Genomic DNA, 1,072,525 nt, shown 5'->3' on the forward strand with positions numbered 1-1,072,525 from the left:
CCTGGCTTCGGATCGGTGTAGCTCTGGCTGTAGCAACCATTTGGGGGGGGGGGTGAACCAACGGAAGAAAGACTTTCACTCTGTGTCTCTCTCTCACTGTCTAACTATGGCTGTCAAAAAAAAAAAAAAAAAAAAAGAAAAGAAAAAAGAAAAGAAAGAAGAGCACAAGGAATCACACATGGTGCAGCTAGCACAAAACAAAAACACAGGAGCAAACACTAAACCCGAGGCAGCTGTAGGATAATTGGGTTGACTTAACCCAGGAAATTTATCATCGTTTCAGGTGAGGACTCACTGAGTGCACCTCCAAATCAAAGCACTGCTGCTAGCGACCCTATTCCTCAATCTGTCAACTCTAGAGTAAATGAGAAAGAACTAAAGTGAGCTAGAGGCAGAGAGGGATGAGCAGAAGGCAAACAAAGGCTATTAACACTACATGAAAAAGTGTACTTACCAGATGTTCTATTTCTCTAAGGATGAAAAGAAATTGACTTTAAGAAACTGTGAGCTCACAGATGCACAATCCATTCTCATCTATTTCAGCATGAAACTGGAGCCAATAGGACAGAGATCAATGGAGAGACACAGGGTGTAGATCCAGAATGATGCTACTTTTGCAGAAAGTAAAGCCTTGTTAAAAAAAAAAAAAAAAAAAAAAAAAAAAAAAGGCTGTCAGAGCCTCCATAAGAAAAATGTGCTGATCATTTTTTATTTCGGTGAGAAAAAAGGACCAGTATTTTCCATTTGCTACATAGCCTCATGCTAGTGAGTTTTCTAGGACCAAAGGGGGCACAGTCCTTTTCCAAGGTTCTTTCTGGGAGGATAATAACAAGGCAGCCTGGGTCCTCCAGGGGCAGCTCCAATCCAGAGCATGTGTGACAAATGATTTGTGACTTCTACTCTTGAATGAGATAGGATGCATTTTCCTTTGTTAAGTTGCCCCATACAGAAGAGTGAAATATAGAATCAAAACCATAAAAAAAACCCATTAGCTGGGAAAGCAGACAAGCCAATGGGAAGTAAGCTGTATATCAACTCCATAGACCACACGTATACGCCTCCCTCTTTAACTCAACACATGCTGATTACTTGCCAAACAAAACCCTGTGGCACAGTCCATACGTTCTGTATTTTTGTGAATTTCATAAAGAAACCTGCAAGACTTCTGATATAGGGTGAACACTGTTTGTGAATCGTCTGCATTTGCTCCCCAAGCAATGTAGAGATGTTTAAAGTGCCCTCTGCTGGCTGAGTGGAGATACTTCGACAAACGTGCTTCATGGCAAGTTTGGCGAGAACCACTGACAATAAAGGCCCCCTATAGACGTATCCCTTAAATTTCAGACGCTGTAAAACTCGCTTCAGATTTTTGGTCAAATCAAAAGATGTTCTTCCTGCTTCAAGTCAGTTTCAGAAATTTTTAAAAGGGACTTTCACTCTGGAACTCAGGAAATCAATTTATTAAGATATATTTCTTGGCCAGCGCCGCGGCTCAATAGGCTATTCCTCCACCTAGCGGCGCCGGCACACCGGGTTCTAGTCCCGGTCAGGGCGCCGGATTCTGTCCTGGTTGCCCCTCTTCCAGTCCAGCTCTCTGCTATGGCCCGGGAGTGCAGTGGAGGATGGCCCAAGTGCTTGGGCCTTGCACCTGCATGGGAGACCAGGAGAAGCACCTGGCTCCTGGCTTTGGATCAGTGCAGCGCGCCTGCCGCGGGGGCCATTGGAGGGTGAACCAATGGCAAAAGGAAGACCTTTCTCTCTGTCTCTCTCACTATCCACTGTGCCTGTCCAAAAAAAAAAAAAAAAAAAAAAAAAAGATATATTTCTTAAACGCAAAAAGCTAGATAATGTTATCTGTAATATTTCAGTCCTTTACAAGCCAAATAATTGTCGATGTTCCTAGTATTTCAAAGACGCAATTATTTCAAGTTGTTAAACGTGATATAATAGTATTTTAATTGATTACGTTGCTTAATGATTAATTTGGCAAAACAGATGAAAAGACTAGAAGCCACTGCACTGCATAGATTATGCATTGCATGTATATATGCATATAGTTATTGGGTACACTGAACTTCAAAGCCCAAATGAATAGAAACACATTTTGTGGCTAGCAGAAAAAGAAATGGTTGCGTATCTTTCTGCTTATTTCAGAGTGTAGAGTAAAAGGAATTTTTCAAATTATTTTCATATTATTTTAGTTTTAATTGTGCTGTCATTCATGAAACAGCTGCTCTGCTTTCTGGTTAGAGATGGCAAAGGTTTTATCAGCCTCTTGTTTGTGTGTGGAACTTAAAAAGAATAAAGTTTTATTCCATCCGTGTGAAAAATGAATGAAGGAAAGAAACAGAGCAGGTGGCAACTGATATATGGAAATTCTAGGATGCAGAATTTAAAATAGTTGTCTTAAGGTGGGAAAATACCAAGAAATTATTATAATGGAGAAACATAACAGAAGCAGAGTTGAAAAATACATTAGGTCAAATTAAATGCACAGTAAAAGGTATCAATAGCAGAATAGATCAAACAGAAAAATGAAACAGCTCAAGACCAAGCTTTTGGAAAATATCCAGAGTTGAAAAGGGAATGAAGGGGAATTAAGAAAGCTTACAGGAACTTTGGGACAACATTAAAAGAGCAAATGCCCAAGTTATTGGGGTTCAAGAGGGACTTGAGAAGACCAAAAAATAAAACGCATATTCAAAGAGATACACAGAATTTCCCACATGCAACTATTCAGATACAGGAAGGTCAGAGGCCACCAATCAGATAAAAGTCACCCAATTCTACTCCAAGACTGTTACAATCAAGCTTACCAAGGTTGACGACAAAGAGAGGAATCTCAAAGCTTCAAGAAGAAACAAGTAACATATAAGACTGTACCTATTCTCCTGACTGCACACTTCTCAGCAGAAACCTTATGGGCCAGCAGAGAGTAGGATGAGATTTTCATACTATTAAAGGGAAAAAAAAAAAAAAACTGTCAACTAAGAATACTGTAACCAGCAAAGATGTACTTTAGATGTGGAGAAACAGAAACAGCCCTAGACAAAATCTGAGAGAATTGATTACCACCAGACCAGTTCTTTTTTTTTTTTTGGGGGGGGGGTTAACTTTTATTAAATAAATATAAATTTCCAAAGTACAGCTTATGGATTACAATGGCTTCTCCCCCACATAACTTCCCTCCCACCCGCAACCCTCCCCTTTCCCACTCCCTCTCCCCTTCCATTCACATCAAGATTCATTTTCAATTCTCTTTATATACAGAAGATCAGTTTAGCATACATTAAGTAAAGATTTCAACAGTTTGCACCCCCATAGAAACACAAAGTGAACAATACTGTTTGAGTACTAGTTATAGCATTAAATCTCAATGTACAGCACACTAAGGACAGAGATCCTACATGAGGAGTAAGTGCACAGTGACTCCTGTTGTTGACTTAACAAATTGACACTCCTGTTTATGGCATCAGTAATCTCCCTATGCTCCAGTCATGAGTCGCCAAGGCTATGGAAGCCTTTTGAGTTCACCGACTCTGATCATATTTAGACAAGTTTATAGTCAAAGTGGAAATTCTCTCCTCCCTTCAGAGAAAGGTACCTCCTTCTTTGATGACCTGATCTTTCCACTGGGATCTCACTCACAGAGATCTTTCATTTAGGTCATTTTTTTTCCCAGAGTGTCTTGGCTTTCCATGCCTGAAATACTAATGAGAATCTAATTCAAACAATTATTTGGCCAAAGAATTATTTTCAAAAAGTGCATCTAAAAATGAACAAATATATAGATATAGATATTTTATGTATCCAAAACCCTACTTGATTCAATAAAACCAGTTAAATATGTATTGAGGGAAAAACTGGAATAAATGACTTCTTCAAAAGATTTAGGTTGTTTAAAAGAGCAATAAGTGTGTTCCACAAGGTGTTGAGTTTTTCTCTATTAAAACAAAATGGAGGCCAGTGCCGCGGCTCAATAGGCCAGTTCTAAAAGAACCAAACCAGTTCTAAAAGATGTGCTAAAGAGTTCTTTCAACTGAAAGAGATACTAACAAGTAAAAAGAAAAATATCAGAAGATAGAAAATTCACTGAATAAATAGCTTAGAAGTAAATCCTTGCATCTACCACTAACTGATCTTTGTTAAAGGGGCTAAGAATAGGTTTTAGGAAAAGAACAATCTTTTCAACCAGTGGCGTTGGAAAAATTGGATATGCACATGCAGAACAATAAAACTGTACCCCTATCTCTCACCATATACAAAAATAGGCTGAAAATGATTACAGACCTTAATGTTGGATCTGAAACTATGAAATGATAAGACAATGTAGGGGAAATGCTTCATGACATTGGAATAAACAACGATTTATGGATGTGACCCCCAAAGCACAGGAAACAGAAGGAAAACAGTCATATGTGATTTCACCAAACTAAAAAGCTCCTGCAGAGTAAAGGAAACAATCCACAGAGTTTTCTAAAAAAAAGGAAACAGCTGACAGAATGGAAGAAAATATCTGCAGGCTATACATCTGATAAGGGGTTGATAACTAAATATATAAGGAACTCAATAACACAAATAATCCAGTTATAAAATGAGCAACATATCTGAACAGACATTATTCATAAGAAGAAATAAAAATGGCCAACAGATACATGATCATTCAGCATAACTACTTTTCAGGGAAATGCAAATCAAAACCACTTGCAGGGAGGTGAGCAGTTAATAAGATTGAAAAGATTGACAGGGGAGGGGCATTTATGCACTTCTCTACAGGCTTGAATAAGGAGTCTGAACTTTGTGCTGGGAGAAATGGAGAGCCCTCTACAGGGCTTAAGCAGGGGAGGAACATAAGCATATTTGTAGTTTTAAAAGATTGATGTGGGGCCGGCGCCGCGGCTCACTAGGCTAATCCTCCGCCTTGCGGCACCGGCACACCGGGTTCTAGTCCCGGTCGGGGCGCCGGATTCTGTCCCGGTTGCCCCTCTTCCAGGCCAGCTCTCTGCTGTGGCCAGGGAGTGCAGTGGAGGATGGCCCATGTGCTTGGGCGCTGCACCCCATGGGACACCAGGAAAAGCACCTGGCTCCTGGCTCCTGCCATCGGATCAACGCGGTGCGCCGGCCGCAGCGCGCTGGCCACGGCGGCCATTGGAGGGTGAACCAACGGCAAAGGAAGACCTTTCTCTCTGTCTCTCTCTCTCACTGTCCACTCTGCCTGTCAAAAAAATTTTAAAAAAAAATTAAAAAAAAAAAGACTGATGTGTTTGTGATAAGGAGAATGGATAACAGAGGGATAATGATAGAGGCAGACAAGTCAGGCAAGAAAGCTGTAGCAATGATCCAAGTAAAATATGATAGTAGTCTGAATGGGGTTAGTTGCACATGGGTACAGAGATACAGGTGGCATCAAAGAATTTAATGAAAAGAGGAAAAAACCTCAATTTGTTGAATTGGGGAATGCAGTAAAGTAGAGCATCAAGGATTATAACCATAGCAATCAGATAATTGTTTCCATTTCTTGAAATGAGTAATCATGTGGAGGATCTGTTTTAAGAATAAATTACTGGAATTGTCCTATTGATAAAAACTATATTATAAACTCTTAAATCTACATTGAGTTTAAGAAGTCTGGGGAATATCCAGACAGATGTCAGTAGGTGGTTGCATATACACTCTGAAGCTCAGGTGAGAACGTTTGGGATTCAGCTGGCATTCCAATGGTATTCAGATGGTACTCAAAGGCATAGGACAGCATACATGCATGCACCCAGAGAGACTGTACACAGAGAAAGGAAATAAAAGCCAAGAAAAAAATGTGAAGACCATCAACATTCGAGCAATGATCAGATGAATGAGTGGCTCAAAGGACCATCATCGTCATTAAGCATGTTACTTTTAAGCCATTTGCACAATTTCAGCCAATGTTAAAACTTAAATGTCATAATCCAGAAACTAAGTAGAACCACTGTGCCAAATATATTTGGCTAAGATTGCTAAAATATTTTAACAATTCGCGCCTTTCTGAGTTGCTGTTCTGTCATCTATCTTCTTGATTTCCTCCACATTTTTATACCAATTCTGGTTTATTCTGTGTACCAACTCCCATTTGACTTCTATTTCCTTGTAAGTATTTCTCTCGAGATGATGAGAACAAGCTATCTTTTATCAATAGTTTGTTAATACAGCAAGCACAGCTTTTCTATATTGGGGTTATCAGGTTTCTGTGGAGGAATGTTTTACTCTGTGCCAGCCTCGCTATGAACCACGCTCAGAAGAAATGAACTCAAATTATTGGAGCCAAGTGCCTGGTTAGCTGTGCCTGGCAACATTCCAGAGTCATCTTCAATCAAAGATGAGAGAAATATCAATGCAATTCATGAGGCTCTGAGGCTGGGAGTGGGATTTCCAGGGTTTATGAATTTCTATACACATTATCAATCCACATAAGACTAGAAGGCACTAGAAATCTTCTATTTCACTACACCAACAACTTAAACTAGAGAAATGTAAACTCTTAACCTAACAAGTTAGGATTCTTAACACTGTGATTTGTAATTCTTGCTAATTAATATAAATTAAGAACCAGTATTATGACTAAAACAAAATTGGCAAAAGGAAGTTATTAGATAAGATGTGAATGATTAGTAAGTATTGCTCTGGAACAGCCATCTTTTCTCATTGGATCCATTCCAATAAAAGTCAGGTCCGGTAAATGAAGTTCCACTGCAAACAATCCATAAATATAAACCATTCTGAAGAAAGTTAATACCATATAAAATATGATAAGGTTAGCTACTTTGCATGAATGTACAAATCGTGCACTAATAGAAGGGGGACTTAATTATAACATTGACATTGAATATTTGTATATTTATTAAGACAATTTCCATCAGAAAGTAGTAGTATGTTTTGTTCTAATATACATTTGGGAACAAGTTTTTTTTAGATGTATTTGTTGTAATTTTATTTGAAAGAGAGAGAGAGAGACAGAAAGGGATCTCTCATTCATTGGTTCACTCCTCAGATTCCCACAACAGCTGGGGCTGAATCCAGCCAAAGTCAGGATCCAGAAGCCTGGAACTTAGTCTGGGTCTCCTATGTAGATGGCAGGAACTCAGATACTTGCTTTTAAAGATTTATATATTTATTTATTTAAAAAGCAGTGTGGCAGAGAGACAAAGATCTTCCATCCACTGCTTTACTTCTTACACGGTGGCAACAGCCAGGGCTGGGCCAAGCCAAAGCCAGGAGAAAGTAACTTCAACCAGGTCTCCCACATGGCTGGCAGGGTCTCAAGGGTTTGAGCTGTCATCCATTGCTTCCCAGCTCTCTTAGCAGGGAGCTGAATTGGAAGTGGAGTAGCCAAGACTCCAGCTCACAGTCCAATACTAGACGTGGGCATTCTAAGCAGCAGTTTTACCTTCCGTGCCACAATGCCCACCCCAGGGATCCAAGTACTTGAGCCATCATCTGCTGTCTCCCAGGGTTCACAATAGCAAGAAGTTGAGTAGAAAGGAATTGGAGGAGCCAGGGCATGAACCAGTCACTCTGGCTAAAAAAATTCTAGCATAGATGCTCTATGTCTCCAAATTTCTGCTAGGAGATCAGTAATAGATTTTCTCCTGATTTTCTATTCCTTATACAAACCTTGTTTCTTCCAAGTTGCTTTTACTTTTCTTACCTTATCTTTCTTTAAATAGTTTCTTGCACTGAGCTCTGTGTTCCATATTAAATTTTTTTCTCAGATGTCTAGGCTGTCTGATCATTTTCAAAATTGTGGTAGTAAAACACTGAATGAAAGCTATGTGCCTGTAGGTGGTATTTGTAGACTGAGATCCTTGTGGAGAGGAAATCAGGCTGGGCTTCTTTGAATGGGAAGCCTTTGTTCACCACAGCTTTAGTTCTTTTCTCTTGAGCTGGTAAGGGACCCAGGGGCAAACACTTACAATGTGCCTGGGAAGTAGAAGATCGGTGTAGAATTCATCACACCGCATCTACTGCGATCTAGTCTCTTGTGAGTCCAGAACAAGGGAAACTGAACGATCCTCATACAAATATTGGTATTATTCAGAAGGGGCCAAAACAGGTAGAAAGATCTAGAAAATGTGAACATTATTTTTAGTAGAGTAGTTGGCCCAGGGATCCACAAATTATAGTTCAAGGGCCAAATCTCTTATTGTAAGCAAGCTGTTATTGGAAAACTGCTTTGGGTGGGTAGGTAGATAGATAGATAGATAGATAGATATAGATAGATAGATAGATAGATAGATAGATAGATATCTCCACACTACAAATGTAGAAATGAGCAATTATAACACGTTTGCTCTGCACAGCCTAAAATATTTACTGTCTGGCCCTTTATAGAAAAAAAATGGTTGACACTTGGCAGAGCCCTGTGCTTATAACTGTAACACATGTGATTTTCCCAAGACCCTACTAACACCACCTAGAACCACCTTTAAAAAAAAGATTTAGGGCGGAGCCAAGATGGCGGAATAGTGAGGGCGTGCACCGATAGTCTGGGAAAATTTAGTTTAATAAAAGCGGAGTTACGGTAGCCTCAGAAAAAGGATCAGCAAAAAATTGCAGAGGAAACTCTTCCGGAGCTATTTGCTGTGAGTCAAAGGACCTACTGGGAGAGCAGGGTCGCCCACTACGCAGAAGCCAAACCGCGGGAGCCGCAGAGTCTGAGCGCCAGTTCGGGAAGGGGAGTCTATGTGACAAAGAAACCAGCGGGGAGAGGAGAGATGCCCAGGGCTCCGAGTCCACACATCGGCGCTGGAAGCGGAGGTGAGCTTAGTAACCAGAGACATTGGCGGGGAAATGGCAGACAGAATTTTAGAGGGACGCGGGTTTTGAAGCGGGAAAGTCCAACAGACTACAGGAGAGAAGGGAAAAAAAAAATAAATAAATAAATAAATAAATAAAAAGGTGGGGGCATACTGGTACAGACAAGTTCCACTCTCCGCCAACCTTGCAAAGGCCAGCAAGAGACAAAGAGCTTGGATATACATAATAAAAGGGGAGAGTTAAGACTACAATTCAGTAGCCTAGGCAACCCAGTGGGAGTCCGCAGGACTCTTTGGATAGAAGCCAGCAAAGCTAAATACCATCCATTCTGCTCAGCCTTGCAGTATTACTTACCTCCTGAACAAAAAATAAAATAAAATAAAATAAATGAATAAAAAAAGAGAGATTTACCACGCATAACCTGAGGGTGTCACCTTTGCACACCTGTAACCCTGAGGAACCAAGCAGAGCTCTCAGGCCACACCCATCTCAAGCCTCCAAGGCTCCTCCATCAGCAGGCAGTACACTTAACACGGACATAGTATAATAATAAAAAAAAAAAAAAAAACACCTCACAGTGAGGGAAACAGAATTAACCATGCCAAGCAATAAACACAGAAATCGAGGGAACAAGATCAACGATGACATTATGATGCCTCCAAATAAACAAAACACCCCAAACCAAGATTATGAAGATGATGAGATAGAAGAAATGCAAGATACGGATTTCAAAAAATTTATGATAAGAACATTTAGAAGTTTTCAAAAGCAAATCCTTGAACTACAGAAATCCTTATTGGACAATATTGAAAATCTCTCTCGTGAAAATGAAATTTTAAGGAAGAATCAAAATGAAACGCAGAAACTAGTAGAGCAGGAAAGTGTGATAGTGAAGAGAAATCAAAATGAAATGAAGAGCTCAATAGATCAAATGACAAACACATTAGAGAGCCTTAAAAACAGAATGGGTGAAGCAGAAGAGAGAATATCGGACTTAGAAGATAGAGCACAGGAAAACATACAGTCAAACCAAAGAAAAGAAGAGGAAATTAGAAATCTAAAAAATATTGTTGGGAATCTACAGGATACTATTTAAAAAACCAACATTCGGGTTCTAGGAGTTCCTGAAGGCATGGAGAGAGAGAAAGGATTAGAAGGCCTTTTTAGTGAGATACTAGCAGAGAACTTTCTGGGTCTGGAGAAGGACAGAGACATCCTAGTACAGGAAGCTCATAGAACCCCCAGTAAACATGACCAAAAGAGATCCTCACCATGACACGTGGTAATTAAACTCACCACAGTGAAACATAAAGAAAAGATCCTAAAATGTGCAAGAGAGAAACATCAGATTACTCTCAGAGGATCTCCAATCAGACTCACAGCAGACTTCTCATCAGAAACACTACAGGCTAGGAGGGAATGGCGAGACATAGCACAGGTGCTAAGAGAGAAAAATTGCCAGCCCAGAATATTATATCCTGCTAAGCTCTCATTTGTGAATGAAGGTGAAATAAAGACCTTTCATAGCAAACAGAAATTGAAAGACTTTGTGGCCACTCGTCCGGCCCTGCAAAAGATACTTAAAGATGTGCTACACTCAGAAACACAGAAACACGGCCACCAATATGAAAGAAGGGAAAGGAAGAACATCTACCAGTAAAAGAGCATGGGAAGCTCAAAGCATATACTAGAAAATACCTCCGGGAAAATGGCAGGGCAAAGTCACTATGTATCAATAGTCACATTAAACGTGAATGGCCTGAACTGTCCAGTTAAAAGATACAGACTGGCTGACTGGCTTAAGGAACAACACCCAACTATTTGTTGCCTACAAGAAACACATCTCTCTAACAAAGATGCATGCAGTCTGAAAGTGAAAGGTTGGAAAAAGATATTCCATGCCAACAAAAAAAAAAAAAAAAAAAAAAAAGCAGGTGTAGCCATATTAATATCAGACAAAATAAACTTTAATACAAACACTGTTAAGAGAGACAAAGAGGGGCACTATATAATGATTAAGGGATCAATTCAACAGGAAGATATAACAATTATCAATGTATATGCACCTAATTACAGGGCACCGGTAAAGATATGTTAAAGGACTTAAAGGGAGACTTAGATTCCAATACAATAGTACTGGGGGACTTCAATACAACACTCTCAGAAATAGATAGATCATCCAGACAGAAGATCAACAAGGAAACAGCAGATTTAATCAACACTATTGCCCAAATGAATCTAACAGATATCTACAGAACTTTCAATCCTACATCTAAAGACTTTACATTCTTCTCAGCAGTGCATGGAACCTTCTCTAGGATTGATCACATACTAGGTCATAAAGCAAGTCTCAGCAAATTTAAAAGAATTAGAATCATACCATGCAGCTTCTCAGACCACAGTGGAATGAAGCTGGAAATTAGCAACTCAGGAAACCCCAGAAAGTATGCAAACACAAGGAGAGTGAACAACATGCTCCTGAATGAACACTGGGTCATTCAAGAAATCAAAAGAGAAATCAGAAACTTGCTGGAAGTAAATGAGGATAACAACACAACATATCAAAACTTATGGGATACGGCAAAAGCAGTATTGAGAGGCAAGTTTATAGCAATAGGGGCCTACATCAAGAAATTGGAAAGGCACCAAATAAATGAGCTTTCAGCGCATCTCAAGGACCTAGAAAATTTGCAGCAAACCAGACCCAAATCTAGTAGAAGAGAAATAATTAAAATCAGAGAAGAAATTAACAGGATTGAATCCAAAAAAAAAACATTACAAAAAATCAGCCAAGCGAAGAGCTGGTTTTTTGAAAAAATAAACAAAATTGACACCCCATTGGCCCAACTAACTAAAAAAAGAAAAGAACCAAATCAATAAAATCAGAGATGAAAACGGAAACATAACAACAGACACCACAGAAATAAAAAGAATCATCAGAAATTACTACAAGGACTTGTATGCCAGCAAACAAGAAAATCTATCAGAAATGGATAGATTCCTGGACACATGCAATCTACCTAAATTGAACCATGAAGACATAGAAAACCTAAATAGACCCATAACTGAAACAGAAATTGAAACCGTAATAAAGGCCCTCCCAACAAAGAAAAGCCCAGGACCAGATGGATTCACTGCTGAATTCTACCAGACATTTAAAGAAGAACTAATTCCATTTCTTCTCAAACTATTCAGAACAATCGAAAAAGATGGAATCCTCCCAAATTCTTTCTATGAAGCCAGCATCACATTAATCCCTAAGCCAGAGAAAGATGCAGCACTGAAAGAAAATTACAGACCAATATCCCTGATGAACATAGACGCAAAAATCCTCAATAAAATTCTCGCCAACAGAATACAACAACACATCAGGAAAATCATCCACCCAGACCAAGTGGGATTTATCCCTGGTATGCAGGGATGGTTCAACATTCGCAAATCAATCAATGTGATTCATCACATTAACAGACTGCAGAAGAAAAACCATATGATTATCTCAATAGATGCAGAGAAAGCATTCGATAAGATTCAACACCCTTTCATGATGAAAACTCTAAGCAAATTGGGTATAGAAGGAACATTCCTCGATATAATCAAAGCAATTTATGAAAAGCCCACAGCCAGCATCTTATTGAATGGGTAAAAGTTGGAAGCATTTCCACTGAGATCTGGCACCAGACAGGGATGCCCACTCTCACCACTTCTATTTAACATAGTTCTGGAAGTTTTAGCCAGAGCCATCAGACAAGAAAAAGAAATTAAAGGAATACAAATTGAGAAGGAAGAAGTCAAACTATCCCTCTTTGCAGATGATATGATTCTTTACTTAGGGGATCCAAAGAACTCTACTAAGAGACCATTGGAACTCATAGAGGAGTTTGGCAAAGTGGCAGGATATAAAATCAATGCACAAAAATCAACAGCCTTTGTATACACAAGCAATGCCATGGCTGAGAAAGAACTGCAAAGATCAATCCCATTCACAATAGCTAAAAAAACAATCAAATACCTTGGAATAAACTTAACCAAGGACGTTAAAGATCTCTACGATGAGAATTACAAAATCTTAAAGAAAGAAATAGAAGAGGATACCAAAAAAGGGAAAAATCTTCCATGCTCATGGATTGGAAGAATCAACATCATCAAAATGTCCATTCTCCCAAAAGCAATTTATAGATTCAATGCAATCCCAATCAAGATACCAAAGACATTCTTCTCAGATCTAGAAAAAATGATGCTGAAATTCATATGGAGGCACAAGAGACCTCGAATAGCTAAAGCAATCTTGTACAACAAAAACAAAGCCGGAGGCATCACAATACCAGATTTCAGGATATACTACAGGGCAGTTGTAATCAAAACAGCATGGTACTGGTACAGAAACAGATGGATAGACCAATGGAACAGACTTGAAACACCAGAAATCAACCCAAACATCTACAGCCAACTTATATTTGATCAAGGATCTAAAACCAATTCCTGGAGCAAGGACAGTCTATTCAATAAATGGTGCTGGGAAAACTGGATTTCCACGTGCAGAAGCACAAAGCAAGACCCCTACCTTACACCTTACAGAAAAATCCACTCAACGTGGGTTAAAGACCTAAATCTACGACCTGACACCATCAAGTTATTAGAGAACATTGGAGAAACCCTTCAAGATATTGGCACAGGCAAAGAATTTCTGGAAAAGACCCGGGAGGCACAGGCAGTCAAAGCCAAAATCAACTATTGGGATTGCATCAAATTGAGAAGTTTCTGTACTGCAAAAGAAACAGTCAGGAGAGTGAAGAGACAACCGACAAAATGGGAAAAAATATTTGCAAACTATGCAACAGATAAAGGGTTAATAACCAGAATCTACAAAGAGATCAAGAAACTCCACAAAAACAAAACCAACAACCCAATTAAGAGATGGGCCAAGGACCTCAATAGACATTTTTCAAAAGAGGAAATCCAAATGGCCAACAGGCACATGAAAAAATGTTCAAGGTCACTAGCAATCAGGGAAATGCAAATCAAAACCTCAATGAGGTTTCACCTCACCCCGGTTAGAATGGCTCACATGCAGAAATCTACCAACAACAGATGCGGGCGAGGATGTGGGGAAAAAGGCACACTAACCCACTGTTGGTGGGACTGCAAACTGGTCAAGCCACTATGGAAGTCAGCCTGGAGATTCCTCAGAAACCTGAAGATAACCCTACCGTTCAACCCAGTCATCCCACTCCTTGGAATTTACCCAAAGGAATTTAAATTGGCAAACAAAAAGTGGTCTGCACCCTAATGTTTATTGCAGCACAATTCACAATAGCCAAGACCTGGAACCAACCTAAATGCCCATCAACGGTAGACTGGATAAAAAAAATTATGGGATATGTACTCTTTAGAATACTATACCGCAGTAAGAAACAACGAAATCCAGTCATTTGCAAAAAAATGGAGGAATCTGGAACACATCATGCTGAGTGAAATAAGCCAGTCCCAAAGGGACAAATACCATATGTTCTCCCTGATCGGTGACAACTGACTGAACACCAAAAAGGAAACCTGTTGAAGTGAAATGAACACTATGAGAAACGGTGACTTGATCAGCATAGCCCTGACTGTTAATGAACAACTTAATACATTATCCCTCTTAGTAGTTTTTTTTGTCTGTTCTACTTAATATGACTGGTTTAATTCTGTAATTAATGCACAGTTATTCTTAAGTGTTGAAATTTAACTGAAATGTGATACCTGTTAAACATAAGAGTGGGAATAAGAGAGGGAAGAGATGTACAATTTGGGACATGCTCAGGCTGACTTGCCCCAAATGGTAGAGTTAGAAACATACCAGGGGACTCCAATTCAATCCCATCAAGGTGGCATGTACCAATGCCATCTCACTAGTCCAAGTGATCAATTTCAGTTCACAATTGATCGTAATGAAAGGACTAAGAGTCTGTCGCTCCCCCTCTTCGTGGAGGAACGACACAGGACCCTGCGCTGTTCTTTTGTCTGCTCGGCCCTTCCTGGGTTTGCTGCTGGTTCTTCCCGGGTTGGCTGCTGGTCCTTCCCGGGTTGGCTGCTGGTCCTTCCCGGGTTGGCTACTGTCCCTTCCACCTCCGTGGAAGGGCGGTTCCCCCTGCCACATTCCCCACTTCCGCAGGGGAGCGGCACACCGCCGGCCGGCTCTCTCGGGGGCTGCACAGGTGTTCCCCTTAGATGTTCCTGGTGCATGCCGTCTCTCTCCTCCTTTATAGTCCTCTTCCACCAATCCCAACTCTGCTACCCACACGCCGAGTACACTGCTCTCCTCCAATCAGGAGCAGGTCCCACAGTTTATTGGTTGAACTGGAGGCAGCTGTGTAGAAGCTGTTTCCCTTCTCAGCGCCATATTGTGGGAAAGCAGATGCATAGAATAAGTCTTAATTCCAGTAACTTAGTCTAGTCCGAGTTGCTCCCAGTTGCTCCCCACAGATCCCCCTTTCTTTTTATTTTTGGCGTTGATACGCGCCTGTCTTCGGTGCCCCGCAGCACACACTCTGCTCTGCTTGCTAGAGTTGCCCACAGGTTCTTACAAGTCCTATCAATCAGGCAAACCGAATCCGGGTCCTCTCTTCGCCATGTTGTGAGGAGGTTTTTAGGCGCTGATGCGTGCCTGTGTTCGGTGCCCTGCAGCGCATGCTCTGCTCTGCTAGAACTGCCTGCAGGTGCTTACAAAACCTAGCAATCGGGCAAACCGAATCCAAGCCTTCTCATTGCCGTATTGTGGGGAGACTTATTGGTGTTAATTCGTGCCTGTCTTCGGTGACCTGTGGCGCATAAGCTGCTAGCCGCCCGCAGGTGCTTATCGTCCTAATCAGGCAGACCGAATCCAAGCTCTCTCATTGCCATGTTGTGGGGAGGCCTTTCTCTATTTCTCTATCTCTGGGCATTCCTATCTCTCCTATTTTACTTCTATCTACCAGCATTCCTATTTCTCTCATTTTACTTCTAAAACTTCTGTTTCTCTTATCCCTGCGGCTTCCCGGCGCCCGCCCCGAGGCTGCTTCTCGGCGGCTTCCCGTCTCTGAGCCACTTCAGCCCGCGCCGGTGCCCGCCCTGCAGCGGGCTCCCGGCTCTGCGCGGCTTGGCTTCGTGGGCTCCGCGGTCTCCACGCCCTTCGTGTCCACACCACGGCCTCGCGCCAGCACCGCGTTCCCTATCTATTCACGCCCCGTGCTCTCTCTGCACACGGCGGCTTCCGCGAGTCACACAGCCCCAGCTCACGTTTCCGCCACCACCGGCATTCAGTCCAAGTTCCCCGGACTAACCTGGCGAATTCCAACCTGGCGGCCCACGTCTCTGCCTCTGGTTCCAGATCTTCGCCTCTTGCTCCCAGGGGTGACTTGAAGAATTCCAAGATGGCTTACATCTCCGCCTCGGCCTGCACTCGCGGCTTCATCCTCCCTAACATTTTTCTCTACCCGGTATGTTTCCTTAAGTTTTCTTCCAACAATATTCCCCCCTCATTTCTCCTGGCCTCTCCCCACAGTCCGTATCCAAGTCTAAGTTTCTTATAGGTTTCACTTTCACTTTCAACCTGCAGTCCGTATCTGAGTCTAAGTTTCTTCTTGCTTTCACTTTAAATCCTAACTTCTTTCCCACAGTCCATATCCGAGTCTCTGCCTAGGCTTTCAATAGCTTCTTCCGGCACCTAGGCTCTTTGCTAGTCTCTCTCTCTGGTATTTTCCTGCTTCTTCCCGTTTCTTCCCTCCTAAGTTTCATATCCGTCCTGGGTTTCCTATCCGAGTCACGGCACCATTATGTCGCTCCCCCTCTTCCTGGAGGAACGACACAGGACCCTGCGCTGTTCTTTTGTCTGCTCGGCCCTTCCTGGGTTTGCTGCTGGTTCTTCCCGGGTTGGCTGCTGGTCCTTCCCGGGTTGGCTGCTGGTCCTTCCCGGGTTGGCTACTGTCCCTTCCACCTCCGTGGAAGGGCGGTTCCCCCTGCCACATTCCCCACTTCCGCAGGGGAGCGGCACACCGCCGGCCGGCTCTCTCGGGGGCTGCACAGGTGTTCCCCTTAGATGTTCCTGGTGCATGCCGTCTCTCTCCTCCTTTATAGTCCTCTTCCACCAATCCCAACTCTGCTACCCACATGCCGAGTACACTGCTCTCCTCCAATCAGGAGCAGGTCCCACAGTTTATTGGTTGAACTGGAGGCAGCTGTGTAGAAACTGTTTCCCTTCTCAGCGCCATATTGTGGGAAAGCAGATGCATAGAATAAGTCTTAATTCCAGTAACTTAGTCTAGTCCGAGTTGCTCCCAGTTGCTCCCCACAGAGTCAAAGGGAGCACATAAACAAGTCTAGTACCTGCTAATACTAACTGATAGAATAAATAAAGGGGAGAGTGATCCAACATGGGAAGCGAGATACTCAGCAGACTTATAGAATGGCGGATGTCCTAAACAGCACTCTGGCCTCAGAATCAGCCCTAAAGGCATTCGGGTCTGGCTGAAAAGCCCATGAGAGTATTTCAGGCATGGAAAGCCAAAACACTCAGGCAAAAAAAAAAAAAAAAAAAAAAAAAAACTAAATGAAAGATCTCTGTGAGTGAGATCCCAGTGGAAAGAACAGGTCTTCAAAGAAGGAGGTACCTTTCTCTGAAGGGAGGAGAGAACCTCCACTTTGACTATGACCTTGTCTAAATAAGATAAGAGTCGGAGAACTCAAGGGGCTTCCATAGCCTTGGAAACTCATGACTGGAGCATGGGGAGATTACTGAGGCCATAAACAAGAGTGTCAATTTGTTAAGTCAACAACAGGAGTCACTGTGCACTTACTCCTCATGTAGGATCTCTGTCCTTAGCGTGCTGTACATTGAGACTTAATGCTATAACGAGTACTCAAACAGTATATTTCACTCTGTGTTTCTATGGGGGTGCAAACTGTTGAAATCTTTACTTAATGTATACTAAACTGATCTTCTGTAAAAAAAAAAAATGAAGAAGAAGAAGAAGAAATTATCAATTCCCAACTTGACTCTCACTGGGATTAAACATGACAATAGGTCTGATCTGATTTCATCATCATTTAAAAAATCATCTATTATTTTTCACTTTATGTTTCTGTGTGGGAGCAAACTGTTGAAATCTTTACTTAATGTATGCTAAACTGATCTTCTGTATATTAAGAGAATTGAAAATGAATCTTGATGTGAATGGAAGGGGAGAGGGAGTGGGAGAGGGGAGGGTTGCGGGTGGGAGGGACGTTATGGGGGGGGAAGCCATTGTAATCCATAAGCTGTACTTTGGAAATTTATATTCATTAAATAAAAGTTAAAAAAATTTGCAAAAAAAAAGATTTATTCATTTATTTGAAAGACAGAGTTAGAGAGAGCGAGTGAGAGAGGTTTCCCATCTGCTGGTTCACTCCCCAAATGGCCGCAACAACTGGAGCTGTGTCAATCCAAAGCTAGGTGCCAGGAGCTTCTTCTGGGTCTCCCACATGAGTGCAGGGGCCCACGGACTTGGTCCACCTTCTACTGCTTTCCCAGGCTATAGCAGAGAGCTGGATCGGAAGAGGAGCAACCAGGTCTTGAACCAGCGCCCATATGGGATACCGGCACTGCGGGCTGTGGCTTTACTGGCTGACACAGTGCTGGCCCCTAATACCACCTTTAATACTGGAATTTCTATAGGTAGATTTGATTCTGAGAGCTAAGGCAGTGTTTGATTACACATAGCTTTCTTCAAGCTCACTGATATTTCCTTTTCTGTAACCACCAACATTGATCAGCTCTTCAATTACATCCCCTTTATCATGTATTTTTATCAAAAAGCTCAAACTAGTTATATTGACAGCTTACAAGTGCCCCCATTCCATTAAGGTGCTGCTTTCCCAGTTCCCAATCTTTGAAATATTCTAGATTGGGGGTGAAATCAATGTGACAGAATATATTTCCTAATTGGCTGATGTTGTGATGGAAACAATTCCATTACAAAATTTTTTTTTTTTTAAACAGGGGAGAGAGAGCATGGTCTTCCATCTGTTGATTCACTCCCTAAATGGCTGCAACAGCTGGGGCTAGGCCAGGTCAAAGCCAGGAGCTTCTTGCTGGTCTCCCATGTGGGTATAGGGGCCCAACTACTTGCACCATCATCTGCTGCTTTCCCAAGCACATTAGCAGGGTGCTGAATCAAAAGTGGAGCAACCAAGACTTGAGCCAGTACCCATATGGGATTTTAGCACTGAGGATGGCGGCTTATTCTGCTGCACCACAGGGCTGGCCCAAAAATGTATTTACTTATTTTGGATTATTGATGTACATATATTATTTATAATAGAATGGGCCAGCCCTTAATCATTTTGACCCATTCCAAATAAAACATAAAATGCTTTCTCAATTGTTATATACCCCAAGTTTAGCACCTGTTTACTTCAAAGGCAGAATTAGTTTCAATGAGATATGAGCAAAATGCATGAAGGTAAAAGAAACAATTTATATCTCTAAAGACAAGTTATTTCCCAAAGGAGCAAATTTTATTTGTTATTTTGTTTTTATAACAATGTAAGTGCAATTCACATACCATAACATTCACACAAATTATACAATTCAGTGGTTTTTAGTATATCCACAGTGGTGCCACCATTACCACAGTCAACTCTAAAATGTTTTTATTATTCCAAAAAGAAACTCCACACTCATTAGTAGTCACTCCATCTTCCTCTTCCAGCCCGCCAGTCCTGGGCAATCATTAATCTACTTTTCACATAAATAAATTTTCTTGTTCTAGACACTTCATATAGATGAAATCATAAAATGGCGTGGCATTTTGAGTCTAACTTCCTTCACTTGGCATATTTTCAATGTCTATCCATGTTGTAGACAATATCTACGCATTGTTTCTTTTCTGTGGCTGGCTACTATCCCAACATATGCATGTATCACATTTTATATATTCCTTTATTCATTGATGAACATTGAACATTTGTGTTGTTTCTATTTTTAGCTATTATGAATACAGCTGCTAGGAACATCTCTGCATGAGTTTTTGAGTAGATACATGTTTTCATTTTTTTCCTGAGTATGCATCAGTAGGGTATGAGGGTTCCAATTTCTCATCCTCACCAGTATGTGTTGTAATCATTTGTATTAGGTCCGTCCTTGTGGGTAAAGTGGTATCTCATCCACTTGATTTATATGCCCCTTCTGGCTAATGATGTTGGGAATCTTGGCATGAGCTCATTGGCCTCCTAGATAGCTTCTTTAGAGAATTGTCAATGCAGATCCCTTGTCTGTTTTAAAAATTAGGTTATTTATCTTTTTATTGTTCAGTTACAACTGTTCTTTTTATATTCTGTATAGAAGTTCCTCCATTACCTGATATAAGATCAACAACATTTTTCTCTCATTCTGTGGGTCTTTTTCCTTTCTTTATGGTGTTTTAGGAAGCACAAAATGTTTTAAGTTTGATGACTGTGATGAATTATTTTTTTCTTTTGTTACATGTGTTTTGAGTGATATTTAAGAGAGCAGTACTTAATACAAGTTCATAAAGACACCTACATTTTCTTCTAAGAATTTTACAGTTTTAGCTCTTATATTTAGTGTAAAAATACATTTTGAATTAAATTTTATATGTGGTATGAGGTAAGGATTTGATTTCAGTATTTTGCATGTATATCTATAGACTTCCAAGCACCATTTGATAGAAAAGATATCCTCCCCCAGAATTGTTTTAGCACCTTTTAGACATAAATGTATTATTTCTAGACTCACAATTCTATTACTATCCTATTCCTGATGATGCTGAAAACTGAATCACTCTCATAATATCATTTTTTGTTCTTTGTTTATTTATTGATACTATATAAAAAAGACAATCAGTTTCTAAACACTAATGTGTCCTGACACTTTGCTGAATTCATTTATTAATTCTTTATTTTAGAGTGTATCTTTGGATTTTCTATGGATTTCCTTTGGGTTTCTATGAATAAGAGCACATAATCTGTGGTAGAGTTTTACTTCTACCTCTCCACCCTGGATCATTTTTATTTCATTTTCTTGCCTAACTGTCCAGTATAAGCTGCACAGAAAGGCTCAGAGCAGACACTGTTGCCTTCTTGCTGATCTTAGGGAGAAATCATTTGGTCTTTCATCATCAAGTATGAGGCAAGCTCTGGGTTTTTCACGGATGCCTTTTTCAGAGTGAGGAAGTTCCCTTTTAGTTTATTGAGGCCTCTTATTACAAAAAGGTGTTTGATTTTGTTAAATACTTTTACTATGCCTTATGAGGTGATCAAGTGAGTTGAGTTTAATGTTATTTAGTCCCTTTTCCATAAACTCAAGAGAAAACTATAAGAAAAATACTTACTAAATAAATTGTAACCTTACTAAAAAGGCATTAAATAGCACTTTGTAAAGGTTTGTTAATAAGTAACCTAAAGGACTCTAAAAAGAATCAATTTGAAAAATGCAAAAGTATAGCTAAGGGATGACATTTTTGTAACCAAAAAAGTAAAACTGCATCTCTGATTTTAGAAAATGTGTTCTTGTAAGAAAAAAGTGACACAATAAATTAACAAATAGCATGATCACTACCACTTTCACATGCTTATGAAAAAATACATAGAATTATTAAATTCTGGTAGTTACTGGCACCTCCTATTCAAAACATTTTCATATTAAAATAAAGCTTTATGTTTAAAAAAATAATTATATTGACTTAATCAAAATACATTGTGCTTTATACTTTATAAAATAGCACATTGACAAGCATCTTTGTCACGCAAGTGATTAGAGCTGTGTTGCCTGGGAAGATGAAAACAAAATATAATTCCCAATCATGGTTTGATTGTGCTCCGTGTAGTATAGATAATGCCCTCTGCTTTAATCCGCTCCAGTATTGGTCCATAGATCTCCTTTGAAAAGGGTCCCATCAGGCCTTTGGCTTGGATTTCACCTAGAGGAACATAAATGTGTGATTACCATTTCAAAGGCGGTATAGAAGCTTCATTTCCCCAGCAAGAGTCACCACATGGAAGGTGTCACCCCACAGTAAACTCAGTCAGTAGGCTGTTGGAGGAATGGGCATTTTTTAGTTGTTTAAATGTCCCCTGCTAAATGATTACTTGATCAACATTCTGTAAGGACAGTGGGTAGGTTTTAGATTGAAAACACAGCTGGATTTAGAAAGAGTGTCAGAATTTGTACACCTAGCTGCATTCATTACTGCTAGGACAGAGAAGAAAGAGAAGAAAGGAAGCCTGACTGGTCTGTTAACTGGCTGGTGCTATTTTTGCTACAGGGATTACACCAACAGAGTGAAGTGAAGCCACCCTGATTATGTGAGCACCGTCACCTACTAGAAGGCTCTTTATTGAGTCCATACACTTTGCTTCAAGGCTGCAATGACCCCATGCCTGATCACTTCTTCACTGGGTTCCTCAGTAACTAAATCCAGGTTAATTTTATATTAGCTGACATGTCATTGTAGATAAGTTTTCTCATTATTTCATGGTTATATGCCATCATGATTTCTACCCCCTCCTCAGTCTTTCAAAAGGGTCAAATAAAGGATTCTATACAGAGGTGATACTTATTGAATCTTAAGGGGAGAGTGGAGACTCAAAACGTGAACTGACTCACAGAAGTTTCCCACTATGTGGTTTAACTTATGCTTTTTCAACTTCTCAACACTGCAAAAACAATATGCATTCAGGGGAAACTGTACCTCACATTTTTAAAGTTTGATATGTTCCTGGGCTAACAATATGCACACAATACTCTCTGTGATGTGAGGCATCAGCAGTTGTTACCAGGAGGGTGAACAACCAAGATGATTCAATGAACTGTGTTGCTGTGCTGGAATGATCTATAGGTTAGTTTTATGAAAATGCATTTTTTATTTAACTAATTTTTAACTTATGGTGGGTGTATATAGGTGTAATCCCATGGAAAGTTCAAGGGGGCATCAATAGTCTGAAATATTTATTCAGTGCTGAGATATGAAGATTAATAAAGTATTGTCTCTATTCTTAAGGATCTATCAGTGAATATCCCCTGCTATCTCAGAGCTGTCACTCCCAAAATTGCAAAAACCAAGTAAAGAGAGTTTGCATTTCCTGGAGGACCATTTATGGGGGTAGGAATTTGACACGCTCTATGACTTAAGTTTCACAAACACACAGACACAAATGTGAACTAGGGATGGTAATACTTCTATGGGCTAAATATGATTTTGTTCCTTAAATCATAGAGGACTTAAAACCCCAAAGAGAGGAAACTGAATCCAGTTGTGGCGTTTAGGATGTGGGCCTCATTCAAGGTCCTGAGGTCACTGGGGATGTGCCCTCAGAAGGAAATTCTCAGGAGAGGTTGCTTACAAAAGCCTGAGCTGGACCCGCTGATCTCTGGTTCCTGGCTCACCACGTGATCATTCCTCTACACCAAATCATGCTCTGGCATTGCCGGCTGCTGTCCTCACAGAGGCCAAACACACGGGGTCAACCAGTCTTGGACTTAAACCTCCAGTGAGCTAAATAAACCTCTTTTCTTCCTAGGTAGCTTATCTCAGATATTTCATTATAATAATGAAAAGCTGACACATATAAGCACCCACTTTCAAGACGAGGAGACCCTGGCTCCAGGGTGCTGAAAAACGTGTACCCTGCATCATTGAGCCACCGTGATACTGAGCTGGAGTGGAAATCAGGTCTAACTCCAAAGCCCATGTTCCTTATTCACCACACGATAACCCACAAGTGCTGGAACCTTCTACGACAGCTCACTTTTAGTGAAACCCATAAGTGTTGTGTTCCAGAGTAATTATTATATATCCATGCACTGAGTGACTTGGTGATGGTATAGAAATAGACTCAGCCCTCAAGTGCATAAAACTTACCATCAAGCAACATTTTAGCTGCCATGGCAGTGGGTAACCCCACAGTTTTAGCCATGGCTGAGAAGCCATTAACATCTCCATAAACCACAAGATCAATCGTTTTACTTTCTAGGTGTCCAGAAGGATGTCTGATGCCAAAGCTGTCTCTCATCACGATCATATCTTTTTCTTCAGGGCCTTAAAATAAAGAAATTTTAAAATGTGACAACCATTACAACTCAAATATTGAATTTCCCCTTCTGCTCTCAGAAGTGTCCTTTCTCATTGTACACAGTCATTATACAACTATCCACAGGGCTTTTCAACATGAAGACCAAGTGAAAAACTCAAGAAAAGTATAACACTGGTCTCACTCCTTTGTTCAGGTCAGCCTGACTACAGATACTAAGAGACTGCTGTAGATACCACACATTTCACTTCCAAAAATATCCCTTCAGTATTTTCTCTAATGCATTAAAAATTAAAGATAAAACCACTGTTTCCCTTTCCCATATTACCCAACTTCATTTTTACCTATGACAATAAGAAGAGATTCTCATACTCTTCCCTCTAGAAAAACAGACTAAGTGCCCTTTCGCTAGCATTGCACCTCCCCAAGGAGTGTTTGGCTCCTGCCTGCAGTGTAATTCTCTAGTTGCACTGACTCTATCTTGTTATTCTTCAGAAATAGTCAACACCCCATGGCCTACCATAGGAAAGTTTCATTGCCAAATGCTTGGAGAGCGCATCCACAATGGACTCTGCATGAGGAACTTGTTCATCTCCAAGTAAGCCCAACCTGAAAAGTGCAACAGATGGCTGCATTAGTTCAAGCCCTGTGTGTGCTCTCAATTGGAAAAGCAGAAAAGATAACCTTAAATTTTATCTTGAGGGGCCGGCATTGTGGCTTAGCAGGTAAAGCTGCTGCCTACAGTGCTGGCATCTCACAAGGGTGCCAGTTCTAGTCCTGGCTGCTCCACTTCAATCCAGCTCTCTGCTATGGCCTGGAAAAGCAGTTGAAGATGCCCCATTCCTTGGGCCCCTGCACCCACATGGGAGATCTGGAAGAAGCTCCTAGCTCCTGGCTTCTGATAGGTCCAGCTCCAGCCATTGCATCCATTTGAGGAATGAACCAGCAGATGGAAGACCTCTCTCTCTCTCTCTCTCTCTCTCTCTCTCTCTGCCTCTCTGTAATTCTGCCTTTCAAATAAATAAATAAATCTTTTAAAAAATGTTATCTTGAAAGAGCAGAATCATAAGGTGACATTCCAATCTATGAGTATCTTAATTATAAGATGACAATAGTAATGTTTCAACCTTTAGAATCATCCCCAGATTCCCCCAGGCATGGCTCCCTATAGTACAGTAGAGAGAATGAAATATAAGTTCACATTATTACAAAGCATTTTTAGATGAATTTACAGGTTAGTTCTCCCACATTAAGTATGTCAGCATAATGAATAGCAATTATGTAAATGGAAGTTTTGAAGTAATTGGGAAAATACGGAGAGAATTTCCTACATGAAAGCAAAAATATCCCACTGTGCTTGGAAATTGGATGGTAAAGTGTTTCAAAACAAGTATTTCCCCAATCATAATTGCCACTGAGTTCCTCTCTTTTTCCTTTTTATCCCCCACATGAATGTGGTACTTGGTAATCTATAATGGATCAACACTGGAGAACCAAAATAGTCAAAGACAAATGCAAAATGGTTGCCTATATCTTTGACCTTTCTTGACTAGAAAGGACCAAATAGTGGTAGATCCAGTGTACCAGCTCCAAGCTGAGTGGCAGGTGCCTTACCATTCAGCAGCCTCCATCTGGGTGCTGTCGCCTCCTAGTTTCTTAAGAACAGCTTCCTTCAGCTCATCATGCTTGGACGAGGGTGAAATCTCAACTAGGTCACAGAGGAGTTCTTTCTGGTTAGAAAAATAAAGATAAAAAACTCTAAGTCCCTAATAAAGCAAAAAATAAATTAACTTATAAGCTATCCCATTAAGACATTGAATCTTAAACACACCTCAAATTTTTAAATTATACTAACAGAAAACTGCATATACAGCAAATACATATACACATGTTTGTGCTCCTACATGTCAGTAGATGTATCATATTCCAGAATGAGGTTTCAACAATAAAAATGGGTCGTAACATCAACTCAGCACTAAATAGATGGTCCTACACTTAACAGCACATTTCTTCCTTTGAAGATACACCAACAGCTATTCACCTATTCTTCACTGCTCTCTGAGAAGCAGTCAATTTGGGGCAGGACAAAGTGGAAGGGGCCTGATACTATGGTTGTCAGTAGCAACTAAAGTTCTTTTATAGATTCAAGAGCTGAGAAAGACCTTGCAGGTAATAAAATCTCAAAGTAAGACCCCTTCAACAGTGGCTATTGCATTTTTTTCTAATTTCTAAACAAGACTTTTTCCAGGATTGTAAAGGAAAAGCTAAGCTCCAGATCAAGGGTCAGCAAACTGGTTGACCAAATTTGGCTCAGCACCTGGTTTTTTCAATAAAAGTTTAATTGAAATGCATCCAAAAAATAGAAAAAGAAATGCATCATGCTTATTTATGTGTAGCATTACTTATCTTCGTGGTTCCAACAGACAGCCTAGCCCATAAAGTCTAAAATATTTACAATCTGGTCTTTTACAAAAGAAGTCTATCAACCCTGTTTTAGATGATAGTCACCAAGACACAGGGACATCCCTAAAAATGCCTGCACAGATCTCCCCAATTCAGTTGCCTCAACAAATATTTGTTTCACTTCAATCCAACAAGTAACTTTATGACAGGTAAAACATAGACTGAAAATGTTCACGGATATACACTAACAAAAACAAAAACTGAAATAAAAAACAACTAGCTAGCAAGAATACCAGTTTCTTTTGGAATTTTTTTGGAAAATTGTATGGGATTAGTAATATATAGGTCTTTTTCTCTGTGAGCTATGTTTTGGGTATTTCTACTGGAATATGAGCATATTTGTTTAAATTGAATGACAAGATGGTGATGAGTCAATTCCTGGCAGTTAGCAGAAACTCCACTTCACATTCAGTTCCAAATTTCCAAAGTCTCTTCCAACCCTGACACCCTACGGTTTTGATGTAACAGATTCGGGCATAAACTCAGTAACTGAAACCCGAATTCCTTATGGTTCTGAATGGATGAGTGAAAGGATTAATGGGATCTGAAGATTGGGAATCCAAATCCATGATGCACCCACATGTCTCCTGGGTTATCACATCACCTGAGCCACATATCATCTGTCCCAGGTCATCATTCAGACAACTGGGAGATCCCAGAGCTCCGTGTAGACACCAGCACACCTCTGCTCAGGACTCAGGAAATAACCAAATGGTAGGAGTTACTGCAAAAAAACAGGCCTGGTTTGTTTTCCCCAGGTCCTTTCCATGCACCCATAACAATGAAAGGAAAGGGAACTCTGAGGTGTGGCTTTATCTTCCTGCACATCCACTACAGAATGGGCTCCTTTTTTTAATTTAGATTTTTTTTTCCCCCAGAAACCTTTTATGTAAGATAAACAAACCATGCATTTCATAAAAGCAACTTTGGGAACATAGTTATTATGCTGGTTCGAAGCAGTTCACACTTGCCCATTTCAGAAGAGCAAGGAGGCAGCACAGCTCTCTGCAGTCACTCACCCAGGTGAGAGGCTTGGCCTCAGGTTCAAGGGCAGGATACGCTTCTCTGTTTATAAGACCCAATTTCACAAATCCATTCAAAGCCTTGGAATATCCCTGAAATAAGAATTTTAAAGCAGTGTATGAAACTCTTATCTTCAAAGAAAAAAAAATGTTAAACCTTTTTTGAAAATGAAAAGAGGGATCTATCCGCATAACTACTTTAGAAAACAGGGTAAAAATAGTTGTACTGCTGATGTGGATACAACCACCCCAAGCTCAAACTGGGATCAGTCATGTCATAACAATTTCACTGGTTTATATGAGACCCTGCAAAACTGAGTGTTCTACTTCTGCATTCTCCTGTTGGCATAAGGGCAAATTTCCCCCATGTGTTATAAGCTGTCGGCTCAACAAAATATCATTGAATAGAACAGCCAGGTGTGCCCTTTCTTATAATGGAAGGAGGAAATTATAAGGATATCCCCTCAAAAGCAAATAATCCATTCTATTGACTAAAAGCCACGACCCTGGGACTGGCGTTGTAATGTAGCTGATAAAGCTGCTGCCTGCAATGCCAGCATCACATATGGTCGAGTCCCAGCTTCTCCACTTCTGATCCAGCTCCCTGGTTATGCACCTGGGAAAACAGCAGAAGATGGCCCAAGTGCTTGGGCTCCTCCTTCCACATGAGAGACCCAGAAGAAGCTCCTGGCTCCCAGCTTTGGTCTGGCCCAGCCCTAGCCACTGTGGCCATTTGGGGAGTGAATGAACAGATGGAAGCTCGCTCTCTCTCTCTCTCTCTCTCTCTCTCTTCCTGTCTGTGACTCTGCATTTCAAATAAACAAAATAAACCTTTTTAAAAAATACCCTTAAGCATATAAGGAGCAGGAGGAGGGGTAGGAATCAGATTTTTCTCATGTGTCCTCCAACATCCATAGCGTAAATCTGACTCCAATCACGGTTTCCACCTCACACCATTCCCCAAATGTACTGTGATCTTCCAGGGACCAGGGCCTCCTTACACACTGCTCCCATGCCTGGAACACTTTGGCCAGCATCCTCCACCTACAAAATGTTGACTCCTGCCTTATGATCCAGCCCAGTACATCTCCTGACCCCCTAGGTAACTGAGTACTCCCTTCTTCTCTGTATGCCCATAGCATTTTGTATACATCTCTATAAAGGAAATTGACACAATTGTAATTATCTTTTTAGCTGTTGGATTCCATGTATAAAAAGCAGGGAAGTTATATATATAATATATACATATATATGTATATATATTATATACACACACATGTATATGTGTATATATATTATGTATATATATATACATATATATACACACACAGTACACACAGTAGTTGTGTATACTTATCCTTCAACCCTATTCCCTCACCCCATTTTCCAACATCCCCACATTGCAGTCTACTGAAGGAGAACAAATATTGATAAATGAATTGTAACTGACCAATGAAGTAAAGTAAAAACACAAGAGATTTTTCTCCTGTATGCAAATCCACAGAGGGACGGGAGGGCTAAAACAAGGAAGTTTGTAGCTGCTGCAGTTACTGCGCAAGCAGAGACAGAGAGAGGAAGACATGGAGAAGGAAAGGGGAGAGGGAAAGAGAAGGGGAGAGAGAAGAGAGAGAGTGTAAGAGAGAAGGAGAAAGTGAAAAGTGTGAGAAATAACTTTGGGAAGCAACAAAGTTAATAAAATTTTAAAAGTTCCTGTGGTCACCAGAGATTTCACTGTGTGAAATGTGTGATCAACTAGAAATTCCCACATTTCTCCAAGGTGATATCGTTTAAACCTTTCAAAGGTTGCTAATGAAAGGATCAGGTTTGTACATGCTAACTCAATGTGAGTCGATTTCAAAGAGGAGAAACAAAAGGAACACCCTCAGCTGACTTCCAGGTTCTGACAGGTGCTGAGAATTCCTTTATCCAACATCTAAAATACTGACTTCAGAGCTATTTCTTAATCCCAGAAATAGGGTTTTATAGTGACCTTTAGAAATTAATTTATTTTATATATTCATTAATCTATAAGGCTTAGCATGCTGCTCCCATATGCCAAATCTGTGCCAGGGGCTGAAACTACAGAGATGAAAAAGCATAGTCCTCACCCAAGAAAAAACTGCAGCCCAGGAGAAGGGTCAGACAAGTCAAGTAATCCCTGAAACAAGATGAGCAAAAATGCATGACCACCAACGACTAACCTAGAACAGTATGGAGCTATACCAGAGGCAAACACACTGCATGGGGGCAACAAGAAGAAATTCACAGCTCCAGAAGAAGGAATTAGGAAAGATTCCATGCACAAGTACTGTTAAGCTGGGTCTAGAAGGCCATGCATATGACAGTCAGAGAAGGAGACAGGCCAAGTCTCCCTGTCATATGTGAAAGACAGCCTCTCCTCCCTGACATTGCAAAGAACAGTCAGATCACTGGAGGGTTTCTGACATTGCCTAGGATTGGGACACCATAGAGATGAACACTGAGATATCTTCCTTCTGAGAGATTCTATAGAGATGACACTCATTCATACACAATCTTGAGAGTTTTATTCAAGTCTTAAATCATTAAAAGATTTTATTCCTGGGTCTTCCTGTTTGGCAAAACATTATACTATAAGCTATCACAAAATACCAACAACTGGATACAAAAAAAGAGCATTTAGCACAGTGGTGAAGACTCCACTTGGGACACTTGCATTTCATAATCAGAGGACGGGTTCAAGTTTCCGCACCTCCACTTCTGATCCAGCTTCCTGCTAATGCACCTGGGAGGCAGCGGATGTTGGCTCAAGTGCTTGCCCCCCTGACATAGGAAACCTGGATGGAATTCTGGGCTCCTGACTTTGGGCTGGCCCAGCCCTGGCTGTTGGAACATTAAGGGTAATGAACCAGCAAATGGGAGATCGCTCTATCTCTCCATCTTTCTCTCTGTGAAACAAATTGAAAACAAACAAATAAATAAATAAAAATTTTAAAGAAACCTGCCAGAGCTGGGGTTGGTGTGGCATCAACTCAGGCTAGACTTTCTACTGTGCCTAAAGGCCTATGAAAGAACCAGTTTCGAGATCTCCACAGGATATTTTTCATTGATGTCTAGTTTGATTGCTGGATGAGGAGGATATTAATTCACAAAACTATATCTACCTGTCCCCCAGGAACTTATAATCTTTTATATGATGCAATAAAAATGCACATAAAAATACAAATAAAGATGCTGAAAAGTAAATGCTAAGTGCCCATAAATGTATTCTAAAGGTTAGGAGATGTAGTGGTTGTCTTTTTTTTTTTTTTTTTTTCTAGAACAAGTAGGAGAATAGACCTGGAAGCCACTACCCTAAGTGAAATAACTCAGACACAAAAAAGAAAAATACTGCATGAGGCCTATTATATGTAGAATCTTAAAAAAAAAGTTAAATATGCAGATGAATAAAAAATGGTAACCAGGGATTTGCGGAAAGGGAGGTTTTGGGGAGATGTAGGTCAAAAGATGCAAAGTAGGAAGTATGCAGGATGCAGATGTAGAGCCCTAATGTACACTGTGAGGACCACAGGTATTTGACTGTACTGTAGTTGGGATTTATGTAGTTGGGTTTTAGCTGTCCTCACCACAAAAACTATGTGAGAAGATGGTTATGTTCATTTAGATCGATGTAGAACCCATTTCACTTTCTACAGGCATCCCATAACATCATATTGTATACCTTAAATAGTACAATGAAATTTTAATATATGAGAAAAGGAATAAATCAGAACTAGTAATGGACAGAAACAAGGCAAGCCAGAGGCCAGTATTCCCACATCAACACTGTGGAACTAATCTCTTTCACATATGAATACTGCTCCAAGTGTCCACTGGATCCTGCTGCCACTTCATGTAGTGAAGGGGAATAGGAAGCACCTTTGCTGAGGGATTGGTCATTTAATTCACATGGTATAGGGAGACTCATAAAGAACAGGTCTGAAGCAGACCAAAGGAAATAGTGTAGGTGTCTGGGGCACAAGCCCCAGGCAAAGGTATAACAGCATGTCAGAAGGTAAGAGATGGGCCAGCGCTGTGGCATAGCTGGTAAAACTGCCTCCTGCAGTACTGGCACCCATATGGGCACAGGTTCAAGTCCTGGCTGCTCCATTTTCAACCTAGCTCTCTGCTACACCCTGTAAAAGCAGTAGAAGATGGCCTGCACCCGCATGGGAAACCCAGAAGAAGCTCCTGGCTCCTGGCTTCAGATAGGCTCAGTTCCAGCCATTGGGGCCAACTGGGGAGTGAACCAGTGGATGGAAGATTTCTCTCTCTCTCTCTCTGCCTCTGCCTTTCAAATAAATAAATTAATCTAAAAAAAAAAAAAAGAAGGTAAGAGAGAACAAAAAGAGCCCATCTCTGACAGTCCCAGGATCCTTACATAACACAGGAAAAAAAGTAATTAGTGAATAATAGATAACACACAGTATCACCTCTCTGCCCTAGGAAACCTCACAGGACAGATGTAGCTAAAAGCAGATTTCTCTTCTTTAGATTTATTTATTTATTTGATAGGCAGAGTTGGGGAGGCGGAGAGGGGAAGAGAGAGGGGGAGGGGGAGAGGGAAGGGGAGAGGGAGGGGGAGAGGGAGAGGGACGGGGAGAGGGAGAGGGAGAGGGAGGGAGAGGGGGAGAGGGGCAGAGGGAGGGGGAAAGGGAGAAGGATGGGGAGAAGGGGAGGGAGAGGGAGGGAGAGAGGGAGAGAGGGAGAGAGGGAGAGAGGGAGAGGGGGAGAGGGGGAGAGGGGGAGAGGGGGAGAGGGGGAGAGGGATGGGGAGAAGGAGAGGGAGAGGGAGGGAGAGGGAGGGAGAGGGGGAGAGGGGGAGAGAGGGAGAGGGAGAGGGAGGGGGACAGGGAGGGGGACAGGGAGGGGGAGAGGGAAGGGGAGAGAGAGATCTTCCATTCACTGGTTCACTCCCAAAATGGCTGCAACAACCAGGGCTAAGCCAGGCTGGATCCAGGAGCCTGGAACTCCAGGCAGCTTTCCCACGTGAGTGGCAGGGGCCCAGGAATTTCGGCCATCTTCCGCTGCTTTCCCATGAGCATTAGCAGGGAGCTGGATCAGGAGTGGAGCAGCTGGGACTGAAACGTGATGCCAGCATTGTGGCATCACATATGTGGCAGCTTAAACCCAGTGCCACAAGGCCAGCCCTGAAAGCAGATTGCTCATTCTTGAAGGTGCATGTTTTTTATGGATGCTAGCTGCGGCACCCTTCCCCCAAAGTTGTCGCCTCCAGAGCTGCAGACTGTGAGTTTATTTGATAATTGCAGATAAAATTAGCTAAGGACTTGATGTGAAACCAACCAGGACTTAGGGCAGGCCCTAAAGCCGATGACTCATCCTACACCAGAAGAGCAGAGGACACTTGAGACATATGGAAGAAGGTGCCATGATGAGGGAGACAGAGCTCATCTGATGTGTGTGACTGAAGGCGCCAACCCTGCTCCCAGCTGAGTTCAGACATTGAATGGTGAGTGGATGCCTTTCTGTTCTTTCAAGCCAGTGGGAATCAGCAATGCTAGGAAATCATTACACTGGTTGTCTTGATTTAGGCATACTTAAAACTGTTCTTGCCTGATTCATAAATGTGTAGTAAACACGGTACTTAGGTTTCTAGAATGCACTCTTTGTTTTGTGGTTAAAAATCTGTCAGATTTGCTTTGGAGAAGCCCCTTTCAGTCCACTCCTTTTCCCCAGTTCAGTTCACGTTTTTCCAGGGATGCTACTCCACCTTCAGCTCTAGGGATGTGCCCAGCATGCCAAAGCCGACCGGCACATTTTATCCCACTAACCTCAGGGACCAGTACCAGCTAACAAGACAAAGGTATATATTCAACTGTTAGAATGATGTAGTGTTTCATCTCCACTGGATTTGAACCTAAGAAGCCAGGGATGGTGCCACTGTGTGGAAGTTGAGACTGCTGTAACTCCGGAAGGAACTGCTGAGAGGCGAACAGACGTGGGGTCCTGGTGTGGTCCTTTGCTCCCCAAATGTCACTCAGCCTGAAGCTGGTCCTCTGCCTGCCCCATCTCCTAACCAGTCAACAAGTTCTTCTGCTATTTTCATTTGGGTCTCTTAAAACAGTCACTCACAAGTTTCCTGAGAAAATAGGCTCCAACTTATTTTAGCATCTCAATTATTTTGATTACTCCAGAAAATTAATTCTATGTACCATTTATATCAAAAGTAGTAATAGGAGCGAATGTTTGGCCTAGCAGTGAAAATCCCACATTGGGGGTGCCTGGGCATTTGGGGGTGAACCAACACAAGAGAGCTCTCTATTTTCTCCCTCTCTCTCTCTCCCTTTCTCTCTCTCCTCCATCTCCTTCTCCCTCTCTTTCTCAAATAATGGCTTTTAGAAATTTAAAAATACAAAAGTATAGATGCTTACCTTATATCTCAGTGTCCCTCGCAACAAAGTGTGAGCAGATGGAATGCCATAAATCTCTGCATATTTTGTGCTGTCTCTGTTAGGGTAGCCTTCCAAGTTTAATCCTGGGAAATAATCCATGGCAGTAACTGCATCAAGAAAGGAGACTCCCCCTGCCACGTTCACAACCTGAGGAACATCAAAAAGGCACTGGTGTGATTACAACCGCTTCTTCCCCTTGGGTTTATCGGCATTATTTGCAAAAAGAAGCAACTGTGCTCAGGGAAAAATGTTTAATGAAACCATCATAATCCACATCCCATATTCAATTTGTTCCACGAATGTAATTCACAAGGCCATCATTCTCCCAAGCTTTCAAACCTCACTTTCAAGTTTCTCCTAATATAAGGTCTTTTAAAATTTTTTTCTTACTCCCAGGTAAAAAGGCAGTGAATTATGTCCCAACAGAGTTTGTTTTGGAAAAAAAAAAAAAGACAAATAATAAGCCAAATGTAACAGCTACTCATTTAAAGACTTATACGATCAAATGATGAGTATATTGTCAATTTTTCTTTACCCTATGCCCTTTGGATGCCACACCAGCTACCACTCTTGTACACTTCATTCACATAACCAGCATATTTTGAGCACCTACTGTGTATGTGCCAGCAATCACACAAATCATGGAAAGAACGAAGAGAGAGTGATTAATAAGAGAAATTACTGCATTGCATTTACTCCTTTATTCCTTCAACAAGCGTTTCCTGAATATCTACCAAGTTCCAGAAGCTGTGCTAGAGCAACACTAAAGAGCTCACAGCCTAGAGTAGCAAACCTCTGGCATATGTTGGGAACACACATACGGGAGGTGTTAGTGGAAGGGGCAGCAGAGAGCAGCTCCCCCTGCACAAGACAATGCGTTGAACAAACAGCAAAACTCAAATAAGTGCTCCCCCTGATTGTATGGAATTAAATCCCCAATTCTCAAGCTTATCTGATTTCTCAGCACTTCTCTTTATCCCTTTCCCCAACACACACACACACACACACACACACACACAAAGATAAATAAAGCTTTTTGTTTTTTTCATTTTAATGAAAGGACTAAACTTTATTTTAGCTTGTGAGCTTTATGATTGTCCTTGAGATAACAGAAAGCATCTTGGAAGATAAAATCAGAGCTGAGAATTCTGGTTGGGGCCACTGGTTGGACTGGATTTTTGTCCTGACTGTGCCTTTGGACACCTTTTTTTGCTCATGTCTTTAAAACTGCACAAAACAACACTGCACAGGGGTCTGATATAGGACTTTAAGGTGGATTTACAGGAATTCCCTTGAAGGAGTCATCAAACATAACGATCCCGATCCCTGTAGTTTAACTGTAGATGGCTCTGTGTGTTCCTTGCCTGAGGCTCCAGTCTAGAAGGACAGGAGAATACTGCCCGCACTGTGGGGACCACTGGAGTCCTTTTAGACCAGGATTCACTTGCCGGGCACTAAATGCCTTCTAAAATGAAAGAGTGTGAACCGGAAGCTTTTGATTTAATTTCCCTTAAGCCCTTCTGGACTTCACAGTATACAAGTACATTTCCAGACAGACCATTTATCTACCATTTCTTGAGCACACATTTCTTCTGATAGGATTCTAGACTTTAAAAAATCGAATCAAGAAGGCACAAGTTAACTTAAATTTAGTCTCCACACTCGTCTCACTTCTGTGACCTACAGCAATTCAAAGGTTTATTTCCTTGTTTGAAGATCAGGGAGAAAAGTTAAAGAAAAATTCCATAAATACCATGACATTCTGGCACCTTGCCAACGAGAAATATGTCAGCTGGTTCATACACTGATCATGAACACAACCAGGAAATGTAAGCTGAACAATAATGATTCATTTAGAGATTGACAGACTGCTAGGCAATGTGGCCCCAAGTGACATGTGACATCAATTCAGAGTTGTATCTTTAGTAGCATATCATGGAGTTCATTAATAAGCCCTTTTTGACACTGTATTAATGACTTGGATAAAGGCAGAAAGATATATTTTCTGTTTCATAGGGAATATGTGCTTCTTTATGCCCTGTCAGTGTTCATACCCAAGACTCATTCCCTGCAGAATTAGTGGTTAATTACTCACTGTGACAGGTTGCAGGCTTCTAAGTCTAACTCTTCACTTACCCACACACACATACACACATCTAACCACTGAGCATCACTGTCATGTGTTTTAGAACAAATATTCAAGTCATCACAATAAATTTGATCACTAAAAACAAACATGGAATCACACAGATATGATTATATATTATAACAGAAAATACATAGATGTCACTTATTCAGGCCCACTCTGTCCCGGCTGCACTATACACACTGCCTGTAACCCATGAACTAATGCATTTTTCAAAGGTGAAAACTGCGATTGGGAGAATCACCCATAAGCAGATTTTAAGTCAGGTCTTTCAAGCCCCAATTTCATGTTCTTTCTGCTCTACCATACTGTCCTCCTAATTAGGCTCATTTCTGGATTAGTGTCTGGAGAAGAACAGCGACATAGGACGGCACGGCAGAGCATGCCACCTGAAAACTGTGTGATGAATGGCCACAGGCAGTGGGAGAGACTTCCTACAAGGGAGGGGCTGGGGCCTGCAGTCAGGGTGCAGCAAGGCCTAGCAAAGAGAGCTCGACAACTTGTCTTGAAGCTACGTTTGCAGAGCAAGTGCAGGTCTTACCTAGGCTATGAATATGTCTCGCTGGGGCAGTTTGGAAGAAGACACTGAAGGAGATGAGGGCAAATCCCTGCCATGGTGCTCTCAGGTGCCATGTTGGCATGAATATATGTTACCAATTCAGGGCAGGGGGTGGCTGAGAGGGCTGGCCACTGGCTCCGAGTATGTGTATGTGTTAAGAATCACATTAGAAATCAGGAGGGCCGGCGCCGCGGCTCACTAGGCTAATCCTCCGCCTTGCGGTGCCGGCACACTGGGTTCTAGTCTCGGTCGTGGCGCCGGATTCTGTCCCGGTTGCCCCTCTTCCAGGCCAGCTCTCTGCTGTGGCCAGGGGGTGCAGTGGAGGATGGCCCAAGTGCTTGGGCCCTGCACCCCATGGGAGACCAGGAGAAGTACCTGGCTCCTGCCATCGGATCAGCGCAGTACGCTGGCCGCGGCGGCCATTGGAGGGTTAACCAACAGCAAAGGAAGACCTTTCTCTCTGTCTCTCTCTCTCACTGTCCACTCTGCCTGTCAAAAAAGAAAAAAAGAAAAAAAAATCAGGAGGATACCATTGGCAGGAAACTATGGCAAGGACATAGGATGAAGAGATACACCACAATTCACAGATTGGCCCAGCTGCTGGAAAAGTTTAAGGCTTCAACTCCAAGCAGAATCCAGAGAGGTTCTCTGGCTGCCCCATTAGGATTCCGTGAATTATTCAAGGGCTGCTTCATTGCAAAGAGCAATGGTAGCAGAGCAAGTAGAGGGACAAGGGAAGCTTAACAACTTGGCTTGGGCAACAGACTGGCACACTTGAACTGCTGCCTGAATAATACAACACCCAGAACATCTTCAGACATCAAAGTGTCTGACATTCAATTGGGTCCAGACAAAAGAAGAGTGAACAGGACTGGAGTGGTCAGGAAAAACTCCATCTACAAGAGGAAACTCAAACAAGACCTTGGAAAAAATATCATCTTAGCAAAGAAAAATATCATTTTAGCAGAGAAAAGTATCATTTTAGCAAAGAAAAAGGAAGCACTATGTTTTTTCTTTGAATCCTCCACCGTGTCAAAGACATGCACACAGCACTCCTTTATACAAAAGAAGGTCAAGATGGAAGCAGGAAAGCTACAAGTAAAAAAAAAAAATGACTTTTACTACCTGAAAACAACCACCAATTTAATTCAGCTGGAGACTGAAACAACCTGACGCACGCAAGCCTGGTGAGCTACTGTGAAGCAGCTCGTGATCTCTGTGACCTCCCTGAGTCACACTGCAAGAACCCTGGAACACCTGGCAGTGTTCTTCTCTTCAGACCAGGAACCCCAAGTTCATCCTCCAGCAATGGCAGAGCAAGGGCACAAGACCAGGCCTGCTGGCATCCGAGCCCCCGCTCTCTGTTACATAGGCTGCACTCCACTGATCCTCTCACTGTTAGCATCTCATCAGTTATTATACAGTCTCTTGAAGGTAGGCGTTTTGTCCAACTCAACCACAAAATTGTCCTGCTTTCAGTGTTACTTTATGCCAGTCCTGGGCCAGTCTCATTTCCCAGAGAGCAGGAGGTAAAAAGGAGCACTTGGATGGCAACACAAGAAAGGACAGGCCCCAGCACAGAAAAGGATGTGTGCTCAGAAAACAGCTGAGATCCAGGCCCAAACCTTTAGGATTCATAGAACTGGGGAGTTGCGTGGAACACCAGTGCTCACATCACACAGAGGAGCCTGGTATCCTGCAGACCTTGTCCCTGGCCTGGTCTTTGGTAGCATTGTGAGGGATACCAGTCCTGCTTCTTACCAGCATCAATCTGAGGCGTTTACCAGTGCTTTTCAGCGCAGCTGTGTCCTCATTAACTCAGTTGTTGTCAATTGAGCTGCACATTTCAGAAATCTCTAAACCTTGGTGAACCAGGATCTTTGAGGCTGGGGTCCAGGCATCCACACTTTTTAAGCAATCCTGGTGACCCCCAAAGTCTGTAGACCTCACTGTATCATAAGCACCCAAGACCCTGGCTGATAAAAACATTTATCTTGCTTTATAAAGAATTCTTTCATTTTATTCCCAAATACATGAAGATGCACAGATACACTGAGAATTCACAATACTGAAGCCACACTAGCCCTGTGAAGACACATATCTAATCATGTCACTCATCAGGTCCAGAACTTGGTGAGGCAAGTGTGGTGCCTGGGACACACAATTCAAAGAGGCACCCTCATCGGTCTTGTCACATGCTTCCCTCAGTATGAGAGTTTTTCATTTGGTTAAGAGCATAAATGAGGAAGTCAAACAGCTGTGATCTGGATACTGGCTTTGCCTGTTGTGATCTACTGAGCTGTGACTGAGTTGTCTGAGCTTCCTATACCTGTTTTATTTTAAGCCAGTTGTGTTGTGAATGGCAGTACCCTGCCTGGCTGGCATCTTCTACCCTTCAAGGCTAAGCATACCCTCTTCCCCAGTAGTTTTCCTTCTCCCTCGTCCCTCACCTCTTCCAAAGCTAAATCAACTGCCCTCAGTCTTTATTTCACTGGCAACTGGCATACTTTGGAACTTCTCCCATTGGATTATAGTTATTTATTCCAGTTTCTAATTTTCTGTCATTAAACAACCTAGGACAAGGAAAAGAAATGGCTTTGGAATTAGTTAGGCCTAAATTTGAATTCCAGCCAATGACCTTGGACATTCTTTCTGAGCCATGGATTCATCATTGGAAAAAGCTAAAAATAATACTAAACTCAAGAGAATTCTTATGCTCTGTTACCCAGAAGTTGAGTTAAAGTGTTACCCATCAGTTCCTTTCCCTTTCCTACCAAACACTTCATCATTTCAAGAGTCAACAGTCATCTAGCTGTGAGTTCTCTGAAATCAGGAATTGTGGAAGCCTTTGATGTCTTGCCCAAAGTTCAACACATAGTAGCTGTTTAGTAAACATTTAGCATGCTTAAATAAATCAAAAGACGGCTATTATTTACATGTGTGAGAAGTAGACAAGTGAACTGTCAAATAGTAGAAAGAGCTTGCATCAAGGCCATGAAGGAAGAATGAGCTGGGAACCATGAAAAGCCCACACTACAAGGAACAGAAAATATACACTGGGAAATACCCAAGGAGGGACAATGGGGAAACAGCCAGCACAGCCACTATCACAGGGCCCTCATATCAGGGAAAGAGTGTGGACTTTCTAGGCTGTTTGAATCACTGGAGCTTTCAATGGTCCCCTTCACCTTGCCATTGAGTAGGTAGGTGGCAGGCTGCATTATGTTCATCAAGACTCCCACTGGACTCCAGCTGAATTTATATCTCAAAGGGTTGTCTGAATGTTCTGGGGCTGGAAGCCCACCACAGTAAGAAACGTAAGATTCAATCTGTAAATAAAAGAATCAGCAAATTAAGAAGAATAATGAATCGAAGTAGTTAATTGAGGACAATGACATGAGGTGAATTTGTCAGTTTTTTTCTTGCCTGAAGTAACTAAAGCTTTCAAAAATGCATCTTCAGACTCAAGTAGCATTCAATAAAATAACAATTATATTTTACAACTACTAAAAGGAAAAAATTTACCTCAAAAGGCAGTGTTAGGTCAATTCTGCTTAGTCTACTGACTTTTGTACTCAATGTAGATATTTGATGACATATGTTCAAAAAGTTCAAACATTTAATCTGAACATCATATTTACATATTCAATGGTAGTCATGTGTAAAATATTCATACATCAACAGATTAATGGTATTTCAAAGGCTTTTCTCTGTCATTTTTCTAAAAATGATTCTTTCTTCCTTCCTCCCTTCCTCCCTCTCTCTCTCTCTTTCTTTCTTTGAAAGCATTATGGGTCGGGGGGGATCTTCCATCTTCAAGTTCATTACTCAATGGCTTCAATGGCCAGGGCCTGGCCAGGCTAAAACCAGGAGCCAGGAGCTTTGTCCAGGTCTACTACATGTGTGGAGGGGCCTAGGCACACCGGTCATCTTCCACGGTTTCCCCAGGCACATTAACAGGGAGCTGGATTTGAAATACTGTAACTGGGACTTGAACCAGCACCCACATGGGATGTTGGCACTACAGGCTGTGGCTTAACCCACTGTGCCACAGTACCAGCCCCCCTCCCTCACTTTTAAAAGTCAAACCTTAATACAGAATCTCCAAAGAAATCTGAAATTTTTATTAAGTCAATATATCATAGTAGCTTCTGTTTATCAAAAATGTGGTTGCTGCCTAAAACTTGGACATGTTTAACTATTTTTTCATTTTAAAGAAATTTATTTGGAATCTCTAGGCAATTTATGAACTATAATACAGCAGAATCACTAATAAAATTTACAGAAATATTATTTCTATATCTAAAAAAATTAGACTTTCTGGATATTTTCATAAATAGATCTTTAGGTATAAAGGGGCTCACCCTGAGGCTGGTGCTATAGCATAGGAGACTATGCCTCTGCCTGGGGCACCAGCATCCCATATGGGAGATATATATATATATAGAGAGAGAGAGAGAGAGATAGTATTCCAGTTTGTATTCCAGCTGCTCCTCTTCCAATCTAGCTCTCTGCTAATGGCCTGGGAAAGCAGCAGAAGATGGCCCAAGTGCTTGGGCCCCTGCACCCACGTGAGAGACCTGGAAGACACTTCTGGCTTCAAATCTGCTCACTTCCAGCCATTGTGGCCATTTGGTTAGTGAACCAGCAGATTGAAGACCCTTCTCTCTGTCTCTCCCTGTCTCTGTCTGTAACTCTAACTCTCAAATACAAATATAAAATCTTTTAAAAAGGGAGGGGGGCTCACCGTGGCTCCTGCTTCCTTGGCCTTGTCTATTGTTTCCATTGCCAACATATGATCAAGGCCAGGATCCAAACCTAATTCACCAATGACTGTGATACCAGCATCTTCCACACTGTAAGAGGTAGCAAGAGGAAATATTGGATATAAACTAAAAACAATGCCATAGATTCATATCCTTTGTTGAAATTGATTGAAACTTACCTCTTTTCCAATTCTTTTAGCGCTGGTGTGATGTAGCTGGCAGTGATCATGTTAACTTTGTTTGTGATGCATGCCTTGGCCACAAGAGGATGCAACACATAAGGCAACAAGCTTAAAGACAGAGGCAAAAACCAATCAGAAACTTATTCTCCAACCCAACCTTCCAATGTACCTTACCCTGTGCTAAAGCTCAATTCCCAGTCCCTGTTCTAATTAAATGATTCTATCAGAAGTGACCAATGGACTCCCTGTGGACTATAGGATATATTCACCCTGATGTCAAGTCCAAAGCCCTTCCAAATGCCCCTCACCCAGCCTTTCCACTTCCTCCCTCAATTTCTTTCATAAATCACGTATGGTACTAAAGGAGCTATTGTAATTCTCCACTCAAAACCTTTACTTTTCTCAACTCTGAATCTTGACTTTTATGACGCCTCCCACTTGGGAAGTTCATAACATCCATCCACTCCCATCCAAGTCCTATACAATTTTTTAAAAAATGCCCGAAAAGTTACTTTCCTCCAAAAAGCTTTCCCAGATTCCCCTAGAGTCAGGTCTCCTTCCTCAGCAGGTGTCTAGCTATTTCACACCACTTAATGGAATTTATTCCATTTGTCCTTATATTTCTATGGATTTCTGTCTTGGGTTTCCTACTGAAAAAATAGGCTTGCTGTACTTTTTACCTCCCCATGTTCCAGACTAGCTCAAGGTGGCCTATGTGTTACATTAAATAGTAGAGATTCTACAAAGGGACCTGGGAAGAGATGGGCTTTAATGATATTGATTGGTGTAAAAGCTATGAAAAACGGCTAAAATTCACATGGTGAGCAAAAAGATAAAGCTGTTCATAAAACTCAACTCAAACTGGGTTTTCTAAAAGCTAGATTTGCCATGTTAATTTGGTGCTGACACCATACAATCCCCTGCAAAATACTTTTCATAAATATCACCATAAGTGAATGTATCCATGTTTGACTCAGAGAATAATAAAATAGCCTGTCAATTCCATGACACTATATAAATTCTATTAGTCTATTTAGTAAGGCAGTATAACACCACTGACAAAAAATGAGTACTGATTTTAAAATGATCTCATACTGTATCACTGTATTTGCCAAATCCATGCTGCATATTTCAGATTTTCTCTATTTTACACAAAACAAAATAAAACTACTTCTTGGGAATTTTTTCTTCCTCAGATTGATAGATCAGTATTGCTACTTAGATTTATTATCACGTAGAACAAAATTCTATACATATTTTACATGTATCAACAACCCTATGAAACTCTTGATCTCTATGTTTTTTGCTTTTTTTAACCAAAAATTATTATTACCAAATTTGCTAGCCATTTAAAAGCAATTGAGCAAAATATTTGCAAAACTGTTAGAATCAAGATATCAATACAGAGTGTACAACATCATCATTTTTTTTTTTTTTCATTCAAGAGGCAGAGTTAGGGACAGATAAAGGGAGAGACACAGAGAAAGATATTCCACCCATGGGTTCACTCTCTAAATGGCCACAACGGCCAGAGCTGGGCCAATCCAAGGCCAGGAGCCAGGAGCTTCTTCTTCTGGTCTCCCACATGGGTATAGGGGTCCAAGCACTTGGGCCATCTTCTACTGCTTTCCTAGGCCACAAGCAAAGAACTGGATTGAAAAAGGAGCAGCCAGAACACAAACTGGCACCCACATCAGATACTGGTGCCACAGATGGAGGCTTAGCCTGCTACATAACAGCTCCAGCCCCCAACACCATCATCTTAATAAGTGGGGATTTTCCCCGCCCTGGGATGAAATTTCTTTTCCTTTGATTGCTGCACATTAAAGCAGAGAGGGGCGTGAAAAAAAAAAATAAGTGGGGATTTTTATCTTCACACTGAAGATTTAAGACCTAATAATATTTTTTAAGATTTATTTATTGATTTGAAAGGCAGAGTTACAGAAAGGCAGAGGCAAAGAGAGAGAGGGAGAGAGAGAGGCCTTCCATCTACTGGTTCACTCCCCAGATGGCCAAAATGCCAGAGCTGTGCCATTCAGAAGCCAGGAGCCAGGAGCCAGGAAATTCTTCCAGGTCTCCCACATGAGTGCAGGAGCCCAAGCACTACTGCTTTCTTTTACCTCCCTATATCCCAGACTAACTCAAGGTGGCCTACGTGTTACATTAAATAGTAGAGATTCGACGAAGGGACAAGGGAAGAGATGGGCTTTAATGATTTTGATTGGTGTAAAAGCTATGAAGTTGGCTAAAATCCATGTGGTGAGCATCCTCTACTGCTTTCCCAGGGCACAGGGGAAAGCTGGATTGAAGTGGAGCAACTGGGACTTGAACCGGCACCCATATGGGATGCCAGCACTGCAGGCGGTAGCTTTACCTGCTAGGCCACAGCACCAGCCCCAAGACCCAATAATATTTTAAAACATTGACATTATCTTCACTGTTCTAACAATACACTGAGAACTAGAATGATAGGACTTTGAATAATGGGGCTGCTTTAGACAAAGGAATTAGAGTTTATAATATTTTGAATACAATATAACAAGCACTCAACAGGGGACATAACTTTTGAATTATCTTAATTGACTCAAACTTAATCTAAATGGTTGGAAATGTCAATTGTGAAATACATACACAAAATAACAATCTAATTTTCAGAAATACATCAAAATCAAGTACTAGGCATTTAGATCGTGAAAATTAAAAGTGAAAAATTAAAACTATAAGAATTTCGCATAAATATTTTGTGAAACATTTCTTTACTCATTTTGTCTTTGTGATCCCTATCACAAAGTTTACATCGAAACAGCTTTCTCCTCTTCTCTAAAACATTATTTAAGGAACACCATAGAAAATAATGCTTAATGGCATTACTAAGTATAGAAAGGCCACAAATAAGAAAAACTTTAAAAGGAAGGTAGATTTTGCTCATGTTGAATCTTACTAAAGAGCACTAGTTTGCTAAATTTTAAAATTTACACATATTAGTAGATAACTGCTTTGTCTTGTCATATTTTGCTACAAATTTCAATCCAAATCTGTTTTATGCTTGATTTTTTCTGTTTCATAAAAAACAATGAAATATTTACATATCTAGGAATGGCAGGATAAATTGTTTTTGTTTTATTCAGATAGAAGGTTACGACATTTTATCTTAATCAGGATTTTTTCATAGTCGTATCACTGCCAGACAAAGTCTATTGGTCAGAGTCAATTTTTGCTGAATAATAATGTACATGAAATTTGTATAAATTGAGCAAAATTTTAAGCACCCCAAAAAAGTCATATTTAAAGATATCAAGAGATAATTTAAAAGTTCCCACAAGTAATTGTGTCTATTTTCTCAAGTCTGTTTTTTTCAAAGTGGGACTAACAGGATTTCCTCCAGAGATACCTCCAAAGACACAATTTCAATCTGATCTAAGAGCTTTTAAGCAGTCACTTTGAGTGAGCAGGTAACTTATTCCTTTAATCTTGTAAAAACTGTATTCTAAGGGGCTGGCGCTGTGGCTCACTTGGTTAATCCTGCACCTGCAGCGCCAGCATCCCATCTGGGCACCAGGTTCTAGTCCCGGTTGATCCTCTTCCAGTCCAACTCTCTGCTGTGGCCCAGAAGGGCAGTGGAGGATGGCCCAAGTGCTTGGGCCCCTGCACACATGGGAGACCAGGAAGAAACACCTGGCTCCTGGCTTCGGATCAGTACAGTGCCGGCTGTAGCAGCCATTTGGGGAGTGAACCAACGGAAGGAAGACCTTTCTCTCTGTCTCTCTCTCTCTCTCTCTGTCTATAACTCTACCTGTCAAATAAAAGATTATAAAAAAATTTTATTCTAAGAATAAATGGCTATTCCTATCACTTTGATATTTGAAAACCTCTTGTGCTGTATCTAGAATGAAGTCTTCATTGTTATTAGGGGTGGAAAACACTCTATTTCAAGATCTCTTCCTATAATAAGCCTGAAAGTGTTCATAAGGCTAGAGAATCTATCAATTTTACTTAAATTATATAAGTATAAGGGATAGACACTAAAATATATGGGACATAAATATTCGTAAATACCTCATAACCCAACTGTTGTACTTCTAGGTATACTTATCAGATATGTAAGTATATGATTACCAAAAGATAAATACTAAAATGCATGTAACAAAATAATTCATAATAGCCAAAAACAACTAAATATCTATCAATATTCAAATGAATACTCATGGTATATTCATGCAATGGAATACTACACAGCAGAGAAAAATTAAAAACTTATAATTATAAACAATGACACAGATGATTCTCACAGTCAATGTTGAATGACAAAATGCAGCCACAAATGAGGATGTACTGAATTATTCCAATTATATAAAGTTTGAAAGTGGGCAACACTTATTTTATATATTAGAAGCCAGGATAGTGTTTACCTTTGGAGGTGGTGTTAGATAATGGAGAGAGGTATAAGAAGGGCTTCTGAAGTACTGCTGGTAATCTATTATAGAAGGTGGGTGGTGCTTACAGAGGGTTTACTTATAAAAATACATTGTGATACATCTGGCCTTTGTGCACTTTTTGGGTGCATCCTGCTTTTAAAATTTTTTAATCAGAGATGAAAAGGGAAGGGGAATGGAGGGAAGAAGAGGGGAGGGGAGGGAAGGGAAGGGGAGTGGAGGGGAAAGGAAGGGAGGGAGGGAAGAGAGAGGAGGGAACAAAAAGGGGGAGGGAAAATAAGATAAGAGAAATAAAAACAACAAAATACACAGAACTCATTCTTAACAGATACCTGATGACAAGATCCTGTGTGGCCACCAAGGAATCCAACTTCTCTTCTTGTTTACCAATGTTCATGCTCACTGGATTAATATTATATTTCTTGCTCAACTGTTCAATTTGATTCTTCATATCAGAGCCTATTTCAAAAATTTAAAAAGTCCAACTTTAAGATTTATACCAGTGATCAGAGCAAAAAAAAAAAAAAAAAACACACACACTTAACATCTCCAAAAAATCACAAAAAATCATTTTTTCCATAGAAACAAAATCGTCATCTAAAATTCACAAGGTGAACATGCCAATTAGCTTTTCTTCTTCAAAAGTTAGGGCGTATTAATTGTAACACATGAGTCGTACTTTGGAAATTTATATTCATTAAATAAAAGATAAAAAAAAAAAAGTTAGGGCGTATTTACCTACTGTTATTTCTATGTTGCTGTCTCTTGACAGGTATTCTAATACAGGCTCAGACACATAGCCAGACCCAAGAACCAAGACCTTTTTCTTGGTGTCCATTGAAAGTGACTGAGCACGTTCTCTGTTTCCAAAAAAAAAAGGGGGGGGGGGAGAAGTAATTAAAATTTGATTTTTTTAAAAATAGCAGAATCTTGCCTTCCCAAAACCAAACTAAAATCTTGACCATGAAACAACAATTTATCCCTTTACTAACCATAAGAACTTCCACAGGAGTTTCCTGTATGAATGTTCTCATTACACATTTTAGATTTTGTACAACGAGGAACAATCTGCTGTCATCGTTGAGGTATTCTAAGTCCATAGACTCCCTCTAGGGAGGTGCAGAATCTGGATGCTTGCTTGGCTTACCCACAACTGAGTAACTCAGTCTCACTTTTTATTTGCCAAGGGACCTGATTAAAAATCATGTTAGGGGCCTTACATTTTTTAAAAAAATATTCCCCAATTTCAACATGAAACCATGAAAATGATACCAAGGAATTAGTAGCGCACTCTGTTGTTAGAAACTTAGACCAGAATGTCTCTTGAACAGACTATGACAATGTACAAAATGCTAAAGAAAAAGGAGTTACTAAAAAGATAACACTATTGTACTTTTGTTTGCACAAGTATACACAAGTTTATATGTGGGATCTTCAAAAAGATCGTAGAAAATGAATATTATAAAGAATCTAGGGGCCGGTGTTGTGGCACTGTAGGTTAATCCTCTGCCTGTGGTGCCGGCATCCCATATGGGCACTGTTTCTAGTCCCGGCTGTTCCTCTTCCCATCCAGCTCTCTGCTATGGCCTGGGAAAGCAGTAGAAGACAGCCCAAGTCCTTGGGCCCCTGCACCCACATAGGAAGACCCAGAGGAAGCTCCTGGCTTCGGATCGGCACAGCTCCGGCTGTTGCGGCCATCTGGGGAGTGAACCAGCAGACGGAAGACCATTCTCTCTGTCTCTTCCTCTCACTGTCTGTAACTCTACCTCTCCAATAAATAAAAGAAATCTTATTTTTAAAAAAGAATCTATTCATGGACTTCAAAAAATTTTACATAAAAATGAGCCTATCTTTTAATTTCACAATTCATGGACTTCTTGAGTACTCTCAAGTAAGATATTACATAGCCAAAATGATGCTATAATACTCTTCAGGAGAAAACAACATACATTAGTTCCAAACAGTCACTTTTAGATTTCCTACATTTACAGACATCAAAATCTACATGTTGTATAAATCTAATGATTTTAAGAATTCTATTAAAGTATTAAAAATACTCATCTCCAACATAAGAATAAATGTATAAAGCAAGAGGATTTGAACAATACTTACCTGCCCTCCCGGAGTTTCTGGATGTATTTATATTTGTCAGTCAATGTACCATTGGATGTAATCACTGCCTAAGTGTATATAACACAAGACATTTCATTACAACACGAATTTTACTTTCAGGAGTTCATGACTGATACAAATGTAGAAAAAGTGAGGGATGTAGTGAAACAAGGAGAAGGAATAGGTAAAGGAAAGAAAAGAGTCAGGATGACAGTGATAAAACTACAACTGTGGAAAGAAATTCTCATAACTTACATCTCGCACCACAGGAGAAAAATTCTGGCTTTCAAGAGGCTGTGTTGCATCTGATAATAACTGAAAGAAAAACGAGATTGGTAAGAGATAAATTATATTGCAAAGAAGTCTTCTTGGTACTTGCATCCACATTCAAATATTAGCCTAAGGCGGAAAAAGAGAATTCAGGAAACAGTTTTCTGAAGATCACCAAATACAAAATGTTGATTATAGAAGTCTTCTATAAACAATCGATTTTACTTCCAAGAACATAATGCTTAAGTGTAAGTTCAAATTTTTAATTATTATCATCTTTCACTGATTGAAACACATTCAAAAAAAGCTTATCCTTCCGAAGCAATTAGATGTATCATATTGAGCACATTGTCAAATATTTTTTTTTTGTTTTTTGTTTTGTTTTGTTTTTTAACTTTTATTTAATGAATATAAATTTCCAAAGTACGACTTATGGATTACAATGGCTTCCCCCCCATAATGTCCCTCCCACCCACAACCCTCCCCTTTCCCACTCCCTCTCCCCTTCCATTCACATCAAGATTCATTTTTGATTATCTTAATATACAGAAGATCAGCTTAGTATACATTAAGTAAGGATTTCAACAGTTTTCTCCCACACAGAAACATAAAGTGAAAAATAATAGATGATTTTTTTTAAATGATGATGAAATCAGATCAGACCTATTGCCACATTGTCAAATATTATCACGAGGTTCCAATCCATAGTCCTCTATCTGAGAGCCTCCATCCCATTCCCAAGGTTCAAATCATTCTATAAGAACTAGAGAATGGGTTTTCCACTTCACAAGGCCATCAACCCTGGAGTAGTCAGTATAATTACTTCTACGCAAGGCACATCAGCATTACAAATGTTAATAGGGAAAGTTACTTGATCAAGTATATCTCAAAAGTTATCCACATTCTCTTCCCTCTCTTGGAAGACTGAGTTAGACCACAGTAAAAATACTTATATTGCATATTAAAATGCAAGCATCCTTCTAGTCCTCTTTTCTCCCATGGTACCCAATTCTTGAATGTAACAGTATTTCCAAGGAAGGACATAGTAAGTCTGCAACTGCTTCTAAAGGTCAAAGACAGCCAAGGAGACAATCCTGCTTCTCTAATCCTAGGCAGAGTCTAGAGCACTCACCAGACTAAGAAAGAGAACAATGTCCCTAAGCAGATACCAGCACCAGAGAATTTAGTTACTGTATTAAAACAAATCTAAAATTACTTTCATGTATCAAAAATATCAGAAATGTAAGCCACCTATTCCTGGGATATAGGCATTAAAATAAAAAAAGGTAAATATCTATGAGCCAGGCCCATTTTGGAAAGCTCATGGAATTAACCCACTAGGGCCAGCTCTGTGGTATAGTGGATAAAGCTGCTGCTATGGTGCTGGCATTCCATATGGGCACCAGTTCCATTCTCACTGCTGCACTTCCAATCCAGCTCCCTGCTAATGCACCTGGGAAGGCAGCAGACGATGCATCAAGTCACTGGGCCCCTGCCACCAGTGTGGGAGACCCAGAAGAAGCTCCTCGCTCTTAGCTTCAGCCTGACCCAGCCCTGTCCAATGCAGCCATTTGGGAAGTGAACCAGCAGATGGAAAATCTCTCTCTCTCTCTTTCAAATAAAAAAAAAAATCAAAAGAAAGAGAGAGAAAAAAAGAGAGAGAGAGGGAGGGAGGGAGAAAGGGAGAGAGGGAGGGAAAGAAAAAGAAGTAAAGAAAGAAAGAGATGAGAATGAGAAAATCAAAAACTTAATATTATTAAAAATTAAAAAAAAAGACTCCTTCACCTCCCAACCTTACCACAGGCAAGATGCTGTTGGCAGATAATAAACTTGCATTCTAATTTAACCCATGATAAAGCTTAAATCACTGCACTGTTGTGTAATTTTTAATCTGTCTGCTCTGCATCTCTAATTCTGCAGCCTTATTTAAATTTCAGTGGGACCAAGGGAACTGCCTCCTACCTCATTTCCTTGCTTCTATCTTCAGTCTCCAACATTCATTTGATTATATCTCCTGTTTCTATTTAAAATAATTCTGTAGCTTTCTGAATAATTCAGTAGCTTTCATATGAGGATCTAGAGACTTTTTCTTGAAAGCTTAAGATAAAGTCTCTAGATCCTCCCATGAACTACAGAACTAACTGTAGTCCAGATCTGCTTCTCCAACCTCAGCTCTCTTCTACCTCACATGCAACACTTCAGCCCTATTAATAGCTTGCTGCAAATTACCTTCAACATGCTTTCACACACTTGTATTATGCCATATAGACACTCCACATACTATGCCCCCTACCTGGAATTTCCTCTCTTCATCCTCCAAGATACTCTCAAGAATTGCTTACTGTATGAAACATTCACCAAAATCTGCCCCCAAGCACACCTGGCAGGTAGGAACTGCACTTGGTATCTTACCATGTTCCTGTCACATGACAATAGATAAATTTTCAATAAATAAATGAGTAAATACACCAAATAATTATTTAAAATCAAATATGTCATGCAATTGTAAGCAATTGCATGAAATATCTGTTAGGGGGTCAGTCCTGTGGCAAAGCAGGTAAATGCCTGCAGTGCCAGCATCCCACATGGGCACCGGTTCAAGTCCTGGACGCTCCACTTCTGATCCAGCTCTCTGCTATGGCCTGGGAAAGCAGTGGAAGATGGCCAAAGTGTTTGGGCCCCTGCACCAGCATGGGAAACCCAGAAGGATCTCCTGGAAGACCTCTCTCTCTCTCTCTCTCTCTCTCACTCTGCCTCTGCCTCTGCCTCTGCCTCTGCCTCTGCCTCTGCCTCTCTGTAACTCTGCCTTTCAAATAAATAAATCTTTAAAAAATATATCAGTTAGGATGCCCATGTCCCATTTCAGAGTGTCTGGGTTTAATTCCCAGCTCTAGCTCTCATTCTGAGCTTCCTTAACAATGCAAATCCTAGGAGGCAGCACATAATGTCTTTAGTAGTTGGATCTCTGCCACCCATGTTAAAAACTTGGATTAAGTTCCTAGCTCCTGGCTTTGGCCTGACCCAGTCTTGGCTGTTGTGGGCATTTAGGGAGTGAATCTCTAGTGAATGGGAGCCTTTGCCTCTCTCTCTCTCTCACTCTCTCTCTCTCCCTCCCTCCCCTCTCATGTCTGTTGAAATATTACATATTGCTGAAATGCTATATGGTTGTTCCCCAAGAGAACTAGTTGTCATGAACTCACTTAAAGAAAGGCAAACATAAAAGCTAAGATTGGGTAGGGGGTGGTTCCAATATGGTGCAGTAGCGACAGGACAGTCCAACTTATGCAGGACAAAAGCAAGATTTAAAAAGGAGAGAAAGCACACCCCTAAGATAAAGCCATGGGAAATCCATAGCAGGAAACCCAGCAAAAACAATTGAGACAGTCCAATCCACAGTGGAAGAGCAAATACACATAAAAAATAAAAAAAAAAAACAGTGGAAACTTGGAATTGGGGAGAACACCGGACCCTGCAGACCAAATGAGAGGGGAATCTACAGGTCCTTGGCACTGCAGATAGCAGCAGGAAGGAGAGCTTGGTGAACTTCTCTTGAAGTTCCATGCACGCCCCCTGGGACAGCAGAGGTAGGAAGAAATGATTAGGAATACTATAACATTTCAATATTAAGGTGAAGATGAAGAGACTGAAGAAATGCCAGAAAGGGAATTCAGAAAACTAATCATTGGATTACTTAGAAGCAATCAGAAGCAAGTTCATGACTAAAGAAAATTATACATGAATGAAAATTTTTCCCATGAAATTGAGATATTGAAGAGAAATCAGAATAAAATACTAGGAATGAAGAATTCAATAGATCAAATAAAAATGCAGTGGAAAGTCCTAACAACAGATCAGGTAAGACAGAAGAAAGAATATCCAATCTATAGGACAAATCTCTGGAAATTTTAGTCAGACCAAAAACAAGAAGAAGATATTAGAAAAGTAAAAAACACTATTGTAGATTTACAAGATACTATTAAATGAACCAACATACAGGTTCTAGGAGTTCCTGAGGGCATGGAAAGAAAAAAGATTAGAAGGTCTTTTTAATGAAAAAAATAACAGAAAACTTCCCCAACTTGGAAAGAAAGGGACATCCAAGTACAGGAAGCACATAGAACTCCCAGTATACATGACCAGAAAATATCTTCACCATAGTACATTGTAGTAGAACTCTCCAGAGTAAAACTTAACGAAAAGATTCTAAAATGTGCATGAGAGAAATGTCAGATTACTTTCAGAGGGACCCCAATTATACTCACTGCAGATTTCTCATCAGAAACCCTACAGGCTAGGGGAGAATGCTGAGATACATGCCAAGTCTTAAAAAAAAAATTTGTCAACCAAGAATACTGTACCCTGCAAAGCTCATATTTATGAATGTAGTTAAAATAAAGATGTTCCATTACAAACTGAAAGAATTTGTCACTACCCACCCAGGCCTACAACAAAAACAAAGCTGGAGGCATCACAATGCTAGATTTCAAGATATACTACAGGATAATTATAATCAAACCAGCCTGGCACTGGTTTAAAAAAAAAAAAAAACAGATGGATAGATGCATGGAATAGAATATAAACACCAGAAATCAATCCAAGCATCTACAACCAACTTACCTTTGACAAAGGAGCTAAAATCAATCCCTAGAGCAAGGTCAGTATCTTCAACAAATGGTTCTGGAAAAAGTAGATCACCACATGCAGAAACATGAAGCAAGACCTTTACCTTACACCTTTCACTAAAATCACACAAAATGGACTAAAGTTGTAAAGTTAATTGAAAATAGATCTTAGTAAAAAAAATAAAAGTGAGACAAGAAAGGGAAGAGGAAGGAAGATGGGAGTATGAGTGGGAGGGTGGGCATGGTAGGAAGATTTACGAAGATCTTGAAAGTTGTAATTGTGAAATGTATGAAGCCTGCAACTGCAAAGAAGTATAGTTCTGTATACATTCCTATGGACTTAGTTATAAGGGTACAGTTTAAAAACTTGCCATGGGACCCCAAATTCCCATAAGCTGGTTGGTAAAAATAGCAGCTTATGTGTTATAAAGATCAAATGGATAGGATTATGTGGTAAAGTGACTAGATAGATAGGTTCAAATGTTAAGGTGATCATGTAAATAGGACTGTTTGGAAATAATAATGGACAGAATTAAAAAGGAGTGAATGCTCCAACAAGGGAAGCAGTCCATACCACAGACTCATAGAATGACAATCGCTTTAAGTAGCACTCAGACCTCAGAATCAGCCCTTAAGGCATTCTGGTCTGGCTGAAAAGCCCAGGGGAACATTTCAGACATGGAAAGCCAAGACATTCTAGCAAAAAAAACTGTTTCACATAAAGAACATCTGTGGGTGAGACCCCAGTGGAAAGAAGTGGCCACCAAAGAAGGATATACTTTTCTCTGAAGGGAGGAGAGAACTTCCACTTTGTTTATGACCTTGTCAAGCTAATGGAACCAAAGGCTTCCATCGCCTAGGCAGCTCAAGCAAGAACCTTGGGTAATCACTGACATTATACATAAGAGTATTAATTGTTAAATAAACAACAGAGTCTCTGTGTACTATCTTCCCATGCAGAAACTCTGTCCCCAAAGTGTTGTATCATGAAACTTAATAGTAAAACTTGTTCCTAAGAATCACTTCCTTTTGATGTATTAAGGGGAGGGTATTCGTATGTCTCATAAATTATAATTGTGTCTAAGAGCTCACAAAAGATGTATCATTCTTGGATTCTTCTTTAAAAATAATTAAGTTTCTAAAAGGAAAGAAGGGGGAGGGAAGAAGGGGAAAAAAGCAAAATCATCTTCCAGACGCAATAATTTTGAACAGCCTTTGTCTGGACTGTTGAGGAACAGGTTTTTTTTTTTGTTGTTTTTTTTTTCTTTTTTTTCCGTTCTTTCTTTCTTTTTCTTTATCTTTCTCAGATTAAGTGTTGAACTCTTCACCTAGAACAGAGTTAGTCCCCTGTATATAAAGCTAAATGAAAACAGATCTTGGTGAAGAACAGGACAGGGAACAGGAAAGGGAAGAAGAAGAAGGGTGGGAGAGTAGGTGGGAAGAATTACTATGTTCCAGGCCAGCGCCATGGCTCACTTGGCTAATCCTCCACCTGTAGTGCCAGCACCCCGGGTTCTAGTCCCAGCTGGGGCGCTGGATTCTGTCCTGGTTGTCTCTCTTTCAGTCCAGCTCTCTACTGTGGCCGGGGGAGGCAGTGGAGGATGGCCCAAGTGCTTGGGCCCTGCACCCGCATGGGAGATCAGGAGGAAGCACCTGGCTCCTGACTTCAGATCGGTGCAGCGTGCAGGCCATAGCAGCCATTTGGGGGTGAACCAACAGAAAAGGAAGACCTTTCTCTCTGTCTTTCTCTCTCTGTCTAACTCTGCCTGTCAAAAAAAAAAAAAAGAAGAAGAAGAAGAAGAAGAAGAAGAAGAAGAAGAATTACTATGTTCCTGATGTTGTATTTATGAGATACATGCAAGTAAAAAAAAAAAAAAAAAAGGATGTCTGCTCAATTACTGAATTCAGCTGTCTCCTTTTTAAAAATTAAACCAGAACAAAACAACAAGCATAGGTTACTTAATCATCTGTATGCCAATCACTTTCACATGTAACACTTTTGATAGCTCATCACTATTTCCTAGATTAATTACAAGCTATTCATCCCGGTGTTAAGAATCTTTCCAGCATGGAACTAACATATAAAACTTTACTCAGACTTGACAACTCAACACACAGACACCCCACCTTATAGTTCTCAACTGCATATGAAAAATTTTGCCAAAAACTGACCACATGTCTAGTTATCAAGCAAATCTCAATAAAACTGTAAGGACTGAAATCATACAGAATATACTACCAACACTATGATTCATATATCAGTACTAAAAACAATCAGAAAATCTCCCATCTCCCACATGAATGCAGGGGCACAAGGATTTGGGCTGTCTTCCACTGCTTTTCCCAGGTGTAATAGCAAGGAGCTTGATCAGAAGTGGAGCATGGTGCTTGAACCAGCACCCATATGGATGTCCACATTGCAGGCTCTGTGCCACAGAGCTGGCCGCATGAGGGAATATTTTCTACATCTTAGCCTGATAAGGTAAAAGTTGCACTGAAATACATAACTTTAGCCCTCAAAAAGGATTATTTACAGCCAATGGTACATCAATAGTTCTTTGAGCTACTCCAAAATTCTGCTAGACTGAATCCATGTATTACAACTAGAAAGTTACATTTTAGGTATGAAAGCCTAAGCTCTAACTGTCCCTCATGCAGACCACAGCTATAGACTCTGGACAACATACAAGCAATAACAAACTGCATGAGAGCTTCAGAGAAAGAACAACAGAGAGCAGTCTGGGGAGAAGTGTCAGAGCTTGGGAAAACAGCGGCTGAGTGCCCCACGCTTTCTGCATTGCTCTGCGGTATGAGGAGGTTCCACCAACTGCCCAGCTGAAGCAAACAGGGTTGCAACTCAGAGCAACCAGAACTAGGTGAGTGTTAGGAGAAAATGCCACTAAGCGCAGACTCAGAAAAAGGGAAGTCTAACATTTTATAAACTTTGCTCCTAACTAAGGAGATACAGGTAGACTTCCTTCAGCCCAAATAAAGAGGAAAAAAAAGCTGGACTTTTGTCTGAGCTACTCCTCTTCTCCCCTCGCTGTACAGATGATGCACGATTTTCCATCGAGACGAACCGAGTTAGTATCAGTGTGAGTCTGACCAACTGACATTTGTTTTAAGTTAAAACAAAACACCAACATTTTCCAGAGAAATACAACAATCCAGAATCTCCACAGCATAACATTTACAACATCCAGCACATGACTCCAAATTATCCAGTTTATGAAAACAAGAAAATGATGACTCATTCTTACATGAAAAGACAATCAATAAAGTTCAACCTTTATTTGACCCAGAATGTAGGAAGGATGATTTCCAGTTTCTTATCGACATTTTAGCTTTTTCCCATTTCAGTTTTCCATGATCAACCAAAATCTGAAAATATTAAATGGAAAAACCCAGACATAACTAGTCACCAGTTTTAAACCACACATCATTCTGAGTAGCAGGACGAAATTTCACGTCTTCTTACTCCATCAGATCCAGGACGTGAGTCATTCCTTTGTCCAACATATCACACTGTGTATGCTACCTGCCTGCTAGTCACTAGGTGGATGTCTCAGTTATCAATAACTGTCATAGTATCTCAGTGCTGGTGTTCAAGTAACTTTTAGATAGTAGCACAATGATAGGTCTCAATGACTATCTCGTTCACCTCAGCTCATCTCATCACATAAACATGCATCATCTTACATCATCACAACAAGAAGAATGGGTATATACAGTCCGATAAGATATCTTGAGAGAGACCACCTTCACATAACTTGTATTATAGTGTATTTTGATAATTGTTTTATTTTTCATTATTGTTGCTAATCTCTTACTGCAGATAATTAAATAAATTATACTTTATCATGGATGTAAAAGAAAAACTATAATATATACAGGGTTTAATACTATGTATGGTTTCATCGGGGGTCTTGGAAAGTATCCCCCTGGATAATTGGAGACCACTATCAAGGCTGTAAAGTGGCCCTATAGTTATGTTACATGTTCTAAAGAAATCTACTTTACAATCAATGAAAAAATAAACTCTTAGCAAAGAAAGAGATAACAGCTCTTCCAAAATAATGATTAAAAATAACTGCTAAAATTGAAAATATAGATTATATAGAAATATAACCCTGAAACAAACAGACAAAATAATGTCACAAAAAGGGCTTATTGGTAGAATAGAGAACATGAAGACATTTTCAGATAAAGGACAACAAAGGAAATCTGTCACCAGCAAATCTATACTATATGAAATGTTAAATTTAGACATTCACTCCACAGGAGAATAACACACACACCACACACACACACACGCACACGCGCACACACACACAATGAACAACACAAGAAACAGCATCTGGAAATTCACTATTGCCTTTTTTAAATATATGTACCATTTGGCCCCTTAGACATTTAGCAATTGCAGAATATTAAACCTGGAGAGAGAATTAAGATCATATATCACAGCCACTTCATTTTACAGATGAAACATGTGAGGCTCCAAAAAAGAAGTGAGCACCCTGCTCAAGGCCATGAAGCAAGCTGATGTCCCCAGCAAAGCCTAGCATCTCTACTCTGTCATGCTATGTCAACCTCTCAGCACCAACCGCAGACACACTGCAGATCCAGAACTGACTGTATTAGCAACCCTTCTGAACTGTAACTTCTCTATGCTTCAGTTTTTTAATCTACACAATTGGTTTATAGTTGTATCTGCCTGATAGGGTTCTCATGAGATTTTGAAATCAAAATACAGAAAGTACAGCCTGGCTCCTCCAAGGTGCAATATTGCACCCAACCAATGAGAATGCCTTCTGCTTGCATTTTCTAAAGCCTGGCTATATCCCTCTGCTGACTTATTCCAAGATGAAAAACAATGGGGCAAAATGGAATAAGGTTAGAAAGAAGAGAAGATCACAGTCTGGAAGTCTCATTTATTCTTGCTCCACTAACTACTGTCTCATTGTAGTGTGAGAATTCCTGGTGAAATTATGAAAAGAAAAAAAGCCAATCCTCATACCTTTGGAATCAGAAACAACCATTAGCAGGGCCGGCGCCGCGGCTCACTAGGCTAATCCTCCGCCTAGCGGCGCCGGCACACCAGGTTCTAGTCCCGGTCGGGGCGCCGGATTCTGTCCCAGTTGCCCCTCTTCCAGGCCAGCCCTCTGCTGTGGCCAGGGAGTGCAGTGGAGGATGGCCCAGGTGCTTGGGCCCTGCACCCCATGGGAGACCAGGAAAAGCACCTGGCTCCTGGCTCCTGCCATCGGATCAGCGCGGTGCGCCGGCCGCAGCGCGCCGGCCGCGGCGGCCATTGGAGGGTGAACCAACGGCAAAGGAAGACCTTTCTCTCTGTCTCTCTCTCTCACTGTCCACTCTGCCTGTCAAAAAAATAAAAAAAATAAAATAAAAAAAAAAAAAAAAAGAAACAACCATTAGCAAAAGCAATGTAAAGCAGGACATGTAATAACACTTAGGATCAATCAGACAAGTATTCTGTGTTTTTCTAATAAATAAAATGGAATTTAAATAATACAGTATTGCAGTAGTCAGTCACTGATGACAGAAGAAAAATACACAATCTTAACACACGCTGCCACTTAACTAAGCCTTCGTGACTAAAATCCAATAACATTTTCTCTACTTCTGATTTGTCAAACCTATTTATCACAGCACATTAAGAATGTCCCAATATAAATTGACCCAGATAGCAAAAAATGAAAACAAAACAAGGCTTATCTCACATGTCATCAGCATTCTTAGTAAAAGCATGTACAACAAGAGACAAATATTGTAATTAAGCATGAAGGCAGTGATATAATCACATCCCCTGTGAGGCAGAATAAAATGTATCAGGAAGCACTTTGGGGAAGGGCTGGCATTTCATTTTACAACAGATTTCTTGGATACAGAAGACCAGAACATTCATAAGATCCCCCCAGAATTATAGTTAAAGTCAGAGTTGTTGCTGCTGTACCAGTCTGCTTACCATTTCTTCAACATACGGGTAAAGCATGTCTCCAAAGTATTCTGTAGCTTCGATCGGAAGCTGTGCAGGCAAATTGTCAATGGAACACATCAGAATCCCAGAGCCTTCAACACTAGGAAAGGCAATATGCTTTAATCAGATGTACAAAATGTTATTTGGAAGTATTAATTCTCCCAGATGTCTACTCCGTTATATTTGCTTCATTGGCACTTGTAATTTTGTGCAAAAGAATATAAGAAAATAACTGGCATTCAGACAAAACTTTTCCCTTCTTTTACAACCCACCTCCCATTTAAACATATTATATGTGCTTAAGTGTACAAATCTGCATGTGATATTTCAACCAGACTTTTAAATATGTTCGAGTTTATCCAAAATTTACAGACCTTCATAAAGATGTGAAATATTGAGTATTTTAGATGAGTGTACCCAAATAAGTGACACATCACTCACCACCTAACAGATTTGGCAAACTCACCTGTCATGAATAATATGCTGGTCAGCATCATACATGCAAAAGGGACGCTCTATTGTGGTACACTCAGTCATAAACTCTATAGATCCTCCTGTGTCTGCTGAAATGTCACATATTGCCACAAGTCTGAAAACAACGTCAGTGCTTAGATAAGAGGATGGAATTCTGAAGCTTCTAACAAGACTAAAAATTAATAAAAATGAAATGTTCTTGTAACAGTTTTCAATGTGAATGCCAAATCCCTTGGGCTCTTTCCTTCAGCTCATTCTTCAGGACACTGTGTTATTCTGGGACATAGAAACCTTCCCATATGAGTTTGAGTCACCACAAGAGGAGTTGGAGGGAGGGAGGGAGGGAGGGAGGGAGGGAGGGAGGGAGGGAGGGAGAGAAGAGGAGAGGAGAGGAGAGGAGAGGAGAGGAGAGGAGAGGAGAGGAGAGGAGAGGAGAGGAGAGGAGAGGAGAGGAGAGGAGAGGAGAGGAGAGAAAATAAAAAGAAAAATTAAGAGAGGCAGGTAGAGGGTGAAAAAAAATGAAGCAAAAATGAAAAATCCCTTCCCTATAGAAATCATTAACAAAAAAACTAAAGTTAACCTAGTTAACCATCTCTAAATAACTCAGAAATGTTCAGCTACACTATCTTACTGTGTTTAGTACTACAAAATTTCATGTAAGTACATAGGATTCTTTAAAATATGAGCAAAAGTCTGAGCCCAACATTCAAAAGTCTTATAAGCTAGATGACAATTCTGCTGCCAACTTCTAATCACCACCAGCCTACAAGAATCTACAAGAGAACTAGACTGTCACAGTCTTAAACTGTATTTTGGAGGCAGGTATTTATCAAGCATCAATCCTATCACCTGAAATTCTCCTTCTCCCCACTCCTCCATTTGCAGACTTTGTTGAGCCCAGTGCTCCCACTTTGGGCTAAACTCCTGTGATATGGTTGCTCTTGACATTCCCTTGGCATTTATGTGATGCCAGCTGCATGCCTGAGGGCAGCAAACATTATCTTTTACTCTTCTCTATCCTTCAGCTTAGCAAAAAAAAATTCCAGATAGACCAGGTGTTCCACAAGTACTAACTGATTGATTATTAATTATATGAATGCCCTTTATACATCAGCTAAGTCCTGGTGTTTATAGCTAAGGTAAACAAGGATCCAGAGACTAAGCTCTATTAGGAGAGTGAAAAATCACAGACACAAGAAAATAAATGATCATGAATAGAAAAGAAGAGAGAAACAGAATAGATAGGGAATGAGGATTCAGAGAAGTTGTCTCTGAGGAGGTTGATTTGGAGCTGCGTGTGGAGTCACAGAAGGCAAAAGCAGAGAGTTCCAAGCAGGGACAGGAATGTGTCAAGTGCTGCAAGGAGGCTGAATAAGATAAAGCAGACAGGTAGTCATTAAAAATCAAGCCTGGGGCAGGCATTTGGTACAGCAGTTAGGATGCTGCCTGGGACACCTGAATCCCATGTCAGTGTGCCTGGGTTCAAGTCCCAGCTCAGCTCCAAATTCCAGCTTTATGATAATGAACTCTTAAGGAGGCAGTGGGTGAAGGTTCAAGTACTTGAGTTCCTGCCACTCATGTGGGAGACCCCAGTTGAGCTCTACGGTCCTAGTTTCATCCTGACTGAGCCCTGGCTGTTGTCGATTCTTGGGGAGTAAACCAACAAATCAAGGACCTCTTTCTCTCTCTCTCCCTGCCTTTCAAATAAATAAACAAATAAAATTTAATTTTTTGAAGATTTACTTATTTGAGAAGCAGAGTTACAGACACAGAGAGGGAGAGGCATAGAGAGAGGTCCTCCATCCACTGGTTCATTCCCCACTTTGCAGCTGGGCCGATCCAAAGCCAGGATCCAGGAGCTTCTTCTGGGTCTCCCATGGGGGTGCAGGAGCCCAAGCACTTGGACCATCTTCCATTGCTTTCCTAGGCCATTAGCAGAGAGTTGGATTGGAAGTGGAGCAGCCGGGACACAAACTGGCTCCCATACCGGACGCTGGTGCTGAAGGTGGAAGCTTAACATACTGTGCCGGCCCCAACAAATAAAATCTAAAAGAACAGTGAAGCCCTGTGATGTGTCGGTATAACATATTCTCTGATCTCTTAATAACAGATGCTGCCGATTAAAAAGTGCCATTGTCACTGAAGTAATCTCCTTACTTGTGTGGTAATGCAGGGCAGCCTTCAACTCCAGTCACTGAGAACTTGCCTGGGGCTAGGAGACTCTGGGCATCTTGGCGGGTTAGTAGGCGAGGGGTGTTTTGTTCCCAGTAGATCCCATTAATTAAACAAGTTGTATAGGGTGCAATCTGTAAAGCAAATTCCCAGTTCAACAAAATAGAAAATGGCTTTCTCTTTCAATACAGCCTGCTGAATGAGAGGTACCAGCAAAGTCCATGAGAAATAATTAACAGGACTTTCTTATTTTCCAAGTCAGTGGTCATCTTTGAAGGAAGATATTAAAGACCCACCCATATTTCATTGTGGAATTACCCCAGGAGAAATAAATATATGAACATAGTAAATACTATATTATCATTTTTATTTTATCATGTATTTAATAGAAAAGGGAAGAACAGAGTCAAGTGACCTAAAATTCTATTTCCAACTCAAAAACACATACTGTGTGATTGAAATCATGCTACCTTGACTTCTCTGGGCTCTATTTTCCTTACCTGCCAGATGGGGATAATACGTACCCCATTCCTCCAAGGAATGCTATGAAGATTAAGTCAGATAACATCTGTAAGCTCCATGGAGAAATGTGCTATAGATATGCATATGTATACATGGTAACTATGTATTACAAGTGTTAGGATGCATCCAATCACCAATACTTCTGTGATTGGGGAAAAAAGAAGGGATGGAAATTTACTAGATTCAAAAATTTCTAGTTTCCTAATTTTTGTTCCTCAAGCAGCTCAAGCATCCTCAAGCTCAAGGAAAGAATCCTTGCAATGTGCTGTACATACTTAAACAGCTAAATTGTAGGCCAGAACCTAAAAATGCTGTTATTCAAACATAGTTAAAATTACTTAAATCATTCATTTCACAAGGAATATAGGCATTTTTGTGTTTATTGTTTGTTTTGTTGGAGGACTGCCACAAGATCAATGACTAAAGAACACACAAATAAATTGTACTCTTGAAAGATAAGGCCAGCATGCCCCATCACAGTGATTTGACTCACAAATAGGTACAGTGAAGATGAGTCTGTCCTTATACAACTACACTATTTCACTCTGGCCCCAGGCACTCAGTCACATGCATTTCAAGATGGCTGGCTGAAGTCATGATCGCAATTTCTGGCCATGGAAAGGAGAAACCGATGCTGAGATCAAACCTCACAGACATTGTTCTTCACCAATAGTACTGATTAGACTGAGATGATACGGAAAATATCCACAGGAAAAGGTTTAGACCAATTGTGCACATGCAGAACTGAGGTGAAAAAAGAGACTATGAAGTAGAGGCAAACCCACAGAACCCACCGAAGCCACTAGCAAGTATTCCAAGCTCTAGTGAAAAACCAGCATCTCCCAAGACCAACTCATGATATCCAAAGCATTCACAAGTCCAGATGAGGAAATGAGAACCAACATACGCATGCATAATCTCTCTCCCTAATAGCCCAACTACAGTGTCTCAAATAGGATACTCACGTCAGTATTAAAGCGACTTATGTAACGCTCAGGGTATTTGTCATACTCTACAGGATCATAGACACCATCTGTTTTCCTGACAAGATGATGATGGCGACTTAACACTGTCCCATACACCTTTCTGAGGTCTTGCAGAGAAGAAAGAAATTAGTATAGTGGGTGACAAATGATAAGGATACACTATGATAAAATATTACAACATAGGACTATTAAAAACAGTAAAAAATGCAGCTACATTCTCCTCCCCTTACCTCCAGTTTGGGAAACTTCTCTTAATTCATGGGGTTCCACATATTCACAGGGTAGTTCATTAAAGATTTCTTGGGCTCCCTGTAAGTAATATATCAGTAAAAATCTAAACAACAACAGGGAAAAAGGTAACACCATTTCCTGCAAATATCCCACTATTTTCCCTACAATTATATAACTTCACATTCCGCCCTGTAGCCAAGGCAGACACACAGAATTCTAGACAAGCTGCTTGCACATGGCCCGCCGTGAGTCACCTTTCATTCCAGTGTAACCAAAACACGATTGCTATGGGGGCTTTATTTTTTTTTTAACCTAACTTACTCAAATTAGCAACAAGAGTGTTTAGCAATGAGGATATAAAAATATTTACTTTTAACCCATTGCAAAAATTACTCCAAATGAGGACACTGTTTCCTGGAAGATAAAAAATAAGATGCCTACTTCACAATATACAACTAACAAAGATATCCTGTTTGTGAAATATTTCCTTTGAAGAAAGATCTATTTGGTAATTACAAGTTTATATGGAAGATTACATGTGTATTCTCAAAACCACCTTAGGAGGAAGAAAGTATAGTTCCAGCCTTGAATTAATCTTCCTAGTATCTTATTGGCAACTCCTGGAGTCACTTCCAAACATTTGGACATCTCAGTAATAGAGGTAAAACACATTAGCCTAAGATAACCTATACACTGTTAATAATGACTCAAACTGAAAAAGAGAGAAAAGGAGAGGGAGAAAGGGAGAGAGAGAAGTATAGCATCCCAAGCATGTGGTAGCTTAGAATTAACTGAAAACAATTAAAATGTTTGGACCATTATTGCTCTTCACTAAGAGGAAAATTCATAGGTAAGAAAAATGCCTGAAATAGAATACCCTTCTTTCAATTTTAAATATCCACCAAATGCCCACATCACTTAGGTTTGTTTCAGAGCTTCAGACTGCTTTACAGTAAAAAGAAAGGTGGAATTTACCTTAGATACATTTCCAGTCCCTGTGAACACAAATGTTAGGGGACCTATTGACTTTGGCATCAAACCCAGAGAGATTTCGTAACCAGCATCACGGACAGCTTGCACAGCCTGACTGCTGTTCCTGTAGTTATGAGCCATGCCGATGTGCTGAAAGCAAGCACACACAATTCAAGTTAGTCCATCGTCTGATATATTTTCCATTCACAAAATATGTTACGCATTTTCAAAAACTAAACATATCTCACCATAAAAGGAGTGTGATGTCCCAGAGCAAGGAGCCTTAAACCCATTCCATGTAGAATGTTTATCATCCCTATTGCAGAATCAGACCAATAGAAAGACCATTAGTTGAGAGGAGTTAAAACTGTCTCTCTGAACACTCTCCAACCTGCTCAGTGTCCTGAGGAAGCACAGATCTCTACATCTGGGATTTGGACTACACAATGGCAGACCATATCCATGCCCTCTATTTTCTGCCATCACATGCACTAACCCAGCTGCATCCCCAAGTATTCCTTCCACTTTTCATCTTGACAAATGGCAAAGTTAATTTCTTCTTTATAGACTTGACTCTCCACCTTGGCTCCAGATCCCTTCACTTCCTGTCTCCTTAAGGAATGTACTTTTTTTTTTTTTTTTTTTTTTTGACAGGCAGAGTTAGACAGTGAGAGAGAGAGAGAGAAAGGTCTTCCTTTCCGTTGGTTCACCCCCTAAATGGCCTCTACAGCCAGTGCGTTGCAGCCGGCACGCTGTGCTGATCCGATGGCAGGAGCCAGGTGCTTCCTCCTGGTCTCCCATGCGGGTGCAGGGCCCAAGGACCTGGGCCATCCTCCACTGCACTCCCGGGTCACAGCAGAGAGCTGGACTGGAAGAGGAGCAACCAGGACAGAACCGGCACCCCAATGGAGACTAAGAATGTACTCTTGATTCAGTTCCTCCTCTAATACAGCAATGTAGCAATCCTAGCTTGTTTACAGTTAGTGTTTTTACAGTATATCTTTCCTCAACATTTTTTTCTTAACTTACTTGTATCTTTTTTTAAAGATTTATTTATTTGGAAGACAGAGTTACAGAGAGGCAAAGGCAGAGAGAGAGAAGGGGTTCTTCCATATGCTGGTTCACTCCCCAGATGGGCACAATGGCTGGAGCTGCACCAATCTGAAGCCAGGAGCTAGGAGCATCTTCTGGTTCTCCCAAGAACTTGGGCCATCCCCCACTGCTTTCCCAGGCCACAGCAGAGAGCTGGATTGGAAGTGGAGCAGCAGGAACTCGAACTGGTGCCCATATGGAATGCAGGCATTGTAGGCATTGGCTTTACCTGCTACGCCACAGTGCCAGCCTCTACTTGTATCTTTATACTTAAATTGAACAACTTATAAACAAAATATTATAGGATCTTACCTCATTATTCTTTGAAAAATTGGAGTTCCAAGGCAGTCATTTGTTCTGCTGGTTAAGATGCTGAAGAGGCCCCATCTCACATCATAGTGCGTGGGTTCTATACCTGCCTCTGGTTCCCATACCTGCCTCTTGGAGGCTGTGGTGATGGCTCAAGTAGTTGAGCTTCTGCCACCCACATGGGAGACCTGGATTGAGTTCCCAGCTCTCCTCATCAGGCGTAGGCCAGCCCTGGCCCAGTTCACAGTTAATCAATCAATCAATCTCTCTCTCTCTCTCAAATACATAAATCAATTTATTAACTTTTATTTAATAAATATAAATTTCCAAAGTACAGCTTATGGATTACAATGGTCCCTCCCCATAACTTCCCTCCCACCCGCAACCCTCCCCTCTCCCGCTCTCTCCCCCATTCCATTCACATCAAGATTCATTTTCAATTATCTTTATATACAGATGATCAATTTAGCATATATTAAGTAAAGATTTCAACAGTTCACACCCACACAGAAACACAAAGTGTAAAGTACTGTTTGAGTACTAGTTATAGCATTAATTCACATTGTACAACACATTAAGGACAGAGATCCTACATGAGGAGTAAGTGCACAGTGACTCTTGTTGTTGACTTAACAAATTGACACTCTTGTTTATGGCCTCAGTAATCACCCTAGGCTCTTGTCATGAGTTGCCAAGGCTACGGAAGCCTTTTGAGTTCGCTGACTCTGATCTTATTTAGACAAGGTCATAGTCAAAGTGGAAGCTGTCTCATCCCTTCAGAGAAAGATACCTCCTTCTTTGATGACCTGTTCTTTCCACTGGGATCTCACTCACCGAGATCTTTCATTTAGGGTTTGTGGTTTTGGTTTTTTTGTTTGTTTGTTTGTTTGTTTTGCCAGAGTGTCTTGGCTTTCCATGCCTAAAATACTCTCATGGGCTCTTCAGCCAGATCCGAATGCCTTAAGAGCTGATTCTGAGGCCAGAGTGCTGTCTAGGACATCTGCCATTCTATGAGTCTGCTGTGTATCCCACTTCCCATATTGGATCGTTCTCTCCGTTTTTTATTCTATCAGTTAGTATTTGCAGACACTAGTCTTGTTTATGTGATCCCTTTGACTCTTAGACCTATCATTATGATCAATTGTGAAGTGAAACTGATCACTTGGATTAGTGAGATGGCATTGGTACATGCCACCTTGATAGGATTGAATTGGAATCCCCTGGCATGTTTCTAACTCTACCATTTAGAGAAAGTCAGATTGGGCATGTCCCAAATTGTATATCACCTCCCTCTCTTATTCCCACTCTTATATTTAACAGAGATCACTTTTCAGTTAAATTTAAACACTTAAGAATAATTATGTGTTAATTACAGAGTTAAACCAATAGTATCAAGTAGAACAAAAAAATAATAAAAGAGATAAAGTATTAAGTTGTTCATCAACAGTCTGGACAAGGGCTGATCAAGACCACAATGAGGTTTCACTTCACCCGGGTGAGAATGGCTCACATACAGAAATCTACCAACAACAGATGCTGGAGAGGATGTGGGGAAAAAGGGACACTAACCCACTGTTGGTGGGAATGCAAATTGGTTAAGCCACTATGGAAGTCAGTCTGGAGATTCCTCAGAAACCTGAATATAACCCTACCATACAACCCAGCCATCCCACTCCTTGGAATTTACCCAAAGGAAATTAAATTGGCAAACAAAAAAGCGGTCTGCACCCTAATGTTTATTGCAGCTCAATTCACAATAGCTAAGACCTGGAATCAGCCCAAATGCCCATCAACAGTAGACTGGATAAAGAAATTATGAGACATGTACTCTATTGAATACTATACAGCAGTAAAAACAGTGAAATCCAGTCATTTGCAACAAAATGGAGGAATCTGGAAAACATCATGCTGAGTGAAATAAGCTAGTCCCAAAGGGACAAATATCATATGTTCTCCCTGATTGGTGACAACTAACCGAGCACCAAAAAGGAAACCTGTTGAAGTGAAATGGACACTATGAGAAACAGTGACTTGATCAAGTACATAAATCAATTTCAATTGGAGTTTTTAGGCCATTGATATAACTATTGATATAGTTGAATTTTAAATCACCACATTGCAGGAGTGGGTGTTCAGCTTAGTGGTTAAAATGTTTGTGCCCTAGAGGGTGCTTGGGTTAGATTCCTGGCTCTGGGAGGAAGCAGTAGACCCTGGAAGGCAGCAGTGATGGCTCAAGTAATTGGGTTCCTGCTTCCCACATGGGAGACCTGGATTTCATTCATGGCTCCTGGCTCTGGCTCTGGCCCTGGTCCAACCCAGTCCTGACTGATGTAGGAATTTTAGAAGTGAAGTAAACTACCCATGGGAGATAACACTCATATACACTCTTTCTCTCTGCCTCAATTCCTTCAAATAAATAAAAATAATTTTTCAAAAAAAATTACCATAGTTACACATTGTTATTTGTGTTCTTCTTACTCCCATTTGTTCTTTGTTACCTTTTATCTTTTCTTGTATATTTGCATGAATTTTTTACTTTATAGTATTAAAACATCTCCAACATTTTATTTTGGTTTTAGTGATTCTTCTAGGTTACAATATGCTTCTTCAACTTATCATAGTCTACTATCAAATAATATCATGCCATTTGGGGAATAATTTGCCCTATTTATGATGTAAGTTTTATTTCTACAAATGCTATACATGTCACAACATACTGTTTCTTCTAAACTCTCAATTATCTTTTAAAGAAAAATTTAAAAATAGGAAATCTTTAATATTTCTTTACACTTGATCATTTCTAGTATACTTATTCCTTCTGTTAGTTCCATATTTCCAACTGGTTTCATTTTCCTTCTGGCTAAAAACTTTATGTAATATTACTTCTATGGCAATAACTTGTCTTGGCTTTGATTTCCCTGACTGGGAAACAGCAACAACCAGACCAGTCACCTAGAAATGGAAAACCATGTGCTGACAGCAGCAGAGTTTTCCCCTCACTGTACCAGCCCTAGACTTTTCACCTCTGGACTCCCATCTTCTTCAAGCTACAGTTTCATGGTGTCTCTTCAATAGAGCAACTTAGCAACTAATCTATTGCCTTTTGCTGAATTCATTTACATTTCTTATTCCATTCATATAGGTACTAGGAAAACTGATTTTTTTATTCAAGTTAGTAACCTGTAAATCATCTTCAATGTTTCTCCCACCCATACATCCAACCAATTACCAGAACCTGTGAATTACAACACCCAGATATTCTCCAAATCCACATATCCCTCTCTCCATACATGCTGACTATACTAAACTTATTTCTACTCTGAAAAATTGCTCTTTATATCCTTCCCTCTGTGTTTCAAGCATTTCACTTTTCCTCCCCTACTTCTTTGAATAGCCTTTAATTATTTCCAGAATCTCAGCTTAAAGGGACGTTTAAATGAAATCTTTCCAATAGCTCAGTCCACTTAGTTGTCCTACCCATAGCAATTTGCATTGGCATTGTACTGTGTTTTTACTTATCTGAATACACATCTAAGAATAAAAGCCACACCTTATTCACAGATGTGGTGCTACTTCTAAATTTGCTGATTTCTGAACGCATTACCTTACTTTTTTATTTTTATCTAATTATTTATTTGAGTGGCAAAGAGACAAAGATAGAGAGAGGGCCAGATAGGCAAAGAGAGAGCTCTCATCCACTAGTTCACTCCCAAATGCCCACAATAGCTAGGGCTAGGCCAAGGCTAAAGCTGGAAGCTAGAATGTAATCCAAGTCTCTCATGTGGATAGCAGGAACCCAATCATTTAGGCTTTCACTGTTGCCTCCCAGTATCTGTACTAGCAGGAAGCTGGAATCAGGAGCAAGAGCCAAGATTCAAACTCAGGTACTCCAATATGAAATATGGATGTCCAATCTGACATCAGCTGTCAGGTTCCTGAACCAACTTATTTCTGATAACCAACTTATTTCTGAACAAACTTATTTCTTATTTCAGATATATTAATTCTCTCCAGCTAATCAAATCCCTTATTTGAGTGAGTCCTAAAAGGCCTTTGGAAGAGTAACCTTAAAGGTCTATCTTATCACTTCTTCCATGTTAGTGCTATCTTACCTGAAGCACCATCTTAAATCTCATGCACCATTTTAGGTTCTGGCCTGGTCGCCATCTTGTACAGTAAGTTTCAGCCTCAGCCCTAAGTCCAGCCTGGCTTACTAGAAGTAAGGTACAACCACAAATGTCAACTCTACCCCCACCCTAAGGGGATTTGCTGCTCCAACTTCCTTATCTCTGCAAGGCTATAATAAGACCTGTTTTTTTGCACAGGCTCTCTCTCTTGCCCTCTCTCTCCAGCTTGTTGGGCACCCCCTTCCCAAAATAACACTTTTCCCTTACTCTGGTGTTTGGTGTGTTTTGTGGTGGCCTTTCATTGGTGCTGTGACTCGGATCCAGGCTTTTCCATCAACCTTGCTCTTCCCTTGGGAATCTGAGCTGCTTTGGGATCCTGGAGTCCTGCCAACCATAAAACACAGCCCCAGACCTCTTTCTTCACCACCAAATTCTCTGTGATTTCCATCCACACACTAGCCCTCCAAAACCCTGAGGTAAGACAGGATCAAGGCCATGCGTTTTGGAGTCCATGCCTCAATGAGTTTTTCTTTTACTCCAGATCCCAAATCCCAACAAGATCTCTGACTCTCTCCACTCCTCTAAATGCTTTTTGTACCTCACCAGGTCGCCTCAGTTCCAACAAACTCAATTTCCTCCTCCCATTAGTGGTTATTTCCTAGCTGGGTTAATTTCCAAAACTGCCTCTCCTTAAACCTTCTTCCTCCATTCTGCCACCCTCTCTTTTAACCTAGCCACCTTGGCATCTCTCCCACCCTGCACTAAAAGGGCCATAAAGTCCTGAGAGAAATTTCAGAAATTCTATACCCATAAAGTCCTCTACCACATAGAGAGCAAAAATTAAAAAAAAAAAAAAAAGGAGGTCCCACTCCTATTACAACATTACTCTGAGAGATCTCTCTCTCAACCTATGTGAAATAATGATCAAGACTACTGGCCCTTCAAATCAGCAGGCTCACCAGGTTAATTACTACTTCTAGACATATGTCCTTTTCCATAATTGCCCCTATTCTGCCACCTATCAGATTCTCCTTAGGAATCTCTGGAGGGTTGCCCATCTGCTATGATGGATACCTTCTCCCATTAAACCTAACATAATAGTGAACAAAAAATTGCCAAGCTTGTTTTGCAACTTGGTTTAACAGGTTTCTTATAGCAATGGATAATCAGTGCTTATGATAGCCCCCTAAAATGGATTTTGCAATCTTTGGTTTGATGTCATTGATTTATAGTTAGAGTTTTATAAAAAGAGTAGAATTTCATACAAATGCAATTTTTACCTTAATTCAGATGGAGTTATGATATATCAGCATCTTCAGTAATCTAGGTATAACTATTAAATATAAATTGGGTAAAGGCAAATGATAAATGTGTCTAAATGTATTCTTAGCACCTTATATTCTATGAAAAGGCTATTTGGGTTTACTAACATGTTTTTATAAATTGTCAATATAAAAAATTAATGGCTGCTCTACACAGTGATCTGCCATCAAGGAGACCCAACAGGCCAGTCCACTGCATTGGTTTTCAAGGTGGGAAGTCAGGGCTTCAGCAGAAGTCAGCTTATACGGGGCTGCTGCCAAGCCAAGAGTTAGGTCACTGGAAATGAAACTGTGCTGGAGTTGAAGGACTCCCGGGTCAGAGCCACAGACCTTGTTAGCTCCAAGCTTAAAAGCCCTCCACTCTGCCCAGCTTCCAAAGTGACCACTGCTGTTGAGGGACGGCCAAGTAGGGTCAGCAGCATTGCAGACAGAACTGTAAATTTCCTGTTAGAGATGCCACCTGCCTTCACCTGGCCAGCTCTCCTCCCAGGCCAGTTAGGTAATGAAAGCCAACAAGTTGCCTCCTGTAAGGAGGTGCACACCTCCCTTGTCATGTACCCCATGTGAAGAGATAGATAGGTCTGGGCCTCATAATTGTCAAGGCCTTAAAGCCCACCTGATTATTATCAAGCCCCTTCTCTCAGTTTCTATTTGCCTCTCAATGAGAAAAGTTGCTCATGTTTCAGACAACACCTTTCTTAGGTCTTCTAACAATGACTCTGTCCTTTGTTTTAGACTGTCTAATTTGCTTAGGACCTCATACTTTTGCAATCATACCCTCTACTCTTATATCCAGGACTCTATTCCCAGCTTGTGTATTGGTGTATTGTGTGTATTGGTGGTCCTCTCCCCCACTTAACGTTGTATGATTATTCAGAATTTTTTCTGCAGACAAACCCCTCTACCCACAAGAGACAAGCAGCCTTTTTCCTGGTTTTGGTTGGAATCAGCTTCACAGCTTCCTTCTCAGTAGTGATCTTAGGAACAGTTTTGGGCCACAACGCTATTTTGACCAACTGACTCCAAAAACAACTCCAACAGTTCCAAGAGGAGGTCACTAGGTCCATTGAGACCTCAGCTGACACCATCCAAGTTCTCCAAAACCAAATCACCTCACAAGTAGGTGTAGTACAACAGAATAAATAGGCCTTAAACCTTATAACAGCTAAGAAAGCGGAAACTTGTATCTTTCTGGGAAAACAGTGTTGTTATTACGTTAGCCAATAAGACCAGGTGAAACAACATGTTAAAACCCTTCAACAAATCACCACATCCATCAGACAGTCTTCACTAGGGTCCAGGGACCCCCTCATTTCCTCTCCACGATGGAATCCTCTCATTATTTGATTGATGCCCCTCCTAGGGCCACTTGCCGTTCTATTCACCCTGGCCTTTATATAACCCTGTCTGTTTAAATGTTTACAGGAAGTGATAAAGAAACAAATAAATGCTGCTACAGGGATATACTCAGCTCCCTGTCCAGGAGATTGCGGCTTGAGACAACACCCCATGCCAGTGGAGAGTAACTCACTGCCTCCTGCCAGTAGAAAGTAGCTCCAGAAGATAGATCATCATCCCTCCACCCCTGCCTGGGCTCTTGGGCCCAATGTAATTCTATACAAGGCTTGCTTTATAAGAAATAAAAGGGGGGAATGTCAGTGAAAATGGTGCCCTCTTATCTGAGGCACCATCTTAAACCTTGGGTGCCATTTTAGGCTCTGGCCCAGTTGCCAGCTTGTACAATAAGTTTTAGTCTCAGTTCCTAAGTCCAGCCTGGCTTACTAGAAGTCAGGTGACCAAATAACCCAACCACAAGTGTCAATTCCACCCCCACCCTAATGGGATTTGCGGCTCTTGCTTCCTTATCTCTGCAAGGCTATAATAAGACCTGTTTTTCTACACAGGCTCTCTCTCTTGCCCTGTCTCTCCAGTCTCTCAGATCCCCCCCACCCCCAACAATAAACCTGTTCCCTTATGCCAGTGTTTGGTGTGTTTTGTGGTGGCTTTTCATTCCATACTAAGAAATTTATTTCTTTTACTTTAAGAGAGCTGACTTATGGTTAGTTTTTAAAAAGCTATAGAGTGGGAGTTAAATAACTTTGGCTTTACATAAAAAAAGTTTGTTTTTTTTTTTTTTTATTTGACAGGTAGAGTTATAGACAGTGAGAGAGAGACAGAGAGAAAGGCCTTCTTTCCGCTGGTTCACCCCCCAAATGGCCGCTCTGGCTGGCGCTGCGCCGATCTGAAACCAGGAGCCAGGTGCCTCTTCCTGGTCTCCCATGCGGGTGCAGGGCCCAAGCACTTGGGTCATCCTCCACTGCCCTCCAGGGCCACAGCAAGGAGCTGGACTGGAAGAGGAGCAACGGGGACTAGAACCCGGCACCCATATGGGTGCTGGTGCCGCTGGCAGAGGATTAACCAAGTGAGACACAGCGCCAGCCCCATAAAAAAGTTTTATGTTTCAAAAGTTTACTTAGGGCCGGCGCCGCGGCTCACTAAGTTAATCCTCTGCCTTGCGGTGCCAGCACACCAGGTTCTAGTCCCATTCGGGGTGCCGGATTCTGTCCCGGTTGCCCCTCTTCCAGGCCAGCTCTCTGCTGTGGCCAGGGAGTGCAGTGGAGGATGGCCCAAGTGCTTGGGCCCTGCACCCCATGGGAGACCAGGAGAAGCACCTGGCTCCTGCCATCGGATCAGCGCAGTGCGCCGGCCGCAGCGTGCCAGCCGCGGCAGCCATTGGAGGGTGAACCAACGGCAAAAGGAAGACCTTTCTCTCTCTCTCTCACTGTCCACTCTGCCTGTCAAAAAAAAAAAAAAAAAAAAAGTTTACTTAGATGTTACTTAGATGCCTTTACTATCGCTGTAGCAGGTGGATTAAAGTATAATAACTAAAATATATGAATTTTCTGAAATTATCATTTCCAAAAGCATATAATACTAAAAGTTTTCCAACATATTTGAGTGAAAATTTTTGAGCAAATGATAGAAAGAGAAAGAGCGGAATTTGCACAAGTACCTTAGGATTCCAAATAATCTAATGTTTTATACAACTAAATGATATGATACTATTACCCATAGTTATTGAGAAATGTCATTTACTAAGCATTTATTCCAAAGGAGGCAAAAGCAAGCTGGTTAAGATGAGACAACCATGAAGTAATCACAATGAGAAACCTTCCACTTCTACGTAACAAGGCCAACAGATAATGTGAAGATCTCTACCTCCTTTATAAGACCTCAAGTAGTTTAATTGGATACAGAGATATAACCTTTTGCGGTGTTTCTCAACTAAGGAAGGTTCAAAGTACAGTCTGAGACAATAGTCAGGCAGTTCTTTTTTTTTCCCCAAACTCCAGCTTTTTTCCCTTGTAGACTGTTCCTTTGTCGATTCCTGCCCTTGTACTTTTTCTCCCCTTTCTCTTCTTCCCTGCCTTCTACTTTACAATGTCTCATTACCGAGTTGACCTAGCCTTCCACATGGAACTACCAAAAAGTCAGAGCCTGCTCACAATTCTATCCTTCCTCCTGCTCTTTTTCCACTTTTTGTAATAAAATATTTTAATGATTTAACTGCTACATCTCTTCCTCTTATATGCATCACCCTTCAACACATTCCCATTTTTATCTGTGAAAATAAACATTTCCAGTCCCTTGACTCACAAAGGAAGAATCCCAGTTACTCCCCAGGCAAACTAGAAGGTGAGTGACACGATGCAAAAGCCTTGGCGCACCTACCTGCAACCCCTGCCCACTGTCCAAACGCCACCACCCGTGTTCCTCTGTGGTCCACCATTTTCTCATAATCAACAAGTCGGATTTCCTGGAGAAGGGAAGACAAATTTTCCAACCAGATCCATTGAGTTAAATTTCAATGTGTAAACCACACATACAAGCTTCTTAGTATTCTGCGTGTTTTCCCTCTTTAAAAAAATTACATCTCGACTTGCTAACCTATCAGGTACACCATGAAATAACTAAAAAATTCTAGGTCACAAATCAATTGTAGGCTTACAGTTAGAGATGAAAGAACAGTCCTGGTAGATAAACACCCCTTGATCGCAGCCAATGAGTCAATAAAGGCAGGATTTCCCTTTTCACCCTCCTCCCACACAACCAGAACTATATCTGCTGCCACATGCATCCTCCTATTCTTCCTCGTTGTCTCAAAGAAAATAGACCCCTCCCCAAAGTGATCCCTGTGAGACAATCTCAGTTTTTTACCACATCCTCCAAGACCACTCTTTTTGAACTATTACCTCCATGCTGCAGCCTCCCTCTTGGCATTGCCCCACAGCCATTCTAAGGACACCCAGGTCTCTTCTACCTGAAAAAAGAAATCTCTGTCTGCACCTCTCTCTCTCTTGCTTGCTTGCTCCTGCTCTCACTCCATCCTTTTGCAAGTAAGCTTCACTTTAAAAAATAGCACACGATGGGGCCGGTGCTGTGGCGCAGTAGGTTAATACTCCACGTGCAGCACTGGCATCCTATTTGGACACCGGTTCTAGTCCAGGCTGCTCCACTTCCAGTCCAGCTCTCTGCTATGGCCTGGAAAAGCAGAAGATGGCCCAAGCCCTTGGCCCCTGCACCCATGTAAAAGACCCAGAAGGGGCTCCTGGCTCCTGGCTCCTGGCTTCGGATCAACACAGCTCTGACCATTGCGGCCATTGGGAAGTGAACCAATGGACGGAAGACCTCTCAAATAAATAAATAAATATTTATTATTATAAATATAAATATATTATTATTATAAAATTTTTTTTAATTTTTTTTAAAAAATAGCATATGTTTGGGTGAACATTTGACAGAGTATTTAAGCTACCACTTGGGGCCGGCGCTGCGGCTCAATAGGCTAATCCTCTGCCTATAGTGGCGCCAGCACACCGGGTTCTAGTCCCGGTCGGGGTACCGGATTCTGTCCCGGTTGCCCCTCTTCCAGGCCAGCTCTCTGCTATGGCCTGGGAGTGCCGTGGAGGATGGCCCAAGTGCTTGGGCCCTGCACCCCATGGGAGACCAGGATAAGTACCTGGCTCCTGCCTTTGGATCAGTGGACCGCAGCGGCCATTGGAGGGTGAACCAACGGCAAAGGAAGACCTTTCTCTCTGTCTCTCTCTCACTGTCCACTTTGCCTGTCAAAAAAAAAAAAAAACAAAACAAAACAAAAAAAAAAAAAAAAAAAGGTACCACTTGGAAATACCTGCATTCCTTATCAGAGTTCCTGATTCAAGTACCAGCTCCTCCACTTCCAATCCAGGTTCCCACTAAGCACACCCTGGGAGGCAGTGGACGACAGTTCAGGTACCTGAGTCCCTGCCACCCATCTGGGAGACATGGAGGGAGTTCTTGGCTCCTGGCTCAGGTCAACCTTGTACTGGTAATTGTGGGCATTTGGTGAACCAGTGGATAAGAGCTTCTCTCTCTCTTTCAAATAAAATGAAAAAAAAAAAATTTAAAGTAGCACATGCTGCCTGCATGTCTCTTCCTTGCCTTCCCAGAAGTAACATTCTTCCTCTTTTTTTGGATATCTTTCTTTTCTCTTGAGAAAGCCTACTTAATTTATGCTTATAAGCTATTCATACACTGTAATTATAGAATGTTTTAAGTTTATGTTATTGTTAATGTTTATTTCCACAAAGAACATTCAAGTTTTACCATGTTCATAAATTATGAATATTAACATTCATCCAACTCTGAGTAATTAGCTACAAATGCTATCACAAATCATCCCTGTCCAGTTTGTTTTTATCAATTTTCTTGAATGTAAGAATAAAATTGCATATAACAAAAAGATTAGTTTTACAGTACTCTATACTTTGTGTGTCTGTGTGGGTGCAGTCTGTTGAAATCTTTACTTAGTATATACTAAGTTGATCTTCTGTATATAAAGATAATTGAAAGTGAATCTTGATGAAGAATGGGATGTGAGAAGGAGCAGGAGATAGGATGGTTGTGGGTGAGAGGGAGGTTATGGGGGGAAAAGCCGCTATAATTCAAAAGTTGTACTTTGGAAATTTATATTTATTAAATAAAAATTTGAAAAAAAAAAAGAAGGCACGGAGGGGTTAATTAGTTTTAAAAGATATTTTTGCTTAAGGTAGAACATTCATCTCATCATATTAGTTCCACTAATCTTTTTTTTTTTTTTTTTTTTTTGACAGGCAGAGTTAGACAGTGAGAGAGACAGAGAGAGAGAAAGGTCTTTCTTCCGTTGGTTCACGCTCCAAATGGCTGCTACAGCCGGCGCACCGCGCCGATCCGATGGCAGGAGCCAGGTACTTCTCCTGGTCTCCTATGGGGTGCAGGGCCCAAGCACTTGGGCCATCCTCCACTGCCTTCCTGGGCCACAGCAGAGAGCTAGACTGGAAGAGGAGCAACCGGGACAGAACCGGCGCCCCAACCAGGACTAGAACCCAGAGTGCCAGTGCCGCAGGTGGAGGATTAGCATAGTGAGCCACGGCGCCGGCCTCCACTAATCATTTTTTAATCCACTCCTCAGAAATACTACAAATTAACTACTGCCTAGGTCTAGTGGACTGGAAATTGTTAGGAAAGCAATCTTTATTGCTTTAAACATATATGTTCCTTTGTTTCTCTTGCTGTTTGTGAACTCTCCCATCCTACACCTTTTTCTCAAATTCCAGACTACTTTTCTAATACCTTCTATTCTTACCCTAGGAAACTGACCTTGGATGACTTCTCTGTCTACACACACCCAATCTCATAGCTTCCTGTACCACCTATACTTTACAGCTACAAAATATATGTCAGGAGAAACTGCCTTTCTGTGCTGTGGACTCCTATCCAATAGCCCAGTTGGCTCCTTTGAATACCTAATGGCACATTAATTTTACAGGCCCTAACCTCAACTCTGCTCTTCCCAACAAAGTCCGCTCCTTCTACAGCAGCACCGTCTCCATTTACGGCAACTCCTCCAAATGGCTCAGGCTGACACCTCAGTCATCCCTGCTTCTTCAGCTTTTCTCATATGCCACCTGCATTTCACCAGTGAAATTTGTAGGATTCATCTCAAAACACATGCAGGATTCATCCATGTATCACAACGTCTACTTCCACTATTCAGGTGCAACACCCTCATCTGGAGTCTATGATCTGGACTGGGTCTAGAGTGACAGTCTTTTGATCAGTTTTGCATTTCTCTTCCCACCACCATTATCTGCACTTCAGGAAGAGTAAGCATTTTAGTACATGATCTACTCCACCCCCCACTCAAAGGACCCGCAGGCCTTTGCACCACTATTCTTTGTGTTTGGAAAGCTCTCCCCGGATGGACTTGACTCGGTGCTTCACCTTCCTCAAGTGACCGCTAAGACACCATCTTCACCATGAGTCCAGCCTGACCACTTCACTTAAACTCCATTTAAACCAGCCCAGGGCTCCTTTTCACACCAGTATTAGAGTCCTCCTCATTATGCATGTCACCAAGTGCATGGGAGGTACACTGTGCATTTCTCAACCATCTCCTCCCACTGGAATGTAAGCTCTGGGAAGACAGGGTTAGTTTGTTATTTTGTTCTTTCATGGCAGTGAATAGCGTTAGACACACTGTAGGCCCTCAGAAAACATTGCCTAACAAATAGTCTGTACCATGAACTCTAGTTTTTCCAGGGTATTTACATCTGCAGAAAGTTTTCTCCCTTATGAATACTAATGCATGCTATTGAATTTTAATGAATACTATTCATGATCCCCTTATGAATACTAAATGTAAAAATCATCTCCAGTCCAGTTCTAGCACTACAGAGCTGTGCAACCTCAGTCAAGTCACTTCACCTCTCTGAGCTCCCTCTGAAAAATAGCATTGGTAGATTAACACAATCCCTGAAGTCCTTTTCATCAATAAAATTATATGTGGTAGTATCTGACCAATTGGCCTTTATAAATTAGCAAATGTTCATGGAAAAACATTTTATGATTTTTTCCATTTCAGATTATAATAGAAACAAAATACATTTGTTTCTTCTTTTTACAAACTCCAAACCCTCATAGCAGAGGGGCCCTAAAGAGCAGCAGAATATTAAAGACTAATTCGTGGATCACCTCACCTATTGAGGTCAGTAACTTGATGCATTTCCTAGATGCTGAAAGAAAATAAAAACTCTATTTGAGAATTAAAATATGCATGCTAGGTTTTTATGAATCTTAGTCACTGATTACCTGTTTCAGAATCTCATCCAATAAGCTCATATTGGCCTCCTGAGCTTTTATCGTGTGGGAGAAGAATGCATAAGTCTTCTTGGACATTAACTTTTCCTCTGGAGGTCTTTTAACTCCCAGAATTAAGCAAGCTTCAGAAATATCCTCCTGAAGAATCCCACCAGCTTTGACATATTCCTGGGAATGTAATTTTAAAGGTTATTTCCTGATTTGTAGTATTCATATTCTCTTTAACAAAATGTGTAGAAAATAAAGACACAATTTTGAAGGCATAAAATCTGTGTGGATTAGAACAAAAAAACAGAACAACAACTTCTAATTTTGGACTTACTGGCTAAAGATAAATATATCATGTTTGACTTTTATAGTGAAAAAAATTAGAAAACTCAACGTATACAAACACTTAACGAACACTTTATAGTTTGGTCATAACCACTAACATGTTATTGAAACATTCTTATAAAATGTATATTTAGAGGCCTCTCTTGTGGCATGGTGGGTAAAGCTGCTGATAGTAATGCCAAAATTCCATATAGCCTTCAGTTCATGTCCTGGTTGCTCCACTTCTGATCCAGATCCCTACTAATCCTCCTGCCACTCACATGAGAGACCCGGATGAAGTTCCTGGCTCCAGGCTTTGGCCTGGCCCAATGCTGGCCACTGTGACCACCAGGGGAGTGAACCAGCAGGTGGAAGATCGATCGATCTCTCTCTCTCTCTCTCTCTCTCTCTCTCTCTCTCTCTCTGAGTTTCTCCCTCTCTCTCTGTAATTCTGACTTTCGAAATAAATAAATCTTTAAAAAATGTGTATGTCCTACAACAATACACTGGAGTAGTCAATGTCAAATATTGATTTCTTACTCGACTGGGTTTTTGAAAGATAAGATGCATCTCCAAAGTTTATTATTTATTTGCTCAATTATTATTTATTATTGTTCTAATCTGCACAGGAGACTATGCTATTGATGAGATGATAAAACACAAAGACAAGATCCTTGCTACAAGGGGCTCACAAAATATAGTAAAAATAAGTCAAGAGCACAGTAAATGAAGCCAAATTCAAAAGAACATTGTGAATAACAGAATGTAGATGATGCATTAGTTTAATAAATATTTAGAATTCCTAAGTGGAATGATCATAGAAATATGGAAATTAAAATTAATCTAAAAGGTTGGGTGGGATTTGGAGAGATTGAGATGGGAAATACAAGAGGCAATGAAGGATCTACACAAATGTAGAGGCAGGAAAATGAGGCAATGTTTAGGGAACATGAGTAAATTGATTTGTAAAAGTAGATTGAATATCATCAGAGGTTATATGAGTTCCATCAGATAATAATCATCATCATCATTTATATTTATTAACAAATTAATGTGTGCTTTGCTAAGCTCTTTGTGTGACTTGTCTTACTCAATTCTCCTAAAATTCCCATGAGGTAGATACAATTCTACCAATGGGAAACCCAAGTCTGACACATGTAAGTGAGACTGCATAGCTGCTACACAGGCATAGGACAGTCCTGTATGATTGTTGAATAAGGGACAGCATGACCCAGGCAGAATTAAAAGAACTACTATGGTAGCAGTTGAATAAAATGAAGGTAAGTTGGTTAGGAATCTACTTCAAAAGAAAGTAGAAATGGATAGAAGAGACAGTAAAAAAAAAAAAAATGAACATATACTTTCTACCTGGTTTCTTTGAAAACAGTCCATTTTGCTCATTCCTAGTAGACTGCTTAAATAAACCATGATAAATCCATGGAATGGAATGATTAGCACAGGGGAATTAAAAAGAATGAAACACATGTCTTTGAAATGACACGGAGTGATGTCCAAGATATGTACCTGACTAAACAAAACTAGGGGAGAAAGAATATATATAGTATGCAGTTTTCTATAAACAGACAAGGAAAAATAAGAATATGCACACACACTCATACATACACACACAAATGTTTATTTTCAAAAAAAAAGAAAATGAGAATGAGGTCAAAAACTAAAGTAACTTTTTTTTTTTTTTTTGACAGGCAGAGTGGACAGTGAGAGAGAGAGAGAGACAGAGAGAAAGGTCTTCCTTTGCCGTTAGTTCACCCTCCAATGGCCGGCATGGCCGGCACACTGCGCCTATCCAAAGGCAGGAGCCAGGTGCTTATCCTGATCTCCCACGGGGTGCAGGGCCCAAGCACTTGGGCCATCCTCCACTGCACTCCCTGGCCACAGCAGAGAGCTGGCCTGGAAGAGGGGCAACCAGGACAGAATCCGGTGCCCCAACCGGGACTAGAACCCGGTGTGCCGGCGCCGCAAGGCGGAGGATTAGCCTACTGAGCCGCGGTGCCGGCCCTAAAGTAACTTTTGAGGTAGGTTGGAATGAAATTCAGGGTATTAAAATGAGAGCAAGATTTAACCTCTAGAGTTTGTAAATGCTATACTTATTAAAAAAATTAAATTAAAAAGTTAAAAGCAAACATTAAAACTGAACAAGAACAATAATATATGGGTGGATCTAGATGAATATGAGAATAATAATGTCACCACACATAAAAATAGTTCAAACACAGGCCGGCACTGTGGTGTAGCGGGTAAAGCCGCTGCATCCTATATGGGCATCAGTTCAAGTCCTGGCTGCTCCTCTTCTGATCCAGCTCTCTGCTATGGCCTGGGAAAGCAGAAGAAGATGGCCTAAGTCCTTGGGTCCTTGCACCCTCGTGGGAGACCCGGAAGAAGCTCCTGGCTCTTGCCTTTGGATCAGCGCAGCTCCGGCCATTGTGGCCAATTGGGTAGTGAACCAGCGGATGGAAGATGCAAGACCTCTCTCTCTCCCCTTCTCTGTGTAACTCTTTCAAATAAATGAATAAATCTTTTTTAAAAAAAAAAAAAAGTTCAAACAACTTTTTGAACATAGCACTCTAGTATTCTTTGTGAGATACATTCTATTGGCAAGAAATATTAAACTTTAACAGACTTGTTAGTTTTAATACTAGCACTGTGATTCTGAAACTATTTTAAACATACAGGATAAAGCTAAAAAATAGGCATTAATATTATGGAGAAATAAGATAATTACTGTTGAATAAAATAGATACAAATATAAAATTTTAAAGGTAAGAAAAATCTATGTTAATTTTTAATTAGAAATATCAGTATTGACTCATGATTAAATGATGTGGGGGGGGGGTTGTGTTTCCGCTTCTGTTTATTTATAAGCTCTGTGTACTAAAAGGGACTAAAAACACTACTTATTCTCCATAGGAATAAGTACACTGGGTAGCAGATCTTGGTTTCTATACCTAAAATAAACCAGGGCTCCTTGGTGAAATGGTTAATTTCCTGTAAAGGGCAGGACTAGTACAAGGGAGGATAGGATAGTATGTTATTCCAGAAAACAAGAAAGCTCAAAGAAAAATGGACACGTGTCCAAAGAACATAGGCGCCACCTTGAAGGGACTCTTCCCTAACCAAATTTAAGATAATTAGGACATTAAAAAGAATCATGGTTAGTGGATTTGAATGAAAAATGTCCATGATTCCATAATGATATTCAAAAGGGCAAAAGAGAAGGGGAAAACAAAGAGAAGATTCCTCTCTTAAGCAGAATGGCAGCCAGCAGGGCCCTGGGCTGTGGTGTAGCAGTTGAGCTGCTGCCTCTGTGACACCGGTATCACATATGGGCACCAGTGCCCATCCTGGCTGCTCCACTTCCAATCCAGCTCCCTGCTAATGCAGCAGCGGCGGCTCAGTTGCTTGGGCCTCTGCTACCCGTGTGAAAAACGTGGATGGAATTCCTGGTTCCTGGCTTCAGCCTGACCCAGCCCTGGCCATTGCATCCATTTGGGGAGTGAAACAGTAGATGAAAGATTCTCTCTCTGTAACTCAGAGGGACACTAAAATCAGAAAATCATCATTTTGTAGAACTTGACATGAAAACAGATTCAGGTGAAGGTTATCAATGGACGCTATCATCATCAGTTGCTTGAGAAACAAAAATTTGGCCCAAGTGCTTGGGCCCCTGCACCCAAGTGGGAGACACAGAAGAAGCTCCTGGCTCTGAGCTTTGGCCTGGCCCAGCCAAATGGCCTGGCCATTTGGGGAGTGAATCAGCAAACTGAAGATTCTCCCTCTTTCTCTCTCCTCTCTAACTCTGCCTTTCAAATAATAAAAAATAAATATTTTTAGAAAAGGAAAGACATGCAAGAATGATGTCTTTATTGGCTTTTCTCTCCCTAGTCCCAGAAACAGGGCCACGTAGTAAGAAAAAAATGACTGAAAAATATCACGTTCTTTATTCCTCACCTGGAGAAAGCACGGAATGTGATTAAAAAAATAATACTTTTATCAAGGTAAAGAAAGTAAAGTCATATTAATAAAAATTTTATTTTTACTCAGGAGGTACTTAATTTTCATACGTAACTTTATCTTATTCCCACCTATTTTAAAAATGGGACATATTTACCTTATCATGAATGGCCCGCCGATTTGAAGGCTGTATCAAGACCTTGTATCCCAGGTTGGTGATCCCTTTGATGTGTTTGGGAGCCAGAGGTGCCCTTCTCTCCCAGGCATTCACATCCTCCCGCCTGAGGGCCATCACAGCCTTGTGGTGAAGTCCTCTGGAGAGGCTGACCCCCAGCCTGCCCAGTTTGGTTCTACGTCCTCGTAGCATCTTGCAACCTGGTGACTGGAAAGGCAGTGTGAGACAGGACAGCAAAAGGCAGGAGGCTTACAGATCAATTCTGGTCTCTTAGAAATCTGCTGTAAAATGGGACCAACCCAAACGGCAACAAACACAATATAGAGAAGAGGGGATTGGCAATCTATACGCAAAGTGGTCCTTAACCCATAGAAAGTCAAGTTTCTAAAAACAAGATTACCTAATACCAAAAAAAAAAAAAAAAAGTATAGAACAACTTATGTGACATACCAATAGCTTCAAAGCTGAAATAGTGCCATAAATACAAGTATGATCAAACATTTAATCAGCACAGAAGTTTTGAACAAGTTAATCCACAATGCAAAGCCAGGAAGACAACAGCAAGCAGCCCTTTCAGACTAGTCTCCGTTTTGATGGCACAAAGTTTAACTTTCTTAGAATGGTAAAGAAGACTTCACAACTGAATAACAACATAACATCTTTTAAAAATTTTATTTAAGGTATACAAATGACATGCATTTCATGTGTGCAGATTGAGGAACATATTGATACTACCCACCCTACTCTTCCTCCCCTCCAAGCTCATCTTTCCAGTTTCAGTTCTAACCATCCCCTCTAAGTGCAACTTGATGTAGTCTGCCATCTAGTGTCCATCAGTGAACCATTATTTTTACTGGTCCTTAAAGAGACATAAATAGAAACAGAAAGTAAGGATTTAGAAAACATGATCATTTTCCTAATCATCCATAGTTAACTGAATGTCACAAAAGCATTGACCCTCAAAAGACTGGAAGCTTTGGAAAATCAAACCAACCTGTCCCAGGTGCTGGAAGTAGATAGTACAACTCCATTCAGTCATTCCATAAATACTTACAAAAGACTTGCCATGTGTATTATGCACAGGAAACTTTATATAAAATTTTACAGCATAAATATCTAAGTCATGGTATCCTATGCTTTTTCAAATGGTTACATATATTTAGTGGCTAAATGTCATTTCAGATAGAATCTGAAGTATCATTTGGATGCCAACTTAGCTTTCTGCATAAGATTGGCAGCGAAATACAGGGACAAATGATTTTATGTCTCCTAGAAGTTTCCTACTCAAGAAGTTTCCTACTTTCTTGTTGCAAGCAAACAAGAAGGCTTTTCTGAAACACATTTCTGTTACAACAAACTGTAGCTTCTGACGAGCATCCACCTTAGGGGCCTTCAAAAAGCTTGTAAACATACATATTTCAAAAAAATTACACAGATTTCAAAAATTTTGGCATGAAAATAAATATATCTCTTAATTCCATTTTGTGTAAACTTTCTGAAATACCCTCATAGATGGGAAAGTTTGAACCAAACATTTAAGCATACAAGTACATTTGCTGAGAGCAAATACAGTAAATATATAGGCATCCAAAATAGAATCGGAAAGCAGGGCCAACAATATAGTCCAGTTAAAAAAGCTTCAGGGCTGGGGGAGAACTTCCACTTTGACTATGGCCTTGTCTAAATAAGATCGGAGTTGGTGAACTCAAGAGGCTTCCATAGCCTTGGCAGCCCATGACAAGAGCCTCGGGTGATTACTGATGCCATAAATAAGAGTGTCAATTGTTAAATCAACAACAGGAGTCACTGTGCACTTACTCCCCATGTAGGATCTCTGTCCTTAATGTGTTTTACTATGTGAATTAACGGTATAATTAGTACTCAAACAGTACTTTACACTTTGTGTTTCTGTGTGGGTGCAAACTGTTGAAATCTTTACTTACTATATACTAAATTGATCTTCTGTACATAAAGATAATTGAAAATGAAAACAAAAAAGGAAGCTTCAGGAATAATATTAAAATAATATTTTAATATACTATAATAGGGTATATATTATATAGTATAAATATATTATATATAATACAATTATATAATAATAGGATAAAAAAGAAAAAAAGATGCCTGCAGCAAGAGGAAATGCTGATGATTTGCTCAGGATTTTGCTGGGGCCAGAGTCCAGATGCCCAAATGGTCATAGATGATTAACACTTCAGTCAAAGGCTGTCAGATGCTGCATCTAATATTTGTTGTGTTCATATAGTTTGTGTTTTAAAAGGGACTACATTAAACCCAAACCTAAGCCCATTTTGTCTCTCCTGTGAGCCAAAGGACAAACTACAATGTCCCATAGAACTTCAATACTTTTGTTCCCAAATAAAATCAGTTCCCAAGATAGTAATTCCTTCAAACACTAGTGATTCCTCTGACCATGTCCAGACATGGTCTTATCGTCTCAGTAGGGGCTTTATCTCATGAACTCACAGGTGACTGCATGAGCTGGTACCTTCTATTCTGAATGACAGTCTTGGTCCTAAATGAGAGAACTTCTTCAGAAAATCCAATCTCTCTCCTCAGCCCAAGCTTGATTTACAAACACAGCCACCCTCCGCTCAGTGACTATCCCACTCCCCAACTCATTTCCCTTGTTTGGGTAGGGGGTGGGGCAGCAGATGAGACACCTGCACACACTATTTCCAAAGGCAGACTTTAGGGAGACTAGGAAGACAGCAGACATGGAGTAGACTGAACTTTTGGGATTCGTTTGGGAAGCTACTTTCACTTTCTTTTTTTAAGGAATTCTTAAATCATTATTTCTGTAACTTTTGCTTTTAAGGAAATGCAACAGTGACCATTGATTAAACATTATATGCCACACATCAGCTAAGCCTCTGCAAACACTGTCTCCTTTTCTCCTTGCAGAAATCTCAAGTAGATGCTATCATCCCCCACTTTACAGATGAAGAAACTGAACTGAATGGAGTCTGCCTGGATCTGTTGCTTCGAACCAGAAGCAGGATTCACAGGTTAATGTTCAACACCTGGATTTTTTCTTCTTTACCAAAACCTGGTGGTCACACCATGTAGATCTGCTGTGTGCTGTTATTCCAGCCAGCTCATGTTGCAGAAAGAAATCAAGTGCATATGACACCAACCGTAATAGCTGTAAATTATCACCTCCCCCACAATGTATCTGTGCCTCTCCTGACCCCTTTTCCTGTGTTGCATAGAAAATTATCACTGAACCCTTGCCAAGGTAAATTCTGATTTCTAAGTGCATAGGAAAAGAAAAGCTTGATTATAGCAGAAATTACTTTCAGTAACCTCCTGAACCTTGAAAGTTGGTCTCAGCGCAGAACTTTCTGATCATCTATGGTCGTCAAGAATTGGTAATAGTGAGGATTTCTGATTTACACTGCAGGTGTCTGGTGTTTCACTGATCCCTAGGTAGGCTGTTCTTGCTTTTCCTGCTCTGGATTTTGCAGTCTTTTTTCAAAGGAAGAAACTAAAATGTCCTTTTATTTCTCAATATGTTTTCAATAAAGCCAGAGAGGAAGATTCTAGCTTACACACTAGCTCTAGTGAGATTACTTGACACTGCCAAGTACTGGCAATGATTTGGAGGAAGACACAGAAAAAGCAAGGGGAGGGGAGAGGAAGAATAGGGAAAAGCTAGGAAGAATAAGGAGGAGAAAGAGTTTTGACATGGGCAGAGGTGGGAAATGAGCCCCTTTGAAGGTTAACACTTCAAATGTCCAAAGAAATTTAAAACATTCCTTCTACAACTACATTTTCACCTATCTAGGACTCATCATGAATTTCAAATGTCCTGAAAATTCATGGAAATGTATCCTAGAGAATTGCACAGTGATGCACTGAGACAAGAAGACGATCAGTGGGTGGGCTCTCTCAGAGCAACAGGAAAACTTCCATATGGTACCACTTTATCTCTTTCTTCATACTGGAGGAGGAGGGAGATTTAAATTTTTTTTTTTAATTTATGAGTTACATAATTCTGCAATGCACACATGAGAACCACAGAGAAGGAAAAACATGTTTATAATTAAGAGAGACACACAAACAGAAAAAGAGAGAAAGAGAAAGATGGATCAGGCCTGGCACTCCATATGTATACAGCTGTTTTCTTTAAGTGATCATCAACCACATATTGATCATTGAGTTCATCATCATCTGAAATCACATGAAGGAACCAAAGCAGATTTTGTCTGGTTTCTTCAACAAAAGATCATATCTGGGGAAAAAAAAGCTACCCTCAAGTGTCAGGATCTCATATGTGGGAAGGAATTTCCTTTCAGATGGTGAGCAGATTGCTCTTTTGACCGATTCTATATACTAATATAAGATGGTCACTAGGAGAAGAGTGTTTGGCACAGCAGTTAAAATGCCACTGAGGCTGCCCACATCCCAGATCAGAGTGCAGCACCGAAAAATGAAGAGGGCCAGGCATGGTTACTCTTAATTTCTGTAATTTCCACTAGGGCATATATAAAAGATTACACATTCACTATTGAATAAATCAGGTCCAAATGTTCCATCTCCAGCCTCAAACTCAGGAATGTGCTCTTTGTCCTTTATCTCAGCTCTTTAAAAACAATTTCACTTCAACCTAATTCAGTGATTCAAACCAACTCTATCAGATCACATGGGAAGATTTCTCACGGCTAAATTATATGTAGTAATCAGTCATGCATTTTTGATTAAATATTGAGAGGCTAAGAATGAGTTAATATTAGCCCTGAGATGAAGAGGTAGATAGATGAGAAATGCAAATGATTTATATTTGCTCTTCCAGTTCATTCAAAGCATGCAAGTGTATTTTAAAAACGATTTCTCATAAAGGCCTGCTTCCTACAAATAAGCATGAGCTGCTCTATGGCTAGGAGCCTTCGCCCACGTTACATAGTTGCTATCCAGACCATAACATTCCTTGAGAGGTTGAAAAGGGTTTCAGAATTAACAGAGCACCAGGTGGTGATGGCCTAGCAGTAATCCAAACCCCTCCCTACGCCAAGGCTTGCTGAAACAAGGCTTGGGCTTGTTCTCCTAATGCCTCCACGTAAAACTCTTTAACCTATTTACCCAGAAGTAAAACTGAATTAGTTAACTAATTAAATAAAACAAACCTTGGGAGGAGGTCAATTAGTGTTGATTAATTTGGTCTGAGAATAGTTGTAGTTTTCTAGCCTATCAGCTACTCAGTTATACAAAGATAAAAGACCCGTGCCTTGTCTCTATCTCACAAAGTTAGCTTCATGGAGATGGCATATAAAGCTAGTTCTGATTTACACTAAAATTCCTATCTGTTTAACTGTCTGTCTGTTTCTTTGCTAAACTGTAAAAGAGTATGAATACCTGGGGGAGCATTTGGCATAGTGACTAACGATGCCCACATCCAATATTGGGAGTGCCTGCTGCTCTGCTTTGGATCTAGGTTCTTGCTAATGCACAGCCTGGACAGGAGCAAATGATGGCCCAAGTACTCTGATTCCTGCTACCCATGTGGGAGACCCAGACTGAGTTCCGGAAATACTGCTTCAGCATGGCCAAACCTTGGCTCTTGCAAGCATTTGAGGAGTGAACTTCTGGGAGATTTCTACCTCTGTCTCTTTGCCTTTCAAATAAAATGAAAATTAATGAATGTTTTTAAAATATGGATTATGTTTTATTCATCTCTGTATTCCTAGTGACTGATGCATAAGAAAATGTCACATTCTATGAATGACTGAACGAATGAATGAGCAAATTTGAATAAACATCACTAAGACCTCTGAAGAGGGGACGCAAGCTAAATATAGGGTCCACAACCCCCTTCCCAAAAGAAGCTCTATTCTCTGCCAAGATCTCCTAGGCCAATGAATGCCTTGAAATGTAGTATAGTGGTGGGAAAACCCAGACTTCGGAACTGTGGGGGGTCCTTCTTGACATTGGCCTCCTCATTTAGACTGGAATACAATACAAAAATACCCTGGCCAGTGTTGTGGTGTAGTGGGTAAGCCACCGCCTGTAATGTCAGCATCCCATATGGGTGCAGGTTTGGGCCCTGGCTGCTCCACTTCTGATCCAGCTCCCTGCTAATGGCCTGAGAAAAATAACAGAAGATGGCCCAAGTGCTTGGGCTCCTGCTACCCCTGTAAGAGACCAGGAAGAAGTTCCTGGCTCCTGACATAGTTCAGTTCTGGCTATTGCAGCCATCTGGAGAGTGAACCAGCAGATGGAAGCTCGCTCGCTCGCTCGCTCTCTCTGTAACTCTTGACTTTCAAATAAATAAATATTTTTGAAAAATGAAAATCCCTTTAAGTTGCAATATTCTGATTCTATTAAGAATAGCAGTGACTGGGTACTATGGATGACAGAAGTACTAAAAGTTGAAAACACAAATAGGCACTCTGACTTTTGATTATTCAGCACCAAGGGAAATGTTTAGTGAAATACACTAAACAGAAAAACAAAACATTGTGGAAGGAAATTAGACACTCACTTCAGCCAGCTACATGAACTACCATGACCAGAAGACAGATCCCACCAGAGGAGGACTGGCTCCTCTCCTCCACAGATGGCCTGAGTTCATGGCACTCAAACTCACTCTGTGACCTTGGTCCCTAACCTGACGTCAGCTGCAAAATGAGCATCATCAGAACATTCACCTCTCAGGGCGGTTGTGAAGTTTAATTGAGCTAAAGTACTGAGCACAGACCTGCATGTCTAATCAAATAATAATTAAAACCCAAAGTTGTCATCACACTGTCACCAGTGACAGTTGTAAATATTGTTCTTGGGACAATGGAAAAATTACTCCAGCAAACTGGCTCCAGTTTTAGTCCTCCTAACTCACTTTACAGAATGGTCACCAGGTTACCTAGCCAGAAGGTCAACACATCTTCCTGGGGAAAGCTGGGAGGAGAGTCCAAGTGACAAAATACACAACACAGATCTACCCCAGTGCCAGCTGGTGGTTTATTTTGTTTTAATGGAAATACCGGAAAGCCACCATCCGGTCCTGTGCACAGTTACACCGGCATAATCATAGCTGCACCTTCTTCACATTCCAGTAAGTGATGACCCCCAAAGTGGAAAAAAAAAAGTTAATCCTCATCAGGTCTCTCTCTCCCCTCTTTCCCTTCCCCCACCCCGCTGAAATCAGTCTGCAAAGCGCACTTTGTGGCAGCTGTCAAGACTTGCAGCCCCTTCAGCTAAGCAGGGTAGATGAGGAACTGCTGATCCCTGCCGCGCCGGCGCCAGCTCTCTCACTGGCCGGCGACCCTGGGGGTCCCAGGAGTTCCGCGGACCCCTGGCACGCGCAGTGCCCAGCGTTCTCGCCCCCGGGTCTGCACGGTGGCTTGCTCGGGGGTCCCGCATCTCAGAAAGCACTGCCCGCCAGGGACGGACGGCGTGAGAAGTTTGTGTTCCGAGTTGGGTTAACCCGCGAGGGACTGGAACCTACGCCCCGCAGAAAGCAACCCCATCACGCCCGCCCCCAAGACTCTGCAAGGCGTTCGTGACGTTCAACACCGACCCCAACTCCCCAACGACAGCACCACCACCCTCGCCAAGAAGAGAAACGCAGATTCCCAGGCCCCTCGCCTTCCTCTTCAGGAATTCCGGGGCCGCCCTCCACCGCACGGAACGGGCCCGGCCGCCCCAGGGCCCGCGGCGCTCCTGGGTCGCCCCGCGGCGCTGGGACAGGGAGGCCGAGCTCGCGGGCCCCCTTCTCGGCTGACGGCCCGAGTCCCGCCGGCCACCTCCGCGCGCATCTCGCAGGCTGAGTGCACCCCAGCTCCGGCCCTTCCCGCTTCTCAGGCTCACCTCGTCCGCTCCCGGGCGCCGGCAGGTCCCCCCGCCGCCTCCGAGCTCCCGCGCGTCCCGGCAGCAATTCGGAGCGGGGGCCTGGGAAGGAGGAGGTGTTTGCTCAACTTCTGAGGACGTCACGCCTCTGCCTCCCGCAGCCAATCAGCGGCCGCGCTGCGGGAACAACCTTCTCCTCCGCCAATCGGCGGCGCTGCCAGGTGCTAGGTCATGCCCTACCCCTGCTCCTCCCCGAAAATCCTGCGGCGGCTGGGATCTCAGACCCTGGGGCATCTCGCCCTACCCCAGTCCGGTTGCGGAAAGCGGTTCCGTGATGACAGAAGACCAGCGAGGGCGGAGAAGGGCCAAAACGGGGCACTGCACGCTAAGCAGGTGTGCCTATCTGCTGGGGAAAAGCTGCGACTGTGTCCACCTAGGGTGTCCATCTAGCGATCAGCACGCTGCGATCTCCCAGCCTTGCCACGAGCGACCAAAGCTACAGGACGCTTCGTAGGGCAGTTTCAGAAACCAGCAAACTGAGAATCTGAGAAAGTCAACGTACTGTGCTCAAATTCAATGGAAAGTAAGAGGCCATGTGCGGATGACCAAGTCCAATATTCTGGAAAATCTGAAAGCTGGAGCCGCAGGACCGCCCGAAGCCGGACTGTGAGCTCCCAAGAAGATAATGAGTAGAAGAGAGTCTACCCTTGTGTTTTCACAACCTTCTCCACCATGGAGACTTCTCTCGTACCTGCTACAGCCGTGTTTAGCTATGGAGCCTAGAACGTTCCAGAAATTCCAATCCTACCTCCCTGCAGTTGCAAAGAAAATTTTCTCTGGAAGTAAAGGGAATGCTCCTCTGTATCTTCAGCCTCAGGTGTCCAAAACCAGATTCCTCATCGCCTTCTGGCTTTTGTGGAATGGCGGCGAGGGCCTTAGGCACACGGTGAGGGTGCGGGAGGGGCGCAGCCCCAAACGCCTCTTGCCCTCTCCCCGCAAACCCCCACCCCCGGGGAACAGCTACGCTTAATCATGTCACCAGGTCCTGCCGCTGGGCCTTTGTCTCAGCCAGAGTTGAAGCAGTCCTTTGGGGAAGTTGTCTACTGCACACAGGCGTTGGAGAAGAACGTTGGCTCCTGGCTGCCCTAAGACTCCCGCATTTGTGCCCAAAACAAGTGCCAGGAATCCCGGGACTGTCCATCTCAGGCTCCTCCAACAAATCTGCGATTCTGGCATCTTCACCCGGCTAGGCCACTCCACCACGCAAGGGCCCGGAAGTCCCACAACTCCAGGATCAAATTCCTGTTGCCCCCACTAGACCCTGCGTCGTCACCAAGAAGCCCAGCACCTTCTAGGCACAGAGTCCGCCCATCCTGAGTCTGCCCAAATAAACCCCTAGGGAACTCAAGCAAGCAAGCAAGCTTTGTGTTCTTCCCTTGGCCCATTACCCTTACCCATGGTGTTAACGCTGGTCTTTAAAAATCCTACTGCCCTGATGTCCTAAACAGCACTCTGGCCTCAGAATCAGCCCTTAAGGCATTTGGATCCAGCTAAAAAGCCCATGAGAGTATTTCAGGCATGGAAAGCCAAGATACTGTGCCAAAAAGGCAAAATGAATGACCTAAATGAAAGATCTCTGTGAGTGAGATCCCAGTGGAAAGAATGGGCCATCAAAGAAGGAGGTACCTTTCTCTGAAGGGAGGAGAGAACTTCCACTTTGACCATGGCCTTGTCTAAAAAAGATCAGAGTCAGCGAACTCAAAAGGCTTCCATAGCCTTGGCAACTCATGACAAGAGCCTAGGGTGATTACTGATGCCATAAACAAGAGTGTCAATTTGTTAAGTCAACAACAGGAGTCACTGTGCACTTACTCCTCATGTAGGATCTCTGTCCTTAATGGGTTGTACTATGTGAATTAACGGTATAACTAGTACTCAAACAGTACTTTATACTTTGTGTTTCTGTGTGGGTGCCAACTGTTGAAATCTTTACTTAATATATGCTAAACTGATCTTCTGTATATAAATATAATTGAAGATGAATCTTGATGTGAATGGGATGGGAGAGGGAACGGGAGATGAGATGGTTGTGGGTGGGAGGGAGGTTAAGGGGGGATAAAGCAGCTATAATCCAAAAGTTGTACTTTGGAATTTATATTTATTAAATAAAAGTTAAAAAATAAAATAAAACCCTACTGCCATCTACTGCCTTTTATACACCATCTGGACTAAATTTTCAAAAAGTCCCTGTTCTCTTATCTGCTAACAGGATTATAATAGGAATTACTTCATTGGTTTGCTATGATAACAAAATGACACAATGGCCAAAGTGTTCTGCTAAGTGTACAGCTAAGGAAATTGGATTTTTTCCCCCAAATATCTCAAGCTGTAAACTTCTCTGTAATTCTGATATATAAAAATGTCCAACTCTCTAAAACTAACTCTTCCTTTAGGCTCAGCTCAAAAGCTGCTGCATCTAAGACTGAATATTTCTGCCACATGTGATTTCCCTCTTTGATGTATTTGCTTCTCTTGCTGTACAGACTCCCTTTATGAGAAGTTATTTATTTATTTATTTTTTGACAGGCAGAGTGGACAGTGAGAGAGAGAGACAGAGAGAAAGGTCTTCCTTTGCCGTTGGTTCACCCTCCAATGGCCGCTGCAGCCGGTGCACTGCAGCCGGTGCACCACGCTCTTCCGAAGGCAGGAGCCAGGTGCTTCTCCTCGTCTCCCACAGGTGCAGGGCCCAAGCACTTGGGCCATCCTCCACTGCACTCCCTGGCCACAGCAGAGAGCTGGCCTGGAAGAGGGGCAACCGGGACAGAATCCAGCGCCCCGGCGCCACAGGCGGAGGATTAGCCTATTGAGCCGTGGCACCGGCCTTGAGCAGTTGTTTTTGTTTTTCTAATCTGCAAGCTCTGCTTGTCATCACCATTAGATCATAGAATGAGAATATTTCTTTGGTGTTATTATTTGGATGCAGTTTGTCTCACAACAGTTCAGCTATTGGAAACGTGATGCCCGGAGTGGAGATGTGGGAGGTGAGGGAACCTTTAGGAGGTGGGCCCTAGTGGTAGGTGTTTAGATCACTGGGGATACCACCTTGGAAGAGCTTTATATAGACCCTTGGTTAGTTCTTTCAAGAGAGTCGTCAGCCAGCGCCGCGGCTCCGTAGGCTAATCCTCCACCTAGCGGTGCCGGCACACCGGGTTCTAGTCCCAGTCGGGGCACCAGATTCTGTCCCGGTTGCCCCTCTTCCAGGCCAGCTCTCTGCCTGGCCCGGGAGTGCAGTGGAGGATGGCCCAAGTCCTTGGGCCCTGCACCCCACGGGAGACCGGGATAAGTACCTGGCTCCTGCCTTCGGATCAGTGAGGTGCGCTGGCCGCAGCGCGCCGGCCGCGGCGGCCATTGGAGGGTGAACCAATGGCAAAGGAAGACCTTTCTCTCTGTCTCTCTCTCTCTCACTGTCCACTCTACCTGTCAAAAAAAAAAAAAAAAGAGAGAGAGAGAGAGTTGTCACTGCGGTTTTGCCTTTCAGCCTCTAAAACTGTGAGCTAAATAAGCCTCTTTTCTTTACAGGCTTCCAGCCTCAGGTAACACCAAATGAACTAATATACTTCGTCTCCCTCTTTTTTTTTTTTTTTTTTTTGTCATTATTGTTAGTACGATGCTATGCATGTATGAGGGAGGTCAATGTCTCACCAGAAATAGGTACTGTAATTCAACTAGGTAAATCAGAAGGCATGAGGTAAGTAAGTATATGTGGAGCTGAAGGAAGGCAGGAAAAGTACAGTGACACAGCCTTGGACTAGCAACAGGGAGAGCTACCCAGGGGCCTATACAGGACTCAGGAAGAGCTGGTTCCAGACCTTAGAAAGAGCTTTAGGGAGTGCTATCCAACAACAATGGATTCGGGCATGGATGAAGCTGCCTAAGGAATCAGTAACTCTGCCCAAAGAGGGATGTATTTAAGGCTGGGATCAATAAGATAATTTCCTTAAACAGTTGGAATATAAATACTGTAGGTTTTTCAGGCCATACTCTCTGTAACATGATTACTCAGCTCTGCTGGTTGGTGTGTGAAAGCTTCTATAGACAGTATTCAAATGGATAAGTGTGACTGTATCCTAATAAAATGTAATTTTTAAGAGGTTGCACAGCTCTGGGACCTAATCTGCAGATCCCTGGCCTAAGGAATAAATAATCTGACTTTATCCTCCTCCTGCTACTAGCTTCTAGAAACTCAATGCAAGAAGAGCCAGAATGCAGTTCATAAAGGTGACCCCTCAAGGGCGGAGCAGGTAGAAGAGTAGAAATTATGGAGTGTTCAAAGGAGAATATCCAGCACAAAAGATTATCAGCAACTGCCTTTTAAGATGAGTGAATCATGTGACTGGTCACTGTGAATTCCACTGCAAGTGGTTTTACACTTTTGGGAAAACTGCCAAAATTGGATTCCTATATGAGCACAGCTGAGGAAGGGCACTAGACCTTGGTGACTCCAGCAAGGACCAATGAGGCTCATGCCTCTTGTTTTATTTCAGAATCTCGTGCAATTCTGGCCTGCTACCATCTCACTGAAGCATTAACTTGGTCCAAATCCTTCCTCTGTTAAATACTAACATATCATTCAAAAGCTCGTGGTGTTTAGGAATTTTGCAAAATACATGCATTAGAAATAATGTTCTTTCATTTGGGGAGTTTAAACCATTTTTTCGTTGTAGTGTAATAAGAGTCACAAGACTCAGAAATTTCTTCACAATGAAAATAGACAATGAATGAGAAAGGGAAAAAGCCTTGGATACACCCCCAGTCAGTTCCTACATTCAAGCCCCCAGTTCCCTTCAATACAGGAGACCACTTCCACCCACACAGGATGCTAAAGTTGGGAAGCTGAGTCTAGGCTGCTCAAGCTCTTCTCTGTCTCCTGCCTGCTTTCCTTCTCTCTTCCTTAGTTGTTCCTTATTTTCTCCTGTTATTCCTGAGAGGTCCTGGAGAGGAAGAGCCAGGCACCTGAGCACTGCAGTAAACGGGACCCAGAGTTAATCTTTCCTTTGCCACTCACTACCACGTCTCTTGGTCTCTTCACCTCACTTTCTCCTATCAGGATAGTGGGGAATGTACAAGGTTGTTAAAAGACTAAATGATGTTCTCAGCATATATGAGGTGAACTTGGGGCTTACTATTTTATTCTGTTTCATCTGCCCCTCACCTTTCATTGCACTCGGAAGCATAATGGAAAAGAAGTAGTTACTTGGGAGAAGTAGGAAAAAGAATTCAACTTCAAATTCAATTCAAATTCAAATTCCTAAATTTGTTCTGTTTCTCTAAAAGTTGCATGAATGTTACAATATCGCCTATCATCTACCTGCCCTAGTAAATTATTGTTTTTATTATAATAGAACTTTTTCTTTGACAGAAAATACAAATTCAAGTGTTATATAAAATAAGAATTACTTTAGGAAAGAAAAGTTTTTAAATGCAACTGCTGATGTTGCCTAATTCCCAAAGTATGTTGGGATCGAAACATACCCTATTGATCTTCAAGGAGTTTAAAAATCCTTTCAGGTAAGGAAGAGCAGGAACCATACCCCTGCAAATCTAAAGTGGAATTCCTGCCACCAGATTCTGGGTGTAAATAGTGATGTCCTAGAGGATTGCTCAACCACCTCTCCCCACAACCCCGGCACCTTTACACCCTAGAGCCTGCCATGATAAGATGAAATAAGCAGAAATAAGCAGAGAAAATTGTGTCAGTTCCTCTGCTACTAGTCATATTTAGGGGGTCCTTCTTGGGGAAAAAAGCCACATATTATACAATTTCATTTATATGAAATTTCCAGCATAGACAAGTGTACACAACGAGAAAGTAGATTAGTGATTGCCAGAGGGAAGAAGAGCTAAAGGGACTGAGAGATGCTGATAAGGGGCATGGAATTTCTTATTTTGGTCACAAAAATGTCCTAAAATTGTTCGTGGTGATGATTACACAAATCTGTGAATATACTGGAAGCTCATGAGTTGTACACTTTAAATGGGTAAATTGTCTGGCATTTGAGTTATGTATCAAATAAGTTGTTTAAAAACCAGTGAACCATATTTAACTGTTCAGCAGTGGCTGGAACCCAGGTTTTCCAGTCTGAGTGTGCACTGGAATAGCCAGAAGGGTTGTGCACTCTGGCCTCATTCCCAGAGTCTCTGGTTTGGTGAATCTGGGACAGGGAACAAGATTGCACATTCTAACATTCCTCCCAGGTAAATTTGATGCTACAAGTAAGAACCATACCTTGAGACTCACTCATCGAGGAGTACAGGAAAAAGAATTAAACACACAACAAAATTAATGGAAAGCTTTCTGGGGTCCAATGGAGGTATTTCTATGACATTAAAGGTGAGATAGGGCAGCATGCTTTTCACCAGCCATGTTCAGTTTCTCAAAGGTAAGACCCAGAGTAGGTAAAGGTGAACTTCAATTGTGGGTTTTTTTTTTAAAGTAACTGAAAGCAGAACACGGATATGAACAGAAAATGGGAAGAAACAAGGGCATATTTCAATGACTGACTGAAAACCAGACACAAGGAAGTATGAACCTGTGGAAAATTAAAGATGGAGACTTTTTGTCCTCATAGAGTAGTTGAAACCAAAATACTAGAGAAAGAGTGGTATGGGTTTGGAAGCATCAGAGAAGAGCAAGTCAAACACATGGTACTGCCCCATTCCTCATAATATCATGAATATGGCAGAGAAAAAAAAAATCCACTAGTTTAATTGGTTGCAGGGGAAAACATGTTGTCTGGGGAAGCCAGGTTAGGTGAAAGCAGGAAAGTGAAGAAACCATGCAGATAAGATAGTGAAGAAACAGACTGCTTTACTGATGATGGACCTTGAATCCCAGATGATACAATGAAAGAGTTGCAAGACATGGGACAGGGCAGGAGTTGGGAGAGAGAGAGAGAGAGAGAGAGAGAATATGTACCAAACCACGTGGGCATCACAGGCCAGAAAGAAGGAAGACCTGGTGACTGGCAAGACCAAGGGGAAGAAAAGGCAGGAGTTCTCAATCTTGGCACCACTGAAGTTTTGGTTCTCAACATTCTTTGTTGGGGATGGGGGTTCCTATATGTTGTAGAACGTTTAGCAACATTCCTGGCCTCTAAGCACTCTGCTAAAGTCCTTACTTCTCTGCTGCTGGGGAAGCTCCATAGTTTTTGCAGGCATGGTCATATCACCAGCTGAAAACACTGGTATACCAGCTCTCAACAGGAAGGAAACTGTTTCTAGCACCTAATGGAGTTCAAAGGCCTCATAATGAGTTAATAGTTTGCCCCCAAAATATGTCCACCAAGAACCTGTGAAGTGACCTTATTTGGAAATAAAATCTTTGCAGATATTATTCAGGTAAGCGTCAAGATAAGACTATGTGGACTTTGAGTAGGCTCTCTATCCATTTAAACTAAACATGTAAGAGAAAAGTACACACAAAGATAGAGATGAAAGCCATGAGAAGACAGAGATGGAGACTGGAGTTATGCTGGCACAAACCAAGGGATGTCAGACACCACCAGGAGCTGGAAGAGGCAAGGAAGGATCCTCCCACAGAGCACACCTTGATTTTGGACTTCTAATGCCCAGAACTAGAAATTTCTGTTGTTGAAGCCACACAATTGGTGGTTTTTTGTCTCAGCAGCCCTAGCAGACTAAATGGTCTCAAAATACAATAACTGTCCTCAAATGCTGGGGTGATAGTTCATGTATCACTGTCTAAGGGCACAAAATAAAATAAAAGCACACAATGAACAAAGAGGTGGAAACATTCAAAAACTATATAGGCAGGAATACAAAGTCAAGATTACCTCTCAAGATTGATCTTCAGAAGATCGTTTGTGTTAAACATCTGGAAAAGCTGAAGCTGAGCACAGCCTCACTGGGAGCTATGAAATCCATCTGGACTGCAGATAACACTGCAGCCATTAGATTCTACTTTCACAAGGCCTCTGTTCCAAGCCGCAGCATACAGTTATTATGCCTATAGGTTTTGGAGAAAGAGCCGGTAACTCCTAAAGGCCCATTTAATAGGAGTATCTCACTTACAAAAGCATGTGAAAATAATGTGGTGGAAACAAACTTGTTTTTTACTGCTTGATCCCTGTCTGTAACACATGATCGCTTGTTAAGTAGACATACAAAAAGCTGATCAGAGAACTGGTGACTATCACACTGAAAATGATATTATTGTTATGTTACAGGGTACATTGGGCATGCCAACTGCAAGAATGTGAGAAAAAGTTGGAAAATGTCACTCAGAAATGAAACAGGTGAAATGGAATGCAGGAGTGGCCAACGACAGACAATGTTTTGAATGAATCACTGAAGATGCTAAAGAGAATTTCCTGGGACTCCACCAGGAGACTCCTTTGTCTCCTCAAGAAGACTTCTATGGGGTAAAGGACTGTAAAATAATTGCTTATTTCTTGCTTGAAGCAATAATATAACCACAGAAGCACTGAAATGCATGAAATCTAAAAATCAGTGAACATAGCCTTGCCCAGGACAGCGAATCCTCTGCCAGGCCAACAGAGTAGCCACGTCACTACATGAGAGATACAGGGGCACATTAAAATCTGGAATGCCTCAAACACTACCTGGAAGATCTTCTTTAATCAAGTATACAAAGCTGTGAATTTCAAATCAGCAGTAAAGATACACAGTAATAACTTGTTAGAGACCTGGAAATACAGGCCCCATGCTTCTGATATCTGTTTAGGTAACTTTCCTAAAGCGCTTACACAGAAATTCTTCCTGGTTGCAAGTGTGATTTTCCGTGTTCTACTTAGAACACACTAAGGTTCCCTGCTGCTTCTAGTGCCCACAATGCCCTTGCAAAGGAGGGGCCACAGCTGAACTGTTTTCACTTGATGCTATATCTACTTCTCAAGAAATGGTTGCATCTGGCTAAAACAGACATTTGCACACAGGATAGGATGCATTGCAAGTAGTGCACGTGCCTCTTAGTGCAAACAAATAACAAATTTGCATTTGGTCTTGTCAATCTCTTTTGAGCTCGGTTTGCAAGTCAGTCCCTAAGGAGTAAAAATCTGATAACAATCAGGGAGAATCCCCCCCTGAATAGCCAGCCTCACTGTATCTTTGACATCTCTATCAAAGACCACCTGGCTGCCACGCCTTACACCACTTAACAAGATAGATTTGCTTACTCCATTATCTAAGAACAAAGTCTGACCTCAGCTGAAGATGAATTTATACCTAATATATCAGTCGCCAGCCTTGAATGTGCATCAGAATCATAAGCGAGAAAAGTGCTCTCCCTTCAGTTTGCAAAAAGAAAAAAGAAGAAAAATGCTCTCTAATATATAATATAATATATAAAGTAGATAAAAAGAGGGATGATCAACTCTGTCAGATCAAGGAACGAACCAGGGCCTGTTATTAAAGGGATTCACATCATTTTTCCTTGGGACAAGGACACAGCAGTGCTAATCATGAGGTGGAGAGGAGGAGAAGAAGATATGTCTTTTAAAATAGATTGAGTTCCAGCCATATTTGGTTGGCAGTATCTGCAGAATATACACAGATAAAAATGTCAAGTAACAATGATTGCAGTTACATTCATACCTGCCGTCACCTCCTGGTAGGTTATGAGCCCCATGAGATCAGGGTATGTATCTTATCCTGGAGGTTGGTCCAGGGCCTATAATACAGAAAAGGCTCAGTAAATACTTGATAAATGTAAGAATAAGCAAACAAATATGGGAGCAGGTGACCAGTGGTTGATAATCTGTTCAGACATGGAATGATCTAGAAGGGACATTTCATGCATTTGCCAAGTGCCAGAGACTGGAATTCTAATCTGAAGCCCTGAAATCCTGGAAACCTTAATTCTCTCATCTGTTTACCTGGATACTAGGATCTCCCAAAGACCACATTCCCCTGGAATCTTGGCTCCCTAAATACTCCAATTTTTCTGTCAATTCACACTCCTACTTCTTCCCCATTACTCTGTTGTTGTTGTTTTTTTTTTTTTTAAGATTTATTTTATTTATTTGAAAGACAGAGTTACAGAGAGAGGTGGAGACAGAGAGAGAGAGAGAGGTCTTCCATCCTCTGGTTCACTCCCCAGATGACTGCAATGGCCGAAGCTGCACCGATTCGAAGCCAGGAGCCAGGAGCTTCTTCCGTGTCTCCCATGTAGGTGCAGGGGCCCAAGGACCTGGGCCATCTTCTACTACTTTCCCAGGCCAAAGCAGAGAGCTGAATCAGAAGAGGAGCAGCCGAGACTAGAACCGGCGCCCATATGGGATGCCGGCACTTCAGGCCAGGGCTTTAGCCCACTGTGCCACAGCACCGGCCCCTCCCCCATTGCTCTGTAATGACGACGATTGGTTATCTGGCATGGCACTTGTTGGCTGTGCTGATATTTCCTGAATTCTAGGTTCTTCTTTCCTAGAAGCCTCTTTCTTAGTGGTTACAGCCACATCCCAATGTCAATGACTGCCATTACCTCAACCCTCTCAATTTCTCCTTCCTTCTATGGTGTATCATTCAATAGCTGGAGGGAAAAAACAGCTAATACAAAGGCTGTAACTGAGTGAGCTAAATCAAAGTATTATCTAAAGAAGTATTTGCAAGGTGACGGAACAAAACCATCTTGCTATAATACCCGGGGACCAGCAATAGTGGGCAATCACTGCCACCCCACAACTGAAGGGGCAATAACCAGGAATAGTGTTTTCAGAACCTGAGAAAAGGCCGTAGCCACAGAAGAATTGCTGGAAGCTGGATATAAAATGCAGCTCCTACCAAAACTGGTTGCAAAAAGGTAGCAGAAAAGGAAAAACCTAGCCCAACCCCTTTCTCTTCACACCTCCCAATGTCATGCTGCTGCTTTGCTATGACCAAACCAACTGACAATGAGCAAGAGAACCCTGATAGTGGAATTCATAGAGGTCAGTGTTCTGGGGCACACAGAGTAAAGGCCAGGGTATGGATCAAAGCACGTGTCGGGGGAGCAAACAGAGAGTAACCAGCACAGCCACCTCTGTCACCACTCAGCATCCACCTGACCTTTATCTGTATTAAGAACTTTTCATCCTCCACACAGAAGAAATGAGCTCTCATCAGTCACAGTATCATCGTTGAGTGATGTCAGTTCTGTCATGCCTGCAGCTGGAAACTAATTTGTAACACTGGCCACCACTAGTCCTTTTCATAAAATGCAAAGTGGATAGAGGTAAAAACAATTAACTTAGAAATGACTGCTCTGTGACTAGTCACAAGGCATAAACTGATTAATAATAATAACAGATTCCTTTTAGTCATTGCCTCACTCTGCCTGAAACTTAACTAAACAGAATTCTTTGATAGAGTTATCTAAGCCTTCTTTCCTACAAAAATTGAGTGCTTATTGTGTTTGACTCTACCCAGATCTTACTATTTGCTATCAACTAGTGCTTTGAGCTGAGATTCTAGACTTCTAAATATATCCCTTTCTTTGTGTAAACCTCCAAGAGCAGCTAGAGCTAACTGGTCTACCACCACAATCCACCTCATTGTTGCTATAAAAACGAGACACCACAGCCATTTGAGCTCTCACCACTTGTCCTTCTCCCTGAACCTCATGGCACACCATAATGTAAATAAAGTGATGCCATTTCTTGTCCAGCAAGGAAGTTATCCTTGTTCTCAAATATGTGAACATCCCAATCCTGGAATCTCATTTTGAGGCTCTGCTTCCTGAGGCCACTTGTGGGACCCAGGATCTCCACATAAAAATATGGCTTATTCTAAAAAAAAAAAAAAAAAAAAAAAAAAGGCCGGCGCCGCGGCTCACTAGGCTAATCCTCCGCCTAGCGGCGCCGGCACACGGGGTTCTAGTCCCGGTCGGGGCACCGGATTCTGTCCCAGTTGCCCCTCTTCCAGGCCAGCCCTCTGCTGTGGCCAGGGAGTGCAGTGGAGGATGGCCCAGGTGCTTGGGCCCTGCACCCCATGGGAGACCAGGAAAAGCACCTGGCTCCTGCCATCGGATCAGCGCGGTGCGCCGGCCACGGAGGCCATTGGAGGGTGAACCAATGGCAAAGGAAGACCTTTCTCTCTGTCTCTCTCTCTCACTGTCCACTCTGCCTGTCAAAAAAAAAAAAAAAATATGGCTTATTCTAAAGGCCCCTTGGCATCTGTTCTTCCCATATTAAAAATTTGGCCATAGCATCCTACTGACCCATCTCAACAGGAAATTCTAAGGATAGCATGCCTAGATGTCAGCTCTTGGGGCAAAGAACAAAGCCAAGAATCCTGGGGAGTGGATGTGAGGGAACACTGAGATAATAAGCATATTTGGTCACAATGACATCACAAAGCTTGTTTTTGACTTTATGACTCCTGAATCAAATTTAAAATTTAAAAGACCTAAATTTCCCTTTAAGTGTGAAAAGAGCTGGAGCCGCGGCTCACTAGGCTAATCCTCCGCCTGCGGCGCCGGCACAACAGGTTCTAGTCCCAGTTGGGGCGCCAGATTCTGTCCCGGTTGCCCCTCTTCCAGGCCAGCTCTCTGCTGTGGCCCGGGAGTGCAGTGGAGGTTGGCCCAAGTACCTGGGCCCTGCACCCCATGGGAGACCAGGAGAAGCACCTGGCTCCTGGCTCCTGGCTTCGGATCAGTGCGGTGTGCTGACCGCGGCGGCCATTGGAGGGTGAACCAATGGCAAAGAAGACCTTTCTCTCTGTCTCTCTCTCTCTCTCACTGTCCACTCTGCCTGTCAAAAAAAAAAAAAAAAAAAAAAAAGTGTGAAAAGAGCAAGATTAGTCCATCTAAGTGAAGTAATACAAAATACTGCATGAGTATCTGTATGTAAGACTGTGTTGTAGCACCCTAATACGTCATCATTGAAATCTTCTTCTAAATGAAAAGATTACTAAGCAAATGCCAAATGTCTTGTAATTATTTTACTTTGATTGTATTTTCCTTTTGGGTTTTAATTAGTTGAAATAATTTGCCAATGCAGTTTTGTTAAATGGAATTTATCAGTTCTAGAATATAATTTATTATAAATTATATTTGACCCAATTTTAACATATTTGCTAATATAATTTGAAGCAAACAAAATTATTATAGCACATAGGGTTTTTTAAATTTTGTGACAGAAACAAATACTCAAGTGTTATCCTTATGCTGGTAGCAGGCCTTAGCATTGGTATTCTTCTTTTCATCACATTTTGGGTAGCTATCATGGTGGCATGAAAACTGGAAACCAATATGTGGTTTGCTCATGTAAATAACACAGACTTAGAACAAAAATAGAAAGGAATGTGAACACTAAAGAATAGTTATGATGGTGCTCTGGGCAATACCCTCCTACCCACCCTGACTGGACAGTTCAAACATAAGTAAGGCGGGAACAGTAAAAATAAAAAAAAAATAAAAAAAGAATAGTTATGGATGTTAATATGTTTTATGTGGAGAGTTTATAGGTCTCTTTTACTGATGGATGGAAATTAGGTGGTTTTTTTTTAAGATTTATTTATTTATTATTTGAGAGGCAGAGTTATAAAGAGGGGAAGAGATAAACAGAGAGGCCTGATCTGGGTGATCCAAAGCCAGGAGCCAGGAACTTTTTCCAGATCTCCCAAGTGGGTACAGAGGCCCAAGCACTTGGGCCATCTTCCACTGCTTTCCCAGGCCATTAGCAGGGAGTTGGATTGGAAGTGGAGCAGCCAGGACTGGAACCAGCATCCAGCTGGAATGCCAGTATCAGCACCAGCCCGTGAAAATTAGGTTTAACAGCACTAATTCTAGTTAGTATAAAAGTAGAGTTCAGGATAAGGGAATGAAAGACTTCAGAAGAGGAATGTTGGGAAATAAAAAGGGTACTACAGAGACTTGTTAGCACCAAGACAGGATTTTACTATGTCCACATCTTTGTTTAATAGCCACCTCTTCAGTTTGAAAGGCTTAGATAAACACAAGTCAACTGTGATTAACTTCATGATCTGATTCTGGAAATTCAGACATGATGAAGAACATATATAGTTGTATAAATACCTTAATATAAAATGATAATTTGAATTACCTTAATTCTTTCATAGTTTTTCTAAAAATATTTTGATGATTGCTTTTTATTTTCATTCCATGGGAAAGATTGACTCATATGCTGAAGTTTTCAAAGTATAAATATATACATATGCTAAATATAATATAATAAATGTAAATATAATATATATACATATGTACTTATATTTATACATAATATCTATAAATATATATGTATATGTGTATACATATGCATTTTTAAATTACATATAAATATGATTTATATAATTATTGCTTACATATGCACACATACACACATATGAATATTTTATAGAAAATCAATCAGCTCCTAAAAGTTTCCCACAGAACATCAGTAAAAAATATACTGAAATGATCATGAAATACATTAAAATCATAATCCTAAGAGTTTCCATGGTGAAAAAAGTATGAAGAACAGAGTGAGGTGAAATATAAAGGGCAAAAGTATAGATCAGTCCTAAACAGCACTCTGGCCTCAGAATCAGCCCTTAAGGCATGCGGATCTGGCTGAAAAGCCCATGAGAGTATTTCAGGCATGAAAAGCCAAGACACTCTGGCAAAAAAAAAAAAAATGACCTAAATGAAAGATCTCAGCGAGTGAGATCCCAGTGGAAAGAATGGGTCATCAAAGAAGGAGGTACCTTTCTCTGAAGGGAGGAGAGAACTTCCACTTTGACTATGACCTTGTCTAAATATGATAAGAGTCAGTGAACTCAAAAGGCTTCCACAGCCTTGGCAACTCATGACAAGAGCCTAGGGTGATTACTGATGCCATAAACAAGAGTATCAATTTGTTAGGTCAACAAAAGGAGTCACTGTGCACTTATTCCTCATGTAGGATCTCTGTCCTTAATGTGTTGTACAATGTGAATTAATGCTCTAACTAGTACTCAAACAGTATTTTTCACTTTTTATTTCTATGTGGGTGCAAACTGTTGAAATCTTTACTTAGTATATACTAAACAAATATTCTTTATATAAAGATAATTGAAGATGAATCTTGATGTGAATGGAAGGGGAGAGGGATTGGGAAAGGGGAGGGTTGCAGGTGGGAGGGAAGTTATGGGGGGGGGGCATTGTAATCCATAAGCTGTACTTTGGAAATGTATATTCATTAAATAAAAGTTAAAAAAGTATAGATCAGAATCTAAGAATATAATATATATTTTAGAAAGTTCTAGAAAATAAATTTAGAAGTATAAAAGAGTATAGTGATAAAATGGCAAGAAAACAAACAATGAGATAATTGCATATTGATAAAGTGATAATAAGAAACCTGACCACATTTGAATATCCATATGCCAGGTGTCCAGTGCTAAACCTACACTATCTCATGAAGTCTATAAAGAAACCCAGTGGATAGTTTCTAGTAGCCTCCATTGATGGGAGGAAACTGCAGCTTAAAAAGATAAAAAAATAAATAAAGCTCTCCTAAGAGTTAAAAATAAAGATGAAAATAAGATGAAAAAAACCTTCTGAGGAAGATCCTATTATTATCCAAACAGACGGATTAAATATATTATCCAAACTCATATTTGACAGGGCTTGAATCTGCCCCAGAAAACAAGTGCTAATCCACTATGCTGAGTAGCTGTTTTGTATGGAATGCCTTCTCTGAAAAAATCATAGAAACTCTTCACCTGAACTGTATTTTTCACTTTATGTTTCTGTGTGGGAGCAAACTGTTGAAATCTTTACTTAATGTATGATAAACTAATCTTCTGTATATAAAGAGAAACAAAAATGAATCTTGATGTGAATGGAAGGGGAGAGGGAGTGGGAAAGGGGAGGGTTGCAGGTGGGAGGGAAGTTATGGGGGGGGAGCCATTGTAATCCATAAGCTGTACTTTGGAAATTTATATTCATTAAATAAAAGTTTAAAAAAAAAAAGATTAAGTGATGACCTTTTTTTTTTAATTTTTTTAAATTTTTTTGACAGGCAGAGTGGACAGTGAGAGAGAGAGACAGAGAGGAAGGTCTTCCTTTTGCCGTTGGTTCACCCTCCAATGGCCGCCGCGGCCGGCGTGCTGTGGCCAGTGCACCGCACTGATCCAATGGCAGGAGCCAGGAGCCAGGTGCTTTTCCTGGTCTCCCATGGGGTGCAGGGCCCAAGCACCTGGGCCATCCTCCACTGCACTCCCTGGCCACAGCAGAGAGATGGCCTGGAAGAGGGGCAACCGGGACAGAATCCGGTGCCCCGACCGGGACTAGAACCCGGTGTGCCAGCGCTGCAAGGCGGAGGATTAGCCTAGTGAGCCGCGGCGCCGGCCAAGTGATGACCTTTGCACTCCTGCTGAGAGGCTAAACTGAGGTTAAAGCCCTGTGCATTCATTCTGAAGCTTGTGCTCCTAACCACTACACTAAGAGTCTTCTTGGAAAGAAAAATAATTAGTGCAATGGAGTTTAGATTAGTTTTGTGGGCACTTGCCTGCTGTAGGGCCAGTGGTTGCCTGGTACATGGAGCCAAAGTTCCTTCACTTCTTTTATAGGCCATTTTGTGTGGAGTTGTCTCTTCATTCTCAAGTTCGTGAGTCTCTGTGCCATCTGATACTTTCCTCAGTTCATCCTTGGAACTGAGCCCTGATTCTGCATGCTCTATTTATTTATTTATTTATTTTTGACAAGGTCATAGTCAAAGTGGAAGTTTTATTTTATTAAGCAGTGGACCCAGGTGGGCTGGGATTGCAAGTTCAGACTTGCAATCCATGCACGTTGTGGTTTCAGTGTCAGTTTTATTCTCAAAATCGCATGTGTGCCACCCAGTGGCTAGTCCAGGATATGAGCAGTGGTCTATCTCAGTCCAGTTCTCAACATCTTTGACATGCTATTTAAGATCAAAGTCCAACACACTCAACTTAGATCTAAGCCCAGCAAAATTTTATGGGTTTTCACTCTCAAGTTTCCTTTCTCTGTGAATTTTCCCGTGTTTTCCACTTTCCTTGGGTTATTTAAAAGTTGAAAATCTTGAAGGAGACAAAATCTTTTCTAATAATAAAACCCAAGATGTGGTTGTAGTCAACGCAAAACTAGAAAGATTAATAAATATCATGGTATTTCATATTGATTATGAGAAATCATATAGGTAGAACTGAGTTGCAAATATTAAAGTCCATGAGAAACACTGGTGAAATATAGCAATTAGTCCAGACAGAAGATACTAATACAAATAATGTTACTAAGCAAAAGAATAGAGTAAATGTGAATGAAGAGGTAGGAGAACATGTGGAAGAGGTGGGGGAATTCTGCTTCTTGTTGTTCAAGGCCTGATACAAATGTTGAAAATTGAAGAGGCATGCAGGTGGCTCTGGGTGTGTTTTTGCATAAGGAATAAGCTAATTGGAGCAGGTAATGCAGCAAAGAAGCTCCAATGATTGGTCAAAGTATTACAGGTACCAACCCACAACATAAGGGCATAGATTAAGTCTACATGGTCAATACCAGTGCCAGTCACCTTGACCCTAATGTGAAAACTCTGCCTCTTCCACACTCAGGTCATGGGGACATTTTTTCACTTTAGTCTTTTCAATTCAAAATCATTCTTGCCTCCATAGCCAATCTCTTTCCTGGATATCCAAGGATAATATCTTTAGCTAACCCACTTTTGTTCAATATATACATATAAAATAAAATCATACAAACTAGCCTAATCAGGTTCACACTTTCTTTTGTCACTGTGTCATTGTGCCAAAACACATGCCATGATATTTATCCTCTTAATAGATTTTAAGTGAACATTTTAAACTATCTGCATATATATATATATCCGTGAATATTTTCTAAAAATTGATAGCTAAGTACGTGTTTTTGTCAATGTTATTAACACCATATACTTACATTTAAATAATAAAAGAAGGATTAGAAAATGCTGTATATGTTGAAGGGGCTGGTGCCATGGCTCAGCAGGTTAATCCTCTGCCTGCGGTGCCAGCATCCCATATGGGCGCTGGTTCTAGTCCCGGCTGCTCCTCTTTCAGTCCCGCTCTCTGCTGTGGCCTGGGAAAACAGTAGAAGATGGCTCAAGTCCTTGGGCCCCTGCACCCACATGGGAGACCAGGAGGAAGCACCTGGCTCCTGGCTTCAGATCAGCACAGCTCCGACTGTTGCGACCATTTGGGGAGTGAACCAACTGGTGGAAGACCTTTCTCTCTTTCTCTCCCTCTCACTGTCTGTAACTCTACCTCTCAAATATATAAAAAATGAAAAAAGAAAGTGCTGTATATGTTCAAAGTTGAAGTAAGATTTCCTACTCTTTTAAGGAAAGGACATTTAAGGGTGGAGTGATTTGAATAGCAGACAGAGAAGATTCCAAGATGGCAGATTAGGGAACAACATACTTTGCTAGGCTAGGGATAAACAATAAAAAAGAAGTGTAGGAAGGGCATTCTCAGGGGAGAATTGGAGAGGAAAACTACACTGGAAATCCTACAAGAGGAAGAGGAACACTGGGAACCTGTGTGGAGAATGCAGACGCACAGCACGAACATGAACACAACACACAACTTCAGCTGTCAAGAGTCCGAGCAGGTGCCACTTAGAGATGGAGGTGAGACCAGACTGCAGCAACCCATGGTGATACAGCCGGAGGGAAATCATGGCATGAGTCCAGACTGGAGCCCTGGGGGCTAGTGGTTGCTAGTGGTTGCCTGTGGACCCAATGGAAACAGAGGGGGAACATTTATTTCTCTCCAACTTGCCCACAACAGCACCTGCTGCCCAGCTGAGAAAGGGCAGGTGCCATTTTGGGTTTGGTCAAGAGCTATGGAAGCCTTTGTGCATGCGCATCGCAACTGGTTGAGACAGGATGCCATCTTCCCAGCAGTGCTGGCATCAGTGGCAGAGAGAGCAACATTTCATCAGTGGCTCTTGTGTATGCATGTGATCCAGAGGGTGTAGCAAAGAGAACAATCCACCGTCCCCACTGACTTTGAGCCTGACTGAGAGGTGGCTGAGCAACCACGTAGGACAGTGAGGCGCCCGCAGCCTCCCAGGATCAAGACACCTAGGTGGAGTTGTCTTGGAGAACATGTGCCTGTCTATTGACTGGACATGCTGGTAGAGCAGAGAGAAACCTCTGCAACCAGTGACTGTGAGAGCCTTGTGTGCTGAGACCATGGGGACTTGGAGATTACAAAAGAAGGTACAGATGATAGCTGGATCTCAGTGATCACTGGGTGCAACTCCACACACTCAGAGCTCCTTGGTTGGCTACAGCAGGTCATTACAGTGGGAACTGCGCTCACAATGAAGACTGCACAAATCATTTGTGCAGTTCATACGGTGGTGCAAAACACACTGGGGGTAACACCCTGGCATTGAGATCTACCATGCCCAACTTGGGTGTTACCCTGATACTTGTCCCACCCTGGTGCACTGACCAGAGCTCCCTGGTCACACTCACCACACACCTTAGTATTCACTGAAAGTGCACACATTCTACTAAGCCACAAAGGCATAGCTCAAAGAAAAATGCCATCAGAGAAAAAAAAAACAAGTCTACAAATGCCTAAAAACATATGCAGAAAATCAAGAAACAAGACTAAGGAAGACACCATGAACTCCCTAAAGGAACACAATAATATTTCAATATTAGAATGTGAAGATGAAGAGGTTGAGGAAATACTGGAAATGGAATTCAAAAAATTAATCATAGGATTACTCAAAAGCAATCAGGAGCAAATCAACGAACTAAAGAAAACTACACATGACATCAATGAAAATTTTTCCCATGAAATTGAGATTTTAAATAGAAACAAAAGTGAAATATTATAAATGAAGAAGTAAATAGATCAAATAAAAATGCAATGGAAATCCTTAACAGCAGACTTGGCAAGGCAGAAGAAAAAATATCTGAACTAGAAGACAAATCTTTGGAAATCTTACACTCAGACAAAAAAAAAAAGAAAAAAATAGAAAACTTAAAAACAGTGTTGGAGGTTTATGGGATACTAACAAATGAACTAACATATGGGGCCTTAAGAGCTCCTGAAGAGGTAGAAAGAGAGAATAGACTAGAAGACCTATTTAGTGAAATAATTACAGAAAACGTCCCCAATTTGGAGAAAGAAAGGGGCATCTATGTAGAGGGTGCACATAGAACTCCTAACAGATGTGACCAGAAAAGATCTTCATCATGACACATTCTAGTCAAACTCTCTACAGTAAAACATAAAGAAAAGTTTCTAAAATTTGCACAAGAGAAACTCTACATTACTTTCAGAGGATCTCTAATTAGATTCACAGCAGGCTTCTCATCAGAAACCCTTATAGACTAGAAGGGAATGGTGAGAAACAGTCCAAGTTTTAAAAGAAACACTGTCAACCCAGAATACTGTACCCTGCAAAGCTCTCATTTTGACTGAAGGTTAAATAAAGACCTTCCATTACAAACAGAAACTGAAAGAATTTGTCACCACTTGATCAGCCTTACAAAAGATACTTAAGGATGTGCTACACACAGAAACACAGAAAGATAGCCATCATTACAGAAGAATGTGAAGGCAGAAGACCCCCCAGTAAAAGTACAAAAGAAATCCAAAGAAAACAATAGGGATATTTATGAAAAAAATGACAAGGCCAAGTCATTCCTTAACAATAGTCATCTTGAATGAATAACTGGCCTCAACTCTCCAGTTAAAAGATACATACTGGCTGAATAATTAAAAAACAAGACCCATCTATTTTCTGCCTCCAAGATACATGCAGACTGAAAGTGCAAGGATGGAAAAATATATTCCATGCTAACAGAAAGCAAAAATGGGCAGATGTTGCCATCTTAATATCAGACAAAATAGACTTTAACATAAAAATTGATAAAAGAGTCATAGAAGAAGGGCACTATGCAATGATTGAGGGATCAATTCAGCAGGAAGATATAACTATAATAAATGTATATACACTCAATTATAGGATGCCTGGCTATTTAAAAGAAATGTTAATGGATTTGAAGGGAGGCATAGATTCCAATACAATAGTAACAGGGGATTTCAACACCCCAGTTTCATCAATGGACAAATGAACTAGAAAGAAAATCAACAAAATAACAACAGTTAATCGATGGTATTGACCTAATGGACCTAACTGATATCTATACAACTTTTCACCCCACAGTTGCAGAATGTACAGTCTTCTCACCAGTGCATGGAACTTTCCCTAAGATAGACCACAAGCTAGGCTATAAAGCAAGTCTCAGCAAACTTAAAAAAAAATTGAAATCATACTATGCATCTTCTTTGACAACAATGGAATGAAGATGGAAATCAATAACTCAAGAATCTCTAGATCATATGCAAACACATGGAGACTGAACAACTTTTGTTCCTGATTGAAGAGTGGGTCATAGAAGAAATCAAAAGAGAAATTAAAATTTTCTGGAAATGAATGAAGACAACAATCCACATATCAAAATTTATGGGATATAGCAAAAGCAGTGTTAAATGGGAAGTTTAATAGCAGTTGGTGCTTACATCAAGCAATTGGAAAGGCACCAAATAAATGATCTATTAATGCATCTCAAGGACGAAGAGAAACAACAAACCAAATCCAAAATTAGTAGGATAAAGGAAATAACTAAAATTAGAAAAAAATAAACAAAATTGAATCCAAGAAAACAATACAAAAGATCAGTGAAATGAAGAGCTGATTTTTTGAAAAAACAAACAAAATTGATACACTAATAGCCCAAATAAGAAAAAAAAAAAAAAGAGGGAAAAACCCAAATCAATAAAAATCAGAGATGAAAAGGTAAACGTAAAAAAAGATACCACAGAAATGAAAAGAATCATCAAGAATTACTACAAAGAGCTATATATGTGAGCAAACTGGGAAACCTGGAAGAAATGGATAGATTCCTAGATACATACAACCTACCTAAATTGAGTTTTGAAGACACAGAAAACCTAAATAGATGAATTACCAAGACAGAAATTCAATCAGTAATTAAGACCCTACCAACAAAGAAAAGCCCAAGATCAGATGACTTCACTGCTGAATTCTACCAGACATTTAAAGAACTAACTCCAATTCTTCTCAAGCTACTCAAAACAATTAAAAGGGAGGGAATCCTCGCAAACTCCTTCTATGAATCCAGCACCACCTTAATTCCTAAACCTGAAAATGATGCAACAGAGAAAATATTGCAGACCAGTTTCCCTGATGAGCATAGATGCAAACATGCTAAAAAAAATTAGCTAATCAAACCCAACAGCACATCAGAAAGATCATTCACTCAGACTAAGTAGAATTTATCTCTGATATGCAGGGATGGCTCAACATTCACAAATCAATCAGATACATCACATTAAGAAATTAAAGAACAAAAACCATACGGTTATCACAATAGATGCAAAGAAACCATTTGATAAAATACAATATTCTTTAACTCTTAAGCAAATCAGATATAGAAGGAACACTCCTCAATACAGTCAAGGTGATTTATGACAAACCCATGGCCAGCATCTTATTGAATGGGGAAAAACTGGAAGCATTCCCCCTAAAATCAAAGCCAGACAAAAAAGCCCATTCTCACTATTGCTATTCAAATGTAGTCCTGGAAGTTTTAGTCAGAGCTTTAGGCAAGAAAAAGAAATTAAAGGTATACAAATTAGAAAGGAGGAAATCAAACTATCCCTATTTGCAAATGACATAATTCTGTACATAGGGCACTGAAAATACTCCACTGAGAGTATTGGAACTCATAAAAGTGTTTAGTAAAGTGGTAGGATATAAAATCAACACAGAAAAATCAACAGCTTTTGTATACACAGACAATGTCATAACTGAGACAGAATTTTTTTTTAAGGGTAAGGGCTTATTGGGGGAAACAGGACAGACCGGAGGGAAGGGGTGAAGAAGGAAAAGAGGGAGAAGGAGAGCATAATAAAGAGATTGAGAGAGAGAGACAGAGACACAGAGAGAAAAGAGTCAGAGAGAAGGAGAGACAGAGAGAGGGAGAGAGATCAGGAGACAGAGAGGAAGAGACAGAACTTTTAAGATAAATCTCATCCACAATAGCTCCAAAAAGAATTAAATACCTTGGAATAAATTTAACCAAGGATGTCGATGAAAGCTACAAAACACTAAAGAAAGAAATAGAAGAAAATATTAAAAATGGAAAAATATTCCATATTCATGGATTGGAACAATCTATATCATCAAAATGTCCATACTATCAAAGTAATTTACAGATTCAATGCTATCCCACCCCTTGAAACTTACACAAGAGAAATAAAATCAGCATATGAAAGAGTTGGAGCATGGGAAGGAGGGAGTGTCCCTATGTTCCTAAATCTGTATATATAAAATGCATGAAACTTGTATAACTTAAGTAGAATTTTTAAAAAAGAAAGAAAAAAAAAGCAGTCAACTCACCAACCCAACCAGTCACATGAATGAGAATGATAGGTTTACTTCATTTACCCAGTCTTCTGCTTGTGGTGAGGACACTATCCAATTTATCTAATTATTTTCTAACTCCAACAGTTGGAAGAATTTAAGAGACTGTCGCCCAAAAGCATTGATCTTAGTACAGTGACTCAGACTCCCGTGAATCTAGTTTGCAGTTCTTCCTCCCATGGAGAGGAATGAGTATAAAAGTGAGCAAAGACAAGGGTCAGAGGGGCTCACTTCCAAGTTTCTCTGAAGCAGGAGTGAGGTATGTGGTGTACAACTCTCTTGCCTAAGAACAGAGGCAGAAACAAGTGAGAAGGAAAAATGCTATCTTACAGCAGATATCAATCCAAGTATTTCAACAAGAACACTGGTAAAGGAAGAATGTCTCGTATGAGTTGATTCTTAGGCTAACTTTAAATATCAAGGAAATAGAATTATTGGGTAGTAGTATATTTACAGTAAAAACAATGTCAGCAGAAATGCATTTCTGAGAAATTTGTGTATGATAGAAAAATAAAAAAAGATATACAGATGTCCATTGCAATTTTTTCTTGAATGTTATGAAGGATGGTTTCCACATTCCAACTCATGAGCTGGTAGAAACTTCCCAAATCATGAGAAGCTGCTCTGTATTTTTTTCCTGAGTTCTGAATCCCAAATTCTAAAAAAGAGAGAGCTGGTGATAAATTCTTGTTAAATCAGGTCATATTGACTAATCTTAATTCTAATAAAGATCTAGCATGGTGAATAACACATAATGGACACTCAATAAATGTTTCTGGAATTAATTAGAGAAAGACATGAATAGTAGTATGCAAAAGCTAATTGGAGGTGATTGTGGTTCTAATTGCTAAATAGTTAGGAGTTGAGAGTTTTCTATTCCCAATGATCATATTAATACATTATGAAAAACAACAAACACTATGAAGTGAAGGCATTTCTTACAGGAAACTACTGCAACTTATATTCCTCTCTAACCTTTGCACCTTAGGAACTTCTGAATTCCTGGTAGTTTCAATACAGATTTAACCTCTATACAGACAATGCCTTCTCTGTTCACCTGGCAGAATTCAGAATATGTCTGGATATAGTAAGAGATTTTATGTAGACTTAGTGATGTATGTGTGTATACACATTTTTTCCTCTCCAATTATGAGTACTTGACCATGTAGACTAGAGCTTAAAAATTAGCAATGATTGGGGCTGCACTGTGGCATAGCAGGTAAAACCACCACCTGCAATGCCAGCATCCCATATGGGCACCAGTTCAAGTCCTGGTTTCTCTGCATCTGATCCAGCTCTTTGCTACAGTCTGGAAAAGCAGTAGAAAATGGCCCAAGTCCTTGGGCCCCTGCACCTGTAGGGGAGATCTGGAAGAAGCTCCTGGCCTCAGATCAGCCCAGCTCTGGCCTTTGCCGACATTTGGAGGGTAACCCAGAGTATAGAAGACTTCTCTCCCTCTCTCTCTGCTTCCGCCTCTCTCTAACTCTGCCTTTCAAATAAATAAATAATCTTTAAAAAATAGCAGTGATTGAGGTAAATCAAAGCAAAACCTAAAGAAACTCTGGCAAACAAAAAACTGATGATATCGCAGATGCACATAAAGATTCACTGCATGCTGTAGAAAACAATGAAGCTGCTCTATCCCATGCAGTAGCATTCTCAGGGGCTCTTATCCTTGAACAGAGGAACAAAATTTAATTCTTCGAACACTTCTACCCACATTTCAAACCCAAGGTCCAAATATATCAAACACTGACACAAGTATACCAATGACTCTTACAAAATATCACCCTGAGTAGATTCTATCTGCAAAAAAGAAAAAAAGAAGAACGAAAAAACTTAGTAAGTGCTTTGTCCCCAATGTCCAATATTTCAAAAGCATTATTCATGCCTCTCGTATTTATTTCAAAAGAATCTTTCTCTCAAGTCTGAAAAAATGCAGTTAACTACATTGATTTTGAAAAGCCAATTAGTTTCAAATACCTATTAATTGTTATTGCCTTCTTGATGTTTAAAAGTCCTTATTCTTAAAAAAAAAAAAAAAGCCCAATGTTGGTAATTTTGTGAGCATTGAAAATTAGCACAATTTCTCAAAACTAAGATTTTCATTGATAGCAACTGTTATTATATTCAAGTATATAGTAATAGAAGCAAATAACTCTATTCAATCTCCAATTGTATGATGTCGTACAAAATATGATCCTTAATTTACCATTCCTCAAGGGTCAAACACCAAGTCACCTGGAGAATCCACTGTGGTTCCTTCTATGAACTCAAGCTAGAGCAATCCCTGGTAACCGAGTCCAGGATGAGTACATGAGTCTATAAGACACAGTTGATCCAAGATGTGAAGCAGTTCTAGAGTCTTCTTCACCCCTTCCCTCTTCATTCTCTATGTGCCCCCTAGGTGTGAAGGTGAGCTTCAGGAACCCTTACTCACATGAGCCACTTTCAAAGCCTGGAAACGTCCCAGGGATGGTGAGTTTCATTTGTCAACATGCGTAGACTGCCATCACCAGAAATTGAATTAAACACCAATCTAAGTGTTTCTGTAATAGTATTTTGTGGGTGTGATTAAAGCCTATAATAAGTTGATTTTAAGTAAGGGAGATTTTCCTAGACAGTATCTAGAAGTCTGACTCAATCATTTGAGAGATCTTAAGAGGAGAGCTGAGGCGTCCCTAATGAAAATGAAATCCTGAGGACAGCAGACTTTTCCATACCTAATATTCCATCCTGCCACAGTTGTGTAAAGTAATTTCTTTCAATAAACCTTTTAATCTGTATTCTCTACTGGTTCTGTTTTTTTTTTTTTTAAGATTTATTTATTTATTTGAAAGTGAGAGTCACACAGAGAGAAGAAGAGAAGCAGAGAGAGGTCTTCCAACCACTGGTTCACTCCCCAATTGGCTGAAACAGCTAGAACTGCACCAATCGAAGCCAGGATCCAGGAGCTTCTTCTGGGTCTCCCACATGGGTGCAGGGGCCCAAGGACTTGGGTCATCTTCTACTACTTTCCCAGGCCATGGCAGAGAGCTGGATCAGAAGTGGAGCAGGCAGGACTGGAACCAGCGCCCATATGGAATGCCAGCACTGCAGGAGACAGCTTTACACACTGCGCCACAGCACTAGCCCCATCTACTGGTTCTGTTTTTCAGGCTGACCCCTGAATGGTAAAGGTCCTAACAATGTATGCATCTGCTTTTATTTAATTCATGAAAGTTGGATATTTTCATTTCAGTGAATCAAGATAGCTACTTCTTTCCATGCTGACTTGCCCCCGCTCACACTAGGGCTGTGGCACTGTGGTAGCTACATACATTTTGGGGATTTTTTCAAAATGTAAGTTGAAGATACATTTAGTTTGAGTTTGTGGAGTATATGTGTCACTTACAGTCACTTCCATGAATAGTTATTTCTAGCTACAACTCTCAGAATTATTCCTACTACCACTGTGAAAGCACAGAGAGGTCATTTTTTTTTTTTTTTTTGACAGGTAGAGTTTACAGACAGAGAGAGAGACAGAGAGAAAGGTCTTCCTTCCATTGGTTCACTCTCCAAATGGCCACAACAGCCCGAGCTGCACTGATCCAAAGCTGCACCAATCCGAAGCCAGGAGCCAGGAGTTTCTTCCTGTTCTTGGATGCGGGTGCAGGGGTCCAAGCACCTGCACCATCCTCCACTGCTATCCCAGGCCACAGCAGAGAACTGGACTGGAAGAGGAGCAACCAGGACTAGAACTCATCATCCATATGGAATGCTGGCGCATGGCACCAGCCTCACAGAGAGGTCATTTTAAGGCATGGATATGTTTCCAATGTCTGGGACCAGATCACGGGTGGAGGATATTTTGAAAGATTGTAAAATATGCAGCTGGAGTGGACCAATGGAAAATTCTCCCAACAGTCAGACACGTAAGCTTGGTGAAATCTCATCAACATCTTATGGGATGGAGACTCTCTTTTGGTAAGAATATATTCAGGGGTGGCATTGTGGCACAGCTGGTTAAGCCACAACTTGGAAGACTCACATCCTATATTGAAGTGCTGATTTGAGTCCTACCTACCCCTCTTCTTATCCATCTTCTTGTTAACGTACCCTGAGAGGCAACACATGATATCTCAAGAACCTGGGTCCTTGCCACCCAGGTAGGAGACCTTGTTGGAGTTTTGAGCTCATGGCTTCAGCCTGGCCTAACCCTGGCTATTGTGGGCATTTTGGGGAGTGAATGGGTAGATGGAAATTCTCTCTTTTTCTTTCTCTCTCTCTATCCCTTTTAAATATATTAAAAATAAACATTTTAAAAATGTTATTCACTAACATATTTTATATACAATCACGAATACCCAATACAGTTTTTTTTTTCTTTTTGGATGAAATTATTTTAAAAGAACTTACAGAATCTCTGTAATTATGAAGTATAACCTTGCAGAACACTATTGCCTAAAGTTATATATGTTGTGATTCTTAACAGTCAGTAATAAAAAAATTAATCATTCCCGAGGAAATACCAAATTATCTTTCTTATCACTATACTAAATATTTCATATGAAGTAATCACATAGTCAAAAATGTGGGCAAGAAAGCATTTGAGAAGTGTCAGGTAATTAATAACAATGTTAATTTTCTTGATTTTGTGACACTTATTTTACTTACCACCTTTTTAAAATTTGCAAATTGTGATTTTTCATTTTAGATAATTATTTCCTTTCATAAATAAATAATTCTACATTATAACTTTGTATTCTCTTCCTGTTAAAGGTGCTGAAAATCATTTAATCTTAAGTTTTCAAAATATTAAGATCTTCCCAAAATGCCTGTGTGTATTTACGAGTGTATACGTCTATGAGTGTTTATGTGTGTATGTGTGTTTGTTGGAGTCTCTCAGCATCGCCCTTGCTTCATTACACTATCCAGAGCTGACTGACACTATAAACCTTCTGCGAGTTGGCCGTTGTATTAGGCACATGGGACAGAGAAAGTAAAGCCTTCCCTGAGCAAAGAAACTTTACTTTTGTGTAGCATTTACTAAGCTTCAGTCTCTGATTCAGGCAATGTTTGTATGCCAAAGAATTTAATTTACCATATACCCAGCACTCTGGAGATTAAAATCAGAAACAACATCAAAATGGTAAGTTTTTCAATTGTATCTATCTCCTCTGATCATTTGAACTCTTAGAATTTTTTGTTGTTTGCTGTGTGCTGTCTATAAAAATCAGCTTTCCGTTTTGAAGCTTGTGAGTTTTGCACTTTTCTTCACTCTGTGGCATGCATAGTGCCTAGGCAGAGATGGCTGGGAACCTGATTTCCTAACCCTGCACGTGACCATGTGATCAGTCCTCACCAGAGAGATGTGAGCGAAGACTCCCACTTTGGGGGCAACGTTTTTTAGAAGCACGTGTGCTTTCTCTTTCTGTTGCCCATACAACTTCTCTACAGATCTCCAGACCCTGCTCACCGACACTCTTATAACCTCCATGCCTTTCCCTTATAGAAATTCTGGCACTACAGAAGCCAAAAGTCAAGCTACAAAATTTTGCTCCATAGAGATAACTGAAGGCTTGACGGAAAGGTTCCTTTGAGACAGGATGAGAGGCCTTAGATGTGTATGAGATTAGTGTTCAGAGCCAAGGAGAAAGGGTCAGATAGATGACAGCAAGGATGTGGATAGTTAGAAGACATGAATATAATGCTGTCTGAATTATTTTGGAAAAAAATTACTAATGAGAGCAATCAGGCTTGTATGACATTTGTTGCTTAGGTCTTATGAAGAATCTAGAAACTGGATCTTGTATCAATCACTTGATGTTTCTAAAGACACAAAGCCAAAACTCTGTATTTATAGACATTGCCAAGTGACATACTCAAACTTCACTTTGGTGCTTCTACCTCTCCAGAGTGAGCATTGTAAGACACTCTGGTCCTGGTTTATCTCCCCTGACTCTCCAGAACACTCATCCTCTCCAAATGCTATCCTATATTTCCACAGATCAGCTTTGGGCAAAGTATTGAGAAAGGAAGGAAGAGAACTTGCTCTAGCTGTAATACAGGGGGGTCACAAGTTCATATTCCATTTATACCTACACTAATTCTGCTTGTTTCCTTTACATTAGATGTTCCAAGATAATGAATACTTCCATAGCAACAAAAGTCTGACAATAAACTGTTACCTTGATTTTCACATGTTCAAAGAAAAATCCCTCAATGGCAACCAAACCAGAAGTCTCAGCACTGAATATGCAATAATGGCTACAAGGGAACCATGTATCTATTTAATTTTCTTAACAACACTGTTGATTATTCTCTTGGAAAGGAATTCAGACTGGATTAGATGCTCTTATTTTTCAGTTGTGTAGCTTGTCTTCTGCAATTAAAATGTGAAGCTGCTTTTGAAACAATGCAGGTAATGAGTGACTTTGGTGGAGATCTATTCTGACACAAATGATCCATAAATGCAATTTGATTTTAAAACTACCATCCTTGGCCGGCGCCGCGGCTCACTAGGCTAATCCTCCGCCTAGCGGCGCCGGCACACCGGGTTCTAGTCCCGGTCGGGGCGCCGGATTCTGTCCCGGTTGCCCCTCTTCCAGGCCAGCCCTCTGCTGTGGCCAGGGAGTGCAGTGGAGGATGGCCCAGGTGCTTGGGCCCTGCACCCCATGGGAGACCAGGAAAAGCACCTGGCTCCTGGCTCCTGCCATCGGATCAGCGCGGTGCGCCGGCCGCAGCGCGCCAGCCGCGGCGGCCATTGGAGGGTGAACCAACGGCAAAAGGAAGACCTTTCTCTCTGTCTCTCTCTCTCTCACTGTCCACTCTGCCTGTCAAAAAAAAAAAAAAAAAAAAAAAAAAAAAAAAAAAAAAATAAAACTACCATCCTTTAAGTCTCTTTGGCTGCAATTGTCAAAGTATTCTGAAAGAAGAAAGCATGTGCATAACTAGAAAAGACATTATAAAATATTTCAGGTATAGTAAATGCTCTACAGACTAATTTAAAGGACTCCTGTTGCACCTATTTTTTCCTTTTAACCACTCACCTTTCTGCTCTGCACAACATACTTAGGAGCAACCTTCTTTATACTGTGGAAAACAAGAAAACACTTGACAATAAGTTAAAACTAAGGAAGGATTACTCCTATCAGCCCCCAGTGAGCTACAGTCATGCAGCTGGAACTTCAGTCCTGGCAGTTTGGGGGTTTAAGATAATCAGTGTTCAGGATCCATGTCTTTGTAAGAGTGTAACTAGTTGCTTGGTGCTCAAGGGCTGAAAAGTCAGAACTTCAGTGTGCTCAGAACAAGTCCTAATGGATGGTTCCTTAAATACTGACACTAAACATTTTCACACTGCTTGGACTGGGTATAACCTTAAAATGAATATTTATTTCATTTTTCTGGAATTTGTGATTGTGGCTTTTGGGGACAGTAAAGAACAATCCCATCTCCCCTAATGCAACAGATGCAGGAACCATCAAAGATCAAAGTGCAAGTTGTATAATTGAAGAAAGTTAGAATGGAGTATGTGGCTAACTTATTCCACTTCAGTGGATCTTGTAACATATCCCACTGGTATTAAATTTACCCATAGGCAATCAGGGATGCCTCTCCTGCAATGATGTTTATTCATTTACTCAATAAATAGTTATCAAGGAACTAGCACTGTGGTGTAGTGGGTAAAGCCGACACCTGTGGTGCTGGCATCCCATACGGTATGTTCAAGTCCCAGATGCTCCACTTTCGATCTGGCTCTCTGCTATGGCATGGGAGTCCTTGGGCCCCTGCACCCACGTGGGAGTCCCAGAGGACACTCCTGACTCCTGGCTTCAGATAAGTGCAGCTCCAGCCATTGGGGCCAATTGGGGCCTTTCCTCTCTCTGTGTAACTCAGGCTTTCAAGTAAAATAAATAAATCATTTAAAAAGTAAATAAGTAGTTATCAACTGTCAACTGTGAGCTAGATACTGCTTTACACACTAAGGATTCAACAGTGTACAAATCAAAGTCACTGCACTCAGAGTTTACATTCTACTTGGTAAGGAGGTAGAAATAATAACTTTATGAGATGGGAGATAGAAGCATTAGCTTTCATTAAAACTCATTGGAGGATTTAGAGCAGATGAAAGACATAAATTGATTTACCCCTAGGAAAGCTTACTCTGGCTGCTTGCAGAATTCCTTAAGCTAAAGCAAGGAATCAAGTAAAGCAATAGACCAGGTGAGAGAGAATGATCATCTGGACATGTAGCAACAATAGATATGGAAAGAAGGGATTATATTAAGGACATGTGGTAGTTCCCATCTCTTCTTCTTATACTAAAGTCTTTTTTTAAAAGATTTATTTTATTTATTTGAAAGACAGAGTTACAGAGAGAGATAGAAACAGAGGTCTTCCATCCATGGGTTCACTGCTGAAATGGCAGCAATGGTCAGAACTGAGCCAATTGGAAGCCAGGAGCCAGGAGCTTCTTCTGGATCTCCCACATGAGTGTAGGGGCCCAAGGACTTTGGCCATCCTCTGCTGCATTCCCAGGGGCACTAGCAGGGAACTGGATTGGAAGTGGAGCAGCCAAGATTCAAACTGGCGCCCATATGGGATGCCGGTGCTGCAGGCCAGGGCCTTAACCCACTGTACCACAGCGCTGGCCCCTATCCTAAAGTCTTTACTCTGAGAGTCAAGGAACTGGTATTCTGCCAGTTTCTGAGTAAGTTTATTCCAATTATACATTCCATTTTGGAGGAATAACCATTGAGGGGTCTAGTGATCCACAAGACATACTTTGAATAAAAAGACTGAGCTAAAATTCTAATGATCACCTAACCTTCATAAACCTACCCCCCTTTTTAAATATTTGTTTATTTATTTGAAAGACAGAGTTACAGAGAGCAATAGAGACACACAGAGAGAGAGAGAGAGAGAGAGGTCTTCCATCCACTGGTTCATTCCCCAAATGTCCACAATGGCCAGAGCTGAGCCAATCGAAGCCTCCAGGAGCCAGGAGCTTCCTCTGAGTCTTCCACAGGGTGCAGGGGATCAAGGACTTTGTCCATCCTCAGCTGATTTCCCAGGTATATCAACAGAGAGCTGGATAGGAAGTGGAGCAGCCAGGACTCAAACCAGCACCCATATGGGATGCCAGCACTTTAACCCACTGCACCACAGTGCCAGCCCCCCATAAACCCCTTTTTTGAATTGTGAACCACCTTGATGTTCTGGGTCTTTAGAAATTAATGAATTTGGGGCCGGCGCCATGGCTCGCTTGGCTAATCCTCTGCCTGCAGCGCTGGCATCCCATATGGGCGCCAGTTCCAGTCCCAGCTGCTCCTCTTCCAGTCCAGCTCTTTGCTGTGGCCCGGGAGGGCAGTGGAGGATGGCCCAAGTGCTTGGGCCCCTGTACCCACGTGGGAGATCAGGAGGAAGCATCTGGTTCCTGGCACAGTGACAGCCGTAGCAGCCATTTGGGGGGTGAACCAACGGAAGGAAGGAAGGCCTTTCTCTCTGTCTATCTCACTGCCTATAATTCTACCTGTCAAATAAATTTTTTTAAAAATTAAAAAAAAAGAAATTAATGAATTTATTTATCAAGGAACTTGTTACAGTAATGTATCATACACAATTGAGAGGACCATATAAGCAGTCTCTCTCAGTTTTTTCACGTCTGATGCTTCAGTTTGAATGCCACAGTGCAGGCATTTGGGGCAGGAGGATGGATGTAAGCTGAGGGATAAACAAGATTAAACTGAAATCTACAAACACAGCTGAAGCCAATCAGGACATACCAACACTTTTTTCAGAAACATTTTTCACTGAGATTTATTCATTATACCTTCAAGGGAATTTCATAAGATGTGTAGAAAATGGAATTAAAAGATAAATTTATTTTTTATTCAGAAACATTTGAAATCAGTGCCTAATATGAATTTGCCACGAACTTGTTATGGATCACTCATATTTACAGGGTACAGAGTGATATATCTATACATGTTAATAATGCATAATGTTCAGATCAGGGTAACTGGTATATCCATCACTTTAAATACTTATCATTTTCTCTGTCAAAAACATTCAAAGTCCTCTGTACTGGTTACTTTGAAATAATTACTATGCTATAGAATATGGAATTTATTCCTCCTATCCATCTGCATACCTATACCCATTAACCGTCTTCTTCATTCCCCCAACTTCCACCCTTCCAAGCTTCTGGTAACCAATATTCTACTTGTTAGTGCTCTGAGGTCAGCTTTTTTAGTTTCAACAAATGATAGCTCTTCAAAAAGTTCATGGAAAATGCATAAAGAACTAGGCATGTATTTAAAAGATTTTTGCACCAAAACAAACATTTTATAACTCTATTTTCTACAAACATTTTGATGTTCCCAAATATAAAACATATTTCTTTCTGTATCTGACATTTCTTTTTTCCCCTCAAAGAAACCTTTTATTTAAAGAATAAAAACTTCATGCATTTGAAATGTATAACTTAAGGAATATAGTGATTCTTCCCACCATACCCACCCTCCCACCCACTCTCCCACCCATCCTCCTCCTCCCTCTCCCATTCCCACTCCCATTTTCCACTATTTCCATTTTCTTTTTTTCTCTTTTTTTTTTTTTTTTTTTTTGACAGGCAGAGTGGATAGTGAGAGAGAGAGAGACAGAGAGAAAGGTCTTCCTTTTTGCTGTTGGTTCACCCTCCAATGGCCGCTGCTGCCGGCACATCACGCTGATCCGAAGCCAGGATCCAGGTGCTTCTCCTGGTCTCCCATGTGGGTGCAGGGCCCAAGGACCTGGGCCATCCTCCACTGCACTCCCAGGCCATAGCAGAGAGCTGGCCTGGAAGAGGGGCAACCGGGACAGAATCCGGCGCCCCGACCGGGACTAGAACCCGTGTGCTGGTGCCGCAAGGCGGAGGATTAGCCTATTGAGCCACGGCGCCTGCCTCACTATTTCCATTTTCAATTAACTTTATACACAGAGGACCAACTCTATACTAAGTAAAGAGTTTAACAATTTGCACGGAAAAAAATAAAAACTGTTCCTTGACAGTACCTGACTTATGTTACTTAATAATCCCTCCAATTCCATCCATGTTGACATAAGTGACAGAAGTTAATTGTCTTTTATGGATGAATTAATATTTTATATATATATGTATTATCCATTCATCCATTGATAGATACTAGTTAATTCCGTATGTTGGGTATTTGTGAATACTACTACACTAAACATGAGAAGATATATCTATTCAACATATTGATTTCCTTTCCTTTGGATATATACCCACTAGCAGAATTGCAGGATCACATGGAAGTTCTCTTTAGTTTTTTGAAGAACTTCCATACTGTTTTCTGTAATGTCCATAGTATAATGAGAGTTCCCCTTTATCCACGTCCTCACCTACATTTGTTCCTTTTTTGTCTTTTTGACAATAACCATTCTAAATGGGATGAGATATTTAATTTGCATTTCTCTGCCATGACCTTCTGACAGTTCTTGCTGCTCCTGCCTACAGTGATTGAGAGTTCAGAAGATGTGTTATGAACACACCTGGACCATAACCTCCAAAGCTAAAGAAGATGCAGATAAGGCAGAGCAGTTGCAGGCCCAGCAACCATAAGATGATGAGATGCATGGACTACAAGATGTCTGCTTCTCCTCTTTGTTCTTACTAAAGTAGGTCCTTACCCTCTATGTGGATTCCCCTTCCTTTCTGCAGTGCTTTGGCCCAAATACTATGATATAGTATTCTACACAGCAGCAATTCATCATCACACAATACCACAACAAACCAAGGGATTCATTTCACAGCAAACGAAGTGTAGTGATTACCCATGCTTATGGATTTCATGCTCTTCTTTAACAGGAAGCACTTGTCCTTTTAAAATGATGTATGGTTCACTTATACGAATATGTTGATATTGCATTTGTACTAGATATTCCATTGAGAGTGGAATATTCACAGAAAAGAGGCAAAAATGTAGGGCAGGGAGACCAGTGTTGCAACGTAGCAGGTGAAAAGCCAGGGCTTGTGATGCCAGCATACCATACTGGAGCCCCAGCTCCAGGCCTGCTGTGCTGCTTCCAATCCAGTTCCCTGATAACTTGCCTGGGAAAGCAGCAGAAGATGGCCTAAGTGTTCGGGTCCCTTCCACCGACATGGGAGACCCAGATGGAGTTTCTGGCTCTTGGTTTCAGCCTGGCCCAGCCCTAGCCTTTGCAGCCATTTGGGTGAGTGAACCAGTAATGGAAGATTTTCTTTCTCTCCCTCTGTCATTCTGTCTTTCAAATAAATAAGTAGATAAGTAAATAAATCTTTCAAGTGCCAATTTCATAATTTTTAAAAATGTGGGTCAGGGTCTAGTGCTGTGACACAGTGGGTTCAGCCACCTCCTGCAGCACCAGAATCCTATATGGGCACTGGTTCGAGTCCCAGCAGCTCCACTTCTGATCCAGCTCCCTGATGGTGGCCTGGTGAAAGCAGCCGAAGATATCCCAAGTCCTTGAACTCCCACCACTCAAGTAGGAGATCAGGAAGAACCTCCTGGCTCCTGGCTTCAAACTGGCCCAGTTCTGGCCATTGTGACCATCTGAGGATGAACCAGTGGGTGGAAGCTCGCTCTCTCTCTCTCTCTCTCTCTCCTTCTCTCTGTAACTGTACCTTTCAAATAAATAAATATTCTTTTAAAAAATGTGGAGCAGAATATGACATGAACCCTAACAAGCAACTGTGCGTACCTTCCTCAATCCATTTGCCTCATAGGATTTGCAAGATGGATGAGTGAACAGAAAGATGTGAAGAGAAGAGGAGCAGAGCCGCCACCACCACGGACTGTGAGAAGGCATCCACATGTCCAAGGCCCCAGAGCCACAGATAGAAGTAGACTCGGCCTCAGGTGATTCTGAAGCGGGCCCAGCCATCTGAATTGTCAGACATTAACATGAGAGAGGACCATACTTCTATTTTGTTTAAACCACAGTTATTATTGGGTCTATTTCTACAGCCAAACTCATATCATAGCTGATACATATCCTGAGCATTTAATCTTGCTACGTGCATATCGCCTATTTAAAAAACAGTGGAGGGGTGTTGTGTCGCCAGTTGGAACACCACATCCCATATTTGAATTCTTACTTTAAGCAGCTGCTATTCAGTGTTTCCAGTCCAGCTTTGTGCTGATAAAGCTGGAAGGCAGCAGATGGGGGTTCCTGCCCCCCATGTGGGAGACCTAGATTGAGTCCCTGGCCCGGCTTCAGCATCACCCCACCCTGGCTGTTGTGACCATTTGCAGAATGAAGCAGTGCATGGTTTTCTCCCACTGCTCCCAGCTATTTCTTTCAAACAAATAATCTTTATAAAAATGTTTTAGATACTTATGGTTGTTACTCTACATGGATGTCCATAAACTCCCTAGTACTTCAACAAAATGAACCTACAAGCAAACCAACCATCTCTATTCAGTGGAGATTTTCACCTTTAATTTTGGCGCCTAAGCATTTGTACCCCATATTTTATCCTGTGAATGAATTTCAGAGGTTCAGACTTTTGCAAACTCTGTAACTGAACTAAACATTGAAATTTGCACTGAGGCCTGCTCTGTAGCATAGAGGGTTAAGCCGCCGTCTGCACCGCTAGCATTCCATATGGGCATGGGTCTGAGTTCTGGCTGCCCCACTTCTGATCCAGCTCCCTGCTAATGTGCCTGGGAAAGCAGAGAAGAGCCCAAGAACTTGGGTCCCTTCACACACATGGGAGGCCTGCATGAAGCTCCTGGCTCCTGGCTCCAGCCTGGCCCAGCTCTGGTCTTTGCTGCCATCTGTGGATTGAACTGGTAGATGAAAGATATCTCTCTCTCTCTCTCTCTCTCTCTCTGTTTGTCTCTCCTTCTCTCTCTGTAACTCTGACTTTCAAATAACAAGTAAATAAATCTTTTTTAAAATGTGTTTCAAATTCATAACTTAAAGATGTAATTTAATAAAGTCTAAATTAACTGTTTATATAATGTGGTAGATGCAAAAGTATGATATGTGTTTGTTAGATATTTAAGCGATATATTTTCCAGCTGTTAGCTATCAGGTAGTTAACACATTCTGATTTTATAAATGAGGCAACTCTAGAACATGTCTTTATTCCCTTTCTCTCTCTCTCTCTCTCTTTTTTTTAAGACTTATTTATCTAGTTGAAAGGCAGAGTTACGCAGCCGAGCCAGGCTGAAGCCAGGAGCCTGGAGCTCCATTTGAGACTCCCAGGTGGGTGCAGGGCCATCTTCTGCTGCCTTTCCAGGCCATTAGCAGGAACTGGATTTGAATCAGAGCAGCATGAACTCAAACTGGTGCTCACATCAGGTGCCAGAGTCCCAGGACTCGGCTTAACCCAGTGTACTAGCGCCATAACGGATCTTCCTCCTCTTAACTCAGTTTTTTTCTATATTATATTATGTTGACATTAAACTAATTTCAAATTTGTGCTATTTTTACTTTATAATCATTGATACCATATCTTTTTTTTCAGAAAACTTTTTTTTAAGGAATAAAAACTTCATGCAGGGGCCAGCACTGTGGTGTAGCAGGTAAAGCCACTACCTGCAGTGCCAGTATCCCATATGGATGCTGGTTCGAGTCCTGGCTGCTCCACTTCCAATCCAGCTCCCTGCTAGGGCCTGGGAAAGCAGTAGAAGATGGCCCAAGTCCTTGGGTCTCTACACCTGTGTGGGAGACCAGGAAGAAGCTCCTGGCTCCTGGCTTTGGATTGGCGCAGCTCCGGTGGTTGGGGCTATTTGGGGAGTGAACCAGCGGATGGAAAACCACCCTTTCTCGTTCTCTCCCTCCTTCCCTCTCTCTCTCTCTCTCTCTCTCTCTCTCTCTTCCTTTCCCTCTCACCCTCCTTCCCCTCTCTCTTCTGCCCCTGCCTCTCTGTAACTCTTTCAAATAAAAAATAAATAAATATTTAAATAAAAATAAAATATCGTCATGCATTTCATAACTACAGCTTTAGGAACATGGTGATTCTTCCTACCATACCTAGCCACCATATCTTTATGAATTGCAGTTACTTTCTATTTGAAGTTGTTTTCCTATTGTAATTATGCTGCAATTCATAACTTTGCCACTGGATGGCACCAAATTTTACATTTTCATTTTTCCTTTGCGCCTGAGTCTGATGTACAGCCTTAAATATTTAAATTGTAGGAGGTAGTCAAGAACTAAATACTTTAATTGGGTAAAAACACACCCTAATCCCTAAGTCAATGCTGAAAACCAACATTCTTGCACCACATGTTTGTTACTAAAGAAACAAATTAAGTACATAAAAGGGCATTATAATTCCAAAGTGCTGATTCAAAATGAGTTGCATATAGCAACAAGAATGTTTAAGCTAAAGTTAGATTAATCCAAGGGAAAATTGTCTAAATACCAAGTCACAACATACTCTAAGAAACTCCAAGACAAAAACACAAAAAGTAATGTAAAAATGCTGCCATTACATGAATCCAAGTTGGAGGAAGCTGACAATAACCAGAGGCATGCATGGACAGTCCACCTTGAGAATTCATGACGAAGTTTCACGCCATCGGTGACTTTTCTCCTTCTGGCTGTTATCAGTGATGACATCTTTGGATTTTCATATTCAACTGGTTTTTTCTTGAAGGTAGTAAACCTTTAATATACAATTGTCCCTGACTCAGGCTTTCTCCTTCTCCTTCTCACTCAAGGTAATTTATACATTCAATCCAAAATTGTACACAACCAGACAACAGTCTTCTCCCATAGTGCCTACAACACACACGTGCATGCGCACGCACGCACACACACACACAGTGCATAGGAGTAGGAGGAAAGCCAGAAGTTAGCACATGGAGTTTTTGTTTGTTTGTTTGTTTTTGACAGGCAGAGTGGATAGTGAGAGAGAGAGAGAGACAGAGAGAAAGGTCTTCCTTTTGCCGTTAGTTCACCCTCCAATGGCCACCGCGGCCAGCGCACCGCACTGATCCGAAGCCAGGAGCCAGATGCTTTTCCTGGTCTCCCATGGGGTGCAGGGCCCAAGCACTTGGGCCATCCTCCACTGCACTCCCGGGCCACAGCAGAGAGCTGGCCTGGAAGAGGGGCAACCGGGACAGAATCCGGCGCCCTGACTGGGACTAGAACCCGGTGTGCCGGCGCCGCAAGGTGGAGGATTAGCCTATTGAGCCACAGCGCCAGTCAGCACATGGAGTTTTTTTGGACAACTGCTTTTCTCCAATTGTTCAGCTCAAAATTACTTGACATTATCCTGAGTCCACTTTGTTTCTCACTCTGCAGACCCCAGTGACTCTACCGCCGAATTATATCCAGTAACAGGACAAGGATTCCAATCTCTCACCATTACTAGTCAACATAATCCTTGAATTTTTTATCAGATCCATTAGGCAAGAAAAAGCAATCAAAGGGATACAAATTGGGAAAGAGGAAGTCAAAACTATCCCTATTTGCAGATCACATGATTCTACACATAGGGGATCCAAAAGACTCCACTAAGACTATTGGAACTCATACAAAGTTTGCTAAAGTGGCAGGATTTAAAATCACTCTTTATTAGCTGCAGCACACTGATTCACTGAAAGGTTTTTGCTATGATTGCTTAACCAATACCCCACATATCAATATATGGCCATTGAGGTTGTATCAAAATCTTTAATAATGTTTCGGTAGCCACCATTGCTTTTTGTTTGTTAGCTTACATTGTGGCACTTCAAAAAAGTTCATGGAAACAGACTTCAACGTTTATTTCTGCCAAGAATATCCTGAAATTAGTGCCTACAACTGTGCTTTATATCAATAGATAAAGTCCTAAAAGCGGAGTTGCTGGGCTATTGTGTATAAGAGACATAAGTTGGGGTGATTGCCTTGAGTTTCCCTGTTGTCATGTGGGAGACCAGGAAGAAGCACCTGGTCTTTCCTAACCTGCTTGTTAGGAAAGTCTCTCCTCCCTGTAGTTCTCCTCATGTTCTACAGGAATTTTCACAAGGCCCTCACGTGCCTGGCCACAGCAAAGGTTCTTGTCTCCATGTGGCTGATGATGGTCACTTGATAGACTCTACATGTGTAATAGGTGTTTAAGACATCAATATAAGTCCCCAATACCCCAAAAGTTGCTTTCACTCTGATGCTGTACTTTGATGAATATATAAAGATTTATTTATTTATTTGAAAGACAGAGTTAGAGAAGCAGAGGAATTGGGGGGGGGGGGTCTTTCATCCACTGGTTCACTCCCCAAATGGCTGCAATGGCCAGAGTTGGGAGCCAGGAGCTTCTCCCGGGTCTCCCACACGGGTGCAGGGGCCCAAGGACTTGAGCCATCTTCTACTGCTTCCCCAAGCCATAGCAGAGAGCTGGATCAGAAGTGGAGCAACGAGTACTCAAACTGGCACCCATATGAAATATCGACACTGTAGGTAGTGGCTATACCTGCTACACCACAGAGCCAGCCCCTTGATGAGTTTTTTTTTTTTTTTTTTTTTTTCTGAAAAGCAACTGGACCCTGAAGACAATAGGCTCAGAGGAACTCAGGATCTTGATTCTGGTTGGATTTGTGCTGTTTTTCTGACCAAGAACAAAGGTGGAAAATCCACTTCACGTTTCTAGCAACATTCCGGTTTCATAGTAACACAAGTCACTGCTTTCAGAGAAGTGGACATTTGGAATTTTGTAATAAGCCACAGTCTGAATATTTCACATTTTATCTGCATGTTTGGGGACTGCGAGGACCCGCAGAACGTGATGTGATTGAGCACAGGCTGTGCCTAATGCAGCATTTGTAATTCACGGAAGGAGAAAAGCTGGTAACAGCAGAAACGTACATGTATTTGAGCCAGATAAAGCCCTCAGAGACTGTTGATGTTCATAATCTGTTATGTACTTATAATGATAAGGAAAAAAATATGGCTGGTGCTAATGTCCTTGCATTACATGGAATGTTCTTCAGGAGCTAAAGTGTTTCCTGGGGTAGAATTTTCTTTTCTTACTCTTCTCTAAAATGACTGTGGTGCACAGTGGACCCAAACCCAATCCTGTCTCAAATGGTCAGTGCTGCTCAGCAGAACAGACCTAGGTAAAGCAGCCCTGTAGAGTAAGTCATGTTCCTCCAACACAGCCCTTTCTTTTCTTTTTTTCTTTTTAAAAAAAATTTTTGACAGGCAGAGTTAGAGAGAAAGAGACAGAGAGAAAGGTCTTCCTTCCATTGGTCCACCCCCAAATGGCCGCTATGGCCGGTGCGCTGCGCCGATCTGAAGCCAGGAGCCAGGTGCCTCTTCCTGGTCTCCCATGTGGGTGCAGGGCCCAAGCACTTGGACCATCCTCCAATGCCTTCCTGGGCCACAGCAGAGAGCTGGACTGGAAGAGGAGCAACCGGGACAGAATCCGGTGCCCCAGCCGGGACTAGAACCCAGAGTGCTGGCACCGCAGGCGGAGGATTAGCCTAGTGAGCCGCGGTGCCGGCCCCAACACAGTCCTTTCTTAAAGCACCTGTGAGTGACCTTCAAAAAGTTTGTAGAAAATGGAATTAAAAATAAGTTTATCTTAGTGCACACAATTTTTAACAATCCATGAATAGCTTTCAGAGTATGCATTGTCTTTTTAAAATTTTTATTTATGCATTTTTTAAATTTATTTGCAAGGCAAAGAGAGAATCAACCTTCTTTCCACTGGCTTCCTCCTTCACAGCCAGTGGCAGCTAGACTAGGCCAGCCCAAAGCCAGGAGCCCAGAATTCCATCTAAGTCTCCTATGTGGGCGTCGAGGGCCCAACTCCTAGAGTTATCACCCGCTGCATCCCAGAACACACACTTGCAGGAAGCTGGAATCAGGAGCCCAGTGGCTTAAGCTGCTGCCTGCAATGTTGGCATCCCATATGAGTACTGTTTAGAATCCAGCTCCCTGTTAATGTGCCTGGGTAGGCAGCATAAGATGATCTGGGTACTTGGAACCCTGTCGCCCACATGGGAGACCCAGATGGAGTTCCAGGATCCTGGCTATGGCTTGGCCCAGCCCCAGCCATTGCAGCCATTCAGGGAGTAAACTAGTAGATATCTAAAGCACCCTGGTTTTATTTAAAAAAAAATATTTACTTGAGAAGCAGAGATAGACAAATGCAGATCTTCCATCTGCTGGCTCTCACCCCAAATGCCTGCAGAAGCAGAAGCTTGGCCAGGCCAAAACCCAGATTTGGGTACTGATTCTGGGTATTTGAACCATCACCTGATGCCCAGGGTACACATTAGCGGGAAACTGGAATAGGGAGCCAGAACTCCAATACAGCCACTCTGATATGATATATGGAAGTCTCACTCAGTGGCTTAACCACTGGGTCAAACGCTTGCTCCAGCTTAATTTTAATGTCCTTTGTTATTTTTTAAGATTATCATTTATATTTTTGAAAGAGTGACAGAGAGGGAAGGTGGGAGAGAGAGAGAGAAGGGGAGAGTAACAGAGGGGGAGAGAGAGAGAGAGGGAGAGAGAGTGATCTTCAATCTGCTAGTTCATTTTCCAAATGGCCACAACAGCCAGGGCTCGGCCAAGCCAAAGCCAGCAGCCTGGAACTCTATCTGGGTCTCCCAGATGCTTGAGCCATCTTCCGCTGCTTTCCCAGGCACATTTGCAGGAAGCTGGATTGGAAGTGGAACAGCTGGGGCTCAAACCAACATTCATATTACCTGCCTGTGTCACAGGCAGTGACTTAACCCACTATGCCACAACACCAGCCCCAATGCCCTTGTTCTATAACTCTCTTCTGAGTTTCCCCTAAGGTGAGCAAAGGCCATAAGGACTGATTCTCCACTTTCCAGTTTCTACCAGCCTGTTGACCTCACTGCAGTTTGCCAAGTCTATGCTTCAGCTCTGGGTTGGGAAGCTCTGTGAACTGATTTCACAGTCAACAACGTATTCAGTCAGTAGATTATAATTACTGTGTCTGATATCACTGTCTCAATGTGAACATACCTGGGAATGAAAAGGTGGCCATGATGGCTGAGACTACTCTCTGTGACAGGGAACTATGTTGGGCAGGCAAAGATTTCCAGTGCTCAAAAACATCTCCAGGGAGAGGCAGGAAGCAGTGGGGGCAGGCAGGGGAAACAAGAAGAAGGCCCTTCTGCAAGCTCCTCTCAGCCCAGGACTCCACCTGCCGTGCTATAAAATTGCCACCCAAAATCTTAATATTTGTACCAAATTAATTTTCTTGCTATGTATTATTATTCAACTTCATTTCTGTACCCCATCACCACCAAGGAAATATGATGTAACTATCATGAAATATGCTGAAACAGCTGAGTACATAATGCAGGCTAATCCTAAACAGGGACAATCCTCTTTATCAAATCTCAGGTTTAATTATCCCTGAGAATCCATAGAACCTCAATCTCTAAGGATATTTTTTTAATATTTATTTATTTTATTTGAAAGGCAGAGTTATAGAGAAGAGTGAGGGAGAGACAGAGAGATCTTCCATCAAGGTCTTTCATGAGTGTGGCAGAGACCCAAGCGATTGAGCCTCCTTTGCTGCTTTCCCAGGTGTATTCCAGGAAGCTGGATCAGAAGCAGAGCAGCTGGGACTTGAACTGGCGCTCTGATATGCAATGCCAGCAATGCCACCAGCAATTTACCCCATGTGCTACAACGCCTGTTCTAAATGTCTGTGTCTTAATCAGATTACAAAGTTATCAAGAGTAAAGACTACATCCAATAATTTTTTGTATTCTGCAATAGTGCCCAAAATAGTGCTATATACATGAAAGCTCATAAATAAATTTTGCTTACAAATTTTCTAGCTGCCTAGATTTAATATGTCAAAAGTGGTCTTTTTTAACCAAAAGATATGCTTCTCTCCCTCAATAAATCACCAATTAAATACCACTAGCATCCATTGTGTACAAATCATGTTCAAGACATTATACACAGTATTTTCATGTGATAATTAGTCCATCCCTGTGGGTAATTACTGCTTCTGCTTTTGTAGAACAAGATAATGGAGGTTCACAGAGGTTAAATAATTTGCTCAAAGTCCCTCAGTTAATAAATTATGACGCTTGAGGAGGCTTTTAATTTTCATATAGAATTCTCCCCACCAGACTAAGAAGTGGACATTGAGAGGTTACAAATGTGTTTGGACAGAAAGATGTGTTCAAAGCATTGACTTGTGATTCTTTTAGGAGAGACGCGTAATCACCCCTTTATGGTGTAAGCCAGTTTTTATTGGCTCGCTACTTATCTTACCGCATGGTTACGATGCCTGCCTGGCCTGCAGGAGCAAGGGAGCTCCACACCGGATCTTGCTGAACTTCCAGGAAAGAGAAGCCACGCGTGCTCCATAGCCTTGCATCAGTGCTGTTTAAAAAATGCAGTATTTATGCACTTCTGAAAATCACATCAGAGTTGCACAATCTTGGCACAGTAACTGACTAAAGGAAAAGCAGAACAAAATGGAAAGCAGAAAAACCAACAACTGTATAGCATAAAAGTGGCATTCTGATCACTAGGTGAGGATCGACTGTTCACAAAAGGTGGTATCACAACTGGCTGTACATTTGGGGGGAAAATAAATTAGATTCTGCCTGACAGTTATATGCAAAAGTAAATTCTAAAAGAAAGACACAAAAATAAAATATTAAAGGAAAGCTTAATAATTTGGGGGTGGTAAAGTCTTTGTGAGCAGTCATGAAATAGTTCTGAAAAAAGCCTGAAATGTTTAGATAAAATTAGGAGCTTCCATTAGTTGGTAGGTATTGCAAATCTGAAACAACTGATGGCGTACACGGAGTGCTTGTGATACTGGTGAAATCAGAATAAGCTATGTGCAATGTGACAATGTCAGCTGTTGGTTTTAACGGCCAATGTTTTGGCACAGCAGGTTAAGCCACTACCTGTAACACCAGCATGCCGTATCAGACTGCCTATTGAGTTCCATCTATTCTGCTTCGGATTCAGCTCCCTGCTAATGTGCCTGAGAAGGCAGCAGGTGGTGGGCCCCTAACACGCAGGTGGGAGACCCAGATGGAATTCCTGCTTCCCGCCTTTGACCTGGCCCAATCTACGTGTTGAGGCCATTTGGGGATGAATCAGAGGACGGAAGATGTCTTCCTCTCTCCCTCTCTCTCTTTCTCTCTCCCTCTCTATTGTTCTGCCTTTAAAATAAATCAATAAATAAATCTGCTCTGCCCTTCAAATAAATCTTTAAAAGCAGAGGTTGGGCAAAGGTGCCCAGGGCCTCCCTATTTTTGAGGTACAACTTCCTCTTTATAATTATTTCAAATTAAAAATATGTTTGCATTGAACAAAGAGGAAAGATTGTGCTTAGTTGTGGATAGTTATATATGGATATCTGTAGAGGAAAAAAATAAATAAATAAACTGTGCAGCACTGTCACAGAAAACCTGTGCTCTGAAGTCCACAGAATTGGGATGCAGCCCTGGCTCCTGTCCTGCAGGGACTTGACCTTTGTAAGACTCCGTTTCTCATCCGTAAAACAGAGTGCATTACACCTGCCACACCTGGACTATAGTGAGAATCAAAGGAACTAACTCCCATAAAAGCACCCAGACTGGGGCCTGGCAAATGGTCACTATTTAATACACATTAATTATAATTAACATTGTTCTCAGTCATACCATACCATGTGTCAGTACCTTCATAATTTTGGATGCTTGTCATAGTTCTAAACCTGGTACAAGTATTGAAAATGTTATGACAGCTATTTTCCACCTCAGTTTTGTATTAGAAAATAATTTATAAAATCTTTCCTAGGAAACCATCAAAGCTTTAATTTTCTTCACTCACTAGTTCTCAGCATGCTGGAAAGTGTATTAAGCTATTGGCTATTTAGTCTTGGAATTTCCTTCACACTGTTCTCAGAGAGTGTTGCCAAGGAGAACAGATGAGAATCAGAATTGCAGATCTTTTTTATTCAGATCTCACTGCTAACTCCATCTCTGATGGCTGGTCATATAAGTGAGTCATTACAATGTGACCTTTACATTGTTTAATCTTTTTATTAAAAAAGTATTATTTACTCAAATGGCAGCAGGAAGCTCAGAGCCCACTGCTACTTACAGCATTTGCTAATGCAGGCAATTTTCTGGCCTGGAGAAAAAAAAATGAATGGACTAGATACTGCAATGACCAGTGAAACCACATGGGCGGGACCAAATCAGAACATGAGATGAAGGGTAAAGTCACAATTGCTAAATGTCACTGACTAGTCTTACTATCCTTAAAACATGAGGTTTGTGGTGGGCATTTGGACTGCCAGTTAAGACACCACTCGGGATTTTTAAGTACTGGCTCTGCGCCTGATTCAAGCTGCCTTTTAATGCACATCCCGGGAGGCAGAAGGTGATGGGTCAAGTAATTGGATCCCCAGCACCAGGTGGAAGACTAAGATTACATTTGCAGCTCCTGACTTTGACCTAGAGCAGCCCTAGACATTGCAGGCATTTGGGGAACAAACCAGCAGATGGAGTGTCTCTCTCTCTCTCTCTCTCTCTCTCTAATAAATGAATAAAAATAAGGACATCAGGTTTTATGGAAGCACTGTTTGCAGAATTTTGAACTTAAGGCTAAGAAGTTGTCTTACCTCTACAATATCCAAGCATCCTGGCATTTATGATTTGCCAAATCTGACTTGTAAAAGCTGTTAAACCCTCACAAACAAAAGCATTCCAAATACTCATGATTCCAATCCAAACTGTCCAAACTCATCAACATATTGTGGTTTCTTTTAGAGACCCAAGTCTGTCCCACAGCTTATTTATACCCAGATCTTTTGGTTAAGCTGTCTTGGGAACTGCTCCAACTGCCTACTGAGGATTGTCTCTATACACGCACTACTAACCTCTATAATTTCTTAATATTGCTTGAAACTATTCAAACTTTGAGTGACAGAACTCTTACTCAGATCAGCTTTGGAAATAAAATGGGATATATGGGTTCATATATCCATTATTAAGAAACTAATTTTCACTTATTACTGGGCCTGTTTTCCCAGTCTCTTCTACTTTAACCTATAAAATGTGATAAATTAGTTTGCTCTAATTTTCTGCATATATATGTGTGCGTGTTAATTATTCATCACTATGACATATTCAAATGAATTTAATCATAAGAACAAGCTGTATTAAGCAACTGCATTGGTGGGGATGAGGAGCAGTGGAGAACTTGAGTAATTGATTCAGCTCAGTCACTTGTCCAACTGAAATTCATCATTGTGGCAGAGCCTGGACCATCGATGAGATGGGCCTGAATCATGTGCCTCTGTCATGCACCAGAAGAAGGGGGAGGGGTGCTAAACTGATATCTGAAAGCCTCTAGGGGCCAGTGTTGTGAAACAGTGGATTAAGGCACAGCAGGCTAAGCCTCTTCTTGGGACACTGACATCCCATATTAAATTGTCTTTTCATGTCCCAGCTGCCCTACTTTCTGTCCAACACCCTGCTAATGCACCTAGGAAAGTAGCAGAAGATGGATCAAGTACTTGGGGCCCCTGCCACCCACGTGGAGAAGACAGGATGGGAGTCCTGGCTCTTGGCTTCAGCTGGTGCAGCCCCAGTTGTTATAGCCATTGGGGTAGAGAACCAGTGGATAGAAGATCTCAAGATTCTCTCTTTCTCTCTCTCTCTCTCTCTCCACTCCCCAACTCTGTCTCTTTCTCATTCTGCCTTTCAAATAAATAAATATATCTTGAAAAAGAGTCCTATTTTAAACATACACACTGCTATTGTTTGAATGTTTCGCCCAAATTTCATGTATGATAAACCTACTCCCCAAATCACGTTAAAGATAATTGGATGTGGGGCCTTGGGAAGCACATAAGATTAGGTAAGACCATGAGGATGGCGCTCCCATGACTGCATTAGTGGCTTGATCCAGAAAGTGAGAGAGACTTGAGTTAGCACACTTGTTCTGTCTCCCCATGTCATGTCATGCACACCCTCACGATTCTACAGAGCATCCATCAGCAAGAAGGCTCCCAACAGAGGTGGCTTTTAGAACCATAAGGAATAAATTTCTTTAAAATCACCCAGTATATGAAATTCAATAATAGCAACAGAAAACAAACTAAGATACATGCCTGGCTAATACACATATCCTTACCGGTCACTTAGGTGGCAGGCACTATAATTAGTAAACACTGTACCTCTAGATTGCTTGTCATCCTTACAGCGTCCCCAAGAACTGGGTGTTAATCTTACTTTATAGATGGTATCTCTGAGGATGAACAGATGAAGCAACTCCCGCAAAGCCTCGCAGCTGGTGAGTAGGGATCCAAGCAGTCCCTCCTGGCTGTTTTACTTTGCTACTGGCAGCAAAGTAATACACCTTTTGTGTTGTCTGGTATTTTCTTTTTAAAAAAGTATTTATTTATTTGAAAGTCAGAGTTACAGAGTCAGAGATAATGAGAGAGAGAAAAAGAGGGAGGGACTCCATCCACTGGTTCTTTCCTCAGATGGCTGTAGTGGCCAGTGCTGGGCCAGGAGCCTAGAGCGTCACCCAGGTCTCCCACTTACAAGTGGCAAGCGGGGGGACATCTTCTGCTGCTTTTCCTAGGCCATTATCAGGGTGCTGGATCAGAAACAGAGCAGCCAGGACATGAACTGGCATCCATATGGCATGCTGGCATGGCAGGCAGTAGCTTTACTCACACTACAGCACCAGCCTCTTCTGCTATATTCTTATGTAGCAAACACCTGCAGTTCCTTTAGCCTTCAAATATTTGGTCTTCTGTATTTTTTAAGATTTATATATTTATTTGAAGAGAATAGTGATGGGGGAGAGAAAGAGAGACAGAGACAGAGAGAAAACCTAATTCTCCAAATGGCCACTATAGCTAGGACTGGTCCAGGCTGAAGCCAGGAGCCCAGAGCTCCATCTGGATCTCCCACATGGGTGGCAGGGGCCCAAGCCCTTGGGCCACCATTAGCAACGAGCTTTATTGGAAGCGGAGCAGCCAGAACATGAACTGGTGCTCTGTTATGGGAGACCAGCATTGCAGATGATGGCTTAGCTCACTGCACCACAACACCAGGACCCTTTGTCTATTTCTTATGAAACATCAAAGTAGTTTTGATAGCCTGATCTACTAATTCAGGATATCATGGGAGCAGAAAGAGGAATGCAAGTTACATAGGAGGAGAGACAGAAACACTAAGGTTTCTCATAAAGACTAAACCCTCTGTCCTCAAGCCAAGAACAATGTGGAGCTGAGAACTCACCAAGTCGTGAAGAGGGCAAGAAAGGATGATCTTTCCCAACAACAGCAAGTCCTAGAGGAAGATGCAGCATAAGGTCATGGAGGGTTTCCATTTTTGATAGAATGATTTGCACATCCATTCAGTAGCTGTTTATACCTTAGCTCATGCTCTCATCAGTACTATTGCTCAGATTGTGCAAGGCTAATCAGCTGTCATCTTTTTAAGTTATCTGAGCTCCCCAAATTCATGACTGCTGAAAATGGAGTCAGGGCACTGATAACAGCATGCATTTTGTGAATCAAAGAGAAACTCATGACATCACAAATAACCCAAGGAGAGGATAAAATACAACAAAATCTGCTCTCAAACTTTGATCATAACACTGATGAAGTAGTCCCACCAATCCTTATCAAAATTTCCTTCCGTTGTTTCCTATACTGATTCCAACTTGGTATTCCAGACAGAGTAGCATATTTCATTAAAAATTCACATAGAAGCACAAACATCATCCAAGATATATGCATAATAAGGTGATAAACGGCTTCTCTATAAGTGCATGCAAATTAAATTAACATTGAGAGTGAAGTTCTTCTTTTTCAAAAGAATCCCACACAAGCTATCGCTTTCCCCCTGCTGAGAGTGCTAATTTACTTTTTCTTAACTAGAAAACCATGAGAAGATATGTCTTAAGACTGGGTTTCCTATTTATTAATTTCTTTCATTGATTCTAAGATGCTTTAACAACAACCATGCATCAATAGTAACAGTATTTTGAAGTTATTTAATGTAATGTCAGACAATATGTTTCAGAGTTAAAAGAGAATCCCCTTAGAGTGTTAGGCAGTTTGCCTCCCTGCACAAGTCATCAAATGACAAACAGTAGCAAATATTTATCACAGCCTCAGAAGCTCAGTTATTCGATGGAATTCTTTGGTCAACCATAGTGACATAGAACAATGCTCATTTTCCAAGCACTGTTTTTAGAAAGCAATTCAAGGGGCTGGCAGTGTGGCATAGTGGGCTAAGCCTCCTCCTGTGGAACCAGCATCCCTTATGGGTGCTGGTTCTAGTCCCGGCTGCTCCTATTCTGATCCAACTCTCTGCTTATGGCCTGGGAAATCAGTAGAAGATGGCCCAAGTGCTTGGGCCCCTGCACCTGTGTGGGAGACCTGGAAGAAGCTCCTGGCTCCTGGCTTTGGATCGGCCCAACTCTAGCCATTACAGTCATTTGGAGAGTGAACCAACGGATGGCAGATCTTTTTCTCTCCCTCTCTCTGTCTATAACTCTGCCTCTCAAATAAATAAATAAAACTTTTTAAATAAATTTTTTTAAATGTTTTATTTATTTATTTATTCATTCATTCATTCCCTCATTTGAGAGATAGAGTGACAGAGAGAAGGAAAAACAGAAAGAGATCTTCCATTCACTGGTTCACTCCCCAAATGGCCACAAACAGCCAGGGCTGGGCCAGGCCAATGCCAGTAGCCCAAAACTCCATCCAGGTTTCCTACATAGGTAGCAGGGGCACAAGTATTTGGACCATCTTCTGCTACCTTCCCAGGTGCATTATCAGGAAGCTGGATCAGCATTTTCAGCCGGGACTGAAAATGACACTCTGATGTGGGATACCAGCGTTTGCAAGTGGTGGCTTAGCCTGCTACACCACAACATGAGCCCCATGTGCAAGCATGTGAAAATAATCAGACATAGCAATGCCCTTGATTAAACCCAACTGTGTCTCACTTGAGAAAATGTGGGAAACTACTGAAATACCCATTAGAAGTTTTTGTAATAGGTTATTCTGCAGGGTAAGTAACTTCCAAAAGGAAAACGAAAAAGCAACTCAAGCAAGTGCTTTGCTTAAAGATAATAGTGGATGAAAAAAAATCACCACTTATTGAAGACTCTACTCACTATTAATGACACCATGAGGACTTATCTGCACAGGTACTGCCAGCTTCTGTCACTCTTTGTCTTTACTAACATCACTTTTAGTTTAACCAAGGAAAAAGAACCTAAAAACCTTGAAACCCAACTATCTCTCCTACATAGAGCTGGAATGAATAAACAAGTATTGTTCAACTGTTCCCATTCCCTAATGAGGTTAAGGACTTTTAATAACAATGTCAGTACATTGACAATGATGTCAAAAGCATCACTGTAATTCTGAAACTACAGGTAAAATAAGCCATGTCATTGGTGCCTTTAGGTTAAGCAAAAACCCTTTTAAAAGCCTTTTTCAATATTCTGGTTAGTTCTATGAAACCTTTAGCACTTAATATAGATGCTGCTGTCCTCGAGTCAGCCACTTACACAAAATAATGGTTTTTGCTAGCAAATTGAGCCTCGGCAGAATCTTTTAATAAATTCCTATTTCTCAGAGATACATTTTATATAATGTTTTCTTTTCAAGTGACAGTTTACTTCATTCATCCTGTTGAAACAACAATTCAGGAAAATGGATGTAATGATGTTATTTGAAACACTACAAAAAAAAAAAAAGAAAGTCCAATCCTTTAATGCAATCCTGACATCACTGGCACAGTACTGACTTCAGCAGAAGGATCTTAAAATATGACCACAGGGGCCAGCGTTGTGACACAGTGGGTTAAGCCACCACCCATGACGCCTGCCTTCCCATATGAGCACTGCCAGTTGGAGTCCCAGCTGCTCCACTTCTGATCCAGCTACCTGCTAATGCACCTAGGAAAGCAGCAGAAGATGATCCTAGTGCTTGGGCCCCAGTACACACATGAGTTACCTGGAAGAAGCTCCTGGCTCCTGGCTCCTGGTTCCATCCTGGTCCATGCTAGACTTTGCAGTCATTGGAGGAGTTAATCAGCCGATTAAAAACCTCTCTCTCTCTCTCTCTCTCTCTTTTCTCTCCCTCTCTCTGAAACTCTGCCTTTCAAACAAGTCTCTTAAAAAATTACCACAACCTGCCATATTTCTAGAATAATATGTAAGTTGTTACATTCATACTTTACATTTTGAATACACATGGGAACCACTTGAAATTATCATTATATTTCTGTATAAATTAGTTATGATTATATTATTATATAAAGAGCATTTATATTATTATTAAAGAAAAACTATTTATTAGCATGAGCCAAAATTCTACTAGGTGCCTTACACTTTCTTTAACCTGCACAAATAGTCCTACAATTCTCTGATGAGGGAGAGAAAGATCAGAGAAATGAAGCAGCTGCTGTCAGGGCAGCACTGGCTTCTAAGCCTGAATCCTACACCTCACAGGAAGCTTTAAAGGGACTGTACAACCTCCCAAGTATAAAGCTTAATTTTTCATTTGGAAAGGAAATCAATGTAAAATATAAATTTTTAAATCATGAAATGATAAAATGATGATTTCATTTCACCAATGGCATTTGTTAACATGACACAGCTGATGGATTTTTAACAAACTGGCAGTGATATTCTCTACCTCCGCACGGTCCATCAGTCTTCCTCTCCTCTCCTCACATGGCATTTGTTAATCAATGGTACACGCACCTTCATGATGAAACTAAGTGCTGTGAAGTGAATTAGGGATGACCCATAAAGCAAGATAAGAAACTAATATTGGGGCCAGCACTGTGGCACAGTAGGTTAATCCTCCTCCTGCAATGCTAGCATCCCAAATGGGCACTGGTTCTAGTCCCAGCTGTTCCACTTCCAATCCAGCTCTCTGCTGTGGCCTGGGAAAGCAGTGGAGGATGGTCCCAGCACTTGGGTCCCTGTACCCATGTAGGAGACACAGAGGAGGCTCCTGGCTCCTGGCTTCGGATCAGCTCAGCTCCAGCTGTTGTAGCCTACTGGGGAGTGAACCAGCAGATGGAAGACTTTTCTTTCTCTCTCTCTCTCTCTCTCTCTCTCTGTATGTATCTCTACCTCTCAAATAAATAAATAAAATCTTTTTTTAAAAAAAAGAAGCTAATATGGCCAGCAATTTGTGGTGCAAGATAGCAGGAAAGGCAAACAAAAAAAAACTCCTTTTGGCCCAGGCTCGCTTTATAATTAATGCTCACATAATGGCTCATGAGCAAGATACTCTGAGATTTGGGGAGTTTGTGATGAGTGCTACCTTGGGTTACAAATTGGAAGCTGACTTTGGGACTGTCTCTTAGGCAGTGGCCTTGCAACCACAGGAGGAAAGAAGAGGGTGGAAGCAAGGTCAGATAAAGGGAGAGGGAGACACTGGCCTGTGAGACAGTCCCAACGAAGGCCTCATCTCACCGTGAAGGGTACCCTGGAGCTTGGACAGATCTGATTTGTCCTAAGTTGAGACCTAGGGCCTGGGAAATGATAGCCCTGCTGTCCTGTTGACTAAGGCAGGTGCTCTGGAAAGAGCCCTGAGGCTGGGCAAGGTCTTTGCTGAGGCAATTCCCAAGAGATTTGCCAGCTACGGATCCTGATCTAGCAACACTCCAGAGGTTTTAGGAGGCTGGAAGCACATCATATGTTCACCATATGTTGTGTGTTGAACTGTTTCCACCCAAAAATTCCTATAACTAACCTCCAGTACATCAGAATATAACCCTATTTGAAAAGATGAAGTCATACTGGAGTATTATGGGCTCTTAACTCAAGTTTCCTTATTGAAAAAGAGGAAATTTGGAGACAGATGTACACAGGAAGATGTCATGCATAGATGCAGGCAGAGGTCAAGGTGATGCTTCTAGCACAACAGAATGTGAAGCATCTCCCAAAATCCTTCTATGAAGCCAGCATCACCTTAATTCCTAAATTGAAAAAGATACAACAGAGAAAGAGAACTACAGACCAGTCTCCCTGATTAACATAGATGCAAAAATCCTCAAAAAATACTAGCCAATCAAATCCAACAACACATCAGAAAGATCATTCACCCAGACCAAGTGGGATTTATCTCTGGTATGCAGGGATGTTCCAATATTTGCAAATCAATCAATCTGATACATCACATTAACAAATTGAAGACCAAAAACTATACGATTATTTTAATAGATGCAGAGAAATCATTTGACAAAATACAACACCTTTTCATGATGAAAAACTTAAGCAAATTGGGTACAGAAGGAATAGTCCTCAACACAATCAAAGCAATTTATGACAAACCCACAGCCAGCATCCTATTGAATGGGGAAAAGTTGGAAGCATTTCCACTGAGATCTAGTACCAGACAGGGATGCCCACTCTCACCATTGCTATTCAATATAGTCCTGGTAGTTTGAGCCAGATGTAAAGAGAATAAAAAAGTACTGTTAAAAGTAGAAGGAAGAGGCCCTGGATTCTGTCCCGGTTGCTCCTCTTCCAGTCCAGCTCTCTGCTGTGGCCTGGGAGTGCAGTGGAGGATGGCACAAGTGCTTGGGCCCTGCACCCACATGGGAGACCAGGAGGAAGCACCTGGCTCCTGCCTTCGGATCGGCTTAGCTCGCTGGCTGCAGCACAGCGGCCATAGCAGCCATTTGGGGGGTGAACAATGGAAGGAAGACCTGTCTCTCTGTCTCTCTCTCTCTCTCTGTCTAACTCTGCCTGTCAAAAAAAATAGAATTAAAAAGTTTGACTCAAGGACAAGAAGTAAACAAGATAAGGAGATGAGTCTGTACAACCTTGAGTGAACACAGAGGCTGTTTAGGGAATTGAAGGTGCCCTCTGTTCTTCCAAACAATTTCTAATCAAATTGTGTGGGAATATGGCCCTGGCCAGGCCAGTTCACAGACAACTTTTAAAATATTTGCCTATGGCCAATTCACAAGCACTGCTAAGGTTAAAATCAGGTAAGGGATTACATAAAAAATGATATAAAAGTAAAAAGAAAAACAAACGAAGATGGTACTGATTGCTTCCCAAATACTACATGCATTGCCCATGATGCCTTATTCCAGTGCTGTGGTTGTAAGTTTCTAACAGATGGGAGTCTTTGTAACTAAATCTTATCTTTCTACTTTCATGGGTATGTGGATGTTTATTCATGAATCAAGCCTCTAATATTAAAGTCTGTACACAGTTCTTGGCCATATCACTATCTAGTCAAAACACCAGAGTCATTAGGCAAGAAAAAGAAATCAAAGGGATACAAAATGGGAAGGTGAAAGTCAAACTATCCCTATTTGCATTTGACATGATTCTATATATAAGGGATCCAACAGACTCCACTAAGAGACTATTGGAACTCATAGAAGGGTTTGGTAAAGTGGCCAGATATAAAATTAACACACAAAAATCAATAGCCTTTGTATAGACAGTAGCCTCTGTATAGTCAATGGCCTTTGTACAGACAATGCCATGGCTGAGAAAGAACTTCTAAAATCAATCCCATTCACAATAGCTACAAAAAATCAAATACCTTGGAATAACTTTAACCAAGGATGTCAAAGATCTCTACAATGAGAATAACAAAACATTAAAGAAATAAATAGAAGAAGACACAAAAAATACAAAAAAAAAAAACCTCCCATGTTCATGGATTGGAAGAACCAATTTTATGGAAATTTCCATACTACTGAAAGCAATTTACTGATTCAATGTGATACCAATCAAAATACCAAAGACATTCTTCTCAGATATAGAAAAAAATGATGCTGAAATTATATGAAAACACAGGAGACCCCAATTGCTAAAGCAATCTTATACAACAAAAACAAAGCCAGAGGCATCACAATACCAGATTTCAAGACATACTACAGGGCAGCTGTAATCAAAATGGCTTAGTATTGGCACAAAAACAATGGATAAATCAATGCAACAGAGTAGATATTCCAGAAATCAATCCACACATCTACAAGCAACTTACTTTTGATAAAGGATATAAAATCAATCCCTGGAGCAAGGACAATCTCTTCAACAAATGGTGCTGGGAAAACTGGATCTCCACATGCAGAAGTATGAAGCAAGACCCCTACCTTACACCTTACACAGAAACCCACTCAAAATTGATCAAAGACCTAAATCTATGATCTGATACCATGAAATTAACACAAAACATTGGTAAAACCCTGTAAGACATTGGCGTAGGCAAAGAGTTCTTGGAAAAACCCCAGAAGCACAGGCAATCAAAGCCAAAATTGACAAATGGAATTACATCAAAGCTTCTGCACTGCAAAAGAAACATTTAGCAAAGTGAAGAGGCAACCAACAGAATGGGAGAAATTATTTACAAACTATGCAACTGATCAAGGATTAATAATCAGAACATATAAAAAGATCAAGAAATTTAACAATAACAAAACAAATAATCCAGTTAAGAAATGGGCAGAGGACTTGAACAGGCATTTTCCAAAGAGGAAATCCAAACGGCCAGCAGACACATGAAAAAATGCTCAGGATCACTAGCCATAAAGGAAATGCAAATCAAAACCACAATCACCCCAGTTAGAATGACTTTCATACAGAAACCAACAAACAACAAATGCTGGTGAAGATGTGGAGAAAATGGTACCCTAATCCACTGTTGGTGGGGATGTAAACTGGTACAGCCACTGTGGAAGGCAGTATAGGGATACCTCAGAAATCTGAATATAGACTTGCCATGTGACCCAGCCATCCCACTCTTGGGAATTTACCCATGGAAATTGAAAGCAGCATATGAAAGAGTTATCTGTATCCCAATGTTTATTGCAGCTCAAGTCAAAGTAGCTGAGATTTAGAATCAACCCACATGCCTATCAACTGAAGACTAGATGAAGAAATTATGGGATATGTACACCATGGAATACTGCATAGTGGTAAAAAACAATGAATTCCTGTCATTTGCAACAAAATGTATAAAAATGGAAAACATCATACTTAGTGAAATAAGCCAGTCCAAAAAGACAAATACCATATGGTCTCTCTTATCTGTGGTAACTATTTGAGTACATAAAAGGCAGTCCATAGAAGTGAAATTGACACTTTGAGATGTGATGACTTCGAACAGCCTTTGTCTCAACTGTTGAGGAACAGATTTTATATATTATTTATTTAACTCTGTTCTTAGTGTATGGTTAATTTGTGTGTATAAAGTTAATTGAAAATAGATCTTAGTAAAAAATAAGAATGGGAATAGGAGAGGGAGGAGGAAGAAGGGTGGGAGTATTGGTGGCAGGAATAGTAGGGTAGGAAGAATCACTATGTTTCTAAATTTGTATTTGTGAAATGCATGAAGTTTGTATGCCTCAAATAAAATGTTTCTGGTGAAAAAAAAAACAAGTAAACAACAACAACAACAACAAAAAAAGAATGTGGATCATTGCCAAGAAATCACCAGAATCTAGGGAAAGGGTCATTGCAAATGGAACATAGTCTTCCACACAAAAATTAGAAGGAACAAACCCTGAGACAGGTATTTGGTGCATGCAGTAAAATGCCACTTAGGGAACCCACATCTCGTATCAGAGTGCCTGATTTCAAGTCACTGCTCTGCTTCCAATTCCAGCTTCTGATGATGCACATCCTGGAAGGCAACTAATGATGGATCAGGTGGTTAGATCCCTGCCATCCACATGAAATCTCGTAATTGATTAAGGACTCTTGGCTTCCGTCTTGCCCTGCTCTAACTCTTACAGGTATTTGGGGAGTGAACCAGCAGATGGAAGATTTCTGTCTCTAGCTGGCTCTCTCTCTCTCTCTCTCTTTATGTTCCTTTCAAATAAAAGTTTTTAATTTATCTAAAAGAAAATGTAAAATTATTGACTTGGTTTACATTGTGACCCATATTTTATGCTTCTATTGGACAGCATACATCTAGAAACCCGCCACATATTTCAGGAAAATAAAAAGCTCTATACCTGTCTCAGAATGCCTGGGGTGCTGAAAAGAGGTCCATATACATTTCCTGATTTGCTTGGAGGGAAAGATTCCAGGGAAAAGAGCTTGAATCTCATTGAATGCTAGAATCAGATAACAGCTGGCAAGTATGGTACGTTGCAAGACAGTTTACTGGCTACCAGGTTGAATTAATGGACATGGTAAACTTTTGACAGAGAAGCAAAACTGAACCCGACAGGGAGTACAGATACTGCAAGGATGTCGGGAAGGGACAGTGGAGGGCTGCACTTGGAGCTCTGGAGGCCCAACAAACTTTCCTCTTCCCCCAACACCTTCAGCTAGGCTGCCGGGAAATGGCAAGCTGCACAGCAAAGTGTGACTCACTTTGTCATTGTGGCTGAGGCGCTCCCTCCAGGTGGTCACATCAAGAGGAATGTGAGAAGTCAGCCACAGGCACCAGCAGCAGGGAAATTCTTGATGATTGCACTCAAGAGGGCCAATGCCCAAGGGCCGAGACTAAGACGGTCTTAAGGTAACTGAGTATCCTCAGGAGCAATCAAACCCTGGAGCACTGGGACGCCAAAGGGAAGACTGCACTTGAAAAACATGAGGGGCTGGTGCTGTGATGTAGTTGGTTAAGCTGCTGCCTGCATCCCATATAGGTGCTAGTTTGAGTCCTGGCTGTTCCACTTCTGATCCAGCTCCCTGCTAATGTGCCTGGGAAAGCAGAAGAAGATGGCCCAATGGCTTAGGCCCCTGCACCCACATCGGAGGCCAGGATGAAGATCCTGGCTCCTAGATTCGGCCTGGCCCAGCCCTTGCTGTTGTGGCCATTTGGAGACTGAACCAGCAGATGGAAGTTAATTCTCTCTCTCTCTCTATCTCTGTCTCTCTAACCCTACCTTTCAAGTAAATAACTAAATCTTTTTATAAAAAAAAAAGACAAAAATGAAAACTATTAACTTATAGGGCTGTCCTCCCATCCACCATTAGAGGACTCACTAAAAGGCAAGAAAACTGAAGGCCCAGATCCCACCAGTTTGGCATGTTTTGGGATTATTAACCCAGAAGCCCAAAGGAACAAACTTGTAATGAGACTTTACCCAGGACCCAGCTCGGGGACCTACCCCAGAGTTGGATCTGTACACAGGTGCAGAAATGCGACGGAAAATCCCCGGCGGACTTTTCCAGACAACTGCCAGATTTATTCTGAGTCAAAATTCTGGACAACTGTTTGTCCTGTCTTGTGGAGGGCTTCATCCTTCAGAAGGAAGAAAACTGCTTCTAATGAAAGGCTCCTAGGGTCGTACCACATAACTCTGAACTGCCATTTGCTTTAATAATCTAGATGAAAACATTGATGAATAAAACATCAGACAGAATAAAATCTGGGGTGGCTGGATCCAGATTCTTGTCTCTGACACCTGAAGGAATTCAAGGATGAGATGCAGCTCAAGTCAGCAGAGAAACAAGGTTCATTTGCATTCAAAGAGAAAGTACATCCTTTCTCTGAAGGGAGGAGAGAACTTCCACTTTGACTATGACCCTGTCAGAATAAGATGGAAGTCGGCGAATTCAACAGGCTTCCACAGCCTTGGCAACTCATGACTAGAGCCTAGGGAGACTACTGACGCCATAAACAAGAGTGTCAATTTGTTAATTCCACAACAGGAGTCGCTGTGTACTTACTCCTCATGTGGGATCTGTCCTTAGTGTGTTGTCCAATGTGAAGTAATGCTATAACTAGTACTGAAACAGTATTTTACACTTTGTGTTTCTGTGTGGGTGCAAAGTGATGAAATCTTTACTTAATATATACTAAATAGATCTTCTGTATATAAAGGTAATTGAAAATGAATCTTGATGTGAATGGAATGGGAGAGGGAGCGGGAGATGGGAGAGGTGTGAGTGGGAGGGAAATTATTGGGTGGGGGGAAGCCATTGTAATCCATTAACTGTACTTTGGAAATTTATATTTACTAAATAAAAAATAAATTAAAAAAAGAGAGAAAGTACATACTCAAGAAGGAGTATGGGCATGCTCCAGAGAGTTGCACTCAGTGAAGTTTGGGATGCGCAAACTTCTGGATCTGGTGTCTGAAGTGAGGTTTAATTGAAAGATTCACAAGGGGTAAGTTTGAGTGCTGCCCATTTCCTTGCCCTTTTTCAGAAAGTTTGGAAGTGTCACAACATCAGGTGCGTGATGGAAGTAGGAGTGTCAGCCATGCTGATTTTATTATGATGATTATTATAATGACATGAACTAAAGGTCATCACAGGGACATACGGGAGCCATGGGGGACATTTTTGGCCATCACCAGTTCTTAGTCATGGTTTTAGGAAGCTGCAAGATTCCCCTGCACAGAAGGCGGAGTTTGGGGCACTGCAGGTGGGGATACAGAGAGGTGCTGACAAATTCAGCTCCTCCTTGCTAAGCTGCTTCCTTACTATCATCAATCCACTTCCTCTAATTCATGTTGGTCAAGCCACACCTTATCAACTCAGGTGTCGCATTCCCAGGGACTCCTGCCAAAATATAGACTACGCAGAAAATTACTAGGATGATGAAAGATCTTGTATCATTTCACATGGGTAAGAAAACCGAAGAACCTGGCGAGACTTTAGCCAAAGAAAAAGATCAGAAAGGTTGAAGGGCTTTGTGAACCATGTGGAAAAGCAATTCTATATATGGCAAACAAGTCTGCGAGATGGAGTCAAAACCAGCAGATAAAGGTTTCAGAAACTACAGTCACTGTCAAAAAGGAACTTAGTATTCACAAAGGTTATGCAAAGGGACAAGAACAGAGAGCAATGAGCTCCCTCTGATGCTGGCAGTCTCAGCAGTGTCTCTTAACCCCTTGCCAGGGATGGTGGAAAAAAGGTTTGTTCATAGAACAAGATAAAGAAAATAGGTCTTGTGTCAATCTGAACCCTATGATTTGCTCATTACAGACTGAGTCACAGCTTGACATCTCAAAAAAATGCTCTCTACCCATTCCACCAGCTTCTTTTCACTTTGTATTTCATTCTTTTAATTTATAGACACATTATAGGGTCCCAGAATCTAAGACTCAGAAGGTACCTGGGCAGGGGGGGCTCTGATGTAGTTTGTCACCTGGGTAAGAATCATATATAAAACACCCCTCAGAAAGACAGGCATGTATCACACTCTTGTTTGGCTCCATTCTCCATTGCCTTGGTCCTAGGATGGATCCACTGCTGAGACTTTCCATCCACACCTGTACCTTGCTGCATGGTAGCAGTGTAGTGCATTAAGAACTTGGGCTGCCTAAACAGCACTCTGGCCTCATAATCAGCCCTTAAGGCATTTGGATCTGGCTAAAAAGCCCATGAGAGTATTTCAGGCATGAAAAGCCAAGACACTCTGGCAAAAAAAAAAAAAAAAAAAAAAAAAAAAAAAGTCCTAAATGAAAGAACTCTGTGAGTGAGATCCCAGTGGAAAGAAGGGGCCATCAAAGAAGGAGATGTCTTTCTCTGAAGGGAGGAGAGAATTTCCACTTTGATTATGGCCTTATCTAAATAAGGTCAGAGTTTGTGAACTTAAGAGGCTTCCATAGCCTTGGCAGCTCATGACAAGAGCCTCGGGTGATTACTGACGTCATAAATAAGAATGTCAATTGTTAAATCAACAACAGGAGTCACTGTGCACTTGCTCTCCATGTAGGACCTCTGTCCTTAATGTGTTGTACTATGAGAATTAATGCTAAAACTAATCTTCAAACGGTACTTTATACTTTGTGTGTCTGTGTGGGTACAAACTGTTGAAATCTTTACTCAGTATAGAGTTGATCTTCTGTATAAAAAGATAATTAAAAATGAATCCTAATGAAGAGTGGGATGGGAGAGGGAGTAGGAAATGGAATGGTTTGCAGGTGGGAGGATGGTTATGGGGGGAAGAAATGCTATAATCCAAAAGTTGTACTTTTGAAATTTATATTTATTAAATAAAAGTTTTCTATTAAAAAAAGAACTTGTGCTGTGAAATCTGATTTCCTGCCTTCTAATCCTGACTCTATCACTGACTAGTTGTGTGACTATGACAAATTGCTTAAACTCTCTGCCGGTTTTGGCATATGAAACATGAAAATCATGTGTCTTCTACAGTATATTGCTAGTATAAAATAAAGTGTATTAATAGAAGCAAAACACTTAGAACAGTGTGTGGCTCTTAGAACAGTAAGTGCTCAATAACCACTAGCAATTACTAACAGTCTCATGCTTTCTTTCCTCTCTCCCAGTCTCTGAACTTTTTTACCATTCCTGCCTACTTTTCACTGCCATTTCTCCTTCAACCATACAACTCATTCACAATCTATGTCTTAAAGATTTGTTCAGTTATTTATTTTATTTATTTGAAAGGCAGAGTTGGGGGGTGGGGAGAGAGAAAGATCACTCTTCCATCCATTGATTTACTCCCCAAATGTCTGCCACAACCAGTGCTGGGTTGGGCCAGGCCAAAGTTGGGAGCCCAGAACTATAAGTGGGTGTCTCATCTGGGTGGCAGAGACCCAAGCATTTGAGCCATCATCTGCTGCCTCCAGGAAGCTGAATCAGAAGCAGCTTAGCCAGAACTTGAACTAGGTTGCTGACATGGGATGTGGGTGTCCCAAGCTGGTGCTGAATTGGCTGTACCACAATGCCCGCACACACCCACTCACAGTCCTAATCAAGGCATTGCTGAGCATGGGCTGGAAATGACACTCCTCTGGCAGCTTGGCCAACCAGTATCCTTCTATAACAACCACATAAATATGTTCTACAAGTTTCCAGTTAATGAGCTTCATGGAACAGATTGCTGTAATCATTTACTTGGCAAGCCCCTGTCTATCCCCACCTTCACCCTGTCAATCCAAAAAGGTCTAAAAGATGGGATAGGAAGAATTTACCCAATCTTCCTATCATCACTATTTTCAGAAGTTATTAGGAATCCCAAAAAAACTCTTTTGGGGAAAATATAAATAATGGTAACTAGGTTGTCACCATGATAAACTGAAGTTCCCCATGATGCCAATATCTCCCTGTCCTGGGCATTCTTTACATGGGTCCTGGCAGCAATGGCTCAGCCCTTCCTGAATTTTCCCCAGGCCCATCTCTTATTTCCTCCAGGCAACTGGCAACATTTTCTTCAAACTGTCAGCTGTGTGTAGCTTTTTGGATTAGCTAGAAATCCACCATTGATATTCAGAGCCTCAATAAAGAACGATTGAGGGGAAAAAATGAAAATGGTTCTTTCTCAGCTATGATGCTATAGACCCCCTTCTATGCCCACCCCACCATCCCATTCTAGGTATTTGGGAGCTGGGAAAGTAGCCTGCTTAGTATTGATCTCGGTATCTTCTCCTAGTCAATTCACAGGGCTTCATCACCCTCTTATGCAACATTTTTTCTGATTAAAATCATGTCCTCCTTGGTGACATGCCACAGGTAAACTTGTTGATGACAACTTGTTAAGTACATCACAACTTAATTCGACGTCTAACCAGTCCCTGGCTTGGTGGCCAGGCTACTTCCCACTACTCCCTCATCACAGAGAGTGACTCAAAGGGAGAGGCCAAAAGATTCTGATTCCAATTCACCATGACCCATTCAGGCAATTTTAGGAGTGGTAGAACTGGCCTTTCTGTTCATTGACAATTTATAATCCTATAGAAAAGTAGAATAAATTGAATCTTTTGATGGTGTCTGTTGCACAGAGGAGTTCTTGTCCAAAACTGATATGATTTGAATACACTAAGAAGCTGCTTTTTCTAGAGACCTACTGTAGGTTACCATGAAATTATTTAAATGAAGTTTCCAGTAAGTCCAATGGAGCTATACCTAATTTTAGTTAACAGTTCTAGGTTTTGAAGAGGCTTTTAAATATTAAGCAATTCGTTAGTTTAAAGGATAAAAAACCATCACTTTGGGGCTAGTGTTGTGGCATAGCTGGTTAAGATCTGGCTGCTCCACTTTCTATCCAGCTCCCTGCTAATGCACCTAGGAAAACAGGAAGATGGCTCAAGTGCTTGGGCCACTGCACCCACATGGGAGACCTGAAAGAAGTTCTGGCTCCTGGCTTTGGCATGGCACAGCCCTGGCCATTGTGACCATTATGGGAGGAAACCAGCGAGTGGAAGATCTCTCTCCCTCCTTCCCTCCCTTTCTCTGTAACTCTGCCTTTCAAAGAAATAATAAGTAAATATTTAGGGGAAAAAGCAGGCTTTTAACATCTTAATAATAGAAAAACTAATGCATCACAAATGTCTCACAATTAACAAATGTGTGGTATCAAGGGAAGGACATTTATAAGTACATATATGTTTGTATAATATATATACATACATGTATATATGTATATATACATATACATATATACATATACATGTGTATATGCGTATATATTAATATTCAAATCAATTTTTTTCCAATAAGAAGGCCTTTAGGATTCATTTTTAATTGAAAAATAAGCACATAATCATGAAAGGAATTAAATATAAAACCCCAAATACTTGTCCCTTATCAGCTTTCAGATATAACCTAAAATATAGGGGTAATTCAAAGGCCCATGGAAAAATGAAACTAAAAGATAAGTTCTTTTTGGTGAGAAAATACTGAACTCTATGCATAATTTTTTATAATATGCATTTTCCATGAAGTTTATTTTGAAGTACCTTCATATAGCTATCACTCTATGTTTTCATAAATAAACAGGAAATGATGAACGGGAAAAAGTTTAAGGGTGGGATAAAACTTTGAACTCTTGTAAAGCAGGGCATGTCTTGTGGCACAATGAGTTAACCTGCCTCTTGGGAGCCCATACCCCTTATCAGAGTCCTGGCTAGTCTGCTCTTATGATTCAGCTTACTGCTAATGCAACAGGGAAGGCAGGGGATGAAGACCCAAATACTTAGTTTCCTGCCACCAGTGTGGGAATCCTAGGTGGCGTTCTTGGCTCCTGGTTCAGCCTGACCTAGCCCAAACTGTTGGGGGCATTTGCAGAGAGAGCAGTGATGAAAGATATCTCTCTTCCTCTCCCTCTCACTCCCTCCTCAACCCCTATCACTCTACTTCTCAAATAGGTAAATAAATAAATCTTCTATTAAAAAATAAGAAAACCTGAACTATTTTCAATACATATTTATTTTTTATCCTGAGGGAAAAAATTAAGTCAAAGCAATATATATTTTAAAAACTGAAACCAAATCCTATTAAAGTATCAAAGACAAAGTACCAGAGCATCTGTAAATAACACTCTGACCTCATAATCAACCCTTAAGTGTTCCTGGTCTGGCTGAAAGGTCTGTGAGAGCATTTCAAGCATGGAAAGCCAAGACTTGCAAAAAAAAATCCTACATGAAGGATCTCTGTGAGACCTCAGTGGAAAGAAAGGACCATCAAAGAAGGATGTACCTTTCTCTGAAGGGAGGAGAGAACTTCTGCTTTGCTTATGGTTGTGTCCAAATACTGATGGAGTTTGTGGTCACAAAAGGCTGACCCCTGACATTATAAATAAGAGTGTTAATTGTTAAAGGAACAACAGAAGTCATTGTGCACTTACTCCCCATGTCGGACGTCCATTCTTAATGAGTTGTACTATGAGAATTAACTGCAAAACTTGTCCTCAGACTGTACTCTATATGTTGTGTAGGTGTGTGGTTGCAAACTGTTGAAATCTGTACTTAACATAGAGTTGGTCCTCTGTATATAAAATTAAACTAAAAATGAACCATAATGAAGAAGGGGATGGGAGAGGGAGTAGGAGGTGGGACCAGAGTCGGGGTGGGTATGGGAAAAAGAACCACTATATTCCTAAAGTTGTACCTATGAAGAATGCATTATTTAAATAAAAGCTTTTTAAAAAGTATCAGAGCATCTTAATTTTACACCTTTATGACAATACAAACTATCCAAGAGCTAATTTGGCAGAATATTTCCTTAATGGACTTGTATGATTAAATAAACAGACAGGTTTGCTATCAACAAAGGTATAGCCTAGATTTTGTGAATTCTTCTGCTTTTAGCTGGAAGTACTTTACAACCCCTTTTAAATTTTGTATTTGATAGCCTGGCCATGGTAAACAGCACAAAGAGGAAATACAGTGTTTAGTTCCTAGGCATGTAAAAGCTGGTTCTAAAACAAGTCCTTATCTTCCCGAAGTAAGGTGACAGACTTACTTCTCCCAAATATAATAACAGCTTTACCTCTGTAGTCCAATCAGGCAACTGACAGCATTGCCTGACAGCAATGTTTCCTCTCTAGATCTAAATGCATCAATTAAATTTCCCCAATAGGTCTATTCCCAACTTAGCTGTAGGTAATGGATGCTGTTCTATGAAGGACTCTCAAATGTAAGGTTAACTTTGCAAAGTGAAACTTTCATCCGTCTGCCCCGTATTCAGCAATCACGGTCCTTGGGTCTCAGCCAGCTAAAAAGGGGCTTCTCATTATATTACGCTGCAAGCAGTGTAGTGATCTTTGTGTTGGGGCAAGGTGGAAAAGGTGAATGAGCAGAATTCTCTTTCACTCAGCAAGCCAGTGAAGCATGTCATTTGGGTTTTGGCAAAAGGTATTGTCCTAAATGTATCTGCAGCTGTATTTCTACAATTGCACTGTTCAGACTGTATCCTCAAAGCTTTCTACACCACTCCCCAAGCCATGTGTCAGCCTTTTGGAGGCAGAGAAACCAGTGTGTCTTCCTGGGATCCCTGGGGGACTGGTGGTCTTCTCTGTATAGTAGGTAATCAATAAGGACTTGTTAGGATGATTTGCTTGCCACTCCTGTAGGCCAACTGCTCCCAGCCACACCACATGCTTTATAGTGCTTCACAACGCCCGTGAGTCCTTGTAACAGTGTCACAAAGTGGACGAAAGGATGTTGATACCCAGATCTTGGTCCCAAATTTCTGCTAACTTCCATGACAGGGGAGATGTTCAGAAGAATGTGTTTCGTGGGAACTTCAGACTAACAGACACTCTCCCACAGAGAATCTTCAATGTCACCTTTTAAGTGAGTACTCTCCAGCTTTACGTAAAATCACAACCACCACCGCATCCAATCCAGAAAGGTTCTTCCTCCATCTCTGCTTTTTTTTTCTACATAGCAATTATCACCCTCTCACATATTTTCTTCTCTTTTAAAAGATTAACTTATTTATTTGAAAGGCAGAGAGAGAGAGAAATATCTCCGAACTCCTGGTTCACTCCCCAAATGCCTACAACAGTAAGTGCTGGGCTAGACTGAAGGCAGGGGCCAGGACTTCCAACAGGTCTCCCACAGAGGTGGCAGTAATCAATTACTTGGGCCATAATTTCCTTCCTTCTGAGGCATATCAACAGGAAGCTGAATCAGAAGCAGAATAGTCCAGACTTGAACTAGGCACTCCAATAGAGGATACAGGTATCCCAAGGGACAGCTTAACTCACTGCACCACAATGCCCACCCCCATACTTTCTTAGTTATTGACTGCTTCCCCTCACCAAGATGTAAACTCTATGACAGCAGGATTTGTCTGTTTAAACAAAATTATCCTTAACACTTAGAACAAGGGCCTGGTGATTGTAGGCCCCACTGAATATTTGTTAATGAATGAATGTCTCCTAATTGGCCTATAACTATCACTCCACTCATGAGGAGAATTAATAGATTGAGACGAGGAAGGGAAAGAACACATATTCACAAATGTCTCATCACAAGTCCCTCTTTATATAGAAACTATGCAAACCTAGTCTTTAGGTTTCTTCTGGAAAACTGGGAGGAACATACCCTCTAGTGTCCTATTTAATACAAAGAAAATAAGTGAAGATTAGGCTCTACATTACGTAAAGTACTGCTGTAATTAGGTTGCCAAAGGCAAGTGAACAAAATGGGTCATAAATCTCCTTCTTTAGGATGTACTATTTCAATACAGCAAAAACTCACCAGGGAAGTTTGAGTCTGTTTCAGTCCACCCCAAATCCTCCAAGGGTAAATGTCACCCATTTCCAACTTCCTTCAATAACTGAAGAATACCACTAGGGATACCCAGAAGAAGCTCTTGGCTCCTGGTTTCAGATTAGCCCATTTCTAGCTGTTGTGCCCATTTGGAGAATGACATAGAGGATGGAAGATCTCTCTTTCTTATCTCTCTCTCTCTCTTTTTTCTCTTTCTCTCTTTATCTCTTCTCTCCCTCTTTCTCTCACTCTCTGTGACTCTGCTTATTAAATAAATAAATAAGCCTTTAAAAAAGAGAGAGATTTACTTACTTAAAAGGCAAAGTCACAGAAAGGCAGAGGCAGAGAGAGATCCTCCATCTGCTGGCTCACTCCCCAAATGGTCACAACAGCCAGACCTGGGCCAACCCAAAGCCAGGATCCCAGAGCCTCCTCCAGGTCCCCCATATTGGGGCCCAACAACCTAAGCCTTATTCCACTGCTCTCCTAGACCACAAAGAGATCTGGGTTGGAAGTGGAGCAGCTAAGAACCAAACCACTGCCTACATGGGATGCTGGCACCGCAGGCGGCAGCCTTACACACTCACCTCAGTGCCAGCCCCAATAAATAAATCTTTTAAAAGATGAAAGTAAAGACATATAGTGCATAGGAAACATTTGCCAAGAGAAGCCATCATTGGACAATGAATCAATAAATAAAATTTCAGGGAGCTAATGTTGTGGCATAGCAGGCTAAGCCACCACCTACAGTGTCAGCATCCCATATGGGCACTGGTTTGAGTCCCAGCTGCTCCACTTCCAATTCAGCTCCCTGCTAATGTTCCTGGGAAAGCAGCGGAAGATTGATTCTCTCTCTCTTTCTCTCTGTTTCTGTGTCTTTCAAATAAATAAAAAACTATTTTTTAAAAACGGAGAATTTTTTTTTATTTAATGAGCATAAATTTCCAAAGTACAGCTTATGGATTACAATAGCTTCCTCCCCCCCGTAACTTCCCTCCCACCCACAATGCTCCCCTCTCCCACTCTCTCTCCCCTTCCCCTTCACATCAAGATTAATTTTCAATTATCTTTATATACAGAAGATCAATTTAGCGTATATTAAGTAAAGATTTCCACATTTTGCTCCCACACAGAAACACAAAGTGTAAAATACTATTTGAGTACTAGTTATAGCACTAATTAAACACCTAAGAGTAATTGTGTATTAATTACAGAGTTCAACCAATAGTTTTAAGTAGAATATAAAATGCAACTCTTGTATTGTTGTGGCTTCCCCCCACAACCTCCCTCCCTCCCGTGGCCTTCCCCTCACCCACTCCCTCTCCCATCCCGCCCTTCATCACGTTTCATTTTCAATTACCTTCTTATACTGAAGATCAACTTAGTATATACTAAGCAGGGATTTCAACAGGCTGCACTCACACAACCGAGCCAGGTATAGGGTATTGTTCGACTAGTAGTGTTGTCTTTGAGTTTCATAGTTAAACACATTAAGGGCAGAGATCCTGCATGGGGAGCATGAACCCAGTGACTCCCGTTGTTGATTTAACAATTGGCACTCTTATTTATGATGTCAGCAATATCACAATATTGTGGTAGGCATCGTACAGCAGCCAGTTAAACCACCAATGAAGGCACTGATTTGTATCCCAACTAAGACACTTCTGATCCAGCTCACTCCTACTACGTCAGGGAAGCAGCAGATGATAGTTCAAGGTTTAGGCCTCTATCATCCATGTGGGACACTCAAATGGAGTTCTAGGTTCCTGGTTTAAGCCTGGCCCAGCCCTGAACATAGCAGGCATTTGGGTATAAACCCATGGATAGAAGATGAAAGATTCCCTCTCTCTGATGGGCTTTTCAGCCAGACCAGGATGCATTAAGGGCTGATTCTGAGGTCAGAGTGCTGTAAAAGATGATTTTTAAACAGAACAAATTAAACCCAAAGTAATTGAAAACAACAAAAAGAGTGAAAATAAATAAATAGCAAATAGACAAATAATAGAAAAACTCCAACATTTCCAACAAGGTAAAATGTCTAATTACATTGATAACCATTCAGCAAGACTCATCACACAACAGAAAATACAAATTACCAGCATCACAAGGAAAGAGGATACAATGACAGATGATACAAATACTAGAAAAGCAATTAGATATTATTGATAATTTCATGCCAATAAATTTGACAATGTGAAGAAAATAAGCAAAATTATTGAAAAATACATCTTACTGGGACCAGCACTGTGGCATAGTGAGTTAAATCACTGCTAGCAGAGCCAGCATCCCATATGGGCACCAGTTCAAGTCCCAGCTGCTCCATTTTCCATCTAACTAATGCTCCTGGGAAAGCAGAAGAAGATGGCCCAAATGCTTGGGCCCCTGCACCCATGTGGGAGACCCAGAAGAAGCTCCTGGTTTCAGCCTAGCCCAGCCTCCACCATTGAGGCCATGTGGGGAATGAGCAGATGGGATATCTCTCTTTGTCTCTCCTTCCCTCTCTCTGTAACTCTGCCTTTCAAGTAAAAAATAAAATAAAATAAATCTTAAAAAAAGATACCACTCACCAAAATGAAAACAAGAAAATTTAGGAAATCAAATAACCTTTTAGCTCTTAAAATATATTAATTAAAAAAAAAAGAAAGTGTATTAATAACAAAAACCTTGGAACAAAGATAACAGCGTGCCCAGATGGCTTCATCAGTGAATTACATTAAATGTCTAAGTAGAAAATAACTTGCCATGGTTAATTTTGTCTGTCAAACTAACCAGGTTAAGAGGTGTGTCCAGATAGCTGGTGAATCATTATTTCTGCGTATGTCTGTGAGGATGTTTCTGGAAGAGACTAGCATTTGAATCAGACTGAGTACAAATGCCCAATGTGGGTGGGCACCACATATTTAGGGGCTCAAAGGAAAAGTAAATTCTCTCTCTCTCTCTCTCTCTCTCTCTGGTATCCGAAGGTTCCTAGGCCTTCAGACAGACTGAATTGTATCACTGGCTTTCCTGATCCTGCAACTTGCAGAAGCTACACAGTGGGAATTCTTGACCTCCAAAGCCAGTTTAGCCAATTCCCATAATAAACTTCCTGTTTATTCTCATCTATACAAACATTTCCTATTGCCCCTACTTCTCTGGAGAATCCTTACATAATTCTCATCTCATACAAACTATTTTCAGAAAATAGAAAAAGGGGAACACATACCAAGTTAACTTAAGAAATCAGGCCTGAAAAAATAATAGAAGAAATTGAAGCTATAGAACAATACCCTTTGGGGGCATAAACACCAAAAAAATCTAAACAAAATATTAGCAAACAAAATTTGGCTATATATATATACCTACAAACATATAAACTTTTTTTTTTAAACTTTTATTTAATGCATATAAATTTCCAAAGTACGACTTATGGATTACAATGGCTTTCCCCCCATACCGTCCCTCCCACCCACAACCCTCCCCTTTCCCACTCCCTCTCCCCTTCCATTCACATCAAGATTCATTTTCGATTATCTTAATATACAGAAGATCAGCTTAGTATACATTAAGTATGGATTTCAACAGTTTGCTCCCACACAGAAACATAAAGTGAAAAATAATAGATGATTTTTTAAAATGATGATGAAATCAGAGCAGACCTATTGTCACAAACATATAAACTTAAAGATAATATAACAAGACCAAGTGGAACTGAACCCTAAAATTCAAGATTAATTTAATATTTTCACTTCAATCAAATCAACTGGCCTTATTAACACATTTGCATTCAATTCACCAGTGTGCTCCCCATCACACAGGTGGATCCTGGAGGATTACTGTATACATCTTCAAACTCAGTCCAGTAGTAGCTCCAGTTTCAGTTGTGGCACCAGATGTGAAATATTTGCTGAAGCAGATTAACATGGTATCACATACTTGCTACATAGCTGATGGTCTGACAAATGTATTCTTTCCATCTATTTCAAACTGGACCAGAAGCAATTGTGAGATCCGCAACAGAAGACATTTATGGTCTTTCCTCAAGCTTTTGTTAACCCCCCCGTCATAAGATAGCCCAGAAAACCTTAGGCCATCTTGACATCCAGCATGGCATAACATTTGTCCATTGTATCAGTATACGACTGGATCAGATGAGCAAAAGTATCTAGTATGTTGGAAGCTTTGGAAAAACACAGAAGCCCATCACATTAGCAAAGAGTTTTCGGATTTCTCTGTTCAAGATGTGTCAGGATTATCATATATCAGATATGAGGACAGCCTATTTCATATACTGCTTCCATCTTTTCACTGAGCATTGTGGAAGGCTGACAGCTTTTGATAAGATTCAGAGAAGAAAAGGTGTCTATTGAGGATTTTGCTTCCAGTATAAACAACCCCAACATGAGGAAAAAATAACGCAGCATTCCTTATGGGATTACGTGAACCTGTGATGAGATGAAGCTGTGTGGTATTATGGCAAGTTCTGGTAGAAGAACAAAAACCTTAGAAACCTAGAGTTCTAGAGTAATGCCATGGCATCTACAAAAAAGACTTAGTCACAGTGAGATGGCAGTGATGTATCTGCCATCAGTCATGACCAGGGCCACAGCTCATGACAAAGATACACAAGTGGAAGACCAAGATTCCTTGATATCCACCAATATTGCAAGGTTGCCTCTCCCTCAGCTTATCCCTATAGCAGGTGGTATCTGATGCCCAGAGGTCAGAGGTGAAACAAGGCCAAACTTAGTTTCTGGCTCACTATGTGCAAACAAGACCAGAGTTGGATTTTTAGTCACTTATTTTCATTTTATGTGAAAAGCAGAACGATAGAAACAGACCTTTCTTCTGCTGGTTCATTCCCCACTCTCACTACTGAGGCTGAGTATTCCCAAGCATGGAACCTGGAATCCAGTCTTGGTCTCTTCTGTAAGAAGCAAGGACCCGACCTGAGCTCTCACCTGCTTCCTCCCTGTGTACCCATTAGCAGGAAGTGGGAACCAAGAGTAGAGCTGGAACTCATTCAGACAACCTCATATGGGATACAGGCATTGCAAGCAGCGCCTTAACTGCCACATCAACACCCATCAAAATTTGGTTATTGTTGCACTGTATCTTCATATAGAGGGGGAAGGAAGGGGTCTGAAAGAAAAGAGCGACAGGAAATTCTCTTCCAAAGTCGTTTTGGATGTGGGCAGCCCTTGGGGAAGGAGTCTTCAAAAGTTCAGCCCCCTCACCTGGGTTCAGGACATCTCTGAAGTGCCATCCCCACATTGTAGCATGTTGAGATCAGTGGAAGGCTCTGCAGCAGATACATCACAGTGCAACGTTCCCTTCTTCCCAGTCCTGCTTCCCTCATATATTCAGAGACTTTACTCAAAGCACATCCCAAGAACCCACCTGGTCAGAATCTCCACTTCCTTGTCCATTTTAGTCTCGGGAAACCCAATCTGCATTAATTAAGAAAAACAATGTAAGTAGTCAAGATAAAAAGTTACACAGTTTAGAAAGTTTGTGGCGGAGGCAGGGGACTGTTAATACTGCTTGGAAATGCAACTTACCCATTTTAATATTTGCTTTTTTAGTTATCTTCTTCCTTAAAGTGGAGACATACATCTTTGAACTCTAGTATAGCCTTGGTGGTGCTGCTCTAAGTGAGACTGTAGCTCCATCAGTTGACAGCAGAGGGTGCTTTTGCCTGGAAATGTGCAAATAAATTATTTTCTCACTATTTTTCTGCAGCAAGAAGAAAGTAGCTCCCAAAAGGGCAATGCTGGCTGATGGAATTAAAAATTCTCTAGAGGTCCACTATACACACACACACACACAGGCAAAGAGCTTTATTGATGTACAATATTGGGTGGAAAGGTACACACAGTATAAGAACAGTAATACTTGGAGGATGTTACTCAAATGGCAAACATTTCTTTTCTCTTTTTCTTTATGATGTTTTGTATTGTATATCACATGCACATAACTGCATTAATAATAATATTAAATTAATAATTGACATTCATGAAACTGGCATTTAGCATAGTGGTTAAGAGCCCACTTGGGGTACATTCATTCCGTATCAGAATGCCCGAGTTTTAGTCCCAGTTCAGCTCCCTATTCCAACTTCCTGCTAATGTGCACCCTCCCTCAGACACAGTAGGTGATAGTTCAGGTAATTAGGTCTTTTCAGCTCGTGTGGGAAACCCAGACTGAGTTCCCAGCTGCCAGCTTCAGCCCAGCTTTGGCTGTTGCAAGAATTGAGGAAGTCAATCTTCAAAGGGTTCTATCTGTCTTCTCTATCTAGGTCTGTCTCTTTATGTAACGTAATATTATGTCTCTTTATTTAAATAAATAATAGATCATCATTTGTACATAAAAAATTCTCTGCTGTTCATTTGTTAGTTTTGACAATAAAACAATCATTGTGAAAAGACTATCCAAGAGAAAACTAAAACAATGACAATAACTTGTAATCACATGAGATTCTTGTCCATCCTATTCCCCTGCCTCCTGCCACGAGCTGTTTTTATAATTGCCTTACTTTCCTTTTGATACACTTATATATGTATTTATTAAATATATATACTCTTGTTTTGGTGCTTTTTTATTTTTTATTTATTTATTTGACAGGTAGAGTTTACAGACAGTGAGAGGGAGAGACAGAGAGAAAGGTACTCCTTCCATTGGTTCACTCTCCAAATGGCCGCAATGGCCAGAGCCATGCCAATCCGAATTTCTCAGGAGCCAGGAGTTTCTTCCTGGTCTCCCATGCGGGTGCAGGGCCCAAGGACTTGGGCCATCCTCCACTGCTAACCCAGGTCACAGCAGAGAGCTGGACTGGAAGAGGAGCAACTGGGACTAGAACCCGGTGCCCATATGGGGTGCTGGTGCCGCAGGTGGAGAATTAACCTAGTGCGCCACAGCGCCAGCCCCCTTGATGGTTTTAAGTTTGTAAAAATGCACTTCTATCCATTTTTAGTGTGTTAAACTTTAAAGTAGAAAATAATTATTTAAAATTATTGTACAAAATGTAATCTCTAGACTTTTTTGCTTCAAATTATATTCATAAAATGCATCTATATTGCCATATGTACCTATTGTTCATTTCATTTATTCTGCTTTTTTTACTATTTTAAGAGAGGGTGTTAAACTCTAATCAACACAAAAACTTCATCCTCAATAGGCATCATCATTAATATTTTTCTTATCTATTCCTGAAAGTTTTTATTTTAAGCTTTTCTCCATTACCTCTGTCTTATTCCACAATATCCTTATATATTTCACTCAGTGTCATATACAAGCCTAGCTTTTTCTTTTTCCAACAGAGTTTCAAGGAACACTGGAATCAGTTGTTTATTCTCACAAGGAGAAGTGCTTGTTTTTACTATAAAACCAGAACTGAGAAATTCATAATGCCACATTTGAATACCCCCTGCACCCACACACAAACCTTGTTCTTGTGGGTCCCCTAAGCCCACCTGAGGCCTCACACCAGTTGAGCTGTTTGTGAAGATTCATTTGATTGGGCATAAAGAAATCTCCTGTGGTATTGAAAACACATCCCTGGGAGAATAAAAGACCAAGCTGTTGGGCATAATGAAAGGCAAGTATTAAACCTAAGCCATGCAGGCACTTCTCACACCTGGAACAACAGCCTGATGCTTCGGAGAGACAATGGCAGAAAATGAATCTCATGTGTATTCCAGATGGCCCTGAAGGATCACAGACAAAAAGCGCCTTTCTGTATCCCCTTCTCAGAGCAACGCCAATGAAAATTTGCTGTGACTTTCAGGTAAACACTAAAAGTTAAGCCGCTGAATAAATATGAGATGTGGCAGGTTACCCCTGTCCTCCCAATTTGCATGGGATTAGCAAGTCACCTTTCAGGAAGAAATCACAAACCCCCACATTATTAAAATTACCCTGACTTATTCTTAGTGGGTGTCATGACCAGCACAACACAGAGATCACCACACTACGCTGAAAGCAGGTGGGAGTTTAAAGCAAATGAACTGAAGTGCATGATAGTGGCAAAATGAGGAGGAAGAGAGACATCCCCAGCTATGAGGAGTAGCAGCAGTGGATGGAACAACCACATTTCTACAGATACAGAAAGAACATAGTTCCACCATTCACAACAGCTTTTAAAAGAGCAAATATTTTCTATTCATTCTAAAGAAAATTATGTTTGTGAGACTAGAAAATTGTGTGGATGCAAATTCTCCAACCTAGTAATTATCTCTGATCCATTTCAATAAGCAAAGGTTTGGGGAAATTATTCATGTATGAATCATTTTCACTGCTTTTTCTTTGCCGAATAGATTGGAACTGTATGAATAAGAGACCTTCAACTCCTATTAACATTTTGCATGCAATAGAGGCTCTCCAGAAATTAAAAGACAAACACTGGTAAATCAACAAAAGAAAATATTATTTTATTTCACCTTGGGCTCAGCCACCCACTGCCTATCTTCTCTTCATCCTTTGAAATTTTTCCTTTGAGCTGACCCAGCCAGAATGTAGACAGTTAGCCAGGAGGTGGGGGTGTGCATGGAAACTAAGGGGAGCTGCCTGAGCAAAGGTAAAACACAGTGGAGAAGGAAAAAAATGAAGTGACACCTTTGGGTGGTTTGATGGGCTCATGTTGGGGAGTCATTGGAAAGAAGGAGACATATTATATAGGTATTTGATGTGAAAGGAAATGGGGGTGGTGGTGGTAGGGGATGGGTGTTATCCATGGACTTAGGATAATCAAGGGTAGTCAGGAGAGCACAATAGATTCTTAGAGCACTCTCAGGGAAAATGGGGATCTGTCTCAGCAGATGTAATTTTAACAGTGTGGGTGTTTGTGATTTCTTCCTGAAAGATGTCTTCACATTCACATGCACGTTAGAGGACGAGAGTCACCTGTCGTATCGCAAGGATTTATGCAACAGCTTAACTAACAGTGCTTAGTAACTGTGCAACCTTGGACAAGTTACCTTGTCTGAAGCAAAGTTACTTCTCACTAAAATGGGAATGACATTAATAATCCCTAATGTATAGAGTGGCTGAGAAGGTTAAATAAAATCATCTATACAAAATACTAGACACATGATAAGAGTGAGTGTAAATATTAGCCACCATCATTATTGTGATCATTGTTATTTCATGAAAATGGTTATTTATATGAGATGAATAAAATTATCCATTCATTATTGTACATGGCTATGATGTTAAGAACCCAATTATTTTTTAAAAAGATTTATTTATTTATTTGAAAGTTAGAGTTACACAGAGAGAGAAGGAGAGGCAGAGAGAGAGAGAGAGATCTTCCATCCTCTGGTTCACTCCCCTATTTGCTGCAACTGCCAGAGCTGTGCTGATCTGAAGCCAGGAGCCAGGAGCTTCTTCCAGGTCTCCCATGTGGGTGCAGGGGCCCAATGACTTGGGCCATCTTCCACTGCTTTCCCAGGCCATAGCAGAGAACTGGATTGGAATTGGAGCAGCTGGGACTCAAACCAGCACCCATATGGGATGCCGGCATTGCAGGTGGCGACTTTACCCACTATGCCGCAGCACCGGACCCAAGAACCCAATTATTGACAATAATGTAAAGCCACTAAGACACATGCCATTTTTGTTATAAAGAGGCTCAAAAATTGTACTTTCCTGAGCAAGCCACTGCAATATCCTTACTTACAACATCGTTCAAAGTGAACTTTACCTCTTGAAATTGCAAAAAAAAAAACCACAGGTGAACTTTAAATTGAGTTTCTCTGTAAATTTTCTATGGAAAATAAATTCACTCAAGTCTAGAAAGAAAAAAAGAGAGAGCTAACTCACATGTTGAAGACAAGTCCGTGCAAAGAACAAATAGTAATGGCTGCATCCGAGGGGAATTGCCTCCCTCAGGCAGCAGCAGGACAGCTACAGATTGTAGCAGATGGGGATTATCTTTTCTTTGTTTATAAGTTAGAGGCACAAGAACATGATGGAGTTGCTCAATTGCAGAATTAGGCAACTCCATACCCACCCAATGCCTCCAGTTTTCTCTATACTGAAGGAATGAGGAAATTCAAAGGAAATGTCATGCCCATTTTCTAAATAAGCAACTTAAAAGTCAAGTAAAACAGATTTATGTTACCTATTTAAGTGGGGAACTGCGTGAGGCACAGTGAAGCTTGCTGACAGAAGGGTTAGGTATCCAAGATCAAATACCAGCTCTTTATTTGTGGAGAGTAGGCAGGGTGCTGATCTACTGAGAGGTAGAGAAGGGAAGGATTTCGGTTAGATGACCCAAAGCTCCTTTCAGATCTCAAATTCCGATTCTACCTTCGCCATGGTTTACAGACGAGTACCTCCTAAGTCCTCCAAACTAGGTGTGATCTTTCCCTCAATTAAAAAACCATAGGACTGTCCTCTTTTATAAAAACACTCGCTAAGGTTTGGTTTGAATTATAGTTAAGTATGTGGATGTCTCTTTGTTTATTTTGTTGTTGTTGTTTGTTTGTTTGTTTTGACAGGCAAAGTTAGACTGTGAGAGAGACAGAGAGAAAGGTCTTCTTTTTCCATTGGTTCACCCCCTAAATGGCTGCTACGGCCGGTGCACTGCAGCCAGCGCGACACGTCGATCCGAAGCCAGGAGCCAGGTGCTTCCTCCTGGTCTCCCATGTGGGTGCAGGGCCCAAGCATTTGGGCCATCCTCCACTGCCTTCCTGGGCCACAGCAGAGAACAGGACTGGAAGAGGAGCAACAGGGACAGAACCGGTGCCCCAACAGGGACTAGAACTTGGAGTACTGGCACCGCAGGCAGAAGATTAGCCTAGTGAGCTGCGGTGCTGGTCCATATGTCTCTTTATTGATCTATCATTGATTATAAGGTCTTTTAAAGTAATAGATGGATTTTATTCACATTGAAGTCTCAAGTCACTTAATGGTGCATCAAGATAACAATTATTAATAAGAATTACATTTATAGCAATTGGTGCCTATATCAAGAAACTGGAAAGGAACCAAACAAATGACCTCTCCATACACCTCAAGGATTTAGAAAAACAGCAGCAAATCAAGTCTAAACCCAGCAGAAGGAAAGAAATACTAAAGATTAGAGAAGAAATAAACAGAATTGAAACCAAAAAAAAAATACAAAAGATCAACAAAACCAAGCGCTGGTTCTTTGAAAAAATAAACAAAATAGACACACCATTGGCCTAACTAACCAAAAAAAGGAGAGAGAAGACCTAAATCTGTAAAATTAAAGATAGTAATGGAAATGTAACAACAGACACAACAGAAATAAAAAGAATCATCAGAAACCACTACAAAGAGATGTATGCTAACAAGTTGGGGAACCTGGAAGAAATGGATAGATTCCTGGACACATACAACCTTCCTAAACTGAGCCGCGAAGATAGAGAAAACCTAAACAGACCCATAACCATGAAAGAAATTGAATCAGTAATAAATGCACTACCAAAAAAGAAGAGCCCAGGACCGGATGGCTTCACCGCTGAATTCTACCAGACATTTAAAGAACAACTAACTCCAGTTCTTCTCAAATTATTCAAAACAATTGAAAGGGAGGGAATCCTACCAAATTCTTTCTATGAAGCCAATATCACCTTAATTCCTAAGACCGGAAAAGACACAACAGAGAAAGAAAACTACAGACCTATCTCCCTGATGAACATAGATGCAAAAATAATCAACAAAAAATTCTGGCAAACTGAATCCAAATACACATCAGAAAGATCATTCAACCAGAAAAGTGGGATTTATCCCTGGTATGCAGGGATGGTTCAATATTCGAAGATCAATCAACATGATACATCACATTAACAAATTGAGAAACAAAAATCATATGATTATCTCAATAGATGCAGAGAAAGCATTTGACAAAATACAACACCCTTTCATGATGAAAACTCTAAGCAAATTGGGGTTAGAAGGAGCATTCCTCAACACAATTAAGGCAATTTATGATAAATCAATGGCCAGCATCATATTGAATGGGGAAAAGTTGGAGGCATTTCCATTGAAAACTGGCACCAGACAGGGATTACCACTCTCACCATTGCTATTCAATATAGACCTAGAAGTTTTAGCCAGAGCCATCAGGCAAGAAAAAGAAATTAAAGGGATACAAATGGGAAAGAAGGAAGTTAAATTATCCCTATTTGCAGATGACATGATCCTATATTTAGGGAATCCAATAAATTCCTGTAAGAGACTATTGGAACTCATAGAAGAGTTTGGCAAAGTAGCAGGATACAAAGTCAATGCTCAGAAATCAACAGCCTTTGTATACACAGACAATTCCATGGCCGAGGGAGAATTTCTAAGATCAATCCCATTCACAATAGCTACCAAAAAAATCAAGTACCTTGGGATAAATTTAACCAAGGATGTCAAAGACCTCTATGATGAAAATTTCAAAACATTAAAGAAAGAAATAGAAGAAGATACAAAAAAATTGAAAAATCTGCCATGCTCATGGATTGGAAGAATCAATATCATCGAAATGTCCATTCCCCTAAAAGTAATTTACAAGTTCAATGCAATACCAATCAAAATACCAAAGTCATTCTTCACAGACCTAGAAAAAATGATGTTGAAATTCATATGGAGAAACAGGAGACCGCGAATAGCTAAAGCAAGCCTTAACAATAAAAACAAAGCTGGAGGCATCACAATTCCAGACTACAAGACATACTACAGGGCAGTTATAATCAAAACAGCCTGGTACTGGTACAAAAAACAGATGGATAGACCAATGGAACAGAATAGAAACACCAAAGATCAATCCAAACATCTATAACCAACTCATATTCGACAAAGGACCTAAAACCAACTCCTGGAACAAGGACAGCCTCTTCAACAAATGGTGCTGGGAAAACTGGATGTCCACATGTCGCAGTATGAAGCAAGACCCCTACCTTACACCATATACAAAAATCCACTCAATATGGATCAAAGAACTGGAGATATGCCGCAACACCATGAAATTAATTGAGAGCACAGGGGAAACCCTTCAAGACATTGGAACAGGCAAAGAATTCCTGGAGAAGACCCCAGAGGCACGGGTAGTCAAAGATAAAATAAACAAATGGGATTACCTCAAATTGAAGAGTTTCTTTACAGCAAAAGAAACAGTCAGGAAAGTCAAGAGGCAACCAACAGAATGGGAGACATTATTTGCAAACTACACAACTGATAAAGGATTAACAACCAGAATCTATAAAATGATCAAGAAACTCCACATCAACAAAACAAACAACCCAATAAAAAGATGGGCCAAGGACCTTAACAGACATTTTTCAAAAGAGGAAATCCGAATGGCCAACAGATACATGAAAAAATGCTCAGGATCTCTAGCCATCAGGGAAATGCAAATCAAAACCACAATGATATTTCACCTCACTCCGGTTAGAATGGCTTACATACAGAAATCAACTAACAACAGATGCTGGCGAGGATGTGGGGAAAAAGGGACACTAATCCACTGTTGGTAGGAATGCAAACTGGTAAAGCCACTATAGAAGACAGTTTGGAGAGTCCTCAGAGACCTGAATATAGCCCTATCACATGACCCAGCCATCCCACTCCTTGGAATATACCCAAAGGGAATTAAACTAAATAAAAAAAGAGCTGTTTGCACCTCAATCTTTACTGCAGCTCAATTCACAATAGCTAAGACATGGAATCAACCTAAATGCCCATCAACAGTTGACTGGGTAAAGAAATTATGGGATATGTACTCTATAGAATACTATACAGCAGTAAAAAACAATGAAATCTGGTCACTTGCAACACAATGGAGGAAACTGGAAAATACCATGCTGAGCGAAATAAGCCAGTCCAAAAGGGACAAATATCATACATTCTCCCTGATCAATGACAACTAACCGAGCACCTAAAAGGAAACCTGTTGAAATGAAATGGACACTATGAGAAACAATGACTTGGTCAGCCCTTGTCTGGACTGTTGAAGAACAACTTAATATTTTATTCCTTTCGGTATTTTTGTTGTTGTTGTTGTTTTGTTCTACTTAATACCATTGGTTGATCTCTGTAATTAATACACAATCATTCTTAGGCATTTAAAATTAACAGAAAAGTGATCTTTGTTAAATATAAGAGTGGGAATAAGAGAGGGAGGAGATATACAGGTCGGCACATGCCTACTCAGACTTACCTCCAATGGTAGAGCTAGAAATGTACCAGGGGATTCCAATTCAATCTTATCAAGGAGGCATGTACCAATGCTATCTCATTTGTTAAAGTGATATTTAAGTACATAATTGATCAAAAAGATAGGTTAAGTGTCTAAGAGATTTCACAAATAAGACCAGTGTCTACAAATAATGGATAGAATTAAAAGGGAGAGAATGATCCTGCGGGGGAGCAGGACATGCAGCAGACTCATAGAATGGCAAATGCCCTAAATAGCACTCCAGTCTCAGAATCAACCCTTGGGGCATTCGAATCTGGCTAAAGGGCCCATGAGAGTCTCGCAGGCATGGAAAGCCAAGACACTCTGGCAAAAACAACCTGAACGAAAGATCTCAGTGAACAAGATCCCAGCAGAAAGAATGGGCCATCAAAGAAGGAAGCACCTTTCTCTGAAGGGAGGAAGGAACCTCCACTGTGATATGGCCTTGACTAAATAAGTTCAAAGTTGGTGAACTCAAGAGGCTTCCATATCCTTGACAGCTCCTGGCAAGAGCCTCAGGTGATTTCTGACATCATAAATAAGAGTGTCAATTGTTAAATCAACAACAGGAGTCACTGTGTACCTGCTCCCCAGGATCTCTGTCTTTAATGTGTTTTACTATGAGAATTAATGGTAAAACTACTAGTCGAACAGTACTCTATATCTTGTGCGGTTGTGTGGGTGCAGTCTGTTGAAATCTTTGCTATCCTAAGTTGATCTTCTGTATATAAAGATAATTGAAAATGAATCTTGATGAAGAGTGGGATGGGAGAGGGAGTGGGAGATGGGATGGCTGCGGGTAGGAGGGAGGTTATGGGGGGAAAACCACAACAATGCAAAGGTTGCACTTTGTAAATTTACATTTATTAAATAAAAAAATAAGAATTACACAGTACAGCCAAGTGGGATTTATTCCAAGTATCCAAGTCTAATTCAACATTCACTCAAACGTGAATTGCTATATGCTGTTTCCTGATTTGATCAGCTTATGCTGTATGCATGTGTTGAAATAGTGCAGGGACCCTATAAAAATGTAAAAAGAGTGTTGTTTATCAAAAAATTTTAAAATAATAAATAGCTAATAAAATCCACTATATTAATAAGCTGAAAAAAGAATAATATGACTATACCAATAGATTCAGGAAAAAGCACTTTAAAATATCCAATACTTATTCCATGATTTAAAAAAAAAAATCCCCAGTGCCTGCACTGTGGCATATCAGGTTAAAGCCTGAGCCTGCTGTGTGGTCATCCCATATGGGTGCCAGTTTGAGTCCTGGCTGCTCTTCTTCCAATCCAGCTCCCTGCTAATGTGCCTGGGAAAGCAGCAGAGGATGACCCAAGTGTTGGGCCCCTGCACCTACATGGGAAACCCAGAAGACGATTCTGGCTCCTGGCTTCAGATCAGCTCAGCTCCAGCTGTTGCAGCCATTTGAGGAATTAATCAGCAACTGGAAAATCTACCTCTACCTCTACCCCTACCCCTACCCCTACCTCTACCTCTACCTCTGTAACTCTGTCTTTCAAATAAATAAAATAAATCTTTAAAAAAATCCCAGCCAAACAAGAAGAGAGAACTTTCTCAACTTGATAAACAACATCTTCAAAAAATATACAGGGGCAAGCATTTGGCCTGGCAGCTAAACTACTGGTTGGGACACATGCATACCAGATCAAAGTGCCTAGGTTCAAGTCCCGGCTCTGACTCCCAATTCCAGTTTTCCACCATTGCAGACTTTGGGAGTCAACAGGTGATGGCTCAAGTAGTTGGGTCCCTGCCATCCACATGGGAGATCTGAACTAAGTTCACAGCTCCTGGCTTCAGCTTGGCTTAGCCCCAGTCATTGCAGGCCTATGGAGAGTAAACCTGTAAATGGGGAGGTTCTTCTTTCTGTTTCTTTCTCTCTCTCTCTCTCTCTCTCTCTCTCTGTCTTCCTACCTCTCAAATCATTTTTTAAATCCAGTCAACTCATTCTCATGCCAAAATCCCTTCAATAAACCCCTTTTGGTAACAAAATAAATCCATCTTCAGAGTCGAAGGCATCAGCTTTCCTTCAGCCATAAGCCACGCTCTTCTGTTCTTTTGTTGATGTTTATACTCTACCCCAAACCTATGTCCTTTTCAATGATAAATATGCGTGCATATGTGTGTGTAACATCAAACTTAAAGGTGAGAGACTGGTAGTTTTTCCACTAAAATCAGGAACAAGGTGAGGATGTTCTCTCTCATCAGCCTTATTCAATATTGATCTAGCATCTTAGTTATGAAATAAGATGAAAAAAATTATAGATTGGAAAAAAGAAATAAAACTGTCTTTAGTCACAGATAGAAAACTCTCTAAAGAATGCACTGGAATTTAAACTTCTGGAATTATTAAGCTAGTGTAGCAAAGTCACAAGAAACAAGTTCAATGCCCAATTGGAAAATTCCTTTTTTATATACCATTGTTGAACAACTGTAATCTGAAATTTTTAAAAAAACTACAATTTATAATCTCATCCAACAAAATTAAATAGTTGCCTATAAATATACCTATCACATAACATGTACATTATGTACATATATGTACATTATATGTGGAGAACTATAAATCACTGATAAAAGAAATTAAGAAAAACTAAATTAAGTGGTGAAATAATTTGTTTCTGGGTTTGGAGACTAGTCATTGGTTGCTGGGAGTTTTAGGAGTTTGAAGTTTGTAGCTACAGGAGAAGTTACAGTGGAGAAACAATTCATGGCACAGTGTTGGTGAATCCATGATACCATACATTTGTCAGAATCCACTGGACAACACAGCATATAGGGTATATGGTTTTAACATGCACAAAAAAATCACTTAGGAGATATTGAAACAAGAGGTTCCAACTATATTACAAACACAAAACCACCTCACCAATGGAATGAATAAAAATGTAGTGACCTTACTAACACAGGAAATAAACAGATATAATAAAATAAACTGTACACAGGCACTGTACTCTAGTTAATAAAGCTTCTTCCCACCAGTGTACTGGTTATTAATTCATAAATCACCATATGTCAATAAATAAGTAAATGGATGATGGATGATGGGAATGTAGTTTGGGAGAGGGAGACTATAGAAAAAAAAAAAACAGGATAAAGCAGGAAGAATCTGTATGGTTCTTACTCATGTTTGAGATGTCAGTATGAACTCCTATTTAGCTTAAGACAGATACATAGAAACATACAGAAATAATTGTAGGGGCTGGCACCATGGCACAGTAGGTTAATCCTCTGCCTGCAGCACTGACATCCCATATGGGCGCCAATTCTAGTCCCGGCTGCTCCACTTCCAATCCAGCTCTCTGCTATGGCCTGAGAAAGCAATAGAAGATGGCCCAAATCCTTGGGCCCCTGCACCCCTGTGGGAGACCAGGAAGAAGATCCTGGCTCCTGGCTTTGGATCGGCACACCTCCAGCTGTTGCGGCCAACTGGTGAGTGAACCAATGGAAGACCTTTCTCTCTGTTTCTCCATTTCACTGTCTATAACTCTACCTCTCAAATATATATGTAAAATCTTTTTTATAAAAGAAATAATTGTAGGTGTATGTATGTACACTAGGTTGTATGCACATATACTTATCTTTGTTCTGTATGCTCAGAAGGCTAGAACAAAAGGCAACCCACAGGCCACACATATGACCCAAATCTTCATTTGTCCAATAAAAGGGCTCCTTAGAAAACGTATTAAATATAGAAGTAAGGTATACAAGATGGAAATGGAACATTTTGTAGTACCAGTATGTACAAAAGCCCTGAAACACATGTACACATGTAATTATGAGCAAATATCAAGGGGACAGAGGAGCTAACAGAAAGAGCTCCCAATGGCCAAATCCGGAAAAATTTGAGCAGTATAAAGAAGTATTGGAGTATAACTCAAAGCACAAAACAATCATCCATGAATCCATATTGGTGTAAATAAATGAACAAATAAATAGACAAATGGAGCAGAAAAGACAAATCTCTCAGGCAGAATTCTAAATAATTTATGTCAATATTCTACCTGCAGAGAGGTGGAACTCCCAGCTATAATACACTTAAGTATAGCCAATGATATAAATATACTATGGTTTTTTCAACAACACTTTAGTGATCTTGGCATAGAAAGAGAGAACACTGGTATGTGGACTGTTTCATGACTGAGGGTACAGTTCAAATAGAAGGGGATTAGGATGCTAAAAACAATGGCAAGTGAGTGGCTGACATGGTGTGATATGTTGTGCTGACTAACTAGGGAAAGAGACAAGGCCATGAGTGTGAGAATGGCAATGATGAGTATAAATATAAGAAAAAGGGACCTGAGAAGCAAGTATTATAGGGAGAGGCATGAAGAATGAATATGAGTTGGTGTGAGAGCAAAGATGAACAAGGAAGGCTTGCATTTCTAGTGTAGCAGGGGATTGAAGGGTGAGAAGATAGCAACACTGAATGGCCTTGAGTTTGGATTTCAAAAAGGCTCACAGGAGGTCTCAATGATGTCATCCACTGTGCTATAACCAGTCAGCATGCCACCAAGCAGGTAGCCTCTATTGTTTAGTGTCACAAATTGAAGGTCAGTGAGAAACCACGTGGCTACTTTTGAGAGGCTGAAACTGGAGACTGCCCCTTTTGCACCCACTTATGAGAAACTGGTTATTGAAAAGCATTGGCAACATCCTGCATTGACTATGAGTCAATCCACTTTCAAGAGTGAAGAGCAGACTTTCAGAGTGGTAGTAATAGCAGGAAATCTCACCCATTTGGAAAATTAACAGTACCCAGTTAAATATAATTCAAGCTATATATTCTGAAACATTTTCCATTTATTCCACCACAGATCTGGCTCCTTTGCCACTCTGTAATCTAAGTTTCTTTGGTGAGAGCTTCACAATTGGTTATTTGCTGGATAAGTGAGTAGGTTAATGGATGGATGAATGGACAAATCAACAAACAATAAGGCTTTCTGTAATCTAGTCCTACCTTAAATTTTTCTTTCACTCTACCTTTTTTATTCTCTAAACTCAAGGCCAGATGAAAATATGAAATTCACTTTGTGCACATTCTCTGACTGTGCACCTGCATACCTATCATTATTCTCTTTACCTAAAATATCTTTCATCTCTACAGAAATAAATATTACAGAGAGAGCACAGTCTCAGGAAAGAGTTGGGGAGAAAATGGCAGAGGAAACCCCAAGCCAATTAGAAGGACACTGTGGACATACTTGGAAAGTGTGGACATGCCACAAGACACCAGCAGCTGAGAGCCTCCACACCAGCTTTGGAGTTAAGTGAGACCAGACTGCAGCAGCCTAAATCACCAGCAATAAAGCTACAGGAAGAGCCGGGCAGGAGTCTGGTTTGGAGCCCTCCAGGGGACAGTGTACCTTCACCACAACACACTATAGCCAAACCCTCCATAGTAAAACATAAAAAAAAATTCTAAAATGTGCATGAAAGAAATGGCAGATTACTTTCAGAGAATCTCCAACCAGACTCATAACTGACTTCTCATCACAAATTCTACAGGATGGGAGAGAATGGCTAGATAAATTCCAAGCCTTAAGAGAAAAAAAAAACTGTCAACCCAGAATACTGCACCCTGCAAAGCTCTCATTTATGAATGAAGGTGAAATAAAGACACTCCACAACAAACAGAAATTGGAAGAATTTGTCACCACTAGTCCAGACTTACAAAAGATGCTTACAGAAGTGCTACACATAGAAACACAAAAACATGGTCATCACTATGAAGAAAGATGAAGGCAGAAAATCTCCCAGTAAAAGTACAAAGGAAATACAAAGTAAACAATAGGAATATTTATGGGAAAATGGCAGATCCAGGTCATTAATTATCAATACTCACCTTGAATGTAAATGGCTTCAACTCTAGTTAAAAGATACAGACATGGCCGGCACCGTGGCTCACTAGGCTAATCCTCTGCCTGTGGCACTGGCACCTCGGTTTCTAGTCCCGGTTGGGGCGCTAGATTCTGTCCCGGTTGCTCCTTTGCCAGTCCAGCTCTCTGCTGTGGCCCAGGAAGGCAGTGGAGGATGGCCCAAGTGTAACCGCATGGGAGACCAGGAGGAAGCACCTGGCTCCTGGCTTTGGATAGGTGCTGCGCACTGCCACAGCAGCCATTTGTGGAGTGAACCAGCGGAAGGAAGAAGTTTCTCTCTCTGTCTCTCTCTCACTGTCTAACTCTGCCTGTCCAAAAACAAACAAACAAACAAAAAGATACAAACTGCCTAAATGGGTTAAAAGAAAAAAACCATTATTTGCTGCCTGCAAGAACACATCTCACCAACAAAGATACATGCAGACTGAAAGTAAAATGATGAAAAAAGATATCCCATGCTAACAGAAACCAAAAAAGAGCTGGTGTAGCCATCCTAACTTCAGACAAAATAAACTTTAACATGAAAACTGTTAAAAAGGACAAAGAAGGGCACTATGTAATGATTAAAGGATCAATTCAAAAGGAGATGTGAGAATTATAAGTGTATATACACATAATTACAGGACAAATGGGTATTTAAAAGAAATATTAATGGATTTAAAGGGAGACATAGACTCCAATACAACAGTAACGGGGGCATTCTATACCCTACTTTCAGCTATGGACAGATTAACCAGATAGAAAATCAGCAAGGAAAAAACAGAGTTATTGGAGAGTATAGACCAAATGCACCTAACAATAGCAACAGAACTTTTCATTCTACAGATGCAGAATACACATTATTCTCACCAGTGCGTGGAAATTTGTCTAGGATAGACCATGTGCTGGGCCATAAATCTAGCCCCACCAAATTCAAGAAAATCAAATGACATCATGTATCTTCCCTGACCACAATAGAATGAAGCTGGAAATCAACAACTCAAGAACCCCTAAAACATATGCAGACACATGGAGACTGACTGAATAACATGTTACTGATTGAACAGTGGGCTATTGAAGAAATAAAAATAAAAAGAGAGATCAAAATATTTCTGGAAATGAATGATGATGACAACACAACATATCAAAACTCATATGATACAGAAAAAGCAGTGTTAAAGGGAAGGTTATAGCAATTGCTTCCTACACCAAGAAATTGGAAAGGCACCAAATAAATGAGCTATTAATGCATCTCAAGAACCTAGAAAAACAACAGCAAACCAAACCAAAACTAGTAATAGAAAAGAAATAATTAAGATTGGAAAAGAAATAAGCACAATTGAAACAAAAAAATACAAAAAAAGTTAGTGAAATGAAAAGCTGATTTTTTGAAAAAAATAAACAAAATTGACACACCATTGGCCCAACTAACCAAAAAAAGAGAGAGATTATCCAAAGCAATAAAAATAGAGATAAAAAGGAAATGCAATAACAGACACCACAGAAATAAAAAGAATCATCAGAGATTACTACAAAGAGCTTTATGCCAAGAAACTAGGAAACCTAGAAGAAATGTATACATTCCTGGAAACATACAACCTACCTAAATTGATCCATGAAGACATAGAAAACCTAAACAGATTGATAACTGAGACAGAAAGTGAATCAGTAATAAAGACACTCCTGGCAAAGAAAAGCCCACGACTGGATGGCTTCCCTGCTGAATTCTACCAGGCATTTAAGGAAGAAATTACTCCAATTTTTTTAAAAAATATTTATTTATTTATTTGAAATTCATAGTTACACAGAGAGAGGAGAGGCAGAGAGAGAAAGAGAGAGAGAGAGAGAGAGAGAGAGAGAGGGAGATCTTCTATCTGATGGTTCACTCCCCAGATGGCCACATCTGCCAGAGCTGTGCTGATCCGAAGCCAGGATCCAGGAGCTTTCTCTGGGTCTCCCATGCTGGTGCAGAGGCCCAAGGACTTGGGTCATCTTCTACTGCTATCCCACACCATAGCAAAGAGCTCGATCAGAGTGGAGCAGCCAGGCCTCAAACCGGTGCCCATATGGGATGCCAGCGATTCAGGACAGGGCGTTAACCCACTACTCTACAGCACCAGCCCCTAACTCCAATTCTTCTCAAGCTATTCCAAACAACTAAAAGGGAAGGAATCCTCCCAAACTCCTATTATGAAGCCCACATCACACTAATTCCTAAACTTGAAAAACACAATAAAGAGAACTACAGACCAATTTCCCTGATGAATATAGACACAAAGATTCTCAACAAAATACTAGCCATTTGAATCCAGAAACACATCAGAAAGATCATTCACCAAGACTGAGTAGGATTTACCTCTGGTATGCAGGGATGGTTCAACATTCACGAATCAATCTGATATATCAAATTAACAAACTGAAGAACAAAAGTCACATAATTATCTCAATAGATGCAGAGAAAGTATATGATAAAATAAAACATCCTTTCATAATGAAAACTTTAAGCAAATTGGGTATAGAAGGAACACTCCTCAAAATGATCCAGGCAATTTATGACAAACCCACAGCCAGCTTCCTATTGAATGGGGAAAAGTTGGAAGCATTCCTGCTGAGATCCAGAAACAGACAGGGATGCCCACTCTTACCATTGCTATTCAATATAGTCCTGGAAGTCTTAGCCAGAGCCATGAAAGTAGAAAAAGAAATCAAAAGGATACAAATTGGGAAGGAAGAAGTCAAACTATCCCTATTTGCAGATTGCATGATTCTATATATAGGGGATCCAAAAGACTCCACCAAAAGACTATTGGAACTCATAAAAGAGTTTGGTAAAGTAGCAGGATATAAAATCAATACACAAATATCAACAGCCTTTGGATACACAGACAATGCCATGGCTGAGAAAGAACTTCTAAGATCAATCTCATTCACAATAGCTACAAAAAAATCAAGTATCTTGGAATAAATTTAACTAAGGATGTCAAATATCTCTATGATGTGATTTACAAAACATTAAAGAAAGAAATAGAAGAAAACACACAAAAAATGGAAAAGTCTTCCATGTTCATCGATTGGAAGAATCAATATCATCAAAATGTCCATACTATTAAAACAACTTACATTAACACAATGCTAAACAAAATACCAAGGACATTCTTCTCAGATATTAAAAGAAATGCTGAAATTCATATGGAAACACAGGAGACTGCAAATAGCTAAAGCAATCTTATACAACTAAAACAAAGCCAGAGGCATCACAATACCAGATTTCAAGACATACTAGAGGGCAATTATAGTCAAAACAGCATGGGGGCAGGTGTTGTGGCATAGTGAGTAAAGCTGCCACCTGCAGTGCTGGTATCCCATATTGGCACCAGTTTGAGTCCCGGCTGCTCCATTTCTTATCTAGCTCTCTGCCATGGCCTGGGAAAGAAGTAAAAGATGATCCAACCCTTTGGTCCCCTGCACCCATGTGGGAGACCCAGAAGAAGCTCCTGGCTCCTGGATTCGGATCTGCATAGCTCTAGTCATTATAGCCTTCTGGGTAATGAACCAGTAGATAGAAGACTTTCTCTCTCTCTCTCTCTCTCTCTCTCTCTGCCTCTGCCTCTCTGTAACTCTGCCTTTCAAATAAATAAATTTTAAAAAAAGTATGGTACCAGTACAAAAACAGATGGATTGACCAGTGGAATAGAATAGAAATATCAGAAATCAATCCATGCATCTACAACCAATTTATCTTTGACAACAAAGCTAAAATCAATCCTTGGAGCAAGAATAGTCTCTTCAACAAATGGTGCTGAGAAAACTGCCTCTCCACATGAAGAAGCATGAAGCAATCAGCATATGTGTTATCTGTACCCCCATGTTTATTGTGGCTCAATTCACAATAGCTAAGATATGCAATCAACCCAAATGCCTGTCAACTGAAGATTGGATAAAGAAAGTATGGGATATATACACTATGGAATACTACACAGTGATAAAAAATGAAATCCTTTGCAACTGGAAAACGTGCTTATTGAAATAAGCCAGTCCCAGAAGGACAAATACTATATATTTTCATGATCTGTGATAACTAATAGAGCTCCTAAAAGGTATTTTATAGAAGAGAAACCAACACTTCAAGATGCAATGACTGAACAGCCTTTGTCTTGACTATTGATAACAGGGTTTTTTTTTTTTTCATATAATTTGCTGAACTCTTTACTTAGTATAGAGTTAGTCATATGTATATAAAGTTAATTGAAAATAGATATTAGTAAAAAATAAGAATGAAAATAGGAGAGAGAATAGGAAGAGGGGTGGGAATGTGGGTGAGATGATGGGTACAGTGGGAAGAATCACTATATTCTAAAGTTGTATTTATGAAAAGCATGAACTTTGTATTCCTTAAATAAAAGGTTTCTGAAAATAACTAAATATCACTTGTTAGCTAAAGACACTCTTGAATGCCACCTCTGTAGTGAAGGCCTCTCTAATCCCTGCACATGTAAAGCAATCTTGCCCTCAGCTATAAGCCTTATGGACAGAACCTTGGTCCTATTTGTTCATATCAGGAGTTCCAGGCTGTGGTGGGTACTCAAGAGTATGTATCAGATGAATGAAGTCCTTGATTACGTCTCTATCACAGAAGAGGTCACAGCATACATTCAATCATAGGCTTTTTTCCTACAAATAAGCATTAAGCTGTGATTTCCATGAAGGCATAGCTGAAAGTTTGTCCTAATTTTTATTTCTTTCAGTTTTTACCATAATGATTGATGTCTACCAAGTATATGCTGAATAAAATAATTGAGAATGGTCCATTTGTCCAAGAAGCACTAAAAGGTACAAATCAATGTGCTATGATGTTGTGCTAGGATTGCTTGGAATTCTTTTGGGTTCCAATCCCTGTTGGTCATAAATTCAGAAAAAGCATGGTCCAAAGGGATGTCAATGCTAACTACGCTCCAAATAGGGGAGTTTAAGATCATTGATTTCAACTACATCCACCAGTGAAAAACACCAACATTAGAGGACTAAATGAGATGTTAATGGAGCGTCTGGCAGCATCAGGCAATCCAAACCCCTGCCTCCACATCCACACTAGGAATTCTTGTCCCCTACCCTCAGGGGACCATTTACCTGGAAATGATGTGGACTGACATAGATAGCAAGACTAACACTAAACAAAACCTTACCCAACTATTTCTTAATTTCACTATTTCCTCATTTGTCCAACTCTTTGTGGTATTATACCACGGATAAATGTGCCAACTATTGTTTCTGCTGCCTCAAACCGTACAGCCTAATGCCACCAGATGACCTCCACATCCTATACTCTGAAAAGGCCATTGGAGGCAGCCAGTCCAGGAAAAGGAAGCAGGAAGCTTAGAGAAAGAGAAGAGGAACTCAAGACACTGGAGCTTAGAGAATGAAAAGTGGCAGACACTAGAGAAACTAAGAGAAAACAGGAGAAAAGCAAGCTCCAATATGATACAAATATCCAGAAATCAGGAGACTTATGGGAACCAAAAAAGGAAGGAAACCAGGTAGATACAGGCAAAGGAAAGAGACAGAAGCCAAAAACAAACAAGCAAAACAAAACCTTAGCAGGGAAGAATACACAGTTCTTGACTAGATTCCTAATTAACTCAGTAGAGCATCTGTTTTTTTTTTTATCTTTTAAGATTTATGATTTATTTTATCTATTTGAAAGACAGAGTTACAGAGAGGTAGAGACAGAGAGAGAGGTATTCCTTCTGCTGGTTCACTCCCCAAATGGCCTCAACAGCTGGAGCTGAGCCAATCTGAAGCCAGGAGCTTCTTCCAGGTCTCCAACATGAGTGCAGGGGTCCAAGCATTTGGGCCATCCTCTGCTTCTTTCCCAGGCACATTAGCAGGGATCTGGATTGGATATGGAGCATCCAGGACTCAAACAGTTGCCCATATGGGATGCTGGCACTACAGGCCAGGGCTTTAACCCACTGTACCACAGCACCAGCCCTAAGAGAGCATCTGTTCTAATTTACACTGGTTACGGGGGCTGTGGTGCATCACAGACTGATGGAGAGGTGGATGAAAAGCAGCAGTCCCACACTCTGTCAGAGGAAATTCCTTTGATTCTTAAGAAAGACCAGTAAGCGGCCACAGAAACAAAAATAGACAAATAGCATGAACAGACTACACTGGCAAAAAAATGTGTAAGTGACCAATGAACATGAAAAAATATTCAAGTTCACTGTAAATCAAGTAAAAACACAAACACATTTTGGGGAGGGGGTGTTTAGCAGTTAGAACACCTACATCCATATTGAAGTGCTTGGGTTTGATCCCTAGCTCCAGGTCTTTCCACTAACTTCCCATCAATACAGATGCTGGTGGCAGCAAGTGAAGTCTCAAGTATTTGGGTCCCTACCACCTATATGGGAGACCCAGATTGAGTTCCCAGCACCTTACTTCAACCTGCCCAGCTCCAGCTAATGTAGGCATTTAGGAAGTGAACCAATTTTACAGTTGCTGGTGGAGGGGAGAGTTCTCTGCCAATGTGCCAACATGTTAGAGCTGCGGGTTGAGGGGTTTTATTCCCCAGCCTCCCATTTGGCAGAATTCTACCACTCCAGCAAATGGGAGTGTGCTCTCTCTCTCTTTCCCTCTCTCCTTCTCCCTCTGTGTGTGTTTGTGTATGTCTATCTGCCTATGAATTAGAATAAATAACTTGAATAAAAATATGTTAATAACAATAACTTTTTAGAAAGAAAGTAAAACTTGTTAGTAACAATGAGTGTGGCATTTGAATCATGACCCACTTTCAGCTCTACATTATTATAACTCTACCCTGGGTGCTCTAGTCCAGGACTCCCTCTCCTCCCAGCTCCCAGTCTAAGGCTCCAGTTTCTCCCACAAGGGGGAAGCTGCCCTCATTTTCCCCCCTTCTCCTCCCCATCTCCTGCTCTCAAAAAATTTATTCCAGGGCTTAGTATTTCAAGCCTAGCATTCTTCACACACCCTTAACTCACAGGTGGAAACTCTGCCTCAGGTGCAGCAAGGTGAGAATACTGGGGCTTGAAGGAGGCAGAAGAAATGTAGTAAATGAGTAAAGATGCTCAGTCCAGTTGAACAAATAGGCTAAATATTTGAATAAAGACTTGACTTTTAAAAAAGAAGCATATGGGACCAGTACAGTGACACAGTGGGTTAAGCCACTATCACCTGCACTGGCACTCCATATGGGAGTTGGTTTGAGTCCCAGCCACTCTGCTTCTGGTCCAGCTCCCTACTAATACACCTGGGAAAACAGTGGAGGATATCCCAAGTCTTTTGGCTCCTGCACCCATGTAGGAGACCTGATGAAGGTCCCGGCTCCTGGCTTCAGCCTGGCCCAGCTCCAGTCATTGTGGCCATCTGGGGAATGACCAAGCAGGTGGAAGACTCACTCTCTCTCTCTCTCTCTCTCAACTATGCCTTTCAAATAAATAAAATGAAAATCTTTAAAAAATTTAAAAAAGGAAAATGGAGATCAGCATTGTGGTGCAGCCAGTTAAGCAGCTGCCTATAACACCAGCATCCCATAACAGAGTCCCTGCTCCAGTCCTGGCTACTCCATTTTTAATTCAGCTTCTTGCAAACGCACCTGGGAAATTAACAGATGTTGACCCAAATACTTAGTCCCCTAATTTAAAGTCTCACATGGGAGACTCTGATGAAGTTACTGACTCCTGGCTTCAGCCTAACCCAGTCCTGGCTTTGTGGTCATCTGGGAAGTGAACCAGTGGATGGTTCTCTCTCTCTGTATATATAAATGTATATATTATATGTATATAATACTTATGTATATATGCATATAATATTATATGTATATTATGTTATATGTATACATGCATATATCTATATATCTATATATAGATATATAGAGATCTTTATATATATATAGAGAGAGAGATCTTCCTGCCACTCTGTCTTTTGAATAAATAAAATAAGTGAATCTTTAAAAATACATATATATGGATGACTCATTATCACATAAAAAGTGCTCAACATCATTAGTCATCAAAGAAATGGCATTCCCCGTTGTTTGTAATATCCACAATATGGAAGCAACCTAAGGATCCATCAACAGAGGAAGGAATACTGTCCAGCCTTTATAAGGAAGGAAACCTTGTCATTTGTTACATGAATGAACATGAAGGACATTATGCTATGTAAAATAAGCCAGGTGTAGAAAAACAAAGACTGCATGCCACCATCAGTGGAATCTAGAGTTGAACTCATGGAAGTAGAGAGTAGAATGGTGGTTTCAAGGGGCAAGAGGACTAGGGGATTGGCAGAGGTTGATCAAAGGATGCAAAACTTCAGTCTGAAAGAGAGATTTATTCAAAAGATCTGTTATACAATGTGGTGAGTATTATCACTAGTAATATGTTGTAATCTTGAGACTTGCAAAGACAGTAGATTTCTAGGTGTTCTCACCACATACATACACAAAGACAGTAAGTCCTTATGTTGAAATAATATGGGTGCCACAGCTCACTTGGCTAATCCTCCACCTGCGGCGCCGGCACACCGGGTTCTAGTCCCGGTCGGGGCGCTGGATTCTGTCCCGGTTGCCCATCTTCCAGTCCAGCTCTCTGCTGTGGCCCGGGAGTGCAGTGGAGGATGGCCCAAATCCTTGGGCCCTGCATCCACATGGGAGACCAGGAGGAAGCACCTGGCTCCTGGCTTCGGATCGGCCCGGCGTGCCGGCCGCAGTGCGCCAGCCGTAGCGGCCACTTTGGGGGTGAACCAATGGAAAAGGAAGACCTTTCTCTCTGTCTCTCTCTCTCACTGTCTAACTCTGCCTGTAAAAAAAAAAAAAGAAAGAAAGAAATAATACATTGTTAATTCACTTGATTTATCTACTTCACAATGCATACATATTTCAACATGTACAGGATAAATATATACTATTTTTATCAGTCAATTAAACTAAAGAAAAAAGACAAAAATAATGGGAAAAATCAGTCAGGCCTTAACTTGGGCAAAATCATATTCTGAGCTGTATTGTGTGGCTGAGAGCCACTGGAGACAATTTAACAAACATGATGATGTATGGATAACCTTTTGAAAATTTAGAATGAAAATAACTGGAGGAATTGGCATTTAATCCTGGTGGGCGAGTGTAAATGTTAGTAGCACAATTGACAGGGGGCAGGAGCAAGGCAAAGTGTATGCATTTGATGATAACTTTAACATGTTTAATGCATGAACCTTGGAAGCATCAATCCTTCTTCAAGGCATTTATCCTGTGCACAAGAAATTTTGTGGTAACATTGGAGTAGTGGAGAAATGGAACAACCCACACATCCCTTACTTGGAGACTGGCTAAATAATGAGAAGAAATGCATAAGACAAATGTGGTTACTGGTGGGTAGTGCTATAATTTTAAGATAATTTTTATTTTTTATCATTTTATTTCTTAGAGTATGCCTTACTTTTGTAATTTTAATAAATTCACATATTTTCTTTAAAAATGAGATACTTCTGAAATTAAATTTAGCCTCAGTATTGGCTAAATGCAGAGCAACAGGATTCACATATATTTTGGTGGAGTATAAAATGTTACAATCCCTTTGGAAAATACTTTCTTATAAAATTCAGTATGCTTATAAATTTCTCTTATGATCCTGCCATCACTTCTAGGTAGTTATAAAAGAATGTGGTTTTATAAAGTTTGCATAAAATGTTTATAGCAGCATCACTCAAAGTATCCAAAATTGGTGGGAAAAATCCCAAAAGTCCATCCACAGAAGAATGAATAAACAAATTGCAGGATATTCATACAATGAAATGCTACTGTGAATATTTTTTAAAAAGTAAGACAAGTAACTTTTAAAACAAGTTTTTTTTTTTTTTTAATCAGTAAGGACCTTCTTTATTTACTTCAATTCATACCATGTAGACAAATATACAGCAGATTCCTCCTGGGGGTTATTTGACAGTTGCTGAATTGGTTTTGGGGGCTCAAATCCAAGTGAGACAACTGAAAAAAAGTTTCATTTCATCCTGTTACATAGTCAATATTATCCAGATTTTTAGACATTAATAAAAGCATATGATGTTTCTATTCTTTGTAAGTAGAATTATTTACCAATAAGTTCCAAATGGCTCTTGTTTCACAGACACTTCTCAAGCTTAATATTAAAACTTTTCATTTTTCCTTCTTATTTTTATTCCTTTTTATTTTTAAGCAGCAAAATCTCATGATGAATTAAGCAATGCAAACTATGTTACAAACAAGAAATTTCTTCCACTCCTTCCAACCTGAAGCCATTCTGATCTCAGCAAAGATTTCTAAAACAATGCAAGAAGGGTCAGTTCTGGTTTTTGGCTGCCAAAATAGGTTCTTGGATCCAGTTTCCTTTTAGCACTTTTATTGGCTACCTCCTCCTCATTTTTAGCTACTTTATTAAAGTATAATTGACATATACAATGCTACACATAATTAATATACGTAACTTGATGAGTTTTGAGATAAGCCTATACCTGTGAAATCATCACAGTTGACTCCATCAACCTGTTCCTCACCTCTGAAAGCGTTTTTTCTCCTTCTTTCCCTCATTCCCTTCTTTCTCCCGCCCTTCCTTCATTTTTTCCTTCCTCCCTTCCTTCCTTCTCTTCCTCCTTCCCTTCCTTCCTTCCTTCCTTCCTTCCTTTCTTTTTCCTTCCCTCCCTTCTTCCCACCATGTCTGCCTCTCTACCTTCTGTCCTTCCTATTATCTATTTGAGTACTACTCATCTTTTATTACTTGGCTCTGGTCTCATAAAAAAAGGTTTTTAAAATAAGGGGGTTTTTTGAATCTCAAAAATTTATGCTGAATGAAGAAGTCTTATGTAAGACTACATATTGTGTGATTCCATTTAGATGAAGTTCTGGTAGAGGCAGAATTACTCTCTAGGGGAAAAAAACAGAAGAATTTTTGCCCCTTGAGTGAGAATGTGGCGATTAAGTTAGGAGGAAAATGAGGGAATTAAAAAAGAATTTTAATTGAATTTCTCTGAAAGGCAGAGACAAAGACAAAGAGAGCTACTGGCTCATGACTCAAATACCCACAACAGCAGATCTGGGTCAGGCCAAAACCAGGAGCTGGAAACTCAATCTGAATCTCCCATGCAGGTGGCAAGGACCTGAGTACTTGAGCCATCACTTGCTGCCTCCTAAGATGTGCAGTAACAGGAAAGCGGATCAGAAGTGAAGCTGGGGATAGAACCCAAGGGACACAGGCAACACAAATGGCCTTTCTGTTTTATTTTCAGTTTTTATTTCAAAGGCAGAGAGACAAAGATATTCCTTCCATCTGTTGGTTCACTCCCCAAATGCCTGCAACAGCCAAGGATGCCACTGTGCCAGACACAGTGAAATGATGGGATTTTCATGGTGATAGCATATTCTGCTTTTTCTTGGCAGTTTGGGTTACACAGCTGTGAAAATTTGTGACTTAGAATTTGCATATTTCAATTATACATTTTACTTCAAAAAGTTATTTTAAAAAAACTATATATACATATATAGATATAGTGACCTGTAATTAATATTTTGCAAGCTGAAGTATCTAGCAAAGAAGGTATTGGTGTTCCACATTTCTCATTGGCAGGAACACAGCCAGATGTCATCCTCATTGTTGTATTGGAACTGGCTCATTCCGACTTATAAAACTCAATTGTTAAATTCCCAAGAATTCCATGAGCCAGTTAATGTCACACTGGAACCTTGAATTGGCCACTGGGGGACTATCTACACAAGGGAAACTGTTAACTGCTACAAATCAGAGTTTTGTATTGATAGTTAGTTGTTAAATATTTACCAATACATCACTGCCCACATACAAAAAAACCCTGGTAAGGAAAATGAAAAATAATAACATAAAGTAAGCAAAACATATGTGAGTTACAGGTTGGAATATAAACACCTGAGCCAAATCACGCCTTTTGCAGCATGGATGGAAACAAAAATGACTAATAATAGTCAAGCAACATTGTCCCACGCATGTTTTGAAAGCAAAGTGTAGGCACCAATTAAGCCATTTTTTCTTTATGAACCAAATTTCTATGTCAGGTTTTTCTGTGTAATATTAAATAGGTGTCATATAAACTTTGATAATTTATTTAAACATTTTATCTCACCTTTCCAACCAGCTTATGTTTGTTCAGACAAGAGTCAAGATAACCATTAATTTTTTAGTAAATTCATTATCTAATTTTTAATTTGTTTGTAAAATTAAATGATAATATATTTTACACATGCCCAATTTACATTTTTAATAAAATCAAATTCCCAGATTAAGCCAAAGGATACAAATTATTTATTAACCTACAGACAATGATTAGTTAAGATAGTTTATAGAGAAAAAGGGACCATCATCCTCTTGGTTGGCAAGAAAATAATTTTTAATATAATAGAACTAAAGTCATTGACTCAGAGCTTTCCCGTTTTCTATTATCTGGGTACTAAGAAATATAGAGCAGAAACATTCAGTTCTATCTGTCTTTTGGAATAACTTAAAAAGCTTTATAAGAAAGAGGAAGCATTTTTTTCTTTTCTTTTTAAAGATGTTATTTATTTAGTTATTTGAGAGGCAGAGTTACAGAGACAGGGAGAGACAGAGAGAAAGGTCTTCCATGTGCTGGTTCATTCCCAAAATGGCCACAATGGCTGGAGTTGAGCCAACCTGAAACGAGGAGCCAAGAGCTTCTTCTGAGTTTCCCATGCATATGCAGGGACCCAAGCACTTAGACCATCTTCTACTGCTTTCCCAGGCCATAGCAGAGAGCTGGATCAGAAGAAGAGCAGCCGGGACTTGAACTGGCACCCATATGGGATGCTGGTGCCACAGGTGGAGGCTTTACCCACTACACTATAGAGCTGGCCCCAAAACAATTTTTCTTCTATCAATTATGGACAAACTTGATCTAGACAAATTCTTCCACTAATGCAATTATGAAAAAAAAATGGAGTAAAGTATGTTCTAAACTTGTTTGCATCAGAAAACCGAAGGACAGGATGTGAGAATCTGGAACTAAAATGGAGAAGTGGATAGGAGGGGAGGGGAGGGGAACAGAGGAGAGGATAGGGGAAGAAGAAAGGAGAAGGGAGGAGAGGGAATGGAAGAGAAGCCCAAAAATTTAATCCTAAAATGAGGCTCCACTTTTCCATTGCCCCGGGCACTACTTCTGTGATGGTCTTGCTGCTTTTTGTCTTCTAAGCCATATATGATGTAACTGTGATAGAACCTTTCCTCTTTGAGAGAATATATCTTTTGTACTCAACTTTTCCTGATGGAGGTTTGAGGATCCAAAAGCTATTTCCAGACCCATAGTAGTCTAATTTTTTTGTGTGTTTGGGAGTTCATAGTTGTTTTTTTTTTTTCATATAATTGTCTCAAACATTTAGTAGACTTTTGACCCATTTGCTTCCACATAATTCTTTGCACCTTAATCACAAACAAAGTTGTTTTTTAAAAACAACTTTTGCATTTGATTAAGTGATTTGCATCTTTGTTCCACTATGCCTCTCATCCTTGCTGCTCTTCGCTCTCATGCCTCTCTTTCAACTTGATGCTTTCTCAACAAGCTCTTTTCCAACAACTTGGTTAGAAACAAAGAAGCCTCCAAAGCTGCTCTTTAGGGTTTAATTGTCTTGTCCATCCTGGTGATGACCCAAATTTGGAATTTCTGTATTTCTTTTATCCTGTTTATATTCCTCTATTTCTTCTAACACCTACTCAAAGCAGCTAGCAAAAACCAACACACACTGTCACTCTGTGTAGGCAAGTGATTCACCTACCAATTTATTACAGTGATAGTTCTACCAAAAGTTTTGTCACTGCAAAAAAATTATGTTTCCAATTCTATAGCCTATGATATCTGTTTTCTTGCCACACATCATGTAAACCAAAGGCATGGCTTTTGCAGTTTTGTCACAGCCATACCCAGTTCTTGTGTTAGTTCCATTTTCTGTGTTAAAGCAGGTGAGTCTGAATTAATAAATATAACTAAAAAATCCATAGTAGCTCGATAGAGCCTTTGTTCATATATCAGTCTAAATAGGGTTTCTGATAGGTTAGTGGTTCACATCCACATGGAGATTCAGGGATCTATTCTCTTTTCATCTGAGGCTCTTAAATCCCTATCATCATCTGCACCCTTGATTGATTACAATTAAAATTGTTGGCCAGAAATCTTCTAGACTCCTTCCATTAGCTGTCACTAAGTCACATAACCATATATAATTGGAAATAAAGCTGATAATTTAAGTGAGGTCTGTTCCTGGAAATAAAAGGAGAACATCATCCTATTCCAGCTACTTTAATCTTTGAACTATTTTATAACTAATTTGAAAAGCATTTTTTCAGGCCAAGAAATACATTGACTTGGTTCACAATTCATAAATGGTATCCAGTAAGTCTATACTCCCTTTCTACTTATGTCTGGTGTCTTTTATATAGTACACTGTTACACTACTTTCAAATTTGCTACTTTTGTAGCTTAAATTTGTAAATGTTGTCTTGGAGATAATTCCACCCATATTCATGAAGCACCTTTGACATTTTTTATGATTGGTTTTCCAGGTTATCAAATTTGTTGGCTTATAATTTGTCCTTATAATCACTAACAAACATTTGTAGTTCTTTTGCATCAGTTGGGATGTTTTCCTTTTAATCTCTGTATTTATTTGAATCTTCTCTTTTTTATTAGTCTAGGTAAACTTTTGTCAATTTTGTTTATATTTTAAAATAATCAACTTTACCTTTGGCTGACCTTTGTATTTTTTGTCTATGTTGCATGTATTCTTGCTTTTATTCATACCATATCATTCTTTCTACTAATTTTTGGTTTTGGTTGTTCTAGCTCCATGAGGCGCAAAAATAGTTGTTTCTTTGATATCTTTCTGCCCTTTTTTAAAAAATTTATTTTTTCTATTTCAAAGAGTTTCAGAGAGGTAGAGAGAGAGAGAGAGAGAGAGAGAGAGGTCTTCTATCAACTTGTTCACTCTCCAGATAGCCGCAATGGCTGGAGATAAGCTGATCTGAAGCCATGAGCCAGGAGCTTCTTCTGGGTCTCCTACATGGGTGCAGGGGACCAAGCACTTGGACCATCCTCTACTGCTTTCCCAGGCACATTGACAGGGAGCTGGATGGGAAGTGGAGCAGCCAGGACTCAAACTGAACCCCAGATGGGATGCCAACACTGTAAGCCAGGGCTTTACCCCAATGAGTCACAGTGGCAGCCCCCATTTCCTCCTTTCTGATGTAGGTATTGATTGCTACAGACTTGACTTTTAATACTGCTTTAACTGTATCCTTTAGGTTTGGGCATGTCTTTCTATTTCCATTTATTTCAAAGAATTTTTAAAAATTCATTCTTATTTTCTTTCTTGATCCATTGATTGGAGAGCTCATTCAAGTTCTGGCTCTTCTGCTTCTTATGCAACTTCCTGGAGGAAGCAGAGGATGACCCATGTTCTTGGGTTTCTGCCACCCACTTGAGAGATCCAGATTGAGTTCTGGGCTCCTGGTTTCAGTTCTGCCCAGCCCTAGAAACTGTTGGCATTTGGGGAGTGAACTGGTAGCTGGAAGATCTCTGTCTCTGTCTCTTCCTCTCTGTTGTTTTGACTTTCTATTTTTAATTTTTTTATTTAGTAAATATAAATTTTCAAAGTACAGTTTATGGATTACAATGGCTCCCCCCCCCATAATTTCCCTCCCACTCACACCCCTCCCATCTCCCGCTCCCTCTCCCATTCCATTCACATCAAGATTCATTTTCAATTACCTTTATATACAGATGATCAATTCAGTATATATTAAGTAAAGATTTCATCAGTTTGCACCCACACAGAAACACAGTGTAAAATACTGCTTCAGTACTAGTTATAGCATTAATTCACATTGGACAACACACTAAGGACAGATCCCACATGAGAAATAAGTACACAGTGACTCCTGTTGTTGACTTAACAATTTGACACTCTTGTTTATGGCGTCAGTAATCTCCCTAGGCTCTAGTCATGAGTTGCCAAGGTTATGGAAGCCTTTTGAGTTCACCAACTTCGATCTTATTCCGACAGGGTCATAGTCAAAGTGGAAGTTCTCTCCTCCCTTCAGAGAAAGGTACCTCCTTCTTTGATGGCCCCATTCTTTCCACTGGGATCTCACTCGCAGATATCTTCCATTCAGGTGTTCCTTTTTTTTTTTTTTTCAGGGTGTCTTGGCTTTCCATGCCTAAAATACTCTCATGGGCTCTTCAGCCATATCTGAATGCCTTAAGGGCTGATTCTGAGGCCAGAGTGCTATTTAGGACATCTGCCATTCTATGAGTTTACTGTGTATCCCGCTTCCCATGATGGATTGTTCGCTCCCTTTTGATTCTATCAGCTAGTATTAGCAGACACTAGACTTGTTTGTGTGATCCCTTCGACTCAGACTTTCAAATAAATACATGCACTAGTAAATAAATGAACCTTAACAAAAAGCTCAATAACAAAGATTTTTTTATTTGACAGATAGAGTTAGATAGTGAGGGAGAGAGACAGAGAGAAAGGTCTCCCTTCCATTGGTTTACCCCCCAAATGGCCACTATGGCCAGAGCTATGCCAATCCAAAGCCAGGAGCCAGGTACTTCCTCCTGGTCTTCCATGCGGGTGCAGGGCCCAAGCACTTAGGCCATCCTCCACTGCCTTCCCAGGCCACAGCAGAGAGCTGGACTGGAAGAGCAGCAACCAGGACTAGAACCCGGTGCCCATATGGGATGCCAGCACCACAGACATAGGATTAACCAAGTGAGCCACAGCACCGGCCCCCAAAAAGCTCAACAATACTAAAACACAAACTATGCAGTGAACCCTGCTCCAGACATTGAGTATTAGTTAAAATATAAACAGGGTTAAAAATTAAGAGTTAAACATTTCTCAAAAAATGAGATTAAGGGGCCAGCGCTGTGGCATCTACCTACAGCAACAACATCCCACGTGGATGCCAGTTTGAGTCCCCGTTGCTCTACTTCATATCCAGCTCCCAGCTGATGGCCTGGGAAAGTAGTAGAAGATGGCCAACACCTTCATGATAGACCCGGAAGAAGCTCCCGGCTCCTGGCTTTGGATCAGCCCAGGTCTTCGGGCATTGCGGACATTTGCGGAGTGAACCAGCAGATGGAAGACCGACCTCTCTATCTCTCCCTCTTTATTTTACTCTGCCTTTTAAGTAAATAAATAACTTTTTAAAATGAGATTAAAACATACCCTGACTTGCTCCCCATGTAGGATCTCTGTCCTTAATGAGCTGTACTATGAGAATTAACAATGAAACTTGTCTACAAACAGTACTTTATACTTTGTGTGTCCATATGGGTGTAAACTGTTGCAATCTTTACTTAGTATAGAGTTGATCTTCTGTATATAAAGATAATTAAAAATGAATCTTGATGAAGAATGAGAAGGGTGTGGGAGTAGGAGGTGGGATGGTTTGGGGGTAGGAGGGCAGGTAAGAGGGGAAGTACCGCTATAATCCAAAAGTTGTACCTATGAAGTTTATCTTTATTAAATAAAAGCTTTCTATAAAAAAAAAGCAAATGGCTCTGAAAAAAATACCCTGCAAGGAGTTTACTTTTTGTACAGGTAAATAGTCCATAACCACCCAGTTAAGTGCCTTGTCACAGACCCTTTCTGAGGCAAATAATCCACACAGCTCTTGCCACATACACTTTCCATGATTTGCACTAAGGACTCTAGAAGAAACTTCCCTGAACTTTCAGTTCCTACAAAAATGAAATAACGGGTATCAGAAATACTTTCCAACTATTAAAAAAAATAAAATTAGGCAAAGTATATAAAGTAATTATTTCAGGGTTTTTTTTTTTTTAATTCTTTCTTTATTTAAAAGGAAAAGAGAGAAGAGTTTGTCCATACACTGCTTCATTCTCCAAATGCCTCTAACAGCCATGAGTGGGCCAGCCAAATCTAGGAGCCTGGAATTGAACAGGTCAAATGAAGAGACCAAATGAACCCTGTCAGAGTCTGTCCCATGAACTAGAACCTTGGGGTTTCTCAGTTTTGATACTATTGTCATCTTGAGTCAGCTGTTCTTTGTCATGAAGAACTGTCCTAAGCCTTTTAGGAATCTTTGGTTTCTATTCAGCAAATGCCATTTGCACCCTTTCTACAATATGATAGCAGAAAGTCTCCAGTCATCATTGCCAAATGTCCCCGGGGGAAAAAATCATTCCCTCTAATTGAAACTACCTGTCCAAGCCAATCAAGACAAAATGGATCACTGGAGTTCAGGTTCACCTGCAGAGCCTCTCTTTATACGAGCACAAAACAAATACCTTGTAATTTCTGTTTTCCTTGCTAGAATGTAAATTCCAAGACTATTAAAAACAACATTGGCCTTGTTCCCTATGTCACACCCAGCACCCAGACTAGCATCTTTCCCTTGGAATCAGTGATTCATTGACTGAATATTGAGCATTTGTTCTGGTTTTCTGGAAGTCCACTGTGCATTCTAGTCTTGGGAGTCAGTGATGACACAATGGTAAGAGAGCTTCCCTTTACATACAAGATAATCTTTCAATAACCCACCATCTATGTACATTTCTTCATTGCAATCTGGAATGGCCTAACCAGGATAGAATTTCTTTGTCATTCGCCCTCAAGGTACTCTCCTTCTTAGGAGAAAGATCCACTGATTCTCCTCCTTTATACAATTAACTGACAATTAGTAAAAAACATCCAAAAACCCATCTCCCTGTTTCAAATCCTTCTACATACCTTATTTTAAATTTTAGAAAGATTTAATTATTTTCTTATTTGAAAGGCAGAGCAACAGAAAAAGATACACAGAGAGAGAGAGAGAGAGAGAGACAGAGAGAGAAGCATCTTTCATCCACTGGATCAGCCGTGGCTCGAACTGGCGCCCATATGGGATGCTGGCACTGCAGGCAGCGGCTTTACCCGCTTTTTATGCCACAGTGGCAGCCCTTGCTCCACTTCCAATCCAGCTCTCTGCTAAGGCCTGGGAAAGCAGTAGAAGATGGCTCAAGTCCTTGGGCCCCTGCACCCCCATGGGAGACCTGGAAGAAGCTCCTGGCTCCTGGCTTCTGATTGGTGCAGCTCTGGCTGTTGTGGCCAATTGGGGAGTGAACCAGCAGATGGAAGAACTCTCTCTCTCTCTCTCGTTCTCTCTCTCTACCTCTACTTCTCTCTCTGTAACTCTGACTTCAAAATAAATAAATAAATCTTACAAAAAAAAAAAGAAAGAAAGAAAGAAAGCAGATGCTCATCTGCAAGCCAGAAAGAGAGCCCTCACCACATGAAGACCATAACAGGACCCCGATCTGGGCCTTCAAGGATTCCAGGACTGTGAGAAAATAAATTTCAGCTGTTGAAGACACCCTACCAATGACAATTTGTTATGGCAACCAAGCTAAGAGACCTTCTGCAGACTTGGGTCACATTTAATTAATAAATTTAGTTTCTATGTGGGCTTTCAAGAGATAGCACATTATCTGTTAATGTGACTAGAACTTCCAGATTTCTCACACACTTCCTATCAGGAAGAAGAGTTACATCATCACTTTTGAGATCTGTTCTTCGTTTTGTGATAGATTTCTTCCTTTCCCTATTCCCACACCTTTGTACCCATGAGCAACATTTGTTTGCTTTGCAGCAAAAATATTAGCCTTGGAGACTTGTACTGGCAGATTTCTATTTCATCTTTACTTAGTAACTTAACCTCCCTAAGACCAATAGCACCATGATTTCATTTACCATCAATCTCACCTAAGTCTTGAATGGAAAGTGTATGAGGTTATTTGCAGTACCTTTGTGACTATTCAGCTGCATGATGAATTTTGACTTCTCAAAACCATTATGGGCAACATGTCACAATACATTCAGAAAAATATAATAACAGGCACAGAATTTCCTATGAGGGCCATTTAAACACTGGTCTTTCTTTTCTCTATTGCATAGAGTGAGATAACCTCAGTTGGCTCACACTGACAATTGCTTTAATACTGAGAACACACAAGTGATGTTGATTTGTACATCATTATTTGTTTTTAGTTTTCAATGGAGCAGAAATAGACATATGTGTTAATTTCTAGAAGTAATGAAATTCACAACACAGCATCTTCTACTTATAAATACAGTTTATTTGCCAGTTCTTAATTAACCTAATGGAAGCATGTAACTTCTTATGTGAGAGTAATCAGTAGTTTTAGAAAAAAAAACATAGTAAAAAATGTATTCAAACTTACTTTATCTCTTAATAACTAACAATTTCATGTTCTTATCCATTGAGATTTAGATTGGCTTTATTTTCATGATTTTAAAAATGCACTCTGGTAACAGAATAAGTCATGAGCGCTAAAAATCATAAACTTCATGAATAACAAATATTTGCCCAGTATAAAGGTCACTAAAATGACAAAAAATATTTTTGTTCCTGCTCCAAATTTGAATTTGAAATTTCTATTTTATTATTGCATATTTTGAAATAAATATTTTGCAAAGACAAAGCCTATCATTATAGTTACATATTAGTTATTTGAACTGCCCACTGTTCAAGCAAAATTGACCTCAGGCATTGATAACAGCCACTAATACAAGTGTAAGAGGAAAATCTGTCAGGTCAGACTTACAGTGTTTGGGAATTATGAGTCCACTGTGGATTAATTCCTTCCCCACCTGGAAAAGAGCATAAGAAACTCACTAAGTTTCATACCCACCTCACTAACAAGTAATTGCTTTGATAAGACCCTATCTAATGCTTTCATTTACTACCAAAAATTGATATTTTAATCCTAATTTTGCATAACAACTTGTTCTTAAATTAAGATTTTGGAAGTTGAATGAATTACTATCTTTTGGAAGAGATTATTGGGTTCTATGTTAAAATAGATAGGAATTAACCACTTCCGTTGTTAATTGTGTTGTATATTCTGATTTTCAAACTAAGCAAAAAAATGGACCCAATGGATATTTAACTTTCTAAAGTCAGCTAGGGGACCATTTTCCTCTGCACCTAAAGTTAATTCAGAGTTGGAGAGAAACAATACCCCTCAGCAGGTAATTGGACAGTGCCCTCTCTTCCTCACCAAATGTGAGAGAATCTGCTGGCTGACATCTGGTTAAGACAAGATGGACTGGGACAAATCAAAAGTAGCTATTCATTTTAGGGCACCTGCTTCATGAAAAAGCCTAACAATCTCTCCAGGCACACACAGACATGCACACACAGAGGTTAGGTAGTTAAGGGGGAAAAACATCACCTTCCAATATTTACTGAAGGAAGGAGAATTGCAAGGTGTTCCACTGACTATTTGCTAAGCGTCCCACTTCATAAATTTCCCTTGGTAAACTTACACCCTAAGCTCTTACTGTCTTTAAGGAGATCCTCTTTGATGTTTAGTGAGCTCTAGCAGCTTTGTCATCATCAAAGTTCATTGATAATTTGCCTCCTGACAAGTAGTTCTCTTGACTGCTTAGTTTTAGAGAATTTCCTTTTGGCCTCCTCTACTAAATCACCCACACTTCAGGCGGCTCAATCCTGTGAGACAACACGTAACCATCACTAGGACTGCTGTGTGGCCCCCAAATCAGACTTTATACATTTTATTACAAGAATAGACACTCTATTTTTTTTTTTTACTTCTGTTCTCCCACTCTTTCTTCTCTCCCATCGCCTTCCTCCTCTTTCTTTTTCTCTCCATTCTCTGCTTTCTATGTCACCACAGACCAATTCTGCTTTCCTATGGAAAACTTTCTTGAATACGACAAACTGTACTGACATCGTCAGGAGGCAGCCGCCACACACAATTACTCCCTAACTGAACGTACTTAGTGGCTCAGGAACTTTGCTCAACCACGTTCCTTTGTTTTGCACCAGCAGAATCGGATCACCTTGAATGTCAGGAAGAATCTCATCTTGAGTCTTGAAAATAAGTTCCAGCAGCAAAGGCCATTTGCTGCCCTTGACCTTAGACATATATGTGGCAACTTACAATGGCCCCGGATCTCTGCTTATGCAAAGAAAACCAATGCTTTCAAGATCCGACCAGGGCACCTCAAAAAGGTGGTTGCCCCTAAACTCCAAGGCATTTCAGGAAGGAGGGAAGGCGGCCAGCGCCTGGCGCAAGACTGGCCATTCAGAGAGGAAAGGTGCTCCGGGGGCTGCGCGGGTTCAGAATCCACCCAGGTGTGGCTTTCTCGAACCCTCCACCGCTTTCCGAAGTCAAATCTAACGTGAGCGTGCGAGGAAGTCAGGAGAAGAGAATCGTCAAACTCCATCTAAAGATCACAGGGCTGATACTCGCCTCTGGGCTCGCGGGGAGTGCGCGCTGGGGCCAGCCCTGGGAAACACCGGGCCAGCGTCTGCGCGCGGAGTCGCGACTTCCCTGATTTCTGGACGCCCCGGGCGACCTCTGTACCTGACCCGACGCGGGTGCAGGCGGGATTCATCGTGGGGGTTTCCGCGGGACTGCATACCCACTCGCCTGCGATTCCCCCGCAGGGGCCTTTTGTCATTTCCTTGCCCCTCAGGTCACCGCCTTCAACCCGTCCCCGCTTTGAAACGTGAGTTGGGAGCGCCCAGGACTTTGCCCCCGCGCCCCTGCTGTGCACCTTGCCCTTCTCCTTCCCAGGTCCGGCCGGCGCAGCAGGACGCACAAAAGTGAGGCTGGACTGCAGATGCAGACTTGTGCCCCGCGCCTCTGCCGCAGCTGTCGGGGAAGGTGAGAACGCGGAGCAGGCCAGGACTCCCTGTTCCAGGCGCGGGTAGGAAACACCTGGGCTCCCGGGAGCCTTAGCCTGCGCTGTCGATCCGCGGCGAATTCTCGGCGGCCCGCTGCTGGAGCAGGGGCCGGCGGGCCGAGGGAGGGGCCCAGACACACCCGTGGCTCTGGCGGCGCGGGGCCCGGGCAGGAGGGGCTGCGGGGACGGCGGCGGAGAGGCGGGACCCCCGCGGCCCGCGGCCCGCTCCCCGCTCCGCCCCAGCCTTACTGGAAGGCTGTGGCCCCGCGGCAGCAGGACGACTGTGCTGGGCTGTGAGTTTGTCTGGCAGCTTCTACTGAGCAGCTAATAGTATAACAACCCGGCTTTGATAAATCTGAACTAATTACCCCTCTTAATTAAAGTCTTTAGCGGTTGTTTCACTGTTTTGGCAAGAAAACAGGAGAGACTTGCAGTTAGAAAACACCAGAGCCGGAGCTCACAGCGGAGCTGCTGATTAACACTTGAAGCATTTCAAGGACCTGGCACCCGCCACAGTTTGGTTTTCGTCCATGTTTCCTCCTTGAATGGAAGTATATTCCTCTGTACACATATATACACGCACCAAAACATCGAGGCTCCCTTTTGCCAGCTGTGTACAAGTCAGAATGCGATTTCGGGATGCAAACAATAGACACCTGTCCACACGGTGTTATGGTAGTGCATTTGTGGAGATGTGTATTACACACAGCCCCCAGATACAGTGTTCAAATCACACTCGGCACTACAAACATATCACAGGGACCAAGACGACGTGATGCTTCTGTTAACAAAACTCTACTTCATCTGTCTCTCAACTTGACCACGTTTCAAAACTACACCCAAACATTTGGGGACACTATTTGTGCTTGATGAATTTTTCAGATCAAAGCATCAGACAGTACCAGTCCTGGGCTGAATTGATTAGAAAGGAGGACAAATGAAGGAGGTCAGAATCAGGGATCTTTAGTTGAATAATACAACAGAGCCCTAAAGTTTTCTGATTAAATAAGCATGTTCCAAGTATTTATTTTCAACAGTCAATGAATCAATTTCACGTGCAAGAATCAAAACCGAAATTTAAATTCATCCATAAAGAACCTAATGTGTATGTGTGCATATGTGTACGTGTGTGCTCACAAATGTGGAATGTGCCTTTACAGGTGCACACATCTATGTGTGTGTGTGTATGTATAACATACACACTTTTTTAATTCCAGGGAGGGAGAAAATGATAATAAACAATCAACAGGCATCTTGAGACCTCATCAACACAATGGAAATATATACAATAATAAAATTAAAATGGTGCAGCATTCCCGGGTAGAATAATACAGTCCTCAATAAATACAGCAGAAATTTGTTTAAAACCAAAACAAACAGCATCTCTCCACCCGAGATGAAGTCTTCGAAATTAAAAAAATAATAATAATAACAAAATCAGAAAGCAAACAGAACTCTCCAAGTTTCTCATAGTCGTTAGTGCCTATATAGGATATAATACACAAAACCATTTAGCAGGTGCATGCAAGAGGCAAAAAGGGCTGGGGGATGCAGAGGCTTCTGTTCAGCCCTAAAGTGTGGGGCCCAACATGCCCTGGGATCTGCAGACAAGCACGGACCAGGAGGTCCAGCTCCAGTCTGCGGCTGCCTCAGCAGTGGGAGCCCCTTCTGGGGCGAGAAAGAACTTTAGCCTGAATCACTGGTGGCCCTGGTGGAGCCCGGGCTGCAGGGGCCCCGGGGGCGGCAGCGGCGGTTGCAGAGGCGGCAGCGTCGCGGGCGGCGGCTGCGGTAGCGGAGGCGGCGGGTCGGTGCCTGGCTCCCCAGCGGGCGTGCGGGGCAGCCCCAGGCTGCTGTCGTGCAGTTTGCGGACGTGCTTCTTGAGGTCAAAGTTCCTGCAGAAGCCCTTGCCACACGTGGGGCAGGTGAAAGGCTTCTTGTCGTTGTGAGTGTGCATGTGGAAGGTGAGGTTGTAAACCTGGTGGAAAGCCTTGTTGCAGATATTGCACTTGAACTGTTTCTCCCCGCTGTGGGTCAACTTGTGGTTTTTGTAATTCCCTGAAACAGACAAATGACAGGGATGTTGCTCTGAAAGAACTCGAGCCCACAAGTCGAAGGTAACAAGCTCAGCGGAGGAGCCGCCGCAGCTCTCGCCACCGGTGCGGGGGTGCTGTATGTGCCTGTAGCTTTCCCACCAGTTTTTAATCTAAACATCAACAGTAAGGCTGTTTCCTCAACATTTTAATACGCCTTCATTAATCCAACTATATAAAACAATAACCACCGGATGAAAAGAAATACCCATTTGATATACAAGCTATGCCTTTAACCCACACTGGTCAATCTTTCTGGCAAGGGTGTTAGAATGGCAACACAATCACCTTTGTAGTTAGACACTTTTTTTTAAAGATCGCATTAAAAAATGTTTTCCAAAGATTAATTATATTTTAGGTTAAGATTATCATAAAGGGCAATATCTTCTGGGTTTGATACCTTTTTGATGAAATCCTTTGCCACAGAATTCACACACGAAAGGTTTGTAGCCTGCATGTATTCGGGTATGCGTGTTTAACGTGGAACTTCTATTAAATGCTTTGCCACACTGGTTACATTTGTGAGGTTTTTCCTAAGCCGGGAAAGAGGAAAAGCAGAGAATTTAAGGCATTTTGTTAACACAAGGAGTCCTGCAAGTAAATACTAGTGATTTAATGCTTTTAAGCAGAACACAAACAACACAAGCCACCATGCCCCTGTCCAGCCACACATTTAAACAGACCCTGTGATAAAGAGGAAGGCTTTTCCTGCCATTTTCCCGCACACAGGTGGGAAGTAACCCAGGTGGAATGGACACGGGCGAACACACCTGCGTGTGAATGATCTTGTGCCTGCACAGGGTGCTGGCTTGACGGAACCCCTTTCCACACACTTTGCAAACGAAGGGTCTGGCTCCCGTGTGCACCGGCATGTGACGGGTTAAGTTATAGTGCGCGTTAAAGACCTTAAATTAAACACACAGAACAAGTTAGCCAAACAAGCACTTTGAAGTTAAATGGGGGTGGGGTGGGGGTTCTAACAATACAACAAAAGTGCATCAAAACCCCCACCAAAATAATAAAATAAACGGAGGAAGGGAAGAAGGAGGGAGAAGGGAAGAAGGGAGGGAGGAAGAGAGAAAGGAAGGGAGGGAGGAAAGAAAGAACGAACTCTGTTCTGCGTAGTACTTGCCTTTCCGCACACTTCACAAGTGAAAACTTTGGGCTTGGCAGTAGGAGAGCCCCGGCTGAAGTCCGAGGTTTTGAAACCGATTTTTTCCGACAGAAGCTGGGCGCTCTCTTTCATGTAATGCTGCAGCTGAGCCTGAGACAGGTCTTTGAAAGCAACTCCGGAAGGGTACTTCTCCGCTGCGGGAACCACCAGTTTATTCCTTTCGGCTAAATACGTTTTTGGCTGCGGGTGCAAAGGGGAACTGAGAAAGTAGGAGGCCACCGGGTGGATGTTGACGCCGGCCGCCGGGTGGCACGGGCCGTCACCTCGGTTCAGATAGCACAGGGCACCCATGGCGTGGAAGGAAGAGTGGTTGACCACACGTGGCCTCACCAGCTTGTACTGCTGCAGCGGCAACGCGTCGCGGGCCAGGTCGCCCTTGAGACTCAGCGCGCAGTTGAGCAGGTCGCTGCAGCTAAACGCGGGAGCCGCGGGCGCCACCGCGGGCGCAGCCGGGGCCTCCAGGCTCGCCTTCCGTGGCTCGGAGCCCGTCACCCCTGCCTTGGAGCCGGTGTCGTACGCCACGGGCACGAAGGGGATCATGCAGGGGATCGACGAGTTGAGATGCAGAGAGTGCTTGGGGTCCCCCTTGGGCACGGCTCCCTGCAGGAAATGGGGGACGGGCAGGGCCTTGGGCTCGGGGGTGCGCGCCATGATTCGTTCGATGGAGAAAGCCAAGGGTTTGGATGTGCTCATCATGTTGCCCCGGGCTGGAGCCGTCGCTAACATTTTGGTGGTCGCGTTGTGGCAGCTACTGTCCATGTCTGAGTCGCCAGCGTCGGTCCGCCGGAGCCGGGCTGCGCCGTCAGTTGCCTCGTCCCCTGCTTGTCACAGACCTGCGGAGAGGAGGACCGGCACCATCACCACGAGCAGCCTCCTCCTCCTCCTCCCCTGCATCACCAGCCGAACCTGCCTGCCCAGCCCAATGGACTCCTGCCAGCCCATCGCAGAGTTCTTGGCGCACCAATGACTCGGGGACAATCACTACTTATTTCTATCAATAGAAAGTGTTGTGTCAATAACGCAGCCAAGATCTCGCCAATCGTTAACTTCCAAGAGGAGAAGGTAAACTAGATAATTGCTCAATTCGCTTCCAACAGTCAACAGGAAAACTTTTTTTTTTCTCCGCAGTCAGCGACTACTTTTCATTGGTGAGTGAGCGAGGTTCCCCCGCCCAGAGGAGGCGGGAGCGCAGTGCGCCGCGCGTCTCGCCCTCCCCTCGGCGCACCCTCTTGGGCTCACACTTCGCTCGCCTCCAAGCCCCCACCCCCACCCCACTTGCTTCCTCTGTCTTTTTAATTCTCAATCTGCTTAACCAGGCTTCAGAGGCCAAGCAGATCTGAGATCAATTTTCTCGTTTAGCTCTAAGTGACATCATCTAAAAATCATTGTGCAAGGGCTAAATAAGGAAACGGAGTCTAACTCAGGGGCAAGTGCTGGGCTATATTTATCAAACGCCGGACTCTGGAAAGCCTTGGCCAGGGAGCCTCTGGCTGCGAAATTCCAGGTTTTCTTGCTTGGTTCCTCTGGGCCCGGCCCGGGGCCGCCGCCTCCGCAGCCCTCATTGTCCCCCCAGGGTCGGGGGTGGGTGGAGGGGTCCACGCGCACTCTTGTCTTCCTGGAATCTCCACGGCCCGAACCGAGTAGGACCATTTGGAAGACGCCAGCAGGTAACTGGCCTCTCAATACGCCCCCCTGTGAATTAAAGGTCTTGGGAGGCTTGTTATGTGCGTGTGGTTTTGTAACGGCGACGCCCGCGGCGGCAGGCCCGAGAAAGACGCCCTCCATCCACCAAGTTGAGGAGTTGCTAGGAAAAAGCGGGCATCACGCCATTAGAAACCTTGACTCGGACGGGACCCCACCCCGGATACACACAAACACACTCGCGCGCGCTTCTCTGAGTTTCCGTTGAGAGCTCGGAAAGAGCTTTGCTTTCTGAAGTACCTGCGCTCGGCTAGAGCTCTCCTGGCATTTTAAATACTGAACGTTGAGCGGAGAAGGGAAACAGAACTTAGCGATCCCCACCCGGGCTGCCTGCCTCCCGGAAGCCGCGCGGGCCGTAGTCAGAGTGTCTGAGCCCAGCCGAGCCGCGAGCGAATCGACCTGCAGGCGCTGGAGTCCTGGCCACAGCTACACTCGCGCCTCCCAAGCAGCGCGTGGAAACCACCACCCTCCAGCTTCCCCCGCCCCCGGCCCCGCACCCTCCGGGTATGACGCCTGGGTCCAAACTCCTGGGGCAGAGCAGTCCAGGGTCCCGGAAGACGACGGTGGCTGCGGGTTCTCATCGCTCAGGCCGGAGAGCCCCGGGGCGCGCGGGGAGCAGCGGGGCTGCAAACCTGCGATCCCGCGGAGCTAGGCGCGCGCGAGGGGGTGCTGGAGGCTGGAAGACGCTGCGGGTTCTGCGCGCACGAGGCTGAGCGGCTGTCGGCTGCAGGCCAAGGTGAAATCTGTTTGGTGAGTTCTCCCCGAGTGGGTGACGGTGGAAAGGGTGCCAGCGGGTGCCCGGTATTGAGCCAAGCGTGATGTGGCGTCCTTGGTCAAGAGCCTCAGAAAGGGCCAGCGGTGGGGTGGGCTGTAAATTCTGCGCTTGTTGAGCTGCTAAGACCCGAAGTTGGAACTCAGGGAGAGGAGAGGAAACTGACCTCAAAATATTCCTTCCTCTCTACTCCATTTCTGGCTCAGGGCAGGCCAGGGAGCCAGCCCCCTCAGACCCACTCGGGCTTTCTGGGAGAGTCCGGCCCCTGCCCCAAGAGTCGAGAGGGGTGGAAAGAAAAGTCCGGGCCCGTGGCGGGGAACTGGCTTGCTAAAAGGAGGGCGGGATGAGCAAGTCCTACTGGAAGTCGGGGGCAGCCACAAGGCTAGAAGGGGGAGAGTTCTGGCTGGCTGAGAGTGACCTTAGCAGCTAGGCCCGCAGGGCCTCGTTTCGGGTCTCAGAGTGGGTTGGGGCTGGGAGAACTGACGGGCGGTGAAAGGGGGCCCCGGGTCGAGCTGCGGAAGAGGCGCCCACACCTCCCGGGCGGCGCTTCCAAGCAGTCCCTGGTCCGCGTGAGGCCACTCGAGGCTCGCCCACGCTGGAAAATGTGTTTCCTCTTGCTGTTGAGACCTCCGAAATGCCTCTTCCTTTCCCCTGATCAGACAAAGGGGAACGAGCTTGGCCCCCACGACAGATGGGTCGCCGTTAAGACTTTAATTGCTGCCTTTTGGGGCGGATCAGGTTCCTTTTCCTACCTGCCGCTGCCCAACAGCGAAAAGTCTCCCGCCTGCTGCACTCTGCGGTCCCCGCGCCAGGTTTAAAGCAGCGAAGCACGGAAACGCCCCGCTCTAGAAGGCGTCGGAGCGCCCGCTGGACTGGCACTACTCACCGGCCTCCGAAGCGCTACCTGCCTTCTGGACGGAAGCCACCAGTTTGTTTTACATCCGTCGCGTGTCCCTCCCTCTCCCTCTCTCGCCCTCCCCCTCCCCTCTCCTTAACGGCAAAAAGAGCTTTTATTTGCCCTTGGTAAGGATCTCCTTCGGTGGACACTAAACCAAGAAGGGGAAATAGTGGCTAAGGCGTGTACGTGTTTTGTATAGCTAATATTTCAGCAGTTTGCTTGTCACGGACTTCTCGGAATTTGCCTTTTTGGCAAGAGTTTGAAAATGCCATTTGAGTAAGGCAAATATGGCAGCGCATTAATTATATGCCTTTCCTTTAAGATCGCTCTGAGCATGTTAGTCCTAAAGATTTGAAGAGGTGCTTTGCAAGCCCAGGTCTTGGTGGTAACATTTGTTAATATTTCCCACTCAAAGCCCATTCAAAAATACATCTTTAATAATATTTCTATTAGTAAGTATTGTCTTAAAGCACACAATTATTTAGAATGAGCTTCTATTGTCGACTCTATCTGGTACTTTTTTCTAAATATATTTGAAGAAAAACAAAAATGCAGTAAAAGCAGAAGATATTTGACAAATTTAGAAGCTTCTACAATGGTTCAGTGCTTTAAAATTAATTTACTAAAAAGGAATGCCAAGGTCCCCTGTTTGTTTTATTAATAACAAAATGGAAACTCTTATAGGTCCTTCGGATTTTCTTGGGGGAATCCTTTAATCCCCTCCCCCTCTTTATTTTTGTTCAGAGCTGGTAATTAAGTGTTCCTCCCTTCCTAACCACAGAAAGGCAGTATTTGCCCTAAACTATCCACCTTAAATCCTGGTGGAAGGCAACTTTTTAAGTGCTTGGTTTATCCACATGAGATGGGGGGGGGGGGTGAGGGAGAACCAGAGATGTAAAAGAGGTCACAGAACAAACTTGGACCAATATCTTCTGAAAAGAAAGAAAAAAGTTCTACTCCTCTAATGTAATTTAAAAATCCCCTTTTTCACTTTTGATTTCAATGCTTCCTTAACTGTACTCTTGATAATACTGAAGAACTTGCAGGATTTTCAGATGCTATTTAAGTCCTCATCACAAGCAAATGAAGTTTCTGGTCAGGATTACTTCAATCGGAAATTTTGAAAGCTAATGTAATGGAAACAGAAATTATCAAGAAACCCATAATCTTTCATTTCTTTTCCCCTAATAAGTCACAAGATACTGTTGCATTTTTTAAACCATAAAAACATGGATTGGAAAACACATCCTGCATTCTGCCAAGAGTGCTGACTGATCTCAGGTGAGGTTTTCAGGGTTTTTAGTCCTGGCAGACATTCCTGAGCTCCCCCTCCCTTCATCAAGAACAACAGTCTGCTTTCTCTTTGCTTTTTCTCCGCAAAAGGAGGGAGAGAAGTCACTACTGCTAAGGAGGCAGCAGCTCCCCAAACGTTCTGGTGCATCTACACTTTTTCCCGTTTTCATAACAACACCAAGGCTCCATACTATGCTTGAAGAAGGGGAAAAACACGCCTCAGTTCCTCCACAGTTCCACTCATAGTTTTTATTTCTGGTCTCCTGTAGTTTGGCGAGGGCGAGTGATGGAGATGGGGTGCTGGACTAGGACACAGATAGGTCAGAGGGATTCAAGGAAAGTCTTTTCCAGGACCTCAGAAGAGTTCACAAACTAACTTTCCAGCGCTGTAACACACACGTACAAGTTCAATTCTCAGGCTGCCACTGGGTGTGCTTTTGCTGAGGCGGTCACACAGGAAGAACTCTTGCTAATTTTGTATAGCTTGTTAAGGACGGTATCACAGGTCAGGAGACTGGGAAGGGCCAGCTAACTCAGCCCTGCTCTCTTCTGAGGGAGGAGAGGTGGGAGGGCTGTCCGTCTCTAGACTTTGGTTGTCGCCATTTCTTTTCTATTAGGATTTCGTTTAAACCTACTGAAATTATTCGTCTCCAAGCAGCACTTGCATATTAAATCAGCCTATAAAAGAAAATGAGGAGCGCAGACAGGAGAGTGCTGAACTACAGGGCAGGCAACGCGACGGCGGCCGCTTGGGCTTGTCCGGTGCCTGCCTTTCCACTAACGCTAGCCTTTTTCTCATCCGTTCCCTTAGGTCGGTGGGGTATGAAACATATGCACCCCAGACTGCGAGGCTACTACTCAGGGCCCTGACTTGACAGAAAAAAAAAAAAGGAGTTTGCAAACAAGCAACGGTTTCTCCAGCCATTTCTTGGAGCTGCTTACAAGTCAAGCAACAGAACCCAGCGAAGTTGTGCTTGTCATCTCCAAAGGTACCCTGGAAGTCGGGGAGGAGAGCCGCTGGCCGAGGCCGCCTCAGACAGGCCTTTTCGCTCCACACCTATCGGCCTGCTTACAACCATGGGAAGATCTGGTTAGTGCGATTGGCTGATGGGCATTTTGCCACGGTCCCCAGACAGTTCTTAAACGTCATTTTTGTGGTCAAAAATAAAAACCGAATTCAACTCTCGGCACGACTCTTTCCTTGAGGTTCAAAGCACTTTTCATGTTACTGACAAACTTTCTTCCTTAAGGGATGGCGCGAAATAAAAGTCAATCGTAGACATTCAAACCACACCGCGCAAGGAATGAGCTTAGCGAGACGGAGAAGAACCGCAGGGGTAAAGCAAAATGCTTGAATCAGAAATCTCCGAGAGCCGTTTATAAACTCGGTTACCTTCTGGACTCCAGCCGACAGCCGCACGCGGTGTGGAGCGGTGCGCGCCGACCCGCTGCCCTCGGCGGCCTCCGCCTCCATCCTCTCCGCGGCCAAGGCGCCCCCGGCCCTGGCTGCCCCTGGGAACTGCGTCCTCGCTGCTGGCGTGGGAGCAGAGGCGCCTTCCTCCCCCCACCCCCCCACCCCCCCATAGCAGAGCCATTTAACAGAACTCGAAGGGCAACAGCAAAGCCTGGAAACTTTCCTCTGCCGGGCTCTCCAAACTCTGGGTTCTTGCTCCCGAGTCCCAAACAATTAAAAAAAAAAAAAAAAAAAAAAAACCGGGGCAAGCCTGCGGGCGGCCGGGCTCCGAGAGGCTGCCTTGGAGGGGTAGGAGTGGGGGCGGCGGCTCAAAAGCCTGGGAGTGAGCCGGGGAGCTGGGGTGCAGCTCCAGAGACCGCCCATCCGAGGTGCGGTGCGCGTATTGCCGGGCTCCGCCTGCGCCTCCCAGGTGCACAGCTCCGGCGCTCGCTGGGCTGCGCGCAGCGGCCGAAGAGGTCCCGGACACTTCCATTCCCGCTCAGTTGCGCTCCCCCTCCACCTCGCTGCGTCCCCAGCGGTCCTGGGGCGGCTCCATCTCTCCTCCAACCCCCAACCCTACCCCACCCCCTCCTGGCTGGTGGAAGGCAGAAGGGGGGCTCCAGAGAGTTTCGGGAGGGGGCGTGGGACCAAGGAACAGATGGCGGAGAGCTCTGGTTGGAAAAGTTTTTGAACAGAACTGTCGCTAATAGACTCGCTTGGACGGCTCAGAGTGTCACTGAAGGGTCATTTAATGTAGATGTCAGGCGAAAGGAAACAGGCCTGGGGGTGTGGCACGCCCAGGGAAAGACTAACGCCCCCACCCCTTTTTGGTTAGCTTTGTCGACTCTGTTTTAAAAGCAGTTTTAAAGTGGATGGCGGCAGAGTACGAGCAGCTCCTGCAAGGTGCCTTTTCGTCCGCTCTCCTTCCCCCCCGCGAATCCTCCCTTCCAAACCCTCGGGTCCCGGCTGAGAAGTAGTCGGGTCTCAGGGGCAGGACACACTTCCCTAACCAGATTCTCCAATTGAAGACCATTTCCTTCTACCACCATCTCTTGGCCCCGCCCTCCAATTTGTCCTTTCTTTTTGCTGCTCCGGGGTCCTCCCGGCCGAGCTCGGCAAGGGGGGCGACGTCCCGCGGCTCGCTCCTCTGCTTGCGCGGCCGCAGCGCGCTGGCCGGCCCCCAGTCCTCGGGGCGGACGGGCGCTCCCCCGCGACCCGCCTTCCGTCCCGGAGGCCTCTGACAGACCCAGCCCTGCTCTTGCTGCTCAGATATGCACGCCGAGAAAATCTCAAGAAGAAAGGGGCTTGATGCGTCCTTAGGGAACCGTGCTGAGGTTTACAGTGTAAAGTAAAATGATGGCCGCCTTAGCTGGAATTCATTTGGAAGTTATTATTTACTTTTTCTCTTCCTATCATCTCTAGGATCTCACTAACTGGGAGTCGGTCCTCACCATCGGTCTGGGGCTGGAAACACTTGCAGGCACGAAGCGCCCCGCGGGTCCACGTTGACGCCGGCCCTGCTGGAGCATCGGCCAGCTGCCGGCGGAGGCGTCCCCGCCGGGGCCTCTCTCTGGGGCAGGTGCACGGGTCGCGGATGGGAAGGGAAGCTGGGTCTAGGTGAAAAAGCCAGAACAAGAAATGAACAAGGCTGTGCATCATTCTAAGATTGAATGGGGTCGACGCCTGTTGCTTGCGGAGGCGGGCGGGGGTGGGGGGTGGAGGGACCCTCCTCTTCCTAACCCTGTGATTCACAGCTTCTCAGAAATTTACATAATACAAGGGCGTAGATGTAAACGTAAAGGACAAAAAATAATAATTCAACAGCACATATTCCATTTTCGCACCATGGGCCTGGATATGTTCCCAGTGTTGGCACATTAGCTGATTTCCAGAGCTTTTACGCACGGCGAAGAGTATCTGAACTTTCACACCACTGCTGAAGGAGAGGAACGGAGAAAAACAGGAGGGACTGGCGACCCAATTTGATGATATTGATTTAGATGTCTGAGTAACGGAAAAGCAGTTTAAAATTAAGAGTATGTACTGTGTACAAAAGTTGGAGGTATGGGGTCTAAATGGTGTCCCCCTCTTTCCAAAGGTCTTTCTCCCCTGTATTTGACCTCAACGTTGTGTTCTAAGCAAAGTTATTATCTTTTTTAATATGAATGGGAAATTCCAATATTTTATTTCCCTAAATTAATGAAGGCATCAACATCTATGAAAGAGAGAGAGGAGCTTACTGTCAACCAGACTCCTACTTTACAGCAAACACAGGAGGAAAATGAAATGTGGCAGCTACAAAATACATGTAGCTGCTATCCAGGCTTTTCCAGGAAGAGCTTTTCCCTTCTGTTTGAACTTAAATGTCAGCAGAAGCTTAAACTTTTGGAGCCCCACTTTTGGTATTCTCTTGTAGAATGTAGATTCCTTGTAGAATGTAGGGATAGGACGGGGACTGTGGGATCCTGGTACCCCCCTTATGTCAGCCCAGAGGGTTGTCTGGCACAGGTGCCCTTAAGCCTTGTGGCTTGCCTTGCCAAGTGTGACTGACTTGAAAAGTCCAAGGGCTCTGGGATGGGTGTGCATCTGAGCCCTTCTCTCTTGTTATGCAGGTGTGGGCATGGTGGTCACTGGAAGCCTGAAACAGGAGCAGCCTTTCTTCCTGTTCCTCTACCTTCTGTGTTTTACTGTGACCCAGCGTCTCCTTTCTCTGCCAAACGTGTGCAGCAGTGGCCACGTTCCTTAATATTTAATCCATCAGGAGTTTGCAGTTCTTATTTTAAAGTCAGTTTCTGGAGGTTTTAATGAAAATCCATACAGGGGGACCTAAGACAAGAACATGCCCACTTTTTAAAAAGTAAACAATTAATTCTGCCCCTACCTGATTCCCAGCTGCTGCCTGTTAAGGGACAAAATAGAATTCCTCTTTCTTCTCCCTGCCCCTCACTCTCTTTAAATGCTAGATTCTCCAACTGGTCGTTGCAATTAAGAACCACTTTTCTTCCTTTCTAGGCAGGTTCTTCATATGTTCTCACGTGTGTCCTGGGCCTCCTGAGAGATAGAATACATTGTGATAGTTGCCTGCCCTGCTTTGGCCTCCTAGCCCAGGTTCCCCAGTTGAGAGAAGGCCACACACAGCTAACAGACTCCTTGTTCAGAAATGCGTTTGGGCAGTGCCCCCTTTATTTTGAATCTTTTTTTCTGTCTAGTAAGACTAGATAAAGCCCCCTTCATTCCTAGAAGATGTGGAGGTTGAAAAGAGATTTCAAAATAAAATGACTTTATATATAAAAGCTACCACCTTGTTAAACAAGCAAACAAAAAGCTAACTATGAGCTTTTCCAAAATCTTTTTCAGGCAACTGGATTGAAACACAACCACTCTGTTTCACGACAGATCTTAGGTTAAATACATGGAAATAGGAATTACATTTGGTAAATTATTTTTCACAACCTCAAGGACTTTCCTTGTCCTTGGGGTCCTGCTCTCTGACACTCAGTCCTTATTTCCCAAGGGGACACTTTCTTCTGTAAATTCAGGAGTTAACCTTCACAACAGCTTTTCAAAAAAAAAAAAAATCCCCTATTTGTTGGAAGCCGATTTCCTGTCTTAAGCATTTATGCCTATATAAAATTAATCACTTTCCAAAGACTCTTCTGATGGAGTGGAAGATCACATCCAGCAATCCCTTACTGAAACAAAACTCTGTAGAATTTGAGTGAATGACAATGATGAGCTTTTTCACTACAGCAACTTTATGCTTTAAAAACTTTATTTCAGGCGGTCCAGCAGGGAGGACCTAACAAAAGCCCTGTCCTCCCCAACAGTCAGCTGGCTCACCTGGCCTTCCCCAAGTCCCGTTCTTGCCGTCCTATTGGGTTCTGACCTTCCCCTAGGCGACCCCTGTTTAATGAAACTTTTTCTGCTTCCTACCAGAATCTCCTTCCAAAGTTACAATTAGTTTTGCTTCCTTGGCATTTAAGGAAATGCCCTAAAGAATAGACTTCAATATTTAATCAAGGTTTCTTTCCTCCAGTCACAGACAAAAGAGATACTTTTGGTTACTTGCAGGGCTAAGGTGGGGGGAGGTGGTGCTAAAAGGCAAACGAGGGCTGGTTTAAAGCAGAACAGAAAATAATTTGACTTGGTATTTTCAGTTTCTGCGCAGGGACCTATTGATGTCACCCACGTGTAGGGGGGCTCCAGGAACAAACCTAGACCAGGGCTGCAGCAACAGTAACTGCTGTGTCTGGTCGTTCTTGAAATCAACTCACTCTTCACGTCCTCTCCGAAGTGAGAGTCACCGATCTAGGGGCGACAACGTGGGTGTAGACTGGGGAGAAGTCTGAGTGTGTTTATTTGTTGATTTTTCTCCCTCCTGTCGCCCAGAAATATAGCCGCCTTTACGGTAAAGTTGGAAACGACCGTGCTTTAAACCGTTCTAGTACTGAATCCTCAGTCTTGAGGATGCGTGCCGGTCACTCATAAAGACGGATGGGGGAACATCCCTGCGGCTAAAAACGGCGCTCCAGTTCTAGCCAAGCCCGGCAGGGTATCTACCTCTGTCGGGTGTTCAGTTTCTACTTCTCCAAGGCCTCTGCGTGCTGGTCCCCGGCTCCACCAGGGTGCAAGACTCCTGCGCCACGGACTGGCCAGGTTGTGGCTCCCGGGGCGCGCCCTCCGCCCTGCGCTTGACCTCTGTGATGCTGAAGTTTTCCAGGCAGTCTGAAAGTTGTGCCTGCTCGGCTACGCGGACCAGACTTGGTGCTGGCTCTTTATTAAAAAAAAAAAAAAAAATCTTTTTTTCTGTTTTTGCCTTGCCTGAGGCCACCCCGGGGCGCTAGCAGGGGACCACGCCTTCTCTGCCTTTCTTTTTTCTTTCTTCTTTCTTCTTTCTGCTTCTCATTTTGCAAATGCGGTATTGTGCTGCACGCCCATTCTGGGATGCAGGGTGCTGTTTCAGGGCCCTTACAGCCTTGGACCATGTTAGTGGACACCATTTTGCCCCCTGAAAGTCCCTGGAGCTCAACTCACTGGCCACAGGAGGCCTGAGATCTCTGGCTTGTGATCTGGCCCCTCCAGGCTCACCCCCGTCTTCAGGGTTCCTGAGCAACATCTCCCGGCCACTAGGGACTCAACAACCTTCCTCCAGCCGCCTCCCTTCCCAACCACAGCTCTAGGGGCTGCTGTGCACAATGCCGGCCTCTTGTTGACCGCAGTGGGCTTGGCCCTCCCCGGCTCCTCCTCTTCTCCCACCAGGCTGGCCTTCTATATAGCCTGGGAACCGGTTCACGGACGCACCAGGCGCTGGGCTGCAGACTCAGAGCTGAGTGGGATCCAACAGGAATGTGCTAACCCCGGGGCGACTGGCCGGTGAGAGCCTCCTGGCAGAGGCCAACCTCTTAGGACTTCTGTTGCATCCCTCCCTACGTTAAAAATTGTGAATACTCGCTAAAACTGGTCACATGTCTCTAATCCTTACAACGGCTTTTTTTTTTTTTTTTTTTTTTTTTTTTTTTATTAAGCGTCCATTTACAGAGAGCCTCAGTAACTTATCCAAGGCCAGAGAGCTCGGACCCGGGGAAGCAAGGCCAAACTTTTTCCGAGCCCCAGTCGCGGCGCATTGCAGTTGCTCAAGTTGCTGTCAGGTGCACCGGTCTTTAAATCAAGGGGTCGTCTTCATTTGTGAGCAGATGGGATTCCTCTCTTGATGGTGCAAACACACGGTTCAATGCCTACTTCTTGAGAATAATCACATATTGCACATGATACAGTGTGCGAAGTTCACTGAGTCTGGTCACTTCTGGAACCCGGGCTCAGAGCTAGCACCAAGCCTGTACCAGACTCTGCTCCCTTCCCTACCTTAGCGTCACAGAGGAGAGCAGCCAGGGGCATCCCTGCACCCTGTCTGCAGCTGGGATAGGGGTGGCCCAGGGAAAGCCTCGCCCAGAGCTCCCTGAGGGGTCGTCTCCCCCACCGCACCCCGGCTCCCCAGGCCGCGCGCTTCTTAGGCGTCGCGGCTCCTGGTCTTTCTTCGCCACAGCCCAGTCCTGTCCCAGTGCTGGAAGCAGGACTTGAAGGGAAAAGGAGGTGCATTTGGCCTTCTCGTGTCTTCAAGGGCTAGAAGGTGGGGACTCAGGGCTCACCGGATGAGCAATGTGCCCCTCGACCGTCCACGCCAACAGGCGTCCACGTTCCGCACACAGAGAAGGTGGGAGGGCGCCCCGGGAACGCTCTGCTGCAGGCGTGGTGGCAACCCTGGCGCGCAGAGACCCTGCTGCCAGCGGCCCGAGAGCCTCCTTCCGGAACATCCGATCTATCAGCACCCTTTAGGGCCCCGGACTGGGAAATTTCCAGGTCACTTTCGGGGGGGGGGGGTGGGAAATAAAGACGATCGCGCGGTCGCTGTAATCTCCCCCACTGGGGTCTTTCCAACAAGCGCCTGGCGGCGGAGCTCGGAAGACAGGGACCGCGCTCCGCGGCGCTGGGGCCGCGAGCCTCTGCCGCGCTCGGCAGCCTGCGGTGCCCAGGTAACAGCGGCTAGCGGGTGTCGTGGCGCTCTCCCTGCTGAGCTACCCCTGTCCTTCCCGGAGCCTGCGGGACCCTCGCGGCAGGTCGCTGATGACGAAGGGCGGGGAGGGGAGCGGCCCCAGGCACTGCGGCGCGGTGACCTGGGGTGGGGGGTTGGGGGCCCGGTGGGAGCCTCGAGAGCGTTTACTGCAAAGTAGCCCAGGAGTCCTTCTCCAGAGCGAGGGATTAGAAGTAAAGATGGAAAGGAATTCAAGTGGAAAAATAACGTGAATATAAGAACGACCCGCTGTTGGAGCCCCAAGCCTTACATGATGCGTCCTGTGGCTTTTTCCCTTTCTGGAAAAAGGCATTATTATTACTTTTTCTCTCCAACAAGAGTTTGGGGAAACTTTCCTCCTAGGTGTTACTTTACGAACCCATTCCCACTGGACGTTAGATAAGTTTATTTTTCTCCTCCAGCATTCTGCAAACAGTCCAAGGAATGCTTTTGCCCTTTCCACAAAAAACAAACAAACAAAAAAACAAACAAAAAACCTTTAAGAAGGGAGAGCCATTTCTTTAAAGTTAAATGATTTTCACTTCAAAATTTCTGCAAGATTTGTTAGATTTTTAACTAAAATTTTAAGGTACTATTAGTAAAATAGCACCACATACAACTTGGCTTCCTTTAACAGATGCTTGGGCGTTCATCCTAACAGTGACACACACACACCACTGAAGAACTGTTGTCATTTTAGAGTAGTTTGCAGTTAGTTGAAGAGACTATCTGGGCAAAAACCCAGAAGTCACTCTTCACTTTTCAGAATTCTACATCTTCACATACCTTTCTGTGGCTCGAACATGAGAACATGTTGGAAGTCCTCACCACAACAGGAGCAGGTCTGCCACCTGTGTTTCATTGCAGGCATCCTTGTAGAGGAAGAGTTTGAGAACCGTTTTGGGTGTAGAAAGGAAGGAACAGAGAACATCAAGATCTGGAGAGAAGCTCCAATGCACTGACCCACAAGGGGGAAAAAGGTGGCCTGGGCTGGGCTGCAGCAACACCCTCCTGGCTCCCAATGCTCTCCTCCCCTAAATGCTTTTCCCTCTTATTTCTGAATTGTAACAGCTACACGTTGCTCCGTTTTTTTTTTTTTTTTTTTTAAGACAGAGTTCTTGTAGATTTGGAGAGGTTATCAGTTATTCACATGTTGGAACATAATGGATCAAATATGCTGAGATAACTGTATCAAGGAAATGGGACACTTGATTTCAAGGAAATGAGTGGGTAATATCCAAGAAGGGAGAAATTTGAGCTGGGGAGCAGCCAGCTTGGCAAGGTCCCACAGGGGGATTTAGGAAAGCACAACTGGGCAGCTGAGGGTTTGAAGAACAGGGTTTTGGAAAAGAGGATGGAGGACAAAATGCCTTTCAGAAACCCTGCATTGGTTGAGTTAACTTCTAAGCTGGAAAAGGGGAAGAAATCACCTCCTTCCTCTTTTATCTGTGTGATCTGACCCCTAGGACCCAGAAGTTGAGCCCAAACAATACTACAACTGTTGACTGAACGAACTTTTGTGGGCTACTTCTGGCACCTAGTCATCACTGAAAATAATCATGGGAGAGTGAATTTGGAGGTCCAAGTCGTTTCACATCTGAAGTTTTAGGACATAAGATTCATAAACTCATGGATACCTCCACTTATTTTGAATTAACTGACTTGATTTTAAAGAAATTATGTGTGAATGAGTGCAGTAGCACAATTTGATAGTCTATTTCAGGGAACACTACAAAAATAAAAATTCAGAGAGAAATTACAAAGCATAATACTATTACCTTTCAAAATCCTAGCAAGAATATAATTTGAGGAAATTACTGCTAGTCAATTTCTTGTTACTATTACTAGCTAGCACTAAATACCACTGATTATTATATAACATTAATTAGTAACATTAATAGTACACAATATCTGAGTGTCTAGTCAACATTTCCTTTGCTATGGAACTATGTTGGCACAGTAATTCTTTTAATAAATGTGTCTGCCTATTAGGTACAAACTACAATGTTAATATATTTTACTCATTTGAAAACAAAGTGTAACAAAACAGATTTTAAGAAGAAACAAAAACGCAGAGCCAGATGGTTGGGATGTCTGAAATACAGCAAACATCTTTTACTGCATTTAACCTATACAAGTCTAATAAATACAGAAGTTGTTATGACCAAATGTATTTTTATTGCCTGCAAGCTGTTATACTTAGAAGTAGGAGAATACGGTATGTTCGTGGAAGCACATCTGATGTTCACAATAGAACAAAGACACAAGCCCATTGGATAGCCTACTCTATATTTGGGTTTGGCAGTCCTTTCAGTGCAGGGATATACCTGCAGACCAATTCAGAGTACTAAGAACCAAGGTTAAAGATTTTATACACATCACAACAAGGGCAAATTAACCACAAAACAAACCTTGCACATAAATGATAAACCGGAGGATAAACACCATTTTAACAAAGGTACAGTGGAGTTGGCACAGTGATCAGAAGTGTCTTCTCACAATTTTGAATATTGAGAAATACATATCTCACACACAGGGCATTACTTTGATGTGTGTACAGAAAAAAAAAAAGTCAAATCTGCTGGAAAAAAAAAAGTCATGTTCCAATCACAAACAGAACCAAAGCTCATTTTGGGTTAAACTACACAAAAGATGATTTTAAAACAAGACAACAAACTTGGTATTTTACCTTTAACTCTACTTCCAGGCTTACTTTTGAAAAAAAAAAAAAACTAGCATTTTTATTTGGTCAAGACACTAAGTGTAATTACAGGGACAAGGTACAAAAAAAAAAAAAAAAAAAAAAGCCGAGATCCTCCTTTCCTCTCCAGAGCTATGTGTTACTGGCCTTCTTCTTCTTCATCACTGTCTTTCATTGTAATGCCCTGAAGCCCGCCTCCTTCAGACACGGAGGCAGTGGCTTCCTCCACTGTTAAGCGTCTGTGCAGAGTATCATATGTCTTGCTGTTCAGGGTTCCTTCCAGCACTCCCTGCAGTCGGAAGTCCCTGTAGGTTTTCTGTAGGAAGAAGACAGAATCTGCTTAGATAACTTAGATATGTAGGGATGTGTGTGTGTGTAACTCAATATACTCAGTTGGCATTTCAAAAATGATCATGGTCAATTTTAAAAATGATCATGGTCAGATTATGGCTGCTATGTCAATCTTACTGTTGGTGTCTTTTTCTTTTTTTCTTTTCTTTAAGATTTAGTTATTTATTTTGAAAGGTAGAGTGACTGGTGGGGTTGGGGGCAAAGAGTGCCAGAGATCTCACATCTACTGGCTCTTTCCTTAAATTGGCACAGCAGCCAAATCTGGCAGGCCAAAGCCAGAATCCAGGAACCCCAAGCTGGTCTCCTACATGAATGGCGTGGGGCCCAAGTACTTGAGCCATCCTTTGCTGCCTTCACAGGCACATTAGCAGGAACCTGGATTGGAAGCAGAGCAGCCAGGACTCAAACTGGTGTTTTGATTTGAGATACCAACATCACAAGTGGGCAGCTTCACACACTGTGCCTCAATGCCACCAGTTCCTTTCTGGTGTATTTCTAGGGAGAAAATGGAATGAGAGCCTTTGGATAATGCTACTCAAATCACAGAGATTAAAATGTGACTATTAGATGACAAATTAGTCCCTCTGCCAAACTGCAACTGCACTAAAGTTCACTATTTGAATAACCTGTAACATTGATAAAATGATATGTACTTATATACATTTTTAATATGAAGGAATTTTTAGTTTTTCAATTGAGCAGACTTTGTTTTAACATTGAAAATTGCACTTCATTTTATAAAATGCATTAATTTTGGGGATCAGGTTTCTGGAGGCAAAAGACTTATCTTGTTATCAGTTAAAGAAGTTTACATCTTATTCATTTATAAATCATAAAATGTATACATTTGTGTACATTAAATGTCAATGAATTTCACCCTTTATTTTTGAAGTTCTTTTAGAATGGGAAGTGCTGAGGTGGTACTGTGTGAAATAGGTTAAGCGTCTGCCTTTGGTGCTGGCATCCCATATGGGTACTGGTTTGTATCCTGGCTGCTCTACTTCTGATCCAGCTCCGTGCTGAGGGCCTGGGAAAGCAGAAGAAAATGGTCCAAGTGCTTGGACCCCTGAGAAAAAGGTCTTCCATCTGCTGGTTCACTGCCCAGATGGTTCCAACGGCAAGAGCTGCACTGATCTGAAGCCAAGAGCTTTTTCTGGGTCACCCATGTGGGTGCAGGGGCCCAAGCACTTTGGTCATCTTCCACTGCTTTCCCAGGCCATTAGCAGAGAGCTGGATTGAAGAGGGGTAGCCTCTTCTGGTGCCCATATGGGACACAGATGTTCAGGCAGAGGCTTAGCCCACTACACTACAGCGCCAGCCCCTTCTATAGTTATTTCTAAAAAACTAACAGGGGGAGAGGGGAGTCCTTATGGCACAATGGGCTAAGCTGCCACTTGCTGTCCACATGGGAGTTCCTGTTCTAGTCCTGGCTCCTCCACTTCCAATCCAGCTACCTGCTGATGTACCTGGGAAAGCAGCAGCAGATGGTCCAAGTGCTTGGGCCCCTGTACCCGCATGGGAGATCCTAATGGAGATTCTGGCTCCTGGCTTTGGCCTGTCCTAAACCTTCTGTTGTAGCCATTTGGGTGTGGGGGGTGTGAACCACCGGATGGTAGATTCTCTCCTCTCTCCCTTTCCCTTCTTCCTTTTCATTTTTTCTGTTGCTCTTTCAAATCTGTCTGTCTGCCTGTCTGTCTGTCTGTCTATCTATCTATCTATCTTCAAAATCCCCAAACCCAACAAACTTTTCTGTTGCACTTGAAATATATAATCTATAAAAGTTCCCATATATTTACTTACTAATGTGTGATTTTCTTCACAGATAAGTTTCCATGACTAAAGAAGACTGTTTTTTTTTTGTTGTTGTTGTTGATTTCTAAAGTTGGCACAAAAGCCCAGAGTTAGTAAAATGGAGGGAAAATGTACAATGAAGATATGCCATTGTATGGAGTCACTTATAGCCCATTTTTAATGCTAATTATCTCTCACAATTCCTCAACTTCCTATGTTAGATGTAGACAGTTAAGCAATCAGACTGCAGTGGATTGGCCCAAATATCAGTACATATGCCACTGGTTTCTTCTAAATGACTGTTGGTAGTTAATTTTGTTGTTGTTTTGGTCATGGTTGTTTGCACTAAATAGAAAAAAGTCAAATAACAAGGAGGAATTTTTACTTCATAGTCCAACATCATATCTGTAACAGCTGGAAATCCACAGTAAGAGATGCTTGATTTCACAGAACACACTAGAAGTGTTCATAATACTTGTGTCATAACATTTAGAAATCACCATAACAGTCAGATATTTGAACTGGAGATATTTATTCACATGAGCTAGAAGTCAACCTTAATCCCCTCGACACACACACCTGGCCTTTTGGAAGAGCAGAGGCATTACAAGGTAGTGGGACCATTGGAATTTTCACATTTTAACTTCCTCTTTTTTCCCCACCTGACTTAGAAAGTTCATCATATATCAAAACACAAAAAGCTGAGCTTTGAGGAGTGATGTGTACTATCTGAATGCAGTGTCTCAATAGCTAGTACAATTTACATCCAGGCAGTATTTTTTCCTTAAATGATTAAACCTCCTTTCCCTGAAATTTTGATAGTTTATCTTAGGACACATATTATCCATTATCCTCATGCTCTTCGTGTATGCTTAATAAGCTTATTATTATAAAGTCATAAGCTTCTTTTAAGTCCTAAGTTACTGGGAATGAGGTGAGGTTCTCTTAAACCAATACTTACAAAAATTCACAGCTGGACGGGTGAGGCAACTCTGGAAGGTAAATTTTGTCTGGATAATCTGGTAACTTACATACATGGTATTGTTACCATAGAGATTTGTGTTCCAGCCTTTAACTGTCTTGCAGTTAAAGATATACCAAATATATAAAGTATTTACCTACAGATGATGTACCTGATACTAAGCATGCCCTACTGACAATTATAGTTTGTGAATTTTACTTTCTAAGATTATTGGAATGACTTCCTTTCTAGCTTAATTGTCAACAAGTTGGCCAGGACAGAGTTGATTTGTCGATTTTAAGAATTGGTTTTCTAATTTATATTCAATTAAGACCACTTTCTCATTCTATTAACACGCAATAACTATCTTTATAAACAAGCAATAACCAGCTAGGTGAGCTGTGGGGCAGATACCCTGGTAATCTCTCTCTCTTATTCATAAAATGCTTGCAGCATTTGCACATCCTCTGTGACTGCCACATCCTTTGCATGGCTCTTCTTTAAGACAAATATTGGTCACAGGGGGCTGCTCACTTGTCTTCTTCCCCTCAGCAAAGGAGGCAGATGATTTATGTTAACTGTGTTTAAACGACATATGGCCACTGGAAAGAATACAAATCCAACATTCTGATTATTTGAGAATTCCATTCCCCCTCCGAATAAATCATTTTGATGTTAAAACTTAAATAATTTCACAGTCCTTAATTTTTTCATGGAATTCCTACTGAAGTGTGTTTTTTCTTTCTTAGTGAAGACACAAAAGAACCACTTGGTGTCTAAGTGTTGTAACAGGGCAAAGCTGGACATCATATACATTTGATGGCAGCTGGATTTCCATGGGCACAGAATGACAATACCAGTAAGTGGGAAGGCCTGGGGTACTGCAGTGGAGCACCTTGGCTCCTGGGCAGAAGGCACTGCTCTGCTGTAACATACAGGGCATTCTAAACGCTGTGCATGGAAGGAAAGCCTGCCCATGGCCATTCACAATGCATGTGTTATGTAATCACTTCTGAATGCCCTGGGAAAATGATCATTATGAATAAAACTATAGAGGTTCTCAATAAGGAGGAATCCATGTATAAAACTGGTTAAAGTCTGTTTATATTCAATGTAGAAGAATCGACTAGAATAGTAAATTATTAATTCACTAATTGTGATTTCACTGTGAAAATATTCATTTGAAATTATTAAAGAGTGCCTTATGACTTGATTAAATATATCAGTCCAAGAACTGAATTGGCTGAATCTGGGAACTTGCTTGCAAAAAAACAAAACATGTAAAGCCAAACATATTTATGAAATTTAACTTCATAGTCATCAGTCTTCACTACTGGCAGCCACAATGAAGAATACATTAAAATAAGAAAATTATTGGCTTAGAGTATAATGAAATGTCACATTTTAATCATTAATTAATCATTCCTTTCTGCTAAAATAGTCACTGGTGAGAATACTTAAGATTTACTCTCAGCAAATTTAAGTATACAGTATACTAACTACAGTCACGTTGTATACCTTGAATATATACATTTTTTGTTAACTATAACTCATTAAACTGGTTCTGATCACGAACTGTAAAGATATGTGAGTATGTGAAAGAAATGATGGGCAAATAAAAAACTATTGGTTTTCATTCTAAAAACTAAGTAAACAGCTTAATGTGTAAATTAAACACAATTGACTGAATATGGAACTTTTGAGATGCTGAACATAATAGACAGAATCTTAAAAATATGGTTGATGGTAAGGATAAAAGCTAATCCCAATATCAGCCTCACTACAGACTGTACCTTAACATATACATATATTAAGAAAGTAAACACACTATCATGAGTATGTTTTTTGAAAACCAAACTTGATTTGAGACCTTCCCAAGAAATACAGAAATAAGGAAGAAACACCAGAGAACTGATGTCAATGTGAATGTATTGTAGTATGCTTTCAGATTCTTTGTAAAATAATATCTCAAAAAACACGATCAGGATCAAAGGTATTTTCTGCATGGAAATATAGTGCATAGCTATAGTATTACAACTTTGTGGGTGACAATAGTTTCCTTGTTATTTATGACCAATTCTGATGACCACTTGTATTATTGTGACCTTCGCAGCGTGGTGCTACATTCCAGTAGATTTATCAGTTTCTACTTTGGAACAGAACTTTCCCTGTTTGTGAGTCTTTCTAACCTGTCACACCTCATGTGTGTATGGCACAAAAAGAATTGGTATTCTAATTAGGCTGCAAGAACTAAAAGAATAATGGAAAATATTTTAATGTGTAGAGAAAAAAATTTTTTAACGATGTAACACAGCAATTCTTCACACACTTCAGTGTGCATTAGACTCACTTGGAAGGTTTGTTAATATGTAGACTGCAGGTCCTACTGTCAGTTTCTGATTCAGTGAGTCTGCAGTGGGACCCAGGAATCTGCAGCTATAGCAGGTTCCCAGGTGATGCTGGTTATGGCAGGTCAGGAATGACTCTGTGAGAACCACCTGTGTGTACACATGCATCTACATTTTGTGTATGTACACACACATGTATGTGCCACAAACAAAGAGAAATAAAATGGAAGTAAAGATCTGTTCAGAGGAACAGTTGTTTCTCTATAGCACAGAATTATGTTTTCAGCCATAACATGGAATTTGTCTCAATTTTAATAAAAGGTTAAGCTTGAGGTAAACTGTGTGCTTCCACTAGAATTTATAAAGTCTGAAAAATTATATCAAATAAATAAATGACTTTCTAAATAGACTACTCACTAAATATAACATGTAGGCTGTTACCTTTTCTCTGGAAGAGAGAAAATCAAAATGGCCTTGCTGAACTTGTATGACATCTGTGTTGGTGTTCTGGATGGTCTCCAACACTCAAACTGGTCCTATTTTACACGTAAGAAGGGTCACGCTTCCAAATGAATTTAGGTAGTGATGGGATATTACTTTTATACTAGTATATAATAAAATATTTGAGACTCTCCTATCAAAAAATATATACTTCAAAAATCCTCCCCTTGACACCTGATCCTGATAAATATGAAGTAAATGTATTATGAGAATGTATCATGACAAAATATGTTTAGTCTTAAAATTAACGCAAAATTATTGTGGAAATTATATCTACATTTAGATAAATGTACAACTTTATTCACATTATAAAACATGACCACTTGCTACCAAATGTTTTTATTTCTTAGTACAGAGTAGATAGACTTAGGGTTATTTAGTAACCTAAGTAAACAATGGAAGTAAACAGCTGATCATCATTGCTAATAAGTGATTTTTTTTTTAAGTACATACAGTCAGTTGTATCATATGTGACTTTTTTGTACATTTTACTGTCTTGCCATTATTTTTTATAGCATGGTGGGCAACTCGCATCTAAACACATTTTGTTTACCTTCACAATCTTGATGAGCGTCTTCAGTTGGTAAATATGAAGCTGGAGGTCTAATCTATCAGCCAACCACACGCAGATGACTTTCATGGAGCTGCTGTACCATTGCTGGAAGGGAGGATGGGGTACAGAGGAGGAGAACACAAAGAGAAAAGCTCTGCGGTATTCATTTAACAGATTCGGTAATGAGGGGGTAATGAAACACTCTGAAATGACCACAGATCAGTACTTGAAGTCAATAATGCCATAATTTCCTGTTAACAGAATTGTATGTTTGGCTAGAAAATCTGCTATGTTGACCTAGGCTGTTCTTTACATGAATTAACATTACAGTCTTTCAGCTGTAACATATTCACGGGAAACAGTGTTTCTGCACTTTGCAGCCTAGCGGCCTGCTTTGTAATTTGTAGGTAACAATGGGTACTAAATAACATGCTAAGGGACTGAATGGACGGTCCACCAGCAGGAATAAACAGGCAACCTATTTTCAAAGCAAATTTACTATTAGCCTGCATGTTATACAAGAATCGAAGGGAAGATATGTTAGGCCATAAGGCACATAACCTGGAAATAACATTTTAAAGGAGCAATGGCAAAAAGCACCCACGGCTTACTAAACAGTAATTCTCAATCATCCCTTTATCTGCACCTGGTTGTTAAGCATTTGCCAGGATGTTTGAAAACTACCTAAAATAAAGATTTATTGAGATGTAAGGAAGAACATTTGTCAAGACAGAATTCTTGTGTCTTCTAAGAATGGCAAAACAGACTCCAGGTGACCAAATGATAAAAAGAATGCATCTGTTTCATTTTGCAAGTGTTTTTAGAGGGTTCATAATTTCCCTGGTTATTGCAAGTCTCTTGAAGGAAAAACTATTCCTCTTTAATATAATTTCCTACTTCTATAAAATGATGGTGAGTATGCTAAAAGGATAAATTTTATACCAATTTCCAAAACAGGCAACACCATCAGTGGCAACACTGCAAAGGATTCAGTGATTAGTGCCAAACTTAGGTTTAGGTAACACCAGAAGAATAATGCAACTCATTCACTGAGTTGAAAGATCAGTGTCCATTCAGCACTCAGGAGAAAGCTAAGGTGTTCTGAGAGACAAGAGATTTTGCCCAAACATAGAGACAATAAGGCTCATGTGTGCCATGTTTTCAGGTATTCAAACAGAAAATCTTCGAAGTTTTCTTTCCATAATAAAACAGTAAACTAAGCTTCTAGGAAAAATCATGGTATAAGACTAAAATTCATCTGGATTTCTATTTATTAATGCTGTTCTAATACAGTTTAGTATAATAAGAAGTGGTATTTTAAATATAAATTTAAAAAGTTATTTTCACATTTCATCACTTATTTCTATCTGTTGGTATAATGAACATGTACGCACAAAGTTAAATAAACTAATTAAAATGAGTAACTGGCTTACTTTATCATCAAGTGGATTCTAAGGTTCTGAAATGTGGGATAGTCCATGATTTTCATAAAAATATGTTACTCATGTACCTAGTTTTGATCCTTTCTAGTGATTACTTTCTTAATTTTGAGAACACATAAAAATACCAGAAATAAATTTTATAAAATGAGATACCTATACTCCTAAATTGAAAAAAATAAACAAACAGCTGGTGCATTCACCTCAGCTGACATGCTTAATCTCACTCTCGTTACACATACACACTTTTATTTATGACATTAAACTCTATACTTCTAGAATTTAAATTATTTATAGCTTCAACTTCTTGAGTTCTATTTTAATGCAAGTAAACACAAAGATTGGAGAGACTGAACATGAGTTGATTGAATTAAGACTTTCATACCCACACCATCTCCATATAACTTATAAGCTAAAGTGTTCTCCAAGTACAAATAACTACTAAAAATTATAGTCCTGCAGTGGACAGCTTTTCTTTTTTGTTAAGAAAGACAAAGTATTATATACTGTATGAAGTCTAGCATACCATATCTGTTCATCTGTTGAATCAAGCATTTACTACACACAATGTAACTTGTATGAATTGAGGAAAACAAAAATACCTTTTAAAAAATATTCCACATGTATCTTTATGTTCTTAAAAACATCCTTACATAACATTAATTCAACTTTATTTACCATTATATGTATGATAGTTATGATTAAGTGATAGTTGGAAGAAATTTACTGTAACACAGAAATTATTAATAGGGTAACTTCTTTGACACAACACCAACAATAGAATTTTAGACAAAAAGAATTTGGGAATAAAATGAGCCAAGTTAACTATAAAAATTTAAAGAGAAACAACTACTTTTAGGTAAAGTATTTAAGCTGCTTTACCCTCATTTTACTTTGAGGAAAAATAAGTTATTCTATAAGGAAAAGTATCTAAGTATCATTATTGGCTTAAAATTGTGTATATGAAATACATGGAATCTGTTCTCTTTATATAAATAAAAAATGAGAGAGAAAGGAAAACTTACTGTAGCAGATAAAAATGTGTGTTTTTGGTTTCTAAGTGAAAGGATTTTGAAGAGGGATTTTAGCTAAATTAGGCAGATGACTGCAGGAGAGCACTAACTTCATTCAGAACTTAGCCCAAACTGCCATTAAGAACAGGCTAACTACCACCACCCCCTCGGGACTGCCTCTTTCCTGAATGTGGTGAAACTTGCACACACACACAAACACAGCAAACAAACAAAGCCCCCCAACATACACCCTAGCACTTCCCCGTGTCTGGGGTGGGGATTCACGGGCCCTTCTTTGAAGAGCTGGAATATGGTAGGTCCCATGTTTTCATCTTAAAAACCCAGTTAGTTTAGTTTTATTCCTCCTCTGCCACCCCACGAAATCAAACCACCCTTCTCCTCCCCCAAAAGAAAAATGATTTGAAAAAGGTGAATTTGGAATAAAGCACGACTGTGAGAAAATGTCTTTTCATTTTGGAAAAGTTAATTTTATAAAATAACTTGGCTGATTATTCACTTTTCCCTTCAGGGGATGACAAGCAAGGGGCACTCAGCTTGCAGTGCAGTCATGGGCACGGTGCTCCTGCTTTATTCTTTGGCTTTGGTCGACACAGGGATAAAGCAGTAAGTGTATATTTTACAATTTTTTTTTTCTACATCAATCCATGACAGCAGCCTACCACTTTAACAAAAAATATGCTTTTTTTTTCTTTTTGTGGTTCATTCAACTCCTGTAAGGGCATGCATTACTCACTTCATTTTCTTGAGATATCTCTTGTAAAGCAAAAATAAAAGGAAAGGAAAGGCTAGGGTTGACTCTGCGAGACCCTTGTATTTATTCACACTTATTGTGCATGACTGTGGACTGGTAAATCATATTAGCAGCCCGTCTCCCCATCAAGCTGCTACTTGCTTTCCAGCCCTGGGAAGGTTCAACAAATCAACAGGAGCACGGAAAACAGAACATCAGTCTAATCTAGTGTTTAAGGTGAAGTTTTCAAACCCAATCTAAGAAGATCTTTAGAGCAAGCAACAAGCTGAAGGGCTCAGAAGGTGGTATTGACAATGAAAGAGTGTTGAAATATTGAGAAGCGCAGCACTTGTGCATTTTTAATAACAAGAGGGTCAACAAGGACACAGCTCCCTCAGTGCCAGGAGTCGCCACTGACTATGGAAATTGCCACACCAGGGCTATAAACGCTTGCAGTTCATCAGCTTTCTTAAACAGTTCATCAGCTTTCCTAAACACCCTGAACCCCCTCAGTGGACCTTTAGTCTTGAATTAACAAACCAAAGCAATGAAAGAGGGTGCAGTCTGAATGGCTGGCATTGATCCCCAACTGTGTCAGCACTGCTACAGGCCCTGAAAAACTCTCTCCATTGTCAATAGAAATTGACAAACCTCCTCTCCTAAATAGTGCAGCTGAGCCGGGCGGGATCCACGCAGCTGTAAAGGGCTCTGCTCTTGGGGCCCGGGAGCACTAACAATAGAACAAGCATGAGCTCTTTGTCAGTCCCAGACTCGGCAATTTTCTAACAAGGATTAAAGTTGTTTCTCCGAAGAGCTGGTGAAAAGAGATTTAGCAACATACCGTGCTTTCTTCATGCAAGTTAAAGAGAAGTAGTTAAGGAATTTCATTATTCTGTTGACTAGCAGAAATACAAAACAAATATATTAAATATGCACAATTCCCTTTTTGCCTAACTTATAACATTTTGAGGATGATGCAATTAAATATAACACTTACTGCCTGGAAACAAGCCCTTCACATTTATTTGGGAAGTTTTATTTTTAAAAAGTCCAGCTGCTTGCCACCTGGAATGAGGTCTCAATACATACTAATGCACAATGCCTTTAGACCCTCTGTGGCTGATATTCCTAAATCTGAATCACAAGACCACATAGGGCTTATATATCGTTGCTGCTTCAAGCAAATGATTTCTGTCAGAATGCGGTTTCTGATGATGATGGCAAGGTAAAAATAGCTCTTTGCTAGGGCACAAATCTGTGACATATTTTCTGCTTAAGTGTTTAGCTTTTTATTGATTATGAATTGGTACAACTAGTTGATATATTTTCATTCTTCTCCAGCTATGCTTGTCTCAATAGGTGAATAACAGGAAAAAGAAAAAAGAAAAAAAAAACCCAACACTTTTTAGTGCACTGAGACGCGGAATGGCTACATGTCCACAGTATGTATGCATGTCTCACTTATTTCGAGAGATGCTGTTTTACAGGAGTTGAGTCACTTTGTTGAAATAACACCTAGAAAATCTCACCTTAGGAAATACACGCTTTTTACATGTGAAGCTGAATTGAATAAAAGAACAAACAGTATTTTTAAATGCTGCAATCTGTGGTATGTTTGACAAATAAAGCCATCCCAGGGTCATTCAGTAGCTAAACAAAGCTAAATGCAATAGAAATATTAAAGCCCTAAAGTTGCACCAGATATAGTAAAAAGTAAGCATAAACACTTCATTAAACAGTTGAGCGTTCCTTTTGTCAATAGTACATCTATTTTCTATATGCATAACTAAATTTGTAGTTCCGTTTCACTCCTTATTTGTAAATGCTAAAATGCAAATTTGATAATAGTAAACCTCATAAAATTATGCCAACATTTCCCTCCTCTATTGAAGGCATCTCACTGAACTATCATTCTTGGCTCCACTAAACAGACCCCAAAGGCACAGGCATTTTGTAAGTTTTGAGTGTGAAGTTTTGAGGGCTTGGAGTATTACTAAGACCTGAAACCAGACCATTGTGGTTAAAAATGAAGATGTGTTCAACCCAACCTCTACCTATCGACATTCCCAGCTAGACCAAGAGATACTCATGGGGAAGGTAGAGACTTGTGAAAATAGAGCCAGCGGCCAAGGGCAGGCTGTCAACACTCCAGATGACTGGGTGGAGAAGTTGGGAGGGTGGGTGGTGCAGGCCCTCTGCACGCTGCTGTTTGCCTGATTGAGACGGTTGCCTTCCCTCTCTGTGCCTCAGTTTTATCATCTGTCACACAAGGGGGGAGAGTCTCAGAGTCTAGCTTTAAGGTTCTAAGGTATTTATGCTCTGTAGAAATACTGGGAATTAGATTTTACTGCTAGAGAAAAGGCAATAATGAGCTTGTGATTCTTGTAAAAATGAACGGAAGGGAAAAACCAAATTGTTACTGCTTTTCTATGCTGCTTCCATGCAGCTTTATCCCTTCAGAACAAAGACAAATGCAAGTCTAGCATCTCAGAACTTTCTACTGTGTTTTAACTTATTCATTTTATTTTTCATGTTGTCTACACACATTATAAACATGAAACAAGAAACTGTAATGAGGAATGAATAAAGAATTGTGATTTTATTACAATTATCATTTACGTCAATTCTGATTATAAAGGCGTCTGATATTTTCTTTATCTTCCATGGGAAGTTCATGTAATCAGTAAAAATTTCATTCAAATCTTACAACTGCCTTGATGAGGTGGGGATAATTATTCCCAGTTTTTATATTTGAAAACTTAGTTTACATAGATAGAAAACTGAATTGAGTAAGCAATTTACCAATTTATGCTTCTAAAACAAAAATAATAAGTTATAAGGTTAACAATTTGTATCTTGTATCTGTGCTCCAAATTCTGTGTTCATAAATACTGTGTTAATCAACTGTCCTTTCAGAAAGTTTGGAATTTTGTTCTGTCAATAAAATTTCTGATTCATAAAAACAGTTGGGTGCTTGCAGGCAAACTAAGAAGACAAGTTTTACCATTTCTTGGGAGTTCGTGACTGTACTTCTAAATAGGATTGTGAATGAATATAGGAGATAAACAAAATAAGCTTATCACATTTTCTTGTTGAAGTAATGTGCATCTCCAAAGACTACAGATACTTGTAATCCCAATAATGTAATCTGTAACATAACTAAAGTATTTGAAAAGCAACTCTCCCTGTTAGAATAACCAACTGGCTATTATGCTAGGCATCTCCTCCATATTCTCTTCTTCAGACTCATTTTAAAGTGCTGTCCACCCTGGAGAAGTAAAAACACCAGCAAGAGCAGGCGTTTGGTGCAGTAGTTAGGACACTGCTTTGGGATGCCCGCATCCCATGTCAGAGGCGTGGGTTGAAGTACTGGCTTTGTTCCTGACTCCAGGTTCCTGCTAATATGTACACTGTGAGGCAGCAGGTGGTGACTCAAGTGGCTGGGTCCTTACCATCCACAAGACAGACACAGACTGAGCTCTTAGCTCTTGATCTGGGCTTTACCCTGGCCCTACCCCAGCTGCAGAGTTAACCAGCAGTTAGGAAATTCCCCCCTCTCTGTCTCAAATCAAAAAATAAAAGAAAGAAAATCATTCTAATTAAAAAAAACTTGAAAATATTTTACTGTAACTCCCCCCACCCTCCAAAAAAATGCAATGTAGAAAAAATGAGCCTTGGTTCACCCATAGGGGAACTGCATATACATGGCTTTCTTTATTGGGCTCATGCATTCTTTTTTAAACACCAAATTGAGAAGAATGTGAATCCTCCCTTTTTCTTCCATGTTTCGAGAAGTAATTTTCAGAGTAATTTTCATTTTTTAATTTTATCAGGAAGTATGCAAATTATGAGCAGTAAGTCTCTTCACAAAGCCCGCCAACATGGGAGGGTTTGCATATAGTAGGTGCCTTGTAAGTGCTTGTTGAATGTTGAAAACATCCTGATCTTTCAAGTCCTATACTTTTTCTTTTAAAAAACTTCATGGATATGATAATAGAGTTATTTGTAGATGAATGAGAGCCTCTTCAGTTCCACAGCAGAATAAGTATATCACAGGCCACATTCCATGAAGTGGGAGCTTCACAGCTCTTTTCAATTCATAACTTTTTCATGAATCCCAAATTCCCTTCGCTCCAAAATGTTCTAAAAATAATATTAAACTAGCATATTTTTCTCCACACTACACAAAGGGTATTGAAATCAATACTGTTCTTTATTTATTATCAATAATAATAAATTATTACAAGTGCCTCTGTAAGTGTATTCTGTGTTTTGTTTTTTTTTTTTTCTGGTGCTAAGGAGACTAATTATTACAGTGAAAATTACAGAAAAATTATACAGTGAAAATTTCAGAGAATCTGATTGTTCCCTATCTGCTACTTAATGGCCAATGGTGGGGTATGTACTGGTTTGGCTAATCTTTTGAGTGAAATGATTAATGGTTCGACTGAACTCAATGGTCAATCCAGTTCTAATGGCAGGTGAACCATTTTGGGGCACAGACATGGGCACCACAACCTTTCCATCTGGTCGGATGACTCACTTGGAATGCTGTATGTAAAATTTTAGTTGAAATTTCATTCTAAATCAATACAGTCGGATTTAGATAAAAATATATTGGACTCTTGGAACTGCTACTGGGTGGCACAGCTTAGTTTCAAGGTAAAACCTAGGTGTGAGAATTAGCTGTTGGGAGGTTTTTCCATTTTGGTTTCTCTATAATAAATAGGAAACTTTACCAAATCACTTTTTGAGAGTGTCCTAAGCACTTGGGTAAACAGCTACCTTTCCATCTCTGAGTCATGGTGTACTCCCACAAGAACCATGCTCATTCACTTGAACAACCTGCAGCTCAATCTTGTGACTGACTTCTCTATGCTTTTGGTTTCTGGGCATGCCAGTCCCTTTGTCTGGATTTTTATTTCCTGGCCAAATTCATGTCAGCCTTTAAGACTCACCTCTACCATCAGCTCGATGAAGCCAGTACTATGATTTTCCAGGTAGAATTAGGTTCTCTCCTATCTTCTGCTTGTACGAATCTCTACAGGTGTCTATAAAACTATTACACAATGTGGTACATGTCTGCATCAATCAGCTGTGAGTATTCACAAGATATTAACTGATTCTTAATGGTTTTATCACCTCCAGCTCTTGGCAGAATATCTGGCACATATCATGTACTACTTGTTAACTGAAGGACAGAATGTTTTTAAATATTTGGAAATATAAAATGCTATATGTGTAATAGAAGCAGGGCAGTTTTTCTATAGGAAAAAAAATACCACAGATGAGTACCAGAGCCAGATTCACTGTTGACTTAAATCACATGTTTCATTAACAGAAAAATAATTTAGTAAATGTTAAAATTATAGAAATTATTGAAAAGTGAAAATTGCATTTGGCTAAAGTTTTAAAACAGAACTGAAATGGAGCTTCAAATGTGAGTCTAATTTTATCTTGGGTGATGAATGAAATAAAGGAGGAAGTACTACAAATTAACAAACCTTGTTTCTATGTGCATATGTAGTGTGCCCACAGAGATACATTAACACTGGATGTTTAGATATTCCCATCAACTGCAGGAATATTTTCCATCCATAAACATGTATGTTTACTGGCTGTCTCAAGGACTTGGTCTCTTGGGAATGACCCTCCAGAGGCTGTAAGCCAAAAAGAGAGCTGTCACTCCAGGATATGCTTAGGTGTATTGACTGGGACCCATTCTTGGGGGTTACCCAAACCTATGGGATATAGTTAGCGATATAGCTGGCTATGCTGCCTGTATATTTTCACCACTAAGCAACATGTTGTGAGTGCTTTCTATACTTTGATTTTGTAAACTACTTTTAAAGAAATGTAGAAATTTTGTTGCTGTGGCAATGTTGACTTCTGTCTGAGCGAGTACAAGAGCATTCTTCAGAGTTGTTATAAGTCTGGCCTTTGAGCAAAAATCCCAGGAAGGATACAGGGGAGAGCAGGCTCCTGTCTTGCAATCATGACTTTGGATATTGCAGGCACTAGGAATAGGTACAAACTTTGGGTTGGCAAGAAACTTACAGCAAGTTTCCAATATACACTTAAAACAAAGGGAGAAATAAGTATTATAATCAATATTATCTATTTTCAAATGGTATTGAATTTTAGTTCTCCATAATACTTACATTTTGAAAAAAAATCTGCAAATATCTATCATGCAGATAAAAAAGTGAAACATTTTATGTGGACATTTTCTCAAAATGATATTTGGTTCTCAAAATGTAGGCATCCTTAGGGCAGAGACTTGGCCTATCTTGTTTAGTATTTTATTTCCAGATTCTAGGACAGCGTGTGGTCTTTAGGAAGGTTTAATAAATTTAAGTTGGATGATACAGGATAAATGATTAACAAGAGAGCTTCCAATTCTGTATTCTAATTAGAATCCTGAGTCATTGTGACACAGAGATCCAACTTTGCATGACAAAATTAATGCCTAACATTTTAATCTTAAAATTCATTGTAATTCCTTATACATGACAAGCAAGTGTTAACTGGATTTGTTTTACTGACCTTAAACATGAAAAACATCAACTGAATGGACATTTTTCATCAATAACCATGTACATTGCCAGATAGAATGTAACAGAGGAAAGGCAACAAAACGAAATATGAAGAGTATATAGAACCAAGTTTAGAGAGATCAGTAGAGCAAAAGTGTGGGAAAGACATGCATGAGAATGCATAAATAGGAATAAAGCTTAAAAGAATCTTGCTCAGCCACATTCAAATACTGCATCCTATCACTGACTGTGAAGCCCAAGCATGACAGAGAACACTTTGAGAAGTTTCAAAGGATAGCCACAAAGATGATTAAAGGGCTCAAAAAGGGGCCTATGAAGAGAAGTTAAACAAATAGGGATTATTTATCCTGCAGTAGACAAGAATGACAGGTGCCTTAATAACAGTCTTCATATATAGGAAGGATTATTCCCTAGAGGATGCTAGCTACCTGCTTTTTGTTCTCCACTGAGAGGAAAAAGGAAAATGGGTTTAAAAATCAGCATGAAGAATCTAGGTGAGATAGGCATTAGAACATTCCTTTGTGCAAACAAAATATTTCCCCCATATTACAATAGCAAAATTCAGATGGCCTCTGATCTAGATCTGGGCTGAGATTAGGGACTTGAGGGCTCTCCTTAAAGGTATTTATAAGTATCTTTGAAAGTTTTTCTTTTATGTAGTTTCCTATCAATGCATTTAATAAATATATCTGATTTTTTTTTGGCCACAATAGCCACTTCATTATACAGTTTTTTTTTCAGTTGGGTTTAGTTAAGAGTGGTGAGCTGGCTGCCACTGCTACGCCTGCCTGTGACTGGTGCTGAGCCTACAGAATGGGATGCAGTGAGGGCTTGAAAAGGGGATGGTTCAGAGGTGGCATACAAAAAGCTACCACAGAAAATGGCCTCAAAGTCATGTATGTCATTTGCTCATGAAGTTAGGGCTGAGGGGAAACAGAGTCCTAGTTCTCAGTCCCAGAAAAACACTATTGTACTGGTTAGCTGAGAGCAAAGCTAGCCTCAGGGGAGGTCCTGGCCTTTCGGTTAAGTCACTAGTGACCAGATGAAGTGCAGGCATGCAAAGTCACCATGGAAAACCCAGACTCTACATGGAGGCGTCAGAATTCCCAGATGATCATAAATGTGAAAGAGGCATGAAATCTATTCTAAATAACTTTTGAAATGCTCAACATGTTGCTGATAATCAATTTAACCACTTTTGATAAAATCACCAGAGAGAATGTTCTAATTTCTTCAACAAATATGAAGTCTTTGTTACTACCTTGGGTAGATGGATGCAAATGCACATTTATGCAATTGGTGTTAGAAAAAATTCTCTATGAAAATGGAAGTTTTGTCACCTTTCATTCATCAAAGACAATTTTACCGTTTCTAAGAAAGCTTAGGTGATCAACATTTTTTTTTTCCTACTCAAGCAAAAACCTCCGATCTGTTTGTATGCGAGATTTTTTTTTTAATTCTGAGCACAATTAAAGGTGAGTTAAGGCTCTGGTGGAAATCTAAAGAGCATCAGCAAATCTGAGCACTGCTCAGCTTTTGAATTGCTTTTCTACTTCTCAGTTCTTTTAAATGGTTTTCTATGGCAGGAACATTTTTCTTAATTAGTCACAGCTAATTAGTGTTCTGGCATAGACAAGTAATCAGAAATGTCAGAGCTGCAAGGCTACATCTCCCTAATCCTTTGATAATAATTTAGCCTCCTGGGAGGGCCCCAAGCTGTGGTAAGTAGTGACTGACAATAAGGCAAAATTAGGTGGGCAGTAGACCATTAGGATAGAAAAATAAAAAGCACTACCAAATCCTGCTGAGCACCATCAGGCAACTCACTGCACTGCCAGATGAGGTGCCTGTTTAAGCCTGTGTTGTTAATTAGCTGATTCTACCAGACCTGCCACATATGTCCAGGTGCCTCATGCAAAGATGTGTATTGCTGGGGATGTGCCAAATGACAATTGTGTTTCATGATCACATTTCAAGAATCCAAGTAAGTAGTCCACATATTTCTCGAAGATTCTTTTGAATTATCAAAGAAATAAGATCAACAAGCTACAATACATTTTTCTTGCTGAGTTTCTTTTAGGCAATTAGGCACGCTTATCTCAAGTTTCTCAGGTTTTAATTTACCAACAGCTTAGATTCAAATGAGGGCCTTTGGCCTCTCTAAACTGCGTCTGGACTTGCCAAAGCTTTTTGGCACACATCATACATCAAAAGTAGATCCTTTTTTTTTTTTTAAAATAAATTCTTACACTTACAAATTATAACTTAGCATTAAAATGATTATTAACTCAAATGAACCAGACAGCTGTAATTCGAGAGTAGAGGTTTTAAAGAGAAACAAACTTTGAGAGAAAAGGAGAGAGAGAAAGAAAAAGCCAAGAAGGACTCTGTATGTCATTTCCTGAGGCAGATATGACAATCTAGAGACAGGTTTGCCTATGCATATCTTAAAAGAGGTCAGACAACTTCCATGTGAATCCAAATACTATGAGAAAAACAAAACAGGAATACATGCAATGAAAACCATAACTCAACATCTGGAAAAGTGTGTTAAAGCAACTAAAAAACAGTGTTAAAATACATAAGTGAGATGAATGAGACATCCCTCCTATTATAAAAATAGCAAAAATTCATCAAACTTTTTATCTAACTTTCACACACAATGAGGTACCAGGGTACACAGCATAACAATCTTCAGAAATAATTTACTTCAGCCTCAAGCATATCACTGAACTTTTATCATCTATCTTTATCTACTGATGGAGAAGGAAATGATAGTTATGATGTGGGAAAAATGCTGGGATCCAATTTTTAGTGTTGACATGAAAATCATGATGGGGCATAATGGACCAAAAGTGAGTGTTTTATAATTGATTACTATTTTTTTTTTGACAGGAAGAGTTGGGCAGTGAGAGAGAGAGAGAGAGAGAGAGAGAGAGAAAGGTCTTTCTTCCGTTGGTTCACCCCTGAAGTGTCTGCTAACGCTGGCGCGCTGCACTGATCCGAAGCCAGGAGCCAGGTTCTTCCTCCTGGTCTTCCATGCGGGTGCAGGGCCCAAGGACCTGGGCCATCCTCCACTGCCTTCCTGGGCCACAGCAGAGAGCTGGTCTGGAAGAGGAGCAACTGGGACAGAACCGGTGCCCCAACCAGGACTAGAACCAGTGCCGCAGGTGGAGGATTAGCCAAGTGAGCTGCGGTACAGGCCTGATTACTTTTTTTTTTTTTTTTTTACTATAAAGAAAACCAAAAAGAAAATGCTTTGCAGTGGGAATCTATACTAACTTATGTGGGCCATATAACAACTCTCCAATTACTTAAATTAAAACATCATTGAAGAAAGAAAATCTGCTATTTTTTTAAAAAAGATTTTATTTATTTATTTGAGAGGTCAAGTCACAGACAATGAGAGGGAGAGACAGAGAGATATGTCTTCCTTCTGCTGGTTCACTCCCCTAATGGCCACAATGGCCAGAGCTGAGCTGATCCAAGCCAGGAGCCAGGAGCTTCTTCCAGGTCTTCCACACAGGTGCAGGGGCCCAACTGCTTGGGCCATCCTCTGCTGCTTTCCCAAGCCTTGGTAGAGAGCTGGATCAGAAGCGGAGCAACTAGGACTTGATCTGGTGCCCATATGGGATGCCGGTGCTGCAGGTGGAGGATTAACCTGTGCCACAGCACTGGTCCAGAAAATCTGCTATTTTAAAAATCAACATTCACATGTAGGAGAATACTAGAGGACTTCAAAAAGTTTGTGCAAAGTGGAATTAAAAGACAACGGACTGGGGCCAACACTGTGGCTCAGCAGGTTAAGCTGCTGTCTGCAGCACTGGCATCCCGTATGGGCACCAGTTAGAGTCTGGCTGCCCTACTTCCAATCCAGCTCCTTGCTAATGCACCTGAGAAAGCAGTGGACAATGGTCCAAGTGCTTGGCTCCCTGCACCCATGTGGGAGACCCAGATGAAGCTCCTGGCTCTTGGCTTCGGTCTGCCCCAGCCCTGGTCGTTACAGACATTTGGGGAGTGAACAAGCAGATAGAAGATCTCTCCTCCCCTCTCCCTCTCTCTCCCCCTCACTTTTATATTTCCATTTTCCCATAAACTTTTTGAAGTACCCTCATATATTTATATCATAGAATTATAGGAAATGCAAGAAGTTAAAGATAGTTGTTCATTGTAATGAGAATGAGTGCTAGCCTGCATTCCTAATAAAGAGGCTGATTCCATACACAAAGAAACTTACCCAGAGAACATGACTGAAAAAATACATGGTCAGCACAAATACCATTTATATAGTAGTCACTCTAATTATGTTGTTGATTTCAACTATTCCTGAGAACCTACTGGTAATATACTGAATTTTCAAGTTAAGAATAGTAGTGTTGCTTTTAGAACTGTATATCTGAAATACATGAAATTTGTTCTCCCTTTATAAATAAAAAATCTTAAAAAGGAATAGTAGCATTGGTCTTAGAAATGATGAATAAACTTTCCCATTCAATGTTTGGTGTGAAACACTAAACTCAAAAAATTTGAGCACCCTGAACGTTTCTTCCCTTCATATTTGAGTCTAGAGACAGCAGCATTTACAGTGCAAAAATTAGTTCCACTGGCCGGTGCCGCGGCTCACTAGGCTAATCCTCCGCCTAGCGGCGCCGGCATACCGGGTTCTAGTCCCGGTCGGGGCGCCGGATTCTGTCCCGGTTGCCCCTCTTCCAGGCCAGCTCTCTGCTGTGGCCAGGGAGTGCAGTGGAGGATGGCCCAGGTGCTTGGGCCCTGCACCCCATGGGAGACCAGGAAAAGCACCTGGCTCCTGGCTCCTGCCATCGGATCAGCGCGGTGCGCCGGCCGCAGCGCGCCAGCCGCGGCGGCCATTGGAGGGTGAACCAACGGCAAAGGAAGACCTTTCTCTCTGTCTCTCTCTCTCTCACTGTCCACTCTGCCTGTCAAAAAAAAAAAAAAAAATAGTTCCACTTTGAAAAGCACATTCATTTGTAATATTGCCATATCCTTTTCTTTCTGCCTTAACGTAAGTGAGTTACTAAGCCCATTTATATAGTTTAGGTCACTTTTATTGAAAATGTTTAATACAGTTTTCTTTACTGAAAAGTAAAAATTCTTTTCATGAAAAGTCCTGAGAAATTAATCTTTTATAAAGTACTGTTTGGATGAATATAACTGATTAACTATCATTTAAGGAATTACTTTTAATTTTACAAGACTTCATAACACTACTTAAAAAACTCATTGAGATGAAATTCCTCAATAATTAAGTATTTAATCAGTTTATAACACAAGAGACTGTCTAATCTGCATGATTTACCAATTAAATACTGCACCCTGATGTGTCTTCAGCAACATGTGAGCTAAATGAGATTGTTTCAAAGGAACTCAAGGTGGGAAGTGACCAATAAATGTAGAGAGAGGTGTAGAGAGGTAGATAGTGTAATATCCACCTTAGAAAATAAGTTACACTTCTGTCAACCCCAACTGCCTCTGTGTAGGCGTGTTCTTGGACCAGGAAATGAATGCAGAGCCTGCTGCTGTGGCAGTGCTTGTAGATGCTGGCTTTGAGTTCTGGAACAATGATTTGTTTCAGAGAACCAAAGCTTCAAGGTATGCATGTAGCATCTCCCCTGACACATGGACACCTGCAGCTAGTGCTGCATGTCTTGAACACGCAAGATCGAGAAATCTTTCAATAGGGGAGGAAACACCAAAGGAGGCATTAAAATAGAACTGAAGAAATAGAAAATCCTTTTTTAAACTTTTATGTTGAGACTAAACAAGATTAATTCAACAAGATTTATTAAGTATGCTGACAATGATGTTGTATATGTTAGAAAAAGGACACTGGCATAAGAGCAACTATTCAAAAAGCAAAAACTTCTTTTGGGAAATCATGCTCATTCTTACTGCAGGAGAACTTTCCTTAGATTTCTCTTGCCCAGACAAGAGATTTTAATTGAAAAAGTAAATGTCACATGTAGATTTTAGACTGAGTATGTGTCTCAACCGTGATCACTTTAGGGACAGAGGCAGATTCTGTTTAAAATATCTCTGTCACCTGGAAACACTCAGCATGCGCGCAGAGTATGTGAGTTCTAACAGGTTTCCTAAATTTGGGTTTGTCAGCCAAGGTGGCAGATACGATTCATTCAGTGTCTCGTGGCACAGCTATTCTTGTATTCAGGTTCCTTCTGCATTTACCTACTGCACTTGCAATTGCTTCTTAGGTGGAATCATCACAAGAGGATGTGAGAATTGCTACTTTGAGGGGCAGGTACTGTGGTTAAGCCTGCACTCAGGATGCCCACTTCCCATAATTAAGCCTCTGGCTTGAGTCTAGACTCCACCACACTTCCGAACCAGCTGCCTGCTAATGGACCAGGAAAGACAGCAGATAACAGCCCAAGTACTTAGGTTCCTGTTGCCCAGGTGGGAGACTCAGATGGAGTTTGTGGCTCCTGGCTTCCATCCTTGTGTCTGGTCCAGCCCCTGCTGCTAAGAGTATTTGGAGAATGAACCAGTAGATGGACAATCAAGATCTCTCTCTCCCTCTCCTCACTGTTTCTCTGTTATTCTGCCTTTCAAATAAATAAATAAATCTAAAAAAAGAGAAAGACTTGATGTTTTGTGGTATAATGCTCAGTGTGCAACTGATCCAGGCATTTATGTCACCAATGCCAAAACCAAAACAAAGAGTCATTGGTATGGGGCTGGCATTGTGACTCAGCAGGTTAGGCCACCACTTGTGACCCCAATATTCTGTTTCAGAGTGCTGGTTCAGGTCTGGGCTACCTTACTTACCGTCCAGCTTATTGCTGGTATTCTTGGGAAGGCAGCAGATGAGAGACCAAGGACTGGGCTCCTGTGATACATGTGGGAGACCCAGATAAAGTTCTTGGCTTCAGCCTGGCCCAGCCATGGCTGTTGTGACCATTGGGGATTTAACCAGCAGATGGAAGATCTCTGTCTCTGTCCGTCTCTCCTCTCTTGCTCTGCCTTACAAATAAATGTCTTTTTTCCCAAAATAAAAATTCACTGGTATAAATTCGGGAAGGGTTTTAGAATCATCTGGCGTTCTAGTCCAACATCTTCAGATTTTACACTCTAAGTACACTGAGTCTTAAACATGACATGAATTTTCAAAACCTACCCAGATACTTACTGGGAGAACTGTTTTTAGGGCTTATGTTTTTGGATTCTCAGGCTGGCATTCTTCCAATAATGCTATTTTATCATTTCAAATTTTCCAAGTCTGAAATATGGTGGAAATAGCATGTACTTTGAAACTGGAGAGACATCATTTGGAAGTTAGATTCTCATCGAGTTTAACACTGAACAATTCATTGATTTTTCTCTGAAAAGGAGATGCTTTAACATTAAAATTAGGATAAAATGGGAATGATGGCATCTAGCCCAGAAGGTTAGCAATTATGTAACTGAAGCATATTAGCATGGTTCCCGGCACACGGAGGTGCAAAGGGTATTATTCTGGTGACAGCTATAGTTAGTATTATTTTGATAGTTTGAAAATATTAGGATATACCTTCAACAAATTCAGTTCTATGTTAACAGCATGGATATGCCATCATTTATTTATATGTTTTTAAGGATATTTGTGTTTTAATTGGAAAGTATTTCATAAATTTAACCTCTTATGGGATGAAATATAATGTCTTCTTATTTGTTCTAATATTAACAGTTTTGACTTTCAAAGAATATTTTTAATAGTTCACAATTTGGTATAAAAGTCTAATATTATGTACTGTCTTCAAAATAATTCAGATTTTTTAAAGTTATTTATTTGAGATCAGAGTGAGAAAGAGTGATACAAATATGGAGAAAGAGAGCTTGCATCATTTTTCAAAATGATCACAAGGGTCAAAGCTGGGCCAAGGCTGGGCCAAGGCCAGGAACCAGGAACTCAATCGAAGTCTCTTGCATGGGTGGGAGGATCCTGACTCCTTGAGGCCTCAGGCTGCTTCCCAGAGCTCCATTGTCAGGAAGCTGGGACTTGAGCCCAGGTACACTTTCTGCTAGGCTATCTATCTTGCTCCTGATAACACAGATTTTAGTCATTTCCCTCTTAAATGTTTTGAAGTTATAAAACAAAATAATTATCTATTTAGGCTGTAATAGTAATAATAGCAGAAGATTCGTAGGGAGCAGATTTCATCATTGCACATGTATGGATTGTACAATGACAGCTCTAGGAGGTACTAATCTTATTCTTAGGCATCCCAAAGCAGTGGGACCTAGGGCCGTGGCTACTTTTTTGCCTTGGTCAATGGTACTATTATTTAAGTTGAACTCTGCCATGTTATTTCAGAATAAAGTAGTGGAAAATTATGGTGTCTAGTTGATCAAAATATTTCAGAGGCCAGGAACACCATAAGTAGTTACTACTCTCAAGCAAATTTCCACAAACTTTTCAATAGCATTTGCATTGGTAGAGCATCATCTAGAAAGAAGGTCATTTAGTAAAGCACCTGAGTTCTTTTTTTAAAGTGTTGGGGTATGATGAATATCCACTTTGCAGACTAACTGTTGAATATAAAAAATGTAATGTGGTATTTCTAAAACAAAGGGAATTTTACTTGGATAAAAAGCATATCATTCTTTAATAGTTAAGCCTTTATATTGCATGACCAGAAACTACAGCCCCTTCTTGTCCTTTAAATGGGTTGGTTAAGGCTGCTAAGAGTTAACTCACTACCGTGTGTGTGTGTGTGTGTGTGTGTATGCACATGTATGTGCTTTCTTCTGCATCTGAAGTTAGAAGGTTCATTTACTTAAATAGAAAGTACTCTAATTAGAATTGTAAGTGTTTGTCTTGATGCCTGAATAAAATTGTTCTCTTCAATCTTTTACTCATAATAGGAGAATGTTGCTGACAGTATATTTAGGTCATTATTTTCAACTGTTTCTTGATACCTAACAATATTATTTTAAGCTCCAGCCAAGTGGATTTCCAATAATTATATAATGTCTCTCAGTAATGATCTGTTGCTTAAGATACACATTCTACTTTACCTTTCAACACATACTTGATAACCTCTCATTTACTAACTGTAATTGAGGCAAATTCAGTCTTGGCTAATTAGGGGCTCTTAATATCCCCTTATACATGTTATTCTTGCTGACATATCAATAGAATTAGGATATGTTTTTATTTTAATTAAAGTAATAAAAATATGCAACTTAAAAATATTAGAATGTTTAAGGACATTACAATTATTTTACAAATAATAAGTCCTAGTTTCTACTGGGGATATACAAAATGACAAAACTTTCATGAAAAAATAAAACATACCAGAATGGGTATTTATTAAGGGCTCCTTTTAGAAGCAAAATCTCAACCATGCCAGATGCTGAGGTATGGAAAGGAAAGCACACATGACCAGGGTAAATTAAACTCAAGCATTATTTTAATATTAACCAACTTGGGACCACTTTAGTTATCTTGGTTTGTGATTGCTAACATACACAAAAAATCTTCTGTAGGAGTTGAGAGAATAAATTGAAATGGGGAATATCTTTGAGGAGAAAAAATATATACTTTTGTTATGAACTGATGCCAAAAATGGTTAAGCTTTGCAGTAAATAGGCCACCAAAACAAAATTTGAAGACTTTTAGGAAACACCTTTACTTCCTCCCAAAAGTCTACCTGATTTGGTCTTTTTTCAGAGTGGCTGTACCTTTTGTTGCAACATAGAATATGTGCTTTAGCTATACTAAAAATGAACATAATGCAGATAACTTTTTTAACCCAACTTTCTTTTTCCTTTCAAAACTTTTGAAAATCGTCACCTAAGCAAAAAAAGTAAGAGACTTGGAAAGGAGACATATGCTTGTAAATTCCAAGCAATAGCAAATGGAAGCAGAAGTTGCTAATATGGTTTCAGTATTTTGTGAAAGAGCCAGCTGGATGGATGATAATTTTTCTACCCCTGCAGAGCATCAAAGCTTTTAGGAAATCATTCTTTTCACACATATTAACACTTAGCTTATTAAAACAGATGATACTTTTATTGTAAAACGGCCTGGGTAGTGGCTAGAAAAATAAAGTATGAAAGATAAGATTCATTTTGACCACCCAATCTGACAAACGGCACACACTGGCATGACAGGCCATGGTGGAGAGGATGATGTACTGGGACCTTCTGTCACTGCTGCAGCTGAAGTGTCACCGTGAAGCCCGTGAATTGCTGTTATGAAAACATTTGCAGGAACTTGCATAATTAAATGAAAGTGCCAGAAAAGCATTTCTAAAATCCAGAGAAGATGTACATAAATAAATCCATTCAAAGCAAATATTACATTTCAGAATCTGCATTGTGGTGAGTGATGCAAAGTTATGTCACAAGGAAAATATCATTTCCTTTGAACTGTTAATGATTACAAATGAATGACAACATTCCTATTTAACTTGACTGCTCTCTTATTGGCCTCCATATGAAACTTGATGCACAGTTTCTAAAACCACAATCTGCCATTTGTAGGAATTGTTGTGCCTAAATGAAGACCTTAGTACTGATAAACTGTAATAGTAGACCGTTTAGCACACAGCAGTTCTTTAACTCAAAAGAAAATGCTCAGTAACAGCAGCATGACACTTATTTGGCTTTACTGCAGTTTATCTCTTTATTACACTCCAGAATATACTGACTTTAAAAATGCTTTTATGGTAGGGACCAGTCACTATTGCATGATTCCATTTAGGGAATGCTGCAAAGGCAAGTGAAATGAATCTGTGCATCACTGTCCTGCTTGTTAAAAATAACCTCAGGTTTCTGAGACTCTCATCTTAGTGGTGACAGTTTACATGTAGAAAAGAATGCTAATTAAGACTTCCTTCAGGAGTCAAAGAAATATAAAATTTATCAACTGTATTAGCTGTATGCATGAAAAAACTTAAAAAGTCTGCTTTGCAATCATAACATCAGGTGTAACTTTTCTCTTTGCAGTGTATCCGCAACACCAGCATACCTTGAAAGGGCTGGTACTTACATCAAACAACTTTTCTATATACATTTCCTCGTTGACCTTTTCTCGAAGAATATCCTGGTTTTGCCGTACAAACATAATGTATGTGTCTGCCAGATCCATTCCTGGTTTCTGTCGGAAGGAAAAGTATGGGGAATAAGACAACATCAGCTCTTGACTGTGACATTATAATTTAATCATAACCTGGGAAATTCTAAAACTTTAATTTTGAAAATTAAAAAAGTAAAATATACTCACAACCAAATCAACAATGGGTACCTCCAATAAATTCCACAATTAAAGTAAATAAAACCATCTATTACTGATGTTTACAACTTGAGATCATAGTTATTATTAGTAACATGATTACAAATATGTGGTTGTCAATCTATAGATACCTTTTTTAAAATGACTATTTTGAAAGGTCAGTAGCATAAAGCAGTGTAAATGAAGGAATTTAGCAAAAAATTTCCATAAGCAATTATAATTTCCTAATTGTAAATACAATTCACCTTCGTCATCACTGGGTAGTTTATCAATATTAAAAAAAAAGTTAGCATTCCTTGGGCTGGCTTTCTTGACTACTATAAGTGCTCAAGGAATACAAATTAAATATTCTTATTAAGCTGATTAAAATATTACCAGGAACATATTGGGCAAAAAATACAATATATTACAAAGTGAAACATAAACCATTTTTGTAGAGTATCATTGCTTCTAATCACTATTTATCAACAGTAGTTCGAAGATAAAGTTTATTTTAGAAATGCAATATCTGAAAATTCTAAGCAAATTGGGTATAGAAGGAACATTCCTCAATACAATCAAAGCAATTTATGAAAAACCCATGGCCACCATCCTATTGAATGGGAAAAAGCTAGAAGCATTTCCACTGAGATCTGGTACCAGACAGGGATGTCCACTCTCACCACTGCTATTCAATATAGTTCTGGGAGTTTTAGCCAGAGCCATTAGGCAAAAAAAAGAAATTAAAGGGATACAAATGGGGAAGGAAGAAGTCAAATTATCCCTCTTTGCAGATGATATGATTCTTTATTTAGGGGATCCAAAGAACTCTACTAAAAGACTATTGGAACTCATAGAAGAGTTTGGCAAAGTAGCAGGATATAAAATCAATGCACAAAAATCAACAGCCTCTGTATCCACAGGCAATGCCATGGCTGAGAAAGAACTGCTAAGATCAATCCCATTCACAATAGCCACAAAAACAATCAAATACCTTGGAATAAACTTAACCGAGGATGTTAAAGATCTCTATGACGAGAATTACAAAATCTTAAAGAAAGAAATAGAAGAGGATACCAAAAAAGGGAAAAATCTTCCATGCTCATGGATTGGAAGAATCAATATCATCAAAATGTCCATTCTCCCAAAAGCAATTTATAGATTCAATGCGATGCCAATCAAAATACCAAAGACATTCTTCTCAGATCTGGAAAAAATGATGCTGAAATTCATATGGAGACAGAGGAGACCTCGAATAGTTAAAGCAATCTTGTACAACAAAAACAAAGCTGGAGGCAACACAATACCAGATTTCAGGACATACTACAGGGCAGTTGTAATCAAAACAGCATGGTACTGGTACAAAAACAGATGGATAGACCAATGGAACAGAATAGAAACACCAGAAATCAATCCAAACATCTACAGCCAACTTATATTTGATCAAGGATCTAAAACCAATCCCTGAAGTGAGGACACTCTATTCAATAAATGGTGCTGGGAAAATTGGATTTCCACGTGCAGAAGCATGAAGCAAGACCCCTACCTTACACCTTACACAAAAATCCACTCAACATGGATTAAAGACTTAAATCTACAACCCGACACCATCAAATTATTAGAGAGCATTGGAGAAACCCTGCAAGATATAGGCACAGGCAAGGACTTTTTGGAAAATACCCCAGAAGCACAGACAGTCAAATCCAAAATTAACAATTGGGATTACATCAAATTGACAAGTTTCTGTACTGCAAAAGAAACAGTCAGGAAAATGAAGAGGCAACCGACAGAATGCGAAAAAAATATTTGCAAACTATGTAACAGATAAAGGATTAATAACCAGAATTTACAAGGAGATCAAGAAACTTCACAACAAAACAAAAAACCCACTTAAGAGATGGGCCAAGGACCTCAATAGAGATTTTTCTTTTCTTTTCTTTTTTGTTTTTACAATTTTTTTTGACATGCAGAATTAGATAGTGAGAGAGAGAGAGAGAGACAGAGAGAAAGGTCTTCCTTCTGTTGGTTCACCCCCCAAATGGCTGCCACAGCCAGCACGCTGTGCCGATCTGAAGCAAGGAGCAAGGTGCTTCCTCCTGGTCTCCCATGTGGGTGCAGGGCCCAAGGACCTGGGCCATCCTCTACTGCCTTCCTGGGCCACAGCAGAGAGCTGGACTGGAAGAGGAGCAACCGGGACAGAACTGGTGCCCCAACCGGGCTAGAACCTGGAGTGCTGGCGCCACAGGCGGAGGATTAGCCAAGTGAGCCACAGCGCTGGCCAATAGACATTTTTCAAAAGAGGAAATCCAAATGGCCAACAGATACATGAAAAAATGTTCAGGATCACTACCAGTCAGGGAAATACAAATCAAAACCACAATGAGGTTTCACCTCACCCTGGTTAGAATGGCTCACATACAAAAATCTATCAACAACAGATGCTGGCGAAAATGTGGGGAAAAAGGGACACTAACCCACTGTTGGTGGGAATGCAAACTGGTTAAGCCACTATGGAAGTCAGTCTGGAGATTCCCCAGAAACCTGAAGATAACCCTACCATACAACCCAGCCATTCCACTCCTTGGAATACACAAAGGAAATTAAATTGGCAAACAAACAAGCTGTCTGCACCTTAATGTTTACTGCAGCTCAATTCACAATAGCTAAGAGCTGGAATCAACCCAAATGCCCATCAACAGTAGACTGGATAAAGAAATTATGGGACATGTATTTTATAGAATACTATACAGCAGTGAAAAACAATGAAATCCGGTCATTTGCAACAAAATGGAGGAATCTGGAAAACATGCTGAGTGAATTAAGCCAGTCCCCAAGGGACAAATATCATATATTTTCCCTGATCGGTGACAACTAACCTAGCACCAAAAAGGAAACCTGTTGAAGTGAAATGGATACTATGAGAAACAGTGACTTGATCAGCCCCTGTCCTGACTGTTGATGAACAACTTAATACTTTATCCCTTTTAGTATTTTTTTTTGTTCTACTTAATACCTTTGGTTGAACTTTTTAATTAACGCACAATTATTCTTAGGTGTTGAAATTTAACTGAAAAGTGATCCCTGTTAAATATAAGAGTGGGAATAAGAAAGGGAGGAGATGTACAATTTGGGATATGCTCAATCGGACTTGTCCCAATGACAGAGTTAGAAATGTACCAGGGGATTCCAATCAAGGTGGTATGTACCAATGCCATCTCATTAGTTAAAGTGATCAATTTCAGTTCACAATTGATCATAATGATAGGATTAAGAGTTAAAGGGATCACATAAACAAAACTAGTGTCTGATAATACCAACTGATATAATTAGAAAGGAGAGAACGATCCAACATGGGAAGCGAGATACACAGCAGACTCATAGAATGGCAGATGTCCTAAACAGCATTCTGGCCTCAGAATCAGCCCTTAAGGCATTTGGATCTGTCTGAAGAGCCCATGAGAGTATTTTAGGCATGGAAAGCCAAGACACTCTGGCAAAACAAAAAAACAAAAAACCAAAAAAAAAAAAACAAAAAAAAAACAAAAAAGAAAACAAAAAAACACCACCAACAACAAAACAAACAAACAAACAACAAACCTAAATGAAAGATCTCTGCAAGTGACATCCCAGTGGAAAGAATGGGCCATCAAAGAAGGAGGTACCTTTTTCTGAAGGGAGGAGTGAACTTCCACTTTGACTATGACCTTGTCTAAAGAAGATTGGAGTTGGCGAACTCAAAAGGCTTCCATAGCCTTGGCAACCCATGACAAGAGCCTAGGGTGATTACTGACACCATAATCAAGAGTGTCAATTGTTAAGTCAACAACAGGAGTCACTGTGTACTTACTCCCCATGTAGGATCTCTGTCCTTAATGTGTTGTTCAATGTGAATTAACTGTATAACTAGTACTCAAACAGTACTTTACACTTTGTGTTTCTGTGTGGGTGCAAACTGTTGAAAGCTTTACTTAATATATGCTAAATTGATCTTCTGTACATAAAGATAATTGAAAATGAATCTTGATGTGAATGGAAAGGGAGAGGGAGCGGGAGATGGGAGGGTTACAGGTGGGAGGTAAGTCATGGGGGGTGAAAATCCACTATAATCCAAAAGCTATACTTCAGAAATTTATATTTATTAAATAAATGTTAAAAATGCAATATCAATAAGCTACTCTCCTATGTGTAGACAGATATGTAACTTAGATTACTTTTCAAAGCTATCCAACATTTGGTATCTTCTAAAGTTAGAGGAGGAAGGGTAGGTAGGGTAATTACTCCTTGCTATAGACTACAAAATCAGGTCTAGGAAGGCCAGAAGCCTGAATGTCTGCTAAACTTTTCCTTTTCAACTTGTCTTTGACTCTCCCTTTTTTATATTAAAAATATTTATTCATTTACTTAGGAGGAGGAGGAGGGAGTGGAGAGAGAGCAAGTTAGCACCCATCATCTGGTTCACTTCCTAAATGCCTGCAATAGCTGCATCTCTGCCCAGCTGGGGACCAAAACCTTAATCTAGGTTTCCCACTTGGGGAGCAGGGATCCAAGGATTTACGCTATCTCTCAGGGTATGTATTAGGTAGAAGCTAGAATCAGAATTAGACCTAATTCTTTTTTTGTTTGTTTTTTAAATATTTATTTATTTGAAAAGCAGAGTTACAGAGAGGCAGAGGCAGAGAGAGAGAGAGAGGTCCTCCATTTGCTGGCCCACTCCCTAAATGGCCGCAACAGCCGGAGCTGCACCAATTCGAAGCCAGGAACCAGGAGCTTCTTCTGGGTCTCCCATGTGCGTGCAGGGGCCCAAGCACATGGGCCATCTTCTACTGCTTTCCCAGGCCTTAGCAGAGAGCTGGATTGGAAGTGGAGCAGCTGAGACTTGAACTGGCACCCATATGGGATGCTGGCACTGCAGGCCCCAGCCCTACCCACAATGCCACGGCACTGACCCCAGAACTAATTCTCAAGTACTCCAACATAGGATGTAGGCGCCCTAACTGGTGTCTTAATCACCAGGACAAATGACCATCTAGCTTCTTCTTGAGTTTTACATAATTTGACTAGTTAATAAAAATATTTATTTTCATCATTTAGACTGGGGATTGAGTCATAATCTGTACTGTATTAGTAGTTTGATTAGAGTATAATGCTAATAAAAACAAAAATAGTAAAATTGAAGCTCAGATAACCCATTTAGACTGGCACTATTCATGGCCATAGGATGCATTTACAACATTCATCAATAGATTCATTTGCAAAAGGAAATTTTGCTATGAAATTAGGTAAAAGATGCTACCGATCACTTAAGTATTCCTTCTCCTGGAGAAATAATTCAAGGTATACATTTGAGCAAAGCTAGGACAGTTCCTAAGTGAAGTACAGAAAGCTCTTCCAATTTCTGGGGATGGGTAAGCTTTATAAACCATAATAAAATTGCCTCTCTCTCTTAACCAATGTATACTATAGACAATGAATGTATCCTACTCATTCTATTTATAAAAATCAATTTTATTTTTAATGTTATTTCTGTACATTAAGAATCACTGCAATTTCTTATTATTGCTTGTACATTTAGCTTGCAGGGAGTCATATACTACATAAACTCAAGAAGCTTTCAACTTTATGCTGATATAACAAAATTAGTTAAACTTTGAACCATTTACTTGTCTTCACTGTGTCTCCCTCAGGGCAGCCATACATACTGTGGCCAATTAGTTCAAATATAGCAGAGGCAACTGAACACATGCATTCTTTTATGATTTTTATGCATCACTCTCATGTGCAATGTTTGAAAGTTTAGGGGCCAGCATTGTGGCATAGTGGGTTAAATTGCCACCTGCATCTGCATCCCATATGGGTGCTGGTTCGAATCCCAGCTGCCCCACTTCTGATCCTGCTTCCTGCCGATGCCTCTTGGAAAGCAGTGGAAGATGGCCTAACTGCTTGGGCCCCTGAACAGACTTGGGAGACCTGGATGAAGCTCCTGGCTCCTGGCTTTAGCCTGGCCCAGCCCTGGCTATTGCTGTCATTTGGGGAGGGAACTAGCAGATAGAAGACTGATCTTACTTTCTCTCTCTCTGCTTCTGTTTCTCCCTCTTGTAATGTTGTCTTTCAAATAAATAAATAATAACAATGTCTAAGTGACTATAAGGATAATCAATAAAAACTTATGCTGTTTTCTTTTTTGGGTGACAGAGAGAGATACAGGGAGGGAGGTAGGGAGAGAGGGAGATCCCCCATCATATGGTTCACTCCACAAATGGTCAAATGCCTGGAACTTCATCCAGGTCTCCCACATGGTTGGCAGGGATCCAAACATTTGGGTCGTTTTCCACTGTTTTCCCAAGCACATTAGCATGGAGCTGGTTTGGAAGCAGAGCAGCCAGGACTCAAACTGGCCCTCATATGGATGCTGGCATTGGAGACAGCAGCTTAACTGGTGCACCACAACGCCAGCCTCTGTTTATCAGTTTTTCTATTGATGAGGCAAGGTGGTCTGTACAAAGGTTACTGCTATTAATAAGGAGGGCAACTAACCCATAGGTTAAATATTTCTTTCTGTGCTTCTCAAAGTTTGTCAAAACACCACAAATGAGAGCATTTGGAAAACACACTGCCATTGAATGAAAATCACGTGAGAACTGTCTTTTACATGCAACAGAAAGATTTTTACATGCAACAGAAGGTTAGCTCAGCAATTGTGTTTCAGTCAGGTGCCTGGAAACAAGATGCTACTAACTATATAATATGCATAACCACCAAGACAGTTGAGTGCAGTCCAGCTAAACTGGGAGTTGAAGAACAGACAAAGGAGAGGCTAGCCTGCCCACCATTTTCCCCTACCCAACCCCAGTTTTATTTCTGTCCTTTAGAGGGAAACTATGCTCAGAGGCTTAAACCAATCACTGGATCCATTATATTCAGTGGAAACCCAGTTACGGCCAGGAAGATGGAAGACTAATAACAGCAATCAGTTGCCATGGACATGATGATAATTTTTTCTCTGTTTCATTGATTACTTCCAAGATAAACTTAGCTATTACTGACCAGAAAAGTGTATCGTTCACCATCTAAAACTAGTACCTTACAGTGGAAGTCAATAAGAATCTAAATAGTGTTCCCTATTGGCAGGTTGAGGGATATAATACTGAAATCTCTAAGTAAGATAATTTCATAACTTTCTAAGGAAATTATCTCTGGTTTAGGGTGTAACAGAAACCTCATCTAAAAGTCTGCTTTGACAAACAGTTTTTTTTCTTTTTGAAATTCCATTTCATTTTGTTTCCTTTCAGCAAATTAAAAGTAACTTGCATGGAAAACAAAACCTAGAATTCTTACATTCCTCATTAGCATTCTTTCTTTCTTTATCTTTGAGCTGTTTACCTATTCTTGAAACTGTGACATATGGGAATTTCACACCTAGTGAATATATTTTCATGTAGCTGTGGCATGAGACTATAATCATTAAAAGAATATACACAAGTAAGAGGAACTGCAACAGCTGGTGACATTTACCAATTAGAATTATAGTTCTTTAAAGCACTTTATCCTTCATTTGGTGTATGAAGGGTAATTATCTCTGATAAATTGCTGAAAAGATGCAATTTTCCTTTTAAACAGTTTCTACATACAGTACAAACGTGTTTGGATAGAAGACATTATCGCTGGTTCAGTGCTCCTTTGTGCTAAGATTCTCATTGTATGTAAAATTTATGTACTTTGAAAGTCACTGCATTCTATTATCAATGTTATCTTCTTAACAGACAATAAAGTATAATTAACGAGAACTAAGCACACTGTTAAATTTGTGTATGGATTTTGGTGTGTAAATGAGAAGAATGAGTGTGACTGCATTGTAGAGACAATATAATTACACATTCTGATGCAAGTGGCTGCCTACCAACTCTATCAAAGGAGCAACCTGTTAAACTTTAGCACCTGTGGATTTGGATGAGGTTTTACCAATAATCTTATATCCTAGAGAGCTATAGTTAGAAATATTTTCCTAATTGGTAATTAAATTAGTTGTCTTAATATGAGGAAATAATAATTGGAAACTACATAGCAGACACTATATATATATATATATATATATGCCACTTAGAGAGGTGAAATGATTTTTTTTCATTCTTCCCTTTAAACTTTTGAGATCCTCCATTGGGTAAGCACTAAAATATATCGTGTATTAAGGTAGTAATCTCTAAATAAAAAGAAGAGTTCTTAAGTCTTTTCTGACCAAAAAAGATTAGATTTGGCTAGTGAACGACAAAAAGATAAAAAAAAGTCCTATGAGCATAAAGAAATCAATAACTATGTAAGGAAGTAAAGTATTTTAAGGTGAGTTCCTCTGACATTAGCTGGCTAAGTAACTGAATACATCAGTGAGTGAATGAATTTAAGTGTGCAGACTCCGGCAATTTTTTTTCAAGCGTTAATCACTAGTTAACCTAGCAAGATGAACACGGTGTTTAAAAAAAAGTGAAAAAAATTCCTTGCTAATTACATGCTGCAAATGCTCTTACTTCCTGCTGCTGCACCTAATCCCACAGGTGCAAGTCTTTGCCTTCCCCATTCATAGGTAGGTGGGTGCAACACTGCACTCATTTTTCACAGCAGCAGAGTTAGATACAGAAGGAGTTGCTTAACCTTCCACTGGAGGTTAACAATACACTACACAAACACTGTCATGGTGTCTGTTTAACAAGGAGACACGTTTTGAAATATACTATTCCAGTCTCAAAGATTAATTAGAAACTACAATGTAATTGACTTAATTTAAAAGTGCATTTCTCGTAACATAGAGAAGCTTGCTTTGAAGGAACAATAAGGAGTGGAGCTGTGACATGTTTATGTACAATCACCTACATGCTTCAAAAATGAAATACTTGCATCTGGCCATTCATTACCATTGGAAGAAAAAGTGTATCTTGTAAGAAATAAGTCAATAGAATGTCATATAAGTTTGATTTTGTGGTAGGAATGTGTTACATATCTCAGCTCTGGCATTTAGGATTCAGTAATAACTTATTACTCATCATTAGGGAACACAGGACTTGATTCTACAAAGATTATTTAATCCAAGTATCAATTATTTTTCTTTCACTATTTAACATATCCTTCATTACTTTGACATTTATACATCAATTTCTATATTTCTATTTCAGTAAAATGTTCCCAAACTTTTCAAAAGTATTCGTAGTAAGCACAGTGCCCAGGCTCCCGTATGCCTATAATGGTGATCCTTAGTCTGGTCTGGTGTGCAATCCCTCTCCAGGTGACTATGTCCAGTGAGCAGGAGTTCACTCCCCAGGTTCTGCCTAGCTCTCATTCCGACATAAAGTACTGTGTATTCAGGTGGCCTCATCCAAGTCGTAAACAATTATCAGAAGCAAGCAAGTGATGGAAGGAGGGTATATAGCAGTGTCACTGGATTACAACTGTAGAAGTTAGTATTTGATATATGCGAGGTGCTTGCTATTCTAAAATCAAAGGAAAGTGAATGAAACAATATCTCAAATTCCCCATCCTGTGGAAGCTGGTCACATTCTGAAGTGGGGATGGAAACTGCAGAGGAACGCTTGGGAGCAGGAAACAAGGTACAGGCAGAAGGACCAACAATCCCATTTATTTCAATGGTGCTTTATGTTTACAAAGCACCTGCACATCCCTTTGCTCACCCAATCTACATAAAAGCTCATGGGGGAACCAGTACGTGGATTTTACTGTTACCCTAATTGCACAGGTGGGAAAACGGAAGCCCACTGGTCACACAGCCAGTAAGGGGAGAGGTGGGACTTGAACTCAAGTCAGTACAGCAGTGAGCTGGATTTCAGCCACATCCTGGGGATCTGAAATGCTGGAAATCTCAGACAAGTATCATGAAGAAGAGAGTATACTTGAGAGAACTACTAAGGGAGAGAAAGAAAAGCCATCTCCACACTCTTTGTAGGATAGACAACGAGGTCAGGCACCAGCAATGAGGAAGCCAGTGAATGGGCGACAGTCTCTTCTTCCTCACTGTTCTTTTTTCTTGGCCATTTAAATCCTTGCCACGTCCTCCAGGTTTGTTTCACTGAATTACCTCAGTGTGTAGCTCAGAGATTGTATACAGTGTGTGTGATAATGTGAACAAGAGCTTTTCAACAGGCATCTCTCTCCTTCCTTTCTTTCCTCTTTCTCCCTTCTCTCTTTCTCTGTCTCTCTCTCTCTCACACACACACCAAAATGCTCTTTAACTAATAAGACCTAAAGAACAAATTTCCAGAAGCAAAGTTGGAAAGGTATTTTTATATCTGGTCCAATTTCCAATTTCCTACATACTGCAGAAATCCTATCACATCTGGCTAACAGCGGCACAGCTTCTACTATGTCACCTTTGTAAACAACTTTAATTTTTCAAACAATGTCTTTCCATACACTGATTTCAATTCTGCCTCCCATTCATTTTTAGTCTTCGTTCCTACTTTTACTCACTTTATTGATATGGATTGAGAGTATATATTCTTTAAATGGTAACTGCGCACATATTGAAGAATGCTATCTTTTGTCTTAGATATTTTCCCTTCTTCTGGGGAAACAGTCAGATTTCCTTCTTTTCACCTCCTAATAAGCCATTATTTCCAGATCACTTTAAGTATCCTGGCTGAGCCCTATAGGGGGAAGTAAAAGGAATGTATCATTGTTTTTAAATGTTTATTATTTGCATCTACTTGAAAGGCATGGGGAAGGGAGGAGGGGGGAGAGTGGAAGAGGAAGGAAGGAAGGGAGAGAGGGAGGGAGGGAGAATCCTTTATTCATTGGTTCACTTCCCAGGTGCCCACAACAGCCAGGCCTGGGTCAGGCTGAAGCTAGGAGCGCAGCACTCCATCTGGGCCTCCCATGTGGGTGGCAGGAACCCAGGTAGTTGGGCCATCATCTGCTGCCCACTAGGTGCATTAGCAAGAGGCTAGATAGGAAGCTGAACAGCTAGGGCTCCAAATGGCAACTTGACCTGCTGCATTACAATGCCTGCCCCAAATGTGTCATTCTTAAGAGAATTGTGTGATTTTTCCACAATACAGATGTGATTGCTATAGTGTAGAAAGCAATGTCTATTTTCTAGAATCTGGACACTAGTTTTTACTGTAATCCATAATAACAGTATGGATAGATGATAGTTACTCCAGTAACCCTGAAAAGTACACACTCACAGGAAGTCACACAAGATGTGTCTATTGTATAGGCCAAGAAACCAGTGTTCAAGGTCACAATGACAGTAAGCAAAGTTTCACAGATAAGTAGTCTGGTTCCTCAGCCTGCTGAATCCCTCTGTTGTGCAGCCTCTGCACATTCCATTACCTGATTTGTCATTTTAAATAACCACCCCGCTCCCTGAACATATATGCCTATCAAATACATCTTACCTAAATTATAGGTAGCCAGCATGTATTTCTTTTGTGTTTAATGCTCTAATCCTACTGAGTTTTTGGCTTTGTCCTAGTATTCCTGGTTGCAAAGCTAATGTGAACACTGTCATAGTTAGAAGGATTCATGCAGTATAATTTCTTCACCCATTAAGTGGCAAAATGAAGCCACTTAAGTGAAGTAATGCCCAAGGCCATACAGTTAATGTGAGAGTATAGCTGTATAAAAGGAATTACAGCTCAGCTCTTTTAAGTCCTAGACCAGTGCTCACTTAAAAAAAATTTTTAAAGATTTTATTTATATGAGAGGTAGAATTATAGAGAGAAGGAGAGACAGAGAGAAGGGTTTTCCATCCACTGGTTCACTCCTGAAATGGCTGTAAAGGCCGGAGCTGGGCCTATCCTAAGCCAGGAGCCAGGAGCTTCTTCCAGGTCTCCCACATGGGTGCAGGGGCCCAAGCACTTGGGCTGTCCTCTACTGCTTTCCCAGGCCATAGCCGAGTGCTGGACCAGAAGAGGAACAGTCAATTCATATTCAATTCAATCCCATATAGGATGCTGGTGCCACTGGTCGAGGGTTGGCCCACTATGCCACAGCACCGGCTCCAGTGCTTACTTTTAAAATAAACAATTTATTTTTGAATAATCTTATACTTACAGAAAAAATGAGGGGATGGTAGAGTTACATATATACTCCACAGCCAATTCCTCCTATTATTATCATCTTACATTATGTACGGTACATTTGTTACAATTAATGAACATATAATGCAATATTAATTCATGTCCACACTTGATTCAGATTTCCTCAGTCTTTTCCTAATGATTTTGTTGTGTTCCTTGATCTTATTTAGGAGACCACACTACATTTAGTTATTGTGTCTCCATGGACTCCTCTTGGTTGTATGAGTTTCTCAGACTTCCTTTGGTTTTGAGGACCCTGACAAGTTGAGTACCCTTAACCATCTGTGGCATACCTTTTAATGAGATGTGTAAGAGTTTTCTCATGATTAGACTGGAGCTAAAGATTTTTTGGAGGAAGACCACAGAGGTAAATTGCCATTTTGTCACACCACATCAAGGGAAAATATTAACAAACTCTGTTGGTGTTGACCTTGATCAACTGGGTGAGGCAGCATTTGTCAGGCTGTTGCAGTCACTCTACTACCTACCTGCCTTTCATCCTAAACTGTGTGGAAGGAAGTCACTGTGTACAGCCCACACTTAAAGAACCTCAATTATTTCACATATCTTTGCTATAGCGTTAGGTTCTTTAAAGATGCAGTGCCATGTATCTACCATTACAGTCCAGATCCCAGGGAGAAACTCACCACTTAGTAATGTGCCATGGACAGACTACATTGATGATACAGTACTTTCTGCTCTGGGGGAAGAGGGGATACTTGATTGCATAATATAGCACAGTTTTATTGCCCCAAGAAAGCCCCCACACTTCACCTGTTCAGCCTTCCCCAAATGTGGTCTCATGGCAATCACTAATACATTTACAATCTTTATAGTTTTGCTTTTATAGAAGGATACAAGTAGGATCAGACAGCATGAAGTCTTTTCAAAAGCTGGCAATATTCATTTTAGATCCACCTGTGTCTTCATATGACCTGACAGTTCATTGTTCTTTGTTTTTGTTTTTCTGAACAATAATATTCCATTGTATGGATGTACTATTGCCTGTTTTATCTAGTTACCTTCTGAAGGATATTTTTGGTTGGCTCCAGTTTTGATTATGAATAAAGACACTGTGAACATTTGAATGTAGGCTTTGGTATGGACATATGTTTTCAAATCAGTTGGATAAATACTAAGGATTATGACTGGTTGGTTGCACATAAGACATGCTTAGTTTTCTAAGAAACTACAAGTCTTCCAAAGCAGTTGTACCATTCTGCATTTCTACCAGAAATGAGTAACAGTTCCTACTGCTTTCTTTTATTTTAAACATTTTGCTGTTAGCAGATTTTTTTAACAGTTCTAACAGGTACACAGTGGTATATCATTATTGTCTTAATTTACATTTCCCTAATGACAAGTAATACCACACATCATTTCATACACTTGTTTGATATCTGTGTTTCTTTGCTGCTGTACTCATTCAGATCATTCACCCATTTTAAAAACTGGGTGGTCTGCTTTCTTATTGTTGAGTATCAAAAGTTCCATGAACATTTTGGATACAAGTCCTTATCAAATACACATTTTGAAAATATTTTATTCTCATTTGAGACTTATTCTTTCATTCTCTCAACAGAGCAAAGCAGCACAATTATCAATTTTTAGGTTCAATTTATCATTTTTTTTTCAGGAGTCATGTTGTCTTGTTTTGTATCTAAAAACTCATCACCAAATCCAAGGTCATATATATTTTCTCTTACATTTCCCTCTAGAACTTTTATGTTTTGCATTTTACATGTAGATCTCATTTGAGTTCATTTTTGTTCTCATGAGACATTAAGAGTTTTTTTCCAGAGAGACTTATTAGCTGGAGTCTGTATATAAAGAAGAGTAACAGCCAATAGGATCTCTAGCATTTAAAGTTAATATGTACAGCCAGCCATAATAGAAGTGTGAAGTCTAGATATGATGGAGAAACTCATCTCTTAGTAATATGCCATGGGTAGACTATGTACAGTGCTGTGCTCGAGGGTGGTGGGGTGTAACTTGATTGAGTAGTGACATTGGCAGCTGGAAGTCAGCTAAGAGAGTGACTGGTAGGACGAGGAGTCTGGGTATGACTTCTCTAGCAGTATCCATGATGACACACCTGTTTTCCCATCTTGTTCCTAGACTGTGAAGAACCTGAGGCAAAAAATGTACATTTTCAGCATGTATGCCAGGGCCTGGTGCTTAGCATGTGTTAAATAAGCATTTAATTAGTGGGTCTAGTGAAGAAGTTGATGATGTCTAACCTAGAAAATGAGAGTTCTGCAAACAACACATGCCTATGTATAGATGCAATACCTCTTGGGAATAGGAGACATGGCAATTGTCATCCCATATTTGAAGGGCTGTTATACAGAAGAAGTATTAGAAGAATGATTAATGGGAAGAATTCACAGAGGTACAGAATTTCAATTCATTACACTGAAAGTAGGCTGCCTTATGGTGAGGCTGCAGTCACTGAAATAATTGAACACAGCTCAACTAAATCTTGCAGGAGATAATAAGGGAGGGGACTTCCTAACTGGGAATGAGCCACTTCCTTGTCTTGATAAAAACTCTGAAATTCTACATGGTGTAGTAGATCTACTGCAGGGTCAAATGAAGAACTTTAAAAGCCCTAAGAACATGAATGACTGCGTGTTTTAGGAAGTCCAACAAATTTTAGATGTATCCATGATGACTTACCCCTTTCTAAGATATCAAATATGAAACCTTCCCCATAATTCTCCCTTTTGTTCTTTTGCAATGCTGCCTTGTGGAAAGCCCTGTACAGGACATTAGTTCTACTTATTGCCCAGTATTGATTCTCTAGTTCTAGGTAAGACAAAGAGTGTGCAAAAACTCCTCAGTGAGTCATTTATAAAATAAAATGCCCTGGTTCCAAGAAACCCTATGCAAAAACAAGAAAATCCAGGGCCTTTTAATTTAAAATGTCCATTTATACCCACAAAAGCAATAAAGCTGGGAACGAAATTTAGTTATGCATTCTAAAACTAAGAGCCACCTACAACTAACATACAAAGCTTTTCAGCACTCAAATTGCTAAACTTCTTTAACATGAACTAGAGATGTGATGTGCTTCAGTCATGGAAAGATGACTGCCAGTCCATCTAGTTTCACATTTTAAGTTTTTTCACTGTGCTCTAATATTTTTGAAATTTGATACTTAAGCTTAAAACATGACTAAGCAAAATGCGTTAGGCCTTGATATTGTGATAATAGAATTTAGAGCAAAAATAAATGTGATTAGTGCTGCACTAATTTGTTGATTATATATACTATGTGTACTTCATGATTTCCACTCATGTCATCTTAATCTTAGAACAAATTTATGGGTTTTGAATTATTTCCCATCACGTCTTTGGAAGATAAAATGTTAAAATGAGTGACTACTGATTTAATAACACTTTTATACTTGTTTATTTACTTATTTGTTGCAGCAAAGTAAAATTTTATTTCATTCCATAGTTTAAAAGTTAAATGTTCAAATTTTATTCCTGAACTGCAGAATATCACAAGGCCTTATTGATCAGGGTCTCACTTTATATTTAGAAAACGAATTCTTTGATTTATTGGTTCCTCCTAATTGCTACAAGGATACTTTCAAAAAGTTCATGGAGAAATTGAATTAAAAGTAAATTTAACTGTGGCAAAAAGTGTCCCACATGAAGGACTTTTGTGGGTGAGAACTCAGCAAAAAGAAATGGTCATCAAAGAAGGATGTACTTGACAATAGGTCTGATCTGATTTCATCATCATTTAAAAAATCATCTATTATTTTTCACTTTATGCTTCAGTGTGGGAGCAAACTGTTGAAATCTTAATGTATGCTAAACTGATCTTCTGTATATAAAGAGAATCGAAAATGAATCTTTTTTTTTTTTTTGACAGGCAGAGTGGACAGTGAGAGAGAGAGACAGAGAGAAAGGTCTTCCTTTGCCGTTGGTTCACCCTCCAATGGCCGCCGCGGCCAGCGCGCTGCGGCTGGCGGACCGCGCTGATCCGATGGCAGGAGCCAGGAGCCAGGTGCTTTTCCTGGTCTCCCATGGGGTGCAGGGCCCAAGCACCTGGGCCATCCTCCACTGAACTCCCTGGCCACAGCAGAGAGCTGGCCTGGAAGAGGGGCAACCGGGACAGAATCCAGCGCCCCGACCGGGACTAGAACCCGGTGTGCCGGCGCCGCTAGGCGGAGGATTAGCCTAGTGAGCCGCGGCGCTGGCTCGAAAATGAATCTTGATGTGATTGGAAGGGGAGAGGGAGTGGGAAAGGGGAGGGTTGCGGGTGGGGGGCACGTTATGGGGGGGAAGCCATTGTAATCCATAAGCTGTACTTTGGAAATTTATATTCATTAAATAAAAGTTAAAAAAAAAAGAAGGATGTACTTTTCTCTGAAGGGAGGAGACAACCCCCACTCTGCTTATGGCCTTGTCTAAATACTGATGGAGTTTGTGGACACAAAAGGCTTCCATAGCATTGGCAGCTCATGGCAAGAGCCTTAGGTGATCATTGACGTCATAACTAAGAGTGTTAATTGTTAAATTAACAACAGAAGTCACTGTGCATTTACTTCCCATGTAGGATCTCTGTCCTCAATGAACTGTATTATGAGAATTAACTGCAAAACTTGTTCTCAAACAGTACTTTTCACATTGTATGTATGTGTGTGTGCGGGTGCAAACTGTTGAAATCTTCACTTAGTATAGAGTTGGTCTTCTGCATATAAAGTTAATTAAGAATGAATTTTAATGAAGAATGGGATGGGAGAGGGAGTAGGGGTGGGAGGGCGGATATGGAGGAAGAACCAATATATTCCTAAAGTTGTACCTATGAAATTTGCATTCATTAAATAAAAGCTTAAAAAATAGCTTACGCAGAGAAAATAATGTATGATAAAAACTTAAAAAAAAGAAAAAAAGGCTTCTATAGCCTAGGTAGCTCACGTCAAGAGCCTCGGATAATCACTGATGTCATACTTAAGAGTGTTAATTGTTAGAGTAACAATAGGAGTCACTGTGCACTAACTTCCTATGCAGGACCTCTCTCCTCAAAGAGTTGGATTATGAGAGTCAATACTAAAACTTGGTCACAAAGATTTACCTTGTTTTAATGTATTAAGTGGAGGACATCATCTAATGTTTAAGTGCCTGCAAAAGATGCGCCCTTCTTGGGTTCCTCTCCAAAGTTAACTCCATACACACACACACACACACACACATATACATAAGTCAAACCTCAGAAAGATTTATTTTAATTGAATTAAAAAGTTCTTTTATTATAAAGACAATCCTACTGCACAGTAGGGTAATAATAGTTAACAATAACATACTGTACTTTCTAAATAGCTAGAAGAAAGACTTCTAAATGTTCACACTAGAAAGAAATCTTGAATTATGAAGCGATAGATGATAATTACCTGAATATTATGATTAAAATGTATGCATGTATCGAAATATTACATTGTACCCCACAAATATGTACAAAAACTGTTTGTCAATAAATAAAAATAAAAAAGTAAGTTTATTTTGGTGCAAAAAAGGTTTTAAACCTATGCATAGTTGTTTTATAATACATATTTTCATGAACTTCGTGACGGCCTCTTGTATGCATATATTTCAAATTTTTTTCAACAAAATGAGCTTATCTTAAATTTTATTGTTAAGTGATATATAAAAGATTGTATTTATAGGGTACATGTGCTATTTCTATATATGAATATACTGTAATGTCCAATCAGGGTAAATACATTTATCACCTCAAATATTTAACATTCTTTATAAATAAAACATTCAAAGCCCTTTCTTCTAGTTGTTTCTGAAAATATACAGTAAATTACCATTATCTGTCTATCGTGCAACAGAACACTAGAACTTCTTACTCTGATATAACTACAACTTTACACGCATTAATCAACCTTTCTCCATCTCTCTGCCCTTCATTCCCACCTCATGAACTCTGAGATACCCATGTATTTCTAACTCTCATAAGAAATTGCTATGGCTTTCATACAAAGGGAAGGAAGAGCAGGCATTTGTTTTTTATAAAGAGTGTAAGGCATTTTCCATCTCAACCTAGGGTGTTATAACTTCCCTCTGCAACTCTGGTTTCATGTTCTCATGATGAGTTAACCTCCATAACAGCTCCCAAGTTATGATGGAAAAAGTATACTGAGATAACCTTGCCAAGCCTTGTTATGAGGGTTTGTGCTTGCTTAACGAAAATATATTATCCCTGAGGGGATGACATTGGTTTAAAGATCTGAAATAAACATGCAGCGACCAGTAAATATTTTATATAGTTTGATAAAACAGATTAAAAAATACTCACTGGGACATCAACATATTTTGCAGCTGCTTTCACCTTAAGTAGGAAAGAAAGGAAGAAATTTCGAGAATTATTATAATTGCTGCATTAGTACTATGATAAAAGATAGCAGAAGAGAACTCACTCAAATACTTACAGTGAATGACAGGATAGACGAAAAGAAGGTGCCTTCATCATATCTTGACAACTTAGACAACACCCCTTCCAACACTGAAACAAACTGTAATACAGTTGATAGTGAGTATTTAGAGTGTGATTGTGCATGCAAACTCGTAACAGGGCAAACAATTCCTGAACCAATTTTTCCCATGGCACAGAAATCCACAATGACATTGACAGCTGAGGTCAAACTAACTTACACTGTCTATTCTCTCATTCTGAACATAAACTCTCAAGTCCTTTCCCACTGTTGGAAACACATATGAGATAATTTAAACCATTAATACATAACTTCAGGTTAATGCAACTATTCTTGAAAACATTTTTCAACTGCAAGAAAGCTGCTGAGAAACAATGACGGTTAAGTTTAATCAAATTCCTTTCTCTCATATATTACTTTACTACCCTGTCCCTGGCAAGCTCTTCTGCCTATTCTACATAGGAGGTGGAATAAAACAGAGCACACAATGAAATGGAGGTTAAACTTACGGGCTCTTGCAATATTGGAACCATATTATTTAACAAGCATTTACCAAGCAGTTGTAAGAACCATTCAGCTTCCAGACCTAGCAGTTGGGGAGCTAAAACATGTACAGGTACTGTAGGGTACAATGGAAGGAGCACTAAAATGAAGATTCATATCCCAGCTCTGTCAGGGAGGACCCAGTCCAAACCTGTAGTTCTCAGGCCTGAATTCCTCCACCAGTTAAGTGAGTGTGTTGTGGTTGGGGAGGGAGAGGGTACGGATTTTAAATATCAGTCTTAAAAGTGTGTTACTTGTCTAAAAGTTTATATTTCTGTAAAACGAAAACAAAGACAACTACACTGTAATAGAATACAAACATAAATGTGGAGAAGCTCACTTTCTTGAGAGTCATGGAGATCAATGAATAAGAGATACTAATAAGGATAAACCACCCTACATCTTTCCTCTTTAGAACTAAAATAATACACACTATTGACAAATTATACACTCCCAAAGGGAAAATACCGACAAGGTTTTTTAAATACGAAAAGGGAAATTAACAAAGGCTGGTTTTTGTTCACATAGCAGCTTCTTCAACAAAGTGGTAATAGTTCCAGGGACGCGGCTTATTGGTCTCTGGTGACCAGAGAACTCACTGTGAGTGCACAGGAGATCATATTTTCTCTATGGCTGATCAATTACTGCAAAATAGTTTACGCAAAAGAAACAGAAGCTTCCCTATAGGGTTCTCCATCACATCACTTGCCACATGATGTAAGAACACAGAAACAAAACTGTGCAAACTGTTGACTACAATCTTATTTTTAAAGAATGAGAATTATATATGGCTGTGTAGTTATCCTAAGGGATACACATAGCAAAAAAAATATAAACTGCTCAAAAGTCAAAGTCAATTTAGCACTTTCTTCCTTTCCATTAAGATTTGTTACCAATCATGACTGCTTAACTCAACTTAGTGTGGTCTTCAAGACCCAGCAGACAATACTGTAGGGCTGTGGCAGACCAGGGGAAGGGAATTCCAAACTTAATGGCTTCTCAGTGGAAAATGTCCATCCCCTGTAACACAAGCTTGACAGCCAGGGTGTGCTGGCTCATTTGCAACAATTGCTATGGTTACCAGACAAGCTGAACCACTGAAAGCTCTAGGACAGTACCCCATTCTCTGTGCTTTCTTGAGCGTTTATGCATATATGTGAATGATACTGAGGGACGAGGCAAGCTTGAGGCAAGAATCCTGTGGATGGTTATAGAAGATCTGGGTTCAGGATGCTGCTTTGCCACTGTCTGGCCATGAGATAACTCAAGCCATGCTGCTTTTCTCCCTTCAGAACACTCATCACTGAGGGGGGAAAATGATAGATATCCTGCCCACCTTATAAGGATGGTATGAAGATCAGTGGAGGTGAAAATGGCAAACTGCTATAGAAAGGCAAATGAGTAATATTACTGGTATAATTACTTAAATCGCTATCCACTATTACATGTCTAAAAACCTAAATCACAAGTGAATGAGGATAGACTTAGGACTGCTTAGTGACAGAGAAGAGTAGATGAGTTTGGTTCTCAGCCGCTGTGTCTAATTCAATTAAATCTACGGAGCATCTACAGAGGTAGATCTGAGCTGAATCTGTCTGTCAGGAGACTGCTGGAGTCCTGCCTGTTTCATGGCCAGCAGAGCAGGAAGGCAGTCTGGTTCCAGAGCTGACATTTTCCACCTTCATGCTGTACCACTGTTGTAAAGATTGAGGTGTACCACGAAATGACGCAGCATATGAGAAGTGCTTACTAAATGCCATTCTGTTATCATTATTGTGACTTAGCACCTAAGATTGGAAATGCAAAAATATGATTCTTAGACCTTTTCCTCCAGGAGCATACAGACTAAGCGGAGAGATGGGAGAGACAGACATAAACACAGCTGGGTATGACACCAGGCAGAAGTGTTATGGGCCCGTGCAGAGGGGCAAACAGTGTAACTGAACCTGGGAAGAAAGAATGGCTGGGGGATGGAGGTGAGCCTCATTTGTGAAGTGGCATGGGACCTGAGCTGCAGAATAGTGGAAACAGAGTAGATCACACACTTGGGGAGCATCCCGTTAGGGCAGAAATGCCTTCCACTACCGCACCTGGCAGCCCCTCTGGTGGGTTTCCTCTTTAGAGTAGGCAGCAGCATGGAGTATGTCCTTGTGAAGTCCTCAGTGTGGACTTGGGGTCTGCTGCAGCCAGGCCACGGTATTCTTTGCCTGCAATTCCACAAAAGTGAGGCACCTCTATCCTTGGGTTCTCTCCTCTCCCAAAAGGTCCTTGGGGAGGCATGGGACAGCAGGGACACTGTGCTTATGTGGTGGTGAGCACTGACTGTACCTTTGGGACCGACCAGCTGCGCTGTGCACTTCCTACAGAAAGGTTTTCTTTCTGAGGTTTTTGTTGAGGTACATGTGATAGAAACCAAACTCTATTAAAATCAGGCTCCACTGATAGTGATCTATTTTCCATCTGGTTTTTAATTGCACAAAACAGCAAGATTCCAAAGACACCGAGTTAAGTGCTGGGTTTCGGTGCTGGGTCTTTAACTGCTTCCTGTGAACTTGCTCTGTACAGCTCAGGGAGTATATAAATACTTGGGGGTTTGCCTTGTGCTCTCTGTTCTCCTGAGAGTGTCTGGTTGGAATGAAACACTGTAATCTCTTTGTTTCCCTGCTCTTTATTGTGGATGCCATTTACTGGGTTTGTTTGAATAATATTTAACACCTAGAGTCTGGGTAATTACCGACTTTGCCTCATGATGCATCCTCTTAAGGAAATTAAAGATGAAAGAAAGCACTCTGAAATGACTGGTGCAACAAAATACTAAGAGTGCCACAAGGCGCATTGGTTTAAGTTTCCTGTGGAATTTTAACAGGATATAAGACTCATATGTTAGATAAAACCATATATTCTAAGAAGTGACAGGAAGATTCCAGCTATAGACTGATGGGTTCAAGACACAGTTCTCTCCTTTTTTGCTGAGACATTTTATGAAATACAAGGGATATTTGCATCATTTACATGACAAGTTAAATGACAGCCATCCATAATAAGACTGATGATGAATGACTGGGTTTCTTCTGTGGGAGGAGTGAGACTAGGGATAACTGTTAACTGATGTTTTGCTTGCTTAGACTGGGATTGAATAGTATTGTTAAAAACCCACATGCAACCAGAGTATCATGAACTGGAAGAAAACAGGGTTTCCTTCCTCAATCAGAATGTTTATGCTATGTTACAGTGCAATGGTCTCTTGCCAGCCTTCTTTCTCCTGTGGGTGAATCCACTCCTTCCTTGAAGCTTTGTTCCAACCAACTCCTAAAAGGTCTTTTTAGTTCATGTTCTTCTCTATGAAGGAAGAATGGTCTTTGGCAGCATGTGTTTATTCATAACATACCTTGTTCTGCAGTATCTAAGAAAATGGGCAAAACAGCATTCTCTACACTGTCTTCTTTTATCATTCCTTTCCTGATTACTCCCTCCTTCCAGCCCAAAAATATAGAGACCTACTGTATTCTGCTCTGTTTCTATTAGTGTCTGTTATCCTTTTGGAACACACACTTTGATTTGAACAGATGCATTCTGATCCAAACAAAGAAATATGATCAAGTTAATTTCACAGGGCCGAATTAGGGAGATATTTTAATTCCATCATCCAGGTAGTTAGAAGTGCTATTGCTCCATTTTATTCTTAAGAGAAATTTAAGGGAAATATAGATAATCAGAAGGAATATGGATAGCTGACAAATATCTATATATTTATTTAGTGAGAAAGTGTCTGTCCTTCCCTAAATCCCTTCTGGGAATAGTTGAGAGTCTAGAAGTTAAACATTATTCTGATAATCATTTATTTCATGCCCAGAATTGATTGAACTGCTTGTTAGAGGAGCCCATTGTGAAGATGGTCACTTCTCACTGGCTCTGTTGACCATCTGCCCTGACCAGCTCTTACGCTTTCTATTCCATCTTCATCATCCCATGCAATGAATTCCACTTTCACCAACTTGTAGTTGTCCCATACCAACCTACCTGCCTACGGTGGTCCATAGCACCTATGTACTGGTGTGAAACAATATCTAAGGAGAGATGCACAGGCTGATCAGTACAACCTGGATGAAGTGGGGACACAAAGCTACTGGAGGACGGAAAGCTACATCTTTTCCTCTCTGGCATTGCTGAGTTCTCTATGATGTCCTGGAAAGTTGAGGGACCTCCAGGGTGAAGTCACGACTACTGGCTCCTATCACATGGCCTTGGATCTCTGTTTCTGTGTCTGTAAGCAGTGGGCTTGGACTCTGGCAATCAGGCCTGGTTTGGGAAATAATATCACACATGTGGGCTCTAGGTCTCTTTCCCCTTTTCAAAAGGAGCAGCTTTGCTTTGTTTGGTGTTTATTTTGCAATGCTAAGATATATCTGAAGATACTGAATATATTTCATGCACAACTTTATATAAAGATGTATCTCATAAACACTATAAAAATGTTTGAAAACCCTCTAAGTAAGTGACCTGGGATTCTCTTTCATTTCCAGAATTCTGTGTACGATGGGATTCTAAAGCCTCAGGACCAAAAGTGCGAGCCCCCAACAGGATTTTTGTTTTAGACTGAGAAAAGGTTGAAGAATTTTTTTTCATCCAATGCCATTTTTTTAAATGAGGAAAATGAGTTGTTCGAGACCCAGTTGATAACATGAGGATATGGGACCAAAGTCCAGCTCTTTTGCAAGGCCTTCTGCTAATTTAATCAGATTTGATATAAAGTGACTGTTTTGCTCAGCACTTGATCCCCAGTACTGAGCATACTGCTTGCACAAAGATGCATCCTGCCCCTCTATAATGCAATGCCCACGAATTCCAGCATTCTTTTTTTTAAAAGAACTATTGTCCATTTGCATCAAAGGACATGGTCACGTCATATAATCTTTATATTTTTAAAGACTTATTTATTTATTTGAAAGACAGAGGTTTAGAGAGGGAAAGGGAGAGGTAGAGGGAGAGAGAGAGGGAGAGGGAGAGGGAGATGGAGAGAGAGATTTTCCATCTGCTGGTTTACTCCCCAAGTAGCTGCAAAGGCCAGGAGCTAATCTCCCACATTGGCAGGGGCACAAGCATTTGGGCCATCTTCCATAGCTTTTCCAGGCACATTAACAGGGAGTTTGATAGGAAGTAGAGCAACAGCTAAGACCTGAGAACCAGTGCTCATTGCTGTCACTGTAGTCAGCAGCTTAACCCACTGCACCACAATGCCAGATCCATACATATACTCTGTCAAAGTGCTTTATTCCTTGGTCCACATTATGGAGAGAATAGAATGCAAGTACTGATGGCAGAATAAATTTCTATAGAGTGCTTCAGATTTATTTTCATTTTCTCTTAGTGTCACTCATTCAGCAAACACTCACTGAATGTTAATTATATGATGAGTACAAAGCATAACAGATGAAAAGAACAATGTTCTTGTTCTCAAGGGTTTCAGAGACACACGTAATCACAAGGCAAGTGCCAGAGGAAATACAAACCCAAGATACAGAAGGAGGGAGAGTTAAATGTGACTAAGAGAGTGAGATGCCTTCCAGGGAGGAAAGCATAGCATTAGCATGAGCCTTAAGTAACCAAGTGTTCCCCAAATGTGTTAGCAATCTTGTCTCATGAGATGCCAACAAAACTCAAGTGCAAGGTGCACTGGGGGCATAACTTAGTGGAACAGGTAGTAGGAAATACCTACAACATATGGTACATTGGCAAAGGGCTAAGTTTGTATTTTGGAAAGATACCTGGCTGTAGGGTGAACAGCTATGAATGAACTCTGTTCTATTCATAACATGGACCATGGAATGAAGCATTTTGCTGGGGGTGGAGGGACATGACACAGATCACTGATGCAGGGATTTAAATCGAGAAGTGGTGGCTGAGAGAACTGGATTTAAATCGAGAACTAATGCCCAGAGGTGGGAGTAGTGTCAGTGAGAATGGAGTGGGGCAGAAAAGGGAGTGTTTAGGATACTGATTCAGTGGGCCCTGGTGTTCTCCTGTGTGATGAGCTTGAGAAAGGATTCTTGGAAGGCAGTGACCATACTAAGCTGAAGAGGTTTTACAATGAGGGATGAGTTCTGCTATTAGAGACAGCAAATGCAAACAAGGAGCACTCGGGGTGGAGATGATACAAGTGTTTTTATAGAAACTGAGCCTGTGGAATGTGCAGAAGGCACCTGGAAATGGAAATCTGCAGCTAATAACACCACCAAGAGTAGCAATAGCATCATCATCAACTAGTACTTAAGTATTTTCAATGTGTTGGCCCCTGTTTTATGATCATACCTACATTAACTTTATTTAATATTCACTAATACTAATAAAGACAAGGGTACTTCAAGTAGTTTCTGGAAAATAGAATTAAAGGATAGTTTATTTTGTTGCAAAAACTTCGAACATTTTACATGAGTGGGTCTTCAGAAAGTTTGTGAAAATGCATATATGCAAAAATTATGAATGGATTTCAAATATTTTTTAGAAACAAAACAAACATCTTTTAATTCCATTCTTCCACTAACTTTTTTTTTAAAAAGATTTATTTATTTATTTATTTATTTGAGAGGTAGAGTTATACAGGGAGAAGGAGAGGCAGAGAGAAAGATCTTCCTTCCATTGGTTTATCCCCTAAATAGTCACAATGGCTGGAGCTGTGCTGATCTGAAGCCAGGAGCCAGGTTTTTCTTCCTGGTCTCCCATGTGGGTGTAGGGGCCCAAGGACTTGGAACATCTTCTACTGCTTTCCTAGGCCATAGCAGAGAGCTGGATTGGAAGAGGAGCAGCCGAGACTAGAACCAGTGCCTATATAGGATGCTGGCGCTGCAGGTAGAGGATTAACCATTAACCTACTGTGCCACGGTGCCAGCCCCTACTAACTTTTTAAATTACCTCTATACTACTATTACTCTTACTTTATTGCTGAGTAAACTGAGTCTCAGAGAGCTAGTTTAAGTAACTTGCTCAAGGTCAGACACTAACGTTGGAATCAGAACTTGAACATAACCATGGTTAGGTTTATAACCATTATTGAACATTGCCTCTCATGTACAGAGTTGGTACTCATAAACATTTAGTTAAATCTGGAAGTGTGAAAGTTAGAAACTTGTAGAATGAGTTCAAAAGAGAAGTGAGGGAAGTCTAAGGCCTTTACAAGATAAGTAAGATACAAGATACACAGTAGGGACACAGTACTGAGTGCTGTTTGTGATTGAGAGCCCTACCTCACTCTCATTATTTGTGAAAACACATGAGACAATAAGAGGCTACTGAGGAGAAATTAAAGAGGGAACATAGAAGGTGAGACTTTTTATTTCTTTAAATGTTATAAATATGCTTTTTAGGGGCAGAGCAACCAAAATTTGGTAAGAAATATTTGGGATACAAGGTAATCCCAAATGTATTCATCTACTTTACTTTGATTTAATTACCAATATATAAAAATATCTAGAAAGATGGGTGTTTGGTACAACATTTGCTATTTGGGATACCCACATTCCAGGTAGGAGTGCCTGGGTTTAAGGCCTGTTTCTACTTTCACCCCAGTGATGGCTCAACTGGTTGGATTTTTTTTTTTTTTGACAGGTAGAGTGGACAGTGAGAGAGAGAGAGAGAGAGAGAGACAGAGAGAAAGGTCTTCCTTTACCACTGGTTCACCCTCCAATGGCTTCTGCGGCCGGCGTGCTGTGCCCAGCGCACTGTGCTGATCCGAAGCCAGGAGCCAGGTGCTTCTCCTGGTCTCCCATGTGGGTTCAGGGCCCAAGCACTTGGGCCATCCTCCTCTCCACTCCTGGGCCACAGCAGAGAGCTGGACTGGAAGAGGGGCAACCGGGACAGAATCCAGTGCCTGGACCGGGACTAGAACCCGGTGTGCCGGCGCCGCAAGGCGGAGGATTAGCCTATTGAGCCATGGTGCCGGCTCAACTGGTTGGATTTTTATCACTGAAGACCTGCATTGAGTTCCCAGCTCCTGGCTTTGTTCTGTGCTAACAATCTGACCGTTGTGGAGCAGTTGCAGTGTGAGTCAGTGCAAGGGCAATTCCTTTTTCCCTCTATCTCCCTACCTTTCAAAAAAAAAAAAAATAAAACAAAAATGTCTAAGATTCTTAAATTTTGACAAGGCAAAGACAGTTATTGTAGAAGTTGCACATTTTATTTTTTATAACCATTCCTTTCTGCTGATTTCTTTGGAGATCTAGAATCAGTAAGTGTACTGGATTAGGAATGGGATCTGAAATTCAGAGTTCTGATTCCTGATTCTCTGACATCATGTGTGTGAAGCTCGTCAGTTTACTAAACTGCTTTGAGAATCTGTGAAACAGGATAAAAATGCTCTTTTCATATGAAATTTAAATTACATGTATAGTGGCTGTCCCACAATAGACAATGATTTTTTCTTTTTAAAATAATATTATTTCTTTTTAGGTGAAAAGAATGTGAACATGCTATCTGGTAGGCTATTTTCTTTTTGAATATACCAAGGCTTAAATGTAGTTTAATGTCAGTCTGGATGGAGATTCTTCAGAGCAGTGTTTTTCAAAGTCTGGCTCATGGACCTCTACATCAAAATTGCCACAGTGGTTGACCAAACATGCACACTCCAACTCAATATTTAGAGAGTAGGGCATAGGAATCTGCATTATACAGCTCTTCAGTGATTTTTTTTTGGGTGTGCTAAGATTAGTGAATCACGGTATTAAAAAATGTTTCATCTTTTCTTAAGGGAGTAAAATCACTGTTTATCCTGCCCACAGACCTGGGCCTGCCTTCCTGTGGATCTGCACAGTAGGTCTATAAACAGATCCTGCCAGGTGGCCTGTGAATCTGGCCAGGCTGACTTTTTGAAGCCAATCTGTGAAGACCAGAAGAAGTTTTGGCTTATTTAAATGTGTGGACACCAATGCAAGCCTACAGAGATCATGAAGAATCAGGGAAACATGACATTACTGAGGGAAGAATAAATAATAAACAAAAGTAAACAATGGACTGTCAATAGATGGAAGTCTATGAACTGCCTGGCAAAGAATTCAAAATAATAATCCTAAAGAAGCTCAGTGAGCCACAGGAACACAGCAATTATGTGAAATCAGGAAAGCAATACATGAACACATGATTAGTCAATAGACAGAGATCACGTAAAGGAAGCAAACAGAAATTCTAGAGTGGAAGAATACAATAACAGAGGAAAAATTCAACAGAGAACCTCAACAGCTGAATTAATAAAGCAGAAGAGACAACCACCAAACTCAGAGCATTTGAAATATTCCCTTCATGTTCCACTGCTGCCACCTTAAACACAGCTCCATACAGTGCTCCACTGCCACTGCTGCCATGACCTATACCCTGTACCAGCACTCCCCTGTCGACTGCTCCTCCACCATGGAGGACATAAACAAGTACGGTAACACAAAGGCATTCTCAAACAGATTAAAAATAAGCTCAGCAAGAATCAGCAGGATAACGAATGGTAAAATGTTCACTGGAGGCTTGACCTGGGATATGAGCAAGGAAGAACTGACTGGGCAGGTGTTGTGGCACAGAGGGTTGAGCCACCACCTGTGTCATCAGCATCCCACATGAGCACCGGTTCAAGTCTTGGCTGCTTCAGTTTTGACCCAGGTCCCTGATAATGTACCAGGGAAAGCAGAGCAAGATGGTCCAAGTGCTTGGGACCCTGCCACCCACATCCAGGGGAGATCTGGATGAAGTCTGGCTCCTGGCTTTGGCCTGGCCCAGTCTCAGCCATTGCAGCCATTTTGGAAGTGAACCAGCATATGGAAGATCAATCTCTCTCCTTTCTGTAACTCCTCACCCCCTCCCTCTTTCTGAAACTCCAACTTTCAAATAAATACGCCTTAAAAAAAATCCAGAATGACATGACTGAATATTTGGCTTGATTTGAGGAAGTTGTAGACTGTACAGTTAAAACATATCCAGTCACTGGAAGATCAAGAAGATTTGGATTTATGCTTTACAAACTTCTCTGTTACAGACTTCTCTGTAGAAGTAGAAGTCTGTAGAAGTCTTTACAGACTTCTCTGTTGTTAGTGTTAAAGTTTTGGAACTGAAAGAACAGAAACCGGATGGCAAACTGATAGACCCCCAAAAGCCCAAAGCTTTAAAAAGGAAAGAGCTCCCTAAAAAGTTTTTTTTTGTGTGTGGGTGAAACGAGCCTAGATCCTTCTGAAGAACAAATGAAAGAATATTTTGGAGCCTTCAGAGACAGTGAAAATGCTGAACTACCCACGGATACAAAAATTAACGAAAAGAGGATTTTATTTTTATCACATATACAGGTGAAGAGCCAGTAAAGAAACTGTTACATAGCAGATACCATCAAATTGGTTCTGCGAAATGTGAAATCAATGTTGCAAAACCCAAAGAGGTATATAGGCAGCAACAGCAACAACCAAAAGGAGGAAGTTTTATAGCTGGTGGATGAGGTGGTTCTAGATGTTGTGGTTGAGGTCAGGGACAAAAGTGGAACCAAGGGTTTTGTAACTATTATGATCAAGGATGCAGAAATTATAATAGTGCCTATGGTGGAGATGAGAACTATAGTGGCTATGGTAGATATGACTATACTGGGTATAAATATGGGAACTATGGGTATGGACAGAGATATGCAGACTACAGTGGCCAACATAACGCTATGTCAAGGCATCCTGCTATAGTAATCAAGAGTATTGCACTGGCCTGAGGGAAGTCATTTTGAGAAATGGAACAGATTAGAGAACTCAGAAATAAATCCACATATTTATGATCAACTTATCTTTGACAAGGATGCCAAGAGTACATAACAGGGGAAAAAGATGGTCTCTTCAATAAATTGTTTTTGGAAAAGAATTTATTCACAAGCAAAGAATGAAACTGGATCATTGTTTCAGAGGATGCAGAAAAAAGAAACTAAAAATGGATTAAAGTTACAAAGTTAAGACTGGAAACCACGAAACTTCTCGAAGAAAATACAGGGAAATTATTTCTTGACATCGGCTCTGGCAATGATTCCTTGAAGGGTACCAAAAGCAACATGTGGGATTACATCAAAGTACAAAGCCTATGCAAAAACAAAGGAAATAATCTACATGATGAGAAGGAGACCAACTGAATGGATGAAAATATCTGCATACCATATATCTGGTAAGGGGCTAATGTCTAAAACATATAAAGAAGTCTGACAACTCACTAGCTTAAAAATGAAATAACCCAATTTAAAAGTGAGCAAATTATTTGAACAGATGTTTCTTCAGGGAATGCATACATAAGGTCAATAATTATGTGAAAAGGTGGTCAGTATCACTAATCTTCAGGGAAATGTAAATCAAAACCACAATTAGAGGCCAGTGCTGTGGCCTAGCAGGTAAAGCTGTCACCTGCAGCGCCAGCATGCCATATGGGTGCCGGTTCAAGTCCCAGCTGCTCCACTTCCAATGTAGCTCTCTGTAATGGCCTGGGAAAATAGCAGAAGATGGCCCAAGGACTTAGGACCCTGCACCTACATGGGAGAAAAAGCTCCTGGCTCCTGACTTCAGATTGGCACAGTTCCAGCCACTGCGGCCATGTGGGCAGTGAACCAGCAGATGGAAGACTTCTCTGTCTCTTTGTCTCTCTGCTTCTGCCTCTCTGTAACTCTGCCTTTCAAATAAATAAGTAAATATTTAAAAAATAAAATAAAAACCATAATGAAATACCAACTCACACCTGCTAGGATGATTATTATCGAATAATAAAAACATAACAAATGTTGGTATGGATTTGGAGAAAAAGGCACCCTTGTACACACTGATGGGAATGTAAATTATAGAAACAGTGTGGAAAATCCTCACCAAATCAAAGAGACCTACCATATGATCCAGCAATCCTACTTCTGGGAATGTATCCAAAGGAAATGATGTCAGGATCCTAAAGAGATTATCTATACTCCTATGTCATTTTAACACCAGTCCCAATAGACAAGGTTTAGAAGAAATTTAAACATCCATCAATGGATAAATGGATCAAGACAATATGATATACACATACCAAAGAATATTATTCAATCTTAAAATAGAAGGAAATCCTGTCATTTGAGATGACACAGATGAACCAGGAGAGTATTTTGCTCATTCATAAAAGCCATGCAGGGGCAGGCACTCTGGTGCTTAGCCGCTGCTTAGGAAGCTCTCGTCCCACATCCAACTGCTGGTTGGAATCCCAGTTACTCTGCTTCCTATCTAGCATCCTGCCAATGTGTCTGGGAGGCAGTAGTGGATGACCTAAGTACCTGGGCTTCTGTCACGCATGTGGAAGACCCAGATTGATCTGGTTTCTGCTTTCTGGTTTTGGTCTGGCTGTTGTGGGCATTTGGGGATGAACCAGTAGATGGAAGGTTTCCTCTCTTCTCTGCCTCTCCCTCTCTCTGCCACTCTTTCAAATAATAAAATCTTGGAATAAAATAAAGCAATACATTGAACACAATGTGATAAAAATTACTTGAAGAATCTAAAATAGTCAAACTGATGGAAGCAAGGAGAAGAATGCTGGTTGCTGGGGAGGAACGAGGAGGAGATGGATAGGTATTTATCAAAGGGTAATGTTTTAGTTGTGTCGGATGAGTAAGTCCTAGAGGCCTACCTCATAGCATAATGTCTATGGTTACAAGTACTGTTTGTTAAGAGGTAGATTTTATGTTCTGTTAAAAGTAGTTATTTGGGGCCGGCGCCATGGCGCACTCGGTTAATTCTCCGCCTGTGGTGCCAGCATCCTATATGGGCACCGGTTCTAGTCCCCATTGCTCCTCTTCCAGTCCAGCTCTCTGCTGTGGCCTGGGAAAGCAGTAGAGGATGGCCCAAGTACCTTGGGCCCCTGCACCCACATGGGAGACCGAGAGGAAGCACCTGGCTCCTGGCTTTGGATTGGCACAGCTCCGGCCATAGCGGCCATTTGGGGTGTGAACCAATGGAGGGAAGACTTTTCTGTCTCACTGTCTGTAAATCTACTTGTCAAATAAATAAATAAATAAATATTGTAGTTATTCACTACCCCCATTCCCTAATAATAGATTAAGAGGCTTGAGGACATTTCTGGAGCTGAGTAATGGATTTATGGCACAGAAAATAGTGATACTTTTTTTTTTTTATTTGACAGATAGAGTTAGACAGTGAGAGAGACAGAGAGACAGAGAGACAGAGAGAAAGGTGATACTTATTGAGTATATATAATTATCTACAAACTCATCAAGTAGTAAAAATCAAATATGCACACAATTTTAATGTAACTCATTCCTCAATAAAGTGCTTTAAAATATAATTACAGAGATTCATTTAGAATCAATTTTAAAATACAATTCTTAAAAGATTTGTTTGCTTGTTTGAAAGACACAGGGACAAAGAGAGAGGGAGAGACAGAGAGACAGAGAGAGAGAGAGAGAGAGAGAGAGAGGGATCTTCCATTTGCTAATTCACTTAAGAAATGGCTGTAACAGCCAGGGAAGGGTCAGGTCAAACCCAACAGCCAGGAGCTCCATCCTGGTCTCCCACATGGTGGCAGGTTCATAAGTACTTGGGCCACCTTTGGTCATTAGCAGGGAGCTGGATTGGAAGAAGAGAAGCTGGGACCTAATCTGGTACTCATATGGGATACCTGTGCTACAGGTGGAGGCTTAACCTACTGTGCTACAGTGCTGGCCCCAGGACAAACATTTTAAATATTACAGAAAATCTTCCTAGACAAGGCTGAGCTCTCAAGAATCTTTTCCTTTCTTAACTCAAATACACTACCTTTTTCAATTAACCATATACATTTGATGCAGAAAAATATTTAAGCTTAATTCCCCAGAAATGAATGCAGAGAGGCAATGTGATTGTATCTGTCTTCTTTGCAGCCCCTTGCTCTCCCCCAAGCACCAAATATGTCCTCATTGGACTGGTTTTCTTTTTCTTTTTCCTTTTTTGCCTTGCTGCTTAATTAACCCTGTATCATTTGCCTGCTAACACGCAGCTGAATGACTTCCATTATGCAGACTTCTCACAAAAGGCAACTTCCACAATAGGGCTGTGCTGATGGGGAGGGTACATCTGGATAAAATGTCCCTGGATGCCTCAGAGAAGGAAAGTGCAATGCTAACCTGATTGCGCCTTAGTGAGCTGTGTGGACAATGCTGCGAGCTGCAGTGCCAGGCTCCTGCAAGGCTGGAAATCTCTCAGTTCCTCCAGAAGGAGCCTGGCTCTCTGGAGGGTCACCTCCCTGCCCACCCGCTGGTTAGTTTTCCTATTGTCCTTTTTGCCATCTCCTTGTTGGTGAGTTTGTGATACACATGGGTATGTAGGTCCTTGGTGCAGTGGTCAAGGGGACATGACCAAGCTGGTCTAACACATCTTTCTTCATGCTTGCTTTCCACCTTTGTTCTGTTCCCAGAGAACTTAGGAACCACACACACACACACACACACACACCCGCAAAACAAATTTAAAGAAAAAAAATCAACTATAATATTACCACCCCAAGGAAAAGGTGCTACATACTGGTGTTTATCCTCACAATCTTTTTTCTAGGTGATGTAAATTCAGATCATACTTCACACTTTAAAAATACAGCTTTTTTCATTTACTATGCTGTTATGAAATCTTTCTTTTATCATTAATAGTTTTTAATACCATTTCTTAGTACAGATGTACCATAATTTAACTCTGTTATAGATTAAAGTCATTTCCCAATTTGGAGTAGACATAACAAATATAAAAATATATATATATTTGTGCATCTCTGCATAGTATAAAAAGGCACAAAAAGTGAAAAGGTATGAATGTACTAGATTGATCTCCATTACAGGGCTGTGCACTTTCAAACACTGAAAATATGAGGGTCTCACCCCACCTTTGCTAAACTTGGCTGTTAGCTTAAAGATGTTTATATCTACTTGCTGCAAAAAAGTCTGTTCTGTGGCTTTACTTTACATTCCTTAAATTATCAAAGAGGCTTAGTATTTTCTGTGTTTGTAGGACACTTAATGCTTTTTCTTTTCTGAAAGTATACTCTGTTTATGGAATTGGGAGTGGTTTTTCCTTTGCTTCTTGTATATTCTCCCAGCTGTCTAACAGGACGCATTGATGAAGCCCTGCAGCATGAGGGGTTTTATCTGCTCACCTGGAACTGCCACCTGGAGCCCATCCATTCCCTCTCCTCAGTCTCTCTCAGTCCCTCTGATGTCAGGTTCTCTCTTCTTTCCTAATCAGCGCCTGGTCTCAACTGCCTTCCCTGGTAGTCTGTTACAGCTTAGTGGGATTCTAAGTCATCTAATTGCTAAATGACACACTCATTTATGTTTCATCCCTGCTTATGCAATTAAAGGCCATAGCATTTGTCACAGATATTTTGAGCTTCAAATAGGAAATCCTGGGAGAATCCCAGGAGAAGACGACTTCGGACACCAGCTATTTCTGTGCATCTTTGAGATCAGATCTAGAGCTCCAGGGCTGTCACCAAAACAAATGGGCTAAATTCAGAGACTGAGGACGACTTTAATTTGTCTTGGTGTTCAAACAGTAAGAAAACATGAACGCAGCATATGGAGATAAAAAACAAGTTACATTTTCAAGAGCAAAGGTCTCGGCCGGCACCGCGGCTCACTAGGCTAATCCTCCACCTTGCAGCGCCGGCACACCAGGTTCTAGTCCCAGTCGGGGTGCCGGATTCTGTCCCAGTTGCCCCTCTTCCAGGCCAGCTCTCTGCTGTGGCCAGGGAGTGCAGTGGAGATGGCCCAAGTGCTTGGGCCCTGCACCCCATGGGAGACCAGGATAAGTGCCTGGCTGCTGTCATCAGATCAGCGCGGTGTGCCGGCCGCTGCGCACCGGCCACGGTGGCCATTGGAGGGTGAACCAACGGCAAAAGGAGGACCTTTCTCTCTGTCTCTCTCTCTCACTGTCCACTCTGCCTGTCAAAAAAAAAAGAGCAAAGGTCTCAAGAGATGCCAAGACTCATTATAAGCTATCAAGAAGTTCATTGTCTAAATCTGAGGTTTTCTTGCATTTTAAACTATAATTTCTGAATTAAACTATAATTTCTGAATTAGATATGTAGAATTAAACTATAATTTATGAATTAGATATGTAGAAAGATAAGACAGATATTTCCAAAAAAAACCTCAGTTGAAAATTACTTTTAAATTTGATTTCAAAAGGAGAATAAGTAGTACATTACCTTTGAAACAAGCAGTGAAATGATTTCTTTTACAGCGTTGTCAATCAAATCATCGATTTTTGAATGGTACTGTTGCTAGACATTGAAAGGCAAAGATGCATTAGTTGATATTGGCACAAAACTTGTTCTAGGACATAAATGCTCTAAAGCTACTAGTTATGACATATCAGAGTTACTTAAAATGATCATTTTGAACATTAAAAGAACAAAACCTTGAAAACGATCCACCCAATCAACACTTTTCACATTGTCGTCTGAAAATTTTCCCATGTGCACTGTTGAGTTAAGCAGCTAATGGGGTTATTATTGAGATGAATTGAGTTCTTATTCTTATTCAGGCAGAGGAATGTGAAGGATACTTTTTGTCTTCTCCTCTATAATTAAGGTGGCCGTGTATTTTTCTAAAGGGTTGGTTTAGCTGGAGAAGCAAAATGACTAGAAAAAGATTTAATTAATACAGCATTTCATGTCTGACAACTCTCATTCATAAGTTATTTTAAATGTGCTCTAGAAATAAAACGAGCGTCCATTGTTCTCTCTAAAAGGACCTCTTTGTCAGCACAGGCAGCAGCAGTTTATACAGTTCTTACAAAATGCTCAAGCAAGGGCAAAATTAAAATTTCATCCACAAAGGGGAATAGATGGTAACAAATTAATAGGCTATAAAAGGTATAACAAAACGACACTCACTCCCCTTAGTTTATTATCGCTTCCTTATGAAAAAGACGCCTCCAAATAAATACAAAAAATGATGTATTTAAAATAAACCTGAAAGGCTTTTTTTTTTCCTTAGGAGAATACTAGAGGGTTCCATTCTTAAATTAGCAGGAGCTTGGGCTTCCACAGTGTGTGAAGGCCCATCCATTTAAACAGTAATTCTTCCTTTAGAAGCATTTATCTGACAGCAGATTGTCCCCAATAGCCACTTCACAGAAAATGTGACTTGTAAAGACTAACCCTATCTTGATGGTTCAAGGCTTCTTGGAACAGCTAACACAATGCACCAAGTAAAAGTACTCAGGTCAGTATAAACATTAGACCAACTTAACAGCTGCTGGTTGAATGGTTTTCTAAGATGTAAGTTTTTGAAAGCTAAGTTTTTTTTTCTTTTTTTCTGAAAACATGTCTCAAAGTTTCCACACAGAACAAAACATCAACTTAGGTCTGCTTTGGAAGAAATGGGAATGATCCCTGCTCCCAAGCACTGTGAGAGTTACAAGTAGTCATCATCCACCTGTCTCAATAAAAAATGAAGAAAGTGTAATTTTGGAATGTCTGGATTTTTTTCTTTTTCTTTTCGTGACTGTGAGTGTGTAAAGATAAGCGGTTTGGAATTAGCCACTTAACCATGAACGTGGACCTTCCTAGATAAACACTGCACCCAGGAAAGCTCATCTGTCCTTTGGACGGCCTTTCAGATCCCCAAATTTGTGCTCCCCCCAGAGACAATGGACATGTGGAGGTGGGTTTCTATGACAGTAGTGCTGACACTCGCTTTTGGAAAACCTTGAAGTGAAATACAAGGGGGGAGGATCAGAAAAAACATACAACATAACAGAGGAAAAAAGCTGAATTAGCTGCCTGGTGGTTAGGGTTCTGATCCAACCTACATTAGTAACAACTGAGTCAGGCAGGCTGTTACTGGAACATGTCTGAAGTCCACTGAACAAGTCCAGTGCCCTGGCTGATTGGAAAGGTGAGGCCCTCACAGAAACACAGCAAAGGCTCCCAGCTCCTGGCTGAAAGTCAGACAGGGACTGAGTGCGGGAGCTTATGCAAATGAGCTCTGTGTCTGCAGAAGGGGAAATTAAGCACCAGCCAGAAGCTACCCTGGGAAAGAACAGGAAAGGGATACAGGAGGTGGGTGGTAGGCCTCCCAGTTCTTTCCTCCGTGGAAACTGCTCCAAAACATACAGGGAATCCAAACCCAGATCTCTAAATGGTTCTTAAAGATGTCTTATACTCAACATTTTCCTCCAACTGTCAAGGATTTCAATTTCAACTTAAAAGTAATCAAATGTCACCAGAAAGTTATTGGACATAAAATAATAGAGCTTCTTCATGTTAAACTTTTGGGTTGCTATGATTCTAGAAATTCTTAAAAGCAAGTGATGAGCCACCAAAGAGGAAATTTACACCCATTCTATTGATAAGAAGGGAAAATCAGTGGCCTCTAGGAGTCATGAAATTCTCCTATAATGCACACCCTTAGGTTGCTGCTTTCTTTGATACCCAATCCAGTGATGAACAGAGAGGGAGAAAAGAAGGAGAGGACAGAAGGAAGAATGAGAAGGAACAAGCAATAGACAAGCACAAACAAAACTTAAAAGGAAGGAAGAAAGGAAGAAGTATACGTCTTAAACATATTATCCAAGGGACAAAACCAAATGTATGAGGTTAGGTTTGTTAGATTTTTATGATATGGGATTCTGCAGTTGTTAAGTTTATCCGACTAGATCTAACTTACACGAATAGTAAAACTGTTAGCAGCATCTAGAACCTGCCTTGGCTGCACGGGGTTGGCAGAGGTGGTCTGGGAACATGGAAGAGTGGGGAGGTGGCCTGAGAATTCCTGTTTCATAAATATGTTCAATAAAGACAAAAGCACATATATGCCACATATAGGGTACAGAAAGTTAGTTGAGACAGTTATTCAATAAGGGATCTGCACAGTTTTCAAAGACAAAACATCCCAAAGGAGATCACAAACAGGTTGAAACAGAATGTATTAGCAATAGACTTTATATTACTTAATGTAAAACTGATATTTTTTCTATTTGGATAAACAGGATATTTGACCAAAAAATTCGTATGTTTTGGTCGCCAACAATAAAAACCTATACATTCATACAAAATATTTCAAATTAGATAATGCTACATAGCAGGGTTTAGTAGATCACAACTCTTTCTTAAGCAAATTTCCCCCACATCTTCCTTCAAAAGCAAACTGTTATACCCTCCTTCTCCAGAAGATGACCTCAAACTTACTTTAAGAATCCCTGCTAGGAGTCCAGGGAAATCAGAGATCAGACCTGGTCTGAAACCCTGGTCTCCCTACACTCAGGTGAGTATCACAATTTCACCTGTATCCTACAAACACACAAGAAATGAAGACTCGTAAGATATCAGTGCAATCCACCTGTCTTAAAAGATTTTTGTCTTTCTCTTACAATGAATTTGAAAGGTGCTGAACTCTTCTGGAATGGAAGCATTCTACTTTGAGAACAAATCCTTCCAATAGGAATCCCTGCTTCCCTGAATGACCTATTAGTGTGGTTTTTTTTTATCCCTGTCCTCAACCAATGGGACAATGGGATGAAGTGGCTGTGAGGGCAGATGAACGCAGTTGTCTGCTTTTCTGCAGCTACAGATAACAAGGATTCTAAACACTGTGTGGTTCTGTGATCTCAACATCTGTCCCTGAGGGAATGGCCTGAGACTGCTGACTCATTACACACAGCTGACACATGAGCAGATCATTCACTCACTAATCACTCCATTAAACTCTACTCTTGGTCTCAGCAGAGCATGCTTGCATCATCATGTGGCATGTGAGAAAACAGAATTATAATTCAAGAACACAGAAGGGGCTACATTATGAGTAAGGAGTCCATAAGATTTTTATCTCAGCGATGACAATATAACAAATTTAGTAGATATTTGGAGCGGTAATTTCCTGATAATTTAGAAAAATAATCTGATGGATTTAACTATGTAGTGTGTATTTTTAATGGTTACATGTGGTCTAATAATATAGTTTTTCAACAGCTTTGTTGCTTTCCATAAAATGGAGTCCATTTGCTCACCTATGAATGTAATACATGTACTAATTTGCAACAATTCCCAGACATCTATTTAGAGAGAAAGCCTCCCTCTGCAACCACGTGAGAATATTTCCTGGAGAGAAAAAATGAAGTGTAAAGTCCTTTTGCAATGAAATTCTTGCTTACCACTTTTCAGAGTTGCTAATGGTTTTACACCTGCACATTTTGAACTATATTAATTGTGTATAAGTTGTAGGGAACTAATTGTCTCTGGTGAGAAGGTACAGGTGCAGACATAATGAACAGTAGCAAATTACTCTTCAAGCCCATCCACCTATTAATGTAAAGAATCATTTCACCATGCAACAATGTTTGTCATTTCTGTGTGTGACTGTTTTTCTTTTTAAATGCTAGAGTGAGGTTTTGCTTACAGGGGAGGACTTTTAAAGCAGTGAAAACAAATCAGTCTGTTCAATCACTCAAAAAATATTACTAAGTGCCTAGTATGTGTCATGTAATACACTTGATCTTAGCCAAAAGGCCGAGAAGTGATGTGTCATGTAATACAGTATGTGTTAAAATAAGAACCAATGAATAAACACAGAATTAGTGGGAATAAGCAAGATTCCATAAACTAGATGATAAAAAAAGAATGGCTTATGAAGAGATCTAAGATATTATTCTCAGGCAGACAATCAAAGGCTTAGATCTGGGTATTGAAAAGCATGAGGTAGATTATAGAAGTCATTGGTGTCCAAGCCAGGTAGAGATAATAAATTGTGTTGTAGGGATCAGAGAATGAACATTCTATGGCACTGACATATCAGTTACATATATGTAAGTTTGTATGCTATAGTATTAGAAATCCATTTTCCCCCAAATTGCTCAAAGAATGAAATATGAGCACACACGTAAATACAAGTTATGGCTAAATATCTAATGCCTGTATCTGGGTCAAAGTCCATGAAATTTGCAAATAGCAGTTCTCCTCTATTTCCACAGTTAACTGTACACTCCTGCTTGGATGAAAATTGTTAGCACAGTTAAGAGCTGCCTTGAGTTTAACTTCCAGGTGTCATCAGTACAACTGGTAAGATTTAAACTATTCATAGAAAACAAAAACAGTTTTACCTACAAAAAAGATATTGCATAAGGATTTTCAAACCATGTGACTTAGAGAATCTAGGTAGTACCTCATGACCACCATATTTTGGGGATCGTCAAAGTGTCTCAGGACAGAGCCTGCTACTTCCTTATTTCCGAAGACTACTACATCCCAGGCCATGAGTGGGAGGAGAGACTGTTTCATTGGTGGGCTGGCACCTCACTGAATCCACAATTAGGCTTATTGTAGAAGTGACCTGGGGTGTGGCCTCCAGCTCAAATTTGTAGGGGTTGACCTTATAGATGCTATATGTCAACTAAAACCTCAAACTCTCAATTCTCCTGGTTTTAATGAAAGTGAATACTGTAGATGCATGCTTGACAATGTTAATAATCACTCTGCTCCTACATTTATTCTGATTTTAATTTAAAGAAAGGTGATATATTTGGTTTTAAATAATTTTATCTTTAAACACCTCAGGGTTGTTTGTTTCTGTAACTAAACTGGAGAAACACTACTCTCAATATTTTTTAAAGTATAATATCTACACCCATTTTAATAAGTCTTTGGACTATTGTTACATAACAGTAAGATGTTCGTCACATATTCATACACACAAAAAAATCTGGAAATGGAATTATACTATTTTCATTTGAAGAGATAAAAATAAAAGGCACTTACAGAAAATTGTAATGAAAATGTGCTTTTATAAAAAAAAAACAACAAACAGAAAACAAAACAAACTTACCCATTGACTACCAAACTGGGTCATGCCATGGTAGGGGAGGGAGGGAGTCAGAAAAGATGATGAAAGAGAATATGGAAAGAATAAAAAAATGATAAAAAGCAATTACAATGGGAAAAAAGGCAAAAAAGTAAACTTAAAGACTCAAAGAAAAATAATTCTATTTTCACCCAGTTACCACTCTAAACAAAAATAAATAATGAAGTAAAATGAAATTGTATTTCCAATCAAGCCAAATAAAATAGACATTAAATGGAAACAATGGAATATTTATTGATGAGACCTAGGCCTAGTTTTTAAATTTGTTTCTATTTGAGCATTAAAAAAATCGAAACTTGTGGAAATAAAATATTTCATATGCTATTTTTTTGTGGCTAGCTTTTATGGATGCAAACTCTGGATATTCTAAATTTGTATAAACAAAATAGGTAGCTTTTTAGCTTTCTCATTTGCTTATAAAAAGCAAGGTTTATGTAAATACACAACACCTAAAAGGTATATCTCAAATTCAGTGGCCACTTGCACAATATTAAGCAGGCAATATTTATATTAAAAAGGAGAAACTGACAAGTGCAAAAGATACGGGGCATTCTGTTCGGGTCGTAAACATTTGATATTGGTCTCTTCTGACCCAATCAAGTGAGAGAACATTCTGGAAGCTGCACCCCTCCACCCCCCAGAGCACGCTGTGCTGCATTTCAAGTTCCACTTACCTCCTGTCCTCCATCAAGGGCACAGAGTTTGGTGCTTTGCTTTTTGGCATCAACTAATACATTAAACATTGTACACATGGAAGCTGGAATGCGTAAGTCAGTTGTTTTGCTTGCCTTTTGCAACTTGAGTTCAAATGCACTTCTTGTTCTAGTTATTAAAACATGAATTCAGAGTAAGAAATTCTGACATATATTCCACCTGTTTTGTAAAACTGAACTCAACACCACAAGATGCTATTTTAAAACATGCAAATAAGGAGTGAGCAGCATGGAGGTGCTTGGAGATTAGGGGTAGGATACTCTTCTTTAAGTCATCTCCAATGAAAAATTGGACTGCATTATTTTCTATTAAACTTAACTTCATGCAGTCACACAGACAATTCCAAACGAAGATAACTGTTCTATGTGGTATGTCACCCTTGTTGTTTCACTTAAATGCCTGAATTAATTTCCAAGTAGAAACATGACTTCTTTGCATGAGAGCAGGTTAAAAAAAAAAAAAAAAAAAAAACTCCGAGGGGTTAGTAAATAATAAACAAAAAGACAAGTCTTTGAAAACTCTAAAACATGATAATCAATGTATAGCAGAGAATGTGTGTGTAACTCTTTAATATCACTTAACACCATCTTAAAATACCTGAATTACAGATGGGTTTTTGAAAGAAACTGCATTAAAAGGCAATTTAAAATTGATTTGGCTGAAGTATCCAAAGAATATCCACAGACTTGAGATGTCAGCATCACAGATGATTAAAAAAAAATAAACATGAAATAATTCAATTCACTGTCTTGCCTTAGGGGGCAATTGAACACTATTCTAAAGACAGTGTTTTTAAAGAATTCAGGAATATTCAATTGCTTTAACCAGTATTTGCCTGTTACTGCAATAGGTTGCCTCACACTGTTCATGTGTATATCATGAACAAGGGCAATGAAAAATGCTTGACCAATTAGGATGCAATGTTAATTCTGTAAGAACTATTTAAACACATGAAAGCACATTTGGAAGAATCCAAAGCATCACAACTTATTTCTGGCTAAATTTTAAAGATTGTAAATAAGTACCTGAAACTCATCTGAAAATCCCAGAACTACTGACAGTGCTGGTAGTGTTTTGGGTTTGCCATGCCATTGCATAGCACACAGACAAAATACATAATGCATAAAGAAGTGAACAGAGCTTTTCCAAATGTCTCAGGAGGTACTACTTTGAGAATTTAAAGCTCACTATTCCCAGAGAGACAACAATAAGCACACCAAGAATGATTAATCAGGGTATAGGTGCTACTGATTACGGGAATAGTTGGGGAGACCTGGAAAAGAGGATCAGGCCAATTTCATCAATTATATGGGATCCCAGATTCAAATTCCTGTTTAATTTTGGAATACTAGTACACACAGAAACTTTTCCTGTGACAATTATATAATGGATACTTGGTGAAACAGTGATATTTTGAGTGCTGGCATTTTAAGCAGCGACTTGAAAATATATGTCTACCTTTTGACACAGGCTTCTATCATATCACTGGCCATTAGTTTAAGTCTTTGCTCTAAGTGGTGGGCAAATTCTTGTTCAGGCCAGTGTAGATCAAGGACAAACATTTGCAGTGCATCAAGTTTCCAAAAAAGATCTTCTGATGTTGTGGAGCCATTGCTAGAAGAAAAAGGAAAAATGAAGATTATGAACTTCCACTGTTAACTATGTGACCACTCATACAATGATTTTCCTTCCTGTATGAATTGCTATCAGTGAAAAAAAAAAACACATAAAATCTCTAATGACCCAATGTTTTCTTTGTTTGGCTTTCCAATTCTTTTCATTTTTTAATTAGGCAAGGTAAGATGAACAAAATTGAAATACAAATAGCCATCAGGCTTAATATAAAGAGGTGAAATGTCCCAGGAAGGAGCCTTCAGTTGTCTACAATTCTGTTTTATGAAATGTTATGGCTCCATTCATATTTTTATCTTGCTTTTCCAGTAGATATATACAACTTTCAGAGTTCTTGCCTTTGGAAGTCTGGAAAGGCCCAGACTTTGAAATAGTGTCTTGGTTTCAAAGTTTTTCCTTAAACTGAATCTAAAAATCTTGTGAAATAAACAGAGTAAGTATCTGAGTTAAAGGAATGATTAAAAGGGATAATGATATTTTGCTAAGCAAAATAAATAAAATTTTGTATAGGAGAACACTTTTAATGTTCTTTACTGAGCTTTAGGAAAAAGACAAACACATAAATGTTTTCCCCTAAAATTTCCAAAAAGCACATTTTGAGCAAGAAACAACGGGCAGTTTTACTCTCCATGCATTTGCGCCTCTGCCATCGTGCTGGCTTCTGTCTACAGATGTGAGGCATACAGGACCCCTATATTTCTCAGTTGGAGGTAGAGGTGAAACAGGTAATGGAAACAAAACTATAGGCTAATTATGAAAGCAAGAATTTATTTCTATTTAAAAATTTTCAGTGTCTTTTCTAGTTCATAACTGTAAGCCAACCTAGTATAGGCATGGTAGGACAGAGAAATGACCTTCAGGGGCCTCTGAAGTGGGAGTAAAATGATGTATTTCAGGTCTTTAACTGTGGATCCAAGATTTGCTATTCACCACTATGGTAGAATCTCTCTAGGGACTGAATTTTCACACCATTTTGGAGGATAATTATTAAAGAGGACGTACAGTACTGGGGCAAAGAATAATGCAATTAGTTTCTATTATGCAGGTACATCAGCTAATAGGAAACAGATGTTTTGAAAGTAAGATATTCCTACATCAAAACATATTGAAACTTAACAGTGAAACAGAACAGAAGCAAAAGCGAAAAAGAAAAAAAAATCTCAAAGCTACTGTGTGATCCATTTTCCCTCAGCTTTCAAACAATTTTTTCACATATACAAATGCCAAATTAATATTTTTAATTTGCAAAAGAAAAAGAAATAAAATAAGCTCATTTACCACAAAGGCACAGTGGAACACTTTTATACAAAGTTGTTTTAAATAACCACATTGTTTAGCTAACATATCATAATTAGATAGCTTTAAAAAAAATCACTTCTTAGGGTGGGCATTTGGCCTAGCATTTAAGACACATGTATCTCATATTTGAATGCCTGGGTTGAGTAGTTGGTTCTATATGCAAACTTGAGTTTCCGGCTAATGCAGACCCTGAGAGGCAGCAGTGATGGCTCAAGGGATTGGGTTCCAACCACCTACATGGGAGACCTGGACTGAGTTCCCAGCTCCTGGCTGTTGCAGGCATTTGCGGAGTGAACCAGAGTATGGGAGCTCTTTTTCTATCTCTGTCTCTCTGCCTCTCAAAGAAATAAAAATAAAAATAAATCACCACTTGCTTCGGTTAATTAAAAGCTTATTCCCACCTTAGCCTCAATATCTCAGTCTTATGACCCACCTATGTTGCTTCACTTTGCCCCATTCTTTAACTTCCATAATTCTTCCTGATTTCTTTCTTTAGCCAAGATATCCTGAGTTCTCAATGGGCCAATCACAGTAGAACAGTAGACACCAGCCATGTACTTTACTCAATTCCTCATCATCCTACCATTTAATGCCCCCAATATACCAACCACTAAATAAAGAACCACACCACACCATGATAATATTGCTGTGAAAAATGCTTGAAAAAACACTACCTTTACTTCTCCTTTTGACAAATGTATAATAAAAATAAGACAAACAAGTAACCAAGCAAATTTCCCTATACACCTACGTATCCAGTTTGGTAGGTTGTTAGAGAACATGTTTTAAGAGCAATTGAATATAATTAGAAAAGAAGCAAGTCTGCTTCTTAATTTTTTTGAAATGTATATTTTCTTTAACACAATGACACAAAAATCATCAAAGTGAAACCTTAATTAGTAAAGGCAGAATTCCATTAAAATTGGCTTTCTTACAATATGTGACAATTAAATCTTTATAGAGAATATATATTTTTCTCCACTTTGATGCTATGATAAAATTCTATGGTAAGATTCTAGAAAATAAATGTGCTTAATTGGGAAAGTAATTAACATAACAAGTGTTTGTTATAATTAAACAGATAGATGAAAAAATGTAAACAGGCTTTCTCTGAAGTTGGAACATATAACCTGCAATTTATTCAGAGCTTTTTCATTTTAAATTATTTCTAATCAGTGACCTACTCTTAAAGTTATTATTAGTAGATTAAGTAATTCAAATGTGAATAATGGACTTTAAGATAATTTCCTTAAAATGCCAGTAGAAAACATAACTTACTAGCATTTATTTCTAGAGCTAAATAACCCAGAGTAAGATTTTATATACAGAAAGAGAAGGGTGTAGAGGGGGCACCTCTTAACCTGATTTATGCATTAGTAGGAGGCATGTATCTTCAATCTTATGGTTACTTTTATATTCTTTTTATTCAATCAACAGTTGTATTTTTAATTTCTTAAGTAAATGGAAATATTCCTTGTTATTTAAAGTTTTATGATAAAATTATTAAAAACAAATTACAGTAACATCATAGCATTATCAGTAATTCTGGGGACACTGGCAAAGAATCTAATGTTGATGACCTTGGAAGGGAAAGACGATGGTGATCAATTTGTAAAGCTCACTTTTTAGAAAATTTGCTATTCCAGAATGGTGAACCACAATTGTTTTATTTACAAAACCCCAATTTGTCAGGATTACCGTTAATTTGAAAAGGTGTCCTCAATAGTAAGGGATTCAGGGTTCACACAGATCTCAAAGCTAATTAAACAGTAACAACAGAAAACTAAATTTCATAGGATAATGCCCACAAAGACTTCCTGGTTAAAATTAGGTGTGTTAACACTATGAGAAATGAGGATGAAAAGGAATTAAATTTAAAACAGTGTAAGGAAGCACAAAAATCCTAAACAGACTGGCTCATCATACTTCTGGGTAGTTCCTCAGCACACACAGATAACAGTTTACATACTACAAGGATCCAAAGCATTTGCCTTAAAGAAAGTCACATATAATAAACTAGTGATCATTATCAGTACAGTGATGATGTTTAATGTGAAGAAATAATGCCAAATTCCTTTGAAAGTCATTGTTTCCTTTTCTTTGGACTTTTCTTGATTGCATGCATACTTGACTAGGTATAGACTTTCCCCTAGTGGTAAGGTAGGCAGAAAGGTAGAAAGTTCTTAACCAGGATGTACTTTGGAAGAAGACTCAATCAATGATAGGAGTGAGGAATTTGTTGTCAAGAAAACCTGGGTTCCAGTTTTGCCTCTGCCACTTAGTTGCTGTGTGAGACACTGAGAAAGTTGCATTTCTTAGCTTCTTTCTTAGTTTCCTTAGCTGTAAAATGATACTGACACTTATAGGGTTGTTCTAAAGATTACATAGGGTAAAGAATTTGACTGTATACCTGGAACACAGTAAATTCTCAAAAGATGGAAGTTATTTTTCTTTTTTCTTTATTTGAAAGTCAAGCAAGTTACAGAGAGGGAGAGGGAAGGGGAGGGGGGAATGAGGGGGAAAAGGAGGGGGAGTGGAAAGGGGAAGGGGAGAAGGGGAGGGTTTTTCATTTGCTGGTTCACTCCCCAAAAGGTTGCCATGGCCAGGGCTGGGCCAGGCTAAAGCCAGGAGCCAGGAGCTTCATCGGGGAATCCCACTTGGGTGCAGGAGCCCAAGGACTTGGGCCATCTTCTGCTGCTTTTCCAGGAGCATGAGTAGGAAGCTGGATTAGAAGTGGAGCAGTCAAGACTTGAACCTGCACCCATATGGGATGCTGGTGATGCAGGTGGTGGCTTTACCTGTTAAGCCAAAGTACCGGTCCCTATTTTTCTTTTAATTTTTCTTCCTACCTGACTAATGTGAGCACTTGCACAAACCATGTAACTGTCTAGATTTGTCCATTTACAAATTGGGACTATTATGTATTCCATTCAATGGCTGTGAGACTCACTGTTTAAAAAATAGTTAAAAATGATGATGAATGGCTATAGTAATAATAAAAAGTTGTTATTATTACAATAATAATTAATAATAATAAATTAAAGTGGTAGTAATCATCATTGGGCACCTAAGATGTGTCAACTGTAGTTGTAATTTACTGAAAGCCTAATATGTGCCAGGCATCTTCACAGGTTTTAAACAATTTTCACAAAAGTGTCTTTAAATGAAGTGTCATAATCATTTCCGAGTTGAGGAAACTGAAGCTAAGAAAGAATTACAATGAATAAACTAGGATCTAAATTCAGGCCTGATCAATGTTACAGCTTGAAGAATTTCACTTTAATTATTCTTAGTTAATGAGTCTGCAATAGGTAGGTTCATCCCAATGTGGAATTAATAAACATGGTTTCTCATGATATCAAGATTGTTTTTGAATAACAAGATACACCAATTGAAATATGAAATGTATAAAAGAAGGGAAATCCTTGCCCTGTAGGGTGTAATATGTTTCTTTAAAATTGAGGCTAAGATAAAAATAGAAAAATATTATATTCTTGAAACCATTCTCATAACAGTTTTCTACATGCACAAGATAAAAGCAAGTGGGCAGTAATGAAGCTGAAACAGACCAAAAATTCTTGAAATACTGTTTGCTACACCAATCATCTACATAAAGCGGAACTCTGGTTTTATTGCTTAGGATCAAGTTTACAACCTGGGCCACAGAGTGATCCCTGTCCCACAGGTTACACACGAACTCTATAAAACTAGTGTGTTTTTTTCTTTTGAATCAAATGATTTATCAGATATGCTGCTAAGCTTAGCTTGGAAGCTTAAAAACTCAAACAAATAAGCTCAAAAACATAGTATTCCTCAACAAAGAATGTTAATTGCCATGCAGTCTAAACACATCTGCACAGAACACAGCCCAGGCCATGCACTAGCTAATACACCAGCAGGAAATAAGTGAGGAATACACACGTGGACTCATATAAAGAAGCCATCCACGAAGGAGTAGAAAAGCTAGGAATCTGTGGAAGATTAAGAGGCAGACTTGGAACTTTTGGAAGAGCTACATTGGGAAGACTGTTGGCGATATTCCTGTAAAGAAACAAACAACGTGGGAAGGGACCACCATAAGCGATAACTACAGATGGCCATGTGTGAAGTCATAAGGTCAGGACTCAGGAGGCAGATGCTCTGTGGGCGCTAGGTAAGATACCTACTTGACAGGTTGCCATGTCTCTTGCTCAAAACCTCTGTGAATTGATTGGGCGATGGAGGACTCCATGAGATCGACGTAGCGAACAACCAGGGGCACAAAGATTTCTTGCAAGTGTTTGTGAAATTTTCCATTACACAAAAGTGCTGAAATAGTCAAGCAGAAACAGGGTTTGTCAGGGATAATACCAGGCATTTAGAACTTATGGAAGAAAATACTTTTCCCCATAGAGTCTGACACAGAAAGACTGATCAAATATAGACAATAACGGCTCTTGCTCCCTCTATTGGAAGTCCTATAGTGGAAACTGATTGAAAACTAGAACTACCTTTCTATAAAAGGCTGTAAAACACAAATAGGTCATATTGCTATAAAATGTATGGCAGGTAGTAGTTTTTCACTTTCTTTGATGTTTAATACATAGGCACAGGAATTTCCCATTTCTTTTTATTTGTCTTTAATAAACTGTAGTTTGAATGATCCACCTAAAGAGGTGGTAGAAGTCTTTCAATTTGGGCTACTAGGATACGACTTCTGGCAAAGGTGAACCTTCCTCCTTCATGAGATGGAGGTTTTTCATGTATAGGACACAATTTCATTAAAACCTAGGACAGTATATGCATCAGTTGCATATGAAAGGGTAGAAAATCTGTAGGAAAATACTAAGTAATATCCAATGAAGAATTTGTCATTATTGTGAATGACAGTGTTATAGCTTGCAAATACTTCTTGCATGAACATATCTTCAACCTGGCTGTGACTATTTTTATGGCTCTCAGAGCCAAAATGTATTCATTTAAAAATATATTTCATGGTCAGGAAAGGTATTTTTGAAGATACGGTAGCTTAGTTGAATCTAGATGAAGATTCTTTTAGAACACAAGAAGGCCACAGTAACTGAGGCAGAGTAGGAGAGGAGGAGCAGTAGTCCATGGGTGTCCAGATCCCAGGACATAGGGAAGACTGTGGGTATTACTGGCTACAATGGACAGCTTTATTATTCTTATTATCAAGTGGAGGAATGGCATGCTATTATCTTTCTGACTGGGTTGAAAATGTACTTAGGGAGCCCACAGAAGCTTAGTTCTCAGTTCTTTTTCTGCAATAAACCAGGTGAAGGATGATGGTAGCTATAACAAGGTACAAGAGGTGGAAAGGTGAGGAAAAGTCTCTTGGAACTCTTTTATGGATTGTAAAAGCTGTAGGTGCTTATAGTTAGTAAATCTAATGACTAGCAAGTCCAGTAGTAGTGTCTTACTCTGTTAACTATGCCAATTTCCTTCACTACCTTCTTCAGGACGAAAAATGTCCTAGAAGGCTAACAAGTACTTTAAAACTTAGTCAAATAATACAGTCTGTATCACAGTGGCATATGAATGAGGATATCCTGGATATATTACTTTAAATGATTTTGAAAATTTTCAGAGGCTGGACAACTACAGAATCATGAAAGTTGAATAGAAAGTAATTCTAAACACGGAAAGAAATATAACACTAATTTTTCTGTCTTTGGTATGGTATAGTACTTTTTCTGGCCAAGTAATATTTTCTGGCTTATCTATATAAGATATTTCTCATTAAAATGGGAGTAGTAATCATATTTAATAACAAATGTCTTACTTAGAAGACAAATTTTTTAGAGATTTATTTATTTCAAAGGCAGATTTACAGAGAGGCATTGGCAGAGAGACAGACAGATGTCTTCCTTCTGCTGGTTCACTCCCCAAATGGCTGCAATGGTTGGAGCTGCATCTATCTGAAGCCAGGAGCCAGGAGCTTCTTCCTGGTCTCCCACATGGGTGCAGGGGCCCAACGACTTGGGCCATTTTCTACTGCTTTCCCAGGCTACAGCAGAGAGCTGGTTTGGAATTGGAGCATCCAGGTCTTGAACCAGCACCCACATGGGATGTCAGGACTGCAGGTGGCAGCTTTACCCGCTATGCCACAGTGCTGGCTCCTAATGTTATCTTAATAATGTTTTCATTAGATGTTGAAATGTGCTTTATTTACTCCTGGAGATTTAATTATCAAGACGGAAAGCACTATAGAGCATGCATTTCAGTTACTTTTACCAAATGCCACCAAAATAAGGATGCTAAACTTATAAGGATCATTTATACCACCTAACTCATTATATCAGGGAAATTAAAAAGTATACTAAACTTCAAATTATAGGATACTTAAGAACTTTTCTCTACTTTCTTTTCCTCATCATCACTAGCATTTCTGGATTGCCAAACCAAGTGCTAAGTTCAAATGTACAATTTTCTATTTAATCATCACGAACCGTATGGAGGAGGACCTATTTTTTTTCAAGCTTATCAATAAAGAAAATTGAGCAGGAAAACCACTGATCTTCAGGAGTGCCGACAAGGGCTTTAAACAATAATCAAAACTCAAAATGTTAATTTTGCACAGAAATTACTTATTTTTGTACTTTGTATATTAGTTACCACAAATCAGGGAAAATATGTTATCTGCCATTTTGGAACTGGCTTATTTCACTAAGCATAATGGTCTCTAGTGATTATATGAACCACTGAAAGCATTGGGGCCAGTGTTGTGGCACAGCAGATTAAACTGCCACTTGCAGTGCCCACATCTTATATGGGTGTGGGTTCGAGTCCTGGCTGCTCCACTTCCAAACCAGTTCTCTGCTAATGTGCCTGTAGAGAAGAGATGATGGCCCAATTGCTTGTGCCCCTGCATCCACCTTGGAGACCCAGAAGAAGCTCCTGGCTCCTGGCTTCAGCATGCCCCACCTCTGGCTGTTGCTACCATTTGGGGAGTGAACCAAATGGAAGACCTCTCTCTTTATTGCTCTCTCTCTGTAACTGTATCTTACAAATAAATAAAATAAATCTTAAATAAAAGTTTGTCATTATAAAAATTAAAAGAAAAATAAAAAAGGGAGAGAAGGTAGAGTGGGAAGTATCATTATGCCCTTAAAACTGTATATAGGAAATACATGGTTTGTTCTCTATAAATTACAAAAAACAAAACTGAAACACAGAAAGTTTAGGACACTTGCCTAAAGTCACTTAGTCATCAGGAAGCAGAACAAGGATTTGATACCAAAGCCCCATGTTAACCTCTACAGCTTATGATATCATTCATTGCCCTCTATTTAGAAGACCATAAACTGCTCTCTCTCTACACATTCATTCACGCATTTAAAATCATCTGTCCAACCTAACATCAGCAGATAAATCTTTATACCTTCAAATGTATTAGGTTGTATTATGTAAATAAAAGAAGATATCTTGCAAATTATATCTTAGGTGCACTATATTTTTTACAATTAGAATTCTAAAAAAGAAATCTCAGTAACAACATGAAATAATCAAGCAGTTGACCAAAATGATTACATTTAACAAATGAAAGAGTAAGCTCACACTAAAAATATTTATATCACACAATCTTTCTAAACTAGAGAGTTTCACATAGCTATACACAAAGATTATATGCCTTCACCTTCACTTACTTGGTATATGGCTAAAATATGGAATCTTAGGCTCTCCACCTTGTTGTAAGTTTTATTTGTACCAAGACCAAAGCACATGTTCATGTAACAAATTATTACATGTACAAATGAACACTCTACCTCATGAATTAGAGTGCTAATTTATTATACATTTAGAGACTAGGTGTATTGGTAATGGAGCATAGGTAGTCTGCTAAAATGAAGGTGCATATAAAGATAATAACTTAATGGTTATTTTTAAATGTTATATTCTAAGATTAAGCAGTGGCTAAGTCAAATGTATTTCTGGTAAAAGCTCCCTTTTTTCATATATTTGATCTTGATATGGGACTCACTCCCTTGTTTATTTTTTTTAATTTATTTGATAGGTAGAGTTATAGACAGTGTGAGAGAGAGAGAAAGAGAAAAAGGTCCTCCTTCCATTGGTTCACTCCCCAAATGGCCACAACGGCCGCAGCCACGCTGATCTGAAGCCAGGAGCCAGGTGCCTCCTCCTGGTCTCCCATGCAGGCGCAGGGGCCCAAGCACCCGGGGCAATCCTCCCGGGCCACAGCAGAGAGCTGGACTTATCACTCCTTTGTTTAAAAAACAGACTTCTCTTTTTGTATTCCTATGCTCAGGATAAATACAGACGATCTGATGGCTGTACTGGCAAAAAGGTTGTTGCACTACAGCCCTTTTTCCGACTTCTCACGTTCAGTAAGTAATCAAAACCTGCATATTTTATGTCCTCCGGTCTTCCTACTAGGTCCCCCCTTCCTCCTTTCAACACGGCTGCTCTCATACTAGTCCAGCTTTCTTAATCTCTTACCTTGACTTAAGAAATAATTTCCTAACTGCTCTTTAGGCTCCTAATTTTCCCTCTTTTAATCCATCCTCTCAAAATGTCTAGCAGAGGGGCTTTCTAAAATAGAACACTAATCGTATCACTCCTGAAGATTATCATCTTTTGGTAGAGCATCATGACAGATTCCAAAAGCATTAGCATGGTATGAAAGCCCTTCCAAGATCTGTCTTACAATAATCTTTCTGGCTTATCTCTGCCACCCTATCTCCCTGTTTCCTGCAGTACAGTCATCATAATGTTCACAATTCAGTTCACATACTCGAATCCTCTCTGAGAAACGCTTCGTTCTGCTGTCTCATTTTCCACTTACTGGTTTCTCGTGTTTATTCTCTATTTTGTAGTTTTCCACCGTGGTCCTTGTTATATAAGTGGTCTTCATACTTGTTGACATCTCTCTCTGTCCCCTTAAGGATGTAAAGTCCTTGGGGCAGGAACCATGTCTGTATTCTTAGTATCCAGCAAGTTCCCTTCTCAGAGCAAATGTTTAAATGTTTGTTGGATGACCGTGTGCATCCTCCACTAAGATTACAACATAAGACTGCATTAAATGACACCTACAGTGTGTACCAAGGCCTGAAAATTCCCTACCTATATAAAATATATGATGTTAAACAATACTTTTATGTGAAATCCTATCTTAGTTTTTAATTTTTAAATGAATTTATTATTGTACTTGATTCTCAGGGTCACAGCAAATGCATGGTAATTATTACAACACAGTTCTCATCAATTCTCATGTTAATGTGATATTAATACAAAGAAAACAGGTTCAATGTAGTTCCTAGATAGAACTCTAGGACTATAATGATTTTCCTCCCTCCCTCCCCCTTCTCATCCACCCTCCATTCTTTCCCTCCTTCCTTCCTTCTGAGAAATCCTATTTTTGATCCTTATGCCCAAGCTCAGCTTCTCAAAAATTCCATTGGATATAAAAGTTGGTTCTTTTAATATCTCTTATTTTATTCTTAAATTTTATTTATTTTCATTTTATTTTAAAAGCAGAGAGAGAGACAGAGCCAGATAGACAGAGTATCTTTTACTTTAGTGAATGGAGAATTTGCTCTGATCAATCATGACTGTTAATAGGAAATCATTGTTTCCTGTAGAATTTGGAAAAAAATGGAGATTACCTATATTTTTTATGGACTCCAAAATATTTTACATTCTGGTCGAAAGTTTGCTCATATTTTATCTGACAGTTTTTATTTTTAAAAAGTTTAATTATGAACACACATTTGTATGTTTCAAGAAACTGAACAATTTTTTTCCTTTGCTGAATAGAGAAAGGGAGATGAAGGAGAGAGGAAAGGCGACATGGAATGAGGGAGAGGAAAATAAAGGGAAATACACGTGGTGCAGGAGAGAAAGGGAAGAGTATTTGGTTTCAGCAGGCAAGGCTACAGATATGGAAAGGACACTTCTAGAGGCCTGTATGAGAGTTTGCACTCTACCCCCATCAGATACTATTAGCAGCCTCTCTGTGTAGCATGAGGCGTCGGAATGAGTTAATAAGGACAAGTTACGATTTGGGGTTGATACCCATCCACATTAAGCCTTTACAAGACACCTATTCCATCAGTTCACTGGAAGAGGCAAGTTCTCAACACGGCCCCATGTAAGAGCCATGTCCGACACTATATGGGAGGTGTGGGAGTGAAAGGGAGTCTGCAGAAGTGCTTACTGCAACACACGTGGAGGACAGGCACCTATTCCACTGATAAAAATAACTTTTTCCCCCCAAAGATTCCATGTTTGCAAATATCATCTTGTCAGAAAATAACGAAGCACCAGTGACATCAAGCCCTAAGGTCCAATTAGAAATGGCAAAAAGAAAGCAAAAGGCTGAAATAAAAGCTAAACTCAAGCTGTAGATGTGGCCAATTATTTTGAATACACCAATAGATAATAAACTAGTGTTTATTATTTACATACCAAAAACAGTCTTAGATTTACAAAAGTACTTGTCATAGGCTTTTAGCAGTAAGATATCAACAGAGAATTTAAGCTATGATCCAATTAACAATAATTATGGAGATAATAATTGCTGGATAGCATGAAGAAAAAACAAATACAGTATTTATGCATTGTTTTTAGGTAAAAATATGATGTTAACTCCTGAACCCAAATAATCCAATTTTATATTGTCCCAACCCCTTCTAATTAGTAGGCTTTAGAGGATTATCAGCAGAAAAATTTTCTTCTCTCTAAAATTCTACTCATTTCAGAAGGAAATGAGTAATTCATGATCAGCAAAACAAATAACACCAATCATTATACAATCAACAGAGTTTACAACATAAATAAACAGCAATTATTCAAACTGACACTAAAACCATATCAACCCTAAGAACACTGGATTAAGATGGAAGATTAACGGGTCATTCTCTGTGCTGAGAAATGCACACAGTGAAGGTCCCGTCACAGGAAATTCATAGTGTGCTGCAGGAGAATCACAGTACACAGCGCATCATGAAGAAGAAAACACACACACAACCAAAGAAATCTAGGAACAGCACCTGAACAAGAATCTGGCTTTCAATAAAAGTCTGTTTATTGAATAAATATCAGTAAAAATCCATCTCATCAAGGGAATTCTCAGAGCATCTCACGGAAGTGTAGAACAGGAAGCACATTTGTTTTGATATTCTTTTAAATTAAATCTTTGAAAAGTAATTTTATATAGTTTGCTAGGATGCAATTTATATATTAATGAGCATAACAGTCTCCTAAAAAGCATACCCAACTCTCCTTTGTCCCTCAGCTCAGGGAACTTGTATATCTGCTGGTACACATAGACTTGTACATACACGCGCATCTAAACAGAGAAACTGACACAGGGTGAGAGAGCATGGATGCTGTATTTCTCAGTTTTAGGGCAAAAAGTCCAAGTTCAAGTTTAAAACTAGAGTGAAAACTTTCATGGGACAGTGTGTGTAATTGAGTTCTGCTTCTGCAACTCATTGTATCCTATTTAATAGTGTGTATACATATTTGTCCACATCCTCCACTAGATTTTATGCTTTTCAAGGACAAGACTCATTTCATTTTCACCCATGTATCTGCAAGATGCAGGGAATTGGTAAACTTTAGGCATTTAGCACCTGTTTCTTGTGGGATTAATTTAGGAAACAGTCAATATTCATGTTAACCAAGGCTTAAGGAAAAAATAAACAAAGAAGTCTTGTGGTCCAGCAGGTTGACACATGCTGTCTTTAATTTGGAAAAGTCTTTAATTTCACTCCATCTATACATAGCCTTGAGGTCTTTGGGGTTATGTGTCATAATATGTACTTGTCCACATTAACAGGGACAAACGAGTATGGCTATGACATCATCCAGAACCCTGAACTGTGGGGTGCTTGCTTTCTCTGGTTTTCAGTCATTACACAGTTTTCTGAAAATCTGTGAAAGACACCAAGGTATTTTTGAGCAGGCCTTTAGGCCACTAAATCCTAAGAAAATATAAAAAAAATCAGAATTAAAAAAAAATAAAGTTCACATGTAGTACAGAAGCTACAACAGTGTTGTGGAATTCAACTGAGGGGAAAAAGCTAGTGACTTCTTACTTTTATTGTACTCGTCAGTGAAGCAAATTCTGACATACAATTCTGAATTCAACCAACTTGGGATTACAGTTAAATACATTTTCACATTTTGGTGGTCATTTTATCATTTATAAATCCTCATGTCTATAAAACCAAGCTGGCACACACCCTTGCTGTAACCCAGAAGTTATATCCTTTCTACATTGTTCCTAGTGTGTGTGTATATATATATATATATATATACACAGATATATTTATAAACACTGATTCGTGAATTTCAGACACACAGCTCATTTAAGCACTCGAGGTAGAATAACACGCAGGTGTCAGCCCTCCATATTTAAAAGCTCGAAGATTAACCTAATATACAATATGGTGACCTAACAGTCCTTCATTTGAAAGAAATCTGAAAAATAATCTCTGATACAGCCTAAGTGTGAGAATAACCCAGCGGGATTTCCACCTCTTCATTTCTTAATGAGTTTTTTGATAATGAGAGGTGACTTTGCCAGTCACTCTGGGCTCTATTATGGCTAATTTGACTCCACTTCACTCTCCTTGTTAATTATTAACACTAGCCTTTTTATCCTCATGAGACCACATTCCAATTTTTCCTTTTTCGATTTTTATGAGCCCATCTTTATGAAGGTGAAAGTCTTGGAGAACAGGTTTTCACTTAGCAGAGAGCCTGAACATTTATTATTCGCTTAGGCAGAGATGCTGTGACATTGATTATATAAGCACGGTGTTCTTGGGGATGGCTTTAATGTGCTAGCAATGTGAAAAGGCTGTTAATTAAAGAAGCAGCACCGTGGTATTTTTCACTTGGGAACCGGTTCCCAATAGAATGGTCATTTGCCACTTGCTAGCATATCCACAGATTAAAAGGTGACTAGCTCCGAGGGTCTGCCTTTCATCCGTGCTGAAAGGAATGATTTGTGCCATTTGCAGATGGCTTTCATTTGTTAGAAGCGGTCACTTGCCTGTGTCTATTAGGGACGTGGCAACTGTGGAAAACGCATTGCACACAAGGGTAGAATCTGTGCTAGCAATACTGTCCTTTGATATCACTGAACTATCTCACTCAAGGCTTTATTATGAAAATATTTATTTTCCCTCAGTTTTAACGCATCTCTTTCAAAATTGTTTCCTTGGGTAGTATTTAAAGTGACTGCCCATCAAATTCCCTCTTCGGTTAGGGGGAGTGAAGTGGGGTGGGCAGAGCAATGCTGGAGAGGTAAGTGGGCGCTTCAGTCTTGCTTGGCCAGAAATGAAGGAGCCTCGGTTTGTTTTTCTCACCAGGCTCGCTTTGGGAATCAGGGGGTGAGTCTGCAAGGGTTGGGAGACTGGGGACACTTGTGAAAATGGTGCTGCAGCTGTTACTCTTCCCTCGAGGAAAACCCACTTCATCTGCAAGGGAGGTGAAAGCTACACTTTCCCTAATCGTGGCCAACTGTAAGGAAAGACACCCCCCCCCCCCCGCCCCCGACAGATTTTGTTTTTCTCTCCTTAAAATAGAAACCAAACTTGCTGTCCTCATTGAGTTCCTTTCCCTACTAATGAGTTTCGTTCCTGGAAGTATCCTCACAGATGTTTCCTGACATTCACGATTGGACGATGTTGACCTGACCTGATGCCTTCTGCACTCCTTACCCAACTCTCTCCCTTCGCCCGCTACAACTCAGCACCCTTCTAAATATTTTCTGAATTAAATATTTTCTGAGTTTAAGGACATTTGTATCTCCTGTAAAAAGATTGTGTATTATTAACCCAGTGACCCCAGCAATTTGCTTTTGTTCTGGGGGAATGAGGCTGGACTGGAAAACAAGTGGGCAGGCTCCAGTTGAGCAAGTGCTCACCTGCTTCGCCACCCTTCCCCCTGCTCACTGTCTCCAGTCTGTGGCACCACCTTTCCCCTGCTGCACTGCCCCTACCTCACCCAGCCCTTCCCCTGGCTCGCCATAGGGATTTAGTTTCTTCACACAAAAAATTAAGAGGTTTGGTTAAGATCCCCTCCACAGTCCAAAAGATAAACATCTACTTACAAATATCAAGGCACAAAATTTTCAATAAAAGAAAAACAGTAAATAACCAGTGAGAACAAATGAATCATCCTGGAAAAAATATTCAGCCAAAAAGTTTTCCAGCCACAAATAAAGCACAAATTCTAATATCTCCATTCGTTATGAGATGTCTTAGTCATTTTAAATTTTGGAAAAGCTGACATAAATATCCAACTAATTATCTATCAGTAATAATGGGTAACCAATAATTTTAGTAATACTAAAATAGTCTAATTATTAGTTACTTATTATTAATAAATCACAACTGTCTAAAATGTACATATAACTGGCAGCACACCTGATGTTAACACACAGATTCACACACAGATTTCTACTTTGTGAGTCAGCAGCACTGTTATTGAGCAAATTAGCTCCCTTTCCAAGATTGCAGTCAGAGCCCTCTGTCCTACTACCTCTGGCTAAAGTTGTAATTAATTGCAATTTAGACCACAGCTCTAATTAGGTCAATATGATCAAAACTATAATGCCATGGCCATGATATGAAGATCTCTTTTTCAACAGAGGCTAAAAGAATAGAAGTTGTTAAATGTTTTCCTGTAGCTTTCCAAAAGGATAACTTAGGGGCTGCTTCAGTTGTAAACATTTGAATTGAATTCAGTAAGTCACCATTTGAGAATGCAATACAACAAGCATATCACTACTAACAAAATTCTTCATTAGCATCCAAAGTGATAGTAAAAGCTATAAAAATTATGTTTCACCAAATACAGAGACATCATTCAGTGGTCTTGGTTTAGGGCAGTAACTTGTGACTTTGGGTTGACAGTTACTGCATTCGATTTCAATTCCCCAGATCACCTTATACTCCCAGTACCAAAAGAAAATTATGGCACTGGGGAACTTTTCTATTTACCTCACTACATGGAGGAGCTGTTTTTCTCAGAAATAATTGATGTTTTCTAAGATCTGTTAATCACTCTGAAATCAAAGCCAAGATTTAGACTTCCCCTCTAAACAGTGCTGGAAAGAGATCAGTAATAAATCCTTCTCCACACTGACTGAATATTGTATAGAAACAGCACAAAGCAATACCTCACGTATTTAATAATAATAAATGCTATAGAAATGGTACACGGAACAGGAAACTCTTGTAATTCAATATTTGTTACTCTGGAAATTAAATTTTTTAGCTTCCAGTTTGATATCCAATAAATTTATATTTGCATTTCAAGAACTCTTCTTAAATATTAAAAATTGTTAATTTATTGGAGTTGTAGTAGAGGTTTCCCAAGAAAATTTCTAAGTATCTACAAAATATTTTTCTTTCTCTAAGAAACAAAATTTAAAATTTTGAATGTTACATCATTCAACATGTTTAATAACTGTTTGACTGTAAACATTTGTGCCTCATTTTAAAAATTAATCCCAACTTTAAGTATAGTCAATTCTTGAGGTTTCATTCATATATAGAGAGCAGTGTTATGAAAAATCCTACACTTGTTTATTCTTACTTGGCAACTTAATGCAAAATATGTGTATTTACTTTTGGCAGCAAGTTTACTGCTATACATTTGTCTGAAGATGGTATTAAAAACTCAACTTCTAATTTCTTAGCAGAATATGATGGAATGGAACCAGAAGAGTCATTCAAGATCTTCTAGCTGGCAGGAGGGAATCAAACTGGAATTTGAAAATTGAGTGAGAAAATTAAATTAAAAAAAAGAAAAAAAGTGAGTGAGGGAGTACACATTTGGCACAGCAGTTAAGATGTTGCTTTTGATTCTCTGCATCCCCCAGCAGAGTCTTCGGGGTCGTGTCCCTGCTCTGCTCCTGCCGGAGAGCTTAACATTCATGAGCATCCTGGGAGGCAGCAGGTGATGTCTCAAGCACTTTGGGTCCCTGCAACCCAGGTGGGAGACCAGGATGGAGTTTTGCACTCCTGATTTTGGCCTAGCCAAGCCCAAGCTGCGGTGGGCATTTGGGGAGTGAATCAGTGCATGGAAGATCCTTCTCTCTCTCTCTCTCTCTCTCTCTCTCTCTCTCTGGGTCATTCTGCCTTTCAAATAAATGAAGATAAATGGAACACAAAAAAACTGGCTGATGATAATTTGAAGAATGGATGATTCGCATATGGGTAAATGAGTATGAGTTGGTCACAGTGACTTCTGAGAGCACATGTTGTGACTGAATCTGAAGCAGGAAAGTAGCTTAATTCTCGAGCTTAAAATGGCATCTTTTGGAAATGAAATGAAGTGGGAGAGAATGAATAAGATAATTAAAAGAATCAGGACTGAAATTTTAGCAGACATATCTAGAACATTTATCTGGCATCTATTATATGTGAGTTACCATCTAATATTCACCACTCATGACAATATTATTATGTGCCATAATTCTCCTTCATTTAGGTATGAAGAACTTGAAGTAGAGATCCACTGTCAAGGCCAACCAGGAAGTGGCAGAGACACCAAAGTCCATGTTATTAATTACTATAAAACGATCCTCTTGTACTAGAACAGAGGCTTTCAACATGAACTTGAACCCAAGATATCAACGGGGAGTACAATATTACCCTTAATTTCATATCTATGTGAATATTTTCCCAGTTTCATCAGAGACTCAAAGTGATGAACTCAAATAAAGGTAGGAAACACTGCACTAAAACAATGAACAAAACCAATATTTTCTTCAGTTTTTTTAGAAACAAAGACAACTGTAAAAACACGGATTTAGGTTTAAAACTATAAAGATGTAGTAGGAACAGCCTCTGGGAAGAGAATAGCAAAGAAAATTGGGCTTTTAACAAACAGAAAGTTCCAAATGTGCTGACAGTGTGAGGGAGTTCACCGGAGGATCAGGGCAGCAGGAAGACAGGGCAGTGGAGAGCACCTCCTGTTGTGGTCTGGGTCATTTGGGCCACATGCTGAACAGTTTTCTTCTTAGTGCCACACTCCAGAGGAACACTGAGCAGTGAAGTGAGGTCTATTCAAGAAAGGAGCACCAACTGCTCTAGGTATAAAAACCCCACCATGGAAGGAAGAGTTGAATTCTCTGGGAATGATGGCCTGCAGAAGAAAAGCCACAATAGATTTGCACTAGTCACGAAGAACAAATGAGAATCAGAGGTTAGGATGAGACAGAGTTCACCTTCGTCTATCAGGAGAAGAATTTTGTTGAATAGGAAATTCGTGACCCCATGATCCCTGCAAGTATCTAAACAAAAACAGTCAATGGTAACCAAACTTGAGGCGAAGGGAAACTAGAAAAAACTCACCATGGGGCTGACCTTGTGGCAAGGTGGTTTAAGCCACTGGTGCCAGTTTGAGTCTGGCTGCTCCACGTGCAGGGCAACTCCTCGCTTATGTGCCTGGGAAAGCAAAGGATAATGGCCCAAATACTTGGGCCCCTGCACCCAGGTGGGAGACCTGAATGGAGTTTCAGGCTCCTGTCCTCTGCTGGCCCAACCCTGGCTGTTGAGGTCATTTGGGGAGTGTATCAGTGGGTAGAAGACCTCTCTCTCTCTCTTGTCTCTTCTTTTTTCTCTGTCACTCTGCCTTTCAAATAACTAAAATAAACCTTCACAACATCAACATAGTTAAGGTCTAAGGAATCTACATGTTAAAATGCATGTGATGAAAAACTAGTTTGTACTGGCTGCTAGAAGACCATATGCCATTGATCTTACTGCAAGATTGTAAAAGTTCTTACTGGAAAAAAAATGCCTCAATAGAGAACATTTACATTGTCTTTAATTTCTAAATACAGAATGAGCAAGCCATACCATGTAGCAACACTGTACTATCATCTATAGAAACGATGCCGCTCTCAGGCCTACAAAATTACCACGTTTATTAGTAGAAGCTTTCACAAAGCATGATTTCTAGAATTATGATACATTTCTGAAGCGACTTTCAGACAGGGACGTATTCTCAAGTGCTTCAGAAATACCAACCATTGTAGATGTTCTGATTTACAATGTACAGTCAGAGGTGTGTGGATCATCAGTCCTCAGCAAAGGCAGGAAGGTAGGAACAAAGGAGTTTGGGAGCTCATGGAGCAAGGTGGGAGTGTCGCTGGTCTCCCCCAGACCCTAGCATAGTATAATGTGGGGCCTGAGCAAATGTTTATGTTACTCACATCCACTCTAGTGCTGGGGTTCTGTAAAACACATTTCCATCACACACTACCCCTCCCCTGCCCGTGCCATAGACTAAAGAAAGTGCAAGTGCTCACTGTCATTCCTGAGGAAGTTATTAAGTAGTTGGAAAAGAGGAAAACTATCCCAGGAGTCTTGTGGTTGAGCCTCCAGTGCAGTGTCCATATCCACTGTGAAAAGAGCCCAGAATTTCTCTGCATGCTCAGCCAGCAAATCAGGCCACCAGGCAAATGCCTACACAGAGATAAAGAAATAAAGGGGGAACAGTTTACCTGTTAGAAACAGACACAATCACCATGTCATTTGAAAATATTGCACAATGTTTTGCTTCATAAACAAGTTTGACAAAATATAGTTTTTTAAAAGATTTTATTTATTTGAAAGACAGAGGTATAGAGGTAGAGACAGAGAGAGGTCTTCCATCTGTTGGTTTCACTCCCCAAATGGCCACAACAGCCGGAGCAGAGCCAATCTGAAGCCAGGAGCCAGGAGCTTCTTCTGGGTCTCCTACATGGTTACAAGGGTCTAAGGACTTGGCCATCCTCCGCTGCTTTCCCAGGTGCATTAGCATAAAGTTGCATTGGAAGTGGAGCAGCTGGGACTTGAACTGGGACCATTATGGGATGCTGGCACTGGAGTCCAGGGCTTTAACCTGGTGCACCACAGCACTGGCCCCAAAATATAATATTTTTAAAGGTGAGAAGAAATTGTAAGGATACACAACCTCATTATTATATAAATAAAATTTGTATTGATAAATACAAACCAAACCTAAAATAGAATTAAAATGTACAATATTTGTTGTTTTATAAAATAATACATATTACAAAAACATTGGAAAGCATATAGACCAAACAAAAAAGAAAAATTCCTATAATTGATAATTTAAAAATTACTGATATTTTTTTCTGTGCATAAACATTTGGCATCATACTCTATCCTCCTACAATTTCACTTTGGATGATAGCATTAATCTACTATTTCCCATCTCAAATGGGTGTTTTCAAGTTTTTGCTGTTCCTAAAGATAGTGCAACAAATATGTGAACATAAAAATCTGTGAATACAATACTGATTATTTTCTTAAGATACATTTACAAAAGCTACTGGATTAAAGGCTATGTATTTTAGGGTCTTTACAAATTGTAAATTGCTCTTCAGCAGCCAGTTATCATCTGAAAACAAACTGGATCACACTGTTATTCTACTTAAAACCCCTTTTTCATCTTCCCAGTGCATGGGTAGTAAAATTCAAAACCCTGAAATGACTTATCAAGAACTGCATGTTCTCCCTTCTCTAGGGTCTAAAATATAGCTTCACAAAGTGGGATTTCTTGACCCTCCAATGTGAACTTCAAAAAGTTTATGAAAAATAGAATTAAAAGGTGACTATTTTGTTGCAAAAAGGGGGCTGGTGTCATGGTTCAGCACTGCTGCTGTAACCCCAGCATCCCAGATGGGCACTAGTTTGAGTCTTGGCATCTCCATTTCTTCTCTTTTGACAGGCAGAGTTAGACAGTGAGAGAGACAGAGAGACAGAGAGAAAGGTCTTCCTTCCGTTGGTTCACCCCTGAAATGGCCGCCATGGCCAGCGCTGCGCTGATCCAAAGCTAGGAGCCAGGTGCTTCCTCCTGGTCTCCCTTGCTGGTGTAGGGCCCAAGCACTTGGGCCATCCTCTCCACTGCCTTCCCGGGCCACAGCAGAGAGCTGGACTGGAAGAGGAGCAACCAGGACAAAATCCAGTGCCCCAACTGGGACTAGAACCCGGGGTACTGGCGCCACAGGTAGAGGATTAGCCAAGTGAGCTGCAGCGCTGGCCGGCATCTCCACTTCTAATACAGCTCCCTGCTAATGAGTCTGGGAAAGCAGCAGAGGATGGCCAAGTACTCGCTACCTGCCCACCACCGTGGGAGATCTAGATGAAATTCCAGGTCCCTGTTGTGGACATTTGTGGAATGAACCAACGGATGGAAGATACCTTTCTCTATCTCTCCCTCTCTGTTCTCTGCCTTTCAAATAAATAAAATAAACAAATCTTTAAAAAAATTGAAATTCATGCATAGAATAGTCTTCAAAAAGGTCAGGGAAAATGTGTATTATGAAAAAGCTATGCTTGGGTTTCAAAAAAATTTTTGCACCAAAATAAACATCTTTTAATCCCATTTCCATGAACTTTTTTGAAGTAACTTAATAAACTGATTCCCTCTCAGTGGTCTCTCTGATACCTAGTAGTTATTTTTCCCCGCACAGGATTTAGGAATGCTTATAAAGTCAGGTATGTGAATATTTCAACATCTGCCTTTTACACTATAAACACTATACAGGCTTATCTATTTGTGTTCTGTTTACCAGCTTGGCACTTTATTTTGCCTTTCACGTAATGGAAATAATTATTTCAAAAAATTTTCGCTGTTTTGGTGGGTGAAATTACTGCTTAATTTTTTAGAGAGCCAGGGGCCAGCATTCTGGTGCAGTGCATCAGCCTAGCACGTGCAATGACACTAGCATTCCAGATGAGTGCTGATTTGAGTCCCAGCTGCTCTACTCCAATTTAGTTCCCTGCTAATGAACCCGGGAAAGCAGCAGAAGATGGCCCCAGTACTTGTTTCCTGCACCCACGTGGGAGACCCAGAAGAAGCTCCTGGTTCCTGGCTTCAGAGCAGCTCAGCTCTGGCCGTTGCAGTCATCTGGGGAGTGAGCCAGTGGAATGGAAGACCTCTCTCTCTCTGGCTCTACCTCTCTCTGTAACTCTTTCAAAGAAATAAAATAATTCTAAAACAAAAAACAAAAAACAAAAAACAAAAACAAAAACACTGCAGGCGACAGCTTTCCCTGCTACACCACAGCACCGGCCCAAGCTTCATTTAATTTCACCAAATATAAATTGATTTATAATGGAGACAAGACACAAAATAAAAATGCGGATTATAAAATTCTGACACACTATTTTCTTAAAATCTCATAAAATGAATATGATCTTGAAATAGATTACAAGAGTAACCAGCACACCTCTTATAGATGAGCAGGGTAATATGAAAAATAGAACTGAGAGTAAGGGTCATCTTAATGGCTGACTCAATGGTGATTCAGTGCTTTCTGGTTAAGTATCTACTAGAATGGGTGTATGACAAATGAAATAAAAATAAAAAATTACATAGGATGTCATTACATATGTCTTGTTCTTATCTTTTGGAATTATAGGGGTGAGTGACAAGGAATAGAAGAATCTGAGACTCTCCGTCTGAGTAGAGCACTTCAGAATCACTAGTAAAAACACAGAACTGTAGGAACAGACGTTTTCAAATTCTCACTTCCTGTTCATAGCCAACACCTTTGAGAAAGGTTTAAACTAAAAAACAAAAAAAACAAAAAAAAAAAACAAAATAAAGGAAACAAACCCAGTCATGTTAGCTCAGGACTGCTTCAAGACTTTGAGAGAAAATCCCAAAGTTCATTTTAAAGTTAACTTGGAAGAGACAGCCAAGTGGAAAATGAAATGAAATAGAATATAAATTTAAAACACACACACACACACACACACACACACAGCTTCAGCCTGCTAAAATTTTGCCATTAACCCAAAATTTTTTGTATGTTTTATAGAAGTATATATTCATATTTTGGATTGCACTTCTGATGATATTACTCTTGATGAATGTAAGGGAAAACTGAATGCCCATCCTAATGAGCAGAGGAAGATTTAAGCTATCACTGCCTTTGAAAATGAAATTAAGAATTGCAATTATGTTGAGCATTCAGGGTCAGTTCTACCACCTGCCCTCCTCCCCCTGTTCTTGCTATCCCACTGGGTGGCAGTCATCCCAACCTGGGTTGGCAGCCAGAAGATGGCTGTATATAATTTCCTCCCTAGGGTACCATTCTTGAGAGGTGGCTGAGGTACAACAGCATCAAGGTCTCCACGAGGGAGGAAAAAACCCTTGCAGAAATGTATCCACTACAAGGATATCAAAAGTGAGGATTATCGGGATTTAAGGTGGAGTGGCTCTGAGGTTAAGCCATTAATTAGTGCAGAGTGTACTTACAGAGGCAGAAGGTGATGTTTAGTTTGCTGATGTGGGACACACAAAACGCAACTTGACTACAAATTCTTTTGCAACTCTATTTCTTTCAAAATTTTCACAATAAATAAATCATAAACACCAAAAATAATGCATGTAGCAGCTGCCAATACTTTGAAAGCCTGCTTTGTGTACTGAATGTAGATGGAAAGAGTGCAGGTAAGAATGACTCCTGCACCTGGAAGAAGAATGCTGATCTTCTGACTCAAAGATGAGACTTGCATCATTGCTCGCACATCTGATCCCTGTGTGGATCTCTACTTCCTCTTCTGCAAATTGGCAACAACACCACTTGCTCTCACCTCCCCCAGGGTCATTGTGAAAATCAAATGGATATGAAAATACTTGTTGTACAAATGTAATAAACAAATGCTGTTGCAAGTAATCACAAAAATGTGTTGAAATTCGTACAGATGTCATAATGTGAGTTTAGGTATTCTAAAAATAATAGTAATGTACAACATTAATTAAATGTTTTCTCTAAAAGTCTTATAGACATTATCCTGTTTAATTCCCCAAACAATCCTTTCAGGTAGATAGTATAATTATCCTCATTTTGTATGTTAGCAAACAGAGACTAAATTACGTGCCCAAAGACAAATAGTTGTTGGGTAACAGAGCAATGATTTGATTCCAGGTCAACTGGAGTCTAGAAACCAAGCTCTCACACAGCTGGCCCCTTTTTAATTCTTAAATAGCTATATAGAGAATATTGTCTGCCTATCTGTCTACCCATCCATCTATCCGTCAACCCTTCTTTCCTTCCTCCCATCTATTCATCCAGCCCCCCATCCCTCCATCTAGTTTCATATATTAGACACTAATAATGTCCCCCAACTTTCTGCCAGAAAAAATGATTATTTGTCTGACTTCTTTTTAACTTTTCTAATTTCTTTAAGGTCTGAGGGTTTTGACTACTTTAATCCTCAAAATATAGTAAAAATTTTATAGTTTAAAACATCAAAAGGAGGATGGCTGCATAAGTGAGGAAAAATAATGAACCTAATTTTGGAGCATCTGATATGCTTATTTTCCTCAGGATAATCTGGCAATTTTGTGATTTGTAGATGATCCTAAAAGCTCTGGAGACCACCCAAGGGCTAGGGTATCCCCAGTCACTGCCATATGCATGTACAAAACTCACATAACAATGGGATGTTGAGAGGCCATAATCTGGGAATACCATAGCACTCCTAAGGAGCTGGTGAAATTGCCTAGAACTTTCAGAGTGATGCCTAAACTACTGCCTAACCATACGTTGCTTTGGAGTCACTACTTTGATTATCTCCCTGATAATAGGGCTCATGAATAAACATAAATATCAAAATAATCAGGTGAAAAATGCTTCAGAAAATGTCAGTGTAAAGTATTCTCACTCTTACATATTTAAAAGTTAAACGATTAACAAACATTTTTGGAAAGATGTTTATATCCATGCCATTTCTTTTCGGAGTCAATGCTGGATATTATAATCAAATGAAAGCCATTTGCTAGTGATTCTCTTCCAAAATGACAGTCATTTGCTGGTTCAGAGGCTAAAACAACCTTGAATTTACACCCACCTTGAAAATAGTTGGCTTATGTCACCAGAAATCCAGATATAAATAATATAGAATTAAGATTAGTCTAATTGTTAAGCTTATTGTTACCTAGTTTACTAATAGTAAAAAGATTTTGTGAGATTAACTATTTTACACAACCACACTTTTATTCCTTAGCTGTGCAGTTCAGTGGAGAAGAATAAGGATTTACTAACGAAGGAAGGGAAGAAGGGATCCAAATGCCCTTTCTCTTTACATGAGAATCCATTCTGAAGCATAATTTGGTTGAAATACTATTGTTCATAGGAAGAAACATATGTACAAGTATGGGTGTGTATGCTGAACTTCCCTCACCCCAGCTCCATTGCTGGGGCAGTCTGGGAAAGAACCAGCTGAGGCGCAAGATAAATTAGCCATGTGCATTGAATTGCCAGCTCTCTACACTGCAAATATCAAACTGTAGCCAAAAAACCTTCTTGCCTATAGTGTCACCAAAATGGTGGCTGGCATATTTTAGAGAATTTAACTCAAGATTTGGCTGATAAGTGATGAGCTGTGCTCTTACTGATCAAATTCTCTCCCTCCTCTACAGATACTCTTTCTTTTCCATCCTCCTTGGGCAGAGTCCTGGGACACGCCAGAGTACAAGGGAAGGAAAAGAACAAAGTGGAAGCCGACATCATAATCATCCCCCATACCGCTGCATTCTTGCTATGATGCTCCTGCCAAACCTGTCAGCAGAACCAGGGCAGAATGACCACTCCAGCCACTCAACTCAACAAGAAGGGGGGCACCGTGGCTCAATAGGCTAATCCTCCGCCTGCGGTGCTGGCACCCCAGTTTCTAGTCCCTTTTGGGGTGCTTGAGTCTGTCCCGGTTGCCCCTCTTCCAGGCCAGCTCTCTGCTGTGGCCCAGGAGTGCAGTGGAGGATGGCCCAAGTCCTTGGGCCCTGCACCCTGCATGGGAGACCAGGAGGAAGCACCTGGCTCCTGGCTTTGGATCAGCGCGGTGTGCTGGCAGCAGCGCGCTGGCTGTAGCAGCCATTGGAGGGTGAACCAACGGTAAAGGAAAACCTTCCTCACTCTCTCTCTCTCTCTCTCACTGTCCACTATGCCTGTCAAAAAAACAAAAACAAAAACAAAAAACAGGAAGGTGATGTGATTCATTGGAAAATGCCATGTCTGGAGTTTGGTCTGAGTCTGCCCCCAGAAAATCTCTCGCTGTGTACCTCTAGTGAGCTGCTCAACCTTCCTGGGTCTGTTTTCTCACCAGTAAAACAGTGTGTGCAGAAGGGATGTGCTGGTGAGTGCCTCTGGCTTTCCCAGCAGGCTTGTGGGATTCCCAGTTTTGTCAAAGCACATGATTTCTCAGTGGAGAGCTGTCAGGTGAGTCTGCTTAAGATCTGAGTCCCAAATACGCTGCTTCTGATCAGGCTTCCGGCTAATGTGCCTGGGAAACAGCAGATGATGAACGAAGTACTTAGGATCCTGCCACCCACATGGGAGACTTGGATTGAGTTCCTGGCCCTGGATTCAGCCTGACCCAGTCCTAGCTGTTACAGGCATATAGGGAGCGAACCAGCAGATAGATAGACAGATGGATAAATAGACAGATAGACAGCCAGCTAGCCAGATGGCTCGATCAGTCTCTCTGTGTGTCACTATGCCTTTCAAGTAAATGAAAATAAATAAGTAAGCATTAAAGAAAAAGATTTCTGGTCAAACAAAGTCTAGTCCCTCAAATGTGGAGACAGCCTTAAAGATTTTCTAGAAAAGAATTTAAACCATCTTTCTAAGGGGAAAACAGGGATTCTGAAGAAAAGCCCGAGAGGAGAGGTCGAGAGGCCTTTAGGGAGGAGGGAAGGCTGCCTTGTAAGTAAGTGACTGTCAAAGATCTGAAGGACATGAAACCTGCTTAACAGAGAAATTGCTGAAGGATAGAAACAACCTCTTAGCCCTGCAAAGTAAACTGCCACTGCGGGGAGACGCAGAATGAAGATAAAAGGAGCTGACACCTGAGCCACTTGAAGGTCTCTCCGAGGCAGACACATTAACCTCCACCAAGGGAGCCGGGCTAGGTGCTCTTTCAGTGAGTGAAGAAACTCCAGCTTGAACATCCAGCAAAATAAATATCAGTGCAGAGTGCAGTCCACCAATTCACTTTGGAAGTGACTTTGGAATCAGACCAATTCACTCTTGCCTATTGTTCAGAAAGAGAGTCAGATCTGGCTTTTTGAAAAAGCAAAAACAATCGAAGACACAAACCAAAGTCAAACTTTAAATGCCCTTAGTCATGTTTCACTTAGAAGGTGGGCAGTAGTTATGTGTGTAATTATTCATAAGACACATTCACTTATACACTAAGATTAGTCCATCCAGAGGAGAATAGACAGTAAGTCCAAGGAGAGGACTGCGTTGGCTTTAACATAACCACAGTCAGAGTGGATTCTATCTGAAATTCACATAAAAGAGTCATTCCATACTGGAAAAGCAGGGGAAACAATTGTACTCACCTCTCTTCCCTGAAAGATTCCAAGAATATGAAAGCAGTGTGGAATAGAAAAATACCAGAGTGTTATAAAGCATTTTAAAAAGAGGCCATCATGTTTGTTCTCCATCTCTATATACAATAGAGTGAAATTCATGTGTTATGATTACCTATCAATAAAGTCAACCATATTTTTGAGAGTTGGAAAATACATAATACTTCCATTCTAACTAGATTAAGGTATAGTATACTTTAAGAAGCATTTTAGTGATTGTAGGGAGCATATTTAGTATATTTCTGTGAAAGGCACAGGGATATTTATGTACCTTTTTTCTGAAATATACTCTGCAGTTGGATATCTGATTAGAATCTTTTTAATCCAAAGGGCCTAATGCTCTGATGATAATGCCTCTAAATAACAAAGACAAAATGTACATATATTTTAGCATATAATCATTTTCATTGTAGCATAGCAGTAGAGCCAGCCTAGAAAAGAACCTCCTGGGAATTCATTTCAAATTATTGAAGCAGCTGTTTCTTCAGTTTAAAATAAAATATCCATAACAAGTTCACACATGACAGATGCAAGCTAAAACCTAGATTCCATAGTGTGAGCTAAAAGCAGATGTTTTGAATGATCATATTTACAACCACATACAATAAATTTCAGTTACCTATAGGAAGGTTTCGTGAATATTCCTTTCTAAGAATTTGCCTAAAATTTAGTTCCTGTAGTTTCTTATACTTTTGAGAACAAGGCTTTATTAAATATGAATAGTCTATAAATTTGTATGTAATTGGCTTTTTTTCATGTACTTCTTCAAGAATAAAGGTACTGCTAGGGCACTAAAATTTATTATATTCACTTAGTTTCTCACATTTCTCCCATCCTACTCAGAAAACAAAGTCTTTTGTTTTTGTAAATAATCTCATGACTGTTTGAGAATTTTAAGTCTTAGAATAAGCAGTTTGCCTGCTGAAAACTACTCCTGTCATCAGTTAATGTGCAATTAGAATTTTTAAAATGATAAGCAATGCAAGTTCAGTGAAAAGTCAATGCTTGGTGGGAAAAGTGGGAGACTAGAATTACCAACCATACATTGATGAATGTCTTCTATTCAATTTCATGTGAAGGCTCATTAAAATTTTCATTTTTAATACAAACTTCAGTTTTTCACCTAAAACAATCATGGCATGGCTGAAAAAGTGATTTGGCATCACAAGACAGATCTGTTCTAGCTTTGTATCACATTCATTTTACGTCTGGAGACAGATTCTATAAGGTCATCTATGTTCCTCATTGTCAAGAATAAATATGAAATATTATATATATATATATATGCACACGCTATGTAACATACGAGGGGGTTTGGAAATGTTCATGGAAGATCACATTATCTTTTAATTCCTTTTTCCATGAACCCTTGGAAACTTCTTTGTATGGGAGTTATTTTTCAAGGGCATTCACTTATGTTCTCAAGGTTTCCATAGGTGAATGGCCAGATTTATGTCAAGACCACAGCTAGGCCACCGCAGTGGTATTGCTCCGCTATGGCAAAGCATCATGTAGGGGTTCACACTATAGCTAAAACAAGTCATCACCTCTGCGTGGTGCTCTTCATTCTGTTGTAGGACTTCTATACAGAGCTCTGCTAGATGGAGAACCTCTTCCAGCTTTCTAGCAGGAGTCGCTTGGTTCATGGTCTCTACATTAAAGAGAAAATAATAATGTTACCTTGAAAATACAAAGTCAAATGTATTCTAAGATGTAATGATGAGACCATGGTGTTGTGTTGAAATAGAATGATAAAACATATTTTTGAGATTTCTAGGAAATAGAAGTGAATACATTATTTGAAAAAAAGCCCAATTTACCAGACTGAAGAAAATATTTCACCCACAAAGCATTCATAAACAACTGTGAGTGCTTTTCCATTTTATATATAAGAACTAACAGGTGCATCAGCACATTAGATGCTCAACTTCTGCAACAAACAACTTATAATTCTCCCCAAGGTCACAAACACAAAGAGAGCAGATACCACAGTCTTTTCCTTTTCTCTGTATTGTATTATCAATACAATACCATTTTCACCAGATGAGTCATTTCTGGCATTAGCAAAACCCATTTTTTTTTTGTTATTGTTGCTATTTAAATTCGCAGCCTGAAATGTCTATAGTTTATGTTGATCTTAAATTCAATAAGTACAAGTCACCTAAAACAACCCTGACAGCCTGCAATTAACTGATTTCCTCCCTGACTTCCCTGCCACCATCCCACTCCACCTTCCACTTGCAAGGGGTGGGTTGTGGGTGAGCTGAGTGGGAGGGAGAGAGGGCAAGAAGCATTCTTTAAAGCTGAAGGATCTTTCAGGCCAAACCTGTATAAAAAGGACAGCCTACACTAAGATTCAGTGCAGCCACCTGAAACTCAGCAACAGAGAAGGCAAAGTAGTTGACTGCAAAGATATTAAAAAATGGCAGAAATTAGAGGTGTGCTGGATAATGAAAAGGTTTTGAAACTGAATGAGAAGAGCTGAGTTTCCAACAAAGACAATAAAGATGATAAACCAAGTCAGATTCATGTGCTCTCTGGCTAAGTCACGAGACTATAGGGGAGGGAAATCAAAGTTTTTATTAAAAGAGCCTTTTCCTGTGGAACGTAAAGAGCCATTTTCTTTCCTGCAATAGATCCTTTTCCTCAACCTCCTTCTTCTAAATCTTCAGCCTTCAAATTGGAGCAGATGCATCATTTGCTTTGCTCTAATTTGTTCCCAAGTGACCTGCAATGATGTGAGAAGTCTTGTGGTTGGTGCTTGTTCATTGAACACTTTTTTTCTGTAGACCAGACATGTGGGGTTCACTACTCCTACCCCACAAACCCCACAACTCCCATGCTATGTACACATCCTACTAAATCTTCATGCAGTCTGCAAAGCCCTTGTTTGTGACAGAGATCAAACAAAACAATGACTCTTTAGGAAAATCAGTTCTGCATACACTAAATAGTTGAATATGTCTACAGTGCTCTAAGCTGTGGGAAATAGGAGGAGGTATAAGACACTCCCCTGATCTCAATTCAAAACCCAAAAATCACAACTGATAGTATTCTTAGACATCAACTATTGAAATGTTAATCTGTTTCATGAGTATTTCAACATCCTTCAGTGAGGGTGAAGGCAATGACGATCATGACTTTGCATGGTAGCCTATCCATTTTGGGGAAACCCTAAGTGTGACAACTAAGTCAAGAAAGCAAGAATCTGAAGACTAGTTTGGCAGCCACACAAAGAAAACACAACAGTGATGCAGGAGATATGAGGGGAGACTTGAAAGCAGGTGGGGTTAGGGGAGACATCAGGGGAAAGTTAAGCCAACAGCATGGACATAAAGGATTAAAAATGACCTATGAAATCAGGGAAGGTTGCCTGGAGAAGCGGAACTGTATGATAAATGCAGCACATTTTGGAGGAAGGTGAGGATGATGATGAATACAAATGGTATAGCTTCTTTGAGAGCCACTGATGCTTCAGGTATGACACTGGACAGTTACTTTTTTTTTTTTTTTTTGGTGGACAAATGGAATTAAAAGAGGTTTATTTTGGTTCAAAAACTTTTGAAATCCATCACCAGGCTTTTCATATTATGATTTCCCATGAACTTTCTGAAGACATCTTTGAAGTACCTAGGATAGTAATCATTCCAAGGACTATGAACTTCCATAAAAAATACAATCTTGAGATACCAACACACGGATTTGGGATTATCTGACAAAAAATTTAAAGCAGCGATGATAACAATGCTGCATCAAGCAATTACAGACACTTTTGGAACAAATGAAAAAAATATCACTTCTTGGAAAAGACATAAAAAATACACAAAAGAACAAAGTAGAAATTTAGAAGCATAAAAATAATAGAAATAAAGTTGCATTAAGGGGACTCAGAAGGAGAGATGGCAAAGGAAACATCAGAGAACTTGAAGACAAATTCAGTGGAAATTGTCCCATTGGGATGAAGGAGACAAAACAGACAAGAAAAAAATGAACAGAGCTCAGAGATCCATGGGAAAATAAAAGAAGAGCTGACGTTTAAATGATTGAAGGCCCGAGAAGAGACTGGGCAGGAGTGAAAATGTTTTCCAAGGAATATGGTTAAAAATGTCCCAGATGTGGTGAAATTCATAAAGTCAAGAAGATAAGTTAATCTCTAAGAGGGTTAAGTCCAAATAAATCTACTTCCAGATTTCTAAAATACTGCATTCCCTACAGGAGAAAATGATTCCAGTGACATCAGAAACCACGGTGCAAAGAGAAAACTTTCACATGGCAACTTTATTTAAAACTACTCGGATTCACCAGGCTGTAACCAGGTTGCATTCCTTTCTCACTGTGTTAATTTAAGTGGTATTCTTAGTCATTTTGAATTTTATTTTCTTTATCTTTAAAAGGAGGACTATAATTATAGCTACCCCAGTGGATGTGTGGGAACAGATACACTATTATATATAAAATGCTGCAAAGAGTATCATAGAACAAGCTATGTTAGCAAATAACGCTCACCAGTAACAAACAGCAACTTAATATACAATTGTAACTCAGAATATGTCTCTACTATGTTCATCATTATTAGTGTTACAGTAAATATTATTTAAACTATTTGTGCTTCTGATGATATTGAATAGTTTAACAAATAAATTTTTTGGACCAATAAGAATTTTAAAATTTACAGTCAAGTTGTTTGCTATACCAAGTGAATCACTGGATAGAAGTATAATCACCTTGTATTACCATGTGTTTTTACACTAATTTTCATAACATCTTTATGTCATCTGTATTCTAAATTTATGTGACTTCTAGAAGAGGCAACATGCCTACAGATGAAGTATGACAACAAGAAAGAACTAAAGGTGAGACTTGAACATGGTGTGGTTTGTTAGCACTCATGCCTCATACATACTTGACTGGGGTGAGATGATTGAGAACACTGAGTGATCATGGTAGGCTTTAAGTAAGATAGTAAAAGGAGATGACTATATCCTATAGATAACTGAGTGCAAATGTTTCTTAGCATAATCTCAGAGTAAGCTAATTTTTAGGAAACATATTTGATGGTTGTGTGCCTCAAGAATTGGTAAGGATGTGCGACCTGGAATCTGAGGGAATAATCCAGTAGGATGAGCACCAAGGGAAGACGATAGTGAGATAGATGAGGGGAAGATGTACAAGGGACTGAAGAATTTGTGAGGTGTTGTGAGAGACAGACTTAGGCCAGAGGGGAGTGTGATGAGAAAATGAGGGGACATGGTTCATCAAACTAGCAAATTGATCTTTGATGTGCCACCTCACATAGTTTACCACATAAGCATATTTTAAAGCAAGTCAATTTTTCCAGGCTAAAAAGATAATTATGGTTTTTAAAATCTGCCTATATACAAAGTTAGTCTATCTGGAGCCTCTGCCTGGCAAACTCTTAGTCCTCATTCGAGGGCCAACATCACTGCCACCTCACATGAGGACCTTCCCAGAGCTCTGGAACTGGATCCATTCCTCTACTCTCTGTTTCCTTCTAAGCCTGTAAATAATCTGTACTTACTTCAAAGTCAGAAATTGCATCTCATTCGTGCAGTTATCTTGTGCAGGTTTTGGATTATGATAGGTATTTAATAAATATTTAAGGAGAATTCAGTAGCATAACTATTATAAGGAAGCAAGTTAAAAATCCAATCAGTACTCGATGACTTTCTTTAACTTTGTGTGGGATTACAAATAGCTCTTCTGTCCCTAATACACCAGGGGAGGGCAAGAGAGCAAGTCCACAGACAAAACACAGCTGTAGTTCAAGAACACTCTCAACTATCTGAGGCATGTTTTTTTCTTAAGTTGTTAAGAAGTTCTTCAGAAAATAGTGCTCAAAATCATTTTTAATTCCCACAAGAAAATCACTTATCTTCCTTAATCTCTCCATCTACAGGATGAGGGTATTAAGTTGGGGATTCTTAGTCCAAGGGTTTAGGGGTAGGCTTCAGGGAGTGCTTGAACTCTTTAAAGTCATATGCTAATTTTTGTTGTAGAGGCATTTCTGCAAGAAGAAGTACCCTAATTTTCAGAATTTTCTCAAGGTTACCCATAAGTCAAATAAATGCTCAGAATCACTGAATTAGATAATCACTAAGATTCCTTCTAGCCAAGAGAATTTATGCTTCCTATGCATTTGGGGCTTCATTTATTCAATTATATTATTTCAATGTTATTTACATATTCATATAATGTTTTCTATATTATATGGGAAAAGGGAAAAACAAAAAAATTTTTAAAACCACAGACAAGAAACTTATTTTTCTTACATATTTTAGTGTATTATTTATTGAATCCTCATAACCATTCTGCAAGTTAGGGAATCATGCCTCCCATTTCCAGAATCTCAAAGAAATTAAAGAAAATGTTCAAGGTCACACAGCTATGGGCTGAGATGGGATTTAAATATTAGCTTTAATGTCATACAAACAGCAATAGTACAACTAGAAATCTTCTTATTCTCAATTCTCTGAATAGGACTAACTCACAGCATACCCTTCTTAGCCTTAGGTACAAGTACATAATAAGGGAAAAGAATTAAAGAAACAACCGCAAAACTCATCTCTGTTTATGTGCGAATGTATTGAATCGGCTTTTACATTTGTCACTATGTTAAGTGTCAAAAATTCTGTGTCCTAGTGAAACTTAAAAAGTGTCTAAAACATTTTATTCTTTCTAGATTAAGTTTGATGAGAGGATGGAAACTTTGTCCTTGAACATAATAGCCACTCTAATACTTTAAATAAATATCATTTTATCGAGTACACTATGAATGTCATCTCTGTAACCCATCTGACTACAGCCAAGAAGTTTAATGCATTCTGTACTCATAACTCTATTAGATAACAAAGATTATCAATAGATCCATTAAAAATCTGAACACTGTGAATATTTGAGAATTCCTCCTTAAAATGTTTTTTTTTTTTTTTTCACTCCCTTTGTAAGGTTTCCACAGCATTAGAGATGTTCTCTACATACTTCAGTTTCATTCCTGGTTGTTTATTGTTGTAATATATTTCAAATAGTGACATTAAAAACAAACATGCCTGGTGCTAGAATTGCAGTATAGTGGGTTAAGCCACTGCCTGTGATGCTGGCATCCCATATGGGTGCTGGTTTGAGTCCCAGCTTCTCCACTTCCAATCCTGTTCTCTGCTAATGCACTTGGGAAGGCAGTGGGAAGTGACTCAAATCCTTGCAGCCATGTATTCACTCGGGAGACCTGGATGGAGTTCTGGACTCCTGGCTTCAGCCAGGACAAGCCCTAGCTGTTGCAGCCATTTGAGGAGTGCACTAACAGATAGAAGATCTCTTTTTCTCCCATTTGCTTTTTCTTCTGTCTGTGATTCTGCCTTTCAATGAAATAATCTTTTAAAAATTTTAAAAAGCAAATATGACAAAAGTAGCAAGGTTTCTTGATGAATTTCAATGCATTGCTCTTGGCTCTGATCCTTCATTTGAGAACATTTTTAGTTTTCTATGATAATATTCCTCAGCTCCCCCAAATAGTTATTTTTACTTATACCTCTGTACATAAAGAAATAGACAGACAATGACCTTAACTTCTAACAAACTGATTGCATCTGTATTTGGAACTAAACATTGAATAGTGTTCAAGGTGGTATTAGATATATGTACCATAGTGATAATGCCAACCCTAAACGGTCCTGTCCTATGTCCTCTCCTCCTCCCCCTCCAAACCCATCCTCCTCCCTGTTGCAACTAGGGATACACCAGCTAGGATGTATAAACAAATAATTCCTGTAGATGTACTTGGATTTACTGTTTGGTTTTCAACTCCCCAGAATCTGTGCCCCTGAATTTGATTCAATAAATTCAATAAACATTTATTGCAACTGAAGTACTTATTGAAGGGTGACTGAGTGATGAAACAAGATTATATACATACATATATATGTAGATATATATATTCTCAGAAACCTTTTATTTAAGGAATACAAACTTCATGCATTTCATAAATACAACTTTAGGGACATAGTGATTCTTTCCACTGTACCCACTCTCCCATCTTCCTCCTTCCTCCTTCCTCTCCTGTGCCCATTTTTCTTTTTTACTAAGATCTAATTTCAATTAAACACAGAAGATTAACTATATACTAAGTAAAGAGTTCAAAAAATAGTATAAAAAAGCCTGTTCCTCAACAGTTTTTGGATTTCTGATTTTTCTCATTCAGGAGCATGTTGTTCAGTATTCATGTTTGCATCTGTTCTAGAGATTCTTGAGTTGTTGATTTCCAGCTTCATTTAACTGTGGTCAGAGAAGATGCATGGTGTGTTTTCCATGTTTCTGAATTTGCTGAGACTTGCTTTATGGCCTAGCCTGTGGTCTACCCGAGAGAGAGTTCCAAGCAAGGTGAGAAGAACGTGTATTCTGGAAATGTAGGATGAAAAGTTCTGTAGAAATCCTTTAGGTCTATTAGGTCTGTAGTGTCGATGAACTGTTGTTTCCTTGTTGATTTTCTGTCTGGTTGATATGTCCATTGCTAAAAGTGCGATACTGAAGCCCCCCACTCTCCAAAGCTGGTGCTAACCCCTGGTTGCTGGGGTCCCGAGTTGTGTGCATCTATACCCTCCACATAGGCACACAGTGTCCCTCTAATTTGTGTAGCTTTCTCTGCCATTTCCCCCTTAATTCTTCCCTGAGACTGCACTCTGTACCCTTTTTTTTTTTTTTAAAACTATCTTCCCCTAAACTAGAGCAGTAAGTTCCCTCTATATTCTGCCACCTTGGTGTCTCTGTCAATAATATATATTTTTAAAATATTTATTATTTGAAAGAGTTACAGCGAGAGAGAAAGAGAGGGAGAAAGAGAGGAGAGAAATCTTCCACCTGCTGATTCACTTTCCAAATGGCCGCAGTGACCAGAGATGGGCCAGGCAGAAGCCAGAGACCAGGAGCTTCATTGTGGTCTCCCACATGGGTGCAGGGACCCAAGCAGTTGGGTCATCCTCCGCTGCTTTACCAGGCACATCAGCAGGGAGATGGCTCATAAGTGGAGCAGCCAGGCCTTGAACTGGTGCTCATTTGGGGTGCCGGTGCTACAGACAGCAGCTTAACCCACGGTGCCACAGCGCTGGCCCCAAGATAATATTTTTGACTTTGAGGAATTTGTATGCATTTCTCCTTAACCAGAACAAGGTAGAATATGTCAATATACCCTCCAATTTTAGGCAATATATGTAAATTCTGTAATAAAGGCTGGACAGGGAGTGAATTAAATTGATCACACGTGGAAAAACAGGGTTATTGGCCTGCAAGAATAAAGATGAAAGCTGCATCAATGGGAAAGTTTTACATTGTTCATGTCTAGCACAGAGAGCTCTTCAAGATGAAATTACTTCAGTGGGTATGGATTTGAGTTCAGAAAGCCAGCAGCAGTCTAACACAGAAGTCTTCCACTTTCTTTTCCTCCTCCCATCTGAAGAGAAAGAACACATCGTTTTGTTGCTTCTCCTACCCACTACAGGGCAGAGATCAGATGGATGGAGAGGAAGCTCCGACATTCAGGAGACAGTGAGGTAAGAAACACGAATGACTTCAGAAGGACTGCAACTTCAGGAAGCTGTGGGAAAAGTTATGGAAAGAACGGCAGGGAGTGGGAAAATGACCACTATGCAGTGAAAGGAGTTAATGGAAGGCCTACAGTTTGGCAGGAGGAGGACTTTGGCAGTGTGGATGCATTCAACTGGGATCCTCTGTATAGCCCAAGAAACAGTGTTTCACCTTGAGAGATGGAAAAGAAGTTGGGCCAAGGGTATGACATCTGTCTCCTTCTCTCTGCAATCCCAAAGGTCATCCAGTGGCAGCTGCTCTCCTCAGCCTCCTCTCTCTGGACTGCTTGGTAGCAAAACTAGTCTACCCTCAGATCCAGATGAAGAGATGGTCGAATGGATTCCTTTTTATCCTTCTCCTCTGCTGTAGTAGACAGTGACTGCTCCCCATCATAAAAATACAAGGTAATGGGTATACATATAGCTACAAGCACGTATAGTTAATCTCAATGAAAGAGATCAGAACAGGTTCTATCTTAGCTAAGCTACATGTTAGATCCTTTCTGTCCACTCATAACCATAAACTTGTTTAGGCCACTTCAGCCAGCTGAGGGAACTTTTACCAGTTCCCTACTCTGTTCTAATTTATCCAGACACCTACCTGGCATCAGTGTTCCCCCTGTTTGCATAGTCCAGATTGATGACTCAGTTGGAAATTCTAAATTTCTATTGATATTTTCTGACATCACTGACCCTTCTGGTTCATCTGAGTACAACCTAAATGGTATGAGGGATCTGTCAATGTTGAAATATGCCAGTACATTGCTTTTGTTAGTTAGGGAAGTATTCTTAGTATAGATCTGTGCTTCTCAACTTCGGTGTGTGTCAGAAATCTCTTGGAGGGCTTGCTAAAACACAAATTGCTTGGCATCAGCCCCAGAGCTTATGATGCTGTAGGTCTTGGGTGGAGACCAAGGCTTTGCATTTCTAACAAGTTGTCAGATGACACACAAGATACAGGTCTAGGGAATGCATTTGAGACCCACTAATATTAAAAAAAAAAAAAAAAACTAAGTCTAAAACATGGGTGACCTACGTTAAGTTGAATTGTCTTCTTTCATCTGAAATCAATCTACGTCTTTATGTGAATCCCATTTCAGATAAGAGGTTTATTTTTCTGTAGAGTCTGAATGTATTTTATATTTTTATAGGGTTAGCCCACCAGATAGGATAGTGTCCATATTTGGACAATTGTATGTATGAATGAAAATAATTAATCTATGATGGGTGGCCTCCTTACAGATGATTAAAATCCATAAGAATACTAATACCGCCATTGTTTGAAAACAATAGGTTTGTGGCTTCCTAAATTCATGGCTCCCATTGAGACCAACTCATTTAATGACCCTGTCATTTACAGCAACAGTTCCAGTTGATATCTCCTTGGAATTAAACATGCTAATGATTTGTACTTTGGAATAAATGTTCTGTGGTCACAACCTATTAATTGCTTCACCTGTATTATCTTTCGCATCAGTGAATTCATTGTTAAGCCAATGACTAACTGTGAAACAAAGAACTGGCCACTGGGGTACAGGACAAGAGCAGCTGGACTGAATCCAAATTGAGCAATCTCATGAGCCAGTAGTCAGTGGTGACCCAAGAGTAATGGCCAGAAAGTGTCAGATACACAGGGGAAGTGAAAGTTAGTGGCTCTTTATAAAACCTTTATGAGGAATAAGGAGGCATATCTTCTTCTTAAGACCATAAAATAAGGGACGATGATGATGTAATTGCAGAGAAAAGATGACTAGGACCTCCTCATGCAAAAGTTAACATCTGTTTTATAATGCGTCACAGGCTTCTATAGTTATGTGACTTATGAGAGATGAGAAACACAAGCACCCTGATGAGTTTTATTTAAGCTGACTGTTTATTGAAACCCTGGCTTTCTCCAAGTTTGTGAAGCAGGAAAAAGTCAAAGTTCTCACAGGGTAAAAAATCTATCTCCACAGTGTTGGTGGTTGCAAAGACTGTGCAAGTCTGGAGAAGAAAGTTTTCTATACTGCACACTTAGTTTGTGCTAGTTAGCTCTGGATAGAACTATCCTGTTGGATTCTGCTGGTAATCTTGTTGGCTAATTGTGCAAAGTTTTTTTTTTTTTTTTTAGAAAACTGGTCTTTAGCCATGTCATATTTATGTATGCATGTGCATACACATGCATGAGTGTGCACACATACACTTATTACCTAAAATGGATATTTTGCTCCCTAATTGTGTTGCTCTTTATAAATACATTGCATCTATTTCTCCTAAACATAATTCAAATTCAGAAACTGTAAACCATCAGACTAATCTTAGTGACTACTATGACAGTATTGATCACTGTATAACTAAGTCAATGGCATCTTTAATTTCTTGCCTAGTCCTTCTTGTCTTCTAAGGACAATTACCAACAATATTCTTTTCATGTCATTTGTTATATTCACACAGAAAAGGAGCACTATGACATCTCTATACTCATATTCCTCCTCTAACCTTTACCTGCATTAACTCACTTGTCTATATTCAAGGAGAACACTTATTAATGAGCAATGGGGATCCAGGACAGGCAGGGTCCAGAGAGGCAGAGAGGATCTTTCTGCAGTAAGCAATGAGGAAAAGAACCCGAGAGCTTGCCATCTGGGAGGCAAGACGAAAGAAAGATATTATTTGAAAAGATCTGCAGCCTTGAGTGTTAAGAAATTAGTCAAAAGAACTTGATGGCTGTACCTATGTCTTTTTTTTCTTCGATACATCATCAAAGTCTCCATCGGTAGCCAAGTGATGCATCAGTAGTGATAATATATTTGATGCTAACATTTGGAGAAGGTCTCCTTGCTGGACAAGAATACAGACCAGCTGGAGAGGTTTGGGCTTAGTGCAATCTTGAATATCTCTATAGCTTTAACATCTTGGGTCTGCCACTATGAATGTGTCTGAAGGCACTGATGCCTTGTGGATATTTTAAAGGTTTTGTCTTTGAAAGTAACACGTAGATGCACACACACATACATGGCTTTAAAAAGGCTGCAATTAGTTTTAATTTTAGTACGTGCATTTACCTACCAGCTTAGCAACTGCCTACCTATATTGAACCCTGCCTAATTTACAAAACTATTTAATCTGTGCAGGCTTTGAATGCTTAGAGATGTTACTGAGAAAGAGGTAGAAACCTGTCAGTTTGCATTACTCAGGTTTTTTCCAATTGGAAATGACTTCTTAATACATCTAAACTGCTTGGATTAACAAGGTGCTGCAGGAGCCACACTGCTATATGTCACTTGGTTTACCTGTTGACACATGTTAGTAAATAAAGGAGGGGTCACCCATCAGTGGTTTTCAACTCTTGCTTTGGAGAATGACACATTCTACAAAATTGCATGTAGAAGGAACAAAGCCTATTACTTCAAGACTGGATTTACTGTGAATCACATTCCACATAAAGTAGAAAAACAAAAATCAAGAAATACATGACACACTGTCAAGCGAGCTGAACAAATGCCACCCTTCCCGAGACCTTTTAGGAAAGAGGTGTTAAATAAGTGTAATGAGATTTCCATGCATCTTCAGAGGAAGCTAGAAAAATTCTAGCCAGAGCTGTTCCAACTGTTACAGATTATGGTCAAGGAAACAACTCTTGGTAAGGAGCAACTGAAGGAAGACACTACATAAATGCTTTGTTTTCTCAGGAGGGGTTTCTGCTCTAAGAATTTTTCCAGGAGACAAATATTCACCAGGGAGGTTGGTTGGCTTGTTTTTCTTGCTCATCTGTATTTATTATAACCTTTCAAAGCAAAATGACTTGGGCACTACATTTCAATTCCACAACCCGTGTGGCTCACTTTTTGAACAGCTTTACCACACACCAAGCCTGGTTTATAATTCTGTTCCCCTTATCAATACTTTTGTTTGGAAAACAAGTCCTGTGGAGAATTTCTCCCATCAAGCTGTTTCAGTTAAATACATTTTTCACAAGATGAGTACATACAGGATTGGTAACTATAGAGGAAGTTTAAAATATAAATTCTATGGGATGAAACTCAAGCAATTTTAACAAGTATTTTTCAAAATGCTTCAGTGACAAGAGATCTGAACACATACTTTTTCTGTATCCTGTGTAAGTATTAAGTATTCCTGATGCATTGTCTATATATTTTTACCTAATGCTACGGAAAGAAAACGAAGTAACTAAAATGGAATATGTAGCATTTTATAAGGAAGTTAAATGAATTTTAGTTCAAATCACGTATTAGTCAAACTTAGATTAGAAAATCCTCTACAAAGTGAGAAAGTAGAAGTCACAGTTGAGGATAAGAGAAATGCCACACTTATAGTGCTAGATACTTTCTTCATTACACTGAGATCTTTAATTTCACTACAGACTGAGTTTCTGTCAATGAGGGATGGATCTGGTTTATTTTTACTCAATGTCAAACATCACCTCCCAAACAGTTCACTCTTCCTCCACTGTCCCATTTGTACTACAGATGAAGCACTCAGGGCTGTCTGATCCCACATTTCTATCTTGATTATATGGTTGTGGGCCTTAGTGATGCCTTTGAAACTCAGTATCTGGTAAGACAAGCCTCTAACATTTTTAAAATTGACTTAGCTATTCAGTATCTGTCACTCTTATATTTAAATCCTAAATTTATTAAGTCATTATAAAAACCCTGAAATTTTGATGAACACTGCATTGAATTTATAGACTCGTTTGGTGGGGTAGATTTACATGTTACAGCATTAAATCATGCTTCCCAGGTCATGGAACACCTCTCCATCTACTTAGATTAGCTTTTATGACCTTTGATTTTCAAAAGTTCCTTTACAGAGATCTAGGAGGCCATTATCTGCTTTTGGCAAAGTTAATTCCTGGATACCTTGCAGTTTGGTAGTTACTGTGAACATTATGAAGGTTCGCAGTGTGTGGTCCATGGACCACTGAGATTACCTGAGACCTTATGGAGATCTGTAAGATAAAACCTACTTTCATAATAATATAGGGGTATTTTTGACATTAGAACTCTGTTGACATTTATACTAATGGTGCACAAGTAATGAGCTACAACTGCTGTTGCCACACACAAAGGCTATGGTGCTAAATGATAATTATCATTGTATTCTTACCACCACACAGTCAATGAAAAGTCAGTTTCACATAAGGTTCTATTTGATGAAACGGTAATGATTATTATTTTTATTAAATCTCTGATCTAGAGAATGTGCTGGGAAAAGCATGTATTTATTTGAGAGAGAGAGGGAGAGAGAAATAGAGAGATTAGAGATCATCCACTCACCGGTTTACTTATCAAATGTCTGCAATGGCTGTGGCTGGGTGTGGCTGAAACTAGGAGCTAAGAATTCAATCCAGATCGCTCATGTCGGTGGCAGTGGCCCAAGTACTTGAGTTGTCAGGACTGTCTCTTTGGGTGTGCATTTTGAAGGTGGAATAAGTAAACTGCAGTTGGAAATCAAACCCAGGTATTCTGATGTGGGGCACAGGCATCCTAACTGGCATCTTAACTGCTAGGCAAAATGCCCACCTAAGTATACGATATCAAATATTACCTGTAAAAAATGCAAACTTTGCATAAAGCACTTTTGTATGGTGAAGTCTGATGATTGTCACAGAAAAAAAAATTGTGTGACTAAGTCAAGGGCTGAACTTACTGGTTTCTAGTTTTTTTCATTGAGCATCAGTTTTAGTTGAAAGAATTACTGACAAAATACAGTTACTGAGACTTAGGCATTTGACAGACATTTTCAGAAAATTTTTTTAAAATGACTGTATTACTTTAAGGAAAAAATAGACAATATTTATTATCAATCATAAGAACTTTGAAGGAAAATTAGAATTTTAGAAAATTTTTATCTGCCATGACACCCTCAAAATACTAAGACTTTCCTGATGAAACAGGAGTAATATTCAAAGGAGTAATTTTAATTTGAATAAAATGTGTTTTCTACTTGGATCATATAGCATTATTATTTAAATTATTTTCTGCAACCCATACACATTTCTTAAAGTGTTTTTAAAAGTCTTACTTAAAATGTATATCTAGTATAAGGTTATGTTTCTCAAAGTATAATGCTTGAACACCTTGGATCATAAGTTTTTTTTTTCTTTTAGAATAATTCTAGACCCAATAGGAAATTTAGATTATTAAAGCTGAGAAATTACAGAAATTACACAAAATTGACTAGCACACAAACATATATGGAAACATTTTTAGTGATACTCTTTGGATATTAGTAGTTGAATTTTTTTTACTAACGTGTACTGCATTTTTATGAATTGACTTAATGGTTATTTATATTGCCTTTACATTGTAGGATGTAGATCATCAAATCTGGTTGCTTCACTTAGCAGAGTACTGAGATCACAGAGAAAGAGCCAACATGACCAATGTGCTATTTAATAAGCTAAAACTACAACTTTTCAAACTAATAGACTGGTGTTCTAAGTAAGTTCAGATATAAAAATAAGTTCATATTTAAAGTTGTCCTATGGAATGTAGATAATTTTTATAATCATCTCTTCACATTATTTATTCTATTTATTTTAATATTATGTCTAAGCCTTTTAAAGTATTAAGTAATATTAACAAAAAAGCTTGATTTTCCTGTAATTCTGCTCTAGGCACTTTAGATTCTACATAAATAATTCCCTGTTCAGTTAAAATAAAAAGGAGCAATTTAAAAGATTATATTTGTCAACATGAGGTAGGTAATAACATAGTGAACCAGTATTTTCCTAATAAAACTTGATGTTAACAATCAGGCACAGTGGAAGATCTAATTAGGGTTCAAGATAAACCACTATTTTGTAAGGTAATAGTACAAAAAGTTAATTGACATGCTTTTAGACTCTGTGTTGCAATTAACTTGTAAGAAGCTACTACCTATTGAGTTAATTGTAGTTGAAATCCACAGCTATCTCAAAAGTCTATCAAAATATTCCCTCTTCTTCCAGCTATGCATCAGGGCAGATGTTTTTCCATATACAACCAAAATAATGTCCTGCAATAGACTGGAAGTAGAAACAGACTATGAGAATTCAGATATCTTTTACGAAAGAAGAAAGACCAGAAGAGGTACACAAAGGAAAAACAGCATCAGGCTTCTCACTAAATAGCTGCTTTGCTGTGGAGATTTTTTATACTTGCCTCAGCCAAAAGGCAGAGAAATGATGGAGACTTTTTTCCCATAAAGAAACTTTACTTGTTTTGACAACTCACGGTTTACTCTTATTTTTTAACGTTATTACAGATTTTATAAATTTCTCAGTTTTATTTCTTTGGGATTTTCATTAATTAAGAGTACAAAATCTTGAGACTCAAAAGTTTGAGAATTATCAGTGCAGAGGAAGGCTACTGATTTTTAATAGGTTGACTTTGTATCTGCTGAACTCATATCAGTTATGGTAAGTTCTTTTTAGATCCTGTTGAATTCTCCTGGAAGATGATGATTTTATGTATTGATGTTGATGTTCTACTTCTTTGATTCACTTTTTTCCATTCTATTTATGTTTTACAAACTCTCAGAATTACGGTAGTATGTATACTTGTTCTTAATTCTAGTGAGAATGCTTCCAATCTTCCTCCATTAAGTAAATTGTTTATTGTAGGTTTTCTTCTATGTAGACTTTATGAAATTTAGGGAAGCCTTCTTTCTAGGTTGCTAACAATATATTTTTAAATCATATATGTGTTGAATTGTTTCACATATCTATTTGCATCTGTTGAGATCAAATGATTCTTCCCTATTGTTTCTGATGTTGAATCATTTTTATATTCCTGAGATATTCCATTGATTATGATGTATTATTTTCTCAATGCACTGTTGGATATTGGGAGCAATTATTACATCCAAGAATTTTCCATATTTTTGTATAATTAAAGATATCTATAATAATTTTCCTTTTTTTCTATTTTTTTTATCAGGCTTGGGAATCAACATATTTGCTACATGAAATGAACTGGGAAGTTTCAGTCATTTCCCATTTTACAAAATTTATTTTTGGTAAGAATTGTTTCTTAAAAGTTGGGTAGAACTGACCTTCAAAACCAACTTAGAGATTTTGAAAGGTATGTTCTTTGACAACTACTTAAATTTCTTTAAAGCTTTTCACCCTTATTTGAGTTATTTTCCTCTTTCATATCGTATTTACTTAAATCTTGCCTTAATCAGTCTATCAGAAGTCTACGTTCCTCTGTTTCTTCTCTGCATACCACTTAGCTTTTCTATTGTTTACTTCTTTTTTTTTTGCTTCCTTCATTTTGACTTCCCAGGCTACTAAAGCACTTTTCAGTAACATTCAGCCTGTTTCCTTTTTTCTTAACATGAATATTATTTTCATAACCAGTTCTTTCAATTGACTTTTCATGACTTCTTGCTCTTGAATCAAATTGCTAATATATTCTTATATCCCCTTGAGCATAGTTATATATATTATGCTCAATTTGAATTTGTGTTTGGGGCTAGTGTTGTGGTATAGCAGGTAAAGCTGCCGCCTTCAATGCTGGAATCTAGTATGGTCACTGGTTAGATTCCTGGCTGCTCCATTTCTAATCCAGCTCCCTGCTAATGATCTGGGAAAAGCACTGTAGATAGCACAAGTACATAGGCCCCTGTCACCCACATGGGAGACCTGGAAGAGGCTCCTGGCTTCCACCCGGCCCAGCCCTATTACAGCCATCTGAGGAGTGAACCAGAAGATGGAAGATCTGTCTCTCTCTCTCCCTAATTATTTCAAATAAATAAATGTCTTTAAAAAAATTCTTGCTTCATCAGTTGCAGATGGTGCATACCATTTAGGTTTTAATCATTTCATAGAGACTGTTCTCCCCAGCAGCCCAGTTACTTTGGCAGAGGAACTCAAAATACCCTAATTTATGTCTCAGTGCAACTTGAGTTCAAGTTCTTATGACAGCATGATCTGGAAAGAGAACTATGTTCAAAATCAAATGAAATTTCTCTTCTAGGTGGATAGGATTGCCTATGACCAATGTGATTGAAATTGTCCTTATCTATGATAACTAACATTGTAAAATACATAATGAAGAAAAAGAAGAGGATGGATGACTCATGGACAGAGATGGGGGATCAAGGAAAAGTGCCACTTACGGAAGTCACAGCACACCTCCGTAGAGTCATGACACATCAATTGGTGCTGGCAAGGTCTATTCCAGAGCAAAGGGTGCAATGCCAAAAGCAGAGGGCTGTGTGACAGCACTGTCAGCACTTGTTTTAAGTGGAGTCACATGCTTCTGCTTTCTGAGAATTAAACTCGGATAAAGCAAGGAGGATGATAAAGGGATGAAGCCTCAGAATCAACTCTGAGGAGAGGTAAACACACTTAAGTGTCTCCATGGTTGCTGACCTTTCCTTGGTTCACTAAAGCTGTGGCAAAACAGTGAGTGCATAAGTCCTGAGTGTTGTAAGCATGGCCACTGTGCTGTCTCCCATACACAAGGGTCCTGCTATGTCCTCATCTGATGTCCTCATTTTCACTTAGTTGGTTATTTACCCAACTAGGCAGGAATTGCTAGACAATAACACAACACAAATTTTCCTCTGAATTAAATAAACTGGAAGTATACAGAACTTTAGTGCCCCTTTGGACATGAGCAAATAATGTCTTCATTTATCCCTTTTAAGCAGTTATTCCTGCAATCCCTGTTTACTATGGCCCCCAAACATGTCTTGAGACACAGGAGCTTATCTGTCAACAGCATGATGAATTGACTAATTACTGTGAACACAAATTATATAGTATGGGGCTGTTTTCTTTCATCATGGGAGAAAAGTTGAGGCAAGTAAACATACTAGGCATCCTCATTCACTCCAGACCCAATGTGGAAAAGGCCTAAGTGAATTAATAGGGCTTATGTGGTATTTAAAAGGGAATATGCTTTTAATGCATTTGTGTATTCATGAAATAGAAAAAGGCTAATCGTGCGTCCAGTAAATAGTTTTAGAAATGCCTCATTCAATATACTCATATTGATAAGAACATATTGATAAGAGTATTTTAAAACTGACATTGCATTTGGATATTATATGACAAAATCAAAATAATCTATGGCTATTGAAATGAATCTGGATTGGGTTCCAAGATGGTGGAGTAGGGAGGAAGCTTACTGCTCTAGCCCAGGAGAAGATAGTTTAAAAAAGTGTAGAGAGTATAGTCTCAGGGAAGAGTTAGGGAGAAAATGGTAGAGGAAACTCTACTGAAATTAGAGAGACTCAGTGCACCTACGTGGACTGCATGGGTGCCCACGGCTTGGGACTACAGCAACTCAGAGCCTACACACCAGCGTTGGAAAGTGAGGTGAGACCAGACCGTAGCAGTCCAAGAAACTAGCAAAAAAGCTGTAGGAAGAGCCTAGAGGGAATCCGGCTTGGAGCCTGTGGGATATAGTGTACCAGCCAAACTAGAGGGAAAAAATAAAAAAAGGATGGGATGGACACGTTTCTCTCTCCCTGATCACTTTACAACAGTATCCTGTAACAAGCCAATAGAGTGGGTGCCATTTTGGACATATGAAACAGCTGTGCCAGCTTGTGTCTGTGCCCAGCAATTAGCCAAGTGGAGACTCCTGACTCTGGTGGGGAGAACTAACAGTGGGCTAGGAGCTTGTGACTGTGTGAAGCTTCTGTATTGGGACTGTGAAAGAAACTGAGGGTGTGTGGGAGGACTCACGGTGTGGCTGGTACTTTGGGCAGTCACAGTGGGAGACTCCACATACTCAGGGTTTCCTGGTAACCTGGTGAGAGACATTGCTGGGGAAACTAAACTTACACTGAGGACTGCACAGATACCTTGTGTGGTCCTTGGGACAGAAAACAAGACTATTATACCCACTGGGGCTAGTGCTCAGGCACTGGTCTCCTTTGAGGAGAGGAGCTCAGCTAGCAGAATAGATTTCCCTTCTGATTAAAACAAAAGAGAAGATTTACCATGTCAAAGCTGGGTGTGTCACCTTAGGCACACCCTTATCCCTGGAGAACTGAACAGAGCTCTCTGGCCACACCCACTACAAGCCTCTAGAGATTCACTGAAAGCAGACATTCCACTTATCTACAGAGTCATAGAACAAAGATAAATGCCCCGGTAGCAAAAGATTAAAGAAACCAATGAATATCTCCACAAATGCAGAAAAATTAATGTACCAATTAATAAAGAAGAATAGGAAGACAACATGATGCCCACAAAAGAACATGACACTTGAATACCAGATTGTGAAGATGATGAGATGGAAGAAATGCAAGAAACGGAATTCAAAAAAATGATCACAAGATTACATAGAAGTAATCAGAAGCAAATTCATGGACTACTGAAATCTGTACAGGACATGAAAGAAATTTCTCCTGTCAAATCGAGATATTAAAGAGAAATCAAAATTAAATGAAAAATTCAACAGAACAAATAAAAATACAGTGGAGAGCCTTAACAACAGAATTGGTGAAGCAAAAGAAAGAATATTGGACTTAGAAGATGAAGCACAAGAAATTATACAATCAAACCAAAGACAAGAAGAAGAAATTAGAAAACTAAAAAGCACTGTTGGGAATCTACACAGTGCTATAAAAAGACTCAAAATAAGGGTTCTATGAGTTCCTGAAGGCATGGAAAGAGTGAAAGGATTAGAAGGCCATTTAGTGAAATAATAACAGAAAACTTCCCCAATTTGGAGAAAGAGACATCAGAGTAGAGAAAGCACATAGAACTCATAACAGACATGACCAGAAAAGATCCTCACCATGACACATTGTAATCAAACTCACCAAAGTAAAACATAAAGAGAAGATTCTAAAATGTGCATGGAAGAAATGCCAAATTACTTTCAGATTATCTCCAATTAGACTCACAGTGGACTTCTCATCAGAAACCTACAGGCTGGGAGAGAATGGTGAGATGTAATACAAGTCTTAAGAGAAAAAAACTGACATCCCAGAATATTATACCATGCAAAGCTCTCATTTATGGATGAAGGTGAAATAAAGATGTTTCATAACAAACAAAAATTCAAAGAATTTGTAACCACCCATCCAGCCCTACAAAAGATGCTTAAGGATGTGTTGCACACAGAAATACAGAAACATGGTCATCACTACAAAGGAAGGTAAAGGAATAAAATCTCTTAGTAAAAGTTCAAAGGAAATTCAAAAAAACAGGAATATTTTTGGAAAAATGGCAGGGCCAAATCGTTACTTTCAATAGTCACCTTGAATGTAAAGGGTTTCAACTCTCCAGTTTAAAAAAAAAAAAGACTGGCTGAATGGATTAAAAAACAAAACCCATCTATTGCTGCATAAATGAAACACATCTAACCAACAAAGATGCATACAGACTGAAAGTGAAAGGATGGAAAAAGATATTTCATGCCAACAGAAACCAAAAAAGAACTGACGTAGCCATCTTAATATCTGACAAAATAGACTTTAACACAAAAACTCTTAAAAGAAACAAAGAAGGGCACTATATAATGAATAAGGGATCAATTCAACAGGAAGATATAACTATTATAAATGCATATGCACCTAATTACAGGGCACCTGGCTATTTAAAATAAATGTTAAGGGATTTAAAGGTAGACTTAGACTCCAGGACAATAGTCATGGGGGACTTCAATACTCCACTTTCAGCAATGGCTATATCAATCAGACAAAATATCAACAAGGAAACAGAAGATTTAATTTGACACTACAGACCAAATGGACCTAACAGATACCTACAGAACTTTTCATCCTAAAGTTGGAGAATACACATTCTTCTCAGCAGTGCATGGAACTTTCTCTAGGATTGACCACAGACTAGGCCATAAAGCAAGTCTCAGCAAATTAAAAAAAATCGAAATCATACCATGCATCTTCTCAGACCACAACGGAATGAAGCTGGAAATCAGCAACTCAGGAATCTCTAGAGCATACACAAACACATGGATACTGAACAACATGCTCCTGAATGAACAGTGAGTCATAGAAGAAATAAAAGAGAAAAAAAATTCTGGAAACAAATGAAGATAATAATACAACATATCAAAACTTATAGGATATAGCAAAAGCAGTGTTTAGAAGAAAGTTTATAGCAATAGATGCCTACATCAAGAAATTGGAAAAGCAGCCAATAAATGAGCTAACAATGCATCTCAAGGATCTAGAAAAACAACAGCAAACCAAACCCCAAATTAGTAGGATAAAAGAAATAATTAAAATTATAGAAGATATCAACAAAAATGGATGCAAGAAATTATTAGAAAAGATCAGCAAAATGAAGAGCTGGTTTTTTGAAAAAACAAACAATTGACATACCATTCATTCAACTAACCAAAAAAAAGGAGAGAGAAGACCCAAATCAATAAAATTAGAGGTGAAAATGGAAATGTAACAACAGACACCACAGAAACAAAAAGAATCATCAGAAATTACTACAAAGTGCTGCATGCCAACAAACTGGGAAACCTAGAAGAAATGGATAGATTCCTGGACACATACAACCTACCTAAACTGAGCCTTGAAGCCATAGAAAATCTAAACAAATCCATTATCAAGACAGAAACTGAATCAGTAATAAAGACCCTCCCAACAAAGAAAAGCCCAGGACCAGGTGGCTTCAATGCTAAATTCTACCAGATGTTTAAAGAATAACTAACTCCAATTCTTCTCAAGTTATTCATAACAATTGAAAGGCAGAGAATCCTCCCAAATTCTATGAAGGCAGCATCACCTTAATTCCTAAACCCAGAAAAGATGCAACAGAGAAAGAGAACTACAGAACAATTTCCCTGATAAACACAGACACAAAATCCTCAACAAAATTCTGACCAATTGAATCCATCAACACCTCAGAAAGATAATTCACCTGGACCAGGTGGGATTCTTCGTTGGTGTGCAAGGATGGTTAACATTCACAAATCAATCAATGTGATCCATCACATTAACTGCTAAACAAAGAACATATGATTACCTCAATAGATACACAGAAAGTATTTGATAAAATATACACACTTTCTTGATGAAAAATGTAAGCAAATTGGTTACAGAAGGAACCTTCCTCAACACAATCAACATAATTTATAACAAACCCATTGCCAGCATATTACTGAATGGGGAAAAGTTGGAAGTATTCCCACTGAGATCCAGTACCATACTGGATGCCCACTCTCACCTTTGCTATTCGATATAGTTCTGGAAGCTTTAGCCAGAATTATTAGGCAAGAAAAAGAAATCAAAGGGATAAAATTGGGAAGAAGGAAGCCATACTATCCCTATTTATAGATGACATGATTCTATATATAGGGGATCTAAAAAGACTCCACTTAGAGACTACTGAAACTCATAGAAGAGTTTGGTAAAGTAGCAGAATATAAAGTCAATATGCAAAAATCAATAGCCTTTGAATACACAGACAATGCCACAGCTGAGAAAGAACTTCTAAGAACAATCCCATTCACAATAGCTACAAAAACAATCAAATTTTTGGAATAAATTTAACCAAGGATATCAAAGATCTCTATGATAAGAATTACAAAACATTAAAGAAAGAAATATAAGAAGACACAAAAAATGGAAAAATCTTTCATGTTCATAGATCAGAAGAATCAATATCATCAAAATGTATATTCTTCCAAAAGCAGTTTATAGATGTAATGTGATATCAATCAAAATACCTAAGATATTCTTCTCAGATCTAGAAAAAATGATGCTGAAATTCCTATGGAGGCAAGGAGACCTCGAATAGCTAAAGCAATCTTGTACAACAAAAATGAAGCCAGAGGCATCCACAATACCAGATTTCAAGACATACTACAATGCAGTTATAATCAAAACAGCCTGGTGCTGGTACAAAAACAGATAGTTAGACAAACAGAACAGAATAGAAATGACAGAAATCAATCCAAACATCTACAATTTGACCAAGGAGCTAAAACCAATCCCTGGAGCAAGGATAGTCTCTTCAACAAATTGTGCTTGGAAAACTGGATTTCCACATGCAGAAGTATGAAGCAAGACCTGTACTTTACACCTTACACAATAATCCACTCAACATGGATTAAAGACCTAAATCTATTATATGACACCATCAAATTATTAGAGAACATTGGGGAAACACTGCACGACATTGGCACAGGCAAAGACTTCTTGGAAAAGACCTCAGAGGCACAGGCAATCAAAGCCAAAATTAACAAATGGGACAACTTCAAATTGAGAAGTTTCTGTATGGCAAAATAAACAGGGAAGTGAAGAGGCAACTGACAGAAAAGGAGAAATTATTTGCAAACTATGCAACTGATAAAGGATTAATAACCAGAATCTACAAAGAGATCAAGAAACTCAACAACATCAAAACAAAAAACCCACTTAAGAGATGGGCCAAGGACCTCAATAGACATTTTTCAAATGAGGAAATCCAAATGGCCAACAGATACATGAAAAAATGTTCAGGATCACTAGCCATCAGGGAAATGCCAACCAAAACCACAATGAGGTTTCACCTCACCTCGGTTAGAATGGCTCACATACAGAAATCTACCAACAACAGATGCTGGCGAGGATGTGGGCTAAAATGTACCCTAATCTTCTGTTGGTGGGAATGCAAACTGGTAAAACCATTATGGAAGACAGTTTGGAGATACCTCAGAAATCTGAATGTAGTCTTACCATATGACCCAGCCATTCCGCTCCTCAGAATTTACCCAAAAGAAATTAAATCAGCAAATAAGAGAGTTATCTGCACCTCCATGTTTATTGCATCTCAATTCACAATAACTAAGACATGGAATCAACCTAAATGTCCATCAATGGAAGACTGGATAAAGAAGCTATGTGATATGTACTCTATGGAATACTACACAGTGGTAAAAAAAAATGAAATCCATGATTTGCAACAAAATGGATAAATCTGGAAAACATCATGCTGAGTGAAATAAGCCAGTGCCAAAGGGACAAATACCATAGGTTCTCCCTGATCTGTGACAACTAACTGAGCACCTAAAAGGAAACCTGTGGAAGTGAAACTAACACTATGAGAAGCAATGACTTGAACAGCCTTTGTCTTGACTGTAAAGGAACAATTTATTATCATACTTTATTTCTTATTATTTTCTTTTTCTACTTATTACCATTGATGAAACTTTTTACTTAATAGAATTATTCATAGGTTTATAAATCCAATTAAAAATAGATCCCAGTAAAAAAAAGAGTGGTAATAAGAGAGGGGGAAGCTGTACACTTCAGCACACATTCTCACAGACTTACCCCAAGGATAAAGCTAAAAACTTGACATGGAACTCCAATGCCATTAAACTGGCTGGTACTAATGGCATCTTACATGTTAAAGTGATCACATTAAGTGTGTAACTGATCATATAGAAAGGATTAAATGTCAAATGGATCACATAAATAAGACCAAGTGTCTGGTAATAACAATAGATAGAATTAAAAAGGGGAGAATGTTCCAACATGGGAAGCAGTCCACACAGCAGACTCATAGAATGACAAATGCCTTAAATAGCACTCTGACCTCAGAATCAACCCTTAAGGCATTCGGATCTGGCTGAAAAGCCCATGAGAGCATTTCAGGCATAGAAAGCCAAGACACGGTGGCAAAAAATGATCTACGTGAAGAATCTCTGTGAGTGAGACCCCAGTGGAAAGAAGGGGACAACAAAGAAGGATGTACTTTTCTCTGAAGGGAGTAGAGAATTTCCACTTTGTTTAGGGCTCTGTCTAAATACTGACAAAGTGTATGGATTCAAAAGGCTTCTGTAGCCTTGGCAGCTCATGTCAAGAGCCTCGGGTGATCACTGATATTATAATTAAGAGTGTCAATTCTTAAATCAACAACAAGAGTCACTGTGCATTTACTCCCCATGTAGGACTTCTGTCCTTATTGAGTTGTGCTGTGAGAATTAACTGTAAAACTTGTTTTCAAACAGTACTTTATAGTTGGTGTGTCTATGTGGGTGCAAATTGTTGAAATCTTTACTTAGTATAGAGTTGGCCTTCTGTATATAAAGTTAATTAAAAACAAATTTCAATGAAGAATGGGGTGGGAGAGGGAATAGGAGGTGTGATGGGAGTCGAGTTGGGAGGTGGGAAGAACCGCTTTATTCCTAAATCTGTACCTATGAAATTTGTATTCATTAAATAAAATCTTTCTTTAAAAAAAACAAGTCTGCATCTAAGGCACTTAAATAGTCCATTAGCCATATGAAAAAAGTCACAGTTTTCTTTATATTAAGTGCTAAAATAAATTTTAATTTGTATTTCCCCCCAAACAATAACAAATACAAGGGATCTTCAAAATGTTTTTGGAAAATACTTATTAGGAAAAAAATTACGTGATTTCAATTTTTTTATGAAAATCAACTCATAGTTTTATAAAAATAAAATTTGCCTTGTCATCAAAATTTAAAAAAAATTTTTGAGAGGCAGGGAGACGAAGAAAGTGAGCTCCAATGTGCTGTTCTACTCCCCAGACACTCACAATGTTGGGGCCAGCAGCCAGAGGCAAATCTAGGTCTTCCAAACATGTGACAGAGTGCCAACTACTTGAGTCATCATTGCTGCCTCCCAGGGTCTGCATTAGTAGGAAGCTGGAATTAGGAGTAGGAGTCATATTGAGCCCACGTACTTTGATGTGAGATGCAGGAAATCAATTGGCATTGTAACCACCAGGCTAAAGTGATTCTCTGTAAACTTATGTTTTAATTACATTATTCATGAATGTTTTGAAGCACACTACTAATGCTGTGTTACACAAGCAACAAGTATTTACAATGCACACACAAACTGCTCCACAAACTAAACGACATAACAGATTTATATGATTTTCAGAAATATTTTTTTAAATGACAGCAAGTCATTCTCTTTCAGAGCCACAAATTTAATCCATAATTGTATCTAACCAGCAGGCAACTTAGAGATAGAAGTGGTCACAGAAGTTTTATTTCAGGGCTAAGTTCCCATCAACCAAGCCACCCTGTCCAAAAGGCTGAGTGGAAAATCTTTAATTACCTGTTGGGTTCTTTTAGGGGGAGGATTCAGTTTATTTTAATACACAAATTACCTCCTGCAAAGTGCTGTGAATGTTAAGAGAGTGCAAAATTTCAGGAAAATAGTTTAGATTTCAGAAATCTCAGTGCATGGCAAGATATAATGCTTGAGATATTTAAATCACATTTATGTGGAAACACAAAACTTAGGAGAGGAAACTGTTTTGCTATCTTAGACATTATTCACTGCTAGCAAAACATTCTTCACACGTTTTGTACATACACTCAGCTTCTAGACCCCGAAACTCTTAAGTGGAAGAGATTTTATTTCCTTATTATTTACCACTACAACCCAACAATGGAGTGCTAAATTAAAAAACTACCCAGATGGCACTCATATCCTAATGATGTAAGGACTGCCAGTGTACTGCCTCTTTCCAGAGATGGTAAGCACTGTGACCCTCTGGGAAGGCATCTCTGTCCCGGTCAACTGAGATTCTGAAAATGAGAACACTGGGGGATAGACCTGGGAGCCTGGCAACAGGAGGGCTGAGGACGCTCCTCACTGCACAAAGACTTGTCTGTTCATTCCGTGCCACCTTCTGTGCAGGGTACCTTCAAATTCCTAGATTCACAAGGACACCTAAATACCAAGTCAAGGCAAAAGACCTCCAGGCAAGGCAAGCTATAAGAAGCATTTGCTCCTTTTATATCTTAAGTTACAATATGATACATAATTTTTAGGACAAATCATGGACCGTTATTATGTTATTGCTGCTCTTGTCCATAAGACATTCTCTGAACTAAAGAACTGATTTTTTAAAAATCTAATTTGCATCAATAATGCATGGGATTTACAACAAAAACATAATTAGGAAAGCAAAATTTCAGTGTCATTTCAATCCTAGATTATCAATAAAAAGGATTTTACTATTGTAGAATTAATGTAGTTAATGATAAGATTAAAACAGGGGTAAAAATGAGTTGCTTTTGCAACGGTGTACATCATTGGCACTTAATAAAAGCCAATTCTAGCAAATAGTGGTATTTCACAACTTCCAAATTAAAAAGGAATTGCTTCCTGGAAATTTCGGATCTCAAAAGGAACTCTATTTTCACTAAGCCTGTAAATAATTCCCAAGAAGGAAAAAAAGACATTTAGAGACAGGTTATTTTTTTTTTTTAAATCCCATCTAACATTTTAAAATCACTCTATTCTGAAAATTTGTGCTGCCAGTGGAGGATCTGAGGATTTCTCAAGGACAGAAGAGAGCTGTGAGCCATAATTGGGCAGCAGGCTGGATTATAAAAACAGCTGCAACAGACTGGATCACTGGGTATTGTTAAAGCAATTTCTATCTATACTCTGATTTCTTGCATCCAGGGTTAGTATCTCCCTCAACCTAAGACAAAGCATGAAATTCCACTTTATTGGAATTTTTAATTGTTTTTAAGTAGTTAGTTTTTGCTCTTTAATTGTTCAGTGATGGCTTTGAATGACCTTTGGCAATCCAGTCTACCTGCTTACTGAATTTTTTTTTCTGTTGTAAATAGCCTGATAACTGTGTCATATTATTTTACTTGACATTTATAGACTATCAGTCAAATACCTGATACATTTTTCAGTACTGCAGATATAGCAATTATTAAAATATAAAGTCTCCTGCCCTCATGGAGCTAACAATCTCATAAAATATGAAGGATAAATGAATCCTATTGTGTGTTACATCATCTGAAGTGCTGTAGAGAAAAATAAGGTGGGGAAGGTGGAGAAGCAGTCTGGGCCCGGGGAACAAATTTTAACCATCTTCAACACATGACATCCCGAGATCCATAGGGGGAAAATAAACAGAAGGATTTTAACTATGTGCAAATTTAACGATATAAGCTTGTTAATAGGAGGAAAGACATAGAGGGAGGACAGATCAATAGATGAATAAACAGTGGTCCCGAATCTCCCACTTACTAGCTATGGAACTGAAGATAAATGGTATTAACCTCTTTTCTTAGGTTTTTGAAGGAGTGCTAATAATATTTATTCCAAAAGGATATTATAAGGAAATGAGTTGATACGTGGAAAATATTTAGAGCAGTGTACAGCACGGAAGTGCTGGCTCTTATTGTTAAATAAACATCGCTATTTTGGGGGAAAGGAGCCCTTGGCTGTTGGGATGTGGCTGAAGTGTTTACCATAAAATGCCATTACTTTGAGTCAGGCAGTCATGGAAGCATGGCAGCCAGCAGACAGCATGTGAAGAGGGCTCTGGTGTCTGAGAAACATGGGTGTGAATTTTAACGACAACAGCACGATCCTGTACAAGCAATGAACTTTTTCTGAATTCCATTTCTTCTTCTGTAAAGTATGTGTTGAGGAGCTAATGGAGCAGTGTAAACAGAAAACCTCTGGGACATACAGGCAGTCAACAGATGGTAGAATCATGGCAAGTCTTGGGCAGAGTTTTTACTCTTTTTCTAGATGGTAAAAACAACTAGAGGAAAATAATTACATGCTCAAGAGATGACTGTTTGAGAGTACAAGCACTTGAGCTCTTACATATGCAATTGATAGTCTCATTTTTATCCACTCTCAAAAGCATCCCCAAAGAACATTTACTTGTAACTGTGTTAGGTTAATGTGCTACCAAATGCAACTAAAGGAATATGACTACATTTCTCAAAAACCCCTCTTCTGTTACTTCAGAGCATTCTTCAGTTGAGATTAGCTTTCCTTTCAAACCACTTAAATTATGGAGATTATGCTGATTCTTCCCTGTTCCATACAAGCATTTAATTTTAATAAAAGTAGTTGCTGACCTTGTATAGTTAAGTGGAACAGAATGCTTAACAGGTACAAAGCAGAGATGTCTGCCTGGTGGAAGCCAGGTATGTGGGTGAGCGACGGCTCCTTTTCTTTCCTCTCTTTTCTTGGAGGGAGACAGTGTGACTTGGACCACGCTTTATCAAGGTGCACTGCAACCTTTTCATGTTTCATAGGGGAAAGAGTGCAGGCTCTGCAGGTTAAGGCTCAGGACCCCTGATCCTGGCCCCAACTGGCTGACTCATTTACTCCGTGGCAGTGGGAAAGCCACAAACAATCTCGGACTTTTAGTTTGTAAACTAGGTTAAAACTATTTTCACAACAGGAATATTGTGGGGTATAAAATGCCCTAAGAGGTTTTGAAAAAGTTTGTTAATGAGCACAGGACTGTTGCTATTACAATGGGTTGTCATAAGAAGGGATGATAATAGTCTCATTCTTTTTCCAATTCAATTTTTCTGAAGTGCACTTAGCAGTCATTTTAGGTATGTTCTTTTCCCTTTTTATGTCTCTGAGTGCTTTGCTCCTGTCATTTTCTGGAGTCAAATACTGGAGAAATTTTGAAATTGGTAAGGGAAAAAAGGACGAAGAAATAGAGTCCTTAATGGAAGATTTCAGTTAAAAACAACTTAACAACAATGTCTATAATATTGCATGCATGCAAAGCTTGACTGCAATGAGAGAACTTGGACTAGAAAGGTTCACAGCTTGTTTCTTGCTCCATTGTTTTTGGATGAAACTAACTAACCTGGTGCCTTTCTCCAAAGCACCGAGTACCTATTCTGTGTCAGCAGACAGTGCCAGGTGCCAGGATTAAAGCAGTGAACAAGTCAGTAAGGACCCTGCCTGTAAGAGATTAAGAGACACTGAGGATAAACATCAGCAGATACACGTGAAGTAAAATTAATTACAACTGTGTAAGAGGAAAAAGAGAAAAGCAATAAAACATCTAAAAATTCAGAGACCCAGAGAAGAACACTTTCCCATCAGTTTACTGAAAAGGGAATTTCATAACCTCTGCTTATTCCTATAGTGAACAACGTTCAAAGTTAAGAACTATTTACTTTTTATTTAACTGCATTTATACATTTTACTCTCATATTATTTGACAATCATGATATCGAATGTGGGTCCTCTCTTTGAGTTGTAAGAGCCCTTATGATATTGGTGATCGCTTCCAAGTAAGATGAGTGTTTATGTTTAAAACATAATGCATAACATTAATAAAGTCTCAGTTTTTTTTCCTGCTTTGAATTCATATAAAATATTTGCTGAAGTTTTACATAAATGGTCTGCTTTCCCCCATGAGTATTAGCTATAATTCTGCTACAATCAAAGCATTTTCAGGATCCTAGTCATAATTATCTTGTAAGTGCCCTGAAATGGACAGAGCTATTCATCGATATCAAGGCATCACACTGCCAACAGCAAAGGCAATGTATGGGATGGGAGGAAATAGTGCAAACTATGTATCTGATAAAAGGTTAATATCTGAAATATGTAAGGAACCCAGACAACTCAATAGCAAAAACCAAAATAACCAATTTAAAAAGGTGCAAAGGAACTGAATTGAATTTTATTTCTTTTTTAAGATTTATTTTAAAGGCAAAGTGACAGAGAGAACTTCCACCTGCTGATTCACTTCTCATATGCCTGCAATAGCGAGCAGGGCTGGGCCAGGCCCAAACTAGGGGCCAGGAAATCCATCCAGGTCTCCCACGTGGGTGGCAGGGACCTAAACAGTTGGGCCATCTTCTGCTGTTTTCTCAGGAGAATTAGCAGGAAGCTGGACTGGAAGCAGAGCAGCCTGAGCTTGATCTGGTGCTCTGAAAAGCAATGTTGGCCCCTAGACTTTTCTTAAGAGAAGATATACACACAGTCAACAGATATATGAAAAGGTGCTCAATATCTGTGAGTTACTTGCCCCTTGAGGACATGCAAATCAAAATCACATTGAGATATTACTTGACATGGGTTAGGATGACTATTATCAAAAAATAAAAAAGGCTCAAAAATACCAAGTGCTGGTGAGGATGGAACGCTGGTGTACTGTTGGTGAGAACATAAATTGGTGCAGTCGCTATAGGAAACAGTACAACAGTTCTTTAAAGAATTATAAATAGAACTGTAGGATACTGTAATGCCACTTCTGAGTATATCTCCAAAGGATGAAAATCAGGATCTCAAAAAGATATCTGCCATCCCATGTTAATCCCGGAATTATTCTCCATAACCAAGACATGAAAGCAACCCAAATGTCCATCCATGGACAAATGGATAAAAGAAAATGCAGCATATACATATAATAAATATGTATATGTATAGCCTTAAAAAAAGGACATCCTGCCATTTGTGACATGGATGAACCTAGAAAATGTTTTGCAAAGTGAAATAAGTCACAATACAGAAGGACAAATACTCCAGGGATGGACGTTGTGGTGCAATGGGTTAAGCTGCCATTTGTGATACCCACATACCACCTAGTAGTGTGAGCTTGAATTCTAGCAACTCTACTTCTGCTACTGTGCCTGGAGAAGGCAGTTGACTGTCCCTGTACTTGGGTCCCTGCCACTCACATGGGAGACCCAAATGGACTTCCTGGCTCCTGGCTTTGTCTTGGCATAGGCCTGGCTGTTGCAGCCATATGGGGGAGTGAATCAGCATATGGAAGATCTCTTTCTCTCTCTCACTTGCTCTCTCTCTCTCTCTCTCTCTCTCATACACATACTTTGTTATTCTGCTTTTCAAATGGACACATAAATATTTTAAAAAGGACAAATACTTTTTGATACCAAATATATGAAAAACCTAAAATATTCAAACTCACAGAAGCAGACAGTAGAAGAATGATTACTAGGGGGTGGAAGGAGGGAATGAGGAGCTGCTGGTCAAAGAATATACCAAGATCCAGTCCTAGAGATCTACTGAATATCGGGTGCCTATAGTTAACAAGAATGTACCATGCAATTAATAATTGCTTAGAGGGTAGATGAGACATTAAGTGTCTATCACAAAATAATGATAAAATAAAGAAGGTGGGAAGAAGTCTTTAGAAATGACAGGTTCATTTAAAGCATAGATTGTGGTGATGGTTTCACAGCTGTATATTTATCTCCAAGTCTTTCAAGTTGTATACATTAAATATATACAGCTTTTTGTATGTGCATCTTCCCTCAATAAAGATTAAAAATCATATCACCATATTAGACACAATGGTATATGCATGCAGACACATTAATTACCTGTTTCCTTTTCTGCTGGGCCTAAAACATAAGAAAAGAAAATTTAGGAGAAAAGTAAACTCTACTCACATTGCTCACATAAAGTAGAAGGCCAATCAAACAAAGAAAAGTAGCCCAGTTCCTGTTTCTAAGTTAAATTTAATTTTGTTCTTGGTCTGGTCCTGAGAATAAAACAAAATCACTTTTTTCCCCCTAAATATAAAAGGAGTAAGGAGCAAGAGAGACAAGGAAATCTGTTGAAGTTTTTCTTAAGCTAGGAGCAAGAGTAGTTTTGAAAGACTGCTCCCCTGACAGTCCTACCTGAGTAAGTTTCTAGTATTTATTCTCTATGATACTCTCACACTGGCTAAGAGGGAGTTGACTCCAGAAACGGAGAAGGTGGGAGATACCACTGCTCACTATTTATTCGAGTGTACCATAGGGTTTTCTTCCTTATACAGATTTGTTTTTATGTGTACAAATGAAAGGTTATTTATCCATATCAAGGTAGATTGTATGACTATAAAATACAGAAATAAACAGAAGTATATTGCATCTTTTCAGTGTTCTTGGACAGGTAAATGGTCAAATAATAACAAAAACACCTAAGAACAAAAGAGCTTACAGTGCGACTCTAGATAGGGCTTGTAATATTTGTATAAAACAATATTGTATTTATTCAAGTGTCTGAAAATTTTTTTATCTTTACCAGATTTGAAAGCCTTTAATCTATTTTTATATCAGTTTTTTTTCAAACTGTGTTCAGAACACTTAATACTTCCAACACACAAAAATCATTTGAATGAGTATTCAAAATGGAAAACCAATATGCTTAATCTTCCACTTTCCCCAAATGATCTAATGTTCATTGCTTTCACTTTAACACAACATGATATCATAATTAATGATGTTAAACTGGTAACTAAGGAGGTTCCATGTTGTTACTCTCGTGATATAATATTGGTTGCTATAGTGATGAGATGGCTTTTTTGTTAATCACTCAGGAGGTTGGTTATCGCATGTTAGAAAAGCGTGCCCAGATTTCAAGAGAAAAAAGGAATAACACAACCAATTAGAATCAATCATTTTCATTGGCTGAATTTTGATAAAACTATTCTAATACCAAGTAACTCATAAATTTATAATTTATTAAGTAAAATCATACATTGAAAGTTACCAAAAATTTTTTAAAGGAAGACCTTACTTTTTATTTTCAGATATGGGCACTTTACATGAACTACAAACATGTTCCCTGCCTCAATTAATGCTACATGTGTTGTATAAGCTGCTTTTAGGACACTTTGAGCAAAGAATTTGAGGCCTTTTCTATTGCTCTTAATTATATCAAAGGACTGATGAATAAAAGCTGATTTTGTGACTGCCGCAAATTCTAATCTACTTATTTCTAAACATTTTAACCATTGGTACACTTAATGAATAAAACCTGAAGAAAGAGAAAAAATGCACAGTCCTCTCAAGAGATCTAATCTTTCAAGGACATCAATATATTACAAGCAATTAAAAGCTGCAGGAAGTTCTATCAGTTTATTTCAGCACTCACAATAATCAACAAGTTTCCTCCTCCTCTGAGTGTCACTGCAGAACAGAAAATAAAATCACGTAATACTGTACTGTTACTGATCAGGAAGGAATCGACTGCTCAGAGTTTAAATGTTAGACGTACTTACAGTAATGTCAAAAAATACAACCCATGAAAACACCTTTTGGTTTCTTGAAAACTCAGAATAAGAACAAAGGACAACTTAAGCACGAATCCTGGGTCTTTCATTCAAGCAGAGTCCCAGGAGGCATATTAAAGCAATGAATAGGAAAAAGCTCTTCAGTTCACCAGCTGAGATTTTAATGAGACATTTCCCTTTGCCATGGCACAGGATTGTTCAGGAAAGGAAGGGACTTTTCATAGAACATTCAGTTAATAGGCATTGTTGGCTCTCACTGCCACTTCGGCAATTGCTCACTGCACTGACCTTCTATTTTGGCATATTCTGTGAGCCTAGTGTAATTGATCAAGGCAGCTTTCTCGAGACATTTTCTGACCACTTTCTTCACCTCTTCTGCTGGTATGGGAGTGGCAATATCTTTCATTAAAACCTACCGAGAGAGGAGAAGGGGAGAGAGATGGACACAGAGAAAGAAGATGGATGTTGTATAAAATAAATACTAAAAACACATTGTAGCAGTTGTCCCAGATTTGTCTATTGCCAGGAGGGGGAAGGGGCCCTAGGTAACATGGGGGAAGTAATGAGTCGGCACTTCACAACCAGGAACGTAATCCTCTGGTCTTGGCTCCTCCTGTCTAAGCCTCATTTATGCACATCAAAACCTCCCATAGGCCAGGCCACCCTTCAGTGTGACTGTCACTTTTCCTCCAGGGACCCACAACACCATTAGAGCAGCTGTTTCAGATCAGGATTACAGTCCTTGGGAAGAGTAATAAACAAAGTTTGTCTTGCACATCCCTACTTTAAAGGCCCTAAACTTTTTGAGCAATGTATTTGTAAATCATAATAAATATTCCATTAAAGATAATTTCTGAGCTCTAAAAAATGTGATCCTATACTTTCACTAATTACACTTTACTGACTGTGGTGTGCTGAAAATACCAGACCATAAGGGAGGAGAAAGCTTCCTTATCTTAGTGAAATGAGTGCTCAGGGAATATCAAATCTTAAAATACACGGAAACTTTCCACAGTTTTGAAAAGTTAACTGATCATTCTCTCTTGGTCCCTAAAATGTCCTTTTGAAGTTTTCCTTAAAATGTTTTTCCTAGCGGCAAGCATGGGAAAATAGCTGTATCCAGAATTTGAACTGTAACATAGTGAACACTTTTGTAAGGGCTCATAGATAACTTTAAAACTTACTTAGTGACCAATTGTTCACAATAACTTGATGAAACCATTAATAATCAAACTCTATCTTTCCATATATTTAATGTATTTTTTAGTTAGTGTACATTCAAATTATGAAATATAATGCAAAATGCTCAGAGAGGAAAGTGCTTTGTTAGTATTCTAACTGTTCCATTGGTCTCTTCTCTTTGGAGAAATATTGAAGAAACACAAAAACATCTATTTCATGTCTTATTATTTCACTCTCTTTTCAGTCAGCTTCAGCACAAGGATTTTACAATCTCTAATTTATGTGACTATCCAGACATTGGTGATTCTTGACAACATTTAAAAATTTAGTTAAGGAAGATTTCCTGTTTTGAAAACAGCCAAATTTATCATTTGAAAGTTTCTTCTCCTATCAAAAATAATTATTCTTTGTACTATTCTGACATACAGCCAGAAAAGTCCTGTGGCATACACTAAAAAATATACAAGCATTAAAGATGTGCCATTATTTTACATGTGATTATTACTAAAATGTAAGTCGAAGAAAAAATTTCATTCCAAATCAAACATTGTGAAGTTATCAAGCTTCCCGCAGTGTCAAACTTTAAATAACAGAAGGAACTGTTAAAAGAAGATGTATATGTGTGCCACGGAGGTGAATCCATGATTTAAATCAGGCCTTATTTCATGTTCTCTAGGAGCTGTGCACTTAATTTGGAGTGGAGGGTGGGAACTGAATCCTGCTGCCTGGCAAAATGCAGAAAAGGGGCTGGCAAATGCAAAATGGCAGATGTCAATCTTTGCTTCATGCTTCTCCTGTTTTTCCAAAGCATCAGGTATTAAGAATTCACATGTAGATTTTATTTATTTTTGTGAGTTGTCAGTAAGAGATGTGAAAATGAAGAAATGGCCCTTAATATATCTTATTAAAGTCAGCAAAAGACATGATTAGTGACTACAGCTGAAATAAAGATTACTGTTCATTCTGCCACTGTCCAATGCAGGGCGCAAGGGCATCTCGGCTATTGCTACCTCTTCCCTGCTGGGGACAGATGGGAGGCTCTGCCATGGAAACTAGGATGGTGAGACTGCATTAGGTGCCCACGATGGGATATAGTCCCCCCCAAAAAATAATAAATAAAAAACTCTGATCTTTAATGATTTCATTTTAACTATGAATAGGATGAAATAAACACTTTGGAAATCCTGGGTTATGTGCAGCATTTAATAGCATAACAATTTTATAGAACAGTTACCATAATATTTCTATAATTAGATACATAATAATCAGGGATAAGAGAATATAGAGGAAATCAGCTAATAAAGCAAAGATCTCACTTTGATCATCAGTTCTAGGTTTTATTTCCTAAGTTCTTAAGTTACTGAAATAGAGATGTTATATCTGAACAACATTTTTTCCTTTTTGCTTTTAATAGAGATGCTAATAAGCAATGTGATATGTAAAATTAATGTAGCAGAAAAATGGACAAGAATAAGTGCTTGGAGTCAATAAATTAAATCCAGGGAAAAAATCATGAGCTATAGGTGATACCTATAAATTCTTTTTAATTCTGATATGGAATGAGTTGACCACATTATTTTATTTTATCCATTAGCATGCAACTAACCTATGAATAGATTTACATACAAATGTAAATGATGTTTTCTTTCAAACCTCAATTGCCAGAAACATAGGAATAGAGTATATTCTCTTCAAAATGATTTTTCAGCATGAAATCAAAAATCTTGTTTGCAATTTATTTTGGGTGGGGGAAGTGAACTTCTGTAATGTGAATTTATTTAAGGAATGCAAATTGGAATAATTTAATAAATTCTGGGATGCACTGTGAGTAGAAAGAATGGAATAATGATAAATTCTTATAGGTATGAGGACTATGATAAGAAGTAAAAACACCATTGAAGAATTAACAAAAGACAACTGTGATATCTAAAAAGAGAGATAATTATAACCACACTTAATTAAAAAAAATCTATCCAGAGGGGGAAAAAATGAAGTGGGAAAATTGGCTATACCAAAAAGATGCCATCATGTCAGGATAAAACAGGGTGGGAAAGGGTGGGAAAGGCTTCACGGAGGAAGAAGCAGGTACAGGGAGAGTTTAAATGTAAGAAGAACAGAGAGGAAATCACACAATGTGATGGACTTAATAAAGAACACAGCCTCACGGGACGGGACTGCCTGCCTAGTTTAGGCACTAAAACACACAGCAATTGAGAACAAACAGCATTTATAAAGCAAGGTTCAAACATACCCTTTCAAGTAATGAAAGTGTAGCTTTTAGAGCACCTTCTGGTCTTCCAAAGGGGAAACAGTATCTTTAAAAACAAAAACAAAAAAAGAAACAAAAGTCATTTAATACCAAGACTGCTAAATAACAACCATTTACATTACTTGGCATATTGCAGAATGATGAGAAGAGGTCAACATAGCATCTACTCATTCAGGGAAATTTTAACAGATGAAGTATACCAAGCCCTGTAATTTCCACACTTTAAACAGTGAAAGTGTAAACTATGATGGAAAAGTTTCTAAAGATTGGATGATGCATGAACTGAAGAAGGGAAAAAAAACACTCAAAGGTCATGAGTGGATATAATGAAAATGCATCCTCTCATAATTTCTCATTTCATCTTTGTTCTTCAGGTCTCTGAAAAAATGAAATGACTTCTCCCATTTCTTCCTGTAGTCATGTATGGAAGAGAGGTCAAAGGTAGTACTTGCAGGACAAACAAGGATTCACTCTTTACTGACAGCTGCCTGTGCGGGCTCATGTCTAACTCTGCAAGCTCCCCACACTGCATGCATCAACCCTCTGCAGTTCTTCCATCAGCAGTCATTTATCCCAAGAGTTTTATTCCCATATATTCACACCGCAGACCAATAGGAGAGCCGAGTATGGGATATTCTGAAATAACTGTCAGATGACGCTGACGAGCTCCTGGGAAGTTCGTTCACATGGTGGTAACAGGTGTGTTGCTCCTTACAATGGGCTCTCTCTCAGGTCAATTTCCATTGAAGGAGTACCCATCAAGGAGCCATTTCTTCCTGCTAGAACTCAGTTCAGCAAAGCACACCCTTCCAGGACTGTAGCTCCCTCTTCAAGATCACCTGCTACAGGCTGCTGGGCTGTACCTACGCTGCCACCTTTCTGCCAACTAAAAGCTTGGGAAGAAGTTTACCCTTTTCCATTTCTTCTCGATTATTCAAGGATAATTAGTCACAAAATAATTCCTCCCTCACACTGTAATATGAACAGGTTTTCCCTAAAAAGAACATAAGTTTTAAGTTTGTTTTCTGCCTTTCTTCCTTTTAAAACAGTTAGTTGAATTTTTATTACAGCTGAGCTTTAGTTTTGTGAAATTTTTATTAGTCTCTAATAAATACACATAAATGTTACATAGATGTGATCAAACTTTTCTCCTGTCACTTTATTGTCAAAAATTCCCTTGCTGAATCTCATGCCTCTATGTACTCCATTACCTCTCACCCTCCTTGACACAGAAAAAGCCACAGCCAACTTATTTTGATAGAGGTTTTCCTGTGCAGTGGTGCTTTTTAGAGCATTAGCAAATTAGCAAAGTAGCTTTAATCATTTTGGCTACTATAAACCTTAATCCACATTTAAATAAAGCACAAATTGGGTTCTTGTAGTCCCCTCCCCCTGCTTAATCTTTTCAGTGTATTTGCATAATCCACCCATTGTCTTTCCTATTGTTTATTTCCATTAACCTGTGGGTGACACACTTTATGAATGGAATGTTACTGATCCCCAGATTACATTTAGCATCTCAGGGCTCTGAGGTCCCACTGGGCATGTTCAGAATTAGCATTTGCTGCCCATGATGTGTAAGTAATTCAACACATTTACAGAGTCCAAGTAATCCTGAATCAATAAAGTACAGAAAATAATGACACCAAGGCTTAATTAATCTTTACAAAACACGTTTTCAAAGAAGGGGATCATTTTGTAATGTCTTTCAGGATAAATATCTAGGGTTTTTTCTACTCTGACAGTTCTTTAACAGCAAAGTGGAAAACACTCAATTATCAAATAAAATTCACCCAAATTTAATACCTAATCTGAATAAGTTGACATTAACCTTAATGCTACTCTGGTAAATTAATTTTACAGATAAGTGAACTTGCATAGAATTGTCCTATTGTTAAACCATTTTTCTTACCTAGTTTAAAATACAGTATTTTTTTAGTCTTAAGTTATATATGCCCATAATCTGAAGAGTAAACTTATACTAAAAGGCTTTATAGGAAAAATAGAAGTCCTTTATGTCATCTCCAACCTATTCCAAGTAATTTCTGCTTTCTGGGAAAAAAATGTTGCCAAATTTTAGTTGATGATTCATTTGGTACTTAAACTTCATATCCCTAAATTGCACACAAATATCTTTACTTCTTGATTTTTCAGTTTGATATTATCCTATTAATTTTCTATTATGAAAGAGAAACAGTTAGCTTTTATTTTGCATTTTAAACAGCATTATTTGGGGGCAGGCATTTGGCTAAGCAGTTAAGTCATCTCTTAGGATGCTAAGTCAGGATGCCTGGCCTGAGCCCTCGCTTCTCCCCTTCTGATCCGGCTCCCTGCTAATGTGCATCCTGGGAGGCAGCAAATGATGGCTCAAGTACTCCAGTACATGCCAACCCACTTGGAGACCCTAACTGAGTTCTGGCCTACTGACTTCCATCTGGCCCAGTCCTGCATATATGGGAAGTTGGGTTGTGAATCAGCAAATCATCATTTGGAAGATCTCTCTCTCTCTCAGCCTTTCAAATAGATGAAAATAAATAAGCAATTAAAAATATTCTTTTAAAGAAGTGTGACATACAATGAAGTCTATGTACTTGGCTATAAAATTTGGTTAAGTTTTGACACTTGGAAAATATTATCTCAATCAAGGTAATTATGAACCCTAAATGCTTCCTCCCCAGAACATGCAACACTGATTCACCGTCATATGGGTTAGTCTATATTTCTAGTATTTTATATAAGAGGAAACATACAGGATGTACTTTCTGGGTCTGCCTTCTCGCACTTAGAATAGATCCTTTTATATTTAACCATGTACCAACAGTTCATTCCTTTTTTATTGCTGGGTAGTGTTCTAATACACAGAACACACAGCTTACCCACTATTTGTTAATAGTCATATGGCTTCTTTCATAGTTTGCGTTATGAATATTGCTGGTGTGGAATTCAAATAGAAATCTCTGTGAGGACACATGCTTTCAGTTGTCCTAGGAGTAGAATGGCTGGTTATGTAGCAGGTGTTTAAAGATATTTACATTCTGAAGAATCTGCCAATTACCATTTTCCAAAGTGAAGTGTGCCATTTTACATTCTTTTTTAAAAGATTTTATTTATTTATTTGAGAGGCAGAATTACAGACAGTAGTGGGGGGGGAGAGAGGGAGAGGAAGAGAGAGAGAGAGAGAGAGAGAGAGAGAAAGGTCTTCTTTCCGTTAATTCACTCCCAGATGGCTGCAATGGCTGGAGCTGTGCCGATCCAAGAGCTTCTTCATGGTGTACTATATGGGTGCAGGGGCCATCTTCTACTGTTCCCCAGGCCATAGCAGAGAGCTGGACTGGAACAGGGGCATCTGGGACTAGCCCATATGGGATGCTGGCGCTGCAGGCAGAGGGTTAACCTACTGCGCCACAGCGCCAGCCCCAACCAATTTACACTCTTATAAACAGTGTAATAGAGTCAGTTTCTCCACAATCATGACAACACTTGTTATATTTTCTTTCTTTCTTTTTTTTGACAGGCAGAGTGGACAGTGAGAGAGAGAAACAGAGAGAAAGGTCTTCCTTTTTTTGTTGGTTCACCCCGCAATGACCACTGTGGCTGGCGCGCTGTGGCTGGAGCACCGCGCTGATCCGAAGCCAGGAGCCAGGTACTTCTCCTGGTCTCCCATGTAGGTGCAGGGCCCAAGCACTTGGGCCATCCTCCACTGCACTCCCTGGCCACAGCAGAGAGCTGACCTGGAAGAGGGGAACCGGGACAGAATCCGGCGCCCCGATCAAGACTAGAACCGGGATGCCGGCTCCACAGGCAGAGGATTAACTTTGAGGCAAGGCGCCGGCTGACAACACTTGTTATGCACAGGTTTTTTGTTTGTTTGTTTATTTGTGTTTATTTTGTTCTGAATTTCAGGAATATTGACAAGTGTGTAGGGGTACCTAATTGTGGTTTTAAACTGCATTTCACTATTAACAATGTTGAACATGTTTTTATGTGTCTTTTTGACACCATCTCTTTAACACATTTTTGCTAAATATCTGTTAAAATAACTTTACAATCGGGTTGATAAATTTCTTATAGTTTTGTCAGTTTCATAGATTCTGAATAAAAGTCTTTTGTGGGCTTTATATCATATAAATATTTTCATCCATTCTTTCTCTTAACAACTTTGGAAAATATCAAAAGTTCTTAATTCTGGTGAAATTCATAATAATTTTTCTATTTTACCTCCTCTGTAAATGTTATTTTGGCTTTGGTAAATTATTTGCATTTATACATACATGTAAAATCAGGTTAATTTTGACAAAATCGTATTGGGATTTTCCCCTATATGCTGTCAAGTACTTTTCTGCCAGATTTTGTTTTTTATCTTCTTTACCAGCCACACTTTTTTAGTATATGATTTTAGGCTGCTTTATGAAAGACTGACTTAATAATACTGAGTCTTTTCACTGATGAACACAGTCTATCTCTCCCTTTATTTACATTTCTTAAAGTTTTCTCAGCAATACTTTACACTTTACATTGTACATGTTTTGTCCTATTATAATCAGATTTATCCTTAAGTATTTCTACATGATTGCTATTGTAAATGATGGCTTCTAAATTTCAATTTTTGATGCTTATCCACTGAAATTGACATTTATATGTTTACCCAGGATCCTGCAATTTTCCTACCCTTGGATACTGAGGAGAATTTTGTCATCTGCAAATACGCAGTTTTGCTGCTTCCTTTCCAATCTGGATGCACTGGGTAGATCATCCAGCCAATTCAACAAGTAAAAAGTAGAAGGCCACACTTTCACTAGACAATGAACAAGGGCTAAAAACAACAATCATATCACAAATGTCTGTTTTATTCTTACACTTATTTTGTATTCTATATTCACTACTACATATCAGAGAAAACAAGATGTTTGTCTTATTGGGAGTGGCTTATTTCACTAAACATAATGGTTTTCAGTTGTATCCATTTTGTTGCAAAAGACAGTATTTATTCCTTTTTATGGCTGAGTAGTATTACATAGTGTATATTTACCACATGTTCTTTATCCAGTTATTAGTTGATGGACATCTGGATGGATTCCATAACTTTGCTAATGTGAACTGAGCTGCTATAAACAGGGGGAGTGGGAATGTAAACTAGTACAACCAGCATGGAAAACACTGTGGATATTCCTCAGAAATCTGAACACTGATTTACCATATGACCCTGCCATTCTACTCCTGGGAATGTACCCAAATGGAATGAAATCAGCATATGAAAGAGCTATTTGATCAGCTTTTCTTGACTGGTCATATTGTACTGTATGCCTGAAAATTTCTGACTAGGTTCTAGACATTATACATGTCACCTTATTGCTGGCTGGATATTTTTGTATTCATTTAACTATAACTGACCTCTGTTCAAGAACATACTTAAATTACTGAGGAACAATTTTATTTATTCGAGTCTTATCTTACTTATTCCACCCTACATTGGGTGTTAGGGTTTCTTTTTTTTTTTTTTTTTTTTTTTTTTTTGACAGGCAGAGTGGACAGTGAGAGAGAGAGACAGAGAGAGAAAGGTCTTCCTTTGCCGTTGGTTCACCCTCCAATGGCCGCCGCTGCAGCCGGCGCACCGCGCTGATCCTGGCAGGAGCCAGGAGCCAGGTGCTTTTTCCTGGTCTCCCATGGGGTGCAGGGCCCAAGCACCTGGGCCATCCTCCACTGCACTCCCTGGCCATAGCAGAGAGCTGGCCTGGAAGAGGGGCAACCGGGACAGAATCCGGCGCCCCAACCGGGACTAGAACCCGGTGTGCCGGCGCCGCAAGGTGGAGGATTAGCCTATTGAGCCACGGCGCCGGCTGGGTGTTAGGGTTTCACATAAGAGATTTGGTAGGGGAAAAACCCAAACATTCAGTCTGCTACCGTGGACTGAATTTATGCCACCTCTTGGCCCCTTAACATTTGGTGTCTTTGAGTGTAGCTGTTTGGCCTACTGGTTAAGATGCTCATATCATTTCAGAGTGCCTGTGTTCAATTCCCAGCTTCTGACTCTGGCAGTGTTTACTCTAGGACTAACTTTTCCCATTGCGTAGGCAAAACTCTGTCCAATGCCTATGAAATATAAAGATTTTCACCTTGGGCAACAGAGGATTATTCCTGGCTCTGGGGTTGTTACCAATGGGGATTACTGCCTAGAATGCTTCCAAATGACTTTTGACAATCCTTGGATAATTTCTTGCATACACACAATGATCAACACTTAGCTGGGGATGCAGGGGGAACTTTGCAAGTATAAGTATTTTCCTTCTTTAGAACTCAGTCCTGAAAATTCTGGCTGATGGGCCTGCCTTGATTCACAGCTCTGTCTCTTCAAGTCAGGGGGTCCTCTGGGTTACACTTAGGTTCCTCCTCCCAGAGCTATGGCCTAGAAACACTCCTGGCAGTGGGAAGGGGTAGCCATAGGGCTTACTTCATTTGTAGTTTCTCTCTCATAATTCACTGGTATCATCTCCTTATGTCTAAAAATGTCTTAAAAGCCATTTTTCACATATTTTCATCTGCTTTTTCATTATTTCAATAACCATTAGTACCTGTTACTCCACCTTGGACAAAAGCAACTTTTAAAAAATTCATGACTACTTTCCTCCATAGTGAACAGAATTCTGTCCCTTCAATCCTCTTAACATGATTTTTGAGATGTATATATATATATATATACACACACACACAGACATATATATATATATATTTACAGTATCTTCATTATATTGATCATGCAAATGTCCTAGACAACTGGAAAAAAAGCCTTTTTTTTTTTTTTTTTTTTTTTTTTGACAGAGCAGACAGTGAAAGAGAGAGACAGAGAGAAAGGTCTTCCTTTTTCCGTTGGTTCACCCCACAATGGCTGCTGCGGCCGGCGCGCTGCAGCGGGCACACCACGCTGATCCAAATCCAGGAGCCAGGTGCCTCTCCTGGTCTCCCTTGTGGTGCAGGGCCCAAGGACTTGGGCCATCCTCCACTGCACTCCTGGGCCACAGCAGAGAGCTGGCCTGGAAGAGGAGCCGGGTGCTGACGCCGCAGGCAGATGATTAGCCTATTGAGCTGTGGCGCTGGCCCTGGAAAAACGTTTTTAAATGCCTTTCTATGCCCTACTCAATAATTTGTTTACAGCTAATACTTATATTTGTCTTTCATAGAGAATTTTTTAAAGTTTTTTTTTTTTCATTTTCTTAAATTTGAAAAGCACAGAGACAGAGACCTTCCCTCTACTGTTTAACCCTCCAGTGTCCACAACAGGCAGTATTGGACAAGATTGATGCCAGGAGCCCAGAAGTCAATCTGGGTTTCAACACAGGCAGCAGGTACCCAAGTACCTCATTCATCATCTGTAGTCTTTCAGGGTGCACCTTTGCAGGAAGGTGAGTGAGAAGCAGAGTAGTTGGGACCCAAACTAAGCAATCCAGTACAGAATTGAGCATGCTAAGCAGTTACTTAACTGCTGTGCCAAATGCCCGCCCGCTTCCTTTTAAAATGTTTATTTGAAAATATTTATTTGAAAGGCAGAGAGAGAGAGAGAGAGAGAGAGAGAGAGAGAAATACACACACACACAAACATACACACAGACCAAGAGAGCAAGCTAGCTCTTATCTGCTGGTTCACTTCCGAACTACCTATGACAGCTGGGCTGCACCAGGCTGAAGCTGGGAATTGAATCCAGGTCTACTATGTGGATGGAATGGACTCAAAGTATTTGAGTCATCAGCTGATGCCTCCCCTGTGTGCAATAGTAGGAAGATGAAATCAGAAGCCCAGCCAGGACCCGAACCCCGGCACTCTGATTGGGGATGTGGGCATCCCAAGTGGCATCTACACTGCTAGCCAAATGCCTGTTCCTGATGCTTATCTTTGGTTCAATTTCATCTTTATATATACTTCCTCTGATACATTCCAAACTCTAATAAAATCTAATTAAAACAACCCCAAACCCTGCTCCAGGTGGAAAATCTCTTATTAACACATTAAAATATGGTTTATCGGCCGGCGCCGCGGCTCACTAGGCTAATCCTCCGCCTAGCGGCGCCGGCACACCGGGTTCTAGTCCCGGTCGGGGCGCCGGATTCTGTCCCGGTTGCCCCTCTTCCAGGCCAGTCCTCTGCTGTGGCCAGGGAGTGCAGTGGAGGATGGCCCAGGTGCTTGGGCCCTGCACCCCATGGGAGGCCAGGAAAAGCACCTGGCTCCTGGCTCCTGCCATCGGATCAGCGCGGTGCGCCGGCCGCAGCGCGCCGACCGCGGCGGCCATTGGAGGGTGAACCAACGGCAAAGGAAGACCTTTCTCTCTGTCTCTCTCTCTCACTGTCCACTCTGCCTGTCAAAAAATAAAAAAAAAAAAAAAAAAAATATGGTTTATCAACATAATCTAGTGGAATAGGTTTCTCATCTGCTCCTGTCAGAACTGGCTGCTCTGTAAACTCAGCTGCCCCTCTGCAAGTCTCCAACGATCCTCACTATGCTGATTACTCCCTATATCCTAAGTATACCTTTTAACTTATTTTTCTGGGTACTCAGTGGGTATTTTAAATCTAAAAACTCCAGACTTTGGAATTTTTGGAATAAATTAATTATAATTCCTACCTTCAGCTTTGTTTCTGAAGTTCCTATAATTTATGAAAATGATACTCACTTTTTCTTATTTTTGTGCTCCTATGTTTTGCCCTGCTCTGTGTAAGGAATATTTAGTTAACTTTATCTTTCAATAGTGTATTTTCTATGTTGTATGTGTGGCATTTTCATACAGTTTCTAAGAGTTCTTATTTGCTGTCTCAGATTTTTCATTTTTAATCTTGTTTTTATTTTATGGATGCTCCATCTCTTCAGCTCTCTCCAAGAATATCAGTAGCAGATCTTCTCCTCATATAATCCATGCTTTTTTCCAAGTTTCTTTTTTTTATATTTATTTGCATTGGACTCTGTCTTCCATACTGAAATACTTTACTCCGATATTGATGGTCTATGTTGTTTGATCATTCTCAAAAGTATGATCCCACGAAATTGAGTGGAAATTCTGCACATGTAGGAGGTTCTTGTGGATTGTTGCCTCTGCAGACTGGGAATCAGGTAGGGCTACTGAAGAGGAAGTCTTTGTGATCCACAGCTTTAGGGCTGGCCACAGACCCAGGGGGAGACACCTGCAATGTGCTTGGAAGCTGGAAGCCTGCCGCCTGCCTGCCTCCCGGCATTTTCAGAGTGGACGGTGTGAGCTGGGAGAGGTCTGCGACTCCATCTTCTGAATTAATATTTTCCTAATCTCCTGTTTCTACTTTCAGCTGTACTTGATGCTTCTCCCTCCCTTCCACTGTTATCCGGGTACCACATTGTTTGCCCTCTTCAGGGAATAATTGTACAGTCTTCTGGGCAGGGTAGGGGACGCGCAGCTGCCTGGATGCTCAGTGGGAAAAGATCTCTGTGGAACTAAGTGCTTCTTGAGAGTGGATTTACAAAAGGGCCTTTTCTCTTGTTTTTCTACAGGGACTTGATATAATGCAATTCCTAAATGTTTTGGCAGTTGTAAATCAGATGGTTTCTATGACTTCATATCACCAGTTTCCATTTTGTCTCCCTGCAACCATATCTTCATTAGATAACAATTATCTACCTGAGTTTTTCAAATTTCTTCCTTTAACTTTTTTTCTTTCTTATTCATGCTGTCTTGGTAGACTTATGCCTTCTTCATAGGAACACTGAGCCAGGTATGTTTTTAACCATTAAGTTCTTTGGATTAACTATAATCAAGGGACAAGAAATGTTATCAAGATTCTTATATTTCACTCTGAAAATGCATCTTCGTATTGATAGCTCATTTCTTGAGTAAGAAGCTGTGTTGGTGCTGTGGCCTGTGTTTTCATAGAATGTGAAAAAGGCAATGCATCCCATAACTGTGTTATAAGCAATGTGAAGAGTAGAGAGAGTAAATGATAAAAGCCTGAGGAAACGCGGTCAAACACCTCCACTGTGGAGGTGGGACTCGAGAGTCTCCTTTTCAGGTGATTCAGAGAAGGAGCAACAGTCCCTGGAACTGAGCAGCAGCCTGTGCAGGGATGAGAAATGCAATGGGCAAGCAGCAGGTTCAGTGCAGCAGATACAAGGGGGAATGGCGAGCTAAAAAGAGGACTGAAAATTAGGCTGAGAAACCGTCTACAGGTTGCAGAAGGTGGATTATACTGTGCAGGCCTTGGATAGCGGGGGGTGGGAAGGCACTGATAATTCTTGAGTAGCAGAAGAAAAATAAAAACAACTGTAGGGGAATGAAAGATCCAAGTAGAAAAATTAACACTTGTATAAATGAGAATACATACCTGAAATGGCTTATCTGGTTTTCTAAAAGGGAAGAGAGCCTCTCTTTTATTTCTTCAAACCTTTCTTTTTCTTCCATTGAAACAGTTCCAATTCCATCAGGCCTGAAAAAAATCCAAAATTTATAATTAATTTTCATATATTTCATACATGTATACATATATGTATCTATATCTACCTAAAAATCCAGACTACGTGTATTAGTTGTGTTTACAGTGGAAATTTATTGGAGCTACGAATGGCTTTACATTTTGATCTGGAATGAATGGAATGGAGTCATTCTCTTTTAGACAGTCTTCAAGGTAAATAATTACAATAAATATTTTCCAGGTCCATATGAAACAATGAGTAGTCCTTGAGACTGGCAGAGGAAAGTGTTTTATAGTGGTACCAAACACTTAAGCAAGTAAATGAATATCTCCTGAACAGAGAAATTGCAAAAAAGAAGCATACTGAATGGAAGCGCAAAAGTCTTAACTACTTCTCTTCCAGATAAAACCTAATATGAAATTGGAGAGTTAATTTTAATTGCTATAGGAAGCAGAGATTTTGGCTTATTTTGTTTATTTGTTTAAGCATGTGTGCAAATGAAAACAATTATTAGAATAAAAATATACAGAGAAAAAGACTAGCTGGTTTCTTTTCAGGATTTTGTGTTTAAATGTCAATGAGAGCTTTAATATTTTAAAAAGTAGCTGTGGAGACTGGAAGGAAATCTTTTTTACAGAGATGAGCATTCAATACATAAAATACATCTAACAGCAAGGACTTAGAACTTACTTGGTTTCAATTTAAGTCTCTGGTTGTATAGTAACCATCTAAAATTTTGAACAAAAATTTTAACATGTCTCTGTTGACACAGAGGAAAAAATTATTAATCTTATATTTATTTCAAAGCCTATTTATGTATTTCACCGACTACATGAGTCTAATGCACTAGCTAGTCATTTAGCATTAATCACTTTTTTCCTTTTTCATATTTTTATTAATATAAAGAGAACAGATTTTGTGCATTTCATGAGTATGTTTCACCTGTTTCCTTATAAGCTTATCTTTCTAAAGATTAGAATTTCAAACACTTATGAATGAATTTATCATTTCAATATACTAATTTTAATTTTTATCTATAACACTGGCAGAAATAAGGATTAGTAAAAATAAAGAAAAATGAATGCTTGAAATAACTTTTCTAGTATGGTTTTTATTTGATGTTCCCACAAATTTTTTAATATATACAAACATACGTGGAAGTCTGTATCATGCATATGTTTTATGTTTGTTAACTAGTCAATTAGGATAAAAGCAATTAATTTTAAGTTCTACCTATTTCATGCTGACATATGATCTTTTATTAATATCAAAGCATCATTTAAGTATGAGCATTTTATTCTAATAGAGGGTAAATGATTTACTTTAGAAACTAACATGTTGTTGGAATTTCTGCTTTGAAAATATTAAATATTGCTTACAGTTACATTTTATTCTCAAATAGGGACATATTAATTATTCAATGTCACATTTAGAATAATACATCAGTGTCATCTATTCTGCCAGAATGTGTTTTGAATGTTAACAACAGTGAAACAAGCTGCAAAATATTGATCTTTGGGAAGGTAAAAAAGCACAATATAAGAATTATAAAGCAGTGAGCTACAAGCATGAGTTAATTCCAATGTTTTATATCGATTTAATAACAGTTTTCATGTTACTTCAGAGTCAATTCTCATTGAACAAATGCTAGCACAAAATCTAGATTGTAACTTATAAATAATCACTGACCAAGATCAGAAAAGTTCAACTAGAGAAATTCATGTAAATCATTAATTTGGGGATTCAGTCATTCAGATTGAAAGTATATCTAAAATGTATTATTATCTAGGCAAGAAAAAAAACCCCTACCATAAGTCTATGAGTGGTTATTGCATTAAAAATAGCTATGCAAATGATGACAGAGAAGAAAGAATTTATCTTTATTACTCTGGTAACCAACATGATCCTTTGGCTTAGCTCTTTGTCAGATGTTATATGTTGAGATTTGAGTGGGTTTTCCTGTTTGGTTCAACTGTCAAATGAGATTGTGGTCTGTAGTGACAGAGTCAGCTGTTCTGTCATATTAAACGTCAGTGCAGCCAGGGGTCCAGGTGATGAAAAGTGGGAAAGGTAAGCCAGAGAAAGCTTACCTGTGTCACCCTTCACTAAGACAGTGGCCGTTATATATAGTGAAGGGCTTCTGTTTTACTGAGCTTATTACTAAATTAGGCTAAATGTAACATTCAGCAATTTGGGCTTGCCTTTATTCACATCTCCTTAACTCAGAGTATTGTACAAATATATTTGTGTGAGTGCTGAATATTAGGTACAAGAAGCAGGTTTTTGTAACTAAATTGTTGAGAAGGAATAGCATGTTTGCTGCGGTTAAGCCTAAAACAAAGTTCCTTCTACAATAATTTTTCTAAGTACAAATACTTCATGTATTGTCGAAGTCTTATCACTGCCATTATTAAAACCAACACAGAAATGATCAATTGCAGAGTTTTAAATATGTGCCTGGCACTGTGCTAGCTCTTTTGTATATGGAGTAAGAATGTACCCAGCAACCATATCTTAACTTTCCAAAAGGGAAAGCTGCTGAAGTTCAGTGAGGTCAGGTTACTTCCTTAAGGTCACAGCTGGAAAGTGCAGGAGGCTGGACTTGAACCTAGGTCTCTTTCCTAACAAAGCCAGGGTCCATGGTGCCTGTGCCATACTCTATTTCCCCTGTTTTCTTAGAAAATAACAAAGACCAATTCAAAACAAACAAGCCTATTAAACCATGAAAGATACACATGAGAAGCAAAGACGATAAAAGTATTTTAAATATTGTTTATATTAGACATTGTGTATGCATGGGTGCTTCAAAAAGCATGGAAAAGTAAAATTGGGATAAGCTTATTTTGGTGAAAAATATTGAAATTCATTCATACTTTTTCATTAAATGCATTTTCTATGAACTTTTTTAAAGACTCTTCATATTATCTGTATAAAGTAGAGAACTTAAAACTAATAAAATTTAAAACATAATGTCTATGATTGAGTCAGTGATGTAGTTAAAGATCTTAAAGGAAATCTTAAAATTTGCTATTCTATATAAATTACAAAATTGTATTTGCTGACATTTTGAGAATTAAACCAGTTATATTTTATTAATGCATATTTAGCAGACTCAGAAGGAGAGCTTTTAATATTATAGATTATATAAGCTTATACATAAGTTTATACATTTCTGTTAGCTCTGTCTCCCAAACATATCCAGAGCATGTCCACCCTCCTGGCTTCTACTGCTACCCCTCCAGGCCCAGCCACTGTTAGCTTCTCTGAGCGCTGCTATCACACCCTTGGTCTTCTCTTGCATCTCTTTCCTTGACAGAGTACTGGCCATACCTTGCCATGAGCCTCTTCAACACAATTCACTTCTAAGTACTCCATGGCTCAGGACCAGTAACGGTGAACCTCAGTATACAAGCCAAAGTCTTCACAATGGTCTGCAGGACCAAAGCCAGCAGTCTGGCTCCCCATCCTCCCTGTGTGACCTCATCTACTTTCCTCCTCTGTTCCATTCTTCCAGCCGTTGGCGTCCTAGTCCCCAGACTGGAAGCAAGGTCCAGCAGCCAGATCTCTGCCTGAGACTCTTCCCAGGTGCACTCACTGTTTATTTGCTCACTCCCTTTTGGTTTCTACAGACGTAGTTGACTCAGGATTGGAGAGTTCTGGTCTAAACACTTTATATGAAGGTTTACTTTCCCCTTTCCCTTTAACTTATTTTGGGGTTGGTCATTGTACATGTGTGCACCATCCAATGTGATATATTTACTTATTTTCTTATTGTTGCCTATTTTGTACAGTATCCCTAGTGCTAAGAATAATGGCTGGCGTATAGCTGATGTGTAATACATACCTGCTGAGGGAATGAATGAGTGACATACAGAGTATAAAAGTATTAGTTATGTAAGAGTTATTAATATGACAAATTATAATTATTTTTATAATCATAAAATTTGTAGTATATATTTATAATTGTTGTAAATTACTATGTCATGATTGTCATTATAATATTAAGTATTAAGAAGGTAGATATCATTTGAAACATTTTTATCACATAACAGTATAAAATTGGAATTTCATGAAAAGCAAACAAAAAAGAGTTTCAATGAAATATTTTGGGAGTTGAAGTTAAGTATTCTTAGTAAAAAGATCTCTAGTAAAAGTTAGCATGTGCTTATGTTTAGAAAATTTTCAGTGGTTAGATGGCATTTGAATTACTACTAAAAAAATTTACTTTAAATTTCAAGAATTTTTTCATTGAGGACAAAATTCTATAAGCAAAAATAACACCTTCTTGACATTGGTAAGACTATGTTAGTATGTGGTTATTCAAAATTCTAACATGAAAGATCAATTTTCTGATTCAAATGTTAATTGGGGTTTACTGTATGGCTGATGATTAAATATTAGAGTGGGAGAACGGAATCAAGATGACCAAATAGAGAGGGATTTCACTTGCTTCAGTACAGAAAGATATCAGAAAAAGGAAGGACTGCATTTCCAACAGAATGGCTGAGGGAAAACTTCAGTAAAGAAGTGATAAGAGGGGCTGGTGTTGTGACACAGTGGGTTAAGCTGCCATTTGCATTGGCAGCATCCCATATCATAGCACTGGTCTGAGTCCTGGGTGTTCTACACCTGGGGAAGCCCTGGAAAAGTCGTGGGTGATGTTCTGGAGACCAAGATGGAGTTACTGGCTTCTGGATTCAGCCTGGTTCTGGCTGGTGTGGCCTTTTGGGGAGTGACCCAGTAGATGGAATACACCTCTCACTCTCGCTCTTGCTCTGCCTTTCAAATAAGCAAAGAATGTGATGAGGACTACAAACAACAGAGGCTCTAAAAGTCAGCAGAGAAAGTAGAACAAATCACACTGCTGCCACAGCTCTTATGCCTGTGCACTGGTCCCTGGAGTATGCAATCTTGCAAAGAAAATGTAAAACAGAAAGCATGGCAAGCACCTATATTCCTGCAGACAGGCAGCCCTACAGGAGAATTCCACTGTCCTCACTGATTTAAATCCAGTCTAGAAAGCGGACTGGGGTCCTAACAACCCCTTTGCCCCCCAAAAAAGGAACTCATATCATCTTCCTCCATGCCCCAAATCCAGACTTGAGCTGTAACAGAGTTACTGCTAAACTCTAAGATTTATTTTATTTGAAATGCAGAGTCACACACACACACACACACACACACACACACAGAGACATAGAGAGATCCATCCATTGTTCACTTCCCAAATGGCTGCAACAGTGGTGGCTGGGCCATGTCAAAGTCAGGGGCCAGAGCTTCATCTGGGTCTTCCATGTGGATGCAGGGGACAGAGCATTTGGGCCATCCTCTGCTGCTTTCTCAGGTACATTAGCAGGCAGCTGGATTGGAAGTGGAGCAGCCAGGACTCAAACCACCACCCAGACGGGATGCTGGCATTGCAGGCAGTGGCTTTACGTGCTACAACACAATGCCAGCCCCTAAACTCTGTTCTGACAGTGGACAAGAAGCAGCCACCTCACCACCAGAATCTCTTATAACTGTAGACATGGCATTTTTCAAGGCTAAGAGAAGGTCCCCTACATCCTCCAACTGCAGGATCTTTGGGCACAAGTCCTGAAGCCATGCTCATTTGCTTTCCAGAATCTAGAGAATTTCCCCTCTGCTGCTTGGGGTTTAGCAACAGCAGAAGTATATAAAAATCCCAGAGGACTAGTCCTGAGGAAGTCCCCTCTCTGCATATCTTAGCACACAGTGCTGTCTGACCAGAGCACAAGTCCAGAATCACTCTTGGCAAGACATGTAGGAACTGAGAGCAGTTGCTTCTGTGTCCTAAAGCTCTGGGACTGTTGCTGTTGGGATCAGAACCCTGGAGTAACTCACTCTCACCTGTGGTATCTGGAGGGCCCTATCTGCATTCCTCTGCTATCAGACTGGTAGCTGTCAATGCAAAACCCCCAGCATATCAGACATGTACCCAGTGAGACCTGGGTAAGGACCACACTGCATCCTGCAGCTTGATTGTGACTATTAGTACACAATTCATCAGACACTGGAATTTACCCTATGAGACCCAAGGAAAAACATACCTGCATTCCATTGTCCCAGACCCACACATGCCAGTGCAAAGCCTTCAGCATAACTTGTAATTGCCTCATAGGATGGGGGCAAGGTCCCCTCCATATCACCCTGTGCTGGGACTAGGGACTCTGGGTGCTGCTGCATCAATCATGACCAACCAGAAGCAACTAGGGAAGTTCCCACTCATATCACAAAATTCTGGTTACACAGCTATTGGTGTTGTAAGCTGCAGAATTACTCAGGCTTGCCTGGCAAGACATGGGGCCAGCTATCTTTGTGTCCCCCAGAACCAGGAACCTGGCAGGGCACAGGAAAATGAAGAAGGAAGGAAACATGACACCTCCAAAAGAACACAATGGTTCTCCAAAAACATATCCCGATTTGAAATAAATCTATTAAATTCCTGAAAAAGAATTCAAAATAATGATCCTGAGGAAATTCCATGAGGTTCAAGAGAACACACCTAGACAGGTAAAAGAAATGAGGAAAACAAGACATGAAATGAATGAGAAACTCAACAATGAGAAAGAAAACATTAAAAAAGCCATCAGAAATTTGTGAGTTGAAAACTTCAATGAAATAGAAACAAATACAATCGACAGCTTCAACATCAGAATAGACCAAGCAGAAGAAAGAATTCCTGATCTTTAGGACAAGACTTTTGAAATAATACAGTCAGACAAAAATGAAGAGAAAAGAAACGAAAAGAATGAAGAAAGCCTGTAAGATATATGTGATACTATCAAAGGAGGAAATATTCAGATTACAGGGATACCTGAAGGAGAAGAGAAAGAAAACGACATTGAGAACTGAATGAAATAATAGTTGAAGACTTCCCAAATCTTGAAAGAGAAATAAATATTAGATACAGGAAGCTCAAAGAACTGAAATTAAACTCAATCAAAAAGACTTGTCAAAAGTTAAGGACAAGGAGATAATCCTAAAGACAGTGAGAAAAAATGTCAAATTACATAAAAAGAAAATCAATTAGACTAACAGCAGACTTCTCAGCAGAAATCTTACAAGCAAGAAGACTGTGGAACAATATATTCAAGGTCTTGAAAGACAAAGAAATCCAAACAAGAATATTATAAACAGCAAGCTATCCTTTAGAAGTGAAGGAGAACTAAAGTATTTCTCAGAAAAGCAAAACTCAAGGAATTCGTCACCACTAAACCAGTCCTTCAGAAAATTCTGAAAGGAGTCCTACATTAGAAGTAGAAATAGGAGGCTGGCCTTGTAGCCTAGTGGGTAAAGCCGCTGCCTGTGATGCTAGCATCCCATATGGGCTCTGACTGAGTCCCACCTGCTCTGTTTCTGATCCAGCTCCTTGCTGATACGCCCAGGAAAGCAGCAGAGGATGTTGTAATTGCTGGGGCCCCTGCACCCACATGGAAGACCTAGAAGAAGCTCCTGGCTCCTGGCTTGAGCCTGATCCAGTCATGGATGTGGCAGACACTGGGGAATGAACCAGAGGATGGAAGATCTTTTCCACCTCCCTTCCCACAACCCCACCCTGCAACTCTGCCTTTCAAGAACATAAAAAGACATCTTTAACAACAACAATAAAAACACACAAAAAAGTATTCATTATGAAAATATATGACAGCACAAAATTCACTAACAGGGGAGATGTAATAAGTAACCAATCAAAATGAAATGTCAGTTCTTATCAATATTAACCTTAAATTAAAATCAATTAAATTCCCTAGTCAAAAGATATTGGTTAACTGAATAAAAAAACAAGACCCAACTATAGACTCCCAACAAAAAATTCACTTCACAAGATACATATAGACTGAAAGTCAAGTGTTGGAAAACTGTTAGAAAAAGATATAACATGAACATGGAGAGCAAAAACAAATTGGACTAGCTATACTTATATCAGAGAAAACAGACTTTGAAGTTTTGTAAAATTATTCAAAGAAGGACATTATACATTGATTAGAGGATCAAATATATTAACATAAATATATATGAACTCATACATATAAAGCTAATATTAGACACAGAGGGAGAGATGGGCTCTAATTCAATAATACAGATAGACTTTACTACCCCACCATCATCAATATACAGATCATCCAGACATCATCAATAAAGATAAATCAGAGTTGGACCATATTATAGAGCAAATGGACCTAACAGACATTTTCAGAACATTTCAGCAAACAGCTACAAAATACATATTCCTATAAGCACGTGGAACAAAACAAAAAGCTCATTTTATGAGAAGATAAACAAAATAGACAAACATTTGACTAGAAAATCAAAGAAAAAAGATTTAAAAGCTCAAAAATAGTTAGGGATGAAAAAAGGGACAGTACAAACAATACCACAGAAATACCAAGGATCATGAACAATTGTACGCCTTAGAGAAATGGACAAATTCCTGGATATACATAACTCTCCAAGATGAAACCAGGAAGATATAGAAAACCTAAACGACCCATAACAAGGAACAAGATTGATGCAGTAATTAAAACTCTTCCATCAAAGAAAAATCCAGAATATGCCAGCTCTACACTGGAATTTTATAAAACATTTAAAGAGGACCTAACTCCAGTGTTCTTCAAACTATCCCAAAATATTAAAAGTATGGAATTTTGCCAAAGTCTTTTTATGAGGCTAACATTACTGATACCAAAATGAAAGAGACACAACAGAAACAGCAAACTATAGACTGATATCCTTGATGAACCTAATTCTGCAAGTTCTCAACAAAATAATTCAGCAAACTGAATCCAACACTACATCATCACGCTTAAGTAGGGTTAGCAGGGGTGGTTCAACATTCTCAAATCAATAAACATCATCAGCCCCAGAAACAGAATGAAGAGGAAAAACCATACGATCATTTCAAGAGAAACAGAGAAATCATTTGGGAATATTCAATATGTTTTCATGATGAAACCCTTAACAAAGTAGGTACTAAAGAAACATATCTCAAAATGATAAAGGCTATACATGAGAAATAAGTAGCCAATATCATACTAAATAAGAGAAAGCTGATAGCATTTCTCCACAGAGCTGCAATAAGACAAGGATATCCACTTTCACAACTCTCTTTAAAAAATTTTATTTATTTATTTGATAGAGTTACCAATAGAGAGAGACAGAGACAAAGACAGACACAGAAAGACAGAGAGAGTGAAAGAGAGATCAATCTTCTGTCCACTGGTTCTCTCCCCAAAGGCCACAATTGCCAGGCTCGGCTAGGGTAAAGACAGGAGCTAGGAGCTTCATAGGGGTTTCCCACATGTGTGACCGGAGCCCAAGTACTTGGGCCATCTTTTGCTGCTTTCTCAGGTGCATTAGCAGGGAGCAGGATCGGAAGTGAAGCCCTCAAGACTTGAACTGGTGCCGATATATGATGCCTGCATTACAGGCCGTGGCTTAACCCACTATGCCACAATGCCCCCCCAATATTCACCACTCTTATTCTATATAGTGAAGTATAACAAAAGCAATCATGGAAGAAGAAGAAACAGAGGGCACAAAAATTGGAAAGGAAGAAATAAAATATCTATATTGGAAGGTGATATGATATTGTACAAGGAAAAACCTAGACAGCTCATCAAAAATCTGTTAGGACTAATAAACCAATTCAGTAAAGCTTAGGATACAAAATCAACACACATAAAACAGAAGCAATTTTATTGCACTAACAATGATCTTATTGGAAGAGAAATCAAGAAAGAAATCCCATTCACACAGCTACAAAAATGCACTATTTAGGAATAAATTTAACTACGAAGTGGGAAGATGTCTATGATGAAAATTATAAAACACTGATGAAAGAAATCCTTAAGGACACAAAAAAATCGCTGTTCACAGATTTGAAGAATTAATATTGATGAAATGTGCATAACACCTGAAGTAATCTACAGATGTAACACAATCTCTGTGAAATATCAATGGTATTTTTTACAAAACTAGAAATAACAATCTTAAAATTCAAATGGAATCACAAAAGACCCAGGATAGCCAAAATGATCTTGAGCAAACAATACAAAACAAAACACACACACAATAAAACAAACACACATAAAAAAACAGAAATAATCAACCTGTAGCCATCACAATACCTGATTTAAAAGCATACTACAAAGCTACAGTAATTAAAGCATCATGTTGGTGGCATAAAACTGACACATAAATCCACTAAATAGGACAGACAGCTCAGAAATTAATCCACAGAAATGCAGCCACCTGATATTTGACAAAGGTGCCAAGAAAAAATATATGGATATAGATATAGATATGGATAGGAGAAAGGATAGTCTTTTCAATAAATAGTGCTGGTAAAACTGGACATTCACATGAAGGAGAATGAAATTAGACCCCTACCTCTCATCATATACAAAAATCAGCTCAGGAAGGCTCAAAGACCTAAATACAAGATCTGAAACTGTAAAACTACTAGAAGAAACCTAGGGAACACACTTCATGGTACTGATATAGGCAGTGATTTCTTGGCTAAAACCCCAGAAGCACATACACCAGAAGCAAGACTAGACAGGTGGGATTATATCAAACTCAGAATTTTATGCTCAGCAAAGGAAACAATGCAGCAGTGAGACCTTCAACATAATGAGAGAAAATATCTACAAGGTATTACCTGTCAAAGGATTCAAATCCAGAATAGATCAGCAACTCAAAAAACTCAACAACAAAAAACAACCAATATAGTTAAGAAACGCACAAAGGACCTGAATAGACAGTTCTCTGAAGAACACAAATGGCAACAAATAAATGAAAAAAATGCTCAACATCACTGTCCTTCAGGGAACCGCAAATCAAAACCACAATGAGATATTATCTCACCCCTGTTAGAATGACTATCATCAGTAAAATTAGAGATGAAAAAGGAAATATAACAACAGATACCATGGAAACAAAAAGAATCATCAGGAATTACTACAAAGAGCAATATGTCAACAAATCGGGAAACCTAGAAGAAATGGATGGATTTCTAGACAAAATTTACCGAAATTGAGTCATTAAGACACAGAAAACCTAAACAGACCAATAACCAAGATGGAAACTGAATCAGTAATAAAGACCCTCCCAACAAAGAAAATTCCAGGTCTGGATGGCTTCACTGAATTCTACCAGACATTTAAAGAATGACTAATTCCAATTATTTTCAAGCTATTTAAAATAATGGAAAGGGAGGGAATCCTCCCAAACTCCTTCTATAAAAAAAAAAAAAAGTAACACATGATAGCTAGAATTTGGAGAAAGGGGAACTCATACTCTGTTGGTGGGAATGTAAATTAGTACAGCCACTGTGGAAAACAATGTGGAGATTTCTTTCAAAAATAGAAAAAGAATTGCTGTACTATTCAGCAATTCCAGAGTATATACCCATAAAAGACATGAAATCATTTTATCACAAAGATACCCGTTCCACCATGTTTATCATAGCACTGTTCACAATATCCAAGATATGGAATCAACTAAGGTGTCCATCATCAGATGAATGTGTAAAGAAAATGTACACGTGCACACACACACACACACACAGGAATACTATCCAGGTATAAAAAGCATGAAATTCTGTCACTGGCAGCAAAATGGATGAAACTACAGCACATGATGTTAAGTGAAGTAAGTCTGACACAGAGAGACAAATACCACATGTGATCTCTCATGTGGGAGCTAAGACAAAACATCTCTTTCTGAACACAGAATATTGATTACTGGAGTCTGGGAGGGGTGTGAAGGATAGAGGGAATTTGGATAAAATAATCTGGGGAAGCTGGGTGTTGCTCACGAATTGTGAAAAGTATATTATATTAACATGAGATGTTAATAATAGGGGAAGTTGGATGTGGTTTATATATTATGATAAATATATCATACTAATTTATGACTCTTTAAAAAGATTTTTAAACTTTATTTGAAAGGCAGAGTTATAGCAAAGGAAAGGGAGAGAGAGAAGGAGGTAGAGAGAAAGAGCGAGAGAGAGACAAAAGAGAGTGATATCTTCCATCCACTGGTTTGCTTCTCAGATGGCCACAAGAGCCAGTTCTGGGCCAGGCCGACACCAGGAGCCTCGCACTCCATCCAGGTCTCCCAGGTGGGTGGCAGGGGGACCAAGCACTTGGACTATCTTCTGCTGCTCTCCCAGGTGTATTAGTAGGCAACAGTTAGGACTTCAACCAGTGCTCTGATTTGGCATACCCAGCTCCAGGCAATGGCTCAACCCACACTAATAAAAGGGAATCTGGGTGTAGAGTAAAACTATTTGTACTTCTTCACAATATCGCTTCTGTAAATTTGAAACTATTCTGAGATTAAACCCTTAAAAACAAACACTAGAGTGGTTCTAATAAGAAGAAAGAGTATTATTATGTATTAAGGTTTATTATTTTATTTTTCCCCCTGGAGCCTATAGCTATTGAAGTGATATAGTTTCAATGCCCTATGAAAGAAATTCAATGTATGAAAACACCAAAAAACACAGATGAACCACCGCTATGCTCTTAAAAATTTACAGATAAAGTCAAACAAGTTACGAAATGGAATTTGTTTCTGGCATTAAATAATAAAAAATTGAACAAGTACAAAATTTGTAACAGAACCTCTGCCACTGATGCTTCATAGCCTGATATTATATCTGTCTGTGGGCTTCAATCTGTTTTCAGAAAATCCATCAGTTACACTCACACCTGAGGGTGTTCCCATAGGCATAGGCACACGTGCTCACACACACATACATGCATATCTTTTATGAAGGTATATATTATGGTATGTCATCCAAGATATATGTAGTTCATGAGAACTATATATATATATATATATATATATAAATATATAAATTTCATTAAGTTCCCCCATGAATTAACAAATTTCACAATTTGTGCTTTTCATCAGTTTGATGGATTAAGTGATTTTAAACAAAGAAACAAAATCTTCTTTCTCTTTCTCTTTATATATACATCTTGTTTTGATTATTAATTCCTCCCGAGACAAGTGCAACACAAGCTTTCAGTTCAGAAAGATGCTTCTAGATGACAACTGAGGAAAAGAAGGATAAATATTTTTCCCAGCCCATTTTTCAATGATTGCTGATGGCTTCAGGGAAATAAAATAAATGATTTTCTATAAAAGGAGAATTACACATAGTTTAAGAAAGACATCATAGGAAAAGGGTACAAAACTGGGTTGCAGAATCAAACACTGGAGCAGAAAAGAAAAATATCAATGAGGGAATCTGCTTAAATATTCCAACTTGGACTAATCTGGTAACTGTACTTTCCTTGTTCAAACAGCTTGCAGTTTATGTATTTTATAATTCCTTTTTCAACTTTATAAAAAAAAAAAACCCTCAGAGTCCTATAAAAACTAGTACAAATCTATTTTGGCTGTTTAATATTCTCTGATTTGGAGTAAATTTTGAGTAAAGAAGACTGACAGTCAACATTTTCCAAAAAATGTAAGTAACAATGACCCCATTAAAAAGTGTCAAGAATATTTTTTGGACGTTAAAATTATATGACCATCTTGGAGAGTCACTTTACAATCAAGGTATATTAAGGAATCTGAGAAGCCTGATAACCTGTTTAACTTGTTTTAAACAGCACTTCCCAAAAGTTATTTAAACGTGGGACCTGAATACAATTCCTTCTTAAACTCATCATTCTTGCTGATGAGCATCTGTCCTAATATATAATGCAAACTATAATGTCTTTTATGGTTATTCTCTCAGTCTTCTTTATCAGCTGGACAGGTGAGGGATAAATGTGTCCTCGATTTTATTCTGTCTACAAGTCTGCATATTTCCTGGTACAGAGTTCCCAGGGAGCTGTGGGTTGACTGAATGCTCCAGGGGTTCACACTGTACAGAACAATCTGGTTCAATTGACCAGGTGGATTTTTTTCAAAATCCTGCTTCTCACCACCTCGTCAGGTAAGTCTGTTTGTCCTGAAAGTTTGGTGTTTTGTTGCAAAAGATTATTTTGCAAGCAAAGAGTAGGAAGACAACAAAGTTCATGGTGTTTCTGGGTTTTTTACAGGCTTCCTTTCACCTGCCCCCTCCTAGGAAGAACCTATGGCATCTTAGCTTCCTCCAGAGAGAGTGAGAAGGGGAGAGGCACCTAGAGGGCATTTCTGAATTCTCGATTCTGTCTGCAGCACAGCAGGTAAAAGTCACTTTGTACTTCGTGTATTTCCCACCAATATCCATTTGTGAACAGAATGGAAAAGAGAGGAAGTCACAGCACGAGAATAAGAAATGATGGAAGATGATGAGGGAGAAAACAATAATCCCTTCTTTTGTGTTTCCCAACCTGTAAAACCCCCTATTGTTTCAATCAAAGTGATCTATCTTGTGGATGGTCATGCGTTCCATTATCAGTGACTTTTTCCTTCTAAAATTTTAAATATCTGGAAGAAGGAATTAATTAAATCACTGCATATTCATGGTAATCCAACAGATTTTTCTATGAGAAAATATTTTAGGATTGGAAATCTAAGTCTTTTCCTTTTACAAACACTCTCTCCCTCTTCATAGCCCTTTACTTACTTGAGTTTCAAACTGCATTCTGATTTCTTTGGAAGTTTTAACAAAGAGTAGACAATTCTACAGTGAAGGCAATAATCTGGCTCTATGACAAAACAAAATTTTGAGACTCCATTTTTCTGTCTATTCCAAGTTGCTGTGTTTAATCCAAACTAAAATCACTTCTGTTTAAACCTCTAGAATTCAAGATAAATTCCAAACAGAATTTAGAGGAAAAAGAAAGAGAATTAAGGCTGGTTTAGGGTTTACTCATCTAAGTATTATTCTCTACTCCATTATTTTGTATACATTATATGTTATAATTAATTTCATGTACAAAATAATTGAGGAGAAATTCAGAAAAATAAAGACAACAGTAAAAAAGTACAGACCAGTGTTGTGGTGTAATGGGTTATGCCACCTATGATGTTAGCATCCCATATGGGTGCTTGTTCACCTCCTGGGTGCTCCACTTTTTTTTTTCAGTTACATATTAAATTTATTTATTTATTTATTTTAACTTTTATTTAATTAATATAAATTTCCAAAGTACAGCTTATGGACCACAATGGCTCCCCCCCATAACTTCCCTCCCACCCGCAACCCTCCCCTTTCCCTCTACCTCCCCCCTTCCATTCACATCAAGATTCATTTTCAATTCTCTTTATATACAGAAGATCAGTTTAGCATATATTAAGTAAAGATTTAAACAGTTTGAACCCATATAGAAACACAAAGTGAAAAATACTGTTTGAGTACTAGTTATAGCATTAAATCACACTGTACAGCACATTAAGGACAGAGATCCTACATGAGGAGTAAGTGCACAGTGACTCCTGTTGTTGACTTAACAATTTGACACTCTTGTTTATGGCGTCAGTAATCTCCCTAGGCTCTTCTCATGAGTTGCCAAGGCTATGGAAGCCTTTTGAGTTCACCAACTCTGATCATATTTAGACAAGGTCGTAGTCAAAGTGGAAGTTCTCTCCTCCCTTCAGAGAAAGGTACCTCCTTCTTTGATGACCTATTCTTTTCACTGGGATCTCACTCACGGAGATCTTTCATTTAGGTCTTCTTTTTTTTTTTTTTTTTTTTTTTTTTTCTTCTCAGAGTGTTTTGGCTTTCCATGCCTAAAATACTCTCATGGGCTTTTCAGCCGGATCCACATGCCTTAAGGGCTGATTCTGAGGCCAGAGTGCTGTTTAGGACATCTGCCATTCTATGGGTCTATGGGTCTGCTGTCTATCTCACTTCCCATGTTGGATCATTCTCTCCCTTTTTTATTCTATCAGCTAGTATTTGCAGACACTATTCTTGTTTCTGTGCTCCCTTTGGCTCTTACTCCTATCATTATGATCAATTGTGAACAGAAATTGATCACTGGGACTAGTGAGATGGCATTGGTACATGCCACCTTGATGGGATTGAATTCGAATCCCCTGGTATGTTTCTAACTCTACCGTTTGAGGTAAGTCAGCTTGAGCATGCCCCGAATTGCACATCTCTTCCTTCTCTTCTTCCCACTTTTATATTTAACAGCGATCACTTTTCAGTTAAGTTTCAACACTTGAGAATAACTGTGTATTGATTACAGTATTCAACCAAAAGTATTAAGTAGAACAAACAAACAAAAATACTAAGAGGGATAACGTATTAAGTTGTTCATCAACAGTAGGGCAAGGGCTGATTAAGTCACCATTTCTCATAGTGTTCATTTCACTTTAACAGGTTTCCTTTTTTGGTGCTCAGTTAGTTGTCACCAATCAGGGAGAACATATGGTATTTAGCTGCTCCACTTTCAATCCAGCTCCCTACTAATTCACCTGAAAAAAACAGTGAAAGATGGTCCTAGTCCTTAGGCCCCTATACTCATGGGGGAGACTCAGAAGAAGCTCCTAGCTCCTGGATTTGGCCTGGACCAGCCCTAGCCATTGAGGCCATTTGGGGAGTGAACCAGAAGATGGTAGCTCTCTCGTTCTCTCTCCCTATCTGTAACTCTACATTTCAAATAAAAAAAGACTTAAATCTATGACCCAACACCATCAAATTATTACAGAACATTGGAGAAACCCTGCAAGATATAGATACCGGCAAAGACTTCTTGGAAAAGACCCCAGAAGCACAGGCAATCAAAGCCAAAATTAATATTTGGGATTGCATCAAATTGAGAAGTTTCTGTACTTCAAAAGATACAGTCAGGAAAGTGAAGAGGCAATCAACAGAATGGGAAAATATATTTGCAAACTATGCAACAGATAAAGGGTTGATAACCAGAATCTACAAAGAAATCAAGAAACTCCACAACAGCAAAACAAACAACCCACTTAAGAGATGGGCCAAGGACGTCAACAGACATTTTTCAAAAGAGGAAATCCAAAGGGCCAACAGGCACATGAAAAAAATGTTCAAGATCACTAGCAATCAGGGAAATGCAAATCAAAACCACAATGAGGTTTCACCTCACCCCGGTTAGAATGGTTCACATTCAGAAATCTACCAACAATAGATGCTGGAGAGGATGTGGGGAAAAAGGGACACTAACCCACTGTTGGTGGGAATGCAAACTGGTCAAGCCACTATGGAAGTCAGTCTGGAGATTCCTCAGAAACCTGAATATAACCCTACCATTCAACCCAGCCATCCCACTCCTTGGAATTTACCCAAAGGAAATGAAATTGGCAAAAAAACAAGCTGTCTGCACCTTAATGTTTATTGAAGCTCAGTTCACAATAGCTAAGACCTGGAACCAACTCAAATGCCCATCAACAGTAGACTGGATAAAGAAATTATGGGACATGTACTTTATAGAATACTATACAGCAGACAAAAACAGTGAAATCCAGTCATTTGCAACAAGATGGAGGAATCTAGAAAACATTATGCTGAGTGAATTAAGCCAGTCCCAAAGGGACAAATATCATATGTTCTCCCTGATCGGTGACAACTAACTGAGCACCAAAGGGGAAACCTGTTGAAGTGAAATGGACACTATGAGAAACAGTGACTTGATCAGCCCTTGTCCTGACTATTGATGTACAATGTAATACTTTATCCCTTTTAGTATTTTTTTGTTCTACTTAATACTATTGGTTGAACTCTGTAACTAACACACAATTATGCTTAGGTGTTTAAATTTTTAACTGAAAAGTGATCCCTGTTAAATATAAGAGTGGGAATAAGAGAGGGAGGAGATGTACAATTTGGGACATGCTCAAGCTGACTTGCCCCAAATGGTGGAGTTAGAAACATGCCAGGGGATTCCAATACAATCCCATTAAGGTGGCATGTACCAATGCCATATCACCAGTCCAAGTGATCAATTTCAGTTCACAACTGATCATACTGATAGGTCTAAGAGTCAAAGGGATCACACAAACAAGACTAGTGTCTGCTAATACTAACTGATAGAATCAAAAAGGGAGAGAACGATTCAAAATGGGAAGTGGGAAACACAGCAGACTCATAGAATGGCAGATGTTCTAAATAGCACTCTGGCCTCAGAATCAGTCCTTAGGGCATTTGGATCTGTCTGAAGAGCCCATGAGAGTATTTTAGGCATGGAAACCCAAGACACTCTGAGAAAAAAAAAAAAAAAAAAAAAAAACCTAAATGAAAGATCTCTGTGAGTGAGATCCCAGTGAAAAGAACGGGGTCATCAAAGAAGGAGGTACCTTTCTCTGAAGGGAGGAGAGAACTTCCACTTTGACTATGACCCTGTAGGAATAAGATTGAAGTCGGCGAACTCAAAAGGCTTCCATAGCCTTGGCAACTCATGAGAAGAGTCTAGGGAGATTACTGACGCCATAAACAAGAGTGTCAAATTGTTAAGTCAACAACAGGAGTCACTGTGTACTTACTTCTCATGTGGGATCTATCCTTAATGTGTTGTCCAATGTGAAGTAATGCTATAACTAGTACTGAAACAGTATTTTACACTTTGTGTTTCTGTGTGGTTGCAAACAGATGAAATCTTTACTTAATATATACTAAATCTATCTTCTGTAAAGAGAATTGAAAATGAATTTTGATATGAATGGAATGGGAGAGGGAGAGGGAGATGGGAGGGGTGTGAGTGGGAGGGAAATTATGGGGGGGGAAATCCATTGTAATACATAAACTGTACTTTGGAAATTTATATTTACTAAATAAAAGTTTAAAAACAACCTTAAAAAAGTAAAAAGTTTTCTGTAAATGTTCAAACCATAAATAAGCAGTAATACCACATTGTACATAACATCTTAGACTTTCTACAAATCAATACACATAATGTATATATTGATTCCTAATTTGATTCTCTCAATGAACTGCAAATATTTTGACATCATTTAAATTTTTTTTTTTTTTGACAGGCAGAGTGGACAGTGAGAGAGAGAGAGAGAGAGAGAGACAAAGGTCTTACTTTTCTGTTGGTTCACCCCCCAATGGCCGCTGCGGCTGGCATGCTGTAGCCAGCGCACCGCACTGATCTGAAGCCAGGAGCCAGGTGCTTCTCCTGGTCTCCCATGCGGGTGCAGGGCCCAATGACTTGGGCCATCCTCCACTGCACTCCCGGGCCACAGCAGAGAGCTGAACAGAAAGAGGAGCGACTGGGACAGAATCCAGCACCCCAAGCGGGACTAGAACCTGGGGTGCCGGCGCCGCAGGCGGAGGAACAGCCTATTGAGCCGCAGTGCCGGTCCATTTAAATGTTGTTAATATATGCTTTTGTAAAGGAAGAATGATATATCATAATATGAAAATGCCATAATTTATTAATCTAATTCTACATTAGTGTCGTCTTTTTTCTTCTACTAAATGGTACTTCAATAAGAATATCTTATCACATATTTTTTTAAAAAGATTTATTTACTTACTTGAAAGGCAGAGTTACAGAGAGGCAGAGGCAGAGGCAGAGAGAGAGAGAGAAAGAGAAAGAGAGAGAGAAAGAGAGAGAGAGAGAGGACTTCCATCCTCTGGTTCAATCCTCAGATGGCTGCAATGGCCAGAGCTGTGCCCATCTGACGCCAGGAGCCAGGAGCTTCTTCTGGGTCTCCCAAGAAGGTGCAGTGGCCCAAGGACTTGGGCCATCTTCCACTGCTTTCCCAGGCCATATCAGAGAGCTATACCTGCTACGCCATAGAGCCGGCCCCTCATATTATGTATATTTAAACTTTATCTGATAATTCCCTTGGAATAAATTCTTGGAAGTGTATTGTCAGGGCCGATGCTGTGGCATAGCAGGTAAAGCCGCTGCCTGCAGTGCTGGCATCCCATTTGGGTGCCAGTTTGAGTCCTGGCTACTCCACTTTCCATCCAGCTTTCTGCTATGGCCTGGGAAAGCAGTAAAAGATGGCCTAAGTCCTTGGGCCCCTGTACCATGTAGCAGACCCAGAAGAAGCTCCTGGCTTCTGGCTTTGGATTGGCCAGGATGTGAGACTTCTGCCTCGTTCTCTCTCTGAAACTCTCTGGAACTCTTTCAAATAAAATAAATAAATCCTTTTTTTTAAAGTATATTTTTAGCCTAAGTGCATAATTTCAGATATTTGACACACATTGCAAAATTGCTTTTTCAGTAAGCACTTATCAGCTTACACTTTGATCTGTGGCACATGAAATTATTAATTTTTCTGCAACTTCATCAACTGTGATCTTTATTATTTTTTACAATCATTTTCAAATTTAAACATAAAAGAATGTCTCATTATAATCTCCATTTAAGAAGCTATAATAAGCTATAAAATTTGTAAACACTACAAACATTTATGGACATCAGGCAAGATCTTGTTTACAAATGTCAGCATCAGAAGCAGCTCCTGCCCCATTAGAGTTCATGATAGAGAAAGGTAAAACTATAAAAACCAGATAATTATGTACAATTAAACAAGGGAGATATGAAGATCTGCATTAGCTTGAAATGTGAGAGGAGGCTCAGTTTGGGAATGATATTTAATTGAGATGAGATTAACGAGCAGCTGCTAATAGGTGGAATTTGAGGTAGAGTGGGTGTGGAGGGAGTTCCAGGAGATGAGTGTCAAAATGCAAATTTCATCATGTTACTTTGGCCTCCTATGCAGGTGGACTGGCTTGATAACTCCAAAAATTACATTCCCCAATACTCAAAACAAAAGATAACAAAAACAGCAAAAATCCCACTTCACTACAAAACACTAAGTGATCACAAGTCTAAAACTAATATATGTTAAATGTTGTTCTGCATTAAGAAAGCCAAAAAAAACCCCACAATAAACAAACAAACAAAAAAACACCTCAAAAGGGCAGGAAAATAAAAACTCAATGAGCACTGAAGAAAGAATAGGGGTGAATATGAATGGTGTGGGTGGATATCAATGCTAGGGTTGTTTTGGCTCAAACACCAGTACCAAGTAGGTTGTATAGCTGTGTTCAAGAGAGTAAGAGAATGGATTGTTTGGCCACAGGCCCACTGAGGTGGGCTGCTGAGCCTGAGAGGCCAGCATACAGTGAAACTCTTGAATGGGTTGTACTCTCAGTCAAAGGATGGGCTCAATATTCTTGCAAAGGGGAACCAACAAGGAAATCTGTCCGTTTCTACAACATCTACAAACTGAGTAAAAAGGAGTATTTCCTGGAAATGTGTACCACAGGCCTGATTTCATGAAGTTAGGCACTCTCTGCGCAATCAAGGAACCTCCAAGGTAAAAAAAAAAAAAAAAAAAAAAAAGAAGTAGCTTCATTGGTCACTCCTAACCAAAGCTAATCAAGAGCAAATCTCCTTTGGGATATGGTCTCTCAAATCAGGCCTTTAGAATTCCCACAATTAATGCCAAGTATATATGCTTACTATGTAAAAATGCTGTTTGCATAAGAGATCTCATTACCAGGGCAAAAAACATCAGTAGAAACAATGTAGATTTAAACATCTAAAAAATTCAGTACTAGAATGGTATGAATATACAATAAATAACTATAAAAAGTATAAAGGGGGCAAGTGGAGAATCAAAGCCAAGAAAGGAATGAAATGTTTGGAAATTACCAAGTAGATTTCAAAAAAGATCAAATCGGATTTTCAGAAATAAATAATTTAGCAATTGAAATTAACAAGAAATAGGTAGGTGAAAAAGTGGTTGTCACAGTTGAAAAGAGAATTGAGTAAACAGAGTAAGTTTTGGCAAATTATGGCAGCCATTGGCTTTTCGTAATAAATCCTATTGGGAGAAGCCATACTTACTCATTGTTATTTCCAGCATACCAAGATTTCCCTATAACATACTCTTTTTTATGCTTTTTGTAAAAGATCTATTTATTTCATTCGAAGGCAGAGTTAAGAGAGAGAGAGAGAGAGGGAGAGGGAGAGGGAGAGGGAGAGGGAGAGGGAGAGGGAGAGGGAGAGGGAGAGGGGGAGGGGGAGGGAGGGAGGGAGGAAGATTTTCCATTCATCCACTTGCTTACTCCCCAGATGGCTGCAATGGCCAGAACTCGGACAGGCCAAACCCAGGAGCCAGGAACTTCATCCAGATCTCCCACATGGGTACAGGGGTCCAAGTACTTGGACCATCTTCTGCTGCTTGCCAAGGAGCATCAGCAGAGAGCTGGATTGGAACTGGAGCAGCCAGGACTGAGGAGCTGAACCGGCTCCCATTTGGGATCATGGTGTTGCAGGTGGCAGCTTAACCCACTATGGCACAGTGTTGGCCCCTTATTTTTTCTGAAGGCATAATAACATCGTTTCAATATTAAACTTGCAGTTGGGCAGGTATTTATGTTTTTGCTAGAAAAGTTAGATTGCTGGTAAAGGCAGTTTTCGGACAGTTCCATTGTTTCTCATCAAAGAAAAATTATCCCTCATGTACACTTAAATGACATTCACTATTACCACCCTTCTGCCTTTGTGCATTTATCATACAGGGCTTCTGTCATGTCAGCCAAGTTACATAAGGATGACCCTGCTTCTGTAATTAGATCTGCATCTGGTTGCCCACCTGTTCTAAGAGTGTGTCCCTCGATTTATGGTTTGTGTGGCATTTATATTTAATTTCTTTAAGGCGTATATCCAAGACTCAAATTAAGTGGTAGTGAAAATTTATGATGATCCCGCCTGTTGCAATATCCATGATTTTACTAAAGAAATAGCATTTCTAAAATCAGAGGCAGAGGTTGAGGCACAGTGTCTTAAGTGACAAGCAAGGGAAAATGTTAGCATTGTGAAGCCAGAAGGAGAGTGATGGGATGATTTTGACTGATGTCCACGAAGGTTGCCTGCTGCTCTGTGATATGAGCTGGAATCCACAGAAAATAGGGATTACTTTATTTATAATCTCTAACATGTGCGACACTTGGACCCCGCACTTGAAAGTGAGTACATCCAAGCTGGCCTTTGTCAGGCACGTAGCAGCTGTAAGACGGCCCCAACAAATCGTATAGAAGAGTCGGTGAACGCTCTGCGTCTTACTGTGGATTAGGACACAAAAGCCATTCTGTGCAGCCGCTTTAGTTTCTCTACCCTCAGCCTGACTTATAAAACCAAGACGTATAACCACACATATCAACCTAGAACTTTGCCCTGCAATGCATTGTCTTTGAAAGTCTCTTTTCTCCTTCCTGTCAGTCCCAGCCGGTACTATGGCTGCTTGAGAGGCTGTTATTCATGGATGTGTGTGGCTGTCATCCTGCATGAGTGTGTCTGTTGCTGTCCTTGACTCACTTTTTCTTTTTTCCTTTCTTTTCCTCTTTCTTTTGCAGTCTCGGTACCAGCCAGACCTTTTCTGTTTAACTCTATTATTTTATTTCTGAAACATCCAGAGTGCTATTAAGAGGAGATGTATGTGTACAGAAAGAACACACCTAGACAGCTCAACATCGGGTACTAAGATGTGCTCCCTGGCAGATTTCAAACCCAGACAGCACGGTTGGCCTTCACTTCAGCCAATCACAAAAGGTAGGCTTTCATTCCCTTTGAAATTTTGACAGAGGCAGTGTAGGTTATGCGCGAGCAAGCCATCTGAATGTGTGTCTTCACGGATGTAAAACATGAAAATAAAAAACAATGCTGTAGCAAACTCAGACTTAATAGTGAAAATATTTTAAACAAAAGTCTATATAAATATCGGATGTTACAGACATGTATAAGATGAGCACAATTTCACAAACAGAGGTTGCTAAAACATGAAGTGTATTAGCAAAGAAATTAAGAGTATATATTACATATGCATTGCTACATTTCTCCTTAGCATCAGGTATTACAGCACTAACTACCTATTTTTCACTTCTCACATTTTACATCTGCATGGGCTGTGTGGCAAAAGGAACTATTCTAGAATAACAACAGTAAACAACACTGATAAGGTATTTTATAATTATCCAGTACTTTCTCATTATTGTCTTCCCCTTGTAAAGATGAGAACTATGAATTTCAGAAAGGTTAAATGATTTGTTTCACATGGGTCAGCTTGCAAATTTCAGACCCAGCATTCCAGCGGAGCTCTTTTTCCATTTTTAATTTCATTGTGGCACGATGACATTGCTAAGTGATACTTTTAGACCATAGATGCAACAGGAAACATTCTAAGTCTCTGCTTATCTTAGACAATTTCTACTCTAAACTGAGTTCCAAATTTCCCTAGAATCTACACTTTTTCCTTCTTTCTTAAGCTTCATGACATCTAAATGTTGATTCACAGACTGACTCAATTTTTCTATTCTAAACCATTGCCAGAGATACCTGCATATGGGCATATTTTAATCTTTCAGAAAATCGATTTAATGTGTAGCATTAGGATAATAAGTACATAGATATATAAATATGCCTTAAGTTACACATCATGAAGTATAATTATAAAGAAAACAATAGTTTTACAGAATAAAGGTAACTATAGCAACCTATAAATTCAAATCAGATTGCCAGGAGCTCCTAGTTGTCCCAGTAACTTTCCATTAAAATGTGGCCCAAACATATCAATCTTGAGGGTGAATCAGCTGAATTTCCCACATAAGGTTATTAATTTCTCAATTTATTTTTACTTTTCTGTGTGCACAACTAGGAAAACTTGACTCCACAATATTCTGTGAGTTTACCTGTTTCACTGCCTCTTAGATTTCAGAGTGCTGCCTAACACTGGAGTGACTCTCTTTTGACATCCATTAGTTAGGAGAAATTAAGATAGCTCCTGACACTGGCTATCAAAGATGAGCCACCCTAACAGGCCCTTTTACCTCCATAATTGCCAAGCATTGAGTGTATAGTTTGGGATAATGGGAAAATGACAACATTTGGTAATATCTTATTTTCTAAGTAAGGCTGGCTTCACAATGAGGTTAAAACCTGAATAAATTCTTAGGATTAGTCTTATGGCGGGCTGAGAAATGGCAGCAATGGGGATTTGAACAAGAATTTGTTTTGTACCAACATAAGCCAAGATGCCACGTTAAGGAATGTGGAAGACAACAGGTGAATAAGAACTAGCTTTTGCTTTCAAAATGCCATCTAGCAGAACATCAGCATAGGAGTGTGTTTGTGTCTGTGTGTGTGTTTGTGTCTGTGTGTGTGTTTGTCGAGAGGGAGGGGGGAGGGGGAGGGGAGGGGAGAGATCCATGACAAAGGCCATGACTACCAGTAAGAGGTTTTAAGCCTTTGGATGTGTTAACAGAAGTCCTCTTAGAATAGTTTTGGTATCTGTCTGAAAAAGGACAAAAAAAACTGGGGAGAAGAGAAACAATGTATGGAATAAACAGGTTGTCTGAGTTGAGATTATATGGAGATAACCTGGGTAGACACAACAGGATGATAATGTAAAATGCTGACACCAGGGTTGTGGTGTAGGGGGTAAAACCTCTGCCATGCTGGCATCCTGTATGGGCGCAGGTTCAATTTCTGGCTGCTCCACTTCTGATCTAGCTCCCTGCTAATGGCCTGGGAAAAGCAGTGGAAGATGGCCCAAGTGTTTGGGTCCCTGCTACCTATGTGGGAAACTCAGATGAAGTGCCTGGCTCTTGTTTCAGACTGTCCTATCCCTGGCTTTTGTGACCATGTGAGGAGTGAACCAGTGGCTGGAAGATTCTCTGTCTCTCTCCCTCTCTCTGTAACTCTGCTTTTCTTTCTTTCTTTATTTATTTTTTTATTTTAGATAGGCAGAGTGGACAGTGAGAGAGAGAGAGAGAGAGAGACAGAGAGAAAGGTCTTCCTTTTGCCGTTGGTTCACCCTCTAATGGCCGCTGCGGCCGGTGCATTGTGCTGATCTGAAGCCAGGAGCCACGTGCCTCTCCTGGTCTCCCATGGGGTGCAGGGCCCACGCACTTGGGCCATCCTCCACTGCACTCCAGGCCATAGCAGAGAGCTGGCCTGGAAGAGGGGCAACCGGGACAGAATCCGGCGCCCCGACCGGGACTAGAACCTGGTGTGCCGGCGCCGCAAGGTGGAGGATTAGCCTATTGAGCCATGGTGCTGGCAACTCTGCTTTTCAAATAAAGAAATAAATCTTTAAAAAATGCTGACACCAAAGCTTGGAATTTATTTTTAATTTAATAATAAAATGACAATCACTAAATTTTTTAAGAAAGATTTATTTGAAAGGCAGAGTGATAGAGCTGGGGAGAAAAGGAGAGTGAAGAGACAGAACAAGAGTTCTCTACCTGCTGGTTCACTCCCTATATGGCTACAACAGCCAGGTCTGTGGCAGGCTGAAGCCATCCTGGTCTCTCACTGGGTAATAGGAGTCCCAGAGCTTGCATCATCTTCTGCAGCCTTCACAGGTGCATTACAGGAAACCGGATTGAAAGCACAGCAGCCAGGACTCAAACTGTCAGTCCCTTAGGGGATATAGGTGATAGGCAGTGGCTTAACTCACCACACCACAATGCCAACTCTATAATGAAGTTTTTTTTTTGTAGAGGAGTATTGTAAAAATTACTCTGTAATTTTGAGGGTGATAGATTACAAAATGTAGTAGGGAGATAAGACATATACATAAGAAAAAACGAAGGTCACAACTAGGGTATATATAATGTAGCAGAAAAGACAGAAAGTAATTGAGGGATATTACAAGATAGAATATTGACTTTAGTATCAAAGGGTCCAGGACAAAAAAGAGGAAAGAAAAATTAATGGGCTAACAATGGAATACATATTAACACAAATAATGAAGTATTTCACTTATTTGTCAAATATTTATTAAACACTTACTTCATACCATAAAGTTACTTTTTGCCAACTATTTTTCTGGGGACTCCAAGTGGTACAGGAGCTATTTCCATAGGATGATAGATGTAGTGTTACACATGGAGAGTTGAAAGCATCAGCAGAACCCTGAAGCCATTGATTGTCAACACAGATATATAGCTTAGACTAGTAACTTGGTCGGAATTATTAGTATATGTAGAGGTCATTGTTGAAGCAGGAGGAGGAGGTGAGATCAGAAAAGTAGAAAAATTCTCATAAAGAAGAGATTAGGATTCAGAATAGATGTGAGAAACACTACACAGTACTGAGGTATCTGGAAGAAAAAGAGGAAGGTATGAAGATGGGAGGGGAAAGGAAGGGTGGAAAGAAGAATGAGAGGGGGCGTGGAGAGAGAAGCCTGGAAGAGAGAGGCAACTGGATTAGGTCATCAGGCAATCCACTGCCGGAATCCTCATTAGCAAGTGAGAAGCTAGAAACCTGATGAAGGGCTTGGTGACAGAAGGGTGGCTGGGAAGACACAGAGAACAGCAGCTTGACAGACAAGGACATTGAAGACAACACAAGTTGTTAGTTATCTTCACTTTGGACACTCATGTGCCAGGCACAGTTCTAAGTGCACTAAATAGTTCATTTAATACCACCACAATTCCTGACGTTTGAGACTGATATTACTGTTATGTATTTCTTGTAGATGGGGAAGCTGAGACACACATGGATTATGAAATCTATCCAACGTCCCACAGTTAAGAAATACTGATTTGAACCCAGACAGTGCGACTTTTGAAACCCTTGACTGCTGTGTTATATCTAGGTTTGTGGGAAGAATGAAAATGAAGGAGGGAGGGAGGGAGGGAGAGAGAGAGAGAGAGAGAGAGAGAGAAAGAAAGAAAGAAAGATGGGATAGTGTCTAAAGCAAGTTCAAAAGGGGATGTAGGAGGAGCCCTAGCAAAAGCATTCTGGAAAAAAGGTCAAGAGAAGAGAAGGAGAGTGACATGGACGGACGCTACATAGTTGGGAGTGCTTACATTAGGTGACTTTTTTTTTTTTTTTTTTTTGCCATTTTGGTAAGGCAAAAGGTATGTTCAGTGATTCAGAATGATGAAAGGTGATATTGTTCCAAAAACGTCAAGTGGGGAACGAGCTGGGAGGAGACTTCACATCTACCACATCATTTATCTTGCTTTGTCAATGCAGGTTTCTCTCACAGAGGACAAGTAAAGGTCCTCAGCTAGGCACACGCTTATCAACAAATGCTACCCAGGCACATGTATGCATTGCAATAGGAATCCTCTGGACACTTAAGCTGCACAGATCATAGTACTAGGTAGCACATAAGAGCTAAAAGGCAACTTCTACTCTCGTTGATGTTTTTTCTTTCTCTCTTTCAAGTGGCTTCACCAGCAAAAAGAAACAGAAAGCACAGTCCACCTCAATCAACAACATATTGATGCACATTTTTCCTTTGTGAGGTTTTTTTTCCTTGTAAGAAGTGTTTGCTATTTAAAACCCGTTACTAGGTGATAATGGCAAAGCACATTTTTCCCTGTCTTCCAAAGTCAACCCTATACATTTCACTGTGAATTTGCAAGTGAAAATACCTGTTGCCGTGCACATGAGAGGCACAGAATGCAAAGCTGTAATGGAGCAGGGTTGGGTCAATGACAGCACCGTTTTCTGAATGTTCCATCAGTTCTGTCAGGTAGCAGAGATGTCTGTGACAGCCTCTCACTCCATAACGGGCACAGTACTCATCTAACACAAAGACTTGGCCAGGGCTAAACCAACCCTGCAAAAGAAAAACAAACATTTTTTTTTCTTTGTGTACTAAGATTTGCTTTTCTGTTGCATGTTTAGGCATTATTAGCAGAAGTTGCATGAAAGTATATTTTGACATTAATTTTATTAGTGATATGTTTCAGGGTGTTTTCAGAAGAGCTAGTGCCATCAAGTTGGGAACTGATTTAGGTTCGAATCCTATTCTCTTTATTACCACAACCAGGCTAGGGCAATTTTTCGTTGTCATTCAAAATCAGCTGAATTTAATTATAATACCTAAGCTGTTAGTTATAAAACATGATATTCCAAAAAATTCAACTGCTTTATAGATGAATTAAAAAGAGAATAGTAAAGGAGACACTATGATTGAAAATGCTGATTTATTGTAAGCTTTTTTCTAAAGTGAGCTAAAATTAAAGTTCAGCAAATCTAACAGTGCTTTACATGTACTATTTTAAAAGATTTATTTACTTATTCAAAAAGCAAAGTGACAGAGAAAGAGAGATCAATCTTCATCCACTGGTTCACTCTCCAAATGGCTGCAACAGCTAAGATTGGGCCATATTGAAGCCAGGAATCAGGAACTCCATCTGGGACTATTGCATGGATGGCAGGAATCCAAGTACTTGAGCCATCAAGCCACTGCTTTGCAAGTATATTAGCAGGGAGCTGAATTGGAAATGGAGTAGCTGGGACTCAAACTGGAGCTTAGATACAGGGTATTTTTGGCTTAACCCACTGTCTGTCTCTGTGTACTATTTGGGTACTTAAATATCTGGGATTTTTTTCATTCTGTTTATCTTCTTATGACTAATAAACAGATCACTGTTTCACAGCAATGATTTCTGGTCTTCCTGAAATGATGTTGGAATGTTTGTGTGTCCATGCATGTCAACTGAGACAGCAGACAGCCTCTGCCTAGCTCTTTAGATTGGGTAGAGTTGATTTATAACATAGCTCAATGTTCATGAAAATGTATTGATTGACTTAAGATTTTAAAAGAAAGAAGGGGGAATGGTGAGTTTTATAAGGAGGCAGCGTGGTAGCTGTTTGGCCTAGCAGTTAAGACTCTAGTTATGACGCCTTATCCCATATAAGAGTAGCCAGGTTTGATAACTGGCTCTGGTTCCTGATCCCAAGTTCCTGCCAATGCAGATCCTGGGAAGCAGCAGTGGTTACTCATGTCAGGGGGCGCCTGACACCCACACAGGAGGCTTGGATGGTTCCTGACTCCCAGCTGTGGTAGGCAACTGCGGAGTGAACCTGTCTACCTGGGTGTCTCTGATTCTCAATTACATTGTTTTCCACTAAAAATCATTAAGAAGAGGCAGAATAATCAAGAAAGAGGAGGAAAAAGAGGTGAGTGAGGGAGAAAGGTGCAAAGGAAATAAAAGAGGCAGGAGGGGAAGATCCTCAGCGCACTTACTGTGGTGACAGTCTAGGGACTGTGCTACACATAATGCATATATCATCTTTTTAATCCTTAAAACCATTGCACATGGTACTTGTTAGTTTACCGTATGTCTGACAGATAAGCTGTCAAGAGCTGTTAAATGAGCTGTCTAAGACCACAGCGCAAATGAGTTGCTGAACTGTGGTGTTTATGTGGGGGACCATCTTGTCTCACCAAGCTCTTTCTAATCACATCACACTCACTCTCCTCTAGGGGCAGCATGTCCCTCAGACTCCACATTACACATGAACTCATAAACAGAACTGAACAATTTTTGATGACTCAGTAAATAATCCCTTATGGTAGAATTCAAGAGGAACCTGGCCCTTTATGATGTTTGCTTTGTGTGCTTGTCTGTGGGAATCTGTCACAGTTTTGTGATTTGTTTTACTCTATGCAACTCTAAAGTTCAAATTGGATCAAGTTTGAACCAGACCAATAGATACAGAGTAAAAACTTCTTCATAGGAAATGCACAAATGAACCACCAGTGTAATCATTGTAGCAAGTGGGTTCATTTGGTCCTACTGAAATATCTCCAATGAGGGGAGCTTATCCTGTCCAAAACGTTATTTTAAAGAGACTTTAACTTTTTTTTTGCATTCAGTTACTATGTTCAGTGTCTGAGAGACTCAAGTAATATCAGAAACAGGCATCTGCCCGCCTGAGGAATTGCCACTGACAATATAAATGTTTGGAAGGACACATGTGACTCTCAGGCTGTTTGATTTCCACATTCTAAGGTATAGAGCATTTCTTCTAAATACAAATGAAGCGATTCATCCCAGATTTTGGCCACAGTCTCAACACATATCAGGTTGTAGTTTAGCTACTCGACAATCACCTTTCCTCATTTTAAAGGCATTCAAATTATCTTTGGAGGACACAGTGAAACTGAAGCTTCCCTCTGTTAAGCAGAGTTCTCAACAGATTGTTTATCATGACATCGTCCCCATGTATTACACAGGTTGTTCTTGTAGAAATCAAAGAGAAAAAACGCAAGACATCAACATCTGGTGAGCAGAAATGAAAGCTCAAAATGTCTATATCGCTGTTAGCAAATCCTGTAACAGAGATTTTTTTTCATCTTTATTTAAAGCCTTCTGTTTCCTCTTGGCCTTCTTCAGAGGGACTGATGAAACACAGTCCAGCATCCATTTAAGTCTGTTCTCCTGTCTATTGAGTGGCACAGCAGTGGTCGTCAAGTGTATAATTTTCAAATTGGGAAGCAATCGATTGAAATCCTTTATCCCTAACTCCAACTACAGTTATTAAATGGGTCAGGAATAAAACACTGGTTTATAACAGGTATTTTACACGGTCTAAAATCTTCTATTCTCATCCACAGGGGACTAGATGGATAGAATTGTACTCACCAAGCAAGAATAGGAATCATTCAGTCTGTGATCCAAAGTCTGCCTCTGGAGTATTCTAAAAAGGAAGGCGTGGTCAAGCTTGCAAGGATTTGCTGAAATAAACTCATCCATGCCATGTTTCTGAAAACGGTCTGCATCTGCAAATCCCACAAAGCACAGATGGCAGATTTATTTGTTGGCTTAATAATGGACAAATACAGTTTTTGAACAACACAAAAATTCATGCCCCATGATAACACATGACCATCTCTTATCACATATGCTATAAGAATTAGTCATATTAACATAAATTCCAAGTTTTTGAAAACTAAGTAAAAATGAAAATTCACAAATCATTGGCATGAAGAAATTCTATTTTCACTCAAAGCTATAGTTGTATTCATCAGAAGAGTAATCTTATTTTCAAAATTTAAGAGAAGTTGATGTATTTTAAGAATCTATTTATTGAAGGAATTTGACTGGGAAAGAACCCAGATCTATTCATAAAAAACAGCAATGATGGCCTGAAGTCTGGTTTCCAAATGGCAAACTAGGGCAGAAATGAACACACAAGCTTCAGTTGGATCACTTCCAGTCTTCTTTTTGTATGGAGCTTTTAATGGGACCAACCTTAATGTGAAAATGGCATTGAACGCTGTCAAGCTTCAAGTTTGAGGGACATAAAAAAGGGAGCACCATGTTTGTGCAAATATGTAGACAAAGCATAACGTTCCAAATGGCCCTTCACTCAGAAGCCCAAATTTATTGTTCTTTACAGATTGCATCTTTCAACGCCTGTAGACCCTGCGGGTTTATCAAAAGGCAAGCTTTTATGATTGCTTTCATTAATGGTATGTTTTGTCAAAGTCTTCAATGTGAATTATTTACTAAGTATAGAAAGAAAAAGCCACATAGTCCCCCAAAGGAGTGCTGGGGTGTTACTACATTAGCTCTGTTTGAAACACAGCTTGTACTGGGCAGGCAATCAGTTACTAAGATAAAAGTGGGCTCTTCTCACAATGGTAGAACTGAAGCTCCATTGTTACTTAACGTTCATAGATAGATCTCTTTCTGGTCATTGCAAGAAAGGCAGAGTCGTAAATGTAAGCTAAGTGTAGTTTCTGAAACATACATGGTGCATTCCTAAAACTCTAAAGGAAAAGAGACAAAAGTTTATTGATTAAACCGAATTATAGAGTCAGGCTCATAATAAAACTCAATATTGATCTGTGGACATGATGCTAACATAATCAGTCACATTTAGATATTTAGCCCAGATCATATTGATCCATGTCAAGTTCAACTTTCAGCCATATTTGTGGATGGAAGAAATATATAATTCAAGCTGAAGGGTCCACAGAATCACATTTGAAAAAAAAGATACACAAACTGATGAATATCTTACATCAATGACAGATATCAGAAGGTAAATGTAGCAAGTAAGCAATGCATAGCAGCTTATTGATGAATGGAAGGCACAAAACTACAATCATGGAGAAAGTAGCACATATATTCCTTTATATTTAATAATTACTTCCTAGAATGACAAAATATATTGCATGCAATAAATTAGTATTAATTGGATGAAAATAAGCTGTTTTTCCTGAACTGAAAAATAAGATAATCCAACCTTTTATTTTATTTTATTTTATTGGCTGAGATTCTTAATACAAAGCTAACTGTAAGACAATGTGAAAAGTATCAAATGAGTAGGAGTCAGAATATTGAAAAGGCAAAGTATATGTATTATAAAATTGGAAGAGAGTTTTGTGTTTTAAGGAATTTATCTTAGAATCTTCATTTCTGTTAGAAAATTCAGTATCACCTTTATGAAACAATTATTAGTTTTATAAAACATCTTCTGAATTTTATTCATTATTTCTCTCACCAGAGAAGGTCATAACAAGCAGTTAAAAGTAACACTGACAATCGCTTAACTATTGAAAACAGAATATGTAATAAATTTCGGAGAAAAAAATTCATAATTCCTTCTTCTTTTCTTTTTTAACCTAGAAACCTTTTATTTAAGGCATACATACTTCATGCATTTTGTATATACAAATTTAGGAACACGGTGATTTAATTATTTCTTTTAAAACAATCAGTATATGGCCTTAAATATACTGTACAAGTTTGTGAAAGGAAGCATGTAGCTGATTTTTATAAAGATGATAATTTTTATGAACTTATAACATTTTATCCTTATGAAATACACTTCAACCCATGTATTTACTGACATGACAAGTCTTTCCAAATCATGCACCAAAATGGAAAGTTACTACTATAACTAATTATCATTACTATTATAACTAATTATCATTAGTGACAAAAATGATAGTCAAGATTGCAATTTAAGGCAAATACAGATTCTCCATTGACACTGATAAAAGAGACAAGCAAACAAATGCACAAAATATTTTGTTAAAAGAAAAACCCAGACACCTGAAGTTGCTAGAGGTCAATAATTTCACACAATGAAATGTGTTCTTAGGGATTATTCCACATTCAAAAAAGGCTGGGAAGACTTCTCTGCTCTTTTTCCTCACCAGACATGAACCTTTGAAAATGTTTTATGCAAAAATACTTTGCCATGTACCAGTATATCATTAGCTTCCACGAATTTATGAAGACATAAAAATAAGCTGAACATGCAGAAGTTCTGATCTGCTTATGTGAAAAGTCTTTTGGGGATCTGTTTTCACAGACCTTTACTTAAAAAAAAAAAAAAGGCAAAGTTGATTTTAATTTGCTGGTCCTGTATTCAACAAAAACAAAAGCAATGTATAACAGTGCAGACAACACACTGAAAGTAAAATGCATGGTAACAGGAACACAAAATCTAGGAGGGGAAAAATGTATACTATTGAAAATCTTTTTTTAAAGATAAATTTTATTGTGTGTATTTTACAACATGTTGTGGGAAAAGGACAATGAAATGGTTATTAAAGTGAGACAAATTAATCTAGCACTTCACACAAATTTTAAGGATAAATATATACTTATTGAATAAAACTTGCTAACAATTTTATTGCCTGGTCCTCTTGTTTTAAATTAGATCTTCAGATGGGCTGGTCCTGAACATCTGCCACTTAGTATCCTTCGGCCTACATCTCACTATTTCTTCTCTCCACTCTTATAAACTAAAGTAAAATAGGAAATCAGTTGTTAAAATATTACCTAGCTTTGTATTTTTATAAAAGAATATTTTCACACGGTTTTCTCTTAGTGTAACCCATTTACATCTTACTCTTCAAAGACACACAGGCATCATATGGATCAAATGCAAAAGATGCTTCCAAGGGCCGGTGTCCTGGCACAGCAGATTAAGCCACTGCCTGAAATGCTGGCATCCCATATGGGCACCAGTTCGTGTCCTGGCTGCTCTGCTTCTGATTCAGCTCCCTGTTAATGTGCTTGGGAAAGCAGCAGAAGATAGCCCAAGTGCTTGGGCCCCTGCTACCCATGTGGGAGATCTGGAAGGAATTCCTGGCTTCTGCCTTTGGCCCAGCCTAGCCCCAGCTATTGTGGCCAACTGGGGAGTAAGCCAGTGGATAGAAGATCTCTGTCTCTCCCTCTCTCTGTAACTGTGTTTTTCAAATGAAATAATCAAATAATTTTTATAAAAGATGATTCCAATCAGTGGCAACAGAATCAAATCTCTGGCATTAAACCTGGTGTGACTAGATAACCTTCAATTAATGTTTAATATAATACAAAATTATAGTGATTAATTTTTAATGAAAAACAGTTCACGATGTTATTCAAAGACTTATTTATTTATTTGAAAGAGTTACAGAGAGAGAAACAGAGAGACAGAGAGAGGAGAGAGATCTTCCATAATACCCAAATGGTTATAATGACCAGAGTTGGGCCATTCCAAAGCCAGAAGCCAGGAGCTTCATCTGGGTCTCCCACGTGGGTGCAGGGGCCCAAACACGTTAGCAGGGAGCAGGATCAGAAGTGGAACAGCTGGGACTCGAACCAGTGCCCATATGGAATACTGGCACTGCAGACGGTGGCTCAATCCACTGCACCACATGCCAGCACCAAATGTTCTCTGGTAATGGCAAGTTTCAGTTCAGTTGGTCTTTTAAAACAATATAAGAAAATTATCAAAACTAACCAACAAGACAGGAGCTTAAACAATGTAATGCAAAATGTCACAGATTGTGATGATCAACCTAGGTACTAAGTATAGAGGTGGGATGTGGTCACTGACGAGCTTGGTGGAGTTTCTATGGTAATGGTGGGATCATATGCTCCATGTCTTCAGGTAGTACTACCACTGTGCTAACAGTGGATGGAAAAAAACCTACATTGAGAAAGATTACTTCTTGTTGTAAACTTAAGTAATAGTTTCATTTATAGAAGTTTTATTCAAGTGAAACCTTTTTGGAATTCAAGAGAAAAGAATAAATAGGCTATTAATTTAAACAGTTAACACTGACTTGAAAACAGGCAGCACAGAAAACAGTGTGAGGACTATGGGCCAGATGGTCAGCCCACCAGGGTGGTAGAGGCAATTTGGTGGCCACTGACCACAACCAATGCTATGAGCTGCACATCCAAACCCAATCCTGGCAAGGCATGAGAGTTCAGAATGTGAGATTAAAACAAAATCCTAACTGAAATATTTCTCCTTCCTTTGCTACAAAATCTAATGAGGTTGCAATTTTTGGCTGCTGCTCACTGGGAGACATCACCTATGTGAAAGAGAAAAGCCAAGACCCAGGATATAGGCACACTGGAGAAATGAGGTCATTTAATGTAGAAACTGGGACTCAAGCATCACAAAGACTAACAAGATGGTGCCACTTGTTAGTGGTGCCAGGAGCTGGTCTTCTCTGCATAACACTGAGCCGAACTAAGCTGCAAATGACCCCTTTGAAACACAGTAAAATAGATCATTTTACATTGAAAACTGTCCTACTTTTAAGGCCATGCCTGTTGCTGCATTATCTACTAATCATACCTGACTACACATTTTTCTCACAGAGCTTGAACATTAAAGGAAGTTAAATGTGGCAGAGGTGTAGGTACCACTTCACTCTACAAAACACACATGTAATCTTAAAGGCGAATCTTTTCATGTTTTAAAATTTCACATAGATCAGTCTGGTCAGTAGGTTTGCATTAGATGCATGCATTTTTTCTGCTGAAGACCAGAATACTGTTTAAGAGATGTATTATTATTATTATTTTTTGACAGGCAGAGTAGATAGTGAGAGAGAGAGAGAGAGAGACAGAGAGAAAGGTCTTCCTTTTGCCGTTGGTTCACCCTCCAATGGCCGCCGCGACCAGCGCATTGCACTGATCCGAAGCCAGGAGCCAGATGCTTCTCCTGGTCTCCCATGCGGGTGCAGGGCCCAAGGACTTGGGCCATCCTCCACTGCACTCCCAGGCCATAGCAGAGAGCTGGCCTGGAAGAGGGGCAACCGGGACAGAATCTGGCGCCCCAACTGGGACTAGAACCTGGTATGCCGGCGCTGCAAGGTGGAGGATTAGCCTATTGAGCCATGGCACTGGCCGAGATGTATTATTTAAGAGTTTGTCCACAACTCGATTATTGGTCCAAATAATTAGTTTCTTTTTGTTAAAGTAATTGAAAACTAGCATATGAATTCATGCATCTTGCCTTTTGCAGCAAGTAACACAGAAGTAATAACTTCACACAAGGAGAATTTCAATCAACATACAGAGAAGTAGAGTAACTAGTAAGCAATGTAAACAGTCTAAACACTCAAATTTATCAGAAATCACATGTTCAATGGGAAGACAAATACTTGCTCTATAAAGTACAAAATGTAACATATTAGATCAATCAGGAAAATAAGTTTGTAAAATTTTAAAAATATATACCTTAAAAATCAAATAGCAGATTTTCTGGTTCATCCTTCACATGAGCTTACTTTAAAGGGAGACTTAGACTCCAATACAATAGTACTGGGGGACTTCAATACTCCACTCTCAGAAATAGATCAACAGGACAGAAGATCAACAAGGATACAGTAGATTTAAACAACACTATAGCCCAAATGGATCTAACAGTTATCTACAGAACTTTTCATCCTACACAGAACCAATTTACATTCTTCTCAGCAGTACATGGAACCTTCTCTAGGATTGACCACATACTAGGCCATAAAGCAAGTCTCAGCAAATTCAAAAGAATTAGAATCATACGATGCAGATTCTCAGAGCATAGGGGAATGAAGCTGGAAATTAGCAACTCAGGAATCCCTAGAACATATGCAAACACATGGAGATTGAACAACATGCTCCTGAATGAATAATGGGTCATTAAAGAAATTAAAAGAGAAATCAAAAACTTTCTGGAAGTAAATGAGGATAACAACACAACATACCAAAACTTAGGTGATACAGCAAAAGCAGTGTTAAGAGGAAAGTTTATATCAACAGGTGCCTACATCAAGAAATTGGAAAGGCACTAAATAGATGAGCTTTCAATGCATCTCAAGGATCTAGAAAAACTGCAGCAGACCAGACCCAAATCTAGTAGGAGAAGAGAAATAATTAAAATCAGAGAAGAAATCAACAGGATTAAATCCAAAAGGACATTACAAAAAAATCAGCAAAACGAGGAGCTGGTTTTTTGAAAAAATAAACAAAATTGACACTCCATTGGCCCAACTAACTAAACAAAGAAGAGAAAAGACCAAATCAATAAAATCAGAGATGAAAAAGGAAACATAACAACAGACACCACAGAAATAAAAAGAATCATCAGAAATTACTACAAGGACTTGTATGCCAGCAAACAGGGAAATCTATCAGAAATGGATAGATTCCTGGACACATGCAACCTACCTAAATTGAACCAGGAAGACATAGAAAACCTAAACAGAACCATAACTGAGACAGAAATTGAAACAGTAATAAAGGCCCTCCCAACACAGAAAAGCCCAGGACCAGATGGATTCACTGCTGAATTCTACCAGACATTTAAACAAGAACTAACTCCAGTTCTCCTCAAACTATGCAGAACAATTGAAAAAGAGGGAATCCTCCCAAATTCTTTCTATGAAGCCAGCATCACACTGATCCCTAAGCCAGAAAAAGATGCAGCATTGAAAGAAAATTACAGACCAATATCCCTGATGAACATAGACGCAAAAATCCTCAATAAAATTTTCACCAATAGAATACAACAACACATCAGAAAAATCATCCACCCAGACCAAGTGGGATTTATCCCTGGCATGCAGGGACGGTTCAATGTTCGCAAATCAGTCAATGTGATATACCACATTAACAGACTGCAGAACAAAAACCATATGATTATCTCAAAAGATGCCAAAAAAGCATTTGATAAAATACAACACCCGTTCATGATGAAAACTCTAAGCAAACTGGGTATAGAAGGAACATTCCTCAATACAATCAAAGCAATTTATGAAAAACCCACAGCCAACATCCTATTGAATGAGGAAAAGTTGGAAGCATTTCCACTGAGATCTGGTACCAGACAGGGATGTCCACTCTCACCACTGCTATTCAATATAGTTCTGGAAGTTTAGCCAGAACCATTAGGCAAGAAAAAGAAATCAAAGGAATACAAATTGGGAAGGAAGAAGTCAAACTATCCCTCTTTGCAGATAATATGATTCTTTATTTAGGGGACCCAAAGAACTCTACTAAGAGACTATTGGAACTCATAGAAGAGTTTGGCAAAGTAGCAGGATATAAAATCAATGCACAAAAATCAACAGCCTTTGTATACACAGACAATGCCATGGCTGAGAAAGAACTGCTAAGAACAATCCCATTCACAATAGCCACAAAAACAATCAAATACCTTGGAATAAACTTAACCAAGGACATTAAGGATCTCTATGATGAAAATTACAAAACCTTAAAGAAAAAAATAGAAGAGGATACCAAAAAATGGAAAAATCTTCCATGCTCATGGATTGGAAGAATCAACATCATCAAAATGTCCATTCTCCCAAAAGCAATTTATAAATTCAATGCGATACCGATCAAGATACCAAAGACATTCTTTACAGATCTAGAAAAAATGATGCTGAAATTCATATGGAGAAGCAAGAAACCTCAAATAGCTAAAGCAATCTTGTACAACAAAAACGAAGCCAGAGGCATCACAATACCAGATTTCAAGACATACTACAATGCAGTTATAATCAAAACAGCCTGGTGCTGGTACAAAAACAGATAGACAAACAGAACAGAATAGAAATGCCAGAAATCAATCCAAACATCTACAACCAATTTATATTTGACCAAGGATCTAAAACCAATTCCTGGAGCAAGGATAGGTTTTTTTTTTTTTTTTTTTTTTTTTTTTTTTTTTTTAACCAACGGGAGATGCAAATTATTTACACCAGCAGCCATGGGGGCAGAGGGAGTACACAGCATTTACAAAGTTAGCTACCTGTACAGGATGGGTTACACATGCAAAAATAAAAATCTCAAGACCACAGGACAGCGTGAGCCCCAGCCCCCTCCCCCAAATACCACAGCATGCGGTAATGCCAGGCGGGCGGCCCCTGGCATGTGGGGGGGAGTGATGCATGGAAAGAAAAGCCACCAGCCCCGGGAATTAGTACAGAACCCCCCACACACTCAGACACATGATAGGATACAGGGCGGATGACACCTAGCTGGGCTGGGAAGGATGGGAACTGAAACCCACACAGCCTGCTGTTCGAGGGAGGGAAGTGGGGAGCCCCGAGCCCCTGCTTAACTACATGGTAGGGGGCACTCTCCCCAGAAAAAGGGGTTAGCCTGCTCCCTCAGGGTTCCTGCTGGACCAAGCCCATCTCACCCAGCCTGAGCAGGGGGCTCGGCCCTGAGGGTGGGCCAAGGAACAATGGGGACGTGGATGTGGACATACCAGTTCCCAATCTACTCCCCCCTTCTCCCTTCTCCAACCAGAAGGTGGGGAAGGGGGAGGCCAGGAGGGAAAGGGTGTATTAGGGCCTGAACTGCAGCTGCCTCCCAGAAGGGAGAGTGGCCCTTGGCCTTCCCGCCCACAGCCAGGGCTTTGCGGGAAGTGGAGATGCTCCTTTTCCTCTGGCTTCCCCATGTGGGGAGAAGGCTGAGCAGGGCCAAGAACAGAGGAGCCGGGGCCCCAGGATTTATTCTGTCTATTCAATAAATGGTGCTGGGAAAACTGGATTTCCATATGCAGAATCATGAAGCAAGACCCCTACCTTACACCTTACACAAAAATCCATTCAACATGGATTAAAGACCTAAATCTATGACCTGACACCATCAAATTATTAGAGAACATTGGAGATACTCTGCAAGATATCGGCACCGGCAAAGACTTCTTGGAAAAGACCTCAGAGGCACAGGCAGTCAAAGCCAAAATTAACTATTGGGATTGCATCAAATTGAGAAGTTTCTGTACTGCAAAAAAACAGTCAAGAAAGTGAAGAGGCAACCGACAGAATGGGAAAAAATATTTGCAAACTATGCTACAAATAAAGGATTAATAACCAGAATTTACAATGAGATCAAGAAACTCCACAACAAAACAAACAACCCACTTAAGAGATGGGCCAAGGACCTCAGTAGACATTTTTCAAAAGAGGAAATCCAAAGGGCCAACAGGCACATGAAAAAATGTTCAAGATCACTAGCAATCAGGGAAATGCAAATCAAAACCACAATGAGGTTTCACCTCACCCTGGTTAGAATGGCTCACATACTTTAAGAAGTCAAACTTATTATGCTACATTAAGTAACACACACTGCATTATGCTACATATGTAACAGAGAAGATGGAAGCAGGGCTCTTGCCTAGTAGTTTGGTTGGAGGCAGGGAAGGAGGACAGTTTTAACAAAGATGCTTGTCAGTCTGCCACAGCAGCAAGCTACGTGTGAAGTGGAAGAACTGTTTAGCGGCAGTCTTCTTTAGCTTACACTATTTCTTTATAAATTCTACATATCCCAAGAGCCAAATAAAATGGAAGCAGAATAAAATATCTTAAGATGATGGAAGTAAAATATTAATTTTTCAGAGAAATCTATAAATGCACATTAATATTTGTATCCTAAAAGAGATAACATTGTATGCTAAAGGGTTAGATTTTATGTTTGTTATTTTGTTTGGACTGTATAGCTTTAGTAACAAGCTCTTATTTTAGTAATAAAAATACATTTAAAGAAAAATTTAAGAAATAGAGAAAATAAAGTAGCAAGTAGTCCTTCCACTTAAACTCACTGATTGTGAATATTTCGATATAATTCTACCTAAACTTTTGTTTTTCAGTTTGTGTGACTTTTTAAGATAGCAAATACCATAACTATAATGTAGCATATTTTATACTTAACACATAGTGACTTAAAATACACTTATTTATTTTGAGAGAGAGTGAGAGGAGGGGGGGAGAAAAAGAGAGAGATATCAAGATTGAAATCTCATCTGCTGGTTCACTTCCCAAACACTGGAAATGACCTGGGCTGGGACAGGATGGGGAACTTAATCTAGGTCTCCCACGTGGATGGTAGGTGCCCAATCACTTGAGCCATCATCTGCTACCTCCCAGGGTTCACATCAGCAGAAAGCTGGGATTGGAGCAGAGCTAGGACATGAACCCAGACACTCCACTATGGGATGCTGATAATGCATGCCTGTTGTTTTCTCCCTGCATATTATTATATCATCATCATAGCCATTATCTTAATGCTTGTGTGAATGTCATATATTAGATGACTGTTTTTCATTGTGGTAAACAGATACTTTGTTTTATAAATAGTAAAGCTAACCTAAATATTCTGAGGTTGGCTAAAAAGTAGGAGACTGACACTATGAACAACATCGTGCTATTCTTCAAATATCACCAATTACAAAATCTTAAATAGATCTGAGTTACTAAGAATCATGCAAGTACTTCCCTTACTAACTACAGGTAGCAAAGAAATGAGCAATAGAGCATATGTAAGGGGTGAGGAAAGCTAATCGTTTTAATTTTATGCTATTTTATCAATTTATAATTCTAGAGAGTAGTTGTTCTTCCAACATATGCCCAGGCAGGACGACAAAGTAACAACACAGAAGTTGAGGAAGAGGAGGAAACAGCAAGGGCAAAACATCTCTGCAGCTCTGAGACTGTATTCCTCAGAGTCACCAGAACCTAGCTGGTGGGACTTAGGGAAGAACCTACCTGCACCCCACTGCCCCAGGCCACAACTGCCAGGGCATAATCCCTAACATAACCTGTTCATCCCATGGGAATGATGCAAAATTCCCTTCACAGCTCTCAGTGCTGGGACTATGGCTTTTGGTGCTATAAACCCTTGCATCACCCACACACACTCAAAAGGACCTAGGAAAGCTCCTATCAAATCACACTTCCAGGGCTACAACTATTGGTGCCAAAAGCTTCAGTATTACTCAGGGTTAACCCTCAGAGTCACACAGCATCAGGAACAAAGCCACAGCCATCACAAATCCTACAGCTGAAACTGAACTCTTGAGGGACTGAAGATTCATACCCTAGGAAGCCAACATTTACCCCAAAGTCATAATACCACTTCTATGAAATGCTGCAGACTAGACAATGGTGGCACTCACAAATATTTCTGACATTGATTAAAGCCAAAAAAATCACTCAGATGTTACACTTCTGGGCTCTCCTAAAACCAAAGTCAAAGGAGCTACCCAACTGATAGCACACTTTGTCTAAACATAAACATATATCATAACAAAAGCTATTCCATAAAGAAGGAACTGTTAGACCAGATGTGCCAACATCACCACAGGGACATAGGGAGCATGAAGAAGGAAGAAGGGCATCTGCAAAAGAACACAACAGTTCTCCAGAAGTTGATTTTGTGTTGGAGGAAATCAATGAAATCCCTGAGAAAGAATTCAGAATTATGATCCTAAGGAAACTCAACGAGATACAAGAGAATATGGATACAAAATTCAAATAAATTAGAAAACAATACATAATATTAGTGAGAAATTCAACAAAACAATAGAAACAATTTAAAAAATTGGAGGTGAAAATTTGTATCAACTAAATAAACATATGATTGAGAGCTTCAGTAAAAGAATAGACCAAGCAGAAGTAACTTCTGGTTTTGAGGATAAGATTTTTGAAATAAAATGAAAGGAATGAAAAAGAATGAAGAAAGACAATGAGACACATGGGATGATAATATGAAGCAACAAATTTTCATTTTAATGGATACTTGAAGCAGAAGAGAAAGAAAAGGCAACAGAACCAAGTAAATTAAATAATAGTTGAAAAAATTTTCCCTGTCCTAAAAAGAGATACGCATCCAAATACAGAAAGTTCAAATATCTACAACCAGACAAAACCAAAAAATACCCTCTTAGAGGCATATTATAGTAAAGTTGTCAAAGGTTAAGGATAAGGAGAGAATCCTAAAGACAGTGAGAGAAAAACATCAAGTTACATATAAAGGAAAACCCACTAGACTAACAGCAAACTTCTCAGAAACCCTATAGGCTGCAGTGAGTGGGATATCATATTCAAAGTCTAGAGGGAAAAAATTCCAGCTAATAGTATTATAATCAGCAAATCTATCTTTTAGAAGTGGAGGAGAAACAGAATATTTCTCAGACAAGCGAAAACAGAATTCATGACAACTGAATCGGCACTACCACAAGTCTTAATAGGGAGACCTACATTAGAAGTAAAACCATGGAAAGCCACAATGATACAAAGTTAACTAAGAGCAGATACACAGAAAGAGAGGAGACTCCAACCTTGGAAAGCCACAATGATACAAAGTTAACTAAGAGCAGATACACAGAAAGAGAGGAGACTCCAACCTTACCAGGACAGAAAGCTACCATAACCAGAGTTAAATCAAAAAAGGCAAAAAGAAACAGATATAAAACAATTAGTAACCAACCATCAAAATGACAAGAATTAGATCTTATTAATATTAATGTTACATATATATGGATTAAATTCCCCAGTCAAAAGACACAGGTTGGGCAAATAGATTAAAACACACATACACACACACAAGACCCTACTGTACGCTGCATAAAGAAACTCACTTCACAGGTAGATTCACAAAGAATGAAAGTAAATTGTTGGATAAAGATATACCATACAAATGGAAATAAAGCACTAGTTGGAATAGCTACACTCATATCAGATAAAACAGACTTTAAATCAGAAACCGCAAAAACAAAGACAGTCATTATACACTGCTCTAAGAGGATCAATTCAGCAAAAAGATAAAGCAACCATAAATATATATGTACCCAGTGCAAGATCACTCAGATATGGAAAGCAAGCAGTACTAGGCCTAACAGGAGAGAGAGACTCCAATACAATAATACTGGGAGATTTCAACACCCACTGTCATTAATGAACGGATCATCCAGAAAGAAAATCAACAAAAAGAGATCCAAGTGGAACTATACTACTTAGCAAATAGACCTAACAGACATTTACAGAGCACTGCCACAACAGTTACAGGGTATGCATTAGAACAAAATGAAAAGTTCATTCTTTTTCTAGTACCAGAACATTTTCTAGGATAGACTGTATTATCAGGTCACAAATCAAGTCTCAGTAAATTTAAAAAGAGTGAAATCACACCATGTGCCTTCCAAGACAAGAAAGGAATAAAGCTAGAAATTAACAAAAAGAACAATAGAAAATTCACAAGTATATGGAAATTAAACAATGTGCTCATTGATGACCACTAAACACTGAAGAAATTAAAAAGGAAATAAAAATTGCTTGTAATAAGTGAAAGTGAATACACAAAATATCAAAATCTGTGGGATACAGCAAAAGAAATATTAAGAGGGAAGTTTAAGGGCCAGTGCTGTGGCATAGCAGGTAAAGACACTGCCGACAGTGCCTGCATCTTGTGGGTGCCGGTTGTGTTCTAGCTGCTCCACTTCCAATCCAGCTCGCTGCTAATGCACCTGGGAAAGCAGCAGAAGATGGCGATGGCAATGTGCTTGGGCCCTTGCACCCTTGTGAGAGACCTGGAAGAAGCTCCTGGCTCCTTGCTCCAGCCTGGCCCAACCAACCCTGGCCATTGCAGCCATTTAGGAAGTGAACCAGCAGATGAAAGACCCTCCCGCCCCACCTCTGCCTCTCTCTCCTTCTCTGTAACTGTGACTTTGAAATAAAATAAATAAAACTCTTAAAAAAAAGAGGGAAGTTTTATAGCAATATTGCATACAGTACGTGATGGAGAGGTGGGGAGGGAGGAAGGCAATATTATTATGTTTTTAGCACTATATCTACAAATTACATTGAATCTGTTAAAAACTAATTAAAAATTAAAATTAAAAAATTAAAAACTAGAAAGGTATCAAATAAACAATCTAACAATGCATTTCAAGGATGTAGAATAACAAAAACTAGCCAAAATCCAAATTACAAGGAAGTAAGAAATAATAGGAATCAGAGCAGAAACAATGAAGCTGAAACTAAAAAAGTAAAATAGAGCAACAAAACACTGGCTTCTTGAAAAGATAAATAGAATAGACAAATCTTGGGCCAGACTAGCAAAACAAGGAGAAAAAATTTCAAGTAAATAAAATCAGATGAAAGAGAGACATTGCAACTGATAGCATGAATACAAAGGATCATAAGAAATTCATATCAAAACTACATGCTAACAAGTTGGGAAACCTCAAACAATTGGATAAATTCTTGGACATATTCAAAACTGATAAGTTTAAACCAAGAAGATATAAAATTTCTGAACATACCTTAAGTCCAGGATCTGATGGTTTTATATGTGAATTCTAACATTTAAAGAGAAACTAATTCCAACAGTTTTCAAACTACTTGAACTCTGCCAAATTCTTTTTATCAGGCTAGCTTTATAGAGACACAAAACAAAAAGAAAACTACAGACCAATATCCTTGATGAACAGATGTAAAGATTCTCAATAAAATATTAACAAACTGAATCCAGCACTACATCAAAGTCATGATAAAGAGATTTATCTCAGAGCTGCCAGAGTAGTTCAACATTCGCAAATCAAATGTCATAAGTCACATTAACAGAATGAAGACCAAAACTGTACCACCATCTCAATAGTTGCAGAGAAAGTATTTGATAAGATTCAGCATTGCTTCATAAAAAAAAAACTTTCAATAAATTACACACAGAAAGAATGTAACTCAAACTATAAAGGGTATATAAGATATATACACAGCCAACATCCTACTGAATGGGGAAGTGGAAAGCACTGGAACAAGACAAAGATGTCCACTTACTCATACTCAATGTACTACTGGAAGTATTACCAAGAGCAATCAAGTAAGAGAAATAAATTAACAGTATCAAAATTGGAAAGGAGGAAGTCAAAATATTCATGTTTGGAGATAACACAATTTTGCACATGGAAAACAAACATTTATTTTATTTTATTTTATTTTTTTGACAGGCAGAGTGGACAGTGAGAGAGAGAAAGGTCTTCCTTTGCCGTTGGTTCACCCTCCAATGGCCGCCGCGGATGGCGCACCGCGCTGATCCGATGGCAGGAGCCAGGTGCTTATCCCGGTCTCCCATGGGGTACAGAGCCCAAGGACTTGGGCCATCCTCCACTGCACTCCCTGGCCACAGCAGAGAGCTGGCCTGGAAGAGGGGCAACTGGGACAGAATCCGGCGCCCCGACTGGGACTAGAACCTGGTGTGCCGGCGCCGCAAGGCGGAGGATTAGCCTAGTGAGCGGCGGCGCCGGCCGGAAAACAAACATTTCACCTGACATCTGTCAGAACTCATAAACCAATTCAGTAAAGTCACAGGAAACAAAGTCAGCATATAAAAAACAGCAATTTTATACACTAATAATGATCTTGCAGAAAGAGAAACCAAGAAAGAAATGACATTCTAAATAGCTACAAACACCTTCAAATATTAGTCAAATAAATTTAATCAAAGAAATGGAAGATCTCTACAATGAAATTTATAAAGGACTAATGAAAGAAATCATTGAGTACACACGAGAAAAATAAATATATTCCTTGTTCTTGGATCAGTAGAATCAATATTGTTAAAACATTCATACTACCTAAAGCAATCTATATATTCAATGCAATCACTACAAAAATATCAATGACATTCTCTACAGAATTAGGAAAAACAATCCTAAACTTCATATGGAATCACAAAGACCCTGAATAGTCAAAGCAGTCTGAGAAAACGAAAGTTGCGGCATCACAACACCTATTTTCAAAGCACACTACAAAGCTACAGTAATTAAAACAGCATGGTACTGGCGTAAAAACCAACACTGATCAATGGAGCACAATAGGGAGCCCATAAGTTAATCCATGAACACAGAGTCAACTGACTTTTTAAAAAATTTACTTACTTGAAATGCAGAGTGATAAAGACACAGACAGAGACAGGTATCTTCATCTGCTGGTTCCATCCTGAAATGGTCACAACAGCCATTGCTCAGCTACACTGAAGCCAGGAGCTGGGAACTTTACCTGTGTCTTCTAGTTGGGTGGAAAGAACTCAAATATTTGAGCCAGTATTAGATCCAGGCTCACTAGCAGGGAGGTGGATCGGAAGCACAGAGCAACAGACTCAAGTTGGCACCCCAATATGGGATGGGGGTGTCACAATGCTCACCCCCAGACAACTGAGTTTTGACAAGAGTGAAGAACCCACTGGAGAAAGGATAGTTTTTTCAATAAATGGTATTGGCAAAACTGGATATACAGGTGTAAAAGAATGAAATTAGATTATGATCTCATATCACATAAAAATCATCTCAAGAAGGATCCAAGTCCAAATGTATGGCCTGAAAGTATGAAATTGCTAGAAGAAAACATGGAGGAAATTACTTCAAGACACTGGTGCATGGAATGACATTTCAGATAAGACCTCAAAAGTATGGGTGACAAAAGCAAAGCTAGAAAAATGAGATTATATCAAACTCAGAAGCTTCTTCACAGTAAACTCAATAGAATGAAGACCCATCTGTTATAATGATAAAAAATTGCTAGCTAACTAAGCTATCTGATAAATTATTTATATTCAGAATATATCAGGAGCCAAAATTCCATAATAAAAGAACTCAATTAAGAAATAGGCAAAGGACCTGAACAGACAGTTATCGAAAGATATGCAAATAGCCAACAAATGTATGGAAAAAAATGTTCACAGCTACTAACCATTAGGGAAATTCAAATCAAAACTACAGTGAGATATTTACCTCATCCTGTCAGAATGACTATTATCAAAAAGGAAGTAACCGAGGCTGGTGGGGATATGGAGAAAGGGGGACTCATATACACTGTTGGTGTGAACATAAATGAGTACAGCCACTGTGGAAAACAGAATTGAAGTTTCTTTAAAAACTAGAGATAAAACTGCCATGTGATTCAGCAATCTAACTACAGGGTATATATCCAAAAGACACAAAAATCATTGTACCAAAGAATTACATGCTTTAGCATGTATACTGTAGCACTGTTCGCAATAGCCAAGTTATGGAATCAACGAAGGTATCCATCATCACGTAAATGGATAACAGTGTTATACATATACATGATGGACATATGATGGACAAATGATGGACTACGATTCAGTAATAAAAATAATGAAATCCTGCCATTTGCAGCAAAATGTATAGGACTAGAGGACTTCATGTTAAGAGAAATAAGGCAGACACAAAACATAAACCACAAGTTTTACCACATAGGTAGGTGCTAACAAACAGACAAGCAACCCTCCTACCCCAACCTCTATCTGATTACTAGAGGCTGGGAGGGGTTGGGTGGATAGAAAGAGTCTGGATACAGCAAATAAGGGAAACTGAGTGTGATTTATTAATTGAGACAAATGCATTACACTAATAAAAGAAGTTAATAATAGAGGGATCTGGGTGTGGGTTATGTGAGAACTGTTTGTACTACTTCATGTAATGTTCTTTTTTTAGTAAATTTTAAAACTATTCTGAAATAGCAAGTTTACATAAAAATGTTTATGGATAAATCTGACAAAAGATATTCAGTTCTGTTCACTGAAAATGATAAACATTCCAAATAGAAACTAAAGGCTAGCCTTATAAATGGAGAAATATACTATAGTCATGGATTGGAAGCCTCCATGTTTTTAAGATTTCAATTTTCTAAAATTTTTGCACAGACTGACCTACAGATTTAACACATTCCCAATAAAAATTCTAGCAAAGGCTGTCAACCTGATATAAAAATTCATAGAGAACTGCAAAGGAGAATAGCCAACACATCTTTAAAAAAGAACTGATTTGGAGGACTTATACTACCTGACTGTACATAATCATTACCACATAGGTAGGTGCTAACAACTATGGTAATGATGATGTACATGATCATTCTATAAAGCTATTATATCAAGATACACAAAGTGATTCAAGGAAAATAAAGGAGAGTCCAGAGATAAACTCAAATTTAGTTAATTGATTTTTGACAATGTGCAAAGGAAATTAGCTGGAAGACTCATTGTTCTAGAACAACTGGATATCTATATGCTGTCTGTGAACACAGATGCATACATCTCATTCTATAGAAACTCAAGATAGACATAAGTATATGTAAAAACTATAAAATTTCTAAAAGAAAGTATAAGAGAAAATCTTTGTGATCCTGGATTAGGCAAACATTTCTTAGTTACAGTGCCAGAAGCACATTCATTTAAAAAGAAAGGAGAAATTGAACTTCATCAAAATTAACAATTTCTCCCCTGTGAAAGACACTATTAGATTTTAAAATGTCAAGTAGAGATTAGGAGAAAATATTTGCAAATCACATATCTGATAAACATCTTTACCCAGAAAACAGAAAGCCCTTAAAACTTAGTAATAAGAAAATAATCCAGCCAAAAATAGGAAAATAATTTGGAAAGACAACCAAAGATATGTGGATAGCAAATTTGCAAATAAAATAATATTTCTTTATCTGAATAACAGTACATTAGAAATACACTTTCAAAAAGCAAGTTGCAAGAGCAACAAAAAGATGAAATGTGGAAATTAGTTTAAGAACAAAAAAGAACTCAGTGTAGGATAAATTACCAGATAAAATCTTGGAAGATTTAAATAAATGGAGTGATAGTTAATACTCATTGTTGAAATAATAAACTATTAGTTAGGTAAAGATCTGAAGGCCTTCTAACTTTCCATCTCTGGGAGAGTAAACAGGTGAAGAAATAAAATGTGTACTATATCAAGAAAAGTCAGGCAGACACAAACCATCATATGGCATGCAATCATCAGAAGAAATGTTATCAGATGCATGCATAGGAACATGAATGAATTTTTAAAAATACAGAACTAAATGAGAAAAGTAAAAGAGAACAACACAATAGCATTTATGCAGCTTGGCACTCAACACACACATATAAAATACAATTTTTTTAAACTTTTATTTAATGAATATAATTTCCAAAGTACAGCTTATGGATTACAATGGCTTCCCCCCCATAACGTCTCTCCCACCCACAACCCTCCCCTTTCCCACTCCCTCTCCCCTTCCATTCACATCAAGATTCATTTTCATTTCTCTTTATATACAGAAGATCAGTTTAGCATACATTAAGTAAAGATTTCAACAGTTTGCTCCCTCACAGAAACATAAAGTGAAAAATCCTGTTTGAGTACTAGTTACTGTCGCTCCCCGTCTTCGTGGAGGAACGACACAGGACCCTGCGCTGTTCTTTTGTCTGCTCGGCCATCCCCGGGTTTGTTGCTGGTTCTTCCTGGGTTAGCTACCATCCCTTCCACCTCCGTGGAAGGGCGGTTCCCCCTAGCCACTTTCCCCACTTCCGCGGGGGAGCGGCACACTGCCGGCCGGCTCTCTCGGGGGCTGCACAGGTGTTCCTTCAGATAGATGTTCCTGGTGCATGTTGTCTCTCTCCTCCTTTATAGTCCTCTTCCACCAATCCCAACTCTGCTACCCACACGCCGAGTACGCTGCTCTCCTCCAATCAGGAGCAAGTCCTACAGTTTATTGGTTGAACTGGAGGCAGCTGTGTAGAAGCTGTTACTCCCTTCTCAGCGCCATATTGTGGGAGAGCAGATGCATAGAATAAGTCTTAATCCGAGTAACTTAGTCTAGGTCCGAGTTGCTCCCCACAGTTACAGCATTAAATCTCAATGTACAGCACACTAAGGACAAAGATCCTACATGAGAAGTAAGTGCACAGTGACTCCTGTTGTTGACTTAACAAATTGATACTCTTGTTTATGGCATCAGTAATCACCCTAGGCTCTTGTCATGAGCTGCCAAGGCTATGGAAGCCCCCTGAGTTCACCGACTCTGATAATTTTTAGACAAGGCCATGGTCAAAGTGAAAGTTCTTTCCTCCCTTCAGAGAAAGGTACCTCCTTCTTTGATGACCCGTTCTTTCCACTGGGATCTCACTCGCGGAGATCTTTCATTTAGTTTTTTTTTTTTTTTTCCAGAGTGTCTTGGCTTTCCATGCCTGAAATAGTCTCATGGGCTTTTCAGCCGGATCTGCATGACTTAAGGGCTGATTCTGAGGCCAGAGTTCTGTTTAGGACAACTGTCATTCTATGGGTCTGCTGTGTATCTCACTTCCCATGTTGGATCATTCTCTCCTTTTTTTATTCCATCAGCTAGTATTTGCAGACACTATTCTTGTTTATGTGATCCCTTTGGTTCTTAAGAGATGGGCCAAGGACCTCAATAGACATTTTACACTAGAAGAAATCCAAATGGCCAACAGACACATGAAAAAATGTTCAAGATCTCTAGCAATGAGGGAAATGCAAATCAAAACCACAATGAGGTTTCACCTCACCCCAGTTAGAATGGCTCACATTCAGAAATCTACCAACAATAGATGCTGGAGAGGATGTGGGGAAAAAGGGACACTAACCCACTGTTGGTGGGAATGCAAACTGGTCAAGCCACTATGGAAGTCAGTTTGGAGATTCCTCAGAAACCTGAATATAACCCTACCATTCAACCCAGCCATCCCACTCCTTGGAATTTACCCAAAGCAATTTAAATTGGCAAAAAAACAAGCTGTCTGCACCTTAATGTTTATTGCAGCTCAATTCACAATAGCTAAGACCTGGAACCAACTCAAATGTCCATCAACAGTAGACTGGATAAAGAAATTATGGGACATGTACTCTATAGAATACTATACAGCAGTCAAAAACAACGAAGCCCGGTCATTTGCAACAGGATGGAGGAATTTGGAAAACATCATGCTGAGTGAATTAAGCCAGTCCCAAAGGGACAAATATCATATGTTCTCCCTGATCGGTGACAACTAACTGAGCACCAAAGGGGAAACCTGTTGAAGTGAAATGGACACTATGAAAAACAGTGACTTGATCAGCTCTTCTCCTGATGGTTGATGTACAATGTAATACTTTATCCATTTTAGTATTTTTTTTGTTCTAGTACTGTTGGTTGAACTCTGTAATTAACACACAATTATTCTTAGGTGTTTAAATTTTAACTGAAAAGTGATCCCTGTTAGGAATTTGGAAAACATTATGCTGAGTGAAATAAGCCAATCCCAAAGGGACAAATACCACTTGTTCTCCTTGATAGGTGACAACTAACTGAGCACCAAAAAGGAAACCTGTTAAAGTGAAATGAACACTATGAGAAACGGTGACTTGATCAGCCCTCACCCTGACTGTTGATGAGCAGCTTAATATGTTAGCCCTCTTAGTATTTTTTTTTGTTTGTTCTACTTAATACTTTTGGTTGAATACTATAATCAATACACAATTCCTCTTAAGTGCTGAAACTTAACTGAAAAGTGATCACTGTTAAATATAAGAGTGGGAATAAGAGAGGGAAGAGATGTGCAATTCGGGACATGCTCAAGCTGACTTACCTCAAACAATAGAGTTAGAAAGATACCAGGGGATTCCAATTCAATCCCATCAAGGTGGCATGTACCAATGCCATCTCACTAGTCCCAGTGATCAATTTCTGTTCACAATTGATCATAATGATAGGACTAAGAACCAAAGGGATCATATGAAATACAATTTTAAGACAGGATAAAAAAATTGCAGCTCATGTGGAAAGGGACAGAGATGGGCTATGAAAATGAAGGAAAATGAAGTTAAGTTCCAAAACATGGTTTTCCATGTTAGGAATCAAAAGCAGGAGGGGAAAAATACTGAACAGTCAGAAGAAGGAAAACAGTTTTGGGAGGAGATTTGAATAGAGTTCATGCTGTGGTGGGGATGGTCAATAAAACGCGGTCTGAAGGGAAATAAACAAGTTATGTGGGCCTACTTCAGAGTCTGTGTCTGTACGCCCCATGTACGCACAGCCCAGGCAGATGCATGCAATCTGACCCTCCAATAGCACATGAGCCACGGATAAGGGCGGTGGTAAGACAGAAATGTCTGTGATGCTCAGGGTTTTATTCACTCAAAGCAGTGCTGGAAAACAACCAGCAAGTTAGAGTGCATCACTGTGGCAAGATCTCACTAAACATGACACAGGGCACGCAAAGGTGTTGACACAAGGAGGACACAGGTGACAAGGACCTCATTGTAAGAGGCAGATTTATCATTTTAAGTAATGTACACCAGCATACAATAAATGGATCAAATAAGACAAGTTTTGCCCTAGGCCTTAGAGACAGAGAACAATCTTGGAGTACAAGTTACACTGAATGAGAGAAGGGTTTTGGGTGTACTGAATTTAAATCTGTGACTGAGTTCATCAGATTTGAAGAGTTTAAGCTCTCAGGAAACATCAGAAATACTGATTTAAGATATGTTCAATTATAATGAAATCAAGTTCTACTTCTGAAGACCTTAGTTCCAAAGGAAAATTCTTTCCTGCTATGTCAAAGAAGTGACAGAAATGCAGAAAATGGGGTAAAAAAATTTAGATAAACTAAAAATGCAAACCATAATGTGCTATTTTCATTTTGTTTTTGAAGAAGACAATGTTATCAATTTTAAAGTCAGAATAAATAAGAGATTTTAAAGCCAATTAAAAAATTTAACAAATAGCATTCTTAAACAGCTTTCACTATAATTTCAAAAATATCCCAAATTAACTATGAAAATGGTCTGTGGTTTCCATAGAGCAGGAAGAAAAAAGAACCTCATACTCCATCTTAGTTATTTGGCCTCATGTCTTTAAGGTGCTCAGATGTGACACTGAAGGGTGTCTAAAAAGAGAGTAGTTACATGATATATGAAAATTAGAAGAAAATAATTCATGTCAAGACACAACTCTCCTGGAGAAGAATCTTGACAAAAAAAAAAAATCACAATTTCAGCCTAAAGGCTGAGGACTACTAGAAATCATAGCAGTTAAGCATTTGATTTAGTGATTATAAAAGCTATTTTTGAAAATATTTCTAACATTATTACATATTTTGTTGTAGATCATGAATAAATTAAAATGTAAAATATAGTTCTTAATGACTCAAATTATACAGAAAATGATATTAAGGTAATTGGAAAAAGAATGTTGAGTTATGACTTTTAAAAAAATCATTCTACAAAGTTTAAGATGGCAGCATAGGGAGGGAGCTTACTGCTCTATCTAGGGAAATATAGTTAAAAATAGATAGAGTGCAATCTCAGGGAGGGGTGAGAGAGAAAATGGCAGGGGAACCTCCCCACAAATTGGTGGGACACTGTGGACCTAAGTGGAGGGTGTGAAAGTGCACAGCCCAGGACCCCAGCAGCCAAGAGCCTCAGCACCAGTTTTGGAGTGAGGTGAGACTAGGCTGCAGCAGCCCAAGCCACTGGAAATAAAGCTGTAGGAAGATCCTAGTGTGGGCCTGGCTTGGAGCCCTGCAGGGACAGTGTACCTGACAACCTAGAGGGAAAAAAGGAGCACGTTTCTCTCTCCCTGACCATCCAAAACCGGTGTCCTGTAACTAGCTGAGAGAGGGCAGGCGTCATTTTGGGCACACATAACAGCTGTGTCAGCTCATGTGTGCATGCCCAGCAACCAGCTGAGAGGAGACAATTGAGATTGGCTGGGAAACTAGACAGGGGGTTGGGTGCTTATGGCTGTGGGAGCCTTGTGTGCCCAGACTGTGAAAACACTGTGGCTGCAAGCTGCGGATGGGACTTTGCATAGTTACTGTGAGTGGCTCCACATGCTCTGGGCTCCCTGATTCCCTGGTGAGGGTCATTGCTACAGGACCCAAGTTCCCACCGAGGACTGCACAGATCCTCTGTGTGGTTCTTACGGCAGCATGGATGAAAACTGGACCCGCTGGGGCTAGAGTCCAGGCACTGGTCTCCTCAGGAGTGGAGGTGAGCATGAGAATACACCAACGGAGCAGAACAAACCTCCCCTCTGACAAAAAAAAAAAATGGGAGGTTTACCATGCCCAACTTAAGTGTTACCTTGGATATACCCTTCACCCTGGAGCACTGAGCAGAGCTCCCTGACCACATCCAGCACAAACCTCTGAGTATTCACTTAAAGAGCAGACACTCCACTAAGCCACAGAAGCACAGTCCAAAGATAAAAGCCATCACAAGGAAAAAAAAAAAAAAACAAATATCACCACAAGTGTCTAATAATAAATGCAGCAATTCAATAAACAAGAATAAGACAACATAACACCCCCAAAACACAACACTTCAATACTAGAATGTGAAGGTGAAGAGATTGACAAAATGCCAGAAACTGAGTTCAAAAAACTGATATTGGATTACTCAGAAGTAATCACAAGCAAATATATGAACTAAATAAATCTGTACATGACATGAATGAAAATTTTACCCACAAAATGTTAAAACAAAATATTGCAAATGAATTCAATAGAACAAATAAAAACTATTGTAGAAAGCCTTAAGAACAGAAATGATGAGGCAGGAGAAAGAATATCTGAGTTAGAAGACAAATCTCTGGAAATTTTACATTCAGACCAAAAGAAAGAAGAAGAAATTAGAAAGCTAAAAAACAGTGGGGGATATTTATGGAATATTATCAAATGACCCAACATATAGGTCCTAGGAGTTTTGGAAGGCTCAGAAAAAAATGGGCTAGAAGGCCTTTTCACTGAAATAATTACAGAAAACTTCCCCAAATTTGAAGAAAGGGATATCAAAGTAGAGGAAGCACACAGAACTCCTATTAGACATGACCAGAAAAGATCTTCACGACAACACATTGTAGTCAAACTCTCTAGAGCAAAATATAAAGAAAAGCTTCTAAAATGTATATGAGAGAAACTCTAGATTACTTTCAGTGAATCTCCAATTAGTCTAACAGCTGACTTCTCATCAGAAACCACACAGGTTAGGAAAGATGGCAAGATATATTCCAACTCTTAAGAGAAAAAAAACTCAATCCACAGTACTGTATCCTGCAAAACTCTCATTTACAAATGAAGGTGAAATAAAGACCTTCCATAACAAACAGAAATTGAAAGAATTTATCAACCTTTGTCCATCCTTACAAAGGAGGCTTAAGGATGTGCTACACACAAAAACACAGAAACACAGTCACTACTATGAAAGAAGGTGAAGGCAGAAAACCTCCCAGTAAAAGTACAAAGGAAATCCAAAGTAAAGAATAGGAATATTTATGGAAAAATGCAGGGCCAAGTCATTACTTATCAAAAGTCACCTTGAATGTAAATGGTCTCAATTCTCCAATTAAAAGATTCATACTGGATGAACAGATTAAAAAAACAATACCCATTTATTGCTGCATCGAAGAAACACATCTCACCAACAAATATATATACAAGCAGACTGAAAGTGAAAGGATGCAAAAAGATAGTCCATGCTAACAGAAAACAAGAAAGAGCTGGTGTAGCCATCCTAATATCAGAAAAAAATAGACTTTAACATAAAAACTGTTAAAAGACACAAAGAAGGGCACTATGTAATGATTAAGGGAACAATTCAACAGGAAGATGTGACTATAATAAATGTATATGCACCTAATTACAGGGAACTTGGCTATTAAAAGAAATGTTAGTGGATATAAAGGGAGACATAGACTCCAATAAAATAGTAATGGGGGACTTAAATACTCCACTTTTAGCAATGGACAGATCAAACAGACAGAAAATCAGCAGAGAAACAACAGAGTTAATTGACATGATAGACCAAATGGACCTAACTGATATCTACTGTACTTTCCACCCCACATTGGCAGAACACACATCCTAATCACCAGTGCATGGAACTTTCTCTAGGATAGAACATATGATAGATCATAAAGTAAGTCTCAGCAAATTCAAAAAAAAATCAAAATCAAACCATGCATTTTCTCTGACCACAAAGGAAGGAAGCTGTAAATAAACAACTCAAGAATCTCTAGAACACATGCAAACACATGGAGACAGAACAACATGCTCCTGAATGAACAGTGGGTCACAGGAGAAATAAAAAAAAAATTCTGGAAATGAATGAAGACAACAATGTAACATATCTAAACTTATGGGACACAGCAAAAACCGTGTTAAAAGTAAAGTTTATAGAAACTGGTGCCTACATCAAGAAATTAGAAAGGTGCCAAATGAATGAGCTGTCAATGCATCTCAAGAACCTAGAAAAATAACAGCAAACCAAACACAAAACTTACAGGATAAAAGAAAAATTAAAATTAGAGAATAAACAAAATTGAAACCAAAAAAAATATAAAGGATCTGCAAAACAAAAAGCAGGTTTTTGGAAAAAGTAAACAAAATACACATCACTGGTGCAAATAACCAAAAAAAGAGGGAGAAGACCTAAATCAATATAATTATAGTTGAAAAAGTACATGTAACAACAGACACCACATAAATAAAAAGAATCATCAGAAATTACTACAAAGAGCTGTATGTCAACAAATTAGGAAACCTAGAAGAAATGGATAGATTCTCAGACATACATCCTATCTGAATTGAGCCATGAAGACACAGAAAATGTAAATTGATCAATAACCAAGATGAAAATTGAATTAGTAGTAAATACCCTCCCAGCAATAAAAAGCCCAAGACAGGATGGCTTCACTACTGAATTCTACCATACATTTAAATAAGAACTAATTCCAATTCTTCACAAGTTATTACAAAGAACTGAAAGAGAGGGATTCCTCCCAATCTCCTCTATGAAGTTAGTACCACCTTAATTCCTAAACCTAAAAAATATACATCAGAGAAAGAGAACTACAGACCAATTTCCCGGATGAATATAGATGAAAAAATCCTCAACAAAATACTAGTCAATCAAATCCAGTAACACATCAGAAAGATCATTCACCTGGACCAAGTGGGATTTATCCCAGGTATGCAAATCAATCAATGTGATACATCAAATTAACAAACTGAGGAACAAAAACCATATGATTATCTCAATAGATGCAGAGAAACCATTTGATAAAATACATCACCCTTTCATGATAAAAACTCTAAGAAATTGGGTATAGAAGGAACATTCCTCAACACAATCAAGACAGTTTATTGCAAACCTATGGCCAGCGTCCTACTGAATGGGGGAAAGTTGGAAACTTTCCCACTGAGATCTGGAACCAGACAATGATGCCCACTCTACAACTAGTACTCCAAATAGTCCTGGAAGTTTTAGCCAGAGCCATTAGACAATAAAAAAAATTGGCCATTGCCGCGGCTCACTAGGCTAATCCTCTGCCTGTGGCGCCGGCACCCCAGGTTCTAGTTCTGGTCCGGACGCCAGATTCTGTCCCGGTTGCTCTTCGTCCAGTCCAGTTCTCTGCTGTGGCCCGGGAGTGCAGTGGAGGATGGCCTGGGTCCTTGGGTCATGCACCCACATGGGAGACCAGGAGGAAGCACCTAGCTCCTGGCTTCGGATAGGTGCAGCACGCCGGCTGAAACACGCTGGCTGAAACACGCTGGCCATAGCGGCCACTTGGGGGGTGAACCAAAGGAAAAAGGAAGACCTTTTTCTCTCTCTCTCTCACTGTCTAACTCTGCCTGTCAAAAGAAAATTAAAGTGATACAAATTTGAAAGGAGGAAGTCAAACTATCCACATTTACAGGTGACATGAGTCTATATATATATATATATATATATATATATATATATATAGGATCCAAAGGACTCAACTAGGACACTATTGGAACTCACAGAAGAGTTTAGTAAAGTGGGAGGATATAAAATCAGCACACAATAATCGTTAGCCTTTGTATACACAGACAACAACGTGGCTGAGAAAGAACTTCTAAGATCAATCTCATTCACAATAGCTACAAAAAAACCCCAAATACCCTGGGATAAATTTAACCAAGAATGTCAAAGGTCTCTATGATGAAAATTACAAAAATTAATGAAAGAAATAGGTGGCTGGCACTGTGGTGCAGTGTGTTAATGTCCTGCTGTGAAGTGCCAGCATCCCATATGGGCGCTGGTTCTAGCCCCAGCTGCTCCTCTTCCAATCCAGCTTTCTGCTATGGCCCAGGAAAGCAGTAGGAGATGGCCCAAGTCCTTGGGCCCCTGCACACATGTTGAAGACCCAGAAGAAGCTCCTGGCTCCTGGCTTTGGATTGGTGCGGCTCCAGCCGTTGCGGCCACTTGGGGAGTAAACCATTGGATGGAAGACTTCTCTCTCTCTCTTTCTGCCTCTCCTCTCTCAGTGTAACTCTGACTTTCAAATAAATAAATAAATCTTTTAAAAAAAAGACAGCAATAGGAGGCGCGCACACACACACACACACACACATACAGGAAAAATCTTCCATGTTCATAGATTGGAAGAATCAGCACCATCAAAACGTCCATACTACTAAAAGCAATTTGTAGATTCAATGTTATACCAATCAAAATACCAGGGAAATTCTTCTCAGATACAGAAAAATGATGCTAAATTCATATGGAAACACAAGAGATTCCAAATAGCTAAAGCAATCTTACACAACAAAAAGTTGGAGGCATCACAATACCAGATTTCAAGACATACTACAGGGCAGTTATAATCAAAACAGCCTGGTACTGGTACAAAAACAGATGGATAGAACAATGGCATAACAAAACAGAAACACCAGAAATCAATTCATGCATATACCACCAACGTATATTCGATCAAAGAGCTAAAATTAATCCTTGGAGAAAAGGACAGTTTGCTCAACAAATTTTGCTGAGTAAGCTGAATCTTCATGTTCAAAAGTATGAAACTAGACCCCTACCTTACACTTAATAAAAAATCTACTCAAAATGGACCAAGGACCTAAATCTATGACTCAAGATCATCAAATTATTAGAGAACATTGGGGAAATTCTACAAGACATTGGCACAGACAAAGAATTCTTGGAAAAAGACCCCAGAGGCACAGGCAATCAAAGCCCAAACTGACAAATGGGATTAAATTTAATTGCAAAACTTCTATACTGTAAAAGAAACACTGAGCAAAGTGAAGAGGTTACTGACAGAATGGGAGAAATTATCTGCAAACTATGCAACTGATAATGGATTAATAACTAGAATAAAGTGATCAAGAAACTCAAGAATAAAACAAATAACTCAGTCAAGAAATGGGCAAAGAACTTAAACAGGTATTTCTCAAAAGAGGAAATCCAGATGGCCAACAGGCACATGAAAAAGTGCTCAGGATCACTAGCCACAAGGGAAATGCAAATTAAAACCACAATGAAGTTTCACCTTGCCCTCCTTAGAATTGCTTTCATACAGGCCGGCGCCGCGGCTCACTAGGCTAATCCTCCGCCTAGCGGCGCCGGCACACCGGGTTCTAGTCCCAGTTGGGGCGCCAGATTCTGTCCCGGTTGCCCCTCTTCCAGGCCAGCTCTCTGCTGTGGCCAGGGAGTGCAGTGGAGGATGGCCCAGGTGCTTGGGCCCTGCACCCCATGGGAGACCAGGAAAAGCACCTGGCTCCTGGCTCCTGCCATCGGATCAGCGCGGTGCGCCGGCCGCAGCGCGCCGGCTGCAGCGGCGGCCATTGGAGGGTGAACCAACGGCAAAGGAAGACCTTTCTCTCTGTCTCTCTCTCTCTCTCACTGTCCACTCTGCCTGTCAAAAAAAAAAAAAAAAAAAAAAAAAAAGAATTGCTTTCATACAGAAATCAACAAACAACAAAGGCTGGTGAGGATGTAGGGAATAATGTATCCTAATCCACTGTTGGTGGGAATGTAAACTCGTACAGCCACTGTGGAAGTCAGTATGTAGACACTTCAGAAATCTGAATCTAGACCTACCATAATATCCAGCTATCCCACTTCTGGGAATTTGCCCAAGGGAAATGAAATCAGTGTGTGAAAGTGTTATCTACACCCCCACGTTAATTGCAGCTCCATTCACAATAGCTAAGTTATGGAATCAACCCAAATGTACATTAACTGAAGATTGGATAACGAAATTATGGGATATGCGCACCATGTAATGCTACACAGTGATAAAAAAAAAAAAGATCCTGTCATTTGCAACAAAATAGATGAAACTAGACAACATCACAGTGAAATAAGCCAGTTCCAAAACGAAAAATACTGTAGCTTCTGTGATAACAATTAGAGCACCTAAAAGGCAATCTGTAGAAGTGAAATTAACACTTTGAAATGTGATGACTTTCAACAGCCACTGTCTTGACTGTTGAGGAACAGGTTTTTTTTTTTTTTTCATACAATTTGTGGAACTCTTTACTTAGTATAGTTGATCATATGTGTATACAGTTAATGAAAATAGATCTTAGTAAAAAATAAGAATGAGAATAGGAGACAGAAAAGGAAAAGGGTTGGGAGCGTGGGGGAGGGGGGCAGATATAGTGAAGAATCACTATGTTCTTAAAGTTGTATTTATTTAAAAATAAATTGTTTTACATTAAAAAATCATTCTACAACAGAAAAGTCCTATTTTCCTTCTAGGCTACTAAGAAGAACTTTAGATAGTAATAATTTTCATTTTTGTATTTTGAAGTTCCATCAATGGAAATTTGACTTCAAAATACTTTTCTTGTTTCTATAGGACACCTAGGTCAAAATTATAATAAACTAAAATACATTTTCTCTTGAAAAGTTTCTTGTAATCTTGAGAGTCTTAGAAATATCTCAATGCTTGGCAAAGTCATGATTGAAATGCACATGTATCTTTTACTCTAATCGGTGTGAAAAATTATTTAATTGATGCTGTGATTACTAATATGAACTACTTTTATTTAATTAAGAATCAGTTAATGATATAAACTACTATACCACACAAATTTGTCTCAATTTTGTATCTTATTAAAGTTATTAATTGATAATCAAATTATTTTAAACAAAACTTACATAACTGAGCATCTGCTTGGAGACTTCCTCCTTTAGGATTCAGCTTCTGAGTTTGAAGGGCAGGAACTGGCTTATATGATTGACCTGTGGCCCTGTACATGGCTTGAACCCATAATATCCTGTCCTGTTCATCATCACTGGCAAATATGACAGTATCTCCTTCCTTAACAGCATTAAAAAACATCTGACCACCCTGAAGGCCTGTAGAGGAAAAAAGGCACCATTACAATTGTACACTATTGGCAGATTTTAGTTTCATTCACTAACTGGCCTCATGGAAAAGAAAGGATTTGACATGAGCAGCTCAGTGTTTAGAATGATATTTAGCTGAAGATCAAATCCACAAATTTAAAGGGAAACAATGACTAAAAGCTTAAGTTTCCAAAACATTTTGGAAATTAAAAGAAGTTTAGGAAGACAAATATCCCAAGAGACAGCAGTATTCTACAAGGCATACAGACACGCTTCCCAGAAATGAACAGCATAATCTGAAACTTCTTGTCAGAGAAGGCAGTCTCACTGTTGGCACATGTGTCATTTTATATGCAGGAGAAAAGGAAGAGGCACATAGCCACTCACACTAAATACCTGTAAGGCCAAAATGGTACCTTGCACTGTCCGATATTTTATCTTTCACAGAGAAGATGCCATTTTCCATTTCTAAGTGACAAATCAGTAAATTTTATTTATATTTCTTAATCTCTAGGCTTCTTAATCCTTTGATATTAATATCACTAATATCCATATTTTCATTTATTCACTATTTTTTGGTATCAGATGTCTAGTACTATTCTACTTCAGGTCGAGCATTTCTTATCTGAAATGCTTGAGACTGAAAACATCTCTGAATTTTTTTTTTCAGATTTTGGAATATGTGCATATACATATAAATCATCTAATGTGTGGAACCCACATCTAAACACAAAATTTAGTTATGTTTCATATACACCTAACACACGTAGCCTGATGTTAATTTGACACAACAGTTTTAGTACACATGTATTTGACTGTAACTTGTCACATGAGGTCAGGTATGGAATTTTGCACTTTTGGGTTATGCTGGCACTGAAAAGGTTACAGATTTTAGAGCATTTCAGATTCCAGATTAGGAATGTTCAATTTGCATGAATATGGAGAGAAGGAGAGAAGTACAAGAATAAGTGATTGAGGAGAAAATTATCACAATACAATATATAATAATTCATTTGCCTTTCCTTCTCTGTTTCTATTGTAATTTTTATTTTCCAATAAATAACTTTCTGTAAGAATTACTAGTATTTTGCCTATTTTTTTCAATTACAGTACCTCTTACATATTTTAGATGATGAATTATGGCTAAAAATAACATCCCTCAAAACCACATAAATTGAACCTCATAGTCTTATCCAGGTATTTAGGAAATATATGCATCCTATTCATATAGCGGAGTTTGAAATACTGAAAAGAAACAGGAAATTTCTAAGAATTCCATGCATGGCAGGAAAAATGATTAAGCTTAAAATTACCTGGGTGCGGATCTGTATAGTCCACAGTGTATCCCTCAAGCTGCATTAATTCTTGTGGTTCTGATTTTTTTTCTCTGTAACTGCACATAGCAAAGGTGTACTGGCTCACCTGCTCAGGAAAAGAACAGTTTGCAGATTAAATTCACATTCAATTCATAAAATTCATCATCAAATTTAAATTTTAGGTGTTTCTTTTTCAGAAAAATTTTCCCAAATAGAACACAATTTGCATATAAATTATTAAATTTTGGCATTTTCCCAAACCTAGCTTTAAAGTCAAAACAACTTTCACGTGTCAACTGCAGTTCTTAAATGCCTAGGAACTGGCATATCCCAAATCAATCATTTGCTGGCCAAGTATTCATGTTAAAATTAAGTTTGGAATCATCAGGCTGAACAAACTTTGAACAATCTTTGACTTGAGGGCTTCCTTTGTCCTCTAATATGCTAACATACCAAGAGGGAGACAGATTAGCAGCATTTCCAAATTTACATAATCACAAAATCACATTTGTAGGGGAGCACTGCAGGGCCTGAAATCTGCGGAAGGCACGCCTGGACAGATTGCAAAGGTGATTGGTCAAGTTATGTTAATAGCAAAGGTCATTTGATGTGATGCTGAAGCAGCTAAGGAAATGCTGTGGGCTCTGGTAAACAGCAAGTGGGACAGCAGGACAGTGGCCCCAGTTAATAATTAGTCCCCATTAAGGTTCCTCCACATTCTGATTGTTCTCTTAATCCTAGCTTCAAAGCAAACAAGTCCTTCCTACCAGCACTGAAATTCCCCGTTGTTCCCTATTTCACTATGTTTAAACTCCTTCATCACGAAATCTTGCTCTCACAAAATTGCACATTTTTTATGATAAATCACTCAAATCACCGTTCATAATAAAAACTTGGAGTAACCAGACATCTGGACCTCTGCCTCTGTCTCCACCTTTGGCAGTGGACAGACTCTCCTCTGGTTTCCCCACGTTAGAATCTCTAATCTGGGTCTGTTTCCTTAATCATTGCAACATTGTCCCTCTTCCAGGTTAACATGACAACCTGCCATGCTGCACACAGCAACATTTCCATGTACACTGATTTCAAGACTTCTAAACAAAGTAAAAATGATCTTAATATAACTTGTTCCTTGTAACCAAAGTCACAAAAAGGGCAGGCTGGAGTAAGTTTTATGTCACTGGTGACACCACCAGCACCAAGATCCTCCTATGCGGGCCTTGACAATGTTTTCTAGTGCTAGGACCTTCATGTCAAAGCTGTGCAGTCATCATCCCAGTTCATCTTTGGACAAAATGCTTGAGTCCCCAGTCCACCTTTGGACAAAATGCTTTGGCTACAGTCAGAAGGTGCCATCACTCTCTTGGCTTGAGAACACACATAGATATGTGGCAAAGAGTATGGAATGCTACCATAGATATACTCTTAGAAAATCTTACAAGGAACTGAGGTGCTTTTCCCAGCAGCAGGAAATAATTGTTTGTGGATTAATAAATATGCAAATTGCCATTTTGACTATGACCCTGTCAGAATAAGATCGAAGTCGGAGAACTCAAAAGGCTTCCATAGCCTTGGCAACTCATGACTAGAGCCTAGGGAGATTACTGACTCCATAAACAACAATGTCAAATTGTTAAGTCAACAACAGGAGTCACTGTGTACTTACTTCTCATGTGGGATCTGTCCTTAGTGTGTTGTCCAATGTGAAGTAATGCTATAACTAGTACTGAAACAGTATTTTACACTTTGTGTTTCTGTGTGGGTGCAAACTGATGAAATCTTTACTTAATATATACTGAATTGATCTTCTGTATATAAAGATAATTAAAAATGAATCTTGATGTGAATGGAATGGGAGAAGAAGCGGGGGAGATGGGAGGGGTGTGAGTGGGAGGGAAATTATGGGGGGGGGGCATTGTAATCCATTAACTGTACTTTGAAAATTTATACTTACTAAATAAAAAAAAAGATAAAAAAATCCAAATTGCAATGTATTCAATGACACAGGATTGAATGGAAAACAGTATGGCTGATGTTTATTATTTTCTTTTGAAAACACAAAATGTAACTAAGGAAACACAGACAATAGACAACGATGAATTTAAGTGAACCTCACAGAATTACAGAACTAATTATGTAAAGCAATGATACAGATTACATTAAAATTAAGAAATTCTCTTCATTAAAGGGCACCATAAGGCAAGTATCAAGGGCAAAACCCAGATTATGAGAATGTATAAAACATGTTCAACAAAGAACTGACATCAGAAACAAAAAAAGCAGAGATCAACAAGGGAAATCCAGAATACATACTAGAAATATAAACAAAGGATGACTGCTCCCTCTTTTATTTTTCGATCCATTCTTTGTAACCCAGGCTGGAAAATGGCTTTGAGGAAGTGAATGTCTATGATGGAGAAATCAACTTGCTCTTTTTGTGGAAAGAAGAGATTCATTTTTTTTTTGTTCTTTCAGGGAAAGGAGGGAGGGAGGGGGAGAGAGGAGTGAGTGAGCAAACAAACTCCTATCTGGTGGTTCACTCATTAGAGGCCAGGACTCAATCCAGGTCTCCCACAGGGGTGGCAAGGACTCAGGTACTCAAGTCATCACTGCTGTCTTCCAAAGTTTGCTTCAGCGGGAAGGTGGAATCAGGAGCACAGCCGGGACTCCTTCCCAGGCAGTCTGACACAGAATGTGGGCATCCCAACCAGCACCTTAGCTGCTGGCCAAATGCCCAAATGCCAAAATGCAGCTGACTCTGCATTTCTGGCTTTGAAAGGCACAGAGTGGTGAACATGACTGTTAGGGCAGTTACACTGCACAGTTCTGGATGCAACCTTCCTCACCGTACTGGTGAGCATGTGAAGAAATGCAGGTTCTCACAGACTTGTCAAGGAATGGGAACTGGTGCAGACTGTCTGCACAGCCATCTGAAAGTAGGTCCTGTGGTCTATTTACGCATGACCTGCCAATCTGCCTAGGCAGTAACACAGTTATTTAATCAAACAAGAATCTAGGTGTTGCTGTGAAGTATTTTGCAGATATGACTGACTCTACAACCAGCTGACTTGGCATGCTGCAGGTCTCACGAGCAAAATCTGGGGTTTGCTAGAGAAGAGATTTTGCCTCAAGACTGCAGTATCCATTCCTGGCTGAGTTTCCACCCCTGTTGGTCTCTCTGGAGAACTGACTGCACTGCAGCAAAATCCTTACTATTTTATTATTTGAATACAGAAAACCTCCTTCTAGGTTTTGATGCCAAGGAAACCACGAGGTGAGTACTGAAGGGTGTATGTGCTACATCCTCACTGCAGTGGTGCATATAAGAAAACCCTGGAAAAACAAAAGTGGTTCCAATATTTTATGACATGGTCATGCAGTGTGATACTTTGTGCCATTAAAAGAAATGTGACAGATTTTGTTCTTATCACTGAACTATTTGTAAGACTAATTATAAGAGTGTGCAAAAAAAAACCAAAAATGTAGCCTATACTACTATGGGTAAATACTCTACATGTGTATGAATAGAAGGACACATTTATTAAGATAGTTACAAAGATTATTGGGTTATAAAATTACAAGTTATTTAAAATTATTTTTGTGTCCCTTGAGTTTTTGTTTTCAAAGGAAAAGAATTACTTTTTAAGAAGCAACAAGAATAAAGGCATTTCCATTTTGAAAAATAAAAACATTATGTTTTACTGGGGAGGGGTGCGGAGGCCAACATCTTACGACATGTGTGGTTCTTGCTACACTTAAGTTTCCTTCTCTTTCTTGCAGATTGTCAATGTCAATAAATCTCTATGGGAGGTTTATTATTATTACCTAAAGTAAGTCGTATGCCTGTGTGGGAAGGTTGTTTTGGGGAGCAGGAGTGGAAGTAAAGTTAATAAATGATAAACAGAAACATTACATTTCTATTATTTGCTCCAAAAGAGAAACCCATTCTCTTAAAGACAGTCACTTAGATCAAAGTGCCACTTAGTGTACCCTAAGACTAATATATCTTAAATATATTATGAAATATTTCAGGTGTAAAGAAAAGTGCAATACTTACACACTAACATGTATTTATTGGCCATCCAGTTTTTTTTTTTTAAATATTTATTTATTTGAAAGTCAGAGATACAGAGAGAGAGAAGGAGACGCAGAGAGAGGTCTTCGATCTGATGGTTCACTTCCCAATTGGCCACAATGGCTGGAGCTACGCCAATCCTAAGCCAGGAACCAAGAGCTTCTTCCGGGTCTCCCACACTGGTGCTGGTGCAGGGGCTCAAGGACTTGGGCTATCTTCCACTGCTATCCCAGGCCATAGCAGAGTGCTGGATTGGAAGTGGAGTAGCCGGGTTTCGAACTGGCACCCATATGCAATGCTGGTGCTTAAGGCCAGGGCTTTAACCCACTGAGCCACAGTGCTGGTCCCAGGCCACCATCCAGCTTTGTAGAACAAACTCTTCAATATATATATATATATATATATATATTTTTTTTTTTTTGACAGGCAGAGTGGATAGTGAGAGAGAGACAGAGAGAAAGGTCTTCCTTTTCCGTTGGTTCACCCTCCAACGGCCAGCGCGGCCAGCGCGCTGTGCCCGGCGTACCGCGCTGATCCGATGGCAGGAGCCAGGTACTTATCCTGGTCTCCCATGGGGTGTAGGGCCCAAGCACTTGGGCCATCCTCCACTGCACTCCCTGGCCACAGCAGAGAGCTGGCCTGCAAGAGGGGCAACCGGGACAGAATCTGGCACCCCGACCGGGACTAGAACCTGGTGTGCCGTGTTTATCACTTACACACATTTTAAAACTTATATATAAGTGAAATAATAAATACTTTTACTTGTTTTAAAACTATTTAAATGGATCATAAGTATTCTTCTGCAACTTATTTTACCCCAAAGTTCACCATGTTTCTGATATTGATCATATATATATACATATATATATAGTACATATATATGTACTATATGTGTGTGTATATACACACACACACACACACACGTAATTTTACTTGAATGGCCATACTACCCCAAATGGTCTCCAGTTACTGACCCTACAAAGGACATTCTTACGTAAGTTTTCCGGCTGACATGCATGAGACCTACTATTGTAGGAATACACCAATGACTGGGGTTTCTAGGTCATTCATACCTTTATCTTTCCCAGATATTGCCAATCTGCATCCCAATGTATACATATGCCTGTGTTATAAGATAGCCTCTCATGTAACATGCCAAGGCTGGCATTTTGAGCCTTTTTCTTTTTTGCCAATGTTGATGGGTAGAAAATGGTATCTCACTGTCATTTGATTTTATAATTCCCATTGTAACAGGGCGAAAATTTCCCTTTTTGTTTAGTAATCATTTGGGATTTCCTTTTCTGAAAATTTATTCAATAAAAAGTATATTATTTGGTCATTCATACCATTCTCCATCATTAATTTTGCCAGAGGTTTAGTTACCTTTTGAGAGCTTTCAAAGAACATCTTTGCATTTTGCCAATCTTTTGTACTGTTTATTTCCTTAATTTCTGCCATTTGTATCTCCTTATTTTTCTTAGATTTATCTCTTTGATGATTTTTTAAAATTTATTTTATTTTTTATTTTTTTGACAGGCAGAGTAGATAGTGAGAGAGAGAGAGAGACAGAGAGAAAGGTCTTCCTTTGCTGTTGGTTCACCCTCCAATGGCCGCCGTGGATGGCACCGCGCTGATCCGAAGGCAGGAGCCAGGTGCTTCTCCTGGTCTCCCATGGGGTGCAGGGTCCAAGCACTTGGGCCATCCTCCACTGCACTCCTGGGCCACAGCAGAGAGCTGGCCTGGAAGAGGGACAACCGGGACAGAATCCGGCGCCCCGACCAGGACTAGAACCCGGTGTGCCGGCGCTGCAAGGCGGAGGATTAGCCTAGTGAGTCGCGGCGCCGGCCTCTCTTTGATGATTTTAAAAACTAGCATATTAGGGGCTGGCGCCGTGGCTTGCTTGGTTAATCCTCTGCCTACAATGCCAGCATCCCATATGGGTGCCAGGTTCTAGTCCCAGTTGCTCCTCTTCCAGTCCAGTCTCTGCTGTGGCCCAGGAGGTCAACGGAGGATGGCCCAAGTGCTTGGGCCCCTGCACCCCATGGGAGACCAGGAAGCTCCTGGCTTTAGATCAGCGCAATGCTGGTTATAGTGGCCATTTGGGGAGTGAACCAATGGAAGGAAGACCTTTCTCTCTGTCTCTCAATCTGTCTGTAACTCTACCTGTCAAATAAAAATAAATTAAAAAAATAGCATATTCATTTTCAGTTTTTATTCATTTTTAATATATGCACTTAAGTTCATTCCAAGCTCACATCAGCCTCATCTTCCGAGTTATATGTAGCATTTTTATTAGTTCAGTTCTGAATAATTCTCATTTTTGATACTCATTATTTACATTTGAGCTACTTAGAATTATGCTTTTAATTTTGGACTTGTGGTTATATTTTGTTATTGCATCTTAAACTCACTCCAATATGATCAGAATGATTCTAAATCCTGGTATTTTTTTGAGACCTGTTCTGCTGTGTAGCATATGACCAGTTTTAATAACATTCTATATTTGCTTAGAAGTATATTTTGCAATTAATATTGTTTAGTCGTATATATTAGACAAAATTTACTGACTGCATAGTCAAATATTTTACATCTTCTTAATATTCCCTTTATTGTATTGTGACATATGCAAAACCTCCAATTAAGATTGTATACCTATGAATTCTCCATGCAATTCTCTGAAATGTTGATTTATATTTTAAGATACTTGTACCTGAGATTGTTACATCTCCCTTGTACTGTTCTATCTTTCTAGTAAATTGCTCCATTTATATACATAATGAAAAAATTTTAAAACGTCTAACACTCTTGGATATTCAGAATTACGCGACATTTTGTTTGTTTAGTATATGCCTGTTAAATGTGTTTTTCATCTGTTCAGTTTCAATTACTCTGTTCTCTTTATTTTAGATACTTTTTAAAAAAAAGGGTTTATTTATTTATTTGAAAGGTAGAGTGACAGAGAGACAGGTAAAGACACACTGAGAGAGATCCTCGATTCACCAGTTCACTCCCCAAATGGTTCCAACAGTCTGGGCTGGGCCAGGCAGAAGTCAGAAGCCAGAAGCCAAGACCCAGGAGCTGCATCCTGGTTTCCCACATGGGTGGCAGGGGTCCAGATAGTTGGTCCATCTTCCTCTGCCTTCCCAGGTACATTAACAGACAACTGGATTGGAAGAAGAACAGCTGAGACTCGAATCGGCACTCTATGTGGGATGCTGGTGTGGCAAGTAGTGACTTAACTGCTATTCCGCAACACCAGTCCCTGTGTTCTGTTTATTTTAGATTCCCATAAATAAGTGGCATTTTTAAATATAGGAATGTAAGTAAAGCACAGTTGTATTGAAAGAAATATTTGGACTTTTTCCTGTCTTGTTTTGCCCTTTCTACTTTTTTTTTACACTTTCTTCTCTTATGTTCTGTTCCTCTTAAATACTAAAAATCTCTCCCTTCCCTCAATAATGTAGGAACTATACATTATACTTCTGTTCTTCAAGTGATCTCTCAAATTCTAAATTGTTTTCCAAGTGTCCTCCAAAATACAGGAAACTTTCAACGTTGCACTCCCATCATGAGCTTTAATTTTGTAAGCCAGTCTTTGTCTTTCTGTGTCTTTATCAGATGAGTTCTACTTTAAGTAGTATTTAGTATATTAGCAGTCAATAATATAGTCATCATTACAACAGATGATCTTCTAGTCAGTATTTCCTTGTATTTGCCCTTCTGTGTACATGTTTGTTGGCTGCTGCTTCTAGAAATGCATTCCATCACTCTGAGTTCATTTTTTTCTTCCTTTAATAAAAACCTTTCCACTCAGCATATTACTCAGCTTTCTGCAACCTTACCTAAAACAGCTGAGAGAGGGAACTGAGGCGAGAAGGTGGTGTATTCCTTTCTATAGCTTGGAGGTTGACAGCCCATGAACGAGTGGCCCCCGTAGTTGGGCTGATGGAGGCTGGCAGTGGTGGAGCAAGTGTAGAGCAGGGAGGACACGTGAGCCAGAAACCAGACACAGAAAACAATCTTCTGGCAAGAACTTTCTTCCAAGGGCAAGCGCCCATGACTTAAAGACCTTCCATTAGACCTCTCTCTCAGGTGCCGCAATTAGATCAAGTCTCCTCCCTTATCTCATCAGATGTTAATATAAGCATTTGGGGTATAAATATCTGCATGAGCCTGGGACCCAATCCTGTTAAATCCATAAGAATGGGTTTTTATTTGGAAATACGTCATTAATCTGTCTTGACTCACGACAGACAGTTCAGCTGCTGATTCAGAATTTTAGCCTAGCAATCCTATCCCCACTTTGAAGACACATTCTATTGTCAGAAGACTTAAATATCAGGCTAAAAAGTCTGATTAAAGTCCAATTACACGGTCCCCCTCCCCCTTTTTTTTGGACAGGCAGAGTTAGAGAGAGAGAGAGAGAGAGAGACAGAGAGAAAGGTCTTCCTTCCGTTGGTTCACCCCCCAAATGGCCTCTATGGCCAGCACGCTGCGCCGATCTGAAGCCAGGAGCTTCCTCCTGGTCTCCCATGCGGGTGCAGGGCCCAAGCACTTGGGCTATCCTCCACTGCCTTCCCGGGTCACAGCAGAGAGCTGGACTGGAAGAGGAGCAACCGGGACAGAACCGTGCACCAACTGGGACTAGAACCTGGAGTACTGGCACCGCAGGCGGAGGATTAGCCAAGTGAGCCGTGGTGCCGGCCCAAGTTCCTTTGTAGTTAATCTGTGCTTTTATCTCTGGTAGTTCTTAATGTTCTCCGAACTTTTGTTATGTTGTAGATTTGTTGTGAAATTTCTAGGTGTTACATGTTTTATCCTGGTTAATCTCTTCTTTATTTTTAATTTTTAAAAAATTTAACTGGTTTTTAACAGATTCAATATAGTTCATAGAGACAATTCTATAATGATATTCCCATCCTTCCACATTCCTTCCCTCTCCATTTTTTTTTTAGCTTTTGAGATAACATTTTAAATTTATATTACAGTAAAAAAGCTTGGATCCAGTGGAAAGAACAGGTCATCAAAGAAGGAGGTACCTTTCTCTGAAGGGAGGAGAGAACTTCCACTTGGACTACGACCTTGTCTAAATATGATCAGAGTCGGTGAACTCAAAAGGCTTCCACAGCCTTGGAAACTCATGACAAGAGCCTAGGGAGATTACTGATGCCTTAAACAAGAGTGTCAATTTGTTAAGTCAACAACAGGAGTCACTCCTCATGTAGGATCTCTGTCCTTAATGTGCTGTACATTGTGATTTAATGCTATAACTAGTCTCAAGCAATATTTGTCACTTTGTGTTTCTATGTGGATACAAACTGTTGAAATCTTTACTTAATATATGCTAAATTGATCTTCTGTATTTAAAGAGAATAAAAAATGAATCTTGATGTGAATGGAAGGGAAGAGGGAGCGGGAGAGGGGAGGGGTGCGAGTGGGAGGGAAGTTATGGTGGGGGGGAGCCATTGTAATCCATAAGCTGTGCTTTGGAAATTTATATTCATTAAATACAAGTTAAAAAAAAAGCTTGGATCACCAAATTTAAAAAAAAAAAAAAAACCTAAATGAAAGATCTCCGCATGTGAGATCCCAGTGGAAAGAACGGGTCATCAAAGAAGGAGGTACCTTTCTCTGAAGGGAGGAGAGAACTTCCACTTTGACTATGGCCTTGTCTAAATATGATCAGAGTCGGTGAACTCCGGGGGCTTCCATAGCCTTGGCAGCTCATGACAAGAGCCTAGGGTGATTACTGATGCCATAAACAAGAGTGTCAATTTGTTAAGTCAACAACAGGAGTCACTGTGCACTTACTCCTCATGTAGGATCTTTGTCCTTAGTGTGCTGTACATTGAGATTTAATGCTATAACTAGTACTCAAACAGGATTTTTCACTTTATGTTTCTGTGTGGGAGCAAACTGTTGAAATCTTTACTTAATGTATGCTAAACTGATCTTCTGTATATAAAGAGAATCAAAAATGAATCATGATGTGAATGGAAGGGGAGAGGGAGTGGGAAAGGGGAGGGTTGCAGGTGGGAGGGAAGTTATGGCGGGGGAAGCCATTGTAATCCATAAGCTGTACTTTGGAAATTTATATTCATTAAATAAAAGTTAAAAAAAGAAAGAAATTATTAATATTAGAGAAGAAATAAACAAACTGAAACAAAGATACACACACACACACAAAAAGGAAATCTCAATACGGTTTTCCAGTGGTTGCACTAATTTATGTTCCCACCAAGAGTGTATAAGTGTTCTCCTTTCTGCACACTCTCTCCAGAATTTGTTACTGTCTGTATTTTGGATATTAGCCATTCAGACAGGGGTGGGGGTGATAACTTGTTGTGGCTTTGATTTGCATTTCCTTTACGGCTAGTAACATTGAGCATTTTTTTCATATACTTCTTGGCCATTTGTATTTCCTCTGAGAACTGCCTATTGAGGTCCTTTATTCATTTATACACTTGTTCTTAGCCAAAAGACTGAAAGCAATTATATTGGTTTTTGTTGTTGTTGATATATTCTGGATGTTAATCTTTGTTGGATAGGTAACTCACAAATATTTTTTCCCATTCTGTTGGATGTCACTTCACTCTACTGATCATAAGTTAATTTTGCTGTGCAGATTCTGAGTTTGATATAATCCCATTTGTTTAGTTTTGCTTTTGTTGCGTGTGCTTTGTGGGTCTTGCCCAAGAAGTCATCCCTTACACCAATGTCTTGGAGTACTTTCACTACATTTTCTTCTAGCATCTTCATAGTCTCAGGTCTTAAATTTAGGTCTGGAGTTGATTTTTATATGTGGTAAGAGGTATGGATCTAATTTCATTCTTCTGTATATATACATCCAATTTTGGCAGTACCACTCGTTGGAAGACATTATTCTTACTCCACTGTATGATCTGAGCACTTCTGTTAAAAATCCCCTGGCTGTATAAATGTGAATTAATTGCTGGGCTCTCTGTTCTGTTCCACTGATCTAATTAACAGTTTTTATGCCAGCACCATGTGGTTTTAAGTACTATAGTTTTGTAGTATATTATGAAATCGGGTATTGTGAAGCCTCCAACTCAATTTTTCTTGCTCAGGACCACCTTGGCTTTTCTGGGTCTTTTGTGATTCCATATGAATTTTTTCTGATTCTGCAATGAATTGGTACTTTGATAAAGATTGCATCAAATCTATAGATTGTTTTAGGTAGTATAGACATTTTAATGATAATGATTCTTCCAATCCATGAGCAAGGAACATCTTTGCATTTTTTTGTGTTCTTGATGATTTCTTTCATCAATATTTGATAATTTTCATTATATAGATCTTTCCCTTCTTTGGTTAAATTTATTCATAAATATTTGATTTTTTGTGGCTAATGAGAATGGGATTTCTTTCTTAATTATCTTTCAGTGAGATCATTAGTGTATAAAAAAGCTATTGTTTTTTTTTTCTGTTTATTTTGCAACTTTACTGAATTGGTTTATCAATTCTAACAGCTTTTTGGTGGAGCCTTTAGGTTTTTCCTAAAAGGTCTTATGCAAACATGGATAATTTAACTCCCTCTTTTCCAATTTTGATGCTCTTTCATTCTTTCTCCTCCCTAACTGTTCTTGATAAAATTCCAGTTACTTTACTAAATAAGAATGGGGAAAGTGGACATCCTTGTCTTGTTCTAGATTAGAGGGGAAATACTTTCAGCCTTTCTCCATTCCATATGACTGGCTATTGATTTGTCATGGATAGTCATTATAATTTTGAGGTATTCTCTCTATATATCTAACTTGTGGATTTTTTTTTTATCATGAAGGAGTGTTGAATCTTATCTAACTTTCTCTGTATCTATTGAGATACAGGTTTTGTTGTTCATTCTGTTGCTGTGATTTCTGACAGTTATTGATGTGCAAATGTTAAACCACCCTTGCATTCCTGGGATAAATCCCACATGTACGACCTTTTTGATGTGGTTTTTATTCAAAGTGTTAGTATTTTGTTGAGAATCTCTACATCTACTTTATGGTATGTGATACTTCATGACTATATCAATCTTAGAATCTTTCACATCATGTTTTTACATTTTGCTTCTGTCCATTTTTCCTTTTTACTGTTAAATTCTATCAGAAATAATCCTACACTTTTGGAATTTTTCTCCTGTATCTTCTGTTTATGTTTATTCATTTGTCCCTGCAGATAATTAAGTAACTTCCTTTTATTATAAATCATAGCCCGTTATTAATTATATTAGTAATTTCCCCTTAAATATGTCTGCTCTATTATTATGTAGCCTAATAAGGTTCTAATCTCATTGATTTTTTTTTTTTTTTGGTTATTGAAGTTCTGCATGGCACCTTTCCAAATCTCCTTGTTCCCTTTTCATAGTTTTATATTGTTTATTATTTCTTTCATGATGTATATATATTTAAATATTTATTTATTTATATGAAAGGCAGAGCTATAGAGTGGTAGAGGCAGAGAGAGGGAGAGGTCTTCCATCTACTGGTTCACTCCACAAATGGCTGCCATGACTGGAGCTGTGTCAATACAAAGCCAGCAGCCAGGAGCTTCTTCTGGGTCTCTCATGTGGGTGCAGGAACCTGAAGACTTGGGTGATCTTCTACTGCATTCCCAGGACATATTAGAGAGCTGGATTGGAAGTGGAGCAGTCAGGACTCGAACCTGCACCCATATGGGATTCTGGCACTTCAGGCAGTGGCTTTACCCACTATGCCAAATAGCTGGCCCCCAATTTCATTATATTTTTAAAACTGTTTTTAATTTCCTTTATATGCAATTATTTTATAGTTTATATATGTAGTACTCTATTGAGGTAATCTTTAGGCATGTAAATGATCAGTTGAGTTATCTAATTTTAGACTGTGAGCTGATATCTAGCATATTTTTACCTGTGGAGATAGAGTCTAAGTTAAGGCTTATCCCTCAAATAATGCTTTTTAACTTCTAGATGCCTTAGGATTATCACCAATCCAGGAATATTTTTAATGCTAATTCCTAACTTAGATAATTTCCTTATCTATTTTATAAAGTAAGTTTGGACTTAATATTCCTTCATATAACATAATAGTTGCAAATTTTGAGGGCTAATTTTTCTATATATTCAGAATCTAAACCCAAACACAAATTTACTAAGCTGAGAGAAGATACATTTTCCTAGTTACTGTTTCATAAATCTTTATGGTATCTCTGTTGGAAACTTTAAGACTACCTTAGGGTCTGTTTTCTTTTTATGACTGAGCAGTATAAACTGCCAAGAGCCTAAATACCCATGTCAGTACCCTGTACTCCCACACTCCCGAGCCCCTGTAAACACAATGTCAACTCATAAGCTTTTTTCCTGAAGCTCACAAATGCATTTCAAAAACAATTATTACATTTTGTGCAGCATTTCAAATACTGGCCAAAAAGAATTACTAGCATCTTTATAACTGACCAAAACTGTATATTTAAATCCCTTGTCAATCCCTCAAGTTTGCTTTATAGGGTTTCTGAATAACAGGTGTAGCTTTACACATATGAGACAACACAGTCCTTCTCAACATATTCCCAAAAAGGGGGGGAAACAGACAACTATCAAGATGGAATTAGTTGATAGATATAAAAACACTGTGTGAAATTTGTCTTTCAAATAATTGAGTTGTAAGCATTAGACATCAGGGGACCTTTACAAAGTAATACTTTTATAAATGTCTATCAACATGGAAAATGTAGGGTGCAAATGATTCCTAAGTTTCACATTTCCTTGTCTCATTTGGAAGAGTCTTAAAAACCTACCTAAAAAAAGACTCTGGACACATCACCACCAAAGAATCTGGAAACTACTGGGAGAGAGATGAACAGCATGAGAATGTTTGCCTTCGCTGTCCACAATCACCAGCTGTAATAACCAGCTACAAAAGGTACTCCAGATAGTCATCAGCCAGGACTCACACACATTGTAATACATTCCTTCATGTGAACCCCAAGCAGGAAAATATTATTTTTATATCTCAAATTCCATTTTCTATCTTTTTATTAATTTAATAAGCCCCTATGTCTTCTTCCAAGATGCTTACAAATTTTGAATCCTTTTGTAACAGTACTTTCTTGGTTTTCATTTTGTTGTTTTTGATGCAGTTTCTCTATAATATGTATAAAGTAGCTTCCACAGAGTAGTCCCTGCCTCACTCTTGGTTAAATTTATTTCACTCCAATAAATATCCTGTTTTGGTTTTGAAAAGACAAACCGGGCCAGTGCTGTGGTATAGCTAGCGGGTAAAGCTGTTGCCTGCAGTGCTGGCATCCCAAATGGGTGCTGGTTCAAGACCTGGCTGCTCCACTTCCTATCCAGCTCTCTGCTATGGCCTGGGAAAGCAGTAGTAGAAGATGGCCAAAGTCCTTGGGCCCCTGCACCCATGTGGTAGACCCAGAAGAAGCTCCTGGCTCCTGGTTTGGATTGGCACAGCTCTGGTTGTTGCAGCTAATTGGGGAGTGAACCAGTGGATGGAAGACCTCTCTCTCTCTCTCTCTCTGCTTCTCCTCCTCTTTCTATGTCGCTCTGACTTTCAAGTAAAATAAATAAATCTTATAAAAAGACAAACCACACATTTATATTGTTAAAAAAAAGTAACAGTCTAACAGCTCAGATATCTTTACATGGGTCCTCTTCCACATGTCCTAACAAATGACATTTGATTCAAAATGTCAAACACTCCACTTAAAATACTCAGGAAATAGGGCTGGTTCTATGGCTCATTTGGTTAATCCTCCACCTGCGGCACTGGCATCCCATATGGGCACTGGGTTCTAGCCCTGGTTGCTCCTCTTCCAGTCCAGCTCTCTGCTATGGCCCGGGAAGGCAGTGGAGGATGGCCCAAGTGCTTGGGCCCTGCACCCACATGGGAGACCAGAAGGAAGCACCTGGCTCCTGGCTTCGGATCGGCATAGCTCTGGCCATAGCGACCATTTGAGGGGTGAACCAATGGAAGGAAGACCTCTCTCTTTCTCTCTTTCTTTCTCTTTCTCTTTCTCTTTCTCTTTCTCTTTCTCTTTCTCTCTCTCTCTCTCTCACTGTCTATCTGTCAAATAAAAAAATTTTTAAAAAATACTCAGGAAATAAACACAAGCCCAGATTCCTTCCCTCACCCAAGTAACAGGTCTTAGGCATCCACTATGTGATAGGCACACTTGAAAGAGCCATAGAGGAGCCAGGTCTTGTCCTTCAGGACATATGGACAGCTATAACATAAGAAAACTATCAAATGCTACTGAAATCTATGAAAAACAAAATCAGGGACTCATTAGTCACATTACAAAGACATTCTCACCTTCTCATAAATACCTAATTTATGTAAGTGGGGAGATCTTTCTGTAGTTTTTTTTTTTGTGTGTTTTTTTTTTTTTTATTTTTACAGCTACTTAGAGCAAAAAGCAAAGACAAAATATTGGGAGGTGTTGTAAACTGAAAATGCAGTGTTTTTAGAATCATGATGAAACAATAAAATGTTTTATTTCATTCTTAATCTAGTTTACAAAGATAAGATACAAACTATATGACAGTATACATAGGGTTGGGTCTCTCATCATTACAGCTTTACTTTCTGATAGTACTCTCTGAGTAATCAGTAAAGAATAACTGTTAACATCCAACAGAAATCGGAACAGCTTTATGCAACAAGGACTTGAAGGTTATGATATGTAAGTCTCACTAAATCAGGAACAGTTAAACCAAGAGCCAAACTTCAGTGCAAAGAAATGCAGAATTAGTCTCTGAAATACTGATATGCAAAGATAAGATGTTTGGGCCTTGAGCTTGTGATGTCAACTTCAGCATTTAAGGAAGACCTTCTAAGGTCACCCAGATGGAGAGGTCATCCTGAATGCAGAACACAAATCCTCTCACTCCAGTTGGGTACTCCAGCAGACCATATTGCTTCATAATTCCCCATCTGAAACTAAAGAACAACTGTATTCCCAAATAGCAAACCAGTCCCCTGTTAATCACTGAAAAATAATTCAAGCCATTATGCATTTGTGAAGCTCTTCCTAAGGCATCTAGTCAGAAATTCACCACAGTTCGTTTTATGAGTAATTGCTGATGTGTTTAATAAAAATACAATTACAATTCTTCATTATGTTTCATATTTTGATTTTAAATTTTACTGTGTGAAATGAACATTGTTATTCATTTTTTTTGTTTGTGGCAAATCGCTTTTATATCACCAGACAAGAGCATTTTTTATTGCACTATGAGAACCTAACAGGTCCAGCTATAATCCATTTATTGTAAAAATTGACATACTTTGGCTTATCTTTTTGCTTTTGCTAGTGTTTTTTGCTTTCTATTTTCAGTTATATGACCAGTAAAGGTTTTTAACATCCTATATTTGTAATAGTTGCTTTAAAAGTTTTGACAGTTGTAATTACATACTATTATAGTTTTAATGATTTAGTGATTGCTTTAAAATTTACTTTATATGAGTAAATTTGATTGCTGTGTATAGCTTTTCTCTATTTTACTACTGAACTATGGTATTTTTACTTTTCACTTGTTGAAATCTTTCTTAGGGAAGCATTAAGCCTCTATCTACAATGTAAATCAAAATAGGTTATGTAAAAATAACAAAATCTTAAGTTAAAAAAACAAAAAAGCTTTCAAACATATAGTTGACCTTATATTTTCTCTATTTACTAAGCAAATAATGTTGACTGCTTATATGAGGAACCAAATTTTTGTTACTCTATTTACTATTTTTGACACATTCTAGATTTTAGAATTTATAATTTGTGGGGCTGTTGCTGTGGCGTAGTAGGCTACACTTCTGCCTGTGGTGCTGACATCCCATATGGGTGCTGGTTGAAGTCCTGGCTCTCTACTACAGCCTGGGAAGGCAGTGGAGGATGGTCCAAGTTCTTGGGTCCCTGCACCCAGGTGGGAGACGCAGAAGAGACTCCTGGCTTCTGGCTTCAGTGTATTGGCCCAGCTCCAGCAGTTGTGGCCATCTGGGGAGTGAACAAGCAGATGAAGAACCTGTCTCTCCCCCTGCCTCTCTGTAACTCTGCCTCTCAAATAAATAAAATCTTTTAAAAAATAATTTATAACATGTAATTATTGCTTCCTTTGTATTTCTGTAACTCATTAAGGGAGTCATTTTTCATATTTATGCCAAATGTTTTATAACCAATTTAGATTAGGTTGTGTATTTTAATTTTATCATTACTCTGATTTTGCTATATGTTAAGTTTCATATTTTTAAGAGACCACTCATTCATCCTCCACATGACAGGATTACTGTTTAAATGAGCTACTTGATATAGGGCACCTAGCACGAGGCGTGCCTGTTATCCAGCTGTCCTTCTCTCTCTTTTCATTTAAATGTTTTTTAAAAACTTATTTATTTTTATTTCAAAGGCAGGATTACAGAGAGGGAGAGAGATCTTCCATCCACTGGTTTACTCCCCTAAGTGGCAGCAACGGCTAGAGCTGGGCTGATCCAAAGCCAGGAGCCAGGAGGTTTTTCCAGGTTTCCCATGAGCGTGCAGGAGCCCAAGCACATGGGCCATCTTCCATTGCTTTTCCAAGCCATAGTAGAGAGCTGGATCGGAAATGGAGCAGCCAGGACTCAAACTGGCACGCATATGGGATGCTGGCTTACCTACTAAGCCATACGATGGGCCCCTGTAGCTCCCTTCATTTTTATTTTTTTATTTTTTAACTTTTATTTAATGAATATAAATTTCCAAAGCACAGCTTTTGGATTACAATGGCTTTCGCCACCCCACCCCCCCATAACTTCCCTCCCACCTGCAACACTCCCCTCTCCTGCTCCCTCTCCCCTTCCATTCACATCAAGATTCATTTTCAATTCTCTTTATATACAGAAAATCAATTTAGCATATATTAAGTAAAGCTTTCAACAGTTTGCACCCACACAGAAACACAAAGTGTAAAACACTGTTTCAGTACTAGTTATAGCATTAAATCACAATGTACAGCACACTAAGGACAGAGATCCTGCATGAGGAGTAAGTACACAGTGACTCCTTTTATTGACTTAACAAATTGACACTCTTGTTTAAGGCATCAGTAATCTCCCTAAGCTCTTGTCATGAGTTGCCAAGGCTGTGGAAGCCTTTTGAGTTCACCGACTCTGATCATATTTAGACAAGGTCATAGTCAAAGTGGAAGTTCTCTCCTCCCTTCAGAGAAAGGTACCTCCTTCTTTGATGACCTGTTCTTTCCTTTATTTATTTATTTGAGAGGTAGAGTTACAGACAGTGAGAGGGAGAGACAGAGAGAAAGGTCTTCCTTCCGGTGGTTCACTCCCCAAATGGCCTAAATGGCCAGAGCTACACCGATCAGAAGCCAGGAGCCAGGTGCTTCCTCCTGGTCTCCCATGTGGGTGCAGGGCCCAAGCACTTGGGCCATCCTCCACTGCCTTCCCGGGCCACAGCAGAGAGCTAGACTGGAAGGGGAGCAACCAAGACTAGAACCAGCGCCCATATGGGATGTGGGCGCCACAGGCAGAGGATTAACCTACTGGGCCAAGGCGCCAGCCTTCCCCCTCTTCTTTTTGCATCTTAAAAGAGTCACTTTATTTTGGCTGACAGATTCAGTTTGTTACTATAACACAATGAAGACACCTAACTGGTTTGGTGACTGAACTGTTCTTTGGACCATATGCATACATGGTGTGAATGGACTGTGAGGGCTGCTGACTCTCACCCCCACATCTTGGTCTCTATATCCTTCCCCATCTCTCACTCCCCATTCTCATGGGCTGTTTATTTCCTTAGTTTTAGTGAGAAACTAAGCACATGGTGACCATGTTGTTGAAGATGTTTATTGAATGAATATGAAACTGAAGAAGAAAGGAAGAAGTGGTAATGCATCTAATGTCATTTCAGACACTGAATATATACTGAAATAGATTTTAGAAATTATTCTCTTAAACAATGACTTTCTTTTTTTTTTTTAAATTTTTTTTTTTTTTGATAGGCAGAGTGGACAGTGAGAGAGAGAGAAAGGTCTTCCTTTGCCGTTGGTTCACCCTCCAATGGCCGCCGCTGCAGCCGGCGCACCTCGCTGATCCGATGGCAGGAGCCAGGATCCAGGTGCTTTTCCTGGTCTCCCATGGGGTGCAGGGCCCAAGCGCCTGGGCCATCCTCCACTGCACTCCCTGGCCATAGCAGAGAGCTGGCCTGGAAGAGGGGCAACCGGGACAGAATCCGGTGCCCCGACCGGGACTAGAACCCGGTGTGCCGGCGCCGCAAGGTGGAGGATTAGCCTATTGAGCCACGGCGCCGGCTCAAACAATGACTTTCTAAAGTTCTTTACATAGATCCTTGATATGTTTGTGTTGCCATGTACGAAAGGATACAGACTTTATATATATAACCCACCTAAAATGCTAAACAGATAATTGCTATTTAACATGCAGCTTTAAAAATTTGCTGTTAAAAAGCATGCAGTAGGCTGGCGCCGCGGCTCAATAGGCTAATCCTCCATCTAGAGGCCCCGGCAGACTGGGTTCTAGTCCCGGTCGGGGTGCCGGATTCTTTCCTGGTTGCTCCTCTTCCAGGCCAGCTCTCTGCTGTGGCCCGGGAGTGCAGTGGAGGATGGCCCAAGTGCTTGGGCCCTGCACCGGCATGGGAGACCAGGAGAAGCACCTGGCTCCCTGCCTTCGGATCAGCGCGGTGCGCCGGCTGCAGTGCGCCAGCCGTGGCGGCCACTGGAGGGTGAACCAAAGGCAAAAGGAAGACCTTTCTCTCTCTCTCTCTCACTATCCATTCTGCCTGTCACAAAAAAAAAAAAAAAAAGCATGCAGTATAAAAGGCTGACGTTAATGTTACTTCTTTCTTTATATAATTTGAACTATAGATCTAGTTGCTGTTTTTTTGCTGTAAATACTGTATTTCTAGTTAGCTTTGAATGACACAATTATTTTTTTCATATGCTTACATATATCAAAATTTAAGTACTAATTTAAAGAATACTTAAAGGAACTTAAAAAATAAAACCCCAAACTCCAGCTATTGAGAGCAATCATCCCATTTCTGCTGGCATGGTCATTTAAATGACACAATATTAGAATACTTGTTTTATTTTCTTGTACTTCTTTCACTATTTTGTTTATTTCAATATAATCAATTCAGATCCAGAATCTTCACAGATGATTGGGCCTTGAATTACAACAAAGAGTACAGATGGAAGAGTAACAAAATACCAACGACCAGCAAAGCTGTCACCTGACAATTAGGAAATCTGATCCATGAGACAACTGAAAAAGTGCAGTTTGGCTTTTGGGATATACTGGCTCCAGAAACCATTAACTATTGATAGTACTATCCTCTGACTCACTGAGTCCTTGTTGTATTTCCATAAAATGATACAGAATTTCACAATTGTTTTGATTCCCCTCCACCCCTACTAGATCTTCATACCTACCCTTTTACAAGGTCATGATAAATCATATTGCTAAGGCCAGCTCTACAATAAATCCATGGTATTAATTCAGACCAATCCTTCTGAATAATGTTAACACCTTGTAGCTACTATTTGCTACTCAGTGTTTAGACCAAGGATACTCAGAAACAGCTGTACCTGAAACAACTGCCCGTATCACTCAGCACTGAAAGTTAAAATATGCTGCTGAAAGACTAGCAACTGGGCCCCCAGTTCACCCTGCTCCTTGCACTCCCAGTCAGAAGCAGTCTCGTGGCCTCCACTCTGCTCCTACATATTAGAGAGTTAGAGAAAAACAGGTGGTCTGACCTAGTCCTGTCTTTTATTTGTTTTCATTTACAAGCTTACTTGTATGTTACTGAATCAAGCTTATATGATTTGCTATATTGAAATTGAAAACCCCCTAAGTTGTAGTGCAGCAATGATAAATATCTAATATCCTAAACCCAATCCACTCTTAATAACTCTGTAAAGAATGGATTTGCTGAGAATTGAGGGATATAAACAGACTAATCTGCAGACAGTATTAAATCAGGTTTTGGATTCACTATTTTTGAAAGATACTTTATGTTCCTGTGGTCCCATCATGTATCTGCATCTGGTGTAGAGATAGAAAGCCTTACATTTTTTTCTCAGTTGCCAACCTGCTCAACACCTGTCCATTTCCACACATCTAAGCACTGAGATTTCAGAGACCACAACGTTCAGGTCTGTATGTTGTATTCCTGCTGTAGGGATCTTGTTAACAGCTGGCAGCTTAGCAACTGCCACCATCTAATTTCAGTAAAGATTAGGACTTAAATGTCCTTAGCTGGAAATGTTCTTAGCAAAGGCCAAAGGTGCTGCTGGAGTTATTTAAGAAAAAAAAACCCAAAAACCAAACCAAGCCAAACAAACCCAGAGCTTAATTTATTCAAATGAAATGAATATATCTTCAAGATCCTGCTAGATCTGACAGGAAAATATAATTATTATTAACTGTCTTGACCAAATGGCATAAAAAAGATTTAGCAATCAGTGTACAAATCAGAGAAAGGGCAGTCTTTTTATAACAATGCTCAGGTGATTTGAATATATTAGTTTATTCAGCAAATGCTTAGTTGGTTTCTACTCAAGTATCAGCCAGTGTTAACATCAACTGGAAGGAAGATAAGGTCCTTACATTTACAGACAGTCTAGAAGGGGTAAAAACAATAAAAATATTATGAATTACAAAGAATTTTAATTGGAGATAAATGTTCTGAAAGGTATAAAACGGACTAATGCGACAGGGAGTGACCTAATTACATGGCCATAAAAGGTACAGTTGAAAAGATGACATGTGGACTGACACCTAAATAGGTAATTTAGAATGAACCAACCACAGGGAAAATGAAAGCAGTAGAATGGTCAGGATTTCTAAAGTGAGTCTTAGTGCAAGAGAAAGATAGGATGATTAATTCAAAGATTTGTTTACATAGAAATCACACTTAAAAATAGATGCACATTTTATATTTATTTGTGGTGATGCTGGCATTACAGTGTAGTAAGTTAAGCTGCTACCTGAGACATTGGCTTCCCATGTCAGAGCACCAGTTAGTCCTGGCTGTCAGCTTTCTATCCAGCTCCCTGTTCATACACCCAGAAGGCAGCTGAAGATGGCCCAATGTGGGAACTCCAGATGGAGTTCCTGGCTCTTGTGTTCAACCTGGCCCAGCCCTCTGAGGAGCAGAGCAGTGGAAGGAAGATTTCTCCCTGTCTCTGTCTTTGAAATAAAATTTTTTTAAAATAAAGCTCAGGACAGTTCATGCAGGGCCTTCTGTTGATCCCAGTTATGGGTAATGCTAAGTGCAAAAGGAGTCACTGGAAGGTTTGTGCAGTAATTGTCACCATGTATGTTATGCTTTAAAGACATTATTCTGCTAAGGTGAAGCAGAGACTTGAAGTAGAAGCAGAGAACAGCTATGATGCTATTACAGGAGTCTATGAGAAGATGATGGTGGTTTCAACTAATATGGTAGCAGAGAGATGGGGAAGGATGGGATGTAAATGGACTACTATTACACTATGGAATGAACAAGAATTTCTGACTCACATTAGGAGATGAAGAGAGAGAGGTCAAATACAATACCTAGATTTTGGTTTAAGTTAAGTATACTCAAACGTTAAGTCACTTCGATGTTTCATATAGAGGTAAAAGAAGGAACCATTAGAGAGATATTCCTTTATTTAACAAATGGTATTAATTGAATCTCTACTATGTAGCAGGCATGCTATTTGTGTTGAAAATTAAAGAAGATGTGTCCATATGAATGCATATATAAAGGAGATCTTCAGGAAGTTCATGGAAACTGTATCACGAACAAAGTACGCATGGAATTTAAAATGTTTTTGATTCAAAATAAACTTACACATTGTTCATGGAAATGTAAATTAATATAGCTGCTGTGTAAAACAACATGGGGATTTCTTTAAAAACTAGAAACAGGTACCAGCATTGTGGTAGAGCAGGTTAAGCCTCTGCCTGTGATGCTGGCATCCCACATGAGTGCTGGTTTGCGACCTCGCTGCCTACTTCCAATTCAGCTCTTTGCTAATGTGCCTGGGGAAAGCAGCAGCAGATGTCCTAAGTACCTGAGCCCTTGCCACTCATGTGGGAGACCTGAATGAAGCTTCTGATTCCTGGCTTTGGCCTGATTTGGCCAGGCCACTGTGGCCATTTGGAGGGTGGATAGAGGAACTCTCTTTCTTTCCTTCTCTCTCTGTAACTCTACCTTTCAAATGAATAGATATTAAAGAAAACTAGAAATAGGCTAGCAATTGACCCAGCAATCCCACTTTAGGTATATACCCTAAAGAGATGAACACATTATATCAAAGATACCTACACTACCATGTTTATAGCCGTACTACTCACAATAGCCAAAATGAAGAACTATTTATTTAGTGGGGCAGTAAGCTCTTGACTATAATATAATTAAAAATATATTATCTCAAAAATGAGAGAGAGAGGGAAGGCATATCATTATATTCTTAGAATTGTATCTATGAACTACACTGAATTTTTTCTTTTTGTATTGATAGCACATTAACATGAGAAAAATAAAATATAAGAATATTTTAAAAACCCTTAATTTTAATTCCATTTTCCATTAACTTTTTAAAAATATTGTTTATTTATTTGAAGGCTCAGTAACACAGAGAGAGGGAGAGACAAGGACAAAGAAATCTTCCAAAGTCCACAAATGCCCACAACAATTAGGGCTGGGCCACTCCAAAGCCCAGAGCCACTGGGTATTCCATATGGGTGGCAGGGGCCCAAGCACTTTAGCCATCATCTGCTGCCTCCCAGGGCACATTAGCAGGAAGGTGAATTGGAAGAGGATTGAGTAGTTGGGACTCAAACTAGGCACTCCAAAATGGGATGTAGGCATCCCAAGTGTCGCCGTAACCCACTGTGTCACAATAGTAGCTCCTCCATGAACTTTTTAAAGTACCCTGGGACATGCTGATATGCTGACATACAAATCAATTTAAAATATGGTCTCATAAAATAATTTTTAGAAATATTTAGTCCACAAAATTCAGATTTCATAATATTGCATAATTCTCCCTCATAGGTCCTTTGCTGTTTCACAGAGCCATAGCTATTAAACAAGGAATCAGACATTGCCTTAGAATATAAACACAAAAACAACAAAGCTTTTTCTTCTCTTTTTTTACGTTAACAAAGGGTATTTGTAAAAGTGAGTAACTGTCACATAGGAATTTTGAGGTCCATTTAAGATTCTGTTTATGAAATTCAGCCATGTTCTCATCCCACAATCTCTCCTTCCTTTTATAACTTTAGCTTTTGAGATGTAGGTATGTAGGCTCATGTTAATATATGTTTAGAGCAATTCTGGAGAGTAATGCACTAAGTTAGTTAAATGTCCAAGAAAAAATTATTTAAATTAACATCATCATCATCATCATCATCATTTGTTGCTACAGGAAACTCAATTATCACTAAGCCAAAGTTATCTTAAAAAATGAAACCTAAAATAAAAATAATTATTCTCTGACCTTTTGTTCTAAACATGTTCTACAAAGAATTTTCAATTTTCTTTCATATTAAGATGTGCATTACAAAAGACAAAATAGTTGAATGTAACATAACTGTTAGCTATAAAAAGTGACTTAAATAAAAAACATCAAGACTTTGGTCAATATTTAAACACACATGAGTCATCTAAAGTTTTATCTGCTTATTTATTATTATAAGTATCTGTGCCCTCAGACCCAGCAATTTCATTCATATAATAATCTTCCCCTATATAAACAAAGATTAACATATAATACTGTACATGTATCAATGGTAGCATTGTTTGTCGATTTTAGAAAAAAGAAACAACTTAAATACCCAAAGAAGATGATCTGTTATATAAATTATGTTAATGTATGATGTGGAATCCAATCATTCATTAGAATAATAAAATGACTTTAAAGCAACATCTTTGCAATAAATGGCTAAAAGACAACAATTCATAGAAAAAATGTAGGGAAGTAGGGAATGATTTATTCCTTTAGATGTGTGTATGTGTGTCTGTGTGTGCACAAACTTAAAGACACAGTTTAGAAAAGCCTCACTATTATCAGTAGTCATATAGCCACTTTAAGAATGAGAATGGGATAAAGTAGCAGTACTGTTAAGAGTATGGAAGGGAGCCTTTTATTTTCTATCTTAAAAACTATATGGTTTGATTTTATCCTATGTTAAGCGTGCTCAATGTAAAACACACAGTATTCTGCAACTTTCTTGATTGGACAGCAGTGATTCTGTTCAGTTCATAGTATCTCAGCGCAGTAGGCAGACATTGGCAGACATCCTAAACGGAGACCACAGAACTGCACGTCAAGCTCTGCATGCAGTGGGAGAGTCTGCTGCAGTGGATCACCATGTGCACTACGCATTGCAGAACCTGTAGGCAGAAGCAACCACTCTATGGTTAAAGCAGACCGTGGTGCCATCTTACTGAGTACTTCTCCCATGCTTGCAGCATGTACAGATCACTCAGTGGCATGGCTGACTGTTTACATCGCGTGGCAACTCAGCTGATATGTAATTAACATTATGTCTTGATAGCCTGCTGTTGTTTGCAGCAACTTCAAGTCTTGATTCTGACACGTTGACAACAAGCAGTGAACATTTGATACTGGGCCAAAACAACATAAATGTCGACTTATTTCTAGTGATGTCACAAAGTAAGTGGCCTTCAGTTCAATCACTCTCTGGCCATTTCTTTAATGTAGTAACACTGTTTTGAACCTCATGAAATTAATGACCCACAGTGATTATTCATATGTCTGCTTGCTGTCAGATCAACTGTAGTTGCGTGCATCAAGTTAATCACAGTAGTGGAAACACAGCTTATTCTCCACATAAGAAATAACTGGATTTGCTTGATTGTACAATACACTAAACTTCATAATCCTAAGTAAATTCCACAACATCTCTGAGGATAAATTTTCTTATGTGTACATTGGGGATAACAATACTTGTAGGCTTATTCTGAGAAATAAAATAATATATTAAAAGCACTTTTCAGGGGCTGATGTTGTGGCACAGCAGATTAAGCTGAGGCTGGCAACCCCAGCATCCCCTATGGAAGTGCTGGTTTCAGTCCTAGCAGCTTTGCTTCAGCTCCAGCTTCTTAGCATATCTGGGATGGCAGTGAACGATGGTTCAGGTATCTGGACCCCTGTCACCAATGTAGGAGACCAGGATGGAGTTCCTGGCTCATGGTTTCAGCCTGGCCCAGCTCTGGCTGCTGTAGCCATTTGGGAAATGAACCAGTGGATGGAAGATATACCAATCAACTAATCAGTCTTTCTGTCTCTCCTCATTCCCTCATTTTGTCACCCTGGCTTTTAAATAAATAAATGAATGAATGAATAAAATATTTTTAAAAACACTTTATTTAAATGCTTGCTAAAAAAGTAATTGCTTAATAAATACTAGACTAAAATGAACAATTATGTTAGTAGGTGATTGCTTCTGCATTTTTCAGGTTTACCACAAAGTATGCAATACTTGGTATATATTTAATAGGCATCAGTAGAATATGGAAGGAAGAAATAATACAGTTTGATAAAATCACAAATACAGTTTTAAAGACATTAAAATGGTTTACTAGAGTGAACTACAATACATTAAAGTATCATAGTACAGTATAGCAGTCATGTCTTCCAATGCGTAAGATGTAAACTTAAGTGTCCAGATTTCAAATGCATTCTTCAAAATTGCTGTGTTTTTAATAATTTGGCTCAAATCAAAATTTGCTTTCATTAAAAATTGCAGTTTCTTAGAAGATACTAAAATCTACTTATTACTGTAACTATATCAATGTCAGAATCTAAACAGGAACCAAATTAATATTATTTACATGCCAAGTAAATACCAAATGTTAATAAATAATTTTCTGAATTCTGATTTATATGTTTATATGAGAGTCTTCAAAAGGACTTTTCACCTTAGTGGCTCTCCTAGTGTTCACTTTGAACAATGAGTTTGCAACTGGCCAAACCTGACTCTCAATCAATTTTTATGAGTACAAATTCTTCAGCTATATCACTCATATAATACACACTCACAAGTGGTGATGAGATTCACATTATCACCAGAGAACCATTCTGCCGATGGCAGCAGCAGACACAGCAGGGGTATACTGTCCTCCCTATGAAACACGGCTCCTTCACCTTTCAATAATGCAGCCTGCAGGTATGGACCTACAAACTGTGCAGACAGAGTGAAATTTGTCTTTAAAAATACCAATAAAAAATACCCAATTTTCCCAATGGGTCATTCTCCCTGAATTTCCATATATATCCATCTTGATTTTGAAATGTGTGCATTCAATTTGTCTTCCCATTACATTTGAAATTGAAAGGAAGATTCGATTGTGTTTAAAACTTCAACAGGTTGTCACAGTACTGGCATATGTAACATTTCAATGCATTTGAACATGGGAATCGTTGCGTGAGTGCATGTGTATATAGGCACACATATGTGTTAACTATATAATGCTTAAACATGATTTCAAATTTTAAGATGCCACTTCAGGAAGGATAAATCCAAATTCATTATAGTTTGGTGGTGCTTTTCCTCCATTTCAACCATGGAAAATATAGTTTTACTTACTTTGATTTACACTGGATTTTGCCTTTTAAAATGTGCCACACATATTTTTGCTTTGGGGAGCATTTCTAGCTTTCTAAAGAAACAGACACCTCTCTGCAAAGACATGATAATTAATGATACCATAGTATTCTAGTTCCTCCTTTCATTCTTAAATTCTCAAGTAGAGATCATCAAACTACACATTTGTCTTGTAACTTTTGATTTTTCTGATCAGGTGTTCAAAAATAAGGTAAGGGGCAAAAGATTAGCTCAAACCTTACTTGGCCAAAATCATGAGGTGATCTTTTCACCTCTCCAGGTTGATCCATGAAGGTCCAATTTTCATGTTAAAACAACCAGTATATTAGAAGTCTTCTAAGCCTGCCTCAAAGAACAAGTTCCCTAGACTAACAAATGTCCTGCATTCATTCCTTTTATTTCAGAATGGTTTTAAATTTACAAAACTCTTACAGTACAAAGAGTTTCCATGTATCGCTCGCCCAGGTTGCCCTATTAGCATCGTATATTAAAATATTTGTCACAATCCAGAAATCGCACCAACTTCCTCTATTTTTAATACAAACACCTTGTAGCCTGGCCACTCCTTCCAGCCTCCAGCAATTGACATTTTGTGTTCAGATGGAGGTGTTTTCTTTCTGTTTTTTAGCTCTCACATGAGGGAACATGTTGTACTTGTCTTTTTGTGTCTGACTTATTTCACTTGACATAATGTCCTTTAGTTCCATCCAGTTTGCTGTAAACTTCTTATGCCTAGAAAGTATTTCATTGTGTATATATGCCACATTTTCTTTATCTATTCACCTGATGATGGACACTTGAGTTAACTGCATATCTTGACTATTGCAAACAGGTTATCTGTTTGATACAATGATTTCCTGTCTTTTGGATGTGTACCTAGCAATGGGATTGCTGGGTCATATGCAAAACTTGTATTTCTAGTTTTTAAAGAAATCCCTGGGGTTGGTGCTGTGGTGCAGCGGGTAAAGCATTCCATATGGGCACCGGTTCAAGTCACGCCTGTTCTTGGAATCCTAATCCTTTGAATCTCTTCTAATCCTTCAAATCCCTGCTAATATGCCTGGAAAGCGGCAGAAGATGACCCAAGTGCTTGGGGCCCTGCACTCTTGTGGGAGACCTGGAAGAAGCTCTTGGCTTCACACTGGCCCAGCTCCAGCCACTATGGTCATTTGGGGAGTAAACCAACGGATAGAAGGTATCTTGGTCTCTCTGTTGCTCTCTCTCTCTCTGTGTATGTGTATGTCTATGTGTGTGTGTCTGTGTTCAAATAAATAAATCTTAAAAATAAAGAAACTGTCCAACTGTTTTTCATAGTGTCCATACTACTAAAAATTCCCAACAGTGTTACAAGTGTTCCCCTTTCCCACATCCTTGCCGGCATGTGTTATTTTTTGTCATTTTAATAATAGCCATTCTAACATGGGTGAGGTGACAAGCTATTGTAGCTATGATTTGCATTTAGCTGACAGCTAGCAATCCTGAGCATTTTTTCATTTTTCTGTTGGGCATTTGTATTTCTTCTTCTGTGAACTGTCTATTCAGGTCCTTTGCCCATTTCTTAACTGGATTCGTTGCTTTTTGGTTGTTGAGTGCTTTGAGTTCAAGGTATACTCCAGATATTAATTCTTAGTCAGACGAGTAGCTTGCAGAAATTTTCTCCCTTTCTGTTGGATATTTCTTAACTCTGTTGTTTCCTTTGCTGTGCACAAGCTTCTTAGTTTGAAATAATACCATTTAGCTTTTTAAAAAAATACTCATTTATTTATTTGAAAGGCACAATTATGGAGAGTAGGGGAAAAGATCAATATTCTATCTACTGGTTTAACACCCAAATGGATGCAATGGCTGACGCCAGGAGCCTGGGTCTCCATCTGCGTCTCTTATGTGGATGCAGGGGCCAAGTACTTAGGCCATCTTCTGCTGCTTTCCCAGATGCATTAACAGGGAGCTGGATCAGACTTTGAGTTGTATGGACTCGTGCTCATATGGGATGCTGGCATAGCAGGCAATGGCTTAATCCACTGTGCCACATGCTAACCCCCCCTTTTTTAAATTTAAATGCCCAAGTTACAGAGAGATAGAAAGGGAGAGTTGATTTGATTTTTGTATATGAAAAGAAGCAGCGATCTAGTGTCATTTTTCTACAGATGTACATCCAATTTTGCCAGAATAATTCATTGGTAAGACATTCTTTCTCCAATTGAAGTTCTTTGTGCCTTTCATTCATTAAAAGATTGTGATAAATGCAAATGACATCTTGAATACTTGTGATTAAGTTTACATTCCTCATTTTTATTCCTCATATATTTCTCTCATATGTATTTTTACCAGCTAAATTCTATGCTTACCAAGAGACAGGCTAGTTTGTTCTAAAATTAGTGTATGCTAGTTATATCACCTACTGAAATTATAGAATAAAATGAGATTCTTTATAAATTCATGAGATACAACCATAAAAGCTGCTGCCATTTCTATGGACAATTACTTGAATGCTTTAGAAAGACTTAATAAAGACAAATCACTAACACACATGGTAGACATAGGTGAGATATCTATAAGAAAGGAATAAAACCAAGAATAGCCGGAACTATGTACACTCAAACTGTTTAATAAATGCATCTAAATTCTCACACCAATTTAAGAGGTTAAGAAACTATATATGACTTATGGAGGAAAGACCACCCAAAACTCCAAACAAGGAACCCCTTCTCAAAGCAAATGCTTAGATTCAATACCAAAAGAGTGGCACTGCGTGTGTGTGTGTGTGTGTGTGTGTGTAGTTTTTGTTAAATTTGCTGACCACATATTAGTTCTAATCACATAAGAAAACTTTCATTTCAGCCTGACTAAAGGCTGTTTGCCTTGAAGATGAAACTATGAATGAATTTTACACTTTTCATAATGTTACCATGCCATCATGGAACATCAATAAACTAATTTGATCTAGCAAATGATGGATAGCTGCATATGAGAAGACAGTGAATAACTGTACTTTCTTTGCATTTCACTATGTCACTCTGATTGAACCCCATTAAGCTTGCTTCATGTGTGGTAGGAAATCAGTGAGATTTTTATAGACTGTGTTAAGAATTTCAAGAGTGATTCTCTTTTCTTGTATTTCCACTGGGAACAAAATATCATGAATTTATCATGGAATGGCTATTACTTGGAAAGTTATTTTTAATGTAAATTTAAATTAATGATCACATGCCATGGGCATCCAAGATTAAAAGGAATCAGTCAAGCTGCATATTACAATGATCTATGTTTGGGACATAGTCACAAATAAATAAAGCAGTTGAGTTCATTTAAAAATGTTTACATGAACATCAGCATTGGTGGTATAGTGGTGAGCATAGCTGCCTTCCAAAAATGTTTATGTCAGTATGTGATATATATGGCATGGTTGGATAAAATGGGTGATTACGGGTACTATAGTTTATCTATACAGTGGTCTTCAAGGAGTGGTCTTGGAATTCTAGAGAATGTCAAGATCTGTGGGGAGCAACTCAGACTAGACTGTTACTCGAATTAAGACTTATTCTGTGCATCTGCTCTCCCACAATATGGCGCTGGGAGAGGAGGAAACAGCTTCTACACAGCTGCCTCCAGTTCAACCAATAACCTGCAGGAGCTGATCCTGCTCCTGATTGGAGGAGAGCAGCGTACTCGGCGTGTGGGTAGCAGAGTTGGGATTGGTGGAAGAGGATTATAAAGGAGGAGAGAGACAACATGCACCAGGAACATCTGAAGGAACACCTGAGCAGCCCCCGAGAGCCGGCCGGCGGTGTGCCGCTCCCCCGCGGAAGTGGGGAAAGTGGCAGGGGGCACCGCCCTTCCACGGAGGTGGAAGGGATGGTAGCCAACCCGGGAAGAACCAGCAGCAAACCCGGGGAGGGCCGAGCAGACAAAAGAACAACGCAGGGTCCTGTGTCATTCCTCCACGAAGAGGGGGAGCGACATAATGGTGCCGTGACTCAGATAGGAAGCCTAGGCAGGGTTTAGTGTCGTTCCTCCATGAAGAGGGGGGGCGACAAAGATCCTTTCAGGAGTTTATAAAGCCAAAACTATTTCCATAACAATATTCAGAAGTTGTTTGCCTTTTCCATGTCTATTCTCTCATGAGTTTATTGTGGAGTTTTTCAGACACAACGATTCATCTGATATTGTAGCAAATTAAATGCAGAACCTGATATGAGAATATACCTACATTCTATTAAACCAAACAATAAAGAGACATGCAAAAATGTAAAACATTTCAGGAAATCCTTTGCCCCAGCCATGTTATTTTACAGAAAAAATGCTATTTGAATTAGCATACAAAGCATTGCTACTTTAATTTGAAAACAAGTATTTAAATTTTTTTCATTTGTAACTTCTAAAACAGTGAATATTAATAGGAAGACCCACATAAACAAAAGTTCATAAACAACTGTCCCACAGTGATAGAATAACAAGAAAATAATGACTAACCTGAACAAGAACAAAGTAACGTTTTTTCCATCTTTTCCAAACTTTCTGTCCAAGGGCATACAGGTATCTGGTAAGAAAAGCAAACAAAATTATACTTTACACAAATAATGTTGTGGTTCTACGTGATCATATTTCTTCCATAGGTATTTACTTTTGAGATCAGCCTCCTAAAGTCAAAGTTTAGTTCACTTGGCGTCTGAGACAGCCTGCAGCTTCTGTGTTACACAATGGCTGAAGCTCCTGAAAGGGAACTGATTTTATGTGTCTTATCAGTTTGTCAGTTCTTACCACAAGTTGAGCCTACTAGGAGTTAGAAAGGATGACCAAATAACCAGTTGGAATTTCATCCTTCCACACACATCTTAAGAGAGATAAAGGCTATGAATTCTCAGGAGAGGCAAAGTGCTAAGTGCTTCACTGCTCAGCTGACCAGAGCTGAGTAGTACAGGGCCTGAGAAGGAACTGGTTGTACAGTCAAGGACCAAGGTTGAAGGGTCACCGTCCAGCTGGGTAACCCTGAAACGTGCCCGCACCAGTCTCAGTTTCCACTTCCCAACCTAGCAAATGACAGGTTGGGACTTGTTGATTCCTAAGGTCCCGACCAGTTCAATCATGATGAGATTTTCTTGACTTAGGAAAGCCTATCACTGTAAATTTATTTAACTGTAAAATTCAGAAAATAATGAAGATGGCTTGGTATAATTTAACATAGTTTCTTTCATGGCTTTTAACTTGGCATTGACATTTATAACCCTAATTTAAATGATTAAAGTGGTCAATCACTGGAGAACAGAATTTCTGCTATTACTTTAAAGGACACACTAATATATCGGGGAGGGGGGCAAGAAATTAAAAATTAATGAGTGTGAGCTTGTGGAGAGCCACAGAACAACATATAAACACCTTCTGAATATTTGGAGGTAGAGACCTCATTTTAAAAGTAAGGATTTTTTTCACCATTTCATCACAATTCCTTTATGTGAATTGAAGGTTTAACAGTGCAGAGGCTATTCATATTAATTATACACAATCCTAAGCTACAAAAAGAGCAGTACGAATAACAGTTTGCCTAGGGGCTTCAAGTTTAAAGAGATTCTTTCACAATTTCTATGGCTGAAATCTCAGCTTGCACTTTTACTTTCTACTTTATTTAAATAATATTCTTTTGCACAACACAACAAATACACTTCTTGCTTCCTTTAAAAAAGAGTAATATGGGATGCTGCTCGATAAGGTGTGGTGACATGAACGGGTATTCTCATTTATCACTCATGGGTGTAAACATGAGACCACCTTTCTGCAGAATAATATGGAAATACACGAAAACAGTCCTACCTTTTCATTCTGGAGTTTATTCACATAATAATGAGAAATGCACATAAAATCTATGCTACATGGATATGACAAACTATATCACTTATAGTATTGGAAACTGATAACAACTTAAATGTCCAAACATAGGGGAATTATTTAATAAATGCTGGCATATACACAAAAAGAAATACTATGTTGCTGTTGAAATATTTTTGATAAAACTAATAATATATATCAGGCTGGTGTTGTGGTGAAACAGATTAAGCTGCCACCTGCAATGCGGGCATCCCCTGTGAACACTAGTTCGAGTCCTGGCTGCTCCACTTCTGATACAGTCCCCTACTACCATGCCTCAGAAAGTAGAGAAAGACGGCCCAAGTCCTTGCGCTGCTGCACTCATGTGGGAGACCTGGATGAAGCTCCTGGCTTCCACCTGGCCCAAATCCAGTTGTTATGGGTCTTTGGAAAGTGAAGATCTTTCTTGGTCTCTCCTTCTCTCTCTCTGTAACTTTGATTTTCAAATAAATAAAAAAGTCTTTAAAAAGCCCTAAAAATACATAACTATTTTCCTCTATAACCTTATGTCACAAAGCACAGTTCAAAACTACCAAATGGGACAGGTGTTTGCCCTGCAGTTAAGATGTGTCTGCATCTCATATCAGAATGTATGGGTTAAAACTCCAGCTCTAACTCCCAATTACAACATCATGCTAAAGCACAGGCTGGGAGGCAGCAGTGATCCTTCCAATAGTTGGGTCCCTATCACCCATGCGAGGGATCTGGATGGCACCAGCCCAAGGCCCTTGCAGGCATTTGAGAAGTGAACCAACAGGTGGGAGTTCTCTTTCTCCTCTTCTCAAACAAAACAAAACAGGAAAGATGTGCGTGTCTGGTACAGTGGTTAGGAAGTTGATCAAAACACCAATATCCCACCAGAGAACCTGGGTTCAATAAGTAGCTACAGCTCCTAACTCGTTTCCTGTTAATGTGCATCCTGGGAGGTTACATTGATGGTTCAATAGGGTTCCCTGCTATCAACATGGGAGACCTGGATTGAGTCTCAGCTCCCAGCTTTCGTCTTGCCATTTCCCAGACATTGCAGGCATCGGGGGAGTAAACCAGCAGATGGAAGTTCTCTCAGTCTGTCTTTCTCTACCTCTCAAAATAAAATGAAATGAGGCCAAGACCTCAGTAGACACTTTACAAAAGAGGAAATCCAAATGGCCAACAGACACATGAAAAAATGTTCAAGATCACTAGCAATCAGGGAAATGCAAATCAAAACCACCATGAGGTTTCACCTCACCCCAGTTAGAATGGCTCACATTCAGAAATCTACCAACAATAGATGCTGGAGAGGATGTGGGGAAAAAGGGACACTAACCCACCGTTGGTGGGAATGCAAAGTGGTCAAGCCACTATGGAAGTCAGTCTGGAGATTCCTCCGAAACCTGAATATAACCCTACCATTCAACCCAGCCATCCACTCCTTGGAATTTACCCAAAGGAATTTAAATTGGCAAACAAACAAGCTGTCTGCACCTTAATGTTTATTGAAGCTCAATTCACAATAGCTAAGACCTGGAACCAACCCAAATGCCCATCAACAATAGACTGGATAAAGAAATTATGGGACATGTACTCTATAGAATACTATACAGCAGTCAAAAACAACGAAACCCGGTCATTTGCAACAAGATGGAGGAATTTGGAAAACATCATGCTGAGTGAATTAAGCCAGTCCCAAAGGGACAAATATCATATGTTCTCCCTGATCGGTGACAACTAACTGAGCACCAAAGGGGAAACTTGTTGAAGTGAAATGGACACTATGAGAAACAGTGACTTGATCAGCTCTTGTCCTGACTGTTGACGTACAATGTAATACTTTATCCACATTAGTATTTTTTCTTTGTTTTGTTCTAGTACTATTGGTTGAACTCTGTAATTAACACACAATTATTCTTAGGTGTTTAAATTTTAACTGAAAAGTGATCCCTGTTAGGAATCTGGAAAACATTATGCTGAGTGAAATAAGCCAATCCCAAAGGGACAAATACCACAAGTTCTCCTTGATAGGTGACAACTAACTGAGCACCAAAAAGGAAACCTGTAAAAGTGAAATGAACACTATGAGAAATGGTGACTAGATCAGCCCTCACCCTGACTGTTGATGAGCAACTTGATAAGTTATCCCTCTTAGTATTTTTTTTTGTTTGTTCTACTTAATACTTTTGGTTAAATACTGTAATCAATACACAGTTATTCTCAAGTGTTGAAACTTAACTGAAAAGTCATCACTGTTAAATATAAGAGTGGGAATAAGAGAGGGAAGAAATGTGCAATTAGGGACATGCTCAAGCTGACTTACCTCAAACTGTAGAGTTAGAAACATACCAGGGGATTCCAATTCAATCCCATCAAGGTGGCATGTACCAATGCCATCTCACTAGTCCCAGTGATCAATTTCTGTTCACAATTGATCATAATGATAGGACTAAGAACCAAAGGGATCACATAAACAAGAATAGTGTCTGCAAATACTAGCTGATAGAAAAAAAAAAGGAGAGAATGATGCAACATGGGAAGTGAGATACACAGCAGACCCATAGAATGGCAGATGTCCTAAATAGCATTCTGGCCTCAGAATCAGCCCTTAAGGCATGCGGATCTGGCTGAAAAGTCCATGAGAATATTTCAGGCATGGAAAGCCAAGGCACTCTGGGGAAAAAAAAAAAAAAAAAAAACCTAAATGAAAGATCTCCGCATGTGAGATCCCAGTGGAAAGAACAGGTCATCAAAGAAGGAGGTACCTTTCTCTGAAGGGAGGAGAGAACTTCCACTTTAACCATGGCCTTGTCTAAAAATTATCAGAGTCAGTGAACTCAGGGGGCTTCCATAGCCTTGGCAGCTCATGACAAGAGCCTAGGGTGATTACTGATGCCATAAACAAGAGTGTCAATTTGTTAAGTCAACAACAGGAGTCACTGTGCACTTACTCCTCATGTAGGATCTTTGTCCTTAGTGTGCTGTACATTGAGATTTAATGCTATAACTAGTACTCAAACAGGATTTTTCACTTTATGTTTCTGTGTGGGAGCAAACTGTTGAAATCTTTACTTAATGTGTGCTAAATTGATCTTCTGTATATAAAGAGAAACGAAAATGAATCTTGATGTGAATGGAAGGGGAGAGGGAGTGGGAAAGGGGAGGGTTGCGGGTGGGAGGGACGTTATGGGGGGGAAGCCATTGTAATCCATAAGCTGTACTTTGGAAATTTATATTCATTAAATAAAAGTTTTAAAAAAATAAAAATAAAATGAAATGAAATGAAACAAAAAACTACACACATTAGTAATGATTTGGAATTTTTCAAACAAAATAGAAATAAATATTTCAAAATATTTTTATTTTTGAGTGGTGAAATTATGGCATATTTAATTTTTCTTCTTTATTCCCTATATTTTCTACATTTTCAGGATCAAGAGGAAAAAAGCATGCACTAAAAGTTGAAATAAAACAACTAGGATATTATGCTACATTGGAAAGCAATACCCAAAAGGCAATCTGCAGCATGTATTTCCTTTAATACACATGATCTGGCTGAAGTGCTTGGTGAACTTCTGACCAGCTCTCATACTCACGTGTGCTAAGGGTACAATGCAGATTCACTTAATGGCCAAAGGAGATGGCTACTGCTCCTCCCACCTGTTTACTGTTGCTTCTGGAGTCCCCTCAAAAATCTTTTGCCTACCCTTACTCAAGATTCTAATTTCTTTCCTATAGTTCTAGTGATGGGTGTTTAGTTGCTCTCCTTCTACCTTTTCTCTTTTTTTCTCCTCCTGAAATATGTATGCATATTTTTATTTCAATTTTTAGACCATGCTTTTCTCTCCTATTCCTGAAAATTTAGAAAATACAATCTCCAATTACAAGGTAAAAGCAATGACCCCAGGCTGCTGGATACTATGGACATAACAGATGACCTCAATGACAGTGCACTAGCAATATGTGCACCATAGAGCTGCCTGGGAGACACAGGGGCATTTGGAATAACCTCTGCCTGCGCCCTCAGCCTGCTTATCAGCACATTCAGTGTTACTGTATAGACTGCTGGGCAACTCAGCTGCACGTAAGTGAAAGTAAACAATGATATGCAAACCATAAATACAAGTAAGTTAATGTGAGTTTTGCTGACACTAGGGTGTTGCATAAACAGTCAGCTTCAACATCATTGTTCTAGAACAACAGATTGTAAAATTTGGAATGAAAAAGTATTGTTTCTCTAAAGACATAAAGCATAGGGGTGGGTGGATGTACACATGTTGCATGCAGTGGTAGATGTTATTAAAAGTAGAATAAAAGAGAATTTGGGACTGAAGCCAAGGTAAGCATCTGAATGTAGGACCTTGAGTATTTTGGGCTGTTGTACTGTAAGAAAGAATTCAATCAAATATATACAAAAGTGACAACTGGTTAAAGATATCCATAAAATAACTGGTCAGAAGAGTCTTCTTGGCTATCCACAGAAAAGAAATAACACTCAGGAAAAGGTTAACTGTGTATAAGGGACATGCAGAAAAAAAAAAAAAAACAGTTTCTATCCTCTTAAAGTTTTCACATTAGCCAGAAAAAATTATGATATAAAAATGGGCATAAATAAAATATATCAGAAGAGATAACCATATCAAATTAAGTTTCATTGAAGTTAACTTAAAATGTTAGGTTTCTTTTTCTATAAGGAAGAGTTCTTGGACTAGGTAACAGTATCACTTTTCTAATGGTACAAAATTAGATTCCCAGCACAAGAGACATTTTTTAAAAATGAGAATGAAAAGCTCATTAATATTGTTAAAGAGTAAAAGCTTAAAAGCAATCTAATAAACAGTAAAGAATGATTAGTTTGCCATTAAAAGTGATGTCAAGGGTAGGTACTGTGGTGTAGCAGGCTAGGCTGCTGATAGGGACACACAAGTCTCACGTTGAAGTACCTGGTTCAAGTCTTGGCTACTCTGCTTCCAATCCAGAAGGCAGCAGATGAGGAATGGAATTCTTGGGTCCCTGCCTTCCACAAGGGAGACTCAGAAAGAGGTCTATGGTCCTGGTTTCAGGCTGGCACAGCCTTGGCTGTAGTGGGTTTTGGGGGAGTCAACCAGCAAAGGGAAGATATCTCTCTCTCCATCTCTTTTTTCCCCCTTTCTCTGTCTTCATCTATCTATCTATCAATCTATCTATCTATATCTATTGCTTTGTCTTTCAAATAAATAAAAATAAAGATTTTAAAAAAGCAATATCCCTCCCCCCCCAAAGACATTATCAATGACAAGGAAAAAGCCTTACCATGTTAAGTTTTAAAAAAGCAGTTGCATGAGTTTATTTTATGTGTATGGAAAGCCCCAGAAAATGCAACAAAATTTTGAGCCTATAGCTAATATGTGGCCAGTGAGATTAAAGAAGAGTTTCATATTCATCTGTTGTTTTTCTGCATTTTTACAATCTCTACATTGACTATGTCTGTTTCAAAGTGCTAAGCTGATCATATAAGTAGGATAAGTGTTTGGTAATAATAATAGGCAGAATTAAAAAAGAATGAATGCTCCAACATGGGAAGCAATCTATACAGCAGACTCATAGAATGACAATCATCTTAAGTAGAACTCTGACCTCAGAATCAATTCTTAAGTCATTCTGGTTTGGCTGAAAAGCCCAGGGGAGCATTTCAGGCATGGAAAGCCAAGACACTGTGGCAAAAAAAAAATGTTCTACATGAAGGACCTCTGTGGGCAAGACCCCAGTGGAAAGAAGTGGCCACCAAAGAAGGATGTACTTTCCTCTGAAGGGAGGAGAGAGCGTCTACTTTGCCTTTGACCTTTTTGAACTACTGAAAGAGTTTGTGGATCCAACAGGCTTCCATAGCCTAGGAAGGATCACATCAAGAGCCTTGGATGATCACTGACATCATACATTAGAGTGTCAATTGTCAAACAAATAATAGGAGTCACTGTGCACTAACTTCCCATGAAGGACCTCTGTCCTCAAGGAGCTGTATTAAGAAATTTAATAGTAAAACTTGTTCTCAAAGAATTACTTCGTTTTAGTATATTAAGTGGAGGATATTCTTATGTCACACAAATTATAGTTATGTCTATGTGCTAGCAAATGATATATCATTCTTGGGTTCCTCTTTAAAGATAATTAAGTTTCCAAAAAAAAAAAAAAAAGCAAAATTATCATTGACATTCAATGACTTTGAACAGTCGTTGTCTGGGCTGTTTTTGTTCTTTTTTATATTATGATTTGTTTTCAGCTTTTCTTTGTTTGATTTTTTTCTCTCTCTTTTTCTCGTTCACACAAAGTGCTGAAATTTTTACCTAGAATGGAGTTAATATTTTGTGTATAAAAAATGAAAATAGATCTCAGTAAAAAACAAGAGTGGGAACAGGAGATGGATGAGGATGAGTGGTGGAGTGTGGGTGGCAGAGCAGGTATGGTGGGAAGAATTATTATGTTCCTAAAGTTGTATTTATGAAATTTATACAAATAAAAAAAATTAAAAATACAATTTAGGGGCTCCTGAAGACAGGAGCCCAGAACTCAATCTGGGTTTCTCATATTAAAGTTCAGGACCCAACTATTGGAGCTATCACCTACTGTCTCCCAAGGTGTTCATCAGCAGAAAGCTTTAATGGAAACAGTAACCAGGGCCTGAACAAGGGACTCAAACCTGGATACTCTGATATGGAATGCAAGCAACCCAAGAGGCAGCTTAACCACTGGGCCAAACATCTGCCCCTACATCTTTTTTTAAAGTAAGGTTTATTGGTATGGTTTACATAAATAAAATTCACTTGTTTTAGGTGTTCACTTCATTGAATATTGACAGTCATAACCATACCACAGTATAGACATTTCCATCACCCCCAGATTTTCCTTATGCCATATGGTCAATATATTTCTCACAGCCCCAGCTCTAGAAACCACTGATTTGTGACCTTATCATTTTTCATTTTCAAGATCTCATAAATTTGAAATTATATGGTACTTCTCCATTTGCCTTTGACTCCTTTCATCTCATAAAACACCTCTGCAACTTAGCCAGTTTGTTGTATTAGGAGTCCATTCATTTTGATGCTAAGTAGTTAATTCTACTGTATAAACTCAATGTGTCTATCCCTTAAGTTGTTGCTGGGCATTTGCGTTGTTTCTATCCTTTTGAATATAATAAATAAAGGTACCATAAACATTTGTATACAAGTCTTTAATATCCATATGTTTAATTTCTCCTGGGTAAATATCTAGGAGTGGGATTGCTGGGTCACATAGAAAGTGCTGGGGGCTGGTGCTGTGGTGTAGCAGGTAAAGCTGCTGCCTGCAGTGCTGGCATCCTATAGAGGCACTACTTTGTGTCCTGGCTGTTCCATTTCTGATCCAGCTCTCTGCTATGGCTTGGGAAAGCAATAGAAGATGGCCCAAGTTCTTGGGTCCCTGAATCAATGTGTGAGATCCAGAAGAATCTCCTGGTTCCAGCTCAGATCTTTGTGGCCAACTGGGGAGTAAACCAGAGGATGGAAGACCTCTCTCTCTCTCTCTCTCTCTCTCTCTCTCTCTGCCTTTCTGCAACTCTGCCTTTCAAATAAATAAATATTTTTTAAAAAGAAAATGCATGTTTATAATAGATTGCAAATTGTTTTCCAAAGTGACTACAATATTTTTTACCATCATTGGCAATGTATGACAACACATATCACTTAAAAATTATTACTTAAAAGGCAGAAAGAAAAAGCACTTTTTTCCCCTGCTGTTTCACTTTCCAAATGCCTGTGACAGGACCCTGGACAGGGGCCAAAGCTGCAATCTCAAATCTCAAATCTATACCTGCCTCATGGGTTATCAGGGACCCAATTACTTAACCCTTCACTACTTCCTCCTAAGATCTACATTAGAAGAGTGTTGAAATCAGGAACTAGAGCAGGTATCAAACCCTGGTACTCCATATGGGAATGTGGGCATTTTAATTGGCATCCTATCCACCTGGCCAAACAACAGCTGCTACATCTTACTTTTGTAATCAGAAAGGTTACTATTATTAAGTATTTTGGGTAATAGTCATGTTAATACTATAAATATTTCTGGTATGACTAAGCTGAATACCTAGACCAAATATAAGGGTCTTCAGAAAGTTGGTAGATAATTCATATTATGAGAACATCCCCTTATAAGTTTCAAAATTCATTTGCCTCAAAATAAAATTATCTTGCAGTTCCATTTTCTTGCAAACCTGCTGAAATACCCTGTAGAAAGCATTTGCCTCTTTTCTCAGTACAGATGAGGATTCCTGCAGGTTTTCATAGATAAGTAGGGTTCCCAGTTTTCAAGACTTTTCTTACATTTTGGAATCTGAAGCAGTTTAAGTTCTATATAGGTTGGTCATTTTGTCATCTGTGCTTGGGTGGGAATGTGAAGGAGTGAGGAAAAAAGGGTGAAGAACACCCAGATATTTGGTAATTAGGCATTTCATTTATTAGAAAAGCTCTATAAAACAAATGCAAATCCATCTTCACGCTCAGCACTGTTGTTCAATCCCTGTCCTGTCTTTTTAAGGCCCAGTGTGGGGGAATACATTTTTTTAAATGATATTTAAGGTTCAAAAGATTATTTTCACTGTAGAAAATATAGGAATGTTACATTTAACCTGATATCATGTTATGCTAGGCAGCAGGGTCTGTTCATTTAACCTGAACAGCAGTGTCCAAGTATCCTTTATCACTGAAAAATGGGTTCCTCTATATAGAGACTGAATCTACATCGGTAGCAAGGTTTTAAAGAAATCATAACATAATATATTGACTTAACATCAAATAATCATAAAACATAATTTGATCTTTCATTAATGAAAGAACCCTGCAGCATCTCAGGGTCATTATCACAAACATCAATTATAGCTGCATAATGCCATAAAAGGAAAAGGTGCTGCTGACAGGACTAAATCTAGCTATCTGACAATAGTAATAATTAAACAGACACTTGATTACTATTTACTTGCTTCATAAAAATAGTCCAGTGCATTCTTGCAAATCTAGTTTTTATATTTTCTTGTCATCCAAATTCAGCACAAATTGGTTTTTTACTGCACTATGAACTATGAATCTATCAAATAGAGACATAGAAGAAAATCATCCAAGAAATGTACTTGTCATCCTGGAGTGAGAGCACCTTGGCTGGCTATGATGGATCTGCCCATGGGTCTGCTCTGCAGCTGTACTCTCCCAGAGTATGTTGTAACCTGCTGAGTCATTACTAGCTCCCTCTCAAGTGTATGATTAACTCAAATGAAAAAGTTATTTTTTAAGTGTATGTAAATCATATCTGCCAAATTCCACTCAAACTGGGAACGACATTTAACTGGGTTTTATGTGACAATTTATAATGTTATCCAATAAAATAAGTATTTATCACACAGCATGAAAAAGAATTCTCTAATGGGTATACTGATTTTCTTCACCTTATTTTAAGGAGAAAAACAGATTTTGGGGGGACAGGGCAAGGCTTTCAACATTATTCATTTTCATCAACTCACAGAATTTAGTTTTAAATAACATTTGTTTCTCATCTTTGCTAAATTCTTTCAGTTAAATAAGGAATGGATAAAAAAAGAAAGAACACAAATACCACCAGTTTTCTCTGTCATGCTACAAACTCCAGTACACCATTAGAATATACCCTAGGATAAAATTCCCTAACCAAGGTTAAATTTGAGCCAAGAATGAGTTGATTAGGAATAAGAGAGATATTCTATTGAACACATTTCACACACATATACTTCCAATGCTAATTTGCATTAAATTCCCACTGAAATATTTCTAAAGCATCACAATACTCTTGTAATTAGAGTATTTTAGATTACTTAGAAATAAATGCTCAGGTACTATTTAAAACTGTGTGCTTTCACCAAAACATCCAACTTAAATAACATATTAAGAAGTCATTCCCTTTGAGCAAAAAAGAAAAAAAAATGCCTGTTTAACTTTAAAATCTTCTTTCATGGGATTAGGTAACAAAGAAATTAGTAGCATTGACACAAAGGATTTAACACATAGAAGTAAAGTCTTGAAGTATTTGGTTTCATCAATCATTATAAACACAGCAATATTCTTAAAATATTCATTCCTCTTCTAAAGTTATTTCTAATGCAAAGCACTATTTGGTCCAAGGAAACATGTATCAATATTAGGAAACAACACAACACAACTGCTTACCAATGTTTCATCCACCTATGACTTGTTTTTTATTTCTAACTATTCCTAGGTTATATTGTATCCTCAAGTATCAGAGAGATGAGAAAGTGAACTTTAAGATTTTTGGTTCTATATTTAAAATATGATTGGATGCACAGAATATGTGCTACACTGTTAAGAAAAAATAAATAACAGAATTATGTGTTTGTCCATTTGAATTTTTTGAAAGGAAACGACTAAATCTCAGGTTGTAATAGTTCCTTCCAACAAAGTAAAAAGCACATTTTTTCATCTTGTATATCAATAGTGATATAGGTGGTCATAACATTAAAAATTACACAACCTGTTTCATATCAACATGGTCCTTACAACAGTCATCTGTTGATAAGCCAGCTGGAAGGTACACCACAGGTTACTTCTAAGAACTTTTATTTGAACACAAAAACCATCTTTATGAATTCCCCAGAATGGCTCTCAATAATAGATTTGTTTACTAAAATGAACTTTGGTAAAAATATTCAAGCAAAACAAAAAGTGACATAATCACTATGCATATTTTTGTTGAATTTCAAGTAAACAGTTTGTATTTCATCAAAAGTCAACACAGCAATGCTTATTAAATTATTTTAAATGATTATTTTTACATGGAACTCTCCTGAATATATTAAAATTAAGACAAAATCCCTCAGAAATAATTTTAATAAGTTAAGTCATTTTATATAAATACTATATATTTTCTGATACATATTTATAATCATTTATGAAATTTCAAGAATACATTTCAACTGGAATATATACTAATTATTCTAGCAACAGTAATGACACAGATAATATTTTCTCTCTGACAGCTGGAAATAGAAAATAGTAACATGAAATAAAGAAGTTGGTCATACACTTTGAAAGAACTTTAAAAAACATTTCCAACTTGAATATTGTTCAAAGAATACTTCAACACACAAAGATTCTCCAAACCTATTACTAAATATTGTAGTTTGGTTTCAATTAGAGTGGTGGCATACAGTTCTAATAAGAATGGAGAATATGACAATTTATTTGCACTGAGTCCATGCTGTGAGGTTCATGGTTTTACTTTATGATGAAAAATCATCACTAATGAATATTTGAAAAACATAATTGTATACAGAAGATGAGAATTATTTGGTGCTTGAAAGAAAAAGAGGTATTACTTTGGTGGATCACTTAGAGTCTAGCTCTTTATTCCAAGGAACAGAACAATCAATCTACATGATGAATGATAAAGTCTTTTCTTCTATAAGCTTTTATTTTTCATGGAAAAACACAGAAAGAAAAAAAATCAATATATAGAGTAGTTTAGTCCTGGAAAGGGCTTTCTTAAAGGGAAACCTCAGTCAAGGTTGAAAGAGCAATTAATGCAGGCTCAAAAATCTGGGCCATTCTGATGGAGTTCAGTTAACATGTGGCAGAAGTAATCATCCACTTGTGAAAATGATTTTCGGTTCATTCTCAAACACCTTTCAGACACTCATGATCCCATTTAACTGACAACAATACAGGCTATCTGTGGGCACCATTGCATTTGATGTGAAAACCAATAGGGACCAAATGCCCTCAGGCACTTGCAGTCATCCCTGCACGTTCTCTGCTGCTTACATAAAAGGAACCATCCTTCCCCTGCATTCTGTCTTTTATTTAACCCCACAAGATTACCACCCCCCCCTTTTTTTGGTTTTGTTTTTTAGTTAAGCATGAGAAAATTAACTGAACATTAAGACACCTATAAGTAAACACTTTCCTGAATTCTTAGAGGAGAGAGTACAAGTTGTGGGGAGCTCAGGAAAGCACCTTCACCGAGTAAAATTATGGATCTGTTCTGAGAGAAACTACTATGGAAGAAAAACCAAAAATTCATTCTGCTGAGCAAGAAGTTAAATGTCCGTGCTATACAAACAGCAGGCATAGTAACTTGAATAAAGTAGTTCTTCATTTATTTTTTAAAAATTTATTTATTTACTTGAAAGTCAGTTACACAGACACAGAAGGAGAGGCAGAGAGAGAGAGAGGTCTTCCATCTGATGGTTCACTCCCCAGATGGCTGCAATGGCCGAAGCTGCACCGATCTAAAGGCAGGGGCCCAAGGACTTGGGCCATCTTCTACTGCTTTCCCAGGCCATAGCAAAGAGCTGGATCGGAAGTGGAGCAGCCGGGACTCGATTGGCGCCCATATGGGATGCCGGCACTGCAAGGTGGCGACTTTACTCACTATGCCACAGTGCTGGCCCGATTTTAGGTATGACATTTTGTGGAATCAGTAATGTAAAAACTGTCATTTTTCTTTTCCCTGATAAGTTTTACCTTCTGATAGTTAAATCTCAAATATCAGATAAGTATAGCAGGCTATAGGGTATAAACTATCTTAAAAATTAGCATGCCTGGGGCCAGGATTGTGGCATAGTCAGTTAAGCCACTGCCCACAACACCAGCACATCATATCAGTGTGTTGTTTGAGTAATGGCTGCTCCACTCCCAATCTAGCTTCCTGATAATGCACCTGGGAAAGCAGTGGACTATCTCCCAAGTGCTTGAGTTCTGGATGAAGTTCCCAGCTCAGGGTTCACTCTGTCCTAGCCCTGGCTGTAGCAGCCATTTAGAGAGTAAATCAGCAGATGTCTTTCCTTCTCTCTCTCTGTTGCTCTGCCTTGTGTGTGTGTGTATGTGTGTGTGTATGCACATGTTACTGCACACTCTAGAAAATCAACAGTGGCAAAGAAGCAAACTGCTAACAAGACCTTAAAGCCCCATTCTAGCCTCAGCTATCAAGAACTAACTGGTCATTCTCTAAGAGGTGTTCCACTATAAATGGAACCAAATAAATAAAACCAAACTGGGAAAATTCTATGAGTAGCTGCATGAAAAGTACTTTTAAATATCTAAATATGGGGCCAGTTCTGTGGCTTAATAGGCTAAACTTCCACCTGCAGTACAGGCAGCCCATTTGGGCTCCAGTTAGAGTCCTGGCTGCTCCACTCCAGTACAGCTCTCTGCTAATGGCCTGGGAAAGCAGTGGAAGATGGCCCAAGTGTTTGGGCCCCTGCACTCAGGTGGGAAACCCAGAAGAAGCTCCTGGCTTTGGATCAGCCTAGCTCCAACCATTGTAGCACTTTAGGGAAGACCTTTATCTCTGTCTCTCCCTCGGTCTGTATCTCTCAAGTAAATAAATAAAATCTTAAAAACATTTAAATACAAGCCGAACAATCTAACTGATTGAAACTGTGCAGAGAAATCTTTTATGAAAAAGGCAGTTTTCATGATTTTTATCATTGACAACTGTCATCAGTATTCTCTTCTACATAAATTAACAGAACAAGTGCCTCTGTGTGTTTTTAAATGGCTTCAGGATCTCTCCAATGTTAACATTTATAAGGTTTTAAAAATGTTAGGGTCTCCTTTTTTTAACTTTTATTTAATGAATATAAATTTCAAAAGTACAGCTTATGGATTACAATGGCTTCCCCCCCCATAACGTCCCTCCCACCTGCTACCCTCCCCTTTCCCACTCCCTCTCCCCTTCCATTCACATCAAGATTCATTTTTAATTATCTTTATATACAGAAGATCAGTTTAGCATACATTAAGTAAAGATTTCAACAGTTTGCTCCCACACAGAAACATAAAGTGAAAAATCCTGTTTGAGTACTAGTTATAGCATTAAATCTCAATGTACAGCACACTAAGGACAAAGATCCTACATGAGGAGTAAGTGCACAGGGACTCCTGTTGTTGACTTAACAAATTGACACTCTTGTTTATGGCATCAGTAATCACCCTAGGCTCTTGTCATGAGCTGCCAAGGCTATGGAAGCCCCCTGAGTTCACCGACTCTGATCATATTTAGACAAGGCCATGGTCAAAGTGGAAGTTCTCTCCTCCCTTCAGAGAAAGGTACCTCCTTCTTTGATGACCCGTTCTTTCCACTGGGATCTCACTCACGGAGGGTCTCCTTTTTTAAAAGTATGTTTCTTAGAATTGAAAAATGAAAGTGGTATATATTAATGGTATGCATGATGTTTTCAAATATGTATTCATCACAGAATGGGTAAAGTTAATTGATATATTCTGCCACAGAAGGCATATTTTGTAAAGCATGGTTTCACATTTTCCCTCAATTTAAATGCCCTTCAATTGTTCTTCACCTGTAGAAGCTTCATTGTCTTGTTAAAAGTAAAGAAATATCTTAGTGGCTGGCACTGTGGCACAGGGTTTAAGCCACAGCCTGCAATGCTAGCATCCCATATCAGGGAGCTGGTTCAAGTCCCAGCTGATCTGTTTCTGATACAGCTTTCTGTACTGTGCCTTGGCAAGGCAGTGGATGATGCACCAAGTACTTGGGCCCCTGCCACCGAGGTGGAAGACCCAGATGGAGTTTCTCTTTCCTAGCTTCAGCTTGACCCAGCCCCGGCTGTTGCAGCCATCTAGGGAGTGAACTAGTGGATGGAAAATCTCAGTCTCTCCCTCTCCCTCAACCCCATCTGTCACTCTGCCTTTTAAATAAATAAATCTTTTTTTAAGAGAAATATCTCAGACTTGGATAAAAGAGGAAAAAATTCCTTAGAGTATTCTGAACAACTTTCCTTACCTGACCCATTTTATTTATTTGAAAGACAGAGTTACAGAACGGGGGCCGGGGGGGGGGGGCTGGTATACTCCCCTAAATGGCCACAATGGCCTGTGCTGAGCCAAAATGAAGCTAGGAGCCAGGAGCTTCCTTTGGGTCTCCCATGTAGGTTCAGGGGCCCAAGGACTTGGGCTATCCTCCACTGTTTTCCCAGGCACATTAGCAGGGAGCTGGATCAGAAGTGCAGCATTCAGGACTCAAACTGGTGCCCATATGGGGTGCTGGCACTTCAAGCCAGGGCTTTAATCTGCTGTGCCACAGCACTGACACCTCTTAACAGGTTCTGTGGATGAAAACTTCTAAGAAGCTTTAGAGGACTTGTGCAATGAGACATGAAGATTGGGAAAGGTATAGGGGAGAACATTGTATTCAGTGTCTCCAAGATATAGTGTTGCTTGTAGAACACCTTATAGGAGTCATGTTCTCTAGCACACATGGGGAAATTAGCTGGACCAGAATATTGCTAATGGACCTTTAAGCAATAAAGTCATATGATTAAAGTTTTACACTGTTCAAAATTAATATCCTAGTTACAATTAAACTACCTTCTTCACGTCTAACATATTTTCACCAGGAATCTATAAAGATTAAAGATTTATATTTAAAAAGCACAGTTTTCTTTACAAGCTGGATCCCAGTAACCAAGGACTATATTTGATTCTTTTTTTTTTTTTTTTTTTTTGACAGGCTGAGTTAGAGAGAGACAGAGAGAAAGTCTTCCTTCCGTTGGTTCACTCCCCCAAATGGCTCCTACAGCTGGCGTGCTGTGCCGATCTGAAGCCAGGAGCCAGGTGCCTCCTCCTGGTCTCCCATGGGGTGCAGGGCCCAAGGACTTGGGCCATCCTCCACTGCACTCCTGTGCCACAGCAGAGAGCTGGACTGGAAGAGGAGCAACTGGGACAGAATCCGGCACCTCAACTGGGACTAGAACCCGGGGTGCCAGCGCCGCAGGCTGAGGATTAGCCTAGTGTGCTGTGGCGCCGGCCTGAGTCTTGAATAGTTGTGGGGAGCAACTCAGACTAGACTAAGTTACTGGAATTAAGACTTATTCTATGCATCTGCTCTCCCACAATATGGCACTGGGAGAGGAGGAAACAGCTTCTACACAGCTGCCTCCAGTTCAACCAATAAACTGTAGGACCTGCTCCTGATTGGAGGAGAGCAGCGTACTCGGCGTGTGGGTAGCCGAGTTGGGATTGGTGGAAGAGGACTATAAAGGAGGAGAGAGACAACATGCACCAGGAACATCTATCTGAAGGAACACCTGTGCAGCCCCCGAGAGAGCCGGCCGGCGGTGTGCCGCTCCCCCGCGGAAGTGGGGAAAGTAGCAGGGGGAACTGCCCTTCCACGGAGGTGGAAGGGACGGTAGCCAACCCGGGAAGAACCAGCAGCAAACCCGGGGAGGGCCGAGCAGACAAAAGAACAGCGCAGGATCCTGTGTTGTTCCTCCACGAAGACGGGGAGCGACAAATAGTTGCTTCTCCTGTAATGTTGCTGTCAGGTCTTAATGAGGACATTTTGGGAGAGCTATGAAACACTCCATTTTGGAGGGTTATCTTCATGCCGCTGATTTACGAAGGATTTGAATGCCTCCTGACAGCCTTGGAACTTCAAATGTATGCTTTGTGACCAACATATCTGCAGCCAAGGACTGAAGGACAAGGCCTCAGTATCCTCACTGCCTAGTACTGCATCTTTACATCGTACAAATCTATGTGTCTGTCTCAGAATTCTCATGACAATCAATCATGATAAAAACACAATAAAGAAAGTATATCTTCAGGTTAAAATTGATTAGGTTTCTGAGCTGGAGGACCACACCTTCACCTCGCCCCTGTGTGACCTCACGCCTCTACCCGGCCACACCTGTGCACTCACTGGCCAATCGGATTCATTATCCACTCCCCTTTGGAAGTGGATTAAAAGCCTGGACACAGTGTGCCTGCCCCTTCCTTTCCTTGGCCTCTTGCCAGTAAGGGGCCTCTGTGGCCCTGTTCCTCCAAGGCACATGGCCTTTGGGCCACCCACCTTATGCTTCCTGACCTAGATGCTCCTCCAAGTGCTGGTTCCTGGTACTTGGTGTGAACCCACATTTACGTCTCTCCTTTAGACAGGGGCCTCACTTTCCTATGCATTTCTCTCACTGAATAAAAGCTTAAAAATGTAAAAAAAAAAAAAGTATATCTTTGCCAGGATATGCAAAATAAAAAAAAAAGTTTTGTATAGCTTTTGGATTTTCCATACAATTGGTACTGCTATATTTAGTTGGATATAGAGTATTCAAAAAGCTTTAGGAGAAGATGGTTCTAAATTTTAACTTAATAGATGAGGTGAAATCTAAAAGAAGCATGGAGTGGCATTATGAAAGCAGGTAGAGAATTTCAAGAGTCCAGCACACTTCAAATCTCTCTGTCCCAAGGACAGACTTCCCAGGACCTTTGAACCCATGCTGAAATCAGACCCAACCTCACAGTGTCACAGAAGCCTTTTAGTCAAAATGCAATAGAATATGCTTATGCTTAACTATTGCAGAATGATATTTGATTTCTAATTTCCACTAATACACTTAAATTTTGGATACATGAATATTATTGGAATCTCCAAAGAGGATGAACAATTCAGTACTTTTACTGGCCTGAGTTCTGAACAAATTGAAGACAAAAGAATTGACAGCTAAAGGATAAAATACGAACTTTCATGCTGACAAGGATAATATTTAAGAATGTAGTTTATTTCTGTAAGAACTGGGCTTTTTCATGAGGCTAAGTATTAAGGTTAGACACACTTTCCCAGTAACAGGGAGTGCTGCACACAACAGCCATGGGCCTAACACTCCCATGAAAGACTTAGGCAGAGGTTTCTCCTGTGGACAACTCACTTTCAAGGGACAAAGGAGGGGCAAAGGGCTAATCTATACAACGTCCAGTTTCTTTTTCTCAAGCTAACCAATCAGGTAGTTATAAAAATGCAGAGAGGGAAGAGAGGCCAGTAATATCTTAGGAATGGACGGGATTTCTCTTCACAAGTATCAGGGATGCAGAATTATGTGGTATTTTTTTTTTTTCGAAACAGGGAAGAAAGAATGAAAACACCCTGGTGGTGGGGAGGGAGACAGGAGAAAACACACGGAGGAAGAGAGACACAAATGAATGATTCTCTTACATCTAACGTCCTCTAACTTTACATCACTAGGTGCCAGGCACCGATTTCACTTTTCTCACTTGTAAAAGAAGAACAACAATACTTTCCCTGACTATAAAGGACAGTGTTGTAACCAAGAATGTAGGATTTTGGCAACGAGGGACAGGGACAGGGAATCTGAAATGGTTGAGTCCTTCAAGCTTGTTTCTCACAGGAGTTCCAGGAAAATTTACTGAGAAACATCACTCAGAAGGGGCCCACAAACAAGAAAAGCTGCAAGAAACCAGTTGGGGTGAGATTTTATATGAAGACGTACGTTGCATAAGAAGGAACAGCTCCCTTCCTCTCGTTTTCTGCTCCCCAGACACCCTTCAACCCCTCCTCTAAAACCTGGCAAGCTGCTTCTTGGGAGGCAGTTTCTTTAGGGAACTACACCTTCCGACTCTATCCTTTGCCGGTCACCAACAAAGCATTCCTTTGGTTGGTTCCTGTCTGAGGCTGATTATTCAGAGACGTCCCAAGCAAATGAACATCCTTGTCTCTGCTAAGTGTTGTTACAAAAATCTAGGGGAATGTTGGGTGAAAAAGAAGGGCCTCTGAAACTAAAGTACAATGTAAATCAAGGCAACATTATTATTAATAGAATTAGTGGTGATAGTAGAACACTTGGAAGAATATTTTAACCTAACTTTTTTGAAGGGCTCAAAAAACACAGGGAGGGAAGTGATGATGAATTTTCAGCTTTGTCTCATTTAATAAAAAAAATGTTTCAAACAGGACCTATTCCTAATTTAAAAATTTTATTTGAAAGGCAAGAGGGTGTGGGGGATTGATCTTTAATCTCCTGGCTCACTCCCAAATGCTTGCACTGCCAGGGCTGGGCCATGCTGTAGCCAGGAGATAGGGCCCCAGTTGGGGTTACCCACCTGAGTACTTGAGCCATCACCTGCTGTCTCTCAGGGTGCATCTTAATGGTAAGCTAGATGGGAAGCAGGACCAGGATCAAACCCAAGCATTCTGATATGAGACACAGGCATCCCAAGCAGCAACTTAATCACTGTGTAAAATCTGCACTAGTTCTTTCTTTCTAAAATAAAGTATTTGTGTATCTATGATATCACAAAAGGTAAAACCACAACAAAGGTTATCTCTTTTTATACATCAGGTACACACAATATTTCTATAGAGTACCTACTTTATGTTTCCAAGCTACTGAATTCTTTAGGTTCTTAAGAGATTTGTATTTATCAACCAACTAAAAAATTCTAGATTACTAACAGGAAAATACAGCCTGAAATTCAGTCTCTCCCTCATATACATTAATTATTTAGAGAATGAATAGCAAAATAAATCGGGTAGTAATGTGCACCCATGTTCAACAAGGTTGAGATTCACTAGACAAGGTTTGTGTAATGTTGTACTACCGATGAAAGCGGAATACAAAGAAAAACAAAATCTAGATAGTCAACAGAAAAAATAGAGAGCCTTTAGCATTTACAGCTAGTATTCAGAATTTCAAGTCTCAGATAGTTTTGGTTAAAACTGACCTTGTAATAACTCATTATTTAGCTACTGCTAAACATTAAAGTTTTTCTATATTAACTTGATAAAGTGTCTTGACAAGTTTGATGTGTCCAAAATGAATTACCACCTCACCCTCTTCTAACCTTTTCCTTTTACATTTTTTAAAAGAAAATGTTTTGAAGATTACTTAATTCTACTTAAATGCTGCCACCTTTATTATTGAGTTACCTGCTTTATTCAGTAGACAAAATTTTCTGTTTTGAGGGAATGTTTGCGCCATCTACTGCACAAGAATATATTACTACTTTTGTCAAGGGAACTGTATACCACTTCTAAAGATACTTGCTAAGTTATTCCTTCCTAAATGCAAGTTTGGAACAAGATTTGCTCCTTTTCTTTGAGGCACAAACTAGTACAGGAAATCAGTACAATTTCTCCCAAAGCAGCACCAATATATGTTCAAATAATCCTCCATTTCTATGTTAATGGAATTATTTCACAAGGTCAAATAGTTAAAAGCTCCCATGGATAAGAAACAGGAAGGAAAACACAGTTGGAGGCAAAAAGGTAAGTACCTCACTGGGGGTGGGAGTGCAGGTATGTTAGAAGAATCACTATAATCCTAAAGGTGTACTTATGAAATTTGTACTCATTAAAGAAAAGGTTTCTTAAAAAAATATGCTAGCAGCTAATTTTAAAACAATACAAGCAGAAGCTCCTGTCTTTAGATAAAAAGCAACAGATAAAGACTAGAACTCTGTTACATGAATTTGTAAGGATCACAATTACTTCAAAGAAAGAATTAAAGCCAATCTGCAAATGTCTCTGAATTTTTTGTAACAGCAATAATATGGAGTGTGGGGGAGATAAGTCCTTGGAAGAAATATCCTCTGGCACTTCCCAAATAAAAGAACTGAAAACAAATGAGCTCAGTTCAGTTTTAATCAAGGAGGTATGCTATTTTTTCCCCCAGGAAAATAAAATAGGAATTTTGTTTCAAGATTAATGTCAAAACTACATCCCTGTGCGGGGAGTCTGAGTCAGTCGCTGGTACATTTATAACTGTTTTGCAGTGTGATGCATAAGTTATTAGAACGTTTATAGGACTTACACTGCAAGGACAGCATTACAGCATATCTGTTAAGGCTGCTGCCTGCGATGCTGGCATCACCTTTGGGCATTGGTTCACGTCCTGGCTCTTCCATTTCTGATCAATCTCCCTGATAATGGCCTGAGAAAAGCAGAATAGGATGACCGAACTGTCTGGACCCATGCTACCCTGTGGGAAACCCAGATGAAGCTTCTGGCTCCTGACTTTGGCCTGCCTCGGCCCTAGACGTTATAGTCATTTGGGAAGTGAATCAGCAGATGGAAGATCTGTCTCTCCCTTCTTTCTGTAACTCAAATAAATAACTAAATATTTTTTTAAAGACTACATTGCAACTGTAATTACAGAGAAACAAAATAATGTTCAATTTGGCACAGACTTCTTTTTTCCCCCCTTTGCTTCACACTGAGAGGTAAATAGGCATGAAAACAAACTGACTTCAGACACTGTAAGACATACCTCAGTGCTCCTTAGTGATAATTGATTCATTTAGATATATTATCTGGGGCTGGGCGTCGCACAGCAGCAGGATAAGCTGCTGCCTGTGATGCTGGCCTTCCACATGGAAGCACTGGTTTGCGTCTCAGCTGCTCTGCTTCTGGATCCAACTTCCTGTCAATGTGCCTGGGAAGGCAGAAGACAGCCCAAGTGCTTGGGTCCCTGCCACCCATGTGGGAGACAAGGATGGAGTTCTTGACCCCTGTCTTTAGCCTGGCCCAGACCAGACTGTTGATGCCATTTAGGGAGCGAACCAGCAGATGGAAGATAATACCTAATTCCTTTGCATTATAGTTAATTTGAAGGAATGGCCTGCAGTTATCTAATACGTATTAGTGAATCTTCCTGTAAGCTTTTTGCCATACACACACACACACACACACCCATATGGAGCAGGTTGTCTTGATTTCTCATCAAGAGGATTGAAACCACTGCCTGTATACTGGGGTCAAATACATATTATGCTAGAGGCTATGTTGGTCATGATCTGGAAATTATTTATATATACAGAAGGTTGTTCCTGGGTGGTGGGCATTAAGGGAGGGACTTTCATTTAATGAAAAGACTAAGACTCAAGTGTCAGGGGAGTTGCATGAGATGCCACGTAAGGTCATTCATCTCAAGTGGGGCACACAGTATCACATGCCAGCAACAGCACAGAAGCCACCACAATGGCGGTAAGGGGTACTCTAGTCCCTGACATTCCCTGTGATTATTTTGTCAATTGTTCTCCACAGGATAGAGACTTCTGGAAGATTTACATTCATTAACTTCCCAAAGGGAATCAAGGGTCCACAAAGGGAGAGAAAGAAGAGGTAGAGTGAGGGTGCAAGTGAGGAGTTCCAGTGTAATGTTCAGAAGGACATCGAAGAAGCCCCCAGGACGTGAAGACTCAAGAACCCACACTCCAGGTATCCACTCTTCTGGAATTCTCCTTTCTGACCAAAACCAGGGGTTGGGTGTTCTCGTAAGGGCAATGGTACTGTCTCCTTTCAGTAGTTTCCACGGATCCCATGAACACAGCAACAGAACTGGCCACTACTATAAACAGAATGAGTATGGGCTTATACTGACACTACGCTTAGAAATTCTAAAACCGGTCTCAGTTCAGCTTCAGTGTTCTTCTAACTGTAAGTGGAGGTAACGATTGGTTTCCAAATTTGCTTCAAAGGATTACCTAGAGGATCAGATAGATGACCCAGTATATATAAAAGCCTTTTCAGTAAGTGTAAAGACATTCTAGAGGGGAAAAGGCCAGCAACATTACCTTCACATGTAAGCCATGTCTCTGGAATCAAAATAAGGTGTAGAGTTGAGAAATTCCATTAGCTAGCTGACTCCTTGACCCAGAAACATAATGATTTACTCTAATTTTTCGTGACTTAAATCTTGTGGGGAGGATAAAAGTGCCTCATCAATTCATGGTACTGGCTCATACAGACTTAGCTGTGCCATCACAGACGAGAGAAACTAACTTAAGTCTTCAGACTCAAGTTATTTACTGCTAATGTTTAAACTGTTCCTAAGAATTAAATTACAGGGTCTGGCGCTGTGGTGTAGCGGGTAAGGCCGCCACCTGCTGTTCCAGCATCCTATATGGACGCCAGTTCAAGTCCCGGCTGCCCCACTTTTGATCCAGCTCTCTGCTATGGCCTGGGAAAGCAGCAGAAGATGGCCCAAGTCCTTGGGCCCCTGTACCCATGTGGGAAGACCCGGAGGAAGCTCCTGGCTCCTGGCTTCGGATCGGCACAGCTCTGGCCGTTGCAGCCAACTGGAAAGCAAACCAGTGGATAGAAGACCTCTCTCTCTCTCTCTCTGCCTCTCCTTCTCTTTCTGTGTAACTCTTGACTTTCAGATAAATAAAGAAATCTTTAAAAAAAGAATTAAATTACATTTTGAGCCTATCTTATGAGCTACATGCTAATCTGGTAATTTTTCTACAGTTGCAAATCAAAGCAGTGTTTCAAAATTTACTTCTTGCAACCTAGCAGTTCTCAAACACCAATAAGCCACAAACTTTTACATGAGGAACTTGTGAACATGAAGCTTGCAGGGCCTCCACTGGAGTGTCTGATTCAGCGGCTCAGGCCTGGAGGCCTGCACTCCAGCAAGTTCTCCAGGATGTCCTGTACCCACACTTTAGGAACTGCTATTTTAATCTCCACCTATTCTGAGACTTAAATAAATAAAAAACCCCAGGTGTCTCTGCATATTAAAAGGTCTTTTATCTAAAAGAATATAGAGTTTCTGATCACACAGAGAACAATGTGTGTAACTCAAAAGAAATCAGAACAATGCGCTTCTCTTTTCTTCTTAGATTTGATCAGAGTGCCCCCAAGTGGATGAAAATTTCATTAACAAGAAGGGAAAGCAATTTTTTTTTGGCAAGGGTGATCTAAGTTTATCTTTGCCAGGACACTCAACCTGGGGCTTTCCCTAGGGTATATTCAGTATAGGTGAAATAAGCAAGCACCCTCATTTACCCCTCCTCCCCACCACCCTAAACATGCTTAGAAAGACTCAACATCCATGCTCTTGGCATTTGTGTTAAAACTTTAGGGTCAAGGAATCCCCTAAAACTCTTTTATCCTTTAATTTCTATGCTATTATTAAGGAACCACAAATCTTATTTAGAATGAAGTACAATATAAATAAAGAAATAACAGAAACCAATGCTATTCTATGTTCTCCATCATATAATTCTACATGGTTGTGATAACCATATGATTCCATATGATATATATATAACCATATGATAACCATATGATTCCAAATTAAATTAATGCAATGCAGTTAACTGGGTTCCTACCATATAACCACATACTGCCTGAACATGGGTTACTGGCAGTTGAGTTGTCAATTTGAGCCTGACCCTAGAGGAATTCTTTGGAAGAAAATAAAATTTCCTTTCTAGGTATAATCATTAATATCCTTATTGACAAGAAAATATTTATCATATAAAACACTATTAAAGAGGCTTAGAGGCTAAAGCCTTGATACTGACAATCTTTCTTAGTGTTGACTTTCTTACTTGTATGTACATATCTCTCTGTCCATCTCCTTAGCATTATTATATCCATCTCTTCACTTCTATTGTGCCCCTAATTTTATATACTCACAGTTTCAAATTTTTGTAACCACTCAAATCAACAGACTCATTTTGTATAACCGAAGGGCAGAAATTCAAAGTACAGAAACACACATTTTGGTGGCACCAAGCAGTGGCCTTGGCAAATGCTGTATGGGCTTGTGAATATATTTTACCTTTTTGCTATTTCCCTAGTTTCTTAAAGCACATGCATTTCACATAGGAAATATTCAGAAAAGTGTCATGTTATTACATGCCAATTAACAAATTGCTAACATGTCATGTTAATAAAAAAAGCAATTGACCTAAGTAGAAGGGCTAATTAAATGGAGTAAGATAATTAAACAATTTTCAATATGTAATCAAAAATCATGGCTGTAAGTGTTTCACAATGTTGTCTTTTTGTTTTCAAGTATCTGCCTATCTGCAAAATTCTAATCAGTGTATCCATATGCATAAAAGACAGATCTAGTGCAGATGTTAATTTGTTGCATGATAGAAATCAGGTGTTCAATTACTAATAATGGGGTGTATGAGAGAACGTCTAAGACTTCCATTTAGTGGAACACATGCAACTTAGCCGACAAATGATTGCAAAGCATTCATACTTGAATTAGCTACTAACATGCACCCGAGGCACATCACATTCAACTGCTTTATTATCCTCATTATATAATATTCACATCTTCAGCCCTGTGTGCTACCTAATTTGCCACCGATTTAGGAGTTTGAACATTTGCTGAGATAAATTCTATTTATTGTACCTGAATTCTTTTTAAAAGATAGTTTTTTTATCTAAACGCCAGAGCACTTTAATATGAGGGATTTTGTTTTCTAATTTTACAGTCATCACCATTTAATTTTGTGGTAAGCTAAATTCCTTGGTTACATCAAAATATTCTAAGCTTTAAATATGCCAAGCCTATTTGAATAATGCCTCCCAACATCGTATCCAAGTGATAGCTTTGCAAAGTAACTTCACACAGGGGATCCCGTATGTTCACCTGGCTAACAACACCATGCAAATTTGCTTTTTATATGGTTCACTCTAAATCCAAGGCTAAAAATAGAGTTATGAATTAAGACACTGACCATGCCAAACCTAGAAACTGCTACAATTCTGAGCTCAGGTAAAAATGTCAGACTGATTTGAATTATATACCTTAAATTAAGACCCTAATATTTAGAGTTTGCAAAACAGTTACTAACTAATATGGCCACGCTTTGAAAACCTCATTTCAGATAACCACAGAAAAAACAATACAAGGATCATTTGACTGCATGACAGAATAATAACACAGTATATTAAGGGGGACTTCAATATTTTAAGAACACAAAGAGTTTTTTAAAAATAGTATAATTTTTAATTCCATTCATTTTTCCATTCCAATGAAATCAGTTTTATAATATGTGGTTATCTAAGGTATTCTATTCATTAAGAAAATAAACAAATGCTATTTATGAGATTTCTGAGTATGTGAAATATTGTAAAGCTTCCAAAACTATTCAAAGGCAATGACAGAGTGGCATAATTTCTGTAAAGCAAGAGATGCAAAAGGTGACTTTATGAGCCAAATCTGACCTGCAGACGGATGTTGAAAGCATGGGATTTTCATTTACTTATTTTTTCAAGGAATGTATTAATACATTAGATTCTCAGGGTCATAGCACATGATTGATAATTACTACAACATATTTCTCATGTTAATGTGATATTAATATAAAGGGAAGAGATATAGCATAGGATAAGCAGGGTATGTTCTCTTGAAACCCACAATCTAGACTATTCTGCTCCTTATGACCTTGTAAACAATCATGCCCACACACATGTGATTTGATTGGCCTTTGGTGGCAATTTATTGTTGTGAATTCCTGGTGCAATCACTTGAGGAGAAAGGTACTGTGTATTGCCAGGAAGTGTTGCCTAATGGTTTAGAGAACCAGCCCTGGAATCAGACAAATCTGAGTTCAAGTCAAGGTCGCTTACTTTTGGCAACTCATTGAACCTCTAGGCAGCAGCATTCACATCTTAAACTGATACCATGGTATCTATCAGTAGAGTTGTAGGAAATAAATAATATTCTGGGCGCTTCAAACATATTCAAACATATTTAAAGTGATCACCCTGCTCTGTTTTGATGCACATACAAGAAGTTATACACTGTATCAGTTTTATGATTAGTAGTATAACACGATGAGTACTTTACAAGGTAAAAGCAGACCAATAAACACATTTTATTAAAAAAATCATGTTAAAGAAATTTTATGGTTTGTTCAACATTTACACAATTACTCTATTAATATCAACTGCACATTCCCTTTAAAAATTGGTGGTGCCGAACATCATGATTTCACTGCTGAAATCACATATACATATTTGAAACTCAAACAAGAATTCCATGGCAGATAGATCTTGTTTTGAAGATTATCAGTAAGAATTTAGGTTGATAAGATGTAATACTAAGCCTTAACAGCAACAACAGTGACTTGTGCTTCTTGGGATCTATTGGAACTTTTGCAAAAATTCCACTTACTGTCTCACTCTCACTTTCCAATTCAACTTGAGGGTAAAGGAAGATAATGAAACCGTAAAGAAAACTATGTAGACTACTAGCAACATTCTCCATATAGGTCTCACATACTTTGTGTGTGTTTGCATAATATTGAAAAGTAGAGTTAGAGGAGTAGGTAGTGGAGGAAGATTAGGAGGAGAGAAAGAGGAAAGGGAGGGGAAGGAGGAGGAAGAAGAGAGAGGGAGGGAGGGAAGGAGGGAATCAATCTTCCATTCACTGGCTCACTCCCCAAATGGCTGCAGTAGCCAGGGCTGGGCCAGAACAAAGCCAGGAGCTTCCTCTGGATCTCTCCATGAGGGTGCAAGGGCCCAAGCACTTGGGCCATCTTCTGCTGCTTTCCCAGGTGCATTAGCTGGGAGCTGGATTGGAAGTGGAACAGCCAGGACTCAAGCTGGTGACCATCAGGGATGTTGGCATTGCAGGTGGCGGCTTTACCCACTACTCCACAGTGCTAGTCCCATCACATACTTAATATTTAATGAAACAAGAAAATCTACACCCAAGTATATCCAAATTTAAAGCCACCCAAAACAGTATATATTTCACAAGGATATATAATGTTCAAAGATATATGACATAGGTTGGATGCAAGTGTGTGTAGGAGTAGAATATGAATGAAATGGCAAAAAGTAAATCAAAGGAGAAGCAGGAGACATGGGACACGCAATGAGGGCCATATGCACTCAATCTCTGCACCCCAAATATCCAAGGAATAAGTCAGATGTCCAGTAAGTCCTCTAATAGCCTCTAACACAAATATTATTATTTATAAGGTACAAAGAAGAAAAACATGAGTATTTTTAATTCTTTAGCTTTTAAAAAATATCAGAATCTTAGAATTTGCAGACCAAGATGAGGCATGATTAAATTTTATGCAATAACGAGGTCAAGGAAGCTTTTTCAGTCTTCCCTTTTCATGATTATGTTGGTCTGAATACTGTCCTTAACTTCAGTGCAGCTTCAGCTGATGACTATAATCATGTGTCCAGTTTTAAGTCAGACCTGATATATATTTACTTCTTTGTGATAAGTTTATTGCTCAAGTTCATGTCCTTTTAGATTTAATGAAATATTTGGGATATAATCTAGAATATTAAAATTCTAGTGAATCATGAATATATTTACAAGTTGTTATGTAGTGCTAACAGAACTTGCAATTCATATTTATTATACTGTAACAAAATGTTGACATCATTACAAAAAGTTCCAAATAATGAAAAATATAGACATGAAAGAATAAAAATACTCTAGAAGTCTGAAAGCAATTTAGGACTTTAACTCAGTGCTATAGCAATTTAAAAACCATAGTAAGTTTTAAAATACTGTGAACTCCATTTTTTCAAGTTCAATAATCCAATAAAAATTAAATTGTACCAAATTAAAGAAACATTTAAAATTTTATGATTGTTAACCTTTCTTAATCATAAATTATTTTAACCTAGTCTGTTGTGGGTATGCTCCTGAATTTGGAACTAAATTTATATCTCAGCTCTTACAAATATTCAAACTAATTATTTCAGAATGAATGTAGAATGACACTTTAATTAGTAATGCATCTCCTGGCAATTAAGATTCTTTTGCTTTTCTCAGCAATTAAGATGGCAAGGCATATTATTAAGGTCCCATGATTCTTCATACCTTTTCCTGACAATTACCATGAGAAACATTAAACGCAAGATCACAGCTTTAATCCACTCACTGGATATCTGGTACCAGGATAAACACTTTCTCCTTCTTGGCTTGTAATTGTTCAGTTCACTCATGCTACCTATCAATCATTAATATAATCCATGCTCTGCATCACAAAAGTTCAATTTTTCATTTATATGACTTGTTACAACCAATTGACTTCACAGAAATGCTAGTTGTAGATAATTTTAATTAAGATATAATTTTTAACCCATTTAGTGATGATATGACTTTAATGGTTTGAAAAATAAATACAAAATACTTGATAGTAGCAGAAAAAATCAAGCCCAGATATATGAATTGTTTAAATTAAAATTAAATATATTAATATTATAGATTATATATTTTATATATTACATATATTATATATAAATAGTGTAGGTGGTGAAAGAGGAGAAAGAGAACCACTTTCACTTTTATATTTTATATTCCTAAGTAAATAAAATCATTTATTTTATGTACCTAAGTGAAAAAATTATTTACTTGAATGACAGAGAGAAAGACAGACAGAGAGAGACCTCCCATCTACCAGTTCACTTCCCAAATGCCCACACAGCCTGGAATGGACCAGCTGAAGCCAGGAGCCAGGAACTCAATCCAGTGTCCTGTACGACTAGAAGGGAGCCAACTAGTTGAGGCACTATCTGCTGCTTCCTCAGGTACACATCAGCAGGAAGCTGAAAACAAGAGTAGTACCGGGACTCAAACCCAGATACTGTGATAGGAGATGCAGTTATCCCAAGCAGCATGTTAACAACCATGCAAAACATCATCTCCTATAAACCTAAGAATATTTTTAAAGTGGTAATATGTGGTTACCTTTATTGTCTTTTTGATGCCTCTATTATTAAGCCCAGATTTTATAATAAATACATTTTACATCTGTAATAGGGAAACATTTCAAAATTACATGGAACACATATTTAATACTATGGTGAAATTACAGAAAATTAATGCTAAAATTAGTATGCTAACTAGGCGCCAGCAAATGCTTTAGTGATATCAACTCCTTTAACTCTTATTGCAACCTTTTGAAATAAATACTATCTTTCATTTTAAAAATGAAGAAATGAGACACACGGAAGTTAAGAAACTTGCCTTGGGGGCCAGGGTTGTAATATAGTGGGTTAAGCTGGCACCTGTGCTTGGGCCCCTTTTCCCACATGGGAGACTAGATGAAACTCCTGGCTCCTACCTGTCCTAGCCCTGGCTCTTGTGGCCATTTGGAGAGTTAACCACAACTCACTCTCTCTCTCTACATGTGCGTGTGTTGTGTGTGTCTCCCTTTCTTCGTAATTTTGACTTTCAAATAAATATAATAAATCTTTTTTTTTAAGAAATTTGCTCCAAGATCACACTAGTGTGCATTTGGCACACTAGTGCAGATTCCAGGCATTCCAACTAAGCTCCAATGCTAGGGTACTACACTGTTCTTTAGTATGTTTTAATTATGTCTCAACACATGTCCTTAATTTTTCACATATTTAACTAGAAACAAGCTTAATACCCCATTCTCTCTGATATTACAAGCAAATCCAATGATAACATCTTTGAGGGAACAACATACATCGTCTACAAAAGAGCAACTTTGGGAAGTATGAGCAGGTATTACACAATATCCATAATTGTCTTGTTTGTGGTCAAGGTAAAGGATGAACACATGAGAACTTGTCTTTCTTTAAACAAAAAGGCTTATTTGTGTCCAACTGAAAGAGACATTATGCTGGCATGATAATTGTATCCATCTTCTTTGTAGTACTTTTAACTGTCACATTAGTTTCCTATTCCATGGTAACTGTCAGATTCATTTTACATTGTTTCACCCACGTTCAATCCTCACTCACTCTGTTCAGTGATTTCTTACATCTCAGTCAACACAATCTATGTCAGTCTAGGAATCTGCCCGATTATACTGGTTTGATCTGCTTCCCTTCTGTAGTTTTTCTTCACTTTTTTTTTCAACTTTTATTTAATGAATATAAATTTCCAAAGTACAGCTTATGGACCACAATGGCTCCCCCACCCCATAACTTCCCTCCCACCTGCAACCCTCCCCTCTCCCTCTCCCTCCCCCCTTCCATTCACATCAAGATTCATTTTCAATTCTCTTTATATACAGAAGATCAGTTTAGCATATATTAAGTAAAGATTTCAACAGTTTGCACCCACATAGAAACACAAAATGAAAAATATTGTTTGAGTACTAGTTATAGCATTAACTTCACTTTTCATAAGAGGGGTTGACCCCTTTAACCTTCTTCAAAATGCTTATGCTCCATATTTGCTTAGTTTAACAAACACTGCTAAATACATATGGTTCTCACACCAACTACCTACAAAGAGAATATTTTTTGTTACTATCTTCAAATAATCATTGTGTTCCTGTTCTTTCACTGACTAATGAAAACTACATCCAACTGTTTCCAGAAGCATTCTTGTGGGTGGGTATATTAAAACTTTCAAGGAAGTGTAAAGTAAGTGAAAACAAACTTTCTATTTTTAAAAGAAAAATGTTTATGAGTTCTGGTGCACTATTTCTTTTCGGAAAGAGCTTTAAAGCACTAGCAAAAACAGTTTTTGTTAATTGCCTATTAATGACTTCTTTCCAATTGGATATCAATCTCAATCAACGATTTGACAGTCCATTACATTCTTTAGATGGGTATGCTTTTGAAAGCTTAAATAATTTTCCATTTTATACTTTTCCCACTATCAGGTTAATAGCTGTTCCATTTCAGTACAGGTAATAATTAGCTCTACAGGATTTAATGCATTTTTCTGCTAACTGATGTCTCCTTTTCAGTATCACTAACTTTACAGAAAATGTAATTCCTTTACTTATTCATTCAAAGAAGCTGCCACATATTAAGTTTACCCTGGAGTGGTTAAGGGTGCTGACTCCCCAGAACAGCAGTTTTGTAGGAGGGAGCTACAAAATTATAGTACTGTATTATTATAATTAATTTTAAGCACTTATGATTTAATACTGCATCTTTACATTTCTCTTTACTGCAAATGGTACCACGTACAATCTGTGTTTATGTGCATAACTTCTGATAAATTTCAACTTTTTAAAATTAAGTTATACAAGTTTCATATATTTCATATATATATCCAGGAACAAAGTGGGGCTTCCCCTTCCTCTGGCCCACATTCCAACCCTTTCCCATCCCCTTTCAGATTCCCATTCTTATGTTTTGTGATTATCAGTTTACTTAGTGATCTTATAGTTAGCCCTACTCTAAGTAGAGGAGTTCTGCTGATAGTATAGAGAAAGAAAACAAAACAAATGATTTTTCTACAATTGAAGAGGAAAAGGCTATATTGGCGGGGGGGGGTGGGGGGCTCCAATCGAAAAGGAAACAAAGTTGCTAAGCCTTTGCTCGAGTTTGCCACACTTCCGAATTTCAGTGACTCAGTGTTTCCAACAATCCAAGATGGTCCCTGGGGGAGGTACCTAGCCTGACAGGAGACTTCCATACTCGTGAACAGTATGAGTCCTTGGCTGTGATTGGCCCTTGAGGGCATGCCCGGCTCGTGTTCTGCCTTACTTTTCAGCTGGTTGGCTTGGTTCCCTTGTGCCCTGGACAGCCCCATTTCTGTGTCTATAAAAGCTTTTTCCCTCCCAATAAAGTCGAGAACCCTGCTGCGCCCTGGGCGTTGACTGATCTGTTGGCCCTGAGGAGCTCTATTGGACCTGCTGCCCTGTGACGAGCAGCAGCTATAAATAATCATCCACTCTCCAATGACTATTTCACTCAAATACATTACATTTCAGGTATCCTATTAGTTGCATCAGATCAAGGAAAATATATGATATTTGTCTTTTTTAGGACTGGCTTATTTCACTGATATAATGGTTTCCAGGTGAGACCATCTTATTGCAAAAGACATGATTCTATTTTTTTTTTTACAGCTGAGTAATACTCCATAGTGTATATATACACCATAGTTTCTTTATCCAGTCACTAGTTGATTGACATCTAGGTTAATTCGATAGCTTAGCTATTGTAAGTTGTGCTGCAATGAACATGGGAGTATAGATATCTCTCTCACGTACTGATCTCTTTTGGTTTGGGTAAATTCCCAGGAGTGGGATGGCTGGATTGTATGGTAGGTCTATATTCAGGTTTGAGGTATCTCCATACTGTTTTCCATGGTGGTTGTACCAGTTTACATTCCCACCTGCAGTGGATCAGAGTACCTTTTCCCCCACATCTTCCCAGCATTTGTTTTCTGTGGATTTCTGTATGCTAGCCATTTTAATTAGGATGAGGTGGAACCTTGCTCTGGTTTTGATTTGCATTTCTATGATGGCTAGTGAATCTGAGCATTTTTGCAAATGTCTGTTGGCCATTTGAATTTCCTCTCTTGAAAAATGCCTGCTTGTGGGGCTGGCGCCATGGCTCACTTGGTTAATCCTCCATCTCCGGTGCCAACATTCCATATGGGTGCCGGGTTCTAGTCTCGGTTGCTCCTCTTCCAGTCCAGCTCTCTGCTGTGGCCTGGGAAGGCACTGGAGGATAGCCCAAGTGCTTGGGCACCTGCACCCAGGTGGAAGACCAAGAAGAAACACCTGGCTCCTGGCTTTGGATCAGTATAGCACCGGCTATAGCGGCCATTTGGGGGTGAACCAATGGAAGTAAGACCTTTTTCTCTCTCTAACTCTGTCAAATAAATAAATTTTTTTTAAAAAATGCCTGTTTAAGTCCTTTGCCCATTTCTTTACTGGATTGTTTGTTTTGTTGTTACTGATTTTTTGAGCTCCTTATATATTCTGGATGTTAACTGTTTATCAGATGTACAGTTTGCATATATTTTCTCCCATGCTGTCGGTTCCCTCTTCCCTCTGCAGAGTGTTTCTTTTGCAGTGCAGAAGCTTCTCAGCTCAATGTAATCTCATTTGTCAATTTTGGCTTTGATTGCCTGTGCTTCTGGGGCCTTTTCAAAGAAGTCTTTGCCTATGCCAATACTTTGTAGAATTTGCCCTATGTTCTCTAATAATTTGATGATATCAGGTCATAGATTTAGGTCCTTGATCTATTTTGAGTGGATTTCTGTGCAGGGTGTAAAGTAGGGGTCTAATTCATACTTCTGCATGTGTAGATCCAGGTTTTTCAGTACCATTTTTTAAAGAGACTGTCTCTATTCAATGGATTTATTTCGGCTCCTTCATCAAATATAAGTTGCCTATAGGTGCATGGATTGATTTTTGGAGTTTCTATTCTGTTCCATTGATATATAAGTCTGCTTTTGTGGCAGTACCAAGCTGTTTTGATTCTAACTGCCCTGTAGTATATCTTGAAATCAGGTATCATGATGCCTCCAGTTTAGTTTTTGTTGTATAGGGTTGCTTTAGCTATTTGAGGTCTCTTGTGTTTCCATATGAATTTCAGCATTGTTTTCTCTATGATCTATGAAGAATGTCATCGGTATTTTGATTGGGATGGAATTGAATCTGTAAATTGCTTTTGGTAGTATGGACATTTTGATGATGTTGATTCTTCCAATTCATATGGAAGATACTTCCATTTTTTAATGTCTTCTATTTCTTTCTTTAGTGTTTTGTAATTTTCATCATAGAGATCTTTGAAATCCTTGGTTATATTTATTTCAAGGTATTTGATTTTTTGTAGCTATTATAAAAATTTACGGATTTTACAAGTTCTTTCTCAGCCATGGCATTGTTGGTGTATAAAGGCTATTGACTTTTTCTGTGTTCATTTTATATCCTTCCACTTTACCAAACTTATGAGCTCCAGTAGTCTCTCAGTGGAGTTTTATGGATCTCCTACATATAGGATCATGTTATTTACAAATAAGGATAGTTTGAGTTCCTCTTTTTTAATTTGCATCCCTTTGATTTGTCTTGCCTAATGGCTCTAGTTAAAACTTTCAAGGCTATATTAAATAGCGATGGTGAGAGTAGGTATCCTCATCTACTTCCAGATCTTAGGGGGAATACCGCCAGCTTTTCTCCATTCAATATGATGCTTGCTGTGGGTTTGTCACATACTACCTTGATTGTGTTGAATGTTCCTTCTATCCACATTTTCCTTAAGGTTTTCATCATGAAAGGATGTTATATTTTATCAAATGCTTTCTCTGCATCTATTGAGATAATCATCTGATTTTTGTTCTTCAGTTTGTTAATGTCTTGGATGTATCACATTGATTTGTGAATGTTAAACCATCCTTGCATTCCAGGGATAAATCCCAATTGATCAGGGTGGATGATATTTCTGATGTGCTGTTAAATTCAATGAACTAATAATTTGTTGAGGATTTTTGCATCTATGTTCACCAGAGATATTGGTCTACAGTTCTTTTTCTCTGTTGCATCTTTTCCAGGTATAGGTATTAAGGTGGTGCAGGCTTTGTAGAAAGAGTCTGGGAGGATCCCTTCTTTTTCATTGCTTTGAATAGCTTGAGAAGAATTGAAATTAGTTTCTTTAAATGCCTAGAATTCTACAGTGACACTGTCCAGTGCTGGGGTTTTCTTTGTTGGGAGGGTCTTCATTAGTGATTCAACCTCTGTCTTGGTTATTGGTCTGTTTAGATTTTCTCCCATCCAAGTACTAACCAGGCCTGACCCTGCTTAGCTTCCAAGATCAGACGAGATCGGGCACGTTGAGGCTGTAGACGGTCTGTTTAGATTTTCTATATCTTCATGACCTAACTTTGGTAGACTGTCTCTCTCTAGGAATCTATCCATTTCTTCTAGGTTTCCTAGTTTGTTGGCGTTCAGCTTTTTGTAATAATTTCTGATGCTTCTTTTTTATTTCTGTGGTATCTGTTATTATATTTCCTTTTTCATCTCTGATTTTATTGATTTGGGTCTTTTCCTTCTTTTTTGGTTAGTTGTGCCAATGGTGTATCAATTTTGTTTATTTTTTCAAAAAACAGCTTTTTATTTCACTGAGTTTTTTTGTATTTTTGTTTCAATTTTATTTTTTCTCTATTTTTAATTATTTCTTTCCTCCTACTAGTTTTGGGTTTGGTTTGTTGTTGATATTCTAGGTCCCTGAGAAGCACTGATAGCTCACTTTCTTGGTACCCTTTCAGTTACTCACATAGGCACCGAATGCTATGAACTTCCCTCTTAACACTGCTTTTGCTGTATCCCATAGGTTTTGATATGATGTATTGTCATCTTCATTTGTTTCCAGAATTTTTTTTATTTCTCCTTTGATTTCTTCTATGACCCACTGCTCATTGAGGAGCATGTTGTTTAGTCTCCATGTGTTTTTGTATATTCTATAGATTTTTGCATTGTTGATTTCAAGCTTTATTCCATTGTGGTCCAAAAAGAGGAATGGAATGATTTAGATTTTTTTAAAATTTGCTGAGACTTGCTTTGTGGCCTAACATATGGTGTAACCTAGAGAATGTTCCATGCACTGATGAGAAGAATCTGTATTCTGCCACTGTGGGGTGAAAGGTTCTGTAGATATCCATTAGATCCATTTGATCTATAGTGTTGATTAACTTTGTTGTTTCCTTGTTGATTTTCTGTCTATCCAGAAATGGTTGATCTTTCTGGATCTTTCTTCTGTCCATTGTTGAAAGTGAGGTACTGAAGTCCCCCATTACTATTGAATTAAGAGTCTATGTCTCCCTTTAGGTCCATTAATATTTTTTTCAAGTAGCCAGGCACCCTGTATTTGGGGGCATATACATTTATTATAGTCACACCTTTCTGCTGGATTGATCCCTTAATCATTATATATGCCCTTGTCTCTTTTGTTATAGGAATGTCTATTTTGTCTGATATTGGGGCGGCAACACCAGCTCTTTTTTGGTTTTTGTTAGAATGGACTATCTTTTTCCATCCTTCCACTTTCAGTCTGTGGGTATCTTTGTTGCTGAGATGTGTTTCTTGTAAGCTGCAAATAGATGGGTCTTGTTTTTCAATCCATTCAGCCAATCTGTATCTTTTAACTAAAGAATTGAGGCCCCTTACATTCAAGGTGACTACTAATTAGTAACAACTTGGCCCTGCCATTTTTCCATAAATAATCCTATTGTTTACTTAGGATTTCTTTTGTATTTCCACTGGTGGTTTTTCTGCCTTTCCATTCTTTCATCGTGATGTCTATCTTTCTGTGTTTCTGTGTGTAGCACATCCTTAAGCATCTTCTGTAATGCTGGACAAGTGTCGACAAACTCTTTTTTGTTTGCTATGGAAGGTCTTTACTTAACCTTCATTTATAAATGCAAGTTTTGTGGCGTACAATATTCCAGTTTGACAGTTTTTGTCTTTTAAGACTTGGACTGTATCTTGCCAATCCCTTCTAACCCATAGGGATTCTGATGAGAAATCAACTGTGAGTTTAACTGGAAATCCTCTGAAAGTAAATCTGACGTATCTCTTATGCCCATTTGATAATCTTCTCTTTGTTTTACTGTGGAAAGTTTGACTACAATGTGTTGTGGTGAGGGTCTTTTCTGGTCATGTCTGTTAGGAGTTTTATGTGCTTCTTCTTCTACTTGAACACCCCTTTCTTTCTTCAAATTGGGGAAGTTTTCTGTAATTATTTCACTAAATAGGCTTTCTATTCCCTTCTATGTTTACCCTCCTTCAGGAATTCCTAAGATCTGTATGTTGGGTTGCTTGATAGTATCCCACAGATATCCAACACTGTTTTTAAGTTCTTGATTTTTCTTTTTTCTTTTTTTTTTTTTTTTTTTTTTTTTGCCTGACTCCAAGATTTCCATTGATTTGTTTTCTAGTTTGGATATTCTTTCTTCTGCCTCATCAAGTCTGCTGTTAAGACTTTCCATTGCATTTTTCATTTGATCCACTGAGTTCTTAATTTCTAAAATTTCATTTTGATTTCTCTTTATATTCTCAGTTTCTTGGGAAAAATTTTCATTGATGTCATGTAGGGTTTTATTTGGTTCATGGATTTGCTTATGATTTTTTTTGAGTAATCCTATGATTAATTTTCTAAATTCCATTTCTGGCATTTCCTCAATCTCTTCGTCTTTGCATTCTAATATTGAAATGTTGTTGTGCTCCTCTGGGTGTGTGTGTGTGTGTGTCATGGTGACTTCCTTATTCTTGTTTCTTGAATTTCAGCTCTTCTTTTTCAGCATTTGTGGAGTTGATTTTTAATTTTTTCTTCTGTTGGTTTTTATCTTTGGGGTTATGCTTCTGTGGCTTCATGCCCTTTCAGTGAAGAGCAGGTATGTGGTGGTTGTGGCCAGGGGGATCTGGTCAATATTCTGAGATGGGGTGAGTTTTCAAGGTTAAAACCCAAGCTGGGCATGTTAGAACTCCAATCCCAGCTATGCCCTACAGCTTTTCATGTAGCCACAGAAGCCCTAAGGTTTCAGCACATAAAAAAACTCCCACAGATGCTGAGACCAGAGGGTACTGTTGGTGTGGATGCCCCTCTGTCTCTTGTAGGTGCCCAGCCATCTTCTCACCAAGCTCTGAGGCAGTGGGGGCTGCAGGCTGTTCTGCTGCTCTGGATCACACTCACACATTAGAGTCACTGGTTTAACACATCTCTACCTACTGCTGCTGCCAGCGCTGCATTCAGGTGTCCTGTCCAGCAAGTTGTTACATGCATGCCCATAGGCTTCCACAGTCGCAGTCCTAGTATAAAATGGCTCCCACCTTCTTTCAGCCAGACTGTGGATTCCATTTTGGAGAGATTGGTTTGAAACAATTGCCCCTCTCTACTTCCATTAGGACCACAGGCAACTGTCAGCAAACTCTAGCTCCCTGGGCTCTGGTCTGGAGCCATGCTACGTTCTCTCTCTGGCTCTATCCCCATGGGTTGGTGCAGTCCAACACCTCCCTGCCCCTTTCTCAAAATTCTGCGGTCTTTCTTCATTCATTGGTAGTTCATGGCTGAGACCCCTGCATCAAAAGACAGATTAAGAAGAGAAAAGCGTGCAATTTTATGTAACGTAGATCTTACATGATACAGGAGCCTTCAGAAAAGGGGATCTAAAGAAACAGGAAAATTGCTTGTGTTTATGAAAATCTTGTAAAATTATGTTTGGAATACCAATGGGTATGATCTAACCATAATATTTAGGGGAGTGAGGGACTTAGAAAAGCTTATTGTATCAGAGGGGACCATGCTTGTGTAAGGGAGGAGGAGGTGTGGATTTGGGAGCCCTTTTATTGGGCCCATTTATGTACCACAACTTGTGCAGAGAAATTTCTAAATTCATTTATCCTCTCCTTTAATATGTCAAAGAGCAGATATAGTGGACATAATAATATACTTTAAATAAAGAAGGTTCTAGGTAGCTGGAAAGGAGGCATGAAACCCACTAATTTAAGGAGGCAGTGTATATGTTCTGGGAACTAACTATGGTGAAAACAAGAGAGATGAAAACTGGGAAGGTGTGGGGAGCAATTCGGACTAGACTAAGTTACTGGAATTAAGACTTATTCTATGCATCTGCTCTCCCACAATATGGCGCTGGGAGAGAAGAAAACAGCTTTTACACAGCTGCCTCCAGTTCAGCCAATAAACTGTAGGACTTGCTCCTGATTGGAGGAGAGCAGCGTACTCGGCGTGTGGGCAGCCGAGTTGGGATTGGCAGAGGAGGACTATAAAGGAGGAGAGAGACGGCATGCACCAGGAACATCTAAGGGGAACATCTAAGGGGAACACCTGTGCAGCCCCCGAGAGAGCCGGCCGGCGGTGTGCCGCTCCCCTGCGGAAGTGGGGAATGTGGCCAGGGGGAACTGCCCTTCCACGGAGGTGGAAGGGATAGTAGCCAACCCGGGAAGAACCAGCAGCAAACCCGGGGAGGGCCGAGCAGACAGAAAGAACAGCGCAGGGTCCTGTGTTGCTCCTCCATGAAGAGGGGGAGCGACAGGAAGGCATGTTTTTGGAGTCAAAGAGAGTAACTTCTGTGATCTGGAAATCTGTCACTCAGGCTGTGCTGTATCCATGTGGGAGTGATCCCAGAGGGGGCACCAGAGACTTTTTATATTGATGTGCAGTAAGAATGAAATTACTTGCAGTTAGCTGGGAGTTTGCACTCCAGGGAAGGGAAGGCAAAGGAAGGGAAGAGAGAAGAGAAGGAGGGAAGAGAGGAAGGGAGGAAGAGAGAAAGGGAAGGAGAGAGGGAGGAAGGAGTGAGAGGGAGAGAGAGGGAGAGAGGAAGCAGAGGGGGGAGAGGGAGAGGGAGAGAGAGAGAGAGAAAGGAAATAGAGATTTTCCTTTTGCTGGTTCACTCCTCAAATGCCTGTAACACCAGGGCTGGGCCAGGTCAAAGCTCAGAGTCCAGAATTCAATCCAGGTCTCCCAGAACTCAACTCAAGAACCTGAATACTTGAGTCATCATCTGTTATCTCAGGATGTGCATTTGCAGAAAGTGAGATTGGAAATGAAGCCAGGACATGGAGGAAGCACTCCGATATGCCATTTGGGCATCCCAAGCAATGACCAAACTTCCATGCCACAAACCCGCCCCTAAACAACTTTCAAAAAAGACAGTCTCACTGCAGAGAATAATGACTTTGAATTTAAAGTTTTTGGGAAAGTGTATTTTTTTCATACAAGTCTTTGGATTTACAATAATCACAGAGAAATTTGTGGATTAATTTAACTTCTTGTAATTCTGTTGTGTTAAGAATATTTGAAACACAATCCATTAACTTTACATAACAGTGGTACCAATCAGTACTGTAATTTGAAGTTTACAACAGAAAGATCAGTCCAACATTTAATTTGAATATAAAAGAACTGAACATATTTCTGCAGTCTATCTTTGTTTAAAATTTTATTTATTCACTCACCAAATATTTGCATGGCTTCTATTAAGTGCTAGGCAATGATCTAAAAATTGGGTCTCTAAGAACCAGTAAAATAAAGTTCCTATTTTTGGAAAGTGTATTGGTTGTGGAGCTAGCAGTAGCAAACCACACCATGGAGATAACACTCTGGTTGAGGAGTTGACCAGTAAAGAATAAACAATGTGACATCAGGTAATAAGAGCTTAAAAAGAAGGAACAGGTGAAAGGTAAAGAGGGTTGGTAGCAGGCAGCTAAGCACACTTTGTAGGGTGGATAACAGGCTTCTCCTTAGTGATGTCTCTGAGGGGAGGAGCATTCTGCAGTAGTGTCAGCAAAGGGCAAGATGTTCAGATCCCTAATCTTACCAACAGCAATCTTTCCCATTGACTATCTTTATAAAACATTAATATATATAATTATACAATGACTATCTTCATAAAACATTAACATATGTAATTATACAATTATTCAACTACATGAACACCTTGGGTGCTATGGTAACTATAAAATAAAAGCCATCTAGTAAGTATTGAGAATAAGACGTTCAGCTTATCACTGCCTCCTTAAATGAAGCATATATAAAACTACAATTTAAAATATACAAGGAAGTGTTGAGTTGAAATTAAAACTAATTTACTTGGAATATAAGAGCTAGTGAGATCAACAATGTATTCATCATATAACTGGGAGAATGAATAAGACCTAGTAGACTATCCAGATCATGTTATACTTGTTTGAGCTACGCAGATCTGGTTGTACTTGTTTAATGATATAACTAAGAGGATTAAAAGTTAGGTTAACAATTGCAACTAAAGCCAAACTTGTTATTGAAAAATATGAGTTGAAAGCACTGGCAGTTTTGAAAGTAAGTTACATTGCTTGAAACTAAAATGAGAGAAAACATTCTCTCATTCCTATCACTAGCCATGAAATTCTCTCCAAGTATCGTTTCTTATAAACTGAACTTATTCCTTAGATAAATCATTGGAGTCAGTTGTTCAGACATAGTTCAAAAGATCTTAGGTAATATTTTCATTTTAGCCCTTGGATATAGAAGACAAATTTAGCAAAAAAAAAAAAATTCTCAAAGAGAAACAAACTACCCTCCCTACATTCATGGTATCTGTCAAACAAAAATGTACCCTAAAGAGTACATAAACAGGAGTGTCAATTTATAAAGTCAACGACAGGAGTCACTGTGCACTTACTCCTCATGTAGGATCTCTGTCCTTAATGTGCTGTACATTGAGATTTAATGCTATAAAGAGTACTCAAACAGTATTTTTCACTTTGTGTTTCTATGTGGGTGCAAACTGTTGAAATCTTTACTTAATATATACTAAACTGATCTTCTGTATATAAAGAAAATTGAAAATGAATCTTGATAAGAATGGAAGGGGAGAAAGAGCAGGAAAGGGGAGGGTTGTGGGTGGGAGGGAAGTCATTGGGGAGGAGGGGAAGCCAATGTAATCCATAAGCTGTATTTTGGAAATCTATATTCATTAAATAAAAGTTAAAAAAAAACAAAAATGTAAACTAAAGCTTAAGAGTTAAGCAAATGGTCTTACTGGGGAAAATAACTTTAATACACTCAAGAAATTAGTGGAGATTTGTACACTATTATTTTCTCATCTAGCACAGCATTTTCCTCTGAATAGAGTCAAGTAACATAACTAAACCTCGAAGAATGCTATATTTCAAGAGACTACAGTTTTTAAAAATACTTATTTTTTAAAAAAAGGAAATTTACTATGTAACAGACACTGTGCTTCATGCTGTATGGGTGTTTCTTACTTCGTATTCAGGACAACCCCACTTTATGGTTGAGGAAAGTGAGGCTATAATTTAAATAAGTTGACCAAGTTTGCCAATAAGTGACAGGGCTAGAACTGGAACCCAAGTGTGTCTAAACCCAAGCTTTACGAAAACAATCTGGCTTGCAAATCATTTCACTGTTTCTATCTTGCTTTAGAATATGAAACTCAATGCAGTTTTCTTTAAGGAAAATCATTTTAGGCCAAAAAAACCAAAAAAATAGACTTCATGTATACCATGGTGATCATATTTAATAACAATGTATTCTTCCTTGGAAAATTGCTAAGAGATTAGATTTTAAGTGTTCTTACCACACATATACAAATAAGTACATGGAGTAATGCACATATAAATTAACTTAATTCTGTACATTAACTATTTATAAAACTTTGATATATAGTATTAATAAAAAGTTTTCACTATTATTTTTTTTTTTAAAAATGTGTTCCCAAACAGGAGAGGGAGGAGGAAGAGGGGTAGGAGGGCAGGTACGGTGGGAAGAATTACTATGTTCCTAAAGTTATGTTTATGAAATGCATGCAAATAAATTTTAAAAAATACTATCTTAACAAAAGTGTCCCAAATTAATTAAGATAAGCAATGAATATATATGGTCTGTGTTTTTTTTTAAGAAAAAAAAATTTAAAGATGACCTCATAGTGTACCTTTAATTATTTGGTCTAAAGTGCCTGAAAATGTCCAAGTATGATAATGAACAGTGTCTTTAAAAAAAAGAGGACAGTAGTTATTTGATGCACGGAAAGTAGAAGAAATAATCTCTAAACAAAAAATATAATGCATGTCAAGATGCTGCTTTCCTGGAGAAGAACTTTGAAAGTAAAAGAAAGTTGAAAGAAAATCTGTAATCCGAGCTTCACATTAAATGCAAAGTAATTCATTAGAAGAAAAGCCAGAGAATTTTTGTGATGGAGTGTAACAAGTTAAACCATTGCCTTAATGACCATTAAATCTATGTTTCAAAATATTTATATTGTCATTGCATACTTTGTTATTAGGCATTAGCAAATTAAAGTAAAAATGTAATTTGTAATAGAGAAATTACCATAAAATAAAATGAATATTAAGGAGTTTAGAAGAAGGAAGTTTGCTTTATGATTTATTCTTCCCATCATTATAAATCCAATGTCTACATTAACTTTTTAAGGAGTACTACTGAGTTATCTTCTGTAAGCTGTATTTGGAAAAAAATCAATCAATCATTTCTGAAGCTAGAAAAGACTGCCAGAAGTTTTGGCAAGGTTATAAAAAGTAGTATTTTTATGAAATCGGAATAAGGTAGACTGAGACAAATTCAACTTGGGTATCTGACCAGACTACATAAAGGTTCAGGTGAAGGTCATGTGTCAAAACATGGTTACTTTATTTATTTATTTAGTTATTTTGACAGGCAGAGTGGACAGTGAGAGAGAGAGACAGAGAGAAAGGTCTTCCTTTGCCGTTGGTTCACCCTCCAATGGCCACCGCGTCCAGCGTGCTGTGGCCGGCGCACCGCGCTGATCCGATGGCAGGAGCCAGGTGCTTCTCCTGGTCTCCCATGGGGTGCAGGGCCCAAGCACTTGGGCCACCCTCCACTGCACTCCCTGGCCACAGCAGAGAGCTGGCCTGAAAGAGGGGCAACCGGGACAGAATCCGGCGCCCCGACCAGGACTAGAACCCGGTGTGCTGGTGCTGCAAGGCGAAGGATTAGCCTAGTGAGCCAGGGCGCTGGCCTACATGGTTACTTTAGACAAAGACACAAAGGGAAATCAGTCTACAAGGTAGTTTTGAAGTGAGAAATCAGTTTTTTTCTGGGAAAGAATATACTTATCCTTTTTGTAAGGTCTGGACCCTCCAAGATATTCTATCTTAACATATTAAAAAATTTTATACCCTTTGTCATCGGTGTCCTCTAAATTAGCTGAAGATCATAAATCATAAATAATAAACACAATACTGATACGATATTAGAGTGTTTTCAGATCACTTTGTAAGCAAATATAATGTTTGATTTCTTTCACAGAAATAATTTTCCTTTATTTGAAACATATTTCATCAGATATAACAGTTAAAAAAGATGCATGCCAAATTTAGCAAAATATTAATTTTTACACATCGAATCAACTAAATTCATATACTTTAATTAATTAAACTAGTGCATGAATGAAGGTTAGTAGGCCTGACCCCAGTCCCTGGATGCCTAGCTGCCCACCCTCTCTCTGGGAAAGCACTGGGATACGGCACTGTAGATGGCTTGATGCTTATCCCATCCTTCCTGCTGCAAGCTGAACTAATGCCTCTCCCCAGGCACAAGAGATGGGCCCAGGGCACTTTATACCTTTATGATATAAACAGCTCGAGTCTTATTTGTGACAATTTCTAAATAGTTCAATCCATGCATTCAAAACACGTGTAAAGAGCCAAGTAGGACTCTACACAAAGAAATACGACCTTTACAAGGCAATGGTTTTGCTAACATTTCATTTAACCAATTCTTAAATATGACAAAGCTCTTCTATAGTTCCATACTCATGAAATGTTCATTTTTTACTATAAATGTTACCAGTTATATGCAGACTCTGATACATCACGGTTACAATGTTTGATATATTTGTGTCAGCTAATTTAACTTTTTTCTTTTTCTCTTTCAGGTATATGTTTAATTATCATTGTAGTCATTTGTCTTATTAATCACATTTTACCTTTATTTTGGCAAAGCAACCTCTGAATTAGGGAAATAATTTTATTCAATAAAAACAAGGATAGTTTCTGAATTTTAAGTTAATACTGTAACTTAGCCACTAGGCTATGCTAAAGTATAGTCCATTTGTTCAAGAACAGCTCTATCTTCCAGTTATACAACAAAGCAGGAAAATAATTTCAAAAGCGAGATGTGAATCATGTAATCATTCAAAATCTAGCTGGTAGTTCATTTAACAGACTTATCTAAGTGTAATTTTTAATTAGTTTCTATGATATATTAGGAAATAAAAAAAATCTTATATTTTTTGCTAAAATATGCTCTGTGTATTACCCAATGTAGTTTTAAAAGGTTGGAATCATCACCATACTTAGTTTGTCCCAATTAAATATCTATATTATTTGTATAGTCCTAAAAAACAAAAAAAGCATGATGCATAGTCATGGACTGATCAGGTTAGTTAACAGAAACAAGAGCTTTAAATAATATATATCTTACTTTCTGCTTAAAAAATGTAAATGCTTTTAAAATATAATTCATAATCAAACACCATTTACTTAATTTATTTTAGGAAATTTCTAATAAAAAAAGTTATACTCCATTCCCTATAAATTGTGTTTAGAACTTTTTAATATTAACTTACAAATGGCCGGCGCCGCGGCTCACTAGGCTAATCCTCCGCCTTGTGGTGCCGGCACACCGGGTTCTAGTCCCGGTTGGGGCACCGGATTCTGTCCCGGTTGCCCCTCTTCCAGGCCAGCTCTCTGCTGTGGCCAGGGAGTGCAGTGGAGGATGGCCCAAGTACTTGGGCCCTGCACCCCATGGGAGACCAGGAGAAGTACCTGGCTCCTGCCATCGGATCAGCGCGGTGCACCCGCCACAGCACTCCGGCCGTGGCGGCCATTGGAGGGTGAACCAACGGCAAACGAAGACCTTTCTCTCTGTCTCTCTCTCTCACTGTCCACTCTGCCTGTCAAAAAAAAAAAAATTAACTTACAAATGCAGCAAGCTCTATCACTCTTTTATTAGTTTTCCTTCAAAATCCAAGGAATACACTATTATCATTTTCATAACCATTATTTGTATTAATAATGTTTCATTAATTATACACTGTTTGATGTACTGGGACTCAAACAGGTCTAATAAACTTCACATAGTTGATAACACATATAAAATATAGATAATACTGATAAAAATTTTTTAATTTATTTATTTGAGAGATAGGGTTATAGATAGTGAGACAGAGAGACAGAAACAAAGGTCTTCCATCCACTGGTTCAATTTCCAAATGGCTGCAATAGCCAGAGCTGCGCTAATCCGGAGCCAGGAGCTTCCTCCAGGTCTCCCACACGGGTGCAGGGGCCCAAGGGCTTAAGCCATCCTCTACTGCTTTCCCAGGCCATAGCAGAGAGCTGGATCGGAAGAGGAACAGCAGGGACTAGCACCTGCACCCATATGGGATGCTGGCGCTGCAGGCAGAGGATTAACCTACTGCTCCACAGTGCCGGCCCCCTGATAAAATATTTATTTAGGGGCAACTGATGGCTCATATAAGGGTACTCTTTAAGTTTGTGGTGCATTGAATTAAATGATCAGTTCATTCTGGTCTAAAACAAGTTTGAAATGCATGCATAGTTTTCTCATAATGTGCATTTTCATGAACTTTATGAAGTATCTTCATATATAAATAGTACATGAATTAAACAGAGAATACATGTTAACAGAGTTCACATGAGAGAGATTTGTTGCTAACATTTTTATGACATAGAATAGGTTCATACTATAAAATTCCAAAGGATTTCCAAGTCTAATGTGCTCTGAAGATGAAAATCCATAACACCCCAATTTATTATTTTAGCTCCTTGATCCACAAGAAGGATTTGCCATATTTCAATCTTGTTTTAAACTTGGCTTGTCTCTTTTTCAATTATTAATTATTCATCTGTTAATTATTAATTAGAGGATAAATTATTGACAGAACACCACTCTGCCCCAGAACAAATTGCTATTAATCTGTTCTCCCTGTTATATGATTGCTTGGTGTACAATAAAGCAATTGGAGAAACAGATTAGTTGACTTTCTACCTCAAATGCAATCAAGTGCAGTAAAATCCACTTCTGAATAAATGAGGAAAAGATGAATATAGTTATGCTGTGGGTAAAATGTTTTCTATTTATGTCCATACCTAGAGATGATATTAAAAACATTCTGGTTTGGGTATGTGGCCTAGTGGTTACGTCACCTGTGTTCTGTGACTGAATACCTGCAATCAACGACCAGCTCTGGCTCCTGACCTCAGCTTCCTCACAGTGCTGTCCCTGGCAGGCACTGGTGACGGCTCAAGTACCCAAGTTCCTGTCACCCACATGGGAGACCAGGATTGAGTTTCTAGCTCTTAACTTTGGCCCTGGCCTAGAACCTGCCAGAAGCATTCAGGGAATGATGAGTGGATAAGAGTTCTCTCTCCCTCTCTGCTTCCAAAGTAAGTTTTTTTTTTTAAAATGTAGATTCAAATTTTATTAAAGTATTTAAAAAATTTTAAAAGATACATAAAACTGTACATATTTATGGTGTACCATGTAATGGTTAGAGACCTGAATACAACCTGTGATGTTCAATCAGATTGGATTTTTGGCAGGATATCATATCAGGCCAGTTTGGAATGACAATGCTATGACCAACTATCTTTTAATCTGCTCTTATTCTATAGAAACAAAACTAAACTAGAAGAATAAAACATCATTTAACTGATGTTATATAAACGTGCTTCTTTCTTTGTTTTGTTTTTTAGTATTGAGAGCCGAGGTTGACTCTGACCCATGCGACCCCCAGGAACAGCCCCTGTACTTCTTGCTTATCTACCAGCTGCAGTTTCCTTCAGTATTGATTTAGTTTTCACTTACACGTTGGATGAACACTCACTGCCCTCCTGTCAAAACTCACGCAGATTTCTAGGTTACATCTGTACCACTCGTTCACTTGTATGCATTATATATTCCATGTAAGTTTAACTATTTCTGGGGACCTATGTAATAGGCTTTTTCAACTGTTATACCTGTATTTTGAGGAATATATCTTAGAAATTATCTCTTCTCATCATTGTTCTTTGTCAATATCACCAAGGTATAATATTGGTACAACTCAGTACCAATATTACATGTGCATGCACACAATTACATTAAGTAAATACCCATGATTTATCTATAAAAATGTCTATAGGTCTAAAAATACAAGTAAAACAACATACATTTGTAAATGTTTATGAGAAAACTGCATGGGAAGTTGTATGTAATGGTTACCCCTCTACCTTGACAACAGTGATATACTGAAATGAAATCCAAAAATGCAGAGAAACATCCTCAGACTCACCCACTATGCTTCATATGTGGTGGTTTATCCATTCGCACTGCCAGTTTGATTTTTAAGTCAGAGTCCTGACTATTTTTTGGAACTATCATTCTGTGCAATTCAGCTGACTTGGAGCTATTAGATGTCGGGTATAATATAACCTGCAAAGGACAAGAAAACCACATAAGTGAAAAACACAGAGGGCCCGTAGATTAGAAGTGAAATCTTTCTATACATACTCCTACTGGAAAAGAAGGTGCCAAACTTCATTTGATTTCTTCCCATCGCAGCAGATGGATTTTCAATACAGACTGATTTATTTCTTGACAGGTATATATTTTCATATTACTGTGTAATGAGTTTTCTTCCTGTGTCACTTCATAATGAATTAATAGTACAACATGCTACAGGTGAATTGACAGTCAAAAAATAGTCAATGAACACCTATAATTTCACAAATACTCTAAGCTCCCCAAGGCAGAGAAGTTCAGAAAGACTGTTATTTGAATTATAGATAACAGACTTAAAAAGCAAAACTAATTATTTGAAGCTGCGAAAATATGCCTCATGTTTTAATATTTGCATTGTAAAATAGTATTAAAGGAAATCAACTCAATTAGAGATGGAAAGACAGATAGCACATTTTCTGCTCGACATCAGTAATACCAAAGACGGATTTTCTTCTTGACTACATGTTTTCAGAACCACAAAGATATTATAATAATTAAAGTAACACTGACAGATCACCAAGCAATTCTTTCACAATATTTCATTTCCTTTCAGAAAGCCAACACAGGAAAGAAAAAGCCCACTCTTTAGATGTTAGCTGCCACACAGATAAAACAATGCATTTTGCCCTTTTAGTCAGCCATGACACCTTTCAGACACACTTATTCCATGTATTAATGGGTACATTAAAATGGAAGCACTAAAGCCTGTAAGACAAAACAAAGACATTAAAGGGTAGCAGATTACATTTAATATAGATTTAAGATTTAATTGAAAGGCAGATTGACAGAATGCAAGACAGAGAAAGAAAGAGATCTTCTACCCACTGGTTCATTTTTCAAATACTTGTAACAATTGGGACTTGGTCAGACTGAAGCCAGGAGCCAAGAACTCTGAGTCTCCTACAGGGGTGGCAGAAACTCAAGTACTTGAGCTATCACCTGCTACCTCCCAGGCATGTTATCAGAAAGCTGGGTCAGACGTAGAGGAGCCAAAACTTGACCCTAGGATTCTAGGATGGGATACAGACATCTCAAGCTGCTGCTTAACCCGATGCACCTCAATACCTGCCCTGCAGCACATTTTACTTTAACTCATTCTTAATGTGAATTATAAACAAGTAGCAAGTTTAGATGTGAACAGAAGAACTCTAAACATACACAGGTATGCCAAAATTCTTTTAAACTACCAATGGCTACTGAATTTGTCACAACTGCTCCACCAAATATTTCATTTTTCCATGGATAAGTGGAAATACTCACTGAGAAATCCTCAATCAAGTTTCTCTTTCTCTCTAGGAAAGTACATGGTCACAAACACTTCTCAAACTATTCTCAACTTCCAAGTTGTTAAATATCTACTATTTTGAGATTTCACTCAAGTCTATCCAAAAAGCAATAGCTACACTGAGTTGTGCTTCATTATACTTTAAATGTAAAGGACATCCAAGAACAGACTAAATGACATTTGCAATGTTTTCAAAATTATGAACATACTCTGGAATAAATTCCCTTTTGACTACTAAAATATCCAGTGGAATATTTAACAGATTCTTTCTTAAAGGAAAAAAAAAGTCAATAGCTCGTGGCTCAAACCAACAGACAAAAGAATGTCCCTAACAACTTGGAAGGCAATTTCAAAAAAGAATCAAAGACTAATTTAGAGGTACACATCCTCTGTAGCTATAGCTACTGTTTTTCTAGCAAGTCTGGAAAGCTTATTCTCTTTTCAAACCGCTCCCCCCCCCAATTATTTTATCATAAGCATCCAGATTTTTTTTAAATTCTTCCTCCTGTGTTTACATAAAAATTGGTGTTTTTCCAAACTCTAAAATCTCATACAGAAAAAGAATAAATTAAAATGTTTGCCAATTTCTCATTCTCTAAGTGCAAATGATAGACTTCTAGATGAAGTCCCAAAATAGCTAATTACAGTGATCTAACAAATTAAGAATCATCCCAATATTGAACACCAACATTTCTGCCACATTTTACTTTCTGATGGATTTATCTAACGGATGTCAATGGAGGGGCTGCATTGTTTAACTTAGTTCAATTAAATAATCATTTGAGTGCCTGCCATGTGGGAACATCCAAAGATGGAAGAATATGGATGCTTCAGACTCCTAGAGGAGCTCATGGTCTTTTGTTATCAGAACTCTTGGCTCTGATAATAGCACTTCCTCCTGCTGTCCTTGTATTCCTAAGGTGGGCAGCAATCTCCTGATTTTGTTAATCTTGGGTTTATTTACCATTGCATATTTGGCTTCCTTGTTTTGTCATATAAATGAGTATATGTATTCTCCATATTAAGTTATCCCACTGGCAAGACTTGGAATTATTTCTGTTTTGTTTTCTAGAGAAATTTTAAAAAAGTGTGAATACTGGTTCATTTCACAAATGGAAGCTTGAAGATATGAAATCTATCATGTTTTTTAAATAAATGCACTGGTAAACATGTTAAAAATGTAGTCTTTGTAAAAACGTTTATTTATTTGAAAGTCAAAGTTGAGCGAGAGAGAGAGGTCTTCATCTGCTGGCTCCCTGCTCAGATGGCCCTCACTGCCAGGGCTCGGGCAGGCCAAAGGCATGTACTTTATCCAGATCTCTCACATGGGTTCAGGTGCCCAAACACTTGGGCCACTTCTTCTGCTTTTTCCAGGCCATTATCAGGGAGCTGGATTGGAAGAGGGGCAGCTGGGACGTGAACTGGCGCCCATATGGGATGACGGTGTCGCAGGTAGCGGCTTTACCCATTATGACACAAACTCAATCCCTAAAGGTAGCCTTAAAATAATCTATAAAATATTCTTCAAGTCCCTAAATTGCAAAGTTAAAAAGTGGTCACAATCCCTTACGTGGTTTATCTGTGAATGGTTAGAGACAAGGAAGAAGCTCCCGATGTGCAGAGACCAATGAACCACGTAGAATAAAGGATAAGAGTTCTTTCCAAGTCTAATCAAGAGGTTTTGAGCACTTGCAAGGAAAGGTGTTCTCACAGTGCCTGTCCACAGGATTTCCCTATTGTCACTGGAAATCACTGTTGTGTGTTTCCCATTTCCACTTTTCTCACATGAGAAGCTTAACTTGAGTTCCCCTGTTGCTGCTCCATTAGTATGTACTGGATTTGTGCTAGGGTAGGTTGCAGAGGGAGGGTGGAGTAATAGGTAAAATGAATGTTATTCACATGTTTAATTCATAGGCAATGGGCCATAGCAAAACTGATATACATATTGCAGTGGATGTAAGGAAAGGAGGGGACTTGTGGACTTCACCCCTTGAGCTGAGGTGAATGATCCTATGTGTAGAGGCAGCTTAACACCCCTCCTGGTTAGCTATCCATCGAGGCTACCACTTTTACCAATAGAGAACTGTTGCTAGTAGGCAGCTAGTAAGCCAAAGATTATGTTTTTTTTTTTTTATTTCTTCTTGCATCTAAGTAGGGACATGTGAAAGTCTTAGCTACAAGAAAGTGAGTTAAGTGAATACTTACACTTTGGGGAAAGAATACAAAGAAATAAGGTTTGCTTCCTTTGTCCCTCTCCACTGCTCGGCTAGTGAAATAGAGAACATCAATGCCCTAGGAAATGAAAGAGCCTTAAACCAGAAGATTCTAGAGCCCTGAATACTGTGGGGAGCAACTGGGAGCAACTCTGACTAGACTAAGTTACTGGAATTAAGACTTATTCTATGCATCTGCTCTCCCACAATATGGCGCTGGGAGAGGAGTAAAAACAGCTTCTACACAGCTGCCTCCAGTTCAACCAATAAGCAGCAGGACCTGCTCCTGATTGGAGGAGAGCAGCGTACTCGGCGTGTGGGTAGCAGAGTTGGGATTGGCGGAAGAGGACTATAAAGGAGGAGAGAGACAACATGCACCAGGAACATCTATCTGAAGGAACACCTGTGCAGCCCCCGAGAGAGCCGGCCGGCGGTGTGCCGCTCCCCCGCGGAAGTGGGGAAAGTGGCTAGGGGGAACCGCCCTTCCACGGAGGTGGAAGGGTCAGTAGCCAACCCGGGAAGAACCAGCAGCAAACCCGGGGAGGGCCGAGCAGACAAAAAGAACAGCGCAGGGTCCTGTGTCGTTCCTCCATGAAGACGGGGAGCGACAGAATACCATGTGGAAGGCAGTCACCCTCTACAGGAGTATCTCTGTAACTGTTATACCAGTCATTTTTATCTACAGAAATATTGCCACTTATTTGTTATGGCATCAATTGTAACCTAACTAGTACACTAACACCATGTTTTACTTCATAAATCTTTCAAAAATTAAATGAATGTTTAATTGTTTTTCATGATAAACAGTTCATCTTCAAAATTTTTAGTCTATACAGAGGTATGTCTGAGGTTGATGGTCACAATAATTACAATATGTAACAGATATAAAATTTTACTAAGGATCCTTCTGCATTCTAGATGCACATCTAAATGTAATTACAGCTCTGTACAAAGTAGTTAGCTTCTTCTATTATTTAGCAAACTATTTTGTTCTTTGCTATTCACTTCTTTTAACCTTTCTATACACATTTCTGCTTCTTCTATTTTATTTTTGTCACCTATAGTCTAAATGTCTTGTCAACATGACACAAAATTTTGTTTCTTAAATATCCACCGAATGTATCTTATTAATAATAAAATGCCAATATTAATAGCTAGCTTTGCTAAGATGTAATAAAAAGCCCAAGATAATTTTTGACTTTAAGATCTGTCAAAGTTAATAAACAGGAAGCACTAAAACTAAAAAGATAAAATCTGAAAAATATATGAGGGGGCCTTCAAAAATTACACAGGGCATGTGTATGATGAAAAATTACATATGGATTTCAATATTTTGTATATCAAATAAACTCTTAATTCCATTTTACACAAATTTAAAAATATCCTCAAAGATAGATATGTTAAAAGTAGTATGGGCTTGGAAAAGATTATCTTCTTGAAATACCATTATTGTACCTGGCACCTCTCCACGGTTTCCTCTGTATGAAATACTATGATTAAAGCCAAACCATGTTCACTTGTGTGTATATCACATTGATTATACTTGTGAACTATGAATTCAAGACTGTCTAAAATTTTAAACTGTATTTCAACAAAAAACTGAAACCCTAAAATGCAATAAAACAAAATAAAAAGAAAGCTAGAAAAACAGTCTACATAGGTCTTAGAGCTAGAAAAACAAATTACTGCTTTTTCCCGTAAATACATCTTAGACAAATGGAAGAAAAAAGCCCACATGATCACAATAATTGTACACTAATTGGAGTAAACAACAAGAACAACAGAGGTACAAATTTGATACAATTTGAGCTCAAAGAATCAGCAATTATAATTGTAATCAGCAACTCTTGAAGGAATCAGAACAGCTTTCATGGAAAAAACACTGTTTCACTCAGAGGTCTCAAAGAACTTGTAAGATTTGCAAGGCAGATGGGAGATCAGACAAGAAAAAACCACATGTGGGCTGTTGGGACTGAATACTTTAGCAATGGCACCCCTGAAAAGGGCAGACATTTCTTACACTGAATTTCTTATCACTCCTTGCCTTTTCAAGCCTCTCCCAAGCTTGGTTGTTCAGTTCTCTTTGTGACCTGCACCTGCCCTCAGTTAGTTTCCATCATTTGCCACCAAAAGAATAGCAATCTGTGCAAATGCACATGACACTTCCACCATGTCAATTCTCATTATAGTCAGACTCAAAAGCAGAGGAGATAATTCTGCAGGGCATCAACTTTAAAGAGTCAGTAAAAAGAAGAGGATGTTATATTATGACCAGAGGCCAAAGAGGTAGAGAAAAACACAAGAGTGTGATACACTAAGTTTCAGGGAGTAAGAAGTGGTCATCTGTACCAAATGATGATCAAGAGATCAAGCATGGGGGGTGCGGCTGAAAGGTTGCTGGTTGGTTGAAGGATAGAGAGGTCATTGGAGATCTCAGTAAGAGAAAGTTTAGATAAGGTCAGATGGAAAGGGTTTGAGGGGCAAATTCTGTTTGATGAATGGAGGGAGTCTAGTCTTCAGTGGGCAAGGTCAGGCAGGCTGGGTAAGATCATTTCAGTAGGGAGGGTGGACATGTAGCCAGATAGGCTGAAGAGCAAATGGGAAGGTTGTCTTCATGAATGAGACCAGAAATGAAGGCTAGGGATGTACTGTAAGCAACAGATCTTGTTGGAGGGTTTGTATGTTATAGGTAATATGGGCAAACAAGATTTTCTAAGGCAGGCAATGACATAATCCAATTTTCACAGAAGTAAAAAGTAACTCCTACCTCTCTAGCTGGGGATATCTTGGAGGGGAGTCATGGGATCCAACATGTGGCCAGTGTTCTCACACCCAAAAGGGATGACTTGGCCTTATAAGGATATCTTTAAAACAGCCTAAGAAGGGACTGAAAATGCTATAAGCTGACATCATGTTTCAATGTTTGATTAAAAACCTTTTTTGCTCACAGATGTCCTTGAGACAAAAGGTATTTTAAGCAAATGCCCGAGGGAACATCCCTCCAGATAAGTAAAGCCTATCTCTATGAGAAACCTTGACTTTGGGGGTTTAGTTGATATTTCTCTATCTTTCTCATTCAACTGACAGGGATTTCATTGCTTAGCAAAGACTCATAATGAATGTTTCTTGTGAACCTTTCAAGTACGTTCTTGACAGTTTAGGACCTTGAGACAGGCATACATTATTAAAGGACTATTTGAATTTCTTTTATTTCGATAAATATTTATTTGGCTGATGCTAAAAACAATATTGCTCCAATATGGAAGCTCCTATAGTGTGTAGAAAAGACAAATGGTATGATTTTCCTTAGAGAAATCTACATCCTTCCTTAGTAACATTTTCCAGTGTTGTAATATACTTTATATGCTTACTCTGAATTATTTCTCCTTTGATTTAATACCAGTGCTTCCTGTCCTACTTAGTTGAAACAAAGAACACCTGCTCACCGTCATCAACACAATGCTCCTTTGCATGCAGAATGACTAGCATCAAGTCTTCTGTCAACCTTGTTGTCTGTGGGCTAAATCCAGTCACATCTATTTAAAAGCTGGAAAGAATCCTGGAATTTACAATGGAATTGATCAAACCTCCAACCCTTTAGCAAATGTGTACTTGTAACAGAGGACTACATATCCCCTTTCTTCTATGTAGCACCCTTTTTTGTTTTCAGAAGAAAGGTCTCAAAATTATGAAATAGAGTAAAAAAAAGAAAAGACAAAAATGCTGTAGTAATTATATACAATTTCCAGCCATTAGTTTCTGAAATGTACACAGTAAAAAAACTTGACTTTTTGCATGATATGAAGTTGGGGAAAAGGTGAGAAAATAAAGCTTATAAATTATTCCATGCTTTTCTCTGACACCTTTACTTAATAATGAACTAACTTATGATGAGGCATTTGGCATGCGCTTAGCACAGCATGCTGCTTCAGGGCATGCTACAGAATGATTCATCTGAGGCACAAGGGGTCAATTAAGCCAGGATCTCCACGCTACCTTTTTTCTATTGAAACTCAGTATGGTTAAGGTGCACAGCACAGTATCTCCACATACAGATACATAGATTACTACTGTCAAGGTAATTAAAAATCCCTCTTCATGTGATTATGTTTTTTTTTTTTAAGTTTGACAAGTGTGTATATTGGTGTACTATATAATATTGTGATATACAGCCTTTACAAAGGAAATTCTATAACTTGTGACACCACAAATAGAACTGGAAGACATTATACTGAATGAAAATGAGCAAGGCACAGAAAGATACATATTAATACTGCAATGTCTCATTTAAGTCTGGGTTCTAAAAAGCATCAAAATCATAGAAGCAGAGAGTAAAAACATGATTTCCAGAGGCTGAGGGACAGGAGAAAAGATGAGGAAAAGAAGGGTTGATTAAAGGCACAAAGTTACAATTAGACCATTTAGAACAATCCCTAAGCCGTTCTTAATCAGAATTCCATTTATACCTTACTGTAGGCACCAAACATTGGGTGGCTGGTAAGATGAATGGATAGATGATGGATACTCAAAAAATCAGAAATAAAATTGCAAATATAAAATGGATACATCACTGGGGAAGAAAAAGAATCAGAACTAAAATATTGTAAGAATTTCAAAAACAGAAATGACAGAGTAAATTTAGAATGTGTATGTCATTTTCTTGCCAGTCTCTGAAACTCTCCTTCCAATTCTGGAATATGATAGGTACAATACAGGCCTCCAAAGATAACCATGTCCTAATCCCCAAAACCTGTGAATATAGTACTGTGTACTACAAAGCTTAATTAAGATAGCATATGGAACTAGAGTTGCTAATGAGGAGATTATCCCATATCATCCAAGGGGGCCCAATATAATCACAAATGTTCTTTCATATGGAAGAGGAAGCAGAAGAGTCATTGTTGGACAGATGTGGAAAAGATTTGACAAGTCAATTGTTGACTCTGGAAACGCAAAGCAGCCATAGTCAAAATGCATAGGCCACCTCTAGAAGGTAGAAAAGGCAAAACAAGGATTGTGCCTCAGAGAGCATCTAGGGATGAATTTAACTCTGCCAATACCTTGATGTTAGCCCAGAGAGATCTGATTTGGATTTGACCTTCAAAACTGTAAGGTCATACACTTATATTAAGTCATGAAGTTTTTGGTAGCTTGTTACAGCAGCAACAAGAAACTAATACATAGACAATAAGAGCTGATATTCAATCAGAAAAGAAAACAAAATTTACATTTACTCTAAAATTGAAAAAAAAAATTTTTGTTTAGCATGTAATATCTATACATTTTATAGGGTACCATGCAATATTTTAACACATGTATACACTGTAAACTGAACAAATTAGACAATTAGCATTTTCATTTACATATATTTTCTTTGTGTTTGAAGCCTATCAGTTTCTCTCTTCCAGTTCTTTACACATTACTGCAAACCATAGTCACTATTTTGTGCATTGGAACACTAAATGTAGTACTTCTATCTAACTGTATTTTTGACCCTTTAATGAACTTTCTACCCATTCACTAGCTTTCTCAGCCTCTAGCAATCACTATTTTAGTTCAATTTTTTTCAGCCTAAATGTGAATTTTATTCAGTAAATATAAATTTCCAAAGTACAGTTTATGGATTACAATGGCTTTCCCCCCCATAACTTTCCTCCCACTTGCACCCCTCCCATCTCCCGCTCCCTCTCCCCTTCCATTCACATCAAGTTTAATTTTCAATTATCTTTATATAGAGAAGATTGATTTAGTATATATTAAGTAAAGATTTCATCAGTTTGCACCCACACAGAACATAAAGTGTAAAATACTGTTTGAGACTAGTTACAGCATTAATTCACACTGAACAACACATTAAGGACAGAGATCCTACATGAGGAATAAGTGCACAGTGACTCCTGTTGTTGACTTAACAATTTGACACTCTTGTTTATGGCGTCAGTAATCTCCCCAGGCTCTAGTCATGAGTTGCCAAGGCTATGGAAGCCTTTTGAGTTCGCCAACTTCGATCTTATTTAGACAAGGTCGTAGTCAAAGTGAAAGTTCTCTCCTCCCTTCAAAGAAAGGTACCTCCTTCTTTGATGGCCTGTTCTTTCCACTGGGATCTCTCTTGCAGAGATCTTTCATTTTTTTTTAACTTTTATTTAATGAATATAAATTTCCAAATAACAGAATATGGATTACAATGGCTTCCCCCCCCCATAACGATCCTCCAACCCGCAACCCTCCCCTTATCCACTCCCTCTCCCCTTCCATTCACATCAAGATTCATTTTCGATTCTCTTTATATACAGAAGATCAGTTTAGCATACATTAACTAAAGATTTCAACAGTTTGCTTCCACACAGGAACATAAAGTGAAAAATACTGTTTGAGTACTAGTTATAGCATTAAATCTCAATGTACAGCACACTAAGGACAAAGATCCTACATGAGGAGTAAGTGCACAGTTGTCACTCCCCCTCTTCGTGGAGGAACGACACAGGATCCTGTGCTGTTCTTTCGTCTGCTCGGCCCTTCCCGGGTTTGCTGCTGGTTCTTCCCGGATTGGCTGCCGTCCCTCCACTTCCCCACGTCCGCGGGGGAGCGGCACACCGCCGGCTGGCTCTCTCGGGGGCTGCTAAGATGTTATCCGGATGCTCCCTTTAGATGTTCCTGGTGCATGTTGTCTCTCTCCTCCTTTATAGTCCTCTTCCACCAATCCCAACTCTGCTACCCACACGCCGAGTACGCTGCTCTCCTCCAATCAGGAGCAGGATCAGCTCCTGCAGGTTATTGGTCGAACTGGAGGCAGCTGTGTAGAAGTTGTTTACTCCTCTCCCAGCGCCATATTGTGGGAGAGCAGATGCATAGAATAAGTCTTAATTCCAGTAACTTAGTCTAGTCCGAGTTACTCCCCACACACAGTGACTCCTGTTGTTGACTTAACAAATTGACACTCTTGTTTATGACATCAGTAATCACCCTAGGCTCTTGTCATGAGCTGCCAAGGCTATGGAAGCCCCCTGAGTTCACTGACTCTGATCATATTTAGACAAGGCCATGGTCAAAGTGGAAGTTCTCTCCTCCCTTCAGAGAAAGGTACCTCCTTTTTTTTTTTTTTAGTATGCTAACAGTTTATTATAATTTAGTGTAACAGTTATTTCAGTATACATAGGTTTATTAAGAATATGGAGTAATTTCTTATATTTCATTGTACAGTTTTGTTGATATCAAAACAGTGTCACAGTCTTTCCATGGAACCTGAGGCAATAATGGTATATTTTTTAAAATCAAGGCAACCTTTATTTGATTTTGGATATCATCAATCATCTGATTCTGGTTACTCTATGACTTAAATCTTACATGAATGTGGATTTGGTAAACAGTTGAATTAGCATGTTACTTTTGAAGTTTTGTATAACGCTAATGCCTCATAAAGCATCTCACTTAGTGAATGCAGTAAGGTCTCCTGTTGTGGTGATTGTGGTATGGATGGAACTTATGCTTCCTATGCTTAGTTGGCCATTGTAACATACTTTTTTTTTTAACTTTTATTTAATGAATATAAATTTCCAAAGTACAGCGTATGGATTACAATGGCTTCCCCCCCATAACGTCCCTCCACCCGCAACCCTCCCCTCTCCCACTCCCTCTCCCCTTCCATTCACATCAAGATTCATTTTCGATTCTCTTTATATACAGAAGATCAGTTTAGCATACATTAAGTAAAGATTTCAACAGTTTGCTCCCACACAGAAACATAAAGTGAAAAATAATAGATGATTTTTTTAAATGATGATGAAATCAGATCAGACCTATTGTCATGTTTAATCCCAGGAGAGTCAAATTGGGAATTGATAATTTCTTCTTCTTCTTTTTTTTTTTTTTAACAGAAGATCAGTATAGTATACATTAAGTAAAGCTTTCAACAGTTTGCACCCCCATAGAAACACAAAGTGAAATATACTGTTTGAGTACTCGTTATAGTATTAAGTCTCAATGTACAGCACGCTGAGGACAGAGATCCTACATGAGGAATAAGTGCACAGTGACTCCTGTTGTTGACTTTACAAATTGACACTCTTGTTTATGGCCTCAGTAATCTCCCCATGCTCCAGTCTTGAGTTTCCAAGGCTATGGAAGCCCCTTGAGTTCTCCGACTCTTATCTTGTTTAGACAAGGTCATAGTCAAAGTGGAGGTTCTCTCCTCCCTTCAGAGAAAGACACCTCCTTCTTTGAAGACCTGTTCTTTCCACTGGGATCTCACTCACAGAGATCTTTCATTTAGATTTTTTTTTTTTTTTTTTTTGCCAGAGTGTCTTGGCTTTCCATGCCTGAAATACTCTCATGGGCTTTTCAGCCAGATCCGAATGCCTTTAGGGCTGATTCTGAGGCCAGAGTGCTGTTTAGGACATCCGCCATTCTATGAGTCTGCTGAGTATCTCGCTTCCCATGTTGGATCACTCTCCCCTTTATTTATTCTATTGGTTAGTATTAGCAGGTACTAGACTTGATTATGTGCTCCCTTTGATTCTTAGTCCTTTCATTATGATCAATTGTGAACTGAAATTGATCACTTGGACTGGTGAGATAGCATTGGTACATGCCACCTTGATGGGATTGAATTGGAGTCCCCTGGTATGTTTCTAACTCTACCATTTGGGGCAAGTCAGTTTGAGCATGTCCCAAATTGTACATCTCTTCCCTTTCTTATTCCCACTCTTATGTTTAACAGGGATCACATTTCAGTTAAATTTCAACACTTAAGAATAACTGTGTATTAATTACAGAATTAAACCAGTCATATTAAGTAGAGCAGACAAAAAAACTACTAAGAGGGATAATGTATTAAGCTGTTCATTAACAGGGCTATGCTGATCAAGTCACCGTTTCTCATAGTGTCCATTTCACTTCAACAGGTTTCCTTTCTGATGTTCAGTCAGTTGTCACCGATCAGGGAGAACATATGGTATTTGTCCCTTTGGGACTGGCTTATTTCACTCAGCATGCTGTGTTCCAGATTCCTCCATTTTGTTGCAAATGACTGGATTTCGTTGTTTCTTACTGCAGTATAGTATTCTAAAGAGTACATATCCCATAATTTCTTTATCCAGTCTACCGTTGATGGGCATTTGGGTTGGTTCCAGGTCTTAGCTATTGTGAATTGAGCTGCAATAAACATTAAGGTGCAGACAGCTTGTTTGTTTGCCAATTTCATTTCCTTTGGGCAAATTCCAAGGAGTGGGATGGCTGGGTTGATTGGTAGCGTTATATTCAGGTTTCTGAGGAATCTCCAGACTGACTTCCATAGTGGCTTGACCAGTTTGCATTCCCACCAACAGTGGGTTAGTGTCCTTTTTTCCCCACATCCTCGCCAGCATCTGTTGTTGGTAGATTTCTGTATGTGAGCCATTCTAACCGGGGTGAGGTGAAACCTCATTGTGGTTTTGATTTGCATTTCCCTGATTGCTAGTGACCTTGAACATTTTTTCATGTGCCTGTTGGCCATTTGGATTTCCTCTTTTGAAAAATGTCTATTGAGGTCCTTTTCCCATCTCTTAAGTGGGTTGTTTGTTTTGTTAATTCTGGTTATTAACCCTTTATCTGTTGCATAGTTTGCAAATATTTTTTCCCATTTTGTCGGTTGTCTCTTCACTCTCCTGACTGTTTCTTTTGCAGTACAGAAACTTCCAATTTGATGCAATCCCAATAGTTGATTTTGGCTTTGACTGCCTGTGCCTCCCGGGTCTTTTCCAGAAATTCTTTGCCTGTGCCAATATCTTGAAGGGTTTCTCCAATGTTCTCTAATAACTTGATGGTGTCAGGTCGTAGATTTAGGTCTTTAATCCACGTTGAGTGGATTTTTGTGTAAGGTGTAAGGTAGGGGTCTTGCTTCATGCTTCTGCACGTGGAAATCCAGTTTTCCCAGCACCATTTATTGAATAGACTGTCCTTGCTCCAGGAATTAGTTTTAGACCCTTGATCAAATATAAGTTGGCTGTAGATGTTTGGGTTGATTTCTGGTGTTTCAATTCTGTTCCATTGGTCTATCCATCTGTTTCTGTACCAGTACCATGCTGTTTTGATTACAACTGCCCTGTAGTATGTCCTGAAATCTGGTATTGTGATGCCTCTGGCTTTGTTTTTGTTGTACAAGATTGCTTTAGCTATTCGAGGTCTCTTGTGCCTCCATATGAATTTCAGTATCATTTTTTCTAGATATGAGAAGAATGTCTTTGGTATCTTGATTGGGATTGCATTGAATCTATAAATTGCTTTTGGGAGAATGGACATTTTGATGATGTTGATTCTTCCAATCCATGAGCATGGAATATTTTTCCATTTTTTGGTATCCTCTTCTATTTCTTTCTTTAAGATTTTGTAATTCTCATCGTAGAGATCTTGAACGTCCTTGGTTAAGTTTATTCCAAGGTATCTGATCGTTTTTGTAGCTATTGTGAATGGGATTCATCTTACCAGTTCTTTCTCAGTCACGGCATTGCTTGTGTATACAAAGGCTGTTGATTTTTGTGCATTGATTTTATATCCTGCTACTTTTCCAAACTCCTCTATGGGTTTCCAATAGTCTCTTAGTAGAGTTCTTTGGATCCCCTAAGTAAAGAATCACATCATCTGCAAAGAGGGATAGTTTGGCTTCTTCCTTCTCAATTTGTATTCCTTTAATTTCTTTTTCTTATCTGATGGCTCTGGCTAAAACTTCCAGAACTATGTTAAATAGAAGTGGTGAGAGTGGGCATCCCTGTCTGGTGCCAGATCTCAGTGGAAATGCTTCCAACTTTTCCCCATTCAATAGAATGCTGGCTGTGGGCTTTTCATAAATTGCTTTGATTATATTGAGGAATGTTCCTTCTATACCCAATTTGCTTAGAGTTTTCATCATGAAAGGGTGTTGAATCTTATCAAATGCTTTCTCGGCATCTATTGAGATAATCATATGGTTTTTCTTCTGCAGTCTGTTAATGTGGTGAATCACATTGATTGATTTGCGAATGTTGAACCATCCCTGCATACCAGGGATAAATCCCACTTGGTGTGGGTGGATGATTTTCCTGATGTGTTGTTGTATTCTATTGGCGAGAATTTTATTGAGGATTTTTGCGTCTATGTTCATCAGGGATATTGGTCTATAATTTTCTTTCAGTGCTGCATCTTTCTCTGGCTTAGGGATTAAGGTGATGCTGGCTTCACAGAAAGAATTTGGGAGGATTCATCTTTTTCGATTGTTCTGAATAGTTTCAGAAGAAATGGAATCAGTTCTTCTTTAAATGTCTGGTAGAATTCCTCAGTGAATCCATCTGGTCCTGGGCTTTTCTTTGTTGGGAGGGCCTTTATTACGGTTTCAATTTCTGTTTCAGTTATGGGTCTATTTAGGTTTTCTATGTCTTCCTGGTTCAATTTAGGTAGGTTGCATGTGTCCAGAAATCTATCCATTTCTGATAGATTTTATTGTTTGCTGGCATACAAGTCCTTGTAGTAATTTCTGATGATTCTTTTTATTTCTGTGGTGTCCGCTGTTATGTTTCCTTTTTCATCTCTGATTTTATTGATTTGGGTCTTTTCTTTTTTTAGTTAGTTGGGCCAATGGGGTGTCAATTTTGTTTATTTTTCAAAAAAACCAGCTCTTCGGTTGGCTGGTTTTTTGTAATTTTTTTTGGATTCCATCCTGTTAATTTCTTCTCTGATTTTAATTATTTCTCTTCTCCTACTAGATTTGGGTCTGGTTTGCTGCAAATTTTCTAGGTCCTTGAGATGCGCTGAAAGCTCATTTATTTGGTGCCTTTCCAATTTCTTGATATAGGCCCCTATTGCTATAAACTTGCCTCTCAATACTGCTTTTGCTGTATCCCATAAGTTTTGATTTGTTGTGTTGTTATCTTCATTTACTTCCAGAAAGTTTCTGATTTCTCTTTTGATTTCTTGAATGACCCAGTGTTCATTCAGGAGCATGTTGTTCAGTCTCCATGTGTTTGCATACTTTCTGGGGTTTCCTGAGTTGCTAATTTCCAGCTTCATTCCACTGTGGTCTGAGAAGCTGCATGGTATGATTCTAATTCTTTTAAATTTGCTGAGACTTGCTTTATGGCCTAGTATGTGATCAATCCTAGAGAAGGTTCCATGCACTGTTGAGAAGAATGTAAAGTCTTTAGATGTAGGATTGAAAAGTTCTGTAGATATCTGTTAGATCCATTTGGGCTATAGTGTCGATTAAATCTGCTGTTTCCTTGTTGATCTTCTGTCTTGTTGATCTGTCTGTTTCTGAGAGTGGAGTATTGAAGTCCCCCAGTACTATTGTGTTGGAATCTAAGTCTCCCTTTAAGTCCCTTAACATATCTTTTAAATAGACCGGTGCCCTGTAGTTAGGTGCATATACATTTATAATAGTTACATCTTCCTGTTGAATTGAACCCTTAATCATTATATAGTGCCCCTCTTTGTCTCTCTTAACAGTTTTTGTATTAAAGTTTATTTTGTCTGATATTAATATGGCTACACCTGCTTTTTTTGTTTTTTGTTGGCATGGAATATTTTTTTCCAAACTTTCACTTTCAGTCTGCATGCATCTTTGTTAGAGAGATGTTTTTCTTGTAGGCAACAAATAGTTGGGTGTTGTTCCTTAAGCCAGTCAGCCAGTCTGTGTCTTTTAACTGGACAGTTCAGGCCATTCACATTTAATGTGACTATTGATGCATAGTGAGTTTGCCCTGCCATTTTCCCGGAGATATTTTCTACTATATGCTTTAAGCTTCCCATGCTCTTTTACTTGTAGGTGTTCTTCCTTTCCCTTCTTTCATATTGATGGCTGTGTTTCTGTGTTTCTGAGTGTAGCACATCTTTAAGTATCTTTTGCAGGGCCGGACGAGTGGCCACAAAGTCTTTCAATTTCTGTTTGCTATGAAAGGTCTTTATTTCACCTTCATTCACAAATGATAGCTTTGCAGGATATAATATTCTGGGCTGGCAGTTTTTCTCTCTTAGAACCTGTGCTATGTCTCGCCATTCCCTCCTAGCCTGTAGGGTTTCTGATGAGAAGTCTGCTGTGAGTCTGATTGGAGATCCTCTGAGAGTAATCTGATGTTTCTCTCTTGCACATTTTAGGATCTTTTCTTTATGTTTCACTGTGGAGAGTTTAATTACAACGTGTCGTGGTGAGGATCTCTTTTGGTCATGTTTACTGGGGGTTCTATGAGCTTCCTGTACTAGGATGTCTCTGCCCTTCTCCAGACCCGGAAAGTTCTCTGCTAGTATCTCACTAAAAAGGCCTTCTAATCCTTTCTCTCTCTCCATGCCTTCAGGAACTCCTAGAACCCGAATGTTGGTTTTTTTAATAGTATCCTGTAGATTCCCAACAATATTTTTTAGATTTCTAATTTCCTCTTCTTTTCTTTGGTTTGACTGTATCCTTTCCTGTTCTCTGTCTTCTAAGTCCGATATTCTCTCTTCTGCTTCACCCATTCTGGTTGTAAGGCTCTCTAATGTGTTTGTCATTTGATCTATTGAGCTCTTCATTTCATTTGGATTTCTCTTCACTATCACACTTTCCTGTTCTACTAGTTTCTGTGTTTCGTTTTCATTCTTCCTTAAAATTTCATTTTCACGAGAGAGATTTTCTATCCTGTCCAATAAGGATTTCTGTAGTTCATGGATTTGCTTTTGAAAACTTCTAAATGTTCTTATCATAAATTTTTTGAAATCCGTATCTTGCATTTCTTCTATCTCATCATCTTCATAATCTTGGCTTGGGGTGTTTTGTTTATTTGGAGGCATCATAATATCATCGTTGATCTTGTTCCCTCGATTTCTGTGTTTATTGCATGGCATGGTTAATTCTGTTTCCCTCACAGTGAGGTTTTTTTTTTTTTATTATTATACTATGTCCATGTTAAGTGGACTGCCTGCTGTTGGAGGAGCCTTGGAGGCTTGAGATGGGCGTGTCCTGAGAGCTCTCCTTGGTTCTTCAGGGTTACAGGTGTGTAAAGGTGACACCCTCAGGTTATGCGTGGTAAATCTCTATTTATTTATTTATTCGTTTATTTATTTTATTTTATTTTATTTTTTGTTCAGGAGGTAAGTAATACTGCAAGGCTGAGCAGAATGGATGGTATTTAGCTTCCGCTGGCTTCTACCCAAAGAGTCTGTGCAGGCTGGGTTTCTCCTGTGGACTCCCACTGGGTTGCCTAGGCTACTGAATTATAGCCTTAACTCTCCCCTTTTATTATGTATATCCCAGCTCTTTGTCTCTTGCTCCCCTTTGCAAGGTTGGTGGAGAGTGGAACTTGTCTGTACCAGTATGTCACCACCTATTTATTTATTTATTTATTTATTTTTCCTTCTCTCCTGTAGTCAGTCTGTTGGACTTTCCCGCTTCAAAACCCGCGTCCCTCTAAAATTCTGTCCGCCGTTTCCCCGCCAATGTCTCCGGTTACCGAGCTCACCTCCGCTTCCAGCGCCGATGTGTGGACTCGGAGCCCTGGGCGTCCCTCCTCTCCCCGCTGGTGTTTTTGTCACATGGGTACCTCCTTCTTTGATGACCCATTATTTCCACTGGGATCTCACTCGTGGAGATCTTTCATTTAGGTTTTTTTTTTTTTTTCCCCCAGAGTGTCTTGGCTTTCCATGCCTGAAATACTCTCAAGGGCATTTCAGCCAGGTCCGCATGCCTTAAGGGCTGATTCTGAGGCCAGAATGCTGTTAGGACATTTGCCATTCTATGGGTCTGCTGTGTATCTCCCTTCCCATGTTGGATCATTCTCTCCCTTTTTGAATCTATCAGCTAGTATATGCAGACACTATTCTTGTTTATGTGATCCCTTTGGTTCTTAGTCCTATCATTGTGATCAATTGTGAACAGAAATTGATCACTGGGACTAGTGAGATGGCATTGGTGCATGCCACCTCAATGGGGTTGAATTCAAATCCCCTGGTATTATTCTAACTCTACCGTTTGAGGCAAGTCAGCTTGAGCATGTCCCGAATTGCACATCTCTTCCCTCTCTTATTCCCACTCTTATATTTAACAGCGATCACTTTTCAGTTAAATTTCAGCACTTAAGAAGAATTGTGTACTGATTACAGTATTCAACCAAAAGTATTAAGTAGAACAAACAAAAAAAAATACTAAGAGGGATGACATATTAAGCTGCTCATCAACAGTCAGGGTGAGGGCTGATCAAGTCACCGTTTCTCATGGTGTTCATTTCACTTTAACAGGTTTCCTTTTTGGTGCTCAGTTAGTTGTCACCTATCAAGGAGAACATGTGGTATTTGTCCCTTTGGGATTGGCTTATTTCACTCAACATAATGTTTTCCAAATTCCTAACAGGGATCACTTTTCAGTTAAAATTTAAGAACCTAAGAATAATTGTGTGTTAATTACAGAGTTCAACCAATGGTACTAGAACAAAAAAAAAAATACTAAAATGGATAAAGTATTACATTGTACATCAACTGTCAGGACAAGAGCTGATCAAGTCACTGTTTCACATAGAGTCCATTTCACTTCAACAAGTTTGCCCTTTGGTGCTCAGTTTTCACCAATCAGGGAGAACATATGATATTTGTCCCTTTGGGATTGGCTTAATTCACTCAGCATGATGTTTTCCAAATTCCTCCATTTTGTTGCAAATGACTGGGCTTCGTTGTTTTTGACTGCTGTATAGTATTCTATAGAGTACATGTCCCATAATTTCTTTATCCAGTCTACTGTTGATGGGCATTTGGGTTGGTTCCAGGTCTTAGCTATTGTGAATTGAGCTGCAATAAACATTAATGTTCAGACTGCTTTTTTGTTTGCCAATTTAATTTCCTTTGGGTAAATTCCAAAGAGTGGGATGGCTGGGTTGAATGGTAGGGTTATATTCAGGTTTCTGAGGAATCTCCAGACTGACTTCCATAGTGGCTTGACCAGTTTGCATTCCCACCAATAGTGGGTTAGTGTCCTTTTTTCCCCACATCCTCGCCAGCATCTGTTGTTGGTAGATTTCTGAATGTGAGCCATTCTAACCGGGGTGAGGTGAAACCTCATTGTGGTTTTGATTTGCATTTCCCTGATTGCTAGTGATCTTGAACATTTTTTCATGTGTCTTTTGGACCTTTGGAGTTCCTCTTTTGAAAAATGTCTATTGAGGTCCTTTTCCCATCTCTTAAGTGGGTTGTTTGTTTTGATGTTGTGGAGTTTCTTGATTTCTTTGTAGATTCTGGTTATCAACCCTTTATCAGTTGCATAGTTTGCAAATATATTTTCCCATTCTGTTGGTTGCCTCTTTACTTTCCTTACTGTTTCTTTTGAAGTACAGAAACTTCTCAACTTCTTAACCATTATATAGTGTCCCTCTTTGTCTCTCTTAACAGTTTTTGTGTAAAGTTTATGTTGTCCAATATTAAGATGGCTACGCCCGCCCTTTTTTCATTTCTGTTGGCATGCTATATCTTTTTCCAGCCTTTCACTTTCAGTCTGCATGCATCTTTGTTAGAGAGATGTTTTTCTTGTAAGCAGCAAATAGATGGGTTTTGTTCCTTAACCCAATCAGCCAATCGGTGTCTTTTAACTGGACAGTTCAGGCCATTCACGTTCAATGTGACTAATGATAAGTGGTAACTTTGCCCTGCCATTTGCCAAAGAGAAGTTCTAATATATGCTTTGAATTCCCTGTGATCTTTTGCTGTGAGGTTTCCTTCCCTTACCTTCTTTCATATTGATGATCGTGTTTCTGTGTTTCTGTGTGTAACACATCTTTAAGCATCTTTTGCAGGGCTGGACGAGTGGCGACAAATTCTTTCAATTTCTGTTTGCTATGAAAAGTCTTTATTTCACCTTCATTCACAAATGATAGCTTTGCAGGATATAATATTCTGGGCTGGCAGTTTTTCTCTCTTAGTACCTGGGCTATATCTCGCCATTCCCTCCTAGCTTGTAGGGTTTCTGATGAGAAGTCTGCTGTGAGTCTGATTGGAGATCCTCTGAGAGTAATCTGACATTTCTCTCTTGCACATTTTAGGATCTTTTCTTTATGTTTCACTGTGGAGAGTTTAATTACAACGTGTCGTGGTGAGGATCTCTTTTGGTCATGTTTATTAGGGGTTCTATGAGCTTCCTGTACTAGGATTTCTCTGTCCTTCTCCAAACGTGGGAAATTTTCTGCTAATATCTCACTAAAAAGGCCTTCTAATCCTTTCTCCCTCTCCATGCCTTCAGGAACTCCTAGAACCCGAAAGTTGGGCTTTTTAATAGTATCCTGAAGATTCCTGACAATATGTTTTAGATTTCTAATTTCTTCTTCTTTTCTTTGGTTTGACTGTATCCTTTCCTGTTCTCTGTCTTCTAAGTCCGATATTCTCTCTTCTGCTTCACCCATTCTGTTTGTAAGGCTCTCTATTGTGTTTTTCATTTGTTCTATTGAATTCTTCACTTCATTATGATTTCTCGTCACTATCACAGTTTCCTGTTGTACTAGTTGTTTCGTTTCATTTTGATTCCTCCTTAATATTTCATTTTCACGAGAGAGATTTTCTATCTTGTCCATTAAGGATTTGTGTAGTTCAAGAATTTATTTTTGAGAACTTCTTAATGTTCCTATCAATTTTTTGAGATCTGCTTCTTGCATTTCTTCTATGTCATCATCTTCATAATCTTGAATTGGGGTGTCTTTTTCATTTGGGGGCGTCATGGTGACTTCCTTGTTTTTATTACCTCGGTTTTTGCGTTTGTTATTTAGCATATTGGAGATATTTGGTTTCTTCACTGTGGTGCTTTTTCTTGTTATACTATGACTCTAGATTAAGTGGACTGTCTGTTTTTGATGGAGCCTTAGAGGCTTGAGTTGGGTGTGGCCTGAGAGCTCTGTTTGGTGTGCCAAAGGTGACACTCCCAGGTTAGGCGTGGTAGATCTCTCTCTCTCTCTTTCTTTCTTTTTTTGATTCAAAAGGGAAGTAATTCCGCACAGCTGAACGAAGTTGGAGGTAGTTAGCAGGCAAATGATATACCCACAGGAGCCAGAGATCGGAAGCTCTTTCCCATGGACCACACAGGGAATCTGTTCTGCCCTCAGAGTGGGCTCAGATTCTCCTTCAGTCTCCCACTGGGTTGCCAAAGTTACGGAATTGTAGCGTCTCTGGAGAGTACTCACGTGAATTCCGTGAGTTCTCTCCCCCACCGTCTCTTTTTTCACAGTCTCAGTTCAGTAGCACCACAAATTTACTAGGTCCTAATCTCCTGTTAATTCGCCCCGCCCAGAGTCAGGTTTTTCTGCTAGGCTCAGGGCTGGTGCAGACCTGAGGTTGCTCTGCTTATGACGTATGTCCAAGATGGTGCCTGCTCTTTGTCTTGCTCGCCCTTGAGAGGTGAGTGGAGAGAGAGAAACCCGTGTCCGTACCAGTTACCTTTTTTTTTTCTCTCTCTCTCTTCCAGTTAGCCTGGTGAACTTTTCCCCCCTGGGGGTCGTTCCCTCTAGTCTCCTCTCTCCGCTTGCTTGCCGGTGTCTCGGGCTATTGAGGTTCGGCTCACCTCGCGTTCCAGCGCTGGTGTGTTGAGTCTGCTGCTGGTGTCCCAAACTGTGGGCTCCCACGCTCTCCACGCAGGTCCACTGTGAATCACGCGTTCCGGAAGAATTTCTTCTGCTGTTTCCTCCCCTACTCTTCCTTGAACCTGCAGTATCTCCACTTTTATTAAACTGTCTCTCCCCGAACTATCAGTGTGCTCCCTTCCTATTCCGCCATCTTGCCTCCTCCCTATCGAGATCTTTCATTTGTTTTTTTTTTTTTTTTTTTTTTTTTTTTTTTCCCAGAGTGTCTTGGGTTTCCATGCCTAAAATACTCTCATGGGCTCTTCAGCCAGATCCGAATGCCTTAAGGGCTGATTCTGAGGCCAGAGTGCTATTTAGGACATCTGCCATTTTATGAGTCTGCTGTGTATCCCACTTCCCATGTTGGATTGTTCTCTCCCTTTTTTATTCTATCAGTTAGTATCAGCAGACACTAGTCTTGTTTGTGTGATCCCTTTGACTCTTAGACCTATCAGTATGATCAATTGTGAACAGAAATTGATCACTTGGACTAGTGAGATGGCATTGGTTCACTTTCCAAATGGCCTCAATGACCAGGCCAAAGACATGGGTGGCAGGGCCCACGTTCTTCAGCCATTCTCTGCTGCTTTCCTGGGCACATCCTTAGGTAGCTAGATGGAAAGTGGAGCAGCCAGGACATAAATTGGTGCCCATATGGAAGGCTAGTGTTGCAGGCTGAGGTTTTAACTGCTATGCCACGATGCCAGTCCCTACTTTAGATTTCTATCATCAGCTTTGTCTACTTATTTTCTGTGTGTGCATACACTTATTTCTCTCAAATCCTTATACCATTCTGCTTATATGAAACCTTTTGAAAAGATAGTTTTATTTGTATTAATTAATATAATTAAAGCAAAGTTTTGGCTTTCCTTATAATATTTTTTTAGAAAATGATTAACAATGAAGCTGATTATTGTGGTTCCTGAATAAAGACCATTATGTTTGTATTTCTAACACATTTCAAATTCCATACATCCAAATGATCAAAGATTATACCATTTCAAAGCCTTCCATGAAGATTCTCAACAATATAATCAAGTTTGTCAGATATTATATTTTCATGGCACAATTTATTCTTCTTTGTGTATCAGTTTCTTTCTGGTAAGATACTTATTTCATACTTCTCCTTGGATAGAACAATATATTCTATTACAGTTACAGTTTTTTAAGACTTATCTACATGGGAAAGCCTCATTCTTTTTCTTAATCTATTCCCATCAGCCATAAATTATGAATAGCAGTAGCCTTTTCATTTCCTTAGCAATGCAGTCTGTATTAGAGGAAACTGCATGAGTAGCTCTATTATGTTTCTACCACTCTGATTATAATAATGCCTGCCATTTATGGAGAACCTTTCAACTGCGTGTCTGAGAGTGCTTTGTGAAATTTAAATTAATTCTCACATAGTCCTTAAAAGGTAGGCATTATCTTGTTATGTAAATAACTTGACACTGAAGTTAAATGCATACCTAAGGAAAATTACCTCAAGATGACAATAGATACTTTCAATTTCAGATCTCCTCAATCCAACACATTTTTCCTGATGCTGTGTAAGAACACTGTATTCATGAATTTACCTTTGTTCTCACTCTTTGGTTATTAAGTACCACTGAAATTTTAGAGCACAATCAATTTCTGTCAATCTACAGCATATAAGGATAGTATGTAGAGGAAGAGAGTACACATAATGTCTAAACTTACAGAACTTCAGGTGTATCCTTAAACTTACTATCATGAAATATACAATTACGGAAAAATGTTTTTGGATTAAGTAGCTAATTTATAAACTATAGATAATGAATATTTATACTAAAAAAAGAAACAACCTCCCAGGAAAGAATATTTAGCCTAGTGGTTAAGACTCTAGTTAAGACATCTGTGCCCACATCAGAGTACTCAGCTGTGATGCCTGGCTCTGGCTCCTGACTCCAGCTAATGCTTACTCTGCAAGGCAGCCGTGATGGTTCACATATTTTATACATTATTATAACTATAGTCATTATTACAAACTAGTCATTATAAACTGTAGTCACTATGATGTAAAATATGAGGAGTCTTTATGGCAATGCATATTGTGCTAAAGCTATGCACATCTTTAAAGATTTTTTTGAACTGAAATTACATTTTAACCATATTTTCTATGAGCTTTTTGAAGTACCCAATTAAGTCTGCAGAACTTTTTTCTTGTCTAACAGCAACTTTGTATGTTTTGATCAATAGCTCTGGATTCCCCACCCCCTCCAAGCCTAAGTCCCTGGCAATCACTATTCTACTCTCTGTTTGCATGAGTTCACCTCTTTTAGGTCCTACATATAAGTGACATCATGCACTATTTGTCTTCCTGTTCCAGGCTTCTTCCTCCTAGCATAATGTCCCTCAGCTTCATCCATGTTGTAAATGTAGATTTCCTTCCTTTCAAAGGATGAATAATGTTCCATCATCCGTATGAACAAAAAAATTTGACATCACAGATCAGAATGTAAGTTATGAAAGGAATTGTAGAAAATAGCATGGTGACTCCTCAGAAAACTAAAAATAGGGCCGGTGCCGTGGCTCACTTGGCTAATTCTCCGCCTGCGGCGCCGGCACACCAGTCTCTAGTCCTGGTCGGGGTGCCAGATCCTGTCCTGGTTACCCCTCTTCCAGTCCAGCTCTCTGCTGTGGCCCAGGAAGGCAGTGGCGGATGGCCCAAGTGCTTGGGCCCTGCATCCGCATGGGAGACCAGGGGGAAGTGCCTGGCTTCTGGCTTTGGATTGGCACAGTGCACTGGCCGTGGCAGCCATTTGGGGGTGAACCAACAAAAAGGAAGCCCTTTCTCTCTGTCTCTCTGTCTCACTAACTCTGCCTGTCAAAAAAAGAAAAAAAACTAAAAATAGAACTATCATAGATCTAGCAATCTTATTAATGTGGATATAGGTAGAGGAAATGGAATCAGTATGTCAAAGAGATACTTGCACTCCCACATTCATTGCTGCACTCTTCACAACAGCCAAGATTTGAAAGCAACCTACGTGCTCACTGATGGATGAATGGATAACATAATGTAGATATTCTTAAGTTTTCTTTGGATACTTCCAAGATGCAAAGAGATTTCTTACATTCATCCAGTAACCAAAAGAATAGCTTAGAGAGGAAATGGGCTTGATGTTCCAAGCTGCCTCTGTCTATTATAATTGGAGCCAAGCTAAACATACTAGAATCAAACTCATATTGCTATATAGATTATGTATCATTCTACAATTGTTGTCCCAGTTTACCACTTGATTAGGAAGCCGAGACATTCAAACCAAAGTGACTAATTCTGCTTTCTACTATAACTTTGTATGGCAAACTTCAGATTTATTGATTTGTTCATTCATCCTTTCAACATTAAGCAGTATATATTGTGAGAAACTGGTAGATAGATACTGTTGCTAAAATGGATAAGTATGTGCTAGGCCTAATCCCTAAAGGGATGACACACATTAGATGCCACTAAGAATTTGAAGAAATTCCCTTGTTTTTGTCATACTTTCTCTGTCTTACCTGAAAATTGAAGAGATCTGACTAAATGAGCTCCAATATCCTTTCTACCTCTAAATTCTACTAGCCAATAAAGCAGAAATGATCTGAATGTACAATTATACTTTCTTTTTAATTAATTATAAATAAAACATATCAGTTACATAAAAACCAAAACAAGGCATGTAGATAATTTCCCCCCAAAATTTTCTTAATATAAAATGTATGTTTCATCTACTTGGGAAGTAAGCATATTTTGAAGCTAACTCAGCCCATCAGTTCTTTGAGAGGTGAATAATCTCAAACTACTACCTATTGCATGCCTAGCTCCTTGACTTTTGATTTACCCATGAAAACGTCACTGGCAATTTTGGCAGATTTGTTTTTATTTGTGGGTACTAAGATCTACAAAAGCATCCACTGTGGTCTTTTGTACATATGCAAGACAATTCTACCAGCTCAGTGAATGTTCCCTTTTCCTGCCTAAAACAACACTGATTTTATTTAAAGCAACAATCAGGAAATGACACGTGACACAGGTTTGAAGACTCACTGCACATTTAAACAGAAGTAAAATAATATAATATTGGCTTGTAATACATGTAAAACTAAAACATATGCCAATAACTCAAGTGTTAGAAGGGGAGAAATGAATGTACAATATAAAGTTCTTAAAGCTACATAGTATTATAATATGTGATGGTTAGATTGATAAACTATAGTAACACCTAAATAATAGCACCATTATCAAAATAGGCCAACAAAGAAGAAAATAATGGAATCTTAAATCCAACTAATCTGAAAGAAGCAGGATGAAGAAAAAGGAATAAAGAAAAGATGCAACCCAAAAACAAATAGCTAAATGTCATATTTGAATTTAACTGATCAATAGTTTTATTCAATACAATTTATTTATTTAACTAATTTTTTATTTATTTGAAAGACAGAGTTCCAGAGAGAGGTAGAGACAAAGAGAGAGAGAGGTCTTCCATCTGCTGGTTCACTCTCCAAATGGCCACCACATCTGGAGCTGAGCCCACCCGAAGCCAGGAACCAGGAGTTTCTTTCTGGGTCTCCCTTGGTGGTGCAGGAGCCCAAGCACTTGGGCCATCCTCCGCTGCTTTCCCAGGTGCATTAGCAGGGAGCTGGGTGGGAAGTGGAACAATAACGACTTGAACCAGCACCTATATGGGATGCCAGCATTACAGGCTAGGGCTTTAACTAGCCATGCCACAGCGTTGGCCCCCATAGTACAATCTGAATACCCCAATTAAAAGGCAGAAGTTGGGGTAGGCATTTTGCTTAGCAGTTAAGACACTTGTTAGGGCATTCACATTACACATTAGAGTGACTGGTTTGCTTCTGCCCTCTGGATCCTGATTCCAGCTTACAGATAACGCAGACCTTGGGAAGCAGTGGTGATGGCTCAAGTAGTTGTGTTCCTGCCACCCATGTGGGAATCTGCACTGAATTCCTGGCTCCAGCCTTCAGCTCTGCCCAACCATGGTCATTGTAGGCATTTGGGAAATGAACCAGCAGATGGGAGGGCTCCTGATTTCTCTGCTTCTTAGATAAATAAATAATTTTAGAAAAGGCAGAGACTGTCAGGTTGGATTTAAAAAAAAAAATTCAACTGTATGCTGCTTCAAGAAACACATTTTAAATGTTAAAAAGCCCACATACTTTAAAGGTTAAAAAATATATACTAACACTAATCCAAAGAAAACTAGAGTGGCTAAGATAGATTTTTAAAGCCAAGCACTATTATAAAAATGACAAAAACAGACATTTCATAATGAATAAAGGCTCAACTAATGAAGGGGGATGGTGAATCTATATATTTATATATTTTGTCGGATCTATAAGAAAAATTAAGTAAAATAAAATGACAGAATAAAAAATTATAGCCAGGGACTTATAAGTCTCCAAAAAACTGATGTAAGAAGTAGACAGGAAGTCAGAAGAGATACAGAAGGTTTGAACAACTTGAACTACTGAACAGTTACCAAACCCCTGAACAGATGGATACTTGGCTTCAAGTGAATATGGAGCACCAATGTAATGCATCATGATCTGGGCTCCTAAATAAAACTCTAAGTTTTAACAGGATTAAAGCCATATAACAAACATTCCTTAAGCATAACAGAACTCAATTAGAAATCAGTTGCAGAAAGAACTCTGGAAGTTCTCAAATATTTGGATACTAAACACCAACCTGTGGAAGGGGCCACAGCTGTGGCGTAGTAGGTTTAGTCTCTGCCTGTGGCACTGATATCCCACATGGGCACTGGTTCAAGTTCTGGCTGCTCCACTTCCAATCTAGCTCCCTCCTAATGGCCTGGGAAAGCAGTGGACGATGGTCCAAGTGCTTGGGCCCCTGCTTCCATGTGGGAGACCAGGATGAAGCTCCTGACTTCTGGCTTTGAATCTGCCCAGCTTGCCTGTTCTGGCCAGTTGGGGAGTTAACCAGAGAATGGGAGATTGGAAAATCTCTCTCTCTGTCTCTTTCTCTCTGTAACTCTGCCTCCCAAATAAATAAATCTTTAAAAAAAAAAAAACCTGTGGTTAAAAAATAAGTCAAAATAAAAGAGTATTTTGAACAGGATGAAAATGAGAAAAACTGGTTGGGTGTCACTAATATAATATTTAGGAAGTAAGCTTTATAGCAGAGAAACCCAAAATGAGCAAAGAAATAATAAAGGTGAGAACCTAAACAGATTAAATGAAAAGCAGCAGAATTTCATCGACCTGATAAAGGGATTTAACCCAAATCCTCCGCCAACACAACATGAAATGATGAATGATAGATGCATTTTCCATCAGCTCAAGAACAGGACATGGTATTCCCCTTCACCACTTCTATCAACCCAGACTTAGAGGTTCCAGCCAATGTAATTAAGAGGCTAAAATTAAGTGGCTGAAGACATCTAGATTAGACAGGACAAAGTAAAAGTATCTTCTTCTGTAAACAACAATGTTGTATATGGAGAAAATCGATCAATAAAAATACTCCTAGATCTAGAACATATGTTTAGACAGGCATCAAGACATAAGATCAATATAAAATAATTTTAGTGTACTAGTAATATCTAAAAATTAAGACTACCAAAATAACAGCATTTAAAATATCATAAAATATGAAATAATCAGAGATAAACCTACCAAAAGAAATATAATACCTGTGTACTAAAAACTGTAATATGCTTCCATGAAAAATTAAATAATTAATTAAATAAAGATACACTATGTTCATGATTCAAGAGGCACAATATTGTTGATGTTCATTCTTCCCAAATTGCTACAGATTCCCAAATTGCTACAGATTCAATACAATCACAATCAAAATCACAATGACATCATTTGTGTAGAAATTCACAAACTGATTGGAAAATTCACAGACCAAAGGAAAAGGACTAGAATTGCCACTGCAACTATGAAAAATAAAAAAAGACAAACTTGGAAGACTATCACTACCTGATTCCAAGTCTTACAGAGCTAAAGTAACCATGACCGTGTCATATTCTCACCAAGAGGAAATTAAACAATGGGACAAAACAGAGCCCAGAAATAGATCCAGGGATGTACTAAAAATATTTAGTAAAGGTATTAAGTAAATCAGTGGAGAAAGTCTTTTCAATAAATAGATCTAGAACAATTGGCTATTCATACAACCACAGAGTAGATCTGCAAATAGTTCATGGAAATGACTATTATGAAAAAATTATGCATGGTTCTTGAGTTTTTTGCACCAAAGTAAACTTATATTTAAGTTCCATTTCCATTTCTGCAGTACCCTAGTACAAAAATAATGAATTGTCATCTATGTGTAACTCTAGACACAAATAAACTAAACATGGATTAATAAAAAAGTTTAAAATATAAACATGAAAACAAAAGAGAATTCTGAAATTCAGTTTGAAAAGGTATCTTAGATATGGCACCAAGAATCAAAAAGAAAAAAAAAATCATAAATTAGGGCACATGAAAAGTAAAAACTTATTTTTTTGGACAGGCAGAGTTAGACAGAGAAAGAGAGACAGAGAGAAAGGTCTTCCTTACTTTGGTTCACCCCCCAAATGGCCACCATAGCCAGCATGCTGTGCCAGGAGCCAGGAGCCAGGAGCCAGGCGCTTCCTCCTGGTCTCCCATGCAGGTGGAGGGCCCAAGCACTTGGGCCATCCGCCACTGCCTTCCTGGGCCACAGCAGAGAGCTGGACTGGAAGAGAAGCAACCGGGACAGAACCGGCTCCCCAACCAGCACTAGAACCAGGAGTACTGGCGCTGCAGGCGGAGGATTAGCCTAGTGAGCTGCATCGCCGGCTGAAAATTAAAAACTTCTGCTCAACAGGGCATAATATTAAGAGAATGAGAACTGGTACTGCGACATAGCAGGTAACCCTCTGCCTGCTATACCAGCATCCCATATAGGTGTCAGTTTGGGTCCCAGCTGCTCCATTTCCGATCCAGCACCCTCCAAATACACCTGGGAAAGCAGCAGAAGATGGCACAAATGCTTGGGCCCCCTGAACCCACATGGGAGACTTGGAAAAAGCTCCTGCTTCTGGATTCACCCTGGCCCAACCTGGCCATTGTAGCCATTTGGGGAGTGAACCAGTGGGTGGAAGATCTCTCTCACCCTCTGTGTGTGTGTGTCGTTCCTCCTCTCTCTATAGCTCTGTCTTTTAAGTAAACAAAAAATAAATCTTTGAAAAAATAAAGATAGAATGAAAAGATGAACCATGACTGAAAGAAAAATACTTATGTTTTATAATCTGATAAAGGGATGTAAGCATCATTTTACAATCTTTCAGACTCAAAAATAAGAAAACAAGCAATGCAATTAAAAATTAGAGAAAATATCTAAACAGAGTCCTCCTCCTAGGTAAAGATGATAGGAAAGCACACAGACAAATGTTCTACATCATTAGTATAAGTCGTTAAAGAAGAGAAAATTAAAACAGTAATGCAACAACAATATACCTCCATCAGAAGTAAGGAATGAGTACAGTATGTGTCTAATATTTGCATTATCTTATCATTTTGAGGGAAGAGTTAAATGTCTGCTACTATAATCAGCCTCATGGAACCACCATGGATGATGCTTATTTGCAGCTTATTTAACCTTCTTCAGCGGCGGGAAGGTAGGCAATGCTTTCCTTTACCTCTCTAGGAAGGGTGCTGGCCAACTCCTCAGACAAGGATGGAGCTAAACCCTCTGAGGGACACTGCTGCAGGTCACCACATCTCCTTCCCTCCAAAGACAGGATAAGCGGTCTCCTGTCAACGCTTCACAGCATGAGGTCTGTAAGCCAGACACAATTAGCTGCTACTGACTATGAAGAAATCATACCATCCATGAATCACCTCTGGCCCTTGACCTTTCTGTGGTTCTGATCTGGCTGCTGAGATTTGACTAGTAAAGATTCCTGAGCAATTACAATATGAAAGGATTTAAGGAAGAAGGGGACATTTTCTGTGATTTTCATTTTCTTGGTAAAACAACAAAAATAAAATTGTCTGTGTATAATGAGCTTAATTAGACAAACAAGAGGTAGTCAAAAAGTTCATGGAAATGCATTTTATGAAAAATCCAGGCATGAATCTAAATTTTTTCCACTAAAGTTTCATTTTCCCATGAATCTTTTGAAGTACTCTTGAATATGAAATGCAACTGAATTTCCATTCCATTTTGCAGTAAATTATGTGAAATAAGTAGCTAAAGCAATGGTAATCTTATGCCAACTATTTCAATAAAATAGGATACTAAATTTTGTTTTCAAATTGAACAAAATACCTATGATTATGATTTTGCTAGCAGCATCTCTAATGCTTTTTTGCTTCATATGCATATATATATCTATCAAATGCTGGAAATTCTTTTTAAATCCTTAAATATAAATTTTATCAGTTTGAGCTAAGGAAAGGTCTAAAGTGATTTTTATTGATTTAACTATATTCTTATGAATAATTAGGATGTTAATTATCCAATAGACCATTTTAAAACATTCCTGGCATATAAATAATTTTGTATGTTGAAATTAAAAGTTCTACGATAACTACCTTTAAACTAGGCAGTTAGGGATGTATTTATCCTCTACTGTCCAGTTATGCATATGGAATATTCAGCTATGTTGCCCCTAACCATTTTAATATAAATGAAGAACTTTCTGGGAACAGGCATTTAGCTTAGGAGTTAAGACATCTGTGTTCTGCATTCCACAGTAACTGGACTGGATTCCAGGTTCTGGCTCTTAGCTCCAGCTGCCTGCTAATAGACATCCCAGAAGAAATGGTGATGGCTCAATAAAATGGGTGCCTGTCACTCACATGGGAGATCTGGACTGAGTTCCTAACTTCCAGATTCAGTTCCAGCCTGGCCCTGGCTGTGGTGGGCATTTGAGGAATGAACCCTCAGATGGGGACTCTCTAGTTTTACTTATACGAATTTTTTCTGTGTCTCTCCAATAAATAAACAAAAAATAGTGAGAATCTTATGGAGAATTAGAGAATTTACCATAACCAAATCTAAGAGAGATCATCAACAGTTTCTGGAAAGTTTGCATTGTGAATGATTTCCAAGGGTTTCATTTTTTTTTTCACCAAAAGAAACTTATTTTTTAATCCTACTTTTCTTTCTTTCTTTCTTTCTTTTTTTTTTTTTTTTTTTTTTTTTGACAGGCAGAGTGGACAGTGAGAGAGAGAGACAGAGAGAAAGGTTTTCCTTTTTGCCGTTGGTTCACCCTCCACTGGCTGCCGCGGCTGGCGCACTGCGGGCGGCGCACTGTGCTGATCCAATGGCAGGAGCCAGGTGCTTCTCCTGGTCTCCCATGGGGTGCAGGGCCCAAGCACTTGGGCCATCCTCCACTGCCTTCCCGGGCCACAGCAGAGAGCTGGCCTGGAAGAGGGGTAACGAGGGGTAATCGGGACAGAATCTGGCGCCCTGACCGGGACTAGAACCCGGTGTGCTGGCGCTGCTAGGTGGAGGATTAGCCTTTTCCACATTTTGGAGTACCCTCACATAGCATGTAGAAAAAAAAAGAGGGACAAGAAAGGGAAAATTAGAGTTCCTTACACAGTACTGTTTTCCCAAGAAAACAGTTGTTTGGACACAGTTGAGAAGGGAAGCAGTGTTTTCACTTCCTCTGTGTGAAGTAGAGGACACACATTCCTATCAGCTTCTCTATTGTCAAGTTTCAAGAACAAACCCAAATCATGTACATTCTGATCCCTCTTCAGACAGCTCTCCTTTGATGCTTAATAAAGCAAACAGAAGAAACAACGTGATGAAGAAAGATAAATATGCAAGCTAATCTTTACTTTCTCACTTTTTAAAAAGTTTTCTGAAATTTTAATGATTTTTAACTTTAATATATTACGGCATAGAATGTGATTTTTTGAGTTTTTAAAATTTCACTTAAGGGGTACAAATTTCATTTACTTTCCCTACTTAGGTGTAACAAAATGTGTGAAAGACAAAGTTGTTACTTTTTAATAATGAAATAATCAGTTAAGCAAGGATAATTCATCTTAATATTTAGAAGGTAACTAAAATTAATTACTACCTGTTGTTTCTACATAGCATCTACATTTATAAGACAAACACAATCAGTTATGAACATATCCATGTTAGAAATGTTACACATAAGTACAGATTCTCAGATGGCAAAAAGGATAAGTATGTAAAATGAACAACTTAGTGTCAAGAATATTACTACTCTCAAATTATGTAGCCTTTTTGCTATTGTGGATATTATTTAATTAAGTTAGAACGCAGAAGATGTTCTGGTAACACCACACTAAAAAGCAAACTGACTCCTTGATTTGTATGCTTAACACCAATGCAAGCAGAGAGATAATTCATGGGATTATTATCTAGATTTGAAAGATGTTTCTTTATTTTTATATAAATGAAAAACAGAGAAACAGATAGAAACTTTCCATCCATTGGTTCACTCCCCAAATATGCACAAAGCCAGAGCTGGGCCAGGTCGAATCCAAGAGCCCAGGTCTCCCACAAGGTGGCAGGGGCCCAAGTGATTGAGCCATCATCTGTAGCCTCCAAGGATGCATTAACAGAAAGCTAAAGAAGAGGTGGAGTAGCTGGTACTCTAACTGGCACTTAAATATGGGGTGCAGGCAACCCAAGAGGTGGCTTAACCTGTAGTGTAATGATGTTCTTCTCATATTTATATTCTTATATGGCTATGTTAGGTAAGCCTTCATTTTCAAGTTTTTCAAGACAAAATCATCTTGATTATGGTAAAATGAATACTCTGGGAGCTCAACTGGAAGCTATTTACCTACTAGGACATATTTTTCATAATCGTAATCTGCAAAAAATCCCTCTTCTGCCTCCAGGTGTTCTGTTAGCACCTGAGGGAGGGTTGGCCACCAATTTGGTTGAAAAATCTCCATATGCCACCTCTATTTCCATAAATATGTATCTGTATCTGCTACCAATAAAGGAAATTTGTGTGTCAAGCACTTGCCAAAGAAAGTAACCTTCAACTGCCCAATGCCTACCAACACTTGAGCTGTCATTGCACAACTGTCTGCTATGACAGATTTTTCCTTCCTTATCCCTACTCAAGCCCAGCTTTATACTGGTGTCCATGACACCATTGTACCAGTGATTCCCAACCCTACGTGCACTTTAGTATTACCTGGGAAGTGTCTAAAACACTCCTCTCAACTAACAGAAAAGTTTGAGCCCTGAACTTGAGGCTTCAAAATATTCTCCAAGTAGTTCCTTTTTTAATAAAAGTCAGAAAGAATGTTTGTATTGTTAACACTTCTGAAAGTAATATAGATAGGAAAAACCTCCAAAATATATCTTTTACTAAAGACACCATCCAATAGAACAAAAATTACCTAGGAATATATTTTACAATAATTCATAAATAAAAGTATACTGTCAGCCTAACAACACTTTATGTACAATTATGTAAAATGTATATGATGTATCAAATGACTTTAGTTTAAGTAATGTTTGATTCCTGCTTAAAGTTATGAAACCAAATTGGTCACACCACTATCTGTTAAATGCTTTCAAGTATCCTCATCCTAAGCTAATGCTAACATTTCTACTAGCAGTAGAAGATGAACACAGTGGACATATTGGGCTTAGGTGATAAATATAGTATAGATGTGCAGAAGTGTCCACAGGATAAAAGATAGTTCAATGTTAAATCAGTGTGTGAGGGAGACTTTCTCACAGGGAAAATGTAAGAAGAGAAATAAACATCCTTAAGAGATATTCTTCAATTATCTAATTCAATCACAAGGAACACAAAGAGTAGATGACTTCAAACATAAAGATGATTCTTTCAATTCTTGGGAAGAAACATGCTAGATAAGAATTAACTTTTACCGAGAATGATGAGTTGATCAGAGCCACTCACATCAAATGGCCAGAAGTGCACATGTGGGAAAAATGATTGACTCAATGATGATGAACTGAGATGCTTGTGTGCACCTGCACTTCTAAAGCCTTTCACAATATTCTCTATGTTAAAGACAATATGTTTAACACATTAAGGATTAAGGTAAACGATTTTATGCAATTTATGAACAGAAAGTTCATGCCTGTCATACTAAGACACCTTAATTTTGCATCAAAAGAAGTCAAAACTGTGCTATTAGGGACACACAGGGCTGACCATAACTCACCCTTCCCAGCTCTTTGTCTTCAAGGGCCAGCACCCCGGTGCTCTCTGTGAAGAGTTTGACTTTGACTACTGGACGAGGATGGGTAGTGGTGAAATCTCCTTGAGTCCCCCATCTGCAATGAAAGAATAAAGATTTTCTTTAACATGCAGCATTAATGTTCTTCCAGATTGATGTGTTTCCACAGAAGGCAGAGGAAGCAACAGAGAATCTTTTGTGGCTGAATGAGACTTGTACCTTTGCTTTTGTTTGTGACAGATGGCACAGTTAAGAAGGAATATAACAATAAGCTCTACAGCTTGTAATAGTTATTCAGCAGTTCCAAAAAATCAGTGTGTTGAACCACAAAATGCAAGATTATGCTATACGAATTTAGGCTAAGGTAAAACATTAGAGGTAGCTGTTGAAATCTATTAATTTATTAATTCAAACATTAATTAGAACACCATTTTTAGAGACAGCCAGGAAAAAGGCTACGGGTTTCTTGACAGAAGAGGTGGTTACCCAGAAAACTGCTTTTGCCTCTTGAAGACTTCCCCCACCTCTTTTTGGGAAGTCTTTTTTGAGTATTGCTAATTCTTAAAAAATAGAGGCAATTAGTTCAGGTCTATTACTTTCTATGTTTTTAAGATCTTCTGTCAAAAAAGAAATCTGCATCATAAAAGTGAGTGATTTGCAGTGAATTTCCTAAGACATTCTCCTAGGAATGGAGTAAGTCTGTCGACATCTGGCTTTTCAAATCATCATAACAAAATAACATGTTTTCTTGGCTTATCTTTTAATTAATAGCATCTTGTCTTTACCACACACCAATTCATTCCAGCTTATTTACAAACTTGACTGGCACACACTTGATATTAAAAAATCTTATCAATATTTCTCATAACTTTGAGAGATCACAAGCAGTGAGACTCAGCACAGCAAGAAGAAAATGCCACTGAGCAAGACACCACATAACAGAAAACATGAAATTTAACAAGATAAAGACTCCCGCGAAAAATAACACCCCACTTTCTTGTGTTGTTTTTGATAAACAATCTACCATTTTCATGGAGCAATCTGCATTTAATTTTGTAAGTCATATTCAGGGAGTCTGCAAAATATAGAAAACTGAGGAAAGGAGTACAATAAAAATTTAGGAAATAATTGTGACTATGTCTCTTCTCCTATCATCACATGTATAATGTCACAGCACACACACGTAGAGCAGAGGTGATTTCAGTGATAAAGGAAACCAGTATCTGAATGAAACTTCTTTTGAAACTAAAGTCATATGCCAGAGGGAAGAGAGACTTAATTAGGAGTGCAAAGCAGCTAAATTTGTTTTAGACTTACACAATGAGGTTAGCAAAAACTATTTTTTAAAGATTTTTTTTTTATTTGAAAGGCAAAGTTACAGAGAGGCAGAAGAAGATAGAGAGAGAGAGGTCTTCCATCTGCTGGTTCATTCCCCAGATGGCCACAGTGGCTGGAGCTCTGCCATTCTAGATCTCCCACGTGGGTGCAGGGACACAAGCACTTGGGCCATCTTCTACTGATTTCCCAGTCCATAGCAGAGAGCTGGGTAGGAAGTGGAGCAGCTGGGACTTGAACCAGTGCTCATATGGGATGCCAGCATATGCCAGCAGGTGGTGGCTTTACCCACCACACCACAGAACATACCCCGCAAAAACTATTTTCTACCATGTCATGGATGAAGATGGTCTTAGATGAAGCAGAGGTATAAAAGGAATAAGAATAAAAGTAGATGTAGAAGCAAAATAAAGGAGTAGAGGAAAATTCTCAATTTGATGTTGGATTCTCAGGCCTTGAGTAGTTTAGCAACTGGTTGGCAACTGAAATAGATTGCCATGGCATACAGACCTTCTTTACTCAGTATTATGAGGTCAAATGTGGAAGACTCACCCTCAGAAATACACTTTCATAACTGAAATCTGAAGATTCTGGTGGGCACACAGACCAGTAGTTTTCCACAGATTTTACTGACTGCTCACATTCTTTTCATAAAGTTTTCCTCCTAGTTAGAAATATTTTGAAAGCACTTATAACTGCTTTTGTGCTCCTCTGAAACTCTCAATGTACTCCCATATGTGATTCGCCAAAGAAATGGCTATAAATATTAAGCATATATTTGTATATAAATATGTATAACAGTGACACAAATAATCTTTATGGAGGTATGTCCCAGTTTTTGCACCTCTTCCTCCTGCCATTTCTCAGAAAGAGAAATGTAGGGTTGGGCATTTGGTGCAGCAGTTAAGATACCTCTGTGATCACTTGTATCCCATATGGGAGTCCAAACTCCACTCCCAATTAAAGCTTCCTGCTAATCCACAGCATCATGAGAAGCAGAGGGTGACAACCCCAGTAAATACTTCGGTTGCAGTCACCCACATGGGAGATATGAATACTCCTAGGCTGCTGAAATCAACCCGGCCCAGCCTGTTGCAGGCATTAAGGAAGTGAAACAGCAGATGCCAAAATCTCTCTCTGGCTTTCAAATAAATTTTTAAAAAATTAAAATGAGAAAGGAGTTGTGAATTTCACTTTGATAGATAGAATAGGGCAAAAACCTACACAGATGCCAAAAACTATGGCCACTCATGACCACACCAACTTCTAGAACACCTCTTTTAATCCTTCATTGACAAGCACCTTCTAAACTATTTTGTAATCTTCATCAATATGGTACATCTCTAATTTACTTATTAAAAATTTTTATTGTGAATGATATCAGGCATAAAGTTTGTTTACTAGAGCCTTAAGTCTTTGACTAAACGTAAATGAAAAACAAGTCATCTAAAAAAATTGTTAAAAAATAGAAGCTGGCTGGAACCGAGGAGGCTCAATAGGCTAATCCTCCACCTGCAGCGCCGGCACACGGGGCTCTAGTCCCGGTCGGGGCACTGGATTCTGTCCCGGTTGCCCCTTTTCCAGTCCAGCTCTCTGCTGTGGCCCGGGAGGGCAGTGGAGGATGGCCCAAGTACTTGGGCCCTGCACCTGCATGGGAGACTAGGAAAAGCAGCTGGCTCCTGGCTTCGGATCAGCGTGGTGTGCCGGCCGCAGCACGCCGTAGCGGCCATTTGAGGGTGAACCAACGGTAAAGGAAGTCCTTTCTCCCTGTCTCTCTCTCTCACTGTCCACTCTGCCTGTCAAAAAAAAAAAAAAAAATAGAAGCTAGGTGAAACCACTCTAGAGGATTCAGTGATTAGAAAGACACACACTTGTGTCTTTTTACCATGTCTTGAGCAACAAAGAAAAGAGCTTATTTTTTTTTTTTCTTGTCAGCCCTAGTGTGAAAAATCCCAGAGGGGAAGTTTACTTCTTTGTTTAGTTAGTCACTTTATGATCTCTTCCTGTTCTCTGCTCTTGTTAAGAATATTAAATTCCAAAGGGAATTCAAGATGGCAGAATAGGGGCCAGCACTGTGGCACAGCGGGTAAAGCCACCGCCTGCAGTGCCAGCATCCCATATGGGTGCCAGTTCAAATCCCGGCTGCTCCACTTCAGATCCTGCTTTCTGCTATGGCCTGGAAAAGCAGTACAAGATGGCTTGAGCCCTTGGGCCCCTGCACCAGCGTGGGAAGACTCGGAGGAAGCTCCTGGCTTCGGATTGGTGCAGCTCTGGCTGTTTCGGCCAATTGGGGAGTGAACCAGCGGATGGAAGACCTCTCTCTCTTTCTGCCTCTCCTCTTTCTGTGTAACTCTGACTTTCAAGTAAATAAATATTTTTTTTTTAAATAAAGGTGGTAGAATAGGGAAAGGATGTACTGCTTTAGGTAAGGGGGAAATAGTAGCAAAAAAAAAAAAAAATAGAAGTACATTCCCAGGGAAGAGGTGGAGAGAAATCTGGTGGAAATTCTACAGAAGGATGAGGGGCACCATGGACCACTGCGGAAGGTGCACATGCGCAGCAATGAGCTTGGACTCAACACACCACCACCTTTGCTTGTCAAGAGCTGGAGGAAGAGCCAGCTTTGGAGAGCGAGGTGAGAGCAGACTGCAGCAGCCTATGTCACTGGTAATACAGCCAGAGGGAGAGCCTGGCAGAGTACACTTTGATTCCAGCCGGGAGCCCTGAGGGGGAAAGTGTACCCACATAACACAGCGGATAGAAAAAGGCCCACTTCTCTCCCCATTCCCCCACAATGACGCTCAGCAACCAGCTGGGAGAAGACACCATTCGACATCAGGAGTGGCTGCAGTGGCTCTTGTGCACATGCCCAGCAACTGGTAGAGACAAAGCACAATCTGACACTAGTAGTGACTGTGGTGGCTCATGTGTGGGTTTGGCAACTGGTGAGGAGAACCTGCAAATTTGCCACAAAAAGTGGCACGTGTGTAATACAAAGATTTTACAAAGGGAAACATCCGTATTCCTCACTGCCTTTAAAGGGTGTGGCTGGGAGGATTAATAAGGGCAGGTCATCTACATAGGACTGTCAGGTGACCTCAGCCTCTCAATATAAAGAGGCTCTGGGGTTCAAACTGCTAAGGTGGAGCACCCACAGGCAGCTGACACTGGGGACGTCTCTGACTCTCCGTGGATGGGATAGGTTAGCAGGGCAGAGTGGATCCTCTGTACCCCATGACTGTGGGATCCTTGTGTGCTGTGATTGTGGGAACACAGTGACTGCTTGACAGGGCTCAGGGTATAGCTGGATCTCTGGGCAATCACTGTGTGAGGTGTCAGAGGCTCAGAGCTCCTCAGCTGCCTGGTGTGGGCTACTGTTGCTGGATCTGTGCTCACACAAGGGCCATATAGATCCTTTGTGCAGTTAATGCAGCAGCATGGGTGAGTATTGCACCTACTGTGGGCTAACCCAGGGCATTGATCTCGGTAGAGAGGAGGTGAGGATATGATTATTTCAACACAGGTGATCATAGGGCTCCCCTGCTGACAAGAGAGGAGATGAACCATGCCCAACTTGGGTGGCACCCTGGGTACTCGCCCCTACTGGAGCACTGACTAGAGCTCCCTGGCCACATCCAGCACAAGTCTTTGGATACTGACTGATAGAGCAAACACTCCACTAAAGCCACAGTCATAATTCACAGGTAAAAGCCATCAGAGGAACAAACCAACAAGTATTTCCACAAATGTGCAAAAAATAAACACAGAAATTCAAGAATAAGAAGGAAGACAACAAAACTCCCTCAAAGGAACACAACAACACTTCAATATGACAATGTGAAGATAAAGATACTGATGAATGCCTGATAAGGAATTGAAAAGATTAATTATAGGATTATTCAGAAGCAATGAGAAGCAAATTCACAAGTTAAAGAAATTCACACCTGACATGGAAAAAAATTTTTCCCTTGAGATTGAGATTTTAAAGAGAAATCAATATGAAATATTATAAACGAATAATTGTGAATTAAAATGTACAGCAGAAAATCTTAACAGGCTTGATAGGGAGAAGAAAGAATATCTGAGCTAGAAGACAAATCTTGGAAATTTCTCAGACTGAAAAAAAAGAAATTAAAAAATTAAAAAACAATGTTGGATATTTATGGGGTGCTATGCAAAGATCAAACATATGGGTCTTAGGAGTTCCTGAAGGTGTAGGAAGAGCAAATGGACTAGAAGGCCTATTAGTGAAATAATTACAGAAAACTTCCCTCATTTGGAGAAAGAATGTACAAAAGGCAAAGGGAACTCCTAACAGACGTGACCAGAAAAGATCTTCACCATGACACATTGTAGTCAAACTTTCAACAATAAAACATAATGAAAAGGTTCTAGAGTGTGCACTAAAAATGCCATATTACTTTCAGAGGATGTCCAATTACACTCACAGCTGATTTGTCACCAGAAAACCTTCAGGCTAGTAGAGAATGGAGAGACAAAGTCCAAGTCTTAAGAGAAAAACACTGTCAACCCAGAATACTGTACCCTGCAAAGCTATGATTTATGAATGATGGTGAAATAAAGATCTTCCATAACAAACAGAAATTTAAAGAATTCGTCAACACACATCCAGCCTTACAAATGATGCTTAAAGATGTGCTATACACATAAACACAGAAAGATAGTCATCATTATAAAAGAATGTGAGGGCAGAAAATCTCCCAGTGAAAGTATAAAGGATATCCAAAGCAAACAATAGGAATATTATGGAAAAATGGTAGAGTCAAGGCATTACTTATCAATAGTCACCTTGAATGTAAATGGCTTCAATTTTCTAATTAAACAAAATAGGCTGGCTATTGGATTTACAAAGAAGACCCATCTGTTTGCTGTCTACAAGAAACACACCTTACAAATAAAACACACTGAAAGTAAAAGGATGGAAAAAGATATTTCACAGTAATGGAAGGCAAAAAGTGAACAGATGTAGCCATCCTAATATCAGAAAAAATAGACTTTAACACAAAAATTGTTAAAAGAGATAAAGAAGAACACTATATAATGACTAAGGGATCAATTCAACAGGACAATGTGACTATAATAAATTTATATACACCCAATGCCAGAGTGTATCACTATTTAAAACAAATGTTAATGGATCTAAAAGGAGTCATAGACTCCAATACAATAGTAATGGGGACTTCAACACCCCATTTTGATTACTGGACAGATCAACTGGACAGAGAATTAACAAATAAACAAAGGAGGTAATCTACAGTATTGACCAAATGGACCTTTTATCTACAGAAACTTTCATCCCACAGTTGCAGAATACACATCTTTTTACAAGTGCATGGAATTTCTCTAGGTTACACCATATGCTAGGCCATAAAGTGAATCTCTGCAAACTCAAAAACATTTAATCATACCATACATCTTTTCTGATCACAATGGAAGGAAGCTGGAAATAAACAACTCAAGAACCTAGGACATATACAAAAACATATGTAAACTGAACAACATGCTCTTGAATGAACAGTGGGTCACAGAAGAAATGAAAAGGTAAAAAAAAAAAAACTCTAGGAAATGAAGTTGACAATAAAATCAAAACTTATGGGATATAGATACAGCAGTATTAAAGAAGTTTACAGAAATTGGTGCCTGCACCAAGAAATTGGAAAGGCATCAATAAATGAGCTATCAATCCATCTCAAGAACCTAAAAAAAAATCAAAACAAACCCGAAATTAGCAAGAGAGAAAAAATAATTAGAATAAAAAAAAACCAAAACATTATGAAAGATAAGTGAAGAAGTAGTTTTTTGAAAACATAAATTTATATACCATTGGTATAGCTAACCAAAAAAGGCGAAGACTGAAACTAATAAAATCAGAGATGAAAAAGGTTATGTAACAATGGAAACCACAAAAATAAAAAGAACCATCAGTAATAACTACAAAGAGCTATATGCCAAATTGGAAAATCCAGAGGGAATGGATGGATTTCTGGAGACATACAATCTACCTAAATTGAGTCATGAAGACCTAGCAAACCTAAACAGACCAATAACCAAGATAGATATTGAACCAGTAATAAAGACCCTCTCAACAAAGTAAAGAATTGGATGGCTTCACTGCTGAATTCTATGAGACGTTTAAAGAAATAATTCAAATTCTTCTCAAGCTATTAAGATGATTGAAAGGGAGATAATCCTCCCAAACTTCTTCTCTAAGGACAGCATGACCTTAATTCATAAATCAGAAAAAAGATAAAATAGAGAAAGAGAAGTATAGACCAATATCCCTGATGAACACACCTTCAAAATACTAGTTACTCAAATCCAACAACACATCACAAAGATCATTCACTCAGACCAAATAGGATTTATTCATGCTATGCAGGGATAGTTAAATATTCACAAATCCATAATTGTGATACATCATATTAACAAATTGAATAATGAAAACCATATGATTATCTCAATAGATGCAGAGAAAGCATTTGATAAAATACAACATCATTTCATGATGAAAACCTTAAGCAAATTCAGTATAGAAGGAACATTCCTCAACACAATCAAGGTAAATTATGACAAACCCACAGCCAGCATCTTATTGGATTAGGGAAAAGTTGTAAGGATTTCCATAAATATCGGGAGCCAGCCAAGGATACCGACTCTCATCACTGCTATTAAGTATAGTCCTGGAAGTTTTAGCCAGAGCCATTATGCAGAGAAAGAAATTAAAGGAATAGAAATTGGAAGGAAGAAGTCAAGTTATCCCCACTTGCAAATGACATGATTCAATATTTAGGGGATCCAAAAAACTCTACTAAGTGACTACTGGAACTCATAAAAGAGTTTGGTAAAGTTGCAGGATGTAAAATCAACACACAAAAATGAATAGCCTTTGTATACAGAGACAATGCAAAAGCTGAGAAAAAACTTCTAAAATCAATCCCGTTTACAATAGCTACAGAAAAAAACTACATACACTGGAATACATATAACCAAGGATGTGAAAGATCTTTATGATGGAAATTACAAAACATTAATAAAAGAAATAAGACATGAAAAAATGGAAAAATCTTCAATGTGGATTAGAATAATTAATATCATCAACATATTCATACCATCAAAAGCATTTTACAGATTCTCAATCTAGAAAAAAATGATGCTAAAATACATATATAAATATGAGATCTTGAATAGCTAAAGCAATCATGTGCAACTAAAACAAGGCCAGAGGCATCACAATATCAGATTTCAAGACATACTACAGGGCAGTTATAATCAAAACAGCCTGGTACTGGCACAAAAATAGACATGTGGACCAACAGAAGAGTATAGAAACCCCAGAAATCAATCCACAGATCTACAACCAAATAATCTTTGACAAAGGAGCTAAAATCAGATGATCCCTGGAGAAAGGATAGTCTCTTCAACAAATGGTGCTGGGAAAATTGGATCTCAATGTACAGAGGTATGAAACAAGACTCCCTACCTTACACCTTATGAAAAAACCAACACAAAATGATCAAGGATCTAAATCTATCACCTGATACTATCAGATTACTAGAGAACACTGGGGAGACTCTGTAAGAATCTGTCATAGGCAAAGCCTTCTTTGAAAAGACCCCAAAAAATTAGACGATCAAAGGCAAATTAGACAAATGGGACTACATCAAGCTGAGATGCTTCCACACTGTATAAGAATCACTCAGCAAAGAGGCAACTGACAGAATGGGAAAATATATTTGCAAACTATGCATCTGATAAAGAATTAATATCCAGAATCTAAAAAGTGCTGAAGAAACTCAACAACAACAAAACAAATAATCCAGTTAAGAAATGGGCAAGGGACTTGAACAGACTTTTTTTTTCTTCTTTTTTAAGATTTATTTTATTTATTTGAAAGACAGAGTTACAGGGAGAGGTAGAGACAGAGAGAGAGGTCTTCCATCACTCCCCAGACAGCCACAATGGCCCGAGCTGCACCATTCCGAAGCCAGGAGCCAGGAGCTTCCTCCGGGTCTCCCACATGAGTGCAGGGGGCCAAGGTCTTGGACCATCCTCTACTGCTTTCGCAGGCCACAGCAGAGAGCTGGATTGGAAGAGAAGCAGTTGGGACTTGAACCGGAGCCCATACTGGATGCCGGTGCTTCAGGCCAGGGCTTTAACCTACTGTACCACAGCGCCAACCCCAAAGACATTTCTTTTCTAAAGAGGAAATTCAAATGGCAGACACATGAAAAAATGCTTAGGATCACTAGTCATCAGGGAAATGCAAGTCAAAACCATGATAAGGTTTCACCTCACCCTAGTTAGAATGACTTTCATCCAAAAATCAACAAACAATAAATGTTGGTAAGGATATGGGAAAAAGCATCCTAAGCATCCTAAGACTGAATTTTATGTTGATCATTCCCTTGACCTTCATCCATTTGAGAAAAACAATTAAATTTATCCATTTGACAGGCAGAGAGATAGAGAAAGAGACAAGCTGAGATGGAAATAGAAGGAACTCCTACCTTCTTGTTCACTCCCCAAATAACTGAAATGGCCAGGACTGGGCAGTGGCTGAAATTGGGAGCCAAGAATGTAAACTGGTTTTCCCACATGGGTGGCAGGAACCTAATTATCTGAGCCATCCACTGCTTCCCATGGTCTGCATTAGCAAGAAGCTGGAGTCAGAGCCAGAGGCAGGTGCTGAACCCAGGCACTACACTGTGGGCCCACAGGCATTTTAACTGGCATCTTAATAGCTAGGCAAGTGCCTGCATCTTAAAGTTCTTTTTAAAGAGAGGACTTCCTGTGTTTTATCTCACTGTGATCACTTGTGTAGGTTCTGTATGGACGGTCTACAATAATTATTTAAAAATCCCTTCTTTATTAGATACACTCATGTAAATAATTCAGGATTATATATGAGACACTTATAAGTACACTATATATGTTACATATTATATATATCTCACAGATACATTATGTGTATGGCATAGAGAAGATGTGGGTGTATCATATACTCATATAAATTTGTATGCAGAGGTGTAAAGATGGAGAAGAAAGAGAAAGAGAGGGGAAAGAAAACAGACACATATCCAGAAATGGATATCTACCTTATCAAACATTTTCCTAATTTATCTCTTCCAATAATGAGTAAGTGTGGTACACAATATCACTAAATTGACCTGCTTTCTAGAGATGTATTTAATTTCCCTCTTTTAAAAAAGATGAGACCAGGGGGTAAAGCTCTTCTTGCAATGTTGGCATACCATGCTGGTATGCCGGTTTGAGTCCCAGCTGCACTGCTTCTGATCTAGCGCCCTGCTGATAAGTCTGTGAAAGCAGCAGGTGATGGACCAAGTGCTTGGGCCCCTATCATCCATGTGGGAGACCTGATGGAACTCCAGGCACGTGGCTTTGACTTGGCCTTGACCTGGCTGTGGTAGCCATTAGGGAGAGTGAACCAGCAGGTGGAAGATGTCTGTGTCTGTCTCTTTCTGCCTTTCAAATAAATAATCTTTAAAAAAATCATAAAGTTTATGGAAAATATGTATCACACAAAAACTGTATAAGGATTTCAAATTATTCTGCACCAGAATAAACTTACTTTTAAACTCCATTTTGTACAAACTTTTTAAGTAACCTTGTGCTGCATGTGTTAATTTTCTATGAGTGCTCTGAAAGAAAATTCTCACTGTATACAGGACCATATGACTAAGCTTATTAACTGTGTTATTTAAATCTATTATATTTTTACTTATTTCTCTGTACCCTTTATATAGCAAGGTAGAAGAATTAACATTTCTCATTAACATTAAAACTTTTTTCATCTTCCTTTACAGTTTTGTCAACTTCTGGTGTTCCATTTGGTGATATAAGAATGTTCAATAGTGACCACATCTGCTGAGTATGAGCTATTTGTTAACTTTTACAATTCCAAGACCATGATTACTTTTCAATCATTAAGCTTCTGTAAAATTAGAGAAATAACACTCAAGAGGAATGGTGATAGGGGACAAATTTAAAGAAGTCTGAAAATGAACCCAATCATCATATATAGATAATAGATAATCATTTATTAAAAAACAAACAAACAAACAAAAGCTTGTTAAAATACATGGTAAGTGGGGCCAGCACTGTGGCATAGTGGGTAAAGCCACCGCCTGCTGTGACAGCATCCCATATGAATGTTGATTCAAGTCCAGGCTGCTCCACTTCCAATCCAGCTCTCTGCTATGGCCTGGGAAAGCAGTAGAAGATGGCCCAAGTCTTTGGGCCCCTGCACTGCATGGGAGAACTGGAAGAAGCTCCTGGCTTCGGACTGGTGCAGCTCAGGCTGTTGCAGCCAACTGGGGAGTGAACCATCAGATGGAAGATCTCTCTCTCTCTCTCTCTCTGCCTCTCCTTTTCTGTTTAATTCTGACTTTTAAACAAATAAATAAAACTTTAAAAAAATACATGGGAAGCGATTAGTAATCTTGAACCTAGAAAGAAATATGAGATATCTGTTCTTACATTGTAGATCGATAGAGGCAAGGCCTGAAAGGATATTACTGGCCTTGTTAGAACACGTCTGCCAGCAAAGTCAAGACATGAGTCAGGGGTAGGAAATGCTGATGGCCGATTTCTGTGCAATAAGGATGACTTAAATAATGTACTTTCAGGCAGGAGGAAGCTAGGACACAAAGATATCAGGATCTCCTGACCTGTAACAGGCCAAAGGATTAAGATTTTACTGGCATTCAACCAAAATGTGCTCCTTTAAAGGGGTGCACAAATAATATAAACATACTAGCTCTTAAAGGTCCTAATAAGTCCCAACATTCCATGACACAAGAATAAAATAGCAGCAACACTTTGATCATTTCTCCTGTAAGAAATAAATGTGAACAATGTAGGTACATTTAGAATATTCATGTGAATTTTAGAATGAATGAATGAATGAATGAATGAAAAACCCAAACTCTTTCACCTTCCCACCTACATAAAAGTTGGAAAAGGAGGACAAGTAATAGGCTTATTCAATATTCATCAAGATGTTACCTTGACTCCTACTTAATTGGCATGTTTAAACACTACCAGTAACTAATGCCAGTTATTATCTTCCTACAATTTTCTCAGTGTAATGTGATAAAAGAATATATTATCTTTGCTGTCAATTTTCTTCGACACTAAATACACTACCTTTCTCTACATCTAAAAGTGAATTATGAGAATTCAAACTTCTAATGTAAATCTTCAAACGAATAAAATCTGTGAAGCTCCTTTATGAGCACATTTGGACTTCTCGACTATGAAAATGCAGCGTAGTTCCTACACCAAAGGAAACAATTCATGTTAATGATGTCTTTTCTACTAATATATTGGAAATTTATACAGGAGCCCAAATATATGGAACAAGTGTATTTTTAGTAAGGCTATTTCTAGGAATTTATCCCAACAAAATAACCTGAACTAATGAAGAGCATCAATGAAAACATACACTAAAACAATGTGTTCAACAGCAAAAATGTATCTACTAATAGGAGACTGGCTATGGGAATAACAGGGCATATTATGGATATTTTGCTGCCATTTATAATGATGGTTAAAGGCAATATAAAACCAAGAATGACATAAAGTGAGGGGAAAAAGGAGAAAACATAACACTAATTGTGTACATTTTAATCATTCAAAAGTACTGAATACCTGTGTCAGTCAATATTTCAGTATTAGCAAAGTCTCTATCTCTAGAAACTTATATTGTAATAGATTATAGAAAATAAAAATTCTATAATCATATACTATAAGATACATTGCTCTCCACCCCTGCCTGGAATTCTTAATAGCTAGGTACTTCCCTTGGTATCTTACAATAACTACAGAACCATATTTACAATTGAGACATAAATGATTTTCAACACTTACTGGCATTTATGATTTAAAACATATTCAAAATCATGAACAGTGAAAAGGTTAAGGTCAAAACCATTTGGATCTTTAACTAAAAATTCCTATTTTCAACATGTAATATATCTGTGATTAGAGAAGCTAAGTACTTAAAAGTAGGCTCAACCATTGCTCTCATCTATGACAAGCTCAACAGCATAAAGTAATATATAACTTCAAAAGTTATTTCATCTTATATATATATAAAACATCATATATATGATGATATATATGTAACATTATATATAACATCATGTGTGCGTGTGTGTGTGTATATATATATATATATATATATATATATATGAGAGAGAGAGAGAGAGAATCTTTTATCTGCTAGTTTACTTCCCAAATGGCCATAATAGCTGGTTCTGAAGCCAAGAACCAAGAATTCTATCAAGGTCTCCCACATGGATGGCAGGGGTCCAATTACTTTACCCATCTCCTGTTGCCTTTACATGTACATTGGCAGAGAGCTGGATCAGAAATGGAGAAGCCAGGACTTGAACAAGTACTCTGATAGAATGCTGGTGTTGCAAGTGGTAGCTTAACCTGCTGACCCAAATCATCAGCCCCTTATCCACTATTTTCTACCTGACTCTTGTTTATCAGTCTTTTACAATAAGTTTAATATGTTTGATATCCAATTCAACCAATTGATTTATTCTGACATCCTATTTAAAATGTTTCTCTTCTACCAGAGGTTATATAAATGTTAACATAAAATTATTTAATTTTTAAAAAATGATTTATTGAATTAAAGGTATACAAATTTCATATATACAGATTCAGGAACACTGTAATACTTTCCACCCTATGCTCACTCCCACCCACACTGCCACCTTCCTCCTCCTCCCTCTCCTATTACTTCCATTTTCAAAATGATCTATTCCGTTTATTTTTCACTAAGAAGATTAACCCTACACTAAGAAGAGTTCAACAAATAGTAAGACTAAAAAATACTGTTTTTCAACAGTAAAGAAAAGGGCATTAACAATCATCAAATCTCAAAATGTCAATTTCACTCCTATACATTGTAGTTTTGATACTCAATTAAGTTACCACAGAGCAGGAAAACATATAGTATTGTCTTTTTGGGACTGGTTTATTTCACTAAGGATAATGGCTTCCAACTGCATCCATTTTGTTACAAAAGACAGGCTTTCATTATTTTTTATAGCTGTGTAGTATTCAACAGTATATGTGTGTGGGGGGGTATGTTTCTCTCTCTCTCCCCCCCACCCCCTTCATCTCCTGTTCTTCAGCCAGGGAATCCTCATTGTAGGAGAAAGGGCAAATGAGACAGCCCGAGCAGGCCGCACCTGCAGGGATGCTGGTCATTGGCAACACTAGCTCCTGCAGGAATCTACAATCATCACTGGGTTGCAGCCAGGCAAGGGGAACCACCGGGAGTACGTACAGTACCTTTGCTTCAGAGAAGGAACTCACAATGGAAAGACAGAGTTCTTCCATCTGCTGCTTCACTTCTCAAATGTGAGAAACAGACTAGGCTGGGCCAGCCCAAAGCTAGAAGCATTGAAATTCAATCTGGGTCTCCTACATGGGTGTCAGAGACTTGAATGCTTGAATTATTACCTGCTGTCTCCTAGGGTGTGTGTTAGCAAGAAGTTGTATCAGAAATAAAGGACTGTGGCTTGAACTACACACTCCAATATGGAATGTGAATGTCCTAAGTGGTGTCTTCAATGTTATGGTAAATGCCCACCACTGGTGATAGCATCTTGAGGAAACAGTCACGTACTGTTTACCAGGGATGGATGCCCTGCATCTTCTTATGCATAGGACCACATAGACATTACACCACCCTAGCAAAATGACCAGAACCCTATAAGCCCAACTAGACCCAGTTGCAACAGTGTTCTGCTCTGCACAGGACAGGTGGTTTGGCATAACAGGTTGGAAACTTCTCCTAGAACCTCAGATGCCCCTGCAGACTTGGGGCCATCCCTTTAAACCTGAAATACAGGACATTCCTGTCCTGGCTGACGGCTGTCCTGCCATGGCGCCATTTCCAATACTTCTCCGAGTTTGGTGAGTGCCCTGGACTCTTGCCCCACTATGTACAAAGTCCACCCAGGCTTTGGTGGGTGTTACAGATAGTGCATACCTGTCTTGGACTTGAGCCCAGCAATGCCATGAATCCAGTCACCAACACCAACACCTGCACAACCCTTCTAGGACTAAGAGGAACAACCCCATCCCCATTGCTGCCACAGTTAACAGTGGAAAAAATATACAGGGACACTATACCTAAGCATCCATCTAGACTTAATCAGTATAACAAACTGACACTTGAAGTCACATCTTCAAGCCACTATTTAAAACTGGGTTCAGAGGAACCCAGCACTGATTTGATTTCAGACTCCACAGAAAGGAAGAGTACAGATGACAGTTAAACAAACTTGGAAAATTAATGCCTAGCATGGAAGGAGAAAGCTAGGACAAAGAGGTCTTAAAAAAGAGCCAAAAAAAAAAAAAAAAGCTTAGAGATTAAAAACTCATTAAATCAAATAAAAAACTAGGACAGGTATTTGGCCTAGCATTTAAGTTTTCAGTTGAGATGCCTACATCTCATATCAGAGTGCCTGCATTTAAGTCCTGACTACACTTCCATTCCAGTTTCTTGCTAACGTGTACCATGGGAGGCGGCAGGTGATGGCTCCTGTAGTTGGGTTCCTGCCACATACACTGGAGACTTGGACTGAGTTTTTGGCTCCCAGCTTCAGCATAGGCTAGCTCCAGATGTTGTGGGCACTGGAACCAGAAGATGAGAGCTCTGTCTCCCTGCCTCTTAGACACATAGATATACAGATATAGATATAGATACAGATATAGATATAGATATGTAGGTAAACAGATAAGTTTTCAAGAGTCTTCTTATCTTGAAAAATGCAGTTGAAAGCCTCAACAGACTTTGTCAAATAGGAGGGAGAATATCTGACAGACCTTTTGAAATATTCTAGTCATATTTTTAAAAAGTATAAATAAAAACAAAAAAAGAACAAAAACAAGCTCTAAGAACTTCTAGACATATTAAATGAACTAATATTCAAATTTGGGGAATTTTTGAAGTAGAGAAGAAGAGTAAAGGCACAGAAAACCTACTCAATGAAATAAGAGACAAAATTTCACCACTCTGCATGATAACATGAACATCCAAATATAGAAGTCAAATTTACAGAAACAAAGATAACAACCATCACGAAAATACATGAAAGTATAAAACTCACTATAAGAGGAGAAAGGATATTGAAAATAAACCAAAGGATATTTATAAAAAGACTGGACTAGGTCACTATCAAAAATAACTGACTGTGGTGGCAAAAAAACAATCTAAATGAAAGATACTGGTGAACAAGACCCCAGCAGAAGGAACAGGCCATCAAAGAGAGAGGCGCCTTTCTCTGAAGGGAGGAAGGAACCTCCACTGTGATATGGCCTTGACTAAACAAGTTCAGAGTCGGTGAACTCAAGGGGCTTCCATAGCCTAGACAGCTCATAGCAAGAGCCTTGGGTGATTGCTGACGTCATAAATAAGAGTGCCAATTGTTAAATCAACAACGGGAGTCACTGGGTACAAGCTCCCCACGTAGGATCTCTGTCCTTAAAGTGTTCTACTATGAAACTTAAAAACAACACTACTAGTGGAACAATACCCTATACCTTGTGTGGTTGTGTGAGTGCAGCCTGTTGAAATCCTTGCTTAGTGTATACTAAGTTGATCTTCTGTATATGAAGGTAATTGAAAATGAAACTCGATGAAGGGAGGGATGGGAGAGGGAGTGGGAGAGGGGAGGGCTACGGGAGGGAGGGAGGTTGGGGGGGGAGCCACAACAATACAAAAGTTGCACTTTGTAAATTCACATTTATTAAATAAAAAAAAAACCATATAACAAACAAAAAAAAAGAAAAAGAAAAAAAGAACTTAATACTTTACCCTTTGAGTATATTTTATGTTCTACTTAAAACTATTGGTTGAACTCTGTAATTAACACACAATTACTCTTAGGTGTTTAATTAATGCTATAACTTGAAATACCTGAAAATGAATATATAGCATATCAAACATGTACAGCAAGAGCAGTACAAAGAGGGAAGTTAAGAGCAATATATGACATGTCCACATAAAAATTGGAAAGACATAAAATAAAAAAATTACTTGCATATTCTCTACGATGAAAATTACAAAATCTTAAAGAAAGAAATAGAAGAGGATACCAAAAAATGGAAAAATCTTCCACGCTCATGGATTGGAAGAATCAATATCATCAAAATGTCCATTCTCCCAAAAGCAATTTATAGATTCAATGCAATACCAATCAAAATACCGAAGACCTTCTTCTCAGATCTGAAAAAAATGATGCTGAAATTCATATGGAGACACAGGAGACCTCGAATAGCTAAAGCAATCTTGTACAACAAAAACAAAGCTGGAGGCATCACAATACCAGATTTCAGGACATACTACAGGGCAGTTGTAATCAAAACAGCATGGTACTGGTACAGAAACAGATGGATAAACCAATGGAACAGAATAAAAACACCAGAAATCAACCCAAACATCTATAGCCAACTCATATTTGATCAAGGGTCCAAAACCAATCCCTGGAGTAAGGACAGTTTATTCAAAAAATGGTGCTAGGAAAATTGGATTTCCACATGCAGAAGCATGAAGCAAGATACCTACCTATCACCTTACACAAAAATTCACTCAACATGGATTAAAACTTAAATCTAAGACCTGATACCATCAAATTATTAGAGAGCATTGGAAAAACCCTGCAAGATATAGGTACCGGCAATGAATTCTTGGAAAACACCCCAGAAGCACAGGCAGTCAAAGCCAAAATTAACATTTGGGATTGCATCAAATTGAGAAGTTTCTGTACTGCAAAAGAAACAGTCAGGAAAGTAAAGAGGCAACCAACAGAATGGGAAAATATATTTGCAAACTATGCAACTGATAAAGGGTTGATAACCAGAATCTACAAAGAAATCAAGAAACTCCACAACATCAAAACAAACAACCCACTTAAGAGATGGGCCAAGGACCTCAATAGACATTTTTCAAAAGAGGAAATCCAAATGGCCAACAGACACATGAAAAAAATGTTCAAGGTCACTAGCAATCAGGGAAATGCAAATCAAAACCACAATGAGGTTTCACCTCACCCCGGTTAGAATGGCTCACATTCAGAAATCTACCAACAACAGATGCTGGCGAGGATGTGGGGAAAAAGGGACACTAATCCACTGTTGGTGGGAATGCAAACTGGTCAAGCCACTATGGAAGTCAGTCTGGAGATTCCTCAGAAACCTGAATATAACCCTACCATTCAACCCAGCCATCCCACTCCTTGGAATTTACCTAAAGGACATGAAATTGGCAAACAAACAAGCTGTCTGCACATTAATGTTTATTGCAGCTCAATTCACAATAGCTAAGACCTGGAACCAACCCAAATGCCCATCAACAGTAGAATGGATAAAGAAATTATGGGACATGTACTCTATCAAATATTATACAGCAGTCAAAAACAACGAAACCCGGTCATTTGCAACAAGATGGATGAATTTGGAAAACATCATGCTGAGTGAATTAAGCCAGTCCCAAAGGGACTAATATCATATGTTCTCCCTGATCGGCAACAACTAACTGAGCACCAAAGGGGAAACTTGTTGAAGTGAAATGGACACTATGAGAAACAGTGACTTGATCAGCTCTTGTCCTGACGGTTGATGTACAATGTAATACTTTATCCATTTTAGTATTTTTTTTTGTTCTAGTACCATTGGTTGAACTCTGTAATTAACACACAATTATTCTTAGGTGTTTAAATTTTAACTGAAAAGTGATCCCTGTTAGGAATTTGGAAAACATTATGCTGAGTGAAATAAGCCAATCCCAAAGGGATAAATACCACTTGTTCTCCTTGATAGATGACAAGTAACTGAGCACCAAAAAGGAAACCTGTTAAAGTGAAATGAACACTATGAGAAATGGTGACTTGATCAGCCCTCACCCTGACTGTTGATGAGCAACTTGATAAGTTATCCCTCTTAGTATTTTTTTTTTGTTTGTTCTACTTAATACTTTTGGTTGAATACTGTAATCAATACACAAGTCTTCTTAAGTGCTGAAACTTAACTGAAAAGTGATCGCTGTTAAATATAAGAGTGGGAATAAGAGAGGGAAGAGATGTGCAATTCGGGACATGCTCAAGCTGACTTACCTCAAACGGTAGAGTTAGAAACATACCAGGGGATTCCAATTCAATCCCATCAAGGTGGCATGTACCAATGCCATCTCACTAGTCCCAGTGATCAATTTCTGTTCACAATTGATCGTAATGATAGGACTAAGAACCAAAGGGATCACATAAACAAGAATAGTCTGCAAATACTAGCTGATAGAATAAAAAGGGAGAGAATGATCCAACATGGGAAGTGAGATACACAGCAGACCCATAGAATGGCACATGTCCTAAACAGCACTCTGGCCTCATAATCAGCCCTTAAGGCATGCGGATCTGGCTGAAAAGCCCATGAGAGTATTTTAGGCATGGAAAGCCAAGACACTCTGGGGAAAAAAAAAAAAAAAAAAACTAAATGAAAGATCTCTGCATGTGAGATCCCAGTGGAAAGAATGGGTCATCATAGAAGGAGGTACCTTTCTCTGAAGGGAGGAGAGAACTACCACTTTGACCATGGCCTTGTCTAAATATGATCAGAGTCAGTGAACTCAGGGGGCTTCCATAGCCTTGGCAGCTCATGACAAGAGCCTAGGGTGATTACTGATGCCATAAACAAGAGTGTCAATTTGTTAAGTCAACTACAGGAGTCACTGTGCACTTACTCCTCATGCAGGATCTCTGTCCTTAGTGTGCTGTACATTGAGATTTAATGCTATAACTAGTACTCAAACAGTATTTTTCACTTTATGTTTCTGTGTGGGAGCAAACTGTTGAAATCTTTACTTAATGTATGCTAAACTGATCTTCTGTATATAAAGAGAATTGAAACTGAATCTTGATGTGAATGGAAGGGGAGAGGGAGTGGGAAAGGGGAGGGTTGCAGGTGGGAGGGACGTTATGGGGGGGAAGCCATTGTAATCCATATTCTGTACTTTGGAAATTTATATTCATTAAATAAAAGTTAAAAAAATTACTTGCATATTCAATAAATTTAGAAAAATAGGAACAGTAAAGGAAAGAATTAATAAAGATCAGATCAGAAATAAGTATAAATTAAAACAGCAACAAAAATCAGTGAAATAAAGCGTTGGTTCTTTGAAAGATAAACATTGATTAGCTTTTACTTATACTTAGAAAAAAAGATAAGACTCAAATAAAATCAGGGATGAAGAGGAAGACATTAAATTGATACCACAGAAATACAAAGGACCATGAGAGACTATTATATACAAGGATACACTAGCAAATTGAAAAACCTAGAGGTCGGCACCATGGCTAAATAGGCTAATCCTCCACCTGCGGTGCCTCCACACTGGGTTCTAGTCCCGGTCAGGGCGCCAGATTCTGTACCGGTTGCTCCTCTTCCAGGCCAGCTCTCTGCTGTTGCCTGGGAGTGCAGTGGAGGATGGCCCAAGTCCTTGGGCCCTGCACCTGCATGGAAGACCAGGAGAAGCACCTGGCTCCTGTCTTCGGATCAGCGCGATGTGCCGGCCGCAGTGCGCCAGCCGCGGCGGCCATTGGAGTGTGAACCAATGGCAAAGGAAGACCTTTCTCTCTGTCTCTCTCTCTCTCTCACTGTCCACTCTGCCTGTCAAAAAAAAAAAAAAAAAAAGGAAAGAAAAGAAAAAAGAAAAACCTAGAAGAAATGGATACATATAACTGAGTATAACTGAATTATGAAGACAAAAAACCTCACCAAAGCAGTAAAATAATCATGCTGAATCAGAAATCAAGTCTCCTATCAAAGCCTACAACCTGATGGCTTCATTGCTTAGTATTACCAAAATTTTAAAGAACAATTAATGCTACCCTTCTTAAGTTATTCCAAATCAAGGAAAAAAGTCGTAACCTATAAAAACTCATTCTACAAGGTTAGCTTTAATTGATTCAAAACCGGAACATAACACAACAAAAATAAGAAATATACAGACCGATCTCCTTCCTGAACAAAGATATAAAAATTCTCAACCAAATACTAGCAAATCAAATCCAATAAGACATAAAAAGAGATTATACATCATAATCAAGAGGATTTTAAAGCCAAGAATTCAGGGATATTTCAATATTTGCATATCAATAAACATTTGTCACTTGAACAGAAGTATGTGTATTGGGGGACAGGGAGAATCATCTCAATAGATGCAGAATATACATTCAATAAAATTCAACATTCTATTCCCAATATGCTGAAACCCTGAACAAATTCGGTACAGAAATAATATACTTCAACAAACATAAATGCTATGTATGACAAACTCAAAGTTAACCATCATATTGAACAAGAGAAGTTGGAAGTTTTTCCTATATGATCTGGAACTGGAAAGTGATGTCTACTCTCACCATTTTTATTTAAAGTAGTAACAGAAGTTTTAGAGTAATTATGCAAAAGAAAGATAAAAGACATTCATAAGAAAGAAGGAAGTCAAATTATCCATGTTTGCAGATGACATGAGTCTATATATAGAAACATCTTAAGACTGAATGAAGAGATTACTAGCAAAGTTGAAGGATACAAAATCAGTAGCATTTTACACACCAATGTAAACTCACTGAAAACAAAATTATAATGGCAGTATCATTCACAATATCCACAAAAATTACCTTAGAAGCTTAAGCAAAGATGTGAAATATCTCTAAAATTAAACTTATAAAACATTAATAAAATTGATGAATATAGGTAGGTAGGTAGGTAGGTAAGTAGGTGTAGAGAGAGAAGAGAGAGAGAGAGAGAGACATATTTCTCCCCTATTCATGGATTGGAGGAAGCAATATTATTAAAATTCCCATAGTAGCCAAAGCAGTTTTATAGATTTGATGCAATTCCTATGAAAATATCAATGATATCCTTCACACAACTACAGAAAACACTGCTAAAATTCATATAGAGATTCAAAAGCCCCTGAATAGCCAAAGCAATCTTCAACAAAAGGAACGAAGCTGGAGGCATTACAACACCAGATTTCAAGATAGACTATCATAATATAAATAGGATGGTATAAACATAAAAACAAATATGAAGAGCAATGGAACAGAATACAGACTCCAGAAATGAATCCACGTATCTATCATAGCTGATCTATGAAAAATATGCCTAAAGCACACACTGGAGAAAGGGCAGTCCTAAGAAAAGGAATGGGGTGTCAATTTTGTTTATTTTTCAAAAAAACCAGCTCCTTGTTTGGCTGATTTTTTGTAATGTTTTTTTTTTTTTTGGATTCAATCCTGTTGATTTCTTCTCTGATTTTAATTATTTCTCTTCTCCTACTAGATTTGGGTCTGGTTTGCTGCAGATTTTCTAGATCCTTGAGATGAATTGGAAACTCATTTATTTGGTGCCTTTCCAATTTCTTGATGTAGGCACCTATTGATATAAACTTTCCTCTTAACACTGCTTTTGCTGTATCCCATAAGTTTTGGTATGTTGTGCTGTTATCCTCATTTACTTCCAGAAAATTTTTGGTTTCTCTTTTGATTTCTTCTATGACCCATTGTTCATTCAGGAGCATGTTGTTCAATCTCCATGTGTTTACATATGCTCTAGGGATTCCTGAGTTACTAATTTCCAACTTCATTCCCCTATGGTCTGAGAAGTTGCATCGTATGATTCTAATTCTTTGGAATTTGCTGAGACTTGCTTTATGGCCTAGTATGTGGTCAATCCTAGAGAAGGTCCCATGTAGTGCTGAGAAGAATGTAAATGCTTTATGAGTAGGATGAAAAGTTCTGTAGATATATGTTAGATCCATTTGGGCTATAGTGTTGTTTAAATCTACTGTCTCCTTGTTGATCTTCTGTCTTGTTGATCTGTCTGTTTCTGAGAGTGGAGTATTGAAGTCCCCCAGTACTATTGTATTGGAGTCTAAGTATCCCTTAAAGTCCCATAACAAATCTTTTAAATAAACCGGTGCCCTGTAATTAGGTGCATATGCATTGATAATCGTTATATCTTCCTGTTGAATTTATCCCTTAATCATTATATAGTGTCCCTCTTTGTCTCTCTTAACAGTTTTTGCGTTAAAGTTTATGTTGTCCGGTATTAAGATGGCTACGCCCACTCTTTTTTCATTTCTGTTGGCATGGTATATCTTTTCCCAGCCTTTCAGTCTGCATGCATCTTTGTTGGAAAGATGTGTTTCTTGTAGGCATCAAATAGATGGGTTTTGTTCCTTAATCCATTCAGCCAGTCTGTGTCTTTTAACTGCAGAGTTGAGGCCGTTAATGTTCAATGTGACTATTGATAAGTAGGAACTTTGCCCTGCAAATTTCCCAAAGATATTTTCTAATATATTCTTTGAATTCCCTGTGATCTTTTGCTCTGGAAAAAAAAGACCTAAATGAAAGATCTCTGTGAGTGAGATCCCAGTGGAAACAACGGGGTTATCAAAGGAGGTACCTTTCTCTGAAGGGAGGAGAGAACTTCCACTTTGACTATGACCCTGTCAGGATAAGATCGAAGTCGGCGAACTCAAAAGCCTTCCATAGCCTTGGCAACTCATGACTAGAGCCTAGGGAGATTACTCACACCATAAACAAGAGTGTCAAATTGTTAAGTCAACAACAGGAGTCACTGTGTATTTACTCCTCATGTGGGATCTGTTCTTAGTGTGTTGTTCAATGTGAAGTAATGTTATAACTAGTACTGAAACAGTATTTTACACTTTGTGTTTCTATGTGGGTGCAAACTGTTGAAATCTTTACTTAATATATACTAAATCAATCTTCTGTATATAAAGATAATTGAAAATGAATGTTAATGTGAATGGAATGGGAGAGGGAGCAGGAGATGGGAGGGGTGTGAGTGGGAGGGAAATTATGGGGGGGACAGCCAATGTAATCCATAAACTGTACTTTGTAAATTTATACTTACTAAATAAAAAAATAGTAAAAAAAAAAAAAAAAAAGAAGAAGAAGAAAAGGAATGGGAAAACTGGAAAACCAAATGGAGAAGCCTGAAACCTGATCCTCTCCCCATCTTTCACCTAACGGGAAAATCAATTGAAAAGGGACCAAAGATCTCCATGTAAGGCCTGAAACTATGAAATTACTTATAGAAACCACAGAGGGCATACTTTAAGATATGAGTACAGCCAATTTTTAAAATAAAACCTCAAAGCACATGCAAAAACAAAGAAAGGAGACATATGGGAGTGTATTAAACTAATAAACTTCTGTACAGCTACATACAGGAAACAAGCAACAGAGTGAAGAGATAGCTGACAAAGTGGGAGAAATTATTTGAAAACTATTCATCTAACAAGGGATTAGTTTCCAGAATATATAAGCAACTCAAAAAACTAAAGAACAATAACTCAAACAATAAAGTTAAGAAATGGGAAAAATCTCTGGGCATTTCTCAAAAAAATTACAAATGGCCAAGAAATACCTTAAAAATGTGACCTAAATGAAAGATCTCCATGAGTGAGATCAGTGGAAAGAACAGGTCATTAAAAAGGAGGTACCTTTCTTTGAAGGGTGGAGAGAACTTCTACTTTGACTATGACCTTGTCCAAATATGATCAGAGTCAGTGAACTCAGGGGGCTTCCATAGCCTTAGCAACCCATGACAAGAGCCTAGGGTGATTACTGATGCCATAAACAAGAGTGTCAATTTGTTAAGTCAACTACAGGAGTCACTGTGCACTTATTCCTCATGTAGGATCTTTGTCCTTAGTGTGCTGTACATTGAGATTTAATGCTATAACTAGTACTCAAACAGTATTTTTCACTTTATGTTTCTGTGTGGGTGCAAACTGTTGAAATCTTTACTTAATATATACTAAACTGATTTTCTATATATAAAGAGAATTGAAAATGAATCTTGATGTGAATGGAAGGGGAGAGAGAGTGGGGTGGGAGGGAAGTTATGGGGGGGAAGCCATTGTAATCCATAAACTGTACTTTGGAAATGATATTCATTAAATAAAATTTTAAAATAAAGAAAGAAATTCCTCAATACCTGTAGCTATCAGGAAAATGTAAATAAAAACCACTCTAATCAGAATGATTATCATCAAAAACACAAGAAACCAAATGCTGGCAAAGATGCAGCAACAATGAGACCCTTTTAATCCGCTATTAAGAAGGTAAATTAGTACAGCCATTATGGAGCACTGTCTGGTGATTTCTCAGTAAACTAAAAGTACATCTGACATATGACTCAGCTATCTGACTTTTGGATATATCTACACAAAGGAAATTAAATTGGCCAAACAAAGAGACATAAACATGACTAAATAAGGAAAGTCTAGTGTATATACACCATGGAATATTATTTAGTCATAAAAAAACCCAACATTTGCAGCAAAGTCGGTGGAACTAGATATCATTATTAAGTGCAGAAAGACAAATATTGCATGTTTAATCTCATGTTACAGAACTTAAAAAATAGATCTGAATTTGTAATAGTGGTTACTAGAGAATGGGAAGGGTGTGTGTGTGTTTGTGTGTGTGTGTGTGTGTGGTGGTGACGTGGGGGAGGTACTGAGGGAGGTTGAATAATGGTGGTTACCAAAACAGAGTCAGAAGTGAGAAGCTCTAAGACTGCCCAAAACAGTGGGAAAACTAGTTTACCACCACGTACTGCAAATAGGAATGGGAAAGCTACAGACACAAAGATATGGTAAAGATATGAAAGACCCATTTATTTATGATATGTATATGTGTTAAAATATTGCAATGAATCCCATTAAATTGCCTAAGTATTATCTACAAATCAAACATTTTAAGTTATCAAATAATTTAAACCTTCTGTTTAACCATCTATTGCTTCTATGTAAGACAGTTATAACTAAATTCTGTAAGTTTCAGAAAAGTAAACATACATCTATCATATGACCCAGTTATCCCATTCCTGGGAATATATGCAAAAGAAATGAAATCTGCATATGAAAGAGTTACCTGCACTACCATGTTCATAGCAGCTTAATTCACAATAGCTAAGACATGGAATCAAACAGGATGCCCACCACTTGACGAGTGGATAAAGAAAATGTGTTATATATACATTTGGAATATTACTCAGCCATAAAAAGAATGAAATCCTGACACTTGCAACAAAATGGATGGAACTGGATGTGGTTATGCTAAGTGAAAAGCCATATGTAAACACACGAATATTCTTTTTTCTTACTTGTGGTAGTTAATATATAGATTATAAAAACTGTGTGAATGTAATGTCATTTGTAAGACAAATGTCTAAAAAATATATAACAAATTCATAACCATTATATGGTTATAAATACTGCTTCACTAATCATACCATGTAAATGACATGTTAAAAAAAAAAGAAACGGAGATTTGGTAGTAGTGAGGACTTTTGGGGTCCAGTAATACTCTGTTCTGCATTTGAGTGTTGATTATGAGTATGACCAGAGGGCCAAAAACTCATTGATCTATGCAATTATGTGCACTTTTGGTATGTATACTGTACTTTAATAAAATGTGTTTCTTCCATTAAAGAAAGTGATATGTAAATTCTCTTCTCTTCAAATGATAATATTTTCCTTTCATTTCCAATATAATGGGTGCTTTTAGAAATTATATTTCTACAAAATTATCACTGAGTTATTAAAATAAAACCATGGCATGTAATTTCCCATACTGCAATAACAAAACATTAAATAAAAATCTAGCTATGGATCTTTCGTGTAGCAGTTTTTAAACAGTCTGAAAATAAATAAATGGCCATTTTCATAATTTAGGCATTTTAAAATTAAAATGTTACAACTTTCATCCAGGAATATTTGGTTATATAAAATTCTGGTTTATAACAAACAATGAAACACCAGCTATTTGGCAGTGCTGATTTAAATAGTCTCATAGGAGTCATAAACTCTTACAAAAGTTTTCTGCATTAGATTTCAAGTAGGTCTAACATCTCTTTCTGTTGGCCTATGGGGGATTTTCTCATAAAATTGGATTAATTCAATTCATGAAAACAGTAACAACACTGTTATTTTCAATGATTCATACTTGGTAAGAAATAAGATGGGCACTCTTCATGAGCTCATTAAGATGGACCAAGAAGGAATTCAGATATTTAAGAGCAGGATGCAGTGAGATCATCAGAAAGACCTGATGGTGTCCTTAAGAGGGTCAAACAGTGTCACTGAGCACCTGTGTTTCCTCTCGGGGACTGGGAATCAGGGCTACTTGCGTTGTTGACTGACCTCACAGAACAATGTTTCTGCTCTGTGCAGGTATTTTCACACAGGTGAGCTCCAGTATCTTTGTATTACGCTAAACAAATCTGTATTCCTGGCCTGTATCTGTTGGTTTCTTTCTATTAGTCACTCCTGCTAATGATGACCATTCATACCAAAAGCCATTCAAAGCATTCTGAAGGCATTGGAAATATGTACATAAAAAAAGGTACATTAACAAGACTTGTAACATAGACCAAGTAGACGCAGTATCACAATCTGTCCCTTAAATTGTATAATGTAATAACCTATGAAAATTGGGAATTAATTAATTAATTCTAATAAGAGAATTACTAAGCATCTGATTAATATATAAACAGAAATTAAATAAACACTAAAAGTGTTTTTAACACAATGTTAAGCACTGTGCAGATGCTTTTAAATACAGCATTCCTGATTAATATTAGCAATTAAGACAGTTTTATGGAAAATCTAGAAATGGCACTGAGGGAAGAGCAACTTTTGATATTAAAAAGCTCAATATATCTCAGCTCCTTCACAGGAGTCCAAGCATAGCAAAGTTTATTTAATACTCAACCATGGTTAAAAAAAACTAATTTCTCCGGGGAACATGGGTGGCTGGTAACACCATCATTTACCAAGTTCCAAACTACAAGAGTAAAGGAACTTATTTCTGGAAATTCAAGTGTTTGATTCTGACAGAAATGGGAGCAGAACCAATGAGAATGAATGAGTTTATGCAGTGGTGCATTAAGATGTTATAAAAGGTAGGGACACATACTTTCTAAGTCTAGGCCTACGCATGTATCTACATGTTTGTTTATGTATATAAACACATACTTATCAATAATTGAATAAAAACGGGATATTTAAACTTTTCCATGATTTGTTTCTTTATGTAACACTTTAGGCCTAAGTACATGGATTCACACAATTCTTTTTAACACTGTAAGGTTTTCCCCTTGTGTGCTGTGCCATTATTTATTCAACCACTCTCTGATAATGATTTGCCTTAAGGTTGTTCCTAGTCTTAATACTGCAAGAAATGATGCAACAGATATCCTGGTACATCCTGAACTGCTTTTGAATAAAACCTAAAAGAATAAAAGACCAAAGACAGAATTCCAAGGCAGCCTAATATTCTAAAGTATTCCTAAATGTAGAGCTTTTTCTAAGAAATTACGTTGATTCATAAACAATTTACCTATCTAGTAAATAAAATTTACTACAAATTGTTCCATCATAATTAAAATAGTATTTGCTGCAAATACAGTTGTCAATTTTTTTTAAATCTTTGCCAAATTGATAAGAATTACATACTACTATAGTTTTAAGGATTTTGTGGCTATTTTAAAATTTACTTTATATGAATGAAGTTGAACATCTTTTTCTTTTTTTTAAAACACCAGAGATGTGGGTTTTTTTCTTTTTATAAGATTTATTTATTTATCTGAAAGAGTTACACAGAGAAGGAGAGGCAGAGAGAGAGAGAGAGAGAAAATGAATGAATGAATGAATGAATGAATGAATATCTTTCATCCACTGGTTAACTCCCCAGTTGGCTGAAAGGGCTGCAGCTGAGTTGATCCAGAGCCAGGAGCCAGGAGCCAGGAGCCAGGGGTGTCCTCTGGGGCTTCCCACACGGGTGCAGGGGCCCAAGGACATGAGCCATCTTCTAATGCTTTTCCAGGCCAGAGAAGAGAGCTGGATCAGAAGTAGAGATGCCGGGACTTGAACCGGTGGCCATATGGGATGCTGGCACTGCAGGCGGCGGCTTTACCCACAACACTGGCCCCCATCTTTTTGTTTCATTACTGTTTATCTCCTGCCTATTTTTCTGCTAAACTATGATCCTTTTTATTTGTTAAACTCTTTATTTAGTGGATAATTGAACTTTTGACTATAATATAAATTAAAAATGTTATCTCAAAAATAAAAAAAATTGGAAAAAATTAAAATAATTCACAGTAAAGTGCAAGATTAATAGCTATACATTTTATCATAAACATTTTTCCATTTAAATTGTAATAGTTATCTATAGAATAGGTTTTAAACTTCTGTTATACATCAAATACATTTTAAACACATTTTTTCTACATCTAACTAAATTAGTTTAAATTGGATGATCAATAAAGTTTGTAAAGGCTGCATTATTTGTATGGTTTTTTGGCATAGCTGTTAAAGATACTGTTTCGGCTGTCTGCTTCCTTTATCCAAATGCCTGGGTTCTCAGCTCTGATTTCTTCCTGTTTATGTACATCTTAGGAGGCAGCAAGTGATGGTTCCTGTTTTGAGTCCCTTCCTTCAAGACAGGAGAACCAGTCTGGGTTTCCAGTTTCTGATCCTGATATGTCTTAGCCCTGGCTGTAGTTGGCATTTGGGAAGTGAATGAGCAGTTGGGATACATCTGTCTATATATATCACTCATTTGTCTCTTTGCCTTTCAAATAAAAAATATAATTTTAAAAAATTCACCTTAGTTATTGCCAGTAATGTTTTTTCCATACTATACACAAATTTGAAATGTCCATTTGAGATATTTAAATTGGGTTGCATAGAAGTTAATGGTATATCAAAGGCAATACAGCTGTGGCAATGAATTCCTAGGCCACTTGGATAAAATTTATGTCACACAAATCACACAGTCGTTTGAGACATCAAAGTATTATTTGTATCTTTTCAATAATACCAAAAATATTATTCCCCAAGGCTAGTCACCAAAGATAACAATCTTAAGGAAGTTAATGACATAAACGTCACTATATTGTTCTAACCAGTTTCACATAAACGTGGAAAAAGTCAGACTGATAAACAAAAGAAGAGTGGGGAATAGAGCTGGTATCTGAGTGCCATTTTCAGTAGGGTACAGCAGTGGTGAGACAGGGCTAAATAGTGCCAACCTCAGAACAGTTTCTGGGCTCAGATACAAACTGCAAAAGCAAAAGGACCCTGTGCAAGTAACTTTACCATTACTGAGTAACACTTTCCTCTCGATATCTTGGAGGCATAAATGAAGTCAAACTATGTTAATGTCCGTAAGAGCACAACACCTACCACAGAGAAAAGTGCACAGTGTTAACTGTTGCTATGGTTTTTAGCTCTACTGTCTAAGCAAACGAAGCATATCTTAAAACAACTAATAGTTTCAAACATTAAAGTCTGAATCTATTTCATAAAATTTCAACACTAAATCCAGGAAATATCAGAAATGATGACAGACATTGGCAGTGAAACATGGCAAAGGAGAAAAACAAAGACAGAAAGGAAGAGAGATAGAATGCAAGAAGAATGGAGGGGGCCCAGAGAAAGGAGAGAGCAGAGGGAAGATTAAACAAAGACCAACCTTGAGTAGATAGAGAAAATTAGAAATTGAGTTGCTTTTAATCTTACTGTTATATTTTTAATTTCCTTTAAAAAAGAGTTTACAGCCTAAAATGTTGACATGACACAGATTTTAGTATAATAAGTAAAAATATCCTTTAGAATAGTATTTTAATTTTAGGTTAGAGAATAATATTTCAGAAACACTGACGAAAACTTTTCCTTATAATGGAAAGAAAAACACAAAGTTATTTGTTTCATTGAACATGACCAGGGAAGAAGAAATCCTGGGGTGACATCTCGCACTCTTTCAGGCAGAAAAATATGTATGTGGGACTGGGTCGGGGTGGGTGATGAAAGGAAAACGCTCAGGGCATCACCTTCACTCTCGCCTTCGCTCTCCCTTCTCATTCTTTTTAAAGAGATGGCTCCTATTTTGCTGCTGTAAAGACTGCTAAAGCCTCAAGAATGGGATAAAATTGTTCTCTAACATCTGTATTTCTTTCATGAAGTATTCATGCCATTAAAACTCCATATCCAGAGTAGAGAAATCAGATTACCCTCGTATCATTTTCTTCTGGGAAAGTCTAGCAAGCACATTAGCATCAAATCCGGTTTCAGAAAAGACAGAGATAGAATCTCTCTCAAGCACTTTCCTTTCTCTGCCTCACAGCCACATAGTTCAAAGACATTAGCTTGAAGCATCTAATTTTAAACAGAACAATTTGTCACATTTTCATTACAATTTTATATGGTCAAGGCAGTATAAAAAAGTGTACATTTTGTAAGATGAAAACCAAGATTTTTAAGAACTTGGGGATAAGAATACAGCCTAAATAAGCTAGTTTCTTAACTTTATATCAATTAAATGAATTGAACTTTTAAAGAATAAAGTTTGTTACATATAAATCACAAGGATGAGGTTTCAATAATAAAATGCAACAATCTGGATATATTTGGCTTTCTTAAATTTTAAGATTCAGGCCTCATCTCCTGTGTTGGTTGGTATATGTAGAGGGCTATTTTTTTTCCTTTATTCACTCTGCTCTTGAGATACCATGGTTACTAAAGAACACTAAAATTTACTTTAGGAAGATGGAGATAATGATAAAATGTAAAGAATAGCTATAGGGCTGAGAAGAACAGAATGATCAGAGCCAAGAACCAGGCCAAAGCTAGCAGTGGAGATGTGGAGGTATAAGCAGATCAGTGCATACCCTGGGGGCACCAGACAGACACTGCAGACTGGGAACAATCCCAAACAGCCAGCTAAGCAGGATGTGCAGAGAAAGACAAACATGGGAAAATGAATACAGAAGATGGCCAATGAAACTTGAGAAGATTGGGAAATTTTTGATGTGCTTCATTCAGCTGCAAACTTGTTTCATCAGTTCTGAACAACAAACCAGCCCCCTTGAGCAATAAGGGGAGGCCAGAAGCCAAACTGCTGTTTTACACATAAACCATCAATGGCTTTTTAGTAAGTGACTTGTTTCCAACACCAAACTCTGGAATATGTAATTGCTTCCTTTTTACTTCCTCTGGAATGAAAATCTAGAAAGGCTCTGCAGCTTGGAGAAGTATTAAGAAAATGTGTCTACAAACAAAAGAAAAACTATGAAGGACAGTTAAGAGATCCAGACATCTCACTATATTAAAAAATCAATACAAGATGGATCAAAGACCTAAAGACTACGAAGTTGCTAGAAGAAAACAGAGGAAACACTACAAGGCATTGGTGTAGGCGATGACTTCTTGCATAAGACATCCAAAGCACAGGCAACAAAAGCAAAACTAAACAAACTGGACAATATCAAACTCAGAAGCTTTTGCACACAAAAATGATCAATAGAGTGAACAGACACCGAACAGAATGAGAAAAATATCTGTAAACCATTTACCTGACAAAGGATTAATATCCCAAATATAACAGCAACTTAAAAAAAACTCAATAACAAAAAAAAAATCCAGTTGAGAAATGGGCGAAGGACTTTACTATAGTTTTCAAAAGAAGAAATACAAATGGCCAACAAATGTATAAAAAAATGCTCAGCATCATTGAAGGAAATATCATTATGTTCTTAGAATTGTATCTACAAAGCACATTGAATCTGTTAAAACTATTTAAAAATTAAAATTAAAAAAAAATTAAAAAGAGTTGCTACCCTAGGAAATAGGAAAAATAAATGAGAGAATTTAAGGCAGTAAGATGGCAGGATGAAGATTACCATCCTTAGGAGTTCTCAAGGTTGGATATGCCCAACCCTTAGCTACTATAAAGCCTCAACTCTATCATTCTAGTCACAATCTGCCTTCATCCAGAAGGTTCCTAATTGGGCTTTTGCACTCCTCTGTGCCTGCATAAGCACTGGTCATTCCCCATTACACCTTCCCAGGCCTGCTCAACTTGCTTTGTGTCAACAGCTCCAGACTTTCTTAGAATTCCCTGACCATCTCCACCTGTGCCACTGCATGGTGCTTTAAATAAGTTAGATTTTATCACTATTACGAGGGTACTTCAAGAAGTTTGATATGTTATCCCTCTTAGTATTTTTTTGTTTGTTCTACTTAATACTTTTGGTTGAATACTGTAATCAATACACAAGTCTTCTTAAGTGCTGAAACTTAACTGAAAAGTGATCACTGTTAAATATAAGAGTGGGAATAAGAGAGGGAAGAGATGTGCAATTCGGGACATGCTCAAGCTGACTTACCTCAAACGGTAGAGTTAGAAATATACCAGGGGATTCCAATTCAATCCCATCAAGGTGGCACGTACCAATGCCATCTCACTAGTCCCAGTGATCAATTTCTGTTCACAATTGATCATAATGATAGGACTAAGAACCAAAGGGATCACATAAACAAGAATAGTGTCTGCAAATACTAGCTGATAGAATCAAAAAGGGAGAGAATGATCCAACATGGGAAGTGCGATACACAGCAGACCCATAGAATGGCACATGTCCTAAACAGCACTCTGGCCTCAGAATCAGCCCTTAAGGCATGTGGATCCGGCTGAAAAGCCCATGAGAGTATTTCAGGCATGGAAAGCCAAGACACTCTGGAAAAAAAAAATAAACCTAAATGAAAGATCTCCGCGAGTGAGATCCCAGTGGAAAGAATGGGTCATCAAAGAAGGAGGTACCTTTCTCTGAAGGGAGGAGAGAACTTCCACTTTGACCATGGCCTTGTCTAAAAATTATCAGAGTCAGTGAACTCAGGGGGCTTCCATAGCCTTGGCAGCTCATGACAAGAGCCTAGGGTGATTACTGATGCCATACACAAGAGTGTCAATTTGTTAAGTCAACAACAGGAGTCACTGTGCACTTACTCCTCATGTAGGATCTTTGTCCTTAGTGTGCTGTACATTGAGATTTAATGCTATAACTAGTACTCAAACAGTATTTTTCACTTTATGTTTCTGTGTGGGAGCAAACTGTTGAAATCTTTACTTAATGTATGCTAAACTGATCTTCTGTATATAAACAGAAACGAAAGTGAATCTTGATGTGAATGGAAGGGGAGAGAGAGTAGGAAAGGGGAGGGTTGCGGGTGGGAGGGACGGAAGCCATTGTAATCCATATTCTGTACTTTGGAAATTTATATTCATTAAATAAAAGTTTTAAAAAAAAAGGAGTTCATGACAAATAAAATGAAAAATAAGTTTATTTTGATGCAAAGGTTTAGTTTTCTGCTGATATGCACTTTACATGTCTTTTTTTGAGCGACAGAGGTAGAGGTGGGAGGGGGTGTAGGGAAAGAGGGAGAGATGGAGAGGGAGGAGAGGGGAGAGGGAGAGAGGGAGAGAGAGAGGGAGAGAGAGGGGGAGAGAGAGGGGGAGAGAGAGGAGGAGGGGGAGAGAGAGAGGGAGAGAGGGACAGAGGGACAGAGGGAGAGAGAGAAACATTTGCTGGGTCACTGGGTCACTCTCCAAATGCTTGAAAAAGTTGGGGCTAGCCTGGGCTAAAGCTGGGCTTGGAACTCAATCCAGATCTCCCACTCATATAGGTTGTAGGGATGCAATTACTTGAGCTATTGCCAACTGCCTCCCAGGAAATGTTTTAACAAGAACAGAATTAGAAATAGAGTAAATACTTCAACCCAGGCACTCTGCTATGGTATGCCATTGTACCAAACAGCACTTAACCGCTACACCAAATGTCTGCCCTTTTCATAACTTTTGAAGGCCCCTCCTATGCATTAATTTCAAAACGTTGCACCAAAATAAACTTATCTTTTAATTCTATTTTCCATACACTTTTGGAAGTACATTCCTGTTTGATCATATCCTTTACTTCAAAGTATTTGCTAGGCTTGTAATCACATGTTCCTATGTATTTATTTGTTAATGACTGTCTTCTTCCCTTAGAAGCCACAGTTATGAATTTAGTTACCATTAGAAACCCCAGACCTGTGCAGTGTCTGGTACAAAATGGAGCCAGATTATTGTTTGCTGAATAAATATATCAATGAATGACACCACATAATTTATTCTCATCAATCCCGAAACAATTGTGAATAGCGTTACAGCAGTTGGACCACATTTTATTGACATTACATTTTATCATGCTAAGTGCAGTAGCAGGAATTGTATCAGGTCAAGAACTCTGCTCACTAAATTATTGCTCCACTATACAGTTGCACAAATTGGATATACAGTAGCTCTAGATGGGATTTCCATTGACAGACACAAAATATTTCCTTTTTTTAAACTAGTAGTTTTTATGGATATGCAAACTACTCAAGTTTGGGGGATGTTAGGTAAGAACAACTGCCTGGGGCCAGCACTGTGACATAGTGGGTAAAACCACCACTTGCAGTGCCTGTAACCCACTTGGGCACCAGTTTGAGTTCTGGTTGCTCTACTTCGATCCCACTCTCTGCTGTGGCCTAGGAAAGCAGTGGAAGATGGCCTGAGTCCTTGAGCCCCTGAACCCACGTGGGAGGCCCAGAAGAAGCTCCTGGCTCCTAGCTTCAGATCTGTGCAGCTCTGACCATTGCAGCCATCTGGGGAAGAGAACCAGCAGATGGAAGACCCCTCCCTCCCTCCCTCGTCTCTTCCTGGTCTGCCTCTGTCTCTCCGTAACTCTGCCTTTTAAATAAAAAATCATTTTTTTTTTTTTTGACAGGCAGAGTGGACAGTGAGAGAGACAGAGAGAAAGGTCTTCCTTTTGCCGTTGGTTCACCCTCCAATGGCCGCCGTGGCCAGCATGCCGCGGCCGGCGCACCACGCTGATCCGATGGCAGGAGCCAGGTACTTATCCTGGTCTCCCATGGGGTGCAAGGCCCAAGGACTTGGGCCATCCTCCACTGCACTCCCTGGCCACAGCAAAAAAAAAAAAAAAAATAAAAGAACTGCCTAATTTTGAAAATCATTGCTACATTTTAAAATGAAATATATTTACCTAAATCATCATCAGTGATTTTAGCATATTTATAGTGATTCATAAACATTTTATGATTTAAATGAATATTCACAAATCACACCCATCACAGCTAATAAACTGAAAATGTACCAAAAAGAAAAATGTTTAAATATGTTTCTTGTGTGACCTAATCTGTCTCAGATAACTATGAAGAAAAGGAATTTTGGGCAAAATCTTTCAGTGAGTGCTGTTTATTAATAAACTACTCAATAGGGATTTTATTTTTTTTAAAGACTTATTTATTTAAAAGGCAGAGTGACAGAGAGATAAGAAGAAGCAAAAAGAAAGAAAAAAGCTCTTCCATCCCCTGGTTCACTCTCCAAATGTTTACAACAGCCAAAGTTGAGCCAGTCTGAAACCAGGAACGAGGAACTCCATTTGGGTGTCCCATGTTGGTGGTAGGAACTCAAGGACTTGGGTCACTGCTTTTCCAGGTGCATTAGCAGGAAGCTGGACTGGAAGAGGAGTAGCCAGGACTTAAACCTGCACTCCGATATGGGATGTTGGTGTCACAAGCAGCAACTATAACACCTGCCCTACAGAGATTTTATTGTTTTGAGAGCTCATATTTAGTTTTAACCTTTCTGATTCTTGAACAAGACTATTATACTGTAGTTTTTCCACTGGTCTTTTTGGTACAATTTTCTTATTCCATAATCTTTGTGTCTGTGGCCTATTTCAGTAGAGGATTATCATAGAATTCTTCATAAGAATTTAATGCTTTATGACTGCTTAAGTAGTAACCATTATCTTCTGTATGAGATGAATATCTGATGATGTTTCTGTTCAGTAAAACTTCTTCCTTGAAATAAAAAAAAAAGCTGAGGCAAAGTCCATCTGTACATATTGTAAAACAAATGATACTTAAAGGTTAGAAAACAGTTTATGTCCAATTTCCTTTCAATACATCACAAACATTAAGTTAAAAACTCAAATAGTGTGTCTAGTATGTTTTGAGCTCTGGAAGAATTTAAAATGTAATCGTGCATTTGCATTCCAATCTAATCAGGTAAAATATATTCATATTTTATAACAGTATCATATAGGAAATGTGTCAAAATTTGACTTGACAACTTTTAAGCATTTTTTTAAAAGAATAACATGAAGATAAAACATTCTTCTAATGAAATGTTATCTAGATCCTTGGACAATGAAAATCATGTATGTAACAAAACAGAATTTAGTTTCCTAGTTAGATATTTAATTATCATAGAAATATAATTTCCTTTTTAGATGACTTACATGAGTATATTTTTAGCTATTGCTTTATTAGTTCTTATTTACAAATGCAAAAGTTATAAGCAATGTGAGTGAAGAACTTGTAATGAAAACAAGCACAGTTGCATATCTGGTTAAATAAAAATATTCTACTATTGCAACATATATGTCTTTTTAAAAATACCTGCCATACTTTTTCATTTGTGTTTGTTATAAAGGGAGGAAAAGAAAGAGAGAGAGAGATCTATCCTATCTGCTGGTTCATCCGCCAAATGTCCAATATTTGCAACAGCCAGGGACTGAGCTAGGCACAGCCAGCTCAAGAATACAATCTGGGTCTCCCCACTGGATGACAGCCTCCCAAGTATTTGAACCAATACTTGCTGCCTTCCAGAGTACACATTGGGAGGAAGCTGGAATCAAGAATAGAGTCAGGACTCAAATATCCAGGAACTTGGATACATGATGTAGGCACCCTAAGTGACATCTTAACCACTAAGTTCAGTGTGCAGTTCACATACATTTTAAAGTAGAATATTATATTCATTTTAGGAACATTAAAATTCTAGTTTACATTTAAGGAGAACCTACTCCTAGAAACTCTATGTGATTAATACATGCGATGTTAATAATATATACCTTTTTTATTGCTGCAAAAATGGTCTGAATATATAAGATGGTATGTTAATGTTCTATTACTTGGAATTTATTAAGCAAGATTTGGGACACAGAGAATGATTTTTATGATGTCATTTAGTCAAATTGTACTTAATTGTGTATTGGATGGAAATTAAGGTAATAACTGGCTGCTTGCTGCTCAAACTCATATTTTTAAGGCACAAATACTACAAGGATAGCCAGTGCATAGCTATACTTTTATGTGCATACCTAAATTTTGATATGCAGTATTCTCCCTACAGATGAACTGCTCTCACTGATACTTCATCAATAGACTCAACAGTGTTATGGTTGTTGGGAATCAAATGCTTTGTCAAATATAGGCCAAACCATGAGCCACATATGTGGATACAGTGCTGAACAAGACCTGGCCTGTCTCTTCAGGGAACTCATGATTTTTGAATGCTGACAGACAGAGAGACAACTCAGGAACAAGCATTTGGCACAACAGTTAAGATGCCACTTGGGACATCTGCATCTCATATCAGATTGTCTGGGTTCAAATCTTTGCCTCTCTATGAGTCCAACTTCCTGCAAATGCACACACATGCAGGCAGCTGATGATGGCTGAAGCAGTTGGGTCCCTGCCACATATGTGGCAGACTCAAACTGAATTCCTGGATCCTGGCTTCAGCCTGGCTCAACCTGGCTGTTGTAGGCATTTGAAGAGTGAATCAGAAGGTGGAAGCTTCTCTTTGTCATCTCTGTCACTCTGCCTTTCAAATATATAAAATTTTGAGAGACAGACAGACAGACAACTAGGACATACAGAAGATTTCCAGAAACCAAGAACACACAAGGTGTTGCAAAAGCTTTCTGAGGTAGGAAGTAGAGCAGGCACACAGGGACAGCTCAGAGAAGAGTCCCTAAACTGTGCCCGCAAACAAAAGCCAAGGGTAGGGAGTGAGATGCAGAATGAAAGGTGGGCAGGTGCCATGTGAAGATAGATGGTGGTTCTAAGAGATGTTACTTTCCCCCAAAAGGGGCATTTAAAAATGTGTTTGGACAGAGACCAGAGAGGCTCAATAGCCTGAGATGCAGGGGACAATTTAAATGCTTAATCAACTTCCATCAAAATACATCAGCACTCCGGCTTGGTGACTATGTAGGGCAACACTCTGTGCTGGAGGAGGCAAGAGCTGAGAAGGTACCTTGAAGTCAGCCATACTGAGCTTTCCACACCAGACTTCCTCCTGAAGGCAAAAGCCAGTCACTAAAAAGTGTTAAGCAGAGAATGGTATAATCAGGTCTGTGTTTTAGAAAATGGACTGATGTAGAAGCAAGAATGGAGGCAGAGACCAAGCAGAGGCTCATGAAATCTAGCCAGGCTCCAACCAAGGTACAAACCATGGTGATGAAGTAAAAGAGACAAGTTTACTAAGAAGACAGAAACAAATGAATTCAGAAGGAGGTGGTGGGGGTGGGGGGAGCAGATGTTATAAATACCCATGTTTCTGGCCAGGACATCTCTGTAGACAGAAATACCACATACTAAATTGCTAACAGAGGGGGAGGAGCATTTAATGGTGAAAAATAAGTGTTTCTACTTAGTGTGGAAAATAGAGTAAGGTATTAAAGTGAAAGATATCTGGAATAAAGAAAGATATGCTGTCCACTATTAATCAGATAACTAAAAATAGATTCTATTGATTGCAGAAATTCAGCATCAACTTGTGAACATGAAGTTATTTTTTATATTTTTTGTTACTGGTATTGGACTTTTCAGAATAAAGAGTACTATCAACAATATGACTTGCTTATACATTACAGTAACAGGAAAATTGCCATTTGTCTCCTATCTAATGGAAGAGTGATTACATTTTACTGTTAAATTCTTGCTTACCCATGCCACATAGACAAATATTCCCAGAACAGATTAATTATGAGCCTTGTAATGTACCCTATTTTACTTAAATGGTACTATAAAACGTAGCCATTTGATCACTTTATGCGAATGTACTCTCTGATTATTACATCTACCGACTGTTTTTAAGGAAGGCAGGGTGATAAAATGGATGGGCACTTTTTGTCCAGGATACCAGAAGCTATGGGATGGAAAAAAAACAAAGCAAAACAACACAGGCAGCCGCTGAGTAAAGGAATTAGCCTCTGTGTGGACAGAAAGAGCAACCCCATGGAGCCAAAGCAACAAAGGCAAGCTCAGCTTGGCATAAACAAGTTTCCTCTTTCTAAAGATCCCACTGACAGCAGGAAAACACCAAAGGTCACTAGCTAGGTTGGGGACCTTCTCTGAAAAACTGAGCCATGAAACATTCACAGACATGCACAAGAAAGTACTAATGATGAAATTTTAATGCAATCACCAATCTGTCTGATTATGGGGGGCAGGGCAAGTCCATCTGTTAGTAATTCTCATCACAAAAGTGACTAATCACATTATGTCCACAAACTTGCTCTGAGCACTCTAGAAATACTGTTACTTCTGCAATTTTAATGAGTTTGCAGCAGTGGAGATAAAGATCCTTTCTCTAGGCTATTTATAATTTTTAGCCTCACTACTAGTAGGGTATCCAAGTGCTTAACAAGGAGTTCTACTAAATAGTTAATTCTATCAAATCCTTGCTATCACGTGAATTTGTTCAGAGCTGAACTCATTTTTACTTCTATTTTGTTTCTATTTACCTAATGCTTCATTTGTGAAACAATGAGTGAGCCTCTCTCCTAGAAGCTGGCTCAGCAGCTTTCACCAAGAATCCAGTATTTGAAGAGGGAGAGAACTTGAGAATGGTGAAACCACAAACTCTGCCCCCAAGTGAAATGAATCGTTGGATGCAGATCTCAGAGGAAAGCCACAGGTAAAGTTGTTTCATGTTGATGTTGAAATTCACCTGTAGCTGAACACAGTTTAGAAGTGTGGAAGATTATATGTTGAGCTTTTACATCCTCAAGAGTACATTTGTAGTTACTCAATATTGCTCATACAAGGCACAAAAATAAGAAAAATGTAGAAGACTTCATCTCTATCATTTTGACAGAACTATACAAAATTTGTGATTTTTCACATGCAAATATTAAGAATCTTGAAGATTTGTATGAGAATTTGCCAAATTAGATATAATCCAAATGTTGCCATCTGCCAGCAAAGCTATCTTATGTCAAAAAGAGGACAATTAAACATCAGAACACAGTAAGAATTTCAGATTTCCTCCAGGTAAAATTTTGCTATTTTATATGCCAAAAGATTTTAAAACTTTGCCAAACAAATCCATCTTGCATTTTACGTAACAAGAAATCTGAGCCAGGAAAGCAAAAGTGCTACTTATCTAAGAATTGATGAATTTTTACTGTTTGCTTTTGCCACACTTAACTGCCACAGTGCTTCCTTCAGTGCTCTTGTCAGTGGAGTTCTAAGAGTAAAAGAAAGATAGGCTTATCTTCCTTTCTCAAAAAAATCCATTCTAAAAATCTTGTGCCAATTTTTTGTAGCAGTATTTATAGAATCTATAGTTTGAACTTGGAAGAAATGGAAGAACAAAAATAAAATCTCTGAAGTTTACTTTGACTTATTTTTTTTCCTTTAAACAAAATAAAACTCAAGGAAAAATACTGTTAAATCTTCTAGGTAACAAGGCTACTAAAAAACAATTCTGTGAATTCACAGAAATTCTTCGAATTTCACAGATGGGAGTGTAGAATCTGAATCAAAATGGAGTGAGTGTAGCTAAAAGCTAATTGCAGATCTCTTGCTTTTGTACATATTAGCTTTGCTTGCTAAAGGCTAAGGGTGTATCTTGTGAAACTATGTGGGCCCAAATTCCCATGAACTAGGTTGACCTAAATGTGTCCTTCATTGTTATCTTACAACCATATCTTGGATCTGTTATTGGGTTTGTTATTAACTGTTATCTTACAACCATGTTCTGGTTTTCCTCTTTATTGTTCACTGCATACCAGGGGTCCGGTTCGAAATTGTGAGCCATAGTGGACAGAATATTATAAAAAGCTGTGTAACCTGTTGTTGGGGGCCGCACTCTCGTAAGGAGTGTTGGTCCGATCTGTGGCCGGTCCTGATCAGTTACCTTACCTCTCATTTGTCTCTCATTTGCTTCTCATTTTCAATAAAATTTGTATGTGACTGTCCCTGGTTTTTGTAATACTATATTTTAGCTGATGAGAGGATGCAACAGGGAGAACCTAACATGAACAGCACTTCTTTTGTGCAAGTTATTGTTGATACTTAGAAAACTTATTTTAAGGGGCTGGCATTGTGGCCTAGTGAGTAAAACCACCTGATGTTACTAAAGCATCCCATATGAGTACCGGTTTGTGTCCCAGTTGCTCCACGTCTGATCTAGTTCCTTGTTAATGTGCTTGGGAAAGCAGTAACAGGTATCCCAAGTACTTGGGCCCTTGCACCCACATGGGAGACCCAAACGAAGCTCATGCCTCCTTGCTTTGGCCTGAGTCAGCCCTGGCCATTACAGACTCTCTCTCCCTCCCTCTCTCTCTCTCTCCCTCTCTCTCTCTCTCCCTCTCTCTCTCTCTCTCCTTTTCTTTCTGTCACTCCGGTGTTCAAATAAATACATGTTTTAAAAAGAAGAAAACTTAAGTCCCTATTCTAAATTTAAAGACTTAGAAAGTATGGTTTAAAATTGTATTAATTGAAAAATAACCAATTTCCCACTAACAACCAAAGTAATAGTGAAAAAAGTCTTATAAATAAAAATATGAGGAATGAAATGACTACCACTACTATGGGTATTTTTATAAAAATGTCTCCAAAAGAGAAAAAGTCATGTAGGTTGTTTGAGCTAAAAGTAATTTTTTTTTTTTTTTATTTGACAGATAGACAGTGAGAGAGAGACAGAGAGAAAGGTCTTCCTTCCGGTGGTTCACCCCCCTAAGTGGCCGCTATGGCTAGTGCTGCACCAATCCGAAGCCAGGAGCCAGGTGCTTTTCCTGGTCTCCCACGCGGGTGCAGGCGCCCAAGCACTTAGGCCATCCTCCACTGCCCTCCCGGGCCACAGTAGAGAGCTGGCCTGGAAGAGGAGCAGCCGGGACTAGAACCCGGTGCCCATATGGGATGCTGGCACCGCAGGAGGAAGATTAACCAAGTGAGCCACGGCGCTGGCCTAAAAGTATCTTTTAAAACAAAATAACTGGTGGGTGTCCGCGAGCTGAGCTGTCGGCTGCCGCCGCCATGGTTCTTCCACTCAACTGCATCGTTGCTGTGTCCCAGAACATGGGCATTGGCAAGAACAGGGACCTGCCGTGGCCCCCGCTCAGGAATGAATTCAGATATTTCCAGAGAATGACCACAATGTCGTCAGTGGAAGGTAAACAGAACCTGGTGATTATGGGGAGATTCTTCCAGAGAAGAATCGGCCTTTAAAGGACAGAATCAACATAGTTCTCAGTAGAGAATTCATGGACCCGCCACAAGGAGCGCATTTCCTTGCTAAGAGTCTGGCTGATGCCTTAAAACTTACTGAGGAACCAGAATTGGCAGATAAAGTGGACATGGTTTGGATAGTGGGAGGCAGCTCTGTGTATAAGGAAGCCATCAATCAGCCAGGCCATATCAGACTGTTTGTGACAAGGATCATGCAAGAATTTGAAAGTGACACGTTTTTTCCAGAAATCGATTTGGAGAAATACAAACTGCTCCCAGAGTACCTGGGCGTCCTTTCTGATGTCCAGGAGGAGAAAGGCATCAAGTACAAATTTGAAGTTTATGAAAAGAACGATTAATATGAAGGCGTTTCCTGGCTTATCTCCAGTCCTACCCCCTCCTCTGGAAAGTTATGGATTTGGATTTGGACGTCGGAAAATAGACTGTTGTTGTTGACTTTAGGCCCGGGGAGCATTACTTCTAAATCGTGTGTCTTCATCCCCCACTTAGGGAACTGGGCCATTCCTTGCCCTGCCTGCTTCAGCGCCTCCCCCACAGCACCTCCTAGGGCGAGCGACTGCAAGACAGCCCAGAGTGAGAGTCTCCTGGGAGCCCAGTTGACACCAGGGATCACAGACGTGGCACCCAGACAGATTGGTCCAGTGGGCAGAAACGCTTTATAAAGAGAATTACAGCTGAGATTTTACCAGAAAAGCAGATCAGAATAGGAGCTGTGAGTTAGTCTGCATCTTGTCCGTCGGAGCAGAGTTCTGCTCTCTCAGGGAGTAACTGAGAACCCTGTGGGGCCCGCGGGCGTGGCAAGGAAGCCACCTCGCCTTTTTGCTGGGTAAGAGAAGGAAAGGGCTGAGGCCTTCAGGATGGCCGTTTCTGATCTTTGGGGAGACCCAGGGATATAACCAGAACAGGAGAACAGGCTGCTCTCTCTAATAAAGAGTAACCCAGTAACAAGCCTAGGAGCCAACATTAAGAATGCAGTGAGAATGGCTGTTCCAGAAACCAAAACTAGTAAGTTAGGAAACCACACTTCCCGAACCTGAAAAGTGAAAATTAAAACATTTTACCTATCACATTAGCAAAACTGTAGGTTATTAGGTAAAGAAATCTTGTTTTCTGTGGCCAGTGTTCAGTGCAGTGGGGGAAGCCACTACTTGGCATTCCAGATTCGAGTGCCAGCTCGAGTCCTGCTGCTCCACTTCCAATCCAGCTCCCTGCTGATGTGCCTGGGAAGGCAGCAGAGGATGGCCCAAGGCTTGAGACCCTGCCACCCACGCGGGAGACCCGGATGGAGTTCCTGGATCTTGGCTTCAGCCATGTGGGGAGTGAACCAGTACATGGGACATCTCTTGCTCTCTCTGTCTGCCTCTCCCTCTGTCTCTGTTGCGCTACCTTTCAAATAAATAAATTTATAATTTTTAAAAGAAAAAAAAAACAAAATAACTTGAAGCATATATATATTCCTATAAAGCAATTATATAATGCATACACCCAAATCATTATCCAAGTGAAGAAAACAGTGAAAGTTTATCTTTTTTGATATAAGAATTACTCTGCTTCAGTGTAAAGATTGGAGACATACAGTGTTCATTTAAAATAAATTTCACTTACAGACAAATGTCAATCTTTATCTTATTATAACCACTGCAACTTTATTTCAAAAAAAATTACCTGACAAAAACTCCCTATATTTGTTTATACATAAACATACACAAAAATGGATATTAAATAAATAAACAACTTTCTGTGAGGCTACATTTAGGTCACTATACTAATTTAAAGAACTGAACAAATTACAACACAGTAGTGATAATGAACTATATTTAAGAAAGTAAGTGCTATAAAAGAATAAAGCATTCTGAGAACAGCCTGGGTATAAAACCTTCACCAAGTTCTGCTGGTCTTGAAACATTAACCAGAGCTCCTGGGCAGACAAGGGGGATCATCATGTGTGCACACACAGAAGTACTAGGATGCAGGGCATTTTTGGTTCACACTCTGCTTGGATCCCCAAGCTACCAAAGCCATTTGAGTATTTTGATTTACAGAAACAATTTTCCCTGTTCTGTTTCCCTGTTCTGCCTGTGGCGGTTCTAAGATTCTCAGATTCTCCTTTATCTGAAAGAATCCCAATAATAAGAGGCTGGATTTGATTTAGGATTATCCTTTCTTCTGTTGATCCACAAGTCCCCAGTGGCAGTCCCCAGCTGCATCTCAGCTTCCCAGCTGGAGAGTAACAGTTGAGTGCCCTTCACATAATGTATTAGCATGGTGCCAACGTGGAAGACACGGCTGCCACATTACCCTCAGCGACTGCAGGATGCTCTGCTACACAGGGCTACGGAGCCTTTGACAGCTGTATTCTTCCAGAGCAGATATTAATCTTCAATGACATCAACTGAGAAACAAAACCAATGTTGACAGTGAATATATGACAGCCAAAGAATGTGTTCCCTTCATAACTGACACCAAGACATTATTCATGTTGAAAACTACCTCCTTTTGATTGAAACCAACTCTCAAATCTTTGTACGATAACACAAACACCCATGCCAAGATTCTCAGGCAAGATTTTAGGAGATGGAAGCATATTTCATTTCGTAAAACAATGCTGTCTGATGTTGTCAAGTGCACTCAATCCTTCATTAAGAGTGGAAGTTCTCCGGACTTAGAAATAGGATGCTAAGGGAAATGGTTTAAAGATGAAGAAAAATGAACACATGAGTATGGAAATTCAAAAGTAACACACAAAGCAAAGGCCCAAAGTGAGAATAGTGACTACGTGAGGAATCATAAAATAAGAGTGAGTGTTCCTACACACACTATCTAAATTAATTTACAAAAGAATCCTTGAAATGAGTAGTGCTATATCCATTTTACCAATGAGCTAGCAGACCAAAAGGGGTTTCAGTAACTAGTCATAATAACAAAACTAATCTGTGGCAAAACTAGGATTTAAATTCTTGTATGTCTTAGTCTTTCCCTAAAAATCATGCTGCCCTGGTAAATACCCACAAAAATCACCCCAAAACTTAACATTTTCACATCTTGAGTTCTTGAAAAATTCTACTGCTGTGTGATCGCACTTAAATGTGGAATGTAAAAAAAGCTGAACTCACAGAAACAAAGAGGGGAACAGTGCTCCAGAGCTGGGGGATGAGAAAATGGGGAGAGCTTTCAGCTTTGGGTGCAGACTTTCAGTCATGGGATGAAAATGCTCTTGGGAATCTAATGTACATATGGTGATGGATGAATTATTAGTATCATTACGGAATGCACATGTGCACAAAATAACATATGCCTTGAATGTATATAATCTTTGTCAAATAAGTAATCCAAAATTTAAAAAATCCAACTTCCTTAGCTTTCATCCAATGTATATAAATAGCATGAGTTCTGGCCATTTTTCGAAGCCTGAACTCATTTACCAACTCATACCAAATGCTACGCAGAGGGTTCTTAAAATGTCTTTCCTACTAATGGCGATTACCAGTTTTCTTCATTCCTTGACTGTTCTGAAGATACTAGCAATCTTTCACCTTTGCTACCCTACTGTTTCCTCACAGCAATACTCTTAAGTCAGGGGTGGGGGACATCCAGCCTATGGACCGCATAAAGCCCCCAAAATCATTTGGTCTGTTCCTGCCAAGTCAACTACAAGCAGGATTCAAAATTCAATAAATCTAGAGCAGGCTAATTTTTAAGTTAATGATTTTGTATGGTCCTCAAATGAAGCTATAAATATCCAACACCCCTGCTCTAAGTAGTTATTGTGCTTGTGTCTCAAGAGAAGATTGGTGCTTGGTTGTCTGCTTAGGAACTGCTGAGTTCTGGATAAGGATCTGCACCAGCATCGGTGGATATGGGTTCCAGGCACATCACCTGGACTGCTGGACTGAGCTCCAGATGTAAGGGTACCAGCAGCCGAAGAATAAACGCATTTCCTCCGACTTAATAAGTGACGTAGTCAGATGTGAAGCATTAACAACTATAGAGTCTTCTGATCTCAAGACTTAGTCCTTTCCCTGGTACTCAACAGTTTGAAGGTAGCTGTCTTCAGACTTGTTCTTAAGCATTTTCTACAATAATATGGAAAAAATTATATACCCTCTCCACAAGGTTTTAATTGGGAAACTAGAAATTTTAAATATTAATTTAAAGTGCTTCAAAGGATATAATTTCTGATTCTTTCAAAACTCTGATATTAAACATAAACCTGTGATGCAATTCTTCAACAGGATGAACAGCATCTAGCTATTTTAGCAATATGATATAAATACTAGTCATTAAAAAAAAACTCTTTAATAGAAATTTGCAATATACTTTATGCTCTGAACTCTTACTTTGCTTTGACTTCTGCCTAACAAATGTAGAATTTTGGGGGCCACTGCTGTGGCATAGCAAGTTAAGCAACTACCTAGTGCCAGCATCCCATATGGGTGATGGTTCAAGTCCCAGACACTCCGCTTCTGATCTAGCTCCCTACTAATGCACCAGGGAAAAACAGTGGGAGATGGCCCAAATCCTTGGGCTCCTGTTCCCATGTGAAAGACTCAGAAGAAGCACCTGGTTCCTGGCTTCGGTCTGGCCCAGCATTGGCTGTGCGGCCTTTGGGGACTGAACCAGCAGATGGAAGGCTTCTCTCTCTCTGCCTCTGTGTCTCCCTTTTCCTCTCTGTAGCTCTGCCTTTCAAATAAATACACTTTAAAAAAAGAAATGCAGAATTTTATCCTACTCTACTCTATTTTAATGGTTGAATTTTTTATTGATGATCCTATCATAATTATCTATATGAAGTTTATATATAATCATAATATGAACATTTTTATTTCATTTAAAAATTATTAGATATTGAAAGTTTCTGTGATGGTACTTTTTTTTTAAAAAAAAGGATTTATTTATTTATAAGAAAGGCAGAGTTGCAGAGAGAGAGAGAAAGAGAGAGAGAAATCTTTCATCCTCTGGTTCACTCCCAAATGGCTGCAATGGCTGGAACTAGGTCAATCTGAAGCAGGAGCCAAGAGCTTTTTCTGTGCCTCCCACATGCTAGGACTTGGGCCATCTTCTGCTGCTTTCCGAAGTGCATGATCAAGGAGCTGGATCGAAAGTAGAGCAGCTGGGACATGAACCAGTTCCAATACGGAACAGTGCTGGCCCTTTATTTTTCTTTCGGATGACCCTAAGGACCTAGTCCTGAAATTTCCTCAATTGAGCTTTTATTTTGTTACACTGTAATAAGTTGCCCTAAAGCATCATCTGTTCTTCAGTGATGACTTGGTCCCAAAAGGCTTGATATATAAACCAACTGTAACCTGACCTAAGAGTAAACCCTCTTAATCAAGGAACTGAGTCTTAGCCAATCATAACAGGTAAACTTCCAGCCAATCAGAGGCTGAAGGCTACCAAATTATGCCAAAATAAACACCAGACTGCACTAACCAGATAATCTGAGGTTCATTTCCTGCCTTTCTGGTTGTAAAAGTAGCTCATCACATGGTAAGATGGAACATTCAGAAACACCACTGGTCAGGAATGCTGTCTAGTTCTAGAACCTTTTCTTGCTCAAGTTAACTTTGTTAACTGAATAGGTCTCAGTTTTTATTTTAGTGCTCAGAATTACCAGCAGTACTCAAGTTATGCAAATATCACAAATTTGAATAAATAAGTTTATTAAATATGTATCTCAGAGAAACATAGTATTTTTGCAATTAATCATGTATCCACAGGTGATTAATACTTAATTCAAGATTGAGATAGAGTTCAGCAACATTTTAATCCAAGATTTTGTTTTTCTGTTGTAAACTCTAAGAAAATAAATAGATGGTCACATTATTAGAGCAATGTCCAGCAATCTGTTTCCTTCCTGTTTAAATGTCCCCAAACCATACAAAGATTAATAAGAAAATATATTTTTCAATTATTTAGCAAGTGCATACTTGAATACATTCTTCATCAACTTTGTGGAAAGCAAAGTAGCAAAAGCCACCTAATTTGCAAAAGGATTTATTACATCATCAATCAATCACTTTCTCTAAACTAACAGTAATATTGCTTGTTTAAACGATGTCCTGAAGGATTTTCTACTCTGTGTAAGAACCTCTACAGTAAGGCTGAAATTGGGTAAAAGATAAACTTTTCTTTGGTAAAGTTTGTGAAGGGCAAATGTGAAAGGGAGGCTGAGAAACACAATTTGCTTACAGATCTTCTAGAGAGAAAACCTGTAGAAGAAAGAGTACTTACAGAACTAGAAGATGCATATGTCAATTCCATTAAAACTATACTTGGGGGACTGTGCTGTGGCACAGCTGGTGAAGCTGGCACCTGCAGTGCCGGCATCCAATATGGGTTTTAGTTCAAGTCCTGGCTGCTCCACTTCCGATCCAGCCCTTTGCTAAGGCCTGGGGAAGTAGTGAAGAAGGCCCAAATCCCTGGGCCCCTGCAGCTGTATGGGAGACCTGGAAGTTCCTGGCTCCTGGCTTTGGATCAGCGCAGCTCTGGCCATTGCAGGCATCTGGGGAGTGAACCAGTGGACAGAAAATCTCTCTTTCTCTGCCTCTGCCTCTCTGTAGCTCTGCCTTTGAAATAAATGAAATAAATCTTAAAAGAAAAAAAAAAAAACAATACTTGTACCTATGTGTTCTTTGCGAAGTTCTTTTGTTTTTCTCCAGGTTGTCTCACACCTTAGTTTGTAAAAATGGTCTCAGTCAGGGTTACAAGCATCTTGACTGACCATGGATCAGGAGCACATACAAGAAAAAGAACAGGCCCTTTGAAGTGAACATACATTCTATAGTCTCCATAGAAAAACAGAAGCTTGAGGTAAGAGAATGAAGGTCGAACTTCCTGATAATCTAAGAGGTGTTGGCCCAAGTGTCACACCCTGAGACCTACTGGGAGACAGACAACACTTTAATTAGATCTATTGTGAGTGGTGCTAGAGAGGACCCAGTAGGCATGATAGACAGTAATTGCGGGCATTTGCTAAGAAAATGAAATTAAAACAGGAAGGGGACCCATGGCCTATACGACTAGACCAGTAGCTCAGGAAAATAAGAGAGAAGGCAGCCCAGGATGCAACATTCTGTGAATGAATGATGTGATGTCAAGCTGGGGCATTGGGGACTTTCTAAAAGAAAATTATATGTGGACACCTGCCACACAGAAGGAATGCGCTACCAGAGAGCGCCATGAAGAGCACATACATACACAGATGTCTCATCCCTTGCCTTCCTCCCCTCCTGGCCACAACCCCAAAGTGGATGAAGGGTCAGAATTGTATTTCAGTGAGATAAGACTCAGCTTGTAACTCCTGCATCCCATATATGGTGGTATATGGTGCCAGTTTGAGTTCCACCTCCTCTGCTTCCATTCCATCTCCCTGTTCACACACCTGGGAATGCAACAGACAATGGCTCAAGTACTTGTGGCTTTGGACTGGCCAAGCCTTGGTTGTTGTGGCCACTTAGGGAGTGAACCAGTGGATGAAAGCACACACACTTTTTCTATCTCTGTAACTGTCTTTCAAATATAATGTCTGTTTTAAAAAAGTAGATGAGTACGTTAAACAAGAAGAGTGCAAACAATAGATAATGGCAACCTTGTCCTCCGATAAAGTAGAAGGGAAGAAAAACATTTGGAAATATTTAAGTTCTTATTTAAGCTGATCTGAAGGTTTTAATACCTGAACCTGGTATTTAATACGTGAAAGTGACTAGAAAAGGTATGGCATCTGGCAAGGTGTCTTCAAGGGGCTCGAAAGCAAGATATTAAAGAGTTGGATAGTAGGGGGATAAATACTGTTTGCTATTAATGCTCTGTCAAACTTATCCCATTCAAAATTGGTTGCATAGGGGCTGGCACTGTGGCATAGCAGGTTGAGCTGCTGTCTGTGGTGCCAGCATCCCATATGGAGCTGCTCCACTTCTGATCCAGCTCCCTGCTGATTATCTGGGAAAGCAGAGAAAGATGGCCAAGTTCATGGGCCCTTCCACCCACGTGGGAGACCCAGAATAAGCTATTGACTCCTGGCTTCGGCCTGGCTTAGGCCAAGCAGTTGTGGCCATTTGGGAAGTGAACAGGTGGATAGAAGACCTGTCTCTGTCTCTTCTCTCTCCCACTGTAATTCTGACTTTCAAATAAATAAATGAATCTTTTAAAAAATTGCTTACATGAATAAAATTTTACAATAAGAGCCACCATAAATGTTGCTGTGAAAAAGTGTCACACAATATAAGGGAAAGTTATTTACAAACTAAATCTACCACAGAAATACTAAGAATAAAATTATATAAACTTTCTTCCAAATACTCTCATTTCTGGTTCTCACCAAAGCTCATGAATATTCTTTAGTCAGCATGTGGAATCTTAAACTATCATGTGTTTCCATTAATTGAGACACATTTAATTATATATTCCCAGTGAATGTAATCTCTGTTATCTGGCCAATGTTTGTTCCTTTAGGCTTCAATGTATTCTATACCAGCAGTATCAGTTTTAGAGAAATGCTACTTCTAGTGAATTTATATAAAAAGAAGTGATCTATGACTATCTTGAAGTTTACAGCATATTGGTGAAGTTGACATCTTTTCATTTCATTGCTGTTCATGGTCCTTGCCTGCATTCCTGTTGAACTATGGTCTTTTTGCTTTTTGTTTGTTGAGCTCATTATTTAGTGGAGCATCCAGCCTTCAACTACAATGTAAAATGAAATATGTTATCTCAGAAATCAAAAAAGATGGAAATGATAACAAATGAATTTTTTGTGCAGTTTGAGTATTTTTCCTTTGGTTCATTAAAAATAATAAAAAAACTTTTAAAAGATTTTATTTATTTATTTGAAAGGCAGAGGTAGAGAGAGAGAGGGAGAGACAGAGAGAGAGGGAAGTTTTCCATCTGCTGGTTTACTCCTCAAATGTTTGCAACAGCCAGGGCTTGGCCAGCCAAAGGCCAGGAGCTTGGAACTCCATCCAAGTCTCCCATATAGGTGAATGGGACCCAAGTTCTTGGGCCATCTTCCACTGCTTTCCCAGACATGTAAGCCGGGAGCCAGATCAGAAGTTGAGCAACTGGGACTTGAACTGAATGCTCATAAGGGATGCTGGTGTCACAAGTGGCAGCTTAACCTGCTGTGTAACAACACCAGCCATTCAATCACAAATTTTTATGTGTCATCTATCTCTACCCTGTAAAGTTAGCTGACTTAAGAATTGTACTTCAAAAATATTTCTCTTGGGCATGGTGGTTAACTTGCTTCTTGGGATGTCCACATTTAATATTGTAGTGGCCGGTTCTCTCTCAATTCTCTCTCTTGCTGTCCCTCTGATACACCTTCCTGCCTGTGCACACCTAGGAAGAAGCAGATGATGGCTCATGTTCTTGAGTCTCTGCCATGGATGTAGAAGATCTGGATTGAGTTCTGGGGTCCTGGCTTCAGCCTGATGAGGCCTGGCTGTTGTGAGTTTTGAGTGAACCAGCTAATGGAAGATCTCTGTCACTCTGCCTTCCTGCCTTCCAAATAAAATGAAAATACACCAAAAAATTTAGAAAATAATTTTATTACTAAATTAAAATGACAACAAATATGCTTTTAAAAAGCACATTCAGTGCTTTTTGGTTTATCTGAGGTCTGGATTTAATGTCTCTCAAACACTTGTCCCAGTATCTGGTCGTTTTGATAAATTTTCCACTTGTGGCTGCAATATTCTTTCCATAGTTTGCCAAATATCTATAATTATGCCCAAAAATTATGGTTAAGAAACAGGTACTGGAAACTGTATATCTCATCATTTTCATGAGGCAGAAGAATGTTCTGTTGTAATATCTATAAATACATTTCTCTAATGATGCAACCCATCTTTCTGTCCCATTGCTTCCTGTCTTGGTATTTTATTACTTTCAAGAGGATGGGGAACATAGACCAACTAACTCGCAAATATATATATATATATATATATATATATATATTTTTTTTTTTTTTTGACAGGCAGAGTGGACAGTGACAGAGAGAGACAGAGAGAAAGGTCTTCCTTTTGCCGTTGGTTCACCCTCCAATGGCCGCCGTGGCCGGCACGTTGCGGCCGGCGGCACCACGCTGATCCGAAGGCAGGAGCCAGGTGCTTCTCCTGGTCTCCCATGGGGTGCAGGGCCCAAGCACTTGGGCCATCCTCCACTGCATTCCCTGGCCACAGCAGAGAGCTGGCCTGGAAGAGGGACAACCGGGACAGAATCCGGCGCCCCGACCGGGACTAGAACCCGGTGTGCCGGCGCCGCAAGGCGGAGGATTAGCCTAGTGAGCCTTGGTGCCAGCCCGCAAATATATTTTAATAAAACAGCACTAAGCAATGAAGGAGAAATACAAACAGCATTGCTAGCTTTTTTTTTTAAACAAGCAAATGCAACCAATATTTAATTCAGTTTTGATTATCGGCAGACTTTTTTTTTTTTTTTACTCCAGTATTGTATCACACACAACAATCTGTTAAGAGGTTAGATCTCATACTATATCTACTATACATTCTTTTCTATTTGTATTTAGAATTTCCTTGTTTTGACTTCCCCTATGCTAAGGTCTATCTTGACACTCTGTAAAGGAGTTATCAGCTCCCGTTTGTTTAGGCGTTCAGGGGATGCGCTTTACCACACAGGGCAAACTAGGAAAGGTGGGACTATCAGAAGACCACAGCAGATCTCATCTACCCCAAGCCAGTCGTTACATATATTTTTAAATTATTTAAATTCCACATTTTTATGGGCTGCACTGTAGCATTTCAATACATGCATACAATGTGTACTGATCAAAATGGTAGTCAACCTTTCCACTGCTGGGATGCAACTGTATGATCAGAGGCCTGGAACCTCCTCCTATATTTACTACCCCGCCCATTTCTTTCTTGGTGGAATCATGTAAGGTATGGGCTAAAACTGAAATAAATGCAATGTCTTGAAGTGGGAAAATGCTGCAAATTGTAGCAATAATGCTTCTACAGCACATTCACAGGGAATAAATCTTTTGCTGGGTTGTTGATAGACCATGAAACAGTGACTTGAAAATTCATAAACAATTTTTGTTTCATAACTGAAAAACACAGCTTATCCCCATTCCCCTCCCTGTATAAAACATTAAAAACAAAACTCCAACAAATGAGACCGCCCCACCCATCTATCAACACCATTTTTACCAGTCCCCAGGTCCCATGCTCTAAGTTACATACAAATCTCACATGCTGTCCCCTAATTGTTGGCAGGAACTCTGAACTAGAGGAATGAAATAGGAAATAGAAATCTTGATTAAGTTTATTGGAAACAGAGACTAAATAAGGCACTTTAATTAGCATGCGACAGAAGGATGAATTGATCTCCAGCAAAGAGCAAACTGTTGAGGCAATAAAATTTAGCAAACTTGTCTCAGGCACAATTCACTGTGATGATGGAGGTGAATCTCTCTCCTGTTGCTCAGGATGAGTTCTGGCTGACGGTACCAGGACCAATGAAAAGCTGCAGTTGGTCAGCACTCACCAGATAAGTTTTTAAAGTAAAGTGCCCCTGGGTTACAACCATAACACAAGTCTCTTAATTCATTTTCAAAATTGATTCATTGTTCACGGGGAAACACTGACAGGCTATTTTAGTCAAATTTCTGTGTGGACAAAGTACCTAAAAGGAGAACTGAGGGCCTGCTATAATATTTTCTGATTTTTTAAGCACTTGAATTCATTAAAATTATTAACTTACGGGTTATCTATTCTCAGAATCTTTTTATGAATACAGTATGAAGATATCTGAAATTTAATGAGTTATAGATCCTATGAAAACTTACAGTATTTGTGAAAAAAGTTAGTGTTGAGATAATTATTCAGACATGTCAGTTCATTTCATTGGCTACATACTTTAGTATTACTTAAATACAACACTTTTTAGAAACCATACTAAGTGCAAAGCAACCTGATACAAATATGTATTGCCTGTTTCCATTTATATGACATATCAAGGAAAGTAAAATTATAGAGCTTGAAACACAGGAGTGGTTGCCTGGAACTGGAGTGGGAGTGGGAGCAGAAGTAAATTGCAAGTAGGGAGGATAGAACTTTCTGAAGTAATGTGTTTTAACTGAACTGGGGGGAGAGCATTTGGCCCACAGATTAACATACCCATGTAACATATTTGAGCGCCTAGGTTCAATTCATTGCTCCAGCTCTGGATCCCAATTCTACCTTCCTGTCTGTGCAGATACTGGAAAGGAAAAGGTGGTGGCTCAAGTAGTTGCATCCCTGCTACTCACTTGGGAGAGCTAGACCAAGTTTCAATCTCCTGACTCTTGACCCAACACAGCTCAGCCTTTGATCTCAGGAGAGAATCTGTGCATCAGAGATTCTCTCAGTCAATCTCTACCTGCCCCCAATTCAAATAAATAAGCAAAAATTTAAAAATGTGAATTGAGACGATAGCTTGAGGTGGCAAAAGTTTACTAAAATTCACCCAGCTCGCAAAGGATGAATTTTACATCATGTACATTAAACCTAGGTAAAGTTGTTAAAAACTATTCTGGATGTGTGTTTGGTTCAGAAGTAAAAACTCAATTTTGGGTAACTATATATATCCCATGTCAGAGTGCCTTGGATTGAATCCTGGCCCTGCTTCTGATTCCAGCTTCTTCTTCTTTTCTTCTTTTCTTTTTTTTTTTTTTTTTTTTTTTTGACAGGCAGAGTGGATAGTGAGAGAGAGAGACAGAGAGAAAGGTCTTCCTTTGCCGTTGGCTGGCGCCCTGCAGCCAGCGCACCGCGCTGATCCAATGGCAGGAGCCAGGTGCTTCTCCTGGTCTCCCATGGGGTGCAGGGCCCAAGCACCTGAGCCACCCTCCACTGTACTCCCCGGCCACAGCAGAGAGCTGGCCTGGAAGAGGGGCAACCAGGAAAGAATCCGGCGCCCCGACCAGGACTAGAACTCGGTGTGCCGGCACCGCTAGGTGGAGGATTAGCTTATTGAGCCGCGGCGCCGGCCTCCAGCTTCTTCTTAATGTAAACCCTGAGAGGCAGTGGAGTCCCTGCAAACAATTAGTTTCAGGCACCTGACTTCAGCCTGGATATTATAGACATTTGGGTAGTGAACCCATGGATAGAAGATCTCTGTCTTTCTCTGTCTCTCAAGTAAATAAAAATTAATGTTTTTTAAATAAAAAAAAAAAAAAAACACCTATCCTGTAGAATAAAGCATGACAGATCCTCAGGCAAGTGCATTCCCTAAGATCACATGGACTAGTATGGCGGATTAAATAAACGAATGCAAGTGTCATCAAAGAGCTTTTTCAGCAAGTGAGTGGCAGTAAACCATGTGCTTCCACTGGGAGTCAGAAGTGATAAGACTCAATTCCCACAACCATCAGGCTGGCAGGGTGCAACCTGGAACCTTGTCTTCATGCAGCTAAGACACTGCTTCCATTAACTCTATTTACTATAGAAATAACATGCTTTGCCAAGCAAGGGCACCTTCATCAATGAAAATATATCAGCATTTCCAGAAGCAGCAAAAGCAGTGCTAAGAAGAAAGTTTCTAGTTGCAATTGCTTACATTAAGATGAAACATCACAAAACAGAAGTTAAACTTCCTACCTTAAGATTCCTGTGAACAGAAAAGCAAATTAAATTTAGCAAATTATGTAAAGTGGCAATTAATGTTATTGAGAGTAGAAAAATAAACTGAACAAAATAAAATTTGCTTAGTTTTAAATATCAAAAATATGGATAGGCCTGTGTTGCGGCACAGCAGGTTAAGCCACCGCCTGCAACAGTACTACACTAGCCTTACTGAAACAAGACTATAAATAAATGCTAGGCTCAATTATATAGCAATAATTTAGAAAATCAGGATGAAATGACAAATTCTTAGAAAGACATAGAATACTGAAACTATCAAAACAAGAACGTTGATCTCAACAAACTTGTATTAAGGGAGCAGATGGAATTAGTACTCACAGAATTATCTACAAAAAGAAGAAACCCAGGCCTAGGTAGATTTACTTGTGAATTCTAACACTTAAAGAATTTATGAAATATTCATACACTTCCTAAAAAACAGAAGAAGGACTATGTTGAAACTCATTTATAAGGCTATAAACTGAGTCTAAAATCAGAGACATCAAAAAGGGATTATAGGACAATATCTCTCAATAATATAAGGCAAAAATTTCCAACAAAGTACTGAAAACTAAATCCAGTCATAAATAAAAATAATTGCATATTATGATCAAGAAACAAAGTTGGCTTAACACTTGAAAATTACATAATATACTGTATTGATGGAACAATAATAAAAACTTCATGTGATTATCTGAATGGTTCTAGAAAAGCATTTTACAAAATCCAACACCCTCTCAGGATGCAACAACATTCAACAAGCCAGGAACAGAACTGAGAAAGGCTTCTATGAAGAACCCACAGCTAATATAATGAAAGAGTTTATGATTTCCCCTATGATTATGAAACACACAAGAAGAGAATTGAAGGTGATTAAGTAATAAAATGAAACAACAAGTATCCAGACAAGATGGGAGGAAATAAAACTGTCACTATTGTCAGATGACATGTCTTTGGACAACAACACATATAGAACAGGAGGTCATTACATTAAGCAGAGAAAGACGATTGCTAAATGACATCACTCACTGAATCTAGAAAGTTGATTTCCCAGAAGCTCAGCGTGTAATGTGATTACCAGAGACACAAGACGGTGGAGAGACAGAGAGATAAGAAAAGGTTGTTGATGAATGGACACTTAGAACCAAGAAGTTCTAGTGCTCTGTTCTATCACAAAGTAGGGTAACTATAATAATGATAATGTACTACATACTTCTCCACAAAAACTAAAAAAAAATATTTTCTGTGTTTTCATTATGAGGAAATGCTAAATGAAGAGATAGATATGTTTAATCTGAATGGACATGACACAACGTGTGCATGTATAGAAACATCACATGATGTTCATAGAAGGGAAGACTCAATATTTTAAAAATATGCATACTAACCAAAGTGATTTACAACCCTTATCAAAATCCCAATAACATTTTTCACAAGACTAAAAACAAAACAAGACACTACTAAAATCTGTAAGGAACTCAAAAGACTCTGACTAGCCAAAGCAATCTTGGGTAAAAAGAACAAAGCAAGAGGCACTATACTACCTGACTTTAAAACGTATCACAAAGCTACAGTAATTAAAACACCACAGTTGGGCAAGTGTTGTGGTACAGTGCATTAAATCACCAACTGGAAGGCTTGCCTCCTGTACCACAGTGACCATTCTAGCCCTGGTTACTCCACATCTGATTCAGCTTTCTGCTCTGCTAATGCACCTGGGAAGCAGATGGCTTGAGAATTGCCATTCCTGCCAACTATATGGGAAACCCAGATGGAGTTCCTGATTCCTGGCTTCAGACCACCATAGTCCCGCCTGTCATGGCCATTTGTAAAGTGAACCTGCAAATGGAAGAAATATCTCTCCCTCTCACTGTAACTCTACCTCTCAAATAAATAAATAAAAAATCTTTAAAAAAAATGGGCAAAGGAAAGGATATGTTCCCAAAGAAGAAATAAAAATGGCTAATAAATGAAAAGGTGCCCAGCAGCACTAGTCATTGCAGAAATGTAAATCAAAGTCATGAGATACGACTTCCCACCTACAAAGAAGGGTATAACACACACACACACACACACACACACACACACTGAATAATACTAAGTACAGAAATTTGAATCCTTATACGTGGTTGATAGGAATGTAAATTTTTACCACTGCACAAACTATTTAGTGGCTCCTCAAAAAGCTAAACATAAAATAACTATGTCTCAGCAATTACATCCCAGGTGTATACTCCAAATAATTGAAAATAGGGACTCAGACATTGTACATCATTGTTTACTGTAGTACTTAATTTTGAAAATACTTAAAAAATATCATATTTATCTGAAAGGCAGAGAGACACACTTGATCTTAGCCAAAAGGCTGAGAAGCAATAGGCAGAGAGACAAAGAAAAACCAACACACAGAAGTCTCCCATCTGTTGGTTCACTCCCTAAATGCCCACAATAGCTGGGGCTGGGCCAGGCCAAAACCAGGTCTTCCATATGGGTGTCAAGGACATAAATGTTTGAATCATCTGCCACCTCTCAGTGTGCACATTAGCAGGGAGCTGAAGTCAGGAGTGGAGCTGGAACTAGAACCTAGACACTCTGATATACGATGTGGCCATCACACGTGGCTTAACCACTATGCTCAACAGCTGCACCCATTGTATTATTTTTCACAATAGTTAAAAGGTAGAAATAATCAAGATGAACTGATAAACAAGTGTGCACAAATTCATTTTATTATGGCACACACTCATATACACAATAGAATATTATTCAGTACGGAAAATGAAGTGCTAATATGCTACAACATGGATGAATCTCAAAAATGTCATGCTAATGGAAAGCCAAGACACTTAGGCAAAAGACGTCCTACACAAAGGACCCCTGTGGATGAGTACCCAGTGGAAAGAAGGGGCCACCAAGAAGGATGTACTTTTCTCTGAAGGGAGGAGAGAACTTCCACTTTGTATATGGTCTTGTCAAGCTAGTGGACCCAAAAGGCTTCCATAGCCAAAGCAGGTCATGCCAAGAGCCTTGGGTGATTACTGATGCCATACATAAGAATGCTATTTGTTAAATAAACAAGAGTCACTGTGTACTAGCTTCCCACGCAGGACCTCTGTCCCCAAAGAGCTGTACCATAAAACTTAATAATAAAACTTATTCCCAAGAATCACTTCCATTTAGTATATTAAAAGGAAGATATTAGTATGTCTTGAAAGTTATAGTTGAGCCCACAAAAGATGTATCATTCTTGGCTTTCTTCTTTAAAGACAATTAAGTTTCTAAATGAAAAGCAGGGGGAGGAAGGAAGGGAAAGAGGAAGGAGAAAAGAAAAAAAAAGAATAAAAAGCAAAATCACCTTCAAAAAGCAATGAAATATATCAGCCCTTGTATAGACTGTTGAGGAACATTTAGTTTTTTTTACTCCATTTGTTCTTTTCTTTTTTCTTTCTTTTTATTTCTCTTTCAGATAAAACAGGAGAGAGAGCAGGAATGGGGAGAGAATGGGTGGGATGGCAGGTGTGGTGGGAAGAATTAATATGTACATAATGCTGTATTTATAAAATACAAATTAAAGATAAATAAAAATATCATGCTAAGTCAAAGAAACCAGTCACAAAATAGCATATTTTACAAGATTCTATTTAAATGAAATGTCCAGAATAGACAATTCTATAGAGACATTAAGTGAATTAGTGATTGTTTCAGATGGGGAGATTGGGTGTTGAGAGTTAGAGGGTAGAGAATTTCTTTTTCAGGTGATGAATACATTCTAAAATTGATGGTGATAATAATTGCACAACTCTGTGAATACCCTAAGACAAGGTGAAGAGTCACAAAAATAAGTTTGATCCACTGAATTAACAAATTCTAACAGCTGGCCAGGTACTAGGATATAAAATACCTGGGATACTATTTCTGCCCTTTTCTCAAGGCAGAGGGAATAGCAAGTGCACTGACCAGCATTAGAGGGACCACATGATATCCAGGGTGGATGACAGGACAGAGGGAGGTGGTGAGTTCCCAGAGGTAGTAAGAGTTTGGAAAGAGGCAGACCTGCAGGGCTTTTATCAGGTAGGAGGAGAAGGTTCAATGTGCTTTTCCCTTGGCCTCATAATACTCTGTGCCCATCTCTCCTGCCACACTTAAGCCTCCATATCCTTCCTGACTGCCGCCCTGTTCTAAAGAAAACAAGTTTCTTGTTCGTCTGTTACCTTCAATGCCTAACCATGCTCTAAACAGAGGTTTCCTGAATGAATAGGCTGCAAATTGATGCTATGATTAGACAAAATCCTAAGTCTTATAAGACATTTTAAGTAAAGACTAAATGCAATGAAAATATGCTTTCTGAAGGCAGCATATAAGTGAAAGCCAGGCAGGTTTCATTTGAATCATTCAGCCAGGATGTTTATTTCAACCAGAGACTTTGTGACAATTATCAAGCTTAAATTAAAGAATATCTTCCAAATTTAATTACACCCACTCCCAGAATTTCATACACCAAACTATCAGCAAATAATGGCTTTATCCTCTTCAATTATTATGTGGTAGTCATTAACTGGTTCTCTAACTCAGGATGATTAACTGAAATATTCCAAGTCATTGTGCAGAATTGTGATATCCATCTACGCAGACATCACTGTGGAATTGTAACATAAGGAAACAGAAAAGCTATCAGACTACAATTCCAGTAACTGAAAGAGGATCACATATTACCTTTTCTATAGCACACAATAACACGTATTTCCCTTACAAATGTCTTATGAGCATTTTATTGCCTAACGATTAGCTTCCCATTTGCATGCTGGATCCTCTGTACTACACAGAAATTCTGCCACGGTTCTAATTATAACATCATTATCCAGAAAGGCACACACTGATTCCAACACAGTTGAGGTAAAGCTAGCCAAATAGCAGCTTCAGAGTGTAATACCATATGATTCTGCAAATAAATAAAGGTCATTTCTTTGGAAGAAAAAAAAATCATTTTCTTTTTCATCTAGCTTACTGTGGCCTTGATGCTTCAGCTTGGTCTGTCTGCAGTTTTTCTCCTCCTTCCACCTCCATTGTACAGTAAACAATTCGATTGGGAGCCACTGACTTCAAACCTTGTACTTCCATTATGACAATCTGAAGATAAAACAATTGAAGAACATTAAGTCAGGTTGATAGCAATGTACAGAAACAGCAGCATAAACTGCAGTGAGAACGACCAGTTGAAAAAACTGTCTGGTAACATCCCTGCTACTTTATCTTCTTTATAATCTACCTCTTTTCATAGAGAGTATAGTAAATGATATTTTTAGGAAGACTTCTTTCTGAGAAAATATCTTCTGTCAGGGAGTAACCAAAAGTAAGGCCTTAAATACAAGCCCTAGTGAATAAAATGAAATATGGATTCAGATCTTTAATAAATCAAGGCAAGCCTGCAGGAAGCAAAGCAGAATCACCAGTGGAAATTCAAGATGGCATTGTAAAGACATGTTCAATGTCACAGAAAGTGATATCATATTTATTAGTGGTAGACACTGTGATTGTCATACCAATGTATTGACATAAATATCAAAAATTTCTCTATTTACCTATTTTAGATGACTTATACAAAAGCTCATGTTTTTGTACAAATATAATATTAGTTCAATAAACAAGAATGCAGCCAGCAAAGCATTTATCAAAACATTATCTAAATAATTCATTGATCATTTCTACAGTCATTAAACTTTCCATACAATTGTGATATGAATCATGATTGAAGAGATCTCATGAAAATGAATTAATTTAAATATAATATTCTTCCTTTTAGCTCTGGGGTAAAGAAGGGCTACAGTTGTAAATACAAACATGTGTTTTCTTTTTTTCATTGAAATATGGAATAATGATCAAAAAACAAAAGGCTAAACTCAGAACCAGTTTCTGTACTCATGTAGGGCTTTTGTAACTTTATCACATTGAAATACATACCAATTTATGAATAAAAATAAGGATTCAAGTAAAATCAAAGAGAATTAATAACAGCAACGCCTTTTGCAGAGGTTGTAGTAGGGAAATTGGGATGAACTACTAAATCTTGATTAAGGAAATAAAAGAAGTAATGTATTTTTAAGGATTCAAGTGTGTTAGTAATATTAACTTTGAAATTGGTTAGATCCATATACAAACAAAACTAACCAGAAGTTGAGACAGATGAAACATATAACCATTAAAATTGAGAGCCAGCAATGCCAGGTGTTGTGGTACAACAGTTTAAGCTACCACTTAGGATTTGGACTGCCACTTCTAATCCAGCATCTCAGCTTCTGATCCAGCTTCCTGCAACTTGGGAGACACCAGATTACAGCTCAAGCGCTTGGGCCCCTGCACCCATGTGGGAGGTTCAGATGGTTTTCTGGGTTCCTAGGTTCCACATGCTCAGTCCTGGTTACAGTGAGCATTTGGAGAGTGAACCATCAAATGGAAAATCTTTCTCTATATCCCTTTCTCTATCTCTCTGTCTTTTAAGTAGATGACAATATTTTTTAAAGGTAACAATATTTGGACTCAATATCATGATTCTAATAAGTTTTTAAAATTGAATTGAAAGGCAGAGTTTGTGGGGCAGGGAGAAAGAGAAAGAAACAGAGACATCTTCTATCTGCTGGTTCACTCCCCAGATGGTTGTAACTTTCAGAGTTAGGCCAGGTTAAAGCCTGGAGCCAAGAATTCTATTTGGCTCTCTCATGTGGGTGGCAGAAGCCCAAGCATTTGGGCCATCTTACACTGCTTTCCCAGGCACATTAGCAAGGAGCTGTTTTAGAACTGGAACAGCTGGGACTCAAACCAGCACCCATCTGGGATGCTGGTGTCATCTCAGGTGATGGCTTAACCTGCGGCACTAGAAGGCCAGCCCCCTGTATCTTAATTCAATGATAAAAAATGTTTTTCTCCTTTGACATTTATTTTATTAATTTTTATGCTTAAATTTTGTAATTTGAGAATGCTTATTTTGGGGTTGGCGCTTGTGACATAGCCACTTAAGCCACGAACTACAGTGCTGACATCCCATATGGGTGCTGTTTCAATTACGACTGCTCCATTTTCTTTTTTTTTTAAAGATTTATTTTATTTACTTGAAAGAGTTACAGAGAGAGAGAGAGAGAGAGAGAGAGAGAGAGAGAGAGAGGGGTTTTCCATCCGCTGGTTCCTTCCCCCAGATGACTGCAACAGCCAGAGCTGAACTGATCCAAAGCCAGGAGTCAGGAGCTTCTTCCTGGTTTCCCACATGGGAGCAGGGGCCCAAGCACTTGGCCATCATCTTTGGCTGTCACAGGCCATTAGGAGGGAGATGGTCTGGAAGTGGAGCAGCTGAGACTTGAACCAGTGCCCATATGGAATGCCTGCACTGCAGGCTGGGATTTTAACCCGCTGAGCCACAGCGCTGGCCCCTGCTCCACTTTCAATCCAGCTCCCTGCTAATGTACCTGGGAAAGCAGTGGAAGATGGTCCAAGTTCTTAGGTCCCTACATTTACATGGGAGACCAGGAAGAAGCTCCTGGCTTCATCCTGGACCAGCCCAGTCACTGTGGTCATTTGGGGAGTGAACCAACGGATGGAAGATCTCTGTGTCTCTCCTTCTCTCTGTAACTCTGCCTTTCAAATACATAAATAAATCTTTAATTTTTAATTAAAAAATTTTTTAACAGTGATATGACAATTTGGCTGCTTAAAATGTACAGAACAGAAGTGAGTACTACAAGATAAATCTAAAAAACCCTAAAGGCACATTACTGTTGGCACTGCGTCTTCTCCTGTTGTTTTAATACCCAAATTGCAAGAAAGAAGGGAAGCTTGTGACTGACATTTCTTTTTTACCTCTGCCCCAAACTATTGGACACAGAACCTCCTGGAACACACAACTTGTGAAGCAGAATTCTGCTCCTCCAAACAATACCCGTGTCTGTGCTGATATTGTTTAATCCTGCAGCACTGCCATTTTCAAAAGATGTAAATTCTGTGATAAAATCTATACATACAAATAAAGCAATACGATTCTAACATCTGTCAGAAGAAAAAAAATATTAGTGATGAAGGCAGCCAAAAATTCTATGGACAATCAACTAATCGAATGTTAAATTAACTGTTCGAACAGCTCCCAGCAAAATTTGATAATGGAACTACAGAAAATAAAATTGATCTATGTTTCATCTCTTCCAATTTCTCTGTGGCAATGTAATAAAATAGTTTTCTTAGAATGAAGAAGGGGGGGAGCATGTACAAAACAGTAAACCAGACAACACATTTCTGAGTAACACACACTGACCAAAGTTATGTGTAGCTGATTTCAAACAGCACTGGGCAGTATGGAAAAATTGGAAACCACGCACGGCCAGACACAGGCAGTTAGAGTCTCTTAGTCCAATACCAAAGAAAAAACCAACCATATTCATGTTACTGATGTCGTTCCCCACACAACATTCAGAATCATTACTTCAAAGATGACTACCTCGGGCCAGCGCAGTGGCACAGCAGGTTAAGCCGCCACCTTCAGTGTTGGCATCCCATATTCACGCTGGTTCAAGTCACAGCTGCTCCTTTTCCAATCCAGCTCTCTGCTATGGCCTGGGAAAGCAGTAGAAGATGGCCCAAGCCCCTTAGCCCCTGCATCTACATGGGAGACCCAGAGGAAGCTCCTGGCTTCTGGCTTCAGATCAGAGCAGCTCCGGCTGTTACGGCCAATTGGGGAGTGAACCAGCAGATGGAAGACACTCTCTCTCTCTCTCTCTCTCTCTCTCTCTCTCTCTGGCTCGCCTTCTCTGTGTAACTCTGACTTTCAAGTAAAGTAAATAAAATCTCTTTTTTTTTTTAAAAAAAAAGATGAGTATCTTTTTTTAAAAAAAAAAAAGATTTTGTTTATTTGAGAGGCAGAGTTACAGAGAGGGAGTGACAGAGAGAGTCTTCCATCTGCTGGTTCACTTCCCCCACCTTGCTGCAATGGCTGGAGCTAGGTCGATCTGAAGCCAGGAGCCAGGAGCTTCTTCTAGGTCTCCCACACTGGTGCAGGGGCCCAAGCACTTGGGCCATTTTCTGTTGCCTTCCCAGGCCATAGCAGAGAACTAGATGGGAAGAGGAGCAGCTAGGACTCAAACTGGCACATATATGGGATACTGGCACCGCAGGCAGAGGCTTAGCCTACTACGCCCCAAGTATCTATTTTTCTAGTTTTCCTTGCATCTTTTTAAACATATCATTGTAGGGGTATCTTATGGTTTAGCATATATCTTGCTTTATTAGGCGGCATGAATGGACACATCTACAAGTAATCCTGTATGGCTAACTGCTGTTTAAGAAATATTATACAAGTCTTTAATTCCACAAACATTTATTGAGTCAGCTGTTTTGGGCACTGTTCAATATTTAAGTATAAATATATAAATACCGTTTCTGCAGCTTACAATCTAGGATAGAAAGCCAGATAAATAATAATAAACAATAAAAATATAGTTATATGTTTGTCGACAAATATTGTGGTAAGTTAAGCTTGAAAGTAATATGGTATAGTGGTAGAAGGGAGGGGTGGGTAGCCATTTTAAAGAGAAGGTGAGATGTGAGCAAAGTTTTCCACATCTGTACTTTATTCCTTAAACTCAACATTCAGTTCTACACTTGATGTTAACCAAAAGGCTGAGAAGCAATATATTGTTTTGTTTTTTTTTTTTTGACAGGCAGAGTGGACAGTGAGAGAGAGAGAGACAGAGAGAAAGGTCTTCCTTTGCCATTGGTTCACCCTCCAATGGCTGCCACGGCTGGCATGCTGCGGCCAGCGCACCGTGCTGATCTGATGGCAGGAGCCAGGTACATATCCTGGTCTCCCATGGGGTGCAAGGCCCAAGCACGTGGGCCATCCTCCACTGCACTCCCACTCCCAGGCCACAGCAGAGAGTTGGCCTGGAAGAGGGGCAACCGGGACAGAATCTGGCGCCCTGACCGGGACTAGAACCCGGTGTGCCAGCGCCGCAGGTGGAGGATTAGCCTAGTGAGCCACGGCAGCACCGGCCTATATTCAGTTCTTTAAAAAAAAAAAAACCAAAAAACAAAAAAAAACTCCCTTCTCTACTGGACAAGTTCAAAGCCTGACTAATGAAATGTGAAGGCTTTGAATTGGATTAACTGCATGCCTTTCAGAATTATTTTAGGCTGAAATCAAGGTGCAATGCTTGCTTAACAGGCCAGGGATGAGTATTCATCCCTCTGATGCTGCTGCCACTTGCCCTGATGCTGGAGGAGAAGTCATTTCCTATCTCAGGTGTCCTACAGACAGGCACTGGACAGTCGTCATCAGTCAACATGATTTTATTTTGTTGCTCCACACACAACTCATACTTAAAATAGTGTGGGCACCCAAGAACAGATTTTTATTACACTATGGCCTGAAAATATTTGCCTTCAACAGACATGGCAACAGAGGCTGTCAAACCAATTTCATAAATAATAAATGCTTCTCAGACTCTGCAAAACGAAACTTGAGCTCATATTCTGCTCCTACCACAATTACACTGTTAACTTAGCAGCTCTCTTTCAGGCATCGGCAATAAAGCGCAGAGTTTAAGTTTCATTTAAACACTGGCATATCAGGCTAATTTTGTTTTCATGGAGAAAAAAACAATTCAAAAGAATTTAATTATTTTCAATTATTTAAGATGTTTTAACAATAGAAGAAACATTTTAAACTGCAGCTCTGAATGTCTAACAGAAATTTAATGGTGGATTTATACATCCTAAAAGTTATTTCTTTTTTTTTTTTTTTTTTTGACAGGCAGAGTGGACAGTGAGAGAGACAGAGAGAAAAGTCTTCCTTTTGCCGTTGGTTCACCCTTCAATGGCCGCCACGGCCGGCGCGCTGCGACCGGCGCACCGCGCTGATCCGATGGCAGGAGCCTTTTCCCATCAATGAATTAAAATGCTACACTCTAGTTAGAAAAATGTATACAAGTATCAACACTGCATTACAGGTTTAGCTGCAGCCTGTGATGCTGGCATCCCATATGAGCACTAGTTCAAGACCCAGCTGCTCCACTTCTAATTCAGTTCCTTGCCAATGTACCTGGAAAAGCAGCAGAAGATGGCCCAAGTCCTTGGGCTCCTGCCACTCATGTGACAGACCTGGATTGAATTCCTGGCTCCTGGCTTCTGACAGCCCATACCTGGCCACTGTGGCCATTTGGGGAGTGAACCAACAAATGGAAGATCCCAATCTCAAACTCTCTCTACCCCAAGTCTCTCTATAACACTGTCTTTCAAAAAATAAAATAAATCTTAAAAAATTAAAAGTGTATACTAAAATGATTTTGCTTCATTAAAAACAACTAAAAGAAAGGAAAACCAAAGTCAAACTTATTTGGTAAGGTCATTAGGAAAACCCAGGAATGAGTCTGAAATCAGGAGAAAGTTGTGTATTTCTAGTCTAACACTAAATTTAATCCATTAACATACAAAGAAGTCATTAACCTGGAAGTTAAAAAAGGAAGGGGCAATTGTGTTATCTTGAGCTTGAGTTTCTCTTAGAGTTGAGTAAATGAAGGGAAAAGAACAAAAGTAGACATTTGCTTTTTCTGCCATAAACCAAATAAGTCAAACACCAACAAAGAAATATTGAATTCTATTTCCTAAGACTGTATGTGATTTTATTTATTAATCAGCAAATGCAAGCAGTAGTACCAGTAATATAACAATATAAAAAAGGATCTCATATAAAAGATCTATAAACTTAAGCTTGACCTTCCTAGTATTTACTTACAAAACAGACTTATGAGGGCTGGGGAAACTGACATTTAAACTGAATAGTAAGCTGCTACTCCTAATTATGAGGATAAAATCTTTTATTTTGTTTTTTTTACACAAATAAGTACTTCTAGAAACTAAAGATGTCTGCAGTAAGTGTGTATGTGTGATGATATATAAATTCCTAGACATACATCAAGATTAGCTCAGATAAACAGATTAGCAATTTAGAAATGTAATTATGAAAAACACCAATAAGTAGCTGTACTGAGTATCAGACCATTTGGTTTCCAAGATTTGTATAAAAGGGATTAAACTAAAGTATGGGGCAGCACAATTTTAAAAGCATGACATTTGTTCTTGTTTTTGTAATATTTACTGTGCCTACAATAAAACTGGAAGCCCTGGAAAGGAAGAATTCTCTAGTGCTCACCCTCTATAGTATCCAGTATTGTGCACTGCCACTGGTTTATTTGATTTGATTCTAGACAGACAACCCCACAGGTGAAATAGATTAAAAACAGGGTTACCCAGAAGCCTGAAAGGAGATCCAGATTACAGAGGATTCAATTACATGCTTAAATCCTATTCTCATCCCAATGTGCCTTGATGCTTACTTCATGAATTAACTTACACTAGGCCTAGTTGGCATGAAGAAAGTCCACATTCTTAAAATTTTAATTATTTAATTTCAACACTGCTATTTTGTTTTGTTTTAAAGGGCAGTTTGCATTCATTCATACATACACTCTTACTACCAATCAAATGAAGAACAATTTAATAACTTCAATATATAATCTATCACTTTAAATTCCAAACATTACCACAAAGATCAGCAAAGCTTATTGTGTGGCTTCATTTATGCTGTCGGAAGCAAACCTGGATCAAGCCTCTTACCTCTAAGGTGAATGACAGTACCACGTCGGACTTGGACAGCTGGATCTCATTCTCATCTCCTATGTCCAAAAATGCCGAGTTCTGTGAACGTTTTAACTTTTGTAATTTAAATTCGGGACCACCTTTCGAAACTGGGAGACTCTCCAAATTGGCCATTAGCAAATTCACTGAAGACCGCAATTCTTCTATGTACATAGCCTCCATTTCTTTTGATATAAATTCGGGGAATTTTCTTTCCTTGAAAATAATGTTTAGAATAATAATGTTACACAAGTTACATTTCAATTCAACATAAAAGATTTTATGACACATACACTCCACTGTTTTAGAAATAATGATACTCTCAATATAATGTGCCTATCCTAATCAGTAGGTTTAAGAAGCCTCAGACTTCAATGACTTTGAATCTATCTTAAAGGTACCTTATGTACTTTACTGAGGATCATTTTGGTACAAAATCAATAACATAGATATATTTTCACATTAAATTCATTTTTGATAAGATTTCCTTAAGGAAAAACAAATTCTGAGAACATGCATGTAAAATGTTTTAATATATGAATAAATCTTAATGAGCTACCATTAGCTTTGAAATGCTTGTGGTAACTGGTCTGTAAGAGAATGTTCAGAATACACAGCTAACAAACATTTCAACAACATGTCTCTCTCCTGCCATAGGAGTGCACCATTGGGAGGGTCTACTTTTCATAAATAAGCATTCAAATGTAAACTCTCCTATTCCTAAATAGTAATCTGGACACATTTTAAAAATCAGTTTATCTTCATGCCATATCAGTGTACCAAGATCCCTTGTGTACATAAATTTGTAGGCTGTTTTCATTACAGTTTAGAAAAAAAATTACATTTGAAACAAAAGGTTAACCTATGACAGAAACTGTTAAGTGTAAAGAAGAAGAATAATATCAGTTTAGAATATCCTATTCTCTTGGTGTAATTCATTAACATTACCATGCAATCCTTTTTATCTGTTCAGAGTTCTGCTTCTGTCACTCAATTAAAAGGACACTACAAATACTGATATTTAGATAGGTAGTGCCAAACTTCCTCAGAGCAGATTATACCAATTTACATTCCCCAAACAGTGAATTGAGGGCAAGTTCTCCCTTATACTCCAGGCTATTTAGCCTTTGCCCACCTGGCTTTCAGCTGTTATCTCTTAAAGGTAGAGGTTATACAGCTTTACAGCAGCAAGCCTGGCATAACATGAGAGCCCAAAGCAGCCATCTTTCAAATGACTGTCTAATGCCCCAGAAAATCACTGCCTTCACTGCTGCTTCCCTTGATCATTCAAAATCTAACCTAAGAAATCTGCATTTCTAACAGGACTGGATGGTGCCCGCTCTTGTCAATCAGCACCCAGTCTCTAGCTCCCTTGCCACAGTTCATTCGTGGGATGAGAAGAAACATCTGGCATCAACTCATGAATCAGTCCCAGAGTCTCGGGCCACCTGCTTATTTTTCCACCCTCCCCCAAATACAACCTCCACATATTCCTTTTAAAAATCATTTCCATATAACCAATATGAAAACTGCATATTATTTTCACAATATATCTACATTAATAATTAATTTTCTCTGGGGCTAGCATTCTGGCACAGCAGGTTAAAGCCCTGGCCTGCAGTGTTGGCATCCCATATGGGTGCCAGTTCGAGTCCCAGCTGCTCCACTTCCAATCCAGCTTTCTGCTATGGCTTGGGAAAGCAATGGAGGATTGCCCAAGTCCTTGGGCCCCTGCACTTGTGTGAGAGACCCGGAAGAAGCTCCTGGCTCCTGGCTTTGGATCAGCGCAGCTCCGGCCACTGCTGGATTTATTTTTATTTATTTGAAAGAGTTACAGAGAGAGGTAGAGACAGAGAGGGAGGTCTTCCAACCCCTGGTTCACTCCCCATATGGTTGCAATGGCTGGAGCTGCACCAATTTGAAGCCAGAAGCCAGGAGCCTCCCAGTCTCTCACGCAGGTGCAGGGGCCCAAGGACTTGGGCCATTTTCTACTGATATCCCAGGCCATAGCAGAGAGCTGGACTGGAAGAGGAGCAGCCGGGACAAGAACTGGCACCCATATGGGATGCCATTGCTTTAAGCCAGAGCTTTAACCCACTGCGCCACAGCACCAGCCCCTAAATAAATCTTTTTAAAAAATTAATTTTCTCAAAGAAGATCTTAGGTAATGTTTTCACAATCCTCAATAGTTTGATGCAACGTTTTAAAATAGTAAGTTTGCAACATCAGGGATGGTTTCACAATAAAGGCAAAGAGGATAAAAAGACAAAATAAACCATAAAAACATGTTTATATTTTGGGGCTACCTTTAACAGTTGTCAGAAAAAGCATCTAAAACTCAGATACAAGGCAAAAAAGAAGTAAGCAGGTCTTTTCAATGTCATTTAAAGAAAAAGCCACCAAAAGACATTTGGGGACAATGCATTTACTATTTATTATTCATTAAAAATTCTAGACAGTGCCATATTATCTTATAAAATTGTGTCTGGTAAGACAACTCAGGATCTACAGTTTAAGTCTGTGTTAGAATAAAACCAATTTTATATTTAATCCACGAATCTACTGTTAAGTCCCCCAAATATCAGCTTCTCAAATGCTCTTTGGACTTATTTTAACATCTAACTGGTGTGACTATGAATCATACATTGACTAGAAAGTTTATTGTGTGTCCATTTGATACTTGTATGAAGGTCATAATTTTGACTCATTAAAATGATATTTTAGCAAAGCAAAAGGCAAATACATCACATATTTAAAAGTTCTGATGCATATATTTTCTTTCAAATTTCCATGGTGTTACTTTACAGAAAATATAGCATTAGAAGTCTGAAAAAATAATCTATTTGTATTTAACAAAAACATTTCATTCGCTATCATCTGTCAACCAGGAGACTGGCAGGCCTCTCCAAAATTGACTTTTTTTATCTGTATTTTCAAACTTTGCAGGGACTCAACTAGACTAGAATTTATTTTTCTCTGAGGAAACTCACAACTCTGTTTTAAAGCTTTGAAGTTTATTGATAATATTTCATCAGCTTTCTTTAGCCTGCTTGTGTTGCTTCCCACTTGGAAATAACAAAAATAATTGTACATCAGACGAGTATACGTATTAAATTTGATATCTTTGATCAGAATTGAATTAGACACAGTGGTATTTTCTAGTTGTGTAACTGAGATGCTGCTATAAAACATGGTTTAAATGTCCTGGTTTCACCCACTACAGAGCATAGCTCACTATGGCTGCAACATGGCATATACAAAAGCAGTATTTGTTTCATAAACAATTTCCCATTGGTCAAACTTTGTCACTTTTTTATAAATTTTATATAAAACAGATTTTTGTGTACTTCATATATACAGTTTTAAGAATATAATGACACTTCCCACTCTCCATTCTCCTCCGTTTCCTTTTTTTTTTTTTTTCCAATTTTTCTTAAGTTTCCTTAACTACCTATTCCATGACATCTGGGTTGAGATAGCTAGCTACTCCAAGCAGAACTCTGTTTTGTTTCTTTGCCTATATGGGTTGAGCATCCTTAAGTTAAAATGTGAACCCAAAGTACTTCAAAACCTAAAACTTTCACATGCTGACATGCCTCCATAAATGAAAAATCCCACACCTGACCTCATGTGATAGGTCACACTCAAAAACTCTGAATAAGCCACCTATGAAACACAAATGAATTTCATGTTTTCACCTAGGTCCTATGCCCAAGATATCCCATTATGTACAGGCCAAGTATTCCAAGCCATCACCTCCCACCAAAAAATCCAAAATCAAAAGCACTTTTGATCCCAGGCATCTCACATAAGGGACAATTAACATGTTAAATGTAGGTTGTAGTCTCTGGATCAAGGCATCAAGTGAGCTGCCACTGGTTGTAAAGCTGATCTCAACCGTAGCTAAACCACTAGAGTGTTTATATGTTTTATTCCAAATTAGAGTAGATTCACATTAATTCTCATCAAACTGGCATTGAGACAAAGATTTCTGCTCTGTGATTTTATAGATATTATGTCTTGAGTTGTGAAGTGTGGAAGAAGGTGTTTCTGATGGTCAACTATAAACTACTAACAAACCACACTTCTCCATTTCTCAGACAGATAGGTAACAGGTATAAGGGTGTGAGCTCACGCTCTGGAGTTAAGGCCAGGGTTTAAGGTCTGCCTCAGCTACTTATGTGTTATGTAAGCTTGGTGTAGTCAAAATCTACCTGAAGTCTCAATTTCCTTATTTATAAAATTCACGGTCTGGCCTCATAGGTTTATAAGATGACCGTAAGGACATACAGCAACAAGGTCAGTAAATTGTAATTAGCCTTGTAGTTCTTTTATTAACATGATTTCAATTTGCTGAAATTGAAATGGAAGCAATTAAGCCTGCTCTATCTGCTGTGTCAAACTTTTCACCAAAAGGTGTCTTATTTTGGGAGGTATTTTTTCCTTACAACCCCATCAACTTCACTTCTTTAGGCACACTTTTTCTACTTTATCAGCATCTCTGAGAGAGCTTTGCAGGGGAAGGCGTCACATGTTCATTACTGATGATTTCTTCTCACTCAGCCCAGGGGTTATCGGCAAGCTTTTTCCTGCTCTGACATGACCTCAAGTACACACCCTAGGCTTTCCTTTGTGTTCTGTAACTCTGTAGAAAATCATTTAAATTTTATTGAGCATGGCATATTTATCCAGACCTTTGCAAGAGTAAGTTTAATTTATGACAACACATGCAGTCTCAGGTACCATCTATATACAAGCAGAGAAATTGAAAATATTGAGCACAGCTCAGTGCCCTGCCTCATGCTGTCTGGTGCATCTCTCTGGTTTTTCTCTTAGCTTCAGGTCCTTAAGAAAAGCCAGGTTCAATACAGGCAAAGGTTTCAGGTAAAGCATTTTCCCATCTAAAGCTTCCAATAGTTTCAAGCAGCCTGATTTCTAGTCTATGAATTCTACATTTGATTCTTTAGGATGATTCACTGCCTCTCTCTCTCTCCAGGGGACAGTAATAAGGGACGTTGTCCCTTCATTCACTGCCCTTGGGGTGACTATTACCATCCATTTCCTCATTCATAGCACCCTGTATCTTCACTCATCTGGAGATTCTTTCTCAGGTACCTCTGGAGTGACTTTCACAACCCACTGCTATCTTTATTACCCAGCTTCTCCCTACTTCCTTCTTTTTCTGTCTCCAATATCTGAACCTTTCCTGTCTCATAGATAAGTATTAGCATTCTCAAAATGTATATTCATAAAAACATACTTTCTCTTCAGAAGCACACAAACTGTTAAAATTAACCACATGGGATATATTTTCCTGAGTCTTGGAAAAGCCCACCATCCTGACTTGAGAGCTGGTTACACAGTGTATATATCTGCACTCATCAAGCTAGAAACTAAAGATCTGTGCACTTTTTTTTTTGGACAGGCAGAGTGGACAGTGAGTGAGAGAGAGAGAGAGAGAGAGAGACAAAGACAGAGACAGAGAGAAAGGTCTTCCTTTGCTTTTGGTTCACCCCGCAATGGCCGCTGCGGCCAGCACACTGCAGCTGGCGCATCACGGTGATCCGAAGCCAGGAGCCAGGTGCTTCTCCTGGTCTCCCATGCGGGTGCAGGACCCAAGCACCTGGGCCATCCTCCACTGCCCTCCCGGGCCACAGCAGAGAGCTGGCCTGGAAGAGGAGCAACCAGGACAGTGCCCTGACAGGGACTAGAACCCGGTGTGCCAGCGCCGCAGGTGGAGGATTAGCCTATTGAGCCACGGCGCTGGCTTTTTATGAGACAGAGAAAGGAAAAAAGAAAAACAGACATACACATAGACAGATAAGAGATTTATCAGAATGTATAACTATATATTATTCAATTATTCAAATATTATTTCAAATTTTTGCTCAGCAGAAGAGAAAATCTTACACTTAAAGTAATCAGCATCACTATAGCCACAATTTTATTGGAAATGACTAAAACTTTTATATAACTGAAATAAATTGATTTGGACAATTAAGTTCCATTCTATCTAAAAACCTTACACACTAACTTAAGAAACTCCTCAGGGGTTGGCATTGTGGTGTAGCAAGTTAAGCCACTGCCTGCAGTGCTGGCATCCTTAATAGGCACTGGTTTAAGTCCCTGCTGGCTGTTCCACTTCCAACCTAGCTCCCTGATAATACACCTGCAAATGCAGTAGAAGATAGCCCAGGAGCTTAGGACCCTACACCCATGTGGGAGACCTGGAAGAAGCTCCTGGCTTCAAACAGAACCAGCTCTAGCCATTGCAGTCATTTATGGAATGAATCAGTGATGGAAGACTTCTCTGTCTCTCCCTCCCTCTCTTAATTCTTCCTTTCAAATAAATAAAATGTTTAATAAATAATGTTTAATAAAAAGAAACTCCTCACAGTAACACAGTGATTGTACAAATAAAATAATTACAATATTGAAAAACCACTTTTTCTGCCAAACTCTTTCCTAGAAAGTTAAAATCACATTTTCATGGATTTAATGATTCAGTTAATAATTGGCAGCACTCTGCCAAGCACCATGGTAGGTATTTTGAAATACATTACATGATTTTGCAGATTTTTTCTGACTATACTCTGCTTGGTGCAGTATTAAAATTCTTCTAGATTTGGCTGCTAAAGAAATTCAGGCATTGCGTTAGCAAAAATATGCAAAAGTTACCATTGAACTCAAACATTCCCCATATTAAAGGTTAGGTATCTAAAATGGATAATAGGTTCCATTTTGGTAATACGCTTTCAGATATTTGAGACTAAGAGGCATACATGTAGTACACAAAAAGGTAAGTTATGCTGCCATTCTTTACTTAAATGGAACTCCTTCAGCTGTCCAAAATCTAAGTAAAGAAAGAGACGTGGTAACATCCATTACAGTCAACAGTTTACCTTTGCCATTTTCTCTGCCAACTGCAGCCGGCCATCAAGCTCCCTTCTGATCTGGGCTGCTTGTTCATCTGCATTATCCAGCTTAAAAACAAAAAAGATTACACAAATATGATCATTTAGTGACAGTGACATACAGACTAAAGCCAAGATTAAATCACGCAAAAATGTTTGATGAATTCTGTTACCTATTAAGAGAAGACTGAAGGTTATCTAATTACATCAGTATCCAATTAAATTTCTTGTGTACTTTTATATTGTGATTTTGTTCAAAGAAAAAGATAGTAAATCTCTAGAGTTCAACAGCGTATGTGTCTATCTTGCTGCCTTTGAAATAAATAAAACTATAAAAAATGCAATATTAAATGCTCAGGAGAACTTGTCAATAAACACCCAAAGTTGACTTGACCCATTGCTAAAGAACTGCAAATGGATCGTGTTACCTGTTAAAAAAAAACAGCTTCAAAAAAAGCTAGAAAGAGATGAATAGCAGCAATGCTAACAGAATGACAGTATGGGGAACTGAATGAAGAGTCAATGAAAAGGAAGATATCCCAGCCAGCACATTCCTGAGGTCGGCAGGGGAGAGGAGACAAGGAGACACACAGGATGCTTCAGGAGGGGGGAGGGGCCCTGGAGGAGCAGGACTGGAGACAGGTGGGATGCATCCTGTGCGGCAAGCTTGATCAGGGAGGACAGGGTTGGGACTTCACTGAGAGGGCTTCAGCAGTGATTAAGCCATCAGATCCCAGCACCAGAAAGAACAGTCCATAGGGACATGTGGAATCCTGTGTTTGTTTTGGAGGATTTTTTTCTCTTTTTAATAAAGTAAAAGGCCTGAAGATACATGCTTAAAGTATGTTTCTGGGGTGAACATTTGGGCCAGTGGTTAATACACCAGTTCAGCTGCCCCTGTCCCATACTGGGATACTTGAGCTCCACTCCCAGCTCTGACTCCGGACTCTTGCTTCCTGCAAGTATACACTCTAGCAGGCAGTAGGCGGAGGCTCAATAATTTAGTCCCTGCCATTCACATGTGACACTCAGGTGCAGTTATTGGCTCCTGCTTTTGTTGTATCCCAGCCTAGTTTATGGGATCTCAATACCTACCTACCTAACCCGTCCCCCCTCTCTTTCTCTCACCAGCTGATACAGAAATTAATGGAATAAACTACTATTCTGTAAGGAAATGCAGGCATCCTAAACAGAGGCTTAACCTGCTGTGCCAAAACACCTTCCCTGAAATTCATTTTGAAGCAAGACACAGTGTTTTCCTCAAGAAATAATCACTGTAAAGAGTTTCTGTGCCAGGCCAGCGCCGCGGCTCACTAGGCTAACCCTCCGCCTTGCGGCGCCGGCACACTGGGTTCTAGTCCCGGTCAGGGCGCCAGATTCTGTCCCGGTTGCCCCTCTTCCAGGCCAGCTCTCCGCTGTGGCCAGGGAGTGCAGTGGAGGATGGCCCAAGTGCTTGGGCCCTGCACCCCATGGGAGACCAGGAGAAGCACCTGGCTTCTGCCATTGGATCAGCGCGGTGCGCCGGCCGCAGCGCGCCGGCTGCGGTGGCCATTGGTGGGTGAACCAACGGCAAAGGAAGACCTTTCTCTCTCTCTCACTGTCCACTCTGCCTGTCCAAAAAAAAAAAAAAAAAAAGTTTCTGTGCCATCTCAAATATTAATATGATTTCAAATCAAACAATTTTCATTGTGTCTAAAATCAAAATGATTTAAATTAAAACTTAATGTAATTAATCAAGGAAAACGATAGTATCTGTTCCAGATAACTGAAATCTCCCATTTACAAGCTACTAAAAATGAAAACAACATATAAGAACACTGTCACTACAATAATGTCTCAAATACATTAAATGAAGAATCAACTGTCTTCTGATCTTTGGTTAAATTCTGATATTTTCTCCATAGAAAAGTAATAAAAAGGTTACCACTTGCATCTAAAGTAATTATAGGTCCCCATCTAGATCCATTAAAAAAAAATTAATATGTTAAAACAAGACAGGGGCTGGCACTGTGGTGTAGCGGGTAAAGCAACTGCCTGCAGTGCTGGCATCCCATAAAAATGTCGGTTCAAGACCTGGCTGCTCCACTTCTGATTCAGCTCTTTGCTATGGCCTGGGAAAATTTCAGAAGATGGTCCAAGTCATTAGACCCCTGCATCCATGTGGGAGACCCAGAAGAAATTCTTGGCTCCTGGCTTCAGATTGGTGCAGCTCCATCTGTCGCAGCCATCTAGGGAATAAACCAGAGGATGGAAGACTGACCTCTTTTTCTCTCTCTGCCGCTGCCTCTCTGTAACTGTGCCTTTCAAATGAATAAATAAATCTAAAAAAAAATCAGATCTTCAGACTTCACCAAAAAACATTATTTATCATTTTAAATATTTTCAGATGAACAGCTCCTACTTAATTTTCAGCAGAATTGTTTGAGTCATTTATGGGTTTTGCTAATGTTTTCTTTGTAAGAGACTTTTTCCATTGCTTTTAAAAATATTAATGCTTTTGCTGAATTTGCCTGAAAAAAATGTAGGCAAGAAAGATGCAGAACATTGCTAAGCAAACCATCTTCTATTAATAAAGGTAAATTTTCAGAGAACAAAAGGGCACTAACTTTGGTGATCATTGGTGCCATTTTGTGTAATTAGAAGAGCACACATGGCCGGTGCCGCGGCTCACTAGGCTAATCCTCCGCCTAGCGGCACCAGCACACCGGGTTCTAGTCCCGGTCGGGGCGCCGGATTCTTTCACGGTTGCCCCTCTTCCCCTCTTCCAGGCCAGCCCTCTGCTGTGGCCAGGGAGTGCAGTGGAGGATGGCCCAGGTGCTTGGGCCCTGCACCCCATGGGAGACCAGGAAAAGCACCTGGCTCCTGGCTCCTGCCATCGGATCAGCGCGGTGCGCCGGCCGCAGCGCGCCGGCCGCGGCGGCCATTGGAGGGTGAACCAACGGCAAAGGAAGACCTTTCTCTCTGTCTCTCTCTCTCACTGTCCACTCTGCCTGTCCAAAAAAAATAAAAAAAAAAAAATAAAATAAATAAATAGAAGAGCACACTTGCAGACATGTTTGTTTAAAAAAAAAAAGGGAAAGCTAATATAACAAAGTCAGTGAGGAGAATTCTAACTTATCAAGTAAATTGTTCAACTTTTCTTTATTGTAGAAGTCTTGGTTTAATTTCCTATGTTTGTTTGTTTGTTTGTTTGTTTTTTTGACAGGCAGAGTGGACAGTGAGAGAGAGAGAGACAGAGAGAAAATTCTTCCTTTTGCCATTGGTTCACGGCTGGTGCGCTGTGGCCGGCACACCACGCTGATCCGAAGGCAGGAGCCAGGTGCTTCTCCTGGTCTCCCTGTTTTGCTTTCTTAGGCATGTTGAGGATTACCTTCACTTTTAACATAACATTTGATTGGAAATTATATAATTTAATCTTAAAAAATGTTTTCTTAATAGTAGACATTTTCAAATTGAGATAATTGTAGGTTCTCACACAGTAGGAAGAATAGAGAACTATCTAGTGCATACTCTTTCCAGTTTCCCCTCATGGAAACATCATACAAAGCCAGAGTGGATGAATACATAGTGCATCCAGGATACGACTGCGATACAATCACCTGTCTTATACTGATTTCCTTGGCATCAAGTTCTATACAACTAATCACCTTCACAGGTTTTCGCATGCACTGACAAGACAGTATGTAACACTGTGATGACCCCTCATTACATCCTTTTTTTTTAAGATTTATTTATTTTATTTGAGAGGCAGAAAGAGAGAGAGAGAGAGAAAGCCTGGCATCCTCTGGTTCACTCCCCAGATGGCTGCAACAGGAGGAGCTAAGCTGACAGGAATCCAGGAGCTTCCTCTGGGTCTCCTACACAGATGCAGGGACCCGAGGTCTTGGGCCACCTTGCTCTGCTTCCCCAGGCCACAACATAGAGTTGGATCGGAAGTGGAGCAGCCAGGACTCGAACCAGTGCCCATATGGGATGTCAGCACTGCAAGGTATCTGCTTTACCCACTACACCACATACCACTCCTACCCTTTTCTATCCAATTTGTGCCTGGTTTTAGTAATAATGTGGCTCATTTTACACAATGTTTACAAGTAAATTCTATTAAAGAAAACAGGATTTTCTTTTAATTTCCATTACACAACTAGTGATGTGTTCTCAGATATTAAGATTTGTAATCAGAGAAGACCTTCCTGTCTGGGGTCTTTAATCTCTTTGCAATCAGAGTACTCATTGCCTGTTGACACTCTTCTATGATAGTGCCTTCCAAGGTACTTACTGATGGAGAGGTATAGCTCCAACCACGTTCAGGAGTCCTAGACTTACATTTCCAAATATCTACTTACCACTGTAACTTGCACAAACAAAAGACAGATTGAATTTAAGAAGTCCAGAACAAAATCTAGATTTTTCTGACCCCCTACCTTAGAATCATTCATGAGAAATGTCATGTCTTAAATGGCACTGCTATCTACCCAGTTCTCAAGCAAGCCATAAACCTAAGTGTCATCGTTAATCTCTCTCACTCTTTCAAAGGCCACATCCAATCCAGTGAGAGTCAGGTATGAAATAAGGCCTATAACCACGTAGTTGAGGCCTAAAAGACCAGAATTCAGGTTCTGTGACTCCTTAGCCACATTTCTCTCCACATGTGTGTGTGTATCTGTGTGTGTGTATCTGTGTGTGTGTGTGCATATCTGTGTGGCAAAATGTCTCTCTAGCCATTTTAAGTACATCTCATTTTCCCAGTGCAGCTGCAAACAGTATAATGGTTAAAATGACCCTCTTCCTTTTCTATAACCTTCAAAGAATTTAAACAAGTGGCTATTCTTATAAGAAAAAAAATGGAGGAATGGAGCATTAGAATACAAAATCTTGTTGACAGTAGGCCTTAGTGCTGGACTTGGACTATGGACTATGAGACAAACCAGATAGGGATCTGTGGTTCCGGGGTTTGTGGCAGGGGTCAGAGGCAAGTCCTTGCTCTGCCAGGAAAACCTCATGTTGTAATGTCATTTTCTTTCAATTCTTGATTTCAGCATTTTATGGGACAGAGATTACTTAGCTCACAGATGTCCTATATGGTACATACTATTTTACGCATCTTTTAAAGAGGGCCATTCAACCCTGACAATACCAGATGACCAAATGCAACCTTGTTCTCAGTAAGGCCCCTAACTAGTTCCTATAACACAGAATATTGTACCACTTTAATTATCAAAATATTTTGCTGGATTAACAAGTATTTAGTACAGAAAATGCACTTGTACTTTCCTCTTGTCCATTGCTCACAGATTGCTGCTTGTACATTCAGAATTCTCTAAACCAGGGAATTTCTAATTTTGACCTTTAGGACTCTGAATCTGTTCAAGCTGTGAACAAGATTTTATAGAGATATGGTTTCTTTTCCCTTGGAGAACTGTTTGAATTTCATTGCCTACTCAAGATTCTCAATTAGATGTTCACTCAAAAGAGGTAAAGAACCATAACTGTGGGAGAACCTTCTGTATGGAAGCCTTTATGCCTCTGTCTGTGAGAGGCTTTGTGGCTCTTGGAACATAAGCAAAACAACACCCAGCCTCCTCAGTCCCACAGGTCATCAGCTTTCTGCTCACAGAAACATGCCAATTTTTTCACAGAGGAATACCAAGATACACACTCTCAATGTTTACCCGAATGGTCCATCACCACTTTATTAACTCTGTTTACATTTATCTTATACCTATTGCAAAGCAAGCTTTGTTGCAGGCTCCTCAGTAGCTACACGAGCTGCGGTCCTCCAGGAGTTCATACTCCAGATTAAAAATCATATGTAAAACAGAATACAAGAAAACTTCCCTGGGAACTCATCAATGAAAAAGATAGTTTTCTGGGTTGGCAGTGTAGGGCTGAATCTGCAAATATGGAAATATTAAGAATACTGTGGTCTTGACTCAAATCTCAAACCCTAGGCTCTCCTTGCCCAGTTCTTCTTGTGCCCCATGCAAGCAGCTCTGGACAAAGGGAAGCCCTCGGATATCAGCAAATTCCCATCTGAAGAAGTTCTAAAAATGGAGTTTTTTAAAAATGCTTTTCATGGCATAACAACATTGCCATCTCTGAAGAATCCGTTTTCTGGAATTGGGATGGCTGTCTTTACATTAATTTTGTTGATCACAGAATGGGGAAATCAGTAATTGTGTTTTTCCATAATGATGTCTTTGTGGAGTATGACCCTTGAGTGATTTTTTTTTCTTACCACTAGAAGAAAAACCCAGTTATTCTGGAGCATCTGGAGAGTTGAACATAGGAGGCTTTGCAGGGTCCTGTATTCAAAGAAGGCATGGAGGCCCCATGCTCCTTCCATCATATCTTGCCCTATCTATCTCTTCATCCGTATCTTTTGTAACATCCTGTGGAACAAACTAGCAAACATTAAAAAAGGAATTAGCCTTTTTCTCTGAGTCTCCACTCCAGTTACCTCATATTCTCTTTGAATGAATTATATTGCTATATTCTTACAACACTTCTTATCCTTATGCATGAGCAATACAAGTATACTAAGGTTTACAATGTTATATACATTTAGTGTTTTCACTGAGATTAATGCATAACTCGCTTTATTTCTATGGTCTATAAATTGTGTGATTTACAGATTGTATATCATGAAAAATAATTTGTACAAACCTAATGCTAATTAAAAAAAAAAAAACATTGCTCAACACTACTGCTTATCCTACAGTCTTCTAAGAGCCCGCTGTTCCATATATTCGTCAATGCCAAATGTGGGTGACTTTTGCAACATGGTCTCAAAACACCGACACAAGCTTTAAAAAGTATTAACAAATTAGTTTACTGCGTCACCATACCTGGAAATTCTCCACCAATACTCGAATCACCAATTATTTATCATACAAATAGAGTACAACTGTGTCTCCTGTGTTCTTTACTGGCCCCTGCAGTCTTTCAACCCATAAAACTACATGTGTGGTCCTGGGCTGCTCTAGACTTCTGTGTGTCCACAGTCTTTGCTCCATGCAAGGGCACAAGTTAGCACACATCACTGGTTTCTCACCTCAGCTCTCATTCTGTATGGTCAATGCCTTTCAGACATCTCACAGTGACACCAAACTGAATCTGAACCTCAACATGGTTTCCCTATTTCAATATGGGATTCCCATTATCCTTGACAAGGCTAAATCTCAGAGGAGGAAAAAATGAGTGGTAAGAACAAGGGAGAAGGTAAGAGGAAGAAAGAGAAGGAAGAAAAAAGTGAGAGACAGAGTAAATGAATGAGAAAATAGAATCCAAACAGCTTAGGCCCTCCCATATTTTGTAACTAAACTCTTAGATAATTTTGTTATTTATAAAAACTAGTTTATTCATTGTTTACCAAGCATGATACATTTCCAAGTCATGTATTTGGCTTGTGTTTCTCCTGCCTGGGATACTCTCAGCTACCTTCAATCTCCAGATCACTTTGCCAATCTAAGAAAACTATCTAAAGTAGTTTAGCAACAGGGCAGTTACTGTCTGTGTCAGGCCTTTAATAGCTGTCTTACTGTTCAGGTTTCTTAGGTATTTAGGACCCCTACTACAAATTGCTATATATGCTCCTTTTGATTTCAATTTACCCTGACAATAGGAATCAAATACATACCCAGTGTTGGGATTCAAACAACTCATCTCAATTTTACTGCAAATAAGAAGTATTGCACCTGTATGTGAAAGGTTTTGGACCCTAACACCCCCTCTATGTTGACCCATTTTCCATGAGGCAACTCCTGTCAAAAACAAAACCAACAGCCACATCTCCATTTTCTTTGCTCAACAAGAATTAGCTAACTAGAGCAGATAAATAATGTTCCTTCTGTAATTTCATACGATAAAAATAATATGAGGAAATGAAGTTGCCCTTAAACTCTCAAGAGCAACACATTCCCTGTATGATGTTACATATGAAATAATCAGGTAGCTTTCTGCCTACAAGATGCAAAGCTTTTAAATAGTACCCTTATATCTATCCTATAAATTATGCATAAAAATCTGACTCACAAATAGCAGTTCTTCCATGTATTCTTGTAGAACAGCTCTTACAGCCTTAAATATTCATTTCCCAAACCACACTTTCCTTTGAATACTTAAAACAGGGAAAAGATGAATGAGTTAATTAGATATAAAATTACCCTATGTGAATTGAACTAAACTATATTAATAATGGATCAAAATGTTCAAAGGCAAGAGTATAAGAAGTTTAACCTCAAACAGAAAAACCATAGGCCTTCTATAGCCTAGTGAATGTACATATGTATTCTCTAGGTATATATGCCTATATGTGTGTGTGTATATCTAAAATGACAGCTATAATTTGGAAAATTTTTGTACATCAAGAAATTTTCTTTCATATTTAACCTGGTATTATCATTTCATTTTCTGGACAAAATCAATATTTCAAGCAATTATTTACTAACTATGCTTACTTGAATAAGACAGCTGAATCCGTGTTGACATTAATAATGAAATAATGCCAGGGATGAGAGCTTACCACTAAACAAAATACCACAGACACTATCAAGTTGCCAAGGCAGATTAGAATTCTACCTTCACTCAGACTAATAAGAAGTAACTTAATTCATAACTTGGTACATATCATGAGCTGTTCTAAGCTGTTATAATCATTATCTCACTTACAGCTCTGGAATAGGTCTTATCACTGTCCTACATTAGCGGTGAAAAATCTGAGGCACAGGCTGGCTTACACAATTCTCCCACAGCTAAAAGTTGGTAAGGAGTACAACCAACTTTAGAATCCTGCAATTTGATGCCAGAGTTCAAATTAACTGCCCCACACTCTTTTCATTCTTCCAGCCATTTACTATACATGAGTGCTCACCACAGGAAACCCATTAAATAGACCTGTACAATAAGTACAAAGATGTATCACATACTCATTCTATGCTGAAACTGCTACATGCAGTTAAAGAGGCATAAGAAATGACTTATAATGCACAGAAGATGATAGGCTTTGGGGTTAGGATGGGGAACTTTAAATTCTTCATGGATTTTTTTTTCTCCTCAAAAGTTAAAAACAGAAAGTTGGGGCCAGCACTGTGGTGGAGCAGTAAAGCTGCCTCCTGCAGTGCCAGCATCCCTTATGGGCGCTGGTTCAAGTCCCGGCTGCCCCACTTCTGATCCATCTCTGTGCTGTGGCCTGGGAAAGCAGTAGAAGATGGACCAAGTCCTTGGTCCCCTGCACCCGCATGGGAGACCTGGAAGAAGCTCCTGGCTTCGGATTGGTGCAGCTCCGGCCATTGCAGGCAACTGGAGAGTGAACCAGCAGATGGAAGACCTCTCTCTCATTCTCTCTCTCTCTCTCTGCCTCTCCTTCTCTCTGTGTAACACTGACTTTCAAATAAATAAATATTTTTAAAAAATGAGTGAAGGCAGAGGTAGGAAAGGCTTCATGGAGGTAGTGGAATTTCTCTTCGGTCTTGAAAAATGGAGAAGTGGAAACTTCGAGAGAAGAGAATACTACGAGGTAAAATTAAATCCAAGAAAACACAGGGTATGCAAGATGAAAAGGTAGTGACTCAATTTACCCGGAACACAGGCCACATAAAGCATTATTACACGGAAAGGCCCAACAGGATAGCAGGTGCAGTACAGACTGTATGCAATAGTTGTTGAACACTCGGCTGAGGAGCCTGAACTTCACTGTGCTGACAAAGAGGAGTCGTTTCTCTCCCTCCATTCAAAGTAGGGTCATGAAGAGCGAGGGAGAGCTTCAATAACAGTAGTCTGGCAGCAAGTACATGAAGGACTGAAAGCAGAAAGCAGGCTGGCAGTCACTGCCACGTTCCATGTGTGAAGTGGGGAAGTCTCTGGCGATGGCAGTGACCATGGCAATAATACAGGAGGAGCAGATAGCACATTATTTGGGAGGATGCAGGGTATGGCAACTGGGTTGGGAAGGAAATTTAAAAGTGAAGGTTCATGATCATGATGACTCAGGAGGATACAATGACATTAATGGGAAGAATCAGGATTTGGATGAGGTTAAATGACATTCTGAGTATCTACTGCTGGAGAAATTTCAGATTCAGTCACTTAAGTGACAACAGTGGAAGCAGGAGCTGATGTACTGAAAAGGGAAGTGGAGGCAGTGGTTCTCCAAATAAGCATAATTAATTTGCTTTTCATGACTGTAATATTTTAAACACAGTGCAGCAACACTTAACAGCATCTAATTTCTCAAATAGAGTATAAACCCATAGATGCATTCACATCCTTAGAAACAGATCATGTATATAGTATGAACTCTATACCTACATAAAAGTTTCTGCAATCATTCATTCAACCAATGGCAAATAAAAACAAAACTATCTTACTGAGAATGTATATATAATACTTTTTTCCTTGTCATTAACTCCTAAACAATACAGCATAACAACTATGTACATAGGGCTATTTTAGTATTAGGGATTATAAGCAGAGATGACTTACAGTACATGGGAGAGTACACAAAGGTTATATGCATATACTATGCAACTTTATAAGGGATTTCAGCATCCACAGAAAGTCCTGGAACCCATCAATCTCACACGGAGTTCACAAACTCCTGAGGGTGATGCAGAGACCTAGATAAAGATATGGTTGCTCAACTGAATGTCTTCATATTAGAATCATGAAAACACTTTTCCAAAAGGAAATGGCATATTATTAAACATTTAATAATAGAAGCCTTTCCACCGGTTTCCAACAAATAGGTAGAATTAATCACTGCCACCAATTATATAAGTAAGCTCTTACTAAGACAACGATCAGCTAGCTAGCCCTGTTCTAGCTAAGGTGGTTAGGGCAAATGGAAGCAATTTAATTTTCTTTTGATTGTTAAAAGCAAAGAAGAGGGGCCAGCACTGTGGCGCAGCAGGTTAATGCCCTGGCCTGCAGTGCCAGCATCCCATATTGGCACCGGTTTGAGACCCAGCCACTCAATTTCCAATACAGCTCTCTGCCTTGGCCTGGGTAAGCAGTGGAAGATGGCCCAAATCCTTGGGCCCCTGCACCCACCTTGGAGACCCAGAAGAGGCTCCTGGCTCTTGGCTTCAGATTGGCACAGCTCCAGCCATTGCAGCCATCTAGGGAGTGAACAAGCGGATGGAGGACCTCTCTCTCTCTCTGCTTCTGCCTCTCTCTGTGTAACTCTGACTTTCAAATAAATAAATAAATCTTTTAAAAAAAAGGCAAAGAAGATTTAAGATGTGGCTTAAAATACTGCTATTTGGATGATTCTCAAATCTCTAATCTTTACATCTCATTAAATTTCCAGAGTTGTATACCCAAGTCACCTCCTGCTTTAACACAGGCAACTCATATTTCGATTCTAGCATGCACAAAATAAGACTCTTGATCCTTCCTCACAACTAAAAAATCTATGCTTCCTGAAAAGAGAGACCACTATAAACCAAGAGCCTGAAGGGGCCGGCACTGTGGTGCAGTGGGTTAAAGCCCCAGCCTGCAGGATCGGCATCCCATATGGCACTGGTTCAAGTCCCAGCTGCTCCTCTTCCTATCCAATGCTTTGCTATAGCCTGGGAAAGCAGTAGAAGATGGCCCAAGTCCTTGGGCCCCTGTACCCACATGGGAGACCTGGAGGAGGCTCCTGGCTCCTGGCTTTGGATCAGCTCAGCTCTGGCCATTTCAGTCATGTGGTTGGGGAGTAAACCAGCAGAATGGAAGACCTCTCTCTCTGGCTGTACCTAACTCTGTCTTTCAAATAAATAAAATAATTCTTAAAACAAGCAAACAAACAAAACAACAACAAAAAACCAAGAGCATGGAATAGTGTTTAACCAGAGTTGAGACTGTGTTAAGAGAACACCCTAACAGCAGATGTCCCATTTATATCAAAATTAATATAAACACTGCATCGGAGAAACACTGATGACCACCAGATTCTCCTAGCATCTCTTGATTTCATCTGATTCCTTCCCAAGAAAGCAGGTGGTCCAGCATTTTGTAAACTGAAATTCAGAGTGGAATGTGAAGCATAGTACAGGGCATGGAATCAAGAAGATGTAAAATAAGAATCTCAGGTGAAGTCTAGCAACGTAGCAACTCTACAGGAAACAGAGAGGCAACAACATGCCCGTAAAAGACCTACAGCAAGGCAATGGCAGAACCTTGAAGGATTAATGTGTAGTTCTTGGTCCATTTTTTCTTAAGACAACACTGGCCCATGCCCATAGGTGGGATAAAGCAGGGCATGACCATCTGCAACCCAATCCTTGGACCACAGTGAATTTGTTCTGTCACTCCTTTGTTTCATCTTCAATAGGGCACACTATCAAGAGATAAATTCCAAGCTATTTCATCCAGCAAATTATAGGGCAGTGTTGATACTTAAGTTTTTTCCAAATCATTAACCTCATCTCCTGCTACTCCAGCAACATGGCCAACATAAATTCCTAAGTTCCAAGCCATTTCACTCTTCTAGTGTCTGCAATAGTATTTTCTCCATAAGGTAAATTTCAGCCCATCTTTTAAAATTTGGAAATTATAACCTTCTTAAAACCTTCATTAAACTGTTTAAAACTCCAAAAGAGAAGTATGTTTTTCATACTGCCAAATCTTCTCTCGTCCATGGGTACACAGCTGGGTTGTCCTCAGCTCACTTTCCAACTAGATGTGGCAGTTGTATAAAGGTATCAGATGGAACACCAGGCCAGCAACCCTCAACCCTCACTGCTTCAGCATCAGCAGCATTTAGGAAGATTTTTAGACACTGGACTTCCTCTGCATGGACTGCTGTATTCAGGCTGAGGTAGGGCCCAGGAATCTAGTGGTTTTTAAAGCTAATCATTTTTAATTTTTTTTAAATCCTCATATTTTAATTGTTTTTCATGATTAATGAAAATATTTTAAGATTTAAACACAGAAGTATAATTTTTAGAAAGGAAATGCATTCAATATTTTTAACCAAGGAATCAAATTAATTTAACTAAAATGAAATCCATACAGTTTACATCATGGCATATTTATTTATAAAACCTAAACTTATTTTATCTATTCTATCCATTCCATTTTTCAATTTCAGAATTTGAAGAAGACATAAAACTGAATCATTCTTGTAAGTACCACATGCCAACTGTGCCACCAGAGCACCCTAAAATTTAACCATTCTTAAGGTCTGAAGTTTCTCCCTTGTTATATGCCAAAACATAAAAATTGCCACTGCACAAAAGATCCAAAACCAATCCCTGGAGTAAAGACAGTCTATTCAATAAATGGTGCTGGGAAAACTGGATTTCCACGTGCAGAAGCATGAAGCAAGACCCCTACCTTTCACCTTACACAAAAATCCACTCAACATGGAATAAAGATTTAAATCTACGACCTGACACCATCAAATTATTAGAGAGCATTGGAAAAACCCTGCAAGATATAGGTACTGGCAAAGACTTCTTGGAAAAGACCCCAGAAGCACAGGCAGTCAAAGCCAAAATTAACATTTGGGATTGCATCAAATTGAGAAGTTTCTGTACTTCAAAAGATACAGTCAGGAAAGTGAAGAGGCAACCAACAGAATGGGAAAATATATTTGCAAACTATGCAACAGATAAAGGGTTGATAACCAGAATCTACAAAGAAATCAAGAAACTCCACAACATCAAAACAAACAACCCACTTAAGAGATGGGCCAAGGACCTCAATAGACATTTTTCAAAAGAGGAAAACCAAAGGGCCAACAGACACATGAAAAAATGTTCAAGATCACTAGCAATCAGGGAAATGCAAATCAAAACCACAATGAGGTTTCACCTCACCCCGGTTAGAATGGCTCACATTCAGAAATCTACCAACAATAGATGCTGGAAAGGATGTGGGGGAAAAGGGACACTAACCCACTGTTGGTGGGAATGCAAACTGGTTAAGCCACTATGGAAGTCAGTCTGGAGATTCCTCAGAAACCCGAATATAACCCTACCATACAACCCAGACATCCCACTCCTTGGAATTTACCCAAAGGAAATTAAATTGGCAAACAAAAAAAGCTGTCTGCACATTAATGTTTATTGCAGCTCAATTCACAATAGCTAAGACCTGGAACCAACCCAAATGCCCATCAACAGTAGACTGGATAAAGAAATTATGGGACATGTACTCTATAGAATACTATACAGCAGTCAAAAACAATGAAACCCAGTCATTTGCAACAAGATGGAGGAATCTGGAAAACATCATGCTGAGTGAATTAAGCCAGTCCCAAAGGGACAAATATCATATGTTCTCCCTGATCGGTGACAACTAACTGAGCACCAAAGGGGAAACCTGTTGAAGTGAAATGGACACTATGAGAAACAGTGACTTGATCAGCCCTTGTCCTGACTGTTGATGTACAATGTAATACTTTATCCCTTTTAGTATTTTTTTTTTGTTCTAGTACTATTGGTTGAACTCTGTAATTAACACACAATTATGCTTAGGTGCTTAAATTTTAACTGAAAAGTGATCCCTGTTAAATATAAGAGTGGGAATAAGAGAGGGAGGAGATGTACAATTTGGGACATGCTCAATCGGACTTGCCCCAAATGGTGGAGTTAGAAACGTGCCAGGGGATTCCAATACAATCGCATCAAGGTGGCATGTACCAATGCCATCTCACTAGTCCCAGTGATCAATTTCTGTTCACAATTGATCATACTGATAGGTCTAAGAGTCAAAGGGATCACACAAACAAGACTAGTGTCTGCTAATACTAACTGACAGAATTAAAAAGGGAGAGAACAATCCAACATGGGAAGCGGGATACACAGCAGACTCATAGAATGGCAGATGTTCTAAATAGCACTCTGGCCTCAGAATCAGCCCTTAAGGCATTCGGATATGGCTGAAGAGCCCATGAGAGTATTTTAGGCATGGAAACCCAAGACACTCTGGCAAAAAAAAAAATAAAAATAAAAATAAAAATAAACCTAAATGAAAGATCTCTGTGAGTGAGATTCCAGTGGAAAGAACAGGGTCATCAAAGAAGGAGGTACCTTTCTCTGAAGGGAGGAGAGAACTTCCACTTTGACTATGACCTTATCAGGGTAAGATCGAAGTCGACGAACTCAAAAGGCTTCCATAGCCTTGGCAACTCATGACTAGAGCCTAGGGAGATTACTCACACCATAAACAAGAGTGTCAAATTGTTAAGTCAACAACAGGAGTCACTGTGTACTTACTTCTCATGTGGGATCTGTCCTTAATGTGCTGTTCAATGTGAAGTAATGTTATAACTAGTACTGAAACAGTATTTTACACTTTGTGTTTCTGTGTGGGTGCAAACTGATGAAATCTTTACTTAATACTAAATCAATCTTCTGTATATAAAGAGAATTGAAAATGAATCTTGATGTGAATGGAATGGGAGAGAGAGTGAGAGATGGGAGGGGTGCGAGTGGGAGGGAAATTATTGGGGGGGGGGAGCCATTGTAATCCATAAACTGTACTTTGGAAATTTATATTCACTAAATAAAAAAAGAAAAAAAAATAAAATTGCCATTGAATAACATAACATCACTAGAAATTTTTAAGCATTCTGAAATTTTACATACATGGTATATAAAAAATATATCCCTGTTGAACTGTCATTTATACATTTTTCTATTTTGAAAGTTATCATATGCTTTTATTTCAGAAGTATACATTAATTTTTTATCAGTCACATGCTACTAGTTGGTGGAATAAGGACATTTTCTTTTTATAATCCTTAAATATGAGGTGCTTAGAACAGTGAATGCGTTGTGATTCTCTGGCTTCCATGTGAAAGAATTCCCCAGGAAGAGGGACAAGAAACACAACAATTGTCTTCTTACTGTTTTTTTTTTTTGAATTAGTTAATTTATTTATTTGAAAGGCAGAGTTACAATGAGGCCAGGGCTGGGGGAGGGGTTCTTCCTTTTGCTGGTTCATTCCCCAGATGGCTGCAATGGTAGGAGCAGCACCTATCTGAAGCCAGGAGCTGGGAGCTTCTTCCCAGTCTCCCACATGGGCACAGGGGCTCAAGGACTTAAGACCATCTTCTAATGCTTTCCCAGGCCATAGCAGAGAGCTGGATCAGAGATGGAACAGCAGGGACTCAAACTGGTGCCCACATGGGAATACGAACACTGTAGGAGGCAGCTTTACCTGCTATCTCACAGCACCAGCTCCCATTGGTTCTTTAAATCCCTAGAACCAAAATGCTCAATCTCCAAAGTTATGACATCAAGTAATGTAACCGACGCTGTGGTACAGCGGGTTAAAGCCTTGGCCTGCAGAGCTGGCATCCCATATGGCTGCTGGTTCGAGTACTAATGTTCCATTTGCAATCCAGCTCCCTGTTAACATTAACAATGTTAATGTTAACATTAACAGTGCCTGGGAAAGCAGTGGAGGGTGGCCCAAATGAATGGGCCCTTGTATCCACGTGGGAGACTCGGAGGAAGTTCCTGGCTTCGAATTGGCCCAGCTCCGGCCTTTGTGGCCATTTAGGGAGTGAACCAGTGGATGGAAGTCCTCTTTCTCTCCCTGTCTGTACCTATCTCTGTAACTCTTTCAAATGAAAAAAATAAATAAATAAATCTTTTTAAAGAAGTAACATTTTCATTAAAATATATCAAACTATTCTTATTTTTTAACATAAGACTACAAAATATGAGGGACCCTCACAAAGTTCATAGGAAGACAGAATTATAAGATATTTATTTTGGTGCAAAAGATTTCTTGAAATCCATGCATACTTTTTTTTTGTAATATGCATTCTCCAGGAACTTGCTGAAGACCCCTCAAACACTGCTTTAACAACTTCTAGCAGTGCTCTTCTAAAATAACATTTACTGGAAATTCACTGATTTTTCCTTTAAATATGCTGAAATTAAACTTTGCACTGACAGATTCTTCTTCCTTCCTGTTTCTTTACTCATCTTGTAATACTCTTATTCAACTACAGCAGATATGATAATTTCAGATTATATTGTTATGCTGACTTTAGGTTGTGCACTTTGTGCTTTTTTCTATGAATGTGTACCACTGAGACACATTCTTCTCAAATCAAAAACTCCAAAGTATGGCAGCTAGTGTTAACAGCACAACAGCTAATCTATGACATACTTTTGTTTTTGTTTTTGTTTTTGTTTTTTAACTTTTTAACCCTTCAATGATTATAGGTAAACACCACATTTTCTCTCAATTCTCTCTGATTTCCTATCTCAACTGTCATATGTGCTATCTCCTAATTTAGCATTTCAGTACTTTACTTTTGACTGTTTAATTTTGATAACAAATAAGTTAAGGGCTTTCACCAGAAGTAATGTAAACACCAGTGTTTTACCAGAAGAGAGTGTCCTGCTTTCCCTTTCCAGATGCTAATCCTGCAGCTCTGGGACAAGTGGCAGGACCAGAAGATGCTCCTCAGGGCATCATGTGGCAGGCTTGGCTCCACTCCCTTCTCATTCATGCCTTTCCTTCTCAAAGCGCCAGGGACTACCCAGCTGTCGCCATCCTGCTCATCTTACCAGAACAGCTCTGGAGACTGAGCTTCTGACCCTGAAGCAAGCGACAAACCTTGAAGATGTTTCCAGGGAATGACTGCTGGCAAAAACAAGGGGCTGATGAGGAAGAACACGCAAGGCAGGCAGGAGTCTCAAAGTCTTTTCTGACTCACAGGGCATGTAGCTGGGGTCAGATCCCAGTGGCTCAGCAAGTTTGAAAGCCTCTGTCCAAACCCCCAAGCCCTGTTCTGCCACTGCTCTTCCAAGGCTATTCTATTCCTACAAAGGGCAGGCTATTTTCTATGATTTCTATTACATTTCTCTGCTTTGCTTTTTTAACTTCTGTAGGAAGAAAACAAAATTAGATAGAGATGCCATTCAGGAAAAGGAGAAGAATTTCAGCTATTAACTACTTTCATAATTTCTGTGGAGTATTGCAATTCCAAAGAGAATATCTCCCTTTATGGACCTTTTGTTATTTCTTTTTTATTCTTAAATGAATCCAAATTGTTATCCGTAAACTCTTCTTTGAAATCTCAGCATTGGAAGAAATTCCAGTTCAGATGTGTAAAAGTCTTGGGATTCATCACTCTCATCCTTATGATAACAGACAGACAAACTGAGTATCAATGAATTTTTGTATCAGAGAACTGATGATTCAGCCCAATCACTAACCCAAAATCTAGCAAGACAGGTAAATCCAGAAAGATACAGACAGCACTTAGAGCAGACGTTGCTGGACGTTGTAAATGGGAGGAACACTCACTGACAGGTAACTCACTAGGAGCTGAGTACAGACAGCGAGAAATTCTTGGGGCTCCAATCATACGGGGGCCCTCATCTGGGCTTTTCTACCAAGTTCTGAAGGCGAGGATCCAAGAACAATCAACAACAGGCATGGCAGGAAGAAGGGAAGAGGAGCCCCTGTTCCATCTGTCAGATCCTTCTCCCTAACAAAGCCAGAGGGAAACACTGAAAACTCCCCCCAGCTGCAGGAAGAGAGTATCACTCACTTCACCCTTTTGGCCTCATCTACTTAAAAAAGACAGGAAAGAGGAAGAGGAAGAGGGGGAAGAAAGAGGGAGAGGGAGGGGAAAAGAGGAAGGGAGAGGGGAAGACAGAGATGTGGGGGGGGAGGAAGGGGAGAGAGGGATAGGGAGGGGAAGGTGAGGGGGCAGGATAGTGAATGGGAATGAATGAATGAATGAACAAATGAACGAACAGAGGACAGGACTTCAAAAAACAGACTGGAAATGCTCAGAGAAGGTAAATAGGGCCCTAGGAGTGTGAGGCAGTGAAAACCCAGAACAAAGGACAGAAACACCCAACACCGTGAAGCTTCTATCCCTAAGAAAAAGGTCCACTGAAAGACAGGGTTTTTTTCTTTCAAGATTTGTATTTATTTATTTGAAAGGCAGAGGGGGGCGGGGAGAGGGAGGGAGGGAGGGAGGGAAGGGGGGAGGGAAGGAGAAAGGTATCATCCACTGGCTGGTTTACTCCTGAAATGGAAATGGCCCCAACAGCCAGGGCTGGGACAGGTTGAAGCCGGGACTCCAGCCTGGTCTCACTTGGGTGGCAGGGGCTCAAGCACTTGGGACATTTTTCTGCTGCTTTATTAGGTGTATCGGTGGGGAGCTTGATCAGAAAGGGAGCAGCCTGGACTCAAATATGCATTCCAACATGGGATGCAAGCACTGTAATCCACAGCTTAACCTGCTGTATCACAACACTGGCCCTGAAACACTGAGATTTAATCAGACTATAGAATATTCTCTCCCCATCTTGCCACAACACCGACAACTCCAGATTAATAGTGGATCCCATTTAACAGAGCAGCAAGACGCAAACTTTCTTTTACAGGGAGAAGTTTTATTGACTGGGGAAAAATCCAAAACCAACACAGGACAGACAGACAAGGACACTAAAGGAATTTGAAGCCTCTCATACCTGTAACCATGAGAAATATTAACCACAGCTTAGCTCCTATTCAGATGAATATAAACCTCACACTAAAAGTTATATTTGAGGCCTGTGCTGTGGCACAGCAAGTCAAGCCACTGTCTGCAGTGTTGGCATCCCATATGGGTGCCAGTTCGAGTCCCAGTTTCTCCTCTTCCAGTCCAGCTCTCTTTGTGGCTTGGGAAAGAGTTATAAAGACTATAGAATTTCCTCTACTATGTATGTAATCACTTTGAACAGGAATGCTCTGATCACACCCATTAAAAGACAAACTTTATTAGTGGACTTTTACAATTCTGCAAACCCAATTATAAATTATCTATAAGAACCTCTTTTTTTTTAAATTTTTTGATAGGCAGAGTGGACAGTGAGAGAGAGAGAGAGAGAGAAAGGTCTTCCTTTGCCGTTGGTTCACCCTCCAATGGCCGCCGCGGCCGGCATGCTGTGGGCCGGCGCACCGCGCTGATCTGATGGCAGGAGCCAGGTACTTATCCTGGTCTCCCATGGGGTGCAGGGCCCAAGGACTTGGGCCATCCTCCACTGCACTCCCGGGCCACAGCAGAGAGCTGGCCTGGAAGAGGGGCAACCGGGACAGAATCCGGCACCCCAACCGGGACTAGAACCCGGTGTGCCAGCGCCGCAAGGCGGAGGATTAGCCTAGTGAGCTGCGGCACCGGCCAGAACCTCTTTTTAAAACACTCGTTAAAAGTAAACAGAGGTAAGAAAAGATGTATCATGATAACCCTAATCAAAAGAAAGCTGCAATAGCTGTATTAGTTTAAGAAAAAGTAGACTTCAGAAAAACAAAGACTATCAAGAATAAAGAAATATTATACCATGATAGGAGTCAATTCCACAGGAAGTCTTAACAATTCTAAAAACATGTATGAACCTAATACAGTACCAAAATGCATCAAGCAAACACTGATCAAACTCTTAAAAAAATTTACTACCATTAGGGATCTGAATTAGAAGCTTGTTCTGAGACCTATAGACAGAAATCAGAGGGTCCTTACCCTGGTTCCAGTAGTGATCTGGAACAGTAGGCAAATAATCAACTTTGAAACATTTTGAGCTCATAAACATAAAACTCGAACACAGAAACATATTTTATTACCTTGTCACATGCAGTATTAACTCTGATGCATAAGTAATAACTCATTTAGAGGTCTTTTTGCTTGTATTAGACCTTGGCACAACACAGAGAACAAATGCTTTATTCTACTCAGCTTGGCTTATCTAATACCTAGCTTTTTACTTGAATATATTCTCAATCAATATCTACTGTATGTCTGCATTTGAACTCACTACTAAATTATGTTCATAAATATTTAACTATACAAGTGAGTTGCTATTTCATTAAAAATACAAAATACTAGTTGCATTTATATCTTAAAATAGATGATTTGGCTCTTACAGCCATCCTCCCCACTATTATCAAACTACCACCTGGTTGAACAACACAGTGAAGACAATTCATGAGGGCATGAAATGTTCAAAGTGTTAGGATGCCATATTGCTATATTGCTTGATGATTAGTTTTTAATTTATTCATCTGAAATGATTCACAAATTAGTAATGCAAAGTAACTGTTATGGATAGAATACAAAAATTAAGGAAGTATATTTGTAACAAGAGTTTTTAAAAATGTATGTATATTAGTGAAGTGTAACTTTTATGAACAGATGAAATTTTAAATGCCAAAATTATCTTCATTTAAATTACATATTGAGGCACAGTTAAATAATTTATAGCTCCCAAATAAGCAAACAAAATGCAAGTACAGAATGTATACATTACTAGATAAACCATAAGTCACTTATGAAATATGAAAAATGACAATATATGCAATTTTTCATATGTATGACTTGGAAAAGCATCGAAGAGAAAAATATATCATTAACTATCATCTCTTTAAACTCTTTACGGAGTTTGACAATCATTCTCAAGTCATTTCTATATGGCTGGGTAAAAGAAAATAATTGAAATCTGAAGTGCTTCCGTAAAAGTCAGAAGAACAGCATCATATCTTTATGAAAAATTATTTTGCACTGAGGGAATCCTCCCAAACTCCTTCTATGAAGCCTGCATCACTTTAATTCCTAAACCAGAAAAAAATACAATAGAGAAAGAGAACAAAAGACCAACATCCCTGATGAACATAGATGCAAAAATCTTCAACAAAATATTAGCCAATTGATTCGAACAACACATCAGAAAGATCATTCACCCGGACCAAGTGGGATATATCATATGCAGGGATGGTTCCACAATCATAAATCAATAAATCTGATACAGGACATTGATAAACTCAAGGACAAAAACCATATAGTTATCTGAATAGAAGCAGAGAAATATGTATTTTGCAAAACTACAACATCCTTTCATGATGAAAACCTTAAGCAACTTGGTTATAGAAGGAACACTCCTCAACAAAATCAAGGCAATTTATAACAAACCCACAGCCAGCATACTATTAAATGGGGAAAAGTTTGAAGCATTCCCCCTAAGATCCAGAACCAGACAAGGTTATACACTCTTACCATTGCTATTTAAGATAGTACTGGAAGTTTTAGCCAGAGCTGTTAGGCAAGAAAAAGAGATCAAAAGGATACTAATTGGAAAGGAGGAAGTCAAACTATCACTATTTGCAGATGACATGCTTCTGGGGGATCCAGAAGACCCCACTGAGAGACTATTGGAACTCATAAAAGGGTTTGGTAAAGTTGTAGGATACAAAATCAACACACAAAAGTCAATAGCTTTTGTATACACAGACAATACCATGGCTGCAAAAGAACTTGTAAGATCAGTACCTTTTACATTAGCTACAAAAAGAATCAAATATATTGAAATAAATTTAATCAAGGATGTCAAAGATCTCTAAGATGAAAACTACCAAACGCTAAAGAAAGAAATAGAAGAAGACATTAAAAAATGGAAAAATCTTCCATGTTCATGGATTGGAAGAATCAAAATGTAAATACTAACAAAACTAATTCACAGATTCAATGCAATTTCAATCAAAATGCTAATGATATTCTTTGTAGATCTGGAAAAAACAATGCTGAAATTCATATGGAAACACAAAAGACCCTGAATATCTAAAGCAATCTTATACAACACAAACAAAGATGGAAGCACCATAATACCAGACATCAAGACATACTGCAGGGCAGTCATAAGCAAAACAGCTTGGTATTGGCACAAAAACAGACTTGTAGGTCAATGTATAGAATAGAAACTCCAGAAATCAATCCACACATCTACAACCAACTTATCTTTGACCATACAACTAAAATCAATCCCTTGAGCATTAACAGTTTTTTCAACAAATGGTGCTGGGAAAACTGGATCTCCATGTGCAGAAATATGAAACTAGACCTCTACCTTGCACCTTACACAAAATTCCACTCAAAATGGATCAAAGATCTAAATCTATGACCCAATAAAACCAAACTACTAGAGGAGAATATTGGGGAGACTCTGCACGACATTGGCATAGACAAAGACTTCTTGGAAAAGATCCCAGAAACATAGGCAGTCAAAGCCAAAATTAACAAATGGGATTATAACAAGCTGAGAAGCTTCTGCATTGTATAAGACTCACTTAGTAAAGTGAAGAGGCAACCAACAGAATGAGAGAAAATATTTACAAACTACACAACTGATAATGGGTTAAGATCCAGAATCTATATAGAGCTCAAGAAATCCACAACAATGAAACAAACAATCCAGTTAAGAAATGTGCAAAGGACTTGAATAGGCATTTTTCAAGAGAGGAAGTTCAAGTGGCCAACAGACACTAGAAAAAACACTCAGGATCACCTGCCATCAGTGAAATGCAAATCAAAACCACAATGAGGTTCCGAGTCACTTCAGTTAGAATGGCTCTCTTACAGAAATCAACAAACAATAAATGCTGGTGAGAATATGGGGAAAAAGATACCCTAAATCCATTGTTGGTGGGAATGTAAACTGGTGCAGCCACTGTGGAAGATAGTATGGAGCTACTTCAGAAATCTGAATATAGACCTACCACATGATCCAGCCATCCCACTCCTGGGAATTTACCCAAAGCAAAAGAAATCAACATGTGAAAGAGTTATCTGTACCCCCATGTACACCACAGCACAATTCACAATAGCTAAGATATGCAATCAACTCAGATGTTCATCAACAGTTGACTGGATAAATTAGAGTATATATACACTATAGAATCCTACTCAGCTGTGAAGGGACGGAGGGAGGAAGGGAAAAAGGGAGGAAGGAAGGAAGGAAGCCATTATACTTAGTGAAGTTACTGAGGTAACTAATAGAGTACCTAAAAAATAATGTATTAGAATTAAATTGGCATTTTGAGATTTGGTGATTCTTTCCAGCCCTTGTCTCTTCCACTGAGGAACAGTGTGCTCTTTTCTTCATACTATTTGATGAAGTCATTTACATAGTGTATGGTTAACTTCCTGATCATTAAGTAAACTGAAAATAGATATTTATAAAAATTAACAGTGGGAATGGGAGAGGAAGGAGGAAGAAGGGTTGAGCATGGGCAGCAGGGAGGACAGTGTGGGAAGTATTACTATGTCCCTAAATATGAAATACATGAAACTTAAATAAATTAAAAAAAAAGAAATTTCAAGTGTTTCCATAAAATTCAGAACACCAGCATATTTTTATGAAAAATTATTTTGCACTGAGGAATACCTGCTTATTATAAACTGCCATGCTTCTTCACATAACAGGTGATGTTTACTTTATATTCAGGGCCCCTGATATTATTTATTTATATATATATATGTATATATACAAATACATACACACATATACACAGTAGGCACAAATATAGGGTACAAGGGAACAATTATTTACTGGATAAAAATGTAGGGCTATTCTTTTTTCAAATATCAGTTCATGATTTATTAAAATTCAATTTCACTCAACTTTTCAAGTAACATGACTATAGAAAGTGATGTACATCTTCCTTGGCTTTAAACACTTGATGTCTATTCCATGGGTCAGAGAGGAGGATGGGAACTACTTGGACCACTTACCTGGCATGCATTATAAAGGAGCTGATGTTCTAGTTTTTTAACTCCCAGAATCTGCTGAAACATTTCATAGAGTTGTTCCTTGCTCAGAATAAGTTCAGACACAGCACTTAGGGTCATTCTGTTTGGCTGTTTGCACAAGTCCTCCTCACCCCTGTAAATGGCATCGTATTTGGCTATCCACGAGCTCAGCACCGTCTCTTTGCTCAGGCCATCTATTTCTGGCAAACTTCGCACACGTTTTTCTATGTTTTTCTTAAACACCTCTCTGAAGTCATTAGCAGAACACCCTCCACTCTGAACCATTCTGGCTACTCGGTCACTCTTTAGAAAAACCTGAAAAACAAAAACAAAATCCATTTACAGTTATGCACAGCAGCACTAACACCACTTGTTTTTAGCAAGCCAGTGACATTACAATATTAGAACTTCTTTAATTCATCGTAAGCAATGACATAATAGAGGTCCCAAAAATCTCTCAAATGTTGAAATGTTCAGGAGAGCCACAAAGCAGTGCAGAGGAACCTGGAAGATGACTTCAAAGAGACCCACATGCCCCCTCCCTCAAGGTCCTAGGCGCCTCTGCAAGTGACTCCTGGAAAGTACAGTCCTTCTGAATGGGATTAGTGCCCTCTTAAAGGGAACCCAAAAAGTGTCCTCATCCTATCTGCCGCATGAGGACACAGTGAAAAGACAGCTGTCTTTGACTCAAGAAGTAGACTTACGCAGACACCAAATCTGCCCCAACTGGTACTTTGATCTTGGACTTTCCAGCATCAAAAACTATGAGATAAGAATGTATACTGTTTATAAGCTCCAAAGAATAGTTTCAAAGGTAACTAGTGATATGAATCTAACTTCCTAATCTTTATCAACTGTTCTAGCTAGTTCTTCAGCAGCGACAAGGGCCCCTGACATTTGAGTGAGAATTGGAGCTAAATAGTATGGTTACATCTAGTATTCACGTCCCCACTCCCAAAAGTGCTCCATCCCTGATTTCACCAGCCCCTCAACTTCTCATACACTTCTCATAGCTAATAAGAGTGAACACTAAAAACACAATACCCCTCAGCTACTTGTAGTTGTCCACAAATATGAGGTAAGAAATGAAATAAAAACAATGGCAATGATAGAGATGTTCATGACTCAGGTAGAAAGAGATCAGTAATGATCAGCAGTGAGGTCATTATTTTGGAATAGGCATCAGGCCTTATATCTCTCTGTTTTGAGCTATGGGTCTAAAACTTAGTTAAGATTTATTAAATAACTATTGTGTCATCAACATGAAGAATTCTCCATGATTCACACAAGATACTGCTCAAATTCCTGTCTTCTTCCTGGACTGACAAAATTCTTCCAGAAGCTCTTGCAAGATTATTTAATGCAGCCACCAAGGATAATGTACTGTCATTAAGTTTATGGAAAAAAAAATTCAAGTCAACTTTTGACCCCAATAACTAAGTCATAATGCAAAAATCCTCAGTTCTTGCCTGCACGTAGGCAAGCAGCAACATGTCTCCCATGCAAAGTGGATTTCCCTACTTCACTGACTGGCACACTCGACCACCTGATCCCAACCCTATTCCCTACCACCTTAATTTTCCTTTTTAAAAATCATTCACACAGTTTCCTATACCTTTGCTCAATGGCAAGATTCCTGGCACTCAAATATTTCAGTTAACTGAGTTAGTACTGATCCAGTGATAGTCAGTTTAACGTTGTAACAATGTGTATGACTCATTCACATCATGTTGCTTCTCCCTTTACTAGATCAGGCTCAATTACTTACTACTAGACAGTTTGTAAGCCTTATCTCTTATGTTTCTAAGCTAAAAAACAATTTAGATCAAGGCAAATGAAAGTAAAATATTTAATATATATTTTTGTCTAAGAATGACATTACTTCAGAATTCAGGAATATCACCATCTCCTTTTTAAAAAGAGTTATTTATTTATTTGAAAGGCAGAGTTACAGAGAAAGGAGAAGTGGGGAGAAAGAGGAAAGGAGGGAGAAGGAAGGAGAGAGAAATCAATTTTCCATTCACTGGATCACTTCCTGGATGGCTACAATGGCCAGGACAAAGCCTAGAGTCAAAAACTCCATTTGGGTCATCCACATGGGTGGCAGGGGCCCAAGTACTTGGGCCATCTTCCATTGCTTTCCCAGGCACATTAGTAGTGAGCTGGACTGGAAGCAGAACAGCCAGGATTTGAACCATGGCTCACATGGGATGCTAGTATTGCAAGCAGCAGTTTAATCCCACTGTGCCACAACACCAGCCTCACCATCTCTTTTCTTATCCTTGTCTAATACTACTAAATTCATTGGGTTGTGGCAAACAATATTAATAAGTCATATGTAAGATTATACTTGTATTTATAAGATATATTTCCATAGAATTATATAAAATAATTATATATTTAAATGTATTCATATAGACATATACATATGGTTGGTCCTCTATATTCACAACTCCCAAATCTAAAGAGTCAACCAGCCATGTATCGATTTTTTTTAAATTTGTATCTGTATGGAAACATGCAGACATTTTTTCTTGCCATCAGTCCCTAAACAATATAGCATAACAGCAATTTACAGAGTATTAGAGTTGTATTAGTTATTACAAGTACTCTAGAGTTGACTTAGAGTATCCAAGAGGGTTTTCATTGGTTACTTGCAAATATTACACTATTTTATATAAAGGATGTACACATCTCAAATGTTGGTATCTGCAAGGGATCCTGGAAAAAGACCATATAGATACCAAGGGATAACTGTGAATTCCAATGGCAGCCCTAACTGGATCGTGTTAAGTTGGAATGTATGGACGCTCAGAAATCAGAAATTAGATTATGCCAGTTCTCAATACATCACTTTCAGCTACAAATCCGTACCTTTCCACTTCCCTGCCTGTGCCACTCAGCACAATTTTAAGCAAATACAAGAAGGTTAAGGAAGAGGTACAGGTACAATGGAGGAGAAAGGACTGCTTTTCTAGGTTCTTGGTTTACCCACAGGCAAGTAGCACCTACTTGTAGGCAATCTTTTTTTCCAAACCTCTGAGGACTATTGCTCAGTGGATCAATCTCCCTGTCAGACTTTCCATGGGTTCTGCAGGGCGGCACCTCCCTGTGGGCGACTTCTCAGACTTCTCAGAACTTCCCGATAGGTTCCTCTAGTGGGTGCTTCTGCTAGACTCCAAAGAGTCTGATGGTAAACCTAGAGGTAGAAGGCATGGGACACAGTGGGACCCTCTTCCAGATTCCTTCCTGTCTTGCGTTTCCTGCTCCCTATTTCACTGCTCCTACACCCTTTAGAGTTTCCTTTACCCCCAGTAGCTAATCCTTCAAGATTTATATTAAAATTTGCATATTCAATTATTTTATGGTCTGTTTCCTATATCCTTACTGATGGAAAAATTCTGAAGTGATGCATGTATTAATTGTTTCCATGGGAAAGTATAAGAAGTTGAAAGAATCAACTTTTAGGAATTTGAGTATAATAAAGCTGGGCCAGCAAGATATTTTTAAGATATACTATAAATATCTTAAGACTGACTTCAGAAAAAACTTTTAATTGCTTGATTTCTAATACTCAAAGTTGGCAGGCATTTTATTTTTCTAACATTCTCTTCCTAACTGAAGAGTTTATGTTTGTGGGTAGAGCTAGATTCTACTGACTAACCAAATCACATTTTGGAGCAAGGACACTAATGACTTTTATTTTTGGATTCTTTAATTTCCTCTACAAAGTCATCCATAATGTCACACTAACAAAGTCCAAGCACATGCAATTTAATTGACGTTGGCTAATTGGTAAAAATGTGTCAAGGATTCTGCTAAGTGTTGGGGTCATAAACATGAATGTGCCAAAGCCCCTGCTCTCATACACCCACACATAACTTGGGAAAATAAACAAGGAAAAATAACAGAGAAAGAGCAGAAATAGAAACTCACACAATGGGAGGAAAAACAAAGGAAAAGAATTTATTAACTCTGTTGGGGGGGCAGACTGGGGGAGAATAGGGGACTCAGAGACAAGGAACCCATGTTTTAAATGACTTGTGAAAAAAAATAAAAGGAAAGAAAAAACATTCAGGAAAATATAAGAACAGAGGCAAAAGTACAGAAAAATAAATCAGCAGGATCCTTTGAGGAAAATGTAAGAACTTTCCTACCATGGGAACATTAAATATATAATGGTGACAGAGCAGGCATTTAAGCCCAGTGATGGAGCTGGAGGAGTGGGAGTGGTGGTGGGAGGGTGGGTATGGTAGAAAGAATCACTATATTCCTAAAGGTATACTTATGAAAAGCATGAAGTTTGTATTCCTTAAATAAACGTTTCTTTGGGAAAAATATTTAAAAAGAGAGAGAGAGAAAGAAAGAAACTAAAAGACACACATTTCACAGGGGAGTGCTGGGTTCAACTCCCATGACTCCAACTGCTTGCTAATGCAGCCTTTGGGAAGTAGCAGTGATGGCTCAAGTATTTGGGTTCCTGCCACTCTCATGAGAGACCTGGATTGAGTTTCCTACTCCAGTCCAGCCCTGATCATTGTGGGCTTCCGGGGACTGAACAGGTTGAAGGCAGCTCACGGTCTCTGTCTCTTTAAAAAATAAATAATTTTTAAAAAATATATAAATATAAGGGTGACGGTAGCAAAAGTTGTGCCATGCACACCAACAGAGAACAGAGAGCTAAATGCTGTGTATCAAGGGAGGAATTCATGATGTGGCGTCAGCTCACTCCCAGTCAGATGGCTAGGTGACCTAGGTACTAAAATGTTGAGCAGTAGTCTTAACAGGGTAGGGGAATGTCCAGCCCACAGGCCGTATAAGGCTCACAAAATCATTTGGTCTGGCCTGGCCAAAGCAACAGCAGGCAGAACTCAAAATTCAACAAATCTACAACAAGCTATTTTTTTTTTTTTTGAGAGAGAGAGAATCTTCCACCCTCTGGTTCATATTCCCCAAATGGCCGCAATGGCCAGGATGAAGCCAGGCCAAAGTTAGGAGCCAGGAGATTCATCCGGGTCTTCCACATGGATTCAGGGGCCAAGCACTTGGGACATCTTCTGCTGCTTTCCCAGGTATATTAGCAGGGAGCAAACAAGTGCTCATATGGGATGCCAGCAGCACAGGCAGTGACTTAGCCCACTGTGCACAATGCCAGCCTCCAAGGTGTAATTTCTAAGTTGATACTTTTAGATGGTCCAATTTTATGATGTCATAAAAATCCAAATGGCCCTTGGGAGATAAAAGGTTCCTCACCCCTGCAAGACTAATAAGTGTTGGCAGTATTAAGGGTAGATGACAAACGATCAGGTCTGACACTGCAATACTAGTTATCAGATGAGGACCACAGACTTGGTAAACACACACACACATACACACACACAAATGGTCAAAACTTGCACAAGAATCAAGGGGCTACAGAAAGAGAGGAGTGAAGAGATGGAAAGGACCTATGTCAATGATGGGTTTAGTCACAATTAGCATCACATCTCTGGAATCTGTATCCTTGCACAATAATTATCAAGTCACAGACAGCAAAGTATCAGTACATGAAGAAGTTGGACCTAAAGCTAGTCTCCAGGCATGCAGTCTTCATACTGCCTTCTGTTCTAGGTTCCTGGATACTCTATGGGATTCTGTCTGGAATTCCAGGACGGTGCCATGAAGGTTTTGAATCTTCTATGGAAACTATGATAAAAACCCACAGATGGGCCAGAGCCGCAGCTCACTAGGCTAATCCTCCACCTGTGGCACTGACACCCCCGGTTCTAGTCCCGGTTGGGGCACCAGTTCTGTCCTGGTTGCTCCTCTCCAGTCCAATTTTCTGCTGTAGCCCAGGAAGGCAGTGGAGGATGGCCCAAGTGCTTGGGCCCTGCACCTGCAAGGAAGACCGGGAGGAAGCACCTGGCTCCTGGCTTCGGATCGGCTCCTGGCTTCGGATCGGTGCAGCGCGCTGGCCATAGCGGCCATTTTGGGGGTGAACTAATGGAGGGAAGACCATTCTCTCTCTCTCTAACTCTGCCTGTCAAAAAAAAAAAAAAAAAACCACTGATGAGCAGAGGCTCTGCCTCTCTGGAGGTCTTCACACACTGTCTCTTTTCATTCTCACAATTAGCCTGTGCTTCCTGGATGACCATTTGCTTTTACAGATGAAGCAGTTTCCACCAAAAGGATGAGTGACTGTTCCAAAGGTTATTGGAAGAACAGGGACTGGATCCTGGCATTTGGCTGCAAGATCAACTTTCTCCTTCACTCTCCCTCTTCCACCCCAACCTGAGTGCATCTTTGGTGACCATGTGTCTTGCTGAGTGCAGGCCAACACTGTGGAATTATAATCAGCAATCTTCTTGTGAAAATGCCACTGACAGCTCTGACAGGAACCTTACATTAGCAAATGATAGCCCACTCAGTATGTTATATTTCTGCACGTTTCAGGAAACTTTATCTTATGCATGGCCTTCCATCTGAGTAATACCAACTGCTACTCTTCCCATTCCTCTGCAGTTTAGAACCGAAGAAGTCACAGAATAGCACAAGAAAGTTGCTGCAAACTAATAACAAAATCGAAATGTGTTGACTGTTATAAGAAACTGTATCTGCAAAGGGTAGGCCTGTTCAACTGTTCAAATAACACTTCAGATACACTTTTCCACAGAAGCACTTATTGTTCACATGCTGCTGCTGAGACATGAATTGCTTCTGTGATTCAAAAGGACTTTATAATGATGAGAAAAACATTATCAGCTTGCCAAATCATTGTGGCTATCTATGATGTCATTCCTGGGAAGACTGCCAGTGTGTCTTCAGCAAGCAGTGCACTGAGGAAGTACAAGAGCTCCTCTAAAAGAGGTGGCCTTTTTATCCTTCATAATGTCATATAAAATACTGTCTCCTAATTCCCATAGTCTATGCTGTCCCTGCAGGAATAATGATTGTCTCAAACTATTTTTTCAGATGTTATCAATTCTCAAAGCTCTAGCCTCACTAGAATTCAAACAATTTTTAGTTTTCCAGGGTATAAATGTCAATAATTTTTAATCGCATCACTCTGAATGCCCTAAGCCAGTCAAGGGATTCTCTGCAGGCTCTATGCAGTGCCAATCTCTTCAAGTCTCCATCAACCTACCTTTCCAGATTTCTATTACTCTGAGAACATAAGTCCCGTTCCAATAAGGGAAAACAGTTGCTTAGCCTTCAACACTCTCCATATGTTCCCTCTGCTATTCTCATCCATTTGTTCATTAAATATTTATAAAGGCTCACTATGTGTAGGGCAGTGGGATCAGTGCTGAGAACATACCAGTAAGCAAAATGACATGCATCTGCTGCCTCCCCAGAAACTGTCTACAAACCCACATTCTACCAAGAATCCCTGGCTGAGAGAAGTCACTGAGACTTTGCCAAGGAGGTGAGTAGAGGTCTGAGGGCTGCAAGGTGTATTTAACAATGAGGGTATACAAAGGGACAGTGGGAATGGGGAACACAGTCTGGCTCAGTGAACATCAGAAACACTCCTTGGGCTATAGTGAAGGAACCTGGAGTATGGTGGAGGAGGGTAGAGAGAAGGGTGGACTTGGAAGACCTGTGATGCCTTCTGGGCCTTATGCCAAGAACTTGGAATGCCATGAAAAATTTAAGTCATCAAGTCACTTTGACAAGAAACACATTTTGGGGCCAACACTGTGGCATAGCAGGTTAAGCTGCCACCTGCAGCACCAGGATCCCACATGGGTGCCAATTCAAGTCCTGGTTGCTCCATTTCGCATCCAGCTCCCCACTAAAGCACCCAGGAAGGCAGTGAAAGATGGCTCAACTGCTTGGACTTCTGCATCCATGTAGGAGACCCAGATGAAGTTCCTTTCCTAGCTTTGGTCTAGCCCAGCCTTGGCCATTGCAGCTATCTGGGGAGTGAACAGTCAGATGGAAGACTTCTCTCTTTCTCTGCTTCTGCCTCTCCCTCTCTGTAACTCTATCTTTCAAATAAATAAATGAATCTTTGCTTTTTCAAGAAAATGCATTTAGAAGATAACTAAAATCTGAAAATAATTAAAATGTATTAGCCCTTAAAACTATATAAAGCAAATGCTAATAACACAAAGCTAAAGAACAAGAGCACAAAAATAAAGATAAATGGCCAGTGTCAAAGTAGCAGAGGAGTCAAGATTTTTCTAAAGATTTATTTCATGTATTTAAAATGCAGAGTTAGAGAGTTAGAGAGAGAGTTAGAGAGAGAGTTAGAGAGAGAGAGAGAGAGAGAGTCTTCCATCCTCTGGTTCACTCTCCAAATGGCCACAGTGGCTGGGGATGGGCCAGGCCAAAGCCTGGAGCTTCTTCCAGGTCTCCCATGTGAGGGCAGGGTCCAAGCACTTGGGCCATCTTCTACTGCCTTCTCAGGTGCATTAACAGAGAGCTGCATGGGAAGTTCAGCAGACGGAACTCAAACCTGTACCCATAAGGGATGCTAGAGTCGTAAGTGGCAGTTTAACCAACTACACCACAATGCTGGTCCCACGAGTCAAGATTTATGCTCAGTCTTGTTCTTGAGCTCCGCATCCCTTTTATCACTGTGCAAACAAATGTGGTGATGTGTCCATTGCTGGCTCATTCAGCTAAGCTGCAGCAGACAAGGATCAAATGGATTGCTGAGGGATAGGAAGGAGAATGCACTGCTACCCTCTATCACCTTTGTGAAGCATCACACACTGCTCTTACCCTCCAAATGTGTTGAACGTCCCTGTCCCTGTGTAGCACATCACCACTACTTCCCTCTTGCTTGGGTTGTGAACCTCATGGGAGCTGCATTTTTAAAGCTTCTATAATGGTAATACCATGAAGATGTTGAATTTCAAGGGACATCATTAGGTCTTTGTGGTAGTGATGGACTTTGAAAGTCACTGAATCCAAAGGCTGACTTGCTGACAACTGTGGGATGCAGTTTTCAAGGATTCAAGGTGCAAAAGTCAAACACAACGACTACTACAAAGTAGTCTACCTTCTCCATGGAGGATAAGTGCCATTACCCAAGTGGATGCCTGCATCTTATACATTCTATGTTTATTCCTGTACAAACATATATGTATTATAAAGTCTGGTTTAAATATCAGGCACAGGTAAGACATTAGCAACAAACCGCAAAGGCACATGGCCATTTTTCTTTCCTTATCAAGTCAAAAACTTCACCTTTTGATTTAATGGGAGCACTTTACACCTTTGCTTTGGCACATTTGAATTGCCAGCATCATTATCCTTGTACCATTATTAAAGAAAATGTAGGTCACTGGAACACAAGTACCATGGTACTTCTACAGTCAAGCTGATAATCAAGAGGACTGCTTAACAGACTAATGGACAGTTGGCATATACAGTGTGGATATGCCAGACAAAGGATGACTCATTTCTTAGGCAGAAGAGTGTGGTATGACACAGAATCACATTAAACTACTCAGAACAACATGTACTTGTCAAAACCTAAGAATTGTTTCTTTTCAGACTGTAGTTGACTGCAGGTACTTGAAATCAAGGACAGTGAAATGGTGAATAAGGGGAGACTCCTGTACACTTTAAGAAAGCTAAATATAGTTAATGTTCTAATAGTAAAAACTGTAGTTGCAACCAGTCATATGTTACAAACAATATGTTATTCATAGGAAATGGCAGGTTTTTCTGTTGTGCTTGTTGTAGTGGCTGATGATCTTTCGGGACAAAAGCAAACACAAAAATGCTATATCTGTTTTTTACCTAATCCATGAATTTCAAAAGCTTGAGAACCACTGACTTAGTCAATCCCATTTTGTATCACATGTGAAGACTTTACAGCTTAAAATTGATAGCAAGTAGCTTCTTTTCTTTAAAAAAAATTAGGTAAAGGATACCTCTAGACCATTGTATTCTCAAAAGACTGTCACTCTCAAAAGACCCTTCTTAATAAGGAATCTAAATCCCTTTTTTCAAATCTAAAGTTCTTACAAAAAGCCTAAAATCCCAAGTTGCCCAATTCTGACATCCTGCTCTAAGAATTTAAATAAGTACATACCCAAGTAGACATAACAGTTATCTGAAAAGTATAAAGTGGTTTTTTAAAGAGAATGCCTAAGACAGTCTTACCTTGTCAATATTATGAGTTCTAAAATTTTTTTTCCAGCTAACAGCAGATCCTTCAGTCTTCCTTTATGGGTATTTTGCACATCATCAATTGGTTTGAATATCCCTAAGCCAATGACAAGTTCTCTTCTATGTTGTAACTACAGAGACTGAACTGAAAAATGTACTAAGCCCCGCAGCATAAGAATATAAAAGGAAAAAAGTCATTGGAATGTTATCTGGGCTTTCAATCTCTGACACTGTAAGTGTCATTATTACCTGAAGGGGAACAAACCCCACATGTTCACAGTGTAAAAGTGAGCAGTGACATGGTACACGTAGATTTCTAAAGAAAAGGACAGACATGCAGACACAAAGTGAAAGAGGCCATCTCTGCCAAGCCTCCCCTCATTCTTCCCCTACTTCATTAGGTACTTGACTGTGTGAAGGGAAACTCTGAAAGCTCCCAGGCTTTTTCTGGGTATGCTACAGAAGAAAGCTTTTCTTGGTTTGTTTTTTTGGTTTTATTTTTTGCTTCATTGTAATGATACAGAGATACAGAAAATTACTTTTTAAACTTTAATGTATCAGAGTAAGCATTTGGCACAGTGATTAATATGTTGCTCAAGGCTCCAAAATCCCCTATCAGATTGCGTGGGTTTGAATTCTAGCTACACTCACGACTCTTGTTTCTTGACAATGCACACTGTGGGAGGCAGCACATAAGGGCTCAAATAGTTGGGTCACTGTCACAGATGTGGGAGAACCAGGTTCAATTGTCAGCTCCTGGCTTCAGCCTGCCCCAGATCTAGCTGGTGTAGTACTGGAGAAATGAACCAGCAGCCGGATGATATTCCCTGTCCCCTGCCAACTTTCAAAACATATAGCCAGGAAACTGCCACAGAGGGAGATACAAGATGGCTGAATAGGGAAAAGATGAACTGATTTTGAACGCAGGAAGATAACAGAAGAAGAGAGACAGAATCATGTTCCCAGGGGACAGCTGGAGAGTTTTCAGTGGAGAATCAACAGAAAGAAAAGAAACTCCATGGAGCAGAGCAGACTAAATAGTCATACAGCAGCTAGCTGGACACCGTCAATGACTACCGGGAACAGACCAAGGAGAGAGGGATCTGCAGCAGCCTGCATGTCACTGGTGATCTTGTCTGGGGTAGAACCTCGTGGCCCCACTGACTTTGAGTATGGCCTGGAGAGTTGGTGGGGGAGAGGGGTTTCACTTGGTTCCATGAAGGAGGGAACATCACTTCCCTCCTATCACCTACCAACCTCTGTCAGGCAGGTGCCTGGATCCAGGAATTGGGAAGCTCCTTCAGTGCACCGAGAGGCTGACAGGCCAGGGAGTGGATCCTCTGCACCCTGTGACCGTGGGAGTCCTATACACTGTGACTGGGGGTATCCTATAGACGGCATGATAAACAAGGAAACTGAGAAAGGTGTGGGGTGTGGCTGAGCCTTTGGGCAATCACTGGGTCTGACTCCAGAAACTCACTGCTACCTGAGTGATGGGAGGAGGGGGGGTCATTGTGAAGGACTCCATGCTCACACAATAGAGCATAGAGATCCTTTGTGGGGTTTGTACACCTGAATGGGCGGAACACACAGGCATTATGGGCTCACCCTTTGCACTTGGTTCACCTTGGCAAGAGAGGCTGGGTTGTAAATATGCGTCAACATGATCATACCCTCTCCACTGCTTAAAACAGAGATCTACCATGCCTACTTTGTGTGTCACTTTGCACTCCTGCCCCATCCTTGAGCTCTGACTGGAGCTCAATGGTCTGACCCAGCACACACCTGTGGATATCTGCTGAAGGAGCAGGCATTCCTATAAGCCACAGAGACACATTTCAAAGAAAAAAGCCTTCAGTGGAGATACGAACAAGTGTTTTCCCAGATGCATAAAAACAAACATGGAAATATAATAAACATGAACAAGGAAGACAGTATGCTGCCCCAAAAGGAATGCAATAATACTTCATTATTAGACTGTGTAGATGAGGAGATTGAATAAATGACTGAAAAACAACTCAGAAGAATGATCCTATGACTACTCAATAACACAGAGAAGCAAATACATGCATTAAAAATTGTGTATATGAAATGGATGAAAATTTCTGCCAGAAGTTAGAGATATTAGAGAAAAATCAAAATGAAATATTAGAAATGAAGAATTCAATAGGTCAAATAAAAATACCGTGAAAGGCCTTAACAACAGACTCAATGAGGCAGAAGAAAGAATATCTGAGATACAAAATAAATCTTTAGAAGCATTTCAGAAAAAAAGAGAAAAAAATCAGAAAAACTAAAAGCAGTGGTTGAGATTTACAGGATACCACCAAATTACCAAATATAAGCCTCTTAAGAGTTCACAAAGGTATGGAAAATCAGAATGGATTTGAAAATTTATTCGGTGAAATAACAGTAAAAAATTTCCCAAATTTGGAGAAAGATATGAGCAACCAACTACAGGAAGTATACAGAGCCACTAATAGACATGAACAGAAAAGATCTTCACCACAATACATCTTAATCAAACTTTCAAAAATAAAACAAAGATCCCAAAATGTTCAAGAGAAAAATGTCAGATTACCTTTAAATGAACTCCAATTACATTGACAGCAGATTTCTCATCAGAAACCCTATAGGCAAGGAGAAAATGAGACACATAGTCCAAGTCCTAAAATAAAACAAAATGGTCAACCCAGAATACTTCAACCATGAAGCTCTCATTTGTAAATGAAGGTGAAATGAAGACCTTCCAAAATGAACAGATATTCAAAGAATTTGTCACCACTCATTCAGCCTTACAAATGATGCATAAGGATGTGCTACACAGAGAAAAATTTAAGTAAAAAAACAGGATACAAAGGATCAGTGAAATGATGAGCTGGTCTTTTTAAAGAATAAACAAAATTGACAAGCCATTGGTTAAACTACTCAAAAAATGAAATAAAGGGAGAAGATCCAAATTAATAACATCAGAGAAGACAAAGAAGATGTTACAACAGATAAAATGTAAATAAAAAATCATCAGAAATTACTTCAAACAGCTATATTGCAACAAATTGGAAAATCTAGAAGAAATAGAGATTTCTGGACACATATAATTTACCAAAATTGAGTTATAAAAACTCTGAAAATCTAAATAGACCAATAACTTAGATGGAAACTCAATCAGTAATAAATACACTACCAACAAAGAAAAGTCTTGGACAAGATAACTTCACTGCTGAATTCTACCAAATTTTTAAAGAACTAATCCCAATTCCTCTTAAACTATTGAAAACAATTGAACAGGAGGGAGTCTTTCCAAATTCCCTCTATAAGGCCCACATCATCTTAATTCCAAAACCAGAAAAACATACAACAGTGACAGAGAACAACAGAAAAACATCTCTGGTGAACCTAGATGCAAAAAACCTCAACAAAATACTAGCTAATTGAATCCAACAACATATCAGAAAGATCATCCATTCAGACCAAGTGGGGTTTATCCCTTAGATGCAGGAATGCTTCAACATATGCAAATCAATAAATGTGATATAGCACATTAACAAATTGAAGATGTAAAATCATATGATAATCTCAACACCATCAGAAAAAGCATTTGATAAAAAATACAACACACTTCCATGCTAAAAGCCTTTAGCAAATTTAGTTTAGAAGAATCATACCTCAGCACAATCAAGTAAATATATGAAAAACACACATCCAGCATTATTTCAAATGGGGAAAAAGCTGGAAGCATTTCTACCAAGATCTAGAACCAGACAAGAGCACTCATTCTTAGCATTGATATTCACTATAGTTCTTGAAGTTTTAGCCGGAGCCATTAGGCAAGAAAAAGAAATCAAAGGGATATCAATGGGAAAGGAGGAAGTCAAATCATCCTGTTTGCAGAAGATATGACCCTATATATACAGAGGAACCAAAAGACTCTACTAAAAGACTATTGAAACTCATAAGACAGTTTGGCAAAGTTACAGGATATAAAATAAACACACACACACACACACACACACACACACAAATAGCATTTATATACACAAACAATGCCAAGGCTTTGAAAGAACTTGAAAGATCAGTCCCATTCACAACAGCTAAGAAAAATTTTGAATACTTGGAATAAATTTAACCAAGGACATGAAAGACCACTAAAAGAAAATTAATAAATATTAAAGAGATAAATAGAAGACACCAAAAAAAAACCTTCCATGTTCATGGATTGGAAGAATATCATCAGAATGTCCATACTACCCAAAGCAATTAAGAGATTCAATGTGACCCCAATCAAAATACCGAGTGCATTGCTAAAGCAATCTTAAACAATAAAAACAGGCCAGAGGCATCACAATACCAGACTTTTTTTTATTTAAGATTTTATTTATTTATTTATTTGAGAGGTAGAGGGAGACAGAGAAAAAGGTCCTCCATTCTCTGGTTCACTTCCTAAATGGCCTCAATGGACAGAGTTGTGCTGATCCAAAGCCAGGAGGCAGGAGCTTCTTCTGGGTCTCCCACATGGGTGCAGGAGCGCAAGGCCCACTGCTTTCCCAGGTCACAGAAGCATCTCAGAAACCATCCAATTACTAGAGTAAAACAGAGGAAACAATGCATGACATTGGCCTAGGCAAAGAGTTCATAGATAAGACCTCAGAAGCATAGGCAATAAAACCAAAAATATAGACAAATGGGATTACATCAAGCTGAGAAGCTTCTGCAACACAAAGGAGACACTTAACACACTGAAGAGGAAACTGTGAGAATGGGAGAAAATATTTGCAAACTATGCAACTGATAAAGGGTTAATATCCAGATATATAAAAAGCTCAAGAAATTCAACAAAAACAAAAACAAAAATCCAGTTAAGAAATGGGCTAAGGATATGAATAAGTATTTTTAAACCAATAAAATGCAAATAGACAACAGACACACAAAAAGATGCTCAGACTCACCAGCTATCAGGGAAATGCAAATCAAAATCACAATGAGTTTTTGCCTCACCCCAATTAGAATGGCTATCATCCAAAAATCAAAAAACAATAAATGCTGCTGAAGGTGTGGGGAAAAAGTGTGCCCTAATACACGGTTGGTGGGAATGTAAACTAGCAGAACCATCATGGAAGGAAGTATGGAGATTCCTCAGAAATCTGAAAATAGATCTACCATCTGACCCAGCCATTCCATTCCTGGGAATCTAACCGAACAAAATGAAATCAGCATATGACGCAGTTATCTGTATCCTCATGTTTATAGCAGCTAAATTCACAATAGCTAAGATATGGAATCAACCCAGATATCCATCAACTGATGACTAGGCAAGGATAAGGAAAAGGTGGTATACATATATGATGAAATACTACTCAGCGATAAAAGAATGAAATACTGTCTTTCACAACAAAATGGATGCAACTGGAGACCATTATGCTTGATAAACTAAGCCAGCCCCCAAACAAACATGTTTTATCTGATTTGGAACTTAATATAAAGAGGACAAAAAATGTGATATATATATATGATTGAAACTGACATGTTGAGATTTGATTATTCATAGCCCTTACCTATAGTGCCAAGGAACGGTGGTGCTCTTCCAGTTACTACTTGTTGAATTCTTTATTTAGTGGGGAATTAAGCTTATGACTGTAAAGTAAACTAATGTTAGGTCATCACAGATATTCAAAGAAAATAAGGATGATGGTGGGAAGTATCACCATGTTCATAAAACTGTATATACAAAATACATAAAATGGGTTCCCTTTATATAAATAAATTTTCAAAAATAAACAGGAAAAACAGTGAAATAAAATTCAGTGTAATACTTTTAGAGCCTCCTACTACGTAGTATTCAATAAATTCTGAAAATGATTTATGTTTCTCAAATACAACAAAATGTGTTTCCCCTCTCTTTTGCAGTGTTAGCACATTTGCACTGTCAGCCGCGGAGCTCTGCTTACTTCACCTTGTCTGTGGATTCTGTGCCACTTGTCTCTCAGCTGGGAAAAAAAAAAGCAACAAAAACTAGAGGGCATCAGCAGACCTGAGAGCTCAATGTGTGGCACACGCAGAAACTCGGAATCACTCTGGGTTGGTTTCCTCATTGGTGGAACAGGGCTAATATCGCTTTCCTCAACAATTATTTTAAATATTCATAAGATAATATAATGAAATGTGTTTTTAAAATCAGTGTAATACAAAATGTGATCTATGGGCCAATGCCAAAATTCAAACTGTTACTTGGCCCTCAACAAGCTCAGGGAGGATGTTTTTAGAAACTTTTGAAAGGATGAGGCATTGCCATGACATCCAAAAGCATATTTTACCCAACACTGTGTTATAAAAATGGTCAACTATACAGAAAGGCTGAGAAAAGTTTGTAGTGAACATACCTATACCTACTTCCTAGATTCTATAGTAAATTTACTTGATTTGTTTCACATATTTGTGCATTCTTCTATATTTCAGGATAAGTCAAAAAAATATTTTGTATTTTATAAGATATTCCACAATGGATGGGAGATCAACCAACATGGGTGCTCTCTTGTAGATGTAATATATCAAGAAATGTTCTATAAGATGAGTGATACCAGTGATAACAAAAAAGTTGGGAAAGAAAGTTATTTCTAAAAACCAAACCATTATATTTTCTACTATATCCACAGGACACCAGAGAATAAATTACTGGTCTCTCAAATGCTGTTTATGAAATATTAATCTTTTTTTTACTTCACTCAAGATTTTTTTAATAGCTGAATGAGAGGTTTTTTTAAATTTTTGTTAAGATCAAATTTTATGCATTTCATAGGTATAATTCTAAGATAATCGTATTCTCCTCCTTCCCCCTCTCCTTCCCTCAATCCAACTAATTCATTCCTTTCTCTTTTAATTTTTGCAAAAACGTAATTTCAATCTGTCGCTCCCCCTCTTCATGGAGGAACGACACTAAACCCTGCCTAGGCTTCATATCCGAGTCACGGCACCATTATGTCGCTCCCCGTCTTCGTGGAGGAACAACACAGGACCCTGCGCTGTTCTTTTGTCTGCTCGGCCCTTCCCGGGTTTGCTGCTGGTTCTTCCCGGGTTGGCTATCAACCCTTCCACCTCCGTGGAAGGGCGGTTCCCCCTGCCACATTCCCCACTTCCGCGGGGGAGCGGCACACCGCCGGCTGGCTCTCTCGGGGGCTGCACAGGTGTTCCTTCAGATAGATGTTCCCCTTAGATGTTCCTCGTGCATGCCGTCTCTCTCCTCCTTTATAGTCCTCTTCCACCAATCCCAACTTTGCTACCCACACACCGAGTACGCTGCTCTCCTCCAATCAGGAGCAGGTCCCACAGTTTATTGGTTGAACTGGAGGCAGCTGTGTAGAAGCTGTTTCCCTTCTCAGTGCCATATTGTGGGAAAGCAGATGCATAGAATAAGTCTTAATTCCAGTAACTTAGTCTAGTCCGAGTTGCTCCCAGTTGCTCCCCACACAATCCAGTCTATAGGACAGTATGCTATTTACTCTTGATAATCCAATGACCAACAGCAGTGAGATGAAGGCACAAAATGAAAATAAAAAAAGAAATTTTCTGGAAAGTACATCAATTTGAAAAGCAAACATTAAGTTAAAGAAAACAAGCCTAAAATTTGTTGACTAAATTTCCCTGGCAGATAGCAGCTCTCAATATTTGCTGAATGGATTCTGCAGTTTATACCTTGTAGTTATTTATTTTTCCACCAGATGGCAACTAAGCCTGGCATAACAGTGTTATTGTTTTTTAATCCCAGCATCTGACTCAGGATTCTGAGGGAACTCAAGGGTATAAATCCTGTCACATTCCTAAAGCTTGAGTTCCCTCATCAGCACCACCCACTTAAAGGACATCCAAAAAGATTCAGACTCCTTTAAGGAAGAAAAACTCTGCTCTCTGGTAATAACCTATGGGCAGAATCAACTTCTGGTAAATTGTCTGTCTCCGGGTGGCAACATTCTCGCTGTAGCTGCCATCCTTTCACCGAGTTCTAGCCCCTGTACTAACACAGGAAATCTAGATTCTTCCCAAGGCCATTATTGAGAATACGAAGGCAGCTAACATTGTCATCTACCTTGTCAGAGAACAATACCCACTTAGCAAGCTGGTGGCTCTCCTCTGCACATGGTCACTATTGAGTAGAACTTTATTCATTCCCTTCAGGTCTTTATTCAACTCTTTATCTTCTTGGAAATGGCTCCTCTATCTAAAACTGCAACCATCGTCCACAGCTCCCTGATTCCTGTCTTATTTTTCTCCAATACCTACATATTACATACATATTTTCTTCTCAGAAAATTATATAGAGCAGGAGTTTTGCACAGTTTAACCACTGTATTCCATGACCATCGATAACTATTGAAGAATGAATCAACAGATCTGGCATACAAATAAGATCTCACAATCAGGACCGGCACTGTGGCACAGCGGGTTAACGAAGCGGCGGCATCCCATATGGGCACAGGTTCAAGATCCGGCTGCTCCACTTCCAATTCAGCCCTCTGCTGTGGCCTGGGAAAGCAGTGGAAGATGGCCCAAGTCCTTGGGCCCCTGCACTCGTGTGGGAGACTTGGAAGCAGATCCTGGCTCCTGGCTTTGGATCAGTGCAGCTCCAGTCGTGGCCAATTGGGGAGTGAACCATAGGATGGAAGACCTCTTTCTCTCTCATCTCTCTGTGTAACTCTTCCTTATCTTACATTTATTTTCAACCACATTTTTTTAATGGAAGCTAAATTGAGTCTCCCTTTAGTATTTATAAAGTTGGTTTTATGAATCTAAACCTAGAACTTCTTGTCTACGGCTCACTGATTTAGAATGTTGGTATCTCTTCAGTCCTTTAGTGAACAGGTAGAATTATAATAAATGCTCACTGAGGGCTGCCCAATATAATGTGTAAATTGCCCTTCCATTTTCTATACTGCTTTAAAAATAGTACATTTGCCAAAATCTATTAGTTTTCCTTACAACTCCTATAGCAGATATGATAGTGAGGTTAAAGAAAGACAGGGGGCAGATATTTGATATGGAGGTTAAGGCATCCACTCAGGCGTATCTGAGTCCTGAGTCTGATTCCTGGTTCTGGCTCCTGACTCCAGTTTCCTGCCATTGCAGACCATGGGATGCAGCAGTGCTGTCTCAAGGGACTGAGTCTCTGCTACCTCCTGAGAGACCTGGCTTGACGTCCCAGCTCTCGTCTCTGGCCTTGGGCCCAGCCCTGATCACTGCAGACATTTGGAGAGTGAACCATTCATAAGAGCCATCTGCCTGTCACTCTGGCTCTTGAATTAAGAAAATGAATAGTAAAAGAGGAGCCAGTACTGGCAGAGGAAAAGCGGCAAGTATTCGTACACACAGCCAGACTAACTGTACATATAAAATATGCCTATAGGTTCTCATCACAACTTAATACAGTAATAGCAACTACTACTTGTATAGTAGGCATTAAGATGTGTAATTTCTTTCATTTATACTATTTTTTTTGACAGGCAGAGTGGACAGTGAGAGAGAGACAGAGATAAAGGTCTTCCTTTGCCGTTGGTTCACCCTCCAATGGCCACCACGGCTGGCATGCTGCGGCCAGCACACCGCGCTGATCCGATGGCAGGAGCCAGGTACATATCCTGGTCTCCCATGGGGTGCAGGGCCCAAGCACTTGGGCCATCCTCCACTGCACTCCCTGGCCACAGCAGAGAGCTGGCCTGGAAGAAGGGCAACCGCGACAGAATCCGGCGCCCTGACCGGGACTAGAACCTGGTGTGCCGGCGCCTCAAGGCGGAGGATTAGCCTAGTGAGCTGTGGCGCCGGCCTCATTTATACTATTTTTGATGACAACTGTGTGAACTCTTATAAATGACCTAAGGGTTTTTTTTTTTTTTTTCAATGACAAGATGCTTATTTCACTCATAAATAGTAAATGTTAAACTTCAGTATGGACCAGAATCAGCTGCAGGATTTGCTGAACAGACTGCTGGTCCCCAGTTTCTGGCTTAGCAGTTCAGTAATAGGACAGAGAAGAGTTCCCAGAGATGTGGATGCTGCCAGTTTAAGAACCTCTGCATGCAGGCCATCTGATGTAAAGAAGCACATGCTATTTTTGAGAGACAGCTTGCTTCTTATGCCTGAACTTTTAAAATGAGTGAAATCAATTATTAGAGTTTTTAAAATTACTTTTTAACCTCTTTCAAAGTCTGGGACAAGGACAGCCTACATCAAATGATCTCTGACTAAATGACCATGTTTTACATGACAGCTCCCCACTTCAGAATCAGTACTTCTTAAATGGAATGATCCAGTCCTACATCTCAACTTTTTTCACTAAATCAGGTACACCCTGCACATGCCTTCATCCTCAAACACACTCCTTTAACTTTCCTAATTATGTTGAGACCTCATGAGATATCACTTCATTCTCCTGCTAGTACTTCTAAAGCCTTCAATTGGATTTTTCTTCCATTGTTCCAATTCTTTAAACCTTCACAACTGGACTCAACCTAACACTCTGTCCTTAAAAACCAGTTTTACCAATCTGCTGGCATAGTGGTTAAATCAGGAGCCATGGAACCAGACTAAGCTCAAATGTAGGTTTATCAAATACTAGCTGTTGAACTTTAGGCCAAATACTCAGTCTCCCTGTGTCTCAATTTCTTCATCCTAAGAATGCAAAGAAGTGGGAGTTTAGCCGAGCAGTTAAGATGCCTGTGTTCCATGGGTCTGGCATTGTGGCACAGTGGGTAAAGCCACTGCTTGAGACTCTGGCACAACACACAGGTGCCAGTCTGTGTCCTGGCTGCTCCATTTCAACTCCCAGCTAATGGGCCAGGAAAAACAGTAGAAGATAGCCTTAATGTTTGGACCAACCCTGCTACCCAAATGGGAGACCTGGATAAAGCTCCTGGTTCCTGGCTTAGGCCTGGCCCAATATTGACAATTCATCTGGGGAGTGAACCATTGGATGGGAGACCCTCTCTCTCTCTCTCTCTCTCCTCCCTCCCTTCCTCCCCGAACTCTGACTTTCAAACACATAAATCTTAAGAAAAAAAAAAAAAAAGACTTTGTCCCATATCAGAATACCTGAGGTCAATACCTAGTTCAGGCTCCTGACTTCCCTTCCTGCTAATGCGAACCCTGGTAAGCAGTGGTGATGTCTCAATAATTGAGTTCCTGCCATTCTTGTGGGAGACCTGCATTGGCTTCCTGGCTTCTAGCTTTGGCCCTGATCATTGTGAACATTTGAGGAGTGAACCAGTGGATGGGAGCTCTGTCTTCCTGTTTCTGTCACTCAAATGGAAACAAAAAATTTTCACAAAAGTTAAGAACGGAAATACTAATAATGCCTATCTCATACAGTTGCTGTTGGTATTAAATGAGTTTCCACTTGGTAAACGCACACAACATCTTCCTGGAATACTGTAAAATCACCACTAATGTAAATATAACTTCTGAGTGAGTTCTGCTGGCAAATCACAATTTAAAATTCACCATGAATCAAGACTTTTGTTAAATTTTTGCATGTATATTATTTAATTACTATAGTATAAACATATTTTCAGCTATGTAGCGAGTATCACCCCAAAGTCCTCAAATTCACCATACTCAAAAGGTAAACTCTTCCATTCCAAGCTTGCCTAACCTGCTATTTTCGATCTCACTGGATGGAATCATCATAACCTAGTGGCTAAAGCCAAAATCCCAGGGGTTATCACTCTTCCTTAGTTCTTCTATTTCTGTGATGTGTTGTTAAGTTGGAGATGGATTGAAGCTTAAAGTATGGGTATAGAAGAGTTCTGAATTCAGTGTTAGCCTGAGTCATTGAAAAATGAAGGAGAAAATTCCTATCAGGAAATAAAGTTATCGAAGAACATGTTCTCTTGGAGGTAACATTAATTCCTTTAGCACCGCCTTAGTTCCTATTTCAATCTGGTTGCTCCTGGATTACTTCAACAGCTTTTTGAGTTCCTTATCTTCTTCTCAAGTTCCTTAGCAAAAATTGCACATGACACCCAACAATTCTTTATGAAAACACTTTGGTTCACATTGCTCTTTGACTATACTGCCCATCTTCCCAAATCAGTAGTTTTAATTCAAATTCCTTCTTTAAATGTTGTTTCTCCATTCTTTCATAGTCCCAAAAGCCTTTCTCCATTGCTTTCCATGAAATTTAACCCTTTATAAAGTGGAAACAAGGCAACCTGAAGGATACTGAGGGTGAAACTGGTCACTTCTGATTAATGTAAAGGCTCTTTGGAACAGCCCCGTGGCAGTGTTCTCAGTTTTGTGTGCACTTTACAAACCCCTGGTAACTTTTGTTTTTAAAGATTTATTATTTTATTTATTTGAGAGACAGAGTTACAGACAGTGAGAGGGAGAAACAGAGAGAAAGGTCTTCCACCCGCTGGTTCACTCCCCAAATGACCGCAAAGGCTGGAGCTGTGCCGACCAAAAGCCAGGGGCCAGGAGCTTCTTCCAGGTCTCCCACACAGGTGCAGGGGCCCAAGCACTTGAGCCATCCTCCACTGCTATCCCAGGCCACAGCAGAGAGTTGGATTGGAAGAGGAGCAGCCAGGACTAGAACCAGCACCCATATGGGAAGCTGGTGTCGCAGGAAGAGGATAACCTACTGTGCCACGGCGCTGGCCCCTCTCTGGTAACTTTTTAAAAGTTACTCTCAATCCAGAGTTGTCTTAAGATCAGCCAGAGCACAGAGATTTTTAAATGCTCTCCAGGGGATTCCGATGTGCAGCAAGGTTTAGTAGAACTGCTTTATGCGGATACAAAAGGTAGTTAAGAGATTAATAAAGGGTTTGTAAACAGAAGCAAAGACCTGAATGTAATCAGATAACAGACACCATAACTGGAGTACTAATTACCTACTCTGAAATAGAAGTACCAAAAGCAAATAGTAGGCATGAGTCTAGGAGGCAAGGAATTAGATGGCACCTGGTAGAATAAAAGTAAAACTGGCTCTAGGATGAAGATGGAAAAAAGAGGGACTTTGGGGAGATGATTAAGAGAAAATTTGCTTGGAATGAGAGTCAAGAACAAACTTCGAGGTGGTGGGGATGAGAAGTCAAGCAAAGTCAGGGAATTTTGAGAAAGGTGCTGTGAACTGGGAAGTTTTCAAGAATGATAGAGCTTGGCATGGTACACTGCTGACCTGGACATGAAGGTGACAGTGTAGAGAAGCGTGAAATGAGGACCACCTTGGACATCAACGATGGCAAAGCACATCCAGGTTGTACCTCAAATGATTAAGAGACACAAGACCTGGAAATCTGACAAAGATGGCACCATAATTGTGAGTCAACGTGGAACACGCTATGGTGTTCTGTGGAAGAGGAGGTCTTGGCAGGCAGACTAGGGGTGAGGGAAACAAGGCTAATACCTACCAGTATGAAGCAAACTCTTTCTCTAAGGTTAAATTATATTTTCTCCATTGCCCCTCTCTTAAAGTTCTTACATTTTAGAAAATCATGTATGTATATATATCAAGATATTTCTGTGTTAGTAAACATAATAAAATTATCCCTACTTTTCATCCCTTAACATTAAAGGAAAATGCAGTAAATACAAAACCCAAGAAACAAACAAACCAGCATCCCACATGGGTGCTGGTTCTAGTCCCGGCTGCTCCCCTTCCAATCCAGCTCTCTGCTGTGGCCTGGGATAACAGTGGAGGATGGCTCAAGCGCTTGGGCCCCTGCACCTGTGTGGGAGATCAGGAAGAAGCTCCTGGCTCCTGGCTTCAGATGGCCACAGCTCCAGCCTTTGAGGGCATTTGAGGAGGATGAAATTGACATTAAAATGATCCTTTCACAAAACCAATGAGTGAAAACAACTTTTTGCTTCAGTGTTTCCCCAAACTGTTGATTCCCCACACTTGACTATTTCCTGTTACTTCAATAATCACTGAATTTAGAGATAGGGTAAACACCTTAAGTATACAATAAGCTAAATCCCTGAAAAAAGTCAAATCATTAGCACTCACTAGACCTTCTGAAGGGCTCACATTATTGCAAAGAATGGCTGGCCAACATTACAGGATGATTACATTATAACAATTCTTGAGCAATAGACACGGATATCAGTGCAGTGAACATTAAAGTAAGATGTAAAAACAGTAAATTATTTTACCTGAAACATCATCCATGCACAGTGCTTTAGAATATTTTCCTATTTAGCAAAGTATTCAACCTAATATATTCCAATAATGAAAAAAGCAAGAACAGCAATTCCCTACTAAGTAGGGAGTAGGGAATCAAAATTTTATTAACAGAGAATGGGAAAACATACACAAAGGAGAACTGCAGGGAAGGCTGTTATGACACTGGTATTAACAGAAAAGTAATTCATGTTACAGATCTATACATTTATGGCACAATATATTTCCATCAATAGGTACAAGATAAAATGGTATAGCTGGCAAAATAAGTACAAATCTATCACAATGAATAATAACCAACATTTGACATAGCAGTGCCATTTCCAGGTACAAAAGTGAGAATAAAAGTGGTTTATCGATCTGTTTACAACATTCTAAAGACAAGGATTAAAACTGCTACTTTGTTCAGATATATAAAAAATAGGCACATAAAGCACTTAGTCCATTGTCTGGTACATGACAAGCACTCAGCAACAGTTCTCGAGTTCTCTGGCATAATGCTTCCTATCCCATCTAAAATATAGATTCCAATGATCCTTTAAAGAGCATTTAGTACAATTTCTCAAATCAAGACATACACATTGTGATAAATGTTAAATGTTCACATTAAATGAAGTATATTATAATAAACGTAGACACAGACTTACTTGTTACAAAGGGGTAAACTGGGGCTTAAGCTGATACTGATGAGCAAAGGAAAGAAATGGGAGGGGAGGATAGGAAAGGAGAAATCAATGAGGGTGCAGAAGAAAAATGGAAAGAGAGCGCAGTGGTACTGATGGTGTGCAGAGCAAGTAAGTTGCTCAAGTGTCAAGTCTATCATGGAAAGGGTATCCTGCATGAATTTCCTAAGACTGTAATGATAACGATCCTATGTCTCTGGAGTCAGACTTGGCCAACATTACCAGGTACACTTGTTTCCACAGCACCAGTGATTTTCCAGGGCAACCTGTGGAAATCAATCCAGCCACCTCCATCAGCCTGTAGTGGCAGAGACTGGAATACTGAGTGGCCAGTCTAGGAACAGCAGCTTTTCCTGGCTTGGGAGCTGATCTCCTTAGCAGTGGTTTTCACAGCATGCTGTATCGTAATTCTTGGATCCTCAGAAAATGACTTTACTCTCCACTTTACCTGCCCCCCTCCAAGATAAACTCAAAATGGCACTCAAAACAGTGTTCCTGCTAACACCTCCAGCAGCCCTGGTGTTAACACAGTTCTTTCAAAGCACAGTTCTTGTGATTAACACAATAAAAACCCCCCAGTTTGAGTGTAAAAAAGGCTGTGTAGAACCACACAAAACTTACCCCATCTGATCATCTGCCCAGATTCGGCAGTGTCCTGACTCTCTTTGGCCTTGGATGAGTGTTCCTCCTCCTGTACATATTCTTGCCTGGGAGCTGTAGTTAGAGCCATCTACTGCCTCTTCCGCCTGTTTCTGAATTCCAGGAATTCAGAATTTGAGTAATTTGCAAAATTGCACTTCACTAGATCTCTCTCTGGGGTTGTCCAATAATTCATATTCCATTGTTAGTGTTAGAGAGCTTAGAGCTCCTTGTGGACATTTTATATGGTAAACTGTAACAATAACTTCTGAACTAAAATTATAATTTAATATTTGTTAGAATGATTTAGGGTGAAAATTTTCAGCATTTTTTCTCATTATTTTGTATGACTAGGATTAAATTACCTGGTTTTTCATATTAAATAGGTTATGAATTAATATTTATCCTTACTCATTAAAATTTTTGTTTCAAACATATTGAGTACTAAATACTATGCTAGACACCTAGAATTTGGTGAACAAAAAAACCTGCAAAATATCATAATAATCACTGCTACATGAAACTACTTAACTCTAAAATAATTTGGCACACTTACATCATTTTATTTAATGGCAGAAAATAAACTAGGGAATGGGTAGAACACATGGAAAGTAAATAATCCATGGCTACATATCACAGGCATTCTTTATCATTTAAATCTTTCCATGCACTGTGAACATGTAAAGATTATAATGACAATATATTGAGTGCTGAAATATTTGCTGCCTAAAGAATGCTTGAATCTTTTCAATTGCTCTATGTAGATAATACACAATATATGATTTGCTTGAACAAACTGTTCAAGATTAAGAGTAATAAAATTCTGTACAGCAAATGTTTCATGCTAAGAATGAAAAAAGCACAAAGATTAATCAGTTAACATATTGTACAATATATTATTGAAAGCTGATTTTTACTTTCCCAACACATAAAAAGATAATTTGTTAATCAAACTTAATTGATACTTTCTGTGTTTTAACAAATATGCAAATATATTAACAATCTTCTTACCACAAAACAGCCCAATATATGTACAAAAATATTTATGAAAAAAGTTTGTCCTCGGCTTTAACATGCATGTGTACATAGATATAAACATATGTACACTCACAGGAATAACATATTGACAAAAAGTTAAGCTTAGCAAAGCTCAAAAATTTAAAAAAAATCATGCTAGGCCTTTTTCTTTTTTCTTTGAGGCTTGACAAAGAATGTAGAAAATTACTAAAGTAACAAAAAAAAAAGACACAAAAACCACACTTTAAACAGACAAATGCTTGTCAGTATTAGGACCTGATTTGACAAACAGGTTTAATCCACTTCCTCAAAGTTCAAGCTGTCAAGGTTGAAGGATGAACGTTTTCCACAACTAAATCAGCCTGGCGGTCATCATTCTGAGAAGTCGGGTTCTCCTCCACGTGGGTTGCTTTATCTGATATCCTTGCAGGAGGAGGTTCATTATCTGCCTCCTCTTCTCTAGGTGACAGGATTTCAGGCAATTCACTTGACATCAGGACTTGTAAAGATTCAGTTCCATCTTCAATATCCACTTGAATTCCCAAAGCTTTAAGAATGTCACACTTGCACATGGGGCATGTCCCATGGGCTAGAATCCAGGGGTCAATGCAATTCTTGTGGAAAAAGTGTTTACAAGTCAGAATACGAACTATATCATTAGGCTTATAGAGTTCAAAGCAAACTACGCAGCTATCGCCATTTGGAGTTATTTCCTCATCTCCCTCTTTTAATACCCGAAGTTGAAGTTGTCCAAATGCTCTCTTGATATCTGTTGTTAATCGCTGCCATCTCCTATTCTGAATCCTTGCTATCCAAAGTCTTCGAATATGATAAAAAACGAAATATGCTAAGGTAGCAGTTGTGACGATCATAAAAGAGACAAAATAATGATTCATCCAGATGATGTGTTTTCTCCCCACATCAACCATGACTGTTACATGAACTCCCTTCTGAATTAAATGCAAAATTTCCATACCTTTTAAGTTACCAATCATAACCACAACAATGCCTTCAAATGCCTGATGAGTCATGGGGAAAACCTGATTGCCAGTTCCTGGAAAGTTATAGATGATCACTCCACTGGCTCCCTTCTCAGTCGCCACCTTGATTTTCTGTGTGAAAGTACAACCTCCCCGTTCAATAAGTGCTAGCCATGTCTCTGAGTTCTTTGTTCTGCTGAAACTGGTAGTAGGATTACATGCATTTTGGGTTTTTCCCTCTGGTGGCACTATAACTCCTGTCACTCTCTTCAAAGCAGAGCCCCTTCCAAATACTCCAGTCTCCCCCAACTCTGACAACATGCGATTCCCAACATGAAATGATATGTTCATGTATGCAGTCCAAACAGCACTTGTTGTGCAAGAGTACTGACTAAACAGCCAAAGAAAAGTGAACTTCAGAAGCCAGGAAGATGCAGTGTTGTTTCTCCAAGTGCCATTCTTGAGTAGAGTCATCTCTTGTTCCAATTAGTGACTTGAGCACCAACTCAACAAAAAGATGTGGCGTCCACATCTGTTGACAATCAGTTTAAAACAAGGAAGAGAAAAAAGCCTTCTGAGTGAAGATCCACCATCTTCCAGCATGTTTTTGTAAGAAATTCTTAATGCTGTCTTATGAGTTTCAGATGTTTAATTAGAGAGAGAAGTAGAAAAACTACATTGGAAAAAAAAACCCCAGTCTCAATGCTATAATACTAGATACTGCTTACTATTTCATGATGTGATTATGACATAAAAGACAAAACAGCCAATCAGAGTAGAGATTACAGCATGCTGTAAATCTACTGGCTTAAATATTTCTACTGTTGTCAGGGTGACTTTTATGTTATAAGATGGATTTTATCACTAAAGTACATATAATCGTAGCAGGTAGCACATTAAACTAAAACATAAGCTGAATACAGTGCATGCCCTTTAAAATCTGAAAGCAGGTGTGACCATGCTATAGAGCTATCAGGTACCAAGAAAATATTTCCAACAAAATGGTAAGTTTAACAAAATAATTAAATATTAGCACTGCGACAAAATATGAAGTAAAAGCAGACAGTTCAGTAACAATACTATTACCTCAGCTCCAAGTGCTGTATTTTTGTCATGTAAACCACTGTACTACATTTATTTAATGCAAACTTTCTCAGAAGTCTGTTGGCTGTGTGTAGTTTCAATTTTCAAAAGAGGATAGCCTCAGTTTACTTGAGAGCTTCACTTTCTCACGCTTACATGGTCTATACAAATACATGGATGACAGGAGTAAGAAAACTCATTTCTCAGCAGACTGTGACATTAATGACTAATCTAACAAGATTTTAAGGGAAGAAGCAGGATGTGGGCAGGAACATCAAATATTCCAGTATTAAGTTAGCCCAATTCATTTTTAAAAGGTGTAACTATTGATTATAAAAACTTTGAAATCCCCACTTCAGGGTGACAATGTGACAGTTAAAGGTCAAAGATGCTCTTATCAAACATTTTTGCCAAACTGAACAAATATCCCTGGTGGAAGATCCCACATACTCTGTTTGTTCTGCTTACATTTTTGTGACCCTCATTATCAACGGTGTGATATGACTTCAAAGCTAAAGAATAACAGGTGAAGTCATAAACAGGGGCAGCCACATTTATCGCCATGCACTTTCGTGGGAGGTATATTTTAACGTTTGTCACCTTTGTCATCTTAGAAATAATTGACTTTGGCCTGTATACATAGCGGGGGCACTTTTGATAGGCTCTCACTCTGATTAAGGGAGTTAGAATCATGAATTAACAGCACGATACTTAAGGCAGTAAACAGGAAGAAGCAAAAGCCCCAAGGATCCAGCAAACGGTATGAAAATTTCAGCTTACAATAGTTGATTTCTCTCTCCCAAATGCCATTTATCTGACTTCATTTCACATTACTTTAAAAAACAATGTGGTCCTAGCACATAGATTCACAAAATGTTTTATCTAAGCTCTTCATCAAGGGTTTACCATATCATCCAGACAGATAATCATCAAAACAACAAACCCTAAATCTTTCAGCCTCCTATTGTTACATAGGTGTTTAGTCAGAGGCAAAAGAAATAATATGGAAAAGGAATTAAACAAAATTTCAACTCTGTGTTATCAAAAGGTCCCAAACAGAGAAATATTCTCTATTATTTTGGAGAAGAAAAGAAAAAAAAAAAAGGATTCACTAGGGAAGTTATAGAAGGGAAATCTGCTCCCATAGCTGATTAACTCATCATGCTAAGAGATAAAGAGCTTTGGCAAATAGAATTCAATGTTTGTAATTCTGCCTTAAATGAGGCCTATAAGAATTTCTAACAGTTTCAGTTATATAATAAAAGTACTACCATGTAAAATAATTATTTAGAGTATATTATCCATCTAGTAATTAGTTTTGGAAACCATATTTCCTGAGTATTAATAAAATATATTAACCATGAAAATTAAATCAAGATCTAATCCTATAATGAAGTTTTACTAAGACATAAATTATCTTATATAACAACACATCAAAATAAGGAAACAAGGTACGAAAATCAGTATTGAAGAAATTTTAAAATAGTATGCCCAATTCTCTGCAGGATCTATGTCATAATCATAGCAATGTGAAAATAAGGATTAGTGCTATTTTAAACATATTAATGTCTATTTTTTGTAAAGGCAAAAATGAGTAATAAAACCGGTGATAAAGACAACAGTTCAACTAAATGGGCAATGACATGGAGTTTTATTTTTTAAACACAGAAACTTCACCCCCTTTGGTAGTTAGGCAGAGAAGCTAAAGTTGAAATTTTCTCTATAAATGAAGTGCAATACAGCATTCATCTAATCTCGATCTTTAGAAAGATCTGGTTACATCTTCAGAAAATTCTCCAGGTTTCTTAAGTTTTCAAAATATCGCACTTGCACATGGGACAAGTCCTATGTACTAAAAGCCAGGGGTCAATGCATGTCTTATGGAAAAAATGTTTGCAAGTTAAAATACGTACTACATCTTGGGGCTTGTATATGTCAAAGCAAACAACACAACTGTCTTCATTTGGATCTAGTTCCTTATCACCTTCTTTGAGCACTCGAACTTGAAGCTGACCAATAGCTTTCTTCACGTCTGCCTTCATTTGTCTTCGCCTCCAGGTGGAAGAATTGGGCATTCGAGGTCTCCAGGCACAGTACAGTAAAAGGTAGGCAATTGTGGCAGCCAGGAAGGTAAACAGAGACATGACATAATGGCTCAGCCATGGCATATGCATTCTTCCCACTTCAATGATGATTGTCACATAAACTCCTTTCTGGATCAAGTGCAAAAGTTCCATGCCTTTTAGGTTGCCTATCATCACTGCGACTATATTTTCTGTTCCCTGGTGAGACATGGGAAATACTTTGTTGCCTGTACCTGGATAGTTATAGATGATCACCCCATTTGCTCCCTTCTCTGCTGCCACATTGATTTTGTGTGTGAAAGTACAGCCTCCTCGTTCAATGAGGGCCAGCCAAGAGTCTGCCTGTTCAGGTCTGCTGAAATTGGTCAAAGGATTACAGGCATTCTGATTCCAACCTTCAGGAAGTACCACCGCACCAGATACCCTTTCCAGAGGAGAATGATTCCCAAACACTCCACTCTCTCCTAGTTCTGATACAATCCGATTTCCCACCTGAAACGTTATGTTCAGGTGAGCTGTCCATATTGCTTTTCCTTTCGAGTCAGGAAGGCTAAGAAGTAGAAGGATGCTAAGCTTTAACAGTCGAGATGAAACAGAACTATGAGTTGAAGGAGTAATTCTAAGCAGGTCCATTCCTCCATTTGCCTATTAACTGACAAACATGAAAAATAAAACAACGTCAGTTGTAAAAGAAAGTAGAGAAGATAGCTTCAACTGCTGGTAATAGATTACCAAAGCCTGTAAATGGAAAAGGTTTGTGTGGATCAAAGAAATCTTCCTCCTTCCAGCATTTTTATTTTTGGTAGATTATCTTTCTTATAATGAAACAAAATAACAAGCGTTGTTATATGTACAATGTGATTTCAAGAAATTATGACTTCCTAATGAGGAAATTATGACATCAGAGGTGGTTAAGCCAATCCAAACATTTGTTTTAGTGCACTGCATGCTGAAATCCTATTGGTCAAAAACCTTCTAAGCAATAAGTCCAGATATCAGCATGAATAAACTCTAAAGCAATAAGTAGGTAAGGATTCTTAAAAGTCTTGAGTTTCTTTCCTAGTTTGGAATAGATTGAAAAGCTGCATAACAACTTTACATTATTTTTCTCTCTGTAAGAGAAAGAAGTCATTTAGGTATCAGCACATGTACCTGGCCAGTTGCCAGTTCTGGTGTACAGTTTGATACTAATAAATATTCCATTCTGTGGGAAGTAGGAGCAAATCATCCCTACTTACTTCTAGCATTAAATGCAGACACCAGGCAAAAAGATTCAATATGAGGAAAATAAGAGTATAAACATATGTGTTATTCTGCTATGGTCCCATCTTGCAAGGTAAATTCAAATTTATTCACTGAAATAGCCACTGAGAGCCTACTATGCATTGAGCAAATGCTCAGTAGAGAACACAGATTTGAAAAGAAAATAAGTATAATTCTATTCTTGTGGTATCTATTGTCCAGTGAGGGTAGACAATTAAACCAATACACACTTACCAAAACACAAACTGGAATAAAAGCTTCAAAGGAAAACCCAGAGCACCAAGAGAAAGAATGGAAAAGGCAGAAAAACTCAGCAGGGAGGCAGGACATGCCTCTCTAAGAAACTGATCTTTAATTGAGCCCCGAAAAAAAAATCAGAGTGACCCAAGCCAAGAATGAGGAACAAGGACAAAGTGAGCTTCGAGACCATGTGATAGGAAGGGGCCTCAGAGGCAGGCTAAAGAAAGGGTCTGAAGAACAGGAGCTCGGCAAAGCCAGAGACTGGACCACCGAGGAAGACAGACAGGCAAATGATGATCTGAGTATTCAAGGTCAACAGCATTAGCTTTTGTACTATATTAACTAGGAGAAACAAACAGAGTTTTCAGTGCAGGAGGTGATTTGAATGAGTTTCCAAATGTTCACTCTTTAAAAAGGTATTTATGTGTAAAATGGGTGAAAGAGAATAATGTGGTGACCTGAGTTTAGAGAGAAGAAAACAGCTTGAGCTGAAGCAACAGTAAACACAAAGACATAGACAAATCTAAGAGTTGTCTTCAAAGGCAAATTAACAGATGAGTAACTGGAAAGGTACTGGTTGGCAGAGAAAAGAACCATCACAAGGATTACAAATCACTGCATTACTCTGCAAGCCACAGAATCTTCATTGCCTTAACAGTGCCTTAAGGGGTGGGCACCGCGGCACACTTGTTCAGCCATCACTTAGGAAGTAAAAATTCCAAATCAGAGTGCCTGGTCTAAGTCTAGGCTACTCCATGCTCTCAACATAGCTTCCTGCTGATGAACCTTAAAAGCAACAGATGATCCTGCCACTCACAGGAGGAACCTAGATAGAGTTCCAGGCTTCTCACTTCAGCCTGGCCCAGCGTTGTCTGTTTCAGGCATTTAGGGGAAAAAAACCAGCAGATGGAATATCTCTGTGTCTCTCTCTCCTACTCTGTCTACAAACATAAATAAATAAATATTTTTTTAAAAAAAAAAGCTCTTTAATGTTTGTTTGCCTTTTTTTTTTTTTTTTTTTTTTTTTTTTTTTTTTTTGACAGGCAGAGTTAGTGAGAGAGAGAGAGAGGCAGAGAGAAAGGTCTTCCTTCCATTGGTTCACTGCCCCAAATGGCTGCTACACCCGGCGCACTGCGCCGATCCAAAGCCAGGAGCCAGGTGCTTCCTCCTGGTCTCCCATAGTACTTGGGCCATCCTCCACTGCCTTCCCGGGCCACAGCAGAGAGCTGGACTGGAAGAGGAGCAACTGGGACAGAATCCAGTGCTCCAATCAGGACTAGAATCTGGGGTGCCAGCGTCGCGGGCAGAGGATTAGCCTAGTGAGCCGCGGCACCGGCCATGTTTGCTTTTAAGTCCTAATGTAAAGTCTGTTTCAGGGAGTTGATAAATTGGCAACACTCAAATATTTATCTATCATGTATAATACATCTCTTATATATGAGAGACACTGCAAATTCCCAGAGATTCAAAAGGAAAAAATCCTGTTTCCTAACATGTAAAATGTATTCATATATTTAAATCATAGGCATATTATGAGAATTCTGTCATATAAAGAAAGGCATTATGGTACTCTCTGCTCATGATACCTGCTTTTCCTTTTAATAATTAAATGGGAAATGGTTGATGTGTTCCATTCCTAAATATTTTTAAATGTAGATGTAATTCAGTTCACATCTGAACTGCCCTTACAAGTATACTTTTCCCACAGTCAAGTGGAGTATGAATTCCTGTCTGACTCTAGCAGCAGTGACAAAGTGAAGCCTCATTGGAATCACAGTTCAACATCATCACATTAGAAGCTATTTGTTAAATCTCCATTCACCTAACCTTTGGTGGTGGGATCTAAAAATGATGTAGTTCTGGGCCTGTGTCATGACACAGCAGTCCAGCTCCAGCTGCTATGCCTGGGAAACCAGAAGATGGCCCAAATGCTTCTGCCCTTGCACCCAAGTGGGAAATCCAGATGAAGCTCCAGGCTCCTGGCTATGACCTGGCCCAGCCCTAACCACTGTAGCCATTGGAGGAGTGAACCAGCAGATGGAAGATCAATCTCTCTCTCTCCATCCCTCTCTCTCTCCTCCTTTCTCTACAACTCAGCCTTTCAAATAAATGAATCATTTTTAAATGATATAATTCTGACATTGCTTCATTTTGCTGGTTTTTAAGGGTGCACAATTTAAACAGCAGCTATATTTTTCTCAAGACACACCTCATATCATAAGGTTCCTTGCATGGTTGAAGAATCAACTTGAAGACCTTACAAATTCATTGAATTTTACTCATTATAAGATGAAGTAGCTAAGGCAGTAGTAGTCAGATTCTCTTTCTCTTCTGTCCCAATCTAAGGACAAAATGCAGCTGTAAGAAATAGTCCTCCACCTGTCACCCATTGACTCTCAAGCAGGGCAGTTCTGCCTCCAAAGGGACATTTGGTTACTTCTGGAGACATTTTTGATCATCACAACAGAAGAGTGCTACTGGCAAACAGTCAAAAAGGCCAAGAATGTTGTAAACATCTTACAATTTAGAGGGCAGCCTACACAATAAAGACTTAACTGGCTCCAAATGTCCAATGCTCTAATGGAACAGCCTTCAGAGAGCAGAACCATCTCAAACTCACTCATCTCTGATGACAAGGTCTGAGCTGTCATGATGCAATAAGATTTTATGTATAACTGTCAATGTATCCACCAAGGATACGCCATCAGTGAAACTTCATTTCTCCACATTTCCCTGAAATAGAAACAGCAGAGATCTGTACAAGCAACCTACTGGTCTGCAGATTGGGATTATAAATTGTATCCATTCCATGGGAACCAGGTTGAAGGGTTTCTATCCTGGGACCAGAGCGGTTGAATGGAAGAGACTGAGGAACAGGATGCTGGATGCTATCATTGTCTGTTCCTTTCAGACCACTTATCTGATGCACAGTTTGTTTTTTAACAGTCAAGTATTAAAGTTTTTTATTTTGTTAAATCTTGCATGTATGTAAAAAGAAACATACTACTAGGGTTGAATCAATGCTTCAAAAATCCCTGCTTTTCCCATCTTTCCACTCCGCCACTTTCCATAAATTTGTTTTCTTCCTATGCTTGCTTCCTTCATGATCTTCCAAGGTGGCTATGCTGTTCCATATATCAATAGGCAGACAACATCAGAAGCACAATGGTTGCTTTTCTCTCTTGTATCTCTTCTTAAGAGCAAGAACATTTTTCCTAAAACTTATTAGACTTCCCCAGACATCTCCTTGGCTAGCATTACTTCACAGTCTCAGGTCTAACAGAACCTCTGGAAATCAAAATGGAATGATGATTAAAATAATCAGGATTTATCTTGTTGAGAAAGACCTTTTCCCTGAGGAGCACACAGCCAGAGAGGATGAAGATGCCAGTGCTTTGCCACCAAGAAGAAAAGACACAAACTGGAAAGAGAGCAGCAACAGGCCCTAAACTCCTGGCTGTGTCCACAGGAATGATACCCACATAATCACCAACCACACAGATATGTCATATGCCTTTCACATACAGGACTGACATGGACCAGAGTCTATGTTACAGAGGACACATATGACCCTGATATTAAGGAAGGTAGAGATAAAAAGTTATAAACAAATTGGGTGTGTCCTGTAACTTCTAGGCTTCAACTAAAATTTCAAGAGGTAAAAACTATCATTAAGTATAAGTAAGAAGAGAAAAACAAACACACCAACTGATCTCTACTCCCTCTGCAATTTTTTGGCCCCCACTGATAAAAACGTTCAGACTTAGAGGCATCTCTATTCTGATAAAGTAAAATAACTAAACACTTGCATTGCACTATCCAGATAGCATCTCTGAGATGCAGGAAAAACCGAAGGGACTTCAACAAAATGTCCCACACGTCATGGTATCCAGGGCTATGATATTATGAAAGGGATCTAGGGATCCAGAAAACACATTGCTGCTGCAATTCAAATTCAAAACTGGCAACTATTTAGGTTTCCTGCCAGGAATTTAATTCATTGCAATGGGAAAGAGGAGAAATAGAATGCTCATTCTAAGTTGTTTACTGAGAGCAACAACAAAAACAGCAAATAATTCTAATGATAAACACTTTCCAAAAGAGGATCTTCATATTTAATATAAAATTTTACTTTCAAATTTTATTATGTGATTGCCAACTGGTAAATCTTCATGAAAATAAACTCGGTCTTTTCTCCTGAACTTCTTCCATAGCTATCACTATCCCCACATATTCTAGCACACATATAAATACACCCAAACATTTGAAATCCATGTACACTAGGAGTTTTCAAAGATTTCTTGGACTATCTGTATTATGAAAAAATTATAAGCAAATTTAAAATTTTATTGCAGCAAAATAAACTTTTTAACAAGATTTTTCATAAACTGCTTGAAATATCCTCACATACACAATGATTACAAAAAAAAATTCTTTGACACAAATGTACTCTTCCTTGTAATCTTTCTGAATCCAGAAGAGAATTCTGTATATGCAAAACATAATAAATTTTAAAAAGTGTCTATAAACGTCTGCACTGTCTCCTAATTCACACACTGAGCAGGATAGCTACCAATGACTGAAAGAGAAGGGAGCAGAATGGTACAATAAGGGAGCACGGTGAGAAGGCCACTAACCTGGCCACAGGTGCGCATCAATCTGAGTTTCTGAAGCAGTTTCAAGCCACATGTGTATGATGGGGGAAGACAAACAGGAGGAGAAGGGAGAATATGCAGCCTGGGCACGTGCTGTCAAAAACTCTTCCCTGAGCCCGACAGACTCAGAAGTTCACCAGCAGGAAGCACACAAGCAGGTCCACCCCATCCCAGTGTCGGCACAGAAGCACCGCAGCAAGCAAGCCCTGGGAGTGTGGTCTCATGAAGCCCCTACCTCAGGACCAAAACGTCCACTGTCACAAAGCTGCAGCAGGGGAGCAGGGGCCCTGAAATGCCATTCAACATGGGATCAGGGCCAGTCTCACGATACAGTCCCCAGAAACCTCTAGGAGGAGGTTCCGGAAGAGTTCCCCTGCCTATATCTGGGCTCTGCTACCAGGTCAAAGTGAGGCTGAACTTAGGAAACAGGAAAGCGAATATTTCAGCTGTGGAGATAAGAACAAAGTATGGAAATGGGGTTCATGCAGGCTGTTACATAGAAAAGTCACCAGATTTATTCAGGGTCTTCATTAATATTCATGTTAACCAACATGATAATGTTATAAAAAGTTCTGGTAAGCAAGAATATTAGGGAAAAAAAAACAACCTGAACAGACACAATAGATTTTATTTTTAAAAAAAATTATTTATGTGAGAGACAGAGACAAAGGGAGCTCCTACCTACTGGTTTGCTTCCCAAATGTAAGCAACAGCTCCCAGTTGGAACCGAAGCTAAGAGTCAGGAACTCCATCTAGGTCTCTCACGTGAGTGGCAAAGACCCAAGTACTTCAGCCACCATCTGCTGCCTCCTAGAATACATTTCAGCAGGAAGCTGGACTTGGGAGTGAAGCTGGGACTTGAACACAGGCACTCCAATATGGGGTGGAGCACCACAACCTGCAGCTTAACTGCTGTGCCCAATACCCACTCAGTACATGATAATGCAGCACATTTTAAATCATCATCTCACTAGCCAGGATTTCTTAGCTACATAAACCACGATTATTATGTTTGCCTGCATGTTTAATGGTGGGATGCATTAAACATTAACTTGTATTAGAACCCCTACGCTCCAAAAGGCCTTTGTGACACTAAAGCAAAGAAAAACTACCTGACATTTCTCAAATACCTAACACAGTGCCTGGTTCAAAATGTTTGTCTGAATGAACGAGTCACGCAGGCAAGTTTTACCACACTTGGAAGAATATTTTCGTTGCTTTTCTTCTGGCCTTCATCATCCTCTCAATCTAGAATTTTGCAATGGCATTTTATCTAATCTTCCCCTCCATAATTTTGTTCAGCTTTAATTCATTCTGAAGTCAGAGAAGACTATAGAAACAGAAAGGAAATTTTACCATGAATGCCTGTTTGTGTAAAGCCTTAAGAGAGCTCCCTCAACCCAGAGAACAACATGCACACTTTCAGGAATGACATAAAGCTTTTCCAGTTTGGTTCTCTTTCCATCAGTTCAGCCTCATTTTATACAAGTTCAACCCTGGAATGTGCGCTTCTTCAATTCAAATGGCTTAGTTTCCTGTAGCCCTTTTGCAATGATGAGTACACAGAAGCTTAAACAGACTGCCCCCTCTATAAAACCTATTCTGTCTATCCTTACAGTATGCTGTTTACAAAGCATCCCCAATCTCTTCCTTCTTTCTCTGGACTGAAACCCTCTCGCAAAGAGACTTGGAAAGTTTTTTCGGAGGTAAGATTTATTTGCATGATTCTGGGGGGTGGAGAGCCTGGTGACTCATGCTGGCCACAGACTGCAGCGGAAGTGATGGTGTGTCAGCTTCAAACCTAAGCCTCAGGAGTCCTTGCCTCTTCCTCTCAATTTTCTGGAACTCTGCTGCCTTAAGTGAAAAAAATCTGGCTTGATGGAGGATGAGAAATTGAAGAAACCCTAGCTCTCCTGAATGAGGTCATTGATCAATCCACAGATGGGCAAATGTGTGAGAGCCCAAGATGAGCAGAGCTACCTACATGATCCCAGGATGAACAGACACACGTCTGAAATGTTAGCAAACAGGTGAACAATGTCTCAGCCAATCCAGAGAATTATGAGAGATAACAGGTGCTAAATCCTTGAAGCCAGGTAATTCAGGGTAGAGGAAGGGGGGTTATTTTGCTGCTGTAGCATTTAATATAGTTCCTGCTACAAAACTATTTATTTTATTAATTTGCTGTGGGCTGAAGTTAAATAATATTGACACTTTAATATGTAGGTTCTAGCACAGCACAAAGTACACATAGGTACTCCAGGAAGGTTGAACTAAATCAATAATGACGTGATCCTCTGTATTCTAACCTGTAATATGATCCTTACAACAACTTTTATCTTCACAAGGTTGATCATTTTAAAAAGAATATAGAATAATTAGAATTTACATGATGAGTTCAACCTTTAATTCTTCCAAAGATGTAATACTCAAAAAACTTTATTTTGTATAGCAAGGATAAATAAGTAGTTGGAATATAACCAAAGACTTTAATGGCGTAAGTCAAACAACATAAATTATACTCTTTCATTCTGAATTCATATCAAGGTCTATATAATTTTAACACTAAATTGGAAACAAATTCTCCCTCTCATTCAGTCTACTAACTTAGAAGACAGAATGGTGATCAGCAGAGCAGAAACTCATTATTACTGCACTGGGAAGCAATGCAGGGAAACCCAGTGTAGTTCTTGCATTAAGGAGGAGGAGGAGCTCAATAACATTCAGTAGACACAAGACAAGGGACAGCATTTGGTGGTATCATCTCCATTACAGCCTGGCACAAAATTCATCTTGCTATTAACCATTTAGACTGGAGTTTTTGAGGGGATAGAGAATCAGCAACAAACTCAAGAAAATAATTTTAAAAGTTCTGTGAATTACTATCAGAACATGTCCTATTTTCTTATTAAGCTATTCTCATTCTCTCATTAATAAGATCTGGGAATTAGAATCAAATGGTTTGGTACAACAGAAATAGATTCTAGAAAGGGATGTGGAAAGTTTTTTTTTTTTTTTCTCTGCCCAGAGCCATTCAGATATTTCTAATAATGCTCATGGGCCATATGAAATTAGCAACTTGAAAATTCGCCTGCTATAGATTTACTGAATTTCAAGTCCCACCTATTGTTGCTTTGGCAGGACTGGATAAAACAATTCTGTGGGCCTTATTTGAGCCAGGGGCCAGATGTTTCCCACTCCTAGTAAGCCTTCCTAAGCTACTATCAGTCACTGAAGATCGACATAAGCTCTGCCCTCCTAAGACAGGTCCCAAGGAACACAGTTAACATTGAATGATTTCTTAGCAGTTAGAAATAGGAGGGCAGAAGTGATTATGGAGATTTTCCCATTAAGATCTTTCTCATTTTTCACAGGTCATCAAACCCTTCCTCATTTATTAGGTCATTATATCCCTCAGGGAAGCACTGGTTGGGGGACAAAAAGTATGGAGTCATCACACTAGTGGAAACAGCACACTGCAGCATGAGTTACATGACAGACTTGTATCCAGCTCTTCTACACACAGGCCACACGGAGCCCGTTTGTCACCTGTACCATGGGGAAGTAACACTTGCCTTAGGGGTCTGGTGAATATTGCATGACATACTTCATACCTATTCATAAATCAGCAAGCACAACTGGTGCCTGGGTAGGTACTCAATGAATGCATATTTCTTCCTCTTCCTGATTCCATAAAACTTCTTTTTCCATTTCTACCTCACTGAATTCTGCTCAACCTTCAAAACCCAGCTCAATCTCAAGAACTTCATGGCAAAAACAACCTGCTTCTATGTCATGATTTTTGCACCAGTTTGACCGTCATTTAATTTTGCCTTATAGTGTAGATATATGCTTATATGTCTACATATATATTTTTACTAAATTTTAGTATCTTATAAAGGAGTGATCTTGCCTTACTCTTCTTTGAAAACCCCATTTCTTCTCTTCTATCTCTACTAGCAAAATAAAATTTGTTCAGGGTCTCTGACAAATGTTTGACTTTTTAAGCACTTACTCTTCAAAATATTAAGACATATCAGCAGCTTTTGCAACCTTTGCTTTATACAACCACCCATTTAAAAAAAAATAGAATTGGAAATGATTTGACAAGTCTTCCCTCTGCTAAGAATTACATTGACAACAGTTGTCCAGAAAAAGGCTTATTTAATATCACCGGATCAGAGGCCATCTGTCTTACATTTTCTCTCCAAAAGTCAAGAATAAATTCCATCCACATTTCTGTTTCTGAAAAATAGACTGAATATATAATAATATGCAACCATAAGGTGACAGTTATTTCTAACAGGTAAGCAAGTAGCTTTTGCAGGATGAAAAAAGCCTCTTAATAAAGTTTTATATGAATTACTATATATGCATACACAAGGGTACCACAAAAAGTTGATTGAGGGGCCAGTGGTATGATGTGGCGGGTGGGGCTACCGCCAGCAGTGCCAGCGTCCCATACGGGCGCCAGTTCAAGTTCTGGCTGCTCCACTTCCGATTTAGCTCTCTGCTGTGGCCTGGAGAGGGGGGGCAGTGGAAGATGGCCCGAGTGTTTGGGCCCCTGCACCTGTGTGGGACACCCAGAGGAGGCTCCTGGCTTGGATCAGTGCAGCTCTGGCTATTGTGGCCATAAGGGAGTGGGCCAGCAGATGGAAGACCTCTCTCTCTTTCTCTCTGCTTCTCTGTGGCTCTGCCTTTCAAGTAAATAAATAAATCTTTAAGAAAATAAATTTTAAAAATTCATTGAAAATGGAATAAAAAAAGATTAATTTTGGTGCAAAAAATGAAATCCATGTATAATTTTTCATAATTCACATTTTCTAAGAATTTTTAAATGCATGTACTTCACAATTTTGAAACAAAATAAACATTTTAAATCCATTTTCATGTATATATATATATATATATCAAGATGAATAGATACAAGTTTATCGATATATCAAGTCAAAAACCTCAACTACATTTATTAACAAGTATAAAAGGTTAATTATGTAATATGCAACAGGTAATTATGTACTTCTAAGAAATCCCTAGCATATACATAATACATATACACATTTTAAAAATAAGCGTTCATATCTTTTAAGAAATAAGTACCATTTTCTTCATTTTGCAGCATCCCTTCTTAGAAAATTTATATATACTTCCTTTTGATATTTTTCTGCATGTGTTAAAAACAATTATAATTTACTTTTTCCCCTCTTGCAAAGCTTGTCCATATCTCTCAAATTATAAGATGTTGGAGGGTAGGACTTTGCCATTTTCCTTTTTATGACTACAGGGCCTAGCATATCAAGTTTTTTTAAAGATTTATTTGTTTATTTGAAAGGGTTACAGAGAGAAAGGGGGGGGGGGGCTTCCATCCACTGGTTTATTCCCTAAATGGCCACAATGTCCGGAGTTGAAATGATTTGAAGCCAGGAGTCAGAAGCTCCCTGCAGGTCTCCCATGTAGGTGCAGGAGCCCAAGGACTTGGGCCATCTTCTACTACTTTCCCAGGCCATAGCAGAGAGTTGTATTGGAAGAAGCGCAGCTGGGACTAGAACAGGTACCCACATGGGACACTGACACTGCAGGCAGTGGCCTTATCCACTATGCACAGCGTTGAACCCAGTCCACTGATTTTTATAAAGTCCATTATTACTTGATTTGATAATGATAAAGGTGATTTTTCTATAATGAATAAGGAGCTCTATTGTTTCTTATATCCCATCCAGGAGCAACTCCAGAAGCATCTACTCAATACCTACATTACTGACTCTCCCACTGATTCATTCAAGCATTTGTGAAGAATAACTGTGTGTACAGTACCAGATGCTGGGGCTAGAGCAGGAATCAGGGAAGCACAATTTCCTGTTCTTGAGCATCTTTCATTCTGTGTATATAGGGATTCAACATGAGGTCAAGGTTATATCTTACCCAAGGATCTGACACTTTGATGTAACAAATACTCTAAAAAAGTATGAAGTAAATGCCAAAGAAGCACAGTGCCTTCATCTGTTCAGCTTGCTATAACAAAATGCCATACATTAGGTGGCTGGTAAATAACAGAAATCTATTCTGCAGAGTTCTGGAGACTGGGAGGTCCAAAATAAAGGCAGATTTGATATCTGGCTCGCAGATGGTACCTTCTTGCAGTTTTCTTATGATATGAGGGGGTGTCTCTTGGATTTTTTTTATACTAGTGCTAATCCTATTCACATGGGCTTGGCCCCATGATCTAATCACCTCCAAAGGCCTTACACCTCCTAGTACTATCACCTTGGAGTTAAGATTTCAACATCCCAAAGGGGATGTGAATTTTTAGATTTAGCAAACAGAAGAATAAATCCTGCTCCAAGATGAGGCAGCTTTGTCAATACACAGTTCTGACTTCCTTAGGAACCATTTTCCCTTGTACACTTTACACAATTCAAAGTAAAGCAGCCTAGAAGTGTGTTTTTGGCACTGGAGTTAAGATGCCTCTTGGGACACCTGCATCCCAAGTCTCAGCTCTACTTCTGATGCCAGCTTCCCCTAATACACACCCTGGGAGGCAGTAGATGACAGCTCAAGTGTTTGGGTCTCTGCCACCCAAGTAGAAAACTCAGGTAAGTTCTAGGCTCCTTGATTCAGCGTGGCTCAGCCTGGGCTGCTGTGAGAATCTGGAGAGTGCACCAACAGATGAAAAATATCTACATGTCTATATATTCCTCTCTCCTCCCTTATCTTTCAAATAAATAAATAAATATTATTTTTGAAAAAAAATAGAGCACATTTTTTTTTTCATAGCCAAAGTCTTAGCTCTCATGGAACTTTTAAACTTCACATTTAAAAACAAACCCCCACTTTACAGAATTCTTTATAGCTGGTTTCCTTAGTTTTATCATGGACTGAAACAGTTAAATTCCACAAGTTTAATTCATTCCTAAGCTAGACTCCTTGAATTTCAATCCTGTACCTACATTAGCATTGCAGCCTTGAGCAGGTCACCTAAACTTTTATGTATTAATTTCCTTATCTGTTAAGCAGGGATCATAATAGTACCAAATTTTTAGGACTCTTCTGAGGATTAAAAAACACAACGCACAGTATATAAAGCACCTAGAACACTGGCTCATATTGACATATGTTAACCAGATTGATATATGTTAACCACCGAGAGAGACAGAGACAGAGAGAGGGAGAGAGAGAGAGAGAGAGAGAGAGAGACAGGGAGAGGGAGAGGGAGAGGGAGGGGGGGGAGGGAGAGGGAGAGAGGGGGAGAGAGGGGGAGAGAGGGGGAGAGAGGGGGAGAGAGGGAGCACACCTCCACACACTGGTTCACTCCCCATATGGCCATAACAGCCATGGTTGGTTCACTCCCCATATGGCCACAACAGCCATGGTTGGGCCAGTATAAAGCCAGGAGCCAGGAGCCAGGAACTTCATCCAGGTCTCCCATGTGGGTGGCAGAGCCCAAACATTTGGGTCACCTTCCATTGCTTTTCCCAGGCCATTAGCAGGGATCTGGATCAGAAATGGAACAGCCAGGACACTAACTGGCACCTATATGGATGCTGGCATCACATATAAGTCATTATACCACAACATCAATCCCTTATCATTATCTTTATATCACAGCCCTATTTATTTCACCAGGAAAGAATGATGTCAAAGTCTGGAAGAGACTGTCTCAATCACATAACTCTAAAGAAGTCTCTTTTTTTTGAACTTTTATTTAATGAATATAAATTTCCAAAGTACTGAATATGGATTATAATGGCTTCCCCCCCATAACATCCCTCCAACACGCAACCCTCCCCTTCCCCACTCCCTCTCCCCTTTCATTCACATCAAGATTCATTTTTGATTCTCTTTATATACAGAAGATCAGTTTAGCATACATTAAGTAAAGATTTCAACAGTTTGCTCCCACACAGAAACATAAAGTGAAAAATACTGTTTGAGTACTAGTTATAGCATTAAATCTCAATGTACAGCACACTAAGGACAAAGATCCTACATGAGGAGTAAGTGCACAGGGACTCCTGTTGTTGACTTAACAAACTGACACTCTTGTTTATGGCATCAGTAATCACCCTAGGCTCTTGTCATCAGCTGCCAAGGCTATGGAAGCCCCCTGAGTTCACTGACTCTGATCATATTTAGACAAGGCCATGGTCAAAGTGGAAGTTCTCTCCTCCCTTCAGAGAAAGGTACCTCCTTCTTTGATGACCCATTTAAAGAAGTCTTTATGTTGACATAATGTATTGGTATCCATTTGAGTCAGTTTTCTATTACTTCAACAAAAAGCCCAAGACAAGCTACTTATGTAGGAAGGAGGCTTAATTTGGCTCATGGCTTTGGAAGGCACAGGCCAAGAGTGGGCAGCCCCATTTGTTTGGCATTTGGTGATGGTAGAGCCCTGAGGTAGCACAGAGCATCACACGGGAAAAGGATACCACACGTCTGTGTCTCTCATAATGAAGTCACCATAATTTGATCACGGCGGCTGCAACCTAAGCCAGTCTAATCCCTTTCCAAAGGTCCCACCGTGGACTAAATTTCCATCAACTTAGAACCATTAAAATAAGATTTTTGAGGCAAAGCCTTTAACATGGGCCCCTGGGAGAGACACACAAACTAACATCCAGACAACAGCAGTACCACTTATATGAGTGGAGCATTCCCAGTCTCAAACCCAGAAATACGAAGTTTCCAAACTCAAACTTTCTGAGCATCAACATGATGTCACAGGTGGAAAATTCCATATCTGACCTCAAGTGAGGGGTTGCACTCAAACATAGTCACACTCGAAATACTGTTTAAAATTACCTTCAGGTATGTGTCTAAGATTTAAAGAAAGCAGATTATTATCACTTGAGAGAGCAAAACTATATAATCTACATTTAGGGAAAAAAACTAGCTTAGGAAAGAGTGGTGAATTCTTGTTGTTCTAGTTGGTGACTATTTAACACAGAAGGTTATATAGTCAACCCTCAAGAACTGTGGGTTTAGCAAAAACTGCTACATTATTGTTAATGTGTACCATGTAGCTGGGCCTAGGATGGATGCCTCTGTACTAAACATGTATAGATTTTGTTTTGCTTATCATCATTCTATTAACAATACAATACAAGAGTATTCACATAACATTTGCACTATATCAGTTATTATAAGTTATGTTATGGAGTGATGACTTTAATTACATAGGAAGTTACTGGCATACAGCCCAGTGGTTAAATCCACACTTGGAATGTCCTCATTACATACCAGAATGCCTGGTTTGAGTCCCCTCTACCCCACTTCCCATCCAGCTTCCTGCTAATGTAACTCTGGAAGGTTACAGGTGATAGTCATGTACTTGGGTCTTCTGCAACCCACATGGGAGACTGGATGGGTTCTGTCTCCTGGCTTCAGCATGGCCCAGCCCTGGATAATGCAGGGATCTGGGGAGTGAAACTGTTGATGGAAAATGTCTGTCTCTGGCTGTCTCTGTCTCTCTCTGTCTTCCTCTGTTTTCTCTCTTCTCCTCCCCAACTTTCAAATAAAATGAAATTAAATAAAAATTTTAAAATACACAGGTAGACCTTAATGGATTACATGCAAATACTATGCTATTATATAAGGAAGTTGAGCATTCTTGGTTTGGTATCTGCAGGGGCTCCTGGAACTAACCCCCTATGCATACCAAGGAATAAGTGTACTAACAGATTAGGTTTGTAGTATGATTGATAGTTCAAATATACCAACAGAGAAAGTGAGATGGGTAACCTAGAAATAAATGTGAGTGGTAGTCTCTACCTACAAGTACATAAAGGTGACACAGTATTCACTGTTTCTATCCTCTACAGTTTTTGAATTGTTTCTATAATCTTAAATTTTTAGCTTAATTTTCTATATCTCACTATACCTATAAAAGTACTTCAAAAAGTTCCTGGAAAATGAAATTTGAGTTTATTTTGCTAAAAAAAAAACTTTTTAAATCCATGCATATTAATTTCAAAAATCTTCATTTACACATGTGTACATTTTACTTTCTTTGGTAACTTTCTCTGTTTTTAAAGATTTATTTATTTATTTGTAAAGCGTTACAGAGAAAGGGAGAAGGATGTAGGGAGGGAGAGGGAGAGAAAGAGGGAGAGGGAGGGAGGGAGAGACATGGAGAGAGAGAGAGGGAGATATCTTCCATCTACTGGTTCACTCCCCAGATGGCTATAACAGCCAGGACTGGCCCAAGCCAAAGCCAGGAGCCAGAAGCTTCTTCCAGGTCTCACACATGATTGGCAGGGGCCCAAATACTTGGGCCATTTCTCTGCTGCTTCCTCCCAGGCCATTACCAGAGAGCTGGATCACAAGTGGAGCAGCCAGGACATAAAGCAGCACCGATAAGAGATGCTAGCATCAACAGCAGTGGTTTAATCTGCTATGCCACAATGCCAGCCCCAGTTTCTCTTTTTTAATACTTTATTCTTTTTTAAAAAAAATTATTCAAAAGTCAGATTTACGCAGAGAGAGAAGGAGAGGCAAAGAGAGAGAGAGAGGTCTTCTATCCGCTGGTTCACTTCCCAATCAGCCGCAACGGCTGGAGCTGCGCCAATCCGAAGCCAGGAGCCAGGAGCCTCCTCCAGGTCTCCCACGTGGGTGCAGGGGCCCACATCCTCCACTGCCCTCCAAGGCCATAGCAGAGAGTTGGATAGGAAGTAGAGCAGCCAGGACTCAAACCAGTACCCATATGGGATGCTGGCACTGCAGGCAGCAGCCTCACATGCTACACCACAGCACCGGGTCCAGTACTTTATTATAAGTCATTTCACACAATCATGCTGTATGATCATAAGAAAAAAAAATTTAGGGGTGATCCATGGTATATTGAAAGCAATGAGTAACAGAAAATTGTTTTACTTTCTGCTTTTTACAATTTTGTCTCAACAAAGACACATATACAAGTTAGGTCACTAGATGTAAGGAACAGATTAAAAGAAGTCTGGACTAATAGTCATGTCATACACATGAATAATTCTCTTTACTCTCAATGTAATTAGTATAGGGTTTTACAAATTGCATTATCTAATATTTAAAGAATAGTACTGTTATAATTTGTTGAATTATAGTAACTTGCGAATGTTACCAAAATTAATAAGCTTCAATTCAACTATTTACTGAATGCACACTTAGCACTTGATCTTACCTAAAATTCACTATAACGCAACGAAGTGTCAGAATCGCATTTTATAAATGAGAAAACTGAAGACAAGCAAGTAATCTGTCAGATATACAGCTAGTCAAGCAGATGAGCCAGGATTCCACCCCAATGTCTATCTGAATGCCTCATAGCCCAGATACCTCTGTTTTTCATAACTAGGTCCAGATGTGTAATTATTTTCCATATTGGATACTGGCCAAGAACAACATTTTCAATGCTGAGTTAATCCCCACTTTCTTTTTAAAAAAAAAAATACTTAATACCCCTAAGTCACTACAGGAAATGCATTGTCAGAGTTTTCCAAAAAGCACCAGCTATGATTCCATCTGTAATATCTGGAACACTATTTATTTTCCAATTATGCACATAGCTATTTTATTCTTTATCAGAAAAGTAACTGCAGAAGACTCAGTTGAATTAGTGGGTCCTTGTTGCTTCTGAAAACCGTAAAGATGTGATATAAAACGAAAGAAAAACAAAACTCAGATATTCATCCTCCAACTTAATGAATCCTCACATGTCAGATACATTTTCCTTTCCTGGAGCTGTTGTAACAAAGTACCACAGGCAAAGCTGCTTCACACAACAACAATTTAGCCTCTCTCAGTTTGAGGCTAAAGTCCAAAATTAAGGTGCTGACAGGTTGATCCCTACTGCAGGTCCTGAGCCACAATCCCTCCTGGGCTTCTCTCCGTGCTGCTGGTGATTGCCAGCAATCCCTCCTGTTCTTTCCTTTGTAGGTACATGGCTCCACTCTCTGCCACAAACCAAGGAAGCCACAAATGGTTACACACAGCAAGAGCTGGAAAAAGCCAGGAAGTCTCTGATAGAGCTGGTAGGAGCATAGCCCTCCTTCTGACACCACAATCTCAGACATCTGGTCTCCAGAACAGTGAGAGAATTCAACTCTCTGTTTTAAGCCAACTTGTTCATGGCAATTTTTCATAGCAACGCCAATAAACAAATATGGTTTACTGGTCAGTTGGGTTTCCTGTTGTTGGAACTGTTATTCATATCTCTCACATACAGGAGTTTTGTGTACATCTTAGATTTTAAGTCTGTGTTGGTTGTAAATATTGCCATTTCCTTTCTTTCTCTGTTTTGGGTACCACTGCTTCTACTGTGGGCTGATAGGGCCACATAACACCATCTCCTGAATGAGATTTCTCATCTCCAGCACCCAGTAACCATAGCCTGTGGACAAGCCACATGGATCCACATTTGGCTCCTCTGCAACTCACAGATTTCTGTGCTTTTCAATTTAAAAGCAGCAAATATTTTCTACCTATGCCTTAAAAATGTGAAAAGGGTCTCTCTTCCATATATAGTCCAAATTGAAGTCACACTCCTTGGAATATGGTCTGGCGTCCATAGTTCTGCTTCTTAAAAGAGAAGTGCTTTCCAGTGGTTAGTGGCCCTCATGTGCCATGGTCATAACTCTCCCTGGTATAAGGCTTAAAACCTCTCATGCAGTCCACAGAAGGAAAAAACAAAGCCAATTGTACAAACACAAAATGAACCTCAGCACAAAGCTGTAGTCAAACTCCACATGCTCTGTTTTGGGGAAGGTGCCACTGACACATAAACTCACCCACTCCGGCCCTAACAGAAACAAAATTGAAACTAATACCGTTTATTGGTCAGTTGTGTTTCCCTATAAATTCATGTTCCCCCAGATTTTTTTAAAAAGATTTATTTATTTATTTGAGAGGTCTTCCACCCAGTGGTTCAATTCCCAAATGTCTGCAACAGCTGGAGCTGGGCCAATCCAAAGCCAGGAGCTTTTTCTGGGTCTCCCACACAGGTGCAGGGGCCCATGCACTTGGGTCATTCTCTGCTACTTTCTCAGGCCATAGCAGAGAACTGGATCTGAAGAGGAGCAGCCAAGATTCAAACCAGTACCCATATGGGATACTAGCACTGCAGCCATTGGCCCACTACAACACAGCACCAGCCCTGTTCCCTTAGATTTTACTAAGGACCAAATCTTTTACTCACCATTTAATATGGAAGACTGCAACAAGTTTTTTTCCCCATAAATCTGCAGAAGAGGACAAAATCTGATACTTTTAAATTACTAAAAGAGAATATTTCAAATGTCCTCATAAGAAATGATAAGTCCATGAACTGACAGAATACTGATTAATTATGATAAGTCCATTCTCATCACATAAATACCCCAACTTTATATAACTAATTTGTAAATTAAACACAGAAAATAGGGGCCAAGGTTGTGACACAGTGGGTTAAGTTGCTGCCTGCGATGCTGGAATCCCTTATGAGCATTGATTCAAGTTCTCGCTGAACCACTCTGATCCAGCTCCCTAATACTGCACCTGTGGAAGATGACTCATGTGTTTGGGTCCCTGCCACCTACATGGGAGACCCAGATGGAGTTCCAGCTGGTAGCCCAGCCCCAGCCATTGTGGCCATTGGGGAACAAACCAGGGAATAGAAGATGTATTTCTCTCTCTCTCTGCCCCATCAACTCTGCCTTTCCAATAAATGAATAAATTACGTGTGTGTGTGTGTGTGTGTGTGTGTGTATATATAAATTTAAAAGCTTATCTGAAGTAATGGTAGTCTACAGTCTATATAGTCTATACAGTCACTCAGTATGACTATTCATGTATGTTCCCATAGAAATATTTATTTTATGAAATGTGCCTTCCCCAAAAACCCCAATGAGTTATTCTCTAACATATGGCATTTGTACTATGCTACCCGACACATGAAACAACTGAGACCCAAGACTTTTTAAATAAGAGATGATGGACTGAAACCTGCCTCTTTAATGCTATGGTTCATACACCCTCAAGTACACTGCCAGACCAAAGAAATCATCTACCTTTCTCAGGGCAAGCCAATCTCCTCCCACCCTCATTTCTACCAAAAAAGTAGGCAAATGCCACCAGTATCTCCATTCCCAGAGAAATTCCCTTTTAAAGCCTACAGTCTGAAAAACAGGGCGAGGGGTCTCCCAGCCAGCAGAAAGCTCCAAAGAAAGGCAAATAGACCTGGTTTGTCCTTCCAATCTCATCCATCAGGTGAGTCACTGGACAAGGGAATCCAAGGAAGAGAGGAGCCCTGGGAATTGATTATTCTACTGTAGTGATCAGGGAATGGGAACAGAAATGGGAAAATCTATAAATGAGAAAATAGCTTCCAAATGAACTGGAATTTAGCACCTACTTGGAATGTGAACATGTCTTTAATTCTACTGGAACACAAAATAAAATCTCAAGTGTTGACAATCTCTGTAACACACATATATTTTATCTGATTCTATTTTTTTTTTTTTGACAGGCAAAGCGGACAGTGAGAGAGAGACAGAAAGGTCTTCCTTTACCGTTGGTTCACCCTCCAATGGCTGCTACAGCTGGCACACCTCGCTGACCCGAAGCCAGGAGATAGGTGCTTCTTCTGGTCTCCCATGTGGGTGTAGGGATCAAGCACTTGGGCCATCCTCCACTGCACTCCCGGGCCACAGCAGAGAGCTGGACTAGAAGGGCAACCAGGACAGAATCTGGTGCCCCGACCAGGACTAGAACCCGGTGTGCCAGCGCTGCAGGTGGAGGGTTAGCCTACTGAGCCACAGTGCCAGCCTCTTATCTGATTTTCTATACCGCACCCCTAACTTTGCTGCTTAAGAAAACTAGAATGAACTAAATGCCAAAATAAAGATTCTATGCTCTTTGGGTGAGTAATACTTACTAATATATCTTCTCTTTGAACAGGATATGACTGATTCTATAGCTTATTTTCAACATATGTGGAATTATCTATCATGTCTTTTTAAAAATCATTTTGAGTTAGTTTCTCAAATAGGCTTGTCAAAACCTAATTAAGAAGTTATCTCCTCTTCTCAGTTTGGTCTCACCATGTAGAAAAGATGACAGATACTTGGTAACAATGCCTGAGTAGTCTGGCAGCTTCAGAAACGTGTAAATCGAGGGCACACACACGCACACACACACCACACAGACTATAAAAGTTGTCAATAAACAGGAACATTAAATGGAAAAGACCACATAAAAATTACTAAACACATTTCAAGACATATTTGCATTTTTAAAAAATGACAAGATCTTCTTCACGCAGTGAATGTTGACTACAAATGACTTACATTATGATATTGCTTGGATTTTTCTATCTAGAAGTTATATTGGAACTGAAAAGGTAATAACCACTATTTACACCCCAAAATAGTTACAAAAAAGTAACTTAAAAAATCAGGGAGGGCAAACAACACTCTAATGTAGAAAATTTTCTCATAATATGACACTAACTGAAATCATCCCATCCTTCCTTAGCTAATGTGCCTAATATTTAAGAACAAATTTTACAGAGGACACAATTATTTTCATTATGCTGTGAAATTCCTAGACAGAAAATACTGAAATACTATTTAACTATTCTAGTACAAGAGGAATATATTTTTATATATATATATATATCATCTTTTACATTTCCTCTATTTTTAAAAAATTGATTTGAAAGCCAAAGAGACAGAGAGATTTTCAACTTGTTGCTACACTCCCCAAAGGCCCACCACAGCATGGGACAAGAGCCAGGAACTCAATTCAGGTTTCTCACATGGGTGGCAGGAACCCAGATACTTGAGCCATCACCTGCTACCTCCCAGAGTGTGCATTAGCAGGAAGCTGGAACCGGGAGTGGAGCTGGGACTCAAACTCCAGCATGCCAGTATGGAATACAAACACTCTAAGCAGCATCAACCACTGCATCAAATACCCTACCCTCTTTTTTTTTTTTTTTTTTTTTTTTCAAAAAGTCACGTTTCAATTTTGCTAAGTTAGAAACTTTGTATGTGTGGTTTATGTGATTATCATTACAAAATTCAACCAGGACCTTTTAATCTGACAATTCAAAGAACTTCCTATCAACACTCTCCATTATATTGCTATATATCTGTATGTGCTAAGACATGGAAAAATCATAGAAAGGGACAGGAAGGTAGGAAGGCATAATATGGGGGAGGGAGGAGAGAAGTGGATGGAGGGAGGAGGAAGGGACAGAGAGAGAGGAGGAGTAGAAGGCAGGAGAGCAAGGTTAGGGTTAGCTGTCTAGAAGACATGACTGGTGAGCTCAGTGTTACAGGACAGGTAGACTTCTCTGGTAGATAAGGGTAGCCAGAGCCTTCTAAACAAAGGAAAAAGTAATGCAAAACAAGTTGTATGCTGTATATTCAAGGAACCATCGTTTTTTTCCATTGCTCATGTTAAGTGTGTATAAGGAAATTTAGTGAAATGATGATAGAAAAGCTGCCAGAGAACTGATCAAACAGGGTCATGCTAAGGCCTTTATAATCCAAGAACTACAACACAATACTTAAAGGAAGAACCACATACTGTGGCATATAGAAGCTGAAGCACTAGCCACTGAATGCCTTTGAGTGGAAGATGTCATGGGCCAAGGCCTCTGATTACCAGCTAGTTTGGGACGACAGTGAATCAAAACAACAGAAAGAATTAGTTTTTCAGAGAAAATCTGGACAGCAGTCAACAGTCACAGTGGACAACATCCTGCTTCATTCTCTAAGCCGGAAGCTGTGGTTTGGATATGGTTACCGTGTTCCCCAAAGGTTCCAACCTTGTTCAGGTCAACAGAGGGTGATGTTGGGAGGTGTTGGACGGTTACAGGATGGAGTGTAGTGTGACACTTTATGGCCTAGGGGACGTTGCCCTCAGAAGGAAGTACAGTAATTCTTGTGAGACCCTCAGTTCTCCCAAGAGGGCTGTTATAAAAAAAAGCACTCCCAGCCTCTTTCCAGACTCTGGCTTCCTAATGGTTATGTGATCTCTCATAACCTACCTTGCACCTACCTGTTCCCTCCACACCATCTCCCAGGGGCTCCTCAGCAAGGCCAACATCAACCATGTCCTTAAACTTCCAGAACTAGGAGCTGAATAAATGTCTTTTCTTAATAAATTACCCAGCCCCATGTATTTTATTATAATAATAAAATATGGGTGATTTACACCAGCTTTTGTAGGATGTACTATATGTATGGTAACAATGACACTTATTTTTTTCAATAATAAAACTTTCACGGACTGCCATCCTATGCCATATAAGTGTACAAAGTTTTGAAAAAGTAAAGGAAAAGCCAAGGTATGAATCCCTCTGCATTACATGGACTCTCAGCCCCAGTTGAACACTCCTGATAGGTACAGGCAAGCCAAGTCTTCAGCATGGGAGGAGGCCATGGTCACCACAGGAGCCCTAGGGCCAGAAAGACTGACGCAGGGAGGTCCTCAGAGGCAGGAAAGACGACAGGATTGGTGGGGAGGGTGGAGTATAGGGGTGGTATAGGAATGAGGGGGCACGTCAGCCTGATGCAGACAGTTGTGTATGAGGAGAGCAACTTGCAAGTCTCCAAACAAAGCCCCTCCTCTGTTCTCTGGAGCTTACTCAAGTCAACCACTTCCTCTGATTCTCCTTGTTTAAGAAGGTAGGGGGCCAGGTTCACACCGGGGCTACCACCTGAGTGACTGGAGTGCACAATGAAGTCAATTTATACAACAAAGGCAGAGGAGGCAGAAGGAGAGGTGCAAGGGAGATTGGCAGAAAGAGAGAACGCTGGCGCTGGCTACTCTCCCTTTTTCTTCCCAAATTGCATGGACAAAGGTTAAGTGTATTTAATCCCTATCGTCCTGAAGCGTTTTTCATCCATTTATAATCATAACTGGTTTACCACTCTGCCCATGCTACTGCAATTAGCTGTACATATAATTTTATAAGAAAAATAGATTCATTGGTGTGGGAATTAAATTCCTCTTTGTGACATAGAAATATTTAGAACAGAGAAATCGAGCTAAAATCTCAGTCAAGGTAAAATCTCAGCAGTATATGAAGGATTAAATATATTCCAAAGTGACTGAAAAAAATCATAAAAGTACAAAATCATTGCATACTGCTTCACCAAAATCTCACACACATTAAACGCCACTGGGAAAAGGATAAAATACTTTTCTGCAACTATTAGTTGTGATTAAAAAAAAAAAGCTCATATAAGCCATCTCAAATAGAAAGGAACTTGCTCAAAAAAAGAGTTTTTGCAACAGAAGGCTACAGTTATTAAAGTTTCCTAAACATTATCCTTGAATTAAACACCGTATGGCCTCCTTGTAATTTTGGAGCACTGGACTATTCCATTTCCACACAACCAGTGGATACTTGAATGTCGGTTATGTAGAAATTAAGCAAATACAACTGCCACACCAAAGATGTCAATCAGTCCTAAGTCATCCCAGAGTGAACTAAAATAGTAAAACAGTAAGTGTATGTGTATGATGTGGTGAAAACAACACAATGTTATTTAATTAAATAATACTAGCAAGTATAATTTCTAAACATGATTTGAGAAGACATGCCAAATATTTGGAAACAAAATTAAGAACACACAGGAAGGATATTAGTATTCTCGTAAATGTATATTCTTAAATATATCTTGGGAGTAATTAAGGTTTAATTATAAAAGTGTGAAAGATGACTTAAGTCTGTGCATGCAGACCCTTTAGGGTCTTTCAATATACCTAAAAATCATATACCTGCTGGAACTATGCTGAAAGTGAATCACTTAGACTCTGAAAATAGGATTTTACAATATTGCTCCCACACATAAAACCACCCATCAGGGATATCAAATAGAATTTATTACTGTTGTTTTGAAAACTCTTAGGTTTATTTGCATGAATCAAAAAATGTCAAATATTGGCAGTTTCCTAGGTTCAACCTAAAAATTATCATTTGAAAAATAACCTGTGCAGGGTATCATTGAACTTAATAAGATGTAATATTCACATCTTCATGTGAAATTCACATTTCAATGTTTAAGTACGCAATATTTTCATTTTCAGCTAAGTGCCAACAATTCAAGTCCTCTAGTTTTGTGCCACACAGAAAGGAAAACTGTAAGAGATGGATATGGTCTTAGTACCCAACTCCAAGTTGGTAAAGAGATCAAGGACAGTTTTAATAAGTAGCTGCTTATACATCTGTCTTTCGCAGAAGATTCTGAAGTCAAGGACCTCACCATATTTATCTTCATATTTCCATTACTTTATATTTATATGAGGCAGAATCTACCTAGCACCCTAAACAGATATTTAATTAGATGAATTATTTTTTTTTAATCTGAGAGAGAAACACACCGTGGCAGACAGCAGGGGGCAGGGCAGGGAGGCATCAATGGCGGAAGGTAAGGAGAGGGAAAGAAAGGAAACTCCTATCCCGTGAGTCACTCCCAAATGTCTACAACTGTCCAAACTCAATCCAGGTGTCTCACATGAGTGTCAGGAGCTCAAATACTTGAGCCATCATTGCTGCTTCCCAGGGTCTCCACTGGCAAGGAGCTGGAACAGGGACTGGAACTCAGGTACCATGATATGGGACACAGTTAAGCATTCTCACTGGTGACTTAACTACTAGGCCAAACACATAAATTGATAATTTAATTTAGGGCCTGCTGTATGTTCATAACATTAAAAATCATGATTCCCTGCTCTGAATGAGCTTAAAATTGTGAGAAAGCAATACTGATGTCAATGTACTGTAAGTACTGAATTGTGCAAAATCATAGCAGACACTTGTAGGAAAGCAATGTTCCAGTAATAGTAATAATGGCAGCTCACCTTTAGCTCGGGCCTAGCGATTCAAATTTATTAACTGGCTTAATCTTCAATCACATCATTGTCTCCAGTTAAGCAAGTTCCAGGAGTCACACAGATCTAGAATTCCATCCGAAGCAGACAAAACGCACAATGGTTTCCTCCATGTTTAAAATCTACTTCCTCTGGGATGAAGATTTCATAAGTCCTGAGAGTCAGAGATTTCTAACCATTTTCACAGCCTGGACTGGTAAGCAGTCTACTGAAGCTCATGGGTCCCTTCTCGAGATTATACAAATAAATCCACAGGATTGCAAAGGAAGGCCTTTATAATACCTATATTTAAAAACATGTGTGTGCTAGAGCACTATGTTTCTTCAGTACTCCTTAGATAAATGTAACCAGGGGATCTGTACAAGGGCACTGTGGGCTCAGCAGTCCATGAACATAAACTATATTTTGAGACAGCTGTAGTAAAATATAACAAAATACAAAAATGTATGTCTTCATTGGTGACAAAGCCACAGGAACTGCTGGTAGAACTGAGGTTTGCTGTCTACACTCAGTGTAAGTGAAGGCTGAATTTCAGTTAGAGGTTAGTGAAAATAAAGATTGACTGGATTCACATCCATGAATTCTACCCAGATTAAAAACGCCAGTGCCAAATGTAGCTGTTCAGTTTCTCCCTGGAACCAACCCTTCTTTTCCACCAGCACTCACCATGGTCCACCCTCCTGTCTTGGTTCTGCACAGTAAGAGAATGCCTTAGTCCTTACTATAGCACAGCGTACTTAGCAGCCAAGAAAGTCCATGTGCTCTGGGGTACCTGGATAACACCTCACAGGAAGTGGATCTCTATAAAATAAATGCACGTGATTTTATACATATCATCTCCTTATTGGTAAAAATAGCAGGCATCTCCCAAATACTCATTTCCCCCAAATAAAGCTATTAATCAAGACACCAATCTTATCAACTCACCTGCTCTACCGCCCTAAATAGAAGTCCCATCACAAACCTGGACTCATGTTCAAAAGAATACTAACCCCAGTGATCTTATTTAAATATGGTTCTCCCTTCTAGAGGAACCTGCAGTGACAATAATTAATATTTTTTAATAAAAAAAAAAGACTGGAGCCAGTGTCGTGTAGTGGATAAAACCACCACCTGCAATGTCAGCATCCTATATGGGCACTGGTTTGAGTTCTAGCTATTCCACTTCCGATCCAGCTCCCTGCTATGGCCTGGGAAAGCAGTAGAAGATGGCCCAAGTCCTTGGGCCCCTGCACCCATGTGGGAGACCCAGAAGAAGATCCAGGTTCCTGGCTACGGATCGGCCCAGCTATGGCCATTGTCACCATTTGGGGAGTGAACCAGTGCATGGAAGACCTCTCTCTCTCTGTAACTCTGCCTTTAAAATAAATAAATAATAAATCTTTAAAAAAATTAAAATAAAATATAAATAGACCATGTCTTTCATATGGTTATGGATAAGCATTTTGACAGTAATCAATGTAAAAATAATTAAATGTTATAAGCTAAACAAGTAATGTACAAAGAAACAGAAAATCAATGACTATCTTAAATGTCTTTCCTATTGAAATTGTTTTATGCTTTATGCTTTTCAAGAGCTCTTTTATCCATTTTATGACGAAGGTCTTAGTAGCCATTGTGACTGTCTCTCAAGATGTCATCTCTGAAGAAAAAAAAATAAGGAGAAGCTTTAAAAATAGAAACTTATGGTAAAAAGTACTACTGAGTAAGTCTGACAGAAGCAGAAGAAGTGCATTTAATGGACTCGAGAGTGACATGAAGACATAAAATCTTGACTCTTTCAGGATCACAAACTCAGGGAAATTGAGCATTTACCCCTGGAAAATTCTAGAACTCACATAATGAAGAAAATTGTGAGTCCTAAAATCTGGAAGAACTTATTTATTCCCCCAAAAAAGTTATCCACATAAGATAGCATCTGCCTAATGAGGTTGACAACTAATTTTTTGGTATTCAAAGAAATGGTACTTAGCCTTAAGCAGGCAACATAATTAAAATAAAATAAATGAAAGTTAACAACTTCTTAAGGGTAGGCATTTAAAGTTATAGCACACTTCCCTAATGAAGAAGGAATATCCTTATAAAAGCAAATCTGAGGCCAAATGTCCCTCAGAAAGCTCTGACAGTGACCCTGCTTAGAGGCCCTCTTAGCACTAACCTGGTATTTTCCCTCAAAGAGAAATGGCTTTGCTGACCAAGAGAGTTCAGTGAAAGAATCAAGAGTGTCTGAGAGCTGTTACAAACACTCCCTTGAAAGATTTATAAACAGACATGACTGTAAACTCTTCCTGAATCATGGCACCAGGCCAAGTATAAAAAGACTGGCATAGCACAAAAATGCTTATCTCAGCTCCGCCTATGCCCTACCATTGACAGGCCTTAGCCCCATCTGAGCATCTCCGTCGTTGGGGCTGGGAATTAGGGAAGGCTACACGCTTCTGCTCTTGGTGGACCTGGCTTGGGTGAGATTTCTAGGTCATTGGCTAAATGGGGAACTGTCACTCGGTCTCTGCAGCCACAGCCCACCTGCAAAGATGCAACGTTCTTGCTGTAAAAATGCAGAAGCAGAGGAAGACAGAAGATGCAGGTGTAGCCCTACTCGCTGCTACCAACAGCTAGGTGGGCGTGAAAAATCCACAATCTCAGTTTCTTCTAAAAGTTTTTAAAGAAAAAGGAAGAAAATGTTCAAACAGTTTCCTCAGTTATCTTCAAGCAACACAATTCAATCTATGCATTGCCCAGTCTTCAATAATAAAACGGATGCTCTCAAGAATGTGGGTGACCACGGAATACAAACACAGATAGGGTGAACCCAGACACCTTCCACAGAAAGGAATCTCAAATTTGAAAACACACTTTCCTGATTCCTACAGAACACTTAATTTCAAAGGCCACCATTACAATATAAGAAAATACGGGGTGAACTACAACAGTCAATACCAAAAATAAGAAATACAATGTGATCTGCAGGGCTCAATGCAAATTTAAAACCTCACATCTAGTTACTGGTTACTGGATTTCATTTATCAATGTGCTGACCTTTTTCTATCCCCTCCTGCTACATGGCTACCAATCTTGCTTTACTGAGTGATCATCAGTTCACCATGAAAAAAATCAGGCCATGGGGTCAGTGCCGTGGCTCACTTGGCTAATCCTCCGCCTGTGGCGCCGGCATCCCATATAGGTGCCGGGTTCTGGTTCCGGTTGCTCCTCTTCCAGTCCAGCTCTCTGCTGTGGCCCGGGAGTGCAGTGGAGGATGGCCCAAGTACTTGATCCCTGCACCTGCATGGAATACCAGGGGAACCCGGAACAGGTATTTCCTCGTTCCTCGGGAAGAAGCTGACTGCTAAAGGTAAATTCTTTGGTATTCTGGACTAAGAAGTCAAGAATGGTCACAAAGACTCCAGCACTGGGGCCTGGAAATGTGTCCTGAAGGTAAAGGATTAAGCCATGGACCTTTTTATGTCCTTTTACCTTGTAGAGATATAAGACCATGTAAGATGAGGAAAAGGAGACATACAGAGGAACAAATGCTAACACTCAGAGATCTGTGTGTTTGGAAAGAGCTTCAGAGATTATCTTTCCCTTCTGTGGGAGGGGAAGCAGGTCCATAGCACAGAGTGAGTTACACAAATGCACGGATCCTTGTGTGGAATTCAAGCCTCAGAGCTATTCAACTGGAATGCAGGGAAGCAGGAAGAAACATGACACTAAGCACTGTCACCAATGACCTAAGAACAAGAAAACAGAATCCCACCTGGAACATGAAAGGAACATGTAGACCATTCTACCATGGCAGGAAAGGAGTAAGTATCAGAGGTAAGGACATGCACAAAAAGTGAATGCAAACAGCAAAAAACAAAACTGAAGAAAACAACTGCAGCACCATAAAGGGCTAATAGTCTACTTGGTGTATAAATAATACCTATCAATCTGTATTTAAATGATAAACACCCAGGAGCCAGCTTCCTGGCACAGCAGTGGCACAACCATCACCCAGTAATACCACCTGCAAAAACTTACCCAAGACAATCAATCAACTCAAGAATATGAATGATCAGTGCCAGCATTGTGGCACAGCGGGTTAAGCTGACACCTGTGAAGCTGGCCTCCCATGTGGGCACAAGTTCACTGCCTGGATGCTCCACTTCTGATCCAACTCCCTGCTGTTGCCTGGGAAAAGCTGTGAAAGATGGCCCCAGTGTTTGAGTTACTGCCACCCACGAAGGAGACTCAGGCAAAGCTCCTGGCTCCTGGCTTTGGCCTGGCCAGAATCAATCCACAAATCTACAAACAACTGATCTTTAACAAAGGAGGTAAAATCAAACCCTGGAACAAGAACAGTCTATAGAACAAATGGTGCTGGGAAAACTGGATCTCCACATGCAGAAGTATGAAACTAGAACCTTACCTTACACCTTCCACAAAAATCCACTCAGAATGGAACAAGAATCTACACCTATGACCCAATACCACCAAATTACTACAGAAGAATACTGGGGGGACTCTGCAAGATACTGGCATAGACAAAGACTTCTTGGAAAAGACCGCAGTAGCACAGACAATGGGATTATAACAAGCTTAGAAGCTTTGCACTCCAAAAGAAACACTCAGCAAAGTGAAGAGGCAACTGACAAAATGGGACAAGATATCTGCAACTATGCAACAAATAAAAGGTTAAGAACCGTGATCTATAAAGAGCTCAAGAATAAACAACAACAAAACAAACAATCCAGTTAATAAATGGGCAAAGGATTTAAACAGGTATTTTTCAATAGAAGAAATTCAAATGGCCAACAGACACTTGAAAAAATGCTCAGAATCACTAGCCATCAGGGAAACGCAAATTAAAACCACAGTGTGTTTCACCTCACTCCAGTTAGAATGACTCTCATATACAAATCAACAAATAACAAATGCTAGTAAGGACGTGGGGGGAAAGTTACCGCAATCCACTGTTTGTTGAAATGCAAACTGGTGCAGCCACTGTGGAAGGCAGTATGGAGATATCTCAGAAATCTGAATACAGACCTACCACATGATCCAGCCATCCCTCTCCTGAGAATTTACCCAAACCAAAAGAAATCAACATCTTAAAGAGTTATCTGCACACGCATGTTCATTGCAGCACAATTCACAATAGCTAAAATATGGAATCAACTCAGATTGCTAGATAAAGAAATTATGGGACAGTGGCTAAGATCCTGCCTGGGATGCTCACATCCCATATCAGAGCACTTGGTTGCAGTCCTACAACTCCAAGCCAGGTACCTGCTAACATGTATCCTGGGAGGCAGCATATGGTGACTCAATAACTTAGATCTTTGCCACCTATGTGAGAAAGTCAGACTGAATTCTGGGCTCCTAGCTTCAGTCAAGCCCAGACCTGGCTGTTGCAGCCATTTGAGGAGTGAAACAGTAGACGGAAGACCTCCCTCTCACTTCTTCTCCACCTTTCAAATAAAAATAACAATAATTTTAAAGAATGTGATAGAAATGCTATTGTATATGAAAATCATTAATACCTCTGCAGTACATGTTTTATGTAACATATTGATAGTATTTACGGTATATTCTAAAACTGACAGAGACACACAAATACACACATGCCCACACACCAAAAAAAAACACATATAAACACCCAGAACCATTTAATCCTGGAACAAGCCAATTTAAAGGAATGATTTACCTTCCAAAAAATGAATTTACCATAAAGCAATGTTTGAAGTTATATAATGCTGAGACAAATGTTATACCTCATATTAAAATCTCAGGTATTAAAAATAGTGAAATAAATAAAAAATCTGAAAATAAAATGGGCTAAGGATATGTCACTAACTCTTACTTGCCTACAGAATTTACAGACCAACAATCAAGATGGAAAAGACTATTCATACAATCATTCAAGAAATAGTATTTATGGGAGTTGGCATTGTGGTACACCTACATGGGAGACCTAAATGGAGCTGCTGGTTTCAGCCTGGCTGTTGCACACATTTGAGGCACTTGGGGAGTTAACAAGCAGATAAAGTTCCTCTTTCTCTCTGTCTCTCGCTCCCTCTCCACCCCCATACTCTGCCTTTCAAATCATGTATTTTTTTTTTTTTTTTTGACAGGCAGAGTGGACAGTGAGAGAGAGAGACAGAGAGAAAGGTCTTCCTTTGCCGTTGGTTCACCCTCCAATGGCCGCCACAGCTGGCACGCTGCGGCTGGCGCACCGCGCTGATCCGATGGCAGGAGCCAGGTACTTATCCTGGTCTCCCTTGGGGTGCAGGGCCCAAGCACTTGGGCCATCCTCCACTGCACTCCCTGGCCACAGCAGAGAGCTGGCCTGGAAGAGGGGCAACCGGGACAGAATCCGGCTCCCCGACCAGGACTAGAACCCGGTGTGCTGGCGCCACAAGGCGGAGGATTAGCCTAGTGAGCCGCGGCGCCGGCTGCCTTTCAAATCAGTAAATAAATAACTCTTTAAAACAAATGGCATTTATGAATCTAAAAGAAAGGAAAAAGAATAATAGCAAAACAATTTTGGGAGAATTACATCCCAAGAATATGAAGCTATATTTTCAATTTAATTGCTAAAACCCATTTGTTAGGATTTTTCCTATATATACAATGATGCTCAAAAAAAATAAAAACGAGAATTAAAAGAAAATTGAGTAAAAAACTGGAATTCACTCTTACAAAGGATCTTCAGAAAGTTCATGAAAGATGTTATGAAAAAACTATGCATGCATCTGAAAAACTTTGACTGAAAATAAATTTAATTGTTGTCAAACTTTTTGAATTACCATAATAATAAAATGCATAGTATACTACATAAACAGAGTTCTTTACTACCAAGTATTCTACAGTGTACATAATTGCATGTGCTGTATACTGATTGGTAGCACAGCAGGTTTGTTCACACCAATATCACCACAATCATGTGAGCAATGTGTTACATTACAATGTTACCAGAGCACAATGCCACTAGGTGACCTGAATTTTTCAGCTCCACTACGGGAACACTGACTGAAATATCATTACACGTTACAAAACTGTAATTTGTGGGTGTGGGGAGCAACTCGGACTAGACTAAGTTACTGGAATTAAGACTTATTCTATGCATCTGCTCTCCCACAATATGGCGCTGGGAGAGGAGGAAACAGCTTCTACACAGCTGCCTCTCGCCAACTTGAGTGATGACCTGCAGGAGCTGATCCTGCTCCTGATTGGAGGAGAGCAGCGTACTCGGCGTGTGGGTAGCAGAGTTGGGATTGGTGGAAGAGGACTATAAAGGAGAAGAGAGACAACATGCACCAGGAACATCCAGATAACATCTGAGCAGCCCCCGAGAGAGCCGGCCGGCAGTGTGCCGCTCCCCCGCGGAAGTGGGGAAAGTGGCAGGGGGAACCGCCCTTCCATGGATGTGGAAGGGACGGCAGCCAACCCGGGAAGAACCAGCAGCAAACCTGGGGAGGGCCGAGCAGACAAAAGAACAGCACAGGGTCCTGTGTCATTCCTCCACGAAGAGGGGGAGTGACAGTGGGTAACAACACTTGGCAGTTACTACAAGGAGATATTAGAATAAAAATTATATATTTTTGGTATCTATTAAAAAAACACTGCATAAGCAATACTAAGAGAGACTACTAGCATTGTTGGCTATAACCAAACATGCAAAAACTAATCCTAAAAAGTAGAATGGCTTTAATGGAAAAAAATTGAGAAGCAACTTTTTTACCTTAGTTATTTTTTCAAAAAAAAAAAAAACAAAAAACAAAGCAAATGTACTTACTCACTCAGGAACCTGCTGAGTACCAACTGTATGCCTCCTGGAATACAGTAACTGCTCAAATGTAATTAAGAATATAGCCTCCATGTATATCATTATTATCATCACAAATCTCAGCATCACAGTCTCTGGAAATACTACCTAGCAAACAGAAAACCCTTGCTCATCTAGTCAAACCAACCTCTTCAAAGCTTACATCCCTTTCTGTAATACTCCTAGCAAGTAACAATCTAACTCTACTGATTGGTAATCCACCAGTTGCAGGAAAGTCATGAGGTGCACTTGAAAGTACAGATTCTGAAATTCTGATTCAGCAAAACGGGAAGAGCTACAAGAACTGTGTGTACAATCTGATTCCCAAGTGATGGGGAAGTGCCAGCCTGCTGGCACTTCTCCCCTAGTGACACTGCACTCACCAATCTACTGTTTGGAAACAGTGCAACTAAACTCCAGTTCAATTAGATTGAAATCTCTTCCTCCTTCAGTTTCTATTTGCATCCTACTTTTACTCCTTTTTTTTAAGATTTATTTATTTATTTGAAAGAATTACGGAGAGGCAGAGAGAGAGAGAGAGTGTGTGTGTGTGTGAGTCTTCCATCTGCTGGTTCACTCCTCAAATGGCCGCAATGCTGGAGCTGAGCCAATCTGAAGCCTGGAGCTTCTTCCAGGTCTCCCACACAGTTGCAGGGGCCCAAGTACTTGGGCTATCCTCTACTGCTCTCCTAGACCATACCAGAGAGCTGTATTGGAAGTGGAGTAGCTGGGATTCAAACCAGTGCCCATATGGGATGCCGGCACTGCAGGCAGCGACTTTACCATCTATGCCACAGCACTGGTCCCCTAGTTTTATTCTAAGGACAACCAACAACACAAGGCCACTCTGTATCCCAGCTAAAAATCTCAAGTTCCTTTATTTCAAATGTAATAACCTTGAATTTGTCTATATCTTCTTAGATATGATGCCCTAATGAGAATTCTCATGTAAAGGACAATGTGGATACTCTTTCCTTTATTAGTTAAGTTATCTTTATTGGTATAGATTGACGGTGTTAATCTCTAAACTGGCCACATAATACATTCACTTTTTATAAACATAATTTTGGAATAATTTTTTATTTACACAACATAAATACAAAAGAAAACTCCCTCATATCCTCATCCAATTTCAGTGTCCCTAAGGCTATCCTATCACACAGTAGGGTGAATTTCTCAAAACTAAAAATGAATTTAAAAGCTTCATTTTAAAAATTACATTTTCCTATAGAAATCACTTTCCTGAGTTACATTTTCTTCAGCCTGAACAGAGACATTTGACTTTTCTTTCATATTATTACATTGAAGAAAGTATAGGGCATTACATTCCATCATTTGTGATGCAGAGCAAGATTTTATCATGCCAAGCTCAGACTGCCAATATTTACAAGATGGGTGGATAGCCCTTTACTTGAGAAAGGTTTGAGGTCTTGTACTCCTTAATAAAGTGTGCAAGGCATTTCGTGCCACAGTTAAGATACGACTTAGGATATTCATATCCCATTCATATCCCATATCAGAATGCCTGGGTTAGAGTCTGTCGCTCCCCCTCTTCATGGAGGAACGACACAGGACCCTGCGCTGTTTTTTTGTCTGCTCGGCCCTCCCCAGGTTTGCTGCTGGTCCTTCCCGGGTTGGCTGCCAATCCCTCCACCTCCGTGGAGGGGCGGTTCCCCCTGCCACTTTCCCCACTTCCGCGGGGGAGCGGCACACCGCCGACCGGCTCTCTCGGGGGCTGCTCAGATGTTATCTGGATGTTCCTGGTGCATGTTGTCTCTCTCCTCCTTTATAGTCCTCTTCCACCAATCCCAACTCTGCTACCCACACGCCGAGTACGCTGCTCTCCTCCAATCAGGAGCAGGATCAGCTCCTGCAGGTCATCACTCAAGTTGGCGAGAGGCAGCTGTGTAGAAGTTGTTTACTCCTCTCCCAGCACCATACTGTGGGAGAGCAGATGCATAGAATAAGTCTTAATTCCAGTAACTTAGTCTAGTCTGAGTTGCTCCCCACAGAGTCCTAGCTCTACTTCTAATTGCAGCATCCTGCTAATGTGCAACCTGGGAGGCAAAAGTACTTGGGTCCATTGTGTGAGAACTAAATTGAGTTCTAAGCTCCTGGCTTCAGTTTGTCCCAGCCTTGGCTTCTGCAGGTATGTGGCAAGCAAACCAGCAAATAGAAGACTTTTCTCTGTCTCCCCTCCTTTTAAATGTTAAGAAAAGATGTTCTGAATTAAGTTCCATTTAGATAACTACTGCCCATAGCTGTACATCATACACAGTTTGTAAGTAAGACTTCCATATTGTCATCTAATTCAACTGGCTAAGTCTGGAGTATTGTGAACTTCCTTGGGTTTGCATTAAGTAACCTTCGATGTATATCACCAATTAATTATAAATCTAATCAATTATATGTACATCCAGTTATCATTCACATAAAAACTTTCCCTGCCTCAGCAAAGTTCAGACCCATTGTCTTTCCTCCACATTTTCCTTCTTGTGCTACTCTAATCAAGGAACTTGAAAAAGTTCAAGAAAAAGGGAATGTAAACAGATCAGTTTGTTTTGGCACAAAAGAATAGGAACTCTATACATACAAAGAGTATTCACAAAGTTCATGACAAATTTATAATATGAAAAACCTATGCATGGGCTTTTAAACCTTTTACACCAAAATAAACTTTTCATTCCAATTTTTTATGAGTTTTGTGAAGCACTTATGTATGTTTATAGGTCATGCTTCTTCTTTAGCGGAAAGGTTTATAGTATCTGCACAACAGAAGGAATTCATTACCCAGATGATTCTGAAATGTTTAGAAAAAAATGGAGCTCTCTCAACTTAACATCTATTGACAACTCACTGAAGCAGTTAATAAGTACGTGTGAAAATGGGTGTTTATAGGAAACCACATAGAACTCCCAGTGAACCAAAGCTAAAACTGGAAGAAATAGCAAGATGGTGTTGGTAGTCTTATTCCTTCATGAATAAAAGAAAATTCAATTCATCCTCTTGAAATTGGTTACTAGCCTTAATTATTATAAAACTTAGGGAACAAAATGGCATAAGATACACAATTCACTATGGAAACCCTGATTAAAAAGGATAATTTGGACATACGGGCCTAAAGATAACTATACTCAGCTGCATCAATCACTGACACAAAATTTTTCTAAACAGTTTACTTCTCCTCAAAAGATGTGAATACTTTCCAATTCCGTTTATCTCTCAAACCAGGCTGTGGAATTATGAGTTTTTAAACTGCAAAAGAGAATTCACAATACTTTCAAGAAGGTCACAAACTCAGGCTTCCCCTCATTTCAATGAATTTCTTAAAATGTGAAATGCACTTAAAATAAACTCTTCTTGATAACATCATAATAACAAAAACATAGCTCTTCAAACATACCTCATAGTAACTGCGAACTGCATTGCAAAATGCTTCATCAGCTACAATTTGGGTTTCCCCATTGAGGAAGGCCTGGAACCGTTCTTTCAGTAACTGCAATTGCTGCTTGTTGAGCTACAAGAAAAAGAGGAAATAAATTGACAAATTAGGCAATGCAAGATACACAATGACTATTCACAGTTAAATGTGCCGTATATTCATTAGATTCGACACCTAGAAACAACTTTATGGTAAATCACAATAAAAGGTAAGATATCTTAGCATTTGTGTTTACAGTTCAATTTGACAAATATTTCCAAATCCTGACATGGAAATTAAATCCAAATTTCTGCCCCACACAGATTTCCTGTGATTACCAATCCAGTACTTTCCCAGAGCTGGGAAAAATCTAATCTATGGATGAGAAATTAGCTATTGGACAAAATTATCAGTTGAGAAAGAGAACTCTTGGAGATGAATGGATGGCACGTTGGGCCAAAAGTAATAAGAGGAAAGAATGTAAAGGATCAAAGGGACCCTGATTAGAGTTAGAAACATACCAGGGGATTCCAATTCAATCCCATCAAGGGGGCATGTACCAATGCCATCTCACTAGTCCCAGTGATCAATTTCAGTTCACAATTGATCATAATGAAAGGACTAAGAGTCAAAGGGAGCACATAAACAAGTCTAGTACCTGCTAACACTAACCGATGGAATAAATAAAGGGGAGAGTGATCCAACATGGGAAGTGAGACACTCAGCAGACTCATAGAATGGCAGATGTCCTAAATAGCACTCTGGCCTCAGAATCAGCCCTAAAGGCATTCAGAGCTGGCTGAAAAGCCCATGAGAGTATTTCAGGCATGGAAAGCCAAGACACTCTGGCAAAAGATCTCTGTGAGTGAGATCCCAGTGGAAAGAACAGGTCTTCAAAGAAGGAGGTACCTTTCTCTGAAGGGAGGAGAGAACCTCCACTTTGACTATGACCTTGTCTAAACAAGATAAGAATCGGAGAACTCAGAGGGCTTCCATAGCCTTGGAAACTCATGACTGGAGCATAGGGAGACTACTGATGCCATAGACAGGAGTGTCAATTTGTTAAGTCAACAACAGGAGTCACTGTGCACTTACTCCTCATGTAGGATCTCTGTCCTTAATGTGCTCTGTATTGAGATTTAATGCTATAACGAGTACTCAAACAATATATTTCACTTTGTGTTTCTATGGGGGTGCAAACTGTTGAAATCTTTACTTAATGTATACTAAACTGATCCTCTGTAAAAAAAAAAAAAAAAAAAAAGAAATTATCAACTCCCAACTTGACTCTCACTGGGATTAAACATGACAATAGGTCTGATCTGATTTCATCATCATTTAAAAAAAATCATCTATTATTTTTCACTTTATGTTTCTGTGTGGGAGCAAACTGTTGAAATCCTTACTTAATGTATACTAAGCTGATCTTCTGTATATTAAGATAATCGAAAATGAATCTTGATGTGAATGGAAGGGGAGAGGGAGTGGGAAAGGGGTGGGTAGTGGGTGGGAGGGACGGTATGTGGGGGAAGCCATTGTAATCCATAAATCGTACTTTGGAAATTTATATTCATTAAATAAAAGTTAAAAAAAAAGGACCCTGAGGAAGAATCCTCAGAAAAGAATTAGTGTTGGATGTCAGAAGTTTGGATTACAGGAACCTAAGTGCATCAATGCTTAGGTTGACATAGATTAAGGAATAAGAAGAAAATAAACCCAAAAGAGAGCAAAGAGACCACAGGTGAGCAGTGAGCACAGTAGTGGAAGAGCTGTGATCCAGGAAGGGGAGAGCACATTTGAAACCGCATTTCTCACCCAACATCTGGCTATCATAATTATCATGGAGGTTGGTTACACACTGGCTGACTTAGCAATCATGTCCTCTATTGACAACTACAAGCTGGGTCAGCTACTTATTTTGTAGTGCTTGGAGCAAAATGACAACAAGGAGTCCTGTTCTAAAATCTATTAAAATTTCGAGAAGGCAGAAACAGATGAGTACAGGGCTGTTCTAAGCAGTGAGCTCTGTGAAATTACACAGACTCATTCCCGAGGAGCCCCTTGTATACTTCAGGAGGGCTGAGACACATCAGGACATTCTGGAACACTGTTTTAATGCTTAAATAGAGAGGAACAGCAACTCTAGAAATACATGAGGAACAGCCATAGGAGTTTTTTTTTTTTTTTTTTTTTCATCTCATTCGATCCTGTTCAGATTTTATTAAAGAATTCAGCCCAGCTCTGGATTCTACAGAGAGATGTACAGCATTTGGAAACATGCTGAGAATAAAATGATTAAAGGATTAGAAAATCTAAACAAAACTGGTGTGATTTGGCTTCAAAAAGAAGGTTTATATGGGAAAAGTTTACATCTGTTGAAAAGGCTTATTAAAATGCCACTCAAATATATGGGAGACAAGCTCTTTGAAAATAAGGGTTTTACTCAGGAGTCTAGCAAACAAGAGTTTGTAAAGAAAACTGTTGCCAGTAGTTAAAGGCTGATAAAGAAGTGTTCTGTTGTGCCCAGGTGTGTGAAATAAGAGGAAAAAAAAAACAAAAACAAAAAAACCTCTAGCCCTGAGTAGAGAAGACAAAAGACCATTCTTCCTCTTTTCTTCATTCTGGGAACTGGAAATCAAGTAACATCACCATGACAAGGGCGCCCATTCTAGTCTTGGCTGCTTCTCTTCAGATCCTGCTCCCTGCTTTGGCCAGGGAAAGTAGTGAAAGATGGCCCAAGTCCACCCACGTGGGAGACCAGGAAGAAGCTCCTGGCTCCTGACTTCGGATTGGCTCAGTTCTGGCTATTGCAGCCATTTGGGGAGTGAACCATTGGATGGAAGACCTCTCTGTCTCTACCTCTCTGTAACTCTTTCAAATAAATAAAAATCTTTTAAAAATGAAAGAACATGAAGAAAAGGAAAGCAGGGCCCTTTGTACATGTATATACTAGCAAAGAAAATTAAGTCCAAGCTTTCAGCTCTCTAAGTACGGTTCAAAAAAGGAACCAGATTGAGCTGGGACAGCCACTGCTAAGGGTAGGGTGGCTGAGAGCACTTCCGTGACCAAGCCCTAGCAATCACTAAGGAGGGTTTCACTCACTAACCACGTTGGTAGCTCTGGGATCCGCATGGAAGGAAGGCCTATACTTCCAGGAATGGAGAAGTCCCTACCTGTACTTGTGGGGAAGAAAAGTCCTTGTCAAGGTCCCTGTGCCCTGAATCTATAACAGGAGCTCTCCCAATCTCTGATGCGCGACTTCCCCAGCCCCCACTCTGTTGCTCTGTCGGGGAACCTCGCCTGGAAGCAGAACCCCAATAAAAGCCTGTGAATTAATTGATTCGTCTGCCTGGGAAGATTTGTTACACGCTGGACACCTTGCACATGTCTTCAGGTAAAATAGCGGAAACGGAAACATGTGAGAATGACAATGAACTAGAGTAATTGCCCCAATTACTTCATTTGATATATAAAACTCGTATTGTTCTGAAACTAGTGCCTGTGTATTTTTTCATTCATTTCCCCCCCCTCATTAAAGGTATTCTGTTCTTCAAAAATTCTTCTAAGATACCCTTTTGGTCATTTCTAGTAAAGGTCAGTTGTCATCACAACTAGTTCCTTTTTGATAACTACAGCATGGAAAATTCATGGGAATGAATCAAGTAAAGGAGACCTGCACTATTTCTTGGAAACACCAACAAAGGTGGAATATTTCACAAAACAGGTCAGAGGCACTTGGCGAAGTATCAGGCTTCACTTTTTTTTATGAATTAAAGACAACACATTTACACTTAAGACATAATGGCAACAATATTTTAATGATGTACAGTCAGTAAATGTATAACTTATTAGTACACAAAAGAGACTTAGAGTTTCACAGACGAGATTAAGACAAAAAGGAAATTAAACTTAAAATCCAATGCTGGGAATAACATCAGGAAGCACTCCTAAAAGCTATTTGCATTATCAAAATAAACTGTGAGTCAAATATACCCAAAAAACACACCCAAATAAATCAGAAATGTACTATAAAATATCTGTTAGAAACTTGAAATCAGTGGTAGTAAATGATTCAATGAACAATGTTAGAGTAGTCCCTCAGAATAACATTAAATTGTACTCCCAATTCACAATGTAATGATCCAAATGAATTAAAAATTTTAATGTATAATGATGAAACCAGGGCTGGAGGTGTGATGCAGTGTGCCAAGCCACCTCTTGCTGGCTTCCCATATAGAGTGCCAATTTGAATCCAGGCTGTTCTGTTCCCAAACCAGCTTCCACCCAACACACCTGGGAAGGCAGCAAAAGAAAGCCCAATTGCTTAGACACCTGCAACCCATGTGGAAAATCAGGATGAGTCAGCTCTTTTCTTCAGCCTGGCCCAGAACTAGCTGTGATGGTCCTTGTGGGAATAAACCAGTGGAGAAAAAATCTCTCTCTATATATATATCTGGCTGGCTGGCTGGCTGGCTCTCTCTGTCACTCTGCCTTTCAAATAAATGAATAAATATTTTTAAAAAGATGAAATCATAAAATTATTAGAACATGGGAAAATTCCTTTAAATGCTGATGTGAGAAATGTCTTTCTATGACTCAAAATCTACAAGAAAGCTATAGACCAATATATTTCATGAACACAGAAACAAAATTATTCCACAAAATATTAGCAAACTAAATCTAAAAATGTATAGAGAATTATACCTCATGACTGAGATCTACCTTAGATGTACAAAGCTAGCTCAATATTCAAAAATCAATTAATGTACTCAATTAGCTCAACAGATTAAAAAAGAAAAACCACATGATCACATCAACAAACACAGGAAAAGTATTTAACAAAATACAACAACCACTCATGGTAAAAACACTCAGTTAAACAATCAGCACAAGGTAACTCTCAATCTGATAAAGCACATCTTCAAAAAACCTACAGCTGAGGCTGGCGCTGTGGCATAACTGGTGAAGCAACGGCCTGCAGTGCCGGCATCCCATATGGGTGCTGGTTTAAGTCCTGGCTGCTCCACTTCCAATCTAGCTCTCTGCTATGGCCTGAGAAAGCAGTAGAGGAGGACCCAAGTCCTTGGGCTCCTGCATCCGCGCGGGAGACGCGCAACAAAGGTCCTGGCTCCGGATTGGTGCAGTACTGACCATGGCGGCTAACTGGGGAGGTAATCAGCGGATGGAAGACCTCTCTCTCTTTCTCTACCTCTCTTTCTCTCTTTCACTGTAACTCTGAATTTCAAATAAATAAATAAATAAATCTTACAAAAAAAAAAAAAAACCTACAGCTAGGGAACAGTGCTGTGGCACAGCAGGTCAAAGCCCCAGTCTATAGCACCAGCATCTAATATGGGCATCAGTTCAAGTCCTGGCTGCTCCACTTCCAATCCAGTTCCCTGCTAATGCACCTGGGAAAGCAGCAAAAGATGGTGCAAGTGCTTGGGCCCCAACACCATTGTGGGAGACCCAGAGGAAGCTCCTGGCTTCAGCCTGGCCCAGCCCTGGTCATTGTAGCCATTTGGGGAGTGAGCTAGTGGATAGAAAACCTCTCTCTCTCTCTGTCTCTCTGTTTCGACCTCTCTGTAACTCTACCTTTCAAATAAGTAAAATAAATATTTAAAAAAAAAAAAAAGCCTAGCACTAACATCATACTTAATGGTGAGGAATGTGAAACTTTCTCATCAAAATCCTCTCATTCCTCTCCAGTATCACACTGAAAGTCCTAGCTAAAGAAAAAGCCAATTAAAAAAAAATACAGATTAGGAAGGAACAAAACTTTCTTTGCTTATAGATGCAGAAAGCCTACATACAAACCACAAATGAATCAGCAACGTGGTTAAAAACAAAAACTGTCATACCTTATAAATTATGGAAAGACTGCACGACAAAAGGTTAAAATACAAAAGTTAATGGCTTTCCTACTCACTAGCAATGAACAAGTGAATTTTAAATTAATTACACAATATATTTTGTTAGCACTCCAAAGATGAAATACTTATGTACCATGCAGTATGTACAAGATATACATGAGGAAAATTATATAACTCTGATGAAAGAATCAAATAAATTGATAGATATCCCATGTTCACAGACAGGCAGACACAATATTTTCAAGATATCACTGTGATCCCAGTCAAAATCCCAGCAAGTTATTTTGTGAATACTGAGAAACCAATTCTAAAGTTGATGTAGGAAGGCAAGAGGGGAAGAAGAGCGAACACAGTGAAGAAGAAGAACGAAGTTGTAGGACTGACCTATTCAATTTCAATATTTTACTATGAAGCTATAGTAATCAAGATATTTTGTCACTGGCAAAAGAACAGTTAGATTATTAGAACAGAGAACCCAGAAATTGACTCACATAAATATAATCAACTGATAATTCACAAAGGCACAAAGGCAGGTAATGGGGAAAAGATAGTCTTTTCAACAAATAACTGGAATAATGGGACAACTACATGACCCTCCCAAAAATGACTGTAGACAAATATCCTATATCCATTATGAAAATATTAATTCAAAACTATCAAAATCCTAGAAGATAAAACAGAAGAAAATCAAGATTATCTTATGTTTAGTGATGAATCTTTGATATAAAAACAAAGGCAATATTCATAAAAGAATGAACTGATAAGCTGAGTTTCATTAAAATTTTTTTAAAAATCTGCTCTGTTCAAGGTACTCTCAAGAGAATAAGACAAGCCACAGGCAGGGAGAAATTTCTGCAAAAGATGTACCTGATAAATGGCTGTTATACAAAGCACACTAAGACACCTTAAAATTCAGCAATGATAAAAAGAATAGATTTTAGGCCGGTGCCATGGCTCACTAGGCTAATCCTCCGCCTTGCGGCGCCGGCACACCGGGTTCTAGTCCTGGTCGGGGCATCGGATTCTGTCCCAGTTGCCCCTCTTCCAGGCCAGCTCTCTGCTATGGCCGGGAGTGCAGTGGAGGATGGCCCAAGTGCTTGGGCCCTGCACCCCATGGGAGACCAGGATAAGCACCTGGCTCCTGCCTTCGGATCAGCGTGATGTGCCAGCCGCAGCGTGCCAGCATGGCAGCCATTGGAGGGTGAACCAATGGCAAAAGGAAGACCTTTCTCTCTGTCTCTCTCACTGTCCACCCTGCCTGTATAAAAAAAAAAAAAAAAAAAAAAGAATAGATTTTAAAAATGGCCAACAACCTTGACAGACATCTCACCAAAGAATACAGAAAGATGGCAAGGAAGTATATGAAAAGACATTCCACATTACATGTCATCATCAAAATGCAAATTAAACAGAGATATCATTATGTAAATTTAAAAGAGCCAAAATTCCTAACACCACCCAATGCTGGTGAGGACATGGAACAGCAACTCTCATTCATTGCTAGTGGGAACGAAAAACAGTATAGCTACTTTGCACAACAGTACAGGACTTTCTCACAAAACTACATACAGTCTTACTATATAATCCAGCAATGGCACTCCTTGATGTTACCCAAAAGAGTTAACATTTGTCGATATCCATACTCATACATGGATGTTTATAGCAGCTTGATTCATAATTGCCAGGACTTAGAAGCAACCAAACTGTCCCTCAGCAGGTGAATAAACAAACTCTGACACATCTAGAAAATGATTATTATTGAGTACTAAATATAAGTGAACTATTAAACCATGGAAAGTCTTGAAGGAACCCTAAATGCTTATTAGCAAGTGAAAGAAGCTAATTGAGAAAGTTCTATATTGTAAAACTCTAAAAGCATGACATTATAAAAATAGTAAAACTACTTAGACAGTAAAAAGATCAGTAGCTAGCAGAAGTTAGTAGGGAAGGGAAGGATGACTGGGCAGAACACAGCAATCTTACAGCAATGAAACTACTCTAGTAATAGAATAAGTATGAATACATATCATTTTAAATCTGTCCAAGTTCATAGAATGTACAACACCAAGAGAGCACACTGATGTAAACTATGGAGACTGGGTGATAATGACGTGTCAGTGTAGGTTCTTCCATTTTAACAACCGTACCACATGGGCGAAGGATGTTGATAACAGAGTAGGCTCTGCATGTCTGGAAGCAGAAGGTATATGGGAATGCCCTGTGCCTTCCCCTCAAGTTTAATTTGTGAACCTAAAACTGCTCTAACAATAAACTGTTTAAAACATTCAAAAGTCATAAATAGACTGCATAAAACTTAATAATAAATTTTTGATGGCCAAAGAACCAATAGCAAAACAGAAAAAACTAGGAAAAAAAAAAGAACATTTGCAACTCCTAGTCCAACCCCTACAAACTGGTAAGAACATGACCATGTAACCAACAGAAAAATATACAAAAGACACATGTTCAAATCAGTGACTCTAGACTTATAAAAATATGCCTAACTTCATTCATAATAGAAAATGCAAATTAAAACCACAGGAGAGGCCATTTTAAGTGTCTGCATGCATATAAATTGGCACAGCAAAAATACTGGGTGAGTTGGCAATATGAGTAAAATCCATATATTCTTGTAATCAGGACATCTACTTCGGGATTTTAATTCAAGAAATACCTGTACATCTGCAAAACATCTTATGAACAGGATTACTTTGTCTTTAATAGTAAAAAAAATGTTAATAATCTAACTGTTCATTAATAGGAGACCAACTACATTATGCTACATCCAAAGAGTATACCCTTAACTTCCTTGACAAAAGTAAAAGCTCTCTATGGATTTTTTTTTTTTTTTTTTGACAGGCAGAGTGGACAGTGAGAGAGAGACAGAGAGAAAGGTCTTCCTTTGCCCGTTGGTTCACCCTCCAATGGCTGCCACGGCTGGCGCGCTGCGGCCGGCGCACCGCGCTGATCCGAAGCTAGGAGCCAGGTGCTTCTCCCTGGTCTCCCATGGGGTGCAGGGCCCAAGGACCTGGGCCATCCTCCACTGCACTCCCGGGCCACAGCAGAGAGCTAGCCTGGAAGAGGGGCAACCAGGACAGAATTCAGTGCCCCGACTGGACTAGAACCCGGTGTGCCAGTGCCGCAAGGCGGAGGATTAGCCTATTGAGCCACGGCGCCGGCCTTTATGTATTGTTATGAGAAGATTTTCAAGATATCTTGGGGAAAGGAAACAAGTTACAGAATAACATATCAAATAAGCCACCATGCACATAGAAATTCACCCCACATGGATGTGAATTTGCTTCCATATGTACACATGAACTGTGGGGAAAGGATGGTCTTGAGAACTGGAGGGATGGAAAATAAGGGTGAAAAAGATTTCTCAACCCATACCACTGTCAGTTCTCAGTATCCATGGATTCCATATCCATGGCTTCAACCAACTGCAGATCAAAAATATATAGGAAAAAAACCACACAGGTACTGAGCACCTATAGATTATTTTTCCTTTTGCGTTATTCTCTAAACAATACAACAACTATTTACCTCCCTTAGGTAATATAATGTAGAGATTATTTGAAGTATATGGGGAGGATATACATAGGTTATGTTCAAATACTACACCATTTTGTCTAAAAGACTTGAATATCTGCAATTTTAGGCATACAAGGAGGTCCTAGAATTAACCTCCTATGACACCAAGAGACATCTGTATATTCATTTGGTGTTTTAAATCACAGGACCTTATTCTCCAATTTTTAATTTACACTCAACATTAAGTTACAGTAGTAATGCATAATTATAAACTCAGAACAATTGTGATCACAAACAGATTAAATCTATCCTGCATGGAGACTGGATGATAGACCCACACTTTTCAATTCTTCTTTCAGATAGAATATTTGAACTTGACTATATCTGCTTTTTTTTTAAATTTTTTGACAGGCAGAGTGGACAGTGAGAGAAGAGAGAGACAGAGAGAAAGGTCTTCCTTTTGCCGTTGGTTCACCCTCCAACGGCCACTGCGGCCGGCGCGCTGCAGCCGGTGCACCGCGCTGATCCGATGGCAGGAGCCAGGTATTTATCCTGGTCTCCCATGGGGTGCAGGGCCCAAGTACTTGGGCCATCCTCCACTGCCTTCCCGGGCCACAGCGGAGAGCTGGCCTGGAAGAGGGGCAACCGGGACAGAATCTGGCGCCCTGACCGGGACTAGAACCCGGTGTGCCAGCGCCACAAGGCGGAGGATTAGCCTAGTGAGCCGCAGCGCCGGCCTATATCTGCTCTTTAACCTTTTTTTTTATTTGAAAGTCAGAGTTACACAGAGAGAAAGAGAGGCAGAGAGAGAGGTCTTCCATCTGCTGGTTCACTCCCCAATTAGCCACTATGGCTGGTGTTGCGCTAATCCGAAGCCAGGAGCCTCCTCCAGGTCTCCCACATGGGTGCAGGGGCCCAAGGACTTGGGTCATCCTCTATTGCTTTCTCAGGCCATAGCAGAGAGCTGGATCTGAAGTGGAGCAGCCAGGACTCGATGGAGAGTGGTTTGAAAGGCTGGTATCTAGAGGTCTCTGGCATGGTAAGGACCTTAAGCTGGGCAGGCATAACTCTGGCTGGGTTATCTAATAATAAAAAGTTTGGCTCAGGTTCTTTTTTCTTCTCCTTTATCTTCCTTTTTTTCTGCTTCATCCACTTCCACTTTCTCCTCCTCTTTTTTTTTCTTTTTCCTTCTTTTTTAGCCTTGGCAGTAATAGATAACACAGCAGTGGAAACCTTTTCCTTTTCTTTTGGTACTTCCAGAGGATATGCAAATGTGGATGGTTTACAGTTGGATTTATACTGAACTTTCAGCATCTTTAAGTCCTTATTAAGGCTAATGACACAGGTAGGGGTATAAGCCAATGACAGGAAGTGTGAAAGAGGAAACCAGAACCAGAACTGTGTAAAGACAAAGACATCAACCACAGAAGGCATATGAGTGTGCCCGGTCCTGGACTGTAAGGAGATTATCACATTGTAACCACCTGCATCCAGTATGCCCTGGGCCAGAATAGAGCCAAACTTAGCCATGACATCATCATGCTTATCATTGATGACTTTGGAATACATTTGTCTGAACTGATTCACCTTTGGACAAGTGATTTCAGTCTGTTGGATCATGAAAAGAGCTGAAGCTATGAGAGCCCCTTGCCTTACATAATTCACAGAGTCATTTGTCATTGGTTCTGGCAAATTAATTGCTTCCTTGTTTCCTGTACCAGCACAGCAGATCCTCAGGGCCATTGCAGCTCCATAGCGTACATGAGGGTTGTAACTCTGACAATAAAGAGACAACACTCGGGCACTGCTCAGGGTCCTGAATAAAATGAACCCAAGTGATTCTATTGCTGCCCTCCTGACATTATCATTGACATCGCTTACAGCAACATCTAGTAGGCGTTGAATTGCTTTGTTGTTACCAGAGCCACAATAAGCCGTGGCTATGGTATACATTCCAGAACGTCGAAGAATTGGATCCTTATCACGACACAGACTCAATGCGAGTGTAAGCCTCTTCTATGCTTTTTTTTATTGTCATAGGCATAGATTTATATATTGGCATTATTTTTTAAAGATTACAAAGACAGACAATTCTGCTTAGAAGAGAATAAAGTTGTTTAATTTTAGTTCATTCCTCTAGTTTAGTCAGAATGGAGATCAAGTTTTGACAGTATTATAATGCCTATCTTCAAAGTTAGACTGCTTACCAAATCAAAATTTTGAAATCCTTATTTATAAAATTAATAACTATCTTTGAAATTAGGCAGTTTACTGAGCAGTTAAATATTTTCCATACACACTTATTGTTAATTACTGTATAAACAGGACATCTGTAACTTCCCTGTTCCAGGGTGAACATGACTTGCAGGAACAAGATCCAGATTCTAGCACGCACTCCATCATCAGCTGCACGGTTCTAGACAAGCCACTCTGGGTCCCTGCCTTCACTCACACCAAACAAGGGTAACCCTTCATTAACCTGCCTCCTAGGTAAGCAGACATAGACCAACACATATAGAAGGAAAATAGGTCAAGTTTCTATCCTACTGGCTATTTTCTCATTTTTCACATTTTTGTAATTTAAAATAAATCCACTCATCCATTATTAAAGACATAATAATTATAAAAATAGGTACAATTGTGTAAAATATTTTCATTTATTCTAGCTCAGGAGTTCTTGCCCACATCAACAGATTGTCTGGCATCGGACACTGCATCAGGTACTCGAACAGTCATATTGTCCATAGATTTTGTCAAACAGATTTGGCAGCCCAACTGTGATCTGTCTGTGAGTCCATAAGCCAGGTCAAGCATGTCATTCTCCTCATCAGTGACTGGCTGTAACTTGTCATATATGTGTTCTTCAAAGATGGGGCTTCTGACGGACTGTGGTTGGCCGCAGCGGCCATGCAGACCGGGAGGGTCTCTCCACGTGCCCGTCCATGTCCAGTGACTCCAAAGCTCAACTCCACATCTCAGCTCACAGCTCCTCTTCCCACTGAGCAGGATGCCCAACACCAGCCTCCAACCTCGTCCCCCCGAAAACCTCCCCAGCCCTCCCCCTAGTCCTCCAGTGACACACGAGGGCCGAGCCACAGGGCTGCAGTGAGCCGCGCAGCGGGGGCACCTCTCGCCACCCCTCCCCTGCCGTGGGCCCAGGACTGCATGTGGCGGTTTTACCTACTATGCTACAGCTCCGGCCACCCTTCTTTAACATTTCAAATGAGTATTTCAAACAAACTTAGACCAAGAGTCAGAAAAGAATCAGAGTAACAGTCTTATTCCACATTCTAATCACTGGTCACCAAGTAGTCTCTCAGACTCCATCTGAGCCTTGGAAAACACAAATACAACACACACACACACACACACACACACCATATCTGCATTGCCTCAAGCCTACCCTAACTTTGGATATCTGGGAAACATAGAAATCTGCTTCCCTATGGCTTCTAAACAATCCTACTTCTAAAACAAAACACGTAAAATATTACTCCCTTCAACATAGCAGTTCAATACTGGAAGGTAGGTCCTGGATTATTCACTAGTCTTCTCTTTAGCAGGATTATCTATGCCAGTTCCCCCTCAATATCCTAGATATTCTCCTTTGTATATGCCTCAGTTTGCCCGAAAAGACAGGTATGCTTAAAACAAACTGACACATGAAATAATTTTGTAACCTATAGGATTAAGCAGCTGAAACTCTTAACAATAATACTCCTCTTAAAATGTGCTGGAAGACTGATCATAATTCTCTGAGGATAGTGTGGCCAACAGAGACAAGTGGGAGGACCACTTCCCACATTCTAAGCACTCAACATCAATTAATTCAACTTAAAAACCAATTAACTCCTCTTGGCAGTCACATCAACTGACTCACATCATGCTTCTCATCAACAAAAACTTCCAAAACATTCTTACATGTGCTTCATTAAGTCATGCTTCATCTTGCTAAATTTATTTGATCCATCATTCCAGTTTTTAAGATGTTTGTTAGAGTTCTGATTCCTTCACCAAATGTCCACGGAACTCTCCTTGCTTTGTTATACCCATTAATATAATAAAGTTGAATCCAAGTCTTCATGCAGGTCATTATGAAAATATTCACCAGTTCAGGATTAAAGATAGAATCCAGGCTGCTGCCATTACACATATTCCTTCAGCTTGGTGCACTCCATTAACTAACAGTCTTTGGAGCAACTGATTTTATCAATCAGGTTGTTTTAATTGTGCTCACATTTTGTCTTCAGACCATCACATTTACCAATGAATCAATGAAAATATTTTTCAAATATAAAGAAAAATTTGTTCAGCAGAAAGTATCCAGTAGAAATTCTAGAAGAACTTGTTACATGAATCTAAATTGCAGATACTTAACTGGACCATAAATATCCCTATAAACATTTGAATACAACCAATAGATCAGTCTTACAGAAAGAATACTTCAAATACAATAGTAAAAGCTAAATTCTCTAAGTCCTGGCTGACTGTGATAATTTATCCATAATAATAACTGCCACAGGAAAAAAATGCTTTGTTCGGAGTTCAGAAACATCTTATATGTTTCATAGGTTCTTTTTTTCCCCATATTCAAACTAGATTCTAGCCTATTCATTGTAAGTTGTGGCCCAACTGAAGACTTATGCCAGGATCTTCAGGTGAAGCAGGAGACCAGTCAATGTGGTGCCCTGTAGTCCCTGCTGTCGTGAGCCTGCCCAGACCTGCAGTCCCTACCATGAGCCTTCAACCTCATAGTAAGGGCTGTGTGGTATCCTTGTAAGGAAGTGCAGTCACAGTCAGATTCCACAGCAGAGTGACAGGGGACTACTGGGTACTTTTCCACAGGATTAAGTGATACATATACACCAACCTCATATACTGCAAACGAAGGCAGAAAAGGAAAGGTTTTCGAAGAAGAGGGAAAGCTTTATATCAGGCTCAAAGGCAAATGCTTTACAGCCTGTTAATTAGATATAGTAAAAGGTAGTAACAGGAAAAGACTAAAATAGATAGTGTTTACAGGAAAGGAAAAAAAAAATTGCACCTATCAAAAACAGGTGCATCAAACCACAATGACAAAACCCACCATGCCTTACACGTTTCTGAAACAGTGGAACTCCTCAAATTACTGGTCAAAATACAGTAACAGAAGTGCTGCAGCCACATCCTATACATTACAAATCCAATGAAGTGTGTTGGAATGGTGTTTTAGTCAAGTAATCATCCTTGTTCTTTTCCATAAGACAGATACACTTTTGAGAATTCCCCAGTCTGAAAATCCAAAATCTAAAATGCTCCAAAATCAGAAACTATAGAGCATCAGTGAAGTCTATGCAAATATTCTAAAATTTAAAAAAAAAAAAAAAAAAAAAAAAAAAAAAAAAAAAAAACTTGAACTCTGAAATTTTTCCAGTCCCAAGTAATTCAGGGAAGGAATAGTCAACACCGAGCATGCCCACATAAGACTACAAGTATACCAGTCTCATTTGACTATAGAGCCAAGAAGGCGGAAGCAACATGTGCATGACTTCCAGGAAATGACAAAAGGTGGCTGAAGCAAGTACTCTTTGCCTCTGTCTTTTGCTCCTGGCTGGAATCAGATGTGCTACTGCAAGTCTCGCCTTGACCCATGATGGGAGAACAGCAAGACTGAAAGAGCTTGAGACTACAAGCGTAGGGCAGCACTGCCACCCTAGACAGCTTACCTCCCATCTTGATTACACAAAAAAATTACCTCTGTATGTTTGGACCACTTCTGGGAGGACTTGATCAAATACACAACGGGGCTTCAAAAAGTTTATGGACAATTCATTTTTCATGAACTGTCTGAAGGGCCCTGGTATGTATGGTAACAGGGTACTGCACCTAAGTAATAAAGAGCCCAGTGAGGTACACAGCCAGCGGGCAAAGGCCACAATACTATGCCACATGCTACTTGCTTGTAATGTTTATCTTAATGTATTCAAAAATAAAGTATTCTTTTCATATGCTATTTCATATGCAAAGCTCTTTATTCAGTGATCTGCCCCCCTGTAAAGTGGATATCTCAGTCTAAGTGCCAAGGTAGACTAAATGTAACACAGACATCCATTATCCCACAATACTGAAAGGGCATAAAAGCCCCAAATATGCAATATCACATTAACATGTTTTATAATAAATTGTATACTAAGTGATGAGTTCCAAACAGCAAAATCTCATTGCCTTATGGAAAAATAATGGGCATCAGGACAGACTCATTAGCTGCTCAGTGACTGTATCCTTGTTCTCAGTAGCCTCCCAAAGTCAAACTTCAAACTTACATGCCATTATGGTACTGTCTTTGGGGGAAGGGAAGGCTGGCAATTACTAATGCAATGAACATGAAATCCATGAACTCCATGAGTTTCTCTGTGTTGCTGTACTGAGCACATTCCAGTCACATCACATTTTTATTTCTTTTTCTTTACTGAGCTGTAATTGACAAAAGTTATATAGAAAACACAAAAGTATATAAAGTATTTTCATAACATTTAAAATATATAAGAATACACAGACTTATATACTGTGCAATGATGAACAGAATTAAGCAAAGTAACATATCCATCACCCTTCAGCTATCTTTTGTGTGCGGTGAAAACATTTAAGATCTACTCTCTTGGGGCCAGCGTTGTGGTGCAGCAGATAAAGCTGCCACCTACAATACCAGCAGGTTTCAATCCAGCTCTCTGCTAATGCCCTGGGAAAAGAAGCAGAAGATGGCCCAAGTGTTTGGGCCCCTGCAACATGTGAGAGATACAGATGAAGCTCCTGGCTCCTGGATTTGGCCTGGCCTCACCCTGGCCATTGCAGCCACTTGAAGAGTAAATCATTGGATGAAAGTCGCTTCTTTGTCTGGTTCTCCCTCTTTCAAATAAAATAAATCTTTAAAGAGAGGATCTATTCTCTTTATAATTTTCAAATACACAATATGATATTGTTGATTCCTACTCACCATGCTGTACATTAGATCTCAAAAGCTTGATCATTGTACTCTTGACCAATATGTCTCTTTAACTTTCCTAAAACTCCTATATTGTTGCAAATGATGAAATGATGCTGAAAGAAGATAAACGCTTTGCCTAAATTCACATCTAGTAAGAGGCAGGAACTGAATCTGATTAAGTATCTGATCCTAAAGCTTATATATTTTTTCCTGATTATCATATTATTCTGTTTCCCTCACAGCCACAGACTTTCTTCAATAACAAGCGTTTATCCCCATCTGACATGTTATATAAACCTACATGTATTTATTTGCTTAACATTTAGGTTCTCCCACAATAATGAAAGCTGCTGCTTTAGGACAAAAACTTTGCCTTATTGGCTGTTTTAACCCTATACTAAGACAGTGCCTAACACAGAAGGTACTTGGTATTTTTTTAAGAATGAATGAACGAACTAAGGAGAAAACCTCAGTTGATCACTATGGAAACTATTCCCTTCCAGGATGGCAACATCCTCTATTCTCATTCTCAGCTGTTCAAAAAATAGTCAATTCATCAAGCAATTGTTTTTGTTTTTAAAGATTTATTTATTTATTTGAAAGTCAGAGTTACACAGAGAGAAGAAGAGGCAGAGAAAGAGAGAGAGAGAGAGGTTGTCCATCCGCTGGTTCACTCCCCAGTTGGCTGTAATGGCCAGAGCTGCACCAATCCAAAGCCAGGAGCCAAGTCTCCCACGCAGGTACAGGGGCCCAAGCACTTAGGCCATCTTCTATTGCTTTCCCAGGCCATAGCAGAGAGCTGGATTGGAAGTGGAGCAGCCGGGTCTCGAACTGGTGCCCATATGGGATGCCAGTGCTTCAGGCCAGGGCATTTACCCACTGCACCACAGCACCAGCCCCCATCAAGCAATTGTAAAAACCACAGAAAACTTCACCCACCACAAGAGATCAGAAAGTAGCCTATCATAGATACCTTAATCTATTTTGTTAAATGATGTTATATATTTTTATGGGGTAGAGGAGTGAGTACTTGAGGGGTCAGGTGTCAGACTACTCTTTGTATTTAGGTCCCCACAAGAGTCAGGGTCTTAAGTAGGTCTCTTAATCTCAGTGCCACAGATCTTTATCCATACAGCATAGATAATAAATGCCCATCTAATAGGATTATTGTATAAAATGAGATGACAGAATCAAAGTGCTTAATACTTACTAAATGCTTTATACCTGCTATTATTTTAGAAATACAGGGTAATTTCATTTCAGCAATTGTAGAAGCCATAGACATAGACAAAAAATATGAAGATGGATGCCAATAATTAATTACAGCTTCTGAGCTGTGCTATGCAATCTGATAGTCACTAACCACATGTGGCTATTGAGAAATTGAAATTCAGCTCATTCAAGTTGATATATGCTTAAAGTGTAAAATATATACCAGATTTCAAGTACAAGAAAAAGAATATCAAATACACACCACTAATATTTTCATACTGGTTCCATGTTGAAAAATATTTTTGATATATGGAAAAAGGTAAATTTTTATAGTAATTTTCATTTGCCTCATTTATGTGTTTAATGACAATTTATAACTTTAATTTTTATTTTCACTTTATTCAAAAGGTAGAGAGACAGAGACACAGAGAACGATTTTATATCTGCTGTTTCATTCTCCAAATACCCACAACCACTGGGGTTGGGCAAGGCTGCAGTCAAACCTCAGACTTTAATCTGGGTCTCCCACATAGGTTACATGGTTCCAACTACTTGAGCCATCACATGGCTTCCTCCCAGGGTGTGCATTAGCAAGGAGCTAGACTCAAACCCAGATACTCAAAAATATGACGCAGGTGTTACAAGTAACATCTTAACTTCTTATCCAAATGTCACAGTTTTAAATTTCCTATTTATTGATTTTCATTTTATTTGAAAGGCAAAAAGATATAGGAACAGCAAAAATTTTTAACTATACATGTGGATCATGTGATATATTAATTGGACATCACTGCTGTAGAAAAAATGTGTATGATGGTCAGAAGTCCCTAGAAGACACAGATGAACAGGGCTATGTGTCACTACACAAAACAGATAGCATCATTCACAGCAGCAGGCTCCACTGGATGTAAACTTGGGACAAAGCTCCATGCAATGACTGACTGAAGAGAAGAAACTGAACAAGGGCCAAAACGCAATGCAATGTACAACTGGCCCTCTATTTCCACAGGTTCCACAACTTCAAATTCAATCAACTGCAGATTGAAAATATTCAAAACAATGCTTTTCTACAGTGTTTTCTCTCTCATAATTATTGCACAATAATTTAAAACAGCTATTTAGATTCCATTTGCATTGTAATAGGTATAAGTAATCTAGAGAGTATTTTAAGTATGCACAAGGATATACATAGGCTATATATAAAATCAGCCATGTTATATAAGGGACTTGAGTATTCTTATTGAGTATTCTTAAGTTTGGAATCCCCAAGGGTCCTGGAACCGATCCTTTACAAATACTAAGGGTCAACCATATTTGCCTTGTATTTTCCATTGTCAGACAGTGACTTAGTCTTTGTTGTCCACCTCCCTTTACATGTTTTGTATGAGAAAACAGACTGAGAAGCTAAGAAGTAAAACAAGTTTAGTTCATGGAATGGGGACTCTATCCTACATCTCCTGAATCCAAGCCCAGATTTTATTCTATTCCCACATTCGTCCTATGCCAATGGCATGTTCTTATAGACATATGTCTTCATTTCACTGTGGCTTAAAAACAGATCATCAATTAAGTACTGAGGATTTATTCAACAGGACTCTCCCTTATTCTTGAACAAGCTAATAAGTAAAGATGACAGAAACTAGCAAGTCTTCTAAGTCATTATCTTTCAAACACCTGTGTTAGGATTCCCCCAGTCACTGACAACATCCATTTCACTCACCACTTTGTGAGGGGGAAAGGATGATAGCAGTCTTTAGTAACCCCACTAATAATACAAGTTCAGTTCATCTTGTCATAACCATTGAGCAAAGATGCTAGCAGTGATACAAGTGAGTGGAGCTGAGGGAGCAGACAGTCTCAGGAAAGAGTTCCAAGATAACAAGTGTGTTGTCCAAACAGTAAGTTCATGACCAGACTCTGTGAAGTGTAAAGGAACAGCAAAGGCTTCCGAGCTGCAGCATGAGTAGTTCTGCTTTGCAGAGGATATTGTTCTCCGGCAGTAAGAACTGTGTGCCTCAGGACCATCTGGTATTTCATGGCAAAGTTCCGAATGATGAAGCCATATTAGCACAAAACACACACACACACACACACACACACACACACACACACACAGTGATTTCTATGTTTATCACCAGGTCTTTGGACAGACTCAGAAGCAGACAACTTTACATCCACCAAAGAGCTTAAGCGTGCAGACCAGCTCCATGCCACACAATGGCCTTTTCCAATAAATCATCAGCTGCCTGGAAGAGCTGCTTTTGGAGAAAGAAAATGATGGCAAATTGACTTTCCTCAGAAACATTTGGAGTGTTTGCTCTTTTGTTCCAAACTAAGTCAGCATATCATGGATTAGAAATGGCGAGCTACTAAGAAAGGCTAAAAGATGGAGGTAAGTGACAGTTCACCATCTTTGGTCACATTCTGCAATGGCAGAATCACAATGATAATCATCAAGATCTATCTTACTCCTTCAATTTAATTAGGATGGTTAACTAACAGTCTGAGTTATTATCACATATCAAGAAGCTGAGAGGTAAGAGGGTTCCAGAGATAGAGAATTCAGCCACTCAATGGTGTTGTCCAGGACCCAAGACTTCCCCATCTTTCTGCATTCTCCACACACTGACTTTAGTGCTCCAGTTTACTGTGTACAAAGAAATACAAATTAATTCTATGAAAAATATTGTCACACAATAAGTAAGGACTGAAAAATAAAATATTTTTGTTCTGAAATAAAAGAGGACAAGACTTTCCTGGAATCAGGCACCCTCAGTCAAATTTCCCACTACCACCACCACACACATACACACACACACACAGGTCATTGACAACACTGGTTCATGTGTCCATATTTAAAAAAAAATAAGAAAAAAATCCCCAAAGAAAGGGAAACACAACATTACAACACCACGGTGGACCAATCAAGACTCAGCATGGGAACTCAAGAGGAATCCCTTCATCCCTTGGTAATGGTGGCCTGATCTGAAAATATCAAGGGTCTATTAAGGAAACAGGTGGCTAGAGAACAGCCACTGTGTCAGCAGCCAGCACTGTTGCCGTGTCTTAGCCATTCCAACAAGGAGGCTGAAGATGATGACCTGCACAACAAGACTGCTTCTTGCAATGCCCAACTGAGCATTTCCTATAAAAATGAAATTCTGGTTGGTAACTAAAACATAATTTTTAGTTGTAGCACATTTAATAATGATTTATTTCAAATAGATTAAATCACATTGGTTAATTATTGCATTTACACACCTATACATGCACTTAAGAAAATAAAATGCAAGGGTCATTTGACTGCCTTAACAATGAGAACCATTTAACATTCATTTTCTTCTTTTACCTTAGAAAATATATAAAGGTGCTATGATGCTAGCATAAATGTCACTGCAAGCATATTTGCATTAGAAAACTCAACAATTAGTGAAGATTAGAGATGGATGAGAGATGGAGAACTGAGTATCCAGTCTAGCATGACACAGACACCTGCTTTAAATTTCTCATTCTAAAAGCAATTCTGAAGTCAAGAAGAATACTTCTGATAAGTAAAAGTGATTTTTTTCAAGAACTGAGGTCAAAAAAGAATACATAATGCTTTTTTTTTTTTTTTTTTGACAGGCAGAGTGGACAGTGAGAGAGAGAGACAGAGAGAAAGGTCTTCCTTTGCCGTTGGTTCACCCTCCAATGGCCGCCGCGGCCGGCGCGCTGTGACCAGTGCACCGCACTGATCCGAAGGCAGGAGCCAGGTGCTTCTCCTGGTCTCCCATGGAGTGCAGGGCCCAAGCACTTGGGCCATCCTCCACTGCACTCCCTGGCCACAGCAGAGAGCTGGCCTGGAAGAGGGGCAACCGGGACAGAATCCAGCGCCCCGACCGGGACTAGAACCCGGGGTGCCGGCGCCGTAAGGCGGAGGATTAGCCTAGTGAGCCGCGGCGCCGGCCTACATAATGCTTTTTTAAGTGGAAGATTCTTCCACCAGTCTCAAAGGAGTGTTCAAGTAATTAATTAAAGGCATTTTAAAATGATACCTGATACGATGGCTGGTTTAATTGAATGGCAACATTAAGCTAAACCACTAAGTCCTCCTCTCAAGTTAGGTAAGAATACCAAATTATATATAGGATTTCCAAGTAAGTTTGAATTTCAGGTAAACAACAGACAATTTTTTTGTGTATTTTACTATAATCTAACTGAAATTAATTAAGTATACCCCATGCAATATGTGGGATATATATTAACAGTTATCCATTATTTATCTAAAATTCAACTGTAATTGAACATCCTGTATTAATATCTGATCTTCAAATATTTGCTAAGACATTCCTTTTCATGTGGCAGTCACTGTGGCACAGAGCGTTAATCTGCCCCTTGGGATACCCACATCCCATATCCAAGTACCTGGGATTGAGTGCCATCCTGCTTCTGATACAGCTTCCTGTTCATGCATACCCTGTGGGCAGCAGATGATGGCTCAAGTATTTGAGTCCTTGTCACCTAAATGGAGACCCAGATGGAGTTTCTGACTCCTGGCTTTATCCTAGCCAAGCCCTGGCTGTTACAGGTATTTGATGAGTCAAGTACTAATAGAAGAGCTCTCTTTCTGTCACAACACCTTCTAAATAAATAAAAATAAACTTTAAAAAACCTTCCTTTTTTTTTTTTTTTTTTTTTTGACAGGCAGAGTGGACAGTGAGAGAGAGACAGACAGAGAAAGGTCTTCCTTTTGCCGTTGGTTCACCCTCCAATGGCCGCCGCGGCCAGTGCATCGCGCTGATCCGAAGGCAGGAGCCAGGTACTTATCCTGGTCTCCCATGCGGGTGCAGGGCCCAAGCACTTGGGCCATCCTCCACTGCACTCCCGGGCCACAGCAGAGAGCTGGCCTGGAAAAGGGGCAACCAGGACAGAATCCGGAGTCCTGACTGGGACTAGAAACCGGTGTGCCGGCGCCACAAGGCAGAGGATTAGCCTAGTGAGCCACGGCACCGGCCTCCTTTTGCTCTTTAAACTGCCTTATGTTTCTTGACCCAGTTACCTTTGTCTCTTAAGATTTCACGTCTCATGCTCCAGTCATTTCCAACTCCTTAATCTTTTTAGTGCTATCTGAGAATAATCAGAGGAAATTTTCACAGCAGAACTCAGTATGCTATGCAAGATTAAAACTAGAAAAACAGATGAGATGCCACTGACAGGTATGTGTGATCATTTTTAAAGAGTAAAGAAAAAAAGCACCAATCCCAAATCTGTCTAATTACAAACCTCCCAAAAGCTTTTCCTTTAAAAATGCAGGTACAGAAGACCTATTCCACCCCAACTATTTCAAGTTTTGAATAAAGTGCTATGGAAAGCTATCAAGTTTTATGGCTCCTGGAGGAGTCTGATGTTCAGCCAGATATGGGATTTGCTGCAGACTATAATCATGAGTTCAGAAATCCACCCAAATAAATCAAAGGTAGGGAAGGATCAGTGAGTAGATTTCCGTTTCTTTATCAAGGTGGCGGCTTTGATGTAACTCCTAAATTTGTGTTTTTGACCAATCTGAAATGGAAAGAAAGATAGAAATGATACATAGAATAGAACTAAAGCCAGTTTTTAGATTAGGTTTTTACTTTTGACAAAGAAACATGGGCAGACTCATCATCTGCTTTGCATGGCTTTGCATCTTATTTTACAATATAGGCACTATCCAAGAATCTTAATGCTCTTTCTTCTTGGAAAATGTATAACCTGGGGCCAATGCTGTGGTGTAGTAGGATAACCCTCCACCAGCAGGGCTGGCATCCCATATGGGCACTGGTTCCAGTCCTGGCTGTCCCACTTCTGATCCAGCTCCCTGCTAACGCCCTGGGAAAGCTGTGGAGGATGGCTCAAGTGCTTGGGCCCCTGCATCCATGTGGGAGATCTACAGGAAGCTCCTGGCTTCCAATCGATCCAGGTCCAGTCCTTGTGGCCATGTGGGGAGTGAACCAGTGGATGGAAGACTTCACTCTCTCTCCATCTCGCTATCTATAACTGTGCCTCTCAAATAATTAAAAAGAAAAGAAAATGTGTAACTTAACAATGATTACATACAAAACAAATGTCTCATTAGAAATGAGATATATTATGTCCAGAGAAGGAGAACATGGAACAAGGAGCCCTCAGGCTCATCCATATATACCATTAAGGGAACACATGGGATGTGAAAACCAAGAGCTTTTGGGGGGTTGGTCTTCATACCCAGCCTAACCTTAACCTGCCTGACTCTTGCAGAAATTAGGTAATGACCTTTTCTGTTGACTTTACACCAAACTGAGAAGAAAAACTTTTGTAGCAGAATACTGTCCCATATCATAGGAAATCAAAATAACTCAAACGTGGAAAGGCTCTCACCACACACCTAACACAAAGCTTAAAAAAGGCAGGGGGTGAGGAGGTGCTGTGACGCAGTAGGTTAATCCTCTGCCTGCAGTGCCTGCATCCCATATGGGTGCCGGTTCTAGTCCTGGCTGCTGCTCTTCCAAGCTGTGGCCCAAGAAAGCAGTAGAAGATAGCCCAAGACCTTGTGCCCCTGCACCGGCATAGGAGACCGGAAGAGGCTTTCTGGCTCCTGCCTTTGGATTGGGGCAGCTCCAGCCACTGCAACTATTTGGGGAGTGAACCAGCTGAAGGAAGACCTTTCTCTCTGTCAAAGATCTTCCTTTCACTGTCTGCAACTCTACCTCTCAAATAAATAAATAAAATCTTAAAAAATAAAAGGAGGTGGGGGGCTGCTCTCTGAACCTTGCCACTCATTGTTCCCAGGTGTCCTACACACATCCACATACTCTGGTCTGAAGAGAATCTCAACATTATACTAAACATGCACAAACAAGGTCCCTAAACAATGAACTGCTGTGTGACTTGTGACTCTAGTTGATGGCACATGCTTTTGGGTCCTAAATCCCTGTCAATTGGTAAAAGGTCTGCTTTGGCTCTGCCCCATCTGCTGTCCACCTACTGACAGACACAGGACCAACCTGCCTTCAAGAAGGGAGTCCTTAGTCACTCCATAGCATTTAGAAGTACAGTGAGCTTCATTTTATAGGAGAAAACTGTAATTCACAAAACAGATGTCCAAGTAAAATCAAACAGCATTCAGGAAGCTAAATCTGAAAGATAATCTAGGATGTGAATAAATAGAACAGAAAAATATTTTGTGCAAAACTGAATCTAAATCTTTTTTCACAATGGAAACACATTATTGTAGCATTAGTTTCTTTGTTAATTTTTCTTGCATAAAATTCTAGTAATGGGGAGGGGGAGACAAGCATTGTGGCATGTTAAGTGGCAGCTAGGGATACCCACATGCATACCAGAGTGCCCTCGACTGAGTCCTATCTCAGCTTCTGACCTAGCTCCCCACTAATGCATACCCTGGGAGGCAGCAAGTGATGCCTCAAGTACTTGAGTCCCAGACAACCATGTGGAAGACTGGGATGAAGCTCTAGGTTCCTAACTTTAACCTGGCCCTGTCCCAGCTGTTGTAGGCATTTGGAGAATGATATATTTCATTAACAAACCAAGTTCACTCTATAAAGATATCTATTTATGTTGCTAAATTATAGAACCACTTAAAATTATTTTTTTGCAAATAACAAATAAATACATTCTCATACTTTCTGAAATCCTGACTATTATAAAGCCCTGAAATACACTCAGAAACCACTGTGAAATTTGTTTATTAAAGTGAAGAAATAATTATTTATTTTTATTTGATAGGTAGAGTTAGAGACAGAGAGAAAGGTCTTCCCTCCGCTGGTTCACTCCCCAAGTGGCCGCTATGTCCAGCGCTGCACCGATCTGAAGCCAGGAACCAGGTGCTTCCTCCTGGTCTCCCATGCGGGTTCAGGAGCCCAAGCACTTGGGCCATCCTCCACTGCCCTCCTGGCCACAGCAGAGAGCTGGACTGGGAGAGGAGCAGCTGGGACTAGAACCTGGCACCCATATGGGATGCTGGCGCTGCAGGCAGAGGGTTAGCCAAGTGAGCCACGGCACCAGCCCCAAGAAATAATTATAATAGTAACAGAAAAATATTAAATTTACAAATATAAATTAATACCAAAATAGTTTGTATATTGTAAGAGATTAAGCAACATACATAAAACATCAAAAATATAACCTGATTTTTACACAATCCAAAGACTCCTATGTGTTTTCAGATGTGTCACATCTTGCCAAACATCAGTCACACATCCTATTGTTGCTTATCAAAAAGGCTGGTTTCCCACCATGACAAATTCTTTGGGTTATGGTATCATTTTCAAGGCTTCCTCCTTGTAGAAATGCTTGCAATAGTTTAATTCCTAAACCTCTCCATCCCTCAAAACATAGTTAACTCTGAGTTCAGTAAACTGATAATCTGCTCCAAACAAGAACAGGACACACCAAATACTAATTTCTACCAACGGTTGGGAATTGAGTAGGGTAAGCAAACAGGAAAAGTAATCAAAAGGAGACTGAGCAATCTGGAAGCTGTAGAAGAGAAAGAAAAAGGGAAATGACTGGGAGTGTGTAAGGCGGGGCTGAGAGTGTAACTTTCACTCCCCAAAAAGAGGCCAAAGAAATAAGCAATGTGTTCTAGTAGTAGATAAGTAACTTAACAGTCCTAAAGTTAAAAGATGACATACTATTTAAAGCAACTGGTACCTATAAGTTAGTGTCTTAATAAATGCATCTTACAAATAAAATGAATTAAGTCTGACATGGTACAATGAAGTCAAAGATAACTTTTCTGGGGCAGGTGCTAGGATATAGTTGTGAAGTTGCCACTTGGGACACCCACATATCATACAGGAGTTCCTAGTTTCAATCCTTGCTCCTCTGATCCAAATCCAACTTCCAGCTCAAGTACTTGGGTCCCTGCCACACTTATAGGAGGCCCAGATTGAGTGCAAGTCTCCTGGTTTTCACCTGGCCCAAGTAATGGAAGTTGCAGGCATTTGAGGAGTGAACCAGTGGATGGAAGATCTCTGTCTCTCTGCCTTTCAAATAAAATGAAAATTTAAAAGGTAACTTTACTAGGAAAGAGATTCACTGTATGCTACACACATAGGAAACAGACATGCTCATTGTCAACTCATTCACTGTTCAAGCCTAAAGCCTTACATATCACTTCTCTGTACACAGTAAGAAAACTACAGGGGTGGGCAGTAACAAACAGGAAGCTTTAAATCTTAAAGAAGAAAAACTGCCATAGATTTTATCTGGAAGGACTATATTGTAATTTAATGTTTATTCAAGCATCCAGTAATTCAAAATTTTAGCAAATACTGAGAATCTGCTACATGCTGAGAACTCTGATATGCATAGAAGGCAGAAAAAATCAATACGACAGAAAGAAAGAAATAGGCCTAACCTTAAAAAACAATTTAGTAATATTTTTGGAAAAAAGACATGCTCATTTTCTAACACATTGTGAAATAAACCAAGACACTTTGAGAGTAGTGCTCAAATACAGCTATGATTGAGGAAAGCAGAATGTTCTCTTCCTATGATCTTGGTTTGTAAAACAGTACACTTTAGCCAACGGCTATGGCTGCCAAAAATTAGATGACTAATTTAAAGCAAGCTCAGTTGTATATATATAAACACACAAATGCTTGCTTGCACTTGTGGACACACACTCCCCCACGCACTCACTGAGGGGCTTGAATATTTCACTGTGCACAGCTTCCCAACCCATGTCACCAAAAAGACATTTTAAAAATCCTTTGACAACCAGTTACACATTTAAACAACTGAATCATATTTGAAAATTGTTTAAATGCCTTCATCCACAAACTTAATTAAGTTATTTAACTTAATTAAAAGAAGACTAGACAAAGAGTATCTGCCCCTTCCCAGTGCACCCCAAGAAAGGCTGTGCAGTCCTACACACAGTCTTTCACCTCTGGCTAAGTCATCTAGTAGGGAGAATTTGTTTAGTCACAATTTGTTCACCATCATAACAGTTTTGGTTTGCATGCAAAAGTATTTAGTTTTCATTGCAATTCATTTGCTTTTACTTTTCACAATTTCCCTTTTAACATTGAAAACAGTGCTAATTATTACTATTGCAACTACTATTTTTCCTGTTGTTTTAATTAGATTCTTAAATTAATATTCCTAAATTTAATTTGGATGACTTTAACCAACTGACATCTTTTCACTTATCTATAACTGTCTTTATTAAATTAACTCTGAAAAAATTTGATAAATCACAAAAATGTTTGCATATAAAATAAGAGAATTTAATAAAGGGCTTCCAGAGTTTTATAATATATATATTTTCAAACTTGTTATCTTGTGAATGTGATCCATAATGTGAATTTCTAAATTTTAAATATTTAATCAAGTAAAATTTCATATCTCAGAATTTTCTAATGTTATTTTTAAGCTGTCAGAATAGTCTAATTTAAAACATTTTTTTTTTGACAGGCAGAGTGGACAGTGAGAGAGAGACAGACAGAGAGAAAGGTCTTCCTTTGCCGTTGGTTCACCCACCAATGGCCACCGCGGCCGGTGTACCGTGCTGATCCAAAGACAGGAGCCAGGTGCTTCTCCTGGTCTCCCATGGGGTTCAGGGCCCAAGTACGTGGGCCATCCTCCACTGCACTCCCAGGCCATAGCAGAGAGCTGGCCTGGAAGAGGGGCAACCGGGACAGAATCTGGCGTCCCGACTGGGACTAGAACCCCATGTGCTGGCACCACAAGGCAGAGTATTAGCCTACTGAGCCGTGGTGCCAGCCCTAAAACAGATTCTTAAGAATTCAGGCAGGCTTAATTGTTTTAAATAACTTTTGTAATCCATAATGATATAGAAGTAGGCAGGAAGATTAGGTAAGAATAGATGAGCTGGAATCACAATTTCTGCTATCTCTGCATCATAAGTCCACCCCAACTGTCAATCCAACACGCCAATTTCCCATAATGTACCTGTGTCTCACTTGGAACCAGGAAGGAAGAGATGCTATTACGCTGAACTGTCAGTTAATCTCCACATAGAAGCACCATGGAAATTCCCAGAAAGCCTCACACATACCAAACCCTGTCCAAACTCCACCCCTATTCATATGTTCAATTAGGGCACCATCCCCTACCCCATGAAGGATGTGGGAGTGCCCTTCTGCTTTTTGGACTCTGACCCTCTTCCCAAGCTCTCTGCTCATAGACAACTCTCTGGCCCACTCACAACAAGTACCTCTTCACGTGGAGCTGGCCACACTCACATGTGAATGTATACTTACTCTCTTTTAACTAAATCTTGCTCTCACTTGTGTACCTTACATATGCCTCTGTTTTGAATTATCTCTATGGGGTTAAGAACTTGGAATAAAAATTAAGAGATTCCTGTAAAATTAACATAAAATATTAATTCCTGTAAAAAAAAAAAACATTCCCCTTTAGAAATAATTCCTGTAAAAAACCTTTCCCTTTAGAATTCTATACCTAACTAGAATTAACCTCTACAGATCTCCTTTTCCACTAAACCAGGCAACTTTAATTTTCCTCTTCATCTAGAATGTCTCCTGATGATGGTAACAAAGAAAAACCTGGTAAGAAAAAGATGGTAATCACTAGTTAGGCAATATGAAGAGAATTACATCCATCTGGATTTGCTCTTCCAATAATTATTCTCTATAGCTTATATGTCTTATTTGCATATAAAATTCAGGTTGAGCAAGGGAATCATGCAAACCATGCTGATATCATCTCATAATAAATTTGTCTTAACCCTGAAAAGATATGAAGTTTAAGATATTCAAACTTTTATGAACTACAGTACAAGATTATCAGACCAAATTCCAAAACTCAAAGTAATGGAACAGTTAAAACCAAAAGCACATGAACTGCAAAAGCACTTAATTACTTATTTCATTAGCTGAATAATACAATCAACATTATATTGTATTGGGGGTTAAAAATCAATAAGCATTGAAAAGTATCAGCTGTCAAAAATTTTAGTAACTACAAAGTTGTAAGATAACAGAGCCAACACTAGTTCAAAAGATAATGAAATCAAAATAATTTCCATTATATATTAATAAATCCCTAGATGGTATTTTAAACAAAAATTAAAATTCCAAAAGTCTAATACTTGGAATAAAACTATTTGCTTTGCAGAAAAACAAAGTACTGGGCACAAAATTCAAAGTGGTCAAATAAAACTGGGAAACATTAATAAGGCATTCTAGACACAGAGCTTCTGTTTATGTTCTGAACTGTTAGGAATATGTAGACTTCCACAACAAGAGCTTATTCAGAATACATTACAGTTCAAGTAACACATAGTTGTCTTCCAAAGAAGCTTTCCTGTGTAGAAGTTTGCCTGGATTCCATATCAAATTATGTTAACAAAATAGTGAACATGATAAAATCCAAGCTGCTACTCTCCCATCTGTTTCCAGCTTTTATGTGAAGAAATGGGATCAGAGTATCATTTGTTATTGTTTCTACCAAAGCATACTGATAAGAAGAAAGGAATTTAAGTTTAACCAATAGTTTAGAAGCTAAACGTTGATTGTTTTTAGAAAACTGAAAACAAAAATTTTATTTTCCACCTTTTGGAATAATTAGTTATTAATTTCAACACAACCAACAAGCAAAAAGATAGCACTGGAGCACACTGGGTAAACTGGCATCCCAGTTGAGTACGAATGCTCCACTTCCAGCTCCCTGCTAATGTGCCTGGGAAGACAGTCCTGAGCCCCTGCCACACAGGTGGGAGACCAGGATGGAATTCTCTGCTCCTGATTTGGTATGGACAGCCCTGGCCATTATGGACATTTGGTGAGTAACCTGGTGGATGGAAGGATGGAAAATCTTTCTTTCCTTTATTTCTCTACTCCTCCGCCCAAGTCCCTGGTAACTCTTTCAAAAAAATTATTTATTAAAAAAAAAAAGAGGGGCCGGCGCTGTGGCGCAGCAGGTTAATGTGCTGGCCTGAAGTGCTGGCATCCCATATGGGCACTGGTTCTAGTTCTGGCTGCTCCACTTCCAATCCAGCTCTCTGCTGTGGCCTGGAATAGCAGTAGAAGATGGCCCAAGTCCTTGGGCCCCTGCACCCACGTGGGAGACCCAGCAAAAGCTCCTGGCTCCTAGCTTTAGATCAGCACAGCTCTGGCCATCGCGGCCAGTTGGGGAGTGAACCATCAGATGGAACATCTCTTTCTCTCTCTGCCTCTCCTCTCTCTCTGTAACTCTGACTTTCAAATAAATAAATAAATCTTAAAAAAAAAAAGAAACAAATGGCTAGTTTTTAGAACCAGTATGAAACAACTAAAAATTACAAGGGTTGAATGAGTATATATGAACACATACAGACAAGGTTTATGGATTCAAAAGAAAAATTTAATTTAGGCAAAGTGAGATTAAAACAAGTCATGTGCTGTTCTTTTTAGTACATCTAAATATTATTATGCAAGAGAGTAATTTTCAAATCCCTCATATGAGAAAGTCCTTATAATATCAAACAAAATATATGCACCACATTTATTAGAAGAGATTAAAAGCACTTTAAAGTATAAGCAATTACTTGGGACACCCACATCCCACATTTGAGTGCCAGGGTTTTAATCTCAGCTCCATTCCCAATTCCAGTTCCTACCGTTGCTCAACCTGGGCAGTCGGTTAGAGTTCAAGTACTTGGGTCCCTGCTACCCTAATGGGACACCCAGATTGAGCTCAAGGCTCCTGTCTTCAGCAAGCATTTGGGGATGGAACCAGTAGATAGGAGATATCTCCTCTCTGCCTCTCAAATTATATAAATAAATTTTTAAAGAATAGTAAGTTAGATTCAAATAAAGGAATGTTAAATATTTATACATTTAATTTCCAACATTTGATGTTTAACAAGTGATAATCAGGTATTATAGAGAAAATGGCAGATCCAACTTCCTCAAGCATACACATGAAGTTTAGTTCAGAAAGCCCTGTCAGGTCACACAATCCTAGGGGAATCTTTTTCCTTCTTGGGAAACACTCTATGTGCACACGGGTAGGACAGCGCTGAAACATGCGCAGGAGACCACGATGTGCTGAAACACTACTTTTGCTAACATAAGCTCAAAGTGTTCTGTACTACAATGCATTTAACATCCCTGAACCCCTGTGTAACAACACCAGCCACAGGAATGCCCCTGGCTGAGGCTCTCCTGACCAAACTCAGAGCTCTACTTCATAGTCTTAGGTACACTGTGGTAAATTATGTTACCATTGTAGTCAATCCTGACAATCTAAGAAATTAGCCAAAATCTGAAAATTTGTGAACAATCCTTTTGTAGTAATATTCTTCTTTGGGCACTCAATCTTTAATTTTTTAAAAACAATTGACTAGCAACTACTACATACTCACAGATTAACAAAAATAAAGAAAAATAATTTTACTAATTAAAGAAAATAAAGATATGTAGTTACTACTGACACAATATTGCCTGTTTGCAACAGAGTCCATTTTTACCTAAAGAAAAACTTAATGAAAGGCTTATCGAGATAGGCCCAGGTAGCCTGGATCTCTTCTCTCCATGAGTTCATTCACATTGTTAGAAAGAAAAAAAAAAAAAAAAACAAAAACAAAACTATGATTTCTCATTATTCTTCATTAACTCTCTTGCAACTTATAGACACTATTTTTAATTAAATTTGTAGTTATTCATAAACATGTATTACCACCCCATACCCATGAATAGTAAGTTCCTTTTGCTAAAAATTGTGAAGCCTTATTCATGTTCATATTGCCTTCAGGTTCTCAAATAAATGAATTTCTAACTCATTTTGGCATTAGATACCCACATTGGTAGAGCAAAGAAAAGGTCAGGCTAACTTTCTAAGGGTTTTAGTCAAATGTTAAGTTCTTTGCAATCACATTGACTCCTGTAAATTCCTTTTTTTTTTTTTTTTTAAACAGGCAGAGTTAGACAGAGAGAGACAGACAGAAAGAAAGGTCTTCCTTTTCCGTTGGTTCACCCCTCAAATGGCCGCCACGGCCAGCGCTCTGCGCTGGTCAGAAGCCAGGAACCAGGTGCTTCTTCCTGGTCTCCCATGCAGGTTCAGAGCCCAAGCACTTGGACCATCCTCCACTGCACTCCCGGGCCACAGCAGAGAGCTGGACTGGAAGAGGAGTAACCGGGACAGAATCTGGTGCCCCAACCGGGACTAGAACCTTGGGTGCTGGCACCACAGGAGGATTAGCCAAGTGAGCCGTGGTGCCGGCCAACATTTTCTATGTATTATAATGACCACAGAGGTGAAACAAACACAATCTCCCTTTTTATTTCAAAACCCACTTCCAGTTGATATAATTGCATAAATTACAATATTTTGAAAAATACTCCAATATTTTGAAATATATTCCAAATTCTGAAATCACACACCAGATCTCAGTATAAACCTAATAAACATTTGGTACTTTTTAAACAGGCACATCATATCCAATAGTTTCTATTGCTTTTAAAATAGTATATGGAATGAGACACAAAGGAACAGAGGGCAAAAGCAGATTCTTACACCCCAAGGAACAGTGATTTGCATATGTTTACTGACCTTTCCCTGAGCAGTGTTCAGGGCAGATGCTAAGCCACCTTTAGCAATTAGAAAGGACTGAATTTATTCAATTATTTCTTTTTCTACCATGAAAGCCCTTGAAATTAAAAAAACAAAGTGAGAGTTGCAAACCACCAGTGTTTCTTAAACTAATCTTTGTGAACAGAGTTCAAGAGAGAAAAATAATAGAAAAATACATAAAGAACAGAATGAAAGTTAGCACATGTAAGGAATGCCTTTGTTTAGAACAGAGTTCTTCACTTAGCACAAACTAAAAATAGTGTCTAAGAGTGTTTTTCATTTCATGAAAAGAAAAATCTAGAAGTCCTTAAAGAAAAAAACACTGGCCAAGAAATCGTTAGGTAATTTTAGAGGAGAAAAATCACATTTCTGTTAAGGAGAGTAAGACACAAATTTGAAATTTTCCCCTCTAAATGGAGAACTACAATCTCTAGTCTTAGGAGTCATTGCCAACTCCCATGCAGACCTTGTCTTTTGGGTTTATTACCTCACTGACATCTTTAGGCACCTGCCTAAAAAACAGGATCCAGTGATAAAATGAAATTATAGCCCTAAATAAAAGCTACTTTATTGAAAAGGCAGACATGCTTAAGAATAAGGAAGCAGATGTTACCCAGCAAAAGGTAGGATCAAAGACACCAAAGGGTGCACTGAAATACAGAGATAAGAAAATAAATTGAAGGTCCAGGGCTGTGGTATGGAGGGTTAAAGCCCCAGCCTGCAGAGCTAGCATCCCATTAGACCCTGCTTGGAGTCCCAGCTGCTCCACTTTCGATTCAGCTCCCTGATTATGGCCTGGGAAAGCAGTGGAGGACAGCCCAAGTCCTTGGGCTCCTGTACCCGCGTGGGAGATCTGAAAGAAGCTCCTGGCTCCTGGCTTTGGATCGGCGCAGCTCCAGCCATTACAGCCATTTGGGGAGTGAACCAGTGGATGTAAGGCCTCCCTCTCTCTCTCTCTCTCTCTCTCTCTCTCCTCTCCTCTCCTCTCCTCTCCTCTCTCTGTGTATGTCTCTACCACTCTCTGTAACTCCGTATTTCAAATAAATAAAGTAAATCCTAAAAAAAAGAAAAATTGAAATACTATTTTCATAATGTTACATATTTTTCTAATAATTTAAGAAATAAAAGATTTCATCATGTAAATCATCTTGTTAATAAAGGTTATGGTAGGGCTGTTTCACAGGATAAGGTTTTGGAACTTGTGAAAATTATGTAGAAGAGCGGAATTTTATCAGATTACTCAGTCATTACACTGACTTATAAAGGACTTTAAGGATTTCAGTGGATTAACTGAGTATTCAGAAGTGAGACTGTAGGAATACAGAATTCCTCTTGCCCAGACTTTTGCTATTAAACCAGCTGTAACCATTTCTGAAGAAAGTCACTTATCAAAATTTGATTTTAATATGTTGTTTAATTTTATTCAAATTATATGGTAAACTTTTAAAGTCAACCAATAAAGGAAGAATCAAAATCTAAATAGGATTAATTCCTTAAGTGGGAATATAAAGGAAAAATCAATTGTAGCACAGATTTTTTTCTATAGATTTATTGATTTATTTTTGAAAGTCAGAGTTACACAGAGAGAGGAGAAGCAGAGAGAGAGAGAGAGAGAGAGAGAGGTTTTCCATCCGATGCTTCACTCCCCAATTGGCTGCAATGGCTGGACTGCGCCAATCAGGTGCCAGGAGCCAGGAGCCTCCTCTGGGTGTCCTACGCGGGTGCAGGGGCCCAAGGACTTGGGCCATCTTCTTACTGTAGCACAGATCTTTAATCTTTATTAAACAGGCACAAACGAATCCCACTAAAAGTTTGCATTTATATTAGTGTATGTATGTACACATATACACACAGCATATGTAATAATGTACACAGGTATATATCTACATAATTACATATAATATAATCAATGTGCATATAAATATTGTATATACAGATATACAAGGCCTAAACTATATAATTACTAAGAAAACTGCATACTTATCTATAATCAACTATATATAAAAAATGTATTATTAAACACTGTAGTCGCAGGGTTGTGTGGTGCAGTGGGTTTGCAATGCCCACATCCCATATTAGAGGACCAGTTAATGTTTTGGCCCTTCCATTTGTAATCCAGCTTACTAGTACCGCATCCTGGGCAGTAACAGATAATGGCTCAAGTGCTTGTGCACCTGCCACCCCTGTGAGAAACCCAGACAGGCATGTGGCTACAGCCTGGCCCAGACTTGGCTGTTGTAGGGATTGAACAACAGGTAGAAAATCAACCAACCAGTTTTCCTCCCTCCGCCCTACCTCTCTCTGTTACTCCACCTTTCAAGTAGATAAAAATAAATATTTTTAAAAAGCACTGCATAATTATCTAAGTAAGTCACATTAATTTTAGGAAAAACAAAAGAATTCAAGGATATATAATAATCATACTGTATAACTACCAAGTGTGCATTTCATATGTATCTATATAATTATAGACACATTCCACTAGTTAATTCATGTTCATGTTTAGTAGCCTACATAGGTGACATTAATTTTTACTTACTTCTAATGAATTTCACTAAAAGTAAAGATATTTTAAGACACACTACAAGAATAAGAGCAATAACAGTTAAAAGAAACAAAATCTGGCCAGCACAGGGCTCACTAGGCTAATCCTCTGCCTGCGGCGCTGGCACCCCAGGTTCTAGTCCCGGTTGGGGTGCCAGTTCTGTCCCGGTTGCTCTTCTTCCAGTCCAGCTCTCTGCTGTGGCCCAGGAGGGCAGTGGAGGATGGCCCAAGTGCTTGGGCCCTGCACCCACATGGGAGACCAGGAGGAAGCACTTGGCTCCTGGCTTTGGATCGGCACAGCACGCTGGCCGTAGCAGCCATTTGGGGGGGTGAACCAACAGAAGGAAGACCTTTCTCTCTGTCTCTCTCTTTCTCACTGTCTAACTCTGCCTGTCAAAAAAAAAAAAAAAAAAAAAAAAAAAAAAAAAAAAAAAAAAAAAAAAAGAAAGAAAGAAAAAAGAAAGAAACAAAATCTGAGGGGCTACAAAACACATGGATAACTACTAATTTAGCTAGCATATAAAAAAAAAATAGAGAGCCAAATCCCAATCTGACAATGGGAAGAGTTCAGTATCAACCCTGCAAATATCAATGAATCCTTGATAACCTCTGAAACCGTCAGCTTCAAATACCCCTGGCGCGGAGGGAGTAAAGGCAGGGATAAGAGGTGAATACAACAAGAAAGTCTTGTTGGAAGCTATTTATGAAATACATCCTTACTGGTGGGAAGCTGTGTCTCACCTTTCTGGGAAGGAGACGGTCTCTGGCCTGGGAGATCCGGACATAGTGAGGGTGAGATTCAGTACAGAATATGAAGGAATTCAATGAATGCTTACATAAGCAATGTTAAGTACCAAGCTTCTTCCTTCGTTCATTTCAGGAACATCTGGATTCAGATCACAAATCAATAAGCCTCATCTACCAGCCAAGAACACCCAAAGTGTTTCTAAATCCCCTACTTCTACAAGGATCTGCAGACAACCAAGGATTATCTGAGAAAAGCTCAGAAAACAACTTCAAAGAAACAGACAAAAAGCACCACCACTGACCTTAATATTATCTGAAAAATAAAAGATGTAACATGAAACAAGAATGTGAAGCTATAAAAAAGTATTCAAAAAATAAAAAAGGTGCTCTTGAAGAAAATCCGACAAGAGAAATGAAGTAGCCAATAGAAGTCTTGAAAGACAAAGTTCAAAAAGTTAGAGAATAAAAGACAAAAGACAGGGAAAATATAAGCATATAGGTAAATCAGAGGACTAACTAGGCAGTCAATATCAGGTTCAGTGGAATTCCAGAAACAGAGCACAGAAAACTGAAAACTGTATCATCAATAACCATTTCAAAAATCTCCCAAAAAACAAACACAAGAATTGCTAGATCAAGAAGGCTCAGTTCCCATCACAAAGGATGGAGGTAAACATGAACCAAAGCAACAAAACAATGAAGAATTAAATAGTGCTGGTGCCGCGGCTCACTAGGCTGATCCTCCGCCTTGTGGCGCCGGCACACCGGGTTCTAGTCCTGGTCGGGGCTCCGGATTCTGTCCCAGTTGCCCCTCTTCCAGGCCAGCTCTCTGCTGTGGCCAGGGAGTGCAGTGGAGGATGGCCCAGGTCCTTGGGCCCTGCACCCCATGGGAGACCAGGAGAAGTACCTGGCTCCTGCCATCAGATCAGGGTGGTGCGCCGGCCGCAGCACACCGGCCGTGGCGGCCATTGGAGGGTGAACCAAGGACAAAAGGAAGACTTTTCTCTCTGTCTCTCTCTCTCACTGTCCACTCTGCCAGTCAAAAAAAAAAAAAAAAAAAAGAATTAAACAGTATCAGATGATCAGAAACACAACAGCAGTCTTTTTTATTTATTTATTTGACTGGTAGAGTTACAGACAGAGAGAGACAGAGAGAAAGGTCTTCCTTTCATTGGTTCACCCCGTAAATGGCCGCTAAGGCCTGCGCTATGCCAATCCGAAGCCAGGAGCCAGGTGCTTCCTCCTGGTCTCCCATGCGGGTGCAGGGGCCCAAGCACTTGGGCCATCCTCCACTGCCTTTCTGGGCCACAGCAGAGAGCTGGATGGGAAGAGGAGCAACCGGGACCAGAACCCGGCACCCATATGGGATGTCGGTGCCACAGGCGGAGGATTAACCAAGTGAGCCATGGCACTGGCCCCCAGCAGCATTCTTAAAACATGTAAAGGAAACTGATTTCCAGTTAAAATTTTTTACCCAAACTATCAATTGTGTGAGGAATAGGATAGTTTTTAAATCATAAATTTTAAAAATATTCCTCCCATGCATGTCTCAGGAAACTATGGGAGGATGTGCACCAATAAAGACACTCTCCCAAGAAACACAAAGATCAGGTCATAGAAAACAAATGTTTCAAGCAAGGATAAAAGGGAAAAATAATTTCCAAGATGATGATAGAGATCTCAGGACTATAGCTCTCAGGGCCACTCAAAGTACTGGGCTAAAAGTGCAGATGGGAGTGGTGATTTACCCGGCAGACTGTTAGGGGCTGTCATCACAGCCTATTATGCTATTAGATCTTCCATTTGAGTGATGAAGCACTTAGAGAAGGTGTCCACCAAAAGAAGCAAAGATTAAGAAGAAGAAATGAGGATCCTGGTGGCAGGGAAAACTACACTGCAGAAGAACAAAGGGAATACCAGAGTGCAGGAAGACCTCAAAAGTGACCTACAGAACCACCATCCCAGACAGCAGATGGAGGTCACTGGAGACCTCCCTGCTCCAGGCGAGGGGAACAGGAAAAATAAACATGGTTAACCCTGTGACCCTGTAGAGAGCTGAATGGAGAGGCTTGTAAAGTTTGGGAAAATTAGTAATTGGGTCAGAGGAAACTAAGGAAACAAATGAACAGATCATCATTTCTTTCAGGGAAACCAAAGGGAATATTGAACAAGTCCCAGTTGCAAATAATATCTGCATATGCATATAAGTAAGCTATTCAGTATAGTTGTTGCTATTCAATATAGTCATGGAAGTTTTACCCAGAGCCATTAGATAAGTAAAAAAATCAAATGGATACAAATTGGAAATGAGGAATTCAAACTGTCCCTGTTTGCAGATGACATGATGATGTATATAAAGGGATCCAAAGACTCCACTAAGAGACATTAGGAACTCATATAAGAGTTTGGTAAAGTAGAAGATATAAAGTCAATACACAAAAAATCAATAGCCTTTGTACACATAAAACATGTCGAGGCTGAGATTGAGTTTCTAAGATCAATCCCAGTCACAACAGCTACAAAAAAAAATCAAATTCCATGGAATAAATTTAACCAAGGATCTCAAAGAACTCTACTATGAGAATTACAAAACATTAAAGAAGTAGAAGTAGTTAACAAAAAAAATGGAAAAATCTGCCATGTTCATGGGTTGAAGAATGAATATCATCAAAATGTCCATTCTTCCAAAAGCAATTTACAAATTCTATGTGATACCAAAACATTCTTCTCAGATCTAGAAAAAATCATGCTGAAATTCATATGTAGGCACAGAAGACTTCAAATAGCTAAAGCAATCTTATAAAACAAAAACAAAGCCCGAGGTATCATAATTCCAGGTTTCAAGACATACTCCAAGGCAGTTTTAATCAAAACAGCCTGGTACCAGTACAAAAATAGATGGATAGACCAATGGAACAGAGTTGCAATGCCAAAAATTAATGCAATCATCTACAACCAACTTATATTTGACCAAGGAACTAAAACCAACCGCTGGTACAAGGACAATCTCTTCAACAAACTGTGCTGGGAAAATGGGATTTCCACACATTGAAGTATGAAGCAAGACCCCTAGCATACACCTTACGCAAAAACCTACTCAATATGGATTAAAGATCTAAATCTACTATCCGACACCCTCAAATTATTAGACAATGTTAGGGAAACCTTGCAAGACATTGGCACAAAGAGTTCCTGGAAAAGACCACAGAAGCACAGGCATTCAAAGCCAAAATTAACAAATGGGATTACATCAAATAGAGAAGTTTCTGTACCACAAAAGAACAGGAAAGTGAAGAGGCAACTGACCGAATGGGAAAAATTACTTGCAAACTATTCAACTGATAAAGGATTAATAACCAAGAATCTACAAAGAGATCAAGAAACTCCACAGCAACACAACCCAGTTAAGATATGGGCAAAAGGGGCTGGCACTGTGGCGCAGCGGGTTAACGCCCTGGCCTGAAGCGCCAGCATCCCATATGGGCGCTAGTTCGAGACCTGGCTGCTCCACTTCCCATCCAGCTCTCTGCTATGGCCTGGGAAAGCAGTAGAAGATGGCCCAAGTCCTTGGGCCCCTGTACCCACGTGGGAGACCGGAAGAAGCTCCTGGCTCCTGGCTTCAGATTGGCACAGCTCCAGCCGTTGTGGCCAATTGGGGAGTGAACCATTGGATGGAAGACCTCTCTCTCTCTCTCTCTGGCTCTCCTCTCTTTGTGTAACTCTGACTTTCAAATAAAAATATATAAGTCTTTAAAAAATATATGGGCAAAGGACTTAAACAGACATTTTTCAAAAGAGGAAATCTAAATGGCCAGCAGACACATGACAAAATGTTCAGGATCATTAGCTGTCAGGGAAATGCAAATCAAAACCACAATGAGGTTTCACCTCACCCCCGTCAGAATGGCTTTCACACATAAATCAATAAAAAACACATGCTGAAAAGATGTGAGGGAAAAGGTACCCTAATTCACTGTTGGCGGGAATGTAAACTGGTAAAGCCACTATGAAAGACAGTATGAAAATACCTCAAAAATCTGAATATAGACCTACCATATGACCCATCCATCCCACTCCTGGGAATTTACCTAAGGGAAATAAAATCAGTAAACAAAAGAGTTATCTGTACCTCCATGTTTATTACAGCTCAATTCACAACAGCTACAACATGGAATCCACCTAAACACCCATCAATCTAATACTGGATAAAAAATTATGGGATATATACACTATGGAATGCTACACAGTGGCTTTAAAAATGAAATCCAGCCATTTGCTACAAAATGGATGAATCTGGAAAACATCACACTTAGTGAAATAAGCCAGTCCCAAAGGGACAAATACCATATGTTTACCTGATCTGTGAGAAATAATAGAGCACCTAAAATGAAATCTGTAGAAGTGAGACTGACAATTTGAGAAGGGATGACTTGAGCTGCCCTTGTTTTGACTGTTAAGGAACAATTTCATTTTTTTTTTAATTTTTTCTTCATGCTATTTGTTGGACTCTATACTTAACATAGAGTTAATCATATGTGCATAAAGTCAACTGAAAACAGACCTCAGTAAAAAATAAGAGTGGGAATAAGAAAGGGAAGAGAAAGTTTATAACTGTAAAGTTGCATAATTCTGCATACTTTCTTACAGACTTACTTCTAAGAGTACAGTTAAAAACTTGTCATGAGACTCAAAATCACATTAAGCTTGATGATAAAAATGCCATATTAAAGGTTAAAGTGATCATATTCAGTGCTAAAGTGAACATATAGATAGGATTAAGTGTTAAAGTGATCATATAAATAGGATCAAGTGTCTGGTAATAAGAAAAGATAGAATTAAAATAAGGAGAGAATGTTCCAACATGGGATGCAGTCCACACAGCAGACTCATAGAATGACAATCACTTTAAGTAACACTCTGACATCAAAATCAGCTCTTAAGGCTTTCTGGTCTTGCTGAAAAGCCTGTGAGAGCATTTCAGGCATGTAAAGCCAAAACACTGTAGCAAAAATGCTCTACATGAAGGATCTCTGTGAGTGAGACCCCAGCAGAAAGAAGAGGCCATCAAAGAAGGATGTACTTTTCTCTTAAGGGAGGAGAGAACTTCCACTTTGCTTATAACCTCGTTAAACACTGATGGAGTTTGTGGACTCAAAAGACTTCCATATCCTAGGCAGCTCATGTCAATATCCTCGGGTAGTCACTGACACCAAACATAAAATTGTTAATTGTTTTTAATTTTTATTTATTTATTTTTTTGACAGGCAGAGTGGACAGTAGGAGAGAGAGACAGGGAGAAAGGTCTTCCTTTACCGTTGGTTCACCCTCCAATGGCCGCCGTGGCCGGTGCGCTGCAGCTGGCGCACCACGTTGATCCAAAGCCAGGAGCCAGGTGCTTCTCCTGGTCTCCCATGCAGGTGCAGGGCCCAAGGATGTGGGCCATCCTCCACTGCACTCCCGGGCCATAGCAGAGAGCTGGACTGGAAGAGGGGCAAACAGGACAGAATCCAGCACCCCGACTGGGACTAGAACCCAGTGTGCTGGTGCCACAGGTGGAGGATTAGCCTATTGAGCCGCGGCACTGGCTGTTAATTGTTAAATTAAGAACAGGAATCACTATGCACTAACTCCCCATTAAGGACCTCAGTTCTCAATGAGTTATATTATGAGAGTTAACTGTGAAACTAGTTCTCAAATAGTTTTGTGTGTGTGTGTGTGTGTGTGCTATGCAAATTGTTGAAATCTTTACTTAGTATAGAGTTGGTCTTCTGTGTACAAAGTTAATGGAAAATGAATTTTTTAAAGATTTATTTTATTTGAATGTCAAAGTTACACTGAGTAGCAGAGAGAGAGAAAGAGAGGGAAAGAGAGAGAGAGAGAGAAAGAGAGGTCTTCCATCCATTGATTCACTCCTCAATTGGCCTCAATGGCCGGAGCTGCGCTGATCTGAAGCTAGGAGCCAGGAGCGTCCTCTGGTTCTCCCACGTGGGTGCAGGGGCTGAAGCACTTGGGCCATCTTCTACTGCTATCCCAGGCCAAAGCAGAGAGCTAGATCAGAATTGGAGCAGCCGGGTCTCAAACCAGTGCCCATATGGGATGCCGGCACTTTAGGCCAGGTCGCTAACCTACTGTGCCACAGTGCCAGCTCCATTGAAAATGAATCTTAATGGAGAATGGTACGGGGAAGGGGAGAGGGAGGAGAAAGTGAAGAGGCAGGAGAAAGTGGAGGAGGGTTGGGAGTGTAGGGGGGGGGGCGAGAATGGTGGGAAGAATACCTATATTCTTAAAGTTTTACTTATGAAATCTGTATTCCTTGAAAAATAAATTCAAAAATAAAGTCACATTCTAAGATTAAAAAAATTATATTAAAAAAAACCCAATGGGAGTGATGAGAGAAGGCAAGAGAAGCAAAGGGGATGAAAGTGCTAAATCTTAATCCAGGATGACAGGCAAAAAGCAGATGAAGGCTAATTTGACAAATCCAGTTACAACAGTACAGAAACATTATTTAGAAACAGGGGTCCCATGTAATTTTCAGAAGAAATAGAAGAGCAAAATAGTTGTCCTTATGCTCTAGAGATTGATATATGTGAGGAAAACATCATATCCATATTCAAATGTACTGTGCCTCAAACATCCAAAATGTAAAACCCATGCTTCACTATAAGGGGTTTGTCCATTTTCATTGGCTGTTCCTTGGACACAAGAGTTGCTCTATAGTGCTTGTTACCAAAGGAATCAGTGAATGACCCGGAGAAAGAAATATCCACTCTAAGATTTTTGTTAGATGACCTGAAACAGGTTCTATTTAGGAAAACACTGATGCTCCAAAATTATGAAAGTGAAAAAGCAGCAATTTCTTTTGAAGAATTATTTATTTATTTGAAAGTCAGAGTTACACAGAGAGAGAAGGAGAGGCAGAGAGAAAGAGGTCTTCCATCTGCTGGTTCACTCCCCAGATGGCTGCAATGGCTGGAGCTGCACCAATCTGAAGCCAGGAGCTTCTTCCAGGTCTCCCACGTGGATGCAGGGGCCCAAGGAGTTGGGCCATCTTCTACTGCTATCCCAAGCCATAGCTGAGGGCTGGATCAGAAGTGGAGCAGCCAGGACTAGAATCGGCACCCATGTGGGATGCCTGCGCTTCAAGCCAGGGCATCAACCCACTGCACCCAGCGCCGGCCCCACCAGCAATTTCAATAATACTATTCAATAAACATATTTATATATATGTAATATTACAAATACAATATGGAATTTTAGTTTTTACAAATAAATATTGAGTATTTATTTATATCACCAGCATATCTAAAAGTGTATATATTCAACCTGGCAACAACAAATTTTTAAAGATCACCTCATTCAGGCACACAGTTATATCTGTTGCAGTGTTCTGAGCTCTCTGGCTTGTCTAGAAATCTGCACTCGGGGTTCACTTGCCTAGTACACACTCCCTACCCAATCGCCCACATCTGCCTCACTCAATCTGCTTCTTGGACTCAAATTCTACACTTCATTCTTCAGGAGACTTCCCTTGATCTGAGAGGCCGAATTCCCTCATTACCTTATCCATATCCCTAAAAGAAGGTAGCACAACCAGAATTTCCTGTTTTACTTGCCTCTTTTCCACTTAAAAATAAGATCCTGATTAGAGTGTTTGTGTCCTACTTATAATCATATCCTCAACAACCAGTATAATATCTGATAACTGCAGGTCTATAAATGTCTGATTAATAAATGAATGTATTCACTAACTTGAGTAATAGTTTTGTAGTCCCTATAGTTCACCAGGCATTTTTCACGGCATTGAGACTACAGAGGACAAACAGGGACATGCATGTGGTACAGTATTAAGCTGCAGTTTGGCACACCCATATCCCACATCAGAGTGCCTGGTTCAAGCCCTGGCTCCTCTGCTTGACATCAAGCTTCCTGCAGGTGCACACCTCGGCATGCAGCAGATGATGGCTAAAATGGTTAGGTTCCTGACACTTCCTGGCTTTGACCTGGCCCGACCCTCACTGTTTGCGGTATTTAGGAGAATGAGCCAGTTTATGGAAGAACTCTGTCTCTTTCTTTCTTCACTCTATCTTCCAAATAAAAATTGAAAATAAATTAAAAAGCAAATAATGTGCCTTAGTGGAGCTTGTATTTTAAGAGTGAGCAGGAAGGCACCATGTCTCACTAGGCTAATCCTCCGCCTGCAGTGCTGGCACCCCAGGTTCTAGTCCCGGTTAGGGTGCCAGATTCTGTCCCGGTTGCTCCTCTTCCAGTCCAGCTCTCTGCTGTGGCCCAGAAAGGCAGTGGAGGATGGCCCAAGTGCTTAGCCCTACACCCCATGGGAGACCAGGAGGCTTGGAATCAGCGCAGCGCACCAGCCATAGCAGACATTTGGAGGTCGGGGGGGTGAACCAACAGAAGGAAGACATTTCTCTCTGTCTCTCTCTCACTGTCTAACTCTGCTTGGCAAAAAAAAAAAAAAGTGAGCAACAAAGACAAATCAGTATCTAGGACAATAAAGGACATTCCTATGTGTTACAAAGCAAAATAAAGCAGGGCAAAGGGACACAAAGTAGGAATGTCATTTTAGATAGGATGGTGATGGAGGAAACCACTCTTTGAGGTATAAGACTGGAGAGCTAAGCGAGGGAATGAATCAGGCAGTTACTCTCAGTGAGAACAGTCCGAGCATAGGAAACAGCTACACTCCAAGACCCAGGAAAGGCTCTTGCCTGGTTGTGTTCAATGCAGACAGGTAGCAGACATGCCGTTTGCTGATGAAAGTGTCCACTCAATCATGTCACCTCTCTAATGCCTTATTTTCCCCATCTATGAAATCTGAGGTTTGTCACACTAAACTAACATTTGTCACCCAAGCTTCTTACTCTGATTTTGCTGCTTCTGCACCTTCTGCTAATTCATCAAGTGTGCTGTCCCTCCTGAATGAGAAACATGGAGTCACTCCCTGCCAGGTTCTCTGATGAACTGAATCCAAACCGAGGGGATCATCTGACACTGCGACGGATTAAATAGGTTGGGGTGCACATGTTCTGGCATGTAACAAAAGCTCAGGAGCTCCTTGTAATGTGTTGCCCAGATCTGGATGTAGAAGGGTCAGAGTTGTTCATATTTTCCTTCAGTCAAAAATCATGGCTCAAGTTAGACTTACAAGTAGGACCTCAATGTCTTTAATACAAGAATTTTCAAATTCAAGTCTAAAACTTCAAGTATAAAGATACTTCAAAAAATTTGTGGAAAATGAAATTAAGTTTATTTTGGTATAAAAATCTTTGAAATTTATGCATAAAAGGAATTTTCAAATTATTCATAAGAAATATGTAATATGGACAAACTGCATATTTTTTAAAAATCTACATCAAAACAAGCTTATCTTTTAATTCTACTCTTCCACCAAATTTTTGAAGTACTCTAGTTCATAATTCTCTATAATCCCTCCTATGTGAACACAACTGATTAAAATGCCTATTGAGAATCTTGGTCAGCTTATACTGCTTACCACTGACTTACATTTTTTAAAAAGTGATGTTAACAAACACTCTAGCAGCAAATGATGAGCAAACTTTAACTAAAACAGTGCCTAGGACATGTTAGGAATCTAAATAAATATTTGATGTGTAATAGATGAATGGCTGACCAACCGGTTGTGGAAAGATGTCAGAAGCAGTTATAAACTCATGAATCACGGGTGCCCAGACCCCACATCCACAAGATCATTGAATTAATCATCTCCAGGTCTTCCTACAGTACCTACTCTACTACTAGTGTGACAATATCTACTTTAAAATAACGCTTTCCCTAACAGTTGTTTAACAACAATGTATTTCATTTGTTAGGAACATAACATATACAGAAATTTTACTAGCTGAAATAGCAGTTATCAAGAATTAAAAGGCAAGTTTGTACTGTGCTGGCTGAAACCTAAACTCATTTAATCAAACAAACCTATATGGTAATTTTTATTAGTACTCTTTTATTCCAAGGAGATGTACTCCAGTTAGATGATATTCCCAGGGTCACACACAGCTGGCTGGTTGAAGAGTTCATATGCAAACCACAGATCTGTTTTATTTGGGGTCTCAAGTCCTCTCTTATAAAGGTGAATAGATGATATGTACAAAGTTTTTAAATGATTTGGACCATAGTTCTACAAACACAACACAAAGTGACTATTAGCAAACTGTTATTTAGAAATATTTTATACTGATTTAAGAATATTTCTACATCTCTGACCATTTTACTAGTATATCATTTAATTCACTTCCCCTAAATAAACTTAATAATTATTGTTATACAGTCTTAAAGACTATGTTCACTGGACAACGGGATAGGAAAATTAGGAGAACTGTTCATTCCTTCCGCTTTCAACGTCCTTTAACATCAAGATAATTTGGAAAAGCTATCTTGCTAACACATATGGGAAATGTGCAAAAGACAATAAATCTCAAACAAGAAGGGCTATTTCAAACGCTTTTAATAAAACTTACAGAACACAGAAATGTGGGAGAATGTGTGTCAGCAGATCATAACATCCTAGCTGACAGAATCAGGAATGACAGGCCCTGGTGGCAGTGCCAATGTTAAATCTCAGCTCTCTCTCTCTCTCTCTCACTCAGGACTGAGAAAGCAACGCACACTCTCAAAATCTCCCAGTCCGGGGCAGGTGTTGCGGCTCACTAGGCTAATCCTCCATCTGTGGCGCCAGTACCCTGGGTTCTAGTCCCAGTTAGGGCACCAGGTACTAGTCCCTGTTGCTCCTCTTCCAGTCCAGCTCTCTGCTGTGGCCCCAAGAAGGCAGTGGAGGATGGCCCAAATACTTGGGTTCCTGAACCCACATGGGAGACCGGGAGGAAGTACCTGGTTCCTGGCTTCAGATAGGCGCAGCGCCAGCCGTAGCGGCCATTAGAGCAGTGAACCAACAGAAGGAAGACCTTTCTCTCTGTCTCTTTCTCTCTCACTGTCTAACTCTGCCTGGCAAAAATAAATAAATAAATAAACAAACAAACAAACAAACCAAACAAAAAACTTCCAGTCCTATCTACAATGTGGGGCTAACAGCAGCATCTACTAAAACGGAACTGACCAAGAATGAACAAATAAATACAAAGAACAAAAGACAACTAGAGAAAAGCAAACTCCTAGCATTCATTATTCCCTAAATAAATTTAAAATGCAGGAGAAATCTTCCCTCCAAAGTAGGTTTCACTGAAATCAAATATAGGCTGTTTTGATGCTTACATTTTTAGACATTTAATGAGTTTTTAAACACATATTTAATGTCATTTCCTATTTCCCCCTTAGTTAAGAGGTCTTCAATTATAAAATGTTTCCTAAGTTTTAGATATGAAACTGGAAAATATTTTGTTCATTTAACATTCACAAATCTGTGCAAACCATTTTACTACCCCCATCTTATAGGCAAGAAAATGTGAACTCAGAAGGAAAGCACCTTGCAGATAAAGATAGAGCTGAGATTCCAAATCTAGTTCTGTTTGATTCCAAAGTCTGTGCTTTGAAATATTATGCTACCCTAACCCCCGATTTCCTGGGAGATCATGATGTGCAGCCAACCACAGAGCTTTTCAGGAACGTTAAGCTGCACAGTTGGAGAGGGATTACAGTATGATTATTGCTAAAAGGAAAAGTCAGTAGTCCAGAAAGGCATTTAAAAGCATGCAGTCAGACCAACAAAGGCTTTAATTCTGCACAGCTGGCACACCCATTGTGCCCTGCTCTTATTCTCCTTGACCCACACCTAGATGAAGTATAGTTTTAGTAACTGCAAATTAATCACTTAGTGATATTCCAGATAATTTAATTCTAAGTACCTTTAGAACTGATAAAGGACCACTGAATTGAAGGACTCCTAAACATTTAGCCTATTCATTAAAAATGTTGAAGAAAATATTTCACAGAACTTAGATAATCTGTATTGAAAAATTAAGCTCCTAGAATTCTGAGATCCTTACTGCGACTGAACTGTCACCTCTCATTTGTTATTTCACTGGTGAGAAAATAAGGTTGTGCTCCTTTTTGTTCACAAGTCTAGAAAAATAAAGATCGAGTGGCAGAGATGACTAAGATGAAGTTTCTAGATGCAAATTCAGCTTTCATTATAGCTTGAAGCCACTTGTCAATCACAGATCAACAGAGGGAAATGTGGCAATTAAAACCAGACCTTTCCCTTAATAATGCATGGTTTAAAACGGACACCTTCCAGTTTCTGTAAATGCTGACTTGACTCTGTGAGACAAGCACCTGACATAGGTTAGTCATAGAAAAATAGTTGATATTGGCAAGCCCAAATCCAAGGCTATGACCTTCATTTCTTTGTTACTGCTCTGGAATGCTAGGGTAACAAGAGTAAAGGTAATATAAAGATTTAGCTACTCTTATTAGAAACATAGAACAAAGTCATCCATAAAATTTCTAGGTAAGATCATCCCAGTAGGAAAATAGTAATTTTTAAAATTTTCCTAAAACTGATTTAGGATATTTTCAAACCAAATATGGGAGGCCAAAAGATGACTATTTACACTTGAAGTCACACACAAGAGGAACCTGACAAGTTTTAGAAATGCTGTGTTACTTCACCTACTGGTCATTCATTAGTGATCTCTAAAACAGTATCAACTGTAGAGGATTCCAGTTTTAAAAAAATATTTCAAAACAAAATGCCTAACAAGGACATAATGTTTTTAGTTTCGCACAAAGAAATAAAACATATGCTATTTTTTAAGTCTCAGATGTGAAGAAAATCATATTGCAAATAATTATATAAGTAGAAGCCACATGTTTAGGCTTATAAGCAAATATTTTTCCTTTTATAGCTCATAATTTCTGTACTGAATAGCCCAATGATCCATGCATAAAAAGTCACAAGAGAGCAAAGAAGATATGTTTTATTCTTAAAAGAAAACCCAAATGAGGAATGACAACCACAGTGCAAAGCACATTACAGAAAATACCAATAACCTGAAAGGCGGCATATGCTGCCCAGAGTCACCGTCAAAAGAAGCCATGGCTGTCGTCAGTAACCATTTCCAGATCACAGCCAGGCCACCACTCGAACTGCACTGTCAGTCTGGGTCTGTATTCAATGTAAGTTACACACCATAGGAGTTTCAGAGATCAAGTAACTGACAAGACAACTATAAATAATGTGACTTTTTTTTATTTTTGAGAGGCAGAGAGAGAGAGAGAGAGAGATCCTACCCACGAGCTCACTCCCCAATCACTCCCTAAATGGCCATACTGGTCCTGAAGTGGGCTCTCTGAGCCAAAGCTACGACCCAGGAACTTAATCCAGGTCTCTTCTGTGGACGGCAGAAACCCAATTACTTGAGTCATCACCTGGTGCCTCCCAGGGTCTGCATTAGCAGGAAGTTGGAGTTAGGAGCCAAAGTTAGAAATCAAACACACTTTGAAATGGAATGTGGAAGTCTTAATGGCTAAGCTAAAAGTCTTTCCCACTTTCTCCTTTTTTATTAGCCCTGCCATCAAAACAATTCAGTCTAGTTTTCTGACTGCTGGATAAGAAGACACTTCGTTCTTAATCTTCTGCCAACACATGGTTTTAAAATTCAAAGCTAAAAAAAGGGAGTCTAAATCCCAGCCTCTCTTTTTGGATGGGGCTTAGACAGCATTTATGTTCACTCCAGATTCATGGCAGGGCAGAGCTCTCTCTATCGTGGAAAAGCAGATCTTGGATCCACAGATAGCAACAGCACAATTTCGGGGGCTCACTGAGACCTCCAGGCCACAATATACCCCTGCTACTTCTGGACTCCACCTTGTGCTCATTCAAAACTCATCACCTCACATTACCAATTATGTGTCCTATAATGGCCCCTTGTCAAACCATTCTATACACAGAACATAATTTTCTTGAAGTACTGTTCAACCACTTGCCAAAAAATATTCTCAATGGTACCTCAGATCCAATAAAAACTGAAAACTTCCTAATTATTCGAAAACTTTCAAAAAGCTCATGGAGGCCGGAGCCATGGCTCACTTGGCTAATCCTCTGCCCGCGGTGCCAGCACCCCGGGTTCTAGTCCCGGTTGGGGTGCCGGGTACTAGTCCCGGTCACTCCTCTTCCAGTCCAGCTCTCTGCTGTGGCCCAGGAGGGCAGCGGAGGATGGCCCAAGTGCTTGGGTTCCTGCACATGGGAGACTGGGAGGAAGCACCTGGCTCCTGGCTTCGGATCAGCACAGCGCTGGCCGTAGCGGCCATTAGGGAGTGAGCCAACGGAGAGAAGACCTTTGTCTCTCTAACTCGGCCTGTCAAAAAAATTCACGGAACTATGTATTATTAAAAAATGCACTGATTGCAAACCTTTTAATTCCACATCTCCACAGACTTTCTGAAGTATGTTCATACAGACATCAAAATATTTACTAGTGGTTTAAATATCCTCAGATCTTTTTCATATGCCAAATGGGATAGCACAAATATTGTAGAGTTAAGGGTGACAAAAACATGGGTTTGAATTTACCAACTGTTAACTAAGTAACATTGGACAAGAGATCTCTTTTCTCTGCAGCTCCATTTTTACCCCCTCTGAAATGGGGATATTAAGAAATCTCAAATGGCTGCAGTGAGGGTTAAATTACTAGGATCTTCATGGTTATAGTCACAGCTTACATTTACCAAGCACTTTCTGTAAGTCAAGTATTATTCTAAGTATTTACATACATTAGTTTACTTAAGCTACTGAACTGCCCAGTAGATGGGAACCTGTATTTCATCCTATAAGTAGGGAAACTGAGGCATAGACACCAAGGACATCAGCCAAACCTGAGGGAACAAGAATTTAAAGAAGGTATGTCTGAAGCCCCCCGGATCCTCAGGACTCCTTCCCTCACTTAAATGATAATGCTACAAGTAAAGAATTGGTTCACTTAATGTCAGCCACATGAATATATTCCCATGCCTATTTCTTTCCTTCCACAATTCCACCTCACTCTACATCATGAGGATCATAAAATCAATTTAATTAATTGAATGGCTAAAACATACAATATTATTATAAAGAACCATATTTTAAAACATGTGACAAACAAGACCTGCCTCCTTATAAAAACAAAAAACACACACAACAACCCAACTCACTTTAACAGAAGTGACAGAAGAACCAACTTGAGAGCAAAAGAATGCTCTCATCCACTAACTCACTCCCCTGGAAGACTGCACCTTAATTAGTGACCAAGTAACCTTCTCCAAGAGCTGTCTATATAGAACACAGTATCTGCAGATCACAAGGTCACAGGCCCTGCACTGCAGAATTCAATACATTGTGGAGCATAAGGCACGTTTTTCTCACCCACCAGGCAGTCATGCACAGAACTCCTGCCGCACCAAGAGTCAGTCAGTCTAGCGGTGCAGCCAGAGCTGCCACAGGGCACCCAGGCAAGTTACTTTCAGGGCCTTCAGGGGATGACCTAAGAATAATGAAGCAGGTCTCAAGAGGAAGCCTAGAAGCTGGGAAGAATGCTCAGTGGTCCCTAAGCCTTCCCGCAAGCCTTTCCAAATGCAGAGTGACTACAGGATGTTGGAAGTTCCGAGGCTGTGGACAGGGGAGCCTCATCATGCTGCACATTAAAATCAAGGAAGTTTTTGAAAACATCCATGCTGAGGCTTAACCCCAAGGATTGATTTAATTGGTTTGGAGCAGGACCTCTAAGTGCTGGAATTTTCAAAATTCCTCAGGGGATCCTAACTCACAGTTGGAGTGCAGAACCACAGTTAGAGGCCATTAAAGTCAGAATTAACACTCCTTGAAGTACGTTATTGCGTGGGTGTTAAAAAGCATTAAAGGCTTTACAATGCTATTGTAAAAGGATTAGGTTTATCTTTTAGGGAGAACTCTTAGGCAGCCTTGAGGAGAAAAAGGATCAGGTCTACCATAATGTAGGCTACTGGGAGTATGCTCATCCTCGCATTTATCCACTCACTCCATAAATATTCATCGAGTCTCGATTATTTAGGAGGCACAGTTAATAAGATGAATAAGGCACACAAGTCTGACTCAAGAATTTCCCAGTGTAGATAGAGCAAGAAAATTAATTAAAATATTGTGCAGTAAGAATATAAATCTGAAAGATATAATTTGAGTAGAGAGGGAAGACACCTGAACTCAGTGTGAACAGTTAAGGTGCGGCAAAACACTTTCAAGATGAGGTAAGCAAAACACTTTCAAAATGAGGTAAATTCTGAGCAAAAAAAAAAAAGGGGGGGGGGGGACTGATGAAGTAGTCAAACAAAGCAATAGATCAATCCAGGCTACAGGAATGCCATAGCATGTTTCTGCAACTTTAAGTGGTTCAGTAAGAATGGAACAAGGGCAACTTTGGAGACTTGAAGGCAGTCAAAACTAGAAATGATTCAGAGGTTCAACTTGACAGTAAAGGCAATGAGACACCTTTGATTCACTTTAAAAGCTGAACTAACATGATCAGATTTGTGTGTCAGGGTGAAGCATCATCAGTCTGCCAGCAGAGGAAAGGTGGAAGAGGCCTTTTCCTGGAGACCATCCCAACACATCAGGTAAAGAATTGTAAGCAACAGTGGGCAAATGTGTGGGGGCATTGTGCTGTAGAATTGGTTTTCAGTTGATGCACTTGCTGTGGAGATGTGAATAAGGAAAAAATTAAGAATTAATTTAGAGTGACAATGTGAAATCACTACAAAGAGAAAGGTCTCTGAGAACAGAGACTATATGTGGGGTGTGGGAAGTCCATAACAATTCCTCAAGAATGTGATTATGCTGAATATTCAAGAAAATCAAAGTGATCAATTCCAAGAGTATACTGAAGAAATTGTCCTTCAAAATTAGACTGTGTTTCTTCAAGAATGATTTGTAAGAAAAATTTGATACAGTTCATTAACAGGTCAAACATTCAGAGGCCATAAAATAACTTTTAATATATACTGAAAATTTATTTATCAAGTTAATATCTATTCCTGATTTTTGAAATGAACAAAGAAATCTTGGAAACAGTGTTACAAGAGAAATCTGAAAATAACAACAAAAAACTTTTTTTTTAATAAAAAAGGGTTTATTTGTTTTATTTGAAAGGGAGAGTTACAGAGAAAGAAAAGGAGAGAAAGAAATAGAACAATCTTCCATCCACTGCTTGACCCATCAAATGGCCTCAATGGCTAGGGCTAGACCAGGCTGAAGCCGAGAGCCAGCAGCTTCATCCATATCTCCCATGTGAGTAAAAGGGGCCCAAGCACTTGGGCCATCACCCACTTCTCTCCCAGACAAATTAACAGAGAGCTATATCAGAAGTAGAGCATCTGGGACTTGAACTGGTGCCCATGTAGGATGATGGCATCACAGGTGGTAACTTAACCCACTATGCCAGAACGCCAGCCCCACATAACGTTCTTAAAGGGTAAAAAGATAAGAAGTGTCCCATTAAAGGCTAAAAGAAAATTGAAATGTCATTTTACTTTTCAATATTATCTTCTGTCCAGAAGATCAGAATTGAGTAATTGCTAAATTCAATATGTACAGGCTAAATTCTCACCCCAAAATCATAAGAATAATTATTTAATGTAATAGAAAAATCCATTAGCAAAAGTAATTGCAAAATTAAAAAAAGAGGAGGTGTTCAAAAATTTTATATAAAGTAAACAAGCCTTTACCGAAAGATGCAAAAGGAGGCTTAAAAACTAGAGAAGCATACCATGTTTCTAGATGTGAAACTGAACATTAGTTCTTTCCAAGTCCACGTGTATAGTTACTGTAAATCCAGTAATGGATTCACGGACTCTTTTTACATCTAGACCAGATACTTAAGCCATAGAAAGCTGTAAGAAAAGGTAAAATTCTATCCTATTAACAACGAAGGCTTTCCAGGAAAAGAGGATGACCGTAAATCAACTATTTTAAGTACTACCCCAAGCCTGTATATATCAAAATAGATCCTGAAGAAAACTTAAAAAGTAAACAAACTCGAAGAAAACTGCATTATATGAGCCAAAAGCTAGTAACTTTATTAGTTAGATCCCAGTAAAACAAAGGACAGAAGATATGAACAGCTCATGAGAGATTAAACTGTTTCGAATGGCCAAACTCTCTGGTAATGAAAAGAAGGCATGCGACAGCAGTTAAGATTATTTTTATTAATTAAAATTAATAAAGATTTTAACATTCCACTGGTCAGAGTGGAAAGGATGAGAAGGATATGGTAACTCCCATGCTTTCTTAGTGAGTGTGAATACTGGTAGCACATTTCTGAAAGAGTAGCTGGCCTAAAGCCTAAATGCTCTGCGTGCTACTTACTCAAGTGTCTCTTCTTCTATAATAAATCTAACCTAATAAAATAACTGATGTAGAAAATCAATGCTCATTTACTTAGTACTATTAATTACAGTGCTAAATAATCAGCACTAAACTGCTGATAATACAAAAATGGAGACACTGTCCAAACTTTAATGATAAACATTAACAGGAAAGATAAACAGGAAAGCTAACAGGAAAGATAAACATAGATAATTAATACCGTACATGAAATACTATGAGAGATGAATGAAGAGGTTGCCTCAGCATCAACAGAGGGAGCAGAGAATTCAGATCAGTAGTTTAGAACAGACACCCTAAAGGAAATATAGGATTCATATGGACTTTTGAAAATATGCTCCCCTATCCTGTATGTTTCACAATGAGCATCATGGGATGCTTTAATATCAGAAAAAGGTTGGTACACACAATACGCTTTTCAAAAACTTTAATAGACACTGAAAATATTTTACATGTTAATGGGGGAATACTACATGATGTTTCAACACATGTCTATACCATATAAAGTTCAAACAGGGTAACTTGCTTTTCTCCTTACAGAAAACTACTTTTTCACTACTATACTTCAAATTCCCATCCCACTTTTTTTGTAGAGCTTTCCTTATTTCACCCTTTGCATTTTAAAGGAATGAAGGAGGCGAAAGCTTACTAGTATAGCTCTGTGACGTTTGGCATTCACATTTTCCTTCATCCTGTTTGTTTTGATGCTAGACAGATTATAAAATTTATGAATGCCTAGTTTTCTGCCTTGTACAAACATTCTATATTATAGGTCAAAGTTTTTGGTAATACGCTGAAAAAAACTGATAAATAGCCAGGAAAACCAATACAATTCAGATACTGAATTAAAGTATTGTAAGCATTTTAAATTTTAAAAGAAAAAAGAGAAAATAACTTATCAATTTTGTTTTCAATTTCAATTGACTACTGCCATATGTACTTATACTAATTTCCAGAAGTAGGTTTAAATTATTTTAAATTGATTTTGGAGTTTATAAAAAATTAATTTGCTAAAACTTATTCAAGTCTTTCCTAAAAAAAATTTTAAAAATACATACTCTTGACAAAAAAAAAAGTCATCTTAAGCCAAATTATTTCCAGGAGTGTTAAAGAGCTGTATTTTTTTCTTTTCTAAAAATGGAACAATGTGTTAACACAGGCTTATCTTTAGCAATAAGAACCAGATCTATTTCCAAGGAAAAGTTAGTTAAGAATGTTAGTTTCTAGGTCTGAATTCTGCATTCCTTTATTTTGAGACTAATTTGCTTAACAAAAGCTTAAGTGGTATATTTTCTATCAATTTTGGTTTGCTTACTTACCATAAAAAGTGCAGTAAAAGCATGCTTCTTATCAGTCCTGTAGTCTAATTATACACCTGATATCCTGTTTGATCCCAAAATTATATAGGAGAATGTCTAATTTGTTAGGTTAGAATTTTTTATTTTTCTGAATTTCTAGTTTCAACTGATTTAGGAAAGCAAAGAATTATTTCTACTCTCGAGTACTTATATTACTTTATAAATAGCATGGTATATGTCTGTTGTACTTCTACAACTATATCTACAAATATTCAACGTATGCTCACTCAAGCCTTTTGAGAGTGACAGTCAAATCTTAAAACATTAGTAAATAATCTGTTAAATCTGTTAATCTGTTAAAGATCTGTTAAACTCTGGGCCGGCGCCGCGGCTCACTAGGCTAATCCTCCGCCTAGCGGCGCCGGCACACCTGGTTCTAGTCCCGGTTGGGGCGCCGGATTCTGTCCCGGTTGCCCCTCTTCCAGGCCAGCTCTCTGCTGTGGCCAGGGAGTGCAGTGGAGGATGGCCCAGGTGCTTGGGCCCTGCACCCCATGGGAGACCAGGAAAAGCACCTGGCTCCTGGCTCCTGCCATCGGATCAGCGCAGTGCGCCGGCCGCAGCGCGCCGGCCGCGGTGGCCATTGGAGGGTGAACCAGCGGCAAAGGAAGACCTTTCTCTCTGTCTCTCTCTCTCACTGTCCACTCTGCCTGTTAAAAAAATAAATAAATAAATAAATAAAATTTAAAAAAAAAGATCTGTTAAACTCTGAAAGAATTCTGTTAAAGTCTCTCAGCTATGACTTAGTTATGGTTTTTAAATATCAAATAGCCTACTTTTAGAAATTTTAGTGGTATATATTTTGTTACATTGTTTTATATTTTTAAAGATTTATTTATTTGAAAGTCAGAGTTACAGAGAGAGAGAGAGACAGACAGACAAGGAGAGAGGGAGAGAGAGAGAATCTACTATCTTCTGGTTCATGCCACAATGGTCAGGGCTGGGCCAGATGGAAGCCAGGAGCTTCATACAGGTCTCCCATACGAGTACAGGAACCCAAGGACTTGAGCCATCTTATGCTGCTTACCCAGAGGCATTAGCAGGGAGCTAGATAAGACATGGGACAGCCAGGTCTCAAATTGGAACCCATATGAGATGCCAGAGCTGCACACAGCAGCTTTACCCACTACGCCACAGAGTTCCTGTTGTTCTCTATTATGGAAGTGTATGACAATTACATTTATTCTGGGTATAATGTGCCTTTTATCCAGGTGTGATATTGGAAACACAGTCAACACAGTTACTATGGAGAGTCTGAGATTTTACTGAATTTGGAATCTAACAAATTAAACTGCCATGGATCATAAATGCCAGGATAAGACATGAGACTGCCACTCACAATACAGAAGGCAGTATCAGCTTCACCTCTGCAGGGGCTCTCTTTGTCCCCAAGTCTGACAGGGGTGAGTCAAGGTGGTCCTAAGGGGATGTTGCAAATAGCGGTTTTGTGTCACAGCTAAGAAACCCTGCAACTCAGAAATGCCAATTTCTTTTTAAAAGAGACTACTAGAAAATCTAATCAAACTTAGTTCCAGAGGGAAGCAGCGTTTCATTACTAGAATTGGCACTATATGTGATTTTTCTCCGAACAAAATATGACCATAAAACTGCTTTCAATTTCCATTCCCTGTCAACTTCTTGAATTTTACTGACAACAGAGTTCCCTTTCTTTAGTAGCATATCTCTTGAATTTGGAAAATCTTTTCCTAACAATTAAGCTTCACAACTTTCTTAATGAAAACAATTATTTAAATTTAAACATGGTTTACTAGTCTCGGGGTTTATTGTCTTTCCATTCCATTTCTTTCTTTCTTATGTTCCTTATTATGATTTTTTTTCCTTTGATATAGTACTTATTGTTAGGACTTGCTAGGCCATCAGGACACAAATGGTTGACTCTATACCCAGTAAAATGACCCTGAGGATAACACTGCAGTATTTCTTTGCCCGAGATTCTGCCTGCTTGACTCTGACCTTTACAGCTTCTTGTCAGGGACATCCTGGGCTGACAGCACCGTACAGTACACACTGTTGACTCCAACACACACCTGTCAAGGGGGCTTTTTGCTCATCCAGGCCTACTTTATAACACTGGATACAAGTCTCTGCAACAATGCTTCTTGCCCTTTCTCAGGCAAGAAGCATGAAAGAAATAATTGTCCACAACTCAAAGGGGGCTGGAGCCTTACTTCAGACCTCCCCATTTGCTGTCTGGGCAGGCTACAGCCACTCTTTACTATACTATCCTTTCTACTCTAAAAGTCTATTCTACCTTGACCAGTTGTCTCCATGTCTTCTTTGGACCTGTATCTTAGATGTAATATTTATTCAAGTTCAACATTTTTTCTAGTAGTTAAATGAGCAAATTTTGGGGGAGGGGCTTAATAAAACAGCAACAAAAAAAAGGCTTTTTCCTCTTATATTAACTGTCGCACTCAGCTATTGTGCTATAACAACAGACAAAGCATCTCACTGTACACATAGTCAGCTCTTGTTCTTACACTCCCTGGTCTTCAGCTGGGACAGTTCTGTTTCAGGGTGCAGGTCAGCTTAGGGGGACTGGACGAGGTTCAAGGAACAGAAGCTACCAGGACATGTTTTTTTCATGGTGAGGGCGAACAGCTCCCAGGAGACCAACACCAACTATAGAGTACATTGCTGGATTCTGCCCACATCATACCCACTAACATTCCATTAATGTCAGTCAAATATTTAATTCAGCAATGTAAGTCAAATCTTTCCTCTACTTTTAAACTTTCTATGTGCCACAATTTGGATATGGCTTGTTCCCCAAGGGTGCATGTGCTGGAAGCTTGATCCTGAGGGCGGAGGTGCTGAAATAGTGGAACTTTTAACAATGGGCCTAGTGGGGAGGTGGTTGGGTCTTTGAAGGTAGACCCTTGGACGGGAGCACAGCAGTACTCATGGAATCCTGCTTAGTTCCTGCAAGACTGACTAAGGAAAGAGCAAGCCTGATCCTAGAATTGCCCTCTGGCTTCCTGTCTCATCATGGGATCTCTCTCTCCAACACACTCCTGCACTGATGCCACTCACCAACAGGTCTTCACCAGAGGCAGAAAAAAATGAGGCCATCCAACTTTGTACTTTCATCCTCTAAGATAGTTTACTAAGCCTCTTTTCTTTATATATTACCTAGCATCAGATACTGTGTTAAAGCAACAGAAACAGACTAACTCAATATACTTGATTATTAGAATTTCGTGGGTTTTTCCTAATTAATTTATTTGAAAGGCAGAATTACAAAGAGACAGACAGAAAAAGAGACCTTCCATCCACTGTTTCATTCCCCCAAAGGGCAACAACAGCTAGGGCTGGACCAGGCCCAGTCAGGAGCCTGGAACTCCATCCAGGTTTCACCCAAGGGTGGCAGGAGCTCAAGTATTTAGACCACCTTCCACAGATTTCCCAGGTGTATCAGCAGGGAGCTGGATTAGAAGTGGAACAGCTGGGACTCAAACTATAACTCATAGGATGCCAGCATCACAGCCAGTGACTAAACCCACTGTGCCACAATGTTGACCCCTTACATTTATTTCTAGCCCATTTTTATTTTATCTTATTCTAATATATAAAAGGAGACTTCACATCTATTTCCATAATGTCAACACCATTCATAAAGAATGTATCATTACTTGACCTATTATTTTCCAAACAATTATTAATTTCATATTAAATTCTCTTCTATGCAAAAACATACTACTAATTGTAAATTGTATTTCACTGACCTACATAACTATTCTTAATAATACTATACTGGTTGTAATGGATTTACTGTATTTTAGTTAGAGAATATTCTGCCTAAAGTAGGCAATTTCTTTCATCGTAAATTTTCTATTTGGAGGCAATATTCTTGCACATAAACTTTATGATTATTTCATCCAATTTCAAAAACAACAAAGTTGGGATCTGAAATGAAAATCTTTAAATCTGTATATTCATTTTGGGTAACATGACATTTAACATGCTACTCAATCTTTCATCTAAGGACAAGAAATGTCAATCTGTTTAAAACTGACTTTATGTGAAGAAAGTTAGTTTTATTCATATAGGTACTTATTGAATTTATTTTAGAGTTTTGCTACTATTGTAAATTCATTTATTTGCACTTTTACTTCTAGATACTTACTTTTAGAATAAAGAAAATTATATTTATTTATGTGTATATTTACTTCATATCTAGTAACTATATAAAATTCTCATAATTCTACTTCTTTTAAAGTAAGCTCCTTTCTGCTCTCAAGAAATAACACATTATTTACTATCAAAAGTATTATCTCCCCTTTCCCCTTGCAGTATCCTTGTTTTTTACTATTCTATTTGCTAAAATCTTCCAAGAAATATAAAATAGCAGTACAGTTGGAAACTTTGGCTGTTACTGAAATGATACTAATAACAAATAGTTTTTTCTAAATTTAAGACTGGTTTTATTTCTATTTCCCTTTTACATACTTTTCATTGGAAAGTGACTAATGTGGTTATCACAAATCCACATATGCAAACCAGTTTCTGGTAATGGGTTGTATGCATAGAGTATCTGCTCTGATTATATTTTTATTTTTTGCTTATTATTTAAGCTGATATGCTGTTTGCTGCATCCCACTATTATCTCATCTTAAAAAATAAATGTGCCCTTTATTTTTACCCAATATGACTCTTGATCCTATTTCTTTATCTAATATTAATAATTTTCTGTCAACATTTGCCAGTATCGTCTTAATGAGTCTATGTATTACATTCTTTTAAGCAGAAGTGGGGAAACTTTTCTGCCAAGGGAAGCTTAGATATTTATAATATCATTCACAGGCCATACAAAATTATCAACTTAAAGCATGCGGATCTGGCTGAAAAGCCCATGAGAGTATTACAGGCATGGAAAGCCAAGACACTCTGGAAAAAAAAAAAAAAAAAAAAAAAAAAACCCTAAATGAAAGATCTCCGCAAGTGAGATCCCAGTGAAAAGAACAGGTCATCAAAGAAGGAGGTGCCTTTCTCTGAAGGGAGGAGAAAACTTCCACTTTGGCTATGACCTTATTTGAATAAGATCCAAGTCGGCGAACTCAAAAGGCTTCCATAGCCTTGGCAACTCATGACTAGAGCCTAGGGTGATTACTGATGCCATAAACAAGAGTGTCAATTGTTAAGTCAACAACAGGAGTCACTGTGCACTTACTCCTCATGTAGGATCTCTGTCCTTAGTGTGCTATACATTGTGATTTAAAGCTATAACTAGTACTCAAACAGTATTTTTCACTTTGTGTTTCTATGTGGGTGCAAACGGTTGAAATCTTTACTTAATATATGCTAAACTGATCTTCTGTATATAAAGAGAATTGAAAATGAATCTTGATGTGAATGGAAGGGGGGAGGGAGAGGGAAAGGGGAGGGTTGCGGGTGGGAGGGAAGTTATGGGGGGGGGGAAGCCATTGTAATCCATAAGCTGTACTTTGGAAATTTATGTTCATTAAATAAAAGTTAAAAAAAAAAAACAGCCTGCTATAAATTTGTTTTGAGTACCACCTGAAGTTAGCAAGACAGGGTCAGACCAAATGATTTCACATTCCTTATGACAGTCCTCTCACAGCAGTTTGGGCATTCCCTACTCTGTTAGAAACACGCTAAGTAAAAAACAATAAAAAGTTTTGTAGTTAAAGCACAAAACAATAAAGAGTTTTGAGCAAATAGTTGGGTTTTTATAATCCAATCTGACATCATGCTTTTGATTTTGCAATTCAATCTGTTTACATTTAAAATAATGAACATTGGGGTTGTTTCCCTTCCATCTCACTTTGTAATTATTAGTTATTTTATCTTGCTCTATTCATTTTCCTTATTTTGGGGGTGATGATTAAGTTTTTTTTCTCTCTCATTAACTTGGAAATCCCAGTTTACTCTTTTATTCCATTACTAGTCATGCTCTCTCCTCTATTTGCATAATCAAATGGCATGAACCTACTCTGAAAACAGGATCACAACTTCCATTAAGACCATGTGATTTTTTCCCACTGTGACCCTCTATTTAACCCCCTTATTTCTCCTCATGATTTTAGAATATTTTTATTTGCTCTCTCCTCCTTTTCTCTAAGACTGTTTTTTAAAGATTATTTATTTATTGAAAAGCAGAGTGACAGCAACAAAGGGAGAGACAGGGTGATCTTCAGCATCTGCTGGTTCACTCCTCAAATGGCCACAACAGCCAGGAGCACAACAGTCAAAATCAGGAACCAGGAATTCATGGCAGGGGCCCAAGTACATGAGTCATCATCCACTGCTTTCCCAGATATACTGGCAGAGAGCTGGATGGAAACAGGAGCACTGGGGACTCCAACTGGCACTCAGATAGGGGATGCCAGCATCAAGCCAAGTTCTGCCCTAATATCTTTTAAGACTGCTTCCACTTCTGGGATTGGTTTGGCCCAGTGGTTTGTTTCCCACTTAGGACACCCACATCAGAGTGCCTGGTTCAGGTCCAGATTCCTGTGCTTCTGATTGGGCGTGCTGCTGATAAGCACCCAAGGAGTCAGCAGATGTGCTGGGCTTTTCCAGGCCTGGCTTTCGTGGGCATGTGGGGACTGACCCAGCAGATAAGGTCTCTCTCTCCCTCCCTCCCCACTCCCTCTCAAGCAAAATGAAACTAAATAAATTTTTAAAAAAATTTAGAGTGTTTCTAGTTCTATATTTTCCACCCTAACTTGTGACTATATGTATGGTATAGTTCATTTTTAGGTTTTCTGGGGAAATTTAATGTATTCTCCTTATTTTGCATCTAAATTAGAAATCATCAATTTTTATCTCCATTCATTTAAGTTTAATTTTTAAATACCTTTATAATACTTTTCTTCACACTGATTCTGATGATCTGGATTTCCTTCTCTTTGTCTGCAGATCTCTTGCAGATTATCATCTTCATTTTGCTCAAGTCTGATGTTGGTTCTCTAATTAGATTCACCTAGGAGTTGTTTATGTTCATTTGTTTTTAAATTTATAAAGCCCAGGACAATTCAACAGGAATCTCTGGAGGACATGCCCAGGCATTAGTGTTTTTATAAAATATCCTATGTCCCTGGTAAACTGTCAAACTGGAATACTAGAACTGCAAAGGATGTGAACCTCACTTTCTTTTAGAAAACTTTTAATTTTTAATTATCTTTTAACAGATTCAATGTGATTTGTAGATACAATTCTAAGAACATAATGATATTCCCTTCCTTCCTCCCACCCTCTTTCCTTTTTTTTTAATTTTTGAGATAACATATTTTAAATCTTAATTACTTCACCAAATAATAAATTTAACAAGTAAAAAGCAAAAAGACCCTCGTGTAGTGGGAATATAGACAATGGCTATAAACAATAATTGAATGGGAAAAAGAATTTATATATATGGGTGAAATGGTCAAACAATCATAGATCATTAAACTATAGTGTAATAATATAATATATAATATAGTATAATATACTTAACAATTAGTTTCACAAAGCTAAACAAAAAGAAGAAAGAAATGTCTGTGTGTACTGGTACTGCTGCAAATATATTCTGGGAAAACTTTGATTTATGCCTTTGAATCTCACTTTCTAAGCTGTGTGAAGCAAAGAGGCTGTCCGGCACCTGTGGAGACTGTAGGGAAAAGCCTTTTTGCTCACAGATCTCCTTGCTCTCTTGGGCTCAGTGGTGCAGACACTCCAGCCCACTCAGCTACCTCTTAGGTTTGGAGAGTGGGAGGTTGAGGAGGGAAACTCAGTGCACCAGCATACCCCTGCTCCCTGGATCCCTAAGATCTTTGAAGATCAGACTCTGTCTAGGATCTGAGTCTTTGAAACTTTTTATCTTGGGGTTCTAATACTATTCTCTCAGCAAGTCTATTTAGAGAAAGCCCCCTCCTCCCGCACAAGTTCCCTTCCCCAAAGCCCTACCTACTACGAGCTACACCTGATGTCAGTTGCCTCTAAGTCACTCTGGTTAAAAAGACCAAGTAACATGGTTCTAGGAGGTGAGATGAGCCATATCCAGATACTCACCTAATGCTTGGAAATGATATGAACATTCCTTTTATTAATTATTCCAATGTTTACAGTCTGCATCTAAACAATTTTTTGAGCAGCAAATTAGCTTCAGTGGAAAGATGGGCACAAAGAGAAAGAGGGGTAAGCAACCTCTCTAGAGCCCTTTTTGAAAGGACACTAAATCCATTCACGAGGCCTTTGCCTTTCTGGACTAATCATCTCTCAAAGGCTCTGTCTCCTAATACCTCTGCAATTAGGATTTCAATATAAAACTTCTAAGGAGGGGGAGGGATACAAATTCAGACCATAGCAAGTAGTTTTGTTTGGTTTTTTTTTTTTTTTTTTTTTTTTTTTTTTTTTTTTTTGGTGTTTAAATTTTAACTGAAAAGTGATCCCTGTTAGGAATTTGGAAAACATTATGCTGAGTGAAATAAGCCAATCCCAAAGGGACAAATACCACTTGTTCTCCTTGATAGGTGACAACTAACTGAGCACCAAAAAGGAAACCTGTTAAAGAGAAATGAACACTATGAGAAACGGTGACTTGATCAGCCCTCACCCTGACTATTGATGAGCAGCTTAATATGTTATCCCTCTTAGTATTTTTTTTGTTTGTTCTACTTAATACTTTTGGTTGAATACTGTAATCAAAACACAATTCTTCTTAAGTGCTGAAACTTAACTGAAAAGTGATCGCTGTTAAATATTAGAGTGGGAATAAGAGAGGGAAGAGATGTGTAATTCGGGACATGCTCAAGCTGACTTACCTCAAACGGTAGAGTTAGAAACATACCAGGGGATTCGAATTCAATCCCATCGAGGTGGCATGTACCAATGCCATCTCACTAGTCCCAGTGATCAATTTCTGTTCACAATTGATCATAATGATAGGACTAAGAACCAAAGGGATCACATAAACAAGGATAGTGTATGCAAATACTAGTTGATAGAATCAAAAAGGGAGAGAATGATCCAACATGGGAAGTGAGATACACAGCAGACCCATAGAATGGCAAATGTCCTAACAGCACTCTGGCCTCAGAATCAGCCCTTAAGGCATTCGGATATGGCTGAAGAGCCCATGAGAGTATTTCAGGCATGGAAAGCCAAGACACTCTGGGGGAAAAAAAAAAAAAAACTAAATGAAAGATCTCCACGAGTGAGATCCCAGTGGAAAGAATGGGTCATCAAAGAAGGAGGTACCTTTCTCTGAAGGGAGGAGAGAACTTCCACTTTGACTATGGCCTAGTCTAAATATGATCAGAGTCGGTGAACTCAGGGGGCTTCCATAGCCTTGGCAGCTCATGACTAGAGCCTAGGGTGATTACTGATGTCATAAACAAGAGTGTCAATTTGTTAAGTCAACAACAGGAGTCACTGTGCACTTACTCCTCATGTAGGATCTTTGTCCTTAGTGTGCTGTACATTGAGATTTAATGCTATAACTAGTACTCAAACAATATTTTTCACTTTATGTTTCTGTGTGGGAGCAAATTGTTGAAATCTTAATGTATGCTAAACTGATCTTCTGTATATAAAGAGAATCGAAAATGAATCTTGATGTGAATGGAAGGGGAGAGGGAGTGGATAAGGGGAGGGTTGCAGGTTGGAGGGACGTTATGGGGGGGAAGCCATTATAATCCATATTCTGTACTTTGGAAATTTATATTCATTAAATAAAAGTTAAAAAATAAATTAAAAAAAAACAAATAGGACTAAAAAAAAAGCAAGTAGTTTTAAAACAGGATGTTTTCTGGGTTGGTTTTTCTCAGATACAGGATGTTACTAGAGTTATGGTGATCTATTTACTAAATGGTATGCATTATGATGCATTTTGTATAGTATGGCTTCTGGTGTGATTGGCAGACACTGAGTTTGTCTTTTGTTTTCAGGTTCCTTCCTTGTTAGTATTCAATACAACGTATATGTGACATGTGGGGACTGATTGTTTATAGAACAGCTTAGCCATTTGATTTAGTTTCCTTAAGGCATCAAACAGTAATACAAAAAAGTATTCTCTTTACAAATGCTAATTTTGTGAAATAATTAGATGCATATAAATCAGACTATTCTAATGGTTACGTAAATGACATAACTGATAAAGATGCATCTGCTAATGATTTAATCAATGCTTTTGATTGGCAATTTCTTTAATTCTCAACATTTTGGAATGTAACTTATAATTAGTTTTCATTCTTTATTAATTTTAAAATTTCTGAAATTGAAAAACTTATAATGTATGCTGTTTTGTAAAAATTCTTTCATCCTGGATCATTATGCTTAGAATTATTAAGCAAGGAAATAAATATATGGATGGAATTATTAAATCACAATGCATTTGTTATGGGCATCCTGTACAGTCTTTCTCTATACAGGGTTTGAAAAACTGTAAATTGACAGATGGTTCCAATCGCTGTCCTGCTTCCCCAAGTGCCTGACTCTCTTATCCTTTCCTCAGTTTGGAAACAAGCTCGAGATTTAGTTCACACCAAAATGAACTCGATCTCATTCCATTTATGATTCCCCTAGTGTTTCTTTCTACAGCATAAAATCTGAAAATAAGACATTACTTAATACCTAAGAGGAATAATAATTTCTTATACAAGACTGTGATGTCAAAATTAGAACCTTAGCATTTGAACCTCCCATATTAGAAACTGGTCTATTGTAATCTCTTACCCCATTGGGACAATCTCTTACACCTTATTTTGTTCTGGTCAACACGGCCTCAAGTGTTTAAGAAAAGAGATTCAGATGGCTGAGAGAATCCACATGCTTGTATACATTCAATGAATACCCCATATATTAAAATCTGTGTTAAAAATGTATTGTACTAATACTATTCTCTTTGCTTATTGCTGTTACCATTTCCTGCTCATAATTAACAGCACTAAACCCAATGATGTTAAGATTCAATGGGTAGGAAACATTATAAAGATGAGCACCTGGGGGAGCCTGGCTCTTCAGAAGGCTTGGCTTTTATGCCTGTGCATTTTCAAGTAGATCAATTAGGCAGAACTAGTCATGCATTGCAATATCTTTAAGAGCTATCTTGAAACAAATTTCAGACCTGGATGCTGTTCATGAGCTATAATTTGAAAAACAGCTAATATATGAGTACTAGATTTAGGCACTTGAATAAAGAAACAATTTCATATGGAACAAGTTGGATGTTTTATTCATAAGTACAGTTTGATCTTTACCTGCCTAGACATTTCTAACTCTTACAGGTCCTATGTGATCAATCTATAGACTTTATTTTCAACAATTAAACTGATGGAAGGAGAGCAATCAGGAGCCTCATCTTGGATTTTAAGGTTAATAAAATCCAGTGTAAGAGAAAACTTATTTACTCAGAAATGGAATTTTTTTTAATCCTTAATCTACAGCCTTGATTTTGTAAACATTGGTACAGGGACTTGTGTTTCTTCATTCTTTTGTGACCATGGAGTGAGTTTGTTTTCCTTCAACACTCTACCTTTAACTATGGTTTACTTTCCGAACAAAATGAGTTTTTCTAACAAAATGCCACTTTTATTTCATTTTCTATGAACTATTTCTTCATGTCTGTGACTAGTAGTATTTCTACGTGCAGGAAAAATTAGCATTTTATCTCATTGCAGAGCAGATACTTCTCAACACAGGATTTTTGCCTGTCGGAATGGTGTTTTATTGTTTGGCATTGAGGTTCACAAACAAGTTTTAAAGTTGTATGCAAATTATCAGTATATTCCTTTTGACCTCTGACCTTTATGTACAAATAACTTTGAAAGTACCTGTTCAATGTACATATTTATAAACATTTTTCACTGCAATTTTTTTAATCCATGCTCTTGTGATTATTTGTTATGCAGCTGGAGAGGGGGTGGAAGAATGCATTGATGTCCTCTAGGTTTGAGGACTAACGTTGTTCTGATGTTATGTAATATTAACAATAAATGGCTGAGCTCTGTGTATTCCCTAGCAGCTATCCCTTGCAAGACCCTTTTCCTTTTTTAGTGCTTTCCAAAGCAAGATAAAGTGATTCTGGCAATTAAATAGGAGCCCTCACAGCTAATTACTGGGCTTTGAAGGAAATGAACCAATTATAGGCTAACCCTTCCTTGAAATGTCCCGGCCTCGGAAGAGATGTGCTCCTAAAGACAGAAGAGAAAGGGGTTATCAAACACTAAGCACTGATGAGTCTGGGCTGCTCTAGTTGGTTTTCTGCAGCCTTCCAGTCTGAATAATTCCCTGGTAACCGAAATTCACTGCTCTGAGGTTCCTTCAACTCCTCGTCCTCCTACTTACCTCCTCCTGGTCTCCCATGCGGGTGCAGGGCCCAAGCACTTGAGCCATCCCCCACTGCCCTCCTGGGCCACAGCAGAGAGCTGGACTGGAAGAGGAGCAACCGGGACAGAATCCGGTGCCCCAACCGGGACTAGAACTTGGGATACCGGCGCGCAAGCGGAGGATTAGCTAAGTGAGCCACGGCGCCGGCCCCTCCTACTTACCATGGGTGGCTACTATAGCCCAGGTGAGGCTGGAGAAAACCTATTATCATTGCCTCTGCAACCCAGCACTTTCACAGCACTGAGGACATATTAACTGAGTGCATATTAAACCCTTAGAACCAAAAGGGTGAGTTCTGCTTTTTCCTTTGTGATCAGCATCCAACAGAGTCAAAGTGCTCTTAATGTTGAAAGCAACGGTTAGTGAAGGGAAATACTGAACTGTTCCTACTGCTGAATTAGGCCTTTCCACAATTGTAGGTAGTGGTTGAAGACTTATGCCCTTAGACGCTGGCGCAGCGGGTTAACACCCTGGCCAGAAGCACTGGCATTCCTTATCGGACCTGGCTGCTCCACTTCATATCCAGGTCTCTGCTATGACCTGGGAAAGCAGTAGAATATGGCCCAAGTCCTTGGGCCCCTGCACCCGAATGGGAGAACCAGGAGAAGCTCCTGGCTCCTGGCTTTGGATCAACACAGCTTCGGATCGGCGCAGCTCCAGCCATTGCAGCCATATGGGGAGTGCCAGAGGATGGAAGACCCCTCCCTCCCTCCCTCTCTCTCTCTCTGCCTCTCCTTCTCTGAGTAACTCTGACTTTGTAATAAACAAATAAGTCTTTAAAAAGAAAAAGACATACCATGAGGAAGACAAGCTCACACAAGCCCAACTGAGCACAAGTGACAAAGTGGAGCCCTGTGATCTCCAGTTTCATTGCACAGAGTTCTGCTTGTATCTAAACTCAATCATGAAAAGGTGATTCCCCAAAAATGCCTTTAGAGTCTTGCCACAGTGTTAATCAACTAAGATCACCAAGGACAAAGCCGAAGGTCAACAAAGGCAGGTTAATTACCTTAAAAGCAGGGAGCACACACCAAAGGAACTACTCATGGGACTTTTCATGACTCAAAGGAAGAGAGGTTATTATAGGATTTTAAAGAGTATAGTTTAGGTAAAATCTAAATGAAGCAACTTTTTGGCAGATTCAAGGCAAAGCAGGGGTATGTGTAAATAAATTAGTCATCACCACAGCAAAGTCCTTCTCTACTTACTGGAAACCACAAGATACAAGTTAAAGTGATGAATCTGGAAATCCCTTGCCTGGAGCTCTGCACCTGGGCTATCAATCAAGGGTACTTCTCTGTGTCAAGGTGACTTGGGTCATTCATTGTGGGCACTATATGAGATAAGAAATTTCAAGGAGCAAATATCCTGATAGTCTATGATCTTAGAACATAGAGTTTTCCAGTGAATAACAGTAGACACTAAGGAAAAGGGATTATTCTGACACTTTATAGTAGCAGAATATCCTCAAGAAAAGTACTTTTCCTATTAACTCTGGACCTGGTTCTATGTCTGTATTTCCAGCCAGATGAACGACCAGGTAGATATTTACTTTCTTTGTGTTAATTTTCACTTTCTTAGTCTCCTGCAGCGTGCTCTCAGACTCACAGGAGGATGTTCACATCATCTGGTCTTTGAAGACTATTTGAAAGGGGCTCTTTTTCATTCCAGTTAAACCGCGTTAAGTACTACCTAAATACCTCTCCAATTTTTTAAGCTGGGAACCTTGAGAGGTGTCTAATGAGGATGAAGAATCAGATGTTTGATAACTGCTTTGCTTCACTGGCTGAGTGAAGTAGACATTCCTGAAGGCTGCCCGCCTTGCTAATTCAAGTGTCCTGTGATGTGGTTACTCTGCTAGGCTTGAATTTACTCCTTTACCCCTGCCCCGATACAGAACTGGGAACCTGCAATGTGCCAGGCATGAGACTATGCTGTTAGATTACTCAGATGAATGCAATGTATTCTTTTCATGTTTGAGGGGCCTAGTGGACGGGATGCATATGGAACTAAATCATTGCAGCATACTGTAGTAAGTACTAGAGCAAAGGAAAATAAACTGCACTGGTGACACAAAGCTAATGATGACAAGCTGACCATTCCTAACCAGACTGGAGCAGAAGAAGAGAAGAGGAGGAAAGGGGCAGGTGGGGAAACAGGGGCAAGAATATGAATGAATGAATGAATGAATGAGAGCATCATCCAGAAAACTGTGTAACTGACAACAGCTAGTTGGTGGGCCTGTGATTTCTGGGGCCCTTTCTGCAATACCTCCAAGTATATGCATAAGTTCCTTATACATCACTTTCAAATGGCATAAAACATAAATGGTTAAACTTTCAACTTTTGTTTTCCTAGGCAGGGAGGCACTGTAGAAAACGCCTCATGAGATGCAGGCAGTTTAGACATCTAGTCTCAAATCACTTACCTAGTAGGAACATTAGTCGTTCTTGTTACTTAAAAGTTTTTAGACGTCCCAGAATGGCTTCTCCGGAGAGTATTTAGAAAAAGGGTTTTTTGGGGGGCTGCCACTGTGGCACAGGTTAATCCTCCACCTGAGGCACCAGCATCCCATATGGGTGCCGGTTCTAGTCCCAGCTGTGGCTTGGGAAAGCAGTAGATGATGACCCAGATCCTTGGGCACCTGCACCCACATAGGAGACCAGGAAGAGGCACCTGGCTCCTAGCTTCAGATCATTTGGAGAATGAACCAACGGATAGAAGATCTCTCTCTCTCTGTCTCTGTGTGTGTGTGTGTGTGTGTCTCTCTGTCTCTCCATCTGTCTGTAACTCTACCTCTCAAATAAATAAAAATCTTTAAAAAAAAAAAGAGAAAAAAACAAAAAGAGGTTTGTTTCTTTTTTTTAACTTTTATTTAATGAATATAAATTTCCAAAGTACGGCTTACGGATTACAATGGCTCCCCCCCCATAACATCTCTCCCACCCGCATCCCTCCCCTTTCCCACTCCCTCTCCCCTTCCATTCACATCAAGATTCATTTTCGATTCTCTTTATATACAGAAAATCAGTTTAGCATACATTAAGTAAAGATTTCAACAGTTAGCTCCCACACAAACATAAAGTGAAAAATAGATGATTTTTTAAATGATGATGAAATCAGATCAGACCTATTTTCATGTTTAATCCCAGCGAGAGTCAAGTTGGGAATTAATAATTTTTTTTTTTTAACAGAAGATCAGTTTAGTATACATTAAGTAAAGATTTCAACAGTTTGCACCCCCATAGAAACACAAAGCGAAATATACTGTTTGAGTACTCATTATAGCATTAAGTCTCAATGTAAAGCACATTAAGGACAGAGATCCTACATGAGGAGTAAGTGCACAGTGACTCCTGTTGTTGACTTTAGCAATTGACACTCCTGTTTATGGCATCAGTAATCTCCCTATGCACCAGTCATGAGTTTCCAAGGCTATGGAAGCCTTTTGAGTTCACCGACTCTTATCTTGTTTAGACAAGGTCATATTCAAAGTGGAGGTTCTCTCCTCCCTTCAGAGAAAGGTACCTCCTTCTTTGAAGACCTGTTCTTTCCACTGGGATCTCACTCACAGAGATCTTTCATTTAGGGTTTTTTTGTTTTTGTTTTTGTTTTTTTTTTTTTTTTTTTTTTTTTTTTTTTTTTTTTTGCCAGGGTGTCTTGGGTTTCCATGCCTGAAATACTCTCATGGGTTTTTCAGCCAGATCGGAATGCCTTTAGGGCTGATTCTGAGGCCAGAGTGCTGTTTAGGACATCCGCCATTCTATGAGTCTGCTGAGTATCTCGCTTCCCATGTTGGATCACTCTCCCCTTTATTTATTCTATTGGTTAGTATTAGCAGGTACTAGACTTGTTTATGTGCTCCCTTTGACTCTTAGTCCTTTCATTATGATCAATTGTGAACTGAAATTGATCACTTGGACTGGTGGTTTTTTTAAAAAATGGCTCCCAGGGACCGGGATTTTGGCATAGCTGGTAAAGTCGTTGCCTGTGATGCCCACATCCCATACAGGCACTGGTTCACATCCCAGCTCCTCCACTTCTGATCCAGCTCCCTGCTAATGGCCTGGGAAAAGCAGTGGAAGTTGGCCCCAATGCTTGGGCCTTTGCTACCCACATGGGAGACCTGGATGAAACTCCTAGCTCCTGGCTTCGGACTGTTCCAGCCCTGGTCATTGGCAGCCATCTGGAGAGTGAACTAGTAGAAGGAAGATCTCTCTGTCCCTCCCTCTCTGTTACTCTTTCAAATAAATAAATAAATCTTAATTTTTAAAAAAAGTGGTTTCCAAACAGCCTGGTTCTAGCCTTGGCTCCACTTCTGAGTCCAGCTTCTTGTCAATGTGCACCCTGAGAGGCACTGGTAATGGTACAAGTATCTGGGTCCCTGACACCCACTTGGGAGACCCCAGATTGAGTTCCAGGCTCCTAGTTTGGACCTGGCCCAGCTTTGACTATTGTGGGCATTTGGGAAGTGAAGCAGTGGGAAGAAGATCTCTGTGTTTCTGTCTTTCAAATTAAATGAAAATAAATAATAAATAACATCTTTAATAAAGTGGGCATGGTTCAACATTCATCTGTTCTCCAACACAAACTTTTAATTAAGCTCTCTTTTGAACAAGCAGTAGTCAAAACAGGTCTGCAAACCACTCTCACAGAAAAAAGCAACAGGAATCTGGTAATATCTTGTTGCCTTTTACTTGATGCTTATGTAATAGAGGGAGCTCTGAAAATAGTATCTCCCACCCCATCTTAAAAGTAGAATTCACATTAATAAAAACATTTAGATCTTAAAATTAGGCGACAAAATTGTGCCACATATTTATCTCAGTAGGGGGTATCACACTCACTGTTAAGTTCATAAATATAAAAATTCTTGATAAAAATTTTCCCCAAAGAAACTGTATATTGAATGAATAAAAATTTCATAAGTACAAATTTAGGAATAAAATTTCTGAATGTTCGCATACACTAGTTAGGACAAAGAGAAGAATGGCACTCCCTAATAACCCTTGTAGAAGTCTACTAATCTATAAATGTACTGCTCATCTATTAATTTATCTGTAAACTACCCTGACTTTGCCTCAGGCATTATCTGATGAGTCCTCACTCTGAGTCTCATGGCTGTTTAGTCTCCCCTCCTCTCTGTTTACTGTGAGCTTTCCACTGCTCACCATGCTATCTTGTGAGGTTTCAGTTCACAGCCATCTGAGAACTGTGTGCCCCCACTATGCTAAATCTTCCAGTGCCTTCATCTGGCACATCTCAATCTCCAGAGCTATTAGCAAGAGATTTCTTTTGTTTATGAGCTACCCACTTTATGGTATTTTGTTGCTGTGTCCTGAGAAAGCCAACACTAAAGCGCAAAAAAAAATTCAACAAAATTTTTGTCAAACTCCAAAAAGACTCCTTCATGAGTGTTCAGAAATACAGCATTACAGATATCAAGTTAACCAGATTTAGTGGTCTTTCAAACAGGCTATTTTATTTACAAAGCAGAGCAAGGAAATCAGACCAATCACAAGATCTTTACTTTAAACATGAATGGAGTGAACAAATGGAGGCAAACAGCTCACCCCAGGCCAAGAAACAACTAAGGGAAAAGCATTTGGTCTCACTGGGTCTCTCCAGATTAACCTGCTCTTCTAACAGTACCACACCCCTGGCAACAGGTAGTTCAATAACTGTGCATAGGATTTGCACAGATTCTAATTGGATGCACTGCAGACTGTCCATTTGCACCAATGAAAGCCTTTGTATTCAATCCATGTTCAAAGAGTATTGAGTACAAATGGAGAAATCCAAAAACTATATTTTCAGCCATATCATTATATATGCTATATGCTAAGTCTCTCTAACTAATCTGTTTTGTCAAAAGCTTAAAAAAAAATCTGGCTTTACTTTAACTTTATGATCTCATAAGATTTCCCTCACTGTTATTTCTATTTTCATTGATTAAAACTCCTTGGTATAGGGGCTGGCACTGGGCACAGCAGCTAAAGCCATTGCCTGCAGTGTCAGCATCACATATGGGGTGCTAGTTTGAGTCCCAGCTGCTCTTCTTCTGATCCAGTTCTCTGCTCTGGCCTGGGACAACAGTGGAAGATGGCCCAAGCTCTTGGGCCCCTGCACTTGTGTGGGAGACTTAGAGGAAGCTTTTGGCTCCTGGCTTCAGATTGGTGCAGCTCTAGCCCTTGCAGCCAATTGGGGACTGAACCAGCAGATGGAAGACCTCTCTCTCTTAGCCTCTCCTTCTCTCTCTGTGTAACTCTGCCTTTCAAATAAATAAATTAATAAATCTTTAAAAAAAACTCCTTGGTATATACCTCTAGTCCCTATCTTTGAACATCATTCTTTTCTGAAGCTCAGATCCAGTAGCCTCATCTATAAAATATCTTCAAAAATGTCTAATATCATTCCAATGCCATGGTAAAGCTCCAACCAATAAGATTTCTCTTTTTTTCCCCAATGCCTTATTAGCAAGAGAAAGAAACAAGAGAGAAAAAGGTACTGTGACCCTCTCCCCACACACCATTCTCATTCTTGGGCCAACCATCATTGATGCTTGCCCAGAGCTGTAGCTCACCCTGCCCCTGGGTCAGGGTCAAGTGCTACTCTCCCTGACCACTAGTCAAAACAAGCATACAAAGTTCACCAGAGATTAACTGGGTCCTCTGCTGAAACACTAAGTTCTCTTGAAAACTGGAACTATGATAACCCACAAGATGTTGGCCTTCAGCTTCTGTATTAGCATTGCTCTATACAGAGATCCTATATAACTGCAGATATGGCACAACTAACCAAAGGTTAGTCTTCACCAAGCTGACCTTTATTTTACTACTCATGTACGATATAATGGGAGAATCCCTCTGACTTATGAGGGTCTCTTACTGAAATTGCTGGAGGAAATTACCACTGTCTCCTCAGAAGCATTTTTGTTTTTCAGATTAGATGCTTCTGGAACTCAAGAGACTTCTGTTTTCATTATAAAGTCTACTTTATTTGAATAATTGTTCCAGAAGGAAAATAAAACTGTTACTTTATGAGAGGAACATTTGTAAGAGGCTTCTTGAGCTCACCAAATATATTTATGCCAACTTGCATGATCCTATGCTGAATTTTTCCAAGACAGTGACTGGGGAGGGAAAGAAACCTCCCCTTGCAGGTGCACTGTTAACACAGCTGCCTTGGGTGATCTTATCCCTGTGGTTGGTCTTATCCCTGTGGTAGAAAGACAATGATCTGTTCAGGTGTGCCTTACATTTAAAGAAATGGTCTTCTTTTCATCATAGACTCACCCAAGCACAAACATTTAAAAATATTTTTAGTTTCTTTCTCCAAACAATTTTGATTTTTTTGAATTTGCTGAGACTTGCTTTATGGCTTAGCATGTGGTCAATCCTGGAGAAAGTTCCACGCACTGCTGAGAAGAATGTGTATTTTCCAACTGTAGGATGAAAAGTTCTGTAGATATCTGTTAGGTCCATTTGGTCTATAGTGTCAATTAAATCTGCTTCCTTGTTGGTTTTCTGTCTGGTGGATCTGTCCATTGCTGAAAGTAGGGTATTGAAGTCCCCCAATACTATTGTACTGGAGTCTAAGTCTCCCTTTAAATCTCTTAACATTTCTTTTAAATAGCCAGGTGTCCTGAAATTAGGTGCATATACGTTTATAATAGTTACATCTTCCTGTTGAATTGATCCCTTAGTCATTACATAATGCCCTTCTTTGTCTCTTTTAACAGTTTTTGTGTTTAAAGTCTATTTTATTTGATATTAGGATGGCTACACCAGCTCTTTTTTGGTTTCTGTTGGCATAGAACATCTTTTTTTCAATCCTTTCATTTTCAGTTTGTGTGCATCTTTTTTGGCTAGATGTGTTTCTTGGAGGCAGCAAATAGATGAGTTTTGTTTTTTAATCCATTTCAGCCTTGGCCAGCGCCACGGCTCACTAGGCTAATCTGCCTGCGGCGCCGGCACTCCGGCTTCTAGTCCCAGTTGGGGGCGCCGGATTCTGTCCTGGTTGCTCCTCTTCCAGTTCAGCTCTCTGCTGTGGCCCGGGAGTGCAGTGGAGGATGGCCCAAGTGCTTAGGCCCTGCACCCACATGGAAGACCAGGAGGAAGCACCTGGCTCCTGGCTTCAGAATGGCGCAGCACGCCGGCTGTAGCAGCCATTTTGGGGGGTGAACCAATGGAAGGAAGACCTTTCTCTCTCTCTCTCTCACTGTCTAACTCTGTCAAAAAAATCCATTCAGCCAATCTATCTTTTAACTGGAGAATTGAGGCCATTTACACTCAAGGTGACTATTAAAAATAACACATTCACAGGATAAGGAAATGAGAAATTGCTTTACAAACAAAATCTCAAACAGGATCAAATTTGCAGCCTTTCTACCACCAAGAATACTGTCATTCACCTCAAATACCAGCTCTGAAACATTACCATTCATTTGAAAATGTCACCTAAATATGTGGTGGCTAAGTAACACAAGACACAGCAATATATAAACAATCTTTTTAGATTGCTAGTACAACTTATAGAATATGTAACATATAATTAAACTAAGGAATTTAAAAGGAATCAAATCATAATCTATGAAAGTGTCACAGTCTGAATAGATTAGAATGTTTGTATTTTCACTGAAATTAATCAACATATACTTGAAAGTTAAAATTTCTAAAAACACTCAAGTGTTTATTTTCCCTTATTGAGGGTTTGTTCAACATGTCATAATCATGTTTCTTTCAGTTAACACATTTCTTGGTGTGGCAGGAAAAGTCACTGAATCTCAAATCAGGGGACATGCCACGTAAGAGCTTTGTGACTTCAGAAAGCCTGATCCTTGCTCCTCCTAAGAGTAAGGAGGTGCAACCCTTGTCCATCAGCCATCCTGCAAAGCCAAAAGCATCACAGGCACCACAAATGGCCATCTACAAAGCAACAATGACACCTAAGAGATTATTTCACTGTCTACTGTCTAGCTCCATGCCTGGAACATACAGTGCCTTCAATATAATGAATAAGCAAATACATCCAGAGCCATAATGATACCAGTTTTATTCCTGCTAATCATACATTGAGTCACAATAGAAATATTCCCTACAAAGAAATATTTTAGTAATTATTTATGCTGGGAAATTTTACACGTATCTTAGAAGTCTCACATAGAGCAGCTGACACTGTAGTACAGTGGGTTAAGTTACCACTTATGGTGACACAGGCAAATCATATGGGAACTCTAGTTTGAGTCCCAGATACTCCATTTCTGATACACCTCCCTGCTAATGCTCATGAGAAAGAAGCAGAAGATGGCCTAAGTATCTGGGCCCTTTCCTCCCACACTGCAGACCAGAATGAAGATCCAGGCTGTTAGCTTCAGCATGGACCAGCATCAGCTGTGGTAGCTTAAGGAGCAAATCAGCAGATGGAAGACTATTTATTTATTTATTTATTTATTTATTTATTTCTCTGTGTGTGTGTGTGTGTGTCCCTCTTTGTCTCTGTCACTCTGTTATAAATAAATCTTGAAAAGAAAAAAGCAGAGAATGTCTAATACAACTGTTCAAGATAAATGATTAGAAATTTCTAATTCACAAATAACAGAATTAAAAAACATAGAATCTTTGTAAAAACTGTTCAAATACCAAAGTAATTTAATTTTATAAGGATTTAAAAATCATTACTTATTTGAAAGGCAGAGTTTACAGAGAAAGAATGAGAGAGAGAGAGAGAGAGAGAGAGAGAGAGAGAGATCTTCCAACCATTGGTTCACTCCACAAATGGCCGCAATTGCCTGCTGGAGCTGGGCCAGTGTCTGGTCTGAAACCAGGAGCCTCTTCAGGGTTTCCCACATGGATACGGGGGCCCAAGGACTTGGGACATCTTTCAGTGCTTTCTCAGGTGCATTATCAAGGATCTGGATTGGAAGTGGAGCAGCCAGTACTTGAACCCATACCCATATGGGATGCAGGCATCACAGGTAGCCGCTTTACCTGCTTAAAGTCTTAAATCTTAAGACTAATATCATGGGGAAGCCTTTCTAAATGCAAACTCTGAAATAAACAAGGGATGGTGCCTGAGAATATCTACTGCTATGAATACCCTGAGGTGACAGGGTTGTTGTCCATCTAGCGATGATATTTTTGAATTATAGGATTCTAGACAACAAAGGTAAAAAATAAAATTCTCAGCAACTTTCATCATATACTCAGGACAGCAAAATGACAAGTTACAACCAAAAACAAAACAAATATTCAAGTGGACTTCTCACTTTGGCAATTAAGAAAAACACCATCAATTGGAGTTAAGAGAAAATTGGAAGTGTGCATAAAAATCATAGACAAAGTAGGAATACCACCAACCAAAATGGTACTCAACAGAAAAGTTGCCGGCATATACAGGTGTAAGAGTCCAAATACGGGATGAACATTAAATGGTGAAGCTAACATAATCCAGTAACAAAAACCAGACAAGAACATGACCAAACACCAATGTAAGTTTTTAAAAATACCTCAAAAATCTGAAGCCCACTAAGGTTAACACCAGAAAATATAAGTGGCCCAACACGGAAAAGATGTTGCAAAGAAATCTGTCACATTAGAAGATTAAAGGATAAGAGCCACGTGTTCATATCAGTAATACTGTGGTATAACAGGTAAAGTCGCCGCCTGCAGTGCTGGTATCCCATATGGGCACGGGGTTTGAGTTCCGGCTGCTCCACTTCCAATCCAGCTCTCTGCTATGGCCAGGGAAAGCAGTAGAGGATGGCCCAAGTCCTTGGGCTGCTGCACCCACATGGGAAACCTGGAAGAAGCTCCTGGCTCTGGATTGGCACAGCTACAGCTGTTGAGGCTAATTGGGGAATGAACCAGCAGAAGGAAGGTATCTCCCTCCCTTCCTTCCTCCCTCTCTCCCTCTTTCAAATAAATACATAAATCTTTTAAAAAAAACATTCTGGGGCCAGCATTGTGGCACAGTGGGTTAAACCTACACTGCCTGTATCTCATACCAGAGTGCCAGTTCGAGTCCAAGCTGCTCTGCTTCTAACTCTCTAATGCAGGGACAAAATGCTAATGCAGCTGAAAATGATCCAAGTCCTTGGGCACCTGCATCCGCATGGGAGACCTGGATGCAGTTCCAGGCTCCTGGCTTCAGCCTGGACCTATCCTGGCCCTTGTGGACATTGGGGGTGAACCAGCAGAGGGAAAATCTTTTTCTCTTTGTCTCTCCCTGTCACTCTGCCTTTCAAAAAATGCATCCATTTAAAATATTAAATTCTTGAAGGACATAAAAAAGAGCCAGAATAAGCATAGAGTGTTTATATTTTTATGTGGAGGAATTTATACTCTGAATATGATATAGTTTCTCAATTAACCTATGAATCCCTCCCTCAAATGTAGCTTTTCAAAATGGCATTTCATTCTTTGTTACAAAGTTATCTTTTACTTTCATTTTCTACAAACTTAGAAAAAATGTTGAGAAGCAGAAAGAGTGCTCCCATCTATTTGTTCACTCCTTAAATGCTCAAAATGGTCAGGGGCCAGGCCTACCCCAAGCAGGGAGGCAGGGGGTCCGGTGCTCAATTTAGGTCTTCCATTTGAGACACGAGAGACAATTACTTGAGGCATCACCACTGCCTCCCAGAGTCTGTATTAGTAGAAAGTTGAAATCAGAAACAGGAGTTGAATAGCAAACCTAGACACTGTTATATGCTGTGGGTACCTTAACTGCTAGGCCAATTACCCACCTCTATAATTCATTTTCCAGGAGGAAAGAGATATTCCAAAGATGCTCAAAGATTTGTTTTCCTTCCTAGAACAAGCTGAGCCCACTGTCTGTAGTAAACCCTGGGAGGCAGAAGATGATGGCTCAATTAGTTAAGTCCCAGTCACCCATATGAAAGACCCAGTAGTTGGGTCCCATTCACCCACATGAAAGACCCAAATTGAGTCCTTGCCTTCTGCCTACCTCAGCTCCATCTGTACTGGGCATCTAGGGAGTAAACCAGCAGATAGGAGCTCTCTCATACAAACACACTCACTTATCTCTCTACCTCTCAAAAGTCAATAACATTTAATATATACGTATTTTTTAAAAAAACACTCTATACCTCAAGTCTTATTTAATGGCTGGCCTGTCTCTATCACTGGATCTTGCCCCGACAAATCACTTCTCTGCTTCCTTATCTAAGGAAAACATGTACAGATACACCCATATGCACCCCAGGTGTAGTTCTATCCCATCATGCATCGCCAACTATAGCAATCTTCACTGTGTTCACTTGCATATGATCTGGCACTTCCATAAGCTCAGGACTCTTGTCTCTTTTGTCATATCCAGGGACCTGGTATCACATTTGGCATATAAGCTTGTTGTCTTAAAATGTCTTAAGTATGTCTAATTTTTCACTATTATTATCAATGTAAAAGTCTACTTAATTGGAGTTGGTTAAATAATTACACGTGAGTACAATGGAATAATACAGTCACTAAAATAATTTTACTGTAGAGACTCCTGCTAAAGTATATAAAACAATGTACAATACAATCCATTTTTGTAATAAAATTTACAGGCACAGAAGACTATATAAGGGTGCACCTAATACACAATGACTACCTCTAGTCATATTAGTAATATATTTAAGTGATTTTTCTTATTTAATATCTCATATTGACACTTTCTAAAACAGCCATGAACTGGCATTTTTAAAGAAAAGCTCAACATAGGTTTGTAGCTATTGTATGAACATATCTATGTTTTAAAGAAAATAGGCCTCTTCACTTCTTCCAACTCCTTTATCACTTTGTCCCAATGTATGTAAACTCAGAAAAAAATTAAAAACTACACTATTGAACTCAAGAAGCTATACTCTGAAAATATAGCCAAGTGCTATTCATAGAAACCCACTTAATCCCTTATCCTGTGGCTTTAAAAATGCAATCTCAAGTGGAAAAGGATAAATATTGCCAGCTTTTGTTTTGTAAAGGGTAATTACAACTCAGGAAGATTCATTTCTTCCTTGTAAGGCAGAACAAGAAGAAAACTTCCCCAAATTTTCTCCATAGTGTTTTAAGAGTCAAGAACATGGAAGAGAATGTTCTGTTATTACAGAACCTCATGATATATTGCTACTGCTGTAACACAAAGCTTGTTATTTTTTATGGTGTTTTCTATCAGTATCATGCATGAAAATATGACACAAACCATAAATCAAGTAACCTTTCACCACTAGATGGTGAGCTTGTGGCTTGGCAGCTCCTGCCTCTGAGGACACTGGTATCCTCAAATAGAAGAAAAAAAAAAAGTTGAGAAATCAGACTTACCCATTCATCTTAAGAATCTATTGACTAATGAGGAAAACAAGTACTATGCAACTAAGCATCATGCTGAAGCAGATAGCTATCAAAACATTTTTAAAGTAATCAAAGTGATACATTTAAGTCCTAGTTTTTCTAATAAACATTTTAGACTCAAATTGCCCTGGGGTATAGTGTGGGCTACTTAAAAAAATTCAGAATTCCTATACTTAGTCTCTAGTGTTGACCTCCCTCTTGTCCTTTTAAAATCAGCCTTGAGTAGAGAAAAACAGAAACAATACAAGGCTTACACTGAGGCTTTCAGTGACAGCTACACTTTGGCCAGTCCGCTGTGACCACCTGTACAGAGCACTGTACTCCTCTTGCTCCTCGGTCCCTAACTGAAGGTGGACTAGACTGCATGCACAGAAATAAGTGCTGTAAGAATTCTCACAAGTCTTTATTATCGTCTTTCATTATGTTTTGTAGTTTGTGTCCAATTGCATAATGCTTTGCTACTTGTTTTTAAGATTTTATTTACTTGAAAGTCAGAGTTACACGGAGAGAGGAGGAGAGGCGTAAAGAGATAGAGGTCTTCTCTCTGTCTCTCCCTCTCATGGCCTGTAATTCTACTTCTCAAATCAGTAAATAAATAATCCTTTAAAAAAAAGTACTGGATATGTAAACCTTTGTTACATGATCATTTCTGAAAACAGAAATAAGAGGCACTAATACTATTTACTTTATTTGGCTTGGATATTTTTATTCTGGCAGAGCCGGGATATGATGAGATTTGTGATATCAGAAGTTATTCATAATGTAAGTTGTAAAAACTGACTCCACATAAATATTTTCTTATTTCTGAGGATATAGAAGGTTAGTGTTCTCTTTTGAATGAATAAATCAGTTTTCTGGTGATCTCAGTTCTCCACTGAATTAAAAGGACTTAGAACTGGTAATAAATAATTCTATCTATGTACATTTTTTCTACAACTGCATCCACAAAACCAAAAGAAAATATATCTAACAAAATGTTCTGACTGAGAAATAGAAGGCAGAATCTGGAATTCATTACTCAACCAATCCCCTTTTATAACTTCACTAAATTGGCAAGAGTATTTCAGGGATGGGGACACAAATGCTACTTTCATGCTGACTTAAATGTGTTAAGGTGTTCGGATGCACAGGCTGATCATCCACAGTCCTGTCATCATTAACAGCGACCCTCATGACTTTCTCTCAGAGCTTACCATTAATATACTTTGTGTCCTATTTTAATATAGCAATCTTTTGGATTATATAGATTATTTAAACCATAAATAACTAAGGATAGTACTAAGAATTTTTGTCAGAACTACTAGCTATGTAATATTTCCCTCCATGATTATTTAATCATGTTAAAATCTAGCAACCTGCTAGCTTAGCCTGCTGTTTAAGGATAGGTGATACTGAAACCAAAATTAAGTCAATTTGAAGGTTTTGTTTTATGATTCCCAAAGAACCATAAAAATTATATTAATGTATGGAAAAGCAGGAGAATTCCTGGCAGCTATCAAGCTATTACCTATTGGCCCAACGCCACCCTTCATTGCTTGCTTTTAGAAAAGAGAGACTGGGGCCAGCATTGTGGCTGAGTGGGTTAAACTGCCCCTTGGGACACGAGCTTCCCATAAAAGAGTGCTGGTTTAAGTTCCAGCTGTTCCTCTTCCAATCTTCCTGCTATCTACCGAGGAAGGCAGCAGAAGAGAGTCCAAGTACCTGGGTACCCGCCACCCATATTGGAGACGTGGACAGAGTTTTCTGCCTTGCCCAGACCTGGACGTTGTGGCCATTTGTTTCTCACTCTCTCTCTCATTCTGCATTTCAAATAAATAAATCTTTTAAGAAAAGAGAGATGGGACCGGCAGCGGATTAATGCCCTGGCCTGAAACGCCGGCATCCCATATGGGCACCAGTTCGAGACCTGGCTGCTCCACTTCCAAACCAGCTCTCTGCTGTGGCCTGGGAAAGCAGTAGAAGATGGCCCAAAGTCCTTGGGCCCCTGCACCTACATGGAAGACCCGGAAGAAGCTCCTGGCTCCTGGCTTCAGATCGGCGCAGCTCTGGCCATTTTGGCCAATTGGGGAGTGAAGCATCTGATAGAAGACCTCTCTCTCGCTCTCGCTCTCTCTTTGCCTCTCCTCTCTGTATAACTCTAACTTGCAAATAAATAAGTCTTTTAAAAAAAGAGAAAGAGAGTGGCCGGCGCCGCGGCTCACTAGGCTGATCCTCCGCCTAGCAGCGCCAGCACACCGGGTTCTAGTCCCGGTCGGGGCGCCGGATTCTGTCCCGGTTGCCCCTCTTCCAGGCCAGCCCTCTGCTGTGGCCAGGGAGTGCAGTGGAGGATGGCCCAAGTGCTTGGGCCCTGCACCCCATGGGAGACCAGGAAAAGCACCTGGCTCCTGGCTCCTGCCATTGGATCAGCGCGGCGGCCATTGGAGGGTGAACCAACGGTAAAGGAAGATCTTTCTCTCTCTCTTTCTCACTGTCCACTCTGCCTGTCTAAAAAAAAAAAAAAAAAAAAAAAAAAAAAAAAGAGAGAGAGAGAGAGAGAGAGAGATGAAGAAACTGGGCTGTGCAGTGCACATGACTTTAAACTTTGTCAACAGAGAATCCTGGAGGGACACTGCAGAACAAAGAAAACATCTTTCCTGGTTCCCATTTAGTTGCATTTGCTGCTTCTTGGTCCTGTAACCACCAGCTACAAACAGAGTATAAGGGCACACATGGTACCCAGCTACAGCCACATGCCCCAAACCATGGACTCTATGTGAGCTCACAGCCCCACCCCTACCCAATGAACACTTTCATTGGGTACAATGCTACAAATTCCAGAACTCACATCACTTGGCCCATGAGCATATTCCCATTGCCCACATCCACCAACCTGGGTCCACCAGAACCCCTGGGAGGTATCCTCTGCCCATCAGACCCAAGTTGCCTGAAACCTGGAGAAGGCTTTTCTACTTGCCTGGCAACATGGCAACTGTGGGCCAGTTCTGACCTGGACAACTCAGATAAGCTATAATCCTATCTTCTGCAATGAGATCTGAATTCCAGCTGTTGGAGGGGGCACTCCCCTTCCACATATGCACCTTCCCTGGTGGATTAGTCATCCAGAGCTGCTACAACAAAATGCCACAGAATACGTGATTTAAACAACAGAAATGTGTCTACTTAGAGTTCCAGAGGCTCGAAGTCTGAGGTCAGGTGTTAACAGGTTCACTGTCTTCTGCAGCAGGCTGTCCTCTTGCTACGTCCTCCCATGCCACACATCCTTGTGGTGTCTTCTTCCAAATCCTCCTCTTATAAGGACACCATCCTTATTGAGTTGGGACCCACTTAGAGGCTCCATTTTAACTTAACTACCTCATTTAAGATCTTTCCTCCAAACATGGGTACGTTCTCAGTACTGGAGGTTCTGACATCAACATATGGATTTCAATGGAGACAGAATACAGCCCACAACACCTCAGTACTCTAACTCATCATATTAAAGTCATTGTTTAAAGTTCCTTTTCCACTTTATGGTTATAATTAATCATTTTTACTGCAATTTCACCTCCTGACTATATCCTTTCTGAAACACATTAACCATGCACTCATGTTGTTAAAACATTGCATGTCTAATTTTTGTAATTTTAATATTCCTGTAGTTTTGCACATCTCGGATTTAGAATTAAAAAATTAAAATGTGGGGGAGAAGGGAGACAGAATGTTGGATAATGGGTACCAAATTACAGTCAGGTAAAAAAAACAGGTTCTGACGTTCCATAGCTCAGTGAGGTAACTGTAGTTCATGATAATGTATTATATCCTAGGTAAATAATAGGAAGAGAGGAGCTAATAGGCTCCAAACAAAGGATAATTAATGCCTGCAGTAACTGGCTTACATTGTATATTGTATGCTGAAATGTTGTACCATACCCCACAAAAATGTCCGAGTATTATGTTTTAATAAAATTGTAAAAAGTGTATGAAAGTATCCCCAAACAGTAAAAAAACAAAACAAAACATGGTTTTACAGCATTAAAAGGCAGCCCAACTGAATTATCTGCCATTTATTACTCTCAAAGATCATAACAACTTTACTGATCGCAGCCTGAGGTCCTGTGGCCTCACATTAAGAAACTGGATAGCAGTGGCTTATACCTACTGGTAAACTGACAAAACATTTACCCAGCTGCTTGATGCAAGACAAGATCCACACAGACACTTACACATTTTGCTCAGGGGCACATGAAGAGTTAGACGTCAAACTGTCTGCTTTTTAGATCCAAGCTGAAGTTTTCATTGTAAATGTAAGGCAAACCAAATTCTGATAGCTCTCGGCATTTAACCCGACATTTTCTGAAACCCTAGCATTTGCCACAATCATGTTATACTTTCATAAAACCACGATATTTGATGACTTTGTGGAAAATTTGTAGTATTTCAGGACCTCAGTCTTAGCCCTAGGAATGCTCACTATATCTAGATCAATTATTGTTTCTATGTATTTTGAGTAGAAACAGGAAAGGGCTAGGAAACACAGGCTTTTCTTATGTTGAATTTTACATATACAATAGATAGCAGGTATAAAAAGACAGCTCTGTATTACTGCAGTACATAAATATATTCTTTGTATACATATGGTATATATGCATGATTGTGTGTGTACATATAGCTCATAAAGCTCATGGAAAACGGAATTAACAGATAAGTTTATTTTGGTGCAATAATATTGAAATCCATGCACACACAGGGTCTTTAAGAAGTTCACAGGATGTGTCAGAAAAAAAACTATGTGTGGATTTCAAGAAATTTTGCATCAAAATAAATTTACCTTTATTTAATTCCATCTTCACAGAAACTTTTGAAATTTCATATGTATGTGATTGTGTGAGGCAGTATGTTAGGAAGTTCATGATGTCATACTGATAATTTAAATTTAAGTCTACAGGTTGCTTACCTTCTTCTGAACAGAAGGGGACATCACAGAGTTTATAGGGAGGCTCCATGTCACCCTTCAGAGAGTGTTTGCTTTTAATAACTCATTAAGCTCCATATTTGTTTCATCTGGCCTTCTGCCTGTATATATTGTATGTGTATATTTATATGTGTTGATATATAGTTGAATATATATATTCAATATATATATTTATGTATATATAGTTGAATCATTTCATAGACTAAAGTTTTAAAATAGCTAAAACAGCAAAGTTAAAATAAAGCAAAGATCTAATACAACAAAAATATGCCCCCTCACATCCTAGTACAAAGTTATTTTGTAATACATGTTTAAAATCCATACTGTAATATTTGCTTATTTGAAAAACATAGTGTTTACAAAGGGAGAGAGAAAAAGAGAGAGACTCTATCTGTGTCTCCCAGTGGTTGGCAGGGGCCCAAGCACTTGGGCCATCCTCCGCTGATTTCCCAGCCACATTATCAGGGAGATGGACTGGAAGTGGAGCAGCTGGTACTTGAATCCAGGCTCAAATGGGATGCCTGTGTCAAAGCAGCGGCTTAAGCTGCTGCATCACACTGCTGTCCCCTACAATCTTCAATTTAAAAGACTGTCTCCTACCAGCGCGTTCATGATGATATTCCCCAATAAATTTCTGAGCTTCATTTGCCAAGAATATAATAGCCCAAAGGAAAAAATACAATTATAACAAATCAAGTATAAACAAGTCATCCAGAACGAAAAAAGTCTCTCCCTGTCTTGTTATTCTCTAGGATATGCAGAACCCAGGATGTATAATTTCACATAAATGCCCACATTCACCCTCAAAGAGGAACACCTTCTTGTCCACTCATACAACTCTAAAGATAAACAAATCCTTTCCTTTTATTTTGTCTTTACACCTGTCAACTGCTAAGCCAGAATTCTCCAAATTAAAATTACTAGAAGATACTACTTACATACACACACCTCTGTGTGTACCAAAGTTCCTTATTCAAAACTGCCTACCACATTCTGCTTGCAGATCCAAGGTTTGGGGAGCTCTTCCACTGGCTTGATTTTGTTCAGACTAGCTCTGGCCCAAATGCATTTACTCACTTTGCCTTGCACTAGCTTTGGCAGATGTTGTACTAAGCAGGGACTTAGCTTCACTCCTAGAAATGATTTAAGAAATCACTTCTCCCATCTTGCCTCGTAAACCCCATGTTAAGTGGGAATAAGGAAGCTTGTCCCCCTTGTTGACCTGCCTCATCCTATGAAGTCTATTTACATTTAGTGCAGGAAGTGCTCATCCTGATCTCAGACTGAAAGGTGAACTGGTGTATGTCTTGCCAGCCATCTGCAAAGTTTTTATAATGCCCAAAGTACAAACTGTCAGATTACCGTGGCTAGGGAGTCTCAAACTTGAAAGTAAGAAGAATCTCCTGGGATGCTATTCAAAATGTAGATTCTGCAGCTGCTTCCTTAAATAGGCAACGTAATCATGATTAACAAAGCAATTCAATCACTTGTTGGTGGTTTCATATGTACTAAGCTGGCAGATCTGTGGAGGGGAAAAGGGATTTGCCCTTTAATCAGTATCCCAGGAGATTCTGAGCAAGAGGACCATGGGTCACTCTGCAAAATACTGTTTTAGGTAAACTGAGCTCTTTCTATTCATATTGCTTCTGACCTCTATTCAGGTGCTAGATGTCAGTAATCAATACAGTCATCCATAGTGCTTGTATAAACTACAAATGAAATCAAGGCCCCTTTGGTACACTAGCAAGATGTCAGAGTAGGTCACAAACTGATAAACACATGGGATGAGGTAACAAAAGCACTTTCTAGTACATAATATCTATTTCTCACTCTCACAAGACAGACAAATGAATCACTCTTTTCTGAGTACATGTTGTGCACAGGCAATTTGCTGCACATATAATCTCATTTAATTATCCTAATAACATCCTATAAAAGACTACTCTCCCATTTTACTGCTGAGAAAATAAAGGTCCTTTTGATAAAAGATTGCATACTGCTGCAAGTTACTGAATCTCTTTTCTAGTCCTGTTTTCTTATCAATAAAATAGTATGGCCCTAAAATCCTCTTCAGATGCAGATGGAGTACAATTTTCTTCAGTCAAAATCGTGGCTGACCCAAATAAATGAAACACTTGGATAACTTTGGGATTCAAAAGTAACTTTTAGGTTTTTATGTATTATAATGCTATTTATTTTTAAGGGAATTTAAACTATTTGCATTTTAGGATTTAAGACAATACACCTGACAGTAGAAAGTTTACTTCAGCCCTTCATTTTAAAAAAATACATGTATCTATGACACAGCCATTAAGCCTATTTTAAAACAAAACAAAGGAAAACAGATACCTTTATAATGGTTTAAAAGTCTGCTTTCTCTAAATTTAAAAATCAATGATGTTTTTGGTACATATTACATAAAGTTATCATGGAGTTCTCCTATGTCATAGTTATCTAGCCACATCAGCATATTTTTCTTTGGTATCTTAACCACATAACAGTAGTTTCTTTTATAGAGAGAGAAAAGAATCCAATTTTTTTTCAAGGACACTTTATGACATCATACTATGCCCAGCAATAGAGGAAACTCATCTTTCACTTAAGTATCTACTCAATCAGTTAAACAAATTACTGAGTTTTTTCTACTTCTAAAAGTCCAGTATTCAAATGCAAAGGTGTCCAATTCTAATCCAGCTCCCTGCTAATGTGCCTGGGAAAGCAAAAAATGGCCCAAATCCTTGGACCCCTGCACCCATGTAGGAGACCTGGATGGAATTCCAGGCTCCTGGCTTCTGTTCAGCCCAGCCCCAGCCATTGTGGTCATTTAGGGAGTAAACCAGTGGATAGAAGCTCTCTCTCATACATGAGACTGGTCTCTCCCCCTTTCTTTATAACTCTGCCTTTCAAATGATTAAATAATTTTTTTTTTTTTTTTTGGACAGGCAGAGTGGATAGTGAGAGAGACAGAGAGAGAGGTCTTCCTTTTGCCGTTGGTTCACCCTCCAATGGCCGCCACGACTGGCATGCTGTGGCAGGTGCATCGCGCTCATCTGAAGGCAGGAGCCAGGTGCTTCTCCTGGTCTCCCATGCGGGTGCAGGGCCCAAGAACTTGGGCCATCCTCCACTGCCTTCCCGGGCCACAGCAGAGAGCTGGCCTGGAAGAGCAGCAACCGGGAAAGAATCTGGCGCCCCGACTGGGACTAGAACCCAGTGTGCCGGGCGCCGCTAGGTGGAGGATTAGCCTATTGAGCCGCGGCGCCGGCCCAAATAAATTTTTATTAAAAAAGGAGAGAACTAGGGGAGTGGCAGGCATTTCACCTAGTGGTTAAGATGCCTGTTAAGACACTCATGTCCCGTTTTGGAATACCTGGGTTTGATACCCACCTCCAGCCCCTAACTCCAGCTTCCTGAAGGCAGTGGTGATGACTCAAGTAGTTGGGTCCCTGCCACCCTTGCTGAGCTTCCAGCAGCCAGCTTTAGCCCAGCCCCTCTGTCATTTAGGAGGCATTTGGGGAGGGAATCAGCAGATGGAGGTGCCCCCCTACAGAAATAAATAAATAAAAATTAAAAGTACAGCATCCCTATCACTTTCCATTTTTCTTCTTCCACTTAATCAGGTTTCACAGTAACATAGGCCAAAAAGAAATATTAAGACAATGTTATTATTCTAGAAAGAAGTACAAACTAGTTATGACTTTATCAGTACCAAGCTCCTTTTGACCCTCTCTGCAAGATGTAAACCAATACCAGCATTTATGTATTTTTCTTCTCTTCCTAGTCCCAATTAAAAAGAATACCTAAAACCAAAGAAAAGAACACTTTAATTTTCTATACAAATTCAATTTTTAGATTTAATTACATGAACAACCTACAGTAATTATATTGCTTAATTATGCTAATTTGTAATAATTACATTTAAGTATTTGCTAAAATGTTACTGTGAAATTATATAACTGATCATTTCAAACTGTTTATTACCGTAAATAAAGTGTTTATAGTTCTCTAGGCAAAAACTATTCAAAACCGCTGTCACTTGTAAATTACCTTGCTTATTTATGCTAAGAACCTTTCAAGTGCAGAAATGTTCTTAAAATCTGAACTTGGTCACCATCAAGTCAGACTTCAGCAAATGCCTGGAAATGCCTGGAAATGGATGGAGACATCAGACAGGCAATGTGACCACTTCACTGCATGAAACTTTAAAATTCTGGAGAACAACCTTATTGTTTCAATTACTTAAGGTTTTACTTGCCAACATCATTTTTAACAGAACACATAAAACAGTAAATACTGCAAAAAAATTGCCCTAAGATATAAATGGTGTTCCTTTTTAAACCATGTATGTAGTAACTGCCCATTTTTTCAAATTCTTGAATTAACTCTAAATTAACGCTGAACAAATAAATATGTTCCCCAAACTCTTCATCAGAGAAAAGTGAGGTCTGTGTGGAAGTTTTAGAAGTTATACTTACTATGTGTGTAAGTTCTTAGTTTTTGTTTTGAAAACTACATCATTATATGTACAGGGATGTGGGAGCTAACTAGTCCTGCTAATGCCATTTTACAGTCAAGTAAACAAACTAAGGAAAAGTTAAGGAGCTTGGGCCAGATCACATAACTGTCATACAAAATCCAATTTCAAAGTCCAGAGCTACAACAAATTATTCTGCTTCCCAACTGACATCCTGATAAGAATTTTGAAAATAAGAAAAAAAAAAAAGAAAAATATCAAGTCAGGCCTATCCTTAGTGTTAACAGCATGATTAACAAAGAGAAATAAGCAAATAAGGAGATCTACATTAACCAGGTTACAATTTTTTTCTTAGTGAAGCCTGAATGAAGCAAATGTAGACTTTCAAAGTATCAGATAATACGAAAGAAGCCTTTTATAGCACTGTATCTGTAACAGTGTTAGTAAAAATTATAAACTTTATCATATTAAGTCAGTAAACTGTGTGCACCAAGCAAGCTAAGAATGTCTTCATATGTTTAAGTGGCAGAGAGGAAATCAAAATATTAGTCATGTTACATCATGCATTATTCTTTTTTAACTTTTATTTAATAAATATAAATTTCGAAAGTACAACTTTTGGATTCTAGCAGCTTTTCCCCCCATAACCTCCCTCCCACCCGCAACCATCCCATCTCCCACTCCCTCTCCCATCCCATTCTTCATCACGACTCATTTTCAATTATCTTTATATACAGAAGATTAAAGTATATTCTAAGATTTCAACAGACTGCACCCAGAAAGACACACAAAGTACAGAGTACTGTTTGAGTAGTAGCCTTACCATTAATTCGCATAGTACAACATAGGACAGAGGTCCTACATGGTGAGCAGGTGCACAGTGACTCTCAGTGTTGATTTAACAATTTACACTCCTATTTATGACGTCAGTAATCACCTGAAGTTCTTGTCATGAGCTGCCAAGGCTATGGAAGCCTCTCAAGTTCGCCAACTCTGATCTTATTTAGACAAAGCCATAGTCAAAGTGGAAATTCTCTCCTCCCTTCAGAGAAAGGTACTGCCTTCTTTGATGGCCCATTCTTTCCATTGGGATCTCACTCACATAGATCTTTCATTTAGGGGTTTGTTTTTTTGTTTTTGCCACATTGTCTTGGCTTTCCATGCCTGTGAAACTCTCATGGGCTTTTTAGCCAGATCCGAATGCCGTAAGGGCTGATTCTGAGGCCAGAATGCTGTTTAGGGCATTTGCCCTTCTATGAGTCCACTGTGTATGCTGCTTCCCATGTAGGATCCTTTTTAATTCTATCAATTACTATTTACAGACACTGGTCTTATTTATGTAATCCCTTTGACAATCCTATCTTTTTGATCAATTATGAACTGAAACTGATAACCTCAACAACTAAGATGGCACCTTGATGGGAGTGAATTGGAATCCCCTGGCACATTTCTAGCTCTACCACTAGGGGTAAGTCTGAGTGAGCATGTTGCTAGTGCTATGAACAAAATTTTATTGGGACCACAGCCATAGCCATTCATTTTCACACCATCCATCACTGCTTTTGCCCACATAGACAGGGTTGAACTACAGAATGGTCTGCAAAATGTGAAATATTTACTATGTGACCTTTTACAGAAAAAGTTTGCCAACCCCTACTCTAACACATAAATCAAATTGAATCGATTATGTTTTCATTATATGCTGCTGGAAACAGCCAACACATTCCACTATCTTTTTTACTAAAAAGGACATTATTATGAATCAAGAAACTATGATGTCAGTCATCGAATGGAGTTAAATCACTTATTAAATTTTCCATTTTGAGGCAAATAGAAATCTTCTCACGACACTTGACTCAGGGTCTTTTGCTACCCCAGGCAGCATGAATTATTCCTAGATCACTCCCATAGCCCTTTTTCAAAACTCAGAAACCATGTTTGAAAGTATAAGAGGAATAAATTAAGCAGGCAGGTTTACAGTCAAAAAAAAAAAAAAAGTAGAGGGAGTTAAGATGTTGAGAGGGAAAGTGGTTGTGCATACAGTTGGCAACACAGCTATAAAAACTAAGTGGTGTGAGTACATAACTGCTGCAACTCTTTAAATCATCATTCCACACAAAATGTATGGCTTGCATTCTCTAGTCAAAATTGGTAATAGAGTCAATCTGCAAAGCTCATCTACAGAGATGCACTCCTAAACTAACCAAAAATGTTAGCTAATTTGCTTCTGGCTAGAAATCTGTTCAAGGTCCCAGATAATGCTCAAGAGCTATGAAGCTGTGCATATGATTATGCTTTTATCTCACATCTGGAAAAACTGCTGATTTAACAAAGCTGTACTCCAGAAAAGTTTGTCCATAATTTATAACAAAAGATCAAACATTAACTTTCATTTAGAAGTCAATAAAAAAAAAGTAATCTTAGAAGTATTGCTGGTCTTGCTTATAAGCAAGAAATGCTCTGAGGAAAATATGGAGAAGACAATAAAAAACATGCCCTGAAGAAAAAAAAATGCCCATGATTAGTGAAAAATATTTTTGATTAATTAATTAAAGTCACCTACTGTCTCCAGGGTTTGCATCAATAGGAAGCTGGATTGGAAGCACAACTGGTACTCCAATGAGGCACTCCTAAATGGGATGCAGGCATCCCAAGAAGCATCTTAACTGCCTTGCCAAATGCTCAACCCACAAAATGTTTTCAACATCATAGAAAACAGGCAACGTTTGCTGTGGTGATTAAGACACTGCTTGGGATGCTTGCATCCCATATCAGAGTGGCTGGGTTCAAGTCTAGCTCTGCACCAATTCCAATTACAGCTTCCTGCTAATATATCTATGGGAGGAAGATGATGATGATGGTTCAAGTAGTTAGGTCCCTGCCACCCACATAGGAGACCCACATAGAGTTCCTGGCTCCTGGCTTCAGGAGTTCTAGTCCTGGTTGCTCCTCTTCCAGTCCAGTTCTCTGCTGTGGCCCAGGAGGGCAGTGGAGGATGACCAAAGTGCTTGGGATCCTGCACCTGCGTGGGAGACCAGGAAGAAGAACCTGGCTCCTGGCTTTGGATCGGCACAGTGCTGGCTGTGGTGGCCATTTGGGGAGTGAACCAACGGAAGGAAGACCTTTCTCTCTGTTTCTCTGTCTATAACTCTACCTGTCAAATAAAAAAAAAAAATGTGACTGGGAATAGACATTAACTCGGAACCTGGATCTCTGAGAGTCTCTCAGCCCCATTATGTAGCTGGTTCCCATCCTCTTTCCTTTTCTGTCCAGGATCTTTACCATTTAACCTTCCAAGTGTGCATCACACTGTGGGTAGGGTGAAGCACCCTTACTCTCACTCCCCATACCTCTCTCTCAATTAAATAGTTTTTAATGTGGCAAAAATTACAAAGACATTTACTGTTACTTCAGAAATTCCAACAGTAGTGTTTTCCAAAACACAATGAAAAAGTATAAAATAACCCAAGGATGAGAATATTATATCATTATTTGTAACAGCAAATAAACCACAGCACACTAAAGGCAATGAGAAGTATCTACATGATCTCTATAAGATAGTTCTCAAGGAAAACTACTAAATACAAAAATGAGGTGCAGAATAATGATTTCTTCTTCATGACCCAAACAGAGGGATTAAATTAAACTGGATGGGAAAATGTGGTGCTGAAATAAATAATAAAAGGCTAAACCAAAATTCATTAGCACAATTACCTACAGAAGAAGAGAGGGGACAGGGTTCAAAACAAGATTTCTGGGAATGTACCTTACTATATAGATTTCACTTTGAAAGATATTTTTTCTTAATTTTTTTAAATATTTATTTGAAAGGTAGAGTTACAGAGAGAGAGAGGGAGAGATAGACAGATATCGAGATCTTCCTCTGATGGTTCACTTCCCAATGGCTGCAAGGGCCAGGACAGGTCCAGGCCAAAGTTAACAGCCTGGAAATAAGTCCTGGTCTCCCATGTGGGTGACAGGGACCCAAGTACTAGAGCCATCACACACTGCTTTCCCAGGCACATTAACAGGAAACTGGATCAGGAGCAGAGCAGATGGGATTCCAACCAGTACCCATAAGGGACACGGATTTCATGTGTGGCAGGTTGACATGCTGCACTGCAACATCAGCCCTAACTTAAATCTTAAATTTTATCTTTAATTAGAATTTTTACTGAGATAATGTGAAATCGGATGTCGTCATAGGAAATAATATGGATATATACAACATACATTTTGTCAGGTTGCCTCAATCTTAAAATTTAACAAAACTCTAGTGTAACATGACAATCAATATACTGACAATGATACAATTCACCTCTTATTCAAATTTACCTGTCTCCAACCATACTAAAAAAAAGTCAAATGGGAGCCCAGAATTCTAATCTATGGCACTCTCAACTCCTGGGTGGTATGAGAAAGGCAAGTGCAGTGGTGGTAAGAAGGCACTGGACTCCTGAGTGTGGAGTCAACCTGGAGAGCTGGACTTCAGCCACACAATAGCTGAACACCCGTTCCACTCCCACAGAGATCTAGTGGAAAAGAATAACATCCACCATCGGCCACTGGAAACACCATGGAGTCTGTGGGGAGGGAGAGGCAGAAATCCCACCCCAACTCATCAGAAGTGAAGAGCCCTACCACCACCAATCCCTGAGGCTAAGCAAGGAACCTGCGCCTCCACCTGGTAAGTAATGAGCTGTGCCTGCCTTCTGCTTACCAACCCTGCCATGGTGTTTTATCCAAAAAGAAAAAGCAGTTAAAACACAAAGTTCAAGGAATATCCAGAATATCATAATTTTTAACATTCCATGGTTGGGCTCCATACGGGCGCTGGTTCGAGTCCTGCTGCCACTCTTCAATCCAGCTCTCTGCTATGGCCTGGGAAAGCAGTAGAAGATGGCCCAAGTCCTTGGGCTGCTGCACCCACATGGGAGACCTGGAAGAAGCATCAGAATCCTGGCTTCGGATTGGCACAGCACCAGCTATTGTGATCATCTGGGGAGTGATCCAACGGATAGAAGACCTTTATCTCTATCTCTTCCTCTCACTCTCTGTAACTCTACCTCTCAAATAAATCAAATCTTTAAAAAAAATTCCATGGTTGGGCTCAGTGTCAGAATAGATGGGACAGAGAAAAGTGAACTAGAAGATAAAACAGTGGAAATATCCAATCTGAGTGACAGAGAGAATAGACTGGAAAAAAAAACATACTGAGCCCCAGGGATCTGTGACACTTTAGTAAATGACCTTAGAAAAGGCAACAAATAATCTAAAATTATAATAATAATCTGAAATTTCATGTCATTGGTGTCACAGAAGAGAAATAGAGTGGGGTGGGCCTGAAAAGGCACTCAAAGAAACATTGGCTGAAAACTCTCAAAATTTGCCACAGGACATAAATCCACAGAGCAAGAAACCAAGATAACACCCCACAGGGTAAAGCCAAGCAATCCATTCCAACACACATTACTTTTGCACTTCTGAAGTCTACAGACAAAATCATCATCATCATCATCATCATTATCATCTTGAAAGCTACTGAAGCCACTGAATAAAATGATACTTTACCTCTAGAAAAAGTAAGTTGGAATGCCAGATTACTCATCAGTAGCCAAAGAGGCTAGAAACAAGTGGCATAAAAGAACTCTGAGGCTACAATTCCATTGAAATACCCCTCAGAAAATAAAGGGGGAATCAAGACATCCTTAGATAAAAAGAAGGTAGAGGGACAGGTGTTTGGCCTTCTGATGAAGACAACAGTTAAGATAGCCTGTCCCAAATGATAGCACCTGAGTTCAATCCTCAGCTCTGGCTAACTACAGCTTTCCGTGCATGCCTGCATTGCCCTCAGAGGCAATGGTGATGGCTCAAATTAGTTGGGTTCCCGTCCTATGTGTTGATTTCATGGTTCCTGGCTTTGACCTGGCCTGGCACAGCCCCTAGCTGTTGTGGGCATCTGGGGAGTAGACGGTCAGATGAGATTCTATTACATGTGGGTGCACACAACTCTTGCTCTTGTGAGTACGCTTGCTCAGATATGTGCTTCTAAAATGAATTTTTTGTTTATTTTTTTTTTTTTGACAGGCAGAGTGGACAGTGAGAGAGAGAGAGACAGAGAGAAAGGTCTTCCTTTGCCGTTGGTTCACCCTCCAATGGCCGCCGCAGCCGGCGCGCTGCGGCCGGCGCACCGCGCTGATCCGATGGCAGGAGCCAGGAGCCAGGTGCTTTTCCTGGTCTCCCATGGGGTGCAGGGCCCAAGCACTTGGGCCATCCTCTACTGCACTCCCTGGCCACAGCAGAGAGCTGGCCTGGAAGAGGGGCAACCGGGACAGAATCCGGCGCCCCGACCGGGACTAGAACCCGGTGTGCCGGCGCCGCTAGGCAGAGGATTAGCCTAGTGAGCTGCGGCGCCGGCCTCTAAAATGAATTTAAAATATTAGTAAGAGAAATAAAGATTTGTTTATTTAAAAAAGCTAGAATTTGGGGCTGGCACCGTGGCTCACTTGGTTAATCCTCCGCCTCCATATGGGCGCTGGATTCTGGTCCCAGTTGCTCCTCTTCCAGTCCAGCTCCCTGCTGTGGCACAGGAGGGCAGCGGAGGGTGGCCCAAGTGCTTGGGCCCCTGCGCCCACATGGCAGACCAGGAGGAAGCACGTGGCTCCTGGCTTCGGATCGGTGCAGCAGCCATTTGGGGGGTGAACCAACGGAAGGAAAACCTTTGTCTCTGTCTCTATCTATATCTCTGTCAAATAAATTTTAAAAATACAAATAAAAAAGCTAGAATTTTTCATTAGCAAAGTTACTCTGGAAGAATGGCTAAAGTGAGCTTTCTAAACAGAGAAGAGATGACAAGGAATGAACCTTGGAACATGAGAAAGATGAACCTAAGAAATCAAAATGTGTGTAAATACAATGAGCTTTCCTTCTTTTCTTGTTTCCTAAATACTGTGGATGGTTGAAGCAAAATCTATAACAGTGTTTCATGTGGTTTTAAATATATGAATAGGAAATATCTGAAGCAATAATTAAGAGGGGAGAACAAAGAGATCTAAGGGGAGATAAGATTTCTATTCTGTACTTGAACTGGAAAGAGAATGATACCAGCAGGCTGTGTTATGTATACTTACGTAATTTCTAGAGCGCCCTCTATAAAAGCTATACAAAGAGATGTGTATATTATAGACGAATTAAAATGCAACTCTAAATTTTATTCAAGCAACCTAGAAGACCAAGTCTTAATCTAAGAACTGATCTCAAGAATCAAGAAAAAAGGCAAAATAAGTGCAGTACAAGCAGAAGGAAAGAAATAAATACAAAAGCAGAAATCAACAAAATTGGAAACAGAAAAAAATAATTCAGAAAAATCAATGAAACAAAAGCTGGATCATGGGGAGAAGAAAATAGATAAATCTCTAGCAACAACAAAAATAGAGAAAGAAACAAAAAGAGTTAAGACCAAATCATCAATACTGACAATGAAATACTATAACATTTATTTAGCAAACATTAAAAATACTAATGGGGAGGACACTGGGCACAGCAGTTAAGTCACTGTTTGAGTTCTTCCTCTATATTGGAGAGTCTGGGTTTAAGCCTCAGCTCCATTTCTGATTTCCCCTTCTTGCTAATTCACACTGTGGGAGAAAGCAGGTAGTGGCTAAATCATTTGGGTCCCTTCCACTCACACAGGACACAAGACTGAATTCTAGGTTCCAAACTTCAGTCTAGCCCAGCTCCAGCTGTTGCAGACATTTGGGGAATGAATCAAGGCATGGAAAATCTTGGTGTCTTCTTGTGTTTCTGTCTTTCAAATAAGAATAAAATTTTGTATAATAAAAATTTAAAAATACCATGTATAAATATATCAACCAAAAGACTGAGATAGGCAAAGTGGACCAAAAAAAAAAAAAATCCAAGAGCTGACTGTGTGCTGCTGGGACAAAATGCACTTCAAACTCAATGACCTGGGTAGCTTCAAAGTGAAAGGATGGAACAATTATACTGCAAACATTAACCAAACAGTGTAAAAATGTCTAGATCAATATTTGACCATCTAGACTTCAAACCAAAGAAAATTACCAGAAACAATGGGGGATATTTTATAACAATGACAGGGTAAATATAATCGAGAGATTTAATGATGCTAAATATATATGCACCAAACAATACTACCTCAAAATGAAGCAAAACTTCATAGCCTCATAGGAAGAGTAGACATCCATGATTAAAGGTGGGGACTTAAACACTCCCTCTTCATGTAGCCATTGATAACTAAAGATAGAAATCACCAAGCTTACTGATGCAAACAATGCAAGATTCCACAGAATACTGAACCAGCCCTGCTGGATAAGCACTACTTGATCACAGTGTAGAATTCTTTTTATATCTAATGATGAATTTTTGGGTTAATATTCTGTTATAGATTTTTGCATCTATAATCATGAGGGATACTGGTCTACAGTTTATTTGTTCTTTCTCTGTCTGATGTTGGCATCAGTGTATTGTCAACTTCATGAAATGAATTGGGAAGTATTCCCTTTTTTTAAATTTTCCTGGAAGTGATTATGTATAACTGTGGTTAATTCTTCCTTAAATACATACTAAAATTCTCCAGTAAAACAATCCAGGTCTGGAGATATCTTTCCTGTTGTTTAAAACAATGAAACCGGAGCTGACTCTGTGGCACAGTAGGTTAAGCCTCAGCCTGCAGTTCCGGCATCCCATATGGGCAACGATTTGGGTCCCGGCTGCTCTACTTTTGATCCAGCTCTCTGCTATGGCCTGGGAAAGTAATCGAAGATGGCCCAAATCGTTGGGCCTCTGCACCCACGTGGGAAACCCGGAAGAGGCTCCTGGCTCCTGGCTTCAGATCAGCCCAGCTCCAGCTCTTGCACCCATTTGGGGAGTGAACCAGCGGGTGGAAGACCTCTCTCTCTCTCTGCCTCTGTCACTCTGCCTTTAGAATAAATAAATAAATCTTTAAAAAAAAATGAAGCCAATTTCTTTAATAGTTAGAAGACTATTCAAATGACAGATTTAATTTTGAGTAACTTCTGATGAGTTGCATTTTTTGAGGAATCAGTATTATTTTTAGTAAGCTAATTTATGAGTGCCAACTTTATAATATTCATTCATATTTTTAAAATTTTATTTTTTATTTGAAAGGTAGAGAGCAATGGATTCTTTGTTTTCCTTCAGCTGAGCATGTTTTTATTTCCCTCTTCTTTTTCCCAACAACTGTTTCACTGGGTATAAATCTTGTAGCTGATACTTTTGTTCTACTTGATGTGAGCTCTGGGTGGTCTTCAGTTGAGCAGGGGACACAAAACATGCTGCCACTGTGCTGTCCAGCTCTTCTGCCTTCTGAACACATTTGAGAGTTGTTTCAATGTTTCCTAGACCATCTTTTCCAGACACAAAGCATACATGTTTAAAACAAAGTTAAAAACTACATAATTTAAAGCCTCCTCATGTCTAAACCAATATCCAGAAAATCAACTCAGACATCAAAACTATGCTGTTACTGCTCTTCCCCAAGAAGGCACAGGTCTGTTATTGCCTGCATGCACCTGGAATCAGTAATGGTTGCACCCAGGAGCTGTCTGGGTCTGCAAAGAGCAATGTCTTCCACATTCTCCACCCCAATCAATTCAGTTCTCCACATTTTAAGGTGATATATAAAATTTATACTACCAGCACAAATCAATTCTAATGTGCTACATTTTTCCTTCAATACACTACACAAAATTCTTGTAAAAAACTATGTAATACAGTTCTACATTTTAAGTGACTTAATGTCTGCATGATGCATGTATTAAGTGTATTTTAGAAGCACTGTAAAAATATAACTTGAAAGAATCTTTTAAGAAAACAATGAGCCTATAAGTGAAAAGAAAACTGTATATTTTATATTTGTATTCATTTTCATTTTATGTGAAAGGCAGAGAGAGAGAGAGACAGAGAGATCTTCCATGTGCTCATTCACTCCCCCAAATGCCCATAGCAGCTAGGGTTGGGCCAGCCTGAAGCCAGGAGCCTGGTCTCTTATGTGAGTGGCAGGGATTCAACTACTTGAGTCATTATCTGCTGCCTCCCAGGATGTGCTGCTACCAACAAACTGGATGGGAAACAGGAGCTGGGACTCAAACTCATGCACTCCAATATGGGATACAGGGGTCCCAGAAGCACCGTAACTTTTGTGCCAAACATCTATTCTGAAACTCATATATTTTAAAAATTACTTATAAAAGTCTTCAATAATAACGATCATCTCTAATGTGCCTCAAATGTAGAACTTTCCACCTCAAAAGTCACCAATCACATAATTATAATTTACTTAGGCCAATATCATTCAAAATAACAAAAGAGCACCTACCCATCCAAACATTGTGACATGCAGGAAGAACAAGAGGGATGAAACAAATAGTCAAGAATTTATAAAAATGAAGTGTACTACACAACTATTCACCATGCTCATAACATTGACTGTAGTTTTAACAAGACAGCACAAGTAGGAGGAATCAGTATCCCCATTTAAAATGAGAAAACTTCAGACACAGAAATGTTAAATTGCTTGTTCAATGCCACACAGCTTCAAGAGGAAAAATCACCCTTTGAAACCAGGTACTCTGTCTCCAGATTCTCTGATCTTAACCAAATACCACAATACAGAGAGACTCCAGGCCTGAAACACCACTGAAGTAGTGCAAGTCTACTGAAGATAAAAAGACAAAAAAAAGTAAAATGTATAAAATAATCATTCTATTTTAAGTGAAATAGGACAAATACACAGCTTCTACTCATTGACGTGGCCACAGAAATAGCATAAAGTCACTGAATCTCATCCTGACACTGCTAAAATCAAAGGATGCAAATTCCACTGATCTCAAAGGTCTTCAAAGAAATTAAATACTTCTGAATATGTAACAATTTTAAAATAAGAAAACACTAAGTACCAAACTAAACTAAAAATAAATTTAATTGCTCTCATATTCAGTCCAGTAGCAAGGGATAAACAGAAAAGACAAGCTCAGTAGATAGTTTTCAATAATTTGCATTTTCCACTTACAATAACTGAAAAAAAAACATTGCAGCCAGACCCCAGGATAGCTTCAATTTTTCTATATAGCTTATTCAGAAAACAAATGAGAAAGCAAAAAACTTGATCATAAAGCAAACTAATCTATAGACTGTTTAAATAAAAACAGCTAAAGTCACAAGTCCTGTAACTAAATATCTTCTTCAGCTTTAATAACCATATTTAATTTTCTTCACATTTTCCATTTTTAAGTCCCAACTATAAAATCTTTTTAAAATATTTATTTATATATTTGAAAGGCAGAGCGTCAAAGATAAATACACAAACGTGACAGGCAAGGAACTCCATTTGTGTCTCCTCGATGTATGACAGTGGCCCAAGCTGCTTCCCAGGCACATTAGTAGGAAGTTGGATCAGGATTGTAGCAGGTGGGACTCAAACAACACTCCAATAGAGGATGTGGGCACTGCAATGCCAGCCACCAGCTATAAAATCCTGAAACTCAAAATAAAGCACTAATAAAATCCTATCATTAAAAAAAGCAATCAAACCATCATTGACTACAATTTACAATAAAAACAAATAGAAGAGCCTGAGGATATAAGTGAAAACAAGAGAACCTAACATGGAAATACTTTAATATTTATTTATCTGAAAGGCAGAGTTACAAAGTAGAGGGAGAGATGGAGACAGAAAGATCCTCCATCCACTGATTCACTCACCAAATGGCAACATGGGGAGGAGCTCTCCCAGGCCTACACCACACCAAAGCCAATAGCCTGGAATCCCATCTGGGTCTCCAAAATGGGTGGCCAAGACCCAAACATTCTGTCCATCTTCCATTGCCTTCCAGGGCATATTACCAGGGAGCTGGAGTGAAGTGGAGCAGCCAGAACTTGAACCAGCCCATCTGGGATGTTGGTATTGTAGGCAGCAGCTTATCACTCTGTGTCACAACACGAGTGTCAGAAAGGTGTTTTTTTTTTTTTTTTTTAATGGAGAAGTTGAATATTGTGTAGCCTTATTAAGATGTACTAGAAGAAACACCATGCAAAACTCAATGATTTACTGGAAAGTCAGTCTTCCTCCTCTTCTTTCTTCCCCTTTGATATAATCAATTGGGGGGTACTACTTTAAGATCCTCTCCTTACTACAAGTGGAAACCCAAGTCCAACATCACTCTATTAAGTAGGTTTCAATGACTCATATTATGTCATAACTCAAGCAAGATCATTCATTATTGATAGTGTCATCTGGACTCTTCTTCTGCCCTCTGAACAAGTAGAAATGCAACCCTGTATCATTAGTGTCAGGGAAAACAGAAAATCTTTTAGTCTCCAGAAACAATTAGCATCTGTAATTAGAGATTTTCATCAGAACTTATACTCACATTTTCATTGCAGTGGGAGATATATAAATAACACATGTTTAAAATAAAAGGAAAGGCAGGCATTTGGCCAGCTGGTTAAGCTACACACTGAGATACCTGCATCCCATAATGTGGTACCTGGCTCCATTCCTGAGTCCAGCTTCCTACTAATGTGCATCCTGGGAAGCAGTGGTGATGGTTCAAGAACTTAGGTCTACCACTCACATTAGATACCTGGATTGAGTTCTGCGCTCCAGGCTTTGGGCTGGCCCAACCCTGGCCATTGTTGGTATTTGGGGAGTGAATTACTGAATGGGAGATGTCTAGCTCTGTCTCTGTCTCTCTCTTCCTTTACTTTAATAAGATAACTAGAACATTCTAAAAAATAAAAGGAAGTAAAAAAGGACCTGTTATATACCGAAACAGGAAAGTACTTCAACAATTCCTTTTTGGTAAGGAAGGGGACTGCTGTTTTGCATAAAGTCTACATAATTGCTGTCAATAAAATTTCACTCTCACACTAAAGTGATTTGCCAAACATTATGGATACCTTTTTACTGTGAACGCTGGAGGAAGAGGTTTCTAAAAGGGCACCATATGGAAAAAAAGCATAGGAAGTGATTGCAACTATAGCTCCACTCAAATCCAAGAAGTAGACACTGGTGTTTGTAACAAACTATGACAACCTTCCCCTTTGAAAACTAATGAAAATATCTCTAAAAAGGGAAACACTCATTTAAAGTAAAAGGAAAAGTGCATTTCTATACTCCAAAAAGAAGGAGGGTATGGTCCTGCTCTGGGTAGAAAATATAAATGCCATATAATTATACTATAAAATACTCTCACTCTATGTGTAATATGCACATTTATGTACATGCATATATTTCATTCATTCTGAAATCTTTCAAAAACCTTTTATAAGTATCTGCCAAGCATTGATAAGAGACATAGATTGAACAATCAGTGCTATCCTTAACAGAATTCTACACTCATGGTAGAGAAAAACATGTAAGAAAATAGCATAATATTCTCAGAACCATCAGCAAGTTGCTTTCTCAAAGGAACCTTGACTGGCAAAGCCTCAGTTATTAAGGTCAAGATCAAAAGTAAAACAAATAGTTAAGAATAAATAGAAGACAGATATAAAATGTGTATAAAAATCACCTTCATATGCACACAGACAACAGTAACTGAAAGATTTAAAAGGTGTGAGCTTACAAAAGGTCCTGAATCATTAGCATTTAGAAATCTGGTCATGTAAGTGGCACTTTGCTTGTATCAACTCTTCAAGAAAAATGTGGTGGCATCCAGACTGTCAAGGCCTATTTACCTGTACGTTAATCTTATGCAACCAGCCCTGTCCTCAAGTCACTTGGAGACATAAGGGCATATTTCCCTGGGTCTGGTCTTCCATACACATTAAGTGGGGGTAGAACATAAACAGACCTCATCTGCCTGTGCTACCAAGCCCCAACAGCAAACTGATGGGAGCGGACAGCAGGATGGTTGTCTGGTCATACCTTGTAAAGACAACTAAAGTAAACATGACCTATGCAGAAATGGACAGATGTTAAGATGCTGCTATGTAAATATAATCTAGAATAATTCAGAACCATAGCTGCCAAAACTGTAACAGCCAAGAAATCACAGACTATGGAAATCACCATAAAACAGTGAGATCCACCCAAATTATCCTTTCCGTGCAATTAAATAATTTTCATATTGAGAGTTAGAGACTTCTGGCTTTGTTAGTGTACAGTTTAATGATAATGAATTAGTGTGTTACTCTCATTTATGTTCCCTTTCCCAGCTGACAGGAATGCATTCTTCCTCTTTAACTGCAGAATGGCAATATGGTGTTGTGACACCTATTTCCTATGAAAAAGCTTGGAAAACAATCTAGGAAAGATAAAATGCTACTATCCGTGCATTGCTAACCATTTCATATTTTCTTCTACTCTTTGTTCTGTACATGACATTTTACTTGTGTTTCATGTAACTGATCATAATCATTTGAGATACTATTTTAATGGCAGCATGATAGTATTCAAAACCTTTGCTAATTTAATGGGTGAAAATTGTATCTACTTAGTTGCATTTTTAAATTTTTACATTTATTTTCACTTTATTTGAAATGCAAAGACACACACACAGAGAAACACAGATAGACACAGAGAGCAAAAGGGAAAGAGAGAGATCTTCCAGATAGTGATTCATTTTCCAAATGCCCTTAAGAAACAAGGCTGGGGCCAGGACAAAGCCAGGAATCTGGAACTGAATCCTGATCTCCCTGGTAGGTGGCAGGGACCCAACTACTTGAGCCATCATTGGCTGCCTCCTAGGGTGCACATTAGCAGGAAATAAAATTGGCACAAGTCAGACAATCCTATATGGGATGCAGAATCTCAAGGAGGATTGTAACTGCTGTACCAAATGCCCACCCCTACATTGTTTTAAATACTAAATAAATTGATCATTTACCAGCATACTGATTTTAATATGGTATGAAACAATTCCAGTAAGTATAAAAGTGTCAATATGTTCCATGCTATAAATATGTAAATGCTTAAGTTATAAAAGGAAAAATGGTTAAGTAACAAAATATTAAAAGGCAGGAGATAAAAGTATATTTGCACTTCTCAATGATCATCTTGCACCCAAAGACAGTTCCCTTAAAAATTTTACTGCAACAGTATAGAGTTTTTGAAACACAGTTTAAGTTAACATTAAAATTCCTTGATTACTTAAGACATGACTTACAAGAACTGTTTTAAGAAGTCAAAAAAAATATATACATATATATAATCAGAATAGTGTGCCAGTGAAAGTCTCAGATGGGAAACAGATATGAGCTAAATCTTAAATAAGCAAATCAGCTTTAAGCTGGTGTGAAAAAAGGTATCCAGGAATCAGGGGACAAATTAATAAACATGTTTGGTTAAGGTAAATGGATCACCTATTCAGGTAGGTGTGTCGTTGATATTAACAAGAGGGCAACAAAGAATAATTAATATGATGGAAGCAAGACAGTTAAGGGGAAAAGCTAACCAGAAAATAACTAAAACTTAAAGCCTAACCCCTGATTAGGGAAATTATGAGAAAAAAAAAAACCACAATAGGGAAATGATGACACCTGAAGTGCTAAAAAAGAACACAGAGAAGGGCCATCAAAACTGTAAGAAAAGGGGCCAGCATTGTGGAACAGCAAATTAACCCATATAAGAATCTGAGTCCCTTGGCAACTCATGACTAGAGCCTAGGGTGATTACTGATGCCATAAACAAGAGTGTTAATTTGTTAAGTCAACAACATGAGTCACTGTGCACTTACTCCTCATGTAGGATATCTGTCCTTAGTGTGCTGTACATTGTGGTTTAATGCTCTAACTAGTACTCAAACAGTATTTTTCACTTTGTGTTTCTATGTTGGTGCAAACTGATGAAATCTTTACTTAATATATGCTAAACTGATCTTCTGTATATAAAGAGAATTGAAAATGAATCTTGATGTGAATGGAAGGGGGGAGGGAGAGGGAAACGGGAGGGTTGCGGGTGGGAGGGAAGTTATGGGGTGGGGGAGCCATTGTAATCCATAAGCTGTACTTTGGAAATTTATATTCATTAAATAAAAGTTAAAAAAAAAAAAAAAAAAGAATCTGAGTCCCAGATGCTTCACTGCAATGACTCCCTGCTAATGTGCCTGGGAAAGCAGAGTAAGATGCCACCCATGTGGGAGACCTGAGTAGAGTTCTAGGCTCCTGGTTTCAGCCTGGCCACGGCAGCCATTTGGGGAGTGAACCAACAGATGAAAGCTTTCTCAAGCTCTCCCTCTCTCCCCTCTCCCTTTCTCCCCTCCTTCCCCCTCTCTTCACTCTCCCTCTCCCTTTCCTCCCCACTCTCCTTCTCCTTTCTCTCCCCTCTCCCTCCCCTTTTCCCTCCCTCTATAACTATGCCTTTCAAATAAATAATATTTAAAAAAAAGTAAGGACTTCTGTATATAAAGTCAATTAAAAATGAATCTTAATGGAAAATGGAATGGGAAGATTAGGAGGTGGTATGGGAGTGGGGGTGGGAGGGCGAGAATTGGGGGAAGAAACACTATATCCCTAAAAGCTGTACATGTGAAAATTGTATTCATTAAATAAAAATCTTGGGGGGGGGGCGGGGCCAAGATGGTGGAATAGTGAGGGCGCGCACTAATAGTCCGGGAAAAGATAGTTTAATAAAAGTGGAGTTACTGTAGTTTCAGGGAAAAGTTAGGAAAAAAAAACTTCAGAGAAAACTCTTCCAGATCTAGTGGATGTGACACAGAGGATGTACATGGAGGGCAAGGGTGCCCATGGCTCAGGAGCCCAGCCGCAGAGTCTACGCACCAGCGCTGGAAAGGGAGGTGAGGCGAAACCTCAGTAGCCTAAGATATTGGAGGGAAAACAGCAGAAAGAGCCTAGAGGGAACGAGGCTTGAAGCCCCACTAGGGAAAGTTCACCCGGCTAACTCGAGGAGAGAAAAAAATAAATAAATAAAAGGGATCGGCATGGACACGAGTCTCTCTCCACTCACCTTACAAAGGCAAGCAAGAAAAAGAGCAGGCACCATTTTGGACATACGTGAAGCAGTGCCTGCCATCAGCCAAGCAGAAAAACCTGACTCTTCTGGGGATAAATAACAGGAGGTTAGGATCTAGTGAAGGTGTGGAGCTAATGAACTGAGACTGTGAAAAACTGAGGGTGTGGGAGAGAACTCACAGAGTACACAAACTCGGTAACCTTGGCAACCTGGTGGGAGACTGCAGAGAAATTTGAGATTACACTGAGGACTGCATAGATCCTTTGTTTGGTCCTTGGGGCAGAGCAGACGAATATTATACCCACAGGGGTCAGATTTCATACATTGACTACACTCAATTCTGCTCAGCTGTGCGGAATTACTTTCGTTCTGAATTTGAGAGAGAGAGAGAGAGAGAGAGAGAGAGAGAGAGAGAGAGAGAGAGAGTGATTTACCACTCCCAACCTGGGTGAGTCACATTTGGGACATCCTTAACCCTGAAGAACCAAACAGAGCTCTCTGGCCACACCCATCACAAGCCTCTAAGGATCCATCAAAATCATACAGTCCACTTAATCTAGAGTCATAGCATAATGAGAAAAACCACTACAGTGAAGAAACCAAAGAATATCTCCATAATGCCAAGCAACAAACGCAGAAACGGAGGAAACAAGAACAAGGAAGACATCATGATGCCCCCAAATGAACAAGACACCCCAAGCCAACATTATGAAGATGATGAGATAGAAGAAATGCAAGAAATGGATCTCAAAAAAACTTGTAAGAACATTAAGAAGTTCTCAAAAACAAATTCTTGAACAACAGAAGTCCTTACTGGACAGGATAGAAAATCTCTCTCGTGAAAATGAAATATTAAGGAGAAATCAAAATGAAATGAAGCAACTAGTAGAAGATGAAACTGTGACAGTGAAGAGAAATCATAGTGAAATGAATTCAATAGAACAAATGAAAAACGCATTAGAGAGCCTTAAAAAACAGAATGAGTGAAGCAGAAGAGAGAATACTGGACTTAGAAAACAGAGAACAGGAAAGTATAGAGTCAAACCAAAGAAAAGAAGAGGAAATTAGAAATCTAAAAAAATATTGTCTGAAATCTACAGGATACTATTAAAAAACCAAACATTCGGGTTCTAGGAGTTCCTGAAGGCATGGAGAGAAAGGATTAGAAGGCCTTTTTAGTGAGATACTAGCAGAAAATTTCCTGGGTTTGGAGAAGGACAGAGACACCCTAGTACAGGAAGCTCATAGAACCCCTAATAAACATGACCAAAAGAGATCCTCACCACAACACGTAGTAATTAAACTCACCACAGTGAAACATAAAGAAAAGATCCTAAAATGTGCAAGAGAGAAATGTCAGATTACTCTCAGAGGATCTCCAATTAGACTCAAAGCTGACTTCTCATCAGAAACCCTACAGGCTAGGAGGGAATGGCGAGACATAGCCCAGGTACTAAGAGAGAAAAACTGCCAGCCCAGAATATTATTTCCTGCAAAGCTATCATTTGTGAATGAAGGTGAAATAAAGACCTTTCATAGCAAACAGAAATTGAAAGAATTTGTCACCACTCATCCAACCTTGCAAAAGATGCTTAAAGATGCGCTATACACAGAAACACAGAAACACGGTCATCAATATGAAAGAAGGTTAAGGAAGAAAACCTCCAAATAAAAGATCATAGGAAACTCAAAGCATATACTAGAAAATATCTTTGGGAAAATGGCAGGGCAAAGTTACTACTTATCAATAGTCACATTGAACGTTAATGGCCTCAACTCTCCAGGTAAAAGACACAGACTGGCTGAATGGATTAAGGAACAAAACCCATCTATTGCTGCCTACAAGAAACACACCTTTCCAACAAAGATGCATACAGACTGAAAGTGAAAGGTTGAAAAAGATATGCCATGGCAACAGAAACCAAAAAAAGCAGGTGTAGCCATATTAAAATCAGACAAAATAAACTTTAACACAAAAACTTTTAAGAGAGACAAAGAGGGGCACTTTATAATGGTTAAGGGTTCAATTCATCAGGAAGATGTAACTATTATAAATGTATATGCTTCTAATTACAGGGCACTGGTTTATTTAAAAGATATGTTAAGGGACTTAAAGGGAGACTTAGACTCCAATACAATAGTACTGAGAGACTTCAATACTCCACTCTCAGAAATAGACAGATCAACTGGACAGAAGATCAACAAGGAAACAGTAGATTTAAACGACACTATTGCCCAAATGGATCTAACAGATATCTACAGAACTTTCAATCCTACATTTAAAGAATTTACATTCTTCTCAGGAGAGCATGGAAACTTCTCTAGGATTGACCACATGCTAGGCCATAAAGCAAGTCTCAGCAAATTCAAAAGAATTAGAATCATACCATGCAGCTTCTAAGACCACAGCGGAATGAAGTTGGAAATTAGCAACTCAGGAATCCCTAGAGCACATGCAAACACATGGAGATTGAACATGCTGCTGAATGAACACTGGGTCATAGAAGAAATCAAAAATTTTCTGGAAGTAAATGAGGATAACAACACAACATATCAAAACTTATGGGATACGGCAAAAGCAGTGTTGAGAGGAAAGTTTATATCAATAGGTTCCTACATCAAGAAACTGGAAAGGTACCAATTAAATGAGCTCCCAACGCATCTCAAGGATCTAAAAAAACTGCAGCAAACCAGATCCAAATCTAGTAGGAGAAGAGAAATAATTAAAATCAGAGAAGAAATCAATAGGATTGAATCAAAAAAAAATTACAAAAAATAAGTCAAGCGAGAAGTTGGTTTTTTGAAAAAATTAATAAAATTGACACCCCATTGGCCCAACTAACTAAAAAAAGAAGAGAAAAGACCCAAATCAATAAAATCAGAGATGAAAAAGGAAACGTAACAACAGACACCACAGAAATAAAAAGAATCATCAGAAATTACTACAAGGACTTGTATGCCAGCAAACAGGGAAACCTATCAGAAATGAATAGATTCCTGGACACATGCAATCTACCTAAATTGAACCAGGAAGACATAGAAAAGCTAAACAGACTCATAACTGAGACAGAAATTGAAACAGTAATAAAGGCCCTCCCAACAAAGAAAAGCCCAGGACCAGATGGATTCACTGCTGAATTCCACCAGACATTTAAAGAAGAACTAACTCCAATTATTCTCAAACTATTCAGAACTATCGACAAAGAGGGAATCCTCCCAAATTCTCTCTATGAAACCACCATCACCTTGATCCCTAAGCCGGAGAAAGATGAAGCATTGAAAGAAAATTACAGATCAATATCCCTGGTGAACATAGACGCAAAAATCCTCAATAAAATATTGGCCAATAGAATGCAACAACACATCAGAAAACTCATATACCCAGACCAAGTGGGATTTATCCCTGGCATGCAGGCATGGTTCAATGTGCACAATCAATCAATGTGATACACCATATTAACAAACTGCAGAAGAAAAATCATATGACTATCTCAAAAGATGCAGAGAAAGCATTTGATAAAATTCAACACCCTTTCATGATGAAAACTCTAAGCAAATTGGGTATAGAAAGAACATTCCTCAATACAATCAAAGCAATTTATGAATAACCCACGGCCAGCATCCTATTGAATGGGGAAAAGTTGGAAGCATTTCCACTGAGATCTGGTATAAGACAGGGATGCCCACTCTCACCACTGCTATTCAATATAGTTCTGGAAGTTTAGCCAGAGCCATCAGGCAAGAAAAAGAAATTAAAGTGATACAAATTGGGAAGGAAGAAGTCAAACTATCCCTCTTTGCAAACGATATGATTCTTTATTTAGGGGATCCAAAGAACTCTGCTAAGAGACTACTGGACCTCACAGAAGAGTTTGGCAAAGTAGCAGGATATAAAATAAATGTACAAAAATCAACAGCCTTTGTATACACAGGCAATGCCACAGCTCAGAAAGAATTGCTAAGATCAATCCCATTCATTCACAATAGCCACAAAAACAATCAAATACCTTGGAATAAACTTAACCAAGGACGTTCAAGATCTCTACGATGAGAATTACAAAATCTTAAAGAAATAGAAGAGGATATCAAAAAATGGAAAAATCTTCAATGCTCATGGATTGGAAGAATCAACATCATCAAAATGTCCATTCTCCAAAAAGCAATTTATAGGTTCAATGCAATCCCAATCAAGATACCAAAGACATTCTTCTCAGATCTAGAAAAAATGATGCTGAAATTCATATGCAGACACAGGAGACCACGAATAGCTAAAGCAATCTTGTACAACAAAAACGAAGCCGAAGGCATCATAATACCAGATTTCAAGGCATACTATAGGGCAGGTGTAATCAAAACAGCATGGTACAGAAACAGATGGATAGACCAATGGAACAGAATACAAACACCAGAAATCAACCCAAACATCTACAGCCAACTTATATTTGATCAAGGATCTAAAATCAATTCCTGGAGCAAGGACAGTCTATTCAATAAATGATACTGGGAAAACTGGATTTCCATGTGCCAAAGCATGAAGTAAGACCCCTACCTTACACCTTACACAAAAATTCACTCCATATGGATTAAAGACCTAAATCTAAGACCCGACACCATCAAATTATTATAGAACACTGGAGAAACCCCGCAAGATATTGGCACAGGCAAAGACTTCTTGGAAAAGACCCCAGAAGCACAGGCAGTCAAAGCCAAAATTAACATTTGGGATTGCATCAAATTGAGAAGTTTCTGTACTGCAAAAGAAACAGTCAGGAAAGTCAAGAGGCAACCAACAGAATGGGAAAAAATATTCGCAAACTATGCAACAGATAAAGGGTTAATAACCAGATTCTACAAAGAGATCAAGAAACTCCACAACAGCAAAACAAACAATGCACTTAAGAGATGGTCCAAGGACCACAATAGACATTTTTCAAAAGAAGAAATCCAAAGGGCCAACAGGCACATGAAAAAATGTTCAGGATCCCTAGCCATCAGGGAAATACAAATCAAAATCACAATGAGGTTTCACCTCACTCTGGTTAGAATGGCTTATATACAGAAATCAGCTAACAGATGCTGGCAAGGATGTGGGGAAAAAGGGACACTAATCCACTGTTGGTAGGAATGCAAACTGGTTAAGCCACTATGGAAGTCAGTCTGGAGATTCCTCAGAAACCTGAATATAACCCTACCATTCAACCCAGCCATCCCACTCCTTGGAATTTACCCAAAGGAAATTAAATTGGAAAACAAAAAAGCTGTCTGCACCTTAATGTTTATTGCAGCTCAATTCACAATAGCTAAGACCTGGAATCCTCCTAAATGCCCATCAACAGTAGACTGGATAAAGAAATTATGGGACATGTACTCTATAGAATATTATACAGCAGTAAAATAAAAAAATGAAATCCGGTCATTTGCAACAAGATGGAGGAATCTGGAAAACATCATGCTGAGTGAAATAAGCCACTCCTAAAGGGACAAAGATCATATGTTCCCCCTGATCGGTGACAACTAACCGAGCACCAGAAAGGAAACCTGGTGAAGTGAAATGGACACTATGAGAAACAGTGACTTGATCAGCCCTTGCCCTGACTGTTGATGAACAACTTAATACTTTATCCCTTTTAGTATTTTTTTGTTCTACTTAAACTCTTGGTTGAACTCTGTAATTAATATGCAATTATTCTTAGGTGTTGAAATTTAACTGAAAAGTGATCCCTGTTAAATATAAGAGTGGGAATAAGAGAGGGAAGAGATGTACAATTTGGGACATGCTCAATCTGACTTGCCCCAAATGGTAGAGTTAGAAACGTGCCAGGGGATTCCAATTCAACTCCATCAAGATGGCATATACCAATTCCATCTCACTAGTCCAAGAGATCAATTTCTGTTCACAATTGATCATAATGAAAGGACTAAGAGTCAAAGGGATCACATAAACAAGATTAGTGTCTGCAAATACTAGCTGATAGAATAAAAAAGGGAGAGAACGATCCAACATGGGAAGCAGAATACACAGCAGACTCATAGAATGGCAGATGTCCTAAACAGCACTCTGGCCTCAGAGTCAGCCCTTAAGGCATTCAGATCTGGCTGAAGAGCCCATGAGAGTTTTTTAGGCATGGAAAGCCAAGACACTGTGGGAAAAAAAAAAAAAAACTATATTAAAGATCTCTGTGAGTGAGATCCCAAACTTCCACTTTGACTATGACCTTGTCCAAATAAGATCAGAGTCGGTGAATTCAAAAGGCCTCCATAGCCTTGGCAACTCATGACAAGAGTCTAGGGTGATTACTGATGCCATAAACAAGAGTGTCAATGTTAAGTCAACAACAGGAGTCACTGTGCACTTACTCCTCATGTAGGATCTCTGTCCTTAGTGTGCTATGCATTGAAATTTAATGCTCTAACTAGTACTCAAACAGTATTTTACACTTTGTGTTTCTATGTGGGTGCAAACTGTTGAAATCTTTACTTAATATATGCTAAATTGATCTTCTGTATATAAAGATAATTGAAAATGAATCTTGATGTGAATGGAAAGGGAGAGGGAGCAGGGGAGGGGAGGGTTGTGGGTGGGTGGGAAGTTATTGGGGGGAAAAGTCATTGTAATCCATAAACTGTACTTTGGAAATTTATATTCATTAAATAAAATTTTAAAAAATCTTCAAAAAACTGTAATAAAGAACTTATGATAGGCTACTATTAACCAAATTTTCATAGAGACACTTTCAAGAGTCATCAGAGCATGCTGTCCTCCTGAGAGTCAGGAAAGCACTGAGAAGTGGCCAACAGATCTGGTGGTAAATATATCCAAAACTTCAGTCTCAGTAAGGACAGGCTGTAAGGTCAACTTACAGATTCTTTTATACTATTTGCAAAAAATATCAGTACTAACCTGAGTTTCCCAATAGCTACCTTTATAATGCATAGGCAACATAAAATCAACATACCAGTTCTTCAAAGAATGGTCAAGGTTGATACACCTAAGCTGGACCCTGAAGAAGATGAATGAATGAGTCATGCACCTCTCTGTGGAAGAACGTTCCAAGCCCAAAGAACAGCTGAAGCACAAAGTGACTAAGGGAAAGTGGGTGAGATAAGACATGAAGTCAGAGCACTTAGGCACAGGTGGCAAGGTCGCTGTAAGTGCTCTGGCTGTGCGGCTCAGTGAATGGTGAGCCACTTAGCAGCATGCAAAGTAAAAACCTACCTAGCAGAGTCCTTAGCCATGAAACATAATTCCATGACTAAAGCTAATCCTACAGTGTTTTCTGTGTCTCACAGCAAACAGGATGAAACACTTGCTTTAATTGTGCTGCCAAGATTTGTAATGAGCTTTGCACTGGAGCCATGAACCAGCAGGAGGGCTGGGCTCATGTCAGCAAGAATCACCTGGAACCATCAGCTCCAAATGAGGGAATAGCATTCCCACTTCCTTATCAGTTCAATAACTGTAGATTAAGTATTTAAGTAGTAAATGTGGCATGCAAAACTGAATTTTGTAAATACATGCACAAAATTTACTGCATAGGAAATAATGTAGGCCTTTCTATTTTTCAGTTATAGGTGAGGATATTTAAAAGCATCCAACAGTTCATAAAAGTGTCAAGAAGGGCTGGACATTTGGCGCAGTGGTTGGGATGCCCATATCCCACATCTGAGTGCCTGGTTTTAATCCTTGCCCCTCAAGGAGCTTCATGCTAATTCACACCCAGGAAGTTCATGTGTTTGGGTCCCTGCCATCCACATGGGAAGCCAATTTGAGTTCAGGTTCCTGATTGCAGCCTGGACAAGCCCTGGGCATCTGAGTAGTGAAACAAACAAATGAAGATCTCACCCCACACCCTCTCTGTCTCTACCTTTCAAATAAATAAATTTCAATAGTAAAAAGTTGCAGTCATTAAAAAAAAAAACTTTAATTTCTTAACACTCATGGTTGACTTTATAAGTGATTTACAATAGAGATTATAACATTTTACCTTGCCAGTGAAAAAATCACATGTATCACTTGTACAAATAGGTATATACATGTACCATATATACCTTATTTGTGTAATATACTCTGTGATAATTGTAGATCTGCTTTCTACTTGTAAAATTGACCATCCTCACTTATATTTCCTCACCATCACATTTAAAATAACACCAGCACAACCATTTTTAAAAGAAATTCTTATCTTTATGTCCTGGATAAAAGCTAAAAGATGATTGTGAATCATTACATAAAAATATAGTAGGGCAAGCAACAAACAGCACTGAAAAGAACAATGATGAGGGGCCGGCGCTGTGGCACAGCGGGTTAAAGCCCTGGCTTGAAGCGCCGGCATCCCATATGGGTGCCAGTTCTAGTCCCGGCTGCTCCACTTCCCATCCAGCTCTCTGCTATGGCCTGGGATAGCAGTAGAAAATGACTCAAGGGCTTGGGCCCCTGCACTGACGTGGGAGACCCAGAAGAAGCTTCTGACTCCTGGCTTCAGATCGGCGCAGTTTCGGCCATTGCGGCCAAATGGGGAATAAACCATCGGATGGAAGAACTCTCCCTCTCCCTGCCTCTTCTCTCTCTGACTTTCAAGTAAAATAAATAAATCTTAAAAAAAAAAAAAAAAAAACTCAGTGTCATCATTAGTAATACTATTTTAGACTACAGAAAATATATAGATTGTTGTAAATTTATTTATTTGAGAGGCACAGAAACACACAGGGAGGGAGAGGGGGAGGCAGAAAGTGAGATAATTCCCCAAATGCTTGTGGCCCAAGAACTCAATCCAGGTTTCCCAAAGGTGGCAGGGACCCAACTGCTTGTGTCACCACCTGCTTCCCAGGGTGCGCATTAGCAGGATGCTGGAATTAGGAGCCAAGTCAGGACTTGAACCTAGGTAACGTGATATGATTCACAACTGGCAATTTAACTGTGAAGCCAAATGCCTTTCCCCAAATCTATTAACACTAACAATGTTTAAAGAAACCTTTGCCAAGTACTTAAGAAAAACTGGATTTACTAATAAACTAGATAGAAATAAACAGCTGAAAAAAGTCTGTAAAACAAAGATCATAAAATGATTAAACTGACCTACAGCTTATGTAACTAATATAAACAAAATGATGTAATAGTACTGTAATGTAAAAAAAAAAAATCTCAATGTAAGAAGTAGCTCAAATAAATGAGCTCATGTTCCTTTATTTAAAAAGTAAATACTGAAAAACTGTCAACTCGTTTAGTTGATTCCTCTATTTTTGGAATACCAGTCAAACCTGTCAATAGAAACTCACTGACAAAATTAACCAAAACTCATCTAAAAATATGTTGTTGAAAACCCTAGAAGAGAAACATGAAGGAAAAAAGCATTTTAATCTTCCTTGAGACATTTATTACAAAGTAACAATCATTAACACACTGGTGTACTATCACAAAATTACAAAAACAGATCAATACAAAAAAATTAAACATCCTAGAAAAGATCTAATTATATGGAACTTAATATACGATAAATTAGATATCACCAAGCCAAAGGATTAGAATTACTTGATAAATAACACATTACCATTGAAAGTTTTCAATTTAAATCTACACCTTATAGTATAAAATACACTGCTCCTAAAACAAATTTAAAGCCAGTTTGTCAAAGTAGAGATAGAAATGAAATTGAGTATTTACTAGGTTTCTGTAGGAATACTAATTTACCTCAAGCTGTACTGCAAGATTAGAAAAGACAAAGTCAAACAAGAGAAGACCCAAAAACCTGATTATGCAGAAAAATTAGTACAAACTCTCTACACATCATTAAATAAGCAAAGGAAAGCAAAATCTTGCTTAGGTTTCAGCTGTTTCTTCTAAACCCATTCTGAGAGGGAAGAACTGAAGGTCCGCAGCTTGAATCAATACAATCCAAATACACTGGCACATTAACAGACTAATTCATACTGGAGTAGTATCCAGAATTCTTCACTCTAAGCAAAGCAGACACCATGACCCATCAAGGTCCCAACAGGAAAGAGATGAGACACTCAAAATGACATAAGGTGGAGGTTTTTTAACAGAAGGGTGATTTACAAGATGTGGGCATAAAGGAACCACTAGGGGTGCTGCGGTGGCCAGCGCTAGCAGCAGCTGCACTGTGACCACTCTAGGCTGGAAAGAAAGCGGTGAGGAGCAGTTACAGAAGCCTTCAAGAATACTCACACAGTTGGCTGTTTTATGGGAAGGCAGGAGCTTTGGTTCAGGAATACAGCCTACTGTAGGTTCTCTTGCCAGGGGAGAGCAGAAGCAATGAATATCTTCACTTTTCTTTACTTACTCCCTCTAACTTCTGTCAGGTACCCCATGGGCCAAACTAAACCAAAATAAAGACATCAAGTCCACACAGGTCAGCCTCTGGGATAGAAAGAGGATGCAGAAATGCAGAATGTTTCTAAAGAAGCAAATGAAAGAAATCTAGTACTACATGGTAAGCCCATTATGTGTCCATCCTCATAACCTTTATCTTCTGCTTCAAGTTCTGGTTTCAGCTTTGTTCTTGCTGGGTTCAACCTTGCCCTGAAATCCAGTGGCAGGGCTTTGACAACGTGACCCCTCGTCCTATTTCCTTTTTAATCCCCATGGAGGTTTTGATGCTTAATGTGAAAAGAAATCTAAAATTTAAAATAATCTAAGTGGCCAGCACTCTGATAACGTAAAAGTAATTATTATGTTCATTGTTACAAAGACCAATGTGGAAAGTGCTTATATTACTGTATATAAAAAAGGACACATTTGTAATATGCTAAAGTAATAAGCATATGAACAATATAAGGATTAAAATGCAAAAGAAGTTATTAAAAACTGTACATTTTAATGTTTTATAAATTCAAATAGATGATTATACCACAAAGTATGGCTAGAAATTATAAAATATAAAGGGGGGGAGAAAATAAGAAGGAAATGGAAACAGCAGTCTATGCTATCCAATATGGGCCAGGCACTGATAAGCTGGAACAATCATGATTTTTTTCTGAAGACAATTAAGGAAATATGCTAGAGTTGCTAGGTCTTTCAATAACCATAATAGTAAGGAAGCATGAGATACTGCAGGTTAAAATGGAGCTATAATCAGGAGCAAAAATCAAAACACAAACTAACATATCTGAAAGCAGAGAAAGGCAAAAGAGACAATGCCTTAACATCATATGATTAAGGTACTTAAGAGATTATGTAGATTTTTAGAATTAGCAAAGGATACCCAAACTGGAAAACAAAAAGCTTCATTAAAGGAGCAATGCTGGCTGTGACTACCAGATAACTCTAATTCTTTAATGGATAATAGACAAAGTCTGTAATCATTTACTACATGGGATATTTTGCTTTTCTACCATAAGCACATGGAAGACATTTCCATTCAGCCACACAGAAGAACAGAGAGAAAAAGAAAAGCTACAAAACATAATTACACATATGCCTGCCACAGTGGGAAAAAGCTATCAAAATGACCAATTTAGAAGGACTGGGCCACTACTTTGACATGTGAGATACAATGACTGCCTAGTGTCAAAAACCTACAACCAAACTTTGGAGCACAGGGATTCCTGACAGAAAGAGATCACAACCTGAGATACACAAGAACCTAAAAACAATGTCCTGCAGCCCTCAGTAAAGGCCTCCCAAGACTTCTGACTCGCAGGCAAACTCAGATCTAAAGATCTGCTCCTCCAACTAACTGGACAGGATGGATCCTGGTCCAAAAGAAAGAGACTGTATTAACTCACTTTGAACTCCTGACTGTAATCTCTGATTCCAACACCATCAGACCTCTGGCCCTGTGGAGAACACAGTCTCAATTAGACCAGAACCTCTAGAGCCAGGTAGTTCCAACACACTGTCTGATCATGGCTGTCTCAAACTCAGCACTGCTACTCCTTCTGTCTGCCCAAACCTGGGAACACTGACCTCCACTCTCCCAGCCCCTCAAGCCCAGAAGTTGGGGACCATCCTATCTATTGCTTCCTCTTGCTCATCTAATCCATGATCAAATCCTACAGATATTCTCAACACAGTTTCTCTTCGTGACAGTACTACTACTGCACTTGCTCAGCCACTACTTTTGTTCAGATATAATGTTTCACAAGAACTTTCTACAATATCCACCTTAAATTTCCTCCAACCTATGCTCCCTGTGATTGCCCAGCCTACTCTCCCTAAAATCACTCACTCAGAACCAGGTATTTCCCTCTTTAAAACCCCCAGTAAGTCTCACTCCATAGAGTAAAGCCTAACCTTGTCAGCAACATGCAAAAGGCCAGGTGTCACACATCGGCCAGGTTTCACTCCTTCCTGCACATCCCTCTGCAAATTGCGTGCTTGGTGCCTTTATGGGACCGGTCACTCTGCTTTAGAAAGGATGTGATGTTCTCAACATTAGAATCATTTGAAAAAAGTTAAAAAATAAAGTTCTTGGTCATGCACCCACAGTTATGAATCACTTGATGTGGGGGTGAAGCTTCCATTGGGAACCCATGTGATTCTAACATGCAAAACCATGGTTCAGAGCTAGAGAAAAGTCTGTCTCTTCTCCATTCCTGCCCGTGCACAAGTTTATGATAAAAGAAGCCACCATCATTTCTCACACTGACCGAACTTAGCATACGAACTACAATTACTGTTTTTTTTTAAGTATTTATTTATTTATTTGAAAGAGTTAGAGAGAAAGAGGGAGAGACATCAAGAGAGAGATCTTCCATCCTCTGGTTCACTCCCCAGATGGCCACAACAGCCAGAACTGGGCCAGGCTTAAGCCAGGAGCCAGGAGCTTCATTTAGGTCTCTAAGGTGGGCGGCAGGGACCCAAACATCTGGGCCATCCATGGCTGCCTTTTCCCAGGCCACCAGCAGGGAGCTGTATTGGAAGCGGAGCAGCCAGGACACAAACTGGCACCCACATTGGATACCTGCATCGCAGATGGCAGCTTTATCCACTCTACCACAACACCGGCTGCTACAATTACTAATTTAAAGGGCTGAGGGCTACTGAAAAGAGGAGTGTATTTTATACCCATTCCTGCCAAAAGTACATCAGTCACCAATCATCCTGACTCAACTCCCAAAACTGCCAGAGTTGTCTGCCCCCTACTCTCACTGCTCTGTACACATGACCAATAACATAGGTCAAAGCAGTCTACATGGGGCAGCCACGGTGGCACAGTGGGTTAAACTGTCACTTGGGATGCCTGCATTCCATACTGGAGTGCCTGGCTTTGAGTCCCCACTCTGTTTCTGATTTAGCTTCTTGCTAATGTGCATTCTGGGAGGCAGCAGGCAATGACTCAAGTACTTGGTTCCTTGCCACCTACCCAGGATAAACAGATGAAGTTCTGGGTTCCTGGTTTGGGCCTGGCCCCAACCCAGCTGGGTCCTGTCCCAGCTGTTGTAGGCATTTGAACAATAAACTAACACAAAAGAGATTCTCTCTGTCTTGCTCTCACTCTTCATCTGACTTTTTAATATAAACAAATATTATAAAATAAAAACAGTCCAGGAATCCAACCAACAGATCCATCGTTTACTGTCAGATATAAACACAGCCTGAGGGAAAATACTAAAAAAAAAAATCTCTCCTCATTCACAAGCCCTATCAATAATTTCACTGCTAACTTTGTTTTTATAAATTAAGGGCAAAAGAAGCAAAATAAAGCCATTTAGGAAAAAAATGCAATGCACATGGATTTCTAACTTCTCCCAATAGCCCCCTCTAAGAATTCCCCTGCTCCAGCCAGGGACAACTGCATTTGTATATGTGACCCTACCCGCACCTCTCTGCACAAGCAAGATGCAAGCCAGGTCACTCAGGAAATTCTTCTCTCATAAAGAGCAGGGAATAACTCACTTGGGGCAGTCTGCTGATAGCTAAAGTAAGAACATGCTCAGTACAGGGCTGTGTGGCAATGATATACACACAGCCTCAGAGCACACCAGACTTCAACACCAAGAAAGAGACAACCAGAGTGAAAAGGAGGGGAAAGTTGTACACCCACAGAGAAAAAAATGAAATTGCACTGCCTTTGTTCCTAAGAATTTCACATCCCTAAGTAAAGCCCCTTGTGAGGCCTGGCTGCCTACCCTGCCCTACAGAACCATGAGCCACTTCCCTCATAATAAACCCTCATTGGTTCCCTAGCTCCCTCAAGTAGGTCTTATTCCTCACAGCTCAAAGAATCGTGACTATGACATGTTCACCCAACTTTATCTGCAGACTGCAGTAATGGGCAGAATGAAGCAGTGCTTTCAAACGACCACAGGCCTATGGTACATCAGGGAAGACCCAAATCAAAATTACTAACTCTATGTTTGAATCTCAGATGTAAAGTTAATGGAAGACAGAAGCAGAAAAGGCTTCGATTTGGAAATCCAGCAGCATTTTGCAAATGTGGAGGAAAAGTCAAAGACTGAAACAGCAGCTGAGTTCAAATATGACGAGACAAAAGCAAAGCTGAAGAAACAGATTTTGAAGAGGTTAAGAAAACTTCCTAGGGTCACACAGCTAATAATTAGCATAGCCAGAGTTTATACTCCAGTATTCCGGCTTCAGATTTAATATTCAATCCACTCTACTATGTCTGCCTCACAGTAAAACCCCACTGTGAAGCAGTTACATGTGTGATTATAGAGGTCACAGTGTTAGCTCTCTCAGAGTCTACAGTGCAGTCACTATTCTTTTCTACTAAGGCCTACAAATGAACACTTCCAATATAACAAAGTAATAGTCTGGCTTTTAGATTGCAGCCTGATTGTTAAAGGCAAAAGGTCAGTTTTGAGTTTCATGTCTACCATTTTAAAGAAAACACACCTAGGTTACAGAAACGGAAGTGCATGAGTGACAAACCCGGGAGGTCATCCATTTTCAGAAAAGCTCCATGGTGGGGAAGATGGAGATTAGTGCCAAATAACCAAAACTCACCCCTTCCTGCCCCAGAGCAGCTCATCTGCAGATCAGCACCACCACTCAAGTGGCAGCAGGGGAAGAAGCCATGCCCCTCCCTGAGTGACATTCTGGAGAATACCTGGGTTACTTATGGTTTATCCCAGTAACTGGGGGCACAGATGGCATTCAGCAAGCAAGAGCCAATGATGCTATGTGATCTTCTACGTAAAAAATTGCCCTGGGGTTTCAGAGTCCTACATCCACATAAATGTAAAACTATTCATGACTATTTGAGTCCAAAATTAACCCCCTGATACAAAAATACAAATATGTTTGCCCGGTTTTACTATATACACAATTTTTTCAGAAATTCAGCTGTACAAAAGGAGAATGTTCGCTTTACTAGAAAATTTACCACTGGCTATGTGCTAGCTTGGAAAGTCATGTTGTTGGCTATGGTAGTTAAACCACTATTACTGAATCACTTATTGTGTACTGGTGACTGGGACACTCAGTGATTTTAAATTTAGCTTCTAGGCCTCTTCGCCTGCTGCCACTTGAGTGGTGGTGCTGATCTGCAGATGAGCTGCTCTGGGGCAGGAAGGGGTGAGTTTTGGTTATTTGGCACTAATCTCCATCTTCCCCACCATGGAGCTTTTCTGAAAATGGATGACCTCCCGGGTTTGTCACTCATGCACTTCCGTTTCTGTAACCTAGGTGTGTTTTCTTTAAAATGGTAGACATGAAACTCAAAACGGATGTGTTAATGTACATGTTATTATTTATGTAACATGTATTAATGTACATTATTTATATAACATGTATTAATGTACATGTTATTATTTATATTTATTTCTGTATGTCATATATTAAGCATTCTATTGATTTATTCACTTGCAAATAATTTCATTATCTATGAATTTTCTTTTGAGAAAGAGAAGTGGTATTATAAATTATTTTCAAAAGTAGCACTGGTCTTACAGAATTGAGAACAAGTGATGTAGAGTCATTATGCTCTGATTTTATGTATTTTTATACATAAAACATAAATATTTTATATTTATGCATAAAATATACATATATATGTATTTTTAAAGTAGCTAAAGTTTGCATACTAATTCTCCAAAATGACAATTTTTGATGATTTTGTTTGGTGATTTAGGTTGTAATTATTTATATAGTTGAAAATTATCTTCTTCTACTCTAATAGTACAAAGAATTCCCCATCAAGTCTCCATATCCCAGGACTCCTAAGCCTCCAAACAGCAACAACACTTCATGCCCGGTACAAAAAGTCACTTCCAACCATAGAAAGAAGACACTCAGAATGAGAATCCAGTCATAGCTTCTGTAGCTATGACAGCTTTTTGAGAGACAAAACCAAGAGGATACAGAATCAAGAAGGTCAGCTTAACTTTCACTCAACTTTAATGGATTTTCTTTAGCATCAAATAAACAAGAGTTGTTTCCAAGAAACTTTATAGGTTTGTTTTTTTTCAACATTCTTCCTAGAAAGGGCTACATAAATCAAAGATCAGCCCAAGAGAAGATTTATAATTTTGGCTTCATTCCTGGCTTTCTACTGTGTTATTGGCTAAACCATGTAAACCTGTAAGAGCTTCAAATTCTTTAGCTGTAGACCTGATAAATGTTCCCCTTGATCTGAAATCCTAAGACAAGTTGTATATGGTTAAAAAAAAAAAGTGATCTTCTTTGGAGAAGGAAACAAAATAAAGGAGACAGAAAATTGCTGTTTTGCATTATATGGCAATAAATCAAAAGCAGAACACATATGATTTCTCTAAGAATCCAGTTCACTGGGAAGTGATGATTATTCCAGATTATGACCTTGACAAAGGAAAGAGGAAAAATTAGGGAAGACTTGATATGAAATTCCACACTGATCAGAACACAAGAGAAAGAAAAGGATGGTAAGTTAATAAAGAGATGGTGACAAGGGCCATGGGTCCTAACAGCACAAAGGAAACAGGCATATGATTCTACAGGATGAAAGGGCAGATGGGGGATCATCAGGAAGCCAAAGTTCAAAGTGAAAACAGGATCCATGGAAAGGCCTGCAAGGTTGGGAGGCATTATAAGCACAAATCTGACAAAAAGGCAAGCGAAGAATTCAAGATGAGTATATTGAGTCTGAAAGGAAACTGGGATATCCAACAGAGAGATGATCAGAGATGAGTAAGGCAGGAAACCAGTTTCCAGGCAACTGAGCACCAAGATAAGTGTGAGGCCTTCTGCTTCAAGCTGCTTATGTGGACCCACTAGGACAGGACCAAACCTGTCTGGGGTATGAGGCTTATTAACAGGTTGGGGCTAAGTGTCATAAACAGAAGAGCAAGAGAGCTTTGGGGAGGGTGGGGAGGCGGGTGGATGACACACAATCCAAACGTAAATTGGTTTGATTCACTGTCATACAGAAATTATTTTTGATACCTAGTAGTATGCAGGACTGTTTAGTTTCTAGGAGCTAAGATGCCAGCTCGAAAGCCCCTAATAGCAGAGTCCCTTCGGCTTCCAATCCCAGCTTCCTGCTGATGCAGACTGAGAGGCAGCAGTGATGGCTCAAGTAACTGGGTCCCTGCACAAATGTGGGAGACCTAGATTGAGTCTCCAATTTGTGGCTTTGGCCTGGCCCAGCCCCAGACATTGCAGGCATTTGGGGGAGTGAACTGGAGGATGAGAGCTCTCTTTCTCTGCCACTCTGTGGCCCCTATGTCTCTCTACTTCTCAAATAATTTTTTAAAAATAATGGAAAACAATCATTTCCTTTCATAGTTTTAAACAATTCACTTGCCCTTGACTCCAAAAGAGATAGTCTGAAAAACAGGAACTCCTTATTAATTAAAAAATTCCTTATTTCCTATGGATGATTCACCTAGAGAGTATATATTTTCCATCACTTTATTTCTAAGAGTTTCCTGTTAAAAGAACATCTATAATAATGCAGATAAAATCAAAGCCATACTCAATGATATAAAAAGGATTTAAAATACCAGTGGATATCTATCTTGTATTATTAATGCATTGGAAACATTTTAGAAGACTGGCATTCAAATACTAGCACAGAAAGCAACACTGATTAACAAACAGAATAGAAAATCTACTCTTTTTTCATTTTTAAAATTTAAAGGCAGAGAGAGAGAGAGAGATCAAAGACAGAGAGATCCTCTATCCCCTGATTCACTCCCCAAATGCCTCCAACAGCCAGGATTGGGGGCTAGACAGGAGCCTGAAACTTCAGTCAGGTGCCAGTGAGCCAAGCAGTTGAGCTATCACCTCCCAGCCTGCGTATTAGCAGGAAGCTGGATCACAGGTGGGTAGGATAAGATTTAAATCAGGCACTCTGACACAGGACATGTCATCCCAACAGTGGCCCAATGGCTGTTTCAAATGCCCACTCCTCTTTCAGCACACACACACACACACACACACACACGCATGCACACACACACACACTTTCTATCATAATGTTTGTAAGTTTGCAATTGAGAATTTACCCAAAGTCCCAGAGTACAAACACTATACCTAAATCACTTCACAGGAAGAACTGAAAATCCCACAGTCTGATGTGATTAGAAAGGTCACAGATATTGAACTTTAAAAGACAAAGTAAGAGTGGAGTATCCACCTAAGGCTTAAGAGATTAAGTAAAGTTCAGGTGTAAAGAGAATCACATGACATAAAGCAATAATATAAAAATTCTTTGCTGCATTTTTTTTTCTAGATTTTATCATCCCAAAAGTTCATAGTAGAGGTAAGGTGCTTTTCAGAGATTGGAAAATTCAGACTTCCCGGTCACTATTTTCCATTGACAAAAATCTAACTCAAATAATATCCAATATTCTCTACCACAAATCCCAGGAATGAGGGAGAAAGGGGGTTATCACCTTCAGTCAGAATTAGGATAATGAACACAAAAGACTGGAGTATCTTTCACACATGCCCTTGGATCAGCAGCTGCTCAGCCCCACTGTGGATCTCTTAGCATCTTCAACCATCATCCCACTGAACCTCTGACTCCTGCACATCTCTTACTACCTTCATAAAGACTTTGCTTCATAGAATTCAAGGGCATCCAAAATTTGACTTCCAATTTTGCTTCATGCCCCCAACAATATATATTATACAAATCTCACCAGACTACACAGAGTCCCTCCAAATCTACCTGTCACTCTCCTACATTCTTGTCTTGTCTCTTGCTATTATTTCATTCTCTTCCTTTGAGCCCATTCTCCTTTGCTGAAATATTGTTTATTCAAGACACAATTAAGCCAACGCCGAAGCTTAATAGGCTGATCCTCCGCCTGCAGTGCCAGCACACTGGGTTCTAGTCCCGGTCGGGGTGCCGGATTCTGTCCCAGTTACCCCTCTTCCAGTCCAGCTCTCTGCTGTGGTCCGGGAGTGCAATGGAGGATGGCCCAAGCGCTTGGGCCCTGCACCCCATGGGAGACCAGGAGAAGCACCTGGCTCTTGCCTTCGGATCAGCGCCGCCGGCCGCAGCGCGCTAGCCGCTGCAGCCATTGGAGGGTGAACCAACAGCAAAGGAAGACCTTTCTCTCTCTCTCTCTCACTGTCCACTCTGCCTGTCAAAAAAAAAAAGAAGAAGAAGAAGAAGAAGAATTCTTGGCCAGCGCCGCAGATCACTTGGCTAATCCCCCACCTGCAGTGCCAGCACCCCGGGTTCTAGTCCCGGTCAGGGCGCCAGACTCTGTCCCGGTTGCTCCTCTTCCAGTCCAGCTCTCTGCTGTAGCCTGGGAAGGCAGTGGAGGATGGCCCAAGTGCTTGGGCCCTGCACCCACATGGGAGACCAGGAGAAAGCACCTGGCTCCCGGCTTCAGATGGGCACAGCACACCAGCCACAGCGCGCCGGCCATGGCGGCCATGTCAGGGGTAAACCAATGGAAAAAGGAAGACCTTTCTCTCTGTCTCTCTCTGTCTAACTCTGCCTGTCAAAAAAAAAAAAAAAATGTAACTGGAGTGGGAAGAGGGAGACTGAAAACAATAAATGACAAGTATCTTAACTTTCAAATTAAGGTACACGGTTGAAAGGAAGTGGCCATTATTCTTAACTAAGCCCTGTTTTCAGGGCCTTATGCAAAAATCTAGCTTAAGAGTACAAAATGAGTTGTGTCAAAAAGGCAAAGAAAGAATTTCATCAGAGAAAGTTGTTGGAAAACAGTGACATTTTACCCCTCTGTGATCACCACCATGATCCAGCTTAGTGAACCATTAGAAGGGTCTGACATGCACCTATGCTGGGGAATCACAGGGCATTACAGTTAGAAAGTCTAACTTTAAAGATGTGTGTGCGTGTTTGTGTATGTATATGCACATGGGCAAGGATGTGCTAAGAATGGGTGTAGGCCCTGAACAGAGAAGATGTGCTAAGACTCATTTTAAAAGTGAGCCTCCTGCCACAGAAGGAGATGCTCTCATGAGAAAGTGGGTAAAGGTGTGAGGTCAGAGACAAAACCAGGCAAGAGACAGGTGTGGGGAGCAATCCGGACTAGACTAAGTTACTCGAATTAGGACTTATTCTATGCATCTGCTCTCCCACAATATGGCGCTGGGAGAGAAGTAAACAGCTTCCGCACAGCTGCCTCCAGTTCAACCAATAAACTGTAGGACTTGCTCCTGATTGGAGAGCAGCGTACTCAGCGTGTGGGCAGCCGAGTTAGGATTGGCGGAGGAGGACTATAAAGGAGGAGAGAAACGGCATGCACCGGGAACATCTATGGGGAACATCTAAGGGAACCCGTGCAGCCCCCGAGAGAACCGGCCGGCGGTGTGCCGCTCCCCTGTGGAAGTGGGGAATGCGGCCAGGGGGAACTGCCCTTCCACGGAGGTGGAAGGGATAGTAGCCAACCCGGGAAGAACCAGCAGCAAACCCGGGGAGGGCCGAGCAGACGAAAGAACAGCGCAGGGTCCTGTGTTGCTCCTCCACGAAGAGGGGGAGCGACAGACAGGTACCAACAGTAGCATCATACCATGGGTAATCTTCCAAAAATGATGACAATGCACAATGGAAAAATCCACAATAAGTTAATTTTAAATGCTTTCCAAGAGTAAAGTTTGCCAATGTCCCAGGCATCAGCTGTTCCTGCCAGACAACTCCATGCTCCTCTCCAAGCTCTGCACAGGGAACTGGACTCCAGGCCATCAAGGGGGGCTGATGACACTCCCTGTCCCACTGCAGGCCTTCAACCTGGAACAGGCTCATATGTGGACAGGAGACTCTCCTACTTTAAGTGAGGCTTAGGGTTTTGACCATGATATAAACCCAGAATTAATTATTCATTATGCTGTGATTACAGATATCAGAAGAGAGTTTGATAATCAATGCATATGACTGAACATATTCATTTTCTAAGGAAAGTTTTGGAGCCTACCTAAGATTCCATCAGACAAGGCTAAAAAAATCCAAAATCATTTGAAGGGTTAGAGAGGGAAACATAAAGTTGTTTTATGACTGCACATCAATGCCACAAATTCCCTCATTCAACACAACAGCTAAAACAGCAAAAGAGAAAACTGGTGCAGTACGTATTTTAAAAACTCATGAGTAAGGAAATATGACGGATTCTAGCTGTTTATCTGTAGGGATTTCACAGTTCCACTTTGGAAACATTCATTTTAATGTAAGGTACTAAATGGCAGTCGTTCTATCCTACATATTCCATTTAGCCTTATTAAAATTAAAGTGCTGAAGATGTTCAAATATTAAGTGATAAAGGTACTATAAGATCTAGTATGCAAGGCTTATTTATCTCTACTCCAAGGAATACAAATATATAAAACTGATTTAACAACGCTGTGCAAGAAAAACTGCTTCCTATGCTGAAAAGATTGTGCACTAAGCTGCAGCCTAAAGCCAAAGGACAAATATCTGAAACACCAAGAAAACCACTCTAAATAGTTTAAAATGTTGAAAATCTTGATGGCTGTGTTTTTTAAATCATGCAAATAAATTTCTATTTGACCTGAATTAGGTGCTAACGTAGCCTTGCACAGAAAATCTAAGGTCAAAAATGAGGTATTTCAAATGCCATCTGGAAAATATAAATTACATATATCCAAATTCAGCCTTAGAATTAATATAGATATAAAAGAATTGTGATATGATAAGAAATTGAAGATTATGTTGCTTAGTCTTTAAATACAGAAACCAATAATTTTAAGGAAGGGGCAGATCAATTATTTACATCTTGATAAGGACAAGTGAATAAGGTAAGCTCAGTCAAGATGAGTTTCCAGGAAACAAAACAAAAATACTAAACCTGATTATGGGGCAGTGGCAACAGAAACTCACTCACTTCCTGATACAACACTCAAGTCTACTTCTTACAGCAGCACACCATGCTGTGTGTGATCTCACGAAGATCTACCAAAACTTTCTTAGTGTCTGGTAATCAAAACTAAACAGCTTATCAAAAAGCAGGTTCCTGTGACCTACACTGGACCTGCTGACCCAGTGAGTCTCACAGCAGGCCAGGAATGTACATTTTAAGAGGATTCTTCAGTTGACTTTAATATCTACTAGGGTTTGGGAACCACATATCTACTGACCTAAATTAAGTCTCTCTTTGTTATTCCTCATACTTATCATTTCCCATCTAGTTCAATTATCACAGAACACTTCTGAGAAGAGGTGATTAACTCTTTTCAATTCTGATGGAGTTACTTCTCCAGTAACTATGCATACAGGTATGTTTCTTTTCCCATTTTACTATATTTAGTGTTTCTATATCGTTCTACTTGTTTGATCAACAAAGATGTCCAATACACTAAGCCTCTGCTGTCTCTCCTTAAGATTTTTTTTCAACTTAATCATTAATGACAGCTCTACTAAAAGATACTATTCTTTTAAAAAATGTTTTATTTATTTATTTAAAAGGCAGAGACAGAGACAGACAGAGTTCTTCCTTTTGCTGGTTAACTTGCCTAATGCCCCTAACAGCCAAGTGATAGCCAAAACCCCAGAATTCCACCCAGGTCTCCAACATGAGTATCAGGGACTCAAGTACTCGAGCCATCACCACTGCCTCCAGAAGTGCAAAATAGCAGGAAACTGGATCAGAAGTGGAGATAGGACTCAAACCCAAGGACTCACCCATGGGATGTGGGCATAGCAAGTGGCATCTTAATCAATCAAAAGATATGATGTTTATGCCCATTTAACACATGGGAAATGTGAGTTTTCAAAAGTAAGTTTATTGCAGCTGTACTGCTAGAAGATAGTAAAGTTACAATGCAAACCCAGATAAAACCATTGGTTATTGCTCCAAACTATTACCTATTAAGACTGTAATATCTTTGAGCCAATGTTGTTTCACAATAAGGAAAAGAAAGAAAAAAATGTCATAGCACATAATGAGATCGTAGTGAAGGGTATTAAATACCTATAAATGCATGTGGTGGGAAGCAATGTAGCAAAGTTAATAAAAGAGTATATCATGCTTAGAGGAAAGCAGTAGTATTAGGTGGGGACTTAAGAAAGCTAGTGTTATAGAGCAATGACATAGTAATTTGCCCAAACCTTCTAGCCTGATCAACTGAATATTCACCACACAGAACACAATTGAGTGAAACGGAACCAATGAGGCAGTGTTCCAGGGAGACAAGTCCTTCCTTAGAAGTCACTACTTGAATAATGGAATCTGAATCTCTCTTCAATCACAATGGAAAGAGTCAAAAGAGAAAAAAACCCTCCCTTGGAACTGGCAAACAGCTGCACGAGCTCCAAGAGAAGAGGTCATTTATCCACAAGCTGCTGTGAGCCAGGCCTGCACTGAGTGTTCTTCTACAGAGGCCGAATCAGGGCTCCCAGAGCTGCTAGGTACTCAGGGTCAGTTGCTAGAAAGCAGCAGAGCTGTGAAGCAAACCAATGCCACAACCTCCAATGCCCAATTTTTTTCTCCTTCTATAGTTCATTTCATTCTCTGCTTCAGAAGTCATCTCAGGTTAAAATAAATTTCCCCAAGTTGGTGCACTATCTTAACACTTTGCATCTGTCTGTAAAATGCAGTCTATCAGACTTTTCCCTGAGACTTTTAGACACCAAAGCAACTGACAGCTTCAAACAGAGGAGATAAGGAGGCTGGGAAAGGGAGAGAAACTGCACCTAGAAACCTAAAGAATTACACACAAATGATATCTTTCTGAAGACTTCACAAGGAAATTAGATGCTTCCAAGGTACCTTGAACAGCTTTTCATGTTCTATTAAGAGTTCTGATGCAAGTGTAAGGCACCTGCTTTCCAAAGTCCCAGGCAGGTTAACAAATAATTACTAAACCTTTCAACCTTCTGTAGCCTCAGTTTTCACCTCACGAGAGAAAATTCAGTTTAGAACTTAGTCTCCTTGATAAGCTATCCAGAGACAACCCAGAAATTTGCATTTCTCTCAGTGATCAATCTAAGAAGCATGCTAGCTGCCCGGCATTTTTCATAAACATAAGTCTAGCTGATTCATGCTTCTCAACTTTTTAGAAGCTTTCTTTACAAAAGAAACACTGTTAACAGTTTAAAGCTCTCCTCAAGCTATAACATACCTGGGAATAAGCACTATTTATCACATTTAATCTGCTCAGTGACAAACTACCAAAAACCACTTTTATTTGTATTTTACCAACCTACTTTTAAAATACACTTAGAGCCTAGAAAAATTCAGAAAGCTTGTCACAATTGTAGTCAGGACATTAGAAAATCCATTGCTATAGATTTCCAGGGATGTTTTCACAATGTTCCTAAACTCTAAAGGTCCATAGTTATTTTGTTCTCCAACTGTCAGCAACAACTTTACTATCTACCCACAATTCCCAGGTGATATGAAAGTACAAAGGGGCTTTCAAAAGTTTATTAATAAAGGAATCAAAATATAAGTTTATTGGGGCCAGTATTGTGGTACAGCGGGTTAAGCCACTACCTGCAAGGCCAGCATCCCATACTGGAATGCCGGTTCTAGTTCCAGCTCCTCTGCTTCTGATCCAGCTCCCTGCTAATGCACCTGGGAAAGTTGCAGAGGATGTTCCAAGCACCTGGGGTCCTGCCACCCCTGTGGGAGACCAGGATGATATTCCTGGCTCATGGCTTCAGCCTAGCCCAGCCCCAGCCCTTACAAATATTTGGCGAATAGAAAAGACACACTCTCACTCATTTGCACTCTCTCTTGCTTTCTCACTCACATTTACCCTTGCTCTCTTGCTCTCACACTGTCTCTCCTTCTATCACTCTGCTTTCCAAATACATGCATTTTTAAGTTTATTTTTGTATAAACTTTTTAAATCCATGTGTAGTTTTTACATGATACAATTTTGCATGAACCTTTAAAAGATCCCTCACACAGTCCCATCAATTAAGGAATGTTAACAACAAAATTTTATCAAACATTTATATGTCTACTACTGTAGTTAGCTGCAGTGCCTGATAGAAAGGAAGCATCTACATCATTTAAAAAAAATCATCTATTATTTTTCACTTTATGTTTCTGTGTGGGAGCAAACTGTTGAAATCCTTACTTAATGTATACTAAGCTGATCTTCTGTATATTAAGATAATCGAAAATGAATCTTGATGTGAATGGAAGGGGAGAGGGAGTGGGAAAGGGGAGGGTAGTGGGTAGGAGGGACGGTATGTGGGGGAAGCCATTGTAATCCATAAATCGTACTTTGGAAATTTATATTCATTAAATAAAAGTTAAAAAAAAAAAAGAAAGGAAGCATCTAAGTGAGTCTTTACCTTCAAGGAGCTTTCAATTCAAAAAGCTAATAATATCTCTCAGTAGATGCTCCACCAGTGGCCAGAGAAGGTACAAGTGTAACAAATGCTTTCTGTTCATTCCATGGCCTAGCACATGGTGGTTCTACACTAGCTACCAAAACACTTCCATTCCTATTGGGACCAGTTATGCTGTTTGACCACAGTGAGATAGTTGTTTGTTTCTCAGATCACTCGTGTTTTACTTATAGTTGTAATGATCTCAATATCAGGCGCGCACATTTGGCTCACCAAGAAGCAGGCACCAAGACAAGATTAGATATACCAAAGACATCCTGCAGTAGGAAGCAGGGGGAAGTAAAATGTCCTCACAGGAAGGTGCAGGTCGGAGAGTTGCCAAGCAAAACGGGAAGGATGGGGACCTAAACCATAGAGCAGTCCCAAGAGGAGTTCACCCAGGCTGACTGGTGCCCCACAACTCCCAGGTGTGGGCTTGCCTACTGACCCTCTGTGCCTGCCACAGGTAGGAATATCCCATGGGAGTCCTGGCCTCATAGTGAGCAGGTGGAGCTGAGCTCTCAGGCAGTGACACTTCCTGCCACTTGTAAACCATAACTATGGCTGGGATGTGATGAGCACTTAACTATTTAAAGTGCTTTGCACACATCTGTTTAATACAACTAAGTAGAGGTGGTACCATGATTCCTGCCTTACAGACCAGGAAACGGAGGCATAAATAAGTGCCCATGGCCAAACAGCTAGTAAGTGGCAGAACTGTCATTTGAACCCAAAATTCTTTACTACTTCAAAAATTTGAGTGAAAATGCAGTTATTTTGTTCCATTAATAGTAAAGTGTAACACTTCAGGGAAACTCATTGAAAACAAACTGATGGGGGCCAGCATTGTGGCATAGCAGGTAAGCTGCCATCTGTGATGCTAGCATCCCATATGGACACCAGTTCAAGTCCTAGCTGCTCCACTACTGATACAGCTTACTGATAATGCACCTGGGAAAACAGCGGAAGATGGCCCAAGTATCTGGGCCGCTGCTGCCCACATGAGACCCAGAGAAGCTCCTGGTTCCTGGCTTCAGACTGGCCCAGCACTGGCCATTGTGGCCATCTGGGGAGTGACCTCTTTCTTTCTGTCTCTCCCTATCTCTCTGTTAACTTTCAAAATAAATATTTTTTAAATTGATAAATTATTGCTGTCACATTAAATATAACTAATACAAATGAAAAATATTAAGAAATATTAAAAATCTAGGAACAGTCATTCAACGACTTATAACTCGTTCAATGATGACATGTACTGAACATTTTCCATAAACAACACTGACCAAAAAAATAACCCTGGTCTCATGCAACTTGTGTGTGTGTGTGTGTGCAGGCAAGAGTGAAAAATTAACACGCTATATACAGTATATTAGGAGATGATCTTTGCAAAGTAGGAAAGGAAAACAGGAAGCTTATGGACAGGCAGAATTTGGGGGGAGGGAGCAACTTCAAGTTGGGGGGGCACCTCGTGGGATTGATGTTGTTGCAAAGAAAGATGAAGGAGGTAAGAAAGGAGTGTCTGAAGGGAGAACACCCAAGGCACAGACCAGTACGAACAAAAGGGCAGAGACAGAAACATGGAAGGAGATGAGCTGAGCTACAGCAGAGTGAACAGGGAGGAGCAGCAGGAGTGATTGGAAAGATAAAGTAGGGAGATTGGGGAGATCACAAAGAGCCTGTCGGGCCAATGTAAGGGCTTTCACTCTGAGCGGAGGAACAAGGAACCCACAGGAGGAACTGAATGGAGAAGCAATCACTGCCTGACTGCAGAGAACAGATGAAGGTCGAGGATCATAAGGATGGAAACAGGCAAACAAATTTAGGAGTCTACTGCAGAATCCTGCACATGGAGTTCTCTGCCAGCTCCACTCTAGAAATTCCACTGTAAATAAATTATAGAAACTAAATTAGGGAAATAGTATGTGATGACAATCACTAGAACCTGCTGAAGGGTAAGGTCTTGGCCCTTGTGCCAGTCCTTGACTGATTACTCCTACATCTATGCTCAGTTGTCCCCATCACATGAATGACCCCTGCAAACTGTAGTCCCCAGGCTATACTACATTACAACACGCTGATTAGAGAGGGGTCTGGCATTGTGGCCCAGAGGGTAAAGCCATCATCTGTGACACAGGCATCCCATAGGGATACTGGTTCATGTCCCGGCTGCTCCACCTCTGATCTAGCTCTCTGCTAACAGCCTGGGAAAAGGATCTGAAGATGGCCCAAGTACTTGGGTACCTGCCACCCTTATGGGCAACCAGATGAAACTCTTGGTCCCTGGCTTTGGCCTGGCCCAGCTCTGGCCATTGCAGCTATCTGGAGAGTGAACCAACAAATGGAAGATATCTATCTCACTCTTTCTCTCTCATCTTTCCCTGTCCCTTTATTTCCTCCTCTCTCTGTAACTCTTTCTAAACAAATAAATCTATCTTTTAAAAATAGGCTGATAAGAGACTAGGAGGAGACTGGACAGGTGGGTAGGGAAAAGCATTTTTCCCCTACCTCTTCTGCCTCATGAAGCACCTTCAGAAATGGCCCCAATTCCCCTCCATAGTTCCAGTTACCACCACACGACCCTGGATCCTGGTAGGCGGCTCCTTCCTTTGCTCTGACAATATCAACTCCTCCCTTGTGTCCCTTTAGCCCAAAGGGTGGCAAGAACTTTCAGTAGCTGTGAAACACTGAGTTGCACAACAGTTGCCTAGTGGCTCTTTTGGCTTCTTCACTGTCTTCGTAATTAATTCCCTGTATTAAATTCCCTCTATTGAACCACTTGGTGATGGTTGTTTTCCTGAATAGATCTTGATTAATATATGCTTACTTCAAAAGATTCGCAAGTCAATGTACATTTCTATAACTGCATTCAATTAGGATCGTGAATGCATAATCTAAGTATATAATCCCTCATGAACCACAATATTCCTATCCAGTCCTTTCCAAGCAAATTAGGCTCCATGGGTAGTAGGGAAGATGGGAGGAGAAAAAAAAATGGAATGGGGAACAAAGAGGAGATAAAAGAGGTGGAAGGTCAAGTACTCTGTGCTGGTTTCAGTGCTTTGCAAACATCTTCTGATATGGAGCCCAGGGCCAAGCCAGAGAGAACCTTGTGCCAAAAGGCCCAGACCCATCCTTCCCCCAGAAAACCTGCTGCATCCCCAGGCTCCCACCACAGTAACTCCTGCAGCAACATCCTAGAGGAGCCAGGAATGAAGCTCTTGCTTTTACCTGCCCTGACTCACAGAATAACACACTGATGAACATTTTCAAGGAGTGGAAACTGAACAGAAATGTCAGTAGAGACCAAAATACTGTTCATGATTGCTATGGAACATTGCCAGATAGCACATCAGGCATCATGCTGTTGAGCTGTGCCAGAACAAGGTGTGCTGTACACATGCAAGGACAAGAGAGTCTTCCAGAAGCGCCCTGGTGGCTGATGCCTATTATCACTGTGTATAAACAGTATGCATACACAATGACAGATGATGTAGCTTCAGGTACGTGCAGAGAGCAAAAGGTCTATAATAAAACACTTAGGGTTATATTGTGTTCCATAAGTGTTTGGTAGAAAGGGACTGCTGAATTGACCCCCAAGGGAACAGGTACTTTCACCAACATGAAAATACTCCTTTAGCTCTACAGCTGTCAGACACCACTTAGTTTAATTCAAAAAGAAATTATGTCCTTGAAAATCACAGTATAAAGGGATATCATTATATTTGTGTGAGACCTAAAAAAATGAGATAATGTTTACTGACTTGTTATATATGAAAATACAAATATAACCTATAAAAGGCTTCAAATTACATAAAAGCCTTTCTCCCTAGAGAGGAAGTCATTTGTGGTGGAGACTGAAAGCTTTGTATGTGTAACTTTGATCCCCATCTGCTATAGTCAGGGTGGGAGAGGAACACTGATGGGAGAAAAGACAAGACCCTAGAGATAAAGGTTGCTAATTTCCTGGAGGGATCATTTCCTTCCTATTAGCAGGAGTAGCTCCTTTGCACTATTCTGCCTGGAAGCCAGATCTTCCCATATCAAAATCCTGAACATGGAGAAAGGAATGGAGTAGCTACCGAAAGTACAGGTACTATACACACAGAAAGGTACTGAGTCTTAACAGCAATCCATTCCCTCAGATATTAAAAGCCGAGGCAAGGGGTGGAGGTGGGAGGTGGGATTTGGTTATTGCCATACCTTTAATAAACTAGTGACTGAAATGCAACTTCCAGATACAGATAAAGGATCTGCACAGCACAGGCAGACTCTAGTTAATCCTGAGATCAACTAATAAGATTACAGCAGCAGATTGGACCAGAATAATGGGTTGTCATAGGAAGTTGGAAGATGCAGGCTGTGGTCCTTATACAAGAAAGGTGAATGAGACCTAATAAATGGAATTTAGGTAACAAGTCATGGAAATATGAGGAAAAACTCAGAGTTATTTTGAATTCTTTTGGATAAAACACTGAATATGAAGCAAATGTATTCTACATCTGCATCTATTGTATACACCTTAACAACTTCTGAGTTCTAGGCACTATTTTCCATTGCATGAATATCTCTCCCATAAACATGGTCAAAATTAAAACTATCCCTTTCCATTTGTTGGCATAGTTTTTGTGGCTTTATTTCCAATTCAAATCCCATCTCTTTTCCTTTCCTCCAGTACAGAGAACGGTAAGAAAAATGATCTCCCAAGCTTGCTTCCCATTACGATTTGCCTGTAAGATGGAAAAGACTACACAAGGAAGTGTGTTTCTTCCAGAAAACCCTCCCTGAACACCGTCAGATCCTCTTCTCTTCCTTTGTTCCTTGTAGTGGTAATGGTATGTCCAGCCTACAAGTGGCACCTGAAAATTCTTAGAATGATCTTTGTCCACCTTGCTCAGCCCTGTATGCTTCTCCTCCTGTTCCTTAAACATGTCTTACAGCACTTCTCTTTCTTCTCCTCTTGTTCATCTTCACTTTCATTACCTCATTCACACTCTCATTCCCCATGCAACTAACATGTCATGGAACTCCTCTCCATGCCACCAATCCATCAGTCTTCCTGAATACACAAACCTCCACTTGTAGGATTTTCAGACACCCAACTTTGAAGTTTGGGCTCCCAGCTCACTTCACATGAGTCTACATTAACAGTACCCAACCATGGCTCAAAAACTTGGAAAAGCAGATATCTTAATGAATGCCCAAAAAAAGAGAGATAACATCTGTATTAAATAAACATACAAAGATGTCTAACAAACTTTTATGGAGCATAGTAATGATTACATAAGTTTCTGTTAAAAAATGAAAGAAATAACTTTACAAAGACATCTTTAATGAGCAGAGTCTTCAAAATGCAAATGTGTATCATGAGAAACCTATGCATGGATTTAATTTTTTGTACCAAAATAAACTCATCTTTTAACTGTGGTTTTTCATAGAGTTCTAGAAAAGATTTCTTTGCATAGTTCAAAGGCAGAGTGAAAGCGAGAGCAAGAGAGAGAGACATCTTCTATCTACTGGTTCACTTCCCATATTCCCACAACAGCCAGATCTGGGCCAGGCCAAAGCCAGGAACCCCATCCTGGTCTCCCATATGGGTTGCACAGGCCCAAGCACCTGGGCCATCATTTGCTGCTTTCTCAGACACATCAGCAGGGAGGTGAATGGGAAGCAGAACAGCTGGGACTCAAACCAGTGCTCCAATACGTGACATTGGCATCAACAGCAGTGGTTCAACCTACCATTCCACTACACTGGCATCTCCACAGATGTCTTGAAGGACTTTCATATAATATTCAACACTGGCAAGGTGAGAACAGGCATCCTCACAAACTATTCCTAGGAGTATATTTAATCAGCTCACTTTTTAAAGGAGAGGATTACTCAATACATCTTTCAAATCTCACAACGTATCTTTAACATATAATACCGTAAGATCTACCCCTTCATCCCCAGCTCCATAAGGTATAAGCAACTGTCGCTCCCCCTCTTTGTGGAGGAACGACACAGGACCCTGCGCTGTTCTTTAGTCTGCTCAGCCCTCCCCGGGTTTGCTGCTGGTTCTTCCCGGGTTGGCTACCGACCCTTCCACCTCCGTGGAAGGGCGGTTCCCCCTGCCACTTTCCCCACTTCCGCGGGGGAGCGGCACACCGCCGGCCGGCTCTCTCGGGGGCTGCTCCAATGTTCCTCAGGTGTTCCCCTTAGATGTTTCTGGTGCATGTTGTCTCTCTCCTCCTTTATAGTCCTCTTCCACCAATCCCAACTCTGCTACCCACACGCCGAGTACACTGCTCTCCTCCAATCAGGAGCAGGATCAGCTCCTGCAGGTTACTGGTCAAACTGGAGGCAGCTGTGTAGAAGCTGTTTACTCCTCTCCCAGCGCCATATTGTGGGAGAGCAGATGCATAGAATAAGTCTTAATTCCAGTAACTTAGTCTAGTCCAAGTTGCTCCCCACAGTTCCCCCTTTCTTTTTATTTTTGGCGTTGATACGCGCCTGTCTTCGGTGCCCCGTGGCACACACTCTGCTCTGCTTGCTGGAGTTGCCCACAGGTGCTTACAAGCCCTACCAATCAGGCAAACCGAATCCGGGTCCTCTCTTCGCCATGTTGTGAGGAGGTTTTTAGGCGCTGATGCGTGCCTGTGTTCGGTGCCCTGCAGCACATGCTCTGCTCTGCTAGAACTGCCTGCAGGTGCTTACAAGCCCTACCAATCAGGCAAACCGAATCCGAGCCTTCTCATTGCCGTATTGTGGGGAGACTTATTGATGTTGATTCGTGCCTATCTTCGGTGACCTGCAGCTCATACTCTGGTCGAGCTGGCTGCTGGTGCTTATCGCCTAATCAGGCAGACCGAATCCAAGCCCTCTCATTGCCGTGTTGTGGGGAGGCCTTATTTTTCTCTATTTCTCTACCTCCGGGCATTCCTATTTCTCCAATTTTACTTCTATCTGCCAGCATTCCTATTTCTCTCATTTTACTTCTATACTTCTGTTTCTCTTATCCCCGTGGCTTCCCGGCGCCTGCCCTGAGGCAGCTTCTCAGCGCCTCGGCCCGCGGCGGCTTCCCTGCTTCACGCTCGCTCTGCGGTCTCCGCGCCCCTTCGCGCCCACACCACAGCCCCGCACCAGCCCCGCGTTCCTATCTACTCGCGCCCCGTGCGCTCTTCCCGTTTGTGCCCCACGCGCTCTCTCTGCGCGCGGTGGCTTCTGCAAACCACAGCCTAGGCTCACGATTCCGCTTCTTGGTTGGTTTAGTTTTCAGTCTAAGTTCCCCGGGCTAACCTGGCGAAATCCAACCTAGCTTACGTCTCGGCCTCTGGTTTTAGATTTTCACCTTTTGTTCCCCGGGCTGACTTGACGAATCCCAACATAGCTTACGTCTCCGCTTCAGCCTGCCCCCGCGGCTTCATTCTCCCTAACATTTTTCTCTACCCGGTATGTTTCCTAACTTTTCTTCCAACAATATTCCCCTCTCATTTCTCCTGGCTTCTCCCCACAGTCCGTATCCAAGTCTGTTTGTTCTAGCTTTCACTTTCGCTTTTAATCTCCTAGCTTCCCCGCCATAGTCCGCATTCGAGTCTATGTTTCCTCCAGCTTTCACTTTCGCTTTCAATCCTAACTTCTTCCGGCACTTTTTCCATCCGGCTTTTCCCTAGGCTCTTCTAGTCTCTCTCTCCGGTATTTTCCCACTTCTTCCCGCTTCTTCCCTCCTAGGTTTCCTATCCGAGTCACGGCACCATTACGCCTCCTAAGCTTCATATCCGAGTCACGGCACCATTATGTCGCTCCCCCTCTTCCTGGAGGAATGACACAGGATCCTGCGCTGTTCTTTTGTCTGCTCGGCCCTCCCCGGGTTTGCTGCTGGTTCTTCCCGGGTTGGCTACCGACCCTTCCACCTCCGTGGAAGGGCGGTTCCCCCTGCCACTTTCCCCACTTCCGCGGGGGAGCGGCACACCGCCGTCCGGCTCTCTCGGGGGCTGCTCAGATGTTCCTCAGGTGTTCCCCTTAGATGTTCCTGGTGCATGTTGTCTCTCTCCTCCTTTATAGTCCTCTTCCACCAATCCCAACTCTGCTACCCACACGCTGAGTACACTGCTCTCCTCCAATCAGGAGCAGGATCAGCTCCTGCAGGTTACTGGTCGAACTGGAGGCAGCTGTGTAGAAGCTGTTTACTCCTCTCCCAGCGCCATATTGTGGGAGAGCAGATGCATAGAATAAATCTTAATTCCAGTAACTTAGCCTAGTCTCAGTTGCTCCCCACAAGCAACCATCGCACAAATGTTAATAATGGCGTGTGTATGAGCAAAGAAAGTATAACCACTAAAAATGCATTAGGATGAGTTTCTGAAGAGGGGTAAATTCAGTGTACAATGTGATGTAGTAGAGAATAAGAAGTACAATTGCGATGATATGATCAGTCTGGGGGCAGGGAAGACAGGGATAATAATTATGTAAGTTGCTGAGCACTCACTGTTACCATTGATCATATTATAAACATTTCAATTTCTGTTTCTGTGCTTTCCAAATACAAAGGTATTTTAAAATAATCATGGACAAATGGAATTAAGAGATAATTTGGTGAAAAAAAAATTGAAATGCATATGTAATTTTTTATAATGTGCATTTCCATGAACTTTTTGAAGACACTTTGACTTTACTACAAGCAAGAATTATTTTTATATTGAGAAAAAATATAAGAAAAGTCTGGAGTTGTACAAGTAATAGAGAAACAAATAATAGTAAAGAATGAAAAAGTGAAAGAGGAATTCAAGTCACTTGATAGATGATGACCATTGAGCATAAGCAGACTCAGTGTCACTTTGGGAAAGAGAAGGCACACAGAGTGAAGAGCGAAGGAACAGGCACTTGCACTCAGGACCCCTAACTGCATCAGCATTGTGAATACAAACTACAGTGGCTGACAGGAACTCAGAACTCCAACCAGAGGTCCTGCCATTTCAAGATTTCCTATTCAAATCGTTTTTCAAAAAATCCTGAATAACTTTATGAAACCACTGTTGAAGTTGATTATATACTGTAATGACTGTATGTCAGGCTTTAACTTACACAGAAATGCTCTGGGGGCACGTTTTTTGTCCTGCAATATCCTCATAATCCTGAGTTAACTGTAATCTAGTAAAACCATCTTAAACAAGAGATTTTATGCAAGAAACCAAGTACTTCTTACCCTGGGACACCCTTGAGTAAGGACCCAAGGATTTGGAGGCACAGAAATCTAAGTTCAAATTCAAACAAACATCATCATTTACAAACTATAGGACCTTGCTCCAATTGTTTACATTCTCTGAGAAAATAGAGAAATAGAAATAGGATGAGCTCAAACTTTGAAGACTTAAAAGTAGTACCATTTAATTCTCATGTTTTTAAAAACTATTTATTTAATTTTTTTGAGAACTGCCAGTTTATTTTTGTTTCACAGTTAATATTCCTAAAGACATTCAGTTTTCTGAGAATATAATTTAGTCCATATTTATTTAATTTAAACAATAATTTCATTTTCTTTGAAAGAGTGAGAGAGAGATCTTCCATCTGCTCCATCTGCAGATCTGCTCCTCAAATACTCACAATAGCCAGAGCTGGGCCAAGCAAAAACCAGAAGCTCAAACTCCATTTGGGTCTCCCACAAGGATGGCAGGAAGCCAGAGAGTTGAGCTATCATCAGCTGCCTCTCAGGGTGTGCAGCAGCAGGAAGCTGAATGGGAAATGAAGTAGCTTGGACTTGAACTGGGCACTTCAATATGGGATGCAGATATCCAATGCAGCAACCTAGCCACTGCACTAAAAACCCTCCACTAATCCTACTCATTTCTTTTAAAAGCCATGTGTGTTTTATGACTTACTTCTTTAAAAAACTGTGTGTACTTATTTTACACACACACACACACACACACAGAGAGAGAGAGAGTGAGAGAGAAACTGAGAGATCTTCCATCTGCTGGTTCACTCCCAAATACCTGAAATGAAGTCAGTAGCTCAAAGCTCAGTCTGGGTGGCAAGAACCCAATTATTTCAGCTATCACTACTGTCTCCCAGGGTCTACATCAGCAGGAAGCTGGAAACTGGAGTCAAGTGCCAGAGCCAAGAACTGGATATTCCAATGGAGGACGCACCTGTCCTAACCAGGAGGCCAAATGCCCAACCCACCTGTTTTTTAACCTTCATTCTCTGAAGAATAAATCTCAGAACCTGCTTAGCATTAATATTTCAGGCACGTTATGTTTTGCTGACATTTTAAACTATACATTTTTGACAATATTGAGACTATTCTGCTGTGAAACCTCTGGACAGCAATACACAATTCTGAAATTAATGAAAACATTGGGGCCATAGTGAGCTCCCTGGTGAGAAAATAAAAATTTCCAAGTAGAAAGTATAGAATTTAAGCAAATATGCCAAAGAGATCTGTCTTTAATGAGAATAAAGAAAGCTGCTTCATAAAAAGTTAAAATGTTCTCATTATCACATATGTGGCCCTTCGGAAGAAAAAAAAAAAAAAAAAAACACAGATGGCGCTACCTTCTGGAATCACTAGATATGGATGTGGTGAGGGAGCCAGGCCTGAGGGCCACACACACACACAGGACTGGGCAGTGTCTGCTCATGGAATGCAGGTCTCTGAGCTCAGCACAAACCTCACCAGCTGTTTTCAGAATGAACACGCTTTCCTTCACTAGGCCTCCCTCATGCTTTGCTTAAAACTTTCAATTTGATTGGGTTTTGGTTAACTGCAAATTTACGCTATTTTGCATTTTTTTTAAAAAATCCCAAAAGACTCTAATAAATGTTTACAAATGACTGATGGAACATAGGAGTCAAATATTGAAAAGAGCTAGTTAATTAATTAGGTGAGAACCTTTTAATGTTTGTTCTTATCTGAATGTGTGTGATACCTAATTAATGCCTCCAGGCAAAGCCTACTCCTGAAAGAGCAGCAAGTTTCTTTTGAAATTCTTCTCTCTAGCCAGGTGTTTTTCACAAAAAGACCATTTCAGAATCCATGGTCCTATTCCAGTTAATAGTTCCATTATAACACAAGGGAATCAAAAAACTATTAAATCACAAAGAAAATCACAACATCAGAAAAATAGGGAATACCTTAATCATACACACAATGTGATTTCTGATTCACCAAAACAAACTCTGTATTACTCTCTGTAACTATAGTAAAGCCAAAAGGCAGATGAAAACACTTGTTTGCCAACGACAATCTTAAAATTATGAGAAAATTCAAGCAAACAGAACATTCTGGAACTTCTAAGTGTGCTAATAAAGACAGCAGAATGAGTTCCCTTAAGAAAAGCAAACCTCGGGGCCGGTGCCATGGTGCAGTAGGTTAATCCTCCACCTGTGGCGCTGGCATCCCCTATGGGCACCGGTTCTAGTCCTGGCTGCTCCACTTCTGATCCAGCTCTCTGCTATGGCCTGGAAAAGCAGTGGAAGATGGCCTAAGTGCTTGGGCCCCTGCACCCGCGTGGGAGACTGAGAAGAATCTCCTGGCTCCTGGCTTCGAATTGGCGCAGCTCCAGCCATTGCAGCTATTTGGGGAGTGAACCAACAGAAGGAAGACTTTTCTCTCCATCTCTTCCTCTCACTGTCTGTAACCCTACCTCTAAAATAAATTTTAAAAATCTTAAAAGAAAGAAAAAAAAAAAAAAAGAAAAGCAACCTCACCCTTCCCAGCTTTCCTCAATCCCAAGTTCACAAAAAAGAACTTGAGAATTTTTAAGAGTTGAAGGACATACTCCTATCTCCAGATTGCAAGCAAGTGCTTAGCACAACCAATTATTTTTAAACCATACAGATTAACATTCTAGAATCCTCAAGGATAAAGACCAGAACATTAAAAACATTTGAGAAAATAAAAATGGGTCATTTAAAGGAGAATGAAATCATACTTCAAGCTTTTTGTAAGCAACACCAGAAGCTACAAACCTGTGTGGCAAGGCCTTCAACATTCTGAGTAAAAATGATTTCTATCCAGAACTCTTTGCCCACTCAATTTCAAACAGAATGAGAGACTCATAAAACAGTGGTTTCAACTCAAAAGAATTATGGGGAGAATGACAAGCCCTATGCTTGCCACAGCAGGCAGAGGAAGGCTTCAGGGGGACACACCTCGGGGAAAGAGCATGCTATGGCCTGGGTCAGTGACTCTCAATCCTGGTCCTGAACACCCTCCCAGTCTCTCCTCCATGCCCGGCTCTGTGCCCTGGGAGGCTGATGGGCCACAGAAGCTGGACACCTCTGCTTTTCACTTTGTTCCTGGGGTTTTCTTTGCTCCCCCTGAGTTCTGGTACCTCACCCAAAGAGGAAGAAAGCAGAAGATAGAATTCCTTGGCCTCCCACTGCCACACAGGACTTGACGGGGATTGGATTCGTCACTGGAGATCACAACCGCTGTCAGTCACACTGCTGCTTTCCCACCCAGTTCTGGCCACAGTGCCTCCTTTTGCCCATTTATGTCTAGGCATAGTCAGGGCTTCCCCCTACAGCTCATCCTTGAATGCTTCCACATCCTTCGTTGGTTCCTCAAACCCTGCTTAATTCTCTGTAATTTGTAAATTGTCCCCTAGTTTGTGACAGCTTTTCCTGCCAAATGTTAACTGATAATCCCACCCTGTTAATTAAAAAACAGATGAATTAATAGCCCTTTTTACTAGCAGAAATAAAATTTATAGCTGGGTTATAGTACCAGATTTTTAAAAATATAAATAATCCTATCTAGAATCAACAATAAAATAACTGAAAACAGTGTATTTCCATATGTAAATGCTTAGACACAACTGGTCTGCAAGAAAAATAAACTAGATGTATTCACCCAGTTACATAACAGAGATGTCTGGACTTAAGGGAACTTAGGCAATATTTTACTGAATGTTGTCAACACTATTCTTTATTTTTGACATTTTGAAATAAGGGCTAAATAGTTTTTGTATATATTCATAAAATCAAGGAGAATGTGACAACTGAAAATGAAGGTTGACACAAGCATCCTGAATTGGCAAAGCAAATATCACAAATATCATTACTGTTGGGGACATGATTTTTCCAAAATGGTTAGCATTTCTCCAGAAAGTCCCTGGAATAAAATAAAACTCAACCTCCTCTCAACATACCTGTGAGTTTTCTTAATACCTAATTAAGTGCTACATACTAAAGCCATATGAAAGACCCTCTGCATTTTACAAAGAATCATACTCTAGGTTCAAATAACTATAAATAGGTACATATCTACATAAAGGCCCAATAGGAAACTGAGATGTTATAAGTAAAAAGTACATTTCTTCATCACTCTTCACAATTTCTAGAATCTCTGGGCCCTGCCTACCAAACATAAGTAGTAACTCCCTATAACTAAAAAAAAAAAAAAAAAAAATGGCCCCACAAAAATTTTCAATGTCTGCTGGGGAGTGTCACCATCCCCACTGTGAGCCACTGGTTTATAGTTTGGAACAACTTAAGAAAGCAATAAAGGAGACAAAATAGGAAAGAAAAACAAGTACAACCTGCTAGAAATGTTAAATGAAAATAGGTGAATTCAAAGCATACTACATCCTTGTGCAGTGAAAATTAATTGCCTTCATGTAAACTACATTAAGTACTTTCAATGTGTAGAATTGACAATCTTCAAGTACAGAGATTTTAATGGTTGTCAAGAACATAATATAAATTATCAACATTGGGAGTCTATGTTTCTCACAGACAAAAGTCTGGATGCAGGTGCTCCTGGACATGATTTCAGACTCATATGTGCCTGGGCCACTGCCTCTAAAATTCCTTTAGTATTTTCCCCATGGTCACAAGATGAGGCTCTAGCATCCCTGAACAAAGAATGTCAACAAAGTCTATCTTTTGTCTCATGCACCCAGTTAAGTCCATGGCCACCTGCAGCTGGAAACGCAAGGATCTTATCTAGAGCTGGAAACACTGTAGCAAGAAAGAAGATGGAAATGGAGCTGAGTAGACAAGACATAGACAGCAGAAGTATGGCAAAATGCTTATATCTGAAGGAGCAAGAGATGGAGAGCTGAGTCTATTACTTAATTCATAAAGCCAGTTTTAGTTAGGCTATGATGTAACAGAAACTTACAGGAAAAAATACCCAAAATTAAATAGGTTAAATTGGCCTAATCATGACAGGCATCCCTTTCTCACACCTTGCCATCTAAGCTGGAGCAGCAGCACTCCTCTGCAAGCTGTCCCGGTCCTGGACTCCTAAACTGTGCTTCTGCCATCCTCAGCAACAGCAATCACCTCTTCGTTCAAACGGCTTCTCTAACACCTCTGGCACCAACATTCCAGCCAAGGAGAAGGGGAAGAGACCAGGGAGGAAATGTCCTTCTCTTTAAGGGAAAGGCCCGCAGGTTTGGACACAACGCCTCCATGCATCCCCTCAGGCTGAAAGTGGTCTTTGTCCATATCTAGCTGCTACAAGAGCTGGGACAAATACGAGACCCGATCATTGCTCTGCCAGTTACCCATCTTTGAGGCAACAATTTGTAAACCACACACTTGCTCCTGTTCTGGCAAGATGGTTTATCTGACCCCAAGAGAAATCTCAGTATTCCCTACCCTATATTCTGAATTCTGTAAAACAAAGAACTTCCTCATTAAGACTGATGGTCTCATGGGACTGGGTCTTGGCTCCAAAGAAGGATCAACAACAAAGCCAGTATCTCTCCCAGATGCGTGTTCCTGACCCATCGGACAGTCACATTCTGTTAGGTTGTTATGGAATGGGGGTGAGGAAGATGAGACTGGAGTCTTTAGCAAACAGCCATGTGCCCAACTAAAAGTTTTGCTGCTTGGAAGACATATAGGAAGAACATAAAGTAATATTGCTAGCTGGTGTGCATGAAATCCCCCACTGAGTTTGCTCTACAGGAAACAAGGGCTAAAGTCTAAAAAGAATGTAAAAAGTGGTATATGCATCTTGTTTTAATATGTGAAGCATTTCCTAGAAGAATCAGTATTTTTAGAATAATTAATAGTTGAGAGGGAATGGAGATGAGTGGAGTAGGGGACTGTGCCTTTCTATTCTAAATTACTTGGATTTTGAAAAACATGAGTATATTTTATTTTAATAAAATAGGTTAAATATGTTGGTTATATTATAATCTCAAAATACCAGTTTTATCCTATTGCTCATTATGTTTATGAAGTTAATTTAATAATACTCTGCCTGTATTCCATATTATCCCGTAGGCTACCATCCTTATGCAAACCTGAACCACTGTCACAGCCTCCCAACTGGTCTTCCTGTTCCAATCTAACCCTTACAATCTAATAGCAAGGTTCTGCAACACCAAGGGGAATCTTAAGTTCCATGTCAATGATGCCCCTGGTTGTGTCATGCAGTGGCCTATCTATTCTCAGATCTAACAGATCATTTTTTTAGAATCTTAATCAGATCACTTCCTGAACCTTTTCAAAACCTCCCCATGACTTTCCACCACTCTTAAATTTTTTAGTTTTTTTTTTTTTTGGCCAGGCAGAGTTAGAGAGAGAGAGAGACTTATAGACTTATAGACAGTGAGAGAGAGAGAGAGAGAGAGAGAGAGAGAGAAAGGTCTTCCTTCCGTTGGTTCATCCCCCAAATGGCTGCTTCAGCCGGCGCACTGTGCCGATCCAAAGTCAGGAGCCAGGTGCCTCCTCCTGGTCTCCCATGCAGGTGCAGGGCCCAAGCACTTGGGCCATCCTCCACTGCCCTCCTGGGCCAAAGCAGAGAGCTGGACTGGAAGACGAGCAACCGGGAGAGAACTGGCACCCCAACCAGGACTAGAACCCGGGATGCTGGCGCCGCAGGCAGAGGATTAACCTAGTGAGCTACGGTGCTGGCCAACCACTCTTAAATTTTGAGCATCTTATCATATCCTAAGTATCTTTCATAAGCTAGTTCCAATCTTTCCAGCCTCATAAAATCCCATTTTTCCCGACTCACTCCACTCTAGCCTCCCTGAACCTCCCAGATGTTCTTTGCAAGGTTATTTTATTCTACATAGAGTATATTGTACCTCCTGTCCCACACTGCGTGCTCTTCACTGTCTTCAAGTGGCTCGATCTTTCACTTTATTCACGTCCTCATCAATAGCTAGCTGCACCTCTGAGACACTTTCCCTCTAATAGGACTGCACATATATAGGCTGATTATTCAGCTCTTCTGTTAGGATATAAGCTTCAAAGGAGCTATCTTGTTCATGCCTATATTCTCAGCACCTAAAATAGTTCCTACTACAGAATATCTGTTTAAATATTGCTTCAGTATCCAGCTGACTGAATTCAATATTCTTTGTAACACATTTTTACTCAATATTAATTACTACAAAATAAAAGAGGTAATTCTTTGAAAATCCACTCCACACTAGGCACTATACTAGGCACTTTGCATAAACTATTGTAGATAATCTTCGTAGCATCTCACTGGAGCAAGTATTGGTCATTTTGTGGGTGAGGAACAGCAATCTAGAGAGAACGAAGAAAGGCAGCCTCCTAGTCCTCTACAAACAGGATTCCCATAACAACATAGGGAAGTGTCATGCAAAAGTCAGAGGAAGGAGGCAATGGGGAGGGAAGATATACATTATCACTGAGCTAAAAAATACCACAGCCTGCTTCATCACACTTTGGATTTATGTATTCCAGCATTTGCATAAGTTCTTTGCATTTTCTTTTTGGCAATCACAGTCAAAAAGCATCTAAACTCAGTAAATACTCAAATAATGTCAGAAATTTGCCACTTACAGTATACTTCCCATGATCTTTGTACCAACCATACCATATTTGAAACTTATGTTTATCAGTAATAACTTTAATTCACTTTTATACAAAAAACAACAAATACATGCATTGCACAATCATTTATAATTACAAAGTCTCCCCATATCACCAGAAAATGTCTACACAGAGAGCAACACTGATGTGGCTTAACTGTTGGGCAGCAAAGGCATCAAGGAATAACTCAAGCTGCTCAGCTAATGTAAGAAAGGTTGAATTCAGCATGCAAAAGACATACAGTCTAGGAATGTAAATGTCTGAAAAGGTAGGTTGTGTGAAACTAAACTTAAAGTAAGTTGCTAGGGTCACCAATGGTAGGGTCATCTCCATATTGCTGAATCCAATTAACATTTTCAATTGCTATCTTACTTGACCTCTCAGTAGAGCCTGACATGGTTTTCTCCCTCGATTAAAGAGCTCTTTCCTTAGTTTCTGGGACTCAGACCATCCTAGTTTTCTTGCTATATTTCATACATCCAGCTGTTCTTTCTCCACTTCCTTGGCCAGCTCACCACTCTCCTATCTTAAATCCTGAAGTTCTTGAAGGTCAGTAGTGAAAATCTTCTCTCTATTGGATTCTCTTTTCTCAGATCACCTCATCCAAGGCCATGGCTTCAATTATCACCCATATGACAACTCTCATTTTAACTCTTCTGCCCAAATCACTCCCCTGAACTTTAAACAATTGACTTTTTGATCTCTATTTACTTGAAGGACCACATATTCAATGACTCACCTATTAGATTTCAACTTCTTGTAGCAAGATCTGTGTTGGATTCAATTGTATATTCCCACATGATTTATCTTTTAAATAGTTGTCATGAGTATATAAAAAGGAGGAAAAAGCACATAAAGTTCTATGAGTTGGTAGTCAAACCCCATGGAAATTGTTATGGTGTTGTATACTTGATCACATAACTTTATCATAAATATTTGGACATTTTAGCCTCTTTCTTCATCATTTCATAGGTGTAATATTTTAAAATAATGACCTTCATTATAAGTGAATAGAAACCTTTATTCAAAGGAAGCTCAGTATGTAAAACATGTGAAATCAATGCGGCCCCAGTTCAAGTGGGTCCCAAGAACAAGAATGCGCTTTATCTAATTCTCCTTAATTACTACTGTTCAAGAAGACAAGTAATCCTGACTAAGAAAACAAGAATTTCACAAATGTAGGCTAGAGGTGTCTTGTTACATTTTAGAATTCTTTCTGAGGATGTTCATCATTTTGTAAGCCTTTTTGGCTAACGCAGTATTTTGAGTTTTAGATATTTTTATCTAGAGAACCAAATGAAAATGCTCATCTCCTTAAATAAAACTTGGAACATTTTTTTCCTAAACTTGTTAGAGTAGTAAGAATATATGTTTCATGGTAGCAGAATTCAACTTCCAATAAAAAAATTCATGCAGATCCAGAAAATAAATGTTTTTAAGGATAACACTATAGACTAAACATAAAGCTATAATCCAATTTCCAGAGGACAGTCCTCTAACTTCATAATCCATGAACAAAATTGGAGATAGACTCTCAAAACATATGTGCTCTGCTCTTTGAAAATAACAGTAAGTAAACCATGAGGAAGGCAAAGGATGATGTATATCCTGCCATGATGGGAGAGCTGAAACACCCTGAAATGCAGGCAGCCAAATTACTCCTGAGGGAACCAATCAGAGAAAGCAAAATGCCCCCACTGTATCTGACCCACATCCAATACTGGAGTACCTGAGTTCATGTCCAAACTTTGCTCCTGATTCCAGCTTCCTGCTAATATGCACGCTGGGAGGCAGCAGGTGATGGGAAATGGGTCTCTGCCACCCACATGGAGACCAAGCCTGAATTCCTGGCTCCTGGCTCCTGGCTTCAGTCTGGCCAGCTCTGGCTGTTGCAGGTTCTTGGAGAGTGAACCAGCAGATGGAGGATCTCTCTCTCTGTCTCTCTGAGAGACAGAAAGAAAAACACAGGAAAAGAAAAGAAGGAAAATGCTGAAAAAATGAGAAACATAAGATTGGTGATAAAAAATAAAATGCTCAAAACTCCTTTATTAAAGCAAAGACTGGGAAAAAGTACATAAAACAATTTTCCTCGATACAAAATAACTCAGAAATATGAGAGTGTATACATGCATACAGATCTACATATGCTTGATTGTTCATCATATACAGAAGTGAATACACCAATGTTCATGTGTGCATACTCATTTGTGCATATACATAGAAGAATACACCAGTGTCTATATGTGCATGCTCATTTATGCATATACTACTGTTCATACACATGCATTTATGGATACTTACCAATATCTTTGATAAGCTTCCCCAAAAGCAAGCAGTTTCAATGCTAAACCAAGACAAGCTAGAAGCTTTGTCCAACACACACACACACACACACACACACTCTCAGAGGGATCAAAAGGAATTACTTTTCACAGCTTGTAAGTATAAATGTATGAATCTATATACTTAAGTTTGATATCAAAACTTATTAATTACACTTAACTAGAAATGCAAAATAAATTAGTATAATTATTGTGGAATAATTTAGTCAATGACAAATAAAGAAGACAAAAATGCGATAGGAATTATTTCAATAGTGCTGATTATTAGGAATATATCAAACTTTTAACCCTAGATCAGAATGTGTATTAATTTGTGGTGGAAGAATTAATAAGGTTAATTATAAACTAAGTGTACATCGAGTGCCTGGTAATAATAAAATTAAAAAGGAGGGAATGTCCAACATGGAAAGCAATCCACACAGCAGACTCATAGAATGACAATCACTTTAAGTAACACTCTGACCTCAGAATCAGCCCTTAAGGCATTTAGATGTGGCTGAAAAGCCCATGAGAGCATTTCAGGCATGGAAAGCCAAGACATTGTGACAAAAAAAATATTCTACATGAAGGATCTCTGAGTGGGACCCCAGTGGAAAGAAGAGGCCATCAAAGAAGGATGTACTTTTCTCTGAAGGGAGGAGAGAACTTTCACTTTGCTTATGGCCTTGTCTAAATATTGACAGAGTTTGCGGTCACAGAAGGCTTCCATAGCCTTGGCAGCTCATGGTAAGAGCCTCAAGTGATCACTGATATCATAAATAAGAGTGTCAGTTGTTAAATTAACACAGAAGTCACTGTGCACTTACTCTGTCAATAATGAGTTATAATATGAGAATTAACTGCAAAACTTGTTCTCAATCAGTACTTTATACATTGTATGTGTGTGGGGGGTGCATATTGTTAAACTACTTAGTATAGAATTGGCCTTCTGTATAAAAAGTTATTTAAAAATGAATTTTAATGAAGAATGGGATGGGAGAGGGAGTAGGAGGTGGGACAACAGTAGGGGTGGGAGGGTGGGTATGGGGGGGAAAAGCAACTATATTCCTAAAGTTGTACCTATGAAATTTATTTTAAGTAAAAGCTTTAAAGAAAAAAAAACAAAATAAATACACTAAATACTATGAATAGCTCAGTAATCATCATGCTTTGTCAACATAAAATTAAAAATTATTAAAGAAAAAACAGGAACTCTTCAATAACTGAAAATTTTGATTTATTCTTCTGATTAATTATGTAAACTGGTTCAAGGAAAAAATAAAGACTAAGATTAAATATTAAATTAAAAAGATTAAATATTTAAATAAAAGCAAACCTCATTATGTATCAGAGACTGATGCCAAAGTGTTCTTAGAGGTAAATTCATAGCTTTGCATAAAAAACTGAAAATAAAGTAGGTATCCTAACCAAAAAGTCAGATGAAAGAACCACTGTCTTCTGTCTCCTTCACCCTAAATCCCTCCAAAAATGAAAACAAAACAAAACAAAAAACTCTCAGAGAATCAGGAAGAAATAACAAAGTATTAATTTATAAAACAACAGAACATATAAAGTTCACGGGCATATTTATAATAGGATGTAACACATATAATGAATAGATTTTTAAGAATAGAAGAATTTAATCTAGGGTCTGGCACTGTGGCATAACAGGTAAAGCTGCCAGTTCCAGTCCCAGCTGCTCCACTTCCAATCCAACTCTCTGCTATAGCCTGGGAAATCCAGTCCTTGGCCCCTGTACTCACATGGGAGACCCAGAAGAAGCTCCTGGCTCTTGGCTTCGGATCAGCACAACTCCAACCATTGCGGCCAATTGGGGAGTGAACCAGCAGATGGAAGACCTCTCTCTCTCTCTGCCTCTTTCTCTGTGTAAATATGGCTTTCAGATAAATAAATAAATCTTTATAAAAAGAATTTAAAATAAGACTTAAAACCAACATAGAAGATATTGAGAATATGAGAAATTCATTCAACTATGTTACTATACCAGAAAATCTAGAAATGATCATTTTTCTGTATCACACAATCATTATAATTGAATCTGGAATAAGGAATAAGTCTAAAAGGCTAAAAAGAGAAAAATGGGTCAATGTGGAGCAGCAGGTTACGCTATCACTTGGGATGCCTATAGCCCATATGAGAGTGCCTGGAATCAAGTCCTAGCTCCACTTCTGACCCACTATTCTGCAAATGCCCCTGGGAGGAAGCAAAGGATGATTCAAGTGTTTGGATACCCGCCACCTATGTGAGAGTTGGGGGTGGATTTCTAGGGCTATGGTTTTGGCCTGCCCCAGCCCTGGCTATAGAGGGAATTTGGAATGAATAAATAGAATACTGGGGAGGGGAAGGAGAAAGAGAGGGAGGAGGAGGGAGAGAGGGAGAGGGAGAGAGGGAGAGGTAGAGAGGGAGAAGTAAAGAAGGAGAGGGAAGCAGAGGGAGACGGAGGAAGGTAGAGGGAGAGAGAGAAGGGGGGGAGAGAGGGAGAACGGGAGAGAGGGAGGGAGGGAGATTCTGTCATTCAAATAAATCAAAATAAACTGTATATGAAAACAAAAAAATCTAATAAATTCTCGATATAATTTCACAAGCAAATTCACTCAAAAATCCAGGTAGCAGACACTTTATATACTGAAAACAAGCCAAAAACTCTTCTACTCTTCTAGAATGTAAATAAAGGTAAAATGTCTCTTACTTATCATTTTTCCTTAACACTAAACCTGTGACAATGAAAACACAAAATACAAAGTGATAGGCTTTTCTCTTATAAATATACTTACAAAAATCAAACATTATAAGTATAGGGAATTCAAAATCAGAGGAATATAGAAAAACGAACATAATCAGGTAGAACTTACCCTGGAAATGCAGATGTGATTTAATAATACGAAACAAACTAATCTGACACATGATTAAAACAAAACTAGCCAATGACTTCAATTGATGCAAAATCTGATAACTTTCAACATCAACTGGATTTTTTTATCCTCTTAATGTAATAAACAATAAATAATATCAATCCTATTCATGATAAAGAACCAATGACATTTCCCAGTAAAACTTAGACCAAGACAAATACAAAATAGGAAAATATTAAGACTTTGCAACAAGTACAAAGAAGAAGTATTCTTCTGGACATTCTAATGCATACATTGATTGTAAAACAGAAGAGGTTCAGGCATTGGTTAAGACCAGACAAAAGCCATCACTATCAGCTGATGAGAAAACCATCTACCTAGAATATCTAGAAAAATCAATACTATATAAAAACAATCAATCGTGTATCATCAAAATGACTATCAACATATTAAAAAATTAAAATGTTTCCATTTATCCATAATTCAAAGTTGATAAATTACAAAAAGAACAAAGCATAGGAAACTTTTTTAAAAAGCACAGGTATAAATGTAAGGAATCTAATAAAAATCACAAAACATTGTAAAATCATAAAATAGTTTGATTAAAAGAAGAGAAATGCTATTTCCTACCATACTGAATGCAGAAAAATACTGCTACCAGAAAAGGCTAAATTAAGTTTGCAACAAAAAATGACAGCATTTAATATGGGGTATGCACATGTAATAGGCACTATACTAAGCATTTTACACGCATCATCTCATTTAATTATAAAAACAATTCTATGAGATCATTATCCTCATTTTATAAATTAAACATCCAGGACCCAGAGAGATGAAATGCCTTGTTCACCACACGGTAAGTGAATAGCGGGGGCTGGGCAGAGATTATTAAAGGAATTTTTGACAGAAGGGGGAACTAATCCCATCAGAGCTTAAAATGTGCAATAGAGTTATCATAATAATCAAAATTATATGGTACTGACAATAGGAAAAAAAATAACTGGATTAATGTATCAAAGTAAGTCATCCAGAAACAGATGTAAAGAGAAATACACAGAAAGAGAATCTGTAAATTATTGAACATTAGACCTTGAAACAATTTCTGTTTGTTTTAGTCTCTGTATTCCCAGAACACTGGATATTGTTAAACTCACCTAGTAGGGGCTCAATAAATCTTGATGAAGAAAACAACATGAAAAAATTGCCGGGGCTGGCACCATGGCTCACTTGGTTAATCCTCTGCCTGCGGCGCCGGCATCCCATATGGGCATCGGGTTCTAGTCCTGGTTGCTCCTCTTCCAGTCCAGCTCTCTGCTGTGGCCCTGGAAGGCAGTGGAGGATGGCCCAGGTGCTTGGGCCCTGCACCCGCATGGGAGACCAGGAGGAAGCACCTGGCTCCTGGCTTTGGATCGGCACAGCGCCAGCCATAGCGGCCATTTGGGGAGTGAACCAATGGAAGGAAGACCTTTCTCTCTGTCTCTCTCACTGTCTAACTCTACCTGTCAAATTTAAAGAAAAAGAAAAGAAATTGCCTTAAAACTTGGTAGTGGGCACCGATATTGTGTGACACCAGCATCCCTTATGGGCACCCATTTGTCCCACGCTGCTCCACTTCCACTCCAGCTCCCTAATGGCCTGAGAAAAGCAGCAGAAAATGGTCCAAGTGCCTGGGCCCCTTCCCAATATGTGGGAGAACTGAATTAAGCTTCTAGTTCTTGTCTTAGCCTGGCCCAGTGTCAGCCACTGCAAACATCTGGGAAATGAACCAGTTCAAGAAAGATCGATCAATCAATCAATCAATCTTTCAAATAAATAAATATGAAAAAAAGTAATGAAACAACTCAAAAATTAGGCTGTAACAATTGCTTAGCTATTTGGATAGGAAAGTAAATTCAACTCCTCATCTCAAAATTTCATCCCAGATGAGTAACTGATTGCCTAAGAACATAAAAGGGAAACAGGAAAATATTAAGGAAAAGATCAAAAGATGGCTAAAACAAAATGAAAAATAAACATCCTCCACAAAGGGACACAACTATTTATTTATTGATATTGTGTTCACATCAATTAAAAAGTAAAACCAAAATCTCAATAGAAAAATAGGAAAAGGATATTAGATCACACGTATGAACACACACATGCTCAAACTCATCCCGAAAAGCAATCAAAAAGCAGCAAAGTAAATATCATTCCAGCTATTAGACTGGTAAAGATAGCCTTTAAATTGTTCAGGCCCTTTGCCCCAGTAACATTTTCCTCGTAAAAATTCATCACCAACTTGAAGGTTATACAACAAAAATATTCTAACCATAAAGTCTACAAAGTAAAGTTTCAAGAAGCAGAGACTCAATTATGCCCTACAATGTAGAAGCCTACCAAACACAAAACAATTAAACCTACGAATGCAACTGAGGGAAATAGAGGCCTTTTCCTATTGTCCACCTAATACTATAATTATGAAGATGACACAAATATCAACTCTGTAAAGTTCTTTTGAAATAGTTTTAGCGACTTTATTTATAAAACAATTTTAAAGTTTAGTTTTTGCAAACCCATTATATGTACTACCATTGCATACACTGAGGAAACATTGTCCCTACCAAAAATTTCTATGGTCCTTATGGAATTTATTCTTCAGTTAGGCACTCCTCAGTGTCACCTCCAATTTGAAGATTTTACTATATTCTCCTTCCCAGTTCATTTTGGAATGGAAAGCAACATGTATGCTCACCTTCAGCATCCAATATTTATTTTCTGTTGCTAAGATAGTGATCTATCCTTGGTTTCATAATGAATAAATTACAACTTCTAATGTAATTTAATAGCCTCCAGCATACCACCTAATCAAGGAATTTTTAAGAGTCTAAGCAAATATACACTGCCCCCCCAACTGTACTGACACAGGGAACTCCAGAATGTTACTTAGATGTCCTTTTTAGAAATATTCCTATCAACTTTCCTTAATATGGAATATTCATTGAATTACTCAGCAGTCTCACTCATTTTTGCAAATATTTTCACCTTGTCAATTTGAAAATAAGCCATTTTCCTGTAGCTTCTCTTTAGAACAATGCTTCTCAACCTTGGCTATAGGATGAAATCACCTGGGAAGCATTAAAACCATACCCCAAGAGACTGATTTAATTAATCTGGGGTACAGCTTAGATAATGGGATTTTAAAAGCTCTCCAGGTGATTCTAATGTGCAGCCAAGAATAAGAATCATGGGGTGTGTTTTGTTTTGTTTTGTTTTGTTTTGTAGAAACAAATCAGGGGGAGTGGAGGTTGGCCTACTGGTTAAAAGGCCATGTGGCATATGCACATTCCACATCAGAATGCCTGAATCCCAGATCCACGCCTGATCCCAGTTTCCTGCTAATGCACACTATGGGGGACAGCAGATTATGGCTCAAATACTTTGGTCCCAGCCACCCACATGGGAGACCTGGATTGTGTTCACTGCTCCTGGCTTCAGCCTGGCCTTCAGCCTGACATTTGGGAATGCCTTTACAGACATTTGGGAATTAAATGGGAGAGTTTTGCGTTTGTTCCCCTGCCTTTCAAATAAATTTAAAAAATGAAAAAGTAAAGCCACACCAAAAGCTCCATGTAACTTAAATACAGTGGTCATCTAGTGAAATGTTACGGATTTTGAGCAGCAATTCCATAACTTAACGTTTGAATACTCTTTATTAAACACTAGAGAATATCTCATTTGTCCAGCAATGTCTCCTACTTCACAATCGTTAGATCTTTCCTACCATTAAAACTGAAGCTGGCGCCGTGGCTCAATAGGCTAATTCTCTGCCTGCGGTGCCAGCACCCTGGGTTCTAGTCCCGGTCGGGGCGCCGGATTCTGTCCCAGTTGCCCCTCTTCCAGCCCAGCTCTCTGCTGTGGCCCGAAAAAAATAATAATAAAAGTAAAAACTGAAACAGCAGTATCACATGACTATTCAACTCTCCTCTTTCTTCCCAAGGAAAAGTCTCAACTAATTTGAAACATGTAGAAAGAAGCACAGAACTCAGAGGTGATATACCTTACAAGCAAATGACAACTGCTAGGATTTTCCCTTCAGAAGTCCCACACTTCATATCCTGGCAGTTGGCTTTCTTAATTTTGTTTTCAAAGTCTTTAACGACCTTACAAAGTGTGCTGTTTATCTTGTGAGAGTACAAATAAAGGAAGCTGTTTCCATTAAAAACAAGGGGGAAAAGGGAAACTGAAGAGGGAAAACACACAATTACGATATTTTATTTCATTTTATAAGCAGCCATCATCTATCAAAATCACGGCTGATTTAATTTTTTAAAGAAAGAAGGAAATGCCAATATCACTTAATCTGTTTGAGTTCTCATTAGCACAACTCATTCCACCAAATTAAGTGCTGTGGTCTCAGGACGCCCTGTGGAGGGTTAGATGAATCAGCTGAAGCAACCAGCACTTGTTTCTCAGACATTATTTTAAGTCCAGTCTGAGGCATTAATGTGTGGTTTCCAACTCTTTCCCCTTGCAGCAAGGTATTCCCTATTATTAAAAGCAGCAAACACTCCAGCCATCCTTCCTATACTTGAACTATAATGGTATCAATGCCCAGTAGCACAAGGATAAATGATCCCAGCTCCCTGAAAGTGTGGCTTTCTAGACTTTTTCCACCAGATGTGCTGGAAACCTGCAAGCAAAAGCAAAGCATCCAGGGGAAGCTTCCACATTGCTTACTTTTCTTTCTGGTTTGGCAAGAGCATTGAGAAATTGAAGTCATTATACCCAACAGGCATTACAAGTTTTATGGCTGTCTTTAAAAGGCTGGTTTGAGTCCTGGAGCATGGGTTTCCATGGAAGAGTTCATACCCTTTAACTTTGCCTTTATATTATTTTTGCTCCATCCTATCACATCACTAACACTGAGACTTGCATGTATCCAACAGACAGTCACTAAAGTCTAAAGGCCACCCACTGTACCAACATGTCAGGTATTTGTTAAGCACTAAAGCACAATGGTGGGGCTGGTGCTGTGGCATAGCGGGTAAAGCTGCCGCCTGTAGTATGGCATCCCATACAGGCACTGGTTGGAGTACTGGCTGCTCCACTTCCAATCCAGCTCTCTGCTGTGGCCTGGGAAAGCAACAGAAGATGGCCCAAGTCCTTGGGCCCCTGGACCCATGTGGGAGACCCAGATAAGGCTCCTGGATCCTTGCATTGGATCGACATAGCTCCAGCCGTTGTGGTCAACTGGGGAGTGAGCCAGCGAATGGAAGACCCCCCCCCCTTTCTCCTTCTGTGTAATTCTTTCAAGTAAATAAGTAAATCTTAAAAAAAAAAAAAAGGCACAATGGCACCTACCATAAGAAAAGTGATTCTTGGCCTTTGTAAACCTGTAGCTCATTTTTAGTAAAACTGGCTCTTTACCTGAGCTTGGGGCTCTCCTAAACAGTTGGGAGATTTAAAAAGAAAAGAAACAATACCACTTCCTAAGGGAGATAAAGACAGGTCAATTTATTGTGCAGGTTGAGTATCCTGTCTCCAAAATGCTCAAGACCAGAAGTATTTTGCACTTTGGATTTGGGGGGGTACATTTGCATATTCATGATGAGACATCTTGGGGATGGAACCCGAATCTAAACATGTATGTTTCATACATTGTTCATGCACAAAGCCTGAAAGCAATCCTTTATGAAATTTTTAGTGCACCTGGCATTTTAACTGCCACCAATGACATGAGTGAGGTATAGAATTTTTCCCTTGTGGTGTCAGGCTGACGTTCAGAAAGTTTTGGATTTTGGAACACTGTTAACTTTTAGATTAAAGATGCTCAACCTGTTACAATATGGAAAGGAGACAGCTGAAGGCAAAAACCCACTGAGTATTTTCTCACCCAATACTGTGTCCCCACAACGCTCTCTTCCAGGTCAATTATACCTAAGAAGCTTACTTCATCATCATCTGCAATTCACAGTGTTGTTTCTATACAACTGTCAAACTCAGAATTATTCTGCAAATTGGTGGGAATGATCATTATATAAAAGCTTAATAAGGCTCATTAAAGGTGATTACAGTGGCAATGCACATGGAAACACACATAGGATGAGAATATGACGCATACTCAAAAGTTATTAGGTACTACTATAATCTTTTTAATGCCTCTTCCTTACCTCTAGTTAAAAAATAGTTGGCACCTTTTCAACATCTTTTACTAAATTAATGATGTAAACAAAAAATGTACACACAAGAAAGCTATAGACACTGGCCAAGCTAAACTATCAGCTCTTCAAGTCACACACATCTTAAATTCAAGTGTAGGAGTTTAGACTTGTGGTCAGTAAACTCACATGGATGAGTGAATGTACTTAACCTCTTTATGTTGGCTACTATGCCTATCAGTGTCTCCCTACCTTCCAACTACTGAGGACTCCTAGTACTTGTTCCTCCAGGGTCTCAATGTTTCCAAAAAAACTGACCAAAATATTGCCTTTATTAAATAGTACCTGATTTGCTTGAAACTATTTTATTTTCAACATTAATCTCACATTTAACAAATAATCTAGAGCCATCCAAAGTTCATAATTATAATTAGCATCATGATGGTACAAAGAAATCAAGGTTAAGAAGCAAGATTTAGTCTCAAGCTCTACTCTACTGACGTCATTTTGTCACTTACAATATGCATGAGGCCATGGATACTTTCACTCAAGAAGTGTGACCACCTGGTATGGAGCTTTGTCAAAGTGTCCAGCCTGGGGGCCGGCTCTGTGTTGTAGTAGGCTAAGCCTCTGCTTGCTGCATCGGCATCCCAGATGGGCACCAGTTCGTGTCCTGGTTGCTCTTCTTCCAATCCAGCTCCCTACTAATGCACCTGGGAAAGCAACGAAAGACGGCCCAAGTACTTGGGCTCCTGTACCCACATGGGAGATCTGAAGAAACTCCTGGCTACTGGCTTTAGATCGGCCCAGCTCTGGCTGTTGAGGCCATTTGAGAAATGAACCAGCAGATGGAAGACCTTTCTCTCTGTCTCTCCCTCTCCCTAACTTTACCTCACAAATAAATAAATAAAATCTTAAAAAAAAAAAAAAAAAAAAAAAAAAAAAAAAAAAAAAAAAAGCATCCAACCTATAACCAGTCCTAGAATTGTCTACAAGGCCATTAACAAAGAATCAGAGGGCCAAACATAAGTTGACTTCTGTTATTCTGAACTGAACTATTACAAACAAAAGCAAAGCAAAGCAGTTTTAGCTAACTGTGCACTTAACCTTTCTCAAACAACTCATGGACACAATCTCTTACTTTCTTTGTGAACTATTAGCCAAGAAAAAAATAAACAGCAGCATGGCCCAGCTGTGGTTCAGACACACACCAGCATTAACAGTGAATGGGTTATGACTGATGAGAACCTGAGTCCTGGCCTCCAGGGTAAAGAAAGCTCTTATCTGTGTGGTTAATTTTCCTTACTTATAAAATAAGGACTTTTTCCTATCTAAATCCCTGAATCTTAAATTTTCAAAGTTGGAAGGAGTAACCCACAATTTGCATGTCTATGACAACAATTTAAGCTATTATACCTTTTTACTATTGGTCTAACTACAAAACTATACAATGGGATTAGTGATTTTGCAATGATCTTGTTACTCCTTTTATTTAAACCAATTGTGTAATTCCGGACTTAAAGTAAGTTTCTGGCATTAATTATTGGCTTGTGCATCAAATTCACATGAACATGGTTAAGTTCCTATTTCATTCTGTCCTAAGAGGAAACCCAACTGCCAAGAATTTCTCCAAATTCCCTTCAGCAAGCAGCATGCTAAAAGAATTTTTTTTTCTAAATATGGAGGAGCCTTTTGAATTAGGTAAAGACTTAAGTTGTAATGGAGCTTGCCCCTTAATAAAAAAATAATAAAAATTATAGTAGTAAATTTGTGTTCAATTCCAACAATATTTAAAAGACAGAAATTTCCAAGCATTCCAAATATTTTTGCATAGAATATATGCAGTGTATGGCTTCTTTTTTGTAGCCTGGTATTATTTTTGGTGATGCCTGGACAAGGTTATAACAATAGTCTTAGTAGTACTGTGAATGCACCTGTTTGTTAATTCAATTTCTGAGGCAGCAAACACTCTATTTGAACAGGAGGAGTCAGAGAGATCTGTACTATTTGAACAACCAAGGGAGAGTCTGCTTTATTAAAAAGGTGCAACAAGCATTCACAGTATAAAACGAGCACTGGCAAATAGCTTTTTCCAAAAGCATCTTCAAGGAAAACATTTCAAATCAAAATAAGCTCTCAAATTTTCCAAACTTTTTTTTTACTTTAATAAACTAAAATAGCTTAAATGCAATACGAATGATAAAATTGGAGCCTGGATGATATCCCTAAACTTTACATGGACTCATAACACAACACAACCTAGGAAAATTACGTGCACTTAGGTTAGGAATGACTACTGAAGTTGACAGGCCTTTGACCTAGAGTTGAGAGGATGCAATGGGAATAAACTCAACACAAGCAGCAGATTAGGAAGTCTGGTACAGGTATCAGAGGAGTAGCAGGTCACAAGAACACCACAGGGCTTTCAGAGCAGACTGGAGGAAGGGTGACTTCAATCACACCAGTTGCTTTGGTATCAGGAAATGTGCCTCTGAGCTACCTCTCTCCCACAGGAGGAGTCTGCATAGAGGTCTGTGTAGAGAGCCCCAGATCCCTTCCAGCTGTAACATTCTCTGACTCTGTAAACTCCCAGAGGGCAACACCACTTAACAGAAGATCTGCCTTCTTAGAAACTGTAAAAGACATGGGGCCAGCGCTGTGGTGCAGCGGGTTAAAGCCCTGGCCTGAAGCGCTGGCATCCTATAAGGGCACAGGTTCTAGTCCCGGCTGATCCTCTTCCAATCCAGCTCTATGCTACGGCCTGGAAAAGCAGTAGAAGATGACCCAAATGCTTGGGCCCCTGCACCCGTGTGGGAGACCCAGAAGAAGCTCCTGGCTCCGGACTGGTGCAGCTCCAGCCATTGCAGCCATCTGGGGGGTGAACAGGTGGCTGGAAGACTCTCTCTCTCTCTCTCTCTCTCTCTCTCTCTCCTCTTTCAAATAAATAAATAAATCTTGAAAAAAAAAAACTATAAAAGACAACACAGCACTATTAGCAATAGGTGGTTTCATAGTTGTAGACGCGTCTCCAAACTCAAACATTAAATATGTATAGCTCTCTACATGCTAACCGTACCTCAATCAAAGTGCAGAAAGCTTAGGTAAATGGGGGTTGGGGGTGTTACTAGCAGCGGCTGGGAAGACCGTATTCACTCTGAACCACAGTTGTATTTCACAAGTCAACTCAACAGCTCTCCAAATTTCTAAAAAAAAAAAAAAACTTCACATGCTGAGGTTAATATTTCAGGAAACAAATAAGCAGCTGTGAGTCTAGGTAAGCCATGAGCAAACTACAATCTCGCGCGGTCCCCGCAGCTTGTCACACACTAAGGGCACTGCTGCAGCTTTCCACGGGACCATCCCTGCTCAGCAGCGCTTTAAGAGGAGTTCCCAGACGGTGTCTATTGGAAACATTTACCCAGCTAAGGCGATTTCAGTCATTACCTCTGTCTGGGACAGAACATCGGGCCCCTGGGGTCTTGTTTCAAAACTAAAGTTGGCAGGCATATCACCTGAAACAAACTACTTACCTCTTTGGGGAGAAAGCCAAAAGCAAGCAAGCAGAAAGTGTCTGTTATTAAGTGATTAAGCACTAGTCCTTTATTCCCCTTATTTTTTTTTTTATCAATACTGTGCTTCATTAGGTCTGATGAGGGCAGAAATCACCCACCACGGCCCCTCTACAAAACTGAACACCTCCTTCAGTATTTGGGTTTCATGACCTGCTTGTGTGTCAGTACCGGAAACTCACCAATTTAACTTTGTGTTTTTACTCACCAAGGACAATTTCTACCTGTTCCTTCTCTCTAAGCTAACAGTGGAAAGTGCTCCCACTCCACCTGCCTCACCCAGCTGCAGGCTCACTCTCACCCACAGCCAAGCCAGCTCCAGCACCCCCACCACTCCGGGCGGGTGCACAAAGATGCACCACTGCTGTTACAAATCAAAGTTGATGGGCGTTGCATGCTAATCTGGCCAGAGTCCAGCCTGCGGGGCGCAACCTCGGCAGGACCTGGGTCTTCAGTCAGCCTGGGGGTCTCACGGTTGGTGAAGGGGACGGCTCCTGCCAGCCGGGCGTGGGGGAGACGGTGTGTCCTCTGCAACCCCATGCCCGGCAGGCGAAGGCACCGTGCTGCACCCTAAAGACTAACCCAAAGGCAGGGAACTGCGTTGTACCGAAGGACGATGGACAGGCGCCCCAGAGCTCCCCGCGAGAAAACCCTGGGGAGAAGAGGCGGCGGGAGGCGCCGGGTCCCCTGGACTCACCTTCTGCTGCCTGCGGGCCATGTCTGTGGGCTGTTTGGCGTTAAAGGGGTACGCTATGCACCTCACCACGAAGACGTACAGCTGCAGGCGGATCCTCCGCTCCTGCTCCTCGTCCAGGTGCCTCTCCGGCTCGTCTCGCCCCTCGCTGAGCACCGAGGGGCTCGGGCTCACCGGTCTGGCGGCGCCGCCACTGCCGCCGCCGCCCGCGCGTCCCGGTGCGTCCCGGCGCCCTTCCCGAGCCGTGGCCGGCGGCGCTCGCTGGGAACCGCTGGCCACCACCAGCACATCGCGGCTCTCTTCTTCCAGCCCCTCGTCTGACTCCTCCTCGCTGGAAGACGGGTCTAGCATGGTGCTCGGGGGGCCTCGCCGCTCGGCCCGCGGCCCCCAGGCGCCTCACCCCCGGCGGCGGCTTCCGCGGGTCCGAGGGCGCCGCGGGGCTGGCAGCAGCGGCCGCAGAACGAAAGGGAAACTGGCCAGGGCTTTCCGGACACGTCGAGTTAGACACAGGAGTGTTTCCTACCACCAGGGCGCAAGGGGCGGGCAGGAGCCGGGCGGAGGACGGAGAGGGGGGGAGAAGGGGAGCCGCCGGGCTTGAATAGGCGGAGTTAGCGCTGGGGGTGAGCCGAGGCGTCTGAGGAGCTGCTCGGCCAGCCCGGGGCCCGCCGGCCGCGCGGCCCCTCAGAGCCCGCGGCCTGAGGCGCAGCGGCTGCAGCGCCCGGACGCAGGTGGGGAACCTGTGGCGCCTACAACAAGCAACACGTGGAAGGGAATGTCGGGGAGCGAGCGCCGGGCCGCGAGCGCGCGTGCGCGCGCCGCCGCCGCCGCTGCCCCGGCCGGGCGCTCCGGGGCCTGGCGCGCACTTGGCTGAGGCGGCGAGCGGCTGAGCGGTGTGGCTGCTGCGCCTGCCGCGACCCCCCCAAACCCACCAGCCCTTCTCCTGAGAGTTCTCCGGACAGGTGGGCTGGGGGAAAGAGAAGGCCGGCCTCTAACGGGAAGTCGGGGAGAGCGGCTGGAACACCTCTCAGCCCTGGACCTGATGCCCGAGGTTGAACCTGACGCTCAGGGTTGAACGTGGCTGAGCGCGGAAAAGTGGCACGGGAGCCGTTCGCTTCCAAATATCCGTTCCGACGAGACTTTGAAAAGTCTCTGGCCCTGCTCTGCGGCAGCTTTTGACGCTCATGCTGAAGTCCAAATCATAGAAGTCAAAGGCACGTACACGAAAAGGGGGGGAAATGCTAATTTATTTTCTTTTAAATTGTTCCTGCAGACTCACGAGCGAGAGAGATTTTACATTTGCGAAATAACACTCATTTAGCTCCAACACACCTCGATGATTTTCTGGGTTGGGATGCGATTAACTCAATACAAATTGTGTAGTGTAGACATTTATTCAGCAAATATTTGAGCGCCCGCCCGAGGTACAGCGCGGCTAGCTTTTGGCCGAGCCTGCGGCGAACTAGCGCACACCGGCGGGTCGCTCTCAGTTCTGGCCTCAAGTGGGCGTCTTGGGTGCACCTGAAGGCTGCCTCAGCTGCTCGGATCTCGCAGTCCCAGTGCAGAACCACCCAGCTGTTTCTCTTTGTGATTCTGTTGTGGCATTCCTGACAGAGGGGGGTAGATGGGCAAAACGGTGCGTTCAACGCCAGCTGGAGTGTGCAGCGGCCAGTAGCAGGGAGATGATAGGACAAAGTGGGAGTGACACGCGAAAACGCAAGTCAGTCAGCTCTGAGCCCCTGGAACCCGTGGCCAAACAGCAGTTTTAGCTTTTCCAGGCAATGTCCGTAGTTAGGTGCACAAGGGAGACATCCTTTCTGCAGTTAGTGAACATACTCCCTAGATGGGGTACAAGGCAAGGAGGCGTTTATGCTAGCGAGCCTTGCCTGATTGTTAAAGCCCCAGAGGAATAAGGTTTTCAGTAGGGGCATGGTTGCCGGCTGAGGGTCAACTGCAAGGAGTAGTAAGAAATCTCAAAAACGGAGATATTTGAAGACGGTGTTTTACTTTTGGTCAAACAGTAAATGGCAATCTTTATTCCTAAATGGTAGAATATCTGGTGCTTATATAGCACTTTGTGCAGTCTGTAAAGTTAGTATTTAATGCTATCGTTAAAATAACCTTCTGAGTCAGGTGATAATACAATGGCTCTTTGTCCCTCACACTGCAGCTAAGCTCCTGACACACATTGTTTTCCTTGTTTTAGTTCTAGTTCCATTGTGCAGATAAGGAGACACAGAGACTCCTCCTTCCTTCCATTGCAAAACTGTGATTATTGGAATAAACGCAACACAGTTTCCTAGTTCTAATTAGTGACTTTTAGTACTGCAATTTGCTTTGCTAATAAGTCAGTATATTAAGCTGATAACTTTATTAAACTGATAACTCCAAAAATTTAACTCCTAGGGATATGAAAGTACAATTTAACTATAGTACCTTTATTGCCCTTTCTTTCTTTGCCATGGAAGGTGTATTTTTTCAGTTTCTTTTATTGGCTGGACTACTTGCGATAATTTACTATTCTCATTGGGGGCCAGCGCTGTGGCACAGTGGGTTAACACCCCACCCTGGCCTGAAGCGCCAGCATCCCATAAGGGCACCGGTTCTAGTCTCGGCTGCTCTATTTCTGAACTAGCTCTCTGCTATGGCCTGGGAAAGCAGCAGAAGATGGCCCAAGTCCTTGGGCCGCTGCACCCACTTGGGAGACCTGGAAGAAGCTCCTGGCTCCTGGCTTCAGATCAGCACAGTTCCGACCGTTGTGGCCAACTGGGGAGTGAACCATCGGATGGAAGACCTCTCTCTCTCTCTCTGCCTCTCCTCTCTATGTAATTCTTTCAAATAAATAAATCTTTAAAAAAAATTACTGTTATTAAAAATAGTTATCAAATCAATGATCTGCAAGCCTTGGGATCCTACTGGAAAAAAATTATGATTTTTTTTAAAGACAATTATTTGAAAAGAAGAGTGGCAGAGAGAGAGAGAGAGATGGATCTTCTATCCATTAGTTTACTCTCCAAATTCCCACAACAACCAAAGCCGGGTCAGGCTGAAGCCAGGAGCCTGAGACTCCTTCTGGATCACCCACAGGGATGACAGGAGCCTGGGTACTTGGACCATCCTCCAGTGACTTTCAATGCCCATAAGTGGGGAGCTGGATCAGATGCAGAGCTGCCAGCACCACAAACTGAGACTTAGTCCACTGTGCCGCAGCACAGGTCCCCTTAATAACTTTTACAATGAGTATACAGTCTTTTCTCCATGAAGTTAAAAAGAGTTTAAGAATAAGAAATTTGAAGAAATATACAAAAGACAGCAAAGAGAATAATTAAATATATTGACTAAAAATTCTAATGTAAAAGCTATTTAAGGATATTTAGGAAACAAGATAGAGTCATGAAGTTTACAGGTTAAGGAATGAAAAATGAGTAAATCTTTTTTTTCATGTTTTAAAGATTTTATTTTATTTGAAAGTCAGAATTACAGAGAGAGAGTGCAGTCTTCCATCTGCTGGTTCACTCCCCAAATGGCTACGGCTAGGCAGGACCAAAGCCAGGACCCAGGAGCTTCTCCTTGGTCTACCAACATGGTTGCTGGGGCCCAAGAATTTGGGCCATCTTCTGCTGTTTTCCCAGGCATCTTAGCAGGGAGCTGAGTCAGAAATGGAGTAGCCAGGACACAAGCTGGCACCCATACGGATGCTAGCAACGTAGGTGGCAGCTTTACCCGCTACAACACAGCACTGTCCCCAACCAATTGTTTTTAAGAGGAAAAATCAATATTGGGATTTCTATCTCCTGATTGCTCCAGTAACCTGGAGGTAATGATAATGGAGTGGAAAAGCACCTCATTCAGAAGATAGGAAGGGAAGGCTCCTGGGATGATTGACATGTGTCCCGAAGATTGACTTAGAGCTAGTGAAGGGAAGGCACTGATGGAGGAAGAATTTTAGCTAAGGCATGGAATTGTTTACTACATTTAGAGGACTGAAGATAAGCTGTCATGCCTGCAATGAAGGAGAGACATCAGTTTGTGGAAGATGAGATTAGAGAAAAGGCAGAAGCCAATTTGGGATTGACCTCCTATGGAATGCTTTGGGATTTAAAACACATCCTCAAGAAAATTGGGTTTTCCATAAGGTAAGACATACTGTGACCTAAAACTCTTCAGAGTCCATCTGAAGCAAATGAAAGCCAGCAAAAACAGAGGCAAGATGCCAAGAAAATGTTTCTAAGGAAATTTTAGAGAGAAACAATGATGGCTTGAATTCCAGACAAAGAACAAGAGGAGGAAAAAAGCTTAAGAAATAGACAAAGCAATTAATAGAATGTATAAGAGGCATTGTGGAAGACATTCAGGTAAAGAATGTTTCCATGAAAGGATAACTTGATTACTAGACAAAATGTGGGCTTTTAGAGGACAAGTAGGTTTGGAGAAACAACAAGTCTTTGAGGAGCTTATGTATCATATCGGAGATCCTAGATGCCATTAGAAATGCAAACCTGTGACAAATCTCCATAACAGAATCAACGGCATATTGATGGTAGTTTAAGTTCCAGATTTGGATGATAAGGTCCAGAAAGTGTGTGGTTAGAGTAGAATGCCAATCATATGTCACTGAGGAACCTTTTTGATTCTCCTGTCATTAAATGATGGCTTAAAAAAAACAAACCTGAAGTAAAGACCTGATCCTTAGCAATTAATTGCACCCTAATAATTTGTTAAAGTTAACAATTTTGGCTTTCACTAATGTTCTTGCCAAATTTCTACTTTAGATATTAACTTTGAAATCATTATATCATTAGATGGTGCTGAGGAATAATTGATTAAATAATGCCCACTATGGAACTATGATTACCTAAATACAGAGTACACTTCGAGTTTATTCATGGTTCATTTTTTTTTTACTTTTGTCAAGGTGAGCATGAAAGCATATTAAAGTTATACTACGTTTTAATGAAACACCTCTGACACAATGGAGAAATGGATGCATAGTAACAAAATAAAATATGAAATGTGTTTTGGTGAGAATATTTAAGGAAACAGGTTTGTGATCTCAGTTGAGAATTGATTTGTATATTTGTCCTGGAAAGAAAGTGCTAACTCTTTCAGATTCAAAAAGTCTTTTTTTCATTGAACACAGTTTCAGAGGCACCTACCTATAGGATATGCATTTTTCTAAGTAAGCAAAAACAATAAAATTTAGCCCTTGAGAGGATGCATATGAAATAGACATGAACACAGAATAAATTATGATAATACTTGTGTATGTTCCTATGTTGTTAGAGAAAAAAATTCTCAAAATATCCCTTAAGTGTTTTGTTTTATAAGATGCATTTATTTATTTGAAAGGTAGATGACAGAGAAGGAGAGAGAGAGAAAGATTTCTTCCATCCACTGGTTCACTCCCCAAATGATTGCAATGACCAGGACTGGGCTAGGCAGAAGCCAGGAGCCAGGAACACCATCCAGTTCTCACATATGGGTGGTAGAAACCCAAGCAGTTGAGCCATCTTCTGCTATCTTCCAGGCACATGGGCGGGAACCTGGAACAGAAGCTAGGAGTAGCCAGGACTTGGAAACAGGTGCTTCAACATGGGATGCAGGGGTTTCAAGAAGTGGGTTAAGGTGCTACACCACAATGCCCCATAAGTGTTTAAATTAACAGTCTATTATCCTTTGTAAAATAGCTAAAATTATTTTATAATAGGGAAATCTTTTCCATGTCAAATGGAAGAACAATTCTTACAATATGTACAGGAAAACTGTGAAGTTACAAGCTAGCTTACTAAAGAAGTATGCATCCGTAAGAGTAAAATACAAACTTTTTTTCAATATTTAAGATGATTCTATACGAGGAAATAATCCTTCTAAAGGATTTAAATTACTTTAAATTACTTTCCTCCCTCTACTCAGCATTATCCTTTTCTCCTCTTCAGTTAGAATCTGAGTCCTAGCAGGGAACTGTTCTGGACCTCACATTTTACAGCTAATAGGGGAAAATATATGTAGATGATAAGCACAGATGGAACATAAGTAAGTAGCGCACATATATCTACATGCATTCTCATGCACACAAAAGATACACTCAAAGAGCTGTCATGAAGATTAATAAGATAATGCAATCAAATCACTTTAAGGATTACATGAGATGCAGTAAATTCTTCATTAATTATGTATTTTACTTTCAATGTAATCACTTTACTACTAAGTTCATTTTTAGCCATACACCTATAAAAACAAAGTGTAAATAAGGTTTCAAATGATTCTATGCATTTATATATTGGATTTTATTCAGGACAGAATTTGTGCTTCTAGATAATTAGCCTTAAAACAACTAGAGTAAAACTACCTTCCGAATATGTGTTAGATTTTATTACGATCTCAGAGATTTCATAATTTTTCTGAGAATGTTGACTTCAGATGAGAAGTTTCCATCCTTATCCTATTGAAGTTCTGAGCATTTGTTCCTGATTGACCACAGTTCTATTCTTTAGTTTTATGTGTTATGGAAAATTTGAAGAAAGTGGGCAAAAGTGAATTGAATGAAATGCAGGGAGCAAGGAAAGGTAGAAGCACGTTGTGATCTATGCATTCCAAGTGTCACAAGAAAAGCCTCACATTGGTTCATGATAGATAGAGGGATAGATAGATAATTATGATCTCCAGAGAAGCAGATATTTAACCTAAGTGTTTGTTTGTGCCTTAATGGTTAATAGAGTTACAAAGAGATTTTTGTTGCAATGGTAAAATCTAGGAATTATGCTCATAAATGGGGAAAGAAATAAATAACCAGAGCCTTTTTTTCCTTCTAGCCTTCATTTTTTATACTTATATTGACTTGGTTGTTAAACACATTTTTCTGCCAGTCAATAACCTGTATTGAGTGCCTATTTTATATTAAGCACAACACTAGGACACTGTAGAGAACTGCATTGATTGACTAGGAATTCTACCAATGCTGCACTTAAAAGAATTCTGCTACATAAAAAACTTAAACCATTTTAGTAATACTGTTCTAGAAAATTAAACTCAAGTGAAGTAGAGATTTCATTGGACATTATAAGATAGTAAAAATGGTGTCAAGTGGAAAAAACAAAGATGTGTCTTTATTAACTCTATTTGCTATTATTTTACTTGGTAGCAATTATTATCAAACTTTTTGTTCTCAGGACCCATTTCCACCCTGAAAAGTTATTAGTGACATGCAGTGGGTGTTTGACCTGGTAGTTAAGATGCACACATCCCACATTGAAATGCCTGGGTTTGATTTCCAGATCCCTCTGGCTCCTGACTCCAGTTTCCCATTATTGCAAACATTGGGAGATTCCCATTATTGCAAACATTGGGAGGCTCAAATGGTGGCCATTCAAATGGGACACCTGGACTGAGTTCCTAGCTCCCAACTTCAGCTCAGCCCAGCCCCAGACATTGTTTGCATTTGCAGAGTGATCCAGTGTGAGGGATCATGCTCTCTCTTTCTCTGTCTCTCCTCTCTCTCAAATAAATTTTAACAAATTTTTAAAGTTATTACTGACTCAAAATACTTTTGTTTGTATGGGTTAGACTTATCAAAATTTTTCATATTGGAAAAATAAAACTACTTTAGAGGAACCAGCATGTGGTATAGAAGATTAAGCCTCTGCCTGAAGTGCCAGTATCCCATAGGGGCACCAGTTCACATCCGGGCTGCTCCACTTCCAACACAGCTCCCTGCTGTTGCACCTGGGATAGCAGTAGAAGATAGACCAAGTACTTGGGCCTCTACACCCATATGGGAGACTGGGAGAAGCTCCTGGATCTTGGTTTCAGCTTGGTTCAGCCCTGGCCATTGCAGCCATTGGGGAGTAAACCAGCAGATGGAAGATTCTCTCCCTCCCCCTCCCCCTCCCCCTTCCCCTCCTTCTCTCTCTGCCTTTCAAATAAATATATTTTTTAAAATATTTATTTATTTGAGTTACACACAGAGAGAAGGAGAGACAGAGAGAAAGAAGTCTTCCATCCACTGTTTCACTCCCAGTTGGCCGCAACAGCCAGAGCTCTGTGCGGATCCGAAGCCAGCTTCCTCTGGGTCTTCCCACGTGGTGCAGGGATGCAAGGAGTTGGGCCATCTTCCACTTTTTCCAGGCCATAACAGCTGGATCGGAAGTGGAGCAGCCGGCACTCGAACTGGCTCCCTTATGGGATGCTGGCACTACAGGAGGCGGCTTTACCCGCTGCAGCACAGAGCCGACCCCAAATAAATCTTTTTAAAAAATATAAGCTACTTTAGAAACAGATATTTTAATGCATTTAAAACTAACAACTATATTATTTTAACATGAATTACATATTTTATGAAAGAAAAACCGGGACTGGCGCTGTGGCACAGCAGGTTAATGCCCTGGCCTGAAGCACTGGAATCCCATATGGGTACCGGTTCCAGACACGGCTGCTCCAGTTCTGATCCAGCTCTCTGCTATGGCCTGGGAAAGCAGTAGAAGATGGCCTAAGTGCTTGTGCCCCTGCGCCCATGTGGGAGACCCGGAGGAAGCTCCTGGATCCTGGCTTTGGATTGGCACAGCCCAACCATTGCAGCCAATTGGGGAGTGAACCATTGGATGGAAGATCTCTCTCTCTCTCTCTTTCTCTCTCTCTCACTCTCTTTCTATGTGTATACCTCTGACTTTCAAATAAATAAATAATTTTTAAAAAAAAAACTATGTTTCCAAAATAAACAATTGAGTGAAAGAAGTAACACTGCTTTTTATAGATCTGTTTTAATTAAGTAATTTGAAAGGCAGAGTGACAGAGAAGCAGAAATACAGATTGTACATTCACTGGTTTACATCTCAAATGCCTGCAAACTGTGGGGCTGGGCCAGGTCAAAGCTAGGAGCCCTCAACTCCATCTGGGTCTTCTATTTAGTTATCAACAACCCAAGCATTTAGGCCAGCAGCCACTGTGTGACCCAGAAGCATTAGCAAGAAGCTATATCAGAAGAAGAGTAGCTGAAATTAAAACCTGTATTCCTACATGGGATTCGGTTATCCCAAGTGGTACCTTAACCTATGGTGCCAAAAAACCCACCCCACCCCACGTGGCACTATTTTGTGCTCTACAAGTCTCTTTAATGTCTTGCTTAATCGGTCACATCTGGATTCTCATACCTGTTTCTACATTCATGGTGCAGCAATATATTGGAGTACTTAAAGAAAACATGACTTTACATAGAAAAGTAGTGGGAAAGTTTTTGATGCATTTGTGGATTATCTTCTTTGATATTAAACCAAACAGCAAATGGCAGTTTCTTTTTAAAGGCTACAAACAATGTAGAATGGAAACTCATAACAATAGACTTCCTGTACTCTCTGTTATTAAAAATCCATTGGCTGGGTCTTTGACCTATGCATAAACATCACTTGAGAAAGAGTGGCTCAGTGTGTTATACAGATATACAGTGAGCACATTTTATGATCTAGTATAAATAATACACTTGCCAATCATCACCAGTCACCTCAGGAAAATCTTTCAATATTGGACAACTGTTAAGCTCATACTAGTAGATACGTGGCTTATAAAATTCTAATTTTTGCTTGAAGTTTGAATTTTATCATTGGCAATACTGTCAATTCTTTTCCTTTAGTGATAAATTTGCTTTACTGACTACTGAGAAAGTGTCTGTGGTATATCCAAGTTTGAAAAAAAAATTATAGTGTGTCTGTTATTGTTATTCTTAAGTTATTCTCTCAAGTAAAGTTATTCTTTATAACTTTATAAATAAGTTATTCCCTCAAATAAAAATGTGGCCCCACGAAGCAGTTAATTCAGTTTGGAACTCTAACAGTGATTTCGTGAGACAACCATGGTGCTGTTACGTAGCAGACCTGCTTTATGCATACTTCCAATTCTGTCTCTAGGAATATTTTCCGTGTCAAGACTTAATATAATTAATCACTTTTACTGCTTAACCAGGATCATGCATAAATGCAAATGGATTCTCTTTTTCTTGTGGGTGTGTACAGTGAAGAACACATGATTACTAGTGCACACTGGTGCCGCTGCCTTGATTCATGCTAAGGCATCAGTTTTACCATCTTTGCTTTTATATTATCAGTGCAATGTCCATGGCTTCTTGGCCTTTTGGCCAAGATCAGGTGTAGTGCAATCTTAATGCAATGGAAAAGTAACATCTTAGTATTCTCATGAAAATAGTGCAAACTTGCAGACTTCCCCCTGAAAGAATCTCAGCAACCCACAGGAGTTTGAGGACCATGTTTTGAGAACCTCTAGTTTCTAGAGTACATTTGCAATTTTACTATTATACAACTCAGATATTCTCTCATCCTGACTTAACAGTAAAGTAGTTGTTACACTGTGTTGAACAAATATAACTAGAGCATCTTATTACATTTAAAGATATGGATTCTGAAAATATTTTCCTTCCTAATTTAAATGCTTAGCTATCTAATTTTTCATGAATTTTTATTGTCAGACCTTCCAAATATAAATTCATTGCATTAAACTAGTAAGATTTTTTACAATATAAATAAAATTATTTTAATATAAAGATAATTCTCATTTGATAAGCTAAAAAATTCATTTTAACATCTAATATAGTGCCTTGCATCTGAAGTAAAAATAAATCTGAAATTTTCCCAAATTTCTTATCCAGCTAAAAATTGCCTAGCCACTCCTGAGAACTGAACATAAAATATGGATATGACATGGTTAGAATTTTTCAACTTTGTTATTTTTTTCTTGTTAATTTTTCTGTGGACATCTAGGAATAACTTAATTTTATTAAATTCTTGTCAAGTTTATATTTGAAATGCAATTTACAAATTTAACATCAACAGTCTCCATCATATAGAACATGATTACTAATGAAACAGCAATAGAGCCTATTCTATTCTATGAGGATAAAGTAAAAAAATTTGATATCGTTTGTTTATATTCAACATTGTATTTTCTGTCTCACTCTAAAGAAACCTGAAAGTAATCTATATAAAAATAAGTCTGTAGGAGTGATGTTATTTACCTCACTCATTTTCTTAAAAAAAAGTATGTATATATGTATGTGTGTGTGTGTGTGTGCGTGTGTGTATGTATTTGAGAGAAAGAGAGGTGCTGTCTGCTGGTTTTCTCCCCCAAGTGCCCACAACAGCCATGGTGTGGGTCAGGCCAAAGCTGGGAGCTGTCAACTTAAGCCAAGTCTCCCATGTGGGTGACATGGACCCAATGACTTGAACCATCATCAATGCCTTCCAGGTTTCACATTAGTAAGAAGCTGTAGTCAGAAGCCAGAGCCAAGAATTGAATCCAGACATTCTGGTATAGACTGTGGGCATCTTTTTATTTTTTAAAAAGATTTATTTATTGGGGGCCGCCCCTGTGGAATAGTGGGTAAAGTCACTGCCTGCAGTGCCAGCATCCCATATGGGTACCAGTTCGAGTCCTGGCTGCTCCACTTCCAATCTTTAAAAAAAGATTATTTATTTACTTATTTACTTGAAAGTCAGAGTTACTGAGAGAGAGAAGGAGAGAGACATCTTCCCTCCACTGGTTCACTTCCCAGATGGCGGCAACAGTCAGCACTGGGCCAGAGAGAATCCAGGAGCCATGGGGGTTACAGAGGCCCAAACACATGGGTCATCTTATGCTGCTTTCCCTGAGCAATCAGCAGAGATACTGGATTGGAAGTAGAGCAACCAGGACTCCAACTGTTGCCCATATGAGATGCTAGCATTACAGGCGGCAGCAGCTACCACAGTGCTGGCCACAGGGATGCCCAGCATCTTAATGAGAGTCTTAACTGTTAGACCACATATATGTTCCGACACTATTCCTTTAGATGATTTAGTTTGGGAGGAAGATGACTCAAAATGAAATAGGGATGTGTGTGTGTGTGTGTGTGTGTGTGTGTGTTGAGAGAGGGAGAGAAACGACAGATTCTTTCCATCACAATAACACTTCCATCCTTGTAATTAAGCCCAGTCAAAATTATGATGATAAATAAATAGATAATAAAATAAATGGAATGCTGTTTAGAATGTTAGAGCATGGATGAGCTCTACAGAACCCAGAAATTCCTAAAATTGCTATACTCATGGCATTTTTTTTCTAAAATGAAGAAACAAAAATTTTAACCTGGAGTCCTAAACAGCAAAAAAGTAAGAACCACTGCATCTGTGTAGCAGTTACAGACGATCAGTCATGTAATGCCTGAGGTTCATATTTGATAACTTAGGTGTAGATTAAGAATATGAACCACACAGTAATACCTGAATGATTCACTGAGGAGCATCATCCATCAATTTTTCTGTAATCTCCTTGAACTGCCTATGTGTCTTATGTTAACATAATAAAGATTATTAGGAAGTATTTATTTAAAATGTGTCTCTAAAATCTGAGAGAAAATAATTAGCATAACTCATTTTTGAAAATAATTAAATGCTAGATAAATATAAGATGCCTTTTTACCAGTTACAGTTCTAGCTGATAATTAAATAGGTTTGTTATCATTATCTACATTTGTCAGCATTCTTTAGCAATTGTGAATCTTTGCTAATAAAACACTTGTACTTCTCAACAGTTATTTAGTTTTATATCATTGTGATATTCAATAATGTGGCAAAGTCCTTTAGAGACTAAAAATATTCTGAGCCAAGTGTCTTATTTTACAAACTTCTGAATTTGTGTTGTGATAATAGTTATTTCTTCTCCTTCTTAGCAGATTTCTTAATATTGAAAAAAATTTACAAATCTCCACTTGTGCCTCTATTTATCATAGAATTATATACACATAATGATGTGCACATGCACTCACACTGGAATTACTCCAACTGCATCGTTTTTCCTCTACACATTGAAATTTTTCTCTTCTATGATACTTTTGTTGATCAGGAATTTTCATTCCTAAGTCCGGAAAGATTTTTGAATTTCCAAATTTTACAAATATAGAACTATCCATAAGATGGTGCTGTATCTTTAATTTAATTTGGTCAGATGCTTAAATGCTAAAATACAGCTACCAATATAGCTAAAACAGTGGGTCACAGTTGCATCTTTCATAAGTTTTATGCCGTACAGCTAGCAATATAAGTATAGTCAGAATCTGTTAAGTAACTTCTTTTATATATCATATAATTGCTAAAGTATCTTTGCTCTAAATCTAGTTGAAATTGTAGGTAAAAAAAATATAATTACAATTCTCATTTTAACTGACATTTTCAGAAGAAGAGCTACTTTGTACACACTATATTAGACAAATGAAGCAGTTGAATTGCATACAGTATCAGTTCCTACCAAGGTCAATAGTAGTCTTTGAAAGTCCTTTGAAAGATCCAATTTGATGGAAATTTGAAATGACATTGCATGCAAGCAATTCCTTTCAAATGTTGAAGAACTGTACGGAATTAACTCAATAATTTTCCATACCTTGCAAGCCTATTTACCCAGTGAGGGAAAGGTAATTTAAGATATGCTAATTGTATAATGTATTTCTGATTTAGGGTGATTCAGTCAGGGGAAGTACTATTTCATTTCCTGTCTAATTATTACCCATAAACAGCTTTAATAGGCAGAATGCTTAAAAGCTGGGTCTATAAGGGAAGTTTGTGGAAAAGTGATATTAAAACATGTTTATTTGGGAGCAGACTTTTTAAAATCCATTCATAGTTTGCATTTTCCATGGGTTTGTTAAAGACTTATCCTATAATCCTTTTTTTTTTTAATTAAAGATTTATTTATTTATTTGAAAGAGTTCCAGAGAGACAGAGAGGATGAGAGAGATCTTCCATCCACCGGTTCACTCCCTACATGGCTATAACTGCCAGTGCTTGGCCAGGCTGATGCCATGAGCTTCACCCATGTCTCCCACGTGGGTGACAGGGCCCCAAACACCTGGGCCATCCTCTGCTGCTTTTCTCAGGCCTTTAGTAGGCAGCTGTATCAGAAGTGGAGCAGCTAGGACATGAACCTGTACCTGTATGGGATGCCAGCATTGAAGGTGGTGGCTTTACCCACTACGTCACAATGCCGTTCCCATCCTTTGTTTCTAAAATGAACAATCATATATCAAAGAAGCAGAAAGCTTTTGTAGTGAGAATGAAAAGGTAACTAGGGAAATTGTATTCATAAAAGGAAATAGTTGAAGTCACAAAGTACAATTATATCTGTATAGGTGTATCTAAGGCAGAAACTAAATTCCTATTACATAACCACTCGGAAATCTCAAATGAAATATTTACTACTATGACTTGAGGAAATATTTAATTTTATAAGTTTGCTTTCCTTTCCCTTTCTCAAAATTTTTTTTCCCACCAAACAGTGCCACCTCTGAAAAATATCGTCATTACATCTTTTAATTCAAAACAATGCTATATTTTTGCATAAAACATTAGACATAATGAAGTAGTAGTAAACAGATAATTCTATTTAGCTTTTTATTGCAAAGTAGTAAACTGAGTAAAAAGATATTGCTTAGAATTTATATATTTAAGTCAGATTTTTCTGTCAGCAAAATAGATTGGTCTACTTAACAATTAGAAAATAATTCAAAGAAATAGGTAATATAAGGAGCAGGCACTTAGCCTAGTAGTTAAAACACTGCATCTCACATAAGAGTACCTGCATTGAATTCCTGCCTCCAGGTTCTGTTCTTTTTTTAATTTTTTATTTAGTAAATATAAATTTCCAAAGTACAGTTAATGGATTATAATGGCTCCCCCCCAATAATTTCCCTCCCACTTACACCCCTCCCATCTTCCACTCCCTCTCCCATTCCATTCACATCAAGATTCATTTTCAATTATCTTTATATACAGAAGATCGATTTAGTATATATTAAGTAAAGATTTCATCAGTTTGCACCCACAGAGAAACACAAAGTGTAAAATACTGTTTCAGTACTAGTTATAGCATTACTTCACATTGGACAACACACTAAGGACAGATCCCACGTGAGAAGTAAGTACACAGTGACTCCTGTTGTTGACTTAACAATTTGACACTCTTGTTTATGGCGTCAGTAATCTCCCTAGGCTCTAGTCATGAGTTGCCAAGGCTATGGAAGCCTTTTGAGTTCGCCGACTTCAATCTTATTCCTACAGGGTCATAGTCAAAGTGGAAGTTCTCTCCTCCCTTCAGAGAAAGGTACCTCCTTCTTTGATGGCCACGTTCTTTCCACTGGGATCTCACTCGCAGAGAGCTTTCATTTAGGTCTTCTTTTTTTTTTCCAGGGTGTCTTGGCTTTCCATGCCTAAAATACTCTCCTGGGCTCTTCAGCCAGATCTGAATGCCTTAAGGGCTGATTCTGAGGCCAGAGTGCTATTTAGGACATCTGCCATTCTATGAGTCTGCTGTGTATTCTGCTTCCCATGTTGGATCCTTCTCTCCCTTTGATTCTATCAGTTGTATTAGCAGACACTAGTCTTGTTTGTGTGATCCCTTTGACTCTTAGACCTATCAGTGTGATCAATTGTGAACTGAAATTCATCACTTGGACTAGTGAGATGGCATTGGTACATGCCACCTTGATGGGATTGTATTGGGATCCCCTGGCATGATTCTAACTCCACCATTTGGGGCAAGTCCGATTGAGCATGTCCCAAATTGTACATCTCCTCCCTCTCTTATTCCCACTCTTATATTTAACAGGGATCACTTTTCAGTTAAAATTTAAACACCTAAGCATAATTGTGTGTTAATTACAGAGTTCAACCAATAGTACTAGAACAAAACAAAGAGAAAATACTAAAAGGGATAAAGTATTACATTGTACATCAACAGTCAGGACAAGAGCTGATCAAGTCACTGTTTCTCATAGTGTCCATTTCACTTCAACAGGTTTCCCCTTTGGTGCTCAGTAGGTTGCTGCCGATCAGGGAGAACATATGATATTTTTCCCTTTGGGACTGGCTTAATTCACTCAGCATAATGTTTTCCATATTCCTCCATCTTGTTGCAAATGATCGGATTTCGTTGTTTTTGACTGCTGTATAGTATTCTATAGAGTACATGTCCCATAATTTCTTTATTCAGTCTACTGTTGATGGGCATTTGGGTTGGTTCCAGGTCTTAGCTATTGTGAATTGAGCTGCAATAAACATTAATGTGCTTTATTGTTTCCAATTTAATTTCCTTTGGGTAAATTCCAAGGAGTGGTATGGCTGGGTTGTATGGTAGGGTTATATTCAGGTTTCTGAGGAATCTCCAGACTGACTTCCATAGTGGCTTAACCAGTTTGCATTCCCACCAACAGTGGGTTAGTGTCCTTTTTCCCCCACATCTTGTCCAGCATCTGTTGTTGGTAGATTTCTGAATGTGAGCCATTCTAACCGGGGTGAGGTGAAACCTCATTGTGGTTTTGATTTGCATTTCCCTGATTGCTAGTGATCTTGAACATTTTTTCATGTGTCTGTTGGCCATTTGGATTTCCTCTTTTGAAAATTATCTATTGAGGTCCTTGGCCCATCTCTTAAGTGGGTTGTTTGTTTTGATGTTGTGGAGTTTCTTGATTTCTTTGTAGATTCTGGTTATCAACCTTTATCTGTTGCATAGTTTGTGAATATTTTTTCCCATTCTGTTGGTTGCCTCTTCACTTTCCTGACTACTTCTTTTGAAGTACAGAAACTTCTCAATTTGATGCAATCCCAAATGTTAATTTTGGCTTTGACTGCCTGTGCTTCTGGGGTATTTTCCAAGAAGTCTTGGTATGTTGTGCTGTTATCCTCATTTACTTCCAGAAAATTTTTGATTTCTCTTTTAATTTCTTCTATGACCCATTATTCATTCAGGAGCATGTTGTTCAATCTCCATGTGTTTGCGTATGCTCTAGGGATTCCTGAGTTGCTAATTTCCAATTTCATTCCTTTATGGTCTGAGAAGCTGCATGGTATATTCTAATTCTTTTGAATTTTCTGAGACTTGCTTTATGGCCTAGTGTATGGTCAATCCTAGAGAGGGTTCCATGTACTGCTGAGAAGAATGTAAATGCTTTATGTGTAGGATGAAAAGTTCTGTATATATCTGTTAGGTCCATTTGGGCTATAGTGTCGTTTAAATCTACTGTCTCCTTATTGATCTTCTGTCCTGTTGATCTGTCTATTTCTGAGAGTGGAGTATTGAAGTCCCCCAGTACTATTGTATTGGAATCTAAGTCTCCCTTTAAGTCCCTTAACAAATCTTTTAAATAAACCAGTGCCCTGTAATTAGGTGCATATACATTGATAATCATTATATCTTCCTGTTGAATTGATCCCTTAATCATTATATAGTGTCCCTCTTTGTCTCTCTTAACAGTTTTTGTGTTAAAGTTTATGTTGTCCGATATTAAGATGGCTAGGCCCGCTCTTTTTTCATTTCTGTTGGCATGGAATATCTTTTTCCAGCCTTTCACTTTCAGTCTGTATGCCTCCAGGTTCTTGAAGTAGCACCTTGACAGTAGGGACTCCATTCTGAGAAGGCACCTCCTACCCCACGTGAGACTTTGGTCTGAAACTATGATCTAAAACAGTCGGACAGTAACAGTCCACTACTTCACACTTGGCAGAGCATAGAAACCCCCTAGCATGATTGCTCAAACTTGAAAGTAGATAGGCTACACCTGGGTTAATGATAAAAATGTAATTTGTCTATGTCCTACATATGATTAAAACCAATATTTGGATTAAAGATAAGATTATAATTGATATTGTTAAGATTGTAACTGGTATTGTCAAGATTATAATTGATATTAATTTTGCATAGATTTTAGGTTAGCTTGACCCCAGTATCTATGTACTCCCCCTTGATCTCAGCAACCATGTATTCTCCTCCCGATTTTGCAGTTTTTAGCCTTTATAAAGCCTGTTGCTTTGGGTTTCAGGTTCAAGAGTTCTTTAGGGCATGAGCCCACTCTCCACTACCTGCAATAAAGGACCATCAGATTTTATCAATGTGTGGCACTCCTTTGTTTGTACTTGGCTCAGGTACAACACTTTGACTCCAGCTCAGGGGCAATGACAACGGCTCTGTAGTTATTCCAGTAACCCACATGTAAGATCTGCATTGAGTGTGCATCTCCAGGCTTCAGTCCCCTGGCCATTGTAAGCATTTGGGGAGTAAACTAGTAGACGAGAGTTCTCTTTTTCTTTCCATCTTTCAACTACATACATATATACATACATACATACGTTTGTAAAATGTATGATACCAGATTTGTGAATACATTTTTATGTCCTTGAAGTTTTCCAAATATTTAATATTCTGAATGCATATTTTTCTTACTCAAACTGAAATAGAATGTTTAAATCATATTGAGATTTAATAAATAAAATGAAGCAAATATTGGATTCATTTGATTTAGAAGAAAAAATTAAATCAAGGAACAAAAATAATGTAATATTTCGGCAATTATTTTCTTTAAGATGATCCACCAACCTCTCAGCTGATTGTTGTTTTTCTCAGTTGATCAGTGTTGTTTTTACCATGACGCATAATGAACACTTACATCAGTGCTACCTTCCCACAGCCTGATTTCTATGACAACATTGTTCTATAATCAGTGGTGGAAAGCAATTTAATGATGTATAGGAAATATTTCTTACTTAAATATCTTAATTATTTAATATTAGTAAATGTATTAATTATTTAATCCTATGTTTAAGCATTAGAAAATTAAGGTAAACATTATTTATAAATTTTGTTAGGGCGTGCATTTTAAAAAAAAATTATTTATTTGAAAAGCAGAGTTACAAAGGCAGAGGCAAAGAGTATGAGAGAGAGGTCAGCTGCAAAGGCTGGAGCTAGGCTGGTCTGAAGCCAGGAGCCAGGAACTTCTTCCAGGACCCCACTGTGTGTCCACTGCTTTCCCAGGCCTTAGCAGAGACTTGCATCAGAAGTGGAGCAGCCTGGATTCAAACCAACACCTATACGGAATGCTAGCACGGTAAGCAGTGGCTTTACCCACTACTCCACAGTGCCGGCCCCTAATGCATGCATTTAAAAAATAGACAAACAGCAGCTGTTAGAGAAAAATAGTACTTTATCAAGTGCTTCAGGAGAGACCACAGGAACTAGGTAAAAGAAAGCTTCTGGTTTCAGTCAAAAGATGATGAAGAAAGCTAAGCAAGCAGCAACATACGGGGTCTGTTTTGGAAATCCACAAAGTTTAATTAATTCAATGGCTGTGTATTAAGAACTCACTTTGAGCCAGGCACTCTGATAAGCAGAATGGATAGAATGATGAACAACAACAACAACAACAACAAAAAAAAAAAACAAAAAAAAAAACAAAATTTCTCCTTCTTGTAACATGAAGTTTAGGGGAAAAGATAAGTCATGAATTCAAAACTCACACAAACACAAATACAATGAATGCCTACATTGTTGTTATAAAGTAAAATTTGAGTGCCTTGAGAATGTACAATATGATGTAGTCTGACCAAGAGATGCAGGATGCAATTGGCACTTGAAGAGACATCTTAATGATAAAATGCAATAAAGAATGTTTCATCATGTCTGATATTTGCTTCAAAACATTTGGAATGGAGATGGTGTAAGGTAATAATATAGATGAATTAGGATTAGGTATGAATTTTTTACATTAACACGTAGTATTTTAGGCAGAATGTGGGATCATTTCAAGATCCCAATGCAGGAAGGAACATAGTTTGACAAAAGAAAAAAAATAGAGGAGTCAGCCTACACCTGCAGTGCCAGTGTCCCATAATGGCATCTGTTCTAGTCCTGGCTGCTCCATTTCCAATCGAGCTTCCTGCTAATGGCCTGGGAAAGCACAGGAGAATGGCCCAGGTTTGGGGTCCCTGCATCCTCGTGGGAGCCCTGAATAAAGTTCCTGGGTGCTGGCTTGAGCCTGGCCCAATCTCAGCTACTATGGCCATTTATGAAGTGAACCAGCAGATGGAAGATATTTCTCTCTCTCTCTCTCTTTCTCTCTTTCTCCTTCTCTTTCTGTATTTCTCCCTTTCAAGTAAAAATATAAATCTTAAAATAAAAACCAGAGTGACTGCAGTGCAGAGGACTAAAGGCAGACCTTGTGGCCCTGCAGAGCACTCCAAAGATTTTGGACCTTTTCCTAAAAGGCAGCAGAGTTCTAGTCCTATATTTTGTTTGTTATATAAACATAACTCAGGTTGTAAAAATTCGAAGTCAAGAATATGCAAAGGCAAAGGAAATAGAGGAAACAAAATAACTGGGGAAAATGTGGTATATTTAATTGAAATACCTTGGTTAAGAAACTGATATTAAGCAAAAACAAGAGGAAGATGTTAGAATGTCTCCAAAATTAATGAGTTCATGCAAATTTACACTTAAGAAGTTCTTTTAATTAAAGACATTTTTATCAGTTTTCAAAAATAACACTTTAGTTTTGGTATCTTCTTTATACCAAAGAAGCTTGAACGATCTATCCCTTGCTTCTTTTGAAAGATTTAAGTCACTCCTATAGTGCTAAATTCTTCCCACTTCAATTTTATCTGGAGTCCGGGACTATATAATAGGTACAGGTTGGTAAGTTAGGCAAAATCAGATTTAATACCTTAAATCCTGCTAAGGAATTCAGGATATGAATTTTATTTGTATTCTTGCTGTTTATTTCCCTACTATGATCTTATACATTTTCCTAGCCAAGAGTTATAAACAGGAGGTCTTTGAATAGGTAGGTAGGTAGGTAGATAGGTAGATAGATAGATATAGATATTTAATAAACAAAAAAATCATTATGATGAAAATCTGTACTAAAAATAATTAAAAGGATAATAATTTTTCCTTCCTTTTTAAGCCCTCTTGTACTAACTAATATGATACTGATAGATTACATTACAGTGATAGCACATGTTAAATGGAGACCAGAAATTGTCTGGGATTAGTGATAGGTATTAAAAGATTTTAGATGAGATGGAAGGAGTTTCACCCAAAACCCTCAATGAAGAATATCTGTCACAGGATGAAGCACTCACTACAATGAATGATACTTCAGTAAAATTTTTGCTTCCAGATTGTTAATCAGTTTCATATCTATGTATTGCTGACCAAATGTCCCAGTTAACATTTCAACAGCAAAATTTGGAGCTGAAGTAACCCTTTAACAACAACACAAAATATTTTTTCAGGAAATGATTAGAGAAGTTTTGGGATAAAAAGGAAGCCTGTGCTACAACAGAAAGTAGAACAAGTTAAATTACATCTCTAGTTTGAATTTCTCTGTTATTTGATGTGAGGAACCAACTGTCTATCTTATCCAAACCTAAACTGTTATAATAGCCCTAACTTGAATCCTAGGCAAATGAAACATAGATTTTTTTTTCTTTTTGACAGGCAGAGTTAGAGAGACCTAAATGTCTTCCTTCTGTTGGTTCACCCCCCAAATGGCCGCTACGGAGGGTGCACTGCGCCGATCCAAAGCCAGGAGCCAGGTGCTTCTCCTGGTCTCCCATGCGGGTGCAGGGCCCAAGCACTTGGGCCATCCTCCACTGCCTTCCCGGGCCACAGCAGAGAGCTGGCCTGGAAGAGGAACAACCGGGACAGAATCCAGCACCCCAACTGGGACTAGAACCCGGAGTACTGGCACCACAGGAAGAGGATTAGCCTAGTGAGCTGTGGCGCTGGCCAAAACATAGATATCTTAAAAAGTGAGGCATCACATTAGGCTGTTTTACTGCATGGAAAACAGCAAAGGAAAAGTGACACATGGACATTTCACTTCTCATACAGTGACCTAACTTTTCATTCTGGATGTTCATTTGGCTACTTTCTAAACTATCTGTATTTTGTAAGTAAATTTCAACATTTTTAAAAAATATTTATTTGAAAGGAAGAGCAATGAGGGCAGGGAAAAAAGAGAGAGACAGAGAGAGATTGTACATTTGCTGATTTATTCTCCAAGTGGCTGCAACAGCCAGATGTGGGCCAGACCAAGGTCAGGAGCCAGGAGCTCCATCCTGCCTTCCCATGCGCATTATCAGGAAGCTGGATCAGAAATGGAATAGCTGTGACTTGAACCAGCACTCCTCTCTTTGCTAATTGCAGAACATATGTTAAATTTAAATAGCTATCCTCTAATAAAGCACTCTTTGGACTGAAAGAATCCTAATATAGGACTGCAATAACAATCTTACTTAATGTTAGCATTTCCAGAACATTGGTTTGTGGGCATTAGTTGGACAGTAGGAGTAAGAAGCCAACACCCTCTGTATCGAAGAAAAAAAACTACTGCTATAAAAGGAAGCAACTTCCTTGACTTTTTATCCTACTGTTATTTAAGAATAGAAATCCCTTCCCTAATTGTCGCTCCCCCTCTTGCAGAGGAACGACACCGGACCCTACGCTGTTCTCTTTGCCCAGCCCTTTCCCAGGTTTGCTGCCGTTCCCTCACTTGCGGTGGAACGATGCCATCCTGGGTTAGCTGCCGGCCCCCTGCCTCCGCGGAGGGGCGGCACCCCTGCCGCTTTCCCCGCTTCCGCGGAGGAGTGGCACACTGCCAGCCAGCTCTCTCAGGGGCTGCTCAGATGTTCCTCAGGTGTTCCCCGGTGCATATTGTCTCTCTCTTCCTTTATAGTCCTCTTCCACCAAGCCATGCTCTGCTGCCCACACGCCAAGCACGCTGCTCTCCTCCAATAAGGAGCAGGATCAGCTCCTGCAGCTTATCAGTCAAACTGGTGAGGCAGCTGTGTAGAAGTTGTTTGCTGTCTCTCAGCGCCATATTGTAGGAGAGTAGATGCATAGTGTTAGTCTTAGTTCCAGTAATTTAGTCTCAGTTGCTCCCCACACCTAATGATAAATGTTCTTTGTGATGTTTCTGTTTATGAGCTGGGAATTCTATTTGAAAAGAATTCTGTTAAATTTATCAAACACATCAGGCACTGTTCTAGGCACTGAGAATACAGCAGAAAGGAAAAAAGATTCAAAGAAAACTTGGATTTCCATAATACTTTCAACATTCCTAAAGAACATGAATGGCTGTCACTTTATTCCTTTGCAATAGTCTTAGAAAGCACAGAGAGCTTTAAATGATTCACCAAGATTTAGAAACTAATCAATAAAATATCTTAATTCTAGACCCATAATGTTCTCCAGAGTTATAGACCTTTATAACATCTACTAATTAGCTTTACCTGAATGTCTGAAGATAATTTATTATTTCCCATATAGATGACATTATGTTGTGGACCCTGTACCTATCTTGTCAGGGTTCAAATCCTTTCTTCCGTTTAGGTAACTAAATAATAAACCACCCTAAAACTCTAGGGAATAAATAATGAACAACTGTCCTCTTTCACTTTTCCATGTGTTTTCTGATCCAAGTTCAGCTGTGCTGCAAGTTACATTTGGTTCCAGGTCTACTCAACCTTTCAGCCCCTTTGGACCTGTAATAGGCTGCTAAAGCATGTTCTAATAATGATGGCAGAGGTATAAAAGGAGAACACTGCCTACTCCTACATGTATTTCAGGCCCCTTTGTTATGCTGGCTAAGATCCTATTGGATCTTAAAGAAAATCACATAGCCAACTCTTTCTAACCAAAAGCACGGGGAAGTACATTTTTTTCATCAAGAGGTCAAAGCCAGTTGCATGCCCCAACCAAGCATCAGTGGAGTGGTAAAGTAGGGAGAGTGAATATTTGTAAAGAACAATCTACTGCAGAGACTGGAAAAAGATTTCTTGCCTCAGTTTTCTCTCTGTATAAAGCCCGCATAAGGTTGTGACAGAAATTCAGCTAAGCACTTAGGCTGTGTGGCTCATGATGAGTACTACAGAAACAGAAAGCACTGATGTTTCTATGTTTGTGCTCATATCATGGAATCCCCACCTCTCATATCCACCTAGTTTCCTTTTTTCCTGGGAAGCACATTTGGCCAAATAAAAAGGGATACACTTTGGTGGGGCTACTTCTAGTGAATGAATAAAAAAAACAAAAACAAACCTCTGCTGTAGGAAAGGACCACAGGAAGCCATATAGGTTTCCCTTTTTAAATTAAGGCAGGGTTTCCCTTTGCACTTTTTAATCCAGATGAGATCATAAGCATGTAAAGCATGTATTCATATTTCCTAAATTCTCTTTAATGAGCATATTTCTTTTTTTGGAATTAGCAAAGAAGAACTATAATAAACTTGATCTAATTCAATGACACTTCTGTGAGGTTTTATCTGATTTTCCTAGAAAGTTAACTTCCTCTATGATTTAGTTTAGGTTTCGTTTTCCTAAACCTTTTTTAACAGCAGTGACTGGACTATGAGTGACATCTTTATGCCAATCTGCCAAAATAAGAACATCTAGGAAATGGTTTCTACTTCTTTTCTATCTCCTGACAGTACGCATGTGACACAAGGTAGGCAATCAATAATATGCATTGTTGAATTAGGAGTTGTATAGACAGAGACTAGCAAATTATCACCAGTTTCTCTTTTGCCCTACTTCTAAAAGTGATTTCACTAAAAGATACAATTCACTATTTATGAATGATGCCTCAGTGAAGTTGATGTAACAACAGGTTCTTCAAAGGCAGAGCATGAATGTCCTATATAGTTACACTTTTTTTCATAGATGGTGATATTTATTACAAAATGGATATAAAATAATATTGTTAAATATTTTAAAAAATAATCATTGGCTATTCCAGAACATCATCATTGTACAGAAATTGAAAGGTAGCATAAAAATAGTCTTTTCAACAATTGATTCTGAGACAACTGGATAGCCATATAAAAAATGAACACCATGCATCATCTCACATCATATAAAAATTAATATGATATGGATGATAAACCTAAGACAAAGTCTAAATTTATGACATTTCTAGAAAGAAATAGAAAAATCTTTTTTACATTTACTTATATAAAAATTTCTTGAATAAGAAGTGAAAAACTTGAAACAAAAAATTGATAAAATTATCTTTATAAACATTAAAAATCTCTTTTCCTAAAAATATACCATTAAAAATGAAGAGTCCTTAGAATATAATAAAATATTCATAAAGCATACATCTGACAAAGAACTTATTTCCAGGGTATGTAATGAATTATTGTAATAGCCAAATTGTAATTGTAAAGTCAAATAAGCCAACTTAAGTATAGTTGGCTCTCCATATCTACAGGTTCTGCATCTGTGGATACAATCAACTGTGGATCAAACATATTTCAAAAGGAAATTGTGCCTTTACTGAACATGTGTAAACTTTTTTGTGGTCATTAGCATTTGTAAGATATTAGGTATTATGAATAATAAGGATGGATAATTTAAAACACATGGGAGGATGTTTGTAGGTTATATGCAGATACCATATCATTTTATGTTAGGCATTTGAGCATCTTTAGATTTTGGTATCATGGGGAGTCCTAGAATTCATCCCCCACAAAGGTGAGTAGACAACTGTATAGGCAAAATGTCATTTTGAACAGATATTCCACAGAAGATGTACAAATGACAAATGTACACATGAAAAGATACTCAACACTATAAACTACTGAAGAAAATCAGATTAAAACTACAAAGAAAATACTATGTACCTATCTGAATGTGGGGACAAGGATGCAAAGAATGGAGCCAAGACAAATCCTGATCAAGGCTTGTTTATTCAACAAGTCCAGTAGTATTTAAACATGACCAGTTGTACACAAGAAGGCACACAGAGGATTTACATATCTAAAAGACTTTTGCGGTTACAAAGAGTTCCCGATAAAATTCTTCTGCTTAACAGATCACAAAATGTTATCAATCATAGATTACAAGGGTATCATAAAACACCTAGGTAATAAATGCTGGTTTCAGGTGTGGCTGATTATCTACATCATCTTTTGTGAGAAGTCTAGCAGTGAGATATGATTCTTCCTGCCTCTTCCTGGAATCTCCTTAGCTTATTGTCTGTGCCAGGATGTCTCCATCCATATGTTTAAGTGTAAACAAAAGGGGTGACTGCCTGTGGCTGCCCACACATATTGATGACCATGTTTCTGTGTTTCTGTGTGTAACACATCTTTAAGCATTTTTCACAGGGCTAGATGAGTGGCCACAAATTCTTTCAATTTCTGTTTCCTATGAAAGGTCTTTATTTCACCTTCATTCACAAATGAGAGCTTTGCAAGATATAATATTCTGGGCTGTCAGTTTTTCTCTCTTAGCACCTGTGCTATGTCTCACCATTTCCTCCTAGCCTGTAGTGTTTCTGATGAGAAGTCTGCTGTGAGTCTAATTGGAGATCCTCTGAGAGTAATATGACATTTCTCTCTTGCACATTTTAGGATCTTTTCTTTATGTTTCACTGTGGTGAGTTTAATTACAACGTGTCGTGGTGAGGATCTCTTTTGGTCATGTTTACTGGGAGTTCTATGAGCTTCCTGTACTAGGATATCTCCATCCTTTTCCAAACACGCAAAGTTCTCTGCTAGTATCTCACTAAAAAGGCCTTCTAATCCTTTCTCTCTCTCCATGCCTTCAGGAACTCCTAGAACTCGAATGTTGGTTTTTTTAATAGTATCCTGTAGATTCCCAAAAATATTTTTTAGATTTCTAATTTCTTCTTCTTTTCTTTGGTTTGACTGTACACTTACCTGTGCTCTGTCTTCTAAGTCTGATATTCTCTCTTCTGTCTCATTGACTCTGTTTTTAAGGTTCTCTAATGTGTTTGTCATTTGATCTATTGAGTTCTTCATTTTGATTTCTCTTCACTATCACACTTTCCTGTTCTACTAGTTTCTGCATTTCATTTTGATTCCTCCTTAAGATTTCATTTTCACGAGAGAGATTTTCTATCTTGTCCATTAAGGATTTCTGTAGTTCAAGAATTTGTTTTTGAAAACTTCTAAATGTTCTTATCATAAATTTTGTGAAATCCGTATCTTGCATTTCTTCTATCTCATCATCTTCTTCTATCTCATAATCTTGGCTTGGGGTGTCTTGTTCATTTGGGGGTGTCATAATGTCTTCCTTGTTCTTGTTTCCTCAGTTTCTGTGTTTGTTGCTTGGCATTGTGGAGATATTCTTTGGATTCTTCTTCCCTCGCTGTGGTGTTTTTTTTCTTGTTATACTATGTCTGTGTTAAGTGGACTGTCTGCTTTTGGAGGAGCCTTAGAGGCTTGAGGCTTGAGATGGGTGTGGCCAGAGAGCTCTGCTTGGTTCTTCAGGGTTAAGGGTGTGCCAAAGGTGACACACTCAGGTTAGGCATGGTAAATCTCTCTCTCTCTCTATATATATATATTTATTTATTTATTTATTTAGGATTCAGGAGGGAAATAATACTGCACAGCTGAGCACAATTGAGGTAGTCAGCTTCCAATCTCTGGCTTCTGTGGGTATATCATTCATCTGCTTTTCCCCCAAGGACCACACAAAGAATCTGTTCTTCCCTCAGTGTGGGCTCAAATTCTCCTGCAGTCTCCCACCGGGTTGCCAAGGTTACTGAATTATAGCGTCTCTGGAAGAGTACTCAAGTGAACTCTGTGAGTTCTCTCGCCCACCATCTCTTTTTTCACCACCTCAGTTCATTAGCTCCACCCATTCACTAAGTCCTAACCTCCTCTTATTTCACCCCCCAGAGTCAGGTTTTTCTGTTTGACTGAGGGTGGGCGCAGCTCTGAGGTTGCGCACAGCCCTGAGGTCGCGCACCTTTTACGTATGTCCAAAATGGCGCCTGCTCTTTTGTCTCTTGCTCACCTTTGTGAGGTGAGCAGAGAGAGACTGTAGCGGTCCCCCCCTTTTTTTTTCCTCTCTCCTATAGTCAGTCTGGTGAACTTTCCCCAGCGGGGCTTCAAGCCCTTTCCCCACCAATGCCTCGGGTTACTGAGCTCACCTCCCCTTCCAGCGCAGATGCATAGACTCTGCTGTTGGGCTTCAGCGCCGTGGGTGTCCTTGCTCTCCCTGTAGGTCATCTGTGTCACATGCACTAGATCCGGAAGAGTTTCCTCTGCAATTTTTTCCCCCAAGCCTTTCCCTGAGACTACTGTAACTCCACTTTTATTAACCTATCTTTTCCCAGACTATTAGTGCGCGTCCTCACTATTCCGCCATCTTAGCTCTGCCTCTATTAAAATTTTTATAACAATTATTTGTAATATTTATTACAAATATTGCTGGAGATTTGTAGGAAAATATACCTTAGTAAGTGCTTAAAAATCAAGATTGTGATGAACATGGAGAGCAACAAAGTCAAATGTAATTTTTTTTACTCTTTTCCTCTGGTTCTATGAAATGATTACTCCTGCTTTTCCTCTTCTTCCTCCACTTCCTTGTGTGATCAGGTGGACATTTCTCTTTTTCCTTTCCTCTCTCTTCTATTCCTCTCCTCTCCACACATTAAAAAAAAATTCTTTTTGGCACTGCCAGTTGCACAAAAGTTTTTTTTTTTAATCTGAAATAATTTTCAGGTACCAAATTAAAATATTAGAGATAATACCTGTAATCCCATTAAAGCAATTGAAAGTGCCAACAAAACAATAAATTAAACTTTTAAACATATTATTGAGAACTCAAAGAAAGTGCTCCCAAGGTCAAGGTAATGTGTAAGCGTTTATAAAGGCTCATGAAATTCAGGCCTAATTCAGTGCATCTGTGAGGAGACCATTGCCAGTTTCTAGGTGCTTTCCCTCACAATGGCACCTTCGAATATGCAATTGATCTTACATTTGTGGTTTTATGCTTTCCTAACTAGAAAGTGTACAAAGAGTAGAGTACAGCCTAAGTGTCTGTTTCCGAAATAAACTCATATTTTCTGTAGTCCAACCAAAAATCTCAGTTAAACTTTTAACAGGATAGTCCCTGTTACTTCTAACTACTTTAATTCTTTTTAACTTGAATATTTCAAAGAACTAGTATTACAGATAAAAAACCACTGTAAACAACATCATGTAAGATTCTTTGGAATTGTGATAGAATCTGCATGTTTAGAAATTTCAGAAGCACTAACATTTATACAAATACATTTTCCTCTCCTACACATATGCCCACCACACCCAAAAATTTCCAGGAGCTGAATTGCTACAAAAATGATTTTAGGAGATGGTGCTAAATCATTAACATTTTAGTGGATCATTTTACTGGTCTGTTATCCAAATATTTCATAATCCAGTCTTATCTGCAATGATATACAATGCATAAAGATTGAGGGATATTTGTAGCATTTTGAACACAGAGCTAATCATTTTTATACTTTAATCCATAACTATCAACAGTTTATTTGAATTCTAGCATTTTTATAAGAAGATATCTATGTGCTAAAACCTTGAATATAGCCACCAATGAATTCAAATGATGGATGGATGATTGATGAGAAATAAAAAACCTGCTTTCCTAGCAAAAAATAGCCTATGAACAATAAAAGTGCAATCCTGGCATAAATGTTTCCTGTTTATAATATAATTGTTATCTGTTAAATTATCTGGAATTTTCCCAAGGCAACCTTAATTCACAGCCTCACTTCCCATAATACAATTTCATTATCATTGAAAGTTTAATATCAAATCACACTGATAGAAAAATACTTCAGTACCTAATAGGAATGACAGCAATAAAAATAGCTAATGTTAAACCCAGAAATATTGTCACCTACATAAATGTAAAAGTGCATATTACATACTAAAACCTTTACATTTTTTTCCCACTTGATCCTCACAAAACTCTCTGAAGTAGATTCTGTTATTATAACAACTTTACAGCTGAAGTAATTGAGACTCAGGGAGATGTTAAGAAACTTCCTTGAGGTGGCACAGCTAGTGAGCACAGAGCTAGAATTTAATTGTGGTCTCTTAACCCCTATGAATTGAAAGTTTTTGCAATAGAGGGAGTAGGAGGGGAGGTAACTGTCTTTAACTTCCAGATAAAGAGTGGCATTAACTAGGAACTCTTTAGAAGAGCTTAATTTAACCAGGGGTATGAGAAACTTTGTATTGATGGCACTTGTGTCAGGTGTGTGCTAGGTACCGAGGTCCAAAGTTCTACAAAACTGTCTGTTGTTGAGGGTGTCATGGGCTAAGAAAGGAGACAGTTATACAAAAAAAAAATTTAAAAAGGGAAGTAAACACTATACTAAAGAGGTATGAAGAGAGCACCATGGAAGTGCAGAGGAAGTGAGGATTGATGGCATTAGGAGGATCATACAGCCTTCCTCGAAGAGGTAGCACTAGATCTTGTCAATTAATTACTCCTTGGAAATGTGTCCAGATACCTGTAGAGCAAGAGATAAAATGTAAACAATTACTAGCAGCAAGACCTGTGGTACTAATATGAAACCTATGGGCCAGTGGTACTGCAGTTAAGTAAATTCTTAGTAACCTGAATTCATTAATATTTTCCACCTAAAGCTTATTTATTGAGAGTCAATTGTTAATGAGCAAACACTTTTGTAAAAAAAGATTTACTTATTTATTTGAAAGGCAGTATTACAGAGAGTCAGAAGGAGATACAGAGGGATGGAGAGTAAGATCTTCCTTCCAAATGGCTGATTCACTCACTACATGGCTGCAATGGCCAGAGCTGGGTAGATTTGAAAACCTGGAGCTTCTTTGGGGTATCCCAAATGGGTGCAGGGGGCCAAGTACCTGAGCCATCCTCCACTGCTTTCCTAGGCACATTAGCAGGGAGATGGATCAGAAGTGGAGCAGTGGAACACAAACCAGAGCTAATATGGGATGTCTGCTCTGCAGACAGCAGTTTTACCCGCTACACCACAGGGCTAGCTTTTGAACAAACAATTTTAAAAATACACTAAAATCGGGCCTGGCACCATGGCTCACTTGGTTAATCCTCCACCTGAGGTGCCAGCATCCCATATGGGCACCGGTTCTAGTCCCGGTTGCTCCTCTTCCAGTCCAGCTCTCTGCTGTGGCCTGGGAGGGCAGTGGAGAATGGCCCAAGTGCTTGGGCCCCTGCACCCGCATGGGAGACCAGGAAGAAGCACCTGGATCCTGACTTCAGATCGGCGCAGTGCCGGCCATAGTGGCCATTTGGGGAGTGAACCAACGGAAGGAAGACCTTTCTCTCTCTTTCTCTCACTGTCTATAACTCTACCTGTCAAATAAAGAAAAAAAATACACTAAAATCAAAAGCAATGGGATGTCATTTGCAAGAATTGGAAATCAAATGCATTTTAAAAGAAAAGTTATTTGAAGATCAAAGTTTAAAATAAATGTGTTTGGAGTAGGCATTTGCTCAGACAAGGTAGAATGTCATGTTCCACATTAGGGTGCCTAGGTTTGATGACTGATTCCAGTTTTCTGCCAGCACAGACCCTGGGAGGCAGTGGTAATGACTCAAGTAGTTGAATCCCTGCTACCCACATGGAGGACCTGAGTTGAGTTCTTATTTCTTGCCTTCAACCCTTGGCCATTGCAAGCACCTGGAGGAGGGAATCAGCCAATGGAAGTGCAAACTCTCTCTCTCTCTCTCTCCAACCTCCCTAAATAAATTATTAAAAAAATTAGAGATTGTGACCAACTCTTGAAAAGAGACATTGCTTCCAAATTATTCTTCCTATAATATGCATTTCCTTAACTGAAATATTATTCTTTTTAAAAAGATTTTATTTTATTTATTTATTTGAGAGGTTGAGTTACTGACAGAGAGAATGGTTTTCCATCTGCTAGCTCACTCCTCAACTGGCCATAATGGCCAAAGCTGGGCAGATCCAAAGCCAGGAGCCAGTAATTTCTTCCAGGACTCCCACGTGGGTGAAGGGGCCTAAGCACTTGGACCATCTTCTACTGCTTTCCCAGGCCATGGCAGAGAGCTGGATCAGAAGTGGAGCAGCTGGGACACAAAACAGCGCCCATTTGTGACTAAGCCATTGCACTGGCCTCTATTCTGTCTTACTAATTTAGCAATAACATCATAACATTTAGTAAAACTAAGTATACATCTCTATTTACTTTAAAATGTTTCATATTCTATTTGTTTACGTTTAATTTATTTTGTTTTTTATTTTTAATTTAAGCAGGTCTTTCTTAGATTAGAATCATTGTTGTTGTTGTTTTTTTTTTCCCCCCAGCAGCTTGCTTTCTAGGACAGTCCTGAATATGTAAACCCTACATTAACTTTTTACTAACCTAAAAAATCAAAGGGTTTCAATAAGCCATTAGGTACATCTCTTGGCTTTGCCCCACTTCTGTGTTCTATTTGCTTTAGCAAAAGGAAGCATGAGAAATAAAATCATAATTTTATTTGTTAATTTAGAACAAAAGGATCAATTGATGTGCAAATAGGAAGAACATTTTCATAAAAGAAGGACATCTAAGAAGCCTCATTTTCTAATAAAACCCTCAAATTTTGTGATCAGTAATCTCTCTGGCTAAAGTACACCATTGTGTAAGGTCAACCAGAATCAGCAGTATTCTGATTCGAGAACCAGACCATTTTTGATATGTATGCCCAAATAATAAGTACCTCAAAATCCAGTTCAAACTGTTCTAAACAACACAAAGCTTAATTGGCTTCTGTGGCTGATGTCAGGAGGTCAGACCACAGTAGATCTGCTTAATTCAGGGGTTCTGGTTCTGTTTCTTCAGGGTTTCCAGTCTTGTGCTGCTCCCTTCGTGGCAGATAAAGGGAAAAATGACTCCCGGACTGCATTATAAGATCAAGGATGAGCTTGTCACCAAAGCTCTCAGCAAATCTCTCCCAATTTGCTAGAATTTGGTTTCACACACATTTCATATGAAACTTCCAGCCAGAGGCCCACCATGTGCTCATTGGTTAGGCATGGATCCTTAGAACTGGGGCTAAGTCAGCTTCTCCTGACATAACGGGGCTGTGACAAGAAGATGAGGTTCTTTTAGTAAGGGAGAAAATGATGGGTGGAAGGGACAAACATTTTCAACCACAAAACTGTCAATGTAATATGGTAAATGTTCAGCGGCATTTTAAGGAATTTTGCGGAAAAATAACTTCCATGGAAGCAAAGTGTTAGATATAGTCAAAAGAAAACTTTGAACAGCTCCCTCTCTAAGCTGTATAGGGATGAAAAGAATCATGATTAATAATATTCTTAACTGTATGGACAGAAGTATCTATCATCCTTTCTATTTCCTCTGCAGCTGAGAATTTGCAGACTCAAGCTCAAACTCTTCTGAACATTTTTCTTGGTTTCCACATTTATCTTCTATCCCTTTGAAATTTGCCATAATAATGTGCAGTATGTCCATCCATCTAATCATGAACAAAGAATTGTCCTTTAAAGTACTAGTGGATTTTCGTGGAACAATTTCACACATTTGGAAACTATTTTGTCAGAGACAAAACATACAGATTATCAGAGGAAAGATGTGTACCAATTAGAGACTCCAGACAGATTGATTTATTAGTAGTAGAGCTACTTTCTAAAACTGACCTGGAAAAATTAACTGTGAGGTGGCAATTCATATCTTCTCCACTTAATGTTGAAATAAAATAGATAATTTTTCTGACATACATGGATGATAAGCAGAAATTTATATTTTGAAAATAATCTTTTCATCTAGCTTTGTTAAACTGATGCAGCTTTTTTCCCTATAATTGTTCTTTGTAGTAAGTAAAGAAGATATGTTGGTTAACTCATTGGATATATAAGGGGTCTTCATAAAGTTGAGGGAAAATCCACATTATGAAGAAACTATTCGGGCATTTAAAAAAAAAAAAAAAACCTTGCACCAAAATAAACTTACATTTTAATTCTATTTCCACAACCTTTTTGAATTCTCCTCATATATTTTTGCTTCAAAAGTAATGAACACTAGTACACTGGCATCTTCCTTTACCAGTCTTCCCTTTGAGAATTCATGTTTATTATCCCATACTGACTACAACATGATCACGTTACTTCCTTATTTCTGATGTCATAAATCACCACAAATGCATTAAAACAATACAAATGAATTAATTTACAGTTTTGAAGGCTGCAAAGTCTTTAAACGCATCTCAGTGAGCTAAAATCAGTCAACAGGGCTGCATTCCTTTCCGGAAGATTCAGAGACTGCCCATTCCTTGGTTGTGGTCCCCTTCTTGGATCTCAAATGCCAGTGATGGCCTGTCAAATCTTTCTCACATTACGACCTTCTGATACTTGCTATTCTACTTCCCTCTTCTACACTGTAGCAGCTTTTTTATTAGATTGGTCTACTTGGATAATTTTGAGTAATCTATTTTAAGGTCAGCCTTAATTCTCCTTTGCCATGAAATATATTTAGATTCCAAGGGTTACGATGTACACATTTTGAGGGGGCTGTTATCTTAACAGATATTTAATCATAGTAATAGTAATTTGTGTATAATGTATACATACGTTTAATCCTTAGAAAGGACAGCACCTTGTCGACGGTCATGTAAAGCTGAATAGCAGAGCTGACGTGCAGATCCAAACCACTGGACTTTGGAGGCTGTGTTCTTCTGCTAAACCAAGCCTAACTGGCCTCATGGAATACTCTCCTCCTTACTCTTTTCTGCACACTCTTTCCTTTCCTCTTACTTTTGGGGTTGATTCTGATGTCTGCAATATTATGTCTGTTGCCACTAGTACCTCAAAGATCCCTGGACTACAGGGAAGTTTTCCATTCATTTTGTGTTGTTCAAAATCTTTTTACTATCTATTTTATTCTACCTATTATAAGCATTTATTATGGCTTTCATTCTGTCTATAATTCTCTCCCTGTTTTGAGGAATGTACCACATTGTTTTTTCACTAAATCTTTTTTTTTAAAAGATTTATTTATTTATTTAAAAGTCAAAATTACAGAGAGAGTGGGAGAGAGAGATCGTTCATCCTCTGGTTCACTCTCTCAATGTCCTCAATGGCTGGGGCTGGGCCAGGCCAAAGCCAGAAGTCAGGAGCTTCATTCAGATCTCCCAGGTAGGTACAGAGACACAAGTACTTGGGCCATCTGCTGCTGCTTTCTCCAGGCCATCAGCAGGGAGCTAAATCAGAAGTGAAGCAGCCAGAACTCGAACCTGCACCCATATGGGATGCCAGCATTGCAAGCAGCAGCTTTACCAGCTACAGCACAACACGGGCCCCACACAATCTCTTTTAAACCAAAAAATAGGTGTTAATGCATGGGCTTGACATTCCCTCATTGATTTACACTTATGTCTTGATTTTTATTTCAATATATTTCTTATACAATTCTTCTGAATAATAAGGAACTAATTCCACCACTGTAATATTCTTAATTATTTCAATGTACCATTATTTTTATTTTCAGTTTATTTCTTACATTGCTTTTTGAACAGATAAGTCATTGAGAATTTTCCAGTGTTTTATGTAATCACATTCCATTTAATGTTATGATATTCAAAGTTCTTGGCCATATTTTGACTGAAATAAATGGTAACTGTTCACTGTAACAGGGAAGAACCAATAAAAAGGAACAAGATTTCTATTTATGTTTTTACTGGATAAGACATGCTCACATTATTATTTTACTATTTTAGTTCAGGATATTATATCCTTATTGATATCACTAATTTTCTTTCACAATAGCTAAGACCTGGAACCAACCTAAATGCCCATCAACGATAGACTGGATAAAGAAATTATGGGATATGTACTCTTTAGAATACTATACCGCAGTAAGAAACAACGAAATCCAGTCATTTGCAACAAAATGGAGGAATCTGGAACACATCATGCTGAGTGAAATAAGCCAGTCCCAAAGGGACAAATACCACATGTTCTCCCTCATCGGTGACGACTGACTGAACACCAAGAGGGAAACCTGTTGGAGTGAGGTGGACACTATGGGAAATGGTGGCTTGATCAGCATAGCCCTGACTGTTAATGAACAACTTAATACATTATCCCTCTTAGTAGTTTTTTTATCTGTTCTACTTAATATGACTGGTTTAGATCTGTAATTGATGCACAGTTATTCTTAAGTGTTGAAAATTAACTGAAATGTGATCCCTGTTGAACATGGTGGTGGGAATGGGAGAGGGAAGAGATGTATAATTTGGGACATGCTCAGGCTGACTTGCCCCAAGTGGTGAAGTTGGAAGCATACCAGGGGATTCCAATTCAATCCCATCGAGGTGGCATGTACCAATGCCATCTCACTGTTCCAGGTGATCAGTTTCAGTTCACAGTTGGTCATGGTGAAGGGACTGGGAGTCAAAGGGAGCACATAGACAAGTCTAGTACCTGCTAACGCTAACTGATGGAGTAAATAAAGGGGAGAGTGATCCAACATGGGAAGTGAGATACTCAGCAGACTCATAGAATGGCAGATGTCCTAAATAGCACTCTGGCCTCAGAATCAGCCCTAAAGGCATTCGGAGCTGGCTGAAAAGCTCATGAGAGTATTTCAGGCATGGAAAGCCAAGACACTCTGGCAAAAGATCTCTGTGAGTGAGATCCCAGTGGAAAGAACAGGTCATCAAAGAAGGAGGTACCTTTCTCTGAAGGGAGGAGAGAACCTCCACTTTGACTATGACCTTGTCTAAACAAGATAAGAGTCGGAGAACTCAAGGGGCTTCCATAGCCTTGGAAACTCATGACTGGAGCATAGGGAGATTACTGATGCCATAGACAGGAGTGTCAATTGGTAAAGTCAACAACAGGAGTCACTGTGCACTTACTCCTCATGTAGGATCTCTGTCCTTAATGTGCTGTACATTGAGATTTAATGCTATAACGAGTACTCAAACAATATATTTCACTTTGTGTTTCTATGGGGGTGCAAACTGTTGAAATCCTTACTTAATGCATACTAAACTGATCCTCTGTAAAAAAAAAAAAAAAAAGAAATTATCAATTCCCAGCTTGACTCTCACTGGGATTAAACATGACAATAGGTCTGCTCTGATTTCATCATCATTTAAAAAAATCATCTATTATTTTTCACTTTATGTTTCTGTGTGGGAGCAAACTGTTGAAATCCATACTTAATGTATACTAAGCTGATCTTCTGTATATTAAGATAATCGAAAATGAATCTTGATGTGAATGGAAGGGGAGAGGGAGTGGGAAAGGGGAGGGTTGTGGGTGGGAGGGACGGTATGGGGGGGGAAGCCATTGTAATCCATAAGTCGTACTTTGGAAATTTATATGCATTAAATAAAAGTTTAAAAAAATATTAAAGAAACAAACAAACAAAAAAAGATTTAATTGAAGCTATAATCTAATGAAATACATATTCCAGTTTATTGTATCACCACCTTTTAATGTCTTTCAAGAGTGAGAGTCTATTTCTGCTATAGCATTAATGGCGCTTTTTCTTCCCCTAGTAAGACACAGTCTAATTTTCCTGAAGACATATATAGTTAATTGAAAGACAATGATGGTAATAAACACACATATCCAGGAACACTGTATATGAATGTCTACCCTAGAGTGTACATTCTCAACCACTCACCTGGCCCTGAAAAAGACCATAACACACTCTATTGCAGCAAATGTTTCTGACCTTACTCATCTGATATAGGAGCAAATGAAAATAATCAGTTGCTTATTCAAATTTTTTGCAAATGAGCCTCAGGTGCATTAAGATAAAAAAATAAAATGATTTAATTTTTTACATTTCATGGCACCTCAGGTAATACTGAATGTCAGTGAATCTTTCTTTTTACCAGAGTTCAATTTAACCCCAATTTTCTCCTCTTGTATTGAAGATGAATGTAGCAGTCCAACACTCTCTAGAATAACATGAAATTAGATGACATTTTAACCACTAAATATTTAGCTTTTAAATCACAAAATTGTATTATGCTTTTTTGGAGGAAATCACATTCCTTATCATATAATAGTGTGAAATCATCTTATTTTAATTATAACAGCTATATTCTCCATGTTAATTTTCTTGATTAGTAATGAAAAGAGTAAAAGAAAATAGATGATTAAGGCTATTATGAGGAGTTCTTACAACTGAATAGTAATTTAAAAGTTGAGTGGGTTTGTTTGAAAGTGAAAATGGGGATACACTTATTTTTGCTTGAAATGCAATTTTCGATCTTTTATTGCAGAGTGAATAGCTGCATTAGTAACCAACTAGGGCAAAGTGTGTGTAACATATGATGACACTGAATTTTTAAAAATAGGGTAAAGGAAATATCAGTCAGAATTTACAAAAAAAAAAACTGTAGGAAGGAAAACTTACAAAATACATCTCAATCATAAGAGAGGTACAAATATTATTGAGAATTCAGAAAAGAAAAGAGAAATGTGTGTGTGTTGTGTATGCTCAAATATAGGTGAGAGATAAACAGACAACTGTGGTGAAGTTCAGAAGTTCTGTTTAAGTTGGATCTTGAAATGTAGATTGAGTTTTTACACTTTTCATATTCTTTCACTGTCTCTTCTAGCTCTCCAATTTCCATCTTAAAAATAAATGGGAGACTCTGAAGAAAGTTGGTAGACTTATTAGTTGCCCCATTATCAAGTGCCCATTGTTTCCTACAGTTGTTTTTTCAAGAACTTCAGGGACAATGTGCATACTGGGTAATAATTATGTATTTACAAACTAAAAGGTTTCTTAGTAAACAAATAATAATTGAAAAGTTGGAAAGTAAGGTACTCCAGAATCCAAATTAAGTCCTTCAAATTTTTTTTATTATTATTTGAGAGATAGAGTTAGACAGTGAGAGAGAGAGAGAGACAGAGAGAAAGGTCTTCCTTCCGTTGGTTCACCCCCCAAATGGCCGCTACAGCCAGAGCTACGCTGATCCGAAGCCAGGAGCCAGGTGCCAAACAGGTGCAGAGGCCCAAGCACCTGGGCCATCCTCCACTGCCTTCCCCACCACAGCAGAGAACTGGACCAGAAGAGGAGCAAACAGGACTAGAACCCGGCGCCCATATGGGATGCCGGTGCTGCAGGCAGAGGATTAACCAAGTAAGCCACGGCGCCGGCCCCAGTCCTTCAAATTTTGAACATAAATCTCGATGACTTCGTCTTACGCAGTACATAGGTGCCAGCCTGGGTGCAGTTGAGTGAGATTTTTATCCACAGATGCAGATTACAAATTGTGAAGAGAAAAGCTGATATACTGAAGACAGCCTGCACTAGGCAAAGGTTGGCTTGCCTTCTAAGAGGCTGGTTGACAAAATGAGCACAGAAAGAATAAACAGACATGAAGCTGTTTATTAGAGGTTCAAATGAAGGAGCAGTGACCTAAATATGTTACTGAGTTAAAAGGTCAGCTCCAGATAATGACTGGTATCTAGAAATTTCCCCGAAACTAATGTTTCTTTCTTTTTTTTTTTTTAAGATTATTTATTTGAAAGGTAGCTTTATATAGAGAGAGAAGGAGAGCAAAGAGACCATCCATCTGTAGGTTCACTCCCTAAATGGCTGCAAAGACTAGAGCTGGTCCAGCCTTCTTCCAGGTCTCCCAGGTGGGTACAAGGGGCACAGGGACTAGGCCATTTTCTGCTGCTTTCCCAGGAATATTAGCAGGGAGCTGGATAGGAAGTGGAGCAGCAAGGATTCAAGCCAGGGTTTATATGGGATGCCAGTGCTGCAGGCTGTGGTTTAAAGCACTGTGCCACAGTGCTGGGCTGTTTTTCTCTCTCTCAATGCTACCTAAAAAATCTATATACCCAAGAATAATTTTTCAGGAACTAACACTTCCAGAAATAATACATACATACAAAATAACCTCTATAAATTACAGAGTGTCACATTTTGCCTGTGGTGAGGTTGTTCATTTTAAAAAAAGATCAAAACATTACTCCATTGCTCATGGGAAGCAGTGAACACTAATGCCAAGGCCAAAATCAAGTGGGATCCTCCATCTGCTGTCTATGGAGCCCTGTGACTGTCGTATTATGATGCAATGTAGTGTCTCCTTTGTTCTTTAGTCCCTGGCACAATAACTGTTTTCTACCTTGGTGAATTCAGCTGGATATCCTAGAATAAAAATTGAAGGAACCCCAGTACTTATCTATTTTTATTGCAAAGCCAATAGCAACACCTAAAACAGAAAATGTTTGTGTTAACATTGAGCAATTCCATACAAGGAGACAGCCTGCCTCTACCCATCTCCTCCCCACTTCACTCCCTCATCTAATATCTTCTTGTTTCTGAAAAAATTTTGCATATCTAAAGGAATCCACTAGGAAAAGCCTGTTGGCTGTTTCTGAAGAGTCCTTACAGAATGGCATTAATTTTGGTGATTCAATTCACAGCAGATTGGAGGTTATTCCTCAAACTTACAAGCTTGGACAGCTGATAGTATATTAAGAACAGATTCTTCTAAACCTCTGCCTGAGGTGCCGGCATCCCAAATTGATGTCCTGGCTCCTCTTCTAATCCAGCTCTCTGCTATGGCCTAGAAAAGCAGTAAAGATGGCCCAAGTGCTTGGGCCCCTGTACCCAGGTAGGAGACCTGGAAGAAGTTCCTGGCTCCTGGCTTCAGACTGGCCCAGCTCTGGCTGTTGCAGCCATTTGGGGAGTGAATCAGCTGATAGAAGACCTTTCTCTCTGTTTCTCTGTAACGCTAACTCTCAAATAAATAAATAAATCTTTAAAAACAGAACAGATCATTTTTTGGGAATGTACAAATGATAATCAAACTCATACAGACTGATGTGTATAATCAAATGCTTATTATTTCACAACGTGAGTTATTTGCAATGAGAATAATGCAAATCAAAATTCTGGTGCCTATGTTATGCATTGGATATGGCCTTTATAGGGAAAGTAATCTATAATTTAGGAGTTGGGATGAATATTGAATCAGAGTAAAGGAAGTTGTGTTGGGGAAATATAACTTAGCTCAAGAAACTTCACCACTAAGGTAGAAGAGAAAGAAGATAATTTTAATATTCAAAACATGTTAAGGCACACGTGATATGCTTCGCAGGCAGTCCATTGAAGAGACTTCAAAGACTACAAGTTCTCACCCTTGGATATAGCTAGGCAGATACAATTCATTTCATACACATTCTCAAGATGAAGAGTAACTAGTCTCTGAGTAGAGGGTGTAACAGTGGCTTTTGTCATACCTGGTTCGTTCTCCTTTCACTTAGTAATTGGAGTTACTTCTGTGTTAGCTAACTGCCTTTTTCCAAAGGAAAACTTCTATCTTTATGAGAAATCCTTTGCAACTTCGAATGAGAATAATCATGCAAACTCAAATTCCTGCACAGACTTTCAGGGTGTTGTTTTGGGGATATATAATTGGAAACACAACCTCCTCCTAACCCAGGAAAACCACAAAACTTCCACTGAACTTAGGCTCCTGGCCTCGCACAGAAGTAGGGATAGGGATTGGTATCTTCCTTGCTGATCGCATTACAAGGAGATCATCCCTGGTACTTGAGAAAGACCTGCCTGAGCCATCAAGCTGATGAGAGGCATATTTAACTTTTAGAAAGGTTTCCCTACATTTTAAAAAGAAGAGAAATAACTACATTCTCCCTAAAGGAAAAGTTGGAAGAAAATAGAAATGGCGAAAACCTTCTCATATTTCAATAAGGAGAATGAATTAAGGCTCTTGTTTTTAATTTGTACTTGCTTTTGGTGCTAAACCATTTCAATGTTTAATTTGCATTAGGTTTACATTGGCAGGATTCCCCTCTAGATGCTTGGATTTTCATTCCTAGCAAACTTCACTTTTCCATTGTTTAGTACAGTCTTCCTTTCCTTTGCTGTTATTTTATTCAGTCAGGTTACAATTAGCCAGGAGAGCCATTCAATCGCTGTGAGGTGAATTTTCTTACTGCTGCTTTATCCCTTGGTTTCAAAGTTGGTTTTCTAAGGCAAACTCATTTCCCCTTCTCCAAGTTCTTGCAAGGTACTTGTTGTAGCTATGCATAAAAAAATCTAGAAGCATAGAGTTTTCCCAGAGTAGCACCCACAAAATAGGCACTCAGTAGCTCTTGCTGATTGATTGAGAAAACTCATTGACTGAACTCCTAGCACCATCTCCATTCCGGCTCAACCGGTTTCTGTGTAAAGCTGCGTATTGGCAATTACAGGAATGGTTTCCATTTCCCTTTGCTGTTAAGGAAACTAGCAGGATTAAGCAATCAATGACATTACAAAAATAATGACATCTAAAATGGAAACGTTCCAACTGGCTTGTGAATCATTATCCAACCTCTGGAGATTTACCTGAGCTTGTATAATTATTTTGCTTTCAAAATGTAGAATAGAATGACTTCTTGCGGCTGAGCTAGAGCTAGTGACCTGTTCTGCTTCTCTTTCCTTCTGTGTACATCCAGCTACTTTATTAGCATGCTCGTTGCTGTGGATTCTGTTGCTGCCTTTGGCTCTATGAGACACACTCAAATTAATGTGCACATGGGAAACCTTTGCCTTGATTCCCCTAGGGCTTGATTCATTTGGAATTACCTGTGGAAGCAGCTCTGCAGATCTATGTCCACTGATTTAATGAGGAACAATCACCACGCTTAAGAGTAAGAAACTTTCAGCTGCTACGTTAGTTTGTGCTCTTGGCTTCAGAGCTGTATTCATCCAAACAATATCATATGTTGTAGAAAACATGAAAAACAAATTAATCTGCTATCTTTAAACCAATCCTAAGTTAGCAACCAAATGGTATGTTTCTGCCACATGTTTTAATAACATGGTTTCTGCAAGATCACTAACAAAATGCATTTATGGATTTAACCATAAGAGCCTGTTCATTCATTTTGGTGTCAAGATTTTGTATTCTCCATCAGATAATAATTGACGATTTATATAAAAACACACAACTCTGATTTGTTTCTGCATTATTTTAGACATTCCTTCATTTGGTATGAATTTGCCTGAAATTCAAAGAGGGAACAATTTTACAAATATAAAGCAAGAATGCAAAGTATTCCCTCTTCAGACATTACCAAAAGGCCTGGTCTCAAAGCAGGAAAGACAATAGACTCACAAACTCCAAGAGAACTCTAGAATAGATCCCTGTCTGCAAGTTAACAGAACTATGAGCTTGGATAAATTATTGATCTTCTTGAGCCCTAATTTCTTCATCATTTCTCATGCATACGTTTTACATGATAGCCCCTGTCTATAATGCTGTAATGTGGCTCACAATAGTGTGAATAGAGAACACGGAGAACAGCTGACACACAGCAGATGTTCAGTAAAGGGTAGCAATTATTATTTTCCTATCAAAGGCTCTATAGCATCCTGTTTAGGATCACTAAAAAATGACAATTATAATTTCCTTGGCACTATTCTCCTGGACTCGGGTGGCATAATTTCTGTACCTGAAGTTAGTGCAACATGTTTTCATAATGAGCTGTAATTTGTTCTTAACACATTATCCTTTTCCTGCAAAAGCATCCATATCGTGTATTCATCAAAATATTCTCATCAAAATATATATCTAAACCTCTATAAAAATTGTTTGTTACATATTTGTCATCAGATTGTTCATCTTTCTTTCAACTCAAAGCCCAATATCAGACAATAAATTATTCCCATGGTCTATACCTGATTAATAACCATGAAGCATGATACATTAAAAATAATTTCTGAAAGTGAAAAAGCAAAATGAGGTTTCATCTAAGAATCTTAGAAGATCGAGAAGCATAGAATCTTAGTACTGATAGGGACCTTTCATGCTCATCTTTCTTATTTCTCTCCTCCCTCCCACATTTTTCAAATGGAGAAACTGATGTTCAGAGATAGTCAAAAATCTTATCTTGATTCTACCAAGAGCAAAGATCAGTTTTTGGTTTTTTGTTTTTTTTTTTTTTTTTTTTTTTGACATTCCATTAGATCCTGATGGTCATTTTTCATTATTATTTGTACGCAGAGTGTGAAGGAGAAAAAAAAAATAAGACTTGGCAAGTTTCCCAAACTTCAGTCCTCACTCCCATCTTTCCATACTTGTGTAGACTTTGAGAGGAAATGATGGGGTGACTATTTGCTGGTTCTGCCTGCTCAAAATAGATCACATCTCTTTTGGGAAAGAATTGTTGCCATGGTTGTTCACTCCACTCCTACTCTTGATGCATGAGATGGTATGGACTGGCTCTCCTTCTTGTCCTACAGGTGGGTAGCTCTGTTTTTTTCAGTTAGAATCAATTTGTCAACAATGATTGACACGGGGCCGGCGCTGTGGCACGGCAGGTTAATGCCCTGGCCTGAAGTGCCAGCATCCCATATGGGCGCCAGTTCTAGTCCCGGCTGCTCCTTTTCTGATCCAGCTCTCTACTATGGCCTGGGATAGCAGTAGAAGATGGCCCAAGTCCTTGGGTCCCTGCGCTGACGTGGGAGACCCAGAAGAAGCTCCTGGCTCCTGGCTTCAGATCAGCGAAGTTCCGGCTGTTGCAGCCAATTAGGGAGTGAACCAACAGATGGAAGACCTCCCTCTCTCTCTCTCTCTCTCTCTCTCTCTCTCTCCCTCTCTCCTCTCTCCTCTCTCTCTCTGCCTCTCCTCTCTCTGTGTGTAACTCTCTCAAGTAAAAAATAAATAAATCTTTAAAAAAAATGATTGGCTCACAGATAGGCATATAACCCATTGTCCAAAAAGCCTCAGTTTGGGGACTTGCAGTTTTTAAGATAAAAATTATCTTTTATGTGGCACTAGATCAGAAAAGATGTAGATTTGGAGCTTCTGGGGCCACCCCAAAGGAAGCATTTATAAATATGAAGCCAAAGCAGAAGTGAACAGCATCAATAGAGAGACACTGAGTCCCAAGGATGTTATTTGACTACAGTGTATGATGTTATCTCTATCCTTGGACTTTTCTCTTATTGGAGTTTATAAATATCCTCCTTTTTCCCGAGTGATGAAGGAGATTTGGGTAGAGTTTATTGTGAGTTATAAATGAAAGGGATTTTATACTAAAAGGAGAAAGAAATATTGAAGAAATAGAAAGAATTCAGGGGGCTATTGTGAAGAAGATTCTAGTTTCATCAGCCATGGCCAAAGTAAAAGAGTGGAATTGAAATTTTCAAAAGATCTAAAGCAGTCATCTTACCCCTTAGGCCAGGCCTGGCTAAATCACAAACAAATCAAGTATGCTGGATATGGTAAATTTATTTTTCCACGTGGAAGCATTATGTTTTATTTGAGTAAAAGCAAGCAGACTTTTTTTCTTCCTTTTGTTCTTGAATTTCTTTGGTTCTCTTCCCAGTTTTTAGATTAAGTAACTGACATTCAAAAATTTTATCTGGTTTATAGTTTTTATCCCTTCCAAAGTACCCTTGTTTTTGAATGACAGTAATTGTACATTGGTTCACTAAAATATTTGCAAAATAAGAATTAGCAAAGAGAAGATAATAAAAATGAATAACATAATCTCCCAGAAAATATAATTATGATTTTATACATACATTTATAATATTTTATACATACATAAATATAATAATTTATACATACATTTATAATGTTTTCTGTGTTAATATGTTAATTCTGTGGAACATATCACCTGGTTTTGAATATTACTTTTTTCACTGAATAATTTGTTGTAAATCTTTTTTAGATCAACAGTACATTCTTCTAAAACATAAGTTCTTCACTTAGGATTTTTGTTTGCAAGCAATAAAAACAGGATCTAGTCTTCAATGTGGGATAAATAAATTCCAACATCAGAACTCCTGTCTTTCAAATTATATGCTCAGAAAATCTCTCCAATCTTGGCACCTATAGTCACCAACTGGCCAAGGTAAATTGGGCACCTTCAATTTTATATCCAGTGTGGATGGGGATTTTACTGAAAGCAAAAAGGGGATGTTTCTATTAAATGAAGAAAAAAGTAAATGCTGGGCAGTTAATAATTGGATAGTGCTCAATTATATGGAATAACATATGCAAACATAGTAAGCTGATCCACTAGTTTTTAATACTTAGATTACCTCAAATATTTCATTATTATAAGCAATGATGTGAGGAAACTCTTATAGTTTTAAATAATTCTCTAGGAAAATGCTAAGAATAGTGATGGTAGTAATTGTAGGTATAAGTGATGACATAATTTGGAGGAAAAAATAGCCCCTATATTTTAGAGTGGCTTTTATATCCTTACTCTGATAAATTTGACATAATTCCAACCACTCATTCTTTCTGCAAATTGGTTCTTAGACTCAAATATGGGCCAGGTGTTATTAAGGCTTACATTAGAGAAAAAAAAACCACAAAACATATTTCTTGTTTTCAGGAAGTACACAATGCATGTAAATAGATAGATATATACATAGACAAATAGGTGGATAAACTAACTTCAAAAAAGAGTCAGTAAATATCTTTTGGAACATGTGAAAATATATGTACAATATTGGGATGAACTATTTGTTCATTATTGGCTTCTGAAACTCAACCAGATAATTTGTTAGTTTTGATTGCTCAACTTTTTAGAATTCTCTCCCTTCATCTTGATAATTTCAACTCTCTCCCTTCAATTTGATAATTGTGAGTTATGATTTCTAAAAGACAGAAAAGTCTTGATCTCAGAGCCCCTGCAAAAAAAAAAAAAAAAGTATTGACTTTAGCTAGATCCTGCAATTAGATGTATCCTTGTGAACAATGTGAGAAAATTGCCACATGTTGGGATTAAGTCACTATTTTACTCTACAGGGTACAACTGGAAGAGTTTCCAGCCTCCCTTCCTTGAGTCTTTGTGTGCCAAGTCTTGTGTGGCCTTCATTGTGTGAATGGACAATTTTTCTAGCTTTGTGACCTTGCCATGTGACTCCCTGGCCATTCTGGAGAGTCTGTAAATTATCTTATATCCCTTGCTAAATTTATTTTTCATTTAAACCTATCAGAGTAGATTATGGTGTTTATGACTGAGAACCCTGGCTGATAGTGATTGTACCAGGAGTAATTCCAGGAAATGTTCAGCAGCCAGACAGTCCTTCACAGGTGGTTGGCTGCACATCTCTTCTCTGAGGTATGCCAAGGCTAATTCACTGCAACTCCATCAGGCTCTTTGAATTGATGTCTTTTTTGCCCCTCATCAATGTGGTGGGTGTGTGATTTCAGGAGTCAGTCTAAATCCATGCTGAGTGAAAGAGGAATGGTCCTTATGAAGATAGGAACATTCTTCTTATTCTGTCCAAAAGCTGTTCACTAATTATTTCCCACCACTGCTGAAGGTTTATAAAGTATAGGAGTGAGGTTAGCATTGAATGACAGTATTCTAGTAATACAACAATTACTGCCCAAGGAGTTCAAGAGAACTTGTGAGATGTGTTGTTATATGGTGAGGTATCAAGTCCTCAATACTAAGTGTAACATAATCAGAAAGCAAATTATTGCCCATATTTCGCCCCTTGTTCTGGTTAATACTTGTATTTGTGATCATCATCTTCTTAAAGCATAATAACAATCTTTGAGAAAATTATTGGGAGTCTGTATTCAGGAGTAGCAACTGAATAAGTAGAGTAGTAAGTAATAATGTAATCATCCCTAACAAGAGATATTAGAGGACTGCAGAGGCATGAAGATGTACCTTGTTTCAATATAATACATTCTGGAGAGCCATGTCCTTGTGAATAATAGAGCATTGCTACTGTTACCTCATAGTGGGCGATATGAAATTTACCCAGAATGGCACCTCTAACAATGAACATAAAGAGAGCTTGTTGAAAAGGCTTTTAGGCTGGAAAAGGGAAAGACATCTCCTGGAAACCACTGATTGAACACTAAACCAATACATGATATGTAATACTTCTTGGTCTTTTGCTATGTTACTATTCCTCATGTGGATTCCTGAATTTTATAATATGTTCATTTCCAATCAACTTTTTTTACATAGATGGGGGCCTCTGTAAAGTTCTTCCAAGGCCCCACACATTCTGGAGGCTAGAATATCAAGTGTCCTGAAGTTCCTAACCTGAATTGCATCTTGTTTGTTCCAAGTTATTCACCCAGCATGTCCAGTGATGTAATTGGGCTTGCACAGGTCACAAAGGCTCAAGGAAGGCTCCTGAAGGCATCTTGCATTCCTAACATATGCTCTCTCACACTGACATTCCATACATGTAGTCTCTGGGGGAGTGTCAGTCTCACAAGGCCAGGCTTGGCCACGATGGACCATTTTGGTTGGTAAAGTAACAAAATCAGTTTTTTGATTTTGACATATCATTGCTTACACAGAGATAGCAAAAGGAAGAGTAGCCGCAGGTGCCAGCTAACCATGGTCCTTGTCTCACACACTGAAGACAAAAAGGACCAGATGACTTAAATAGGAGGTGTAGGAGACTCATTGCTGTGGACCCTATTCTAGGCTACACCTAACAAGTTTTATTTATACCCATCAGCCAAATCCAGAGGAGCAAGATAGGAAATTTCATTCCTCAGAAGTAAAGAGAAACTGTCTCATCATAGTCTCCTTGGTAGATAGAGTAACAAGTAAGAAAAACAATCATGCAGCTGCTCCCCAAGCTACCCATACTCTCATTTTCCAGGTGGATCTTCATACATTCTACCATGATTCATATGAGGTCTGGTTCACGCTTTGCTCGCGAGACCTATGTGGGTGAGTACAAGGTTGTTAGGTGACGACAGAGACCTGCCCCCTCAATGGGGAGCTACCTTGTGGCAAGTTCATACTTTGGATCCTTCCCATCATGTTGGGAGAAGTCCTGTCTTCACTGGAACAGATGTTTATTATGGATTTGAATTTGCTTTCTTCCAGCTGTGTTCCTGTCAGCAAAAATACACATAGATTTTACAACTTAATGGCAGGCTATGCAAAACATTTACCATCCCAGGAACTCCTGTTCCAGTGCAAGAAGCAAGGCAAAGGACTGTACCCATGATATTCATGGTTGAGCCTGTGTTCCTTCTCGTTAGTGTGAGTCTTTGCTGATTCTCAACAATATTCGTTGTGCTTCCGCTTAGACCTTTGCATCTGCTTTTCTCTTTTGCTAGGATGCACTTCCCTCAACAACCACAATTACTTGCTCCCTCTTCTTTGGTACTTTGCTTAAATGCCATGTTTTTCCCAAAGTATTCCTTGGATTCCCAGTTTACAATTGAACTTACCTCCCATTTATTCCTGCTTGCCTTTCTTGCTTTGTATTTCTCCATAGGATTATATAAATATAGTATAGCATAATAAAAACAGTATTTTTAAAAAATGTTTATAGTTATATATTTTGGGTGTGTGTAAACTGTTGGAGCACCAGTGCCTACAATAGCACCTGACATATGTGTGTCTTAATGAATACTTGTTAAGTGAGTGAAATGAGGAGATAAACTATATTTTATTAATCAGTAGTGCACTTACAGAGTTTTTAAAATTAGCAATATATGTGAATATGTTATCTCAAAAACAAACAAAAAGATAGAAAGAAAGGGAGAAAGAAAAAAAGATGAGGGGGAGGAAATGAAGGAAGAAGGAAAGGAATATCATTATGTTCTTGGAATTGTATCTACAAATCACATCAAATTTGTTAAAACTAATAGAAAAAGACTTATTTATTAATTTGAAAGGCAGAGTTATAGAGAGGGAGATACACCCCCCAATCTCCCTCCACATACACACAAACATACAGAGAGAGTTTTCATCCACTCGTCCAATCCCTAAATGGCCGCAGCAGCTGGGGCTGGGCCAGGCCAAAGCCAGGAGACTACAGCAGGACCCTTAGTACTCGGACCATCTTTCAGTGACTTTCCCAGACTCATTAGCAGGGAGCTGGGTGGGAAGTGGAGCAGTCGGAACTAGAACCTGTCCCTATGTGGGATGCCAGCATCTTAGGTGGTAGCTCAACCTGATTTGCCACAATACCAGCCCTGGGGAAGATTACTGATTTATGCTATCTAAGGATAATTTGGGATACATAAATGTACTTTTGTCCTCAAGTTCCCCAAAGAGTCTGCTGCAGTGCCATAGAAATATTAGTTATTCTTCAGAGAATAAAAAAGAATTTTGGACATCATCTTATAAGCAAGAGATCAATAAGGACTGGAAGGAGTAAAGATAGAAATTGGGGTCCACCTAGTGTCCTCTTGTGCTATCACATTGACCAGAGGTACTGTAATACTAGAACAAAACCAACCAGGCAGGATTGTCAAGGGCCCTCAATCAGCTAAGGAGGAGGCTGAGGGCAAAGGTAAAATAAAAGGCTGATGAAGGATGATATTTAAAATGCTAGCTAAGTTTTATTTCCCCTACTTCATATACTATTTTACATACAGTTTGTGGCTGGTGGTTATCTCTATAATATAGCTCATAAATTACAGAATATCAAAACAGGACTTGAGTAATTTAGGGAAGGAATGCATATTACTTATTAATCATGACACTAGAATTGAATGCAGTAACTAATGAGATTTGTAGGTTGTTGTTTTTTAATGTGCAAATGAACTTTTTTTTTAAATCTGTTTTTGGAGAAGCAACTTATTCTGTAGGGGATGAGAGAATTACTGTTTGAACAAGGAATGAAATTTATAGGATATTCATTATATGGGGTTACCCAACATGTTTACACATTCTGGTTATATATTAGTAATTTTCTACACCATAATTCAGTACTCCCAAGAAGTAACAAAGCTCATACCTACAGATTTACTTCCACCTAGGTTGCAGGAATGAGGTAGATACCTGGTGTGGATGAAAAATCTGGACTTTGTCTTAGTGTTTAAAAGATATTAGTAATAATGTTAGAAATCTCATCTGGCTTTTAGGATAATTTTCATTTCTTTTAAACAATGAGCTTTCTTTCTCTTGATTTTAAGTGTGGTGTGGTGTGGTGTATGTGTGTATTTTCTATTTCACTATATATAAATATGTTTCTATTTTTATTTATTCTCATTTGGATTTCTTGTGATTCTTCAAATGAACATTCTAATTTTTCATTAGTTCTAGAAAATTAATTTTTGTCTTTTCCAGTATTAGTTCCCCTAAGTTCCCTCCATTTGGGAACTGTTTATCTATATCAGAGCTTGTCATTCTACTTTCTGCATCTTTTAATCTTTCATATTTTCCTTTGATTTTCTCTCCACACCGCATTTAATCAGTTCCTCCAGACCTATTTCCAGTCATCATATTACTCCTTATCTGTGTCCAACTTGCTGTTTGACCATTCCATGTAGTTTGTTCATGCAAATTTTTTTGGATTATAGCATCCATAGAAAAGTATACAAATCTTGAGTGACTTGGTGAGTTTTCACTTTATGAACATGCTCACTCAAGCTGTACATGACCGGCACCTGAGAAAGGCCTTATTTCCATTCAAAGGGTAACCTACATCCATATAGATTTATTCATTTTCCTATATTTAATTTATGTGAATGGAATTATAAGAATCTTCTTTTTTTATTATGTCTTCTTTCAACAATGTACTTTTTTTTAAAAAAAAGAGAGATTTATTTACTCATCTGAAAGAGTTACAGAGAGACATAGAAGCAGAGAGAGAGAAGTCTTCTATCCACTGGTTCACTCCCCAGATGGCCACAATGGCTGGGGATGGACCAAATGAAGCCAGGAACCAGGAGCTACTTCCAGGTCTCCCACATGGGTAGCAGGGGCCCAAGCACTTGGGCCATCTTCTGCTGCTTTTCCTAAGCCATAAGCCAGGAGCTGGATTGGAAGTGGTACATCCAGGACAAGAATCTGCACCATATGGCATGCTGGCATTGTAGACAACAGCTTAACCCACTACACTACAATGCCAACTCCAACAATACATTTTTGTAGCTTGAGCATTGTAGTTTGATCAGTGTCATAACTTATTAATTAATTTTATACTTTTAAATGTATTATAATCAGTATAAAATGTATAAATACTTTTAAATGTATTTACATTATCAACTTAAGAATATTATAATAACACTATTATGAATATTCTTATATATGTCCTTTATAAATTTTTTAAATATATATTTTTGAAAGAGCAACAGATAGATGGACAGACAGAGATCTCCCATTCATTTGTTCATTTCCCAAATGCTTGCAACAGATAAGGCTGGTCCAGGCTGAAGCCTGGAGCCAGGAACTCAATCCTGGGTCTCTCGTGTGAATGGCAGGTACACAAATACTGAGTCATCACCTTCTCCCTCCCAGGATGTGCATTTTCAGGAAGCTGTAATTGGGAACAAAACTGTGACTCAAACCTAGGCACTCTGATATAGGATATAGACATCCCAAGTGTCACTTAATTACTATGCTAAGTGCATAGCAATATTTTTAAATTAATATTTTCATGCATTTATCTTGGGTATATATGTAGACATAGAGGCTTGATAGTACCATAAGCATATATTCAGCATTAGTAAATGTAACCAACTTTGCTAAGTGATGTCTGCTGGCAGGCCATGAAAATTCTGCTTTTTCCACATCCTTTTCCCCCTTATCTATTTTCGTTTTGCCATTTTTAGGGAGTCAGTAGTGCAAGGTGTCCGGCGCGTAACAAATCTTCCCAGGCAGACGAATCAATTAATTCACAGGCTTTTATTGGGGTTCCGCTCCCGGGCGAGGTTCCCAGGTCCCAACAGAGCGGGGGGCCGAGGAAGTCGCGTGTCAGAGATTGGGAGGGCTCCTTTTATAGATTCAGGGCATGGGAGTTAAAGGTTGAGGCGGGTCTGATCCTCATTGGTTGACCTTTAGGCACCCGCAGGGACCTTGACAAGGATTTTTCTTCCCGGCAAGTACAAGTAGGGACTTCTCCATCCCCGGAACTATAGGCCTTCCTCCTTGCAGTTCCCAAAGCTACCAGGTAGTATAGTAAAATTGCACACAATTTTTTACATTTGTTAATTTTTTGAATATATCCTAATTCATAACACCTGTTTATGGCTTAATATTTTCACAAATTTTCTGTCTTTTTAAATGTGGTTTTAGGAGTTCATGAATATCTTTGGTTTAAATACTTTTAAGTTATATCATCTGTAGATATCACATCCCAGGACTTATTCCATACCCTATAAAGATGTCTTTTGATGAATAGAAGCTATTAATTTAATGCAGTTCATTATATTCATTTAAAAATTGTTGCTTCCTTTTTTATCTTGTATAAGAAACATTTCCTTATCACCAAATAATTAAAATATTGTTCACTTTTTCCTAGTTCTTTTATTGATTTACCTTTCACATTTGCCTTTGATACACCTGATTTTAGTTTTTATATAGTTTATGCAGTATGAGGTTCTTTATATTTAGCATGGATATCTAATTACTGTACAACCATTATAGGAAAGCAATTCATTTTTCACTGAGCTGTTGTGCAGTTTTTCCCATTGGATTAATTGTTCTATGGATCTACCTTTGTACCAATGCTGTGGTTTGAATTATTATGCATTATAAAACACTTCAACTATGACAGACTCCAGTCCTATAAGATTTCTTTTTCCTTCAAACTTGTCTTTACTATCCAAGTTTCTTTGAATTTTTCTGTAAATATTAGAAAAATCTTGTCAATTTATATGCATTCATATGTGATGCAAGAGTTTTGGGTAGAAAGTACATTTTCATTTTGAAAATATTGGGGTTTCTAAACCATAAATGTGAATACCAATATTATTTTTCTCAATAATATTTTGAAATTTCATTGTAGAGAGCTTGCACATCTTTCATAAGATTCAATTTTAGATATTTGATGATATTATGCTATTGTACATGACCTTGACTTAAAACTCTGTTTTCTAATTATTCATTGCCAGCGTGCAGTAAACCAATTTATTTTTATATATCAACCTTGTTAATCTTGCAGCTTTTGCAAACTCATGTATTGGTTTTGATAGGCTTCCTGTAAACTTTTCTATATTTTTATAACTACATACCCATGTCATGTGCAAATAAAGAATTTTTCTTCCTTATTAAAAATTTTAAACTCATTATTTCTGTTGCTTCCCTTAGTACACATGCCAGGACTCCCACTACAATGTTGAACAGAGGTGGTGAGTGTGGATATTGAAGTCTTGTTTCTGCTTCAGGATGAAAGCATTTAATTGTTTATAATTAAGTATAACATTAGTTACTCATTATTCATTTTTCATAGGCAACCATTAAAAGAGAAAGAATATTGCTTCCCAAACTCAGTATGATAAGAATTTTTACAAATCACTCTCTCATATGCTGCATATGCTGATTAATTTTGTTTGGGTAAATTTCCAGGAATGGGGATAGTATATATTCAGATTTCTGAAGTATCTCTATACTTAGTGATCTGTAAACCCATGTTTATTGCATCTCAGTTCAGATAGCTGAGATATGGTATCAACCCAGATGTCTATCAACTGACAACTGTGTAAATAAATTATGGTACATATTCACTATGGAATTCTACACAGCAGTAAAAAAACATGAAATCTTGTCATTTGCAACAAAATGGATGCAACTGGAAACGATTATACCTAGTGAAATAAGCCAGTCCCCAAAAGACAAATACTATCGGTTTTTTTCTGACCTGTGGTAATTAATAAAGTATCTAAAATGTAATCTATTGGAGTTAAATTGACATTTTGAGCCTCAATTATTATTATTTTTTTTTTTTGACAGGCAGAGTGGACAGTGAGAGAGAGAGACAGAGAGAAAGGTCTTCCTTTTTGCCGTTGGTTCACCCTCCAATGGCCACCGTGGCCAGAACATTGTGCTGATCCGAAGCCAGGAACCAGGTTCTTCTCCTGGTCTCCCATGCAGGTGCAGGGCCCAAGCACTTGGGCCATCCTCCACTGCACTCCCAGGCCACAGCAGAGAGCTGGCCTGGAAGAGGGGCAACCGGGACAGAATCCAGCGCCCCGACCAGGACTAGAACCCAGTGTGCCAGCACCACAGGCGGAGGATTAGCCTAGTGAGCCGTAGCGCTGGCCGAGCTTCAATGATTTTTTTTTTTTTTACAGCCCTATTACAACTGTTGAGGAACAGTTTTTTCTTCGTACTATTTGTTGAACTCTTTATGTGGTGTAGGGTTAATCTTATGAGTTAAAGTTAACTGAAAATAGATCTTTATAAAAATTTAGAATGGGATTAGGAGACGGAAGAGGAAGAAGGATGGGAGCATGGGTGGGAGGGAATGTAGAGTGGAGAGTATCACTGTGTTCTTGAATCTGTATATAGGAAATACCTGAAATTTGTATACCTAAAGGAAATTTTTAAAATAGAAAAGTTTCAAAATCATAAGTGTTAAATTTTACTACATACATTTTACATGGTCTTTCTCTTCTATTATGTTAATATATTACATTAAACTAATTCATTTTTGAATGTTTACTTAATCCTGCACTCCTGGGATAAACCCCAGGGAGTTATGATCCATTATTCTTTACATATATTACTACATTTGATTTAATAAAAATTTTTAAAAGTACAGTCTCATATGTATTCATTCGACTTAATAAACTGTAATTTCTCTTTCATGTTCTATGGTTGTATAAAATAACTAGGAAGTAGTCATTCATCCAATCTTTGAAAATTTATCTAAGAGGGAAATTTGTTCTCTACATATTTGGAAATTTTACTAATGAGGCTTTGAGGGAATATGGTTTTCTTTGTTTCTTTTTAGATAATTGATTTGATTTCAATAGAATTAGGTGTATTTATTTTTACTTGTTCTTGTATTAATTTTGGCATATTGTATTATCCAAGTAATTTTCAATAGCTTCTAAATTGTCAAATCTACTAACATCAAATTTTTTCTAATATTCTTTTATATTTTTAATCCCAGTAGAAATCTTTAATGTATAACATTGATAATTTTTACAATGATGCCTTCTGAATCATTATTGACATAAATTGAAATTCTCTGTTTTAAGTCCTGACAACATTACTCCTATTGTTTTGTAAAATAGTAATTTTTATTTCCTCCCATCCCCACATTTTCTACTGATGCTACCTTTTATGCTCTTGTCTAGGACCACATTTTCTCTTTGGATCATATTTATTCTGTCTAAAGAAGCATTTCTTTTATGTTAGGTTTAATGACAATGAATTCCCATTTTTTTGCATGAATGAACCCATTTCAAAGGACTTACTTCACTTTGAAAATATTTTTGCTTCATATGAAATTTTAATTTGCATCCCTTCAAAAGAAATTTAAAAATTATGTTCAACTGTCATATGGGATGCTGGGGTTGCAGGTGGCGGCTTAATCTGCTATACCACAATGCTGGGTCCCTCAATGAATTCTTAATGGCAGATTTTATTATATTTCATTGTTTTAGAGTGCTATTTAAGTTCTTTTTATAGATTTCAACCCTACTTTGAAAAATTTTCAATTTTTTGCTCAGTTTGCTGCATTAAAAATTATTATTTACAAAGTGTTACCTGTTAATTTCAAAGGCTAGATTATTTGCATTGTCTGCGATATCCTCAGTCTTGGTTATATTCTTCTGTTTACCTCTCTCATAATTGTTTTTTTTTTATGTTGGACATGACATATAAAATAATCTTTGAGGCTATAGTTGATTATTTTTTTCTCAGGAAGGCTTTACTTTTTTTCTTGTTAGGTAGAAATAGTAAGGGGCATCCATTCAAAGATTAAATCTAGATGCTCCTTCTTTCATCTCAGCTCACTTCTGCTGTCTGTTTTCTTGAGCAGGAGGCTCCTAGGTTTTTGACTGAGACCATGGAAACTTTCTGTGACCTCAGACGTGAAGCATATGGGAGGTGCAATTTGATTTTGCAGAAGTTTAAACTTGGGCTTGTGTCCCTCCACTTTACACAGCTTGTGAAAACTCTGAGTAAAATGTCAAAATCTGACAAAAATTTTCAAAATCTGACATTTTCTTGAGTATGGGATTGGACATGTGTTTGATGAAAATCCTCTTCATGGTCACGGCTGTTTCCAAAGCACCACATTTGGGAGAATTTCCTTTCTGTTTCTCAGATGTTTCTGGCTTATCACCCACCACCTCCTGCCTTGAACAATCCTATAGTGAAAACTAGAAATACATACAGGGATCGTCTCGATTCTAATCCATCATGTCAGCCCACATTGACACAGGAAGCTATGCTTGTTGTTCTTTCCCTAGAGTCCTTCTGCCTAAGCCATAGATAATTGTTCAGGTTGTCTATTACTATGTAACCGCCTACTCCAAATTCAGTGTCTTGAAAACTAACCAGCCATTTGATCATAATTCTGTAGGTCAATAATTTGGCCCAGAATCACTTGAGAAGCTTTTTGACTGGCTTCACTTGGGATCCTCACACAGTTGAGGTCATCTCCCTGCTCAACTGGGATTGGATGGCCCAAGAGGGCCTCACTCTCGTATATGGAACATGGTGTTGGCTATAGACTTGGACAACTCCATTTCTTCTACTTGGTCCTTCATCGTGTAGCAAGTTAGACTAGACATCTTTACATGGCTGTCTCAGGTCATTGTCCTAAGACAAAAGGACACATGGAGCCTTAAGTTCCAAAACTACGAATTTCAGTTCTGCCATAGTTTATTGGTCAAAATAAGTCACAAACACAGTCCATATTCAAAAGATGGGGACACAGACTCTATCACTTGATGGAGCACAGTGTCACATTGCAAAGGGCAATGCATACATGAATAGAATGGGTTATTTTGGCCAACTTTGCAAACCATCTAAGCCTCATTCCTAGAACCATCAAATGCCTATAGGGAAGAAAAGATCTGGTGCATTCCAACCTGGCAAGGATGTGAGCTTTTATATCCTGCCATTTTAACACATCTAGTCTTCCTTTTTTCTATAATGTTCTTAATCCTATGCTCCTTAAATGGTAATTTTTGTAATTTGTTTTTTTTTTTAGATATTTCAGGGCTACTTGGCCTACTGCTATATATAGCAGCAAGAACTTCTTGCAGAACTGTAGGTCTAAATATTATTCAAATGTTGTGGTACATTTTTTTTTCAAATTTAGTAGAAGAAAATAACTGATGTAAGTTTCAGGGAAAAGAAGATGTTAACATGCAAACACTGTCAAAATTTAATGTTTGAATAAAAATATGCTAAGTGAATTTTTCATTTTTGTTCAAGCAAAACATGAATTTGCTGCTAAATTCACAACTTAATTATATTTAGAATGAAGCAAAGCTAATTAAAAGACTATTTTAGCATAACACAGGCTGCCAAAATAACATTATTTCCCCTGAACTTGCTAACTAATCTACTGAGTGGTTCTTATGATTTTTCTACAGTGTTATATTTTCATTTTGCAACTATTTTTTACATTATGTGTTTGGCATAAAACATAGAACTCAGAAGTAAAATAACATTTACTTTTATCCAATGTGCTTGTTATTCATCCATTTTCTCTCAGTTTCAAACCTACTCTTTTGTTTTGCCTTGCTTTATGAGGTCTGGGACTCTGCAAACCACATTTCTGCTTTTCCAGCTGCCTCCTTGTTAGATTTGACAGCAGAAGATTCTGAAGGAAACCTGGAGGCCTAGAGGAGGAACAAGGGACACGCTTTTTTCTGCTTTTGTTCCTGGAACTGTCAATATCACCTGAGCAATATTTGTTTTCATTTTGGAAATGGCAGTGGGTAACAGTAGAAACTGGTTCCAGTTTCTAATGGTTTTCCTCCAAACTCCCACAACCAGCCACATTTTGCTTTTTCAGAGAGATCAACAGCAGGTGGCTGATGTCCTATTTAAAATTATCTAAGTCTTAGCTTTAGAGGCCTTCTGTAAGATCATGAGTTATAAGCACCAGCGGGCAGTCCCTCCTTGAACTACTAGTTTTAGTATTTCCACGCAGTCCCCTTCATTATCTCAGTACTAAGGGTGATAACTGTTTACTGTAGTTGCTATCTTTATTATCCTTCAATGTTTCTGTCTTTATAATTACTCTATGCATTTGTTCTGAGCTGTTAGTAACGTAGAAAGAGGGGACATTTCACTCATACTCTACGCAGTTTCACAAAAAGCATCGCAGGAAGAAAAACATCAACAGAAACCTAGGGGCTTGGTGGGCAGGTTTGTTGGGGAGGAAGGTCTCTAATTCCTGCTGGAGCAAGGCTCATTCATAGAGGGAGATACTTATTGGTGTCCCTGCAGCAGGGCAAAGCTCCCATTGATGGACCCATAGGTGTTCCCTTACCAGGTAGAGGATCTGTAATACCTGGAGGTGGGGTTACTCTGCCTATAGGTGCTGTTTTGGGGCTTCAGTAATGCTGGCAGTAGCAACAGCAGCAGCAGCTTCTACAGTGCCTCTTCACTGTGGAATCATTACGTGCTCTGATGGCCTCCAAGCTCCTTGGACAGGGCTTGCCAATCTAGAAAGAACCTGTGGAATTGGGAACTACCTGGTGCTCCCCTACCAGCATCCCTACTAACCCCAGGGACTACTGCCACTCCAGCAAATAGCACTTGAGCAATGCCAGTATCTTTGGGAGGTGACCCCTCCACAGTCATATATATCAAGTCTTCATGTAGCAACACCAGATCCAAGCCCCACTTTTCTTTGTGTTCTGGTTGCTTCACTTTTTTTTTTTTTTTTGGGGCTTTGTCTTCCAGAACTCATCACAATCATAGAGAATCAAAATTGGCTTATTATTGCCAATGAAGATTAGGCCATCTTGTAGGCTACAGCTCATTCTGCATTCAGTGTGCTGCAACATCTTACTACTCTTGCCCACTGGTGTTGAAAATGCAGTTGTGGGGCAGGTGGTTGGGGATGAAGATTGTGATGAGTGTATGAGGTTTCTAATACATGTTCCAATTTATTTTCATTAAAAATGATCAAAGACCAAGGAAAAATTTTTGGAGGATATACTTGAGGCACACTCCATTTGTGTATTTAATAATAATTATATCATTTTGAAAAAACTTTTTCAAGTATGTGTTCACTGTACTAAAATTGCAAATGTGGAAGAGCCAAAGTAAATAATAATAGATATTGCAGGGGCCAATGCTATGGCATAGCAGGTAAAGCCACTGCCTGCAGTGCCAGTATCCCATATGGGCACCAGTTCAAGTCCTGGCTGCTCCACTTCGGATCCAGCTCTCTGCTATGGCCTGGAAAAGCAGTAGAAGATGGCCCAAGTCCTTAGGCCCCTGCACCCACGTGGGAAACCCGGAAAGGGCTCCTTTTTCTCCTGGCATTGGATCAACTCAGTTCTGGGCTTGCTGCCATTTGGAGAGTGAACCAGTGGATGGAAGACCTCTCTCTCTGTCTCTGCATCTGCCTCCCTGTAACTCTGCCTTTCAAGTAAATAAGTAAATCTTTAAAAAAGATAGATATTGCAAACTCCCACATCAGTGGTTTATGTTTCCAAATTACTATCTACCTATATTTAAATGCATATTAAAATTTCTTACAAAAATGGGTTTCTCATTAGCAATAATTTTTAATAATTTTATATGTCAACAAACATTTTAAGAACATAATTTTAAAAGACTGTCCAATAACTTACAAAACAGTTATTTCTAAGCCAATCTTAGATTACTTATTTGATTTTGAATGAAATTTCTGAAGACTACTTATCCCATTAAGTTCCAAATTTTCAATTCTGCAAATATTTCAGTGACATAATATTTATATATGATATATTGATAATATAATATATATAATATATTCCTTAGAATATATAGAATAGAGACAGTTATTTTGTTGAGCCAATACTTTGGAGAGGAATTTCTAAGTCAGTAATCCTGTATTTCAAGATATTTAGTACATAATGTAAAAATTTATTTATTTATTTGAGGAGTAGAGACAAAGAGAAAGACAGTGCTGCCATCCACTGGTTCACTCCTCAAAAGCCCACTATGGCCAGTGCTGGGTGTAGCCCATGCAGGGAGCTGGGAACTCAATCTGGATCTCCCATGTGGGTGGCAGGAACCCAATTTTTTGAGGCATCACCACTGCCACCCAGGGACTATGTTAACAGGAAACAGAACCAAATAAGCTATTTAGGCACTCCAACATGGGACAGGGGGCATCTTAATCAGCATCTTAATAGGCTAAACGCTGCCCCCTGGTACATTGCAAGAGAGCTTGAGTAGATATTAATCAATTGCCAGAAAGGCTGTGTCAGTTAAAATTCCCTCTATCAGTTCTCTGGGTTTCTGTTGTTGCCTTTTTGTTTCAATACAATGATTGTCAATTGCTAATTATGAAAACTTGGGAGGTAAACAATCCTAGTATCACATTATATTTTAATGTATATTTTTATTTTTAAATATTTAAAGATTTTTACTATTTTTTGGCCCTATTTTCTTTTGTGAGTTGACCCCTTTCTATAGAGATGTCCTTTACCCAAATAATTTGATAGAGTTGAAGAGAAGATATTTAATCTCCATTTTAGGTTTTAGTGCTTGATCCTTGAACCCATAAACTCTGTGAGTTCACATTATATTTATTTTCTAAGTACCTTTGGGATTTAAGCTACTTGACTTCTCATCTCAGTCTTCTATTTTATTAAAAAAAATCCATCACTGAAATAAGTGTTCATTACCCTATTGTGAGTTATATATTAACCTACTGTAACTCTGGTCAAAAGTTTAAATAGAGTTCTCTTAATAAACCACACTCAAAAATAATAGGCCCATGAACAGAGGAATTAGTTACAAACTTATCTACTTAAGGGCCAATGAACTATGTATATTAACTAATATGATTACAAAATGTGTTAGTAACTGATAGCAGCTTAAAAATGTTATTAATTCCAAGTATAACATTTGATTTTGAATGAAATTTCTGAAGACTACGTGTTTTAATTTAAAAATGGGAAGTTGATGAGAGTAAGACATATTTTGGGCATCTGCATGCTCTCCACAGCTCACGTGTCATCAGCAGACACCAGCTTCACCTGGAGATGCCACTTCCATAGGGAATTGGTCAAACTTTGAATGTGGAATATAGGGGCTGATGTTGTGGTGTAGTGGGTGCTATAGCTCTGGCATCCCAGGGTGCTGGTTTGAGTCCCCGATGCTCCACTTCCAAATCAGCTCCCTGCTAATTTGCCTGAGAAAGCAGTGGAGGATAGCCCAAGTACTTGGGCTCCTGCACCCACGTAGGAGACCCAGAAGAAGTCCCTGGCTCCTGACTTTGGATTGACACAGATCTGGCCATTTTGGCTGTTTGGGAAGTGAACCAGTGGTTGGAAGATCTCTTTCTCTCTGTAACTCTGCCTTTCAAATAAATAAATAAATCTTTTAGGGCCAGTGTCGTGGCTCACTAGGCTAATCCTCCGCCTTGCAGAGCCGGCACACCAGGTTCTAGTCCTGGTCGGGGAGCCGGATTCTGTCCCGGTTGCCCCTCTTCCAGGCCAGCTCTCTGCTGTGGCCCGGGAGTGTAGTGGAAGATGGCCCAAGTACTTGGGCCCTGCACCCCATGGGAGACCAGGATAAGTACCTGGCTCCTGCCATCCGATCAGCGCGGTGCGCCGGCCGCAACATGCCAGCTGAGGCGGCCATTGGAGGGTGAACCAACGGCAAAGGAAGACCTTTCTGTCTGTCTCTCTCTCTCACTGTCCACTCTGCCTGTCAAAAAAAAAAAAAAAAAAAAAAAAAAAAAGACTATGGGCCAGCGCCGTGGTTCACTAGGCTAATCCTCCGCTTAGTGGCGCCGGATTCTGTCCCAGTTGCCCCTCTTCCAGGCCAGCTCTCTGCTGTGGCCAGGGAGTGCAGTGGAGGATGGCCCAAGTGCTTGGGCCCTGCACCCCATGGGAGACCAGGATAAGTACCTGGCTCCTGCCATTGGATCAGCGTGGTGCGCCGGCCGCAGCGCGCTGGCCGTGGCGGCCATTGGAGGGTGAACCAACAGCAAAAAGGAAGACCTTTCTCTCTGTCTCTCTCTCTCTCACTGTCCACTCTCCCTGTCAAAAAAAAAAAATATATATATATATATATGGACTATGAAAACATCACTAATAAAACCAAAATAAAATTCTAAGGAATATGAAATAGAAACATAAACTTATCTTTAAGCTAATTCAAAATTCAAGAATTCAAGAGAAACGTTTTAAGCCCATGTAATTACTGAAAGATTATTTCAAAGGTACAATTCAAGTACTATTTTGTCATGATTAGATTCTAATTTTTAGAGTAATTTTTTGAGTAACTTAAAATTCTTTGCCTATTTCCAAGTATGTATGGCAAAGATGATAGGAGTGATGAAACCGTTAAAAAATATCCTGGGGTGTGCTTGCTTCAGCAGCACATATACTAAAAAATATCCTGGGGTGGTGATGTGACACAGCGGGTTAAAGCCCTAGCCTGAAGCTCCAACATTCCATATGGGCACCAGTTTTAGTCCCAACTGCTCCTCTTCCAAACCAGCTCTCTGTTATGGCCTGGGAAAGCAGTGGAGGATGGCCCAAGTCCTTGGACCCCTGCACCCACATGGGAGACCTGGAAGAAGCTCCTGGCTCCTGACTTTGAATCGGCTCAGCTCTAGCCATTGCAGCCATTTTGGGAGTGAGTGAACCATCAGATGGAAGACCTCTCTCTCTCCCTGTCTCTACCTCTCTCTGTAACTCTTTCAAATAAATTTAAAAATCCTAGGATTTTTAGGGAAAAAACACACTGAATTATTCTGATTCTTCTTTTTTGATCATTTTAAAAATATTTGAAAATATACTTTATTTTTGAGGGAAAAAATAGAATCATACATGTTAGTGTTTAAGGTATAAAACTGTAGGAGTTGGAGTCCCTAGCTTGCTAAATGCCGGTTTCTCACTCTGGCTTGCTTGCTTGCCAGCTGTAAGGCCATGACAGGCCTCATTCTGGACCGGGAAGGAAGCAGGCCAGGTTCTTGAGAACAAAGAAAGTAAGCTCCCCTGGGATTTATGACCTTCTGCTCCCCACCAGCTCCCCTGGAATTTATGGTTCAATGCTTCCCGCCAGTTCTTTCCTGTGCCATCTCCTTTGTGTGGTGTTCCCACCACATAATGTATAGCCTTTACATTTAAATGAACCAATAAACATGGTGGGTCCTAATACCTTGCCATATAGAGAATAAGAAGGTAACCTACGTATAAGGTGACGTGCATACTTGTTTATGTGAGGCTATTAAAACTTCTTTTGTACGTGGAAGGGGGCCTTTTGCCTGTGCACTGCTAAAGGGCTGCATGCGGGTAGGGGGTCCCAGCCGACTGGTAACAAATAAACCTCTGCTTTTGCATCCACGACTGTGCCTTGTGCATTGATTGGGAAATTCGGACTCAACAAAATATACCCTGGTATTGTTGACAGGAAGAATGCTGGTTTGTACTGCCAAAGCCTCTGATTTATTTTTGTAGAGATTAGAGAAGTCTAATGGAGTAACTGCAGAGCTTAAGGAGAGGGAAAAGTCTGGGAAGACTTAGGAATGTTGCAGGTTTGATTGAGATAGGTGAAAATGGAACACAGAATGAAGTACATGTCATGATTAGACGGAATCTCTACCAGTCAAGAATAATTTGAGTTGCTTAATGCACTGTCAGGAACTAAAGGTCTTTCTGTTTGTGTTCTGTGTTGTTGTTGTTTTTTCTTCATGCTTCCTGCTTTGTATCACAAATGGCTGCTGCAGCTCAAGGTAGCCCATCTGAATTCCAGGAAACAATATAGAAGGGATGAACAGCACCAGCCATATTTGCCTGTTGCACATTTCTGGGGAATGTGCAACCTTTCTTAGGCCAGCACTCTTTCCTCCAACTCTCAGAAGATTTCTATTTTCATCTCATGGATTAGGATGGAGTCACATGAACACAGTTCGTGCAAAGGAGTAAGGGAAGTGAGTTTTTACTCAAGCAGATTGACTTCATTTGAAAAGTGAAGTACTTGGCCGGCGCCGCGGCTCACTAGGCTGGTCCTCCGCCTTGCAGCGCCGGCACACCGGGTTCTGGTCCCGGTCTGGGTGCCGGATTCTGTCCCGGTTGCTCCTCTTCCAGTCCAGCTCTCTGCTGTGGCCCAGCAGGGCAGTGGAGGATGGCCCAAGTGCTTGGGCCCTGCCCCCCATGGGAGACCAGGAGAAGCACCTGGCTCCTGGCTTCGGATCAGCGCGGTGCGCCGGCTGCAGCACTCCGGCCGTGGCGGCCATTGGAGGGTGAACCAACGGCAAAGGAAGACCTTTCTCTCTGTCTCTCTCTCTCTCACTGTCCACTCTGCCTGTCAAAAAATAATAATAATAAAAAAAAAGTGAAGTATTTGTTATCAAAGAAAAGGTAGGAAACAGTGTTAGATTAGTTGGATAATAGCTACCAGTTTGCCTTCATATTCTGAGGCATGTTAAAAAAAATTAAAGACATGGGAAGATGATTTCATACAACTCCTTAATAGAACTTTTTCTTTTAACTTTCCATGAGTAAATATTAAAACTATCAAAATTGGGGCCAGTGCTGTGGCATAGTAGGCTAAGCCTCTGCCTACAGCACCAGAATCCCATATGGACGCCAGTTTGTGTCCCTGCTGCTCCTGTTCCGATTCGGCTCTCTGCTATGGCCTAGAAAAGCAGTAGAAGATGTCCCAAGTGTTTGGCTTGCTACACCTGTGAGGGGAGACCTGGAAGAAGCTCCAGCCTCCTGGCTTCAGATCAGCCCAGCCTCGGCCTTTGCAGCCACTTGGGGGGTGAAACTGCAGATGGAAGACCTTTCTTTCTATTTCTCCCTCTGTCTGTAACTCTATGTCATAAATAAATAAATAAATAAATTTTTTAAAACATGATCAAAACTAAAAATTTCATGGAAATTACAGAACATTTTGATTTTTCAAACAAAACTGTTTTCTGAAGACAATAATTAAATATCTGCTATGTGGCAGACTCAAAATGAAAGAAAAATGGCTGCAAACTGAAAACATAAAGATATTTGCATTTTCTCATGAGATGAAAAAATGTAATTACCATAATTTTAATAATGTATTTTAATTATGCAAAGATGAGGTCTTTGAAGTAAATACATTAAACATGAACATTATGAAAATCTTAAAGAAGTTAATGTTTATGTAGTTTTTAAAAGCTTTTTTAGTATTTTAATGTAGAAGTAAAATATTGAACGTGATGACTTTGGTCAAAATTTGTTTTACTTATAATTTTTCCTGTGTATATGTGTGTGTATGTGTGTATTTAATTTATAAAACTTAACAGTGATCATTTTTCAGATTTAGATACAAAGTGGAAATTTTTAGCTGAGCAAATTTTCAAATTATTCAAACGATCACTTCCGTAATTGTTATTTATTTTAAGGTTGCTCACCAATGCTTTAACAGAAGTCCTGCGTGTAAGGTCACTCAAATCTAATATCTGAGTTTAGTATTGTCAGGTTTTTAATTGTTTAAAGAGAATTTGGAGAAAATGGAAAAGTAGAGAGAAAACAAAAGTCAGCTCTAATTCAATACATATTTTTATTTTTTCTATTTGTTAATGATAATGATGATTGTATCACCATTAATTGAGTATTTTCTATGTCCTAGGCCCTGTGGGGAACACTTTAAGTATAAGAGCACTACAAAATATTTGCAGGAAAGTGAAATTAAGACAAATTTATTTTGGCACAAAAAATTGAAATCTGCATAGATTTTTCATAATATGGATACTTACAAACTTATTCTGTCCAAATGTCTGCAATGCTGTGGCTGGGCCAAAATTGGAAGCCAGGAACTCAATTCAGGTTTCTGTGTGTGTGACAGGGACCCTGAGCCATAATCTGCTGCCTTCCAGGTTGGGTATTAGCAGAAAGCTGGAATCAGGACCAGAGCTGGAAGTCCAACAAAGGTGCTCTGATATGGGACCTGTGCATCCCAGTTGCTACACCAGAGGCCCACCACAGAAGATACTTTAAAGAATTTTAAATAATCAGAACTGGAAAAACTAAACCAAATGGAAATTTGAAACATGAAAAGTATGAGTACAAAAACAGAGCACTGACTATATAGGTTTAACAGCAGATCACATACAGTAGAGAAAGAGAAAGAAAGAAATGGAATTTTAGGCTTAAGTAAGTTACCTAGAAGGTGGTACAGAAAGATAAAGAAATGGAAACTATTAAAGCAACATGTGGGTGGAATTAACAAAGCCTAAAAATCATCGTACTGGAGTTTTAGAAGGACAGGGTAAAAATTCAACAGAGATAATATTTGAAGAACTGAGAATTTTTCAAAATTTATGAAAAACATCACTCTATAGATTCACAAACCTAACAAATCCTTAAGGATAAAATGAAGAAAAAATGAGAATATCTGTATGTAGACATGGTTTAGTGAAACTTCAGTACACAAAATACAAACAAAATCTCAAAAAACAGTAGCTATAATAGCATGACATCATTTGCATATACCATAATGAATGTAACAAATATTTTAGTTTTGCTTATTTTTATATTTTTAAAAGTATTTATTTATTTATTTGACAGGCAAAGTGATAGAAGGGGAGAGAGAGAGAGAGAGGGAGAGAGCGGTGGAAAGAGAGAGAAAGATTGATTCCATCTGTTCCCCAAATGGCTGCAATGAAGTCAGGAGCTGGGAACTCCAAATGGGTCTCCCAGGTGGGTAGGACCCAAGTACTTGGGCCATAATCTGCTTCAATCCCAGGTATATTAGCAGGAAGCTGGATCAGAAGCAGAGCAGCTGGGACTCAAACCAGTGGTTCCTAAGGGATGCAGATGTTGCAAGAGGGGGCTTAACCTGAGCCACGGTGCTGGCCCCCTAATTTATTTTCTTGCATTGTGCAAAATGTTCTTATATCATTGCTGTAAATAAAACTTGAAATGTTGTCATATAAATTGACTGTACTTTCATACATATGTGCAGGCTTTTCATATATGTATCAAATTATCCTTAAGAAATCAATTTATGAGGGGGTTTAGCAAGATGGTGGAATAGGAAGGGAGCACACTGATAGTCCGGGGAGAGACAGTTTAATAAAAGTGGAGATACTGCAGATTCAAGGAAGAGTAGAGGAGGAAACAGCAGAAGAAACTCTTCCGGAACGCGTGATTCACAGTGGACCTGCGTAGAGAGTGTGGGAGCCCACAGTTCGGGACACCAGTGGCAGACTCAACACACCAGCGCTGGAACGCGAGGTGAGCTGAACCTCAATAGCCCGAGATACTGGCAGGCAAGCGGAAAGAGGAGACTAGAGGGAACGACCCCGGGGGGGAAAAGTTCACCAGGCTAACTGGAAGAGAGAGAGAGAGAGAAAAAAAGGTGACTGGTACGGACACGGGTTTCTCTCTCTCCGCTCACCTCTCAAGGGCGAGCAAGACAAAGAGCAGGCGCCATCTTGGACATACGTCATAAGCAGAGCGACCTCAGGTCTGCACCGGCCCTGAGCCTAGCAGTAAAACCTGACTCCGGGCGGGGCGAATTAACAGGAGATTAGGACCTAGTAAATTTGTGGTGCTACTGAACTGAGACTGTGAAAAAAGAGATGGTGGGGGAGAGAACTCACGGAATTCACGTGAGTACTCTCCAGAGACACTACAATTCTGTAACTTTGGCAACCCAGTGGGAGACTGAAGGAGAATCTGAGCCCACCCTGAGGGCAGAACAGACTCCCTGTGTGGTCCTTGGGAAAGAGCTGAAAGTGAAAGGCTGGAAAAGGATATACCATGCCAACAGAAATGAAAAAAGAGTGGGCATAGCCAACTTAATATCGGACAACATAAACTTTACCACAAAAACTGTTAAGAGAGACAAAGAGGGACACTATATAATGATTAAGGGATCAATTCAACAGGAAGATATAACAATTATCAATGTATATGCACCTAACTACAGAACACTGGTTTATCTAAAAGATTTATTAAGTGACTTAAAGGGAGACTTAGACCCCAATACAATAGTACTGGGGGACTTCAATACTCCACTCTCAGAAATAGACAGATCAACAGGACAGAAGATCAACAAGGATACAGTAGATTTAAACGACACTATAGCCCAAATGGATCTAACAGATATATACAGAACTTTCAATCCTACAGCTAAAGATTTTACATTCTTCTCAGCAGTACATGGAACCTTCTCTAGGATTGACCACATACTAGGCCATAAAGCAAGTCTCAGCAAATTCAAAAGAATTAGAATCATACCATGCAGCTTCTCAGACCATAAAGGAATGAAGTTGGAAATTAGCAATTCAGGAATCCCTAGAGCATACACAAACACATGGAGATTGAACAACATGCTCCTGAATGAACAATGGGTCATAGAAGAAATTAAACGAGAAATCAAAAATTTTCTGGAAGTAAATGAGGATAACAGCACAACATACCAAAACTTAAGGGACGCAGCAAAAGCAATGTTAAGAGGAAGTTTATATCAATAGGTGCCTACATCAAGAAATTGGAAAGGCACCAAATAGATGAGCTTTCAACACATCTCAAGGATCTAGAAAACCTGCAGCAAACCAGACCCAAATCTAGTAGGAGAAGAGAAATAATTAAAATCAGAGAAGAAATCAACAGGATTGAATCAAAAAAAAAATTACAAAAAATCAGCCAAACGAGGAGCTGGCTTTTTGAAAAAATAAACAAAATTGACACCCCATTGGCCCAACTAACTAAAAAAAAAGAGAAAAGACCCAAATCAATAAAATCAGAGATGAAAAAGGAAATGTAACAACAGACACCACAGAAATAAAAAGAATCATCAGAAATTACTACAAGGTTGTATGCCAGCAAACAGGGAAACCTATCAGAAATGGGTAGATTCCTGGACACATGCAACCTACCTAAATTGAACCAGGAAGACATAGAAAACCTAAATAGACCCATAACTGAGACAGAAATTGAAACAGTAATAAAGGCCCTCCCAACAAAGAAAAGCCCAGGACCAGATGGATTCACTGCTGAATTCTACCAGACATTTAAAGAAGAACTAACTCCAATTCTTCTCAAACTATTCAAAACAATCGAAAAAGAGGGAGTCCTCCCAAATTCTTTCTATGAAACCACCATCACCTTAATTCCTAAGCCGGAAAAAGATGCAGCATTGAAAGAGAATTACAGACCAATATCCCTGATGAACATCGATGCAAAAATCCTCAATAAAATTCTCGCCAATAGAATGCAACAACACATCAGAAAGATCATCCACCCAGACCAAGTGGGATTTATCCCTGGTATGCAGGGATGGTTTAATGTGCGCAAGACAATCAATGTGATACACCACATTAACAGACTGCAGAAGAAAAACCATATGATTATCTCAATAGACGCCGAGAAAGCTTTTGATATAATACAACACCCATTCATGATGAAAACTCTAAGCAAACTGGGTTTGGAAGGAACATTCCTCAATACAATCAAAGCAATCTATGAAAAACCCACGGCCGACATCCTATTGAATGGGGAAAAGTTGGAAGCATTTCCACTGAGATCTGGTACCAGACAGGGATGCCCACTCTCACCACTGCTATTCAATATAGTTCTGGAGGTTCTAGCCAGAGCTATTAGGCAAGAAAAAGAAATTAAAGGGATACAAATTGGGAAGGAAGAACTCAAACTATCCCTCTTTGCAGATGATATGATTCTTTATTTAGGGGACCCAAAGAACTCTACTAAGAGACTATTGGAACTCATAGAAGATTTTGGCAAAGTAGCAGGGTATAAAATCAATGCACAAAAATCAACAGCCTTTGTATACACAGACAATGCCATGGCTGAGGAAGAACTTCTAAGATCAATCCCATTCACAATAGCTACAAAAACAATCAAATACCTTGGAATAAACTTAACCAAGGACGTTAAAGATCTCTATGATGAGAATTACAAAATCTTAAAGAAAGAAATAGAAGAGGATACCAAGAAATGGAAAAATCTTCCATGCTCATGGATTGGAAGAATCAATATCATCAAAATGTCCATTCTCCCAAAAGCAATTTATAGATTCAATGCAATCCCAATCAAGATACCGAAGACCTTCTTCTCAGATCTAGAAAAAATGATGCTGAAATTTATATGGAGACACAGGAGACCTTGAATAGCTAAAGCAATCTTGTACAACAAAAACGAAGCTGGAGGCATCACATACCAGATTTCAGGGCATACTACAGGGCAGTTGTAATCAAAACAGCATGGTACTGGTACAGAAACAGATGGATAGACCAATGGAACAGAATTGAAACACCAGAAATCAATCCAAACATCTACAGCCAACTCATATTGATCAAGGGTCCAAAACCAATCCCTGGAGTAAGGACAGTCTACTCAATAAATGGTGCTGGGAAAACTGGATTTCCACGTGCAGAAGCATGAAGCAAGACCCCTACCTTTCACTTTACACAAAAGTCCACTCAACATGGATTAAAGACTTAAATCTATGACCTGACACCACCAAATTATTAGAGAGCATTGGAAAAACCCTGAAAGATATAGGTACTGGCAATGACTTCTTGGAAAACACCCCAGAAGCACAGGCAGTCAAAGCCAAAATTAACATTTGGGATTGCATCAAATTGAGAAGTTTCTGTACTGCAAAAGAAACAGGAAAGTAAAGAGGCAACTGACAGAATGGGAAAAAATATTTGCAAACTATGCAACTGATAAAGGGTTGATAACTAGAATCTACAGAGAAATCCAGAAACTCTACAACATCAAACAAACAACCCACTTAAGAGATGGGCCAAGGACCTCAATAGATATTTTTCAAAAGAAGAAATGCAAAGGGCCAACAGACACATGAAAAAATGTTCAAGATCACTAGCAATCAGGGAAATGCAAATCAAAACCACAATGAGGTTCCACCTCACCCCAGTTAGAATGGCTCACATTCAGAAATCTACCAACAACAGATGCTTGAGAGGATGTGGGGAAAAAGGGACACTAACCCACTGTCCCTGACAACTAACTGAGCACTTGTTGAAGTGAAATGGACACTATGAGAAACAGTGACTTGATCAGCTCTTGTCCTGACAGTTGATGTAACACTTTATCCATTTTAGTATTTTTTTTTTTTGTTCTAGTACCATTGGTTGAACTCTGTAATTAACACACAATACAATTATTCTTAGGTGTTTAAATTTTAACTGAAAAGTGATCCCTGTTAGGAATTTGGAAAATATTATGCTGAGTGAAATAAGCCAATCCCAAAGGGACAAATACCACTTGTTCTCCCTGATAAGTGACAACTAACTGAGCACCAAAAAGGAAACCTGTTAAAGTGAAAGGAACACTATAAGAAACGGTGACTTGATCAGCCCTCACCCTGTTGATGAGCAACTTAATATGTTATCCCTCTTAGTGCTTTTGTTTGTTTGTTCTACTTAATACTTTTGGTTGAATACTGTAATCAATACCCAATTATTCTTAAGTGCTTAAACTTAACTGAAAAGTGATCACTGTTAAATATAAGAGTGGGAATAAGAGAGGAAAGAGATGTGCAATTCAGGACATGTTCAAACTGACTTACCTCAAACGGCAGAGTTAGAAACATACCAGGGGATTCCAATTCAATCCCATCAAGGTGGCATGTACCAATGCCATCTCACTAATCCAAGTGATCAATTTCTGTTCACAATTGATCATAAATGATAGGACTAAGAACCAAAGGGATCACATAAACAAGAATAGTGTCTGCAAATACTAGCTGATAGAATCAAAAAGGGAGAGAATGATCCAACATGGGAAGTGAGATACACAGCAGACCCATAGAATGGCAGATGTCCTAAACAGCACTCTGGCCTCAGAATTAGCCCTTAAGGCATGTGGATCCGTCTGAAAAGCCCATGAGAGTATTTCAGGCATGGAAAGCCAAGACACTCCGGGGGAAAACAACAACAACAACAACAACAACACCTAAATGAAAGATCTCTGTGAGTGAGATCCCAGTGGAAAGAACGGGTCATCAATGTAGGAGGTACCTTTCTCTGAAGGGAGGAGAGAACTTCCACTTTGACCATGGCCTTGTCTAAATATGATCAGAGTCAGTGAACTCAGGGGGCTTCCATACCCTTGGCAACTCATGACAAGAGCCTAGTGTGATTACTGACGTCATAAACAAGAGTGTCAATTTGTGAAGTCAACAACAGGAGTCACTGTGCACTTACTCCTCATGTAGGATCTTTGTCCTTAGTGTGCTGTACATTGAGATTTAATGCTATAACTAGTACTCAAACAGTATTTTTCACTTTATGTTTCTGTGTGGGAGCAAACTGCTGAAATCTTTACTTAATGTATGCTAAACTGATCTTCTGTATATAAAGAGAATCGAAAATGAATCTTGATGTGAATGGAAGGGCAGAGGGACTGGGAAAGGGGAGGGTTGCGGGTGGGAGGGACGTTATGGGGGGAAGCCATTGTAATCCGTAAGCTGTACTTTGGAAATTTATATTCATTAAATAAAAGTTAAAAAAAACACTAAAAAAAGAAATCAATTTATACTTACATCTATATATGATAATTTTCACCTCTCAAAATTATTACAAAAATATTTTCTATTATATTTTCTTTTTTTGAGTATCATATTTTCCATGTAACTTACCTTTAGTACATGGCAATTTATGTAGATTTATTTTAGTTCTCATATTATTATCTTGTCAGGGAAATGTCAGGTGAAATATTTACATATCTCTCCCTCTCCAACCTCTCTGTTTCACATAGAAGATTTCTGTGGAATGAAAATCCAATACTCTGATGTATGACTTAAGTGGAAAATCATCCATTCTAGATAGTTCTATGCATGCATAAGGACAGTTTGATTATTTTTATCCTGAAAACTAATTTAATTTAACTCAGATGTGTCAAAGAGCACAGGCTCATATCTAGCCAAGACAGGACAATCTTGCCTAAGGTATACAGTAGACAACCCTGGATGATAGAATAGACTTTAGAGGAATATTCACTCAGAGGGAAGGAGGGTATGTCTGACCTACTTTTCTTCCTGACCCCTTCATTGCATACCAGAGTAGGCCAGAAACAGCTCACAGCTAACAGAAAGTATCTCTGGAAAAAGTCTTAGGCACATTCTTCACTCTCTACTCAGTTCTCTACATGGGCTACTCTAAATTTTCTGGGGCAGCAGTAGGCCTCACAGGGGTGGGGAAACTTTTTTCTGCCAAGGGTCATTTGGGTATTTCCAACACAATTCATGGGCCAAAGAAAATTACCAACTTAAACAGCCTGCTATAAGTTTATTTGTTTTGAGTTCCACCTGCGGTTGCCATGGCAGAATGAGACTACAATTTTGGAGGATTTTTTTGGCCCTCAGGTCAGATGTTCCCCACCTTTGCAAACACACCTGGCCACTGGTGAAAAATCAGAATGTTCTGTAGCAGCTAATAGTTATACCATGGACAATTCAAATTCATATAATTTTATTTTTAAAGGGTTAATTTTTAGCATTTAATTTTCAATTCTAATAATCAACTTTTTGAATGTGGCTTAAAAATTTAAGTTTAGAAGCTGCCACTGTGGTATAAAGCCACATAAAGTTGCTGCCTGCAACCTGGCATACAATACAAGTACTGGTTCATGTCCTGGCTGCTCCACTTCAGATCCAGCTTCCTGCTAACATGCCTAGGAAAAGCAGCGGAAGATGGCCTAAGTGCAGATATCCTAAGCCAGGGCTTAACCCTCTGCACCAAAGCACTGCCCCTTCATATATTTTTTAAGTTGGAGAAGAAGTTAGCAGAAGCAAAAGCATTACTTTATGAAATTGTCCTAGAATAATATTTAAAAATTAATTACATTTTATATACTATTTTTACTATTTGAAGAAACATTTATTCAGCACATATTTATATCACTGTGTGATATTTATCCATAAACATTCTTGCTAATAAACATTTTCAGAAATTAAGTTAGTTTAAAAATTTCTAATTTAGGCCAGCGCCGCGGCTCACTAGGCTAATCCTCCTCCTGCAGTGCCGGCACCCCGGGTTCTAGTCCCAGTTGGGGCGCTGGATTCTGTCCTGTTTGCTCCTCTTCCAGTCCAGCTCTCTGCTGTGGCCTGGGAGGGCAGTGGAGGATGGCCCAAGTGCTTAGGCCCTGCACCCTCATGGGAAACCAGGAGGAAGTACCTGGCTCCTGGCTTCAGATCGGCGCAGCACACCAGCCGTAGCGGCCATTTTGGGGGTGAACTAACGGAAGGAAGACCTTTCTCTCTGTCTCTCTCACTGTCTAACTCTGCCTGTCAAAAACATTTTTTTTTCTAACTTAACCACAGTGAACTCACTGAGGACTAATGTGAAACAAATGCCTGAAAATTTTGTGAGGATCCAAATATATGTTGGTGGTGTCTCCTGTCTGCAAGTATTTAGTAAAATTAAGCCAAGGAATGAGCATTGTGGTGCAATGGGTTAAGCTGATGCTTGGGACTTCCACATCCCATTCTGGAGTTTGTGGTTCAAGTCCCAGTTACTCAATGATTCTCATTCAGCTTCCTGCTAATTCATCTGGGAAATCAAAAGATTATAGTTCAGATACCTGGGAACTGCCACATACTTGGGAGATCCAGATTTTCCTGGATCCTGGCTTTGGTTTAGTCTAGCCCTGGATGTTGTGGCATTCAGAAAGGGAACCAGCAGATGGGAGATATCTCTCTCCCCTTGCCCCATCACTCTGATTTTCAAATAAATCAACTTTCAAAAAACTATAGCCAAGATTAAGATAAGCTATCTTAGGAAAATCATTCCAAAATAAATATTCTAATATACTAACATAAAATACTCTAAATTATTCTGATTTAATAGATTAGATGTTTCCCTAACCTTTGCTTTAAGCTTCAAAATGTAGTCAGAAGTATATATGTAGGAAACCCTTTCTTATACATCTTTCAGACATCAGTGATTCTCCATGTTTTGCTGGTCTAAAAATGGATTAAAAGACTTTCTCTAAAGTGCTTTCATTTTGAGTAACTTCATTGATTGGTTCCGTCCTGATGTTACTTTGTGAAATTAGATTGGGACACACATTTCCCTGAAGAGCTCTACATCCACAAATGTTTCCGATTACATGAAATCATTCGGAGTGTGAAGGGTCATCATGCACAGCAGAGAGTCCCACTATTCCCTGTTGCCATGAATGACAGAATAAGAACATATGAGTTTAAATTGAAAGAGAAGAAGGGATTTGGCTTACCTATGGGGAACATTTTATTATTGAAAACCATCTGTTTTAGAGAAGCATGGACCTCCTGTAGTTAAACCTGAGTGCTACTTGGAACTTACTGTGTGTCAGGCACTGTGTTAAGTCCTCTGCTTAAGTTATGTCAGTGTCTCTTTTCAACAATTGTCTGACATAGACATTGCTGTGATTATTATCTTTACCTAAAGGATAGGGAAGCTGAGGCACTGAGGATTTTGCAAAAATCTCATATCATACAATACCGAAATCTTAGATAAGTTTACTTTACTGAACTCAATTTCTCATTGGTTAGATGAAGATTCTAGTGTGCTCCCTCTCAGTATGCATTTTCATTTCCTGCTCTTACTTGTGCTTTGCTTTTTTTTTTTTTTTTTTTTTTCCTGCTACCATCTGCCGCTGAGCCATGTTCTCATCAGGTTTCTAAGCCCAGTTGAGTTGGGTCTTTTAATGGCCTCTATTCTAATAGCTTCTAATAGTGTAGAAGTGAGGATAGTGGTGAGTTACAGCTGCCTTGCATAGAAAATAAAATTGGATACAGCATTTTTTCCTTCGATGTGATAGGTAACATTTTTTTTTTGACAGGCAGAGTGGACCGTGAGAGAGAGAGACAGAGAGAGAAAGGTCTTCCTTTTACTGTTGGTTCACCCTCCAATGGCTGCTGTGGCCGGCACATGGCCAGCGCGCTGATCCGAAGCCAGGAGCCAGGTGCTTCTCCTGGTCTCCCATGCGGGTGCAGGGCCCAAGCACTTGGGCCATCCTCCACTGCCCTCCCAGGCCACAGCAGAGAGCTGGACTGGAAGAGGGGCAACCGGGACAGAATCCGGCACCCCAATCGGGACTAGAACCCTGGGTGCCGGCACCACAGGCGGAGGATTAGCCTATTGAGCCACGGCACCGGCCATCGGTTACATTTAAAACTGTCCTTTCTGTTCAATGAGTTCTCTTCTTAGTCTGTGGCCATCTTGGTACTGTATTGGAACAGATTTTAAAGAATCATAATGCAAGACTATATGACAAGGTAAAGTTTAAATAGTTTTTAAAGGAATATTAGCCTTTTTTTAGTAATTTTTAAAGATTTATTTATTTATTTGAAAGTCAGAGTTACACAGAGAGAGGAGAGGCAGAGAGAGAGAGGTCTTCCATCCGATGGTTCATCCTCCAGATGGCCGCAATGGCCAGAGCTGAGCCAATCCAAAGCCAGGAGCCAGGAGCTTCTTCTGGGTCTCCCACGTGGGTGCAGGGGCCCAAGGACCTGGGCCATCCTCTACTGCTTTCCCAGGCCATAGCAAAGAGCTAGATCAGAAGAGAAGCAGCCAGGACTCAAACTGGCACCCATATGAGATGCCGGCGCTTCAGGCAAGGGCGTTAACCCGCTGTGACACAGCACCAGCCCAGTTTAAATAGTTTTATGTGATACTGGATAAAGCAGAATACACTTGAAAAAGCATCAGTTGCTTAATTTTTTCTGTACCAAATTTGTCACAGTGTTGTCTTTTACCACCGCTGGGTAGGCATTGCGACTTAGCGGGTAAAGCTGCTGCCTGTAATGCAGTATCCCATAGAGGTGTCAGTTTGACTCTGGGCTGTTCCACTTCTGATCCAGCCCCCTGATAATAGCTGGGAAAAGCTAGGAAGATGGTCCAAATGCTTGCACCCATCACCCTTGTGGGAGATCCTGATGAGGTTCCTGTCTCCTGGCTTTGTGCTGGATCAGCCCTGGCTGTCATGGGCATCTGGGGAGTGAACCAGCAAATGAAAGAGAGATTCTCTCTCTCTCTCTCTCTCTCTCTCTCTCTCTCTGTGTGTGTGTGTGTGTGTGTGTGTGTGTGTCTTTCCTGTAACTCTTTCAAATAAAGAAATAAATCTTAAAAAAAAAAATAGAAGGTAGTTTGCGAATATGGAGATACCCCTGTCCCTCCAAGTCTATTCAATCAAAATACCTGGAGATTGAAATCTTTTTCACCCCAAGTTGTTTGTCTCCTGCTGGATGCTCTCACCAGTGTGAAGCTACTCTGTTAGGAGTTGGATTCTTAGGCCGTAGTCTGAAATATCCTTGGTTGACCCCAGGAGATGATGCAGCTTTAAACAGGAGTATGGCTTCTGAAGTGGGTCCACGTGCTTCTGTGCTGCTTTGGCCATCCTTATTATCACCTATGACCTCATTTGTCTATCTTTGCCTTGCAACCCCAAAGAGCTTAGCAAAGAATTAGTGTTAACAACTCATGTAACTGTTGCTGTTCAGTACTAGCAGAAGGAAGCCATCAGTAATAGAAACAAAGCAATTTTCATCTTATAAAACACATTCAAGTCTCTAATGACTAGTTGTGTTTATTGTTACTGTCTGCTAATAGTAAAAGAGGAAAACTGCAAAACCACAGCCTAATTGGTGTGAAAAATAGTTTTGAAAATCAGCACTTGGATATCTTATACTGAGTATGCTTATGGAGCATTTCTTTAAGATTTTTAATTTTAGAATCTCTCTCTTTTTTTTTCTCATCATTTTAAAGTTAAGAATGGAACGGAACTGCAAAGGGCCAAGTCAGGGGAAAACTGTCTTTGCTGTGAAGACAACCTGAAGTCAGTTCCTCAGGTAACCTGACTTTTTGACAAACTCTGTGACCCAGGAAAAAGCAGTCAGATTTATGTCCTAATGACATTGTTGTCAAAACAATTCATTGTCTAAACATGAAAAACCTCATTGTTTGCCTCTCCCTCATATAAGTAGTATTGAGTGTGAGAGTATGGGGATGTAATGGACTCCTTTACTCAATAACCAATCCAGTCATTATTACCAGGGATCTGTCTTGATTTTTAATGTGATCAGCAATCATGCATGAATCTGTCTTGTCTGAACCTGGTTCAGTACACATATACCCAACCTATAGGAAACGTATGAAACCTGTAACCAAAGATGAACTTGTGAAGCAGTCCACTCAGGCTGCTTACAGATTTAAATCCTGTTTAACTTGCTGAATAAACTCAAACTTTTATTTTCAGACAAGACTGATTATTTCGGTCAACAGGTGGATGCACTTAGGTATGGGGCTCAGGTGCTAAGGAGATGAATATGATTCAATGAAAGCAGCATTAGTAGAGCATTAGTATAGAAGTTTGAAAAGTACTCTTTCTCCTGTACTTTTTCTTGGAATTTTATATCAGGTGAGCGAAGTTAATAAATTCGAAGTATGGTAACACTGTATTAAACTTTTACACTACAAATAAGAATAATAAAGTGGAAGGAAAATGTACAAGAAAGATAAGCTTCATTTCAATTGGAAGTCTTGAAAACTTTATTTAATCTCATAGTCCTTAATGGGAAAGAGAAAATAGCACTTCTTTAATCTTTCTTTCTCTTCCAATCCTAAGATTGTTTGATACATTGATTTTCATATTTACATTTGGGATTTATAAGTACTTGCTTCTGAAGACTGTTAATGCGCATGTACCTTCAGATTGGGTAGAATCCAGGAAATTATGTTTTATAATTGAAGTTACTAAGTACATACAGTAAGATAACACCAAAGTCATGATAAAACTTATTGTTAAATCTTCACTAATCCAAAATGCACGGCTGTGATTGAATGTAGTATTACATGCTTGGAATACAATTAAAATTAAAGCTTAGGATATTCAGCAGGCAAATCAAGGTCAAGCAATCCATGTTTTTCTTTAATCTTCAGCTTTCTTTTTATTCCTCTTTACCACTAAACACAGTTTTGGAAATCTGCTATTTCATGCTGAGGATTTGTTTCCAGTCACTATGAAGTGGTGTATTCCCAGGGCTTAGGGCCTAGGACAAGCAGATTCAGATTCTGATAGGTCAGAGAAAACTTGGAGCCATTTGTGGGTTTACATCTCCTTTACTCACACCAGTGGTGAGAGATGCACAAGGAGCAGCCACTTTCCCCAACCCCAATGGGGCCACAGGAGACACCCACCTTTGTGTCCATGGCCACAGTTGGACAAACACACAGAGATATCTGCACACATCCACACACAGCCATATACACCAGTAACCACATGGAGCAATAGCTACATACAGTCACATAGCCACATCTCCAATAGCTACATACAGTCACATAGTCACATAGCACCACATCTAACCATGCCCTCCAGTTGCTTACATTGGTTTGCAGATAAAAGTGGGCCCAGAGCCAAAGAGTGAACAATGGACTTGTGGGCAGCCAGCCAGGCAGGTGGATCATGTTGGTTACCATGACACCCCAGTTACCTCTCCCAATTCTTTAATTTATTATTCTTTTTTTTAAGATTTCTTTATTTGAAAGTCAGAGTCACAGGGAGGGAGGGAGGGAGGAAGGGAGAGAGAAAGATAGAGAGAGAGAGAGAGAGAGAGAGAGAGAGAGAGAGAGAGAGAGAATCTTTTACCCTCTGATACACTCTCCAGATGGCTGCAATGGCGAGTGTTAGGCAAAGCTGAAACCAGGAGCCAGGTGCTTTATCCAGCCATGTTCTGCTGTTTTTCCCAGTTCATTAACAGGAAGTTGGATTGGAAGTGAAGCAGGCAGGACAATCAGGAACTGACACCCATACAGGATAACAGCATTGCAGATGGCAATTTTAGCTGCCATGCCACAATGCCAGCCCTGATTCGTTCTTTTTCTATTTTTTTAAGATTTATTTATTTGTTTGTTTGTTCGTTTAACAGGTAGAGTTACAGACAGTGAGAGGGAGAGGCAAAGAGAAAGGTCTTCCATTTGCTGGTTCACTCCCCAAGTGGCCACAACGGCCAGGGCTGCGCTGATCCAAAACCAGGAGCCAGATGCTTCTTCCCAGTCTCTAATGTGGGTGCAGGGGCCCAAGGACCTGGGCCATCTACTGCTTTCCCAGGCCATAGCAGAGAGCTGGATTGGAAGAGGAGCAGGCGGGACTAGAACCGGTGCCCATATGGGATGCCTGCACCGCAGGCAGAGGATTAACCTACTGCGCCACGGCGCTGGCCCGATTCACTTTTTCTTTCTAATGTGGCCTGCTCCAGCTTCAAATAAGAAGCAGCATGTCAAGTATTACCCAAGCTCACAATGTTCTGCCTCCTTCTTTTGTTGTGTTCTGCTTTGAAAGCAGATGTGATTAAATTTGGCCTACTTGGACTATGCAAGACAGTGTCCTATCTTCAAGTTGACTAATTAATAACCTAAGGTCAACTAATTAGTAGTATTAATTATATCTGAAAAATCCTTTTTTCCAGGCAGTATGACATATTCATGATCAGTTTAGTATACATTAGGTAAAGATTTCAACAGTTTGCTCCCACACAGAAACATAAAGTGAAAAATAATAGATGATTTTTTAAATGATGATGAAATCAAATCAGACCTATTGTCATGTTTAATCCCAGTGAGAGTCAAGTTGGGAATTGATAATTTCTTTCTTTCTTTCTTTTTTTTTTTTTTTTTTTTACAAAAGATCAGTTTAGTATACATCAAGTAAAGATTTCAACAGTTTGCACCCCCATAGAAACACAGAGTGAAATATACTGTTTGAGTACTCGTTATAGCATTAAGTCTCAATCTACAGCACGCTAAGGACAGAGATCCTACATGAGGAGTAAGTGCACAGTGACTCCTGTTGTTGTTGTTGACTTTACAAATTGACACTCTTGTTTATGACGTCAGTAATCACACTAGGCTCTTGTCATGAGTTGCCAAGGCTATGGAAGCCCCTTGAGTTCTCCGACTCTTATCTTGTTTAGACAAGGTCATAGTCAAAGTGGAGGTTCTCTCCTCCCTTCAGAGAAAGGTACCTCCTTCTTTGAAGACCTGTTCTTTCCACTGGGATCTCACTCACAGAGATCTTTCATTTAGGTTTTTTTTGTTTGTTTGTTTTGTTTTGTTTTGTTTTTTGCCTGAGTGTGTTGGCTTTCCATGCTTGAAATACTCTCATGGGCTTTTCAGCCAGATCTGAATGATTTTAGGGCTGATTCTGAGGACAGAGTGCTGTTTAGGACATCCACCATTCTATGAGTCTGCTGAGTATCTCGGTTCCCATATTGGATCACTCTCCCCTTTATTTATTCTATTGGTTAGTATTAGCAGGTACTAGACTTGTTTATGTGCTCCCTTTGACTCTTAGTCCTTTCATTATGATCAATTGTGAACTGAAAGTGATCACTTGGACTAGTGAGATGGCATTGGTACATGCCACCTTGATGGGATTGAATTGGAGTCCCCTGGTATGTTTCTAACTCTACCATTTGGGGCAAGTCAGATTGAGCATGTCCCAAATTGTACATCGCTTCCCTCTTTTATTCCCACTCTTATGTTTAACAGGGATCACATTTCAGTTAAATTTCAACACTTAAGAATAACTGTGTATTAATTACAGAATTAAACCAGTCATATTAAGTAGAGCAGACAAAAAAAACTACTAAGAGGGATAATGTATTAAGTTGTTCATTAACAGTCAGGGCTATGCTGATCAAGTCACCGTTTCTCAGTGTCCATTTCACTTCAACAGGTTTCCTTTTTGGTGTTCAGTCAGTTGTCACCAATCAGAGAGAACATATGGTATTTGATCCTTTGGGACTGGCTTATTTCACTCAGCATGATGTGTTCCAGATTCCTCCATTTTGTTGCAAATGACTGGATTTCGTTGTTTCTTACTGCGGTATAGTATTCTAAAGAGTACATATCCCATAATTTTTTTATCCAGTCTACCGTTGATGGGCATTTAGGTTGGTTCCAGGTCTTGGCTATTGTGAATTGTGCTGCAATAAACATTAGGGTGCAGACCGCTTTTTTGTTTGTCAATTTAAACTCCTTTGGGTAAATTCCAAGGAGTGGGATGGCTGGGTCGAACGGTAGGGTTATCTTCAGGTTTCTGAGGAATCTCCAGACTGACTTCCATAGTGGCTTGACCAGTTTGCATTCCCACCAACAGTGGGTTAGTGTCCCTTTTTCCCCACATCCTCGCCAGCATCTGTTGTTGGTAGATTTCTGAATGTGAGCCATTTTAACTGGGGTGAGGTGAAACCTCAATGAGGTTTTGATTTGCATTTCCCTGATTGCTAGTGACCTTGAACATTTTTTCATGTGCCTGTTGGCCATTTGGATTTCCTCTTTTGAAAAATGTCTATTGAGGTCCTTGGCCCATCTCTTAAGTGGGTTGTTGGTTTTGTTTTTGTGGAGTTTCTTGATCTCTTTGTAGATTCTGGTTATTAACCCTTTATCTGTTGCATAGTTTGCAAATATTTTTTCCCATTCTGTCGGTTGTCTCTTCACTCTCCTGACTGTTTCTTTTGCAGTACAGAAACTTCTCAATTTGATGCAATCCCAATAGTTGATTTTGGCTTTTACTGCCTGTGCCTCCTGGGTCTTTTCCAGAAACTCTTTGCCTGTGCCAATATCTTGAAGGGTTTCTCCAATGTTCTCTAATAACTTGATGGTATCAGGTCGTAGATTTAGGTCTTTAATCCATGTTGAGTGGATTTTTGTGTAAGGTGTAAGGTAGGGGTCTTGCTTCATGCTTCTGCACGTGGAAATCCAGTTTTCCCAGCACCATTTATTGAATTGTCCTTGCTCCAGGAATTGGTTTTTTGATCCTTGATCAAATATGAGTTGGCTGTAGATGTTTGGGTTGATTTCTGGTGTTTCAATTCTGTTCCATTGGTCTATCCATCTGTTTCTGTACCAGTACCATGCTGTTTTGATTACAACTGACCTGTAGTATGTCCTGAAATCTGGTATTGTGATGCCTCTGGCTTTGTTTTTGTTGTACAAGATTGCTTTAGCTATTCGAGGTCTCCTGTGTCTCCATATGAATTTCAGCATCATTTTTTCTAGATCTGAGAAGAATGTCTTTGGTATCTTGATTGGGATTGCAATGAATCTATAAATTGCTTTTGGGAGAATGGACATTTTGATGATGTTGATTCTTCCAATCCATGAGCATGGAAGATTTTTCCATTTTTTGGTATCCTCTTCTATTTCTTTCTTTAAGATTTTGTAATTCTCATTGTAGAGATCTTGAACGTCCTTGGTTAAGTTTATTCCAAGGTATTTGATTGTTTTTGTAGCTATTGTGAATGGGATTGATCTTAGCAGTTCTTTCTCAGCCATGGCATTGTTTGTGTATACAAAGGCTGTTGATTTTTGTGCATTGATTTTATATCCTGCCACTTTGCCAAACTCCTCTATGAGTTCCAATAGTCTCTTAGTAGAGTGCTTTGGATCCCCTAAGTAAAGAATCATATCGTCTGCAAAGAGGGATAGTTTGACTTCTTCCTTCTCAATTTGTATTCCTTTAATTTCTTTTTCTTGTCTGATGGCTCTGGCTAAAACTTCCAGAACTATGTTAAATAGCAGTGGTGAGAGTGGGCATCCCTGTCTGGTGCCAGATCTCAGTGGAAATGCTTCCAACTTTTCCCCATTCAATAGGATGCTGGCTGTGGGCTTTTCATAAATTGCTTTGATTATATTGAGGAATGTTCCTTCTATACCCAATTTGCTTAGAGTTTTCATCATGAAAGGGTGTTGAATCTTATCGAATGCTTTCTCTGCATCTATTGAGATAATCATATGGTTTTTCTTCTGCAGTCTGTTAATGTGGTGAATCACATTGATTGATTTGTGAATGTTGAACCATCCCTGCATACCAGGGATAAATCCCACTTGGTCTGGGTGGATGATTTTCCTGATGTGTTGTTGTATTCTGTTGGCGAGAATTTTATTGAGGATTTTTGCATCTATGTTCATCAGGGATATTGGTCTATAATTTTCTTTCCATGCTGCATCTTTCTCTGCCTTAGGGATTAAGGTGATGCTGGCTTCATAGAAAGAATTTGGGAGGATTCCCTCTTCTTTGATTGTTCTGAATAGTTTGAGAGGAAATGGAATTAGTTCTTCTTTAAATGTCTGGTAGAATTCAGCAGTGAATCCATCTGGTCCTGGGCTTTTCATTGTTGGAAGGGCCTTTATTACGGTTTCAATTTCTGTTTCAGTTATGGGTCTATTTAGGTTTTCTATGTCTTCCTGGTTCAATTTAGGTAGGTTGCATGTGTCCAGGAATCTATCCATTTCTGATAGATTTTCTTGTTTGCTGGCATACAAGTCCTTGTAGTAATTTCTGATGATTCTTTTTATTTCTGTGGTGTCTGTTGTTATGTTTCCTTTTTCACCTCTGATTTTATTGATTTGGGTCTTTTCTTTTTTTAGTTAGTTAGGCTAATGGGGTGTCAATTTTGTTTATTTTTTCAAAAAACCAGCTCTTTGCTTGGCTGATTTTTTGTAATTTTTTTTTAGATTCAATCCTGTTAATTTCTTCTCTGATTTTAATTATTTTTCTGCTCCTACTAGATTTGGGTCTGGTTTGCTGCAAATTTTCTAGGTCCTTGATATGCCCTGAATGCTCATTTATTTGGTGCCTTTCCAATTTCTTGATATAGGCCCCTATTGCTATAAACTTGCCTCTCAATACTGCTTTTGCCGTATCCCATAAGTTTTGATATGTTGTGTTGTTATCCTCATTTACTTCCAGAAAGTTTCTGATTTCTCTTTTGATTTCTTGAATGACCCAGTGTTCATTCAGGAGCATGTTGTTCAGTCTCCATGTGTTTGCATACTTTCTGGGGTTTCCTGAGTTGCTAATTTCCAGCTTCATTCCACCGTGGTCTGAGAAGCTGCATGGTATGATTATAATTCTTTTAAATTTGCTGAGACTTGCTTTATAACCTAGTATGTGATCAATCCTAGAGAAGGTTCCATGCACTGCTGAGAAGAATGTGAAGTCTTTAGATGTAGGATTGAAAGTTCTGTAGATATCTGTTAGATCCATTTGGGCAACAGTGTCGATTAAATCTGCTGTTTCCTTGTTGATCTTCAGTCCAGATGATCTGTCTATTTCTGAGAGTGGAGTATTGAAGTCCCCCAGTACTATTGTATTGGAATCTAAATCTCCCTTTAAGTCCCTTAACATATTTTTTAAATAGACCGGTGCCCTGTAATTAGGTGCATATACATTGATAATTGTTATATCTTCCTGTTGAACTGAACCCTTAATCATTATATAGTGCCCCTCTTTGTCTCTCTTAACAGTTTTTGTATTAAAGTTTATTTTGTCTGATATTAATATGGCTACACCTGCTTTTTTTTGTTTTTTTGTTGGCATGGAATATCTTTTTCCAACCTTTCACTTTCAGACTGCATGCATCTTTGTTAGAGAGATGTGTTTCTTGTAGGCAACAAATAGATGGGTGTTGTTCCTTAAGCCAGTCAGCCAGTCTGTGTCTTTTAACTGGACAGTTCAGGCCATTCATGTTTAATGTGACTATTGATACATAGTGACTTTGCCCTGCCATTTTCCCAGAGATATTTTCTAGTATATGCTTTTAGCTTCCCATGCTCTTTTACTGGTAGGTGTTCTTCCTTTCCCTTCTTTCATATTGATGACGGTGTTTCTGTGTTTCTGAGTGTAGCACATCTTTAAGTATCTTTTGCAGGGCCAGACGAGTGGCCACAAAGTCTTTCAATTTCTGTTTGCTATGAAAGGTCTTTATTTCACCTTCATTCACAAATGAGAGCTTAGCAGGATATAATATTCTGGGCTGGCAATTTTTCTCTCTTAGCACCTGTGCTATGTCTCGCCATTCCCTCCTAGCCTGTAGTGTTTCTGATGAGAAGTCTGCTGTGAGTCTGATTGGAGATCCTCTGAGAGTAATCTGACGTTTCTCTCTTGCACATTTTAGGATCTTTTCTTTATGTTTCACTGTGGTGAGTTTAATTACAACGTGTCCTGGTGAGGATCTCTTTTGGTCATGTTTACTGGGAGTTCTATGAGCTTCCTGTACTAGGATGTCTCTGTCCTTCTCCAGACCCGGAAAGTTCTCTGCTAGTATCTCACTAAAAAGGCCTTCTAATCCATTCTCTCTCTCCATGCCTTCAGGAACTCCTAGAACTTGAATGTTGGTTTTTTAAATAGTATCCTGTAGATTCCCAACAATATTTTTTAGATTTCTAATTTCCTCTTCTTTTCTTTGGTTTGACTGTATCCTTTCCTGTTCTCTGTCTTCTAAGTCTGATATTCTCTCTTCTGTCTCATTGACTCTGTTTTTAAGGTTCTCTAATGTGTTTGTCATTTGATCTATTGAGCTCTTCATTTCATTTTGATTTCTCTTCACTATCACACTTTACTGCTCTACTAGTTTCTGCGTTTCATTTTGATTCTTCCTTAAAATTTCATTTTCACGAGAGAGATTCTCAATCATGTCCAATAAGGATTTCTGTAGTTCAAGGATTTGCTTTTGAAAACTTCTAAATGTTCTTATCATAAATTTTTTGAAATCCGTATCTTGCATTTCTTCTATCTCATCATCTTCATAATCTTGGCTTGGGGTGTTTTGTTTATTTGGAGGCATCATAATGTCATCGTTGATCTTGTTCCCTCGATTTCTGTGTTTATTGCTTGGCATGGTTAATTCTGTTTCCCTCACTGTGAGGTGGTTTTTTTATTATTATTATTATACTATGTCTGTGTTAAGTGTACTGCCTGCTGATGGAGGAGCCTTGGAGGCTTGAGATGGGTGTGGCCTGAGAGCTCTGCTTGGTTCTTCCGGGTTACAGGTGTGCAAAGGTGACACCCTCAGGTTATGCGTGGTAAATCTCTCTTTATTTATTTATTCATTTATTTATTTTATTTTATTTTTTGTTTAGGAGGTAAGTAATACTGCAAGGCTGAGCAGAATGGATGGTATTTAGCTTCCCTGGCTTCTACCCAAAGAGTCCTGCGGACTCCCACTGGGTTGCCTAGGCTACTGAATTGTAGTCTTAGCTCTCCCCTTTTATTATGTATATCCCAGCTCTTTGTCTCTTGCTTCCCTTTGCAAGGTTGGTGGAGAGTGGAACTTGTCTGTACCAGTATGCCCCCACCTATTTATTTATTTATTTATTTATTTTTCCTTCTCTCCTGTAGTCTGTTGGACTTTCCCGCTTCAAAACCATGTTCCTCTAAAATTCTGTCTGCCGTTTCCCCGCCAATGTCTCCGGTTACTAAGCTCACCTCCGCTTCCAGTGCCGATGTGTGGACTCGGAGCCCTGGGCGTCTCTCCTCTCCCCGCTGGTTTCTTTGTCACATAGACTCCCCTTCCCGCACTGGCGCTCAGACTTTGTGGCTCCCGCGGTTCGGCTTCCGCGTGGTGGGTGACCCTGCTCTCCCAGTAGGTCCTTTGAGTGACAGCAAATAGCTCCAGAAGAGTTTCCTCTGCAATTTTTTGCTGATCCTTTTTCTGAGGCTACCGTAACTCCGCTTTTATTAAACTAAATTTTCCCGGACTATCGGTGCGCGCCCTCACTATTCCGCCATCTTGGCTCTGCCCCCCTGGTTGATTTCAATATTAAAATGATATAACATTGAATTTATTAGTCTACAAGTACGTATTGGATATCTATTTGGGCCTAACCCTCTATTAGGTATTAGACATTAAGTGAAGAAGAAAATGTTAGGCTGGGAAGTAGTCAATCCACATGGGGATTTGTTGGCCATTGTTAGGATTTTGGGTTTTACTCTAGATGTCAAGGAAAGTCATTGGAGGGTTTCATTCATAGAGTTCTATGTTCAATCTTACATTGTAAAAGGATAGTAACTGGAATTATGATTTCAGAAAGGTGGCGCAGATGTACTTTCCCATTTTCCTTCCACTAAATAAACTCAAAATCTTTGATGTTAACTGAAAAAGAAACATGAGAAGACTATGAAAGATGGAGAGAAGGGTGATTATTTAGGGACTTTGGGACACAGAACAGTATGGTGATGAATTATCTCAAATTTATATTTGCTTCATTTTTTTATATTTGCTTCATTTTATAATCTCAAACTTAGAGTTTAAGAAATTAGAACCTTAAATATGCTAAAAGGATAGTCAAAAATAGACCAAACGAAAGCCTCCCCTCTATAGCCTAGGACCATAAAAGGAACATCCTAGCAAGGGAAGAATTTTTTATGTGATAGGTATTTTACTATAACCAAACAGTATAGGAAAAAAGCATGGACCCATCCTGCCACTTTTATGGTAGTTTAGCCTGGAATGTCTAGACTTCCAACACTGCCAGGTTGTAACAAGATGTTCCAATACCTCTCTAGGTGTTCAAACACTTGGTTTGTCAGAGACAGCCAAGTAGGGAGCCAAGATTTTAATTCCTTTTGGAAGTACTGATGACCCCACCTGAGAATATTAGTAGAGGACACATTGGTATATTAAATCTGATTCCAACCTTATTTGGATTATAAGCATCCTTTATTTTCCTGCTGGTGTGGTATCAGAGAAGACCTACTGGATAATAATTGCCCTTTGATGTTGATATTACCTTTACTGTAGGTTCCAATTGAGGTCATGTTTGGGGTAGTAATGAGGTAGTCCTATCCCTCCCAGCCAGAAATGTTGACCATATGTATATCCTGTAGAACAACATTGATTTGCTACACCAGTGATATCATACTGATTGGATAGAATAAGCATGAAAAGTATAGTGAGCTGGAATCATAAATAAGACACATATTCAGGACAGGTATTTGGTGTAGCACTTAAGCTACTACTTAGAATACCTGGATCCCATATCTGAGTGCCAGAGTTCAAGTTCCAGCCCCACTCACTATCCAGCTTCATGCTAATGCACACCCTGTGGGAGAGAAGCTGATGGCTCCTGTGGTTGGGTGCACGTCACCCACAGGAGAGACCTGGATTGAGTTCCTGGCTCCTAGCTTTGGCCTGGCCCAATGTTGAATGTTGCAAGCATTCGAGAGAGGTAACCAGCAAATGAGAGATCTCTCTCTTTCTCTCTGTCTCACTTCCTTTCAGAGAGATAATGATAAGTAATTAAGCAGAAATAAATAAATGTAAAAATGCATATTCTCTTCAAGGGGTAGGAGATATATTTGTGAGTATAAAAGAACTGGAAACATCATAAAGTTTTTGAGGGTCTCTTTGTCTACTGTTACTATAGCAGTTTAATAATAAGGATATATAGGTTTGGAAGCCATGGGATAGAAGGGTTGGTTGCATTTACTATCACTCATAATGACCTATCGGGTCCCATCTCCATAACGCTGAGCTCTATAAATTTAAAATTCATGGTTCCCCTAGGATGCTTGCTATTTCTAAAATACATTCCAAGCTCCCATTGAAATGTACTACTGGAGCATTTTTGGATCCTTTGCATCTATGGACAAGTAGGAGAGAACAGTCAATATCTTGGCAGGGCTAATTGACATCAATCAGAAGGGTGAAGTATTTGAATATACCATATGCATTGTGATAGAAAAATAAGAACACCAAATGGTAGCTTATTATTTCCTGTAACTTCAAATGAGAATTTAACTTATAAGTGTTTCCTGGAATAATTCTGGGAAGAGTTTGATATGGTGTTTGTGTGTCTGGAAATCATCTTTTAACTTGTTCCCAGACTTATTATTTGTTTGATTTTAAAGTCGTACTGAGCTGTCATTGCCATTTCCTTGCATCAATCAATTTAATGAACTTTGCTTAAAATGTCATTTTAGAATGATTTTGTGCTTCTATTTCAGTGTTTTATTCACCTATACTACATTATTTTTGTGGGTTTATGTTGAAGTCCTAATCCTCAGTACCTCAGAATGAGATATTATTGAAAAATAGGGTCATTGTAGATGTAAATAGTTGAATTAAATTTTTATTTCTTTACTTAGTTTATGTGAAAGACAGTGAGACAAAGAGATGCAGAATGTCAAAGCCAGGAGCCTAGAACTCAGTCAAGGTCTCCCTTGCAAGTAGTAGGAGCCAGCTACTTGAGCCATCACCTGCTGCCTCCCAAGGTATGCATTAGCAGGAAAATGGAATGGAGAAGGGGGGCAGTACTCAAACCAAGGCATTCCAATAGGGATTACTGGTGTCTCAGGAGGTGGCTTATTCCTATTACACCAAACCCCTACCCTAGGGTGCTGTCAGTTGTTAAATACATCTATTGCAAGTCTGCTTTCTGGGACTTGAGAAATTACCACTGGTTGGGCAGAAGACACACTGGAGCCAATATCTAGGCAAACATGAACCAAAACTTTATTTATCACCTGATTTTTGTAGGCCTACATTTTACTGGTGGAAAAGAGATGGGAATATATTCTTCAAATCAAATTCAGTTAATTCTCTCATAGTACATCTCATTAAGGACAGAGGTCCTACATGGGGAGCAAGTGCAGAGTGACTCCCGTTGTTGATTTAACAATTGCCATTCTTATTTATGACATCAGTAATCACCCGAGGCTCTTGTCATGAGCTGCCAGCGCTATGAGAATTAACGGTTAAACTAGTTTCTAACAGTACTTTATACTTTGTGTGTCTGTGTGGGTGCAAACTGTTGGAATCTTTACTCAGTATAGAGTTGATGACCTGTATTGTGGGGAGCAGCCCGGACTGGACTGAGTTACTGGAATTAAGACTTATTCTATGCATCTGCTCTCCCACAATATGGCGCTGGGAGAGAAGTAAACAGCTTCCGCACAGCTGCCTCCAGTTCAACCAATAAACTGTAGGACTTGCTACTGATTGGAGGAGAGCAGCGTACTCGGCGTGTGGGCAGCCGAGTTGGGATTGGCAGAGGAGGACTATAAAGGAGGAGAGAGACGGCATGCACCAGGAACATCTAAGGGGAACATCTAAGGGGAACACCTGTGCAGCCCCCGAGAGAGCCGGCCAGCGGTGTGCCGCTCCCCTGCGGAAGTGGGGAATGTGGCCAGGGGGAACTGCCCTTCCACGGAGGTGGAAGGGACAGTAGCCAACCCGGGAAGAACCAGCAGCAAACCCGGGGAGGGCCGAGCAGACAAAAGAACAGCGCAGGGTCCTGTGTCGTTTCTCCACGAAGAGGGGGAGCGACACTGTATAATGAATCTTAATGAAGAATGGGATAGGAGAGGGTGTAAGAGGTGGGATGGTTTGGGGGTGGGAGGGCGGGTATGGGGGAGGAAGAATTGCTATAATCCAAAAGCTGTACCTATGAAATTTATATTTATTAAATAAAAGCTTTCTGGGGCTGGCGCTGTGGATCACTTGGTTAATCCTCCTCCTGCAGTGATAGCATCCCATATGGACACTGGTTCTAGTCCTGGCTGCTCCTCTTCCAGTCCAGTTTTCTGCTGTGGCCCGGGAGGGCAGTGGAGGATGGCCCTAGTGCTTGGGCCACTGCACCCATGTGGGAGACCAGGAGGAGGCATCTGGCTCCTAGTTTCGGATCGGAGCAGCTCTGGCCGTGGCGGCCATTTGGGGAGTGAACCAATGCAAGGAAGACCTTTCTCTCTGTCTCTCTCTCTCACTGTCTATAACTCTACCTGTCCAATAATAATAAAAAATAAAAAAGCTTTCTAAAAAAAATCACTTTACAGTTAGAGTCCATTAAGTGCCTCAAATCTGGGTGTTTCCCTTGACTCAATGAGTCATCACTCTGGAAAAAGCCAATAGTGCTTTTGGGGAAGGTTAGGAAAAGTGTTATAAGAAAAATTTTGGCAATGTAGAAGGGTCCATCCACAAAGAAATCTAATCCTCCTTTCATTTAGCTGGCTTTGTTTCTGTAAATTGGCTGGAGTTTGGGAATTGGTTAAAGGACCAGGACTGCCTATTGAGGTGATTTAATTGTGTTTTCTATACTCCATACTGGGAGATATTCTGGTTACTTAAATAGAGCATCATTTTCATGGGCTGCTCATATATTTAAGACCTAGAGTCACCATAATCAGTAAGCCTGTACCAAGGGTCACTCCTGTTCAAACTAGACTGTTTCCCATTATAGTAACTATGTGCACTTTGACTCTGGAAAATAAAACCTGCAGCTTAGTTCTAAGTACACTTGGATTACATCATCCCACATTGAATTCAGGCAACTTAGTGTAATAGCAGCATTTCTCACTGCTACTCCTGGCCCATAGAGAACAGCTGTTACTGAAGCCCTCAAGGATATTGTGTTTCCCTCACCAGTGTACTTCTCAATGCCTTTTTAAAGAAATGATATTCTGTAGTTACAGAGGAGCGTAATTAGAAGATGTGTAAAGAGGTTCCACATAAGAAGACACCATTTCAGATTCCAGTTTCCCTAAATGTCTGATAACTTTCTCCACAGAATACCAAGGAAATTCTGATGTTTCGATTTCAGACTGTAAAGACCACTTTTGCCTGCAAATTTCAGTCCAGCAATCAAACCAACAGTGCTACTCCAGCTTTTGTTAAAGTACATTAAATTAAATATTTCTGGTTAATGTTACAGAATCAAGAAATGTGAGCCCTATTACACTTCTTCCACCTGATCCAAACACCTTAGAATCCATTCCAGTGAGTATTTCTCAGAGTTAGCTAACACATTGGAAGAATCTTATAAGTAGTGTATATATTATTTTCTCCTGGTTCATATTTCATGCCTAATATCCTAGATTTTAATATGATAGGTCAAGAGACATGAGAAGGGGCTGGTGCTGTGATGTAGCAGATGAAGCCGCCGCCTGTGATTCTGGTATTCCATGTGCGCTCTGGTTTGAGTCCTGACTGCTCTACTTCCAATACAGCTCCCTGCTAAAGCACCTGGGAAGTAGAAGAAAATGACCCAAGTCCTTGGGCCCCACCATCCACATAGGAGACCTGGATGAAGTCCTGGCTCCTGGCTTTGAGTTGGCCCAGTTCCTGCCATTGTGGCTATTTGGCGAGTGAAGTAGTGGATGGAAGATCTTTCTGTCTCTCCTTATCTCTTTCTCTGTAACTCTGTCTTTCAAACAAATAAATAAATCTTTAAAATAAGAGTAATTAGAAAAGGAAAATTTCATGAAATGAAACTCTTTTGAGATCATTACAGTTTCTACAGGGACAAATAGTCTAATTTTCTTAGGCAGTGAGAATAGGTTCTTCCATTGCAAAGAAAGCACAGTAGAAGTTGGAGGCCCAAGGCCCCTGGCTTCCCTGGAACATGCCCAGATGCTCTCTCTGTATTTTCATGGTTCCCAGTTTTTTTTTTTTCCAGTCAATGCTGTAACTTTTCTGTGGCTCTGAATTCTGTGCACATTATAATAAGTAACCTGTCTTCAGAAATTCCACCTTTTAGCTATGGGATGTAAGAGATTTTTCAGGGAAAACACATAAGTTTATGGTTCATTTCTTAGTTGTTGAGCTGGAAATTTAAAGCCTTTAGTTCATCATGTCCTTTTGCATTGCTTCTCGGCCTTTTGGCTAAGATCAAGTGTAGTATCATTTCCTTTTTCTAAATTTTGTTTTTCTTTTTGGTATACTTAGAAGCAACCAACTACCCCCATGGTCCTTATACATTTTATTTCAGCTTAAAAAAACTGGCCTTCCATGGGCACTTGATTACAGAACACAAAAAATGAACTTATGACTCATCTTTATGGTTTCATTGGGGTTCATCTGATCCATATCACATGGCCAAAAAATGAGTGGGAAGTGAATTCATTCAAGCAGAACCATGAAATTGATGGTTGGAGAAGGTGGGAATGAAAGGGCAAACATTATAACTTGTTCATAGTCAGTCTTTGTTCTCCAAAGTTGACTATGAAATGGAATGTGTTATTGTCATTATTTATAATATCCTATTCTTAGGTTAGGACTAGAATGGAGCAAGTCAGAAGCTAGGACAGGAGAAACAGGTATAAAAGTAGGATGGAAGAGAATGTAAAGATATAGGGTGTTGAGTGATTAGAAGATACCAATAAGATTAAATTACAGAACAGCTAGGCTGAAAGAGGCTCTGCCTGCCCTTGTAATTTTATTTACAGCTATACCTAATTACAACTAGTTTTTCATGTCCAGCATTAGTTTTTAAGTATAGGTAGAAATAATTCTACATATTTTAAAATATTCTAAGATTTGAAAAATAAATAGTATTAGTTGTATATGTTCAAAAATAAACATATTCTTTCTTAAAATATAAGTGAATTCCTAAATTCTGAATCCATTTGAGTAACAAGTAATAGTTGTTAAAATTATTTTGCCAATCATTGTTTCCATTCCATTTTCAATTTTACATTGGAATGGGATTCAAGTTACTTTTAGGGGAGATCTCACTAACCTACCTATTTACTATATGCCACAATCATTTCCAAGATACTGAAATTTATTTTCCTAAAGTTGGTATCCAGAGGAGTATTTAAAATTCTTACATCTAAGACAGGTTTCAAGGATTTCCCACAACTCGAGTTTTATGATTTTGGGTGCCTCCTACAAAAAAGTGCAGCACTGTCAAGTACTAATGAAGTCTCCTGCCATTTCCCAAACCTTGAGCCATTGCTATGAAGTCTCAGCATAGAGCTTTTTCGATTATCGAGTAGATGTAAATTAGGTGATCTGGGTAATGGTAGCATCTGGCTGGGACTTCTGTTTTTCTAAACTCTTACCTGAGGGATTTCTATAATGACTCTGTTTAACCTCATTTTCATTTGTCAGTGTCAACCTGTTCTGTGGGAGTCTTAAATTTACCTTATGTGACCTGCTGGTCGTTTAGCAGAGCTAAAAATATAAAAAGCTTTCTAGGCTTCAGAGTCAGTTAAGATCTTTGAAAAATAAACTATAAATACATGCTCTTAAATAAATTCCCATCTTGCTTTACTATCACATTCACCCCAACCAATTTAGTCTAATTGTACAATTTTTTAAAAGAAGTAGTTAGAATATATTGCCAAGTTAAAGAATATTTGCAGCTTAATGCAATATTTTAATATTGTGGACAATTGTTAAGGGACTCAGGCCAAGGAAGCTGTATTTAATTTAATGGAACAGTAAGGTATCACAAAATGCCATGGTGATAAAATTATGCTAAATATAATTTCATCTTTTCTGTGGATTGAGAAATTTCTTTGAGCTTTTTAAACATTGACATTTCCCAATCAATATTCATTCTCTTATCCTACAGTAATATAATTTTCAGTGAACTGTATGACCCAATGTCCTTCACAACGTTTAAATGTGCTCATACAAGTTAGTCCTTACTAAGATATATTATTTATTTATTTTTTCATTTTTTAAGATTTATTTTTCATTTTATTTGAAAGAGTTGCACACACACAGAGAGAGGATGGAACACCAAGATATATTATTTAAAAGAAAGGCGCTATCTCTCTCCATTGGTCTTCCCTCATCTTGCTACCTGGGCAGCAGACAGGGTACTGAGATATTTTTAAACCTGTAGCTGCTTGAGTGAAGTACCAGGTTTGAAATGTTGGTTAGCTTAAGTTAACTCCATAATGCCTGCAGACACCATTTGCTGTTTTCTCTTTGACCAGCAGCCCTTACCCTGTGAGACAGCAATTTCTGGGAATTCAGGTTGATTTACCATGTCCTATTTGATAGCACAGTCTACACCATTTTTCAAGTTGTTTCAGTAAGCATACTCATTAGCCAGAAGCCAGATTGAAAGTGTATGAGCTGGAACTGGAACCACGCACTTCAATAGGGGATGCAGGTGTCCCAAGTGACATCTTAACTGGTATGTGAAATTTCTGCTTCTGAGCCATTTCAAAATTTACTTTATAGGTGAATCCAAATCATAAATTATTTAATCTGGGTTTACAAGTATAAATAACTATTCACCATCAAATGTTTCATGTGAAGACTAATATAAAATATAAATACAGTAGCTTTAGTACATAGACAGTGTCATATGATGGTATTACTTCTTTCTGTGTGTTAGTGGTGTCAGTTACAACCACAGAGACAGTGAATGAATTTTTATTGCACAATTTCCCCATACATTGATTCCTATAGCCTGTGCCCTATCCATGTTCACTTTGGGACTATTTATTTCATTTTTAAAAAAGATTTATTTATTTATTTGAAAGTCAAGATACATGGGGGGGGGAGGGAGAGAGAGAGAGAGAGAGAGAGAGAGAGAGATCTCCCATCTGTCACTCCCTAGATGGCTGCAATGGCCACAGTTCTGCCTGGCCAAAGCCAGGAGCTTCTTCCAGATCTCCAACATGGGTAGCAGGAGTCCAAGCAGTTGGGCCATCTTCTGTTACTTTTCCTAGGCTATTAGCAAGAAGTTAGATCAGAAATGGAGCAGCAAGGACTTGAACTGGTGCCCATATGGGATGCCGACATCACAGGTAAAGGGTTTACTGGCTATGCCACAAAGCCAGCCACACTATTTATTTCATATTTTATTTAAGTTGGTTTTATATAACTATTTAAACAGAAATTGACATGACTTGGAGGACATAGCATTTATAAAAAATAAAATCATGAAAAGCACACATACTCTTTGGGGTGGACATTTATCATGGTGGCTAATGTGCCTGTGTCCCCCATCAGAGTGTCTAGGTTCAATTTCTTCCTCTGACTCCTGATTCTAGTTTGCTGCTAATGCACATAGTGTAAGGCAGCAGGTTTTAGCTCTAGTGATTGGGTTGCTGCCACCCACTTGGGAGACAAGGACTGAGTTCCCAGCTCCTGGCTTTGGCCTCACCTGGCCACAGCATTTGTGGAAATTTGGGAATGAGCTGTGGGAGAGTTCTCTCTGGGCTGCCTTTCAAATAAATAAATAAAATTTTCAAAACTCAATTTTAGCAAAATGGTATTGCCTGCCAAAGACCCTGGACCCCAAAGTCTTATCTCTATTTATTTAAAGAAATAAATTAGATGTAGAGGTATATTTACAGTACACTATCAAAAAGTTGAAACTTTCTTTTTGGTATAATCAACTGAAAATAATTGAAAGGGAAAATCTTTATCTCAATGTGATTAAATTATAGATAATGCTGTATGAAGGTGGAAATCATTCAGAAGTATCATCATGCACTTCTGTAAATGCTGCTTTTTCATAAATAGAGATAGTAATGATCAGAAAAAATTTTGAGAGATGGTGTCAGTTATATTCCAACAGTACTCATTTCACTCTATTCCCATGTAACCCATCACTCTGAAAGTAGGTATAAAGATAGACAATTGCATAGATAGCAGTCCTTGATATTTGTTCTCATATTTTTACTTTTGAACTAGAAGTTATGTAATTTTAGAAAGTAACTTCACCTAACCAATTTGTGATCAGGAGAGTAAAATCAAGACATCATTGTGGTATAAGCCTGAATGTTGCGGCAAACTGGTTAGGCTTCAATGGATATTTAACCTTGGCTATGAACATAATAAGCACCATTGAAGAACAAGATGAAAAGAGAATGGGTCATTTTAAAAGCAAATACAGATTTGTTTAATTTGAATGGTTTCTGATTACAGAGCATTTCCCAAGCCTTTAAGTGATTCTTGTTTGGAAACTGGGAGACCGCAAGGATGTGTTTCTGCTGAATAGGGATATAAATGTACTGCCTTCAGAGTGGAGGCCTAAGAATTCTGCCCCTAAAACAGGGTAAGGTGTGGGCAGATGTTGCAGGAGCTTCCCAAGAGGGCTTCTCTTGTACGCTGGGTCTTCAAGAAAGTGATGATTATTTTATTGGCATAAATTTGTCATTAATGGGCAATTTAGTTCTGAAGTGTTTAGCATCCATAGCAAACCACATGAATGAATATAGTTGCAAATTAAAGTTCTGCATCCCCCAAATCAAGTCTTTTTTCTCAGCGTTTACCAAATTAGTGGGAGTTTCAGATGATCTGGTTCTCCATTTAGTACTTAATGTTATACATCACCTACTGTTTCCATTCTAAAATTCATCTGGATTTGTACAACACTATGATACGTCCACATTTTTAAAGATCAGGCTATCTCAGACAACTGTGTAGTCAGGTTGATATCGGAAATGACCCCCTAAAATATATACAAAAATGTGGCCCCTTGAAGTTCCCCAGAGCACCATCTGGGGTGCCACTGTTACTGGAATTTGGGGTGCCATATATCACCATATGCTTATTAATAAATCCTCAATATTAATAAGCCTGAGAGGGTTCTTGCCTAATATTTAGAGAAGAATTCTAAATACCGGCAGTGTGGTACTTTTTAAATAAACGAGGCAGTGTGGTACATTTTAGGCTTTTATTTAGGGCGAAAGTGAGAGCTTTATCTAAGGGAGAGAGGTAGGTAAATCTGGGTTCATACTGAGCACCAGGAACCAGCCATGTGGAAGAGCATCTAGGCCAGGAAGCCCAAAGGCCACATACCCTGGAGGTGCAGGACTACAGCCAGCCCCCTCCTGGCAAGAAGCCAGAGAAAATAAGAGCGCACACTGTGTCCCAGCCTTTTAACCCACTTCCAAAGCGGAGTGGTTGGTTAATTAACCTGATTGGCCAGTGGGCACTCAGGTGTGGCCAGTTAGGGGCATGAGATCATACAGGGGCGTGGGAAAGGGGGTCATTTCCAATATCAAGGTGACCCCATTGTCTACCCTTAAATGTTGCTATGTAATTGAGATCTATTAAATGGAATGTAGCAGCAGAGTTGTACACTACTTTCAGGCTAGTTCATAAAGGCCAACTGTGATCTTTCCAGCTTTTTATCTCTTCTCTGTCAGCCATTTAGATTTTGAGAATTCAATTGAGTCTGTGGTTCCAGGAAGGTGGTAGAGTATTAAATGGAAATAGCGTATGTCCCCAAGTAACTTCGTGGAGCAAACCTCCTGCATCCACCCCCATGCCACACATATGCACATATTGACTGGAATTCATGGGAGCAAGAAATAAGCTTTTATTGTGTTAATCCAAAGCTAATGCATCTTGATATGGTCAAAAGTATCAATGACATGATCATTTTAAAGTTGAAACAGTATGAAGACTATCTCAATCAGGCTTCTACCTTATAGATCTTCATGCAGCTCATGGAATTCATAACCACCTTCCTGCTACACATTGCAAGCAGGAAGGAAATACTGCCTCTCCGCAGTCTGTTCCAGGACTTTAGGTTCAGCATCTTGTCTCCAGGATAAAATCTCAAGACAAATGTCTCTTAATAAAATAATCTAGGGGTGGATATTGGGTTCACAGATTATGTCACCACTTAGGTTGCCCACATTCGAGTGCCTGGTTTGTGTTCAGGCTCCTCCAATTTTGATCCAACATTCGGCTTCCTGCTGAGGCACACCTTGGAAGGCAGAAGATGATGGTTCAACTACTTGGTCCCTGTAGCCCATTTGGGAGATGTGGATTGATTCCAGCTATAGTCTAAGTCACCCCCTGGCTTTTACAGGCATTTGGGGATGAAATAGTGAATGAAAGATCTCTCTGTCTCTCTTCCTTCAAATAAAATGAAAATAAGTAAATAAAAATTGAAGAAAAGTAATTTAATATCTATTTACAAATTTAAAAATGAAACAGAGTTTAAATGATTTGTTCAAGATCATTGATTCACTTAATCATTAAATCAGGACTACTAAGTCCCTTAACACATAGTTCAGATGATTCATATTCATTGATCATTAAAAGTGATGTGGTATTAGAATTAGGCTCTTGAGCTGGAGACCATGCCCCCTTATCCCTAAGTGATCTCATCTGTATCCACCCACTTGTCAATCAGGCTACGTAATCACTCCCCTTTTGGAAGTGAATAAGAGGCATGGAGTGCCTGGGCCCACCCTTGTTCTCCCATGCACCACCCATTTTTGTGGCTGCTCCTGCCTGCATGGCTGCTCTGTGTGCCTCTAGCCTGTAGATGCACACATGTGGCCCCTGATCTGCTCTCTGAGAAACTGGTACGGCAATTTCAGTTTAAATTTCTGACCCCCTCTTCCTTAATAAAGTCCTTACCTTCCTATGTATTACTCTCACTTCCACAAATAAATTCTGAGTTTTACCATGTTGCTGTCTTGTTTGTGTCTGAACTTAGAATGCTTCTCTAAACTTGAGACAAGAACCTGAAATATTAATTTTGGCTTGAAGTTATGCAATAACATTTGGTGACCACGAAAGGACCTATTTAACCTGTTTAAAAACCCCCAACATGGGAAAGGACTTTCAAATGGCTTCACATGGCTTCTAAGTTTTGAAAATCTTTCTGCTCCCAGCCTCTCTTCTCTAAGCTTTCGTGGTTTTAGACACACAGTTTCATCTCAGAAAGGTGTACCTGAACAAATGCACTAGGTTTTGCTTCAGGTGGCTTGGGTTTTATAAATGACAGAGCTCAGGCAGTTTTCTGGCTTTCTCTCAGTGCTTGTGGTTCTGGGAAGAGGCTGTAAAAAATGCAAGGATTGATTTGTGTGTGTGTGTGTGTGTGTGTGTCTCTCATTTCAGTAGCTTGGGGAAAATGGGATTTTAGCATTAATGGAATTTGGGCAGAAAGGTGGGGAAAGTATGCTAGTGGAGGGCTAGTTTGTGAGACTTTATCAAGAAATAGAAGTTTTCAAGTTGTTTGTATTGTGTTTTTAAGGATAATTTACATATTTTCTAAGGGGAAAACTTAAAACTTTTTTTAAGTTTCACAGATAGGCTTAAACCTTACCAAAAAATTTGGTCTGCCTCAGGTTCTTTGATTTTCAAATCAGGCATGCTTTCAATTAGTAATTTCGGGGTGTCGGGGGAGCAGGTACCATTGCCTAGAAACTTATAGTATCAGGAAAGTGGAAGGTTAAACATGATGGAGGCCATGGAGGGTGGAACTTCCATCACAAGATGGCAGCCTCCCTCAGAAACACATGGTTGTCAAAATGGAGGCCCCCATTAAGGACACAGAGTTACCAAAAGGCAGCCCTGATGGGGACTTTCCCCCTTACTGCAAGATGCGCAACAGACGCCATCCCAAGATGCTGGCCCCCATAGCTGGCCACGTGCTACCTGCCTGATTAGTGGAATGACTTTTTATTATGCTTTTTTTAAATTGTAGCTTGTTATTTTGGCTTCAAAGTTAGTTTATTATCTTGGATCCATGCTGGTTATCTTGGCCTCCTTAGGTTTGGTTTCTAAGGCATGGCGGGCCTTACAAGATTTCATCTCGTGGCCGGCACCGCGGCTCAATAGGCCAATCCTCCACCTAGCAGCGCCGGCACACCGGTTTCTAGTCCCGGTCAGGGCGCCGGATTCTTTCCCAGTTGCCCTCTTCCAGGCCAGCTCTCTGCTGTGGCCAGGGAAGGCAGTGGAGGATGGCCCAAGTGCTTGGACCCTGCACCCCATGGGAGACCAGGAGAAGCACCTGGCTTCTGGCTTCAGATCAGCGGGGTGCGCCTGCCGCAGCATGCCGGCAGTGGCGGCCATTGGAGGGTGAACCAACGGCAAAAAGGAAGACCTTTCTCTCTGTCTCTCTCTCTCACTATCCACTCTGCCTGTCAAAAAAAAAAAAAAAAAAGATTTCATCTCGGACCAGGCAAGTTTCTTTTCAGCCTCCTGAGATTTGGTATCCCAAGAGTGGTGTGGCAGTCAGAACAAGCAGTGTTCTTATTTTTGGTATGGTGTTTTAGTTTTATGCTTTGTTTAAAGAAAAAAAAAAAAAAACAAGAGGAGAGAAAGAATTGGGAGCCCCCTTAGTGGGCTGGGTAAAATGATGGACCCCATTTTGTACACAAATGGAGAATCTTAGGTGTCAAAATTATAGCTAATGCAATGTATCAAAATCACACACTTAAAGATAATTCAAGCTCATGAAGAGCTGTGTCTGTTTTCAGTTTCTCAGGTTCTACAAAGAGACTGTAAAGCTGTATAGTAGTTCTACATGCATTCCTATGGACTTACTTCTAAGGGTACAGTTTGAAAGCTTGCCATAGGATCCTAACTCTCTTAGAGCTGGGCGGTAAAAAAGGTGTTTAAGGATAATCTAAATATGATTAAGTCTTGTGTGACCATATAGATAGGATTAAGTGTTTAGTAATAACATAGGATTAAAGAGGAGTGATGCCTCCAACATGGTAAGCAGTCCATACAGCAGACTCATAGACTGGCAATTGCCGTAAGTAGTACTCAGTGACCTTAGAGTCAGCCCATAAGGCATTCTGATCTGGCTGAAAAGCCCATGAGAGCATTTCAGGACGGGAAAGCCAGGACACTGCTGTAAAAAGTGTCCTCTATGAAGGACCTCTGTGGTTGAGGCCCCAGGTAGAAAGAAGTGGCCATCAAAGAAGGATGTGCTTTTCTCTCAAGGGAGGAGAGAACTTGCACTTTGCTTATGGCCTTGGCTAAACCCCCAAGGAGTTTGTGGATTCAAAAGGCTTCCATAGCCAAGGCTAATGTCAAGAGCCTCAGGTGATCACTGATGCCATACATAAAGAGTGTTAATTGTTAAATTAACAACAGAAGTCACTGTGTACTAACTTCCCATGCAGGATCTCTGTCTTTAGTGAGTTGTACTGTAGGAATTAATGGTAAAACTTGCTCTCAAAGATTTACTTTGTTTCAGTGTGTTAAGTAGAGGATATTCTAATCTCCCACAAGTTTTAGTTATATCTAAGTGCTGGTAAAAGATTTATCATTCTTAAGTGCTTCTTTAATGTTAATACATTTCTCAAACATGGGCTCTTAGATCCATGTCTCTCTGTAATACTCATATCTTGTCTGTTTCAAAGCTGAATGAAGAATATAGGATGGTTCAAGAAACCAGAGCAGTTAATGAGGTAGTTATTCCAATTCATCCTATTGTGTTAAATCTTTTTACTATATTGACACAAATACCTGAAGGGACCTCATGGTATATAATTTTAGATCTAGAGGATACTTTCTCCTGCATCCTGTTAAGTTCATAATCTCAGTTTTTATTTGTGTTTGAATGGACTGACCTGTTTTAGGTATAATTCAGCAATAGCCATGGACTATCCTCCCCAAAACATTCTGGGACAACTCACATCTGTTTGGTAATGCACTTGCAAAAGAACTCAGGGAATTAGAGCTAAAGAATGGAGCAGTCATACAATATGTAGATGATATTCTCATTTGCAGCCCCTCCAAGGAGGACTCAAACACAAATACCGTCCAGGTTTTGAACTTCCTGGCTAAGCAAGGATACAGAGTTTCCCCCAAAAAACTAAGGTTTCTAAACAAAAGGTAGATTACCTGGGATATATTCTAGCCCCAGGAAAGCATGCTATTTCATTCAAGAGAAAGGAAGATATTCTATGTACAGGGTCACCACAGACTAAAAAGCAGCTAAGGACTTTGCTGGGAAGACAGAATTCTGTAGAATATGGATTCCAGGGTTTGGATTAATAGCCAGGCCTTTGTATGGAGCTCTAAAAGGCCCTGACACAGATCCACTTTGCTGGACAGGGGAGTTACAGAAGTCATTCCAAATAATTAAAGAGCTTTTAACAGAAGCCCCAACATTAGGAATTCTTAATTTGAGTAAGCCATTCACCATGTTTATAGCAGAGAAACGGGGTTGCTAAAGGAGTACTGACTCAGAAATTGGGTCCACTTCCATGACCAGTGGCCTCTTTTTCTAAACAGCTAGATCAGTGGTTACAGGGTGGCCTGCATGCTTAAGGGCTGTTGCTGCTACAGCACTCTTGGTGGAGGAAGCCACCAAGCTGACTTTAGCCCAGCCACTGGAAGTTCAGATTCTACAACAGGTGTAAGGGGTCTTGAAAATTAAAGGACATCAATGGCTAACAAAATGTCTCACAAAATAGCAAGTTCAATTTTTAGATTCACCTAGGATAACTCTTAAGGTTGCCCCTCTTCCAGGCCAGCTCTCTGCTGTGGCCCGGGAAGGCAGTGGAGGATGAAATACTTGTTCAAAAAGCAAAAAGTGCATCAAGAATTGTCGCTCCCCCTCTTCGCGGAGGAACGACACACCGCCAGCCGGCTCTCTCGGGGGCTGCACAGGTGCTCCTTCAGACAGATGCTCCCCTTAGATGTTCCTGGTGCATGTTGTCTCTCTCCTCCTTTGTAGTCCTCTTCCACCAATCCCAACTCTGCTACCCACACACCGAGTACGCTGCTCTCCTCCAATCAGGAGTAGGTCCTACAGTTTATTGGTTGAACTGGAGGCAGCTGTGTAGAAGCTGTTTCTCCCTTCTCAGCGCCATATTGTGGGAGAGCAGATGCATAGAATAAGTCTTAATTCCAGTAACTTAGTCTAGTCTGAGTTGCTCCCCACAAAGAATATTGCACTTTAAGACAGACATGTTGGGTCCTCAACCCAACAACTCTGTTGCCACCTGAGGGCACTGGAGAAATAATTCATTCTTGTGTAGAAACTATAGAACAGGTATATTCTAGTAGACCTGGCCACAAGATGAACCTTTGGAGAATCCAGATGTTGAATGGTTTCCTGATGGCATTAGCTACATGAAGGAAGGAATTAGAAAGGCAGGTTATGCCACAGTGCACCTTACCCACGTAATAGAAGCTCAAGCATTGCCAAGCAATGCTTCAGCTCAAAAGGCTGAACTTATTGCATTAACTAGAGCCTTGCAATTAGCAGTGAGATTATATATATATATATATATATATATACAGATTCCAATATGCTTTCCTTGTGTTACACACATATGCAGCAATTTGGAAAGAAAGAGGCTTAATTATGGAAAGGAGATATTAGCTCTACTTCAGGCAGTACTGGAGTCTTTGCAAGTAGCTGTCATTCACTGTAAGGGACATCAGAAAGGAGACTATTGTGTTAGCAAGGGGAATGCACTAGCAGATAAAACAGCAAGAAGAGCTGCTGCACTGGAAGCTCTGGAAATGGCTCTAATACCCCAGCCTGTGTAATGACTAAAGAACCTCACTACACTTAGTCTGAGACTGAAGGTGGGTTATACTAAAGATGCTAATGGATGGACTTTGGATCATAAGGTTATGTTCCCAGCAGCCTCTCAGTGGAAAATGATTAAGGAAATACATGACTGTACCTATCTGGGAAGAGAAGCTATAATCCAAATAGTCTCGGAATGTTTGGAGGGAAAGTACTAAATGCTGACGTAAGGGAAGTAACTCATTCTTGCCCACTGTGTTTACAAATAACTCCAGTGGCTGTGTAGAACTGTCTCCCTTGCTGACTTCTGTGCAGAGAAGGGGAACATATCCAGGTGAAGATTGGCAGGTTGATTTCACTAATATGCCTCCAATTAGTAATTATAAATATCTTCTAGTTTTTATTGATATTTTCACAGGATGGAAAGAAGCCTTCCCTATTCGAACAGAATAGGCATGTGAGGTATCTAAAACCTTGCTGAAGGACATTGTGCCATGCTTTGGACTCCCATGGTCACTTCACAGTGAAAATAGACCTTCATTTTATCTAAAATAACTCAACAGGTAGCTGCTGCTCTAGGAATTTCTTAACATCTTCTTGCCTCTTGGAGACCTCAATCACTGGGTAAAGTTGAAAAGGCCAAACATAGTCTCAAGATAATCCTAGCTAAGCTTTGCCAGGAGACTTCAAAAGCATGGCTTAAACTATTGCCTATTGCCCTTCTCAGGGTGAGAGTAGCACCCAAGACTACCTTAAGCTTAGTCCAGATGAGATGCTATCTGGAAGGCCCTTACTGAACTCTGGCATCCTCTTTGATTCAGAGGTTCAAGATCAGATAAAGTATATTATCAATTTAGGCCAGGTACAGAAGACTTTGATAGAGCATAGTAATAAATTTCTCCCAGAGCCAGATCCTAAGACTCATGAGCAGTCTATTTCCCCAGGAGATTAGTCTTTTTGAAAACTTGGAACGAAGAATCCCTTCAGACCAGTTGCAGCCTAAATGGAGTGGTCCCTACAAGGTGCTCCTGAGCACACCTACCTCTGTGAAATTACTAGGCATTCTGAACTGGGTACATTTAAAAAGGATTAAACTTCTACTTCCTGAGTCTTTACAGGTGAACCTGAGATATGTCTGTTTATTCCTGTGAGCCAATTGAAGATCTTAAATACCTGTTCAAAAAGCAAAAAGTGCATCAAGAATATTGCACTTTAAGGCAGACATGTTGTACCCACCTCTTTGTTTGATTCTTTCTTGGAGCTGTTATTGGCAGAAAAACTCCTTAGTGGGCTCTTCTGTTATAATTATTGAAAGTCCTGGTGAGCCACAAAAAAACAGATTTTAAAAACTTAACCATAGCTTTGAGTAATTTGGCCCACACTTCAGGCCAGCTTTTATAGCAAGTACTTACATCCATAGACACACTATCCAAGGTAGTATGGACAATAGACTGGCCTTGGAATATATATATTAATAGAACAAGGAGGAACATGAACAGTGATTGATGGAATTTGCCACCTTTATTCGAACAGTAGCATGTTCACTGAAAAAGACATTAAAAATCTCTATTTAAAAACATTAAAAATCTCAGGCTAAATGGTTTTATAATCTGCATAAGGATAACCTATCATCACCTACTATCTGGGAGTCTATAAAATATATTCTTTCCATCTTAAGGGGCATTCCACTTGCAATTTGATTTGCTCCAGTTTTGCTAATGCTGATAAAGTTGTATGTTTCAGAACTCAATGACTTCTGAGAGTAATAATGACCATGCAGGGGATATAGCCATTGGCCATGACTGAGAGTTTTCCAGATCATGAAACAAATTCATTAGATTCCATAGGAAGAGATTTCTGGACCCAGGTCAGGCAGGGCTTGTGTCCCTGATCAGCAGGAAGTAACTAGAGAAGATATGATGAGTCTACATCCTTCAGCATTCCCTTAAGATTAAAGGTCTGGAATCTCTGAGGGGAGAATGATATGGTATTAGAATTAAGCTCATGAGCTGGAGACCATGCCTCCCTTGCCCCTAAGTGATCTCATCTGTATCCACCCTCCTGTCAACCAGACTATATAACCGCTCCCTTTAGGAAGTGAGTAAGAGGCGTGGAGCTCCTAGGGCCCACCCTTGTTCTCCCACTCACCACCCATTTTTGTTGCTGCTCCTGCCTGTGTGGCTGCTCTACAGGAATCTGGCCTGTAGACTCCCACACATGGTCCCTGATTTGCCCTCTGAGAGCCTGGTATGGAACTCCCAATTTATATTTCTAACTCACTCTCCCTTAATAAAGCCCTTATGTTTCTGTATATTTCTCTCACTTCCCCAAATTCTGAGTTTTACCATCTTGCCTGTCTTGTTTGTGTCTGAGCTTAGAATGATTCTCTAAGCTTGATAGAAGAATCCAAAATATTAATTTTGGCTTAAAGTTACCCAATAACAAAAGCTGCTCTCTTCAGTAGAAAATCAGAATAATTATGAGATAGGAAATGTAAAGAATTAGTTCTTGATTATAGGCAAGGGACTATCTGTGGTAGATTAAAAATGGTCTCAAATTCTTCCCTCCTTCTCTACTGAGAAGTAGCCCTTGAATTCTGTAGGCTCTCCATAAACTGCTTTACCAATAGATGGATGCAGAAGGGATTTCAGAGATTAGATCATAAAAGCTTTTGAAACTTCCTCTAGGCTCTTTTGAAACACTCTCTAAGGGAGCTTTGAATATCCATTTAAGTTATTTAACTCCTCTGGACCAGTTTTCTAAAATGTTCATGCATAGAACCTCCAATCAATTGTTCCAGTGGAGCCCAGTTTTCTGGCCATCCCTCTCAATGTGCCAGAAATGTGTTTGGAATAATTTTGGACTCCCCAAGTGTCGCTCCCCCTCTTCGTGGAGGAGCAACACAGGACCCTGCGCTGTTCTTTCGTCTGCTCGGCCCTCCCCGGGTTTGCTGCTGGTTCTTCCCGGGTTGGCTACTATCCCTTCCACCTCCGTGGAAGGGCAGTTCCCCCTGGCCACATTCCCCACTTCCGCAGGGGAGCGGCACACCGCCGGCCGGCTCTGTCGGGGGCTGCACGGGTTCCCTTAGATGTTCCCCATAGATGTTCCTGGTGCATGCCGTCTCTCTCCTCCTTTATAGTCCTCCTCCGTCAATCCCAACTCGGCTGCCCACAGGCCGAGTACGCTGCTCTCCTCCAATCAGGAGCAAGTCCTACAGTTTATTGGTTGAACTGGAGGCAGCTGTGCGGAAGCTGTTTACTTCTCTCCCAGCGCCATATTGTGGGAGAGCAGATGCATAGAATAAGTCTTAATTCCAGTAACTTAGTCTAGTCCGGATTGCTCCCCACAGATCCCCCTTTCTTTTTATTTTTTGGCGTTGATACGCGCCTGTCTTCGGTGTCCCGCGGCACACACTCTGCTCTACTTGCTAGAGTTGCCACAGGCTCTTACAAGTCCTATCAATCAGGAAAACCGAATCCGGGTCCTCTCTTCGCCATGTTGTGAGGAGGTTTTTAGGCGCTGATGCGTGCCTGTGTTCGGTGCCCTGCAGCGCATGCTCTGCTCTGCCTGCAGGGGACTTACAAGACCTATCAGGCAAACCGAATCCAAGCCTTCTCATTGCCTTATTGTGGGGGAGACTTATTAGTGTTGGTTCGTGCCTATCTTCGGTGACCTGCAGCTCATACTCTGGTCGAGCTGCTTGCTGGCGCTTACCGCCTTAATTCAGGCAGACCGAATCCAAGCTTAATATTGTTGTATTGTGGGGAAGCCTTACTGATGTTAATTCGTGCCTGTCTTCGGTGACCTGCGGCGCATAAGCTGCTAGCTGCCCGCAGGTGCTCATCGCCTCACTTGATTAGGCAGACCGAATCCAAGCTCTCACATTGCAGTGTTGTAGGGAGGCCTTTTTATTTCTCTATTTCTCTATCTCCGGGCATTCCTATTTCTCCCATTTTACTTCTATCTGCCAACATTCCCATTTCTCTCACTCCACTTCCAAACTTCTGTTTCTCTTATCCCTGCTGCTTTCCGGCACCTCGCCCCGCCGGCGGGTTCCCGGCTCTGCGCCGCTTCAGCCCGCGCGCCTCTCTCATCTGCGCAGCTTCCCGGCTTTGCGCGGCTCGGCTTCGCGCACTCCGCGGTCTCCACGCTTAACCCTTTCGCGTCTGAACCACAGCCTCGCGCCAGCGTTCCCTATCTATTCACGCCCCGTGCTCTCTCTGCACGCGGCGGCTTCCGCGAGTAACACAGCGTAGCTCACGTGTCCGCCACTAGCATTCAATCTAAGTTCCCCGGGCTAGCCTGGCGAATTCAACCCAGCGTACGTCTCCGCCCCACGATTTGGCTTCCCGTCCTTTGCTCCCCGGGCTAATCAGACGGATCCCAATCTGGCTTGCGTCTCAGCTTCTGGTTTCAACTTTTCGCCCCCTATTCCCGGGCTAACTTGAGAATCCCAAAGTGGCTTTCGTGTCCGCCTTGGCCTGCCCCCCGCGGCTTCAATTTCCCTAACACTTTTCTCTACCCGGTATGTTTCCCTAAGTTTTCTTCCAACGATATTCCTCCCTCATTTCTCCTGGCCTCTCCCCACAGTCCGCATCTGAGTCTGTCTGTTCTAGCTTTCACTTTCGCTTTCGACCTTAGAGATTTCTCCCAGCTTCCCCCCGTAGTCCGTATCCGAGTCTATGCCTAGGCTTTCAATAGCTTCTTCCGGCTCCTTTTTCGTCCGGCTTTTCCCTAGGCTGTTTGCTAGTCTCTCCCTCCGATATTTTCCCTAGGCTGTTTGCTAGTTTCTCTCTCCGATATTTTCCCAGTTCTTCCCGTTTCTTCCCTCCTAGGTTTCCTATCCGTCCTAAGTTTCCTATCTGTCCTAGGTTTTCTATCCGAGTCAGGTTTCCTATCCGAGTCACGGCACCATTATGTCGCTCCCCGTCTTCATGGGGGAACGACACTAAGCCCTGCCTAGGCTTCATATCCGAGTCACGGCACCATTATGTCGCTCCCCCTCTTCGTGGAGGAACGACACTAAACCCTGCCTAGGCTTCATATCCGAGTCACGGCACCATTATGTCGCTCCCCCTCTTCGTGGAGGAGCAACACAGGACCCTGCGCTGTTCTTTCGTCTGCTCGGCCCTCCCCGGGTTTGCTGCTGGTTCTTCCCGGGTTGGCTACTATCCCTTCCACCTCCGTGGAAGGGCAGTTCCCCCTGGCCACATTCCCCACTTCCGCAGGGGAGCGGCACACCGCCGGCCGGCTCTGTCGGGGGCTGCACGGGTTCCCTTAGATGTTCCCCATAGATGTTCCTGGTGCATGCCGTCTCTCTCCTCCTTTATAGTCCTCCTCCGTCAATCCCAACTCGGCTGCCCACACGCTGAGTACGCTGCTCTCCTCCAATCAGGAGCAAGTCCTACAGTTTATTGGTTGAACTGGAGGCAGCTGTGCGGAAGCTGTTTACTTCTCTCCCAGCGCCATATTGTGGGAGAGCAGATGCATAGAATAAGTCTTAATTCCAGTAACTTAGTCTAGTCCGGATTGCTCCCCACACCCAAGTCCACTCATTTGATAAGGTGGAAAACTACAAATTGACCTTAGTTGATATTACCTGGAGCATAAGGATTTCCCAACTGAGCCCTAGTTGAATTCCTGACCCAAGAAATCATGGGATAGGATAAAAATGATTGTTTTAAGCTGCCTAGTTCTATGGTAACTTATTTCATGGTACAGTAACAGATAAGTAGGATAGTGATTGAGATATTCTCTACTATAAAATGTTGCATTAGGAAGCATGTAATGGAAGCAATGCCAATCTTCCTGGGTTCAAATACTGGTTCCATCATTAATTAGTTGTATGATCTTGAACAAATAGCTCAACTTTTGTTGTGTTCCATTTGCACCATTTGTAAAATTTGGTTAAAAGTAGTACAGACTACATTTATTAAGTGATTGAATTTATTCTTAGAACATTCTTGTGCATAGTAAATACAGTATAAGAATTAGCTTTATTCTTTACTCATTACAATTTATCATCATAACACTGACAATACCTCCTTGTGATTGCCTTAGTAGGTTACTAATGGTTAGTTTATCAACAATAACAACTCAATTACATTGGAACTTCTTTTCCCAGAAATCCTTTCATGTAAAGTTAGATTGCAGCTGAATGGATGTAACGCTTTTGCAGAATTTGGAAGCAGCAGTCACTTCTCTCTGAAGGTCACTGTGATTGATGCCATGAGAGACAGACAGGAAGAGGGTTGCAGTTGGGTCCTAGAGATCATTGTGATTGATGCAATGACAAACAGGTTGCAGTTGGGTCCTGAAGATCACCATGATTGATATAATGACAGAAAGACAGACAAAGAGATTACAGTTAGATTCTAGATTTTCTTCACTCTCCAGTATTAGTTTAAAATAAAGCAACAATGTGGTCTGACAACTTCAAAATATTAGATCACCTTAGACCACATTATTTGCAGGATGGGACATAGAATGATGTGTATGAAAATCATGTCCCATTTTCTGTATGATCTCAATCATTTTTGAGAGTACATGCTAATTTGAAAATATTCAAATCATACAGAGAGGCTGGCGCCATGGCTCAATAGGCTAATCCTCCACCTAGTGGCGCCGGCACACCGGGTTCTAGTCCCGGTCGGGGCGCTGGGTTCTAGTCCCGGTCGGGGCGCCGGATTCTGTCCCGGTTGCCCCTCTTCCAGGCCAGCTCTCTGCTGTGGCCAGGGAGTGCAGTGGAGGATGGCCCAAGTGCTTGGGCCCTGCACCCCATGGGAGACCAGGAGAAGCACCTGGCTCCTGCCTTCGGATCAGTGCGGTGCACTGGCTGCAGCATGCCAGCCGTGGCGGCCATTGGAGGGTGAACCAACGGCAAAGGAAGACCTTTCTCTCTGTCTCTCTCTTTCACTGTCCACTCTGCCTGTCCAAAAAAAAAAAAAAAAAAAAAAAAAAAAAAAATCATACAGAGAAGTACAAAGAAAAAAGTGAAAATATTACTTTTCACATGTAACTTGGAAATAGCCATTTTAAACTTTGTTAGTGTTAATTCAAACAATAAAAAGGTAACTGGAAAAATATGAAAAAAATAAAAGAATAAATTCACAAAGACATGAAAATAATTTCATTTACCTAAAAGATAAGTGGGTTGAACATAAAATTTGGAATTATATTTTTAAAAAATTTATAACTTTGTAGAAGCTCACTGATTTCTGTCTGTGAATAAATTTCCCCTTTTAATGACTTTCCTTTTATGTAAACTAACTGAAGAACTTGTTCTTCATGTTTAAATTATAACAACAATTTAACTGATATATGTTCATATAGCTAATGCTATGTTTGATTTACTTGGATTATAGTGTACCCATCTACATATTCAGAACTTCTTCACTTTAGGAAAATTAAGTCCGTTTACCATTATACTTCATATGTGTTATGTTTTAGCTAATTATTTTAATTCTTTCTGTTGGTGTGGGGGAGGCTGAATCCGGAGAGGCCTAGAGGAACTTTCTAAGACTGCCTCAAAAGTTTGAAGACCTATCTTTAAGTTTTGAATCCCTGAGGGTAAACAACCCAGCCCCAGGGCGCTTTTGCCTAAGGATCACTTAGGTGGTATAATAGGATTGGCTAAAACCCTTTTGCATCACATCACCCCACCCCTTGCCTGCATCTGCTCTGTACCACAGCTTTATAAACAACTCCCTTTTACAATAAAGTGAGATCCTGCTTTGACTCAACTCCCCACCACCTCTGATTGTCCCCTGGGTTCAGGGAGGCTGAGTGGTGGGTGGCGAACTTCCCCTCCTCAGCCAAGAAAGGCTGCAGGCAGCCTGCCTAATTCTCTGGCGGTGAAAAGGAAGAGTCGCCACATGTTGGAATTACCAGAAACATTTTCTCTACATATCAATAGATTTTTGGCTATGTCAAATTTGTTTCTTGCTGATTTTAAGTTTTGATTACTTCTGAAATAATGCCATTGTTTTCCATTTGCTTCTTTAGCTATTTGTGTAAATGCATTGCTGTCTTCTCTTTGAGCTTATGTTTCATTTAATTATTATTCATATTATGTTCTTCTATGGTCCAAAGCACTTCCAGAAACGTTTCTTTGCCTTGGATAATATTTTCTTCCATATAGGGTATCCCATCTGTCTTGGAGTGTTTCGTCTGTGTTTTCGTCCTCTTCTTCCTCCTTCTCTTTTTCTTTAAAAATTTTATTTATTTATTTTTATGTATGTGCAAGACAGAACAAGACAGAGAGAGAGAGAAAGAGAGAGTGAGAGAGAGATCTCCTATCCACTGGTTCACTGCCCAAAAGCCCACAACAGCTGGGAATGAGTCAACCAAAGGTAGTAGCCAAGAACTCCATTCGGGTCTGTCACATGGGTGGTGGAGACCCAAGTAGCTAGCTATCACTTGCTGACTCCCAGGGAGTACATTAGTTGGAAGCTGGATCAGAAGTAGAGGCAAAATTTTGATCCCAGACACTCTAAAGTGAGGTATGGTGTCCCAAATTTTAACTTAACTGTCAGATCACAATGCAACCTACCCTCCTCCTGTTCACTATAACATGTTTACCTGTTCTCTCTTTGTTATTTATCTGTTTCCCTGCCTCCACCCTCCTAAAACAGCCCAGCGTATGCTAATGTGGGCAGTTTTATAAGAGAGTCTCAATGTTTTAGTGTAAAATACTTGAGTACTTTTTTTTGGCATCCTTAACACTTCACTTAAGACTGGTTTGTCTTCTTCTTGAAGACTGGATACAATGTCTTATTTTTCCTTTCTGAAATCTGAGTTATTTATGAGAATGAGCAACATTCTTTATAGAAATTGAATGCTGAGTTTCTGTTTAATATTTTGTTAAAGTCCCACCACAGTCTTCATATGCTTTACATTATCATGCCCAAGATAAGGTGTGTTTTCAAAAGGCAATGATTTCAGGCTTTCTTGTTCCTCTAATCCAGAATTAACCTTGGGACAACAGTAATCTTTAACGTTTTCTGCCTCTGATGAGCTTCTAAGAGTCTTAGGTAAATTGTTTTGACTTCTACTTTCACCCTGCTAACCACTTACCTCATATTGGATGTTTCTCTGAGTAGTGATAAATACTTGTAAGAATCCTTGGGATTTTATCAATTTACTTTTCCCTGAGTGACACTTCCTGGGAGTTGGAAGCCATCTTAAAAAGCCCTAAAATTGTTTGTTTTCTCTCTGGTTGCAATGAGAAAAACAGAAAACTTCCTCTTTTACTTTTTTTATTGTTTATTTAATTTGCATTTGGGATCAGATGATCTTGCAATCCAGTTTTGCTTTGCCATCTTTAAGAAGACTTTTGAAAATCCCTTTTTAAATAGTCTGATCAATCTGGAACTAGGTTAGAAGAAAACAATGGAGATAATGAAGTGATTCAAATTTTTGACAGTTAAGAAATACTTAACAATTGTTATTTAAGAAGAAACTAAGGTTCTGCACTCCCAGAGGCCTCACAGACACAGTCGGCAATTAGTAAAGGCTTTCTATGAAGGTTTCAGTCTGTGGTCCTAGACAGAGGAAAAGTATCAATGAATTGAAACCACAGGGAGCAGATTTCAGATGGATACAGGAAATTCAGAGATGTCTACTTAGGGCTCTTGCTCTTGTTTATCATCTGTTGAAATTTTCTTTCCCTGGGATGTCTGTAGAAGGCACTGTGTTATTCTCATCTCTCCACAGAGATTTTCCAGATCTTCCTTTAGTTATTTTTCTCTCTCACATCCATTCTCCAGATACAATGTTGAATTGTTAAAGAATACATAAAAAAGTGTGGTCTCGTAGGGTTTTGTAGTTATTTGTATTTTTGTTTTTCAGTTATTATGTTTGCTATACTTTACTCTCTAGTACAGGATCTTGAACGAAGAACCCATGCTAAGCTATTTCAGCTGAATTAGAGAAAAATATATTTATATATTTATTTTTAATTTACTTATTTGAGAGGCACACACACACACATCCAATATTCTAGTGTACAACCCAAATGCCAGCAACCAGGAATGCAATCTATGTCACTCATTTGGATGGCAGGGACTCAATCACTTGAGCCATCTCCTACTTACCACAGTATGGGATTAATAGGAAGTTAAAATCAGGAGTGGAGCCATGACTAGAACCCAAGAACTTTGATATGGGATTCTTCACTGCTACACCAAATGCTGCCCATGAATACATTTTAAAATTACATTTCTTCTTTATAAACCATTGTATTATTTTGCTCTACCACAGTTCTTCGAGTAGAAATTAAGCTTACTAATAGACTTATTATGTATTTTAAAATGTTTTATTTAAGAAAATAATTACCTGATCACACCCTTGGATCTCTAAAAATCCATAATTTAGAAATTTCATGAGACAATGGTATATATAACAATCACAGTCTGTGGAGTTTAATCATTAAATTAAAAAATTTAAAGCTGCATAGTTTAATAGTATATGGAGGGGAAATGACTATTTGATAGTATTGTAGATCTTAGTTTTTGGTGTTCCAATAAATTGCAAATGTTGTCTTTGCTTAAACTTAGAGAATTTTAACATTGACTACAAGAATATATGAAATGAAACCAATTTGAATCCTTTTCTAGCCCACTTCCAACCTTCACAATTAATGAAGCCTTTCATTATTCAAATAATATCTATGCTGAAACCATTTATCAGAACTAGCAGCTACATATTTAACTGAATCATTTAAACTTGCGAGTAAGCTGTTTTATAGGAATTTATATATCTTTAACTTTAAATGTTACAATGTATTTTTAAGCAATGCACTTAGCCATGATTTCAGTTGCCAACTGATATACTGCTTGATAGCACTGGGAAAGAAATTCTTTATAGTGGACTATCATACTTTTGTTAAAAGCACTGCATATATATTTTAACAATCCGATTTTTACATTTTCTCATTTGCTTTTTATTTACTGCCTTCCTCATTGCCTCCTTCTCTATGCCTCTCTATTGATCTCCTGCATTTTGGCTTGGCTACTCTTCAAAGCTTCAAGCTCAGGTTCAATTGCTCACAATAGATAGTGGATATTATTTGTGGAAATTCTCTTCTTTCCTCCTTCATGTCTTGCTTCTTCCAACTTCCTTTTTCTTTTTCTCCTTCTCCTCCTCTTTCTCCTTACCATCTTTCCTTCACCTTGATTTCTGTTTGTCTTCCATCTCTTCCTTTCTCTTAATCCTGCCTTTTCAGAGGAGAGGAGGAGCAGAGTTGACCTGTAACAAAATGTCCTACCATGTTTCCATGAAATATTTTTTCATTTTACTTGAAAATAACCCTTCCATTTTGTTTTGTACTTTGCATATCTCTTGCTAGTTGGAAAAGAAAACTAGGAGTTAGGGGAAGACAGACAAGGAAGGAAAGAATTGGTGGTAGTTAAAGAGTGGAGAACCAAATGGTACATAAAAAACGCAACACAATTAATTATTAGGAAAATACAAATCAAAACCACAATGGCATCACCTGATTTCACTTGGAATGAATATTCTCAAAAAGGCAAAATATAACAACAAATTCAGGAGAGGCACACTGCTGGTGGGAATGAAAATTAGTATATCTACTGTAGAAAACAATGTGAAAGTATCTAAAAAATTAAAAATAGGACTACAATATCATTCAGCAATCTCCCTACAGGGCTATACATCCAAAGGAAATGAAATCACCCTGTTAAAGAAAACCATACTCTCCCATGTTTATCACAGTTTTATCCAAAGTAGCCTAGAAATGGAAACAATGTAAGTGTTCATCAAGTGATTAATTGGTAAAGAAAATGTGAGGCATATATGCAATGAAATATTATTTAGCCACATATTGATGAAATTTTGTCATTTGCAATAATATGGATGAAACTGGAAGTCATTATGTTAAGTAAAATTAAAAAAAGCATAGAAAAACAAGTACTTGATGAATTCCACTCATATGTGAAATAAAAAAAAATGATCTCATAAAAAGTGAAGAGTACAATGGTAGCAGAGACTGGCAAGAGGAATGGGATGGAGGAATGGGGAAAGGCTGTTAGCAAATGCTAAGTTAGAGTTAGATATGAGAAAGAAGTTCTGTTATTCTGTTGCATAGTAAGGTAATTATGGGAAATGATAATATACTGTATGTTTTTCTAGAAAATCAAAGCTAGAAAAAAGAATTTTGAACAATTTCACCATAAAGAAATGTTAAAACAGTAGAAGGTGGCCCAAGTCCTTGGGTTCCTGCACCCACGTGGGAGACCCGAAGTTAATTGAAAATGAATCTTAATGGAGAATGAGTCTGGCAAGGGGAGAAGGAGGAGAAGGGGCAGGAATGTTGGTGTGAGGGTGGGTATGGTGAAAGAATAACTATATTCTTAATTTTGTACTTATGAAATTTGTATTCCTTAAAAAATAAATTTAAAAAATTTTAAATAAAATCCAGTATTTCAAAAAATTTCTTCACAGCTTAGAGTTGGTTAACCCTTAAATTAGTAGTCTGACTTTTTCTTACTGCCCTTACTCTTTTTCTTCCTTCCCCCATCTCCCAGCTTATCTCTCTCCCCCTTTCTTTTTTTCCTTCCTCTCAACTTCCTTCTCTTTTCCTCCCTTCCTTCCCTTGGTGGTTTTTCCCTGACACAGTAATACCTTTCCAACTCATCAGTACAAAGGACATAGGTGTTATTTCCTGAGGGAGAGATTACATCAGCTTCCTGTGTTTACATATCAAGACCTTTCCCGTATATAAATACAATCTGTGCGCCTGGTAAACACAAGGAACTTTTCATGCTCTTAGAACTGTGTATCCAGGGCAGGTGTTTGGTACAGCTGTTAAGAAAACACTTTGGGTGCCGCATCCCGATCCTGTATCAGAGTGCCTGGGTTACTGTCCAGTCTCTGCTTCTGGTTCCAGATTCCTGGTCACGTGCATCCACAGGGGGGCCACAGGTAATGGCTCAGGTACTTGAGTCCCTGCCACCCGGGTAGGCGACCCTGAATTCTTGGCTCTTGCCTTTAGCCTGGCCCAGTCCAGCTGTTGAAGGTATTTGGAGGAGCAAACCAGTGGAGGGTTGCTGTCTCTGTTTTTATTTCAAATAAAAAAAATAAGATTTTTAGAAAAGAATTGTTTCACTGAGCAATTGACTGAAAAATAGTTTTCAAATGGGAATGAGTGCTCTAGTCATAACCCTGACTGCAGCTTATCATCATTTTCTGCCTCCTATCCCCATATCTCCCCCATGTTCTTGTAAGAACACAAACATGGAAAATCATTATAATGCATGCAACTGAAGCAAGATTTAAAGAGGTGAGCCCTGATGCTTGAGTGTGGCATGGTGGCACTACTAGGAAGCACTGTTTTATTGTAATATTCCTGCTACTGTTTGACAAAGCAAATTCTATCTGGAGAATAAAATCCAAACACCAGAGCAGAAGCTAATCTCGACTTTGACGTAAAAAATATTTCTGTTTTAGGAAAAAGCAAATCCTTATCTGGCCTTTCCTCCTTGCCTTCCCTATCTCCATGAGGTTTTACTTGTGAGGTTTTATTTGTGCAATCAGTCTTTTCTCAAGAATGAAAGAACTAGCACTCTGCAGAAATCTTTTGCGTCCCAGGTGCTTTGTCTCCTTCAATGATTGACTGCAGAATGCATAGGTTTGTGGAGATTAAATGTTTCATGCAGATCAACCTGTAGCCTGGGTAACAGTGCAGAGGGCCTGGGCTATGCCATTACAGTGAGGATAATGGAATTCATTGTCCTATCTCCCCTTAACCAGAGATGAATGCAACTACTATCAGTCCTCCTGCTGACATCTGCTTAGACCACGAAGAAAACAGCCTGGGAAAGTGGCTTGTAATTTCACACAGATATGTTGAATCTAGCTATTTAGCCTTCTATTCAAATAGTGAATCTGAAGATATGAGTTTTACATCTCCTGTTGAAGAATAGGTAGGCAGAACCAGGTGCTCTTAGGAGTTAGGATAGGGTAGGGACAACAAGGTTTGAAGAAACACAGAAGGTTTTTAGAAATCAAAGAAAACTGAAACACACAGGTCGGTTGATTTTTCAGAAAATCCTTATGTTTAGGAAGAAGCAAAGCTCTTGAATGAATATACTGGAAGAGCTAGTTCATTATTTGTGAGAGCAAAAGAGAGATGAAACTATTCAGGGAACTGAAAAATGAATGAGAAGGGATTGGTTGGAAGAGCCTGGGAATTAAATCTGGTCAACACAGCTTCCTTCTCTTATTTTGCCTCTATGTCTCAACGTTTTCTCTTTGCTACTTTTCTGACTCTGTAGGCAATATATCCATTGTTCAAAATTAGAAAACCATATAGCAAGAAAAATAAAAATCATTTGCAATCCACCATTCAGGCAACATAAAAACATTTTAGAGCATTTTCATCTTAATCTTTTTTTTCTTTGAGACTGGAAATGTAGTGTCAGTTTTTATACAAGTTATACTTGCACATGGTTTCAAGACTGTAACAGTTCTGCAAACTTTCTTAGGGAAAATGGTACTTTGAAGTTTTAATGGGTTCCTTTGATATTAATCCCATTACTCTAACATGCTCATTTTATCTTAAAGATTTTCAGTTTCAGGCATTATCTCTCGACTCGAGAAACATGAATATTTTTCAGTTGCTAAAGTATAGTTTTTGAAAAGGTAGTATTATGGCTCTCATGCAACATTAAAGTGAACATATATAAACTTAGTGATTTAAGGTGACAATTCAATTTATTATTTTTCATGATTCTGTGGATTACCTGGGCTGCTCCTGGCCATCAAATACTGTTGCGGATGCCTGTTACAGAGTGGGAAAAAATTGAATCATTATAATCTCTTTGTACTACTGTTTCAGTGCTCTGGGAGGTACTGAGGAAAGTTTCTGCTGTCCAATATACAATAAGTCCAGATTGATAAACATAAGCTAAACATAGTTCTGTTCTTTATGTAATCTGAATATAATGGGATTCCTATTACCATAGGTGATGATGACCACATCGTATTGATAGAGTGCTGATAACGATGCTGGAAGAGAGGTCCTGAAAAAACAGTCTTGCCTTTTATGGACTGGGTATTAGGAAGCTCTGCTGAGGCCATATGTACAGAAAAAAAATGTATCTTAACTAAAAACTCAGTTGTTCTAATTTTAATTTCATCAGCAGCTACTTGAATTCCTTGAGCACCTACTATTTGATCCTTTTTAAAAAATCTGATAACCAAAGATTTTGGACTTGATAACTCAAAGATCTCTCCCAGCTCTCAAATTCTGAATCAATACATCTATGTCATCAGATTCTTTCAAGACTTTGAAGGTAGAAATCTACCCGTAGCTCTGTTTCTCTATGGTTACTTCATTCATTGCTACCACCAAACATTTTTCTTTCTTTGTTTTAATTTCCTTCCCATTTCACATTGTCGCTCCCCCTCTTCGTGGAGGAACGACACAGGACCCTGCGCTGTTCTTTCGTCTGCTCGGCCTCCCCGGGTTTGCTGCTGGTTCTTCCCGGGTTGGCTGCCGTCCCTTCCACCTCCGTGGAAGGGCGGTTCCCCCTGGCCACTTTCCCCACTTCCGCGGGGGAGCGGCACACCGCCGGCCGGCTCTCTCGGGGGCTGCACAGGTGTTCCTTCAGATGTTCCCCTTAGATGTTCCTAGTGCATGTTGTCTCTCTCCTCCTCTATAGTCCTCTTCCACCAATCCCAACTTGGCTACCCACACGCCGAGTATGCTGCTCTCCTCCAATCAGGAGCAGGTCCTACAGTTTATTGGTTGAACTGGAGGCAGCTGTGTAGAAGCTGTTTCTCCCTTCTCAGCGCCATATTGTGGGAGAGCAGATGCATAGAATAAGTCTTAATTCCAGTAACTTAGTCTAGTCCAAGTTGCTCCCAGTTGCTCCCCACACACATCAGTCACATTTTCTCCTGTGCAAATATTTGATGGGTAAGTAGGTAAAGCACAGTAACAGGGCTCAGGAGGTCATGTAAAGAATAGAAGTAAGATCCATGTCATGTATGTGCATGTGGTAGATGTGGGAGTGACAGGAGGATGGGAATGGTGAATGCAGGAAGAGAATATAGGATGGTCAGGAATTACTAGTATGTAGGAATAACTTTGAAAAACACTGATCCAAAAAAAAAAAAAAAAAAAAGAGAGAGAGAGAGAGACTGGCACCGTGGTGCCGGCATCCCATATGGGCTCTGGTTCTAGTCCTGGCTGCCCTTCTTCCAATCCAGCTCTCTGCTATGGCCTGGGAAAGCAGTAGAAGATGGCCCAAGTCCTTGGGCCCCTGCAACCACGTGGGAGACTAGGAAGAAGCACCTAGCTCCTGGCTTCGGATCGGCACAGCTCTGGCCGTTGCAGCCATTTGGGGAGTGAACCAACGGAAGGAAGGCCTTTCTGTCTCTCCCTCTCACTCTCTGTCACTCTACCTCTCAAATAAATAAATAAAAATCTAAAAAAAAAAAGAAAAACACTGTAGGCTCCTTGGACATAGTACTTTCTAGTATGGAATAAAAATATAGTTGATGCTAGGGCTCTGATACCAGATACAAACATTACAGTTGATTTTCTATAGATCTACACAGCATGATGCCATTAAGCTTCTGACTTTGTTTAGGATAGACAAACTCCTGATAAAGAACTAATAGGTGGAAATTAAAGTTTGTTAATTAGAAGTTTGCTAATTAGAAATTAAAATTAAAAATTTTATTAATTAGAAGCATGGTAACTTACATCTCCTTTCTCTTTTCCAGGAGAAAAGAATAAATTAGAAATTCAATTTTAAAATATTTTGAGAGAATTACAATATTGAGGGTGCTAATTCAGGTTTAAGGCAAGTGAATACCAGAAATAGTGTTTCAATTTGATTGTTATTCTGATGAGCTTTTTGTTTAAACCGGTGACAAATTTATGAATCACAATTTATGTCTTTCCTTAATACTATCTCCATATACTATTACTAAATAGGTAGTTCATGTTTAGGAAATTAAAAATAAGCTTCATACAATGTCCCTTTCAAACTAGAAGATTACTGTGTGTTTGGAAACCAGATGGGTTCAATTAGAAAGACCATTTTTGAGACAGGAAAAATACTTTCCCAAGAAGTGAGTAAACGAGTTAAAGTATTTTATCCTCAGATGCTTTTTCTTCAAATAATGCATTGATTTTACTATTAGTTACACAGATACATAAAAATCACTTATACACACACACAAATCACTTTCAAACACACACAAATTTCTCATGATTTCAGGAAAGTCTGAAATTAGTAAAAGTTAATCAGAATTCTGTAAGAAACTGAAACCTTCAAATGAGTAATAGAAATTCTATCTTAAAAAAAAAGATTTATTTATTTATTTGAAAGGCAGAGTTAGAAAGAGAGAAGGAGAAACAGAGAGAGAGAACTTCCATCCATTGGTTTACTCCCCAAATGGCTGCAATAGCCTGAGATGAACAATGCTGCTGCCAGGAGCCAGGAATTCTATCTGGGTCTCTCACATAGGTCGCAAGGGTCCACACACATGGGCCATCTCTCCCTCCCTCCTCTTTTCATGACTCTGCCTTTAAAATAAACAAAATAATTCTGGGCCGAAAGGCTACTGGTTGAGATTTCAATGGGGAATAATATAACTTGCCACTAGCACTCAAAAAATCATAGCCATTTTCTAAATAAACTAAAAGTAAAATAAGCAGTTAATTATACCTAAAGTTTCTAAGTGAGCTTTTTAAATTAAAATACAATTAGAATAATTAAGTTTTTTTGAAAGGTAGGCAACAGAAGAATGTTCTGGATAAAAGAGCAGTTTTGTTTATCCCTCCAGCTAAATGCATTCTGAAAGCACATTCTACCTGGCTGTAAAAGGCTGCCAAAAAAAAAAAAGGAAAATACTTCACTATTTCTCGCTAGCTCTAACACTTTCATATGTTCCAAATCTACTGAGGGCCCCACCAGTTACGTTTGGGCCATCTGCACTTACTGTTTTCTGAGAGAGATTGTGTGGTGTGCTGAGGTTGCATAGAGTGGAACGTTATCATGACAACAAGTGAGAAGCCCAAGAAGTACAGAGTGCAGAGAAGGTGAATCCTGGGCACTGCAAAGCCACAGATGTGTTTCTGATGATCAGGTTCTGATCCTTGGCACTGGAAAAGTGGGTGACAAGCATCTGGGAAGCCAGAGTGGGTGAACAGGAGCGTTATCTGTGGGGACTGGAGCAAGAGAGGAGCTTTTGGATGGCACATGGGTGACACCTCACAAAGAGCAACTCTGCTCCTGTGTGTAATCATGGGTACCGCTTGGCTCCTGTGTGTAATCATGGGTACTGCTTGGCTCCTGTGTGTAATCATGGGTACCGCTTGGCTCTTGTTGCACACAAGGGCTTGCTCCAAGGTTTTCTCAGAGAGGTGATGTGCCTCGTGGACAATACAGACCAACTTACGGTTCATCCTTTTGTGATTTTATAAAGATTAATTCTAGGAAGGTTAAAGACAAATACTTCTAAGATACTATTTAGAAATCTTAAAGGTTCTATAAAAATTGATTAAGGCAGGTAACCCTATGTGTCAACATGCACATGCATATTCCACTTAAATAAGTAGGTAAATCACAGTGCTCAACGTGGCTGTTTCCATCAGAGGTCATTGTTGAAGAATGATTGAGGAACCTGAGGTTAGTGAGATTTGTGAAAAGGTGACTGTGATTGGGCATATAATGAGCCCAACAGATAGCCAAATCAATGCTTCTAGAGGTATTCATTTCCTTCAGTTCTCTTTAACTCTGGAGCTACTGTGTAGCCTTCAAACCATTGAATTTCTCAAGTCCCAGCCAGAGCGGCTTTTCCTATTGACTACCATCCCCTCTCCAATGATAACCAATAATATTTTATTGTTTTTTTTTTTTTAATTTATGTGACAAGTAGAGTTACAGACAGTGAGAGAGACAGAGAGAAAGGTCTTTCTTCCTTTGGTTCACTCCCCTAATGGCCGCCACGGCAGGCGCTACGCCGATCTGAAGCCAGGAGCCAGGTACTTCTTCCTGGTTTCCCATGCAGGTGCAGAGGCCCGAGCACCTGGGCCGTCCTCCACTGCCCTCCCAGGCCACAGCAGAGAGCTGGACTGGAAGAGGAGCAACCGGGATTAGAACTGGCACCCATGTGGGATGCTGGCACAACAGGCGGAGGATTAACCACGGCTCCGGCCCCTGGTTTATTTTTAAACTGTTTATTATGTAGTGATACATAGCTGTTTATTATGTAGAGATACATGTCCTCAATGTTTATTTAGTTCCCCCTGCCTCTGTGGCACACTCATGCATAATGTTTCGTGTTTTAAATACACATAGGCAAGCAATAAAGAGAAGCAAGAGAAAATTGTTACAGTAGTTGATTTATGGTGATGGAGTTACAGTTGAGTTTTAATTTTTAAGCTTCTTAAATTTTCATAATTTCTAAATTAACACTTAAAGTTTATTTTCATTGTTTTTTATTTTTGACATGAAATTGTTAGGTATTATGTGACATTTTAAAACACATATACATAATATATTGTTCAAATCAGGGTAAATATAGCTATGTGTTTGTCATTTTTTTATGGTGAAAACATTCAAAATATTTCCTTCTCATTTTTTTCCTTTTTCAAAAAACATACATTAGGGGCTGGTGCTGTGGTGTAGAATGTTAAGCCTTTGCCTGCAGTGCTAGCATCCCATATGGTTATCAGTTCAAGTCCTGGCTGCTCCATTTCTGACCCAGCTCCCTGCTAATGTGCTTGGGAGAACAGCAGAAGATGACTCAAGTACTTGGGTCCATGTACCCACATGGAAGACCAGAAGATGCTCCTGGCTCCTGGCATTGGCCTGACCCATCCTGGCCATTGCAGCCATTAGGGCAGTGAAGCAGTGCATGGAAGCTCTCTCTTTCTGTGTCTCTCCCTCAACCCCACTCTGTATCTCTGCCTTTCAAATAAATAAATAAATCTTTAAAATACATTAATTATAATTATCTATAGTAAAACTAATGTGCAATGGAACACCAGAATTTCTTAACTGCTATGCCAAATGCCTATCCCATAACATTAAAAGAACTTCTATAATTCTTAGTACCGAATAATCAACCCTTTTTTTGACTCTTCCTAGTGATGTTGAGATTTCTGTTGGCTCTTTGTGTTTCTGCCATTGAAGATTGTTTGTTCATATCTGCTCATTTAAAAATTGGATCATTTGTTGTTTCTGCTATTGAGTTGTTTGAGTTCTTGAGATGAGGGGAATTCAAAAAGTTAGTGGAAATATAATTAAAAGGTAAGTTTATGGCTGGCTCCGTGGCGCAGTAGGTTAATCCTCTGCCTGTGGCGCTGACATCTCTTATGGGCGCTGGTTCTAGTCTCGGCTGCCCCTCTTCCCATCCAGCTCTCTGCTATGGCCTGGGAAGGCAGTAGAAGATGGCCCGAGTCCTTGGGCCCCTGCACCCGCATTGAAGACCTGGGAGAAACACCTGGCTCCTGAGTTCGGATCAGCACAGCTCCAGCTGTTGCGGCCATCCAGGGAGTGAACCAACGGAAGGAAGACTTTCTGTCTCTCCCTCTCACTTGTCTGTAACTCTACCTCTCAAATAAATAAATAAAAAATCTTTTAAAAAAAGAAAGGTAAGTTCATTTGGAGCAAAAAATTTTTGAAATCCAGGCATAATTTTTATAATACACGTTGCCTATGAGCCACTGGAGGACTCGATATATACGCTGGTGGTTAACCTCTTGTCAGGTGCATAAATTGCAATTTTTTCCCACTGTGCCAGATGTCTTTCACCCTCTTGATTGTTTCCTTTGCTGTGCAGCAGCTCTTTAGTTTGATGAGATGCCATCTGTGTACTTTTTTGGGGATTTCTATGCTTTTGGGGTCTGACACACAAAAAAACTTTGGTCATTCCAGTGTTCTGAGCTGCTTCCCCTATATTCTGCTCTAGTAGTTTCATGCCATACATTTAGGTCTTTAATCCTGTTGAGTTGATTTCTGAACATGGTAAGAGATAAGGTATAAATTCCTTCTTCTGCATATCCAGTTTTCTCAGCACTGTTTTTTGAAAAGGCTGTCTTTCTCCAGTGTATGCTCTTAGCAGCTTTGGAAAAGATCAGTTGACTGTTGGATTTTAGCAAATACCTTTTTTGTGTCTATTGAAATGGTCACATAGTTCTTGTCCTTCATTCTATTGATGTAGTTTATGATGTGTGTTTGTACTTCTTGAATCATCCTTGCATCCCTGCAATGAATCTGACTTGATCATGATGAATACTCTTTTATATAAGTTGTTGAATTCTGGGTGCTAGTGTTTTGTTGAAGACTTTTGCATCTATGTCGATCTAGGATACTGGCCTGTAGTTTCATTTTTGGTATGTCCTTATCTCATTTTTGTATCAGAATAATACTGGCTTTTAAAAATAAATTTGGAAGAATTCCTCTTTCTTCTGTTTTTGGGAATATTAAGAAGAATTGGTATCATTTGCTGTTTAAATGTTTGGTAGAACTCGCAGTGAAGCCATCTGCATCTGGACTTTTCTTTAATGGTAGACTACTTGTTTTTGTTTCAATCTCATTATTCATTATTGGTCAGCTTAGCATTCTATTTCTAAATGATTCAACCTTGGAAATATGTCTTTGTCCAGGAATTTGTCCATTTGTTTTAAGATACCAAATGTAGTGGAATATAACTTCATAATTATCTCTGATAATGCTTTGTAGTTTTGAGATGTCAGTTGTAATGTCACTATTTTCATCTCTGATTTTATTTACCTGCATCTTCTTTTTGTCTTAGTATAGCTAGGACTTGACAATTTTGTTTCTTCTTTTCAAGAACCACCTGTTCATTTTGTTGATTTTTTTTGTAAATTTTAGTTTCTATTTAATTTATTTCTTCTCTGATTTTTTTTCTTTACTTCTGTTAATTTTGTGCTTGGTTAGATCTTGCTTTTCTACTTCTCTTAGGTTAAGCAGTAAGCTGTGTTTTGAGACCTTTCTGCATTTTACTATTTTTATATATTTATTTATTTGAGAGAGTTACAGACAGTGAGAGGGAAAGACAGAGAGAAAGGTCTTCCATTTGATGGTTCACTCCCTAAATGGCCAATAAGGTTGAAGTTGAGCTGATCTGAAGCCAAGAGCTAGGAGCTTCTTCTGTGTCTCCTACATTGATGCAGGGGCCCAGTGACTTGGGCCATCCTCTACTGCTTTCCCAGGTGATAGTAGATAGGTGGATCAGAAGAGGAGCAGTCAGGACTTGAACCGGCGCCCGTGTGGGATGCCAGCGATACAGGCAGAAGCTCAGCCTACTATCCCACAGTGCTGGTCCCCTCCCTGCATTTTTGATGTAAGTATTAGTTGCTGTAAGTTTCCCTCAGTGCTGATTTTTGCTGTGTTCTCTTCTGTATATTTTGTTTCAATTTGAATTCATTTTTTTTTTTTTTGACAGGCAGAGTGGACAGTGAGAGAGAAACAGAGAGAAATGTCTTCCTTTTCTGTTGGTTCACCCCCAATGGCTGCTGAGGCCGGCGCTCTGCGGCCAGTGCACCATGCTGATCTGAAGCCAGGAGTGAGGTGCTTCTCCTGGTCTCCCATGCAGGTGCAGGGCCCAAGGACTTGGGCCATCCTCCACTGCCTTCCCGGTCCACAGCAGAGAGCTGGACTGGAAGAGGAGCACCGGGGACAGAATCCGGCGTCCCGACTGGGACTAGAACCTGAGGTGCTGGCGCCGCAGGCGTAGGATTATCCTATTGAGCTGCAGCGCCAGCCTCAATTTTAATTCATTTTAAGAAATAATAAAATTCCATTCTTAATTTCCTCTTTGATCCACTGGTTGTTCAGAAGTAAATTGCTTAATTTCTACATATTTGCATAATTTCTGAAGTTTTTCTTGTTCCTAATTTCTTGTTTTGTTTTGTGGTGGAATGAGAAGGCCATGCCAAGGTGGCCACTGGCAAGGGAGCGTCAGTTACTTAGGAATGGCTTTGAAACCCACCTGGCAATGGAGCCTGCCTGGCAACAGGCTGTGATTGGATGGCTTTGGAAACTGCCTGGCAACAGGCTGTGACTGGATGGATTTGAAACTGCCTGGCAACAGGCTGTGACTGGATGGCTTTGGAAACTGCCTGGCAACAGGCTGTGATTGGTTGGGGCATAGACCTCCCCTTGACCAGATTGGCTGGTCTTGGCTATATAAGATGTGGTTCCAAATGTAATAAACGAGTCTGCGGGCTGCTCGCCTCAAGCCTGCTTTCACCCGACTCCCGGGGTCTGTGTGGTGACTCCGTGCCTCTTGCCCCCACCACGCTTCTCTCAGAAATGAATCCACTGCAACATTGTTGAGAAATCAACAGCAACATTATCTAATTATGTTTACAAATTATACTTAATATGATTGCATTTTCCCCCAAATTTTTGAGACTTATTTTCTGACCTGTCATATAACCTATCCTGGAAAATGTCCCAAGTGTGTATTCTGCAGCTGTTGAGTGGAATGTTTTGGAGATGCCTATCAAGTTCAATCGATCTGTTATGCAGTTTAAATCTACGACTTCATTAATTTTCTGTTTGGATAATCTATCCATTGCAGAAAGTGGTATGTTAAAGTCCGCTTCTGTTATAGCATGAAGATCTACCTATTTAGGTATATTAACACTTGTTTTATATATTTGGGTACTCCAATATTGGGTATACATACATTAAAACTGTAATTTTATCCTGCTGAATCAAACACTTTGTCATTATATAATGACCCTCCTTGTCTCTTCTTGCTACTTTAATTTTAAATATTTTGTTTGATATAAGTGTGACAAATTCTGCTTTATTTGGGTTCAATTTGAATGGGTGAATTCATTTTACCCTTTCACCTTCAGTCTATCTATGTCCCTAGAGGCAAAGTGAATTTCCTCTAAGCAGCATATAGTTGAATCATGGTTTTTAAAAATTCATTCAGCTATTCAACATTTTTTTAAGATTTACTTATTTCTTTGGAAGTTAGAGATAGAGAGAAGAAGAACGAGAGTGAGAGAGAGAGAGAGAGAGATCTTCTATCCACTGTTTCACTCTCCAGGTGGCCACAATAGCCTGTATTGGCCCAGGCTGAGCCAGGAGCCAGGACTTTCATCAGTGTCTCCCAAGCACTTGGGCCATCTTCTGCTACTTTCCCAGGTGTATTAGCAGGGAGCTGCATTGGAAATGGAGCCGCCTGGACACCAATTGGTACCCATATAGGATGCTGGTGTCTCAGGCCACAGATTAATGTGCTAGGCCACAACACTGGCCCCAGTTTACATCTGTAAGAATTTAATCCACTTATATTTAAAATAATTATTAATATATAGGATCCTACTAATGCAATGTTGGTACTTGTTTTCTAGTTGTATTGTAGTTCCTTTTTTTCCTTTTTCTCCTTCTTTTACAATCTACTTTTGTGGTTATGGGATTTTCTCTAGTAGTGTTTTGATGCTTTGGTTATAATTTTTTTACTGATAAAATGAGGAGCTTTGAATTTTCAAATAATCAGTGTGCAATCCTAGCACAAAGTTAGAAAGAAGAAAGATATTTAGTGAAAAGTAAATCATATAACCTTCACTCCAATCCCTTAGTTCTTCATTTTCTTCCCAGAAGTCACCTATGCTACCTTTGAGAAATATTTTCTGAATAATCAAAGATGGAAAGGTAGTCTTATTTTTCTTAGAGACGTGAGGGTATATTCTTCACAATTATTCAACTAGATTTGAATGTTTAAGTAATCTTGGAGATCACTACTTATCTTGTATTCATGTATTAGTGTAACTTTTTTATCACTGAGGCTTTATAATGTTTTTTTTTTAAATGCTGGAGGGCTTACTCCTTTTATAATCATTCCCATCAAACATTTTTAAAAACTAATTTTTGCATATTAAATAATTCTGACTGAGACAGTCTTGAGCTAAACATTGAAAAATAAGGCTTGAGGGCCAGTTTCAAAGGCTCAAGAGGTAGTTTATAAGGAAGTTCAAAGAACTCTATGCAATATTCTTGTCTTTGTCTCCCAAATTAAAGCAAAAACTATGCTTTTGTCTTTTCTACAACAAAGTTCTCCTCATTAGAAGCTATCTCTTTTACTTAAAACAAATGTCTTTCTACTGAAGTATAGCCCTGGAAATTTCACAGAGGTTCTTAAATCAGATTCAGTTTGAGACATACTCTCAAGAGGTTTGGTGCAACGACTCCCTTCTCTGTCAATCATGGGTTCATGAATAAATTTTGATTTGTTCCTGCTCATATAATTTTACATGCATCAGAATAATTTGTTTTTAAAGATTGTCTCTTGTCCTTGAATAATTTTCTAAAGGAAATTATTCCAGCAAAAATAAATAAAATAGTTGCTTAGTTTGCTATCAGTTTCTCACTCAAGTTTACTTACTATAAGGTAAATTCAATATTGAGTTTCTCCTATTTATAATCCAGAAAGGAAATTATAGTCTAACAAGCACACAAGCAGCTCTTAGTATTTAATATATTAGTGTTAAGCATCAGGATTATCATGCCTCAATCATCATAAATGATTAGTTTGTAATATGAAAATGCTATTTAGGGCAAGATGTTATGAAGATAATGTGTTCTAAAACTTTTTCCCAAAGAACTTAAAAAACATATGCCACAGTCCTTGCTTAAGGATGTGCATCCTGATGAAAATCTCCTGAAGTTTTTTTTTATTAATTTAGAGTGAATCCTAAGAATCTGTATTTTTAATAAAAAGTCAAATGATTTTTATTATAAGGGTTATTTCCTAATCAATGACAATCTTTACAGACATTTTTCTTGGGCATTTAAAAATTATAGAAAACAAAGTGGGCAGTGTTCCTTAGATGTCTTGTGGGTACTCCTTATTTATTCTCTTATTCTTTACATAGATTTCTCTCTGTTGAGAGAAAAGAGTTATTCAATATGGATCAGTGCTATCAGCTCTATTCTTCGGCTGCTTGGTGCTGGCCATATTTGGCTTAAATGTATCGAGTCCTAAGATAAGCCAGTTCTGTTTTATGTGATTCAGCTTATAATCTTGCAAATACAGTTAGGCCTAACTTCTCTTACTCTCTCAATTTATACATTCCCATCCTTGTGATTACTATGTTGATCTGCAATGTCTTTATAAAGAATCAGATCTATAATAAATTTCTCTCTATGGGCAGAGTGACAGATAAAAAATATGTTTGGTGGGTGTTTGGAGTAGGTGAAATATTTTCAAAATGAGGAGGGAGAAGACTCCGTATGGTGTTTTCAACCAGAACCAGGAAACGGGCATGTATTTTTGAGCACTATCAATATTATCCATTTTTATTTGTAAAATGAAATTATTTCTATGCTTTTCATGATTTCAGCTGAAAGTAAAATGCAGACTGTTTCTTGATTGATTAGTATATTCAGAAGACATCCAGTGCTTAACTAGAAATGTTATTCTATTCAAAGGAATATGAGGAGTGCAGTTTATTTTTAACAAAAGAGGACAGGGTTCAAATATTGTAAAGCCAAGAAAGATATCTGTTAATATTCATTCCAGTGTTTAAGATTCTGTGAATTTCATTCAGAAATCTCTTATTCTAAAATCCAATATTCTAATAAATTTCCTGTTTTCCTTGCTCCTACATGTTTGTTCCTTCCTATATATATGTCACCTCCTGCTAACATATGTCCCTCCCTCCTACATATATGTATATGGAATTCAGGAGAAACAGAAACCTAAGAATTCTACTGACATCTAAGATGCAGCAAGCTGTAAACAATGTGCCTTCTCATCTCAATAGGAAAGTGCTAGGTAAGTGACAAAAATGATAACTTTTCCTGGAATTAAGGATACAGGCTAACTGAGCAATCTGAAATCCGTGAAGGGACAGCTCCTCAAAGAAGAGAGCACGTGGGTAGAATTGACCACTTGTGGCAGAGGAATAGATACCAACCACCAGATGGCCACCCCAACAGAAGAAATGGCCTGCCTGGGTTCAGGCACAGCTTATTATTTACCTCAGCCTTGACCAGCCTATGGAAGGTGTCTGATATTCAACCAAAAATCATAAAACACACAAGTAAGAAAACAACTCTCAGGACACAAAGAAAACCTACATGTTCAAAGTATAAGATTTTTTTTTATAAAAAATAAGCTTTAAATTTTGGTTTTGAATTTACAGAAGAGTTTTAAATAAAGAGTCCTGACACCTAATTTCCCCTACTGTTAATTAGGATCTATATGGTTCAGATGGTGTGTTTGGCATGACTATGAATCCAACATGAATGACTACTAACTAACCCGTAGAACACATTCAGATTTTTTTTTTTTGACAGGCAGAATTAGACAGTGAGAGAGAGAGAGGCAGAGAGAAAGGTCTTCCTTTTCCATTGGTTCACCCCCCAAATGGCCGCTATGGCCGGCGCGCTGAGCCGATCTGAAGCCAGGAGCCGGGTGCTTCTCCTGGTCTCCCATGCGGGTGCGGGGCCCAAGCACTGCCATCTCTGCTGCACTCCCGGGCCACAGCAGAGAGCTGAACTGCAAGAGGAGCAACCGGGACAGAATCTGGCACCCCAACTGGGACTAGAACCTGGGATGCCGGCGCCGCAGGTAGAGGATTAGCCAAGTGAGCTGCGGTGCAGGCCCACATTCAGATTTGACTACTTTATCCTTTACACCCTTTTTCCATTCCAGGACCCTACCAAATTATCACATGGTATTTTGGTCCAGCATGCTCCTTACCCTCAATATATTACAAGAGCTGGTCAGATATTTTCTGACAGTGTCCTTCAATTTGCTATTGTTTGGTGTTTTTCCTATGGCTTGACTAAGTTTCCAGAAGGAAGACCATTCAGGCAAAGTGTCATTCTCATTGCATTGAACCAAGAGTACATGCTATCAATATGACTTTTCACTAATGAGGTTAATATCGATCACCTGGCCTAGGGAATTTTTGCCAGGGTTTTCCACTGGAAAGTTGGGGATGTTCCCTCTAATTTCATACCCTGTTTTTTGAGAGAAAGGAGGAGAGTTAGGTTTCACTTTATGGAGAGGGGAGTACCCATGTAAATTTTTTCTTTGCTATTTTCTGTCTGTTTTCTACACAACAATATTATAATTGGCTTGGTTCTTAGTTCATGTTCCCTGTAATATTCTTGTTATAGTGATTTATTGAGGGGATGATCTCAGGAGAAAATGAAAGAAGGGTTCTGGATAGCACAAGGGGGAAAAAACCAAGGATATGGCCTCTCCTGGAGACCAGCTTCAGACTCCACCCAGGGGGTGATCCAAACATAAATTGCCCCATGGAGTATGTCTAGCCCAAGGGGGCTGAAATTTTATATTCTCAGGTTACAGTTCTGTGGGCTGGGAACACCTCCCTAGTGACGCTGTACCTTCTGGCAATTGTCTCAAGAAAGGTGGCACTGAGTGGGTTGTCAGCAACCAGTGCTGACAACAGCTTGGAAATAGGTGCATTGACCTGGTAAAGTGAAAAGGAAGGGAAATGAAGTACTTCCTTTTTTTTCCTTCCTTACTGTTCAATTTTAAGTTGCTTTTCCCAATTGAAATAGAATGCAAACAGCATGAGCTGGTGGTAGTGCAGTATTTACTGTTAAGGTTACCATTGTCTCACAGCTGCTTTACATATTCATGTTACCATCCCTGGAATTATTAGGTTTCAGAACCTTTGATTTAAAAAAAAAACACCACTGTAGCAATGTTTAATTTTCCTCGCCAATTTCAGATTCTTTCGGGGGGTGGGTATTAGTTACATGGGAACTTTGATGATTTATTTTCATATCCATTTTAGGTGTTAAACTATTTCTGTGAAATGTAATTTTTAAATTATTGGTCAATGGTGAAGGCTGTGTGAAGTACACTCCTGGAAACTAAATGACAGATTGTAGTAATTTGCAGGAACTTGTGGAGAGAAAACTATTTGTCTCACTCTTCCCTTTTGTGCTGCATTCTCGTGACCTCCAGTGGAAGCTGGAAAGCCAAACATGATAATTATTTTCCAGACACATGGAACCTTAGAGCTCTAGATGCTTAGAATTGCTAGGATTCTAGGTGTGGTCCAAGTTCAAGCAGAAGCACCCACAGGAGTCACAGGAAGAGGAAGTTAGCAATGTGGAGCGATGGCTGTGTCGGTGAGATTTGATCTTGGGTCAGAGAAATTTGATCCTTCTGGTGGCACTGTGATACAAGTCCTGTTGCCTGTGCCCTAAAGTCCTGAATGGCAATGGACTCAGTAATGCTGCTAGAATGACGCTGTAGTGTGGTTGCACATTTCTTCTACCATATCATCTCTGCTTAGTTTCCTAATATTCCTGAAACTTTTTATGTTGCCTAAATCCACTCTCCTTAAACCATCCAGAATGGATCTCATTGTCTACAATTAGGAATAGTGGCAAAGACAGTGAATGTTGTAATCGTAAATACTGGCAGGGAATCTCAGGATAATTTCTAAATGAGGTTACCACAGTCTAGCTTCTGCTTCTTAGCATTGAATTCAGAGACCCCATTCCTTTGCATTCTCCAAGGTGGTCAGGGTGAGAACTCACAGACTGAAACTGAAACGGAAAGAAAGTGAAACTGAGCTGGCTACACACATGGACTGGTTACATGACCAGGATCTTAAGGAAACTCATGCCTAAATTCTAGCTGTATAATCCTAACAATGTGTCAAAAACACTGGGGTTGGCTGTGAAGATCACATATGTGGATTTCATGGACCCTAATGTAGACATTTATTATCAAAAACATAATAAAGGCCCAGAGTGAGTGGTTTATTGAGGTGTTGCCTTTCTGTTTTCATGGGGTTCTCTCAGGGTGGTGGCCAAAGAGCCAGCAAAGCAGTCTGTATGTGTGGATGGGTATCAGTCATCAATCCTAAAATCTTGGACTTGCATCTTCATATCTTGTATTGCTGTCCTTGCTTAGGTATGTATGTTGTGCATCCTCCCTCTACCTGTAACATCATTTTGGACCCAAGCATGTTTCATTTATGTTGATTTATGTGCACAGACATGGACAGTCACAACATGAGAAGCAAAATCATAACCAAATGAGTGAGTTATCACAAAAGCTGAAGAAACTATATGATCTTGTGGCAAACCCCTCAGAAAGCAACTTGAAGGACTTCTCATAAGGACTAGAAAGCTTTGTCTTGGTTGGCCAAACATGTTCCTACTCTGGCATATCTGGAGGAACATGATGAAGTTCAAATTTTCTAACATTTTTTGTTAAAGTTTATTTTAAGACTGTTTATTACCCCTCTTTCTATGTGATATGTTATATCATGGTATCTGCTTGACCTAAATCCTCAGGTTTGGTTGAAGAACCTTCTGTCTACCCATTTTCCACTTAATTCTTAAATTGCTTAGTTTAAGGCAGAAGTAGGAAGAAGTTGACTTCCTGTTTACATGTCAGAAAACAATCATTTTCAAGGTCTTAGAGTCAGCATCATTCAACCCCCCCAAGTACTAACAACACTGATCTATCAATAACTTCAAAAAATTTCTACCTATACTGACTGTTTTTAGGTATAACAATTGAAGGCTTGTGAAATTAATCTTCCTTTAATTTTAAACTTAAATATGAAGATCGGCTCTCCCATGCAAATACAAGTGATTTTTCTCAGTTATTTTGACTGTACTTTGGCTGTGTTTTAGTTACTTACATCTGGAATATTTTAAAAATAGAAGTTTTCATATCTTGAATAAAACCCACAACATTAAAATTAAAAATACTTAATTCATGGTAAGGAATTAAACTTTTTTAGCCAGGGTAGCCTGTCATTTTCAAATACAAAAATGTCATATTTCAAATATCTTAAATAATTTGAAGAAACTTGGCATTGCCATTAAGTTTATCCAACTGCAACATTGCCATCAAAACTAACAGGAAATCAATTCACACTTAGGATCAATTTTGTAAGTTGTATTAAAAATAGATGAAATTTTCTCAAAGAAATGTTGCTTTGGGAATTTGAAACATGGCTAATGAATGGTAAGTGACTTAAGAATTTTATTAAAACTCTGTGTAGAAAAGCCAAAGAAGACACATCTTCCCTTCTTAGGAGAATGGAGTTACTAGTCACATTCAATGTTATATTATACTTACCTTATAAGTGCATGCTTGCCAAGAGTTTATAAGAAAAATTGCCTGAATTTTTCTCCTTTAACATGTGTTCCGAAACAAAAGTAAATCTGGGTGATTTTTTTTAAAAGATCAAATCTATTTTGGGTTGCTTCACAGGTTATAAGTGAAACCCATGGACTACAGTTTTGAGAAGGTATATTTCAGTTCAATCTGTGAAAGTATTTTCTAACAATGAAAACTCTCCAATGAGCTCTTTATCTCTGGTAGTGTTATTGCAAATAGTAGATGACCTCTGTTAGGAATGCTGAGTGTGACTAACTGAACTCTAGCAGTTTATTTTTGTGTGTGTTTTATTTATTTATTTTTAACATTTTTATTTTAATTTATTTTAACATTATCAATGTAGTATGTAGATACAATTCTAAGAACATAATATTCCCTTCCTCCCACCCTTCTTCCTTCCCACCTTCCTTTCTCCTCCCTCTGTTTTTTTAAAGATAACATATTTTCAATTTACAGTAAAAGGGCTTAATATTTCACCAAAAAACAGTTTTTTGTATGCTAATGATGAACTCACAGAAAGAAAAATTGGGAATAGAATCCTATTCATAATAACCACAGAAATCCCAAATATTTAGAAATAAATTTAACCAAAGAAATGAAAGACCTCTACAGTGAAAATTATCAAACATTGATGAAGGAAAACATCAAGGACACAAAAAAATGGGAAGATATCCTTTGCTCATGGATTGGATGAATCAATATCATTAAAATGTATATACTACCCAAAGCAATCTACAGATTCAATGCTATCTCTGTCAAAATATCAATGGAATTCTTTACAGAATCAGAGAAAGGAATATTAAAAACCATATGGAATCAGAAAAGACCCAGAATAGCTGAAGTGATCTGAAACAAGAAAGATCAAGCTGGAGGCATCACCATACCTGACCTCGAAGCATACTACAAAGCTATAGTAATTATAACAGCATGGTACTGCCATAAATCCGGGTAATTTTTAAAACATAGTTTACAGTTGCAGTTATGTTGTTATTCTGCTGAAATGTTATTCATGTCATTTTGTTTGATAGACCTTTCTTTTTTTCCCTTTGCTCCTTCGTTGTCTCCTTTTTTAAAAAAGGACCTATTTCAACTTTTAAAAAAGCTCAGCATAATCCACATGAGAAATACAAGGAAAATAAGGACAAATATCATTAACAAGACAAACACAAACATGGAAGGAGAATGGATCGAGCTCCAAATTTAATGATGCTCTGTGTGGATTTAGATGGAGGGAGTTGTGGTGGCTTTATTGGCAGGGATATTAAGGTTCATCAGAAATAGGCCTTTCTCTTGGCCTTTGGTTTAGCTCCGTTTGAGACAGCAACTTATCTTGTCTTTTTATAAGAAAAACAATGTACAGTACCTGGCGAGCAATCTCAGAGTGCACGTCGAAGTCTAACATTTCACTGACTTTTCTGCCTCCTATGACATGTTTATTGCATAAGCTGAGCTCCGAAGAAATAGATTTTCCTCCAACCTCCGCATTCAAACATAAGATCAGCCTTTCCCAACCCTTGGTGGCACTATAGATTCCATAGATTTCTAAGAATGTTCTCATTTTCAAATTTTACAGAGTTTAAATCAAAACATTACTTTCATATAGAACCTAAAACAGTTTCTTCCTTAAGTCTGATACACAGGTAGAATAGGCACAGGGAAGAAAGTGAGGCTCAATTCTTTCACTCCTCTACCACATCCTCTCCCTCTTTTTCTTCCTCCTCCCCCTCCTCCTCCTTCCTTTTCAGGGACCACCAGGTTGAGGGACGGGGTAGGATGGGAGAAACTATCATAAGAAAGGTTAACATCCTGTTTGGCTGCTGCTGTTGTCATCTGGCCATCAGTGCCCTCTACTGGGGTAGGAGTCCAAATGATGGGTGTTTCCTGTTCCCTAGAACCCTGAGGCGATTTCTGCATTTCACTAGTACTTGGTAAAGGAGGTTCATGTATCTCTGCTAAACTATTCTTATTGTTCCACTATGTAATGCTCATAGACTCTTTGTCTACCCTGTTCTTCTGAAACCAGAATGGGCATGGTTTGTCTAAGTGTAACAGCCATGAATAATACACCCCTTAGGGGAGGGTCTTCATTTCTGCGGAGAACTACCTGGTGACCAAGCTGCCATCCTGTCTTCATATTCCCAGTAGTACAAATAAGGTTAACAGTAAATATGTATTGAATGAATTTCAAATTCTAGAATTGTTACTCATAATCTCATTATCATCATTGTCATCTTCAAAAATCATTGAATTTTCTATATCTAGAAAACTATTATAAGGGCAGAGGTGAAAGAAAAAGAAGTTTACTAATGAGACATAGATTAGAATTGATATCTAGTAAATGAAAGAAGATGTAGCATTAAGAGGAGTAATTTCGAAGGGCAAAAGTCAGTGGTGGAGCTGGAGATAGTAATACTAATTGTATACATGTATCAAAATATAACACTATACCCCATAAATATGTATTATGTGTCAAAAATAAAACTAAAATTTAGGCATATCTAAAAAAATATGAAAAGAAAACATCAATGGTGGAATCTGTTCATGGAGCTGTACTAATGCTAGCTTGTCAAGAGTAGATATGAATTAGGGTGACGGCCATTTGGAGGGAATACAAAAAAGGAAAGTTAAGTCGTACCAGCAAGTGTGAGGAGCCTCTATTCTCTGCATGAATGTACCCTGTGAAATGAAATTATGCTATGTATAATACAATGTCTATGTGTTGGGCAAACACTTGAGCTTATATTGGAGATTATTGGGAGTTAAAACTGGAACACGTGGCTAAGAGGCGGTCGTGGAAAGTTTTGAATGTCAGGCTTATAAATAGGCAAAACTGTTCAACTGAAGTTTTTAAAACCATATATGCTGCATAGTAGGAAAAAGTGTAGGGTAGAGAAGATAATATTCAGTGAATGAATTATGTAGTATATCCAATTAGGAACAGACTCTATGCCACATGCTGTCAAGAATTCACTGTTCCTGGTCTTCTTTGCATCAGAAAACACTCATTAATCTCATGAGGCATAGTATGAAAGATGGAGAATTTGCTCTCTTGTTGCTAATGGTTTGGTGTGTACATGGTGCATGTGTGAACAGGTGCCAAGGTATAGCATCTACAGGGCTCCTCTTAATTAGCACCATCCATGATCTTCTGAACAGGACCATAGCTTTCTCAATCCTTTTCTCTCTGTTTTCTGTGAGTTATCAGGCAACAAGCAAGCCTATGCTATGGATGATGAGTGTTGCATAGGGTAAAATATTTAATGTTGAACAACAAAAATGTGTTAGCCCCTGGTACCTTAATTTCATATCTATCTAGCTGAAGCTCTCAAAAGAATTTCTTTGTTCTTGATCACAATCTCTCTGAAAACCTTTCTAAAATATTTCCCTTTTAAATCCCATCTTTTCCCAAATTAAAACTTTTTACTCTTGCAAAATTTATCCCTTAGTTTTCTCTCCTTTTCTACTGGCTTTAGAATTGGCATTAACTAGGTTTGCGAATTTATGTAAACCACTTGGCTTTCTTAGACCTATTTTCTAGCTAGATCAACTTGTTCTTTCAATTAAGAATGAGAAAACGGATACAAAATGTATGTATAAAATATTAGTTGCAACAGATAAAAAGAGTAGTTTTTTAAAATTTATTTTTATTTCACATTTTTCTGAATTCTGGGTCCCCTCAACTAGTAACACCCCAGTTCATGCATATCATGGATAAGTTTCTGTTTTACTCTATTCAAAAGAATAGAGTGAGACTACTAAAAATATGTAAGAACTTCTGGAATAGTATCTATGAGTGTGATAGTAGTGGGGGCATTCTTTTTTTTAAGATCTTTTATTTATTTATCTGAGAGGCAGAGTTACAGACAGATAGAGGGAGAGGCAGGTCTTTCATCTGCTAGTTCACTTCCCAAGGGACTGCAATGGCCAGAGCTGGGTCAGTCCGAAGCTAGGAGCCAGGAGCTTCTTCTGGGTCTCCCATACATGTTCAGGGGCCCAAGTACTTGGGCCGTCTTCCACTGCTTTCCCAGGCCATAAGGAGAAAGCTGGGTCAGAAAAGGAACAGCCAGGACACAAACCTGAGACCATATGGGATGCTGGCACTGCAGCCTGAGGCTTAGCCCACTAAGCCAAAATGCCAGTCCCTGGGGAATTCTTTGGCATACTTTTTAAATTTCTGTTCACTATACACAAATGAGGATAATTGTTTTCATTTCTTCCAGCTGTCTGAGATTTCAGAACATGCAAAACTTCTTCTGGATGTGGATACAAATGAAAAATAGCAATAAACCAAATTTCATTGGCTTTTGCCCAACCTGTTCCAACAGGATTCCAAATCCTTGTAACCCACCTCCCCACCAGGCTCCAAAGCATTGTTGGAATCTCAGATAACACAGTGTCAACAACTACCTTTGAGTTTCCTTTTTTTTTTTTTTTTGGCTCAGTCCAACTTTGACTAGCTGTGATTCTATCTCTAACACACTACTGAATCCACCAGGTTCCATGCCACTTTCTACCACTCCAGAACACTGGAGCATGGGAGATATTAAGGCGCACAGAGAGCTGCTCTAAAGTGAGGATCATGTTTCAGTCTTCTTGTGCAACACTGGGGATGCTGCTGAACTATGCCGAATGACATAGTTCTTCAAGCTTTTGTTTATGTTGCATATCCTCAGTTTCAAATACGAATTCACTCAAATCAGAATGATAGAGCAGATCAAAATTTTCATTCATTTCCAGGGACTAAACCTTTCTTCCACAGCCTGACTTGAGATACCTATGTCTTTTTCACCATAATGCAGTTTGGTTTCAGGAAGTGTTTCAGTCTTAAAATGGCAGGGCCAGAAGTTCTGTTCATTTCGGACATGCCCAATATGTATACAAAAGTGGGAGAAATTACATTCCTAACCTTTGGCATGGGAATGCTGTAAGAGATACAATTATCTTTAGGAGAAGTACCTTGATAAGTGTCCGGGGTAGATAGAATTTGAGAATCAAAGGCCTGTGAGTTGGCTGTTATTAATATACTTGGTTGTTAGTGAGTGACAGTGAAGAAAAAAGAAATGAGAAGAAAGATGTCATGGGGAAAAGCCAAGATGGGACCTTGCAAGGGAAAAAGGTATGGGAAACGCTTGTTGGATTGCAAAGGCATAAATGATTTCTAAAGAATAGGAATGTCTTACAGCTGATTTAAAATTGATTGCTATGTTCTACCTATATTGTGGCCCACTTAGGAGGGCTTTGGATTGTCCCAGAACACATAACAAGAGTAAAAAACAAATTTAAGCCAAAATCATTCAGACATTATGAAGAAAGTGGGTTTCCAAACCAGCATCTGGGTTATGAATGACAGAAAACCAATAATGCAGCAATATGATACTCTTTGTACAATGTCCACCCCAATTTATAATATAACAGGCAAGAATCAAGTAAGTGGAAAATATATGTAGTTGACAAAATTAGATAGTATTTGTAGAGGCATTATAAATAACCGTAGTTGGGTAGTGGCCTGTGCTTCTTGGGAAGAGTATTAATATCAAATGGATACGAAAGTCGAGTAAAATTTGGTCTTGTGTTTCAAAGGAATGAGAGTGTACTGTTTGGAATAGAAGCAACAAAGAAATATCAATGGATAAAGTCTAGAAGAAGAGAGAGAAAGAGAGATTGAGAGAGCGAGAGCGAGAGAGAGAGACAGAGAGAGCTAGCTCTCTCAAGACCTTTTCTTGATTAAAATTGGAAAAGTCAATTAAGGACTTAGCATGAGGAATATTCAGTGTTTGGGCAATAAATTCTTGTGGGGAAGGGACTCATAGTGATGTGTGAAGTAGCTGGCAGTCATAAGAAGGATAATTGAAGACATATTTTTATTTTCTTGTGTAGAATATACTAGGAGTAATATTCTTGAGGTGGCAAAGACTTACAGAGAGATGAGAAAGTCAGGGCCAAGTAGGGGACTGTGGAAAGAACAAAGGAGGCAGTAGGATGGAATAGAGAAATAACTGGTGGTTTAGAGATGGCTGAGAAGGTGATGGAGAGTGAGGCTAGAATTGATGGTATATCATAGAAAGAGAGGGGATTGATGAGTGGTCCTGCTGGTCATTGGTATTAATTGGTCAATGCAAACTCTCATTTACCTGGTGCCTCGGGCGACCTCTAAGTCCAGCATTTCACCTTTAGAACCCTTTTCAGTGTCGGACTGCTGAGAGCCAGTGAAATGGAATGAATGCAGACTATAGCATAGATGACATCCTCCCACAACCAGAACCATGATCTTCTATCCACTATGGTGCCTAAAAAGGTGATGAGTAAGGCCAGGAAGTAAGAACTGAAGAAAATAAAGAAGATGGAAAGGGACTTCAGGGCGGTCACGTGAGCTTTCATTCTGGAGTTGCCCCCACCCGTGTCACGATGTTGCATCTGCTCCCGGTGCTGGGCCAGTGAAACCATGAGCAAAATGATGGCGGCCAAGAACAGGAGGAAAGGGACAGATAACGCAATCAGTTTATGAGGGGTGGTCAAATATTGCTCAAATACATGAAGTTTCTCAATCTCAGTATTATTTCTGGGTAATTGTTGCAAGGTGATTAACCGAACCCGGATGTAAGTCCTAATAGCTGAAGGGATGATTGTCACACAAGTGATCATCACAGAACCCAGTAACAGCCAGGGGACCAGTCTCGGAATTCTCCACCTTAGCCAGAGGAAGATGGGGTGGGTGAAGGAAGAGACCTTGACACAGTAGTAAACGGCAAGCAGACTGGTTAACCAGAATGTAAGGACGTTGATGAATTCCCAGGTAAGCGTTAGGGTCAAATACACACAATTAGGTTTAAAGTAGAAGAAAAAATCACACAGCATCGATATCCATTGTAGACAGAAGCGGCAAACGCCCAGACTGGTGAGAATCATGTCCACAGGTGACAACCTTTTGACTTTCACCCACTCTCTGCCCAGCACTGCAACAATGAAGCTGCTTTGCACAATTATTGTCAAGGATTCAATCACATAGATGATGATGAAGGAGACAGTGAGCTTGTTGAGCATCATCTTCTTACCCCAAAGTGTCTTCCTGGACCAAGATAGAGAATCTCTGCACCAAGTTCCAGGTAGGAAACAGGTTTCTGATCCCACCACTGTCTGCTACAAGAAAACACCTCCTTCAAGATGCAAATTTCCCCAGCTCACTTTTAACTTTGCCATTTTCCTACCTATCAGATTTGTTTGTGCTTTGCTTGCTGGTTTGTTACCACATCTGGATGCAGGGAAATTTTATTTGAATGTGGATGCCTGCTCCTTAGGTGATTTGGTTATTCCCCAAAAGGCATACCTATTTCAGTAACCATGATGTCTGTTTCTTCTTTCTCTGTTTGAGATGCCCTTAGATTATTTTCCCATCTTCTTCAAATGATATCTTTACACTTTTAACCTAAAACTTGAGCCACAAGAAAGATAAAGCCTTCACTGCCTTTTCATGTCCTGGGTAATGTTCCTATTCTATTGAGTGCTATACCAGTGCCAATCACAGAAGCCTGTCTTCCCAGCTTCCATACCATCTGGCTGTAGATGCTACAAACAAAGTGTGAGGGTGTGCAAAAATGATCATAAAAGACATTTCCTTTGAGACTCTACCCACACATTTGCTGCAACCTGAGACCCATCTAATGCAGCCCAGTCTCATGAGTACCCACTGAGTTCTCCAACTCAGAGAAATCAAACTGCAGTGAAACCCCTTCGTGCCCTTCCTTGTACTCCATCCAACCTACATGTGGCACCCTTTGTTATTTTTCTTCCAATGATTCCAAAATGCTTTAGCACATGTTTTATAATATTTTTAGGGATTGTGCTTGTCCTGTTAACATCACTTTTTAAAATTTTTTCTCCTGACATGGCTGGGTTCTCTTTATTACTTCTCCCCATTGAATTGAAAAGGCCATATACCATAAGTAATACATTGTACTCCTAAATGTACAGGACTATTTCATAGTTACAGTAGTAGGCTAGATATATTTTTCCCTTGGTTCAAGACAACTATAGTGGATAGAAACCAAATATTTAATTGGTGGCTTCAGAAGTAAAAGACCTTATAAATGAATTCTAATAAATGCTAAATGGTGAGGTAGACAGAGTGAAAGTTGTAGGCCCTATGTATGACAGAAACTGAGTCTATTTGGACTTTTAATCATTAAAGAAAGAGAAAATAAGCAATCCAAATTGAAGATACAAATTCATGACTACAAAACAAAAAAGTGAATTTATGAGGCAAAGGCAAAAGTAGCCTTTAAATTACAATAGAAAACAGAATTAAACATTAGAAAGCATCCACTCCACATTCTCAATAAAGTATAAGAAGCCAGAAATGAAAAATGAAGATGACAAAATAATAGTATCCAACCAAAAGATGAAGTAGTCAATATATGTTCAGATACAAAGTGAGAAGGATGAAGTATGAAGTATTGGTGAGTGGAATATGCAACAACACCATTAACTTCTTCTGCCCCAGGTACTGGAGACACTACACATACTGCCTCTTGTGTACACTGCCTCATTCTTAGAATGACTGGCGTTCTAAACCTGTTGGCAGTTCTTGGAGTAGTGACGATGCTACAGTTTTCATGATGGATATCTGCACAAGGGTTTGACCAGAAATGAGTATCTGCCCACAGCAGCCCCTCCTGGATGCCTGAACCACAGAGAAGGCCTGGCACTGCTCTGCCCCACAGAGACACCTGTAAGTGATAGTGGAAAATTGACACAGACATTCTTTTTGGGAAAGAGACATAAAAAGTGAATATGTAGACCTGTAATTAATGTTCCCTCAAGTAGGAATCAAAGGTCTTTTATTGTGTGGGCTCCTCCATGGTGAGTCCTGGAGTGACCTCAACTCTAGTTTGTATTTTCCCCTCTCAGCTCCAACTGTTATCTTTTAGGCTGATCAGGCTGCATATCGCTGCCCATTAACCAGTCCATATTGGGCAGGTACTGTCTAGTTCCCTTCTGCAGTTTATGCCTGATCTATGACAAACTCACGGATTCTTGCAAAACAGAATGATAGTCTGTCCATGCTGTGTCCTCTCTCCACTGTGATTTCTCCAATTCTCTTTCTCCCTTTCAACTGGAAATAAGAGGAGCTCGGGTGAGTGCTGTGGTGCAGCAGGTTAAATTGCATCCTCCAGTGTCAGAGTCTTGGCCGCTCCCAGCTGATGCATCTGGGAAAGCAGCAGACTATGGTCCAAGTCCTAGTGCCCCTGAATGCATGTAGGACATCCAGATGAAGCTTCTGTCTCCTGGCTTCAGCCTGGCCCAGCCCCAGCTGATGTAGTCAATTGGGGAATAAACCAGTAGATGGAAGATCTTTCTCTCTGTCCTTCTCCCCGATCCCTCTCCCTCTTCCCCTGTCTCCCTGCAATTCTGCCTCTCAAATAAATAAATAAATGTCTTTTTTTTTTTAAAAAAAAAAAAAGAATGAAACAAGAGAAGGACTACCAGTCTTTCTAATTTTCTCATCTAATATCCAACTGAGGAGAGGAATGCCAGTCTCTCCTTCTAAGCATCTACAGACTTCACTGTGAGAAGTTTTCTTCCTTCCTTGCTCTTGTTTTCCCTGAGCTTACTTCTGGTCTCTTCTGATATCTATTTATTTCTCCCTAGACACAGCACACTGATTTTTCTTATGTGCAAAGTTGTTAAGAATAATCTGAATTTTACTATTATTAAGCAAACACCATATATGTGTGTGTATGTTTTTACACGTGTTCTATATACTAGTATTTTTCTGAAATATATGTATATATATATTTATAAACCACATTGAAAGCAGGAAAATAAGAGAACAGGCAGTTCACAAAAGGGTAAAAGATAATAGCCAATAATTTCACAAAGAGGTGCTCAACCTCACCAGTAATCAGAAAAATAAACACATTTTGCCTTCACTTACAAAAACAAGATAAAATCTGGATAATATTTATATATGGAAACATGAGTTTTTATTCACTGCTGAAAGGAATGTAAATGAACATAGTTTTAATAAAAATTTGGTCATATTTAATAGACAATTTACAGACTATACTCCATAACCTCTCTACTAGGTAAATGTTACATATTATAAAGAAATACATAGCTATAAAACATAAGGAAAAATGTTCAATGTAATAATTATTACAGAATAATTATTTCAGAATTATTCACAATACCAAAGGACTGTAAACTATATGGACCCTAATTTAATAATAAGTGAAATGTGACATAGTTAGTTAATGACACAAAGCCACACATTTTCTTTCTTTCTTTCTTTCTCACAGCTGATTTTCTATATTTCTTCCATACTGGCACAACTTGCTGCTTACCAGACAGGATTTAAATGACAGACTCTCTTGCATATTCACTTTGGGCACTGGGAACAGAGGAAGAGCCTTCTGAAACTGCCTATAAAGAGTGCTCCTCTCTGGAAAGAACAGAAATTCTTTCCTCTTTTCATCTATATTGGATGTTAGCCTGTACTGTGCATGATAGAAAAACTGCAGCCATTTTGTGACCCTGGGGGAAGGCAGGGGAAACTACAACGAAACTGAATCAGAGTCATGTATGGCTGAGTAAGTATTGATATTGGACAGAACTACTGCATTACTACTTTGTGAGTAGAACTACCTTTACAGTTTAAACCACATAGAGAACTTAGAATTGAGTGAGGGAGATAATAAGAAGGAGGGAGAGGGAGTGAGAGAACATGCCTTATCTAATAATAGTTGTCTTTTCATTGCGGAGATAATTGAATGAACTTTCCTTGATCCTAGTATTATTAAAGTTCAACATTGGTGTTTCTGATTTCTGGTATCTGACACAGTATTGAGGAGCTGACCCATATCAGACTGTTTCTTGGAATTCTGTACCAGAGTCAGAAAGAAAATTCCAGACATGTGGAGACAAAATTACAGGGAGAGGCATTGTTTGAGATTGCTAGGATATTTCTGACACAATTGGATATACTCAGTCTATGAAATTTAAAGTTTCATTTCATTTTTAGTTAAAAAATTGTGTATGTTAAGAGATGTAAAGTGATGTTCCAATACATGTATGTATTGCAGAATTATCAAATCAGGTATATTAGCATATCTAGCATCTGAAATACTTATTGCCTTGCAACAAAACATTTAAAATCTATTGTTTTAGCTTTTTGAAATATATAATGCATTATTATTAACTACAGTCACCATATTGTTAAAATCTATTCTGTCTAAACTAAACTTTGATCCCTGCCATGTGGTTGGTAGGGATTCATGTTCTTGAGGCATCACCTGCTGACTCCCAGGGAACAGGAGCCTTGAATCAGGAGCAGAGCTGGGACTTGAACCCATACACTCCAACATGGAATGCTATGGTCCCAGGTGGCATCTTAATCATTGCACCAAATGCTTACCTGAGAAACTTGGTACCTTTTGACCTATGTCTCCCGGTGCCTCATACACCTCTCCCCCTCCCCCCAACCTCTGAGAACCACCATTTCAACTCTCTAAATCTGTGGGTTCAACTTATATAATATTTTTCTTTCTGTGCCTTGTGTGTTTCACTTAGGATAATGTTCATTAGGCTCATCCATGTTGTCATGAATGATAGAATGTCTTGCCCTTCTAAAGGCTGAATATTATTTCATTATTTACAGAACAAATTTTTATTTATTTATTTATTATTATTTTTTGACCGGCAGAGTTAGTGAGAGAGAGAGACAGAGAGAAAGGTCTTCCTTTTTCCGTTGGTTCACCCCCAAAGTGGCCGCTATGGCCAGTGTGTTGTGGCCGGTGCACTGTGCCAATCTGAAGCCAGGAGCCAGGTGCTTCCTCCTGGTCTCTATGCAGGTGCAGGGCCCAAGGACCTGGGCCATCATTCACCCATAGATGGACACCTCAGTTGTTTCTACACCTTGACTATTGTGAAGGATGATAATGCTGCTCTGAACTTGAGATTGTGCCATCTCTGACATTGTGATTTCATTTTCTTTGGATTTTGTATGTAGAAGAAAGATTGCTGGATCATATGATAATACTATTCTAAATTATTTGAGGTACATCATACTGTTTTCCAAAATGGTTATACTAATTTATACCACCAACAGTGTTTAAGTGTGCTCTCCTTTCTTCACACATTTATGGTAATTTTTGGAGTCTTAAATATTCCCTCTTTAAACCACGGGCTGGAAGTTGGTGTTAAATTAGTCATCACTGACATGCCAGTTTTTAAAGCACATGGAACCTAGAGTCATTGAGTCACTTTTTCTTCTAGAAGTGAGTGACACTCATGGAGCAGAGGTCCAGAGACTGGAGAGGTAAGTCCTGAGTTGTGATAGAGTGCTCCACTGAAATGTTGCAGGAGCCTTGGCAGAGATGGAGAAAATACTCATAGTAGCAGCAATTCTGGTTACATGTTGCTGCATGGCTGCGGATGTCTCTGTGTGATCTGTACAGGTGAATACCTAATGTACTCCAGCTGACATTTGATAACCTATACGTTAAGCTCCTGATCACAGGCAGAAGAAGGGAGCTCTATTCTACCCATGTTTTAACCCTTGGTACAACTTGAAAAAATCCCATGAGTTATTGTGTAATAAAAATTTTAAAGCTTGTTCACGTTTAAGCAAGTCATTGGGAGAATGATTTAAAGTCAAACTGTATTTGAAAATACAAACTTCAATAGAAACATGAGATGCTTTATTTCTCTCACCGTCCAAAGTCTAGTTCTAAATGGAGGGAAAAAAGAAGATAGAATAGAAACACTGGCTGTTCTTTGAAACGAAGAACAGAGTATGTTTGGGGTATTGGGTTGTGCACATTTTGAAGGCCATTATTCTATCTATAGCAGTGTAGGTAAACTAACATTTGGTGGATGCGTCGTCACACTATAACTGTTTTCAGACGGTATTAACTTGCAGTATTTTCGGTCAGTCCCATTGATTTAAACACTGAACAGAAATGCACATTAATAGCAGTGCAGACCGTGGGAACTATGCTTAACACAGTATCTCAGTTCACCTGAATATATTACCTTATGTGACAAAATAGACCTTGCAGTTATAAACCATAAGATAATAAATGTATGTTGTTTTAGGCCATTAAGTTGTTGGTAGTTTGTTACAGCAGCAAGAAACTAAAAAGAAACTATTGCACAATTAGCTACAAGAACAAACTGACTAAATTCTAGAATTATTCAATTTATAGCTTATAGTACCTAGTGACCACTAAAGTAATGAGAGCAAACACAGACAGAATGTCAGCAAATAGGAGATGCTAAGACTACTGTGGAAAACCAGGTTATATAAAAACACAAATGTAGAAGGCTATGTAGGGATGATTTATAACATCCCTGAGAGTCTCCAGAAGAGTATATATGCATCAGAGCTGCATTTCAAAGTCTCCTAGGGAACTTTAAAAATGGTAAGCGTGCCCTGAGTCCTGTAACTAGTATTTTGATTTGTCTGGATATATCTGGGTATTATCCACTTCATTCTAAAGTGCAGTTCAGTTTGAGGTCCATTGCAGTAGATGTAGGGCTAGGGAATGTCTGTCCCATAAACCATATAAAGCCCACAAAATCATTTGGTCTGGCCCTACCAAGACAACAATGGATGGGACTTGAAATTCAATAAATCTATAGCAGGCTAATTTTTTTTCTTTTTCTTTTCTTTTTCTTTCTTTCTTTCTTTCTTTCTTTTTTTTTTTTTTTTTTTTTTTTTTTTTTTTTTTTTTTTTTTTTTTTTTGACAGGCAGAGTGGATGGTGAGAGAGAGAGACAGAGAGAAAGGTCTTCCTTTTTTTGCTGTTGGTTCACCCTCCAATGGCCGCCGCAGCTGGTGCACCACGCTGATCCGAAGGCAGGAGCCAGGTACTTATCCTGGTCTCCCAAGGGGTGCAGGGCCCAAGCACTTGGGCCATCCTCCACTGCACTCCCTGGCCACAGCAGAGAGCTGGCCTGGAAGAGGGGCAACCGGGACAGAATCCGCCACCCCGACCGGGACTAGAACCCAGTGTGCCGGCGCCGCAAGGTGGAGGATTAGCCTATTGAGCCACAGCGAGCAGGCTAATTTTTAAGTTGATAGTTTTACATGGCTCATGAATGATGTGATAAATATCCAAATAGCCCTTGGCAAGAGAAACATTCCCCATCCCTTTAAGGAGAAAAATACCCTGCATGGGTGGTGAGAATAGCAAAACTATTACATGTATTTTTACCTTGCAAATTAATTGTCAGTGAAATCAATGCTTCATTTTATGTCATTACCAATAGGAAGAATTACAGGTGTGTCCAATTCTCCAGGAATTTTTTTGTGTGTATCCAAACTTCAAAGTTGTCCCTCTTTAAAAGCAGTTTTATCTTTAAGTCCTTTCACATGTATGAATTTTGCTGAAGTTTGTTTTGGTCTCCAGTTTTGTGAATATATACCAGGTTCTCCTAACATCACCTTCAAAATATGTTATATTTATTATTTTAGAAAAGCCACAACTTTTTGTGATTTCCAATGAAATGTCTAATGTTATACATTTTCATCTTTCCAAAGCATCCACCAATTCTATATATGTTTTAATGATCTAAAAGAACCTCCACATTGTGCTAGTGTAGGGCCATGGCTGCTAAACAAATCCTTCTCTGAAGGTCCTGCTCAAGTTCATGCTCTGTACACTACTTTTAACTACCCTGTGTAATATAAATCCAGAGATAATAGAGCTTTGGAGGTTGCACAAATCTATTAGTGCTCTTACATATAGTAGAGAAAGAATCCTTTTTGTCTGTGACTGTCTAATTTTCTTGGTATGTATTTCTGTTCTGTGAAAGAAAAATGCATCCATCCTGCATGACTGTGGGAGAAACAATTTCACCCTTACCACATAATGTATAGTATGCTTGGTTTCTCTATCTCCTCCTTCAGGAAGGGAATTCCTGAATTGAAACATCTTCCCCCACAGTTTTATCATGAACTTTTATGCCTTTGACCCTTGTTAAGGCAAGCCAAGATTTGTAAAAAAATAAAAAAAGTAAATTTGTATATTTCCCAGTTAACTAAAGACGTTTTGCTTTCTTGCATTACTAACATTCAAGGACAACTAGAATAGATCTCTTTTGTGTCACAATGGATCCCAGGTAGCCTACATGTTTCAAGAATATCTAGAAGTAACTAAAACATAAGTTGTTGGTCCAACTGTGGGGTTAGAATATGCCCTCTCCTATTTCTAATGCTGCCACCAACCTGTGTGGCCTGAAGCAAGTAATTTTTTTTCTTTGCTTTTTATCTCATTCATTAAATAGGAATTATAGTACTAATTTGTTTAGTCTGCAATTTATTGAATGTACATATTACTAAAACCATGGGAGCATGTACCCAGTCAATTGGCAAATTACAAATTATATAAAAAAGCTATAATTTAATACTAAAATGAAGCCATCCAAAGGCCTTAGGTAAAACTCTGGCCACAAGGAGTTAAATACTATAACCACAACCACCATCGCCAGCAAAACAACTACGTTCATTAGACGTTTGTAACCCGACTGGGCACTGCCTCTGTTTCACCATCCTTATCAGGCACTATCCCTGATATCCTGGGAATTTGAGGACTCAACATGTGGGGGATCCGTGCTAAGGGGGCAAATGATCAGCCCTTTCCTCCTTCTCATGTATTCAGTTAAAAGTGTACTAAAACCAGACTTGAGTGTAATAGATGCTTTAGTTACTTTCTCTATCCTTGGCACAGAAGTTTATGAGGCTGGGAGGGGTTACAACAGAATAAACACTTCTCTCAGAGACATTACTTTCCTATAACATCTAAAGCAGTGGTTCCTGTGGATCACTACATAAGCCTCACCTAAAAAATGATCAGAAATGGATATTCTTCAGCCCAATCTCAGACCTAAGTAATCAAAAGTTCTGAGGATGGGACTTTCTGAATTCCAACAAACCTTCAAGTTTATCTTGATACTTGATAAGGTTTGAGATTCATTGATATCAAAGCATCATGTCTGGTTCTTCCTAGCCTTCGGATGACTCAGTCCTTGCACATTAAAATATTTATAGATTTGTCTGACTCCACTTGGAAGACACAACTTTAGACCAAGCTGAGATTCCCTTAAATATGTGTGTGCATATGTACATATGCATGTATATATATATATGTGTGTGTGTGTGTGTGTGTGTGTATGTATTAAATATCTCTTCACCATGAAAATTATCTTATTCTTATTTTGAGGACATACAACTTTTTCGGAGATCCAATACCTTAGAATGAGATTTGGGAACAAATCATTACTTACAAATAGTGTTGATAGGGTACTGGAGGTAGCAGGGCTACTGAAGAGCTGAGATAACCTTTCTGTGGCTATGCTTCTTGATTACCAGGTCAATGACTCATCAGTCCTGGGTGCCAACCCTCATGGATTCCTTAGTGGAAACCTCTGTACCACTCAAAAAATTTATATAGGAAAAAAAGGATGGAGGCATGAAAATAGCAAGAAGAAAAGACCAGAAGACAAAGAAAATAGGGTCAGCATTGTGGCATAGTGGGTACAATGCTGTCACCACTGATGCTGGCATCCCATATGGGCACTGGTCCAAGTCCTGGCTGCTTCACTGATCCAACTCCCTGCTAATGCACTTGGGAAGGAACAAAGGATGGCCCAAGTACTTGAGTCCCACTATCTGCATGGGAGACCTGGATGAAACTCTTGGCTCCTGGCTTTGGCCTGGCCCAGCCCTGGCCATTGCAGCCATTTGGGAAATGAGGGCCTCAACATTTGGAAGATCACTCTATCTGTCTCTCCTTTCTCTCTGTCTTTCAAATAAATAAAATAAATCTTTTTAAAAATTTAAAAAATATGAAAGTCAGAAATGAGGAACAGAAAGAGGATGAGTTCTCAAGTCACATGGAATTTGTCCCACAGCAATATTCAGAGTTTTTCACAGGCTGCCTCAACCCTCTTTTCATAGGCATGGGAGGATCTGCTGGAAATATGTCACTGAAAATCACGGAGTTTGGTACTATTATTTTTCAAGTGTAAAATTCTAAGCACATGTCATTATTTTGATAAAGCCAGCTCCCAACTCTCAAACCTTCATACTCAAACACATGAAAGACAGAATTCAAGCTGTTAATAATTTCACAGAGGAGAAAAAATGGTGTTGATAGTGTAATTCTACTTTAATCAAATTAAACATGATAAATATTTGTCAATTCTTTTTTTCAAAAACTCTAAGGCTGGAAGTTATCAGGTGAGTGTCCAGTAAGACCCAATGTCTTTAAATAAAATCACCTCAACCATTACATAACTTAAAGCCAATAATAGCAACACTGATATTTTTTCAAGGTAATATGCATTAGGCAGAAGCATGTCAATAGGTTCAGAACTCCCTTAATTATCTTTCCAAGTAAACAATAATGAGAAACTTAAAAAATGCAAATATAAGATAATTTTCAAAAATGTTCTTATAAAAATACTAAATTCTAAGTTTAAGTATTTTTTTATAAAAATACTAAATTCTAAGTTTAAGCAACATAATCTTGTTGGAAGCAAAGAGGTGTCTATTCCTTTCTGTTAATTCAATTTCAAAAACAAGAGAAGGAAACAAACATAATTCAGTGGGCCATAGTTTAATTCACCAGAGAGAATTTCCTCTAGAAAGATAACATTATGCTAGTTGTAATTGTGTTCATTCATTTAGCAAGTATTTATTACACATCTATTTCAAATCAGGCTCTCTTCTGAGCACTAGGGACAATAAAAGAGAAGGGGATTGTGTCTTTTAAGTTACAGATGCCTATTTTAGAAATAATGAGTGAGCATATATTTATATATACACATGCATACATATAGGATAAATTATGGAATGAAGGTATAAATGTAGCTAATGTATGTATTATTTAAAATTATGAGATTACATATAAGAGCTCTGAGGGCTGATCCCAGGGGGCACTCCAATCTTTAGTGATTGATTTGAAGAGTAAGCAGCAATTGAGACCAATAAAGAAGAACAAGTAAGAAAAAGAAAGCGTTCTAAAGAAATCTGAGTTATCAACTGTATGAACTGTGGTTGACTGATGATGTAAGGTAATCACCAAGAATTGACGACTAGATTTTAGTCCCATAAGTGTTATTGGTAACCCTGTATTATGGATTGAATTTTGCTAACCCCAAATTCATGTGTTGAAGTCCTAACTACCCAGTATCTTGGAATGTAACCAAGTCTTTGAAGAGGTAATTGAGTTAAAATGAGTCTATTAGGGTAGGCCATAGTCCAGTATGGCTACAGTCCTTGTAAAAAGAAGAAATTTGAACACAGACATAGGAGCATACAGAAGAACACACCAGAAGACAGCCACTGTCAAGTCAGGGACAGAGGCCTTTGAAGAAACACGTCTGCTCAGTAGCTTGAGTTTGGGCTTTCAGCCTCCAGAATCAAGAGGAAATAAATTTCTGTTCCTTAAGCCACTCAGTTTATTGTACTATCTTAAGTCAACCCCAGCAAATCAACACTCCACGGTAAGAGGTGTCTTGCAAAACTTGTGGGGAGTAATATCTAATTTGAATCACAGTCTGATTGGCTCAAGAGAGCATGTAAAGAGAGGAATTGTAAACTAACTCAGGAAAACAGATATAAATTCCTGGAAGGGAATGGCTGCTTTCATTTTTTTAAAGTAGCTGAAAACATGTTTGTGTGTGATGAGAATGGTTTTGACCCAGTGCGGGGGAATTGGTGAAGCAGGAGAGAGAGAGAGACAGAGAGAGAGAGGGAGTGCTTTGACCCGAGTAGCCAGGAGTATAGGAGGAAGTGGGCTCTAGTCAAAAGAGGGAGTTTGTTTTTGTTTTATAAGGAATATTTTCCACCTAGGTCCAAGGAAAGAATTATGTGTGTGGTGATGGTACGTGGGATTTCCTTTCTCACTGTGCCTATTATCTCAGTAAAGTATGAAGCAAGGTCCCGTTGGTTGAGAATGAGAAAGGAGTGGAAATGTGGGGATGCTGAAGATCAAGATGAACGTGGACAATAGATATTTCAGAGCTAAAGATATCTAGGGGTTTTCCTTGCAGAACTCTAGAGGGTAGCGTTTGCATAGATGAGGCTGTAGGGGAGTGTAGAGATTTAGCCTATAGAAACACGCTCTCAGTTTTCTTGCTGTGGAAATATAATTGACTCAGGGCCATAGCTTTGCCTTTACAGATGCACAACCACATTTGCACCATGAGCCATGCTTCTTATTGGCTGCTTTTGCAATGGGGTATGGGATGTGGTTCCCCATCTGGATTTATTCCAAGTTCTTGTCTGGGTATAAGAGAATTCAAGAGACATAGATAACATGCAAGAATGGGAGCAGAATTTATTTAAAGAGATTAAATAAAGAGTACCAATTCAGAGGTGAGTGCAGGAAGACTCAGGAAGGAGACCTGTCCCCACCACAGTTTGGTTGTCCTCTTAGTCTGGTATGGGTTGATGCCCTAATTGAGTATACAAATGGGGTTGAGTTTGGGTGGAGGTCAGTGTTAATGGTGATATCTGAAAAAGTTTCATGGCATCTCCATGTGGCCCTCAGCATACCTGTGTCCATCACACCATCTTCTGTATGATGGAAAAGGCTCAGGTACATCATGGGAAAGTAAGTGTGGCAAATTGGCACAGAAAGCAGCAGGATTTTAGCAGTGCAGGGTTAAGGCAAGAAGACAGAGGGCAGCCTTTTAAGTCCTTTGTTCACTCATTAGTTCCCTGCTGGCTCCATATCACTTTCACCTAACAGCTAAACACAAGGGGTAGAAGAGGGGAGCAATGCAGGTTCATGCCCAACATGGACTACTCCTTGATTATGCAACTTTGGCTATAGGACGTTGTCTGGCCAAACTAGTGCAATATCCCTGTTTCTTCACTCTTCTTATAGAGGTCATATCTGTCTCTTAGTCTGAATTCTATCGCCATCTTCTCCAGCTTTTTTTACTTTTTGATTCACAAGCATTTTCCCAGTAAATCTCTCACACATCTAATACTATTTTGGTGTCTGCTTCTTGGAAGTCTGAAATAGCATATGTGGTGTTAGGAGAGGTCTGGGAAAGAGGTGATAAGATGGGGAATTGGCCTGCTCATATCCCAGCTGGCAAGGGGAATTTTGATCTGAGTGCTGTTTGGTTCAGCAGTGGTCTGTGACACTATCTGGTGGTAATATTCCTAAAGCCTCTACCAGTGGTGACTGGAGAAAACAACCCTGTGGAATAAACTATGCTTGTAGTCGCAGTGATGAAGTCATCTGAAGGAAATAGAGGGAACAATATCTGTAAGAGGGCTGTAGTTGGTTACTACAAAATGATATTGACATATTTTTTTTTAAGATTTTTAAAAAATTTATTTGAGAGGTAGAGTTACAGACAGAGGGAGAAAGGGAGAGAGGGATAGATGGAGAGATGGTCTTCCATTTACTGGTTCACTCTCAATGGGCACAGCAACTGGAGCTGAGCTGATCTGAAGCCAGGAATCAGGAGCTTCGACTGGGTCTCCCGCACAGGTGCAGGGGACCCAAGCACTTGTGCTATCTTCCACTGCTTTCTCAGGCCATAAGCAGAGAGCCAGATCAGAAGAGGAGGTGCCTGGACAAGAACCAGTGTTCATATAGGATGCTGGCACTGCATGCAGAGGCTTAGTTTACTATGCCACAGTGCTGGCCCCCATATTAACATCTTATAGTGCAATGAGCAGAAACTGAGGACACTGATAAGCATTTAAAAGTTAAGTGTAAGTGACAGAGATATCTTTGGTAAACAACGATGTGGGCCTTATCTCTCACAGTGAAAGAGCAAAGAGTCGCCACCACTGAGCAGTAAAATGCAGATTTTGGTAGCTATGTCGCAGAGATTCTGAGCCATTTACACGTCCAACCAATGCATGTCTGTGAGGATTGGAAACTTGAGATACTTCAACATGGAATGGAGGCTATTTGCATGTCTGATCCTGAGGATTTCAGCTATATGGACACATTTGAACATTCAGAATTTTCAGAGGTATCCCACCATTCCCTGTGAGAGCCAGGTTGGAAGATGCTGCAGAGTACTCTCCCTAAAAAGCAACAAATGCAGCCCTCCAGAGCTGCCTCCTCTACTCTCCTGGCTGTAAGCTGCTAACAAAGCTGGAATTCCAGCAGGACCTAGATGGAGACATGGTGGGCTCGACAAAAGAGCAAACAGATCAAACATAAAAGAAGCTGCAAGAATGGACTAGATGGATTAGTGGCAGCTTAGTTTTGTGGATGAAGTTGTTAACTAATATGAGGAAATAACAATAGAAAGTGTCTGAGGGGCTGGCACCGTGGCTCACTTGGTTAATCCTCTGCCTGTGGTGCCGGCGTCCCATATGGGCACCAGGTTCTAGTCTCATTGCTCCTCTTCCAGTCCAGCTCTCTGCTGTGGCCCAAGAAGGCAGTGGAGGATGGCCCAGGTGGTTGGGCCCTGGCACCCTCATGGGAGATCTGGAAGAAGCACTTGGCTCCCGGCTTCGGATTGGTGTAGCTCCGGATGTAGCAGCCATTTTGGGGGTGAACCAACGGGAGGAAGACCTTTCTCTCTGTATCTCTCTCTCACCATCTAACTCTATCTGTCAAAAAAAAGTGTCTGAATCAAAACTGTAGTGAATAAAAGCTATAAAAATGGAGAACAATGCTGTATGGCAATTTCAAGAAATTTAACATGTGTGAAATTGCCATCTCTAAAGGAGACAAGATGAGGTGAAGGAAAGGGAGAGAAAATATGGAATTATAATTAAATAAATAATAGCAGGTTAAGTAGGTAAATGGTAAACTGTGAAACATCCATACAATGGAATATTAATCAGCACTAAAAAGAAATAAGCTATGAAGCCATGAAAAGACATTCAGAGACCCTTACTATAGATTTCTACATAAAACAAAAACTGAACAGGCTACACTGATTCCAACTTTTTGACATTCTGGAAAATGAAAAACTATGGAGATGGCAGAAGACTGGTAGTTAACAAGGGTTATTGAGAACACAATGATTTTTTTTTTTTTTTGACAGGCAGAGTTAGACAGCGAGAGAGAGAGAAAGAGAGAAAGGTCTTCCTTCCATTGGTTCACCCCCTAAATGGCTGCTATGGCTGGCCCACTGCGCCAATCCGAAGTCAGGAGCCAGGTGCTTCCTCCTGGTCTCCCATGTGGAGGTAGGGCCCAAGCACTTGGGCCATCCTCCACTGCCTTCCCGGGCCACAGCAGAGAGCTGGGCTGGAAGAGGAGCAACCAGGACAGAACCGGCTCCCCAACTGGGACTAGAACCTGGAGTGCTGGTGCCACAGGTGGAGAATTAGCCTAGTGAGCCACGGTGCCGGCCAGAGAACACAATGATTTTCAGGGCAGTGAAACTTCTGTCTGAAACTATAATGGTAGATACATGTCATTACATACTTATCAAAATCCACAGAATGTACACCACCAAGAGTGAACCTTGTGTGATTATGAAGTGTCAGTACACATTGCAACAATCAATTGCAACAGATACATCACTCTGGTGAAGGATACTAATAGTGGAATAAGCTGTATATTTGTGGGGGCAGGGAGTATATTAGTACTGTAATTTCTGCTCATTTTGCTAAAACTTCTCTAAATAATATTTCTTGGGCTTGCATTGTGCCACAGCAGGTTAAACACTGCCTGCAATGGGCATCCCATATGAGTGCCAGTTCAAGTCCCAGGTGCTCCACTTCCAATTCAATTGCCTGCTCATATGCCTGGAAAAGAAGTGGAAGACAGCTCAAGTACTTCGATGGGAGACCTGAATGGAGTTCCAGGCTCCTGACTTTGATTTGGCTCAGTCCCAGCTGTTGCAATTATTTTGGGAGTGAACCAGCAGATGGACAATCTCTCTCTGTTTCTCCCTCTCTCTGTAACTCTGCCTTTCTTTTTTTCCGCCTTTTAAACTAATAGATAACCCTTAAAATTATATCTTTTAAAATAAAATATATTATGTAAATATAAAGGAATATTACTCATCCATAAAAATGAAATTCTGTCATTATAGCAACATGGATGAAACTGAGGTCATTATGTTAAATGAAATAAGTCAGGCACAGAAAGACAAATACAGCATGTGTTCACTTACATGTGGAAGCTAAAATGTATAAATACAGAAGAGAATAGAGGTACCCTGGGAAGGGTATGTGTGTGGAGGAGAGAATGGTTAATGGATACATGGGTGCAGTTGGATAGGGGATGCTGTAATAGTACAGTAGGGGAACCATGACTGTCAATAATTAATTATATCTTTTAGAAAAGCTAGTAGAGAAGATTTTTAACATTCCCAGCACACACAAAGAATGATAAATATCTGAAGTGATTGCTATGTTGATTATATGGATTTGATGTTGCATATTGTATACATGTATGTTATTTCACCATGTACCCTGCTAGTATACATAATTGCTATATATAAATCAAAATTTTAAATATTTAAAAATGATAATGATAGGGCATTTCTAAATTTTATGAAAATGATAAACTCGTGGGTCTAAGAAGCTCAATGTATTCCAAACATAAGAAACTTGTATAGAATTATATCTAAGTAAGCAAAATTGCTCAAAACCAAGAATTAAGGAAAACGTCTTTCTTTTTTTTATTTATTTGACAGGTAGTTATAGACAGTGAGAGAGAGAGAGAGAGACAGAGAGAAAGGTCTTCCTTCCGTTGGTTCACTCCCCAAAAGGCCACTATGGCCAGCACTGCACCGATACAAAGCCAGGAGCCAGGTGCTTCTTCCAGGTCTCCCATAAGGGTGCCAGGGCCCAAGCACTTGGGCCCACCTCCACTGCCTTCTTGGGCCACAGCAGAGAGCTGGACTGGAAGAGAAGCAACTGAGACTAGAACCTGGTGCCCATATGGGATGCCGGCACCACAGGCAGAGGATTAACCAAGTGAGCCACGGCACCGGCCCTAGGAAAACATCTTAAAAATGGAAGGAAAATGTGCATTAAGTGAAAAAGAAAGATCAGAAAGGCAGCAGATTTCTCGTAGGAAGCAATTGAATGCCTGAACTACTTGTACATAATCCTGCATAGCACAACATTAAACCAGGGGACCCACTTCAAGCAAAGGTGGTGCAGAAACTAACTTATTAACGAATCCAGCATTCACATACTGTAACATCCAGAAGGAATAGACTGCTGAAGACAGAGCATCATTTCAGATCAAAGGGAAGAATTTAAATGAATAGAATGCCAGCAGGGGCTGGTTCAGGCTGAAGTCAAAAACCTGGTGCTTCATCCGGGTCTCCCACGTGGGTGCAGGGAACAGCACTTGGGCCATCTTCTGCTGCTTTCCTAAGCACACCAGCAAGGAGGTGGATAGGAAGTGGAGCAGCCAGAACTTGAACCGTAGCTCATATGGGATGCTGGTGTCACAGACTGCAACCTAACACTCCATGCCACAATGCCAGCCCCTGGAAGAAAATATCTTACAATGTTATGCTTACACAAATCTTTTTTATGAGGAGGCAGGAGGAACAATATATTATTTTATAAACTTATTTCTTAGGGAAAGACATTGTCAGCAAAGATGAAATGGTCAATTAACTATAGTCTTAAGTCTTATGCCACTCAAAGGAAGAATAATGGGAAAAATGTTCTCTTAATTATCACTTATCTGGAGAATACTAATTTGTTGACATGTCACTACTAAGTGTTGTATGAAATGAAATTTATTTGTAACAGTTGAGCTTTCTTTTTCTATGTTTTTAGACATGCAATTATTTCCTCTTGTTTTAGTCTTTGAGTTAGAAAAGTTTAATGTTTAATGTTCAAATACCTAGATATTTAAATTTTTATTATTAAAACATATCACACTTAAGAGATCACAAGACTTTTAATATTTTGTCACTTGGAGAAAAAATATTTTCTTAATTTCCCCCCAGGATATGCTTGTTGGATGAATTTAGGTATTTACTATTTTGGGTGAAAATGTAGCCATGTGTGTTCATCTTTTTAGTGGCCTTTCCCGGGGTATTTGTGTAAAAGGAGTTGTCTACCTTATCATCACAACTAAAAGAATCAAGAGAATATATTTTGTGTAATATTTTATACATTTCTTGCAAAATGATTGCTAAATCTACTCAACCATGATTCATTGTGGCCTGACGTGTGGAAGGGACAGAAATCTTTATTATGCCATGTAAATATAATATTGACAATAATGAAATCTAACAAATTCAAACCTCACAGGCACTTTTTAAAGTACTCTGTATCTCCCACTTAACATTCTAACCGTCCTGTGAGGTAGGTACTGTTGTTTTCTCCACATTACTGGTGTGGGAGCTATACCGCATGGAAGACAGGTGAAGCTGAGCAGAGCCTTTGCTCTTCCCTGCCATATCCTGGAACCTACATGCATTAGGAATAGGACAGAAAGTTATTAAAATTCGTGGAGTACTCCTTTGTCAAAGATATTCTCTCTAATGATAAGTATGAGATGCAATAAGAAGGAACATAAAAGCAATTGAGTCTTAAAGATCTATTTTTGGTGAATCTTGATGTGAATGGAAGGGGAGAGGGAGTGGGAAAGGGGAGGGTTGTGGGTGGGAGGGACGGTATGGGGGGGGAAGCCATTGTAACACATGAGTCGTACTTTGGAAATTTATATTCATTAAATAAAAGATTAAAAAAAAAAGATCTATTTTTGGGATTTTGGACTCCAAATATGAGTATTTTTATATTTTTAAAAATTTTTATTAGTATAAAGAGGAAAGATTTCATATAGTACATAGGTATAGGTCTTTTAAAATATTTGTATTTATATAAGCAAATAAATTTCATGTATTTTGTATATACATGTTTAGGAGCATAATGATAGTTCCTACCCTACCCTCCCTCCTCCCATGCTCCCACACTCCTTCCTCCTTTATTTTAATCTTAACAATGACATACTTTTAGTTTTTTTATAATCATAAATTTAATCCTCCATTCTGCTGTGGCCAGGGAGTGCAGTGGAGGATGGCCCAGGTGCTTGGGCCCTGCACCCCATGGGAGACCAGGAAAAGCACCTAGCTCCTGGCTCCTGCCATTGGATCAGCGCGGTGCGCCGGCCGCAGCGCGCCGTCCGCAGCGGCCATTGGAGGGTGAACCAACGGCAAAGGAAGACCTTTCTCTCTGTCTCTCTCTCTCACTGTCCACTCTGCCTGTCAAAAAAAAAAAAAAATTCAACAATAGTAAGAAAAAAAAAACACTGTTCCTCAACAATAGAGACAGGGACTATAAATACTAATCAAATCTCAAAATGTTAATTTTGCTCATATACATTATATTTCTTGTTCCCTATTAGTTACCATTAGTTACCACAAATCAGGGAATACATGCTATTTGTATTTTTGGAACTAGCTTATTTCACTAAAGATAAGGGTGTCCAGTTGCATCCATTTTATTGAAAAAGAAAGGATTTCATCCTTTTTGTTGTTATAGCTGAGTAGCATTCCATAGTGAATATATACCATATTTTTCTTATCTAGTCTTAGGTTGAAGGACATCTGGGTTGATTCCATATCTTAGCTATTGTGAACTGAGCTGCAAAAAACATGGGGGTACAGATAACTCTTTCATATGCTGATTTTATTTCTTTTGGGTCAATTCCTAGGAGTGGAATGGCTGGGTCATGTGGTAGATTTATTTTCAGATTTCTGAGGAATCTTCTACTCTCTTCCACAATGGCTATGCTAGCGTACATTCTCACCAACAGTGGATTACAGTACCCTTTTCCCCACACTTCATCAGCATTTACTGTTTTTTTTAACTTCTGTATGAGAGTCACTGTAACTAGCATAAGGTGAAACTTCATTGTGGTTTTATTTGCATTTCCTAATGGCTAGTGATCCTGAACATTATTTTATGTGTCTGTTGGCCATTTGAATTTCCTTTCTTGAAAAATGCCTGTTCAACTCTTATGCCCATTTCTTAATAAGACTTTTGTTGTTGAGTTTCTTGGGCTTTTTATAGATTCTGGATATTAAAAAATATCCTTTATCAGGTTATTAATTTGCAAATATTTTCTCCCATTTTTTGGTTGCCTCTTTACTTTGTTGAGCATTTTCTTTGCATGGCAGAAGCTTCTTATTTTGATGTAATATCATTTGTCTATTTTTGTCTTTATTGCCAGTGCTTCTGGGGTCTTTTCCAAAATGTTTTGCCCATGTCAGTGTCTTGCAGAGTTTCCCAATTGTTCTCTAGTAATTTGATGGTATCAGTTCATAGATTTAGATCCTTGAAACATTTTGAATTAATTTTTGTATAAGGTATAAGAAATGTATCTTGTTTCATACTTCTGCATGCATAGATCCAATTTTCCCAGCACCATTTGTTGAAGAGACTGTCCTTTCTCCAGGGATTAATATTACCTCCTTTGTTAAAGGTAAGTTGGTTGTAGATTTGTGGATTGATTTCTAGGGTTTCTATTCTGTTCCACTGCTCTATTTTTGTGCCAGTTACTGAAATGTATATTCATTACTACAAAGGGGACCAAGTAAGGGAATATGGATAAATACCTGAAAATCTATCCCTGTCAGGCAAACAATTCAACACGAATAATAGAATGTTGCTCAAAACAGGGATCTCTTCATGCAAAAAACCAACATATCCATGAACATAGCTAAAAGTTGCCACTGGTGGCAGTTTGGCCTTTATCTGGAGTACATAATGATTCACTCCTTAATTCTTGGAGTAATAGTTCAAAATTCAATTTAAACAAAAAGGAAAGTATGTGAACAGTACCATGGGGGAGGTATATTGTGATAGTGAGAAAAATAGAAGGAATACTTGAGAAAAATGTCAGTTGGGTATAATGACTTAGTGATTATGAAAAATGATAATAAACAATATGTTGCTGTTTTGAATATTCTCAAAGATTAAATCTGTATAGGATGTTTTCCTTTTCTGTTGTTGTGTGCTAAAATAGTACATTTTTTCAACTACCTTGTAATGCAATGTCCAGGTATAATTGCTTCTCATCCCGCCACTCATCTCAGTCTCCTCCTTCTATACTCTGACTCTGTGTCTTCCACTTCATCTACATCCTTTAATGTAAGTTGCAACTCTCTCCCACTGTGATGTATTATTAGTTACTTAAATGTTACTCTTGCTACCATACTGAGTTGCTCAGAGTGATCTTTGATGGTTTTTCTATGCCTAACCTCCTCAATAGAATACATGGCCTGGGTCACCTCTTGACTGACTATCAACATTCTTTATTCCTTTACATTTATTTATTTATTTTTTTTTTTTTTTTTTTTTTTTGACAGGCAGAGTGGACAGTGAGAGAGAGAGACAGAGAGAGAAAGGTCTTCCTTTGCCGTTGGTTCACCCTCCAATGGCCGCCGCTGCAGCCGGCGCACCGCGCTGATCCTGGCAGGAGCCAGGAGCCAGGTGCTTTTTCCTGGTCTCCCATGGGGTGCAGGGCCCAAGCACCTGGGCCATCCTCCACTGCACTCCCTGTCCATAGCAGAGAGCTGGCCTGGAAGAGGGGCAACCGGGACAGAATCCGGCGCCCCAACCGGGACTAGAACCCGGTGTGCCGGCGCCGCAAGGTGGAGGATTAGCCTATTGAGCCACGGCGCCGGCTTCCTTTACATTTATTTTCCTCTCCTACTTTCAATCTTTGACTAATAATAACCTCTAATCAAGCCTAAGTGAAGGAGGTTAATCATTATTCCTGATTCCGACTTTCCATACTGCTCAGGAAAATGGAATTCTCCCTCCTCAGCAAAGCTCTACTACGCTTCCTTTGGGTTTGCTTTCATTGTTTGCTCTCTCCCTTTACAAATTCTCTCTCTCTCTTTTAGATTTTTTTCTGCTATCCTGAAATATTCTTAATATTCCCAGTAGATAACATTAAAGCAAACAAAACCAAATAATAAGAAATAAAAGTGCCCAAACTAATGCTCTGCCTGTGGCCTTTATTCAGCCTCTATTCTGATAACATACAGTTCAAGAGTGTAGACCCACTCAACATTTCTACTTTGCATTTACACTCACAGTTTGTAAGTTATTTTTCCCTCTATTACTTGCCAGAAACCACTCACCAGTACTCCCATATCACTAATTACCTTTTAAAATTTCCTCTAGTTATTTAGCAAGCACCTACTTCATGCACAGAGTGTATCAGGCAATGTGGAGGGAGCATAAGCCAATGAACATAACTAACTAACTAACTAACTAACTAACCCCAGAAGGCTTCTAAATGAAAAGACTCAGTTGTATAGAAAAATGGAGATGGATGTAAAAAGCTTAAGGTAAGGGTATTGAGGTTTTATTTTTTTAAGATTTATTTATTTATTTGAAAGAGTTACACAGAAAGAGAAGGAGAGTCAGAGAGAGAGAGAGAGAGAGAGAGAGAGAGGTCTTCCACCCACTGGTTCACTCCCCAGTTGGCTGCAACAGCCAGAGCTGAGCTGATCTGAAGCCAGGAGCCAGGAGCTCCTTCTGAGTCTCCACATGGGTGCAGAGACCCAAGGACTTGGGCCATCCTCTACTGCTTTCCCAGCCCATAGCAGAGAGCTGGATCAGAAGCCGAGCAGTCTGGATTTGAACTGATGCACATATGGGATGCCGGCACTACAGGTGGTGGCTTTACCCACTATGCCACTGTGCCGGCCCCAGGATATTGAGTTTTATATTTGAAAATCTCACAAAAGATAAATGATAAATATAGAACATGAAGAGTGCAACAGCATTGTATACCAGAAGTTTGAGTGGTCAAACTGATTAGTTTAGAATCTTGGCTTCCTCAGTTAGAAATAGGAAGCAATAATGCCTTAATATTTTAAATATTCTTCAAAAAATGAAGTTTCAATATAAAAATACTTGAAACAGATTTTATGTGATGTTACAGCACTTAGTTGAACACAATTTTATTCTGAAGTACATACCGTTCATTCTTTACCTGACATCTTTTGGAATCTCTGAAAGACTGTTAGATGCTCTCAGTATCTATTTTTCTCTTCTGCTCTAGTACAGAATGTTGATTTTTAGTTGGCAAAAGAGACTACATGTTCTAGATTCCTTTATAACTACATGTAATCGTATAGCTAAGTTCTGCCAATCAGTTGTAAGCACATAGAACGGAAAGAATTTCAAGGAGTCCTTGCTTTTTTTTCTCTGTTGCTTGGAATGTGGATAATGAGATCTGGAACTTGAGGTTTCACATTGGCTCATGAGTCAGTCTGCTATGGGTTTGGGGCAGCCAGACACAGACTGTCTGCTGATGGTTTAGCTGCCTTCTCTGCCCTGGACGGTCTACTTGTAGATTCATTTTATGAGAAAAATAAGCCGTTTTACTTAAGATACTTTTATTTTTCTCTTCTTCTTGTTATATGTGGCTGTGCCTAATCCTATTTGACATAGAGTGACTTTCAACTGCATTCTTTTGGATAATTTACTTCAATTTTCTCTTCTTTATTTATACTCTTACCTAAGATTTTCCAAATTTCAGTCACAAAGGGCATTAGAAACTCCAGAGTTGAATTATATTTTTATTTTCAAAATATTCTTCTTAATTAGTGTTGAAATATTCTATTTATTTGGTACTACAGCCTGATTTTTAAAAATCTGTTCATTATCCTGATAGTAGAACAAATAATAGTTTGCTAGATGGGGAGATATAAAAGATGGTTACTCAATTACTAGAGAGAGGTATACAAGAAAAACATTGGTAAAAGAGGTTAAAAATGTGCTTTCCTTAAAGAGTGGCTTGAAAGGAACCAGTTATTTTAGGGTGGACTTTATCATAAATGATGAGTGATATTGAAAAAGGGAGTTTGTGTTCCAAGGCTTCAATCACAATGTAGGAAGAATGCTTTCTTTATATGTGATTGTAGTGTGTGAGTAAGAGGCCAATGCAGATGGAACATAGTAATCAAGATGTGATAAGCACGGGTCACATAGGTAGGGTAAGTCATTGAGCCTGCGTTAGGAAGATGAATAACACAGACCCGTAACCATGGAAACACACTATGCCAAGGATAATTCTAAACCTCTGATAAGTTTTTGTTTAGTGTTAAATGCCACTTGGAAAAGAAGGAAAATGAAGTGCTGAAACTAGCCAGACAGATACCTCACAAACCTTTTCAAAGCCAAATAAGCAGAGAGATATTGAATGTTTGCCTTGACTATAAGCAGACTCATGTGAAATACTTGTCTAACAGGACACAGGAATGGGTCCTCAGAGAGGAAGCAACCGGAATAGCAAAAGTTTTCAATTTGTTGTTATTATACAATATAGAGGTATCTAAGTTACTAAAACACATGACCAGGTGTGAGTGAAGTGGTTGATGGAAATAAAATAATGGGGACATTAACAGACCTTTTAGTCTATATTACCCTGAAAAGAGGGGATCCACAATGCTTCTTAAATTTAACATGTTTCCATTTCATTCCATCAAAAACCATTTTTTGACATCTTCTATGTGCACAGACTACAGTTAGCATCTGCAGCTCTAATGAGACTCCTCGCTGATAGGGAAACGTTACAGAGCCAGGAAGCAGGTAAAGAGGCCCTTTTCAGGAGCAAAGCGCATTTCATAGAACTTGGATACCTAAGCTAGTCTATTTGCATAAAGAAAATGTAAGAGGAGAGGAACAAGGACATTGCAAAAGAGACATTGACTCTGATGAAGAAGACGAGTGTGACTCCTTAGTACACGATTGATGAATAATGAGAGCAGAGACTGAAAAGCAACTATTAAACATTAAAAATTTAAAATTTTTAAAATTTTATTTGAAAGGCAAGAGGGAGGTAGGGAGGAGGAAGAGAGAGAGAGAGAGAAAAGGGGGGAATCTTTCATCTACGTGTTCATTCCCCAAATGTTTGTAACAGTCAGGAATTCAATCTGGGATCTAGGAACTCAATTAGGGGTCACTAAATGGAAAGTAGGAGACAAAGATTTTGGAAAGGAGAGAAATATTCAGATGCATACAAAATGTGAAAATTTTTATATCATTGTTAGTGTCCACTAGAAATATAAAACAACTAAGTGTATGAAATAACTAGTTGAGGTTATTCAGGTTTCATCACTGGCCAGCCCAGAACATTTATGATTGGAACATCAGTGGGATAACTATGGCTATAGACACAGAGGCTAGGAATGCATCCAAAGGCATGTGTTTATACTAGACAAAGCTAATTTAGCTATAATTGCCTCTGAATTTCCAATTAATCAGTAACAGGAATAAACATTGAGATTTTGATATAACATTATCCTTTGAGCAGAAAAATTGGCTGCTTAGTGGTAAATTGAATAAATAGGCCCCCTTCTACCATAGAAGGGTTGAAATAAATGTCTATACTGGATATAGGTTTGTGTTTCCTCCATGAAGTGCCTCAATAAGCACTATTATCTAGGGGGTTCTGGAATGGTGAACATAAGCTAGAAATTCCATCCATCCATTATAAAATTTGACCAAGGAAGCTACTCGAAAATGAAGGAAATAGAAGAATGGGTCCATAGCTATGGAAGCTACTGATCATATCACATACTACACAGATACCAGGAGAGCCCTTGAAAGTCTCATTTGAAATGTTAGCTTGGAAACAACAAACCATGTGAAAGGACAACACATTATCTTTCAGGATGAAATTAATTTATTAAATCATAGACCTCCATATGGAAACATGTCCCTAAAAGGAAGGATAACTGTGGCTGAAAACCACATGATTCAAATAGGAATGGTCCTTCTCTCCATCACTCCCAATCACCTGCTGATGCATTTTGTGGTTCCTATTCCTAAAATGTTTGTTTCTGCAGTCATGGAACAACAGGTAACATATTTTTGCCAAGGAATACAACAAAAATCTAGCAGAAATAGATGTATGGCTGCCTTGAGAACACTTTGGACTCCTGGAAACAAGAGACCCTCCAGTGATAAAAGGAATTACCATATTGCTAGAGTGATTGACCTTATCACCATCAGGGGGTATAGCTGTTTTTATTCAATGGGAGCAGGGAAGCATGCATGTGGAACCCAGGTTATCTACTGGGGTACATCCTGGTACATCCTGGTACAACCTTGTCCCATTATAACTATGAATGGACATGGGCAGAGACTCTGATTTGAGAAAACATGACTATTTACTCTTCAGAACCTTCTTGTATGAAGACTTTAACCTCCAGACAACATTTTAAGATCTTAATTGGCATTCCATGCCTAAAATACTCTCCTGGGCTTTTTAGCCAGATCTGAATGCCTTAAGGGCTGATTCTGAGGCCAGAGTGCTATTTAGGACATCTGCCATTCTATGAGTCTGCTGTGTATCCTACTTCCCATGTTGGATTGTTTTCTCCTTTTTAATTCTATCAGTTAGTATTAACAGACACTAGTCTTGTTTATGGGATCCCTTTGACTCTTAGACCTATCATTATGATCAATTGTGAACAGAAATTGATCACTGGGACTAGTGAGATGGCTTCACTAGTACTTCACTTCACTTCATTGGTACATGCCACCTTGATGGGATTGAATTGGAATCCCCTGGCATATTTCTAGCTCTACCAGTATGGGTAAGTCCGATTGAGCATGTTCTGAACTGTACATCTCCTCCCTCTCTTATTCCCACTCTTATATTTAACAAGGATCACTTTTCAGTTAAATTTAAACACCTAAGAATAATTGTGTTAATTAAAGAGTTCAACCAATGGTATTTAGATACCGTGGCAAAAAACAAAAAAAAAAAACAAAAAAAAAACAAAAAAAAACAAAAAAAAAACAAAACCTAAATGAAAGATCTCTGTGAGTGAGTGAGTGAGATCCCAGTGGAAAGAACGGGCCACCAAAGAAGGAGGTACCTTTTTCTGAAGGGAAGAGAGAGCTTCCACTTTGACTATGGCCTTGTCTAAATAAGACTAGAGTTGGTGAACTCAAGAGGCTTCCATAGCCTTGGCAGCTCATGACAAGAGCCTTGGGTGATTACTGATGTCATAAATAAGAGTGTCAATTGTTAAGTCAACAACAGTAGTCACCGTGCACTTACTCCCCATGTAGGATCTCTGTCCTTAATGTGTTGTACTATGTGAATTAACAGTAAAACTAGTACTCAAACAGTGCTTTATACTTTGTGTTTCTGTGTGGGTGCAAACTGATGAAATCTTTACTTAGTATATACTAAATTGATCTTCTGTATATAAAGATAATTGAAAATGAATCTTGATGAAGAATGGGATGGGAGAGGGAGTGGGAGATGGGATGGTTGTGGGTGGGAGGGAGATTATGGGGGGAAAAGCTGCTATAATCCAAAAGTTGTACTTTGGAAATTTATATTTATTAAATAAAAGAAAAAAATTCTTAACTGTAACTGAGGGGATTTAGGATGGAAAATGGAAGAGATGAAAGGAAACTCACAAGATCATTTGCAGTGACGGAGGCCTTGATTCATTCAACATTCCCTTCTGAGCTCTTGGAAAAAATGGTGTAGCACTCTAAAATCAGTGAGGAGAAGGATGCCCTTCAAAGTATAGATTATGTCATCCCTGAGAATGTGCATTCAGGCCTTTACTCCAGGGGAGCACAACTGAGCCAGCATTCCAATAGCTTTGACTGGAAATCCATCTCTTCGTTCAAGCTGCCACTACTATTAGCTAAGGACTGAGTGCCATGGAATATTAAGGTAGACTCATTCTTGGGAGACACAGGACTCCTTTGCTTTGGTTCCAGGAGGCCTTAAATAGCTTTCTGAAATCTGCCTTTAGGGGGACCCAGCTTCTCCACTTACAATACAGCTCCCTGCTAATGTGCCTGGGAAGGCAGTAGAAGATGGCCTAAATGCTTGGGTCCCTGCCACCTATATGGGAGACCTGGATGAAGCTCCTGTCTCCTGGCTTCTGGCTTTGGATGGGGTCAGCCCTCGCTGTTATGGCCATCTTGGGAAGGAACCAGCAAATGGAAGATTTATTCTTCTCTCTCTATATATATAACTCTGACTTTCAAATAATTAAACAGAGTTTAATTAAAAACCCCTGCTTTGCTCTCTACAGTAGTCTATAGTGTCCTTACAAAACCCCTTCCTGCTCTCTTCTTCATTTGAGGTTAGACTTTCTAATCTTTTCTGTTTCACTCTGTCTTTCACATAGGAGTTTTTCCTGTTACAATCCTTGCAGATTTAATCTCATATTTATGTTTTTGTTTCTCAGCAAGCCTGGACAAACAACATTCTGTGTCTTCTCAAAAATCTAAGAAAGGAAAACTCAAGAGTAAATCATCTAATCCTCCGGCTTGCGGCGCCGGCACACCGGGTTCTAGTCCCGGTTGGGGCGCCGGATTCTGTCCCAGTTGCCCCTCTTCCAGGCCAGCTCTCTGCTGTGGCCCGGAAGTGCAGTGGAGGATGGCTCAAGTCCTTGGGCCCTGCACCCCATGGGAGACCAGGAGAAGCACCTGGCTCCTGGCTTTGGATCAGCGCGATGCACCAGCCGCAGTACGCTGGCCGCGGTGGCCATTGGAGGGTGAACCAACGGCAAAAAGGAAGACCTTTCTCTCTCTCTCTCTCTCTCTCACTGTCCACTCTGCCTGTCCAAAAAAAAAAAAAAAAAAAAAAAGAGTAAATCATTTTGAATGTTACTTTGAACTGCCTTGGTAAATTATAGGTAGACAATTCTAACAGAATTCTGGTATCCAGAAGCTTCCATCTCATTGTTAATTTAGAAAATCAATTAAATTGGATTTACTCAAAGTAAGATTACTCTCCCAGGTAAGGTCCTAAAGAGAGTTGGTGCAGGGCATTGTACAGACTGATTCCAAAGAAGCATCTACCCTGCAGATGGGATGGTCCAGACATAAGGGTGCGGCATGCAGAGTCTGTAAATTGGAAGCTGGATACAGTGTAGGAGGAATGGAGTTTCCGCTTTGTGTAGTTTTTGTTTCATGAAGAAAGCTTGGAAAGGCCATTTGATGTATACTGATTTCTGCAGAGTTCCAATCAGTTATTTAATGTGAAGTTTTCCTAGGTTATGGCCAGTTTTCCCACCTGTTCTAGTGTTAGGAGATGCTATGAATGTATTTTCCTTTTTTATGTCTGTTATAGGAGGCCGTTGTGATTCTGCTGGCTAAGCCCTATTTTGATTTCATTGCAAATCTGAATGAAAGTTCAGTGAAATGAAACTTGCATCTAAATGTATATTACTTCTTAAAAATTTTGAACTATTCCTTATGAAAAAAGTTTAGTTTCTCTGTACCTCATAGTCTCTAAGTTTCCTTAAACAGCCACTGGTTCTTGGATCCATGAATCTCAAAGTATGTAAATGAAGTCCATTTGTTTCTACTGAAGTAAGGCATATGACTTTGTTAAGTTTGGTAGTAACAACCACAGATAATTTTGAGTTTTTTATGTGTTTACGATATAGGAGTTAAAAAGCATTTTTATGTGTGTTATAGCATTTTATGTATGTGTGTATGTTTCTTTGTATGTATTTGAGAGGCATAAACACAGAGACAGAGAGAGGGAGAGAGAAAGAGAGAGTCAGAGAAACAGAGAGACAGAGAACTCCCATCTGTTGACTCACTCCTCCCAAATTCCCACGATGTCTAACCTTGGGCCAAGCCAAAGCCAGGAGCCAAGAACTCAATGCATATTTTTCACATGGGTAGCAAGGACTCAACCATTTGAGGCGTTATCTGCTGCCTTCCAGGGTGCACATTAACAGGAAGCTGACATTGGGAATGGAACTCAAACCCAGGCACTCTGACATGAGATGCCTGCATCCCAGTAGTGGCTTAACTGCTGGGCCAAATGTCCAGGAAATGTATTTTATAATTTAAACTAATTAAATTACTTTTCTTTTGGTTTTAGAAATTCACAAAACAGAAAACTACAAATGACCTGTGATAATGGAACAATAACAATATAAGTGGTTGTATTGGTTTTCTATTGTTGCTCTAACCAGTTACCAACAATATCATGGGTTAAAGCAACACAAATTTATTGTTTTACAGTTTGGACATCAGAAAGCCAGGGTTGCATTCCTTTATGAGGCTTTAGGGGACAATTCACTTCTTTGCTTTTGAGCTTCTAAGAGGCTGTTTGTGTTTCCTAGCTCCATCTTCAAAAGCAACAGTGCGGCATCTTCAGATGTCTCTGTCTTTCTCTCTTTTAGGCTGTCTCTGTTTCTGTCTGCTTCTTTGTCTCCCGTCTTCGGTCACGGCGTCTTCTTTTCTGACTGCTTCTGCTGTCAATCTACTTTCTCTGACCTGACTGCTTCTCCCGTACCAGGACCCTTGTGATTCACTGGCAGAATCTGGATAATCTTGGAAAAGCCTAGTTAAATTGGATGAAAACTGAAACAATGAGGGTACAAAATAAACAAACAAACAAAATAGGCATCCTGTATTTGTCTTGTGGGAGTATAAATCATTAAAAGCATTCTGTAAGGCATTTTAATAATAAGTACTGTAGGACTTCAGAATAAAGAAATCTTTTAAACGCACAAATACATGTGTATGCGTGTTGTGCCATTATATTGTTTATCAGAATGAATTTTAATTATAGTAAGTGGAAACGACTTAGTGATCACTAAAGGAATTAAATACATTTACATTCATATTTATCTACCAATAGTATCTTTTTTTTTTTTTTGACAGGCAGAGTGGACAGTGAGAGAGAGAGAGACAGAGAGAAAGGTCTTCCTTATCTGTTGGTTCACCCCCTAATGGCCACTGCGGCCCGTGCGCTGCGGCCGGCGCACTGCACTGATCCAATGGTAGGAGCCAGGTAACCCTCCTGGTCTCCCATGCAGGTGCAGAACCCAAGGACTTGGGCCATCCTCCACTGCCTTCCTGGGCCACAGCAGAGAGCTGGCCTGGAAGAGGAGCAACCGGGACTAGAACCCGGCATCCATATGGGATGCCAGCGCCGCAGGTGGAGGATTAACCTAGTGTGCCACTGCACTGGCCCCCCAGGATGAACATTTTTAAGAAGGAAGCTTTGATGATGCAGATGTACTGATCATAGCTTCTAAAATCATAAAGCAGAGATGGACAACATTTAATTACAACCATGAGCAATAACTTCTCAAACTTGTATTGTTATTCAAAAAACATGTCAGACTTTTGCTTCATTTTATTATTAACTTAATCCTTTAACTTATGGAAAATTTGGAGGTTTTTTCCTATGTGCTCACTTGAACTCCATTTACACTATATTAATGATGTTATCAATTATCTTTCTGCAACGTTTTAATTTATAATTATCATATTTCTTAAAGCACATTGTTTAAAAATAGATGATCCAATTATACACACAAAAAAGAAATTTTCTGCGCACATCTTTGCATTGTTCCAGCAATTTTATTACATTAGGTGATGAGTGCTCAATTATCCACAAAATGTGATGAGTATATTCCTTTATCATGCCAGTTATATAAATATTTGTGATTCAATACTTCTGTGTCTCAAGGTCTTCAGAATACACTATAGATGTGTAAAACTGTTCTTTGCAATACTTAAGATAGCCTAATTTCAGTAACTGGGAGATGTCTAAGACATTTCCTTAAGTCATTTGATAGATCAGCAGCAGGAATCCAACAACATTCTTACAAGCTATTCTCCCTGGAAGTAGAATCTGGTATCACTGGGCCTGTAATATAGACTTGCAGGGTGTTGTAGCTGAAATGATCTTGGAAGTGATTTTCCACAGAAAGCAAGAATTGCTTCTGTAGTGGCTCCAGCACTTTTCAAGAAATAGCTATATCAGATGACCAATTTACTTTACAGAATCAACTGAGAATTGTTTCAGTGATTGCTAAGATTCCAGACACTTTTTAGTAGCTCATATTTTCAGGTTTAAGAGGGGAGAATCACTGGTATAATGATAATAACAAGGTAATATTTACTTGTAGTCTTCCAGGAGTCCTGTGCCACTACTTCTATGTCCTTAGATGAATCCCTTACTCCTTTGGGCTTTGTTTTTCTCTTCCCATAATAGAGTGAAAGAGATATATACTGAGGTTTCAGATGTCTAAGTGACTACTCAAATGCATTAGAGAGAGGAGTTGGGACTTCAACTCTATTTTCTTTTGACAATTGCAAAACAGAAGTTGCAAGACATGCAGTGTTTGTAGAGGAACCAGGTTTAAGTCTTAAGTGGGAATCTGGGAAAACTTATTTGAGAGAAGAGAACACTGAAGGGAAACCTGCTTTAAAACATACGCAGAACCATAGAAAAGTTGTTGCAATTCAGTGGGCCAAGGCAAGTGAGTATAGAGAACATGATGAAATGCCAAGCGGGATGTTATATACAGAGAGGACAAATAGTATGGGTGCTTTGAAACTAAGGGAAAGAAATCACTGGACTCACAGAACTTAGGAGAAGTCAGTACAGTGGAATAGGCTGTGGATATGTAGGGTAGAATGCTCCCTTACAATAGCATTTCAGCAGAAGCCAAGGGGCTGAACATCTCTGTCAGGTATATTGTAAAAAGATCTTTGAATGGGATGAGAGAGATTAGATATAAATCTTATCAAATTTTAAGAACTTATTTTTCAGTCAACAGAACAGTAAGTTTTATGAATGAAAAATTAAATTATTTTATTGTCAATTATAGAATAACAGTTTGGGGAATGGACACAGATCATTATATATATATATATATATATATATAAACAAAAGCAAGGCAATTTGATGTAAAAAGTAAAGGTTTTTCCACCGTGGGACTCTGTTTCTATACTTGAAAGGGAGAGAGAGAGGAAGAAAAAACTCCAGTCCACTAGTTCCCTCTCCGAATGCCTACAATGGCCAGAGCTAAACTAGGCCAAATCCATGAACCAGGAATACTTTGTGGGTGGCAGGGTCCAACCAGATGAACCATCACTTGCTGCCTCTTAGGGTCTGCATTAGCAGGAAGCTGAAATTAGGAATGTAGCCCGGAATTGAATCCAGACACTCTTATATGGTATGCAAGTGTCCCAATGGTTGGCACCAATGGTAGGCCAAATGCTTGTCCCAGATGACCTTATTGTATCTGAGATTTTAATTTCTAATTGTGTGATTTGATTAACTCACTTGAAGTCTCTATAGTTCCGCCATAGTAATATCTATCAGCCGTCTCGTTCTTGAGTTTGTTGTGGTGTCGTTAGAAATAAACATACATGAAACCTGGACGTGGAAGCCTTTTTCATCATGTGAAGTCCTAGATAATTTAATTGCAGCTGTTACTGTTATAACTTCTTTCAATGATCATGTTACAGGAAATTTCCTTTCTCATATGCACCCTTAAAGGATTCTTCACTACAACATCATACTTTAAAAATGAGACTGACTGCAGATTAAATTATTAGTCATAACTGAATAAGGAAAAGGACGCAGAATTTCTTCTCAGCATAAAAACGAAGGCACTCTTTTCAGGTAGAGGAGGCTTTGCCATGAGTCTCTTCATTTCAACTTACTGTGCTTGAAATTGGTGTTCAAGGTTACTTGTGTCTGATGTGTAATTTGATCAGCAAATGGATGAAAACTGAAAAATGACAGAAAGAAGTAATAGGGCTGAAACCATGGTATGATTCACAGGGACAAGGGAGAAAGTATTTGTAAATTACACAAGATAGGCTGGCTCTTGTGTAATCCTGACTGAATGCACTAACTTACTTGATGAGCAATTATAGGGTGGGAAATCACTTAATTTGACATAGGTTTTATCAGACTTTAAGCTTTCTCTCAATGTGTCTCTTGGAAAGGTCATATTTTCAATTTCCTCAGTGGGTGAAGGTAAAATTGCCTTCATTAAGTTCACACATTTTTCTCTTTACTTTGTGTGAAAGTGAAAAGTTTGAGAAAGAAACTAAAAGACACATTCTCTATTTCCTGGCTGTTGGAAGTAGAAGAAAATAGAAGGCAGAAGGAACAGATAAACCCAAAAGAATGAACCGATTGTTTTCCAAGGAAGTAAAAATATATGAAAAAATTTTCCAAGTTGCCAAGACTACTTGTCACTTGAAAAACGCAGTCATCATTATGCAGGAACTATAGGAAGTCCTAAGTCAGCCATCCTGTTGACCACTGAGATGTGATCAGCTCAGAGAGGTTGGGGTGCTACTGTCTCTGAGGAAAGGGAACCACACAAATACAAGGATCGGCTCCACTCCTAAACGGCTAGGATTCCCAGTTGATAATTTGAGTTTCGCAAGAAATGGAAACAACTCTCACAATGGAGTTTAATGGAAAATAAAATTCTTAAATGATTTGTGTGGGATTATTTTCATAACATTGTCAAAGCACTTACATTTTTCACTAAGTAGTAATTTGGGAAGTAAATAGGATGGTAATAGAAAAGCAAATGTATGAGTCACAAAAGAAGAAATGTTGAAAGGAGTGGAATGATTGGTGGGAATAATGTTTTAAAGCAGAAATGTCAAAAGTTGATGCGTTTATATAATAATCATGATCATAATAAATGACTCTTATATAATGGGCAATTGCCTAGACAAGGAATATAAAAAGGCTTTTATTTCCTGAAGGAAATGCAATATTTAGCAAATTTTGTCATATTAATAACATTTGGCAGTGAGAATGCCAAAGTACAAACAAAAATAATTGACTTACAAAAGATGTTTATCAGCAAACTCTAGGACTGGACAGTAGGAAAGAAACAGGATCATTAGGAAAGAGGCTGCAACCCGAGGAAGTCACTTTTTTCTTTCTAGAATCAAGAGGCCTCCAAGCAATAGTCTCTATTTTATTTCTCTTGACTCAGATCTTATTCTGTTGGCAAGCTTTTCAAAATTATAAATACCAAAATTGTAATCTGATCAAGACAATGAAGAAGGTTTGAGCTTTGTTCTTCATTTTGTGAACTCCTTATGTTGTCATGAGTTCAAGACCTGGGTTGTTTAAAGATTTCTTGCAGCTATACCAAGATGTTTAAATTGCCAGCTCTACAGGAGCTCTAATCTCAGAGGTAGCACAGCAGTGTAGCTACAGCTATGAACTTGGAGATCAGCACTGCTGACATGTGGCACACCACAAAAATCTCAGGTCCTAGGATTCAGCCTGTGAAGAAAGTGAAGCATTTCAATTTTTTCTGGATTTTCCTCCTTCAACAGAAATGCATGCCTGTAAAATTCTTTCTCTTCAAAAAGTTCAGGAAAAATACATATTATGAAAAAACTATGCACAGGTTTCAAAGTTATTTTCACCAAAATAAATATCTTTTAATTCTATTTTCCACAAATGTTGTGAGCTAACCTCATGTATGTGTGTGTGTGTATCTATGTGTGTGTGTGTGTGTGTGTGTGTGTGTGTTTTAGAGGTGCCTGTTGAAATCAATGCTTGTAGTCTTCAAGCTGTACATACCTATAAAAAAGAGGCTTTAATACATAAGGAGGACCAGTATTGCAACTTTTACAACTCAGGTAATATTTGGAAACTATTTTCAAAAATATTTTATTTTGATCAAAGGATTTATTCCCACTCACAACACCTAGAAATGAATTTGAGAACAGGTCATTCTGAGGAAGAACTTACATTCATGACTAACTGATTCACATGCAAGTGGAGTCCCAAGGGTGGATGAACCCTTACTTTTTACATCAAGTAGCTTTTCTGTTAAGTGCATGGTCAGCCTCCTGTGGGGATACCTGCTTTCTCTTGTCTCCTTCTCTGTTCTTCCTGCAGGCTCCCTTCTATCTTCTCCAGCCTTGTGATTCCACAACAGGGTCCGGCTCAGTTCAGCAGACAGCTTTCAAGGTCTCTGAGGTAAGAGTGACTGACAGTTTCCACTGGCAGATAGTGAGAAGCCCTTAGGTTCCTCAACAGGTTCCTGAAACACATGACTATTTGCCAGTCTCTTCAGAATGAACCTCCAACAATATACACTTTCCACTGTTTCATGGCAACACAGTGTGAACCAAACAAGTCTCTGTCTTACCAAAGGAATCCCCTCATCACAGTAAAGAAATATGGAAGTAAAATAGTGAGAGGGTAAAGAAAACATCTGTTTACTCATTCTCCTGCTACCCACTTACCCTGAAACAAACAAGAGTACTTCAAAAAGCTAACGAAAAATGGAATTAAAAGACGAATTCCTGGCTCTTGGCCTCAGTCTGGCCCAGTCCCAGCTGTTGTGAACATCTGGGAAATGAACCAGCAGGTGGAAGATCTGTCTCTTTCTCTCTCTCTCTCTCTCCCCTCCCCTCTTTTTTTCTCCCTCTGGGGCAAAAATGTTTGAAATTTATGCATAGCTTTTTCACAATATGCAGTTTTCATGAACATTTTGAAGATTTTTTTCCATGTATGTATTTCAAAAACTTTTGCACATAAATAAATTTGTCTTTTAACTGTATTTTTCCAAAAAGTTTCAGAATACCCTCTCATTTCATTAGCAGATATTTTGAAAGGAATTTGTGATGCCATCTTAAGATTGAATTTGGACAATTTAGGACAAGTCTAGATTCTTTTTGGATATTAACTATTATAATTTCTGATACTTCTGAAGGATAGAGAAATTAGGTCTATATAATTTAAAAATATCCTGTCAATTCAGTTAAAAATCAGGCTGTTTCTTTATTATTATGACAAAAGCCAAAATTGTATAAAATGTGGCTTTAAATTTTTTTCATTGCTTACTATCCTTGGTGTGTTGCTTCTTTAGGATAGCTTGGCAGGGGTGGGCCATTGTCTTGCTGCGGGTTAAGCTGCTGCTTGGTAAAACAGCATTCCATATTGTAATGTCTACTAATGCACCTGGGAGGGAGCAGACAATGGTCCAAGTGCAGAGTTTCTGCCACTCAAGTGAGATTCCAGGAGAATTCCTAGTTCCTGGCTTCCTCGTGGCCATGGCTGTTGTGGGCATTTGGGGAGTGAACTGGCAGATAGAAAATCATTTTCTCTCTTCCCCTCTCTCTTACACTCTGCCTTTCAAATAAATAAATAAGCCCTTTAAAATTATTTAAAGAAGGCCACAGATCTAAGTGTGAAATCTAAAACTACAAAACCTATAAAACAAAATGCAGGAGAAAATGTGCATAAAAAGATAAATGGGAAAACACTACTGTCTACTGATTTCACTGGATTCTTGTGAAGATCAAATGAGATAATATAGGAAAGAATGCTCTAAAAAGTGCAAAAAGTTATATAACTGAAGTAGCATGTCCTCAAAATAAACCTTCAGATAATTTTTCCCCTTTTTAATCTTTGAAAGCTGAGAGCAGCAGGGACTGTTAGTAATATACCCAGTATTTAATTCCTGCCTTTTCCTTTCCAAAAATATAGCCCAACCACAAAAAGAAAAAAATCCTACATCTACAGTATCTTTTGCAGATAATGACTGTCATGGGTCACAGTTTAACCAACAGGTATAAACAGAAGTTGCTGGATAGACTCTTGGGAAATCTCCTTAAAAGGACTTACATTCAACCAGCACATGACATTTGCCCTGTTTTTTTTATCTTTAATTCATGAAATTTGGGTGTTTTGCTAGAACTAGAGCCCTTGGGGTGACCTTAAGAATGGAAACCACCTAAAAGTATGTAGACTACAAAGTCCTAGGAAACATGGGTCATTGATTGCATTGTACAGCTGACACATGTAGCCCTGGTATTTCTAACTCCAGGCTTGTCATGTCACATGGGAAAAACATTGCCCAAATAAACATCTTTTAATTCTATTTTCAATGAACTTTTTGAGGTACCCCCATAGTCCTACTTTTACCCTTATAACACACGTAAAAAACATTGTGCATATATGCTGGGGTAAAGGGGTGAGACTACCTGTCCAGAGTGATAAGCTTTGGGAGCTTGCATGGCCCACCTCAGCCACCCCCGAGATAAATTGTTCTTGGATTGTGCACCTGTAACAGACTCATTTGGACATGGTGCACCCTTTAGGAAACTTAAGCTTAGAAGATACAAAGTCAAGATATCTTAACATATCATGCAAAGCTCTCTCAGGACGTATTCTTTGCCTTTCCTTCCAACCTTATCTCAAGTTGCATTCTTTTTCTGTCCCTTCACTCATTCCTCCTAATCTATGATTGTATATAGATAGATGGATAGATAAATAGACATAGATGATAAAGATAGATAGATATATAGATAGATATAGAATAATAGAGAGATGATAATCTTAGTCTGTTCAGGTTACTCTAACAAAAATACCTTAAACTAGATAGCTTATACAAAAGAGAAACTTATTTGTCACAATAGTTCTGGTAGCTGCAAAGTAAAAATTATTGCTAGCAGATTCAGTGTATATTAAGGGCTCAGTTCTTGTAGACAGTGACATAACTGGCTTCTCACATGTCAGAAGACATAAGGCAGCTCTCTGGGGCTTTTGTTAAGGAAGTAATATCCCAGTCATGGTGTCTCCATCATCATGATCTAATCATGCCCCACTGTCAAGGTCAATACATGAATCTTGGAGAAGTATAAGCTTTCAGATCATAATTATGTGTGTCATCTATACTTGATATATGAATCAAGATACTTCAATATATAAATGGAGAAATGGAATTAAGGGTTCAGCGTTGTAGTGTAATGGGTAAAGCTGCTGCCTGTGATAGCAGCATCCAATATGAATGCCAGGTTGAGTCCCAGTTTTCCATTTCCTATCCAGCGCCCAGTAAATGCACCTGGGAGAAAAGCAGAAAGTGTCCCAAGTACTTGGACCCCTGCATCAATGTGAGAGACTGGATGAAGCTCTTGGCTCCCAGCTTTGGCCTGACCCATCCCTGGCCATCATGGCCATTTGGGGAGTGAACCAATGGATGGAAGATTTCTCTGTCTCTGTCTCTCCTTCTTACTCTGTAACTCTGCCATTCAAGTAAATTTAAAAAAAAGAAAAGAAAAAAGAAAAATGTAATTATAACTGTGGGTTTATTTTAATTTGAATCTAAACATATTTTTCATAATATAAATTTCCCATGAATTATGAAAATTTTTTGCACCAAAATAAACTTATACTTTTCAAGCCCCATAATAAATAATATAATATAATTAATATTACTTTGAAGAAGAAATATGAAGTTCAAATAAAATACTAATTATTTAAGAATTTGTATGGATTTTAAATCTTCATCCAAATAGGTTTATCTTTTATTTCATTTTACTATGAATAGCTTCAAGTACCCTCATGCATACATGCATGCATAAATGTGTATGTATGTATGCACCTTTTAAACAAAAGTCTTTCCCTACCCCCTACTGCTCTGATATTTTTTTCATGGAATGTGCCATTTTTTTTCAATCCCTCTGGCCTTAATTTCCTTATGTCAACTGAATCTCCAATATACTATTGCATATAAATTCATCTTTCAAACTCGATTCAAGTTTTATATCTGAAATGAATTATTTCTCTCTCCCTCAGACAGACTCTTCTTTGTGTTCATTGACCCTCTGGTGAACAATGCTGTAGCACTTTGCTACATTCACATTAGCATACTAGCTCTGGTCTAGACTATGCACTACTAGAAATCAAGGCACAGGCTTTATTCATCACTATACTTCAATGTCTATTTACAGCAGTTCTAACTCATAATAGTAAACATTTTCAAATATTAATTGCTTACTTAAAATATAAAATGCTTTGGGAAAGTTATCAGAAAAATTATTAGATCATATTTATCAGTCCATCTGATAGAAAATTTCCTAATTTACCCTCCTCAATGCCTTTGTGAGAGTGAGAAATAAAAGTCCCCAAAATCTGCCTCAAACAACTGCACCCTATGTACTAAGGATACATTTTTTAAAGTTTTTCTAATTTTCTTAATTAAAAAATTATTTTTGGGGGCCGGTGTTGTGGTGCAGCAGGTTAAAGCCCTGGCCTGAAGCACCAGCATCCCATGTGGACACTGGTTCAAGTTCCAGCTGCTCCATTTCCAATCCAGCTCTCTGCTATGGCCTGGGAAAGCAGTGGAAGATGGCCCAAGCCCTTGGGCCCCTGAACCCACGTGGGAGACCCAAAAGAAGCTCCTGGCTCCTGGCTTCGGATCAGCACAGCTCCGGCCATCACAGCCACCTGGGGAGTGAACCAGCAGATGGAAGACCTCTCTCTCTGTCTCTACCTCTCTCTGTAACTCTTTCAAATAAATAAAATAAATCTTTAAAAATATTATTTAAAAATTTTCATTAGTTTTTAACAGATTTAATATGATTCGTAGATACAGTTCTAAGAACATAATGTTTAGTTTTGCTTTTGTTACCTGTGCTTTGGGTGTCTTGTCCAAGAAGTCATCCCCTATGCCAATGTCTTAGACTGTTTCCCCTGTGTTTCCTTCCAATAGCTTGATAGGTCTTTGATCCATCTTGAGTTGATTTTTGTATATGGTGAGAGGCATGGATCTAATTTCATTCTTCTACATATATACATCCAATTTTGCCAGCACCATTTGTTGACAAGATTATCCTTTCTCCACTGTATAGCCCAAACACTTTGGTCAAAAATCAATTGGCTATATGTATGTGGATTAATTTCTATTTTGCTGCATTGATCAATGTATTGGTTTTTATGCCAGTACCTAGCTGTTTTAATAGTCTCGTAGTATGCTTTGAAGTCAGGTATCATGATGCTTTCTGTGTGGCTTCTCTTGCTTAGGAATGCTTTGTCTATTCAGGGTATTTTGTGATTCCAAATGAATTTTAGGATTGTTTCCTCTAATTCTATAAAGAATGTCATTGGTATTTTTATAGGGATTACATTGAATCTGTAGATTGCTTTAGGTAGTATAGACATTTTAATGATATTGATTCTTCCAATCCATGAGCAAGTAATATCTTTCCATTTTTTGTGTGTCCTTGATGATTTCTTTCATCAATTTTTTTTTTTTGACAGGCAGAGTGGACAGTGAGAGAGAGAGACAGAGAGAAAGGTCTTCCTTTTTGCCGTTGGTTCACCCTCCAATGGCCGCTGCGGCCAGCACGCTACAGCTGGTGCATCACGCTGATCTGAAGCCAGGAGCCAGGTGTTTCTCTTGGTCTCCCATGCAGGTGCAGGGCCCAAGTACTTGGGCCATCCTCCACTGCACTCCTGGGCCATAGCAGAGAGCTGGCCTGGAAGAGGGGCAACCGGGACAGAATCCGGCACCCTGACCGGGACTAGAACCTGGTGTGCCTGTGCCGCAAGGCCGAGGATTAGCCTAGTGATCCGTGGCGCCAGCCTCTTTCATCAATTTTTGATAATTTTAATTCTAGAGATTTTTCACTTCTTTTGTTAACTTTATTCCTAAATATTTGATTTTTTTGTGGTTATTGTGAATGAGTTTTCTTTCTTGAATTCTCTTTCAGTGAGTTCATCATTAGCATATAAAAATACTACTGTTTTTTGTATGTTGATTTTGTAACCTGTAACTTTACTGAATTGGTTTAGCAATTCTAACAGCTTTTTGTTGGAGTGTATAGATTTTTCCATGTACAACATCATGTTGTCTGCAAACATGGATAATTTGACTTCTTTTCTAATTTTGATGCCCCTTATCCCTTTCCTCTTCCTAACTGGTCTTGCTAAAACTTCCAGTACTGTATTGAATAAGAGTGGTGAAAGTGGACATCCTTGTCTTGTTCTAGATCTGAGGGGAAATGCTTTCAACTTTTCCTCATTTAGTATATGTTGGCTGTTGGTTTGTCTGTCATATACAGACTTTATCATTTTGAGGAATGTTCTTTCTATACCTAATTTGCAGAGAATTTTTATCATGAGTGGTGTTGAATCCTATCAAATGCTTTCTCTGTATCTACTGAGACGACCATATGGTTTTTGTTCTTCATTCTATTGATGTGATTTATGATGTTTATTGACTTGCAAATCTTAAATCACAGTTGCATTTCTATAATAAATCACACTTGATTGTGATGCATGATCTGTGTGATGCGGTTTTGGGTTAAATATGCTAGTACTTTGTTAGGAATCTTTGCATCTATATTCATTAAGGAAATAATTCTGTAGTTCTCTTTTCATGTCATGTTTTTTGTTTTGGCATCAAAGTGATGCTGGCCTCATAAAAAGAGTTTGGCAGAGTTCCATCCTGTTCATTATTTTGGAATAGCTTGAAAAGTATTGGAGTTACCCCCTCTTTAAATGTTTTTTGTAGAGTTCAGCAGTAAAGCCATTAGGTCCCAGATTTTCCTTGGTGGAAGACTGTTGATTACTGCTTCAGTCTCATTGCTTAGTATGATCTGTTTAGGCTGTCTATATCTTCTTGATGTAATCTTGGTAGATTATATGCATCCAGGGATTTATTCATTTCTTGACATTTTCTTTTTTTCTTTTTTTTAAATTTTTTTTATTTGACAGAGTTAGACAGTGAGAGAGAAAGACAGAGAGAAAGGTCCTCCTTCCACTGGTTCACCCCTCAAATGGCTGCTGCAGCCGGAGCTATGCCAATCCGAAGCCAGGAGCCAGGTGCTTCCTCCTGGTCTCCCATCCGGGTACAGGGGCCCTAGCACTTGGGCCATCCTCCACTGCCTTCCCAGGGCCACAGCAGAGAGCTGGACTGGAAGAGGAGCAACTGGGACTAGAACCTGGAGCCCATATGGGATGCCGGCTCCGCAGGCAGAGGATTAACTAAGTTAGCTGTGGTGCCAGCCCAATTTCTTGAAATTTTCTAGTTTATTAGCATATAGTTCTTCATAGTAGTTTCTAATGATCCTTTGTATTTCAGTGGTGTTGGTTGTAATAACTCCTTTTTCATGTTTAATTTTATTTATTTGAGTTTTTTCCTATTTTTCTTTATTAGTCTGTCTAGAGGTTGAACTAGTTTATATTCTCAAAAAACCAACTTTTTGTTTTGTTGATTTTTTGTTTCAATTAGTTAAACTTCATTTATTTCTGGTCTTATTATTTCTCACCTGCTAATTTGGGGTTTAATTTCTTCTTGTCTTCCTAAATCTTTGAGATGCATCATTAGATCTTTAATTTGAGACATTTCTCTTTTTTTAATGTAAGCACTTAATACTATAAACTTCTCTCTTAATACTGCTTTTGTAGTATCCCACAGATTTTGATAGGTTATGTTTTCAATTTCATTTATTTCAAGAAAGTTTTATATTTCCTTTGTAATTTCTTCAATGGTGCATTGCTCATTGACAAATCATGAGTGTTTCATTTCCAAATTATGAATGTTCTGTTGTTCTTGTTGATTTCTACTGTTATTCTTTTATGGTATGTGAAGATACATGGTATGACTTCAATCTTTTTAAATTTGCTGAGACTTGATTTGTGTCCTAATATGTGGTCTATCCTACAAAATGTTCCATGTGGTGATAAGAAGAATGTACATTCTGTAACTGGTGGGTAAAATGTCCTGTAAATATGTGTTAGGTCATTTGTTTGATAGCATGTTTCAACTCTGAAGTATCTTTATTGGTTTTCTGTCTGGATGATCTGTCCCATGATGAGAGTGGCTTGTTGAAGTCACTCACTATTATTGTATTGGAGTCTATCTCTCCCTTCAAGTCTAATAGTATTTCCTGTGTATATTTGGGTATTCTTTTGTTAGGGGCAGGTATATTTATGATTATTGTATCTTCCTACTGAATTGAATCTTTTATCAAAATATAATGTCCTTCTTTAAC

At 39.5% G+C, this 1,072,525-nt stretch overlaps 6 protein-coding genes, 3 long non-coding RNA genes and 5 pseudogenes across 26 annotated transcripts; 6 read left to right on the forward strand and 8 right to left on the reverse strand.

Moving 5' to 3' along the window:
* Window positions 1–19,277: 19,277 nt before the first annotated feature.
* On the reverse strand, window positions 19,278–103,805 carry AASS (aminoadipate-semialdehyde synthase). 5 transcript variants are annotated; one of them, XM_017342716.3, is made up of 25 exons: window positions 103,716–103,805; window positions 101,117–101,192; window positions 83,663–83,887; window positions 79,213–79,389; window positions 74,776–74,860; window positions 64,442–64,509; window positions 64,197–64,343; window positions 63,221–63,299; window positions 62,970–63,097; window positions 61,468–61,616; window positions 59,303–59,425; window positions 58,825–58,936; window positions 48,202–48,261; window positions 47,947–48,014; window positions 46,573–46,694; window positions 46,167–46,293; window positions 41,399–41,509; window positions 41,201–41,309; window positions 39,642–39,782; window positions 33,728–33,895; window positions 27,315–27,410; window positions 25,447–25,562; window positions 24,353–24,441; window positions 23,664–23,840; window positions 19,278–21,722 (listed from the first exon to the last, which is right to left on the reverse strand). In XM_017342716.3, exons 3-25 carry the CDS (start codon window positions 83,870–83,872, stop codon window positions 21,604–21,606), a joined length of 2,781 nt encoding a protein of 926 aa, XP_017198205.2. In that variant the 5' UTR covers window positions 83,873–83,887; window positions 101,117–101,192; window positions 103,716–103,805; the 3' UTR covers window positions 19,278–21,603. The 5 variants fall into 5 exon arrangements, with proteins under 5 accessions (XP_017198205.2, XP_069927362.1, XP_069927361.1 ...); XM_070071261.1 differs by lacking the exon at window positions 103,716–103,805 and adding an exon at window positions 102,566–102,581; XM_070071260.1 differs by lacking the exon at window positions 103,716–103,805 and adding an exon at window positions 102,240–102,255.
* Window positions 102,466–132,825, forward strand: LOC103348669 (uncharacterized). The gene is made up of 5 exons (XR_007917270.2): window positions 102,466–102,731; window positions 117,358–117,428; window positions 121,064–121,353; window positions 126,451–126,611; window positions 132,445–132,825. It is a non-coding gene; the product is annotated as an uncharacterized lncRNA (long non-coding RNA).
* Window positions 132,826–203,724: 70,899 nt separating this feature from the next.
* On the reverse strand, window positions 203,725–206,928 carry FEZF1 (FEZ family zinc finger 1). The gene is made up of 4 exons (XM_051849754.2): window positions 205,849–206,928; window positions 205,487–205,621; window positions 205,117–205,249; window positions 203,725–204,681 (listed from the first exon to the last, which is right to left on the reverse strand). Exons 1-4 carry the CDS (start codon window positions 206,647–206,649, stop codon window positions 204,323–204,325), a joined length of 1,428 nt encoding a protein of 475 aa, XP_051705714.1. The 5' UTR covers window positions 206,650–206,928; the 3' UTR covers window positions 203,725–204,322.
* Window positions 206,929–220,660: 13,732 nt separating this feature from the next.
* CADPS2 (calcium dependent secretion activator 2) lies at window positions 220,661–886,314 on the reverse strand. 11 transcript variants are annotated; one of them, XM_008258264.4, is made up of 30 exons: window positions 885,654–886,314; window positions 719,351–719,464; window positions 651,351–651,683; window positions 626,834–626,914; window positions 619,911–620,147; window positions 612,268–612,389; window positions 549,966–550,077; window positions 514,529–514,668; window positions 465,052–465,118; window positions 432,874–432,982; window positions 431,369–431,569; window positions 400,216–400,352; window positions 397,210–397,397; window positions 368,825–368,926; window positions 358,475–358,538; window positions 355,330–355,453; window positions 353,363–353,383; window positions 321,273–321,376; window positions 311,642–311,798; window positions 297,513–297,654; window positions 297,268–297,387; window positions 291,874–292,029; window positions 290,376–290,523; window positions 289,666–289,680; window positions 284,049–284,123; window positions 267,309–267,392; window positions 267,176–267,208; window positions 248,553–248,660; window positions 227,782–227,886; window positions 220,661–221,592 (listed from the first exon to the last, which is right to left on the reverse strand). In XM_008258264.4, exons 1-30 carry the CDS (start codon window positions 885,999–886,001, stop codon window positions 221,416–221,418), a joined length of 3,924 nt encoding a protein of 1,307 aa, XP_008256486.2. In that variant the 5' UTR covers window positions 886,002–886,314; the 3' UTR covers window positions 220,661–221,415. The 11 variants fall into 11 exon arrangements, with proteins under 11 accessions (XP_008256486.2, XP_051705712.2, XP_051705710.2 ...); XM_051849752.2 differs by lacking the exon at window positions 651,351–651,683; XM_051849750.2 differs by lacking the exon at window positions 353,363–353,383.
* On the forward strand, window positions 277,203–278,642 carry LOC138849136 (heterogeneous nuclear ribonucleoprotein D-like; annotated as a pseudogene).
* LOC127491950 (U2 spliceosomal RNA) lies at window positions 288,243–288,365 on the reverse strand (annotated as a pseudogene).
* On the forward strand, window positions 393,344–400,319 carry LOC103348664 (uncharacterized). 2 transcript variants are annotated; one of them, XR_007920741.1, is made up of 3 exons: window positions 393,344–393,429; window positions 396,303–396,422; window positions 400,188–400,319. It is a non-coding gene; the product is annotated as an uncharacterized lncRNA (long non-coding RNA). The 2 variants fall into 2 exon arrangements; XR_007920740.2 differs by having other exon boundaries at window positions 393,352–393,500.
* On the forward strand, window positions 456,448–489,249 carry LOC138849055 (uncharacterized). 3 transcript variants are annotated; one of them, XR_011387431.1, is made up of 3 exons: window positions 456,448–461,773; window positions 488,263–488,436; window positions 489,114–489,249. It is a non-coding gene; the product is annotated as an uncharacterized lncRNA (long non-coding RNA). The 3 variants fall into 3 exon arrangements; XR_011387433.1 differs by lacking the exon at window positions 456,448–461,773 and adding an exon at window positions 470,358–470,497; XR_011387432.1 differs by lacking the exon at window positions 456,448–461,773 and adding an exon at window positions 484,554–484,687.
* LOC100350326 (dihydrofolate reductase-like) lies at window positions 593,309–594,256 on the forward strand (annotated as a pseudogene).
* RNF133 (ring finger protein 133) lies at window positions 678,219–679,939 on the reverse strand. The gene has a single exon (XM_008258276.4). It carries the CDS (start codon window positions 679,427–679,429, stop codon window positions 678,290–678,292), a length of 1,140 nt encoding a protein of 379 aa, XP_008256498.1. The 5' UTR covers window positions 679,430–679,939; the 3' UTR covers window positions 678,219–678,289.
* Window positions 681,671–683,234, reverse strand: RNF148 (ring finger protein 148). The gene has a single exon (XM_051849755.2). The coding sequence runs from the start codon at window positions 682,753–682,755 to the stop codon at window positions 681,844–681,846; it is 912 nt and encodes a 303-aa protein (XP_051705715.2). The 5' UTR covers window positions 682,756–683,234; the 3' UTR covers window positions 681,671–681,843.
* A 58,043-nt stretch (window positions 886,315–944,357) lies between the features above and the next one.
* On the reverse strand, window positions 944,358–944,954 carry LOC127491545 (small nuclear ribonucleoprotein-associated protein N pseudogene; annotated as a pseudogene).
* Window positions 944,955–979,495: 34,541 nt separating this feature from the next.
* Window positions 979,496–979,597, forward strand: LOC127491945 (U2 spliceosomal RNA; annotated as a pseudogene).
* Window positions 979,598–1,028,158: 48,561 nt separating this feature from the next.
* On the reverse strand, window positions 1,028,159–1,029,052 carry TAS2R16 (taste 2 receptor member 16). Its single transcript, XM_002712076.3, has one exon. The coding sequence runs from the start codon at window positions 1,029,050–1,029,052 to the stop codon at window positions 1,028,159–1,028,161; it is 894 nt and encodes a 297-aa protein (XP_002712122.1).
* Window positions 1,029,053–1,072,525: the final 43,473 nt, after the last annotated feature.

The sequence above is a fragment of the Oryctolagus cuniculus genome, chromosome 3, assembly GCF_964237555.1.
Source record: "Oryctolagus cuniculus chromosome 3, mOryCun1.1, whole genome shotgun sequence".
NCBI classification, from domain to species: Eukaryota; Metazoa; Chordata; class Mammalia; order Lagomorpha; family Leporidae; genus Oryctolagus; species Oryctolagus cuniculus.

What these genes read in the sequence shown, in the direction of transcription:
- CADPS2 (XM_008258264.4), bottom strand. Translation starts at nt 886,001, where the DNA reads ATGCTAGACCCGTCTTCCAGCGAGGAGGAGTCAGACGAGGGGCTGGAA. An exon ending in GAGACATGGCAACCTGTCAA is followed by an intron (nt 297,388 to 297,512) that starts GTAGGTATCTTA and finishes GTTTCTTTACAG; the next exon opens with GAATATCGCCAACAGTCTTC. An exon ending in TTTCACTGCTTGTTTCAAAG is followed by an intron (nt 267,393 to 284,048) that starts GTAATGTACTAC and finishes ACTGTATTACAG; the next exon opens with TTTGTTTCAGTGTTGGAAGG.
- FEZF1 (XM_051849754.2), bottom strand. Translation starts at nt 206,649, where the DNA reads ATGGACAGTAGCTGCCACAACGCGACCACCAAAATGTTAGCGACGGCT. An exon ending in CTTGTGAAGTGTGCGGAAAG is followed by an intron (nt 205,622 to 205,848) that starts GCAAGTACTACG and finishes GTTTAATTTAAG; the next exon opens with GTCTTTAACGCGCACTATAA. An exon ending in ACAAGATCATTCACACGCAG is followed by an intron (nt 205,250 to 205,486) that starts GTGTGTTCGCCC and finishes TTCCCGGCTTAG; the next exon opens with GAAAAACCTCACAAATGTAA.
- TAS2R16 (XM_002712076.3), bottom strand. Translation starts at nt 1,029,052, where the DNA reads ATGATGCTCAACAAGCTCACTGTCTCCTTCATCATCATCTATGTGATT.
- RNF133 (XM_008258276.4), bottom strand. Translation starts at nt 679,429, where the DNA reads ATGACTCTACTCAAGAATGGCACTTGGAGAAACAACACTGCATCTTCC.
- RNF148 (XM_051849755.2), bottom strand. Translation starts at nt 682,755, where the DNA reads ATGGACCTGCTTAGAATTACTCCTTCAACTCATAGTTCTGTTTCATCT.
- AASS (XM_017342716.3), bottom strand. Translation starts at nt 83,872, where the DNA reads ATGCTACGAGGACGTAGAACCAAACTGGGCAGGCTGGGGGTCAGCCTC. An exon ending in CAACATAGAAATAACAGTAG is followed by an intron (nt 46,294 to 46,572) that starts GTAAATACGCCC and finishes TTTTTGAAATAG; the next exon opens with GCTCTGATATGAAGAATCAA. An exon ending in ACACAGGATCTTGTCATCAG is followed by an intron (nt 41,510 to 46,166) that starts GTATCTGTTAAG and finishes TCTGTCTTTAAG; the next exon opens with CTTGTTGCCTTATGTGTTGC.